Here is a 988,447-nt window from a genome sequence, read left to right on the forward strand (position 1 = left end):
ACCATCTAGGCCAGTGGTTCTCAACCTATTTACCATTGTGGGCTGCTTATGCGTTGTGAGTCACATCCACACAATATATATACTACCTGTATGGCCCTGAGGATGTCACATGGGTCACAGCTCTGTGCTGATTGAGAACCACTGATCTAAGCTATGCAGCAGGAGCAGTGTTCCAGCTCATGCCTGATCCTTTAAATGATACTTAAAAAACCCATTACAAAATGTTACTTTATTGATGTGACTTTTATTATAGCAAAATGTGCATCTATAATTTTCCTCCTATGGCCCTCTTTGCTTCATTACTAGTTGTGGATTTCAGTCCAGGAACCAATGAGGTCAAATGAAACTAATATGCTTTCACTTCATGGACTGGAGTTTTGTGAGGCTAAAAAAATCTGCAGGAAAGCCAGCTTTCTGTAGTCAGTGTCTCTCAAACATGAATCTACTGCAGATAGACTTAATGTGATCCAAGCAGAGCATCTGTAATAAGTTTCTTAGGACAGCAGGTATAGAGTACAAGGTTTCATTGTATCTGTGAGATTGCCAGCTCTGTCAGCAGCGTCAACACTCCTATTAGGTGCTTGCTATGTAGGATCTGCAAGAAAACCATTAGTTGTAGTCAGAACAGAAATACAATAAGCTATTTAAATCACTGATTGCTATTTAAATGTGTAGAACACACACTGACAACTGCTGAGGGGAGTGAAGGATTTGCACTATGGGTTAATCTCATCACCATGCTACTTTCCCTGTTTCTTTGCAGGACTCCTCCTGTTGAGTGTACACAAGGCCTAGCGTCCTATCTCCTCCTCCTCCTCTACATGGGCCCTTCTGATCTTCACTCCCAACCTGGGAAAAGATCAGCAGCTCAAGGGACACACTGCTCCTGCCTCCTCTTTAAAAGTGTCCCCTCACTTCTCCTTGGAAGAAGCACCAACAATTGGCCACTCTGCTCTTCCACCCTCCTGCCAACTCACTTTAGCAGTGATATCTGATGATCCCACAGAACTCTGTTATTCAGGCCATGTCTGACAAGTTATTATTGAACATTTATATTGCTGTAGTGCTTAAGGATCATAACCAGGTTGGGTCACATTGTGTTGAGTACTGTACAAATTAGTATTACCTGCCCTAAAGAGTTAAAATCATAGAATATCAGGGTTGGAAGGATCTCAGGAGGTCATCTAGTCCAACCCTCTGCTCAAAGCAGGACCAATCCCCAATTAAATCATCCCAGCCAGGGCTTTGTCAAGCCTGACCTTAAAAACTTCTAAGGAAGGAGATTCTATCACCTCCCTAGGTAACTCATTCCAGTGTTTCACCACCCTCCTAGTGAGAAAGTTTTTCCTAATATCCAACCTAAGCCTCCCCCACTGCAACTTGAGACCATTACTCCTTGTCCTGTCCTCTTCTACCACTGAGAATAGTCTAGAACCATCCTCTCTGGAACCACCTCTCAGGTAGTTGAAAGCAGCTATCAAATCCCCCCTCATTCTTCTCTTCTGCAGACTAAACAATCCCAGCTCCCTCAGCCTCTCCTCATAAGTCATGTGTTCTAGACCCCTAATCATTTTTGTTGCCCTTCACTGGACTCTCTCCAATTTATCCACATCCTTAGAGTTCACATTCTAAAAAGTCTAAAAAGGTCTCCTGTGCATTTTCCTACCCACTAAATGAGGCAGGGCTCCTATAGTCAATTGTTAAATACGCCAAGCAGCCATGAAATGAGAAAGATACCTCTTAAGATTGGCAGCACCCATTTGGCAGCTTCCAACTTTAAAACCTATTTCTTTAGCTATGTTGCTAGCACTTCAGATCATTATAAATGAATCAATTTTTAGTATGGTTTTCTTTTAACTTTTCATTTTCCAGCATGGACAGTGAAAATACACTAGCCATTACCATGTTATGTCTCAATCCCAACATTGTGCTAGCACCTAAATGTAAGGCTGAGATTTTTGTCATGGATATTTTTAGTAAAAGTCATGGACAGGTCACGGCCAATAAAGAAAAATTCAAGGAAGCCCATGACCTGTCCATGACTTACTAAAAATATCCATGACAAAATGGGCAGCTCAGCTGCGGGGTCCCCACACCACCTGCAGCTGCAGGGGCCCATGCTGAGCTCTGGGGACCCCTGCTACCCAGGAGCTGCAGGGTACCCCCATCATCCGGGGGGGGGGACCCTGCAGGTCCCTGCCCCGGGGCTGAAGTCATGTAGGTCGCTGAAAGTCACGGATTCCGTGACTTCTGCGACCTCCGTGAAAAAATCATAGCCTTACACATAAATACATGGGGATTTTCTTTTTAAAAAAAAAAGTTTTAATATCAAAAAAGTCAATTGTAGTTTCCAGTGGCTGTAGGTTTTGTATAAGTTTGGGATTTTTAAATCCAAATTTTAGCCAAAATGAGTCAAGGGCTGTCTTTGTTCTGTGCTTGTACAGCAGTCAACACAATGCCTGGGAGGTCTACCACAATACAAAAAATGACTGCACAACTACCAGCTGTGCTGTGGAACCCACTGGAAACTAGTTATGTCTGGTAGAGGCTGAAATTTTTAAATTGTTTGGGGAGGGGGGGGGAGATCAGTTACGAGAATCAAGTAGCCTCCAACTTTAGGGACAGCTCTTTCTGGCCAGGTAGCACTATTTTAATTATACTGGCTAGAACAGCATTAATCAAAACCTCGTAGTTGGAATTCAATTTAGTACCTTTATATTCCCATCGCAGTGTGCCGATGCTATAGATGTAGAGACTTTCACAAGTCTTGTGGCTGACAAGTGGATCTTAAAGTGTCTATAGAAGTGAGAGTAAAGGCAGTCCATAAATAAATTCACTTCTTCTTGAGTAACCTCCCCAGGAGTTTTTTGCACTGTGTCCCATAAGGCTTTTGCATCCTCAGGGTGTATGGCATATGAAATGTCCAGAGACTGGGGAATGCAGGGCACAGAGAAAACAAGTTCTGTTGCAGCCATATAACTGTCCACTTTGCACCCAGTCCACATAGCAGCCATCCAGGCAAGGTTGAGTGGGCTGATGGTTAAACGACTGAAATAACAGTCAAAGGTCTTCTGAAACCAACTACCAACTATGGCTGTGTAGCTCTCTGCCCCATTTGCAAGGAACAAAGATAAACAGGTAAAATCTTCTGGTACACTCTCCGAAAGATCATCTCCAGATATACAGCAGAACCAGCCTGACCACACCACTTTGTCTTCTGCATTTTCAAATGGGAGCTGAGATCTTAATGCAATCTAAAAGAAAAAAATGTCTGCATTACATCTCCAAGTTCTAGAGTGCATTTGACAGTTCTTAGCAAGAGCGAAATGGATTCTAATAAGAATTGCTAAAGCACAAGAATTTTCCCCTGATATACTATTTTAATAGCAAGAGATCAGAAGGAATCAGCTCCAGATCAGTGGCTTGATTTTCAGAGGTGCTATATGGGTTTTGGTGCCCAATTTAAAGATTTTGGCCCAGCCAGAACCTTAAGTTTTGACACTGCATTGCACTAGTTTCTATGCCATTATACCACTTTAGATATCTTGACTGTTTAAAGACAGTTTTTGCAATTCATCTATTATGCCTATAGAGGGCCTGGCTCCTCCCACTGAAGGGAGTGGAAGTGTTGCTATTTACTTCAATGGGAATAGAAGCAACCCGTAAGTCTACATTAGTGCTGCTTAATGCAGCATTTGTATTGTGCATTAATTTTCCTACAATAATTGCAATACAAAATGTTGCACTTCAATAGCATCTTTCCTCTAAGGACCTCAGAGTGTTAATAGGCCTTAACTATGGCAGGGAAGTAGCATTACATCTATTTTACCAATGAAATTAAATGACCCATGCAAGATCCCACATCAAGTTGATGACAGAGGAGAACTGAAGAGTGTCAACTCCTACTTCTGTCCTCTAACTATAACAAAGATTTGTTCCCAAGTCTATGTTTGAACGGATCAGCAGTTTATGAAGAATTTTTATGAAGTTTATGAAGAGGGTGTTAAAAACAGACAAGAACCATATTGGTTAAAAGCAAAGAGATGCAAAAAAAGTTTGAACCACAGGATACATGAAAATTACCATAGTAACAGCCATAAATATTTTAACGTTACAGTAAGGCAATTCAGAAGTGTTAAGACATCATTGCTATCAACAGTGCTAGCTGCAGCCCTTACCTGGACAAGGATTGCAGCCTGGTCCTGATCCGTACCTCTCAGTCCTAAAAGGGTGGACAAAATCACTTTGATACCAAGATCATTGCCCACTTCTACAGCAAGTCCTTTCTGCTTTTCAGTGGCAACAAAGGCACTCAGAAGTCTAGAATACTCCTTCAGATTACCATAAGAGAATTTGTACATGGGAGTCACGCTATACAAGGTCCATTGTTTGCGTAGAAGGAATGCTATCTTCTGAGGATCCGTATTTTCCTAGAATCAAGAGAACAATATTCAGTTTTCTAGGCCTGCCCACAATTCCTGTAATGAAACTGAAGAAACACGTGTACACTGCATCAATCAGGCTAATCAGTTTTTATTCTTATTTATATAAGATGTGACAGCTGATTTAAGATATGAATAGACACATTTTCTTTAGTTATATTAAACTACAAAAAGCTCACCTGCAGTAAAGATGTTTGTGGAATTATTCTCCTAGTTGGGCTCTGACCACACAGGGTGTGTGTCCTGGTGAACGTCAAACCTCTTGAGAAACGAGTAGTATTTGTAAAGTTGATTCCAGTCTCTGCAGTTTTTCTTCCTAAACGGGTCATGCCCCCAGAATCAGGAGTATCCACATCCTATACATGAAAAGAGCCCAAAGACTGAAAACTTGCTATAGTCGGGTGGAGTGATTTAAATGATTAATTTAAGTCAATTAAGTATCTGCAAATCATTGAGTCTGATCACACTGAGCCTTTGTAAAACTAATTCAAATTGATAAACTAAATTATAAATGGTTTCTTTCTAATTCAAATGCCCACTACGGTAGAGTCTCTTATTTGAATTTTACAGAACTGCTATAGACAAGAGACAAATATTTAATATTTATTAATAAATATGAAAATTAAGGTGGTGTTCCTGCAGACTCTTGAGCAAATGCATAACTTTACTCACATGAAAGGAACTAATGTACTTAAAGTTTAGCTCAGACGCTTATGCACATGCTTAAGTTATAGTTTTATTTAAAAAGATATTAATAGCATGAAATCAAACACTGAAGCAATTTTGTTTTGAATTGACAATAAAAAGTTTATTAGAGAGACTGCATACAATGAAAAGTTTAGACTTGCAATTGATGAACAGAGTTATTACAAATTGTTTTATAAACAGGCCAAAATGTTCAAAAATGGGAGCCTAGAAAATTAAGCTTCTAAGCCCCTGCTTCATGGTGAAATTTTCAGAAGCACCCAAGTAATTTAGAACCACAAATCCCATCGACTTCAATCTGCAAACCCTGATGGAGGAATATAGCCTGGTTGAAGCATTCAGCTTTCTTGAGTCAAAGTTCAGCATATGATTTTTGCAGATGACACTAAACTGCTCAAGATAGTTAAGACCAAAGCAGACTGTGAAGAACTTCAAAAAGATCTCACAAAACTAAGTGATTGGGCAACAAAATAGCAACTGAAATTTAACATGGATAAATGTAAAGTAATGTACATTGGAAAAAATAACTCCAACTATACATACAATATGATGGGGGCTAATTTAGCTACAACTAATCAGGAGAGAGATCTTGGAGTCATCGTGGATAGTTCTCTGAAGACGTCCACGCAGTGTGCAGCGGCAGTCAAAAAAGCAAACGGGATGGTAGGAATCATTAAAAAGGAGATAGAGAATAAGTTGAATATCTTATTGCCCTTATATAAATCCATTTTACACCCACATCTTGAATACTGCATACAGATGTGGTCCCCTCATCTCAAAAAAGATATACTGGCATTAGAAAAAGTTCAGAGAAGGGCAACTAAAATGATTAGGGGGTTGGAACGGTCCCATCTGAGGAGAAATTAAAGAGGCTAGGACTTTTCAGCTTGGAAAAGAGGAGACTAAGGGGGGGATATGATAGTGGTATATAAAATCATGAATGGTGTGGAGAAAGTGAATAAGGAAAAGTTATTTTCTTGTTCCCATAATATAAGAACTAGGGGTCACCAAATGAAATTAATGGGCAGCAGGTTTAAAACAAATAAAAGGAAGTTCTTCACTCAGCACACAGTCAACCTGCGGAACTTCTTGTCTGAGGAAGTTGTGAAGGCTAGGACTGTAACAGGGTTTAAAAGAGAGGTGGATAAATTCATGGAGGTTAAGTCCATTAATGGCTATTAGCCAGGATGGGTAAGGAATGGTGTCCCTAGCCTCTGTCAGAGGGTGGAGATGGATGGCAGGAAAGAGATCACTTGATCATTACCTGTTAGGTTCACTCCCTCTGGGGCACCTGGCATTAGCCACTGTCGGTAGACAGGATACTGGGCTGGATGGACCTTTGGTCTGACCCAGTATGGCCATTCTTATGCTCTTATGTATGTTCACATGGGAAGGTGGTGCTGGCTGTAAATATAACATTGGCTAGTTGCTTATCAAGGTTGTTACAAGTCCCTGGGCTTTGTTCAGCATAAAGGAACATTTTAAATGAGAGAAACTTTTTAGTAGAAAGAAATCTACATAAAGTCTACTAAGAATTAGGAAACTAACAAAACAAATACAAAATATTCACCTTTGCAATTTGACTACAAAATGGGATGGAAGAACTAGCAATATGCACATACAAATATTTGATTTAAATTCAATAAATTGATCTGTTTTCAAAAATAACCATTTAAAAGTTAAAAACCATGTTTTTATTCACCTTGGCTAAAGTAGAGATTGAAAGTTTATTTTAATGTAAGAGCATTTCCGAGGATCAAAGTACTAGACACAGTTAATAAATTGTAAAAGCTGTTTCAACATAGAAATCCTTGCTTTCCCCACAAACAGCAAGTAGGAACCACCACCTCAACAATATTTACCTTCATAAAATATACTAAGGCACGCAATTGTATGACAATACTCTCACAGATCAAATACAACATAAGGAACAAAGCCACAGCCTAAATGCCTTCTGTCACGAGCCGGTCCTGTCCCAGACTCCCAGTGTTGGACGACACTGGTCTGTTCTGTGGGGATGGAATCTTCTGCTGGAGAATTTCCAGGCAACAAACCTCTTACCCCCTGGGCTTCTAGTCTAACAGTGGATCAGAATCAATGGCACTGCTGGTATCAGACTCATTCTTCTACCGGAGTAGAACAGTTCCACACTGATGGCCCTTGGCTACTCTGCTACAGCTTCCCAAACATAGGGCAGGTCTACACTTAAAACGCTGCATCAGTGTAGCGCTAAAGTGAAGATGCTCCTATGCTGACGGGAGGGAACTCTCCCTTAGGTGTAATTAATCCACCCCCCCCGAGAGGTGGTAGCTATGTGGATGGAAGAAGCTATCCCATTGACAAAGCAGTGTCTACATGGGGGTGTTAAGGTTGGTATAACTCAAGAGTTTCTCAAATGCACCTTTTCTTGCAGCCACAGCCTCCTGGGCAGTGATGGGGGGGTGGGGGGAAGTAATGCAGCAGCCCCTCCCTTGGGGCCACCAGCAGGGGCTGGTCTCTATCCCCTACAAGAGACACAAACACTGTAGAAGCAGGCAGCCAGCATGGGTTCCCCACCTTCCTGGGGGCGGTGGGGCTTGGGCCTCAGTCCTTGGGTGGCAGTCTCTGGCCATGTGGCAGCAGGCTCCATCCCTCAGGCACAGGGCTTTAGACTTCCGCCCTTGTCTTCCCTCCCACCCCCATCCTCCTGGCTCTCACTGACTCCCATCACCCCTGGGCCCCCTACCCACCTCCCCATCCAGGCCTTAATTTGTTCCCCAGCTTGCCAGTGCTGAGTACAAGTCTGCTGTGAAAAGTGATATTGCTAACATCGCTTTTCATAGCCTCCCAGCTAGCTAGCAAGTCTGCTGTGAAAAATTACATTAATATACAAATATCACTTTTCACAGTAGCAGACTTACAAGCTAGCAAGTCTTTAAAAAAAAAAAAAAAAAAAAAAAAAAAGCAACCAAAAAAGCAAAACATGCAAAGCACCTTATTTATGTTTCTATTCTGTTTAGGTCCAGTAAAGAATAGAGACAATTGTACAGTATTTTTAATTGAGTCTGCAAAAAAACCAGCCCCCTACACAAATAAATTATAATGATTTGGACATGTATAAATGCATATTTATTTGCTTTTCCTAAAATTAATTAAGTATTTTAGGAAAAATTGCTAGAGTGGCCACCAGCAAGAGTTGGTGGCCGCACTCTGAGGCCACACAAAAATTTGTTGTGAGAACCCCTGATATAACTACATCATTCACACACCCCTGAACAATGTAGTTACACTAACATCAGTCTGTATTTATGTAGACCTGGCCATAAATTCTTCACCTGGGGTATGACTACTACACTACAAGCACCACAGTTCTAGCTACAAGAAAAGGAGGACTTGTGGCACCTTAGAGACTAACAAATTTATCTGAGCATGAGCTTTCGTGAGCTACAGCTCACTTCATCGGATGCATTCCTGGTTATGCCACTGTAATTCAGACACTTACTAGAGTGAGGAAGGCATTTTCCCCATCACTGCAGCAAATCCATTGGCCTAGCAGTACCTACAGTGGTGCTTAGGTCGGCTTAAATCTCTTTGGAGTGTGCATGTTCTCACCCTTAAGTGAAATCGCTAGATCAACCTCAGTTTTAGATGCAGACCAGGGTGTTGGTGTCAAGTACCTGCTACAACAACAAATGCTCAAAGCCACTCTGAAAGTTACATTCAGAGGGGAGGTGGAAATGTTCCCAAACCCAACATGTCCCCAAACTGTCACACCTTCAACCACCCTAGCAACGAAAAGTTTCCTACATAACTCCCCCCACCTCCTTTTCCAATGTACTGAAGTCAGCTTAACGTTAATGCCTGTGAAAGATCTTGTAAACTATGCCCTCCTTCCAGTCTGCCCTGGGTTGTAAGCTGGGGGGGGGGTCGCTCTGTCCCCTCCGTGTCTGTTACAGGCCCCAGCACGCTGCAAGGGGAAGATTTTACACAGCAGCACATCCAGGGTGGGCAGATGCTCCAGCCGCTGCACGCGTTCGCGGCCGGTTCGCAGCTGGCTGCCTTAGGATGGGTGGGGCGGGGAGCCTGGTGCCTCCCCAGCGCGGGGCCGGTGTAACGACACGAACAGCTCCCTCTCCCAGGTCCCTACGTCGCACCTGGCCCAGCCGGACAGCGGCTGATGGGGCCCTGTCATGCCGCACGGGGCGGGCAGAGGCGGCCGCTAGGGGGGTAGTGCCCCGGGCAGCTCCCCCGACCCCCGGTAGGAGATCGGCCCCCCCACGCCAGCCAGCTCAGCTGCACGAGCAGCCCGCCGCCAGCGCCCCGGCTCCCGCTACCGGACAGTGGCGAAAACGTCACTCTCCGCACGTTAGACGCAGGGCGGCGGGATCTCACCTGCCGCCGCCGGAGACTAGGCCGCCCCGATCGCCTCATTGCGGACTCGGCTCTCGCGCGCTCCGCCAAGATCATTTGAATCCGCTTCCCGGCAGCCCCTGCGGCAGGGACACCCACGCGCGTGAGCCTGAGCCAGGAATCCCGTCACGTGATGCACAACTGCTCCGTCGCCATGTTTAGTGCGGGCGGGGAGGTGCCTCATCAAACGTGATGACTGGGTGCGATGGTGGCCTGTTAGGGACAGTTGGCGAGATTCGCGCTGTCCCGATCCGTAAGGTAGGACCGAGCGGCTGTCTGGGGTGGGGACTCGAAGCCAAGCCCCCGCCGCCAGCAGCAGGAAGAGGCTGGGGCTGAGGGCCGCCCGACGGAGCGAACACTCCAGTGCGGGGCGGGGTCTGTGCCGGGCTCGGGAGCCCGGACGCCTGGGTTCTCTCCCGGCTGGCTACTCTTGGAGAGCCGCAGGTTCGCGGGCACCTGTCCTCCCCGCTCCCCCGCAGCAGTTTGCAAACAAAAGGGGGCCGCCTGTCTCCGTAAACTCGGGACAAGGCCCCTGCTGGGAGCGCGAGCAGCGGCCTGAGGGGCCGCAGCTTGGGCCGGCGGGCGGGCTGTGCTTCCGGGCAAGTTACTGCCCCCGCCCCGGCGCTTGCTGGCACTGGCGTGTCGGCCCTGCAGCCCGGCCGGGGCATTCCCGGCCTCGCACGCTGGGCTGGAAACGGGGCAGTCCCCGGGGGGGGCCTGGGGCTGAGCCGTGCCTAGAGTTGCCCCAGCTACGCGGGGGGGGGGGGGTGGCGGCGTTCCCGGGTGCGCAGATGGCACCGGGCCTGCTTTGGCCTGGCCAACCCCACTCTTTGTAATGCCGTAAGGGCGGCCAGGGCTGGAGCCACCTCACTCCTCTGCCCTCCAAAGTTTTGCCACTATGAGCGTTAAAGTCCCCAGCGGGCCTCCTGCAGTCTGCATTGCTGGCTATTTTTAAATCAAGATTGGATGTTTTGCTAAAAGATCTGCTCTAGGAATTATTTTTCAGACGTTATCTGGTCTGTGTTATGCACAGACTACATGATCACAATGGTGCCTTCTGGGCTTGAATCGAGGAAAAAAGTGGCAAGGCCCTTCCCCGTTGTAGACACAGCTGTAGGAACTCTTATACTGGTATAGCTTATTCCAGATTACCAAAGTAAAATATGCTATATTAGTATAGAGTGTCCTATACAAGTATAACTGCATCTACATTAGGGCTTTTATCAGCATAACTATATTGGTAAAAAAAAAATCACACCCATTACTGATATTAAAAAAACAATGAGGAGTCCTTGTGGCACCTTAGAGACTAACAAATTTATTTGGGCATAAGTTTACGTGGGTTAGAACCCACTTCATCAGGTGCATGCAGTGGAAAATACAGTAGCAGGTATATTTAGGCTTTATCCAGTCTTTATTCAGGCCTAATTTGATGGTGTCCAGATTGCAAATTAATTGCAGTTCTGCAGTTTCACGTTGGAGTCTGTTTTTGAATTTTTTTTATTCAAGAATTGCCACTTTTAAGTCTGTTATTGAGTGACCAGGGAGGTTGAAGTGTTCTCCTACTGGTTTTTGAATGTTGTAATTCCTGATGTCAGATTTGTGTCCCTTTATTCTTTTGCATAGAGACTGTCTGGTTTGGCCAATGTACATTGCAGAGGGGCATTGCTGGCACATAATGGCATATATCACATTGTAGATGTGCAGGTGAACGAGCCCCTGAAAAGGGCTGGGAGTGGATGAGTCATTACAAAACCTAATTTTACCATACTAATTTCCCCCTACTGTTACTCACACCTTCTTGTCAACTCTTTGCCACCCTCACGACCACTACAAAAGTGATTTTTCCTCCCTTGGTGTTCTACTCTTAATTGAATTGTCTCGTTAGACTGACCCCCCCCACAACCTGGTAAGGCAACTCCTATCTTTTCATGTACTATATATAAATATACTTACTACTGTATTTTTCACTCATGCATCTGATGAAGTGGGTTCTAGCCCACAAAAGCTTATGCCCAAATAAATGTGTTAGTCTCAAGTGCCACAAGGACTCCTCGTTGTTTTTGCTGATACAGACTAACACGGCTACCACTCTGATTATTGATATAGTTATGCTGGTAACATTTTAAAATGTACATCAGCCTAAGTCTGTTTTAAATCCCACCTTTAATTATTTATTGATAAGTTTGTGGGTAGGTGCTCTTATTTCAGATTGAGTGTCCTATTTTGATATAATGTAAAAAAAAATAAGTTATATAAAAATAGGAGACCCTTTAACTGAAATAAGAGTGTCTGTAAACCAACATGCACTGGACTCAATAAGTTTACACACACACACCTTTAGTTTGGGACTATTTTGTATGTAGGTAAGGGGTGACTTTTTGCCATGAAGAGTCTGATCATCTCTAGGGCATGTCTAGAGTAGACAGTTTTTGTACTGATTGAATTATATGGGGTTGGAAGCAAGAAAGTGGAGCCGCTGCCATGTGACCTGACCTGCCTTCTTTCCAGACATCACCAGCAAGTGGTTTATAGACCTCCTTTTGAGATCTTCCTTGATGATGGAAGATGCCATACACATACAAAATATTAATATTATGCAGGCCTGAGGGAGACAGGAACTAGTATGAATGACAGATGGGGAATAAAGGTGGAATTTGTACATGTGATTATTATTTATATTACACTATTGATGCCCCATTGTGCTAATCACTCTACAAGTAGATTGTGAGGTAAGGGGCGGGGGGTCCCGCGGGGCAGTTAAGGGACAGGGAGCAGGGGGCAGCTGGATGGGGCAGAGGTTCTGGGAGGGGGACAGTCAGGGGATGGGGAATGCGGGGGTTGGATAGGTGTGGGAGTCCCGGGGGGCCTGTTAAGGGGCGGGAGTGTGGATAGGGGCAGGGCAGTCAGGGGACAGGGAATGGGGGGGTTGGATGGGGGTGGGGCCCCGGGGGGGCAGTTGGGGGGGGAGGAGCAGGGGGGTTGGATGTGTGGGGGGCTTTAGGGGGACAGGGGCCAGGCTGTTTGGGGAGGCACAACCTTCCCTACCCGGCCCTCCATACAGTTTTGGAACCCCAATGCGGCTCTCAGGTCAAAAAGTTTGTCCGCCTCTGCACTAGACCATGTGGACCCTTCGGGGAAATAAGGGCAGCTGGTCAGTCAAGGGAGAATTTGACACAAGTACTGATTGAAGAATAGAATCTGAGGGTTGCAAAGTGAAATTACTTTCCATGTTGTTTTTTCCTAAAACTGTCCAGAGTGTGGAAGATCCAGGACTGCCCTTCTGTTTCTGATCCCGCTGTTGTGGCCTGTAAGATGTCATTCCGCCACGGGCTGCGACTGCTGTACAGTCAGCCGTGTCTGTTCTCTAGAGAACTAAACAGACCTTGGTGCAGATACGTTTCCAACAGTTTGGCACTTAGCTCAGAGAAAAGAGCATCAGGTGAGCAGGGGTGGGGAGAAGTCTCCTGAATACAATATTTTATATTCACATACTGAATTTACAAAAATAGGTTTTGTATCTTATTTGTCTTATCTTCAGCTTTGCTCTTATTCTGGGTGACAGAGCCTCTTATGGTAATCCAGACAGAAAGTTAAACGATCACTAACATGAGACATGTATTAGCACTTCCCCCTAGATATTTTTTAAATTTATATTTTAAAAAAGACCTTAACCCATTTATGCTCCTTACTTTTTGCACATTACTCCCACATGGGGCATGATCCAAAGCCAATTTTTGTGGCTTTCAAATCACATTTTCCTGTCTGAAAACCGGTTTTTCCCTTTCTCCTAACTGTAGTGTGAGGGACTTGGACAAACAGAGAAAAGTGACTGTGCCTGACATAAAAGTGAGGGAAATTTTTTTCCCCTCTAGTAATTTTAAGGGTCTGTAACAATAATAGGTGAAATGTTTTCAGGCAGGAATGTGCCTAAGTTGACAGTCTCCCTTTAACCTTCTAAAATACTATAAACTTTAAAACCCAAGAGCACTGCGTGAATGTTTAACAACCAGAGCGTGAAACTGACCAGTCTGGTTTTATTGTCTAAGGCCCTGGTGCAAAGCCAATTGAAATCAATAGGAAGACTCCCATTAACTTCAATGGGCTTTGGATCAGGCCTTTGCTAGCCTTGTATAAAGCAGGCAGAGACTTTTTCAATTTTCCCTTATGTGGTTTTGTCAATACATTTAGACCTTGATCTAGTGCTGCTCTGTTCCTCAACCCCCAACACAGCTCGGCCAACGTGACTCAATAAATACCTGCAGCATCCTTTGCTATTTTTGTCCTGGGTCTTTTTTGAGAAGAAATTGGCAAATGTGGTGGATTATGCTTAAATGTCGTGTTAATCTCAAAGAGCGCCGTCCTGGAATTAGGATGAGAGATCAGCAAACCTGTTGTTACACTTTGCATAAGCAGATCATCAACCTAGGCTGCCAGAATTGGTATATACAGGTTGTTTGACACAAGGTATGGCAAACATCACTGTTATGATTCTAAGAAAGCTGATTATGTTCACATATGTCCATGTTTCAATTGTGCCTCCCTAAAGTTGTCTCTGTTGTTTTCTTTGGTTATACAGTATTCTTTACAAACCATTTTAGGCAAGGAAATAGTATTTCTCTGCTATCCTTAAAGGCTGCTGGCTTCCACCCAAGAAGTCACTTTGGTGGTAGAAGAAATGATCTGCTTATATATGGCCATAAAACACACTCAGATTATTATTTTTATTTATTTGTATCACCATAATGCCTAGGAGTTCTAATCCTGGACCAGTACTCCATTGTCCTAAGCACTGTACAAACCAAAAACTCTGGGGGCAGGGACTGTCCTTTTTGTTGTGTGTTTGTACAGTGATCTTTGAATAAGATAGCACTTATTATTGTATACCTACATTAGCATTCATGCTCCCATTGAAACTGTTTTTCTGTGGCTTTGTCTCAAGATTTCAATAGCTTTGTGGCTCGGACCAACACTTGCGGAGAGTTGCGTTCTGCTCATGTGGGCCAAGAGGTCACCTTGTGTGGATGGATTCAATACCAAAGGTAAATGCAGCCCACATGGATGGAGGAGAGGTTACATTGCTGGAGCCAAGGCAGCTCCTAGGACCTGATTCTTGGTTATGTTAACGGCCCTTTATACCACCCTGGCAGCATAAAGGGGCTTAAAAATGGGAGGAAACCCCTTCCTGAGAATATCCTCTGTGTAGGGTGGCTTCTTGGCCAGTGTAGAGAAACAGTTCTAAGTGCCCTGTGCCCAGACGTGGGTGGAGGGACAGGTCAGGGTCTGGCCGAAGTGCATGCACTATGGCTGTTCTCTGCTTCCTGGGCCTACTGAGGAGCTGCAGAAAGCACAGTGTAAATTAGAGTAGCTCTAAGGCTGCTTTATCTTATGCAGTGGTCAGGCAGGCCCCCTCATGGTCCCAGAAGAGGGGTTTAAAGTCACCTTTGCGCGCGCACATTCCTCCTAGCTCTGCCCCGTCTGAAGTGTTGGTATTGAACAATGAGATTCATGTCAGATTAGTATTTAAAACTTGCAAGGACCCAGAAGGGAGGTGGGACTGGAAGCTATGGACAGGCTTCCTTATGTCCATTGGCTTTCACCGTATCCAGTGAAGCTCTCTGTGGGGGAGGCTGAGGAGCTTCAGTTGTTTTTCCTACCATATTGAGAGCAGCACCCTGTTTAATCAGTCAGAGGGGATTCCCTCCTACTAGCTCCCTCTTGTAAAGTGGAGAGAATGATACTTTCCTCCTTTGTAAAGTTCTCTGAGATCTACAGGTGAAAAGTGCTATAGGAGATCTTTCTAGTAGTAGAACCGAGCATGTTCAGTACCAAGGGGCTGTAAATGTTACGTTGTGTGTTCAAAACTCTTATTCTTCATGGGCGAGTGCTCACATTCAAGCACTGCTGTGACTGTTTTTTATAGTCTGGTTTGCTACTTGAATCTAATCCAAATTAAAGATTTGTTTCATCCCTGATTTCCAAAGTGAGTAAGGTGATTCCTAGATTCATGTTGTTTCTAAAATGCTTTGAGATGAAAGCCACAATATCCCCAGAAATACAAGATATTAACATAGACTTTGGCTTAGAAAGCAAAAAGATTGAACCCTGGGAGAAACAACTCTTTCCATTTTGTTTTCATCATGTTCAGACAGGGCCTGTTCCTGGTTCTGAGGGACTTCCAGGGGCTGACACAAATCATTATTCCACAGGATGAGGTAAGGGCTGCCAAGGTATGAGTCTCTAGATTTTTTGCTTTAAAGGCTTGTTGTCCCCCATGGTGTCAAGGGCAGAATGAAGAAACTGAATTTATATTACATATTGCAGTCTGCTCTGATTTATGTACATCATCTGTGGCCCTCAGTCTCCTGACAGATTGCTAGCGTAGCCCCGGGTTGGGCAAAAAGTGAGCACTCCTGAAGTAAAGCAAAAGAACTGTGATTACTAAAGCTTTTAGCTGAGCTAGAGACCTAACTTGGAGTGAACTGTGCTCAGAATGTAAGATTTCTTAGATTGTAAGATCTTTGGAAAAGGGGCATCTTTTTGTTCTGTCTGTATACAGCACTTAGCATAGTGAGGTTCTGGTCCATGACTGGGGTTCCCAGATGCTACTGCAATACAAGTAGTAATAATGTCATGCAACTCGTTTATAAAGAATGATCTTTACATTTTGTCTGAGAGGGGGCCATAAAGAAAACAGAAAAGCATCCAAGCATGGCACAGTCTGCAATGTGACTTCAGTTTCCATGACATCTCAGTATTTTCTTCCTGCAGGCACATTCCCATGTTAAGAAGGTCTTGTATGATGCCCCTCTGGAATCTGTTGTGAGGGTAACTGGGACGGTCATCTCTCGGCCCCCAGGGCAGAAGAACCCGGTTAGTGCTTTGAAATCTTCCTGGGATTTTCTAGAGTTTGGCACTCTGGTAAAGTGCACTGAATTTAGCACAGAGATTTGGCAGGTGGATTCATGCTGCACACGTTGTGTCATTGCTTTGCCATTAGCAAGCTTGTTTTCTCCAAGGTATGATAACCCATCATGGAGTGATGTGAAAGAATTGTGAATACAGTGAAATAAAAATAACTGCTATGGCATGCACCTTCCAGGAACTTCAAAGCACTTCACAAACACTAATGAATGAAGTCAAACAATACTCCTTTGACAACTACTGGTCACCATTAAAAAAGGCTAGACTTTACCATCCATGCTTTTGGTTTTCTAGTCTAAATTTAAGAAATGCTGTAGTGCTTCTGCAGTAATTTTTGACCATTTTTACTCATGCCTGCTGTAGGTAAGTTTAATTAGCTCCTTTTTATAGATCAAGAAGCTGAAGCCTGGAGGTTAATGGCCTGATGGTTCAGAGGTGTTCCATACCCACAGCTCTCTTTGTCAGAAGCTTTAAGTGACTCTTCCAAGACCATACACCACCAGTCATTGGCAGGACTGAGTACAGAAACCAGGAGTTCGAATGCCCAGTCCACTTCTCTAACCACTAGATGCTACCACAAAGTATGCCAGCTCTGAGCTCCACAGTTATCTTTTTTTTTTAAGACACGTATTGGAAACTTGAATGTGTTCTTCTCTGGTTAGTAGAAGGTGTTCCACTCTGTCCTGCAAGATGGGAAGGAATGGATAACAGAATTTAGTGGTCTTTATTGTGGCCGCAATGATAGATGGGAGAAAAACTCAAGTCTACCTTAGAATTCAAGTGGGAACTCTACTTATGGAAACTAGTGTAACCTTTATGGTCCCTGGGTATCATGGGGGGCAATTCATTTACCAATGAGCTGAACCATAGCTCTCCTCCACATTAAAGGTTAAGGGCCTGATACTGCCAGCATTTATCGATTCATAGCTTATTAATCCAAATGGGACACTGATCATCTAGTCTGACCTTCTGTATAACACAGGCCATAGAATTTTCCTGAATTAATGCTGGTTTGAACAAGAGCATATCTTTTAGAAAAACATCCCATCTTGATTTTAAAATTGCCAGTGATGGAGAATCCTCCACTACCCTTTGTAAGTTGTTCCAGTGGGTAGTTACCCTCACTGTTAAAAGTGTGCATCGAATTTCTAGTTTGAACTTTTCTGGCTTCAACTTCTAGCCATTGGATCTTGTTATACCTTTGTCTGCTAGACCTTCCATATTAAATTTCTGTTCCCCATGTGTAGGTACTTACAGATCATGATCAAGTCACCACTTAACCTTCTTTTTGTTAAATTATATAGATTGAGCTCCTTGAGTTTATCACTATAAAGTATGTTTTTTCAATTGTTTAATCATTCTTGTGGCTCTTCTCTAAACATTCTCCAATTTATCAACATCCTTCTTGAATTTTTTACACAGGTTTCCAGCAGTGGTCGCACCAGTGTCAAATGCCTTCCTACTCTTGTATGCAATTCCCCTGTTTATACATCAGTGAACCTGAAGAGATTACTCTTGTGCATAAAGTTAAGCATGGGCATGAGTGTTGGCAGGATCAAGCCCTAACTCTTGTCTTGTAGTTCGTACATGTCATGGGGGAGAGCAGGTTATGGGCAAGAAAGCAGGTTCACTTCTAATAGGGATGGATACGCTACTGAAGGAGAGTGAGGCCCAGTGTGTCTTAAATAGGAACTGATTGGCCTTAACCTGCCAATGAATATTGAGGAAGATTTGGAGAAACTGATCATTAAGAGACATTCTCTGCCCTATGCTGTAAGGGGTCAGACTGGATAATCATAAGCATTCTTTCTAGCCTGAAAATCCATTAACCTAGTGTCATAAATATAAAGGGAAGGGTAACCACCTTTCTTTATACAATGCTATAAAATCCCTCCTGGCCAGAGGCAAAACCCTTCCACCTGTCAAGGGTTAAGAAGCGAAGGTAACCTTGCTGGCACCTGACCCAAAATGACCAATGAGGGGACAAGATACTTTCAGATCTGGTGCGGGGGGAACAAAGGGTTCTCTCTGTCTGTGTGATGCTTTTGCCGGAAACAGTTCAGAAATGCAAGCCTTCCAACTCCTGTTAAGTTAGTAAGTAATCTAGCTAGAAAATGCGTTAGATTTTCTTTTGTTTAATGGCTGGTAAAATAAGCTGTGCTGGAGGGAATGTATATTCCTGTTTTTGTGTCTTTTTGTAACTTAAAGTTTTGCCTAGAGGGATTCTCTATGTTTTGAATCTGATTACCCTGTAAGGTATTTACCATCCTGATTTTACAGAGGTGATTCTTTTACCTTTTCTTTAATTAAAATTCTTCTTTTAAGAGCCTGATTGATTTTTCATTGTTCTTAAGATCCAAGGGTTTGGGTCTGCGTTCACCTGTACCAATTGGTGAGGATTATTATCAAGCCTTGCCCAGGAAAGGGGGTGTAGGGCTTGCGGGGATATTTTGAGGGAAGATGTCTCCAAGTGGTCTTTTTCCCTGTTCTTTGTTTAAAACACTTGGTGGTGGCAGCATACTGTTCAAGGACAAGGCAAAGTTTGTACCTTGGGGAAGTTTTTAACCTAAGCTGGTAAGAATAAGCTTATGGGGTCTTTCATGCGGGTCCCCACATCTGTACCCTAGAGTTCAGAGTGGGGAAGGAACCTTGACACCTAGAAAGAAACTTGTCCAAGTATTTTGCCCGGTGTTCAAATCTATTCTTCTCTGTTTCAGAGAATGCCGACAGGCGACATTGAAGTGAATGTGAAGACAGCTGAGGTCCTGAATTCCTGCAAGAAGCTGCCCTTTGAAATTAAAGACTTTATCAAGGTGGCTGCCTGCCTTTGGCATTAAGCACTGGCTCTTCAGAAGAGTTAGGATTTGCCATGCTGAATTGCAGAGCAGTGTCATTGCACTGTTGTAGGGCATTCTCTTCTTACTCCCACCTTCTGTGCTCTGGGGAAAGAGTTGTTCACAATGGAACATGCCTAGAGTGAGCTCTGACAGTGAAATTGTAATACTGTAATAGCTAAGTAGAATGTAATGCCTAAATCTGCTCTGTGCTTTGGGTTTAAAAATATAATGACGGTAAGAATTGGTGGGAACAAGGAAAATCTGGGCTCATGTCCATCTTTTGTGATTGTGAAACAGGAGGACTAGTGTGTTTAAAAGTTAAGGTATATAGCCTCACCCAGGCATACAGCCAGCTAGCAAGAGACTATATCCGTCCAGGACAGTAAGATCAATCAGACTGATGGTTATGTATATCGTATATCACTGATTATTGTGTCCTTTCTCTTCCCTATGAAATGTGGACCAGTGGATAGGGGTTGGGACCAGCATTCAAGAGAACAGGGCTCTATATCCTCTGTGCCACTGGTTCACTATGTGACTCTGGGCAACTCACACAATGTCTTGTATCTCAGTTTTCTCCATCTGTAAAATTAGTTTAGTAATGCTTGCTCACCTTTGCAAAATGCTTTGAGACCTATGATTGAAAACATCCTACAAGTCCCAAGTAGGATTATTATGATCTGTTGCTGCCAAGTGAAAAGTGAGCATTCTGGAATCTAGAGCTTACAGCATGCAGCTCCTGTCACAGTTAGAGTCAAAGTGTGACCTAGATAACTAATGCTCTTCCACATATGTGATGAGTTACTGGCAGTAATGCAGGGTCCTATGTTTGCTTCCACCTTTCCATTGTGGTCTTTGAAGAAACTTTTATGGGCATCTGGTTTGGCTTTTGCTCTTTAATCACAATCCTTTTCTCTTTAGAAATCTGAGGCCTTGCGCATGCAGTATCGCTATTTGGACTTGCGCAGCTTCCAGATGCAACATAACCTGCGGCTGAGATCGCAGATGGTTATGAAAATGCGGGAGTACCTCTGTAATCTCCATGGTAAGAGAAATGCATCTAGTTCTTAGCACTTTATCATCTTTTTCTTTTTTTCTTGTTCTTGCTATCTGCTCTACTACTGCCTGACATGCTAGGGGAGAGGTGCTGGGCAAAGTGCTGCCCTGACATGGCTCTATATCCCAGGAACATACCATGGGGTGGGATACTGGGATGTCTAAAGAGCACAGCGGCTCTAAGTCCCTTATCATGCCACAGATGATCATTTTTGAATGAGCAGTATCTATACAATAAATGTTAAGGCTAAGATTTTAAAAAGTGATCAGTGATATTTGGGCATCTCAGTTTTTGGGTGTCTTTCTTTATATGCCTTTATAAGGGCCTAATTTTCAGAGGCAGGTGCTCATCTTAAACTTACTGGTCACTTTTGCAAAATTTTAGCCTAATTGTTCAGAGTAGCCAATGGAAATATAAGCAACTGTGGCAGGGAGGGCTGAGAACTAGTCGTGATAGGAATGGTGGGTGCTCAGCACCCTTCAGGATCAGGCTGTGCCTGCATAAGTAATCCTTAGTCATCCTGAGAAAAAAAATCAAATGAGTCTGTATATGACTGAGGAACTGCATGCTCTGCCAGACTACCTCAAGCTGATTAACCATGCTCTGCCAGACTACCTCAAGCTGATTAACCACAATCTCCAACCAACTTCTCTGAAACCAACATTCTCAGCATATTCAATGTCTGAAGCTTATGCTTGTTTTTTAGGGTTTGTGGACGTAGAAACTCCAACACTATTTAAGAGAACTCCAGGGGTATGTATAGTCATTCATCTGGGCCTCCTGCAATAATATAGACTACTTATTTGCTCATGTGTCCCTGTCTGCCCCTCTGCCTTTATTTCTGTCATGTGTTACTACTTAACTGTTTACCTGCCAGTCAGGGGCATCATTTCAGAAAATTCCAGGTGTGGGAGGCAGGCACAGTCATGTCAGCATATAGAACATTATATGTGATTATATTGTATACTGTGAAGTCGGGGGGTGGCAAACCAACGTGTTGAGGGGGAACTGCCTCCCTTGCCCCTCAGCAAATGTTGCTTCTGCTGCCAGTTACTAATATGTCAAATGGGTCCTTTTGAGGCATGAGGGGGTGGATAGGACAAAGTGAGAACTATAATTTAGGTCAGTTAGAGGACAGAGCATAGATCCTTACACCATTCATTACTCAGCTAGCAGTCTCTACCATCACATTATTATTTAACAAAATAAAAATCCAGAATATAAAATTGGAAATTAAATAGCCTTAAATGGGAATACACCTCTACCCCGATATAACGCGATCCGATATAACACGAATTTGGATACAACGCAGTAAAGCAAAAAATGGTTTTCTGTCTCATTTTCAACATTGGTTCTCAAACTGGGGGTCGCGACCTGGTTATGTGGGGGGTCGCAAGCCCTGACCCCAGCGCCGGGCTGTGAGCCCCGACCGCGACGCATAGCTGCGAGCCCCGACCCTTGTGTTGAGCTGTGGGGCTACGAGCCCCGACCCCAGCGCGCGGCTGTGAGTCCTGACCCTGACCTCTGCACTGGGCTGTTAGCCTCGGCCCCGGTGCTGGGCTGCAAGCCCCAACCCCAGTTCACGTCCCCAGGCTTGATGTGAAGGACGACATCAGATGCGCCCTTTCTAAAACAACACCAAGAATAAAACTTCTTGTCAAATACTATATTAATAATGGAAATGCTCGAGCTCAAAGCATGTTCGATATAACGCAGTTTCACCTATAATGCAGTAAGATTTTTTGGCTCTCTAGAACCGCGTTATATCGGGGTATAGGTGTACTACTATAGTGACTTACACAAGAGATACATGCCAATAGAATGCAGTGCTTGGAGGATGGGTGTTTTCTGGAATATGATCCTCGAAAAACAGAATTCATAGTCAACAAATGCATTGCACTGCAAGAAAGTAGCTTTGTTCTTTAATGATATTAAAAGATTCTGAGTCAAAACATGGGTTAGATGGCCTTCTTAAATGCATATAATTGGATAGCATGTTATTGTAGAAGTGATGAAGACAATTCTTTGGGATGGTTAAGACTAAATAGGAGAAAGTTTTATCAAATATACGGAAGGGAACCATCCAGTCCTGGCTGAGTAGATTCAACAAGCTGTACACAGGACATTTTCTTCTCAAACTTCTAGGGGTACTGGTTTTTAAGTTCTAATTTATGTACACATTTGTAAATGTTCAGTCTAGCCTCACACAACAGATTTTAGCCATTTGTGGAAACCCACACCACAAGCATTAACAAAAGTCCACCCAGTTTCTGCACCATATAAACCTAGGCCAGACTGTGTGAGTCCTTCAGGAGTAAGTTTGTCAGAGCTTGCGTCATTTTTTTCTGCAAGGCAGAAGCCAGGTTGTTGGTCCTGGATCTAGCTCTGGTCGCACTGAGCTCAACACAGAGCTGCCTTTTACGTGCTGGCATAGAAGTCAGACTGTAGCAGGAGCAAAGATAGCGAGGGTCTGTCCAAAGCCCATTGAATGCAACAGAAAGACTCCCGTTGACATGAGTGGGCTTTGGATTAGGCCCTTACAGGGGAATGATTTACCACAATGACTAGAGAATTCTGAGTACAGCCTGAAGTTCTGTTATGCTCATTTTCCTTTGTACATCTCATCCTTAACCAATGTGCTAACCTCTCCTGAGTAGCCATATTAGGGTCAATGCTGCATTGACTATTTCAGCTTATTAACTTCTTGCCTAGGCAGGCCATGTCAGTGAATCCCATGAAAGAGATAGGAGTGATTAACTATTGAATTAGAAAATGAATGAATATAATGGGTTTGTAAATATTTTTCTCTTTTCTTTGAGGGGTTCCTTTGTATTTTCAGAGCCCAGTTCTCAGTTCCTCCCATTTTAATCCATTGTTAACCTGCCAATCAAAGCTGAACCCCAGTCACTAGCCTTCTGCCAGAGGACAGCAAGCCCCCTGATGCAACTCCTTAAGTGACACCAGGCATTTCCTCCCTTTGAGGCTGACCAAACTGTGGCTGCCAATCCCTGGTGACCCTTGGAATATGACACCAGAACTGGGATTCACACCCACATTGTACACGTGCCAGTTCAAAGTCCTAAGTGCCTAGCCACGAGGGCTGGCCCCAGATTTCAGTAGTGATGATTAGAATAGTATTTTTCTTAGTTTTGCAAAAGACCTCAGCTCTCCCATTTCTAGCTACTGTTTGTAGCCTGTTCCTGCATCTGAGGTTTGGTCACCTGAGAAAACAGTGGCTGGAGTTTCCACTTAGCTCTGTCTTGAGAGACAGGCAACCTGCCAGGAGCCGAAAAAAGAACCAGCTTGTCAGCTCCCCCAGTATGCAGGGACGGGTATTCGTCCTGATGACGTAGAATTGAGGACAAGATAGTGACGCGCCCAACATTCCCCTCTCAGAGCCTGGATGCTGGGCCAGAGTCAGAGGGAATTTGCATGGTGGTGTATGAGTTTCCTGTTGGTAAGTTGTTGTAACTGACCTGCTGAGAGGACAGAAAGCCAAAGTTGCAGCAGAACAACAAGCAACAGGAGGGTGTAAGGAGCTGTAAGGTACGTGGGGTGGGCAGTTGTTTTATCTCATCCCCTCCTATTGGTGGTTGTTTCTGCCACAACCTCCCCCTCCATTGCCTAACTTGCACCAAATTAAAGTGAAACCTACGCCATCATGTGCATCACCTCTGAGTATGGTCGATCGTCATCTCAAAATATATTCACCTGTCAGGAAAGTTCAGAGACCTGAAGCTTCAGGCAGTTTTAATGGAAGGGATTTCTAGCTAGTAACCGTGGTGCAGACTATTTTGAAACAATAGGGGTGGGTGTGTAATATGGAGAGAGAGCATGAGATCAGTGTCCCCTCTGGTCCAGTTTCCTCTCCACAATAGTTACTAATGCCAGATGTCTCAGTGGAAGGGTCAGCCTCTAACAGAGAGGCCAAGTAGATGGGATGGATTTATAAAGAAAACAGGTGCAGAGAGGGTAAAGAAAATAGAATGTATTAATCCTTCCCTGCGCCTTGGAAAATGGCACCAAAACCCCCCAATACAACAAAGGTCACTGAAATACAACATAAGGATCTTAGCCCAAAGTAACATGGGAATATAGGACTGGAAAAGACCTCCTGGACCATCAAGTCCAGTCCCTTACTATCACAGACAATGCTGTCATACAATCAATCCAATTCATAAATTTATCAAGCTTCATTTTAAAGCTAGTTAGATGGTTTGCCTCCACTATACTGATTGAAAGGCTGTTCCAGAACCTCATTCCTCTGATGGTTAGAAACGTAACATGAAGTTCACCCACAAACTCTGAACCAGAGCTTCCCTGGCTGGCCACCATCTCCTGAGGCTTATAACTTTTAACCCATTTGGTGTGCCTCAGGTTCCTATCTTTCCAGCAAGATTTGGCTAATCTGGCTTTTTGGTCATTGGCAGCCACCAAGAGTCGCTTATACATGGGCAGCTGCATTTGCCTATTTCTCCTTTTCCTAGTTTTCTGTGGGAGGATAAAAGAAAAAAAAAAACGCTGCTGCTATTAACAAAAAAAAGAAAGAAAACAAAGAGCGCAACCCCTTTCACTCTGCATTCATATCCCATCCGCCCATACCACGCAGAGAACCTGGTACAGGAAAAATAGCTAAGGGGCGGGGTTGGGGGGGAGAACCAGAGAGGTAGACCATCCTGTCCTGTCCCCCCACACCCTGCTGTTGCCTAGTGTACCTAATTCTTCAGTTCTGTACCCTGCGAGGAGATATCATCCTCACTCCATCCAGCTGGTGAGGATCTTATGCCCCATTAGCACCAACTTTTGTAATTTGATCCTAATTAGCATAAAACCACAGGTGCTGTTCTTATTCATAGGGGGCTTGACAAAAAGCTCTTTGAAGTCCGTGGAAAGTCTGCCATTGACTTCAGCTGGCTTTTGGTCAGGTTCATAATTGTTTAGTTCTCTTTTGAAACTTACTACACTATTTGCATCAATAAGATGCTATGGCAGGGTTCAAGATGGCAGTTGTGCACCCATTAAAAAGTCTCTCTCCCCTCTTCCGTACCAGGGTGCAAAGGAATTTGTGGTACCTTCCAGAGAGCCTGGAAGGTTTTACTGTCTGCCACAGAGTCCTCAGCAATTTAAGCAGCTCCTGATGGTTGGAGGTCTGGACAGGTGAGCATTCCTTTGCCTTCTTTTCTCTGAAATATTAATGTTATGGGGTCCATTCTCTTTGACTTGGGAGAAGTTAAAAATTCCCCCACGAACTGATTTCAGTCAGAGTTAGGCAACTAAATTAACCTTTGAGGATCTGGGCCCTAGAGCTGTTTTTGTGGGGGTAGGATGGCCTTAAATGGATGAGGTAAATGACCTAATGTGGGAGAAGCTTAGAAATTGTAAAGCATACATTGTGACTCTCAAAGCCAAGTAATGATTTAGCCACATGACTCCCATTGAAATGAATGGGAGGGGTGTGGCTAAATCACATAGTTGCAGGTGTGAAATTTTCCATTTTAGTCTCATTCTGAACTAAAACTTGGGAGGAGGCTTTTCAAGGAAGGGAATGCTTGAAAGCAGAAAATGAAAGCATGGTGCAGCCCTCACCTGGGATTGACCAATATAACCAACTCCCATTGAGATAAAACTAGACTGTTGTGTGTGATTGAGAGTTGGGAAAAGACGCACAGTCTCAGCACAGGAGTGCAATACCTTTTAACATGCCTGCTTCGTGAAATAAAAGCAGGAAATGCCAGAGAGTGGTAGGGAAACATTCTAGAGGAACCTCTGTTCCTAGCAGCATTCGACCAGTTGCGAGGACAGCCCCATAAGAATTCTTCATATGCCATTGATGTGCTTTCATAGCCCAGTATAACATAGAAGAAGAGGAGGTTTGGTTGGGGGGTTTTGCCTAGAGTCCTAGATGGCACTGGTGGAGCGCCACTGAGATGTTGGCCTCCTCCAAGAGGTCACTGCTGGAAGGTGGCTTATCCTGGTTGGTATCTACAGCACGAATCATCAGGAGAAATCATAGGACTGGAAGGGACCTTGAGAGGAGATCTAATCCAGTCCCCTGCACTCATGGCAGAACTACATAATGAACCTTAGAATCATAGAAAATTAGGGTTGGAAGAGACCTCAGGATGTCATCTAGTCCAATCCCCTGCTCAAAGCAGGACCAACCCCCAGCCGGGCTTTGTCAAGCCTGGCCTTAAAAATCTCTAAGGATGGAGATTCCACCACCTCCCTAGGTAACCCCTTCCAGTGCTTCACCACCCTCCTGATGAAATAGTTTTTCCTATCCAATCTAAACCTCCCACACTGCAACTTGAGACTATTACTCCTTGTTCTGTCATCTGCCACCACTGAGAACAGCCTAGCTCCATCCTCTTTGAAACCCTCCTTCTGGTAGTTGAAGGCTGCTATCAAATCCCCCCTCACTCTTCTCTTCTGTAAACTAAATAAGCCCAGTGCCCTCAGCCTCTTCTCGTAAGTCATGTGCCCCAGCCCCCTAATCATTTTCGTTGCCCTCTGCTGGACTCTCTCCAATTTGTCCACATCCTTTCTATAGTCGGGGCCCCAAAACTGGACGCAATACTCCAGATGTGGCCTCGCCAGTGCCAAATAGAGGGGAATAATCACTTCTCTCGGTCTGCTGGCAGTGCTCCTACTAATGCAGCCCAATATGCCGTTAAGCTTCTTGGCAACAAGGACACACTGTTGACTCATATCCAGTTTCTCCTCCACTGTAATCCCCTAGTACTTTTCTGCAGAGCTGCTGCTTAGCCAGTCAGTCCCCAGCCTGTAGTAGTGAATGGAATTCCGCCCTAAGTGCAGGACTCTGCACTTGTCCTTGTTGAACCTCATCAGATTTCTTTTGGCCCAATCGTCCAATTTGACTAGGTCACTCTGGACCCTACCCCTACCCTCCAGTGTATTTACCTCTCCCTCCAGCTTAGTGTCGTCCATGAACTTGCTGAGGGTGCAATCCTGTAGCCACAATTTAATTTAGGGTGCCTTTAATTTCAATTGCAGGTACTTTCAGGTTGCCCGTTGCTATCGAGATGAAGGTTCAAAGCCAGATAGGCAGCCTGAGTTCACTCAGGTAACGTATCCCCAAACAGACTCTTTAGCTGCTTAACTCTGGCAAGGTCTCAGGCCACTTAGATTTCAAACAGCATTGTTAGTTGTAAGTATTATTGGTATAGCCCAGTGGTTCTCAACCTTCCAGATGACTGCACCCCTATCAGGTGTCTGATTTGTCTTGAGTACCCCCAGTTTCATCTCACTTAAAAACTACTTGCTTACAAAATCAGACATGAAAATACAGAAGTGTCACAGCCCCCTATTACTGAACAATCACTAACATTCTCATTTGTACCATATAATTATAAAATAAATTGATTGGAATAGAAGTATTGTACATACATTTCAGTGTGATATTGAGCCTATTTTTCACATGTGAGCCTTGCCTGAAGCCCAAGCCCTGCCTCTCAGGGCTGGAGCCAAAGCCCTGCAGCCTGGCGCTGAAGCATACAATCACTTTGCCGGAGGCCCCTATGGCATGGGGCCCTGGGCAGTTGCCCTGCTTGCCACCTCCTAATGCCAGCCCAGCATTTGCGACCCCCCCCAAACCCATCCCATGACTGCCCACAGGGCTGCAAGCCCCAGGTTGAGAAACATTGATCTACATTAGTTGAGTACCTGCTGGAAGACCTCCGAGTACCCCCAGGGGTACACAACCCCTGGTTAAGAACCACTGGTACAGTCCATCCATTTGGTATCAGACTTGTTCATCGCTGTTCACCTTAGAAACATTATTGGGCCTTGTGTTTGGGGACATGTATTTCACGTGTCCTAGTGGGTATTCACTGAGGTCTGGGATGAAGGATGGTTTCAACTGCTACAGGTACCAGTGTCAGCTAGTTTGGTTCACCTTGGTGGTGAAACGTGTGCTGCTCTCCAGGGCTGGCCTGCTCCTCTTCCACCGGAGCTCCCAGGGCAGTGTGCTTCACGGCTTTTGGCTCCTGAACAGGACCGGTTGGCCCAGCTCATTCCAAGTCTTCTCCTTGTGCCCTGAATTCACAAATGGTCATTAGGCTTCTGAACAGGGGGTTATTGCTGATACCCTGGGCAGGATTCTCTGTGATGATGTATCTAACTATGTGAGGTTAGCCACATGCCCTTTGTGTAAGGCAGTTGTGGTATATATAGTATATTGAATCTAATCATCTTTATGATCACTTTATATACAAAGCCTTTGGGACCCAAGAAGAGCTATTAGGGGGGAATAGAATGCAGCTTTCCTGGTGCCTGTAGCTAATGTGTAATGATCCTCTTGTTATGTCTTTAAGATCGATATTGAGATGTCGTTTGTAGACCAAGCTGGGATCCGGAGACTGATTGAGGGCCTGCTCCAGTATTCCTGGCCTAATGAGAGCAGCCCTATTACCACCCCTTTCCCTTCCATGAGCTACGCTGAGGCATTGGCTGAGTATGGGACCGATAAGCCAGACACTCGCTTTGGTATGAAGGTGCGCTGTCTCCCATTGGAAACATCTATCCTTTCTCCTTCTCCTTTTTAGTGTTTCCTGATCATCTCTGTTTATACTCCACTTCTCCACATGAATGGAAGTGTGTGTGTCTTGGTGTCACAACATCTACAGGTTCTGAAAGCCCTGCAATTGTAGCTGGCCCCTTATGTCACTGGAAGCTGTACTAATGGGATATTAAGGCAGGTGATGCAAGATGGATTTGGGATCTTCCAACCAACTTGTTCTTTTGGGAGGGGTGTCCTGTCTTTCTCATTTATATCCTAACAAGGATACATTAACACTAAGGACACGCCATGTAGGGCAGGAAGGATTGACAGTGCTGGGAACTGAAGTCCTCGAATCTTCCATAGAAACCGCAAAATTGTCTGGATTGCTCACCAATGTGTCTCGCTCCTGACCTGGCAGGACCTGCTCAAGAGAGAGGCTAGTTTAGTCTCCCCAGTCCAGTTCAGTCCTTGGTCCCTCTGAGACTCTTACCAGTTGTGATTTTGGTTCTTTCTTCAATAATTATTATTGTGCAGAAAATAACTGTTCATAAATGTAATGGGGGAAGCAGTACTGAAAAACGTTACACAATATTTTATACTTGCTGCTATTTGAAGATTTGAAAGGGCTGCATCATGGCTGATTTGAGCTGGTGTTATCCCACTGTGGGTATGTGTTCTGGGGAACTTGGGCTGAGATCACCAAACTCATGTCTTATAGGAGCTCTCATCGATACTATCTGCTGACACCCTTTGGCCACTGCTGACTAGAGCCACGTTCAGACTGGTCACCTCGACGTGAAAGTCTTTGGATTCCATTAGCAATCCCTTAAGCCATCCAGTCTCTCACTCAGTCTCGTATTTAGACTTTCTCTTCCTGAAGTCTGTGACTTCTAAATGACTGCTCCATTTGTTTCTTTATAAATGCTCTGTGGTTCCTTGAAGCATGGTTTGCTGTCTCGGGAGATCCTGCTGCAAATGGAGGACACAGGAACAGTTCCCCACTGCATGTTCCTGACATCTCTTCTCTTTTATGTGCTCTTTCTCAGATAACTGATGTCAGTGACGTGTTTAGGAGGACGGAAATCGGATTTGTGCAGAATGCTGTCAACAAGCCCCAAGGCTCTGTCAAAGCCATTTGCATTCCTCAGGGAGTGGTGAGTGGTGTAGTTCTGTATTGTTAGTGGCAAAGCACAGTATAAAGAAAGTAAATTTTAGAAATTAATAAGTTGTATTGATTTAATAACAATCCCTTTGTCACAGTGTGACTGGCCCCTTTCTGGGGACATTGACCTAGTCCCACCTCTGACCAATTAGTTGCCTCTCAGTTGAGGTTGTGGTGTTAGGTCATCAGGTAATAGTGTGAAGAGCATCTGGTCCTTATAAAGGCCGGCAAGAACTCAGCTGAGCTAGAGAAACCGCAGTGTCCCTTGGTTAGGGCAAGAACCCAGACGGAGCTGAGAGAGGCCAAGGGGAAAAGCCTCTGGGGGGACTGCAGCCTGCTTTGGTTAGAGGAGCAGTTTTGTTTTGGGCTTGAATAACAAATTGTGCCCAGAAGCAAGGGTCTGAAACAGACTTGAGCAAGGCATCACTCCTTCCTGGACTGGTGATACAGACCCGCAGATAACAGCTCCCTCCCATGTGGGCGTTTGTTACCTGTGTGGAGATCATTACTACAGTAACTCATAACACTAAGGTCAAAGATCAAATCCAAGCTTGACTGTAAATCCAGAAGTAATTGTTACTTTCTATTTTATGTATATATTTATATATAAAAAAAGTAATTGTGATTAATCACAGTTTTAATCGCACTGTTAAACAATAGAATACCAATTGAAATTTATTAAATATTTTTGGATGTTTTTCTACCTTTTTTTAATATTTTGATTTCAATTGCAACACAGAATACAAAGTGCACTGTGCTCGCTTTATATTATTATTTTTTATTACAAATATTTGCACTGTTAAAAAATGATGAAAAAATAGTATTTTTCAGTTCATCTCATACAATACTGTAGTGCGATCTTTTTATCGTGAAGGTGCAATTTACAAATGTAGATTTTTTTTTTTTTTTGTTACATAACTGAACTCAAAAACAAAACAATGTAAAACTTTAGAGCCACTCAGTCCTACTTCTTCTTTAGCCACTTGCTGAGACAAACAAGTTTGTTTACATTTGCAGGAGATTTGCTGCCTGCTCTGTTGTAGCTGGCGTCGCGAGATATTTACGTGCCAGATATGCTAAACATTCATATGCCCCTTCATGCTTCCATGCCGATGATGCTCGTTAAAAAAATAATGCTTGAATTACTTAATGACTGAACTCCTTGGGGGAGAATTGAATGTCTCCTGCGCTGTTTTACCTGCATTCTGTCATCATTTCATGTTATAGCAGTCTCAGATGATGACCCAGCACATGTTGTTTGTTTTAAGAACATTTTCACTGTAGATTTGACAAAACGCAAAGAATGTATCAATGTGAGATTTTAATGATAGCTACAGCACTTGAACCAAGGTTTAAGAATCTGCAGTGCCTTCCAAAATCTGAGAGGGATGAGGTGTGGAGCATGCTTTCAAAATAAAAGAGCCATACTCCAATGCAGAAACTACAGAACCCGAACCACCAAAAAAGAAAATCAACCTTTTGCAGATGGCATCTGACTCAGATGACGTAAATGAACATGTGTCAGTCCGCACTGCTTTGGATCGTTATCAAGCAGAATCCATCATCAATATGGATGCATGTCCTCTGGAATGGTGGTTGAAGCATGAAGAGACATATGAATCTTTAACGCATCTGGCATGTAAATATCTTGCGACACCAGCTACAACAGAGCCATGCGAATGCCTGTTCTCACTTTCAGGTGACATTGTAAATAAGAAGAGGGCAGCAAATCTCCTGCAAATGTAAACAAACTTGTTTGTCTCAGCAAGTGGTTAAAGAAGAAGTAGGACTGAGTGGGCTTGTATGCTCTAAAGTTTTACATTGTTTTGTTTTTGAATGCAGGTTTTGTTGTGGGTTTTGTTTTTTTTTACATAATTCTACATTTGTAGGTTCAACTTTCATGATAAAGAGATTGCACTACAGTACCTGTATGAGGTGAATTGAAAAATGCTATTTCTTTTGTTTTTTACAGTGCAAATATTTGTCATAAAAAATAAATATAAAGTGAGCACTGTACACTTTCAATTCTGTGTTGTAATTGAAATCGATATATTTGAAAATGTAGAAAATATCCAAAAATATTTAAATAAATGGTATTCTATTATTGTTTAACAGTGCAATTAATGACGCTATTAATGTTTTTAATCACTTGACATGCCTTATATATATTGCAATTGCATCTACATAAACAGTCAAGTAAGCAAGTTAGCTGAAGTGTCTTAACGATTCAGAAGCTATGGGAAGGGCGTTGTACAAGTCCATAAGGGAACCTGGTAGCCTTTGCCAGTGGTTGCAACCTGCAGGTATATTATCTACATTTTCTAACGGACCACAAAGGCAAAGTCACGAAGGCCCCACATATAGTCATTAGCAGCACATCTGAAGCAATTGAGTTTTACCCAAAGATGGCATAGAAAATCAAAACCAGGGGGCTGGACTGCTGGATCTGTCATGAGATAGGCATTGGCTATGTTTGAAGCTTGTTCTTGTCACCTGGCGGTGATATCAAAGTTCCTTAAGGGCATTGTCCAAATAGGATGGTTTGAGCTGAGATGGTAGCCAAGTGGATTCAACAACTCTTTAAACAGCGGTAGCTGTGTCATGTCTTGCACTTTAAGGAGCAGATTCTGCAAGGTGACTTGTTGTCTGATGTCAGAAGAGGCAATGTTGGATAGGATTGGCAGCCAAGCCTGCTCGGTCGGTCTCATGGTACCTATTGTTATATGCATGGTTTCATTCAGCTGAGTATCTACTAGTCTTGTGTGAGAGGAGCTGAGCAATACCCTGCTGCAGAAAAGACACTCTTGGCTTGCCTTGTGCTAAGTGTCTGCTCATTGGTTCCCCAGGTAAACCCAACTAGTTTGCTGATCAGGTTGTTCCTTGTTTTGAGTGACATCTTGGTAAGGTATTCCTTAAAGGTCAAGATACAGTCCAGCATAGGCACCGACTCCATAGGTTGGAGCTGGAGCTCCATGGGTTGGAGCTCCGTGGGGCTGGAGCACCCCACCTCCTCCTCCTCCCCCCTTGAGCGCACTGCATGCCCGCTCCTCTGCCTACCTCCCATCGTTTCCCCCCCAGCCACCGCCAAACAACTGTTTGCACACTCTGGGAGGGTGGGGGGAAGACTGGGAATATGGTGAGCTCAGGGGAGGATGCAGGAAAGAGGCAGGGCTGGGGCAGGGATTTGCAGAAGGAGTTGGAATAGGAGCAGGGAGGGGGTGGAGTTGGGGTGGGGACTTTGAGAAAGGGGTTGGCATGGGGGCTCATGGAAGGGGTGGAGTGGGGGCAGGGCTTGGGGCAGGGTGGGGTCGAGCACCCACGGAAAAGAGGGGAAGTTGGCGCCTATGCAGTCCAGTGTACCTCAGTAATATATTACTACTGGAGGAATACGGCACACATGCATAATTAATGAGCTTCGCATATTTTTTAATTTTTTGCGCAGAAAAAAGCTGCCAAAATGTTGCTGCCGTTCTGTCTTTTGTCCTTCAGAGGGCGTTGTGGTGATAGAACACAGCAGCAGCTCCCAGCCAGCTAGGGAAGAGAAAGAGCCTGCCTTCTTCGCAGCACCTGTCAGGCGAGCTCAGGGGCTGTAGTGGGACCGGGGCTATAGGGAGACAGATGGTGTGGGGTGCTGGGGAGGTCAGACAGGCTCATAAGAGCTAATGGAGGAGGACAGACTGGGGCAGGGGCTGAATGGGAGTGGAAGCACAGGGCCACAGGTGGGAGGGAGGTTCAGGGCCACATGGTGATGGGGGAGGAGGTGCAGAGCTACATAGGGACAGAGTGGGCTGAGTGGGGGCACAGAGACACATGGGGGAGGGGGTACAAGGACACATAGGGACAGGAGAGTGGCTGGGTGGGGGTACAGAGCCACATAGGGAAAGCGGGTGCAGGGCCACATGGGGATGGAGGGAGTGGGTTTCTGAGTGGGGGTGGAGGGACACATAGGGATGCAGGGACACGTGGGGATGGGGCAGAGGTGCCTGACTGAATGGGAAGGGCTTGGGGTCAGCCAGGGTCTCCATGGGGGAAGCTCCCTAACAATCCCTCCCCCCCCCCCAAAAAAAACAAACAAACCTGTTCCATACTTTTCCCCACCCATATCCAACAACCCTCCAAGTTCACACCCAGGCTCCTTCCCTGCAATTTGCTTCCCTCTCCCTCAGCTCCTCCATTACCCCTGACTCCCCCAAGCCTTCACATTGCTTCTGAGGGGTGTGGGATATATGTTTCTGTATTGTAGTTTAAATGAATTATTACTCAGAGTTCTGTATTAATATGCCTACTAAGGAATCTATTTGTCAGAAACGTTTCCTGAATCTTTTTTGTTGTCTGTATTGTTACCGACATACTTGCTGACCAGTATTTTGAAATAAATGACCAAAAATAATTGAAATAGGTGTGATTATATTATGTTATTTGACAAATACACAGAATTTTAAAATACTGTGCACAGAATTTTTAAATGTTTGGTGCAGAATTCTCCCAGGAGTAATATATGGGCATGACTTTCAACTCCTAATAATCTAGGAGGAGTTTGTATCTAACAGTTGATGCACTGTGACTCTCCAAATTATAGCTGACTCCGTTTTGTAACACATGGGCTTGAACAACAGTGGTGCAAGAAAAGTGAAAGATTGCAAGGGGTTTGCAAAGTAGTAGTAGGGTTATTCCTCTTACAAACATACAACCATACCTAGCTCCTATATAGCACTTTTCATTAGATCTCAAAGCATTTTACAAAGGAGGACAGTATCAAATAAGTTTATCATGTGATAAAATGTATGTTGGGTACAGAGGGTGGTAGATTCTGATTTATCTCCTTGCACTCTTGCTGCACAGGCTAGAGCTCTCCAACCGCAGTTTCTCACTAGTTATTGTTAGTTTGGCAATGAAAGGCGCAAGTCTGAGGCATCCCATTAGGTGGTGATATGGTGTGTATTTAAAAAAGCAAAAATGGAATGTTCGTCATGTCTCCCAAAAAAGTAATTCTGAAATCGAGTGCTTCATGTAGGAAAGTGAGCTGAGCCACTGGATTCAGTTTCTGACTTGACTTACAGCAGTTATAACTGTTTAATGTCTCTATTTTTTCCCCTTTTTTCCAGAGACATCTTCAAAATAAAGATTTTGAGTCTTTAAAGGAATCTGCAAAATCCCAGTTTAATCAGGTGAGGCACAAACCTTCTACACTGTAAAGAGTTCATCTGAAAGGGGCAGGTAAAATGCATAAAGTGTTGCTTGGAATCTGCATCAGATACTAGATAGAAAAGTAAGTTAAGTTTTCCACTTTGTGTACATAAAATCATCTTGTTTTGAGACCAATTAATATAGGTGATGGCAACTTCTTGTCTGTTGAAGGTAAATAGCCAGGCAGCTGTATGTATTCATTGTGCACTGCATAATGGTTCTGTGTCTTCCTAAAGTGCCCTTGAGTATTCTAGTAAATGAGATGGTAAATTATGTTAGGTGGTTTTATAGGATATAAGAACTTCAGGATGTAGGAGGTTTTTAATAATACATCCTCTGCTGAGAGAGAAAGAGACAGTCTCTCAGCAACACAAAGACAAGGAGCAACCTGATCAGATGTGTGGATGTACTGCAGGAACTGAACATGCTTCACATCTTTGCCTCTCTTTTGCAATAGGAAGTTTTACACTTGATCCTGAAGCCTGATGAGAGCTTGAAATCTCCGTTCAGCAAGTTTCTCAGTGAGGAGCAGCAGTCGGAACTCATCCAAGCACTGAAGGTCCAGGCAGATGATGTGGTCCTGCTGGCAGCTGGAGAGCATGAAAAAGTGGTAGGGAAATCCCTGGCTGGCTGTGAGGACTGAACATCACTGTCAATATTAATACCTAGCATATTTGTAATTCCTTCCACCTGAGGATCTCCGAGCACGCTGCAAAGATTAATGAACAAAGTCCCACAACCCCCTGTGAGAGAGGTGCTATGAATTCCTTTTCATAGATGGGGAGAGGGAGGCACTGAGAGATGAAGTGACTTGCCCTATCCAGAGTTGTGAGGCACAAGCCCAAATAGAGTGACCATTTTTCTCTCTAGCTCACTTTGTGAATTCAGGGTACTGTGGCTAAAGAGAGCCCTCCTCTCTGCTTAGGAAGTCCTTTCCTCAAAGCGGGGATAGTATCTCTTATGGAAATATGACTTTAAATGAGTGTCCAACTCTCGATAGAGACTAATGGTCTCAGCTACAGCTCTGATATAGGGATTATAGTTAAACAGTCTGAATTTCCTCTGATCCTAACATGGGAATACAAAGTAAGTACAGCTCGCAACTAGGATCTTAATGCTTGTGTTAGTCAGCTGTAAGAAAGGTTTTACAATAGAAAACATACCAGTCAAGGTGGTGAAAACCACACTATTTCATGTTTAAAAATCAGTTCTGGTCCTGGAGCCAGATCCTCAGCTCATGCAAATCGATATAATGAAGATAGACTGGCTTACATCAGCAGAGGATCTGACCCTGATGTGGATGTCAGGATACTCCCGATTAAGTATTATCTCTGAAAACTGTGCTTGCAATTCTTGCTGTTGTTGATTAGGGAAGCAAAGTTGTATCTAGTTGTTAGAGCCAGGAAGCTGTGACTTAGTCTTGGAGTCTATTCCTGGCTTTGCCATTAACGTATTCTGGACCTTGTGTGAGGTTGCCCTGCCTCTCTGTGCCTCCATTTCCTGATATGTAAAATGGGGATATTATTGCTGTCTTAACTCACTAAAGTGTTGTGAGAAGTAAATAATGTTTGTGAAGTGCTTTGAGATCCATGCACAAAAGATGCAATAGAGGGGCAGAGTGTCTTTTTATCCTGTGAATCACTGTGGTTGGCCAGGCGTTGTCCCAATGAGACTGGAGCATTTGGGAAAGATGAACTTTCCAGCTCCTGTTCAGCCTTACTTTGCAGAATCTAGAATGCTGAGGACTGGCAATAGCTACACAAATGCCTCCCCTGTTATGATGCTGTCTCAGCAAAAGGGTGATGCCTTCTAAAGATGATGCAGCTAATGCAAAAAATGCAGTGAAACTGACATGATGGTGTGTGTGTGTGTGTGTGATCCTGTCTCTGTAGAAAATTAACACACACACACACACCCCCCCACCAGAGGATACGATGAGACCCTCCCTAGAGCTCTCTGCTCATGACATTAAACTGGACTTCATCAGTCTCTCTCTTTCCTTTCCCTCCCCCCCCCCCCCCCCCATTTTCAGTGCTTGGTGTTAGGAAATATGCGCTTGGAGTGTGCGAACTTTCTGGAGTCGAGAGGCCTGGTGCTCCGTGATCCCACTGCTTTTCACTTCCTGTGGGTGGTGGATTTCCCGCTATTCCTTCCCAAGGAAGAAAACCCTGCAAAACTGGAATCTGCTCATCACCCCTTCACGGCCCCTCACCCGTCAGACACCGGGCTCCTGTACTCTGAGCCTGCAAAGGTGACTATGACCATCATGCCTTTCACTCTGGCTTAATTTTTTCAAATTGACTTTCCTTGAAAAAGTGTGCAAGGTGCAACTTTAGCTGCTGTATTAAGGGACATTAATTAATGGAAATAAAATATGCATTCTACATATCTGCTGAGGAAAGGTGGATCCCAGGTTACCCAGAACTGGCAAATACCTAAGTGTGTGTCACCAGTTAACTGGCTTACTTCCTGAAGACTTATGGGAAACAATTGATATAGAGGAGTTTCACTGGAAGGCAAAACTGGGTCAGAACTCTTCCCTACAAGTCTCTGAAGATGGGTGTTACATTCGTCTGTAGAGCTGTAAGGATTAGGCAGTTACTATCTGATGTGTTTCTGCTTCAGTAGTACAGTCTTGATCTTGAGCTCAGATGTAAGGGGTCATTTAACAGGAGCAACCTAAGGGCTTCACTACCCAGGGGCAGTAAGAGAGGGATTTGATTAATTGTCAGTACTGCCAGTCCCAGGAGATTTGGGGGAATAACAGCAACATCTGCAGAAAGGGTTTTGGGGGTTTTGTTTTGTTTTACAACTTTCCTAAGAATCCAGTTGCAATGAGAACAGTGGCCGCAACCAAGTCTTAGTGGGAGTTTGTTCAATCTATGAAGGACTTTCTGAGGGAGAAGCCCTGCATTTGGCTTCCTGAGTGTGTCGCAGATCAGGATTGGTGGTGCGCCAGTTGGTGGTGCCATGGCTGTGTGTGGTTCCTGGAACTGCATCAGCAAGAGGGAGAGAGCAATATCACAAATGAGGCACTGGGAGAGCTGCGAGGGGGGGAGAAGGGAGGCTTGCACAGCAACTACTTGCACTCTGCCTGGCATTGTGCAATGCTGATCCAAAGCCCACAGAAATGCATCTTTCTCTTGGCTTCAGTGGGCTTTGGATCAGGTCCAGGATAAGCATTCTTCACTTATCAAAGCATGAAATTTGAGACCCACAATGGAATTAGTTGGAAAGATTCCTTCTGGTAGTGGTTTAAACATCCTGTTGGACCCCTCCAAATGTCTGAGATATCGTTGATAAAGCAAAATTGTAATGTGTCTTTTTTTTCATCAGACTGTTGGCAATCTGAGCTATGAATAATCTGAGCACAGTGAACTGCACCCCGGGCATGCTAATGCACTTGTCTGTCTCCCATCCTCCAGGTCCGTAGCCAGCACTATGATCTTGTGCTGAATGGCAGTGAGATTGGAGGTGGTTCCATCCGAATCCATAATGCAGAGCAGCAACGTTTTGTTCTTGAGACAGTGCTGAAGGTAACAGCCTGCAAAAGTTTCCTATGCCCTCTCGGAATTTTTAAATTAAAATAGACACATTTAAAAACCTCAAACTAGTTTGCAAATGGTGCAATTATTGGTTATAGAAATCCAGAGGAATTAGGTTTACTAACAACAATGTTGTGCCAATTGGAGCATCTCATTGACACACAGATGCCCTATTTGTGAAGACACTAAAGGGACTCTGTAAAGTAAAAAATTATAACACCCAATCTCGCAAACATTTATGCACCTGTTTACTTACGTGAGTGGTCCCATTGATACGATACACTGGCTTATTCCTCTGTTGAGATTGATATCTCTCACTCCTCTCATGATTTTGGGAGTCATGCATGTAAATTTCTTCCCTCCTAGCTCCCTGAGAATGGTGATGCTCATGATATCTATCTTTTATATACTGTTTTTCATCTTTAGATCTTAAAGTACTTTACAGATGGGAAAACTGAGGCACAGAGCTATGAAGTCACTTGTCCAAGGTCACCAGCAAAGCTGGGAATAGAACCTAGGTTTCCCAAGTCTCAGTCCAGTGTGCTATCCAATAGGCAACACTGTCTCCCAAATCTATATAGGACTGGAGGTGGAATACCAGTTCTGTCTTCCATGAAGTGTGAGGAAACGACCATAACTCACACAAGAGGTGAAGAATCATGTGTGCCTATAGTACCAGTATACAATGACTTATAGTTTCAATTAAAAAACCCTGTGCTACTGGGTTGCTGAACCCTGGAGTTCATCTAATTCCTGGTGTCTCACTAAGGAAGTTGGGAGCTTGTCAAAGAAGCATTTATTGTGTATAAAACATCAAGCAACTAGTTACTGGCTTTTGATACAAAACATAACTTATAACTAGCGTTGCCTTCTGAAATAGTTTCACATATATTACTGAATGATAGCTTGTTTGCTTCGGACAAGTTACTTTAGGTGGTAGAGCTTCTTTACCATCACTGTCATAATAGATAACAGTGGGGAGCAGGGAAGGATGTCAAGTGACCACCACCATGGTAATACAGGTAATGAAATGTGACTCTCAGTCCCAAGTAGTGGATGACTCAGCCTCCCTTCCATATCCAATACAAGCGTTTGTTGCTCAAGATGACATTTTGTGTGTAATGTTTCAGGAGGATCCTGAGCTGCTTTCCCACCTGCTTGAGGCTTTGAAGTGTGGAGCGCCCCCTCATGGAGGAATTGCTTTAGGTAGGTGCACTGCATCTCTCCCAGTGGGAGATGCTTCCTCAAGACACAACTGTGCTGGTGACTTTTCACTGGCATATCAGGACTCAAATCATAGCAACAAACTAAATATCAAGAAAGGGGGCTTGTGCCAGTTATCAAAAACCCTTTCCCCTCCTGATCAGGACTGCAGTGGTGGCATCACTGTTCATGCTCACCTTGTCTCTCCACTTCTGATCCTGCATTACTGTCTCTCTTCATTCTGCCTAGAGCATTCAGAGAGGAACATGGATCCCACTGGCAACACCAAAGGGGCACGCACTGTGCTCATAGGACTGCAGTGAGTGTGAGGGAGGAGACAGGTTCTCATAGTGTTGTGTTTTCAGTTCTTACATGCAGACTTGGTTGCAGGCATCTGGGTCCTGAGAACAGTCCTTGTCTGCAGCCCTAGAGATAGCACCCTCATAGAAATTAAGTCATTTAGTCTTGTCACTTGGCCACTGCAGGATTGTTTCCCTTCAGTGCATGTCCTAGTGTTTATATCCAACCTAGTCCTAAATGTCCCAAGCAACACCTACCCCTTCCTAAAGGAAACTATTCTACAGCCTGAAAGATCTCACCATTACAGAACTTTAACCCATCAGCCCTTTTCTTAATTTCATCCCATCGGTCCTTCGTGTCACCTTTAAATAATTTCTCTTCCTCCTTGGTATTTCCACCCTTCAAAGATCTGTAGATGCCTTTCCCCAGTCGTAGCTCCTACTTGATTGTCGCTGAACCCTGCTAGTGCATATTTCACTCTTCAAGTGCATTGTGAGAAGCTTTTCTAAAACTTAAAAAAGCAGGTTTTAAATCTCCAAACAAGGCAAGGAGAGTGTAGTTGATGTGTTAATACAAGTACTATGATGTAAGAAAGCTACTTGGAAATCTGAGCTGCTTGCTTCCTGCTCTCTCGGGGGTGCTTGTGATATCACTCATTCTGGCAGAAAAACCAGGATGCCTGCATCTGAGATTGCTCATGGCCTTAAGGATGTGGTAATCCATCTCAGAAGTGGTCAGTCTCCAGTGCTATTTACACAGCTTTACAGCAATGGCCATGTAGTGTTTTCCTCTTAGAATTTTGCGGGTTTGGGCTATAGCTTTTAAACTAAGATTTGCTTTCACCTTTAGTCTTCCCGTATAGCTCAATCCCCTCCAATTATCTGCTTGCCCTTGTTCTTCCCTGACACCTCCACCCTTGTTTATCTACATCTGTTAAGGTGCTGAGACCTGACCCCTTGTTCTAGGTGTAGTCTCAGCCAAGCCCTAGTGAGCGACTGCCACCTTCCTGGTCTGTGGTGTGATGTCTTTGCCTTTTCAGCACAATTGCATAGGGCTTTTCTTAGCAACACTACACTGCACACTCTTATTTAATTTGCTATTCACTGTCAGCCCTAGGCCAGCTTATCATGTTCTCCTGTCCATTCAGTCCCAGTTTCTGATTATTTTTCCCCAGATGTGCTACCTTCTCCTGGTTTCCAGTAATGTTGTTTCCTGCCTTGCATAAAGTTTTATAGATTCAGAGGGAAGTAATGTGGGGCTGTAACACAAGTATTTTAACTAATTTGGTGTCTGCTTCTAGGACTTGACAGACTGATCTGTCTCGTGGCTGGAGCTCCAAGTATTCGAGATGTCATTGCATTCCCCAAATCCTTCAAGGGACATGACCTTATGAGCAATGCTCCAGATTACATCACCACTGAGGAGCTAGAGCCATACCACATCCAGGTTGCATGGCCTGCGGCAGAAGCAGAGGCAAACAAGAACTGACTCAAAGCAAGTGATTGTACCTGATCCTACTGTCAGCATTGTTCCCACTCTGCTTTCCAAGGGCAGAAAACATCAGCTGATGTAGGGCGTATACTATGGGTCATACCACTGAACTTCCAGAAGATAATAGTGACTACTTCCCTTTGGGAGGGAGGGAAGGATGAATTGAAGAGCAAAGGAAAAAAAACAGGTTGCTTTTCTCTCTCTCTAATGTAGTACAGAGGGGAAGGTTGGGACCACTGGCATGGGGTGTGGTGGCGGGTTTGGCATTTCTTTTTATTTTGAAATGTACCTAATGGAGAATGGGAAAGATCACCTGGAAAAGATCACATGTTAGCTTCTTTTTCAGATTACCTGTATCATGAGAATCATGAAATCATGGTTAGCTGAGGACTAGACTTTCCTGTTAGAACAGAGCTGCCCTGGGCTGAGAGCCACATATAGCCTATGGAGAGCCCTAAACATGTATCTGCAGGATGAGGATAAAACAGATCAACTACAGCTTACTGCTGGTGAACTCAACAATGACCAGTATCTGCTCACTTATTGAGAAGCACATAAGATTGTACATTTATCTTTTTAAAAATCATGTATGCCTGTGAGTGTCTGCAACCCTTGGGAACTTGGCAAGTTACAAACGCTCTTGGGGCTTGCAGTTTTGGTTGTCCTTGTAATAACCCCAAATTGAAAGTAGATCTGTGTTGGGGCCTGTGGTCCTGGTGCTTTTATATTTATCTTTCTAAACTTTTATGTTTGTAAATAAAGTTCAGTCCAGGAAACAAGAATAGTCTTTAACGGAACATTGCTTTAAACATTGCTTTAAAGTGCTTTTCTCTTTAACGTCAAGAAACTGATCAAAAGGAACACTTACAGTGGAATTTACTTACAGATGAGTCCAGAGTACTAGGGGGCCAGGAAAGAAAAGCTCTGATCATCGAGAAAGTTTGACAGCTCCAGATTCATACCACCTCCCTCTACAAAGATTCTGCTCTAGTTGTGATAAAGCTGCATGTGGCTCCTTGAAAGCTGTCAGACATGCATTGTGGCTCCCACTGCCACTAATGCAGCCAATCACAGGAGAAGTTCCTGTGATTATCATACAGGAGTGCAAACTCAGACGGCAGCCTGCCCACCCAAACCTCTCTGCTCTGCTTCCACACTTCTCAGCTGTAAGAGCGCAGCAGGCCCTGCCAAAGGAACCTCCAGTAGACATCCGCTCTCTGTGGAGCATGTAGGCTCAAGTGAATGGAAAAGGGACAGCAAAAAGATAAGGAGAAGATTGGCTGAAAAAGCTAGAAAAGTGGACCAACAAGAGAGAACGGAGCAACTGTGCCATGATTTGGTGTAGCAGGACATGGCAGGTGGGAACTTCCATGCGAGTGGAGGGAGACTTTCCCAGATGTGTGACGGACAGGTCTCCCTGATGTGCTCAGGGTCTAACTAATCACCATATATGGGGTCAGTAAGGAATTTTCCCCCAGCTCAGATTTGGCAGAGACCTTGAAGGTGTTTTGCCTCCCTCTGCAGTGTGGGGCACGGGTCACTTGCTAGTTTGAACTAGAGTAAATGGTGGATTCTCTGTCATTTGAAGTCTTTAAATCATGGTTTGAGGACTTCAGTAACTCAGCCAGAGCTTATGGGTCTATTAAAGGAGTAGGTAGGTGAAGTTCTGTAGCCTGCGATGAGCAGGAGGTCAGACTAGAAAATCATGATAGTCCCTTCTGGCCTTAAAGTCTGAGTCCAGAAGGAAGCTGGGAATTTCCAAGCTAAACTGGAGATTCAGTGAGTAGTGTTCTTCCATCTGAACCAATGCCTTGAGGTTGGAGATGTAGCTGAGATCCTGACCAGCTGCAATCATTCCTAGCTGTCTTTCTCCTAATTTGCTTGAGTGCATGTGTGCCCTTTTAGCGAAATCAGCTTGCTGATTGGCAGTTGCTATATTGCCATGTCAGCAAGATATCTTCCTTTGTTTTAGGCAGTGTTACTGTAGCCGTGTTGGTCCCAGGATATTAGAGAGACAATGTGGGTGAGGTAATATCTTTTATTGGACCAACTTCTGTTGGAGAGCAAGACAAGTTTTTGAGCTTACACATAGCTCTTCTGACCAGGGTCTCTCAGGCAGAAGCAGCTCTGTCCTGCTCTCCACCCAGCTGCCAGGGAGAGCAGCCAAACATGCTGTGGGGGGAGGCATAGGGAGAGAAGGACAGAGCCCCCCCCCCCCCCCACGCAGGTAACGTGGGGTGGAGAGAGCGCGGTGGCTCCAGGCTGGCCACAAGGCAGGGGGTGGTCAGTGGGCAGAGGAGATGTGGGGTGATCATGTCCTCCCCTTTAGATTGTGCCCCTCCTAGTATGGGGAGGCACAAGTCATCTATACTGGAAGGTTTCAGGTACAACTGCACCCGACCTTCCTACCAAAGGTGGTTTCGCAGTTCCATAGTAACCAGTATGTCTCTGTCAAGGTTCCTCCCCCACTCTGAACTCTAGGGTACAGATGTGGGGACCTACATGAAAACCTCCTAAGCTTACCTTTACCAGCTTAGGTTAAAACTTCCCCAAGGTACAAATTAATTTTATCCTTTGTCCTTGGAATAACCACTGCCACCACCAAACTCTAACTGGGTTTACTGGGAAACGTAGTTTGGACGCGTCTTTCCCCCCAAAATCCTCCCAACCCTTGCACCCCACTTCCTGGGAAAGGTTTGGTAAAAATCCTCACCAATTTGCATAGGTGACCACAGACCCAAACCCTTGGATCTGAGAACAATGAAAAAGCATTCAGTTTTCTTACAAGAAGACTTTTAATAGAAATATAAGTAAATAGGAGTAAAGGAATCACCCCTGTAAAATCAGGATGGTAGGTACCTTACAGGGTAATTAGATTCAAAACATAGAGAATCCCTCTAGGCAAAACCTTAAGTTACAAAAAAGACACACAGACAGAAATAGTCATTCTATTCAGCACAATTCTTTTCTCAGCCATTTAAAGAAATCATAATCTAACGGGGGATTTTAAAGGGGTTTACCCTTCCCTTTACATTTATGACAGTCTCCCTACCAGTCTTCTATCCAAAAACCACATGCTAACAGTGAGGAACCAGACACTTCACTCGCTGGATTTTAGGCGTGCACTAGCCTTTTACATAGAAAGGACTAAACCCTTTCAGAAATGCACTCAGCTTTTTGTAGCCATTGTAGACAGAATTAAAGGCCTTCCTGTCTCAACCCAGAGAATTTTATCATGGATCACTTCCTGTATCCACACATGCTGTGACCTAGTGAAGGTCCCGGCTCCTCCACTGACAGCCCATTCTACAAGGGCTCAAGCATCAGCGGCAGCAGCCCTGGTTCAAGTTCTGATTCAGGACATTTGTAGAGGGGCAGCGTGGTCATCAGTCCACACTTTTGTGTCCAACCGCCATCACCCAGCAAGCTAGGGACTATGTGGGTTTCAGCCAAACAATGTTACAGTCAGCATGCCAATGAACTCCGAACCCTCCACCTGCGGAACTGCTTGGGAGTCACCTACATTGGAATGGACATGAGCAAGCACTCGAAGAATTAAAAGCGATTACTAACCTTCCATAACTGTTGTTCTTTGAGATGTGTTGCTCATGTGCATTCCAAAACCCACCCTGCCTGCCTCTCTGTCGGAGTCAGTCAGCAAGAAGGAACTGAGAAGTCGGCAGGGCCCTTTATACCATTATACCAACTCTATGAGGGTGTGACTCCAGAGGGCACCAGAGCCAACCAGATGGATACCACCTAGTGAAAACTTTCTGGCGGTGGTGCTCGGGGCAAGCACACAAACCTACATTGGAATGGACGTGAGCAACACATCTCAAAGAACAACAGTTATGGAAGGTTAATAACCATTTTTTGGTCAGCATCTCTTGCTTTTTGAAAATACCACTTAGTCTGCACATGACAATTTAAACTGGAAACCAAAAGGTGTTCTGTGTATGTGTATATAATTTATATATTATCAAATAGATTTATAAGACAATAATCTGAATGTCTAAAGATTTCACAAAGTATCAGAGAGGTAGCTGTGTTAGTCTGTATCCACAAAAACAACAAGGAGTCCGATGGCACCTTAAAGACTAACAGATTTATTTGAGCATAAGCTTTCGTGGGTAAAAAAAACCCACTTCTTCAGATGCATTCGAAAGTTTATGCTCAAATAAATCTGTTAGTCTTTAAGGTGCCACCAGACTCCTTGTTGTTTTTAAAGATTTTACAGACACTTGCTACACCCCTTCTCACTTCCACCCAGCTGCTGCCATGTCCTTTCCATGCATGTGAAAAACAAAACAATGATGAGAAAACAACGTCTCTGGAGAACAGTGGTGGTGGTTGTCCATGCCATGGCCCCTACGTTAAGCACAGTTGCTCTTTGTTGGGAATAGAAATACCAGCTGAGCATGTCATGGGTGGGGATTTGTTTTGTGTTTCTTTGCTTTAGACAGGATGGGAATTCACGACTGGTTTGCATTTCTCCTAGAATTTCCCACTCCCTTTTAAAGGCAACGCCTGTCTGTGCTAGTTGTGACACTAGATTTATACCAACTACTACCACTGGCCACTATTGAGGCTGACCAGTGGAAGGTTGCTTTAATTCTTTCATGGGTTTTATTTGCACTAGAAAATTGAACCCTGGTACATACTGCATACAGAAACTGCAGTGATGAAGTGATCTAAGAACCGCTGTAGAATAGAACAGTAGCCAATCTAGTGGAATAGCAGTGGTGTAAGTACTGTGGGCATGTATTAGCCATGCCAGTTTCAGTGAAGGTTGCTTGTAGCTTTGCCCCACATCCATACTAACATTGTATCATCATGACAGGTGCACTGCCCTCTGGCTAACTGTCCCACAGTTCTTGGCAGTGGCTTGTGGAGGAATTCAGACTGGCCTTCAGGGAGCCCACTGGAATTGTGGGAGAGGGGTGAAGTGACCAGATGTCCTATTCTTTTTGCAGGTAATCTTGTTTTTCAGCTGTCTTGCAAATTTGGAGCCTTAAAACTGGCCCATACTGTATGCTCGGCGGCTCCCTAGAGGGAGTGCTCTGGGAAACCATTCTCCACGGTCCCTGAGGGCAACAACACTTCCAGTGAGCATGGGGCCCAGGGGTGAGATGGGGTGAATGCAGGGAACAGGTTCCCCAGGGAGTAGGTGTGACACATGGGCTCTTCTCTTCCCTCCACCCCACCCCCAAACTTTGATAATCTGGTTACTTTCAAACTCCCATAATTCCCTGGGGAAGAGTTCCATAAATCTAAGGGTGCTAGCACCGTTTCCTAGTCCTCTCAACATGGGGCCAGAGTGAATGCTCTGCTCTGGCTCCTGGTTCAGCAAAGAGAGGCCCCTGATCCAGCATTGGTGAAGCAGCAGCAAGCTGGCTTCAGTGGAGGATGTCGCAGTAGTAACTCTGGAGAGAGAGGCGCTGAGGCAAGCGGTGCAGATTGCATGATGCACCTGCCTCCACCATCCTTACGCAACCCAGAAGCTAGTTACAAGGACTTAGTATTATTTGTGGAACAGCTTTCAGTACTTTTGATGCTTTTCAGTACTTGATGCTGCTTTTACCCCCTCGAAAGGCCGACAGCCCTCTGTTTTCTATTTCCAAGTGCTCTATTTAACAGAACAGGCAAAGTGTGTGCAGCAGCTCGAGCAGCTTCCCCAAATGCCCTGCGGATGTGCTTCAGACTTGATCTGGAGGACGGTCCTAAAGCTGAGAAGGGAGTTCATTCTCCAGGCCCAGTCAGTCATTAGTTTTTTCTACTGAAGCTGCCAGCCAGAGAGAACACTTGTGATGAGGAATGTGTGGTTGGGTGGGAGTTTAGGCTCCAAATGCTTGCCCTTTAGGAACCTGGCTGTTGGCCATCACCTTTTTATTTATTTATTTTTTTCTCAAAGCCACATTTATCTCTAATTATTTTTCCTTTTCCTGCTCTCCACCTCAGTTCCTATCCGCATCACACACCAAGGTCCAAATTCTCTGCTGATGTAATTGAAATAATGGCATTATACCTAGAGAGAAACTTGGCCCCAAATTTCAGTCCTTAGCACGTTTTAATAGGCTTATTAATAAACCTCCATAATCAGGAGTTTATAAAAAGAAACCCTGCCCCAGGATTGTCATAGTAGGGAGAAATGTGCCATCTCAATCTGATGTCCCACTCCTTCCAATGTGGGAGTTTGTCCCTGAATTTCACAGAATTCTCAGCAGGCAACAGACGCTTTTGCCAGAGCTTCCAAAGGTGGCTGGAAAACAGTAGAGCTGTAAAAATCAGATCCGGGTTTGGATTTCAACACCACAAAACTCAGGCATGTTCAGGCTCTAGGGGTTTTGTTTAGATCACTACAAAGATAGGAGTTCTTTGCAAAATTCACCTTGACGAGAGACCTAACGCTTGCTGCGCCCTGGCACCAGTGTGGATGCCCTGGACTGTTAATGCACTCTGATCGGCCTCCAGAAGTGTCCCACAGTACCTATTCTCGCCATTCTGGTCATCACTTTGAATTCTACTACCCTACCCTCAGGTGACCAACCATCAGACCCCCCTTTTAAATTCTGTGGGAATTTTGAAAATCCCCTTCCTGTTTGCTCAGCAAGGCGTGGAGTGCTCAGTGAATATTTTCAGGTCACCATGCCTCCACGTGCCAGACAATCCCCAGTATGGAGCAATGGCTAGGTTCTGGACCTCATCAGTGTTTGGTGGGAGGAAGCTGTCCGGTCCCACCTGCGCTCCAGCTGTAGAAATTACGATACCTTCGGGTAGATATCAAGGGACATGATGGAAAGGGCTATGACCAGAATGCACAGCAGTGCAGGGTTAAAGTGAAGGAGCTGCAAAATGCCTACCGTAAAGCCCGCGAGGCAAACAGCCTCTCCGGTGCAACCTGCCATTTCTACAAAGAGCTGGACGCAGTATTTGGGGGTGACCCCACCTCCACTCCGAGGATCACCATGGACACTTCACAGCCCAGTTCAACAAGGCAGGGGGAGGAGGAGGAAAGCATCAGCAACGGTGCTGAGGAGGAGGGAGACACCACGGCATCCCTAGATGCATGCAGCCAGGAGCTGTTCTCAAGCCAGGAGGAAGGTAGCCAGTCACAGCAGCTGGTGCTTGGGAAAGGACAAACACCAGAGGAGGTGCCTGGTAAGTGGCTTTTATTTTGGGAAGGAAGTTGTTCAGTGCAGGCTCTTGGGGCGAGAAGGGTTAGGGCTGCATGCATGCCTAGATGCAGAATAGGGCATTGATGTGCTCTCACATCACGGTAATCGGCCTCAGTGGTCTCTTCAAAGGTCTCATGCAGAAGCTGGGCAATGCGCTTGCACAGGTTCCTTGGGAGAGCTACTGTGTTCCTTGTCCCAGTCAGGCTAACATATCCGCACCACTGTGCCATGAGGGGCGGGGGGACCATTGCTGCACACAGGCAAGCTGCGGAAGCCACATTGCAGTAGAAGACCCTCCCTTGCATCCCAGGTCACCCTCAGCAGCGAGATATCTTCCAGGACAAACTCCTTTTGAAAATGTGGGGACAGTGTTCAGTATAGGGGCCCCCTGCAGCTATTAGCTCTCCCCAAGGCACAGAATCCCAGAGGACAGTACATCCGTGAAACAATCAGTCCCCCTTGCCCCTGTGCTTACTCACCATTTTGGGGCTCCTGTGGGTTGTGTGTGCTCACTTTGGGATGGGAAAATTCTGCTATTGTGTAGACTGTGCTCGTCTTTAAGTACGGGCGAATCATTGCTCTGTCTGGTGTGAAGAATGCTGCCTCTGTTAAGTGTTGCATTTTGCCTTTACAGATGCAACCTTGAGATCTCAGCCGTCTGTGTTATCACCGGCCAAAAGACTCCAAAGAATTAGGAAGAGGCCCCGTAGAAGCAAAGAGGACATGCTGCATGAAGTAATGCAGCAGTCCCTTAATGAAAATCAAAAAGCGCAAGAGTGGCGGGAGAGTGAAAGGAGGGTCCGCCAGCAGAATGCGGATCACCGGCACCAAAGCATGGAGCGGCTGCTAAGCATTATGGAGCGCCAAGCGGACTTGATGCATGCGCTTATAGCCATGCAGGCGGAGCACTACCGCGCCCACCTCTCCCTGCAGCCCTTGTCCCAAAACTCTTTCCCTTGTGCCACCATGTCACCTCCAACCCACTTTCCCCCACATCTGGGTTCTTATCACCACCAGCTGCCTCCAACACCTGTAGCTTCACCACCCAGCCCTGCAAACTATGACCTTTACCCACTGCGCTCAACTCCAATCACCATGCATTTTAGCCAGCCTGAAGTGCAGCACTCATTGTACAGCACTCCAGACAGGAAGGCTGAGTATGATAACAGGACATATGCAAATCTGTGATTGAGCCATTCACCACACCACCCCCTTGCCCTTTCTGTTCCCAAGCAGTTGTGTTTCTTTCAATAAATGAATTTTCTTTTAAATAAATGGATTTTTTGGCTTTGAAAACATTCTTTATTATTGCATTAAGTAAAAGATATCTTAGCCCAGGAAAGCAACAGGCACTGCAAGTCAGTGTAGCAAACACAGATTCCTACTAACATTGGAACCACCGCTCTTCACTCCTGTGCAGGGCACCAAACATTACTGTTGGTTTTCAGCCTCAGATTGCTCCCTTAAGACATCCCTAATCCTTGCAGCCCCACACTGGGCCCCTCTAATAGCCCTCTCTCTTGCTATTCAAATTCAGCCTCCAGGTGTTCATAGAATCATAGAATATCAGGGTTGGAAGGGACCCCAGAAGGTCATCTAGTCCAACCCCCTGCTCGAAGCAGGACCAATTCCCAGTTAAATCATCCCAGCCAGGGCTTTGTCAAGCCTGACTTTAAAAACCTCTAAGGAAGGAGATTCTACCACCTCCCTAGGTAACGCATTCCAGTGTTTCACCACCCTCTTACTGAAAAAGTTTTTCCTAATATCCAATCTAAACCTCCCCCACTGCAACTTGAGACCATTACTTCTCGTTCTGTCATCTGCTACCATTGAGAACAGTCTAGAGCCATCCTCTTTGGAACCCCCTTTCAGGTAGTTGAAAGCAGCTATCAAATCCCCCCTCATTCTTCTCTTCTGCAGGCTAAACAATCCCAGCTCCCTCAGCCTCTCCTCATAAGTCACGTGTTCTAGACCCCTAATCATTTTTGTTGCCCTTCGCTGGACTCTCTCCAATTTATCCACATCCTTCTTGTAGTGTGGGGCCCAAAACTGGACACAGTACTCCAGATGAGGCCTCACCAATGTCGAATAGAGGGGAACGATCACGTCCCTCGATCTGCTCGCTATGCCCCTACTTATACATCCCAAAATGCCATTGGCCTTCTTGGCAACAAGGGCACACTGCTGACTCATATCCAGCTTCTCGTCCACTGTCACCCCTAGGTCCTTTTGAACCTCCAAGTTCCATGCCTGAATGAATCTTTCACTGTTCCCTTCACAAATGTTATGGGGGGTACAGCATGCGGATATAACTGTGGGGATGTTGTCATCGGCCAGGTCCAGCTTCCCATACAGACAGCGCCAGTGGCCCTTTAAACAGCCAAAAGCACACTCCACCCTAGTTATTCTGCACTGACTCAGCCTGTTGTTGAACTGCTCCTTGCTGTGTAGGGTTTCATGAGACACAGCATTAAAGGGTAAGCGGGGTCTCCAACGATCACAATGGGCATTTTGAGTTCCCCTACGGTGATCTTCTGGTCTGGGAAAAAAGTCCCGGCTTGCAGTTTCCTGAACAGGCCAGTGTTCCAAAAGATGCATGCATCATGCACCTTTCCAGGCCAGCCTGCGCTAATGTCAATGAAGCGCCCACGGTGATCCACAAGCGTCTGGAGAACCATGGAGAAATACCCCTTCCGATTAACGTACTCAGAGGCTAGATGGGGTGGTGCCATAATTGGAATATGCATCCCATCTATCGCCCCTCCACAGTTAGGGAAACCCATTGTGCAAAGCCAGCCACAATGTCATGCATGTTACCCAGAGTCACGGTTCTTCTGAGCAGTATGTGATTAATGGCCCTGCAAACTTGCATCAACACGATTCCACCGGTCGACTTTCCCACTCCAAACTCGTTAGCGACTGATCGGTAGCTGTCTGGAGTTGCCAGCTTCCAGATTGCAATAGGTACTTCTCCACCAGCAGGGCAGCTCTCAATCTCATGTCCTTGCGCCACAGGTTGGGGGTGAGCTCAGCACACAGTCCCATGGAAGTGGCTTATCCTCATCTGAAAGTTCTACAGCCACTGCTCGTCATCCCAGACTTGCATGACAATGTGAACCCACCACTCAGTGCTTGTTTCCCAAGCCCAAAAGCGGCGTTCCACGGTGGTGAGCATGTCCGTGAATGCCACAAGCAATCTCATGTCATATGCGTTACGCGAGTCAACATCATCGTTGGACTCCTCACTGTCAGTTTGTAGCTTAAGGAGTAACTCAACTGCCAAACGTGACGTGTTGGTGAGACTCATCAGCATACTCCTCAGCAGTTCGGGCTCCATTCCCGCAGACCGAAAGGGAAGACAGAGTGTGCAGTACAAAAAATGTTGAAAGATGGCGCCAAATGTGGTCGGAAGCACAGGGATTGCTGGGATGTGAAGCGATGCATCATGGGGCATTGGGACAGGACCCAGAATGCCCTGCCCCCCCTGCCCCGTTCCCACAAGCCACAGTGCCAGAATGGGAAGAGGTGCTCTGTGGGATAGCTGCCCATAATGCACCACTCCCAACACCGCTGCAAGTGCTGCAAATGTAGTCAAGCCAGTGCGCTTGTTCCTGTCAGCGTGGACACACTGCAGCACTTTCCCTACTGCGTTCTCCGAAGGCAGGTTTAACTTCCAGCCGTCTACATCTGCAAGTGTAGCCATGCCCTGTGTAAGATCAAAAGCTTGTCTCTCTCACCAGCAGAAGTTGATCCAATAAAAGATCCTACTTCTCCCACTTTGTGTCTCTAAATTCAGCTGACACATCCATGAAAGATGGACAGGAAGTGTTTCAAAATGCACTGCAGTATACACAGCTAGAGTCTATCTATCTTACTATCGCACTCTAGCACCAACCTCCTTTAGTCAAATCCGTTACGGGGGGAGTTATTTGTATATAATTCTGTTTTTGTCAGGAGAACTTAGAGCCAAATTCACATCAGTGGGCACAGCCAAGTCAATGGAAGTTACACAAGGATTGGATTTGACCTACGACCTTGAAACTAATGAGCCAGGTCCCATGCAACATGTGAGCAAGAGGTGGGGTTATTTTGGGGTGGGTGTTGGAGACAACCAATGAGAGCAGTAGGGGAGAGCATGACTAGAATTGTTATGTTTTTCATAACAGTAGTTCCCCCCAATAGGAGTGAGGTGGAGTTTGCTGATAAAGCACAGAAATAAACGCTGAAACACAGCACTGGGAGAGTGTACACAGCTTGGAGAAAGGAACAGGAACATAACAGCTGGAGGGGAAGAAGGACAATAGGGCGTAGACTTCAAAATGTAAGTGTCTTGTCCAGTTTTGCATCCACTTTCTAACAGCAGGTGCCCATTGAATGGCATGGCCAGGCTGCTCTCCCTCCCCACTGTTGCTATAGGAAACCCTCTGTGACAGTCCCCAGTGTTTTTCTTCTCTCCCTGACCCCATAGTGAGTGCTGTGAGAGAACAGCCAGCCCATGTGAGATAGCAGCAGCGGGATGGCGTATGTAGATGGGGCAGACGTGCCTTAAAGCTGGAGAAGAAGTGGAATCCTCAGGGGAAGAAAAAAGTTCCTAATCTCCGATCTAATGGGCAAAGGGAAAGTCATATAAATCAATAACAGAGGGAAACCCAGCTAAAGTTTACTGTAGATCTAACTGTAGAGCTGCAACTAACTATAAATGCTGGTGCTATTGTTCCCATTTGGAGAACTGTCTGTAAATGCCAGGACTATTGCATGTTGGAACATACTCTTTTGTCCTGTGGTCCACTGTCTCATTATGCTTAGTCATGCTCTGTTCTTTGCATTTCATAAGCAATGTTTGCTGTAAGTAGTACACAAAGGTTCCACTTATATTCAGGAATTAACAGCATTGGCCAGAATGTTAGACCATGTGATGAGTTTTGGGGGCAGGAGGGATGGTGAAGTCAGTGCTAGGGGGAGAGACGCTTTCTACTCCAGTGTCCAAGAGAAGTGGGAGCATGAGAGAGAATTCCTTAAATAATCAGAAATGACTAAGTGCTTTTCATCAAAGAGCAGTGAGAAAAGCAGTGCTGAAACCTGGGAGAGATGGCAGAGATACAGCGTCACTGCCACTGAATCAGGAATAGACAGGGGTTAAACCCCCAAATACACTGTCAGGTCTGACCCTGGGCTGATTGTATCTGCTTCTGACACATCTTTGGAGTCTGTCACTCTTTTCTTATGCCTTGGTAACCTGTATCATTTATTGTGCTATAGAAGTGTGTGTGTATTACAGTTGGATCTTCTTGAATGGCCCCTTTGATAAGCAGCCTGCCTGCAGAACTGAGATGATCCCACTGCATCTGTTTACGGGCAGGGCGTAGATATCGTGCCTGGCATTCCCTGCAGCTAAGTCACAGGAGTTTACAGATGCATCTTGAGGTTTACGGGCATCAGTGTCTTGCGGTGTGGCTCTCTGATGCTTGCATGCTAGTTCCCTCCTCTGTTGTGACTGCTTAAAGCAGCTGCTCTTAATTTAGTAGAAGCTTTTAAATGTTTGAGTGCTCTGTATACTGCTTATTTGAAGGGTAATATGTGAAATCAATATGAATAATTTCCTTTTCTACAGCATCTTTCACCCTGAAGGCTCCCAGAGGGCTTTACAAACTAATATACAAATTATGTGGGCTCAGTGCAGCCACCTCTGAGGTGGAACATAGCAGCTGATTATCAGCACACAGCAATGCTACAGAACAATTTAGGACAGGAAGTATAAATAAATGCCATCTCTGTTTAAAGCTAGAGGGGAAATTTAGGGATGGAAAATTAATCAAGAGAGAAATTGACTAGGTCAAAGGGGTTAGAGTTCCAATTCTTGCAAAAGTGCCCATGATCTTTGAGACAATAAACTGATCTTATTTATATTTGCAAAGTGCCATGTAAACGAGTATAATATACTACGTAAAATACTATAAGGCAGGGGTCAGCAACCTTTCAGAAGTGGTGTGTCGAGTCTTCATTTATTCACTCTAATTTAAGGTTTCATGTGCCAGTAATAATAATCCATGTGATCCATGCTGAGCTGCCCCCACCTTGGCCGTCTGCACCCCTCAGTGCCCCAGGCTAGGGCCAGAGGGCTACAGCTGGGAGTGGCTACAGAGCCCTGGGCCAGCGGCCAGGACCCCAGGTTGGCAGCAGAGCCCTCCGCACGGTTGGCGGGGACCCGGAGCCAGCAGTGGGCTGAGCAGGGCCAGCGGCCGGAACCCCAGATGGCAGGGGGCCAGCGGCCAGTCGCCCAGGCCAGCAGCAGAGACCCCAGACCGGCCAGGACCCAGGGCTGGCAGCAGGCTGAGCGGGGCTGGCAGACAGAACCCCAGGCCAGCAGCGGAGCCCCCAGGAACGGTGGCCAGGACCCGGGCAGTGTGAGTGCCGCCTGTGCCATAGGTTGCTTACCCTGCTATAAGGCATGATACAAAAGATTTCTAATAAATAACTACTTATGGGTTCTTTACTGACTACGAATGATCCAGGTCCGCAGTACTTTGTCTCATCTGAAATATACGACTGTCAGTCAGCAGCACAATATACAGTTGAACCTCAGAGTTACGAACACCTTGGGAATGGAGGTTGTTCGTAACTCTGAATAAAGCATTATGGCTGTAAATTTTTGAAAGAACAGCTGAACATTGACTTTGAAACTTTACTATGCAGAAAAAAAATGCTGCTTTTAACCATCTTAATGAAACAAGCACAGAAAATTTCCTTACTTTGTAAAATCTTCCTTTTTTAAACTTTCCCTTTATTTTGTTTAGTAGCTTATGTTTAACACAGTAATTTACCATATTTATCTTTTTTTTTTTTTGGTCTGTGCTGCTACCTGATTGAATACTTCTGCTTCCAAATGAGTTGTATGGTTGACCAGTCAGTTCGTAACTCTGGTGTTCGTGACTCTGAGGTTCTACTGTATTGGTTTGAGCCTCTGAGAATCAAGATGATTGCCTAATTGGCACATTATTTGTCTTAGTCTCCACCAATGTGTTCCTTTTTGGGGAATTTACTCTATCAGAGGGCAGAGCTCTGTAGAATATGGTGTCGTGTGGTATTGCCAATGCTAAGCATTCAAATTATGAGCAAGCCCCTTAAAAATCATGAGATCTTTTTTTAAAAAGCATTGTTTTTCTTTGTTCTTTGTTCATGTTTCAGGGCTTCAGATGGCCACCAGCAGGGGTCAGGATGGGATTCCACTACCTCCATCCCAAAGCATTCTAGGTTTTTGTTTTGGTCTCCTTCTTCTGAAGCATCAGAGACTGCCCTGACTGGAAATGGGACACTGGATGGGGAGGCCAGGGCTCTGAGGTAGCACTGAGCATTCTCTCTCCGGTGCTTGACTGGCTACTTCTTGCTCACATGCTCAGGGTCTAGGCATATGTGGAGTGGGGAAGAAATTTTCCCTCAGGTCAAATTGGCAGTGATCTGGTCAGGGAGGGTGGAGAGTTTTGCCTTACACTGCAGTGTGTGGGTGTGGGTCACTTGCCAGGATTATCTGGGTGTAGCTCAGTTAATCATTTCTCTGCCATGGGTACTGGTGCATCTCGGTCCCTCCTGTTCTCCACCTGTGGCACATATCATTCTAGTCTCCTGTGGGCTGTAATACTTCGGTCTCATTCCAGCTGTTGGGTTTGGTGTGCGGGTGCTGAGTGGTGATGGTGGCCTGTGATAAACAAGAGGTCAGACTACATGATCTGATGGTCCCTTCTAGCCTTCAACTCTGACTTTTTCTGTTTTTTGAGACTTCCAGAGTTCATGTTTTCAAGATTTTCTCTGCCTAGGGCTAGAAACTCCCGTTAAAATATTGTTGAGATTCTCACATGACTCCAGGAGCCGGAGCTTTAAGAAAAACACAAGAGTTCGCAACACTATCGTGTGGACTTTACTCCTCTTGATTTCTTGTGATCTAGAACATAAACCTCACTCCCAGGTGGAGGTCTAATGTTTTGTCTCCAGACCTCATCTTCAATGAGAGGTTGAAAAGGCAGAGGTTTCCTCTTGACAGACATCATCTTTTTAATATTACAAATCAGCTGGGAGGAAAATACCTTACTTTTAATGAACCAGTATGATGATGGAACGTGGGAGCTCTCCCCTTTGGGCTTTCACAGTGAATGGACATCTGGAACACGTGCCCAAAGAAGGGCTGGTTTGGGTGGGTCGAATAGGAAAAGAGAATTTCGGGGGGTGGCGTGTCATGGAGGTATTCCTGTGTAGCACCCCACTCCTCAATGGGTGTGGATCATACATGGGCAGGTTTTGATAGCTGGCAGCAATGTGGAGAGAGGTCAAGAAGGCTGCACATTCCTTCCTTATATTTCCCAAGCCGAGTCAGCATTCGCCAGCATGCAGTAGCTGAACTGATGTAGTACACCGTTGACCTTGTCTTGCTGGCTAAGTTCGATGAGTCATGGCAACTGATGGTCGATCTGGTCAGGCCAGAGGCAGTGTGCATTGGTGTGGTTATTAATCCAGATAAAACTAAATCCCTGGCCATTACCATCGAGCAGCCTCCAGCTCCAGAGTACAACCATTAACCTATCCGGACCAGACATCAAGCAGGTGGCGATTGTCAAATATTTGGGTAACATTATCAACAGTGTTGGGAATGCTTGAAATGCCATGTTTCACACTCTTCAGCAGCCTCCCTGGGGATGTCTTGATGTCACACTTGCTATGCAGCTGCCATTCTATAGAACCACGCTTATGCCAACTCTGCTGTACGGAAGAGAAACGTGGGCACTGAGGAAGGCTGAAGAACTCCAGAATGATGATTTTCATTCTTGACGGTTCCATCAACTGCTTCGTATCAAGTAGCAGGACAAGATCAGAAATGAGGATATTCTAAGCTGAATGCAGCCACTGCCTCCACCAGCATGAGTTTGGTTTGGGATATTTCTTGGTACAGAGGTATTATTAGAATGGTAAATCAATTCATTCTAAAGCATGTTTACTGAGGAACGATGCGACACAGCAGGTAATCACATGGGAGCCAAATCTTTGGTGGCACAATAAGATTGCCAGTGATTCATAGACACTAAATATACAGCTAGACCACCTTAAACACCTTGCCAGAGATCAATTTGGGTGGTGCTCAGTTTGCAAGGGGGCCATGTCCCTGAGGGATTTGCCATCATGATGATGAGTACCTGAGTTGCTTGGAGATTTGCCTCGTGCCAGAATTTCTGGCTCCACGTGGATCTCCTTCAATATGTGGCTTTCCAGTGGGCAGCCACCTTAGTTTCACCGATGGGGAAAGCGATGAGCATGGGGTAATCCCTGAGGCACCAGTGCAGCTACCCAGCCTGGTGTCAGAGTCGCAGGTTCATCTGCCCAATAGTTCCTTCTGGGCTGAGAGGATTTCAAAGACATGGACAAAACACAGTGGGGTAACCCAACAGGCTAGCTGTAAAAAACAGGGACACTCCCAGATTTCAGGGAAAGTCATCCTATTTTGTGGCCTAAATGGACAGCACCCATCAGGCGAGGGAGAAAAGGTGGAGGAGTTTCAATGTATGTAAGAGAGCAGTATGATTGCTCAGAGCTCCAGTACAAAACTGGAGAAAAGCCTGTTGAGAGTCTTTGGGTTAAGTTTAGAGGTGAGAGCAACAAGGATGATGTCATGATGTCATCTGCTATAGACCACCAGACCAGGAGGATGAGGTAGACGAGGCTTTTTCAGACAACTAACAGAAGTTTCCAGATCACAGGCCTTGGTTTTCATGGGGGATGTCAATCATCCTGATGTCATCTGGGAGAGCAATACAGCAGTGCACAGACAATCCAGAAAGTTTTTGGAGAGTGTTGGGGACAACTTCCTGGTGCAAGTGCTGGAGGAACTAACTAGGGGCCGTGCTCCTCTTGACCTGCTGCTCACAAACAGGAAAGAATTGGTAGGGGAAGTAGAAGTGGGTAGCAACTTGGGCAGCAGTGATCATGAGATGGTCAAGTTCAGGATCCTGACAGAAGGAAGAAAGGAGATTAGTAGAATACGGATGCTGGACTTCAGAAAAGCAGACTTTGACTCCCTCAGGAAACTGATGGGCAGAATCCCCTAGGAGGCTAATATGAGAGGGAAAGGAGTCCAGGAGAGCTGGCTGTATTTTAAAGAAGCCTTATTGAGGACGCAGGAACAAACCATCCTGATGTGTAGAAAGAATAGCAAATATGGCAGGCGACCAGCTTGGCTTAACAGAAATCTTCGGTGAGCTTAAACACAAGAAGCTTACAAGTAGTGGAAACATGGACAGATGACTAGGGAGCAGTTAAAAATATTGCTCAGGCATGCCGGGCTGTAATCAGGAAGGCCAAAGCACAATTGGAGTTGCAGCTAGCAAGGGATGTGAAGGGTAACAAGAAGGGTTTCTACTGGTATGTTAGCAGCAAGAAGGTGGTCAGGGAAAGTGTGGGAGCCTCACTGAATGATGTGGAAAAAGCTGAAGTACTCGTTGTTGGTTTTTTTTGCCTTGGTCTTCACAGACAAGGTCAGCTCCCAGACTGCTGCACTGGGCAGCTCAGTATGGGGAGGAGATGAGCAGCCCTCAGTGGTGAAAGAACAGGTTAAGGACTATTTAGAAAAGCTGGACATGCACAAGTCCATGGGGCCAGATTCCATGCGTCTGAGGGTTCTGAGGGAGTTGGCTGATGTGATTGCAAAGCCATTGGCCATTATCTCTGAATACTCAAGGCGGTCAGGGGAGGTCCTGGATAACTGGAAAAAGGCTAATGTAGTACCCATCTTTAAAAAAGGGAAGAAGGAGAATCCAGGGAACTACAGACCGGGTCAGCCTCACCTCAGTCCCTGGAAAAATCATGGAGCAGGTCCTCAAGGAATCCATTTTGAAGCACCTGGAGGTGATCAGGAACAGTCAACATGGATTCACCAAGGGCAAGTAATGCCTGATCAACCTGATTGCTTTCTATGATGAGATAACTGGCTCTGTGGATATGGGGAAAGCGGTGGATGGTGATATACTTCGACTTTAGCAAAGCTTTTGATACGGTCTCCCACAATATTCTTGCCAGCAAGTTAAAGAAGTATGGATTGGATGAATGGACTGTAAGGTGGATAGAAAGCGGGCTAGATAGTCGGGCTCAACAGGTAGTGATCAAGGGCTCAGTGTCTAGTTGGCAGCCGATATCAAGTGGAGTGCCCCAAGGGTCGGTCCTGGGGCTGGTTTTGTTCAACATCTTCATTAATGATCTGGATGATGGGATGGATTTCACCCTCAGCAAGTTCATGGATGACACTAAGCTGGGGGAGAGGTAGATACACTGGAGGGTAGGGATAGGGTCCAGATTGACCCAGACAAATTGGAGGATTGGGCCAAAAGAAATCTGATGAGGTTCAACAAGGACAAGTGCAGAGTCCTGCACTCAGGATGGAAGAATCCTATGCACCGCTACAGGCTGGGAACTGACTGGGTAAGCGGCAGTTCTGCAGAAAAGGACTTGGGGATTACAGTGGACGAGAAGCTGGATATGAGTCAACAGTGTGTCCTTGTTGCCAAGAAGGCTAACAATATATTGGGCTTCATTAGTAGGAGCATTGCCAGCAGATTGAGGGGAGTGATTATTCCACTCATTCTGCACTTGTGAGGCCACATCTGGAGTATTGCATCCAGTTCTCCCCCCGCTCCCCACCCCCACACAGAAAGGATGTGGACAAATTGGAGAGAGTCCAGCGGAGGACAACAAAAATGATTAGGGGACTGGGGCACATAACTTACGAAGACAGGCTGCGGGAACTGGGCTTATTTAGTCTGCAGAAGAGAAGAGTGAGGGGGGATTTGATAGCAGCCTTCAACTACTTAAAGGGGAGTTCCAAAGAGGATGGAGCTCAGTGGTGGCAGATGACAGAAGAAGAAGCAATGGTCTCAAGTTGCAGTGGGGGAGGTCTAGACTGGATATTAGGAAAAAATACTTAACCAGGAGGGTGCTGAAGCACTGGAATGGGTTACCTGAGGAGGTGGTGGAATCTCCATCCTTAGAGGTTTTTAAGGCCTGGCTTGGCAAAACCCTGACTGGGATAATTTAATTGGGGTTGGTCCTGCTTTGAGCAGGGGATTGGACTAGATGACCTCCTGAGGTCTCTTCCAACTCTAATCTTCTATGATCTCTCTGTTCCTCCTCCACTCTTGGTGGAAGTGCTCACTCTAGTGGCAGTGCTAAAAGGCTAGAGATTTTGTGCAGGCCTGAGAAAACTAACTCTAGAAGCCTGAGATTAGGCAAGAAATCTTGATCCCTTGCACTGGGGGTTACTCAGTGCCAATTAACTGTTTTCTTTCAGCTCAGGAGAGATGATCAAGTCCTTCAAACAGAGATTTTTGTCGCTGGAGCTGCAGTCACCCAGGTGGAGCTCAGCAGAGATCACGGTAAATGCTAGTTGCTGGGGAGATCTCTATATCAGAAGCTGAGGGGTATTGTTTTTGATGGGTAGATCTTGCAGAAATAAACGAATTAGTGCTGTCAGCGAAGAAGCCATGCAAGAAGGAAACTGCAATGAACATCTGGAGCTATAGGACAGTAGCCATATATCTTCGACCTACACTAGAAAAGGTTCATGGGTGCAGCTGTCCTTGCAAATCCTCCAGTGTAAACGCAGCTCACATAGACAAGAGAGTGCTTTTGCCAGTGCAGCTTTTGTTCCTGTAACTGGGTGAGGAGGGGGGGATTGGGCTGAAGCCAATGCCGGGGGGTGGGGGGGAGCGCTGTGATGGTTTGGCAACTGGGGGGTGCCTTGTTAGGGGCATGTGACTTGTTGGGGGAAAGGGTGTGGGAGTGTGTGGCTGCTGAGATGGGCCTGCGAGGGGCACACTCCCAGGGAGGTGATTTTGCAGGAAGATGGGGGCTGATTGGGACATTTCACTGACCTGGAAATAAAAGCCACACCTTCACTAAGCCTTGTAACCTTATTCTGTCTCAGGTGCAAGATTACGAGCTGCGTCACTATGAGACGGCCAAATGGGCTAGCACAGTAATTAAAGGAAAGATGCAGAAGGAGGCATTGTGCCAGGGCTTCTGGAAACTCTTCTACTACATTCAGGGGAAGAATGAGAAAGGTATGAAGTCACCCAGATTTGGAACAGTCATTGGGAAACCCCTGGACCCAGCCGTCTAATTGTGGGCAGGGCACAAAGGAGACTGAGCTGGGAACAGCAAAGGTTCGGGTAGCTTTGGGGGATAGGAAGTACACTAGAAATGTCAGCGATGCTTTCTTGGTGTGGGTGAGTTAATGCATCCGTATTTTTCTTGCCTGCAAAGGGGTGTCCTTTGGGGCTGTTTCCCCTCATCCAGGGTGAGCTGCCCTATGCCTGGTGGGGGAGGAAGGGGAACCTCAGAATGGGGGAGAAGAGATGGAAGAGACAGAGTGTCTCTGTTCCTCCAGGGGTGTGTGGGATGGGAGGTGGGGAAGATCAGGGGCTGCGTGGAGGAAATGGAGATGCTTACTAGGGAAGTATTCACAGGCAATAGGGAGAAGCATTGATGGCTGAGAGCATCATGATGGGTACTTGCATACCATGGGAATGGGCAGCAGTATGAATCCCTGAGCCAAACCTGGTGAAAGGGCTTGTGGCAGGAGTAGTCCCTGCTGCACTGGGGAGATGGTGCTGCAGGAACACTGCTGCCTCTGCCCCGAGTATTGAAGCCCCTCTTTGACATTGTCCCCAGAGGCTGCAGGTCCCAAGGTAGCATTCACCCTCTGCCTCTGCTTGCGGCTGGTGCAAGACAGGACCTTTCTTATCCTCATTCTTCCAGAGATGAAGATTGAGATGACTGTGCCGGTGACGTGCCTGGTGAAATCTGGTTGCACAGACTTCAAGGTCTCATTCTTTGTGCCATTCGAGCACCAAGAGTCCCCCCCACAGCCCACAGACCCAGACGTCTTCATTGAGGAGCGGAAGGGAGAGGCCATCTTTGTCAGGTAGCATTCTCCTGTCTCTTCTTTGGGAGAGGAGACTGATTAAAGCATAAACAGGGTGCTGGTGCCTGCAGTTTCACCCTTTGCTGTTCAATACCATGTCTGGGAAAGAGAAACCCTCCAGAGAGCACCCCGTTCCTCACTCCCTTCATTTGTGAAGCTCAAAAGCTGACTCTTTCACTAACAGAAGTGGTGAAAATAAACAGCTAGCACTGTATGTCCAGGCAACTCTCTGCAACATGCCAGCTGGGGCCGTTATATATACACATAGATGTGCCTGGTCACACCATCACACGCTGGATGAATCCCCCTGACCGTAGTTACACATGACCGACCCTTAGCTACAGCACATGAAGCCAGATCTCAAACACCTCACAGTTTGGGAGTGTCTGGATTCAGGCTGCTGATTCAGCTTATTTTAAAGATGAAGCCCCTCCATGAAATTCAGCTCCAGGTCTGGTTTTGGATCTGCCCTTGCTGTGGCTCTGGAGTTCTGGTTTGAGCTACTAGGAGCCAGCTGAACATTTCAGAATTCGGATCCTCCCCTGCTAAAGCTTGGAGTATTTGGATTGGGGGGTTTGGTTTGGGCTCATCTCTAACTACAAGGTTTGCATTGTTAAAACTCCAACACAGTGTTACAAACCAGAGCCCCTCTCTCCACTGTCCTCCCCCAGGTCCTTTGGTGGGTTTGCCTCTCCAGAGAAATATGCTGAGGAAGCCCAGGCACTGGCAAGAATCCTAAAGAATGCAGGTCAGCCATTCCATGAAGACTTCTATTACACTGCTGGCTATGACAGTCCCTTCAAGCTCTTCAATAGGCACAATGAAGTGTGGTATTTCAAGAAGTAATACTGGAGTGTTGGATGAAGCCAGACCTTACTTGTGCCTTTTGCTTCCATGATTTTGTATGTACTGAAGAGACTCTTTAGTCATAGATTTGTGTATGTGCTAACCACTGTAAAGAGACCTCCCCATTCCATTTTACCTAGGACTATAGACCAGACACTGGCTTCAAAAACCTCTCAAATTTGTGTGCTCCTTATGCAGAAGGCTGCTTTTGTTTTGAAATTTTAGTCTGTTCAGACCTGCTGCTCTCTCAGGGGTAGCAGGTGTCTCCCCAAATCCATTGAACATAGGGAACAGCTGTGATGTGAAGTGTACAATTTGTGACAGTGATTTAGGAGCTTCTGAAAAATTATACCCAAAACAAAAAGGTAGAAAAATCCCCTAAAGATGACTGCTGCTGCTCCAACTGCTACTGTGTCTGAAGGTGATGCTATGGTGGAGGACAAAGGCTACTGCCTTGTCAATTAGGTTTCATGACACTTGTGTCCAAGTGTAGTCACTGTTGTGGATGCTTGTTTTATCCTGTCCTCAGCAGTGGGACACCCGTTTTTGGAACTGTCTGATAGCAATTGTTAAACCCTGTTATTTTCAGAGCAATGACCCAGGCAGGCGGATACACACTGGAGGAAGCTACTGGTGCTAGCATTAAATATACCAGTTTGTGCCACCTGTTTGTCTTCAGGTGGAAGATAATTAACCATTTGCACAACAGGTGTTTTTCATTTACACTGAGTATGGTATTAATCACTCTAGATGAGGAACTACTGAGATTTGCAAGTGCCAAATCTTTCATTTACACACTAGTCTCCTAATGACCTTTTCTCTTTATAAAATACTATGTGTACCTCTGTTGTTAACTGCTGTACTTTAACAGGGAGAATTGCTTTTGTAGAGTGACTTATCCTGTGCAATGATATTTAGGAGCAAAAAATAAATGTCTTCTGCTCCTGTGCTGTTTTATATGTGAACACATGGTGTCAAACCACTGGAACAATTTTTATAGTGGGGGTGGCGAGACACATTGAACCAAATAGTAAACCCTATGTGATGGAAACGACTTCAAGTCGGGAGCTGTGGCAGCACCTATGCCTCACAAAGCTCTGTTGAAGATCTGCTGCATCTCTTTCGGAGCTGCTTGTAGAGCTTCACCCTGGCCTGTCAATTTGCAGCAGCCAGGGGCCTTGGCTAGAGACCGGATCAATATTATAGTAGCAGCTAGAGTTCCTAGAACAGGGCTCTATGGTGCTAGATACTGTACACAGGTCTGTGCCAAAGAGTGCATCAACCCAGTCAGTTTGTTCACACTAAGTATAATCAGTTCAAGTTTTGTTTTAGGCCACAGGCACTCTTAAGCAGTAGATCCAAATCAGGCTATCACTAAGGGAGGGCTGTGAACAAATCACCTCTTGTTCATGGCTATCCCCCTCCCTGTAGTAGCAGCGCTAGTGAGAGGACACTAGCAGCATGCACATTTGCCAATTGCAGCAAAGAGGTGGAAGCAGCTGGATGTGGAATGTAACTCAAGTTACCCAAATAGCACATACTACTGAAGTGAGTCAAGCCCATCTTATTTTTAAGCCCATTTCCTTTTCAGATTTTTTCCTCCTTCTGTACTGAAAGTGCTGTACTAACTGGTATAGGTTGTTTACATTCACATCAGTTCCAGACTGATAGCAGGGAGTCTACAGGGTTAGACCTAAAACAGTTTTAAGTTCAGGGTGCATTCTATTTTAAAGAAAACCCGCATTGAGGCTTTGAACTCATACATAATACACTGAACTACTCCAGACTAGTCATTTCTGATGAGTTTATTTTAGCACATTTTTTAGACAGCTGTTATTTTACTGCTAAAGTCTACTTAGTGCTGGTTAAAAACTACATATGGCAAAAAAGTTCAGGTTCAGAGCAGGTCTAGTTTCTTAATTGGATATTTAAGAAGAGACCCAAGTGTGTGTGTCAATGTTGCCCTACTTGTAACATGCTTCTGCGAGACATTCTGAACTTAAATCTTTTCTGCACAAATTTGTAGAGGACTCTTCATCCAGAAGATGTCACCTATTGTGGCAAGGGTAGAACACAGCAAGGATCCTGGCACTGCTGCATCCACCCTTTCAACATGCTTGCAAGCCCCTTAAATGGTCCTGGTAGGCTCCGAGTGCAGGCAGGACTGTGGCACAAGGTCTCCAGGCCAAACTTTTAGTCTAAATGGGGTGGCAGAGAGACTGCTTCCCTTCAGCTTGACACACCCACTGCTGCAGGATCGACTCCGGCCCCTCCATGGCTATGCCCAAGCACCTCAGAAGCAAGGGCACTATCTTCTGGGGGCAAAACTTAAGACATCAGAATGTGTATCCAGAGACTCCTTATGCTGCAAGGAGAGACAAAAAACTGTTATAGGGTGAAGCACCGAACTCTAAAGCACAAGAGATTTATTGACAGGAACAGATCAGACCTTAGATTTTCCATCACTCATCAGAGAGAGAGTTCAAGCTAAGGCTGTAATCATCATCTCTCCATTCCAGCAAAGGGATCAAAGCAGCATTTCACTGTTAAGTGTTGAAGCAATGCGAGTAAAGTGATACCTACCTTTCTGGTTCCTCAACTGTCCATTCAAATCAATCTTGCTCCCTAAAGAGAGGGAAGGAAAATGGACATTAATTAAGAATTCTCCCATCAGTAGCACCACCTCAGCAAGAGTGGAATAGAAATAGTTTACACCACTGGAACTCATTTGGCAGAATCAAATTTAATCAGTGGTTACAAGTGCCCTTTCCCATCTGCATTTTAGAACCTGCACTGTAAAAATGCAAGTGCAACAGTCTGATGACCTTAACTGCTAGCAGACAACTGGATCTTAGTTTTGCAAAGGAACCTTCCTGAGCAAAACCAGATGTATTTTTATATCATTTCACAGCATTTGACTGGACCTACAAGGCTCAACACCAGGATAGGTCCTTTATAAAAGGTTCACCCCACAGAGGTTCTGCAGGCCAAGCCATTGCCCCTGATTATAGAATTTTGCCTTCAACCCATGGGCAAGTTATGCTTCAGGTGGACATACTAATTGCCCCTGAGGAGCAGGTAACATGGAACAAGAAGGTGCTGTTTTCATGTAGCCACTTAAGACCACAAGAGCCCTTTAATGTCAGGATTCAGGTGTAGCCAGATACATCAGATAGAGACAAAGCTGTGTTTAATCACTGTGTATTCTGCTGAACTATGTTATCATTGTATCAGCTTAATAGCACTTTCATTCACTGGGGTGTTTAGTTTCAGGCTGTTATCCCTCTACTGTTACATCTCCCAAAAAGTGGGAGCATGAAGTTAGTGACAGACTAAGATGTGCTTGCTTTAAAGCAGTGCTTTGATTCAGAGTTACTCCAAGGTAGAATGTGACTAAAATGGGCTTCTAAGCTTTGTCTGACTGCAGTGACCAGACTGTATTACTGTCACCAGCAGAAGAGGCCCAATCCTGCTCCCATTAGCTTTAATGGAAGCAAGACAGATACTGTCCTTCTAATGGTCAGCCATGGAAGTTGAGCCGTTTTCTAATAATGATTCTGCATAAAGAACTAATTGACCATTTCTGCTGGTGTGAGAGTCAGAATTCTCCTGACATCCCCACTGGTGAACAGGAACTGCAGGATTAACACAAGGAAGAGTGTCATGGGAGCTGGCAGATATGGTCAAATATATGCCAAGCAGATCTGTCTCAGCACTAGGTTTCAGTAACTCCTCACGAAACTGCATTGGAGTCAGACAGTCCAATGGACCCTCAAGAAGAGATTCCAAAAATCTAAGCCTGAGTCACCTTGATCTTTAAAATAAGCTCCCAGTACTCTGCTTTATCCTTACCTCTCAGGCAGGCAGTGGGCCGATTGCTTCATAAAATGTTTGACCAGCTTTACTCTGTAACATAATAATTCAGTTTTTACTGACAGGTTCTGGTTGGTAGAATCTGATTTTTAGTAGAGACAGCTTGAAGTTCTGTACTGTTTCAGCATAAGACTCCTCCTCATTCTCTTTCAGAGAGATTCCCATTGTTTACAACAAAATCATCATCAACAGTACACACACGTCAGCATTTCACCAATATACTTTATAGTCAGCAGAGGAACAGTTTTCTTCAATGCCACTGGAGCTAAACAATACACTCTCACCCTCAGTACAGAGGGCTGAAAGTCACACTGCAGCACCAACCTGCCACTGAGACAGCTAGCATATAAAAACAAATATTAGGTCAAACCATATAGCAGAGATGGAGAAATGATGTTGGGTTGGGTGTGACTTATTCTGGGATGTCTCTGCTTTTTAGAATTGGTGATGAACTAGCAGTGAGGTTGGTCAATTGTAAGAGTGGAGGTTTCATAAAACTGAAGTGGAAGAGGAGTCTTAGAATATCATTTTCATAATTGACGTGTCAGATAAATGCAACAGCCAACTTACCATATCAAGTCATGTCTGGTAATTCTTGTGTGGTCATTTTTAGTCATGAGACTAGAAGGAAGTTTCACCTCTTTATACTTTTACATTACAGACGTCCATAAGCAGCAAAGCCTCAGCCCTACATTCTCAGAAACATCTACAGTCCACTATGGCTTTGGGTCTGTGCAGAGAGCTGCGTGGCTTTAGCATTTACATAACAGCCATACTGGGTCAGACTAAAGGTCCATCTAACCTCAGGGTTTTCAAATAGGGTGGGATCATGAGGTTATTACATGAGAGGTTGTGAGCTGTCAGCCTCCACCCCCAAACCCTGCTTTGCCTCCAGCTTTTATAATCATGTTAAATATTTTAACATGTGTTTTCAACTTGTAAGGGGGGATCGCACTCAGAGGCTGTGTGTGAAAGGGGTCACCAATTCAAAAGTTAGAGAACCACTGATCTAGCCCAATATCTGGTTTTCTGACAGTGGCCAATGGCAGGTGCTTCAGAGGGAATGAACAGAACAGATAATCAAGTGATCCATTGGCTGCCACCCATTCCCAGCTCTGGACAGTTGCCAGAACCCAACTCTAAAGCAGAGCAGCTCATAATGCCTGCAAACAGTTCAGTCAATGCACATATCTAGCATAGTGTGTGCTTCCACTGGCAGCCAGAGATCTAGAGCTAAGAATCTACTCCAAGTTCAAGTGAAGAGTTACCTCAGCAAAGTGATCCTTTTTCCAGGTGTGCGCTCCAGTTCTGGAGGGGGGGAAAAAATTCATAATGTTACATGTCATTCTTTGCTCCACCTGCAGACATACTACTAGTTTCAAAGCCTCAGAGTGAAGTTTTCAGAAACCTGTTCTGTCCACTACTCTTATAATCTAAGTCATCACAGGCTTCAATTCTAGCCCCAAGCCAAGCGTCACTGTTTGTTCAGTTGTAAAGGAAAGCAAGAGGGAAGGGAACCTATATCATACAGCTTCAGGGGAGGCATCCTAGTAGATTTTAATCTGGATTCCAAGTGCTGTGCTTCGACTCAGTCTGAAGGAGTCACATCACTGTGGTCCAGTGGCTAGGGCCCAGGAGCCCAAGGTTCTGCACAGATGTGTACTATGCAGTTTTAGTCATTTCATCCCTGAAAGTGTGTAAACATTCACCCCATGAAATACCCTATTGCAAGAGTTGCCATCACCATTTTGCACAGAGTGGCCCAAAGTGCTATTGTAGGAATTTAAGCTTTTTGAAAGCTACTCCCATGTTGCTTCTATGGTACAAGTGTTAAAGGGGGTGCAGGAGGTGTATTCAAAACAGAAGAATGTTTAGGAGCATCTCAAGATGGGTAAGTCCCACCATACAAGCCTATTAACATCTTTTGTGAGTGCTCTGTGTTGGCCCCCCCTCTGCTCTCATTTAAGTTAATGGGAGTTTTTCCCCCACTGACTATAGTGGGAACAGTGCTGGGCTAAAATTGAGTGTTTTTGAAAGCCCTAGTATCTTGGAACAAGGGCTTGCTCCTTAATTGTTTAGAGGCACACCTACCACAAATCTCTGCATGCTTGATAGTGGTAGAGTTTGACAACAGTACATGTCTGTTTCTAGGACCAGAGTTTAAAACTACAGTATTTAAGTGAAGCCACTGAGCTTCATACAAGCATAACAATGAAAGGTTGGTTCCATCATACAATGCTGTTACTTTGACAGGATTAAAACCCAGCTGGTTTTTTCACATATAACCCACAAAGGAACAGAGTAAGACACAAACCTCTCACTTGAAATGCTGTCCTGATCATCTGTCATCTTCTAATATTAATGCCTATGGGGGGGAAGAAAGTTGTTTAAAGTGTACTATAACATGAGTTAGTAACCCAAACTAGGTAGACTATAAATTTCCTCTCGATCTACAGTGTGGAAGACTAGCAGAAGTGACCAAGTGAAGTATGAACCAGCTTTTTAAAAGCTTGGTTAATGTAATCATTTAAGGGTGTGAATAGATCATTCCTTGGCCCATCCTAAGCAGTAGAGGTTTCAGACCCTGTCATCTGAGAGATGTTCATCCAGACATAAGTGTCATTGAAATTGGTAACCTTTAGAGCAAAAGTTAAAGAATTCTAACAGTTGAGAAGCCACAACACACTCCATGTATTCCATACATTTTTAAAATCCCCTCAACTCCAAGCTTCAGTGGGCCAGTCTAAGTTTAGAGGACACTCCCTTTCCCATTTCTAACTTTGACAGAGCAAGAATGTAACCTCAGAATAAATGGAACGGAAAGGAGTAATATCACGGACATTCATTTGGCAGAATCTAATTTCATCACTGGTTACAACAATGCTCCTACTAGCTGCAAGTTAACAACTGATTGGTCCAAACAAAAATACATACTCACCAAGTTTATTCAAGACAGGGCCAGGACCTAACAAGCAGAAGCGAGAGCATTAGTTTCTTTTTGACAGCTCTCCATGAGTAAAAAGGAAGCAATTCTGCATAAAGTAAAATAGTGTCTTTAGTTCTGTATTATTTCATTTACAGGGTCTTTCAGTAATAAAGTAGTCCACATACTGTTTTCAGGTCAGACATTTCTCAACATCATTATAAACCCTGTAGGAGACAGCTGCTATGTGGATTAGCCTACAACATTCCACGATTCCCTAGAACACAAAAGTCTTCAAAATCCACTGTAGCGGTTTATCCACAGGTTTCAAACAAAGCATTAAGTCTCTGGTGAAGCACTCTTGGTTTATCCTTAAGTGAGCCCTGCAGGCTAGCAGTACCTGAAATCTCGTGGCAGAAAAAGGAAAAGGACAAACCAGGAAACCTCACAGGAATTCTACTTTAAGAACTTTAGTATGACTTCCACCATACTGCATGAGACCCTTAGATGCCAGCATCTGGTCACCAGACTGTAGCAGGAAACCGAACAATTTATTACATTAGGTCAATAGCCAAGTTAAAACCAAAGCAAAACTAAGCAGACTGATTACTTACCACTGCTAATAGCAGCACTCCGTACATCCAAGTCATCCCAGTCCTGGAATGAAGCAGAGTGTCAGGACAACCCAGAGACAATCAACCACGAAACAGGAAAATCCAAGCCAGATGCCCGAAGTCAGATAGAGCTAATTACAGACCTCCATGATTGCGTCAGTCTATTTGCACCTCATCATACAGGCTGCTTGCATGGACTGGGCAACAATCGGTTTTTAACTAAAATCTGTGTGGTGAGGATAGGCCATGGTGGAGTAGCAGATGAGAAACAGTTCTCATGCCAATGGGAGCTGTACATGTTTGCTACGTGGGCTAAGTTGTTAGTGTTGGGCTCTTTGCCAGCTCTCCTCCCATCCTTCTATTTTAAGATGTGATGTGCAACAAACACCCAGCATTGATATTTCTAGCTACTTCAACAGATTTTATAGCTAGAACCTCATTATTTTAGAGGCATACTCTAGACCCATCCCTTTCCCATCTCTAGTTACTCTGTTATTCCCATGAAGTTAAAAATATAGTACTTACAGGATACCCAAGCACCCCTTGGAAGCCTGCAAGAGAAAGCTGGTATTAGCTGGGGCTCATAATAAGTTTATATAGTATTTAATTATACAACTGTATCAGAGTTTAGTCAATTTTATCCTCATTAGGATCAGAGACCTGATTCATCATCATCTACAGTACAGAGACAGCCTGTTTTCCATTACACATGACATCCTCTCTAATGTAGGAGATGGGTACTCGCCTAAGAATCCTGCACCAATCCTAGGAGACCCTCAAGGAACTATTTTACTGCCCCCTTCCTGGATAGGTCTCCTCATTGATGAGGTTAACTCAGGTGCTAGACCCAACTGCTGATCTCCTATGTTGGCTTAAACTAGGTGCAAGCAGCCAAACTACAAAGCTGTATCTTGAGTTACTGGTTCACACTGGTGCTGCATTTGTGTGTTGCTAGGACTTTTGGGTGCATATCCCCATGGCTATGATTTGTTCACAGTGAGTTGTTGGAGAACTTGTCTGTCCTGAGCACTTAGGGTAGAAGTTATGGGAAGGCACTGGATGGTTATCAGCACTCAGCTGGTTTAGCCAAATCTTGACTGCAAAGCAAGGAGATAAGCAGCACTCAGGGCATTAGGGTATACCCTCGGACAGGACAGGCCAGCTAGCTTGAGTGTAAAGTACCACTCAGACCACAGGGCTGTATGTGAACAGGAAGCGTCTTACTCAGGTGTGGCCCCTAAATTAACTCTGCAGTGAAGACAACAAGCCTGGAGGTCTAGATTACATCAGCCCACCACCCAAATAAAGATGGACAGGGCTCCCTCTGGAGCAAACCCTAACTTAACAGCTTCTTGCATCTGTCAGAGTCTTCCTCTGCAACTCTTGTCTCTGTTAGAGCTGCCTCTTAGTCTTATAGACAAAGATTTTAAAAACAGACAGTTCCCACAATTAGTCAATAGTAAGTTAACTTCAAATGTTACAGCAGGATAAAATGGCTAGGGCTTGGGAAAGAAGTACTCTGCACTTACCCTAATTAAACCTAGTTGCCAGATTAAAATACTGATGTGGCCATTTCCCCTAAAGCTACGCCTGCTGCATTTTAAAGGAGAGTTGTACACCATATGACTGTACAATGCAAATCAGCTTGCTAAAAACATTAACCTACCAGGGAGTGTTTAGGCACCATAGACAGTCCCTGTTCTGAACTGCTTACATTTTCAACAAGCAAAAGTTATTCTCTATCCATAAAAATGGAGAAACAAGGCATCGAGAGATGAAGCAAGTTACCCAATACTGAAGGAGCGTATGGCAGAGTCAAGAATTAAACCTAGTACTCCAAGTTTTGGTTCAGTTTTAGGATTTCTGCCCCCCTGTACAGCAGGTTTAATACTATAAGAATATTCGTTGTAAACATTTGAGGAGTCCTAGTGAAAATTGTCTAATAGGATCAGATGCTATTAGATCAACCTCATATACTACATTTCTTGTTTGTTCCATATATTTTCCCCTTCCTGGCTTCACTCCACTTTAAAGCTCAAGGTTTCCTACTGCCAACATTCAAATAATCAACAGGACAGAAGCAAAGCAAGATTAAAGCAGATTCAATAGATGACTGCAGGACAGTGTGGAATATGTAGTATTTACACTAGAAAGTGCGTCCTTCAAAGTTACCTTTTGTGTGAAGTGTCCTGTGCTCTACTCTCCCTGCAAACAATATGGAACTGTGTTCAAGCTGAATCATCATCTCCACAAATTAGGCAGGTGGTCATCCAAAGCTAATCTGTTTAACACAGCCTGTAAAAGAAGAGACATTTACCATACAATAAATAACTAGAGATATGAGTATTACTGGAGCACTTGACCTAACTCCCAGTGCAGATGCAGCTAGATGGATTAAAAAAAGATAGTCAACTTAACCATGACCTCTGAAGTGAGTATCTACAGACAGAAGTTTTTTCTTACGCTGTTGTGTAGACACACTTAAGTGTCTTATATTTAAGTGCTTAGATAGATTTGTAGTGTTACTATGCCAACTGTTCTAGTTTAATGGTCAAAATAGAGTGGCGAAGTGGCTTTACATAGCATTTCCTGTATAGCTAGCTGCACATCCATCAACTTCAGAAGTGTATTAAACCAAGCTATTTGATCTAATGCATTTTAGGACACCCAATAGTATCCAAGCACAAAAATTACTTCTGCACCAAGTTATTCCTAATATAATCTGTGCTACACCTTTTCTAGATTCATTTGTGGGAACTGACTCTCTCCCCCACCCCACCCCTTGAGAGTTTCTCTCTAATCCAGTTACTAGAGAAGACTAGCAAAATTTTTTTTGCCTAAGCCACTCTTCAGAGCAGTTTTTGGTAGACAAGGGGAGAGCACATTTATGACCCCTGCTTTCCATGTGAACCGGCTACCAGAGTAAATCACAAGCAACTGGAGGATGCTTCAGATAGGAGCGAAAGACAGTACAGCATGTTCTTCATAGACCATCTGCTGAACTATGTTATCATCATATACAGCCTCCACTGGAGATAAAATGAATGGCAGTTGAAAATACAAAGCAAGTCAAGTTACTTCCTTGTCTGAGGTGCATGAAAGACTTGGGCATCCCAAAAATAAGCCAGTTCTTTAGAGTTGATTTCTTCCCCAGACACTATTTACTAGTCAAATATCACTTTTAATCAGCAGTTTTTGCCAGAGGAACAACCTGCCCAGGTCAGGATTAATGACTTACCTTTCATCATCAGGATTCACCTTTCAGGCCTATATGAAAAGGAAAAATTAGGCACCATTACCATTTTAGCATTTCTAATATGTACTGGGGAGGATCACATGATAGCCAGATACATCAGATAGGAGCGAAAGACAAAGCTTGTGTTCGTCACTGTGCATTCTGCTGAACTATGTTGTCATCACTGTATCGGCTTTGGTGAGACTGGTTCTAAGCTATTTTTCTAATAAGAAGTTTGATTTAGTTAGTGTGATCTACCAATAGGTGGGAGTGGCTCTGAATGAAAAGATGCTCTAGAGAAAGCTACTCAGAGAAGACAATCCAAGAGTCTCAGAGTAATAGCAAGAGTTAGACTTATTCTACTGTATTAAGCAGACACAGAACTCCAAACATGTTCCATAACCACCCTTGCTATTGCACTGCCTCAGCTCCATAAAGGAAGGAGAAACCCATGAATGGGCCATAGAGATGTTTTTCCAAGAGGAGTTATTCTGTTTCTTACCAGAGAACCTTCCTTCTCTGGGGCTTCCAACTTCCTCCATTAAATCCTGAGAAAAAAAGAGAGGAGAGTTTTGAAGCAGGTTCAGACATCAGTAGATGAAACTGTTCCCAACAGCGTTGTGCCTCAGTTTGAAATACAGGTGGTTGAGCGCTCATCATTCTCTTGGTCAAGAGTAGCAAATAAGTGTCATCATTGTGGCACAAGAAGAAAGTCTGGTATTTGGCTGCTGGAAATGTTTAGTTAGCGTACTGATTGGATTAAAAAAATAAGGCATCTAGACTGTAATTTACATTTAGTTATCTTTAAGTAACCTTGTTCCTCATTTATGATGCAAAAAATTAAACAGGATTTTACCTTAGCAAGTGGCATCAGGTCTGCTAACAAAAGAAACAAAGAAACCAAATCAGGCATTGGTAAAACAAAGTCTGAGATCAAAGATAACAGGCACTGAATAAAGCCTCAGAACAGAGTTCTCAGAAATCACTTCTGTCCACTACTCTTATCTTTAAAGCATCATTGGCTGTTCAGTTTAATAGCAATCTTTCACTCAACACCTTTTGTTATAGGCCTATATGAGGAAAACGCATCTGAAGTGACTGTCCTAAAAGTCAGAATGTGAGCCAGTGTCCTGTCCCAAAAATCAAGCCATTGTTTAGCCCCTTCAGATGACCTCCAAGGATGCAGAAGTGTTACTAGTGGAGGGAAGAACAACTGCAGAATGGAGTATCTCTTTAGACTGATTGAAGGGAGATATTAAAGCCTAGAGAAAGAATGGTGTTCTTCACCCACAGCAGGGTGAGGGACTGCCCATACAACCACAGAAGAGGGCCAATTAAGAGCAACTTGCTATATAAACAGCAATTGGAAGATTCATGGAACACCACTGGCCCTGCATCTCCAGAGATCAGCAGGCACTCCAGATTTCTTAAGAATAGTCAAGCCAGACATCTTCAAATGGACCTGTATTAGGCCAGATACACCTCTACCCTGATATAACGCTGTCCTCGGGAGCCAGGTGCTTATAACTCTCACCACATAGGTGGAACCGTGTTATATCGAACTTGCATAGATCCACTGGAGCGCGTAGCCCCACCCCCCAAAGCACTGCTTTACCGCGTAATATCTGGATTCGTGTTATATCAGAGTACAGGTGTAGTATTTGTTCCCCAGTTAAACCCTACATTTGAAAAGCGGTTCCTACCAGTTTTATAGTTACCAGTGAAGGAAGAAGTTGCTTGATGTATCATGGCTAAAAACAGAAAGATATAATGTATGTTACATAATTTCCTCAGTCTCAGAAAAAAGCCTACCTAGATAGTCTGAAAACATTATGTCAGGTTGACAAAAGGTGCAAGACTAATAGGACTCCAAAGCAAGTATTCCAGAACAGCTACAGCACACTGCACGACAAATTCACTTAAACCTGTTCTGCTTAACTGGCCCTTTTAATAGTCTGAGGCACTACTGTTAGGTCTCAGACTATTAAAAGGGCCAGTTAATGCCAACTAGATGTTTTTTTTGGCAACAAAATCCACCCCCCCGGCATTAATGATTACCCACCATTCCTTCTCCAATGCAATTACAACTTTATACAGCACCTAGTTACACTCAGGTAATCACTAATACAATTTGATTTTGCCTGTCTAAACAGGACTAGAACATACTACCTCCAAACTATTTATGTCATTGCCCAGCAATGAAGTCACCCCATGTCCAGCTCAGAGATGTTGGTATTCATCATACTCTCAGATGTCCCTACCAACATGGTTTTCATCATGTGCATGTACATGAGGGCAAGTTGCACTGAGACAGGACACTATCCCATTAAAAAAAAAGGAAATCTGGGCCTGGTAACTATTAAGGAACAACCATGCTTGTACAGACTTGCTTGCTCTCCTACTCCTACATACAGTAGGAGAGATTCAACACTTTCCACTAGGTATTCTCATGCAATGTTCAGGTATTCTTTCCAACTTACTCTAAGGGCGTTCGACCTTCCAACTACACTGATGCTACATCTTTCCAGTTCCATCTCAACCTTTACCACATGGGCTGGAAAGAAGGCCAATCACTCCCCAAGCTACTTCCTATGAGGAGCTAGCAATGGGCACCCAAGCTACAGCAAGCTCTAGTGATCTACTATGAGCCCACACATGACTATAATATAGAGGAACAGGGCCACAACACTATTTTTGATCTATTCCTACAAGTTGCTCGTTCGTAGAGCTCAGGCCTAAAAATCCTGTGTCTGAACAGCTTTAGGAAAAGCAATGGGCTACTTTTTGAGAACCAAGGACTGTCCCACACACAAAAGACTTGCTTTTGCCAGTCTAGTAGCAGGCATTTCTCTCAAGCAGGCGTTTTTCATTTGCAGCAACAGAAAACATTTTGAAATCTGGAAATCTTAGGCACCACCTACAAACCATACGTTGAAAACCACTGCTCTAGAGTCACTTGAGGCTCTACTGAAGACCCTCCCAGCCTGGGGATGCTAAGGGCAAAGTCCAGCTCTCCTGGCACTGCACCACGTGCAGCCCCATAGTCCAATCCAAGACCCTACAATGCAGTGCGCCTCTGATGGCCTCATAGTCGGAGTCCGCCAAAGCCATCCCTACGCCAGTTTAGCAAAGCGCAAGGGCACTCACTACAACCCCCAGCGTACAACGCTCCTCCTTCAGCGAAGCCGCTAGGCTGACCCGGGGGGGGGGGGAGGCTGGTGCGCCAGCCTGCCCAGACCTCACGGGCCCCCAATTAACAGCAATGAAGCCACCTAAGCGTCGCGCCCCCCGAGGAGCAGGAGCTCACACAAGGCGGGGCGGGGGGGGTGGGTGGGAACAATCCACCTCCATCCTCCTCAGCCCGCTTCCATCGGCGGCAAAGCCCCTCCAATAGAGGGACCACACCGCCCATGGACCGCGATGGCGTCGGCACTGATCAGCATCGAGCTGCCAGAGCGGCGTAAAGGCGCGTGATACTCACCCAGCCGCGCCGCCACCTCCCCGCCGGGGCCGCTCCGCAAAAGGAAGGAGGGAGGCGGTGCCAGCGGTATATATGTCCGCCTCGACACGCTGTCACGTGACAGTGCAGCGGCAATCATGGACCCGGAACTCTATTCTCATAGGAGCTACCCACAGAGCAGTGCGATGACGGAAGCCAGGCTCCACCCCCAAAGAGCCATGGCGGCCGCATTGCAATGGGCGTGGTCACATGACGCGCGGCCGCTCCTTACCGGGGCACCGGGGGGGCGGGGGGATACGAACTAGGAGAGGGGGGAGGAATTTTCTTCCGGGGTGCGGCCCGCTCGGGGGGTTTCGCTTCCGGGACGGTGTTCCGGCCCGTTCCCACCCCCGGGAGGTAGGTACTTGCTGTATTCGGGGTCCGGCAGCCCCCCCGGGGTGGGACGAGGCGAGGCCTGGAACCGCCCAGCTCCCGGGGCGCTGTCACTCTCACCCCCGTGGGGTCGGCGCAGGAGGCCCCCTCCCTGGCCCAGAGACCCCTGCCGGGGCAGCGCAGTGCTCCCAGGGACACCCTCCCCGCACGGAGCAGCGCCCTATCGGCGGGGCACCCCCCGGGGGCTGCCTCCCCCTTATCTCAACACCACCTTCGGGCTGCCCCAGCCCCGTCCCATGGGGAGCAGCTCCCCGCCACATCCCCTCCCAGGAGCTGTCCCACCCCCACCACTCCCAGCCCTGTCCCATGAGGGTCAGCTCCCCCCTATCCCTAGGGCCGCTCCACCCCCACCCCCGACCCACCAAGGACAACTACTCCTTAGCCCCTCTGTGAGTGGCTACCCCAGCCCACCAAGAGCAAGCTCCCCTCATTCCCCCCACCCCAGCACTCTCCTACCCATCGTACTTCTCCCCCACCCCAGGGCTGTCCCTGAACCCACAGCCGCATCCCAATGAGATGCTGTCCCTCTATCCCACCAGGAGAAGCACGTCTGCTCTTTTCCTAGCAAAAGGCAGGACATCCCCATCCCGCAAACTCTTTAGCCACCCGCCAGCCTTGAAATCGTCCTTAGCAGTAACTCTACTCTGTGGTCTTGTGTACACTAGACTTCTGGGGGAATTCTCCCTTAAGTGCACAGCCACCAGGCAGGGCCAGTGATCATGTGACTGCTTGTGTATATAAGGCATGGACTGCCACCCGTGTTTTTAGTCACTGTGTCCTCTAGACCTGCTCTGAGTAGGATTAGATGGCAAGACATGCCCTGACTAAACCCCCACACGACAATTGCCTGCATGGGTGGCAGTGCAATGTCCATGCAAGCTGTGAGAGGCAGACCCTCTCACCCCTACCCTGACGCACAAGTCCTCTCACCCTCTACCCTACTCCACTTCCATATGAAGGGCAAGACCCTACCTACTTCACCTTGGGGAACACCCCCTGCAAATGTTTATTTATACAGCACAACAAGCATGCAGTTGCAGTTGCAAACATAAGAAGCAGTCCCTTCCTTGAGGAACTTACTATTAAAGTGCAAGGATAACAATATTTATCGGGAGGTAGAAGCCAAGAAAAAGATTACAGTGATAAGATCATGTGGTTGCTTCTGTTTGTTATAGACGCAGGCCACGATGGTTGTGCATTTTAACTTTTCTTTAACAGTGAAAGCTTTTACTTTGAGTTGTGTTATTCTGATGGAACTGGAGCGATTGGAGTAAAGGAGGCTGGATAGAGTGCAAGCACCACAGGTTGTTAGGAAGACAGGGGAGGAAAGTGGTAGTGGGCAAAGATGTGCAATAGGGAAGGATAAAGAGTGGCAGGGGTCAAAGAGATAGATGCAGGTAATACACATGAGAATAGTACACAGGGCTGTGACACCAAAGTTAACTAGTTGGTGACTGAATTCAGGCTTCCAGAGAAAGTGATGGAAGGCAGTGGTGAAATTAGTTTGTAGTGAAAAGCCCTGAAGGTGGTTCCTTGGGGCTCCAGTTTTGGAAGAGCTGGTAGAAGCAGCGTGGTGTTACAGTACAGCAGCAGCTTTTGTAGCCCAGTTGTGTGAAGTATCTCTTGTGCAAATCTCCCTCCCTTAGAGAGCTGGACTTGGAGCAGAAGTGTGTGGCTTCCCTGGGACCGAGGTGAGGGAAGGAGAAAAAAAAAAGCATCAAGAAAGCAGAGAACAGTGACTTGAAGTATGCTCAGACTGCTGGCATCAGTGTGAATCCAGCAGAGCTGAAGTCTTTAAGAGGCTGTTTCCAGAAGTTTGGCTCAAGCACTAGTTCTGGAGCTGTTTTGGGAATTAAATGCTATTTTGTGCTGTTTCAGGTGACTCCTGCTGGTTATGTTGGGCTTGTGCGCTCTCCACCATCTGGTGCTCTGGCTATTGGTGGCAGTGGTTTGGAGACACTCCACTGCCCCCAGTACATTCTACACACGTGCTAGCCTAGCGGCAGTTGCTACCAGAAACTTTCTGTTTGTCACCTACTCCTGTGCAGGAGTTTCTGAAGAGAATCAGGAATGAAGTGTTCTTTAGTCTCCAGATAATGTCAGACTCTGCATGATGTATTGATAAAACCTAAGATGAGAGCCCTACTATTGCTAACTCTGAGCATTCAGAAGTCATGGTTAGCCCACCCCCCCATGAGATTTTAACTGAATAAACTTGGAGGTTTTATTTGCCTTGTTTGAGCCTTTAAAGTTCATGATTTCGAGCTTCTTTGCAACCATGAGAGCTAGAAGCTTTTAAAAAAAAAACAACCAAAAGCCCCCTGCATTTATCACCCAACTCCAGGAGCTGAGGCTTTGAGACACCAAATATACTCATGCTAAAAAACAAGAGCTGGCAAGCTTTGTCTGTTGATGGAAAAAGTTGGTGATTTAGAGTGACAAGATCCCCCATTTTAGTTCATAATTGACAAGTTCTTGGTCCAAATTACATTTTACAGTTCAAAAGCTATTCAAGTTGGCCAGTGCCAACAATTAATACTGTCAGTCCACAAGTACTAAGCCTCTCCTGTTCAACTCAGCCCCTCCAACACAGGGTTTGCAGCTTTCCCTGCAAGTCATCAAGCCTGCTCTCTTATGACTAAGAGTGTATCTGTGCTACAAGGGATAAGTTCAAGTTGAGGATCCATCACTGAAAACCTGTCCCCCAAACTTTAGGCAAAGATTGGTGGCCTCAACTGCTATGGCACCTCAGAGTGAGGCATTTTCTAATATAAGCAGAAAACAAGTGTTATAAGGCCAATACCTTAAATTGTATTTTAAAATACATCAGAAGCCTTTGCAGCATCTGGAGCACAAATGTAATATGCTCCTGCAAGTAGTACTGCCCAGCTGATGCTTCCAAAGGCTCTTCAAGTGAAGACCTGGAGGGAGTGCACATGTGGGTCACAGCCAGGCTGGAAGGGAATAATGAGTGGGGTCCCCCAGGGATCAGTTCTGGGTCTGTTCAGTATTCTGAGTTATTTGGATAATGGCACAAAGAGTACACTTATAAAGTTTGTGGATGATACACAAGCTGGGAGGGGTTGCAATTGTTTTGGAGGATAGGATTAAAATTCAAAATGATCAGGACAAACTGGAGAAAAGTCCTGAAGTAAATATAATTAAATTCAATAAGGACAAATGCAAAGTACTCCACTTCAGAACGAACAAACAGCTGCACACATCCAAAATGGGAAATGACTGCCGAGGAAGGAATACTGTGGAAAGGGATCTGGGAGTCATAGTGGATCACAAGCTAATATGAGTCAACAGTGTAACACTGTTACGAAGAAGCAAACATCATTCTGGGATACATTAGCAGGAATGTTGTAAGCAAGACACGAGAAGTAATTCTTCTGCTCTGCTCTGTGCTGATGAGGCCTCAACTGGAGTATTGTGTCCAGGTTACCGCATTTCAGGAAAGATGTGGACAAATTGGAAAAAGTCCAGAGAAGAGCAACATAAGTTGTTAAAGGTCTAGAAAACATGACCTATGAGGGAAGATGGAAAACCTTTTATGTAATGGTCTCCCCTCATTCTTCTCTTCTCCAGTCTAAACAAACTCAGTTTTTTCTATTACATAAAATGAGTTTTCAGTTACAAAAAAGATTGTTACAAGGAGGAGGGAGAAAAATTGTTCTCCTTAATCTATGAGGATAGGACAAGAAGCAATGGGCTTAAATTGTAGCAAGGACAGTTTAGACTGGACATCAGGAACAACTTCCCATGTCAGGGTGGTTAAGCACTGGACTAAATTGCATAAGGAGGTTGTGGAATCTCAGTCACCGGAGATTTTTAAGAGCCAGTTAGACAAACACCTGTCAAGGATGATCTAGAGCTTAGTCCTGCCTTGGGTGCAGGGAACTGGTCTAGAAGACCTTTTGAGGTCCCTTCCAGTCCTACAGTTCTGTGATTCTAAGTTGCATTACCCAGGTTTTTTGCAAAACTAAGGTTAGGAACTAATACCAGAAAATGCAAAAATTGAGGTCTCGCAGCAACGTTGACTCATACAGTGTATGTTTGTTATGTTTTATTGCTTGGAATTTACCTTCTAAACAGTGGGGGCAAGTTAAAGGTGATTTTCAAAGGGAAAGGGGGGAACTTGTCTGTGGACAAACTAGAACAAAAAGTTCTCACTTAGGCTTACCCAAGTCGTAAAGTGTCATCTCTTCAGAGTCAATGTAAACAAAGGTCTTTAAATCCCCTTGCCTTTGGGGCAGGGTGGATACAAATGAATTATTTTTAAAAAATTGGATTTTTTAAATTTAAATCAGATTTTTTTTGATAACATGCTTTTTGAAGAAAAAACCTATCTAAAGATAGTTTTAATTAAATACATTATAGCTCAAAGATATCTCTACATGGAATAGGAATTATAAATTCTAATTCTATAGTATGAGACAATATATTCATGTAATATTTAAGAAAAGTTTTGTAAATGAGTTCCAATAGTTCATGGATTAGGGACCCAATCTTATGGGGTTCCAGGGGCTTCTGTATAGATTATTTAGGTTAATCTTTCTATCTACCCAATGGGACTCAGTGCTCAGTCTAGAAGATACCATCAGAGGGGCTTTGTTTTGCAGTTCTCAAACTATGGATGTGTGTCTCCAGAGGTAACATGCTTGTTAACAGCAAAAATGCTTTTAAATAAATAATATATAGAGGTGAGAAATAGTTAAATAAAACAATTTAAATGTCTGTCTGGTGATGTTCTCCTCCTAATACAGCATGGCAAGAAAATCCTCCAAATATTAACAATTAAGATGTTGAATTGGCGATAGTTTACCTCCCAATGACTTCATAAATATCTGCTTCAATTACCTTGGGTAAATGAAATAAACAATCATTCATTTTCTGATATCGCTGTAAAACTAATCTGAAAATTTTTCAAAATAAATCACTTTAAAAATGTATAGTGTGTACCTTCTAAAAATGAAACGTACATCTGTCTCTGAGTTGTGAAGAATATGTATTAAGGTTATAACAACCAACAAGAATGCACTTTTATGTAGAAATCCATGAATCAATAGAGAGTCTTCCTGACTAGTGATTTAAATCAAATCCACCCTGCTTAGGGGAAAACAAATGCAGGTTCTGATTTTTCTCTGCCTTCAAGGGTTAAGGCAAACAAACTCACAGATTGTTTTTAAGAGGCTCTACCAAAAACAGCTACCTTCCCTTACCATGCATGTAGAATTGGACTGCCAATAGCCAACACCTAACTGAGTCTGAAACTTTTTTTTGTTACCACCAATTTACTCAAACACCCTACAAACAGTTGGATCCGCTTGTTAAAGATTCAGCATTGTTGTCCCTTCAGTTAAGGAGTGAGAGAGCTCATAATGAACATCTGACACCTCCAACAAACCAGGGAAGACAAGACTTGAGATTCCAGATACTGCGAAGGAATACAAAAAAACAGAATAAAATGCTTTTTAAAAAAAAAACAAAAAAAACAACCCACCTTTTGGCTTTCCTACTACACCAGAAAAAACAAAAGAATACCCATCCAATTTACTTTCCTTTGTACATCACTGTTAAGAGTACAATCAAGACCCTGGCTTTTATATTTCCTCATGTTTAAAATTCTAACCTTAGTATTGCATGAACTTAGACTTTTGCACTCCATTTTCTTGTTTGTTTTTTAAAAGACAGGACAAAAAGGAAGAACATTTAGATATGGCACTGTGAAGTTGCACAATTGCTTTGTGCAACTTATGGGTTTTAATCTTAACCACCCTGTAGGTACACAAAATATCTACCTGCGGCATTGTACAGTTTTGCAATGTTTTGCACATCTTTGTGGTATGACAGACAGTTATGTAGCTTCAAGCTTAGTATTGTATTTTGCTGTGCATGGACAAACCCCCCACAAAGTGCCTTTTAAGCCTTAGTCCCTGATCCTGGAAAGACACACATGCTTAACTTTATGCATATGACTAGTCCCATTGACTTCATGATTTCTCAGAGTAGATACAATCTAAGGCAGGATATCCCTGGATTCCCCAAAATTGTTTTGATGCCTGCTGTAGTCTGCCTAATCAGCATTTCAAATGCCATCCAAGTTGGAGCCTGTTTATGTCACAAGTGGTTTTTATTGAGTGCTATTTACTTGGTCTGCATCTATAGTTTTAGTTTTGTATCATTCTTATTTGTAATTACATCTACATTTGGTCATTTGGAATTTTTACCATATATGGCGAAGGCTCATTTTCAGACTTTGTCAACAAGATACACGAGGATCATAGAAAAATGAAGGAAGGAAAACTAATTAACTTGTTGTCATTGACCATCATCATTCACAATTAATATTTTGCTGTATTCATCTCTTTGCCCAAAGAAATAAAAATGTTAGCTACTGTATTTTTCATTTTCACAGCGGGAGCTTGGCCAGTTTATAGAGCACAGGACTTGCAGTTGAGAACTGGATTCTCTTCTAGCCTCTGTCATTGACTTATTGTGTGATTTTTTTTTTTTTTTGGCAAGTTTCAGAAGTGTCTACTAATATTGAGAGCCTCCATTTTGAGTGCCCTACCTGAAACACCTAGGGCACCTAAGTTATATGGGTTGAGCCCTCTGAAAAATTCTTGGAAGCTTGGCAACCAAAGTTAGTGGACATATGGAAATTTAGGCCTCAACTTTCCACCTTTGTTTCCCCTTCTGTAAAACATGGGTATAAAGATACTTGCTCTTCTTTGTAAAGTCCTTTGATATCTATAGATTAAAATGATGTATAAGTGCTAAGTATTATTATCATCCATTAGGCAATCAATTACATATGTTAGTGTCTCAACCATTTTTAATGTTTTCCATGCTGGGGAAAATCAATTCTACTGAGCTCATTTTGGAGGCCCACAGAGTGAAATTTTGAGAGCTAAGCAGCAGGAGTTGTGGAGGTGGGTCCATTAGAAGATTAATTATCTTATAAAGTGATCCACAGAATGCAAAAGCTGAGACCCTGTGCAAGCATTAGTAAATCAAGCTTCACAATACCTCTGGGAAAATCAAAGTGCTTCAAGATTCATAGATTACAAGGCCAGAAGGGACTGTTGTGATCATCTAGTCCAGGGGTTTTCAAACTTGATTGCACCACGACCCCCTTCTGACAACAAAAATTACTACATGACCCCAGGAGGGGGGACTGAAGCCTGAGCCCGCCCTAGCCCTGCCACTCTGGAGTGGGAGCCAAAGCCCAAGGGCTTCAGCCCCAGGCAGGGAGCCAGTAACCTGAGCCCCGCCACCCAGAGCTGAAGCTCTCAGGCTTCAGCTTTGGCCCTGGGTGGCAGGGCTCAGGCTTCAGCCCCAGGCCCCAGCAAGTCTAATGCCAGCCCTGGAGACCCCATTAAAAAGGGATCCCGACCCACTTTGGGGTCCACAGTTTCAGAACCGTTGATTGTCTAGTCTGACCTCCTGCATAACCCCAGCCAGAGAATTTTACCCAACATAATTCCTAGAGCAGAGCTTTTACAAAAGCATCCAATCTTGATTTAAAAATTGGCAGTAACGGAGAATCCACTATGGCCCATGGTAAATGGTTAATTACCCTCACTGTTAAAAATGTACACCTTGTTTTCCATCTGAATTTGTCTGTCTTCAACTTCCAGCCGATGGATCATGTTATATGTTTCTTTGGTAGGTTGAAGAGCCTATTATTAAATATTTGTTCCCCATGTAGGTATTTATACATTGTAATCAAGTCACCCCCAAGATGCATGGGTGAAGGGTGCTCCAAGTACAAATTATCACTAGTCCTATTAATTCTGTTTTTCTTTCCAGCTGGGTTGTACACCTACAACTGGGGCAGCCATGGAGAAAAGTGGAAACATTCAGCTGGAGATCCCGGACTTCAGCAACTCTGTCCTGAGCCACCTAAACCAGCTGCGCATGCAGGGCCGCCTGTGTGACATAGTGGTCAATGTGCAAGGACAGGCTTTCCGTGCTCACAAAGTGGTGCTGGCTGCTAGCTCACCCTACTTCCGTGACCATATGTCATTGAACGAGATGAGCACAGTCTCCATTTCAGTCATCAAGAACCCCACTGTTTTTGAGCAGCTCCTTTCCTTTTGTTATACCGGGCGGATATGCCTGCAGTTGGCTGACATCATCAGTTACTTAACGGCAGCCAGCTTCCTGCAGATGCAGCACATTATAGACAAATGCACGCAGATCCTCGAGGGAATTCACTTCAAAATTAATGTGGCAGAGGTTGAAGCTGAACCTAGTCAGACTAGGACAAAGCATCAGGAGAGACCGCCAGAGTCTCACCGGGTTACCCCAAATCTAAACCGCTCTCTGAGCCCACGTCACAACACTCCAAAAGGGAGTCGTCTAGGCCAGGTCAGCACTGTGCTGGACATTCGGGAGCTGAGCCCCCCTGAGGAGTCCACCAGCCCTCAGATAATTGAGCAGAGTTCAGATGTGGAGAGCAGGGAGCCCATACTGCGGATTAACAGAGCAGGACAGTGGTACGTTGAGACAGGAGTGGCTGACCGTGGGGGACGGAACGACGATGATGTTAGGGTGCTTGGAGGAGTGCACATTAAAACAGAGAACCTGGAGGAGTGGCTGGGAACGGAGAATCAGCCATCGGGAGAAGATGGGAGCAGCGCTGAGGAGGTCACGACCATGGTAATTGACACAACAGGCCACGGATCGATGGGCCAGGAGACTTACACATTAGGGTCATCAGGAGCCAAAGTGGTTAGGCCAACCAGCAGTGAGATTGACAGGTGAGGTTCCTTTAACCCGTTTACTGAGTGTGGTTGGAAGAGCATACTCCACAATATTTGTATCTCGCTTGACCGTGTGTCTTCCCTGATCATTTATCGCTGTTTATTTCACACACTATTCTTAGGCTTATGTGCTGACAGATTTTCTTTAAAAGTATATCTGTTACTAGTCCTCAAGTATTTGCTGTGTGGTGAATAAGAACAGCTTCTCCAGTTACAGGCTAGATAGGGTAAAATCATAAGGGTATCAACCATCCTCCTTCAGAAACAAGCTGGTCACCCCCAGTAAGTCAGGAGGAAATCTGCCTCTTCGTGGTACAGGATTGCAGAATTCAGTGTGTTGTGGAGGGTGTTAAATATTCTTCTGAAGCAGCTGTCATCTGGCCACTTTGAGAAAGAGAACATGGGATTGGGTGAACCACTGTTCTTTCCTGATGTGACAGTTTCTCTGGTAAGAGCAGAAGGCCTTCATTTATAGGAAGTGATTATATTTGTGTTGTCAACTCCCTATCCCACTGCCTCATTTGTTCTGATTAAAGCAAAAGGTCCCAGCTGTATTTGTGGTGCTTTTCCTCACCCTTCCTTTTCTTCTCTCCCATCCCAAACCCTCCAGTCCTCTGGGAGAGCAGCTTCCTGGAAATGGTGGATACCCCATCATTTAAAACTATAAAAGCTCTGAAAACTATACTGGAGGTAACGATCCTGGGATGGCCTTCAAGGGAACAAACTAGCTCTGGGCAGGTCTCATTTCTAATTTCTGTGATTCATTCCTCTCCTTAGATCAGCTGGCCTTAGACACTTGGGTATCCATCATTTTTCACCACACACAACTTCCACCACTCCTTCCCTGAAGCCATCTGCATCATCTGTGGGACATCCCTCATCTATACTTGCCCAGGGAGTTGGAAGACTGGAGGTGCCTTTTGAGCAGAGGTTTCTTCTCTTGCAGTGCTGCCTGAGTCAGTGCGCTATCCCATTTCCCTTTTTATTTTAGTAGCAATCAAAAATCTGCCTATTCCTGAATCAAGTTGGTTGACCCAGTTTCATATTTCAGATATTAACACTGGAAGAACAGACCAGTCTGTCCTGGTGTTTTTTACATTTGCACTGCTCCATATTCTGTCTCCTGATGGGGAAGAAGAGATTCTCTGCAGGTGCTTCCCTTGCCCCCCAGTACATGTACTGACCATACTGCACCGATAGCCATTAAAAACTTTATTTACACTCTTCACCCCCACAGATTTAGTCCTTCTGGCAGCATGGTTACTGTAACTGAGCGGTACAGATCGAAAAGTGAGTCTCCCGGGCGGATGGATGAGCCTAAGCAGCCCAATTCCCAGGTACACAACCTAGCTCAGGGGTTTGGATAACCAGTGAATGATGGTGTTGGAAAGTTACAGTTACTGTATTGTGACCACATATGCATGTTATACTTGATAGAAATGCTGTATGTGTCTGTGGCAATGTAAAACTTAGGATGACCTTTGCTATTTATTCCCTTGCTTTTTAAGTGCTTGGGTTTCATAAATGACATAAGAGGTAACTCACACTTGGATTAAAAGAACAAGAAGACCACCAAACCATGTTTACACAAACTCCTGCTGATGCTGCCATGGGTGCAGCTGTGTTGATAGTAGTTCTGGAGGGATTTTTTCCCGCTAAAAATGCCCTCAGATAGCTAGAGTCATAGAAGATAAAAGCTGTCTATTGGTTTCCAGCTAACTTGAATAGTTCAGGTGTTAGGAGCTTGTGCTGATGGTTCTGGGGTCCGTCTTCACTGATGTCCTTGATGGGGTGATAAAAGTGCACCTACGGTCATTTAAAAACATGTCTTTGAGGGATAGAGGAATACAAGGAAAAAGACATTTTGCAAAGATGTCAAAAAGCAGACATATTAAAGGCTTTTACTCTCTGAACGTACGTACTCAGTGAAGTAAATGTTAAGCACCCACAGTTTGTCAGTCACTGGTTCATAAACCCGGAAAGCATGAGGATTTTGTTGTTATAATGGGGAACTAAAATCAACCTGAACAATGGGAGGCTACCACCTCTCCAGATGAAACCATGCACAGCTACAGAGCCAGGACTACAGCTTTAAAAAAATTTGCATCTACTGCTTGAGCCAAAGGAATAGCTCTATAAGAGTCATCTGGAGAAGGACTCTTGTGTTCTTACTAAGCTGGAGTTGGCCAATAGAGTTGGCAGCCACTTCTCTCTTTCTCTCTCTCAGGCATAGGACCCAGGACTCCAGTTGAAGTCCAGCTATGGGCGCTCCGTATCTCTGAAATCCAGGCCCAAAGTGACTGCTCCTGATCCCATTGAGGTCAATGATAGAAAATACCCTTTGACATTAATGGTGCTGGATTGGATCCATAACTGTCAATGGAAGCAGGATTGGGCCCCTGACTGTCCATTGTTAATAGCTTTATGACAAACTGTTTTTTCCACATAGAGCAGGTGCCTGAGTTTTCAAGGAGACTTAACTTTATGGGAAGTTTGAAGGTTAGTAACAGGCTGTTGTAAGCTGGAGGAGAGACCAAGGAAAGTTAGACAAAAGTCAGAAATTCAGATTGGTAGGTGTCATAACCATACAGCTAAGGGTATCCTAGAATTCCTCCTTACCTGTAAGGGGTTAAGAAGCTCAAATAACCTGGTTGGCACCTGTCCAAAAGGACCAATGGGGAAAGAAGATACTTTCAAATCTTGGGGCGGGGGAAGGCTTTGTTTTGTGTGTTCTCTTGGGAAGCAGAGAAGCATCAGGTCAGAAAACAAGTTCTCCTATAAACCATCCTAAACGTCTCTCATATTACAAAAATTGTAAGTAAAAGCCAGGCAAGGCATGTTAGATTATCTTTTGTTCTGCTTGTGAATTTTTCCTCTGCTGGAGGGAGGTTTATTCCTGTTTTGTGTAACTTTGAAACGAAACCTAGAGGAAGTTCTGCTGTGTTTCTGAATCTTTTGTTACCCTGTAAAGCTATTTTCCATCCCGATTTTACAAGAGGTGATTTTTACCTTTTTTTTTTTTTTTTTTAATAAAATCTTTCTTTTAAGAACCTGACTGATTTTTCTATTGTCCTAAGACCCAGGGGTTTGGGTCTGTGATCACTCTGTATCCAATTGGTTAGGATATTATTCTCAAACTCCCCAGGAAAGGGGGTGTAAGGGTTTGGGGGGGATATTTTGGGGGAATAGGAACTCCAAGTGGTCCTTTCCCTGATTCTTTGTTCAATCACTTGGTGGTGGCAGCGTACCATCCAAGGGCAAAGAATTTGTGCCTTGGGGAAGTTTTAACCTAAGCTGGTAGAAATAAGCTTAGGGGGTCTTTCATATGGGTCCCCACATCTGTACCCTAGAGTTCAGAGTGGGGAAGGAACCCTGACTTGGTGGCAGCACGGTGGGATCATTTTGAATCAAAAGCACAGTAGGATTTTAAAAGGACAGGTTTTTTTTCCTTTTGGCTGCTTGGAAAGCAGGGAGGTTTTTTTTTTTTTTTAAAGCTGGGAGCACCTGGAGGTTTTGTTCTCTGTCTGAGGGCAGGATAGTTAACCTCCTGCAGGGGAATTCACAAGTGTGTTTTTTTTGTTTTGTTTTGTTTTCTTTCTAGCTCTCGGGTTAGGCTAGATCAGGGGTCTCAAACACGCGGCCCGTGGGGCTATTTCCTGCAGCCCACCAGCTCCCCACGGTCCCCCTCACAGCATTTACCTAGAGTGGCTCCGGCCCAGCGTGCACCGGGGGCAGGGCACGCTCCCTGCCTGCCTGTCCTGCCCCTGCGCTGCTCCGGGAAGTGGCCGGGACCTGGGGGAGAGGGGGCACAGGGGTCTGTGTGTTGCTGTTGCTTCCAGGCACCGTCCCCAGCAGCTCCCATTGGCCCTCCCAGCAACAGCAACACACAGACCCCTGTGCCCCCCTCCCCCAGGTCCCGGCCGCTTCCCGGAGCAGTGCGGGGGCCTCCCTGCCCTGCCCCCGGTGCACACCGGGGCCAGAGCCTGCCCCCCGAACCCTTCCTGCAGCCGAACCCCCTGTCCTGCGCCCTCTGCCGGACCCTGCACCCCTGTCCTGCGCCCCCTACCAGACCCCGACCCCCTGCCCTGCGCCCCCTGCTGCACCCTGCACCCTTCCTGCACCCTGACCCCCTGCCCTGAGCCCCCTGCCGCACTCTGCAGCCCAACCCTCTGCCCTGAGCCCCCTGTCGCACCCTGACCCCCGCCGCACCCCACACCCCTCCTGCACCCCACACCCCAACTCCCTGCCCTGAGCTCCCGCCACACCCCTCCTGCAGGTGGTGGAGGAGGGGGTGGAGTTGGGGTGGGGATTTCAGGGAAGAGGTTGGAATGGGGCAGGGGAGGGGTGGGAAGAGGTGGGGCAGGGGCGAGGCCTCATGAAAGGGGTGGAGTGGGGGCAGGGCTGAGGGCAGCGGGGCAGGGGGGAGGTGTCAGTAATGCGGCCCTCCGGCCAATGTACTAGTCCTCATGTGGCCCTCCTGGTCATTTGAGTTTGAGACCTCTGGGCTAGATGAAACACAGAAAGGCTAGGATGACTGACAGTGACGTCAAAAAGAAATTAGAATTAGCCAGATTGGAAGCTGATGAGAGACCAAAAGAACATGATAGACTGATGGAGGCAGAAAAAGCTGCCCATGAGAGAGCTAGGGAGGCCCAGTGGGAGGCCCAGAAGCATGCTCAGGAGGAGAGGGAAAGAGAGAGAAAGCATGAACTGGAGTTAGAGATGGCAAGGGCAGAATATACCAGACAACCCTAGTAATCCTTCTCCAGGTACCGCTTCCCATCCCAGAAAGTTCCCCATCTACAAGGCAGGCGATGATACCGAGGCCGCCTTAGAAAATTTCGAAAGGGCCTGCCTTGAGTACAGCATCTCTGCAGACCAATACATGATAGAGCTCAGGCCGCAGCTCAGTGGACCCTTAGCAGAGGTGGCGGCTGAAATACCTAAGGAACACATGAACAGTTACGAACTTTTTAAAAAACAGGCCAGAATCAGAATGGGGCTAACACTTGAGCATTCCCGTCGGCAGTTCAGAGCCCTAAAGTGGAAACTGGACGTGCCATTTTCCCGACACGCCTACCACATTGTAAAAAATTCACAAGCAGAATAAAAGATAATCTAACACACCTTGCCTGGCTTTTACTTACAATTTTTGTAATATGAGAGACTTATAGGATGGTCTATAGGAGGAGTTTTCTGATCTGATGCTTCTCTGCTTCCCAAGAGAACCACAAAACAAAGCCTCCCCCGACCCTGCAAGATTTGAAAGTATCTTCTTTCCCCATTGGTCCTTTTGGTTAGGTGCCAACCAGGTTATATGAGCTTCTTAACCCCTTACAGGTAAGGAGGAATTCTAGGCTACCCTTAGCTGTATGGTTATGACAGTAGGTTTGTAATGTGCCATAAGATAAAAATACCTTGGATTTTCATCATACTTTGCAAAAACATCCTATTGTGCCTTCAGAAGAAATCCAGAAATGTTCAGATCAAGCTAAACATATAGGGCAGGGCAGGACAGTAGTTGCTACCCTAAGTATGAAAAGGCTACTGCTTCTCCATACAGAAATGGCCTTAAACTCCAGTTGAAAAGGCTGGTTGGAATTGTGCACTTCTAGCCACACCAATGGTCAAGCGTTACATCACCCTGCTCCCCTTGGCTTTGTATGGCGGGTGTAAATAGAGTACCTGTGGGCAGCACTTTCATATAAGGTGCTGTGGTTTTGTTCCTTTCATTTCATCCAAGCTTTCTACTCTAAGCATGATCGAATGGTGAGGCACCTGGCACTGGAATGCTCCTGCTGCCACATGCTCCATGTTTCCCCGCTGAAGGGACGGCCCTTCCGGGGTTACATGGGCTACCTGTCTGGGGATATGGCATTTTATGAAACTGGCGTAACACTTCAAATGCAAGTGCTGTGTCCTCCCAACCTGCAGGCAAGAGTGCAGGTATCCAGGGGACCATGTATTTGTGTCAGTTCAGTATGAGTGTGGTAGCTGGCCAGGAATAGCAATGTGAATGGTTGTCCTAGCTTCCAAGTTGGGGTTAAAGAGCCACGCTTGGCTACCCTTCTTTCTAGTTTAATAAGATAATAGATTCATAGATACTAAGGTCAGAAGGGATCATTATGATCATCTAGTCTGACCTCCTGCACAGCGCAGGCCACAGAATCTCACCCACCCACTCCTGCGAAAAACCTCTCACCTATGTCTGAGCTATTGAAGTCCTCAAATCATGGTTTAAAGACTTCAAGGAGCAGAGAATCCTCCAGCAAGTGACCCGTGCACCATGCTACAGAGGAAGGTGAAAAACCTCCAGGGCCTCTTCCAATCTGCCCTGGAGGAAAATTCCTTCCCGACTCCAAATATGGCGATCAGCTAAACCCTGAGCATATGGGCAAGATTCACCAGCCAGATACTACAGAAAATCAGGACATCCGCATGCTGTTCCTTGCTTTGTGACCTTGAGCGAGTCATTTAAACCCTCTCTGCCCTGAGGTTCCCTTCTGTAAAGTGGGGTAATACTGACTTCACGTCCCATTGGTGAGATATAATTCATTGCCTGTGAAGTACCTAGAGCTCTTCAGATGTAATTTTCATACTTATTTTGCCTTCATCATACTAAATCTCTGTCCATTCACTTACTTTTCTTTTTACAAGTAATATCAAAAAAGGAAACACCAATATTTTAATAAAAGGGCACTGGTTTGGGTAGTGAACACAGCATTGGTACGTTTGATCCAAAACTCGATTCAGCTAAGTGCCATACTGATGATAGCCATATTTATCTTCCCAGATCCCAGGGAACAAGTTAGGTAATCTATTAGTCCTCAGAGCAAAAGCCCCATTGAGCTAAGCACTTAAGTGTGAATTTAAGACTGAGCATGTGAGTAGTCCTATTGACTTCAAGGTTTGGCATTTACTTAAGTGTTTGACTGGATCGGTGCTCAAGAGAGGAATAAAAAGATACTGTTTCTTTCTAGCTGACTGTCTTCCTTTTTCTGTCTTCAATGTGTCTGGCCCAGGTGGAGGAGTCTGCCATGATTGGAGTGAGCGGTTATGTTGAGTATCTCCGTGAACAGGAAGTGTCTGAGCGGTGGTTCCGGTACAACCCACGGCTCACCTGCATCTACTGTGCCAAATCCTTCAACCAGAAAGGCAGTCTGGACCGGCACATGCGTCTTCACATGGGCATCACGCCCTTCGTTTGCCGCATGTGCGGTAAAAAGTACACCCGCAAGGATCAGCTGGAGTATCACATCCGCAAGCACACAGGCAACAAGCCCTTTCATTGCCACGTTTGCGGCAAGAGCTTCCCCTTCCAGGCCATCCTCAACCAACACTTTCGCAAAAACCACCCTGGCTGTGTGCCTCTGGAGGGGCCGCACAGCATTTCTCCCGAGACCACCGTCACCTCCAGGGGGCAGGCCGAGGAAGAGTCTCCCCCGCAGGAGGAAGCTGTTGTAGCAGGGGAGACGGCACAGGGATCTGTGTCCACCACCGGGCCAGATTGAAATGGGTTGTGGGGGAGGACCCTCTTCCCGTTTGGCTGTAAGCAGTCAGCACCGAGACGGCGGGCTGGTACTGTAATCAGTGCAATGCCACCACCGGACGGGATGTTGCCAAAACAGAAGATTAACAAAAACAAAGTGCTAAAAGCTTTTCCCCTTTTCCTCATCTCCTTGGGAAAAAACAAAACTGGGTCAATCGACTTCTGATTCAGGGATCGACGGGATTTTTTAATGTTTTTAATATATTCAGTAGCGATCCAGGAGAAGCAGTCATTTTATTTCTTGACAGCATTTTGGCTCAGCACCTCGGTCTCTGTGGTGGTGGTTGGCTGTAATGGCCCCAGTTCAGTGAGTGCAGTGCACAGGTGTCTGTCTTCGCAACAGCTGCTGGTCCATCACATGGGGTAGCAGGGGCAAGGAACACTTACCCTCCCCTTTTCCCAGGTAGTTGTCATGTTAAAGAAATATCACTCTCCTGGTGGATCTTGCCCTACCTGAGTGTATTTATCCTGTCTTATTTTGGTGTGTCTCTTTTAAAATTTTAATTAAACCATTATTTTAGGGCTTTCTGCTTGCCCTTTCCAGGCATATGGCATTCTGCCCACTTGTTAAAAGCGGGCAGCAACCTTTGAGCAGTATTCTAGAGGTCAGCAAAATCTGAAGCGCGTAGGCTACTGAAAGTGAAATTAGCAGCTGTGAGGTTTGCATTAGACTCGTCTACATTTTTTGGGGAGGGGATTTGGGACAGGGTGCGCTTATTGGTGCTAGTATTAATAGCACAGAGCATTTCAACTTCCTGACCAGTTTCTGCACACTGCAGTGCTTCACATGTTGCCAAGAGTTAGGAAGAGGTTTCTTGTTTGGATGAATTGACAAGTGAGAGGCTGGCTACCTAAGTCATCTTTGGCTTTCCTTGCACTTGGTTTTACATAACAGCAATACTGTATATTGAAACAGTCCAATCCCAGTGAAATTATCATGGGTTGTTTTTAACTATGTCTCCGTGTACTAGTTTGATAAGTTTATATAAATCAAATGCAAAAAAAACCTGACATTAACTCCTCATAATGGTTCAGGAAATTCAAAGTTGCTGCTCCTACAGTAATCGTAACTCTGTCCCTTGCACATATTATATTCCAGGTAGCTCTGAGGTGAAGGGTAAGTGTACCAAACCCAGAGCGATATGCCTTCATCACGTCTCAGACATGTTTGCACATGCAAATGTGTTTATAAATTAAAAAATAGTATAGGTACATCGGTGCAAGTTCAAAAGAGCAAATGTCTTGATGTCCTTTTAAAAAGTCTTTAAAAATATGCAATAGTTGAAGAGTTGGCTTTGACTTTGATGCTGGGTTGTATGTAAGTGCAAATAGGAATGAACTGCTGGTCCTACTGCTTTTGGAGCTTGGAATTAGGAGAGGCTGCGTGTCTGAAGGAAGCCTGTGGTCCGAGGGAACATAGTGTGTGATGGGGGAGGATGAACATCAGGCTAGTGGGAGGAGCAAGGAGGCGTTTGAAAAACAGTGTAAACATTAGCACAGAATTGGCGGACAGGAGACCTCAGTTTTTATTCCTTTCCCTCCTAGTGATTTGGGGTACTTCTCCATAGCAAAAAAAGACCTGTGGCAGTGAGTCTCAGAGCCTGGTCAGTTGACTCAGGCTAACAGGGCTCATGCTGCAGAGCTAAAAAATAGCAGTGTAGACATTTGGGCTCAGGCTGGAGCCTGGGCTCTGAAACCTGGCAGAGAGGGAGGGTCTTGGAGCCCAGGCTCCAGCCCGAACCCAAATGTCTACACTGCTGTTTTTACCCCCACAACGCAAGTCCGAGTCAGGTGACCCAGGCTCTGAGACTTGTTGCTACAGAATTTTGTGCAGGCTCTGAGACTTGTTGCTACAGAATTTTGTGTTTTGCTGTGTAGATGTACCTTACAGTGTAACCCTGGGCAAACCAAACCTTCCTGTGCCAGTTTCCCTATCTGTAAAATGGGGGTAATACTACTTCCCTACCTCACAGCATGCTTGGATGGAAGAATCTCTAGAAGGGCAAAGTATTATTATCCACTCTCCTGTGTAACATAAGGGTCACACTGCCTCCTCCACCTCTTTCCCAGCTAGCGAAGGCCATGGTAGTGTGGTTCTTTGCGTGCAATGTAAAGGAGGGGAATTGGAATAGACAGTTTGAATCTGGTGGTGCCATGATAGAATGCAATGAGGATGCTCTCTCAGAGGGAAGCTTTGGGGATGTTCTGAGGTAGGATAGTTGCAAAGTACAGTTCTGTTGATTACAGTAGAACCTCAGAGTTATGAACTCCAGAGTTACAAACTGATCAGTCAACCACACACCACATTGGGAACCAGAAGTACGCAATCAAGCAGCAGCAAAGACAAAAGAAAAAGCAACTACAATACTGTGTTAAAAGTAAACTACTAAAATAATAAAGGGAAAGCAGCATTTTTTTTTCTGCCTAGTAAAGTTTCAAAGCTGTATTAAGTCAATGTTCAGTTGTAAACTTTTGAAAGAACCACCATAATGTTTTATTCAGAGTTACGAACGTTTCAGAGTTACTAAGAGCCTCCATTCCCGAGGTGTTCATAACTCTGAGGTTCTACTGTATTTAAAACATAGACATTGATGCCGTACCACCTGTCAAGTGGCAGAATAAGACAGTGAAAGCTGTTCTAATGAGTCACCCCCAGGACCATCAAAAGTCAGCAATCTAGTGAAGGTCAAACAAAATAGGACCGGAAACCTTAAGAGTATTTGAAAGCGGCCACAGAAGAAAGGAGAGAGGTGGTTGTTAGTGTGGATTTCTCCAGAATCAAGGCCAGAGGGGAAATGGGATGCACAGAATATGCTGCGTTAGTCATAGCTGTTGAACTTACCAAAAAAAACCCCCAAACTATCCTGTTCGCACTAGAGAGCATCAGAAAATACTTTTAGTTACCTACAAAATTTTAAGTGTTTAAAATTTAACTTTTAAAATACTACCAACTGTAAAACATAAAATTATTTATATACATGTGTATGTATATATATATAGTAGGAAAGTTTCCCTACTGAGCTTGCTGGGAAGAGAAGGGTGAAGGTGCAGTAACTGCTATACAAGCAAAATTTCTCCGAAGCCGATGGCAACAAATTCATTAAGTGATGAAGGGCTGAAATGAAATACTGAATGCCTTGTCCGTATGACATGGCTATGAGTTTCTTGAACAGGTTTTTACTGTATTGATACTGTGAACAGAGGAGATCCTAGTAATCTTGGATAATGTCAGCACCTCCTTGCTCGCTGATTCACTCCTCTTAATTGGCCTGGCAAGAGCCGTGAAATTGTTTTTTACTATTAGCCTAGGCTAGTCTAAAAAATAAACAATAATAAAGCTTGTGAAAGAATTTTTTGTGTTGTGCAGCACTTGCGGTTGTACAAACAACCATTTCTGATTGCATGTGAAAGAGCCAATATTCTTGCCTAGGCCTTGTTGAGGTAAAGTTTATAGCTTGTAGCTAGGGTAAGTGTAAAGTATGGGAGTGGGGATCATTAATACTCTTTTTGTACATTTACTGAATGTGTATGTGTGTATATTTGTGTGTGTGGAGATCCTGGTGTCTCTAGTGCTTTCTCTAACAATGCTGAAAGCTATCTATGCTAGCAATTTGAGAACCAGGTCAGATGGGGCTGTTTCTGAAATTATCATCACTAATGGTTCAGTTTTCTAGTGAAAATGAGGCCAAGATGGGAGAAAAGAAATGACTGGTGTCTTGCCTACGATAGAAAAAATACTACTCATTTTTCAGCAAGGGTGCAGCTGCTTTGAGCAGTTTTTCATGACATAGTGATAAAAACCTTAGGCCGGTGTACATTGGCGATTATACCTTTGTTGCAGCTCCACTGATGTTGGGGGGGCGGGGAAAGGGACATATTTTTCTAGTATAGACATATCCCGGATTGGCTGGGGATCTGGCTTTGCATTTCAGTGTGTAACTGCAACTTTTCACCTTTGCTAAACTGTGATTTCAACCGTGATTTGAAGGGGCATGTGTAGAGAAGAGCTCTGTCATATATTAATACTTCTGTAATTAATATGTCTGTTAGAGCTTCAGAACCAGGGCTTAAAATCCCACTTGCCTATGTGCCCCTGCCAAGAGAGGAACATGGATCATCAATTTCTGGAGAATATTGTTTTTCTGTAATGGGGGGGGCGGAAATTTCTAGTTCTTGATGGTTGCAAAGATAACCTTCCAAATGTGAACTGATGCAGGCGTTTCCCTGAGTCTGCAGAAAGCTCTGGTCCCCTCACTGCTGGCCATAGCTTTGCCAAGTAGGAGCAGCATGAAATTAATGCCACTCTGGGTAGTTTCGCTGCTGCCACTGGGTTTTCTGTGAATAGCTGTGGAAAAACCAAGAATCGTGTCAATATTGTGCTGCTGCTTTTTAGGAAAGCTAAACTCCTCCTTTTGATCCTCCTTGCCAGAAGGCTGGGGAAGGGCAAACTCTTCCCCACACTCTTGCAGCAGCCATGAGGCTCTGGGGCTGCAGGAAGGGAAAAGAGAGCGGCTTCTCTTTCCCCACAGACCGCTAGAGAAGGGTGGATGGCTGTACAACATTTATTTGTATCTCTAGCCAGAGGCTGATACAAAACATAGAGCCTCCTACCAGGATCCAGGGATAGCAACCTGATAAGAATCCAAGCAGTTGAGCTAGGGGGGGAAGCCCCTACTTATCTTTCGTATGAGTCTCTGGGCCTATCATCAGGTTATTGCACCCACTGATCATTTTCCATACCCTGGTCAGTATGTTTAGTCCTCTGTCTAGGCAGGTTGTTAGTAAATTTTTCAAGCCACCTTTTGTAGAATTCAGTTTTCAAAGGCCTGGATGATGAACTAGAAATGGAATATGGATAATTTCACTTCTAGATCACTGGTTTAAATCCCAGGGAGACAGGTAGTGACTAAACTTTGTTACCATCTGACAGTTATTCAGTGCAGGAAATACGTTTGGAACTAATTGGCAGTCTTTCTGAAAGTCTTAGCGAAGAGATGATCGTGGATTTAATGAGCATAGAGCCAGGACATGTGTAATCCCACACATGGTCCTTCCAGACCAGGGTTGAAACAAATTGACTGGGAAAAGCTCTCTCTTCTACCACTTGTTCTGTATCTATCCTGTGACACCCAAATGACCTCACTTTCCAGTGCTGTCAGTGCCTCAACTTTCACCAGTAATAAATTTACTTAAAAATGTGGCCTCAATCCTGCAAATGAACTAAGAGAACAGACCCTTGCACTTGTGTGGAACCCCTTTGACTTTAATGGGGATCTGTCCATACAGATCCATTTGGAGGATTCGGGCCTTAACTTTTATGTGCTACTGCAGAAGCAGATGAAAAATTATCTGGAAGATGCAGTTTACAGTGCAAATTAGCCCATAAAATGGATACTTTGAGTCATGCATTTTAATTAACAGCAAAAATTAGCACCCAGAAAACCTATTAGTTAAAACTTTATAAAAATCTGCTGTTTTGCACACAGTGGTGCCTGACTAATTTAGAGGTACGATTAGAGCATGCAGACGATTTCCATTCTCAGGCTGCTTTGCTTTGCTTTTGGAGAAATGTTTTGGGGATAGGAGAAGCCAAAGGAATGCTGCTTTGTGGAACCTCAAATTGTTTGAGCTTTTAGTTTGGGGTTTTGTGTAATTCAGGTTTGTCAGAGAAAAATATTTCCCTTAATTCTCTCTTTCATGAGAGGATGTTCTGTAGTGGCTAAAGCTTGGGGTCTGAAGTCAGAAAATCTGGGCTCTTTGAACAGCTGTGCTACTGATGGGCTATGTGTCATTGGGCAAGTCTCTATACCTGAGTTTCCCTTCATTGAAATGGAGATAATGATACTCATTGGGGTGGAATACATGTCGTGAGGCATAACTCATTGATGGTTGTAAAGCGCTTTAAGATCCTCAAGGAAAGGCTCTAGAGCTAGCAAAAAATGTTTATTATTTAAGCCATTGTGATTCAAGGGAAATTTTTATATAAAACTATATTTATTTGTGACCAAATGGAAGCTAGTACTATGCAAACACTACAGGCTGTTGTTTGACCGCAATCAGTGTCAGGCCTTTTAGGGCTGTTTGGGGAATAGAATAGGTTGGTTTTTAAAAAGGCAGCAGTCCAGAGCTCATGTTGTGTCACAGCCAGGGGAACTGGAACCTCAAACTGTTGTAAATCTAGGGGGCGCGGGAAACAACCCATTTCAAGTGGGTGATAGATTTTGGCCAAAAGAGTCCTCCCATCTCTAGTTACGTGGGCGCATTGTTGCACGTGAATGACCAACGAAGTGCATACTAAAAAGGCTGTCTTTGAAAATGTAGCTTTTTTACAAGCATAACGGGAGATACAGAGCCTGGAGTTTGGGAAGGTGGATCTGAAGTGTTACGGATGCTAGCTAGAAAAGGACAGAAGGTCTAGAGCAAAGGTTTCCAAACTGTGGGGCATGTCCCCCGGGGAGGGGCACCATAAGGTTAATGGGGCGCGAAGACATGATGGGGCCATGCTCAAAAGCCAGGGTCAAGGGGGGGGTGTTCAGCAGGGGAAGCATTTGGGGCTCTGTGCAGCCAAGACCAGGCTCCCTGCTCATCTTGCTCCTCGATTGCAGCAGCCAGCAGTTATCCTCCTCTGCTGGGGAGGCCAGCAGGGATTCTGTGAGCAGGGAGCAAAAGGCTGCACCCTGGCAATAATGATACCCTGCTCTGCCCCAGCACCAATGGGAGCCAGCCAGCCAACCCAGTTCCCCTGTGACTGCTGAGCCCCCACCCCTTCCCTGATCCTCCCCCTCTCCACAGTTATGGAGGGGTGAGCATGGGACATGAATCTACAAAGGGGGGCTCAGCAAAAATGTTTGGCAACCTCTGATCTAGAGAACTAGGCAGTGAAATTTGCATGGTTGAGTGGGAGTCTGACTGGGAATGTACGTCTTCCATACCAAGGGTTGAGTTAGCTTCACAAGAATCTTCTTATCCCTGAATATTACTGAGGGAGAATGGCTGGGACCTATTGTTTTAGTGTCATTGTGCTGAATCTGGTCCCATTGACGTCACTGGAAATCTTGCCATTGACTTTGATGGGACCAGAATTTGCCCCATTGACAGCAAAGGGTCTGATGTGGTTTGTACCACTTCTCCATGGCAGGTAAGATCTCTGCTTCTGGCACGAATCTTCAGTCTTAACTCCTGATGTAAACTCAAAATATTCCTAGCCAGAATCTTCATTGCTTTATTTTACTTCCTATTCCTGGGGAGTCTAAGGTTTCAGGTGTCTTGCTGTGTTCTCCACCTCCAAACTGTGAAGAAGTTACTACTGTTTCCTTTAATTTATTTTGTTCTTGTTCATAAAAGTCAGTCAGTCTGTGATTCAGCTGTATCATCAATGTCACCATCCAGCACTTTGGTATCTTGTATGCCCCAGGAATGGATGATATATATTATGGTGGGGAGAAAAGAAGCCTTGGGTGAAGAAAGCAGAATTTTTCTTACTACAGCTATCATTAGGGGTGTATAAGCCTTTCAATATTAAGATGGGCTGCAATATTCTAATCAAATTTTAATTTTAATCTGGTCACGAACTACAGATTGCTAGATGACACATCTTGGCAGCAGAAGGGCACTTGTAGGGGATGATTCTGAGCAGTTCTTAGATGTCTTATTTACATCCATATTTCTGACTTGAGACCCAGTGTTGGTGAATCTCTTAGGAATTTTAACCTTGAAACCTTTGAGACTGGGTGGTGAAGGGAATGGATTAAAAAAGAAATTTCTAAATTGTTTTTTTCTCTTCCAAAGTAGTTTATATTTTTGGAGAAACAAGCTTTCTCCTTTTGAATCTCTTACTGGTTTCTCTGGTATCTTCCCTAGTGTCAGAGTTTTTCAAAGTGTGGCTTGTATGGTTAGTGTCTAATTAGATGGGACAGATTACCCCATTACAATCCACACCCCTGGCAGCTACCAGTCCCTAAAGAGGGTTTCACAGCCGCTTCAGAAGAGGCACGTGTCTTACTGTGGTGGCTAACCAGAAAGCTCTCACGATGAGATCAGAGAGGTGGCATCGGGACTGATGGCTCTCAGTATTATGGCTTCGCCTATTTGGTAGGTCTTCTGTGCATTGGAATGAGCTGCTTTTCTTTTGCATCTGACAGCAGCACCCTTTAGGTCTACTGGCTATTGACAAATCCCTGTTCGGCATGGTGGGAAAGGGAGAGTGACAAGCAATGACATTAGCAAAGCAAATTGCATCTGTCCATACATTTTGACTCTCTTGTAGCCACAGTAGAACATTAGTTACTGCCGCTGTGATTGGCCAGTAATGAAATGGCTGTTAGATTGCAGAGAAGTGGTTATTAACCTACCTTGAGTATAAAACAGCAGTCGCATACATGTGCATTCTCAGCCTGTAACACTCCTTAAGAGATCACCTATGCCACCAGTATAGCTGAGTCAGGGCTTTAGCCTGGTATGGAACAGAGGTAAAGCATTGTCTGCACTATAATGTGACTATTCTCCTGACTATTTCATCTGTAATGCAGATGGGTCCTACAAGAAGTATTGCAGCATTTGTGTCCAGTTCCTTGCTAAAACTAAGGGCTGGTTTACATGGTGCGGCCATGTACAGTAGAGGAGAGTGAATTCTAAAATGCACCACCATGGAAGGGAATAATTATTTATAATTACAAGCAGTACTATGTTAAGGTGGACGAGGGTACTTTGAGTGCATGCCAGCAGGGCCCATGCGGGCCAGTTAGCATACAACACCTTTGGTGTGCTTTAGAATTCACACCCCTCTAATGCACATTGCAGCAGTGTGTAGACAAAGCCCTAGCTGGTGAATCAGAGGGTTACTTGTTAAGAATACATTGATCCAAGAAACTGCATGGTGCTGGCATGGCTTCTGTTAGCGCTAAGGTTTTGTTGCATTCAGATAATTTCGGAGCATATTCTGAAACGTATACTCTTTTTACAATAGTAGGTCATTCGTCACTGTAATTTAGACGTGTTTTTACTTGGTAGGACTGGGAATTCAGGCTTCCAGCTGATCGTTATTGTGTCACTCACTGGAGAGAGAGCCCTCTGATCTCACTATACTTGTACGACTTCAGCAGAAGTGGGGCACAGGGGGAATGAATACAGAATGGTGTTTGCTCTATGTGAGCAGGTGTCTTTCCCAGTTTACTCACAAACACAGTCCACACACGGTATAGAGTCCAAACTCACTCCCCTCACAGGGTTCTGTTTTATTACCACAGAAATTAACTATAACATACATAGCTTCTCTCTGGGCTTGGCTGCTCATAGTGTTCCTCCCACTGCATTACTCAGCCCACACCCTAGATTGCCTCCTTCTAGAAAGCTTCTCTCTCTTCCCTTGTATCCAGTGGGGTAATGAGCCACCTACTTCTATAAGTTAGCAGAACTCACTGTCCATTCCCCAATATAATCAATGCCTGTTAGCAAGATGGGGTGTTTCAGGCAATCTCTGCCAGCTAGTCCAGTCCAGTCCAGTTTGCATTTACTGATTCCAGAGACTCCTATAGACAGTGAAGAGTATGGGAAGGCTCTCCTGTTCATATCTGGCAAATACAAAAAGATTTAAGTTAACCAGTTTCTGACTGTGACTGCTGGGTACTGTTCTGCAATTACTGGTTGTTGCATTGTGCTAGACACTGTACAAACACATAGGAAGACATAGTCCCTGCCCAAGGAGCTTTGTCATACGTCAGTTTTGTGAGGGAAAAAATTCCTTTAGGCCAAGGCTTCCCATGGTAAACCTCAGCTTGCAGTCAGCCTGCATCCCTTCTGAGGTTATAATGGACATACTAGTGCAGTGGTTCTCGGCCTTTTTTCATTTGCAGACCCCTAAAAAATTTCAAATGGGGGTACAGATGCCTTTGGAAATCTATTGTATGAACGTATGTTGAATTCTGTTCAGCCAGATTTCAGGCCAAGTCTTTTGCAGAGTCCTTCGACATAGTCCACGGACCACAGGTTGAGAACCACTGCACTAGTGAACTCCTAAGTGCAGTTGTCTTTAGCAGGAGCCACTGTAATACACCAGTTAAAGGGAAGGAATATAGGATCCTGGGAGGACACGCACCTAAGAACAAATATCCCAGTGGGGCAGAAAAGAATTGTTGAACAAATGGACAAATAGGGTGTACATGGTACTTCTATTTGTATTGGTGCTAAAATAGTTTTAAATCATGTCATTTTTATTAACAAGAAAATAGCCCTTTTTTTTCCTCTTGGAAATGGGCAGAATAAATTTAAAATTACACTAATCTAAATCAGCTATAAACCCCCACCCTGACTGCACAGTGAGTTAGTAAAGATACTCCAGGCAAAGGTTTTGGTGGGTGGTCTGGAGATTAAATTTTTGTAAATTAATATTTATGGCACTGCGTCCACGTCAGCTGTGACCATCTTGATTGCATAAAAGCATTTACTGTGAATGTGCCACGTTGATTTACAGCTTTAATGCTTGTCCTGGAAATTTGGGTGCAAAAACCAGACTTTTTTCCAGTACAATGACGTTTTTGCACTTTCTGTTTATAGTTAATATCATTTAGTACCCTTCTCTAAGTGGGTCTCTACGGCAGGCTGATATCAGTGTTACAAGTAAGGGGCATGTTCTAAAATGTGGGGAGAGAGGTTAAGGGACTGCAGCTGTGTGAGGAGAGTCAGCATATACCAGAGACGGAGTGGGGACATCAAATAGTGAAGCTTGCTGACTATGGCCTAACATTTAACATGGCAATTAGCTTTTCCTCAAAAGTTTTCATTGTGACTGGCCACCTGTTGCATGAGTACTTTGGCTGTAGTGTGTCTCTCCAGTGTAGATGGCTGACTACAGATTCTGCTACCTTTGATGTCAGGAGCAAACATGTATTGGTTGGTTGGTTCTGCAGCCCAGCCTGTTGGATGAATTGTCTGGCCACCAGCATGGATTTCTTGGAGCCTGGTGAAGCCCCCTGTGTTGGTTTCTCTGCCACAGAGTCCCAGACTGATCAGAAAATTCTATTTTTCAAAGAGAACCAGACCCAGCCCAGTTATTTGAAAGCTTCAGAGTAGACAAGCACTTCTCACCATGGGCAGATACTAAACCCTGTCTTCTAATTATTAAATCCCTGTGAAACTCTTTTTGCATGAGGGTTTCCATTGCTACAGTGTGGTCAAGAGGGTTAATGGCTCCAGTGCAGTGGTTGAAATTAAAGCCACTGTACGTGTTCAGTTTAATCAGGAGGCGACTGCCTAAAAACTGAGCAGAGATGCTGTGAGAATGGAATTACTAGAGGGACCAGAGCAGTCATCACAGAACTCAACCCCAGAAAAAGACATTTTCCTTTGTCTTTTACAGTGATCATTGCAAATGATGACCAAAATCCACTGTTAGCAAGACGGTAGTCATTCAGGGTCGGCCCCAAATGCCAGTCACTATATTCTATATAGTCAACTGGTTCAGTTTCCACATGGTGAAATGGGCTGCTCTACATACTACCATTTAGACATCTGTGAAGGAGAAGATGGCTGGAGAGTTCCATTTACAAATCCTTAATGGGCCCGGTGTCTCATTGTTCCAGGGCTTCCATTTCAAGTGTCTAAATCAATTTTTAAGTCTAAACGTTTCTAAAAAGCCCTTATGGTATGCCAGTAAAATACGCTTTTGCACACACAAGTAACTGCACAGTTACCCATTTTATGTTTGTTTGCCTGAGCCTTTACCTATTTGCACGTCCACACACATTTTGTTGGTGTAACTTTAGAGCCTTTTGTGTGTGTGAAAATATAGCCCTATGTATGCACTTTCAGTGCAGGGCCTATTGGTCTCTCTGTAGAGAGGGCTAAAGCCCTGTTGTAGCTCAGCAATTTGTATGTTTCTGCCACTAAGGAGAGACTAACAATAATTTCTCCCTAGGTCCTCTTTGGTATCAGATGCCTATGGATATTTGTGGTGATATTCACAGCGAATCAGATATGTAGGAAATGATACAATAGCATTTCAGGGGACAATGCACTACAAGCACTTATGGCAGCCCCTACAGTAACCAAGAATCTAGGTACCGTCCTTGAATCAACGTATCACAGTTCATGTATGTCCCCTTTCAAGGCAGCTGAAGCAGTAATAAATATTGAACTCACCCACCCCCAGACCAGGAAAGTCATTAATGCGGAGCTTCTGGCATTGGTGACTCTCGTAAAAAGCTCCGTGCACAACTGTTCCGTTCACTAAGGCTGATTGTCCCAGCCTAAATTGTGGATATGGCACAGTGAAGTCCTATCTGAGAGACCACCTCTCTTTTTATGCCATAGGGCCACAGCTGAGAGTGCAGTGAGCCAAACCCCCTTCCTCTAGATCAGGGGGTTCTCAAACTGTGGGTAGGGACTTCCTCAAGCTGAGGTTATTACATGGGGGGTCACGAGCTGTCAGCCTCCACCCAAAACCCCGTTTTGCCTCCAGCATTTATAATGGTGTTAAATATATTAAAAAGTGTTCTTAATTTGTAAGGGGGGTTTGCACTCAGAGGCTTGCCATGTGAGAGGGGTCATTAGTACAAAAGTTTGAGAACCCCTGTGCTAGATGGGCAGGGACTTGCTAGCATGGTGTTCTCTGGGAGGAGGTCAAATTTGAAATTCATGCTCCTCCCAGCCTGCCAGAGTCCAGTTCTGTTAACCTTCAGGGCATAGTACAAGACCCGCCTCTCCCCCTCCCCTCCACCCACAACTCCAGCTGTGGGGGAGTTCAGGCTGGAGCTGTTTTGTGGTTTGTTGTGTTTTATCCACTGGTAAGCAATTATTTGGCATTGGGGAAAGGAGCCTTTAAACTTTGTTATGAAATTAAATAAGGCCAGGGAGCCCAGCATTTGGAATAGGCACCTACTCCTGCATTTATAAAGCAATAATACACTAAACAGGGTAGAGGCCGCTTGACTGTATTGCAAACGATAGCTTCCCAGCGTCCACTAGAGGGTGTGTTAGGTGATGGTGAAATAGCAAGTCAAGCCAGGGGTGGGGACAGAGATGAGAGGGAAGAGAAGTTATTGGACTCAGACCAGCATCCCCTACTGAAATGTCAGGCTTTGCCAAGCTAGTCCAAGCCTTGCAAGGGAGAGAAGAATGTGTGGCTAGAGCAGCATTAGCAAACAATGCCTTCACTCCGTCTGATAACAAACTGATTTGTTTAGTGTATGCAGTGCATGGCTCAGTTTGCTGCTGGTGCTCATGAGCCCGCTTTTTCTCTTGCAGTATGTCTCTGTTGCTAAGCAGTCACAAATCCTACAGGCAGGTGCAAATTCCCACCTGGCAAAGGCCTGTTGCCTTGTGCAAATGGGAAATGTCCTTTCACTGTTGACGGATCCCAAACACCGTTGTGCTGTTATTAACGTGAGCAGGCCGTGTTTGAGTCCCAGTTTTAAAGCTTTGTGCTTTATGTAGTTGGTGGATGGGTAATTGGGATGTGTACTCTTATGGCCTTCAAAGGGAAAAACAGGATCATGTTAAGAGCTGTGCTTCCTGCATCTCTCTGCATAGCATGCAGAGCCTGTTTTGGCACTGGGAGGAGCGTGTTGCAGACCCATGTGTATAGTGTTTAAAAACGCTGAGCATTTACACAAGCTGATTGGAGGCAGCACTTTGCTGCAAAAGTGATGGATCTGTCTGACTGACGTGTCCACCTGGCTCTCGTACCGGAATTCTTCTGAACCAGGGCCACTGGGTAAGCAGTAAGAGGATGTCTGCAAAGTGTAAACAGAAATAAAGTGGAAAGTAAGGTTGGTTTGGTGGCATGATAATGACAAAACTTGGGGAGAGGAGCCGGCTGGGCCAAGACAAGGAGTTAGTTCCACAGTTGTTTCTGGTGGTGTTTCAGTGTAAGTGTTGCTTTGCCTGTTTCTGGCAGTAGCCAGCAAGAAGCATTGGAGAGAATGGGAATGAAATGCACCTGCAAAGCTTGATGGGAAAGAACTGTTTGTCTCTAGCATGTTTCAGATGTTGTGCAAAGGGGGGGAGCAAATTAAAAGCCTAGGTTCATTTAGCAGCACCCAACAGTGTCTCTACCCTAATAATACATGTACTGTTTTTCAGCAACAACCAGCAATCTGCAGCTGCAGCAATGTTAAGCCACTGGCAGAGGCATTTCTGACCTCTTGACCACTGTGTCATGCATGATGGGCAAGGTGCCTGAACCCTGGCTATACCAGTGCTGATACCATTGCTCCCACCAGTGCAGCTGCGGGAGTTGCTGTAGTACTTCACTTAATTTTTCTAGTCAAGGTCAGGAAGTGATGGCAAGCGTTTTAAAATTTGTGCTGTGTGGCTGAATCAGGTGCAGCAGGCTTTGTCCTTAGAGGTGTTTCAATCACTGGCTGAAATTGTCAGTGGTGCCTGAGGCATTATCATTAATGGCAGTTAAGCATCCAGATTCCCCTAAATTACTAAAAATCCCTTTCTCTGAAATTTAAATACTACAGCCTCTATAAGAAATTGATAATCTGAGTTTAAATGGGAGAATAACTGAAAGGATTGCGTCAGCACTGAAGTGAAGACAAAGTGAAGTGTAGTGGAATATCAAGGAGTTTCCAGGCCCATGCACCACTTTAAAATGTGACTAATTCCCTCGGGGCAAGTGGCGAATGTGCCTTTGAAAGTCTTGCCTGAGCTCTCTATCTTTTGAATAATCAGTGATGGATGTGTACGTCCATGAAATTACATTTCTTACCTAAAACGTGCCATAGAAATCTGCTGCTTCCTGTGTCAGATTGCGGCTCTAATTTTCCCTGGTTTACAAATAAACCAGGCTGTGTTGACCTCTCCCAAGAAGCTGTCCTATTCATATCAGTAACACTTTTGAAACATATTCAGGTATCTTTAAACACTGCTGTGCAACTTCCTTGTTCAATTTTACATATTCTGATTTCATGAATAGTCATCTAAGGCAGGAATAAAAAAACAAACCTCTGCATTATTTTTCCATGGGCACTGTCAGGTTTATTAAGCCCCTGATTTAGCTTGCTTTGTATAAACCCTTCTTGAAAAACTCAGACCACCTCTCCCCCATGAATACGTATTTTCATTATTTTTGTATTGTAGGGAAATGTATTTATTTAAACCTTCCCTGTTGGGTTTGGATTTCATACACCACCATTGAACAGAGCACGAGAAACTGTGAAATGGATTTAAAAAAAAGTGAAACGGGCCAGTCTAGTTTCAGGCAATCGTAGTGAAATACAGAAAATAATGGTATAAATGGGGAAAGGTAAATTTTAAATTATTAAATCTGAAAAAGTTTAAAAACCTACCTTGGACAAAGACCGTTTTTGATAGTGATTTTTTTTTTTAATCTGATCATGTCACTGCAGCACTTCCTAAGTTTTTGTTCTGCTTAGTAAAAATTGTACATTGTGAGGTGCATAAAGCCAGCAGAGGGGTGGGGATGGGGAGCCTGTTTTTATTTAGATGTCTAGGGCATTCAGTACAAATGGGACTTTGTGCCTCCCATGATGCTATACCCCTTAGGGTTTTCACGTATACGGGAGCTCTCTGGGTTACTGTGAAGCTTTTATTTAATAGTTTTATATCCTGCAAATCAGTATGTGAACACACCTACCACACTTAATGGGGTGGGAGTGATTGGCAAGAGCCAAGTCCAGTTTGTATTTGAAGCCAGATATTATGTAAGCTTCACATTAACAAAGTGTTGACAAGGAAATGCTCATTGAGCTTTCACAAAAAGAGTTCACAAAAAGGTTTGAAACATTCCAGTACTCTCTCTTTCTGCTGAGGAATCCTCTCCTCTCCCCCCAGAACCCTTTCAAGTCTGCTGCAATATAAATTTGAAGCACCCTAAAGTTCATGGTGACTCACATCACAGGCTTACTCTGTTAAAATGCAGTGGTAGGATTCAGTTAACATAGTGTGCTGTCTGGTTACACTCAAAATACAGGCTTAGGGCACAATTTGTCTCGTATCTGCCACAGTGGAGCTAGATTTTTGGTGTGATGCACTTCTGTTCTTCCTAAGCATTAGGAACATCCATGTGGGGGTTCTCTGCCTGTAGGGAAAGCAGTATGTCTGAGCTGAAAATCAGCTGAGTGGCATAGAGAGCGGAGTTATGCAATAATCGTACAATGCCACTTACCGAAGAAGCATTCCCTTTGGCTTTGAGTCACCTCCCTTGGCACCACATGACTTGCAAAGGATTCTGGGGCTACAGCTTCAGCAGGACAACTGAATCAGGGAAGTGTTTTTAAATTGAACGGGGAAGTGTTTTCTCCTCTCAATTATAATTTGTTGCTTTTATGCTTGTGTGTGTAAAGTTGCTGATTGATTTTTAGACTGGGCAACACAATATGAGAATCAACCTTTCTCTTGGAGGAAAACGGGGACGTATGGACTTGCCCACAGCCTTTTTTAAAACATGAGTTGGCAAGAGTAGGATGTGTTGGTTCTGTCCCTGAGTGTTCCAATTGTACTGTGATTCCTCACCTTGGGCTGTGCGTAAGATGAGTGACAAGAGAAGGAAACAAGGTAGGAGCGATTTTTATTGAAATTGAAAGCAAGCTATTCTAAACAGCGCTTTGTGGGGGAAGAGTGAAAACAAGGCCCAGGTCCCCCCCCCCCCCCCGCTTTGGCATCTCAGCCTGTATTCAATCTGGAATTGTCCCCATGGAGGGCTCTCTTCCCCCACTTTCTCTTGACCAAATCTCCCATTTCCCAACCTCACCCCCCTCTTTTCTACACAAGGCTGTGAATGTGAGCCTCAGCCTCAGGCTATGGGGCTACTGGCTTTTTTTTTTTTTTTCCTTTGTAAATGTGTCCGGTAACCTTGCGTCTTGCATCAAATGTTGTCCTATGCAGTCGCATGGTAACACTGAGGAAGAATAGCTCTGACTGAGCAATCTCGACCCATGCAGAGTGATGAATGGGTGCGTTCCCAAGGAGAATGGAGCATTTAGTTACTAAAGTAATTTAAACTTACTATAAGTGGCTTTTTATTGCAATTTGCTAATCAAATTTGATTCATAATATACTAAACTGACAATCAATTTCTAAAATACAGAAACCCCTTAGATGGGGAGGATTGAATATGTTTTCAATAGAAAAGAACTGGGGTAACTTTGTCCTTAGAAAAACAACAGAGAAAACAGTTTTTGTGGTGGTTGTTTTCTGAAGCAATCACTCCATCCACTGAGTTGCATCACGCTGCAGAAGATGTACAGGACAGTAACTACCTCCCTCTGTCTGAGTGCTGAGGTTGCCATGCTACACATGTTGCTATTTACAAAGCTTTTATGTAGAACAGTGGTTCTCAAACTTTTTTCATTTGCAGACCCCTAAAAAATTCCAAATGGAGATAATGGACCCCTTTGGGAATCTATTATCTGTACATGTAGTTTTATGCTGTTCAAAGTCTTATGTAGACCCCTTAGACATAGTCTGTGGCCCCCTCAGGGGGCCACAGACTGTAGGTTGAGAACCACAGATGTAGAACAGAGATTTAATTTTGCCCCACCTGTGTTTTTAAAATGCAGGTCTGCTCTGTTAAGTGACTCTGTGAAAATGGCATCTGGGGTTGGGTGTTCATTCTAACCGACTCCAGCTTTGGGTTACAAGCCTGATCTTTTTTCTGACAGCCATCCCTACAAACTACCTTTCAGTTCTGAAAGTAAAGCTGGGTGCTTTCTGGCTTGTTCATGCTCTAATAATGAAGGCCAAAGGCCCGTGTTAAACCTGTAAGACTGGACTTAACTCAGTTCCAGCTCCAGGAAGTTAACAATCCTATTACAGTAGGGGAAGACTCCAGCTCCCTCCCTCTCCTGAAGAGTTGTTGGTGCAGAGCTGACAGATGCGAAAAGCAATAAATACCTTATTCTAGTCACTAGGCAGCAGATCTGACTCTGAATAGACAGGGGAGAAACAGACCCGCTAAGTAAAAAGGTGCCATTTTTACAAAGTCCCTTTTCAAATGAGAACAGCACTTTACCTAGGTTACATTAAGGAAGAAAAACCCCATGCCTGAAAAAATGCACTTTAAATCTTAAAATGAGTGTGGCTGTTGCTGGCTTTGTAGCCACTTGTACATGCAGCTGGATTGTTTTAGCAAGAGTGTTTTGGAGGGAGTGATGTTGCTAAACCTTTGGCTGCTGCCATTGCCTGCTGCAGCCTCATAAGCAAATGCAGCTCTACCTCCTACCTCAGCATCCCCTCCTTGTGCAAGACTGTGGCCCCGGCTACACTAAAAAACCCAGGAGATTACCCACCACAGCAACAGTGGTTGTAGCTCCGCACGGCAGTAGCATTCTCTGAATGGGCACAAATTGATCTGTGTGAATGCTTTTATAAGTGAGCCTAAAAAAAATTGCCCTCAGCTGTAGAGTGTGTTTTAACACCCATTTATAATAGGTCAGAAGTTACACCAGTTATCGTACAGCAGATGGACCATCAACATGCCCCAGGCTTAACTCTGTTATAATAGGACTGAGCCACGACAGAGCTGTTACTGGGGTTTTAGTATAGATGGGGCCCTAGTCAGTTCTGTGGTTTTAAAGTCCAAATGTTATTCATGTCTCACATGGACCCTGCTTTTGCCTCATGTTTAGAGTAACCAAAAATATAATAATTGGGACATCTCTTTAAAATGCTGACCTATGAAGCTAAAGTTGGTGTATGACACCTGTCCTAACCCTTGAGACTTTTTTCACAGGTAAGAAGTTTCGTGGTGTACTAACTTCTTTAATTTTTTTTTTTTTTTTTTGGTGTGGGGCATTGTTAGAGTCCTTATTTTAAAAAGGTGACGTTCACACTGAGTCTGCAGTAGGTTGAAGTGGGGCCCTGCTATGTGTAATTTGGTAAGATCAGAACTGGTCTTAAATGATTTTACAAGCTTCTCCCAAGCTGGTCCTCTCACCTTCCTTTCCTCTCAGTGATCCAGGCACACACCAGCACTTAGTGAGGGCTGGCTGGTAGCCTACACTGATTGTTGATGGTGCTGACAGGGAAGGGAAGCAAGAGGACCAGGGTTTGAGGCATAAGGGGGAAGATAAACAATTGTACAAAACATTTAAATCAGTTTAGAAAAAGCTCTCAGCATACAGCTTTAAGAACAATGTGAATGAAAACGTAGCAACTTGGTTAGGAATCTTTGAAAATTCTATAAATGTATACTTGAAATTCTGTTTGTATTAAAAACAAATTGCATTTTCTTCTTTCTTTTAACACTGTAAAAGAACATTATGCATGTGAGTGGTTTGAAAATTAAATGGTTTAATACTCACTGGTTTTTTTAGAGCTGACTAGTCTGTTACAGTGCTACCGTTCATTCAATCTGTTCTTTACACAAACTAGTAACATGCCATTCAAACAAGCTCTCCTGTGGCTGGAGCAGGCCCTGGGCCACCTTGTCCCTAGTCTTTCATTGGTCAGTCCTCCCCCCCCGCATCTAAGTTCAAGACCCACTTGGTTTCTCCCTGCCACCCTCAGTCACACAGCAGACTGACAACTACTCAGATCGCAGAAAGAATGAGGAGTACTTGTGGCATCTTAGAGACTAACATTTATTTGAGCATAAGCTTTCGTGGGCTACAGTCACTCCATCAGATGCATGTAGTGGAAAATACAGGAGGGAGGGAGAGACACACACAGAGAACATGAAAAAAATGGGGGTTGCCATAATGAGACCAATCTATTTGCATCTGATGAAGTGGGCTTTAGCCCATGAAAGCTTATGCTCAAATAAATTTGTTAGTCTCTAAGGTGCCACAAGTACTCCTTGTTCTTTCTGCTGATACAGACTAACACGGCTACCAGTCTGAAACCTATTCAGATTGTAACATCTTCAGTCTCCCCAAATTCCCCCGTTTGATTTCTCCCTCCTAGAGATTCAGAGTCAGGAGAGGTGACCTTTTGATGGCCATTTTGAGTCCCTTCTTATAGGTATCAAGCCTGAAAAGGCCATTCTGAACCAGGATTCCTCTGTTCCTTTTGCAGCCGGACAGCCTCTGCAGAGAACACAGCAGTCTTGCTGGGGCTGCATTTTCCCCTCCCACAGCTAGGGGGAGCAGCAGCAAATATCTTGCTGCAGGCTGGAGTGATAGGGCAGCATAGCCCACTCTCCCACAGCAAGTGGGAAAGTGCTCAGTTGCAGAGAGCCTCCCAGAAAACACTGAATCAGAGGGAAAATAGCCTTTGGCCAGCACCTGAGGAATTTTTCCTAACATACAGCCCCCTCATCTGGCACCCACACTCCTAGGCTGGATTAACCAATTCTTCTTCGCAGCCCACAAGTGAGATGAAGTCAACTCCTCCACACCCTCACCCAAAGGCCACCCCTCCAAAACTAGGGCCTCCATCTGCATCTATTTGAACTCCAGGAACCTAGTTGCTGCCCCTAAAGCTCCACTGTTCGCACGTGCAAGTGATATAGAAGCCCTGCCCTGAAAACTGGATCTAGTACTTGCTTGTTCTTGTACCCTCCTTAACCAGTGAAGGGATAAGGCCTAGGAATGGGCCTCAGGAGATCTGGCTTCTAATTCCAGCTCAGCCACTGCCGTTGGATAAGTTACAGACAACGCTTTGAACAGTGGCCACTGATTTTAGGTGCTCAACTTGCGATTGGGGCTGATTTTCAAAGGAGCTGCGCATCCTCACCTCACACTGGCGTTTGAGCGCCCAGCACTTCTAAAAATCAGGCCTACAACATTCTCAGGCTGTAACCCAAAAATCAGTGGCCAGTGTGAAAATGTTGAATGTAGTCTCGAGCCTTCCCTGCTGTAAAATGGGTATGCATGTGTCTCATAGGAAGCTGATTCTTAAGTGCTTTAAGATCCTCACCATAGTGGTATGGCTAGCAAAACAGCATTATAAGTCACTTGGTGGATTTCACCACTTGTTACCTGCCCTTAGAGGGCAAGTCAAGCCAGGGACCAGGTTATGGAAGTGAGGGAGCCGAATGGTTTGACACAGTCATAGAAGAGATAGAAGGTGGAGAATAGATGATTAAAGAGAAGGAGAGCTACTATGCAAACACCTACATACCCATTATATAACCCTCCATCCTCCACCTATTGTCTTTTCCATGATTCTGGCAAAAAGTATCCCTCTGACTTACTCCTGTAACTTCCTATGAGCCTAGGTGGCAAACTGCAGGGATTCTGGACTCTACCTATTGGCAAGTCTGTGAATAGACTGAGCCAAAGATACTCATGCAAGTAAATTGCTTCTGGCTGTGGTGGTACTGACAGGATAAGAGCACTGTGAAGTATAGCAGAGACATCTAGCTACAAACCTATTCAGTAGTGGAGCAAAAGTTAAGGATCAGAGACCACACTTATACAGGAGACAGATGCACAAAACCAAAGCCACACCAGTTTCTCAACTCCACAAAGTAACTGTGCAAATGAAAAGGAGGACTTGTGGCACTTTAGAGAGACTAACAAATTTATTTGAGCATAAGCTTTCGTGAGCTACAGCTCACTTCATCAGATGCATTCAGTGAGCTGTAGCTCACGAAAGCTTATGCTCAAATAAATGTTAGTCTCTAAGGTGCCACAAGTACTCCTTTTCTTTTTGTAGATCCAGACTAACAGCTACTACTCTGAAACCTGTCATTGTGCAAATGAAGTAGATAAAGGAATTCTTTAAGCCTTTAATATGGGTGGCTGATTAGCAGGGGCTAGAGGAAGAGTGATGGCTGTTGGGGTTACCTTCATTGTGGATTTCCATAATTCTGAATTAAGTGTAACTAACATGGAGCTTTCAGGACTTATTTGCAGAGCTGATGAAAAAAAACAAACAAACCCATTTGCTTATGGGGAAAACCCTTTTAGGAACTGACAGGTATTTACAACTTTGACTGGCAGGTCCTTTTACTGGTGAACAAACAGATTTCAGTCTGACAAGTCAATACCATTTCAAAGCAGTATAGTGGGGTCATGCAACTCTTCTATCTGTCAGGTGCTTCATGTACCATCACCCAGAGATGTTTCTGCCACAGCTACTAGGCCAAAATTTCCCAGTTAAATTACTGAAATTTGTTCATGTGTATTGGGGTCCTGCCTAGAGACTAGAACTTCCTGAAGGCCAACAGTGGGATGTAAGGGGCAACTGCTCTCTACACTGCATTGTAAAACCAGGGTTAGTAGAATTCAGGTCCTGGTTTGAACCCTCCACCCTTGTGAAGTCCTAGGATCCTCACTCCGAGCCTTGGGTTAGCATGATGTGTGTGCAGATGGAAGTGGGCGTTAGGCTTGAGCCTAAGTTTGAACCCTGGTCTTACAATATTGCAATATAGATATACCCTGACAGTTTTGCCATTGACTTCCAAAGAGCAGAGTTAGGCCTTAATTTAGCATTGTTCTAATGCAAAATTTATTTATTTAATTTCGAGCCATCCCCCTTACAAAATGGGACTTTCCAATGTAATCTAGATGGAATTGGGACCATCAATACATTGATTCCAATAAACTTATTCTACTTTAAGTAAATCAGTCTTTTGATCCGGCTGTCTATTTTTGCATATCTTAGGAAACCTTTTAAAAGCACTACACCTCTACTCCGATACAACACGAATTCTGATATAACGCAGTAAAGCAGCGCTCCGGGGGGGTAGGAGGGGGGTGGGCGCTGCGTGCTCCAGTGGATCAAAGCAAGTTTGATACAACGCAGTTTCACCTATAACGTGGTAAGATTTTTTTGGCTCCCGAGGACAGCGTTCTATCGGGGTAGAGGTGTACCTTAATATCCAAAGCTTTCAGGGCAGTATTTCTCAATTTGAGCCTCAGCATTTTAGTGGGCATTGTAACACCACTCATTCAAATATGGCCCAGCCTCCCCAGTCATAACAGAGGGGTGAGGCAGGCCACATTTCAAGGAGTGGCATTATGGCCCCATGAGTGAGTGGGAAGATTTGCCACACCCCAGCAGGAAGTTTGACATGCCCGTCCACTAGGATAAGAGTGGGATGGGGAGAACCACCCATTTATTAAAGATTGAGGGCTCTCCGGGCCCAGCCTGCTCCTCTCTCACGTACTGAAAAGTTTATAACAAGGAAGAAACTGGCCATTCATATTTTAGTTTGCTGGATTGTTTTTTAATGGAAGCTGTGATCAGAGTTACAGTTGAGGCCTGAATGAGGACAGCGATACACAACAAATATTGGTGCAAAATACTGGGAGAATCCAACCTCCTTTTAACAGGGAGAATGCAGGATGGGACTTCCTCTGGTGCTGAGAGAACATCACCTTAGATGCATCACCCTCCCTCGCCCGACTGTGACAGCAAGGGGGTAAACAGTTTAACAGGTTACAGTCCCTAAGTAAGGGTTCTGTCAAACAACAGGACAGCTGCCCTGAGTAAAGCTGGGCCTTCCAAACTGCTGACTAGCAATACTGCAGAAAATGCTGCGTAAGAGACAGACATGGGGAGAGGAGATTTTATTGACTGGATACCAATGGGGACAGAGAGGCTGGGACTTGGCCACGACTCCTTAAGGGCAGGGATTGGATATTCGGCCCATGAAGATGATGGTGTTGATGGCAACTTCCCGGATGAGGAGCAGAAAGGGCCTGTTAGCATTGAAGACCATTTTGTTCATGGGAAATGAACGCCCCGAGATCATGACTACAGTAGAAGCTGCTGCCTCACTGCCTTCCTCATTCACCTGCCGATCAGACAGAAGATGGGATTAACATATAGTCCTCACGTACACAGGGCAGATGTGCATGTTGCAGCACCCCCTTACTTCCAGGTTGGCTGGGAGTGAATGAGAGAAAAGTCAGTCACCTGGCTGTGAAACGCTCACTCCCACTTGTGAGAGGAGCGGCACGTTGGGTGCAGAGCTCCCATGCCCTGCTGGCTGCAGGGGATACACCAGGCTTCTCCACATGGTACCACAGAGCACCCGCCCCCTCTGCTACAGTTAACAGAGGATTTTCAAGGAGCTGTTTTAAAAGGGTTCCCCCATTTTTTTATGGATCTGAAGCACACAGAAGAATACCCAAGCATCATTTTATGTGAAAGTCTTGAGACAGTCCTTTACACCTGGTTAACACTCCATGCATCCGGACCTAAGAGGCCAGATTTTCAAACTCATCTGCTTCCAAACTCTGATGCGTATGTGTAACCCCATGATTTCCAGCACATGGGTAAGTATGGTCCTGTGCAAATCGCAAGGGCCTATGCATGCCTGAAAAACAGGCCCACAAACCACCTGTGCTATTCTTGTCAATACACGGACAATCCTGCAACAACAGGGGGATGAGAGACTAGTGCCCAGACTCTCAAAGGTTCTTGGGCACTCAACTCCTACTGGTTTTGGTGGGAGTTCAGCGCCCAGGTACTTTTAAGGATCTGAGCCTAGCTGACTTAGATGCATCCTTCTCTGTCTCTAGATTCTCCTAAGTTCTAAATCTGCAACATTAGCTGTGGAAGCAAGACCAGCATCACGATCACTGGCTACTGAAATTTTTTAAGCAAGTTTTATTGTTAAGTAAAAGGATATTTGTTGTCTCATAACTTCCCAGGACAAACAACTTTAATATTAAAGCAGCAGGTCAAAACCGTCTAACTAAAATGATGACATTGAATTCGTTGCCCTGCCAAAACCGTGGATTCTCTGCCCCACCCCCTTTCTTTGGCAGCCAGCCTTACAGGGTATTTCTTGTATAGGCCCAACAATGCTGTAGGGGTCTGATCCAAAGCCCTCTGAAGTCAATGGGAAGACTTGACTTCAGCAAGCTTTGGCTCAGGTCCTAGGTTCTTTACAGACTCCAAACCACACATTCTACTTTGTGCTGTTGGGCTTTGGAATTCAATTGGTGGTGGTTTTGGTGCCTTATCTTCACCTGCCACAGACTGGAACCCAGAAGAGTCACAGGCTTAGATTGGAAATTAGTGACACAATTTTAAGTTTATCAGAAGGGAGAGAAGGGAAGGAAAAGGTTTTTGCTGCTGTTAAAAAGACTAAACAAAAAGTTACATTAAAAGAAACAAACCACAGGAGAGTACTGGAAAGCAAGGCTTACCTCAAGGAAGGCTTTGTGGAAAGCATCAGACACATACAGGTCTGTACGGCCCTCTGCAACTATGCCTAAAAAAACAAACAAACCAACAAGCCATAAACAGACAGGGAACTTCAAGAACAGCTTTTTGAGAAGACAATACCCCGAGCACCAAAACATTTTGCTCTCACACCAGAGGGAGTTTGAGGCAGATGATGACACTAATGGGGAAAGGGCAAATGAAATGAGGACAAGGGTCAAGCTAAAGATCCAAATTCTGCCCTGCTGCCATTGCACTGGGCCCACAGTGACTTCAGTGGAAATCCTAAGTGTTCGTATATAAGGGTAGATTTGGGCCCTTAGCACTGAATATTTTGCAGGCAAGTTTAGTGCTGGTGGAAGATGCCAGTCTGACAATTTCTCTGTAGATTCAACCCTGACCCAAACAGGCCACCCCTAGGATCAGCGGGGACTTTGCCCCAGTGGTGACACTGGATTTTGTGATCAGGACACTTGTGCGCAGCTCAGTGGAGAAGCCACTACAATTCTAGCACTGCTTTAAAATACTTGGCCCCTCTCCACAGGGTGCTGCTTCATTTCAGTTCCCTGCCCCTGCTCTCAGTGTGGGAACCTGACAGGACTGACCTGGCAGCTTGGCACTTTCAGGGCTGAAGAGATCCACCAGCCCCATGTGCTGCAGCTTCTCCTTCAGGCTGAAGTTGTCTTCGATGCGGAAGCGGGGGAGGTAGACAGAGAGCGAGATCTCCTTCATAGAGCCCAGCCAGCTCTGCAGCTGCTCTGGGGTCAGGTTCCGCTCCACTTCTCCCAGAGAACTGCCCATGGTGGGCAGGATGAGAACCATGGTGATGTCATCCCCTTTGTACGGGAGCTCCACCACCTGCACATGGTCGCTGGGGACGGTGACGTGACGGAACTTTTTCTCCTGGTACATCATGGGGGTGGTACAGATCTGGCCATCGCTCCTATAGAACTTGTCCCTTTTTGTGTTCTGAGCAAGGAACTGCGATTTCCAGTGCCCCTAGGGGACCATGGTAAAGACAGACAGTCATCAGCCACAGATGAGAGAATCCGAGCCCCACGGCCCAGCGCATGCTGAGCCGTGGGGAACCAGTGCAGTTCTCTCCCCTCTTCGGAAAGGGGCACTCTCTGGATCATCATTGGCTTCCCATTTGTTACGAGCAGTACCTCCTGTTTTTCATGCTAGAGATGGGCAGGACGAGGGGCAGTTTTGGCTGTTGCAAAACTTCAATAAGGTTCAAGTTCAATAAAACTTCCATTTTTCATGAGCAAACTGAGATCAAGGTCCCAATCAACCTGAATTCCCCAAAGTTTTGTGAGAGAAGGAGCTGGCTCCCCACTGTTGTGATGAATAGTGCTTTGGATTTCTGTGGTGAACAATGAGGTTAGCCTCACTACCTCCTCCCAACCCACGGTGGGGAGGGGGCTATGGATAGGAAAACAGACACAGAGAGGCTAAGTGACTTAGGTGACACCATATAGCAGCTCAGTGGCAGAGCTGGTTAGGGAACGGACAACTCCCCTATCCCAGAAGGATGCTCTTCAGCCCCCCCCCCCACTACCTCCCCGAAACAGAATTAACGTACAGAACTCACTGGCTTGTCCCCAGTTGTGATGATTGTTGACTGTGCATCTCAGCCCAGCTCGGGCAATGAAATCAGACCAGTCATATGTACATTCTGGGCTGCAGAATTTGGAGCTAGATTCAAATTTCAGACCCTTTCCATATCTTAGGGGTGTTTGGATCTGGGATTTTGGCACAACCCAAATAAAGGCCAGCCAAAGAATTCTGATCTGGATTCCAGACCTCTCCCCACAACACACACAGATCAGGGATGGGAAGGTCCAGGTTTTTGGTTTGGTTTGCATCCCTCTCTACCTTATAGTGAACTTCACTTTTCAGTCCTCTGTCCCAATGTTGGTGTGTTTGGGTTTTCACTGCTGTTCCCTGTTTGACTCTCATACGAGTCATCACAGCTGACAGGTCTGAACCAGCATCTTCATTTCTTAAAGCTTCAGTGTGTCTGAGTTAAGAGAATGATCTACTGACTTCTCATCACCTCACCCAAAGCCTGGCTGTAGACCCCCTCTCTCCCTAGGGGAGCAGATTTCCCTAGGGTTGTTTCCTGTACCTTAAAGTAAATGCTGTTGACCAGCACCAGGACAGTGAGGTCATCAATGCCTCCCTCAGGGATCACATCAGTAATTCGCTTCTCAGTTTTATTAGCGATCCACTCATTAATTAGAGTCCTGGACTGCTCCGGCTTTTCCTGGAGGAAGAGACCCAAAACAATAAATTATATGGGGGATTTTCAACACCCCATTGTCTCTCTCTGTAGGAGGCAGCCACCAATAATTGGCGGGACATGTTCCCAGTGCAGATCATGTGTTCCGAGCACTGTGCTGCAGTACTCAGAAGTCAGAAGCTTGTAAATGGATAAACCAGAATCTGAGCTTAACGCAGGTTTGGTCACTAGCAAACCTGTGCTGCATTCAAGCACACTCAGTCACATGCAGCCCCGTGCCCCTGGTTCACAGCACCCATTAGGCCGCTCCAGCGAGGTGAGGGAGAGAGTTTATCAACAGCACAAGGAATTGGAAAGGGATAGAAACTAAAGTCCTTCGGACTCACTTTGAAGTTCAAGGGCCAGAGTTTGGCTCCGTAAACCACCTCACTGATGTTCTGGTAGGTCTCATTGAAGGTCAGAGATTTCTCCCCAAAGAGACGATTGGCCGACACCAGCTCTGAGGATTTGTTGGCCTTCTTATAAAGCCGGCAATTCAGCTTGGCGAAGAAGAAGTGGATCTGATCAGATGTCTTCTCTGAAATAGTGTCAAACCGGAAAACCTAGGGAACCAAAGGAGTGAGAAGGAATCCCAGACCTGGCTCCCCATTTCCTGTAGCGACAGGCTGATGACCGCTCATTAACTCCACAGACACAGGACCACTCACTCTGGAGTTGATGAGAGCTCTTGGTTTGTTTGGTTTTATTCACATGGAAGCAGAGATAGGCCTGATCCAACCCCCTGGATAGGGTCTGGAGATTTTAGATCTGTGGAGTTTAGACACATCCACAAACTTTGCAGCTGAGCCCCCCTCTCTCTCTCCATGAAAGCTGGGTGCAGTTGTGCAGAAACAAGACTTTGAAATGTCCAGAATACAAACACCATTTAACAAAGAAAAATGTCTATATAAAAATCATACGGCTGCTCCTCTTTCTCCTCCTCCCCTTCAAAGCACAGATGTCTCCCCTTCAAAGCACAGACTATACCCTACCCAGCCTCCTCCCCAATTGTCTCTTTTGCCTGATCCCTTCTCTCTACCCTCTTAAGCCTCTACCTTACACTAAGAACAGCCTCACAATTCTCGTTCACCAACCATCCTCCCTCTCTCCTTTCAGGAAGTGAATGGAGCCCTTATGGCTGCTGCACATGGAATCAGGAGACCTGGATTCTTTTAAACCTTGGACATTAGCCTGGGAAACTGGGAGACCCAGTTTCAGTTCCCAGCTCTGCTGCAGGATTCCTGCATGACTTTGGGCAAGCCACTAAGGGTTTGTCTACCCAGGAAATGTTTCTAGTTATACCACCAGTATAGTCACACCACTGTAATCATACCAGTGTAATTACAGTTTCAGAGTAGCAGCTGTGTTAGTCTGTATTCACAAAAAGAAAAGGAGTACTTGTGGCACCTTAGAGACTAACCAATTTATTTGAGCATAAGCTTTCGTGAGCTACAGCTCACTTCATCAGATGCATTCAGTGGAAAATACAGTGAGGAGATTTATATACACACACAATGTGAAAAAATGGGTGTTATCATACACACTGTAAGGAGAGTGATCACTTAAGATGAGCTATTAGCAGCAGGAGAGCGGGGCGGGAGGTGGGAGGGGAGCAGGAGAAAACCTTTTGTAGTGATAATCAAGGTGGGCCATTTCCAGCAGTTAACAAGAACATCTGAGGAACAGTGGGGGGGCGGGGGGGAGGGAATAAACATGGGGAAATAGTTTTACTTTGTGTAATGACCCATCCACTCCCAGTCTTTATTCAAGCCTAAGTTAATTGTATCCAGTTTGCAAATTAATTCCAATTCAGCAGTCTCTCGTTGGAGTCTGTTTTTGAAGTCTTTTTGTTGTAATATTGCGACTTTTAGGTCAGAGAGCGAGTGACCAGAGAGATTGAAGTGTTCTCCGACTGGTTTTTGAAGGTTATAATTCTTGACGTCTGATTTGTGTCCATTTATTCTTTTACGTAAAGACTGCCCAGTTTGATCAGTGTACATGGCAGAGGGGCATTGCTGGCACATGATGGCATATATCACATTGGTAGATGTGCAGGTGAACGAGCCTCTGATAGTGTGGCTGATGTGATTAGGCCCTATGATGGTGTCCCCTGAATAGATATGTGGACACAGTTGGCAACGGGCTTTGTTGCAAGGATAGGTTCCTGGGTTAGTGGTTCTGTTGTGTGGTTGCTGGTGAGTATTTGCTTCAGGTTGGGGGGCTATCTGTAGGCAAGGACTGGCCTGTCTCCCAAGATTTGTGAGAGTGATGGGTCGTCCTTCAGGATAGGTTGTAAATCCTTGATGATGCGTTGGAGAAGTTTTAGTTGGGGGCTGAAGGTGACAGCTAGTGGCGTTCTGTCAGAGGCTCATTCACCTGCACATCTACCAATGTGATATATGCCATCATGTGCCAGCAATGCCCCTCTGCCATGTACACTGGTCAAACTGGACAGTCTTCACGTAAAAGAATAAATGGACACAAATCAGACGTCAAGAATTATAACACACATAAACCAGTCGGAGAACACTTCAATCTCTCTGGTCACTCGCTCTCTGACCTAAAGGTCGCAATATTACAACAAAAAGACTTCAAAAACAGACTCCAACGAGAGACTGCTGAATTGGAATTAATTTGCAAACTGGATACAATTAACTCAGGTTTGAATAGAGAGACTGGGAGTGGATGGGTCATTACACAAAGTAAAACTATTTCCCCATGTTTATTCCCCACCCCACCGTTCCTCAGACGTTCTTGTTAACTGCTGGAAATGGCCCACCTTGATTATCACTACAAAAGGTTTTCTCCGCCCCCCTCCGCCCCGCTCTCCTGCTGGTAATAGCTCATCTTAAGCGATCACTCTCCTTACAGTGTGTATGATAACACCCATTTTTTCATGTTCTCTGTGTATATAAATCTCCTCACTGTATTTTCCACTGAATGCATCCGATGAAGTGAGCTGTAGCTCACGAAAGCTTATGCTTAAATAAATTGGTTAGTCTCTAAGGTGCCACAAGTCCTCCTTTTCTTTTTACCAGTGTAATTATCCATGTGGACATGCTTATTCAGACATAAGAGTCCACCTGGGGTGTTAAACCAGTGTAACGATAGTGGTTTAAATTCACATCTCCTTGTTTACACCAGTATAACTTTCCCAGGCAAAGCCCTAACCTCCCTGGGTCTCGGTGCCCCTTCTGAAAAGGGAGAACGGCACTTCCCTACCTCACAGGCGTGTTGGGAGGATAAATATATTAAAGATTGTGAGGTGCTCAGATATGACAGTAATGGGGGTGCATCTAGGTACTTTAGACATATGACTCTGCTACAGAGGAAACTGGTGTCAGCCGAAGGACTAGCACATCTGGCTCACAGTCCTGTGCCCAGAGCACATCTCTCACTTGGTTAGTCAAAGCGGAGCAGTACAAGCAAAATGAACAAGCTAGAATCCCAATTATAATTGGGGGCTCAAACAATCTGCCATTCGGGTAATGGGTGGATCTTGTTTCTGGAACTGCTGCTTTGTTACAGCCCATGCAATCATTTACTCATGAGGCAGGAGCCCTTACCTTGCTGCAGTAACTTCTGCTTAGAGATCTATTGCCAAATAAAAATGGGCACAAGCCATTTATATTCTCAGCTGCACTCCCCTCCATTGTTTTCTATCCCATGGAGCTTTCATACACGCTATGGAGGAGCCCTCTGAAAACTAACACTGCCATGGCCCCAGTAGGGAACTAGAGACCCTGAAAGTCACAAGATTTACAGCCTAGTGACACATGCCTAAAAGTGCCCTTTTCTGGCTACTGTGAGAACCAGAAAACCTGCTCCTCACTTCGACTGCCCTGTGTCAGCTTTATTGTCAGACTTTCCAAAGAGACTCTCATGCTGATAGAAGCTCATTTCACTCAGGCCACCCAAGAGTCACCACCCGGCAACAACTGGGTGTGGATCTGGAGAATGCCCTTGAGCTGGCTCCAGGGAGATGCCTCAGGCACCTTTTCATTGATTCATATTTTTGCTAATGGGTTTCCTAGCAAAGTGAAGACACTGAGCCTATCTTGCTAGTCTACTGCAAATGGTGCTAGCTTAGCCTGCACATGTGAGCTCACAAGGGGCTGAATCCAGCCACGTTAGCATCAGTGGGGCTTATGCCATTGACTTCAATGGGAGCTGGATCACCCTGAGGTTCATTAGAAGCACACTGGTGGGACCACTCCGTGGTTAGCACCAGAGATTTCCCTAGGGCAGGCACAGACTGTGATAACTGCACTGAGGATCTTCTAAGTGCCTTGAGATCAGTAAGGACTCAGCTTCCTGGATATTGGGTGATGCTGTGAATTTATGATGTCTGAACTCAGAATTTAGTCTGTGGTCTCCACCCATCTTATTCATTCCAGGAGGCAGCCTTTGTCCGGCATCATTTCCATGGAGCAATAGGAGAGTTCTTTTCCCTTATCCGGATAGGGGCATCCTGAGTTTGAGCTGCTGTAGGAAGGGGGAGGAACTGCTGTAGGAAGGGGGAGGAACTAACACTAACCCCATGCCCAAGTTTCATTAGGTTTCCCTCAGTTTTCAGCACAAGGATGATCTATCCCTGCATGTTAACATTGCCTATCTACACATTGTCAGGTCCACTAGGAGCCAAGTATTTGCCTTCTCCTTGGTGCCCCTTGAAGAGTTTCCCGCTCCTCCATATGGAGCCAACAGGCCCGAACCTAGAGTGCAACTGAAGAATTTACTTCAACAATTGGAGCTACAGGAGTTGGGATTCCCAACAGACCAGAGGAAAGCCAGCCTGGAGCTTCCTGCAGTGCTCTCCACGAGGACAGGTGTCCTGACAAGGGGCTTGTTTAGCCAAGAGGTCTTTCTCTCTAAGCAGGGAAATGTCCTGAGTGAAGGAGCCCTAGAGAGAGCTTTATCACCAACAAACAGCTGGCAGCCAGCCTTTAGTAACCTTGCCCTAACTTCAGTTGCTAGGATAGCAACTAGAAGAGGCTGAGGTGGTGCCACTCACCTCCATGAGCTGCTGGAGGGTGTTACCGCAAGCACCGAGTTTGGTCATTGCAAAGGCTGTGGAGATGCTGAGGGGTGACATGAAGATGTTTTCATTGTCATTCTTGGAGTCTGCCAGGTATTTGTAGAATTCCGTGGCGAAGCGGGTGTTGGCCTTCGATAACTCCCAGACACGAGGATTAGTAGATTCTGGGATCTTCTCCTTCATTTGCTCCGACCCTAGCCCCTCGCTCACCTTCTCAGGGTTACGGTAAATGCACATGGGATTCACTGGGATGTCCCTTGGCTTTGCAGTGCAGATATCTTCCACAGGGTGGTACTGAGGAGTTACTGCACCCCAGAGGGTGATGATCAACCACAGGAACATATGCATCCTCCTGAAACCAGAAAGAGAAGTTACAATGGACTCCAAATGGACTCATGGACATAACAGCCATTGCATCAGTCTCCTCTCCAAACTCACTAGTCCGACTGCAATCTTCATATGGAAATCATTCCATTCCTCAGGGCTGTCAATTAATCGCAGTTAATTCACACAATTAACTCAAAACAATTAATTGTGATTAAAAAAATTAATTGCTGTTTTCATTGCACTGTTAAACAATAGAATATCAATTGAAATGTATTAAATATTTGTGGATGTTTTTCTACATTTTCAAATATATTGATTTCAAAAATTACAACACAGAATACAAAGTATACAGTGCTCACTTTATATTATTATTTTTGAATACAAATATTTGCACTGTAAAAATGATAAACCAAAGAAACAGTATTGTTCAATTCACCTCATACAAGTACTGTAGTGCAATCTCTATTGTGAATGTGCAACTTACAAATGTAGATTTTTTTGGTTACATAACTACATTCAAAAACAAAAACAATGTAAAACTTTAGAGCCTACAAGTCCACTCAGTCCGACTTCTTGTTCAGCCAACTGCTAAGACAAACAAGTTTGTTTACATTTATGGGAGATAATGCTGTCCCCTCCTTATTTACAATGTCACCTGAAAGTGAGAATAGGCATTTACATGGTACTTTTGTAGCTGGTATTGCAAGGTATTTACATGCCAGATATTCTAAATATTCATGCGCCTCTTCATGCTTTGGGCACCATTCCAGAGGACATACTTCCATGCTGACCATGCTTGTTTAAAAAATAATGCATTATTAAGTTTATGACTTAACTCCTTGGGGGAGAATTGCATGTTTCCTGCTGTTTTACACGTGTTCTGCAATACATTTCATGTTATATCAGTCTCAGATGACGACCCAGCATATGTTGTTAATTTTAAGAACACATTCACTGCTGATTTGACAAAATGCAAAGAAGGCACCAATGTGAAGTTTTTAAAGATAGCTACAGCACTCAACCCAAGGTTTAAGAATCTGAAGCACCTTCCAAAATCTGAGAGGGACGACGTGTGAAGCATGCTTTCTGAAGTCTTAAAAGCACAACACACTGATGTAGAAACTACAGAACCCAAACCACCAAAAAGGAAAATCAACCTTCTGCTGGTGGCATTGACCCAGATGATGAAAGTGAACATGCATTGGTCCTCACTAATTTGGACGCTGTCCTCTGGAAGCATGAAGGGACAAATGAATCTTTAGCATATCTGGTACATAAATATCTTGCGACACCAGCTACAACAGTGCTATACGAATGCCCATTCTCACTTTCAGGTGACATTGTAAATAAGAAGCGGGCAGCATTATCTCCTGCAAATGTAAACAAATTGTTTGTCCAAGCAATTGGCTGAACAAAGAGTAGGATTGTGTGGACTTTCTAGGCTCTAAAATTTTACAGTCTTTTGTTTTTGAATGAGGTTACAAATGTAGAATTCTGTACAAAAAGTAAGTTCAACTTTAATGATAAAGAGATTGCATTACAGTACTTGTATTAAGTGAATTGAAACATACTATTTCTTTTGTTTTTTACAATGCAAATATTTGTAGTTAAAAATATATATAAAGTGAGCACTGTACACTTCATATTCGGTGTTGTAATTGAAATCAAAATATTAGAAAATGTAGAAAACATCCAAAAATATTTAAATAAATGGTTTTCTATTATTAACCACGCAATTCATCACAATTAATTCTTTTAATCGCTTGACAGCTCTACTCTAAACATTTTCCTAGTCCTTAGCGGGAGATGATCTCCATGCTCAGTCCCAGCTCAACTTTATGTTATTGAAAGTTACTAACATGGGAAATACCAAGTCAGCAGAGTGAGGGCACAGTAAAATGATCTTTTAGGCAGTCCTACAAGGTGTTAAACAGAGGTGCCCACCCAGTGCCAATTGCTGTTTGAGGAGCTCAATGCACTTTACATTCATTAACACTCACTGTGCCCCTGCAAGTTATGTCAGTATTACTGATCGGAAGATCAGGCCAAGCAGAAAAGGGGCTATCAGAATGTCATACTCAAGGCACAGGTTAGCCAAATAACTATTACTAACTGATGGTCACACCTCTGCTCGTGCAAGGATTATAAATCCCACCACTTCTTTATGTTGCTCTGATCAGCAGTAGCATAGCAGCCCAGCCTAGCGTAAGCACAGTGGAATGCACAGTATTGGGTACACCTGTTTGTAAGGCTTCCATCACTATGGTTTCTACATGCATTTTTGCATGGCTTAACATTGGGTCTGATCAGATATCCTATGCACTGCAGCATACAGACCACGCTCCTGTCTAGCTTGAAAGACAAGGAATGGAGACTTGGCTACTTGCCCAGGACTCAATACTCCGTGGAGAGCCTTTGCAAAAAGATGGATCTCTCTTAGGTTTTCCCACAGTGCCCATTACCACAGTAACCCAGCATGGCATACTTTATGGCTAGGTGCATTTATCTAGGGTGATTCCATAGATATGGTTCCACTACCAGGAAAGTGCAGCCTCTGGCAGTACAATTTTTACTCAAAGGCATTTAGATAAAATGGTATTGGGAAGGAAGCGTGGCTTTGTGGTTAACATGGTGGCCTATGACACAGGAGATCTGGGTTCTATTCCTCGCTCTGTCACAAACACTGTGTGTGACCTTGTGCAAAAATCACTTCCTCATCTAGAAGGGAGCTAATAATCCTTTCTCCGATCCTTTGCAGTCTTGTCTCTTTCGACTGCAAGTTCTCCAGGGCAGAAATGACCTTGTTAGGTGTCTGCAGAACGGCTAGCACAATGATCTTGCTTGAGGGTGGTAGCCGTTTTTATTATTTACATAATAATAAACAATGCAATGGTGACAAGTGCTACAGAGAGACCTAGAAACAGAATGAAGAGCGGCAGGCGAATAGCCAGGAAAGCTACCCACAGTGCTAGGTTCTGAACGTTTCATTCCCAGTGGGAGCAATGAGTAAGGGGTCAAGGCAAAATTGAGATCTGCACCCAAGGGTCTCTGCTGTGTACATGGACAGCCAGACCTGCTGTTGCTTTCCTCACTTTTAGCCTACCATCTTCACTGGAGAAGGTTTTTCTGAGTATTATAACTGCTCCTCCAATATTGTATCAGTGACTGATTTTGCATCATATCTCCCATTTCAGGAAGTTAGGAGGAGCAGCAGCATGCTGAAGGTCCCAACTCAGCTCTCAGTCAGCTGCAAGGACAGGGTTATTTACAGGCACAGATATGCTGTCTCTGACAGCCTAATGTCCAAATTTTCAAAGCTAAAAGCCCTTGTAAAGACACGTGCCTTAGTGCCTATCATCATAGTGTCTAGGCATTGCTTTTTCCATAACCAGGCTATAGCTCAGATGCATTCTTCAAGAGTCAAAAAAGCTAACAGAATGTTGGGAATCATTAAGAAAGGGATAGATAATAGGACACAAAATATTATATTGCCTCTATATAAATTCATGGTACACCCATATCTTGAATACTGCATACAGATGTGTTTGGCCCATCTCAAAAAAGATATATTGGAATTGGAAATGGTTCAGAAAAGGGCAACAAAAATGAATAGGGGTATGGAACAGCTTCCGTATGAGGAAAGATTAATAAAACTGGGACTATTCAGCTTGGAAAAGAGATGACCTAAGGGGGCGGGGGGAATAGGATAGAGATCTATAAAATCATGACGGGTTTGGAAAAAGTAAATAAGGAAGTGTTATTTACTCCTTCTCACAACACAAAATCTGGGGGTCACCAAATGAAATTAATAGGCAGCAGATTTAAAACAAACAAAAGGAAGTATTTATTCACACAACACACAGTCAACTTGTGGAACTCCTTGCCAGAGGATGTTGTGAAGGCCAAGACCATAACAGGATTCAAAAAAGAACTAGATACATTCATGGAGGATAGGTCCATCAATGGCTATTAGCCAGGATGGGCAGGAATGGTGTCCCTAGCCTCTGTTGGCCAGAAGCTGGGAATGAGTGACAGCTGATGGATCACTTGAGGATTACCTGTTCTGTTCATTCCCTCTGGGGCACCTGGAACTGGCCACTATCAGAAGACAGGACACTGGGCTAGATGGACCTTTTGTCTGACCCACTATGGCCTTATGTTCTTATGAGTGAATTCCACAGTCATGGGGCCACCCCTGGCAATACAAACTTTACTGAAAGGTGCTCAGATATCATTGCAAATGGCATGCATGCAAACCCAAATAGAGCAGAGAAGATTGGCTGGTCCTGCCTTACACCACGAGAGAACTGAAAGTGGTCATGTTTTAAACACAGATGGTGGAATTCTAGTCTGACTGCAGTCAGTGGCAAAACCCCCACAGGTAAGATTTTTTTTTTTTTTTTTTTTTTGCGCCCTTCTATCCTAATGCTGGTGTGGGAGGGTCAGGTAGAGAATTGCTTAATCAGCTCAAAACTGCCAGGCTCCAAGCAGTCTCTTGCATTGTTCATGGGAAGTTCAGGAGTCAACACCCAGAACGCACTTTAGAAACAACCTCCTCCTCCCCCACCAGAATCAGGGTCTACAATCCCAGTAATTTTCCACTCCAGTACCTTTGCTCAACAATGTTGTCTTCTGACAAGGGCAGCGTTCATTAGTGTTAAAAATGTATGGCTAACTCTCTAACAAACATGCTCCCTCCACAACATGCACTAAGATATCAGTCACTGTTATTGGCTCCGAGTGCTTGAAAGCTTAACAAATATTAAAGAGTGTAAGCCTTTGTGGAATTGCTCCCACCAGAGCTTTTCTCTTGTGAAATTCCCAGGAAAAGGAGGTGCCCCTCTGAGGCACATAGCCTATTAGAGAGACAAGTGAGAGAAAGCCAGGACTTTCCAAGCCTCCCTGAAACAATTTTGCCCCACTTTACAGTTTAAGAAGTGAAGGGTTTGCAGGCATTCTAGTGAGCAGCACATGGCGTAACCAGGATCTTTAGGAAACCTAGATGGAACTCTACAAAAGCAGCCCCTCAGCACTACAGTCAGGGATCCCTGACAGACAAGCAATCCAGCAGTGGCTGGAGTTTTTAAGTTTCTACAAAGTAGGATGAGTCCATAAGAAACTATGTTAATGAACATGAAAATCTCATTGGAAGCAAGCAGGACTGTGGAACCAATTCCTCTTACCTTGTGGTGTCTCAGATTCCTCGCCTACTGGACGTGATCTGCAACGTACAGTGACAGGCACGCTTGCTTTAGAGCAGGGGGAAAAAAAATCAGACACAAAGCTAGTCAATAGTAGCTTCTGCACTGAATTTCTGCCAGTCCACCAGTGCTCAGTCAAGTCAGGGGAGAGAGGGAGGGGAGAGGTGGGATGTTGAGGTCAAAGGTTGATGACCAACTGTGGAAGGTTAAGCAAAGAGTTGAACAAAGCAATGTTTGATCTGAAAAAGGTTTTAAAGTTCAGTCTGAGGAGGGAAAGTTTGGTCACCTTCTCCACATACACTACAGGGCTCCCCAATTCTGGCTGATAAAACACACAGACGGAAGAAGGAAGAAACATCAGGTAATTGGTTTACATTCACCAGATATCATTTGTTGGCCTTTTAACTGAGAATAACTTTCAACATAGCCAAAGGAAGGACTGGTCATGGCCACTTCCCCTTAATTCATTGGGAATGTGTATTTCCTACCAGGACAAGAAAAGTACATTTGTATTACCAAGAAATTATCAACCTGTCCTGTAGCAAAGGGCTAAGAGCCTGGCCCAATGCACCCTGAAAGTCACAAAGATTCCCACTATAGTGGGTGTTGGAATGACACCAATTAGAAAGTTAAGGCTGCGGCAGAATTGTGATAAAAAAAATATCCACGTACATAGGGCAGCGTACATTGGCAGAAGGTAGACTATAGTGCAGATTCGGGGCCATCTAGCCAGGATACAAGCCTCTCTCTGCTCCAAAAGTGATTTGATTTTTAAAACTGACAGCATGCAGGGTTGTTGTAGCCATGTTGGTCCCAGGATATTAGAGACACAAAACGGGTCAGGAGCTCTCTTTCAGTGGACCAACTTCTGTTGGTGAGAAGCTTTCGAGTTACACAGAGCTCTTCAGTCACCTTCTCTCTCTAGGCTCTTACAGTGCTTTGTTGGATCACAGAGTCACTGCAGCTGGGGGAGGCCCAAAACACAGAAGACATATGTCAAGACTGCATAGGCACTATTCCTGTGTCTGACACAGTAAATGCATTAAATCAAATATTGTTTGCTTTTTGTCTGGTTCTATGGAGCAGGCAGTTTTTGTCCTGATGACATGCTCTGTTGCACTGGGCAGGTGTTGGCATCTCAGGTTCCTCAAGTGAGAGATGAAACTGGTGACCCACTCACACTCTCACCTGATGGCAAAGATTCAGAAGCATCAGCCATACTGCTGTAAAGGTCTCCCACCTTCAACTCTCAGGAGAAAAGTCACCATTCACAACAGAGAAAATAAGAGGCTTTGCAGGTCTACCCCACTACAACTGGGAAGAGCAGACAGGCCTCCAGTGTGTGTCACTCTCCTTGGCAGACTGCCTTTTGAAATATTACAAACCTTTGGATGTGGCCACACTTTTGAACAATGCACAGAGCACCATGTTGGCCCCAGTGACATCGAGGAGGGTGTTGCACATGAGGTAGTGGGGTGTGTGCGTGCGCCTCAGTTTCCCCATCTGAAAGTTGTTTTACGCTTGGCAGAGCCATAAAGAACCTATTTTGGGTGGCTTATGGGTAAGACGACAAATGGGGCGGGCTGTTTCGGAGCACAGTAGTAAGGCTTTCACAGTCACTCCTCACGGGAGGAGAAAAGAAAGAGGTATTGAAGGATATTTGAGGAGGCTGTAGGAACAGTGGCCATGCTTTCTAGCACAGCAGCACATTGCCAGGTTCTTGCAGGGAGCCATAGACAGGGAGACTCCAGGAACATCAGAGGAATCCAGCATTTAGAGCAGAGAACTGGGATTCAAGCAGCCCCATGCTCCAGCCCACTGCAACAGATTCCCTCGGTTGCTTTTGGATAAACATGACCTCTGCCTCAGTTATCTCATCCATAAATGGGGAGAATAAATGCTCTCTCTCGAAGGAATAAGGTAGGGGTTAATTAGGGTCCGTAAAGCACTTTGAACATGGAAACTGCTAATCCTCAGGGCAACCACAGATGCCTTCCTAAGGGATCAAACAGATTAATCACTTACTGTAGTTCTAAAGAGAAGATCCCAAGTTGTTTTTCCACTTAGGGTGGTCTCCCCAGCATCCTGGGACCCAGACTATTTGGGATGAGCAGCACACCTTTCAGCACAGTGCACTCTGAGCATTAGTCACTCCACAGGAGTTTATGCAATCTGAGCATTACAACAACAGGCTGAGAACAAATGGATTTACGACGGGACCTTAAATGCAGTCACAGCCACTACCAGTCGCACAACAAAATGCGCACGACATGGGATGAATGACGACTGGGGTGCAACGTTAAAGATGAACGTAGCATACACAAATATCTGAGTGAGTTGCCAGTTACAGGGGCTGCCCTTGGTTTGTGCTGAATGGGGTCAGGTAGGACAAGACAGAATTTTCACTGAAGAAAGAACTTGCTCCACACACTTGATGTCCCCCGCCCTCAAGAGGTCTAAAATCTGCGCCTATTGTAGGTTTGCTAAAGCCAACAAGCAGCAGGGGGCAGGGTGTGAAGAAGAGAGTGCATAACCACCACAGGTTGGGGGCCAAGCTTACTCTCATTCTGAAGCAAATGAACTAAAATACGTATTTCAATGAGGTCAACTGCATTACAAACCTAAGACTGCCAGCCCTGCACTTCTAGAACACAGGCTCTTTAAACAATAAAGGATTGTCTCAAATATCCGTTTTTGTGCATGTCTGGAGGACACACAATGAACAAAAATCACTCTGTGCAAAGCAGAGGATTCGAGGTGAGTTACCACTGTGCCTGAGCCTGCCAGGACTCCCTGACCAGAGAGGAAAAGGAAGAAGTCTTCAAAAAGGGGCACAGGCTTCTCTGCTCAGATACTGGGCAGCTCCCTACCCTGCAGGATTCTAAAGGCTGTACTGGAGAAAGAGCTTCATGATTAACAGGATCACATCACACAAACTTAGGTGACCACACACTTCAATCCCGAGAGAAAATGAGAGATATTTCAAATGTGTTCTCCATTAGTTTATCATTTAATACAAATGCTGACAGAAAAGCCGATAAGACCTTATTGACACTTCCATCTGTTTACAAACCCCAAAATGAATCACCCCCTTTCTACTTGTTCAAATAAATCCTCCTTTAGGAGCCTTAAAAACTATGCTGGAGCAACATGAGTCTGAGTCAGTTTCAAAAGGGAGGAAGGAAACAGCATTTCATCATGTTGCATTTTTTATAGAACCACCATACACACACAATAGGTTTGTTTTTTAATACAAAAGTGAAATCAGAAATGCAAAGCAAGCCAATTAAAATCGCGAGGGAAAATATTAACTTTCCAACCAGACACCCTCCTGGTTTTAGTATCGGTCAACCCCCTTCTTCCCGTCAACATAATATGCAGAAGGCTTTTACTTTTAAATTTCAATTTCAGAATACTGTGAGAATTAAAACACAGGGGAAGGAAGAAAAGGCAAATTGTGCTGTCTCCCCAAAATGGCATGTAGATACCGAACTCACACTGAAAGACACCTAACTACCATACATGCCTTTCAATAACTCCCCCAAGCCAAACCTCCATGTACCAGATTTCAGTTTCCCTGTGTGCACGCAGAATTCACAATTTTGGAATTCTACCCACATGTTCTATTTAATCTCTACTCTTTAAAAAGAGTGTTTTGAGCTGTACAAACAGTATTTATAATAATCAGCAAGTGTGGAATGTGCTGTCCCTTTAAGTCTCAGGACATTTTTTTTCTTGACAGGGAGGAAAAAAGGGGAAAAGCAACAAGAGGCCACTTCAAACAAAAGAAAGAAAGACAGACATTTTGTTCAACGCTGACCTATAGGAATGGCATACAGGCATCCTTACTTATCCAAAGTACTAAATAAGTTCAAGAAGTCATTCATGACTCAACTCAAATCTCACGGTCTCCTTTATTATCCTATTTTTGTTTAATTTTATTTTAATTTTTTTTTGTTAAATATACCTCTGCAGGGCACAATCACATACAATCAATACGATTGGTAAATTACACAAGCTCTATCCCAAGCATATATGCACCAATGTTAAAAAGTTATTTTTAAAAAACCAAAACAAAAAAAATAAAATAAATTCCACCCAAAAAGGTGATAATGACTGCAGAATGTCTCGGGGAGACCGGTATGAGCCTAAGAAACCAAAGAAAACTAGGCTTACAAATAAAAGTATTTCTGTAGAGAAATCCCACAACTGGAAACAGTTAGGTGGCTTCTGAAGTGGGAATGCATGTGGTTGTGTGTGTTCGGTCCCTTAACTGTCATAATCCTCCTCCCCTCCCCCCCAACACCTAATACCCACTTCCCCATAGAGTGGAACAAAATGGGAACAGAGCTCTTCACATTACTATCACCGGTTATCAAAAGCAGAAAAAAATAAAATAAACCAAGCTACAGTGTAGCTGATAAGCTGACCTTCAAGGAAAGCTCCTCTTAGCACAGAGGCTGCTTACCTGGCAAGCAGAAGCCACAGGGAAGGCAGAAATTCCTTACACTAGAAAAGCTAAAAGTCTCATGTTACTGGCTATTTTGTCCACATTGCAACTGCCCACTTAGGAGAAGCTGCAAAGGAATGGCATAAAAATTATTAATGGATCGGCTATGTTACGTGGGGGGTTATTTCTCCTCTCCTGACTCAGGCTGTTTTCTGCATGCAGAGAAAGTTTCTGCTACCTCTAATAAAAACTAGAAAAGAGCTCACTGCATAGGTCCAGTTGTGGGATCTATCCAGTACACAATCTGGTTTGGATGCCAAAGACTTGTGAGTACTATCTGCCACAAATTAACAACAACTTTAATGTTACAGAGAAGCAAATGATTTTTAGTTTATACCATAAACATCAAATACATCACAGGATTTTGTTTTTTAGTTACAGATACATATACATATTTCAGTATATCTAATACTTTTTCTTTTCATGGACTGCATCTCCCTTTGGTTGTACTTTCCCCAAGACAAAACTTTTTTTCTATTTTTAAAGTTGATACTGCTGTGTTTTCCTTTTGGCCAAAAAACTTTCAGAACCAGGAAGAACTGGTGAAACTTACGTAACTCCAGATCTATTGGGTAAAAGCGTCCAGAATCTGGTGGCTGGAGCTCAACACCTGAATGGAAGAGGTCTGATTTTCAGAGGGGCTGAGCATCTGCAGCTCCTAATGGACTTAGAGGTTAATTCTGTGGAAGCTGCAGGGGCTCACTAGCACTGAAGCTCAGACCACTTACTCAGGTGGCTGAACTGTCAACATCCAAGTTGGGACATTTTGGCCACAGTGTTAGGAAGTTCCACCTGCACTGGGAGGCTGTTGAGAAGGAAGCCCAGTGTACACGGAGGAAGAACCAAGTTCTTCATGCACTTCTTCATTAGAAGATTTCAAAGAAAGCTCCACTCTCTCTGCTTACCGTGTTCAGAGTTCCCATGGCATGAAACAGCTCTCACCACTTATTCAATCATTTTAAACGACATTAAATGCTCCTTTCCCCTCCAATTAGGGTCCCATCTACATCACAACAATCAACTGCTTCCAAGGATGAGGCGTGATCAAAGACACAGTTAACACCTGTTTTTTTACTATGAAGTAGAACCTGTGTCAGGAGACTCTGTTGGAATAAGGTCCCTCAGACCAGTTGACTTGACATGTAACTCAACTGGCACTTAAGCCTCTTCCCAGTATCTGCCATTTTGTCAGAAAGCAAGTAGTTGATGGCATCAGTATTTAATTTTTATATTTCATATTAAAGTTACGGTGAGACAAAATCAGTTTCAATGTCATATGAACAATCTTGGCCATGTACTCACATACTGCAAAGGACACAAATGTCACTTCTCAGCACCAAGGCTGTCTTTAGAAGGTGGCTCAGAAGTGCTGATTGATTTTTAATATAAATTGAGATTATATTTAGCATGACCGGCCTTTCACCAGGTCAATGTCTGAATCACTATGCTGAACAAGACAGGGAAAGCATTTTAGTATGTTAAAGGGATGTATAATCTTGTGGACAGTAGTATCAATCACTGTCAATACTGCCAATATTCGGAGGTGGGGCAGAAAGTGTACATGTTTTAGAGACAAGGGGAGGAGAAGGGAATCAGTATAATGGATGGTTATGTAGGTGAAGTCATGCCAGTTATTCTGCCTGCTCATTTAAACTACTCTATGTACTACTTCACATTCAAACAGCTTTTGCACGGATTTGTTTTCCCTTTGTTAAACAGAGGATGCTAGCGGGCAGCACTGCTACTCAATGCTCTCATTTTTAGCACTGAATTTCTTGGGCTTTTTTCTTGAAGTTTAAGTCAATTTTTGACTGAAGACAGCTTCTTGACAAAGTGCTCCCTCTTCAAAAAGCTGCCCTGAGGGTTGGTACTTATCACTGACCTGTGGCTGTCAGAATATTTTTAAAAGCTCCACACTTTTGTGAATGGGAACAGCAAGAAGCTGAGGGTTTTCTGATTACTTTTACTGTTTAGATATTCCCCTCTGAATTTCAAAAGCATAAACTGGCAAGAGATTTCAGTGAGCCCACTGAAAGTAGTAAAAACAAACAAACAAACAAAAACAGCTTTACTGTATATCAAACTCAAAACCCCAATCTACTTCTTTGCAGTTCAGTGAGTTTGTCACAGATATTAAATGCTTGTTCTCAGTAGGCAACCATGTCCTTGCATGAAGTATTTGTACTGTATTTGATTTAAAGCAACGGTACAGCTCGACAGGAGTCATGTCAGTCTCACTGGACTTCCTTAGAAGTCAGCAAAGATTCACGTTTGCAGCAAACTAGTTTTTAGAAATTTTAATTTTAAATCCGCAAAATCCAACATGTTAATCAAGGAATAATTTTCATAAACATGGCTTTTTAAACTATGTAAACTTCTAAGTGCCTTCTCTGCTACCTGTAAATTAGCTGAGAGTGTGCATGGGAGTGGATGAAAGAACAAGTATGAAAGTTAGACTCCAAAATATATTAGGTGCTTAAACACACCATTTTCAAATTGTGTAACTAGATGAACTGAAGCCACCTTTTAACATATGTTTAAGGCTTGACAATCATTAACTGTGCAAACTGCTACCAGGAGAATACAGTCAACTCACAAAATTCTACAAATATTTGACTATCAAAATGGCTATCCTGGGGGGAAAAAAGGTGAAAAAAGTAAAGCACAAGTCTTTGGCTCTCCTTTAAATAAAAACAGCAGTTTACCACGTTTATACAGACCCCCTGTTTGCCTACCAGTAGGGGCAATATCACATTTGTGCATCACTGAGTAATAACACCATTAGAAAAGGCAACTTCACAGAAGTTATTGGCTAAGCGAATTCATTTGAATGCTCTGTTTTGAGGCAGCAAGCTGTCACTGTTGCACAATCAGGGAGGATGATGGGCAAGCCAGAGGGGTGGACTAGAGGGAGATAACAAGGGTCAGTAGAACCTAGAGAGCTGAAGAATTTGAGGTTAAAGTGGTAACAGGACTACATGTATGAAAGGTGCTTAGATCCACAGGATTTCTATTTTGAAATGGTGCAGGGCAGCCTACAAACAGCCAGAAGATAAGGATATAGATTTCGACAATTAAGATTGGGGAACTGGGGCACATGTAAGAAGGAAAGAACCCATGATACTCCAGGAAAAATGAAATTGGTTATACTCCTAGTGGGTCAACTATTTGTGTCTGACATTGTGAAGACTAGCGTACTATTTGAAGTGTCTCATTTTCAGGGCTCCGTGTATATTATGGTTGAAACTCTGCTAGCAACAAGCAGTCAAAGGTTCGATCTACACCAGCAAATTTACCCTACTTGCCATACAACATGATAGTGTCCCAACAGTATTCCAACACTGTTCTTGCTGGAGTAGATGGGACCAAGCCAGGCTGTAGCAGTTTCATTTAACTGAACTGGACAGTGTCCTGGTGTAACAGGGACAGGAACAGGACACAGAAATGAGTGAGGCAGTAAACATAGCTTGTCTATGGGAATGTAGGTTATCTGCTTTAACAATCAGTCCTTGCACCTGAAGAGTAATGGGTTCTCTCAGCTCTGCTGGCAGGATTTTTCCACAGAAAGTGGATTTCAGATACTATCTTCATGAAAATTTAAAGCCTTTTTCTGGTTCCCTATTTCCACTAGTTTTATCACCTAAACTTCTCCAAAGAAACACAGGGAAAGAGCAAGAGCAGGAGAAAAAGGAAACAAAGCCAAAATCAATAAGATTTGCACATATTAAACAGACTAGTTAACAAGCCAAACGACAATGTTGAGCAAACAGGGCATTCACCCGGAGAGACTGATCAAAACAAGGACACTATGCACAAAAAGTACAGCACAAACGGGTGGAAAAACAACATAAAGGTACTCTTTCTAATCCATAGGTTTAGGAGCATTTACCCTTGCTGACCTACATGTAGTGATCTGAGTAGTTCTTACTGTAGAATTTTTCTTTCCCTGGCTTAGAGAGAAGAGGGTCAGTTTTGAACTGGAAATTAAACTAGTTGGCACAACAGATAATGGGCCATAATTGTTTGCCCCCTCCAGATTTTCTTCCTACGGCGGAGGAGAATGTGCCGTAGCATGCAATTTTTATTTTGATAATTTTAATTACTTTATGTAAAGAAGAGTTTTCTAGTCAAAAGTAGAAAATCTGGCATTCTGCACTTGCCCTCCTAGATTAGAATACTGCACTAAATTATCTTGACTAAAATGAGCGTATGTTTATATTTACACAGCAAAAAAAAAAAAGGTTCTTAAAAATAACACAGTCAAAGCTGACCTGGTGTTGGTGACCTTCACTTCAGGAGTAGAGACCACAGCATGGGTCCCTGAATCAGCTCACTCACCAGCATGCTGTCAAGACAGCGCACTGAGCCAACCCTAACAGGGAGAAGAATGGAACAGAAATAATCTCTCAGCGAAGCCAGTCCAGTCCTCCTAAACCGGAAGGATGGAGACCATGATCAAGGAAGGGGTAGGGTGTAAACATGTGTGAGTGGGAGAAATAGTGCAGCTGGTGAGAATCCAGGGCAGAGAAGAGTCCTCCCCACAAATCAAGGGAAAAAATAAACAAGCCTCAAAACTGCTTTCCTTGGCAATTCTGAGGCCAAAGTTCAGCTAAGAGTGAAATAAATGTGCACGAATGCACGAAGAGTGTGGCTGTGTGCCAAAAATGCTTTATCTTCATTCAGTGCTTCTACCTCCCTATCAGACATTTGATCAGAACAGCTGCGCTCATGTGAAAAAATTCTTAAAACATACCCAATATATATACAGATATAACTATGTATATATGTATATATATATATTTATATATATAAATTTTTATTTAAATAAAAAAGAAAGCTCGAATCCCAAGCCAATATGTGTATCAAATCCTTGACCAGCCAGGTCTGTAGGGCATAATCAAATTCAATGTGAAATAGTATATAAATGCGGTGCCTTGACTGGGCAAATTAAATAATCGCTACTCAAAAGAGTCTTCTGTTTGGACACTCTACTGGTAGGCAATATAGTGGGACTGTATCTTCCCCCTCCCCCATTTTGTTTAAATTAATAGTATAATGGACGCAAAGCTTAGTCCAAGGTTCCTATGACCTCAGCAGGAGTTAAGGGTTAAGAAACAACTAAACAAGAAAAGTATTAACTCTTGCTTTTACCCAACCAAAGCAATGCAATAAATTTATTACATAACCAGTGCTTTCTGATTTAGTAGTTAATCCAGAAAGAAAAACAAAAAGTAGGCCACGGGGGCATGGAGGGAGGAACACTGAACAGACTCTTCTCCACTGAGTTTTCTATTCAGAAGGACTCAGTTCAGTGCAGGCAAAAAGAGTCAAAATACATGCAGCAAGAGCAAACCCTCACTGATTTTTGTGCCTGTTAAGAGGAACTTTTCAGTGGAATGATACCACACAGAACTGAAAGGCCTGTGACTTCTTAAAACCTTTTCCATTCAGGTGTCAACTCCACCTACCCACCTCCAATGGGAGACTGAGCAAATGACATAGGTCACAAAAAATGCCTGGCTTTGAAGTATTCCAAATGCTTCTGGCAGGATTACTGTTGGACCTGAAGTGGCATTTCTGGATGCAACTTTTCTCCCACAGAGAAGAAATGCTCGCTTCTGAAAGGATTCCATGCAGCAGTGACAGGCAAAGCTCAAGAGCAGCAACTGGACTTCCAGACATTGCTGTCTAATTCTGGTATCCATGGGTCTTACCAAGCATTTACAACTACTTCTACACTTGCCCTCCTCTACTTTTGCTAATTGCCAAGTTTTGTGCAGGTGAACCAAGGTTCTCTTCCTCTTCCCATGAGAAGCCTTCACTGATACCACAAACAAATTTCAGGCCAAAAGTGGCAGATTATAAAATCAGAAGACTTCTATTTATATACAAGCCGCTCAGTAATTAGCGGTAAGGGGGAAAAAAAGCTATAATTGAAATAGTGTTTAAAACAGGCAAATGGAAAGCCTGTTCCAAAGCTCATAGAAGTCAATGGAAGTTTCTTCACTGACTGACCTCAGTGGGCTGTGGATCGGGTCCGTAACAGGTAGTCCATGCTCTTTCTGAAGCAACCCTGGATACTATCATGATTGCAAGAGGCTGGGCTACAAAAAAAGACCATTTATAAAAGACTATCTTCCCGTGCCCTAACAAAGGAAACTTCCATCCTTCTAAATAGTGGCTGATTTAAAAAGGTCTTTGCAAGCTAGTTTTCAGTTATTTTGCTTCCTTAAAATCTGTTCTCGCTCTTTTTATCTTCCTATTGCAAGGGATGGAAACTTTTTGGTACCTCTGTCATGTTGCTCAGTGACAACTGCTTGTTGGCCAAGCAGCTCAGGCGCTGGACAACTAATTTCTTCAATCTCTCTCTGAAACATACAGGTCTCAACTAGTTGAGGCCCTCTGTCCTTTACTGAACTCTAATCCCAACCACAAAATACAATGTCATGATCAGTTCCTAGTTAAATAAAATGTAATGTGCATACACTGGATTCCTTTTGCTACTGCTTAAATAATAGCCTTGGGGATACATGCTGCAGTGGGATGGATATTATGGAATGCTTTCACTGAGTTGAGACGATTGCATCAACTGTGGCTAAAAGCCAATGGTTATAAGTAGAAAGGTATTGTAAGCGTTGGAGAACACCTAGTTACAAGAAATTAATATTAAAAAAACCTACTCATGTTTGCTGCATGTTTTCTGACACTGCAATTCATCACCTCCCTCCATCCTATGTCCCTCATTCACCTTTAAATTCATATAAGGAGGCAGCCAACATTGTTCGGAGGTGAAAGGGAGCAGAGGTGGTAAGGAATTATACACTGGGTATGTAATAATACCAAAGTAAAAGAAAAAACCTACTTCATTAAGATCATACAATTAATCAAACAGAGTATATATATATAATATCTTTTTTTTAAAGCCCTGGGATCCAAGGCGTCCGAAGTTATTAAAATAAAGTTCATTCACAGAACAAAAACAAATTTAATCTGAATCGCTTGCAGATACTGCTAATTTTTTTTTAATTAAAAAACGCATTAATGTGAACTATGTGCAGGGTTTGTTTCTAGTAGTGGTGTTCGTGCACATTGCCTCCGGACCTCCTGCTGCTGCTGCTCCTGCGTTTCTCTGACCACCTTTAGAGGGAAGTGTGATGGAAGCTACCAACTCCTCCTCCTCAATAGAAACTCTTGGGGGATGCTTTCCTCACTTCATGGAGAAGAGGTGGGTGCAACTCCTGTTCTCTGGGAGTCCTGGTGGTCTCCTCCCCCTTCTGGATCCTCTGACAGGCTCAGAGATGTGGTCTTGTTTGATAGGAGGCTGATGTTCTCTTGCGACAAGACTGATCCATTTGGAACATCACTGTGGAAGGAAGGATGCGGAAGGAGAAAAGGAGGATAAACTGATTAAAAAAACCAAACTGTACAACAAGGCCCTGACTATCATTGCTGCGGTGTCATAATGACTATCTGTGACTATTTCATGAGATAGGCACAAGCTTGCCTTGTACAACGAATCTATTTACTTTCCATGAATACTCACCAGATCAGAAAAAAAATATACATTAAGGATAGTGGAAAACAAACAACACTATAAAGGAAAAACTGTACAGTTTCTATAACAGCATTCGATAGTATCCATTTTATGAAATACGTATAAAATTAACTACCACTCAAATTATACATTGCATAAACAGAGTATTTAATGTAGCCCCCCGCCCAAAATAACTTCCAGAACAGTTTTTCAAGATACTTGTCGCTGTTTCATTATTTCCATAGCGCAGATGGAAATGGCCATTGTACTAATACTTCCCTCTAGTGGCTTCCGTTTCATGACGTAGAAGAGGGCAGATTGTGCAGGTCTGACAAAGGGTTAAGTGAGGACTCTACTAAAAAAAAAATTGTGAAGAAATCTTCATTTTATATTTTAACTGGCTAAATTACAAGAGGTTTGGCTACTTTTAAATTAATCATTGAATTTAATTTATGGGACCTCAACTACTCTGAAGGTCTCTAATTTCTCTGGACAGCTAAATAATCTCTATGTTCCCTCCATTAGACTCCAACAAAGTCATGCTATTATCAGCAATTTAGGACCCTGCTGTCTTGACATTTGAGTCAGTGTTAGGATGCAAAAAATATTAATATTTTAGGTTTCAGAGTAGCAGCCATGTTAGTCTGTATTCGCAAAAAGAAAAGGAGTACTTGTGGCATCTTAGAGACTAACCAATTTATTTGAGCATAAGCTTTCGTGAGCTACAGCTCACGTCATCGGATGCAGCTGTGTTAGTCTGTATTCGCATCTGATGACGTGAGCTGTAGCTCACGAAAGCTCATGCTCAAATAAATTGGTTAGTCTCTAAGGTGCCACAAGAACTCCTTTTCTTTTTAAGGATGTCTGAGGAACAGTGGGGGGTGGAAGGGGGGAATAAACATGGGGAAATAGTTTTAGGGATTTATTATTTTTTGCAGTTAGGTGTAGAGATTAGAATAACTTCTAAATTACACTGGAAAGACAAAATTAAGTGTGAATATAGCACCATCACATCACAGGTTCAGCGCTGTCCCTCTGCTTACCTGATATGCAAAAAAATTCAGGAATCTGTAACAGCTTGGTGGTCAAGTTAAACACCAGCTAACTAAAAATCTTCACTGATGTCCAACCACCGAGCTAATATCAATATTTAAATTACCTAATGGCAATTATACAGACTAGTCTAACTGACAACTGCAAAGCTCGTGCCCTTCTGTTCATAGTGGAGAGAAGCCACTGTAGTCTTTCCTAGTTCAAGTACATTGGAAGTAATGCCCTTACTACTGTTGTAACGGTTGCTTGTAAAAACTCCTGAGATGGCTGATGTGGGGACTTCTAACATTCCAGCCAACAGCATATTGTAATGCTTTTTGTATATAGTGTAGATGCAGTCCTAGTTCAAGACTCACAGAGATCAATCACCATTGGAAGCTTCGTGCAGGTGCAAAAGCAGAATTTTGCCCTGATTTTCAGTATCTTCATAAACATCCCCATTTCACAGCTAATGCGTTGGAAATATTTCTGCTACTAAAACCAGAATAATTTGTTTTATGTGGGACGAGTTAACAATTCACACCCCCCCCCTTCATTTAACTCCTCCACTTGCCTGAAATCACCCCAAATTCATGGTAAAACTATAAATTGAGTAGTTCCATTCTTCACTAATGTATACTCAATATAAAAATGATACAAAAGCAACAGGTATCAGATGCTCTTTGTCTTCCAAAGAGACAGCCCTGACTAACTTATCCTCTAAGGACCAAAGGAAACTCCTGTTACCTGAACGTCAGTGTGAGGTCCTCAGCTGGAACCTTGCTTTGTGGTTCAACTTGCCCATTTTCTGTCTGTTTATTGGTGCCAAGGTTGCTTTTCATGTCCAGTGAAGACTGGGTCTCCTTTAAAAGAGGAGGACAGAAAATATTGTTTCACACTGTACAAATTCTGTGGCTTCATTCCATGGGAAAAGAAGAGAATGCCTGTAAATCTTGCACAAAGCACCGCACAAAAGCTAAGAAACCACAGATTCAGAAGTATCTGTCCATCCTTGCAGGATACAGAATTTCCCAAAAGCTAGGAATGATTTGTACACTGCGAAGCAAAGACCAAGGACTTGAACACCACAGGCTAAGTACTGAACACTGGCCGTCTCCTGGATGGAACTGCAAAATTCTTATGCATGTTACAACACAGTATGTGTTGTAGTCAGCTGAAAGGCTACATTTATAACCAAAGAAAGACTTGGACAGCAATTTGATATTAAGAGTTTGCAGTTAGCTGCCCAATTATAAAAAAAATCAGTCCTACTTTTGTTTTCAAAAGGCTACAAAAATGAAGTTGAATGCCTTTAAACACATTAGAATTCAAATCCTGGACACGCAATACTACTAACCTAGAGGTTTTAACTAATAAAATGGTGACAGGGAAATGACTAACACTGGTAGCAGTCACCCAGCAGAGGGCTTACTGGCAAGTGTTAAAGTGCTGCAGCCAACCAAGCAGCTCTACATTCCATCTTGCCACATCCCACACCCACAGCACTCACCATGCTCAGCTCACGGGTTCTCTTCCCGATTTCCCTCTCCACCTGGTGCAGTTCCATACTCAGCTGTTCACTTGAGATCATTGCAGGCCATTTATGAGGTGGTGGCTGTGGCTGGCCTGCCAGGGTGGTCGCCTCCCTCTGTAACAGCAGCCTGTTATTAACAGCCTAAATGCATAAAGCCAAGCACATACACAACTGAGCACACAACAACCATGCGCAGCTTTGGACCAGGCTGTAACTCAGGAGTGTTGCCTAGTTGCAAAACCCAAAGCCTTCCCTCCCTTACATGGGTTATAATGTCATGACTTTGAAAGCACTTCCAACAATATTTCAAGTTGTCTCACTTACATCCAGTTAAACGTCTTTTTTTGCATTTTTTAAAAAAGATGTCAGTATTTAACGTGCACTTATTTTAATATTGTGACAAATCATTAATCCTAGTAAGGGTTGTTGTGCCCTGATTTTTATTTTTCATTTGCAAATGAAGCCACAATACATTCCCATGCATAAATGTTCTTTTTGCTTAACAAAAATTCCTGAAGGCTAAGCAAACCCATGTCCTTGGAATAAGAAGCAAAGGGGTTTGCTACAATAGAGACCACCAAATCCCTACAATATAACTAAATGTAGTTACAATATTGCTACTTTTATAAAATTGTTTGAAGATCCTGGGATGGGAGGTGCTATGTAAGTACAGGCAATGAATGGTTCTTCCCCAACCCATGTGAGGAAGTGTGGAAGAAAGATGAAGCTCAGAAAGATCAAGTGACTTGTTCAAGGTCAGACAGGGATTAAATGGGAAACCCAAAAAGCAGAGCACAAGACTGAGTCCCAGTTCTGTACTTTAATTGCAAGGCCATCCTTCCTTATAGTAATCACAGATTACTGGTCTACAGTTAGCATAGATACTTATCCATTACAGTGAAATGTATATGGCCAAGGTTGGTTTATACCCAAAGCTTTGACCTACCCCTCTAGTACTTAACTGGGAAATGCCTCCTGGATTATAAATAGCTAGTTGTGTCTAGAAACAAACATGACAGCTAAAGCTCCTGTGACCTGAACAGCAGCTTTACTCTCAAGGTTTTAAACTTATAGTTAATGTTCAACATCTAACCATTTAGGATGTAAGACAATCAAGATCAGTCATAGTGGTATGTGGGGGAAGGCGGCCAGGTAAAGGTTTTGAAACTTCCCAATACTCCTCCATTAAAGTATCAGCAAAAGCAAGCATGCACAATTTAAATACAATTTCCCTCTTGTTCCTGAATAAGAGCCCAAGAACGGAAACAAGTCACTTTTCAAGTAACTGGGAAGTGCGTGCTTCTTGAAATTGTCATTGCCACTCAGACATTGTGAGTGCCATGAACACCTAATAAATGCACAATGAGAACTCCTGCTTTAGGAACCAAGCTCTTACTAGAACAAAGACTTCTTACCGAACAATGATTCTTGCAGAGAGAAACCTCAATCTGACTAGAGGGGTGGTGCCTTAGAGTAGTTCTCTATTGCTTTCTGTAGGAAGATAAGGCTTTTCCTTCCAGAAAAGGTCAATAACTAAGTAACTAAGCTTTCCGACAGCAAGAATTGCTTAATTTTGTTTTACAACTCCCTCCTACCACAAGGTCCCATAAAATGAAGTAAAGCTATACATACTGCTCATTGTTCCTTTTATAAATATAAACTTCCCATACCATTCCTCTGTGCAGAAATTACACTTATTTTAAGTAGACTTCAAAGTTGAGCTTTTATTTTTAAAGTTAAAAAACTTTAACATCTATTTTGTTCAGTTTTGTGGCTTGTGCTGTTTAAGAAGAAAAGGGCTATAGCACAAAGCCAAACACCACACAAAATGGTTTAACTTTCTACAGGTAGAGTCTGATTAACTCAAAATCTGAAAAGCCAAGAGCTTTATTTACTTACAGATTAGTGGGCCCAGAAAAGACCACGAGAGAGAAAAAGCAAGCAGACATGAACACACACACACACGGTATGCTCTCTTTAGGCTATAAATCAAATCAAATCAATAAATTAAGAGCGAGCAAGTCCTCAGTTCCTGCTGCTAAATAGTCAAGGGTTTTTCTTTTGTCTGAAGCGCCGGCAAGTCCTGATGTCAGGTATCATGGATTGAAAGTTTTGTACTACGTTCAATATGATAGAAGAATCTCTGGCTTATAATAAGCAAATCTGCCAACTCCATCTCTCTCCTGGCTCTCTCATGCCCCTTCCAAGGCACAGGTACCAACCTCCAGTCCTCGTAACTGTGTCTGCTGGCTGATCTGATGGTTTAGTTGCTGCAGTTCCAGCCTGAGTTGCTGCTCCCTGTCAGCTGAAGGTAAGGGTTTCCCATGACTGGCCACATCTGACATGGACAATCTCTCCCTTTGAGGGGCAAGAAAGGGGTTGGAAAGAAAATAGCTTTACTAAGTTTGGTAAAGAAGAAACTACTATAAACAGAAAAAGTACAAACAAGAAGAGTGAGCATGTGCATGAGAAACAGAGACATTTCCACCTGTCACTGAAGCGTCCCTGAGAAGGTATGTTTTGGTGGGGTGAATATGGAGAAGCTCCCCAGCCGCCATGAGTTCCATATGGACTGTAATCTGCAAAAGACCAAAAGGAGTTACCCAGATAACACATGCTAGGTTACAATGCTTTGAGTTACAGAACTATTCCATATATAATCCAATAGACTGGTATATAGGTTGAAGAGAATATCCATAATAGCTGGGAAGGAAGATTAGTTTAACCACCAAAATGCTTTTTCCATAGGAATGCTATGCCTGAACTCTCTCATACTTTCAGATGGTAAAAAAATCATCATTCCCCAGCTCCCTGTAAGTACAGTAACCCTTGAAGGAAAAACAGGTGGAGGCAGCTTCCTCACTGAAACACAAGGCCAACTAGCATTTCCATCTTCCACTCAATATTCTGTGAAAGATTCTGGACTTTCAAGTCCCCAAAGAGGGTAAATCTCACTCAGTATTAATTTACTATTTATTACCCGTATTATATTAGCCCCTGAAGACATCAGCTGATTCATTGACAAATCCAGTAATCAACCCCAGTTTGAAAAATGAGCTCTTAGAGAACTCTAAGGTATTTAAAGATCTGCAACTCTAGAAATACGATATGCAAATCTGCTATAAATAAGGTTTTTAGTTTTCAACAATTAATTTCTTCACAATCCAGGAAGATAGATTTAGGGAATTGTAAAACTGTAATTAGGCCAATTCTCCAGTTGTTTTGTTTACTATATCTAAAATAAAGAATTTCCTAGAGTGAAAATTTTATCAAATCAATGGTGCGGATACAATAAGAAATGGAACATGGTTCTATGTCACTGGCTTTGCTGAGCATTACACAAAATAAAGCTTTCTTTAAGCTTGCAATGATAATTATAACCTGAATATAAGTGCAGTACTTTCAGTTGTGTTACACTTCCAACTTCTTAGGAAAGGAAGTCTCAAAATAAAATCTGAAATTGTCCACAAGAGGAACTACTTCAGAATAGCTATTACATTTTAAATTCACATCCTACTTTAATCCAAAATAACTTAAGTGTAGGCAAGCCCTAAAGGGGAAAGGGGAGTTTATTATCCACTTCCCAACACACACCACACAAAAAGCTAATCTATAAATATCTGAAGGGTGTAAACATCAAAGAGGAAGAAAAATTTACTGGTGTACATGAGATGAAACTGAGAAAGGGTATATTTAAGGAAGAATACCAGGAAAGAGTTTCCTGACAGTGAGATCTATTTGGCTTTGGCAGTCTCTCTCAACAGAAGTGGTGGGAGCCCCGTTGCATGGGACTTAATACCAGGTAAAACACTAAAACATGAACTTTACAGAACAACCCTGCACTGACAGGAAGACAACAGGTCTTTTCCATCTTTAATATCTATAATTTATTAATCAGAACCTGGTGGCATCAGGTACCATTTAAGATTCTGACAAAACATTTCCTAAGACATTTTTTACCTGCACTATACTACCACACTAAAAACAAAACTATGCTAAAAGAAAAATAACCATGTGTACCAGTTATACCTGAAATGTTGATAGATTTGGTGGAAGCTCCCTGTACCGCCATGGCCTGCATGGGGCCAGAACTCTGGTACATCGTTTTGGAAGTACGTGAGATGGCCCCAAACCTTGATACAGTTGGCCGGTCTCCAAATGGGATGAGGTCATCATCCCCAGCTTCTGCTGCCCTTCTCTGTAGGTCCAACCGCTGGTCACGTATGCCTTTACTGTCTATGTTCTGGACAAGAGGTAAAGAAAAATAAAGTTGATCACAGCAGTAACAGAATATATGAAGTCTCTCTTTCCTTGCTGCTTGTCTTCCAGAATGTGCCAACATTAGTATGGACAAGTCTTGCTCAGGGTGTCTGTCAGGTGGCTTATCCATTATGGGATTTTTGCACCTGGTTCCTTCCTCTTCCTCTCAGCATCCAGACAGGCTTCCTGTTTTTCCAGTTCAGAACTTCCACAGTTGGAGTTGTACTATCACCTGAATTGACTGAACCTGTGTGTCTGCCACCTCCATGAATCAATGCTCTGACAAGCAACGACCACACCTAGATAAGGAAGATCTACAAAGAAACTAAGATGGAGGATGACTACTATGACAAAAAGGGAGAATCGTGGGGGACAAGAGTGAGGAGGAGAGAAGGCACAGCCTACTGGAGCGAGTGGCCCTCCTTCCAAATCTCAAAGTCAGCCCTTCTGGAACTTGGCAGCTGAAGCCCCCATCAATTAATGGCCTCTCCAAATTCCATTGAAGTGGTGGCAAGGAAACAAAGGTAAGCTGCCTTCAGAACCAATCCAAGGAGGGAGTAGCCAGGATGCTCTCCCCTAAATGCACAGAATCTTTAATCATGCCATTCAGAGAATTAACAAGAAGTTACTTAGAGATGTCCTGCCTATCAAGGAGGGATGTTTGGAGCCAACTGCTTTGTCCCCTGGTATCTTTGGGAGCCACTGGATGGCTTCCCTTGAGGTTTATGAGGCACAGACTCCAGTTGTAATTTGAGTAGCACCCACTCTAAAACAGCCCTTTTCACCTTTCTATCCAGGTGCCAAAACACGACACACTGTATCCTCAGGCAGGTCTCAGGACTCGGAATCAGAAATCGTAAGTTCACCTTTGGGTGGAGTAGCTACAAGTCCTGGAAGTCAAGGCTGCCCTTGGGGGGGAAATGTGAGCCCCTCCTCATTAGGGGATTTCTGTAGGATTTCTGTTCTGAAGAGATAAAGGATTTCATTACGTGAGTGACCAAGTAACCCCACTCCTCTGGCATGACCCTACTATGGTTTTCCAGGAAGGAGAAAGGATCCAGTACAGCAAGATGGTTCAGATCTGATTCTAGCTCACTCTCTGAGAGACTATGAGAGAAGAGAAGATGAGGCTTTTCCTGCCCCTAGGAAAGAAGTCTTTTCAATGGACAACAGAAAAGAGGGCTCAGGAGGTCACCTGAACCCAATGGTGAGTTTCGTGCCAAGCTTTTTCAGTGGAAGGGTGAAAGCAGTGAGGCAGCAAAGGCCCTATTTATTTATTCAGTATATGGCTCAGGTGGAGGAATTTCCTTTGTGGTGATGAAAAGTAATTCCCCTCCTCCCACCAATGAAACTGGATGACACACTGAAGGTGGAGGATATCTTGTCAGCCCCCATCTGTGACCTGGTCTTTCTGGGTGGTGGAGGGAAGCAGGTGAGAAACTTAGGAGGAACTGCAGGACAGCTCCCAAGTCCACAGGGCTGTTGAAGTAGAAAGCAACTGCTTCATTTAGAATACCTCCTGCCACTTCCCAGACCTAGCTGTGGCAATTCTGCATGGTGAGAATGTGCAGGAGTGAGAATGCAGGACAAACAAAATGGACCAGCTGCCCAAAGATGCTTCTTGCCCTTCTTTTTCTGGGAGTAAACCAATTTTGCCTTCCCCTGATCCACATAGCTCCACTGAGGTCAGAAGATGGAGGGCAACTCAGCTGTGAAGCACCAGGTGCAGCTGCTTCCAGTAAGGCAGAAGAACTGGGGAAACTTGCCTGCATGCAGAGGAAGAGCAGGAGGAGCTGGGCAGAAAATCCTGTCAGTCAGACAGGCGGTAGCCAGATGACAGATGAGAACTCGTTCACACTGGTAGCAGCATATCACAGAATGAGGAGTTCTGAAAAGTAGTCTCATCCAGTTGTCTTTGTCCTAAGACAGGTCACCATGACGTAGAACAGTGAAGAAATTAGGTGGTGAATACAACGAAGGGGAGGAAACAGGGGAATTCTTCATAAAGAACATTCCTCCTCCCTGACACCCTCTCAAAAAAGAGAACTGGCTTCTGCTTCATTTACAGTCACAATAGAGATGAGTTACACATACATTTTTCAAAAAAGCAAAAATGTTAAGGTTGTGTGTGACTGCTTCAAGTTTACTAAGGACAAATTTCAGCACTTTTTGAATGTTTTTCTAACTAGGGGTCATGTGGAAATGTGGTGTTAATGCAAGATCCATGCCTTATTCTTCCCTTGCAATCACTGGCTCCCAATAAATGTGATACCCCAGTAGGCATCTTCCTGACAAAATCTGTCCTGCAGAAATACAGCACCACTAAGGCATGCCTGTTTGGGCCAGTTAATCCCTGTTCCACTGCACCACTACTGTGCTTTTAATTAAATTAAGAACTCCCATATTCTTTAAAGCAGAGCAATTCCAGGCAATAATAGCTTTGGATTGTGTGTGTAAGAGAGGAATCAGAAAAATGCTGAAAGGCACTCAGGACAATACCAGACTGCAGTATCATGTTACATTTGCAGCACTTCTGAGAAATATTTGGTGAGTTCTCTTGGTCATGGATCCCAAAAAAGATGGTCACTGAGTCAGCCCCACAAAAACAAAAAACTAACTAAACAATGTTAACTTGAACCATGACCATGAAAGCACCCAAAATGTTTTTAAAATCCCAGGTCTTCTTCCATCTCAGTGAAGGAAACAAAAGGTGAGCTGCTCCAACTAATTAGGACTCATTACAAATATTTTTGGACTCCAAATTAGTGTTGAGAAACTGATGACATAACATCATAGTATCTCTCTCACTAAGTGGCTTCAAGTCGGGTAGGAGCTATTAGTTTATATTTATACCCAGAACTGAGAGAACAAACAGATAAATAGAAATGATATTGTGGCTTTTGGATTTCTCATTTTGAAAACAGAGCATTTTGTTGCAACTGTAAAACTATATCCTTGACTGTCAGATACATTTGGTCTGAAAAAAAGGCACATGTTGCAGTCAGTCTAACTAATATATAAAGGAGGTCCCTCGCAATTTAACTTTTTTTGCATTCTTGCATCCCAACTTACCGCCATCTCTACACTCCCTGCTGCCACAACATCTTTGGGTTTTGCATCTTTGGTTCCAATGTAGGAGCCAATGGTGTCACACGACCAAGGAGAGTACTGGCTATAATCATTTCCTTTATATTTCCCAGCTACCTTCAAGTCTTCATCCAAGTACTGTACAAAAACAAAAAGCTGGTTCTGTAAGTAAAAGGCAGGAGGCGTATCACAGACATTGTTAACTCCTGTGACAGTTCACTTCAAGCAAGATACTGGCAGGACTTCAACCGGATGTACTATATATACGAAGTTGCAAACTTATATTTCATATTATTTGTGAAATTCAAATCACATGGCTGGGCTCCCAGTATTAAATGTTCAGTGCACAGCAAGGTGTGACATTTTGACCTTGGTCTGGTTGAAGACTTGCCTTATTACTTAATTCTATCCATATCAGGTGTAAATAAAGCCAAGTCTAGCAATGGTATTCCGGTCATTAACAGAGACATTCAAAACAATCTAATAGTGCCGCCACACATTAAAGCAGAAAGGTTGCTCTCATGGCTGCATAAATAGGTAACTAAGGACCATTGATAGGATAGATCAGAGGTCTAATGGAGAACCAAGAACAGTCTTCCTCAGATGTCACCATATGGACCTCCATAACTGGAGCACAAAATTCTCCCTAAAACGTTTAATATAAGATCCTAGGAGATTTATTATTGTTCAGTACTGTGCTAAATTATTAGTCTACCCTTTCTTATCCTATAGGCTCATCTCAGCCTTTCAGAAGGTCAGGATCAGTGAAAGAAACTCACTTCTTAACACTACATATCCCTTGTGGCATTACGCCCCATATTCTTCATAGTAATATTATTAAGATGTGATTATGGCATATCTGATGTATTTTATGCAAGATGGGTCATATGAGATCACTGAAAAGGTTATGATTTACTGAATATCATTATCCTACTTGTATGCATGTACCATATTGGTATCTGAAGTTAGGAATATTGTCTATGCATCTATTACAAATGTGTGTACACCTGGGGAACGCCCAGTAGGCAGAATGCACTCAGTCTAGATGTCTGGCTGGGAAGGGCCCTTAGGGAGAACAACAGGTTTTAGAAAAGGCTAATCTCCCACCGGGAGCCTTCCTGAGGATGCTACACACAGCCTTCAAGTCACAGCTGCTGTGTCCCTACAGGGGCATGAGACCAGGTCACCTGGTACTGGACTCCATCTTGGAATTCCAGTGTTTTTCCACTGACCAGGCGTGGGAACCAAAAGGGGAGACAAAGGGTTCCCGCCATATGCAAAAGATATTTAAGGCATCATCATGTTTCTTCACTGCCTCTCTGCCCAAAAAGATTGCTGGAAACACCTGAGGAACAAAGACTGGACAAGGGGAGAAGGGCTGAACGCAGGCTAGAGGAACTTCTAGCCTGTGAAAGGAATACCTGGGGTTTTAAACTGCAAGCAAGTGCAGCTTGCCCTCAAGAATCTCTGCAAACTGCCTAAAATAACAATTAGGGTGACAATTTGTTGCTCATATCCAATCTCTTTAATATATTAAGCTTAGATTACCTAGCAAATAAACAAAAACACAATCTGCTTTGATCTGTTTGCTATGCCTTATAAAACACTTAAAATCTATCTTTTTTTAGTTAATAAACTTGTTTTTGTTTTGTCTAAAACCAGTACGTGGAAATCGTAAGTGCGAGCAGAAAGCTGTTGCATATCTTCCTCAACATTGAGGGAGCAAATTTAATGAGCTTACGCTGTATAGGTCCCTCTGCCGCGCAAGATGGTATAATTTTGGGTTTACACTCCGAAGAGGCGGCGGCGTGTGCCTTGGGAACTAGGAGGAGCCTTAGCTGAGCTGATCTCACCATGTGTGTAGCTGCAGCTGCGTGTGACCCTACCTGTATGTGTACTAGAGGGGGCTTGAGGGCCTGTCGCAGCAGTACAGTGTAAAGAGAGCCTACGCTGGTGAGTCAGGTGGGCTCACTGGTACCCAAGTTCCAGGTGGCACCCTGTCACACCCCTAAACTAATTTAGGACCATATCAGCAACCCAAAAGCTTGGTTAAAAATATGCTTACCTCCTCTGGGTGGAAGGGGTGAGTCAAAGTTGGTGACGGTGCAAAGGGAGGTGGGGAGATCACCTTCCTCTCTTCTAACTGGGCCATGATTTCCTTCCTTCGTCGATGAAGCTCATCCAGGCTGGGATGGGTTTGAGATGGAGGTGGAAGTCGGTTATAAGGCTCCTAAAGTTTTAATATAAACAACTTGTTGAGTAACTTATGTAACACAAAGTAGAGCAACATCACCCTACAAGAGGAAAAATGCGGTGGGGAAAAAAAAAATCCAACACCAGAACACAGTTCACATTGTAAGAAGGAAAAAACTCAACAATTCTATTTGCAAGATCCTTCTCTAAACTTTTGCCTCAATTTAGTGCTCATTAAAGTTGTCCTGGAGACTGCAGCATCTTATTCACAGAAAAAGTTCACATGGGTGATAGTGCAAGCTTTCCTAGAAATAAGGAACATACACAAGCTGCCAAAACTGATTAGATCCCCATTAGTGAAGCGGGTCCTAGCTCTTTTGATCCTCAACCCACAAAAGGACCAAATACTTGTCTTGCAAACCACTCCTTTGTGGGTGGTGTGCAGCAGTTAGCTTTCAAGTTACTGTGCACTCCAAGGTGGAGAAATCCAAAGCTGTCATTCATCCTGGGGTACAGTAGCTGTACAACTCTGCAGGTTATAATCTTACCTCAGTTACTTAGGATATCTGGGGATATTATATATTTTATAACAGAATTATACCACTTGAACAGATTTACCAGATATCTGACTTGATGAAGCTACACACTGGGTAAATTGAAAAGATTAAGTTCATTCATGGACCAGATAATGGGATACAGAGCCCTCAATCTCCACATCACTCATTTGAATCTAGCTATGTCATGAGTGACTATTTTCATCAAGTGGCTTATGGGCAGCAAGTTCTGTCTCTTTCTAGTTTCCACTGGACTGATGTCCACACAAAACCATAACACATGGATACTCCAGTTGGCAATCCCAGTCAAAGGGCTAAATATAGAATGGTCATGAAAGTGGAATTCCTGGCCCATTCCGGAGGTAGTCTCTCCAGGTCAAGAGTGGTCAGTGCATGGAATCTCTCACATTACCATGTGCCCATGCTGTATCTGCACTGTGTATAAAGAGAGGATGTCAGTTTCCAGTCATGTCACAATCATGCCACTACACTGGAAATGAAAAGATTTAAGACACTATTTTCAAATTTTATTTTGCCATAAAAGTCAGGGTCATCGAGGGTTTCATATGAATATATGACATTTCTCTACTTGAAATGATTTATATGGCACTACATTCTTTCAGGAGTGACCACCACCAATGCTCAGTTTTCATCAGTTGCCATCGTGCCAAATTTTAAAATTTGGCACAAAGTGTGTGGAGGGAATAGCAGACTCCTGAGCCACTAACTAAACCTTGAGTTTGGCATTTAATTCTCCTAAAAAAGTACTTCACCCCCCTCCTTCAGAAAGTGCCCAGTTCCCCAAAGTTAACGGTCCCTTGACGTTCTTTCTCTGACCAAACTAAAGAAGTATATAGAAAACCGTACTCTGTGGTATGAAGATCTGATCTGACTGAGATGTGGACCCACTGGATAATAACCCTCCACTTGCTGGTATCTGTCTCTGGATTCAGGTACGTAGGGAGGTGCAGCTCCATGTGGAACATCAATGGGCACGGGGCTTCCTCGGACAATCTCTTCCCGCTGGTATGGCTGGGCAGAGGGGTACACACGACGGCTCTCATAGTGTTGGTACATAGGCTGTCCCATGGGAGGATACTGCTGCGGCTGTGTGCCATACTGCGAATTCACCATACGATCCTGAACGTAGGGTGGGTAATGGTCTAGGTAAGGACCACCAGGTTCAGGAGCAGATGATGGAGGTCGGACAAAACGAGACATGCACTGTGAGGACTGAGTAGGATAGTACACACCTGAATTTATGTAACAATACAAAAAGTCAGTACATGATTAGACATATCAATTGTTCACCACAATTTATTCTTAGAAATTCCAGTCTACAACAGTGTTGAAAATTGGCATCCGCAAGTCATTTCTTGATCACATCTGTCATCTTAGTGCTATAAATAAGGACTTTTTCCTATATGAAAATCTATTCTAAATCAGCCACAAGACATTTGAGAATGTAAAGGTTGATCTAGAGTCCAGAGAGCGAAGTTTAAATTAACCAAACCAGCCAGTATGGCTGGAGACAAGCCACAGCAGCTGGAGATTGAGCCCAGCACAGGTGAGAAGGTGCACCCTGCTCTCTTGAGCCTAGACCACAACTGGGCCCAAAGACTATAATTCCCACAACTTTTCAGAAGAAACTTATCAGGTGTCCCTCCAAGTTCACATGAGTGATCTTGCCAGTCAGTGACTAGCACTGTTCTGGGCACAAGTAGCCTGAGCAACGTTTTTCAAGAAGCCCTAGCAGGAAGAGCTTAAAAATGGGGAAATGCAGCACAGTTGGTGGCTGATCGGGGAGAACAGACCTCCGGTCCCCAGCCGCTGGAGAAAGGGCTGACTGAAGGCTGGAGCTCCTCAGACAGCTGCTGCTCAGTAGCCTCGCCCTGAAGGAAGGAAGGGAGGGCAGGCCCGAGGCAGACTGCCCTTTTGTGGGGATTATCCTGCTGTGTCTTTGAACTCAGTTGAGGGTCCATTACTCAACAAGAGCATCCCAGCAGGAGAGAGCCTTTCCACAATCATGGGATAATTGTGTGGGTTAATTCCCCCTTTTTCTGTTAACTGACAATGCTGGAAGGGCTGGAATATCTGGGGCTAAAATGGAGGGTGAAGCCTCTTAGCACTGAAACTGGCATGGGGGGAAAAAACCCTGGACTTTACAGAGCAGTGTCCCATATATAAACAAAGGGGTCATGATCAAATTTTGTGGATTGCTCAGGTTTCCCACTTGCACATGAAGTAAAATATTATACATTTTAATTTGTTGGTTTGGGTATCTTGCTTTTATTCTTCCTTCTCTTTCCTTTTTAAAACCATATTGCACTCCTTCCATCTCTTTCCCCCTCACACTAATTTTCCCTTCCTTATTTCTACTTCTCCTCAGCCTGACTCATGTTCAATCATGAGAATCCGCTCTTCAAAGAAGTACTTCCTTCTCTTATCCTTACCATCTCCATCAGTCTCTTCCTCCCCCAGAACTGCCCTTCTGTTCTCTTTTCAAAACTATTCCTATGGCTTCCACTCCTTGTCCACATTCATCACTCTGGTGCAAATATTTCTGCAGAAGCCATGAACCTTTCATCTGAGTACCTCAAAATATTTTAACATGAATGAAGTTTTATAAACACCCTAACTGGGTAGGTACTGTTCCCATTTTCCACAATGCCTTGTGATCTTCACTTCATCTCATCCACTTTTTTAATGTGGCAAAAGAGACTTTATGATGCTGGATGAGCGTAAACTTACCAAAAACCAGAAGAGTGAGTTCTCATTTAAGGGCACAAAATCCCCTCTGGATGTAACTGGCTGAATGCTATCGCATAAGAAATTTATTATTTCGGCTGAAAAAAATTTCTACCACTAAAGTGCACCTTTTCTCCATGCTGGACTTCCATTTTACTATGCTGTTAGCACATTAAGCATTTATCCTTCATGCTCCCACAGGAAAACCCAAAATTGAAGAGGTTAAATCACTGGTGAGTGGGGGAGCACAGGCAAAGAACCAATATGGGGAGGTGGGAAAGGAGGTGGGGGAGAAAAGAGAGGAGAGGGAAAAAAAGACTGATCCCAACACTCTTACCTTGTGGATAAGGTGACGGCTCAAATGGTGGGGCAGCTCCTCTAGGATCCTGATAAAACACATCTGCTTGTTGAGCAGGATACAACTGTGATCCTCGTGATACCATTTGGGGTTGCTTGGAAAAAGACATTGGAGGCAGGTCTGTTGGTCCTCTCTGGGGCACAGGGTGGGGGTTCACTGGTAAGGCAGAAATAGAGCTCTTGGGGACAGACTCCAGCCTAAAGTAGAAGGAAGACATCAGTCATGATTAGGCCACATCATACAGCTTGATGTGCTTTCAATACTGAACATGACTAAACACTGTATGATTTCAAAGCTCCATCTTTTGATGGCTCTCACCACTTTTCCTTATAAAAAGCAGGAAGTAAAGCATCTTTTTTTTCCTAGGCCATTTTTAATCACTAAAAGGTGCAAGGCAGGAAAATTGTTGTTTCATTTCTAGAATGGATTTACTGTCCCTTATATTTCCTCCATCACACATTTACACAAACGACACTTCGAACAATAGTTAGGAAGATCCGTACAAGTCAGGAGGGGATCCAGGAGCACTGCTGCTCAGGTGGTCGATCTTCCCTGGCTTCAGAGCAGAATCATAGCCGGAGTCGGTCCCTCGGGAGATAAGCTGCGTCACTGTGCTGCCTGTAGACACAATCCCATTCGGCAAGGCAGAGGATTTTCTACTGGGCAAGTCCACTGCCCCTTCATCCGAGAGGATAGCTGCTGAAGGCAGGCCCACCTCATTTAGCTGGCCCAAGGAGGCACTCAGGGGTCTTCTGGGAACCAGGCGTTTGTTCATTTTACGAAATCTTCAGAAAAAGAAATCACACACCAAAAAATGAAACAAGAAACTAGAAGGAGTTGGGTTTCAAGATTTTTCACATAGGTGCTACAGAAAGAGCTTCAATTTTTAATTCAAGCTTCCTGAAGCTTTGCCAGAAATTTATTGCTAATATCTGGTGGACTGGAGTTTCTTGGTGCTATTTGAACAAAATGTTAGCAAAATGTTTTCTTTCAGAAGAATGAGTATGTATACTACATATTCAGCAAAGATTATGTGCCTATATTAAGACGCAAAAAAAGTTGTAATGCAATATTAAGGATAGGTTTTTTTAAATGACAAAGTGTTCCAGGGATTTCAGAGTTAAGATTTCCACAGTAAACGGAACTTGGTTCTCTCTTTGCACATATACATTACAAGAATAGGGTCTTCGTTTACATGGGAACAACATACATTCAGGTGTTCAAAATACAACATCTGTGCAGTTAGGGTTTTAGGAAAAGGGTCACAATAGACAATATACAATCTAATTTATTTACACAGCATTACTGAATGAAAAAATACAGGGGAAAAGAACCACTTTCTTCTATCCTACTATTTGCATAATAGGTCACTTCTCTCAGTGTTGTGTGATCACATTTTATTTTAGAACATTTGCAAAATATGCCGAGACCCCAAAGTGCATGCACAATATTCAACACACAATTTGCACTGCAAAATAAACTGAGTGATTTCTTAAGATTCAAAGATAAAAATCCCAATCTCCCCACCCTCAAATAAATCTAACTCCACTTCCTCTGGAAAAGAGCCTGAGCAAATATGAGCTTTATATGTGTGCCCTGAAAAACAGCAGACTAGAACTCTGTTGGACCAGCCCAGAGCGAATTCCAGGTGAATGCCCTTTACTAAAGATATCCTGGCATCAGCTCAGTTATTAAAATCTGGAGGTGTGTTAGCTTAAACACAACAACTGGTCTCTACTATTTGGACTGAACAATAAGAATTTCCTACAAAGGCAGACTCAAAAACTTAAAAGGATTTTATAAATCAAAACCAGCACCTTGAATGGCACCCAAAAGCAAAATCAGAAGCTAATGCAGACTCAACACTGCAGCCAAGATTGCAAGAAATGCCACTGAAAAAAGTGGACAGCTGCATTCTGCCCTAGGAAGTTTTCTCAGAGGTCTTCAGATGTAGGTGCAAGCACAGCACAATAGTAATCCAATCTAGAGGTGATAAGGGCACAGGTAACGCTGCTGAAGTTTGCATTGAGAGGAACAGTTGTAGTTTTGCCAAGCTTAGATTTAAAAAAAAAAAAAAAGCACCGTTTGTTGTTACTACTAATCCATTCAAAAGCAGGTGAGGCTCCATCAGGACCGAAAGAACGCACAGCTCACTAACAGAAGGCAGGCCCAAACCCTTCTAATCAAGGGAACAGACATCAACTTTTCCATCTCCTCTGGCTGGAACTCAACCCTCTGCCAGCCAGCATCACGAAGGTCTCATCTGGGTTAAACTTCAGCCAGACAGCCCCAATTTCATCTAGACAGGGAATGTAGAGTGTACATCATTTGGATATGATGAAAAGGAGCTGTAGAACAGTCTCATTAGCACACAAAGCACTGCAGGCTGGAACACCTCATGTTCCCAACAGTCTCACGCATATTCAGCAAAATGTGACAGAATGGATCCTTGTGGCACATCACATGAGAAAGCCTTCAAGAAGAAGAATAGCAGTTGCACAATACCACCCTCTGGTGGTATTTTTTTTGCTCAGAGGAAAAAGCCATTCAGGCAGTCCCATGAATCCCTGTTGTAGTCTGCAAATATACCAAGTCTCAAAGGCAGCTAATATACTTGAAACATGGACACTTGGTCTTTGCCTACTGCCAGAGAGGATAATCCACTAATGAAACCAGGGTGCTGACTATCTCATAAGCCGTTGTGAAACCAAGTTTGGAATGGGCCCACAGAAGCCTGAGGACTCCAGGCATTACCAGAGCTGCTTCACTACAACTTTCCTCTAAAAAGAAAGGCTACACAGGAGACAATCAGCAAGAGGCAGTTAGTTTCTTGAGCAGGTCTCTAGCAAGAGTTCATTTAAGATATGCTGACACCTTGCTTCTCTCTTTTAGGAAAGCACTGACCCTCTAATTCTAATAATGAATCAAATAGCTCTTCACTGGAGTTCAGCAGAAGGGAAAGGCACAGATCAGAAACACAGCTCAAAGTTATCCAGCCACCTTTAGAACTTCAGTGAGCACACAATTTGAAACTCAAGATGAGATGACATTTTCCCCCTCCCAAAACAGAACTACTGCCACTGAAGCTGCCAATTGAGTCTGGATACAATAGATGCCACCTTCAAAACACCTGGAAATAACAACAGCACATATACTCAACTGTTTCAGAGCTGAGGTAATTTGGATTCACCAGAATACCAACGGTCTAGAACAGCTTTTCCAATCAGTACTTTACGGACACCACAGTGAAGGAAAAGAAAACTGTTTCCATCACAATGACGGCATAGGACTTTTACTAATTATGTGTCATAGCTGATCAAACTACATGAGATATCCACATCTGGTATGTTAGCCTCTTCCCTGTTTCACCTATCAAAGTTCATCTATATACCATGACAACCTGTGAGGATGACAGGTAGAGCCATGGTTAGGAGTAGAGAAGAACACACAGTTGAAGATAATTAGGTTCCAAACTATGAGTACAGTGTTCTATCAAGCTGTAAAGCATTCCCTCCCAAAGAGATCTTATTCTAATGTATAAGAGGGCACAACTGTGGTTCATTAATTTTATACAATCAAAATGTGGCATTTTTTCCCCTCTCTTTTTTATTTTTAAAGAGAAAATTAAAACATGACCATGAAGTAACATTTCTGAATATCCGAACTGGTATTTCTCAAAGTTAAAAAAGGTAACCTTTGGGCTGAGAACACTCATGAGTAATTTCAGCCCAAAATGCAAAAGTTTTGAGAAATAAGCCATATAAAATATAAATTTTGAACTATAGAATGAAATTCTAATCTATAAAAGCATCATCACTGCTTAGCTTTTAAAAAGTCCAAAAAAACCCCAACCTGAGACATTTAGACCAACACAATTCTGCTCTTTCAAATATTCGGCTCTCTCTAAAACTACAGCTTCTATAATTTATTTATCCCAGGATTCACTTGCACAGATGGCATTTCATTATATTGTTAACATTAGCTTTCCTGGTTTATAAGCCACTGTGTAAATGACAAGTTCAACAGAGTTACTGTTGCAAGAAGAGAGCTCTGAGCAAGGTTAACCCTCAGTTTCAAGCTCTTCAAGGTAGCGTAAAAGCTTGAGGTACAAGACCAAGAAAGAGCTGAAGATTTGAAGGATTATCAGCTCCAACCTTCCTCTCTCACCTGATTATAAAATTGAGGTAACGAGCAAAACACTTGGGAACAGTCAAAGCAGCGCACTTTGGAAGTATGTTTAAAATCAGGAAGAAAAACAATGCACTAAGTTTCAGAGTAGCAGTTGTGTTAGTCTGTATCAGCAAAAAGAAAAGGAGTACTTGTGGCACCTTAGAGATTAACAAATTTGTTAGTCTCTAAGGTGCCACAAGTACTCCTTTTCTTAATGCACTAAGTATGCTTGTTACAGGATTTTTAACTGTTCATAGCTGCCAAACAAGGCAAAGCGAGTTTAAGAAAGCACCAGAAAAAACTTCTTAACTGGTAAAACACACCCACCCACCCCCCTTCCTCATTCTCACAATTCTGATAAATGGCTTCCATTGATAATGGCAGGGGAAAAAAGACAAGGAAAGGTTTTCACTATACAAGGCACTCTTACTTTTCTAATTCTTCCTGCGAATGTGCGAAGGTGCAGCTGGCTCCACGGGGACACCCTCCTCTCTGCTTCATGTCTCGGCACATATACGTCTTATACTTGCTGTGTTGAGGAGGCTATGAAGAGTAAAGACAACAAAATAAGGCACTTGAGTATAAATTAATGCACGGAATTAACCAAGAGGGTACTTTAGACTACCATGCTCTCAACAAAATAGGATGTTCAAAGTGAATAATTATTGACAAAATTTATTCAGAGATGACTGCAGGGTGAGATAAGCAATTGAAGGACTTGTGTGTATGATAATTTGATACGACTGTACACTGTACTCAGGATTAGGTACTATGTCAGCAGATCCAGTGCCAGATTTAAAGGACTCATCCATATCAGTGATTACATAAGCAAAACTATTTACTGAGGCTGGATTGGAACAGCCTGTGGGTTCAGATAACAAGCAAGTGTGGACAAAACATTACTGGCAGTTCTGAGCTCGGTGTCTCTTTTCACATTATTAAAAAAACACTTAGTAATCACAGATTGAGTGTTGGGGCTAAAACACCATCAAGTACCGTGGAAGCTACCATCATTGAAGCAAGCCAGAATTTCACAATGAGGGCAGAAAACTTGCTAAATTAACACCCATACCCAAATACCTAACTGATTTTAATGTTAATCTCCATTAATCTTAGTTATCTTAAAATGGCCATTTTTACTTAGCAGGCAAAGGGAAAGGGTTCTTCAAAGCCTGCAGAAAATTCAACAAGCTGTTTTTGCGTTACAGATTAACAAGTTATCCCATACTTGAAATTTTACCAGTTTAACACTTTACTTGAGTCTCCCTCGATCTCAAAATGGCCCATTACTACCCCCTTTGAACTTCACATATTAGTTACCTCTCACTGAAAATTCCTGTGCTGGCTGTATCTGAACAACATAGTAGTTGATAAATAAAAATTAAATTATTTTTGGGTGAACATTTTGGGAGCCAATCTTGGTCCCATGGAGGTCAGTGGGATTTTGAAGTTCCCCATCACCACTATTTACTTCAAAGGGAACTGAATAGTGCATGGGGTATGTGAGCATGTTGCCCTCTACTGGCTAATTGTACGTAAGAAAAAATGGAAGGAAATGTCCATCAGACATGAGCAACAGAGCTCTGCTAGCTATGTGGGGCACACATGCTTTTTGGGAGGTAGGAGGATTTGGTTTCTTGTCCCAGCTGTGCATGAAAACTATGGCTAGCTGATGGCATCCACACAAAGGCTGTAGTTACAATCCCATTCTAATGCTAATTTTGATCCCCCTTGCAGCTCCTTGCTTTAAAGACTGAGGTTTGGTAAATTATGTGATAGGTAACAACACTGTTTAGCTACCTCAGTTAGTTCTTGAAACAAAGGTTTTCAGTTTGGGGATGTATAATAGCACTTCCCTCGAGTTCCAAGTGTTAAGCTTTACAGAACCATTACAAGCAAGTAATACTGGTATTGCGTCCCTCAAAAGGTGCCACCTCATGTGTGAAATATGCCAGTTTTTAAAAAAAGCAACATTGGCACAAAGATTTTTTTTTTTTTTTTGGGAAAGGGGTTTGCTATTGATTTCCCTGTAGCTTCAGATGGATTAGATTTTCTTCTCTTCATCCTGATCTACTGTGCAAAGATGTGTGAGATGATTGCCTGCTGAGGACAATACTCACGAGGCACTACAATGAGACTCCCAAACTAGTTTTATTGAAGTATATTTGAAGCCAGGTCACATACAAATAAATCTGTGCCATTTGCTCCAACCAAAGTTTAGAGGCTAATAGTTTCCCAGATTCCTAATGTTCCAGTCTTTACCTGCTGCTGATCTGTTCCTTTCTTGCTGTGATTCTGAATGTAATCAACTAGTCCATGTACCACTGTCCTCACAGCAACTAATCCATTTTCTAGTTGTTCCCATGTTGGGGGTGGGGCATCTGCAGCATTCACAAGAAACAGAACATTTCTTACAATTAAAATTAAGGTGTTTCCACAACTAGTTATCAAGAATATTTCAATGTTAAAAAACCCAAAATACACAAAAATTTAAGTAGCAAACCTCAAGGAGCGCTTTACCAGGAATCAACAAAAAAAACGCTCGGAGTCTCTGTATTGATAATTTAAAGAACGAAAATTACAATGTCAGAGAACTGAGCTGCACAACAAGTTACATAAAATCAGCAAGCCAGTATCTGGCATGTTAGAAAAAAAAATTCAGGAAACACTGGTGCTTTAGTTCCTAGTTCAGCTTTGACAGACTGACAAGTAAAATCACTGCACATATTTTGATTTTGACAGTACTATAGAAACTTGACAAGCACACAAGTCTTTTGCACAGAAAATACTTGATCAAAGTCTTTGTTTTCACACCACTCTTTTGTGCAACTCATTTTAAAAATGCTGCACCAAAACATATTGGTTTAATATATCTAACTGTGACGGAACATCTCCGACGTACGTTAGTGTTTGGTGCATTGGAAGTGGATTGTTTTTGGAAGCAGGGTCTTTTCTGCAGGACAAGGCCTGTCCTCCAGATGCATGATACCTCCGCAAGGCCCTATATCACACAGACATTATTTTAGGCAATATTATCTACAAAAGCCAACATTACCCTAGATCACAGGTTCCCAAACTTCTTATTGAGTACACCCTTCTAGATCTACCAGCTGCCTGCATACTCCTACCCTTCTCATCACTGATATTTTGTATTCTTCTTAACACTACTGCTCTTTAGCCATTTGTCCATATTTCACTGTTACGTACAAATATAGTGCGACAGGGTCAGGCCAGATGGCTATAGGAGAGTAATAGAAGGCAGATATATTAGCCCCAGGCTAAGTAGGTCCCTTTTCCCTGGGTAAGGTAACAGGGAAGGTTCCAGAACAATCAGGAACCTTCTGGAGACTATTAAGACAGGCTGATTAGAACACTTGCAGCCAATCAAGAAGCTGCTAGGATCAATTAAGGCAGGCTAATCAGGGCACCTGAATTTTAAAAAGGAGCTCACTTCAGTTTGTGGTGTGCGTGTGAGGAGTTGGGAGCAAGAGGCACTAGGAGCTGAGAGTGAGAACGCGGACTGTTGGAGGACTGAGGTGTACAAGCATTATCAGACACAAGGAGGAAGGTCCTATGGTGAATATAAAGAAGGTGTTGGGAGGCGGCCATGGGGAAGGAGCCCCGGGAGTTGTAGCTGTCACACAGCTGTTCCAGGGGGCACAGCTGCATTCCACAGGGCCCTGGGCTGGAACCCGGAGTAGAGGGCGGGCCCGGGTTCCCCCCAAATCCTCCTAACTCCTGGTCAGACACAGGAGGAGTCGACCTGCACTGTGAATTCTAAAAAACGGCCAAGCTGAGGGCTGCCGTGAAGCTCCAAGGCGAGCAAATCCACCAATAAGCGCAAGACCCACCAAGGTAGAGCAAGAACTTGGTCACAATAGTTATAGTGCAACGTATACAATCAGAAAAAACACCCAAACCCTGATTAAGTTCTGATTTCAGTTAGACTGGACAGTTGCTGGGCAACTGAGCCCGTGCTGTACGGTGAATGGAGGCGAGAGCTCTGTACATCAGCATCTCTGTATCTGCGTTCTCCTGAAGTAAATTACAGTAGAACCTCAGAGTTATGAACACCAGAATTATGAACTGACCAGTCAACACACACGTCATTTGGAATTAAAAGTACGCAATCAGACTGCAGCAGAGACCAAAAAAAAAAAAAAAAAAAAAGAAGCAAATATGGTACAGTACCAAGTTAAAAGTAAACTACTAAAAATAAAGGGAAAGTTTAAAAAAGATTGGACAAGGTAAGGAAACTTTTTGTGCTTGTGTAACAAACTGAGATGGTTAAAAGCAGCATTTTTCTTCTGCATAGTAGTTTCAAAGCTGTATTAAGTCAATGTTCGGTTACAAACTTTTGAAAGAACAACTTTTTGTTCAAAGTTATGAACATTTCAGAGACACTAACAACCTCCATTTCCAGTGTTCATAACCGAGGTTCTACTGTATTGTATTTTATATAAAATTCCCACAATTTTAAAGCTTAATCTGAGTAGCCTATTATGAAAATGCAATAAATAAATTAAAACCCACCATTACATAGTTTTTCCTGCATTATCCCCCCTCCCCCACCCAAGATGTCTCACGAACACCCCCCCCCCCCCCGGGATACACTTACCACAGTTTGGGAACCCCTGTCCTAGATCATCTAGAGAGGCACTCATTGTAAAACACCACAAGTTACTCACTCTCTCTCTCCCCCAGATGCGAAACAATACAACTCCACAAATCAACCACTATTTAATACATGACAGAATCAGTAACTATGGGCCATCGGCCAGAATAGATATTTATTCTTTTATCTGGTTGATTACTCTTCCAGCTATTTAACCTAATCCAGCAGAAGATAATACCACTGGGTGCAAGTGCGCGCACACAGCGCCTTGAATCAGTGGATCTCAAAGTGCTCTACATACATTGAGTCTCAAAATCTATTACACCCATCAAATCTTTAATTTATCAGACACCCTCTAGCTCATATATTTATGAAAAATGTAAGTTGGGTCCAGGAACATCATCAAGGTAAGTCTAGATCCATTGAAGACTCATCTGCTGGGTAAAAGGAGGGGCACTGATGACTCCATCTCCTATAATCAGCCTCTGTCTAGTAGGTATCTGATACATTTGAAGTTCTGCCCTCCTATAGTTCCAGAAAGTGAAAAACACATTTCTGTCCTTTCTCCCTGCCCCAGAGTAGGAAGCAGGCAGGGGGAAGATCTGATATTCTTCCCCGCACCCTACCTGGGTGCTTTAAAGGGGAGGACTTCCATGACCAATACTCCTGCAGTCACCTTATGTTATTTTGTTATTCTCTCCTCAATTCTCTTCTGTGTCTTAGTTTTCTCAAGTAGCAGCAGCTGCCACTGCCCAGAACACTGCCATGGTACTTGATAGTTCCAGTGTTGCCAGGGATTAAATAGCAGCAATGCTGTCAAATTCACTCTATTCTTCTTTCCCACAGGTGTAAACAGCAGTAGAAGAGCTCTTTGGTAGATTCAGGAAGAAAGCACTGCATTTTTGGTTACTAAGCACTGACTGGTCCATATTTTGAAGGTTCTGTTTGCAACCATAAGAGTCAACTTTACAATCAACCAAAACCCCTTATCAGTTCCTGTAGTAATAGATAGCTTAGGCCTCCACACTCACTGGGGAAAGCTTCCCACTCACCACTAGTGAGTAGATTTAAGGCTATACATTTTATTGTACAGGTGGGTAGAGCAGTCTTCAGCCACATGAGCCTAGGTTCGCCTCACAGGTACCCACCTTAGCTCTACCATTTATTTTCTCCTCTCCTCTCCAATCCACTTCCCTTCCCCTCAAGTTCCCTCTCCAATCTGCATTTTCTTCTGCCTTCCCCACAACTTGGATTCCCCTTCCCAGTCCCTACTTTCTTTCTCCCCACTTCCTTTCCCCTGAAGGGTTCCCTCTTCCATTCTGTGATCTTGGAGGACTTCAGCCATTCAAAATTTCTGAGTAGCCAGCAAAATGGCATGACACTTCCCACAATAAACAAACTGCTTGTCTATCTAGCCTGACCTTTTCCTCCTCTGTGTAGTTCCAAAGTATTAGGATTAAGATTCCTCAATAATTCTTCCATGGAAAATGCCTTCTGATTTAAAAAAACAATAAAAAAAGAGTGTGTAGTCCAAAATTCTGAGAACCTACCACTGTAGAGAATATTCAAGACGAAAACAAACCTCTCGGGAAAAATTCAAGACACAGAGTTTTTGATTAAACAGCTAATACAGTAAGGCCATTCCGTTAAAGCAGACACTACTATGACCTTGCAAGATGCTAACAGGTTTACCTGGACTAGGGTCAATATTTGCCAAGAGCTCTAGGTGAGGTCGAAGCCTGTTCAGGTTGGCTGGGTCTCCAGTCCTCTGGAGAGCAATGGTTAGTTCTTGAACACTCTGTGCAAATGAGGCTGGGGTCTGCAACTTAAAAAATTGTAACAATTAACTTTCTACAGGCAAGGCAGCCCTCACTGCTTCTGCAGGCTACTCCACTAGGTCACAGAGTCACTTTCCAATTGTTTCATTTCATTTTCACCCAAGATGATTTCTTCACCATGTGCTCCCCTTTCTTCAATACGAAAGACTATACCTCAACCAAAGATACACCAGAGGCTTTGGTTCTCCCTGGATGTTCTAAGCCATTTATATTCCAGTAGCATCCAGTGACAGCAACAAGAATTGGAGCTCCATTGTGCTAGACCTCTCCTAAAGGCCCAAAGCTTTCTTTGGCCTCCAGACCAAGAAGTTTGCAATCTAATTTAACTTAAGTGTAATAAAGAAAAGAAAGGAAGGTGGGGGATGGATGACAAGGTAACAGTAATAAGAATTCTTTCTAGCTACCACCTCTATTGGAAGTGGATTAACTATGATGATGGGAGAACTTCCATCACTGTAGTGAGTAGATACACTGAAGTGCTCCAGCTGTACCACTGTAACATTTCAAATGTAGAATAGCCCTTCATCGACTCACGACGAGGTATTAGGTTACAAAACAGCTGGGGAAGAGAACAGATGGTTGGGCTGATTTGAGGTGGCTTTACCTTGTCAATGATGGACTGCATGTGGGATTTGTGGGACTGGTCTCCATATAGCAGCGAGGACCACTGATCCGGTGCAATGCGTAAACCTGCTTCCATGGCAATCTGCACAATCTGGGAATCATGTTCCCTTCGCAGAGCTTCATAGGTACGGAACTCCTCCTTCAACTGCATCAGGGAGGAGTCCTCATCACGTTTCGTCACCTGAAGGGGAAAAAGTTGCCCATTACAATGAGCCAGGGATAAATCAGATGGCAGTGCCAAGCTCAGAGCAAATACATTCTTAGATGAGTACCAAGTTTCCTCCTCCCAAAATAGTATTAATATCACAATGCTACACAGTAAACACCAACAAATGAGAATGGTTTCTCCTGACTAATAAGGGATAAGCTTTCCTATATTCATATATTGAAATGCTATGGAATACATTAACTCAGATGTATAGATCAGTGACTTGAAGCCTGATTCCAGATGTTAGAGAGAGAAGCATTGCATTCTAGATTTTTACACTGGTACCCATCACCATGGTGCCTGAGTTCCTTCACTTCATCATGGAAATCTTTCACCAGCAGCAACAACGCAATACAATTTCAGTTTAGTCTCTTTTCACTGTAACTTCATTTTGGTGAATTTTTGTGCAAAGAATGGACATACTATAAAAACATGGTGTCAGCAACAGCGTAGGCTTCCCTTATGCAGCTCTACCAGTGAATCTCACCTTTGATGTGCAGCACACCCCACACTAGTTCAATCCTAACCACCATACATACAACTCATTCAACATATCCTAGGGTATTCTACCAGCAAGTCTCTCCTAAGCAGACAGAACATAAGCTAATTTGTTTGGTGGTTTTGATACTGTTCATCCACTATGACCTACTCTGAGCCCAAACTTGCATTTCACTTGCAACTTAAAACCAAATTACAGCCAAAGTCCCCCTCCGTGAACTCTCTGAACATTCGGGACTTCACAAATGAGACCCATTCTGAAAATACAAGTGTCATACATTTAATCATAGAATCATAGAAGCGTGGAACTGAAATGGACCTCAGTAGGTTCTCCTGTCCAGTCCCCTGCACTCAAGGCAGGACTATATCTTAACTAGATAATTCCTAATAAGATTTTGCCTAACCTGTTCTTAAAAATCTCCAATGACAGATTTCCCAACCTACCTAGGCAATTTGCTCCCATGGTTAACCATCCTGACAGTTAGGAAGTTTTTCCCTAAATCCAATCGAAATCACCTTTGCTGCAATTTAAGCCAACTGCTTTTTGTCTTATCCTCAGAAGTTAAAGGAGAACAATTTTTCACCCTCCTCTTGTAACAACCTTCTATGTACTTGAAAACTTACGTCCCACCTCACTCTTCTCTTCTCCAGACTGAAAAAAATGGTTTTTTTTTTTTTTGGTTTTTTTTAAATCTACCCTCATAGGTCATGTTTTCTAGATCTTTTATTGTTTTTGCTGCTCTCCTCTGGATCTTCTCCAATTTGTCCACATCCTTCCTAAAATGTGGCACCCAGAACTGAACACAATACTCCAACTGAGGCCTTATCAGTGCAGAGTAGAAGGGAAGAATTACTTCCAGTGTCTTGCTTACAACACTCCAGCTAACACATCCCAGAACGATGTTTGATTTTTTTTTTTGCTGTGAGTGCCCGCAATATTGTTGACTCATATTTAGCTTGTGATCCACTATAACCCCTAGATCTCTTTCTACTGTACTCCTTCCCAGGCAGTCATTTCCCATTTTGTATGTGGGAAATTGACTGTTCCTGCCTCAGTGGAGTACTCTGCATTTGTCCTTATTGAATTTCATCCTTTTTACTTCAGACCATTTCTCCAGTTTCTCCGGATCATTTTGAATTTTAATGCAAAGCATTTGCAACCCCTCCCAGCTTGGTATTATCTGCACACTTTATTAGTGTACTCATTCTGCCATTATCTACATTTATGAATATAATGAACAGAACCGGATCCAGAAATGATCCCTGTGGGACCCCACTCTATATGCCCGCCCAGCTTGATTGAACAACTGATAATGAATAACCACTGATAACTAATTTATAGCATAACTATAAATTCAAAAGATGCAAGCAAATAAAAGCCTTCTTTATTTGCAGACAGATTGGAGTGTGGTTCCAAATTTAATGAAGTCTTTTAGCATTTTCTGGGATATAACAAGTAAATCTTCCTTGCATTGTGGAACCTCCACGCAGGGTTTACTTCATACCTTGAAGCAGGAGGCTCTGTAAAGAAGCTGGACAACATGCCCAATGCTGGTTTTAGAAGCTTGAGGAAATCGTGGCTCCAATCTCTGCACTACAAAGAGAACCAAGACCTTTCGTGACAAAGCAGATCCATCTTCCAGAGCCAGCAGAACCAGCTTCAGTGCTTCCTCTTGCATTGCTGGAAAATACAAAGCAACAAAAGAAAAAAAAAGGAAACAAACCAAGAATGATCTTGCATTAATAACATGCTTTCCCTACAAATGGGTGCAGTAGGTAACCGAAAGGGGCAGGCAAAGTCACTCCAAAGCTCCCAGAAAGCAGTAGGGCATGTGGAAGACACTTTCAACACCCTTGCATTAATAATGGAAGGAGGGTGCAGGGATAGGAAACAGCAAACCAGCCGCCTAAGCACCAAACTTCTCAACTACCTCCCATCCCGCTGCAGTCAGAGCCCCCCAGCTTGTTGGTCCCACGTTATGGAGCAGCAGATGGGAGTGTGTCCAGCCCTCTCTTTTTATGAGCTTAGGAGGAAAAAGGAATCCCCCCTTTTTCAGGGGAGGGCTAGGCACACAAGTCAGGGTCAGAGCAGAAAGAAAAAAAATTCATATCCACTCATCCCTAATATTGTGCTCTCCTCACTAGGGCTATGTTCTTCCAAAACGAGAACAAATGGAAGAGGCAAACCAGGGTGGACAAAAAATAGATTTTTAAACTTAAATAAATGTTTCCTTTTAAAAATAAACTTATTTAAAATAAATTTTTAATTATGAGAGCCTATATTTAGGCCTAAACTTATTCTAATCTATTACAATTATTTAAACTAAATTAAAATAATTCAACCACTACATGCTTGCTGCCAAAGTTTTAAAGAACGTCAAATCACTGAACTCGCAGAAGTTTGTTGAAGTGCTAGACCAGCTTTTGACAGCAAGAGCCTTGTCTGCATGTACAGAGTATTTTAATTCAGTTTATTTCAACTAGTTCAGTTCATTGACTAATTCATTCAAAGTTGAGAAATAAACTGGGAGATGTAAAAGCAGGAAAGCTTTTTTTCCTTTTCCAATATACGAATAAAAAAGAGGTACAAGAGGATGAAATCTACCAGTCCTAAAATCTTGAAGGATGTGATCACTAGAAAGAATCAGTTCAAGTCACTCGCTACAGATATTTCCTTTGTTTAATAAATCAGTTATAAATGCAAAACATGTTTTGATAATCCTTTTCTCTGATGTATACAAACACATTAAGGTAGTTATATTTAACTAAAATAATTTTTTTTTAATTATGCACTTAATTTAATTTTTACTTATTGTTTGTGTACACCTGCATTTGGATGGAAATTAAAATTATTTAGTAAATTAAAAAAATGCACCATTCACCATTTTCTAACATAGTAAAAACATAAAAATTAAGAATATGTACCTTAAACTACAATTAAGGATAAGGTTATGCCACAGAGGTCATGGATTCCATGACTTCCAGAGACCTGTGTGACATTTTCCACCTGAGTTCTTGGGGGGCAGGAGACCGCCAGGAGCAGCAATGTGCTGCCCCCACTCCCTGTCCTCCCCAGCTTCAGTCATTCCCTGTCAGCCCCCTCCCAAGGCCCATTATTTTTCATAAAAGTCAGACAGGTCATGGGCTTCTGTGAATTTTTGTTTATTGCCCACAGCCTATCCCTGACTTTTACTAAAAATAACCATGACAAAACCTTAACCTTAGTTATAATTGCTTTTATAGCAATGTATAGGTATTGTGTACTCTCCTGGCGAGTGAAAAGTACCACTAAATTTAGTGTAGAAGCTTTATTTAGTTGCAAATCAATATGTTTTAATGATTATCAACCTGTCTTTTCTCTTTCCTAAAGTACAAATGCAAATTAATCATTTAAATGAAGGTTTCCTGCTCGCTGATTTAACCCATGATTAAAGTTAGTAATTTTAAAAATCACGGATTTAAACCTCTCCACCTTGAGGCAAACTACTCAGTCTTCTCTGTTCATGTCAACAACTAAAGACATCAGATTTTTTTGAGCTTTGCAAAAACGACAGAATAAACCCTAAAAATATTTGAAAGACAATACAAATAGTTCAAAGTTACCATTAAGTCAGAAGACCTACTGCAAAATATCTGAAGAGAAACCCCCACCGAATAACACTGCCAAGGCAGTTTCCAGCCATCTTTTTTTCTCCAATCCCTGAATCCTGATACTGCAGAAGAACTAGTGATCTCATGGATACATACCTGGCCCAAGGAACTGACAGCCCCTGGCCCTCACTGCAGCCCAGAGGTTAGAAGAGAGTTGCTGGGGGTTTTGATGTTGAAGAATGAGCTCTGTGACTGTTCTTTCACCAAGTGACCGTGCTGCACGCATGGCCCTGATCCGCCCTTCTTCCTCTACTAGCTGGCAGTGAACTAGCGTCACAAGCTTTCTCTGCATGGGGCGACTTAGCACACTCTGAGTGGTACTGTTCAGACCCACACCTTCAGAAAAAAAGCATACAAAGACAATCAGCCAAATTTCTCCTTCTACAGGATTATCTAAAAGCATTACAGGTATCACATTCTTCTAGCCAAGCCAACTTTCAACTTCTGTGTTTTGCAATTTAAACATCCTCTAACGAGCTCCTGCTGCACTTCATTTTAGTACATTGAACACTACATCCAAACCTGTCAAAAATGCACTGTGAACTTTGAAAGGTTCATTTCAGGCAGTGCTTGAAGGGAAAAAACAAACAAACTGCTCACTAGACAGCTTTAGTGCTTCAGCTGCTCATAGCTTTGCCAGGAGACTCAGAATGGGGTGAAGATAAATTTGTCAAAAACCTTTTAACCATAGGCAGATATGAAAGATGAAACCCTTGAGCAGGTCTAGAGAGAATAGCCTAGTAGAAATCTTTAGTAAAAGGCAAAAAGTTTGTTTGCTTTAAAGAAAAACCCAAGTATTACTAGTACCGATTATACCCCAGACTCACTGATGGGGCCTCATCTCGGTCTCTCTCATCCTTTCTAGCTATCTCTGGCTAGCAGGTGTCTCACGTATAGACATTTACAATCACCTAGACCAGCACACAGATATTTAAATAAAAGAGTTCTATTGTTATTACAATTGTTCAAACAGGATTACTCAGACAGATCCAGTACCTATATAAGGACATGTGCAATCAGCGTTGGCTAGCCCCAGCCCTCCAGTCTAAGAGTCAAGCCACCCCGTTATAGCATGACATTGAAGTTGTTCGACTTCCTGTTCCCATCTGCTAGCTGAACAATACAAGTCCAACTTTCCTGGATTGACTCATGGGACATCAAACAAAATTTTACTTTACCTGTTTCAGATTATATCTTCACTACAAAATGGAGTTTTTACGGTGAGATAGGTAAGACAAGAAACAGGTGACTTACCTCAATGTAGCTAGTGGAGGTCAAGAGTATAGGGATGGCCTTGACTAGCTACAACAACGTAAAACCTATCAGAGACTTGTATCACTATGATTTTAGAGTAAGATATATCTCCCCTTCCCCCCTGCAAAGCAGAGGTCACCAAACAGCACCCACCGGGGCAGTTCTGTGCGCCCACAGGACACCACTCTGCCGAAATGCCACCACTGAAGAACCGCCTGCCGAAATGCTGCCGAGAAGCGTTGCCGTTTCTCGGCGGCATTTTGGCAGCAACACTTCTTGCCGCTGCCGGCTTTTCAGCGGCATTTTGGTGGCGGGGGTGTCTGGCACCCGCCAGAGTCTTCTGGGAATAGGGATATGCTATTCCCACAGAAAGGTTGGGGACCACGGTATTAAAGAAATAGCTTTAGTGCTTAGAAAACCCATTTCTTTAATAGGACTTGACCTTTTTTCAAGTGGATTTAACTAGAATTATTTTGATGGTGTAAGGTCTTTTTAAAAGAAGTGATGAACTATTACCTGTTACCAGTTCTCCCTTCCAAGGAAGTAGGGCAGTGCAGGACTTACCTCTCGCACTGCTGAGTGGTTTGAGGTACAACGCTAGTTCTTCCACACATTTCTTGGCCTCCTCATAATGTTTGGTGTCTTCTACTCCACTGCACAAAGTAATTGGCTGCTGCTCAGGAACCTGAAAACAGATGAAGGTAAACTTACACACCACAGTATGCACAGACACACAAACACACCATACCAAGCTCTTTAATGTCAAATATTCTCTCACGCCCAACTACCCAACCTTTCCACAACATTAACTTGGGAACGTGCTCCAGCTTTAGAACCCTTGACATTTCACTTCATCCATGGTATTCTTAACACTTGAAAAGCTTTTTCAACCTGAAGCTTTTAAAAATTGTTTGATATTAAACATATTGTGTGATGATGCTAAAACGTCTAACAGTTTCTCTTTACATAGCTAGTTGTATTATATGGCAGCACAAAGGCACTTTAGTAAGCTTGTGGCACATATCAATGTATGCCTTAGAATGAAGTTTAAAAGAAATGCTGAAGCTTGCAATGATTTCAAGTTTACTTGGAATTTGTGGCAACACAACCATTTTGATGTAGTGGTTGAAATGATAAAAGCAGAACACTTATAATTTACTGGAACACACTCCAGTATATCAGATATTAAAGCAACACACCAGTAGTTTCATATGTACTGGTGATCAGTCTTTGATGCTAAAGCAAGATATTTAGAAAGACACTCAAAGCTAGTAGGCCTAAAATTAGACTTACCAGCTGGTTTGGTTTGCAGGTATGTGCAGATCTACACTGAGGACTTGGCTGCTCTAAAATTTTCTATAGAAAGGCAAATAGTCAAACTGCTGCACTGCACATTAGACTTGTGTCTAAGATGAAGCACACAAACCGATGCATGTAATTGCTTTATTTCCTCCCTGAACTTGAATCACTTAAGGCAGTGGCTCTCAACCTTAAGTTCCACCTCAATTAAAAACTACTTGCTTACAAAATCAAATATAAAAATACAGGTTAACAGCACACTTACTGAAAACTTGCTCACTTTCCCATTTTACCATATAATTATAAAATAAATCAATTGGAATATAAATATAAATATTGTACTTACATTTTGGTGTATAGTATATAGAGCAGTATAAACAGGTCATTGTATGAAATTTTAGTTTGTACTGACTTCTCTGTTGATTTTTATGTAGCCTGTTGTAAAACTAGGCAAATATCTAGATGAGCTGATGTACCCCCTGGAAAACCTCTGTGTACCCCAAAGGGTTCGTGTACCCCTGGTTGAGAACCACTGACTTAGGGCTACTGTCATTTTTAGTTTAGGGAGACAATGATAACAGCACATGTATCAGGCTACACTTGCAAAAAGGGCGAGACTGTAAACCCATTAACAACTAGTGACTTTGTGCTAGGTGTACACACACACTATGGAGCATAAAGTTATTAGTCTAAGACTCTAATACCACAATACGTTAGCTGGTTTTTGTTTGTTTGTTTTTTAAAGCATTAAGAGGAGGTATTCATTTGGAGGAGAGGAGAGTGTTCAGGAACAGTCAGCATGGATTCTCCAAGGGCAAGTCATGCCTGACTAACCTAATTGCCTTCTATGATGAAATAACTGGCTCTGTGGATGAGGGGAAAAGCAGTGGATGTGTTATTCCTTGACTTTAGCAAAGCTTTTGATATGGTCTCCCACAGTATTCTTGCCAGCAAGTTAAAGAAGTATGGCCTGGATGAATGGACTATAAGGTGGACAGAAAGCTGGCTAGATCATTGGGTTCAAGTGGTAGTGATCAATGGCTCCATGTCTAGCTGGCAGCCGGTATAAAGCAGAGTGCCCCAACCGTCAGTTTTGTTCACTATCTTCATTAATGATCTGGAGGATGGCGTGGATTGCACCCTCAGCAAGTTTGCAGAGGACACTAAACTGGGAGGAGAGGTAGACACGCTGGAGGGTAGGGATAGGACACAGAAGGACCTAGACAAATTAGAGGATTGGGCCAAAAGAAATCTGATGCAGTTCAACAAAGATAAGTGCACAGCTGCACTTAGGACGAAAGAATCCCTTGCACCGCTGCAGACTAGGGACTGAGCGGCTAGGCAGCAGTTCTGCAGAAAAGGACTTAGGGGTTACAGTGGACGAGAAGCTAGATATGAATCAACAGTGTGCCCTTGTTGCCAAGAAGGCTAATGACATTTTGGGCTGTATAAATGGGAGCACTGCCAGCAGATGGAGGGATGTGATCATTCCCCTCTATTCGGCATCATCTGGAGTACTGTGTCCAGTTTTGGGCCCCACACTAAAAGGATGTGGAAAAATTGGAAAGAGTCCAGCGGAGGGCAACAAAAATGATTAGGGGGCTGGAACACATGACTTATGAGGAGAGGCTGAGGGAACTGGGATTATTTAGTCTGCAAAAGAGAAGAAGGAGGCGGGATTTGATAGCTGCTTTCAACTACCTGAAAGGGGGTTCCAAAGAGGATGGATCTAGACTGTTCTCAGTGATACCAGATGACAGAACAAGGAGTAATGGTCTCAATTTACAGAGGGGATGGTTTAGGTTGTATATTAGGAAAAACTTCTTCACTAGGAGGGTGGTAAAGCAGTGGAATGCGTTACCTAGGAAGGTGGTGGAATCTCCATCCTTTTAGGTTTTTAAGATCAGGCTTGACAAAGCCCTGGCTTGGATGATTTAGTTGAGGATCAGTCCTGCTTTGAGCAAGGGGTTGGACTAGATGACCTCCTGAGGTCCCTTCCAACCCTGATATTCTATGATTTCTGTTTTCAGCTAATTCATCAGAAATCAAAACCATCCAAGGGACACTGAAATTTTTGCCTAGCTTTGATATGGTTTCTTTATTGGGGAGGAGCTTTACCTGAATGAGATTTTAGTGTATAATCATACTGATGTCCACAAATATTTCCGACAATATGACGTGTACACTTTCAACTTAAATTTTGCATTTGCATTCAAAAAAGTATTTAGCGACACAACATTTACAATGCATTAAATTTTTTTTGTTGGTTAAAATAAAAAAAAAATTAAGCAGTTTTATGCAATTTACAAGCTCCACCAACTAGAAGAGCTGAACTTCGATTATCCGAACCTAGTTTACACAGAAGAGCGTCATCTCCTCCATAAAAGGTTAAGATTCATATTTCCCCACCACTACAATGCGCGTGCACACACATTTTACAAGACAAGTTAAATCTTAAAAACAAGTTCAATCCTGGCAGGAGATCCAGGGTGGCCTCCAGGCTTCCTCAGAGTATTACTACTATACCGGAACTGCAATCTACTTCCTCCCTCCCAGCAAGAATCTTAGTCATAACTTTCTCATACAATTTCCTTCATATCTGAGTGAAAGAGGGCTTTAGGATTAAATGTTTTACCACTTCAGTCACTGGTCACTACCATAAAATGCTACAATAAGAGCTACCCCAGATGGCTTTTCTCCCAAATCTCTAGACACTAGTTTAACCAACACAGTTAATATTAACCATCATTCTAATACTACTATGTTTCCCTTACAAAGCCTCTATCATTGTAAAAATCTGCTTCTGTCTGGGAAAGTACCCAGACAGAACATGTCTCGGTCTAACCATGTGCATCTATCTATGTTTGTGCTGAGGCGAGCACTGTTCAGAATCCCTGCTGTAAGATTACTGTGTGCATGTTTCCATTTAACTCTGCTTCACTCAATCTAGGGACTATGGGACAACATAAAATACAACAACATTATTACATTTAGCAGAAAGATGGCTTCGAATAGGCGTGAGACAGGAACACAGCGGTCAGCAATGGATTTATATTGCGAATCAGGGTAGATTTAGCATGCATTCACAGCGTTCGTTAGGAATGCTATACACAGCAGAACTGGTCTAGTGAGAGACCAAGACTGCCTAGGCAACCAACAAGAAAGTTTTCCCCAGACACAAATAGTACAAAAATAAACAACAACAAAAAACCAACATAAATAAAGCTACTTAAAGGCAAGTAAAACTACACAATGAACAATTCTAAATCCAAGATATTTTAAGACGTTCAATCTTGGTTTCTCCCCTTCCCACAGGAAAGCTCAGCTTGAAATGTGGAGTTTCTTTTAATTTAACTTTTTGCAAAGTAATTGCTACATGTCTGTGAGATGACCTGGCAGTTTGATAGACAGTGTAATGCCCCATACTGAGGGAAACTTGGGTTAGAGCAAGTCTACACTTACAACACTACAGCAGCAGAGCTGTAATGCTTCAGCGTAGACATTCACTACAGCAATGGGAGGGTTTCTCCCAACGCTGTAGTTAAACTACCTCACTAAGAGGTAGTAGCTAGATCAACGGAAGAATTCTTCTGTCCACCTAGCACTGTCTAAGGGCACGTCTTCACTGGCAATGTTAAAACACTGCCACAGCAGCGCTTTATACGGCTTGTGTAGTCCCGGCATAGCGCTGGGGGATAGGTCTCCCAGCGCTCTTAAAAAAAACCAACCTACTTCCACGAGGGGAATAGCTACCAGAGCTGGAAGCGCAGCTCCCAGCACTGGTGCACTGTTTACACTGGCACTTTACAGCGCTGAAACTTGCAGCACTCAGGAGTGTGTTTTTTCACACCCCTGAGCGAGGAAGTTGCAGCGCTGTAAAGTGCCAGTGTAGACAAGCCTTACACTGTGGGTTAGGTTGGCATAGCTATCTCTCTCAAGGGATATGGATTTTTTACACTCTTGAGAGATAAAGCTATGCCAATGTAAGTTTTTAGTGTGGACCAGCTAAGTATCTCAAGTTAGGCCTGAGTAGGCATAGTGCATGGCTAAAGTATTACAGACATTTATCTTGTGGCATCAGGCCTATCTTCTCTTCAGGAGAAGAGAAGGTACAAATGTAATTGTTTCACTTGAAAAGAGAAAGATAAAGCATGACATTTGCCAGCAGATTTTACAAATAATTTAGCCTTTCACTGGCAATATGATGTTAAATTCCAGGTTTGTTTGTTTTTTAATTATTGTACTTTAAAAGGGTAAAGAACAACCTTTAGAGAGAAAGGATGGTCTTGTGGTTCACTAGCACATGACAGATTTGGGTTTTATTCTTGGCTCTGCCAGAGACTTGCTGTGTGACCTTGAATAAGGCACTTACATTCAGAGTGCCTTGAGTTCTCTATCTGCAAAATTAGCAATTCACCACTTTATTCACAAAATGACTGACACCTTATATTCGTTAGTGCTTGCAAAGCACTTAGGAGATCCTCAAAATAGATAGTACTGAAGCATTAATTTATTGTCATCTTCATCACCTCTTTACCCCATCCCCTCCCCAAACCCACCAGGGCTCACAGTGCAAACTAATCTTGTGTAATACTCTAGTCCTACAAGAGAGCCAGTTAGTGTAAGGAAAGGCAGGCAAAATATCAAAAATATTTTGGTGCTTTAAATGTGCCTTTATTTTCCATGCATCTTCCCCTACAATGAATAATACAGAGAATGACACTGGAATGTAGTCCATAAGCATAAGCAACTGCAGTTGTGGGCAGAAGCTGGCTATGATGAAATATATGGGGTCAGGGCTGAAAAAGAATGCTAAGGATACATTTCATAGCAGGCTGAGAGCAACTGCAAGATTCTGAATTGATAATTTAAAAAATTTGTTTTGGGGGAGGGGTATCAGCCTCATCCTTTACAGCAGTGGTCCCCATACTTTTCAGGGTCACGCCCTGACTTACCACATCCAGCTTCTCCCAGTCCCCCCATCACCAGGAGCTGGGGTTCCAGTTCCTGGGGTGGGATCTGGACATAGGCACAGGTACTACGGGTGTGGGGGGTGCTGCAGCCCCCCCGGCTGCTGGCCCCAGCCTCAACTCCGCTTACCCCCATCCAGGTCTCCCCCTCCCAGAGACAGGTCAGGTAGCTGGGCAGCACGCCCTCCCCATCTTCTGTGGGGGATGGCTCAGGCCGCATTGCACCCCCCAAAATGTTTCTCTGTACCCCCCTGGGGGGGGATGCCCCACAGTTTGGGGACGTCTACTTGACAGTAACAGTCATATTAAAATAAGAGTTTAATTGCACAGAATAAAGATATACTAAGCAAAGGCATAGCCCGTTTTGTCCAATTCCAACTGTCAGCCTCCCTTTCTCTCCTCCTAACTCCTCCACCCTTTCAGCAGATGCACATTTTGTTTCATGTCAAGCAACACTGCTCAAAGCTTTAAGTTCCTGAAATGAGCTAGGCGGTTTTCCTCAGCACAGAATTCCCTCTTAAAGGAGCTCAACTTAATGATTAATTTCAATGCAACACCTCCAAATATGATGGTATGAGCTCTCTAGTTGCACATCTTCCCCTCTTTAAACATTTCTATACTTCAATTTTGCACGTGTTCTTTTAAACACAAAACACTGAAAGAACTGCATGCAGTAAAGCTCTTATAATGCTTCATTCTGAACACAGAGGGTAGAACTCTACCCATTTATTATCTTCCACAGGGCTTGTGAAAACGAAGTGTCACATTCACATACAGCAGTTCATTTTTCTGACATGGCCTGCTGTACCACCAATTTAACTGATGACAGACACTTAAAAAAAAATCCACCTCTGGAGAAAAAGGGCATTAATCCCCACCTGCTATGTTGTCACATACATTTCTGCTACATCTAGTGCATGGAACTATACTTAGCTCATCAGGAACTGGACTTAAGAAACTAAAGCTTGACATGTAGATTCTAGTTTACTTTGGCCATTTGATGTCACCTGTTTGGAATGTGCACATTGCAGTTTCATGTGTCACAGAAAAAGCCAGGAGGGCAGAGAGACTGGATGTCGAAGCAGTGACTATTCAACCTCAGAAGACCTTTTTGGTAGATATTTAAAATGGCTAATCAGAGTAAGCACTGAAGGGATATTTAAGGTGGTCAAAGTGGTTTATTTAAGAATTTCTTCTCTATTTTAAGTTTTTAAAACTAAAATCTATACTCTCTACCACCACAAAAGCATAATAACTGTAACAAAAAAAGAGTGTTCTTTTAATGCCTGTGCTGTATCTGTAGCAGTTAGCACATTATTCCCAGTAACACATACCATTCTGCTTACTTCACCAATGATGCTGGTACATAAACAGGCCAATGTGACCCATTTCTTTTAAGGTTTCAGAGTGGTAGCCGTGTTAGTCTGTATGGTTAGATAAAATGTACAGTATTCTTCCCATCTGATAATGGCTATCTTCCTTCTCTTCCTCTGCCCCCCATGCCTGACATCCTATCCTATGACACCTCTAAGGAATTGTTTATCTACAGCCCTGCGTGGATACAAAATTTGTATCCACATCCGATCTGCAAACATGGTCCGCGGATATAAAGTGTTCAGAGTGGTAGCCGCGTTAGTCTGAATCAGCAAAAAGAACGAGGAGTCCTTGTGGCACCTTAGAGAAGAACAAATTTATTTGAGCACCAGCTTTTGTGGGCTAAAACCCACTTCACTGGATGCATGCAGTGGAAAATACAATAGAAAGATTATATTTTATATATACACACACACACACACACACACAGAGAACATGAAAAAATGGGTGTTGCCAGACACACTATAATGAGAGTGATCAATCAAGGTGAGCTATTATCAGCAGGAGAAAAAAATCTTTTGCAGTGATAATCAGGATGGCCCATTTCCAACAGTTGAGAAGAGAGAGAGAGAGAGAGTGTGTAACAGTAAAGGGGCAAAATAAGCATGGGGAAATAGTTTTACTTTGTGTAATGACACATCCACTCCCAGTCTCTATTCAAGCCTAAGTTAATTGTATCCAGTTTGCAAATTAATTCCAATTCAGCAGTCTCTCGTTGGAGTCTGTTTTTGAAGTCTTTTTGTTGTAATATTGCGACTTTTAGGTCAGAGAGCGAGTGACCAAAGAGATTGAAGTGTTCTCCGACTGGTTTTTGAATGTTATAATTCTTGACATCTGATTTGTGTCCATTTATTCTTTTACGTAGAGACTGCCCCATTTGGCCAACGTACATGGCAGAGGGGCATTGCTGGCACGTGATGGCATATATCACATTGGTAGATGTGCAGGTGAACGAGCCTCTGATAGTGTGGCTGATGTGATTAGGCCCTATGATGGTGTCCCCTGAATAGATATGTGAACACAGTTGGCAACGGGCTTTGTTGCAAGGATAGGTTCCCCGGTTAGTGGTTCTCTTGTGTGGTTGCTGGTGAGTATTTGCTTCAGGATGGGAGGCTGTCTGTAGGCAAGGACAATCCAAAAGGTTTTTTTCTCCTGCTGCTAATAGCTCACCTTAATTGATCACTCTCGTTGTAGTGTGTATGGCAACACGTGTGTGTGTGTGCGCGCGTCTATCTTCCTATTGTATTTTCCACTGCATGAATCCGATGAAGTGGGTTTTAGCCCACAAAAGCTTATGCTCAAATAAATTCATTAGTCTCTAAGGTGCCACAAGTACTCCTCATTCCATTTGTTTTAAGTGAATTCTGTCATTACTTCTACTCCCCGTAGAATAGTTTTGCTTCTTAAAATTATTATTATTCTTTTAAAGAAAACATGAACCCAAGAAAAACAAAGCTATAAATTAGTAATCCCTTACAAAAGTACTGAACTGAAAGAAGGGGCTCCTTTTCCCCATATGGAAGTTTTAAGTGTTTCCTGCATCATTTCCTTCTACAATTAAACTTCAGCTTTCTGGATTTCATGCTTCTCTTTTTAAGACATTAGAGCCATTAGATGTACAAGCACTGAAACTCAGAAGATTTACAAGAGGTGGAGGGAGGGTCAAGCAAAGAGTGTACCCCTCTAGTAAAAAGAAAAGGAGGACTTGTGGCACCTTAGAGACTAACCAATTTATTTGAGTATAAGCTTTCGTGGGCTACAGCTCACTTCATCGGATGCATTCAGTGGAAAATATAGTGAGGAGATTTATATACACACAGACCATGCAAAAATGGATGTTTACCATACACATCATAAGGAGAGTGATCACTTAAGATGAGCTATTACCAGCAGGAGAGTGGGGTGGGGGGAGAGAAAACCTTTTGAAATGATAATCAAGGTGGGCCATTTCCAGCACATATCTATTCAGAGGACACTATCACAGGGCCTAATCACATCAGCCACACTATCAGAGGCTCGTTCACCTGCACATCTACCAATGTGGTATATGCCATCATGTGCCAGCAATGCCCCTCTGCCACGTACACTGATCAAACTGGACAGTCTTTACGTAAAAGAATAAATGGACACAAATCAGACGTCAAGAATTATAACATTCATAAACCAGTCGGAGAACACTTCAATCTCTCTAGTCACTCGATTTCTGACCTAAAGGTGACTATTCTTCAACAAAAAAACTTCAAAAACAGACTCCAACGAGAGACTGCTGAATTGGAATTAATTTGCAAATTGCATACAATTAACTTAGGCTTGAATAGAGACTGGGAGTGGTTTAGTCATTATACAAAGTAAAACTATTTCCCCTTGTTTATTCCTCTCCCCCACTCCGCCACTGCTCCTCAGAGGTTCTTGTTAACCTGGAAATGGCCCACCTTGATTATCACTTCAAAAGGTTTTCTCTCCCCCCACCCCGCTCTCCTGCTGGTAATAGCTCATCTTAAGTGATCACTCCCCTTACAATGTGTATGGTAAACATCCATTTTTGCTTGGTCTATATGTATATAATTCTCCTCACTGTATTTTCCACTTTATGCATCCGATGAAGTGAGCTGTAGCTCACGAAAGCTTATGCTCAAATAAATTGGTTAGTCTCTAAGGTGCCACAAGTCCTCCTTTTCTTTTTGCGAATACAGACTAACATGGCTGCTACTCTGATACCCCTCTGGTGTTAACTGGGAAGTGGAAGCCAGAACAGAGCAGTATTAGACTATGAAGGCTGGCAAGAATACTCCTGAGTGATGTATACGTCGTAATCATGTTTTGTTGATCCCAGCTCAGTTTGGTGGAGATGTGCCAAAGAGAACACACCCTTTCAGTATGAAAGAGCTCCAAGTGGTTGTAGCCTCTCTCAAATGCCTTTTTGTTAAATAGTCAATGTGCCCTGTGTTTGAAAAAGACTAGGACAAAGTGGTAACCTTCTTTATGTTCAGGACAAAAGTTAAGAACAGTTATTGTATTACAGCAATGGTTAGAAGCCCCACCAAATATCACAACCTCATAGTGCCAGGCACTGTAAATATGCATGGAGACAGACAGTCCTTGCCCTGAAGAGCTCACAATCTAAAAAGAGATGGAGAGAAAGAAAACATCTTCTTTTACAAGTATGGTACAGGGCTCAGAGAAATTAAGCCAACTGCTGAAAGTCAAAGTCTGACAGAGCCAGAAATTTAACCCCAATTTCCTGAAACCCAAGCCAGTGCCTTAATCATAAGACCATCTTTCCTTTCTAAACACCTCATCCAACTGAAACTATACAGCAGTAAACAATTAGAATGTAGCTAGAATTCCTTTAACATCCTTAAATCTAGCAAAGATCGCCATGGAATCTTTACTAACTAACCGGTCAGGACACTGCTATTTTCCATCTCATCAAAAAGGATTTTATTTTTGGGAAGGTTTTAAAATAAAATAAAATAAAGCACAAGGAAAAGTCATTGTAAAGTTTCCTCTTAAAACAAACAAACATACCACTACCTATCCCTTTACTTTCTGATCAATTCATCTGAAAGCCTCCCAACACACTCTGCAATACCCAGTAACAGCAGTCATGTTAAAAATCTACCTTGGAAGGTCAACCTCATCATCAAATGTTAATTTTCTAGACCAATGGAAAGATGAAAACTTGAAAGTAGCATTTACTATATTTTCCACTCTTGTACCCATGGCCTTGATTTGCACAACAGCATTCCTGGCAAGGATCACCATTGTAAATCCAGGTATTTGGCCACAACTGATACATCCTTTTCATGAAATGCCCAGGCCTGGAAAATTCACAATTATTAAATTAATGTTTCTATTAGGGCTTTCAATTAACAGCAGTTAACTCATGTGATTAACTCAAAAAAATTAATCATGATTAATCGCAGTTTTAACAGCACTGTTAAATAACAGAATATCAATTGAAATTTATTCAATATTTTTCATGTTCTACATTTTCATATATATTGTATTCTGTGTTATTGAAATCAAAGTGTATATTATTTTTGACTACAAATATTTTCATTATAAAATGATAAAAAATAGCATTTTTCAATTTACCTCATACAAGTACTGTAGTGTAATCTCTTTATAATGAAAGTGCAACTTACAAATGTAGATTTTTTGTTTGTTACATAACTGCACTAAAAAAAAAACCAATGTAAAACTTTAGAGCCTGCAAGTCCACTCAGTCCTACTTCTTGTTCAGCCAACCGTTAAGTCAAACAAGTTTGTTTACATTTACAGGAGAATTCTGCCCTCTTCTTATTTACAAGATCACCTGAAAGTGAGAAGAGGCATTTGATTGGCACTTTTGTAGCTGGCATTGCAAGGTATTTGCGTGCCAGATATGCTAAAAATTCATGTGCCCCTTCATGCTTCGGCCACCATTCTAGGGGATATGCTTCCATGCTGATGATGCTTGTGAAAAAATAATGCGTTAATTAAATTTTTGACTGAACTCCTTGGGGGAAAATTTTATGTCCCCTGCTCTGTTTTACCCGCATTCTGCAATATATTTCATGTTTTAGCAGTCTCTGATGATGACCCATCACACATTGTACATTTTAAGAACACTTTCACTGCAGATCTGACAAAAGGCAAAGAAGGTACCAATGTGAGATTTCTAAAGATAGCTACAGCACTCGACCCAAGGTTTAGGAATCTGAAGTGCCTTCCAAAAATTTGAGAGGGACATGGTCTGGAGAATGCTTTCAGAAGTCCTAAAAGAGCAACACTTCAATGTGGAAACTACAGAACCCGAACCACCAAAAAAGAAAATCAACCTTCTGCTGGTAGCATTTGACTCAAATAATGAAAATGAACATGGGTCGGCCCACAGTGCTTTGGATGGGTTATCGAGCATGGACACATGTCCCCTGGAATGGTGGCTGAAACACGAAGGGACATATGAATCTTTAGCACATCTGGCAGGTAAATATCTTACAACACTGGCTACAGAGAGCCAGGAGAACCCCTGTTCTCACTTTCAGGTGACATTGCAAACCAGAAGCGGGCAGAATTATCTCCTGCAAACGTAAACAAACTTGTTTGTCTGAGCGATTGGCTGAACAAGAAGTAGGCCTGAGTGGACTTGCAGGCTCCAAAGTTTTACAGTGTTTTATTTTTGAATGAAGTGGTTTTTTTTTTTTTTTAAACATAATTCTACATTTGTAAGTTCAACTTTAATGATAAAGAGATTGCACTACAGTACTTTATTAGGTGAACTGAAAAATACTATTTCTTTTGTTCTTTTACAGTGCAAATACTTGTAATCAAAAATATAAAGTGAGCACTGTACACACTTTGTACTGTTTTGTCATTGAAATCAAAATATTTGAAAAAGTAAAAAATCCAAAAATATTTAAATAAATGGTATTCTATTATTGTTTATCAACACGATTAATCGCAATTACTTTTTTTTAATCGCTTGACAGCCCTAGTTCCCATACAACTAAAAAGTATTAAAGGATTTCAATGTGCTTTGCAAACATTAATGAAGCCTAACAACAGCTTTTCTGAAGGAGCAGCATACATGTTACACAAAGGGAAACAGAGCCAGCAACAGAGTAAGCAACTTGTCCAGCATCCCAGATTTCCTGACTCTGCCAATGGTTCAGAAAACTTGATTTTTAGTCTTCTCATGTAATTAACAGATACTAATAGGAAACCCATAAATGGGTACACCAGCTGAGAAACCAAAAAGAAAAATGCAGCAAAATTCCACAGACTCTAGTACATGGCAGGAGCCAGTGAAAAGGAGCAACCTGCTCCCTTCACCCTCCTTCTGTAGCTGCACCCCTTCCAACTTCTATGCAGCTGCAAAGCAGCTCATCAGTGTGCAAACACACACACAAATCACTCTACTATCAACAACTGCAACTCCTCCCATCTTTCCTTAGCGGGAAAGGGCATGTCAGGAGCAATTTTCTTCTGCTTCCTAAACAGAAATAAGAAATGGGTGGATCGGAGAGGTGAAAAGGAAGAATCCCCTGCCCATCCTCAGCATTCTCTCCCTGCAACACCCACCCAGGCCCTTCCTTCCCCCCACCCTGGCTCACCACTCAGAAGCCAGACAGTTTTTGGATGACCCCAATCCTACGATCCTTTATGACCACAAAGTACCATGGGCTTGTGTTGGACACAGAAAGAAATCAGGAATGATTTAAGCCCCAGTTAGAATAAGGTTAAGAACTACTGTAAGAAGCAACACTGCCTCAGCACATTGCAGGCCCAAAACCTGCAATTGGTAAAGTCACACTGGGGTTTGTCTGCTCTACACCCATCTAGCCACCATTATTAGTCCCACAAGTTTCATTCACTTGTTCTTGCCTTAAAAAAAATAAAGTAAAGAAAAACTAAGTAACAGAAGAAAGAACAAAAAAAAGAAAGAAGTGTGTTGTTACCTGAGCACCCACTAGCTGCAACAAGGCTGAGTTCACAGGGAGGAGATCAATATCTGTATTGATAGTGGTCTGGTCGAAGGGGCATGCCTTACGGTGGAGCTTGTTGAGGCACATCTTGCAGACAGTGTGGCCACAGCCCAAGCTGATGGGCTTCCGGATCGTTTCGTCAAAAGTCTGTGTGCAAATTGGGCAGGAGAGAAAATCCGTCCATTGTGGAGCTTGTACAGGCATGGTTTCAGAAGTTAATTCACAAGACAAAATCTAAAGCATAGATTCCACTGGAATCAAAATCTTTGACAAAAATGTTTGTTTTTAAATATCTTCTGTAAGTACAGACAGCCAGCAGAGAGTGTGAAACATAACCTGGAAGAAAAGGGAAAAATGAAGTTAGTCCTCTGTATTGCAAGAGGCATTTTAAGTCCTTAATGTTATTAATCTAATTGTTGAACATGGACTGGCCTAATTGAATTGGGAGCGCAATTCAGTATTTAGAACAGGATACTTTGAGTCATGACCTCTGTTCTACTGACAGCTTTGCCCTTACCTTGGCCGAGTCACAAACCTCTCAGTTTTTACATAATTGTAAAAATGGGAACAATTATCTACCTTATGAATAAAGCTGGATAAATTGATATTTGCAAAGAAGGAGAAGAAGGTCATGAAAAACAAATTGAGCAAAATAATATAAATCAGGTTTTAATCAAATAAATGTCAACATCAGGTTTCCCACTGGATTTAAAAACACACCTTCAGTTAAACTGACACAAAGTTGTTCAGACAAGGCTTGATCCAAATCCCTTCAAAGTCAATGGAAATGTTCTCATTGAGTTCAACTGGCTTGGGATCAGGCAAAAAATGAAGGTGCAAAAAATTTCTATGTAACATGCGCACCTGGAAAACAGGACTAATAGCATCAAACTAATTCAACAGTCTAAGAAATGAGAACATAGCCTGCACTAATGACATGACCCAAATATCAGATATGCACAGATTGATATGAATCTTGTTTTCAAAAAGAATTTTCCTTTAAAAGGTGAACTACAAAGCAAAAGCAGAAAACCAAGTTAAAACCACATAGGTTTCCAAGCAGCATTCAGCCCAGAAATTAAAAAAATAACAATTTCCCCCTTCCCAACATCAAGTCATCTTGATGCTTCCTGATTCACTGAAGATAGCCTAGAACGTAGAGTTTAGTGACATTGCAAACTACTTCAATCTGTAGTATTTGTAAAGTTTGACTTCGTGTACATGAGATGTCACTTGAGATAGCCTCAGCGACTCAGGAAATCAAGAAGATTCCACAGAACAAAAAGAATTTTAAGAGGCAAGTCAAAATGCATGTCCATGTTGCATGCCCATCAATCCACTAGTCATCCATAGCCTTGTTAGCAGGGATCCCAGGACAGAAATCGATGCTTAACTCATTTTTATTTTTGCTGAAAGATCATCCTTAAACTCTGAAATACTTCCAATTCCAACAATGCATTTTGCTCTCGGTAAAAAGTACTGCAGACAAGAAAAGGGGAACAATGCTGCCTAATTTGGTCATTTAACACATATGTGATACCTTGCTGCATGCATTTGGAGAAAAAGCCTTGGTCTGGAAGATACTTCATCATCATCATTCTACAGCAGTTGTCCGCAACCTTTTTAAGGACAAGATCACTTTTTGAATGTAAGATCAACCCAGGATCTATCCTGCCCCTTCCTTGAGGCCCTGCCCCACTGACTCCATTCCCCCTTCCCTCTGTCACTCGCTCTCCCCCACCCTCACTCACTTTTACTGGGCTGCGGGCGGGGGTAGGGGGTACAGGCTCTGGGCTGCAGCTGAGGGATTCGGAGTGTGGGAGGGTGCTCCAGGCTGAAGCTGGGGCAGGAGAGGGTGATGGGTGCGGGCTCTGTGAGGGAATTTGGGTACAGAAGGGAACTCCAGGATGGGGCTTAGGAGGGGGTGCAAGCTCCAGCCAGGAGGCACTTATCACAGGTGGCTCCCAGCTGGCGGTGCAGTGGGGCTCAGGCAGGCTGCGTGCCTGCCATGGCCCCACGCTGCTCCTGGAAGCAGTTGGCACGTCTCTGCGGCCTCTGGGGGGAGGGGCAAAGGAGAGGCAGCAAGTCTCCGTGCACTGCCCGCATCCACAAGCACCGCCCCCACAGCTCCCATTGGCCAGGAACCAGTCAATGGGAGCTGCGGGGACAGTGCTGGGGGTGGCCCACGGAACCGCCCCCTCTTCCCCCACAGGAGTGGCAGAGACATGCCAGCAGCCAGCCACTTCGAGGAGCTGCGTGTGGCCACAGCAAGCAGGCATCCTGCCTGAGCCTGCTGCACTGCTGGACTTTTAGTGGCCCGGAGATCATGATCAACTGGCAGAGGCTCCAGGGTCGACCAGTCATTCACAATCAATGGGCTGGTGACCACTGTTCTACGTATTGATGGAGACAGTGTGCTGCAAGTAAGGGAATCTTCATTGTGTGTCTGTGGCATTGGGAACTAAATCAACTAAAACCCTGAGAGGCAGTGAGAAGAGGATTCTTCAGGAAGTCAACTCTGGACCACAATGAGCGACAGTGACTGGTTCCAAGAGACACACATCCAACCCTTCTTCGTTGAAAGAACCATTGCCACAACACGGGGCCTTTCTATATTTTAAGAAATGTAGCAGAGATACTTCCTACTGCTCTTACAGATTTCACTGAATATTTCAAGAGAATTATAACCTGGGAAGTCTTTGGCATTCATGATCTGAATGTCAAAAGAGGAAATGAATGCTGATAAATGTAAGGAAGTACAAGATAAAACATCCCCTTGCTGTGAAAAAAATTCAACAGAAGAAAAACAAAACAAAACTGCTATGAGAAACAAGGTAACAGACTAAACATGAATAAGAACAAATTATTAGAGTAATATCTTTATCATGGAAAAAGCACTGTTAATGAGATATTACAAATATCTTCAGTCTGAAATTTATCTTCTACCAAAAGTTACCAAAAGCCAGTGGGGCTGCATGGATTTAGTTTCATTCTAAATAGGATTTTCAATAAGAACTTATTTCTATTATACACAACTCTAGTACTTTTGTGAAAGTATTTTCCCCCTTCCTCTCCCGCTTTACAATTACTCCTTGGAACCTTGAAAATCATTTCCTCACTGCACTGATTTTCCCTTCAATCAGGAAGGAGCATACTTGTTTGCTATAATATTTTTAAATAGAACGTTACTATGCATGCTGGGTAGTAGCCATTTGTCAAAAGTTAGTAGGTTGGACACTTTTACTTAAAAGTACAGTTTTAAATGGGACTAACGGCCTCCAAATTAGAACCTGTTTTAATCAGAGGTTTCAGAGTAACAGCCGCGTTAGTCTGTATTCGCAAAAAGAAAAGGAGTACTTGTGGCACCTTAGAGACTAAACAATTTATTTGAGCATAAGCTTTTGTGAGCTACAGCTCACTTCATCGGATGCATTTAATCAGAGGTACTCTAAAAACCATGCACAACTAATCAAAATATTTTGTCTGAAAAACCTGGTTAACTTTGTGTCCCAGAGTTTAGTGTAACTTGTTCACAACTATCCTACCTGATCAAAGAAAGTTGCCAGTTAAACCAAGGCCAAGACTAACAGTATCACATATGACAAAGACTGGTTCAGTCAATAGTATCATACCACTGCAAGCACTCAGACAAAAAAGAGGTTTAACAACTGTGTACATCCCAGAAGTGTGTCATTTTTCTCCACACTTGAAGCCTTAAAGTGTGGCCAAGGAGGAGTGAATAGGAATCAATACAACTCAGTCTGTTAATGAGGCTGTTATTGACCACCACAAGGCACTAGCTGGAGGCTTTTCCTATGCCCAACTCCTCAACTTTACCAACCTATGGAGTGAGAATTTGGAAACTTGTTTTTAGAACAACCTCCATACCCCAGAATGAACATATTTCTATTTCATCCATCATTGAAAAACAAGCCTGCTAGTAACACAGACATGCAAAACAAATTGTTCTACTTCTTACAGGATTATCATATCATTAAACAAAACTAGGAAAAATAATCATTGATTCATATGAACCATACGAACCAACTATAAACATCACAGGGAATTTGCTTCCTATCATTTGTTTGTACGTCCATCTCAAACACTTGAAGCAGAGTCACTCTCAGTTACCCTACAAAAGCTGGTTTGGTTATCACTATGCTTTCTTAAGATTCCGGCAGACGCAGGAAGCAAGACAAAAAGTAAGTAAAATCTAATATATGCATTATTTCCCATAAAGTAGTATGAAGAAGTTTGAATGTTTAAGTGCCAGCTGTTTGAAGTTCCTTTCCATCAAAAAGGTGAAATTTAAAAAGCCAGAATTCTTTTCCCAAAATAATGTATATAATTCAAAAACAGTATGGGCAAGTTATTTTATAGCTTCTTAAAAAAAAAATTCATGGCCTTAAACTCAACATGAGAAATTTCAGGCTCAAAAGAGTTGTTCCCTAGATAGGGAGAAAGTTTTTAAAAAAAGACTTATAATGGAAGGGGTAATACTACTTTAAAAATGGCTTCTCTACCAAGGGATTTAACCACAGCTCCGTTCCATAATGCAATCCAAACAGTATTAAAATTCACATTTGAAACAAAAGGACAATTTGAATTCATATTCCTATCCTGGATTCTACTTTTTTTTCATATTTACAGACTCCTGTACTTAAAAAAAAAACAAAAAAAAACACAAGTCCTGGCTATGCCAAGACAACTGGAGTAACTTTATGTATCTATTGTAATATTTATCCATTGTCCTGACAAAGTTCTTATATAAAACTTTTAGTTTTCCACACTAAGAATAAAGCCATGGAATCATCCATCTCTGTGGCCAGACTGCAGAGTTAGAAAGAAGAAAAAAAAAAATACCCATATGCAAGTAAAGGAACACACTTGGGTGGCTCCTAATTAGCCTAAGCAAAAAGACACTGAATTGGTAGATTGCCCACTCGCAAAGTGCTGACTTGATGTATGCCAGTAGGCAAAAGAGGAAATATAAAATACAGATAAAGTTGTCTAACCACAGCCCTGGAAGCAAAGCTGCAATCCCCGCAACTTCCACTTGTCTAGAACAACAGGACGGTAAAAGTATACTTGTTTTTCATCATCATGGTAAAGGGTGGGCAAGAGGACTTTGTGCCTCTGCTGGTACATTTCCATACTAGTTTTGGAAGGCTGCTACAAAACCACTTACAAAGTTCAGCTGAAACTCCCCTCTTTCTTGAGGGTATTTCAGATTAAGACCTGTGAAAAATGTTGCTGTGCAGAGTCAAGCAACAGATATGTAGCCAAAAGGCTCAGAACAGGTCTCTTGGTCAAGAAAGGTGATGGCAATGAAGTTGGTGGTATATGCACTGGTAAAGTATCTAAATTAATTAGCACCAAAGCCTTGAGCTGAGAAGGGGTACCAATCAAATGATATGTCAAGACTAGAAAGGAACCACCAAAGGCAACATGCATCAGTGGTAGTAAAGGAAAACAATCCTTTTCTCTCGCCTTAGAATCCTTCTAAGGATCTGAATGTTCTCTTTCTTTCCTCTTACCCCAAATACCAGGGTAGGTAAAAATCTTTAAATCTGATCTTTTTAAAGTTAACTTAAATTGGATTTTTTTCTGTTTAAAACATGATTTTTTTTTAAAATAACCAATTTTTAATTATGGCAACCTATTCTAAGATCTAAAATTATAATCTATTAAAATAATTTACATTAATTAAAAAATAAACAGTGCATGTGTGCGGGCAAGTTTTAAAGAAAGTGAAACCACTGAACTGGTTGAAGTCACTGGCAAAGCACCTAGACCCAGAGTCTGAAGTGCTCAATCAGCTTTTGACAGCAGTAGTCTCTTCTGCAGGTGGAGAAAAGTGATTTTCATTTCAGTTTATTCAACTACTTCAGTTCAGTGACTAGTTCATTCAAAGTTAAGAAACCAATTAGGAGGTGAAAAAAAGGCAGAAAAGCTTGTCCCCTTCCACATTATGAAAAAAAACAAAGTAAGGATGAGATCTAATTCAAAAATTTTGACAGACATGGTGACCTAGAAACAAGCAGTTTCATTTACTAACTACACAAAAAAATTGGTTTAATAATTGTTTTTATCTGGAAAAGCATTTTGATAACATTTTTTTCTTATCTATCCAGCACATGTAAAATGTTTTCTTGGTTTTTTTTTTAAACTAAAACTATTTGAAAATGACATTTTTGTGCATTTAGTGGAATTTGCATTTCCATAAAGCTTAACACAAATCATAAATAAAAATTCTATCTAGCAAAGAGATACATGTACATCATTCACCAATTTCCAACATAATATTGTAAAAAAATTAAGAATCTGAATAAATATAAGTTAAGCTATATAATTGCTTAAATGTGTACATATATAGCATACCCTCCCAGATAGCAAGAAGCACCAAGTTTAGCGTAAAGGCTATACTTAGTTGCAAATCCACATGTTTTAATGGTTCACAACCAGTGAGAATTAAAGAACTAAAGTACAAATGCAAAATAAGATTAAAATTGATGCTTTAAATCAAATTTTTCTGCTTGCTGATTTAAACCATTATTAAAATTGGTGATTTAAATTGCTTTGATTTAAATCAATATACCCTGCCTAATTGGTTCAACAGGAACTCAGGAGCCTTGCATCTCACTTGTGGCACAGACCATTGTCAACTCTAATGACATGAAACAACCTTTTATGCCGATGGTGCAATATGGGAGATTTTTGGGGGGGATGGAGCTTGTAACACTGGATGGGGACAGAGGGGAAGCTAGATCCCAGCCAACTGTTGTCTTGCAGAGAGACTTCTTGGGCCCAATATCATCAAGGGCAGCACCAAGACTGGGGCAACAGGGCATGTCTCAGGTCTCTTTTCAGAAAACCTCAGCAAAAAGACAGGCCTTCTTACTCCTGAAGGAGTGATGGAAACAGCAGGTTGAAGGCTTAAGGAAACCAAGGGCATGTCTATTCTTCCTTGTCAGGGAGTAAAGGTACAGCAGATCATGCACTGGGATATGATGTTGGTTTCTCCCAGGCACACAACAGCTAATGTGGGTATCTATCTTGGAATATATAGCTCAGCCAGATGCCCATCTTAACGCTATGTGGAAGCTGGGACTTACCACAGCCTCAGAATTAACCTGAGGTGAAAGGCCCCTTTACAATACAGTATAATTCAACAAACAACACTATAAACTAGCTCATGAATACCAGGCAGTTCTGTAAGCTCTCTGTGGCAAAGGAGTTAAGGTGATTGGGGGCACACTCCCTTCTACTGAGCCAACTATATCAGCACAGCACTTTCACCCACCAAGGATATTGCTTTTCTACATAATTGTGCAGCTCTATGTCAGAGGCAACAAAATCTTATAACTGGAAATGCACAGAAGCCCTTGATGAATATTCATATACAGTAACTCCTCACTTAAAGTCATCCTGGTTAATGTCGTTATGTTGCTGATCAACTAGAACATGCTTTTTTAAAAGTTGCGCAATGCTCCCTTATAACATTGTTTTGCAGCCTGCTTTGTCCACTGCTTGCAGAAAGAACAGCCTGTTGGAGCTAGCTGCTGGGGGCTTGGAACCAGGGTGGAACAGCAGCCCCCGTATCAGCTCCCCGCTCCCCATGCATCAATTGCCAGACAACCCAGCTGTCCCTCCCCCTCACTGCCATGTGCTGCTCCTGCCCTGTGCCTTGGAGCTGCTCCCCGGAGCCTCCTGCTGGCTGTGCAGGGGGGGAAGAAGAGGGGGGCTCATCTCAGGGTGTCCCCCTCCCCCTGTACTGTACCTTTTTCAACAGAGCGGGGGGGGGGATGGGGGAGGGAACATGACAGGGCTCAGAATGGAGGGAGCTTGCTGGCAACAGCTGCTGTCTCAACTTGCTGATCTACTTACAAAGGCACTGTACTTCGATCGGGATCATTGTACTTAAAGGGGCAATGCATGTCTCTATCTCTTTCTCTCTCTCACACACAGGGTGTGTGTCTGTCTCCGCTCCCTCCATTCCAAGGTGTTAACCCTTGAGGCCTCAGCCAAGTGCTAGTTCATCTTTTAGCAGTAAGGCATTCTCTGGGAAATATCCCACCCTCTGACTTAATCACCTCAACCAAGCTTCACAATCATCATTGCTGTGAACAGTATTAAATTGTTTGTTTAAAACTTATACTTTGTGTGTGTGTGTGTGTCTTGTCTGGCAAAAAATTTTACATTAATTCTTATGAGGAAATTGGATTTGCTTAACATCATTTCTCTTAAAGTCGTATTTTTCAGGAACATAAATAAAACATTAAGCGAGGAGTTGCAGTACAAACTTCCTGCTAAAAATCAGTATAGTCGCTTCTTTCTCAGTCTTCCCACTATATGGATTTTATGCACTCTCTTCACCCACCACCCACATCCTCAACATCTTATTTCTGCCAAATTCTCTTCAGGCTCTGTTTTGGTCTCCCTTCTTTACCAAAAGTAATCAGAATAGTGATAGCAGGAGATAAGGACTTTAAGCATTGCATATCAGAAACTACAAAATGGATTTGAGACTGAAATTCAAGTTCCACCAAATACAAGAGCTGGAGAGAGCTACTGGGGGCTGCATGGAGTTATTCTTACCATCATGTGGTTTCCAGGACTACTCACTTTACTCTACCTGAAAGGTCACACAACCGTGACCCTCTTAGTAGCTGAGAAGAGCTAGAGGTAGTTTACTTGGCAATCTGCTGCTGTCTGGTCTTTCATTTGGGGCATGGTGATTCCTAGCAAGTTACATCAGTGAGCTTTACTGTCCTTTTCCCCACCAGTCCCCAAACTTGCTCATGAACTCAGATGCAATGTCACTTTATTGATGAGTTGATGATCTGAGTTACTACGCAGAATGGGATCTGAGTTACTACACAGAATGGGAGTTAATACAGAGAATTGTTTCCTGGGTGTCCGGCTGGTGAGTCTTGTCCACATGCTCAGGGTTTAGCTGATCGCCATATTTGGGGTCAGGAAGGAATTTTCCTCCAGGGCAGATTGGCAGAGGCCCTGGGGGGTTTTTGCCTTCCTCTGCAGCACAGGTCACTTACTGGAGGATTCTCTGCACCTTGAAGTCTTTAAACCACAATTGGAGGACTTCAATAGCTCAGACATAGGTTAGGGGTTTGTTATAAGAGTGGGTGGATGAGATTCTGTGGCCTGCGTTATGCAGGTGGTCAGACTAGACGATCATAATGGTCCCTTCTGTCCTTAAAGTCTATGATTCTATGAGCATGGTCCCACCCTTGTGTGTGTCTGTCCCTCCTTCATTGACTCACCTCAAACCATCTTTCTTTTTTGCATCTCTGGCTCCTGAATAGAATCATATTTGTGCTAATGTTCTTGCCCAAAGCTCTTGCCTTACAGCACCAGAAAAAGCAGAACCAACTCAGAATAGAAGGAAATTCTCATCAGTTTCATGCTTCTCCACCAAAGTTTAAAAAGTAAAATTGCATTGAAGAGTAGAACAGGCGCAATCCTCATAAGAGGAGGAAGTGGGTGGATGGAAGGACAGGAGACTCCTTTGACCCCCACAACTACATTTATTTAGGGATACTGGACTCAAACAAAAAGGATGACAGCAGCCCAGAATGAAGAGATCGTTGAATATTTCAGTACTTCCATTCAGTACCTCCACTCAAACCACACTATTCTATACTCAGATCACTAACTCAGAGCGTTAGTGAAAGTTAAATGGAGTTTACAGCAAGCCTCCTGAGCTCCCTGGCTGTGCCTCCAGGTATTACTACTCACTTTTTCCATGATCTGCAGCTACAAAGAGCTTAATCTTTATATACCGTGTCCAACATCTTGATAATCTTTTCCTTTTCAAGCTAAATAATCTTCCTCAGTCTTAATAATCATGTTGATCTTTTATAGAGATTCTCCATGGTCTCTACAATAATTTTTGTTGCTCTCTCCTAAATCTTTTCCATTTTTGCTAGGTCTCTTAAAATGAAGCAAATAAAACTTAATGAAGTATTCAGGGTGTGAGACTACCTGTCCAGTGTACGTAGTGCAACTATAAACAGTTTAATACTTTTGTCTAATCCTTAGTACAACCAAATATCACAATTATTTAGCTTTAGCCACTGAGCAGACATGCTTAGCAGAACATCCAAGATGACTTTTAGCTCTTTTTCCCCCTTCCAAGAGGTTACAACAGATTCATAAGCCAACTGGATTGTTTCAAATTATTCCTGGTACACAGTGATTTGCCTCCTGTCTATCATGAAGTTCACCAACTGTCTTGTTGTCCAACCACCAGTTTTTACCAGAGTTTATCATAATTCTTCCTAGTCACTACTAACAAAAATAATCATGTCACCAACAAATTTTGCCACCTATTTATTCATTATAGCTCAGGGCGTGCCTTAAACATAAGCAGATGCTAGAGGCCCTGGAATGCCCCAACAATTCATGGCTTGATTCCCCACTCCAACAATAGGAATGAGGTGAGACTGGAGTTCTATAAATAGAGCTCATGGAATTTTTTTTTTTTTTTAATAGTTGTGTGTGGTTTGGGGGGAGGGGCAAGGTTACCCTGAAGGGGGAGAAGGGATTGGTCCTGCCCCAGCCTGGTGAGGAGTGGAGGCCAGGGGCAAGGAGGCTGGCGAGCAAACCCACCCTGCACTCACCCTACAGCTGTATCTCCAGTCTGAGGAGACTCAGCTTGGTTCCTCGCCCTGGGCATTGCAATCTGATACACAAAGTTGCAGCAACACTCAAGTCTGGCCCTGCTGCCTCTCCATCATGACGGAGAAGTGGCCAGCCAAACCTGAAGGGCACAGAGACCCTGTGTGCCAAGTCACAATGCCACTCCCTCAAATTTAACCGGTCACTCTCCTCATGACAGAGGGGTGGCTGAGCCAAACATAAGCCGTGTTTAAAAAAAACACTTCCATTTTATACTTTATTTCACATTTGAGAAATATAGGGGTTCTATCTATAAGGCTCAATCCCCAAACTCAACTGGGATCCTGCAAATCAACCCCAGAGAGAAATAAACTTATTCACTTCCAGTTCAAACTCCAATTCTGTACCCCACAAAAATCCTAATTACCATTTCATCTGTTTATATGGAGACAGCTCCTGGCGACTCTAATTTAATATTTTGCAAGTAGTTGTTAACATAGCATTAACTTTAAAACTGCTGTTCCTCAACAGTAGCATAGGAAAGGGAAGACGGTGAAGTAGTCAAAATATATTTTCTATTCACGAGAAGAATAATTTTCCAGGTATGTTTCCTGTTGCCTTTATTCATCCCATATTGTGGGAACTTCTGTTAAATCTACCCGATGGAAGATCCATGCATTTTGCTGCACCTTCCCCTCAGTTGGTGGAGCAGATCCTCTGGATTAATCAATTATATTCCTCCTACACTCAGGATTATTAAAAATAAATACAAGTTGGTGGCCCAAGCAAAATGAATTGCTTGTCTCCGGCAAGTTCCCAATGGCGAAGAGTTAACATCAGAGAGAGAGAGAGAGATCGACCATATCTGAAAACCTTGCAAGCACACAGAGAACAAGGGTTTAAGGAGCTTACAGGATAAACGATCTTCTTTGGACCCTTCAAAACAAGGCTGCAACCCAGTAGGAGAACAATATGGGGGAGCTCACACTGCCACTGTCATGTAGGACCCAAGGTGAGAGGAATTCATTCTCCAAGCCCGTCAATGACTCACTTTTCACCAGCACTTCACATTAAAATAAGTTATCTGTTAACAGAACTGTTTTGAGTTTGGCCTATCTAGCAAAAAGCATTATGAATGCACTATAATATTTTCTTTCACTTCCCCTCATGATCATTTAAAAAAAAATCTTATAAAAACCTTACATTTTAAAAGGTAAAGTGAAATTATAACTATTTTACCCAACTCCTTTACCAGCCAGAAGAAAATGGTTATTTAGATACAGTTCAAAACTGTGCATCTTTTTCTGTCTTTAAGAACAGACAGAGCAGCCAACTGCAGCATGCATGAAAAGGGAAAATCATGTTACACAATGTTTCCACACCCAGCTCTGCAGAATAGCATCTGAAAATGAAAGCTTACTTCTGATCACAAACAACTTTTGGATGTGGGGGAGGTGGGAGAAGAGTACGAAGAGGAGATGCCAAGAAAAGAGATTCTTACCTTCGTTTGTGGAATTCCATAACCATCACAAATATGCTTGGGATATTACTGTGTGGTTACTGTATTTTAAGATCAATGAAAGGGAGGAAAAAGCTCTCTGGACTAGTCATACACAGTGTTAGCCAAATGACTGCACTTTCTGAGTGCTTCACTTCCTCATTCTTTATATATACACACCCACCCACCCACCCACCCCCACAAACAGCCATCCACCTAAAAGATAGCAGAGTCCTGTGACAAAAGCAAGTCCTGGAAAAGCAGCAAAACTTAGGTGGTTTATGCCTAAAAAATACTCTCCCCGACCCTTAAAAGGATACTGCACAGTATATCACATGAAATACAATTTTCAGACTATTAGATAAACTCTCATTCAATGTAGAGTTGTTTGTGCACACGTAGATTTCATTTTTACGCTAAAAAAGAAACCATAAAACTATGTACAAAACCAGAATGCTAACTCCAACTCACACAATCCAATCAAAATTAGGGCTGAAGTTGCTTTACCTTCAATTACATATCAAGGCTGCAGTATACAAAGAAGGGCTTCCTCCCCTCTCTAGACTAACTCCCATGAGCACGAATGGGAAAGTCAAAAAGATCCCCTTCTCAACACATACCTCTGCATTATGTAAAAGTCATTGGTTTGATAGCCAATAAAATATTTTAGCAAAAACAAGGACCTGTTAAGGACAAGACTAGCCTTCACTTGAAACTTCCCAGTTTTTAAGAACATAAAAAACGCTTATACTACCATAGCACCTCCTATCAGAGGATCTCAGAGCACCTTCTTGTCATTAATGAATTAAGCTTCACAACATCCTGAGAGGCAAGAATCAATTTATTTTTACAAGTGGGGAAGCCTGAGGATTAGACAGGTTAAATGACATTAACTGAGACACCTTGGGAAAGAGCTGGGACCAGAACTCAATTCCCCCTCCCAACCTACAAGACCTGTGCTTCAGCCACAATACTATTCCTTGCCACCAAGGTTAAAAAACTGAAGAACATTTACATCCTTCATACATCTGTTGTGCTGTATATTTGAAAAGTTGTGTACATTTTAATATAGAATAGCTACAGCTCTCTTTATAGGATATAAAAACTGTAATTTTTAAAAGCCAACAGTCAGTAAATTTTCAATGAAGTATACAAGAGTTAATTTAGCAGGCCATAACAGCCTCACATTTTACGGTAGAGACTCTGTATCTCTATGAAAAGAAAAGGAGGACTTGTGGCACCTTACAGACTAACAAATTTATCTGAGCATAAATAAATTGGTTAGTCTCTAAGGTGCCACAAGTCCTCCTTTTCTTTTTGCGGACACAGACTAACACGTCTGCTACTCTGAAACCTGTATCTCTACAATTTATTTAAAAGAAAGGGGCAATCCTTAACAAATCAGTAGACTCTGAGGTCATTAGCCAGAAAAAAATTCTACATGTCACCAGCTTAAGTGCACAAGGTTTAGGAGAGGTTAAGGAAAAAAGAGGGGGATGTCTAGAACTACATCCCTTCATTGCAACTAGAGGTTCTTCACAAACCTCTAAAGCAGCAGACCTTGTTATGCACACATTTTCCTACCAAGCAACTGCAATTTAGGTATATGGGCCGCTAACTAGCAATTATGCGCTCGGGCTGAAGCTGGGGAAGAGGATGGGGAGGAGCCAACTTAGCTCAAGAGGAACAAAAGAAAAAGTCACCTTTTCAGAGAAAAGATATTAGATCTATGGGTCAACAGTCAGAAGAACTCCATCCATTAACCTTCCAAAGCAGAAGTCACAGTAAATAAAACATCTGTCCTCCCCAAAAGTAGATGTTGAGGTTTGAAGAGGTGTTGTCTAAACATACAAATAACCAAATTTGAATTCCAATGGGGGAAAATGCAGGTCTGAAATGTAAATGCTGACACCTCAACAATTTAAAACTGATTTTATACATACTTATTCAGCTAGATACTTATATGGTTTCCATCATCAGAACATCCTGGTGGCTCCCAGGTATTTAAAAAAAAAAAAGGGGTGGGGGGGAAGGACTCTCTCCTCCATCCCAGTAGGGTAGGAATAATTTGCTCAACTAAAGTTGTGTGTGTGCATGTGCACTTATCACTGGTAAGGTCTGCCCTGGACCACATGCAGCTAATCCACGATAGGGAAGATTTTTACAGTTCAGCCAGTGTAATTTGCTATTTGATTACCCTGGAAATGATGGTAATTATGGAGAGACAGACAAGCTCATCCAATTTACATGTCTTCAACTTTTAACTTCCTTCAGCAGATTCACAATTTAAAAAGTAAGTTAAAAAAGCAGCTGTAAAATAGGGATAATGACAGGTTTCAGAGTAACAGCCGTGTTAGTCTGTATTCGCAAAAAGAAAAGGAGTACTTGTGGCACCTTAGAGACTAACCAATTTATTTGAGCATGAGCTTTCGTGAGAGCTCACGAAAGCTCATGCTCAAATAAATTGGTTAGTCTCTAAGGTGCCACAAGTACTCCTTTTCTTTTTGCGAATAGGGATAATGAGATTCTTGCCCTTTCAAAACTGCTTTGGACCTATGGATAAAAAGCACTGTGTGTAAATTATTATTATTAAATATTGTAGTTATTCCCAGAGACCAAACTTCTAGAGCCTGCACCTTACTCTCTAGAAATAATACTATTTCATATTAAAGGAGTAATAAAAACAACAAAAAGAAAGGTATTAAGAGCCCCTTTTTCTGCAGAATTTAAAAAATTACCACCACCAGTTTGATACTAGAATCTAATCATCCATTTCTGACAAACATTGCCACAGCAACCAATTAAGATTTGAATTTAAGAAATCCTAAAAAATATCCTACAAAAAGAAAAAGGAGGACTTGTGGCACCTTAGAGACTAACAAATTTATTTGAGCATAAGCTTTCGTGAGCTACTTTCGTGATGCATCCGATGAAATGAGCTGTAGCTCACAAAAGCTTATGCTCAAATAAATTTGTTAGTCTCTAAGGTGCCACAAGTACTCCTTTTCTTTTTGTGGATATAGACTAACACGGTTACTACTCTGAAACCTGTTTCCACAGTAATGTCTTCACCATGTTTCAGACTGCAACAACTGCAAGAGTCTTATCGACACAAGACAACTTAATATGCCAGTAACTTTTTGAATTCCCATTTATTTTTGAACTTTATATTTTTCAGTGAGTTCCCCCATCAGCCTCATCCTGCAGTAAAGTCATAATCTTATCTGTGACATCACAGGGATACCACAGATATCACAACACTATCATAATCTCATCATTACAAGACCACAACAGGATAGATAATGAGACAGCGGCGGAATGGAGATGTCTGTGAAAGTTGCAAAACCCCCAACCAATACCTCTTAATGCTTGCTTTGGCAGCATATATTCTTCAGATGGGACATAAACAGAAGATTAGCATAGCCCCCATAAAGCATAAAACAAATTTGTGAAGCATTGTACATTTTTAATCCTATTCTTTCTTTTAAAAAGAGATCAGTTATCGATTTGTGGAAATGCAGAGAACCCCAGAATTAATCGGCAACTTCTTTGTACTCAAGAGCACAAGATTTACACGTGGTTACTCTTGGGCCTGTAACCTAAGTTACCATCCTCTAGTGGCTTTCCGCAAAGCAATACCTGAGCTAGATCATGATGGAGCATGGTGCTTTTCACCAACTCCACCTTTTCAGCCTTTTTCCAGAAAACACAACAGACACCCCAGAAACAGCCACATTCAATTATTATTTCAATCTAGAGGTCTTGAAATCTATGGTGAAATGTTTTCCTAATAAATATTTTGCTAACAAACTGCTAGAACCAGTCAACAATAACAATCTTGACTGTTGTTTCTTACACAATGACTACATCAAATTCAAGAGGCCTATATATGTGTGTGAAGTATTGCAGTTTTCCCCTGCCCCCAATTCTCTTTATAGTCATTTCAGGAGTTCGACTGAAAATATCAACATCAAAAAATTGCCTTTTTAAAAAGATAAACTAACAGCTACATTTGTAAACAAATAAGGCCATGCTATAATCTCCAATTGCTCCCTAAGAGGATCTGCCTCATGTTCCCTCCAGCTTTCTCTGGGAGTTTCACAGAGCTCCCTCTCTTTTCCCCTCTATACCTTAACTTTTGATAATCTCATTTACAAAACACATTAAGCTACCATCTTTCTGCTGATGACTCTCAGATGTACATTTCTACACCAGATCTGTCTCCCTTCTCTCCAAATTAAAATCTGTGCCTCTCTCACTGACATTTTCTTGTGGATGTCTGGCTCTCAGCTCAAAGTCAACGTGGCTAAATCAGAGCTCCGATTTCCTCCCACACCCTCACCTCTTCCCACTCACCTTCTTTATCACTGTGGACAACATCATTCTGCATGTAACCTGGGTGCAATCTTCAAATCAGACTTCTCTTTACATCTCCACATCCAACCTATTTCTACATCTTGCAGATTCTTTCTGTAGAATCTCTCTAAACCCTGGTCTACACTACAAACTAATGCCAGTATAACGACATCATTCAGACACTGGGCTAGTCTACACTTGCAACGCTGAAGTGCTGCCACGGCAGAGCTTTAACGTGGCTTGTGAAGTCACGGCAGAGTGCTGGGAGAGAGCTCTCCCAGCGCTCTTAACAAAACAAAACAAAACACGAACAAAAAACCCCCACGTCCACGAGAGGTGTAGCTCCCAGCACTGGGGCACTGTCTATGCTGGCACTTTACAGCGCTGGAACTTGCTGCGCTCAGGAGGGTGTTTTTTCACTCCCCTGAGCGAGAAAGTTGCAGCGCTGTAAATTGCCAGTGTAGATAAGCCCGCAGTTCTAACTTCCTAACTCCTGGTGTACACGAGGGCTTTTCCTGTCAATGTAACTACCACCTCCCGGGGAGGCAGAGTACCTACACTGATGGGAGAAGCTCTCCTATTGGCATAGGTAGTGTCTTCACTAAGCACTGCAGCGCTGTAAATGTAGACAAGCCCTAAGATACAGCCTTCCCTATCCGGCAGCTAAAACTCTTGTATAGAATCATCACCTCACATCTCAATTGCTGGAATATCCTTTTCTTTAAGTTTAGCAAATGCAATCTTGTACCATTCATTTGAAGTGCTACTGCTAAGATCATTTTGCTAGCCCATTACTTCGACCATATCACTCCTCTCTTTGAATCCTTCCCTTGGCATCTCCAAGGGATGGTTTAAAAATCATGGCACAGCACTGATCCTATAGATCAGTGATGCTCTCCCTAAAACTCTCCTTTGCCATAGATCCCTATAAAAAAAAAAAAAAGGTGAAAATGGTCAAGAAACACTGTCTATTGCACAAACCAATACGTGTTCCCTTGTACTCCCCAGTCTGTCTCACGAGAGCTATTATTTGTCTTAAGTTCTCTGGATAAGGCACCATCTTTTTGTTCTGTCTTTCTACAGCACCTAGCATGATGGGGTTCTGATCCTTGACTAAGGCTCGTAGGCACTATGGTAATACAAATAAAAATAATCTGAATGAATGCTACCCTGTGGGGGGAAAAAAGTGTTCGTTATTAAGAGACTTGTCATGTAAGCATTCCACCAGCATAAGTAATTAAGTAAATTCAGAACAATGGACCCATGAACAGGATTTGCTATGAGTGGGATTTTGATTCAGAACTTCGTTTTTCTGATGAATGGAGAAATGTGGATGAGATGCTTGTTTTCCACTGCAAGCCATGGATTTCACAGATGGTCACTTTACCTACCTCTTCTCATTAATCCTAAGGCAACCATATCTCTAATGGAAGACACACTAAATCTTTTTATTCAAATATTTTAGATAATGCTGTCGCAAATGGATAAAGTGCTGAAATGTATTGCAGAAGTATTACAAACTATGAACATGACTTTTCCTGTACACCATATAAAAGATGAGCTTTCCATATTAAGAGGTCACCCAGTTGTAAACAACCAAGTAGTGACATCCTCCTGCACATTAAGTAATAATGTTTTAGAAATATCTTCACTGGCCTTTAAACTCTGCTTCTCCAGCCACACACACGAGACCATTCAAAAGGTATTCTCTTTTACTCTGCCTGGGTCTTCATATGTACCTGTAGTGATACTGACTGAAAAACTTTGGCTAAGCTAGCACACCCCTCCAGAATTGCATATACTAGGACAATTGTTTTAAATCTAATCAGGTAATTCCACAGTTAATACTTTTACTTGTATGTGGTTTGTCCTCAAAAAAGTTAAGCAGCATTTACAGCATGAAAAAAGTTTTATAAGCTACACTGCCAACTTTCAAACAGGTTTCAGAGTAACAGCCGTGTTAGTCTGTATTCGCAAAAAGAAAAGGAGTACTTGTGGCACCTTAGAGACTAACCAATTTATTAGAGCATAAGCTTTCATGAGCTACAGCTCACTTCATCAGATGCATATCGTGGAAACTGCAGCAGACTTTCAAACAAGGATCCCAAAAGAACTCCACAAACGGTAGTTTTTTTCTTATTATACATGTGGAAACAGACAGAGGAATTATGTGATTTACCCAACATTATACACACAATTTACTATCAGTCAGGAACCCAAATCTTCCAATTCCCAGTCTGACACTAAAACTTGGACTCTAAGGAAACATCTACACTGCAATTAAAAACTTACAGCTGATCCACAACGGCTGACTCAGGCTCATGGGGCTCAGGCTAAGGGGCTGTTCAACTTCCCTCTAATTTTTTCCATCCATGTGCAGGATGAATTTTGTTATGTGCACCAATATCAAGGTAATGTGCAGATTTGTTTCTACTGGTGGCACACAATACCTAGATATATATATATATAGTATGTGACATTTCACTCCATATTCTTTATAAAAATATGCTTAGGATAGGAGATGTACTTTATGCAAGATGGGTCTTGTAAAATATCATTGGAAAGGTTATAATTTACTGAATGAGATTATCCAATTTGTATGCCTGTATCATTTTTGTATCTGAGTTAGGATTATGGACTATATCTGTATTTCAACTGTGCTACTTTGGGTGACGCCCACTGCTAACACTTCAGGTACAACAATGGAAAAGCCAGACAGGGCTGATGGCCCATCAGCGAGGACAAGGACTGAAAGGCTTGGCAGCCCTGCTGACTCTTCTTACTGTCACTGACTCATTGATACAGAGTCAGGTGGTCTTATCACCTGATACTAAACATTACCTGGGAGTTCTTGTAACTTTCCACTGGAAGGGAAAGGGGGGAGGGGGTGTCAAATTTGGGAAACAAACAAATGATTCCTGCCTTATGTAAATCCTATTTAAGGGTGGGGAGGAAGGCAAATGGGACTCCTCCTCTCCATGATCTGTCTGTCCAAGAAGGACTGCTAAAGCCACCTGAAGGGAAGGCAGGAAGAGAGTCCAGACTGAAACAGGAATAGGAAAAGGAATATAACTGGAACTCTGAACCAGAGAAACTTTGCAACCTGCCTAAAACAACATTTAGGGTAAGAAATTATATTTTGTAACTTGTTTCTTAAGTACATTGAGCTTAGTTTGTGTATTTTGCTGTATTTGGTCAGTAATCGGCTTTGTTCGGTCTCTTCTCTCTTATATTCACTTAAAATTCACCTTTTGTAGTTAATAAAACTTAATTCTTGTTTATAATATAACCCAGTTTATGTAAATTTCTAACGAGGGGGAGGGTTGGGGAAGAAGTTGTGCACATCTGCCCCCACATTGAGGGAGGGGGCGACTTTCATAAAACCTTTGGGTTTGTAGCTCTTAAAAAGGAGTGGCCAGAGTGTTGGAGCCAGCCCTTAAGACTGAATCTTTCCAGAGCGGATCTCTGTCTTTCTGTGCAGCTTGGTGTGGCCCTGTCTGTGCGCTTGGCTGGAAGCGACTTGTGAGCCTAACCCAGCAAGGACAGGTAAAGGGGACCCAGGCTGGCAGAATAGGCTGGTTCAGCGGCATCCCAGCACACAAAGTGACACCCCCAAAGGGCCCAAACCCATCACAGTATAGTTTAACCCAACCATTTATTTTACATCCAGGGTAAGGCAACAATTTATACCAAAGGGCCAAAGTCTGTGCTCCTCACTTAAAAAGCCCATGGGAGTTTTGCTTAACTAACGCTGGCAGAATTTGGCCCTAGAGGTGAATACTTGCAAAAAAAAAAAAGAACCTACAATCAGCAGCATATTTAAACCTGGATTGTCACCTTCAAATTCAACAAATTTAAAAATTCAGTCCATCTGCCGCCTGACAACATCAAATGTTCAATCTGTTAGTTTGAAAACAAAACATCTGGAGTATAATTGTGCAGTGAAGTATTTGTACATAGTATTCTATTAACGTGAAATCTGCAAACAAAATCCAAATCTTTAAGTACAAGCTTCATAGATGAGACCTGTGAGCAATGCATGCAATCTGAAAATTTGAATCCCTCTTAGTCTTCTTTAAAGTGAGTTACACACACATAGCGTACCTTTGAAAGGAAATTACTTGAATGCCAACAGCAGTACATATACCATTAAAGTTGCTCTCCTCTTTTTAAAAAAAAGACACAGTATATTTATATTCAAAAGGAGAAAATTACCTGCTTTTAACACAGTCAATTGTGAAGCCACATGGCGCTTGTAACAATGCAGTATTGATTGTTACATTATCTCGGTGGGTTGCTATTTCTACATATTGAATTGATGGTCAACGTTAGCCAACTTGTTCAGCACAAAGTTCATGGGAGTTTTTGAAACAGGAGCAGGAGTTAGTATACAGTGAAGGACCCAAATAGATTAATACCAAACCCTTTTATTTAGGAAGTGTTTGAACAAAATTTAAAGATTCAAAATCAAACATACATACATAATCATAAAGATCAGGCTTTCCCTGAAAAAATTCATAAGAAATCACTTCCTTGGGATGTGCAAGTTGTTTATCTAGATTCTTGAACATTATCTACAAGTAGCCCTTAGTTAGTTTCCAAGTGAAAACTTGCAACTAGAAAGCAACGGGCATCTTCAGTTACTTTTTTTTCTTTTCATTCTTCATTTAAAAAATTTACATGATTAAAAGAAGCACAGACCAGTGCCACTAAAATCTACACGGAAAATAACTGCTGCTTTTTGGAGAAGAAACAGTAAGCTGATCAATCATTTCTTTCTTAGACTATGTTGCAGCTGAACTCCTGTTTGAGTGTGATTGATTGAACAGGACTGATTGAACAACATAATAGCTTTAAAAGTACTTGATAACTAGGATGACTCTCTAAGGAATTGCATGAGCTTTGAAAAAAAAAAAAAAAAAAAGTAGAGCAGGGGTGAGCCACATCCAGTCCACCAACCAATTTAACCCGGCTCTGGAGCTTGCTCCACTCCAGCGCTCCAGCTGGGAAGCGGGATTGGGGGCCGCTTCGCACAGCTCCCGGAAGCAGCAGCATGTCCCCCTGCCGCTCTTATGTTTAGAGGCAGCCAGAGGGCTCCAGGCACTGCCAAGGCCCCAAGTGCCGCCCCCGCAGCTCCCATTGACCCGGAACTGCAGCCAACGCGCGCTGCAAGGGCAGCGCTTGGGGCAGGGCAGCACACAGAGCTGCCTGGCCATGCCTCCGGTTACAGGAGCTGCTTGAAGTGAGCGCCGCCTGAAGCCTGCACCCAAGCCCCTCCCGCACCCCAACCTTCTGCCCTCCAAACCCCTCGATCCTAGCCGGGAGCACCCTTCTGTACCCCAAACCCCTCAATACCCCCAGCCCCACCCCAGAGCCTGCACCCTCAGACAGAGCCCTCACCTGCCCCCCCCCATCCTCATTTCTGGGCCCACCCCAAAACCCCTCAATACCCCCAGCCCCACCCCAGAGCCTGCACCCTCAGACAGAGCCCTCACCTGCCCCCCCCAGCCTCATTTCTGGGCCCACCCCAGAGTCTGCAGCCCCAGCCAGAGCCCTCACCCCCTCTTGCAGCCCAACCCCAATTTCATGAGCATTCATGGCCCGCCATACAATTTCTGTACCCAGATGTGGCCCTCGGGCTAAAAAGTTTGCCCACCCTGGAGTAGAAGGAAGTGCAATTACATTTTTTTTTTAAAAGCAAAATAAGTAACCCCGAGCTCTTTCAGTGCCCCCCTCCACTTCTACAGAGTGCAAATAGCATCAGTAGCCCAGAATCAGAGCCATTTCTTTGTGCGCGGAAAAGTGCCCACTCTCTCCCCAGACCCAATACCCCTGAGCCCAGGTTTCCCAATTTGGGTTCCCTTGTGTGCACCAATCACATGCCTGCCAAGTGCTTTGTAGCAGACCCAGAAGTTGCTGGTGCTACTCACTTGGGGTTGCAGCTGCGCCAAGCATGGCCCAGGTAGCTCAGCTGCTTGTCTCCCAGTCTGTTTGTTTTCGCCCTGAACTCCTGGCCACTTTGCAGCCATTCACAAGCCTCTGCTCTTGAGGGGTGGGAGGTGCCCAGGAGAGACGATCATCCCCATTCTTACAACACAGCATGACCCAGGGGTGGAAGATGGGGGGGTGGTGTTTCGCAAAAATCAGAATGGAGGGTGCTGTGCAGCAGCCCTGCGAGTCCTGGGGCAGGGATGTGGGCCCGCCTGGTGCTGAGATACCCCACTACTGCTCCCTTCCCATGAGCTGGGGTGGCCAGAGCTCCCTGCTGCCCGGTTCCCCTCCAGCTGCCGGGCCCTGGATTTTCTCCCCCTGCCAGCTGCTGTTTTCCAGCCCTGCCCCTGGGCACTGCCCTCCCACGGTTGCTGAGGATGTGCACACCTGCATGACTGTAATAATCAAGTGTGTGGCACTTGGAGTGCTGTGTGGCTGCACAGGAGCATAGCTTAGAGGGAACCCTCTACAACTGCATTTAAACAGTCCTTCAACCTTAGCCCTGCGAGCCTAAGTCAGCTGTCCTGGGCGAGCTGTGGGTTTTTAATTGAAGCGTAGACATACTCCAAGAGCTCAATAACTCTTTGTTGGTGTGCAGTTCTACAGAAGGAATAGAGGAACAAGGCAAACCATAAAACATTTTATTTCCAATAGGTTTTAAATGTTCTACAGTGTGAAAACTTTGGCTTGAAAACTAAACCATGCTTTTAGAAAACACACTCGTAAAAAAAAAAAGTCAAAACCAAATATATGCCCATCACAGACAATTGCTATAAAAAGAAGTTATTTTAACAAAATTAAATCTCCATTTTGCATCAATTTATTTTGGAAGAGAGTGCTTTTGAGCACTGAACTTAGAATTCTTTGTCCGTGACATAGCACAAGAGTTAGCCATCACAAGCAATGAAGACACTTGATTAATTTCCTAACTACCAAAGTAATTTTAATTAAAAAAAAAACCCACACCACAGATGGGAGTCTAAGTGTTGTGTTCATAGGTGGGTATCACACACCTCCCTCTGGGCTCCAATTTCTTTTTTTTTTTTTTTTTTTGGCGGGGGGGGGGGGGGGGGAGTGTAGTACAGGGAATAACCTCCAGGTTCCCATTGTGCTATTTAAAGATGCACTGGGACATCGTTGCTTGATATACATATATTTCATCATGTCAGGAGTTATACCACAAACAAAAGCTTCAACTTATGCCACAACAAATTGTGCTTTTCTGAGACAGACCACAATTCTATACACGCCTGGGGTCTCAAACTCAATTTACCTTAGGGCCAGTGCCAGTCCTCAAATCCTCCCAGTGGGCCAATAATGTCACTCATGCCACCCAGGACCCACCCCCCAAAACTCCACCCCGCACCTACCTAAGGCTGGGGCAGGGGATAGGGGTGCAGTGGGGGGGTGCAGGCTCTGAGAGGGAGTGCGGCGCTTACCTGGGGCTCCAAGGTGGGGCAGGCCAAGGGGCCTCCATGCACTGCTGCCCCCAGGGACCGCCCCTGCAGCTTCCCATTGGCCGCAGGGGCGCTCGGGGCGGGGGCAACACACAGAGGCACAGCCCGCCCCAGGGCCGCAGGGAGGGGTCGGCAGCCACCGGAGCAAGCAGGCAGACGCCACTGAGCTCCACTATGCTGCTAGGACCCCTGGAGCAGCAGGTGGGGCCAAGGGAGAGACCCAGCCCCAGAACTGCTGGACCCCGCGGGCCACACTAGGGAGGTTTGCAGGCTGCAGATGGCCTGTGGGCCGGGAGTTTGAGACCCCTGATATACGCGATATAATCCTATGCACAATACTGGGTAAATAACCCCTCATGCTTGTGAACTGTGTTAACTAAAAACCACTTTTAAAATTAGTTTACTAGTCTAGGCTTCTCACCCCACGCCCTTGTCCCTCGCTAACCACGTAATAGGATTTCCAGTAGGTAATGAAATGTATAGCTCTATCTACACTGGAGCACCAAACTGTCCCAGTGACATCTGTTTTCATATATTGTTGTAAAGCACCATTCTACTTAGTGCAACAGAATATGATTCAAAAGCCATTTGCAAGCTGTCCAGCTAGCAGAGTTTGGGTCTCCAGTGTGGAAGGCAGCTCAAGGTTTATCCTTCAGTGAAGTCCTTGCTGAGTTTGTCTCGGCTTTAAAAAAAAAAAAGAGTATTGTTAGTTAATGGTAGCTAACATATGCTAAAACTCTACTACAGACAAGGGCTTCCACTCAACCATCATCACCGGGGTTTAGGCTATGTCTGCATTAGGTAAAAGAGTATTTTTAACCCATGTTACTTAATCTTATCTGTGTTACAATCCTAGTGAAGATGAAGCAGTTATAGTTTTAATACATTTTAGCTGGTGAGATAACTAACATGCATTAGCTATCTTGCTGTAAAGTCTTAGTTAAGATAAGGCAAAAGTAATTTTTACTCTGACATATGTAGACAAGGTCAACACTATACTTACCGTCTATGGGTGACCTCTCTTAACTAGAGCACTGAAAGACTTCTCACCACTAGAATTTTACAGCAAGATAACTAACCCAGTAGTTATCTCCCCAGCTAAAATTAGTTGAAACTAAAACTGCCTGGTCTTCACTAGGATTTTAACACAGGTTAATTATCAAGTTAAAATATACCTTTTCCCCCCTAGTGAAGGACTTAAAATCTATACTGTCTAACAACACCTTTAAATGATAGTAAAGGCAAACCCCACGATGGAGCACAGACAAAGGCTATGTCTATACTAGAGAATTTTACAAAAAAAATCCCACTGAACTGTTAGGAGCTCAGGTGGGAGCATTAGTTCAGAAGAAAGATTCTCTTTTCCCTGCATGTGTTAATTAAACCTACTTAATTTTTTGTAAAGTAAACCCAACCATGAGGTATGCCTCTTTCTTGCCGGAGTGCACAGAAGACAATTTTATAACTGTATTGTGAAACAGTATTTTAGCCTAACATGGTTACAGCACAGTCTTCTGTCTATGGTGGCAAAAAAGGAAATTATGGTCTCGCAATTCATCATGGCCTTGCCTTCAAAATTTCCCATTTACCATCACTGGTGTCGCTCCAAAGGCAGTAGCAATCGTGGGAGTGCTAGAACAGAGACGACACAGGGAGCTTACAGAATTTTAATCACTATTGTCTAAGACCAGATCTGACTGTGGGTTACACAACAATGGTTAAAATGCCAGGGGCCAGTCTAAGCTATAACTTCTACCAAGGCTACTTTACAGTGTAACTATACCAGTGAGACTGTTAGAGGAAAAAAAAAAATAGAATTTTCACAAATGTTTACCGCAATTATTTTTGCAACACTCCTATCTACCATGAAAGAACAACCTTGTTAGGTGACCTGTTTAGAAGATGATCTACTCCTGGGGGAATTCTGAGGTACTGTGCGCCAGCAGAACCCACCCCCCAAATTTCTGTGCTTCCCTGCAGAAAATGGCAGGGAAGCAAAGGGAAGCTGCGTAGGGGCAATGAGGACAACCATGGGTGCAGTTGGAGGGGGGGGGGGGGATTGTCCCTCCCTCAAACTGAAGCGAGACATGGGGGGCACAATAGGGTTACATGTCACTGTCTCCCATCCCCCTCATTTCTGCAAGCACAGAGCTGCCCATCTGAAGGAGGCTGTGTCTTGGATCTGCTGACTTTGCAGCTCAATGCTGCCTCCTGGGTCCAAGTGTAAGTTGTGGTCCCCTACTGTGTGCTGGAGCCTTCCTGTTTTCTGTGCAACAGTGAATGCCCATGGTGGGGCTGGATAGGAGGAGGAGAGGAGGGAGGAATGAAGGAAGGAGGAATGGGGGGGAAGAGGCAGGAGGGAAGGAAAGGGTGGAATAGGGGAGAGGGAGGGGAACGTGGGAGTGAACGGAGGAAGATAGAGGGTGGGGAAGAAAAGGTGACAGAAATCGGGGGGCGAGGAGGGGGAGATGGAGGAAGTGGGAGCCCAGCATGTAGCATCCCCTTGGCAGCAGCTAGGACTCCCCAGTTAAGCAGGCCCATCAACCCCATATCCTGATAAGCCCTACCCCCCTACACCTGGACCCCCTCCATTAGCCCTCCCACATCCAGACCCCCAACCAGCTGAATATGGACCCCCACACCATCAAGCCCCACTCCCCCAGCACCCAGACCCTCCTGCCAAGCCCAACACCCAGATCCCCCCCCCCCCCGAGCCCCAACCACCTTCACCTGGATCCTCTGCACAGTCCCATTGCCCCTGCACCCAGAATACCACAATGAAAGTGCATCCAGATCTCCCACTGAGCCACCTGCACCCAGATTGCCCCACACAAATCTCTCACCCCACACCTGGATCCCCCCACACTAAGATCCTGTTGGGTTGAGCCTGACCACCTCGGGGTGTTTCTGTGGCAGGCTCAGCCCTTGCACTGTCTCAGGGTCAGGTGCAGCCTCACTGTCGAGTCCCTGTACCGGGGGAGGTGGGGGCTTCAAAGTGATCTTTCACCTTAGTGCAGCCAGTGGCCTGTGCTCCCAGCTGCCATGCTGAAGCCACATTTATTTATTGACAAATACATAATTTACAGAGTTTTAAAATATTGTGCGCATAATATTTTTGGGGGGCACATAATTCCCTCTAGACTGACTAACATCACACAAAATGTCTTTGGACTTATAGTACAAGTAACTGTGTCCCATAACCGGGTTAAAGCTTTGCACGTGTCCAAGGCTTTTGCAGTCAGGGTACGTAATTACAGTACCATCGACATGAATGACTAGAACAATGCCATAACCAGCTCTCCTGACTATGCTGTAATTGTAGCATAAAGGTAACATAAGTTACCCAGTATTGTGCTCAAGGATGTCCCCATGCCCTTTAACATGGATTTGCAGTAAAACTGGAACAGTGAACAGTGTGGATAAACTTGCTTGTCACTCTTAAGCAGTGTTACATTCCCACACAGGCACGGCTTAACTCTTCAGTCATTCAGTGCGAGGGAGAGGTCACAAAACACTTGCTGAAAAGCAGGTTAATTCAGCACTTCTGACTGTGTAACTGAGCTTCATTAGCTTAAAATACTGCTGGCACCTGGTGATTTAATTTGTAGCAATGCTAGATTGCGCAGATCCAGAGACCAGAACTAACCTTGGGGCAAGGCACTAATGCAGAGTGATTTTTTTCATTTAACCTTACAAAATATATATTTAAAAGGAGTGCCACTTTGGCATTAGTCCCATTTACCCTTCAGATTTTTTTTTTCATCTATCTCCTTTCTCTCACAGGGGTTTATAAAACATTACATACAACTGTTCATGCGGTTTTCATAAATGGAAACAAAAGGCTTTTGTTTCAGGGTTTCCACTCACCCATCTATTGATATCTGACAACAGGCATTTTAGAACCTAACCACAAAAGAAAAAAAATGCTGCCTCAGTTTTTTCAATGCAAAACAAAATGAGATTACTATCTGTTCTAAAGGGAAAACATCAGTTAGCACAGGTACAAGAAGATCCATCAGATTCAAACAGTAGACTGAGACCTGTACTTTGGAGTAAGACCGAAATTACTTGTTTCCAAATGCAGGCCTTTTAATTAGATTTAAAAGAATGAAGAAGGGGAATGAAAAAACTTCTGCTGAGTGTCCAAGCTATACATTGTCCTATTTGGCTTCAAATTACAGACCCTGAAAACAACCCAGCCAAACGGGTGATCATAATCTATTAAAAATAAATTGGCAACATATTAAATTTAAATATTTTGCTTGTCATTCTTAAATTATTTTAAAAGAGTTTCATTAATGACAGATTTTGTGGTTTGGGAAAAACACTCAGCAGGTTTATACTGTTCTCTCAACACAAAATTGTTGGAAGCGGATTAGCTTTCCAAGGCTCCTGTTTTTTGGTTCTTAGCTAAACACTAAACTCCCCTTAACGCTTACCACAACAACTTTTGGTGTAAGCCAGTACAAGTTTTGCCAAAAGAAAGTTGGTACTGCAAATTGAGTACCATAAAGTGGGGAAAAAGAAGTGATGAACTCAGAAGAGTTGTGTGGATTTCACACTGAGCACCAACAAAGATCTATTAATAAAAAGTGCAAGATTTTGCAAGCCATGCTGCAGTGATATCAACATCTTTTAAGCAGATGGTAAGGTATATTTAAGTCAATATAACCTTATTCACAACAGCCTTCTGAAAGTGAAGACTGGAAAACATTGAGAATATGTCTACACAGCCAATGTTAAAGCACCGGCGCAGCAGCACTTTAACTTGGCTGTGTAGTTGCGGGTCCAGAGCTGGGAGAGAGCTCTCTCAGTGTTGTAATGAAGCCACCCCTGCGAGGGGAATGGCTCCCAGCATTGTAGCACTATCTGCAACGCCACTTTACAGCGCTGAAACTTGCATTGCTCTGGGGTGTGTTTTTTCACACCCTTGAGCGAAGGAAGTTTCAGCGCTGTAAAGTGGCAGTGTAGACAAGGCCTAAGAAAAGAAACAGGAGAAGGCATTTGTTGTACAGCAGAATTGTGTTTGTGGCTGTGATCTACCAAGCATGCAGAATTAAAGCATCCCTTTTAAACAAAGGAATTTTGATGTTTAATTTATAATAAAAATTTGGCCTAATGATTCAGATTCACGGTGAATTAAAGAGTCAGACTGCATCAAGAGTTTGGTTTTCTCCCATTTACTTTTTTAAAAAGGTTTATGCCATAGCTATTAGGGGAAAAAAAACAAGAGTTTTTGTCTTCACTACTAGATTTGAAAAATATTGCTCAGAAAATCGCTTTGCTGCCAATTCAAGTCTCTCCCATTGTGAGGAAAATCTCTAGGTACTTTGTGGGAGAAGTTGCTCAGGTTATGGCCATCTCTACCCTAGTACTTATGTTGGCAAAACTTTTGTCACTCAGAGGTGTGCCGCTGTAAGCTTGTAATGGAATGTCTACATTTGCCATTTAAAGCAGAAAGTCCCTGTTTTGCACAAAATCTGTGGGAGCATCTACACTTGTCAATGACTTTTTGCGGTGAAACTCAGAAGTGTCACCACAAAAAGAAAACCACCTTCACGACAGGCGTACAGCTCTTACTGCTGATGCTTTAGTGGTGATGTGCAAGTGAAGACACATTCTTCCTGTTTACAGAGCTTTTAGCCTCCTGAGGATATCCCACAGTGCCAAGGTGACCACTCTGGCCAGCAGCTCTGCTGCTCTGGTGCCAGGTAAACAGACATCCACCCCACCCCTTGTAAAGCCCCGGAAACTTTGAAACTCCCTTTCCTGTTTTCTTGGCAAGTACTCACTTATCTGGCCAGGTGACAATGGCTGCTCCATGGAGGAAACGATTCCCTGCTGGGAGCGATGCCGAGAATACCCATGATCACCACCCGCCCTTTTCACAAGATCCATCATCAAAATGGAGAGAGCTGCACTGTGGAATAGCAGCCCTAGAGCGCTGATCTCATCTAGGGTGACCAGGTGTCCCGATTTTATAGGGGCAGTCCTGATATCTGGGGCTTTGTCTTGTATAGGCTCCTATTACCCTACAACCCCTGTCCTAGTTTTTCATACTTACTATCCAGTCGCCCTACTCTCATCAGTGATGGAAGTGCTGCTTCCACTCTAAACACACTGACGCCTGAGGAAGTGAGTACAAAAACCAGCGCTTTTCTTTCGCTGGTGAAACTTACAGTGCAAAAACTCTGCAATTACCCTAGCGTAGACATAGCCTCAGGCAGAACTATCCCTATCTGTGTGATAAAAGGGCACTATCTTGAAGGAATACATGCACATTCTTTTCTGCTTGATTTTTGGATAGTGTTTCCTCTGATGTTGGTGGCATTAGGAAACTCCTAAACCATAACTTGTACCCCAAAAGTAATTTATCTTTATTTGAAAGAGAGGAAAACCACATCTGTGCTGAACACCTACACTAGGAATTTGTTAGTGTTCACTACAGAAGTGCAAAACAAAAAAAATACACAATGTACACAAGACTAGAGAAGTGGCTGCTGGCAGGAATTCTCTGTGAGGACTCCTCAACTACGGAATTCTCTCTCCATCTGAACCAGACCTAATGCACTGATTTTAAGGGCATGCTGCAAAGCCCATCTGATTTCTGGGAAGGATGAGGGCATGATGGTCTGAGAATGCATGGGTCATTAACTTGCTCAGTTTTTAAAATTCCAGGTGGATGTTGCGATAGGTATGGCTGACCAGGGTGTTTTATTCTATCATACAATTTTGTATAAATTTTTAGGTTGTAGTCTTCAAAGGAGTCAGTGGGAGTTAGGATTTGGGTACTTAATTCCATTTTTACCTTTAAAAATCTCCGCAAAGCTTTTTGATGTGGGCTTTTGTGTTATAGGCATCTAAATGAAGAAATGCATGATAGTATGGCATCCATTTCAGAAGCTGAACAGTATAATATTGTACTGTTGCTCCATAACAGAACTACACGATATATTCACAAAAAGAAAAGGAGTACTTGTGGCACCTTAGAGACTAACAAATTTATTTGAGCATAAGCTTTCGTGAGTTACAGCTCACTTCATCGGTTGCATTCGATGAAGTGAGCTGTAGCTCACGAAAGCTTATGCTCAAATAAATTTGTTAGTCTCTAAGGTGCCACAAGTACTCCTTTTCTTTTTGCAGAAACAGACTAACACGACTGCTACTCTGAAACCTACGTAGTATATTAACTACCAAGCCTTCAAATCTTAAAAGATGGAAATTTTGAAAATGAAGTGGAAGAGTGTGTGTGTGTAAAACTGCAAATGCATTTCCATCACTGCAGATTGAACAGGTTATAAATAACTTTCAGTCTTAGTATTTGCATGAATACAGCAGTTAAATTCCCCATCTGTCTTGCATTGCGCAAATCCCCATTTTAAACAGCAGTTTAGACAGACAATGGCATAAGGGGGGAAAATCTAGGTACTCAAGCCACCATTCCGCCCACACCAGCCAATATCAGTGTCCCTTCACACACTCCTATATTCAGCTACTAACTACTGTCACAGCAAAAGCAGTGACAGAAAGAGAAACTAAACAAAGCAATCTGTCTGAAGAGGGACCTTTTCAAAATGTGAATGAATTTCATCCTTAGCGTAACTCCACTGAAGCCTGTAAAGTTCAACCGGGATGAAATTTGTCTGATGTCGGAGACAGGTTAGTAGCAAAGTTCTTGAAGGACATTTTGTGGAACATTGCAAACGCTGTCCCATAACAGGCTAACTGCCAACTTTCATCAGAATTGAGAGCTCAGGTGACAGCATATCACACTAGCATGACTATGACTATACTCCCACTTTTAAATATTACAGTGATTCATACAATGTAGTTTCAAAATCTGTCAGATGCGCTCAAGAGGTCTGCTGGTGACCCTCTCCTGATGAATCACAGGCTCCATTTACTATTATGGTAGGGATGCTCTAGATAATAGTTAGTCCTGCCTCACTGAAGAGGACTGGACTAGTTGACCTATCAAGGTCCCAGTGCTACATTTCTAGGATTCTATGATTGCCACCTGAGTGGCTAGATAAACCATCCAACATTTTTGCTCTCCCAGAGAACAACAGCATTTCTACTTCATGCGTGACTTCACCCACTGCTCACAGAAAAAAACAATGGAATCAAAACTCTTCAGATTCTGCATGAGAGAAGTTTCTGAGAAACGCAGCAGATGATCATTCTAATGCTTGAGTGTAAGACAGCCATCACACCCCCTTGCTCATGAATCCTCAACACTATTACCTCCTCAGGCGTTTGTTTACTTCTCACGAACAGCTTCCATTCCTATGTAATCTTTTCTGCCTGTGTCTTGAAACATTTTACCACACCTGAATTCCATCTGCACATACAGATTAAATTATGCGAGTTGAAACTAGTCCAGTGATACTATTTAACTATCCACATAAAAAAGTGGCTGCAATCCTCTCCAGAAACACATACTCAGATTCCCATTCCACCTCCATATTTAGTTTGGTTACAAATATTATACTGAAGGTACGTCTACACTTAAACTGCTGCAGCAACACTGCTGTAGCACTTCAGTGTAGTAAATACTACCTATGTCAATGGGAGCGGTTCTCCCATCAGTGTAGGTAATCTTCTCCCTGAGAGGCAGTAGCTAGGTCAACAGAAAAATTCTTCCATCGACCTACCACTATCTATACCAGGGGTTAGGTCGGCATAGCTCTCTCTCTCTCTCTCTCTCAAGGATGTGGATTTTTCACACCCTGAGATGCAGTTATGCCCATGTAAATTCCCAGAATAAACCAGCCCTGAAATATTCCAATGCAAGAGGAGTGACCAGAAGAACTGGGCTGCAAATCAGTACTTGCCTTAATTGTGTAAAAACCTTGTTAAGGCTTGAAAAGTTAAGGAAGAAGCAAATAAACTCCTACTATAAACACATATGGTTCAAATCAGGTGTACCAAAAATAAGAAATCTAAAGTTTACTAAAAATTGCTTTCAAAGATTGATTTATGCACAACACTTGCGTAATTCAAACAATCCTATTTTTAGTTATTTTCTTTTACAACAGTTACAATGAGGAGAAAGATCATGTAAATGACATAAAATGTTATTTTCACAGGAACTTCCCTTACTCTGCAAAAAGCTACCTTACATTGAGAAAGGAGGACAGAGTGTTTGTCCACTTCTTTCATTGTACAAGATATAGGTTTTTATAAATTATGAGTACATTACATTATGGAATTTACTTCGCTTCACAGTCACAAGGTTGCTGGGTCACCATCCAACCACCTGGGGAATGCTTAACCAGCAGGAGTTTGTACTTTACCATTCTCAGACCTTGAAGAGGCTGTTCACTAAACTGATACAGAAGATAAGAAGTGGATTACTCTCTAAAAGCTAATATGCTTGCTTTGCGTAAGCTAAAAATTGAATACAGTATCCAAGAGTAACCACTGATTCATGTAAACACTAATCCAGCAGGATTCCATAACCAACTGGAACTACTGTGCCTTCAGGCTCTGAATTGCTCTCCCAGCAACAGTGCAGCTTTCAATAGTGCTTAACCTACAATCTTATTACTTTTATAAGAACATTAATACTTGGTATCCGAACAGTTCCTTTCATCCCTGCTCTCAAACCTATTTACACAACATGGGCCAGTATCACCATTTTATTAAAGGGGAAATGGAGGTGAAAGAGGCTATGTTCCTCGCCCACAGTCACAATATACTGGGGGGAGCCGGGGGGAGAGAAATCACTTATGAGTCCTGACTTCCAGTTCCTGGGATACTACCACCACTACATCAAGCAGTCTCACACTATTTAGAAGAGAAGAATTCAGAAGTCCAGATGGTTCTGAAAGATTCCCGGTGAACTATGAACCCTTTCCGCTCTTGTTCAATGGTTCAAACTCAGACTATGCCATTAGCGAGCAGAAGGCTGTTCAATGACCTATGTGAACCAAATAGTTCACCTCCCTTCAGTTTCTAGTAGAAATATGCTGTCAAAACTGATGCCTGTAATAGGAGTTTCAGAAAAGGCTGCAACAACTCAGTGGGGGGAAAAAAAAAAAAAAAAAAAAAAAAAAAACTTTCTTGTCATGTCTACACAAGGGTTCTCAAACAAAATTTGAGGCACTGGTTGAATGATGCATGAAAGCCAGAAGTGATGCTGAATCTGTCAACAGGAGGTGTCAATATGGCGTCTTATACAATAGTAAAGTTACTTGAAAAACAAAAAAAGTCAGGATAATGCCTTAATATCCCCTCAGCTAGGAAGTGCTATATGACTATATGAGTGCAAAAAAAATAAAGTTAAACTCCTGTCTTGTCCACGAGACTTTGATTACATGGATTACATGGTTTAAGAGGTAAAACAAATGACATCTGCTCTAACCAAGTTTTTTGTGTTAATCTTTTTGCATCTAGCCAAGTTTGGCAGTCACATTCCTAATGAACCCTGTTGTACAGTGGAAATGGTGAGAACTACTGAGGATTGTCAACAAGGTGTGGTGGGGTAGAAATTAAAGCACAGTAGACTGATCACAATAGTTTTCTAAGCTTTAACTGGCTGGTTCAAATAATGCACTTCATTGAATGCAGCTTTAAAAAACACCAAAAACCCTTATTCTACAATCTGTTCTGAAGACATGGTGCCCAAATTCCAAACCCTAAAGCTTGAGTGTTTAGCAAGCGAGGTCAACATGAAAGTTTTCCACTGACAAGAAAGCCTCCTCTCTGAGGCTGTCTACAGTGGCAAGTTTCTGTGCAGTAAAGCAGCTTTCTGCGCTGTAAGTCCCAAGGTGTACACACTGCCAAGCCACTTAGTGCGCAGAAAGAGTGTAGTTGTAGTGCGTTAAAAAAAAACAAACAAACCACCACCCCAATGAGAGGCGTACAGTTTTCTGTGTCAGGGCTACAGCACTGTGGTGCCAGTGTAGACACCCTGGTTGATTACAGCGCTGCGACTAGCCTTCGGAAGGTGTCCCACAATGCCTGTTCTCTCCTCTCTGGTCATCAGTTTGAACTCTACTGCCCTGCCCTCGGCATGACCAACTGTCATCCCCACCCCATAAATTCCTTTGGAAATTTGAAAGTCCCCTTCCTGTTTGCTCAGTGATGCGTGCAGTGGCCTCAGCACATCTTTCCAGGTGACCATGCCTCCTCCATGCACCAGACGATCCCCTGCTTGGAGCAATGCCAAGCTGCTGGACCTCATCAGCATTTGGGGAGAGGAGGCTGTCCAGTCCCAGCTGCGCTCCAGCTGCAGGAATTATACCATCCATGGACAGGTTTCACAAGGGATGATAGCAAGGGGCCATGACCAGGACACATTGCCGTGCAGGGTCAAAATGAAGGAGCTGTGGAACGCCTACCACAAGGTGCGTGAGGCAAACCACCATTCCAGTGCTGCACCCACGAGCTGCCGGTTCTACAAAGATCTGGACGTGATACTCGGCAGCGAACCCAACTCCACTGCAAAGACTACAGTGGATACTTCGGTGGCTCGCATGTCAGTCGACAGTGGACCAAGCCAGGAGGAGGAGGAAATCTTGGATGAGGATGGGGAGAGGGATCCAGAGGCAGTGGATGAGTAGGAGGCATGCAGCTAGCTCTTTTTTATCCCAGAGGCGGCTAGCCAGTCACAGCTGTCGGAGATTGGTGAAGTGTTAAACAGGAGAGGAGGCCCCTGGTAAGTGGATCTGATTTGGGGAAATCGCTGAAGTGAGCTGTTGGGGGCAGGAAGGTTGCAGAAAGTAGGCTTGTCTCCCACCACATGCCCAGTCTGAGGAGTGGAACAGGCTTGACTGCCATGAAGTGAGGGAATCAATCTCCCTCAGAGATCTCCAGGAAACTCATGGAGATCCTGGGCAATCTCCTGCAGCAGGTTCTTCAGCAGAGTTGCTTTGTTTCTTGTCCTATTAATGGTAACTTTCCCGCACCATTGTGCCATCATGAGGGGGGGAGAGAGGAACAACACCATTGCTGCACACAGGTGAGCTGCATAGGGGCCAGGGCAGAAGCCACAGGCTTGAGAAGACCCTCCCTTGATTCCCCGCTCACCCTCAGCAGCGAGATATCTTCCATAATGATCACTTCCCATGAAAAGTGTAGGGACAGGAATGATTATCAGGGCCCCCCCTACAGTGGTGGCTCTCCCCAAGAGCCACATGCCCCATGTACAGCAGGGTCCTGGAAGAGTGATTTACCCTGCTGTACATGGGGCTACTCACCATTTTGGGGGTCTTGCAGCTCATGTGTGCTTGCCCGGGGTCTGCCATTTAGTGACAAGCATGAGAGTACTGGCTGTGCTTTAAGGCACTGAATTAGTGTTGTCTGTGTCGCAAACAATACTGCTTCTGTGAAATGTTGCGTTTAAACTTCACAGAGAGGACCTTGGGAGCCCAACCTCCGTCTTTGTTATCGGTGGCTGAACGGCTGCACAGAATTAGAAAGCGTCCAAGAAGAACTAAGGGGGACTTTCTGCGTGATGCTATGATGCACTTTGCTGCCTAGAAACAGGAATTGAAGGAGTGGTGGGACAGCAAGAAGAAGGACCGAAAGGAGAATGCAGCACGCCAGAATGAAGCCACAGAGCGGCTCTTAAAAGTTATGGAGCACCAAGCGGACACACCACAGGCAATAGTAGCTCTTCAAACCGAGCAGCTCTGTACCCGCCTGTCCTCTCCTGCAGCCATTGTCACAAAACTCTTTTCCATGCACCCCCCAGACACCACCAACACACTCTTATCGACCTCCTCTCTCCAGTCTATATCCACAGCATTGCACTCCTCCCCCCTCATGGTCCTGCATTGTGGACTCCCACTACCCACTGCACTCAACACCCATCCCTCTGCAGTTTGCCCCTGCTCAAGTACAGTACCCACTGCACTGTACTCCAAAGGAGAAGTTTGTATATGATCTCTGGACATACACAAATATTTAGCCTTCCTGGGACCTTCCCTTCTCCTATCCCCCTCCCTGCTGTTTTTTGTTGTTGTTGTTGGTTTGACTCTCCCCTCCAGTTCTTATCTTTTAATAAAAGAATTTAGTTGGTTTGAAAGCAATCTTTGTTCTGTTAATTGAAAGCAAAAAAGAGCACTACAAAGCAACATAGAAATATGTTAACCCCCTTATTGCATCGTGTGCACCAATCACCTCCTAGCATTACAAGCACTACAATCCCGAGCATAGCAACAAATATTAGTGGCTTTCAGCTTCAAATTGCTGCCTCAAGGCATCCCTGATCCTTATGGCCCTGAGCTGTGCCCCTCTAATAGCCCTAGTCTCTGGCTGTTCAAACTCAGCCTCCAGGTGCTAAGCCTCTTCCGTCCAACCCTGAGTGAAGCTTTCACCCTTCCCTTCACAAATATTATGGAGCATACAGTATGAGGCTATAACAAGGGTTCTCAAACTGGGGGTCGTGACCCCTAAGGGGGTCACGAGGTTTTACGGGGGGGAGGGGGTTGTGAGCTGTCAGCCTCCACCCCAAAGCCCGCTTTGCAGCCAGCATTTATAATGGTGTTAAATGTATAAGAAAGTGTTTTAATTTATAAGGGAGGGGTCGCACTCAGGCTTGCTATATGGAAGGGGTCACCAGTACAAAAGTTTGAGAACTATTGAGCAATAAAGTATAGGAATATTGTCATCGGCCAGGTCCAGCTTCTCATCGAGACCATGCCAGTAGGCTTTTAAACAGCCAAAAGGACACTCCACAGTCATTCTGCACTTGCTCAGCCTGTTGTTGAACTGCTCCTTGCTGCTGTCAAGTTGCCCAGTGTATGACTTCATAAGCCATGGCATTAAGGGGTAGGCAGGGTCTCCCAGGATCAGAATGGCCATTTTGACTTCCCCTATGGTGATCTGGTCTGGGAAAGAAGTCCCTGCTTGCAACTTCCTGAACAGGCTAGTGTTCCGAAAGATGCGTGTGCCATACACCTTTCCAGACCATCCTGTGTTAATATCTGTGAAATGCCCGCAGTGATGCACAAGCACCTGGAGAACCACTGAGAAATACCCCTTGCAATCAATGTACTCTGTGGCTAGGTGGTCTGGTGCCAGAATTGGAATGTGTGTGCCATCTATCGCCCCTACACAGGAAGCACAGCCAGACTAGCGGTCTCTGGTTTAACCCTCCAATCCATTTGGTGAAACCAGTTCAACCTAGTCTAATTTTGTCTTTCACCTTTCAGATTAACAGCTACGGCCAAAGCAGCAACCAGGGAGTATGCCATGAACAATACTTGCTAACTTCTCGCCCTCTCCAGAGAGGAAGCCAAGACAATCTAGAGGCCACAACAGCCAGAGTACAGTGTCCCACAGTTGCTCATCAGACCACATTGCTTTTTTCTAATAATAGAGCTGAAATACATTGTGGAAGACCAATCTGAAGTAATTTTAAACTGCCAGTGTGATGCGATTAATAGGCAACATGCCATCTCTGTTGCCTGCATTAGATATTAGAATCTATTACTGGCTAAACTTAGCAGAAAAGTAGCAGAGGGAGCATCAGGTAGGAGGAGACTGGTCAACAGCAGGAGAAAGAAGAGATAAGAAAGAGGAGCAGGAACAGAGCAATAGAGTAGTGGTCCCCAAACTTTTTCAAATTGCTCCCCCCTTTACCCAATCCGTGGCCCCCAGGAGCCAGGGCAGGGTGCTGAGTGGGGCAGGAGCTGCCGCACTTGGGGCAGGTGAGGGGAGCCACCAGTACTGTCCCCGAGTGCTCCTCCAGGTTCCAGCAGCAGCAGCTCTTCCCAACCCCTAGTGGTAGAGGCAGTTACCCCAGGTAGCCTCTTAATATCTGGGCAGCTGGGACTGGGGCCAGAGCGGAACTGGTGAAGGAGTGGGGCTGGGTGACTCTCCCTCCCCACCTCCCAGGGTGCTGGCCCCGGCCCACTGCGCTCCCCTGGACAATCCTCTGTGCCCCTAGAGAGCTTATGCTCAAATAAAGCTTATGCTCAAAATAAATTGGTTAGTCTCTAAGGTGCCACAAGTACTCCTTTTCTTTTTGCGGATATAGACTAACACGGCTGCTCCTCTGAAACACTGCAATAGAGGTAGTGATCAATGGAGTTAGAAAAGTTATCCCATTAGAACTAGTGCCTGTTGTCAGACAAACAAAAAGCACTATCTACAGAAGTGTCAATTCAGGCATTGGAAAAAGGCAGGAGAGATGGTCAGAGTTTAATCATCTAAACTAAGGAAAACTTGTGTGAGACCCACTCATCAATTTCTGATGCTGACAAATTTAGAATAAAAACCATAAGTATATAAAAAGGTAGCCAACTTCTAGTGTCAAAGAAACTCTTCCTATGCTAGAGGATTACTCAAATTGTGGGAGTTTTATGCTTAAAATTTCCAGAAGTGGCCAGTACCAGATACTAGTTCCAGAGTAACAGCTGTGTTAGTCTGTATTCGCAAAAAGAAAAGGAGTACTTGTGGCACCTTAGAGACTAACCAATTTATTTGAGCATGAGCTTTCGTGAGCTACAGCTCACTTCATCCGATGCCCCATCCGATGAAGTGAGCTGTAGCTCACGAAAGCTTATGCTCAAATAAATTAGATACTGGTTAGTAAACTTCACTAGACAGATCAAAGGAATTGACATTCTAACAGGCCAGTATTTGTAAATATACCACAAATTTCATGTGTGCAACATGGAATAACCCAACTAAAACCACAATTTTGTTAACCGTTACAAGACAATTTGTCAGCTTGAAACAACTTAACACTCTGTAAACATCTGCACTTTCCATACAAAAGTCTAAAAACAATCACAAGTATTGACTTGCAAAACAGACTCTAAAGTTATTCTAGAAAAACAACAAATTTAGGTTAAACACACAAAATTGCACCCAAAAAATGTAGGGACATAAGGTGGGTGAGGTAATATCTTTTATTGGACCAACTTCTGCTGCTGGTGAGAGACAAGCTTTTGAGCCACTCGGTGCTCTTCTTCAGGTTTGGGAAAGGTATTCTGAACAAGGCAAGGCGGAGCAGATAGTTTAGTACAAGTAGTTTGCACATATTTTAAGAGACCATTCAAAGTAGAGGGGCCCCATTAACACTTATGCAGTGATGCATTCAACCTCATAAAATTTATCACTTCGAATGCCTGATTAAGAGGCCTACTCTTCTACCAAGACCAACTGCTGTTCTCCAGGCTGCATGTGGAAATATTATTGATTGTGTGCCTATTTAAGAAACAAGAATTCAGGGGTTTCTAAATACTGATTTCCCAAAGCAATAGTATTTGCATTATATAATTTTGTCGAGTCCTGAAACTATCCCTCGTTTTTAGAAAGGAGACATTCCTTCTTGCTATAAACAGCATAGAGAACAGCTGCTTAAAAATCAACACCACATGCAATCCCTTAACAAGACGCAACACTTTGCAAATCAGAGAAGTAAGTTTTACAACAAAATAAACCAGCTTTAAATGCATCTCTTCACCAACTACTCTACACTTTACCCCCAGGTAAGGCAATGGAAAGAGGATTCCATTTCCTATTCCTCAACATCCACATTTTCTCCTGAGCAAGCACTTCTACTTAAGTTTTATAAGGGTATCCAGAATTCAGCCTTTAGTAAGTTGGAAAATTCTTTAACTCTTTCCTTTATATATACCCTGTATTACTTGTTATTGTTGGGGAAGGGGAAAAGGCACAATGCTACTCTTGTTCAAATTATTATTCAGTCAATATCACAGAAAAAGTATAATGAATCTAAATGAGCAAGGAACATATTCTTCTCGATATTTTGAGGTACTGGAAAACACTGGGATCAAGTTAAAGTTTCAGCTGCCATAAGACCCTTTAATTTACTGATTCTTGATTTATATTGGTGCACATCTACTTTCTGTTTGTCCCTCCATGCATCCTCTAAATCAGTGCTACTCAAAGTGGTGGTCTGTGGACCGGTGCAGGTCCACGAGCCATCAGCTGCCGGTCTGCACACACGTTGGAAAAAAAAATTGCTGGTCCCCCACATCAGATAGCTTGAGAAGCACTGCTCTGATTTATATACAGATTTATGGTAGCCCAGTGACAGCTGGTGCCTTTCCAGAACACTGATTTCAGCAAAACTCCAACTTGTGAAAACCAAGAAATACAGAGCAAGGTATTGAGCCTCGTTAGGTGCCGCAGAGACGTGCGAGCAGCCGGCCGCTTCCGGGAGCGGCATGGGGCCATGGCATGCAGGCAGCCTGCCTGAGCCCTGCTGTGCCAGTGCCCTCCTCAGCCCAGGGCCACAGCCCCTAAAGCCCCTGTGTTAATCCGGCCCTGCTCGGGGGGAAGGGTTTCACCCCACCCCCCAAGGGCAACATAAATTTTACCAACGTAAGTGGAAGTGTAGACATGTCCTTATGCTGCTGGCACTTCTGTTCTGCCTCAGCAATTCTCATCTGCTCATAGCCTGTAGCTCCAGTATGGATGAGAGACTTCACCAGGTAGAACAATCATGTGTGAGATCTTCCCAAAAGTCAATGTTGGAACACCCCAGGGCTAACTTGAGGGAGTCCTTGAAACATTTCTTTCAGCCCCTCAGAGTGCTTTCCTTCCTTCAGCTTGCTGTAAAAGATCTTCTTTGGCAGTCGATTATCTGACCTTCTGTTGACATGGCCGGCCCATCTCATATGTGAGATCAGAATATGGATGCTTGGAATGCCTGGTCGTATGAGAACCTAAGTAACTGGAACCTTTTCTTGCCATCTTATCCTGATCAGTTTCCTTAGACAGCGCATGGGGAAGTGATTCAGTTTCATAGCATGGCATCTGTACACCGTCCAGGTTTCACATGTAGACATCAGAGGTAGCAACATTATGGCTTTGTAGTCCTTCAGTTTTTTTGACTAATGCTTCTATGCTCCCACACATCTGTACATAACCTGCCAAAGGCCACACTCGCTTTTGCAATTCTGGCATTGGTTTCATCACCCATGCAAATGTGACAGTGTATTTCCAAGGTAGGTGAACCTGTCCACTGCCTGAAGGATTTGGCTATTCACTGTGATAGTAGGTTGTACGTCAGACTTTCCTGGTGCAGACTGGTACATCACTTCTGTCTTCTTGATGTTGAGAGACCAAAGTTGTCACAAACAGAAGAACAATAGCTCATACTCTGCTGCATGTCAGACTCACATTTGGTATTCAGGAAACAGTCATCAGGCAGGAAACCCAAGATCATAAACAGTCACTTCCTGTACCTTTGTCATCACCTGTAGTCTCCTCAAATTGAAGAGCTTGCCATCAGTCTGATATCTGATGATCTATCTTAGTGTGACAGTCACATAAGGTGTCTGTAAGCATGGCAAAGATCATCATACTGAAGAGACCTGAGGCCAACACACAGTCCTGCTTGACCCCATTGGTGACTGGAAAGAGTTCAAATGACTCATAGTCACCCCCAAATTCCAAACCATTGCAATTAATTTCTCCTGACAATGTACTCTGCATGCAAAATCCCAACGAGAAGTAGTCTCCAGCTCCACAGGAATTGCCTGGTCTTGCAGAACTAGCTCATGTGAGTACATGTAGTACCTCTGTTGATGTTTCTAAACTCCAAATACCCTTTCTGCATCCTAAATTATGCCCCCAACACTGTTGGAAATGGTAGCCTGGACAATGAATCTCCACACATCAAGATAACCACTTCACAAATTAAACTACTGTTCAACACATCTTAAAAGCAAATATTGCAGGATTTGCCACACTATATCAGACCAGTAGTCCCTCACATTTTGGCCGTAGCCAGCACCTGATGGGTGAGTGGAAAATACAACAACCATGGAATGTTGCACATGCCAGGGATGAAAAAAAATTCGTGCTGGACCCCTTGAAGGAGAACAGCTTGTTCTTGCAACAGGAACATGTAACTCTCCATCTTTTTGTATTAGCATGTGTAACAGGCTGACAGTTCTGTGAACCCAGCCCAATTGCAGTTATTGTTGATTCTGCTGCTAGATTCACTAGTACCAATGAAGTTCACTAAATTCCACCACTGATATAAGTTACACGGGAGTGGCTCTCAAGGTTGGATCTGCAGAAGAGAGGATTTAGTAGACAGGTGCAAAAGTCCTGTGACCATCTCTAAGAGCAGCTAAATATGGAGGGAAGGCCTGAGGTGAACTTCATTAATAGTACAATGACAAAACGAAACCCCAGGAAAAGGATAGCTTTGATCACACATTATGCTGGCTGTGGAAATGACTGCTCACATCATGCTATTAAGTGTAAAGATAAACACCACGAAAAAGTAAGAGCTCGTATAAGATGAGTACAAGAGCTAATATAAATACAATACTTGCATGTGAATGTTTAACAGAGAATTGTACTTTCCTATTAACATTTAATGAATTTCTGTCTTCCCTCTCTTCCTCCACCCTCCCCTTTCTTCAAAGGAACTATTCCAAAAGTTAAAGACTAACAGATTTATTTGGGCATAAGCTTTCGTGGGTAAAAAAAAAAATACACTTCAGATGCAACTGAACAAGTGTTTTTTTTAACTCACAAAAGTTTATGCCCAAATAAATCTGTTAGTTTTAAGGTGCCACCGGACTCCTCGTTGTTTTGGTAGGTACAGACTAACACAGTTACCCCTCTGATACTATTCCAAAGTTGGCATAATTCATTACTACTGAGGAGAATATTTTGGGGACAAGAGAAGTGTGCTTTTCCTTTTCTGGCTTTAATTTTATCCTATCACAATTTGTATTCCATATAGAAAACATAGGAATTGTCATACTGCACCAGACTCTGTGGTCCACCTAATCCCGTTTCCTCTCCAACAATGGCAGTACCAGGTACTTAACAGGAAGGTGCAAGAATCACAGTAGGCAGATAAAATACAATTTATCCAAATGAAGCTCTCATCCTCATCCCTGATAGTTAGAGACTAGTTTAAAACATGAAGCATGAGGGGTTTTTTTAACCCCTTCCAAAACTCTGAATGCATCAGTGGGAATATTCTTGTCCATATAAGCATCTAATCTCCCTCTAAATGCTAACTAAACTTAGCTTCCACAACACCCCAAAAGCCCTTTCAAAAATCTAAATAAATTAGGTCAACCAGTTCTGCTGTATCCACTACTTTGCTGACACTTTCAAAGCTTTATAAGAGTTTAGTGAGACAACTGTCCATTGCAGAACCATGCAGATTACATAGTATAATATCATATGATCATCTTCCAGGAGGTTTTATTGTTCTATTTTTAATTATCATTTCAACCAATTTACTAGGTACAGAATAAGTTTTACTGTTTTTAATTCCCTGGATCACCCCTGCTTACAAATTTATTACCCTCCAATGCTCCTATATAGTAGCTGTTTTAATGAACTTGCATGTTTTTGCTAGAAGTTCAGCTACTTCACACTTAGGAAGTCATGGATATGCACCATCTGAACCTTGCTGAACCTCTAACCCTTCAATCTCAGACATCACCTCACCATCACGTTGTCTGAAACTCCACTTATTAAGATTGTAAATGTTTTTTAAAGTTCATTTAAAGCAAGATCTATATTTGAATCCTGGCCCCGCCTTATATACAGCAAAGTTTAAATAAGAGGAATTACAGATGGTATACTAGCCATCATGGTAGGCTAGCAGTAGTTCTGAAATCTTGCATGGGATCTACAAGTCCAGAAGCAGCTCTGGGGCTCTCAGGCCTTGTCTACACCAGAATAAGTTTCAGTGTTGCTAACACCGCTTCAGCTCCACCAGGAACAATGTGGCAGTAACAAGCATAATGTTATTGACTTATAGTAATTTGAAGTCAACATCTAACTATTTCACTGATGACCACTTTAAAAGAAACTTCCAACCACAGCAGATCTTGTTTACGCTACAAAACTGCACTGCTTCTGAAAATCCCAATCAGTAAGTAGTAGGGAAATCAACATTGCCTAAATTTGAATGGATGGCTCCAGGACAATAAGCATTTCAAACATGTTTCAATCAACAAGCCATCCCTGCCACTGAAGGCTGAAAATTGTATTAATATATAGAGAACAGGTTCTCTCTCTCTCTCAAAAAGTTATATGCAACACACTCACCTCCCGCAACACCCATTTCCATACACACCCCTACCATATGTTCTGTGGAAGGAAGTAAACTTAGGAGAGAGAGGAATGTTTTTTCTCTCCAGCACATTGCTTTCCATTTCAATGTAGTAGAGGGCAGACAAAACTTATAAAAAACATTTATCTTCTCTAATAATTGCTCATTTTGTATTTTTGATCTACTTCATTTTCTCTCACTCAAAGAGCTGAATGTTTAAAAAAAAATCATTTTTGGTCAAATATGAAGCATGGAAAATTTCAGCTTGAAGGAGAAACTACCAAGAGGGAGGTTTTATGGATGCTGTTCTGTAATTTCAACTATAGGAAGACACAATCAGTGCCACTCTAACAACAGCATGAAACTGCAATGAACGAATGATTATCCAGAATCGTCACCTAATCAAAGGTCAGAACAAGTACCTCTCACAGCTGATATATGAGTCACTGCTGTGCTCCAACAGAGACATTATTTCCTGAAGCACTGTAACTGACTTCCCAGTATGGGGCGGGAGAGGGGAGCAGAGAACACCTATGCATTTGTAATACCACACTGAAACAGGTTAGTGCCCATACAGTTTTAAAGACATTAAGACTTCTCCTCGTTATGTCATTTCAGAAGTATAGGGGACATAAGTCATTAATTCCTTTGAAACTACTGTAGTATTCTGTCACTTCAAGTTCTACTACACACGCCACCAATTAAAACAATGGGATTGTGTGCAAGAGATAGTTTGCCCTACCATATTTCTCAAGACATGCTCATGACCACAGTGGCGCTAACAGGAGCTACACGTGGATCAACTCAAAAGGAGAACGTATCTTACAAGTGAACATGTGTTATTAATATTTTTGTACAGTAACAAAATTACGCATGATCAGTAGCTATTTGTGGATGTCATGACAGTTACCCAACAATCTCCAGACAATGTGCCCTCCATACAACTAACCTTAAAGGTCACACTGATACTGCAAAAAGTGCAGAACGCAGCTGCCTGCTTACTTACTGCCATTTCACACATAAAGCACATGTTTGTGCTCCCTTGACAAAACTAGCTCCGAGTTCATTGTCAGGCGCATCTCCAAAATACTGGCTCTGATATACAAGTTACTTTATGGTCCTGATCCTGTGTATCTTAGGTTAAAGCACAAAAAGAGAAATGGCTCAAGTATCCAGTTGATCTCAGCTGTTAAAAGACCAACAACCACTTGCTTTGTACATATAGAGACAGTTTTCTGTGGAGTTCCATCCACAAATGGAATTTGCTTCCCTCCTCATCTATCTCCATTGAGAGGGGAAGGTTGCAAGGCCTATCTATTTTCTCAGGCTTTTCTTGAAAGTGGTTTGAAAGGGTGGAAGACCAAAAGAATTTTTATAGAAAGGTTACTGTTCATTGACATTGGTTCACTTCCTGAGTTTCGGTATATGGTGTAGTTATTTTACACATACCTAACTGTCACAAAAGATTTTTTGTAAAATGAAAAATTAAATGTTTTTTCCCCCCAGATGTATGCATCTCCACTCAGGATTTGAACATGTTTGTGTAATCAATGGTTCAATGGCAATACTGGGGAAAATTTTCTGGTTCTAAACACTAGTCCATCAAAAACTCAAGCAGGCTGCAGTATACCAGGCCCTGGGGGACTAGGGGAAAAACCACACTGATTATGTTCTTATTTGTTCCTCTTCTACTTTGCAGCTACTTAAAATCATGTTGCAATTGATTTCAGTGATGGTGAGAGACAGGTCAAGATTTAGAAGGAAGTTTGGTTGTACCACGTATGGGAGCTTCTCGGGTGATCATCAGTTTTGGAAAGTTAGGCCACATATTTGGGATCCTAACTTTAGACACTCATTTTTTAAAATTTCAGTGTTATTCTTCATACCATTTGAAAGCTGGGATTTCTAAGCTTTTCAGGGAGAATGTAAATAAATAAATAAATAAATAAAAATACCCAGGTCTTATACTATCTACTGATGGAAAGTGCTTTAAACAGCTTTACAAAAGTAGCAAGCATCATTATCCCTATTTTACAGTTAAGGCATTTAAAGCATTATTTTGCAGTCATTTGTTTTCTAGATATTAGACAGTAAAATCATGTTGGAATTCACATGGAAAAAGAAATATGGTAATCACAACATGCATAGCTAACAAACAAAAAACTAATTCCTGTTTTTGAATGGCATACAGCACACCTTTTTCGCAATGATGAGTCATGAGATAATAAACTTTAACACTATCAATCTGGTTTCAGAGTAACAGCCGTGTTAGTCTGTATTCGCAAAAAGAAAAGGAGTACTTGTGGCACCTTAGAGACTAACCAATTTATTTGAGCATAAGCTTTCGTGAGCTACAGCTCACTTCATCGGATGCATACCGTGGAAACTGCGGCAGACTTTATATATACACAGAGAATATGAAACAATACCTCCTCCCACCCCACTGTCCTACTGGTAATAGCTTATCTAAAGTGATCATCAGGTGGGCCATTTCCAGCACAAATCCAGGTTTTCTCACCTTCTACCCCCCCACACAAATTCACTCTCCTGCTGGTGATAGCCCATCCAAAGTGACATCTGTTAATCTAGCAGTACTTCTCTGGAGCACTTGTCCAGTATCATATACGTCGGATTGGCAGGATTTGATTTAAATCATTAGTCACTGTGAAACAACAGTTTTACCTGACAGAGAAATCAACAAAAAATATCTGTAACAGTCGGTAAGTGCAGCTTCCCCCACAGCTAACACCTGCATGGATCTGGTGTCACCAGCCTGGTGACCATGCAGGGAGCACTCTGCAGCCCCACTGTCACCTCCCCGCTCGCTCATTCACAGCCAGATTTACAGGGGCCATGCCCATGCAAAAGTCATTCTTCAGAGGGTGGCCTCCTCTAGGACTGGGAGCTCACCCTCCTCCTCATGGAGTCTGGAGCACAGCCTCCCCTGAATGCTGTAGCCAGGTGTCAGGCCCATTGGCCATGCAGGGAGCCCCCTGAAGCCCTGCTGTCAGCACTACTCTAACAATAACCCCCTTTAATGTCTTGCAACCGTGAAAATTAAATGATTAAAAATATTAAACATTAAATTTAAAAAAAAATCAAATCAAATTCTGCCAAGCCTGTGTATATAGCAAGTCTCAGACCGGTGAAATTTTCAATCCTTGCCACCCTTTTCAGATTCTTTCCAAATATTCAGACATACAAGAAAATAAACCAATTCATTCAAAATCTTGGGTATATATATTTTCTGAATTCACCACTACTGAAGAGTACCAGATTGACAGCATTTGCGATAGAAGATCTCCATCCAGATAGCTGGTAGGTCATAGGCAACAGGAGTTCAAGTTTCTGCAAACTGTCCCATCAACGTTAGTTCAAACCTGCTTTGGAGGGCCATCTTTAAATAATTTAGGTCTTCAGCACTTAACTCTGTTAAACCTTTCAGTTAGGACTTGGCTGCACTTACATTTTACAGGGCTCTAACCTGCTGGCTCAGGGGTGTGAAAAATCACCTCCGGAGTGCAGCAAGTCAGAACGCTTTAAAGCGCTAGCGTAAACAGGCTCCGAGCGCTGGGAGAGCTCTCTCCCAGTGCTCACATGTGACCTCACTCGCACTTCAAAACACTGCCATGGGAGCACTCCCGCGACAGCGCTTTGAAGTTTCCAGTGTAGCCACGCCCTTAGCAAAACTGGTGCTGGTCTGTGTCATGCAGACACTTACACTTTGAGAAGTGGGCTGAAGCCATCATTCAGGCCAAGTGTACACTACAGACCTATCTGAGTATAACTACATAGCTCAGGAGTGTGAAAAATGCACAGCTCTGAGCAACGGAGTTATACAGACCTAGCCGCCCCCCGTAGACATGTTGACTAGAGAGCTTCTCTCATCTACATAGCTATCCTCTCTCTGGGAGGTGGATTAACTACACTACACCAGCGCAGCTGCATCAATGCAACATTTTACATGTAGATCTGCCCTTAGTTTCATGAACCACAGACAGACATTAGGTCAGACCTTGTAGTCACTACCAGCCCAGACCAACTTCAAACCAACAATCTAGTACATTTTGGTTTAAATGATGTTGGTTTTGGTACAAAGAACAAGCAATTTCCTCCTCATCCCCATGAATTTTAATGCTGATCAAAGATGTTTTACTGACAGCATGGAAATCGGAGTCCAAACAAACGAACAGAACGCATGTACTATCAGTGCAAAGGTCCCTCAAAATAACCTGCTAATCATCTGCTCTGGAGGAGCCTTTTCTAGGGCAGGAATAATAGGCTGAAAATTTCAGGAAAGGCAGGGAGGGGGAGATCATCTCCCTTTGATGCACCTAGATCTTATTAACTTTAATGGAAACTATAGCTTCACATCAATGGTAGAAATGAAACACTGCATTTATGGATGGATAATTTCTATGCTAATTTAACTGATAAAGATGTGGACCCCAGTCCTGCCAGCACTCAAGCATGTGCATAACTTTATTCAATGAAGTCAATGAGACCACACAAAAGTAGTTACCCATATGCTCAAGAATTGGCAGGAGGGCTTAAAACAAGATTTATATATCCCTGAAGATGGAAAAAAAACTTTAGTGGAAAAAGGTAGCACACTTCCATATGTCACTGAAACTAGGCATCACTGTAGTATAGTATAAACGTAGAAATAGTCCAGTTGTCATCTTACAACAGAGTGATCAAAGGATAATATGTCACTAAAAGAGTCAGTGGTGAAAAAGCAGCATTGCTACTGATAGAAGTGAACTGGCTGTTTTAACATGAACTCATTTTTGCAATTTAACCATTTGGCCAACAAAATTACATTAAAATAATGGACGCTCCTTACTAACTGATAAAATGTCACCAATGCATTTTTTTCTGTAACTGACTGAAACAAAACAAGTTTTAAAACAACTGTTCAGGAGAAAGCAGCGTGTGTGGAAAGAATTTAATGAAATACCAGTTTCTAGAAGAAATATCAGTTTCCCTACTCGTGGACTCTTAAAATGGCACAGATCTCACTCAATATGGCCTCTGAAGACAAAACATCATTTCTGGGCATTCTTCTTTTCCCCCTCCCCCCCAAAGATATAAGGGTAGCTACTGGGTGCTCTGTTTCCTGGCAGGAAATCCGTGCCCCATCTTTTAACTCTGTGTCTAACATAATACCAGAAAGAAAAACAATGTCAAGTTAGTTGGATCTTTTTAGATTTACATTTCCCAAACAAATGCCAGGTTCTCAGTTTCCAGACACTCACAGAAATCACTGGCCAACTTACTCTGAATGTTCCCTACAACTTTGATAGGCACCCAAAACAGCAGCAGGCTGACTAAGGGTGGGGGGGGGGGAGAGAGGGAGACGAGAGACACACAGATATTTGTGGATATATTTTAAACAAAGCATCCAATGTGTGTGTCACGTCAGCTTTGCAAATCCACAGTGGGAGCTAAACCCTTTGAGGGCAGAAACCAGCTTCCCATCTGTGTTGTAAAAAGCTACATACCTTTATAACTGGGGCTGCAGAATGTATTCTCTCTCATACTTCAGACTCTCCCTGCAACTAAAAAAGTGTCCTCTGTCCCCACCCCAGAGTGACACGAGGCCAGCCCCAACTCCCCTAAACCAAGAGCCCCTGGAACTACCACCTCCACTCCTCCTCCAAGGGCAAAGGAAACCTCTTTCTTCCGGCCCCCAGTTTCATAGAACTAGCCTCCTTGGTCTCCTCCAAGACACAGCAACTCGGAAATGGAGACCGGCCGAAGCCTAAGGCCTAGAGATGGAGGCAGGAACACAGGCTAGAGCCCCCTGCAATGACCCCCTGTCACTGAAAGCCTTAACTAAGGCAGGGCCAGCCCCCGACCTCCACTGGGCCAGGCCCGAGAGAAGCCACCTCCGCCCCATTGTTCCCCGCACCGAAGCCCAGGACCCGCACTCACCGCACGGCTGGACTCCCAGCAGCGGCTCCTCTCAGCTCTGGGAGACGGGGCTGGCCACAGCGCCCACCGCCTCCAGCACCGGCAACAGCAGCAGAGACCGCCTGGCCGCCGCCACCTCCGCCCCACGGCCGGCTGCTACTGCTGCCTCTGCAGCAGGGGCCATCTTGTGCGTCTGCCGCCTCCCCCCGAGACTGCTCCTCCCTCCCGCGGCCTGCCCGGAGCTTCTTCCCCTTTCTTCCGCCTCCCCTTCCTGCCGCGCAGCGCCAGGGGAGAGGAGAGAAGCGGAGTCCCTGGCGGGGGCTACACCGCTCCCCGGCTAGGGACGAATGCTGCGAACAACGCCCTGGCTGCTTGGCTTCGCCCCTCACTCAGCCACCCCTTCTGGAGCAAACTGCCAAACAAAGCCCTTGAAGGCTGAAACCCCTTTGCTGCAGCCTTTCGCTTCCACTCTGGCTGTTCCCACGACGACAACCAGGCCCCTGCCCTTTCTGGGAAGGATCACGCAGGTGAAACCGCCTGGCTACTCCCCTCCTCCTCTAGCAACACCACCCCCTCTCCCCCCACATACACACACGTATTTCCGAAGCGGGAGGAAGATTAACGGGTGCCCTTCCCCCAAACGCTTTCTTTCTTCCTCCTTGCCCAAACGTCACCCACGCTTTTGGGCAGAGGGTGGAGAAAGATTAATAGCTCCCCACCCCTTGTACTCTAAGGGAACCTTCCGTAAGTGGCGGCTTCAGCTGTTGGTGGTGTTAGGCCTATGGATGCCAAGTATCCTAGGCTGGGAGAGGCCAGTCCTTGGTTTCCTTAGGAGAAGGGCTACGCTGACACACCTTGTTATACTGCTGTTAAAATAATTTAGAACAAAGGTAAGATATTTCAGGGTCCCCCCGAAGGACTCCTTTGTCACATAATACCTTGCAGGGCAAGCCTGGCTATTTGGGGATTTTAAAGTACTTTCCAAAAATTAACGACGCCTCACTGCATTAATTAGATAGTAAATGTCCAAAGTTTAGAAGATTTAAACTGCTTTGTGAGAGCTAAATATTATTAACCACACCTCTGTTTTACAGATGCATAAACTGAGACATAGAGGTTGTGACTTGTTCAAGGACATACTGACAATACAAACCAACAGTCCTTACTGCCCAGTTGTGTGCTATAAATACTAAAAAAATCTGGACTTCAGTTCTGCAACTGACTCTGTGTGATCAGACCGCAGTGCTCACATGGAGTCCTGTTGACTTCAATAGGGTATTCAGACCCATTTGCAGGATCAGGGCCTTGTACTATTTCATTTCACTCTGTCCTTTCAGAAAGTTAATTGAATCACAGTGTATTTTAAAAGTGGGTTTAAAACACATCTTTATTCCTCCCCTTCTACAAATTGCTTTCTTACAGAGGTGCTTCAGAGCTATTATTATACCACTCATGGACCAGGACCCCATTGCACTAGGCACTGTATAAACAAAACAAAAAGCCGCTCTTTGCCCCAAACAGCTTACAATCTAAGTATAAGACAAGAGGCAACAGATGGATACAGTTCAACAGGTGCTAATAATTAGGCTTGGCAGAATTAGATTCTTTAATTAGTAAATAGCATTTTCACACACACTGACAGATAAATATTTCTATCAGTAACATTCAGAATCTACAAATAGGTAAAGTAAGGAAAATGTTGCTTGAGAATTTAGAGTTTCTCTTGAGGATAATTTATATATTTTGACATGAGATGTTGACAATTTGCTTTTTAATGGTTATAAAGCTTTAACCTCACTGTTTACTGTCATTAAATAATTATATGATCCCCCTATTATTTCCCATAACTATGAAAATTTAAATTGATACAATTCTAAAAAAAACCCCACAATTTTGTGCAACTGTGAACATTTAAATAAAAATAAAAAATGCTTACAAATAAACTGTTATTTAAAAAAATGAATTTTGCCAATCCTACTAACAGTACAATTTTTTTTTTTTTTGGTCCGTGTTAGGCATGATTGCCCTCTTTGAGAGAGAAGAGTCCCATGGACCTGGACTGATCACCTGCTGCCTAACTTAGGGAAAGACACCTGGACCTACAGCTACAGGTGAGTGTTGGCAGTTGCCTTCAGGGAGGAAGAATGCCCCTGCAGGGACCTGAATTAGTAGGGAAAGATACAGCGAGGGAAGAGAGGATTTGGCCTTCTTCACAGGACTTTCCCCCAGTAGTGGTTTCCCCCTGCTGACTCAGGGCCTTGTAGGTGCTTTCTTATTTCCCATGCATATGCTGACACCCACATACAGTGATTTTATTCTTTATAAGGCCTAAGTGCCTTTTCTTAAGCCCAACTGAGCAACAGATAATCTGTTGAGGGGCACTGGACCCTGCTCCCTCTTAAAGGGGCAGTCCTCACGGGACATTCAGTTTCCCTGAGCTGAATGATTCTAAAGTGTTATCCCTGTGGTAGTCTGTGCTGTTAGGGGGCCTGAAAAAGTTGTTGTTGTGTACAGCTTAATTAACTATGAATGTGTAATGAACCTGTTCACTCATTACGGGGGACTGTATTCATCCCCAGTTCAATATCTAGCCAGCACAGGACTCCAGAACCTCCTGAGTACAGGAAAGAGAAGGGCTACCTGAGGTCAGAAGTGGTGACCTGGCTCATGTGGAAGTATAATGCTTCATGTAAACAGAAGAAGGCTGGAGACAGCAGCCTGAGAGCTGGTCAAAGAGAGAAGACTGGAGAGCAGGTAGTCTTAGCGTTGGGTCAAGTCAGATGGTTTTAGGCACAGGGCTATTAGTATCTGCAGTAGGAGCATACACGGCTGTGGTCTGCAGGCAGAAGGATACTGGGAAAGGGTTACACTGGGACTCACAGGTCTGCTAGACACTTAAAAATTAGGTCAACCTAGCTATGTCACTCAGGGCTGTGAAAAATGTTGTGCCATGGACACTGTAGTTAGGTCGACCTAAACCCTGGTGTAGATGTGGCTGCCAACCAACTACCACCTCTTGGAGAGTTGGATTAACTACACTGAGGAAAAACCCCTTTCATTGACCTAGGAAGCATCTACACTACAGTGGTACAATAACTGTGCCACTGTTGTCTAGATATGCCCTTACTTTCATATCCCAGTACTGGACTGCCCTTATGGGCTGGATTGGGAATTGTTCTTTTGATCTTTGTGTTGTGACTTAAGCAATTGTACCTAGGGTAACTGCACTTTTTATTTTGGCAACTCTTGCAGAGGAATCTGCCCTGGCACACAAAGTGTGCAACTGTTTCTGAGAACCCACCAAGGACTAGAGCCTGAAGAGCCAAGTATTTGGAGCACAGACAGCACTTGCCTCCAAATCTGTGGTACACTCAGCATGCTATCACATACTTAGGGGTTGGTGTAGCCAACACACTCCGACACATCCTGCAGTAGGGTTGGTTACAGTAGTATCATTAACTGGAAAATTTAATTGACACATACGGGTAAAATTTGAACAGTAGGGCTTACAAACAAACAGAGACAACAGTGGGCTTTAACAAATGGGGTTCTGAATTCTACGTTATATACAGTAGGATCTTCCTATGTTAACTACTGTTCCTGATTTCAGAATCTGGTGTGCCATCTTGACACAACTGAATATAATGTTTGCACAGATAATTTTATAAAAAATATCAAAATATTTCAGACTCAGACATCACAGATAATTTTATTTGATCAATTTATTATTAAATGATCTTTTATCAAGTAGTTTATTATTTGTATTGTGGTAGTGCCTTGGGGCTAAGTATTGTAGACTCACATAACAAAAAGATAGTCCCTGCCCTCAAGAGTAATCTTTTAGATTTTCAGTTAATGCATGATTGTTTCCAACATTATATAGTTTTAAACAATTAACAGAAGATTTCCAACATATCTCATTTCTTGGAATATTATTACACTAAGTAATAGATCTCATCATGACATGTATCCTGAATTTCAGCACACCCCACCCCATTAGTCTTAATTTAGAATTATAGAAGTAGGAGATGGAAAAGACCCATGAGGATATCCAGGCCATCTCCCTGCCAATGCAAGATGGTTCCCTATAGTGCACACTCTAGTGTTTAGTTGAGTCTGGTTTTAAATATTCTAAGCACAACATAATAAATTTTATTGTTAGTAAGATTTTCCTGTTACGCAACCTACATTTTCTTTTTTAATTTCTCCTGTAATCAGTGGTTCTCAAACTTTTCCATACAACAACCCTCTTTTCTATACAAGGACCACCCAGGACCCTCTTCCCATTGAGGTGAGATGTAGTTGAAGCCCCACCCCATATTCACCAGTATAGGAAGGGCAGAGTAGTTATGATCCCTTTACCCTTTTTCGGGACACCCTAGATTGTGAACCCATGCTCTAAATAATTCCTCTTCCTTCTGGATTTTAAATGTTCAGATATTTGTAGGATATCTCATCTCCTCTTCATCACAAATCAATCCTCTAACCTCCTATCATTTTTACTGCCTTTTTTATATTTTCTCCAATTTTCCATATCTTTCTGGGACTGAGGTATTCAAAACTCAGTGCAATGAGTTCCAGTTCCAGAGCATTATCAAATGAAGCATCCACTCCCTCCCCTGTGACATGATGTGTTTGCATATACAACTCAAAATAGCATTTGCTTTTGGCTATTGCCGTTGCCATATCTCACTGCAAGGTAATTTTTAATTTGTGATAATTTATTACCCCAAAACCTCTTATGATTCTGCCATGAGGTACAGGGTCTTCAAGGACCCAGAGTAAATTTTGATATTTGGTCCCACAACGTGATGTCTCACTTTTCCATTCCTTTATTTTCTTTATTTCTTTGAAAACAGAAAACCTGATGCAGTTACACTTCCAGTGTTTCATTTATTTGGGCCAACTAGCAGTGTTCTTCAGTCTCTGCTTTTGAAACTGATCCTGCACAAACATGTCTGACATATGGAGAATATGTTGAAGTTTTTTATAATGTTTTTGCAGGAGCTAAACTAGAGCATTTTAGCTACATAACTTTTTGACCATAACACAAAATGCTTCCGTTTTGGTTGTAAATGGCCTCAATAAAAACAAGCATACAGATTTTTAAAACTTAAGAGAGATTTCAGCTGCAAAAGAAATTTTAGCCAGGCATCTCAATGCTCCAAATGACCTGCAGTGCTGATAACAGGTTTAGAACTGAAAGATGTTCTAGAATTACATCAGAATGAAAGGCAAGGATCAACTGTCCTCTGTTCCAGTTGGCTGAGTGTTGAAAAATCCCAAATATTTAGCACAGTCAATATTCTAAACCAAATCATGTTATCAAAGACAACAAAATAAGACCCCAGTCCTGCTAACAGTTATGCATGTGTTTTACTTTAAGCATGTTTGTAAATGTTTTCAGAATCAGGGCCTAAGTAACTGCACTTTTCAGAAAATAAAGCTGATAAAAGTAGAGGAGTGAAGCATGTTTACACACAGTGACATCATAATGAGAGTAGTCAACATCCATCTGAAAGTATGTTAATACCATACAACCATGATATAATTTAAGAAAGGAGAAATCATTTCTAAAGTGACTGGCATACTTTATATTTTGTAGCAATTTAAAAAAAGGAAAGGATGACAGCAATAATGCTCTGCACTTTGGGGTGACTGTTGATTTGTATATATCTTTATATATGTGATGGGGTGTCAAAAGAGTTATTGTTCCAGAGAGGCCAATTAACATACCAGGCTGCACCTGCAGGGAAAGCCAGGCTTAACTAAGGGAGAAGCCCAGCTTGGGAGGGGCTCGCAGAGGACTATAAACAGAGGAAGGTCAAAGCAGAAAGAGGTATATCTTTAACAGACAAGAATTTCAAAGTGTGGTCATGAAGGAACTTGCAAAGGAATAGTGAGAACTATAGACTAAGGAAACAAAAGGATGAAGGTTTTATGATATAAGCTCAAAAATCACTGATGATGAATTCCTTAGTTATGATTGAAAAAGTGAAGTAGTCAATTTTAGAGTATTAGCCAGTCATTGTACCTTAAATGAAAAGTTAAACTTATTAAAAAGACAAAGGATGGGCTGAGTAATGTGCACAAACCCGAAGAAACTGTTGATCATGTTCTATGGCATTGTTCTATGGTAAGAAAGTTGCTTTATAAAAAAAAAAATGCATTGGCTTAGAATCAAAGATTTTTCCCCTAAGGGGACGAATGAGAATGTCAGGAAAATGGAATAGTGCTAAAAAAAGCCTTGCTGTGTTTTCTTAAGGATACTAGAATGAGTAAAAGGATTTTCGTTTTAAAAAGGGGCTCAAGATGAATGAAGAAAATGGTGGTTGTAACCTACAATGACACTGTTGTCACTCCTACAATGACACTGTTGTGCTAAAAGTAAACAAAGATAAAGAAAGGGGGCTGCTGGGAGAGAGTCCATAGTGAATGGAATGAGAGAGAGAGACCAAAAAGGAAGCCCAAGAAGGAGAATAAGCCCAGGGATCCTCTCCTGACTAGAGAAGTCTGGTAGGAGACTAGGAGAGAGATTATCCATGGACCACAGGTTGAAAATCACTGTGTTAGGGGATTTGAGGGGAAGGCCTGAGAGAAGGGTGAACCTAGAGAGGTTGTGGGGAAGAAGGTTTGAGAGAGACTGCATAGGAAGAAGTCCAGGAGTGCAACAGCAAAGTTGGATGAAACAACTCTTGAACAACTTGGCTTCTGGTTATAGGGTCCATGGACTGGAACCCTGGTGTAAGGAGAAGGCCTACGTTCCCCCTACAAGCCACTGATATGGTGGCGTGAGGCTGCAGAAGGAAAGAAGAGTGACAGAGACCTCTGACAAAAGGGAATAAGGACCACAGGGAGCAGGTTTGGGTCTAAAGACTTGATACAAGGTATTGGACATTGGTTTGTTGGCCTTTGTTACCCCAGAACGGGTGGACTTAAATCATGGCATGCATGGAGGACCAAGTTATGGGAAGGGGTGGATTGCAGAACACCAGAGCGGCCATCAGCAGGGGATCCCAGATGTGGAGCAAGTCACTACGCCATACCCAGTCCCAAGGAGATACTTCAGTGGTGAGTCCCCCTTGTTACAATATTCCAATCTAGTTTTTCCTCTTCCTAGCTTATCAATCTCTCTCCAGATACAGGGTTTGTTTCTCATTTACACTAAAGCCCCTTTTCACCATTCAGGCAGTATAAAGGGGCTTTTGTGTAAATTACTGTGAGGCCTAGAATATATATCACTTATTTACTATCTGTAAAATCAATATTTTGTATTGATTAAAATGTGTGATGTATTTTGTAATTCTGAGATGGAAGGTGTTAGATGTATGAAGTACTAGTATAGTTATTAAATTCTGATTTAGACCACCCTTCCAGGTTGGCCCTAGGACTGTCTCAAGTGTACAGTCATACACCATACCCTCAGTTGCTAAAACCCTCCTACACCTCTTAATTAGAAGCAACACAACCCATTTAACAGCCACACCCTATCACCTCGGATGTTATGCATTGTCATCTTCCAGAGATCCCACATATCTGCCTTCTTAGTAAGTCCCACAAAATCTAAAGCTGGGTCCTTCCTGTCTGGTTGCCGAGACGTTAGTGATGTGCACTGTTTTAATTCCTGATCTAACTTGTTCTGCAGCACTCTTGGTCCATGAAGGTGTATCCTGTGTCACTCAGCAGTGAAAACTCCCCTGCAGTCATAACAGACAAAAAACACACAAAATAAACAAAAAAACCACCCAAGAAGTCATAGTGCAAAAGAATGAAGGGCTGCAACACCGAGAATATCCAAGTTTTGTTTAATATTAGGTGGCCATAGCAGTAACTTGTAGTTGACTTAACACACTCAATTGTTCTCCTGGTGCCTTTTGCTGAAGTAACTACAGCATATTGGCCAATGATTCTGAATGCATACGCCAAGTGCTACATGTTGCTGCCTCTTCATGTTGCAAACTGCTAGCACTTGCACTATGGTTCCCTGATTTATTATGAAACATTTCCTTTTCTCCATATGCTACTAGCATGAAGTATGCACCCTTTATTTTTCTTTCCCTTCACCCAGTAGTGCTTATATTACAGTCTGTTCTGTTTTCCTCTCTTGTAAAATTATTTCTTCGTGCTTTGCATTAACACCATTTCCTTTAGCTCAAGACAAGGATCATTGGATGGTGACTATAAAGGATTATGACAGTCTTAACTTTAAGGATTAATTGCAGCTGCTCTGCACGTACACATGATACTAAGCCTAAATATAATTTAACAATCCATTATTATTTTATTAACAGAAGTTACATTCTTCAAAGAGGATCCTCTATAGCAGATTTCTCATTGTACTCATGAGACAGTAAAGTCTAGGACAGAGGTTCTCAAACTGTGGTCTGCGAGCTCCATTCAGGTGGTCTGCAGATAGTTCCCTCTAAGTTGTGCAGCTGGGTGGCTGCACATGAGAGAATGAAGGGCCACCCACCTAATTAGTGGAGCTGTGCAGGGGTGGCTCAATTAATTAGATGCCTGGACCCTGGAGAAGACGCACATGTATGGTGAGGTGGTGGCCTTCGGGGGAGGAGGGGATACGTGGGAGGGGTCAGTGGGGTGAGAAGAAGGGTGAGGGGAATTTGGGATATGCAGGGCTGCGGTAGCCAGAGAAAGAGACGACTTTCCCCAGCTCCAGAGCTGTGGCTGCTGGGGAGAGACTGCCCTCCTTCCCAGCCTCAGCTCTGTGGCAGGGGAGAGACCTCCCTTCTTCCCAGGCCCAGCTTGGGAGAGAGGGCACATCCATTGCATTAGAAAGGTAAGACTACTGATATTAAAATATGAGTTGTGTGCTTTTATTTGTAGAACCAAAAAAGTTAATAATTATATTTTTATAATAATAATAATTATTTTATTTTATATAGCACTTTTATCCAGAGTTCTTTACAATAGTTAGCTAACGGTATAAACAACATTTGGAAAGATCATTAAGTCGTCTGCCAAGACCCTCAGCAGTTTTCAAGTGGTCTGCGGTTAAAAAAAAGTTTGAGAACCACTAGTCTAGGAGAAAGAGTACAGAACTGGGGTGTCACGAAACCCAGGTTCTATTCCAAGCTTTCACACTTACCTCTTGTGTGACCTTGGGCAAATCACTTCCCCATTCTGCCTGTTTTCTCTCCCACCATTTGTTTGTCTTGTCTATTTATATTGCAAGCTCTCTGGGGCATGGGCTATCTTTACTTTGTTTGCACAGTGCCTAGCCAAAGGGGACCTTGATCTAAGTTAGGGCCTATTAGGTGCCACTGTAATACAAATTATAAAATATAATCTCCAATTTAAAACTACTAATTCTCTCAAATCCGCATATCATAGGACTCTCTTAGGGAGAAATAACTGCCATGTAAGAGGCAATTTGAGATCTAGATACTTATAATTTAAACAAACTATTAGAAATGCAGATTTTAAAAAGTTTATCTTTTATTTATTTTTTGAAATTTTCTGTCAAGCATTGAGTTTAACATTATGTAATTATCACACACCCTTTCCCCATGTGAGACAGGTGTTTACCTCTCTGTGTCTCAGTATTCTCAACTATAATGTGAGGATAAGTGAATTGCTCAAGTTCATACAGCAAGTACTGGCAAAATGAGGAATGAAAGCTAGAACTCCCAACCTCAGTCTCCTGTTCTAACCACTAGACCCACTGCATCGTCCAAACATGTACTTGAGAGCAATTATAACACCAGTATAAATGCTCCCTAAATAATGTTCCCAGTGGAATTTGTCTTCACCTTCTATGCTATGCAGAGTATGCTGATAACTAAGGCTATGATTTAATCACTGGTATTTTTAGTAAAAGTCATGGACAGGTCATGGGCAAGAAACAAAAAATCACGGCCCGTGACCTGTCTATGACTTTTATTAAAAATACCCATGATTGAATCTTAGTGCGGGAGGAGCCTGCGGCACCAGCTGCTGGTGGGAGAGAGAGCCCAGGGGCCAGATGCTGCTCCAGCTGGGAGCCGCAGTTGCTCCCGCCACTCCCAGGACCACTGCTCAGGCGGTCTCTGGGGCCAGCTGCCTGGGGCCGCTGAAGCAGCAGTGGGTGTGGCTGGCTGTGGAGCCGCTCCAGCAGTGGCTGGTGTGGCTGTCCCCAGGGTCGCCTGAGCAGTTGGCCCCAAGGCCGTCTGCTTGGGCAGCCTTGGGGTCAGCTACACTGGCCACTGCAGAAGTCACAGAGGTCACAGGAAGTCATGGAATCCGTGACTTCCGCGACCTCCATGGCACACCCGGAGCTCTACTGATAACAAATAAAAGCGTCTCTCTGTCTTAACTATATGCAGTCATATATTTTTACACCAGTAGTAAAAATGTTGCTGTGACAAGTTGCTTATCACATGTTTTTCTTGGTTGATGTTACCATCAGTGAATTCTTAGTTCCATGCAGCTGTAGCTTAGTTTGTGATAGCATCAGACAGGAAACCCCATAAAAACATCTTCTAGGAAACATATTCTTCAGTTCCCTTAAGAAAATAAAGATAAAGGGTCAAATTAATCCCTGGTGAAATTCTATTGTCTTCTGCAGAGTTAGAATGGGGCGAATTTGTCCCCATATAGAAATACGCATTGCAGGCATGTTACTTTATATTTACTGAAGCAGAGAAATACATGTTGAAATGTACAAAAATAGAACAGTATCCTAAAGTCTGTGACTGTAAAGAGCACAGTTAGTTAAGAGAGGAATCCACAGGAACTAACCTTTTATTCAGGTCTCACTCCAGGAGAACTCATTTTTTAGAATGTGTGTCTGTTTAGCTCATTGGAGAGAGAGACAACCCTCATTTTTGAAGAGTTTTGAAACTATAAACAGAAAAGAAACAAAATAAAGTTATAGCTGCAGTTTGTGTTTGGTAAGCTGTTCATGAGAAGATCCTCTTTGGCTGAAGTATGTTTTGTCAAAAATTTCTTTATATGGTTTTTTAGAAGACTTTTTTGGAGGTTACAGCTGTAGGGTGAATTCCTTACTTATTTTATCAGATTCTGCTTACCAGTCCCAGTGTCCTGGCCAGATTCCAACATGGATAAAAAGCTTTCTGCTTGCCTAAGATTTCCCCCTTAAGTTACAACTGACACAATATTATTCTTCACTTACTGTCTTTAGTTATTGTGCAGTTAAAAAGCTGCCATGTTACATCACAAAGGTTTAATTTCAGTTCTGAATGCAGAAATTTCTTAATTATAATTGACTATCCCCATTTGTTCCTGCAGCATACATTCACTTATCTTTGGCAAGCTCTGACTTTTACATGTAACATTATTTACTTTTCTGTTTTAAATTGAAGAGAACCAGGGAAATGACATCACTGGAGCTGAATGGCTTCTTCAGCATTTAGCTCCATGCTGAAACTGGCACAATTAGTGGACATTGCTGCTCCCCAGCCCCCATGACTTCACAGGAAGCCTCTCCTAATTCTTAGATGGGTACTTCATGTAAAGAGAACAGTATTCCAGAAAAGGAACTACAAGGCAGTGAGACTGCAGAACAGCTGAGCTGGAAAAATCCAAGATTGCAGCTGCCAGGAACAAATCCTGTTTCCTTCTCACTTTCTTCTGAGGGGATAGGCAGGCCATTCATCCAATTTTAAATCAAACAGTCCTCTTTTTTGGGTGGTTTGTCCCTATCTGGTAAAACCACTGTAGTTTTATCCAGTATTGGATGGTGTATGCCATTTTTGAAGAGCATGCTGCTCTGCCCTGTGACCTTGCAGGCGAGGTCACTCCAGTGGGGATGGGGTTCCTGGAAGTACTGGAATATTCAGTATTCTGGGGACGCATGAGTGGCCACCCTAACAGGGATCCCTATCACTAAAAATGATTTTTGTGAGCTAATTTCTGAGTTTAGATCTCCAAAATCCCTCCTAAATATCAAACTGGATGAATTTAAGCCTGATATCAGCAAACTGAGGTTAGAGAGAGTGGTCTGGAAACAGGAAAAGAGGAGAGATTTGAGACAGAACAGAATTAAAGTGCTAGAAAGAGAGAGCTGACAGAGAAGATTGGAGATGTCTCTCATAAGCATGAGTTGTGTGACTCCTGGAGCCATCGTCTTCTAAAGGTAAGCAGCTACTCCTTTTCAGTACCTAACAGAATATATACAAGAATTGATATGACTCTAATCTTTAGATCTTTACTTAATACAGGAACATCAGCACAGCAAGGCTGCGTCTCCTGGTTAGATCACATTCCAGTTTGGCTTTTTATTAGAAACTGGGAAGACAAACCTACAATGAAAAGATGGGGATAAAATATCCCACTTCTGTATGACCAGAAAAGAATTCAAGATATCAGACAGGAAACTAAGCAATAATTTAAAGAAAACAATGCAGAGCAGATTTTAAGAAGTCCTCTATAGGATGCCTTCCAAGTAGTGACTAGGGGCAGTTTAAAAATAATCCTATCTCAAAAAAGAAGTGCAAACATTGCTCAAGGAGGTTGAACAATTTAAATTTACACCACACAAATCAATCACAGAAAATATATTAAAAATGAAGAAGCTAGAAGTAAGTTAGATTTACTTGAAACAGAAAAAAATGACCAGGTAAGCAGATACACAAAGCTATACTATGAAAAAGGGTAATGAATGTGATAAATAATTAGCTAATATGCTAACAACATTTTAAAAGGTTTCAGAGTAACAGCCGTGTTAGTCTGTATTCGCAAAAAGAAGAGGAGTACTTGTGGCACCTTAGAGACTAACCAATTTATTTGAGCATGAGCTTTAACCAATGAGCTCACGAAAGCTCATGCTCAAATAAATTGGTTAGTCTCTAAGGTGCCACAAGTACTCCTTTTCTTTTTGCGAACATTTTAAAAAAAAGTAAAATCATATCTCCAGTCTGCAAGGCTCCAAATGAATTGGCAACTGGCCCAAAATGGGTGAGCTTTTGCAGACTTCTATAGGAGGCTTTGCTCCTTAGAGTCAGCTGACGATAAGCTAATAAAGAAATAATTGGTTAAAGCTAATGTACCAAAACTAGAACACCTAGACACCATGGAGAAAGATATTAAACCAGAGGAAGTCCTATAAGTTATTAAGTCCCTTAAAAATGATCAAGCCATTGGCCCTAATGGATTTCCTCCAGAATTCTCTAATTTTTTTAGGGCACAATTAATATGACAATTAATAGATGTCTTCAATTAAATATCAAAAGGAAATAAATATCTTGTATACTGGGTGAGATGCACAAATTGTAGTTATCGCAAAACGTGCTAAGGAGAATCCAACTTTGTGTCTTACAGGCCCATATCCCTATTAAATCAAGATGCAAAAATTTATGCTTCAGTCCTAGCAAATAGACCGAAAATTGTTACCTAGGTATATTAAAAGATCAGACAGGGTTTGTATTAAACAGAGAGCTATCTGACAACATTCAGAGTTTTATGCCTGATCTTCTTCAGACTCTACTAATGAGATCCATCATTTTTTACCACGGGATGAAGATAAAGCTTTTGCCTGACTGAATTGGCAGTTCTTAAAAGATACTGTAGATACATTTGGTTTAGGCCCTAAATTTCAAAATTGCATTTCCATCTTGTATTCCAGCCCATATGTTACCATAAAAGTTAATGGATATCTATCAGAAAAAGTCCCCCTTTTTATAAGCACATGCCAAGAATGCCCATTTTCATCTTCTTTTTGCCATGGTAATGGAGTCATTTGTCCAGTCAATCAGAAACAATACTAATATAAATTGGAAACAACACAAACTAGCTTTCATGTGCACGATGTCATGGCATTTGTTACAAATCCAGCTCACATACTACTAGAATTATAAGAAAAGATCTTATAATGTGGCAAAGTGTCAGAATTCAAGTAAACTACGATAAGTCAGATTTACGGGACATAAGTGTGGGTTCTGATCTACAGAAAAATATAAAAGATAAATACAAATGGGTAACTACGGTAGGATAGCTGGGAATACACCATTTCTAAAAGATGGCAAGACTTCCATAATAATTATACTCTTCTGATTAAGAAAATCAAAACAGATCTAGAAAACTGGTTGAAGTATGACATTTCATGGTGAGGCAAAACTGTGGCATTTAAAATTAATCTTATTTTTATTTAAAAATATATATAAATATATATAAAATATATATAAATATTATAAATAAATAATTTTATTTATTAATCTTATTAATCTTATAATTAACTTCCTTTTCCAGACACTTCTGGTTTTAGTCTTGGGAAGTCTTAAATCAATAGCAATCCCTGATAAACAAATTCAGCTGGGGAAATAAGAAACCCACAGTTATGCATCTACTTAACAAAGGCCATGTAAAAAGGGAGTATTCTCTTTACCAAACGTTAAGATCTATTACCAAGCCAGTCAGATTAGAAACTTGATGTAGTGGATAACGCCAAACCTTAAAAAGCACTGGGAATAGATTCAGGCTTACTGTTGTGCAATCAAACTCTATGTCATCTGGATAAAGAGAAGAGAAAGTTACTCACCCTCTGCAGTAACTGAGATTCTTTGAGATATGTGTCCCTGTGTGTGCTCCACTTCAGGTGTTGGTGCTTCCCGGGGCTGTTGATCAGGGATTTTCAGTAGCAGAGTCCGTCTGGGTCACATGTGCGCAATGGTCATCTTGCGGTGCTGTTGGTGCCTCAGCTAGCGCACACAACCTGACCCCATCATTTCTTTCTCTTCTGCAGACTCCATACTGCGAACTCCAAACTAGAGGGGAGAGGGAAGGAGTAGTGGAGCACCCACAGGGACACACACCTGTTGAAGAATCTCTGTTACTGCACAGGGTGAGTAACCACCTCTTCTTCTTAGAGTGATGTCCCTGTGGGTGCTCCACTTCAGGTGATTGTAAAGCAGTGCCCCCCTGTGGATGGAAGTGTCGACAGAGTTGTATGTAGAGATGAAGTTACGCTCAAATAAATTTGTTAGTCTCTAAGGTGCCACAAGTCCTCCTTTTCTTTTTGAAGTTACTACTGTTACTCCTAGCATTGCATCTGAGTCTGAGCACTGAGTTATCGCATAGTGATTCACGAAAGTATGTTTTGAGGCCCAGGTGGTGGTTCTACATATTTCTATGATCGGTACGTTGTTCAGAAAGGGTATTGAGGTAGCCATTGATCTCGTCAAATGAGTTCTGATCCCTGATGGGGGAATCTGTTTTGTTTTGTTGATAACAGAAATGGATGCAAGTGGAGATCCATTTTGATAGTCTCTGTGTGGCTATGGCAGAGACTTTGGAATGCTCTGTCATGGAAACAAAACACCTTGGAGACTTTTGGAAAGGCTTAGTTCTCTCCAGGTAGAATGCAATTGCATGTCTGATGTCCAGGGTATGTAGGATAGCCTCCTGTGTGTTTCCATGAGGTTTGGGATAGAATGTAGGCAGATGGATTGGTTGGTTGAGAGGAAAGGAAGATGATATTTTGGGTATGAATTTGGGGTGTGGTCTCAAAGTGATCTTGTGCCTGAAAAATATGGTGTATGGAGGGTATGCTGTGAGAGCTGCTATTTTGCTTACTCGTCACATGGACATGATTGCGACCAAGAACGCTACCTTCATACGTAGGTGAATTAGGGAGCAGGTATCTAATGGTTCGAACAGAGGTCTGATGAGGCTTCTGAGAACCAGATTTAAGTCCCATGCCGGTGTAGGGTTACATATTTCTGGATAAACATTCTTCATCCCTGTGAGAAAGCATTTAGTAATTGGGTGCACAAATATTGACTCTCCGTCGATCTGGTGATGGAAGGTGGTAATGGCAGTGAGCTTACTGAAAGTCCTGAATTTTTAAATTCTAGTATATAGTCTAACACCAACAGAAGTGGCGCTATAAATGTGGTTATTTGTTTGTTCTGATGCCATAAGTAGAACCTTTTCCATTATTGGAGGTAAGTAGCATGCGTGGTTAATCTCCTGCTGTTTAATAATACGTGTTTAACTTGTTCCAAAAGGGCAAACTCATCATGATGGAGCCATGGATGAGCTACCCCTTCAAGTGAAGTTTTTCCAGATTTGGGTGGAGAATCTGACCATTGTCCTGTGAGAGCAGGTCTGGCCTGAGTGGGAGAGTTCATGGTTTGCAGGTCACCATTAGTATCAAGTAAGGATACCAGGTCTGTCTGGCCACATTGGGGCTACTAATATGACCTTGGCTTTGTCGGCACATATCTTGTGTATCACCTGTGAGAGTATTGGTATCGGTGGGAATGCGTAAAGAAGAGGTGTGTCTCATCTGATTAGGAAGGCATCCTCTAGAGATTGGGGTTCCAGTCTTGCTTGTGAGCAAAAGTGTGGGCATTTGTGGTTTTATGATGTCATTAATAGGTCGATGAGGGGGAATCCCCATAATTGCAATATGGGTTGTAAGATGCTGCTGCGCAGTTCCCCTTTGTGGTCTGAGAAAATTGTCTGCTTAATGTGTCCGCCGTTGTGTTTTGGTGACTGGGTAGATAGGAAGCGGTGATGCTGATGATGTGGGGTTATATGCCAGTTCCATAACTTTATGGTCTTGACGCATAAGGAGCGGGCTCCTCCTTGTCAATTTATGTAGAACATGTATGCAATATTGTCAGTCATTACTTGTATTGTTTTGTTCTTTATCACTGGGAGGAAGTGAACACACGCATTGCAAACTGTGCGTAGTTCGAGGAGGTTGATGTGCAACTGTGTCTCCGGGGAGACCACCACCCTTGGATTGTATGCTGGTTTGCATGAGCATCCCAGCCAATCAGCAAGGCATCTGTTGTGATCAGTATAGTTGGCAGGCCTTGTTGAAAGGGAACCCCTATGCACACGTTCTCCAGCTGTGTCCACCACTGTAGTAATTGCTGGACATTTGGTATCACTGTTAGACTTTTGTTCTGGCTGTGCTTGTCTAATATGTATACCAAACTTAGCCAGCCTTGTAAGAAATGCATATATAGTCAACCACATAGGCTTTGACTCCGTGGGTGCTCTGGGGCTGGGGTACTTAAGGGTGCTCAGCACCTCCCCAGCTGCAGCTGTTCGGGAGCTGGGGGAGGCACTTGGGGGAGGGTGGAGAGCAATGGGCGGGGCCTCAAGGGAGTGGTTGGAGCAGGGCAGGCATGGGGAGAAGTTGGAGTGGGGGTGGAGCATCCACAGGGAAAAAGAAAGCTCAGCACCTATGGTTGAGTGTGTGCCTTACTACAAAAGTGATGGCTGCCATGTGACCTAGTAGTTGTAGGCAGGTGCGTGCTGATACCTGTGGGCTGTTTGTGACTACCGAGATAAGGTTGTTCAGTTTCAGGAATCTGGGCATTGGAAGAGATGCCCTGGCCTCTATTGAGTCCAGATGGGCCCTGAAGAAGTCCAATTGTACGGGGACTAAGGTTGATTTTTGTTTGTTTATTTGTAACCCTAGGGTCTGAAAAAGGGTGATAGTCCTTTGAGTGATATCTGTTGTTTCTGATTGGGTGGCACCCTTCAGTAAACAATTGTCTAGGTATGGGAATATCATTATCCCTTGTCTACAAAGATGTACCACTACTACTACCACAAGGGTTTTGGAGATGACTCAGAGCAGTCAAAAGTCTGAATGGTAGTACTCTGTATTGGAAGTGGTCATTTCCCACTATGAACCATAGGAACTGCCTATGTGTGGGATATATGGTGATGGGGAAGTAGGCATTTTGTAGGTCGAGGGCTGAGAACTAGTCCCCCCTTTTGAGCGACAGTGTGACCATCTTGAAGCTTTGGGTTTGTACGAACTTGTTGAGTTTTCTGAGATCTAAGATGTGCCTCAGTCCTCCATTTTTGTTTTGGGTTAAGAAGTAGTGGGACTAGAAACCCTTCACCCTGTGTTGTGGTGGAACTTGTTCCACAGCCCCTAATTGTAGAAGATGGATTACTTCTTGTCATAGAAGGTGCTCGTGAGAAGGATCCCTGAAGAGGGACGGGGAAGGGGAGTGGGTGGGTAGGATGGAAGTGAATGGGATGGAGTAACCCAACCTTATTATCTCTAGTACCCATTGGTCTGTGGTGATGGATATCCAGGTGTAATAAAAAGGGCATAGGCAGTGGCCAAAGGCTTGGGTAGTATCTGTGGATGGCACTGTTTGTCATGGGAGGTCTTTCAGACCCTCGACCAATGTTTCAAAAGTGCAGCTTGGCCGACATTGTTTGAGATGTTGAAGACTGTGACTGCAGTATTCACTGTCTCTGGGGTCGTTGTCTCTGTCTCAAGAGTCACATGACCTTCGCTGCTGTGGGAAGGTGTTGTCTCTACCACATTGATACAATTGGTATCTTCTCCGCTTTGTTGTGGGCATGTAAATGTCTAGAGGGCGGAGAGTCACCTGTGACTCCTTCATGGAATAAAGAACTTCATCTATTTTGGCAGAGAACAGTTTTTCTTGTAGGTCCTCTACCTTTGTTTGGAGGTCCTTCAGGATCCCGGATGACTGGAGCCATGGCGCTCTGTGCATAACTATGGCCATGCTGTTGTTTGTGCAGCCATGTCCACATGGGTGGCGGGTATAATAGGCCAGAGGAAGCTCAGCCTTCCTTGGTACTGCTGCGGCCCCCGGTTACAGGGTTTTTGGGGGAAGTTTTTGATTTATTATGCCTCATGCAGGTTCTGGGGCAGCTGAAAGAGGCAGTATATGGTATTCAGCTTCCATGGTTCATCAGTAATCTCCAGACTCCAGGGAGATTGCTGATGAACCCAGGAAGCTGAGTAGAAAATACCACCTCCTCAGCCACCCCGGAACCTGTATGGGGCATATCAAAAGCCTCTTTGGAGGAGAGTTGGGAAGATGCTTCTCTCTGGGTGGCTTGGGGTCTGGGGAGGGGAGGTGTGGCTCCCGCTGGCCCAGGGCTCCTCCCGCCGAGGGGAGGGGCTCGGGGCTTCTCCAGGTGTGGGGGGGGCCTTGAAGTTCTGGTATAGTGTGAGAAACTGCTACCTGTAGGAATTTGCTATCTGTAACAGTTACTCATATGTAAGGGATGGTAAGAAACTGCTATCTGATGTAGCAGATTCCTACAGATAGCAGTTTCTTGTACTACACCGGCCACAGGGATTGGGAGGGGGGTCTCGGGGCTCCAGCTGATGAGGGGAGGGGGTCTCGGGGCTCCTCTGGTCACAAGAGGAGCGGGTGGAAGGAGCGGAGGCTGAGCTAGCCTCCCCGAAGAGGGGCTCCACCAGACACCCGTGCGTGTCCACCACGTTGAGGGATGCTTGTAATGCTGTTGTGGCCATGAGTTGTCCCTCACTAACGATAGCCTACAATTGTTCCCATTTTTCCTTGGGGATGTCATGGAGGAATTCATTCAATTTGTTGTAATTATCATAATTACATCTCACAAGGAGGGCAGCATAGTTGGCTGTGAGGAACTGTAAGGTCGCTGAAGAATAGACCTTGCAGCCGAATAGGTCTAGTCTCTTCCGTCTTTATCTATAGGTGTAGACCTGTACTGGAACTGTTTCCGTCATTGATTTGCTGCATCCACCACTTGGGAGTTGGGCTAGGGGTGCGAAAAAAGGAAGTTCATCTCCTTAGTGGGTACACAGTATTTTCGGTCAGCTCTCTTACACGTCGCAGGAATGGTTGCTGGCATTTGTCAGACTATGTCTGATGGTTCCATCAGTGCATCGTTGATAGGCAGAGATATCTTTGATGTGAAGGAAGTGTGTAAAATTTCAAGGAGTTTGTGCTGGTTTTCTGTCACCTCCTCAAGAGAGATGTTCTGGCTTTATGCTACCCATTGGAATAACTCCTGAAATCATTTAAAATTGTCTGCTGCAGTCAGGGCGGGTCCGGTGATGAAGACAAATTGTGGACAGGAGACATATCCTGCTCTGTGTCTTCATCCTCTTCTGTTTTCTCAGAGACTACAAAGGCTCTTGTAAGGAGGTTGTTGTGGAGCATACATGTCATTTCTGAGGGGTAGGAGGTCTGTGACTATGTCCCCTATAGGTCACCCATGGGTCCCACTGTGGCCATTGTATTAGGAAGGCCATGGGTAGGTACATCTGTGGATGTCCGTACCAGAGCTGCATGTCTCAGGCGTGCTGGTCCCTGGATCTCACGGGTGCCAGAGATGACTCTGTCGGTGAGGAATGGTGTAATTAAAAGACGCCCTCCTCCTGGTCATCATCCTCATTGCTGGAAAAAGGTGGGGCGATGGGGGAATCTGGTTGCCCCAGTGCCATCTGCACTGGGGAGCCATCAGTGCTGAATAATGGAGAGCCCGTAGTGAAAGACACCATCATGTCAGCATGTTGTGTGAAACGTCGAAATGCGAGAATTTCGGTGCTGAGTCCATCAGTGCTGATGATTTTGATGTTGAGCATGCAGCAGTTTGACTGGTGCCAGTGGTGACGTCTTAGATCTCTCCGTCAGTGCCAATATTGTTGGTGGCACTGGTGGCAGAGGCATCGCCATTGGCGAGATGGCTGTGGCGCCATCACTTTCACTGGTGTTGTAAGTGCCGGGGAGGAGAAGTTTGGCTTGTGTTTGCCTCTCAGCTCCTTAACCTTGGTGGCAGAGGCCCTGATGTGGATGGTGCTGGAGGTTTCCAGCATCTCAAAGGTGCTCACTGTCAATGTGGTTGGCACCAAGGACAGCGGCCTTGCAGGAGTCCTTTTTCTTTTCAGTGGTTCTCTCTGTGGGGAGGACATGGCTCATTTCCTCTTTTTCTTGGAGGAATAGGTTTTTGCCATGTCCTATGAGTAGGGCCCGACCAAATTCACGGCCATGAAAAACGTGGCACAGACTGTGAAATCTGGTCTCCAACTGTGAAATCTGTTTTTTTGTGTGCTTTTACCCTATACTATAAAGATTTCATGACGGAGAACAGTGTTTCTCAAATTGGGGGTCCTGGCCCAAAAGGGAGTTGTGGGGGGTGAGGAGGGTCTCACAAGGTTATTTTAGGGAGGTTGTGGTATTGCCACTGTCACTTCTGTGCTGCTTTCAGAGCTGGGTGGCTGGAGAGCAGCGGCTGTTGGCCGGGCGCCCAGCTCTGAAGGCAGTGCCCCACCAGCAGCAGTGCAGAAATAAGGGTGGCAATGCCCCCCCTTATTTCTGCACTGCTTCCTGTAGAGCTGGGCGGCCGGAGAGTGGCAGCTGCTGACTGAGGGCCCAGCTCTGAAGGCAGCAGCGCAGAAGTAAGGGTGGCAATGCCATCCTACGCCATGCTGCTGCTCTCTGCCTGCCCAGCTCTGAAGGCAGCACCACTGCCAGCAGCAGCACAGAAGCAAGGATAGCAGTACCGCAATCCTTTCTACAATAACATTGCAATCTACCCACAACTTCTTTTTGGATCAAGACCCCTACAATTACAACACGGTGAAGTTTCAGATTTAAATAGCAGAAATCATGAAATTTATGATTTTTTAAATCCTATGATCATAAAATTGACCAAAACGGACTGTAAATTTGACAGGGCCCTATTGACGAGGAGGTGCCTGGAGAGTCCCTGGTCAAGCAGTTCTGTTGTCCGGGGTCAGAGGCTGGCCAGAGAGACTTTTCCATAAGGATAAGTTTCAGGTGGAGATGTCTACCTCGCCTGGCTCTGGCTTTTAGATTGCTGCAGTGAGTGCATTTTTGTGGTATGTGCGACTCACCAAGGCAGTGGACGCAAAGTGAATGCCCATCTGAAATAGGCATAGTGTCTGTACATGACTTGCATCTTTTAAAGCCTGGCAAACCAGACATGTTGTTTGGTCCCTCGCTGACGTAACTTTTAACAAAAAACCAAAGGGTGGTTTGGTTGGTTGGTTTTTAGGAGAAAAAGGGTAAACTGTCTAGCTAACTACTAACTGAAACTTAACTATTTCTAAATAATGCTAGCTATTTGTAATTTCATCATCGAAACTGCTACAGAGCTTCGTCTCAGGCCGAGGACAGTTGAGAAGGAACTGAGGTCATCAGGTCACATGCGCACTAGATGAGGCACCAATGGTGCCTCAAGATGACCACTGTGTACATGTGACCCAGATCAACCCTGCTACTGAAAATCTCTGATCAATGGCACCGGGAGGCACCGACACCTGAAATGGAGCACCCACAGAAACATCATTTGAAGAAGAACCTAGATGTCAAAATCAGTATATAACCACCCTTCCACGAAAACAACAATAGAAACTTGGGATAATTTGCTTAGAAAAGTTAAGCCTATATCCCTCGCTTCTAAAGCCTATACTAGATACTATAGAATGTGACCCCAATAAATGCCTGGGAATTTTTGACATTTGGGAATGTATAGGTATATCAAAATTTGGCCAGCTGTTTAGAGAGAATACATTTAGATCAGTTGATAAAAGACAAGAACTTGCAAAAGACACCAAAATTCCAGTATAACAATACCTATGATTCAGACATTTTTCACAAAAAGGGAAACCTATGCAGAAAATTGATGGAATCTGAAAAACTACTCAGTACATCCATGAAACTTTTTTCACTTTATACAAAGTAATTTCGAATTTACGTAGAGGAAATAATTTAAATTGTGAAAAGTTGATGTAGCCATAGACATGAAAATTAAGGAATGGAAGAATATATGGGACAATGATGCCCACACCTCAGTAAAGACATTAACACAAGAAAATTGTTACAGTTCTTTATCATCGGTATCTAATCCCTTTAAAGTGAGTATATGGTACAGGGATGGGCAAAGAATGGAGAGAATGTATTTAAATGGGAGGATTTCTCCATAATTGGTGGATATGCCCAAAAATTAAGACACTTTGCAAAGCCATTGGAGAGTCCATAAGGGAGATAACTGTGTCAGCTAGTCAGATAACTCCTTAGTATTTTTATTAAATTGTCCTAGAAACTAAGCATCTTATAAAAAACTGATTACTCATTTCCTAGTTGGTGCTAGAATTATTATACCAAGGTGGTGGAAGAGGAATGACTCCCCTAAAACTATAGACTGGTATAAAAATATTTGGGAAATTCTGGTATTAAAAAACATAATTCAAGTCAAGTTCTACAGTAGAGAAGGAAAAAATGGTAACTACTGAGGCTATGTCTTCACTATGCAGACTATATCGGAATAGCTACATCTCCATAGCTATGCCGGCATGGCCCTGTAGTGTAGAGGCAGCCTATGCTAAAGAGATTTTTCTTTAGGTGTAGGAACACCACCTCTCCTGATGACTGTAGCTACATCAACGGACACATTCTTCCATCGATATAGCTATACCTATGCTGGGGGCTAGGTTGGCACAACTATGTTGGTCAGTGGTGTGTATTTTCATTTTTGTGTTTTTCCACATCTCTGAGCAGTGCAACTATGTTGACCTAACTGTTAAGTGTATACCAGGCCTTAGAAATGTGGTGAAACTTTTTGGAGTTTGGTGGTAGAGGATCATCTGCCATGAAACCTATAGTTTGAGAACTTTTTCTGAATACTAGGTTAGGGGGAAACCCCTTCAACAATAGTCAAAATTTAACTCAAAATTAAGATATTAAAATAAGGAAAATAGGAAGAAAAAGGAGAAAAGCTTAATCATAGAATTGTAGGATTGGAAGGGACCTTGATAGGTCACCTTCTCCAGTCCCTTGCACTGAGGCAGGATTAAGTATTATCTAGACCATTCCTGACAGGTGTTTGCCTAACCTATTCTTAAAAACCTCAAATTGTTGGAGATTGCATAACTTCCCCAGCTAATTTGTTTCAGTGTTTAACTACCTTTACAGGTAGGAAGCTTTACCAAATATCTAACCTAAATCTCCCTTGCTGCAATTTATGCTAATTACTTCTTGTCCTGTCCTCAGCGTTTAAGGAGAACAATTTATCACACTCCTCTTTATAACCTTTTATGTTCTTGAAGACTGTTTCCCTCACAGTCTTCTCTTCTCCAGACTGAACAAACCCAATTTTTTCAATCTTTCACCATAAGTATTGTTTTCTAGACCTTCAGTCATTTTTGTTTCTCTCCTCTGAACTTTCTCTAATTTGTCCACATATTTCCTGAAGTGTAGAGGTCAGAACTGGACACAGTACTCCTATTGAGGCCTTATCCCTGCTGAATAGAGTGGAAGAACTACTTCTCATGTCTTGCTTACAACACTCCTGCTAATGCATCCCAGAATGATGTTTGGTTTTTTTGCAACAGTATTATATTGTTGACTCATATTTAGTTTTTGATCCACTATAACCCCCAAATCCTTCTCTGCAGTACTTCTTCCGACGCAGTTATTTACATTTTGTATTTCTGCAATTGAGTTTTCCTTCCTAAGTGTAGTACTGTGCGTTTGTCCTTATTGAATTTAATCCTATTCATTTCAGACTATTGATCAAGATCATTTTGAATTCTAAGCCTGCCCTCCAAAGCTCTTGCAAGGCCACCCAGCTTAGTATAATCTGCAAACTTTATAAGTGTACTCTCTGTGCCAATGGTTTTCAACCTGTGGTCCGCAGACTATGTCTAAGATTTCCAAAGGGGTCGACACCTCCATTTGAAATTTTTTATGGGTCCTCAAATGAAAACAGGTTGAAAACTACTGCTGTATGCCATTATCCCAATCATTTATGAAGATAATGAATAGAACCACAGCCAGGACAGATCCCTGTGGGAACCCACCCAGTATGCCCTTCCAGCTTGACTGTGAACCGTTGATAACTACTGTACAGTACAGTTTTCCAACCAGCTGTGCACCCACCTTATAGTTAATTCATCTAGACCGTATTTCCCTAGTTTGTTTGAAAATGTCATGAGAGACAGGATCAAAAACCCTTCTACATTTGAGATATTAATATTGTGTAGTGTTCTTATAGGACAACCAGTAAACAGGTTGTGCACCTACATGTACCAAAAACAGAAGTTTGGGCCTAAACATGAGATAATGAAAGACTTTAACCAACACGATCAACTGACAAGACAAAAGAGGAAGATGAAGAGTAGAATATCATGAACCACAATATGTGATCAAGACCAAAAAGTTGAAGAAAATGACTGGTAGTAGGCCTTGTGCACACAGCTTTAGGGACTTACATAGGCCAGTTCAGAATTATATATTTGTGTATGTTTGTCTTTCAGTTGTAAAACATGTTTTATAAGATTTATGTTATAAAAGAATGGATCTATTAATTAATAAAATAAAAAATAACAGCCTGTTATAACCAAATAAAATCTGTATTTCTAATCTTAATCTATAATCTTTATTTATAAGATTTCAGTTGCTGAGTAACCCCTCTTCATTTTTTAAGATAATTGAAATAATGTATTTCAGTAAAATTTAACTGATTATACTAATTATAGAACATGGTATTTTTCCATAAGCAAAGAGTTAGTATGGTAGGTTGTGACTCATTTGATAGTAGTTCAAGAAGAGATTCCACATTTGCTGGCTGCTGCTCCTCTTTGGTTCTACCACATACAGGGAAGAAATGGCCAGGTAGTAGAGAAACATGCACACAGGAAGAGAGAAAGGAACAGAGCAGAAGGGAGTGGGAAGATTATGCAACATCCCTTAATTGCACAGAATGGATGGGAAGGTAGGCTGCATCACTGCAAATGGGAGTGGAGGAGATGTGGTCCACAGTATAAATATAGTTAAAGGCACTTGAATGGTTTAATTCCCAAATTTAATCTGAGGGGTAATATGTCACTTTTATTGGATTTTTTCCATACTCACTGGTGCATAATAAATTAATATGCCAATTAAAAAACTCTAGCTCAGTGCTAAAATGGACACTAATTGTATCTGCTAGTCCAAGCATCTGCATTTTTTATCTAGCAGAAATACATATACACCTGTGTGGACTCGTGCTGTAATGTCAGGTCAAGCTCTGCACAGAGATCATATGTGTCCTTCCTCATTTATAGATATATTTCATTAGTGGGGCTCAGGGCCCAGGCTGGTGGCCTGGTCGAGGGATTAAGTCAGAAGAAAAGGGAACATCTGAAAAGTAAGAGCAGTTGGAAATTATTTTGGCCCAATAAATCTTAACTTGTTGCAGGGTCCCAGCACAGGACGCTGGTCCAGAAATAGCACTCCACTTTGGTAAGGCTTATGCTAACAAAGCGGTAAGGAAGACATTAATGTGAGACTGCTATGACCCGAACAGCATCCCAGTGCAAGAGGGTAAGGGGCTCAGTGGTATCTGGTAGTGAGTTTCAGCTGGTCTGACCAGTTGAATGTACCTCAACTCACTAATGTCATAACCTGTATCTAGAAGATGTCATGTAAGATATCAATAGAAAACTAATTTCATACTGATCATTAATATTAGTGCATGGTGTTTGTACAGAGGACAAATTCAAAATTACAAACACATTGGGGATTATGTTATCAATGTGCGTCTCTCAGGCAAGGCTAAAGTTACCCCATCTTAGACAAAGGAATGTGGTTCCTTGGAAAATATTTCTTAGGTACATTAAGAGACAATGTCAATGCAAATTACATAGACAGTGAACAGGACCATCAAGACAGCAGGGGGAGGATGTTGCAGGAAACAGATCCACTTCCAGTTTTGCAAACACCGCGGGGGGGAAAAACAGCATGAAACTTCCTTCACCAGGAGACTTCATGTCACCTTCCTCACAGTTTGAATTTACTTTACTTTGGGGGGTAACCTTCAAAAGAATCCATTCCTAAGGTTCACTGGACTGGAGCAAGAAGGGCAGAGAACCCCAAGTGATCTTTTACTTAGGGAGAAAAAGGAACTGAGCTTTTTGTACTTTGTGGGAGATGCTAACTATAGACATGGTCAGCCATTTTTCTGGAGGGAAACTACCGTGCTGTTTGTTTTTTTAAGTCTGAGCATCTAGAAAGTGTATTTAATTTTTATTTGTTTGTAACCAGTTTTAGCTCTGTCCTTATACTTGAACTCACTTCAAATGCTATCTCCTTTTGTTAATAAACTTATTTTAATCTAAACCCAGTGCTGTCTTTGATTTAAAGTGAGTGTGGCAAGCTGCTGGTTATTGTATCTGTAAAGGAACAAACAAACATTAATATCTCTCTGAATGGGCCAGTAGAGGATTGGACATTGCAGAGCACATGTTTTTGGGAAAATTCAGGACAGGGAGACGGCAGGGTCACTTGCCAGGTGAAACCAGAGTATGGCTAGGGTGTAACAAGCAGGCTACTGGAATCAGAATTGGAGAGTCAGAGCTGCTTAACACAGGAGACACTCAGTACTGACACAACTCTTCACTAGTCTAGATTGCACCCCAGAATGTGGAGATGCTGACCAGGCCTGGAATATTCTAGGATAGTTGTACAAAATTTTCAAATAGTCCTCTGCTTTCAGAATAGTGCAGTAGGTCAGTAGCCATTTTGGCAATTATTTAAAAGACACGAGCCCAGAGCTACAGTACTACACACTAGGATACAGTTGCTTCAGGTGTCCCAGAATACACTAGTATAATCACACACATAAGACCAGCTGTGTGGGCAAGACCATTTTGGCTTCTTCACAAAGTCAGGGTATGTCTACACTACGAAATTAGGTCGAATTTATAGAAGTCGGTTTTTTTGAAATCGGTTTTATATATTCGAGTGTGTGTGTCCCCACAGAAAATGCTCTAAGTGCATTAAGTGCATTAACTCGGCGGAGCGCTTCCACAGTACCGAGGCAAGCGTCGACATCCGGAGCATTGCACTGTGGGTAGCTATCCCACAGTTCCCGCAGTCTCCGCTGCCCATTGGAATTCTGGGTTGATATCCCAATGCCTGATGGGGCTAAAACATTGTCGCGGGTGGTTCTGGGTACATATCGTCAGGACCCCGTTCCCACCCTCCCTCCCCCCGTGAAAGCAAGGGCAGACAATCATTTCGCGCCTTTTTTGTCTGCTGCCAGCCAAAGATGTAAAGGATAGATGGAGTGGGTCAGAACAAGAAATAGACCAGATTTGTTTTGTACTCATTTTCCTCCTCCCCTGTCTAGATCACACTGCAGTCAGTCACAGAGAAGGCGCAGCGAGGTTAATCTAGTCATGTATCAATCAGAGGCCAGGCTAACCTCCTTGTTCCAATAACAACGATAACTTTGGTGCACCATTTCTTATTGGAACCCTCCGTGCAGTCCTGCCTGAAATACTCCTTGATGTACAGGCACACCCTTTGTTGATTTTAGCTCCCTGAAGCCAACCCTGTAAGCCGTGTCGTCAGTCGCCCCTCCCTCCGTCAGAGCAACGGCAGACAATCGTTCCGCGCCTTTTTTCTGTGCGGACGCCATACCAAGGCAAGCATGGAGGCCGCTGAGCTCATTTTGGCAATTAGGAGCACATCAACCACCACACGCATTATCCAGCAGTATATGCAGCACCAGAACATGGCAACGCGATACCGGGCGAGGAGGCGACGTCAGCGCGGTCCCGTGAGTGATCAGGACATGGACACAGATTTCTCTGAAAGCATGGGCCCTGCCAATGCATGCATCATGGTGCTAATGGGGCAGGTTCATGCTGTGGAACGCCGATTCTGGGCTCGGGAAACAAGCACAGACTGGTGGGACCGCATAGTGTTGCAGGTCTGGGACGATTCCCAGTGGCTGCGAAACTTTCGCATGCGTAAGGGCACTTTCATGGAACTTTGTGACTTGCTTTCCCCTGCCCTGAAGCGCATGAATACCAGGATGAGAGCAGCCCTCACAGTTGAGAAGCGAGTGGCGATAGCCCTGTGGAAGCTTGCAACGCCAGACAGCTACCGGTCACTTGGGAATCAATTTGGAGTGGGCAAATCTACTGTGGGGGCTGCTGTGATGCGAGTAGCTCACGCAATCAAAGATCTGCTGATATCAAGGGTAGTGACCCTGGGAAATGTGCAGGTCATAGTGGATGGCTTTGCTGCAATGGGATTCCCTAACTGTGGTGGGGCCATAGACGGAACCCATATCCCTATCTTGGCACCAGAGCACCAAGCCGGCGAGTACATAAACGGCAAGGGGTACTTTTCGATAGTGCTGCAAGCTCCGGTGGATCACAAGGGACGTTTCACCAACATCAACGTGGGATGGCCGGGAAAGGTGCATGATGCTCGCATCTTCAGGAACTCTGGTCTGTTTCAAAAGCTGCAGGAAGGGACTTTCTTCCCAGACCAGAAAATAACTGTTGGGGATGTTGAAATGCCTATATGTATCCTTGGGGACCCAGCCTACCCCTTAATGCCATGGCTCATGAAGCCGTACACAGGCAGCCTGGACAGTGGTCAGGAGCTGTTCAACTACAGGCTGAGCAAGTGCAGAATGGTGGTAGAATGTGCATTTGGACGTTTAAAGGCGCGCTGGCGCAGTTTACTGACTCGCTTAGACCTCAGCGAAACCAATATTCCCACTGTTATTACTGCTTGCTGTGTGCTCCACAATATCTGTGAGAGTAAGGGGGAGACGTTTATGGCGGGGTGGGAGGCTGAGGCAAATCGCCTAGCTGCTGGTTACGCGCAGCCAGACACCAGGGCGGTTAGAAGAGCTCAGGAGGGCGCGGTATGCATCAGAGAAGCTTTGAAAACCAGTTTCATGACTGGCCAGGCTACGCTGTGAAAGTTCTGTTTGTTTCTCCTTGATGAAACCCCCCGCCCCTTGGTTCACTCTACTTCCCTGTAAGCTAACCACCCTCCCCTCCTCCCTTTAATCACCGCTTGCAGAGGCAATAAAGTCATTGCTGCTTCACAGTCATGCATTCGTTATTCATTCATCACACAAATAGGGAGATGACTACCAAGGTATCCCAGGAGGGGTGGTGGAGGAGGGAAGGAAAATGCCACACAGCACTTTAAGCACAGCACTTTAAAAGTTTACAACTTTAAAATTTATTGAATGACAGCCTTCTTTTTTTTGGGCAATCCTCTGTTGTGGAGTGGCTGGTTGGCCGGAGGCCCCCCCACCGCGTTCTTGGGCGTCTGGGTGTGGAGGCTATGGAACTTGGGGAGGAGGGCGGTTGGTTACAGAGGGGCAGCAGTGGCAGTCTGTGCTCCAGCTGCCTTTGCTGCAGCTCAACCATACACTGGAGCATTCTGGTTTGGTCCTGCAGCAGCCTCAGCATTGAATCCTGCCTCCTCTCATCACGCTGCCGCCACATTTGAGCTTCAGCCCTGTCTTCAGCCCGCCACTTACTCTCTTCAGCCCGCCACCTCTCCTCCCGGTCATTTTGTGCTTTCCTGCACTCTGACATTATTTGCCTCCACGCATTCGTCTGTGCTCTGTCAGTGTGGGAGGACAGCATGAGCTCGGAGAACATTTCATCGCGAGTGCGTTTTTTTTTCTTTCTAAGCTTCACTAGCCTCTGGGAAGGAGAAGATCCTGTGATCATTGAAACACATGCAGCTGGTGGAGAAAAAAAAAGGGACAGCGGTATTTAAAAAGACACATTTTATAAAACAGTCGCTACACTCTTTCAGGGTAAACCTTGCTGTTAACATTACATACATAGCACATGTGCTTTCGTTACAAGGTCGCATTTTGCCTCCTCCCACCGCGTGACTACCCCCTCAACCTTCCCCCCTCCCTGTGGCTAACAGCGGGGAACATTTCTGTTTAGCCACAGGCAAACAGCCCAGCAGGAATGGGCTATACTGAGTGTCCCTGAAGAAAAGCACCCTATTTCAACCAGGTGACCATGAATTATATCTCACTCTCCTGAGGATAACACAGAGAGAGAAAGAACGGATTTTGGTTGAATGCCAGCAAACATACACTGCAATGCTTTGTTCTACAGTGATTCCCGAGTATGTGTTACTGGCCTGGAGTGATAAAGTGTCCTACCATGAAGGACGAAATAAGGCTGCCCTCCCCAGAAACCTTTTGCAAAGGCTTTAGGACTACATCTAGGAGAACCGCAAATGCCAGGGCAAAGTAATCCTTTCACATGCTTGCTTTTAAACCATGTATAGCATTTTAAAAGGTACACTCACCAGAGGTCCCTTCTCCGCCTGCTGGGTCCAGGAGGCAGCCTTGGGTGGGTTCGGGGGGTACTGGCTCCAGGTCTAGGGTGAGAAACAGTTCCTGGCTGTCGGGAAAACCGGTTTCTCCGCTTGCTTGCTGTGAGCTATCTACAACCTCCTCCTCCTCCTCATCTTCTTCGTCCCCAAAACCTGCTTCCGTATTGCCTCCATCTCCATTGAAGGAGTCAAACAACACGGCTGGGGTAGTGGTGGCTGAACCCCCTAAAATGGCATGCAGCTCATCATAGAAGCGGCATGTTTGGGGCTCTGACCCAGAGCGGCTGTTCGCCTCTCTGGTTTTCTGGTAGGCTTGCCTCAGCTCCTTCAGTTTCACGCGGCACTGCTTCGGGTCCCTGTTATGGCCTCTGTCCTTCATGCCCTGGGAGATTTTCACAAAGGTTTTGGCATTTCGAAAACTGGAACGGAGTTCTGATAGCACGGATTCCTCTCCCCAAACAGCGATCAGATCCCGTACCTCCCGTTCGGTCCATGCTGGAGCTCTTTTGCGATTCTGGGACTCCATCATGGTCACCTGTGCTGATGAGCTCTGCATGGTCACCTGCAGCTTGCCACGCTGGCCGAACAGGAAATGAGATTCAAAAGTTCGCGGTTCTTTTCCTGTCTACCTGGCCAGTGCATCTGAGTTGAGAGTGCTGTCCAGAGCGGTCACAATGGAGCACTCTGGGATAGCTCCCGGAGGCCAATACCATCGAATTGTGTCCACAGTACCCCAAATTCGAGCTGGGAACGTCGATTTAAGCGCTAATCCACTTGTCAGGGGTGGAGTAAGGAAATCGATTTTAAGAGCCCTTTAAGTCGAAATAAAGGGCTTCACTGTGTGGACGGGTGCAGGTTTAAATCGATTTAACGTTGCTAAATTCGACCTAAAGTCCTAGTGTAGACCAGGGCTCAGTGTTGCTACATTGATGTAATGAACCATTTCAAGGACAAGCACTGTAAACAACAACTTGATACAGTCATTGTTCTCCTTGCGTAAGCCTGCCTGAAGTGCAGTACTGGACTTACATTTTTTTAGACGAAGAACGGGTCGCAGGGTGAATGCTACCCTCTTCTATTGCTGTCCTTCCTGGTATGTGGTTCTCTCTTCTTCTTCCACTGAAACTCTCATTACACTCCCTATTCCATCATCTTCCTATTACACACAATTGCATTGTCACCATGTTCAGACAGAATTTGGCCACTGATAAGCACACGAAACAAGGGCAGCCATTCTGTTCTCACATACACTCCAGTTCTGCCGAAAGGCTTATGTACATGGAAAAGTTATAACAGGGTTTGTGAATAATGAAGGGGAAGGGGAGCTCCCTTTTTTATGGATACCCAGCCAACCAGTAGCTATAAAATCCCTCTTAGTAGCTGTTCTCTAATTGCTCTACCTGAAAAGGGTTAAAAAGTCTCTCTGCTGTGCACAGGTAAAAGGAAGTGAGTGGGCCCCTGGCCAAAAAAACCAATGGGAAGGCTAGAACTTTTTCAATTTGAAAAACGACTCCCGTTTTGTCTGTCTGTGGTTGTTTTCCTGGAGAGAGGGGACAGGACAGAGCTATGCTGTAAGAAGTTTGGGCCAGGTATGAAAAATCATCAGTATCATACCTAAAAACTACTCATTTCAAACCCCAGATATGTAAGTAGATCAGGAAATGTCTAGGAAGACGTGATTAGGTTTATTTCTTTTATTTCTTTAAGGCTTGTGAATTCCTCTGTGCTAAACCCAGGTGCTTTTGTTTTGCTTGTAACCTTTAAGCTGGACCTCAGAAAAGCTATTCTTGGTGCTTAATCCTTGTAGTTGTTTTTTTTTAAACCTAGCAATAGCCTGAGTTCCCAGATGTATTTTCTTTCTTTTTTTTATTAATAAAATTTACCTTTTTTAAGAACAGAATTCAATTTTTGTGTCCTAAGAGGTTTGTGCACATGTTTAATTAGCTGGTGGCAACAGCTAATTTCCTTTGTTTTCTTTCGCAGTTCTTCCCCAGAGGGGTGTGTGTGAAAAGGTTTAAGGGTACCCCACAGGAAGGAATTCCCAAGTGCGCCTTCCTCGGCTCTCAAAGGGGTTCTGCACTTGGGTGGTGGCAGCATCTACCAATCCAAGGTCAGAGAAAAACTATAATCTTGGGAGTTTAATACAAGCCTGGAGTGGCCAGTATTAATTTTTAAAATCCTTGTGGGCCCCCACCTTCTGTACTTGAAGTGCCAGAATGGGGAATTAGCCTTGACAGGGTTATATCAGTTTAAATCCACACCTTAGATTACACCAAAAAAGCCTTCCTGCATATACAAGTCCTTAGTATCTCTAGATTATTTGGCCCCAATGGTTTTGTTATTCCAATGACTTGCAGGTAGCATGTGTCAGCGTATCTATCAGAGGCAAGAAATCAGGAGCTGGATACATGATTTACCCGTTCCTCACTAGTCTCTCAATCGGTCTTCCAGCTCATTAACAAGACAGCATCAATTTTAGAAGTAGAATTTTAAAATGTCACATCTGTAAGCTATTTATACGGTTGCTTATCACTGCTTCTCCAAGACAGCTGTTCCTCTTGTCAGTGTTTTCATTGCTGCGCACAGCTTCTGCAAAAGACAACAAACAAGGAATGGTTTAATTCCCACACGTCAAAGGCCTCTTCCCCAATTCTCCTTTTGTATTAAGTGCTTAAACAAAATGGAATGTTTATTTTAAGTACACACAAATCAAAACAAAAGCCACCAAGAAACTAAACAAACCAAATGTATCGACTTTACAAAACATTAAAAGAGATGCTTCAAATGTATTCATTCACTAATTTTTCAGAGTTACAACCATAGTATTTAAATGCAAAAATGCAGAGATTAAGATATATTAATCTTTGATCCTGCATTTCTTGTGCTCCCAAAACTCACCAGGGTGACTAGGCTCAATTAGAGTTCTGTGAATGCAAAGACTGCACTATCAGAGCCTAAAAATCTACCCCAATGGTAACATAATCACTGTCACCACTGTTGGAAGCTAGATGTTACACAACAAGACCAAGCAAAAACAGAAGATACATGCCAAATTAAGCAAATGCTAATTCAAGTTCTGAGCTGCAGTGTCATCAGTGCACAGAAGACACAGCTCCAGATCTTACTCTCATCAGACCTGAATGGTAGTACAGTGTCTGTGCTCCCCAAGTGGCTTGCCAAGATGGGAATCTGAAGAGCAAGCTGTCTGAAGCTCCCTCTAGACAAGACAGTTGCAGTACTTGGGTGCTGAATAAAGACCTTAAAACTGTAAGTTTTCCTTTCTTTCTTTGTAATGCAAAAAGCAGCCTCAACATTTTTGTTTACCCCTACCTTCCTATTTCCTTATAAATATCAGGAATGGCAAGTCTCACCTTCTCTTTTTGAGCTGAAGACTTCCTGAATGACTCAGAAGTGTGTATGGGACTAGCTTTCTTCCATCTTTATTGAATGGATGGAGAAATTGAAGGGCATTTTTCACTCAGCTACTTTAGTTAAATAGGGAATAATCAAATAAAGTTTAAAACAGTCTGAATTAAAAAAGTCACTTTTCCTTAGCCAATCAGGCCTCACTTCCTTGGCCCTTGTGATGTCCTACTTCTGTTAATTCTCCAACCAGCCACACAATCTATCCAAGTAGACAAGAATTGAATTTGTAATGTTTGTTTAAAAAAAAAAGACATAAAATGAACAGAATTAAAATAACAGATTCTTTAAGCATCAAGAAGACTAAATAGGACACAAGACCATTTTTTTCCTTTGCACATTTAAGGAAACTACCATACTCTTCCACTTAAGACTGAGACAACATAGGCTATATCAAATGATACTTTCAACTGTTTCACCTTAGTGAAACCAGCAACAGAAGAACTAGGTAAACTAGGGTGCCCAGATAGCAAGTATGAAAAATCGGGACAGAGTGTGGGGGATAATAGGCACCTATATAAGAAAAAGCCCTGAATATTGGGATTGTCCGTATAAAATCGGGACATCTGGTCACCCTAAGGTAAACACCACAAAATGAAAATTGTGCAATTACTAACTATAACACATCAAAGATGCCCAAGGCACCCAAACTTTGTTTGTGGGCCATAGTAGCAAATAAATAGGGAGACAATAATGTGGGGGAATGGACATGGCCTCTTAAGAAACTTGACCAAACCCTTATTAAAAATACCACAGAATCTTCAATGTTTACCCAGAACCTCAGTTTCTGAGGTTTCAGCCAAACACCCTTGTCTCAGTACTCAACATGAAATTTTTATCTGTTTCAAGAACTGAGTTGACTTTGCTGGGGTTCAAACCCCTAGTTATAGAAACTGGAAGTCTAGGACCTGCAAGCATCTCAGTCCACACTACATCAGCACTGAGTTATGATCTATACTAAAGGTCAATCATGCACCAGTGAATTAGAAATTTTATTAAAGGGAACGGTCCTGCACCAGCCCTTATGGCTGGGCCAGATGACCGAACAGGACTCTCTTTTTCTATTATCTATTTCAGAACATTGTCTCTCCAGCCTTTTTGCAAGTCATCTATTGCAAGAATCTGCTGCTCTGTTAGACTGGATCTGCTGTGTTGTTCTTCCTTTTTCAAGTCTCAGACGCTGGCAAAAGGTTTCCTTTTCAAGTCACATGACAGTCTGCCTTTCAGCATCCTTCGCCCCTCATGAATAGCAGCACCAACGTTGCTGCCCAGTCTTCTGAGTCTGTGCTGAGGAACAGGGTTCTCTCAGAAGCTCACTCTGAGGGCTACTTTCTTCAGAATTGTTTGCCACTTTTCCCCTCTTGCTTGCTGTCTGTTTTGTAGGGGAAATGGTACTTTGAAGTTCAGCGGCTCATTAGCCTTGAAGCAGATACTCAGCTGATCCAGCTGTTGAGTAGGGCCCAAATGGCTATAACACCGAGGGCTCTCTTTCCTGTGTTGAGCTTCATGTAATGGCAACTTACCTCTGTGCCTTTGTAGAGAGGCTCCCCATGAAGCCTGCCAACTGCTGCTTGACCGGGAAGGAACAAAGATACCCAAGTAAGTCAGTGATATATTTAGGACTAGAAACACGATATTTTAGGTAATTTTGGAGGTGTTTTATATATAAAGGTTTTTATTTCTCCCAAGCCCTACATATTTGAACTTGCGGAAATGAACACCCCTGGATTTACAGACCCAAAAATATAAGAAATAGTCCTAATAGAAAGTTTTAGAACTCGGAAACATTCCTAAAGTAGTTCTGTAATATACATAGCATATACAGACGACATGATGGTGTGGTATTAAAGTCTACTGACTCACGTTGGGATTATCTGTATAACTAACATTTACCTTGTGAAGAAAGCAACCATTCAAAAGTCATGCTGATAACATCTTTATAACATATACGTGATGAGATAATTTTCTATTATCTACACATAGATAGTGGTATATAATGAAGGGCAATATAATCAACTACAGTCAAAGTGTTGGCAGAGGGGTATCATGAACTGGTGCTTTAATTCAGATTTCATTTTGTGATGAGAGGCTTAAAAATAGAAGGGAATTCTTCTCAGATAAAGAAACTAAAGGCTAAGAGAAGTGCCCTATTCGACCAAAGAGGAAGACCAGAGTAGAGCCCTGTGTGGGATTATTTTTTAAATCCTGCTCCTGTCCAGTCCTGCAATACCCACTCTCACTCACTCCCACACTGTTTCTTGTATTTTTATCCCACTCCCGCCTGCAAAAAAATTAGATCCCACAAGAGAGACATATTTTCCCATGCTCCCCAAAAAAACAACCCCAAAACAACAACAACAACAAAAAGTTGGTTTATAACAGAATTCAGACACAATTTTTACCATGAAAAAAATAAAACAAATCTTACTTAAATCATGTAAAATATACTTTAACTCCTGTTACAATAGACATCAAATCTCTTTCTATCCCTCACTTGAATTTAAGCAGGGTGGATAAAAATCAATGATTTTTTTTAAAAAATAAAAAAAATTGAACTTTTTAAATTTAAATCGGATTTTTTTGATAAAATGCTTTTTGAGGAAAAAACTCATCTAAAGATAGTTTTAATTAAGATACATTATAGCTCAAAGGTATCCCATCATGGAACAGGGATTATAAATTCTAATTCTATAATATGAGACAATATATTAATGTAATGTTTAAGAAAAGTTTTGTAAATGAGTTCCAATAGTTCATGAATTAGGGACCCAATCTCATGGGATTCCAGGGGCTTCTGTATAGATTATTTAGGTTAATCTTTCTATCTACCCAATGGGACTCAGTGCTCAGTCTAGAAGATACCATCAGAGATGCTTAGTTTTGCAGTTCTGAAACTGTGGATTTGTGTCTCCGGAGATAAAATGCTTGTTAACAGCAAAAAATTTTTAAATAAATAAATAATATATAGAGGTGAGAAATAACAGACTTAAACCCTATTGTCCTTCTGCAAATTTGTGTACACAGAGTCAATCCCTTACCTCTCTCTAAAAGTGCAAAGTGTTTGGCGCGGAATAGATCTGGACAAGGAGAAGTCTGGAGATAAATGTGAGAAGGTAGGGACAGGCAGTAGAAACAAAAGTGAAACTGTTTGAGCAGCATATTCCAGAAGTCTTGAGGTCTTTCTGAGGGTAGCCTTCATTGATTTGAGATCAACTATACCATTCTCTCACTAGAGGCAGCAGGCCATAAAAGAGACCCAGTTTGGGAATATTTTAATGAAGATCCTCTACCTGTGGGTGAGACAGGCATGCATGCAAAATGCAAACAGTGCAACAAAGAAATGCATGGCCTGGTTTCCCGAATGAAACAATATCATGAGAACTGTTACTTCTCAGGAGGAAGCTGCGTTGAAGATAATGAAAGGAACATGTCTGAATACGCAGAATCTTCAGGTTGGTAAACTTTTTTATTTCATACTTCTTTCTCAAGGACTGCCTGTCTTCCTTCTGGACTATTCTTGAATTCTCATGTTTGAGCAAAAAATATAGTAGTTACTCTATGGTACTATCATTTTAGATACAGTTGTGATCAAAAATAAATAGCTGAAATAGGCAGATCTTCCTTTTACAATTTCATCTTTAAAGTGGTACTAAGTGTCAGTCAATGCAATGAGTAATACTAAATGAGCAGTATGGTGGTAATAATGAAATAACTGCATTGACTTATTTTGTTTAGGAGAATCCATCCTCAACATACAGGATTCTGAAGACTATCCACCTTCAAGATCACCATCATTTTTTATAGTTCCAGAGTTATCTGCCAATGATAGTGTTTCAGTCACATCATGTATGTCACATAGCCACAGTATATCACCTCTGGTAAAAAGAAAAAAAACTCCATCATCCAGAAACAACCATAGATAAGTATGTGATAAGAACCAGTAGATTACAAAAAGAGATGATTGATGGAAAAACTGCCTAGTTTGTTTATGCAACAAACTCAGCTTTCTGTATGATTGAGAACCCACACTTCATTAACAATGTTCAGTCATTCGGACCAGGATACAGTCCACCCAACAGAGCAGATGTCGCAGGCAAATTGCTGGATAAAGTGTATGAAACAGAAATTGAGCAGTGTGCAAAAGGTTTAGAGGGTAAAATTGTTAACCTGAGTCTTGATGGATGGAGCAATGTCCACGATGATCCTGTGGTACGTGCTTGTGTGACAACAGAAGAAACAATTGATACATCAGGAAATGCACACGCAGCAGAATACTAACAAGAAGTAGCAATAAAAGCTATAACAAACTGTGGGAAAAAATTCAAATGTCTAGTATGCAGTTTGGTCACAGACAATTCTGCAAATGTATCCAAGATTAGAAGAAATTATTTAGAAGAGAGTCCCAAGCTAATAACATACGGTTGCAGTGCTCATTTGATGCACCTCCTAGCCAAAGACTTCAGTGCTCCAGAAATAAAGGCTAATGTTGTTGAAATTGCAAAATACTTTCGTAACAACCACTTTGCAGCAGCTGCTCTGAAAAAAGTGGGAGGAACCAAGCTAACTCTCCCACAAGACATGCAATGGAACTTGGTAGTGGACTGTTTTGAGCACTATATCAAGAACTGGCCTAATCTGATGACAGTGTATGAACAAAATTGTGAACAAATAGATGGCACTGTCACAGCCAAAGTTCTCATCATTGGGTTTAAGACAAACGTTGAACACATGCCGAGTACCCTGAAACCTATTTCTGTAGCCTTGAACAAAATGCTGGGAAATAGCTGTTTTATTGCTGACGCTGTTGAAATTTGGAAGGAACCGAGTGAGATCTTAAAAAGAGAAATATGCAATGACAGAGTTAAATTACAAGCATTAAAAAACGAACGGGACAAGCACTATCTCCAGCTCATTTTCTTGCAAATATTGTCAGTACTCGGTACCAGGGTCAAACCTTAACTGCTGAAGAAGAGGAATTGGCTATGACATGGACATCCAGCAATCATCCCTCTATAATGCCAACTATAATAAACTTCAGAGCTAAGGGTGAACCATTCAAGGAATATATGTTTGCTGATGGTGTTTTAAAGAAAGTCACACCAGTGAACTGGTGGAAGTCACTTAAGCTCTTGGATTCAGAGATTGTTGAAGTGATAATCTCACTTTTAACAGCAGTAGCTTCTTCTGCCAGTGTAGAAAGAATATTTTCTTCCTTTGGACTAATTCATTCCAAACTGAGAAATCGTTTGGGACCTGAAAAAGCAGGAAAGCTTGTTTTTCTTTTCCAGATTATGAACAAACAGGAAAATGAAGGTGAGGATGAATGAGTTAGCTGCAGAAGCCAGTATTTTAAGTTTCTCATGTTGACCTGGCTGACATAGTTGATTTAATTTTTTTTAAAAAATATTTCATTTCACTATTTTAGTTAAAAACAATTTTAACAAAAACAAACCTGATTTTAAAGAACTTGAACGTTTAATTACATGCAAAAATTCATATGCTTGTTTTGTTAAGATGTTATATGTTTGCTGTTGAAGAAACAAATCCAGAATACATAACTTTGTTGTTTTAGTTCAATAAAACAATTTAAAAATCTGTCTGGTGATGTTCTCCTCCTAATACAGCATGGCAAGAAAATCCTCCAAATAGTAACGATTAACCTGTTGAATTGGAGATAGTTCACCTCCCAATGACTTCATAAATATCTGCTTCAATTACCTTTGGTAAATGAAATAACCAATCATTCCTTTTCTGATATAGCTGTAAAACTAATCTGAAAAGTTTTCAAAATAAATTACGTTAAAATGTATAGTGTGTAGCTTCTAAGAATGAAACCTACATCTATCTCTGAGTTGTGAAGAATATGTATTAAGGATACAACAACCAACAAGAATGCACTTTTATGTAGAAATCCATGATCAAACTGAGTCTTCCTGACTAGTGATTTAAATCAGTTTGATTTAAATCAAATCCACCATGAATTTAAGTATTAAAAGTTTTAAAGTATTTTCTTGCAAATTACCGCTGTGGCACTATGTTCCCATATTCTTCATAGAAATATTGTTATGATATGATTATGGCATAACTATGATGTATTTTATGCAAGATAGGGCACGTGAGATATCATTGGAAAGGTTATAATTTATTGAATATGGTTATCCTATTTATATGCAGGTATCATTTTTGTATCTGAAGTCAGGAATATTGTGTATGCATCTATTACAAATGTGTTTACACCTGAGGAATGCCCACTAGACAGAATGCAATCAGTCTAGATGGCCAGTTGGGAAGAGTCATTAGGGAGAACTATCGGTCTCTGAAATGCTAATCTCCCATCAGGATGCCTTACACTGCAAACAGTCTCTGAATTATGGCTGCAGGGACATTTGACCAAGTCACCTGGTACTGGACTTTATGATAATACTAGTTTTCTTCCACTGATGGGGGGTGAGGGTGGGAACCAAACTGGGAGACAAACGATTCCTGCCATATGCAAAGATATTTAAGGCAGGGGAGTGACATCTTCAGAGTTCATTCTTCATTGACTCCCTTCCCAAGAAAGAGGACTGCTGGAAACACGTGAGAACAAAAAGGATGGACTGAGGAGAAGGGCTGAGTCCAGGCCAGAGGGTTGTCTGGCCTGTGTAAGGAATATCTAGAGTTTTAATCTGCAAGCAAGCGCAGCTTGCCTTCAAGAATGTCTGAGATCTGCCCAAAACAACATTTAGGGTGAGAATTTTTTACTTATAACCAATTTCTTTATATTAATCTTAGATTGCATGTTTGTTTTATTTGCTAGGTAATCTGCTTCGATCTGTTTGCTATCCCTTACAATCACTTAAAAGTTAATAAACTTGCTTTTGTTTTGTTTAAAACCAGTGTGTGTGGAAATCATAACTTGGGGCAGAAAGCTGTGTATATTCCTCTTCACGTTGGGGGAGGGGGTGAATTTCATGAGTTTACACTGTACAGTTCTCTGTGCAGCACAAGATGGTATAATTTTGGGTTTACACTTCAGAGGGGGGTGTGCATTTCAGTAACTGGACTGTTCCTTAGCTGATCTCAGCATCTGTGTGTGTAGCTTCAGCTGGGTGTGTCCCTACCTGTATGTGTGCTGGTAAAGTGCAGTCGGAAGCCTGGGGAAGGGCTTGACAGACTGCATAACAGTACAGTGTAAAGGGAACCCTGCCTGGTGGGTCAGGCGAGCTCAGTAGTACGCCAGTTCCAAGTGGCACCCTGGGGAGGGGAGGAACCCGTCACAACTGCAATCTGGGGTTTTTTGCACACCCAATCCCACCCGCAACAAAGTACATTTTATCCGCTCCCGCTATTAGGGCAGCAGGGGGATCCCAGTCCTGCTGCAAGGCTCTGGACCAGAGTTTTTCTTTCCCACTGGACAGTCACAAATCATGTTGGCTAGCACAAGTATACATAAGAACATAAGAATGGCCCTACTGGGTCAGACCAAAGGTCCATCTAGCCGAGTATCCTGTCTTCTGACAGTGGCCAGTGCCAGATGCCCCAGAGGGAATGAACAGAACCGGTAATCATCAAGTGATCCATCCCGTCGCACATTTCCAGCTTCTGGCAAACAGAGGCTAGGGACACCATCCTTGCCCATCCTGGCTAATAGCCATTGATGGACCTATCCTCCATGAGTATATCTAGCTCTTTTTTGAACCTTGTTATGGCGTTACCAGATGTGCCCATTACTTTGGGATATGCTAATTTATTAGGGTTACTCTTCTGGGGACTTGGGACGGGGGCGTGTTCTGTAATTCTATTAATGTACTGCTTGTGTCACTTGTGTGTTCATATGGAGCTCTACTTCTCCCTTCTGCAAGTCCCCTCCCAATGGAGCTATCCTGCAGGACCTAGGTTCCCCAGGACTGGGTTCCTCCAGCCCCAGAATCAGATGAACATACACACGCATGGACACTAACAGAGGAAGTCTGAATGGACTGGGTAAATCAGCACTCTCAAGCTGACCCCCTTGTATGTCCCTGTGCTCAATGGGTTGGATCAATCAGCACTTTCAAACTGACCCCCTTACATGCCCCTGGTCTCAGTAGGCTGGGCCAAGCAGCACTTTCAGCTATCACCCTTATACGCCACAGGTTCAGCACGTCCCTATCCCCACTTTCATGTGACAGTTATACTGGTAGTAACCCACTTGATGAACAAACCCCATAGTATTTTTGGGTGCTACAGGGATCTTTAGCTTAGGTAAAAGAAGCGTTGCTGCAGAGTAAATTACATAAAACACAAAAGAGTAAAGTTCAGAGAGAGATAGAGACACAAGCAGCTTAACCATAAAAGTTATTTATTGAATAATAGTGATAACTACACAAGGAGGGCTAAACAAACATAACAGTTACATTATTAAAGGTTAATACCTGAGGTAGAAAAGAAAACAGAGTGGCGGGGGATCTCACCCACTCCACGAGGCTTGAACTGGTCAGGGTTCCCAGGTGATGTTGGTAGCTCAGCGTCCTGAGTGCTGAAGACAGGCAGAGATGATCAGTCAGGAGATGGAGTCCCAGTGGAACTGATGCAGAGTTTGGGTCCATGCATCAGAACACTTACTTGGGTATAGGTAGGGGGTTCTTGTAGAGAAAATACAATGGTTCAAGGGAGAACACTAGATTTGTTTATGGGTAAACTGATGACTCAAGGGTTTTCTTTAGGCTAGACAATAGGAGCTGATCACTCTTGGCTGTGGGTGGTGTTTTCTTCCAGGGAGCTCACAATGCAACTAGGCTGCTTCAGTCTTTTGGATATCAATCAAGGATTCATTACTAGAATTGGTCTGATATCTGATGAGTTGGGTGTGTGCAGGTGTAGGTTCATTAACATCTGGAGCAGAGATCCCCCATGATGCAGTGCTTCCCTGCTTTTCTTGTCCCAGAGTTCAGCGTGGTTCTCTGTTCTCCATTCTGTATGCAAATAGTGATGTCTCCCTGTCCCATCTTTCATGCAGATGAGGCTAGGGGAGTTCTTCATTCTGCATGCAAAATGGAGATGTCTTAATCTTGTCACCCTTGTCAGGAGGGGTCTAGATGTGTCTCCCAACACTCTTCACTGCTCCCTGCAAGCCTTTTCTCTGATCAGTTTTGGTTCAAGCAGAGACCAGGGGAGGGGGAGTGTCTTTCATGAGTCAGACAGGCTAGATACTGCGCCCTGGTTCCGCAAAAACACAGAGCTGACTGGTATCAATGGTCTTGGCCTTCACAACATCCTCTGGAAAGGAGTTCCACAGGTTGACTGTGCGTTGTGTGAAGAAATACTTCCTTTTATTTGTTTTAAACCTGCTGCCTATTAATTTCATTTGGTGACCCCTAGTTCTTGTGTTATGAGAAGTAGTAAACAACACTTCCTTATCTACTTTCCCTACACCAGTCATTATTTTACAGACCTCAATCATATCTCCCTTAGTTGTCTCTTTTCCAAGCCGAACAGTCCCAGTCTTATTAATCTCTCCTCATACAGAAGCCATTCCAGACTCCTAATAATTTTTGTTGCCCTTTTTTGAACCTTTTCCAATTCCAATATATCTTTTTTGAGATGGGGCAACCACATCTGCATACAGTATTTAAGTTGTGGGCATACCATAGATTTATATAGAAGCAACATGATATTTTCTGTCCTATTATCTATCCCTTTCTTAATTATTCCCAGCATTCTGTTAGCTTTTTTTGAGTGCCGCTGCACATTGAGTGGATGTTTTCAGAGAACTATCCACAATGACATCAGGATAGCTTTCTTGAGTGGTAACAGCTAATTTAGACCCCATCATTTTATATGTATAGTTGGGATTATGCTTTCCAAAGTGCATTGCTTTGCATTTATCAACATTAAATTTCATCTGCCATTTTATTGCCCAGTCACCCAGTTTTGAGAGATCCCTTTTGTAGCTCTTTGCAGTCTGCCTGGGTCTTAACTATCTTTAGTAATTTTGTATCATCTCCAAATTTTACCACCTCACTGTTTACCGATCATTTATGAATATGTTGAATAGGACTGGTCCCAGAACAGATCCCTGGGGGACACCACTATTTACCTCTCTCCATTCTGAAAACTGACCATTTATACCTACCCTTTGTTTCCTATCTTTTAGCCAGTTACCAGTCCATGAGAGAACCTTCCCTCTTATCCTGTTGCAACTTGGTATGTTCATGGTATCACATGGCTGTCTTCAACTACCACTTGCAACCTGCAAATCACATCTCAGGAAAGTTTGTACCTGACTAGGCAAATGCTGTTGAAAGAGCTAGACCCACAACCACAAGAATTCTTTGGAACTGAGTTTTCAAACAGTGAGTTGTGTGTAATTCACAAAGTTGGAACACCACACTTAACAATCAAACTACTTTTCATCGTGGTCTCCTTCCCTCCCATTCCCTCTCATTATGACTAGAGAAGCAGACTGGTGACAATTTTGATATATAGTCCAATTCAAGAAGCCTTTATTCATCATATTTATCTTTAATTTCAAAACTAATATGAGAGCTGAACTTCAAAGCTCTAACTAAAAATCAAAAAAGTAATCAAATTCCAAAAGGAATTACACACAAGTAATACTCCAAGTTAAAGAGAAAGGAATGAAGCCCTGAAATGGATAAAGCTGCAATATGAAACAACCCCCAAAATCCCATAAAAATTTAGCATTAATACATTACAATGGCAAATAATTATTTGATCTACAGAGAAGGAAATTTCTGTCCTTTGCTACACTTTTAGAATCTCAACAGAGAGTGAAGTCTTGCATTTCAAAATTAAAATTAAATTATATTATGTTGCTTTGTACTTTTTTAACACCTCCAACCCAACATCTCAAAGTATTTCACAGCAGTTAATTAGACTTCAGAGTATTAGCCTCATTTTACAGACTGCTAAAATTGAGGCACAGAAATATTTATTTGCCCAAACTCACCCACTGAATCACTAACAGAGCTGGGTTTTGTTCTCATGAGTCCTGATCCGCAATCTGCTGCTATAACCAATAGACAATGCATACACTAGGTCCATAATGTAGATTAAATTATGCTAGCAACAACAATAGTCAATGCATGTTTTCCGTCTAATTTTAATTACCAATTAAAGCAAGCTATTGATTCAGTTTTGCATAACACTGACATGGTGAAAATGGATCAGTATGGATTTTTTTCTTTTAGAACTAACTTCTATGGTCCTGTTGTGCTACAGAATTACCAATTTGGGTACCCAGTTACAACATTTAAAAATGGATAAAATATAGTTTGTTCTTGACCATGTACACAGAATTACATGGTGTTTTAACTGCTACAGCCTTGTAAATTCAGAACTGCAGAACCATTTGATAATATGATTTTGTGCTGATTACAGAGGCAAGAGCAAAGTAGGTTTTATATGTTCTGGGGCATTACTATGTTCAGCTGAAGTGCCTATCAGTTATTTTTATGCTTTAAAAAACTCCTAAAGATTTGAGATGCGATATACGTCCCCAAGAAAACATAAAGACTAGTTCACAGTTGGTCAAGGGGAATTTGCTAACTGAATACAGTACTTCATATATCCCATGTTCAGCACCAGCCTTAAGATTTGCTAGGTTCTGAGTTTCTGGAAAGATAATAGGTTTCATAGTAGCAGCTGTGTTTGTCTGTATCCGCAAAAAGAAAAGGAGGACTTGTGGCACCTTTGAGACTAACAAAATTATTTGAGTATAAGCTTTCGTGGGCTACAGCATCCGATGAAGTGAGCTGTAGCTCACGAAAGCTTATGTTCAAATAAATTTGTGAGTCTCTAAGGTGCCGTAAGTACTCCTTTTCTTTTTGTGGAAAGATAATACTATACCATGAGTTGTCCCCACACCACTCCCAGTCCTGTTAAAAGAGGTCTGGCTCTATGCTTTGTGTTTCTATTGAGCCCAATTCTTGATTGCCCTGCACCTTGTGTGATCACTTATTCTAGTATAAAGTGGTTGTAACATGCTACTAAAACACTATGGAACCATGTTACACCCACTTTCCGCAGGTATACATAACTACCACAAGGTGCAGCCCAACAGAAAATCAGACTCCTCATCTTCAAGTTGTATGTTTTGCATGGGTTGTGGGGCAAAGACACTACTTGCTTTGCTTGTTTTTAAAGCTGACTCCAGTCATACTAAAATTAATAAATTAGACTAGTGTGTTCATACACCCGAAGGCAAGGTCCCTGGGATAAAGCCAGTCTCTAATTAGCTAGAGACAAAGTTCACCGTGGAATAAGATTTAAACACCAGTTTTAAACTTGCTAGGTTTTCAGATTTATTACAAGAGTTCTGGGTTAACCAAAATGATGCAAACTTGCTAGAAGTTTTTGGGTGCATTCCTTCCAGACAAATTCACAGTTACTATATGCCAAAACCAATACCCAAGCATCATGTTTTCCCATATCTGCCCCAGATATCGGTCCATAATTCCATCCTCTTTAACCCAGCCCTTCTTTAAAGTACTGAGCCTAACCAGCTCACATAAATAACTCCTAGGTGGGAGTGCCTCTTTGAATTCAGAAACCTTTCTTGCAATGAACCCAGAAAAATGCATTGCTTTTTGACTCAGTGGGGCCTGCACTCAGGGCTGCTGTGTAAGTGGACTATGGGGTCCTTCCTGCAGGTGCAGAAATACCTGTACTTCCCATCACAGTCCTTCCAACAGAGAGCAATTGCTCTGATCCATTTACACTTACAGAGAGAAAGTTCTACTTCTGAGCACCATCACATAAGGCCAGAGTAGGGGAATGAATAGGTCACTGCACCATACACTTTCTCTTAATTAACTAAGCAGCCTAACTCCTTCACACAAAAAGAACAGGAGTACTTGTGGCACCTTAGAGACTAAGGGTATGTCTACACTACGGAATAAGGTCGAATTTATAGAAGTCGGTTTTTTAGAAATCGGTTTTATATTCGAGTGTGTGTGTCCCCACAGAAAATGCTCTAAGTGCATTAAGTGCATTAACTCGGCGGAGTGCTTCCACAGTACCGAGGCTAGAGTCGACTTCCGGAGCGTTGCACTGTGGGTAGCTATCCCACAGTTCCCGCAGTCTCCGCTGCCCCTTGGAATTCTGGGTTGAGATCCCAATGCCTGATGGGGCTAAAACATTGTCGCGGATGGTTCTGGGTACATATCGTCAGGCCCCCGTTCCCTCCCTCCCTCCGTGAAAGCAAGGGCAGACAATCCTTTCGCGCCTTTTTTCCTGAGTTACCTATGCAGACGCCATACCATGACAAGCATGGAGCCCGCTCAGGTAACCGTCACCCTATGTCTCCTGGGTGCTGGCAGACGCGGTACGGCTTTGCTATACAGTAGCAGCAACCCCTTGCCTTGTGGTAGCAGACGGTACAGTATGACTGGTAGCCGTCATCGTCATGTCCGAGGTGCTCCTGGCCACGTCGGCCGGGAGCGCCTGGGCAGACATGGGCGCAGGGACTAAATTTGGAGTGACTTGACCAGGTCATTCTCTTTAGTCCTGCAGTCAGTCCTATTGAACCGTCTTATGGTGAGCGGGCAGGCGATACGGACTGCTAGCAGTCGTACTGTACCATCTTCTGCCGAGCAGCCATGAGATGTGGATGGCATGCAGTCCTTCTGCACCGTCTGCTGCCAGCCAAAGATGTAAAAGATAGATGGAGTGGATCAAAACAAGGAATAGACCAGATTTGTTTTGTACTCATTTGCTTCCCCCCCTCCCCTGTCTAGGGGACTTATTCTTCTAGGTCACACTGCAGTCACTCACAGAGAAGGTGCAGCGAGGTAAATCTAGCCATGTATCAATCAGAGGCCAGGCTAACCTTCTTGTTCCAATAAGAACGATAACTTAGGTGCACCAATTCTTATTGGAACCCTCCGTGAAGTCCTGCCTGAAATACTCCTTGATGTAAAGACACCCCCTTTGTTGATTTTAGCTCCCTGAAGCCAACCCTGTAAGCCGTGTCCTCAGTCGCCCCTCCCGGCGTCAGAGCAACGGCAAACAATCGGGCATCTGAGAGTGCTGTCCAGAGCAGTCACAATGGAGCACTCTGATGGGGCTAAAATATTGTCACGGGTGGTTCTGGGTACGTATCGTCAGGTCCCAGTTCCCTCCCTCCCTCCGTGAAAGCAAGGGCAGACAATCCTTTCGCGCCTTTTTTCCTGAGTTACCTGTGCAGACGCCATACCACGGCAAGCATGGAGCCCGCTCAGGTAACCGTCACCCTATGTCTCCTGGGTGCTGGCAGACGCGGTACGGCTTTGCTACACAGAAGCAGCAACCCATTGCCTTCTGGCAGCAGACGGTGCAATACGACTGGTAGTCGTCCTCGTTGTGTCCGAGGTGCTCCTGGCCACGTCGGCTGGGAGCGCCTGGGCAGACATGGGCGCAGGGACTAAATTTGGAGTGACTTGACCAGGTCATTCTCTTTAGTCCTGCAGTCAGTCCTATTGAACCGTCTTATGGTGAGCGGGCAGGCGATACGGACTGCTAGCAGCCGTAATGTACCATCTTCTGCTAGGCAGGCAAGAGATGAGGATTGCTAGTAGTCGTATTGTACCATCTTCTGCCAGGCAGGCAAGAGATGAGGATTGCTAGTAGTCGTATTGTACCATCTTCTGCCAGGCAGGCAAGAGATGAGGATGGCTAGCAGTCGTATTGTACCATCTTCTGCCAGGCAGGCAAGAGATGAGGATGGCTAGCAGTCGTACTGTACCATCTTCTGCTGAGCAGCCATGAGATGTGGATGGCATGCAGTCCTTCTGCACCGTCTGCTGCCAGCCAAAGATGTAAAAGATAGATGGAGTGGGTCAAAACAAGAAATAGACCAGATTTGTTTTGTACTCATTTGCCTCCTCCCCTGGCTAGGGGACTCATTCCTCTAGGTCACACTGCAGTCACTCACAGAGAAGGTGCAGCGAGGTAAATCTAGCCATGTATCAATCAGAGGCCAGGCTAACCTCCTTGTTCCAATAAGAACGATAACTTAGGTGTACCATTTCTTATTGGAACCCTCCGTGAAGTCCTGCCTGAAATACTCCTTGATGTAAAGACACCCCCTTTGTTGATTTTAGCTCCCTGAAGCCAACCCTGTAAGCCGTGTCATCAGTCGCCCCTCCCTCCGTCAGAGCAACGGCAGACAATCGTTCCGCGCCTTTTTTCTGTGTGGACGCCATACCAAGGCAAGCATGGAGGCTGCTCAGCTCACTTTGGCAATTAGGAGCACATTAAACACCACACGCATTATCTAGCAGTATATGCAGCACCAGAACCTGGCAAAGCGATACCGGGTGAGGAGGCGACGTCAGCGCGGTCACGTGAGTGATCAGGACATGGACACAGATTTCTCTGAAAGCATGGGCCCTGCCAATGCATGCATCATGGTGCTAATGGGGCAGGTTCATGCTGTGTAATCACTCGATTACAGACCTAAAAGTGGCAATACTTCAACAAAAAAACTTCAAAAACAGACTCCAAGGAGAGACTGCTGAATTGGAATTAATTTGTAAACTGGATACAATTAACTTAGGCTTGAATAGAGACTGGGAGTGGATGGGTCATTACACAAAGTAAAACTATTTCCCCATGTTTATCCCCACCCTGCCACCCCCACTGTTCCTCAGACATTCTTGTCAACTGCTGGAAATGGCCCATCTTGATTATCACTGTAAAAGGTCCGCTCCCCCCTCCCCCCGCACTCTCCTGCTGGTAATAGCTCACCTTACCTGATCACTCTCATTACAGTGTGTATGGTAACACCCATTCTTTCATGTTCTTTATGTATATAAATTTCCCCACTGTATTTTCCACTGAATGCATCTGATGAAGTGAGCTGTAGCTCACGAAAGCTTATGCTCAAATACATTTGTTAGTCTCTAAGGTGCCACAAGTACTCCTTTTCTTTTTGAGAATACAGACTAACACGGCTGTTACTCTGAAACCTGTCCTTTTCTGATAGGAAGATACTCGCATTGTAGCTTTGGTAGATACATTTTAAACAAAAAAGGATCTAATTTGATTAAACTTTGGAAAAATTGCCTTAGTGTGGAATAGTCTATCTTTTTGTCACCTGATATTTGTAGTGCTCACTTGGAAAACAAAGAATACAAATAATTCCAACGAATAACAGAAGAAATTTAATTAGGAATGTTGTCCTTTTCTATATTAAAAAAAAAGCCTCTAGAAACACATCTCACTGATGTTACTGGATTTTTTATCTCACAATAAGCTTATTTGAACTATCAATGAAGTTATCTGCTTGAGGATCTGGATATATTAAGAAGAGACATCTTACTATGACATGAAAGTAATAGTCTAAGTTTGAGACTTTCCATAGCTAGGAAAAATTATTTTTCCACTGTCATATGGTGAGAATGTCAATGCTTAATAGTTTGGGATATATTCAGTTTTAATATTGAAACATACAGTCTCTCCTTCTTATATTATGTAAAATTCTGTGCCCACACATGAGATAAAGACCACAGTGGTATCCAAATGGGATGAATGCCAAAAGTAGAAAAAATATTTCATACAAATCTATGAAACACCTGGGCTATTGGGGGATACTGTGGTCTGCTGTGTCAAGCAATTTAGAAGCAAGTAACCGCAGGAAATCTATTCTCAATGGCGGTGGAGACCATGTACAAATGATGCTGTTGATCTCTTACAAACATGAAAGATGTAGGCTGACTCCTGTTGCCTTATTTTCGGAAGAGCTTGGTGAATGCTTTCAGAGAAAATTGCAAACCAAGTGGGCTCCATTACAACAAAAGGAAACACAGGAAAGTCAGTAAAGGCTTTTGTTTAGAAAAAAATGATTAGTAGCCCCAAATAACAAAGTTAATTAAATCCCTTTTCTTTTACTGGAGGTGCTGTGGATCAGGAAATTCCGAAGCATCTTTTCTGGCTGAATTTTTTTTGAGAAACTGTACCGCATTACTAGATTAAAAGCCTGATCCTGCAAGATCTTGACTGTACCAGACAGTCCCTGATGTCTCCCAAAAAAGGCCTAGTCCAATGCCCATTGATATCAATTTAAAGACTCCTATTGATTTAAACAGGCACTGGACCAGCCCTTAAATATACACTATCTAATGGAACATCAACTGCTCCAAATCCAGGTCTTATATTGCTGCTCCATTAGAGTACACAATTTAAATGCGGGATATGGAAGTGCACAGGGAGGGACTAAACAGAGGCTAATGAAGAAGGCAGGAAGGTGAAGGCTAGAATATCAATCTCCAGATCCTTGACCTAAATGAGAGTCTTTCTGAGGAAGTGAGCTGTAGCTCACGAAAGCTTATGCTCTAATAAATTGGTTAGTCTCTAAGGTGCCACAAGTACTCCTTTTCTTTTTGCGAATACAGACTAACACGGCTGTTACTCTGAAACCAGTCTTTCCATTGACTTAATTGGATTTTGGATTGGGCCCTACACACTAATGCATCAGCTCTAGTGATGAATACCAATGGCTGGGAAGCACTGCTACACTTTAATTAGAAAAAAAGTATTTTCAGAAAAAGATAGTAGCATTTTAAAGACAAAATAAATTGAACACACAAAGCTAAGTATGGCTATTGCATTAGAAAGGTAAACTGAGGTGCACTACAAAATAACAACAAGGAATTTAAGGCATGTGTTACTGTATTTTCATTGCAAATTAACTATTATTTAATCATATCCTTCGCTATTGGTATGCACTACAAAATAACTAATAGAGAATAAATGATATTAAAATGTGATATGTATTTCATATTAATGTTAATGAATGGTGTTTGAATTACAAAATAACCAATCCACAGTCAACTGCATTAATAGATGCTATGCAATACAAATTAGATGATTATGAATAAATTTAATTTATAATTGATTATATGAATTGCAATTTAATTTAATAGCAATTGACAGTATTCTTTGGCACCATTATCAGTGAATGATTACTGTCATTAACTATTGATTACATGCATTAAAACACCAAAAGGAAAATCTCAGAAGTTTTATAGATGATAAAATAAATATTCTGCTATATTTCTGTAGTCTTTGCAACGGTAGGGAAAATATCTGTTTCTTCTTAGTGAAGCCAATATGAAGGTTGCAATTATATTAAAATGTAAAGATCAAACAAGATTATTAAATAAATAATCCTACAAAAGGCTGTAGCAAGCACCTCAATAAACCAAATCATTAAAAGGGAACTCAATGTACTCTAAGTGCCAGATCCTGGATGCTGTGCAAATCAGGGATATGCAAACAGGACATGAAATTTAACTTTGTACTCTCCTGATATTGCCACATGTCTGTGTCTAACCACAGGCCAGGTTGGAACAGCCTGAAGACTGCTCTAACTTATGCCAACTGAAAATAGCCACCATAGGTCAAAAAGACAGCTGGTAATCAGCATCGTTTGAGAGAGGTATCAGTCATACTTCCTTTCCTCTGGCCATGACCTTTTCCCTATGAACGGCCAGCTTTAGTGCCAATTTATGATGCCAGTGCAGTGCAAAGCAGCCCTTCCTCACTATAGAACCTGGGTCTATGACTGTATATTCAAAACTTGCTGTCCTTTTCTTACAGTATATGAATAATCATTCATCTGAATGGAATGTTTGGATGTGTCAATTTTTTCTAGTCACACTAAATAAGTTTAAACAACATCAGGATCTTGAAAAAAATCACATTTCCATGTGTAAATGCTGTATCTATTATTGTTACAGTAACTCCTAAGGTCTTGTCTGCACTAGCTTTTTCCCTTAAAATTTCCACCCCCAGAACATACTGGCAGTCTCTTGTATGTTTATTAGGGTTGTCTAGACCTGTTGAACTATCCAAAAGCATAGAATTTTGGCCATAGGATTGCCATAGTTGCTAATCCCCTGTCCAAGATCCCCATCAGTATACCCAGGTTCCTTGCATGGAAAATCAGTGTAGAACTAGCTTCTGTGGAGAGAAACTAGTGTAGAACATTGCATAAATAAGATATCCCTGCACCATCTTTTCTAAATCCTACCTAATTATATAAATCATGTGCCACCTCTACAAATTTGCTGCCTTATGTTAATTGGAAAAATCTGCCCCATCCAGCCCACAGTCATTCACACAATAAATAGTCATTATTAAGCATTCTGGAGTGATGCTTCTTATAGGGTGATCAGATGTCCTGATTTTAAAGGGACAGTGCTGATTTTTGGGTCTTTTTCTTATATAGACTCTTATTACCCCTCACCTCTTATCTGGTCACCTTAGCTTCTTAACACATTGCTGTTCTAGGCAACCACCCTTGATCTGTCTTTGAGGCAGAAGCAGCCCTGACAAGCTCTATAATATGTATATTTAATTTTAATTACAATTTATTTTTTATAGCTTGTTTCAGCATAAAAGGAGAATAAGAGTGAAAGAAATAGAGAAAGGAAACCAACAGAACACTCTCCAGTTACATAAATGGATATATAACTGTTGATGGGTCAATAATCAGAAACAAATTGGTATCATCTGCTGGAATTATAGGGCAATATAATCCCCCCCTATGTTGAGCCATTATGTACTTGATCCAGCAGGCCCAGAGGCAGTTGAAGGTCAAGCACAAAAGTAGAAAGGCACTAATTTACTTGGGGCATGGGAGAATGGGATAATCAGTAGCAATTGACTTTTTTGGAAAGAAGTGAAGGTTTTATGCCTCTCCATATTTGACATTCTCCAATGTCCCTGCCATGGATCCCTGTCCCCCACAGCAAGTAATAATGGGAAACTATATAGGATTAGGATACATACATTAATGACTTTCTCACTTGTCAGAAATGTTACAGGTGGAGCTGCACAAGCTTTGGCAGCTATGGGAACAGGTGGCTGCCAGGGCTAGAAAGGAAGGTTATGAGACTTACAGACACCTGCACCATAATTGCATGAAAGCAAGTGTTCTCATTATTTTCACAGCAGCTGTAGCAGGAAGCACTTTAATTTGCAAGAGCTGGAAGTACTGTGATTGACACCCACCCTGAGGACTTGCATCGGGAGTTTGCAAATCAGCTGACAGCAATGCTTAATTTGTAATGAGAGGTGCCAGGGCTAAAACACTTTTTTTCATTCATAACTGATGCAGCAACTCCAGAGATGCTAGGGCTATAAACTGCCAAGTCTAGAAGTGCCAGAGCTCAGCCGTGGCACATATTAAATATCGGGTGACAGACAGAAAACCACACCAGACTTGTTTCAAAGAGCCTCATGACTTGCACGCCAATCTCACTTAATGGGGTGTTTTTTTCGGAGGAGAGGGGCTGACTCTGGATTTTCTGACCTCTGTGGTTGGTAGTTACTCCTGCCACGCAGCAACGCGTGTCAGCAAGCAGCCACAAACGGCAACGTTTTCAATTTCCTGAAGCTAGGCACCAACATAATTAGCCACACTAAGGCAGCTAGCTAGCCACCCCCAGGCGCCTGGGGGCAAGGGGCTGAGCTGGCAGAGCCGCTCCTCAGGAGACGTGCGGCTACCCCCCTTGCAAAGCTCAGCTCAGACCAATTATTTTAGGTGCCTAACCGCCACCCTGGAAAATCCGGGGCTTCAGCGGCTCTCCCTGATGAGCAACCCACAGCGCCCCCTTCGTACGCGCGAGCAGTCCGCGCAGCAGGGCACGCGGCTGCCCTGAACCGCCAATGACTGACGGGGCACGCGCGGCAGGCCCCTCAGTCAGAAGGCCGTAGATCGCCGCGCGCGCACCAACGAGCAGGAGGCAACAATAGCCGCTGGGGGCGCCCTCACACCGCCTTTTCCAAAGACCGCCCTCGACGGCCGCTTGGCCTGCGTCTCTTGGACCCGCGCGCGCGCTCCGCTGTTGGAATGTTCGCCGTCCTCTCGAACCTCAGCGCGGCTGCGCGACTCCCGGCCCTCCCCCCGCTCCTCCCCTCCACTTCTCGGAGCGCCGGTGTTGGAGTGAAGCCGGAACGGGCCGGGCTGGAGCACGCAGAGTTCTGCGTCTGGTGAGCGAGGGGAAGGGGAACAACGTCTCGAGGTCCCGCTCCTGCGCTGTGCCTGGGCTGCCCCCTGTGTGCGGACGGGAGGAGGCGGTACCTCGCCCCTCTTCACCGGGCGGGGGGGGGGGCGCGAGCGGTTCTCTTTTGGGTCCGCTGGTGCCCGGAAAGGGGAGGGAGCTGCTTTCTTTCAGGTCCGCGAGTGTTTAGTCTCGCTTTGCCCTGCCCTGGGTGGGCGGCCTGAGCCTGTGACAGGTCCTCGTGACCTCGGGTGGCTTCTCCTGCCAGGGGGCGGCACTAGCTGTGACCTGCCGACATTGCTGCTGCCTCGGTGTTTGCCCCCCCCCCCCCCGGTCCTCTCAGAGTCGCCGGCTGCGCCTCCCCTGCCCCGAAAGGAGGAGGAGGAGGAGGAGACGCGAGGTGTGTGTGTGTGTTTTGGTGCGGGAGTTGCTGTGTCGTCCTGCTCCGTGTCCAGGTATTTCGTGTGTGTGTGCTTCCCTGCACTCCAGCGGTCCTTGGGTTAGTGCAGCTTTGCGGGGGTGTGTGTGTATGTGTTACGAAGCTGGCGTGTAATGGTAAAGTTGCTCGCCTCTTGAGCTGGGAAGGGGGGATTCGGTGGAAGAGTTCCTCTCTTCTCCTCATAGGAAAAGCGAAGTCACTTCCCAAGTCTAAAACTAGCAAAGCAGCAGTCTGCATCTGTCTGTGTGTCTGAGGAGCACAAACACTTAATTGATACACACAGCAAAACCCTTCATGCACATGGAGACACTTTAAAAACTCCTTAAAACGTAATCCCAAATGAGGGAGTCGCTCTCTGAAGGAGTGAGACTTTGCACGTCTGCTCTACTGTGTGTTTCTAAAGTGTGGCAATTACTTTAATCTCACTGTCAAGGGTTCAGGGCTGGGCTGTTTGCATTTGATTTTGTTGTATGTTAATTACATCTCATAATTTTTCTTAGCAAGGGATTTTGAATGTTTTTCTGTTTTGAGCTATAAAGTACCAGCCGCTTTAAAAAAATAAAACCAACAACGAGAAAAAAAAACTTCTGTTTAAAAGAAGCCTGTGTAGAAACATTTCTCATGTTTTCATTTTCAAGCTTTAGCCAGCTTCATGTTGATATTGATAACATGATGCCAAATCCCACTTTGGTAAAGAGCAGCTGCACCCCCTACCTCTTTCACAAACTTCCTGCCTGTTAGGATAGAAAGCAACAAATTCTGTTCTCCGCAAACCCATGTTACCACACTGAAGTGTTCACTTGACTTAAGGAAACTCCCAAGTTCTGTATGTCAACGTGCTTGCATGTTTTGGGGACTTAAAATTCACTTTATCCTGTATGTAAAGCCATCAACAAAGTGTAACAAAGCGGCCGTGTACAAATGGATTTTCAAAAAGAAAATGAGTACTTGTGGCACCTTAGAGACTAACCAATTTATTTGAGCGTAAGCATCCGATGAAGTGAGCTGTAGCTCACAAAAGCTTATGCTCAAATAAATTGGTTAGTCTCTAAGGTGCCACAAGTACTCCTCTTCTTTTTGCGAATACAGACTAACATGGCTGTTACTCTGAAACCGGATTTTCAAAATATAACTTTTTGCCTTTTTAAAGACATCTGCACATATTGAAGTTTTGGAATTGGTGATTTTAAGGTTAATGCCCCAATTCTGCAGGCTTCCCGTGTACATGTACTCACCGTGATACATTGTGAGTAGTCTTCAAAAGTTAAGCACATGTATAAATCTCTGCAGGACTGGGGCCAACATTGTTTGTGCGGCACATTTGGATTGTATGGTACATCTGACATAATTAAACATCAAATGATACTGGTATGAGGTAAATGTGCAGTTTGAACTTGATTGGGCCTGGAATACTGACTGACTTGTTAGCACAGAACGGTCTGAATAGTGTTTCTAAAAGGTGAAGCTAAATCTGAAGAACTGATGGAAGTATTTAACTGTAATTTTCATAGAGATATGGTGGAATACTGAGCCTCATTTTGTTTAGAGGGCTGAATTCAACTTTAAATTTTGGTTCATGTGCTAAGGTGTGGGCCACATACAACCCATGTCTGCACTGAAGCCTTCAATGATGTCAATAAGAGGCTTGCATAAAGATCAAGGGTACAGTATGTTTTTCATTTTGTTACCCAACTTTTACTTACCATCACTATTAGTTCCTTATTTTTGCTTTCAGCCTTACAGGGTGGGAAAATTTACTTGCATTTATGGTCACCTGTAGTTCTGCCCCTTGTTCCTCTCCTCCCCTATAGTATTTTTGCTTCAAGTTTCCTGTCTTTATGAATCAGTCTATGAAATATAAAGTGTTATCATTAGGCTTTATATTGTTAAGGGTATGTCTACACTACGGAATTAGGTCGAATTTATAGAAGTAGTTTTTTTTAGAAATCAGTTTTATATATTCGAGTGTGTGTGTCCCCACAGAAAATGCTCTAAGCGCATTAACTCGGCGGAGTGCTTCCACAGTACTGAGGCGAGTGTTGCACTGTAGGTAGCTATCCCACAGTTCCCGCAGTCTCCGCTGCCCATTGGAATTCTGGGTTGAGAACCCAATGCCTGATGGGGCTAAAACATTGTCGCCGGTGGTTCTGGATACGTATCGTCAGGCCCCCGTTCCCTCCCCCCCTCCGTGAAAGCAAGGGCAGACAATTGTTTCGTGCCTTTTTTCCTGAGTTACCCATGCAGACGCCATATCACGGCAAGCATGGAGCCTGCTCAGGTAACCGTCACCGTATGTCTCCCGGGTGCTGGCAGACGCGGTACTGCATTGCTACACAGTAGCAGCAACCCATTGCTTTTTGGCAGCAGACGGTGCAATACGACTGGTAGCCATCATCGTCATGTCCAAGGTGCTCCTGGCCACGTCGGCTGGGAGCGCCTGGGCAGACATGGGCGCAGGGACTAAACTTGGAGTGACTTGACCAGGTCATTCTCTTTAGTCCTGCAGTCAGTCCTATTGAACCGTCTTATGGTGAGCAGGCAGACGATATGGATTGCTAGCAGTCGTATTGCACCATCTTCTGCCGAGCAGCCATGAGATGTGGATGGCATGCAGTCCTTCTGCACCGTCTGCTACCAGCCAAAGATGTAAAAGATAGATGGAGTGGATCAAAACAAAAAATAGACCAGATTTGTTTTGTACTCATTTGCTTTCCCCCCCTCCCCTGTCTAGGGGACTCATTCCTCTAGGTCACACTGCAGTCACTCACAGAGAAGGTGCAGCGAGGTAAATCCAGCCATGTGTCAGTCAGAGGCCAGGCTAATCTCCTTGTTCTAATAAGAACAATAACTTAGGTGCACCATTTCTTATTGGAGCCCTCCGTGAAGTCCTGCCTGAAATACTCTTTGATACAAAGACACCCCCTTTGTTGATTTTTAGCTCCCTGAAGCCAACCCTGTAATCCCTGTCATCAGTCGCCCCTCCCTCCATCAGAGCAATGGCAGACAATCGTTCCGCACCTTTTTTCTGTGCGGACGCCATACCAAAGCAAGCATGGAGGCCGCTCAGCTCACTTTGGCAATTAGGCATTAAACACCACACGCATTATCTAGCAGTATATGCAGCACCAGAACCTGGCAGAGCGATACCGGGCGAGGAGGCGACGTCAGCGCAGTTACGTGAGTGATCAGGACATGGACACAGATTTCTCTGAAAGCATGGGCCCTGCCAGTGCATGCATCATGGTGCTAATGGGGCAGGTTCATGCTGTGGAATGCCGATTCTGGGCTCAGGAAACAAGCACAGACTGGTGGGACCGCATAGTGTTGCAGGTCTGGGACGATTGCCAGTGGCTGCGAAACTTTCGCATGCGTAAGGGCACTTTCATGGAACTTTGTGACTTGCTTTCCCCTGCCCTGAAGCGCATGAATACCAAGATGAGAGCAGCCCTCACAGTTGAGAAGCGAGTGGCGATAGCCCTGTGGAAGCTTGCAACGCCAGACAGCTACCTGTCAGTTGGGAATCAATTTGGAGTGGGCAAACTACTGTGGGGGCTGCTGTGATGCAAGTAGCCCACGCAATCAAAGATCTGCTGATATCAAGGGTAGTGACCCTGGGAAATGTGCAGGTCATAGTGGATGGCTTTGCTGCAATGGGATTCCCTAACTGTAGTGGGGCCATATACGGAACCCATATCCCTATCTTGGCACCGGAGCCAAGCTGGAGGAGTCCAATGGATCCTAGCAGAACAACACTGTATTTAGCACATTGCACAGTCTACTGAGAATGGAGTCTCCCCAAGTAATCAAAACTTGGTTTGTTGGTGAAGTATAGAAGAATGCCACGACTTCCTCTCCCCCCGTCCTTCTGCCCCCCCCCCCCCAAGTATGATGCTGCGCATCAACATAATAAGGACAAGGGCAGACAAGTTGAGGGCGTAGAGGACCTTGAAGGCTAGGGCAAGAATTTTACATTTTATATCGTGCAGAAGAACAAGTGAAGGGATTCAAAGAGGGGAATGAAGTGGTCACAGCAATAGGCCAGGGAACCCAAGAGAAACTTTAAATGTAAAGGGAATTTCCAACCTAATTGCCTTTCTGGATTTGGCAAAAGATGTCACTCCCCTACCTTAAATATCTTTGCATATGGCAGGAATTGTTTGTCTCCCAGTTTGATTCCCCCAAGCCCCCACCACCTCCTGTCAGTGGAAAAACACTAGTATTATCATAAAGTCCAATACCAGGTGACTTGGTCACATGTCCCTGTAGCCTCATATAACTCAGAGTCTCTCTCATATAACTCAGAGACTGTTTGCAGCGTAAGGCTTCCTGGTGGGAGGTTAGCATTTCAGAGACCTATAGTTTTCCCTAATGTCCCTTCCCAACTGGCCATCTAGATTGATTGCATTCTGTCCAGTGGGCATTCCTCAGGTGTAAACACATTTGTAATAGATGCATACACAATATTCCTGACTTCAGATACAAAAATGACACATGCATATAAATAGGATAATCATATTCAATAGGTTACATTATAACCCTTTCCAATGATATCTCACATTCCCTACCTTGCATAAAATGCATCATAGTTATGCCATAATCATATCATATAACAATATTTCTATGAAGAATATGAGGGCATAGTGCCACAGCGGTAATTTGCAAGAAAACACTTTTAATACTTAAATTCATGGTGGATTTGATTTAAATCAAATTGATTTAAATCACTAGTCAGGAAGACTCAATTTAATCATGGATTTCTACATAAAAGTGCATTTTTCTTGTTTGTTATAACCTTAATACATATTCTTCACAACTCAAAGATAGATATAGGTTTCATTGTTATAAGGTACATACTACATATTTTAAAGTGATATATTCTGAAAATTTTTCAGATTCGTTTTACAGCTATATCAGAAAATGATTGGTTATTTCATATACCAAAGGTAATTGAAGCAGATATTTATGAAGTCATTGGGAGGTGAACTATCTCCAATTCAACAGGTTAATCATTAATATTTGGAGGATTTTCTTGCCATGCTGTATTAGGAGGAGAACATCACCAGACAGATTTTTAAATTGTTTTATTGAACTAAAACAACAAAGTTATGTATTCTGGATTTGTTTCTTCAACAGCAAACATACAATATTTTAACAAAGGTGTAACAAAACAAGCATATGAATTTTTGCATTTAATTAAACATTCAAGTTCTTTAAAATCAGGTTTGTTTTTGTTAACTATTTTAGTTAAAAACAATTTTAAATGAAATATTTAAAAAAGCCCACAAATTAAATTGACTATGTCAGCCAGGTCAACATGAGAAACTTAAAGTATTGTCTTCTGCAGCTAACTCATTCGTCTTCACCTTCATTTTCCTGTTTGTTCATAATCTGGAAAAGAAAAACAACCTTTCTTGCTTTTTCAAGTCCCAAACGATTTCTCAGTTTGGAATGAATTAGTCCAAAGGAAGAATATATTCTTTCTACACTGGCAGAAGAAGCTACTGCTGTTAAAAGTGAGATTATCACTTCAACAGTCTCTGAATCCAAGAGCTTAAGTGACTTCCACCAGTTCACTGGTGTGACTTTCTTTAAAACATCATCAGCAAACACATATTGCTTGAATGGTTCACCCTTAGCTCTGAAGTTTATTATAGTTGGCATTATAGAGGGATGATTGCTGGATGTCCATGTCATAGTCAATTCCTCTTCTTCAGCAGTTAAGGTTTGACCGTGGTACCGAGTATTGAGAACATTTGCAAGAAAATGAGCTAGAGATAGTGCTTGTCCCATTCATTTTTTTAATGCTTGTAATTTAACTCTATTATTGCATATTTCTCTTTTGGAGATCTCACTCGGTTTCTTCCAAATTTCAACAGCGTCAGCAATAAAACAGCTATTTCCCAGCATTTTGTTCAAGGCTACAGAAATAGGTTTCAGGGTACTCAGCATGCGTTCAACATTTGTCTTAATGTCAACAATGTCTCCAATGTTGAGAACTTTGGCTGTGACAGTGCCATCTATTTGTTCACAATTTTGTTCCCAAAGTGTCATCAGATTAGGCCAGTTCTTGATATAGAGGTCAAAACAGTCCACTACTGAGTTCCATCTCACTTTTTGTGGGAGAGTTAGCTTGGTTCCTCTCACTTTTTTCAGAGCAGCTGCTGCAAAGTGGTGGTTACGGAAGTATTTTGCAATTTCAACAACATTAGCCTTTATTTCTGGAACATTGGAGGTGCATCAAATGAGCACTGCAACCGTATGTTATTAGCTTGGGACTCTCTCTTCTAAATAATTTCTTCTAATCTTGGATACATTTGCAGCATTGTCTGTAACCAAGCTGCGTACTAGACATTTGAAATTTTCTTCAGATTCTTAAAGCTTTTACTGCTACTTCTTGTTAGTATTCTGCTGTGTGTGCATTTCCTGATGTATCAATTGTTTCTGTAAGGAAGACATTCCCTCCTGCTGTTGTCACACAAGCACATGCAACAGGATCATTGTGGACACTGCTCCACCCATCAAGACTCAGGTTAACAATTTCACCCTCTAGACCTTTTGCACACTGCTCAGTTTCTTTTTCATACACTTTATCCAGCCACTTGCCTGCGACATCTGCTCTGTTGGGTGGACTGTATCCTGGTCTTAATGACTGAACCATGTTAATGAAGTGTGGGTTCTCAATCATACGGAAAGGAGAGTTTGTTGCATAAACAAACTGGGCAGTTTTTCCATCAATCATCTCTTTTTGTAATCTGCTGGTTCTTATCACATACTTCTCTATGGTTGTTTCTGGATGATGGAGATTTTTCTTTTCTTTTTTGCTACAGGTGATGTACTGTGGCTATGTGATATACATGATGTGACTGAAATACTATCATTGGCAGATAATTCTGAAACTATAGAAAACGATGGTGATCTTGAAGGTGGATAGTCTTCAGAATCCTGTATGTTGAGGATGGATTCTCCTAAACAAAATAAGTCAATGCAGTTATTTCATTATTACCACCATACTGCTCATTTAGTATTACTCATTGTATTGACTGACACTCAGTACTACTGTTAAAGATGAAATTGTAAAAGGAAGATCTACCAATTTCAGCTATTTATTTTTGATCACAACTCCATCTAAAATGGTAGTACCATAGAGTAACAACTATATTTTTTTGCTCAAACATGAGAATTCAAGAATAGTCCAAAAGGAAGACAGGCAGTCCTTAAGAAAGAAGTATGAAATAAAAAAGTTTACCAACCTGAAGATTCTGCATGTTCAGACATGTTCCTTTCATCATCTTCAACGCAACTTCCTCCTGAGAGGGAACACTTCTCATGATGTTTCATTCGGGCAACCAGGCCTTGCATTTCTTTGTTGCACTGTTTTGCTTTTTGCATGCATGCCTGTCTTACCCACAGGTAGAGGAACTTCATTAAAATATTCCCGAACTGGGTCTCTTTCATGGCCTGCTGCTATGATAGGTTTCCCCTTCTATTTAGAGAGTGGTATGGTAGATCTCAAATCAATGAAGGCTACCCTCAGAAAGACCTCAAGACTTCTGGAATATGTTGCTCAAACAGTTTCACTTTTGTTTCTACAGCCTGTCGCTCCCCTCTCACATTTATCTCCAGACTTCTTCTCATTGTCCAGATCTAATCTTCCCCAGATCACTTATTTATTTTAAAACATTTTTGCTGTTATCTCTGGAGTCACAAATCCACAGTTTGAGAACTGCAAAACTAAGGATCTCTGATGGTATCTTCTGGACTGAGCACTGAGTCCCATTGGGTAGATAGAAGTATTAACCTAAATAAGCTATAAAGAAGCCCCTGGAACCTCATAAAATTTGTTCCCTAATCCATGAACTATTGGAACTCATTTACAAAACTTTTCTTACACATTACATGAATATATTGTCTCACACTATAGAATTTATAATCCCTATTCCATGATGGGATACATTTGGAGCTATAATGTAGTCTTTAGATAGGTGTTTTCCTCAAAAAACATTTTATCCAAAAAATCCAATTTAAATAAAAGAAGTCCAATTTTTTTTTTAAATCATTGGTTTGTATTCACCCTGGCATTGTATAGCTTTACAAAATTCTCCTCCTTCAGTGGAAGTTGATTTTCTGATATGGGGTAAAATATTCTTAATCCTTTCATTACCACAGGGTGGGCAAATAACTTTGGTCCTGGAGCTGGGAAACACTAATTTTAATAGTAATTCTATCTTGAATTGTAAAATTTATTTTGAGATACCTTGCATACGAAGGTGAGACACAACCAACAATATCAAGGAATAAATGGGCTTGAAGACTTAGGATATGACCTAGTTCTACTAAAACAAAGTCATAAATTTTTCTGAAAAATTCCATTTGGCTTATTTCTTAGTGTCTGTGTCTTAAACATTTTAGTATACACATGTACAAGCTCCTTGGAGGAATTTAGTATTTTGAGTAGGGCTGTCGATTAATCTCAGTTTTAATTGCACTGTTAAACAAGAGACTACCAACTGAAATTTATTCAATAATTTGGATGTTTTTCTACATTTCATATATAACTTGTATTCTGTGTTGTAATTGAAATCAAAGTGTATATTTTGATTACAAATATTTGCACTGTAAAAATGATAAACAGAAGAAATATTATTTTTCAGTTCACCTGGTACAAGTACCATAGCGATCTTTGTCCTGAAAGTGCAACTTACAAATGTAGATGTTTTTGTTACATAACTGCAGGGCTGGCCTTACCATGAGGCAAACTGAGGTGGCCATCTCAGGTGCCAACTGTGTGTGGGGGTGCCACTGGGACCCAGAGTGTAAAAAATTGTCTGCTTGTGGTGCATATGTATTCTGTCTGCTCTAGATGCACAGAGAGGGTGGAGTGCTGTGCTGGAGGAAGGAGGGCACAAGAGACATAACAGGCAGGCAGGAGAGAAGGTGAGAGGGAATAACAGAAAGCTGCAGGGAGAGAGAGGAGGAGGAGCCGCCTCTGATGTACCTCTCTAGCACCCCCAGGAGCCTGGACTGATTAACACCAGCTTCTCAGGATGCTTCCTGTTTCCTGCTGCTTCCCTGAACCCACTTGAGGAGAACAGACAGTCAACTGAAGTAGTAGGAGCCAGTTCGCCCCTTAAGACGCTGATATCTTCCCTCACTCAGGCCCTGCTATCAGCCTGCTTATTTGTCCCCTTCAATTGAGTGTTGAGAGCCACTGTAGCTGGCACAGAACAGCAGTCATGAGTGAAAGACGAAAACGCCCCTCTGGGGCAGCATTCAGAAAAAGAAAGAAAGCAAAGGAAGTTTTTCTATCTAATCAGGAAGGAGCTCTCCTGAGATACATAGACACAAATGTTCACGGTGAGCCTTCCGGCCTCAGTGACGATGTGAGTGGTGAGGAGATGCCTGATCTTCCAGTTAGTCAGAGTGCAGGTGACCTGGCAGCTACTGCAACATCCATCCATATCTCCATCTCAAATGGATATAACCGTGCAAGTTCCTGAAGAAAAGTGTAGATCAGAGAAGAGTGTGGTGGAGGCACAAGAAACAGCTGCTGCTGAGTTTTGTTCCTTAAGTCTAGATGATCCAGGACTGTGGACCCACTTGTAGCCTGAGGGACTTCCTTAAACTGCATGGGCACAGCAAGTGAAAAACTTCATGTTTCCCAAAGACAATGAAAACAGAAGTTGCCATCCAACATATTACTGGCGTGAAATACCTAATGGTGACAAAGTGGAAAAGCCATAGCTTATGTACTCAACCCCAGAAAGCTGCATACTGTTTTTGTTGCAAACTCTTCCAGTCTGATGTTCCAGCCACATTAGGTTCTACAGGAAGAAAGGACTGGAAAACTCTGGCTAGAAATCTGGCATGTCATGAGAAAGCAGCAAATCACCAGAGAGCATTCCATAGGTGGAAAGAGCTTGAGATGAGACTAAGGTTAAAGGCCACCATAGATGATTGCATCAGAGTTTCTTTACTGGCAAAAGGTTCTGAAAAGGCTCATTGTCATTGTGAGAATGCTTGCCAGCCAAAACCTAGTATCTAAGAAGAGTCACCACCCAAGAAATGTACACACACCACTACCTTGAAAAAACAATTCAAAATGAGATCATACAGTTACTGGCAACAAAAGTCAAGCAGAAGATTGTGCCAGGTCTGAAGTCAGCAAGACATTACTCTGTTATTTTGGACTGCACATCTGACATCAGCCATACGGAACAAATGACTTCAATAGTGCGTTTTGTAACAACAATAGAACTTGGGGAAAATATTCCTGCAATGGTGACTGTCAGAGAGAATTTTCTAGAATTTATTGACATTGATGATACTACAGGAGCTGGTATGACAAATGTGCTCCTTAAAAGGCTGGAAGATACGGGAATTGCGATAGCTGACATGAGAGGTCAGGGCTACAATAATTGTGCCAACATGAGAGGAAGGAACAGAGGAGTGAAGACACGGATCCGAGAGCTAAACCGCCAAGCTTTTTTTGTCCCTTGCAGTTCCCATTCATTGAACTTGGTGATCAGTGATGCAGCATCAGCTTCTAGTGAGGCTGCTGAATATTTTAATGTAATTCAAAGCATCTATGTATTTTTCTCTGTATCAACTCATAGATGGCAAATTTTGAAGCAACTTCTGGGAACATCCTCTCTGACACTGAAACGACTGAGTGCCACACGATGGGAAAGTCGAGTGGAAGGCGATAAAGCCTATCAAACACCAAATTGGGAAGATAAATGATGCCATAGTTGCCAATATGGAGAATAATGCTATTGCAGGAACTGTTCATGAGAGAACAGTGGCAGAGGGAAATGGAATCACCAGTAACATACATAACTTCAAATTTCTGTTTGGCTTAGTGTTGTGGCATGACATACTGTTTGAAATAAATGTTGTAAGCAAGAGACTCCAAGGTGTTGACCTTGATATATCTGGAGCAATGGAACAACGGGACAAAGCAAAGTCATACCTACAGTCTTACCGGTAAGATGAGGGATTTCAAAACGTTCTGAAGAGAGCACAGAAGTTGGCAGAGGAACTTCACATTGAAGCTATTTTCCCACCCATTCAAGAATACAAGAATCACCGAAGATGACGACATTTTGATTGAGACACGGGATAATCCCATAAGAGACCCCAAACAACAATTCAAAGTTGATTTCTTTAACCAGGTGCTAGATTGTGCAATACAGTCAGTTGAAGAATGTTTCATGCAGCTCAAGGAACACAGCAGTATATTTGGGATGTTGTATGATATTCCCAAACTCCTTACTATACCTGAAGAAGACCTACACCAGCAAAGCAGGGCACTAGAGACAGTGTTGACACATGATGACATGCGTGATATTGATGCGAGTTATTTAGGTGATGAACTGAAAGCCCTTTCAAGATACTTTTCAGCAGGATCAACTCCAAAGGCTGTTCTGGAATATATGTGCACAAATAAGATGACCACCCTCTTTCCAAATGCTTTTGTTGCTCTGTGCATACTTCTAACACTTCTGGTAACAGTTGCCGGTGGAGAACGCAACTTCTCCAAGCTGAAGTTAATAAAAACACATCTACGCTCCACAATGACACAGGAGAGGCTGGTCGGCCTTACAACCATCTCAATAGAGCATGAGCTGGCCCAGACTGTGGACCTTCAGGAAGCAGTTCAGATCTTTGCAACTAAGAAGGCACGGAAAGCACCAATTAGATTATTCAAACAGATAAAAATGCCAGTGTTTACTCTGCAGACAAGAAAAGTTACATTTGCTGTTCAGGTGTTTTGAAAGATAAGTGTTACTTAAAATTTTTGAAGAAGGCATTTTAAGTTGTTAGTTCTCCTTTATTGGGGTAGGTAGCAGAGCAGTACTATGAGAGGAGTAGAACAGGAAGAAGGCAGAATTGAGACATTTCAAAGTTTTGGCCCAAGCTAGGGGGTATGGGGGCGTCATTTGAGCTCCCCGCCTCAGGTGCCAAAATGTTGTGGGCCAGCCCTGCATAACCGCACTCAAAAACAAAACAGTGTAAAATTTCAAAGGCTACAAGTCCACTCCGTCCTACTTCTTGTTCAGCCAATCGCTCAGACAAACAAGTTCGTTTACATTTGCAGGAGATAATGCTGCCCGCTTCTTATTTACAGTGTCACCAGAAAGTGAGAACAGGCATTTCATGGCACTTTTGTAGCCAGCATTGCAAGGTATTTATGTGCCAGGTATGCTAAACATGCACTTGCCCCTTCATGCTTCAGTCACAATTCCAGAGGACAGGCTTCCATGCTTATGAGGTTCGTTTAAAAAAATAACATGTTAATTAAATTTGTAGCTGAACTCCTTGGGGGAGAATTTTACATCCCCTGTGCTGTTTTACCCGCATTCTGCCATATATTTCATGTTATGGCAGTCTCGGATGATGACCCGTCACATATGGTTGGTTGTTTTAAGAACGCTTTCATGCAGATTTGACACAATGCAAAGAAGGTACCAATGTGAAAGTTATAAAGATAGCTACAGCACTCAACTCAGATTTAAGAATCTGAAGTGCCTTCCAAAATCTGAGTGGGACGAGGTACGGAGTGTGTTTTCAGAAGTCTTAAAAGAGCAGGACTCTGATGTGGAAACTACAGAACCCGAATCACCAAAAAAGACAATCACCCTTCTGCTGGTGGCATCTGACTCAAGTAATGAAAATGAACATGTGTTGGTCCGTACTGCTTTGGATGGTTTTCAAGAAGAACCCATCATCAACATGGTTGCATGTCCCTGGTACGGTGGTTGAAGTGTGTGCATCTGGCATGTAAATATCCTGTGACACCGACTACAACAGTGCCATGAGAATGCCTGTTCTCACTTTCAGGTGACATTGTAAACAAGAAGCGGGCAGCATTATCTCCTGCAAATGTAAACCAACTTTTTTGAGCAATTGGGTGAACAAGAAGTAGGACTGAGTGGACTTGCAAGCTCTAAAATTTTACATTTTGTTTTTGAGTGCAGTATTTTTGTACATAATTCTATATTTGTAAGTTCAACTTTCATGATAGAGATTGCATTGTAGTACTTGTATTAGGTGAATTGAAAAATACTATTTCTTTTGTTTTTACAGTGCAAACACCAGTAATAAAAATAAATATAAATACACTTTGTATTCTGTGCTGTAATTGAAATCAATATATTTGAAATGTAGAAAACATCCAAAAATATGTAAATAAATGGTATTCTATTGTTTAACAGTGTGATTAATCACACGGTTAATTTTTTTAGTCACTTGACAGCCCTACTTTTGAATTATGTTAACACAGATTTCATGTTTTTGGGGAAACTCCTATTTATCATCTTTAGATGGACAGTCCAGGCAAAATCCAGGAAACCTGTTTTCTCTTTGATAAATATATATTGTCTCCTTAAGTATAATGGAAGTTACATGTATACAGAGTAGTTAAATGAACAGGTTAGTATTCTTAATTGGGTGTATGCAGTACCCAACGAAACACATTATCAAAGTAAAATTTTCAGCTGCTGTTCTTTGTTACCAGTGACTGCTGCTGTATGAAAATAGTGTATACAATTAACTTTCTTGGAAAGTAGTAAAATCCGAGGGGGAGAGCTACACTTGTGTGTGGGCAACTATACTTAAGGTAAAACAAGTTGACTTTTTACCAAATCTGAAAACAAAATTAACAAGTTGCTCTTTTGGGAAAGTTAGGCCCTATGGCAGAAATCTAGCTTTATATGAGCCAACCAAGCAAACCTTCCAGGAGAAAGTCCAGGTTTAAAGTTGTTTTGTTTTGGGAACATGAAAAACAAAATACATTAAATTATACAAAAGTTAAGCTTCACCCAGGTGATTGTATTCTAAGCAGGAACTGAAAGCTTTACTTATCATACCTGAGTCAGAAATAAGTTCTAACCTTCCCCTCTTGCCCTTGGTGATTGCACACTTCCATGAGGTAATTGGTTTTCACCTTTGCTCAGCCACATTCCTGCTGCCTTCCAATTTGGACTTATTTACCCAATTGACCCTGCCATATTTTCACATGGTGGGGTCTATTTGTATTCCAGGCCACTAAGATGAAAACTGAACAGCGCTTTCAATTTTTTTTGGATAGGCATTTGACCCCTCCAAGACTACAATCATAGAATCTCAGGGTTGGAAGGGACCTCAGGAGTCCAACCCCCTGCTCAAAGCAGGACCAATCCCCAATTTTTGCCCCAGATCCCTAAATGGCCCCCTCAAGGATTGAACTCACAACCCTGGGTTTAGCAGGCCAATGCTCAAACCACTGAGCTATCTCTCCCCCCAGGATCCATCAAGGAATCTATTTTCCAGTGATTCCATTCTCCTTGATTTAACTCATATCCTATAGAACAATTTGAATTCATTACAGATCCACTGTATTAGACCATAAAGACTCCTTTTGGTTTATTCAAACTAGTTTTTTGTAGGAAATTTCCCACCGTTTGCTACAACTGGTGCAGCTTTGTTGGGGGCAACAGTGGTGGATGTGCTAGTGTCAGAGTGCAGGTGTCTTTACTGTTATGTCATCTAGACCTGCTTTAAGCAAAGGGTTAAATGATGCAAGAGTGAAAATGCCTGTGCCCTGTGTACACTAGTTCTCTCATTGCTGCCATCTGTGGAAGTGTATGGCTTTTTGATTTGAGTGTGAATGGGGGGGGGGTGTCAATTTTCTGAGGTGACAGACCTCAGTTTTAAAATCTAGCAAACCACATTTGTAATCTTTGTAAACGTTAGTCAATATTGGAATGGAATTTAATTGGGTTTAACTCTTTATTGAGTCCAAGGAGTCTTAGCTTATTAACATTAGTACTAGATTCTTTCCAAGTCGTCTTTTACATGTCTGGGACAGTATTCCTCAGATCTGGACACTTGGTTATTCTTAACCAACCAACAATTAATTCACCCAGAACCACATAAGCAACCAATCACAGTTCGTTGATCAAGTGTAGATCCAACAAATGTTCTAGGCACACATAGAATACAATATCAAATTCAGTTTTGTAAGCAATTAGTATAGACCAGTGTTGGTAACCAGCAGCTCTACCAGGGAACAACACAAACCACCTAAGCTCTCTTATTATATTTACATATCAGTTACAGACCTTTAGTACCCCTAATTCATTTTCATGTTTCCAGTAGTTGTCCAAGAAATAAGGCTGCCCTTGTTTTAAAGCACTTTTAGGAATATTGTCCTTCTATTTCAGTTCAGTCTGAAAGGGGGGGAACTAATTGAAAATATCGAGCAATTGCTTAAAGGTATTGTTTGAGGTTCTCTCAGGACGATTTGCTTGAACTTAGAAAGGAGAACATGCATATACTATTACTTAAAATTCAAAATATATGAGGTTACTTGATGTCTCGCTAGAAAGAGCGTAGACTAGCAGTACTTAAATATTTTCCCCTGCATGACCCCATTTTCAGATATACTATCTGGGATTGTGGGTAACTCTATAAATGACACCCACCCTGCAGTGCGACTGTACGTGCAAGGTCATGCTACATGGAGGATGCCATTTTGCTTTCTGAAATGGTATCCTCCACACAGAGTGCCCTTGCACATGCACGGTGTTTGCGAGGTCACGCTGCATGGAGGCACAAATGTGTAGAGAAAAATAGTATCCTCCATGTGGCGTGGCCTTGTGTGTGAGGTCATGCTGTGCAGAGGATGCCATTTTGTAAAATGGGGGAATTGAGAGCTTCATTAGTGGGAGATAGGTGTCAATTACCTCCTGCCTGAAGGGAACACCTCGAAGGTATGTCATCTTCTGATGACTTGTCTTAACTCCAAGTCCTTTGAGCATAATTTTGAATATGGATACATAACTCCTTAAATGTTATCCATACATATATTTTTCAATTATTATGATGACTACTGGTTCTTGGTTGAGACCTCACATGACACCCTTTGGTGAACTCTGATACAGATGTCCAACGCAGGGGTTCCCTGTTGTGCACCCCTCATCGTCTGCCATTTGGCATCAAGAGTTCCCTGGATCACAGCATGGTGGCTCAGATTTAGGGAGGCTGAGCTTCTAGCCTTACTACCCACTGCCTTGGCTCCTTAGACCTCTCCCAGGGCAACTGAGTAACAGGTGCTTGGGGAAGAGTGTGGCCTTTTTGAAATCTTTGGGGAGGGAGGTGTCCCTCCAGACTTCAGGTCTGTTAGAATTATTAATAATTAAAATTATTAATATTGATATGGGAAACTACCAAATACTAATTTAACCAAATAGTACTTATACAATCGCTCTAAACATGCCTAAAAAGCCTAAGTCATATGCAATTTACTACATCCAAACAGTGTTTAAAAATAAACAACATTTATAAGCATTTGATCAAGCTTCTTATAAGTGGGCTACACCCAGAGGTGCTTAGACCCATATTGGTTGGCTCCAACGTGGTCAGGCAGGTATTAGCAATAAACCCTTTAAGAGTTGACAAATTTTTATACCCTTTAATAAACAAGTGATGTCATTGCCAATTACTGACTTTAGCTAAAAAAACAATTTGAGACAGTTCCACCTTATTTTATCTTAATCTAGATAAAATTTACCACCTACTTTCTTCTCATGGCCTTTCCTCCCTTCCTGAGAATTTTTCCATTACACCTGGGTTCACATATGCTTTAACACTGGTATATGGGGTGGGAAAGGGCCATGTTGGCTTATTTTAAAACAGATTATCTTTGTTTTATTGAAAACCATCTGCAGTCTTCCTTACTGGGCCAGAGGTCTTCTTTTTAGAAACTTCCCTTAATCTCATTAGTTATTCTTTGAACCATGCATCCTTCCTACTTCATTCCTTCTGGCCTTATAACTCATTATTTTCAAGGCCTTTCTTCTACTTCCTAATCAGGGCCTTGCTTTACAACACATTTTTCTTAACCAAATTTAAGATAACTCTAATTCTTTAATTTCATATTTATCCTACATGGTCCTCATCGCCTTGTCGGCATACCAATAAATCTCCATCAAGGCACTGTACTTTATCCAATATTGAGGTTGGTACCAATCATCCAGTGCCTGACCCTTCCAGTACAGACACAGCGGAAAAGAGGGATGTTACCGTGCACTCTCTGTACTTTCTCCTCATCCTTGAATGAGGCCATTGTCTTAGAATCATCCTCCCTGGTTCCTTATGATTACAACATACAAGGAACTTTTGAAAAGGGTAGCTGCCTCCCAGGGTGTTCAGATAGAACTAGTCTAGCCCAATCCACAAAAGCTAGTGGATATTTTACCTATTGATGTCATTGTGGCACCTATAGAAATCCTTTGACAAATTCCATTCTCTCTCATGCCCAATGTCCAAAAGAATGGAGGAAAGTACTAAGTTCCTTCCCAAGGACATGAGTATTCGAGGATCTGTGCTGTTTCATGATGGCTGTGAATGGAAAGGCAATGCAATGGTGGTCTAAATCCACTCCCGAAGACAAAGGTGCAAAGAAATTGGGTTTCTTTGGAAGCAAGGATTAATCGTCGTCAGGATTTCGGTTCAGAATTGCGAATGAACAGGCTGTCTTAGCCTGTTGTGATTATTTGGGACTCAATGCTTCAATTTGTGGATAAATTGCCAGATTAGAGTAGGGAGGAAATTATTTATCTGTGAGGGCCACCAAGTGGAAATATCATCTTTGCAGGCTCTGTTGGACAGAGCTGATTCAGTGGCTTGAGTGATGGTGATGGGAGTCACTATACATCATACATCTTGCCTGAAGTCATTGGGCATTCCAGCATACAGTTGAGTATTTGCCTTTTGAAAACTCAGATCTATTCTCAGAGAAGACAGATGAAATTCTGCGTTATCTAAAAAATTCCTGGGCAGCCCTAAAGTGTTTGGGCATTTATGTTCCAGGCCCTAAGAGAAGGCAGTTCAGCCCTTTGGTCCAGCTGTCTAATAGGTCCAGCAGAGGTATCTGTTTTACCCTGTTGAGCATGTGACATAGGATGCAAAGAAACACCTCCTCAACCTTCTGTTACTGCTAAACAGTCTGTAGCATCTAAGCAGTCTATTTGACTTTTTACTGATTGATTTGCTGGCCCATGACTATTATTTCCCCTGCTTTGTCAGCAAGTTTTTTCACTTTCTAAGTGCTTGGACCCACGTTACACCAGATGGATGAGTTCAAAGCACAGTAGAACTGTGCTATACCCTGCAATGCACTTGTATCCCCCCTCTCTTTTCAGGGATCATTCTTATGAAACTCTACTAATTCAGGAAGTTCAGCCTGTTACAGTTAGGGGCCACAGAAGAAGTATCACCTCACCATCATGGTATGTGATTTTGTTTTCATTTTCCAATTCCAAAGTCCCAGGGAGACATCAAATCTATTTTAGACCTATGAAAACCTCAACACTGTTAAAAAGATAGCTTCATATGGTTACCATTGCATTTGTTATCCTATCCCTACACCCAATGACTGATTTGCTGCCCTCATCTTAAAGGATGCCTACTTCCATGTAGCCATTCACTAGAGGTACAGAAGGTTCTTAAGATCCATTGCAGCAAATGTTTATGGTCCTTCACTTCAGCCTGTTGTCAGCCCCTCAAATCTTCACAAAGTGCCTGGCATTCGTTATGGCACATCTCAGGAAGGCAGGGGTCCTGGTATACCCGTATCTGGATGATTGGTTAGTTCGAGATCAATCCAGACAGCAAGTAGTAGTGGCCATCAAAAAGATTCAGCCCCTCTTCCATTTGCTGGCCTGTTGATCAACAAGGACAACTCAATTCTTCTCCCTTTAGAGAGAATCTTAATCCGTAGGAGTGGTTCTCGACCATAATGAGTGTATTAACCTCAGGCCGGGTTTCAGGCAATATTGCACCTGTGCAAAGACTTCTAGGTTTACCCTTAAACGACAGTGAGGAATTTCCTGGAACTCTAGGCCAATGTTGCAGCTTGCACATATGTGAATCCTCATGCCAAACATCATCAGTCATGCAGAAGTGGTTGAAGTGTACCATTTCTTATCTACTGGACATGCTGACTCACATACTTCAAAGTGTTTTGTTGGATAAACCCTGCTAATGTGTACGGTGGGGTTCCTTTTGCCTCAACCCTGCCCTCCATGATCTTAGTCATGCTTCATCTTTTGGTTGCGGAATTCTTTTCGGTAATTTTCAGACTTAGGTCTCTGGTCAGATCAGGATCTCTTTCTCTCTCTCTCTCTACCTCAGTGTTTGAGAACTTCGAGCTATCTGCCTGGCCTGCCAAGTGTTTCTTCCCCATGTCAAAAGTGGTTCTGAGACGTGCTCTTGGACAACAATGGTGCAGTGTTCTTCCTAAAGAAGTATGGAGGTGCTAGGGTCGAATCCCTTTGGCCAAGAAGCAATATACCTTGTGGCAGGGTCAGGCCGGATGGCTACAGGAGGGTAATAGAAGGCAGATATATTAGTCCCAGGTTAAGTAGGTCCCTTTTCCCTGGGTAAGGCAACAGGGAAGGTTCCAAAACCATCAGGAACCTTCTGGAGACTATTAAGACAGACAGGCTGATTAGAACACCTGCAGCCAATCAAGAAGCTGCTAGGATCAATTAAGGCAGGCTAATCAGGGCACCTGGGTTTAAAAAGGAGCTCATTTCAGTTTGTGATGCGTGTGTAAGGAGCTGGGAGCAAGAGGTGCTAGGAGCTAAGAGTGAGAACGCATACTGTTGGAGGACTGAGGAGTAAAAACATTCAGACATCAGGAGAAAGGTCCTATGGTGAGGATAAAGAAGGTGTTGGGAGGAGGCCATGGAGAAGTAGCCCAGGGAGTTGTAGCTGTCGCACAGCTGTTCCAGGAGGCACTCTAGACAGCTGCATTCCACAGGGCCCTGAGCTGGAACCCGGAGTAGAGGGTGGGCCTGGGTTCCCCCCAAACCTCCCAACTTCTGGTCAGACACAGGAGGAGTTGACCTAGACTGTGGGTTCATGAAAACGGCCAAACTGAGGGCTTCCATGAAGCTCCAAGGCGAGCAAATCCGTCAATAAGCGCAAGACCCACCAAGGTAGAGGAGGAACTTTGTCACAACCTCTAGACTGTCTGCAGAAAGAATGGAGTTGTGCTCAAAGCATCTCACCTCCCTTGGGTTTCAAAACTGTCTAGTGTAGTGGTTTTCAACCTATTTACCATTGTGGCTTGCATATGCAACTCTCTGTGTTATGTGGGCCTCATCTACACAATACATATGCTACCTCTATGGCTCTGAGGATGTCACATGGGCCACAGTTGTGTGCTGATTGGGTCGCAAGTGGCCCATGGGTCACGAGTTGAGAATCACTTGTGTAGTGGATCATCTCTGCAGGTCATTGTCTGAGGGGACCATTTGTGATCTCTGATCCCTATGTTGCAAAACCTATTTTTTGGATTTGGTGAATGCCAAAAATAGACCTATTTCCCACCCAACAGAATAGGAAGTGTTACGAGTTCTGTTCAAGGGCAGGTCAAGCACTGGATCTTTGTCAGACACCTTTCTAGTGTCCTGGAGGGGGAAAATGTCTCTGCATGTTTCCCCTCCATTCCTGTGGTGCCAAAAGTTTTGTGCAAACCCAGACAGGATCCCTCTGCTAATTTTGATAGTGCCAGCCTGGTCTGATCAGCATTGGCTCTTGGACCTGTTGAGCCTTTTGATTTGAGATCCAGTATCTATTCTTCTGGTCTCAGATGTAGTTTTGCAGGACCATGGCCAGACTCTGCATTGCAGCTCTCTCAGCCTGCAACTGGCTGCTTGGATGTTCCCTGGGTAACTCTCCAGGAAGCTGCCTGTTCTCTTGGAACAGGCAGCTTCCTGGAGAGATGTTTTAAATAGCAGGAAACCTTCCACCAGATATACTTACCTTAAGGAATGGAAGAGGTTCTCTCTGATCCCAGCAGAAAGATACTCCTCCATCATGGGCTCCTCTTAAGTTTATCCAGGATTACCAGCTTCACCTAAAGGATGAAGGACTTACTGTCAGTTTCTTGAGAGTTCATCTGACAGTTCTCTCAGTATTCCATCCTCTTTTAGAAGGGAAGATCTATTCCCTCCCTACCCACCAACCCTATCAATATTAGATTCTTGAAAGGTTGGAAGAAGTTCTTCCCAGGTACGGACTGTGATGGGGTGGACTAGGCCCTGAGGTTCCCTGCTGGTGGCCTCACAGCCCTGTCACATCCCACCCCAGAAAAAGGCAGTGGAGAGGGTCCTCCAAACTGCCAAGAATGGCTGTGTTGGATGCAGCCAATCAGAAGGGGCTGAAGGGAGAAGCCAGTCGGGGCCCAGCAGGCTAATATAAAAAGAGCTGCAGGGCCAGAGTGCAATTCTTAGCTGGAGTGGGAGAAGTATGGATGGTGTGCCGGGGTAACTGAGGAAGCCAGAGGACCTTGGACAGAGCAATGCTGGCAGAGACTTGAGGGGAGCAAGAAGGCGCTCTGGGCTGGCTGCTGGGACTCAACCAGGGCAAGGCCCTGAGGTAAGGGTGAAGAATTGTGGCTCAGGGAATTGTAGCAGCGACGCAGTTTACTTAAAGGAATCCAGTTTATTTAAAGGGACATAGCTGTTATCAATAGGGTCCCTGGGCTGAGATCTAAAGTAGTGGGTGGGTCTGGCCCCTCATCCCCTCAATTAGCCACTGGGGAGGTGGCCTGGACTTTTGATGTACCCCAGAAGAGGGAACTGAACTCTTTTTGTTGCCCAGAAGGAGAGCTGGGGACAGAAAGGCCTTGAGAGGGTGAAGACATTGATTCCAGGGAGGGAGCCGAGGAGCACTGATCTGTACCAGAGCAGGGACAATTTGAGAGAGCCCAGAAGAGGCTGAGAGACTGTTCAAACCAGAGTACTGCGATAGGCCTTGCTGGACTGATTGAGGAGCGAATCCAGGGGCAGGGCTGTAGATAGACGTTACAGAGGGCACAGAGAGGCCACTGTTAGACTTGTAACCTGGAAGGGATTTCCTTTTCATTTCACATACAGACTGTGTGTGACTTGGCCGGCCGGAGGGCTGAGTTGCTGAAGACTCACCCCAAGGCAGAAAGAGAGTGCAGCATATGCACTCTGCCAAGAGGGGAGCTTGTGAGAGGTGTCACCCTGTTACAGGGACCCCTCATCATCCTGGGATCTGAATTTGCTGCTTTTGGTTTTAATAGGGACCAGCTTTTAAACCAATGACTACATCTTTTTTCTCATCTCTCAATTAAGGTAGTATTCCTGATGGCTATTACTTTGGCTGTGAGGCTAGCAGAATTTCAGGCTTTGATGACTGACCCTCCTTTATACAGGGTTTTAGAATACTAAAGTTAGTTTGAATTCACACCCAAAATTTCTCACTAAATGACTTTAAACTAAATTAGCCTATGTACTTAGCAGCCTTTTCCCCAAAACCTCATTCACGATGATGGAAAAACTCCATACTTTGGATGTTTGTAGGGCATTAGTCTCATTAAGTCTACAGACTTAAAGATATCTCTGCAATTATTTGTCTCATTTGCTGACAGAATGAAGGGACCATTTGCCACTTTTGCAGAGGATTTCTTCCTGGATATCCTCATGTATTAGTCTGTACTGTGGCTTTGCTAAGGTTCCACTACCTCAGAGTTTTAACAAGCCTTGACGGCTGCATTCTTAGGTCGAGTTTCCATCAGTGATGTTTGTAGGGCTGCAGCTTCATCTGTTAATACCTTCGTTGCTCGTTATGCTCTCTCCAGGCCTTACGAGTGATGATAGAATTGTGGGGCTGATATTTAGATAAACTCCAATACCCTTCTCCATTTGGAACTGCTTGAGTGAGTCACTAAAACAGAATCGACATGTGGAAGCAAATGGTTACATACCTGTTCTGTAACTGTTGTTTGAAATGTGTTCCACATATCTATTTCACGACTCCTGCTCCTTCCCCTGTATGTCAGGGTCACAGCAAATGGCGACTTCAGGTATAAAGGAAATGAGGGTGCTTGGGGCTGCTCTGCCTCGGTATGCCCTTGGCTTGCAGCATGAGAGTGTGGAAGGCGCAGCCACTTCCCCAGTGGATACTGCTCTACGAAAAGTTCTCTGACTTTGATGCACCGGCACATACGCACCAAAAGTGGAAAGAACATGTGCAACATATCTTAAACAACAGTGGTTACTGAACAGGTATGTAACCATATTTTGTTGGTCACTTGCTAAGGATTCTTTTTAGCCACAAGGAAGATGGAAGTTTCATCCTCAAGTTAATTATGGGAGTCTGCAGCTTGAGGGACCTACAATATTTGGAAGACTCTTTAGTCAGTATCTCTAACTTTGAGATATGTCAACCATTGTTTCTAGTTCCTTTAGAAGGAACAAATGTCTGAAAAAGGTGATGATAACCAGGATTCTAGTAATCGAAAGGGGACAACAGGGTTATAGTTTCCTGATTATGTAAGCCGGGAAAAGGCTATAATTTATTAATTTATTATTATTCAAGGAATGTTTGACGTCTGTACATCCGTCCTTCAACAATGGTGGGAATATTTCTGAAGAAGGCTGTTGTAACTCTTTTTGCCTGTGCATGTATATGGGCTCGTCAAATGCAATGCCCTTGCATTCCCATGACTGGTCACGAGTGTCTTTTTTTTTCTTTTTCAGAGCTATGGTGTCCATTTGTGGTCAGCAGAACTATATCTTTTGAGGGTCAAGCAGTGCAGGATTCATAACATAACAGAGCACGGCTACCAATCTGAAACCTTATGTGCCTTAGGCCTGGTCTACACTACAGGAGGGATCGATCTAAGTTACGCAGTGATAGCTACATTAATAGCTACATTAATAATAATAATGTAGCTGAAGTCAACGTACTTAGATCTACTTATCATGGTGTCTTCACTGTGGTAGGTCGACGGCTGATGCTCCCCCATCCACTCCGATTCTGCTTCTTGTCGATGGGAGAGCGTTTCGCGGTCCGTTTATTATGTCTAGACTAGACACGATAAATCAACCCCTGCTGGATCGATCGCTGCCCATCGATCCAGCGGGTAAGGGTAGACAAGCCCTTAGTCATCTTATGTGCCAGAAAGGGTTAAGCGTCCTGCAGGATTCAATCCGTAAAGACAAATTTCAATCCAATTCAAATTCAATCCGTAAAGACATGCAGGGAGATAATGTTTGTTTTTGTGTATTTACATATATATGGGTAATGATCAACAATGTTATCAACAGTCCCTGTCTATGCTGTATTCTGTTAATTCAGAGATCAAAAGAATATTCTAACATTTAAATGAACTGTAAACCTGGGATATCACTGCATCTCTCTTTGAAATGCGTAGCCGATCATCTGCGAATGGTGAAAACGGGCAGTTGCCTTAAGTTAATTCATGTAGCTAAGTACCGGTGATGGACCTACTTCAGTCACCCTGATTATCTATTGTAAATCAAGGGACTCCGACCTGTCAAAGAAGGCTTGAAATTGTATAAAAGATCCTTTTTATCTCAGATCTGCTTAAGTGTCAACAGAAGCTGCTTAGTGTTGGCTTGGTAAATCTGAGTATTGAAATATCCACCATATGGATTTGGGTTTGTCTGCCCCATTCTTTGCAGAAACCCAATGGGTTTGTCTGCCCCATTCTTTGCAGTTCACCCTAATTGAGTGACCTCAGCAGGCTCCCCCCCGGAACCCCGGTCACACATGTACATGAACATGAGAAGCCTGGGAAACAAGCAGGAAGAATTGGAAGTCCTGGCATAGTCAAGGAACTATGATGTGATTGGAATAACAGAGATTTGGTAGGATAACTCACATGACTGAAGAACTGTTGTGGATGGGTATAAACTGTTCAGGAAGGACAGGCATGGGACAAAAGGTGGAGGAGTTGTACTGTATGTAAGAGAACAGTGTGATTGCTCAGAGCTCCAGTATGAAACTGGAGAAAAGCCTGTTGAGAGTCTTTTTGGGTTAAGTTTAGAGGCGAGAGCAACAAGGGTGATGTCGTGGTGAGCATCTGCTATAGACCACCAGACCAGGAGGATGAGGTAGACAAGGCTTTCTTCAGACAACAAACAGAAGTTTCGAGATCACAGGCCCTGGTTCTCATGGGGGACTTCAATCGCCCTAATATCTGCTGGGAGAGCAATACAGTAGTGCACGGACAATCCCAGGAAGTTTTTGGAGTGTGTTGTGGCCACCTTCCTGGTGCAAGTGTTGGAGGAACCAACGAGGGGCCATGCTCCTCTTGGCCTGCTGTTCACAACAGGGAAGAATTTGTAGGGGAAGTAGAAGTGGGTAGCAACCTGAGCAGCAGTAACCATGAGATGTTCAAGTTCAGGATCCTGATAAAAGGAAGAAAGGAGAGCAGCAGAATATGGATCCTGGACTTCAGAAAAGCAGACTTTGACTCCCTCAGGGAACTGATTGGCAGGATCTCCTGGAGGCCAATATGAGGGAGAAAGGAGTCCAGGAGAACTGGCTGTATTTCAAAGAAGCCTTATTGAGGGTGCAGGGATAAATCATCGTAATGTGCAGAAAGAATAGCAAATATGCCAGGTGACCAGCTTGTCTTAACAAAGAAATCTTTGGTGAGCTTAAACACAAAAAGGAAGCTTACAAGAAGTGGAAACTTGGTCAAAGGAGAATAAAAAATATTGCTTGAGCATGTAGGGGTGTAATCAGGAAGGCCAACGCACAATTGGAGTTGCAGCTAGCAAGGGATGTGAAGGGTAACAAGAAGGGTTTCTACAAGTATGTTAGCAACAAGAAGGTCAGAGAAAATGTGGCACCCTTACTGAATGGGGCAGGCAACCTAGTGATAGATGATGTGGAAAAAGCTGAAGTACTCAATGCTCTTTTTGTCTCGGTCTTCACAGACAAAGACAGCACCCAGACTGCTGCACTGGGCAGCACAGAATGAGGAGGATGTGAGCAGCCCTCAGTGGTGAAAGAACAGGTTAAGGACTATTTAGAAAAGCTGGACGAGCAGAAGTCCATGGGGATCAGTGCAATGCATCTGAGGGTTCTGAGGGAGTTGGCTGATGTGATTTGCAGAGGCATTGGCCATTATCTTTGAAAACTCGTGGTGATCGGGGGTGGTCCCAGATGATTGGAAAAAGGCAAATAAAGTGCCCATCTTTTAAAAAAAAAAAAGGGGGGGGGGAGAAGGAGAATCCAGGGAACTACAGACTGGTCAGTCTCATCTCAGTCTCTGGGAAAAATCAGGAATCCATTTTGAAGCACTTGGAGGGAGAGGAAGGTGATCAGGAACAGTCAAGCTGGATTAACCAAGGGCAAATCATGCCTGACCAACCTGATTGCCTTCTATGATGGGATAACTGGCTCTGTGGACATGGGGAAAGTGGTGGATGTGATATATTGCTCACAGTTTGTATTTGGCTTTGCCTAAAGCAGACAGATATGATTCCCTGTCCCAAGCAGCTTGCAAACTAAACTAATGTGGTAATTAGGAGGAGAAGGAACAATAGGAAATGAGATGAGTAACAGCAATAAGCCCATGTGCTTATTCAGTAGGGGTAAGTGCATGCCATGGTGTAGTATAAAGAGTAGCTTGTTTTATTTTATTTTACCATGTGGGATGGTTAGTTGACTAATATGTAGGTTTCATGGCAGAAGTAGTCTTCAGTGAAAAGGGAAGGGCTTTATGAATTAGGCTAGTAAGAAATCCATTTGTTGAGGTGTTAAAAGAATGTAGAGATGTTTGTGGAAGTAGATGTATGGGGTGTCAAGACTGGTATCATTGGGTAGGGTCTGGGGGGACAAGAAGAGTGTCTGCAAAAAGGTAGCTCTGTATGTTAGACGAGGCAAAGTTGATGGAGGATCTTGAAAGTTAAAATAAGCTTCTGAAAGTTTGGGGCGGAAGAGAAGAGGTAGCTGGTGGAGTGATGAGCTCAATGGGTGAGGAATATGCTCTCAATGACAGCTTTGAAGAGATGGAAGGGTGTCTTGGGCATTGAAGGCTATGTCTACAGTGATTTAAAAATAAGAGAGTTGGGAGGGAAGATCAGGAGTTGACTTTTGGTTATGTTGACTTTAAATTGACATTGACATATCCAGGTAATGACTGAGCATAGAATTGAATTGAAAGGGGTTGGTTAGGAGTAAAAAAGATGGATTTGGGAGTTCAGTGTAAAGGTGTTAGTCAAGACTGAGTAAAGATTTTTGGTACTCCTAAAAATCTTTATTTGATTTTCAAAATCTGGAACACCAGTGGATGGCTTGTTTATTTTTATATAATAAAAATATAGTTCTCTCTCTCTTTTTTTTCTATGGGGTTTGCTGTGGACAGTCTGTAACAAGTGGTCTGCCTCTTTAAGAGCCTGGGGCCAACCAGCCCTGTTCAATTATCAAACCCAGCTGGAAAGGGGTCAGGTGATCTCTATGAAGGCCTAGGAGAGCTGTGGGAGGGAGCTTGGTTCCGCTGATAGGCCATGGAACAGAGACAAAGGAGACCTTAAACTGAGGTTACGTTTGCTCAGTGTGGAGAGCAAAGTTCCTCTGGAGTTTTTGTGAAAGTAAAAAGAAAAGGAGTACTTGTGGCACCTTAGCGACTAACCAATTTATTTGAGCATGAGCTTTCGTGAGCTACAGCTCACTTCATCGGATGCATATCGTGGAAACTGCAGCAGACTTTATATACACACAGAGAATATGAAACAATACCTCCTCCCAGTGGGGTCGGAGGAGGAATTGTTTCATATTCTCTGTGTGTATATAAAGTCTGCTGCAGTTTCCACGATATGCATCCGATGAAGTGAGCTGTAGCTCACGAAAGCTCATGCTCAAATAAATTGGTTAGTCTCTAAGGTGCCACAAGTACTCCTTTTCTTTTTGCGAATACAGACTAACACGGCTGTTACTCTGAAACCTGTCAATTTGTGAAAGTAGACACTTCTCTGATCCCTTGCCCAAATTATCTCTGCTGACTGTGTGGTGTGATGATTATTTGCCCAGCAACTGTTTATCAGAGGTGGATGCATTTCAGTGGTGGTTGAAGTGACTCCTGTTTATAAAGCACTTCAGGAAGAATAGAGCTGTGCTATTATAAAATATTACTATTATATTATCTCAGACAAGTTTCTCACACAGTCTCACGTTATTAGAAATAATAGCCCGCAGAGATGGTAGTTGGCAGGAACACTCAATATATTTAACTGTGAGCTTGTTTCAGTGGCTAAATTAACACATCACCACTGTTCGCACTATTTTCTGATGTAGTAAAATATATTAAATAAATTATTAAAAAAAATGAGCCTCTTACGCTGTTGCTTTCCACTCTGGAATACAGTCCATCACTCTAAACTGTGTGGCCATAACGTTTAGTAACCTGCTTGTCCCACCAGGATTGAGCTTGACCAAGAGCTTGAAAACCGCAAGTAGTTGGGAACAGTGATATGGTGGTTTTTTTTTTTGCCTATCAGAACTTGACTCAAGTAGCATCATCCGTTCTGTCTTCAGCACTACCTCATACTTTCCAAAGTCAAAACCGAACTGTTGGATAGCCACATTTTCCCTAAATTACTCAACTTTAAAGAGTGTGCTTAGTGACAAGGAAGCAGCTTGAAAGAATATTACAGAACTACTTTAATTTGTAGCACTTGCACTGCGGTACCCTTGACTCAGAATTGCTTACTCAACAAAAACTGGATCTCAGGAGTCTGAATAGCATACATGCATAGTAAATACTTTCAGTATTACTTTTCTGATACTTAACATGCAAATGTATTATACCTTTTCTTCCTTGAGTTTTTATTAGCACTAAGATCTGCATAATTAGTCATAACTTCCTGGAGATGAGGACAGTTCTGCTACTAGTCCTGGTTTAGTAAAATATGTAATTAAAAAAAATGATGTAAACTGGTGGGAAAACTATGGGTGAACATGCTTCAATCAACTTAATCCTAAGTAATATAATCAGTTGTAATCTGATGTGTGTCCACACACAGGTCTGCACCAGTGTAGCTATTGGCTTATTTACACATGGAAACCTCAGGCAAATTAATCTGAATTAACTAAAGGTGTAAATATAAAGTGGGTTAGTAAAATCCCTGTGAGGATCCTTGTATTTAGAATTCAATTGGCTTTCAATGTGTTTAGTTTAATAAATTTTTAAAGTGAATGAAACTAAACAAGATGAAGGTCATTTTAATTCTGAATGAGAGCATCCATACATGGATTTAATATGGTTTTAACTAATCCACTTTAAATTCAGACTTTTTTATACTTAGGATTAATTCTCTTGAGTGTCACCGTACAGACAAACACTAAATCAGTTCTAAATAGATGCAGTCCTCTACCTGTTGTTAAAAGTAAACATTTATTTTTTTACTCTGTTTTTAATGCCTAGCACTGCACACACAGCTGAGTGAGAGTTGGGATTCTATAACTTGCCCAGGATCAGTAGAATTGTCTACTAAATTCTAGTTACAAACCTGTCACAACACCTGTGCACCCTGTTGAAGGCAGTGGGGTTGCACAGGTAATGCAGAGGGCATAGTTTGGCCTGCCTAATGTTTATTATTGAGGATGTGTGAAAAGGAAAGGACCCAGCTTGACTTTCTGAATGTTTTAAAAGAAGAAAAAAAAAAGGGGTGGGGTGGGAGTGGGGTGGGGGAGGATTTACTTATGAATTGATTTCATTTGAAAAACCTAGGCTAGTGTTTCAGTTAGTTGTCCTGGTTGGCACATTGGCTCTGTGTTTAGGGCTTCTTAACTACAGTACTTCCTCTTCCTCTTCTGCAATGGACTGTGTGCAGAAAGGAGGCTGGGGATGTGTTGCTCCTTTGTGTGGTTGTGCATGTGTGTGTGCTCCTTGTCGTCTTGAGCCATGCTGCACTGAGCTGGCAAGTTGACTCTGTGCCAACCACATGGCTGGCGCTGTTCTGGGACCTTCTTTCCCCAGCTTAGTTGGTTAAGGCTAGTCAGGACAGTATTTTTCCCTGAATGACTCTAGACTGAATTCTCGTGTTACCAAGTGGTTCAGGGACTCAGCGCATACACAAAGCCTGAGTAAGCAAAACATTTTTTCTCTTTCTTATAAATACATTAGTATTCATAATACGATCTAGTGCAAAGCACTGGTTGCAAAATCTTGCAGAGGGGAATAAATCTTGGCTGATGTGACTTTGTATTGATACCATTTTCCTTAGGTGGTTGATCCTGGGTTATAAGTTGCAGGGACTTTAAAGTTTGTCTGTGGCAGGGGTTCTCAACCTTTTTCTTTCTGAGGCCCCCACACAACATGTTGTAAAAATTCCACTGCCCACTGGTGCTACAACAACTGTTTTTCTGCATATAAAAGCCAGGTCCAGCATTAGGAGGTAACGAGCAGGGCAGTTGCCTGGGGCCCCATGACACACTGGGCCCAGTGAAGTTGTTCAAGCTTCAGCCCCAGATGGTGGGGCCTCAGCTTTCTGCCTTGGGCCCCGGTGAGTCTAATGCTGACCCTGCTTGGCGGATGCCCTGAAATCTGCTGGCAGCCCCCCAGAGGGCCTCAGACCCTTGGTAGAGAACTGCTGGTCTATGGCATCTGTAATGTGGCCATCACTTTTTTATTTAGGTATCCAATACAACAACTTAACCAGAAACAATCATTCTTTGTTCTCCATGAACAGACCAGTAACTGTGCTCTTGCCATGGAGGGTAGTTTTACTTTCACAGAAATGTCCATTTTTCCAAAATAAGTCAAGTGACTCATTTGTGTGGTAGGGGATTTTTTTTTTTTTAAGGACTTCATCCTCAACACTGCTTTCTTGGAAGCTATGAAAAAAGATTTCATGATTGTAGAAGTATATTGATAATATACATCTGTCTCCTCTCTGTTCATGAAAAGTTTTTATTCTATCCCATACAACAGTATTAGCAAATCAAGAAAATACTGATAGTTTACTGGTTTCTCAGAGATGTTTAACACTTTCTAGTACTGCTGGATTTAAGGCACTGGGGAGGCTGAATCAACTAATAGCGAGCAGATGTAATTTTGTTCTGTATCTTGATAGCAAAAGTTTCCACAGAAGTGAGAAGACGAAGGCTAGGGGTGACATCCTGGCTCTGTTGAAGTAGTGGGAACAATCTCATTGACTTCAGAAGGTCCAGGATTTAGCCCTATTAGTGTGCTGTCTGCCTTCCATATAGACTATCAGCTATGTTACTTAAACACACATGAACCTACCAGAGGCATTTAAAAATTAAGATGCAGATATGTACTAAAAATATAACGTGTGTTTAGTGGTGGATGTACACCATATGCATATATCTCTTATACATTTTAAGCTGTTTGACATGTTCATGAGCAAAAAACTAGGTTCAAATGTTTGGCCTGAAAACATTAGCACTTTTAAGGAATAGGTCTAATCTGCATACAAAATTTAGCTTGGCATAGCTATGGTGCTCAGGGTATGAAAAATCCACACCCCTTAGTGCTGTACCTCTGCAGATCTAACTCCCAATGTAGATGCAGGTAGGGCAATGGAAGAATGTTTCTGTCGATCTAGCTACTGTTGCTTAGGGAGATGGTGTACCTACAGTGACAGAAAAACCCTTTCCATTGCTGAAGGCTGTCTCTACATAAGTACAGCCGTATTGGGTCACACCTAGCCCAGTATCCTGTCTTTTGATAGTGGCCAGTGCCAGGTGCTTCAGAGGGAATGAACAGAACAGGCAGTCATTGAGTGATCCATCCTCTGTCATACACTCCCAGCTTCTGGCAAACAGAGGCTAGGGACACTCAGAGCATGGGGTTCCATCCCTGACCATCTTGGCTAATAGTCATTGGTGGATCTATCCTCCATGAACTTACCTGGTTCTTCTTTGAACCTGTTATAGTCTTGGCCTTTACAACATCCCCTGACAATGAGTTCTACAGGTTGACTCTGCATTGTATGGAGAAGTACTTCCTTTTGTTGGTTTTAAACCTGTTGCCTATTAATTTCAGCAGGTGACTCCTGGTTCTTGTGTTATGTGAAAGAGAAAATAACACTTCCTTATTCACTTTCTCCACACCAGTCAAGATTTAATAGACCTCTATCATCCCCTCTTAGTCATCTCTTTTCCAAGCTGAAAAGTCCCAGTGTTTTTAATCTTGGCTCGTACGGGAGCTGTTCCATACACCTAATAATTTTTGTTGCCCTTTTCAATTCTACTAGATCTTTTTTGAGATGGGGATGGGATGGGACCAAAATTGCACACAGTACGCAAGGTGTGGGTGAACCATGGATTCGTATAGAGGCATCGTATTTTCTGTCATCTTACCTGTACCTTTGCTAATGGTTCTTAACGTTATGTTATCTTTTTTTATCCTGATGCACACTGAGCGGCTGTTTTCAGAGAACTATCCACAATGAATCCAAGATCTCCTTCTTAAGTGGTAACAGCTAGTTTAGACCCCATCATTTTGTATGTATAGTTGGGATTATGTTTTCCAATGTGTGTTACGTTGCATTTATCAGCATTGAATTTCATCTGCCATTTTCTTACCCAGTCACCCAGTTTTGTGAGATCCATTTGTATCTCTCCACAGTCCGCTTTTGACTTAACCATCTGAATGATGTTTGTATTGTCTGTAAATTTTGCCACCTCACTGTTTACCCCCATTTCCAGATCATTTGTGAATATGTTGAACAGCACTGGTCCCAGGACAGACTCTTGGGGGACATTACGATTTACTTCTCTCGAGTCTGAAAACTGACCATTTATTCCTACCCTTTGTTTGCTGTCATTTAACCAGTTACTGATCCATGAGAGGACTAGGGATGGATTGACATTTTGAGCCCCTAAACTACTTCTAGTGTAAGAGGCCCCATACCGTTAAAAAAAAAAAAAAAAAAAAGAATTTATTATTTTCACAGAAAGAACATTGTAAACAATACAGTATAAAAAAATCCAAAATACAATACAGTAAAGCAGACCATTTGCTAGAAGAGTTCTCAGGAAATGTTTCTTCTCTGTTGGGGCATCTAAATAGTGGAATTCCTTGTCAGAATATGCAATGAGACTCTTAGAGAATGGCAAAAACTAGAGATGGCAATAGAGGATAAAAAAGGCAATAGAAGATATATGATGCAGATAACCCACAAGTTTAAAGCTCAACTATTAATTATATTGATATGAATTACACCAGATCATCAGAAAATTCTATGTGGGTTGTATTTTTCCAGTAAATTTATTTGGTTTGTTTTTTATAGAAGGTTATGCTGAATTACTAAATATTGTTACTAAAATTAGTACTAGAAAGTTTTAATTGAAACCAGTAAAATATTAATTTTATATAGTGTTGTTATACCAGGATGTGTCTGTTAAAAGTTAGTGCTATTTTGTCTGTCCTCGGAGGAAAAGGAGAGGATATATAATTTTTTTATATCTTGAATAAGGAAAATTATCCTTCTTTTCATATGAATAAATGAAAAACCGTTTGATTATTTTGTTAGAAAAATACAAATTTTATTCACAGTATATATAAAATCTACTTACAGATGTTTGTTCAGATTTAATTTTCACTACAAAACAATGAATTGTTGGTATTTTTCGTTTGCCATACTATAAAAATACAATGCATTATGCATATGATATGTGATTTATAAGTCTATATAAGAATTTTTACATAGCATACTATCTATAATAAAATATTACCTTATGTGCACCAAACCCGCCTAGCAGAAAATCCCAATCTTTTTTCGAGGCAGCCATCTCTCTTCGCATTCACTTCACTATCCTCTGTCTTCCCCAGGACCACTAATTAATCTTGAGTAAACACCTCGGAGACACAGAGTGACAACAAGCTGTATGTGTGAAAGAGAGAGAATTTACCAGAAAAAAAGACTGGTAATCTCTCGACAAGCATTGAGAAAGTGAGAAAAACTTGCCTGTAGTCAAGCAAATATAATGAATATTATAGGCTTTAATACCTTATAAATCATATATGCACATAGTTTGAAATAACTTGCTCACCAAGTACTCAGAATACTTCTCTCAAAACCCTCAATTTATCCTTTTGTCAGCGCTCTCTGATATTTACTGTGAAGGTTTCTGAAACTGACGGAGGGAAGCCAACACAAATTTGTCCTCCTCAAGATCCACTCAATCCAAGTCCATAAGAAGTTCACCTGCAAACTCAATCATATGAAGTATGGACCGCAGAAAGCAGCATGCGCACTAAAATACACAATTGTACGTATGTACAGATCAAAAGAAGAAAACACACTAACACTTCAGAAAATGAAACAAAATGGGAACAAAGGCACGATGCGACTGAGCGTGCTGGATCATAAACAAAAGATGGCCTTCCGGCTATTACCAGCCAAGGGGGCCACTATACATGACGTCACTCCTAGGACGAGTCCCATACGAGTATGAGCTTGGCAGGATTGCTTCACGATACTGCAGTTTCAGTCTTTACATTTTTCCCAATTTTATCAGCGGTGAGATTATTTATTTAAATAAATTAGAAAGGCATGGTCAGAATTTTACCAGTAGCAGCTGGCTAACAAAATGCTGCCTTAGGAGACTGACAGTAGACTTACTAGTAGAAATACTAATTTTAGAAGTGCAATTATAGGTTTTTGTTTTTTCTTCTTAGCACTGGCCTCTCACCTGTCAATAATGAACAATGATTGAAGTATAAGGGTAGGGTAAGGGTATTTGTGTAGCCACGTGTATATTTTTGTCATATTTGAATGAAAAGTCTATATTTAGAGAGAATCCTCTTTTTTCCATATCTCCTTTATCAACTGATTTTCATAAAATTTGAAATGGAGTCAGTTTTTTCTTTTTTACAGGCCCCTCATATTGGGAGGCCCTGAGCTGTAGATTAGTTACCTTATGGCTTAATCCAGTACCGAAGAGGACCTTGTCTCTTTACCTATGCCTACTTTGCTTAAGAGCCTTTGGTGAGGGAGCTTGTCAAATGCTTTCTTATAATCCAAGTACTCTATCCACTGGATCACCATTGCTAACACGTGTATTGACACCCTCAGAGAATTCTAATAGATTGGTGAGACATGATTTCCCTTTACAAAGGCCTTGTGGACTGTTCCCCAACATATCATGTTCATCTATGTGTCTAATAATTCTGTTCTTTACTATAGTTTCTTCCAATTTGCTTGATACTGAAGTTAAGCTTACCAGCCTGTAATTGCCAGGATGGTCTTTGGAGCCTTTTTAAAAAAATTGGTGTTATATTAGCTATCCTCTAGTCATCTGGTATAGAAGCTGATTTAAATAATAGGTTACATACCACAATTAGTAGTTCTGCAATTTCATATTTGAGTTGCTTCAGAACTCTTGGGTGAATACTGTATAGTCCTGGTGACTTTAAATTACTGTTTAGTCTATCACTTTGTTCCAAAACCTCCTCTATTGACACCTCAATCTAAGACAGTTCCTCAGATTTGTCATCTAAAAAGGGCTCAGGTGTGGGAATCTCCCTTACATCCTCTTCAGTGAAGACTGATGTAAAGAATTAGTCCAGTTTCTCCTCAACAGCCTTGTGTTCCTTTAGCACCATCATGCAGTGACCCCACTTCCTGCTTCTGATGTACTTAAAATTTGTGTTTTTGTGTTTTTGGCGAGTTGCTCTTCATATTCTTTTTTGGCCTGCCTAATTATACTTCTACACTTAACTTGCCAGAGTTTGTTCCCTTTTATTTTCTTCTTAACTTTCAGTTTATTAAAGGATGCCCTTTTTTGCCTCTGATTTTTATTTTATGGTCTTTACTTCTGCTTTATGGTGATACATTGGCATAGTTGCAATGATGTAGTTATGCAACTATAATGCCAATATGTAGACATGGCCTCAGGCATACTATATTAACACTGAACAGTAAGTTGACAATATGTAGCTTCACAGCAGCAAATTAGCATGTGGCACACATCACCTTAGCAGACTAGAAATTTGAATAACACTGCACGCATAAATACAGCAGGGTGACTCAAAAGATCAAACCACATTAAAAGGGTCACCTTAGTCATAGCGAAAAGTATGTTTTGTTTTTTGTTTTTTTGTCACCTTTTCTGTTTCATTATCCAGCACATTACTTTTCTTTGTGTTAAACAGAGAAGTGGTATGGTTTTGGATATAGCTTGCCAAAAGCTAGAGTCAAATTGGCTGGCTGAGCCTTTTTGTTGGTCAGTTTAATTCTTCCATAACATAGAATCTTTTTTCATAAATGGTATCTGTTGTGCTGTTTATGTAGGTTGAATGTGGGTATGTGGGGGGATGGTGGAAAAAATATGGTGGAAAAAATGGTATTCTTTTATTGTACGACATAATTACAAGCTTGAGATGCAAAAGTATTTGTGTCTATTTATAGCTTTAAAAGGTCACTAGGAAAATATTACTTGTTTCAGGGGCAAGGAGAGAGGACCAGTCACTCTTAAAAATACTCCAGAGCCATACAGTGCTTCTTGTGCTTCTCTAGAATCTCCTGGCTTATTTTATTATTAAACAACCTACAAAGGATTTTTAAAGGGTTATACCCTATTTTGGTACTTTACTGTGTGTCGTGTGGAACGTCATGTGAGTGTTTTGTGTGGACTTTATTTTCTCTCAGCTTTTTTTGTTTTAAACTTTTTTAGAAATACTAGTGTGTTTGACTTCAGCTTCTGGTTTTGTTGGAGGACTTTGAGGGTAATTGTCAAATTTGTTGGGAGATTTCAGGTGATTGCTTTAAATAGGTGTTAACAAAAACAGAATTTTAAACTGAGTGAGTAAAAATAAACATTCCTATTCATTTAATTGTTTATCTTGGATATCTCTGTGAAAACAACACTTGCATTTCAACCATAAAAAATCAAGAAGCAGAAAAAGAGTTTAGGGATATGAAAATGATCTTTTAGATTGCCATTATATATTATGAGGAGGGGACTCTTCCTTTCCCCCTTTGCAGGTCCCATTTAAAAGGGCTAAATAAGGACACAGTAAAGGTTTTATATAGTGGCATTTTTTGTTTTAAAACCTATTAAGATAAAATTTAAAAAAAATACGTATATATAATATACACACACACACGTGTTGTTTATTAACGTAGCCTTAAACTTACATCCCAAAGACCAAGGGTTCTCAATCTTTTTGTTTCCAAGTCCCCCTCCCCTCCCCCCAACATATTATAAAAACTCCATGGCCCACCTGTGCCATAACTCTTTTCTGCCTGTAAAAACCAGTTCCACTGTTAGTCCCCATGCCATAGAGGGCCCCACAAATCTCAGTTGCTCAGACTTTGTCTTTGGCTTCAGCCCCAGTGGCAGGGAAGCGAGGCTCCAGCCCCAGACTCCAGCAAATCTGATGCTGACCCTGCTTGGCGACACCTCTCCTCCCCCCAGTAAAACTTGTTCATGGCACCCTGGTTGTGAACTGCTGCCATAGACAATATTTGCTCTTTTTAATATAGTTCTTGAAAGCTGAGCTTTAGCTGTAACAGGCTGCTAGAGGATTGGAGGGGAAAGGAAGAGCAGGATATGACAGCATCTAGGATATCCAGAGATCTGAACTAAATAGGGGGAAGAGAAAAAGGATGATATTTAGCCAAGTCAAGTAACAATGGAAACCAGTATCTGCTACTACCATTTAATAATCATTTCTCTCCTTTCCCTCTGTTAGAAAATACATATTTTTAGTAGGGCTGTCAAGTGATTACAAAATTAATCGCAAGATTAATTGCACTGTTAAACAATAAAAGAATACAATTTATTTAAATATTTTTGGATGTTTTCTACTTTTTCAAATATATTGATTTCAGTTAAAACTTAGAATACAAAGTGTACAGTGCTCACTTTATATGTATTTTTGATTGCAAGTATTTGCACTGTAAAAAAAAAGACTTATTTTTCAATTCACCTAATACAAGTACTTCAATGCAATCTCTTTATCATGACAGTTGGATTTAAAAATGTAGAATTATGCACAAAAATAACTACATTGTTTCATTTTTCAATGTAAAATTTTACAGCCTGTAAGTCCACTCAGTCCTACTTCTTGTGAAGCCAATAGCTCAGACAAATAAATTTGTTTACATTTGCAGGAGATAATGCTACCCACTTCTTGGTTACAGTGTCACCTGAAAGTGAGAATAGGCATTTAATGGCACTATTGTAGCCAGCATTGCAAGATATTTACCTGCCAGATGTGCTAAAGATTCGTATGTCCCTTCGTGCTTCAACCACCATTCCAGGGGACATGCGTACATGCATTTGATGGGTTCTGCTTGATAACAATCCAAAGCAGTGTGGACCGATGCACATTCATTTTCATTATCTGAGTCAGATGCCACTGCAGAAGGTTGATTTTCTTTTTTGGTGGTTCAGGTTCTGTAGTTTCTGCAAAGGAGTGTTGCTCTTTTAAGACTTCTGAAAGCATGCTCCACACCTCGTCCCTCTCAGATTTTGGACGGCACTTCAGATTCTTAAACTTTGTGTCGAATGCTGTAGCTATCTTTAGAAATCTCACATTGGTACCTTATTTGTGTTTTGTGAAATCAGCAGTGTAAGTTTTCTTAAAATGAACAACATATGCTGGGGTCATCATCCGAAACTGCTATAGCATGAAATATGTGGCAGAATGCGGGTAAAACAGAGCAAGGGACATACAATTCTCTCCCAGGGAGTTGTCACAAATTTAATTAACGCATTATTTTTTTCACGTGTCATGAGCTTGGAAGCATGTCCTTTGGAATGGTGATTGAGGCTCTGAAGATTTATATTTTGGTTTTGAGTGCAGTATGCAAAAAAAAAATCTACATTTGTAAGTTGCACTTTCACGACAAAGAGATTGCATTATAGTGCTTATATGAGGTGAATTGAAAAATAAAATTTATCATTTTTACAGTGCAAATATTTGTAATAAAAATAATATACACTTTGATTTCAATTGCAACACAGAATCAATATATATGAAAATGTAGAAAAAATCCTAAGTATTTACTAAATTTCAATTGGTATTCTATTGTTTTACAGCGCAATTAAAACTGCGGTTAATTGTGATAAATCTTTTTGAGTTAATCGCGTGAGTTAACTGTGATTAATCGACAGCCCTAATTTTTAGAAAAGGTTAAAACTTTTTTTTATCTGTTGTGTGCTTTATAGATCTATTGTTGTTCCATCCTCCAGAGGAGAGGGATGTTTAAAGAAATTGACACTCCTGGTCAAGTATTCATAGATTCATAGATATTTAAGTCAGAAGGGACCATTATGATCATCTAGTCTGACCTCCTGCACAACGCAGGCCACAGAATTTCACCCACCACTCCTGCAAAAAACCTCACACCTATATCTGTGCTATTGAAGTCCTCAAATCGTAGTTTAAAGACTTCAAGGAGCAGAGAATCCTCCAGCAAGTGACCCGTGCCCCATGCTACAGAGGAAGGCAAAAAACCTCCAGGGCCTCTTCCAGTCTGCCCTGGAGGAAAATTCCTTCCCGACCCCAAATATGGCAATCAGCTAAACCCTGAGCATATGGGCAAGATTCATCAGCCAGACAGTACAGAAAATTCTTTCCTGGGTAACTCGGATCCCACCCCATCTGATATCCCATCACAGGCCATTGGGCCTATTAACCATGAATATTTAATTACCAAAACCATGTTATCCCATCATACCATCTCCTCCATAAACTTATCGAGTTTAATCTTAAAGCCAGATAGATCTTTTGCCCCCACTGCTTCCCTTGGAAGGCTATTCCAAAACTTCACTCCTCTGATGGTTAGAAACCTTTGTCTAATTTCTAGTCTAAATTTCCCGGTGGCCAGTTTATATCCATTTGTTCTTGTGTCCACATTGGTACTGAACTTAAATAATTCCTCTCCCTCTCTGGTATTTATCCCTCTGATATATTTATAGAGAGCAATCATGTCTCCCCTCAACCTTCTTTTAGTTAGGCTAAACAAGCCAAGCTCCTTGAGTCTCCTTTCATAAGACAAGTTTTCCATTTGTCGGATCATCCTAGTAGGCCTTCTCTGTACCTGTTCCAGTTTGAATTCATCCTTCTTAAACATGGAAGACCAGAACTGCACACGGTATTCCAGGTGAGGTCTCACCAGTGCCTTGTATAAAGGTACCAAAACCTCCTTATTCCTTCTGGAAATACCTCTTCTGGTGCATCTCAAGACCACATTAGCTTTTTTCACGGCCACATCACATTGGCGGCTCATAGTCATCCTATGATCAACCAATACTCCAAGGTCCCTTTCCTCCTCCGTTACTTCTAATTGATGTGTCCCTAGCTTATAACTAAAATTCTTGTTATTAATCCCTAAATGCATGACCTTACACTTCTCACTATTCAGTTTCATCCTATTACTATTACTCCAGTTTACAAGGTCATCCAGATCCTCCTGTAGGATATCCTTGTCCTTCTCTAAATTGGCAATACCTCCCAGCTTTGTATCATCCGCAAACTTTATTAGCACACTCCCACTTTTTGTGCCGAGGTCAGTAATAAAAAGATTAAATAAGATTGGTCCCAAAACCGATCCTTGAGAAACTCCACTGGTAACCTCCTTCCAGCCTGACAATTCACCTTTCAGTAGGACCCGTTGTAGTCTCCCCTTTAACCAATTCCTTATCCACCTTTCAATTTTCCTATTGATCCCCTTCTTATCCAATTTAACTAATAATTCCTCATGTGGCACGGTATCAAATGCCTTACTGAAATCTAGGTAAATTAGATCCACTGCGTTTCCTTTGTCTAAAAAAATCTATTACTTTCTCAAAGAAGGAGATCAGGTTGGTTCGGCACGATCTACCTTTTGTAAAACCATGTTGTGTTTTGTCCCATTTACCATTGACTTCAATGTCCTTAAGTACTTTCTCCTTCCAAATTTTTTTCAAGACCTTGCATACTACAGATGTCAAACTAACAGGCCTATAATTACCCGGATCACTTTTTTTCCCTTTCTTAAAAATAGGAACTATGTTAGCAATTCTCCAATCATACGGTACAACCCCTGAGTTTACAGATTCATTAAAAATTCTTGCTAATGGGCTTGCAATTTCATGTGCCAATTCCTTTAATATTCTTGGATGAAGATTATCTGGGCCCCCCGATTTAGTCCCATTAAGCTGTCGAGTTTCGCTTCTACCTCAAATATGGTAATGTCTACCTCCATATCCTCATTCCCATTTGTCAGGCTACCATTATCCCTAAGATCCTCTTTTGTCTTATTAAAGACTGAGGCAAAGTATTTGTTTAGATATTGGGCCATGCCCACATTATCCTTGACCTCCACTCCATCCTCAGTGTTTGGCGGTCCCACTTCTTCTTTCTTTGTTTTCTTCTTATTTATAAGGCTATAGAACCTTTTACTATTGGTTTTAATTCCCTTTGCAAGGTCCAACTCTACTTGACTTTTAGCCTGTCTCACTTTATCCCTACATGTTCTGACCTCAATAAGGTAGCTTTCCTTGCTGATCCCTCCTTTCTTCCACTCCCTGTATGCTTTCTGCTTTTTCTTAATCACCTCTCTGAGATACTTGCTCATCCAGCTTGGTCTACAACTCTTGCCTATTAATTTTTTCCCCTTTCTTGAGATGCAGGCTTCCGATAGCTTCTGCAGCTTTGATTTAAAATAATCCCAGGCCTCCTCTACCTTTTAGATCGAAAATTCTTCCGTCCAATCCACTTCCCTAACTAATTTCCTTAATTTTTGAAAGTCAGCCCTTTTTGAAATCAAAAACCCTAGTTGCAGATTTATTTTTGTTAATCTTTCCGTTCAGTTTGAACTGAATTAGCTCATGATCACTTGAGCCAAGACTATCCCCTACAACCATTTCTTCTATGAGGTCCTCACTACTCACCAAAACCAAATCTAAAATGGCATCCCCTCTAGTCGGTTCAGCAACTACTTGCTGAAGGAATCCATCAGCAATCGCACCTAGGAAAATCTGAGCCCTATTATTATTACTAGCACTAGTCCTCCAGTCTATATCTGGGAAGTTAAAGTCTCCCATGATCACAGTTTCCATTAGTATTTACTTTATTAAAAACATTTAAAAAGGGCTCTATCCATATCCATATCCAAATTAGATCCCGGCGGTTTATAGCACATCCCAAGCACTATCCCAGGGGAGGCTCTAATAGTTTTCTTCCCCACTGTATTCTCCCATGGCATAAATGCAGGTGAAAACAACACCTTGTTGTATGGGAAAATTATTTACAGAGGACATAAAGTGATTTCAGGAAAGGTGGGTGGTTGAACTATAAACTAGCTGCAAAAACAATATATTAAAAAAACCATAGAAATGAGGGTAACTCCATAGAAATGAGGGTAATTGGTAATTCAAAAGGTGAATCAAGACAGAGGCTTGCTCTCATTGGCCAAAGTAGCAAAGATATACTGGTATTCTAGAGCTGTTTTATTAGCATCTTGTATCCCAAAGGGACGGTCTAGTTTTTCCTCACAATCCAGAGTCTCTATACCAGGCAACATGAGTCATAGGATGTTGACTTTCACAGATACAACATGTTCAAGTTCAAGCTGTCCTCTGCTACAATCTAAGACGTTTTCAACTTAGAATTGTTACTCAGAATGGAAGAGATTTTTTTGATATGAGCTTGTGAGAAGGGCCTGTCACCTGATTCTGCATTAGTCTTCTCCATCTTCTCTCACTTTATTGCAGTTACTGGGGAAAAGTGCAAGAGGGATTTAGTGGATAAGATCCTGAATTAAAACTTAGGACATAGCTAAAATGCCCATATCTGCAGGTCTTAGGGCTCACTTAACTAGAGTTAACAGTTGCTTTCATGGCTTGAGTTAAACATATCCTGTTATAGAAATATGCAGAATAGCTGTGTGGTGGTCAGTAAGTGCATTTACTGTACATTAGCCTCTGGACTTAACATCCTGCTCTGATGCTGGAATGAGGGGAGCAATGTTTCTTTCTGGTTTAACTAAGAACTCCTCAGCCCACCTTCTGTCTGGCCAGTTCTGCTCATTAATCTCCTTTTTGAGTGGAAGTGCTCAGAGGCCCTTGAAGAAGTAAGAGGTTACTGGTAACTGTGGTTCCTTGGGAGTTGCTGCTGTATATTCTCACTGTCTACCCATCCTCCCCTCTGCCTCTGAATTCCTATATACCTTGGACTCTGAGGTTTAGGTGAAGAAACTGAAGCAATTAAGGACTGCACTTCCCTTATGATCTCGGGTGCTGATTGCTCAGTAGCGTAAAATGCAGCTCATGTAGCCCCAACGGACATAGCTTTTCAGAAAGTTCCAGGAATTCAGATTCCAGGGGTGGCACCTTTCCCAGAGTACATATAAGTACAAAGCAACTATTCAAGAATCAGGTACTGGTAAGTAATTTTTCTTTTTTGTTTTCTTTTTATCACAATTTCATTTTGTGATCAGTTGGCAAAACTATTGAGTTTACATCATCTACTTAAAGACAAAATAGGTCAGCTTTACTAAGCAAGAGTTTGCCTGTCCTGCTCTTGTTATCTTAGATGAGAAACGTGCACATTAGAAACTTGCTTTTGGTTGCTCTGAGAGCACAGGCAACTTACTTCCTGTTAGAAACTGTTAGTGTTTTATATTGAATCATTTCTATTTCAAGAAAGTAGCAGTGAGGTTAATTTAATCTCATTCTGCTGTGGTTTTCTTTTTAGTTCATAGCACTAAACATGAAAAGCTGTTTGGATCTATAAGGCACTTCTGTAATACAATCAACATCAGGGCCCAATTGTGCTAGGCTCTGTACAAATGCATATTAAGAGACAGTCCCTTTCCCAAAGAGCTTATGCTCTAAGTACACAACACAAAAGAAGGATTGGATAATTGGAAGCCGCATATGAGCAAGAATTGGAAACTGAGGCCCCAAAAGATTAAATGACTGGCCCAAAATGGCACAGGAAATCTGTGTAGGAGGAGGCAGGCAGCAATTTAATTCAAATCTCCTGAGTCCTGTCCATTGCCTTAACCATCCTATCTTCTACAGTGTCAGCACAATTCTTAAGACTTTCTCAACGTAGATTGTTGCATGTGGTCTTTCTATTTTAAAACTAGATAAAATGGGACATGTTTAATTTTTGTGAAGTCTAAAATATGTAATCCTCTTCAAATTTAAAAACAGGACTCAGTTTGGAGTTGAAAATGTGACCTATTTGGCAAAAAAAATCCATGTGGGCAATGTTTTCTGCATTCCTAGGAGGTAAATTACTAGTTTATGTAATGCTCAATAGTTTAAACAAAAAATGCATGTTGTGTTTTTTCTAGGGGTTTTGTCTGCACCAGCATGTGTACTGTATTGCTGATCAAGGCTTGATAAAATAAATTTGCCTATGGGAGTGAGTGTGGCTGCCCGAGCCATTTTATGTAGAATTTAAATTTTTACTGTAAATATAAAGCTCTAATTTGTACAGGTGTTGAGAGAACTTTCCAAATGTCAAGAGGCATACTGTTGTCTTTCTGAGTCTGCAGTCAGACTGCTCCAGTGCCTCTGCTGCTGTTAGTTACTTAGATAGCACCACCAGTGAATTTAACAAGACTGTGGTCAGCGTAAGTGCTCTTATTCAGAATTTAGTAAGGGGGATGTCAATCAACAAGAATTGTCCTCATCCACAGGTGTAATTTGGGTTATTCATATGGAAAGTGGACCTACAAAATGGAGGTTGGGGGAGGCATAGAATAATAGAGAATTCTTCTTGTATTGGTTTCCGCACTGGGCTCAAATTTTACTTCTTTGAGTGCTTGTTCACATCCATTCCAATTAGGTGTGCACACGTCACGTGCACGGAGGTCGGAAATTTTTTCTCTGGAGGAGCCCCCTAGTGGTGCCCTTATGATGCTGTATATAGTACCCTGCAGGACCGACCCCGCTTCAGTTACTTCTTACTGCCCGTGGCGGCATTGGAATATGCTCTCTCACTTGCGAGTGATCCCTTAGCAATCTCGTTTTACCAGTTAGACAGTTTGTTGTTAGATAGTTAATAAGTTAGTTAGGTACAATTTAGCTAGAGGTGACTGGGAATTAGTTTCAGCTACCAGCCTTGGGCTGCGGGGCATGCAGCAAGACCAGGGGTTTAAAGCTTGCGCTAACTGCCCCAAGTCTATGCCCAACAGCGACCCCCACAACTGCTGCCTTAGGTGTCTGGGGGAGGCACACCAGGCTGAGGGCTGCAAAATTTGCAAGGTCTTTAAGCCCCGCACTGAGAAAGAAAGAGACTTTCATCTTAAGCAGCTTCTCATGGAGTCTGCGTTACAACCAGCGGCCCCAGAATGCCTGGTACCGGGCCCAAGTTCCTTCGTGCGAAGTGCCCTGGCATTGGTGCGCGAGTCGGCACCGGGCTCTAGAGATTCCCAGCTCGGTAAATCCCCAGCATTGAGACGAGCCGACCAGCCCCGGCAGCACTCAAGCTCCCCGGCACTGGCCAAGTGCCATAAGAAAGGGGAAAGAGGACACTCCCCTCAAAGAGCGACCAAGACACTCAGAGAGGCTCCTACAACTCAGAGACAGGACTCTGTTTCCTATCAGGAACCGGCACCATTGACTCCGGCGCTGCAGGCACTGTTGAGTCGGGCGCGCAGCGACTTCAGCGCAGACCAGTGTCTAGAGGTGGTCTTGGAACCCCCCTCCATGCCTGACACATTTGAGGCTGCAAAGGACCTCATCGAACTGTTGGTGCCCATTCCCATCCCATGCAGGGAGAAGCTTCTGGCACCACCCAGACGGGTGCTGTCCAGAGGGAAACTGGCAATGGTGCACCGCTCACGGCACCTCTCCCGTTTGAGCTCGCCACAGCGCCACTCCCTGGCACTGACAACCCCACATGAGGTTACGGCACCAGATGAAGAAGTGCCCTCAACGAGGACCCAGCACTGCTCCATGTCGTCCTCGTTACTTGGCACTGAAACACAGTACCAGCCACTTCCCCAGCACCATATGCTCTAAGGTGGTCCAGGTCTCGGGATAGCCGGTAACGCTCACTATCACGATCATCTCGGCACTGGTCCCTGGCCCACACCTCTCGGCACTCCACGGTTGCACAACGATCATCTGCACTGCCTTGGTCCTCCCCATCAGCCTCCGAAGCTGACTCAGGCCGCTCGAGTTATAGCAGGCACCAGACCAAGACCAGCAGAGAGTCCCACACAGCCTGGCAGCCGCAGTGGCCACCTCTGGGGCAGTGGCCCTTTTGGACCCCATGGGCCTATCACCTACAGGGCACATTTTCTAGAGCCTCCAGGTCGGCGCACTCAATGCGACACCGCTCAAGGTCGCCATATAAATGCACCTTGAGGGCAAGAGAGGCCACTCTCTCTAGACCGACCTCGGACCCCCAGAGCAGCCAACAGAGGCAGGTCCATTGCCTGCACCACTACTGAGAAGCACACCCCAAGACCGCAGGAGGCACAGTCTGCCTCTGAAGAGGCAACAGCCTTGACAGGCCCCAACATGGTCCAGAACTACAGGGCATTACAGGAGGGTCAGGATGGTGGCAACCTGCCTCAGCACACATCCTTGTCCACCCCAGATGAAATTGGCAGGAACATCTGTATCAGGACCCCCACCTATCGACCATAGGGCCCAGCAAGAACTTGTCCACCTAATTGCTCTTAATATGGGCCTTCAGGCGGAAGAGGCTGTTGAGCCTGAGGATCCAATGGTTGATATCCTGGTTCTGGAAGGACCCTCAAGGGTAGCATTGCCACTGATCAAGACTATCCAGAGTAATTATAAGCAATCTGGAAACCCCAGCTTCTATTACCCCGACGGCCAGGGGAGTGGAGAGAAAATACTTCGCCCCATCTCAGGGCTATGAATTCTTGTTCTCCCACCCTCCATCCTGCTGACTGGTCATGTCAGCTGTGAATGAAAAAGAACGCCAGGGTCTGCAGGCCTTGGCACTGAGGTCGAAAGAGGCCAGATGATTGGATCTCTTTGGCAGGAAGGTCTATTCATTGGGAGGCCAGCAAGTCAGGATTGCAAACCAACAGGCCATCCTTAACAGACACAACCTCAACTCTTGGAACTCTATGTCCAAGTTTAAGGATCGCCTGCTGCAGGATTCGCATGCAGTTTTCTGCGCTAATTGAGGAAGGAAAAGTCGTAGCCAAGACATCTCTGCAAACCTCCATTGATTCAGCTGACTGCGGCCAGAACCATATCATCAGGAGTGGTTATGTGGCATTCAGCATGGTTACAGGTGTCAGGCCTCCTTCCCGAGGTCCAAAACACATTGCAAGACGTCCCTTTTGAAGGCTCTGGCCTCTTTTCAGCGCAAATGGACTCCAGGCTGCATAGCCTCAAGGATTCCAGGACTACAATGAAATCCTTGGGAATGCATACAGAAGCAACCCAGAGGAAGCCCTTCAGGCCTCAACCTCCACAGCAGAAGCAGTACCAACCTTACCCCAGACAAGACGCTTATTGCAGGTGAGGCAGGAATAATGGACGCAGACCGTCGAACAATGTGTCTAACCAAGGCCCAAATAAGCCCCAGCGAGGCAACAAGCAAGGGTTTTGAAGGCATGCATGAGGACAGCGTACCAATCCAACCCCAGGATCCCTCCCCACAGTTTTTAAACTGGCTATCCCACTTCTACAGTGCGTGATCCCGTATAACATCAGACCGCTGGGTACTACGCACAGTACAGGTGGGATACTCCCTCCAGTTCTCCTCCTTCCCTCCCTCCCACCTACCCCCTTTCCCCATCCCTCTTCAGGGACCCCTCTCATGAGCAACTCCTTATGCAGGAGGTGCGATCACTCATTGATGTAGGGGCGGTGGAGGAGGTTCCCCAGGAGCTAAGGGGAAAGGGATTTTGCTCCCGTTATTTCTTAATAACCAAGGTAAAGGGGGGATGTACGACCCATTCTAGACCTTCGCGGACTCAAGACATTTATGGTCAAACTCTGGTTCTGCACGGTCTCCCTAAGCACTATTATCATCCTGTCACTGGATCTGGGAGATTTGTACGCTGCCCTTGACATGAAGGACTCTTATTTCCACATTGCCATCCGTCTGGCACACAGATGCTTCCCATGTTTTGTGGTAAACTGTGAGCATTACCAGTTCACGGTGCTCCCGTTCGGCCTTTCCACAGCCTTCCACGTGCATGGCGGTGGTAGCAGCTTTTCTGCGCAAAAGACAGGTTCGAGTGTACCCATACTTTGACGATTGGCTGCTGACAGGGCACTCCAAAGAGCAGTCCCATGTTACACTGGTCAGGGACACCCTTCACAGACTGGGGCTCCTTCTCAGCATAAGCAAGTCGTCACTCATATCGACCCAAAGGATAGAATTCATAGGGGCGGTCCTGGACTCAGTACAGGGAAAAGCAAGTTTCCCAGAACCCAGGTTTCAGGCCATAGAACAAATTGTCAAGACGATATTACAATACCCCACCACAACCGTGAGGGGTTGTCTGAAGTTAATAGGCCATATGGCAGCCTGTACTTACATAGTCAAGCATGCCAGACTGAGACTCAGACCCCTACAAGTGTGACTCACATCATGGTACCGCCTGGCCTGAGACAGCCTGGACATGATAGTAACTACCCGGCCAAGTCCAAGAGTCTCTGTGTGGTGGCTGGACCAACCAGTCGTCTATGCGGGAGTCCCCTTCGCCACAACCCAGCCTTCACTGATGTTAGTAACAGATGAGTCTGATCTGGGTTAGGGTGCACATCTAGTGGAACTGAGAACGCAAGGTCTGTGGACGCAGGATGAGATACTCCTTCATATCAACCGGAAGGAGCTCAGAGTGGTTCGTCTGGCCTATCAAACCTTTCACGCCACTTTGCAAGGTCACAGCGTGACCGTCCTGACAGACAACACCACTGCTATGTTTTACATAAACAGGGCAGAGCTCTCTCCTCGCCCCTCTGCCGTGAGGCTCGGCTCTTCTGGGGCTTCTGTATAGCCTGGTCCATACAGCTGGAAGCATCCTACTTCCCTAGGGTGAGGAATGAGCTGGCAGATCACCTCAGCAGGTCCTACCAAGCTCGCGAGTGGTCAGTCCGATCAGATGTCCTGCAGTCAGTTTTCCAAAAGTGGGGTTATCCCCAAGTCGATCTATTGGCTACCAAGGACAACAGACAGTGCCCTCGGTTCTGCTCATTTCAAAACCACAGCCCGGGCTCTATCTCTAATGCATTCTTAGGGCCTGAAGTATGCCTTCCCTCCAATCCTGCTGATCCACCGGGTCTTGCTCAAGATAAGCAAGGACAGAGCAATGGTGATCCTGCTTGCCCTGTCCTGGCCACGTCAGCATTGGTATACAACACTCCTCGAATTATCAGCAGATGCCCCAATAGCCCTACCCCTGTATCTGGACTTGATCACTCAGGACCATGGGCCCCTTCTCCACCCGAACCTACAGTCCCTGCACCTCATGACTTGGAAGCTCAAGCTAAACTTGATTGAGAGCCAGTGCTGTCAGCCAGCAAGACAAATACTTTTTGGCAGCAGGAAACCTTCCACTAGGTCAACTTACTTGGCCAAGTGGAAAAGGTTCTCCTGCTGGTGTGAACCCAGACGTCTGTTACCGCTCCAGGTATCTATCCCAGTTATTCTGGACTACCTGCTTCACCTCAAGCAACAAGGCCCATCACCAGTGATGAGCTGCCAAAAGCTGAAGAACCGGTTCCTTCAGTCGCTCCGGGTCTTCGGCGTCAGGTCCTTCAGTCACTCGGGGTCTTTGGCGGCACTGAAGGATGTGCCACTGAAGTGCCGCTGAAGACCCGGAGCGAGTGAAGGACCCGCCGCTGAAGTGCTGCTGAAGACCCGGAGCGCCGCTGGGTGAGTAAAAATTAAAAAGGAATTCTCAGGGGAGCCTCCCCAGCTGAGAGCTCAGGCGGGCCGGAAAGGACGGTCCCATGGGCTGGATGTGGCTCGCGGGTTGGAGTTTGCCCACCCCTTTAACAACCAGTTCTAAATCAGCTTCAAAATTTAACCGGTTCGCGCTAACCAGCTCCAGCTCACCACTGTCTCTCACTTTCATCCATCAGAGTACACCAGGCAGGTATCTCAGCTTTCCATCCAGGGTAGTCTGGGTGCTCGATGTTCTCAAATCCCATGGTGGTGCATATCCTCAAGGGATTGGAGAGGGTATACCCTTACTCTTGACCGCCAGTACCAACCTGGAATCTGAACCTGGTCCTCTCCAAGCTAATGAGCCCGCTGTTCGAGCCCCTGGCTATTTGTTCCCTCCTTTACCTTTCATGGAAGGTATTGTTCTTGGTGGTCATTACATTGGCGAGGAGAGTGTCTGAACTAAAGGCTCTCACCTCCGAACCCCCTTATAAGGTGTTTCATAAGGACAAGGTGCAACTTAGACCGCACCCTAGATTCCTCCCCAAGGTGGTCTCCCAGTTCCACATGGGACAGGACATTTGTCTGCCTGTGTTTTTTCCAAAGCCTCAGACGAGCCCGCAGCAGCAGAGCTTGCATACGCTAGATGTTCAAAGAGCCCGAGCATTCTACATAGCACGCACGAGGCCTTTTTGCAAATCAACCCAACTGTTCATGGCCATAGCCAATAGAATCATAGAGTCATAGAATATCAGGGTTGGAAGGGACCCCAGAAGGTCATCTAGTCCAACCCCCTGCTCAAAGCAGGACCAATTCCCAGTTAAATCATCCCAGCCAGGGCTTTGTCAAGCCTGACCTTAAAAACCTCTAAGGAAGGAGATTCTACCACCTCCCTAGGTAACGCATTCCAGTGTTTCACCACCCTCTTAGTGAAAAAGTTTTTCCTAATATCCAATCTAAACCTCCCCCACTGCAACTTGAGACCATTACTCCTCGTTCTGTCATCTGCTACCATTGAGAACAGTCTAGAGCCATCCTCTTTGGAACCCCCTTTCAGGTAGTTGAAAGCAGCTATCAAATCCCCCCTCATTCTTCTCTTCTGCAGGCTAAACAATCCCAGCTCCCTCAGCCTCTCCTCATAAGTCATGTGTTCCAGTCCCCTAATCATTTTTGTTGCCCTTCGCTGGACTCTCTCCAATTTATCCACATCCTTCTTGAAGTGTGGGGCCCAAAACTGGACACAGTACTCCAGATGAGGCCTCACCAATGTCGAATAGAGGGGAACGATCACGTCCCTCGATCTGCTCGCTATGCCCCTACTTATACATCTCAAAATGCCATTGGCCTTCTTGGCAACAAGGGCACACTGCTGACTCATATCCAGCTTCTAGTCCACTGTCACCCCTAGGTCCTTTTCCGCAGAACTGCTGCCTAGCCATTCGGTCCCTAGTCTGTAGCTGTGCATTGGGTTCTTCCGTCCTAAGTGCAGGACCCTGCACTTATCCTTATTGAACCTCATCAGATTCCTTTTGGCCCAATCTTCCAATTGGTCTAGGTCCTTCTGTATCCTATCCCTCCCCTCCAGCGTATCTACCACTCCTCCCAGTTTAGTATCATCCGCAAATTTGCTGAGAGTGCAATCCACACCATCCTCCAGATCATTTATGAAGATATTGAATAAAACCGGCCCCAGGACTGACCCTTGGGGCACTCCACTTGATATGAATGAAGGGCCTTCATTCTATCTTCTCAGCGCATTTTGTCCTGGATCACAGACTGCATTCGCACTGGCCATGAGCTGACTAAGGTCCCAGCTCCAGCAATCACAGCCCATTCAACGAGAGTGCAAGCATTTTTGACTGTCTTTCTGGTGCCTGTACCCATGCACGAAATCTGCAAAGCAGCTACCTGGTCCTCATTGCATACGTTTACATCTCACTATGCCATCAACAAACAGGCCAGAGATGATACAGCGGTCTGCAGGGCTGTCCTCCAGTCAGTCATTCTTTGGCTCTTACCCACCTCTGATGGTCAGCTTGGAAGTCACCTAATTGGAATGGACGTCAACAAGCACTTGCAGAAGAAAAGATGGTTACTTACCACTCGTAACTGTTGTTCTTTGAGATGTGTTGTTCACGTCCATTACAATATCCTCCCTCATCTTCCTCTCTGTTGGAGTCTACAGCAAGAAGGAACCAAAGGGGGGTCGGGCTGGCTGGATACTATATACAGCACCATAAGGGCGCCAGGGCTCCTCTGCCATCCCAATGGGAGCTGCTAAGGGAAAAGTTTCTGATGTCCATGTGTGCGAGGCCCGCACACCTAATTGTAATGGACATGAACAGCACATCTCGAAGAATAATTACGAGAGGTAAATATCTGTCATTTCCTGGGCTCTAGGAGTGCCTCTCTTCGAGGAAGCTGATTCCCCGTCTTCACTGCAGCCATATATATTCCAGGGAAGAGAGCTTCTAGAGTAGCCTTGTGATCGTATTGTGGGTTATAACCTGCCAAACTTGAATGTGTGATACGTAGATTTAGTTTAGAATATATAAACCTGTCTGCCTGCCTGCTACATCATAACTTCAGTCTTGTTCCTTGAAACCAAACCCATTAACATTTCTGACATTTTAAATTGCTATGATTTAGGAAGGGAAGAATTTAAATTCAAAACCGTTGGTAGTGAGAGAGATGGGGAAGGTGCTAATATACAAGAGTAAAACTAGCTACCGAAGAGAGTCCTCATAACCTCCTGTTGTCTAGAAGTAATCAGAAAATCAGTAAAGAACTGCCTCTGTTTTCTTTCGGTAATAAAAGAGCATGTTACATCATCAATTACTGTCTGTGTGCGGCGCCTTCCCCTGCCCCACAAGATAGTCAGTTGCTTCATAAAGATCTTTTAATCTGTATGGATCACTTAACAGGCTTTACTAGATTATTACTATGTCACTTGGTAAGTGTTCAGCTGTATGATGTATCAACATCCAAATGTTTATTATGTGGTATATGTGAATATTTTTTTATAGGCAGCTCATTAAAAAAAGAAACTAGGGGTAACTTTTAAATTTGGTGTGCATTTTGGGAGTGTATATCATGTCTTTAGGCAGTCATTCTAATACTTATGCTATATGCTCTGGAATGTGACTCAAGTTGATAATTCTTAGTACTTGGTGGCTAATTTGTACATGGTATGGGAAGCTACTTTGGCTCATGGATGGTGTCATACTAACTTTTGTGTACAAAGGCTTTGCTATCAAAATAGCACATGACTAGAATGGGCTAAGGGAGATGAGAAATCAATCACTTCTGTGGTTCATTCATGCATTTCAGCGTCAAAAAGGTACTGAGTAGCATGTTCAATCTTCCACTTGTACTCTGGGGAAGCCATTTTTACTTTTGTACCTCAGTCCCAACTATCCTCACAGCACGAGACAAAAGTACTGACACCCATTTCTGTTCTATATTGTGGTGCTAAAAGGAGCTGAATGACTGTCAATTGTCTCTGAGATGAGAAGTTACTCTTGTGATAGAGCAGAAATTCTATATTAGAATACAAATGCTGCTGTAAAGTTGCTGTTTGCCATATGACAATATATCAAACTTCTTTAGTATCTAAAAGAGGGTATCTTGAAAAGACACCAGGCCTAGATTTTTATCTGAAATTACCCTCCCATTCAGGCTGTGTCAAAATCTGAGTCTTTTTGCATAACATAGCTAAGATATGACCAGGGCCATCCCTGCCAATTATGGTGCCCTAAGCAGCCCAAGCACCTGTCTTACCCTCCCTGCGGGGGGGATGGGCTCCGCTCAAGAAGCAGGAACTGTGGGGAGCTGCTTTGGGGGGGCCCCCACAGGCCCAGAGCGGCCCGAGGGATTAGCGGGAGGGGGCCTGGTGCCGGCTGCAGGAAGTGGAGCGACCCGGCCCCAGCCCGCTCTGCTTCCCCGGGCCCAGCCGTGTCGCTTGCGTCAGGATGTTTGTGTTGGGGAAAGCACCACCCCCCGGCACTCACCGGTAGCAGGAAGTGCAGCGACCCAGCCCTCTCCGCTTCCCCTGCCCAGGCCCCAGCCCTGTTGCTTGGGGGTAGACCCCCTGCACTCACCGGCAGCGGGAAGCGGAGCAATGTGGCTGGGAGCTGCCACAGTGGAGCAGGCTGGGGATGGGTTGCTCTGCTTCTTGCCGGTGAGCGCGGGGTTGGGCCCGACCACTGCTGCTGGCGCAGGCCCCCTGCTAATCCTCTGGGTTGCATCCATCGCTGGGAGAAGAAATGGAATGGGGGTTGGGCTGGGGGCGGAGACTAAGAGCCGGGGTGGAGGGAGTTGGCACCCCCTGGGATGGCCCTGCCCCTTGCAGGGGGCACAGCCCGCGTGGGGGCCTGCGGGGGGATAGGGCTGGCCGCTGGAGTTGGTGCTGCCACGTATGCAGCATGTGGCTGCTTAGGGGACTATGAAATTTGGGGCACCAAATTTCATGGTGTCCTACACAGCTGCGTATTCCGCATATGCCTTGGGGTGGCCCTGGATATGACCTTTTCTTATCTATCTATCCACATTTCCAAAATGCTTGTTCATGCTGTCATCTTGCATCTCAATTACTGCAATGTGTTCTCTGGACTCGGTAAATGCAATTTTGCACCACTCATGTTTGTTTAAAAAAAAAAAAGTCACAAAGTTCATTTCCATGTCATCCTTCTCTTTGCATCCACTGGCTCTTCTTTCTCCATTACATGAAACATAAACTTCTTGTTTTCACTTTTAAGACCTTTTGCAGCCTAACGCCACACTGCTTATTCTCTTTCGCTAGTGAGACATTGACTCCCATCTCCTGCCAATGAAGCCAGTGTTTGTTGCCCACTGGTAAAATTTTCAGACAAGCACTTTTGTGCTTTAAACCATACTGCCCCTCTTGCTTGGGAGGAGCTTTCTGTAAACATTTGCAAATGTACTTTGTTAAAACTGTCCTTTGCCAGGATGTCTTCAACAACAACAACAATGGCTAGACAGCAAGTGTGTTGAGACCATTGCCTGCCATATTGATCAACAGGATCCTAGTTTTCCATGATAAAAACCCAAAATGCTCGGACTAAAAAAATACATAAAAATCTGTGTTTTTCCACGATTAAAATGAAATGCTGAACTTGAGTTTCCCTAGCCACGATATATAGGTATTAGTTGATAGGGTGGATTTGATTTAAATCACTAGTCAGGAAGACTAGTGATTTAATCATGGATTTCTACATAAAAGTGCATTCTTGTTGGTTGTTATAAACCTAATACATATTCTTTACACCACAGAGATAGATGTAGGTTTCATTTTTAGGAGGTGTCATGCAGTCCCTGGGCGATGCTCTGGAACTGCTCCCTACAAAGCCAGGCAGGACTCTGGTGAAGTCTCCTCTCTGTGAGCAGACTGTCTTCAGGTCAAAAGCTCACACAGCTTCCATCTTCCTGGGTCTGACCTCGGAGAATTCAGCATCCTCTGCCCCTCCGTGCGCTTCCTACAGCGAGTCCGCCCAGGCTGGGTCCTGGGGAAGCCAGAGGGTCCAGCACCCCAACTTCGCAGTCAGACTTGGCTCTTAGCCAGCCAGTAAAACAGAGGTTTATTAGATGAAGGAACGCGGTCTAAAACAGAGCTTGTAGGTACAGAGAGCAGGACCCCTTAGCCGGGTCCATTTTGGGGGGCTGTGAGCCAGACAACCACATCTGCACTTCACTCCTTGTCCCCAGCCAGCCCCAAACTGACTCACCCTCCAGCCCCTCCTCCTCTCGCCTTCGTCCCTTTCCTGGGCCAGGAGGTCACCTGATTCCTTTGTTCTCCAAGCCTTTAGCTATCACCTTGCAGGGGGGAAGGGCCCAGGCCATCAGTTGCCAAGAGACAGAGTGCCGGCTATTTATGTACCCTGGCCCTTTGCTCTGTAACAATTACACTCCCTTATCCCACCACCTAGAGACTTAAGAAATGCATAGGGGAAACTGAGGCACCCCTACAGTATTCAGAGGAAACATTAAGAACAGTCCCACTTCGTCACAGAAGGTACACACTATACATTTTTAAAGTGATTTACTCTGAAAACTTTTCAGATTAATTTTACAGCTATATCAGAAAATGAACGATTGTTTGGTTATTTCATTTAGCAAAGGTAATTGAAGCAGATAGTTCACCTCCCAATGACTTCATAAATATCTCCAATTCAACAGGTTATTCATTAATATTTGGAGGATTTTCTTTCCATGCTGTATTAGGCGGTCTGTATTCTGGATTTTTTTCTTCAACAGCAAACATACAATATTTTAACAAAACAAGCACATCAATTTTTGAATTTAGTTAAACATTCAAGTTTTTTAAAATCAGGTTTGTTTTTGTTAAAATTGTTAACTAAAATAGTTAAATTAAATATTTAAAAAAACAAAAATTAAATCGACTGTGTCAGCCAGGTCAATGTGAGAAACTTAAAAGTATTGTCTTCTGCAGCTAACTCATTCGTCCTCACCTTCATTTTCCTGTTTGTTCATAATCTGGAAAAGAAAAACAAGCTTTCCTGCTTTTTCAGGTCCCAAACGATTTTTCAATTTGGAATGAATTAGTCCAAAGGAAGAAAATATTCTTTCTACACCGTCAGAAGAAGCTAATGCTGTTAAGTGTCTCTGATTCCAAGTGCTTAAGTGACTTCCACCAGTTCACTGGTGTGATTTTCTTAAAAACATCATCAGCAAGCATATGTTTCTTGAATGGTTCACCCTTAGCTCTGAAGTTTATTATAGTTGGCACTGTGGAGGGATGTGTGATGGATTGGGTCACAGAGACCCCCTTGGGATTGTCACCTGATGTGCTGAGACTACCTCTGAGCCTGTTTTCTCTGCCAGTTTGGGCCTCCGGAACCCTGCCTTGTTGAGCCAGACATGCCAGTCTGCTCCAGCACAGACCCAGGGTCTGACCCATGCGCCCCAACGCTGCAGACTTTACCAAAAACAGCTTAATAAGTGCTCCTGTCTCCAGCAGCCAGGCATCCAGCTCCCAATGGGATCAAAACCCCAAATGAATCCGTTTTACTCTGTATAAAGCTTATACAGGGTAAACTCATAAATTGTCCGCCCTGTATAACACTGATAGAGAGAGATGCACAGCTGTTTCCTCCCCCAGGTATTAATACTTGCTCTGGATTAATTAATAAGAAAAAGTGATTTTATTAAATATAAAAAGTTGTATTTAAGTGGTTCCAAGTAATAACAGACAGAACAAAGTAAGTTACCAAGGAAAATAAACCAAAAAGCCTAATACATTAAAAAAAATGATAAAATCTCACCCTCAGAGATGTTCCAGTGAGTTTTCCTAGTCTGGGCCCAATCCTTTCCCCAGTACAGTTCTTGTTAGCTCCAGCTCAGGTGGTAACTAGGGGATTTCTCATGACTGGAACCCACTTTGTTCTGTTCCACCCCCTTATATAGCTTTGGCAAAAAGCAGGAATCTTGTCTCTCTGGGTCCCCACCCTTCCTCCTAAATGGAAAAGCACCAGGTTTAAGATGGATTCCAGTCCTAGGTGACATGGTCACATGTCCTGTGAGACCCCAAGCCTACATTCTTCTTGGCCTGACTCACAGGAAGGCTTGCAAGTAAACAGAGCAATTTACAACCAATTGTTCTAGTTGATGGGAGCCAGCAAGATTCCAAACCACCATTTATGGCCTACACTTTGCATAATTACAATAGGACCGCAGAGTTATATTTCATATTTCTAGCTTCAGATACAAGAATGATACTTCACACAAATAGGATGACCACACTCAGTAGATTATAAGCTTTGTAATGATATCTTACAAGAGACCTTTTGCAAGAAGCATATTCCAGTTACATTATATGAAAATATGCTAATGAGTATGAATAAAGTCATATGGAGTGCAACGTCACAGGATGATTGCTAGATGTCCATGTCATAGCCAGCTCCTCTTCTTCAGCAGTTAAGGTTTGACCCTGGTACCATGAATTGAGAATAGTTGCAAGAAAATGAGCTGGAGATAGTGCTTGTCCCATTCATTTTTTTAATGCTTGTAACTTAACTCTGTCATTGCATGTTTCTCTCTTAAAGATCTCACTCGTTTCCTTCCAAATTTCAACAGCGTCAGCAATAAAACAGCTATTTCCCAGTGTTTTGTTCAAGGCTACGGAAATAGGTTTCAGGGTACTCGGAATGCGTTCAACATTTGTCTTAAGCCCAGTGTTGAGAACTTTGGCTGTGACAGTGCCATCTATTTGTTCACAAACTGTCATCAGATTAGGCCAGTTCTTGATACAGTGCTCAAAACAGTCCACTACCGAGTTCCATCGCATGTCTTGTGGGAGTTAGCTTGGTTCCTTCCACTTTTTTCAGAACAGCTGCTGTAAAATGGTTGTTACGGAAGTATTTTTGCAATTTCAACCACATTAGCCTTTATTTCTGGAACACTGAAGTCTTTGATTAGGAGGTGCATCAAATGAGCACTGCAACCGTATGTTATTAGCTTGGGACTCTCTTCTAAATAATTTCTTCTAATCTTGGATACATTTGCAGCATTGTCTGTGACCAAGCTGTGCAGTAGACATTTGAGTTTTTTTAGCTTTTACTGCTGCTACTTGTAAGTATTCTGCTGTGTGTGTGTTTCCTGATGTATCAATTGTTTCTGTAAGGAAGACATTCCCTTCTTCTGTTGTCACACAAGCACGTACCACAGGATCATCGTGGACACTGCTCCACCCATCAAGACTGAGGTTAACAATTTTACCCTCTAGACCTTTTGCACACTGCTCAATTTCTGTTTCATACACTTTATCCAGCAATTTGCCTGCGACATCTGCTCTGTTGGGTGGACTGTATCCTGGTCTTAATGACTGAACCATGTTTATGAAATGTGAGTTCTCAATCATACGGAAAGGAGAGTTTGTTGCATAAACAAACGGGGCAATTTTTTCATCAATTACCTCTTTTTGTAATCTGCTGGTTCTTACCACAAACTTATCTATGGTTGTTTCTGGATGATGGAGTTGTTTTTCTTTTTGCTACAGGTGATATACTGTGGCTATGTGACATACATGATGTGACTGAAACACTATCATTGGCAGACTTGTGGCACCTTAGAGACTAACCAATTTATTTGAGCATGAGGTTTCGTGAGTTACAGCTCACTTCATCGGATCAAGTGAGCTGTAGCTCACGAAAGCTCATGCTCAAATAAATTGGTTAGTCTCTAAGGTGCCACAAGTACTCCTTTTCTTTTTGCGAATACAGACTAACACGGCTGTTACTCTGAAACCTATCATTGGCAGATAACTCTGAAACTATAGAAAATGATGGTGATCTTGAAGGTGGATAGTCTTCAGAATCCAGTATGTTGAGGATGGATTCTCCTAAACAAAATAAGTTAGTGCAGTTATTTCATTATTACCACCATACTGCTCATTTAGTATTACTCATTGCATTGACTGACAGTACTACTTTAAAGGTGAAATTGTAAAAGGAAGTTCTGCCTATTTCAGCTATTTATTTTTGATCACAACTGTATTTAAAATGATAGTACCATAGAGTAACTACTATATTTTTTGCTCAAACATGAGAATTCAAGAATAATCCAGAAGCAAGACAGGCAGTCCTTAAGAAAGAAGGATGAAATAAAAAAGTTTACCAACCTGAAGATCCTGTATGTTCAGACATGTTCCTTTCATTATCTTCAACGCAGCTTCCTCCTGAGAAGGAACACTTCTCATGATGTTGTTTCATTCGGGCAACCAGTCCTTGCATTTCTTTGTTGCACTGTTTGCATTTTGCACGCATGCCTGTCTTACCCACACATAGAGGAACTTCATTAAAACATTTCCAAACTGGGTCTCTTTTATGGCCTGCTGCCTCTAGTGAGAGAATGGTATAGTTGATCTCAAATCAATGAAGGCTACCCCTTCTGGAATATGCTGCTTAAACAGTTTCACTTTTGTTTCCACTGCCTGACCCTCCCTTCTCACATTTATCTCCAGACTACTTCTCCTTGTCCAGATCTAATCTTCCCTAAATCGTTGAACTTTTTGAAACTTTGCACTTTTAGAGAGAGGTAAGGGATTGACTCAGTGTAGAGAAATTTGCAGAGAGACAATAGGGTTGTAGGTAGTTAGTTACATTTTTGCTGTTAACAAGCATTTTATCTCTGGAGACACAAATCCACAGTTTGAGAAGTGCAAAACTAAGCATCTCCGATGGTGTCTTCTGGACTTAGCCCTGAGTCTCATTGGATAGATAGAAAGATTAACCTAAATAATCTATACAGAAGCCCCTGAGACCCCATACCATTGCTTCCCTAATCCATGATCTATTGGAACTCATTTACAAAACTGTTCTTAAACATTACATGAACACATTGTCCCATACTATAGAATTAGAATTTATAATCCCTATTCCATGATGGGATACCTTTGAGTTATAATGTATCTTTATCTTTAGATTAGTTTTTTCCTCAAAAAGCATTTTATCAAAAAAATCCAGTTTAAATAAAAAAAATCTGATTTTTTTAAATTTGTTTTTTGAAAAATCACTGCCTTTTAGTCACCCTGTCAGTTGAACACAGTGTTTTATTGATATATTTAACATTTTAAAGCAAGTTTGAAGCCTACCAGTGCAATTAATCATTATAATAAAATTAATATAATTGCAGTTTGTATTTGTCTGCCTTCGAATGTAATCTACAGCTGTGGTGCATACAGTACAGAACTGCACATTACCATGAAATGTTGTCCTTGCCAAACTCAGTGACATGGTTTTAGGAGTGATTTTTTGGCATCTTCTCATAACTTTAATTTCTCACGTCTGGAGGCTGAAGTGAAATTGGAAATGCATTAAAACAGGAATCCCTGTATACTGTTGAAAAAACCTCTATACCCAAGAAGCAGTTTATTGGAGTATGTTTAGCTATGTAAATTTTAAAGTGCCTTCAAAAATCAACTACAAGAGGTGGAAGTTGTGCACATTGAGTAAGTGACACTGGTATTTTCAGTAAAATTTAGTTAACAGTTAATATATGCTTTTATTTTTTCACAAAGGTAAAAACTAAAGAATCTGTGCAAAAATGTAAATTCCATGTTTTCCTGTGGCAAATGGATTTCTAGGATCCCTGTTGATCAGTATTACCTCATTTCTTGTGCTCCTCTGCCCTTTTTCGACCTGTTGTCTCTTCTACTTAGATTGCAAGTTCTGTGGGGAAGGAGTGTCTCGTTGTTTTGTTGTTTTGTACAGCACCTGGTACAGCAGGACTGGGGCTCCTACATTGTACCTGAATACAAATAACAAATAACATTGAAGTTAATCAAATAGAAAGGCTGTCTAGGAAAACAATCTTGCAGAATAACACTATTTCTTGAGGAGACAGGTTGTTTTTACTGGACATTTTTGTTCAAGAAAGACTTGATTTGCTGGTAGAATTCATATTACTTAATAATCGGTAAAATAATCCTCTTATAGTATAGTCCTGTTATCTCCCCCCCCCCCCCCCCAGCATTTCCCTTCACCAAGCGTATGCAAAAATTCACTCAGTGGAGTTTCACTATAATGAAATGAGGCCTACTTGGAAAAATATCCTCCCGCCTGCCCACCAGATATGTTTGGAGTAGTGGTAGGGCCTCTTCTTATTCCCTATAGCTTTGGGGCCTTTATCAGCAGTGTTTGCATAGGGCCCTTTACAAAAGCTCAATCTCCTCCTTAAGGGAGCAGCATCAATAATATTGAGAGGCATACTTATGGTTCCTCACCATACTGGGGGTTGTGGCAATTTCTCCTCCCAGGTTTCAGCCAAGCCTTGTCTACATTAAAATATTTTGTCTTGTAGCAATGGTGCAACTATGGGTGCTAGCAACAGTAGGAGTTCTAATGTAGACAGGGTTTGAGCATATTTGTCATGGTGACTAATTGCTGCATTCCAAGAAGAGGGCAATGAAATTTTATTCTAAAGTGAATCTTCAGTGAAAATCAGAGCAGTTCAAATCCCCTGAAGTGCGTTGAAGCACTTTCACCCCACTTCATTATAACAGGAATTTCTCTATAATAGAGTAATATAGTAAGTGAGCTCCAAGCACTTATATAGCATGTTAAATTTTCAAAGCATTGTACAGACATTAATTGTTGTAGTTTTTGTAATAATCACATCATTGCACTTTCTTCCCTGTGTCTTTATTCTCATGCATTTCCAATGTGGTGCTGGAAGGGATTATTACTTGGCCATTAAGTGAGAGAACATTTTTACAGAGATTTTTAAACTCTGGAACAAAGTTTATTGCAACACTGAATCTCTCAACTAGGCTTGGGTGGAGCTCACATTACATCATTCGTCTGAAAATATTTCTTAAATATGTGAGTGTTTTTGAAATGGTGAGATGATGTCTGAAAGAGCACAGGTACAGTTAAAACTTTAACCCCAGCTGGTAATCTCTACCACAGTAGTTGCAACCACAGGACAGTGGCTTTGCTGGAAGCACAGCCTTCTGACAAGAGTATACTGTATAAAATCTGTATAAATCAGTCCCTGGATAGAATGGAGTTCTGCAGTGATTCCAAGATTTCTGTTTATGACGTCTGCAAGCCTAGAGGAGGTCAAATTTTCAAGGTCATATTTATGTTCTTGAACTTTGCTGGAGTTACATGTGTCGATATGGGCACAATGAAGCCACCATTCTTTAGGGAAGAGCCAAAGACTTGTTTTGGCTCTAGAGCAGGGGTTCTCAAACTGGGGGTTGGGACCACTCAGGTTTGTGAGGTTATTACGTCGCAAGCTGTCAGCCTCCACCCCAAACCCCACTTTACATTTATAATGGTGTTAAATATATTAAAAATTGTTTTTAATTTATAAAAGGGGTGGTCACGCTCATAGGCTTGCTATGTGAAAGGGGTCACCAGTACAAAAGTTTGAGAACCCCTGCTCTAGAGCTACCATAGAGCATGCCAAACAATTTTATTTTGTGGTTGGGACTTTGAAATAATGAAAATGACAATTCAGAATGGAGTGTTTTAATCCCTTCTCCTTTTTAATTAGTATATTTTTAGATTGTTTTTCACCTTCCCTTTAAATGGTCAGGAAGGGAAGGAAAATGAATGTCTCTTGTAGGGTCTTGCTATCTAAAATCATGGTTTGGAAGGCCAAAAATAAAAACTCTTTTTGAGTTCCCATTAACCATTATGTTTATATAATTTAAAATATTCTGTTCTTTTTGTTAGGCACTATTTTTCTTCTGCAATTGCTATTAAATATATTTATCAATTAGAAAAGGATAGCTGCGTACAGTTTCAGAGCTGACTCAGTGTTTGTACATTTTTTTTTATTAGGTTGGTGCAGCAGGAGGGGATTGCAGTTCTGAAATGGAAGTCCGGTCCTCATTTGATAAATTTAGTCAATCATCTGAATCTGTGTCCACATTAAACAGTGAAGAATTTGTCTTGGTTCATCAGCAACCTGAGGATCCCTGTGCAAAAGATGAGAAACCTCAACTAAAAGTACACTTTTTTTTTTCTTAAATGCGTAGTAAGAATCTCTTGCGCCAAAAGATTGTGATTTATATTACAATTTATTTAATTGACTTTGGTGTTTGTGCAGATTCTTAAAATCCTTTACTTTTGTTCTTGCTGTATATATTTGCAAAATGAACGGACCTGAGTGAGCAAATCTGTTTGTCTAATGAAGATTTCAGTCCAGTCACTTATGTATTTCAAGATTTTCACCAGTTTTCTGATGCTCTGCATTAGCCAAGTCCCAATCCAATGATTTAGGTTGTCTGCTCTGTAGGATGAAGTTGAGCTGCTGGATCATATTTACTGCACCTTAAATATTGCAAACCTGGCCACCCAACTCAAAACCGTCCTTAAGATAAAATGATGGGGAGCGGGCAAAACTGCCTTGCTAATTCCACAATATCTAAGGAAATAGTGGCCTCATAGTATTTGAAGATGTGTGGCAGGCAGCTGATTGAAGATCATACCATCAGGACGGTCCAGGCACGTACCAGAAGAACTCCTTAATTTCAGCCACAGGAACTGGTGCACCTGCAGCTGTCTCTTGAACAAAACTGAAACACTGCTTTTAAGAAACCACGCACAGCCAGGAGAGCCCCTTGTTCTAAGGTCTTGGCATCTAGTTTTGCAAGTACTCACCAAATCCATTAAACAGTGGTTTGCTGGGTGGTTGGGTGTAGGTTTTTAAAAATTCATTAAAATTTAATTTAAATTTAAAAAAACATTTATATTTATTTTAAGGTACCTCTTAGATGAGATTTAGAATTTGTTTCCTGGGAAAAACACAACCTTCCATTTGAGTCAGTGTTCCCTTGCCCTCTTTCTACCCCAAGCCAGCTCAGACCATGAGAAGCACTGAAATGTGTTGGATGTGGTCAAGGATGTGAAGTTTTACTTGCATAAAACAAAGCCCTGGGGAAAGACTGATGCAAATTTGTCTTTATATGGAGGATCTAAAAAAGTGAATAGTTAAGTCTACTATTGCAAGATAGTCCTGTAACTTGTAGGCGATCGGTTATACAAGAAGTCTCCTTCTGTTTGAGTGAGTGCACACGCTAGCAGGTGCATGACTGCTTCATGGGCTCAGCAACACAGAGAACCTTTGAGGAGATGTGTTGGGTTTCAGTGCACTCGGTTTTCAGTGCTCTGTTTACTAGGCCAGGGGTTCTCAAACTTCACTGCACCATGACCTCCTTCTGATGACAAAAATTACAGCCTGACCTCAGGAGTGGGGACCGAAGCCTGAGCCTGCCCAAGCCCTGTCACCCTGGGTGAGTGGGCCAAAGCCTGAGCCCCACCACCCCAGGTGGGTGGGGGCGGGGACAAAGCCAAAGCTCAAGGGCTTCAGCTCCAGGCAGGGGACCTGCAACCTGAGCCCTGCCGCCCTTGGGCTTCAGCCTTGGGCCCCAGCAGGTGTAAGCCAGACCTGGAGACCCCATTAACATGGGGATGTGACCCACCTTGGTGTCCCAACCCAAGTTTGAGAACTGCTGTACTAGGCCTTAGAAGATAAAAACTCATCCAGTGCAGCTATCAGATACTGAAAGACTTAAGTTTTTCTTTCCCTTCGATTTGATGGATGTCTTTTTACTGTTTGCCGTTTCCTATAAGTACTTGTCTCATGGGGGCAGCAGCTGTTTATATGGGAGAAACGTAAAAGTTCTACTTTTACCTTACTGTAATTTTATCAGCTTTAAGCTTCTAGTGCATTGTCAGAAACCACTCCCTTATAAGAGCTTATTTGAATGTGAATTATTCTTCACTTTAGCAGGCAAGTAACTGACAGATGCGGGCGGGGTGGGGAAGCTCATTAGGAATATTATTCTCTTCATCCAAAATCTGTGACAAGATAGAAAACTTGTCAATACTTGACTGACAGAGCACTGTGCTCCCATTCAAAGAAGAGAAAATTATGGTGAGGAAATTAATTTTAAATTATCTTTCAGTGTGGCTCAAAGTTGAACTGTGCTGAGGAGATGGCAGATATGAAAATGTCTCTCCCAGGTAGTTGTCTCAACTGACTAGATGTGTTTTGTTATGATTAGGTAGTTTCCCTTTTTTCTGTATACAGAAACTGAATTGAACAATGTTTTTACTATTGTCTGAACACCTGGAGAGAGCTCTGTTTCTAATTCTCAGTTACATTTTAAAAAATAAAGGTAAATGAAAATAGAATAAGAAACAAAACCTCCAAATTAATTTTGCCATTCATTACAGATGTATATTAAAAATGTGGGGAGAAGGATATACCTAATTACACTTTTATTTTTGTGTGTGCCTTTTAATATACTATCTGAATATAGCACACATTCATGACTCATGGATGCCATTTTAATACAATACAAAGTACTTGGAGAGGTGAAATCTGTACTGCATATAGTCAAAGATTTGAGGATATATAAATTGTCATTACCTGAGCAGTTATACTGGATGCTGCATTGTAATACTGGATGTTGGAACCTTTGGTAGTCGGATATATTCTTCCATTGTACACATTTTATTTGTTGGTTTAATGAACACAGATGAGCCTTGGGTGCATTCATGGCTTTAGCCACATGAGTAACATGGATATCTGGTATAATTAGCTGAAGAAGTGTTTGGCAAAATGTCTTCTTTAAAAAAGTAAAACAAATTTGAAAATATTTTTCAAATATTTGTGTAATAACTCTTAAGGTAAAAGTAGCAGACAATTTGTAAGTCTTCTGTGTCTTGTCCTTTGTATAGATATTTTCAAATGGAGATGAACAGCTGGAGGAAGCCATGGAAGAGATACTGAGAGATTCTGAAAAAGGCCAAATAAGTTATACTACTGACTGTAAAGACTCCAATGATGCTTGCAGATGGTCGGCTGAAGATGTGTCAGCCAGTCAGACAAAGCAACCTTCTTTACATCTAATTCTGGACCCTTCCAATACAGGTACTGGTTAAGATATTTTGGGTATGTACTGAAGTTATGGGATGAAACTGAGCAAAGGAAAAATTGAGGTGAGTCTGACTGTGCAGAGGTCTGATACTAGTCCCAAGAATCCCCAGACTGGGGGAGGGGAAACTGGGGGAGAATGTTTCTGAGATTCTGGGCTTCTCTGGCCTCCCTCAAGCCTTCCTCTCTTACTCCTGTCTGTCTTTTAACTGTCCTCAACTGACTAGCTGCATTACCTTGCTAATTGCTCAATATCCAGTCATTAACCAGTTATCTCCTCAATATGGCCCATGTGGGGATGCTTGCAGAATGCTCAGATTGATGAATCAACCTTAGGCTACTCACACTCATTCAGCAAGCAATACCTGTAATCAGTAGGGAGAGATTGACACTAAATATGGAGATGTTCTTAAAATGTCTTTTTGGTAACCTGACTACATTTATTACTGGAAAAGCTTCACAAATATGAAATGGCCATAATTCAGAATAACTGCCCTTCCAGGTCTATGTGATCATTGTCTAGGGTAATGCTTCAGGGAGCTTGTTCAGATACAGTGATAGTTTCTTTTAGGTTTACAAATGTAGGCTTGCAGCTTTTAACTTGCACTAATTTAATGCAATGGCTGAGAGTTTTATTGTTAACATTTATTTTCTTCATTTTCAGAAATCTCGGCACCTAGACCCTCTTCCCCTAATGAACTCCCAGAAGAGGACAGTGTATTATTTAACAAACTGATGTATCTAGGTTCTATGAAGATTTCTGCTCCTCGTAATGAGTCAGAAGCTCTACGTGCTATGGAGGCTTTGAGGTCCTCATGTCAGTCCTCTTTTCCTGTGACTCTCTATGTTCCGAATGTCCCAGAAGGCTCTGTAAGGTGAACTACAATGGTACTTCATTACTTACGCAGACACACAGGCCTGGTCTACACTGGGGCGGAGGGAAGGATCGATCTAAGTTACACAACTTCAGCTATGTGAATAATGTAGCTGAAGTCGACGTACTTAGACCTACTCGCTGCGGTGTCTTCACCGTGGTGAGTCGACTGCTGCGGCTCCCCAGTTGACTCTGCCTGTGCCTCTCATGGCGGTGGAGTACAGGAGTCGACGGGAGAGCACTCGCGGGGGGCGGGAGAGGGGTTTGATTTATTGCGTCTAGACTAGACGTGATAAATTGACTCCCGTCGGATCGATCGCTGCCAGCCGATCCAGTGGGTAGTATGGACATACCCAAAGAGTTCAGATTCTGACCTGGGTTGCAAACACTGGGCTTCCAGTGAAGTTGAACTGCGTAGGTCTGTCCAAAAGCATAATTTATCACAAACTCTGTTTGCTGAGGAAATGATAAAATGAATAAAAATCAAGGATATTTAAACGAATAAGTAAAACATCCAGTGAGAAAAATGCACAAGTTGAACTTAGAATCTTGAACCCTTTAATATTAAACTAGTTTTATTGTATGATGATGGTAGGACTCAATCACATAAATTCAATCTCCCTGATGTATTGTATGAGACAAAATCTCTACCTTCTGTTAATTTGCATTGGAATTTGAAATATTCTAGATTGTGTTTAACAGATCACACTGTATAATGAGAAATATTCAGCCTGTACTTACAGAATAAACATACCTAATGCTGAAATCAGTGAAGATCACATTTGAGAAGTTCTTGAGCATGCTTTATTTCTATAACCAAAACCATGCTCACATTATTAGCATTTTCCTATATACAGGGTTTGTAATTGTAGACTCTATAAAGGTCTTGCAAGCAGTTAGCTTTACAGTAATATTCCCCAAAAGTCCTATATGCTCACTAAATGGAGTATTTTTGAAGACAGAAAAAGTAATGTGTGCTTGCAAAAAGACAGCTGTGAAGATTCTATTGCTGACCATTGTGAAGGGCTGTAAGTAGTGCCATTCTTTCAGGTTGTAATTTCAATCTATGCCAATAACCTTTTAAGAGGGTATTCATACAGTTACAGTGAGATCTTGGTACTGTGTCCCAAATTTAGAACTGAAGTACGTAGGCACAGCTCCCATTGATTTAAATGATCATTTTATCTACTTTATATTGCTTTTATAGATGTTGTGCTTGAGCTTAATTCTGTAAATACAGTATATATATTAGTTTATGTTGTAGGTCCTGTTTCATAAAATGAAGATCCTTGATGTTTTTTCCATAATGAAATTCTATGCATTAGACAAGTTTGCCTCCTTTGGAAAAGACCCACCTTTTTGTTAGTTTTCCCTTACTGACTCTGCTTTTCATCGTCAGTGTAGTTAGTTTCCCTGGCACCCGTTTCTTAAAGCAAAAACAAATAAAATTACCTTCATTAAATAGGTTCCGAATGAGCATAGTCTTTTTTGGTAATCTGGTTTTCCTGCACAATAAAATATTTATTGTTAGGATTCTTGGTGGAAACCACAAGGTGGCGCCTTGGAAATGCTTCCAGGCTAATATATAATTGGAAATGATGTGACTTTGCTAAAGCATCAGACTTGCAGGTGTCATGCAAGAGAGAAATCAAGGGAAATGGAGAGAAAGAGGGTTCACTTCTAACAGAAAAAATATACACATCATTGGTACGTGTGTATTTTGTGGATCTGTGAATGCTTTGACCCACTTCATGAAAAACTTAGATACCTATTTTTCTGTTTAAATAAAAATGGTGTATTAATGCAATGCATATTGTTGCAGATTATGTAAAAGGTGACTTTTCTGAGTTAGGGAATAAAGTATTAGTTTAAATACACATTGAGATAGAAAATTATGTTAGGAAGGTTTGAGGCATTAGCATAGCCTAGTGCAGGGGTGGCCAACCTGAGCCTGAGAAGGAGCCAGAATTTACCAATATACATTGCCAAAGAGCCACAGTAATACATCAGCAGCCCCCCATCAGCTCTTCTTCCCCCTGCTCCCAGCACCTCCCACCCCCTGGCAGTCCTCCCGATCAGCTGTTTTGTGGCATGCAGGAGGCTCAGGGTGGGGGGAAGGAACGAGGGCACGGCAGGCTCGGGAGGAAGTGGGAAGGAGTGGAGTGGGGGCAGAGTCTCTGGCAGAGCTGGGGGTTGAGCAGTGAGCACCCCCCAGCACATTGGAAAGTTGGTGCCTGTAACTCCAGCCCTGGAGTTGGTGCCTAGACAAGGAGCCGCATATTAATTTCTGAAGAGCTGCATGTGGCTCTGGAGCCACAGGTTGGCCACCCCTGGCCTAGTGTTTGGAGAAATTCAATTTATAAGATATATAGAAATCATTTGGAGTAGCATACCTGCAGTGTTGGTAACTTTTGCCAAATTTTAGAAAGGAAGCCTTTCACATATTCCAGCTAAAGTTAATTTCAAGTGATTTTATTCCGAACACCTTTGAATATGGGTACTTTCTACTAGCCCTTGATTTACTTTTAGGAAGGAGCTGATGCTTGGGCATGATATGACAGGGGGAAGTATCTCCAGTTTCTTCAGGGCACTTCCAAGACCTTCCTTGGGCAGAGACAGTTTGTATATCTTCTTTTTCTTTATGAAATGCAGGAGCTGGAGTTGCCTTGAGGCTTATTACTTTTGGCTGGATTTTTTCCTATTGATGGTTGTCAGGAGGTAGTATGCCCCGATTTTATCCAAAAATAAAATATCGGGCCCTTAAAATAGCTTGCAGGACAGGGTAAAGGAAATCTTGATGAGAAGTTGACCTCAAATGGGGGTCGTGTGCCTTTTATTGATATTTTTAGACAAGATATTAAGGTCAGTTTTCACCATTATTTGACGTTTTAGCAGTATACAGCATAACAGTGTACATTTCAGACTACTAATAACTTCTCAGACAGGGAGTTTACAGAATCTCCCTTTGCTGAGTTTCTGGGCATGTATGTATACAAAGTGCATTTTCACAATTTCTGTGGTTCCTAGTTAACCAGACCCTTTGATTCTGGTGATTAACTGCAGAGCAGTGATTTTTATGAGGAATACTGCTCCGATATAATTTAGAGTATTATATGCTTCCTATTTTATTTTGATATAAATTGTATTGAAACAAATGTAGTTGAAACTGAACATTTTTATTGCTTACATTTCTTACATTGAGTCAGCAGTGTGCCCTTGTTGCCAAGAAGGCCAATGGCATTTTGGGATGTATAAGTAGGGGCATAGCGAGCAGATCGAGGGACGTGATCGTCCCCCTCTATTCGACATTGGTGAGGCCTCATCTGGAGTACTGTGTCCAGTTTTGGGCCCCACACTACAAGAAGGATGTGGATAAATTGGAGAGAGTCCAGCGAAGGGCAACAAAAATGATTAGGGGTCTGGAACACATGAGTTATGAGGAGAGGCTGAGGGAACTGGGATTGTTTAGTCTGCAGAAGAGAAGAATGAGGGGGGATTTGATAGCTGCTTTCAACTACCTGAGAGGTAGTTCCAGAGAGGATGGTTCTAGACTATTCTCAGTGGTGGAAGAGGACAGGACAAGGAGTAATGGTCTCAAATTGCAGTGGGGGAGGTTTAGGTTGGATATTAGGAAAAACTTTTTCACTAGGAGGGTGGTGAAACACTGGAATGCGTTGCCTAGGGAGGTGGTGGAATCTCCTTCCTTAGAAGTTTTTAAGGTCAGGCTTGACAAAGCCTTGGCTGGGATGATTTAATTGGGGATGGGTCCTGCTTTTGAGCAGGGGGTTGGACTAGATGACGTCCTGAGGTCCCTTCCAACCCTGATATTCTATGATTCTAATTGTATTATAATGTTGGGTGCTTGCATTGAATAGTAGTGATACTTTGCATAATAGCTCATTCAGTTACAGAAAGAAGCTGGTGGATATCTTTATTTGGTTCCAGTTTATTTGACTGACTTCACATTTGTCACTTCCCCCCTGCAGAATAATAGACCAAACCAGGAATATGGAGATAGCCTCTTTCCCAATCTATAAGATATTGTTCTGTGCACGTGGACAAAATGGAACTGCAGAGAGTGACTGCTTTGCATTTACTGAAAGCTACTGTGGAACAGAGGAGTTCCAGATTCATGTTTTCTCCTGTGAGATTAAAGAGGCAGTAAGTATAAAATACTACCACATGACTTGTTACCGAGCGTAATAAAGGTATTTTCTATGATTGTTCCCAGTCTTTAAATATCTGCTGTCACATAGTATCATGTAAAATAAACCTCAGTATTTTGGCATGTGTGCAGTAGATTTCACAAGATGTGCAGCTATGTGTTCTTGAATATTAAAATATTTTAGGAAGTTACTTTAATGCCTTTTACCAAAGTGTTTATCTTGCAGTGGGTCTTGCCCAAACATAGTCCTAGTTTACAATTTATTGCACTATGATGTAATGGGGAGATTTGGGAGATAATCCTTCGCTCCTGCTTGAAATCTGGGTTGAGATTACCAATGAGATAGTGTGCTTGGGCCTTGGAGTTATAACGGAACGTCTTAAATCCCTCAGTAGGGATTCCTCTTGATGGTTAAAGAAGAGCATTGGGACATTTGAAAGAGCAGACTTCTGCTTTCCTTGAGTTAATGATGATCAGCACAGTATTGGGTCTTGAGGGTGGAGATGGTAAAAAGAAAAAAGTAAAGCGAATGTGAAGTTTAGGACCTGGCAGGTACAAACAATAAACGGGACAGATTTTTAAATGTAAAATTAATTACAATAACAAAATCTGCAGGTCATTTAGCAACAAAATTACATTCATGAACTGCGTAGACCAGTGGTTTTTCAACCTTTTTTATTTGTGGACTTCTAATTTTTGAATAAAGGTGTGGATCCCTTTGGAAATTCAACCTGCGGTCCACAGATCCGTACCATAGTAGTCTTAAGCTGAAAACAGACTGAATAGAACTCAACCATAAATGTCTCACGTGCTCAGCAGGTCATTTGACGCAGCAGGAGAAAGGGTGCTAAACTTTTGTTTTTTATGGTAATGACAACACTTCGGGGTTTGACGTGTAGGTGGGGGAATCACATACTTTTGATCAGAAAAATGGAATGACTTTTCTGGGATCTGAAACTTTATTTTCATAGTCACCTTTCATGGACCCCTTAGACATTGTCTGCGGACCACAAGTTGAAAATCACTTGTCTAGGTGAAACTTGCTGACTTAATAATAATTTTTGAGATATTGCATCAGAGATGAACACACTTCTGTAACACTAAAACTATGGTATCTCAACACGTATTCTTATTAAACACTTGAATTGAGCGGGGGAGAAAGAGAGAGGAAGGGCAAAATTATTTTTTTAAGAATTTCAAAAATATGCTTGCTGAGAAATGATTCCTTGAGGGAATACATCACAACTGTGTATGTTCTCCACAGGCAGATGAACGGATGGCGTCGGTGCTCTTACTCTTTTTTTTCCCCCTCCCTTTTTCAGGTCAGCAGAATTTTATATAGTTTCTCAACAGCATTCAGACGGTCTTCCAAACAAGCTTCAGACCATGTTAAAGACACTGTTCTTCCTACCCCAGATAGTGATGTGTTCACTTTCAGTGTCTCCTTAGAGGTCAAAGAAGATGATGGTAAAGGAAATTTTAGGTAATTTGAAAAACGGAGAAAAATTAGAAGTCTCCATAAGACATGTGCAGCTGTTTTGAGGGATGTGTGGCTAACCAGCATTTAGTGAAGAAACTAGTTTTGGTTTACTTTTTGCTGTATGCTATTTTGTTTGTTTGAGGTTTTTGCTTTGTTTGTCTTAAATACATTTTTTTGTAGAAGCCTAACCTGATTCAAAAATAAAAAGCAGTATAGAAAAACAATATTAATCAAGTTTTGTAACTTTTAAATTCTAGTTCTTGGTGTACATACTCAAATGTGCCTATGGAACTTGGAAAGATAATTGAGGCCTAGCTTGCTGAAAATTTGTACCAGTGTTTTCTGGGGTTTCTTTCAGTAGAGTAAATTCACTCTTTTAATTGAGTTTTCATAAGCCAATAAATTTGAATCAGTGTGGTGAGGGTACAGGAGAAAATCTTGGAAAAATGTCTTGAAGCATTGTGGAGGTGGGAAAGGAAGCACATTTCAATAAGCATGAGCACCCTTCTCTTAACACACAGTGTTCTTTGGGTATGATTTACGACATACAGATACGTGAGAATTTTGGATAGAAAGGGGTAGCAATGGGAATTTTTGTTTTGTATAACACTTGTTTCTGCTTTTATATTTTGCATGGTGCCCAACTATGGGCACCTAATATTCTCATACTGTAACTTAAGATAGCTACTGATTGAGAAGCAGTCTTAAACTATAGTAGATAAATATGCACCACATAATAGCTGCAAACATGAAAATGAAACATACAGAAATTTAGGCCCCTGCGGGTGGGGCAAAGATTCCTCTTGTTCAGTACCAAGCTATTAATTTGCTGATGATAGACGAATAAAGGGGAAGAGGAGATATTGAATGATTGCAGACATGGGTGGCACTGGTGGAACTAAGTGGGTGGCTATCGCTAGAGCTCTGTGGTTTTTCACAAATGTGAAATAACACAACATAAAATGAAATAAAACAAAAAATCTACCCCATGTTGGTGGCTCCTGCTGCTCATGTCCCATGGGTTAGCCAGGCCAAACCCCAGCAGCTCTGCAACCCTGTGTACCAGGTCATAACTGTTGGAGTGGGGAGCCATGCCCAGCTCCATGGGGCAGATGGCACCACTGTGGGGTGAATGCAGGGTGACCTCACTCTGCAACACCCCTCCCGGAGCCTCCCACTCCCTTGCGGGGCAGGCCCAGACACCCTTCCCCCTGGGCCTCCCACAATAAAATAAAATAAAATGAAATGCCCTAAAAATAAAAGGAAAATAATTTTATGAGTATAAATTTTTATGAGTATAAATTTTATAAATAATTTATAATTTATAATTTTATAACTCTAGCTATCACCACATCATATTTCTAATAGTTATTCACCTATATTGTGCTATATGTGTGCTAAAGGAACTAATTCTTTCTTTTTAGCCCTGTACCAAAGGACAGAGAGAGATTTTATTTCAAACTGAAACAGGGAATTGAGAAGAAAGTTGTGATCACAGTCCAGCAACTGTCAAACAAAGAATTGGCCATTGAAAGGTAAGCATGATATAAAGTAAAACAGGTTAAGTGTAAGAAAATGTTCTCTAATGTGCTTATCATCGTCCTCACAAAATACCTGTGATTCAGTGGAACTGAATACATTGTGCGCTAATAATACATACATATTAAATTCAGACTTGGAGCTCTAATGAGCTAACTTGTGTATATTACCAAGTGTTTCTTCTTAAATATCCAAAGGAATAGAAAAATATAGGTTAATTGGTTACTAGTGTCCAAACACCTTATAGCTCATCTATCACTTCTGGAATTATTTCAGTGTTAAGACCAGTGTTCACTACTACTATGAGGTGAATCCAACCAGTGTTGTCTCAGCACAGGATCAAATACTTGGAGCTACAGTTGATTTGAGGCCCATTTTATTTTATTCTTTAAATCTGCATGTTGGCTGAAGATTTGGCCACTTACTTTGGTACCTAAGGGAAGGGGGCAGATATTTTCTGAAAATCTCTCTCATAATACTCAGGGTTTTTCGTTCTGCTTCACTTCTTGGTCGCATTTTTGGGTTTGCCTACAATTCTTGTTGTTTATGCACTTTAACTGCTTTTGATGTTGCTTAATGTGTCAAATATGTGGGACAAAATGTAGTACATCCATTGTAGCCTTTTGTGTCTAGTATGTTCCTGTTGAAATGCTGGCAGCCATATCTGCTAAAGCCACATTTGCTATACTAACATCTTAAAAATAGAAACAGTGGAGAGTTAGTGTCTCACTGGATTGCTAGTGGGACATGAATCTGTTTTCAATACCTTAATTTCAGATCCAGCAAACTCTGAGTTGGCATTAATGCCCTGATGCCCATTAATTTAAATTCTTGAATCTGTAGGTTTTCCATTTTGTTTTTTTCCGTGGAGGTCTCCTTCTGTTCAGATCTGGCCAAAGTTTCTTAAAGCTTCTGTTTCATTCTTTCTGTTCCCAAGGATTGTTTTGCTTTGTTCTTGGTTAAAGGTTTCATTACTGCACAAAGTATGTATTGGTGTTTGAATGCTGGTGCTGGTTTTTTGACTTAAAGAAATCCAGATTCCTGATCAACTTTTTAGTTTTCTGTTCCATTTCTTCTGATTCCTGTTTCTATGCAACTGTAACAGGTGTGAAGACTGCCAATTTGTGGTTTGATTCTAAATTAGTCTTAGAAAGTTTTTATTCTTTTCAGCTTTAAGTTTTACAAGAACATGTCTCCTGCTGGATGGCTAGGCCCATCTTCCTCCAGTTTTGTCTGGACTATAATGTCTGTGCAAAGTCCTATGATCCTCCTCCGTTCATACAAAGATTAGATTCTTGGATTTGTAACTTATCTTCTAATTTTATAACTTTTAGTGAATGTTTAATAAAATTATTTAGGAAATAATATGCACTGAATGTTTTCAAGTAATGGTATAATTAGTAGAGCTGTCAAGCGATGAAAAAAATTAATCGTGATTAATTTCACTGTTAAACAATAGAACACAATTTATTTAAATATTTTTGGATGTTTTCTACATTTTCAACTATATTAATTTCATTAGAACACAGAATACAAAGTGTACAGTGCTCGCTTTATATTATTTTTGATTGCAAGTATTTGCACTGTAAAAAAACAAAAGGAAGAGTATTTTTCAATTCACTTAATACAAGTACTTTTAGTGCAATCTCTTTATCATGACCATTAGACTTACAAATGTAGAATTATATTCAAAAAATAACTGCATGCAAAAATAAATCAATGTGAAATTTTACAGCCTGCAAGTCCACTCAGTCCTACTTCTTGTTCAGCTAATCACTCAGACAAACAAGTTTGTTTATATTTGCAGGAGATAATTCTGCCACTTCTTATTTACAATGAAAGTGAGAATAGGCATTTGCATGTACTGTTGTTGCAGGCATTGCAAGATATTTATGTGCCAGATGTGCTAAAGATTCATATATCCCATCATGCTTCAACCACCATACCAGAGGACATGCGTCCATGTGGATGATGGCTTCTGCTCGATAACAATCTGAAGCAGTGCAGACCGACACATGTTCATTTTCATTATCTGAGTCAGATGCTGTCAAGGCTAATTCCCCACCCTAGCATGGATAGTTGAATCAGCCCCATTCTTTTATCTCTGACAGGACGAAAACATTTGATAATTGCTTATCTGTGGATGTCAAGGCTAATTCCCCACTCTGGCACTTTGAGTGCCGAAGGTGGGGGCCCACAAGGATTCTAAAAATTAATACTGGCCACTCCAGGCTTGTATTAAACTCCCAAGATTACAGCTTTTCTCTGACCTTGGATTGGTAGATGCTGCCACCACGCAAGTGCAGAACCCCTTTGAGAACCCAAGAAGGCATACTTGGGAATTCCTTCCTGTGGAGTACCCTCAAACCGTTTCACCTCCCCCTCCCCTTTTGGGGAAGAGTGGAGAAAGGAGGGGGGAAAAAAGGGAAATCAGCTGTTGCCACGAGCTAATTAAACAACATGTGCACAACCTCTTAAGACACACAAATCTAATTCTGTTCTTAAAAAAGGTAAATTTTATTTAAAAAAAAAAAGGGGCGGGGGAGGGAGAGAATACATCTGGGAACTCGGGCTATTGCTAGATTTTAAAAGAGCAATTACAGGGATTAAGCACCAAAAATAGCTTCCTTGAGGTCTAGTTTAAAGGTTACAAGCAAAACAAAAGCACTTGGGGTTAGCACAGAGGAATCCACAAGCCATAAAGAAATAAAAGGGATAAACCTAATCGCATCTTCCTAGACATTTCCTGATCTACTTACATAACTGGGTCTTTAAAGGAGTAGTTTCTAGGTATGATACTGATGATTTTTCATACCTGCCCCAAGCTTTTTACAGCATAGCTCTGCTCTGTCTGCCTCTCCCCAGGAGAACAAGAGACCGACAAAAAGGGGAGTCGTTTTTCAAGTTTTGAAAGTTCTAGCCTTCCCATTGTCTCTTTTGGCCAGGTGCCCACTCACTTCCTTTTACCTATGCATAGCAGTGAGACTTTTTAACCCTTTACAGGTAGAGCAATTAGAGAACAGCTACTAAGAGGGATTTCATAGCTGCTGGCTGGCTGGGTGTCCATAAAAGGGAGGTACTCCCTGCCCCCTCCCCCCCCTTTCATTTATCACAGTTGCCACCAGGAGAAGGTTGATTTTTTTTTTTTTTTTGGGTGGTTCAGGTTCTGTCATTTCTGCATCGGCGTGTTACTTTTTTTTAAGACTCCTGAAAGCATATTCCACACCTTGTCCCTCTCAGATTTTGGACAGTACTTCAGATTCTTAAGTTTTGGGTCGAGTGCTGTAGCTATCTTTAGAAATCTCACATTGGTACCTTCTTTATATTTTGTGAAATCTGCAGTGAAAGTGTTCTTAAAATGAACGACATGTGCTCTGTCATCATGCGAGACTGCAATAACATGAAATATATGGCAGAATGCGGGTAAAACATAGCCGGGGACATACAGTTCTCCCCCAAGGAGTTCAGTCACAAATTTAATGCATTATTTTTTTAATGAGCGTCATCAGCGTGGAAGCATGTCCATTGGAATGGTGATTGTAGACTCTGAAGTTTTTGTTTTTGAGTGCAGTTGTGTTACAAATGTAGATTTTTAAAAAAAATTTTAAGTTGCACTTTCACGGCAAAGATATTGCACTACAGTACTTGAATGAGGTGAATAGAAAAATACTATTTCTTTTGTTTATCATTTTTACAGTGCAAATATTAGTAATAAAAAATAATATACACTTTGATTTCAATTGCAACATAGAATACAATATGTATGAAAATGTCGAAAAACATCCAAAATATTTAATCAATTTCAATTGGTATTCTACTGTTTAACACTGTGATTAAAACTGCAATTAATCACAATTAATTTTTTTGAGTTAAGCACGTGAGTTAACTGCGATTAATTGACAGGCCTAATAATTAGTAATATGTAGAAGTAAGCATAAGTATTGTATAAAAATATTTGACAGGACTCTTAGGTGCAAAAGCTCTCTTCCTTGGAAACTGAAAGTTTTTGTGTGATTGGTCCACATTTGGTGTGCTTATGCCCCATGTGTGCGAGATTAGATTCTTTTGGCCACCAGTGTCTGGTTTTGGTGTGCCTGCATGCTATGTTTTCTTGCACTCCTCTTTCTTCACCTGAAGGCATAAAGAGTAGAGTGGTCCAATAGTCCTTCCATTCCATCTTACCACCTGTGGCAATGAGACAGAATCCTTACACTATCTGCTTGCTTCCCTGTGCACTAGTGTTAGTAGGTACTAGTATTTGTTAATTAGTTACTAGTGTTAGTCTTTTTATCAGTTGCCACAAGCACCAACCTTTTAGTCAGACATTTAGTTTATAGGGAGGACCACCATATACAGGGTCTCTGACAATATGATAAAAGCAAAATCCCTGGAGTTCAAAACCTGTCCTCTTTGTGTGAAGCTTCAGTAGGTGCATGTGTGCTGCAAAACACAAAATCTCCCCCTCCCACACACGGCAGCAAGTCTCAGAGCCTCTGTCAACTGACTCTGGCTTGTGAGGCTTGTGCTACATGGCTAAAAGTAGCAGTGTAGATATTCCCACACAGACTCTGACACCCACCCTCCTTGCTGGGTTTCAGAGCCTGAGCTCCAGCCTGAGAGGGAATGTCTAAACTGCTATTTTTAGCCCTAAAGTGAGAGCCTTGCAAACCTGAGTCAGTTAGACTCAGGCTTTGAGACTTGCTGCTGCAGGGTTTTTATTTATTTATTTTGCAGTGTAGATGTACCTGTTCCTCTTTTGTTTAGGAGAGGGACACATTCGTAAGTGATTGTTCAATATATTTCTCCTTCTCTAAATGGACTCAAAAAGCTAGAGTCCCACCTAAAATTGCTGCTCCTGGAGTGCTATGTACAAGCAACTGTGGACGCTAAAAGAAAGGATTCAGAGTAACAGCCGTGTTAGTCTGTATTCACAAAAAGAAAAGGCGTACTTGTGGCACCTTAGAGACTAACCAATCTATTTGAGCATGAGCTTTCGTGAGCTACAGCTCACTTCATCAGATGCATACCATGGAAACTGCAGAAGACATTATATACACACAGAGACCATGAAACAATACCTCCTCCCGCCCCACTGTCCTGCTGGTAATAGCTTATCTAAAGTGATCATCAAGTTGGGTCATTTCCAGCACAAATCCAGGTTTTCTCACCCTCCGCCCCCGCCCCCAAACTCACTCTCCTGCTGGTAATAGCCCATCCAAAGTGACCACTCTCTTCACAATGTGTATGATAATCAAGGTGGGCCATTTTCTGCACAAATCCAGGTTCTCTCACTCCCTCACCCCCCTCCAAAAGCCACACACACAAACTCACTCTCCTGAAAAGAAAGGATGTAGCGTGACATTAGTCCTCCTGTCAGTTCCTCCTCATGAGTGCCACAGTGAGTTGAGATTCCACTTGAGCTCCAGTGTTACAGTGACTAAGAGGGTCCCGTTCTCTGCCTCCATTTTGGTGTCTATGACCTCAGAGAAGGGTCGGAAGGAGCACCGCTCCAGATATGAACTAAGGTGCAAGTCACCCTCTGCTGCTGATTCTTACATCTCAACTTGCTAGGCACCAGTGTCTGATTTGTCTCTGGCTCAACAATCAAAGGGCAGCCAACTGCCTGACAAAAGTGACCTTGTTTGATGTGACAACTGTAACCTTGTTTGATGTGTTTCCAATTAACAGTTTAAACATAAGGAATAAAACCATACTGAACTCTTTAAGGGTTGAGCCTCCAGGGTAGTTACAGATAATTTAATTTAGTGGAGGACTGTGACTGACACAATGAGTGATCGAATTAAAGGCATTATTTAATTTAAAAAATTACATAAAGCAAACAGGAATTACAGTATAACTATATGCTCCGTTTATATTCACATTCCAAGAATAAATGGTGCATTCTGGGATGGTCAGTCCCTGGATGAGAAGAACTGGTGTTTAGTCTCTTTTTTTTTTTTAACAGCACCTTGATGGTGGATGAGCATGCAAATCTAAAATTAGAATAATACCTTTTTATAATAAATTATAACAACACCCCTCCTATTAAGCCTACCTTGTACCATATCTGTATTTCGGCTACCACATTAAACCTTTCATACCCGAAAACTCAAATACCTTCTACTTCATTATTAGTTATTAATATCAAACATCATTCTAATTACTATTTGCATCATTGCAAATTCTGTGGTTACCAATATTCTAAAACATCCAAAAATTCCCCTACAACACTTGCTAAACCCAGTTAAAACAAAAACATATTTACTACATGACCCAAGGTTATGCCTTGTCGCTTCTATTAATATCACTATTCACTCATGCTAACAACGTAACATAACTTTAGCTAGTGTGACTCCTGCTCCTGACATGCATTTCAACATATTTTGAGTTAGCCTGATCTACACCATGAAACCCATGGATTGAGCTTGCTGTGGCACAGTCACCTTAGAAGAGGGGTGGCCAACCTGAGCCTGAGAAGAAGCCAGAATTTATCAATGTATGTTGCCAAAGAGCCACAGTAATACGTCAGCAGGCCCCAATCAGTTCTCCCCGCGCCTCCCGCCCACCGGCAGCCCTGCCGATCAGTGCCGCCTCCTCCCTCCTTGCACTTCCCAATCAGCTGTTTTGTGGTGTGCAGGAGGCTCAGAGGGGGAGGAGTGAGGTCATAGCAGGCTCAGGGGAGGGGATGGGAAGGAGTGGAGTCGGGGCAGGGCCTGTAGCAGAGCCAGGGGTTGAGCAGTGAGCACCCCCGTCACATTGGAAAGTTAGCGCCTGTAGCTCCAGCCCTGGAGTTGGTGCCTAGACAAGGAGCCGCATGTTAACTTCTGAAGAGCCACATGTGGCTCCGGAGCGGCACGTTGGCCACCCCTGCCTTAGAACTTCGCCCATTGGTGCTGTCTCTAGAGCATATATGGACCCCAAATGATTTAGCTGTGGGCCTGATTCAAGATCACCTTCACTGGATAGGTTGGTGATGGTGCTGGCAAGACCACTTGTCACTGAGACCTTAATATTGCAGACAAACAAAGTATTGATGGCATTGCTTCAGTCCCCTACTTGAAATGAGGGGACGTGAGAGCATCCTTGTAACTACTGAAAAGGCAACCCCACCTTTGTAGGAGTCTTACTGCTTTTCATCCTACCCACTGGTTCACATTATGGGCTCATTTCCCATTCTCCCTCCTCCCCTCTATGGGGATCAGAGTGGAATTTCGGGATAGGCTCCAGGGACTGCTCTTTCAATAGGAAAAGGGGTGCATCTCAGAGAACAGGCTCCCTGGTATCCTCTTGTCCTCTAGTCCAGCATTCATATACCTATCAACCATTGCCTACTGGGTAGCCTATCCCAGAAAACCATTAGCTAATTGTCCCTCTTTCTAGGTCTAGATCACCCTTCTCTCAAAAGACAGCATAGAACTTTCCAGCCAGGTCAGTTATTGCAGCAGAAGGAGGAGAGCTCTTTCTCAACACTGCACACTAGATGTCTTCCTCCCACCAACAAATTTGCCAACACCATTGAGAGTCTATCAGAACCTCCTACAAATCTTCTCCTTCCCCTTTTGGCAACTATCTCTTTTTTGGAAGCTTGGAATGGGATCACCTCAGACCAGTTTGTCCTAGACATTGTCAGCAAAAGGTACTGCTTTCAATTCCAATCCTTCTCTACCTCTCACCCTCCTTCAGGGGCACCCTTTCACATGACACTGTTGAAACAAGAGTTGGACTCCATCTACTGCTTGCAGCAGTGCAGAGGAAGGGCATTTAATTCCCATTACTTTCTCATTCCAAAGAAGGAAAGTAGTATGGCATCCCATATCTGGACTTTCAGCATCTCAACAGGTTCATCTGGCATTTCAGGTTCAGGATGGTGATTCTGGCCTCCATAATTCTCTTGTTAGATTCTCAAGACTGGCTCACATCTCTCAACTTTCAAGATGCCCATTTTCACATGTTAATGCTTCTGGCCCTCATGAAATTTCTCCAGTTCCTAGTAGGAAGATCTCATGACTGGTACACTCTCATCACTGTCCTGCCCTTTGGTCTTTCCACAGGACTGGGGGCATTCAGAATGCTTGGCAGTCCTGGCATCTCATCTAATCAAACAGGTAATCCAGTTCTACCCATAGCTCGACTGACTGATCTGAGGAAGATCACCCCAACACCAACTCGATTTAGGTGACCCTTACAACTGTTATCATACTGGGCCTCAAAGTCGGCAGAGAAAAAGCTACACTTTCACCTACTCAAAGCATACAGTTTGTAGGAGCTGTGTTAAGTTCCAAGTCAGCTAAAGCTTACCTTACACAAGTTTACAAACAAAGGTGGACCTTCTCAACTAATTTCAAGCACCCAAAAACATCAGTGAGAGCATGCCTCAGACTTCAGGGACCCATGGTCTCCTGGACCTATGTGATGCATCTTGCCTAGGGTTGCCAGGTGTCCAGTTTTCGACCAGAATGCGTCAGCTCTGGTCAGAACCATGGCCAATGGGAGCTGGAGGGACGGTGTCTGCGGGCAAGAGCAGTATGCAGAGCCTCCTGGCCTCCCTACCTAGGAGCTGGACCTGCTGCTGGCCGCTTCTGGGGTGTAGCGTGGTGCCAGGACAGGCAGGGAGCCTGCCTTAGCCCCACTGCACCGCTGACCGGGAGCCGCCTGAGGTAAGCCCATGCCCCAACCCCCTGCCCCACCCCTGAGCCCTCCCTAAAGCCAGAGCCCCCTCCTGCACCCCAAACCCTCATCCAGAGCCCAAAGCCCCTCCTGCACCCCAACCTCCTGCCTCAACCCTCAGTCCCCTCCTGCACTCCGAATCCCTCGGCTTCATCCCCCAGCTTAGAGCCCCCTCCTGCACCTCAGCATAGAGCCTGTACCCCCTCCTGCACCCCAATTCCCTGTCTCAACCCGCAGCCCCTTCCCACACTCTGAATCCCTCGGCCCCACCCTGCAACCTGGAGCCCCTTCCTATACCCCCAAACCCCTCATCCCCAGCTCCACCCCAGAGCCCACACCCCCAGCTGGAGCCCTCACCCCCTCCTACACCCCAACTCTCTGCCCCACCCCGGAGCCCCCTCCCACACCCTGAACCCCTCATTTCTGGCCCCACCCTGGAGCCCGCACCCCCAACCCTTCCAGCCCAGAGAAAGTGAGCGAGGGTCAGGGAAAGTGAGCGACTGAGGGAGGGGGAATGTAGTGAGTGGGGAAGGGGTGGGGCAGGGCCTCGGGGAAGGGACGGGGTAGGGTGTTCAGTTTTGTGAGTTTAGAAAGTTGGCAACCCTAATCTTGCCAGACTTCTACACTCCTTACAAGAGCAGTTGACGTCAGTGTATCTACCCAGCAGACACCACATGGACACGATCTTCGCAGTCCCATAAAAAGTTCTCTCCTCATTACGTTGATGGAAAGACCTTCAGATATGCAACAGAATACGCTCTTCTTCACCTTTACTTAGAGAGAGACTGGTGACTGATACCTTCACTCAGGGATGGGTAGTCATCTAAATCACCTTAAAACTCAAAGCTTATGGTCCCCTCAAGAAGTTTGTCTGCATGTAAACATCCTGGAACTCCGTCATCTGCCTGGCACGTGTGGCGGTTTCTACCTTTACTCCAGGGATTCACAGGTCAGGTGCTGACAGACAACATCCTGCCTATGGATTATGTCAGTAGACATGGAGGATTCTGGTCCTCTCGACTCTGTCGGGAAGCCATTTGGCTCTTGATTTTGTATGTTGATCACCCTGTCATGCCTGGTCCCCACATCTTCCAAGGATTGAGAACTTGCTAGTAGATTACTTCAGCAGACGGTTCTCGGACAACCATAGGTGGTCAGTCAAGGACATAGTGTTTCGGAGTGTCTTCTGCAAATGAGGATAGCCATAATTAGATCATTTGCTCCAGTCCGGGCTCTCTGTCAGATGGCTTTCTTGTCCCCTGGACACTGGGACCCATGTATACCTTCTCCCAACCATCTCAATGATGCAGAGGGTCTAGAGGAAACTGAGGCAAGATGCTGGATCAATGATCACGATGGCCTCAGCATGGGCCAAACACTTGCCTATGACCTAATTAATTCATCTCCCAGTTTTCTTCCCCAAGCATTACTCAACTGCAGGGGATTGCCATTATACCTTAAGGTCAGAATCATTTATGAACACACCTAAACTGCTGGTAGCCTTTGCTGATAGAATATTGCCTGTTCTTAATCTTCACAGAGATGATAAAAATGAGTCTCCAAGTGTATAAGAACATATTGGGAGCAAACCAAGTTACAGCCACCTAGAGCACAGGCTTTAGAGCCTCTGCTGCCTGTTAGAAGAATGTCCTTCTTTCTGAAATTTGTAGAGCAGCTACATGGAACTTCGTCCACATATTTGCAAGACACCGTACTTTGGTAGAAACTTCCAGATTAGATGCTCATTTTTGGTAGGTCTGTCCTGCAGTCATTGTTTAAATAGAATAGCTATTATCTACCTCCTAGCACACAGATACTGCTTGTTAGTAAACAAGAATGAAATCCACATGGAAGTCAGTTTTCAAGATGTGTTGTCCGCATGGACTCCATGACCCACCCTCCTTCTCTGCTACTATGGAGTCCTACTCCTTTGGGATTCTGCACTGGTGGGGGAACAGAAGGGTGGTTGGACCTGCTATGCCCTTGATATCCTTGGAATGGGGGGGGTGGGGGTGGGGTGAGACCATCTAGGGCACAGGAATGGGCTCTGTTGGCCAAAAGATTCCAGTTTCATTTCATGCTGGAATATGCACCAAGAGTGGAATGAATATGGGTAATACATCTGAAAGAACCAGTTACTGTAAGGTAAGTAACTGTTCTTTCATAATATAAAATACTAACTGTCCTTAACTACAGTGGTGATGGGGGTGGTTGTTATGGTATAATGGGGAAGTTCCTTCTGAATAGTAGCATTAAAAATATTAACATAAAAAATCCACCAGGTGGCAGTCTTACCAAAAGAATTCAGATACACTTTCAAGTCTCTCATATAGTGAAAAAGTTGAGGAAAGTATTATATTCTAATCAGTGATTAGTAGGAGAAAGTACCTTGAAATGATCGAGATACTCACCAGAAAAAAATAATTAAAAAGAACTTGAAAAAGACATGTATCTTTCTCTTTCACTTCCAGTTTTGTCATAAAATGGAAATTTAACACTTTAGACAGTTAAAATATAATAAAAAATATTACCTTTAAACACAATTGTGTGATTTTCTGTATCCTGAAACTCCATTCCTACTCTTTGGGAGCTTTTCAAAAAAATAACTAAAAATAGGATTGAAAACAGGATATAGAATAATTTCATAGGATCATAGAATATTAGGGTTGGAAGGGACCTCAGGAGGTCATCTAGTCCAACCCCCTGCTCAAAGCAGGACCAATCCCCAATTTTTGCCCCAGATCCCTAAATGGTCCCCTCAAGGATTGAATTCACAACCCTGGGTTTAGCAGGCCAATGCTCAAACCACTGAGCTATCCCTCCCCCTCTTCACCTGTAAATCCACTCTTGCTGTCATGATACAACTTCATTTCTGTACCGAGTAAGTGGTATGTCAAATATAGCCTTAAAATAGATGGATGGAGATTATACAACCCTTTCTTTGCTGTGGGAGTGGGGGCATTATGATAGTCTATAATTACATAATCATACGCTAATTTTTCCAAAGGACCCCTGCCTTATTCATTATGCAGACTGGGTGGAGGAGGGATACAAGAGGGTAGAATTAAGGTTTTATGGGCAACTGTAAATCTGGCATTCCCCACCTTTTGAGTGTTTGAATTTGCAACCCTAAAGAACTTAGTTTTTGTATGGAATATACATATGTGTGTGTAAAAATACTAAATTGTGAAATAGTAAAGCTAATTTCTAATTTTAGTATTTAAACAAGATTTTGTTTATAACCACATAACTCAAAAATGGTTAACAGATTTTGCTTAAACTTAAAAAAAATACTCTTTTTGATTTGAAGCAAGCTATGGAGAATTTCAGCTCTAGAGTTAGAGTCTGGAGCACAACACAAAGGTTTTGTTAGACAGGAATTATGCTCCTTGTGTTGTGTATGAGGCCTTGCAGATACATAGTTGACCCTAGCTGGTGAGTTCTTCACTTGACTGAATTTCGGCAGTATGTTTTGGAAAGCAAGTAATTAGTGTTCCATCTTGTCTTTCTGAGATGGAAACTCAGCTTTTTGCAAAGATGAGAATTTATACTCCTGGTGAGGGTACCTGCAGATAATATATTGTGGAAATTCATACAGCAAATTCTCCTATAGCAGACTATCCTGATCAGCGAAGACCTAAGTCTCTTTACAACAAGATGATTGTGTGTATTTTTGTCTTTCTGTATTCTAATTTGATGAAGCTCATGTGTTAATAGTGTCCTCTTGGGTAGTGGATGAAAGTGATTTTGGGTTAATTAATGACTGGTTCATATGTGATCCTCAGACTCCTTGCAGCTCCTAGCAACCAGTGACAGTTTAGGAATAGTTGTTGCATTAGTGCCTAATTATTTAGTTTTTACAAAAATTAAATTGCCTCTAACTGATTTCTTTTTTCTTCAAACAGTGCAAATGCATATTCTTGGGGAAACACTAGGAATTACTTGTTTCATTCTGTACTTCAAAAACATTAATTGAAGATCTGCCTATAAAGGTTCACACTTTTTAATGTCATTCAGATGGTTTTCCAAGTTTTGATAGTTAGAGAGGCTACAGAATTAATTTCTAATTTCTTTGTAGGTGGAGGCTATGGGGCATCAAAGCATTTGTTGAATTTTTTTGTAGTTTCATGCAAACTTCAAGATTTGTACAACATTTGGTCTTGGTTAATCTTAAATGATGATTTCATAAGAGTATCTTGTTAATTACTTTCAGCAAGTGCAGTAAGAAACTTATGTTATGAAAAGGTTCACCTGCTTTAGAGTAATTGACAATTCAGAAGTGCAGTACCTGGTATGCATATGGATCAATGTTCTAACTGACCGATTACAAGATTGGATACTGATGGGAATCTGTTATGGACCACCAGATCAGGCTAGAGAACAGGATAAAGAGCTCCTTTGAGTATCCATTCATAATATGTAGAAAGAAAAATTGCACTATTGTGGGAAATTTCAATCTGGGGATATATGGTGAAGGTCTCATGCTGCCACTAGTAAAAATTACTTGAAGTTCCTAAAAAATTATAGATTTTCTAGCACCAAGTGACTTACTTGAAGTAATTCTAGTTGACCTCATGGATACTGTGTTTTGAGATTACAAGTTTGGTTGACAAAGGTAACTGTTGATAAAAGATGTTTAGACTTCTGTAAGTCATGTGACTTAGTACTGCATAAGCTGATTAAAAATAACTGCAAAATCAGTGCAGCACACATTAAATGAATTAAAAACTGGCTAACTGATCTCAAAGTAATTGTAAATGGGGACTTATAATACAAAAGCGGAGTTTCTAGTCAGGTCTCAGCGGGATCTGTTCTTGGCCCTGTGGTATTTATTATCTTTATCAATGGTCTAGAAGAAAATATATTATTGCTGGTAAAATTTACAGGTGACAGATTGGCACAGTGGTATATAATGAAGATAAGTTAGTTCTGTACAGCGATCTGCATTGCACAGTGAACATCATGTATGTTAATACAGCTAAATGCAAGACTGTGCATCTAGGTATCTAGAATATGGGTCACATTTTTAGGACGGGGGATTATATTTTGGAAAGCAGTGATTCAGAAAGGGGCCTGATTGTCATGGTGGATAACCAACTGAACATAAGTTTGCAGTGCAATGCTGTGGCTAGAAGAGCAAATGTAATCCTTGGATTTAGACATGGGGAAGTGTTAATACCCCTGTATATGGCATTAATGAGAACTTTACTGGAATGCTATGTCCAGTTTTGGTGTCTACACTGTACAAAAGATTGTTGATAGATTTGGAGAAATTTAAATTCTAGAATTTGGATGGTAAGAAGGAGCTGGATGCTACAATATCTTGTTAATGTGATTTGTCATATTTGGGGCCACTGGCTTCAGTCTTGCTCTGGAGGAGAGTGACTGGTTATTTTTTGGTGAAATGAGTTGTTGATTTTCTCTGTCGTATCCACATCAAATATTTTAACACTCTTAGCAGAGAGGCTAACCAGAGAATTTGTATGAAGATTGAAATACTCTTTCATTTCTAGAGGCAGTGGGCTTGACTTGACCTCAGTTACAGATGTAGAGTAATTCCACTCACTTCTTCAGAGAGACTGATTCACACCAGTGTAACTGAGGTTAGAATCTTGACCAGTATCATTAGATCATAGTTGCAGAACGTCAGCTGGGTGCCCATGATTGAAGGACTCAATCTTAACCCTAACTCTGATTTTGTGCATATTATGTTAAATCCATTGGGCTTACCCATGGATAAGGCTTGTTGTATAAATGGAAATCTGTATTAATTTGAAAATGATCCCGGTTTATTTTCAGGGTGGTCCTGGTGCTACTACTTGTTGCATGCAGGCAGAGTGGCGCACTTCCCTTTAGCCCCATTCTCTTCTGTGGAGCTTTGTGCAGACATAGATGATGTGCCACATGCAACAAGTTGTGGGATTGTGGCCTAAAGATGTAACCAGCAGTTCTGAGTTGTGTGCCTGTCTTTCAGTTTCACTTTCCTCTTCCCTGGTAACCTTATTGCTTTTGTATGCAGTAACTCCTCACTTAACGTTGTAGTTATATTCCTGAAAAATACGAGTTTAAGCCAAACGATGTTAAGCGAATCCAATTTCCCCATAAGAATTAATGTAAATACGGGGTGTTAGTTTCCAGGGAAATTTTTTTCATGAGACAAAAGACTATATTTTACTTATATACACACACACACACACACACACACACTCTCTCTCTCTCTCTCTCTCTCTCTCTCTCTCTCTCTCTCTCTCTCTCAACAAACAATGTAATCCTGGTACACAGTGATGATGATTGTGAAGCTTGGTTGAGGTGGTGAAGTCAGAGGGTGAGATATTTCCCAGGGAATGCCTTACTGCTAAATGATGAACTAGCAGTTGGCTGAGCCCTCAAGGGTTAGCTCGTTGTTAATGTAACCTCACGCTCTACAAGGCAGCATGAATGGAGGGAGGGGAGACAGCATGGCAGACACACACACACCGTGTGTGTGTGTGTGTGTGTGAGAGAGAGATGCGCATATCCCCTTTAAGTACGCTGACCCTACTCTTAAGTACACTGCCTTGTTAAGTAGATCAGCAAGCTGAGACCACAGCTGCTGCCAGGAAGCTCCCTCCATCCTGAGCCCTGTCGTGTGTCCCCCCTGCTCTATGGAAGATGGGGTAAGCGGGGTGCAGGAGCAGAGGGGAGGGGGATGCCCTGACATTAGCCTCCCCCCCCCTTCTCCTCCACACCCCCTGCACAGCAAGCAGGAGGCTTGGGGAGCAGATCCAAGGCAGAGGGCAGGAGCAGCACACTGACAGGGGGGAGGGACAGCTGAACTGCCTGCAATTGGTAGCCTGCTGGGTGGCTGCCGCACAGGGAACTTAGGGGAGCAGGGAGCTGATGGGGGGGCTGTGGGTCCACCCTGATTCCAAGCCCCCAACAGCTAGCCGCAACGGGCTGCTCTTCCTGGAAGCAGTGGACAAAGCAGGCGGCTGCCAAATGACATTATAAGGGAGCATTGTGCAACTTTAAATGAGCATGTTCTCTAATTGATCAGCAACATAACGAAACAACATTAACCAGGGCGTCTTTAAGTGAGGAGTTACTCTGCTCTTTTGCCTTTTGAAGCCTGTGTAGCTGCCATTGATCTTTTTTACGCTCTATAATAAAATATGAAGAGAGAAAAAACATAATTTTGTATATAAATTACTACCATGTCTGATTTCTATAACGAAGCAGAGAAAGAATATCACATGCATAAAATGAACAGGAACAAACCTGGCTAATAGGGTAGTAATCACTTATGTGGAAAAACCTGTTTGTAACAGTTTTTAATATAATGATATTCATTCTGCTAATGTAATTGCATTGTTTATTACATCTCTACTCATAACACTCCATGCTCACCACAATATTAATTAGTTAGCTGTCAGTCATTTGAAAGCTATGAAACTGCTTTTGTGGTATCCTTTGAATACTAAATGTCTAAACTGTCTATTCCTTACAATCCCTGTTTATTGTAAAACCTAAATATTCATTATGAAACAGTCAAACCTTTCTTCCATTAGAGAAAATTGGGCTATTGTGCAAAAGAAAACTGTCAAAAAAGACTAAAATATTGTCTGTGCTTTTTATAATTCAGCCTGTTACTAATAATGCTGCTCAGATGCTTTCTTGATTGTGAGATCTCGTTTCTTAAAAAATATTCTGTGTAATATTGCGTAACATTTGTCCATTATAAATATGCATCAGCTAACCACTCTATTTGTGATGTAACAGATACCAAGAGGAAGAGAGGAACTTACCAAGGATTTTTTAAAAACTGGCTTTGTGCCTTTGTTTCCTTATCCTGTATAAAGGAAGCCTGAAGAGATTGTTTTAAGAAGTGTTCTATTTTTTAAAAAAATATGAGGCATATTAAGTCTGTTTTTTCCAGCTCTCGCTGGAGATGTCTTTGGTATCTTAGAGGAAGAGGGTTTTTTTTTTTTTTTTTTTTTAAATTTATTCTTTCGTAGAAAGATAGCCTTATGGCTCAAGCACCAGATTGGGTTTCAGTGCAGACTCCTTTCTGATCTTGGGCAAGTTACTTAATCTCTCATGGTATGTCTACACTGCACACTAAGCCAGAATCTGTGAACTTGGTGTTTCCAACCCTACACTTGAGAATCCACATTGCATTGTTAACTTGGGTTTACAGTTACAGGACCTGGGTCTCACAGCTGTGCTAACACATCCATACTGCACTACACAGACCTTCTGACTTGGGTCTGCTGCTTGACTTGCATCCACACTGCAAAATGACAGGGCTTGGACCTGAGTTACAGTGGGACTCAAACTTTGACCCATCTCCAAGGCGGGTCTTAGGACCTGGGTCCTGAGTGCTTGCTAACCTGAGTCAGATTGATTTGTGTGTGTGACATTGTGCTCCATATGATTTTATGAAAATATGCTAATAAGTGTGAGTATAATGTAACTGGAATATGCTTCATGCAAAAGGTCTCTTGTAAGGTATCATTACAAAGCTTATAATCTACTGAGTGTGGTCATCCTATTTATATGAATGTATTATTCTTGTATCTGCAACTTGGAATATAAAATATAACTCTGAGGTCCTATTGTAATTATGCAAAGTGTGAGCCATTAATGGTGGTTTAGAATATTGAGGGCTCCCATCAACTGGGACAACTGACTGTAGATGGCTCTGTTTACTTGCAAGCCTTCCTATGAGTCAGGCCAGGAAGAATGAAGGCTTGGGGTCTCACAGGACATGTGACCATGTCACCTGGTACTGGAAGCCATCTTAAACCTGGTGCTTTTCCATTTAGAAGGAGGGGTGGGGACCCAAAAAGACAAAAGATTCCTGCCTTGTACCAAAGGTTTATAAGGTAGTGGAACGAAGTGGGTTCCAATCATGAGAAATCTCCTAGCTACCACCTGAGCTGGAACGAGGACTGCACTGGGGAAAGGATTGGGCCCAGACTAGAAAGGATTCTAGTCTGTGAAAGAAGCTTATTGGAACATCTCTGAGAGTGAGGTTTCATCTGTAATCAGTTTCTTACTGTATTAGGCCTAAAGTTGTGTGTTTTTGTTTTATTTTGCTTGGTAACTTACTTTGTTCTGTCTGTTATTACTTGGAACCACTTAAATCCTACATTTTATATTTAATAAAATCACTTTTTGCTTATTAATTAACCCAGAGCAAGTATTAATGCCTGGGGGAGAAAATAGCTGTGCATATCTCTCTATCAGTGTTAGAGGGTGAACAATTTGAGTTTACCCTGTATAAGCTTTATACAGAGTAAAATGGATTTATTTGGGGTTTGAAACCCATTGGGAACTGAGTATCTGGGTGCTAGAGGCAGGAGCACTTCTTGAGTTGTTTTCCGTTAAAACTGCAGCTTGTGGGGGACGTGGTTCAGACCTGGGTCTCTGTTTGTAGCAGGCTCGTGTGTCTGGCTCAGCAAGACGGTGTACTGAAGTTCCACGCTGTCAGGGAAAACGGGCTCCGAGGTAGTCTCAGCACATCAGGTGGCAGTTCCAAGGGGGTCTCTGTGACCCAACCCGTCAGTGTGGACAGAAGTGGAGGTTGGGCTGAAACCTGAGTCAGAGACTGGGCTTAGTGTGCAGTGTAGACATAGCCCCAGTACCTCAGTTTCCCAACTGTAAAATGGGGATGGTAAATACTTCCTTTGTTTTGTCTTGTCTGTTTAGATTTCAGGGTCTCTAGGTCAAATTGGAGAGAGTCTAGCAGAGGGCAACGAAAATGATTAGGGAGATGGGGCACATGACTTATGAGGAGAGGCTGAGGGAACTGGGGTTATTTAGTCTGCAGAAGAGAAGAGTGAATCGGGACTTGATAGCAGCCTTCAGTTACCTGAAGGGGGCTTCCAATGAGGATGGAACTAGACTGTTCTCAGTGGTGGCTGATGACAGAACAAGGAGCGATGATCTTAAGTTGCAGTGGCGGTGGTCTAGATTGGATATTAGGAAACACTATTTCACTGGGAGGGTGGTGAAGCACTGGAATGGGTTACCTAAGGAGGTGGTGGAATCTCCATCCTTTGAGGTTTTTAAGGCCTGGCTTGACAAAGCCTTGGCTGGGATGATTTAGTTGGTGTTGGTCCTGCTTTGAGCAGGGGATTGGACTAGATGACCTTCTGATGTCTCTTCCAACCATAATATTCTGTGATTCTACAACGAGGTGCTGTCTATATAAACCAGGGTTAGGCAGCCTATGGCACATGTGCTAAAGGCAGCACGCAAGCTTATTTTCAGTGTCACTCACGCTGCCCGGGTCCTGGCCACTGGTCTGGGGAGCTCTGCAATTTAGTTTAATTTTAAATGAAGCTTCTTAAACATTTTAAAAACCTTATTTACTTTACATACAAAAATAGTTTAGTTATATGTTAGAGTTACAGAAAGAGACCTTCTAAAAATGGTAAAATGTATTAAATTAGAGTGAATAAATGAAGACTCGGCACACCACTTCTGAAAGGTTGCTGACCCCTGATATAAACAATTAACACAATGGGGTCCTGATCTCAGTTGGAGCCTCTGCAGGCTAGTATAATGTGTTTTGTAAGCTCCTGTACCTTAATTGAAGGGGCTGGAGTACTGAACATTGAAGAAGGGTATAATTTCTTCCAAATGGTCAGCGGGGTGGGTGTGCATGTATGTTTTCTGTTTAGGGCTTTATATATTTTATAATACTTTCCTATATCAGTTGCTCAAATTTGAACGGTTTCAGAATAACAGCCGTGTTAGTCTGTATTCGCAAAAAGAAAAGGAGTACTTGTGGCACCTTAGAGACTAACCAATTTATTTGGGCATGAGCTTTCGTGAGCTACAGCTCCTTTTCTCTTTTCAAATTTGAACAAAACCCTTCAGCTCATTTGATGTATCCATAAAGAATTACAGAAAAAGAAAGCAACCTCAGTGTTTTTTTCTCCTTTACAATTCAAATGTAACGTTAGCAATGGACATGACACTAAAATAGAGAATGAACAGAAAAGCATTTTCATTTTTAAAGAATGCTGATACTGTGTTGTAAATGGTAGAAAGGAACATTGGAAATAGTATTTAGTCCGTCTGTACAGAAGTAGATTACATTTTTGATATATATTCCTTGATGTGGTGAAATATTGAATATCTTGCTTTCAAATACTTCCTATGTATCAGAACTATTTTAACATTTAAACTGTATACTTTAAGCTTTGTACTTATTCAAGAAAGTTCGTAACAGAAATTAATACTTGATTTTGCCTTTATCTTTTCAGTAGACGATTTCTTGGCCATGTCTAGTATATGTGGTGGCGTTTTCTGAATGTGAGAGATAAAAGCACCAACAGCAATTTACTGTAAAAATGGTTCTACTTAAAGGGAAAATAGTGGGTGATCTTTGTCATGTGCACACTCAAGAAGATATTGCTGTAGTTTTTAATGACTTTCTAATGTCTTTAATTTTTAAAAACCTTTTGCAGATGCTTTGGGATGCTGTTAAGCCCAGGTCGAAATGTGAAGAACAGTGACATGCATTTACTTGATATGGTAATAATCATCTTGTCTAACAAATTAGAGGCTATGGGGTGCAGTTTTCTGTTCCTTTTTTGAAAAAGGACACTGTCAGGGTGCCCATTGTAATTCAGTCTTTTAAAATCCCAGCTTTGAAACTTGAAGGTGAAATTTGGTCCTTTACCAAAAGGTTTCCTCCATTATGTGCAAATATTAGTTTACTATTGTAGAGCTGTTCTTGAATTTTGTTTTATTAAATAAAAACATTTGAAACATTGTTATCCTGGGGAAGAAGGCATATCTAAAAGAATTAAGTGGACTTTACATACAAAGATAAGAAAAAAAAATTATTCAAATGCCAACCTTGACAGTGTCCCTTTATGGGGAAAAATAAATAAATCTATCCTTAACGAAAATGGTCCCTCAAATAAGCAAATAAAGTAGAGCTTTCTACGTTTGTCTGACCTGATTACCTAAATCTAGCAAAGGTCTGATAATTTGCATCTGCAAGAGTTTTGTTGTCACTTATTTAAAGCATGACATTAATCTATCATATGTGACTGACACTGCTGTTTAAAGAGTCCCTCCTCTGATCCTTCTTATTTTCAAATTATTTGTTCTTAGAGTATATCCAGTGAATATGCCTCAAATTTCTAGAAACCCATATTAAAAGCAACATATATTGTGTATTCAGATTGTATATTTAGTAAATCAAATGTTAATCTCTGACAAGTTCTGTGTAGTGTTTCATCTCTGATATGATGGCTCTTCAAGCTGCATTCTTGTAAATGAGAAGCAAATTGCCTTCCTCTGAATTAGGTCAGATGTTCAGCAAGGATATCTTGCCGCTCCAGAGCTCTTAATGTCATCAGAATATGTGCTTGAACAAACACTAAGTAAATATATTTTAGGGATATACCTGGATGGTGATAACCTTACTGACATCAGTTTTGCCAATGGCATAGCACTTTTGGATCCCCACAGGCCCACAACTGTCACAGACCTACAGGATTGGCGCTACGCCCCCAACTTCGGAACAATCTCTTGAAGGAAATCCTGTGATGTGCCTCACCCTAAGGGGTCTCTTTTCCTTCAGGGTAGGCCGTGGATACCTCACTACCTCCTGAAACTAAACCTCTGGGGCTGAAGCACTGCTGCTTCACACTGTGAGCTCTGTTCAGTGAGTCCAACTGAGATAAATTCCTGGGAGAGACTTGTACACTCTTCAGGGACTAATGCACCTCACCCAGGATTCGTAGTGGCATCAAAACAGTGGTATTGTAGTCAAGTGGACCACAGCATAAGAAGTCCTTAGGTTAGCATAGAGAAATTAAGGTTAAAGCATAGTCCATTCTGGTCAACCCAGAGCCCCAGCCAAGCTGTAGCAAACTCCATTATCTAACTTGTGCTTGCACATGTGTGGGTTCTCTCTCTCTCTCTTCGTTCATTAGTCAGTTCCCAAGTGAGAGAGCTTCCAGCTACCTCTGGAAACCAACCCTTATACCCCCTCAACACCATTCTCTGTCTTTTGTTCTTCAGCTTGGATCTTTGCTTAGCTTCTCTGCTGAGAAGCCGGAAATCTGAGTCATTGGAGCTTGCATTGTGTCTCCAGCCCTCTTGTTGATCTGGGCTGATTTCAACCAATTCCTTAAAGACTCTTCATTCCACCTATACAGGGAGGTAACACACACACCTGTGTCTTAGTCTGACTGGAGAGCAAATTTAATCCTTTTCTCCTAGCTGGGTAGTAGTGCACCATAGAGGGGAAACTGAGGTACACATAGGACTCATAAAAATACTACAGAAAATTCCCACTTTGTCACATCCCTAATTGCCAAATCAGTGGAAAAGTTTATTGTGGCATGTAAAGGCTGGAAAGCTCAGCGGCAGAAGCTGGCCTGAAAATTAACTGAAGTAAAACCAAAATTCTTCCAGCTGGTGACTTTGTATGTGGTGTGGGCACTAGCATCTTAGTGGGCAACCACCTAGTCGATATGGCTGCGTTGGGCGACCATCTACCTCAACTACATTGTGGATAACATGGGTGGCATCAAAGAAGAACTTGAAGCCTGCAGTGCAAAAGCGTCGTCAGTAATGGGGTGCTGCTTAATCAAAAATGTCTTTTGAAAGCCAAACTCCATGATAAGTAGAGAGATTGAGCTGAGGATATACAGTGGTCAGTATCTTGACCTGCGGGACTGAAACATGGCCCCTCATTGTCCAGATGGAATAGAAATTGGACGTCATTCAGATAAAATATCTCTGAATGATTGGAAAACATCCAATGGTTGAAATTCAGGACAAATGAAGAGATCAGTCTTCTAACTAAACAGGTTCTGCTCTCTCAAATGGTTGCCCAGTGTGTTCTAAGGTAGCATAGACATTTTGTTTGAATGCCTACCAACTTCCCTGTGGGAGTCATCTTTGACTTTTGACTCAGTAAAAGGAGAATGGAAAAAACCACCCGGAAACCTAAAACACGATGGCTGGATGGTGTCAACAGACACCTGTCCCTTAAAGTCGTTCTAAGTGTCCCATTTCAGGGCAACTGCACCTGTATTTCCTCTTTGTGGTCCAGCAAGGGCACCCACCCTCAGGCTTCTGGCTCCCCATCAGCTGACTTGAGTAGAGACCTGCCTCTCTCTCTTCCTCCTGGCTGGGGTTCTCTCAGGCTGCAGAGTTCCCCCAGCAAGGCAGAATGACTGACAGGCCCATATACTTTGCTTTTCTCCTCAGAGGCTATAAACAGCATAATTGCCCATGGTTTAAGTTGCCAAACAGCTTTTTCTAAGCAAGCACATTTATTCTTAAGATAAAAAATTATCAAGAAAACATTAAAAAAAAAAAAAAAAAAGAACCATACAAACATGCTAATAAGCTTACCAGAGATCACTTTCCCCTATCTCCACAAGAGCTCTGATCGGTGTCAGTCCTTCCAGTCATTCCCTAAAGATTGAGGCCCTGCCTTTGGATAGAAGATCCTGTCTGTTTTCTGGATTAGAAAGGTCTCGACTCAGTTTAAACTTAGGCTGTTTATCCAAAAATCCTTTTTGTTGTTTGGCCTCTAAAAAATCCAGTTTGAACTAATGTAGGTGAGCCTCCCCAGGGGGTGGTGTATCTCTGGAGGTGTTACAACTTGATTGAATTTGCCTGATAACCCCACACTGTTCTTATTTCATGGATGGCTCTGATTACCCTCCCCCATACAGTTGCTGGCCCACAATGATACATAAACTTAATACAGTAAGCTCTCCCAAAGAAATCATAGGCAATTGCCATGTCTGTCACACTGTCTTGTAATATATCAGATTTGGTTTAGGACAGAACATCATGGAGGTATATAACTCATTCGGTGGCTTCTGTATAGGCTGCCCAAGCAACAGCATGACATCTAGTTATATTTTAACTTAATTGATGGCCAAAATGAGCACTAAAAAATATTTACTGAGCAGAGGAGAAGCCAAAATCAGTCCTGCCGTAAGCAGACCCAGTCCACTGAAGTCAGTGGAATCGTACCCATTTATAAGAAGGGCTAAATTTTGCCCTTGGATTTTAACTAAACCATTGAGGAAGAAGGTACTAAAACCATGTGTAGATTGTCTAAAGTAGTTGCTTAAGACAAAGAGTTGCCCATTGAAGGTTGTCTTTTTGTGCAGGTTTCACTGTATTAGGACGTCACAACCTGTAGCCATCAGTTGCTTTTAACGGTGGAGGAGTTTGCTTGGTGAGCTGACACTTATTGTTAGAAGTAGGCATACAAGCCAAAATTTTCAAATATGGGTAATTAAAATCAGGTACCTACATTCATACTTGGACATCTAAATAAGTGACCTGACTTTCTAGATGCTTAGAAACATTCAGCCCCTCATTTGCTTCATTACAACTTAAAATTTTGGCCATTGCTCTTAACTACTAGTTGACCTTTTTCAATTTTTAACTTTTCTGTTGTACACTCTATAGCAAGTTGTTTGTAAGTTAAATACAAGTTAATAGTTTATGTAATTTAATTTTTTGATTTTTGATTAGTATTCTACAATATTGAAATCTCAACATATTCTAGAAGTGCTTAACTTGAGCTGGTTAGGAGTTGCGCATCAGTACAATAATCTTGATTTACTTCCAGTCCTTTTATGTCCCTCTGGTTTCCTGTGTAAGGTGAGAAAATGGTTGATCAGGACAAGTTGATCCTGGTGTGTTTCATAGCAAGCAATTAATGTTGGTGGCATTAAATTGTTTAAGGATGTCCTTCTAGCAGTCAAGACACAAGAATCCTCGATCCTGACTAAATACCCCTCTTTTTCCAAAGTGTGAGTTGTCAGCATGAAAGATAATTCCTGAAGACTTCATGGTAAATTAATTTTTAGGAGTGAGGAGGACATTCCTTTTCTTTGTTATGGGAAAAGTAATCTTCCTCAAATGAGATTTGACTCAAGTTGAAAATTTCCAGTGGTGCTTTGAAGATGTCAAAGCATTCTATGTTGTCTCATATCAGCAAGTTAAAAAGACATGTCAGTGCAGTGAAAGACACTTCAGAATGTTGGCACATCTCAGGGGTTTGGCTGTGGCTCAGATGTTGAGGATATATTTTACTCCCTGTGAAGATCAGAATAATGCACCCTGATGTGATCTCTACCACCTGTTGTCTTCACTGACATCCAAAACCCTCAGTCACTTTAAAGAATTCTTCTTCCTGTCCTGCTGCAGCATGTTTTTTTTCCTAACGAGATTCCTGCTACAACCATTTTTTCCCCACTTTTTTAAAAAAGTCATTCTGATGACAGCAAGGGACTAAATGATACTAGCTTGAGCCAAACACAGAGTGTGCAAATAATGGGCACACTTGCAGAATCACAGAAATGTGTAAGGCTGGAAGGGACCTCAAGAGGACATCCAGTCCATTGCCCTGTGCTGAGGCACAATTATGTATACCTAAACTATCCCCAACTTATCACCATCCTTTGTTATAAAAACCTTTCACATATTTGATTACTTATAGTGTCCCCCCTCAGCCTTCTCCAGACATATCTCTGCTAGTGCATCTCAGTATTGACATGAACAGATCTGCTTTTCCAGTTGTATCCTTTGATTAGGAAATGGAACAACAAATTGTAATAAACTTTGTGGTTGCTTTGTAATGTAGACAAATGTCTACTGAAACAGGTCCAAAAAACGTATTTTAATATGTCATCTTAGCAAGGATTTGAATCCAGGTCTCCAGAAATAAAACCCATTGCATTAAACTACTGCATCACATAGTCTTAGTTTATTTGCTTAAGTATAACAAATATTCTGAAAAGTCCTTTTTCTGTTTATTTGGAGAATTCAGCAGTACAACTGGGTGAATCATGGATTTTTCAATTCTCTGACAATTCCAAAAAAAGATGTTTTGATTCAGGTGGAAGTGAAAACAATTTAAAAAAAAAATTGCAGTGAATTAAAAAATCAGAAAAAAATTTGAGCTGGATCAAGTCAAACATTTTGTTCAACCCAACTCAATGTCTTTCATTTCAGTTCTGATACTTTAACACAAACAGAGGAAGACTAGATTCACAAAATCGGTAGGGATGAGGGTGTGCTCATTTCTTCCTTATAACTTTTAGTCCAGTGGTTAGGATAGTCTTCTGGGGATGTAGCAGACCAGGGTTCAATTCCCCCTGCCTCTGAAGTGGGAGAGGGAATTTCAACTTGAGTCTCCCACATTGCAGGAGAGTGCCCTAGCCATGGGGCCGTGGAATATTTTCATGTGAGTCTCTCGCTCTCTCCATTGTTGTGCATAGTGGCAATTTTTAGTCATCCATGATTGCAATGAATAATCATTGGGCCAGAGAAAGTATGTGAGAGTGACTCTATAGCCAGCTTTTTAGGGCACCCACCTAGGATGTGGGAGGCCCAAGTTCAAATCCCTGCTCCACAAAGGGTGAAATTGAACCTAGGTTTTCTACATTCCAGGAGACTCTGCCCCAGTGGCTTATAAAAAGGGCACCACCATCAGCTTGACAAATTGAAAGGTTTTGACAATGTCAAACCAAACCATTTTGATTGGAAAAAATTAGAATGTTTTGGAAACGTTCTGTTTGGTTGAAACTATTCGGCAGACTCAAAGTGACTTTGCAGATAGTTTCCGGTTGCCTGAAAGTGAAGTGTTGTTTTTCTTCTCTTCAGTGAATAAATTATTCACTCAGCTTTATTGAGCACCTCAGATTAATTACCCAGCACCCTGACAAATCTGAGGTAGGATGGAAGATACCTCTCTCCTCAAGATCCGTGGAGAGGCCATTCTGCAAGGCCCTCCTTGATCTGAGCAATGAAGGGATGCTCTAAAACAGGGAGAGGGCTTCAAGAGTCTGGTGTGCGTGCGTATACGACTACAGACTTGGCAATAGCCTCTACATGTAACTCTGTGTTGGGACTTATTTCTCCCAAGATTATGAATTTTTTTAGAAATGGGAGACACTGCATGGAATTATCTTTTAGTGCAAACATGGAGACATTAACAGAGATTTTAGTGCATGCATGTACGTCAGGGGTGGTGGTGGTGGGAGGGGGCTGTTCTGGATGCATCTGCATGTTGTTCTGACATTTCCCGCTAAAGTTAAGGTTTAATTCTCAAAGAAATCTACTTCAATGGTGGCACATACAAATCTACCAGCCAGCAGCAAACACCAAAGCAGGTGCAATGGGTACAGCTGCACCGTGAGAGATTTCTTCCTCCCCTTTCTCCTGGAAGTTTGGATGTTGATGAGTTCCTCAGAGAGTTTCCCTAGTTTTCACTCTGAATGCTTTCTCCCCTGTGCTGATTGGCTTTTTTATTCCTATACAGTCAGTTTTCCTGACACTGTCCTCCATGTCTGTTTCCCTGCCTTCCCCTCATCACTCCCTTCCTTGTCTCTTCTCCCTTCATTTGTTTGTCTTTTCCCACACTCCAAAACAGTATAACATAAAGCCAGAAACACGCTCCCGCAAAATAAAATACTAACAAAAATAATTCAACTAAATGAAAATAAATGAAATGTTTGCAAGCTATCATGTTGTTCACTTTGCTTGTATGTTCTATCCCTTTTCAACCTTGTCTATCTTCATTGTTTAGATTTGAAGCTCTTTGAAGCAGGGGCTTATCTCACTGTACAATTCCTAGCACAACTGGGCGGGCCCCCGATATTGGTTGTATGTAGGTGCCACTATAATGCATATAATACATGTGTTTATTCTTAGGAGTCCATGGGAAAGAGCTGTGATGGGAGAGCGTATGTTATTACTGGAATGTGGAATCCCAATGCACCTACTTTTTTAGTACTTAATGAGGAAACACCTAAAGGTAAATGATTTTTTTAACAATGCTGTTTTGCTTGCTTAGTAATTACTTAATATGGTAAAGAATACTTAACCTTGTTTAATAAATGTTTTCTGCCTTTGTCTCTTTGAGAGCATGCTGTGTACTTCAGTTTAACGTTAACATCATGGTAACCCCAACGGCCTCGGTCAGTATCACAACCTGACTGTGCGATGAACTGTATAAACACATATAACATAAAGAATTGCTCATACTGGCATGTGCTCTTGCTGCCAGGTCAGAATCCTGTAGAAGAGCTGTGTGTGAGGTCACAGGCATGTTCCCCTGGGGATCAGAATTTTCAATCCCAGGGGTACTTAGCAGCCATTTCCTCACTGCGCCTAGTTCCTGTTTTACTGCTTGGTTGAATCTGGAACTCCTATCTTTTTTTTTTTAACCTTGATTTTAACCGTAAAGTAATATTGACTCCGAGCACAGCATACTTTTCCTTATTCTTGGATTTCTTTTTAGTGTCTTTTAAAATGTTATATACAGTAGTTTGTTACTTCTAGCGTAGTGTAGACTTGGCTCTTGCTGTGCAGCTTGACCCTATTTCCAATTCATGACTTGATTGTGTTCTTTCCATTGTCCATTTGTGGTCTGATCACATAACTATCCCAGGTGAGTGCATTTGTTATTGCCTGAGGCTCTGTTTCATATCCCTGATGACTAAAAACGAACACTTATTTTAAAAGCTGTGTTTCCTGCAACAGTAAAATCACGTACTTAAGGGGTCTTATTTGTAACTTACAAGGCCTAGGCATCATTCATCCATTTTGTATCTGAGTGCCAATGGGGCTTGGGACAAATGCAGGATGATGTGGGGGATGCTTTGACACCGAGTATCTGGCTTCTAAGACAGCTCACTCCTTCAGCATTAGATGATAACTTCAGATTTGTGACCTGACCCAGTGTAATTTTCCAGTCATTTGACCTCAGACCATGGTTCTGGTCCGTAGTTTCTTCTTTCCTTCCCCCTCCTCACCCCATATGGGACGTTATGCCTCCATTCTTGCAAATGCTTACTTGTGTCCACATCTCATGGCTGCTCGGCAGAAGATGGTACAGTACGACTGCTAGCCATCTTCATCTCTTGCCTGCCTGGCATAAGATGGTACAGTACGACTGCTAGCAGTCCGTATCGCCTGCCCGCTCACCATAAGATGGTTCAATAGGACTGCAGGACTAAAGAGAATGACCTGGTCAAATCACTCCAAATTTAGTCCCTGCGCCCATGTCTGCCCAGGCGCTCCCAGCCGACGTGGCCAGGAGCACCTCGGACACGACGAGGACGACTACCAATCGTATTGCACTGTCTGCTGCCAGAAGGCAATGGGTTGCTGCTACTGTGCAGCAAAGCCGTACCGCGTCTGCCAGCACCCAGGAGACATAGGGTGACGGTTACCTGAGCGGGCTCCATGCTTGCCGTGGTATGGCGCCTGCACAGGTAACTCATGAAAAAAGGCGCGAAATGATTGTCTGCCCTTGCTTTCACAGAGGGAGGGAGGGAACGGGGGCCTGACGACACGTACCCAGAACCACCCGCGACAATGTTTTAGCCCCATCAGAGTGCTCCATTGTGAGTGCTCTGGACAGCACTCTCAGATGCCCGATTGTTTGCCATTGCTCTGACGCTGGGAGGGGCGCTTACAGGGTTGGCTTCAGGGAGCTAAAATCAACAAAGGGGGTGGCTTTACATCAAGGAGTATTTCAGGCAGGACTTCACGGAGGGTTCCAATAAGAAATGGTGCACCTACGTTATTGTCCTTATTGGAACAAGAAGGTTAGCCTGGCCTCTGATTGATACATGGCTAGATTTACCTCGCTGCACCTTCTCTGTAAGTGACTGCAGTGTGATCTAGAAGAATGAGTCCCCTAGACAGGGGACGGGGGGAAGCAAATGAGTACAAAACAAATCTGGTCTATTTCTTGTTTTGATCCACTCCATCTATCTTTTACATCTTTGGCTGGCAGCAGACGGTGCAGAAGGACTGCATGCCATCCACATCTCATGGCTGCCCGGCAGAAGATGGTACAGTACGACTGCTAGCAGTCCGTATCGCCTGCCCGCTCACCATAAGACGGTTCAATAGGACTGACTGCAGGACTAAAGAGAATGACCTGCTCAAGTCACTCCAAATTTAGTCCCTGCGCCCATGTCTGCCCAGGCGCTCCTGATCGACCTCACAGAGGCGACCAGGAGCACCTCAGACATGACGATGACGGCTACCAGTCGTACTGTACCGTCTGCTGCCACAAGGCAAGGGGTTGCTGCTACTGTGTAGCAATGCCGTACCGCGTCTGCCAGCACCCAGGAGACATAGGGTGACGGTTACCTGAGCGGGCTCCATGCTTGCCGTGCCATGGCGTCTGCACAGGTAACTCAGGAAAAAAGGCGCGAAATGATTGTCTGCCCTTGCTTTCACGGGGGGAGGGAGGGAACGGGGGCCTGACGATATGTACCCAGAACCATCCGCGACAATGTTTTAGCCCCATCAGGCATTGGGATCTCAACCCAGAATTCCAATGGGCAGCGGAGACTGCGGGAACTGTGGGATAGCTACCCACAGTGCAATGCTCCGGAAGTCGACGCTTGCCTCGGTACTGTGGAAGCGCTCTGCCGAGTTAATGCACTTAATGCACTTAGAGCATTTTCTGTGGGGACACACACACGAATATATAAAACCGATTTCTAAAAAACCGACTTCCAGAAATTCGACCTAATTTCGTAGTGTAGACATACCGTATGTGGATATACAAGATCTAAAACAGAAATGAAATATGTGCTGCAGAATCAATAGATGGATTTAATAGGAAGGGATTTGGACCTAAATAGCCATCTTTCTGTGGGGTTTTTTTATACTAATCAGTACCTTGAGAAATTGAATCTTTTTGAGACTGACTGCTTTTGTGAATGTGAATTTATTTTTGCGTTCCAGATAAACGTGTGTACATGACTGTGGCAGTGGATATGGTGGTCACTGAAGTGGTAGAGCCAGTCCGCTTTTTGCTGGAGACTGTAGTTCGTGTGTATCCAGCTAATGAGCGTTTCTGGTATTTCAGCAGAAAGACCTTCACAGAAAATTTCTACATGAAGCTAAAACAGGTACAGCAGTGTTTTCTAATAAGAATAAAATTGACTTTCTTTAGAAAAAATTGACTTTCTGAGCATTAGTCAACCTTTTCTAATGATTTGTTTCTGTAGATGTTTCCAAGGCCCCTGATAGTGGCGCAGAGCCGGCTCTAGCTCTAACAGACTAAGCAATTGCTTAGGGCCCCAAGCAGCTCAAAGGGGCCCCCATTCACATTTTGTATTGTTGAGATGAGGGAGGGGAGAACAATATTCCTGCTTAGGATCCCCAGTGGGCTAGCACCACCTCTGTAATGGTGATAGAGAATAACAATTAAAAATGAAGAAAAGTCAATCCTTTGAAAGTTTTTTAATTTTATCATGTTATAATTTGTCTGATTTATAATTTATCTAATACACACACACACACACACAATAAATAAAAGTAATTAATTTGTTTCGGTAAAATGTGTTGGAGTTCACAGGTGCAAGTTGGTTACAAATGCACTTTGCCTAATCTCAAATATTCCTTTTCATGCTAGTTAATGAAAGGGCCATTATTCATCTCTAGGCATTTGAGTTTGTATTCCCTGACATTACACATTTTATAAATGCTTAAATTGGAACCTTCCTATCTAGTTCTAAATTGCCTACTGTTGCAGTGGTAAAGTTCTACGGATATTTATAATAATGTAGCTCTAACATTAAAGCAACCCAGGCATCTTTATATATTTAAATATCAACAGCTCACTCTACTACTGTAGTTCATTACAGCATCATCAGGGCCCTACCAAATTGACAGTCCATGTTGGTTAATTTCACAGTATTGTCAACTCTAGGGGTCTTGACCAAAAAAGGAGTTGGGGGTGGGGGTCGCAAGGTTATTGTGGGGAGGGTTGTGGTACTGCTACCCTTACTTCTGTGCTGTTGCTGGCGACAGCGGTGCCTTCAGAGCTGGGCAGCTGGAGCGTGTCGGCTGGGCGCCCAGCTCTGGAGGCAGTATCCCACCAGCAGCAGTGCAGAAGTAAGGGTGGCAATGCCATACCATGCTTTCAGTAGTTCTGCGCTGCTGCCTTCAGAGCTGGTCGGCCAGAGAGTGGCAGCTGCTGACCAAGGGTCCAGCTCTGAAGGCAGCAGCGCAGATGTAAGGGTGGCAATACCATACCGTGCCATCCTTACTTCTGCGCTGCTGCTGGCGGCAGCTCTGCCTTCAGAGCTGGACTCCTGGCCAGCAGTGGTGAATTTATCTAATTCTTTTTGAACCCAGTCCCCTGGCAATGAGTTCCACAAGTTGAATGGGTGTTAGGTGAAATGGTATTTCCTTATGTTTGTTTTTAAACATTTTTCATATTAGTTTCACTGGGTGACCCCTAGTTCTTGAGTTAGGAAAGTTATTTATCCCTTCACATATTCACTTTCTCCACACCATTCATGTTTTTATAATCATATCTTTTCTAAATTGAATGGGCCTAGGCTTTTTAATCTCTCCTTATATGGAAGCTGCTTCATATCCCAAATCATTTTCATTTCCCTTCTCTGTACTACTTCCAATTCTAATATATTCCTTTGAGATCACACCACCAGAACTGTGTGCAGTATTCAAGGGCGTTCCATGGATTTATGTAGTGGCACTATGATATTCACTGTTTTATTATCTATCCCTTTCTTAATGGTTCTAAAATTCTGTTAGGTTTTTTGACTGCCACTGCACATAGAGTGGATGTTTTCATAATACTATCTGCAGTGTTTCCACAATCTTTCTTGAGTGATAACTGATCCCATCATTTTGTGTGTATATTTGGGATTATTTTTTCCAATGTACCTTACTTTGCACTTACCAACATTGAGTTTTATCTGCCATTTTGTTGTCCCATCACCCAGTTCAGTGATCTTTTTGTAACTCTGCAGTCAGCTTTGGACTTAATTATCTTAAATAATTTTGTGTTATCTGCAGACCTTGCCGTCTCACTCTTTACCCCTTTTTCCAGATCATTTATGATGAATATGTTGAACAGCACAGGTCTCAGTACAGATCCTTGGGAACCCCACTATTTATCTTGCTTCATAATGAAAACTGACCAATTATTGATCCATAAAAGTACCTTCCCTCTTATCCCAGGACTACTTAATTTGCTTTAGAGCTTTTGGTGAGGGACCTTGTAAAAGGCTTTCTGAAAGTCCAAATACACTATATCCACTGGATCTCGCTTGTCCAAGTGTTTGCTCACACCCTCAGAGAATTCTAATAGATTGGTGAGTAATGATTTCCCTTTACAAAAGCCATGTTGACTCTTCCCCAACATATTGTGTTCATCAATGTGTTTGTTTGAAACTATAGTAAAAAACAAAATTATCAATGTGCCTGGTATTGAAGTTCGGTGTCCTGGCCCATAGTTGCTATGATCTACCCTGGAGCCTTTTAAAAAAATTATTATGTTAGCCATTCCCCTGTCATCTGGTATGGAGGCTAATTTAAATGCTAGGTTACATACCACTCTTAGTAGTTCTGCAATTTCATATTTGAATTCCTTCAGAACTCTTGGGTGAATACCATCTGGTCCTGCTGAGTTATTACCATTTAACTGATCATGTTGTTCCAAAACTTCCTCTATTGACACCTCTATCTGGGACAGTGCCTCATATTTGTCACCTAACAAGAATGGCTTGGGTGTGGGAATCTCCCTCACATCCTCTTCAGTGAAGACTGATGCAAACAATTAATTTAGCTTCTCTGCAATGGCCTTGTTTTCCTTGAGTGCTGATTCAGCACATGGGTCGTCCAGTGGACTTATGGATTGTTTGGTAGTCTTCCTGCTTCTGATGCGCTTAATTTTTTTTAAGTTTGTCTTTTGCTAATTAATCTTCGAATTCTTTTTTGGTCTGCCTAATTATACTTTTATACTTGATTTACCAGAGTTTGTGGTTCCAGGGAGAACTGGAAGTCCTGGCACAGTCAAGGAATTATGATGTGATTGGAATAACAGAGACTTAGTGGGATAACTCACATGACTGGAGTACTGTCATGGATGGATATAAAATGTTCAGGAAGGACAGGCAGGGCAGAAAAGGTGGGGGAATTGCATTGTATGTAAGGGAGCAGTATGACTGCTCAGAGCTCAAGTATGAAACTGCAGAAAAACCTGAAAGTCTCTGGATTAAGTTTAGAAGTGGAAGCAACAAAGGTGCTGTTGTGGTGGGAGTCTGCTATAGACCACTGGACCAGGGGGATGAGGTGGACGAGGCTTTCTTCCGGCAACTCACGGAAGTTACTAGATCGCAGGCCCTGGTTCTCATGGGAGACTTCAGTCACCCTGATATCTGCTGGGAGAGCAATACAGCGGTGCACAGACAATCCAGGAAGTTTTTGGAAAGTGTAGGGGACAATTTCCTGGTGCAAGTGCTGGAGGAACCAACTAGAGGCAGAGCTCTTCTTGACCTGCTGCTCACAAACTGGGAAGAATTAGTAGGGGAAGCAAAAGTGGATGGGAGCCTGGGAGGCAGTGACCATGAGATAGTCGAGTTCAGGATCCTGACACAGGGAAGAAAGGAGAGCAGCAGAATACTGACCCTGGACTTCAGAAAAGCAGACTTTGACTCCCTCCGGGAACTGATGGGCAGAATAACATGGGAGAATAACATGAGGGGGAAAGGAGTCCAGGAAAGCTGGCTGTATTTTAAAGAATCCTTATTGAGGTTACGGGGACAAACCATCCCGATGTGTCGAAAGAATAGTAAATATGGCAGGTGACCAGCTTGGCTTAACAGCGAAATCCTCGCTGATCTTAAAGACAAAAAAGAGGCTTACAAGAAGTGGAAGATTGGACAAATGACCAGGGAAGAGTATAAAAATATTGCTCGGGCATGCAGGAGTGAAATCAGGAAGGCCAAATCACACCTGGAGTTGCAGCTAGCAAGAGATGTTAAGAGTAACAAGAAGGGTTCCTTCAGGTATGTTAGCAACAAGAAGAAAGTCAAGGAAAGTGTGGGCCTGTTACTGAATGAGGGAGGCAACCCTAGTGGGAGAGGATGTGGAAAAAGCTAATGTACTGAATGCTTTTTTTGCCTCTTGTCTTCACGAACAAGGTCAGCTCCCAGACTACTTCACTGGGCAGCACAGCATGGGGAGGAGGTGACCAGCCCTCTGTGGAGAAAGAAAGTGGTTCGGGACTATTTAGAAAAGCTGGACGAGCACAAGTCCATGGGGCTGGATGCGCTGCATCCAAGAGTGCTAAAGGAGTTGGCGGATGTGATTGCAGAGCCATTGGCCATTATCTTTGAAAACTCATGGCAATCGGGGGAGGTCCCGGACGACTGGAAAAAGGCTAATGTAGTGCCCATCTTTAAAAAAGGGAAGAAGGAGGATCCTGGGAACTACAGGCTAGTCAGCCTCACCTCAGTCCCTCGAAAAATCATGGAGCAGGTCCTCAAAGAATCAATTCTGAAGCACTTACATGAGAGGAAAGTGATCAGGAACAGTCAGCATGGATTCACCAAGGGCAAGTCATGCCTGACTAATCTAATTGCCTTCTATGACGAGATAACTGGCTCTGTGGATGAAGGGAAAGCAGTGGACGTGTTGTTCCTTGACTTTAGCAAAGCTTTTGACACGGTCTCCCACAGTATTCTTGCCAGTAAGTTAAAGAAGTATGGGCTGGAGGAATGGATTATAAGGTGGATAGAAAGCTGGCTAGATTGTCGGGCTCAACGGGTAGTGATCAATGGCTCCATGTCTAGTTGGCAGCCGGTATCAAGTGGAGTGCCCCAAGGGTCGGTGCTTGGGCCGGTTTTGTTTAATATCTTCATAAATGATCTGGAGGATGGTGTGGATTGCACTCTCAGCAAGTTTGCAGATGACCCTAAACTGGGAGGAGAAGTAGATATGCTGGAGGGTAGGGATAGGATACAGAGGGCCCTAGACAAATTAGAGGATTGGGCCAAACGAAATCTGATGAGCTTCAACAAGGACAAGTGCAGAGTCCTGCACTTAGGACGGAAGAATCCCATGCACCACTACAGACTAGGGACTGAATGGTCCGGCAGCGGTTCTGCAGAAAAGGACCTAGGGGTTACAGTGGACGAGAAGCTGGATATGAGTCAACAGTGTGCTGTTGTTGCCAAGAAGGCCAATGGCATTTTGGGCTGTATAAGTAGGCGCATTGCCAGCAGATCGAGGGACGTGATCGTTCCCCTCTTTTCGACATTGGTGAAGCCTCATCTGAAGTACTGTGTCCAGTTTTGGGCCCCACACTACAAGAAGGATGTGGAAAAATTGGAAAGAGTCCAGCGGAGGGCAACAAAAATGATTAGGGGACTGGAACACATGACTTATGAGGAGAGGCTGAGGGAACTGGGATTGTTTAGTCTGTGGAAGAGAAGAGTGAGGGGGGATTTGATAGCTGCTTTCAACTACCTGAAAGGGGGTTCCAAAGAGGATGGATCTAGACTGCTCTCAGTGGTAGCTGATGACGGAACGAGGAGTAATGGTCTCAAGTTGCAGTGGGGGAGGTTTAGGTTGGATATTAGGAAAAACTTTTTCACTAGGAGGGTGGTAAAGCACTGGAATGCGTTATCTAGGGAGGTGGTGGAATCTCCTTCCTTAGAAGTTTTTAAGGTCAGGCTTGACAAATCCCTGGCTGGGATGATTTAGCTGGGGATTGGTCCTGCTTTGAGCAGGGGGTTGGACTAGATGACGTCCTGAGGTCCCTTCCAACCCTGATACTCTATGATTCTATGATCTGACTTCCAATTTTTAAAGGATGCATTTCTACCTCTAACTGTGTCTTTTACTCTGCTGTCTAGCCATGGTGGCATTTTTGTGCTGCTCTTACTGTTTTTTATATTTTTTTGGGGGGGGGCAGTATACGTTTAATTTGAGCCTTTACTATGGTGTTTTCAAAAAGTTTCCATGCACCTTGCAGGCACTTCACTGTGTGGCACCCACCTCTTGCGAGCTCCTGCTTCTGTTTGGGTGTGTCTGTGGTCTTTAAGCCAGTACCAGTCTTGGTATTGGGCCGTACCCCCAGGGCTTCCTCCCTGAAGGCAATGGTTTTGCCCTTTTAGTCTGTTCTGCCCCCCAGTTCTCCAGCTGGATCTCCTGACACTTCAGTCCCCTTCTGGGGGTTTAAAACTGTCCAATTGTAGGCCCTTCCCCAGTGGCCTATGGTGGAACCCAGGTCCACCAACTACTCTGAGTCTCATTCCAGGAACCCTAAGAATAGCAGCCACGCTCCACTGTGTCCGTTCAGTAAAACTGTATTCAGTTTCCTGGGATGCTTCCCCACAGCCCCAGCCTTCCCTGACACCTTACTCTTAGCTCAGGGCCCTTCAAAGTTCAGGCCCAGCAGCCAGCCAGGAGTCCTTCCTCGCTCCCCCAGTCCTTACTAGCACTGAGTTGTCTGTTGTGCTGCATTTCCCTTTGGGCAGCCAGGAGTACTATCTGCACTCTTCTAGCTCCAGCAAGGAACTGCCCCCCCCCCAGCTCTTTTTTATTGGGCTCTCCTGGTCTCTGATTGGCTGCTTCCCCTGGAGCCACTCTCGCCTGCTTGGAGAATCTCTCTACTGCTCTTTCCTGGGACAAGTGTGTCAGGACCTTGAGGCTTCCAGCAAGGGGCCTCAGATCCTAGTCCACTCGGTCACACTGTTCCGTTTAGTTTCCTTTTAACTAGATTCCTTGTTCTGGTGGTATTTTCCTTTTTGAAAGTAAATGTGACTGTGGTGGGTTAGTTTGGTATTTTCTCTTCTGTAAGGATGTTAGTTTCAATTTTTTTATGGTCACTATTATTAAGTGGTTCAGTTATATTCATCTCTTGGACCAGACCCTGTGCTCCACTGAAGACTAAATCAAGAACTGATGCTCTCCTTGTGGGTTCCAGGGAAACAACTTCAAAAGGCAGTTGTGATGGGATCCCCGGGGTACAGCCTGAGACTGTGGGACCGCTGTGCCCTCTGAACTCTCTCCATCCTGGGTTGTCTCTCTCACAATGCCTTGCTAGTGACCAGCAGCAAACCCCTCTAGGTGCTGTTATCACTCAGCACAACCACATGTGGAGACCCCACATCCAGCTAGATTGAATGAATGCTCCCAGAGCCACTCATGAATCACACATGGAAAGGCACCTGAGCCAAATCCGCCCAGTTCCCAGCACTGTACCCCAGAAATATACCATCTTGCACTGCTCAAGATTAGTTCATCTTTCATCAATTGGTTTTTATTAATTGGTTCATCTTTCATCAATGGAAGTGGATATACACCAGCCTTTTCAAAACTTGAGCAGATTTGCCCCACACTTCAGACAAACTCACTGGTAAAGATCAACAGTAAAACAAATTTATTGACTATAAAAGATCAGTTTTAAGTGAAATTAAGTGCTAGGCAAAAAATCAGAGTTAGTTACCAAAAGAAATAAAATATAAACACGCAGTCTAAACTCTCAACCCGATTAGACTGGGCAACAACTAGACTAAGCAGTTTTTCTCACCCCACTGGATATTGCAGTCCTTAATATACAGATTTCACCCTTGAAATCTGGGCCAGTCCCCTCAGTTGGAGTCTTCAGAGTGTCCTTGTTGCTTGCAGCATAGGTGGGTGAAGGAGAAAAGTCCAGCATGGGCCCCCTGTGTTTGGTTTTATATCCTCAGTCCATGTGCTTGGAAAACACAAGTCCAGGCATGTCTGGGTGGGCATTGCTGAGTCTCCAGGCAAGGTTGAACAATTCCCTTGCTGTGGCCTCATGCAGGTGAGTCATTGCATTGTAGCTCCCTTGCTGGACAATGGTTTTTGCTGCGTTGATTGACATCCCACCCAGGTGTTGGTCACTTTCCTTGCTGTTGCCTCTGGGGAGCTAATATCTGGTTGATCCCCCAAATTACAGCATGTTTTAGTGACAACCCTACAACACAATTCTCATAACTTCATATTAGGGCTGTCAATCACATTTAACTCATATGATTAACTCAAAAAAATTAATCGCCATTAATTGCGATTAATTGCACTTATAACAATAGAATACCAATTGAATTCATTAAATATCTTTGGATGTTTTTCTACCTTTTCAATACTGATTTCAATTACAACACAGAATACAGAGTGCACAGTGCTCACTTTATATTATTATTTTGGATTACTAATATGTGAACTGTAAAAATGATAAACAGAAGAAATAGTATTTTTCAGTTCACCTCATACAGGTACTGAAATGCAATCTCTTTATAATGAAAGTGTAACTTACAAATGTAGATTTTTTTGGTTATATAACTGCACTCAAAAACAAAACAGTGTAAAATTTTAGAGCCTACAAGTCCACTCACTCCTACTTCTTATTCTGCCAATTACTAAGATAAACAAGTATCAGAGCAGTAGCCATTAGGGTAACTCCCTTCTCTGCATGTGCCAGTATATTTATGCTTGTATCTATAATTTTCACTCCATGCATCTAAAGAAGTGGTTTTTCACCCATGAAAGCTTATACCCAAATAAATCTGTTAGTATTTAAGGTGCCACCAGACTCCTCATTATTTAAGATAAACAAGTTAGTTTACATTGATGGGAGATACTGCTGTCTGCTTCTTATTTACGTCTCCTGAAAGTGAGAACAGGCGTTTGCATGGCACTTTTGTAGTCAGTGTTGCAAGGTAGTTACATGCCAGATATGCTAAACATTCGTAAGCCCCTTTCATGCTTTGGCCACCATTCCAGAGGACATGCTTCCATGTGGATGATGCTCATTAAAAAAAATAATGCGTCAATTAAATTTGTAACTGTACCCCTTGGGGGGGGGAATTGTATGTCTCCTGCTCTGGTTTACCCGCATTCTGCATATATTTCATGTTATGACAGTCTTGGATGATGAGCCAGCTCATGTTCGTTTTAAGAACACTTTCACAGCAGATCTGACAAAATGCAAAGAAGGTACCAATGTGAAATTTCTAGAAATAGCTTCAGAATTTGACCCAAGGTTTAAGAATCTGAAGTGCTGTCCAAAAACTGAGAGGGACGAGGTGTGGAGCATGCTTTCAGAAGTCTTAAAAGAGCAACATGCCAATGCAGAAACTACAGAACCCAAACCACCAAAAAAAGAAAATCAACCTTCTGCCGGTGGTGTCTGACTCAGATGATGAAAATGAACATGTCTGTCCGCACTGCTTTTGATAGTTATCACGTAGAACCCCTTATCAGCATGGAAGCCTGTCCTCTAGAATGGTGGTTGAAGCATGAAAGGACATATGAATCTTTAGCACATCTGGCACGTAAATATCTTGCAACACCAGCTACAACAGTGCCATGCGAACACCTGTTCTTGCTTTCTGGTGACATTGTAAACAAGAAGCAGGCAGCACTATCTCCTGCAAATTGTAACCAACCTTGTTTGTCTTGAGTGATTGGCTGACCAAGGAGTAGAACTGAGAGGACTTGTAGGCTCTAAAGTTTTACTGTTTTATTTTTTGAATGCAGTTTTTTTGTAAATAATTCTACATTTGTAAGTTCAACTTCCATGATAAAGAGATTGCACTACAGTTCTTGTATGAGGTGAATTAAAAATGTATTTTTTTTACAGTGCAAATATTTGTAATAAAATAAATATAAAGTGAGCACTGTACACTTTGTATTTAGTATTGTAATTGAAATTAATATATTTATAAATGTAGTAAACATCCAAAATATTTAAAATAAATGGTATTCTAATTATTGTTTAACAGCGAGTTTAATTTTTTTACTCACTTGACAGCCCTACTTCATATGCATTAATGATATACATATTTGGATAGAGAAATGACTTTCAGCAGATCATAACCTTTCCCCTGATACCTTACAAGGGATGCTTTATATATAATATCACAATTATATACAAATGAGGAATATGGTGGATTACAGGGTGTTTCCCCCAGGGTACACAATGTCACAGCAGTCATTTATGGTATCCAGAAATTTTTCTGTCTGCATCCCTGTCTTGAGGTGACATATACCCAGTCAGTACTGGGATAGTTGAAATCCCTCGTTATTGTTGGGTGATCTGTTTTTGTAGTCTCTGTAAACTCCCTGAGTATTTCATAATCACTGTCACCACCGTGGTCAGGTGATTTAGTATATTCCTGTTACTATATTCTTATTATTCATGTATGAAATTTATATCCATAGAGATTCGATAGTAAAGTTTGATTTATTTAAGTTTTTTACTATATTTGACTTTGCTTTCTCTCACAGGTAGTGACACCCACCCACCAGTGCACTCTACTGGAATTCTTACATATTTTGTGCCCCGTATTAGTGTCACGTGGATTATCATTGTTTCACCAAGTTTCTGTAATGCCTCTTATTTCAATATCCTTATTCAATCCCAGGCACTCAGGTTCAACCATTTTAGTAATTAGACTTACAGCATATGTATACAAGCACAATATTTAATTGTCTGCCTTCTTGTGATATTTCATGTGATGTCATCTACACTGCCCCCCAGTGTGTGGAAGGAGCAGTGAGGGAATGAATGTTATAAATTGCACCATTAAATGATCATTATTAATGACAATCACTATATAGATGATTGTAATGTTATATAATGCTTTAATAATATCGATTAAAACATGTACCTTCCTCAGAATAACACACAACAGATTATTGTGCAAGTTAGATTTCCTCCAGAATATTTTACTTCATTAGCACACCCCCCCAGCTCTGTCCCTCATTATTTGTATGAGGGGCTGTGTAGTTCAACCTAGGGGAGGTGGACTCAAGATACAGCATACTGCATATTCCCTCTGTGTGGCTTTCCCACGACTATGAGTGTGTGATTTACATGATTTTGCATCCGTCCTTGCCATGCAGTGGAAGGGTGCATATGCTTCTTAGTATGTGTAAGCTTTACTGAATAATGTTCAGTAGAGTAGAATCCAAAGGTCCTCCCCATAGTTTTTCTGTCCTGCTTGATCCCCATTACTTGAAGCTTCCCATTATTATTCAGTTCATTTTGGAATTATGTAGAGTTTCATACTCCTGCAATAAACATTGATCCATTTTCTCTAGAGATTTACACATCTAACTGATATTGGCTCAAGATCTGAAGAGTGGAGTCTGATCTTCTAATTTGTGTTGTATTGCAGTGGAATCACAACCCCTGTGGCTGACTTAAATGAATAGGACTGACTTAATTTTGCTGATCCTAAACTAGCATGACAATTGTCGCCTTACTAAGGGATAAAACAGTTAGTGCTGAACAGATAGTGATGTTTTTACTGTACAGTAAAGGCACAGACTACACTGAATGCCCACCTGACTAAATCAGTCTCATGCAAGCTGTTTTCTTTGGCACTCCAGCTCTTCAGTTTTACAATAGAGATAAGTGAAATACAGTAGAATTTATAAAAAACACAAGTATGTGAAAATGTGGAAGACTGCTGCCCCTTCCAGTTTTAAAGATCGTACACTATAATCCTTTTTATTTGATACTCATAATAAAATACAGTTTCTTTCTTGGTCCAAGTAAACTTGAGTCAGCAGAGCATGTTTCAAGGAATACTTCACCTTTTTTTGAAGGGATTTTAAGGGTATCAGTGGAAAGTAGATTGAGGGGGCATTTTTGGTGGTTAGAAGAGTCCTAAATGTTGGCAGTGGGCTAATCTGAACTTCTTAATGTATTTTTAAAATGTTTGTTTATATGTGCCTTCAGTTTCAGACAAATATATTTTTTAAAAAATGACATTTAAACAGATTTTTGAATACTATCCCAAGTCCTCAGAATAATGCTAAAGCTGTATAACTGTAGTGTTCTCAATAACACCCCTCTCTATCCCTCCAAAAGGAATGTCCGAGATTTTGATAAATGATGAGATTATCAGTGTCGACATAATTGCTTGACCAAGGGCCTTGCAATTACCTGATACTGACATCCTGGGAGATGAAACGTGTATGCATTGATAATGGACCCAATGCTATATTTTACTAATCACAAGCGTAATGGCTCTACATTTTAAACTGTCGCCCAGATTTCATCCTGCACTTCCAGAACTGTATGGAAAACTGTCTGATACTCAGAGAGAGAGAAGAGGACCCACGCCCTGTTTTTTTGGTTATAATAGAAACAGATGTGATGGACTGATCAGAGTAGGGGGGGAATGCTTGATTTTGTCCAACTACAGGCAGTCCAGATTTAGACTAGCCCATGGAACAGTTCCACCAACTGGAATTGAAACTAGAGGAGGTATTTAGAGTGGAAGATGTTAATTACTGCGGGTGGAAATTGGCGAGCAAGCTGGAGTTAGTGCTCCTTTTTTGAATGAAAGGTGCCAGGGGCTCTTAAGTGATAAGTGGTCAGTGCCTTGGTTTTACACAGCAGGTTCTCATATGTTACTCTTACTTTTTGCTGACAGAGGAAACAGTAATATCTTATTCTAATACTTGGTAATTTTTTTTCTTTCATTTATCCTTTATTGGATATTCCTTTTTTCTCATGTGGTTAACACCATGCTTCTGAGACAATTTTAACACCACCTCTGTAAGACTGCTTTCATTTGATTTTTGAGGCTGACTTTACATTATTAGCCTGTTTGAAAAATGACTTTATTTTAACTGTGATTATGTAAGGTTTGCAAAGAATTAAGGAGGCTTAAACTCCTTTACTTTATCTCCAGTTCACTTAACAGCTATTTGGCTTTATTATTGGACAACCATATGAAAACACATGAATCACGATGCTTTTTGAATAATAATATTGAGTACATTAGAGAAGAAACTTTTTTACATGGGGGTGGGGAGTAAGGAGAGTTGTATATACTGTTCTCTGATTTCTGGGAAGTGAAGCAGCTGGGGCACATGTTAGAGAGGAGACATCTAGGAACAGTCTTGGTGTCTGGTTCTTTTCTCTTTCAAGATTTAATGTGGACACACTAAAGAGTTATTTTACTGATTTTTTTTCTTTTAGACTTATCAAATTCATTGATCCAATCTTCAAGATTTAAGTAATTAAATTTTTAAAAATATGAAGTACAAGTTGTTTTAATCAACAAAAAATTTTGATGGGTCTTTAATGGATCTTTTATCACACTTGATTCATGCTAAATAAAGAATGTCAGAAAATGTATTCCTTTCAGTGTGCCTTGAAAGTTATCAAACTTAGGCACAGTCAGGTATGAAGCTACTTTTGAGTGTCAAGTGCCCTCCAGTGAGAGTGCCTTATTCCCCAAATTGTTATAACTAGGGATATTGAGCTCAGGCATCCCAGCTAATTTCAGCTACTGGTAAAACATAAATACACTGGATACAAATCCTAAAGGGCTCCTGGGATTAAATGGAAGATATTGTGGTCCCTGGAGCACAGGTGAATGTGTGCACTGTACACAACCTACTTCTAAGGATCCTTTCATAGCACGTTGCCCATGCAGTGCGTATTGTAATCTTTCTGATACGCAACATGCTACCTACTGCTAACTCTCAACATTCTACAAAATGCCTAAGAAACTTGGTTTCTCAAAAATGCTTGGTACTTTTTTTTTTTATTATCACGATATTTTTCCTGTCTGTTCTTTGCGATTTTTTATTGAAGCAGTCTCCTCTCTGTCTCAGTTTGTTACATTTAAATTGTAAAGTTTTTGTTATAATTCCTCAAATACATAAAGGTTGTTGCAGGAGGAGCTTGAACAATAACTGTTCTGCCTGTTTTCATTGCTGTTTTTCTTCTTCCTCAAATTACATTCAGCAATGTCTTATGCTAATCTCAATCCACATGTGCAACTTCCATTGAAATTGGACAGTCTTGCCCCCAAACTACTATATCAGTCCTTGGTTTAAGCCTATTTTGAACAAACCAGCAGAAACATGGAATTGGTGAATAGCAAGAACCTAACATTAAAACTCATTTTATGTCCTTATTTTTAGTCTGCAGGGAAAAGCCACACAAATGCTGGAGATGCAATTTATGAAGTTGTAAGTCTGCAGCGGGAGTCTGAGAGAGATGATGAATCAGTCAGTCCAACAAGTGGAGGGGGTCCGCTATCGCCACAGGAGGATGAGGCAGAAGAAGGTAAGAGTAAAATGAACATGTAAAATTCCCGTATATGCTGCTTTTTTCATAGTTTTTCTGCCTTTTATTCCCATATAGATTTCTTCCTATTTGTGCCCATCAGGGATGTATTATAATAGCAAAAAAAAAAAAAAATCATCTGTCATTCACAACTAGTGCATCTTCACTACCAGCAGCAGTGCCCAACACTTTTAGACTGTCCTATCTAGACTGTTTTATCCAGATGCAGCAGCAAACAGGGTGCATCCATACAGCAGTCTGCACCAAAACTTGCCATTCCTCCTCACCCGTTAGGCTAACAAGATAGCAAGCTTCTGTTAAAGGGTTTTTCTTCCAATCAGAGTCCATTATTCTCTAGAAAGAGCTCTCATAATTAACAGTGATGCCAGGAAGCTCTTAGCTGTTTATAGTAGTAATGATTTCTGACTCAATCCCTGGTGCCTGTGGATCATTTTTATATAACTTAAAAATTATTTGTGGATGTTTTCCTTCATGCTGGCAATCTATCCTGAATATATTTTAAATTTGTAGTAAGTGTCCTTTCAGCAGCTTGTTTGATGGAGCAGGCGTCAATTACTATTGCACAATTAATTCCTTTTTTCCCAGTGATTATTATTGAGAATAACAAGTGATTATTCCAGAATGTAATGAACACTGTGCTATTAGAGAATAAATATTCTCTAGAGCTTGCCCTCTTGATGTTGTGTAAAACAGTTTTATTTAAAAATAGGGTAAATAAGAGTACAGAGGTGTGCACAGCAGGAAAAATAAAATGGTAAGTTAAACCTAATGTTAGTTTCCATATGTTAAATTCAAAATACTTGCAAAGGAAATAATCCTCTTTTAAAAATGTCATTACGATGTAACACTGTTCTCATGGAAACTGCATTTAGATTACTTGCCTAGAAGTTATCCATCCTGCTAGATGTGCTGATTAAATGAGTCACTACCAGTTGTTCTACATATATTTCCATTCTTATGTACCTTCTTTTGCAGATTATTAATTATTATTATGGAAAAATATAATAGTTAAAAATTCCAAAGTTTTTTTCATTTGTATTTTAGATCTTGACTAAGATTTATTTATTTGTTTAATTTCTGTTTAGGATCAGGGACCATACATACCGGCTCCATATTCCCTCTCGCCTCCCTTTTTACCTGGTCCTGACTATGGCATATATTCTGTATTGTAGGGACTTTCCCATCTCATAGGTTACCAGTTAGTTCATCCATGTATGGGTTTTGCGGGGTTGTTCTTTATTCTTTATGAAGTGCTGTTCCCCACTCTATTCGCTCCATCATTTTCCTCATGATTCATTGTATGACATTTGAAGCTTGCAATATTATTTATTTACATAATGCCATAAAAGTGTATGATGCCTTATTTGCATCCTCTTCTTGCTTACTTACCCTTTGCAGCTATCTCAATTTCTGCCAACCCCAGGACTAAGCATTCCGTGGTCCTTTGTGAGCTAGCTGACTCATGCCATGATTAGGAGTGGAAATGTCACTTTAAGAAATAGGACAGAATAGTCTTTCAGTCCATATATGAAGAGAGTGGTTCAGAAGGACTTTTATGCTGCTGTTTTATTGGTGGACATGTGGATTTTCTTCCCATGGTGGTTTTAAGGTCATTAGCATTTTCATGTGAATGGGAAATACATTTAATTGTGTCATAAGAGCAAGAACTTATAGAAAATCGGGATTGTGTTTTTCTAATAAATAAACCATATTTTTGTTCTTACTGGTGCTTTGGTTTCATGACAGTAACTTCCAGTTTGTCTTTTTTAAAGATCTCTGCAAAATCATACAGTGGCCATTTAGGAATTTTTCATATCAGCCTAACATACATTTCCATTACATTTTATCACTAGCATTGCAGCTCATATTTCTGTCAGCTCAGTCATCAAACCTGAGAGCTGGGGGCGGCTCAGAAATGTTCCCCTGCTTAGGGGATCACTATAGTCTTATTTAATTAATATTAACAGCTTGCTTGTCAAAGCAGAAGAATGCATTGAACCTCCACACTAAATTGCCTTACCTTGCTAACAAGGTTGCTTAATTCAAACTATAATTTAACTAAAAGAGATCCAGATATATATTGACTAAACTTTCCCTTATATGTTGTTGGAAGAGGTCTCAAGTGAAATGTATTAGGGTATCTGTGCTCATGTTCATAAAGCATGGTAAAGTAGTGGGAGAGTGAATTATTAATGTGTAATTTTGAATTTTGACAAGGTGCAAGGCATGGCTGGTTCAAGCACGCTCATAGGGGCTTCTTTTGTAATAATTTTTTCATTTCCTCCCCCATTTAAATTTGCCCTGACAGAAGTCCCCAGACAAAGAGCCATCAGTGGCCAGGAAAGAACCCCTAGATGGGGGCAGCATGAAGCACCTGAAAGTGGGGGTCTGGAGGCATCCTATAGAAAAAGGGCAATATGAAATAGCTAGGAGGGTGGAGACTTAAAAGACCCCCATGAGGGGCAACATGAAATGAAGTTAGGCAGCTGCTAACTAGTGAGGAAAAGACAGTGCTCCCTCACCTCTCCTGGTCATCTAAGACCCAAACTTGAAGTTCAAGTATCCCCCTCATGCTGCTGTTTCCTCACATGCCTGGCCAAGCTTCCTGAGAACTGCTTCTCAGAACAGAACAGATCTTCTTTTTGGAGGGCTGGGAGGTGGCTGGGGAGGGAAGCAGTTTTCAGGCATATGAAGTACAGCACAGGGTTTCTCAAATTCACTCCTTATAGTGTGTGATGGAGGAATGAAGAATAAGTAGGCACTAAACTATGGCAAACAAATGAAACTGTTGTTCATTACTGTTCCAGTGGTTGCAGCTGAACTGATTCTCCCTGTTTTTCCTTCCACTGGGGGATTCTATAGCCTGCCAGAATTGGTCCTGGTATAAGGTCACGAAATTGTGAAAGGTGTTAACCTCAGTTTCCTCCTCTTCCACACACATACTTGGGGGAAAGAGTGTAAACTGGTTGCTTAGGAGATTGCTCATGGAAAGGCAGGGTTCCACATTTGAGGTCCTAAGACTGGATTGATTGGGGGAAGGAGAAAGGTATTATTTTTGAGTTAATGTTTTGATTTCTAATGATACTGGTTACCCTTAGAAGACCATCCTTGATGACTCGGTCTGATTTTTTGTTTCTGCTGTCCACTTCAGTCCACCAGCTCAGTGCTCTTTTGATATGAAGTTGATATACAGCAACTAGGTGTAAATAATTTCACGAATTAACTTGTCTTCTTTGTATCTCCCACAGTCATTAAACTGTTATTGCAATGACGGCTTTTGAGTTCTCTTGATATAGTTTTGTATGATTTTAAAAACTAGGCCTCCCTGCTGTTGCCCACATAAAGTCATACTTAATATTCAGTGCTTTCAGAAAGTAGTTCAGAAGTAGGAAATAGATGATAAATAAAATGCTTTCTTTACAGATGTGCCAAAATTATACAAAAAGTTGAATTTATTTAATGTATAGCCAACTGTAAGATAGTTTTAATGGCATTATTTTCCTTCGTAAACTTTTATATTTTTGTAAATTGGCAAAGAATAGTCTTCAAAAAGTGATTCCTCCTTTTTAAAAAAAAAAAAGAAAAGAAATAAGTAACACTTTATTAGTCAGGTGACACTTCTGGAGAGAGTAGCTTGATAATTAAGAAGCATCTGCCCAAAGGTCAGTCATCTTATAGAACATTCGCATGATTTCCTGAAATGCAGTGCTGAAAGGAAAACTAAGGAACGGTCAGCCTTTTGGTATAGCAACAGATTTCTTAAAGATGATTAGGCCTGACACACCAGGAATTGAATTGGGCGTCCTCCAGATATGAAAGAATGAGTCTCTGCACTGATGCTGGTGCAGAAGGAAGGGACTGTGCTATCGAGCCATGTTGGAATGTGATTAAACATACGTGAATCTTACTAGGGAGGTGAAGTTGAATTTTTTTGTTAAAAAGTTGGGGGGTAGAGGTAGAACTTCTGCTACACATTTGTTCTTCCCTCCTGAAGTCCCCTGGTCCTTGGACTCTTCTGAGATGGCTTCACTCTCCAGAAATAAGAACAAAGTAATAGCATGTGAGGATTGCGACGTGGAGGAGAGGTTGGTGTTGTGTATAGACATCATGAAATTCGAAGATGAGAGGGAGATCCAAGTGATGGAGGGGTCTGAAAGCTGCAGAGAAATCTGAGAGAGTTATGTATTGGAGGACCCAGAGAGAGAGAGTTGGTAAGGACAGAGTGAGCAATGTAAAATGATCTGATCATCTCAGAGTATGGTAAAAGACAAAAAATGTAGAAAGACAAAAACACCATATCACCTGTGCATGAACAGTTTTCATAAAGCGATCACTCCATCTCTAATTTTTCAATATTTGTCCTCAAAGGAAACCTGCACAACTTCTTCAAAAGGCAAGCCTCTTAACTTAAATTCAAACTCGGATAAACAACGAAAGCCATGAACTTAACGGGGACATGGTTTTGTGGCTCAGTCTAACATTTTGTAATACACCACACTGTCCTTAATTGCCCACTTCAAACCCTGCATGCATAATGGTCTATGCCCCAATTGCCCACTTCATTTAGTCTGTCCCAACTGGTATTTAGTGCAGGCATTCTGATTTCCTTCCCCAGACTTGAAGAACTCTGGGTAGCTCGAAAGCTTGTACTTTCCAACAACAAAAGTTGGTCCAATAAAATGTATTATCTCACCCACCTTGTGTGTCTCATACTCTGGGACCAATATGGCTACAACAACACTGCAAAGTTTTATGAAGTTGACTTTGAAAGAAGAAAAGTTGTGGAGTGGGGAGGGACAGGAAACAGCATCCGATGAAGTGAACTGTAGCTTACGAAAGCTTATGCTCAAATAAATTAGTTAGTCTCTAAGGTGCCACAACTCCTCCTGTTCTTTTAGCAAGAGGAAAGAATCGCAGTGGCATCACCATGGTCTCTGGGGCAGGAGAAAAGAGGATGAGAGAATCAAGGAGTTACAGAAGCAGAGTTAGTGGAGGAGAGTAGTATCTCAGAATGAATTCCTATTTTGTGGAAATTACATAAGAACAAATAAATTACATAAGAACCGTTTGGGGGAGTAGTCCATTCTGCATTTTTTATACAAACTAAAAATAGCTGATATTTCGTTTAATTCATAAGAACTGTGTCAGAACCCAAAAACAGGCTGCTGCTGTTGGGTCCTCCCTCAACCAAACAACTTTAAATGTGCATTGGCTTTTAATTCCCACGGTAGTCATAAAAACTAAAAACTAAAACCTGTTCAGTTTGTGAGGACAGTCTGTTTGAACATAGGACAAGATGACCTTCTATCAGACAGAAACCTTGGTTGCAGTCCCACAAGATTTAACCTTTTTATACAACAGCTTCTAATGCGTGTGCAAATCCATAGTGTCTCACTTAAAAATAAATAAATAAATAAAAAAATTACACCTGAGATGAGTCAATCTCTCATTTTTACAGGTTGTACATGCAGTTCTCTAACATTAGACTATTCTTACTGCATTGCAAGTTAACCTTTCAGTTATTAAAAATACATTGAATCAACTCCTGCAGCAATATTATTGTGCTGTTGGGTAGTTTCTAATCCCTTTAAGTGGTGAAAAATTTAGTACAGTATATTGCTGTATATTTTTTTTCTCGCTCAATGTAACACGCACTTGATAGTTTAGTTTGATTTATGTTCATATTGTAAAGTGAGTGATTCAAGTGTGAATTCTCAGTTTTAAAAAAATAAATATTTAAATGCAAAACATTTCCATGGGATGCAAACCTACCTAGAGTTGTATGACGTGAATTTTTCATGCCAAATGTTGAAATTTGGAATTTTATGGCTGCTTCTCTTCAAGAATTGTTTTATAACAAAAGTTGCTAGGGGGCAATAGTTTGTAGTTAGGGTCCTAGCTGCATGACATCCTTACTTCTCTCTCCTGTACCCAAATCTCCCCAACCCCATGAAAATTTGTCTGTGGGAACTCATTTGTGATTAGGTCAGGAATGGATAGGACAGGGATGATGGGTGCTCTGGACAGCATCATATTCTTCCTTCTGCCAAATCCACAGGACACATACGTGCAAGTTGTGGTGGACTGGGTAAGCATTATATGAGTATATTCTCCCTTCTCTCTGTCAAACCCACTCCCCTTGAGGGCTAAGTGATAATTTCCATCTGCAGCACGTTCTGTATGATAATCTTCGCAGCATAGGGCTGTTCTGTGAATGACCATGGCCCTCTGTGGATATCCTTGATATTCATGAGTATTTGATAGGATTCTATGGGTTCTTCTTCGATTGGTCTCTATATGTATTCCACATTTGGGTATGCATGTGTACCATGTGCCTGGGTTCAGAAATTTTTAGTACACAGTGTTCTTTGGTCTGGGATGTGAAGTTACTCTCCTCGTACTCCAAACAGACTATAAAGGGTAGTGTGAACCGACACCTCTCCAGTTCCTTCATACCACCACATGGACGGAGTCAGAATCCTCCTTGTCCACTTTGATCTTTCTTTACTGTGAACCTGTAAATATAATTTATAAATAGTTGCAAATAGTTTAGTTTTTTTTTAGTATTTTTATAGTTAGCATAATTCGTTTAGTTCTTCTCACCCCAGGGAGCTTCTCCTTCTGAAGAGGGACTATGCCAAGAGTTCCGGTGTTCAAGAATTGTCTCTCCTGCACCTTTTCCATCAGCAACTACCACTAGCACTGCCTTTATTGCCTTGGGGAGACTCTTATTGCCATCAAGTGCCACATCTGCTGCTCTTTCCCCTCCCCAAACTCATAAGGGACGAGAGCTTTCTCTGCAGAAGCACCTCATGGAGCAGGACGTGAAATCTCATTCAGATTCAGGCTGGAGAGACCTTCCCCATACAATGGCCTCAGACTATGAGCAGCAGACCTCCGAGCATGACTTCCAGAGTAGAGGCAAAAGCTCTTAAGTCTAAGAAATCCTCTCACAGGAGAAGGGGACATGAACATAGGCATAAGGACAGATCTCTGTCCAAATCTGCTTCTAAGAGAGAGGATTCCTCCCCATCCTGTCAAAGTCAAGTGAGCCCTCATGTGAGGGTTCTAAAGAGTTAGGTCTGTATAACCCTTCTGTCCTAGAAGGACAGGCATGAAGGAAGAAGGATCCAATCGTACTGGGTCCCGCTCCATCCTGCAAACCTAATGAGTGGTACCCAATGGTTCCGTGTAGGAGTTCAATGATGGGGATCCCATCCGATGGCTCCGATGTTCTCGCAGTGGCGTATTATCAACTGGGCCCACAGGACCCGTGCCCAAGGTCCCCAGCCAATTGAGAGACCCTGGAAAAATGGGCATCCCGCCCACAGCAGACAAGCACTGGGCGGGGCAAGGGAAGTCTTTGCACTCCCCTGACCCCACTCCCTGGCCGCAGTGCCGGGTGGGCGGGTGGGCAGGGGAAGCCCCTATGCCCCAACCCTGCTCAATGACTGGGAGGGTCCAGTGCTCCCCAGCAGCTGCCCAGGCAGAGAGAGGAAGGGCCAGGGCCAGACTCAGAGCCGGAGAGGAAGGGACGGGGCTAGAGCCTCTCCAGCTACGCTGGAACACTGCCTGCAGAGCTACTTGGGAGAGAGCCTGGCTGGGAAGGGGCAGCAGCCTGCTCCCTGCTCAGGCTCCGCAGAAATGCGGGGCAGTGGGGGAAGCCCCAACCACTGCTGCAATCCTGGGACTGGAGGAGATCTGGCTTCCTGCTGCAGCCTCAGGGCCCAGGTAAGGGGGGAACAGAGCTTTCTGGTCTTGGGGCCATAGTGAGGGGTGGGGCAGAAGGGAGCCAATGGGGGCCATATTGGGGGATGGGATGGGCAGGGCTGTTTGGGGCTGTGGGTGGAATGGGGGTGAGGCTGCAGGCAGAGGGTATGCTCTGGTCCAGGGCCTCACGAAACCTTAATCCACCTCTGGTTCTCCATGCCAGATTTCTCAAACAAGACATTTGCATGACCTGGATCCACTGATCTACTCCTCAGAAGCCCTTGAAACACTGAGGACTGAAGCCTTTACCTCGCTGGAGGATGTCTTCACTCTGTCCTGCCCACAAGCTCCCTTGCACTCATGCTCGGCCCCTTTAGAAACATACCTACATGCGGAGAGACCACCTTGTGAGGAAGAGTATCCTCCCCTACTATGTCCACAATTTCGAAGATCCTTCCCCTAGTATCATTGGCACTGCTGGTAGAACAGGAGCCTATAATTTTATCAAGTGACTGACATTCCAGATGAGGCTCCCTCTCCCCCCTTCTCCTACAAGGGAAACGAGACCAAAGAAGGTACTGGAACTGTCTACCTCCTTCCAACCACTGGTCTCAGATGCCTTACACTCCTTCCCCTCTGGTCAATCCGTACTGGTCTTACTGGGGCCTGTGGGATCCATATAGTAGGCATCGTGGATCTGTGCAGGAATCACACCAACTGTCATCTCCTAGCCATTCCAGTTGGCTCTGTCAGAATTTAGGAGGAAGTCAAGCTGGATCCAGTTGTTCTGGTGGGTATATCATTCTCATTGAAAGAGGTGGTTGCTCCATCATCTCCCTCTCTATCTGATGACCAAAAGCAGAACAGGAGTTATTGCAGTGTGTGACAACGGAGCTCCAGATATCTCTTTGAAGAAGACCAGGACACACAACAGCGCCTATTGGACATCCTCCAAGCCTCTGGCCCTTTGAAGGTGGCCCTTGCAGTTAATCAAGCCATTTTGAAACCCACTAGATTGGTGTGTCCTTACCCCAGAGAGAGTGAGAAAATGTATATTTTTTGCCAGAGAAAGTGTCAGAGGTTTCTTCCGCTCATTAAGTTCCCAACTTCTTAGTGGTTCAAGTTGCTGCACAAAGACCCAGAGTTCTCAAAGACTACCCCAACTGACAAAGGTGCAAAACATCTTGACCTTTTGGGTCGGAAAGTGTCATCTGCTAGTCTCCAATTCAGAGCTGCTAACTATGAGGCATTGTTAGCAAAATACGATTTCCTGAATTATGCCAAATTTGCTGACTTTAAAAACAGACTTCCCTGGGAAGCTAGGGCCCAGTTCCAAGCCCTTACTGATGGAAGCAGGCTGGTGGCCAAGATGTCACTTCAAGTGACAGTAGATACTGCCTCTAGAGCCATTGTCACAGCTGTAGTCATGAGACATGAGTTATGATTGTAATTATACAATAGAATCATAGAAATGTAGGACTGGAAGGGACTTCAAGTGGTTATCTAATCCAGCCCCCTGCGCTCAGGCTAGGACTAAGGATTATCTCTAGACCATCCTTCCCAGGTGTTTGTCTAACTGGTTCTTACAGACCTCTAAAGATGGAGAGTCCACAGCCTCCCTAGTTAATTTGTTTTGAAGCTTAACTATCCATATAGTTAGGAAGTTTTTTGTAATGTCTAACCTAAATCTCCCTTGCTGCAATTTAAGCCCATTACTTTCTTGTCCTGTCCTCAGTGGATAAGGAGAACAATTTATCACATTTTTCTTTATAACAACCTTTACATAATTAGACTGTTCTCATCAAGCCCCCACACTTAGTCTTCTCCAGCTAAACAAACCCAGTTTTTCAATGTTTCCTCGTAGGTCATGTTTTCCAGATGTTTCATCATTTTTGTTGCTCTTCCTCTGTCCACATCTTTCCAGAACTGGACACAGTTCTCCAATTGAGTCCTTATCAGTGCTGAGTAGAGTAGAAGAATTACTACTTGTCTTGCTTGCAACACTTCTGCTAACACATCCCAGAATGATGTTGGCTTTTTTTAGAACAGTATTACACTGTGACTCAATCATATTTAGTTTGTGACCCACCATCATCCCCAGATCCCTTTCTGCAGTACTTCTTCCTAGGCAGTCATTTCCCATTTTGTATTTTTGCCACTGATTATTCCGTCCTGAGTATAGTACTTTGCGTTTGTCCTTTTTGAATTTCATCCTGTTTAATTCAGACCATTTCTCCAGTCTGTAAAGATCATTTTGAATTCTAATCCTGTCCTTCAAAGCGCTCACACCCCTTCCAGCTTGTCCGCAAACTTTATATGTGTACTCTGTGCCATTATCCAAATCATTTATGAAGATCCTGAATAGAACTGGCTCAGGACAGATCCCGGTGGGACCTCACTCGATATCCCCTTCCAGCTTGACTGTTACATATCACCTTATCTTCTAGGTTCTTACAAACTGATTGTTTGACTATTTGCTTCGTTATCTTTTCAGGTACCAAAATTAAGCTGACTGGTCTATAATTCCCTATAAATCCCAGGGATACCTCAGGGAGGACCAGAATAACATTGAGAACTTTCCCTTCGATGAGTATAACCTCTTTAGTGAGAAGACCAATGAGTTTTATACACTTTAAAACAGCTGTTCTCAACTGGGGGTCCCTGGCCCCCTGGCGGGGCTACAAGTCATTTCAACTGGGCCATGGGGCTCTGTGACTGAAACCCTGAGCCCCGGCACCCCCTGTGGGGCTGAAGTGCTGAGCCCATGGGCAGAGTTAGGGGGTGTGGGGGGTGTTGCTCCTCCCCCAAATTGCAGTGCTTTACCCACAGAGAGGCAGCCTCAGGGGCAACTCCACACCCTCCGTTCCTGGCCAGGTTGGAGGCGGGAAGCTGGAGCCGGGCATTGCAGGGCGGCTGGTGCCATGCAGCAAGCAGCTGTGGAGGTCCCCCGTCTCCTGCAGTTGGTGCCCAGGGTTGCGACTGCTCCTCAGCTTATAGCCCCCTTTGACTGCTCAGGCAACCAGTAAGAACCTCCCTAGCTCCAGAGCCAGCAGAGCCCTTGGGGAGCAGCGACCACAAAGGGGGGGCCATCCTGGTGCTCAGCCCCTAGTTACCCCTCTCCCTGGTAAGAAAACGAATTGGAGAGGTGTCTGTCCACACTGCCCTTAATACTTTCTTCTTTGGAGCACAAGTAGAACAATTGCGATATGTGGACCAACAGACGCTGCTTACTAAAAATTTCTGGACTCAAGCAAATCATGTGCATGCTTACAGATAGGGACCACACATCTTGAAGTACCTCCAGATACAGGTAAGTAACCTCTATTTCTTTGGGCCAGTTCCCCTCACTACTATTGCTTTGGGGCAAGCCCCACTCCTCCAACAGAATGATGAGTAGAAACAGCTAGCAAAAATTTGAGGATTTTCCAGTCCCCTGTATGGAAACAGACCACATAGGATATCTTGGGGCCGTAAGGTTCTTTTTAGGAACTTCAATTTTGTTTTAGGCTAAATTTGTAAAATCCTAATCACTGCACATTCAGTTTTGTGTGGGCAAACGTTTTGTACACTTTCGCACAGTGTGTGCAAATCATGAAATTTACATTGTGGACCTCATTCATGCACCCAATAGTGCAAACTGAGGACAAATGGAGTATACGCATGGATGTGCTAACGCTTATACATATTAAAAAAATCATCGTGGAATCTGCATTGACACTTTCAAAAATCTGGTCTATCAACTCTGGTTCAATTCAGTTGGCTTTCTGGAATGCTTAAAAATGTGATTTTGATAACCATTTTATCTGCTAATCTAATCAAAGGCTAAAATATAGTCACTTCAATTTATGCTCTGTAAAACTGACATTTTACCTTTTAAATAATAAATGACAGTAATCGGGTGTAGCTTGTGCAGAGTGCAGAAATGAGCCACTCTTGAGATTGAACCACTGTGATTACATTACACCTGCCCTGCATTCTTTACCTTAGTTACTTATAAAATGGCATATTGATTTTTTTTAAAGGTCTCCTTATTGGTTTATCAAGTCTCCGGGGGGCGGGGTGTCTGTGAAGTTACCTATGCCCTCGATAACCTCTGTGACCTTTTTTCTGGTGTGTCTGGGTTCTGATGCAAATTACATTATAGGTTTTCACCTTTGTACCTTAGGTTGATTGACTTGAACTCTTACTGTTGTGGTCCCTAGGGGTTATGAATTGCTCCCACTAGATATCCAAGTATCTCTCGTTCCACGCTTTAAAATAAAATTAAAAAAAATAACCTTCTCTTTTTTGCCTTTTCATAGAGATGTCAAACTCAGATGGTACAGTACATTTTGAAGGAATTTACATTTTTAGGAGCACTTATCTATTGTGCTGCATTTAATTGGCTTTGTCATCACTGTGGGTGTAAAACTAGTGAACTGTAAAGAGAATTATGCTGAATGAAGAGTGGGGGAAAATTATCTATTAAGATTTAAGTGAAGTATATACCAACTTCTAATTTTCCATGGTTAGCACCCTTTTGTATTTGCTATTTATGAATATACATGAGTGGAGTCTTCTCTTTTTGTACAAATGTTTTTACAAACAAATTTTTGCTCTATAGCTGAGCAAACAAATGAGTAAACAAAACTTGTTTTGAGTAAAAGTAGGGCAGGGCCCCTATAGGATTTTATCTGAAAATGAGGAAGAAGCTAGGGATTAAGGCAGAGAGGGCTGGAAAGGTCCACTGGACCATGTTTGCTTCAGAGGCTGCAGGGAGAGGGACTATTGCTGTCTGCAAGTCAGGTGAGCCAATGTGCGCAGAATAATATTGCTCAAATCTACCATCACATCACCCCATGAAGAGGAGCAGCAGCATGGGGGAGATCTGGCAAAGATTCATCCAGAGAATCCCTCATCTGTGAATTGGGATTGCTGGTTCTTTTTTAGGGTCTGTGCCACAATTCCACCAAGCAGTAGATTGGAAAGGGGGAAGAGGAGGGAAGGAGAGAACTGGCTCGTTGTGAAAACTATTTGCTATGGACATGGAAGCAGCGTGACACCCACCATAATATTGTTTAAATGCAGAGGCCACAACTTTATTTAAAATATTACCTAACTGGGGTAACCACCTCAAACTATCCAGTAAGGTTGTTCCACTGCAGCTCTCTTATGTGGTATACCCTGATGTACTATAAACTTGTGTGTAATTGTGAAGGTCATGCACCCTCTCCACCCTCAGCTCTGCTAAGGTACTCTGACTGAAAGCCCAAGTCTCCTGCCTCCAATGTGGAGAAGGAGAGAGAAGATGCGGAGTTGCAAGCAGCATGAGACACATCGGCATGACCCCTCGCCATGCTGTGCTGTGACCAGGGTCAATGCCCAAGTATGCCACTAGATTACAGCGCTCTCAGTAGGACCCTTTCTAACCTGCCAACTGCACTGGAATCTGCCAAAGTTGAAATAATTAAACGCCAAAGCCAGACCTCTTGAGTGTCAGGTGGAAGGTAAAAAAAACCCACACAGCAATTTGCCAGTTTTGCCTTATGAGAAAAATCGTTTCCAGATGCCAAAACTGTGGATTAGCCTAGCTCCCATCATCACTGCAGACCAAGCAACTAGATTGAGATGGGCAGGGCTGAAACTGGGAGCCCACAAGGGTTACCCTGTCCAGGCAGAAAACTGCATCAACCCTCCCTCATGCTCCACCTGGCCCAGCACCACTCACATCAGCCAGTGGCAGGGGCAGTGGATGGTCAGGCCCAGATGCAGCATGTTATCCTCTCACTCCCCCACCCAATGCAGTATGAGGAAGGAGGGAGGGAGCGGAGAAAGAAGCAGCCCCAACATGATGAACTAAACCAGCATTGCAAGAGCAAAGGTACATGGAACGCTGCTTCCGCTGTTGCTAGTTGAGATGCCAGAAGTTGTTGCCATTGTTCCCAGCCACATCAAAGCCATGCCCTGGATAGTGGGGTGAACAAATATTTACTTGAATGAGAGGTGAAGTGTCTCCCCTCTGGATTTATGTCCTCCTTCTATCAGTGTACCTCCTTTTCCTCTACAGGCAATGTATGTCCTTACCCTATTTATGCCATCCATCTCTAGCTTCCCATTCAATCTGAGCAGGAGAATTGTGTCTGGGGAAGGTGGGAGTGTGTGTTTACTGTGTTAACCTTTCATTCACACTCCCCATATTTTAAGTTTTTGCTTCAATAGTTGTAGCTTAATGTTTGCTAAAATTATTCTAAAATATTTTGAAACAAATATGTTAGGATGGGGGAACTGTTTTACTGTTAAATTAATTCATGGGTGACTTGAGGTGAGCATTTCTAATTTTTGAGTGTTTGGAGTGCTAAAACATTTCACTGCACAGCAAATTATTTGAACATTAAATCTCATAGTTGGACCATTTGTTATATTTCTCCAGTTGGTTTCCTGACAGACCTTGCAAAATTCTGAAAGTATCACACAAACATAATGTGCTGGTATTAATAGAATAGAAAAATTGTTTTAAACAAGCTTAAAAATTAAATTGCAGAAGACTAGCAGTAGTAACACCCTCTTTAGATGTAACAGTCTTTCATCCCCCAGGTTTCATGAGCAGACTTTACTTTAGCAGTACTGTTAGTGTAGCCTAGCCTGTTAAGCTAGGCCAATATACTGCCTTTTTCCGCAACAGATAGCAGATGTTCAAGAGAATACACAACAGTTTGTCTTTACAGGTCATACAAATCTACAATAATGCTAAACTACGAATAGACATAAGTAGGAAGATGTGGCCGTTGCCTACTACAAATTTTTAGATTTCATATGAGTACAAAGAGGCAGATGAATGCAAACATAGTGTAATCAAATGAAACAATAAAAACATGGTCCGACTGAAAGTTTTTTGATGTATTGACTTGCACTAGCACTAGGTTGTCATTGATGCTGAATGCTAGTCCTTGAGTACCGAAGATAGTATTTCGGTGGTTGCTCTAGCTTTGTCTTGCAGGCCCTAGCCCACTCCTATACAATATTATATAACTGAAGCCAAATGATCTGCAAAAAAAGGCAGTATATGTTCTCTTTGAAGATCAGACAGTCATTTGCAGATTTTCACCAAGGAGCACATAGTCCTTGAATGTTGTCCTCATTCACATCCAACTCCATTTTCTGTTCTTCCCTGCTGCTACTAGATAAGTATTTTTTTTAGTATGGAAGAGGATGTTTGTTTTGATTAAAGTAATTTTCTTCACATTACCTGTGTATTACCTACCTTTCTAAAAAGTCACTCCAAGTAAGTTTGGGGGGGAAGGGAGGATGAAACTGCACAGGTGAAAGTCCAGTTGCAGATCCCTTTCACTATGCCAGTACAACTAAGGGTCTGTATGGGCAGTACAACAATGGGACCTTGCATATATCCTACCTGTGTTGGGGAATGAAGGGGAGAGACACAATGAGCATGATATAAATATTAATAAAGTCTGTGGCCATCTGTGCAGCCCTGGCTTCAGCTGAATCTACTGGGCGCGTGGGGAAAAGGTTGACCAGTCTGAAGTTCTCCAAGTTGCTTCACAGGGATCTTTTCACCTCTGAATTGCCTCTGTCATGCTGCTGCTGTTGTTTCTGTTGCACTCCTCTGAGCAGCATGATGCTCCCTGATGTTTGGATCAGGTCCTTGCTGAATGCATGTTGCCAGTCTGTTAGTCTTTGCTACCAGTTCTTTGCCTGTTGCCCCCTCAGGAAGGAAAGGGAGAAACACATGTAAAATACATCTGATATTTTAAAAAGTGGGGTCCATGTACATAGCCACAATGTAATGGTCCTTTGCTCATACTACTGTGAGGGGGCTGAGTCAGTCTGTCTGTGTGTCCTAACCCAAGAGCTTTGTCCCAGAGTTTTCATGCAAAACCTTGATGACTTTAGCATTGTAGAGGCAGATTAACTTCCCATATGAATGGTTTGTGTGATAGTCAGATATGCCACTCTGCTCATATAAATGATATGGGCACATGAGGTCACCATTAAGGCTTTGTGCAACAGCATGAATTTGAAGCTGAGCTATGCATTGCTTTTTGGTATCAGTTGGAGAGAAAATTGAAAGCCTGATGGGAGAGTGTTATCGACTGTGTTATAGGTAATGTGAAAGTAGCAAAGAATGCAGGAGACTTTTCTCTTAATTTATTTCCATGTTTTAAGGTGTTGAGAGTGTGGGATGCATCCTGACACAACCTTAACTGTTTCAAAATATGTTGGGTTTTTTTTTATATAAACTAAGCCAGAATATGACCCAACCTTTCATGGATGGAGAGGGGACCACACATGCCCTTCCCAATTAGTTCATATTGATGTGATGAGATAATTCTGTATCTACTCTCAGCCTCTATTATAATAATCTGATTCAGTCCTCCCCCAGCCACTGTTTTAATTGCTCTTCCAAAGAGGAAAAAGAAGCAATACCATGTGATGGTGACTAATCACATAGTGGTAATAAAAATAGCAGACACTCAGCAAATAATCTGCAAATAATCAACATGTTGGAATTTGTCAGCATGAAATGGTACTTGAAGAATTTTGAATAGCAAACAAGTTCTGTAAAAATTGAAGTCTGTTCAAACCATGAACAAGAAATAAGGGTGATACTGAATGGAAACACTTGTTTGCTACAGCTGTTCACAGAGCTAGAAACACACTATTATGTAGCTTTTTAAAGGCCCCCCCCCTTTTTTTTTGCGCTCTGTGTTTAGGTGATCTTTCAAATAGCTATTGGGAAATATTTTTTCCCATACGAGTTCAATATGTAACTTACAAATATCCAGCCTTTTTTCTCAATGAGCAGGAGCCAACATGGCTAGCTTTGTTCACATTCATGTCCAAATTTTTAGCTGCATCTACAAAGTCATTGCTGCTTCCTAAGAACTGATCTTATCTCCCTATGAACTATTTTACCTTAATGTAAATGTAATGTACTTCTAATTTAGAGTTACATTGATTCTGGCAGTCCAGAGAAATAAGTTTGTCTTATTTATAGAACTGGCTGATTTTTTTAAACAAAAAATGCTGTTTCAATAAAATAGAAATTTGTGTGAGAGGTTATTTTTCCTCTTTTGCATTTATATTGAAACAAAAAATCATATGGTCATTGAGAATCTTTTTTTTTTTTTTTTACACAAATTAATTTTTTTCATTTTTGTCAAGTTTTTGTGGGAAATGACATACATTTCCTGACTAGTTCTGATAATTTATCCCCTTTTCTCCATCATTATTGCCAAAACACTCTCTGGTCCATGCTCTGGTGCTTCTTATCTCCGCTTACCTACTGAAACCTGCTTCTCTCTGGTCTTCCTCACTGTTATCTCTCTGTTTTATTTAATATGTTCAAAATGCTGCTGTCAGTAGCATCTTCCTATTGTTACTCTGACCATACCTTGTCACCGTCAATCTTTCTATTGACTTCCCCTATTCTCCTACATTTAGTTTAAACTTCACTTTTATTGACATTACCACCTACATCTAACCTAATTTCCTTCTGTACATTCCTTTCCACTCCCTGTGCTCTGCTCAAGCTTCTCTCCTGACTACTTTCTTGTCACCCTTACCCACTGCACAGTTTCTTTTGTTTGTAACAGGTTCTCAGTTAAAACTCCTCATGAACCTTTTCTGCTCCTTCAGATCACTACCAAAAATCCACCTGCTTAGCCAAGCAAATCTGTAAGTTCTTCGGGGGGCAAGGATGTGTTTATTTGCATGTGCTATAGAAGGCACTTAGACTAATTACTTCTAAGTTACTATATAAGTTAATAATATCAAACTCACTGAATCGGATCTACTGTGCCTGGCTTTTTAAAGACAGCTGCAGTTATTGAAAAGGTAGTGCTAAGTACTCTATATATGTAATTGGTTTTAAATACTAGTGGGAGAGTAATAAGTCTATTAAATGAATGTTTGTTAAATAGAATTCAACAAAAGGCCCACACAAAATGGAGCCATTAGTTTTTTCATTATGAATACCACAGATAAAACATCTGAAATACATCCATTTGTTAGGATAACAATTCTGAACCAGAATCTGTTTCATCATAGAACTGGAAGGGACCTAGAGAGGTCATCTAGTTCAGTCCCCTGCACTCAAGGCAGGACTAAGTATTATCTATACCATCCCTGACAGGTGTTTGTCCAACGTGCTCTTAAAAATCTCCAATGATGGAGATTCCACAACCTCCCTAGGCAATTTATTCCGGTGCTTAACCATTCTGACAGGAAGTTTTTCCTAATGTCCAACCTAAACTTCCCTTGCTGCAATTTAAGCCCATTGCTTTTTGTCCTATCCTAAGAGGTTAAGAACAACAATTTTTCTCCTCCTCCTTGTAACAACCTTTTACGTACTTGAAAACTGTTATCATGTCCCATCTCCGTCTTCTCTTCTCCAGATTGAAAAAATAGGGTTTTTTTTTAATCTTCCTTCATAGGTAATGTTTTCTAGACCTTTAATCATTTTTGTTGCTCTTCTTTGGACTTTCTCCAATTTGTCCACATCTTTCCTGAAATGTGGCACCCAGAACTGAGCACAATACTCCAGTTGAGACCTAATCAGAGTGGAGTAGAGCAGAAGAATTACTTCTCGTATCTTGCTTACAATACTCCTGCTAATACATCCCAGAACGATGTTTGCTTTTTTTTTTTTTTGCAACAGCGTTACACCATTGACTCATATTTAGCTTGTGATCCACTATGATCCCCAGATCTCTTTCCATAGTGCTCTGCAGTCATTTCCCATTTTGTATGTGTGCAAGTGATTGTTCCTTCCTAAGTGGAGTTTTTTGCATTTGTCCTTATTGAATTTCATTCTATTTACTTCAAACCATTTCTCCAGTTTGTCCAGATCATTTGAATTTTAATCCTATCCTCCAAAGCACTTGCAACCTCTCCTAGCTTGGTATCATTCGCAAACTTTATAAGTGCACTCTCTATGCCATTACCTAAATCGTTGATGAAGATATTGAACAGAACCAGACCCAGAACTGATCCCTGTGGGACCCCACTCGTTATGCCCTTCCAGCATGACTGTGAACCACTGATAACTACTCTCTGGGAACAATTTTCCAACCAGTTATGCACCCACCTTATAGTAGCTCCATTTAGGTTGCATTTCCCTAGTTTGTTTGTGAGAGGGTCATGCGGGACAGTATCAAAAGCCTTACTAAAGTCAAGATATACCACATCTACCGCTTACCCCCTATCCACAAGGCTTGTTACCCTGTCAAAGAAAGCTATCAGGTTGGTTTGACACGATTTGTTCTTGACAAATCCATGCTGACTGTTACTTATCACCTCATTATCTTCTAAGTGTTTGCAACTTGATTTCTTAATTATTTGCTCCATTATCGTTCTGGGTAAAAAAGCTAAGCTGACTCGTCTGTAATTCCCCAGGTTGTCCTTATTTCCACTTTTATGGATGGCCACTATATTTGCCCTTTTCCAGTCTTCTGGAATGTTTCCTGTCTTCCATGACTTTTCAGAGATAATTACTAATGGCTCAGATATCTCCTCAGTCAGCTCCTTGAGTATTCTAGGATGCATTTCATCAGGCCCTGGTGATTTGAAGACATCTAACTTGTCTAGGTAATTTTTGACTTGTTCTTTCCCTATTTTAGACTCTGATCCTACCTCATTTTCACTGGCGTTCACTACGTTAGACATCCAGTCGCCCACCAACCTTCTTGGTGAAAACCAAAACAAAGAAGTCATTAAGCACCTCTGCCATTTCCACATTTTGTTATTGTCTTTCCCCCCTCATTGTATAACGGGTCTACTCTGTCCTTGGTCTTCCTCTTGCTTCCAATGTACTTGTTGAATGTTTTCTTTTTACCCTTTGTGTCCCTAGCTAGTTTGATCTCATTTTGTGCTTTGGCCTTTCTAATTTTGTCCCTACATACTTGTGTTGTTTGTTCATATTCATCCTTTGTAATTTGACCAAGTTTCCACTTTTTGTAGGACTTTTTTCTTCTTCTCAGTTTTAGATCATTGAAGATCTCCTGGTTAAGCCTGGGTGGTCTCTTGCCATACTTCCTGTTTTTCCTATGCAGTGGGATAGTTTGCTCTTGTGCCCTTAATAGTGTCTCTCTGAAAAACTGCCAAATGTCTTCAGTTGTTTTTCCCCTTAGACTTGCTTCCCATGATATTTTACCTATCAACTCCCTGAGTTTGCTGAAGTCTGCCTTCTTGAAATCCGTTGTCTTTATTGTGCTGTTCTCCTACCATTCCTTAGAATCATGAACTCTACCATTTCATGATCACTTTCACCCAAGTTGCCTTCCGCTTTCAAATTCTCAACTCGTTCCTCCCTATTTGTCAAAATCAAATCTATAACAGCTTCACCCCTAGTAGCTTTCTCCATCTTCTGAAATAAAAAATTGTTTCCAGTACATTCCAAGAAGTAGTTGGATAATCTGTGCTCTGCTGTGTTATTTTCCCAACGGATGTCTGGGTAGTTGAAGTCCCCCATCACCACCAAGTCCTGTGCTTTGGATGACTTTGTTAGTTGTTTAAAAAAAGCCTCCTCCACCTCTTCTTCCTGGTTTGGTGGTCTGTAATAGACCCCTACCTTGACATCACCCTTGTTTTTTACCCCTTTTTTCCTTACCCGGAGACTTTCAACAAGGCTGTCTCTTTTTTTCTATCTCAACCTCAGTCCAAGCGTATACATTTTTAATATATAAGGCAACACCTCCTCCCATTTTTCTCTGCCTGTCCTTCCTGAGCAAGGTGTACCCTTCTATACCAATATCCCACCAAGTCTCCGTGATGTCAACTACATCATTGTTGTGTTTATATGCTAGCATTTCAAGTTCTTCCTGCATATTCCCCATACTTCTCGCATTAGTATACAGATATCTATGATACTGATATGATTCCCGCCCCTGCAGTTCTGTCTTGTTTCTCCCTTATTTCTGCTATAACAGCCCACGCTCCCCCCATATTCTGACCCTTCTCCCAGGTCTCCATGTTTTTGACTTTCCTGTGGGCTTTGGTCACCTGCCGCCGTCGAACCTAGTTTAAAGTCCTCATTAGGTTAGCCAATCTGTAGCCAAATATGCTCTTCCCCTTCCTCAATAGGTGGGCCCCATATCTGTTTAGCAGTCCTCCTTCCTGGAACAGCATCCCATGGTCAAGGAAGCTGAAGCCCTCCTGGTGACACCATCCTCGCAGCCAGGCATTCACCTCCAAGATGCATCTGTCTCTACTGAAGTCCCTACCCTTGACTGGAAGGACTGAAGAGAACACCACCTGTGCCCCAACTCCTTCACCCTTACTCCCAGAGCCCTGTAGTCACTTCTGATCTGCTGAGGGACATACCTTGCAGTATCATTAATGCCCACATGGATGAGTAGCATGGGGTAGTAGTCATAGGGCTAGATGATCCTCGACAATCCCTCTGTAACATCTTGAATACAGGCCCCTGGCAGTCAGCATACCTCCCAGGATGCCATGTCAGGGCGACAGATAGGTGCTTCTGTCCCCCTCAGAAGAGAGTCTCCAGCCACCACTACCCTACGTTTCCTCCTGGGAGTGGAGGCTGTGATCCTCCTACCCTTGGGGGTATTTGGCTTCTCCTCTTCAACCTTTGGAGGTGATTCCTCATTACTTGTTGCCAGGGCAGCATAATGGTTCTCCATCACCATAGTGGGGTGGAGCACTGCTTGCTGCCAGAAGTAACCAGCAGCCAGTGTCCTCCCTGTACCAGAGCCATATTCTCCTCACCTGGTGGCATGACAGCAGTCCTCTCTAGCTGATAGCGTCCTCAGCCTTGGAAGTCTCCATATGAACACTGTCAAGGAATTCCTTGTGCGCACGGATGCTCCTCAGCCTAGCCACCACCTCCTGTAGCTCTCTCACCTGCTTCCTGAGAGATTCCACCAGCAGGCACCTCTCACACTGGATGGTCCCCCCAGCCTGGCTTTCTGTGAGTGGGAAATGTAGGCCACAGTCTCTGCAAATCCACACCAGGATCTGGGTAGAGACATCCATTGTTAGGCTCTGTCTGGATACAATGTTTTTTTCTACACCCCTCCCCCCCGATGTTCTGGTTAAACTTGGATTTATGCTGGAAATGGCCCACCTTGATTATCATGCACATTGTAAGGAGAGTGGTCAGTTTGGATGAGCTATTGCCAGCAGGAGAGTGAGTTTGTGTGTGTGTGTGTGGTGGGGGGGAGGGGGGGGAGAAAACCTGGATTTGTGCTGGAAATGGCCCACCTTGATTATCATGCACATTGTAGGGAGAGTGGTCGCTTTGGATGAGCTATTACCAGCAGGAGAGTGAGTTTGTGTGTGCGGTTTTTGGAGGGGGTGAGAAAACCTGGATTTGTGCTGGAAATGGCCCACCTTGATTATCATGCACATTTTAAAGAGAGTGGTCACTTTGGATGGGCTATTACCAGCAGGAGAGTGAGTTTGTGTGTGTGGGGGGGGGGGGGGCGCGGAGGGTGAGAGAACCTGGATTTGTGCTGGAAATGGCCCAACTTGATGATCACTTTAGATAAGCTATTACCAGCAGGAGAGTGGGGTGGGAGGAGGTATTGTTTCATGGTCTCTGTGTATATAATGTCTTCTGCCGTTTCCACAGTATGCATCCGATGAAGTGAGCTGTAGCTCACGAAAGCTTATGCTCAAATAAATGGGTTAGTCTCTAAGGTGCCACAAGTACGCCTTTTCTTTTTGCGAATACAGACTAACACGGCTGTTACTCTGAAACCTGTCTGGATACAGGCGCAGGTGGAGGAGACAGGAGCAGTGTTGGCACTGGCAATATGGCCCTTCCTAACCATAGCGCTTTTATTACGTCTCCCTCCCACAAATTCCCCTGTTTGCAGTCCCCTGTTCGCTAGCTCCCCTTGGTTGCTTAGCCTCTGGCTTTTAAGGCCTTCCATCCTGGGTCAGCCCTACCCCCTCGTTAATCACACACGGGGAGGGTGATCACAAGGCTGATTGAGGCTGATCAAGGGAACAAAGGCTCAAGCAGAAAATCAAAATATCATGAATTTGTTATTAGGGTGTTGCACTAGCCTGCTAGGTAGCTTGTCACTGTTGGGAGGATGGGTTTTCTGGGGTTCTCCATGTGTTACCCTCTTGGAGAACATTGTGATTTTCCCCCTTCAGCGGCTGTCAGTGCATCTGTGAGTGCTGGGGAGAGGGCATGCAAGAGCAATACACGGTGTTCTTTACCAGTAGGGTCTCAAAATACTGCCCCTAAATCCTGCTCCTGTTCTGTTCTCGTTAGGATTCTTAAAAGCAGTTCAGAAACTGTTCATCTAATTCTAATGATTAAACTCTATTTAAAGGGCTGGTACTATCTACAACTGAAATTTGGCATGCTGTAAAAGTTTCAGCTTGACAATAGTCTTGTACCAGTTTTAAGAAAAAGTGGCTACTAAAGATAGCTAATCAGTTTTTTTAAGCAGTTCATTGATTTAGGATTGTATTGTAGCTTTTGTAACTCCAAAATGGTTTCCTCCCCATCTCCCGGTGCTGAAGTATTGCGAATGATTAATCTCTATACTGGATGAACTATAGTAGGTATCAGAAATAAATTAAAGGAAATATGAATATCTGGTGCAAGATACTGCATGCTGTACTTGGTGTAAAGATGCCCACGGAGCATAAGAACATCCAGTAGTCAGCAACATTAAATCTATAAGAACTACATCTGGCTACAGTCAAATAAATCTTGACATAAGAGTCCACTGATTTAATCTAGTTTAGGAAGCACTAATCTTAGATCAGGTTTCACAGTGGTAGCTGTGTTAGTCTGTATCAGCAAAAATAACGAGGAGTCCTTGTGGCACCTTAGAGACTAACAAATGTATTTGGGCATAAGCTTTTGTGGACTAAAAGCCACTGCATCAGATGCATGCGTGCATCTGATGAAGTGGGTAAACTTATGCCCAGATACATTTGTTAGTCTCTAAAGTGCTACAAGGACTCCTCGTTGTTTTAATCTTAGGTCAAGTTTTGGAGTTACCTCCTTGTTTTAGAGTAACAGCCGTGTTAGTCTGTATTCGCAAAAAGTTTCCACGGCATGCATCCGATGAAGTGAGCTGTAGCTCACGAAAGCTCATGCTCAAATAAATTGGTTAGTCTCTAAGGTGCCACAAGTACTCCTTTTCTCCTTGTTTTAGTCACACTCTCAGCAGTTTCGGGAGATACAGTTTCTTTGGGGAGATACAGCAGAAGCCTTTCACTCTAATGTTAGAGTACACCAAATGAGTGTGCATATTGGATCTCTTGGACTCTCAACTGTGTTTTTATAGCTTTCTTTACTTGTGTGGGACTGGAATGTCCAAGAGGAGGAGCCACCCATTAGCTTTATAAAAAGGGGACTGCTCTCTTGAAGGAAGTCTACTGTTAACATCTGTTTGGCAGTAATATTTTCAGCTGTCCTAATGCACTGCTCTAAAGTTTCCCTGCCACTCTGCAGCAAGAAAACTTCAAAACAATTTGAGATGTCCCTGAAAGTTCCAGTGCTTCAGACTCAGCTGTGGGGAAGTCATAAAATCCATAATTGTGTGGTCTGTGTATGTTTTCCTTTTAAAAATGTTTTACAAAACAACCAAAAAACCCTCCTCTGCAGATTCTTTGTTTTAATGATCAGGCAGTTTACAGGTATGGTAAGTTTATTCTAAAACCACTTGAAAATACTTTAAATGCTCCATTATATAAATTCTATCACTGTACTATTCTATCAAAGATATTCTTATCCAGATAAAAAATAGTCTAAAATATATTGGATCAAAACAGATCCAAATAATTGCCTCAGCTGCCTTCAGCCCATCTGCCTCTGGTTTGTGAGATGTGTGTAAATCCCTGAGTCTCTTACAGCCTTTTAAGAGATGAATTCCTACACCGGCCTTCAGATATCGAAGACCGTATTATCCACTTTCTTCTTCTTCCTATTTCAACAACACTACCACCAACAGCAATCATCTTTTTCTCAACACTGGTATGGAAGATGTCCCTTTAAGTCCACGCTGAGATAAAAGAATTTGTCCTCCACTTCTTTACCAGCAGTTCGACCTTAGGTTTGACATAAGGTTTGAGAACAGCAAATCCCAACTTTGATTTTTGTTCCTTTTTCTTTGGAGACCATTTAAGCCAATTTCCCAGTAATTCACAAAAGATCACCACAGAAAGTGGGTTTTCCACACTATAAAAGACTGTTTATACCATCCAGTTCAAAATCTTCCTTCCCAACGAACCTTCTCCTTCCCTATTCAGGAAGCCCTCTGACAAGATGGTGTTAAGAGAAAAAAACAACTCTGTACTAAGGGAGGGAGCAGTAGAAGAGGTTATGGTAAATTTCAGAAATTGGTGTTTCTATTCCTCATGTGTTCTAATACCAAAGAATGGTGGAGGTTTTTGCCCAGTTCTGGATCTGAGGAAACTAAACAGGTACATTTGAAGGTTTTGCTTCAAAGTGTTAATAGTGGGTTTCATTATCGATTTCCTATCTCAATTGGTTTGCTGCTCTTGACCTGAAAGACAGTTAACTGCATATTTCAATAAGACCATCACACAGGAAGTACCTTCATTTTGCACAGGACAGGACCATCTCCAATACAGGGTCCTTCCCTTAGGGCTCTCCAGGGCACCCAGAGTCTTTATGAAGTGCATATCCATAGCGGCAGCTTTTCTGAGAAGACGGGATTTTCCTGATTCCTGTATTTAGATGATTGGCTCTTAAAAGCAGCTTCCAAACATAAGCTGGAAATAGACACTTGATTCACGTGGTCTCTGTTCCAGAGGTTGAGTATTTGGATTAACAAAAAGAAATATCTGTAAATGCCTTTACAAAGTGCCCCTTTCACAGGAGTAATTGTAAACTCCACGATAGCGAGGGCTTCTGGAGGACAAATTCCTAAAGATGTCATATGCCCATTCAGTATCTGCTTCAGAATCCATCTCAGAAGGTGAAGTTCTTCCTCTCCCTACTAGGTCTTATGACATCAACCTTATGTGAGACTAAAGATGATACCTCATGCCACTGGTTGGCAAGAAACTTCAAACCTGCAATAGACTACGGGAACCTCGTAATTACTATTACAAACAAGATCTAGAAAACTCTTGTGGTGGACGGACAAGGATCATATAATGCAGGGAGCTGAGGTTCAGCCCTTCTTCCCCATCATGACAATTACAACAGGTGCCTTGAAAACAGGCTGGGGTGCCCATGTCAACAACCGTGTAACAAGAGAGCTCTGGAATCAGCAAGAGTGTCACCTCCCCGATCAGTGCTCTGGAGTTAAGAGCGAGCTGTCTGGCACTCAGATCTTTCCTCCCTCAGGTGAAAGGATATGTGGTTCAAGTGGCCATGGACAGTTATAACAGCAGTATATTATATTAAGAATTGGGGAGGAGCCACTAAAGCCTTGGGAGAGGGGTATTCTTCATGAGATTTATATGGTAGCCTTCAGCCACCTAGTGGACCAGCTAAGCAGATCCACAGATATAAGAATGGTCCATGAAAGACACTGTGATCAGGAGAATTTTTGCCCTGTGGGGTACTCCATATATAAACCTAGTTGCCACAAGGTACACCACCAAATGCTGTTGGTTTTTGTTCAAGGCAGGGGCATCTAACAGATGCTTTCTTCCTCAGTTTGGATACAGATCTGATGTATGCTTTCCCACTATTCCCTTTAATATTGAAGGCTCTGATCATGATCAACCAGGACGATACTTGTCGCTCCAGAATGGCCAAGACAGCAATGGTACGTGAACTAGCTCCTCCTTTCAAAGGAAACTTCAGGGTATTACCACTGTCATAGGACTTTCTGTCATAGCAGCAAAGGTATCCTCTGTATCCACTTTTGTTAAATTTGACAGAATCTCTGACAGAATTAGAGTACTGTTTCTCTCTAGATGTACAGCATGTGTTACTAAATGCTAGAAGCCAATCAACCAGAAAATGTTATGATTTGAAATGGAAAAAATTTTCACTTTGGGTAGCCCTTATTCAATCCATATTTGAAGTATTGTTTCTAAAGAACGAGGGTTTATCTGTTGTCGCTTAGGGTACATTTAACTGCAATTGCAGTGTTTCACACACCACTAGATGGAAAATCTATATTTCTAATATAGAAGTTTCTCAAAGCTTTACTATATTTTAGGGTGGATTTGATTTACGTCATGAAGGAAAGAAGGTTCTTTACCTGTAGCCGAGGTTCTTTGAGATAGACTTTGCATATTCATTCTCTGTACCTTTTCCTCCCTCTTCTGCAAAGTCCTAACTATTTGGGGCTCTGCATTAGCGGTGGAAGGAACTGAGGTGGCAACCACTGCAGTGCCCGCTTTTACAACCCTGCCATCAGAACATGCTCAGATGTTGAGGAGAGGAGCACCGAGGGGCCATGTGAGCGGTCATATTGGCACTGCTACTAAAAGGTTGCACTGTTCAGTGGCACTGGTTGGCACATGTCTCAAGAGTGTGAATATGCAGAGTCCATCTCCAAGAACCTCAGTTGTAGGCTAAGTAACCTTCATTTCTGGTGTTGCTGGCCAGGCTGGAATATATCTTGTGGAGCTTAATCATATGTTTCTCAAACTGCAAGAATATTTCTTGTGCATTTATTTTCAGCAGTGGTTTAGTAGAACCATTTTACCTGTGAACATACATTACCACTCAGGTTCTCAAGATTTTATTTATTTATTTATTTATTTATTAAGCTTTAACCTTGGAAATTTTTCTGATTATTTTTGCTTTTGTTCTGCTCTGGATTTAGAAGTTTCTATTTGTAATGAGCTTCAGGTTTGGGCCAGGTAGATCAGTGGGACATGTCCTATTTTTATTGTGATTGGCTGAATTACCCCATGTAACCAATAATGGATCTGCTCAGCAGAATCCATTTCTACTTAGTGTCTGAGGGAGAGAAGAGGGAAGAATTGTATCTGATCTAGCTGGGAAAATCAGGACGGGAGAATTTTTAAAATTTCATTTATGCTATTAAATTTCTTTTAAAAATTACTGTTTTTAAATTTTAATTATTGTTCAGGTTGTAAGGATAAGGAGAATGAGTCCACAATATTTTCCGTTACTTGCTTTAGAATTTAATAATATGCTTTGCAGATCTGGGTTTCAAAATACAGTACATTTCCATGGGCCATAATGAGTTCTTCAAGTTATCGGAAGCGGTCTCATTTTACTATCATATATTTTAATAAACTTCATTATCATTATATCCTTGCTTTATAAGGGAAAATTGATTTTTCTGAGCTCAGTGTTTCTACTTTTGGTTCCAGTGAACCTGCACAAAAGGATATGAACTCATCAAATCAAAATTTTGCCTGTAGGACTGCATGGAGATTAAAAAAATGGGGCAACAGGATTCACTGAAACCTTCATCGTCTTTATTTCAGGACCTATGAAACCATGCAAACTGATTCTGACCCAAAGAATTTCATGAATTGTGTTTTGGTTTGAAATGGAAGAGATTGTGGAACTCTGTTTTTCCAAACCAGTATTTCTGTTCACATTGCTTTGAGTGTTTTTGAGGTGCAAGACATGAGCTATCTTTGTCCTCATTGTTGGCTGTCAAATTCAAGGACCAGTATGTTTTTATTAATGACTTGTACTTGGCAACTGCTGAGATTATTAATTAGGAACCTGTACTTGGAGTCAGAGTGACAGCGATGAAGATTTAGTTAGGAGAGAAATCATGCCAGTATGTTGGACAGATCCTCCTCTACATGTTGGCATCAGTAGTTCAATATATCAACTTGTTTCTAATATGAAATGTTGAAAATTCTTGGAAAATTAAAGATGTTGGCAGAGACTCAAGAGTGTGGCTGAGCTCTGTCACACTCTCTTGTGGAGCAAAAGTTGCTTTAAGCCACCTTTTGTGCTCTCTGGATTCTTGGGATAGTTTGCCCCCGGGCAAAGTTTAAAGCATACTCAGGCCTGCTCTGAACTATACTTAGCTGCTTTGGGACTCCAAGGATAATGGGAACATCGCAGCGACTCTTTTGTGCTGCCAGAGTGGTACAAAAGAGCTGTGATTGGGCCTGATCACAGTACCAGTTATCTTCTAAACCATACTAGTTTTGAATATTTAACAGTATTGGGTTTTTATTTTGCTTTTAAGATTGTGTTTAAAGACCTAAAATTACTAGTAAACATATAATGAGAAATCTGTGGTTTCAGTGGTTGGAACCAGGAAAAAGTTTGTATAGATGGTAACAGGTCCTCCTTTGTATCTGTGTTTATTTTTGGTGATGGTCGGTCCTCTGATATATGTGAAATACAAAGATCTCATAATTTCTTTTGGCAGTCTAATTTGGCCCCACCTTGGCCATAAATTCGTCAGTACCACTCTGCTCTCATCTGATGCCATCTAATATGCAATGTGAAATGTTTCAGTGTGAGACCAGAGGGGATTTTCCTGTAGTTAAGGTAGTGGACTGAGACTCTCAAAGATCCGAGTTCAGTTCCCAGCTCTGACACGGTGTGAGACCTCGGGCATGTCACTTAAACTCTCTATACGTCTGTTCTTCATCTGCAAAATGGGGATATTTCCTTTCTTCCACTCTGACTGTAAACATCTTGTGGTAGGTATGTTGCTCCAAAAGCTCTTGGGCCAGTCCTTCCACAGCTTAAGAAGAATCTTCTCCAAGTTCATGTGCCTCAAAAAAAAAAAAAAAAAGCTCCAAGATTATCTCATAGACTCCTCAAATTATTCTGATTGAATGGAGGATTAGGTCAACCCAACTAAATGAGTTACTGTCTTTCCATATAATGGTTGTGGTCACATTGTTTCCCAGTACACAAAACACATGTAACCCCACTAAGTCTTGCACCTGAGAGGGAACACTTTGTGACATCAAGCCCATTTCCTTTTCAGTTGTGCCAGCCAATACCCTATGAGATTAATCTAGTCTTTAATCATGAGCCTTTCTCGAAAGAAAAGGAGTACTTGTGGCACCTTAGAGACTAACCAATTTATTTGAGCATGAGCTTTCGTGAGCTACAGCTCACTTCATCGGATGCATACTGTGGAAAATACAGAAGATGTTTTTATACACACAAACCATGAAAAATGGGTGTTTATCACTACAAAAGGTTTTCTCTCCCCCCACCCCACCCTCCTGCTGGTAATAGCTTATCTAAAGCGATCACTCTCAAACTGGACAGTCTCTACGTAAAAGAATAAATGGATGCAAATCAGATGTCAAGAATTATAACTTTCATAAACCAGTCGGAGAACACTTCAATCTCTCTGGTCACGCGATTACAGACATGAAAGTTGCGATATTACAACAGAAAAACTTCGAAACCAGACTCCAGCGAGAGACTGCTGAATTGGAATTCATTTGCAAATTGGATACAATTAATTTAGGCTTGAATAGAGACTGGGAGTGGCTAAGTCACTATAAAAAGTAACCTATTTCCCCTTGTTTATTTCCCCCCCACACACACACACTGTTCCTCAGACGTTCTTGTTAAACCCTGGATTTGTGCTGGAAATGGCCCACCTTGATTATCATACACATTGTAAGGAGAGTGATCACTTTAGATAAGCTATTACCAGCAGGAGAGTGGGGTGGGGGGAGAAAAAACATTTTGTAGTGATAAACACCCATTTTTTCATGGTTTGTGTGTATAAAAACATCTTCTGTATTTTTCACGGTATGCATCCGATAAAGTGAGCTGTAGCTCATGAAAGCTTGTGCTCAAATAAGTTGGTTAGTCTCTAAGGTACCACAAGTACTCCTTTTCTTTTTGCGAATACAGACTAACACGGCTGTTACTCTGAAACCTTTCTGGAAAGAGTTCTCTCTCTACTTCATTAAATTTCTGTCTGTGAAACTTGAGGTTTGAATGTGGGTGGTAAAGCTTCAGAAACAACCCCTGGGCTGTAGATATATATCTTAGCTAGCAAAGCATATAACTGTTTAGAGTACACTTTTCAATAGTGAAGTCCCATTTTCAGAAGTGATTTAGGAACCTGAACTCAATGAGATTTGGGGCTTGTCTCCACAGGGAAATAGCAATTCTGGAATAACTGTTTTGCAATAGCTGTTTTGGAATAGCTCCCTGCATCGATGATGTATTCCAGAACATAATTGATGTAATTCCAGAATAGTGTCCATATGGGGGAGTTACTCTGTTATAGCTAAATTATACCAAAATAGCTGTGCTGGTCAGTTTCCCCGGTGACTTTTGAAAACGGGATTTAGACTCCTAACTCACTTAAACTGTTTAGAAAATGTTCCCTGTCACCCATATCTTCAACATAATTTCTGATTCACAGGCTCATCCCATCCATTTTACCTCTGTATCTAACTCTCCATTAAAGCCACTTATCCTTAACACTCCTGAGATTATTGCCTCTTCACTTCTAACTTCCCATATAATTTCAGCTTCCAAGTCACGATATCACTTTTGCTGCTCTTCTGTGGATCTTTTTCAGTAAGATACTGTTTCATCACTGTGGAGTGTGATCAGAGTTTCTGAGGCAAGAACTGTGCATGGTGTCCTAGGTGTGGTGCAATGTAAGGGACTAATATAATCTGCTCTACTTGATGAGAAATTTCTCTGTATATAAAACCTGGAAATGGAATTGGCTTGTATTTGGCAGTAGTATAGTACTGAGTACTCTTATTTAATGCGTCACTGATTGCCACCAAGTCTCTTCACATAATGTCTTTCTAGATACTAGTTCCCTAATCTATGTCTGTTGTGCATTCTTTCCTAAATGTGTTAATTTTAAACTTCTGCATCTTACATTTCATCCCTCACTTGTCTGCACAAATCCTCAAGCTTTCCATATTCCTTTGTATTTTCTGCCTTTTTTTGTGTTGTCTCCTATAACTGTTTTGTTTTTTCAGAAAAAATTGTTATTCTATAAATCTGTTAGCACTTTGGTAAATGTGTGCATGTTTTTGTTTCTTTGCAGAAAGCGATAATGAACTCTCAAGTGGTACTGGTGATGTGTCTAAGGATTGTCCTGAGAAGGTCTTGTATTCCTGGGGAGAATTACTGGGGAGATGGTAAATATTAACTTTCTCATTTAGATTTTTAAATACTGAACCTTTTCACCCTTCCGAAGAGCAGATAAAGGCTCATAAAACAATACAAGGCCTAAAATTCCCTTGGCTTAAATTGTAATTTTCTTTTTCCATTTAGAAAACCCCCAAACGTTTTAGTTATGATTATAAAGTAGAGATGCTCCATATGAAAACATGTATTTAAACCCAGAGCATAAAGGATTAGCACTTGTGTTTTTAATTGGTGGTTATTCTGGGGATCTCTCTCCCAGTGCTTCCATGAAAGCCCTGGTCCCTGTGTTACTGCATTTTCCGAGGTTTATTTGACTAATTATTGTACTCAATCTTGGTGTTAAACATGGTTCATTTCATGCTCCCCCCTCCCCATCCTGTTTAAATGCTTATCTTTATAACCTGATTTATTAATTTGTACTAATTTGTCTGTTCCCAAATCTTTCCTCCTTATGATGTTACATGTTGTGTATTATGGTTTCATTGGTATTGATTCTTTCTGTTGGTCCTATATGTGATAGAATCCCAAGGGAACACTGATCTGTTTTCTCAGATGCCAGGAAGAGGTTTTTAAATCATGTAACAGACTTCAAATTGCCTTGGTTAGACCAAATTAAATTTGATCAAATGTATTTTTTGGCAAAATTCTCAATTTCAAGTTAACATTCAAATGCATATTGACACAAGGTTAGAAAAATTAAAATTGAGGGCTTACATGTTTGAGGAAAACTTAGTCTTCCCAGGTGAACAAATGCATGTTTACATCTTTCAAAAGAAGGCAATCCAGGATACATGAAAGGCCTGGTGAAAAGTTACAATTTGATGAAATATCTTAGAAATTTTCAAATACCTAGAAAACAGGTTGCAACTTTTTTCAGACTGATAAAAACATATTCGTTTCACCTTTTCACAACTCAGAAATGTCCAGAAGAGTTTTACCCAAATTAAAATAAAATGCTGTTGAGATGCAGACCGAGCATAGAAAATTTTAGGCCACAATGTGGAGGTTGAAAGGTATGAGCATCTGCAAATTGAAGGTTGTAATAGAAACTGTTTTGCAAATAACTATAGTGGGTACTGCCTAGGCTTGTGAAAAGAAACACGTTCATGGAATGAAGTAGCTACATGTATAGTGCCAGTAAGGATGGAATGTTATTTTTGGGATTTCAGAGCTAAGTGGGAAATAGATTAGAACAAAAACTGTGTGTGTGTGTGTTATGGAACTAGCAAAATATGCATACATCAAACCAGATGATCCTTATTCCCTTATTATTTGTGACTCTATTCTTTATCTTGCCTCTGTTTTGTTGCTTTCAACCGTTGAATCAAGTCTGCTATTAAAATGTAGGATCATTAGGTGCTGTGGGTATTTTATTTTTCTGTAAAGTACCTAGCACTCTTTGGGTGCTAATATGGTGATAGGGTTACAATAATAAGATTCTGGTTGTTTCTGCTAAATTGTGCCACTGCAGAGTTATACCCGACTTTCATTTAAGAATTTAAAATTTTAGAAAAATGTAATTGAAGGAATGGGATGGAATGGATCTGCTGCGGGATTTAGCTTCAACACTCACTCAGTCTTTAAATAAGATTAGGTTGGAATGCAAAGCGCTTTTCCATCCTTAGTTTTCATATGCAAATTCTCCTGAAAAACACCCAGGGTATGAGTAGTGAGCCAGAGGGGAAGGACCTCAACCAGCTTGAAGAACAGCTGCTGCAGGCCTCTGCCTGCTAGTTTATCTGAGGACTTTCTTTGTGGGGACCTTCTGCTACTATTAACCCAGCAGAGTCCTCTGTCTAGGTGGTGGCACCAGGAGCCATCCTCTACAGCAGTGGTGCTCAACCTTTCCAGACTACTGTACCCCTTTCAGGAATCTGATTTGTCAAGTCTCAAGTTTCACCTCACTTAAAAACTACTTGCTGACAAAATCAGACATAAAAATACAAAAGTGTCACAGCACCCTATTACTGAAAAATTGCTTACTTTCATATTTTTACCATATAATTATCAAATAAGGGAATATAAATATTGTAGTTACATTTCAGTGTGATACTTGTGCCTGTTTTTTCATTTGTGAGCCTTGTCTGAAGCCAGAGCCTAGGGTGGCAGAGCTGAAGCCAAAGCCCTGATGCTCAAGGCTGAAGCACGTATCTTAGCTTCGTGGGGCCCCCGTAGTACGGGGCCCTGGGAAATTGTCCTGCTTCCAGCCCCTAACATCAGCCCCACACTTACGACCCCTTTAAACCTGTCCTGCAACCCCCCTGAAATTCACAACCCACAGGTTGAGAAACTGATCTAGATGTGTTGAGTACCCCTTGCAAGACCTCTGCATACCACCAGGGGTATGTGTACCCCTGGTTGAGAACCACTGCTCTACAGGGCCTTCTGCTGTTGTGGTAGAAGGGATGCTTCCACCTTGAGACCTCTGTGCGGTTAGGTGGGGCTGGGGCATTGCTGGTCATGTGCTGACCCCAGCATGTTCAGATGTAGAGATAGGTTTGGGCATACTGTATAAGTATAAATTGGGTATACTGTATAAGTTCTCCCAAAGAGAGAACAGGTAGGCTGTCCACTGCCCTAGGAGATGATTCTTGTGTGGATGGTCTTCGCTACTACCACCACCTCAGATTGGGAGGGGATTTGGAGATGTGCCTGAAGTCCCAGATTGCCTTAATCCAGGCTTGCATTAATGAGAGGTAGGAGGAAATGGATTAAATCTAAAACACGCTTGCCCAAATTCAGCTTTAGTGTAACTCCACTGATGTTATGTCAGAGATGAATTTCGCCTGTTCAGTATTTGAACTTTTGAGGAATTGTTTAGTCTTTCCAGGATTTTTTGAAAAGTATAGCATTAAACAGCTGATCAGAAAAGTAACAGTTTGAAAATTAAAAATAGATGAAATAAAATAAGCTCCTCCAACGTGCCAAACACTACAGCATATGCTGAAAGAGGATACATGCCTTTGCAAGAAATTAACATTTCCGTCTTGAGAATTGGTGCACTGATTGTTTTGGAGATAAAAACTTCTTGCTTGTTAATTGCTACCTGTCATTTAATGTTACTGTAAACGGGTGGACTGATATGACAGAAAAATTGCATAGATGTAGTCTGTAGGAGATTTTTCCTAAAAGAAGTCATAACAAGATAAGCAGAAAACAAACAAACAAATGGAAGATAGGGGACTATCTTCTCATTTATTTAATAAGTCACAGTTTGTAGGGCATCCTTAGAATGAGGTTTATTTTTCTGAGCTGAACTTCTGTCATAACCAGCTGAATTCTCAAAAAGATGTGGATAATAGCTTCTGATGTGTACATAGATAATGGCCATACTTAGTAGTCTTTAACCAGAAATATTTATAGCAACTCTAATTTTTTATTGTTTTTGTTATGTCTTCCCAGGCCATAATCATAAGGTCTTGGCATCTCTGATAATATCCTGTATTTGTTCTTTGACCTATTAAATAACAGCTGCTGAAGTGTAGCCAAGATAATAAATGCACTTTGTAAGAAATTAAAGATGTAAATCCACCAGTAGCCATGAGAAACCTAGTCCTTTCCAAATGCCAAACGGTGTATATGATAAAAATAAGTGGATAAGCAAAGCTTTGTGGTTTTTTTTTTTAAAAGCCATTTCTACAGCCAAACAGATGGCAGAGGGTCATCTGGCAATAGAGAAAATAAAAAGCATACATATTTATTTTCTACAGTAAAATGGACAGCAAGGAATATTAATAGTTTAAACTATTTCCCAGATAGACACTCAGATACCTGAAGAGTTGCTAATTGTAAAGGTACAGAGTTTTGCTTGACTGCATGGTTATTTTATAATATAAACTGAACTATCGAGAAGTGCTATCTGTGCAGTAAAATTAATGTACTTGAGTATTTATGTAACAAATCAGTTATGATCCTGTGCATGCAGTGCTCGAACATGCTTGGAAGTTGGAAATATATGATGGTAATGGAGTACAGTATTCTGCTCTCTTGACTATCACTGTATATTATTATCTGTGTGCTCTTGCTGCTGGTAGTGAAGAATTGCTTATTGTCTTTCATGTGCATGTGAAAGTTTACAATCTTATCTCTTTGTTGGATTTATCTACACGTTAAAAGGCTCAGAATTAAGTAGGCCTTTATGTTTACTTACAAAGAAAATTTTTTTGCTTTGGTTTCTGTAAATTACCTAACAAATAAAAAGAAATTGTAGTTAAATGTGCAGGTGTGGGAAGCTCACTCGAAAGTACAGCATGTATCTTATGGAATTATTGCTTCAGAATTGATGAACTTCATCACCCCATTTCAGACTGTTTAAACTTTGGTGTATTTTGGGGGCATAGTTATTTGTTTGGTTTTATCACAATAGTATTCCATTCTTTTTTCTTTTCTTCCCTTCTTACCAGTTGCCTGGTTGGTGGTTGTTTCACTTTCAGTTTAAATTAAATTATAAAGTCGGCGGGCAGGGCGGGGTAGGGACTTGGTTTTCTTACTTGTCTGTTCATAGCAATGACACTATATAAATAATTACCAAACACATCTTAAACTACTTTCTCGTGGGTATAGATACCTCGCTAACTAGTTCATGCTCACTGTGTGTGTAACTTGTGTTTGAGACCAAAGAATCAGTTCAAACACTGACCTTCTGCTGCATTTTTGGAAATTGCCGTGATAGATCAAAGCAATGGTCCATCTAGTTCAGTGTCTTGTCTCTGACAGTGGACAGTATCTGATGTTTTTAGAAGAAGTTCTGAAATCTCTCTAATTGAAAATTACAAAATATACTTATGGGAGAAACTTCACCCTTTCATTAGGTGATTAGTGGGTGGGATTTTATTCTGCGAAATGTGATGGTTGATGTGTCGTACATGATTAACCCATCTAATGTAATTGCACGTGATAGCAGTGATGCTGTTATCATTATGTAATCCTTTTTAAATTCTACTAGGCCCTTTCTCTCAATTTTTGAAGTGAATTCCACAGGTGAATTATGTCTTAATTTTTTAAAAACATATGTCCCAGCCATGCATGAATCTTTTCCATCTTCTACGCAGGGAGTTGGGACTAGGTTGAGAAGCAGTGGACAAGAAGTCTAATAGAGAAGTGCTAAATTATTTTTAAAAATACTTTTTAATTAATTTTCACTCATTAATAGATTTACTTGTAAATCCTTAGGAAAATTAATTCAGTACTCAAAGGAAGTGCTGTAATTTGGTGGGTTTCAGAGTAGCAGCCATGTTAGTCTGTATTTGCAAAAAGAAAAGGAGTACTTGTGGCACCTTAGAGACTAACAAATTTAATTTGGTGGAAACACTGTATACTCTTCATAAGTAACAAAAAGGTTGAATCCCTGCTTTACAAGCAAAACTCAACTCAGCTTTAACTATGGAGCTGTAACTAGTGCCTCTATAACAATAATATTAAAATATTATCAGTGCCTCTTTTTATGATACCCAATGTATTTTATTTGCTTTTTTAAACTGTAACTGTACATTGAGCAGATGCTTTAAATGAACTTCCCTATGGCTATGCCTTTTTCCTTAATAGTTAGTTAATTTTGAGCTCACCTATGTGTATGAATAGAGAAACTGTTCTGTGCACTACAGATTGTTGCACTTGCTGACAATGAATTTAATTTATCAATTTGTTCTCCATTGACTAGCTTGGCTCCCTTTTCAGTTCTTCACTTTTCTAGTCTTGATTAAACCTCTCTAATGTTGACCTTTTGGGTAATGAGCAAATTTTGATTTTGGGAATTCAGCAAATTTTGTCACCAATCCTGATATGAGTTCTTGTGGCAGTTTTGTTAGTAACCTGAGAAGTAGTTGCAAATATGAGCAATGAAACAAATATTTATGGTTTGAATTAGTCATGACTGTACTTTTGAGAAAAACACACATACTCAGAAAACTTTCCGTGTATTTCTCATACTGAATGTTTTTGTCTCCTCATATAGGAGAGGTAAACACTTAATTTGTTTTCTCAGGCACAATAACCTTGCTGTGCGACCAAAAGGACTGTCTACACTGGTGAAGAGTGGCGTTCCAGAGGCACTAAGGGCAGAGGTTTGGCAGTTGCTAGCAGGATGCCATGACAACCAGGCCATGTTGGACAAATACAGAATTCTCATCACAAAGGTAAAAATTATTTATGCTTTTGTTTTCTAGAATAAACTATATAGAACCTCAGTTTTGTGTAGCTGAAAAGTGACAAGTGTGCAGAATTGTTTAAAAAAAAAAAGTAATTTGAATGGTGATGAACACACTTTACCCCCTGCTGTGGGTAGCTGCTGGATGGCATTAATTAACAATAGAATCCAGTGACCTATATCCATAGTAATGTTTGACATTTAACTTTCTGCTTGCCTTGATAACAACCACTGCATAGTCTTATTTTTAAAATGTTGGGTCTTATTTAAGATTTATTGTTTGTTACACAGCAATTGGAGGCTGATGCTATTTTAATTTTTGCTCTTTATTGAAAGAATATGATCTTGGCAAAGGCTTTTTTATATAAGAATATTAAAAAGTATATTTAAGTATGAAGAGACTTGGCTCCTCTTCTCATCACCTGGTTTCCAGTGCATAGCATCATTAGTAATCTGGAGCAGTGGTTCTGCAAACTTTCCATTCTGTGGACCACTCTGTGAGTGGAATATCCTCTCTTGGATCACCTCTTGTCACCACATCGCAATGCCTCTGGTGCTTGGGTGTCCTAATAGTTTTTGCAGATCATCAGGAAAGGCTTCCCAGACTACTGATGCCCATGGACCAGAGTTTGAGAATCATTAGCATAAAGTTACAAAGCTTCTGTGCATTTTCAGACTAGTCATCCTGTTTTATAAGATTTATCTATCTTATGTTTCTAAAACACATATTACTGTCGTTTTATCTGATTTAAAACAATAGCCACAAAGATGAGTGTGATGGAAGCAAGTAATGACTCCAGTTTTACGTTGTGGTTGTAAAATGTACTGGATTTATAGCCCCAGAGACTGAAATTTTCTGTCCACAGAAAACATACAGCATGGGCAATGGCAATGCAAACTTCTCACAATGTCCTCCCAGTATGACTCAGTCCTGACTACTATACTAGTAGTAATTAGTAGCATGCGTAGGGTGCCATCATTTTAGTGTCTGGTGCCCTCACAAGTCTTAAATAGAGACATTAGAGAGATGGAACTCTATCTTATCCTGTTGTTGCTTGTACCTTTTAATCTGACCAGTCAGCTGGGGTTTTAAGGTGAGAAAGTTGCTCCTGGAATTGAGAGAAGAGTTTGATCTTCATGGCCTATTTAGCCTTGCCAGCAGGAGTGTCAGTTGATACTGTTTTTTGTGATTTGGACACAGTTTTCTCTGGGAGCCATTTGGAGACCGCCATTTGGAGACCACCATTTTGTTGTGTGCTGCATCAAATCCATTCACTGTTATTCCTCCCATCCATTCTAACATTGGGGAAGCTGTTTATTGCGGGCTAAAAAAGTTGATTACTTTTTTATATGACTCTGATCTTCAAACTGTTGCCTTACAGAAATATGTAGTTGCAATTTGTGGTTTTCGTGAACTAATAGAAGATAAGGATTTCTAGGTGGCTTATATTTTTCAAGATTATTAAGGGACAATTGCATCTAACGTTCCATATGAAATTTTTGAAAACTCAGTTTTGCTGAATGGAAATCTTTTTCTCTGAAGGCATGAACTTTGCCCCATCAACTACAAATATACAAAAGCTGGTGATTTATATAATTTGGCATATGATGGATAAAATGGTTAGTGAAATGAGATGAAGTGTTTTTTTTTTTTTTTTCCCCAGTGAAGATGTTATTTTCACTTTAAATGTTCTGCATTCTGCTTACATCTTTCACTGGCCCTCATGCCGGTCCTAGTGAGGTCTTATTCTGTAAGTGAGAACCTAAAGACCTTATGAGATCTAGCAGGTATTAACAAAGTCTATACAATTTGTGTTGTTTTAACATCCTGTGTTTCAAATTGTTCTGAGAGGGGCTTGTCATTCAAAGGCTTACGTTTAAAATTGGCTGTAGCATGCTTTTTGTTCGTCCTATGTGGTGTAACTGTGCGTGGGGTAGATGAATGGGAGGGGGAGAGAAAAATATAAAGACTTTCCCATTAGTGTTTCAGCAAGTATCACTTGCTTCCATTCTCAACGTGCTGGGTCGCAACCCGAGAAGTTGTACCCCTGATTATCTTGGCTAGCAAAGGTGAATGGAGAGCAATTCAGCTGTTAGTAGGAATTGTCAGTGATGCCTTTTTAGCATCTTTTAAAGAAGCAGTTGTTAAACTCTTGATACAGAGAATCTTAATTAGAGCAATGTCTACAACCTCTCTTTTTAAGGGAGGTTTATTGAGTAGGCTGTGGCAAAGCAGCTCAGATAATATCGAGAGTGTCAAGACATCTGGGGATCTTTATTTTAGGCCTTGTTATGGTAGGGAGGTTGAATTGTAGTACGATCATCTTTTGGTGACTGAAGATTAAGGGTACATGCTCATTCTGTTGGATCCATCTTCAGTCTTTGATCACAAGATACTGTTAACATGGACATTTGTGGACCCTAGCATGGATAGTTGAACCAGCCCCATTCTTTTTTCTCTGACAGTTTAAAAACATTTTGGCAATTGCTTATCTGTGGATGTCAAGGCTAATTCCCTACTCTGGCACTTTTGAGTACAGAAGGTGGGGGCCCGCAAGGCTCCTAAAAATTAATACTGGCCGCTCCAGGCTTGTATTAAACTCCCATTTCTGACCTTGGATTGGTATATGCTGCCACCACCCAAGTGCAGAACCCCTTTGAGAGCCCAGGAAGGTGCACTTGGAAATTCCTTCCCGTGAGGTACCCTCAAGCCCTTTCACCCCCCCATCCAGGGAAGAGTTGAGAAAGAGGAGGGGGGGGGGGGGAAAGAAAAGGAAATCAGTTGTTGTCACCAGCTAATTAAACAACATGTGCACAAATCTCTTAAGACACAAAAATCCAATTCTATTCTAAAAAAAAGTAAATGTTATTAATAAAAAAAAAAAGGAAAAAATACATCTGGGAACTCAGGCTATTGCTAGATCTTAAAAGAGCAACTGCAAGGATTAAGCATCAAGAATAGCTTTCCTGAGGTCCAGCTTAAAGGTTACAAGCAAAACAAAAGCACCTGGGCTTAGCACAGAGGAATCCACAAGCTGTAACGAAATAAAAGGGATAAACCTAATCGCGTCTTCCTAGACATTTCCTGATCTATTTACATATCTGGGGTTTTAAATGAGTAGTTTCTAGGTATAATACTGATGATTTTTTCGTACCTGGCCCAAGCTTCTTACAGCATAACTGCTGTCCTGTCCGCCTCTCCCCAGGAGAGCAACAGACAGACAAAAGGGGAGTCTTGTTTTAATTTTAAAAAGGTCTATCCTTCCATTGGCTCTTTTGGCCAGGTGCCCACTCACTTCCTTTTACCTATGCATAGCAGTGAGAGCAATTAGAGAACAGCTACTAAGAGGGATTTTATAACTGCTGGCTGTGTGTCCATAAAAGGGAACTACCCTCCCGCCCCTTCATTTATCATAGTGGACACTCTCACGTGCAGTACTCCAGGATTCTGTTCTGTCATGCCTCCTGCTCAACATGTATCTGAGGCTGTTAAGGGAGATAGTTAAGTGGTATGAGTTAGAGTGCCTTTAGTATACATATGATACCTAGCACTAAGGTCTTCCTATATCAGATCCAGACTGCACAGTCTATCAGCTTTTCCAGTCTCTGGTCAAGATAGAGGCTTTAATGAGAGCTACTTGGCAGAGGCTCAATTTAGGGAAGACAGAAGTAATGTTGACAGACAGGGAAGAACAGTGAGAGGGAAAACAAAGGTGGCATGAAGTTCTTTGAATGAAGGAATTGGTTTGCCTTTTTGTTGCTACAGTTCACAGTGTGGGTTCCTCTTGGTTTCTTGTGTGCTGGATTTGCAGATAAGAGTGGTGACTCACAGACTTTAAGGCCAGAAGGGACCATGGTGATCATCTAGTCTGACCACCTGCACATCACAGGCCACAGAACCTCACCCAACCACTCCTATTATAGACCCCTAACCTCTGGCTGGGTTACTGAGCTCCTCAAATCATGGTTTAAAGACTTCAAGTTACTGAGAATCCACCATTTACTCTAGTTCGAACCAGCAAGTGACTTGTGCTCCATGCTGCAGGGGAAGGTGAAAACCCCTCAGGGTCTCTGACAATCTGACCCAGGGGAAAATTCCTTCCAACTCCAGATATGGCAATCAGTTAGACCCTGAACACGTGGGGGAGACTCACCAGCCAGACACCTGGGCAAGAATTCACTGTAGTAACTCAGAGCCCTCCCTGTATAGTGTCCCATCTCTGGCCATTTAAATTGTTTGGTAATAGCAGTGACAGATGGGCCACATGCCTTTGTAGGCAATCCCATCATACTATCCCCTCAATAAACTTCTCAAGCTTATCTACAGAAGAGGATAGAAACGTCAAATCTATCCTATCTTAAGTATACACCATGCTTTATTGTTTCTCCACTTTCTAGACACAGAAACATTCAACTTCCTGTGAATGATTCTAGATAATGTAGTCCAACAGGAAATTGCTTGTATTAAGTAGTATTGTAATTAGAAAACCACAAGAGAGCACTCAAAACACTGTGTGCACATATCGGTATTTTGTAACAGTGACTGCCAGATTTCCCTGAATCGAAGGAAAGAATTGTGGGAGTAAAAGAAGGAAGACGGACATTGAATTATAAGGGGACAAAGTCCAGAATTACACACCTCCCCCAACACAGGCAATCCAAGAAGGTCCAGACCGGACTGGTGCAACATAAGTAAAATACAGGATGTTGGCACCTTGGATGCTGGTCCAGGCTCAAAGCCACTGGTTCAATAAGAGCTACACACAAAATGAATGCAGGTGCACCAGCAGTTAAGTGTAAGTGCCTTCCACTATTCCAATGGTTTTGGCCAGCACACGGCATTGCAATACATCACAGACCCACTCTAAGAACAAATATGCGTGATAGAAATCTGATACACGCCTGTAATGCTGGCAGACCAAGAGGGGGAAAAAAGCACATTTCATACCACCCAAGAAGCTCAGCACAACTTCTGCAATTCGCTCACAGAGAGTACTTTTTTCTAGCTGTACTTTGTTAGAAGGTTGTGACTTTTTCATTTTGAATGTAGACTGTGCGATACTACTGCATGCCTTTGTAACTTCCAGATTGGATTGCTACTGTGCAGTCTGCCACATTGTGACTAGCTTTTAAATGGGTGGAAAGGGGTGGGGTGCATGGAAGTAGCCTTTCTATGTACCTGCAGAATGGAACAGCCTTTGCACATGCCACTGTGTATCAAGAAGCTTGCATTTTGTTTCTGGGCGTGACCTGCTGAATGCTGGCTGCTGTGTAGACCGCTTCTTTGCTTGCATGATACTGCAACACTTAAGGTCAGCTGTGGTAGTTGAGCTAACAGCCTTCACGTTTAAATGGAAGTGGGCTGGTGGCATGGTGTTTCCAGTTAGGGACCCACAACAATAGATCTTGGCCCACGCCCTTTAGTTTCATAAGGTTTGGATCTTTATCTTAATGGCAGATTGTAAAGATTACCTGTTTTCTCATGCTTTTCTTGGGGTTGAGTGGTTGTAGTTTGCATTGAGGGATGTTTGCCTTTACTTTACTGGACTTTGAAGGGGTTCTTTATTGTCAATGATTGTTTTGTTTTTTTAAATGTTTATGTGCGTGAAGAACTTTGGACTTTTATTACAAATTGAAATAAATATCTGATGGCCGGCTAGCTTGGGCAGTGTTGTACAATAAATCCAGGTTCAACTCTTCTGTTCACCACAGCGTATTTTTAAATTGCTGGGTTGAATGTCATTTCACTTTGTATGTTAAGATCATTTTGCCTTATGTATACCTTCTTCTAATATTGTATATAGTTTGTTGTTTCTCTGCATGTAGTTATTGCTCATATAATACTTTTTCTGTTTTCTATGAAAATCTCTTTAAGCTGTTACAAAACCTAGGAACATAGGAATTGCTATAGTGAACCAGATAAAAGGTCCATCTGTTCTGATGTCTTGTCTCTTGTGATGGCTGTTACCAGATATCCTCTTAATGGACAATTATGGAATAATCTGCCAATAGGGAAAGTTTTTCCCTAAACCCTGTCAATTCAGGGTTGGTTTATATTTTGAAGAATTTTCTTTGGTATTTAAAAAAAATGTTAATTTAATCTTGGATAATAAAACTCAGTATTTTATCCATATAAATGTCTGCTCCTCTTCTGAATCTTACTAAGGTCTTTGCTGCAATAAATTTTTGTGATAATAAATTCCATAGATTGTTCGGTTTCAAAATTTAAATTTCCTGTCTTAATTTCATTGTGTTCTTTTGCCCTTGTATTATGAAAAGAAGGTAAATAGGAATGCACACCTTATTTTTTTCTGTACCCGTCAATGCCTCTATTGCCTCTTCTCTTACTTGTTTCCTTTCTGAACTAGTCACCCTCTTTTTAGCCTTTCATTGATGGGAGGTCTCTACATTCTCTGATTTTCATTGCTCTTCACTTGACCTTTCCTATTTGTGGATATTTGCGAACCCTGTATAAGTATTCAATGCTTAGGTTCATTTCTGGAAACTCGATGTCTTGTTGGGTTTCTTGCCCTCTTGGTAGCATAGTCTCTAAAAGTACGAATCTTTACAGTAGAAGACTTGGATGCAAACGAGTAAATAAATTATCTTTAATTAAATGTTTGCAAATATGGATTTAGGGACCTAACTTGAGGCACAAAGTAGGAAAACTTTGGCTTTAGTCCCTAAGCAGGAATGAGGAAATGACACTTAGGGTCTCTAATACTGAATGTATAATATCTAGTCATCATTACTTATGACTATCTCAAGTAGCGAAGAGAGTAATGTTAGTGTCTGGAGGCTTTGAAAATACTCCAGCACTGACCTGACATAACCCACAGTGAGGATCTAGTTGCTTGACTTCATGGAAAATTACTGCTTGTAGGCAGGCAGCAGGAAATACATCATATGTGGACCATAAGATGAATTAAATTGTGGTAGATACTAAAAATAAATGTAATTCTAATTTGGAATTTTAATAATGTACAAACTTCTTGAAAACGTCATAATTTGACAAACAGTAATGCAAAAAATACTTCTAATTGTCTAACCATGTACTGTCAAGTAACTTCATAATTAATGTTTCCACATTTCAGCGTACAGTTCAGTGACAACATAAAATGGATATTTAATTTTAATTTTTAACGATGCAAGCACATCAAAATAGCATTTTAAATACATTTTGTTTTCCCTTTTGTGAATGTTAGAGTCTGTGTTTTGTGTGGGGTTGGGGTTTTTTAAACTCAGCACAGGAAAGAAAGATTTCTCCCCTTATTAGAAAGATGATTTATGACATACCTTGTCCTCCAAGAGCCATGTCCGTTGTTCTCGACACAACATTGAGAGAAGCAACTTGCAGAAGCAGGCAAGCTAAATGAAGCCACCTGCTATGATGGACAAATGGCATGTAAGGTAGGGAAACTGAAGCAGGAAAGCATTTCTGATGAGAGAGAAAAGGAATGGGTGGTAGTGTCAGGCTGTCTGCAGTGGCTCACAAATGTGAGTGCCAACTTAGGGCAGACTGTTACAAACCAGGGCACAAACCCCAAACTAGTGTGTTCCATAATTAGATTTCACCCACCAAGTATGAACTCTTCAAGCACTGTAAGCATTGTACTCTTCAAGCACTGTAAGCCTCAACATGGAGTCATGAACAGCCCCCTTGGGTATTCCAGTCTATCTTGCCACCCAGGCAAGCCTGCCTTTGTGATAGATGATCCCTTACACCAAAAATCACAATAATCAGGTTTCAGAGTAGCAGCTGTGTTAGTCCGTATTCACAAAAAGAAAAGGAGTACTTGTGGCACCTCAGAGACTAACAAATTTATTTGAGCATAAGCTTTCATGAGCTACAGCTCACCTCATCGGATGTAGCTCACGAAAGCTTATGCTCAAATAAATTTGTTAGTCTCTAAGGTGCAACAATATTCAGGTTACTCCCAGTCTGAAAGGACCAGTCACGTACACCCCAGGTCAATTGTATCTTAGATCTCTCACCAAAGACAACACTTGGCACATAGGTATCAATCACATTATAAAGTTTATCAGGTTTTGTTTACAGTTCATAAGCCCTGTTTCCTACCCACAACATCCTATCCATAAATCAATTTGCAAATCTTTTAAATGAAAGACTCAATATAAATGTGAATTATTATTTAAAGAGGCAAAAATGGCCTATCACTTAGAAATAATAAAGGCACCTCACTGCAGAGGACTTGCCGGACTTGAAAACGAATAAAATCTTTCCTATCCTAGATGCATCTCATTAATGTTTCATGTTTCCTTAAATTTTGTGGCTTGATTCTTAAGAAAAAAACAAACTTATAATAGAACAAGGCAAACTATTATTAGTGTTGCCAGAATTGAATCAGCTCGAGAATTATTGTTCTTTCAAGTTCTCTGTGATTACTTAATGGGATGCTGTCAGTTTAAAATCACATTTCTCTGTTTGGTAAGGTGCTAGATAAAATATTAAGTATGTTTCTTAACTGCATACACAGGAACAAACGATCAAGGACAGGCAATTAGCAGACAATATTAAAAGAGAATTGAAAGTGATTTATTTAGTATGCTGAGAACAAGAACAAAATTGTCATTGTAAGATGTGTTTGGGGTTATATGGGGTGATAAATTTGGATGTGAATGCAATACAAATTTCCTTAAATGGACTGAGATTTGTATGAAGAACCTCAGGCAAGAGTTAACGGCTGTATTTCTGTAAGAACTGACTTGTATAGGGGAACCAGACAAGTCTGTCCATGCTTGTCATTATTATTGGCTATGGAAATAGAAGCATTTGCCCAGAAAATTAGATATAATCAACTAATTAAATGAATGGAAGTGGGAAAAAATCAGCCAAAATTAGCTCTGTTTGCTCACTGTGTAATGCATGTATCTGGGCCAAGAAGGTAATTGCAGGCCATTCAGTTGGAGAACAACCTTTCCGGAGATTCTTCTGGGTTTCAAAATATGGGAAGTTTGATTCTGGGGTTAAATTACAAAATCAGGAGAACAAATCTCTTCAAAAAACAAATTGAAATGGATACAGGGAAGCAATTGCCATCCAGTGAGGGGCCAGTTGAATGAAGGCACTATAAATGCCAGTGTTGAGACGGATCAGGGGAGTTATGGAAACGTGGAATAAATATACTATTTCTTGGCTGGTTAGAATCTCATTGATTAAAAAGAATAAACTAGGTAATATATTCATTTTGTTTCCAGCTGTTGTCATATTATTGTGATATCAGATACAAGTTTCCTAATTTTTTTCATACTATCTCAGTTTAAATGGGAAAAGAAAAGACCCAGAGTTAAGGCTTCAGGTCTTTATAGATCCTTTAAATAAGGAGGTGTTATGGTCTCTAATGTAAAATTAAACTTGCAAGTATGTCCTCTGAAAAAAAAATTGCTTGCAGCAAAATAGGGTTGCCAACTTTCTAATTGCACAAAACCGAACACCCTTCCCCTAGGCCCCGTCCCTTCTCGGAGGCCCCACTCCCTCCAGCTCCTCTCCCTCCGTCGCTCGCTCTCCTCCACCCTCACTCACTTTCACTTGGCTGGGGCAGGGGGTTGTGACGTGAGAGGGGGTGAGGGCTTCAGCTGTGGGTGTGGGCTCTGGGGTGAGGCCAGAAATGAGGGTTCAGGGTGTAGGAGGGGGTTCCTGGCTGGGACAGGGGGTTAGGGTGTAGGAGGGGGGTGAGGGCTCCCGCTAGGGGTACAGACTCTGAGATGGGGCTGAGGGGCTTGGGGTATAGGAGCAGGCTCAGGGCTGGGGCAGGGGATGCGGGGTTGGGGTGCAGGAGGGGGCTCAGTGGGTTGGGGTGTGGGAGAGGGTTTGGGGTGCGGGCTTCAGGATGGAGTTTGTGTGTGGGGGCGGGGCTCGGGGCTGGGTCCCTTTACCAGTAGTCTCTGGTCCAAAATTAAAGAACAAATTGAACTAATAAGTAGATTTTGCATTCCAAACCACCCAGGGTTTAGCTAAGAATCAGGGTAAGAATTTTCCCATTATGTCTTATTTTCTTCTATTCTGGTCAACCCTGGGGTTTTAAAAAGTACTTAGTTTGAGCTCCTCTTCTAGAGGAGCACATTCTTCCACAGAGCTGAACTAAATTTTATGCTAACAGAGTTTTAATACAGCTATTTCTATGCATTTTCCTGTTAATTCTGTGCACAAGTTGAGTAGAAAAGCTTGAAGTAAAAGATCAACCTTCAAATAACCCATGTAAACCTGTTAAGAACATGTGCAAGCATTTATTTTTTCAACATTTGAAATTCTAATAACTATATTTGTACAGTGGGAAAAACTTTGCTACATATTTAATATACTTTGCTTTTAATACACCTAGTTAATCTTCATTTTTCTAAGTTAACTAATGCAGCTGGAAGATAGAAGATGAAGGAAATTGGAAGTGAGCCAAAGCTTATTTAAATATGAGTAAATCCAGTATACCTTGAAGTCCTTTGAAAGCTTTATAATTTCTGTTTCTATTAGGAAGCCCCCATGTTAATTTCTGACTGCAAAAGTAGCCTTAAAATGTTCATTGTAGATTTGAGGATTATTTCTAACATGGAAAGACGCCATTGATTTGGATAGAAAATAGATCAAGCTTGTTATTTCTAGCAGCAACAGAGGATATTAAGTGAGAACCAAGAGGGAGAAGCATCTTTTATCCCAATGCACAATGCAGGCTTACATTGTTAAATGTTCTGGGACTAATTAAACAATAAAGGACTCTAATTAAAAAGGGGATTGCATACCAGCTGCCTGTGCAGGCTGTTTTAAAGAAGGAAACTAGAAAAGAATATTTGCGTAGCAACTTTCTGGCAAATTTCTCCTGTACAGGACATTTCATCTGTTTGTCCTAACTGAGGGTGGGTGAGTTTATGCTTCCATTTAGAGTAGAGCACCTTCTATTCCTCCTGTTGAGTGACCTGGGAAGCATCACTTGACATTAAACTTGCTGCTTAGTGGTCTACTTCTAATATTAACCTGTATGAGAGCACCAGTAGGAGGCAAGATTTTGTTCATTTTCAAGTCCAGCAACTTCTCGATAATGAGTTTTTGCAGTGAAGTGCTATTATTATTTCTAAATAGACTACTTTCTCTTCTTCTAATAAGACAAGTATTTACCGCAAAGACCTTTACAAACTGATTTATGGCTAGGGGATGTAGGTTAACAACTTTACTTTTGTGAAAATTTGTCTTGGGATCTTTGGAGACCACAACTTGTCCAAACTATGGTTTCAAACCTGCTTAGGAAAAAAAGCACTTCTGGCTGCACATTGTTTCATGACGCTGTTTTAGAGTGGGAAATTTGCTCAATACTAACTCTGTGGAAAGCTCTCACCTACTGAATTTTTCTTCCAGCCTCTGGCTTGTTCCTTGGCTGTGTGCTATTTACATATTGAGTAGGCATGACCTCCTTACCTGCTTAGAGATAAGATTGCCACACAGGGTGGTGTGACTGCAGGCTCATATAAATCTTCTGTAATTGATAATGTATAAGGTATTTTTCTGCAGTTTGCTAAGAAAAAAGAGAAAAATATCCAATGATCTAAACATTATAAAAGCAGTTAAGATCTTCTCATTAAAAGGTGAAAATGGCATATAAGTAATTCTTATTAATCATATCACACTTGTTCTGTGTTGTATATCAGTTTCTTAATGATTTGCTTGGATATTAGGTGAAATAATTCTTGTGAGAGCATACCTTCAGGTATTAGTATCATTGTGTGCTGTCTATGAGCTTGTTGCCCAATTTTATTTTTGTTTCATTTCAGTTTGTTCAATAGCCGTAGCAGATTCTGCTGCCTTAATTTTATCTATTTTTCCTAGGAGACAAAGTATAAGGTGGTTCTCTCCACACTCTTAGATTGTTCATGCCATGTTTTGTGAATCGCCAATCTTTCTAAGTATCATACATTTTGCTCTTCATGAAGGAAGGTTATTTCAAGTGTCCGCTCAGACTGACAGGACAGCATGTCATTTTCTGGTGTAAATTAATAATAATCTGAGTTTTATAATGCTGAAAGTTAGGAGATAGAAAGGTCTCATGCTTTACAAACATTTCTAGTAGCTTTTTGATTTATTTCGGGAGTGCTGCATTTTTGCAGCTTTGAAGATTTTGAGCTATTATGCCATTTGAACTGAGAATATTTATTAGAAATAATTAGTAGAAGTTGAGGCATATTATTTCACTTGGAAAGCCAACCCATTCCTGTTTTCTCAGTGTAACCTTTGTTGTTGGAATGAAGTGACTCATAAAGAAATATATTTTTAATAATGTTTTAATAAAGTATTTAAACCCAGATTTTCAATGAATTGTGTACACATTTTGGTGCATATTTGAGCTGGTGTGGGAAGCTCTGATTAGTGCCCACAATTTCAGCTTATATGGCATGCACAAAAAATGCACATATACCTGTTTGAAAATGTGTTCTCTAATCTGTTAAACCTGTTGAGATGGTATTTGCATAGTGCACAGTGCCAAACTCATTAGTGCTAAACAAATAAACAATAATAGTTTATTGTACGCTGCTTCTTCAGTACCATTGTGCAATAAATGAATATCCAATTAAGGAATACAATTGTTAAATACATTGAGGTAGTTCGATATCAGATTTGAATGAAATTATCTAATGAAAATAATGAACAGGAGTTATGACAAAAGATCTTATTTAAAATCAGTGATGTGTATTTGTTAAAACACTTTGCCTAAAATACACTGTTAATAGAAATTAGTTTTATTCAGCTTTAAAGACTTTCTTAACGCTTAGAGCTTGATCATGTGGCTTGTTTTTGACCTCAACTTCCATTGACTTCACTGAGAATTAAAGATGCTTGGCACCTTGGAGAAGAGATGCAGTATATTGCAAGATCAGGTACTTAACTATTTATGGAGTTTTTCATATGCTTACTTTTTTTGCTTAGTAATTGTAACTGTTTTTATGCTGCTGTCTTTTGTTTCACCTACTTGAACATAGACAGTGGCAGAAAAATTCTGACAAATCAGCAGCAAACCTAGGTGATAAAATTTGATGAAGCATTAGTCTCTCGTCTTTCCTCCAACTAAGGTGAGCAGATGTCCTGATTTGATAAGGACAGTCCTGATATTTGGGGCTTTGTCTTATATAGGCACCTTCCCCCACCAACTGTCCCAGTTTTTCACACTTGCTATCTGGTTGCCCTATCTCCAACCCAATCATTGCTGTTTGTTAGGTCTCAAGTATTGGACAGACTTACCTGTGAGGCATATTTTGTATGAAAACAATAGAAGAAACTTATAACTACAAATAACAGGCCAGGTTCAATGATTTGCACCAGCTGAGAATCTGGCCCATAATTCTTGATTTATCTGTGAGCAGGGAAGTGCTTAGAAAACTGTCAGATTTCAGGGTCTTAATGCACAGCTTTCCCACTTACGTATTTAAAGGGTAGTTATAATACTACATAATAAACTGAAGTAACTAGTTGTCACTTATGTGTTTGAAGTATTCCTTCCTCCCCTGGCCTTGCGCACATTACTTTGAAGATCGTTTGTCTTTCTGAAAGTATATCCAACATTGTTCTTTCAGGTCATTTATTGGTAGGGCATCCTCAATTTTTCCATGTTAGGGAAGTCCTAATAAGGCTACAAAAGAAACAAACAACTCTGCTTTGCTCAGTGTAGCACAGTATAGAACAAAGGGTAGATTGAATTTTCATTGTTTCTGGCCCCAAATATGAGAATAATGCCGACCAGTTAAGCAGTAGGAAACTTATAGCATGATGGTTTGTATTCTTGTAGGATGTGTACAAAAAGTTATGAATCCACACTAGAATTATATTCTTAAAATGTGTTTGGCAAGCAATGCATAAGCACTGTCTATCTTAGCCAAAGAACGTGTATTTTATTCTCCGACCAGCCTGGTTATGAGGAAAAGACAATGAAGGCCCATTTTTACATATTGGGTAAAGAGAGGTATCAAACCAACAAGTAGGGGAAGAGACAGCCTGGCGTCTCTGCACCCTCAGGAGAGAGAGGCTTAGTCTAGGTTTTACTTTTCAAAGAACATTTGCAAAGATTTACTGCTCTGTAAAGACAGGGGGGCTGAACCTCAAGTGATAAGCAATTGAATCAACCAACTGTATAAATATTACTGTTTTATAAAATGTGTGGAGTGAGGTCTTTTCTGAAAGCTAATGGCACACTGGTGATAAATATATCACTTGGAAATCTATATTTTAATACTACATACAGAAATATGGATACTTAATGATATTATGCTTTAAAGTAAGATTAAGCAAGGTGTGGCCAAAAACAATGCTCTCTGTTACAAACGCCCATCTGTTTCTCCCACTAGCAGCTGTGTAAGAGATGTAGGAACTGCAATTCTGGATCAGACTTATGGTCTATCCAGTGTATTATCCTGCATGAGCGGCCAGTACCAGACCTTCACAGGAAAATTTCTCCATAGTGAAAAATTGTGCAGTAGATGTAGTTGCCAATAATAGAAGCATTTTTCTAGGTGCAATTTTTTAAAATAGCCGAGGGATCTGGGATCAAAAACACGCAACTTTGGAGAGTTATGTGTATATTTTGGTGAGCTTTTAATTTTATTTAACTTTTAAAAGTTTGGGGATCAAATAACATACCAAGGTTTAGATGCTTATTCACATCAGTGGGGACCCAAACTAAACTCCATATTCCTCCATCCCAATATAAGCCCCTTCTTGCAACAGGCACCCTCTGTCTGCAATTGTCTTGGGGATGTGTGGACGTGAGCAGGCTAGCTGCATACCTCGGATATTCCTAATGGAGAACAGTTTTCCCTACACACCCGTTTCTGGTGTTTTTTTCCCTCTTCCCACCACTCTGGGAAATGGGGGACCATAGGGCTTCTCCCTTCATTGAATCTCATCTTAGGGAACCTCAGGTGATCTCCCTAATTTACAGTCTTTTGGTAGTGGGATGGTATTTAAAGCTTCCTGCATGTCTCCTGTCAGCCTTTTCCCCATTTCTTTCTCTTTCAGCCCTAAGGTGGGAGTCTGAGTGGGATCGAAAAGACTACATATGAAAGGACTGTGCTGTCTCACCATCATTAAGAGACCAGGCTAGCGGGTTGGCAGTGGTCCCTTTCTGACCTCTACTAGCCTCTGCTGCTCAGCATCTACCTCTTGCAGGCTCGGGGAGAGGGTATAGTTTCCTGTTGTGACCTACTGACTAGGCACCAAATTTCTTTTAGAAAATGGAGCCAGTGTATGGCCTGGGATTTTGGCTTGGATTGAAAGTGCCCAGGAAAACATTTAAACAGATCTGTCAAGTTTTGTGCAGCTCCATGCGTGACAGGCAAATTATTTAATGAAAACAATTGCAAATAGTCACAAACTTCAACTTAAAACAACGGTGTGGCTCTAGTGCTGGTGAAGGGTGTTGGCTCTGTTTATCCAATATACATCAGCTTTGACATAGGGGCACAGGAAGTTTCCTCTTGAGGGAATGGATAGTTCAGCCTCCATGACCCATTCAGTTTTTGGGGCTCTTTGCTGAGTCTACCAATTAATGCAAACTCTGGTGATGAATTTGTGATGTAGGATCTAGAACTGAGACCCACCGAACTCATCTCCTATTGGGGCGAGCAAACATCTTTTAAATGGAACAGCTTTTAATCTTTACTGATAAAGGCTGGGTTCAGGCTAGTGACCTATAGATCCAAGGTCCTATAGCTTTTAATAATTCCCTGAAGCATCCAGTCCCTCAATAAATGCTAGGTAAACTTTCTGGGAAAATAAGTGTAATAAATCAAGTTCCGACATTTTGGGAGCTGACACTTTGCCTCTGCTCTCTGTGTGGATACAGAGGCAAAATTTTCCCCACACTGCTCTGTCATCTTCAAACATATTCTACTATTAAAGCTGTTCTTAAAGGAACAGCTCCCATTGACCAAAATACAAACAATAATAATAGAGCAATAAAACAAATATTAACAATCATCCAGATTCATTTTAAGTACAATATTTAGCAATATAAAATCGTGTCAACAACTACAGTTATTCTAGGATACTCACTAATATAAGAAGTAGTTCGATATATTTAGCGCTTTCATTTGTAACTCAAGACAGCACTGTATTGTTGGTTATTAGGATGCAGTTCCTGGCTCTGGGAGCAGTGTGTGGCCTACTAGCTAGAGACAGCATATCCAAGTACATAATTTGACACATTTCTTCTGAATGTTAGTGAATGAGATTTGGGTCTGTAATATCAGAGACCTAGATTGTATTCCTATCTCTAGGTGATTGATAATTGCCTCTCCCCTGAAGTAGGGTGATGAAGTCTTGACTATTAAGGGCTATGAAATGTGCAGATGTATTAACAGCAGTCATTGGAACAGATTAGAATTTATGGTCTCTTGGTTGCAGTTTTGTACACATTCCCCTAGGCATCAGGGCATTTTGTAGTGGAGGGTCAGGGTCCCTGTCTCTCCTTCCTCTTCGCATACACATTTTTGAATGATAGTTCTGTCAGATGCTTGACACTAGGCAGGTCGATTTAAAAACCGGTAGGGTAGTCCAGGCCAAACTGGGACAATTAGCAAGAAGAGTAATATAATACATATTCGCAAAAAGAAAAGGAGTACTTGTGGCACCTTAGAGATTAAATAAATTGGTTAGTCTCTAAGGTGCCACAAGTACTCCTTTTCTTTTGCGAATACAGACTAACACAGCTGTTACTCTGAAACCTGTCATAATACATATTGGTTTCTTCCTTACCCTAGATATTTAGTGGTATGTTTTACGTCCTGAGCGTGAACACATAGCTGTTCATAGAGCAAGCAGAGTGAAAATATTAAAAGTAGGTGTTTTGTGTACCATATTGTAAAAGGTTTCAGAGTAACAGCCGTGTTAGTCTGTATTCGCAAAAAGAAAAGGAATACTTGTGGCACCTTAGAGACTAACCAATTTATTTGAGCATAAGCTTTCGTGAGCTACAGCTCACTTCATCGGATGCATACTGTGGAAACTGCAGAAGACATATTAGGTGCCACAAGTACTCCTTTTCTTTTTGCATATTGTAAAAGTATCTGCTAATGTTTCTGAAGGCAAGAATAATTGTTCTTAAGTACTCCCCCATTGTGGACTGTTGTATGTAATTTGTGTTCAGTTTGTAGATAAGCACCTAGCTGCCAGAGCCAAAGGAACTCTCTAAAATGTAAAGAATTATTGCATATGTAGACTATTAACAGATCACTGTAATTTCTGAGAAAATAAAATAAAAAAATGAACCTCCTGTGAACATTACAATCTCATTTCAAATTGATTGCATGCTGACTTCTTCCTAACTGTCTACCATCTTCAAACAAAGAGTTGCATAATTGCCATTCAGGACACTGCATTACTAAAGGATGAGATTTGTTCGAAGGTGTGAGAGAGATCTAGCATTAACCTTTCTATATTACTGAGTGTGGAACAACTACTAGGGGACTTGTGCCTTTAGGGGAAGTAGAGACAGTGTCCCATATAGTGTATTTTGGTAGTTTTCCATTCTGGAAATCGAATGTCTGGCATCATTGAAATTCACAGAATTATGATTTAACATTTACTTCTGGTTTTAGGGCTAATTCACTTCTTCCCTTAACGCACTGATTGTAAAGGAAATGTAAACCTTATTCATTAGGGCAAATTTCAGCCAACCTGAACTTGGCTTCTAAAACTGCAAACATATTTGGCAATGCATCCGATGAAGTGAGCTGTAGCTCACGAAAGCTTATACTCAAATAAATTTGTTAGTCTCTAAGGTGCCACAAGTCTTCCTTTTCTTTTTGCGGATACAGACTAACACAGCTGCTACTCTGAAACCTGTCATATTTGGCAATGTAGATCAGGTGGTTAAATGCTGAATTACTACATTTGCTTGTGTCAGTGCAGATTTGCGTGCCCAAATACAGTGATTGTATGCAAAATTAGACTGTGACTGTTGAAAAATTGGGTTCTCTTTACTTTTTGAACACTTACCTGACAGTCTCCTGCACTGTATAAAAGTCAGCTTTTAAAATAGATAATATTTTTTGATGTAAGTGTTACATACAAGTTAAGATCCATTTGTATCTCAGATGCCATATGTTATACACAAGGTAAGATCAATTTGTCTCTAATGCTAAAGCCGTTCCTTTAAAAAAAAACCTATACTATTTATTTCTAGTTTCTATATAATAATATCTATCATGGTGGCAGTTAAGTATACAGATTTTTAAACACTAAAACAAGAAGACTACAAAACTATTTATCAAAAACTGAGTGAAATAAATATGTGAACCTGTGTACTTTCCATTTCATTTCTTTTCTCAAAGAATTTTGGTGCTGTGCAAAAAAGTGTTGATACCTCTGTGACCAGGTGAACAAATGACCAGTGACGACTAAAATTGTACAAATCCAAGCATGTGGACTTTCCATTCATGTCCACAAAGAAATACAAAATTTTCTTTTTCTCTTGAAATGTGCACACTCTTTGTCTATCTTTCTCTTCTTGGATAAAGGCATAATGGCCTTTTGTCACAAGCTGAATAAAGAAATGAAGCAAGGGATGTATAGCCCCCCCCTTTACATTTTTCTTTTAAATTTTTATTTAAAGCGGAGTCTGCCAGTCTACTGGCTGCAATAACTATTCACCCTTTGACTTATTTTAAGTTTCCTTTTCCTTGCCAGTTTGGGGTATCTGCCTTCGATCCAGTGGGTATCACATTCTGGGGATGTAATCCAGACCAGTGGGGGATGTTTCCTTCTGTAGGTGCTTCACAATGCTTTGCTGCTGTAGCTCCCAACTTGGGCTGTTCACAAATAGTCAAACAGATTGCAGGTCACACCCTGAGTGTCTGTGTATAGTTGCAGCCTGCCAGCAACACTCCATGCACGCTCTGGCTTCCACCAGCCTCGGTTACCACTTGCAGGGTGACCCCCAACCCAGTCCCAGTCCCAAATTTTCCCAACAGTGTGTATAATGTACTGTCCAGACCTCTCCTGGAGAGTTCAGATATTAGAGATCCGTTGTCTTTGTAAAGGGTCAATGTTCAACATTTTGTGTTTTAACTGGAGTTACCTGGACAGTTCACTTCAAACACAACACTGGATAAGTTTTGATTAAAGGATAAAACAAGTTTATTTAACTACAAAGAGGAGATTTCAAGTGAGTGCAAGTACAAGGTATTAAAATCTGAAATGGTTAAAAGAAAAATAAGTAGCTAAACTGTCTAGTAGCTAAAATTTAACTAGACTTGGTTCAAGGTAAAATTCTTACCACATGTTCTAAGCAACAGGGCTGACAGAATTCTAAAATCTCACCCCTCCCCCCCAACAACAACAACAAAAAAAATCAAAGGACTAGCTCGGAGTGGGTTTGCCATATGGATGCTGGTTAAGTGGGCGGGATGCCGGCCTGAGTGAAAGTGAAACCTAGTCTCTAACCCAGGGGTTCTCAGGACACACATTTTGGTGGCCGCATGCAGCCACGGTGGCTGCGTTTGGGAAATACTGCTGTAATCTGTATCCCCAGCAATGCCAGCTAGCCCAGGTTGAAAGCACCACTAAACCTGGGTAAGAGGATTTTGTGTACGGATGGGAGTGGGTTAGGGGAAACGCTTGCCAGCGTACCCTAAGACACATGCTGTCTTCAGTTGTGACCCTCAATATTGTTGGAGTGCTAGCAACAGCTACAGTAAACAGTTCAGGTTGCCAAAGTATTTCCATTTATAAATTATTTTCAGTTACTCATAACTTTACAGCATTTCATCCATGTAGCTGAAATTTTCTGTTCCTTGATTCTGCTTGAAGGTGGGTTTTTAGTTTAAGGAAAAATGGTTCCCCTTTTAAATACAAAATAAAAAACCTTTCCATCTTTTTCAAAACAGAAATACAGCCAAACTAATTAGAAAATTGAAATCTTTTAAAAAAAAAATTAGGTCTTACTAAGAAGAGACTTTTTGAGTATTTTGGTCAAAGATTGGTTAGGATTTGGCTGAGTTGTGAGGCTTTGAAAGTGCACATTGAGCATATGTTAAATTTTTAACAAAAGTGGTAACTTAACAATCATCTGCTAGTACTTGGGGGAAAAAAGCATGCTGTGCTAAGCTGACTTGCACAGCAATTTAGCTTCATAGCAAATGTGCACCTCTAGCTAGATCCCTAAAATTGTATTATGTAAGAAATTTAAATGTATTGTGGTATTTGAGAAAAATTGTGATCCATTAATTTGTCTGCTTTCTAATGCATACACACAGAGTTAACTTTGGGAAGGCCTGACTTGACTGCATAGTTTTTAATAGTATCTTAATGCAACTTTTAAAATGTCATTTGTTCCCACCATTACAACGAATGCCATAAATGTTGTTTATCCCTGACTTACAATAAACTAAGGTAATTGCTGGCCTAGATAAAGCTGCAAGGACACCAAACTGAGTATGAGAAGTCTGAATGACCAATTTGTTTTCCATTCACTTTTATTTTCCTCACGTTCTATTACCCTGAAGAGTTTTTAAAAAGTTATACTGTAATTCTGGTCTCTAAAGGAGATTCACAAAAGCAAAAGAACTTGTATCTGAAAGCTCATCTGAAAATTGAGTCATAGATGTTACATTTAAGGCAGCTGAAGGTTTGATTATTCTACTCTTGACTGCTTTTAAATTTCCAGTTGCCATAACAACTTTGATATTTCTTTATTTTTAGCACATCAGTTGCCATAACAATAAAATACAGCTTTTTGAATGTAATCTTTTTTTCTCTTTTTTTTTGTCCTTTTTGTTTTACAGAGAAACTTTTTCTGGGGGAAAATGTTTAAATGCATAGCAAAATTTCCCCTATAATATGAACACTTTGGTTAGATTATGATTGTTGCCAAAGTAAATGTTTTCATATAATTTTAATGGGTTTTCACATGAGGTCTTTGAAGGCTGATCCTGTATTTCCATGAATTTGAAAATCAGTGGAGATACCTGTATGGAACCTTTGCTCGGGTAGAAAATTAATTAGTGCTGGAATTTTGTTTCATGTTCAATACATTTTGTTTAATTCTTCTCGATTCAAACAAACAAAATCTTGCCTTCCCCATCATGTTTATCTGTAGTGACTGGTTATTTGTAAGGAGCAACCGATCTCTTCTGCAGAAAGAACCCTGATTTTTTTCTTTTTTTCTGTTGAAAGCCCATCTCTCTTTTCTTCTGATGTTATCATTTGCATTTTTAATTCTCTAAAGGTTGCCTCAGAGACTTGTCTTTCAATTTTTTGTTGTTGACTGAATAGACCTGACATTTAACATTCATATATATATATTTTTAACTATAGGTTATAAATAACATGCGCACAGAAAGAACACTACTTTTTGACACCATGTTGGTCCATATTAAAACCAATCCATTCATTTAATTTTGGGTTGCTAGTAGGTGTCCGAAGGAGGAAATTTTGATGGAGTTGGGGATTATCCATTTAAACAACTTAAGTCATTTAAATTTACAGTATTTCCAAAACAGCTGGCCATTTTGTTCTCATTACAAGGATGGTAGAAAATTCTGCGTTCTGTTTACACTTAAAATGTGAAGTGGAGGCATGTTGGGGAGAATAAAGGGCACTGAAATTATTCCAGCAGTGCGTGGAATTACTTGGCTTGTGTAAGGCAAATTAACTTAGGTCCTATGGTGTGGAACCTATAATGAGGCCAGTGGGGTTTACTTACAACGATGTAACAAGGAGACAGTGCTTCCATTATTCTGCTGATGCTCCTCCCCAAGCTGCCATGCCCGGAATTCCTCAGGCATTCAGTTTAATTCTCTCTATTTCATATGCCCATGTGTATGAGTGCATTGGGGTAAGGACTCCCTGTGCCTTCCCAGACATGGTGGAGGGGCCATAATATAACGCAATATGAGTAGCTGCCAAGTTTTGTTATGCTCTGTGAGACGTTTTAGACAAGTAATTTACTTATTTGTGAATAATATGCTTATAACCATAAATTCAGTTTTTAAAAAAAGTATGTGGTTTTATTTCTGATGAAAGGCATCTGGCTTGAACTCATGGTTTCCAGATTTGCAGCTCAGTGTCTGTTTTCTTAGGCTACAGGGTGTTTTGTGGGGAGACATGCTCTTCTCCAAAAATGTGATAAATTGCCAGAGATGCAGGAATGCATGAAAAAAATTGCCCTCTTAAGTGAGTGTTGTGTGAGATGCATGATACTTGGCATGTCTGAATGTGAGCTTTAGAAGTTTAGAGAACTCTCAGCTTGTCCCATTGGACACGAGTAAGCTCACCACTGAACAAAAATTAAGTGCTTAAATAAGTTCTTGGTGTTTTGTTTACCGAAATTAATCACAAAATATTCTTCAAAATTTGCAGCAAATCTTGTCTTCTCATTTGTTTCTTTAAAAGCATTATCTGATTAACCCTGACCTGAAAATTAAGGTTTGGTAAAATGTTCTACAAAACCTGAAAATAAAAATTTCAGTGAAATCCCCCAGCAGGATTTGCACCTCTACCTTGTGCCAGTATGTAAGATTTCAAAAGTGAAATATACTATATGCAAAAGGGAAACTCAGTATTCAGATTCTCTTGTCCAGCAGAGACCAATGAAATCTGTAAGCAAAGAGCATAAATACTGTAAAGTAAATTCTTACAATTCTGCTTTAATTAACTATGTTTGTGTGAGTAAAAGTGTTAAGGAAATTTATTTTTAGTAAGCAGATTTTTAACCTGATGTTCTGTGCGCCAACAAAATACTTATATTTAATTTAATTTTTTTTCCTGGAATGGTGGGAGAATCTTTGTGGGAAAAGTGGCAGTTTCCTCAAACCAAATAAAAATCTAAGACTTGTTCTCCAGCCCACACGAGATTTATAACACATACCACTTTATTTCTATAAAGGGTGAATTTTCCTCATTAAGCAATAAGGTCATACTAATGTTGAGACAAAAAAAATGTAATTTATTAAAAAGCAAATGTTAAAAAAATCTATAAAAACAATCGAGAGTTGTAGAGTGTTACAGTTGAGCTTTATGCATTTTAACTTAATGTTCCATTTTGATTCTTGGGAGAAAATTAGAAGCACTTTGCTTGAAGGGTCATCTGGTGAGATACACCTAGGCTCATTCCACGGCTCCCTCTCCACTGAGAACCACCACTGAAATCTCCTCGGAGATCTGTTGTCCTTCCCTAAATCTCCCCTTAGCTTCTTTTCAACAGTAAACTACTGTTGGTCCGTCCCCAAGACCCTGGTCATACCCAGCTTATTGGTGCTCCAGGTAGCTCATTCCTGTGCTTGGGAACAGGTATCTCTTGTATATCCCACCAGGCCTGTCTCACCTTTACTTTTGGGAGGCAAAGCAGGCACAGGTAACCAGCTGACCTTGTGGCACACTTCAGCTTGATAGTTTGAACATCTTTATGCCCCATCTTCTCTAAAATTCCATCTTCTTCAGTTGGCCTGTGTGTGTGTGTGTGTGTGGGGTGGGGGGCTCTGAGCACTGAGTGTGTTGGAGGAGCTGCAGAACTGGTAGGGGAATCTGGGCATTTTGTGGGAGGGAGTCTGGTGGTCAGGGCTGTGAGGGGAAGTGTTGGACCAGCGTAGGGAAGAATGGGATAATAAAAGAGGGGGTCAGGTCAGAGGGGAGTGTTTGGGGCTTCAGCTCTGTTCCTCCAAAATCTCCATTGCAGTCAGTCAGTGATAGGTAACTTATATGGTTCCCCTCACCATAGTATCTGAGTTCCTTACCATCTTTAATGTATCCATCCTCATTACAGATGGGGGAACTGAGGCACAGAGACTGTGACTTGTCCAAAGTCACCCAGCATGTCTGTCATGGAGCGTGGAATTGAATCCAAGTCTCCCAGGTCCTAACCACTGGACCATCTTTCCCCTCATGCCCCCCATGTCTAGCCCCGCCCCCTTCAAAAATGCCCCCACAGACTCCATACTAGTCACTGAACTGTTCCTGACCTCTCTCCCAGATTCTTAGTTTTCCTGTCCTGTGCTGATATCTGCCTCTTCATGGGGGCAGGGAGGAATGGTTGGGAAAGGGGAACCAGTCAGAGGGAATGGAGATGATGCAGAGACACTGAAGGGACCAACGTGCAGCCAGTGCATTCTGTGGTTGGGGTAATCATTGCCAAGGAGCCAGGGGCAGTGGAGCAGAGAACTGTGCTGTGGTAAATAGGGGTGCTGATAATTTTTTTAAAAGAACTAAGAAAATTAAATGCACCAAAACTTCATTAATGGAGAGTTAAGGTTGTGCAGTGGTATCTAGTGGCCTTTTAGAATGTAGACAATGCAGAAATGTAAACTTTGAAAACCAGGACATAGAAAGTTAAGGTACACACCACTTGTACATGATGGGTAAGTGGGGGCTGGCTTGTGGAGGCGGGGACTAGGTGGGCCAGGGGTATGAGGCCTGGCTGGAGTAGGGATGGGGTGGCCCAGCTGGAGGATGCATAGTGGGGTTGCATGATGAGGACATGGGGCCTAATTCTATGTGGAACTCTGTCTATATAACCAAGCAGGTATGCGACCTTCTAGTAAGCCACTGCCTGTGATGTGTACACAGCAGCAGAAGGCACCAGACAGCAAGGAGCAACTTTTTACACCAGAAATTTGGCAGTGAGGTTATATGTTGCAGGCAACGGCTGAGGATAGAGACCTCTGACTTCTCTCATGTGCTTCACGTTACTGTAACCAGCAAGGGAAAACCCTCAAGATTACCATATCTTTGATTTCATTCCCTGTGCTGTCAGCAACTCCCCGCTACAAACACTTCAAACCATGACCATTATCCCCATTCCACTTCAGCAAAGTGTACAAGAGGGGTCAGGACCAGGTAGGAATCACATAGTAGCTGTGCACATTAGCACCTCAGCTGCAAACCTACATGACAATTAAAACTGCTCAAATTACAACTGACTCCTACAAAAAACCTCTGTTAAAAACCTTTGTTAATGCTGTGTTAAGGTTGCCTGATGGTATCTTATGCCCTTCCACAACGTGGAATTCAGCAAAACTCAAATCTCTGAAAACCAAGAAATACAAAGTTAAAATACACAGGAACCCATCTGTAACTCACCCCTTTTTGAGTGATGTATCATTATACCCATACCAACATACTTGCAGTCAACCTTTGCAGGTATTGTAGAACACTCAAGGAATAGGGCCCAGGACCACTGTAGGACAGAGTCTAATTTTTTTTGCTAAGTCAAAACTTGTATTTTGGGTGAGATGCACTGAACTGAAGCTACCTGGACCTACTGTACACTCACACAATGAGCCTATGTCACAGATACAATCCTACACCTACTACATTTTACAAGCCCTTCACCTTTACACTTTATCAACCCCTTCATCTAACACCACACTTTTACTTATAACATCCACACACCACTCTCCTATTCCACCTTGTTGATGATGAGCCCCAGGGAAAGAAGGCTCCTGGGCACCGCTGCTAACGCTCACTACACATCTTGCTGCTGAAATGAGTCAAACTGCATTCCTTAGGGAGTACATACACCTGTTTCCTTTCATCACACACATAGGTTAAGGGGCGGAAGAAGTGCTCAGGGACCCCAGATTGCTTCATACCACAATTATGGCTCTTCCAAGTTTCTCCAGCTAATTCCTCCTCCATTCAATACAGCTACACCTAACAGTGAATGGAGCAGCAGTGCATCCAAAAAGTTCCCACTAATTACTGACAGTTCCAGGATGCACAGTGGAATTTGGGTTGATGTATACTTTATTTCTGTATTTCCTGGTTTTTAGATGTGTGAGTTTTGCTGGAAGGGCACAAGATGTCACTGGGGAATCTTAGCTCTACATTTAACCAAGTTTTTTGTCAGTGAATCTTGTAAAATTTCTTATAAATACTTGCAGTCATCATAATTCTTTGCATGTCTGGGAAGGCTGCTTCAATGTTGCCAACTTGTGTGTGATTTTTATTATGAGTCTTGTGATATTTGGTGTTTTCTTAAAGCTCAGTTCCTGGAGTTGTGTGATTTGTGACACACTCACCCTTCATTTTTAAAAAAGTAAGTTTTTACCCCTCATGGCTGCAGGAAAAAAACTTAAACGTGTGAACCCTAACAGCTCAAAAATGGAAGGCATACAAAGAACCTCAAATTCATTATTTACAATCTCATGAGTTTTCAGTCCATATTATGATTTTTAGACTCTGACTCATGCTTTTTGAACACTTGTGTTTGGCTATTGTCATAAATGTAAAGGGAAGGGTAAACACCTTTAAAATCCCTCTTGGCCAGAGGAAAAACCCTTTCACCTGTAAAGGGTTAAGAAACTAGGATAACCTTGCTGGCACCTGACCAAAATGACTAATGAGGAGACAAGATACTTTCAAAGCGGAGGGGTGCGGAAACAAAGGGTCTCTCTGTCTGTGTGATGCTTTTGCTGGGAACAGAAAAGGAATGGAGTCTTAGAATTTAGTAAGTAATCTAGCTAGATATGTGTTAGATTCTGTTTTGTTTAAATGGCTGATAAAACAAGCTGTGCTGAATGGAATGTATATTCCTGTTTTTGTGTCTTTTTGTAACTAAAGGTTTTGCGTAGAGGGATTCTCTATGTTTTGAATCAGATTACCATGTAAGCTATTTACCATCCTGATTTTACAGAGGTGATTCTTTTACTTTTTTTCTTCAATTAAAATTCTTCTTTTAAGAACCTGATTGCTTTTTCCTTGTTCTTAAGGTCCAAGGGTTTGGGTCTGTGTTCACCTATGCAAATTGGTGAGGATTTTTATCAAGCCTTCCCCAGGAAAGGGGGTGTAGGGTTTGGGAGGATTTTGGGGGGAAAGACGTTTCCAAGCGGGCTCTTTCCCGGTTATATATTTATTGCTGCCACCACCAAGCATCTAACAAAGTCCAAGGGCAAAAGGTAAAATAGTTTGTACCTGGGGGGAAGTTTTAACCTAAGCTGGTAAAAATAAGCTTAGGGGGTTTTCATGCAGGTCCCCACATCTGTACCCTAGAGTTCAGAGTGGGGAAGGAACCTTGACAGCTATACTACGTGATCGTTGGTTGCTGTGTCTAGCTCATTTGGTTAAAATGAGATGCTAATAACACCAAGGTTGTGGGTTTGATACCTGTGTTGGCCACTTACTAGCTGCCTTTGTGCTGTGGCTTTGTACTTAGGGTTGTGGTGGATTCTCAGTCACTTGAATTTTTTAAATTAAAAGTGAATATCATTTAAAAAGATGTACCCCAGAACATCAATTGCAAAACACAAAGAAGCAAGACATTTGGGTAGGTTGTCAATCAAAACATATAATAACCTTGAGCTGGTTAGGTCAGCAAGTCTCACAAAACATAACTGTCCAAACAGAAGATGTGTAGTGGCAAGCCTTGAGTAACTGCACTCACCCAGCACTCTGCACATGGTTCTTCCCCCTCCCCCCTCCCCTGCAAAGAAACAGGCACAGGAACACTGAGTTCAGGGAGTAGGAACCAGGAACTGAGCCAGGAACTGGGAGGTGTCACACACACCCACACACCAGTCGTCATAATTTCCTTCCCTTCTCCCCCAGAAGTTTGGTGGTACCTGATGGAGGCATCAGGTGATCCTGGGGCCACAGGTTATACCTCTGATTCAGTTCTGGGGATGAATGCTGTTGCAGTGGTGCAACTTCCCCAGTTGGTCACATGACAGCACGTTCAGAAAGAACGTCCTCTTCCCTATCTGTTCAGCTTTCAGGCAGTATAACTTGTCTGTTAACAATGCATTCTTCCTGTGGTAAATGCACTCACCAACGTTCCATACCCTGCAGCCCACAAAATCATACCACAAATATTGAAAATGCTTCCAGCCCTTGCCTAATTTACACTCCTTGTCCAGGATTGAAGACTTGAGGTATGTCTACACAGTGATTACACACTTGTGGCTGGCCTGTGTCAGCTGGTTTGGGCTATGGAGCTGTAAAATTGCAGTGTACACATTCAGACTCAAGTTGGAGCCTGGGCTTTGTGACCCTCCCTACTTGCCAGTCCCAGAGCATGGGCTCCAGCCTGAGCCTGAACTTTTACGTTATAATTGTACAGCCCCGCAAGTCTGAGTCAGCTGATACAAGCCAGCTGCAGATGTCTAATTGTTGTGTAGACCTACCCATGGAGTCTTACATGGGAATGCTTGTTGAAACTCATATATTTCCTCATCATATCAGTTGGCTTCTAGGACGGCGATTGCTGGGATGAACCTTTTCTGTCAACATAGACAACTTGGTTCTCATAGGTTGGCTGAAGAGCTGATAAAACAGGATTTCAGCAGTATTTTCATGAGGTGTCCTCTGAATATCTTTTAAAGCATGACTTCATGCAATAAGGGGAAGGGTGTATCTCAGTGTTGCACCAGTATGCAAACTATATGTTTGTTCAGAGTTCCATGCAGTCTCTCTGCTATTCCATTTCCTTGGGGATGGTACGTAGTAGATTTTTATTGTTCTGTACCACTACTCATCAGAAAACCTTCAAATTCTCTGGATAAAAAAGATATCCCATTATCTAAAACAAGGCACTCTAGAAGGCCAAAAATAACAAATTCAGTGGTTAAGCAAGAAATGAACTCCGTTGAGGTGCCTTGTGAAATTATGAATGTGGAAAGGTAACATGAGTAATAGTCTATAACAATTAACAGTGTGTAGCCATGCAGTGCAGTTGAGAGGCCAGAGATATCTACTGCAGTTCTCTGCTATGGTCTGTCTATGACTACCAGTTTCAAAGGATCCAGAGGAACAGTAGTTGTACGCATTGTGTGGGCTGAGCATGCCTTCTCCTGATGCTCAGTGTCTGACTGTAGCCCTGGCCACCAAGCATAACTATGCAGAAGTTCCTTTGTAACTCCTAAATGTTACACATCCAGGACTGCATATTGCAACACTGCTGGGATGACCACACAGGCTCTTCTTCATAAGAGATGTTGAGTAACACATGTCTTCACTGTGATCTTGGAACGAATTTTGTAGAGTGTACACAACATTTTCTTAAGGAGTGGATCCATCCAAACCACTTCTACAGCACATATCACCTTTCAAGCTCAATATCTCGAAGAGTCGCATCAGCAGTCCACCACATATGTTTCAGTAAAAAGCATAGTGTACTCTGCTGTTTCTGCCTATGCGGGTGCCAACTCAGAAGACTTTCTCAAAAGGTCATTGGCAAATAAATTGTCTTCCTTTGGTATGTACCAAATCGAAGTCATACTGCTACAAATGAATAATACACCACTGCAACTTCACAGTCAGCAGGTCAATGGTGTTATGATAAAGGCCAAAACAGGCAAATAATTGGTTTCTAAAGTGAAATGTCTTTCCACTAAGTAGACCTTGAAGCATACAATAGCAAGAACTCTAGTTCAATCTGGAAATGCTTTGCTTCCATCAGGGTGAGAGCATGACCACCTATGTATTGAGGTAGGCCACTGAACGAATGTCAACTGCTATGACCAGACTACACTGGTAGTCAGGGTAATGGTAGTGAAGCTCCAGTTTGCAGCATTGGCTACGCTCAATTGGCTGACAGATACTACACTAGAAACTCTACAGCATCTTTTGCAAAACTGCATGTGGCTGCATTTAACTTTGTCAGCTTGTTGCAGTTGGGCTAGCACCTGGTCCAGAATAGTATTATGCTCAGGAATGGTTTTAGCGAAGAGGAGAATATCATCCAAATAGCAATATGTACCCTGGATATCATGAAAGAACTGAGAGACCACTCTCTGAAATATCCCAGGAGCAGAGACTAAGCCAAAAGGGAGCCATTGATAGCTGTACCTCTGAGATAGCATGCTGAAAGTCAATAACTGCAAGCCACAGATCTTTGCCAATAACCGGATTGGTAATCCAACGCAGAGAAAATCTGGGATCCACATACCCATACTTTGCCTCTTCAAAGTTTGACAATTAAAACTCCCCACATCTCATATATTTGAGAGCCTAAAATTTGTGCAGTTGAATATCGTCATTTTTCTCGTATACGCTCACAGAGCGTGAGCTCCAATCCGTAAGCCCTTCCCCCTCCCAAATGTTACCATTATCTTTCATGTGCTGCAGTTCTGCTTGGTGCTTGTCTACAAGTGCGAAAAGTATATGACGTGCAGGTGGTGAAAAGGGTATTTAGCAGGGTGCTAAGTACTTTGGGAGCTTTTAATTGCTAGTCATTTGTTGAGTAATGTATTTAGCAGTCCAAACTTTTATTTGGCACTTACTTGACAGTACTGTATAGTGTATTTAATAGCTAATTTATTTCAGATGACCAGGGTTGTGAGTTCAGTCCTTGAGGGGGCCATTTAGGGATCTGGGGCAAAAATTGGGGATTGGTCCTGATTTGAGCAGGGGGTTGGACTAGATTACCTCCTGAGGTCCCTTCCAACCCTGATATTCTATGATAATCTGTGACTGCAGTGTAATTTCCATGCGCAGGGGCTATGTATTAACATTAAGCTAACTGTACAGTGGATGGGTATGATGTGATATTTGGAATGCAAAAATGGCAGTTTTAAATAAAATGCATGGTTTTTAGACCTTAAATATACTTTCACAAGCTATTAAATACACATTAGTCACATAACCAGAAGGAGAGGTTAAAGGAAAAGACAATGCAAATAACAGTGCCCTTGATCATGGTGCCTGGGCAGGGGTAGTTAATGCTGCTTTGTATATTTTTACAGTTTATTATTTTTGCCTGCCTCTTACCGTTAGTAGTAAGACCGGCCTGTTAGTTTTAATGGCAGTGTCTGTAGCCACATGATCATGGCTGAGGGCCTATACATGATTGTTGCTGTTTTCCCCTTCCTAGAGCAATGCCTTGAGATAGGTACCCAACTAAAGTGAGTCCTGGTCGGTTGTCTCCTTCATGCTAGGTCACCTATTTTTTTGTTCTCTTTCCACTCAGTAGATGCTCAAACAATGTGTGATTATCGAGCTTGATGCTGTAGTGCTACTTTTGCTGCGAGATATTACAACCACTTACTAAGTGATGCAAGAGAGCAGTATCCTTTACACTTCTCCACAGCACCCTCCTCATGTAAATCATCCTCCAGCCAGTTTTCCACAGGGCTTTTAATTTTCATTGACTAGAGGAGTGAAAATATTCCATGTATGTCCACAATTTGGTAGTCAGATGAATGTACAGCTCTGAATTGAGTTTGTAGTTTCAAAAGTGTAGCCACTTAATCCTTGAGGTTCCAAACATTTTTTTAAAGGAAAGCTGCAGTGATCAGTTCTAAGAACTTAGCTTAATGTATGCAAATATTGGATGGAGTATATATATATATGGATGGAGTCTCTATTTTGGAATATATGGATGGAGTCTCTATTTTGGTCATTAATACCAAGTTTTTAATCATTATGAAAGGTGGTTGCGTAATACACAGGGACATAAAAGGACCAGACAGAGAACTTTAACATATTCATGGCCAGTTTCCTTCGCTGATCCAATTGTGCAAAACTTTTTCCTTTTGTTTTCTCGTCAGTTCCCAAGTTCTCAAGAGCTGCCCAGGCACAGATACGAGAATCCAGCAATTGGTTAGCTCTGTCTGCCTCAGTGATTCAGTCTCATGTCTTTCCCTGGGTGACCAATTCTGCATAGTTCCTTGCAGGTCTGATTACTTCCACCATGGTAACAGCCATGGTGGACATAACTTTCTTAATGACGACAACTTTTTTTAGTGCCAGCAGGTGGAGTAAATACAGGATGGAAAGCAGTGGGAAGGGAAGTATTTGACATGGAGAAGAGAATTCCTGCTAGCAGCTGACAGGTGAGGTGACTTGGGTGCAACCTGGAAGAAGGGAAGAGACTAGGGGCTGAATTTGAGACTACGAGGCGGAAGGTGGACAAACCATTTGTATTTACCTTAAATATAGAGGTGGAGGAAAACTAAGGAGTCAGCAGGGCTTCTTTTGCAGCTGAGAACAGGAAAGATTGCAGGGAAGAGGCAGAATTGAGGAGAGCAGAAGGGAAAGATGTTAAGGGATTGGGGAACAGCAACAATGGACAGGATGGAGAACAGTGAGCTTGGAAATGTGAAATAAAAATATGAAAATAAATGTACAGGAAAAAATATTTAGAGCTGAAACTGAAATAAATAGATCCCTGGGATGAAAAGGGAACCAAGGTAAACCAACGCAGGGGAGGAAAAAATCTAGAATAGAAAATAAAGAAAAGGCTGGAATTTGATAGAAATGAAGTAAACTATAAAGAAATTAACTATTAAAAAAAAAAAGGAATATTTTTTCCTCTTTGGCCTGAGCAAGTATCCACTATTCTGGGCCTTGCACAGTTGTTTCCGTTAGGAGGAGAAATTGATGATGTGAGTCAGATATTTCTTTGGTGCAATCCTGTTTATTTACAGTGAATGTACACACACTCCTATTTCCCAGGGCTCAGTAAGAAGAAACAACAGCAGGGAGTTTCGTTGATCACAATTTCCAAATCTACTTCTCCAGTGATTTTTGTGTCCAAGAAGCTGTGTGTGGGGAAACCCCTGTTAATCTCCCTGAAATGGTTTTGCTCAGACCTTGTCATGTGGTCTCTTGCTGTGGGTGGTAGCTTCTGTTGTTTCCAGCTGTTTCACTATATAAGGGGCATTTAATTGTTCCGTCAATTAGAGCGTGAAAGAAGGGTATTTAGCACACTCCATAATTTGAACCAGGTCTGCAATTTTCTGTAGATTAAACAACTGCTTGATGGTAGCCATTAATACCTTCCAGCATACCACTGTATATAAAGGGGAAGTAATGAAACAGAACAAAAAATGAGGACAAATTTTGTTTAAAAAAATAATTTTGAGCTATTTTGTCTCCTAATGATCTACATGTGGAGGCCTTTGTTGTGTGTGGCTTTCCTCCTGCCCATGCGGAAATGGGGCAGTGCTGTCTCCAAGGCATAACATCAGTTTCTCCATACCCTGCAAACTCCATGGATTTTGTCAGGATTGGCTAGTTTCTGCTTAATTTGCACCCCCATCCCTCAACAAAAGACAATATAAATTAATGTAGACAGTTTGTAACTTGCACTATTTCCCTTTCAGCTGTTTGAGAAAATCCATAATGAGTTGGGCTCTTGGAGCAGCTGAGGTCTGGGGAGTTGGGCTCTTGGAGCAGCTGAGGTCTGGGGAGCCACTGGCAGCTTGCCACTTGGCTTCTTGTCTGACTTCACTTCCTGAATGGAAGAACTCAAACTCCCCTACTTTTGTATAGTAATTCTCACACAAGGAAGAAGGGGCACTTTTAATTAATCTAGTTACTTTATCACTTTTGTTATAATTCATGAAACGGTATCATTTTACACTGAAAAAGATTCAACATATATTGACATTGTTTCCACACTGTTACACACTGGCTAGTTAGTATCCTCCTGGACTCCTTTTACAACTTCCAAAATATGAGGGCAGGGTTGCTGCTTACAAATATTTGTAGGACTCTTTCTGACCCCAGTAAAAAGACCTGATGATTCAAAAATATGCTGGACCAGATCTAGTGAGTGAGTTGGTTCTCAGTTGTCAACTTCTATTTAGTGATGCATCTCTGCAGGAAGCCTAGTTTGATTATGTACATTAGGGCTTGGAAGTATGAGCTTCGACATTCAAAATTATTATGTGGATCCATCCAAGACTGAGGTGCAAGCTGGATGAGGTAATATTTTTTATTGGACCAACTTCTGTTGGTGAGAGAGACACGCTTTCAAGCTACACAGAACTCTTCAGGTCTGGGAAATGTACTCAGAATGTCACAGGTAAATACAAAGTGAATACACCAGGTTGAGGTGTCAGCAGAGGAGATTTTGGAACAAACTGATCAATTAAACAGTAATAAGTCATCAGGACCAGATGGTATTTGCCCAAGAGTTCTGAAATAAACTATCACTTAAATCAACCTCTGTACCAGACAACTGGAGGATAGCTTATGTAATGCTGATTTGAAAAAAGGAAAAAAAAAGACTCCAGAGGCGATCTTGGCAATTACAGGCTTTTAAGCCTAAGTTCAGTACCAGGCAAATTAGTTGAAACTGTAGTAAAAAAGAAAATTATCTCTCTCACAGATAAATATAATATGTTGGGGAGAGAAAAGTCAACATGGCTTTTGCAAAGGGAAATCATGCCTCGCCAATCAATTAGAATTCATTGTGGGTGTCAACAAGCATGTAGGAAAGGATGATCGAGTGCATATAGTGTACTTGGACTTTCAGAAAGCCTTTGACAGAGTCCCTGACCAAAGGCTCTTAAGCAAACTAAGCAATTATGGGATAAGAGGGAAGGTCCTCTCATGAATTAAAAGACAGAAAACAAAGGATAAGAATAAATTATCAGTTTCACTATGGAGAGAAGTAAAGAGTGGTGCCCCCAAGGATCTGTACTAGGACCAGTACTGTTCAACATATTCATAAATGATCTGAAAAAAGGGGTGAATGCTGAGGTGTCAAAGTTGGCAGACTATACAAAATTACTCAGATAGTTAAATCCAAAGCTGACTGTGAAGAGTTATAAGGGATCTCACTAAACTGGGTGAGTGGGTGACGGAATAGTAGATGAAATTCAGTGTTAAGTGTAAAGTAATGCACATTGAAAAATAATCCAACTATACATACGATATGGAAAAGAGACGACTAAGGAGGGTGGGGGAGGATATGAGAGAGGTCTATAAAATCATGAGTGGTGTGGAGAAAATGAATAGGTAAGTGTTATTTACCCCGCCTTTTAACACAGGAACTAGGGGTCACCCAATGAAATTAATAGGCAGCAGGTTGAAAACAAACAAGAAAACATACTTCTTCACAGAACTCACAGTCAACCTGTGGAACTTGTTGCCAGGCGATGTTGTGAGGGCCAAAAGTATAACTGGGTTAATAAAACAATTAGATAAGTTCATGAAGGACAGGTTCATCAACGGCTATTAACCACTGTTGTCAGGCCTGCAGTCCTATGCTCTGAGTGTTCCTAAACATCTAACTACCAGAAGCTGGGACTGGACAACAGGGGGTGGATCACTTGATAATTGCTAAGGTTAAGATTTTGTCTCACTTATTTTTAGTAAAAGTCATAGACAGGTCTCAGGCAATAAACAAAAATTTGAGGGAGCCAGTGACCTGTCTGTGACTTTTACTAAAAATAACTGGGAGGAGGGCAAATGGGGGAAAAGGAAGGAATGACAACTGGAGCCCTATGCGGGGGGGGAGGGGAGGGACTGACAGCCTGAGCCCCACCACCACAGTGAGGTGTAAAGCCTAGCTGAAGTCACGGGAGTGGGGCGGGGGTGCACACAGCCCCAGCTCTCGCCTAGCTGTGGGGGGCTGGTAGGGGAGCATATGGCTCTGGCCCCAGCTGCAGCCACTGACAGCTGAAGCCAAAGAAATCACGGAGGTCTGATAAAGTTACAGAATCTGTGACTTCCGTGACCTCCATGACTAAATTGTATCCTTAATAATTGCCCTGTTCTGTTCATTCCCTTTGAAGCATCTGGCAACCGGCCACTGTCAGAATATTGAGCTAGATGGACCTGTGGTCTCACTCAGTCGCTGTTATTATTTAGAAATCAGAAAGTTTCAAAACTATTGTCATGTAAACTTTATATTTTTACATTTACCTTTTTATGATTCCCTTAATGCTACGTTTAACTGCTGCTAAATTTGAAGTGTCTGATTTTCAGTGTTTTAAAAAGTGTAGAAGAGCCCTTCACTTTTAGCCTGGATCATGTGTAGAGTCCAGCAGAAGGAAGGGAGGAGGAGGGATGTCTCATCCACTTTTCCTCTCCCAAGCCTTCTCCTCACCCCATCACCGGCTGCAAGCAAGTGGGAAAGGAGAGGAGTCAAAATTCCTTTCCTTTGCTCCTCTTGTGGTGCAGCTAGGTGTTACTCAGAGCTGAGCCTAAAGGCTCAATTTAGTTCTAACACATTTTGTTGCAGCAATTTACAATAGCAAGTGATTGGAATATCTTTTATATTGCACTAAAGTACTGCTTTATATTTCTCTTAAATCCCTCGACTGGAGGAATACAGTATCACTGCTGTACCAGTGTATTTCGTAGTTACGTTGCTTCAGTTCAGTATGCAGTTCCAATTTCTAGAGATTTGTCATTCAGCCTTGCAAATTTGCTTCAGGCTGAATTTGAAATACAAGGTGTTAACCCAGGAGCAACTTTTGCCAGATTTGGTCTGTGGTTTGATGTAGCAGAATTACAAGAATTAGTAATTAGATACTTTATTCTATTTTATTCACTCTCTAAAACCAAACCTGTGACAAATGTATTTTGCCGGCCCTTAACTAAATTGTGCTGTGCTATATTGGTGTATGATTGGGTATTTTCTGAATATACTGAATGTTTCAATTTTGTGTTAAAAATGTGTCTAGTGTGAATGTAATAATTTTACTTTATGCTCATTTTGTATCATGGAATGACTAAACACATATATTTAATGGATCCATAACCAGAAGAGGAATAATATCATGAATATGTATTGGTATTACATAAATCAGTTAATTGAGTTTAAAAAATCTGTGGACTTTAACAGTACAACGGTCTGTTACATTGTCTCAGACTCGCCTACTGAAAGAAAATTATTCTGACCCAAAATCTTTTTTTAATAACTTACTAAGTATACAATTAGACATCTTGAATTATTTTAGGGACATATTTTAAGTTACCCCTTTAAAATCCATTGGTAATGCCCCCCCCTTTTTTTTTACATTAAGCTAAAACAAATAATTGGTTAATGTTAAATCACTTAAACGTTTAGAAGCAATGGATGTTAGTTTCATTCCTAACAAATACTGTGAGAATAACTTTCTCAGCATTGTATTTAGGTATTGCAGTAGATAATGTTGTATACTCCATAAATATACTGTGCTGAGACCTCTTCATATCTAGACATAATAGAGCGAATTAATTAGGTAGTTTCAGCCTTAATTTTAAATGTCTTTGCATTTGGGTATTTATTTTGGATCTTAAACGTTGCTTAAATGTATTTTTTATTATTCTGTAGTTACGTTAACTTAACTACATTTGTCTTGTATAAATAGTTCAGCAATTTGAATTGATAAGAGGGTAGAAGCTCATTTTAAACTTTTACAGATCAAAAAAGAAGCATATTTTTTTATTTTAAAACAATCAATTTGACTTTATGAAGGTTAGCACTTATTTGTTTAATAATTAATAGGTCTTTCCTGCCAATAAGAATTAATTACTGCTGACTTGCTTTAACTGGTGATTGTTATAGTAATATTATGGTAGTTTCTATGTGGTATGCAACTGTTTTTTGCTAATCTGCAGGATATAACCCTGTGGAAGTACTAGAAGGGAAGCCTCTTTCAGAAGTTTCCAAATGCCATTAATATATTATAGGGAAATGGTCAGTTCCATTGTCTTAATTTGTCATTCTTATTTGCCTCTTGCTGTGTAAGCCTGCATTGTGCCTGGCAACTGTTACCTAGTGACAATTTCAGCTGCTTTAGCCATTGGCTGTGCTGTTGATTGGGGCAGAAGGACCGAGTCACCTTTCTGATAGTGAGTTCTTCTGCATCAGCTAAGGATAAAGAGGAGCAGCAGGCTCAGGTGCAAGCAATAATTTTGAGAGAGAATGTGAGAAATAGTGACAGCATCCTTGTAACTGCCTCACAGTAAATAGGACTTCTGTATCAAGCAGTTCACCGTAGCAGCTGATAAGAATGAACGTAGGTGAGAAACATCGGTTTATTGATGTAGCAAGAGAATTTTTTTTAAAAAGTAGTGATTTTGTAACAGATTAAGTTACTTATAGACAGAGAGAATGAACAACTGGCAAGTGTTTTGGGGATGTTATAAAATCAAAAAGACCCTTCTGTACAGCATGATGGTACATCTTGGAAAATTAACTTCAAAAGAATGCTTTCTATCAAACTACTGCATCAGAAGTGGAGAAAATGCTTCTTTTCTAGTGAATGAAATTCCTTCAGAAGGAGCAGCGAAGACTATCAAAAGCACCAGTGAGATGTCAGTACTTTTAAAGGGACGTTAAACAAATACTAAAATAATATCTAAATGACCTTGACAAATCTTTTTATTTGGATTGATTCATTCTTGTCTGCCTCTTCATTATCTCAGGAATTCTAGGATTAAAGATATTTTTAGTATTTCTGGGTTTTTTTAAAAGCAAGACTGTGTACATTTAGTAACCTAGCTAATGGTCCTTGCACTAATCAAGCAGTTACTCAAAAATGAATACAGAAGAGGCTTTCTTTAACATATGGCTGCTCCATAACTGCAAATACAATTAACAGGTAATGTCCAGCTATTAGAAGATCTGGTTTTTAAAGCAGTGATTTATCATGCTAATCATCTAATAAAAACCGAAAGTCTGTGGCAGCCTAGAAGCTGAAGCTGAATGACAGAATATTGGAGTAAGCAATGGCAGCTTTTCTAGTCTGATCAGCATTTCGTTAGCTTCACAGCAGAATGCAGATGGAAGTTTCTGTTCTTGTTGTATGGAGCTTGTGAAAGGATTCAGGTGTTGCTACAAAGGTTAGAAATACCATGGATATACCTATGAACTTCACTGTACTGATCCACTGTAGCAGATATGGCATTATTTCTGAAGAAAATTATTTTTGATTATCACTGCTGAAATGAAATGCAAGAAGGATTTGTTTTGTCTGTGAGGACCTTGGATTATGCTGCTGACATTGATAGTTGGAGTGGACCGTAACTGTTTAAAAGAGCTTTGAATACTGACTTAAAGCTCCAAAATTTATTCTTACATTTTTCTGATTTTTAAGTGAGTACACATGATCTTCCTCATTGTACAGGTAGATTTATGTTTTCCTTCCTGGAAGTCAGAGGACAAACCTAGCTTTCCCCATACCCTTCTCACTCCAAATAAAATTCATTATTCATACACAAACTGTGGTGAGTCTATTGGAATTAACCTGGACAGAAATGTTTTCCTTTCCTCTCTAATGAATAGGATAGATGAAGCAAAGATCTCCTGAACGGAGCCAAAAGACACAGCACGATACGGTGAACTTTTCCTTGGTTTTCCAGACATTCTGTGATTTAATTATTTAAATGAACATAAAGCATTAATTCATTTCTAAAGATTGCTAATTCAGGAAACCTGTGTTGTATTGAGACATTTCTCTTTTTTTTATTTGTATTTTTTTAGCTAATTCCAAAGAAACTGCCTTTCTCAGGAAAAAAACAATCACAGAATTTTTTTTGAGGCAGTTGACTTTTTCCTGTCTCCCCCCCCTTCCTTTTTTTTTTGTTTTTATTTTCATCTTCCACAAATACAGTAAAAAGAACCTGTTTTCTTCAGAAGTGCCTTTTTTTTTTTTTTTTTTGGTAAAGATGGAGAGCACTGGAGGAAACTCGTCAGTGGCCTTTTTGGCTTTTTTTTTTCTTTCCTCAAAGCTAAGGTGTGTCAGAGCATTGCATTGATGCTAAAGGGGCATCAACAGCTATGAGACTGTAACCTCCCTGATAGAAGCACTGGCAGTGTCTACAAAGAGAGATGATGAGACTCTGAAACAGAGTTTAGCTGATGTTGGGCAGGTCACCTGCTCACTGTAGCTCTGATTGCAGTGTTCCCTAATCCCAAACCATGAACCACTCCAGATGGACTGAATGGAGGACTCTGAACATGAGCAGTATCATTGTGAACGTGTCTGAGCATCTCTCCTGTCCGCTAGGATTTGGCCACTACAATGCAGTCGACATCTGCATCCTTGAGACGGTTATTATTGTTTTGCTAACATTTTTAATTATTGCTGGTAATTTAACTGTAATATTTGTCTTTCACTGTGCTCCGCTCTTACATCATTATACCACCAGCTGTTTTATTCAGACTATGGCCTATGCTGATCTTTTTGTTGGAGTTAGCTGCCTGGTTCCTACATTATCATTGCTTCACTATTCTACAGGTGTCCATGAGTCCTTGACTTGTCAGGTTTTTGGATATATCATCTCTGTGCTGAAGAGTGTCTCCATGGCATGTCTTGCTTGCATCAGTGTTGACCGCTATCTTGCTATTACAAAACCTCTCTCCTATAATCAACTGGTCACGCCTTGTCGCTTGAGAATCTGTATCATTTTGATCTGGATATACTCTTGTCTGATCTTCTTACCTTCCTTTTTTGGTTGGGGAAAACCTGGTTACCATGGTGATATTTTTGAATGGTGTGCTACCTCCTGGCTCACCAATGCCTATTTTACTGGCTTTATTGTGTGCTTACTGTATGCTCCAGCTGCTTTGGTAATATGCTTCACATATTTCCACATCTTCAAAATTTGCCGGCAGCACACCAAAGAGATAAATGACCGGAGAGCTCGCTTTCCTAGCCATGAAGTGGATGCTGCGGGAGAGACTGGGCACAGCCCTGACCGCCGCTATGCCATGGTTTTATTTCGGATAACCAGTGTGTTTTACATGCTTTGGCTCCCCTATATCATATACTTTCTGCTGGAGAGCTCTAGGGTGCTGGAAAATCCAGCACTTTCCTTCTTAACAACATGGCTTGCTATAAGCAATAGTTTCTGCAACTGTGTGATATATAGCCTCTCCAACAGTGTTTTCAGGCTGGGACTCCGGAGACTGTCAGAGACAATATGTTCATCTTGTATGTGTTTAAAAGACAAGGATGTACGGGACCCCAAACCTAGAAAACGGGCTAATTCCTGCTCCATTTAAAGAAAACTGGGACAACTAATGAAATGCAATCTGACATTGGGTTTGGATAACATTTGTTACATCTGGAAATTTGCCACAACAGAAATATTTACTTGAATAGTTCCTAGGACATGAGATGGGGTTTGCAAGTGATTCGTAATAAAGGAAAAGGTTGTTATTAAAGGGCACTGAAAGGGTACACAAATTATAATGAATATGGGTCTTGTGAAATTGTGTGGTGGTATGACGGAAATTTAACAGAAGATGAAAGAAATCAATATCTCATATCTTCTGCAGGGCATGAAATAACTGGCACTTCAAAGCAGGCTCCCCCTTGAGATAAATTAGTGACCTATTAATTTTTTTCCTTTTAGAGAAATTGTCATATACAGTATTATATATGTGGCAGGATATACAGTAGCCTCAAGCATTAAAATATACTTTTTTAAACACGGTGAATGGCTCTCCATAAATGATATCGACAGAGGATGCATAATAAATGTTGCAATTTAACAATCAGCTGCATATAGTCTTTGCTTGTGTCTTGTACTATTTTCAGTTGTACAAATATCCGCTAAACCTTTCCCCTTTCCCACCTCCCCCCAAACCCCATACAAATTAAAGAAACTGATGGGTACACTTTTTGGATAAAATTAAAGTTTTGTTTTTTGCATTTCTTGTGCAGCTTCCACAAAGCCTGCTTCTTCTCCTCACCCCCCGCCGCCCCCCATTTCCATTTTTTCATGCCCTGCACCCTGGGTTCCATTATTCAGAAGTGACTTAGTTAATGAAGGAGCCTGTCAGATAAACTTAATTTCAAATAACTTCTTCTTTCAGAAAATTCTGCTATTTTTACTAGCTGGATGTTTGCATTCACCATATTCTAATGACTTTTACAAAATTTGTTCTCTGGATCCTGCTAAATTAGCACACAGTACTGATGTGGTGTCCTTTAGGATGTACTAAAGCTTTTCCTTTAGCAGTTACACAGATAATCCTAATGCAAATATGATAACCACAAACAGCAGTGTAAATCACTGCTCAGTGCATTTAAAAAAAATTTTAATGGAAAATAACTTTTCTGTGGGGTCTGAATAGCTGACTGTTTAGCTGCCAATCCTTTGTGTGAACCTAGCTTGCACATATTGTATTTTTTTAAAAAAGAAAATGTAAAGTATGTGATCTGTGCCTAATGTTTTCATAGCATATGGAGTAGGTCAATTTTAAGTCTACAGGATTTTAAAAAAGAATTACTTGCTCTAAGAGAAATACTTTTATGCAGTTATTAAATAGATATTTATTAGAGGAGGAGGTGGAGAGACAATTTAGTATAAAATACAGATAAGAGCCTCAGTATTGCCTTTTGTAATGAACTGCCTTTCAGGTTCACTGCTTAAATAAAATACTTTGCAAGGGCACTACATGTGTAATAAATTGCCTAGGGTTCAGATATAGTATGGCAGGTAGTGACATATTTTAAATATTAGTTTTAACCCAAGGTGCCATTTTCTCAGATGGAGATTTGTTTTTTAAAAAGGCCTAACTATTGCTACTCTTAACAGCTGCGAAGTGGTTTCTTATTTTACCAAAATGCATATAATGAAATTGTGCCTGTGACTTTTCATAACGGAAGTCAACCTTTTTTGCACACCAATGGTTTGACTACAGTAGTCTCTTTAAAAAAAAAAAAAAAAAAAGTACGCATTGTTTTATTGAGGTGGTTCTGAACCCCTGTACATTTTTAAAACTGTAAGAAAGGTAAGAAAAAATAAAAAGAATAAAGTAGTATTATATATATCAAAACCGTACTTGGCTTTAGTTCCCTGATGTTATTCTGTGTTCTCTGAAAGTCCAAATGGGAGACAACTAAGGAATTAGAATAAAAAAAAAAAAAAACAACTTTAATTTTTGGGTTTTTTGCTTTCCCTACATCGTGCGTCTGTGTCATTGTTTCTAATATTGTGTATTGGTGAGCCAGGTTTAAGTGCCAGTTGGAACTTTCCTCTAGTCTAGCTAAGCTTATTTGGTGTTGATAATTACCCCAGATTAATACTCCAGATAAAATTTGAGAGGAATTCCTTGGTACCTTTGTCTTTACCCCATATATCTCATAGTTGTTCCTTTCTAGACAGATGAACCTATTCCTTCCCTTCTGAAGATAATGGGTGAAATTTTTGTAAGTGGTTTAGTGTGATTTTTAATGAGTTTTAGGCATTTTGGTGCCTATGTGTCATTGAAAGAGAGAGAGAGAGATTTAGGCTCCTAAGTGTCCAGGGTGGGTAAAAAATTATTTAAAAATAAATCAAAATAAGAGTTTGTTTAAATTAATTTTTCTTTTTAAAAACAAACCTTTTTAAAATGGCCAATGTTAAGGCCTAAATTTATTATAATCTATTAAAATAATTTAAATACATAAAAGAAAAATGCTGCTTTAATGAGCCCTCCTCAAATTTTCATGAGTTAATGGGTTCAGCTTTTTTTATGATACAGAGAATCAGGGGGAAAACATCTTTAAATTTTGCAGTCAGTTAAGCTTTATAAATGTCACAATACCGCATTCAGTATCTATATTATTTTTAATCTTTGCAATTGAGTGAATGCTAGTATTTACATTTACTTTCAGTTCTGCTGAGCAGAAAAGCTTTTGTCTTAATTACTTTTGTTTTCAGTTAAGCCAGCAGATGAAGAGAAAATATTTCTTCATTTGGACTAATTGATTCAAAATGGAGAAACCAACTGGGAGCTGAAAAAACAGGAAAGCATGTTTTCATCCAATCTCTGAATAAAAACCAGGTGTGAGAGAGAATTAAATCTATAAAGTCTAAAAGTTGAAGGACAAGGGGCCAGATTTTCAAAGGTATTTAGGTGCCTAAATATGCAGATAGGCTCCTACTGGGATTTTGAAAAGTACCTAACCTATCAGCACTGTTGGCCCCCCACATACCTTTTTTATTTCCTGGTCACCATAGGCCAGATTTACAATCTGACAATTCACTAACTACAATTTATACTTCCTTTGTTCAATAAATCCGTTAGTCCTAAATGCAAAACTAGTAACTTATGTATTCAGCACATTTAAGGTAGCTTTATTTTATTGATAAACAATTTTTAAATGTTTTTCTTGTGCATTTTTAAATTAATTCCAATTGCCATCCAAATGTAACTCCATATAAATCTGGAATAAAAAATTAATGATCTAGTGAATAAAAAATGTATCGTTAACCATTTTCTAACAATAAAAAGGGAATAATTAAGAATATGAATAAATGTATGTTAAACTATACAATTGTTTAAGTGTTTATAAATACAGGGTATTCTCATGTTAGCAAAAACGTGTTAGTTACACGTTTAGTGTAAAGGTTATATTTACTTGCAAATCAATATGTTTTAATGGTTGTACCAACCAATGAGAACAAACCTTTCTTTAGGAAAATGGCTAAAGTATAAATGCAAAACAGGGTTAAATAAATTATTTCTTGCTGATGTAAATAATTATTAAAATTGGTGATTTAAATCAATCCACCTTGTAAATGCCTGAATCATTTTTGAAAATGGGATTAAGATCCTTCTGAAAAGTTTACCCAGTGGATACTTCATAGATATCTCCAACTGTTCTGTAGTTCATGGAATCAAGCTTTGGTCTTCACGCTGCAGCTAGTTTTGCTAAACTCTACATGGTGATTCTTCCACCTTTTTGGGGAAGTGTAACCTGTTTATTGGCCTAAGACCAGTCTGTGCCCACATACTCATAATTTAACTTGTAGTTAAGGCTGCCTATGGGAGGGTGAAGTAGCAGTATGCCAGTCTCTAATGAAATAAGCTAATTTTTTAAGGTGAAGAGGGGGAAAACTAAAAACTTGCCACCAAAGTCTCAGGTTACTAGTTTTGGTATGCACCACAGTGGTTCAAGTCTTAAAGGTGACTTGAAAAGGGGCTTTGCCTCTTCCTTCTCATTTACTGACAGTGTAGTATTAAGATAGCACAAAAGGATTTGATTTCTAAAATAAATGAATGTTTTGGGGGGGTTTTAACCTTTCAAATATCAACCTTCCTTAGGGGACCCAAAGATGTGGTTAGGGAGATTTTACAGCACCCACTTGAAAGGAAAGGGTGAATGTGTAGCAAAAGAGCTTTTCTTCCAATTCTTTGTTTGGTGTTTGAGTTCAATAGCTGCTAAGAAAAACAAACAAGAATTCAGTTTGAATAAAAATCACTCCCCCTGAACTGAATAGATGTTACTTGTTTGGTATTTGTGACATGATAAACAAGGTATATCTTGAGTCATCTGCAAAATCTGTTAAGTGAAACATGATAGACGAAACCTGAATTATCATATAAATAAATAGGAAGAAAATTCGGTAATAAAATCACAGACTAACCTCTTTTCCTTCGTAGGTTACCTGTAATTGTGTGTGGTGATATTAAGCAACTTTAACAAACCTCTTAAATCACTGCTTTGGCTCAAAATACTTTCTATTATTTTTAACATCTTTTTGATTTTCTCTAAATCTATTTTTTATGAGTTGTTGTAACTGAAAAAGTGCCTGATCCATGGGACAACTATATAAGGGCTTGCAGGACTGGTATTAAAAAAAGGTTTTTCTTCAGATTTACTACTACTTTAACTAGTTTGCCTACCATTTACTATCATTTGAGTATGCAAAAATGTGTGCTAGCAATGTGACTCTTGCTTTTGAGGCTTTGGGTTTTTGATTATGATGCTTATCCAGCCCTTTATAATTATTTCCATGGGTGAGTAGCCTACATATGCTCTGTGAGCCTCTAGGGTATCACAGCTACAATAAAGCTGCTTTTATTCCAGAGAATTTCCTCTAGCTGATTTCATCTTTTTATAGCTGCCTAATCCTACTCCATTCTCAGAAGCAGACTTGGATTCCTCCCAGCCTAAGTATTCTATATAAAAGTAAAGGTGCCCTGAACCTGGTCAGCATACCCCAGATATGCAGGATATGGCAGCCAAGAAATAAATGAAAAAGCTAATTTAACTATGTTTCCTGGCTTGTCCCACCTATGTCACCCAAAGCAGCTTCATAACTCCATGCTCTTCAACTGGATACTCTTCCCCTTCTTACTCTTCTCTGACCTTCCTGGTCAACCCAGTCAACAACCCCTATATGTCACCGACTGAAGTTTATGGAATCCAGAAAGCTGCATAATGTCTCTTCTAAACAGGGCCACATGATCTATATGTGCTATTGTTTTCTTGAGATTAGAATGAAATCTTTATAGAAGAGAAAACATATTGAAGGTTTGCTTGTTTTCTGGAAGGACAGTTTCCAGTTATGCAGTTGGAATTCCACTGCAGCAGTGACAAGGTGGGGAAAACCAAATTACATACTGCATACATATTAACTGGTAAAAGGTTTTTAATTGACCCTGTACATACTGATGACTAACTGTGGGTATTTTTTTTAAATAAGGTAATAAGAGTTAACAGTTGTTTAGCAAGTTACAGAAATGTCTTAAAGTTGAACAAATCTTTTACTTTTCAAAAATTTTAGTTTAATAAATTTTTACTATAGTACCACAGATGTGCATGATGGTTTATAGACCTAGGGACTAATTCACTTCTACTAGCAGCGTCCTCGCTGCAAGCTACCTTTGTGCAAACAACAGTGGAGAGGAAAGTTGTTTTGCTTATGAAGCTAGTCTTCCGTCATATAGGGACGCAAAACCTGGCCATACTGAACTTCTGTTTGGAGAGCTGGCTGGAACTCTGTTACCTGGCAGTTAGAATTCTGAGATGGTGCTCCACCCTAGAGATGCTACAGCAGAGTGTATATCAGGTGGTTTGCCTTTGCTCCTTGTCCAACAGGCAGAATCTGTTATACTTACCTCCCCATCCCTCTTCTCAGCCTTTGGAGATATCAGCTGTGGGAAAGATTCTCCAAAGGCCATTTGCTGGAGGGGTAAGTCAGAACACCTTCTGAATACACCCATGTCCCCGCTCAATGGGAGATCACTTGGTTTCCTCCTTTCTGGTCCCTGCTTTCTCTTTCTTGTAACAGTTACATGAGTTTACTGCAGCCTTAGGCTGCAGGAACCTCTGTGTTGGAGTGGAGTCAGGAGGGGTGGATATTCTGAATGCTGGATGCGAGTAGGGCATTCATTTGCTTATGTAGGTTCCGGAGATGGGGCTGCTGTGGAGATATTACCTCACCCACCATCTCTTGGAATCTGTCAGACTGATTGCTGAAATTTTTAACTCGTGAGTTTACAACCAGTACTGTATGTCCCTTACTGCTATGTGCCAGAATATTGGTCAAAATCTGGCCTGTAAAGCAAGCATGGCTACCTATACTTTTTATTTATTTTACAGTTTGCTCCTCTGAAGAAGGGCTTCTCTAATAAAGGAATTCTCTGTGAGGTTTGCATAAAGGTTTTTCTTTTCCTTAGCATGCATTGGAGGATTCCACATGAGGCTTAACTCCTTTTGATGGACAAAAGGAAGTACAGTAGATATTTCTTCTTATGTCAGTCAGGCAACTGCCCAATTTGCATCACGTCCTGATTTTCCACAAAGTCTCCCAGTATGATGATCTCACATTCTTGCATGTGAAAACCAGATTAAGGAGAAAGCTCTGATTTATTTTCTTCTTCAGTTTATTCCGTGGTTACAATTTCTATTTCTTTGTTAACTGTAAGTCACATAAATGTTTTGTTAATGGAATACTCCTCACTTCCATGTACCTACAGACCTTTTGAAATAAAAATAAAATGTAGGAAATAACAGTACAAATATTAACCAAATAAATCAACATGTCCAACCAAGTTGTGAAATCAACATGGTTAATAAAATGAACATTAAAACCCCTCCCTGTGCCATCAGAATGCTGGAGTTCTCTGAAACATTTTAGGAAATGGCCCACAATAATAAAAAATTAGCTGCTAAGCAAAAAATTAGAATGTAAAGGTTGAAATGAGGACACGTCCTGTACTGCAGGTTAAGCAAAGCAAAATTGCTTACATTTATGTATGAGATTCCCCTTGTGCAAATGTGTATGGATTGCATATATTGTGCCGTGGCATTTGCTATTCTGTTTCTCCTGAGTATTTGTATTGGTACTTTGAATCTGATTTTACATTTAATATGAAAGAGGATGTGGGAAGATTGGCTTCTACTTAGGTGCAATTGATGCTTTCAAGGGTGAAAAGGACTGAATACTTGGGTAATGGAAAAAAAAATATTAGCCATTTTCTGATGGTAAAAGTATTATCCATGCAGTGACTTTTTTTCCAGAGGAATGTTCTTCTTCATTTTCTTGAATTGGCAAATTTAATCTCTTTCTAGGGTGTCTCTCCAGAGAAAATCATAAGCAGTGAAACACAATGCCACATTTAAATGTGCTTTCTTATTTGAAGATCTTCCATGTTTGCCGAAAAAGCTCAAATACCATTATGTGGCAGAACTGTGGGAAGAATGACCTGCTGTGTTGTATGCCTAATGGCTACTGTGCTATAGTTTTTGTACTAAGTCTATGCTCTCCCCATCCCCACCCCCAAAACAAGGTGGTTTTTTTCCCCTTGTGGATCTAATACTTTTGATTTTTGGCTGTACAGGATCTATTAAAGATGATCTTAAAATTGTATTTGCTATTCTGTTTCCTCAAATATTTTTAATGTCCATTGGTATTTCCCTATTGAATATCGTTGATCATTTTTAGATTTTACTCTCAGCAAAATCTAATTAGAATATATTTTAAAAGTAGTTCACCTGTCAAACTGCATAGTATCACTAAGTGGCTACAGAGGGAAATACATCATTACGATGGTTAGATATTGCTCTAGTCCATTATCATGTGTACGACAAATACAGTTTAAATATAAACAGAAGTTATAGTTATTGCAACAGCACATGAAGATGGCCTGGCAACATTTCAGATATTATAGTACCTCAGAGTACTTTTATCACCATGAAATTACTATATCTTCATTTCCTTTCATAAAGTTGTAGACAAGCAAATAAAAGTGTATGGTGAGTTTTTTATTATGCTAGTAAGTTTCTGAGGGCCTTGCCATACCACAGGATCCATGCCCCCATCCACAGTTGGAATGTCTGTCCATGGTCCTATAGCTGTTGCAGAATGCCTGGCAATGTGACTCCATTGGAGTTGATCTGCCAAGGAGAAGTGCTAGTGGCACATGGGGCCAAAGATGTTGTGGAGACACAACTTCCATGAAGATGGCCAGGGCCTTCTGAAGATATATGAAGTTTGTTTTCTTATCCTTGGGAGATGGGGCAGTATTTCCAGAAGTATTGCTTAAAGATGGCATTTCATTTATTAATGGGCGCATAAATCATAAACTGTGTGCAGCCAAAGTACAGGTAGCATGTTTTTATTTCACTTTTTATGTTGACAAAAAGGTTCCTTAAATGAAAAATGTTTTGATTCAGTTTTTTATTTACTTTGTAAATTCTATGGACTATCCAGCTATTAACATCATTTTGATGATTAAGGGTCAGTTCATGCACTCAGATTTGAGCCTCAGAGGGGAGAAAAGAGTGGAAGATTCTCTCAAATCGCTAGTGAGTCTGAGGCCTGGTCTAATCCTGCACCCTGCACCCATCCACACAACAAAGCCATTTTTTCGCCATAAAGGGCTCTTAAAACTGATTTCTGTACTCCTTCCTAACGAGGGGATTAGCGCTGAAATCGACATTGCCGTTTCGAATTAGGGTTAGTGTGGACGCTAAGGTAGGTATTGGCCTCCGGGAGCTATCCCACAGTGCACCATGGTGACCGCTCTGGACAGCACTATGAACTTGGATGCACTGGCCCGGTGTACAGGAAAAGCCCCGGGAACTTTTGAATCTCATTTCCTGTTTGGTCAGGCGAGCTCATCAGCACAGGTGACCATGCAGCGCTCATCAGCACAGGTAACCATGCAGTCCCAGAATCAAAAAAGAGCTCCAGCATGGAACGAATGGGAGGTACTGGATCTGATCATTGTATGGGGAGAGGAATCCGTGCTATCAGAACTACGTTCCAAAAGACAAAATGCCAAAACATTTCAAAAAATCTCAGGGGCCATGAGGGACAGAGGCTACATCAGGGATGCAACACAGTGCTGTGTGAAACTTAAGGAGCTCAGACAAGCGTACCAGAAAACCAAAGCATCAAACGGACGCTCTGGGACAGAGCCCCAGACATGCCGCTTCTACGCTGAGCTGCATGCAATTCTACGGGGAGCCGCCACCACTACCCCACCCTGTTCATGGACTCCGATGATGGGGTACTCTCCACGATGCCTGAGGATTTTGCAGATGGGGAAGATGAGGAGAAGGAGGAGCTTGGGGAGAGCACACAGCACACCGTTCTCCCTGACAGCCAGGATCTTTTTATCACCCTGACTGAAATACCCTCCCAACCCAACGAAGCCGGAGAAGGGACCTCTGGTGAGTGTACCTTTTAAAATATAATACATGTTATAAAAACAAGCGTTTTTTAATGATTAAGTAGCTCTGAGGACTTGGGATGCATTCGTGGCCAGTACTGCTACTGGAAAAGTCTGTTAAAGTGTCTGGGGATGGAGCGGAAATCCTCCAGTGACATCTCCATGAAGCTCTCCTGTAGGTACTCTAAAAGCCTTTGCAGAAGGTTTCTGGGGAGAGCAGCCTTATTCAGTCCTCCATGGTAGGACACTTTACCATGCCATGCTAGTAGCAAGTAATCTGGTATCATTGCATGGCAAAGCCTGGCAGTGTATGGTCCCGGTGTTTGCTGGCATTCAAGCAACATCCATTCTTTATCGCTCTGTGTTATTCTCAGGAGAGTGATATCGTTCATGGTAACCTGGTTGAAATAGGGGAATTTAATTAAGGGGACATTCAGAGGTGGCCGTTCCTACTGGGCTGTTGGCCTGTGGCTGAAAAGAAATCCTCCCCACAGTTAGCCATGCGGTGCGGGGGGGAGGAGCATTGGTGCTGAGCTGTTCGCGTTTGGCTAGCAGAGATCTTCCCTGATACCAGCCAAGCAGTGCGGGGAGGGAGTAAAGCTATCATCCCAGAGAATTGGATGAGGGGAGGGGGTTAGTTTGGTTTCTGCTGCTGCACATTAACAGGAAAACTGTAGCACTAAATGGCCAACTCAATGGGCTTTGCTTGGTATGGGAAAGGAGGGCGCTACTGTTATGAAGGTTGCAGAAGCCGAAAGACTATGCCTTTCCATGGCCGCCTGCAAGCCGAATTCTGTTGCCCAGCACTGCGTGTGTGATCTCTAACACCAAAGCCGCAGGCACTCAATATAAGATGTAAAAGGCGACCTTGTACCAAAATCAAATGTGCTATGTAATGTGAATAGTGTTGTTCACCGTGAAAGAGTATAGCCATTGTTCTGTAAAATGTATCTTTCTAAATACTTCACTCCCTTTTTTCCTCCAGCAGCTGCAAATGTTTCAAGCCTCCCTCCTCCGTCCCAAAGGCTATCTCAGATAAGGCTGTGAAAAAAACCACACGTGTGATGACATGTTCTCTGAGTTTATGCAGTCGTCCGGCACTGACAGAGCTGTGTGGAGGGACACAATAGCAGAGTACAGGATAGTGGCCGATGAACATGAGGAGAGGTGGCGGCAGGAAGATCAAAGGAGTCATGAGACGACGCTGCGGGTACTGCGGGATCAAATGGACATGGTCTGGCGTAGGTTCATGAACAGCAGCAGGATCATAGACTGCCATTTCAGCCCCTGCTTAACTGCCCTCCCTCCTGTCCAAGTTCCATAGCCTCCTCCCCCAGATGCCCAAGAACGCGGGGCGGGAGGCTCCGGGCACCCAACCACTCCACCCCAGTGGACAGCCCAAGCAACAGAAGGCTGTTGTTCAACAAGTTTTAAAGTGGCCTTTTCCTTCCCTCCTCCCACACCCCACCCGGGCTATCTTGTGAGTTATCTCACTATTTTTATAATCAATTAATAAAGAATACATGTTTTTTAAATGATAGTGACTTTATTTCCTTTGCAAGCAAGCTGTGATCAAAGAGGGGAGGGTGGGTGGCTTACAGGGAATTTAGAGGCAACCAAGGGGGTCGGTTTTCATCAAGGCGAGACAAACAGAAGTGTCACACGGTACCCTGGCCAGTCATGAAACTGGTTTTCAAAGCTTCTCTGATGCGCAGCGCTTCCTGCTGTGCTCTTCTAACCGCCCTGGTGTCTGGCTGTGCGTATTGAGCGGCCAGGCGATTTGCATCAACCTCCCACCCCGCCATAAACGTCTCCCCCTTACTCTCACAGAGATTGTGGAGCAAGCAGCAATAACAGTGGGAATATTGGTTTCGCTGAGGTCTGAGCGAGTCAGTAAACTGCCAGCGACCCTTTAAACATCCAAATGTACACTCCACCACCATTCTTCACTTGCTCAGCCTATAGTTGAACAGCTCCTGACTACTGTCCAGGCTGCCTGTGTACGGCTTCATGAGCCAGGGAACTAAGGGGTAGGCTGCGTCCCCAAGGATACATATAGGCATTTCAACATCCCCAACAGTTATTTTCTGGTCTGGAAAGTAAATCCCTTCCTGCAGCTGTTTAAACAGACCAGAGTTCCTGAAGATGCGAGCATCACAAACCTTTCCTGGCCATCTCATGTTGATGTTGGTGAAATGTCCCTTGTGATCCACCAGTGCTTGCAGCACCTTTGAAAAGTAACCTTTGCCGTTTATGTACTGGCTGCCCTGGTGGTCCGGTCCCAAGATAGGAATATGCGTTCTGTCTGTCGCCCCACCACAGTTAGGGAATCCCATTGCTGCAAAGCCATCTAGTATGACCTGCACATTTCCCAGAGTCCCTACTTTTGATAGCAGCAGCTCAATGATTGCGTTGGCTACTTGCATCACAGCAACCCCCACAGTAGATTTGCCCACTCCAAATTGATTATGGACTGACCGGTAGCTGTCTGGCGTAGCAAACTTCCACAGGGCTATTGCCACTCGCTTGTGAACTGAGAGGGCTGCTCTCATCTTGGTATTCTTGCGCTTCAGGGCGGGGGAAAGCGTCACAAAGTTCCATGGAAGTGCCCTTACGCATGCGAAAGTTTCAGAGCCACTGGGAATCATCCCAGACCTGTAACCCTATGTGGTCTCACCAGAGTGTGCTTGTTTCCTAAGCCCAGAATCGGTGTTCCACAGGATGCCCCATTGCCACCAGGATAGCCAAATTGCGGGGGAACGTGGTTTTAGAGAAAAGTGTGTTCATGTCCTCATCACTGTGTTTCCGTCGCCTCCTTGCTTGGTTTTTCAGGTGCTGATTCTGCATAAACTGCATGATAATGCGTGAGGTGTTTACAATGGTCATAACTGCTGCAGTGAGCTGAATGGGCTCCATGCTTGCTGTGCTATGGCGTCTGCTCCTGCTCAGGCAATCCAGGGAAAAGGGCGGGAAATGATTGTTTGCCATTGCTCTGATGGAAGGAGGGGCGACCGACAACATGGCTTACAGGGTTGGCTTACAGGGAATTAAAATCAACAAAGGGGGTGGCTTTGCGAGAAACAGAATGGCTCCCTCAAGGATAGAACTCAAAACTGGGTTTAGCATTGATTTCATGGAGGAAGGGAGGAGAAAATGAATACAAAACAAATCTGGTCTATTTCTTGTTTTGATCCACTTTATCTATCTTTATAGATCTTGCTGGCAGCAGACTGTGCAGTACAACTGCTAGCCATTGTCATCTCATGGGTGCTCAGTAGAAGATGGTGCAGTATGACTGCTGGCCATCATAGTCTCCTGGCTGCTCATTAAAAGACAGTGCAGTAGGACTGCCAGCAGGACTGAATCGCTATGAGATGAAACTTAAAAGGGAAATGACCTGGCTGAGTCACTCCCATGTTTGCCCAGGCCCCCCTGACCTCATCGAGGTCGGTTAAAAGAGCACCCTGGATTACGTCGATGATGGCTATCAGTCATACTGCACTGTCTGCTGCCAAAAGGCAATGAGCTGCTGCTGTGTAGCAATGCAGTACTGCGTTTACCAGCACCCAGGAGACGTACGGTGACGGTTAGCTTGCCGGGCTCCATGCTTGCTGTGGTATGACGTCTGCACAGGTAACCCAGGAAAAAAGGCGCGAAACGATTGTCTGCCATTGTTTTCACAGAGGGACGGAGGGAGGGAAGGGGGGCCTGACGATATGTACCCAGAACCACTCGCGACAATGTTTTAGCCCCATCAGGCAATGGGCTTTCTATCCAGAATTCAAATGGGCGGCGGAGACTGCGGGAACTGTGAGATAGCCACCGACAGTGCAACGCTTCGGAAGTTGACGGTTGCCTCAGTACTGTGGACGCACTCCGCCGACTACATGCACTTAGAGCATTTGTGTGGGGGGGACATAAAATCGATTGGATAAAAACACTTTCTACAAAACCGACTACAATAAATTTGACCTAATTTTGTAGTGTAGACAAGGCCTGAGAGCTAGAAGGGAGTTGCTGTTTAAGTAACATCACATCCTCCCTTCCTTTCCTCTAACACTGTGGAAATCCTTCTGTAAATTGTGATCAAAGCTCCCGGAATTTTTGGGTGTTGAGGGAGCAGAGTCTGGGAGAAGGGAGAAAAGCACTGTACACAACACAGCTTTGTTCTCCAGCAAACCCATGGGAAAATGCAGGCAAGAATTAATGCTCACCATTTCACAGTTAATTCATGTGGACTCCTGGTGTAGAACTTCAGACTTCCCTCAAGGGGTAATTTGGAGCACAGGTGGGATGCAAGGACAATGCAGCCTTTTCAGTCAGGCTGACTTAGGAGGTAGGGGGAAGGTGGGTCAAAGAATGCCCCAGTCCTCTATGGATTCCATGAGATCAGTGTGATTTTTATCAGATCTCAGGACAGTGTGATTTTTATCAGATCCCCTCTGCCAAGCCCCATCCACTTGAGAAAGAATGTGACACATTCTGAGGCATACAGATATATGGTTACTTAAGGCATGCCCACATTTTGATCGTATTGTTGTTTTTCTTTGCTCCCCTTTGTTCTTGTTTCCTTCTATAAATATTTAATTTGAAAAGGAAGATAGAGATGAGTGAATATTACTGAAATTGAATAAATAAATAATGAATTATTGTGAGCATCATGGAAGAGGTCAGTTTTCAAGAGATATTTAAATAAAAAGTAGGGTAGGGTGTTCCATATGTTGGTAATTGCATGAAAAAAGGCATGGACCTGCAACTATGTTGAATTCACATACACCTCAGATGTGAACCTATTCAGATACCTGCACCCAGTTATAGGAGTTGTTTTTTATTATGAGTATGCAACCTTTTTACGTATTATCCAATTTGTGTGTTTATATTTAATTTGTTCTTTCCCCAGACTTTGCTTCTGGCAGTTCTCCTTGTTTGACTTCTAAGTTTAGAATTGTAAATGGACAAATGATATTTTCAGTGATTAGGCAAATTTGTCCTGACCCATGAAAGGCATATAGGGTACCCACAGGGCTTGGAATATTTATTAACCAATTAAATTATTCATTTTCCTGTTAGCTATTTTATTATAGGAGAATAAATAATAGGATTTGTGTATTAAGGCAAAAAAATTAAGAAGTCTACAACTGAGCTGTTCTTAATCTCTCACATGACTTTATTGCAGCAAACAATTTTTATATTTGAAAGAATTCATTGGAGTAATGGTGTTGGGCCAAATTGTGGCTTCCCGTGGGTAAACCCTCAGGGGCAGGAAAATTGTACAAATTCTTAGTTTATGTTAATACAGTTGAGGATACCATATTTTTGTTTTGGTTCTCTTCCCTGTTTCAATCAAATGAATTCCAAACACAAATTAAGTGTCACCTTTCGGCCATGTCACAAAGCCGCTGCGTCTGTCCATCTACCTACCATCTGGGCTGCAGACTAGAAAGTTGAGGCCAGGCTCAGGACCAAAAGCCCCTTGATGCTGGTGGATCCTTCGGCACTGCCATTGTCTTGGCAGCAGATCCCATCATCGAGTTTGGTATCGGCCTTGGTACTGATGGCTCTCCTGGTACCAAGTGGGAGTGTCTCATTTGATGCTGCTGGTGCTGATTCCCCACTCATCTTTGGCACCAAATTCGCCACCTTATTGGGCTTCAGACTGGTGGTTTGCCTCATCGGGGCTGGCTCCCCCATTGTCACCACAGCACCTCTTGGTAAAGGGAATTCATATGTTCCTGTATCTAGATGATTGGTTATTGAGGGGCAAGCCCAGAGAGGAAGTCCTCTCTTATGTTCACATCACGCTACTTCAACTCGATCATCTAGGACTCATCCTGAACCTGGGAAGGCAACAGTCATTCCAGCTCAGTGAATGGAGTTCATTGTGGCCCTTTTTATATATCAAAAAGTTCAAGATTGTTTCTACCGACCAAGCGATTCCAGGCAATCTACTACCTATGTCGGAACTGTGGTCTCATTCCCACCCACAGCTCAAGTATATGTGGGCTGTGGTTGCTTGGCCACATGCACGCAGGTAGTTTTATATGCCAGGCTGGGCCTGCATCCTATTCAGATGTGACTAAAATTGATCTGTCTCTTGGACAAGCTGGTCTGACTACCTCCACTGATACCGGTCTCCTTACAGTGGTGGACTATTCAGGACAATGAGTGTCAGGGTTTTCCTTTAACTTGGCGTCCACTGACTAGGACTATAGTTGCTGATGGCTCCTTAATAGGTTGGGGAGTACATCTGGACTTGCTGAAAGTTCCAGGATGTTGTCAGAACAAGAAGTTTCTCTGCAGATCAATGTCATGGAGCTTCATGTCATCTACAGTGCCTTTCAGGGTCACATTGGGGCTCAGTGGTTCTCATACCCACGGACATTGCCACCACAATATATTATGTGAACAGGAAGCACACTCCAACCTGCTTTGTCAGGAAACAGTCAGGTTCTGGCAGTTTTGCATTGGGGGAAACATTATGCCCATGGCCAATCACTCGTCTGGAATCCAGTCACCTGATGGATCACCTCAGCAGGAATTTCTATCTGAATCTCGAGTAGTCTGTGAAGCCAGTGTCCTGCAGTTGGTTCATCTTTGCAGTTTGTGGTATCCCGACAATTGATCTGTTGCCTCTCATGGCAAACAAGGAATACTGGCTGTTTTGCTCCCAGGGATGTCTCAGTCCGGGCTCCCTGACAGATGCTTTTCACTTGCGCTGGGAATCAGCACTCCCGTTTGCCTTTTTTCCAATTCCAGTCATCCCGCAGGTCTTTCCCCTGGGGAGAGGGATAGCTCAGTGGTTTGAGCATTGGCCTGCTAAACCCAGGGTTGTGAGATCAATCCTTGAGGGGGCCATTTAGGGATCTGGGGCAAAAATTTGGGATTGGTCCTGCTTTGAGTAGGGGGTTGGACTAGATTACCTCCTGAGGTCCCTTCCAACCCTGATATTCTATGATTCAATGATTATCAAGCTGAAATTGGACCCTGCCGAGCTTATTCTCACTGCTTCAGTGTGTCTGAGACCTCGTCGCATTATTGGTCAGCCCCCTGTCCCTTCTTCTTCATCCAGACCTTGTAACTCAGCATCATGGTCAGGTTTTGCATCCAGTGCTTGGCTGCCTGCATTCACAGCGTGGCTGCTACATAGTTAAATAAGGAGGAAGGATGTTCAGAGGTGGTCTGTCAGGTCTTGCTTACTAGTAGAAAGCCCTCCACCAAGGCTGCCTATTCAGCCATGTGGAAGTGGTTCTCATTATGATCATTAGCCTGGGAAGTTAAACCAATGCTGGCTTGTATCCAGGACATCTTACTTGGAGTAATTGTTACACCTTCAGTCTTTTGGTCTTGTATTTATGTCACTGAGAGTGCACCTGATGGTGATTTCAATCCATGGGAAGTCAGTGTGTTCAAACCCCATGGCAGTGAGGTTCTTGAAAGGAGTCTTTCATCTCCACCTATCAGTTAAAGAACTGGTTCCCTTGTGAGACCTTAATATTGTTTTAGCAGCTCTCATGGGATCTTTGTTTGAGCCTCTGCCAACAACTTCTTCTTACTCCCTTCTGTGTCAGAAAACTGCCTTCCTTATGGCAATAACATCTGCAAGGAGAGTGTGCAAGTTGCAGGCTTTGATGGTGGAGAACTCCTTACCTGCCTTTTTCCAAAGACAAAGTAATCCTGCAGCTGCACCCTAAGTTTTTATCTAAGGTGGTTTCCCAGTTTCGCTTGAATCAAGTTGTGTCTGCTATTGTTCTTTCCTAAGCTGCATTCAATCTCAGAGGAGCAGTGTCTTCACACATTAGATGACAGGCAATGTTTAGCTTTTTATCTGGAGAGAACTTAACCTTTCCATTCCTTGCCTCATCTTTTTGTTTCATATGCGGCTCAAAAGGGCCAAGCAGTCTCTTCGCAAACAGTCTCGAGGTGGATAACTTCCTGTATCATGACAGAGTACAAAGTAGATCAGGCTATGCCTCCTCAGGGTGTATGACCTCAATCCACAAGAGCTCAGGTCACATCAATGGCATTTCTAAATTATATTCCTATATTGGACATTTGCAGAGCAGCTGTTTGGTTCTCTGTGCATACTTTTTGCAAACCACTATGCCATTGCAGCTGCTCCAGATCAGATGCAAACTTGGGAAGGCAGTCGTCCTTTAAAAAGACTCTGAGCCCCCATCTCCTGTGAGCGTTGCTTGTGAGTCACCCACATGGAATACATGACTGCATCTACTTGAAGAAGAAAAGTGGGTAATGACCTGTAACTGTTGTTTTTCTAGATGTGATGCAGATGTGTGTTCCACGACCCACCCTCTGTCCCTTTTGAATCGAGTCTACATCTGATGTTCAGTTTGAAGGAACTGAGGAGGTCATGGTGGTGCTGTCTGTATACTGCCAGGGTAGGGTCTGTGGCCACAGGGTGTCAGCACTGCCCCTACAGGTATTGCTAGGCAAAATGTTCTCTAGCTCCAGTGTTCAGGGTGCACATTCCACACGGAATACACATCTGCATCACGTCTTAAAGAACTACCGTTAGAGGTAGGTAACTGGGTTTTTGTGAGGGGGAGGGGCTGTTGTTGAGAGAGGATTCAGGATGCATAAACCTAGCAGTATCAGTGAAACATTCCTCCAAGGTCCAGTTTGATCTAACAAGGACTATGGGGAAGAGATGTACAGTTGTGTATCTATCCTGTGTTTAAAAATTATCTCACCAAGAGGCCACTAATGTTGGAAAACATGAGAGGACAGATCCTTGAAGGATGCTGCTTATAAAATGTCTGTGTATGGTGATATACAATTGTTCACCATGTCCAACTGACTCATATTTTCCCAGGTCTCATTGGAATCACCAAAGTTACAGATATCCTAGCAACTAAATTCCTTAATCACCAAAGCAATAATCCTGGTCATCCATAACAAAAGCTGTTGGAGATCATGTGTGACTAAATATGGCCAAGTGGCTATCACCATGCCTCAGTGGGTTGCAGTTGAGGATGACCGATTTGGGACAAACTGCTGAGAAATAGGGCAGACTCACGTCAGACTGGTAGTTATTTTATCATTAGATGTACAATATGATGGGAGCTAATTTAGCTACAACTAATCAGGAGAAAGATCTTGGAGTCATCGTGGATAGTTCTCTGAAGATGTCCACGCAGTGTGCAGCCGCAGTCAAAAAAGCAAACGGGATGTTAGGAATCATTAAAAAAGGGATCAAGAATCAGATGGAGAATATCTTATTGCCCTTATATAAATCCATGGTATGCCCACATCTTGAATACTGCATACAGATGTGGTCCCCTCATCTCAAAAAAGATATACTGGCATTAGAAAAGGTTCAGAAAAGGGCAACTAAAATGATTAGGGGTTTGGAACGGGTCCCATGTGAGGAGAGATTAAAGAGGCTAGGACTTTTCAGTTTGGAAAAGAGGAGACTAAGGGGGGATATGATAGAGGTATATAAAATCATGAGTGGTGTGGAGAAAGTGAATAAGGGAAAGTTATGTACTTGTTCCCATAATATAAGAACTAGGGGCCACCAAGTGAAATTAATGGGCAGCAGGTTTAAAACAAATAAAAGGAACTTCTTCACACAGCGCACAATGAACCTGTGGAACTCCTTGCCTGAGGAGGTTGTGAAGGCTAGGACTCTAACATGGTTTAAAAGAGAGGTGGATAAATTCATGGAGGTTAAGTCCATTAATGGCTATTAGCCAGGATGGGTAAGGAATGGTGTCCCTAGCCTCAGTTTGTCAGAGGGTGGAGATGGATGGCAAGAAGAGAGATCACTTGATCATTACCTATTAGGTTCACTCCCTCTGGGGCACCTGGCATTGGCCACTGTCGATAGACAGGGTACTGGGCTGGATGGACTTTTGGTGTGACCCAGTATGGCCATTCTTATGTTCTTATACCAAGCCAGTAACAAAAGTAAACTTCTGTCTCACCACACTGGTTAACAAGAAGTCAAAAATGCAGTCTCCGTAAGCATCCCAGCCCTTGTTTCACCATCCAGATACTAGAGTTTCTGATGAGTTGTTATTGAAACCAATTTAATCAAACAAAGGGTGGTTCTGATCTCAAGAGATCAGCCCCATAGCCAAGTCAATATATAACTTAGATATTACCCAATAATCATGCTGCTGCCAATCTTTTACTAACTGAAATCTAAAGTTTTATTTAAAAGAGAAAAGAAGAAGAGTTAAAATGGTCAATAGATCATATACATACAACAATGGCAATGTTCTTATATCATGTTGGTAGCGGTGATGTTATAGACTGCAGCTTGTAAAGTCACAGGGGCAGCCATTGGCCATTTGCAGGCTAAGCCATCCCCAGGAAGACTCACAGGGCAGGAGGAGTTTCTTCTATGGCCCATTGTTTGAGCAAAGTGTCCTTTAATGGGCCATCAAACTTGAATAGTCCATTCACAATGTTCTGGCTAGACAGGCTGTAAATTACCTTATGGGTTACCCCAGGAACAACATATTTAACATACAGATACATAACCAATATTCATAACTTCGGATACAGTGAAGATACATGGATTTAAACAGGATAATAATCTTTAGTGTATAGCATAACTTTTCCATGACACCGTATGTCATAAATATAAACGGAAGGGTAACCACCTTTCTGTGTACAGTGCTATAAAATCCCTCCTGGCCAGAGGCAAAATCCTGTTACCTATAAAGGGTTAAGAAGCTCAGTTAACCTGGCTGGCACCTGACCCAAAGGACCAATAAGGGGATAAGATACTTTCAAATCTTTGGCGGGGGGGAGGGAGGGAGGGAGAGGACTTTTGTTTTGTGCTCTTTGTTTACATGGTTGTTCTCTTGGAACTGAGAGAGGCCAGAGAGAAATCCATCTTCTCCAACCCATCCTAATCCAAGTCTCCAATATTGTAACCAGTATAGATAAGTCAGGCAAGGCGGATTAGTTTCTTTTGTTTTATGTGAATTTTCCCTGTGTTAAGAGGGAGGTTTATTCCTGTTTTCTGTAACTTTAAGGTTTTGCCCAATGGGGGATCCTCTGTGTTTTGAATCTGAATACCCTGTAAAGTATTTTCCATCCTGATTTTACAAAGATGAGTTTTACCTTTCTTTTTTTTTAATAAAATCCTTCTTTTAAGAACCTGACTGATTTTTCCATTGTTCCAAAATCCAGGGTTTTGGGTCTTTGATGATTTTTGTAACCGATTGGTTAGTATATTATTCTCAAGCCTCCCCAGGAAAGGGTATGTGTAGGGCTTGGGGGGATATTTTTGGGGAAAGACATCTCCAAGTGGTCTCTTTCCTTGTTGTTTGTTTAAAACGCTTGGTGGTGGCAGCATACTGTTCAAGGACAAGGCAAAGTTTGTACCTTGGGGAAGTTTTTAACCTGAGCTGGTAAGAATAAGCTTAGGGGATCTTTCATGCGGGTCCCCACATCTGTACCCTAGAGTTCAGAGTGGGGAAGGAACCCTGACACTTACATGATATACTTTGTACCACTTTTGTTGCAATTGTCTAACAGTGGCAATATCAATTATATACATGTTCATATTTCAATCATCACAGTGGCCACCACATTTTAGAAACAGCAGAGGATCTTTCAAATCCTTAACCATTGCACTCTCTGTTCAAATAGAAGGCCACAACACTGACTGGAACCTATCCTCCATGTCGTTGGTATTGAGGTCTGTGTAGCTGAAAATAGAGTTTAATATGCTGTGTATGTATACCTTCACAACAATAGAGCCGTGGCTAGACATTTGTAGTGGAGGGAGGGGACTTGTGTCTTTATATCAGTCTTTTTCGGTTTGCAGTTTATCTGCTGATAGGATGGAGTGTTTAAAAGACACACATTTTAGTCCTTCCTTCTCTAGATTGTCTGACCTTCTCAGTGTCCAGTCCCGGAATGGTTAAATCATGAAGCTCTAGTTCTGTTCAGTATTCTAGTTTCCTGTGTTGCAGTTCAGAGTGCCATTGGACCTTCAGGCTAGCCTGTCATCATCTTTCTCTTGCTTGTTTATGAATTCAAGAATGAATGTTGAAAGAATGGGAAAATGTCAAAAGAAATCACAGCTTAAAACAGTGAAGCTTCCATGTTTAAATTATTTCATGACTTAAAACATCCTGTTCATGTTCTTGTAGAAGGATGCAAGTGACTAGACAGATACCAGCAACACCCTGGGAACTTGTAAAACTATTTTTTATTCTCCTTCCTAAAATGAATTCTTTTGAGACCAAAAGGAGCATATTCTGTATTAGACAAAATATATTCTTGCAAAGGGAATCTTAAAGTTTCAGGTGTATACTTCAATAATGTCTCTTCATCTGACTGTCTTCCCGGGATCCTTATTTAAAAAAAAAAAGAAGAAGAAATCTATCGAAGTATCCGAAAGAAAAATGTCCTTGCCATGCTTTTGTTGACTTACGCAATGGTGGATTAAAATATATTAAGGGTAAAATGACTGGAAATACACATGTATGCAGTGTAATTGTAGCCAGGTTGTCCCAGGATATTAGAGAGAAAAGGTGAGTGAGGTAATACCTCTTATTGGAACAAATTTTGTTGGTGAGAGAGACAAGTTTTTGAACCACACTGAGTTCTTCATCAGGTTGTTTAAACTGTAGTTGTTAGCAATTTCATTGCTAGCCCCAATCCTTTATTTCTGTGGCCACATGCCACAGGAGCCTTTTAAAGATCTTAAACTCGCCACTTTGTACATTTTTTGAACATCTATATTTAAGGTTGCAAAATGGTTTCCACTAACTCTTTTCAGATGCTCATAACTTTCTGAAAATACCTTTTGGGCTGCAGCTTTCCATGCTTGGAATTTCATTCTAGCCACACGTTCTGCATGTAGCTACTGCACAAATGGTTGAAGTTTGAAATCAGGCCCATGATTTCTTGAAAATGTATCTGGTCTTCACTTTTTCAAGATTTTCCTAACTGTTTTGGCTCATCATCTCTCTACAATGGCCTGGCTTGAAAACTTCTTTTTTTTTTTCAGTTTTGTTTGATTTGTGGAAAATTGCATTTTAATTTTTGAGGGGAGTGTATATGGGGCAAGACAGAGAGCAGGGAAGCGTAGTGCTTTAGAGGGATACATGAGAAATGCCAATTCTCTTCCTATCGACATATGTCAACTCAATTTTTTTTGCATTTATTCAAAAACAGGGAAATTCCTAAACAAAATCTTGAGCAAAAGGTTTTAAAACTGTATATATCCAAAACCCAATACTACACATTTCTTACAGAAATCCTACAATTGCAAACAGTCAAAACCTTACGAAGTTTGGGAATGAATAGTTAAAGGATCTCGGAATTTGGCATTACTGTAGTATCTCAAGGCCTCTGAGATCAGGACCCCATTTACAAGCACATAGTGTGATGCGATCCCTGTCTCAAAGAGCTTGCATTCTAAATAGACAAGACAAAGGGAAACAGAGGGTAGACGAGTCTTGCCTAAGTTCACATTGTAGGACAGTGGCCAAGTAGGGACTAGAATCCTGATCTCCTAGCTCCCGGTCCAGTTATTTCTCCACTAGACTACACGTCATATCACCCTTTATCTCACATGATCATCCTGTCTGAGGTATGCCATCCACCCAACCTTAACTCTGCCCCCTAAAATTTGTAAAAATATGTGCAAAGGTGAAAGTAAACTACTCCTGATTTATACTGTTGTTGATCTGTGAATCAGAATCAAGTATGTATTACAGATTTTTATATCGAGGTACCATTCATTGTTGTATGCAGACACCACATACCCACACGCTTGCATAGTGAACATAAGCATAGGGTGCTGTAAAGCACTTCTGATTTCAGTGGTAAGCCTTTACCTCACTGTAGCCATTTGCTCATGTTATATGTGTAAATATTAATCTACTACAGTATGGATTTAAGAGCAGCAAATGAGAGATTTCACTGGGAAGCTGACCTCCTGTATCTATCTGTATATTATCCAATTCTAAAGGTATTTTTACAGGGCAGTTGCAAAAGATGTGGATACTTGATCACGTGAAGAATTGCAGCAGTAAGTATCAAGTAAACTAGAGAAATGACTACATGGTTTGACATCAAAAGGAGTTGATCTCCCACAACTTTTTCTTCATTGACACTGTTTTCCCTGGTAAAATATTCTGTATATTGTCTCTTTTTTCCTCTGCAAGATGTTTCTTCCAGTTTTCAAGTGTTGAAGATGTATGCACCAGCAAAAATTTGCTTCTTTATTGCAATGTGTATATTCATTCAAGAGATTTCAGTTAAGAAGGCAATATAACTGCACCATTTTCAATCACTTAGATTATTTGAATGTGGCTTTTTCTTAACATAGATATTTATTACTTACAAAATGATGCTTTCTTTACACATCAAATCTCCATTAACTTTAGTGGGAGTCTTAGATTGGCAGGGAATCTTAGCTTGGTGGTTTTGCATGTCCAGTGTCTCGTTGTGGATTTTATTTAGAGTAATATCTAAAGCTCCAATCCTTCAAATACTTAGTCTGATGCATAACTTAATTATAATGTGACTACTCATAAGTAAGAGGAATGCACAGAAGCTTTAATAACTCTACTATTTGTATAGGATTATCACAAGTATAATTATGCATCTGCTTAAATGTTTGCATGCTTGGGCTGAAGAGGATGTATAACATGTTCAACAAAATTTTATGTCTAATCCCTACTTCATTCTTTATTGAAACTATTAAAATCCACAGTATGTTAAAGAAAAAATTGAGAGTATGCTGTAGCTCCAGTTTGCCACATCATATCTAAAACTTTGCATTTTCATGACAAGCAGATTAATTACATGAGGCTTTACATTTAGGATAACTTGATTATTTTTTCTTGTTATAAATCTGAGCTCCTCAAAGAAGAGATGAGACTTGTAACAAAATTATGCTGCTTTACTGGACTACCAAAGTCCTTAATATATATTTACTGGATAGTATACGGGTAACACACCAAAAAGAGCATAACTCTTCTAATAGGACATTGTTCTAGAGGTGATGTATTTCTGTGACACACAGAGCACACTAATTTATCAATGTAATTACAATCTTTTGTATTTGTGATTATGTAGAGATAGTCCAATGATTAATACTGTAGTATACTGCTCTCATTTGTAATTAAACAGTATATTGAACAGTCTGAATTTCATTTTTTGGAAGTGTAATATGACCGCATTTAAAGAAGCTCATAGAATCATAGAATATCAGGATTGGAAGGGACCTCAGGAGGTCATCTAGTCCAACCCCCCTGCTCAAAAACAGGACCCATCCCCAATTAAATCATCCCAGCCAGGGCTTTGTCAAGCCTGACCTTAAAAACCTCTAAGGAAGGAGATTCCACCACCTCCCTAGGCAACGCATTCCAGTGTTTCACCACCCTCCTAGTGAAAAAGTTTTTCCTAATATCCAACCTAAACCTCCCCCACTGCAACTTGAGATCATTACTCCTTGTCGTGTCCTCTTCCACCACTGAGAATAGTCTAGAACCATCCTCTCTGGAACCACCTCTCAGGTAGTTGAAAGCAGCGATCAAATCCCCACTCATTCTTCTCTTCCGCAGACTAAATAATCCCAGTTCCTTCAGCCTCTCCTCATAAGTCATGTGTTCCAGACCCCTAATCATTTTTGTTGCCCTTCGCTGGACTCTCTCCAATTTATCCACATCCTTCTTGTAGTGTGGGGCCCAAAACTGGACACAGTACTCCAGATGAGGCCTCACCAATGTCGAATAGAGGGAGACGATCACGTCCCTCGATCTGCTCGCTATGCCCCTACTTATACATCCCAAAATGCTATTGGCCTTCTTGGCAACAAGGGCACATTGCTGACTCATATCCAGCTTCTCGTCCACTGTCACCCCTAGGTCCTTTTCTGCAGAACTGCTGCCTAGCCATTCGGTCCCTAGTCTGTAGCTGTGCATTGGGTTCTTCCGTCCTAAGTGCAGGACCCTGCACTTATCCTTGTTGAAGCTCATCAGATTTCTTTTGGCCCAATCCTCCAATTTGTCTAGGTCCCTCTGTATCCTATCCCTGCCCTCCAGCGTATCTACCACTCCTCCCAGTTTAGTATCATCCGCAAATTTGCTGAGAGTGCAATCCACACCATCCTCCAGATCATTTATGAAGATATTGAACAAAACTGGCCCCAGGACCGACCCCTGGGGCACTCCACTTGACACCAGCTGCCAACTAGACATGGAGCCATTGATCACTACCCGTTGAGCCCGACAATCTAGCCAACTTTCTACCCACCTTATAGTGCATTCATCCAGCCCATACTTCTTTAACTTGCTGACAAGAATACTGTGGGAATGGTATGGTATTAAATTAATCATGGTATTAAATTATTTTACAAGCAATTTATTAATAACATTAATCATTATGTTTTGTTTTTATTACTCAAATGACTTAGAGCTATAAAACTGCACAGTTAATAAATATATCTGAGAAAAAAAGGTTTTCTTATAACTATATTTGACAGTTGAGTAGCTAGGATTTTCATATTTCTCTGCTGGGAGGATTTTGTTCCTATGGAATCCAGTCAATGGTATCAGTTCACAATGTAAACTGGGGCTCTGTAGGCGTGGTGATTTTATTTTAGGTTCAGACATTTATGTACCCCCTTTCTTTAAGGTAATGAGAACTTTGTGCTGGTGAAAGGGGCCAGTGTAATGTAATCACGTATGGGGAAACAGACAAAGCTCTTGGAAGAGGCCTGCTTTGGGGCAACAAACTCCCCACTCAGTTAGATGGGAGGGATCAAAGGGAGTTGGTCAGGTGAGGCCAATGGAGTGTGATCATGAAAAAAGTAAAGTGTGTGAGAGGAGAAAACTATTGGGGCCTGGGGGGGTGGGCATTGAGCAGGGAACCCCTCACAGTGATAGGAAAGGAGCCGTCTTTCCCTCAGAGAGATGGAAAAGAAGCCTACTTCTGTAGGAGTGATGCAGACCCTGGACAGGCCTCTCCATGGAAAATGACCTCCCTTTCAGGAGAAGGTAGGAGGCCACAAAGAAAGATAAGCCAGCTAAGTACATGGGACAAATTGAAAAATGGAGTGCACAGGATGAGGTCAGAGGTGTAACAATGGAGGACACCAAACAGAGAACCCCAAAGTGAAAGGGGCCAGCTTATTTGAATTAGAAAAATAGGTCCACCAGGAACAGAAGGCCTGCCTCCTCGGATGAGGGAGGGGCCATAGGGCTAGAAATCAGTTAATTGCGTGGGCAACAAAAGAGGAACCAAAGTGAAGGTGAAAGAACTGATGAGCAGAGAACTCTGGACTGGACCCACAGCTTTTTGAAGTAGTCCAAGGAATTGGTGGACGTTACCCAGAGGAATTTGGCCCAGATACCTGAGACAATTAGGGAGTGAACAAGGCCCCATACACTCAGAGAATTTTCCTCTCAAGCTTTCTCCTTCTGGATTGGTGAATGGCCATTTTGGCCAGTGCCAGGAGGTTGATTAGGTCTGTGATACAGCATGGCCAGAGGGCAGCAGGAGAGTGTAAGAAGGGAGCCTTATTCCCTGTAGAGGGAAGAAAGTTTGCTATAAATTAATTAAAGCACCTGAAGCCAATTAAAGCTCCTGAAGCCAGTCACATGATAAAACCCCCCTGCTTCAATCAGACAAGTTTGGAGGCATTGAAGCAGAGTGGACTGGTGTTGGAGCAGAGAGCAGTTTGGAGGGAAGCAGAGGAGAGTTGGGAGAAGTGCTGCGGTGGGCTAAGACGACCAAGACCCTAGGTAAAGGGACACCTAGTTTGTGCAGAGGGAGGGCAGGAAGCCCCACAAGCTGAAGAGCAGGAGAGGGAAGTAGCCCAGGGGAAGGAACCGCTAGTTCTAGTGGTTTACCGCTATCCCTCCCTCTCCATTCCCCTCTTCTAGGACACTAGTGGGACAGTTAATACCCCAGTTCAGGGGCAAGAAACGGTGCCCTGAAACTCCCTCCCCCCCCCCCCCCGAAGAAGAGAAAGCGCGAGATCCATCATAGTAGTGGGATCTACGTGCTGGGGACTTAAACCAGGGTTAGCCAAAACCCTCCCCTCCCTAAGATGGACGACGTGGTCAAGGCCCTAATACAAGCCACCCAGCCCAGCAGGAGGCTACCTGGGTCCAAGCAACTGCCCAACAGGAGGCAACATGGATGCAGCAGGAGACTAATAGTCTGTTGATGAGTCCGGCTGCCCAGGACCGAGCCCTGCTGCAAGAGCTGGTGAACCAGAAGAAGGCCCTTATGGAGCTCAACTGTGACGGGACCCGGACCATATGGGCCAGCCACTGCCAACAGAAAATGACATGGGAAAATGATGTGGAGGCATACCTCCTGGCTTTTGAAAGAGCAGCCCTGCGGGAGGCCTGGCCCCAAGATCAGTGGTCTGGTATCCTCGCCCCGTTCCTGTGTGGGGAGACCCAGAAGGTCTACTACGATATGTCCACGGAGACTGCAGCAGATTACCCCCAGCTGAAGGCAGAGATCCTGGCCAGAGCCGGAGTAATGACAGTGTTGCGAGCCCAGAGGTTCCATGAGTGGCAGTATGCAGAGGACAAGACACCCCGATCACAGTTGTTTGACCTGATCCACCTGACCCGGAAATGGCTGTGCCCTGAGGCCCTCAGCTCTGAGAAGATGATGAAGCTCCTGGTACAGGACCAGTATATGAGGGGGCTACTACCAGACCTCCCGGCTTGGCTTGGCCAGAATGACCGCTTCACCTATGATGAGAGAGTGAATAACTCGAGTAACCCCTATAGAACGAGAACATTTGGAAAAAGCACAAGAGGCCCAGTGGATATATTACAACCGTCAGGTGAAAGTACGGAGATTTCAGCCGGGGGAACGGGTTATGGTGCTAGTGCTGACAGCAGAAAGCAAACTCCTAGCCAGCTGGCATGGACCATGTGAGATAGCGGAAGCCATTGGGGAGGTGGATTATAAGGTCAAACAACCAGACCTCTGAAGGCCAGAGCAAATCTACCACATCAACTTACTGAAGCCCTGGCGTGACAGAGACGTGCTTGGTCATTTGGGGAGCTCCACCCCAGACAGACGACCCACAGGGGCAGGTGAAAATATCTCCTGAGTTAGCTCCAGAACAATGAACAGAGGTCATTGATATGATCCAACGGAACCAGGACGTGTTCTGTACACAGCCGGGCCATACGACACTGGTCCAACATCATATTGTCACCAGGTCCGGAGTAAGGGTGACGATAAGACCGTACCGGATACCGGAATCTAAAAGGGAAGAAATTAGGACAGAAGTGAAGAAGATACTGGAACTCGGGGTTATTGAAGAATCCCACAGCCAGTGGTCCAGCCCTATTGTCCTAGTCCCCAAGCCTGACGGCACCCTGAGGTTTTGCAACAACTTCCGGAAGTTGAATGAAGTATCCCAATTAGATGCCTATCCAATACCACGCATTGACGAGCTAGTTGATCAGTTAGGCAAGGCCCGATACGTAACCACTCTGGACCTGACCAAAGGATATTGGCAAATTCCCCTGGCCAAGAATGCCAAGGAGAAGACTGCTTTCTCTACACCCGATGGCCTGTTGGACAATACACTGTCCTCCCTTTCGGACTCCATGGGTCCCCTGCAACATTCCAATGACTTATGGATAAATTGCTGCGACCCAATACCAGGTATGCCGCCGCCTATTTAGACGATACCCCTGACTGGGAAACGCACCTAGGAAAAGTAGAAGCGGTGGTAGACGCCCTGCGGAAGGTCAGCCTCACTGCCAACCATCTCAAGTGCGTGATAGGACTAGCTGAGGTGAGATACCTCGGGTATGTAGTAGGGAGAGGTTTGGTGAAACCCCAATGGAATGAAGTGGAGGCAATACAAGGTTGGCCTCGGCCAGTCCGTAAAAAGCAGGTCAGAGCATTTCTGGGGATAGTAGGATACTACTGGAGATTAATCCCCCTTTTTGCCACAAGAGCAGGGCCATTGACGGATTTAATAAAGGCTCGGGGCCCCGAGATAGTAAAGTGGACTGATGCAGCAGAAGGAGCATTTGCAGATTTAAGGACAGCCCTTTGCTGCCATCCAGTACTCATGGCCCCAGACTTCGAGAAGGAATTCATCGTACAAACAGATGCCTCGGAGGTAGGGCTAGGAGCCGTCCTTTTGCAGATGGTAGGGGAGGAGGAACACTTGATCTTGTACCTCAGCCAGAAACTCCTCCCCAGGGAACAAAAGTACGCCGTCGTTGAAAAGGAATGTCTGGCAGTAAAATGGGCTATGGAGACTCTCCACTACTACCTACTGGGGCGGCGGTTTACCCTGGTGACAGACCACGCCCCACTCCAGTGGATGCACAGAAACAAGGAGAAGAATGCAAGAGTGACTAGGTGGTTCCTATCCCTGCAGCCCTTCCATTTCTGGGTACAGCATAGGACTGGAAGCCAATATGGCAATGCTGAGGAAACACTGCCTCTCATCCCAAGTAGCCCAACCCCATGGTGTTGAGCAAAGGTGGGGGGCGGGAATATGTGATACAGCATGGCCAAAGGGCAGCAGGAGAGTGTTAGAAGGGAGCCTTATTCTCTGTAGAGGGAAGAAAGTTTGCTATAAATTAATTAAAGCACCTGAAGCCAGTCACATGATAAAAAACCCCTGCTTCAATCAGACAAGTTTGGAGGAGTTGAAGCAGAGTGGATTGGTGTTGGAGCAGAGAGCAGTTTGGAGGGAAGCAGAGGAGAGTTTAGAAGTTGTGGTGGGCTAAGACGACCAAGACCCTAGGTAAAGGGACACCTAGTTTGTGCAGAGGGAGGGCAGAAAGCCCCACAAGTTGAAGTGCAGGAGAGGGAAGTAGCCCGGGGAAGGAACCGCTAGTTCTAGTGGTTTACCGCTATCATTACCCCTCCCTCTCCACTCCCCTCCTCTAGTACACTACTGGGGCAGTTAATACCCCAGTTCAGGGGCAAGAAACGGTGCCCTGAACCCCCCCTCTCCCCAAGAAGAGAAAGCACGAGACCCGTCATAGTAGTGCCGGCAATTTGCCACAGGTCTCTGAGTTTGGTGGGACATGGATGGGAAGTGTATCCTGGGAGGAATGTGGGGAGAAGTGCAGTCAGAACTTAAGCAGGTGGTTTTGGAGGAGCCAGAAGTGGGGCTGCTTCCTGACACACTGCAGGTGGATGTATGCAGGGTCTCCCTCGCTCTGCAGAAGGGTCAGGCATCAGAAGCAACCATGAACCACATCAGCCATGTATCCCTGCTCTCATGCCATGGGATGAGAATGGATTAGAGATGACCCACCAGGGGTGCTTTCCTTGCAAGTGGTAGGATGTTGACAGGATAAAGAAGCCCTCTGTTTATCCACAGCATCAATTTCCATGGTCCATTCAGTCCTTGGCATTTCTGCTGTGATTATCATTATTAGATGATAATCATGGTGGGTGATTTTGCCTCTCGTAACTGAACTGAGAATACCAACTCATTTTACAAAGCAATAGAATACACAACAGCCCCTGAATGGCAATGACTTTGATTACATCACATCTGAGCCTTCAAACCTTGCAGTCTTGTAATCTTGAGACTCTGGTTCAGCCTTCTTAACCAAGCTGTCTGCATACCTTTATTAATACATAAAGTATATTGGTTTAAGAGGGCAGTGTGCTCTCTTCCAAAAATAGCATGTGAAGACTTAGAAGATATATTTCCCTCAAAATGATATGTCTCTTCAAAGAAGTGTGATCATATTTTTCCCACATATACTAAGTTATGAAATGGTAGTGAACCAGCTGGAAACATTCCTTATAACCTCTCAATCCTCCATTATTTCATTAGCAAGATCTTTTTCAAATAAACTGGACAGATCTTTTGTGGAATTTTTGGAGGTCACCAGCATTGTTAGACAGTTTGTGTTGCAAGTGTTCATAAAGATCTCTGTAGTGGGCAAATAGGTTGAACTAGGAAGGGGAACTGCTGGGATTGCTGCTTACCCACGCCAGAGAAAGGAGGGGGCCACCCCATAGCTGTTAACAGGAGATGAGGAGGTATATCCCCACCTGCTTTAACCTGTCTGCATCACTGAGTTGTTGTAATGATATGTTCAGCTGTAGCTTCTGGATGAAAGGTCTAGGAATTCATAAAAGCCCTTTATTGTTAGCTGGAATCTTCAGATTTGTCACGGAGAAAGATTGTAAATTCACTTTGGCTTGTTGGCTCACTGAGCAGTTTCATTTATATTCTTTTCAGTTTGAAATTTTTGTGTTAATTGCTCTCATATTAAGTCATAATTTGTACGACATAATACTGAATACTTAAAAGTTTAAATGAAATCTCTAATGCAATCTTGTAAGAAGAATACCTCATTTCAGGAAGGTGCATGCTCGTTTGTGTACGAGAGGCTATAAATATGCAAAGAATTTTTAGTTGTTACTTAATAGTGAATATTATTTAGAAACTTTTTTTGTCACATATATGGATGAGTTAACATGGCCTTTTGGTTACCAGAGATGGTTCTACTTATTTTTGTGGAAGATGAATTAAAAGTTGTAGGACTAGACTATTACATGCGGTTATAGGATTGTGCAATAGACAAAAAGAAGTTTGTATTATTCATAGACTGCTTGCAGAATGTAAAGTGATCCTTGGAAATAGAGATGGGCCAAAACTGGAGCCTTTTAGCCTCATCCTCCTGAACTTTGGTTTAGTAAACATTGAACTCAGATGCAAATTGCCCTGGTTTTGATCTTGCAAACCCAAATTCTACCTGAGGTTTACAAAACTAAACCCAAACCATGTCCTTGTCATCCCATCTTTAAAGAAGTTAGATCTCTTTGTACAATATCTGTATGAGAGTGATTCAAGAGCGTACACAGTTAATCCCAGCTGAACTACTTATTAGGCAGAAGCTGAATATATGTGTTACATTCAAAGCAGATGTTTTTGTTAGTGCTCTGGGACTGGTAATGATCTGAAATTCTTGTTTTGCATGAGCTGTATTTTCCTTGGGGTTTATTCGGCTTTCTGTGTCTTGGGAGTTGATCTGAAAACATTTTAATTCAGTTATGGTTATGTATTAAGTAGAACAAGGCATAATTTTGGGGACTTTTTATATTGCTTGCAGTCTGAAATACAACACTTTTGTATTAAGGAGCAAATCTTGCTTCCATGTAGATTTAGAGACTCCTCTAGCAGCAGATCTATGTAAGTACTTATTACCATCACCAGAGAATGTTAACGCTTCCCAAACATTAGTTCTTTTTTCCTCACCCAAGTTGGAAAATATTGGCTGTAACATTTTCTTTTATCTAAGTATGAGGAAGAAAGGTATATGGAGAACACATGCTCCCTTCTTTGTGTTGGTGGCAAAAATTTAACCATTTGACCATGGAGGTTTAAAATTAGTCTATAATGAAAACTGGTATTATTCTGCCTGGTATTATATCAGATCCAAACATCTCTCATCAGCACCTCTTCTGCTTTTCTTACAGGTTATTTCAGCTTGTTATGTTTTTCATTGCAGTACTTAAATCTTACGTGGCATATGTACCCTATTTCAGTACATACATTAATAACATTAATGTGTACAATTTCTGTTGCTTACCAAGTTTTATCATGGTGCTGCATTATGTGTGGGCGGAACGTGCAGAGCGCGTGCACCAGTTTTGAGTGGGGTTTTTTTCCGTGCGGGTGTCAGTTCAGCACTGCTGAGGTGCCTGTTCGCTGACATGAGGGGCAGTTAAGAGTGGATCGTCTGGCCCCGCTCCACTGTTGATCCTCCTGGCCTCATATTCCTGTCATGGCAGGACCAGGCTGATGCCTGCAGCACCTCCACCGCTGGAAGGGGGAGCATCTTTCCTCTCCACTCTCCCAAACACAGAGATACCTTCTGGGATAGCCAGGATGTGCTGCAGATGGGATTTTGGTACTAATCTAGTAAACATAACAAATCCTTGAAGCAGGCAGGACAAATTACAAGGAAATGTACCTTAGGAAATCCTTCACTGGCAGAAAGACGTACTAGATGACCTAATGATTCTTTTCCATGTCCACCATTTATGATGTCATAAAGCATTAAGTTCTCAGACTAAATTTCAGTGCTCTTAGTTGTGGATTGTTTTTTGGGGAGGTTTCAGTTATTTTATCTAAGTAGCATGTTAGTAAAAAGCTTGAGTTTTATTTTTGAGAACATGTCTTTTGGAGTTGTCAGCTGTTCTCTTGCAGCATTGCTCTTTTTGTGCTTTTGGCTGATTAATTGATTTCACTCAGCAGGACTCAACGTGGAACAGGGCAGTGATTTACACAAACATCCCTGCATTTCCTCTCTCTCCCCATCCTCTAATATAGGGGCGGGCAAACTTTTTGGCCTAAGAGCCAAATCGAGTTTCCAAAATTGTATGGAGGGCCAGTTAGGAGAGGCTATCTCCTCCCAAACAGCCGGGCGTGGCCTGCCCACTGCATTCTATCCGACCCCCTGCTTCTTGTCCCCTGATGGCTCCCCGGGGACTCCTGCCCCATCCACCAGCCCCTGCTCCCTGTCCCCTGACCACCACTGGACCTCCCACCCCTGACTGCCCCCTGCTGCCCCATTCAGCCCCTCCCCCATTCCTGACTGCCCCCCGGGACCCCTGCCCAATCCAACCCCCCTGTTCCCCGCCCTCTGACCGTCCCGACTCCTATCCACACCCTTGACCACAGCCTCCGAACTCCCCTGCCCTCTATCCAACCCCCTTGCTCCCTTACCATGCTGCCGGGCGCACCAGTGGCTGGTGGCGCTACAGCCGTGCTGCCAAGAGCACCGGGTCAGGCCGTGGCTCTGCAACTGTGCTGCCCGGTCACCCAGCGCGCTGAGGCTGCGGGGGAAGGGGGAACAGCAGGGGAGGGGCCGAGGACTAGCCTCCCAGGCCAGGAGCTCAGGGGCCAGGCAGGAGGGTTCTGTGGGCTGGATGAGGCCCACAGGCAGTAGTTTGCCCACCTCTGCTCTAATCTCTCAATACTTTGATTTTTAGAAAAAAATCATTCTCTTGGCTCTGTTAACTGAAAGGTACTCACAAGAGCGAGAATTACTTTCTTATTAGTATCTTCCATGGCTTTAAAATGACAATTGATATAATTACCCCTTTTTTTTTCTTTCCAAGAAATCTTTATGGGGCTTATGTTCATGTGTTCTGACTTCTATTTTGACTAAGATTTTGTCATCAGTCTCTCTTTATTTTGCATTCTTTTAATTCTATTCTGTCCATACTACCTAAACAGACAGACAGGTATAGGTTGTATGTCAATATTTATTGTTTTTACTGTGCTATGAAGATATTGTATACTTCGTGAAATATTGCTATTTTTATTATTCAGATCACATCAAGAACTTAACCAATACAGTTTTAGAGGGGAGGAAATAGATAGCTTCCAACCTTAGTTTTAACAATGAGGAATCCTTGTGGCACCTAGGATTCTTTGTTTTTGCTGATACAGACTAACATGGCTACCCATCTGAAACCTTAGTTTTGTCCCTTTAGCTCTTCCCTGAGCCAGAGCCTCAATTGAGTTGGCCCTTTAAGTCCAGAGGCTGTGCTCACATTCACAGGAGAAGCTTGCTCGCTTGCAAGCAGCCAGTCAGCAATGGGAGCTCACTCACAGAACCCATAACGCTTCTTCCCTTCAGCTGCAAATTGGTCAGTTTCCTTTCCCACCCCCCAAAAAATGTACTGGGTGTAGGAGAGAGAAAGCCACTGGCCTCCTGGGAATTAAAGGTCATTGCTGCGTGGTTTATAACCAGGGATTTTTAGGGAAAAAACTACATCAAAAGATTTTCAGTGTCGTAACTGGTGTACTGTTACATTTTGAAGCCAGTCACCACAGCAGAAAGAGCTAGGACAAAATTTTCAAACCTGGGTACCTAAAGTTAACATAGTAAGTCTATATTTAGGCATCTAGGTAGAGGTGGCCTGATTTTTCAGTGTTGCTGAGCAACCCAATTTCCCATTGAAGTCGAGGGAGGTGTAGGCACTCAGTGACTGAGGATTCACCCTGGTATATATTTGGGGGGAAATGCAATTCATAAACAGTTTGATGGCATAGTAATGTGAGAGTTTTCTTCTAGCCTTTCATCTTATGTTGTAAATTATTTTATACCTAAGTCAGGTTACTTGAGCTTTTAATACAGCTCGTTGCTACTTCCTGATGCTTGAAATGTTTTTTCTTAAGCCAGTGCTTTTCTGTCTTTGATTTGTAAGAGGTTCTGTTTTTGGCAGGATGGATTTCTGTTCTTGTCTCTACCTTTCCTGTTTTCTTCCTTGTTTCGCACCTTCCCCCCCACCTTCCTCCTATCCTTTTCACATTTTCTGAATTCTTCCTACTTTGCTTTTCTCTCCTTTTCTGTGTCTCTCCTCCCCCCCCCCTCAATTTCTGAGATACTATGGTCAGTCTTTGCTCACTAATCATACAAGCTCTGCTAATTGGTATGTCTGTTATCTGCCAATCTGCTGGTCCTACTCTTTTAGGTGCACGCTGAACTGTAGTGTCTTGGCTTGACAGTTTGCTGTATGGAGTAGAAGAGAAAATGTGAAATTGGGGGGTGTCAGAGTAGCTGGACCTCTTGGATCACTTCCAACACCTTATCATCAGATCCTGACTGACTAATAAAATTGTATCTGTCTGTGTCACAGCATGCCAGCATATAAATTGTGAAACCAAAATTAAGATGAGTTTTCATCTTTGATGATCGCAATTAAAAAAATTTCTGCCACCTAGATTAGAATGGGCAGGGATTGGAGACTAGCAGAGAAGTGAAATAACTTTTGAATATGGGTTAAAGTTGTGACTTTGGTGTTTGGTGATCAGGAGTCTTAGGACAGCAAAATAGAAGTGCTGTAACATAAGTAGGGCCCTACCATGAAAATTCACAGCTATGAAAAATGCATCATGGACCCTGAAATCTGGTCTTTTGTGTGCTTTTACCCTATACTATATAGACTTCACCGGGGAGACCAACCTTTCTCAAATTGGGGGTCCTGACCCAAAAGGGAGTTGTGGGAGTGGGAATTTGCAAGGGTATTTTAGGGGGGATCACGGTATTGCCACCCTTACTTCTGCACTGCCTTCATAGATGGGTGACTGGAGGGGGGCGGCTGCTGGGCGGCCAGCAGCAGCGCAGAAGTAAGGGTGGCAGTACCATACCCCATGCCATCTTACTTCTGTGCTGCTGCCTCCAGAGCTGCGCGGCTGGACAGTGGCGGCTACTGACTGAGGGCCCAGCTCTGCAGGCAGCAGCACAGATGTAAAGGTGGCAATACCATACCGTGCCATCCTTACTTCTGCGCTGTTGCTGGCGGCGGCTCTGCTTTCAGAGATGGGCTCACAGCCTGCAGCCACCGCTCTCCAGCTGCCCAGCCCTGAAGCCAGCACTGCCGCCAGCAGCACTGCAGAAGTAAGGGTAGCAGTACCACAACCCCCCCTACAGTAACCTTGTGACCCCCCTAACTCCTTTTTGGGTCAGGACCCCTACGATTACAACACTGAAATTTCATATTTAAATAGCTGAAATCATGAAATTTTCTATTTTAAAAATCCTATGACCATGAAATTGACCAAAGTGTACCATTAATTTGGTAGGGCCCTAAACATAAGTTATAGGAATGTGTGGGAGATCTGAAAATTCATTGTCCTGATTTTCTGTACTTGCAGTTATTTCCCTGCATTCTGATGGACAGATTGGTTGTAGATGTTGCTTTAATTAAGCCTGAATAAGAATAGCTCTAAATGATCTGGTTTGTACTTTCCTTAATGATCTTACTCTCATTCAGGCTGTAGGGAGCTCACAAAAGTTTTCTGTGTAGATTTTACCCAGAAAGAAAGGTAAATACTATTACTGTGACTAGGTAAAAAGAAAAGGAGTACTTGTGGCACCTTAGAGACTAACCAATTTATTTGAGCATGAGCTTTCGTGAGCTACAGCTCACTTCATCGGATGCATACCGTGGAAACTGCAGCAGACTTTATATATACACAGAGAATATGAAACAATACCTCCTCCCACCCCACTGTCCTGCTGGTAATAGCTTATCTAAAGTGATCATCAGGTGGGCCATTTCCAGCACAAATCCAGGTTTTCTCACCCTCCACCCCCCAACACAAATTCACTCTCCTGCTGGTGATAACCCATCCAAAGTGACAACTCTTTACACAATGTGCATGACAAATCCAGGTTTTCTCACATCCCCCCCACCCCCATACACACACAAACTCACTCTCCTGCTGGTAATAGCTCATCCAAACTGACCACTCTCCAAGTTTAAATCCAAGTTAAACCAGAACATCTGCGGGGGGGGGGGGGTAGGAAAAAACAAGAGGAAACAGGCTACCTTGCATAATGACTTAGCCACTCCCAGTCTCTATTTAAGCCTAAATTAATAGTATCCAATTTGCAAATGAATTCCAATTCAGCAGTTTCTCGTTGGAGTCTGGATTTGAAGTTTTTTTGTTTTAAGATAGCGACCTTCATGTCTGTGATTGCGTGACCAGAGAGATTGAAGTGTTCTCTGACTGGTTTATGAATGTTATAATTCTTGACATCTGATTTGTGTCCATTTATTCTTTTACGTAGAGACTGTCCAGTTTGACCAATGTACATGGCAGAGGGGCATTGCTGGCACATGATGGCATATATCACATTGGTGGATGTGCAGGTGAACGAGCCTCTGATAGTGTGGCTGATGTTATTAGGCCCTGTGATGGTGTCCCCTGAATAGATATGTGGACACAGTTGGCAACGGGCTTTGTTGCAAGGATAAGTTCCTGGGTTAGTGGTTCTGTTGTGTGGTATGTGGTTGTTGGTGAGTATTTGCTTCAGGTTGCGGGGCTGTCTGTAGGCAAGGACTGGCCTGTCTCTCAAGATTTGTGAGAGTGCTGGGTCATCCTTTAGGATAGGTTGTAGATCCTTAATAATGCGTTGGAGGGGTTTTAATTGGGGGCTGAAGGTGACGGCTAGTGGCGTTCTGTTATTTTCTTTGTTAGGCCTGTCCTGTAGTAGGTAACTTCTGGGAACTCTTCTGGCTCTATCAATCTGTTTCTTTACTTCTGCAGGTGGGTATTGTAGTTGTAAGAAAGCTTGACAGAGATCTTGTAGGTGTTTGTCTCTGTCTGAGGGGTTGGAGCAAATGCGGTTGTATCGCAGAGCTTGGCTGTAGACGATGGATCGTGTGGTGTGGTCAGGGTGAAAGCTGGAGGCATGCAAGTAGGAATAGCGGTCAGTAGGTTTCCGGTATAGGGTGGTGTTTATGTGACCATTGTTTATTAGCACTGTAGTGTCCAGGAAGTGGATCTCTTGTGTGGACTGGACCAGGCTGAGGTTGGTGGTGGGATGGAAATTGTTGAAATCATGGTGGAATTCCTCAAGGGCTTCTTTTCCATGGGTCCAGATGATGAAGATGTCATCAATATAGCGCAAGTAGAGTAGGGGCTTTAGGGGACGAGAGCTGAGGAAGCGTTGTTCTAAATCAGCCATAAAAATGTTGGCATACTGTGGGGCCATGCGGGTACCCATAGCAGTGCCACTGATCTGAAGGTATACATTGTCCCCAAATGTGAAATAGTTATGTGTAAGGACAAAGTCACAAAGTTCAGCCACCAGGTTAGCCGTGACATTATCGGGGATAGTGTTCTTGACGGCTTGTAGTCCATCTTTGTGTGGAATGTTGGTGTAGAGGGCTTCTACATCCATAGTGGCCAGGATGGTGTTATCAGGAAGATCACCGATGGATTGAAGTTTCCTCAGGAAGTCAGTGGTGTCTCGAAGGTAGCTGGGAGTGCTGGTAGCGTAGGGCCTGAGGAGGGAGTCTACATAGCCAGACAATCCTGCTGTCAGGGTGCCAATGCCTGAGATGATGGGGTGCCCAGGATTTCCAGGTTTATGGATCTTGGGTAGTAGATAGAATATCCCAGGTCGGGGTTCCAGGGGTGTGTCTGTGCGGATTTGATCTTGTGCTTTTTCGGGAAGTTTCTTGAGCAAATGCTGTAGTAGCTTTTGGTAACTCTCAGTGGGATCATAGGGTAATGGCTTGTAGAAACTTGTGTTGGAGAGCTGCCGACCAGCCTCTTGTTCATATTCCGACCTATTCATGATGACGACAGCACCTCCTTTGTCAGTCTTTTTGATTATGATGTCAGAGTTGTTTCAGAGGCTGTGGATGGCATTGCGTTCCGCATGGCTGAGGTTATGGGGCAAGTGATGCTGCTTTTCCACAATTTCAGCCCGTGCACGTCGGCGGAAGCACTCTATGTAGAAGTCCAGTCTGCTGTTTCGACCTTCAGGAGGAGTCCACCTATAATCCCTCTTTCTGTAGTGTTGGTAGGGAGACCTCTGTGGATTAGTATGCTGTTCAGAGGTATTTTGGAAATATTCCTTGAGTCGGAGACGTCGAAAATAGGATTCTAGGTCACCGCAGAACTGTATCATGTTCGTGGGGGTGGAGGGGCAGAAGGAGAGGCCCCGAGATAGAACAGCTGCTTCTGCTGGGCTGAGAGTATAGTTGGATAGGTTAACAATATTGCTAGGTGGGTTGAGGGAACCATTGCTGTGGCCCCTAGTAGCATGTACTAGAGTGGCTTTTCTCTGACTGCTCTGCAGGGAATTTGCTGGTGATCTTGAGTAGAGCTGGCTGGTCATAGCTTCAAAAAGCAATAAATGTTTTTCTAAAATTAAACGAATTGCCACAGGGATGTGTTATGATAACTATTTGAAGGGCAGGTGGCCCTAGAAAGGGAGGAGAAAGTGCCAATCGGGGAGGAAATGTGCATGAGAAAAGTTCTCCTTGTAGGTTAGGTCTGCACTTGTGGTGTTTTAGAGTACAGACACTGCATGCCCAGCTAGCACAGACATAAGTAGCAGTGTAGACAGTGAGGTACTGCTTAGGCAAGTAGAATATAGAAATGCTAGAACCTTAGGTTGGTCTATAACATACATGGCTCTCTATACAACAAAGCAGAGCCTCTCACATCCACACTGCTGTTTTTAGCAGTGTAGTGTCCCACTGCCTCACTGCTGCCGGAGCCTTTCCCCACCGCAGTGAAAGGCTCCAGCAGTGGAGAAAGATTCTGGCAGGGGTAGACAGCAGGGAAAGGTTCCAGCAGTTCTTGTTTGCTGGAACATTTCCCATCTGCCAGAGCCTTTTATTGCCATGTGTAGCTACATGTATTTTACACACTGTAAGTGTAGACAAGGCCTAAGTTGTGGACCACCCTTTGGAAGCATTTGAGAGTCCCAATATTAGACAGTCTAGACTGGTTTTTAGAGAAGATTGTACTTTATTGAGAAATGAACTGCATAAAGAATCAGGTGGAAGGACAATTTGTCCAGGTTCACATAATCTTCATACAAGACCTGTATGATTACCTCTTACTTTATGAGGATAAAGAACATTTTGGCAAACATACTGAAACACACTGAGACAGAGCCTTATGAGGAGTTAATGGATTAGGAAGTAAAAGAGAAAAACAAAAACAGAACATGTTCTTCCTCCCCTACTGCACCCCTTAAAACTTCATTACTCAGGATTTAGACGTTAAGGAATGAGGAGGTAGTACCTAACAGACATCATTGTTAGACATTAGAAAGACATTGTTGGGCATTAGAAAATAAGAAATTCTTAGTCAGCAATAAAACAAATTAATACATTTGTTATTTTTATTGTTGAAGGGTAATTGGAGAGACCAGAAAAAACAGATTTAATAATAATATCAGTACTATACTCACTAGCAGATTTTTTTCTGTTTTTGTAGTAATGGTCCCAAACCTGTCTGTCTGAAAATAAAGCATATCAGAATACAAAGTACCAAGAACGAATGAACTAACTGGCATACTCGCTCTCAGTATGGTTGTTGAAAAGACACAGATGAAATGTATCCTCTTATGGGACAAATGCTCCTGCAATCTTTTTACTATTGTACATATTTAATCACAAGCATTTTATATAAAATGACTTTCTGGCTAGTCTCAGTATAAAAGATGAGTTCACATCAGCAGCTTGATGAAAATCTGGAGTGGCATAGGAATTCTAATGCCACGTAACATGGCATTGCCTCAGCTTCAGCCATAATTTTCCTTTAAATGTTCAAATGCTAATAAAATATAAATCAGTGCTTTAATAAAGATGAATGTAAATTTAAAGTTTGCCTGTGCAAGGCTGCATACATGTACAAAATAACATTGTTCCTACAACTGGGAACTGTAAGCAAGGGAAAATTTACTTGTTGAAGCAGTGAACATAACAAACACCATACAAACGGCAAGATAGATAGTTTAGTTCTGAAAATCATAGAAATGTAGGACGGAAGGGACCTTGATAGGTCTTCTAGTCCTATCCCCTTAAGTGAGGCAGGACCAAGTATTGTCTAGACAGTCCCTGATAGGTGTTTGTCTAACCTGTTCTTAAAAACCTTTTATGATGGAGATTCTGCAGCCTCCCTAGGTAATCTGTACCAGTCCTTAACAACCCTTACATTAGGAAGTTTTTCCTAATATCTAAACTAAATCTCTCTTGCTGCAATTTAAAATGGTGATGAAGATTTAAAATAATGAAAAATGTGGTCAGTATATACAGAACGATATCTTTTTTGATTGAAAAGGTAATATATGAATGTCACCAGAGCTAAAACTTAGCAAGGAATATTAAAATTATAGAAATGAAATATATTTCTAAAATATTCAGGCAACATTTTGCTATAATCTGATTCAAGAAAATAATACTTAGGAAAATAAAAAGAATAAAAATATCAGAATGGAAGTAAAGATATAATATATAGACTGGAGGTAACATTTATAATAAAAATGTACACCTGCTGGGTGAGAGTAAAGCCACCAGCTCAGGTCATTATTCCCTACTAGTGGTCACTTTCTTTACCCTAGGGACGGTAGCTTTGCCCTACAAGCTTAAACTCCAGTCTACATAAGGTATTTTTATTATTTCCTTTAAAAATGTTCCTTTACTTTATATATGCTGTGTCACGAAGTGTGTGGGAGACAAGGCCCTGCACTATCCCACTTCCTGCAGTTCACCGTGACTCTCAGCCAGCCAGTAAAACAGAAGGTTTATTAGACGACAGGAACACAGTCCGAAACAGAGCTTGCAGGTACAGACAACAGGACCCCGCAGTCAGGTCCATATTGTGGGGGCAGGGAGCTTGGACCCTGGCCCCGGGTCTCCCTCCATTTCCCCAGCCAGCTCCAAACTGAAACCCCCTCCAGCAGTCTCCTCCAGCCACACACCCCGGCTCCTCCTCCAGCCTTTGTCCAGTTTCCTGGGCAGAAGATGTCACTTGGCCCCATCCCCCTCCTGGGCTCAGGTTACATGCTCAGGTATCATCCCTCAAGTGAAGTCACATATATCCCATCACCAATGCAGACAGTATCAGCAAAACTCCCACACAACATCCCCTGGTCAATCCTCCCCATGCCCTACTTTGTCACTTGTTACCTTCTGAGGCTTTTGTTTGAAATTCAGTGAGTCAAATTAAGCCCTAATGTGCGTGCAGCTCTCTTCTAATCAGTGGAGTTGTACCAGTTTACAGCAGGATTGAATTTTCCCCCGTAGGTTATGCTGATATTTAGTTCATATGAGCGCTTGAGCTGTATGGCAACTGCCATCTTGAATACATAAAGTTACACATATTTTCTTCGGTTTTTACAATATTTGTTGAATTTCATTCAAACTTAATTTTTTTTCCATAGAATTTTTGTGGGCACCTCTTTGTGTCCCTCGGGGGGAGGAGAGGGGAAGGAAATATAATATCTGTGACTTAATTTCAAGGGTCCACATTCAGACTCTTTAAATACCTTCAGTTTACAATAGGGACTGTTTGCAGTTTATTTTTCAAAGGTCACCAGTAGTTGGTTCACAAATTCCTCTTGTGCTCACTGCTGTTTTAGTAATGTATTTTGTTCTATTACAGGAATAAGTGCATCTTCCCTGACATGCTGTTGTGTTGCAGAGACATTTCTGTAACTGTGTTCAGTAGTGCAGATCTCTAGCAGATAAGAATGGAATAGAGAAAGTTACTTGCCTACAGCTGCAGCTCCCTTTTTTTTTTTTTTTTAAAGAATGCTCTAAGGAACATCTATCATCATTAATGTTTGTTTCAAAGAGAGAATTAGTAGTAGTCAACTGGAAATGACATTGATCTGCTATTAAGAAGGATTATTCATTTTAAATGCTGAAAATCCTATAACACTTTCTAATATTCTGAATACATTATCTAATGTGTAGTATAAATTGAAGTAAATTGCTATAATTACAACCAAAAAGTCATTCTGCTCTAACAGGATGAATGGCATTTCATTTCTAAGTGGTTTATTATTTTAATGCTGTACAAATTTATTTTAGTATCATAATCAAACCTTTTATATTTGCAGTTTCTTTTTAATCTCTTTATAAACTTTTTCAAACCTCCTTTGCATTATTATTATCTATTTGCATGTTACATGGTTCTCTTTACTCTACATCTGCTGCGTGCCTAGCTATGTTGTGGTCAGATTTACTGATTCAATTTCATAGGTGGTAATATAGGATGCAGTCTCATTATTTTGATTTCTAGACACATCAACAGGCTGGGAACTATTTGTGGATACTACATGGATGAAAGATGCGATAGAAAAAGAAATAAATTGGTTTCTCTCACACCTACCTTCCTTGCCATCTGATCTGCTTTACTACTTCATATATATATATAAAAATAGGGTAGCAGTTTAGTCACTGCTACTCCTGTCAGTCCTCTGCCAGCTATTATCTCCACTAGCACAATGGTTACTATTAAAAAGGCATGATTTATTAACCATTATGAAACTGCAATGTTTCCTGTAATTTGATAAGGGAATAAGATGTTGTAACTGTTGATAAACGCTGATGGTTTAATGCAGACACTGTAAGTTGCTGCTCCCACTGATGCTACCAGAGCATTCTGTGCTACCATAATTGCTTGCCTCTTCTGTCACTAGTTCTGATGGTATCCTGAGGAGAAAGAGAGACAGGTGAAGTGCTGATATTTATCTCCTTAACAGAGAATTGCATTTGCTATAACACTGCAGTTTGGTTTCTATGAAAACATCGAAGGAGTTTCCAAAATGCATAGGTAAGCTGTTAAGGTTGTTCACAGTGTCACTGATATTGGGACTTTCACAAACTCCATATGTATTTACCCCTCCTAAGCTTTGGGGGCAGGGATGGTGTCTCTAGCTTCTTTGCCAAAAGCTGGGAATGGGTGACAAGGGGTGGATCACTTGATGATTACCTGTTCTGTTCATTCCCTCTGGGGCACCTGGCACTGGCCACTTTTGTCGGAAGACAAGATACTGGGCTAGATGGACCTTTGGTTTGATCCAGTATGGCCATTCTTATTTTCCTGTAGGTGTGAAGCTGCATTTCTCACATAGGACCAATTCCCTCACTTCTCAGCACCCTTGCCTGTCCTGTCTCTTCCTCCTGCTTACAAGCTGCATTGTAATACCCCAGAATAGTAACTGAGCTTTTTCTAACCAGAGTTGAGTCAAAGAAGAATGGAGTCTCTCTTGGCCTTCTAGTAATGCAAGGTTAGGCATGGTTGAGGGCATACAGTGGTATATTATAGTAGTTAGTATGTTAAAAAGAAACCCACAGTACGCTTTAGGAAAATGATGTTTGGTTTGAGGATTTAACTGTGTTTAAGTACTGCAGTGCAAATGCTGCATTCCCACTGTCCATGGAATTTAGTAATAAAGGCTGGGATTTTCAAAGGAGCAAAAGGGGACTTGGCGTCCAGCTTCTGTTGAATTTCAGTGGGATATGGGTGCCCATCTCCTTTGGACCAAGGGAAAATTCAAAAGTGCTTCTTCTTGCCAACCATAATGACTTTGCTCAGCCATTTTAATTATTATATTAAAATATAGTATCTGAATAAGTGAGCTTTTTTGGAACTAATATTTTCACAATCAACTATAATATTTAGATGGAGGCCTGTAGACTAATTTATTCACACAACTGTTTGTGCATACGTTTAGCATAAGAACAGCCATATGGGGCCAGACCAAAGATCCATCTAGTCCAGTATCCTGTATCTGACAGTGGCCAATGCCAGGTGCTTGAGAGGGAATGAACAGAGCAGGGCAATTATCAAGTGATCTAGCCACTGTCATCCAGTCCCAGCTTCTGGTAGTTGGAGGTTTAGAGATACCTGGAACGTGGGATTGCATCCCTGACCATCTTGGCTAACAACCATTGATGGATCTATCCTCCATGAACTTATCTAGTAGTTCTTTGAGCCCTGTTATAGTTTTGGCCTTCACAACATCCCCTGGCAATGAGTTCCACAGGTTGACTGTGCATTGTGTGAAGAAGTACTTCCTTTTGCTTGTTTTAAACCTGCTGCCTATTAATTTCATTTGGTGACTCCTAGTTCTTGTGTTACATGAAGGAGTAAATAATACTTACTTATTCACTTTCTCCACACCATTTATGATTTTACAGACCGCTGTCATATTTCCCCTTAGTCATCTCTTTTCTAAGATGAACATTCCCAGTCGTCTTAATCTTTTCTCATTCAGAAGCTTTTCCATACCCCTAAACATTTTCCTTGCCATTCTCTGTGCCTTTTTCAATTCTAATATACCTTTTTTTGAGATTGAGCGACCAGAACTGCATGTAGTATTCAAGGTGTGGGTGCACTGTGGATTTATATAGAGGCATTATGATATTTTCTGTCTTTTTATCTATTTCTTTCCTAATGGTGCCTAACATTCTGTTAGCTTTTTTTACTGCAGCTGCCCATTGAACAGATGTTTTCAAAGAACTATCCACAATGACTCCAAGATGTTTCCTGAGAGGAAACAGCTAATTTCGACCCCCATCATATATATGTTTTATAGTTGGGATTATTTTTTCCAATATGCATGACTTTGGATTTATCCACATGGAACTTCATCCACCATTTTGCCACCCAGTCAAGTGAGATCCCTTTGTAACTCTTTGCAGTCAGTTTTGGACTTAACGAGTAATTTTGTATCATCTACAAATTTTGTCACTTCACTTATGAATATGTTGAACAACACAGGTCTCAGTACAGTTCTTTGGAGGATCTGCTCTTTACCTCTCTCCATAGTGAAAACTGACCATTTATTCCTACACATTGTTTCCTATCTTTTAACCAGGTACTCATCCAGGAGAGGACCTTCCCTCTTCTACCATGACTTTCTACTTTGCTTAAGAGCCTTTAGTGAGGGAATTTGTCAAAGGCTTTCTGAAAGTTCAAGTACACTAGGTTGACCAGATCACCCTTGTCCACATGTTTGTTGACACCCTCAGTAATCTCCTTGAGTATTTCACAATCACCATCAACATCCTGGTCAGGTGGTCAATAGTATATTCCAACTGCTATACTCTGATTGTGCAAGCATGGAATTTCTATACATAAAGATTTTATGGTACAGTTTATTTCATTAAGACTATGCTTGTTTTCACATATAGTGCCATTCCCCCACATGTGCGAACTACTCTGTCATTCCTATTTGTTTTGTACACTGATATTACCATGTTCCATTGATTATCCTCATTCCACCAAGTTTCCATGGTGCCTGTTATATTATTATCCTCATTTAATGCTTGGCACTCTAGTTCACTAATCTTACTATTTAGACTTCAAGTGTTTGTATATAAGCATTTGTACATTTCCTTCATGCTCATGTGCCTTCATGTGCTATATTTAAATGAGACACTTGGACATTTGACTATTTCTCACTACCTGTACTTTACTAACTTGTTTCCTATCCTCTTTACTTAAGATATAGAGTTCCCCCTTTAATAAATTAATCCCTAACGAATGTCTCCACCTGAACCGTGTGCTCTTCCACACTTGTTGGGTTTCTCCCAGCTCTTACTAAAAATATTGTAGAGGATTTTTTATTTATATGGCAGCAGTCTAATTCCATTTTGGTTTAGGTGGAGCCCATCCTTCCTCTATAGCTGCCTCCTTTCCCAAAAGGTTCCCCAGTTCCTAATAAACCTAAACCCCTCTTCCCTACACCATTGTCTCATCCATGCTTTAAATTCTACCTGTCTTTCTGGCTCTACGTGTGGAACGGGAAGCATTTCAGAGAATGGCGGTCCTGGACTTCAAGCAGCATAAATTTGGCCTCCAGGGCCTCTTTTCTACCTTTCTGTATGTCATTGCTACCTACATGTACCATGACTACCAGCTCCTCCCCAGCACTGCGGATAAGTCTGTCTAGATGTCTTGTGAGATCTGCAGCCTTTGCACCCAGTAGGCAATTCACCATGTGGTTCTCCCAGTCATCACAAACCCAGCTATCTCTATTTGTAATAATTGAATACATATTACTATTCCTTGGCTCTCCCTAGTGACTGGGGCTCCCTCCCCCAGAGGGGTAGAGTCATGGTAAGAATCTAGCATGACATCATCTGGAAGGAGGATCCCAACTATGGGATTGTTTCCCTTTCTTTCTCCAAGACTTTCATCCTCCTTAACAGCACAGAAGCTATCAGATCAGGGGTGGGACCATTCTACTGTATCCCGGAAAGTCTTATGTATGTACCTACCTCTCTGTCTCCTTTAGCTCCTTCAGTTCAGCCACTCGGGCCTCAGGAGCTACCCACGGTCTCTCTGAGGGCCTTGAGATGCTTACATACAACACCTGCCCACAAGGCAGATAGTATACATGCTGCACTCAGTGCAATTAACTTGATAGCCCCCACTCTACTGCTTGCATTGATTTTATTCTTAGTGTGGTTTTTTGTGTGTTGGGGGGAATGTTACTGGCGTATGTTTTTATGTAATCTGCCTCTCACATGCCCTCTCTAAACTCCCTTGCAAAATTCCTGTTTGCTGCTCCTAGAATCAGCAAGCAAGTAAGTAAATAATAAACAAACTCACCCGAAGGATCACGTAGTCCTTCCTCCTTCACCTGGAGAACTCCTTCGTACAATTTCCCTGTTTGCTGCTCCTTCTTGTGCTTAGGAGCTGGCTTCCCTGAGTTAGCCCTCCCTCCTTGTCAAGGCTTTATTAAGGCTGCTGACAGTTCCCATTATAAGATCCTGTTTTCAGTGGCTTATAACTTTGTCAAATTTTAACTGTTTGGGCTGAAATTCTTCATCCCATGTGTCTGCCACAGGCTGACGTCTTTGCAATACTTCAGCAAAAAAGGTTCAGCTGTTTCCAAGAACAAGGCTAGGGAAAACTCTGTTGTTTTGCTTGTGGACTGGACAACACCTTCCATCACTACAAACACCTGATTCATCCTTACAGCAGCTCCATCCTGTGTGTTGAATGCAGCAGGAGTCCTGTCGAAAAATATCATATGATCTGTGGCAAATTGCTGGTACGATTATGATGGGTCCCGCGCTTCCTCTTCTTGGGGGGTGGTTCAGGGTGCAGTTTCCTGCCCCTTAACTAGGGTATTTACTGTCTCACCACTAACCCAGAGAAGGGTAGTGGAGAGGGAGGGACCCGGGCCCGCCCTCTACTCTGGGTCCCAGCCCAGGGGCCCTAGGTAAAGAGACACCCGGCTTGTGCAGAGAGAGAGGGCAGGAAGCCTCACAAGCTGAAGAGCAGGGGAAGGAAGCACTAGTTCAAATGGTTTACTGCTATCCCTAGGGCCCCTGGGCTGGGACCTGGAGTAGAGGGCAGGCCCGGGTCCCTCCCTCTCCACCACCCTTCTCTGGAAGAGGAAGCGCGGGACCCATCATAATCGTACCGGCAGTTCGCCACATGTGGTGTGAGGGGTGCGATCTCCGCGCTGGGGACTTAAACCAGGGTTAACCAAAACCATCCCGTCCCCAAGATGGACGACGTGGTCAAGGCTCTAATACAAGCCACTGCGGCCCATCAGGAGGCTATCCAAATCCAAGCAACCGCCCAACAGGAGGCGACTTGGGTGCAGCAGGAGACTAATCGGCTGTTGATGAATCAGGCTGCCCAGGTCCGAGCTCTGCTACAGGAGCTGGCAAACCAGGTGAAGGCCCTTATGGAGCAGAACCACAATTGCGACGGAACCTGGACTATACGGGCCAGCCACTTCCTACAGAAAATGACACGGGAGGATGATGTAGAGGCGTACATCCTGGCATTTGAGAGAACAGCCCTGCAGGAGGCCTGGCCCCGAGATCAGTGGTCTGGTATCCTCGCCCCATTCCTGTGTGGAGAGGCCCAGAAGGTCTACTATGATATGGCTGAGGAGGATTACCCCCAGCTGAAGGCAGAGATCCTGGCCAAATCCAGAGTAACCATTGCCTTGCGAGCCCAGAGGTTTCATGAATGGCAGTATACAGAGGACAAGACACCCCGATCGCAATTGTTTGACCTGATCCACCTGACCTGGAAATGGCTGTGCTCTGAGGCCCTCAGCTCTGAAAAAATGATGGAGCTCCTGGTATTGGACCGGTATATGAGGGGGCTGCCACCAGAGCTTCGGTTGGCCAGAATGACCCCTTTACCTACGATGACTTGGTCTCCCTCGTGGAAAGACAGCTGGCAGCCCGTGAACTGTTCCAGACCCTAGAGGGTGAGACACTGCAAACCAGGAAGACAGCCCCAAACCCAAGGCCCCGGATTGTCGAGAACTACAGAAGAACCATAACTGGGAGGAAAGACACTGAGGAATGGCCCGAGGCCAAGAAGGAACCTGGGGGTTTGGGAAGAGAGGGCTGGGGGAGGAGGCGCGACCAAATAGCTCCAGGCAGAGGGCAGCAACTGGGATAAGGGGTCGGTGTTACGAGTGTGGGGAATTGGGACATATAGCATCCCAGTGCCCCAACAGGGAAGAGCCTATGCAGTGCAATCTGGGGGATCCTTGGGAATAATGTGGCCTAATCGGCCTGGTAGGGGTCGCGATGACCTCACTTGGGTATACAAGGTCAGTAAAGATGAACGCTATTGCAACCATAGCATTAGTAGATTCCGGGAGTGCTGTTACACTGGTCTTGGGGAATTTGGTGTGGCAAGACCAACTGACCTGTGCCAAAACCACAGGGGTAACGTGCGTTCATGGCACAGTAAATTTCTACCCCACAATCCCAGTATGGATTGAGATCCAGGGAAACACTACCAGGGTAACTGCAGGAGTGGTCCCTAGGCTCCCCTACCCGGTCTTAATTGGTAGGGACTTCCCCGGGTTTGAGAACTTACTCCCCACAGTAGAGCCAGGAGAGGGTAGCAACCCCAGGGCTGAGATAGAGGCACCTACAGATAGCCTCACCCCAATTTTTGCCAAATTTGCCCCAGAGCTATTTTCATCCCCTGGGAAACCCCAAAAGTCTAGGCGGGAAAAGAGGACAGATAAAAGACTAGGGACCAGGATTCTAGCAGAGAACCAGAAAGCCTCCCTTGTTGGTAAGCAAGCCCGTTCAGGACACAATTGAGGCCAGTGAGGATTCAGAGGTGGTTCCTAGCCCAAGTAGGGGCAACCCAAGGGACGGAGAAGAAATAGGTCCCATGGAGTTAGGTCAAATCGGTACCGCACTTGAGAATTTCGGGCAGGACCAAGCCAATGACCAGCTATATGCGAATGTGAGGGAGGAGGTAGTGGAAGTAAATGGCATACCTGTGGAAGGAAAGACCAAAGGCCCAAGGCCGTATTATATGATCAAATGTGATCTGTTGTACTGAATAGTGCAAATTCGAGGGGAAGAAGTAGAGCAGCTCTTAGTCCCGTGGAAACACACAAGGGCAGTACTAGAGTTAGCTCACAGTCATTTATTTGGGGGACATCTAGGAGTAGAGAAGACACTTGATAGAGTCTTAAGAAGATTTTATTGGCCAGGAATACACGCGGAGGTCCAACGCTACTGTACCTCCTGCCCACAATGCCAGTTGCATAGCCCCCAACCTTACTTGCGGGCCTCATTAGTACCTTTGCCTATTATTGAAGTTCCTTTCAAAAGGATAGCCATGGACCTAGTGGGCCCGTGGGAAAGATCGGCACGGGCCACCAAAACGTATTAATCATCCTTGACTATGCCACACGGTATCCAGAAGCCATTCCTTTAAGAAACCCCACATCCAAGGCAATAGCAAAAGAACTACTTCAGGTTTTTGCCAGAGTGAGCATCCCTAAGGAGATCCTGACTGACCAAGGAACCCCTTTCAGGTCAAAATTAATAAAGGACTTATCTACCCTGCTCCGCATCCATGCCATACAGACCTCAGTCTACCATCCACAAACCGATGGACTGGTAGAGCAGTTTAACCGCACCCTTAAAGGTATGATCCGGAAGGTGGTAGCACAGGATGGAAAAGACTGGGATACCCTTCTACCTTACTTAATGTTTGCAATACGGGAAGTCCCCCAGGTATCCACTGGTTTCCCTCCCTTTGAGCTACTATATGGACGCCACCTATGTGGAATATTAGATATCGCCAAGGAGGACTGGGAAGAACAACCCAACCCAGGAAAGAATGTCACTGAGCATGTGACACAGATGAGAGAGCAAATAGCTCGAGTAACCACTATAGTACGAGAACACTTTAAAAAAGCACAAGAGACCCAGCAGACATATTATAACCGCCAGGCGAAAGTACGGGAAATTTCGGCCGGGAGAATGGGTGATGGTGCTAGTGCCGACAGTGGAAAGCAAACTCCTGGCCAGCTGGCATGGGCCATATGAGATAGTGGAAGCCATTGGGGAAGTGGACTATAAGGTCAGACTGCCGAAGACAAGAGCAGATCTACCATGTAAACTTACTGAAGCCCTGGCGTGACCGAGAGACATGCCTGGTCATTCGGAGAGCTCCACCTCAGGCGGACGACACACAGGAGCAGGTGAGGATATCCCCCGAGTTAGCCCCAGAACAACGAACAGAGGTCATTGACATGATCCAACGGAACCAAGATGTGTTCTGTACACAGCCGGGCCGTACGACACTGGTTCAACGTCATATCGTCACCAGGCCTGGAATAAGGGTGACGATAAGACCATACCTGATATCGGAAGTTAAAAGAGAGGAAATTAGGACAGAAGTGAAGATGATGTTGGAACTTGGGGTTATTGAAGAATTCCACAGCCAGTGGTCCAACCCTATCGTCCTAGTCCCCAAGCCTGACGGCACCTTGAGGTTTTGCAACGACTTCCGGAAGTTGAATGAAGTATCCCAATTCGATACCTTTCCGATACCACGTGTCGACAAGCTAGTTGATGAGTTAGGCAAGGCCTGATACCTCACCACTCTGGACCTGACCAAAGGGTATTGGCAAATTCCCTTGGCCAAGAACACCAAGAAGAAGACTGCTTTCTCTACACCCGATGGCCTGTTCCAATACACTGTCCTCCCTTTCGGACTCCGTGGGTCCCCTGCAACATTCCAATGACTTATGGATAAATTGCTGCGACCCCATGCCAGGTATGCCGCCGCCTATTTAGACGATAGCCCTGAATGGGAAACACACCTAGGGAAAGTAGAAGCGGTACTAGATGCCCTGCGGAAGGCTGGCCTCACTGCCAACTCTCTCAAGTGCGTGATAGGACTAGCTGAGGCGAGATACCTCGGGTATGTGGTAGGGAGAGGCTTGGTAAAACCCCAATAGAACAAAGTGGAGACAATACAAGATTGGCCTCGGTCAGTCCGTAAAAAGCAGGTCAGAGCATTTCTGGGGATACTAGGGTACTATCGGAGATTCATCCCCATTTCACCACAAGAGCAGGGCCATTGACGGACCTGATAAAGGCTCGGGGCCCCGAGATAGTAAAATGGTCTGATGTAGCAGAAGGAGCATTCGCAGGTTTAAGGACAGCCGTTTGCTGCCATCCAGTACTCATAGCCCCAGACTTCAAGAAAGAATTTGTCCTACAAACAGATGCCTTGGAGGTAGGGCTAGGAGCCGTCCTTTCGGAGATGGTAGGGGAGGAGGAACACCCGATCCTGTACCTCAGCCGGAAGCTCCTCCCCAGGGAACAAAAGTATGCCATTGTTGAAAAGGAATGTCTGGCGATAAAATGGGCCATGGAAACTCTCCGCTACTACCTACTGGGGCGGCGATTTACCCTGGTGACAGACCACACCCTGCTCCAGTGGATGCACAGAAAGAAGGAGAAGAATGCAAAAGTGACTAGATGATTCCTATCTCTGCAACACTTTCATTTCCGAGTACAACATAGGGCTGGAAGCCAACACGGCAACGCAGATGGCTTGTCACGAAAGCATTGCCTCTCGTCCCAAGTAGCCCAACCCCATGGTGTTGAGCAGGGGGGGAGGATATGTGATACAGCATGACTAGAAGGCAGCAGGCGAGTGATATAGGAGAGATATGTAAGTCCCAGGATGAGGAGGAGCCTTATTCTCTGTAGAGGGAAGAAAGGTTTCTATAGATTAATTAAAAGCACCTGAAGCCAATTAGAGCACCTGAAGCTAGTCACCTGATAAAAAAAAACCCTGCTTCAGTCAGTCAGGGAAAGGAGTTGGAGCAGAGAGCAGTTTGGAGAAGTGCTGTGGCTGGCTAGAAGACCAAGACCCTAGATAGAGAGACACCCAGCTTGTGCAGAGAGAGAGTGCAGGAAGCCCCACAAGCTGAAGAGCAGGAGAGGGAAGTAGCCCAGGGGAAGGAAGCACTAGTTCAAGTGGTTTCCCATTATCCCTAGGGCCCCTGGCTGGGACCCGGAGTTGAGGGCGGGCCTGGGTCCCTCCCTCTCCACTACCCTTCTCTGGTGGGTATTTACTAGTGGGACAGTAAATACCCTAGTTCAGGGGCAAGAATCTGCGCCCTGAACCGCCCCCAAGAAGAGGAAGTGCGGGACCCATCATAATCGTACCGGCAATTTGCCACAGATCAAAGACTGTATCATAATGCATACACACAAGGAGATTTCCTAACCATTGAGTGCTTGACTTTGCAACCTTAATAATGTTCATTTAATGACGTGTGTGTGTGTGTAATTAGACAGTATAGGAACTAGTTGGCACATGCTGACACTGAACCCTTATAGTTACTATCATAGGAGGTGTCACTTTTCACCAACACACAAAGCAGAAGCCCCAAAATGCCCATTTAATATACATATCAGTGAATGCTTCTTAGCAGAACAAGTTTTATTGAATGCTCCATTGATCTAAAAGGTTGGGTTTTCTTAACTGTGTAAATAACCACAAAACGGTATCAGATGATGTATTGTAGTTTGGGTTTTTTAAGGAAGTGCTCTTTTGTTCCTGTTTGAGATAAAGGATGTCATGGGCTTTCACACAAATTCAATGTACTATGTATTTTTATGTTAATGGAAGACACAGTAATAATTGTATTTTCTCCTCCAAAAGGAACATTTTTGGACACTTTTGTCAGAATACTACATGTAAGACAACGTTTCATTGTTTATTAATCTGCCCAGTTACAATCCCCATCATGGGGGCCACAGCATTAGGTTTCAAGTCCTGATGTTTGTCATTCAATCTCAACCATTTTGTATTTTTTTTTAATGAAAGTTTAATTGAAATAGGTACTCAGGAGTTATTGTTTAGACAGACTCTGGGGCGTGGTTATACATTTACTGTTCACCCTGCAGGCCTCAAGGATTCAAGGCTGGATTGTTGCTAGATGATTAATAAATAGTAATTATTGAACATCTTTACCAGCCCTCCCATTTGCTGTTTACCATTTCTTACATTGTTACTTGCTGGCAGGAAAAACAGGTAGGAATTTCTTACGTTTTAGAAGTTTAAAGCTGCTAAACTACCTCACCAGATTAGAAAAAAGGGGTTTATAAGAGAGAGATGTTTGTCTCTAGGACTCTGAGAACCAATTTTTTCCATTGGGCAGTCTTAAAAGACAACGAAAAGTATTTTTGTTGCTATTACTTTTATTAAAAACATACACATATTGAAAAGTAACTAAAAGTATATCGGGATTTGTATTAGAAGAAACGTGATAATGGAAACATAAAGTATTCAGTTGCTGCAAATAAGGCCTACAGGATTCTGAGCTGCATCAAAATGAAAAAGATGAGCAAGGGCAGGGAAATATGTCATTGTACAAGGAAATGGTGAAATCCCTGCTGCTGCTGTGTCCATTTTTTTTTAATCCGTAACTCCAAAAGGAGGTATAAATTCTAGGGAAGTCCAGGGAAGAGCTGATAGTGCTCATCACTCAAATCTTTATAATTTTGCCTTTTTTCCTAATTAATATATCAGCGATATTAACAGGGAATATTGAGAATACTGTGGTAATATTAATTACTTGAAAAGAATAACTTTGATCAATTTAAGATTTCATGGACTTAATAGTAATGAAAGGCTGATGGTTTGGCTGTTTTCACACTTTAGAAAAGTGAAGTTTGTGGAGAAGAAACAGGCCAAGCTTTAATAATTCATTTAACCCACATGTGGTGCCCTGAAGGTCAGTGCCCCATTTCTAGAGAGAAACCACGCTTCTTGCTGGGATTTGCTGATAGCTGTTATCTTGGGTTAGGACCAGCAGCATCACGGACAGCTCAAGCGTCTGCTCTTGCTCTAAGAAAGACATTTGTACAGGGAACACTTCCCATTCTGGGGGTATAGAAAAAAGTACCATTGCCCCTACAATAGATGGGAGCTGTATAGAGAACAGCTCTGCAGTAAGGGGGCAGTGGTGGGAAGCTGCGTTAGAGAGGATGCTCAGAGTATTGATTTTGGGAGTTCAGCAAGCAATGAGATTAGCAGGGTCACTGAGCTCTCATGGTTCTGCTCGTTGCAGAATTGAGCCAAGTCCATCCACCTCTTATTCCCACCTGATAGACCTTTGATCTCTTGACAGGACCCTCTGTCCTGTCTTTTCCCTTGTGTCCTGTCTCAGAGCGGGGGGATTCAGAACTCCACAGGGGGAGAGAAACAAGGTCCAGGTTTTCTCCCAACACCAGATTAAAAGATCACCTGGAGAGGATTAGAGTGGGTGGTAATGGCTCTGTAGCTGGATTTACAAGGGTGTGGGGTAAAGCTAAATGACTGGTCCAACTTCACTGCCTGCTGCTCTGTCCATCTAGTATCCCTTTGTATCCTACTCACTCTCTCTGCTTCTTCCAATACAGTTCACTCTAGCTTCCTTCTCTCAAGAGAGCTTCTCTTGCCCTTCTCACCTATTCCCTATTTTGTGCAGGTTGTGGATGAGATTGATTTTCTTCTCCCCCACCCCAGTTCACTACAAGGAGCCCTCCTTTGTTGGAGGTGTTCCTTCTTTCATGCTGCTTTCTTAGAGAGCTACAACAGCAGCCAGAGACTGCTTTTGTCAGAGCTTCGGCTGCCTCTGGTGCTGTTGCTGACGCTATCTCTGCCGATGATGTACAAGTAGGTGATAGCTTCTGGAAAGTGATTGGAACTATCTCACTAGAAAAGGGGGTAAATTAACTTAGATAGCTATGTAAATCTAACTAATCTGCTACAGGTACATGAAGGCCAGCCCTGGAAATTTAAAAAATAAAATTGAGATTAAATAGCCTAGGGCTTTCACTCCCAGGATGTGATCAGCCTTTGGAATTCTTTGATTTACAAGGCCTTCATAAAATCCACATTACTGGAATTCAAAAGTGGACAGTTATTTGACTGCTTTACCGATATGTGTATGGCATAAATGGGATTTGATGCTTAACTATGGATATCCTTGCTTACAAGGACAGATATTATCCTTATTTTCACCAGAGAAATAATCAGACGCTGTTGTCTGTTTTGTTTTTATTTTCAGTGTTCACATTTTAAAAGTAATTGTTGAAAAACTTCAGAAGGATTGCACCCAGAATAAAGATCCCAGCAATCCTCCTGTTTCACAAACTACATTCTTCACTAGAGATGCTGACTAAAAATTTATGCTGCTTATCAACTGCCTCCACTTTATTTGTGGCTGTGAGTCTCTGTTAATGTCTGGGAGATGTATGTTGTGGTATTAGCAACTCTGACATTGATTACTTAGAAGTTAATTCCATTCTTTCTTATACCCATCTTCAAGACCATGGCAATACAGTAATTACAGCAGTCTCTCTCCCAGAAGGGAAGACAAAAGGTCTGCAAACTCATTGCCTTACAGACTTAATTTGATCCTAGATCGTGTTAGTTTCATGGACCCAACCTCATTAGAGTTATTTTTTATTTCATTTCTTTCCATTAAATCTACATATGTTATTTGCAGATTAGATATCTTCATTTAGTTTTTTATTAGGTTTTATTAATTGGATTTGGAGATATTGATTTATATTTATCTTAACTTTGGACCTGAAGTACAAGGTGCTAAGTGTTCCCAACCCCTTTGAATTGTAAAGAAAGTTGATGGCTCTTAAACCCTTGTAGGATCAGGCTTTTAGTGTTGAAATGTGACAGTCTTTCTAAAGGGTGTGTAGGTCAGTCTGGGGCACAGCAAAATGAACAACTATGTGTAATCTCTTTTTAGAAGGGTGGTGTTCATATTTCTAAAATGCAAACTGATGGGTGGGGCTTGTAGCACTGCTATTATTAAGGTTGACCAACACTTCCCATTGTAAGACCCTGTTTTAAGTAAGCTTTAATTTTGCCAAATTTAACTGTTAGGCTAAAATTTTCCATGACAAGTGTCTGCCTCAAGCTCACCAGATTGTGCATACTCCATCCCCACAGAGTGACTGCATGCTTCTCCAGCCCAGGGCTAGAGGCGTGAAGCTGGACTTTCCTGGGGATGGCTGATTCAGGCCAGGGTGGGGCTGGTCACTGGAACTGAGAGCAGGGAACCTGTCTCTCCTGTGCCCACTGTCGGGGGTGGGGTGGGGGGGGAGGAACAGTATGTAATTAAAGACTGTGTTACAATGCATGAGCACAAGGGGGCCAAATTAGAGTTGTGCAGGCCACCTTAATTCTGGCATTTGCTAACTTTTGAATGCTTGAAACTAGGGCTGTCAAACTATTAAAAAAAGTAATTGCGATTAACCACACTGTTAAACAATAATAGAATACCATTTATTTAAATATTTTTGGATTTTTTCTACATTTTCAAATATATTGATTTCAATTACAACACAGAATATAAAGTGTACAGTGCTCACTTTATATTTATTTTTGATTACAAGTATTTGCACTGTAAAAAAACAAGACATAGTATTTTTCAGTTCACCTAATAAAAGTACTGTAATCTCTTTATCATTCAAGTTAAACATACAAATTTAGATCTATGTACAAAAAAATCTGCATTCAAAAATAAAACAATGTAAAACTTTAGAGCCTGCAAGTCCACTCAGTCCTACTTCTTGTTCAGCCAATCGCTCAGACAAAAACAAGTTTGTTTACATTTGCAAGTGACAATGCTGCCCGCTTTTTGTTTACAATGTCACCTGGAAGTGAGAACAGGCGTTCGCATGGTACTGTTGTAGCCAGCGTCACAAGATATTTACGTGCCAAATGTGCTAAAGATTCAGATTTCCCTTCATGCTTCAACCACCGTTCCAGGGGACATACATCCCTGCTGATGACGGGTTCTGCTTGATAACAAGCCAAAGCAGTGCAGACCGACGCATGTTAGTTTTCATTATCTGAGTCAGATGCCACCAGCAGAAGGTTGATTTTCTTTTTTGATGGTTTGGGTTCTGTCGTTTCCACATCAGTGTTGCTCTTTTAAGACTTCTGAAAGCATGCTCCACATCTTGTCTATCTCAGATTTTGGAAGGCACTTCAGATTCTTAAACCTTGGGTCGAGTGCTGTAGCTATCTTTAGAAATCTCACATTGGTACCTTCTTTGCATTTTGTGAAATTTGCAGTGAAAGTGTTCTTAAAATGAATGACAAGTGCTGTGTCATCATGCGAGACTGCTATAACATGAAATATATGGCAGAATTTGGGTAAAACACAGCAGGGGACATACAATTCTCCCCCCAAGGAGTTCAGTCACAAATTTAATGAATGCATTATTTTTTTAGTGAGCATCGTCAGCATGGAAGGTGGCCGAAGCATGAAGGGGCATACAAATGTGTAGCATATCTGGCATGTAAATACCTTGCAGTGCCAGCTACAACAGTGTTATGTAAATGTCACTTTCTGGTGACATTGTAAATTAGCGGAACATAAGAATGGCCATTCTGGGTCAGACCAAAGGTCCATCAAGCCCAGTATCCTGTCCTCTGACAGTGGCCAATGGTAGGTGCCCCAAAGGGAATGAACAGACAGGTTATCATCAAGTGATCCATGCCCTGTCTTCCAATCCTTGCTTCTGGCAAACAGAGGCTCGGGACACCATTCCTGCTCATCCTGGCTAATGGCCATTGTTGGACCTATCTTCCATGAATCTATCTAGCTCCTTTTTGAATCTCGTTATAGTATTGGCCTTCACAACACCCTCTGGCAAGGAGTTCCAGAGGTTGACAGTGAGATGCGTGAAAAAATACTTCCTTGTGTTTGTTTTAAACCTGCTATCTATTAATTTCATTTGGTGGCCCCTTGTTCTTGTATTATGAGAAGGAGTAAATAACACTTCCTTATTTACTTTCTCTATACCACTCATGATTTTATAGACCTCTATCATATCCCTCCTTAGTCGCCTCTTTTCTAAGCTAAAAAGTCCCAGTCTTATTAATCTCTCCTCCTGTGGAAGCCGTTCTATACCCTAATCATTTTTGTTGCCCTTTTTTGAACCTTTTCCAATTCCGGTATATCTTTTCTGAGATGGGGTGACCACATCTGCATGCAGTATTCAAGGTATGGGCGTACCATGGATTCATATACCAGCAATATGTTATTTTCTGTCTTATTATCTATCCCTTTCTTGATGATTCCCAACATTTTGTTCGCTTTTTTGACTGCTGCTGCACATTGAGTGGATGATTTCAGAGAACTATCCACAATGATTCCAAAATATCTTTCTTGAGTGTTAACAGCTAATTTAGACCCCATCGTTATATATATATATAGTTAGGATTGTGTTTTCCAATGTGCATTACTTTGCATTTATCAACATTAAATTTCATCTGCTGTTTTGTTGCCCAGTCACCCAGTCTTGTGAGATCCTTTTGTAGCTCTTCACAGTCTGCCTGGGACTTAACTATCTTGAGTAGTTCTGTATCATCTGCAAATTTTGCCACCTCACTGGTTACATGTTTTTACAGATCATTTATGAATATGTTAAATAGGACTGTGCCCAATACAGGCTAACCACTGAATCATCCTTCTTGCTCTCATTTACAAATATTCAGCTCCCACTGAAGTGAGTAGGGGTTGTGCATGTTTAGGCAGAACAAGGCACAAAGTGTAGTTACCCAGCCTATTATGATCTAATTCAGCAAACTATTTGATATAAATTAAAACAGTCCTGGTCAGTTTTTGCTGCCCTTAGTTTTCATCTTCTATGCAGAGTGGTCTCTCTGCTTGCCTGTCAGTTGGGTATTTACTCTGTCTTTGTAGAATTTACTTACCTGTCCTGTGTTTTTCTGGCATCCTATTTCCACTCTTCCGTCTAATTAGCCAATTACTTTGTTCCATCTAATTGGTTAGTTTTTCATCTTGTAAAATAGCCTTCATCACTTCTTCCTGCTACTTTTCTTGATGCTTTTGACCACTTCAATTAAAGGGACCTACAGACAAGGATAAATTGGTTAAAATCTAATGACACATTATGAATTAGCACATTATCTGCAATTGTGTAACCTGTCCAATAAATGGTCTTATATTTGACCATGTTTTCTACTGAGGTGAATGACATCCAACTTTACATAAAGTGGTTAGTCTTCTATCAGAAATATTAGTCATACTAGTATAATTATTAACCTATAGTTCCTCACAGATAGAAAACTATTTTCCTTTTTTAGGTACACTACAAGTATAAATTCATCTAACATCTCACCAGTGAACTTGACTGAAATGTGGGACGCATTTCTGTTATGTTGGTATGAAATGATATAATCTATTCCAGATTAAATCTGTTTCAAAATTTAGATTTTGTTAAAAATAAACAAAAATGCAACCTACCTTTTTAAAAACAAATAAAAAAAATCTATGTTTCATAAAAATGTTAGTTTTTTTAAAGAAAAAATTCCAGTGGAAAACAGTTTTCTCAATAAATATTTCCAGACTTGCAGTTATTGCCTCATAAGATTTTCTGCAACTGAAAGTTTAGTCTGAAGTGAAATGGACTAGAAACTGACTGTAAACAAAAGTAAAACCAAGCAGCAGAAATAGTTGTACATTAATTTTAATGACATTTAATTTTAATATCAAGTTTTATTTCTGTCCTATGTAATGTTATTTTAAAATAAGATTTTTAACTTGACCATATCTCTTTAAAGATCCTAAGTACACTTTATAAACAAAAATCACCTACTATTAAACTGTGCTGTAATGCTAAATCATTTTACTAACATATATTTCCTTTTTTACTTTTTTTTGTGTGTCTGTTATTCTGAGAGCCTAACCATCTCCCAGCATGGCTTCTGAAATTAAGAAAACATACAAATTGGTGTTTTGAATTAAATTAGGTGGGATAAATATCATAACGAGCTCTCTACAGAAATGAATTTGTAATTTTTAAATATGCAGATAGCTCTATAGGTAGGGTTGAACTAATCTATTTCAAGGGAAGGTAATTACAGCATCACTGGTGAGAAGCAATCTTTTAAAAATAGCCAGTCTCAGGTGGTTGAGAAAGTTAATTAAAGCATAAAGAGTAATGATATGTACCTTCTTGCTTTGCTGCTCTACTTTACTGCTTCAGGCATAGTGTTTTACAATGAAAACTAGCTTCAAGCCCCGGAAGCGTCACTCTGATGGAAACTAACTAACTTGTTTCAAAAAGGGAAAAAGATTGGTATAAATTTATCTGATATATCACATCTAACATATCTTTAATGAAATATACCTCCACAAAAAGTATTAATAATAATGCTAGGCATTGATGTCCATATTATTTTATTCCTTGTGAAAAAGAAAGTGCCATCTTCAAATATTTTTTAAAATGTCTTCTTATTCTTTTCTTACATGTCTTCATAGCTTTTCTTTTGTTTGCTAATATACTTAACAAGACTATGGTACTGGTTACATAAATACATTTCTGGATGGTTGCTTTCTTGCGAAAGCATCAGTGTTTAGTAGCTATTGCCATGAATGTCCATAAATCTTATTGTATGCAAATGTAATTCCAATTCTGCTGTGAACAGAATATATAATATACGTGCTGCTTATAGTCCCAACATTGTCCCTCCCTGGAATTTTGCTTTATTGGTCATTCAGATAATAATCTAACGTAAGCATAATCTTTCTCCCCAAACTTGGCTGTAGAATTTTCCTTACAGGACCTGTGACATCCTGGCTGGAGTTAAGTCTGTCTGTAATGTGAGTCAGCAGTAATTATACTTGCTGTTCATATGTAGGGTTCAAATGCCTGACAATCAGGATGACTCAACAGAGAAATCCTGCCTCCCTGTGCAGAGTCCTGAGCCTGCCATCCTTTAAACCTAGTTATAAATAGAAATATATGTAATTCTTCAAAACAGGCAGACATTTTCTGTTGAGGCTAGGTAGGAAGGACACTCTACTGGGGTCACCAGATAAAAAGTTGACATGATTTCCAGGAATAGTTACCAAAAAACAGTTATCCATTTGTGTGATGAAGCAAATGACATGTCATTACAAGAATCTGGATAAACGCAGTGGTTTTGTCTTAGTGAAATGTCTACAGGGAGGCTGTCTTCTCTCAGTACCTGCATGTAACTCGCTCTCAAGAAAGATGCAGCAGAGATTAAGAAGTCCCAAGGAGAGGTGGTAAAAATACTTAGAGCTTTGGCATACAGGGATATTGCAAAAGACTAAGAGCATAATGTTAGGACATAAAGGATTTAAGAGGCTTGGCTGAGGTTTTCAAAGTGATGAATGGTAAAGTGAGAAGTAATCAAAAAGGCTGTGACCCTGCAAATATTTATGACCTTGCTTAAGTGTCATCATATGAATACTCACATTGACTTCAGTGGGATTGCTGATTTGAGTAAAGTTATTAAAATGCACAAGTGTTTGCAGGATCAGGATGTGGCTTTTTTCCCTGTTGCTTACTGAGAAAAGTGAAATTAAAGTGCAGTGCCTTTAGAATCAGTAAAAGGAAATGCTTTTTTAGGTAGCATATAGTCAACCTGTAGCACTGAAAGCTCCAGGAGGTCAAGACAAATAGTGACTGCACTTAAGAAAAACACTGAACAATAAACAAAAAACCCAAAGGTAATTTAATGACTGTTAACATTTCTAGCTATTCAAACTAAAAGAATTAGAAGGGTGATTGAACATCATGTTTAAGAATGTCTTAAGTAATTGTTTTTCCCTCCAGGTGAATAAAACACGTTGCAATTGTATAGGTGCATTATATTGTGGGTTTGGGGGCTGTATGCTGGGTTGAGTGTTGCCTTTGGTGTTCACTGCTACAGGTACAGTGCTGGTCTAGGTGGATAAATGATCTGATATGACAAATTCTGTGTTTCCACAAAAGTGCTCTTGAGATAAATTTCTATATGATTTGGTTTTTTAAAAATTGGTCTTTGTTTTTCCTCTCACATTCTATTTAAGGCTAACTTATTGTGCACGAGAAAAATCTGGACACATTATCATTACCTTATTATTAGACGTGAGAAAAAGTACAATGCTGTTTATTGGACCACTTGAGAGAGAGATTACCCAGAGGACTGGGAGAGTCAGGTAATTTAATCAGAGAAGAAACAAGCTCAAAACACTTGCTGGTATTCCATTTGCTTTGTGAAAATTGTGCAGAAGGCAGACTTGATGGTAAATTTACTGTCCCAAACATAGAGTATTAAAGCCCCACTCCTACAAGTGACTTAATGAGGACAACCCCTGCCTTGATACAGAGTCCCATTGAAACCAGTGTGGTTCCACCCAGGTGCAGTAGTCAGTCTTCACAGTTACTTGCAGAACTGGGACTGATGTGTATAACATCTGTTAGTGCTAATTGGGTTGCTCACTTTGCTGTGCATCTCACGGAGGACCTGATTGTCCTGTAACACGGGTGTGAGACATTAGTATAACTCAGTTGGAATTACTCCTGCTATAAAACAAACACCAGTTGTAATTACTCATGCTATAAAAAAAGAAATCCAAGCCCATAAACCATAATGTAATATATACTCTATGGGCATGATCCCACAGTCTGTTTTCACACAATTTCCATTGTGTTCAACTAGAGTTAAGCATATAAAGAGTTGGGCCTAATGCTTCTTTGTACATGTATCTCTCTGTGAGGAGCTATAGGTTAATAATTATACTAGTATGACTAATACTTCTGATAGAGGACTAACCTCTTTATGTAAAGTTGGATGACATTCGCCTCAGTAGAAAACATGGCCAAAATTAGAGAACCAAGTCTTCTAAAAATTCATTTTAAATTATTTCCGTGACAGTGTATGACACAAACATAACATCATATCATCATGACCAAGGTATATGAAACGTTTAATTGCTTTTAACCTTCTGTCATTGCCATGTAATTTTTTCTATTAATGATTGCACTACAACTTAATTATTACTGCCATTGACACACGTGTTCCAGTTTTTGTTCTTTTGTGATGCCTACAAAACCCGATGGCTGACCATGACTAGGCATATGGCAAATTGTGATTACTACTTACCATGGAAAAAGTAGCCCCATTTCAGTCTTTTCTCATCCTTCCCTTTTACCTCGTCTGGTGTTTGTTTTGTCCACCTGCTGCATCTTGTCAGCAACTAGAATTGTTCTTTGTGGCAGGGTCTGTCTTTTTACTTCATGTCTGGACACTGACTAGTGCAGTGTGTCCCTATTTGGGAGCCTTCTGGGACTTCTGTAAAATACTAATGTCAGAATTTAGCTGCTTAAAATATTTGTAACTCACTTTTGGTCATATTAGGTCCAGCATTGCACCTAACTGGTGGTATTGTTTTTCTTTTGAACAAAACATTTTATAGTTCTATTGAGTATACATGGAATATTCTGTGGTTTTATTCCTATCTTATGGATTTAGTATACTCTGTGCTCTGCTTCAAATGTTGTGAAAAAGAGAGCTCTAAGGGTGTGTCTGCAATGCAGTAAAACAGCTGCACCTGTCCTGTGTCAGCTGATGTGGGCTTGCAGGGCTATAAAACTGCAGCGTAGATGTTTGGACTCAGGCTGGAGCCCAAGTCAGCTGACATGACCTAGCCACAGTGTTTTACTGCTGTGTAGGCATACCCTCTTACTTATATTCAGACAGTCCAGGTGATCATTTTAGAGATAATATATTACCTTCTCACTGAGAAGATGTAATAACATGCTAGTCTGAACGTACAACTGGGGGAAATATTTCTTTCATAAAAATGATGGAGTTGTAATATTCTGTCTTTTCTGCATAAAGGGAGTGTCCGTCTTTTACGGGGGTTGAAAGTTTTCAGGGGATTACCACATGTTGGGTAGGTGAAAATTTAAGATTCCAGGATTGTATAGGTTAAGTAAAGTGCTGGAGTTAGGACTAATTTCTGACAACATGCTGTATTTATCTGGGATTTTAATGGAAAAGGCAATAGATTTTTTTTTTTTTTTTACTGTTCAGATTCCAGAGGACTGAAAAGATCCCAGTTTAAGTCAATTAATTTAAGGAGATCCAAGTTGCAATACACCTTGTAGAACAAAAAGAAAAGGAGTACTTGTGGCACCTTAGAGACTAACCAATTTATTAGAGCATAAGCTTTCGTGAGCTACAGCTCACTTCCTCAGATGCATATCGTGGAAACTGCAGCAGGCTTTATATATACACAGAGAATATGAAACAATACCTATTCCCACCCCACTGTCCTGCTGGTAATAGCTTATCTAAAGTGATTTCCAGCACAAATCCAGGTTTTCTCACCCTCCACCCCCCCACACAAATTCACTCTCCTGCTGGTGATAGCCCATCCAAAGTGACAACTCTTTACACAATGTGCATGACAATCAAGCTGGGCTATTTCCTGCATAAATCCAGGTTCTCACATCCCCCCCACCCCCATACACACACAAACTCACTCTCCTGCTGGTAATAGCTCATCCAAACTGACCACTCTTCAAGTTAAAATCCAAGTTAAACCAGAACATCTGGGGGGGGGTAGGAAAAAACAAGAGGAAACAGGCTACCTTGCATAATGACTTAGCCACTCCAAGTCTCTATTTAAGCCTAAATTAATAGTATCCAATTTGCAAATGAATTCCAATTCAGCAGTTTCTCGCTGGAGTCTGGATTTGAAGTTTTTTTGTTTTAAGATAGCGACCTTCATGTCTGTGATCGCGTGACCAGAGAGATTGAAGTGTTCTCCGACTGGTTTATGAATGTTATAATTCTTGACATCTGATTTGGGTCCATTTATTCTTTTACGTAGAGACTGTCCAGTTTGACCAATGTACATGGCAGAGGGGCATTGCTGGCACATGATGGCATATATCACATTGGTGGATGTGCAGGTGAACGAGCCTCTGATAGTGTGGCTGATGTTATTAGGCCCTGTGATGGTGTCCCCTGAATAGATATGTGGGCACAGTTGGCAACGGGCTTTGTTGCAAGGATAAGTTCCTGGGTTAGTGGTTCTGTTGTGTGGTATGTGGTTGTTGGTGAGTATTTGCTTCAGGTTGCGGGGCTGTCTGTAGGCAAGGACTGGCCTGTCTCCCAAGATTTGTGAGAGTGTTGGGTCATCCTTTAGGATAGGTTGTAGATCCTTAATAATGCGTTGGAGGGGTTTTAGTTGGGGGCTGAAGGTGACGGCTAGTGGCGTTCTGTTATTTTCTTTGTTAGGCCTGTCCTGTAGTAGGTAACTTCTGGGAACTCTTCTGGCTCTATCAATCTGTTTCTTTACTTCTGCAGGTGGGTATTGTAGTTGTAAGAAAGCTTGACAGAGATCTTGTAGGTGTTTGTCTCTGTCTGAGGGGTTGGAGCAAATGCGGTTGTATCGCAGAGCTTGGCTGTAGACGATGGATCGTGTGGTGTGGTCAGGGTGAAAGCTGGAGGCATGCAGGTAGGAATAGCGGTCAGTAGGTTTCCGGTATAGGGTGGTGTTTATGTGACCATTGTTTATTAGCACTGTAGTGTCCAGGAAGTGGATCTCTTGTGTGGACTGGACCAGGCTGAGGTTGGTGGTGGGATGGAAATTGTTGAAATCATGGTGGAATTCCTCAAGGGCTTCTTTTCCATGGGTCCAGATGATGAAGATGTCATCAATATAGCGCAAGTAGAGTAGGGGCTTTAGGGGACGAGAGCTGAGGAAGCGTTGTTCTAAATCAGCCATAAAAATGTTGGCATACTGTGGGGCCATGCGGGTACCCATAGCAGTGCCGCTGATCTGAAGGTATACATTGTCCCCAAATGTGAAGTAGCTATGGGTAAGGACAAAGTCACAAAGTTCAGCCACCAGGTTAGCCGTGACATTATCGGGGATAGTGTTCTTGACGGCTTGTAGTCCATCTTTGTGTGGAATGTTGGTGTAGAGGGCTTCTACATCCATAGTGGCCAGGATGGTGTTATCAGGAAGATCACCGATGGATTGTAGTTTCCTCAGGAAGTCAGTGGTGTCTCAAAGGTAGCTGGGAGTGCTGGTAGCGTAGGGCCTGAGGAGGGAGTCTACATAGCCAGACAATCCTGCTGTCAGGGTGCCAATGCCTGAGATGATGGGGCGCCCAGGATTTCCAGGTTTATGGATCTTGGGTAGTAGATAGAATATCCCAGGTCGGGGTTCCAGGGGTGTGTCTGTGCGGATTTGATCTTGTGCTTTTTCAGGAAGTTTCTTGAGCAAATGCTGTAGTAGCTTTTGGTAACTCTCAGTGGGATCAGAGGGTAATGGCTTGTAGAAACTCGTGTTGGAGAGCTGCCGAGCAGCCTCTTGTTCATATTCCGACCTATTCATGACGACAACAGCACCTCCTTTGTCAGCCTCTTTAACTTGAAGAGTGGTCAGTTTGGATGAGCTATTACCAGCAGGAGAGTGAGTTTGTGTGTGTATGGGGGTGGGGGGGATGTGAGAACCTGGATTTATGCAGGAAATAGCCCAGCTTGATTGTCATGCACATTGTGTAAAGAGTTGTCACTTTGGATGGGCTATCACCAGCAGGAGAGTGAATTTGTGTGGGGGGGTGGAGGGTGAGAAAACCTGGATTTGTGCTGGAAATCACTTTAGATAAGCTATTACCAGCAGGACAGTGGGGTGGGAATAGGTATTGTTTCATATTCTCTGTGTATATATAAAGCCTGCTGCAGTTTCCACGATATGCATCTGAGGAAGTGAGCTGTAGCTCACGAAAGCTTATGCTCTAATAAATTGGTTAGTCTCTAAGGTGCCACAAGTACTCCTTTTCTTTTTGCGAATACAGACTAACACGGCTGTTACTCTGAAACTTGTAGAACAGTAATTTTAACATCACTTGTTAGGAAAATATTAAGAACAGGTTTGCTTGATTTAATGAATTAGCGACTTTGAAACATATAGTTTCAGTAGATACAGCCAACATGATTTATAAAAGGTAGGTCTTTAAAACTGTTTCTCATTCTTCAAAGATCTTGCTATCATGGTAAAGAAAATACAGTAATGTCATGGTTTCCATATCAAATGAACTGGCTTAAGGCAGTCATGTTTTGGGAGTAAAACAATTTGTATGATAAAGGTTCTAAAACAGTGAAATAATTTTTCTGGATAAAATCAGAAAGTAGCAATGGAACAAAACAGAACTGTTTAAATAATATAAATACATTTGATATCAGTTAACTGATATAAAATATGGAAAATTAGTTACTATTTAAGAAAGATTCTTAGCATTCATATACATAAAATGAAAATTTAGTTTAATTTAGATAGGTGGCAACCAACCAGAAGGCTATTGTGCTTTGAAGGTACTCAAAGTGTGAAGGGGAATATGTGAAATATGACACATTGACTCAAAGAAAAGCAGTAGTATATTTAAAAAAGCAAATCAAGGCAACATATATCCAATTATATGCATTCGTAAAAACTTTACATACACATTTAAAAATGGAAAAAATACATTTAATAAACCATACTCAATTTCCAAGCAATTTCAGAAGCGGTCTCAGGGGATAGCTTGCTTAGCTAGTGGCCTTATCCTACTTCTGTTGAAGTCGCTGAGAGTTTTGCCATTAATCAGAATGAAGAGAGGATAAAGTCCCAAGCACTTCTCAAAATAAGACATTTCTTTTCCACTTAGCCCCACTAAAGTAAGTATAGGTTACAGTGATTAAAAGCCAAACCAACTGAAGAAGAGACCCAGACCCAATTGCGATAATTCCATTGCAATTTACATTATTATTAACTTTATAACTGGGTCTCTTGTTTAACAGCTGTGGGTTTGTAGTAATGTTACTTTATGCATGAAGATAGTTCCATGTGAAATGTATTGCTTAATTGTTTGTAAACACCAGTGATTATTAAAGTTCTTGGGGTGGAGGATAGTAAGTTCTGTAGTGAATTAATACACTAAACTTTAACCTCTGAAGTCCTGTGTTACCATCTGGATTATGTAGAAATGAGAATGAGTTTGGTTATCTCAACCTATCTTTCTTAGCTGACATTTCTCTACATGTGAAAATAAAATTGCTGAAATCTGTCTCTGTTTGGAGATCAAATCTTGAAGTCAATTGAGCGAGCCAGCAGCTGGCCCTGTAAAATATGCTGCTGTTGATTTGAAGGAATTGGAAAGATAAAGAAAATTCTCAGATTTCATTAAAAAACAAAGCAAAACAAAGGCCCCAATTCAGCAAGTACTTAGGTAGATGTCTAACTTTATGCACGTGAGTAGTCACCTTGAGGTCAGGCACATGCTTTAGTGCCTTGCTGAGTCAGGGCTTAAATTTCTAACCCTTTTCCTTGCAAAGATGGCCTTGAAAGCATAAATATAGATTGTTGTAAATGGATCTCTAAGGCTGAAAGGAAAGAGCAGCTGAATTCCACTTTCTAGATGTAGTGTGGGGAGACCTAAAGAAAACTCCTTCCCTTATGTTCCTGGACACAATTTTTAGGCCAGATCCTAGTCACTGGCAGGAGTGGTGCAAAAATAGTGGAAAGCTGCCTGAACAAGGCAGCTGGGGATTCTCTTGACATAGGGGAACACATGGGTGACCAAAGGCCAGCATAATTTCCTCTACACCACCTGCATTCCACTGCACTCCTCTCCCTCCCCAGATAGAGAGAAAGAGAATGCCAAAGCAGGCCGGGGGCATGAGGGGATGGAATGGGGTGGGTCTGGGGCACACTACACTGGCAAACCCTGAACAGCCAGCAGGGGACAACTTTAACCAACTGCTGCTCTAAGTTACACTGGGGGCGAGGTTGGCCTCTAGGTCATGGGAGCCAAAAAGTGTCAAGGAGCACCTCCCCCCATCCCACCCCGTTTCTCAGGTCCTGTGTCTTGCTCAGTTCAGTCAAACATAGCAATATTGTTCTTTATGTAAAATGTATCCGTATAAATTTGGGGATTTGAAAATCATCTCATCGAACCCTTCTTAAAATCCTTAGGTTGGCCCTGTGTATAATGGTGGATACTTGGGGGGGGGGGGGGGGAAGGCAAAACCTTGTAAACCCACCCAAAAATGATAAGTCTGGCTCTTGTTTCAAAAGGGCAGCACCAAGGTTAGATTTGTTCCCCTGACTGGAGTATTGGGGGCGGCCACAAGTCAGGATTGAGGTGCGTTATTGTACTTGTTACTGATTATGTGATAATTAAAGCAAAAGTGTTTGAGTGAATACCATTACACTAAAGAATAATTCTGCAGTCTGTCTTACTGACAGGATATACACAATATTACTAAATATGCTTTTAAGATTCTCTTAGCGCAGTGGTTCCCAAACTTGTTCTGCCGCTTGTGCAGGGAAAGCCCCTGGTGGGCTGGGCTGGTTTGTTTCCCTGCCGCTTGCGCAGGTTAGGGCCACTGCTTCCAGCAGCTCCCATTGGCCTGGAGCAGTGAACTGTGGCCACTGGGAGCTGCGATCGGCCGAACCTGCACACGTGGCAGGGAAACAAACCGGCCCAGCCCTCCAGGGGCTTTCCCTGCATAAGCGGCGGAACAAGTTTGGGAATCACTGTCTTAGCACCAGTGTGAATTCTTTACAGTAGTGAATATCAAAACAGAGTTAATTATAGTAGTATCATTTCTGTTCCTCACCTCATTATCTCTGTCTTGCACTATTATTTTCTATTGCTGCTGGCTATACAGCATCAGGCCTGGCATCACTGAAGTGTGAACAGAATGCCAGCACTGCATTCAGCACAAGAATAGAAAGGCAGATGGCAGAATGTGCTATTTATAGCTTGAGCCAATCTGCCTGAGGTTAATGATGCTGAAATGGTTATCAGGAATATTTTCAGCTCTTAAAGGGATAAGGAAAAAGAAAACCAGACAAAAATCCAGAGATCCTGGACCTCAGGAGCTTTGCTGGAGATGGGAAAGTAATTCAAAGTACTGATTACCTATTTCATAACTGGAAGAATCAAATTTTTTCCTCTTGCTTCCTCCGCCTGCCAATCCCCCACAAACCTTTCAAATGCAGACTTCATTTCAGCTTTGTAGCACTATTCATGACTGAGCTTGAGGAATTTATTGTTCTCTGGAAGTACGGCTGCCATAGCAACTTAGGCACACTGCATTTTAATTGCAAGGCACTATGTAACTTTATGAGAATAACTAATAAAAAATTAGTATTGGGGATGATTTCAGTGGTGCTACTAGTATAGTTCTCTTCCCTACTTGGGACTTTCACTTCTGTTAGTTTTGGTAGAATGGAGGGACAACTTTTTTTCATTCCTAGCTTTAATTGTTCTATTGTGGGGAATCATCCACATGTCTACCTTCCTAAACATCGTTTTCGTATAAAAACATAGGCCCAGATTTTCAAACCCATGTAAATCTGGAACACACTCTTCTTAGTGTGCAAATTCTGGCTTTTATGTACGAGTTGAGGGTCGTCTTTGAGTAGTGTCCCTATGGGTGCTCCACTGCAGGTATATGCACGTCCCTGTGCTTCTGATCAGAGATCTTCGATAGCAGTGTTTGTTCAGTCTGCACATGTGCTCTCCCATCCTGGTGCTCTGTCTCAAGGCTAATTAGCACTGCGCAGGTGACCCACCCTCAGTAAATCATTGGTTGCGTACTCACATCTGGCATTGTGTGTGCTGTCAGATGCATGCATTTCTGAAAATTGGGGCCATTAAGTATTGTGAAAAAGAGGAATTGATAGCATTAATTTTAATTATCTAGGTATTATAAGAGCAAATATACATTACCTTCAATTTTTTTCCTCATATTTTTGTTTCATATAAACATTTGTCTCATTGAAAGTACAGATTCCTATGGAACTATGGACAAAAGTCTGCTTTTGCTTGTAAATTTACCTAGGGAAGGAAATGGAGCAGTAATGTCTAAATAGATGGTCTACAATAGAGGGTCTTTGTATGTGGGCACCTGGGAGAATGTCTTGGGGAGGAGCGGGAAGAAAGCACAACTCATTCACCAGCACTTCTTACTGCTCTGGAAAAGATGTCTGCATGTTCCCCCTTAGTACCTGCTGTCAACAGTATCCTATGAGAGGGGGCCAGTCATCTGTCCACTTCCCTAAGCTGTTCAACCATTCCCCAGTGAAACCATGAAGCAATCCTGGGTGCATTGCCAGGATTCCCATCTAGTATTCAGTCCATTTTCTGATCCGCTTCTGTGCGGTATGCTATGTAGAAAAGACTCCCAGTATCTTCTTGCCCCATCCCTGTCATCAGTACATTGTGCCATGTTTTGGTAGGATGAAACAGAATCAGACAAACGGTGTTTTCTGTAAATTGCTCAGAATGGTGGCACGTTATACTATATGTAATCTAGGGCCTGTAGACTAACCTAAGCCCTTGCATCAACTGATTTGCTCATATCTAATTTGGCAGTTGAAAACTGGTAAATATCTTTTAAAAAATTTCCTTTTCTTCTTGGAGTGATTGTATATGTCCATGCCACTGTAGTTGTGTGCCTACCTCGTACACGGTTGTCATAGATTTTCCCCTTAGCATTCCCCTTCAGGGCAGTGTATGCCAGCGTATGCACACAAGTATAAATGGCTGCGCTCCCCTGACCTCCATCAGATCTTTTCCACTGCTAGTAATGGTTGTTGGAGCTCTGATCTTTTGTATCTGCAAGTCTTCCCTATTTTAGTGTATATTGTGCCTACAGAGTTAGTTTTTAATCTATATTTAGATATAAGAATAAGTTTAGGGTAGTAATTTTCTAGAGTGGGGTTATCAGTTCCCAGTTGGGTACCATGCTCAGTACCAGACTAATGCTTCATTCTCCCAGCTTCAAGGCCTGTCTCTCAAGTAACAAGTCTATGCCAGTGAGCGACCCAGACTACAGCTGCCTTAAGCATCTGGGATATTCACACGAGACTGACAAATGTCACATTTATCGAGGGTTAAAACCCCAATCAAAAAAGGACAGGGCTGCCAGTCCGAAGTCCCTGCTTATGCAGTCTGCATTTCGCCTGTCGTTGGAACCTTCCTACTTGGAATGGGTACAGAGCACATCTGAGTTGGTGAGGAGTGCTCTCCCTGTTCTGACTGAGTCCAGCAGTAGACCCTTGGTGGTGGTACCTAAGAAGAGACAACATAAGTCTCCATAGACGTTGTACCGAAGCCTTTGAAGTTTATGGTGAGCCACCAAGTGGAGGCAAGAACTCGGAAGTGTGCTTAAAGAAAAGGTACCCCCAGACACAGACCATAATTCAGGAGGAATTGCTGAGTCCAGAGCCCAAGAAGGGCTGAGTTGCTGAGTCCAGAGCCTGTCAAGACCGGTCCCTGAAGGACTGGTACACCTTTCAGGATCGCAGACTCAGGAGCCCTTTCTGTTGTTGTCTACGCCCAAGGCTTTTGAGGTAGCCAAAGAATTGCTTAACCTGTCGGTGCCGACTTCCCCTGCAGTTCATGAATGTCGCCCAGTACCAGGATTGGAAGGGCATAGTCCTGGCTCCAGCACCAGAGCACCGTTTAGTACCAGTGGTTTCTATAGTTGTGGTCCTTTTCTGTAAAGTTCCATCTGGAGTGAAGCCAGCAATGATCTCACTGATACCCCCATCTCCAGACTCAGAGCTGGTCTCCCTGGTACCAACGGGGTCAGCTCCATCGTGGTCTGAGGAAGCAGACTCCTCATCAGACTCGGAGGTGTCTCGACCTGAGCATGCCCAGGAGCCCCAGTGGAATGCCTGCCCACTGTGGTATCAGCTGCAGTCTCGGCACTCTAAGGACCAATGGCCTTCACATGGCTGGGTCCCGCCCCCACATCAATGCCTCTTTTGGACCCCTTGTGCCTTCCCTCCACATTCTATAGCCTCTCCACTCCCTTCCTGCCCTTCTAAATGAGCTATGCACCAGGAGCATCTTCAGCAAGGTCATCTTCTTCCCTCCTTTGGAACTGGAACCGATACTGTGCAGGGGGAACCGCATACTCAGGACTGTCCTGTGGAGGAGTTGGAGGAGGCACCTCCTCAATAACCCTTAGCCTCTTCTTTGTCACCAAATGAGGTGGTAGTGACTGAGTCTACTTCTCCCCCTCCTGATGATTTCATGGCTCAGCAAGACTTGTTGAGGAAGGTGGCTGCAGCTCTGGATATCCAACCAGAAGAGGTGCAAGAAAGGTCACACAAGGTTGTGGACATTTTAGTCTCTGCAGGAGACTCTAGGGCTGCTCTCCCTATTAATGAGATTATGCTGAAACCTGTCAATGTTTTATGGCAAACCCCATCTTCCCTGTCTCCCAGTGCTAAAAGAGTGGAGAGGAGATATTATGTCCCTTCACAGGGATTTGAGCTCTTCTATAATCACTCTCCTCCAAGCTCTCTGGTAATGAAAAAGAGAGACAGGGGTACCTTGCCTCTACCTCTAAAGGAAAAGAAGCAAAAAAGCTCAACCTGTTTAGCAGGAAACTTTATTCCATAGGAGGTTTACAGCTTAGCATCATGAACCAGCAGTCTGTGGGATGATACCCTGAAATTTAAAGACAAGCTTCCTGCTGAGGCAAAGAAGGAGTTCACTGCTATGGTGGAGGAAGGAAAATTAGTTGCCAAAACATCATTGCATGAGAGCCTGGATGCGGCGGACTCTGTGGCTTGAGCTATGGCTTCCACCATCACTATGCGGCGTTCATCTTGGCTGCAGTCATAAAGTCTTCCCTTGGAGGTGCAACAAACCATTCAGGACCTCCCATCTGAAGACTCTTTCCTCTTTTTCAATAAGACAGATGAGAGGCTTCATAGTCTTAAGGATTCAGGGGTGACCTGTAAGTCTCTGGAGAATTATACATCTGCAGCAAAAAGAAAGCTGTTCCACCCACAGCAGTCCTAACGGTTTCAGCCCTTCTTGCTGCATACCCAGGACATGTCCAAAGAGAGGAGCAGAAGTTACCAAAGGCATTCTGCCTCCTTCCGCCCCTCCCCCCCCCACAGCTGCCAGTTCTTCTAAGCAAACTGGGTCCTCTAAACCAGGGGTTCTCAAAACTTCATTGCACTGCAACCGCCTTCTGACAACAAAAGTTACTTTATGACCCCAGGAGGGTCATATAGAAACCTGAGCCCACCCAAGCCCCGCTGCCCTGAGTGTGTGTGTGGGTGGGGGGAAGAAAGACAAATGGCTTCAGCCCCGGGCTGGGAGCCTGTAATCTGAGCCCCGCCACCCAGGGCTGAAGCCCTCAGACTTTGCCTTCAATCCTGGGTGGTAGGGCTCCAGCAAGTCTAACACCAGCCCTGGTGACCCCATTAAAATGGGGTCCCAACCCACAGTTTGAGAACCACTACTCTAAACAATCATTTTGACCTGGTAGTTGAGAGCACACAACCATCTTTCTCCATCCCAGTTTTTGCTGACTGCTTATCCCACTTCCTAAGTGCTTGGACCCACATCATCACCAAGGATCAGTGAGTTTTAAGTATGATGGAAGTGGGATACGATCTTGAATTTATTTCTATCCCCCCTTTTCACCGCCTTCCCAGGCCCTCCTCTTCAAGTACCACTCTCATGAGAGTGTGCTACTTCAGGAGATCCAATCTCTCCTCTTTGTGAGGGCCATACAGGAAGTTCCCATGTTCACGGGGAAGGGACTTTATTCCTGTCACTTCCTAATCCCAAAGGCATAGTGGGTCTCAGGCCTATTTTAGAGCTAAGGCATCTGAACAAGTTCCTAAAGAAAACAAAATTCCGGATAGTTACTCTAGGACACATGGCAGTGTGCACTTGTGTGGTGCAGCAATCCAGGCTACACTTCGGAGAACTAAGGTAGTGCAGCATTGGCCTGTCATCATATGGACATGGTGTTTCAAGTCTCAGGTCTTGTCCTTGCGGGACTGGTGGGTAGAAACTGTCAATGTTTTCAAGGGAGTTCCCTTTCCCCATCCATGACAGTCACTTGTTCAAGTCACAGATGCATCGAATCTAGGTTGGGAAGCTCCCTTAGGTCTGCTTCAGACTTGGGGTCTGACTGGAGATTCTGCTCCCCTTATTCTAATAGCCCCGGTGTGGCCCTGTCAACATTGGTTTTCAACTCTCCGAGCCCAGACCTCCACTGCTGCTCCCAAGAGAGGTGAATGTGATCTCCCAGGACCCAGCGTCCTCTTTCATCCCAACCTTCAGGATTCAAGTCTCCATATAAATATCAGGGAGCTCCAGGCCATCCCTTTAGCTTGTGTGGTGTTCCTTCTGCCTATTATGGGGTGGAATTGGTTGGTACTTACAGACAACACAACAGCCATGTTCAATGTAAACAAACAAGAAAGGGCCCATTCGTCAAAGTTATGCTAGGCGGCAATCCTCCTTTGGAATTTCTGCATTACCAGTTTCATCAACCTTTGAGCTGCTCATCTTCTGGGAGCTCCGAAGGCTCCAGCAAACTGCCTGAGCAAGTTGTTTGCAGGTCACCCCTAGTGGTCTCTGCCCAGATGTGTCCAGGTCTATTTTCCAGTGGTGGGGGATTCCCCATGTGGACTTATTTGCAAAAAGAGCAGATAAAAAATGTAATTTTTTTTGTTCCCAAGCAAGTCACAGCCCAGGTTCACTGATAGATACTTTCTTTCTACCCTGATCAAAAGGCCTGCTGTATGCCTTCCCACCAGTTTCACTCCTGCCCAAATTCTTATCCAAAGTCAAGCAAGATTCTTCTCCCCTTATTCTAATAGCTCCAGTGTGGCCCTGTCAATGTTGGTTTTCAACTCTACTAGCCCAGACCTCCACTGCTGCTCCCAAGAGAGGTGGATGTGTTCTCTCAGGACCCAGCCTTCAGGTTCATCCCAACGTTCAGGCCCTCCATCTGACCATGTGAATGCTTCATGGCTGACAACCTCAGAACGAGTTTGCTCTTAGGGAATGCAGGAATTTCTGCTAAATAGTAGGAAGCCTTCAACCAGTTCTACTTACCTTGCTACATGGAAAAGAGTCTCCATTTGGTCCATAAAAAGAGGTGTCCTCTGAGCTCAGGCTCCAATTTGCCGTATCTTGGACTATCTTTTGTTTCTGAAACAACAAGGGTTAGCTCCTAGTTCCATCGGAGTCCATTTGGCACCTGTCTCAGCTTTCCACTCTCCTGTGGATAACGAGTCAATTTTTTCAAATCCTGTGTCCATCATGTGTCTAAAGGGTTTGCTCAGATTATACCCTTCACAGCCCAATTCCACAGTGGAATTAGTTCTAGCAAAGTTGATGGGTTCCCCCTTTGAGCCTCTAGTCACTTGTTCTCTATAACAACCGTCTATGAAGGTGGCTTTCTTGGTTGCTATAACATCAGCCAGTAGGGAATCTGTGAGCTTTAGTATCAGAGCCTCCCTGTACAATTTTCTTTAGGAACAATATTTTCCTTTGACCTCACCCAAAATTCCTGTCTAAAGCAGTTTCTGATTTTTATATTTATCAAGCAGTTTATTGACTTTCTTTCCAAAGCCTCATTCAAGTCAAGGACAGTGATAGTGACAATGAAATGCTAAGGGAGATTAGAGAGGCTATCAAAATAAAAAACTCAATAATAGTGGGGGATTTCAATTATCCTCATATTGACTGGGTACATGTCACCTCAGGACGAAATGCAGAGACAAAATTTCTTGATGCTTTAAATGACTGCTTCTTGGAGCAGCTGGCACAGGAACCCACAAAGGGAGAGGCAACTCTCGATCTAGTCCTGAGTGGAGCGCAAGTTCTGGTCCAAGAGGTAACTATAACAGGACTGCTAGGAAATAGCAATCATAATATAATAACATTTAACATTCCTGTGGTGGGAAGAACACCTCAAGAGCCCGACACTGTGGCATTTAATTTCAGAAAGGGGAACTATGCGAAAAAGAGGAGGTTAGTTAAACAGAAATTAAAAGGTACAGTGACTAGCATGAAATCCTTGCAAGCTGCATGGACACTTTTCAAAGACACCATAATAGAGGCTCAACTTAAATGTATACCCCAAATTAAAAAACACAGGAGAAGAAGTAAAAAAGAGCCACCGTGGCTTAACAACCATGTAAAAGAAGCAGTGAGAGATAAAAAGGCATCTTTTAAAAAGTGGAAGTCAAATCCTAGTGAGGTAAATAGAAAGGAACATAAACACTGCCAAATTAAATGTAAAAATGTAATAAAAGCCAAAAAGGAGTTTGAAGAACAGCTAGCCAAAAACTTAAAAGTTAATAACAAAATGTTTTTTAAGTATATCAGAAGCAGGAAGCCTGCTAAACAACCAGTGGGGCCCCTGGATGATCAAGATACAAAAGGAGCACTTAAAGAAGATAAAATCATGGCGAAGAAACTAAATGAATTATTTGCTTTAGCCTTATGGCTGAAGGTGTTAGGGAGATTCCCAAACCTGAGCCATCTTTTGTAGGTGAGAAATCTGAGGAATTGTCACAGATTGAAGTGACCCTAGAGGAGGTTTTGGAATTAATTGAGAAATTTAGCAGTAACAAGTCACCGGGACCAGATGGCATTCACCCAAGAGTTCTGAAAGAACTCAAATGTGAAATTGCGGAACTATTAACTATGGTTTGTAATCTGTCCTTTAAATCAGCTACTGTTCCCAGTGACTGGAAGATAACTAATGTAATGCCAATATTTAAAAAGGGGTCTAGAGGTGATCCTGGCAATTACAGACCGGTAAGTCTAACGTCAGTATTGGGCAAATTAGTTGAAACAATAGTAAAGAATAAAATTGTCAGACAAATAGAAGACCGTAAATTGTTGTGCAAAAGTCAACATGGTTTCTGTAAAGGGAGATCATGTCTTACTAATCTATTCGAGTTCTTTGAGGGGGTCAACAAACATGTGGACAAGAGGGATCCAGTGGACATAGTGTACTTAGATTTCCAGAAAGCCTTTGACAAGGTCCCTGACCAAAGGCTCTTACATAAATTAAGTTGTCATGGGATAAGGGGGAAGATCCTTTCATGGATTGAGAACTGGTTAAAAGACAGGGAACAAAGCATAGGAATAAATGGTAACTTTTCAGAATGGAGAGGGGTAACTAGTGGTGTTCCCCAAGGGTCAGTCCTAGGATCAATCCTGTTCAACCTATTCATAAATGATCTGGAGAAAGGCATAAACAGTGAGGTGGAAAAGTTTGCAGATGCTACTAAACTGCTCAAGATCGTTAAGACCAAAGCAGACTGTGAAGAACTTCAAAAAGATCTCACAAAACTAAGTGATTGGGCAACAAAATGGCAAATGAAATTTAATGTGGATAAATGTAAAGTAATGCACATTGGAAAAAAATAACCCCAATTATACATACAATGTGATGGGGGCTAATTTACCTACAACTAATCAGGAGAAAGATCTTGGAGTCACTGTGGATAGTTCTCTGAAGACGTTCACGCAGTGTGCAGCAGCAGTCAAAAAAGCACACGGGATGTTAGGAATCATTAAAAAAGGGATAGAGAATAAGACGGAGAATATCGTATTGCCCTTATATAAATCCATGGTATGCCCACATCTTGAATACTGTGTACAGATGTGGTCCCCTCATCTCAAAAAAGATATACTGGCATTAGAAAAGGTTCAGAAAAGGGCAACTAAAATGATTAGGGGTTTGGAACGGGTCCCATATGAGGAGAGATTAAAGAGGCTAGGACTTTTCAGCGTGGAAAAGAGGAGACTAAGGGGGGATATGATAGAGGTATATAAAATCATGAGTGGTGTGGAGAAGTGAATAAGGAAAAGTTATGTACTTGTTCCCATAATATAAGAACTAGGGGCCACCAAGTGAAATTAATGGGCAGCAGGTTTAAAACAAATAAAAGGAAGTTCTTCACTCAGCACACAATGAACCTGTGGAACTCCTTGCCTGAGGAGGTTGTGAAGGCTAGGACTATAACAGGGTTTAAAAGAGAACTGGATAAATTCATGAAGGTTAAGTCCATTAATGGCTATTAGCCAGGATGGGTAAGGATTGGTGTCCCTAGCCTCTGTTTGTCAGAGAGAGATGGATGGCAGGAGAGAGATCACTAGATCATTATCTGTTAGGTTCGCTCCCTCTGGGGCACCTGGCATTGGCCACAGTTGGTAGACAGGATACTGGGCTGGATGGACCTTTGGTCTGACCCAGTATGGCCATTCTTAAGAAAAACTCCATATTCTAAATGTTAGAAGAACTTCAGTTTTTTTTACCTAAATCAGAGTAGGCCTTTCAGAATTTCATCTCAGCTCTTCATTGTGCTTTCAGACAGAGTAAAGGGCCACCCACTATCCACCCAGAACAGTGGTTCTCAAACTTTTGTACTGGTGACCCCTTTCACATAGCAAGCCTCTGAGTGCGACCCGCCCCCCATAAATTAAAAACACATTTTAATATATTTAACACCATTATAAATGCTGGAGGAAAAGCAGAGTTTGGGGTGGAGACTGATAGCTCCCAACCCCCCCATGTAATAACCTTGTGACCCCCTGAGGGGTCTCGACCACCAGTTTGAAAACCCCTGACTCAGAGGATCTCTTCCTGGATTTCCAGTTTTATTGGTTTATGCTACCGATTGGCTGACATTGCATCTCCAAGTAAAGTGGTGACTCACTCAACCAAGTCACAGGTAGCTTATGTAGCCTTTCTGGCTCTTGTACCCATATTGGACATTTGTAGGGTTGTCAGTCCATACATTTCCCTCTCACTTTGCCATCTGTCATCACTCTAGAGACAATGCCAGATGTGGATGAATGGTCCTACAATCCTTGTTCAAGTAGACTCCGAGCCCACCTCCAGTTCAAACTGCTTGTGAATCGCCTACAGTGGAATGGACATGTGCAATCACCCAAAGAAAAAATGGTTACCTATGGTTCTGTAACTGTTGTTCTTTGAGATGCATTGCACATGTCCATTCTACGACATCCCGCCCTCCCTCCACTCCCTATAGGAGTCTTTCCAGTAGAAAGGAACTGAGGGGGAGTTGAGGCAGTGTATCCCCTTATACCTGCGTGCAGTGGCGCAAGGTGCCAGTGGGAACTGCTGAGAGAAAAATGTCTGACACCTGTGCACGAGGCGCACACACATCTACAGTGGAATGGACATGTGCAACACCTCTTGAACAACAGTTAGAGAAAGGTAGGAAACAGTTTTTTCTTGTGCCTGTAACCCTTAATTCTGTCTTGTTAGTCGTTAGTATTGTTTTGCTGTATTGTATTTGTATTTTAAAAGAATAAAAAAACTTTATTATTGAAGGCGATATATGTAAATTAGATAAATTAGCTAGAATGGTGACCATGGTACTAGCTTTTAGTTTAATTCTTTGTTGTTCTTTATTTTGAAAGTATGTTAACTTGCAAAATTGTCATTTCTTTTATTTTTTTTAATCTGCTCCTCTTAAGTGTTAATGCTTTGTAAATGCCTCTTCATGACTTCATTATTAAGCAGGAAAAGCCATCTCTAAAGTAATTTTAAAAAATTAATGTAGTTCATTATTCTGTCATGACTGTATCCCTCAGGTGTTTTAAGGATAGTGCATCTATTACCATCATACATTTAGTTTGCTAGACTAATGATTTGCAAGACTCTGATATTTTTCAAACTGGTAGGAAAGCAAGAATTCATTCTGTTCATTACAGTTGTCAAGTTCAATTTCATTAGTTTTGATTAGGGCTGAGTTTGTGCCATCTGTACTGTACGTCTCTTATATAAAAGATGCTAGATTTGAAATCAGCTGCAATAGTCTCCTGATATAGTGACCTTTATTTTGTGTGGTTTAGCACAAAATTAACTCAGTTGGATTAAGTCAATTTCTGAGTTTATTTTTGGTTTCAGTTAATTTGTAATACAGTCTTTGTGGCAGATTCTGACCTTGTGTGTAAGTGCTAACAATTTACATTTTTTCTTCCTTTTAAATAAGTACCTCAGGCTTGTTGGATGCAACATAATACAGAGTTGGTTTGAGGAACACAGCAATACCCTGTGGAGATTAAAATAATTCTGACATGGCTTTTTAAACAATATTTTCTTAGTGAATAGTGAAGCAAAAAATGAAGTACAGATTATTAGAAAGAGCTGAAAACATAAAAATATTTACTGATTTTAAATAGCAGCTACTGTATGAGAATCTATTTGGGAAAAAAAATAGCATAGAAACCATCTGGTTTAGATCATGAGCCAAGAGTTGCTAAATAAATTAGCTAATAAATGTAGTGAACCACTGACAATTATTATTAGAAATCATGGAGAACTGGAGAGCTACAAGAGGTTTGGAAAACATCAAATGTAGTATTGATTTTCTGGTATATAGCAATTAGTCTAACCTCAATACTAAGTAAAATAGTAGAAAAAATATTGAGAGGAAAAAATGTTTAAAAGAGGTATACAAAAATCTAAGTAGTGGACCTACAAATGATGATAAATTGTGTGACTTTATAATTCATGCCAGACAAACCTGGCCTATTTATTATTTATAGAATGCCATCCATTGACATGGTGCTTCAGAGGCAGAAAGTCGTTGACATTTACAGTACAATCTGAATGATAAAACTAGTGGATGAAGGGATATAATATATCTGGACTTCAATAAAACATTTAATACAGACTCACAAAATCCTACATAAAATATGTTCAGATGGGCCTGTAGCTTGGATACGAACACTCTGACAGACACTGAAAAGTGACATAACCAAATGATGATTGTAAACAGCAATGTTAAAGGAGAATCTAGATACTGCAGAAAGTTGTTGAATATTATTTATACTGTGGGCAATATATGCTTCCCTCAAAGTTACTGCTACACTAAGGCCCCTGCATGGTTTAAGGGAGAACTGTGCTGCTGGAGGCTGAAATCTTTTGAATAAGATTTCAATGTGTGGTGATATGATCATTAAAGATGTAGTGGCTGTGATACTTTTGGAGGTTACCAAGGGTGTCCGGGGTGAATCACTGACATCTGCTGTGATAAATGAAGGGGGTGGGGGGAGGGGACTCCCTTTTATGGACGGACAGCCAGCCAATTAGCTACAAAATCCCTGTTAGTAGCTGTTCTCTGCTTGCTTTACCTGTAAAAGGGTTTAAAAAGCCCATAGGTAAAAGGAAGGGAGTGAGCACCTGACCATACGAGCCAATGGGAGGGCTAGAACTTTTTAAAATTGGGAAAAAAAAACTTTCCCTTTGTCTGTCTGTGATTGCTCTCCCGGAGAGCAGAGACAGGGATGGACTATGCTGTAAGAAGCTTTAAGCGAGGTATGAAAAACCATAAAATCATACCTAGAAACTACTTATTTGAAAACCCAGATACGTAAGTAGATCAGGAAATGTCTAGAATGACACGATTAGGTTTATTTCTTTTATTTCTTTATGGCTTGTGGACTCCTCTGTGCTAACCCCCAAATGCTTTTGTTTTGCTTGTAACCATTAAGCTGGACCTCAAGAAAACCATTCTTGATGCTTAATTATTATATTTGCTCTTTTTAAATCTACCAATAGCCTAAGTTCCAGATGTATTTTCTTTCTTTTTGTTTTTAATAAAATTTACCTTTTTTAAGAACAGGATTGGGTTTTTGTGTCCTAAGAGGTTTGTATATATGTTGTTTAATTAGCTGGTGGCAACAACTGATTTCCTTTGTTTTCTTTCTCAGTTCTTCCCCAGAGGGGGTGTGAAAGGGCTTGAGGGGACCCCAGAGAGAGGAATTCCCAAATGCATCTTCCATGGTTCAAAGGGATTTTTTTGCATTTGGGTGGTGACAGCATCTACCCATCCAAGGTCAGAGAGAAGCTGTAACCTTGGGAGTTTAACACAAACCTGAAGTAGCGAGTATTCATGTTTAGAATCCTTGCGGGCCCCCACCTTCTGCACTCAAAGTGCCAGACTGGGGAATCAGCCTTGACATCTGCTCACAGCAGGAGGGAGTTCTGTCTGTGCCCACCAGGGGAAACAGTTCCCAGCCACTGGCTGCTTTGCAATACAGGTGCTCTACTCCAGTCTCTGCAGGCTAGCAATTTACACACCCCACTGTGTTACGCTCAGGTGCTCACTTCTCTATCTTCTGGACACCTGCAGTGTATACTGGTCCGGCACCACAGTTCACTGGTTACAAATCAGTTAAACACTCTCCTTAGCACAAGGCACTTAAGTTTATAGTAAAACAAAATGAAAGTTTATTTAACAGAGCTTGAGATAAGGAGTCAAAATAAAGGAAAGTAAAAGAATTTGAAAACATGAGGTTACGGGTAAAAGAAAACACAAAATGCAATCTATAGTCTATACTTATTAGCAAGTTACTTTCCTGACTAATAAAGCATTTCTCACCCTATGGTTAGTTCTTCCAGAGCTTGTCCAACCCTTAAAGCTGGGATCCACTATTGGCGAAACCTCCATCTCCCCTCACAGAGGATAACAAGTGGGACAATCTTCTGCTTTTATACAATCCTTGGTTATTGTCTCAGGAGTGGGTGGGTGAGGTTCTGTGGCCTGCAATATGCAGGAAGTCAGACTAGATGATCATGGTGGTCCCTTCTGACCTTAGAGACTATGAGTCTCTTTGCCTACCTGCTTTTGAGAAGTTACTTGGGGTTCATTTATGTCTGTAGCTCTCCACTTTACATCTACTCCAGATATAGATCCAGTAACCACCCCAAACGCATCAAGAAATCTGTTATCTACAGCCAGGCACTCAGATGCCACAGAATATGATCTGAGGAGAAAGTCCAGGGAATATACACCATAACACACTCAAAGCCTCCTTCAACAAACAAGGACACTCCACCAGAGAAGTATATCGCATCATGGAATGAGCCAGCCAAATACCCCAAGAGAATCTGCTTCAATACAGAAATAAAACCCCCTTCAACCTCACACCCCTAGTTGTCACCTACCACCCCACACTGGATCCCATATGGAGTATCATCAAACAATTATAACTCATAATTGATGGGGACCCCATCCTGAAATAAATGTTTCCTGAACCCCCTCTTCTGGCCTTCGAACAAACCCCCAGCCTAATTGATCATCAGAAGCTAGGTCTCCACAGACCAGAATACACCAACTCAAAGCAGCACCAGACCTTTCAGACAACAGATGCAAAACCTACAGACATATCTCCACTGCTACAATGATCAACACCTGTCACAACACACCTTGCACTATCCATAGTCCTACATATGCCTATCACAAAGTGTGACATATCTCATCCAGTGCACTAAATGCCCGAATAACAACTATGTGAGTGAAACCAGACAATCACTGCACTCTCGAATGAACACTCACAGGAAAATGATAAAAGACAAAAACACCACATTATCTGTGGATGAACACTTTTAACAAAACAATCACTCCTTATCTGACTGCTCAGTCCCCATCCTCAAAGGAAACCTGCACAACACTTTCAAAAGATGAGCCTGGGAGATTAAATTAATAATTTTGCTAAACACTCAAAATCCTGGTCTTAATGAAGACACTGGATTTATGGCTTGTTACAACAATCTATAACCCACTAACCCCTGTTTTTGTCCTATGACTGCAGGGCTGTTAATGGGACACTTTACCTTGAATGGTCCCTCAGAATATCTGCTAACTACTTATGCTAAACTATCTATTCAGTTTTGTCTTTAGCTGTGACAATCTTAGGCCATGTCTACACTACCACTTACGTCAGCAAAACTTATGTCACTGGGGTGCGAAAAAAACATTCCCCTGAGCGACATAAGTTTCACTGGCATAAGTGGTAGTGTCAAGGCTGATTCCCCACTCTGGCACTTAGAATGCAGAAGTTGGGAGCCCGCAAGAATTCTAAACATTAATACTGGCCACTCCAGGCTGGTGTTAAACTCCCAAGGTCACAGCTTCTCTCTGACCTTGGATGGGTAGATGCTGCCACCACCCAAGGGGAAAAAAAACCCATTGGGACCCAGGAAGGTGTACTTGGGAATTCCTTCCTGTGGGATACCCTCAAGCCCTTTCATCCCCCTCCAGGGAAGAGCTGAGAAAGAAAATAAAGGAAATTAGCTGTTGCCCCCAGCTAATTAAACAACATATGCACAAACCACTTAGGACACCAAAAATCCAATCCTGTTCTTAAAAAAGGTAAATTTTATTAAAAACAAAAAGGAAGAAAATACATCTGGAACTTAAGCTTTTGCTAGATTTAAAAAACCCACTTACAAAATTTAAACATCAAGAATAACTCACAAGCCAATAAGAAATAAACAGAAATAAACCTAATCACGTCTTTCTAAACATTCCTGATTTACTTACATATTTGGGTTGTTAAATAAGTAGTTCTAGCTATGTTCTGATCTGATTTTCTTATCTGGCCTTCAGCTTCTCACAGCATAACTGCTCCCTGTTCCCCTCTTTTCCGGAGAACCACAATACAGACAAAGGGAAGTTTTTTTTCAATTTAAAAAATAGAAAGCTTGTCAATTTACAACAGTTGACAGTAAGCGCCAGCGGGGGGCGGGAATAAGCATGGAGAAATAGTTTTACTTTGTGTAATGGCCCATCCAATCCCAGTCTTTTCCCCATGCTTATTCTCCCCTCCCCCCCCCCGCCCCCGCCCCGTTACTCACACCTTCTTGTCAACTGTTGGAAATGGGCATCCTGATTATCACTACAAAAGATTTTTTCTTCTGCTGATAATAGCTCACCTTAATTGATCACTCTCGTTATAGTGTGTGTGGCAACACCCGTTTTTTCATGTTCTGTGTGTGTGTATATATATCTTCCTATTGTATTTTCCACTGCATGCATCCGATGAAGTGGGTTTTAGCCCATGAAAGCTTATGCTCAGATAAATTTGTTAGTCTCTAAGGTGCCACAAATACTCCTCATTCTTTTTGCTGATACAGACTAACACAGCTACCACTCTGAAGTCTGATGTAAAATGTGATCTTTATGTATAGTTATGCAGCCAAATTTTCAGAAGTGACTGATGACTTTGGGTGCCTCTGTTTTTTGGTGCTCAACTTTGGTACACCTTCGGCTGACCTTCAGAGGTCCTGAGCACCTGCAGCTGCCATTAACTTCAGTTGGGATTATGGGTACTCAGCAATTCTAAACATTCAAGCTAAACAGTCTCAGAAGTGCAAGAACTGCAACTGTGGTTTGCTGTGGTGTGTGTGTGTGTGCGTGCGTGGGGTGTCCCTTTCCCCTCATGCAACTATGCTGGGGCCAGCTGTAATATAACATGTAAGCATAATGTAGAGGGTTAAAGAAATGTCATTCTTAAAGTATTAGCTGTGGGAAGGCTAACAATGCTCAATATTTGGGACTCTTGTTTGCAAAGAACCAGTCATTTTTATTTTTTTCCAAAATTAATTGTCTATTTAAAATATAAATCCACGCTACAAGCCCAGCAGTTGGAAGAAATCCTATAATAACAAAGCAATGTGAAAAAATAGATCTTAAAATGATTAAAAATATAGTGACAATCTTGTTTAAATCACTTTAATTTGTCAGTACCTTTCGATTCTTTCAACATGTTGAGTGTCAACATTTTTTCACTGAACTCAGGGTGTAGCATGTGCTTTTTTTTTTTTAAATCAGTTATCAGACTTTGTATAGTTTCATGAACATAGAATTATTTATGACCCAGAAAGGATACATCTGGTTCACAGCTTTACCATGTGACCACTGAAGTACTAATAAAAAGAAAAGGAGTACTTGTGGCACCTTAGAGACTACCACAAGTACTCCTTTTCTTTTTGCGAATACAGACTAACACGGCTGCTACTCTGAAACCTGAAGTACTAATAACATCCAGGAATATTAGCTTGAACGGTAGTCCTGTAGTTTCTGTAAGCATTTTGTGTCCTTATTTCACTCCAGACCTTTCAACTACTGTTTATTTTTTTCTGTTGCAAGTCTCCTATCAGTTTATCAATTATTGATGAGGTCTGCACTTGGACCATTTGTTCATAATGAACAATTCCAAAGGCAGAAAAAAACCACTCTGCAAATTTAATGAATTGTCATTTTGTAATATTTTATATTGCGTTTTCTTAGAGTGCTGAGTTGGGAATGAAAAATTCCAAAGCAGAAGCAATTTTTTTGTTTGAAATGTAATGTGTACTGTATATTTCTTCTATGAAAATGTAATGCATGACCTATACATATGATGACTAAGAATGAAAAGTAGTTGTGTGATTCCCAAATAGATTGTCCCTTTGTCACTCAGGCACTTTATTTCTTTCACTTTCTTATTGTTTTTCATTCAAACAAGCAATGTTATATGTGTAGCAGAGGATGAAGCAAGAAGAATATAAAATGAGTGTTTGGCTAGGGGTAAAAAAAGTCTTCCAGAAATGATACTTTTCTGAAAATCAGGTAAACAGAAACAAATTTTTATGACAGCATGGCTTCTCTGCCTTTTAAATGAATATTTGCTTATTTACTTTCAGTGCAAAGGGCATTGTTGTCCCCTTGAGAATTTAATTAAAACCTGGAACACTGATTAATTATATGGCAGGCCTGGGATTAGGGACTAGATTATCCAATTACCTATCTTTTCTTTACAGATAGGGGGCTCAAATCATGACTGTGTGGTGCTGAATTCTGCTTCTGCTCTTGAGAGCCCAGCTCAAAAAAAGAGCAGTCCTTGGTTTGGGAAGGGATGTGGCTAGGACAGCTGGGCAATGTACTGAATTAACATGTCTCCCAGACATTGTCCACCTCTAATTTTGTGTGCATGTATGGAATGTCAGCCACAACTAACAACTGCCTTCTTTGGTTTTATTACCATCTCTTTTGCCCTCCTGAGGGTAGTTAATGCAAACAACACTTGCCCTCTCCTGGGGATGAATCACCCTTGGGGAACAAATCACTGATGCTAGAGGTGTGGTTTTTTTTTCACTGCTCCACTTGTGAATCAATTGAAGAAACAGCAGCATGTATGCATTACTCTGAAATAATTTAAAATTTAAGTGCATTTTGTACCATATTTGATATTTCTAGTGCTATCTGGAATTTCAACCTAGGAGCATTTTTTCTTAAAGTAAATGGCCAACCATTTTAAATTTCCCATTTCTTTTCCCATAGTTGGCACTGCTCCTTAGATTGGCCAATGCTTTCATCTCACTTTGTTGTTGCTTGCTTTGAAGCTATGAATTTTGTCCCAGGAAAACCATGAAGGTAATTTTAAACCCTTCCTTCAAGCTGAGCTTTTATGGTCTGTCTGTTTTTCTATGATAAAAAGCAAAAGTGAACTAAAAATAGATCTTAAACCTAAATGTGGATGACTGCTGAATGAGCTGCTGTCACAGTGCATATTTTTAAGAAAACCAAACTACATGGTCACTTAACAGGATTTGATAAATTAAGTAAAATCTTCCCAAAGTAACCAGCTCCCTGTCTTGGAATATGATGTATGTATTGTTGGATTTTTTGGTCTCATTTACTTTTTTTTAATAAGTGTCGTTAAGAAAGCGATAACCCTGGAAGACGTGGTGTTTTGATAATATTCTGTAGTGCTCTGCAGGAATCCAGGATCAGGTCTAGGAGAGAATACTCTTTCACCCTGTGTAGGTTGTAATATTCTTGACCACTTAGAAAGGAAAATACTGACTAATTTGTTCTTCAAATACCATTTGTATTGACTATAACGTGACATTAGACATCTTGCATCCTGGGGTAGCATTTGAAAAATGGCAGCAATGTGGGGAGGATAAAGAAGGTGTCATAAGAGTATGATTAAGGGAATTTATTGGAAAAAAAAAAAAAGAGGCAACCCTACTTTAAGAAAGCAATGTGGTCTTGTAGTTAGAGTATAGCAGTGAGTCAGGAGCACTCTTCTATGTTTTATTCCTATCTTTTCTGCTGACCCACTTTGTGGCCTTGGGTAAGTCACTTAAATGCTGTATGCCTGAGTTTCCGCACCTGTAAAATGAAGATAATATTTAGCATATCTATCTTGCAGGGGTATTGTTAGGTTTAATCGCTATTTATGAAGCTCTTTGAGATCCTTGGGTGGAAGGTAGCATAAAGGGGCCTACTATTAACTACAACTACTAGTAGTATTCATTATGAAATGGTGGTTTATAAAGTTCTCTTGGATACACAAAAGTCAGTTTAAAAAAAAATAGATTTATCACAATTCCAAGTAGAAGAGCGGTGAATGTATTTAATTTGAAAGTATTTTTCCCCCTTCTGATATTTGTCATGTAGAGGTGAAGGACACAGAATCTGAGAATGAGAGATCCCAGGTGTTTTTCTGACGTACATTTTTTGTGTTGCCTATAAATAGCAATCCATGTTTATATTTACTGATTCTTCCCAGATAGAGCTGCTGATACTTCATGGAAAACTTTGTTCTACATTCTATTTTCAATGTTTTCCTACCTTTATTTTGCATCTTGAAGGACATTTATGTGCAAAATATTCATCTGCTTCTTTGCTTATTCTCCTCACCAGAAGTCATCTATCTATGCCACCATATTTAGACAGGAAGGCAGGAGGCCTTTATGCAGGGATCAGTTTGTGGGAGGAGGGGGGAGAGAGCTTGGAAACAGGGCTTGGAAGAGTACCACTAAGTAAGTTCTACCAGCTCTAGATCTAATTGCCATTAAAATTTAAAAAGAAACCAGGAGATTCACCACATGTTTTATAGCAGGAACCTGAGGATGCATGTGCTGGGGCAGTTTTGCCAGCAAGTAAAGTTGTGACAGCAGAGATGTCTGTTTCTGTATCTAGCTCCCAGAAATTCTAATACTTGCAGAGAGAGGGAGTTGAGGGTTGGTGAATCTTCCATGTAAACACCAAAATTATAATTATAACCCAGGTCACCAAACAAGTATGTCATTGAAATTTGCCGATACTATTTGTTTTGTTCCTGAAAGAACATATTGAATCTATCGAAGCACAGGGTAAAACTTTGCTGTTTGAAACTAGTGGTTGTAAGGGAGCCCTAGGTATCATAGTTTTTCTAAATGCATCAGTAAGAGGTGTACCCTGGTTGCTCTTCAGAATTATTGTACCTTATTATGGATCCACTGAGAGATATCTATGGAAGGAAAATTTAGCAGTATCCAGAGACAGAGTGACTCCATTAGAGGAGTGTAATCCCCACCCTCTCTCAAACTGTTGGTAGAATTGGAAGAAAAGGCTCTGAAGGGCTCATCACATCAATGCTCAGAGTTCTTGTGGAACTATATTCACAATCTGCTGAAAAAAAATACAATTACTGGTAAGGGACCTTTGTTTCTCATACTGTGTGAGGTGACCTTCAGTAAATTCTGGGAGTAAGATTAATACTGAGCTCTAGTTGGGGCATGAAATAATTCCTTGAAATATAGATATATATTTTCAGCATTAGTATGTAACCTAGCACAGAATGTTTCATTATAGTTCTATTGTGTTGTGCTAGGGAAGTAATCCATTTGTTTTGCTTTTTGTTAAGTAAGGTTAAATTTAGTTTGGCCTTGGGATGATATATCGAGTCACACAGCACAATTGTAATTGCAACTAGTAGCTCAAAGATGGTCTCTATGGCAACATGTCTTTTTATACCAACCTTGATGTCTCTGCACTTCATTCAGTACCATCTAGCATTTAGTTTCTTAAACATCTTTGCTCAGATTATATAAACTCTGTTTTAGCACAGACCGTGTTAGGAAAGACACTTTAAATTGTTTGTCAAACCTTTATTCTGGGCCAGGGTGGTAGTTGCATGAGAGCATCAATGCACTTCAGAGTGGGGAAACCTGGTTCAGAGGTTTGGATCCCAGGTTGTCAGAGCTCAAGTGTATCTCAGAGTTCATGTGCTTGGACTGTGAAAGTGCAGATTACTAGTTATTGCTTGCTGAACGAATGCCTTCTGCAGGCCAATCATTTGTTGTAAGAAGTTGGCTATGTAGATAAGATCATATACTATCTTCAGATTTTAGCTAAATGATTCTAGGATTTAACTGACAACGACTGCTTTGTGGTATCTTTATTTAAATTATCATTTATTATTAATCTGTGTTTGCTGTGGTACTGCCTAGGGACCAGTGAACATCAGGACTCTATCATGCTCGGCACTGTACAATCTCAAAATAAAAGATAGTCCCTGCTTCAAATAACTTACAGTTTAAGTGGATGAGACAGATGACGGGCGAAGGGGTATAACACACAAGCAGATTGAACAATATGATTGCAGCAAACATCATGTTAGTTTCTTGTTGTTGTTGTTGTTTGGGTTTAGCTGGGAGAGGGTTAGCTAAATGGAAAGACAAGGAAAGGGAGAGGGAACGTTAAAGGGAGGAGGTGGGGTGACAAAGCAGGGGAGCAAAGAGGATGGTAAGGGCAGATAAAGTTAGGCCAGGTGAAGAGGCTGTGTAGTCTGGTGGTGGTTGTCCCTCCCACTCTGGGTCGGAGGGAGGCCATGCTGCCTCACTATGCCATTGGGACCTTGGCCTAGTATTTGGGGGGAATTAGCATTTAGGCGTTAGTATCCCGACTGGCCTAATGGGGTTGAATTCCCAGATAGGCAATTAGCTTCAGCCCGTAGGTAGAAACAGGTTCTCCCAGGAGCCCATATGCCTTTGCCCCGAGGCGGGGGCTGAACAGTCAAGAGTCTATAGCCTTAAGGCTTTTTAAGCAGCGACTGTGCAAACACCAACATCAATTGGCCCTGGTCTCCTGATGCACAGACACAGCACACCCAGTTGTCAATTAGCTCTGGTCTCTTGGTTCAGAGAGAGAGCACACCCGGGAGACAATTAGCCCTGGTCTCTTGATTCAGAGACAGAGCACACCCAGGAGACAATTAGCCCTGGTCTCTTGATACAGAGACAGGGCAAATCCAGTAGTCAATTAGCCCTAGTCTCTTGATTCAGAGACAGGGCAAAACCAGTACTCAGTCAGCTCTGGCCTCTGGTTGCAGACACTGAGCAAACCCAGGGATTGGGTATCCTAGCTCTGATGGACGACCCGACAAACGCAGGCCACTGGACCTGGTGAGGGGAGGCTGCCACCTCAGGATTGGGGTGGCAGGTGGGGTTCAAGCCCACCCTACTCCACTGGTCACCGACCCAGGACCCTAGCCGTGGCAGTGTGGTCTGCCACGGGGTCAGCAGGAATCCCAACCGCAACACACTGACTGTACCTCAGGCAGCGCTGTAGCCAGACTAAGGTCAGCTATCCCTGGGCCACTTCCTTGCCTCCCCTCGGGGTGTACTTGGGTCAGTGGGGCAGTTTCTGGCTTTTCTGAGTAGGTGGCCCACAGCAGTCCCAGCAGGTCCATGGCAGAAGCAAGTTCCCTGGCGGGTAGGGTGTTGCTGGGCTCAGCAGCAGGGTCCATGGCCGGGAGTAAGCAGGAGCCCTCTGCCTCCCTCGGTGTCTCAGCTCCAACTGAGTGGGAGGCCCCACCCTTTATACTTCCTGTTCAAGTGACATACATCTGGTGGGAGGGGCAAGACAGGCTTGGCTCTGCCCACTTGGGCAAGGAGGGTGGCTCCTTCCCCTCTGGCTTGCAGGGCGGCTACACCGCCTTACTACAGGCTGTTTGGGAGACAATAGGTGGAGGTTGGAGCAAACAGACAATCATCACTGGGCTGAGAAAGTGCAGTCAAAACCACAGAAAATACTGTCATCATCAGTATCCAAAACATCCCTACTTAAGCTGCTGCTTCAGCTACTCCTCCTAGCTTGTGTCTCTGTCTGGCTGTTCCTTTTTCCCCAAGACCACTTTGATGTGGGGAGGGGGGAGGTATGTGGGTCCTAATGTCCTCAGGAAGGGGTTTCCCTGTATAAGGGTATGTCTACACTACAAAATTAGATCGATTTTATAGACGTCGATTTTTAGAAATTGATTTTATACGGTTGATTGCGTATGTCCACATTAAGCACATTAAGTCGGCGGAGTGCGTCCTCACTACAGTGGCTAGCATCCACTTACGGAGTGGTTATCCCACAGTTCCTGCAGCTTCCACCCCCCCCATTGGAATTCTGGGTTAAGCTCTCAATGCCTGATGGGGCAAACACGTTGTCGCGGGTGGTTTTGGGTACATCGTCAGTTGCCCCTCCCTCCGTGAAAGCAACGGCAGACAATCGTTTCGCGCCTTTTTTCCATGCAGACGCCATACCACAGCAAGCATGGAGCCTGTTCAGCTCAGCTCACCATCAGCACTGCTGTTGTGTCCTGGGTGCTGCTGTCAGCAGACAGTGCAGTACGACTGCTAACCGTCGTCATCCACCGCTTCCGCTGCAACTCTGCTCTTCTGCTCTTGTAAATGAGCTCAGTCTCAATAGCAAATTTCTCCATGTTGTCGTCATCCACCGCTTCTGCTGCATCTCTGCTCTCCTGGTGCCATGAATCCACCTCGCAGGTCCTCTCGTCGTTCTGTATAAATATCTATTCTCGTGGCATCCGTCGTCATCCACCACTTCCTATGCAACTCTGCTCTCCTGCAGACGCCATACCATTACAAGCATGGAGCCCGGCTCAGCTCACCTCTGCTGTTGTGAGCATTGTAAATACCTCGCGCATTATCCTGCAGTACATGCAGAACCGGGCTAAGAGACAGCAGCACGAGGATGATTTTGATGAGAACGTGGACACAGATGTTCCTGAAAGCACGGGCTGTGGCAATTGGGACATCCTGGTGGCAGTGGGGCTGGTTGATACAGTGGAACACCAATTCTGGGCTCGGCAAACAGGCACAGACTGGTGGGACCGCATAGTGTTGCAGGTACAGGATGATTCCCAGTGGCTGCGAAACTTTCGCATGCGTAAGGCCACTTTCCTGGAACTCTGTGAGTTGCTTTCCCCCACCCTGAAGCTCAGGAATACCAAGATGAGAACTGCCCTGACCGTTGAGAAGTGAGTGGCAATAGCTTAGTGGAAGTTTGCTATGCCTGACTGCTACCGGTCAGTCGGGGATCAATTCAGAGTGGGCAAATCTATTGTGGGGGCTGCTGTGATCCAAGTAGCCAACGCAATCACTGAGCTGCTGCTATCAAGGGTAGTGAATCTGGGAAATGTGCAGGTAATAGTGGATGGCTTTGCTGCAATGGGTTTTCCTAACTGTGGTGGGGCGATAGATGGAAAGCATATCCCTATCTTGGCATCGGCCCACCTTGGCAGCCAGTACGTAAACTGCAAGGGGTACTTCTCAGTGGTGCTGCAAGCACTGGTGGATCACAAGGGACGTTTCACCGACATCAATGTGGCATGGCCGGGAAAGGTGCAGGACGCTCGCATCTTTAGGAACTCCGGGGCTGTTCGAGCAGCTGCAAGAAGGGATTTACTTCCCAGACCAGAAAGTTACCATTGGGGATGTTGAAATGCCTATAGTTATCCTTGGGGACCCAGCCTACCCCTTGCTCCCATGGCTCATGAAGCTGTACACAGGCAGCCTGGACAACAGTAAGGAGGAGTTCAACTATAGGCTGAGCAAGTGCAGAATGGTGGTAGAATGTGCCTTTGGACGTTTAAAAGCTCACTGGTGCTGTTTGCTGACTAGGTCAGACCTCAGTGCAACCAATATTCCCATTGTTATTGCTGCTTGCTTTGTGCTCCGTAATACCTGTGAGAGTAAGAGGGAGACGTTTATAGTGGCATGGGAGGTTGAGGCAAATCGCCTGAAGTCTGATTTTGAGCAGCCAGACACTAGGGCGATTAGAAGAGCACAGCAAGGTGTGCTGCACATCAGAGAGGCTTTTAAAACCAGTTTCGTGACTGGCCAGGCTTCAGTGTGAGAGTTCTGTGTATTTCTCCTTGATGCAAACCCGCCCCCTTTTTTGATTTTAATTCCCTGTAAGCCAACCACCCTCCCCCCTTCAAAATAAAGTAACTATTGTTTTGAAACCATGCATACTTTCTTTATTAATTAACAAAAAAAAAGGTAGATAACTGACAAGGTAGCCCGGGTGGGGTGTGGTAGGGGAGGAGGGAAGGACAAGGCCACATTGCTTATTGTAGCCACACTACAAATCAAAAAGAAAAGGAGTACTAGTGGCACCTTAGAGACTAACCAATTTATCTGAGCATAAGCTTTCGTGAGCTACAGCTCACTTCATCGGATGCATTCAGTGGAAAATACAGTGTGGAGATTTATATACACACAGAACATGAAAAAATGGGTGTTATCATACACACTGTAAGGAGAGTGATCACTTAAGATGAGCTATTACCAGCAGGAGAGTCGGGGGGGAGAAAACCTTTTGTAGTGATAATCAAGGTGGGCCATTTCCAGCAGTTAACAGGAACATCCGAGGAGCAGTGAGGGGTGGGGGAAATAAACATGGGGAAATAGTTTTACTTTGTGTAATGACACATCCACTCCCAGTGTTTATTCAAGCCTAAGTTAATTGTATCCAGTTCGCAAATTAATTCCAATTCAGAAGTCTCTCGTTGGAGTCTGTTTCTGAAGTCTTTTTGTTTTAATATTGCGACCTTTAGGTCTGAGATCGAGTGACCAGAGAGATTGAAGTGTTCTCCGACTGGTTTATGAATGTGTTAATTCTTGACATCTGATTTGTGTCCATTTATTCTTTTATGTAGAGACCGTCCAGTTTGACCAATGTACATGGCAGAGGGGCATTGCTGGCACATGATGGCATATATCACATTGGTAGATGTGCAGGTGAACGAGCCTCTGATAGTGTGGCTGATGTGATTAGGCCCTATGATGGTGTCCCCTGAATAGATATGTGGACACAGTTGGCAACGGGCTTTGTTGCAAGGATAAGTTCCTGGGTTAGTGGTTCTGTTGTGTGGTGTGTGGTTGCTGGTGAGTATTTGCTCCAGGTTGGGGGACTGTCTGTAAGCAAGGACTGGCCTGTCTACCAAGATTTGTGAGAGTGATGGGTCGTCCTTCAGGATAGGTTGTAGATCCCTGATGATGTGTTGGAGAGGTTTTAGTTGGGGGCTGAAGGTGATGGCTACTGACGTTCTGTTATTGTCTTTGTTGGGCCTGTCCTGTAGTAGGTGACTTCTGGGTACTCTTCTTGCTCTGTCAATTTGTTTCTTCACTTCAGCAGGTAGATAGAACGCTTGATAGAGATCTTGTAGGTGTTTGTCTCTGTCTGAGGGGTTGGCGCAAATGCGGTTGTATCGTAGGGCTTGGCTGTAGACGATGGATCGTGTGGTGTGGTCTGGGTGAAAGCTGGAGGCATGTAGGTAGGAATTGCTGTCAATAGGTTTCCGGTATAGGGTGGTGTTTATGTGACCATCGCTTATTAGCACCGTAGTGTCCAGGAAGTGGATCTCTTGTGTGGTCTGGTCCAGGCTGAGGTTGATGGTGGGATGGAAATTGTTGAAATCATGGTGGAATTCCTCAAGGGCTTCTTTTCCATGGGTCCAGATGATGAAGATGTCATCAATGTAGCGCAAGTAGAGTAGGGGCATTAGGGGACGAGAGCTGAGGAAGCGTTTTTCTAAGTCAGCCATAAAAATGTTGGCATACACTGGGGCCATGCGGGTACCCATAGCAGTGCTGCTGATTTGAAGGTATACATTGTCCCCAAATGTGAAATAGTTATGGGTGAGGACAAAGTCACAAAGTTCAGCCTCCAGGTTTGCCATGACATTATCGGGGATACTGTTCCTGATGGCTTGTAGTCCATCTTTGTGTGGAATGTTGGCATAGAGGGCTTCTACATCCATAGTGGCCAGGATGGTGTTTTCAGGAAGATCACCAATGGATTGTGGTTTCCTCAGGAAGTCAGTGGTGTCTCGAAGATAGCTGGGAGTGCTGGTAGCATAGGGCCTGAGGAGGGAGTCTACATAGCCAGACAATCCTGCTGTCAGGGTGCTAATGTCTGAGATGATGGGGCGTCCAGGATTTCCAGGTTTATGGATCTTGGGTAGCAGATAGAATGCCCCAGGTCGGGGTTCCAGAGGTGTCTGTGCGGATTTGTTCTTGTGGTTTTTCAGGGAGTTTCGTGAGCAAATGCTGTAGTTTCTTTTGGTAACCCTCAGTGGGATCAGAGGGTAATGGCTTGTAGAAAGTGGTGTTGGAGAGCTGCCTAGCAGCCTCTTGTTCATATTCCAACCTATTCATGACGACGACAGCACCTCCTTTGTCAGCCTTTTTGATTATGATGTCAGAGTTGTTTCTGAGGCTGTGGATGGCATTGTGTTCTGCACAGCTGCAGTTCCATTGATCTCAGGATTTTTGTGATATGGGTGTGATCCTTTGGGATCAGACGAGACTGGTATAATTAACATGGGGGAATTTTAACACAATAACGTAAAGATAGGTGTGTCTCACTCCAGTCCAATCCTTTCAAAAGTTTTTAGAGGGGACAGATTTTGGGCCTAATGAAGTTGATAGGGCTGCTATAAATGTACAGGTCTATTGAGAAATACCTTATTTGTTATAAAACAATTAAAATTACAAACTACCATTAACTATGTTATAATAACAAAGGTTACATTCTACTTATTTATTCCAACGTAATGACTTAAGTGCTTTGTTTTAAATATGTAGATGTTCCATCGCTGAGCTTTGAGTTTAGGGTTACATTTTCAGCACAAGAATGGTTAATTTTGGGAATTACTTGCCTTGTTGCTAACTTCCACGCTGAAATGTACCCAGCAGCATATAAACAAAAGACAACGTGATAATATTGTATTTTAGTATACTTCTTCAAGACTTTAAAAATCTAAATAATGACAGTCTATTTTAACAGTTCAAGAAGATATTTTGAAATCATGGCATGTGCGACAAGTACAAATTGTTGAATGTGGGAAAAATGCTAAATGAGTTGTTTCAGTTCCTGGGGACTCTTGCATCTCTAGCTCAAATACTGTCTCTACAATCATATTTATTTGCTTAAGGCAAAACTGTTTAATGCTGATAACGCAGAAGGCCAGCTTTCCAAACAGTTTTAGGAATCCGAACAATGGTTGACAAATGTCTTAGTATTTTGGGGCCAGAATGTGCTGTGGGTGAGGTAACTTGCAGTCTGGTTACTGTTGAATGGGATATTTCTAAGACTTTTCAAAAATAAAGTTGGCAAGACATAGTGAAATCACAGAATTTTGCACACACCAAAATGGGAGTGGGGGAGGAAAACCCACAACTTTTTGCTTAAGGAATAAAAATTTCAATGGAAGACTTGAATGACCTTGAAACTCGGGTTCCCAGGGCAGATCCTGCCAGGCCTACAGTATATGGCAGTGGAACCAGTGTTGCTCTCCTGCATGGGATGTGGAGCACAGTTCCACCTCCCTGGCTCCTATTTACTATCGCCCTTTCATCTGGGTCTTATCCTTATTCATTCAAGTCAGGCTGTTTCCTCCTCCACACTACTGGATTTCAGCCAGGGAAGCATTAAGAGCAGAGGAAGGACTGTCTCTTTTCTCTCAGTCTGCAGTGCCACTTGTTCCAGTTCCAGTTGTTCAGCCCCAGGTTTGAGCATCCCTAGCACGGATGGACACTTGAGAGTATCTAGCTGCCAAATTGTCCTGAACAAGTGAGAGAGTGGCCAAATTTGGGCATGTTTTTACAGGAGCAGAAAAAGGCACATATCTGGCTATAGCTTCTTAAAGAAAAGGTTGTAAGGATTTTTTTTAACATGAGCAAGCCAATTTATTTTTCTTAATTTTGTTCTCAAAATAACTGAACCAGTTTTGCCTAAACTTTCCAAATAAAAATTCAGCTCGAGGCAGTCAGGTACGTGGTATTGGAAATTTCAGCCTGAGCAGCTGAAGTCTGGCAAAGTTATAAGCAACTGAAACCAGGGTGTTATAGTGTGATGTGTCGGGCAGGTTAACTATTGGTGGAACTGGTAGTGTTGCCTATAACACAGTATTTTTGTAATGTATATTATAAAAAGAAAGGTTGTGGAGAGAGGGCACACAAGGGTATTTAGTAGTAATTGAATGTTTCTACATTGGAGCTTGTGTTACTGTAGAAAACTTTCTTTATAAAGCTGTTACTCATAGCTGGAACTGGCTGATTTATAGTCTCCAAATCATAATTCATGAGACAATCACAGGCCATTCATTTCAAATAATTTTTGCTGCCTTTCAGTAGAGTAGGTCTTGAATTGTGTATGGTACTTTAAAATGCCACAGATTTGGTCAAATATTTTAACATAAGAATGGCCCTACTGGGTCAGACCAAAGGCCCATCTAGCCCAGTATCCTGTCTTCTGACAGTGGCCAGTTCCAGGTGCCCCAGAGGGAATGAACAGAACAGGTAATCATCAAGTGATCCATCCCCTGTCGCTCATTCCCAGCTTCTGGCAAACAGAGGGTAGGGACACACCATTCCTGCCCATCCTGGGTAATAGCCATTGATGGACCTATCCTCCATGAATGTATCTAGTTCCTTTTTGAATCCTGTTATGGTCTTGGCCTTCACAACATCCTTTGGCAAGGAGTTCCACAGGTTGACAGTGTGTTGTGTGAAGAAATACTTCCTTTTGTTTGTTTTAAATCTGCTGCCTATTAATTTCATTTGGTGACCCCTAGTTCTTGTGTTATGAGAAGTAGTAAACAACATTTCCTTATCTACTTTCTCTACACCAGTCATGATTTTATAGACCTCAATCATAGTTCCCCTTAGCCGTCTCTTTTCCAAGCTGAAAAGTCCCAGTCTTATTAATCTCTCCTCACATGGAAGCTGTTCCATACCCCTAATCATTTTTGTTGCCCTTTTCTGAACCTTTTCCGATTCCAATATGTCTTTTTTTGAGATGGGGCAACCACATCTGCACACAGTATTCAAGATGTGGGTGTACAATGGATTTATACAGAGGCAACATGATATTTTCTGTCTTATTATCTATCCCTTTCTTGATGATTCCCAACATTCTGTTCGCTTTTTTGACTGCTGCTGCACATTTAGTGGATGATTTCAGAGAATTATCCACAATGACTCCAAGATCTTTCTTGAGTGGTAACAGCTAATTTAGACCCCATCACTGTATACATATAGTTGGGATTACGTTCTCCAATGTGCATTACTTTGCATTTATCAACATTCAATTTCATCTGCCATTTTGTTGCCCAGTCACCCAGTTTTGAGAGATCCTTTTGTAGCTCTTCACAGTCTGCCTGGGTCTTAACTAACTTTAGTAATTTTGTATCATCTGCAAATTTTGCCACCTCACTGTTTACCCCTTTTTCCAGATCATTTATGAATATGTTGAATAGGACTGGTCCCAGAACAGACCCCTGGGGGACACCACTATTTACCTGTCTCCATTCTGAAAACTGACTATTTATACCTACCCTTTGTAGGTATAAATTTTCTGTCTGTAATCTAATGAACTACTGTAGTCTGAGTTTAATTTCTTTCTTTGGGTCACTTTTTAAGCATTTACTTCATTAGAAAACTATGGTGTTAGCCTGTGCTGAGCAGGGCTTAATCTGTATGCAACGTTTTATGTCTATAATTTTGTAATTTAAAAATGTATAATTCATGCATTAGAAAACTTTAAACGCTGCTTTTTTGATCAAACAAAATCCCTAGAGAACAGTGCCAAGCTTTCATGTAGCTGTGATTATATTTATTTCAGTGTGTATTGTGATTTGGACATAGTCACGTTCACCATGTTGATAAATTTCTGGGTAAAATCTTTCCATCCTTTATTTATCAGTGAAGGAGCGGAGTTATTTCAAATCAGGTCATTTTCATTCCTTATTTTGAAAGAGTTATGCCGTGCTCCTGTTGTCACAAGTTTAATTCTTTCAATTTCTTCTAGAGAATTCACCTTTTCCCACTTCCTTTTTAAAGAAATACTGTCAAGTAGTTTTGACCCGAAGTTTAGATTTTGTAAGAAAAGAGGTTTACAAAATCCAATATAAATAGAAATGGTTACACAAAATTGTGTGTAACAAATTCTCCTGCATTGTTTGGAATCCAAGCCTGACAGCACCATACTTGAGAACTGGAAAAAGTGATACTGGCTGACATAGGTTTATTGCTCAATCTGACAAGAAAGCGAAATTAAGGACATAAATGGAGAAATTTTTAAAACTTTGTTTTCATAATGTAAGATTTTCCTGAATAGAGGTAGAATTTGTTCTTGTCTTGACAATATCTTTTGCACTATTTGTATATACTTGTGTCCCCTTTGAAGGCATAGGTCACCCAAGGCCAAAATCTCAACAGCATTCCCAGCCCTAGCAGCTGGCCTGGTCAATGGGCATGTGTGTAATGGGGTAATGAGAAGAAATCCTCTTCCCAGGCTGCAGAGGCCATTTCAGACCAATGGTGCCCTGTGGCCCCCAGTACATGGCCCCTCTCCTGTGGGAGTGATCACCAGAGGATCAGCACAGGTGCAGATCTTCTGGCCCCAGATTCCATCTGTGTCCTCCCTGATGCTGTGTGAGAGCTCTTGCACAGTAGGGCTCCATTCCACTCGAGCCATGTATTTCCTATATAGTCTCCACCCACTCCCCCTTTAATCCTTCACATCCATGGTGTGCAGTAGAACGGCATCAGTTACACTGCTAGAGCATTCACCCATCCATGGTGAAGGAGGCAGGATTTTTCTCTTAGTAAATTTTGGCGGTGGAGATTATGGATTGTTAAGGGAAACATATGTTGTCTATTTACTGCACCTTCGCCTGGAATAGGTATCATTCTAGTTATACAATCTCCAAGGATGAGTCCTTATCTGAAAGTATCGTTCTGAAAACAGTAGGTCTATCCTTCCTAACCATCTTTACCATGTGGAGGTTTCAGTTGCTTCCTAGCCAGTATTTGGTCCAAACGGACCTGATATTTGAGAGCTTTCATGTGATACATTCCCTTGAGGCTTGAGCCATTGCACCTCCTCCATACACACTCATCAGTGTGGTCCTCTGGAAAATCATACTTTCAGAGCATAACAGTGATACAAGAAAACAAAACTATTTCAATGCTACTGCCCTTTAATTCTATTGTTTTAAATTTATAACGGGTATTAACATTTACTAATGCCTTCTGTGTAACAAAGCAATGATCACTGAGTATGACTGATTTTCCACTTAGACTGATATTAGCTATACAGAAACCTATAAGAAGCCATCTATTTGGCCTGCAGGTTGTCCCATTAATTCTAGCAGGAGATCAGCCTGGGTAGACGAAAAAATTGTTACTGTAGGTTTGGCTGCCACTAGAAAATCAGTTGTCACTTTTAAAAACCTCTCAGTACTTTTCAGAGTGATATATTTCAATGCCTTCTGTATATTAGTGTTGTCTTTTATGTAGGTACTGGTCTGCATACTGGGAACAGAGATGTCAATTGGCTTTTAGAACTATGGACAAAGTCTCTTACCCTGGCACTTACCCTTACCCTTGCTGAATCACAGCTCTGTTTCCCAGAAATAAGTATTTTGACTTAAAATGCTGGTTGCATGCATCTCATACAGTAACACTAAATCTTTTTAATACAATAATATTGTAATAGGATATTTGTGTTAAACAATGTTCTTAGGAAGTAAAATATATAAATGATTACTTATCCCAAACTGAATGTTGTCTTTCCATTACTGATTTCTCTTATGCATATATCTAATAAGGCAGGATACAAAGAACAACTAAAATAGCAACAAATACAGTTTTCAATTATCCAGTTGAGAATCTTGAAAGGTGATGAGCTCCACAGTGTCAAGCAACTGCTTTGAAAGCTTTACCGGATGTGAGGGGAAGGTACATATAAGATTAACAAGGGGTGGCAAAGTTTTATGTAAGTCAGGTAAGCTCAAACTTTGTGATACTGAGTGCTGCACTGGTAACTTGCTGTGATGGGTGGGGTTGCTCCCTTATGTATTTATATGCATTTCAAATTTTTAAGAAAAAAATCACATAGCTATAGTTTTTGCACACAACCATAGTATTTCAGTTCTTCCTTGATAGATGAATTGCTTATGTTTTTCAGCAATAAAAATAGCATCAGTAAACTAGTTTTGCCCTGACCTGTAGTTGCAGGAAGAGTGTACCTTGTGGTAGCAATTTGTGACTATGTGGGCCTCATTTGGCCTTTAGACCATATTCTGTGCATCTCTGACACAGTTACGTTGATGCACAAAATCCTATTCTGAATAATTTATACAGTATTTGTGTTTCAAAACAGAACTAAGCATCTGTAAATAATAGGAATCCTAATAAACCTTTTGACCTTTCCAGTGTAAATTTCTCGAATTGAAAGATCCCAAACTTGGACAGATATCATTTGAACTAACCTAGGTTATAAAGGCTCAGGCAAGCCGACCTAGGAGAGTTCTTAAATATCCTAAAAAACAAAAAAATACAAGTGTTATGTGAGTCAAATAATCTCAACATACAAATATAAATGCTGGAGAGCGTAGAGTCCACAGTGGCAAAAACTAATTTCTTTGATTTGCAACATTCTTTGATATCTTTATAAGTTTTTAAAAAATAGAAATGTTGTTCGGTATTTTATTCTTTTGATTTTACAAGTTAAGCCATAGCACCTAGAGGCAAAGGTGTCAAACATGATTATAAAAATACTGTATGATAAATACAACATGAGCATTAGGAAGCCCAAAAATAATCAGACCAAAGCAATTAAAAGCTATTTAGAAGTGCAATGCTCATATAAAAATGTCGGACACAAGTAACACTTGTCAGAAAGACAAAGAGATAGAAAATGAGCCAAAGCACTTGTAATCTGGATCCATCTTCCTTCAATAAAAGTAAATACACAAGATTCAAAAAGGAAACATGTCACTAGTATGAGCCATATTGCTCACTATCTAATTTTCCACTCACTTAATTAAATACAAGTAGTGAGCACTAGTATTTTCCACTCACTCAATTAAATACAAGTAGTGAGCACTAGTATCCAGGCAGGAGCATCCATCTGCCTAAAGCAACTCTGGGGGGGGGGGGGGAGCTGAAATTTTAAGCACATCAGCATCTAACCATTTAGATTTTAGGATTTTGGAAGCAGTAGAATTGTATAACAGATTTAGTGATAGATTCTAGAGGGTTCAGAAAGGAAAAAGCCATTCTTCCATTTCATAACGATGTGTGGCTCTTATAGATCTTTATAGCCTGGTCAGAGTAACAGAGTACAAATGATCTTAGTTGTCTTGCAATCTGATTTACCTTGGTCCAAACTGAAGGTAGGATGCTTGATTTATAGCCTCCGTTTGTGAGTGAATGAGAGCAAAATATAATCAGTCTGAAATCAGTCTGATATCTCCTGTCTTTTTTTTTGTCTCTGTCATTTATCTTGTTCCATTTCCCCTGTATGTCTTCCTTCCTCTATCATCTTTCTCACCATGTCCTGTTGATCCATTCCCATCCCTTTTATGTTATTTCTCTTTCCTTCTCTTCTGTCTTTAGCTTTTCTCTCCTTCTCCCCTCTTTTTTCTCTCGCGTTCTTTTTTTTGTCTATTCCATATTCTGTTGAGTATCTTGCAGAATTTCTTTCCTGTGTTAACACTGATTTGACTGTCATAATCACTTTTATAAAGTATTCAAGGTCAAGGCCTAATCACAGGTTAGAATCTTTTAGACGCAATGCATATATATTTATAATAAAGGAACAAAACTGACATGGTAAAATATTGCAGATACAAAGCCATAAAAGTATAGGAGTAAAACAAAAAGTTAAGGCAATGATACCACATCACTGTAACTCTGTCACCATATGCCTAGACTCTTCGTTAAACAACACAGTACGTGCTGCAGTTCCACAATGCTGAGGGATGTCATTACATGTAAGACATGGGTTAATTGGTTCTGCTTTATGAAAAGTCATTTTTGCTATTGACTGTTTTGTGAGAGCATCAGAATTCTCAAACATTTCTTCTCCCCGGCTAGGTCTACTGAGCCCTGCATGGTATGCCTGGTTATCTTCTCGGTTTGTCGGACATGATTACAAAGCCTGTTTCTGGTTAGCATTGTGTCACCCCCAAAATCTTTGAACACTTTTATATGCCTGGAGTGAAAAAGGACATTGAGGCAGAAAAGTAATCTGACAACTGGTTGGCCAGAACAGGCGGGGAAGGGGGGGCTCCTTCCTAGAAGGGTTTTTTTTTGTTTTGGTTTATGTTGACTAGTTTGGAAAGGAGTGAAATTCTCATGATAAATTGTATTTTAAAGGGACACCATCTTGAAACCTAATCAGTTACACGAGTCTCAGATGCTACACCTACAACCATATTTTCCTGTTGAAAAAACAAAACAAAACAAGCTGTTCCCTGCTGTGATGTGAAAGACCCACAGAAATAGTGATCTAACTATCTACCTAGATGAAATAGTTAAACTGACTATGGAAAAACACCAAGTGCACAAAGTAATTAAATTTATAAAAACATGAAAAAAAATTCTTTCAGTCATAGTATTCTAGTAACAATTTAAGTTAAAAATAAATTAGACAAAAGTGTTTTTAATTGATGGTAGCCCTTTAAACATATTGTAAGAAAATGAACTCTTTGTTTAACTCCAGATCTCTGTTTTTAATCTGTTTATTAATGTAGCCTTAATTTGACATGTTGAATAGTTGTTAACCTGTGATCCAGGAAAATGTGTGACTGGGCAGTATTATGTTATTAAATTAATGAAAGGTGATTCTATAGCTTTCAAAGCAGGTCCTGTCTTCTGATATTTTCCCAACAATATCCTTTATGTGAAGGGATTAGATCTTTTTTTTTGTTTGTTTTTATTTTACAATATAACTTGTTTATTCCTCCATGCCTGAGGGCACATACTGAATGTAGTTCACTGCATTTCCTGATAATGAAAGCTTTCATGTGTTTGAGGGTTATTCTTTGCTTCTGTTGTGGTAGGAGTTCAGCAGTTTTATATCTGTGCTGCTGACTGACATGAATGTTCAAAGGCACTAAGAAAAAGGGTATTGTCAGTTAATTTATAAGTTTGCATATTTAAACAGATTCTGGGTTATTTTAGTCATGGCAGAACATTCATATATTCAAGGAGTATGTTTATGTGCTATGTATTATTATTTTGAAAATGTCATCCAGTGAGCGGGAACTGTGAAGTGACAGTACTGTCTAGTGAGAGAGCCTCCCCACATAACCAGAGCAATTCAAATAAATTAAGTTGTTAAATTGAAATAGCAGGGAAGAAAAAAGAAAAGAAGTACCTACAACCCAGGAAAGGAGAAGAGAAGAAGGCTTCCTGAAGTCCATTAGAAATCTCGTTGTGCCCATGTAGTTTATGTGGGAAGTGCTTAGATATTATGATGGGTGCTATAAAAGTAGATGGATTAAAATCAGTGATTAAAACGAGATTTTTTTAAATTTAAATTAAATACTACTTTAAAGTTATTTTAAATTAAATTTTTAATTATAACAATCTATGCTAAGGCATAAAATTACTCTTCTTCCTTATATTTGTCCATTCAGATAGGGTCCACTGTACTAGTCCGCTCCCTCCAAAGTGCTCTTCAATGCCATATCCTCTATCACAACCCATAACATTTTCCTTTATGACCCCTGCCACTTTTCTTGGGTTGGACTCTTTTTGGACTTTTTGCACTTTTCTTGGGTTGGACTCTAATCTTGATGAATTTACTATAATCTACTAAAATAATTTCAATTAAATAAAAAACATTATTCAGTTAATACTTGTTTACTGTTGAAGTTTTAAAGAAAATCAGACTTCTGAACTGTTGGAAGTCACTGGCTAAGAACCTCGGTCCCCAGTTTGTTGAAGCGCTAAACCAGCTTTTGACAGCAGTATCCTCTCTTCTGCAGGAGCAGAGAGAATTTTTTTTTCCAGTGTATTGAACCAGTTCAGTTCTATGACTAGATAATTGAAAGTTGAGAAACCAATAGGGTGCTGAAAACACAGGAAATCTTGTTTTCATCCTCTGATCTGTGAATACCAATGGGGTGTGACAGAATCTGATCTACTCGTCTAAAATCTTGAAAGACATGGTGACCAGCAACAAGCAATTCATTTCACAATCTACAGATAATGCTGCTTTTGTTTTATAAATCAGTTAATTTTCAATCTTTATATGTTTTCCTAAACTTTTTTCTGCTGTATCCAGCACAATTAAAGTAGGTATGTTTAAACTAATAATTTAAAATGCTTTTTTATGCATTTTTAATTGAATTCCAATTTCCATCCAAATACAGCTTGACACAAATCATGAATGTAGGGTCAAAAGGGTTAGTTTTAAATTGTTGGATGCCAGGCAATTTTATTTTTGAAATTACTAAAAATATTTAGTTTAGAAGAACAAGAAATGGTAGGCTGGCTCTACTAATAGTTTCTCTGACCACCAGCTCAGGAGCGTGGTTCTAACTATTTAATCACGGGCGTTCTTTTACATGTCTTAGGGAATACTATGATTGAGTCCAAGTAAAACAATCACAGTTATTAACCATGATTGTTGTTTTTTAAAAAAAAAGAATAATAATAAGAAGGAATTAGACAAAACCACACAAATGACTGAACTCAAACAATAAACTGGTTCCTTTTGGTACAGTCTCTTCCAAATGTCTGTCTGGGGAACTTTTAACAGAGTTTACGTACATGAGAGTGAACTGCCTTTTGGGACACTTTTCACCTGATAAGTTTAGACCAAAATATATTACTTTCCAAAATTCTTGGGAATTCAATTTTAGTATCTTATTAGATACTTAAAACTGTTTATGCATAGACAAAATAATGTCAGGGCAAGTGAAGTCTGTCTAGTTGTTAATAATCTAAACAGTTTATAGCTGGGCAAAGTAAGGAATTTTAACTAAATCCTATTAAATCAAAGAAGAAATTTAAATTAGTGGTTACTTAGAAGAAGCCATTTAAGGAGCTGTCTTAAGATAGGCCATTTACGAATAGTAAGAATCTTAAATCCAGTTACATTTCACTATTTCTGTTTACCGATGTTTAGCCCCAGCCTCCTCTCCAGGAATACATTGTCTAACTGGTTGGTGATTAACAAAAGAAACTTAGTTTTTTAAAAAGAAAAGGAGTACTTCTGGCACCGTAGAGACTAACAGATTTATTTGAGCATAAGCTTTCGTGAGCTATAGCTCACTTCATCAGATGTATGCAGTGGAAAATCCAGTAGGGAGATTTTATATACACAGACAACATGAAACAATGGGTGTTACCATACACACTGTAACAAGAGTGATCAGGTAAGGTGAGCTATTACCAGCAGGAGAGAAAAAAACCCTTTTGTGGTGATAATCAAGGTGGGCCATTTCCAGCAGTTGACAAGAACGTGTGAGGAACAGTAGGGGTCAAAATAAACATGGAGAAATAGTTTTACTTTGTGTAATGACACATTCACTCCCAGTGTTTATTCAAGCCTAATTCAAGCCAGTTTGCAAATTAATTCCAATTCAGCAGTCTCTTGTTGGAGTCTGTTTCTGAAGTTTTTTTGTTGTAATATTGTGACTTTTAGGTCTGCAGTCGAGTGACCAGAGAGATTGAAGTGTTCTCCGACTGGTTTATGAGTGTTATAATTCTTGACGTCTGATTTGTGTCCATTTATTCTTTTACGTAGAGACTGTCCAGTTTGACCAATGTACATGGCAGAGGGGCATTGCTGGCACGTGATGGCATGTATCACATTGGTAGATGTGCACGTGAACAAACCTCTGATAGTGTGGCTGATGTGATTAGGCCCTATGATGGTGTCCCCTGAATAGATATGGGGACATGGTTGGCAACGGGCTTTGTTGCAAGGATAGGTTCCTCGGTTAGTGGTTCTGTTGTGTGGTGTGTGGTCGCTGGTGAGTATTTGCTTCAGGTTGGGGGGCTGTCTCCAAGCAAGGACTGGCCTGTCTCCCAAGATCTGTGAGAGTGGTGGGTCGTCCTTCAGGATAGGTTGTAGATCCTTGATGATGCGTTGGAGAGGTTTTAGTTGGGGGCTGAAGGTTCTGTTATTTTCTTTGTTGGGCCTGTCCTGTCCTGTAGTAGGTAACTTCTGGGTACTCTTCTTGCTCTGTCAATTTGTTTCTTCACTTCAGCAGGTGGGTATTGTAGTTGTAAGAATGCTTGATAGAGATCTTGTAGGTGTTTGTCTCTGTCTGAGGGGTTGGAGCAAATGCGGTTGTATCGTAGAGCTTGGCTGTAGACGATGGATCATGTGGTGTGGTCTGGATGAAAGCTGGAGGCATGTAGGTAAGTATAGCAGTCAGTAGGTTTCCGGTACAGGGTGCTGTTTATGTGACCATCACTTATTAGCACTGTAGTGTCCAGGAAGTGGATCTCTTGTGTGGTCTGGTCCAGGCTGAGGTTGATGATGGGATGGAAATTGTTGAAATCATGGTGGAATCCCTCAAGGGCTTCTTTTCCATGGTTCCAGATGATGAAGATGTCATCAATGTAGCAGTTTTTTTAAGTTACAGCAGCATTTCAGTATTCTAAGAAATCATTTAAAACATTTTAAATATAATCCCTTAGCTGTGTTTTAGTTAATTTCCTCTCACCAATCCATGTTGAAATCTTGGGAAGGTTTTACTTGTGTTGGTTTCTTCTCAAGTCTTCATCCGATGAAGTGAGCTGTAGCTCACGAAAGCTTATGCTCAAATAAATTTGTTAGTCTCTAAGGTGCCACAAGTACTCCTTTTCTCTGAAATCTGTTTTTGGAAGCTTGCTTGCGGAGACCTGTGTTTGAGCTGGGTAGCAGAAGGTGTAAGTGTGGGCTGCTCACTTCTGAGTTTTTATACCCTTCTTCTTCTTCTTCTTCATATTTTTGTGAAATTCTAGAAAAACACACCGCTTTCAGGCTTGTTAGACTCTGCTCCACCCTTAGGTCTATTTTCTTAATTACTTGTCAGATATTGCTCTTGACAAGTACAAAACCGGATTTATTCATGTCACATTATCTTTATAAAGGTTTTGTATAATGCAACATTGGTGCAACAATTCTGTTCTGTCTATGAGAAAAAGGACTGCAGTTCACATTTGTCAGTGGTAGTCAGTTGTGGAAATGATAGATCAATTAATAAATTTTTAGTTCCTAAATGCCTATATTGTAGTTTTATGTTTGGAATTAGGACCACACATTATCACAGCTGCAATGGGTCCATTAAAGGCCCAGTCCTGAAGCCCAAATACAAATCCATAGAGCACAACCCCAGAAATGCACATCTGTCCAGATACCTATATAAATAAATCTGTAGAACCTGACTCCCACACGTGTATTAATGTGTACACATCTAGCATGCACTAACACATATACTTCCACATTATTTATTATTACAATTGTTGTTTAGTGCCTCGAGACCCCAGCTAAGATCAGGGCTCCAGGGTGGTAGGTGCTGGACATACACATAAAAAGAGAGAGTCTCCAACAAAGAGTTATAATGTAGCTTGACAAAGGTCCGGAGAAATGTATGATGCATTGGCTCTTCTGCAAGTACTAGTCAACAACATTTAATTTTTAAGAAATATTACATTTCTTTTAGAGTTTCATTCTCTTTTAAAAATGTATTATGAAATGAATACATACATATTTTATCTCATCAATTTAGGGGCTGCCTAAATCACCCAGCCGGGAAGGGAGGAGAGTGGGCTGGAGGGGAAAAGATTGTGGGGGAGAGAGGATGGGGCGGGAAAGAGACCAAGGATGAGAGCAGAGTGGGGGTATGTGGGGTGGATGGGGATGCAGGGGAAGCAGAAGGCTACAGGTACATGAGGTTGTGGGGGGTACAGAGGTGTATAGGGACATAATGAGAGTGCAGCAGCGTATGGAGATGAATGGGGTGCAGGGCTGTGGGGGGTGAGGGACATGGCAGCTCTGGGAGGTGGAGAGGATGGGTGGGAGAGCGCTGTAAGGGGTACAGGGCTGGGATGGGTAGGTGTGGCCAGGCAGGTTGGGATGGGATGGGGGAGGGATGCAGTAAGGGGAGTAGGATGGGATGCAGGGGTGGGTTGGGGCGGGTAGGGATGCAGTGAGGGGGATTGGGACAGGGAGGGATGCAGTGACAGGGGGATGGGGGTGCAGCCCCATTCCCAGCACTCGGAGATGGAGATACACATACCTCTCAAACTCCTGGGTGCTGGCGATGGGGTGACAGACTGTGGTTCGCTGCAGGGCACTTGCCGCAGCTCAAGCCTAGCAGCCACAGGAGGAGCACGAGGAGAAGAGGGCTAGCAGCAGCGGGAGAGGTGCACACCACAACCCCTCAACAGCCTCCAGCTGAGCACTCGTGAGTTGCGCTAGTTCATCTCCTGCCCTGACCCAGCCAATGGGAGATGCGCCTGCGGGTGGGGAGTAGGGCAACACGTGGACCCTCCTGGCTGCCCCTAAGCCTAGGAGCCGAACATGCCAGCTGCTTTCCGGGAGCCATGCGGGAGCTAGCAGGGAGCCTGCCAGCCCCATGGTGCGGCGCCTCCAACTGGACAGTGAATGGCCCAGTCAGCAGTGCTGTCTGGAGCCACCAGGATCCCTTTTTGACTGGATGTCGTGGTCGAAAACCGGACATCTAGTCACCCTATTATAAATGGGGAATCATAATTGTATGCGTGTTTCTTGTAGGGTTCTGAAGGGATTGGTTCTTGGCCCTACGTTATTTAACATTGTTGTTAAAGATCTGGAAGAAAACAAAATTATCACTGAAAGTTTTCAGATGATACCCCAGTTGGGGGACTGGTAAATAATGAAGAGGGCAAGTTACTGATTCACATACATTTGGATTGCTTAGTAAGCTTGGTGCAAGCAAACAATCTGTGTTTTAATATGGCTAAATGCAAATTTATACATCTAGGAACAAAGAATGAAGCCAATATGTATAGGATGAGGGACTCTGTCCTGGGAAGCAGAAAAAGATTTGAGGGTCGCGGTGAATAATCAGTTGAACATGAGCTCCCAGTGCGATGCTGTGGCCAAATCCAAATTTTATTCTTGGACGCATAAAAATAGGAATCTGAAGTAGGAGTGGAGAGATTATTTTACCTGTATATTTGGCATTGGTGCTTGAATATTTTGTCCAGGTCTGGTTTCCCCAATTCAAGAAGAATGTTAATGATAAATTGGAGAGGATTCAGAGAATAGCCACGAGAATGATTAAAGGATTGGAAAACATGCCTTATAATAATAGACTCAAAGAGCTCGATCTATTTTGCGTAGCAAAGTGAAGGTTAAGAGGTGACTTAATCACAGTCTATAATTACATACATGGGGGCCAAATATTTAATAATGGGCTCTTCAATCTAGCAGGGAATAATACAACGTGCTCCAATAGCTGGAAGGTGAAGCTAGACCAATTCAGGCTGGAAATAAGGCCTACATTTTTAATAGGGGTTTAGACTCGATGACCCTTGCAGTCTCTGTGATGGGTTGGGTCACAGAAACCCTCTTGGGACTGCCACCTGATGTGCTGAGACTACCTCTGAGCCCATTTTCCCTGCCAGCATGGGACTTCAGTACCCTCTCTTGTTGAACCAGACATGCTAGTCTGCAGCAAACACAGACCCAGGTCTGAACCACGTCCCCCAAAGCTACAGGCTTTAACTGAAAACAGCTTTAAGAAGTGCTCCTGTCTCTAGCACCCAGATACCCAGTTCCCAATGGGATCCAAATCCCAAATAAATCCATTTTACTCTGTATAAAGCTCATGCAGGGTAAACTCATAAATTGTCCACCCTCTATAACACTGACAGAGAGCTATGCACAGCTACTCTGTGTTAATTAATAAGCAAAACGTGATTTTATTAAGTATAAAAAGTAGGATTTAAGTGGTTCCAAGTAATAACAGACAGAACAAAGTAAGTTACCAAGCAAAATAAAATAAAATTCACAAGTCTAAGCCTAATTCAGTAGGAAACTGAATACAGATGAAATCTCACCCCCAGAAATGTTCCAATAAGCTTCTTTCACAGACTGGACTCCTTCCTAGTCTGGGTCCAGCAATCACTCACACCTCTGTAGTTACTGTCCTTTTATTCCAGTTTCTTTCAGACATCTCTTTTGGGTGGAGCGGCCATCTCTTAAGCCAGCTGAAGACAAAATGGAGAGGCTTGCAAGGCCTTTTATATTTTCTCTCTTGTGGGTGGAAACCCCTTCGTTCTTCTGCGCAAAGTCACAGCAATAAGATGGAATTTGTAGACACCTGGGCAAGTCACATGTGTATGAATGATTCAGCTTTTTGCAGGCCAATGCCATTGCTTGTGTACCCGCCTCAGTGGTTCCGATTCCCTTCGAGAGGGACGTACTGCCAGCGTTCCCCTACCTAAAGCTTTCACGCCTCAGGACTGGAGAGGCAGGCTCAGCGGAGTCCTCTTCAGTCCCCATGCTGGGGTCACCAATCAAGGGATTTGAGGCGTACCTCGCTGGTAGATTGGTGCAGGCCCTCTGAGACACGCGCCACCCGGCAAGAACTCCAGGACCAGCCCTGACTGACTCCAAGGGCCCGAGACCGATCGGACACCAGAGACCACCAATCACTGGGCCATCATCGCCTGTCTCCAAGAAGGAGGTCGCCCTACTCAGGATGATCCTCCCAGCAACGAGCCCATAGTAGCTCCCAATCCCGTTCAATGTCCTGGTACCGGTCGAGTAGTGAGAGGCGTGGATCACCAGGTATCCACCACAGATCCACCAAATGCCGTCGGTTCCCGAGAGCCTGATCAAGATAGTCTTGCTTGGACTGGTCGACTTCTGGATGCAGCGACCAGCACCGTTTGGACAAGAGCCACCGCTCAACCCAATCTTGGTTGCCTGGGACTGACTGCTCTGCTGGTAGCTCTGACTCGGAGGAGGTTCCCTGTCTGTGGGACAAGCCCTGACATCTACATTATTGGCACCGAAACCTGTCCCATGGCCCCAAGCATAGCGGCCGATGCCATGGTAGCCATGGAACCCTTGAGGGTTCACGCAACCTTCCCAGTCTGCCTGATCAGTATTGGGAGCCTCAGAGAAGCCAGCAGCCTCGATATCCTGTTCCCCTCCAGTACTTGAGGCTTCGGGGGGTAAGACCCTTCAGGTCCAGGACCTAGGGGAGCAAGTTCCTAGACCACCAATGGATGTGGAGGTTGCCACGGCACTGGCATTGTCCTCGTTGTTGCCAGATGAGGCTATCACAGGGCCCCCTCGTCCAGTTCCTCAAGACGATGCCAAGGCGCACCAGGAACTTTTGAAGAATGTCACTTCTAACCTGGGACTTCAGGCAGAGGAATTGGAAGAGCCCTTGGACATGCTGTTTGACGTCCTCTGCTCCTCAGCTCCTGCCAGGGTGGCTCTACCCCTTCATGAAAGGGTTACTAAGATCACTAATGCCCTGTGGCAGACCCCCTCTTCCCTGGCCCATATCTCTAAAAGGGACAAATGCAAGTACTTCTTGCCGACCAAAGGGCACGAGTACTTATATTCCCACCCAGCCCCTAATTCCCTTGTGGTTGAGGCGGCTAACCATAAGGAGAGGCAAGGACAACCCGGGGCCATCCCCAAAAATAAAGACTCAAGGAGCCTGGATCTCTTTGGATGTAAGGTTTATTTGTCTTCTAGCCTTCAGCTGAGTGTGGCCACCCACCAAGCCCTCCTTGGCCAATAGGATTTTAATATGTGGCAAGCCATGGCCAAGTTCAAAGGGTTGCTCCCTGAGACTTTCAAGATGGAGTTCTGAGCGATCCTCGATGAGGCCACGACCGCTGCCCTCCAGGCTGCGTCGGATGCTGCTGCTGCTTCCTGTACTATGGCTTCCGCTCTCTCCATGCAGCAAGTCTCTTGGCTGCTCCTCTCTGGGTTGTCCACCGAGGCCCAGCAGTCATTGCAGGACCTGCCCTTTGACAGCAGGGCCCTATTTACGTATCAAACGGACAACAAGTTGCACGGCCTCAAGGACTCCCACATCACCCTGAAGACCCTGAGTGTCTACGTCCCAGCTCCAGTGTGTAAGCGGTTCAAACTGCAGCAACTTCAGGGCCAGGGGAACCAGCCTCGGCAGGACCAGCTCCACAAGCGAGCCAAGGGCTATAAGCCACCCGCCTCTGCCCAGTCGGGCTTGATCTCTCCCTCATGCTCTTCCGTACACTCTATCTTTGACTACCTGCTTCATCTGAGGAACCGGGGCCTGACACAGTCTTCTATTAGGGTGCATCTCACAGCCATCTCCGTTTTTCACCAACTGATCCAGGGCCAGATGGCGTTTTCTCATGACACGATGGTCAGATTCTTGAGAGGCCACAAGAGACTCTTCCCACAGGTATGGACCCCTGTCCCACAGTGGGATATTAACTGGGTCCTCTGCAGGCTCACGGGCCCACCCTTTGAGCCGCTGGGCTCCTGCTCCCTTTCCCACCTGTCATGGAAGGTCGCTTTCCTTGTGGTGATATCAGCGAGGCGAGTCTCTGAGATTAAAGCCTTGACCTCAAAACCACGATACATGTCTTCTACAAAGACAAGGTCCAGCTGAGGCCCCACCCAGCCTTCCTGCCGAAGGTGGTATCTACCTTCCATATGAACCAGGACATCTTCCTTTTTCCCTGTGTTCTGTCCTAAACCACACAAGACCAGTGTGGAGAGGTGGCTGCACACCCTCGACTTCCAAAGGGCCTTGGCTTTTTACCTAGAGCATACCAAGCCTTTCCATAAGTTGACTCATCTTTTCATCGCCACAGTGGATAGGATGAAGGGCCTTCCGGTGTCCTCACACAGGATTTCTAACTGGATCACGTCTTGTATACGGACCTGTTATGATCTGGTGGGGATCCCACTGCCACCGATTGTCAGAGACCACTCGACTAGAGCTCAGGCATCCTCGGTGGCCTTCCTGGCTCACATGCCTATCCGGCACATCTGTAGAGCCATGACGTGGTCCTTTGTCCACACGTTCACGATGCATTATGCCATCATTCAGCAGGCCAGAGATGACCCTCGGTTCAGCAGAGCTGCGTTTCAATCTACACATCCTTGAACTCCTACCCGCCTTCAGGGGTACTACTTGGGAGTCACCTAATATAGAATGGACATGAGCAAGCAGTTGAAGAAGAAAAGACAGTTGCCTTTTCCATGACTGGTGTTCTTTGAGATGTGTTGCTCATGTCCATTTCATGACTTGCCCTCCTTCCCCACTGTCGGAGTTTCTGGCAAGAAGGAACTGAAGGTGGGGGGAGCCAACAGCGCCCCTTATACCGTGACATGCGGGCGCCACTCCAGAGGGCGCCAGAGCCAGTCCCTTATGGATACTGCTGAAGAAAAAACTTCCGGCACTGGTGCATGTGGCAAGCACACACACCTAATATGGAAGGGACATGAACAACACATCTCGAAGAACACCAGTTACAGAAAAGGTAACCGTCTTTTCTGATAACACACTGCACGTTCCTTTTTAAAGTTAGGTCTCTGTTTAAAACGTTTGTGTTTTACAGGGTCTGTTGTCTTGAAGTGTGGTTGTCCTTGGAAGATAGAGGCATAAACCTTCTGGAATTTCTTTGATTAGCTTTAACATTTTGTAACATAACTAGTTAAACATATGCAGTGTTATATTTCCAAGCAGCATGTCTATAATGTTCTTGTAGCTCTATCTTAATCGTCAGTAAAGGTGCAAACAAGTTTGTAATTATTTAAAAATATTTTGTTATAATAATTCTATTAATATCATTTTTGCATCAATCTTGAGATCTCTTCCCCACAGTTTCTCACCCCACATGAGTAAATATGATATGCATCGTTCACCATATCCTAACTGAATAAAAACCTGTTAAGCATGTGTATAATTACAGTGTATCCTCCTGGTTAGCAAAAAGTACCAAATTATGCCAACCAATCAAAATAACATTTCTTCAGGAAGATAACTAAAAAGTACAAATGCAAAACAAGATTGAAGTCGGTGATTTAAACAAGGTTTCCTGATTGCTGTTTTAGATCATGATTAAAATTGGTGATTTAAATCACTTTGATTTAAATCATTCCACCCTGAATAGCAAACTGATAGATATAGTTTGAAAGGAACTTAAGGGAAGAGTATCTGTTTTCCCCAGTCCTCCCTTGCCACTATTTGGTCATTATTATGACTCCTGTGTATTCTCTGGGTCACAGATGACTGCTTTCTAGGGCTAATGTTAGTTAGCATTACAGAGATGCTGAGTATTGGTAGTTTAAGAATAATGCTCTGCACCTTTATAGTGGCTTCCATCTAATGTATCAAGATGATTTAAACACATGAATTACTTTCCCTGTGAGTGTTATCACCCCAGTTTTAGAATTGAGGGAACTGATGTACAGAAGCTAATATGCAGCAGTCAGCCTATGCAGAGGTCTAACAGGTTGCGTCAGAACCAGGACTAGAAGGCATATTCTCTGATTCCCATTTCTGTTCCTTAACCACAAGACCACCTTTCATCTCTTGGGATGCATGTTCTCCCACAGAGGAGAGTAAAAACTGTTTTTGGAGTTGGCTGACAAGTGATGTTGAAAGAACATTGCAGCAAAATTCCACCATCCTAAGGAGCTGGAGTCTTACTTTTCTTCCAAAGCCAATGTCACTGCCAAGTAATGCAAAGAACTGCCAATCCAACACATAAACACCAGGCCACCACTGATACTGGATTTTCTTCTATAAAATGCAAAGATGATAGACTCCAAATAATTCTTCCCTTTATCCAAAAAATTTCTAACTGATCTCCTGTCAGTGTACCTTCTTGTCGTTGTACAGAGCTTACTCTAACCTTTAATGGGATTGTTGATCCTTAACCATTCTGAGAGAAGGGTGGATTCAAGAGAGTAGAAGATGTTTCAGAATAACTTGTCTGTTTCCAAATTAGGGGACTGAAAAAGCAATGTTGTGATGGCAAATATTGACAGGAATATATTCGGGGTATCAGAATGCTTGCTGTACTGTATGCCTAGCACTGGAGATCAGCTGGGTATCCTTATGGGTTGGAATAAGATACCCAGTCGACTGAAAATAGTTCTGTAGCGTTTCTGCTTGGATTATTGGGGAAACTAAGCTGTCCTAGAAAGGTAGAAACAAAAAATACAAAAAGGCTCGTGTCTCCTTTTGATAAGGATCACTATGTGCAGATAAAACATATTTTAAAATCAGTCTATCAGCAACTCTTTCAGTCTGTGTAAACCTTAAAGAATGCAGTTCCATGACAAAATCCAGAAACACTGAAGACACGAGCTTAATAGACTTCTAAAATGAAAATGCTGTAACATCAAATATTAATATTTTGCTAGCAGCAGGCAGTACAAATGTTAGTGGCTGCCATGCATTTGAAGGCCTATTAAACTGAATTTTATTAGGGCCATTCCTCAGAGCTGGAGTCGCTCAACTTGCAAGTGAAAAATAAGCCAACTCTGGAGAGCAGCAGTTCCTTGAAATCTTAACTATTTACACTGGTCTTCTTATCTCCAAAACTAGGTTTAATTTCGGAACACACATAACAGCCAGTTGAACAGCCTCAGTCTGTTGAATAAACATGTTTAAAAAAATACCCTCACTTTAATGACCTTAACCTCTTTTTATTTGACTGAAGTCGTCTTCTGGAGCAATAAAAATACTTTCCCCTTATATAATGTCTTCCAGTGGAGCTCTCAAAGAGCCTTATAAAACTTGATAAGCCCTGCAACACTACCAATATATAGATGAAGAAACTGACGTGCATAGGAAGTAAAAGCCCAAATCTATCACCTTTGCCATACTCTTGCAATTAATCAGAAATCGGTACTCTGCAGTAATCTGATATCAGGGAAGTAAGGTACTATTTATTGTGAGTTAAGGTGGCTAATTGGATGTGAAGTGACTTGCCCAGAGTGGCACAATGAGTCAATGGCACAGTCAGGAGTATTCTGACTCAGACCAGTGCTTTAACCGCAAGAGTAGCCTTCAATTAACTTTCTCAGTGGTTTACAGCCATGGTATTCTCATTAAGAGTGAGAGTGGAACTCTCAATCATTTATCTCCATGCCCTCAGTTTTCCTTTTGCAGTCTTAAACCAAAGTTTCTTAACTCTGTCTCCAGTGTAGTCACTTGAACTTTTCAGTAATATTTGCTGATTCTTTACTAAGTAAAATCATCAGCTTAATGAATCAAATCAATACCTTATAATGGAATGAAGCAATCCCAACGCCCAGCTAATGGAAGCAGCATGAGAGCAAAATATAAAATATTTAGCAAGAAGCACTACAGTAATACAAATAAATAATAATAATAAGTAGTGCAGGATTGTCATCTGTTTATTTTTTATAATTAGATTTCTTATGGTTCCCAATAGCAGCCATTCAGAATCTCACTGCCACAGAATCATGTAAAAATAAGGAAAGTAGAAGTAGAAAAGAGCCTTCCAGAAGAACTAGAGGCTGCTACACCTTTATGCCTGTAAGAAATGTTGAATGACACTGAGTATGCACATCATGGTCTGGGTAACTTCCAGTGGACAGACAACCACCTTTTTTTTTCAAACCACACCTCCAACTTACCTATGCCACAGGCAGAAACTCTCTCTGATATACAGTGTCTTTGTCTTCTGCATGCAACTTCAAGAGACTCCTTGATAAGCTTTTAATGACCACTTTAAATATACAGGTTTCAGAATAACAGCCGTGTTAGTCTGTATTCGCAAAAAGAAAAGGAGTACTTGTGGCACCTTAGAGACTAACCAATTTATTTGAGCATGAGCTTTCGTGAGCTACAGCTCACTTCATCGGATGAAGTGAGCTGTAGCTCACGAAAGCTCATGCTCAAATAAATTGGTTAGTCTCTAAGGTGCCACAAGTACTCCTTTTCTTTTTTTAAATTTACAGTACTCCATCACAATGGGACAAGCTGACCATCGGGCACTCAATGCCTTGAAGCAAATGGAACCTGTGGGGTTTGTTGTTTTTTTTGAAAGACCAAACAGATTGAGACAGACTAAATGTATCAGTATGTAGCAGAAAAAAGAGAGAGTGCAGAATAGAGAGAGAAAAAGGAAAGAATGAAGAAAAACTCAGGCAGAGTAAAGGGTTGTCGGGTTTTTTTGAAGAAATGTTGCATTATTGATTGTATTGTATCCGCTCTAATAGTGTAATGAATGTTTACAGAGGAAAAAAATTAAAATTCACCTAATCTTTTAGCTGGATGGTAACTTTTCTCTGGGTCTGACCAGGTGTTACCTGACCCCTTTGAACTCTGCATATTACCTTCTTTTTTTGTTCTGAAAAATGGACAAGCATGGAACAGTATCTACATATGTATTTAGCTCTTTTAAACTATTAGTATTATAATTTTGTATTTTGCAAAGTTCTTTGGAATGTAGGAATTGCCAGACTGGATCAGAACGAAAGTCCATCTGGTCTGCTATCCCGTCTCTGCCAGAAGTGAGCACCAGATATGCCAGAGAAAAGTTAAGGAAAGCCCACTGTAAGCAGATGTGGTGGTATTTGTGTCCCACATTAGGTCCTATTCTGAGCTCTGATAGTTAGAGATTGTCTTAATATCCCTTCCAAAATGTTTGTTACTAATTATAGTTCTTTTCTTGATTTCCATATAAATATTCAAATGTCTTTCAATTGTGCTAAGTTCCTTGCCCCAGTGACTTCCTGTGGCAGTGAATTCCACTGCCTAATTATGCATGGAGCAACAAATAAAAGGAAGTTCTTCTTCACACAGCGCACAGTCAACCTGTGGAACTCCTTGCCTGAAGAGGTTGTGAAGGCTAGGACTATAACAGGGTTTAAAAGAGAACTAGATAAATTCATGGAGGTTAAGTCCATTAATAGCTATTAGCCAGGATGGGTAAGGAATGGTGTCCCTAGCCTCTGTTTGTCAGTGGGTGGAGATGGATGGTAGGAGAGAGATCACTTGATCATTACCTGTTAGTTTCACTGCCCCTAGGGCACCTGGCATTGGCCACTGTCAGTAGACAGGATACTGGGCTGGATGGATCTTTGGTCTAACCCAGTATGGCCATTCTTATTGTGTGAAAACATATTTTCATTTATCTGTTTTGAATTTCTGACCTTTGAATTTTGTTAAATGTCCCTTTGTTCTTATGTTATGAGACAGGGAGAACAGAGGTTCTCATTGAATCTTCTCTAGGCCATTTCTTATTTTATATAGTTCACAAAGGTAAACAATCCTAAGCTTTACAATTTCTTTTTTTTCACATGCTCTTGATGATTCTTGTCACTCCTCTCTAAATCCTCTGTAATCCTGCAATATCCTTTTTGCGAATGAGTGACCAGTACTTGTACATTACTCCAGATGAGGACATGTTTTGCAATGCTAGTGTTTACTTTCACAGCATTCTTGTGAAATTCACATGTGATGTATAAGGGTGGTATAGGTTACTTTCTCAGACCAGTTTACTAATCTCGAAGGAAGAGCTGGTGTAAGTACACGCTGAGTATCAGGAAGCAGTGGTGAGACATTGTAAATTAAAGTAAGGTGCAGTCTGCTTTCACATATGGATTGTTATATCCTCTGTTGTTTTCTTTTCTAACCCCCTCCTCCTCTTCTAGCTCCTCAGTGTATACCATCCTAAATTCCTTAAATTGCACTTATGTTTAGACTCTATTGGGCCAAATTCAGAGATGGATGTGCAGTGGGCGATGTACGTTACAATATGGTAGGTGGATCTGAGTATAAGTAGCTGTCATAAATATAAAGGGAAGGGTAAACACCTTTAAAATCCCTCCTGGCCAGAGGAAAAACCCTTTCACCTGTAAAGGGTTAAGAAGCTAGGATAATCTCGCTGGTACCTGACCAAGATGACCAATGAGGAGACAAGATACTTTCAAAGCTGGAGGCGGGGGGGTGGGCGGGCGGGGGTGGGAGCAGGCGAGGGGAGAAACAAAAGTTCTCTCTGTCTGTGTGATGCTTTTGCTGGGAACAGAACAGGAACGGAGTCTTAGAACTTAGTAAGTAATCTAGCTAGATATGCGTTAGATTCTGTTTTGTTTAAATGGCTGATAAAATACTCTGCTGAATGGAATGGATGTTCCTGTTTTTGTGTCTTTTTGTAACTTAAGGTTTTGCCTAGAGGGGTTCTCTTTGTTTCGAATCTGATTACCCTGTAAGGTATTTACCATCCTGATTTTACAGAGGTGATTCTTTTACTTTTTCTTCTATTAAAATTATTCTTTTAAGTACCTGATTGCTTTTTCCTTGTTCTTAAGATCCAAGGGTTTGGGTCTGTGTTCACCTATGCAAATTGGTGAGGATTTTTATCAAGTCTTCCGCAGGAAAGGGGGTGTAGGGTTTGGGGAGGAGTTTGTGGGTAAAGACGTTTCCAAGCGGGCTCTTTCCCGGTTATATATCTGTTAGACACTTGGTGGTGGCAGCAATAAAGTCCAAGGGAAGAAGGAAAATAGTTTGTACCTTGGGGAAGTTTTAACCTAAGATGGTTAAAATAAGCTTAGGAGGTTTTCATGCAGGTCCCCACATCTGTACCCTAGAGTTCAGAGTGGGGAAAGAGCCTTGACAGTAGCTCTAGGCCTAGAGCAGGGGTGGGCAAACTTTTTGGCCCAAGGGCCACATCTGGGTGGGGAAATTGCATGCAGGGCCATGAATGTAGGGCTGGGGCAGGGGGCTGGGGTGCAGGAGGGAGTGCGGGGTATGGTGAGGGGGTGTGGTGTGCAGGAAGGGGCTCAGGGCAAGGGGTTGGGGCAGAGGAGGGGTGTGGGATGTACGAGGGGGCTCAGGACAAGGGGTTGGGGTGCAGGAGGGGGCTCAGGGCAGGGGGTTGGGGTAAGGGAGGGGTGTGGGTGCAGCAGGGGGCTCAGGGCAGGAGGTTGTGGTGCAGGAGGGGTGTGAAGTGCAGCAGGGGCTCAGGGCAGGGGGTTGGAGTGCGGGGGGGGGCTGAGGACAGGGGGTTGGGGTACAGGAAGGGTGCGGGGTGCGGCAAGGGGTTGGGGTGCAGGAAAACATATTTTCCAGAAAGGCGTCTGCTGTTGATCTGAAGACATCAAGAAATGGATATCAACCACTTTCCTTGGTAGTTTGTCCATTGGTTAATCACCCTCGCTGTTTTAAAAAAAAAAAAAAAATTGGATCTAATTTGAATTTGTCAGTTTTACTCAGGACCAATCCAAATCCAGACTTCCTCCATATGAAAACGATCCACCTCCTTAACGGCAAGCTGTTATAATACCTAGAAGCCAAGATTTTTTAAATGACTGGTAATTTTGGGTTCCCAAACTGAGGGTCTTTTAAGGAGCCACATTTTCAGAGGAGAGGTGTTCATCACTTTCTGAAAATTGATCCATTTACAGTATTTCAGTTTGGGTGCCTATAAATCAAAATCACTTGTTTTTGAAAATCTTGGCCAGAAAACAGTCTGAGGACAGTGGGAGACAGTTGGATGAAATAAAGATTTTTACCGTCTTGAAAAAAGGTGAATTAATAGCCCACAGTATTGTAATGGTCAGAGGTGGGCCTAGGACACACACTTCATAGGCAGGTTTGAATTCTCCGAAGTTCAGGGCTGTTCAGATCTAAGGTTTTGGTTTGGGCTCATATCTAGCAAGACTATTATGTTCTAATGCCAGTACAAGCTATTTTTGCTATGACAGCAGTTAATATGTTTGAGACTAAGGTAGCATACTACAGAACTAAATTGACCAGTGTATTTATTGGGCTAACCTAACCATTCTCTTCATCCAAGTATCTAACTCTGTTAAAAAGCCTCCCAGGAATAGCCCCTTCTGCTTTTTCTCAATTCCTGTCTCTCTTTTAATTAAGATTGGTGCATTTTATACTCCCAGATGAATAAAAGATTATGATAATTAAGAGATGGTCTATTTATGGAAAGAAGCTGAACTGAACTTCACAAAAAAAAAATCTTTCACTCAATACACAAAACTCCAACGTGTGACATACAAATTCTAATGTGAGATATTTTAAAAGGAAAAGGACTATTGAATTTTTAAAATAGTTGATTGTGAAGCTGGAATTGTGTGGGATTATGTACATGCTGCGTCAATTTTATATATTTTTATATAAAAATGTGGAGAATGTGGAGAGGAAAGGGAGTGAGAGAATGTGAGTACAGGATTGTGTGGTGTAAAGTTTTATTGAGGCATGAGTTTGGGAAAGCCATATTCACAAGTGGCAAAGACATGTTGTCATTCCAAGCCAGTGCTGACAAAACCTTTATACTACACCACATCTTTATATATTGTGTGTGTGTCACATTTACAAATATTTTAGGGAATTTTAACAAAATATGTTGAGATTATTTTTCATATTCCTGAGCCTGTAAAGCCAGATGCCTTAGTTACTCTTTCTCAACTCTGTGGGGCTCAGAGGGAGCCATAAAACCTTCTGAAAGTGTCCTAAAGTAGCCTTTTAATATCTAAAAGTGTCCACTTCAAAGATCAATATCTCTGGACCTTCAGAACTGGAAACAAGTGATGAGCACCAATGAAAATCTGGGAATTCCCTTTTCAAAGATGTGAAACTGCTGTTGTAAGGATTCCAATTCCAATATATCTTTTTTGAGATGGGGTGACCACATATCCATGCAATATTCAAGATGTGGGTGTACCATGGATTTATACAGAGGATTGTTCCCAGTTCCCAGGATTGATTTGCAATAATTTGGATGTTTTTTGACAGACACATAGCTTTCCAAGCAGTCTGCTTCCTTTTGCACACAGAGAAAGATCTAATTACTAGACAGCATGAAAATTCAGCTGAATTAAAGAGGTTACTGGTAGCAAGGGAAAGTATGGACTTGTCTGACAATCACTTATTCTTTCCTTTTGCTGTTCTGAGAGAGGCAAGATGAATAGTTGTGTGTGGCCATTATGGATACTAGTATAATAGCATTTTCTGTTTTTTGTTTTTTTTTTCTTGAGAGCATTAAATGGTCAATTTTAAGTATTTTCAGATAGCCAGGTTCAAACTACTAGTTTTAATTTGTAATTAGCACAGTTTTGCTGTTGGCTTGATACGTTTTGAAGAAATGCATCTGTAAGGTTGCTCGAGGCAGTCTGACTCTGTTTTCTTGATATTCAGAGGGATATAGTACGCAATATTTCCAGGGGAAAAGCAACTACAATTAAATGACTAACCATTTCCTTAAAGTGCTACCAGAGTTTAAGCTTTTTGGACCCTAAGCCTGGAGGAAGAAAAACTTGCCACGTTGCTCTTACTAAAGCAGCTGTCAACTGGTTATTGGAATTGAGGTTTTTTTAAGTGCATTTTTGGGGGATGAGTCAGTAAGGCATTTACCCATGTTGACTGCAGATATAATTTTACATTCTGCATATTGAATTATACTGTAACTGTGCTAATAGTATTTTTTTCTCTCTCATTAGGATTCTGCCCAGGAGAGCGTCATTACACGAGACATTCATCGAACATTTCCAGCACATGACTATTTCAAAGACACAGGAGGAGACGGGCAGGAATCGCTATACAAGATATGTAAGGTATGGTCAGTTTTTTTCAGTTAAAAAAAAATGTTTGAGATTTTGCTGTAATTTTACTCCCTTCTTGTAACTTTGGTCTGGTTCAAATCAGTGGTCAGTAAGATCTTAAAACTTATTTTGAATTACAGATGTAATTTCAGTGTTCCTCAGGATTAGACCTACTAAAATAGATCTTGTAACTTCATACTCTGTATCTTCCCAAGTGAGACTGTGGGAATATTATGAACTCAAGTCAGCTTTGCTGATGGGCAGTGCAGTCTCATAGGTCTGTCACAGTAGAGGCACAAGGCAACTGAGCTTTGTCACTTGGTCTGAAGTAGAGAGCTGCCAGGGCAGGATGAGCCTTCACAGCCAGTTCTGCAGTGACAATAGCAAAAAGCCTCCCTGAAGCAGCTACTCAGATAACAAACAACACTTAACTCTTATGTAGCACTTTCACTCATACATCTCAAAGCACTTGATGGAGGAGGGTATCATCAGCTCCATTTTACAGATGAAGAAGCTTAGGCACTAAGTGAAGTAACTTGTTCCCAGGCACAAAAAACAGACCTGCCACAGTGGAGAGATGCGCGAAGTGGGGTATCACGGCTAGATCAGTTATGTTCTCCCACCATCGTGATTTTCAGCCAGGGATGGGAAATAAGATTAGATTAGATTTTCTTTTTGTCAGCAGGAATTATTTTAGTGAAGCTGTGGGATTATTAGTTATGTTGAGTTATATCTCATCGAATGGCTTCTTGCAAGTTTATGTATCCTATTGCAAACTGACATGTCTGCCCTAAAATAGTCAGTTACTGGCTATCCTATGACTTTCAACGTGCAATTTGAGCTGATACACTAGGGGTGGACAAACTTTTTGGCCTGAGGGCCACATTTGGAAATAGAAATATTATGGCAGGCCATGAATATTCACAATATAGGGGTTGAGATGCGGGACGGTGTGAGGGCTCTGGTTGGGGGGTGCAGCTCCAGGGTGCTCTGGGCTGGGATCGACGGGTTCAGAGGATGGGAGGGGAAAGGGGGTTGGGGCGCAGGGAGAGGCTCAGGGGTGCAGGCTGTGAGCGGCGCTTATCTTAAGCGGCTCTCGGAAGCAGCGGCATGTCCCTTCTCTGGCTCCTATGTGGAGGCATAGCCAGGTGGCTCTGCACGCAGCCCGGTGGTTCTGCACGCTGCCCCATCTGAAGGCACAGCCCTTGCAGCTCCCATTGGCTGCAGTTCCTGGCCAATGGAAGCTGTAGGGGTGCTGCTTGGGATGGGGGCAGCATGAAGAGCAGAGGCCCCTGACTGCCACTAAGCATAGGAGCTGGAGCGGGGGGCCACGCTGCTACTTCTGGGAGCTGCGTGGCGTGGCCCACAACCCTGCTCTCCGGCTGGCGCGGGGCAAGCCCCAGACCCCACTCCTCAGCAGGAGCTCGAGGGCCGGATTAAAACGGCTGGCCACGAGTCGTAGTTTGTCAACCCCTGTGATACACAGAAAAAAAAAACAAAACAAAAAACCTTCTGAGATCTGATTTAGTGTAACCAATTGTAACCTGTACAAGGGTCTTTTCCTTTACAATCTTTGATTTTATCCAATTACCAAAAACAGGAGGCTCGCGTCTGCCCCTTTCACAGGTTTGCAAAGCCCAAACCACAGCAAGAGAGCTATGATTCTGCTGCATGGGGAACAGGCCAAAGAGAGGCCATGCAGGGAGTGCTGCATTCTTTGGCAGTTATCTCCAGGACAGGTCAGAGTGGAGTTGTACGTGGGTCTAGATGGGATGGCTGGATAACCAGTAGATTTACAAACGTTATGGATCCGCTTGCCAAAACTTCACTGTGTATGAGAAATGTAGTGGCTGTGCAGGTGTTCTGTGGGTTGGGGAGGAGTCCATCCCCCAAATATTTATATAAGTCACTGAGCAACTGACAAATTTCACACACACTTCATATTTTACACCCCAAGAGATCTTAAATTTCTGCTTTAAACAATATATACCTACTCCGGTAGGCAGCCACAGGTGTGGTAATCGTGTCTCCCTCCTTTTATAAGGATGGGGTGGGGGGCAGTAGTGACAACCTGTGCCCCCACAAAGACTTTTGCTGGGTTGGCATCAATGGGGGACCTCTGACATAGTGATCCATGCTCCCAAAGACGGGGCTGGCACCTTTTCCTAGGGACCACTTTTGCAAGGGCGTGGGGGTTGCATCCAGTATTCCCTTTAATTTTTTTTGGTGTGCAGAATGAATAACTGCCTGAGCACTGCCTCTGGCACTCCCCTTCCCTCTCCCCGTTACATGTCTCATCCTCCATTTCATTACTAGACAGAAATGGTAGAATTGTCTATAATAATGCAGAAAGGTAGAAGTGTTCAATTAATATTTCTGTTCTGTATTTGGGAAATAGCTGGATGATATATTCAAATTATATGATGATGGTGAAATTCTTTCCATTCCAACAGTAATTTAGTAAGAAGTTAAACATCAGCTACTAAATTTAGACATTTTAAAATGATCAGGTCCAGATAATTTGTATTAAAGAGTTTTAAAAGAGCTGGCCAAGGAGATCACTGAAGTGTTAATATTGCTTTTGAATGCATCTTGGGACAGTTCCAAAGGACTAGAAGAAACCTAATGTGCCAGTATTTAAAAAGGATAAACAGGATGACCTGAGTTATTACATGTCTGTCAGCCTGAAATTAATCTTGGGGAAAAATGTTGAAATTACTGATACAGGACTCGATTAATAATTAAAGAAGAGTAACATATTAATGTCAATCAGCATGGTTTTGTGGCAAATAGATCTTGTCAAACTAATTTGATACCTTTTTTTGGATGAGATTATAAAGTTGGTTGATAAAAAGGGAATAGTATTTGACTTGGTCCCACACAACATTATAATGAAGAAACTAGAACAATGCCCAAAAAACTCCAACATATCTCAAATGGATTAAATATGGCTAAGTGATAGGTCTGAACATGTGATTATAAATGGGGAATCATCATCAGTGTTTCTAGCGGGGTCCTGCAGTGATCAGTTCTTGGCCCAAGGCTATTTAATGTTTTTATTAGCTCTGTCAGGCGATTTAAAAAATGTAATCACGATTAATCGCACTGTTTAACAATAATAGAATACCATCTATTTAAATAGTTTTGGATGTTTTCTATATTTTCAAATTATTTATTTCAATTACAGCACAGAATATAAAGTGTACAGTGCTCACTTTATATTTATTTTTGATTACAAGTATTTGCACTGTAAAAAAAACCAAAAGAAATAGTTGATGTAATATTCAGTTGATGTAATACAAGTACTGTAGTGCAATCTCTTTATCATGAAAGATGAACTTACAAATGTAGAATTATGTTAAAAAAAAAGAAGCATTCAAAAATAAAACGATGGAAGATTTTAGAGCCTGCAAGTCCACTCAGTCCTACTTCTTGTTCAGCCAATCGCTCAGACAAACAAATTTGTTTACATTTTCAGGAGATAATGCTGCCTACTTCTTGTTTACAATGAGAACAAGAGTTCTCATGGCACTGTTGCAGCCGGCGTCGCAAGATATTTACAGACCAGATGCGCTAAAGATTCATATGTCCCTCCATGCTTCAACCACCATTCCAGGGCACATGCGTTCATGCTGATGATGGGTTCTGATTGATAACAATCCAAAGCATTGTGGACTGATGCATGTTCATTTTCATTATCTGAGTCAAATGCCACCAGCAGAAGGTTGATTTTCTTTTTTGATGGTTCAGGTTCTGTAGTTTCTGCATCAGAATGTTGCTCTATTAAGACTTCCAAAAGCATGCTCCACATTTCGTCCCTCTCAGATTTTGGCACTTCAGATGTTTAAACCTAGGGTCGAGTGCTGTAGCTATCTTTAGAAATCTCAAATTATAGCGTCTTTGCGTTTTGTCAAATCTGCAGTGAAAGTGTTCTTAAAATGAACGTGTGCTGGGTCATCATGCGAGACTGCTATAACATGAAATATATGGCAGAATGCGGGTAAAACACACCAGGGGACATACAATTCTCCACCAAGGAGTTCAGTCACAAATTTAATTAACGCATTATTTTTCTGATGAGCGCCATCAGCATGGAAGCATGTCCCCTGGAATGGTGGCCGAAGCATGAAGGGGCATACAAATGTTTAGCATACCTGGCACATGAATACCTTTCAATACCGGCTACAAACATGCTATGCAAATGCCTGTTCTCGCTTTCTGGTGACATTGTAAATAAGGAGGAGGCAGCATTATCTCCTGTAAATGTAAACAAACTTGTTTGTCTGAGCGATTGGCTGAACAAGAAGTCGGACTGAGTGGACTTGTAGGCTCTGAAGTTTTACATTGTTTTGTTTTTGAGTGCAGTTATGTAACAAAAAAATCTACATTTGTAAATTGCATGTACACAACAGTGATTGTGCTACAATATTTGTAGGAGGAGAACTGAAAAGCACTATTTCTTTTATCATTTTTACAGTGCAAATGTTTGTGATAAAATAATATACATTTTGATTTCAATTATAACACAGAATACTATATATATATATAATATGAAAATGTAAAGACATCCAAAATCTTTAATAAATTTAAATTGGTATTCTACTGTTTAACAGTGCGATTAAAACTGCGATTAATTGTGATAATTTTTTTTAATTGCAATTAATTTTTTGAGTTAACTGTGTGAGTTAACTGCGATTAATCGATATAGTTTTTATTAATGATCTGGTAGAAAACATAAAATCATTATTTATTAAGTTTTCAGATGACACAAAGATTGGAGTGTGTGACAGGGTCAGGCCAGATGGCTACAGGAGAGTGGTGAAAGGTAGATACATTAGCCCCACATTAAGCAGGTCCCTTTTCCCATGTAAAATAACAGGGACTATTCCAGAACAATCAGGAATCTGCTGGGACCAATTAAGGCAAACAGGCTACTTAGGACACCTGGAGCCAATTAGGAAGCTACTAGAACCAATTAAGGCAGGTAGGCTAATCAGGGCACCTGGTTAAAAGAAAGACCTCCCTTCAGTTAGGGAGAGGTGCATAAGGAACTGGGAGTGAGAGGACGTGCTGCTGGAGGACTGAGGAATACAAACACCATCAGGAAGAAGGTCCTGCAGTGAGGACAAACAAGGTGATGGGGGAAGGTCATGGGGAAGTGGCCCAGGGAGTTGTAGTTGTCACACTGCTGTTACAGGAGACGTTGTACACAGCTGTGATCCACAGGGCCCTGGGCTGGAACCCAGAGTAGAGTGCGGGCCAGGGTTCCCCCTATTCTCCCAACTCCTTATTTAACATAAGAGAAGCTGACCCGGACTGAGAGTCATATCAGAGGGGAAGGCCTCTGGCCTGTCTCCGACCCACTAGGTGGGACAACACAGACTGTGGGGATTGTTCTCCTCCCTTTCCCCCATCTTGGCCAGTGATGAGATTAACTGAGTGAATGGCAGGTTTGTGTCAGTGGCAAAAGTGGCCAAACTGAGGGCTGCTGTGAACCTCTGAGGCAAGCAAATCTGCCGGAAAGCGCAGAACCCACCAAGGCAGAGGAGGAACTTTGTCATAACTGGTAAATAATAAAGAGGACAGGTCACTGGTTCAGAGTGATCTGGATTGCTTGGTAAGCTGGGTGCATGCAAATATGCATTTTGGTATGGCCAAATTCATACATCTAAGAAAAAAGAATACAGACCGTAATTACAGGATGCAGTATTTTATCCTGGGAAGCAGAGACTCTGACAAAGACTTGGTGATCCTGGTAGATAATCAGCTGAACATAAGCTCCCAGTGTGATGCTGTGGTCAAAGGGCTAGTGTGATGTTTAGATGTATAATCTGGAAAATTGGGTAGGAGTACAGAAGTTATGTATTACATCTGTATTTGGCACCAGTGTTATCTCTACTGGAATACTGTGTCCAGTTCTGGTGTCCACAATTGAAGGAAGATGTTGATAAATTGGAGAGGGTTCAGAGAAGAGTCACAAGAATGATGAAAGGAATGAGAAACATGCCTTCCAGTAATAGTCTCAAGGAGCTCAGTTTATTTAACTTATCAAAGAGAAGTTTAAGGGGTGACTTGATCAGTCTATAAGTACCTACATGGGAAACAGAAATGCGATAGTACAAGATTCTTCAAGGTAGTGAAGGTATAACAAGATCAAGTGTATGGAAGTTGAAGCTAGACAAATTTAGACTGAAAATAAGGCATACATTTTAACAGGGAAGGTAATTAATCACTGAAACAGTTTACCAAGGGTTGTGGTGGATTCTCCATTACCGGCCATTTTAAAATCAAAATTGGACGTTTTGCTAAAAGATCTACTGTGATTCAAACAGGAGTTAATTCAGGCAAGTCCTATGGCCTGTGCTGTGCAGGAGGACAGAGTAGACGATATTGGTATAGACTGATACTGCTTGTTCAGGAAGGACAGTTAGGGAAGAAAGGGAAGAGGTGTTGCCTTGTATGTTAAAGATGTATTCACTTCCACCAAGGTTGAGACAGAAGTGTAAGGCAGACCTACTGAAAGTCTCTGCATAAGGATAAAAGTGGTATAGAACAAGGGTGATATCATGGTAGGGGTTTCCTTCTTCCTAACCAGGAAGAAGACGTGTATGAGACTTTTTTTAAACAACTAACAAAATCATTCAAAATACAGGACTTGGTGATGATGGGGGACTTCCACTGTCCAGACATCTGCAGCAGGATATAGATTATCCAACAAGTTCTTGTAATGCATTGGAGACAACTTCTTGTACAGAAAGTGGAGAAAGCCACTAGGGCAGGGGCTACTCTAGATTTAATTCTGACAAACAAGGAGGAACTAGTTGAGAATCTGAAGTGGAAGGCTGCTAGGGTGAAAGTGATCATGAAATGATTGAGTTCTTGATTTTAAGCAACAGGAGGAGGGAAAACAGCAGAATAAAGACAGTGGTCTTCAAGAAGGCAGATTTCAGAAAACTCAGAGAATTGGTAGGTAAGATCCTGTGGGAAGCAAGTATAAGAGAAAAAAGAGTTAAGGACAGTTGGCAGTTTTCCAAAGAGATATTATTAAGGGCACAAAAGCAAACCATACCTATGCATATGAAAGATAGGAAGTATGGTAAGCAGCTACCCTGGCTTAACCAAGAGATCTTCAGTAACCTGAAACTCAAATAAGATTCATACAAGAAGTGAAAACGCGGTCAAATTACAAAGAATGAGTATTGAAAAAACAAGTATGTAGAGACAAAATTAGAAAGGCCAAGGCACAAAATGAGATTAAACTAGCTAGAATATAAAGGGTAACAAGAAAGCATTTTACAAATACATGGGAAGCAAGAGGAAGACAAGAGATAGGGTACGCCCATTACTAAATGAGGAGGAAAAGACAATAACAGAAAACGCAGCAGTGGCTGAAGAGTTAAATGCCTTTTTTGTTTCAGTTTTCACCAAAAAAGTTAGCATTGATCAATGACTAACATAGAGAACAACAGTGTAAATGAAGTAGGATCAAAGGCTAAAACAGCAGAATAACAAGTTAAGAATTACTTAGACAAGTTTGATGTCTTCAAGTCGACAGGGCCTGAGGAAATACATCCTCAAACACTTAAGGAACTGACTGAAGAGATCTCTGAGCCATTAGCAATTACCTTTGAGAACTTGTGGAGGATGGGAGAGATACCTGAGGACTGAAAAAGGGCAAATATAATACCTATATATAAACTCTTCGGGTAGCCCTCAATGCGAGGATGATGTCTGCCAAGGGGGTTCATTGTTGAGTTTCTAAGTGGCTGAGGAGCCCAATTCATGCTGTGACATTACACTCCATATTCTGTATGGAAACGTGCTTATGATATGGATATGGCATAACTGAGAGATACTTTATGCAAGATGGCTCATTTACGATATCATTGGAAAGGTTATGATTTACTGAATGTGATAATCCACTGATGGCCCATTAGTAAAGACAATGAACTGTGAAAGAGCTTAGTCTTCCTGTGGACGCTCCAGACAGCTTGCGAGTAATGGCAGCTATCACCCTGCAGAGACATGCGTCTGAGTCACCTGGTACTGGGACTTCTCTTCCTCCTTTCCCCCTCTCCCCCCCCCCCCCCCCGCCCTTGGAATGTCAGTGTTTTTCCACTGGAAGACAAAGGGTTGTCACCATACACAAAAACTATAGAAGACGGGGGAGTGACATCATTGTGGTTCTCCTCTGCCACCCCGCTCAAAGAGACACTGGGAATCACCTGGAAGCAAGAACTGAACCCGGGAGAGAGGAGTTGAGCCCAGGAAGCGTGTCTAGCCTGTGAGTAATAATACCTGAAGTTACAAGCTGCAGGCCAGTGCAGCACGTTTTCAAGGATCTCTGTAATCTGCCTGAAACAACATTTAAGGTGAGAAATGACTATTTGTAGTCAATTTCTTTAGTGACTCAAGCTTAGTTTTTGTGTTTTGTTTTATTTGCTTAATAATCTGCTTTATTCTGCTTGCTATCCCTTATAACCACTTAAAATCAGCCTTTTATAATTAATAAATTTGTTTTGTTTATTATTAAACCCAGTTTGTGCAATTTTTAACTGGGGAGGGGACACGAAAAGGTTCATATCTCTCTTCATATTGAGGAAGACGGCAAATTTTTATGAGCGTGCACTGTGCAGATTGTTTTATACAGTGCAAGACAATATACCTTTAGGTCTGCACTCTCAGGAAGGTGGGCACCTAAATGCTGAGGCAAGTCCCTTAAACTGAGTCTTCCCAGAGCTAATCTGAGTGTCTGTGTTTTTCTGCAGGTGGGTGTGGCCCTGCCTGTGTACGTGCTAGAAGAGGTTTAAGAGCCTGGCTCAGCAAGAGGGGCCAATGCTAGCAGAACAGGCGGGCTCAGTGGTATCTCAGCACATCAGGTGGCACCCTGAAGTGGGGCAACTCGTCACACATGCCCTGCAGATTTTCCCACAGAAGTGACAGGTGTAATCTTGGAGGAGACATAGTTGTTGACTGGACAGTTGTGCCCTTTCTTTCCTCCTTTGTCACTTCTCTGTCTCATGAGCACATCTCTTCTCCTCAAAATGAGCTGTGGCTTGGTCTATAGTGTGGTGCCACTGTGTTCTGTTCTGCGCCGAGTTTGTTGGGTTGATACCTTCCTTTTTAAGATATACTTTCAGTATGTCTTTGAAGCACTTCCACTGCCCTCTGTGAGCGCCTTCTTCCTTGACTTAACTGAGAGAAGATTACTTGCTTCGGGAGGAGAGTGTCAGACATACGTACACAGTGGACAGCCCAACAGAGTTGATGTTTTGTGACCTGCACTTCTATACTGCTGATGTTGGCTGCAGAGAGCACGCTGATGTTGGTGTGTCAGTCTTCCCAGCTGACCCTGAGAATCCTCCTGAGGCAGTGGTGCTGGAACCTTTCCAGCTGCTTGAGATGTCGTCTGTAGGTTTCCCAGGTCTCACACCCATAGAGAGAGGTGGGGATGACAACTGCCTTGTAAACCAAGATCTTGGGGCCTGTTAGCAGATCCCTATCGCTGAAGACTCATTTTAGTAGTCTTCCAAAGGATGTGCTGGCACAGCAGATCCTTTATTCAATTTCTGGGTCAGTGCTGGCTGTTTGGGAGAGGTGGCTACCAAGGTATGGAAAATGGTTCACATTTTCCAGGAGTTCTCTGCCGATGGTGATTTGTGGAGTACAAAGAGTAGTCTGTGCAGATGAGGGCTGATAGAGTACCTTGGTTTTCCTGATGTTGAGAGGGAGACCCAGGCTGTGATAGGCATCTGCAAAAAGATTTAGGGTGTAGGTCAGCCTCTGTGTGTGCGAGAATGATGCAGTCATCTGCATACTGATCAGTGATGCTAATTCTCGTGATCTTAGATTTTATTTGGAGATTGAGGAGGTGCCCATCCTTACAATACTCAATCCCGATTCCATCAGGAAGGTGGTTGCGGATCACGGCAAGGCAGTGGAGAAGAGTGTTGGAGCAATGACAGCCCTGATTGACACCAGTGTGAATGATGAATGGTTTCGTCTCTGAGCTGTTGCACAGAATGGTGGCAGTCACTCCATCATAGAGTAGTCATATGATGGAAATGAATTTCTGTGGGCAGCCAAACCTGCACAGCACCTTCCATAGGGCATTGCGGATAGGGAAAAGCGGCTTACCCATTGTTACAGTATTCACAAAAGGGGAGAAATCTTTGTGTGGGAACTATTGCCTTCCTCTCCATCGCAAGAAAGATCCTTGCCTGGATCCTACTAAACCACCTCCTCCACCTCCCTGAATCACAATGTGGTTTCAGGCTATCCCAAGGCACAACTGACATGATCTTTGTGGCTTGACTGATTCAGGAGAAGTGCAGAGAGCAACACCAGGAACTGTTCATGGCATTCATCAACCTAACCAACGCCTTTGTCTAGATCTATAAAAAAGGGAATAAGGACAACCCAGGGAATTGTAGACCAGTCAGCTTAACTTCGATACCCGGAAAGATAATGGAGCAAATAATCACACAAGCAATTTGTAGGCACCTAGACGAAAATAAGGAATAATAAGGGAGAGGGGAGCCCTAGGCTTCCACCCAGCTAGCTTGGGAACTCCAGAGATGTCAGGCTCTCCCCTCTCTCAGGAGCAGTAAGTAGAGGATACCACCCCCCCCGACCCAAAAGCTGGAAATTGCAGACAGTAGTGGTCCCTGCTCCTCCAGGCCAGCTAAGGACTGCAGATGCTGGACCTTCCCTTCCTCAGACCACTGGGAGATGTGACAGTGACTTTGGCCCCCTTTCTACCTCCTGTTGAGTGCCAGAACCAATGACCCTTTCCATCTCCCCCAGTAACTGGGGCTCTTGCTCATACAGACCCCTGCATCAGGAGCCTGCTTCTTCCCCAGGCTGCTCTTGTTGTTACCTCAAGGAGGAACCAGGAGGCTCCCTCTCCTCTGGACTGTTGACTTTGGCTGCTCTCTGGCCCTCCAGCCTTGCTGAGAGTACTGGCAGGGCTCTCTGAGCAATGGAAGGGTGCCCCTTAAACATTGGCATAGTGCCCTCCTAGAATAGTTTGGTCTGCCCCAGTGAGTGCTGCTCCTACCTCTGCTTCAGGCTCTGTGCAGACATGATTGCATTAGTTGCACTCAGGGTCATGTTTTCAAGCTCTTATTCACACTTGTAACAGAATAACTGGCCCTTTATATGAAATCGGTCTCAATTATTCTGTTCTAGTCCAGGTGCACGCTAGTGGGAGACAGCCCAAAGTCAAGCGAGAGCTCAGAACCCAGAGTTGAGAAAGGGAGTGAGTCCAGCGAAAAAGCTCATAAGAAGAGCAGGACTAGGTTGAGAGCTTTAGCAAGGGGATGTCGTTGAAGGAGGGAGAGTTCACTGGTGAACAGTGGAGCCAAATCAGGCTGGTGAAGCAGAAGGCAGGAAGTAAATTGGGGGAGTCACCTACAGACTTCTCTAGGTTAGAGAGCTATGCCCAGAGATGGCTGGAGAGGGCTGAAGGCTGCAAGCAGAGGAGGGAGATGCCTGTTGGCTCTCTGAGCCAGAGAGCTGAAGCCGAAGGGCCAGAGCAGGCTGAATCCTGGTGAATGATTAACTTGCTGGTGTCTCCATGTAAGATCTAGAGCCAGACCTGAGAATGAAGCAGGGCAGAGAAGAACCATAGCTAGTGGGGTTGGGGCAAGGCATCGTGTGAGACACCAGAGCCGTACCTGGGGGAGGTGTGGTGAGAGATGTTCAGAGCTGTATGTGGTGTGTTGGGATTTGAAAGAATGAATGTGCTGTTCTGACTGTGCTGGGGAAATCTGAATTGTGTTGGTGTGGGACCTTTTGTAATAAATTAACCCCGATAATAGCTATTTATACTTGGAAAACTTGTTTGGAATTACTGGGGACTCTGGAAGAAACAGGAAACTGAGGCTAGTGCGCTGGCCTGCTTCAGGTACACCTGCCAGGCATACACCGCTTTATCACATATGGTGGAGAATATGGACAGGCGATCGGTGCCTGGAAGAGGGAAATCGAGGCTGTGGGCTGTTCAGGCCGCAAAGGGGCACCTAGGAGACAGCCACCTGATGACAGTACCATAAGGGCTAGAAACATAATTTAAAAAAAACAAACCTCAGAACTCAGTCTGATAGCATCACATGTCTCTGCAAGCCAGGGCCCTGGGAATGTGCCTATTGTGCCTATATCTAATCTGGTCCTGAGTTGGTTACACAGTACAAGAGCCTTGTCAAGTTTTACAAGAACTGTTTTTAAAAGTTAATGAACTTGCTTATAAGAGAGATGATTTTATGAAAACCTTCAGTGCTGAAAGCAATGGCTTGGCAGCTTTTTATTAGAGAGAGTCTTTTAACAGATACTGTGCACTCCTGCTGCTCTCCTAATGTGAAAACAGGAGACATTTGAAGAATGCTGCTGTTTAATAGCGCCAGGAAAGGGTCTCTGTTTTCTGCAATAGGAGAGTCGAAAGCTGGAGAGGAGAGAGTTTCTCTGTGCCCCAGTGAAATGAGAAATGATCAGAGCCGTCAGATAAGAAGGAAGTCTTAAAAGCTCACTGCCATGTTTTAATGGAACTGTCCGTTCTTGTTTCTTCTCTTAATCTCTTCAGAATAGAAGGAAATCAGGAAAACTTGAAGATTTTTCTGTTGCAGCACATTTGTGTGATGAAATTAAGACTCTAAAAATGAACTTGTAAGGCTGAAGATGGTGATGAGAAAAGAACCAGCAGTTACTGGCTATATAAGACTCATTTGGGGGCTTCAGATTGGCTAGTCTTTTATAGATCAAGTGTTTTCTAAAAAGAGTTTTTATTTCTTGCACTCTTGCACTTTTGTAAATGTTATGAAAATTAGAGCTATTTTTGGAGAGTTCATTCTCTGTGTCACCGGGTATAATGGAATAGTGCTGGTGACCTACTTCCATGCCTACACATCTAATTAAAACACTACGCTATAGGGATACAAAGCAATTGGCAGAAATAGTCTTCTCAGTTTTTTGGTTTGGAGTATCTGCACTGCACAATTTAATTTGAGGCATGTTGTTTTTTCTCATTTTCTGATTAAAACAGCTCCTATTTGATGTAGAAACAACTGCTGTGACTTTTTAATAGGAAGAATCAAATATGTTGCAGAGAAATCAATATCCCAGTTTGTCTAGGTTAACAACCTTATTGTACAAAGAACCAAACAAAAATAAATGCAGCACTCACCTGTTTCTGCAAACATGGTTGTGTTTTATTCTTCTTCGAGTGATTGTTCATGTGTATTCTACAATAAGTGTGCGTGCTTGTCATGTGCACCGGTGCTGGAAGTTTTTCCCCTAGCAGTACCCATAGCGGGGAGCGCCCCCCACGACCCCTGCAGTGGTGCCTGCCTGCCGTGGTATAAGGGGAGCTGCACTCTCAGTTCCTTCTTCCCACCAGTGAAGGTGCGTTGGAAGTACTCTGCTCCAGCTTTGCTGTAGCTCGTCCCCAGAGCTGTTCGTTCGTTCGGTATTAGTACCTGTAGTTAGTTAGCTGTTTAGTTAGTCGGTGAGCCCGGGCCAGGGCATGCCCCGTACCCCGGGGTTTAAGTCGCGCAGCTCTTGTAGGCGTCCTATGCCAAGAAGTGACCCGCACACAGACTGTTTGCAGTGTTTGGGAGAAACCCATATCAGCGAAAGGTGCAAGATTTGCAAGTCGTTTAAGCCTTGGACCAAAAGAGAAAGGGACATTAGGCTCCGGGCTATCCTGATGGAGTCGGCGCTGACCCCAACTCTGGCACGCTGCTCGAACCGGTACCTGGCATCGCTACACGGCGTCCTTCTGGTGCCATCGACCAGTCGGCACTGCTTCCCATCCACGAGGCATGCCAAGAGGGCCAGAAAGACTCCCTCTTCACAGCGGCACTGAGGAAAGTCTGGAACAGAGGCTAGGCCCATGTCGGGCAGTCCTCAGTCCCCACTGGGCCTCCGACTCGCATTGAGTGGAGTAGCCCGGCCCCTTCGGAACAGGCCTCTCTGGATGCCATCCACGCCTGAAGCCCTCCAGCCAGCCTGGGATGTTATGTCCATGCTGGCGCCCAGAGCGCTGCCGATGTCGGCCCCATGCTCCAGAGGCAAGCCACCTCTAGCATCTCCGCAGTCGCCTCTGGCTCGGTACCGGTCTTGGTCAAGGGAACTTTCACGATGCCGTTCACTGCCCAGCGACCATTTGGGGCAGAGTCCAAGGGGATCGACGCCGACCAGACTGTCTGGCTGGTTTTCGTCGGGCCGGGACTCTCAGCACCGCTCATCCTCAAGGAGTGAATATTGATGGGACTGCGGAAGGCGTCACCAAGAGTCCTCGTCTCAGAGGGGGTACTGCAGTCGGTCATGGCACAGTCGTTGATGCTGTTCCCGCTCTGACTCCTGCTCCAAGTCTCTACCAAGACATCACGGCCCCGGGCGTCGATCACAGGCATCTCGCTGTCGTGGGTCCGCCCGTCGAGGCTGTTCACAGAGCAGCTGTTACCATCGGTACCAGTTCTCCACTTCAAGATTGCAGTCCTGTGGCCTATATAGATCCCGGCACCGCCGCTCCTCCCGGTCCAGAGACAGCAGTAGATATTACGCCAGCCCGGCCTCCATTCGTAGCCGTCCTTCGAAGGGCCAGGCCAGCCAACTCGAACAGCCGGCTCCGCTGGTACCACAGCAGGTGTAGTGGCACTGAGCATCGTTGCCAGCCCAATGGTACCAGTGGGCACCATGGACTCCGGTGCAGCCCCCGATGGGAGCTCGCTCGGTGGCCAGAGCTTCGGAAGCACTGTCGGCCTCCCTCTCCAGACCCTCGAGAAAGGAGTTGGTGGGACATATGTCCTCGGCACCGTGCCCAGAGTCCGACCAGGTGGTGGACCCTCCGGTGCCAGCTGATACCCAGAGCACTGCACCGGCCTCCTTGCCCTGCCTGGAGGAGGCGATTGCAGCCCCATCCTCCTCCACCCCGCAGGAGGACATCAGGGCCCATCAAGAACTCTTAAAGAGGGTGGCAGCAAGCCTCCACCTCCAGGCAGAGGAGATGGAGGAGCCTTCCGATTCCCTGTTTAACGTGCTGTCCCTGTCGGCACTGGGTAGGGTAGTCTTGCCCCTCCATGAAGAGGTGGCTAAGATTTCAAATGCCCTGTGGCAAATACCGGCCTCGTTGGCTCCCATCTCTAAGAAGGCGGAACGCAAGTATTTTGTACCCACTACGGGGCATGAGTACTTGTATACCCACCCAGCGCCCAACTCCCTGGTGGTCGAGTCGGTCAACCACAGGGAACAGCAGAGTCAGCCAGCTCCGACCCCAAAGAACAAGAACTCTTGGAAACTGGACTCTTTCGGAAGGAAAATTTATTCATCTTTGAGCTTCCAGTTACAAGTGGCAAACCATCAGGCTCTCCTGGGCTGGTACGAATTCAATCTGTGGGACTCCCTGCCCAAGTTTGAGGACTCCCTCCTGGAGCACGATAGAAAGGAGTTCAGGGCACTAGTGGAGGAAAGGGCAGCAGCTGCTAGGGCGTCCCTGCAGGCAGCCTCGGATGCTGCAGACATGGCCACACAATTCATGGCCTCTGTGGCGTCCATGAGACGTGCGTCATGGCTCCTGCTCTCTGGGCTGTCCAGCGTTGCATGGTCTTCCATTCAGGATCTCCTGTTTGACGGGAAAGCTCTGTTTGCGGCGGAAACGGATACAAGGCTGCATGGTATGAAAGACTTCCGCACGACCCTCCAGACTCTGGGCCTCTATGTCCCAGCTCCGGCAAAACCTAAGTTCAAGCCGCAGCAGACTCCCGCCCAGGCCACCCTCCCAAAGTATGAGGCTGCCCATAAGAAGCAGCGGGACTATTAAGAGATGCCCTCAGAGGCAGTCTCAGTGTGCCCCCCAGCCTGGGTCCTCCAAGGGCAAGCAGCCAGGGAAAAGGTGCTTTTGACAGGACACTCAGGGGCACCCTGCCAGTCCTCATCAGGGATCCACCCCCAATAAAGCTCCCCTTCTCCAACTGGTTGTGTGCTTTCCTCCCAGAATGGTCACGGCTAACCTCGGACCGATGGGTCCTCAACACCATCCCCGGGGTTACACCCTCCAGTTCACTTCCTCCCTGCCCAACTACCACCCGCCTCCATCCCTCTTGGGGGACCCCTCGCAAGAAGCTCTGCTCGAGCAGGAGGTGGGGCGGCTCCTAGGAGTAGGAGCAATACAAGCGGTGCCTGAGGAGTTCATGGGCAAGGGGTATTACTCCCGTTATTTCCTTGTCCCGAAGGCCAAAGAGGGGCTCAGGCCCATCCTGGACCTGCGAGGTCTGAACCAGTACATGGTGAAACTCAAATTCCGCATGGTTTCCCTGGCCTCCATCATCTCCTCCCTTCGTGGTGGGACAGAATCACTACCAATTCACGGTCCTCCCATTTGGTCTGTCCACTGCCCCCAGGGTGTTGACAAAATGAATGTTGGTGGTAGCGGCCTACCTCAGACAGTGGGGGGTCCAGATATTTCCCTATCTGGACGATTGGCTTGTCAAGGGCACCTCCCGGTTGCAGGTGAGGGATCACATGGCACTCCTCCTGTCCACATGCACCACCTTGAGCCTGTTGGTAAACAACACCAAGTCCACATTAGTCCCAGTCGAACGCATGGAGTTTATCGGGGCGCCCCTGGATGCAGCGTCGGCCAGGGCCTCTCTCCTGCCAGACAGATTCGAGACCCTGAAAGGTCTCATCAACTCGGTCACAAGGTTCCCGGTGACAACAGCCAGGGTTTGCCTGCAGCTCTTGGGTCACATGTCAGCGTGCACGTATGTGGTCCGTCACGCCAGACTCAGGATGAGGCCCCTCCAGCTCTGGTTGGCCTCGAAGTTCTCCCAGGCCATGAACAGGATGGACAAGGTCCTCACCGTGCCAGACTCTGTGATCACCTCCCTACGGTGGTGGTCCGCCCCAAACAACATGCTCCAAGGGGTCCCGTTCAGGGACAGGGACCCATCATCAGATCTAGTGTCCGATGTGTTGGACCTGGGTTGGGGGCCCATGTGGGGAAATTTCAGACCCAAGGCCTGTGGTCAGCTCAAGACCTGACCCTACATATAAATGTCAAGTTGCTCAGGGCGGTGCGGCTGGCATTTATGGCCTTCCGCTCGCACCTGGAGGGCAAGGTAGTCAGGGTCCTCATGGACAACACGGCCTCCATGGCCTATATCAACAGGCCATGTGGGGCCTGATCCTCTGCCACGAAGCCCTCAGGCTGTGGGATAGCCCAGAACGAGAGTTCAGATTGCTTGAGCAGGGACTTTTCCTCGCAACATGGGAGGTCCCTCCACCTGGAGTGGCCCACCGGCTCTTCCGAAGGTGGGGAACTCCCCAGGTGGACCTATTTGCGACTCAGCAGAACCGGTGATGCCCCCGCTTCTGCTCCAGTGGGGGCTTGGGGAGGGGCGCTGTCTCTGATGCCTTTATCCTGTCCTGGTTAGGCTGGCTTCTCTACGCCTTTCCCCCGTTCCCTCTAATCAGCAGGGTCCTGGAGAAGATAAAGACGGACAAGGCCCAGGTCCTCCTGATTGCCCCGGCATTGCCCAGGCAGCATTGGTACGGGACCCTCACAGGCCTGGGGGTAGCTCCGCTGTGGCAGTTGCCGCTCCGCCCAGACCTGCTCTCTCAGGACCAGGGCTGCCTCCTCCATCCCAGCCTAGCGGCTCTTTACCCTACGGCGTGGCTGCTCAGTGGTTAGGTGGAGAGGAAAGGACATGCTCAGAACAGGTTCAGCATGTCCTCCTCGAAAGTAGACGGCCCTCCACTCGCTGCACTTATTTGGCGAAGTGGTCCCGGTTTTCTAGATGGGCGGTGGACCAGGGTGTCTCCCCTGTGGCCGCCCCGATCCAGCTTATTCTTGATTACCTCCTCCACCTGAGGGCCCAGGGCCTGGTGCCCTCGTCAGTAAAGGTGCACCTGGCAGCCATATTGGCCTTCCATCCACTGGTGCAAGGGCACATGGTATTTTCCCATGCTATGATTGGCCTGTTCCTTAAGGGTTTGGACAGTCTTTTTCCGTATTCTAGACCCCCGGTCCCGCAGTGGGACCTAAACCTGGTGTTGGCTTGTCTCACGGGGTCCCCATTTGAAGCACTGGCCATGTGCTTCTGCTCTCACCTCTCATGGAAGGTAGCCTTCCTGGTTGCAATCATGTCGGCCAGGCGAGTCTCGGAACTCAGGGCCCTGACTTCTGAGCTGCTGCACACGGTGTTCTATAAGGACAAGTCCAGCTCCGCCCACACTCCGCATTCCTCCTGAGGGTGGTCTCCGCCTACCACATGGGTCAGGACATTTTTCTACCACTTCTCTTCCCCAAGCCTCACGTGTCCAGTGAGGAGTGCCGTCTCCATAAGCTCGATGTGCGGCGGGCTCTGGCTTTCCACCTCGAGTGGACCAAGCCGTTCAGAAAGTTCTCGCAACTGTTCGTCACCTCAGCTGAGCACACAAGGGGCCAGCCGATTTCCACTCAGCAGCTTTCCAATCCTTTCGTGCATCCATTCCTGTTATGAGCTGGCTGGTGTCCCCCCGCCACCCATTGTGAGGGCACACTCGACTTGGGTGCAGGCCTCGTTGGCTGCCTTCGTGCCCCCCCGTTTCCATCCAGGACATTTGTAGGGCCGCCACGTGGTCTTCGGTTCACACATTCACCTCGCACTATACAATCGTCCCCCAAACCAGGGATGACGCCGGGTTCGGCAGGGCTGTCCTCCATCCTGGGAACTTGTGAACTCCTACCCGCCTCCAACAGATATAGTTTAGAATCACCTATTGTGGAATACACATGAGCAATCACTCGAAGAAGAAAAGACGGTTACCTTTTCCGTAACTGGTGTTCTTTGAGATGTGTTGCTCACATCTATTCCACATCCTGCCCTCCTTCCACTCTGTCGGAGTTGTCCGGCAGGAAGGAACTGAGGGTGGGGGGAGCGTGTAGCTCCCCTTATACAACACCAGGCAGGCGCCGCTCCAGGGGTCGCTTCCCCCCACGGGTACTGCTAGGAAAAAAACTTCCGGCACTGGTGCACGTGGTGAGCATGCACACTTATTGTGGAATAGACATGAGCAACACATCTCGAAGAACACCAGTTACGGAAAAGGTAACTCTTTTTCACAGGCTCAAAGCGGGTGTCAATGTTTCCAATAAAAACTGAGGCACTGGAGGAGGGTCCACGTCATTTGTGACATGGCACCTTTCATTGCTGACGCTTTCTCTTTTTGCTCATCTAGTTTATAGTTTATTCTGAATCCTAACTATGCTTGTGGAAATGGGGATGAATTATTCAGCACAGCAGTTGGTTGGTTTACAATGGAATAACAATCCCATTGCAGCAATTGACAATGTCTTCGGGTGTTTGGGCCTCAAAGAGAGAATTACAAGCTGTTTTTCTGGCGCAGCTAGTACTCTTCATGCCCAAAGTACTTTCCTTTGGACTCTCTTAGCTATAGGAGATAATGTAGTGGAAACGCTGTATTGATTCGTGCTATCATGACATGTAACTTTTATAGCATGATGTGCCTATTTTGACGGTTTGCTCTTTGGCTCACCCTTCAGTGTGGCAAAGCTGCTCCATAATGCTATCCAGTTGGTTTCTCCTTTGTTTATCCTTCAAACCTCTTTCCTGATTCACTCCAATACAGTGTCCTCTCCTTCAGTGCTCTCTTCTTTATATGCACCGTGACAGGGTCGGGCCAGAGGGCTATAGGAGAGTAAGAGAAGGCAGATATATTAGCCCCAGGCTAAGTAGGTCCCTTTTCCCTGGTAAGGTTCCAGAACAATTAGGAACCTTTTGGAGACAAGACAGGCTGATTAGAACACCTGCAGCCAATTAAGAAGCTGCTAGAATCAATTAAGGCAGGCTAATCAGGGCACCTGGGTTTTAAAAAGGAGATCACTTCAATCTGTGGTGTGCGTGAGAGGAGCTGGGAGCAAGAGGCACGAGGAGCTGAGAGTGAGAACGTGGACTGTTGGAGGACTGAGGTGTACCATCATTATCAGACACCTGGAGGAAGATCCTATGGTGAGGATAAAGAAGGTGTTGAGAGGAGGCCATGGGGAAGTAGCCCAGGGAGTTGTAGCTGTCGCACAGCTGTTCGAGGAGGCACTCTAGACAGCTGCATTCCACAGGGCCCTGGGCTGGAACCCAGAGTAGAGGGCAGGCCCGGGTTCCCCCCAAATCCTCCCAACTCCTGGTCAGACACAGGAGGAATCGACCTGGACTGTGAATTCAGAAAGCGGCCAAGTTGAGGGCTGCCGTGAAGCTCCAAAGCAAGCAAATCCGCCAATAAGCGCAAGACCCACCAAGTAGAGCAGGAACTTTGTCATAGCACGTATCCTTACTGTGACGCTGGACATCCCTGTGTTCACACCCTATACACTACTGCAATAATGTTTGGACAAAATATGCCTTGGGAGGTATCATGTGAAAGTTAATAACACGCTGGTTATTAATATCACTGTAAAATGCATGGTTTAATGCTATATATGAAGTTATGAATTCCCTTTCTTTGATGTTACTAAGACCACACAGCCTAGCCTAGGTAAAGGTGATAAACAAGTGTGTCCTAGACAAAGGAATGTGGGTTTATCTCAATTTGTAAATTAGCCATAAACAAAGCTGTCAAGCTAAACTGGTGCGGGTTATCCTGATCCTGAATTCAAGAGACGGAGAATTACCATGGGTCCTGTACCCCAGAGAGACAAAGGAGACTGAATCTCCAGGAGGCCTTCCTGATTTTTTTAGACAAAGACAATCCTTTTGGGGATAGAAGGGAGAGACTCCATCTTTATCCTTCACCTTAGGAGACAAAGGAACCAAGCGATTTGAACTCTGTGATAGGACCTGGCCAGTAAAAATTGGAAAGGAGACTGAGTTAGAGAAACCATCTTGAAAAAAGACTATCATTCTAGATTCAGTTTTAGTCTTTTAAATGCATGTTTTCACTATTTGCTTGTAACCATCTCTACCTTTATCCTTTTTACTTGGTATCACTTAATCAATGCTCTTGCTTTCATTATGAATCATCAGTGGTGTGTAAGATCTGTACAGTGTGTGCTTCTAGAAAGCTAACATGTTGGAATGTTTTACTGTGTCTGTAAAGGCAGCAAACCTAACACTTTTTTGGTGAGGGTCCAGTGAGAGGGGCTGGTCCCTGCAGTAGGGTGATTTGGGGCTAGAAGGGTACTCAGGTCTGTCTGCCAGGAGTAGTAACCAGATTGGGCAAAGCCAGCGTGAGGCTTGTGTCCTGCTGGCAGGCGGTTGGGGTCAGAGCTCTGGACCAAAGCTGCACAGCCACAAGACACCCTGGGCTACAAGGCAGTTGGTGACTGCAGGACTGGCCTTAGGGAAAATGGTGCCTTGGATGAACTTTATTTTGCCATCCTTGGTGCTCACAGGCACATCTCCCCCATAGTTCCTGGTCCCCATGGGTTCCCAGGGCTTCCCCCCACCATCGCCTGCAGGAAGGGCTGCAGAAGGAGGCTTTTATGAGCCCAGCCATATGCCCCCTGACAACTGTGCCCATGGGAAGGGGGGACCCAGAAGTTGACCCTCTGGCTCCAGAGGGGGGAGGCCTGCTGGCTCCGCAGGTCAAACCCTGGTGCCTGCACCTCCCTGCCAGGCTGGCAGCCCCAGACGGCATCGCCCACCCTCTGCACGGCTGGTCAGGCCTGCCAGTTTGCAGCACTTGGATGGCGTGTTCCCACCCGCCCCGAACATGGTGCCCTGGGCGTTCGCCCACCTTGCCCATCCCTAAGGCTGGCCATGGCTGACCCAATCCCTTAGTGGCCTGGGTGAATCCCAAAACATCACACTTGCAACTTTCTTAATGGTCTCTCCAGTGTTCCCCATAAGTTACAGTGTGAAAAGTTGCTGCCTTCATTTCTGTTGCCAGTCAGGGGGCAGGCCTGACTCCTACAGCAGCCTGTTGTGCCAGCCCGTGGAGATGCTTAAAGCACACACCGTATCAGTTTAAGGATTTTTTTTTAAGTGTAATTTTAGTTTTTTTAGGATTGAAAAGCAATTGTGTAAACATTTTCTTGTTGCAAGCAAAAACAAATTTGTAATATTATCTTGTCCTCTTCAACATACATATTAATAAGACTCTCCCTCTGTGCATCAGCTAGGAAAGAGTAATGCTGTTCTCACATATGAATTTTCTGCTGAGACTGCACCTGTTAAAAGGTCAGGTTTGTGAAGCTACAGTGCTGGAAAGAAAATAAATGATTTATTGTGCTTGGAGGCCTGCCTGAAGAGATTGGAAATATTTCTTCATTCTCCTGGTCTCAGATTGTAGTTACAGCTCTGCATGAGGCTTATTGTGTGAAACTGAAATGCCTTGCAGTGGGTACTTCATAAATGGATTAAATAATTCAATAATCATAGCTCTATGTAAACACAGTGGTGTGGGAGGGTGTATTATGTGATGTAGCCAAGATATCCCAGCTTGTTAGATAAAATAGTAGGAATACTGTTATTCTGCAACCTGGACATACAATTAGCTGTTCAACTGATTTGGGTGCAGAGTTGTAAATTACTGTACAACCAACATTATTAAGAGACCAAACATGAAGTAAATAACTTCCTAACCTCTCAGCGCTATAAGCTGTTAAATGAGAGACCCAGCTCCAAGCTCAGGTGGAACCTTGGGATAGTCACACTGCTGCCTGGGGACTGAAGACAGTTCCAGGGGTGATGCTCCCAAGGCTCCAGCAGACGATGTTACAGCGTGCACAGTCTGTTTGAATACGCTAGCCGTTGGTGATAGAGCAGTGTTGCTTTTTCTGTGCAATATGCTTTCTCCTGCAACCCAATTATGAGAGCAACATACAGATTCTTGCTGTGGGCAGAGCAGAAGGAAGAAGAGAGGTGAATTATATGAGGGTCAGAAAAGGCAGTTCAAAGCAAAGAGAGGTGAAAACCCTACTGCTCCCACTTTGACACTGCTTTAGGTGGGAGCCTGCCTGTGTATAAGAAAATGGCAAGGAGCTCAGATTCTTATATAAGACCCACTGTTGCACAGAAAAAAGAAACTTAATTCAAAATCAGCCCCTGGAAGTACGGTGTCATTGAAGTGCAGTGTAATTCTGTTAATACAAGTATAATCTAAAGCCAGTTCTGTTAGAGTAAAACTTTGGTAATATAAAGGTTTAATTCCTTCATCACACATTGTTGGCATATCCCTCAGACCATCCTTAGAAATATGGAACTGACACAAAAATAGATAATAAAAAGCTAGCTGGGATTGCAGTAGTCCTGCAAACCTGCTGTTGACTCTCAGTCTGTGGGTATCCTTTGCATTCAATGTGCTTGGTGCTTACTCATGGGAGAGAGAGCCTGCTGTGGTGTTCACCAGTGACCCTGGCAGATGAGAGAAAGATGCTGTTACCCAATTCTAAGGAAGCTCCATCCATGACTTTTGCCAGAAAGAGGGTAGTTCTGTTGTGTGCCTATACTGGTGTGAAGATGGGGGTAAATGCGAGCTCTGGAAAAAATGCAGATCTTCCCAGAGCTGAAGCTATAGAAGGATATTTGAATGTCATCTATTGTAGTTTAGTGTGACTGACTCGCTGTGTTTAAGGCAAATTGGCAATATGATTGTAATTTCACATTTCCTAGTTAGTATGTTGAAGTTTAATGGGTTCTGAGTACAATGGAACCTTGGGAGATCTGAGCTATCATGTCTGAATCAATTTTCTTGATTGGGAAGGCAAAGTAATCAAAGTCCATCTCACTTTGGAGCTTTGAGATGCATTCCTTAGCCTGCTTTCATGTTAGTGACATCATCCACAGTAGCAGCAGAATCACAGAAATCTGAGGGTTTAAGTTCAGGCCAGAAGTCTTTCTGTTCACCTTTGAAATGAATATATTTCTAATTTTTAAGTCTACTTAATTCTGTTAAGGGCTAGGATCTCAATCAATTTTCTATGACAGTTTTTTTAAAGAGCATTTCTGTTGACCCTAGACTTCTGCATTCTTCTATTTGGATCAGCAGACTACTCCATATCAGAAGTGTTATTTTAGGAGGCTGTGTCGATCCCAAAAGGTGCTATAGGTGTTGTGATAACTTGAAAAATCCCTTACAAGTTCTAGAAGACTGATAGCCGTTATAAAGAAGCTTATTGATCGTGTAGAGGTGGCTCAGTTTCTGTTTGTTATTAATGAGTTGAACAAGATTGCCCAGTAGAGACTTACAGCCTGTCTGTTTTAATTTAAAAAACTCCTATATCATTGTGGGGGGGAGGGGAAGGTGCAGGAATCTCACTCTTCACTTACAACAGTAAGCAAAGATTTCTGAGAGCAGTCAGAGCAGAATACTAGCATAAAAGTTTGCTAAATTGTCCCAGGTCATTAAAGGACAAATCCTGTTCCTATTCAAGTAAATTATAAAAGTCTCATTGACTTCACTGGGAGCATGATTTTGTCTTAAGAGGTCTGGAAAAACAACCTTGGTGCTCCTAAAAGGATGTTGCCTTGAAAAATTGCTGTGGATGGTCTTGTTAGTTGCATAATATTGTGATGGTCCCTGTAGGTAGCACCCTTATTGTTGAGGGTAAATTGATGAAATAAAGCTTGTTGTGATGCTCTGCAATGTAAAGTTTTACAAGTTACTGAACAAAAAACAACTGAAACAAAAGAACAAGAACAACAACAAAAAACCAAAACAAAACCTTGTATTTTGAAATATCCTAAATATGAAGCTTGAAAAATCCGCTCACCTAGGATGAGTATGAAACTTTCCTGGGCAAATGGTATTAATTTCTCCAGAATCAAATATTTCATTTAAGAAAAAAATCTCTAAGCCCTCATGATTGTGTCTTTGGGACCTGGCAGCACAAGTCTCTTTTACCCTGGCTAGAAGGCTTAATGCTCAAACTAGCAGCTGCCTAATCCTGCCTAAATATGACTGCCTGTCATTTCTTTAATTGATCACTAGTCACTACCAAAGTTTTTAATCTTTTCCGTACTATTTACACGTGTCATGAACTCGTGGTTTTGATATCTTGTGGCAGTGAGTTCCAAGAGTGTATCAAGAATTTAAAAGGGGTTAGACATTTATGTGAACAGTAAGAACATACAGTTACATAAGAGAAGATTTTAAAAATTACAAGGGATATATATCCGTATGCTTCAGAGTATAAGCCAACCTCTAACTTCCTGAGGTTAGGCAGAAACTCCCCCGATGGGCATGTTACTCCATAATTATCCATTTTGTGGTTTTTTGCACCTTCCTCTGAAGCATCTGGTAGGATACTGAAATAGAGGAAACATTAGTCTGATCTGTTATCACAGTTTTATGTTTCTATCTACAAGTTCTGTGCCATGAAATGAAAATCTGATGATGAAAATGGAACATTTACCTCACGAATACTTCCTGTTTTATGTATCAGGATGTGCTAACAATAATTTAATTGATGTAGAACATACCTGTTTTAAAATCTCTTTGAACTAGTTAGCTGTTGCTATTTTTAAACCAATTAACTATTACGTAATTATTGCCGACCACAGATAGAACCCTCTGTAATGTCTATCCCTTGTTATTAGTTTTGTATTACTGTTTAAAATAGAAATAGAAATTAAAAATAGAAATATTTTTTCTTCAAAATGTGAAAAAATAGTGAATGTTGTTATAATGCTGAAAATAAATGACTGACTATTGCTTTGGGTATTTGCTACTGAATGGCACTGCCCTTTAAAAGGCAGATATGAAACAACTTTTGGAAGTACTAAATAAATAAGGGATTAAGTACCCACAAACTGGTAGACATGTGGGAATTCAGATGAAAAAAACATGTTCCCTTATTGCTTTTTCTTAATTAACACTCTATTTTTTAAACGAATCCTGGCACTGGTTAGGACATGTCCAGAATCCATTCCATTTTAACTCTTAATTAAAAAAACATTTTATATTGATCCAGTGCTTGGGGTTAGTAGACCAGGAGACCAATTTTAATTACACACTTACCCAAACTAGCATCCATTTACTAGACTGACAGGTCCTGACAGTTATTAAGCATTATGGAGTTCTCCTACCTTGTAACCTCAGCAGCTAAATTTGTCAAAATTAGTAATCAGGTTTCAGTTTTAGTATTATGTTGTTTAAGTAAATCTGTTTCCTTATCTAACTGAGGATGTGAATCTCTGTGCATTTGAGCAGATGATAAAAAGAATGGATCTGGGCTGTTGTGGTCTCCGTTCTGGTTACTCTCTTGGTTACAACCAAAAGATTAGTAAACCATATAGATAAAAAGATATTATCTGTGTGCCACAGCTAGTTTCCAGCAAGGGTAGCTATAAATGCAGAAGAAAATATGAGTGCATGAGACTCCCTAACCCATCCACTGAGATACTGTGTGATAGACCCAGATGGTTTTGATTTCATATGCCACAATGTATAAATGAGACTGGAAACCCCTGATTTGGAAGATTTAATCATGATATTTAAAAGCAATTATTTCCTTTCCTTGTAGCTGGTTGCTTCAGATGAGTAAGAGCAAGCATGGTTGTTTTTCAGACCACATTGATATTTTAAGAACCTGTCATCTTGCCTGGAGCTACAACCGTGAGAAACGTGCTAGTGAGTGTGACACATGACATTGTGGGCAATAGTGATGACATTTCTGAAATGAGGAATACTATATTAGCTGCCCCTTTGGTACCAACACAGCCCCTTTATTTGCTGCTGTGTACGTCGTTAACACCCAGAGCCCACCTCAGATTGCGCTACAGTTGTTGCCAGCCTCAGTGCCAAAATGGAAGCAGTTAATTCAACAAATATTTTGCAGATCAAATGCTTTGTTAGAACTCATGACAAATCTGTTACTCTCACTGAAGATGGTCAATATCAAATTTATTTAATTTTCAACAGTAGCAAAGAACAGTTTCTGGATATTTTCTTTGAGATGCAAGTTCGCTTTTGTTGAAATTCCCATAATATTTCAGTGTTTTGTGCTTTTATTGGGCAAGCACTAGGAGCTGTGGGAGAGCCATGAATTTCACAATTGAAATATGGACCAGCAGTAAAAGAATCTGATATGTATTTTAATGCTCTTTAGCTCCTCCACCATCATCCACTGTAAGCACTGCAACAAGACCCCAACGAAGATGCACTACATGAAAGTTTTATATGGGGGGCCTTGCAATAAAAATCTGCCAAAAGAACGCGAAACAAAACTGGAAATGGCTTTCCTCCCCGGGACTGAGAAAAGGGTTCATTGCTACTGACTGCACTTGTTGATGGCAACTTCACACACAGCATCTTTTGCACTTTTTACTTCAGAGGGGCTCCAGAAGAACAGAAAATACAGAATTTGGTTTCTGTGAAAACATTGTGGGTTATATTGGTAATTCTCCCAATGCTGTAATATCCTTTTTGATACAAATGCAAGGGAAAGGTTATCCAAAAAAATCTGATCCAAGATGTGACTACAATGTATAATTCTATCTTCCATGTGTTACCACGCCTTTCAAAAAGCTGCGCATGAATATTGCCTACACTATCCTATTCCCACACTATCCAGTCTATCCCCAGCTAAGTAGAATTTGCAACCTTGTCTCATCTGAGACTTAGAAACAAAACACTTATGTAGGGTCCCAATTGAAACCATTATCTTACAGGATCAGATGTTCGGGAGGGTGTCGAGACTGTTTTGTGATTCGCACTGATGGCAGGGGAGACATACCCTATGGCTCTTGCTATTTGTGTCATATTAAAATTAAATTTATTATTTGGGGTAGGACTATGTCGGTTTTATTTTGTGAGGTACTATCATGTTTCTGGGTGTTCAAAATGTAATATCTCCCAAAGAAGAAAAAACTTCCTAAAAACCCACTTTCAGCTGAAGCAAAGCGCAAAATTTTAACAGAGAATCAGAGACAGATGTTGAAAATTTCTTTTTTATTAGTCTTGTGTTTATCCTGTACTTTATCTCTGTAGCAGATCATTTGTGTACAGAAGGCAATGCATCACTTACATTGATGGTTTAATGAATGTTTTGTGGGTGTGGATTTGTTTTAAAATTACAATACATGTTTTACTTGTTTTGGAGATGCAACAACATAATCAAAGCAACATTTGGGACATTAGTTATTTGGATGACCTGGATGAATAGGGCTATAATAAAACTATTGCTGCGTGTCATTAATTGTACCCTTAGGAATACAGGCGACATGAAACTTCCATGTGAATTATATCACTAGGTTACTCATGGTACTCAATTGCTCATAACATATCTGTAGAATTTATGGCTGAAGAGCTTGATTCTTCACAGGAAGTGTGAGGGCTAGGCAGGGAGCTGTTTGCAGCTCCCTGATTCAGAAATGCCCAGCTTCAGCACAAGTTAGAGCTACAAAGGTGCAATGCTAACCTCATGATTGGCATACGATCTCTCAGGAACCGTACACCAGTGGAGGATAAGGTGAAGCAATTTTTCTCCAGTTTCAGCTTTTTTTCGTAGTCTCTAGTTGTTATGGTTGTGAAGAAACTTTTCAAAACTTGAGCTGAAATGCAACTGATGTGATGTCTGTCTGAGCTTTCAGAGAGCTTGAAATGAAAGCTCTGAGATCTGAACAGAGCCATTCATTTCAGTGAGTTCCAGTTCAGATGTTGATGATATTTTCTTTTTGTGTCTACAGTAACTGTTTCACTGCTTTTCAAAGCATGTAGGAAAGGAGAGTAGGTATCATTATTAAGATCTACAAAATAAAAATATAAGGACATAGATCAAATTGTATTTTAAAGCCCTTTAATTAAAATTCTAAAATATTGGTAGATTTTTAACAATGCCAGGATGGCTTGAAAGGAGGTGCAGTTGGTTTCATTTCCTGAAGGGAAGCTTTCAAATGTTTGGAAAACATTGTCTTAAGCCTCATTCCTATGATGTCACCTGAAATCCTCCGTGGAATTACAACCTTGTTATCTGCAGTTGAGTATTATTATTCCTTTTCAGTATGCTAATAAGGCAGAGACAGCTGTCTTATAGAGAAAATTTCCGTTTCAAATTACCCTTGGTGGTTTTCTTCTTAACACCCTCAGGGCCCAGAATTTTATCATGTAACAGTTGGTCTGGCTTTTTTAAAGGTAACTGTTCTAATTCTCCTCTCATATCAATTTTACACTGATGTAACGCTATTGATTTCAGTGGTATTACTGCTGATTCACACTGGTTTAAGTGGGAGGAGAATAAGGCCCAACATTTTCAGCACCTCGGCAAATATACAGTGTCAGTAAAGGACAAACAGTGATCTATACATGTTTTATTTAATGCACATTAAGCCTACACCAAAGTGGTTAGAATTCCATGCACTTCAGTGCCTCTAGCTCCAGAATATCATATGATCTGAATACTGCATTAGTTAAACTGCATTATGTGACAAGAGATACATGGATTTTAAATATTCAATAAAGAAATTAAACTTGCCTTTATTTTTTTCTAGGCATACTCTGTTTATGATGAAGAAATTGGCTATTGTCAGGGACAGTCCTTCCTTGCTGCGGTGTTGCTGCTGCATGTGAGTAAATTACAAAGTGAAAGCTCTGACATGATGAAGCTGAAACCGTTTAAAAAATTTTAGTACTGTAACTTGGTGTCAGTCAAATATTCACCAATCCTAGTTTTTCTGTCCATTTTTTCCTTCCCTGTGGAATCCTTTTAGCCTGATGCCAAGAGAGAGTACATGTGGCTTATACCTCTACAAATGTGTGATTCATCTACAAATAAGAATATGAACTACTCGACTATGAAATTGCAGGGCTACTAACTGTAGTAGGTAACCTATTGCTTAAATCAGCCTCTGTACCAGATGATTGGGGGATAGCTAATGTAACTCCAATTTTTAAAAAAGGCTCCAGAGGTGATCCCGGCAATTACAGGCCAGTAAGCCTAACTTCAGTACCAGGCAAATTGGTTGAAACTAAAGTAAAGAACAAATTTTTCAGACACACAGATGAACACGATACATTGGGGAAGAGTCAACGCAGCTTTTGTAGAGGGAAATCATGCCTTGCCAATCAGTTAGAATTCTTTGATGGTGTCAACAAGCATGTGGACAAGGGTGACCCAGTGGATATAGTGTACTTGAACTTTCAGAAAGCCTTTCACAAGATCCCTCCCAAAGGATCTGAAGCAAAGTAAGCAGTCATGGGATAAGAGGGAAGGTCCTCTCATGGCTCAGTAACTGGTTAAAAGATAGGTCAGTTTTCACAATGGAAAGCACTAAACAGTGGGGTCCCCTAGGGATCTGTACTGGGACCAGTGCTGTTCAACGTGTTCATAAATAGGGCCCGACCAAATTCACAGTCCATTCTGGTTAATTTCACAGTCATAGGATTTTAAAAATCGTAAATTTCTTGATTTCAGATATTTAAATTTGAAATGTCATGGTGTTGGAACTGTAGGGGTCCTGATTCAAAAAGGAGTTCCGGGTAGGGGGGCAGTCTCAAGATTATTGTAGGGGGGCTTTGCAGTACTGCTACCCCTACTTCTGAACTGTTGCTCGCAGCAGTGCGGCTGTCAGAGCTGGGCAGGCAGAGAGCAGCAGCTGTTGGCTGGGAGCCCAGCTCTGAAGGCACAGCTGCTGCCAGCAGCAGCACAGAAGTAAGGATAGCATGGTATGGTATTGCTACTGTTACTTCTGCGCAGCTACCTTCAGAGCTGGGTCCTTGGTCAGCTACTGTTACTTCTGCGCAGCTACCTTCAGAGCTGGGTCCTTGGTCAGCAGCTGTTACTCTCTGGCCGCCCAGCTCTGAAGGCAGCAGCGCAGAAGTAATGGGGGCATGCTATGGCATTGCCACCCTTACTTCTGCACTGCTGCTGGTGGGGCACTGCCCTCAGAGCTGGGCGCCCAGCCGACAGCTGCCGTTCTTCCGCCGCCCAGCTCTGAAGGCAGCGCAGAAGTAAGGGTGGCAATACTGCAACTTCCCTAAAATAACTTTATGACCCCTTGCAACTCCCTTTTGGGTCAGGACCCCCAATTTGAGAAATGCTGGTCTCCCCTGTGAAATCTATATAGCATTGGTAAAAGCACACAAAAGACCAGATGTCATGGAGGGAGACCAGAAAGCACAGTCTGTGATGCTTTTTTCATGGCAGTGAATTTGGTAGGACCCTATTCATAAATGATTTGGAAAGAGGGGTGAAAAGTGAGGTGGCAAAGTTTGCAGGCAGTACTAAATTACTCAAGATCATTAAGCCCAAAGCTGACAGTGAAGAGTTACAAAGGGTACATGGGTAGATCACAGGATCTCACTAAGCCGAGTGACTAGGCAACAAAATAGCAGATGAAATTCAATGTTAATAAATCAATAATGCTCATTGCCAGACATAATCCCAACTATACATACAAAGTGATGGGGGGTCTATATTAGCTGTTACCAGTCAAGAATGATCTTGAGTAGTTCTCTGAAATGTGCAGCAGCAGTCAAAAAGGCTAACAGGATGTTAGGAACTATTCGGAAATGGATAGACAATAAAACAGAAAATATCATAAAACCACTATATAAATCCATGGTACATCCACACTTGAATACTTTGTGCAGTTCAGGTCATCCCATCTCAAAAACGATATTAGAATTCAAAAAGGTGCAGAAAAGGGCAACAAAAATGATTAGGGGTATGGAACAGCTCCTATATGAGGACAGATTAAAAAGACTGGGACTGTTCAATTTAGGAGAGAAACAATTAAGGGGGGGGATATGATAGTGGTCTGTAAAATCATGAATGGTGTGGTGAAAGAGAATAAGCAAGTTTTATTTATCCCTTCACATAATACAAAACTGGGTTCATCTAATGAAATTAGCAAGCGGCAGGTTTAAAACAAACAGAAAGAAGTACTTCTTCACACAACATATAGTCAACCTGTAGAACTTTTTGCCAGGGGATGTTGTGAAGGCCAAAAGTATGACCGGGGGTTCAAAAAAGAATTAGATAGGTCCATCAATGGCTATTAGCCAAGATAGTCAGGGATGCAACCCTATGCTCCGAGTGTCCCTAGCCTCTGAAGCTGGGACTGGATGACAGGGTATTGAACACAGGATAATTGCCCTGTTCTGTTCATTTCCTCTGAAGATTCTGGCATTAACCACCGTCAGAAGACAGGGTACTGGGCTAGATAGGTGGACCGTTGGTCTGACCCATTATAGCCATTCTTATGTTCTTAAGAAGCCATTAGGCAGGAATAATTAGGTTTTGTTATAATAGAAGCTGTTACGTATTTTGTCGTGGTCAGTTTTTATTTGATGGTTAAGGATACTTTTTTGGATAATTTGTGTGCCAAATTCTGAAGTTTTTAATGGATTTTCATTTCATTTTTAACCTAGTCCTCACCAGGCAAACTCTTATTGAAGTTAGTGGGAGCTTATCTGAGGGTGGGATTCTCCCCCAAATGCAGCATAAGTGCCATTGACTTTCAATAGGTCTTGTGCTCCCAAGTCACTTGAGCACTTTTGAAATCTCCTCATGAGCAAAAACTGAATAAAGGATTTGACCCATTCATTGAAAGACACACTTGGCATACTTGATTGTTAATTTGTATTGTCATCTTTCATTTCCAAGATACTAGAACAGTTGAAAAATACGAGATATTTACAACCTGCTAAACAAATGTATTGATACATCTACGGAGTTAAGAAATGGGATATTGTGAAGAGCATTTTAAAAAAACAGTTATGCAGGCTGTTGCTTGTTTTCAGTGCCAGGCTTTTGTTGGTAACATCACATTAATCAATATCAGAATTTATTGCCATTTAGAGTACGGTTCTTTACAAGACCCCTAAAGATTTATCCCTAACACAGACAGCCCAAGAGGAAAGAAGTTACTAAGTAAAATGTCTAAAAGAAAAATTCAGACTGTTTTAGGCATAAGTATTATCTTCTTAAAAGGCAACTATGACATCTTGAAGATATAAGGAGCTGATAACCCAGTAAGAGCATTGTGGAGAGACGATTGTCTCTTTATAGACACAATTGAAACTAGAACCACATTCCCCCTCCCCCCGCCATATATTCCAAAATCAAACATTCCAGAGATATTTTACTTGGCATTTCTTACCCAACAGTAGACTTTTTTTTAAGTTTAGTTCAGATAAGATGAGCTATTTGTGGAGACACAGGTGTTCAAAAATGAATAAGCTGCCAAGTTCCAAATATGATTAATTTTTGTTTGGCTCCCTTTATCTCCAAATGTATGATGTTACACTGGCATTACTACGCAGAATTGCCTTTGAGTGTTTTTAGAGTTTGTGATGAAATTTGAAAGATATTTCTAGGAACCTTCAAATGGCAATCACACCCATCTTAATATGCCTTTATAATACGTACATTCATAATAAGAAATGAAACTGAAATGATCAGAGAAGGGGAGGAAGCAAATTCTTGCTGATGTAGCTTAGGAGCTCAGGTGGGGGAGAGGTAGAAGATCACATCCTTCAAGCCCCTAGCTCCCCCAGATTGTCCATGCCCAACCAGTTAATTGTCCTGAATACTTACTAACTCTGTTCTGAACCTCTCTAAGACTTATTAATCTCTACATGGTCCCATCATTTTCAGGCCCTATTTATTCTTCTGGGATAGGGGGTGCTTTTTCCTTCTCCTGCAGTTGTCTTCTAGGGGTGGATGGGTAGCCTGAACCTCCATCTTGAGTCTTCATAGTTTTCCTGTGCTGGAGAAATACCCACCAAAATATGAGCCAAGATTTCACAATCACAGGGAACCATTTGTCTCCAGCTGTCACAGGACTCACAATATTTTGTGTGCTTCTTGAAGCCCAGCTCTTGCATTCTTGTGAAATTGTGGGAATCTTAGCTCTCATTATTAACAAACTGGTAAATTTTTAGCAATCATGTTTGGAAAAGGGGCTCAAAAACCAAAGCAAATTAAAAGAAACCAAAATTTATTATTTTTTAAAATCTCATTGGCTTAACAATAATCTCATAAATTTTGGGGATTGATTCATGATTTTGGACTCTTGGGATTGGTAATACTGGGGAAATCCCTGTTCCCTGATAGTAAAGTCTCCATGGCCTCTCCCTGTAAAAGACTTGGCCTTACAACAAACTAACAATCCCTTCTTACTCCTTGTAGGTATGTCTTCATTGCAAAAGAAGATCTATTCTTAACTTGGGTTAAAATACTCGTGAAGACAGTGCAGTTTGGCAGCTTGAGTTCAACCCCAGGTTCCCTTATAGGTTTAAACTTCACCTGCTAACCCAAGTTAAAACCTGAGTTACTATGTCTTCACTGCTATTTTAACCTGAGTTAAGAACTCATCTTTTTTTTTTTTTTTTTTTGCACTGCAGACACACCATATGTGTTGGATGGGGATGAATGTGTGTGTGCATGCACGTGTGTGTGAACATAATTTCCTTGTTAGTATATGAACAAGTAAAATAAGTTTACATTTATGTTTTAGAAAGAACAGACCCAGTTCCCAAACTCTTTATGAAGGATAAAGCTATTAATTTCTCTTCTTAACTTGGTCTCCAGCCTTTATCTGTCCTCCATAGGGATTCATTTTTTTAGATAAAATTGTGGCAAGAGATCTGAGATCTCATAACATCTTATTATGTCTGATTTTAGTCTGCACAGACACCTGGCAGCTGGGCTGGCAGTTCTTGAGGTTCAACAGCTACTTTCATGTATACTGGCTAAAGACAAAGTACTCAGCACCAGTTTAGGCCTAGAGGCAAGGCATGATCTTAGTCTGGGCACTAAAAAGTGAAACCTTAGAAGTCAGTAAAAAGGGACTGAAATTCTCTTTGAAGAAAACTATTCAGCTATTCTATTCAGTTTTCTAGAATTTGTCTGGAGAGAGATTCTGCGTGCAAGTGGAAATAGTAAAAGGTCAAGAGTTGTCACTCACATATTCAGAAGTAGTTTCTGCTCATTGGCACTTATGTGGTATTTGCAGAAGTAAGACATTCTTGTAATTAAGGTCCTGATTTGTGTCTGTAATAGTTTCTGCTCACACATACCCTGTTACGGCATCTCCTGAAGTCAGGGATTCTGTCAAGGGAGGTTATGATGACACAAGACTTCCCACAGCCTCCCCTCCCATAGGGCATACAGCCAGCCAGCACAACTCTAGAAGTGAGGTTGGCTGATTTAGTGCAGCCCCTAAATTGGTCTTGAGTATAGCCCCAGCAGGGATTAAAGCTTTCGGTATCATTTGGATGAGGAGGTATGGCCATGGTGTAGTAGGGCTTCTGAGGGAGTCATGTTGCTGGCAGAGGTCTCAGAATGGTCACACGTTTGGAGGGCCAAGCTCATTGCTGCATCCTCAGTCATGGAAAACCTGACCCAGGACTGCTTGATGCACCTGGAAGTTGGCTGTAAATGTGCCCTTTCTGCATTTTTTCCCATGAGGGCCTGATATAGCCTGGAGTTTTTGAGAAGTGTTTTTCTAATGTCCAGTGACAAAGACTGTTTTGATGACAATTTGTTTTTTACCATGGTTTTCTAGATAAGAACTATGTACCAGCTAAGCTAAATAGTCTCATTTACCTTTGTAGTGGGAATGCTAACGGCAGTTGTGCATTTACAGTCCCAAGCATTGAACTAAGACTAGAATACTGTTTACACTGTGTTTGAATAAGGTTCTGAAGAAAGATCCTAACACTGTTTCAAATCAGTATAGACAAGGCCTAACTCATGTTTTCCTCAAGGAGAATAAATTATTCCCCTCAGATTTTTTGGTACCTAAAAGAACTGTGTGAATAACTCTTTTTTTTTTTTCTGGTTTGCTGGCAGTTCAAATATTTTTTTAAAATTTTTCAGGTTGACTCAAAACAAAACTTTTTCAAAAATTGTGATGAATTGAAAAGAGGAAAAAATTAGTTTTAGACCAAACCAAACATTTCATTTGACCTAAAACAAAACATTTGGTTTTTATTTCAAGGTTTTTAATGCTTTAAAAAATAAAATTTCAGAAAATTAAAAGTAATTTTGAATTTTAAAAAATTGAAACCTTTAGATTTTTTTCAGAATCTCTTACAATCACTTGGGCAAAGGGAATTTTAAAATTTTACAGCTATGGTATTTCAAATCTTTGCATTGTCATTCAGAGTGTCTTTGTGTGTTTCTCCCTGCAGATGCCAGAGGAGCAGGCCTTTTGTGTGCTGGTGAAGATCATGTATGACTATGGCTTGCGAGACCTCTACAAAAATAACTTTGAAGATCTTCACTGCAAATTTTACCAACTAGAGAAACTAATGCAGGTAGGACCAGGATCAAGCACTCTGGTCCTGTCATACGTGGTAACGTTGGGTGGAGAAGAGGTAAACTCTTCTCTTACCGCTTTAGAAAAATACAACTTTCTCCTTTCAGAAGTGTATTGGACCAAATTCTTGAGTCCTAAGAGCCCCAACGTGAGGGACATTTAAGATCTGAAGCTAAACATTGTGGTTGGGTCTGTGTCTGTTTTCTTTTGGCTTCCATATACTTACTCTTGCTAACTTTTTTGATTCAGAGAGAGAATATTTATGGTTCTCTCTCCCCTTCTCTTTTTATTTGTTAAATTGATGTGTCTACAGTAGAACTTCTGAGTTCTAACAAAATATGAGAATATTTTGGTATAGGATTGTCTTTGTTTGCGTGACTTGCATTATGAGTTAAGATATACAAGCTGGGACAATTCTATGAATATGAAAAATAAGTCCAACACAGGTCATTTTGCAGGTCACGGGTCATCTTATTTTGACTCAATATGCATCTAGTTTTTCTTCGCATTTTAATTTTTCATATTAAAAGCAATTTAACTCTGACTAAATCATTACAAGTTTTATACGCTGTTGTCCTGACTAATAAGCCATTATTAACAGTCCATTAAGATTTGACCTGTGGTTCAGTTACAATAATTGAAGCTTGCTGTTGGAATCAGTTAACCAGAGTAAAAATACAACTGTTCTGCAAACTTCCCTTTCTGAGATTTAAAAACTAAAATACAATCTTGGGCACACAACCCCTTTGAATTCGCTTTCCAGGATGACAATTTGTGTATGTTTACAATTTACTGATACTTGTTATGTGGTGCTACATAGGAAAAAAAATACATTAATTTGTTCTCAGTATGTTTTTTTTCAATATTTGTACCAAACAGCTACAATGAACTTTATCAAGTAAGTGTATTTTTAATGACCAATTTAAATGATCTACAATTGACATTACTATATACCTGGTAGTTGATGATTACTGCATTCCTGGCCTGTGGAACTTGCCTCGTTGTCTGATTGTTAATGTTTTTTAATTTTTTGCTTATCTTTCATGATCCCTGACGCTGATTTAAACTCCCTGCTTCAATGTCCATAATTTAATTGTTTTCCCAGAAGAAACCATTTATAACAAAAGCATTAACGATTTTTTTAAATCGATAGTTACGCACATGTTATACTTGGCACAACTACTCTACCTTTCCATATTTAATGTGCTATAATTTCTCTTTCTAATCCCATGGTAGATTATTGATTTGATTTTGCTTTTAATAGCTAGCATGATAGAATCTGTGGTGTGTAACACAGAGAAGCTGCCACAAAATGAGAGTGAAATCCTGTCCCCACTGAAGTCTGTGGCAAAACTCCCATTGGCTTTAATGGAGCCAGGATTTCACTTTGCTCTTTTCTCAAACCTCAAATAACCTTGCTGGCAGTGCGTTTCTGAAACTGGAGGATCCTTGGGTGACATTTAAGCATTTCTCCCCTCCCCCCTTTTTTTTTTCTTACTCTAGGAGCAGCTACCTGATTTATATAGCCATTTCTCAGACTTGAACCTGGAAGCTCACATGTATGCATCCCAGTGGTTTCTCACCCTCTTTACAGCCAAGTTCCCACTCTGCATGGTCTTCCACATCATTGATTTACTACTCTGTGAGGTAAAATGACACCGTCCTTGAATCAGAAGAAATGCTTTTTGTCCAAAAAATGTTGTTAATTTTCCTTTTTTACCTCATTTTGTTGGAAGATTTAGTCATTTGTTGCTCAGTTTCTATCAGATTAATTTCTAAATGAATGCTGAATGTGGTAAACTGAAGACGCTAGCAAGGCACCTTGCTCTTTATAAATGTAGTTTTGCACTAGCTGGAAGTGATTAACTTTTTCAGGATGGACTTGTAAATAAGTGTAAGTTCAGTTAGTTAGCCATTTAATTTTTAAAATGGATAGTTCATCCAAGTTTAATAAATCTGCTTTCTGGCAACCATCCAATTGCTCAGATGAGACTGCTGTGGTAGAACTTTACATTGTTTCCCCAGATCAGAACATCCAAAGACAGTGTGAATATTACATGTTGTTTCTGATAGCCTGGTATTTCACAGATAGTGGAGAATTACTAAACAGTGCTGGTACATTAAACTCTTAGGCCTGACAAGTAGAAAATAATCAAAAGAAAATAATCAAGCACTGCCTTACTCCAGAGAACAGAGTTGCAGTTTCTTGGGGCATGTCTGCACTATAAACTTAAGTCAACCTACTTTAGATCAACTTACAGCCACTGCAGTAATTACTGCGGTGGTTCATATCCACACTACTCTTCTTCTGTTGATGGTACACATCCTCACCAGGTGCACTTCCACCGACTTAAGAAGGGCAGTGTGGGGGGCTGACAGCAAGGGCTCTCAGCACTGCGCGCATCTCCCCACTGGTAGTCCACTACCGGCTGGGACCTCAACAGCCCCATCCCACCTGGACTAGGGCAGATGTGCCTGGCTTCTCAGGTCCACGATGGGAATGGGGCAGTCGCAACAGGCTTCTCGGCTCCCCTCCAGGAGCCTGGCTGCCCCACCAGGCTTTTGGCTTACCACTGGGAGCATGGCAGCCAACCAGCCATTCTCCTGGCGGGGAGATCTGCGCCCGGAGTCTGGTCAGGTCCCGCGCTCCCAGAGAGGAGTGGGGAGTCCAGGCTGCAGCCTGGTTGGGGAGCCGGGATCCTGGGCAGCAGCCTGAGCCAGGATGGCAGCCTGGCTTGGAGCAGAGACTGGACAGCAGCCTGGCTGGGGAGATGGATTTTTTGTCAATTTCACAATTCCAGCGGAGGTGGGGTAAAGATTATTTTATTTACTTTTCGGCAGCACAGTGTGTTCCAGTTTGGACTCAAACCATTTAGTCTTCTTTCTCTAACAATTTCTTAGTTGTGTTAGTAAAACAAACAGAGGAGAACAGAACATCAGTGCCACCCATTTCACTGACGTGCATCCTATTCCTTATGGAGTAAATCATACACTGAGTTCAGCATTTTGATCTCTTTGGAATTAAGTTAGCAAGTTTATTTTCAAAACAGAATTGTGTCATAGAATCATAGAATATCAGGATTGGAAGGGACCTCAGGAGGTCATCTAGTCCAACCCCCTGCTCAAATGGACCAATCTCCAACTAAATCATCCCAGCCAGGGCTTTGTCAAGCCTGACCTTAAAAACCTCTAAGGAAGGTGCCATAAATATAAAGGGAAGGGTAAACCCCTTTAAAATCCCTCCTGGCCAGAGGAAAAATCCTCTCACCTGTAAAGGGTTAAGAAGCTAAAGGTAACCTTGCTGGCACCTGACCAAAATGACCAATGAGGAGACAAGATACTTTCAAAAGCTGGGAGGAGGGAGAGAAACAAAGGGTCTGTGTGTCTGTCTATATGCTGGTTTCTGCTGGGGATAGACCAGGAATGGAATCTTAGAACTTTTAGTAAGTAATCTAGCTAGGTATGCGTTAGATTATGTTTTCTTTAAATGGCTGAGAAAAGAATTGTGCTGAATAGAATGACTATTTCTATCTGTGTGTCTTTTTTGTAACTTAAGGTTTTGCCTAGAGGGATTCTCTATGTTTTGAATCTAATTACCCTGTAAGGTACCTACCATCCTGATTTTACAGGGGTGATTCCTTTACTCCTATTTACTTCTAATTCTATTAAAAGTCTTCTTGTAAGAAAACTGAATGCTTTTTCATTGTTCTCAGATCCAAGGGTTTGGGTCTGTGGTCACCTATGCAAATTGGTGAGGATTTTTACCAAACCTTTCCCAGGAAGTGGGGTGCAAGGGTTGGGAGGATTTTGGGGGGAAAGACGTGTCCAAACTACTTTTCCCAGTAAACCCAGTTATAGTTTGGTGGTGGCAGTGGTTATTCCAAGGACAAAGGATAAAATTAATTTGTACCTTGGGGAAGTTTTAACCTAAGCTGGTAAAGGTAAGCTTAGGAGGTTTTCATGCAGGTCCCCACATCTGTACCCTAGAGTTCAGAGTGGGGGAGGAACCTTGACAGAAGGAGATTCCATCACCTCCCTAGATAACCCATTCCAGTGCTTCACCACCCTCCTAGTGAAAAAGTTTTTCCTAATATCCAACCTAAACCTCCCCCACTGCAACTCGAGACCATTACTCCTTGTTCTGTCATCTGGTACCACTGAGAAGAACCTAGATCCATCCTCTTTGGAACCCCCCTTCAGGTAGTTGAAAGCAGCTATTAAATCCCCCCTCATTCTTCTCTTCTACAGACTAAATAATCCCAGTTCCCTGAGCCTCTCCTCATAAATCATGTGTTCCAGCCCCCTAATCATTTTTGTTGCCCTCCACTGGACTCTTTCCAATTTTTCCATATCTTTCTTGTAGTGTGGGGCCCAAAACTGGACACAGTACTCCAGATGAGGCCTCACCAATGCCGAATAGAGGGGAATGATCACGTCCCTCGACCTGCTGGCAGTGCTCCTACTTATACATCCCAAAATGCCATTGGCCTTCTTGGCAACAAGGGCACACTGTTGACTCATATCTAGCTTCTCGTCCCCTGTAACCCCTAGGTCCTTTTCTGCAGAACTGCTGCCTAGCCACTCAGTCCCTAGTCTGTAGCGGTGTATGGGATTCTTCTGTCCTAAGTGCAGGACTCTGCATTTGTCCTTGTTGAACCTCATCAGATTTCTTTTGGCCCAATCCTCCAATTTGTCTAGGTCCCGCTGTATCCTATCCCTACCTACCAGCGTATCTACCGCTCCTCCTAGTTTAGTGTCATCTGCAAACTTGCTGAGGGTGCAATCCACGCCATCCTCCAGATCGTTAATGAAGATATTGAACAAAACCGGCCCCAGGACCGACCCTTGGGGCACTCTGCTTGATACCGGCTGCCAACTAGACATGGAGCCATTGATCACTACCCATTGAGCCCAATGATCTAGCCAGCTTTCTATTCACCTTATAGTCCATTCATCCAGCCCATACTTCTTTAACTTGCTGGGAAGAATACTCTGTCTGCGGGTGCAATCAGTCTCTGTCAATCTAATGTATCCCTACACTCTGGTTCTTGAAGAGAAAGTTATGTCTATTCACTCCAGTCTCTTTCAGCCACTGTCATTGTAAGAGACAGTGCAGACAAGAATCCACAGCTTATCACAGCAGTGATTGCCCGTCTGACAATAAAACCACACTTCACCCTTTATTGTATTAACCCTGATAAGAAACTACAAATGCTGAAGAAAATGTAGATTATTTTGTTTTTTTTTTAACTCAACTCAACTCTAGAAACATTGAAATACAGATGTCATATCTGGTAGCCTCTGTCTCATCTTGTTTGGCGAAAACACACAGAAAAAAAGATGAAAATTTTTTTTTTCCTTTTTGGGAGTATAAGTGAAGCTGTGTAAGAGGAAAAATTGGAATCTGCCAGAAAAAGTAAACCTAGCATTTGAGGGAGGAAAACCCTTTAATGCTAAAGGGGCCTAATTTATGATGGCTAAACAATAATCAGAAATATTAAAGAAATGGAGGGCTAGTGGGAAGTCATGTGTAGAAATCTCAAGCACCAGCAAGAAAATGTCTCAGACAGAAAATGAAGCAACGGTACAGACCAGCCAGAAAATAACTCTGACTTCCAGAAAGAATCCAGCCTAAAAATACTTGGGCTCCTGAGAATTTGTTAGAGGAGATAATGGTCAAAAATAGTATTAGGGTTGGCCTATGGTTAAATCAAAAATGTGTCTGGCCCTCCACAGAGAAGAAAAATAAAACCTAAGGGCATATGGAGCTTGAAAAAAAAGACAAGAAATGGGTCTTTAATTTAGGACTTCAGTCATATTGTAAAGCTACGTCTCCAGGCAGCCTCCAAGAAGAGCTATGCATCATAGCATTGCCTGCATTAAATAGCTCTTACCTTTATTTCTCAGCATATCTGTAATTCCAGCAACTGGAAGGGAAAAAAAGTGGGTGCAGCAGTTAACAATGGAAAATGTCCACCTTAAAAAAAAAAACACCTTTGAAGTGAGCTGTGTTGTGGCTTTTTTATAGGTTTCCAGCCTTTTCATTAACTTGTCTTTGTCATAAATACAGATGAATTTTGAATAGCTTTTAACTTCCTTCCTGGCTGTGCTTTCTCTATGTCTCTATCCTGCCTGTAGTTGACAAAATATTTACATCCTCAGTAACTCTTTCATGCAGGAAAAAAAGTCTGAAGAAAGAAAAATGGGGAACCAAACGCTGAATAGATGGTCAGAGCTAGTCACTGGCAATGAGATTCTCTGGTCCCCATGAAAGTGATGCTAATTATGGTTCTACTGGATTAACACTTTGTGCCAGACAGGGATAATTTCAGGTGGGGTTTATCAATATTGATTTTATCTGTGCTGGGAGAGGGAATAACATTGATAATTCAAAGGGGTATTTTAAATCCTCATTCCAGAAAGGAAAAGCATTTTTTGGTGACAGCAGTATCTTATAACGAGCAAGGATGCTGCTTTCCACTGAAAGTCTCACGGAAGAGGTCACTAATGAACCTTAATAGGTGGGGAAAATAAGAATTTGGGGGGATGGAGGATAGGAAAGAGGAGAAACTAAATGGCAAACCAGTAATATAGTGATAGATAATGAACTGCTGTTCAGGATTTCTTTTTTTAGCATTATAGTGGTGTTTGTGCGTCTACAGCAAAGGTCTTTTAATCTTTTCCGTATACATAGTTGGATGGAGATAATATTTTCCTTGTTAAAATTCATAGCAGTCTGGAACTTGCCATGCAAGGTCACAGTGAATGTTGGGAGAATATCAAATGGTTAGGTTTGAATGTGCGTTCAAAGGCTCAGCTGTGTATCCAAACCACTGCCTTTTGTGAGCATTCCCCCCCATCCCACCATCATCCTCCCTGTGACCTCCAGTCATCAACTTCCCCTCTACCCGTCTCCCAACTGTTGAAGATGTGATGTAGGCCTAGGGTGCTCCACATTTCCAATGTCTCTGCACTAATGCCTCCTAGGAATTCCTCGTTGTCACCTCTGTGTCCATGCCCTGTCTGGAATGGGGAGGATTTTATGGCTGAGGGACTTGAGCAGAGGCTATTGCTGCTGATGGCTAGAGAGGATTAGGGTTGGGGGTATGCTTGTCACTGTTGTTGATTATTTATTTATTTAGATTTTAACAATAGTAAGAAATAAGCCATACAAAATGCTCTAGGCACTCTGAATAATTGATCTTACAAGCATACAGCAGAATTAAAAAATCACATATGGGTTGCAAATGTAGCCCATCAGTAGAATTAAACAATCAAAAACTGTAACAAAGTAACAGGAACATATCCTCATACAAGAACAACAGGCTATAACACTCAGGCATAAAGGAACATATCCGTATCCTAACCCTTCCCCACAAACCCTGTGAAGGAAATGGTTTTTGAAGCTTAACCAGAACGTCATCAAGTTGGGGCTCTCTGGACCAGTCTGCAGGATATTGATAGTTGGAAGGTGAACAGCAGAGAATTAAATCTAGGTTGAATTAAACCTAGATTTAAGGAGTGTGGAGTTCTACATAGTGGAACAGAGTGTTAGGAGAACTAAACGTCTCACCCATCTAATAGATTTCCATATAACATTCTTGAATAGCTTACTTTTGAGTAGATCACCTCAACCCCAAATGAGAAGTGCTCTTTTTTCAATTCAGTTCTCATAAATGTAGGTAAAATAGGCTCACCCTCTATTGTCGGTAATCCTTGAGACTCACATTCCTCAATCTCATTTTATCTCCAGTAACCTGATTCTTCACTGTGCTAAACATCGCCTGCCTTCTTTAAACACTTACTCAGATTGGCTTATCCCACCACTTTCTTCCCCATTGTTTGCATTTTAAAGTCAAAATTGCCATCCCTCCTTGATCATTGTGGAGATCCCAGGAGAAATGGTACTTCTTCCTTTTTAAAAAATGTGGTTGTATTTGCTATGTAGGGCTTTCTTATTGTATGTACATAAATTAGTTTAGAAATACTAAAGATCATATTTAATAGATCAAGGATCTCTTATCTTACTCTTTTTTTTCCTGTTTGACAAGTTGCTTTCTTATGAGTGAACTTTCTTAGTATCTTGTGCCACATACTCAGTTCTTTCACAACACTGAATTCTTGGTCCATGTATGTATGTATAATAGATATTTAGATAATTGTACTGAATCTCAGTGAGTTAACATTTTACATTTTTTTTCATAAATATGCATTTTAAAAAAATGTGTTTACACAAGTCTAACTACGTATTTATTAGAAAGCAAAAAAAAAAAAAAAAGATTCTGACAGGTAAATTAGATGCCTTTTATAACCTTTCATGAAATTTTCTGTTAAAGGAAAATGTTCAATACATGGAGTCGTGATACAAGCAGTATTGTCAAAAGCCAGGAAGTTCAATGCTAAAGCTGTCACTCCATTATTAACTTTGAATTTCCTGATGCTTGTTGGTTTGTGTCACAACTTTAATAATAACTTGAAATCTTATGTTTAGTTTTTGATTACAGAAGGCCATTTTTGTGCAAAACTTTGAGGATGTTGAGGTGCATAAGGATTACGTTTCTCTCCTTCTAAAGGGTATACATTAAATATTAGCACACATCTGGTGGGGCTTGGTGCATGTTTGGTAGTATCAGTCATACCAGAAAGAGACAGTTGTCACAAAAATGAATAGTCTGGATATCGAGCTGCCATTTTGGGATCAACATTTCTGAGGACTGAGTAGAAATGAGTTACGCAGAATTCAATCTATTTTTTGTAAATTATGTGTATTATAATTATAGTATTCAGAGACTGGAAAATCTGAGTCACAAAGAGGTGAAGCTAACTTTCCTAAGGTCACACAGCGACATAATGGTAGAGCTGGGAATAGAACAGATCTCGTGACTCCTTGTCCTATATTATAACCCTGGACCATTCTCCTTCCATAAATATTCAGCCCAGAATTTGTGTAAAAATAATGTTCAGAATCAGCCTTGGTAGATTATTTGTATAAAATAATAGACTGATAGATTTGATTGTAAATAAATCTTAGAAAATGTTGTTTAAATCTAGTGAGTGGGCATGAATTCAGAGTTAAATTGTGGAGCTCTATTGTATAGCTATGATTCTTGAGGAGCGCTAGGTTTCATAATGAAATAGTTAAAGTTGCAAAGGGATTATACACATTGTCATGGAAGGTTTGATTTTTCCAGTGCAGTGTCTTGCTGGGCATGTAGGTGCTGGGAAACACTAAGCAGAATGGTATAGCTCAGACCATAAGACTAGTCTGCTCAGCACATTAGTTCTGACTCTAGTACTAGAAGTCATAATAGCCTGTTATTTTTTATCTATTGTTGTCAAACTCTGCTGTGATTCTATCAACAAAGCCAAGTTGAAAAAGAACAGATTAATATTTAACCTGTTAAACTTCCTCAGGAATTGGATCTGGAACAAACCCACTTCCTCCCCAGATCTACAGTGGGGTAAAATGTGAATTTAAAAAAATAGTTTACAATATTTTATCTTACCAAGGTTCTGTTGACAAAAATGCTGGAACTTTTCAGAATTAGCTATATAGTCTATCAAACCTGTAATTAAGCATCTGCCAGGATTTCCATTATGCATGTTTTACTAAAGCTTATTAAATGGTAGAGAGGGTTCTCTAAAAATAAACCCTATTTTAGAGTTGTAACAGTTCAGACTTAAAAACTAGCTTTAGATCAAAATTCTGTGCAGAAAGTTTCAGCATGAAAATATACCATTGCAACAGTTGCACAGATGTGTGTTAGGTTCTGTTTCCCTTCGCTCCTGTAAGTCAAAAACAACTTTATTTGCTTTAAATAAAAAGGGTGTAGATCAGTGATCCCCAAACTGTGGGCTGCACTGAGGAAAATTCAGGGAGCACAGTGGGGCCTGAGCCCATCCCCATGGGGGGCAGAGAGGGAGCACCACCCAGCCCCACTCTGGCACCACCTTGCTCTGGCCCCGCCCCCAGCCACAGCTCGGGCCCCAGCCTCAGCCCCGCTCCTAGCTGCAGCCATGGCCCTGGCCTTGGCTCCCGGCCCCAGCCACAGCTCTGCTTCCAGCCCTGCTCCTGTCCATGGCTTCTGGAAGGGGGTGTGGGGGAGGACATGGACAGGTTTCATTATGGGTAAGGGGCGGGCATGACAGAAAAGGTTGGAGGGCCACTGGTATAGATGATCAGACTTTAAGTTTAGGTTAAATGCCCTTGCCACTTTTTTTTTCGTCTTTAGTCCACAGCCCTTCTTCCACATCTCTCTCAGATCCTGTGGAGGTGTTTTCTTTTCTTATGTCAACCAACCACTCTCATAGCATCCAGTGTTAACTGGGTAGTATTTTCTTCTGAGCCCATTAACATTAGTCCTTAAGAGTTTATTGCAGGGTGGGATGGGTAGGTTATCAGCAACACTCATGCTTAGGGTACTAAAGGGTAGGATTTGAACCTGTATGTCCAATATGGTACACTAGAAGTACTCCTTTTCTTTTTGCGAATACAGACTAACACGGCTGTTACTCTGAAATCTAGACCCACTGTGTAGTAGTTTGAAAGAAAAGAGTAAATGAATTAGTTATTTCACTCTCAGAACGGGTTAAATGAATTGTTCGTCCATTTGTTAGTTGACAGGATTCCATATCACATTCCTTCCATTACCACAGGCATTAATTGACACTGCTCTTTGCAGTCTCACAGGGTAAAGTATTGAATAGACATGGTGTCTGTAATGTGGCTAATAGAGGGCTTTCATCTAAAAGGTTGTCAATCCATCATCTTTGCCCAGAGTTAAAAGATCATTGAAGATTACAAGTTCCTTTTTTAAAAAAAAGTGTAACTACAGCTGTGAACTGAAGTGAACTGTAGCTCACGAAAGCTCATGCTGAAATAAATTGGTTAGTCTCTAAGGTGCCACAAGTACTCCTTTTCTTTTTACAGCTGTGTAGTGTGTTTTAAAATATTGAAATGGTAGAACTTTGTATCAGGACTACATACCTGATACATAAAAAAGAGTGTGTTTATGTACATATATTTATATATAGATTTTTATATTGTCAATTTTGAGATTAGAATTATACAGCCAGTGGATTTCATCCATGTCCTCCTCTCCCCCCACCCCACCCCCACAAAATTAAGGTAGTGGAGTTAAGTCAAGTTTGCTATCTCTGAACTCTCTTGCTTTCATGGGTTTATGTCAGACATTTAGACCTATTTTAAACATAACTGTAGTTGAATTTATCTTATGGTTACTATAGGGGTTGGGGAGAGGGTTTCCAGTACTGGAACAGAAATAAATGCAAACAGTTCAGCAATTGGTGTAGTATATGACTGAATGAACCTTTAAAGTTTTTGTTTTAAATGGTTTAGATTAGAATCACAAAGGGCTTAAAATTAGTTTCAAACTAATGCTCACAAAAACAGAGGAAGACTAAATTGCTTGAGTGAATGAATATAAAACTGCAGCCACACACAGTACCAATCTCTTTCATTGCCACTGGATCATCAGAAAACAGACCATAATTACTCACCTCTAAAGCTGTATAGAAACAAAAAAATCAAAGCTTGGGTCTAAGAAAGGACTACTTCATGGAGGACATCAGGAGGGCATGAGGTGGCCACAAGACGACCCAAGATTCAACAAAACCCCTTTTGTTGCCATCCAACTAGTCCTATGTGCACCTGTAATTTAGGTACCTTTCATTCATAGATGCAATTTATTTATCCCAAAACTAATGTGCAGTTTTAGGACAAAGCTGATGACAAAATATGAGCAAAGTGAGAACTATCTTAGACCAATCTGTAACTCAGGATAACTTATGTGAGCAGAAGTTGCCTTCTTGGTCTTGTTGATTTTATGAGGGGGAGCAGATGAAGGGGAGAAGAGTTGGGAGTAAATTGCTTTGGCTGCTTTTGTTTTTACAAAAGAAATATTTCTCTTTTTGAAGATGTGTGTCGTGAGTTAGGTGTGGGGCATCAGGTTGTGAGGGGATCAAAACAGAGATTTAGTGGGCCAAGTGGCCTCGCCCCCAGTATTGCCAGAGCTGCCCTGGCTCCCAAGACAGCACAGCCCAATGGCCAGAGTCAATGCAGCCGCCTTTCAGTGCAGGGGTGTGCGGCCCAATGTCCAGAGTCAATGCAATGCAGCTGCCATTTGGTGCAGGGCAGTGCGGCCCAATGGCCAAAGTCAGTCTAGCAGCTCTGTAGATCAGAGTAGTATGGCCCAATGGCCTAGGTCAGTAGGGCAGTCCTTCTGCTGCGTCATTCACCCCTCCGAGTGCTGGCTGCCTCACTGGCAGGGCAGCTAGGGTAGGGAGGCCCGGACCCACCCTGCTCCACCGGGTCCCGACCCAGGGCCCTAGAGAATCAGTGCTTCCACAATCAGTCTTGGTCACCCAGTGCCTCAGTCCTGCTCCCTGGATCGCTTCCTTCCCTTCCTTCCAAGGCTGGTAGCCTCGTGGCCTCCGTTGTCTCTCCTCCGTCGTCGTTGGCTGGGGGTCTGTTGGAGCCTTAGCCTGGCTGGCTTCTGGATCCTGGAGCTCCAGCAGTCTCCCTGTGGGAGCCTGCAACACAAGTCTACTCTTGTCTGTCCCCTGCCTGAGCTGAGGTACTCCCTTTTATACTCTGGTTCCAGCTGGAGCATGCCCAGCAGGGGTAAGGGGGATGTGGCTTCCTCAGCCCACAGAGTGAACCACTTCTGAACCAATGCCGGGTAAGTATGCCCCATCACAATGTGGCTGAAAATTTAGCAAATTTCTATGTTGTGTGCTGAATGCTGAATTATGGTGGACAGGAGAGAGATGTCCAGCACATAATTTAAAAAGTAACTTTTAAAAAATTCTTTGATTCTAAATCAACTGGGTGGATCTAATTTTTTTGCTGATGTCCCAGAATTCATGTGTTTTATGGCTTCAGTGCTACCCTGCTGGAAATCTTTACTGTATCATTGAGCAGTCTCATGGGAGATTGGGAACATTTCCCTTCCCCCCCACCCCCATAGCATATTTTTACATTTTGTCTTTTTCTTTTTAATTATTATTTTAAGGATAAACCTAAAGATTAAACGTTTATGTTAATTCTCAAGAGTCTGGTCATTGCGACAGCAAAGTTTCCTGATTTGGTGAAGCTCCAGAAAAACACGTTCAGGGACCTCCCAGGCAACCCACCTCTTGCTAACATACATAAAGAGTATACATACATTTTTTATAATGTGATGAATGCAACCCATAGCTTGAATGACATTGAGCACATATTTCTGATCTTAGTTTAGTTTTAAACTTTGTTTTGTAGTTCATTATTAATAAACATCCTCTAAATGTTTAAGACTGTTGCTTTGGCCAGAATTTAAGGCCTTGTCTACACTATAAAGTGTTTGTCAGTACAGCTATACCATTATAGATATACCAGCAAGGCCTTCTACAGGGGAGACAGATTAAAGAGCTTTTTGCTGGTTTAGCTTTATACCAATTCTCCCCCCCGCCCCACTCTCCCCTTCAAAAAATAAGCTATACAAGCAAAAATATTTTTGATGGTATAATTTTGTCTACACTTGTCTTTTGCTGGGCATATCTATGTTGATTAGGGAAGTGATTTCCCACCCACCCCCTTCTCCTAACTGAGATAGGTATTCTGGCAAAACTTCTAAGGGTATGTCTACGCTACGAAATTAGGTTGAATTTATAGAAGTCGATTTTTAGGAAGCGATTTTATACAGTTAATTGTGTGTGTCCCCACTAAGTTCATTAAGTCGGCGGAGTGCGTCCACAGTACTGTGGCTAGTGTCGACTTTCGGAGCGTTGCACTGTAGGTAGCTATCCCACAGTTCCCACAGTCTCTGCTGCCCATTGGAATTCTGGGTTGAGCTCCCAATGCCTGATGGGGCAAAAACATTGTTGCGGGCGGTTTTGGGTACATGTCATCAGTCACCCCTCCATCCGTGAAAGTACGGTAGACAATTGTTTCGCGCCTTTTTTCCATGCAGACACCATACTGCTGTCAGCAGACAGTGCGATAGGACTGCTAACCGTCATCGTCATCCACCGCTTCCACTGCAGCTCTGCCCTCCTGGTGCCATGAATCCACCTCTCAGGTCCTCTCGTCGTTCTGTATAAATATCTATTCTCGGTGCATCTGTTGTCATCCACCGCTTCTGCTGCAGCTCTACTCTCCTGCAGATGCCATACCACAGCAAGCATGGAGCCTGCTCAGCTCACCGCTGCTGTTGTGAGCATTGTAAACACCTTGTGCATTATCCTGCAGTATGTGCAGAACCTGCAAAAGCAGGCGAGGAGGCCATCACGATAGTGATGAGGACATGGACACAGACGTCTCTCAAAGCATGGGCTCTGGCAATTTTTACGTCAGGGTGGTAATGGGGCAGGTTCCTGCCATGGAACACCGATTCTGGGCCTGGGAAACAAGCACAGACTGGTGGACCGCATAGTGTTGCAGGTCTGGGATGATTGCTGTGAAACTTTCGCATGCGTAAGGGCACTTTCATGGAACTTTGTGACTTGCTGTCCCCTGCCCTGAAGCGCAAGAATACCAAGATGAGAGCAGCCCTCACAGTTGAGAAGCGAGTGGCGATAGCCGTCTGGAAGCTTGCAACACCAAACAGCTACTGGTCAGTCGGGAATCAATTTGGAGTGGGCAAATCTACTGTGGGGGCTGCTGTAATCCAAGTAGCCAACGCAATCACTGAGCTGCTGCTATCAAGGGTAGTGAATCTGGGAAATGTGCAGGTCATAGTGGATGGCTTTGCTGCAATGGGGATTCCCTAACTGTGGTGGGGTGATAGACGGAACGCTTATCCCTGTCTTGGGACCGGACCACCTTGGCTGCCAGTACGTAAACCGCAAGGAGTACTTTTCAATGGTGCTGCAAGCACTGGTGGATCACAAGGGACGTTTCACCGACATCAGCGTGGGATGGCTGGAAAGGTGCATGATGCTCGCATCTTCAGGAACTCTAGTCTGTTTCAACAGCTGCAGGAAGTAACTTACTTCCCAGACCAGAATATTACTGTTGGGGACGTTGAAATGCCTATAGTTATCCTTGGGGACCCAGCCTACCCCTTAATGCCATGGCTCATGAAGCCATACACAGGCAATCTGGACAGTAGTAAGGAGCAGGTCAACTATAGGCTGAGCAAGTTGCAGAATGGTGGTAAAATGTGCATTTGCACGTTTAAAAGCTCACTGGCACAGTTTACTTACTAGGTGAGCCCTCAGTGAAACCAATATTCCCATTGTTATTGCTGCTTGCTGTGTGCTCCATAATATCTGTGAGAGTAAGGGAGAGACGTTTATGGCGGGGTGGGAGGTTGAGGCAAATCGCCTGGTGGCTGATTATACACAGCCAGACATCAGGGCGGTTAGAAGAGTACAGGAGGGTGCGGTGTGCACCAGAGAAGCTTTGAAAACCAGTTTCATGACTGGCCAGGCAATGGGGTGACAGTTCTGTTTGTTTCTCCTTGATGAAAACCTGCCCCCTTGGTTGACTCTACATCCTTGTAAGCCAACCGATCTCCCCCCTTCGAACACTGCTTTCAGAGGCAATAAAGTCATTATTGTTTCAAAATCATGCATTCTTTATTAATTCATCACACACACGGGGAAAACTCGCGAGGTAGCCGGGGGGGGGGGGGGTGAGGAGGGAAGCACCAGATGGGGTGGTGGATGAGGGGAGGAGGGAAGGACAAGGCCACACTACAGTTCAAAACTTATTGAATACCAGCCTTCTGTTGCTTGGGCAGTCCTCTAGGGTGGAGTGACTGGGTGCCCGTAGTGCCTTTCCTGCAGCTCCACCAGATGCCTGAGCATGTCAGTTTGCTCCCCCATTAGGCTCAGCATTGCATCCTGCCTGCTCTCAACATGCTCCTCCCTCCTCTCATCGCATTCATTTAATGCTTTCCTGGACTCTGCCATTGCTTGCCTCCACGCATTCTGCTGAGCTCTTTCATTGTTGAGAGGACTGCATGAGCTCTGAGAACATCATCGCAAGTGCATTTTTTTCACCTTCTAATCTGTGCTAGCCTCTGGAATGGAGATGATAGGGGGAGTGTAGAAACATTTGCAGCTGCGGAAGAAAAAAAAACGGAGAGTAGTATTTAAAAAGATACATTTTAGAGAACAAAGGGAAGACTATTTCACACGGAATCAAGCAATTCACATTACATAACACATGTGCTTCACACCCCCACCTCCCCCTCCCCCCCACCGCATGGTTAGTATCAGAGAAGATCCCTCTCAGCCAAACGCGAACAGCTCAGCATGAAAGGGCCTCCCCGCACTGTGTGGCAAAGCTTTTAGAGTACCTCCAGGGGAGCTTCATGGAGATGTCCGTGGAGGATTTCCACTCCATCCCCAGACACATTAACAGACTTATCCAGTAGCTATACTGGCCGCAAATGCATCCCAAGTCTTCAGGGCAAATTAATCATTAAACATACTTGCTTTTAAACCCTGTATTGTATTTACGAAGGTACACTCACCACAGCTGCCTTCTCCAGCTTCATGGTCTGGGAGCCCGCCTTGGGAGGGTTGGGAGGGTATTAGCTCCAGGGTGATGAACAGTTCCTGGCTGCCAGGGAGAAGAGATTCTCCGCTTGCCTGCTGTGCGCTATCCTCTTCCTCCTACTCTTCCTCATCCACAAAATCCTCATCCCTGTTGCGTGAGACTCCCCCCTGGCAGGTGTCCACAGACAGTGGTGGGGCAGTGGTAGGCTCCCTCCCCGCCCAAATTGCATGCAGCTCAGAGAAAAGCAGCAATTTTGGGGCTCTGACCCGGGGCGACCCTTTGCATCCTTCGTTTTTTGGTAGGCTTGCCTGAGCTCCTTAACTTTCACTCGGCACTGCTGTGTGTCTATGTTGTAGTCTCTGTCCATCATGCCCTTGGAGATTTTGGCAAATATATTGGCATTTCATCTTTTGGAACGGAGTTCTGCCTGCACAGATTCTTCTCCTCATAGAGCGATCAGATCCAGTACCTCCCGTTTGGTCCATGCTGGAGCTCTTTTGCAATTCTGGGACTCCATGGTCGCCTGTGCTGATGAGCTCTGCATGGTCACCTGTGCTGATCAACTCGCCACACTGGCCAAACAGGAAGTGAAATTCAAAAGTTCCCAGGTCTTTTCCTGTCTACCTGTCCAGTTAATCTGATTTGAGAGTGCTGTCTAGAGCGGTCACAATGGAGCACTCTGGGATAGCTCCTGGAGGCCAATACCGTCCAATTGCATCCACACAACCCCAAATTCAACCCAGCAAGGGTTGATTTTGGTGCTAAACCCCTTGCTGGAGAGGAGTACAAAAATCGATTTCAAGAGTCCTTTAAGTCAACAAAACAAGTTTGGTTGTGTGGTTGGGTACAGGGTTAGATCGACCTAATGCTGCTAAATTTGACCTAAACTCATAGTGTAGACCAGGGCTAAGTGTAGCCCAACCCAGACCTAAGAAAAACGTTGTCATTGAGGTGTGAGTACCCTATTTAACTTTCCTTCTCTGGCTGTGAGTTTTATTAGTTTCCTCTGTATTAAACTTACATGCTCTCTGATCATTTGACATTCATTGGACAGGTATTCTTCTGCAAAAAGGAACTATTCAGAAGTCAAATAACTCCCAAATACAAGAAAGCAGTTGGTGAGAATGTCTTTTTTAAGTTGCTGAGCATGCCTGTTAAATTCCCACTGAATTATGTACTGTAGGAGTGCTGGTAATAATTGGAATAAGGATCTAATACAGATTCCATTGAAACCAATTCCTAATTTGCCAGAATCAGGCCTTTAGAGAGGCAGAGATAGCGTTATAAAAATGCAGTGCCTTTCAAATATATCAGTCTGTGGTCAGACCCAGATTAGACCCTGAGAGCAGAAGAACATTTATTGTCTATTGTTACTAATATATATATAGTCTGTAGATATTTTCTCTTTATTTTTGTAGAGCACTGTACAGGCTTTCCTTTATTTTCTTCAGCACCAGCTGTGAACCACATAGTGCATTATCACAACATGCTTTTAACTCTGTCTCCCTCATTTTACTTGAAGAGCTTTTGAGCCACTTTCTAGCTAGTCTCCCGAAGGATAATTTTTTTAGGTTCCTACCTAACATGATTCCTACCTAACATGTACTGCCATCTGCTGCTTGTGGATAGGAGCATATTTTAGTCATTCCAGGAAGTACATAAAGCAAAACCACAATATCAAAAAGAACTTAAGTAAATATTACAAATTGAGAAATGACATTATATTAACCATTGTTGTATGCGCTGCTGTTGTAGCCCTGTCGGTCCCTGGATATTAGAGAGAGAAGGTGGGTGAGGTAATATCTTTTACTGGACCAAATTCTGTTGGTGAGAGACAAGCTTTCAAGCTTACACAGAGCTCTTCTTCAGGTCTGGGAAACTAACTCTGAGTTATACCTTGAGTTAGTTTCCCAGACCTGAAGAAGAGCTCTGTGTAAGCTCGAAAACTTGTCTCTCTCCCCAACAGAAATTGGTCTAATAAAACATATTACCTCACCTACTTTGTCTCTGTTATATTAACCAGCCCAACAAGATCAGCTGCTTTTTTTTTTTTTTTTTTTTGGAAGGATGATGCTATTGAAGCGTGTACTAAATTTCTTACTCTGAATATGGGGAAATACGGCCAGCCTCTCAGATACCAGTGTAGGCACCTAGCTTATGACGTCCTATGACAACCTTGACACTTGAGATTTACTGGGATGCTTACGTTTCAGCCCTCATATTTGTAGGTAATCACCTTATACAATCATTAAATTGTGTCATCTGTTGTTGTGGTTAATTCATATGTAATCAATGTGTGATGAATAGATTTAAGTTGGAGGTATAGGAATAAGTAGGATTGTATTATAGGGGTATAAGGCTGACAAGCATTTATGAGTGATTAAGTATATAAGCAAGTAAGGCTGTAATGCAAGGCCTGCAGGCTGAGGCCTGTAAGGTTTTAACTTACCTTTTCATGGCCTAATGTGGCTAACCCAAGAGTAACCCTGTGCCAGTGAAGTTACAAGATTACTGTAAATTATGTGCTAATAGATGGTTATCGGGAAAATATGCCACAATGTACCACATGTTGCGCGATTGTAACATCTTGGGAAATACTGCAGCAATCACAGTTTACCATGGGGACTTGTAAATGCTAATGAAAATAAGGGGTACTAAGAGGATAGCCTCTGAAAAGTGGGGCCTCCCAAATTTTATAGGTATGGAAGTCCAATTAAGGGAAAAGGGGTTGGAACCCTTAAGCGTATGTAGAAGAGTTATGGGTGTGAGTGTAACAGAATAAAAGGACTGAATAGTGAGGAAGAATGCATCAGCAGACCTTCCACAGATGACCACTTGTTGAAAATTTCTCCTATCCTTATGATACCCTTGGGGATATGAGTATGAAAATATTGATGCTCGACATCTTATGGTATTCCTACACTTCACTTAAGTGTCTGTAACTGTGGCATTAATTATCTGTGTAGTAAAGTTTTTAATAAAGGAAATATTAATAACTTGTGAATGTTGTTGTGGTCCCTACTATCATTACTCATGTGCTCCTGGAGTCTCCTGCTCTAATGATATTTCTAATAGTGGGACTCACCCTGCTGATTCTGATAATGTAGCCTTTAGGGAATGCGAACCTTAGGCACAAGTTACTATGGTTTAAAATACCATTGGTAATATCAGCCCCTCAATAATATAAAGGCCATGGAAGCAGCTGATCAGAAGACCTTTTCTCAACTTTGGAATCCATTTGATAATTGTATTTTTAATGTAATTGTAAAATGCACCTTGAGGCTATGATGAGAGCTATATAAACTCAATTAAAGAGGTAGGAGCAGGTCCTTTGAGTGTGCCAAGTGCATTTGGTATAATTAAAAACTCAACATAAACTGTTCCATGTACCATGCTTACAGTCACAACAGTATCTTCCTGTACTTTGAAACAGAGAAACTATGGCATGGCAATTACTTTTGGAATGGGAAATATACACATTTTAATGGCATCCATTGTACTGTCACTCTAAGATCCTTCACATGCAGTGAATATAAATCAAATATAGGCAAGTTAAACTCATTCACTGACTGAATTCATCAAAACCTCTTCAACTCACTGTACATGTATCCCTCAGTATGACCCATTAAAGAAAAACCCAGAATGATGAATTGGGGTAATGTTCCATTTACAGGGAAGAAAGAAAACCTGTATTGGGTGCCTGTGGTTTAGTGGATTAGGCATAAACCAGAATCCTGGGTTCTTTTTCTTACCTTGCAACTGTCTCATATATATTTAGGCAAGTCACATGTTGGGAAGAACTCACAATTGGGACAAGATTTTCAAATGAGCTCAATTCCTAGTTAGTCACCAAAATAACGGGCCACGTTTTCTAAAGAACTAGGAGTTAAGCGCTGAGCTTTTTTTTTTTTTGAAAATTTGGCAAAAAATGCCATAATGCGGACTGCTGGGTGGCTGAGCACTTTTAATAAATAATGACACCCTTAATACTTAATACTTAATAATCTATCTATCAAGCTATCCAATTTACTTGTCTATTTAATCCATTCAATTGAATCTAATTTAGATTCTTATACTATTTCCATCACCATGGTATCTGAAAGAAATACCGATACACCAGAACCCCGTTTATCCAATCTAATGGGGACTGGGTCAAAATCAGATTATCAAACATTTGGATAAGCCAAGGAATGGGAAAGTGCAAGTCTGCAGTGCCATCTAGCGGCTATAGGGGAGATCCCTGCTTCTGGACCTGTATAACCTGGCTAATGGAGGGTTGGATGAACAGGGTTCTACTGTATATTAAAAAATAGACATGAAGATTTCAGTATTTTTCTTTCTCCTCCTCTTTACTATAGGGACTCCATTTTTTATTATTGTTATGTTTTTATTTTAGGTGATTTTGGTGGGGCTACTGAAAAAGGCTAGGTTGAAGAAGTAAGTTATGCCTTCTACTCTGAAGACATTGGGGTTTGTGATCAGTTTGATTTCTTTCAGAAGTGAGTTCCATAGCTGAGGACTAGTTACTAAGAAAGCTGTGTCTGTTGCCTGCCCAAGGCTTACTCTCTTACAGAATTACAAGTTAAATGTTTTTTTCAAGCTGCCTGCCCTGGAAACTCACCCTGGAATGTAAGAGTCAAGTAGGATTTCTTTCTGGCTGTCAGAACAGGAACAAATATTTTGCAATTGAAATTTAGCAATTCTGTTAATGACAGATGAGCCAAAATAGAATCCAGCTTTCTCTCCCTGACTTCTCACTAACAGCAATAAACAATACTAACAGCTTATTTTAGTCAGTAAAGCAAGCAGCTATGACTTTGAATACACACAAGGAACAGATAGATCTTGTGAGTAAGAAGATCCATTTTTACACAGTCACTTTTCAGAGCTGGATTTAACCTCAGTATCCATATTTTACTGATGAGACAACAAAGGCACAGATGTGCTTACCAAGCTATGAGAAGTGGTATGTAAATGCAAATTATTATTATTATCTATTAAATTAATTCAAAACCAATCCCTGCAAAATGTTCAGGAGGCCTCCATGACTTACAAATTGAAGACTGTGCCACAGACCTTTTACTCTATATAGTTAAAGTCAGCAAAGAAGCATAATTTATTCCTCAGGCCCCTTCATGTGCTCCCACAAATCGTAGCCACCAAACAAACATTCAGCTGGACCCAATCCAAAATTTAAATAGAATTGTAATTTCTTTTTAGAATCTGTAACCCCAATTACCCTTTACAAGTTCAGCTGAACACACAATTACAAAACAGCTTCAAATTAGCTTCAGATGAATAGCTAAATTCTAAAAACCAGATTAGAAACATGTAAATATCGGAATTTTGAAACGGAGTTACAATGACTGGTTCTCTTGATACTATCCATTTTGGTCTGAGATTTTTCAAATGTTATTTAGGAGCAACTCAGATGTCTCTAGCACATACCTGACCTATCTGAATGTAAGCTGTAGAGAATGTTTTGTCAATAACTCCTTTTTATTTCCTTCTAGAAGCCATCCTTATATAGGAGTAAAACCACATGTATTCACCTCCGTGCAAGCCCAAATCAGAGATGAATATACTGAATGAATTTCCATTAAATCTGTTCGGCCAGATTCACCCTCTGAGGTGGTGGGTGGTCGTGTTAAGAACATTGCTCTGTGACCACAGAGGCATCTGTGTCAAAGTGGTGATGCCTCCTTGGGAAGGGAGGTGCCAGTACCAACAATACCTTCCCTTGGGACTTCTGCCATGTGAGAACAGATTGAAAATCGGACATGGGTTCCGTAAAAGCCCCACAGGCACGTGCTCTTCAGGAGATGTGCTGCATCACTGTATTCTAGGTTACTTGGTCCTGCCTTAGTGCAGGGAGATGGAATAATTGACCACTTGACATCCATTCCAGCCCTACATTTCCATGATTCTATTATTGTGGCCCCACCCACTTCCCAGCTGCACAAGCCAGCTGCGCACTGGGTTATTGAAGGTTGCCAGCAGCTTGGCACCAGCCTGTTGATCTTTATAACAAGTTAATTTGAATTCAAATACTAAATTAAGCAATGAAATAAAACATACATAAAGGAGTAACTTGATCCAAATCATTGGTTCTGTAGAAGAAAGCGTATCCGCATTCAAGGCCAAACACTTTTCAATCCCGTATCTGCTTCTGCCATAGCAGTAGTTGCACTTTCTTCTGCATTTCCAGTTTTAGAGTGAAAAGGCTCAAACCCCAAAATGCACTAAGCAACCATATTGCAATGTATATTTGTCTAATTCATAATTACCCTAAGTGTTGACATGTAAATTGTGATAAATTAATTTTTTTCATTAAAACTTTTTTAGTCCACAATAGTTTAGTCCATAACAAAAAATCAACATATCCCTAGTACTCACTTAATCTTACCCTCTCGTTATATTTGAAAGAGAAATACATGATGTCCCATGAACTGTGACTATTAGGTTACTTTTATGCCCTAGGGAAAAAAATATTCAGTTATTTTTGCTACTGGAAGGTCAGCTTCATCAATCCAAAAAACATGATTGCTCTTGTAATGAAATGGTTAATTATTCCTGAGTTCCTGAGTATTTAAAGAGGGTTTTAATCACATGTCATTGTAGTTTACTTATGCACTTTAGTGAGTATGTTTTGGTGTTTATGGCGTGGATAGAGAAAATAGTCTCAGAATTTATGTACACAAGTAGTTTATGTTTCAGTAAAGGATGCACTTACTTATGCTGGACTAAGTGATATTAATACCATGTTCATGACCTAAAAGTTGAGGATTGTTGAGGATTGCTTGATCCTCTTTTGGGATTCTCCTAGTGTTGTGCTGAGTTTTAAGTGTTACTACCGTGCAGAGGAAATCTTGGCTGCAGGTGAATTTAACTTGACTCCCCTTGAACTCCCCACCCCTTATGGTCCCCCCCAAAAAGACACAGTCCCTCTGTAGGGCACTCACACATTTAGGGGAACAGAACTGTAAAGTTAAAAAAAAATTTCCATTCAAACACTCATTTTCAGTCTTAACTTCAGCACGCATGCGTGTATACACACACACACACATTATTTTCAGCTGAAACTTTACATATTTTACAATTTTGATGAAATTTGGTGTGTCTGGTTTGCTGGTTAGAACCCAAAATTCCCTGGGAAATCAGTCTTTTGGCTTCACATGCAGAGTAGCATAGAGTACTAGCTGGGCACTGCAGTAGTCCTTTCATGGCGTTAGAATCGGAGCGGGGGAGTGGGCAGGGACAGGGGATGAACTCTCTTCATGCATCATCACCCCACCATTATTGCTTTACAGTACTAATACTGCATCCCTCTGGCTTGTGTGTGCAACCCTGTGGAAGCCACCTGAGAGGTGAGGAGGGAAAGGGAGATTCAAAGCATGGTAGCCAGTGAGAGAGTCTGTGGAATCATGGGTCCACTGAAGCCATGGGCCCCCACACAAGACCTTCACCAAGACACCTATGCTTTTTTAGCTAAGCCCCTGAATTCCAGAGACTTGGGGACTGAACTCCCTGCCTGTTCCAGAGGGGTCCCCCTCCAGCCTTTTGAGAGAATAATTCAGAGGAATCTCCACAAAGGGAATATGATCAAGCTTCTTGCCCCTGCTGTGAGTTTTCTTATTTTAGAATTATCTGAGCCTAAATTCTGCCCCAGAGCCTCTGTGAGGATTAATTGGTTTGACTTGTGAGAAGAAAATATTTAAATTGAACCCAATGAACTGAGCAGGAGTATGAAGTGGTCAACAACTACGTTCAGCCAACAACGGGAATTTCAGACTCTCCCTCATGTCAGCAAGCTCCTCTGTTTGAAATAACTTGCACAGATGGCAATTACCTTGGGTTTTGATCAAGTTGAGGGAAACATTTTCTTTTTCTTTTTTTTTTAACGGAACCTCAGCCTTTTACGACAGAACCAAAAATATTAGAAAAATAATCCCCGTATTTCATCAGGTATATTGTTTACAATTCATGTTTCATTTGTTTGGAGAATACTATTCATTAGCATATATTTTATCAACATCACTTCCTAACAAGCCCATACACCTGTTCAGCAGCCTCCACGCATCTGTTTCATTTCCTTTTTTCCAGCTGTGCACAAAGTGTCAGTGAGCTTTCTTTTCTAAAACTTTTCTTTTCTGTTTACTCACGCTACCCCTATGGCCTTAAAGTTGTACTTTGTATGAATATGATGCCCTACAGGAAACTCAGGATAGATTCTGGAGGGGTATATCAGTTCCTCATTTGGAAAAGCCCCTGGGATAGGGCCTTGGGGAGAAGTAAACTCGTGTGTTTCCCCTTCCCTGAGTCTTACCCAAACTTTTCCATTGCAGGAGGAACAAGAGTTGCCCATTTTAGAACAGGTTCATTCCCCAAAACCGATGGATCACATGAGACCTGCTAAAGGCACTAGGCCTCTGCACAGGCTCTCCAGCTGTTCTGCAGCACTCAGGGGCTTGCAGAGAAGTTGATCTTTCCAGAGACTGTCATGCTGGCTGCTGGGGGGCATGCTATGCAGATGGCCATCCCCAAGGAGGGGTTGCATGTGATGCTATGGAGTCTGCTGACCTTTCTCTGTCTCTGTGGAGGAAGTGTGGGAGGTCAGTGCACAAAGGGTTAGTTCCAGGCATGGATCCTAGGGGAACAGGTCCCCCTCTCTCTGCTTCAGGGCTCTTGACATAGATGGTTGACTGGCTGCAGTCAAGGAGCATAGAACATATCTCAGGAGGGCTGTATGTATAGGAAGTTTTAACTCACTCTGTGCCCTCCTGATCCTGGGCTGCCTATGGGTTTGACTGGTTGCCCAATGTAACTTGGAGCAATGTCAGGGCTGCTGTCAATTACACTGGCTGTCAGTCACCCCAAGGGGCTGTTAAAGCAGCTGGGGATCTTCAGGGCACAGGAAGGTGCTCATCATGTCCCTTTTGCTGTCTATTGGAAGAGAGGTGATATAAGATCTGTTACAGTGACCTCAATAACAAGAACATGGTAGAGGGGAGCTGGAAACACTATATGTTTAGAGCTGTGACAGAGAAGAGTTCTTGGGAAGACAGACCAACACTCTCTTGATTTTTTTTATGGGACTTTTTTCGTGCCTGAAATTGCACATGACAGTAATCATCAGTAATTCTGCAGGAGTAGGACAGTGTGTTGGCATATGATAACAAAATCTGCTTCGGCAGTCAATCCATGCTGATTGTGGGGTTTTGTAATGCCCATTGGCCAAGGTGGGCTAGGTGGTAGTCCAGAGCAGTAGTCAGGTGTGTGCGGGTGGTCAGGTAGCCGGGAGATGGATTGGTATCAGAGGTATTCTGAGCAATGGTCGGAGTTCTTGCAGAGGTCAGAAGCTGGAAGATCCAATCCAAGGGGTTGGGTCAGTGGGTTAGGGAGTGAAGTCAGGCGAGGCAGCAGGCAACAAGGTACGGTCAGACAAAGCAACAAGGCAAGGTGGTTTAGGCAGCAACCAGCAGGCAATGGTCTGATGCTCAGATAGCTTCCTCTTCCTGTTGGGGGTCTTTATATAGTCCAGGTGCCCAGTGAGAATGCTGTCTGTCCATCCAGTCAGGGGCCTGAGGTAGGCTGATGTCGGTCTGTAGGCCTTTAGCAGTAAGACTGTTGGTCAAGGTGGTACATCAGTTCATTGCTGTGGTGCAGCAGCTCCGGATGCAGCTCATGGACCTAGTGAGCCTGGCTTTGATACTGGGGTCCTGACAGGTTCTTGTTTGAGCACATCACTGTTCATTCTGACAGCAGTTATGACTTTGACACAGGTTATGAGATACAGAGCTTTTCATTTACAAATCATGTGCTCAAACCTAGTCCAGTTCAGTTGTGGATAAAAGTTGTTACCATCCGATGACTATGTGAAATGAATTGTTAGTTTCAGTTACACTTTTAAGGGATTGATATCACAAATGACAGAAAATTCCATACTGATTGGCACTCTTGTTGGCAGTCACAGCAGAGAAGGCAAGCATTGAAAGGCTATGGAGCTTGAAATACCATTTTTACCACTTAAAATGTTCTGTCTAGGATCAGGTTGAGAGATTCTGGAATGGCAATATTGGGCGCGTCGGCTTTCAGCGCTTTACCTGTTGCATGAATTTCAGTTAGCATGGTTGACAATCTAACACTTTTCTAGTAAAAATAAACAAAATCGTTTTTGGTGTATATTTAAACTGCTGCTATCGCCCATGGAACTAGGGATTGTTCAATAAATGCTCCTCTGGTTTCAGTGCTGCTACAATTCTGACCTCTGGTGGAGGATGTGTGATCTGTTGCCATAGTGATTAAATATAAAATTACCAAACAACTTGTTAGCTAATGCAATTTTTTTTTATGTTATTGTGGTAGCACCTCGGAACCCCAGTCGTGTACCACAACCACATTATGCTCAGCACTGCACAAACATGACAGACCATGCCTGACAGAGCTTACATTCGAACAAAACTTCTTTCTAAAAGGTTCTTCAGCTTTTGATGAAGTCTGGATTGTGCAGGACACGACAAACTCCACAGTTTTGCATTTATACTTAAGATATAGAGCGTCACGTTTAGGGGGCAGTTTGGAGGACTTCTCCTCAGCAGAATCAGCAAGCTCCTCGAGGAGGAGGCTACTTCTACCTCCCGCTACCAGCAGCATTTTTCTAAGGGGCAGAGCAGATGGCTCCACAGCCCTCCCTATGCTATTGGACCTTAGGGGTTACATGCTGCCTCTTCAATTTTGTGTCTGGGTTTTCCTAACAGAACCCACTCCTATAAATGACACAGTGTGCCTGGAAACCCCTGACAACGTGTGAGCTAGTTTCCCAGGAGTGCTAGGCAATCTGATATGTTGCTAACAGGGAAGCGTTAAACAGCAGGATAGATCTTGACAGCAAATTGTTGGAGGTGAAATGTGATGGAGGGAATTTAAATCAATATTTCTGAACCTTAAAGAAGGCTTGGTTCAAGGGATTGGCAAAAGTTTAAGGGCTCTTATCCTTGCAAAAACCAAGTCACTCAACCCTAATTAATAAAAATATGTGAGATTACCTCAGAAACTCCATTATGATATTGTTAAAACAAATTACAGAGTGAAATTAGCAAGGAACTCATTGAAATCTTGTTATTGTACAAGGGGAGATTACTAAGGAAATCCTGCGATAATCCCATAACTGTGTGTATTATAAAGGCAACATTCTTTCTGGGAAAGTCTGTTGGAACTCTTTCATATGTTAAATCTGAGTAAGGCAGTGTAGTAGGTACACTGCAATTGAACAATCTACATTTGCTAAAAAAATGTAAAGTTATCGTGATAAATACAAAGGAAAGTCAAAATAATACAATACATGTGGGTTTTATATAGTACGGTATCTACCATACCCAAGGTATTGCAAAGCCCTGTAAAAAGTTAAATGGAATTATGTGTGGCAAAGTAGTCCTAGATAGTAGAGCCTGCTTTATTGACATAGGGAATGTTTGATCCTGCACAATGCAGCTGTACTGTACCCTTTGGCCTGGTCTACACTGGCAAGTTGTACTGGCATAACTGTATAGGTGAGGGGTGTGATATTTTTACTGATATAGTTATACTGGGACAAGCCCTCATGTGGATGCAGTTATACTGGTATAACAGTGCCTTGTCATATAGGAATACCTTTACTGGTATAAGTATCTTTATACCGACATAGCTGCATCCACACGAAGGTGATTGCACCACTTTAACTATACCAGTTAAGCAGTACAACTTTTATGTGTAGTCAGAAAGAGGCTCTAGATCTTTATCTTTGGACCCAGAATGGCACCAGATGAAGGCAGAGCTGTCCTGTTGAAGGTATGTTAGAAAGGCTAGGAGGGAGCACTGGTACCTTTAATTCAGCTCCACTAGCCTAGCAATCCAGTACTGTGTTCTCTCAGGGGATCAGAAATCAGTGGAGCATCATTATTTTATCATTATTTCCTTTATTATATGTATTCATGTATGTAGAACCATATGTTTGCAATGTAGTGAAAGTGGCAAGCACAACAGGGCTGATTTACACAGCTGCCTGATCTCTGAACTGTCTTACATTTGAGTTGATATTAGAAAACCTGTGTGTTTAAGACTTGGGATTTTTGTGGGTGTTTAATACAAAAAAAATTAGATACAAGCTGCTTTCTTTGGATTGGCAAAAATTGTATTGACTAGATTATTTGGTTCTGTTGGCTTTGAAGAAACAGGCTGTCCCAATGGTCTATTGCTGGTAGTATTCTGTACTGTCCACGAGAGACCAGATTTGACTGATACTTAGCCAAAGGACAGAGGGCTGCCCAAAAGCACCTATCTGACCAGTAAGAGAGCAAAATCGCTGGAATCCAAAGTGTCTCGGTCCCCCTCAGCTAGAAGTTTGGAAGCTGATTCATGGGGCCTTAAGTGTGGGAAATTTGGGGGTACCTCAGGACTCTGACAAAAATCTTGCAAATCTCCCTGGTAATAAATGGTGGGAACTAATGGAGAACTAAAACCTGGTACAGTGGGACTGATTCAGTTCTCTTTTTTTCTTCTCCTTTTCAGGGTCTGAACATAATCTTTCATGTAGCCTTGGCACTCTTAAAGGTAAGTTATTTATTTTAACCTTTTTGTTTATTATAAAGCAGTATGAGATATTCACCTTCAAGGATTGCTTAATTGAATATGCCACACCTTGTAATAAAACCACATTGAAAAGTCTCAGACAATAATGGTTGGTCTCTCAGAGTTATCATGGAGGAAAATGAAAATATTGTAAAGGGGGGGCGGGTTGTCCTTAAAAACTTCAGCTTTGTTGTTTGTATTAAACTGCTTCATCATGCAGTGAAGTTCCTCGTGACAAAGGTAATATCGTGATTAAGATGCCTCATAGATGTACCTGCTCAGAAGAAAACAACAGTTGATGTAAATTGCAGAACTCACATTGACTTCATCAGGGCCAGGACTTCGTCTTTGCTTTCGTTTGGAAATGGAAGTGGTGCTTGAATTGGACAAGTGCTCTGCAGAATTCCCAACATGCTACTGTCAAAAAACCACTGTATTGTCCAACAGTCTGCTGTTTAAAACCTGGTGCTTTTAACTGAAAGTGGCTGACCCTTCAAGGGGTAGAGACTACAACTCAAATTAACACAGCTCCTCAGTTGTTAACATAACTACTCTGTAATGGGATGCAGGCTAGTGCCAATCAATTGTCACTAGTCCTCCAATGTCTTCCCACAATTTCCCATGTGTCCAGAAAGGACAGAGAAATTCTCCCACAATTTACTGGGAAATAATTCATAGAGCAGCTCACCTTACTGTAGCTCAAAGAAGCGTGGGATATACACCCAGAAATCATAGCATCACACATGAGTGAGTGCAGCACCTTTGTGGACAACCCAATGTGAGGGTTATTTCACAGTGTGGCCATTGTAACTTGAGCTATGCTAATGTGAGGTATGTAACTCAAACGAAGACAACGCAAATTAGCCTTGCAGTGAAAATGTGACCTTGGTAACTGGAGTTTCCTTAGCAGATAGCCAGTTTGTGCCAGATTGTGTGGTTACTTTGTTATATTGACACATCTTCAAGGAACAGCCTGGAAAAAGGAAATTCATTTCACATACATTTCAATAGAGCTGTCAGTCTGCAACGCCACTTGCTTCCACTCTCAATTTTCAAAGTGACTGCAAAAGATGAAAAAAATGTTTGTGCTCTATTATTGTTCTTGGGCAGTGGTGGACAGCCTGCGGGCCGCATGCGGCCCATCAGGGTAATCTGATTGTGGACCGCGAGACATTTTGCTGACGTTGACCGTCCGCAGGCACGGCCCCCTCACAGCTCCCAGTGGCCGTGGTTTGCAGCTCCTGTCCAGTGGGAGCTGCGGGAAGTGGCGGAAGATTCTGGGGATGACTGGGAATTTAGTAGTTTGACATGACACATACCTTGTGAAAATGGAGTCCCACATGGTCAAGCAGGATTGTGGGAGAGTACTAGAGAACTAGCAACAATTGAGTAGTGCTAGCTTGCATCCATGAGACAGAATGGTCATGTTAGCAGCTGTGAGTTGGTCACTGGGGTTTTGCCTATGCCCTTAGTCATAGCAGCCAACTTGCGTGACTAGTACAGCAATACAGAAGAGAGGAGTTTGAGTGTGAATGGGAGTCTAATTAACAGGATTACTTGAGCTATAACATGAATCAGCTTTCCAGTGAAGACAAGCCCTGCAAGGGGGAAAGTGATTTTTATCCAGAGTGTTGAATGCTTTTTTGTTTTGTTTTTGTTACCACTCACTTAACAATGTATTCTGCCTAATGAACAATTAACAGGCAAGCTCCCTTTTTCAAAGATTTAGCACCCCATCATAGCAATGAAGGGCTAAGAGAGCACCTAATCTACTTCTTTGGGTTTTCCAAGGGAGACCTCCAGCAAAAACAAGGAAGACAAGAAATGTGAAACCTGAGATTTCAAACATAAAAATCATGCAGAATAATCCCAGGAAACTCAAGAGATTTGTTTTTGCAATTGAAATCAACAGTTCTTACATGTTTTCCCCAAATATCTCTATTTCCCAGAGTCATCAGAAAGAGCAAGTGGGACAAAGTGTTATTGATAGCTCAAAACTGGACCGAACAGCTCTGGTTCTTGGATCTAGAATTGGACCTTGAAGTCTCACTTCTCAGTCTCCTGGGTGTATTCTCTCAGGATCACAGCTATGTTCTTCACATGGAAGTTGCTCAGTCTTAAAAGTTTGCTACTGGCCTGTCAGGAGGTTTCAGCTCTGACTGTTCTGCAGAAGTTCAGGAGATCATTTCAGAAAGCAGAAAACCTTCTCATAGACAGCTGTTTATGCTGAAATAGATTAGCTTTTCTATATGGATTTCCCAGAGTTAGTGAGTTCCAAATCCTGATAGCTGGTCCCTATATCCTCACCCAAAATTTATTTTACTAAAGTCGTCTTCTGTTTCCGTCTTAATCAGCTCATTAATTTACCTGTCTTCTTCCCTAAACCCTATTTGATTCTGAGAGACATTAGATTATACACCTTAAATGTTGTTTTACTTATCTCCTCGACAAGACAAAGCCAATTAATTAAACTCTTAGGGCTTGTCTACACTACTCACTGGATGGCAGGCAGCAATTGACACAGTGGGGGTCACGATAAATTGACTGCTGAGCGCTCTCCCATCAATTCCGGTACTCCACCGGAAAGAGACGCGCAAGCAGAGTCGATGGGAGAGCATCTGCTGTCGATTTACCACAGTGAAAACACTGTGTTACGTAGATCTAAGTACGTTGACTTCAGCTACACTATTCACGTAAATGAAGTTGCATATCTTAGATCAACCCCGTGCGGTAGTGTAGACAAGCCCTTAGACTTCTCATAGCTCATAGGGCTAAAGCTAGGGGCCAGTTTATCTCAGCACAGAGTCTCTCTAATGGACTAGGTTACGTGTACACACGTGCTGTGACCTGGCGGATGTTTCACTATTTGGGGTATTGGAACGTACTCTGCTACACCCAAAGATGTTTCAGCTGCATGCCTACATGACGTTTCTATCACAGACATATAGGTAGGCTGCTGGTAGTGTTTTAACACCATGTTGATTAGACTTGCTCTGAACAGGGTTATGTGATACGGTTTTTAAAACATCTGCATCAGCTCAGTCGTCTGTCTCCAGTAGTGCTTCCAACGTTGCTAACACTTGTGCAGCTGAGCTGATGTTAGCAACAGTAGTATGTTTCTAGAAAAATTTTCAAGTGTAGGCAAGGGTCTTGGTGTTATGTTAGGAAGAGGATTGAACCCCTAAACATCTGCCTTTAGAAAGGCCTTGTTATGATTAAGGAGACTTCTTGTTTTAAATTATTAGCCCTGGTTATTTGTAACATAAAGCACTCAATCTAATTACTTGATGATTATCTGTACATTCTACCTCCCTTGCCCACTGAGTCAGTTCTTAATTGACTACCCCAGATGATTAGAAGGGAAAATTTTTAAGAAGGTATTCTGGAATCACTTTATAATAAGCACTTTATAAGCTTGTAACTGTCTGCATTTTGGTTTGTTACTCTGGTTAGCAACTCTTAAGACAATACATTATGTTGCATCCATCCTTATGTTGCGGCAGTAATAGGCACTAGACAGTAATAGAGAAGTTATCTTGATAAAATATTTCCCTATTGGAAAGCATAAAATAACCACAAAGAGAATATAGTCAAGTAAGATCAGGTTCTAAATTAGAAACTACTTATTAGTTTAAAAGGATGTACCTTTCACTTTGTTACAGAAGACTCCATTTCCATAGCAGCAGCAACATGGAAATGATGATCTAAATTAGAGCATGGCTTGCTTTCAGCAGGAATTGCTCTTCTGTTTGAGGGGATAAGATTTTTGTACTCTGAGTTCTGGAATAAATATTTGCCACTTAAATGTATTTGTCTCCAACTTTTATAGCTTAGAAACCATATGTTTTTAGTTGATCTGTCTTTCAGATAACAGTGAAATCTGAGTGCTTCAGAACAACATCTTTATGAAACCATGTGCTTCTGAGGAGCTTGTTCCTTACCAGAGCTGGAGCTGGATACTGCATGTAGACCAACAGCTCTGGGGGTTTGGTCTAGGTAGACCTCACCCCAGGCCTAAATTAATGGCAACTTTAGTCGTTTTTTCTCCTCCACAATCTTTTGGGTGATTTCTAATTTTAGGAATCAACAGGCTATTAAAGAGCCTTTATCCAGTAAATGTCATTTCTTCCTGGCATCTGTGAGTAATGTTCAGTAATGTCCTCTAATTACCAACAGAATTATAACTCTGGTCCTGACCTGTCTACTAGCCTAGTAAATTTGGTGTCACTGCTCTACCAGGTGCCTAGATTAAAACTGAGCTTTCGCTAGAGTTAAAAAATGACAGTGAAGCTCCTCTGACCAATAACCTGGGCATGCTAACCTGCTTCAGAGAATAAAATGATAGTCACAGCAATCGGGGAGGAACCTGCTCTCATCCCCACCTCCATGATCTAGCACATTCACAGCAATGCACAGTTGATTAGGCACAATCATCATGTGTTGTTTTGGTTGCTTTTCTCTGAACAACAGGCATTGGCCACTGCCATAGACTCCCAGACCTGATTGGGAGTATTAGTCTGATTCAGTATGGAAAATAGACTGTTGAAGGAAATAGAACTTGGACACTGTAGGGAAAGTTTAAGTGTTCCATTTCATCACATCTTCCTCCAACAGTTACTACCTTTCCGATATTGATGTAGAATATAAAACAGGGGTGACCAAACTTACTGACCCTCCAGGCTGCATCTGATAATCTTTAGAAGTTAGAGAGCCGGGCACACCTGCTGGGGCTTGGGATGTCTGCCTGGCAGGGAGGAGGGTTATCTTGGGGATCAGGGCTTCAGCAAAGTGGGGCTCAAGCCCCAAACACCAGCAGTTGCACCCCATGGGACTCAAGCCCTGAGAGCCTCGTCCCCACTGGGCAGAAGCACTGAGAGCCACCACCCTGCTGTAGGACAGAAGTCCAGAGCTCCCCACTGCCAAGTCTGGTAGGTGGAGAATGGGCTGGGGGAAGGGCATAGGAGGCTCTGCAAGCTGCTCTTTAACTGTAAAGCGGCTTGCGAGCTTTGGTTTGGCCACCCTGACATATAGCATCCACAAAGCAGTCTCAATTATAATTTTGTCCAGTTGGTGGCAGTATTATACAATTCCTTATTGTTTAGATATTTAATATTGTAATTGTAACTGAAGCATTGTTAATAAGTTGAGCTCATTGATGTAAACAACTTTCTTTGCTCTCACCTCCCAGTTCCCAAGAGGGAGACAGACTAAGGCACAGCAGCGTAAAATGAACATTCACGTTTAAATGGCAGATACACTGTTAATGAAGGACAGTTTAGAGCACTTTCACAAGCAATTTACTATCTTGACATATTCATAAAAAGGACGATCATTAAGAATATAGATTTAGAATGGTGAAAAGGAAAATGAATTCCCATTCCAGTGCATGGCACCTATTCAAGTGCCTTTTATCACCTGGACAGCCAGCTTCTTTGTTGTGGATTGCAAAGTAAACATTAAAATATTTGCATCTGTTAGGAAACCTGTTCCATTAAAAAGTGTCATTTGACACCCCATTTTAGACAAATATGGAAGGCAATTTTAGCCATTGCAAGCTTTTTTATTCCCACTCAAAAGTTCTTAATTGAGTGAGCTGCAAGTGTAAAGCAAGGTTTACAGTGGAATTTACATTTTCGATTAATTGCATCCAAACTTATGTAGCTATATCACAAAATGCGACTTCTGAGCCAATGTTCTCTTGTTTATGGTTAAGCAACCATCAAAGTAACATAGGGAGGCTCAGGAAAATCAGTTTTTTAAATCATATTTTTAAATTCTACACATTATGTATTGTTTCCTTACTTTAATCTTCCTACTCGGTTACCTGGAAAATTAAATGCACGCTTTTCAATTCAGTTTGGGGCTAGCAAAATGAGGCAATATAAAGATTCATAATCATACAGAAGTAAAAGTTTAAATTAAAATACACGAAACTGAAACGCAAAGAAAATAGTGTGCAATAACTAAAAGTGTAACAAAACATAACATAAGAATGGCCCTACTGGGTCAGACCAAAGATCTTACTCACAGAAGCTCACTATCCTGTCTCTGACAGTGGCCAATGGCAGGTGCCCCAAAGGGAATGAAAAACAGGTTATCGTCAAGTGATCCATGCCCTGTCACCCGATCCCAGCTACTGGCAAACAGAGGCTAGGGACACCATTCCTGCCCATCCTGGCTAATAGCCACTGATGGACCTATCTTCCATGAATCTATCTAGCTCCCTTTTGAACCCCATTATAGTATTGGCCTTCACAACACCCTCTGGCAAGGAGTTCCAGAGTTGACAGTGCTTTGGCACCGTGACTTCTTGGACATGCGCACTCTCTTTGTAGAGATGAGCTACTTACAGGCTGTGGACAAAACAAAAAATCTTGTCCACGGTTCATAAAAATCCCCGAACCCTGGCTGTTGATCAAGTGCACTGATGTAGGCAACCACTAAGAAAATATTGGTTGGTTGCGAACAGATCAAGGCCTGTCCTTTGGTCTGTAAAAAGATACTAAGTTCAAATGTACAGGGGTTGGAAATCTTTTTAACATATGCTATCTAGAGTGTCTTAAAAGTTAGTGATAGGGAGTACTTCAGACAGCTCGCTGGTGGGGGTGGGCAGGCTCAGAGGCTCCCCATTTCCAAAAATAAATTAAAACTAGAATGAAAAAGGTGGATTATTTGATATCATTATTCTTCTGTATCTCTCCTTTCCCTTCTCTATCCTTTGCTACCTTCACTCATCAAACCAACCTGTTAAGGACAACTTGCTCTCATGCAGTGAAATTTATCACTATGCAGAGGGCCATCACAAGTGGTGTACCTCTTAAAGCCAGGGTTTATGTGGGAGGCAAGTGATGCATCAAGGTTACACTGGCCCTCTGCATAGGAGTACATTTCCTCTATAGCGAACATCTTGCCAGTAATGCAGGGAGCCCTTTTCATTCTGCTCTCATGCTACTTTGTCATCTCCTTTGGGTGGACGCTTACACCTACCCAGTCCCAAATTTTGGGTCTTGTGCTCTGGGCGGTACCAAGACTTTAAAAATCAAGGATAAGATTTTGTTCTCTGCCTCTCAAGTCCTGTCTTCACTGCAACCGTCAGCTCAGTGTAGTGCACTCGAGTTACTGCATTTGAGACAGCCTCGCTTTAGTCACTCAAGACTGGGAGTAGATGGGTCATTACAATAACTAATTTCCCCATACTAATCTCCCCCTACTGTTACTCACACCTTCTTGTCAACTGTTTGAAATAGGCCACCTTCATTACCACCACAAAAGTGATTTTTCCTCCCTTGGTATTCTACTGTTAATTGAATTGTCTTGTTAGTGCTTACCCCACACTTGGTAAGGCAACTCCCATCTTTTCATGTACTGTGTGTATATACCTGCTACTATATTTTCCACTCCATGCATCTGATGAAGTGGGTTTTAGCCCATGAAAGCTTATGCCCAAATAAATTTGTTAGTCTCTAAGGTGCCACAAGAGCTCCTCATTGTTTTTATTGATTTCTTGGAATTCTACCAGCAGGACTACAGGTATGTCAGTGAAGGATAGGCAGGGGACAAGAAGGCACTGCATCTCTTTCCTCACTCTGGATAAAATTTGCAATATTGCCAACTCCAAATATTTAAAAATCATGAGTCAGCCCTGAAAAACTTGAGATTTTAAAATATATGTTCTGTGTTCTTTTTATTTGCCTTGGGATTCTGAGCCTTGAGAGCAGGGGTAGGCAATCTATGGCACGCGTGCCAAAGGCGGCACGCGAGCGGATTTTCAGTGGCACTCACACTGCCCGGGTCCTGGACACCAGTCTGGGGGGCTCTGCATTTTAATTTATTTTTAAATGAAACTTCTTAAACATTTTAAAAACCTTAGTTACTTTACATACAACAATAGTTCTGTTATATATTATATACTTATAGAAAGAGACCTTCTAAAAACGTTAAAATGTATTACTGGCATGCGAAACCTTAAAGTGAATAAATGAAGATTTGGCACACCACTTCTGAATGCCACATTTTCACAATTTCTCTGCAACCAAGAGGGCTAGAGCCTTTTTTAAATGAGAGCCAAGATTCTCATGCAATCATGTGACTCCAAGTGCTTTAAAAATATTGTGAGACTCACAATAAAATTGTATAATTTGTCAACACTAGGCCAGCACAATGCTTGTCTCTCTCACTTAAATCCCACTTAAGCTCTACATATAGGCTTCTTAGTGTACTTTGCAGCTAGGAGTGTGCCTCCCAGCCTGGGTAGACAGACACACACTAGCTCTGCTTGAGATAGCGCACCAAAAATAGCACTGTGGCCATTATGGCGTGGGTGGCAACACAAGCTAGCCTCCCATGTAGAAGCCTACCCCACCCCTTGTGTCCATACATGGGTGGCTAATGCATGCCACAACGTCGTCTTTTTAGCACACTAACTTGACCAGAGCTAGCATGTGTCTATCTACTCAGGCTCCCAGCTGCACTGCAGACATACCGTGACTGGCATCCAGCATTAGGCTGAGAGAGATGGAGTTAATTTCACCCCTTGCAAATGGATGGGGTGTTTCTGAGGCTTAGGCTGGCACAAGCCACTTCCCCAGGAAGTCTGAGTGTTCTGGGAGGTGGGGGTTATTTGTCCTTTCCTTACTTTTAAGTTTATTCCAGGTTCTCTCTGAGCATTGTTGAAGATGTCTGACAGTCACTCCTCTCTTGATTGTTTGTTGACACTGTTGATGTCATGTTGGATTTTCTTTCTGGTGAGCTATACAGGCTCAGTTACTTGCTTGGCAGGAACTGAGAGAGACAAGGATTTCCTGAGAAAAACTTCTACATGAGAAGTAGATTTTTCAAAGATGCGGTTTTGGGGCTTCTTAGCCCAATGCTGGCTGTGTCTCTAGACATGTCCAAGAGATACCTCTGAATTCTGAGCAAAACTACAAAAACTGTCTAAGTGCAGAGCCAGCCCCATATCATTTTGGGTAGCCCTGCAAAAAAACCGTGACAACAATTTGTTTTCTCTCCCAACATCCAAAGTGTAACCGCTTCGTGTCCACCATTATCACGCTACTGTGCACAAGGCTGGCCTAAGGATTTGCGGCATGGCTAGGGAGACGGTTATTTGAGAGGCAGAACAAATTTAAACTTACTCATTTTACCTCAAAAATGTGTGCAGGGGGAGCAGGTGCACAGGAGTTTGTTAGGTTCTTTCCCAAGGCTCCTGCTGCAGAAGTGGATTCCAGCTAATTATTCCATTCAGCATTAGTGATCAGTGGATATTGTTCTCTGTTTTCAAGGCTGTCTTCACAAGGGTGAGATCTAGAAATTTATCTTTTAAAAAAACAAAGCTGAGATTCTCCTTTACATTTCTAGTTCTCCCAGCTTAGGGAGGTCAACAGCAGTGGGTTTTGCAGGTTTCAAAGCCCAGCTCTACTGAGTATATTTATTGAAAATTACCTCTTTAGACACCAAGTCTGTAGATGAACCCTTCAACTCCCATGTGAAACTGTTTGCCATGGATAATTTGTCCTAATAAGCTCAGGATCAAGGGACCACTATGCTAGAGTGTCATGTACATGTTCATGTGAATTTTAAGCTATTTTTTTTTCTTTAAAAGGGTTCTAGAATGAAAGCAGGAAAAATAACTCAAAATTCACCAGAATTCAGCCCTTTAGTGGCCCCAAGCCCCTGGCTTATTTGATAAAGTATTCTCTGAAAACTGCTGCCCACCATTCTGGTCTCTTATCTTCCAGTGTAAGAAAAACATGGTCTTCATGTATTTTCAAATTTATTCTCATTGCAGCCTGTGTTTTATCTTTCCATAGGAAGGCATTTTCATTAAAGAGAACCTCTGTTTTTTCAATGTTAGATTCTCATTAGCTTTTTAGTGACTCAGTCTTTTTTTTATACTAAAATACTAATGGTAATCCAAAGACACTTTCTTTGGACAGTTCTGTAGCTCAGAAACTGTCACACAAAAGCAATAGTTTATGATGTAGGAACTATTAGTGATGCTTATTTTGTTATTTCAGTGCCTATCTATTTAACTTGGGTACTCATATGGCTTCCATTACCGTAGTATCTGAGTGTGAGCCCAGGATGATCATTTAAGACATAAGACCCCCATATCGCCAGGCTCTGAGCACCCTTGACAAATACTTAAAAACAGCAGTAGCAAACCAGCAACTGTTTTGTGCAAAACTTCCCAACTGTCAGGGTTGTTAAGCACTGGAATAAATTGCCTAGGGATGTTCTGGAATCTCCGTCACTGGAGGTTTTTACAAAGCAGGTCAGACGAACACCTGTCAGGGACAGTCTAGATAATACTTAGTCCTGCCTTGAGTGCAGGGGACTGGACTAGATGACCTCTTGAGGTCACTTCCAATCATACACTTCTGTGATTCTATGAATGCCATAGAATCATAGAACTGGAAGGGACCTAGAGAGATCGTCTAGTCCAGTCCCCTGGACTGGTGGCAGGATTGTGTGTGGTTTTTGGGAGGAGGGTGAGGGGGTAAGAGAACCTGGATTTGTGCAGGAAATGGCCCAACTTGATTATCATGCACATTGTGTAGAGAGTTGTCACTTTGGATGGGCTATCACCAGCAGGAGAGTGAATTTGTGTGGGGGGGGTGGAGGGTGAGAAAACCTGGATTTGTGCTGGAAATGGCCCAACTTGATGATCACTTTAGATAAGCTATTACCAGCAGGACAGTGGGGTGGGAGGAGGTATTGTTTCATATTCTCTGTGTGTATATAAAGTCTGCTGCAGTTTCCACGGTATGCATCCGATGAAGTGAGCTGTAGCTCACGAAAGCTCATGCTCAAATAAATTGGTTAGTCTCTAAGGTGCCACAAGTATTCCTTTTCTTTTTGCGTATACTTGAAAACTGTTATCATGTCCCCTCCCAGTCTTCTCTTTTCCAGACTAAACAAACCCAATTTTTTCAATCTTTCCTCATAGGTCATGTTTTCTAGACCTTTAATGATTTTCATCACTCTTCTCTAGACTCTCTCCAATTTGTCCACATCCTTCCTGAAATGTGTTGCCCAGAACTGGACATAATATTCCAGTTGAGGCCTAATCAGCATGGAGTAGAGCGGAAGAATTACTTCTCGTGTCTTTCTTACAACACTCCTGCTAATACAGCCCAGAATGATGTTCCCTTTTTTTGCAACAGCATTACACTGTTGACTCATATTTAGCTTGTGGTCCACTATGACCCCTAGATCCCTTTCCATTTTACTCCTTCCTACGCAGTCATTTCCCATTTTGTATGTGTACAACTGATTGTTCCTTCCTAAATGGAGTACTTTGCATTTGTCCTTATTGAATTACATCCTATTTACTTCAGGCCATTTCTCCAGTTTGTCCTAAACTAAAATTTACCTCCTTAACTATCACAGAACCTAATCTCCCCCAGATAGAAATCCGCAACCTCACCTAGAATCTCCTGAACTTCATCCGTCCACAGATTCCTTCCCATGTATATGTTTTTGTTTTGATTTATACACTAGTTCCGTAAAAGTACCTATCCTTTATTTTAGGGGCTCCTTGACGCATTTTCAAACACAATCATATATTAAAACTACATCAGAGAGATGGCTTTGAACCATGCTCTTAAGGTCAATAAATGTGGGCTATTTTGAAACCAAGTTGGAGAGTGAATTCCAAAGTTGAGGAGCCCTTGCAGAGAATGCCCTGCCAGCAGCTACTTCTCTAGCATCTACTTCTCTAGCAGGGAGCTCCTCATCATGCATCTCTGCTGAGCTCAACTGTGGCATTGTCGCATGGGCAGAAAGAGTCTCTTGGAGAAGAAAGCCCTAGGCCAGTTAGGGATATATAGGTCAGAACCAATACCTTAAAGTCCACTGAGAAGCTAATGAGCAGCCCGTGGAGATTCAGAGTACTAGTGCTGTGTGCTGACTGCAAGACAAGCTGCTTAACTTGCACGCTTTGCTCCCAGTTGCAACAGCCTCAGTTTCTGAGTTGATTTAAGGAGTGGCCTTTTGAAGAGCCCATTGCAATAGCCTAATGTTGCATGAATGGCAGTAAGGTCTGCATCAGAGAGAGAGTGCTGGAACTTCCTGACAAGAAACAGATGGAAATAAGATGTCCTGCTTACTTGTGCTATAAAACTGCAGCAGCTGGGAGTGTAACAAGACTGCCAAATTGCAAATTTGAATGACAAACAGCAGACCCACTCTCAATCTGAGGGGTTAAGGTAATTGTTGCCATATCTTCCTGTTGTTTCTTCCAGCCTACTAATAGCAGCTCAGTCCGGATTGAGACTCAGTCTGTTCACTCTCATTCGTGTGCCAATTGCAGGAGGTTCTGCTTAATACTGGCCTAGTTAATAATCGCTTTTTGTTAATAGAACCATTCTGCCTGGAACTGATACCGTACAATGGGCTACAACGTGAATTGGTCTGGATACTGGCAACAGGCATGCCAGCTATTGACAACTTTTTTGTGGAAAGCCCCAGTCACTGGCAGGTTTGCGGGGCTGCAGCCAGGGATGGAAGTGCTGGGACCTGTGGAGCCCACACCCCAGGATAGGCAGCAGGCGGACACCCAGATGCCAGGGCTTTGCAGAGGGATCAGGGCACTGAGGGCCAATGGGCTGGCACAGTTACCTCACCCTGCATTCTCCAGGTTGTGTCCTGCCCTGGCACCAGGACCTGGACTCCACACATCCCAGCACCCTTGCACCCCATGGAAAGCCCCAGCTACATGCAGGATTGTGAGGCTGCAGCCAAGGAAGGAAGAGCTGACCTGTATCAAGCCCAGGCCCCCCGTGCCAAGGCAGAACGCAGCCTGGAGAGTCCAGGGAGAGGTACCCTGTAGCCCCGTGTTTCCTTCCCTGGCTGAAGCCCCCATAAACCTGCCTGCTTCCAGGGCTCAGGATGTCCCAGCGCTTCCTTCCTTGGCTTCAGCCCCCAAAATCTGTCTGCATCCAGGGCTCGGGATGTCCCAGCACTTCCTTCCCTGGCTGAAGCCCCCATAAACCTGCCTGTGACCAGAGCTCGGGCAGGTCCAGCGCTTCCTTCCCTGGCTGCAGCCTTACAAATCTGCCTTTCGCTTATTGACAACTGCTGGTTAATGGCAACTTTTGGCTGTCCACTGAGGGGTTGCTAATAAGCTGCATATATTGTACTCCATCCATAGAGAGAAACATTCCACTGTACCCTCTGGTTCGGATGCAATGGAGACACCAGATCATCATCGGCTTATTAGAAAAACACACATCCCTTCAAAAAAAAAAAAAAAAGATTATTTTCCCAAGGAAAAAACTGGGGAAGGGTTTTGAAAAACAAAACAAAACCCTTAAAGGTTTTATAAAATGAAACGCAAAAAAAATACGGTCAGTCACACATTTTAAGGCCAAAAGAGACCATTATGATATTCAGCTCTGACCTCCCGCACAACTCAGGCCATAGATTGCACCCCCTGCATCAAACCTATAACTTCTTAGTTGAGTTAGTGTTACAATATGCAAAAAGAAAAGGAGTACTTGTGGCACCTTGGAGACTAACACATTTATTTGAGCATAAGCTTTCGTGAGCTACAGCTCACTTCATCGGTAGCATCCGATGAAGTGAGCTGTAGCTCACGAAAGCTTATGCTCAAATAAATTGGTTAGTCTCCAAGGTGCCACAAGTACTCCTTTTCTTTTTGCGAATACAGACTAACACGGCTGTTACTCTGAAACCTGTTACAATATGGCTCTTTTTTAGCAAGACCATCAATCTTGATTTAAAGATGTAAAGGAATGAGGAATGCACCACATCACTTGAGAAGCTACTCCAGTAGTTAATTATCCTCACTGCTAAAAATCGCACCTTCTTTCCAATCTGAAATTGTCTTGCTTCAGCCCCCAGCAATTGGATCTCATTATTTCTTTGCCTGCTAGAGTAAAGAGACATCTTTGTATTCACTTCACAAGCATATTCATTCTTCATACATAAAAAGAAACAAACCTTATCCAAAATGAAAAGTCTGCATTTCTGTAAGTAAAACAAAAGAACACAATAGCGGAGGCCCCCCGTCTATTAAAATTAGCTTGAGGTCTGTTGATCAGAGTGCAGGTCTTTCAAAAATTGACAAATGCTGAATGAAACGGTTCTGCCTCCTGTTGATTCCACCCACTAGCCCTGCCTCTCTCACCAGTCATTCCACCCTCTATGCTTCTAGACAGTTCTGTAAGTTCCTTTGTGTTTCCCAGTAGGCATAACAAGAACCTTCATAGTCGCACTGTTTCCTTTTTAACGTTTTAAAGTAAAGTTTTCATTTTGAAACTTTGATTATGATCATGGACTCCTCGACCTAGCCAACAAAGGTCGAACAAGACTGAAAATTCAGACTGGAAATTAGGCATATATTTTTAAAAGTGAAGGGAATTAACCCCTGGAGCAATTTACTAAGGGTCATGCTGGATTCTTCATCATGGGCAATTTTTAAGCCAAAATTGGATGTTTTACTAAAACGTCTTCTCTAGTTCAAACTAGAATTATTTTGGGAAAGTCCTATAGCCTGTGTTATACAGGAGGGCAGAGTAAAGGATCACAGTGGTCCCTTCTGGCCTTAGCATCTGTGAATCTATTCACAGATTGAAACTTGATTCTAATATTTCTAGTACCTGCGAACTCTCCAACATATGTTATATTCATGTAAATACTTCAAAAATACAAAAACAAAATTGGAAAAAAACCCACTATGTTGTTTTGTTTTCCCGAGTGGAACTCCTCAGCTTTTTCTCAACCCGGTTAACACGTCCTTTTCTCGCTAGTCCCCACAGTGGACCTACCCATACATTGTTTAGACGTGATACATTGTTTAGAATCTTGCGTAACCACGTGAGACCTTCCATGCACTGAAACAATTACGCAAGAGCATTCATTGGAATCATGTTACAAGGCAACCTTTTATCTTCCTGCTTGGGCCTTAAGCAAGTCAGGACCGCCTCATGATGAACAGTGCTGAAGTCCACTAATAAATCTATTAATATGGACTCCTGATCTTTAGTCTTCAACCAGTACTTCCCCAGTGCAGTCTGAATTCCATAACTGGTCTGAAGCCAGATTGGCAAGGATCAAAGATCTGAGGATTCTAGAATATCAGAGCTTTCTCCATAATCTTAACCCAAAATGGAAGATTATAGTTGGTCAGATTGTCTGTTACAAGTAAAGATTTCTTGTGCAAAGGTCATACACAATTTCTCTTAAGAGTGCTAGGACAATCTACCAATCACGGACCTACTACTTCCCTACCAGCCTTCAACAGCCAGGTACAGGGTGTGGATCAAAGTACTTACTCCCTGTAGATCCCAAGCCTCCGTGGGTATCACTAACCTTAACTAAATCAGAGATGGTCTAGCCTCCCCTCCTTCAAAATTCTGTTCTCCAGACAGCCCAGTCCAAACAAGAATGATATGCTCTGCAAAATAAGATATTTCCTTGCAGCAGGATGTACTCAAATCAACTGCCAGGAGAAGATTGCTTGGATTAAATAGGCTATATACTGCTAGAGCAAATATGTAGGTGCTGAGAGTAAAATGAAGAATTTCTTTTTTGCCTCCTGCACAGCCATGCATAAGAGTTTAAGGAATCTTGGACATAGTCAGCTGTTGCTAGCCCATAGTTTCTTCCACGACTGCTCCAGCCATTTCCCCATGCACTTCATCTGTCACAGTAAACCAAGATGACCTATGAGGATGAAGTTATTTTTGCTAACACCTTTCCCGTACAGTTCTTTGTCAGTCCAAGAAAATGTGTTCAGGTTTTAATGGAGTTCAATATAGATGATGCATTAGCCTGAATTGTATCAACTTCAATTTAGTATTTTTCACTACTGTTGCAGAGTTTATCCAGACATGTCTTAAGTCAAATCTTCTTCACATTTAGACTACTCATATGGGAGCATTCTGATTGTGATTTCAATGTGGTGACCCTGTATTGTGGAATTTCACTTCTTACAAAATAATGTTTTGGCTAGTAGCTCTGCTAAAGGGGGTTATCCTGGATATAGAAAGTCCAGGGTCAAATGCTTTTTGCAAATTAATCTGTATTTGCAGAAATGTGTGCAATTTTCAAGGATCATATCTTTGTCATTTTAGAGCTTTACAAAATCTACCATCTTTCTATAAATTAGAAATATGTAGAATTCCATTATCTGTCTGCTTAGGCAGGGATATTATTTTAGTTTTCAGTCTAGTGTATGAATTGTTCCAAAGATATGCTCTGTTAGACAGTCCATTTTCTAACTGAATGATTTAAAGGCAGAGCATCATAAAAAGCATGCTTTCTCAAGCTCACTCCCAGTGAGAGATGAAGTAGAACCCGGTACAGTATATCTAGCCATATGGCAGAGGTATCTGGCCTGTTCCATGCATGGGAGAAATGGAAGACAATTGAAGGTGTGACATCACAGCATTCCCCCCCGACAAATTTGCAGTTCTTTCTTTTCTATCATATTTTATACTTTCTGTTCCATCAGTGCAAATCTTCTCCACATTCAGAAACAGCTCCTGAAGTCATACTACCTGAAACAAACATAGGCCATGTCATTCCAGCTTCTTAGAATCCAGGTGCTGTGCTCTCTCTATCAGTAGTCCATCAGTATACCCTGGCATCTCTCACTGTTCCATGCAGTAATCTAGGAGGGACTGTAGTGTCTTGCCTTACCCACATATATGTGGACAGTATTGAATCTGTCTGTGTTTTTCAAAAGCAGATATGAATAAGGTATATATATTGGTTGGCAGTCTCTTGATTTTCTCTAAGCAATGGTAAGAAGATGTAGTTCATATATCTGTGAGTTCAGGATTCAACAGCAGAAACTGTCTGGCTAACATTGATTTAAGGTAGACTGGGAGGGGGAGCTCATTGGTTCAACAGCTCACTATTGGCTTCTTATTACAGCATTCTCCCCCGAGACACACACTGCATGCTCATTCACCTACCTCCTTCTCTCCCCTCCCCCTCCTTTCCTACCCCTTCATTACTGATTCACAGCAAGAGGCAGCAGCAGCAGCCGCTGCCAGGATTGTCACGAATCAGGGAGTGCAATGAGCTCATCCTTTTCTCTTTGCAGCTTCATAACTGCCCTGGTTTTATTGCTCTTACTGCTGCTCCTATCTGCTCACACACACATTCATAGATGCACTGGGCCCTGCTAGCTATCCTTTGCCTTTCTCCCATCAGAGCTTTCCTGCTCTCATTCTCTGCCATTTTTCTGCTCTCCAGATATATTTAGATGCATGTGTTCTTTGGTTTGTTTTTTGTAATCTACTTTGGACTCCTGCTAAGCCATTACAGTGGATCATATTCTTCTTTGATTCATAGCAAGATGCCTTGCTCTTTGTAAGACATTAGCTGGCATTCCTTACTCTAGACAGAAGTGTGAACCTATTTGGGAGACCTGAGGCTAGCTCCTATAATATTGTAGTTTTTCAGATTGTGGCTAAGAGACTGCGATTCTCACTCTGGATACTTACTGCTTATTGCTCATGGAAGAGGGGGTACCTTGCACAACCCCAGCTGCCAAGCTTACACCACCCATCAAAAAGTCACAGGACATGCATGACGAGAGGAGCAAGCTGGTGAATGAGTATGCATGTCGTGTGCTGGAACTTCTTGGGATGGGGCATCGCCTGTTTGTGCCTCGGCTGCTTGCGGTGAGATCACATTTTCTTGAAATTAATTCATAGCTTATCTGCCATCCTCCTTTCCCCTCCCTCTGCCTCCAAGGATCCTCTGCAGCTGTTAGATACATGAGGATTCCCCCACTTTTCCCCCCTCCTTTACACAGCCCACCTAAGAAGCACTGAATTCTGCTCACTGCCCTTCTAGCCAAGGAAGACTGGATGGATACTCCCTTCTGAGCCCATCAGTGCCACTCCTTAACTGGTGTGAGGATCATAGTTAGGGCTGCATGAGAGAGATTTGAATGTTTTTGTTCTCCATTTCATCGTGATTGCTAGTGCAGTATGTCCTACTCATTCCCAAATACTAATGCAGAATGCATCGGTGCTTAGCATTCGGAATTCTTAACTCCTGATGCCAATGATTAATTTCAGACATGCAGGCAATTTCATCCATAATTTGAAGCAGTGATGCTGTACATTTGCTTACTTCTAACATTTCTGTGCTTGACTGTGAAAATCCAGCTGGCAAGGTGTAAAATGTCTAAGTTATCTCTGGAAGGAAATGGTTAAAGATGCTCTTATCTGCTGGAGCACCTGAGCTGTGTGTCTGTGTAATGGCCTGAAGCTAGTGTGGCTTGTTATGATACAGAGATGTCTGACCTGCTTATCATTTGTACAGTAGCACAAGAACAAAGCCAAACACACAAAATAGTTAAGCTAAAAGACTGAAAATCACTAGCCAGCCCTGTCCAGTTTTCTTCCATGGTTCTCTAACTAAACCAGGCTGTGGTTCTGTTGTATAATTAGTCCAAAGCAGTTCTGTTATCTAATATCCAGTATTTCATAGATGAACATAAATATTCCAACTAAGCTGGTTATTGTGTGTAGGAGGGAGTTCTTTAGCTGGACCCAGACAGTTTTATAATGGGGAATTGGTTTTCTAGAGGGACAGGGGGTTTTCTTTATTGCCATATTCTAACTAATCCTGTACTATTCCTAGAGTGACCTAAGCTTGGTTTTTTACAAGTACTTTAGAAACCTATTCTTGATGTCCATTTTCTGCAGTAGACCCAGATAAGTGACAATCTGTTCCTTATAGGATGTTTAAGGCATAGGAAGTTCACCAGAATACTCCCTTCCTTCTGCATCGTGAGACATCAGATCAAAAACCAAGTAGTTTCAGTTACTTGAAATGAAAAGTGATGACAAATTTGAACAACATCATTTGGTGTGGGTATGGATTTAGTTCTCATCATAGAGAGAGGCTAATAACAGGTTTGAATCAATCAAACTGTAAGCATTATCCAGGCTTCCCCCTGTAGCACTCCTAATGCACCCAAATCCTGAGCTGTATGCAGAATATATTCCATTAATGAGTGATGTGAAAAATATGCTCTATAGCAATTACATCAGCCTGTAAAATTCTCACCTGAGTCAAGTATACTTGTTGAAAGGCAACTGAAATAGCAGTAATTTCATTTGGGTTTTTCCCTTCATTATCATCACGGTTAGACTGAGCGTGTCTAGTCCTTGAATTTATGTTTGGGCCGATACATTTTCATGATTATTTTGCAAGTCTTAATTTACAGTGCCTTTTGGAAGTCTGTGAGTAGACATAGCTGCACTGGAGAGAATTGGCAAGAGACATTGTGTATGTTCAGTCACAGAGTTATTAGCAGTGCACTTGTGGATGTCAATCCATTGTGCATAAGGCTTAGGCCAGGTCTACACGAAAACTTGTGCTGGTACTGTTGGTTAGCATTGTGATCTTTTTTTTTTTTTACACGACATTTTTATACTGGCAAATGCACTCTTTTGCCGGTATAAACTGCATGTACGCTAAAGGGAGATCATTTTCTAACAGACAAGGCCTTGGTTCTCAGAAAGTTTTCTCACTACTCTGGTAGAAAGTACAGTAGTTCAATTTATCTTATTGGAGTGGCTAATGATGTGGGATCCATGACTAATACTTACAGGGCAGCATTATGGGGAACCATGTCACATATACCATTGCAGATTTTCTCCTATCAATGGAAAAGGAATGGATGCAAAGCTTTAAAAAAAATTAGCAGATAATCCTTGATTTTAGATTACCAGATTTAGAATATGTAAGAGATTAAATAAGAGACATACAGTTTGACCTATTTGTCTTGGAAGAGTAGATTTTATATTGTGCAAGATCAATAATAATAGTAGTACCTAGCTCCTATCTATGCGCTTTTCATCCATAGAGCTTAAAGCACCTTGCAAAAAGAGGTAAATATCATTATCCCCATTCTACAGATGGGAAACTGTATAGGATAAGAGTATTTCACATAGAAAACAAATATAATGGTAGGGAACTTAGAAATGAATTAGAGAGAACGGGATCCGACTCTCCACTGCCTTGCGCTCTGGGCAGACATTGATCTTTGGTCAAAGAGGGTGTAAAATGCCGCCATTTTGGTGTGGTAGTGTTTTATACTCTGTACAGGTAGGTGTAAATGATTATACAAGATACAAGACAGTGAAGAATCAAGTCCAGAGTGTACAGTGTAGGTGACCCTGAATCTCATATACCTCATCACTTCTTAGGTAACAATTAGAGTCAGAGTTGATGTTGATATTACTGAAGCAGGCTGGAAATTTCTGCAAAGCAGGACAGAGTAATTAAATTAAAACAAACAAGTCAGAGTTACATTTTCCACTTTGCATGTTCTTAACTATTTTGGGGAGCTTCATTGTGACATTGTCTACTCACTGAAAAAAGTAATCAAGGTGGGTATGTTATACTGCCCATAATTTCAAAACAGTGTGCATTCTCTTCTCCTGTTTCATGCTTAGGGTTATTCAAAACTGCACATTTTCAGTGGAAAGTGCTTTTTCTGGTTTCAGTAAAATCCCTTGAAGGGCTTTTTACACATCTACAAAAACACACTTTATCCATTTCAAAAAAACCTAAACATTTTTGCCCACCCTTTTAAAGACACAGCTGTGATGAAACAGGCTGAAATTTGAAACTTCAACTTGATATGGCCATGGACATCTTTGAGATCTACTATTTTTCTTTGGTTTGAAAGAAAAATCAATTTAACAAAAACACAACCATTTGAAAGCTGCTTATTGAGTACTAGAAAGTGTCCTTAAGTCCCCACATACACAAAAACTGATCAACACATGTACACATGTGTACATGTACACATACACAGCTGGACTTGTTGGTTCACCAAGCTTACAAAGTTTTTTTGTTAAAACAAGCGGATTGACTGCAGGCCAAGAAGTTTACAGATCTTTGTATGCTGAATGGCTCCAGAATTCTTCTTTGATCCATCATTAAGGATCACAAAAAGTCAAAAAATGGAAGGCTTACAGTGTCAACACCAGTATAATTTGTATTACCCACTATGATGGGTGTTCACCCCACACTTACCCTGAAAGGGTTAATGCAGATTGAGAAGGGGGCTAATTAACCCAAAAGGCCACAGCTGAGGGGAATCAGGTGGCTAAGTAGTCCCCTGACTTGAGGGAGTAGCACCGGCTGGGTACTGAGCGGGAAGAGTGCCTGAGCTGGTGCCACTTCCTCACTAGCTGGTAGGGAAACCCCTGCCTGGGGCCCTCTAATCAGCAGTCAAGGTCTGCACTCCTATTCCTTGCTGTTTTCGCCTGTGCCTTTCCTACCTTGCTGGCTCTCCCACCTCTCTGGGTGTGCCAGCCAAACTCCCTCCAACCAGGGGATAACTGTAGGCTACTCTCTGTAGCCCCAAACACACCTCCCAGAGGGCGATTGTAGACTACTCCTCTGCAGCATCCTCCTGTTCTCAGCTCCTGGACTTTTATACAGACAGGCTCTTCCTGTTCCTGCCCAGCTGAGCCCCATTTAATCAATCCCTGCTCCCTGGCTCCTGTTCCAGGTGCAACCTGGGCAGTTAATTGGCCCACCTTAACCCTTTCCAGTCTTGTGTGCAGTGGACACCCCATCACACACGCATATACTGTTTTCTGTTGCTTTTTTCTTTCCTGTTCTAATAAGTAGCTAAATATTTCTGTTTGTTGAACAACTTAAGAGTATAAGACATACGCAAATGCAATCACTGAACATTATTCTTAGAATCTTTACTTTGGAATTTTTTGACTTCATGTGATTTTTCACTGCAAAACTTTAACGTTTCAATTAACAGGGTTGGTTTTTTTAAAATTAAAAATGCATTGTGAAATAGAAAAGTCCAAATATTAAGGCTTCAGCTAAACACTGTGTACCTGCTCTAAAACTTCATAACTTGTACTTTTCAATGGCTATAGGCTCAATCCAGTAAACTCTTACTCGTATGAATAGTTCTTATTTACATGAGTAGTAAATAATAGTAAAATGAATAGCTTGGGAGAACAAAATAATACATGTAAATTATACAAAACAAAATTTGGTTCTCTTAGCAAGTTGCTTGCATCAAAGTTTGGTTCAATGCTTTGAGAGTTTTTTATAACGAACTACTGCTTTGGGAGTGTGGTGCTTTTGCTGTTGCAAGGGCTTGACTTTCTAGCTGCCTAGAACTGCATTCAGAATGGTCCCGACAATGTCCTGGACCCCAAAAATGCATTTGGAATACATTTGAAAAGTCCCATTGCTGGGTGGGGGGAAATTGTCTCACAGTGTATTTGAAGACTGATACTTTGGTGCCTGTTTTCAAGTAGCGCTTTCTCTTCTCTGCTACCCCTATATCATATTAAGATATACTGGAGAAATTGTAGTGTGTATTTAATTGAGTTGATTTAACTGATTTATAGGGCACCTATCTGGAGCTCTTGGTGCAATATATTAGTTAAAAAATACAAATAGAATACAGACAACACAAGTGAACAGACTAATCCAGGCCATTTCAAACTAAAAAGTCACATAAAAATAGGAGGACTTGTGGCACCTTAGAGACTAACACATTTATCCACTCCATACAGCTAAATTCAGTGCCTTGCATAATGACAGGTTTTAGAGTAGCATCCATGTTAGTCTGTATCCGCAAAAAGAAAAGGAGGACTTGTGGCATCTTAGAGAAGGTGCCACAAGTCCTCCTTTTCTTTTTGCGGATACAGACTAACATGGATGCTACTCTGAAACCTGTCATAAAAATAGGATAATGTAATTCCAGCACTCAATCCCCTTCCTTATCATAGCCTGGCAAAAAGATGGGACTTGCAGTGTGGCTGGAAGGCTAAGAAATCAAGGCTCTGGCATTGACTTTTGAAGTCCAGAACCTGGATGGAAAACATTCTGTCAGCAGTCCTTCCATCTATTAGAACTCCATCAGGATAGTATCTGAGCTCCTTCTACATAAAATCCCTGTGGAACCCTTCATTAGAATTTTTGGGGTAGAACAACACTTGCTTTCTGGAATCTCATGCACACAGTGCTACTCAAGCAACTTAAGCTACTCCTTGAGGGGTCATGAACCTATCAACCATATCTTGTGATCAGTGGTAGCAAAGATTACCAACACACCCAAAAAAAATCAGCATGGACATTTGATCTTCTTTAGTCATTAGGTGGATGTCATTAGTCAACACATCCAGTGTAGTCTGTCCCCCATACATGGGCCTTAAGCCCAACTGAGGAAATCCAAAGGCTCCAAAAACTGCCAGAGTTCGCCTACTATAACCTTCTCCATGATGTTTCCCAAAAAGGGGTATAAAAATGGGTCAATAACTGGCAACATTGTCAGTGTTGAAGTGGCATACTTCAGGTGCCATCCTCATGCACTAAACTACTCAAGAGATTAGTGATCAGGAAAATTCACCCTGGCTCTTCCTACCACTTTAACAAATTAGATACACAATCTGAAGGAATTTTAAAGCCTTTTTTCTGATGTATGCACTGTATACTCACTATGAAAAATGTTTTGTAATAAAAATGGGAGCAAAAATGTAAACACCTGCACAATCTTGAGTACCATTTAAAAATTGTATTAAGCTTAACTAGATTGTTCCTTTCAGGCCCCTCCTTCCATCTTTTCTGGGCCCAGCTGCTACTGCATTTTCAAAAGAGCTGTTTGTGGCCAGCTGGGCCACTTCCTATGCTTGACTGTTTTTGGTACATGCTTTAAAGCCTGCAGCTTTTTACTGAAATATAATTATAATTTAAAGCATTTGGGAAAAATTATATTTGCTCTTTTAAAAAAAATAGTGTTTATATAGTTGATTTAATTATTTATATGTAAATGAGCCAATCCTGCAGTAAGAATATCCAGGTTCACAAAGTGTGTAGCATTGATTCATAACTGAAAGCATCTGGATCATTTTCTCCAGTTAGATTTTCACAGATTTTAAGACCAGAAGGGATCATTAGAACATCTAGTCTGAGCTCCTGCATAGTACAGGCCATAGAATTTGATCCAGTTATTCCTGTATTGAGCCCAATCACTTGTGTATGACTAAAGCATATCTTCCAGAAAGTCATCCAATCTTCATTTGACGACTTCGAGATTTTGAACTGGTGAGGCTTCATTTGGGAAACTGAGTAGTTCACTTTGGGGATTTGTGCACACACACCTATTGCATATGTGCAACCCTGACCTGTGTGCAAACCTAGTGCAGTGTACACATGGAAGTTGGGTATTGTGACAAAGCTCTGTCCTTGTCTCCATGGGTCCCACGTTTCCTGGCGGATTTCGGTAGCCTCAGAGGCTCACTGTGACCCTCCACATAACCCTTCTCTCTCTAGAGACAAGGGTTACAGTCTACTGAGCCATTTTCATCATAAGCCAGCAAGGAAGGTGAGGAGAAGCTATCCTCCCTTGCACAATCTCTGTTGTCTCCTAGTCTCAGGGATTAATCAGGGGAGGGCAAAGCAGGAAGCCCAGGCCCGCCCTCTACTCCAGGCTCCAGCCCAGGGACCCTAACAGTATCAGCTATGGCAGCTGACCTTTAGAAACATGACACCTACAATCCCTGGGCTGCTTCACCACAGTAGCCCCCACTTCCTCAAGCTCCACTTCACCCTTACCTCAGGGCCTCCTTCCTTGTGCCTGATATGGTATGTACTACTCAGTCTCTCCAACAGCACAACTTCCTCCCACAGCTCCTGACAGCCACACCAACCTGACTAACTGGGAGGCTTTTAACTAGTTTCAGCCAGTCCCTGATGGCTTCAGGTGTCCCAATCAACCTAGCATTCTCCCTGGAAAGTTCTTAATTGGCCCCAGGTGTCTTAATTGACCTGGAGCAGCTGCCATTTAACTTATCCTGGTACCAGGGATTTGTTTAGCCTGGAGCTTATATATCTATCTCCCACTACTTTTCTGTAGCCATCTGGCCTTGCCCCATCATAGTATTCACACTTGAAAAATGTAGCTGTAGTCTTTTGTGTTCTCTCAAATGCAGAAGTTAATCATACTAAATTTTACATATATTTTTAGTAAAGCGTGAGTAACAGAAACAAATACTAATCTCTATGCAACTGTTCATATTACCCTGTCAGCAGCACTACCGGATTTCTGTTGAATCTTCATCTCTTCGCTTTTCCAAGTACAGTACTGGCTATGGTTTTGGCTCAATACCACTGTGATAAGCATTAAACTGAAAAATACAGAGGTGGGGTGTAATGCTTTTTCTGGCACAGTGCTACATATGAATTTAGTGTCACAGGCTCCTCCACATTAATGATTTGCTGATACATGTTATAACTCAGAAGCACTTTTACGTCTGCTGATCATGTCTGCAGCCATATACAGTGTCTTTCTAGCAGGGAGTTACTGAAATCAGCAACAACCTAAGAAGCACAAACCATCTCAAAAACACCATAATTCTCCACCTAGCTTTTTCTGTCCCTGAGTTCCATCTTGACAGGCTTTGCCAGATGCACTTTCTCAGCCTCCAGGTATGGAAAGATAAGTACATCAGCTTGTTAAAGTCCTCTTATCATGCTGCTTTGCCTGGGATTTTTCTGGATGTGCTCTTGACTTTTTATTTCATCTTATAAGGTATAGTTTAGAGAACCATTGTCCTAGAGGGTTTTTGTTTGTTTTTTGGTTTGGGGTTTTTTTTTTTTTTTTGAGCTAATGTGAACGATGGCTGTTTGGAATAAATTTAGCAGATGATAAATCCAATAATAGAGTAGGTATGGATGTTCTCTGTGTGTATAATAGTTCTTATCTGTATTTCATTGCAGACCTCAAAGGAGGACCTTTTACAGGCTGATTTTGAAGGGGCTTTAAAATTCTTCAGAGTTCAGCTGCCAAAGAGGTACAGAGCAGAAGAGAACGCTAGAAGACTGATGGAACAGGCCTGCAACATTAAGGTAAGAGTGTTCTTCGCTATCTCTAATTCCACCAAAGACTATAGAGGGAAAGAGGCAGCAGAACATGGAAATAAAAGTGAAATTCTTACTCTTTATATTTAAACAAAATAATGAATCGGGCATTTTTTCCTCAAACTCTGCTTTGAATAAAGCAACTAAGTAGAATAAGGAAATTGATTTATAGTTGGAAAAGTAAAAGTAGAGATGTCACTTAGTTAATTTGTAAATAATCAAAAGACTAAAAAGCTGGATGGTATGTCTGAGGCTCACACAGCCATTTGTTAATTTGGGCTACCAGGTGTCTTGCCTTTGGGGCTATTCATCTGCCAGGTATTGTTTTATAATGTAAATGTTTTGGAGTAGAAGACAATCTCTTTTCCAGTTTACGCTTACCGAGACAATGGTCCTCTGTCCAAATGGTACCCTAGCCAGAGCCTTATCTGCAAACAATGGGCTTCTTAGGAGCTCTGTACTAGGGTCGTGTTTTTGTAGTGATGGATTGCTAATCTGGGGAAACGCTCTCAGTTCTTCCGTAAGTCTATGCTAGGGGAAATAATGACTTTAAATTGATAAAATGCAAGAGGATGTAGAGGTGGGATGTTGCTGGTTGGTCTCCTCTTCGATCTGGCATTTTTCTGTTGGAATGATTATAAAAGTAGAGCGTAACCATTTGGTAGCAAATTTTGGTCCTAAATACAAAGGGGTATTCTTAACTCAAGTCTTGAGGCTTTTCTATTAATTGGAATTGTGTAAGTAATGCTCAGCAAAATGGGCTGAGAGTGTATCACCAGAAAGTATGATCTTCCCACTGGGAAAAAATTAGAAAATGAAGCTTTTATTAAATCACAGTGCACTACTGAGAACTAATTTCTTTCTGTTTTTCTAGTTTAATACTTTATTAGGCTACTACTTTGTATGTATTAATATTAAAACACTTATCTCATGAAAGTGAGAGACTCTCAGCACTAAGTTGAGTCCAGCCTATAGAAGGCAAATGCTGTGCAAATTTTTCCAAATAATGCTGCCAATGCACCTCAGCCTTCATTTGGAACACCACTGCTAACTCCAATTTACTTCTACATTTGAATGAAGATTGACAGTTATTCTTCAAAGTGATTGTACATGTCCATTCCACTGTAGGTGAGTGTGCACTTAGTGAATGTTTGTCAGAGATTTTTTCACCCAACAGAACCTGTCGGGGCAGCTCAGGTGCTCTCTGCTGCTGTGCACCAGTGTGTGCAGGTATAAAAGGTGGAGCCACCCCCAACCCTTCTCAGTTCCTTCTAACTGCCCATGACAATTGTTGGAATGAATTCAATCTTGCTACTGCAAGTTCTTCCCTCATTCCAGTGTAAATTATACCCATTTTCTTAGAAATAGTAGTTAGTTGTAAGTTTCAGTTTTAGGTCTTTAGTCAGTTTAAATTTTGATACTGCTACTGTGGGGGTCTGCAGTTTAGGATTGCATATCAACAGGCACTCCTAGGTCGGTATGATTTCACCTTGTGGAATAACATGTTGAAGTTTAAGGAGAGGTTACGAGACGGCTGAAGGCAGGACTTAAATGCGATGGTGGACAAGGGCAAGCTGGTGACCAGAACAACTCTTACTTATGCACAGAGTGAAGCATGCCAGACTGCATCTTAGAAAGCTACAAGGGTAGCTAGCTTCAGTGTATTCCTTGAGCCATCATCATCTAGACATGGTGGTTCAAGTACCAGTGCTAATCTTGTCATCTCTGGACTGGTGGACAGACCCTCTGAAAGTCTGTGGGGGGTCCCCACTGTTCCCCTGCAACTAGCATGCTCTTTAGATGGGTTATCACTGGGTTGGAGAGTACGTATGGGGTCGCTGCAGACTCAAGGTCTGTGGTCTTCCCAAGATCTAAAGGCTCAGATAAATGTCAGAGAATTGTGAACTGTCCATCTTGTGTGTTGGGCTTTCCTTCCGCATATTAAGGGGAAAAATCTAGTGTTAACAGACAGAACAGCCATCATGTTTTATGTAAACAGACAAGGAGGAGCACATTCCATTTGGTTGTGTCTGGAGTTCTGCATAGCCAACTCTGTTCATGTCAGAGCTGCTTCCCTTCCAGGGGTGAAGAATATGCTGGCAGATCAGTTGAGCAAGTCCTTTTCAAGTGGTCACATTGTCCAGACATGGCCAGGTCGATCTTCTGATGGTGGGGCACTCCCCAAATGCACCTGGTTGCAGCAAGGACCAAAAGAAAGTGCCATCAGTTCTGTTCCCAAGGAGATCACAGCCCTGTTTGTTGACGGATGCATTCCTGTTGCCCTTGAAGAACACCCTGCTGTATGCCTTCCCTTCGATCCTGTTACTGCCCAGAATCTTGTCCAAGATCAAACGAGACCATGCTCGCCTCATACTTACAGTACTAGTGTGGCATCGGCAGCACTGGTTCCCGACCCTGATAACCTTGTCAGTCAGACCTACATTGTCTCACCTGCTGAATCCAGACATAATTTCCCAGGACCACGGCTGCCTCTTCCACCCCAAATTGCGGGCCCTCCACATGACAGCATGGAAACTTCATGACTAAAACTGTTAGAAAAGACTTGCTCAAAGAACATGGAAGAAGTACTTCTAAATAGTAGAAAATCTTCAACTAAGAGTACTTACCTGGCTAAATGGAAGCATTTTTCCATCTAGACCCATCCGAAAGTTGTTCCTCTGGAGCAAGTCCCAGCCCAACATTTGATAGATGATCTTCTGTACTTGAAACATCAAGATCTAGCAGTTAGCTCTGTCAAAGTTCATCTGGCAACTCTCTCTGCTTTCCACTCATCCATGAACAATAGATCTCTTTTTTCCAATCCCATTGCTATCAAATTTTTGAAAGGGCTGGACGTGTACAAGAACTTATCCCCCCCCTCATCGGATCTGAACCTCCTATTAGCAAAGTTAATGGGACCACCCTTTGAACCATTCAAGACTTGTTCTCTATTCCACCTCTCTGTGAAAGTGTTGTGTTTTATTGCAACTACCTCAGTTAGAAGAGTGGGCGAGTGGAGAGGTCTGGTATCAGAGCCTCCTGTAAGGTCTTTAAGAACAACATTTACCTTTGCCCTCCCCCAAAGTACCTGACAAAAGTTGTTTCCAACTTTCACATTTATCAAGCAATCTGTTTGCCAACTTTCTTCCGGTAGCCTCATGCTCACAGAGATGAAGAAAAGCTCCACTCTTTAGATGTCAGAAGAGCTTCAGCTTTTTACCTAGACTGGACTAAATCATTTAGGTCATCATCACAATTGTTCATCACATCGGTTGACAGAATGAAAGATCGCTCGGTATCCTCTCAGAGGATTTTCTCTTGGATTTCTTTGTATATGTGTTTATGTTGCCAACTGGCTAATGTCATTCCACCGGCTAGCATGCTAGCCCATTCAACGAGGGCACACGCACAACTGCGGTTTTCCTGGCACAATTCCTACTCTGGACATGGTCATCAGTGCTCTCGCTTGCTTCTCATTATACTAGAGCCCTTCAATCCAGGAACGATGCCAGATTTGGGCACATTGTTCTACAATCACTGTTCAAATAGGCTCCAGGCCCACCTCCAGGTCAATCTGCTTATGAATCACCTATAGTGGAATGGACCTGTGCAATCACTTGAAGAAGAAACAGTTTCATGCCTTTCCATAACTGTTCTTTGAGATATGTTGCACATGTCTATTCCATGACCCACCCCTCTCTATCGGAGTCTATGCAGTAGAAAGGAACTGAGGGGGGTCAAGAGCAGCTCCGCCCTTTATACCTGCATCCAGTAGCACATGGCAGCAGAGGAAGCTTGAACTACCCCAACAGGTACAGATAGAAGAGAAAATCTTCAACAACCATGTGCTGGGCATGGACATGCACAATGCATCTTGAAGAACAACAGTTACAGAAAGGTAGGTAACCATTTCTGTGTCACATTGGTTGACAATTTTTTATTGTGCAAGGACAAGGTTTGTAAAGTGAACATAAGGTTGAGACTAAAATCCCTTTTACTTGTCACCTACGCCAGGACTTGAATCCTTCCCTTCAGAGATGAAAGTATGGAAGGGAAGGGCTTAAAAGGTTAAGCTTCAGGTTTGACATACCTATATTCAGTCAGACCACGGTTCAAATCCTGGTTCGAATAATTTCAGGCCTGGTTTCTGCTGAGCTAAATAAATTGATTTCTATGCTGTTTACTTTGTATGCATTTTTCAGAGACCTTAAATATAGAAGTGCCTTAGCTCTGTGTTGGCATCATAGAGAGTCGTATGGCACTTTTTGTAAGAGAAAGGAGTTTGCCCATTTTCTTAGGCCCAAATTTCCCTCACCTTACTCTTGTGCAGTTCATTGTGTGCCAGCTGGTTGTATTTCAGTGATTTTATGTATATACCTAGTTTGTGAATTATTTTGGAATCATTCAACGTAAAAGGTAGTATATTAATGATGATGTTATTAACTTATTGTGTCAGATACAGTTTTGTTATTACCACCTAATATGATGGCTACTGTGATTTTGGCTACATATGCTTAATAAGAGTCTTCCCCCCGCCCCCCCCAAACTTAGAATGACTTTCACTCTATTTGGTAAATTAAATCTGTGCAGAGTATGGAATTCTCAGAATACTTATGCTGTCTCAGTTTTTCTTCCAGTCAGTTTATTATCCTTTTAAAGGATTTTGCATTAAAATCTTTTGTCATTCATTGTTTTTGTCCTCCTGCAACTTTTCTAGTGGAGTACCTGTTTGCTGGTATTCAGCCAAAGCTATTAGACTATTTTGAGTTTAAAATTGTTACAAACTTTTGTATCACACATAAATGCAATCCCCAAACTAGTAGAAATTACCAAACCAGCTCAGTGCAATACGTCTTCAAATTAATTATTCTTAGAATAGTTAATCCTAGTTTTTAAAAATAAATTTCAATAGAGTACAATTTTATTTTCTATATAAGAATATCTTTTATATCTGTTTGGATAGCAAACTGTATCTTTAAATGATTCACAACATTAATTAATACAAGATAATATTATGGTATGCATTACAAGAAACAATGGTGTGTGGTGAATAGATGAAAGCAGTCTGCCAAAGGGCCAATAACAAAGGGAGAGAGGTATTCGGAGGGATAAGCCAGGGAGAACAGATACCACATGTAAAAAGGGGAAGGAGATCAAATGAATCAGATATGCAGAGGAACGCTCTTCCAGATAGTAAGAGCTGCAGAAAGGAGTGTTCTTTCATGAAAGGTAGCCATATTGTGGGGAGAAATGGAGCCCAATACTAGTTTAGCAAGGGAGGAGGAAACCAAGTCTGTGAGGTTGACTCTAGCAAGAGCATGAGGTCTTTTTAAAACAGGAAAGGGAATTCTGAACTAAATCCCAAAATGAATTGGAAGTCAGCTGAGTTGTTTGAGGGTGTGATGTGGACACAGTTGTGTATATGGATAAGAAGGCAGAAAGTAGAATTCTGCACATACTGGAGTTTGAAGGGTGAGATAAAGGCACAACTGAGTTCAGCAGAGGTGGAATCAAGGCACTGTCCCACTTAAGTTATGTTGCAGAGGTATGCACATCCAAATAGGTAGTGTTGGAGGGAGGGGAAGGACAACTCAAGGTTAAGAATGATGCCTAGTTCATTGGCAGTGGAGGGAAATGGAATTAAATTAAAAGAAAAATGTCAGGTTAGATTTAGTGTCACAGGCTGGCTGTGTGTGTGTGTGAGAGAGAGAGAGAGAGAAACACCACCCTGTTAGAAGGTATTATTCCTGCAAAGGAATGTTAAGTGGGTTCTGCTGACTCACTGAAGCAAGTGGTTCATTAGCTTATTCAAACATAAGAGAGGTGGGAGGGGATCTAGCAGTCCTGTTATAGGAAGCCTAGGAGCAGCCAAGCCTGGTGAAAAGATTTCAGCTGAACTTGATTTATCATTAATTTCTTCTTTGAGAGATGGCACATGTGCATTCCACTCTTGAGGTTGGTGTGCCCAGCGTACGGCCATCAGAAACGTTTTCTCATAGCGGAACCCGTTGGGCAGCTTGAGCTCCCCCCTGCTGCCGTGCACCACTGTTTGCAGTTATAAAGGGCAGAGCCGCCTCTACCCCCACCCCCCTCAGTTCCTTTTTAGCACCCATGACAGTTATTGGAACTCTGTTCAATGCCAGAACAGCGCTCGCTTGTGCTCTGTCTCTCTCTCTTTGTAAATATTGTGTGTGTGTGTATGTGTGTGTGTGTATATATATATATATATATATATATATATATATATATATAGTTGGTCTAATCTTCAGTATAGTTAGTAAGTTTTAGATGTGTTTAAACAAACAAAATGTTTCAGATTTGTTGTTTTCCCCGTTTTGGGTGGTTTCTTATTCACAAAACAGAGTTTCGTCACCAGGCTTCAAGCCCTGCGCTTCTTGCTCGAGGCCGATGCTAGTGACCATAAGGGGCTGGTGTCAGATTTGCAGAGTTCAAGCCTACAACGAAAGAGGAAGGGAGGCTAGGCTGAAATTCCTGCTGATGGAAATGGCACTCAGGCCATTGTGGAGCCGTTCTGGTTTGACTCGATGCCAAGTGCTGCAGCTTCAGTGAGATACTTGCCTCCAGTTTTAGCAGAATCTCAGCACCATTCTGTCTCACCTGTACCAAGGAAGAAATACAAACCTTCCAGTGAGACCCCAGCCAGGGCCAGGTCTCCACCCTCTAAGTCTGTTAAGGAGGTGAGTACAGTGCACCTGAAACCTAAGCATTCTTTCTCCAAATCAGTACCTAAGTTGGCTCAGTCAGCTCTGGTACTGCAAGGAGCACTGTCGAGCCTGGTGCTGGAAGCAGCACCATCAACTTCTTGAGCACTGCAACAAGAGATCCTCTTGGTGCTGACTAGCTCGGAGGCATTTGTGGCAGCAAGAAATCTGCTCTGCTTGTTGGTGCTGGTATCTCCTTCCTTAAGGAGTCTGATCCCTTGGCACTGACGCCCGATACACCATTGATTCAACCTCTGTTTTCACAGTTGCCTGCTTCCAGGACACACGGGCCCTTGGTACCATCCAAGAGGAAGCCTACAAGGATTGCAGTGCTCCCCCTATCACCAGGCTCTCAGCACTGGTCCCCAGCCTGACTGGATCAGCCCCACTATGGTCAGAAGAGGGGGACTCTTTGTCATTGGACTCTGAGGTGGGCTCTTACATCTCACAACCCAAAAGCAGGACCCACTGCTCTCCTCAAAGATCCCCTCTGTCAACCTACCACCGTGACTCTTCAATAGGATCTTCTGTGGGAATGTGGCCAGGACAATGGGGCCCTGCCCTGTATCAGTGGCTGTTTTGGACCCTGAAGAGTTCCTCCAGCTTCCAGATCTTTCCCACACTGTGCATACTCAGTGCCTTCATCTAGGAGGGCAGAGTCTGCTCACTGAAGAGTCTGGTACCAAGCAGGTATTGAGCGTCAAGAAGAGGTTCCAGGACCTGAGCAAAAGCTGGTAGAAGAGATTCTACCGCCTCCTCTTTGCCCACTCCAGATGAGGCTGTTTCATCCAGGGCAACTCCACCCCATCCTGATGATTTTAATGTTTATCACAAGTTATTAAGGAGAGTGGCTGCAGACTGAGGTGTACAGGTTGACGAGGTTAGAGTCTCCTCACTTTGCCTGGCTGACATTTTGTCATCTATGGGTCTCTCTCCAAGGTAGCTCTGCCAATTAATGAGGCAATACCAGAGCCTATGACAGACTCCATCCTCTTTGCCTCCCACCACTACCAGGGAAGAAAGAAAGTACTATGTATCCTCCCAAGGTTTTGAGTACCTTTATACTCACCCACCTCTGGGCTCATTAGTTGTCACAGCAGCTAGTGAGGTCAGAACATGTAGGGATAAAGTGAGACAGGTTAAAAGTCAAATAGAGTTGGACCTTGCAAAGGGAATTAAAACCAATAGTAAAAGGTTCTATAGCCATAAAAATGAGAAGAAAACAAAGAAAGAAGAAGTGGGACCGCTAAACACTGAGGATGGAGTGGAGGTCAAGGATAATCTAGGCATGGCCCAATATCTAAACAAATACTTTGCCTCAGTCTTTAATAAGACAAAAGAGGATCTTAGGGATAATGGTAGCCTGTTAAATGGGAATGAGGATATGGAGGTAGACATTACCATATTTGAGGTAGAAGCGAAACTCGACAGCTTAATGGGACTAAATCTAGGGGCCCAGATAATCTTCATCCAAGAATATTAAAGGAATTGGCACATGAAATTGCAAGCCCATTAGCAAGAATTTTTAATGAATCTGTAAACTCAGGGGTTGTACCGTATGATTGGAGAATTGCTAACATAGTTCCTATTTTTAAGAAAAGGAAAAAAAGTGGTGCAGGTAATTATAGGCCTATTAGTTTGACATCTGTAGTATGTGAGGTCTTGGAAAAAATTTTGAAGGAGAAGGTAGTTAAGGACATTGAAGTCAATGGTAAATGGGACAAAATACAACATGGTTTTACAAAAGGTAGATCGTGCCAAACCAACCTGATCTTCTTTGAGAAAGGAAAAGGAGTACTTGTGGCACCTTAGAGACTAACCAATTTATTTGAGCATGAGCTTTCGTGAGCTACAGCTCACTTCATCGGATGCATACCGTGGAAACTGCAGCAGACATTATATACACACACACATCATGAAACAATACCTCCTCCCACCCCACTGTCCTGCTGGTAATAGCTTATCTAAAGTGATCATCAAGTTGGGCCATTTCCAGCACAAATCCAGGTTTTCTCACCCTCCACTACTTGCGCTATATTGATGACATCATCATCATCTGGACCCATGGAAAAGAAGCCCTTGAGGAATTCCACCATGATTTCAACAATTTCCATCCCACCATCAACCTCAGCCTGGTCCAGTCCACACAAGAGATCCACTTCCTGGACACTACAGTGCTAATAAACAATGGTCACATAAACACCACCCTATACCGGAAACCTACTGACTGCTATTCCTACCTACATGCCTCCAGCTTTCACCCTGACCACACCACACGATCCATCATCTACAGCCAAGCTCTGCGATACAACCGCATTTGCTCCAACCCCTCAGACAGAGACAAACACCTACAAGATCTCTGTCAAGCTTTCTTACAACTACAATACCCACCTGCGGAAGTGAAGAAACAGATTGATAGAGCCACAAAAGGTCCCAGAAGTCACCTACTACAGGACAGGCCCAACAAAGAAAATAACAACGCCATTAGCCGTCACCTTCAGCCCCCAACTAAAACCCCTCCAATGCATTATTAAGGATCTACAACCTATCCTAAAGGATGACCCAACACTCTCACAAATCTTGGGAGACAGGCCAGTCCTTGCCTACAGACAGCCCCGCAACCTGAAGCAAATACTCACCAACAACCACATACCACACAACAGAACCACTAACCCAGGAACTTATCCTTGCAACAAAGCCCGTTGCCAACTGTGCCCACATATCTATTCAGGGGACACCATCACAGGGCCTAATAACATCAGCCACACTATCAGAGGCTTGTTCACCTGCACATCCACCAATGTGATATATGCCATCATGTGCCAGCAATGCCCCTCTGCCATTTACATTGGCCAAACTGGACAGTCTCTACGTAGAAGAATAAATGGACACAAATCAGATGTCAAGAATTATAACATTCATAAACCAGTCGGAGAACACTTCAATCTCTCTGGTCACGCAATCACAGACATGAAGGTCGCTATCTTAAAACAAAAAAACTTCAAATCCAGACTCCAGCGAGAAACTGCTGAATTGGAATTCATTTGCAAATTGGATACTATTAATTTAGGCTTAAATAGAGACTGGGAGTGGCTAAGTCATTATGCAAGGTAGCCTATTTCCCCTTGTTTTTTCCTACCCTCCCCCCGACGTTCTGGTTAAACTTGGATTTAAACTTGGAGAGTGGTCAGTTTGGATGAGCTATTGCCAGCAGGATAGTGAGTTTGTGTGTGTGTCCCCGGGAAAAATGGGGGGGGGGGTGAGAGCCTGGATTTGTGCTGGACATGGCCCACCTTGATTACCATGCACATTGTAGGGAGAGTGGTCACTTTGGATGAGCTATTACCAGCAGGAGAGTGAGTTTGTGTGTGTATGGGGGTGGGTGGGGTGAGAAAACCTGGATTTGTGCTGGACATGGCCCACCTTGATTACCATGCACATTGTAGGGAGAGTGGTCACTTTGGATGAGCTATTACCAGTAGGAGAGTGAGTTTGTGTGTGTATGGGGTGGATGGGGTGAGAAAACCTGGATTTGTGCTGGACATGGCCCACCTTGATTATCATGCACATTGTAGGGAGAGTGGTCACTTTGGATGAGCTATTACCAGCAGGAGAGTGAGTTTGTGTGTGGGGTTTTTGGAGGGGGGTGAGAGAACCTGGATTTGTGCAGGAAATGGCCCACCTTGATTATCATGCACATTGTGAAGAGAGTTGTCACTTAGGATGGGCTATTACCAGCAGGAGAGTGAGTTTGTATGTGGGGGGGGTGGAGGATGAAAAAACCTGGATTTGTGCTGGAAATGGCCCAACTTGATGATCACTTTAGATAAGTTATTACCAGCAGGACAGTGGGGTGGGAGGAGGTATTGTTTCATGATCTGTGTGTGTATATAATGTCTGCTGCAGTTTCCACGGTATGCATCCGATGAAGTGAGCTGTAGCTCATGAAAGCTCATGCTCAAATAAATTGGTTAGTCTCTAAGGTGCCACAAGTACTCCTTTTCTTTTTGCGAATACAGACTAACACGGCTGTTACTCTGAAACCTTCTTTGAGAAAGTAACAGATTTTTTAGACAAAGGAAACGCAGTGGATCTAATTTACCTAGATTTCAGTAAGGCGTTTGATACCGTGCCACATGGGGAATTATTAGTTAAATTGGATAAGATGGGGATCAATAGGAAAATTGAAAGGTGGATAAGGAATTGGTTAAAGAGAAGACTACAATGGGTCCTACTGAAAGGTGAACTGTCAGGCTGGAGGGAGGTTACCAGTGGAGTTCCTCAAGGATCGGTTTTGGGACCAATCTTATTTAATCTTTTTATTACTGACCTCGGCACAAAATGTAGGAGTGTGCTAATAAAGTTTGCGGATGATACAAAGCTGGGAGGTATTGCCAATTTAGAGAAGGACAGGGTCATCCAGATCCTACAGGAGGATCTGGATGACCTTGTAAACTGGAGTAATAGTAATAGGATGAAATTGAATAGTGAGAAGTGTAAGGTCATGCATTTAGGGATTAATAACAAGAATTTTAGTTATAAGCTAGGGACGCATCAATTAGAAGTAACGGAGGAGGAAAGGGACCTTGGAGTATTGGTTGATCATAGGATGACTATGAGCCGCCAATGTGAAATGGCTGTGAAAAAGGCTAATGCGGTCTTGGGATGCATCAGGAGAGGTATTTCCAGTAGGGATAAGGAGGTTTTAGTATCGTTATACAAGGCACTGGTGAGACCTCACCTGGAATACCGTGTGCAGTTCTGGTCTCCCATGTTTAAGAAGGATGAATTCAAACTGGAACAGGTACAGAGAAGGCCTACTAGGATGATCCGACGAATGGGAAACTTGTCTTATGAAAGGAGACTCAAGGAGCTTGGCTTGTTTAGCCTAACTAAAAGAAGGTTGAGGGGAGACATGATTGCTCTCTATAAATATGTCAGAGGGATAAATATCAGAGAGGGAGAGGAATTATTTAAGTTCAGTACCAATGTGGACACAAGAACAAATGGATATAAACTGGCCACCGGGAAATTTAGACTAGAAATTAGACAAAGGTTTCTAACCATCAGAGGAGTGAAGTTTTGGAATAGCCTTTCAAGGGAAGCAGTGGGGGCAAAAGATCTATCTGGCTTTAAGATTAAACTCGATAAGTTTATGGAGGAGATGGTATGATGGGATAACATGGTTTTGGTAATTAAATATTCATGGTTAATAGGCCCAATGGCCTGTGATGGGATATCAGATGGGGTGGGATCCGAGTTACCCAGGAAAGAATTTTCTGTATTGTCTGGCTGATGAATCTTGCCCATATGCTCAGGGTTTAGCTGATTGCCATATTTGGGGTCAGGAAGGAATTTTCCTCCAGGGCAGATTGGAAGAGGCCCTGGAGGTTTTTCGCCTTCCTCTGTAGCATGGGGTCACTTGCTGGAGGATTCTCTGCTCCTTGAAGTCTTTAAACTACGATTTGAGGACTTCAATAGCACAGATATAGGTGTGAGGTTTTTTGCAGGAGTGGTGGGTGAAATTCTGTGGCCTGCGTTGTGCAGGAGGTCAGACTAGATGATCATAATGGTCCCTTCTGACTTAAATATCTATGAATCTATGAGAGTGACGGGGCATTAGGATGCCATCACCCAAATCAAAACATGCTATGAGGTTGGACTTATACAGCAGAAAGATTTATTCAACAAGAATTTGCAGCTGTGTATTGCTAACCAACAGGCTCTGTTGGGGTGGTGTGATTTTAATTTGTGAGACTCAATGGAAAAGTTCAGGGAGCTTCTCTCAGAGAACACTAGGCAGGAATTCTCTTCTCTGGTCAATGGGGGCAGATCAGCTGCGAGAACTACGTTGTAGGCAGGGCTGGACGCAGCAGATTCAGCTGCTAGAACCCTGGCTTCTGCAGCTGCCATATATAGATCATCCTGGTTGCAGTCTTCTGGCCTTCCCTGTGCAGTCCAGAATACTATCCAGGACTTGCCATTTGAGAGCCTTCTGTAATTCCTGGACCACACGGACAGCAAGCTCCATGGACTTAAGGACACTAAAGCCAACTTGAAGTTCTTAGGTCAATAACATCTGCCCTGTCAGGAAGCACTTTCAGCCTCAGCAGATGCACCAATATTCTGCTCCTCCGCCTCAACAAGGACCTGTCAAAAAAAAGGTCCAAGGGTGATGGGTGTAGGCCTCCCCGTCCTGCTGTTTTGCACCAGCTCCAGCCCCTTCAAGACACCCAGGAAATGCAAAGTGGTCTTTTTGATGGGCAGTCAAGGTGAACATGAGTCTCCATCTCTCTAGATCCAAACAGTCTCATCTTCACAAGCCATCTGTCCACTTCCACAGTGCTTGGTCCCCGGTTACTTCAGACCAGTGGATCTAAAGCACTGTGGAAGTGGGATATACTCTCCAGTTTGCTGCATTTCCTCCCTCCCCATTCCTCTTCAGGGTCCACTTTAACAAGAAAATCCTTATCCGGGAAGCACAATCGGTCCTTCGCTTAGGAGCCATAGAGTAGGTTCCAGATGGTTTCAGAGGGAAGGGATTTTATTCCTGATATTTCCTAATCCCAAAAGTGAAGGCGGGGGAGGGCGGATCTCAGACCAATTATAGGCCTGCATCAACCTAGCAGATTCTTAAAAAGATAAAGGCTCGCATGGTCACCCTAGCTTCTACTATCCTTTCCCTGGATCCAGGGGACTGGTATGCCGCTGTCAACTTAAAAGATGCCTACTTCCATGTATCGGAGGGGTAGCCGTGTTAGTCTGTATCCACAAAAACAATGAGGAATCCGGTGGCACCTTAAAGACTAACAAATATATTTGAACATAAGCTTTTGTGGGTAAAACACCCACTTAATCCAGCTCAAAAGAAGTACCCCAGTTTCTGGTAAGTCAAAAGCATTACCAGTTCACTGTATTGCCTTTCAGCCTGTGAGCAGCTCCCCGGGTCTTTACAAAAGTAATGGCAATAGTAGCTACATTCCTCCAAAGGTTGGAAGTTCAGGTTTACCCCTGACAACTGGCTGGTCAGGGGCCAGTCCAGACTTCAAATACATAAGTGTTGCCCTGATTCAGTCAATGTTCAATGTTTAGGGACTGTTAATCAACAGAGAAAAATCTCTCCTCTCCCTGGACCAGAGGCTATACGGTTCAGAGGGGCAGTACTGGACTCATCTCAAGTGAGTGCCTTTCTTCCAGACTCCAGGCCATCTGATCAATTGTTATGTTTGACAGTTCACCCAGTCACAACAGCACAAAACTGTTGGAGGCTTCTAAGTCACATGGCCTGTTGCACCTACATGCACTCTTGCACCTGTTTCAATATGCCAGAATGTGCCGCAGAACACGGCAGGACTGGCTGTTATTAGTCTACTTGCCAAGCCGCCCTCAGTTAGACTTAGTGATAAGAGTGTCCTCTCGTGGCCTCACATAGATTGGTGGACAAACCCTGCCAATGTATGTATAGGCATTCTGTTTGCCCACCCACCACTGACTCTCACACTAGTGACAGATGCTTCTGCTGTGGGATGGGGAGCCAACCTGGGTTCTCTGCTGGGCCGACACAAGGTCAGTGATCCTTAGAGGACTTAGCTTTTCACATGAGTGTCAGAGAACTGAAAGCTGTGAGACTGGTGTGCCAAGTATTTCTATTGCAGATCAGGGGAATCAGCCTGTTGTCCTCACAGATAACACAGTGGCAATGTTTTACCTCAACAAACAGGGGAGAGCCTGCACTTCTCCACCCTTTCAGGAAGCCACTCTACTGTGGGAGCTCTGTATTGCCTATTTGATAAATCTAGAAGTATCTTGTCTGCCAGGCATACAGAACAGCCTAGCAGACTACCTGAGCAGATTGTCTGAGTCACCACGAATGGTCTTTTTGCCCAGATGTGGCCAGAAACATCTTCCATTTCCTTTTAAGAGAGACGCTTAATGAACACTGGTCATAGGATTATTGCTATACAGAGGACTTCAGAGCTACTTCTTCCTTAGTTTCTGCCAATCAAGGGCAAAAAGGGGGATAGTTTAGAGACACGACATGCTTTGCAGCTCCCATTTATATCAATTTTAGCCTTTCCTAGCAGAAATCATTGATAATTGTGTTAGGGCTGTTGGCCAAATAAGTTAAATGTCAGCTAGGACAAGTTTCTCTCAGCTTTTGAGGAGAGAGGTAAATAACCCATCCACTGAGATATTGTATGATAGACCCAGATGGTTTTGATTTCATATGACACAATGTATAAATGAGACTGGAAACCCCTGATTTGGAAGATTTAACCATGATATTTAAAAGCAATTATTTCCTTTCTTTGTAGCTGGTTGCTTCAGATGAGTAAGAGCAAGCATGGTTGTTTTTCAGACCACATTGATATTTTAAGAACCTGTCATCTTGCCTGGAGCTACAACCGTGAGAAACGTGCTAGTGAGTGTGACACATGACATTGTGGGCAATAGTGATGACATTTCTGAAATGAGGAATACTATATTAGCTGCCCCTTTGGTACCAACATAGCCCCTTTATTTGCTGCTGTGTACGTCGTTAACACCCAGAGCCCACCTCAGATTGCGCTACAGTTGTTGCCAGCCTCAGTGCCAAAATGGAAGCAGTTAATTCAACAAATATTTTGCTGGACAAATGCTTTGTTAGAACTCATGACAAATCTGTTACTCTCACTTAAGTATATGAGATGGTCATGACCAAATTTATTTAGTTTTCAATAGTAGCAAAGAACAGTTTCTGGATATTTTCTTTGAGATGCAAGTTCGCTTTTGTTGAAATTCCCAAAATATATCCCTGTTTTGTGCTTTTGTTGGGCAAGCACTAGGGGATGTGGGAGAGCCATGCATTTCACAATTGAAATATGGACAAGCAGTAAAAGAGTCTTGTATGTATGTTAATGCTCTTTAGCTCCTCTGTCATCATTCACTGTAAGCACTGAAAGTTTTACAGTAGAACCTCAGAGTTACAAACAGACAGGTCAACCACACACCTCATTTGGAACTGGAAGTACACAATCAGGTAGCAGCAGAGACCACAAAAAAATCCTGTTATTGCAGGTTTCTTTTAGTTCCAAAACATCAATTTTCTGAGTGTTTGGAAATATACACAAAGGATTCTTTGCTCCCTTGCTTCTTGCACCTGTGAAAAATGGGTATAAAATGCTGCCATTCTGCATTTTACTGCCACTTTGCCTAGGCCTAAGTTATTGTAAAGGGGCAAGGTGGGAGAATCTTGCCCAGAATGTCCACTAAAAGTAATGAGTTCATTTTCCCCCAGCATGAAATCCCTTTCAGGATCCACAGAGTGTAAGTGGCAAACTGACTTTTTTTTTATTATTATTTTATTAAATAACATCATACATCTGCTCTGAGAGAGAGACTGTGTGTTTTACTAATGCTAAACTGGAAAGTGGTTATGACAATAAATCAAACATATATGGTTCTCTTTATGAATCTCAGAGTGTAAGTGCCATGGAGTGTTTTCTGTAAATTGCTAAGCTAGTGATTAACAGGACAGTTTCTAAATACACCCAGTGCCCTCTATAGTTGTACCCAAAAGGATAATTGGAAAATACACTGACCTGTGAAACTAACCTGAGCAAAGCTGTTTTATTCCCTGATCTTAAAAATGTGTTGTATAAAACAATACTGAAGATTACTTGGACTGAGATTGCATGACTAGGACCTTACATTTACACAGCCAGTTTTAGCAAAAAGTTGTTGTTCTTTGATTGTCTTACATTTTGAAGTGTTCCAAATGGTCCAGTTCCAAACATATGTGAAAAGTGAGGTTGCTGTTAATGACTCAAGCCCTTTTAAAGTTTTATTTCCAATGTTCTTGTTTTTAATCAGTGCTGCTCTTAGTGCTTTCTCATCCTAGTAGCACAAATGTGAGAAATGTATAACTGCTGAAAATAACTTAACATTTCAGTGAATTCATCATTCATCCCTTTCTGGATAGCACAAGCATACTTTCCATTATCTTATCTTCAAACTAGTAGTTCTCCATTTGGCCCTCTTATCCTCTATCAACAATATCATGGCTACAAAGTAGCATAACAGGCTGCTAAGGCCCCTTCATTAGTTTTTGAGAGATGACTCAGAAACTGTCCTGAGAAAACCAAAAGTGAATGTAATTATCTCCAGGGCAGCTAACGAGAAATACCATCTCCCTGGAATCTGGGCACAGCAGCTGAGGTCACCTTCTGCAGAACAACAGAAGCTCCTCTGAAGAGGATTTTAGAGGCTCTGCTGTCTTTTTCTGTAGGGAGAAAAGCCATGTTGCCTAAGTTTCAGCAACAGCCATCAGATGGCTACAGAACTGACCAAATCTCTGGCTGCCAGAAACCCATCAGTCAAACTTGGCTATGACTTCATGCTACCTTGTTTTGGCCTCATCTTTCTTCCACATTGTCACATAGAAATATCATCTGGGTGCCTTGTGGTGTGGGAGCTAGTATTCAGATACTGGGTAAATGCTTAAAATAGATGGAAGATCTTACCTGGAGAAGAATTCAAATAGCTACAGCAATCACTGACAAGTACAAAGATTCAAGGTCTCCCTCAATGCTGAGCCCTCTATGTTGTTCATCTTTGCCATTTATTTTATGTCTAATGTGCTGCTTGGGATTTGGGGCTTCTCCTGCATTCCAGTTATTCTGAGACTGAATAACAAACCTGAAAGCAGGGCCACAACTGTGCCAAGTCATGATTTTACCAGGAGGTTTGCAATATTGGACTATAAAGTGGATAGAAAGTTGGCTAGATTGTTGGGCTCAACGGGTAGTGATCAATGGCTCCATGTCTAGTTGGCAGCCGGTATCAAGTGGAGTGCCCCAAGGGTCGGTCCTTGGGCCAGTTTTGTTCAATATCTTCATAAATGATCTGGAGGATGGTGTGGATTGCACCCTCAGCAAGTTTGCAGATGACACTAAACTGGGAGGAGAGGTAGATACGCTGGAGGGTGGGGATAGAATACAAAGGGACCTAGACAAATTAGAGGATTGGGCCAAAAGAAATCTGATGAGGTTCAACAAGGACACGTGCAGAGTCCTGCACTTAGGACGGAAGAATCCCATGCACCGCTGCAGACTAGGGACCGAATGACTCGGCAGCAGTTCTGCAGAAAAGGACCTAGGGGTTACAGTGGACGAGAAGCTGGATATGAGTCAACAGTGTGCCCTTGTTGCCAAGAAGGCCAATGGCATTTTGGGATGTATATGTAGGGGCATTGCCAGCAGATCGAGGGACGTGATCGTTCCACTCTGTTCGACATTGGTGAGGCCTCATCTGGATTTAGTTGGGGATTGGTCCTGCTTTGAGCAGAGGGTTGGACTAGATGACCTCCTGAGGTCCCTTCCAACCCTGATATTCTATGATTCTATGATTGGATGTTTTTCTTAAAACTGCAGCTCCTGGAGTCATGTTAATACATGAGAATCTCAGCTTTCATTGTTTGTTTCTGAAAGTAAGTTTCTAGCCCTCATGATTTCACAGAAGAGCTTGAAAATATGAACCTGAAGGTTCAGTAATCAGAAAACAAATAAAAAGAAACCCACTTTTTTTTAAAGACCCCCTTTAAGCCGGATTCCTGGTTTTTGAATGCTCTGGGTTGTCAATACTCGTTTAATGCACTTGGGAAGAAAATGGTAAGTTACCATTTGTCTCAACACTGGTAGAGTCTCCCAAAGTGAGACCAATCTTTATTCGGGGATTCAAAGTACGGGCGGCCCTAGACACAGTGAAACCAAACACAGTTGTAACTTTAAAACAAGTCTGAAAGCACTGGCACCACTCTGTGTCTTGAGGACAGTCTGGCGAAAACAGAAAAGCTGTGTTCATTGAAGACTGTGTGTAAAGTGTGGTGGAGGCTGTCTCATTCATTTAGGGTGTGTCCCTAGCAGTGATTTACCACCCGGTCTGGAACACATCGATCGGTGCTAAGTATGATGGTTCTGGATTTGAATGGTTTATTAGTTAGGAGCTCACTAATTATTAGGGTCAGTGGAAATTTGCAAGAAATACTACTGTTTTTTAGGTAATTGTGGGATAGTATTCCATGCATTTGGGGGACACCTTGGAGGTAACTTGTACTTTGTTATTAGATTGGTAGAAATTCTTACACAATTCTACATCTAGCACAACTCATACATGTTACGTAACTCCAAAGTCGGCATACATCTTCAACAGCCAATAGCAAATTTGGCTGCTGTATTTTCCCCACATTTGCAGAATCTAAGGAGTGATTTATTTTGTCCCAAACTTCAAGAGGCTAGGCACTATCAGTCCTGCCAACAGGGGTGGAGGGAAAGGAAGGGGGCAATTGCCCAGGGGTCTGGGTGATGTAAAAGGGCCCGGGGGCGGCATCAGAGCAACGGGACTAAGGGCAGCTGCCCTTCCTGCCCACCCTCACTCCATGCCGCTCCCGGAAGCAGCCGATAGTGCGTTCCTGCAGCCTGGGGAGGGGGTCTCCATGCACTCCCCCCTCCCCGAGCGCTGACTCCGCAGCTCCCATTGGCCAGAAAATGCAGCCAATGGGAGCTGTGGGATCGGTGCCTACGGGCAGCAGTGTGCAGAGGCCCCTTGGGCCCCCTGCCTAGGAGCCGCTGCCAGAGGGGTGTGCCGGTCACTTTCAGGAGCCGCCTGAGGTAAGCGCCGATCCTCTGATCCCCTCCTGAATCCCAACGCCCTGCCCCAGCCTAGAGCCCACACCCCGCACCCAAACTCCCTCCCAGAACCTGCACCCCAACCCCCTGCCCCAGCCTGGTGAAAATGAGTGAGGGAGGGGGAGAGCGAGCTATAGAGGGAGCAGGGGAGGAGCCTCAGGGAAGGGGCGGGGCAAGGGTCTTTTGGGTTTGTGAGATTAGACAGTTGGAATCCTTCTGGACAGGCGTGTGGAAGCCCTGGCTGTGCCGGAAGAGCGCACCCAGTAATGCAGCTGGCAGCTTGCTGGGCACCAGCCAGCGCAGGTGCAGCACTACCCAAATGTCAGGTGGACTGCGTCCGCGTGGTACAGCTTGTACATGCATGCGGGCACATTGACTATTCTGCCCTGGAGCCCAGAATTGCTGTCAGCGGGCCTGGGCACTGTAAAGTTGCCTGATCAGAATCTAAGGGCAAAGCACAGTCTTGTTCACAGCTGAATTTGCCAGGCAGAACAAGTTAAATGGAAGATTTGCTATAACCAAAACACAAGTTATACTTCAATCAAACACAAGTAATTGGGCTCAATACAGGAGGTCAAGAATAGATGATGTAATTGTCCCTTCTGGCCTTCAACTCTATGAACTTGCTTTCCTGCAGTCTAAACATATTGGTTAATGGCTGCTCTTCTGCCTTGGCATAGCTCACATATGGCAGCTGGCTTCTCTTCTAATCCCTCCTCACCCTCTTCGCAGTGGGAGGAAAGACTTGATAATAGCCGCACATTAAGGCCCTGATGAGAGCAGCCCCATCCAACCTTGTAACTGTGTTTTTTCCATCCACACTTCAGAGCAAGTAGGGTTTCTCCCATTGGATTGGTTGTGTAAGAGGACAGAGTGCTGCTCTCATCACCTTACATGAACAGCAGCTGACAGGTTCAACAAAATTGTGGCTTTTTCAATATGAAACAGTTACCCAAACTCTTGTCACAGGTGCATGTTAACAAGGTGATCTGTGCATCCTGGGAATAACCTTGGCTCTGCCTTGAGGCAAGACCTTTGTGGTACCTAGCTAATAGTTTTACTAGTTGAGCCAAAAAGAACAAACTAAGCTAGTAGGGACTATGCTAAACTTGTCTCAACTGGAAATTGTTCTTTTCATAGCTTAAAACAACATTCATTAATAATGTTGCTATTTAAATAGTTCCAACTAGGCTTTGAAGCTAACACCTGTCTGAGGTGAGAGGTTTCAGAGTGGCAGCCGTGTTAGTCTGTATCCGCAAAAAGAAAAGGAGGACTTGTGGCACCATAGAGACTAACAAATTTATTTGAGCATAAGCTTTCGTGAGCTACTTTCATGATGCATCCTATGAAGTTAGCTGTAGCTCGTGAAAGCTTATGCTCAAATACATTTGTTAGTCTCTAAGGTACCACAAGTCCTCCTTTTCTTTTCTCTGAAGTGAATGAGTAATAATGTTCACACCTTTATTGAAACTGCTGTTTGGCCTGGAAACAGTTTCCTGCCAGGCTGGATTAACAAGTAACCATGCATTGATTTGTGTGTAAGGGAATCTATCTTTGCAATGGGAAGGGCTAGAAATCTTTTTTTTGCTATGAGAGGGGAAAAGCCAACCCAAAACCCAGCCAAAAAGTGAAGGAGATCCTTGTAGAAAGGCTCCAAGGTTGCAAGAGATGTTCACCCTCCTGGCTCTGCCAGTGATGCATCAAATTAATTTTCCAACATAAGGGACAGAAAAAAATTGCTCGTTTATCAATTTCTGAAGGAGAAGCCAAATCAAACTGGAGAAAATTGTTTTCAGGCCTACAGAAAGTGCTGCTGTGTCATATGGGATTTCTTATTAAAAGCTGATCTTCAATTCCACTTATTATCCACGTGCTGTTATCTCCAGTTTGCAGAACTGCAATCCTGTCATCACAATAAGGAGGGTCGTGTTTTTTACTGCGCACTCTATTCTCTACTTGGGCTACATCTCTGATTCATGGTATAGCATCGTGCAATGAACAGGCACCTCTGAATGTCAGATTGAAGCTCTACAAAAGAACAGTACTTTTTTTGCATAAGCCTCTAGAGTCATCATTTCCCTTAACTCAGTAAAGATAGGTCCTTGTTGTTAGGATGCAGTACATTTTTTTCTGCATAAACAAATATATTTGTCTAGCAACATAGAATTTATCATACATATTAGGTATTTCTTTGATCTGTGCAGTCCCATCTTTTTGGGTATGGGTATTTGCTGTGGCTCTGCATGCACTTCATGCACCCAGGACCAGAAATTCTCATTGGTCCACACCTATGCCCTGCATCTCATATGCTGCAATCCAAGTGTATAAATGGTGGCGTGGATTGACCATCTCTCCAGTTCCTTTTTATCACTGGCCATCTGGGACAGAACCCTCCTGTGTCCATTAGTCTTCTAACTTCTACTTGATCCATTATCTGTAAATATTGTACATAGTTTTAAGTTTTGTTATTTTACTCTTTTTATTAGTGCTTTCTAATAATAATAGTTAGTGGACAGCAAGGATTTCTGTCCCTCGCGCCCCCTTATTTCCTCTATGACCAGGTTACTTATGCCCAAAGTCCCAGGTTTCAAACCTTGCCTTGCCTGCCCTCTGGTCTTCTTGGTAAGTGATCTGCACAAGATCTGCCTCTACTGCTTCAGGGAATCTCACATCCCTTCAAAGTGTGAGATCCACCACTCCTTCCCCCATCATATAGGCAATCGTGGGAGTTCAGTCTTCACAGGACTTGACAGAGGTTTCCATGAGATCTTCATCTGATCCAGGCCCTTCCCACTCACCACAGCATTGAGTGGAGCCCAGAACTGATTGAGTTTGAATGAGAATGTGAAGTCTCCTGCCCTGTAAAGACGGAGCAGCCCTTTGGTGAATGTCCTTCATCCATGTTTTAAGCACTCCAAATCCTCATTTGTAATCGATATTTTATTGCTGTAGGCCTCACAGCACTTGAAGCCCAACATCTTGTCAGCTTCAGCCATGATCCCTAAACACCAGGGTGGATAAAAATCAATGATTTAAAAAAAATAGATTTTTTTAAATTTAAATTGGATTTTTTTATTTAAATTGGATTTTTTGATAAAATGCTTTTTGAGGAAAAAACCTATCTAAAGATACTTTTAATTAAGATACATTATAGCTCCACAGATATCTCATCATGGAATAGGGATTATAAATTCTTATTCTATAGTATGAGACAACATAGTCATGTAATGTTTAAGAAAAATTTTGTAAATGAGTTCCAGTAGTTTATGGATTAGGGACCCAATTTTATGGGGTTCCAGGGGTTTCTCTATAGATTATTTAGCTTAATCTTTCTATCTACCCAATGGGACTCAGAGCTCAGTCTGGAAGATACCATCAGAGACACTTAGTTTTGCAGTTCTCAAACTGTGGATTTGTGTCTCCAGAGATAACATGCTTGTTAACAGCAAAAATGTTTTTAAATTAATTAATTAATTGATATATAGAGGTTAGAAATAACAGACCTCAACCCTATTGTCCCTCTGCAAATTTGTGTACACAGAGGCAATCCCTCACCTCTCTCTAAAAGTGCAAAGTTTCAAAAAGTTCAGAAAGATTATTGGGGGCGGAATAGATCTGGACAAGGAGAAGAAGTCTGGAGATAAATGTGAGAAGGGAGGGACAGGCAGTAGAAACAAAAGTGAAACAGTTTGAGCAGCATATTCCAGAAATCTTGAGGTCTTTCTGAGTGTAGCCTTCATTGATTTGAGATCTACCATACCATTCTCTCACTAGAAGGGAAAACCTATCATGGCAGCAGGCCGTAAAAGAGACCCAGTTTGGGAATAAGAACCATTCAAGAAATATGTGTTTGCTGATAACGTTTTAAAGAAAGTCACACCAGTGAACTGGAAGTCACTTGGATTCAGAGACTGTTGAAGTGATAATCTCACTTTTAACAGCAGTAGCTTCTTCTGCCGGTGTAGAAAGAATATTTTCTTCCTTTGGACTAATTCATTCCATATTGAGAAATTGTTTGGGACCTGAAAAAGCAGGAAAGCTTGTTTTTCTTTTCTAGATTATGAACAAACAGGAAAATGAAGGTGAAGACGACTGAGTTAGTGCAGAAGCCAATATTTTAAGTTTCTCATGTTGACCTGGCTGACATAGTCGATTTTATTTTTGTTGTTTTTTTTTAAATATTTCATTTAACTATTTTAATTAAAAACAATTTTAACAAAAACAAACCTGATTTTAAAAAACTTGAATGTTTAAGTATCATAGGGGTAGCCATGTTAGTCGGTATCCACAAAAACAACGAGGAGTCCAGTAGCACCTTAAAGACTAACAGATTTATTTGGGCATAAACTTTTGTGGGTAAAAAAACCCACTTCTTCAGATCCATGCATCTGAAGAAGTGTTTTTGAATGTTTAACTAAATTCAAAAATTAATATGCTTGTTTTGTTAAAATATTATATGTTTGCTGTTGAAGAAACAAATCCAGACTACATAATGTTGTTGTTTTAGTTAAAAAAAACACTTTAAATGTCTTTCTGGTGATGTTCTCCTCCTAATACAGCATGGCAAGAAAATCCTCCAAATATTAATGACTAACCTGTTGAGTTGGAGATAGTTCACCTCCCAATGACTTCAGAAATATCTGCTTCAATTAGCTTTGGTAAATGAAATAAACAAACGATCATTTATTTTCTGATATAGTTGTAAAACTAATCTGAAAAGTTTTCAAAATAAATCACTTTAAAAATGTATAGTGTGTACCTTCTAAAAATAAAACCTACATCTATCTCTGAGTTGTGAAGAATATGTATTAAGGTTATAACAACCAACAAGAATGCACTTTTATGTAGAAATCCATGATTAAATCGAGTCCACCCTGCTAAACACACATGGTCCTGTAACCAGAACCAATGACTAATTCTACAGAATAGCTCAGGAAAAGAACAATTAGTCTCACATTCCAATGCAGAGGAGGAAAGTGGCCAGGCCTGTGCAATGGTGTGGACAAGTGAAATGAACCAATGTATTCTGATTTGATTCAATGGTAAGATAAGAAACCTTTTACAGAGGTGTTTCCTTTCAATTGAGAGGCCTGTGTAGGACTTCACTTCTTCCCCCTCTTTTCAATGGTGTCTGGGGTTCTAGCATTGTTGAAAGCCAAAATATTTATCTTATCATTATTAGCATTTATTACTATAGTTTGATTTTCTGTAAGGCATGTTAAGCACCTAGGCAGGGAGAATCAACTTTGATGCCAACTCCTGACCACAATATACTAGGAAATATCTGTCTGACTCCCCAAGTCTGCTTCACATCCACTCCTGCAGCTTTTCCAGGAGGAATGGCCAGTTTTTGGAAATCCAGTTCTTTGTCAAAGTCATCAGACAAGATTTTCAAAAGCAGTGTTGAAATGAATCCTTATACTCATCAGGGACATTATCTCAGGGCGTGCTGTCCTGTCAGTGACTGTGCCAGAACACAACCCTAAGGGGTGAAGGTGGTTGAAGATGCAGAGTGGTCATCCTGCACTCTCTCAACCCCCACACTGCTCCAACAACCCTCACATTCCCTGCCCCTGCTCCAACCCCCATATTCCCTAGCTGTGCTACAACAAAATCTATACAACTGTAAAAATGTATGAGCAGCTCACATTTAGAGGGCTCAGAGTAGCAGCCGTGTTAGTCTGTATTTGCAAAAAGAAAAGGAGTACTTGTGGCACCTTAAATTGTTTAGTCTCTAAGGTGTCACAAGTACTCCTTTTCATTTAGAGGGCTATATAGCAAAAATCCATTGACCAAATGACCCAGTGACTTGCTTTCCTTTGATTACAGTCCGATCCATTGTTCAAGAAATGTGTTACTTTAACTGTATACTAGAGTCTTTCATCTTCCCTCTATTTTATTAGTGCAAATTTCCTTGACAGTACTTCTCTAAAATTTTACTTAAGAACTTTAAAACAGCTCTTAAACCAGAACTTTTGGTCTCTGGGCAGAACATCCAGAGGGAGCCCCAGCAGAATGGAGGCAGAGAACAAAATGCACAACATATATTCTCTGAAAGCTGCCAGAGGGTGCACCTTAACTTCACAGTGCAAGGTACAGCTCAGGTTCAATGACCATAGCAAGTTACTGTGAAAACAGACTGCCTGCAGAGCCCTGATCTTGCCGCACATGCACATTTCACTCTTTTAGGTCATCGGTATATCTCATGCTGACCTAGATTCTATATCTTACCCTTCATAATTTTTTCAATATTGTTTCCCCAAAGGGGGAGTGGGTGCCACGCACTAACTGAGATAAATATTGAGTGGTTGAGGTCAGTATGGCAAAGGGGAGAGCCATAGTTTGAGCCTCAGATGGACACAAAAAAGGTTAGAAGAACTAGGTGATTTTGTACACAATCTGTTTTTAGAAGGTGCTGTATCTTGGGAACCCCTTTCACAAATAACTCCAAATTTGGACTAATAACCCTACTCTTGACCCCCATGAAGCACATCAAATTTCAAGACAATCTAAGTAAGCATGTAGATTTTTGAGCACTTAAATCGTTGCCCTTTAAACAGTAAGCAAAGCTCAACATTAACTATAGCAGAGCTGCCACTCTGCTGTAATTTCAGAAAACTGAAACTAGTCAGAAATTTGATTCCCAGACATACGATCAGTCTCTTAAGCCAGGTCTATACTCAAAATGCTGCAACGGCACAACTGTACCGTTATTCCACCTCCGCGAGAGGTGGTAACTACATTGATGGGAGAAGCCCTGCTGTCGACATAGTGCTGTCTACACCGAGTGTAGGTCGGTACAAGTGCATCGTCTGGCTGGGAGGCAGTGGTGGATATTTTCACACCCCTGAGCGACATAGTTCTACTGATGGAAGTTTATAGTGTAGAACTGGCCTTAGATTTGCTTCTCTCTCTCTACCAAGTAACTTGTTCCTAGGTACCAGCCAAACATGGCATGCAATATCTAATACAGTAGTTTCCTGGCTTCTTCTCACTATCGTCTTAAACCCACATTGGCACCATAAGGAAAGATGTGTTATCAAGTTATAACTCTGATGACCTTCCAGTCTGGCTTGATTGGCAGAGGGGGGAAAAAAGCCTCCTCTTATCACTGCTTGAGTTATTTTAAAATACCAAATGGTTCCTACACTGATTCCTTGTGACTTCCTCATTCCTGAACTTGAAGAGAGACTTTTGTATTGAAGGAAATTAGATAAAGTTTGGTGTCTAAAGAAACTAGATCCTGGCAAACTCATTGTCCACAATAGTCCTTATGATGGTAATAACATCATACACATTTGGCAATAGGTATGTTGATATAGTACTTGTACTGGTGGTGGGGTGGGCTCTTCCTTTACATGAAGTAGGGTAATTTTCCTCTTCTCCCTTCAACTTCACTTGTGCCCATTTCCATCCTGAGATGTATATACAGAGTTTCCATTGCCTTTAGTGGAAGCTGTGTACACACAAAGGCAGAATATGGCCCTTCATTGCCTTGTAATATAAAGTGAGATTTGGGTTTACTTGTAGTAAAAACCGCAAATACACAGGATAGAATTTGTCCCATGCATGAGTGCAGTTTGGAACAGGCAGTATCCGTGCTCCTTAAAGTGAAGGACCCAGAACAGAAAGTTCTCTGTTAGCTCAGTGCCTGGGATGGAGACAACAGCCAGGCTGTCGTCATTTCCCCGTTTCTGGCTTTTCAGTTCTGCATTGAGAGACTGGCATGTTTTGATGATGTGTGGACACAGAGACGGGTGCCATGTAGTCCAGAAACAATATTTTTAATTCACTTTTTATGCCATATTCTGAGATTACCCAGAACCATCCACTCAGACAGATGTGAAACACCTGATAAATAAGTTGCAGAGGCAAGGTGTGTGAGGTAACATAATTTATTGGACCAACTTCTGTTGGTGAAAGAGAGAACTTTCGAGCTACACAGAGGTCGTCTTCAGTTCATTTCTTGCAGTCATCTGACCAGGGAAATCACAGGATGCAAACAGGAAAGATGCTGCATTTTGGACACTTAGAAATCATTGAAAATCTTCCTCCTTTCCTTGCTTTTTGGTAACAAACAAACTTGCACTGTATGGAGTGAAAGGATTCTTTACAGAAACAATATTAATTGCTGAGGTGAAATATGAGGATGGATGGGGTTTGGATGACTAGATGCCAAGAGTCCATCTTGTGTTCTGATTACTATTATAAATCTCTCTCCATTAGCCATTTTTTTCCCTCAGGAAGTAGATTAAGGCCTAATGGCCTAAGCAATCAGGAAACAAGCAACATATTTTTATAGATTTATTGCTGGATTGGAAGCTAATGTATCTGCCGATTGGGAATCCTGGCTCCAATGGAGAGAATCTTTTCACTCCTTAAAACCCCCTCCACATTCCAGTGGTTCCGATTGCATCTGATCCTGAGTTATGATTTCAAAGTATAGAATTTTTAGTAAAAATATTACTGCATTGAAGGGGATTAACTGAATGTAGCAAACAACATTTGATAGAATAACTTGGTTTTTAGCTGGTGTTTTATTTATTTAAGGCAGTGGTCTCCAACCTTTTCACATCCAAGATAACTTTTTGAATTTAAGGGCAACCCAGGATCTACCCTGCCCCTTCCCTGAGGCCCCACCCCTTCCCCAAAGCCCTGCTCACTCCATTCCCCCCCCATTCACTTTCATCGGGCTGGGGTAGGGGTTTGGAACAGGGTGCGGGCTCTGGGCTGGGGCTGAGGGGTTTGCAGTGTGGGAGGGGGCTCTGGTCTGAGCCTGGGGCAGGGGGTTGGGTGCAGGAGGGGCTGAGGGGTGCAAGTTCTGGGAGGGAGTTTGGGTGCAGGAGAGGACTCTGGGCTGGGGCAGAGTATTGGGGTGCAGAAGGGGGTACAGGGTGCTGGCTCTAGAAGTGGGTCAGGGCTGGGGCTTGGGGTGCAGGAGGGAGTTTGGGGTGCAGGATGGGGTATGGAGTGCTGGCTCTGGGAGGGGGGGTCAGGGCTGGGGGTTGGGGTGTGGCCTTCCACCGGGCAGCCCTTACCTCTGGCGGCTCCCTGCCTACCACCGCCATATGCCCCTCTCTGTAAGCACCGCCCCCACAGATCCCAATGGCCACAGCTCCCCGTTCCTGGCCAATGGGAGCTGCGGGGGGTGGTGATTGCAGGCAGGAGCTGCATGTGGAGGGAGACCCCTGCCCCTGGGCCCACATTGATGTTTCCAGGAGCGGTGTGAGGCCGGGGCAGGCAGGGAACCTGCCTTAGCTGCAGCCCCGCTGTACCACCGGAGATCGCAGTCAACTGGGAGATCCTCTTGGACTGACCAGTCGATCGCAATCGGCCTGTTGGTGACCACTGATTTAAGGGTTCCCAAAGGACTTTCAAGAATGATGAGGTGATGTTCAGAACAAGGTGAGCACGAGTCAGACAATATATATCCAGGTTTTAATGTTGGGTTTCCCTCTATTGCCCCTTACTGATCAAAAACAAATAGTAAAGGATTAGTGAGACTATAAATAATTATGTGCTTTGGAAATAATAAAGGTAGATAACATCTAGCTGCTCAGAAATGCCTGTAGTAAGGGTACTAAACAATTAAATGTTCCTTATGCTAGTACATAGAGACTTAAAATCTGAAACTTCGAAATCCTTCAAGCTCCAAAAGTCTGTCTGAGAGCATAAAGACCAGTTTGTTGACATTGGAAGAAGAGAGGTTGGCTGCTGCTACAGAAATGTAAATAATTTATACAGGATATACAATAGGAAAAGGTTGGATTTTCCTTTTTGTGACTGTTGATATAGTCAGTTACTTATACAATTAAATTTGATAATGCATGTAATTTTATCAGTATTGTCCACTCCCAAGAGTTCAGAAATCATGAGATTGCCCTAAAAATGAGATGGGGGGGGGAATGAAGAAGAAATCATGTTTTTGTATATTTTCTGTTTTTGAACACCCCCCGACCATCCTAATGTGTGTGTGACAATTACAGGTTGAAAATGCAACAATCAGTGCACACTGACTTAAGGTTACCACCTGTCCAGGCTTTCCCAGGATCTGCCCTTTTGTGCTGAGAAATCTGTAAGGCTGCTCAGGGCATGCTGCCAGCAGTCCAGTTTTATTGGCTCAAGGTCATCCAGGTTGTCCTGGTTTTTTTGCACCTCAAAGATCCTAAACATGCACACATGCAGATTCAGGCCCTGGCTCTCCTGTGCCCCTGCCTTGACTGCCTCCCAGCTCCAATCCACTGCTCAGAAACCCCCTGGCTCCCCACCAGAGGCTCCTGTACACTTCCCCCCAAGTTCCCTGGTGGGCTCCAGCAATTGCCCCCATCTCCAGCCTGCAGAGGAGGGGGGCTTCCCCTGGGCTCCTACCACATAAACTTCCACTCCACCATTGTGGTGAGTAGGGTTGCCAACCGTCCCAGATTGGCCAGGAGTCTACCAGAATCGGCATCGATCTCCCGGTGACTATTGAAAGCAATCTGGGAGATTTTAATAGGCTGCTAAAAGTTCAGTCGGCAGCACAGCAGGGCTAAGGCAGGCTCCCTACCTGCTCTGGCTCCATGTGGCTCCCGGGAGTGGCCAGCATGTCTGGCTCCTCAGTGCAGGAGTGACAAGGGGGTCTCTGCCCAGAGTGCTGACTCTCACAGCTTCCATCAGCCAGGAACTCCGGCAAATGGGAGCTGCGGGGGCGGTGCCTGTGGCAGAACAGTGCTCGGAGCCACCTGGCCACCCCTGAGCCTAGAAGCTGGAGGGACATGCCGGTCAGTTCCAGGAGCTGCCCAAGTAAGTGCCGGAGCCTGTACCCCTCACCCCCCTTCTGTACTCCAACCCTCTGCCCCAGCCCTGAGCCCCCTCCTGCACCCAAACTCCTTTCCAGAGCCCGCACCCCGAACTCCCTCCCACACTCCATCTTCTGCCCCAGCCCTGAGCCCCCTCCTGCACTTGGAACCACTCAGGCCCGGCCCAGAGCCCCCTCCTGTACCCTAAACCCCTCATTTCTGGCCCCACCTGGAGCCCTCACCCCAACCCCCTGCAGCATCCCAGTGAAAGTGAATGAGGGTTGGGGAGAGCAAGTGATGGAGGAAGGGGGGATGGAGTGGGCGTGGGGAGGGGCCTCAAATAAGGGACAGGGTGTCAGGGAAATGGTGGGAGGCAAGGCAAGGGTGTTCGGGTTTGTGCGATTAGAAAGTTGAGAACCCTTGTGTTGGGGATGACACTGCTGCTGCCAAGCTCACAGGGTAGGGCCACCTCTACTGTACTGCACCTGCTTCAGGGCTGTGCCTATGCACTGCAAGCAGCTTACTCTGCCTGCCTGCCTGCAGCACTATGCAAAAGTGACACAGCAGCCTCTAGTGGAGAAGGCAGTTGGGGATTGGGAGAACTGAGGGACTGAGTGGGAGATTGGTGAGGGATGGGGAACATGGAGGGGCAGTCATTAGGGGCTTTGGCAATTTATTAAATGATTTAATCATGAATACAGAAGTATCCACACTTTTCTTCTATCTTCTCACCTCCCCAGCCTCCTCCACTCTGGCTGTTGTAACAGCCAAAATCACCAGTTTGGCTATTCCGACCACAAATGTCTTTCTGATTTCTTCCATGTTACCTCTTATGCATAGAAAACCTTCCCTGAACTTAAATGTAAGGTAAAAACAATGAGGAGTCCTTGTGGCACTTTAGAGACTAACAAATTTATTTGGGCATAAGCTTTCGTGGGCAGAGCCGGCTCAGGTGGGGCTGGGGCTCGCAGGCAGTGCTGGAAGTGGAGGGAGTGATGTCACCTTCTCCCAGCGCCTGCAGGGGCTTTCCCCCCTCCCCTGCCCGGCCGCGCAGAGAAGCCCCGATATAAGGGGTGGCACAAGGCAGTGCAGCAGCCAGTGCACAGAGGAGGCGGCGCAGTCCTGGCTCCCTGGCAGGACTCACCCTCTGCTCCCCAGGTAGCGGCAGCTCAGCATCCCGGGGCTGGGGCTTCCCCTTCCCACTGCAGTCAGGGGCGCTGAGCCCTCGCCCCGTCTAAGTGGGGCAGCTCTGAGAGCACAACTGCCCCCCCCAAAAAAGGATGGCCGGAATGCCGCCCCTGGAAATGTGCCACCCCAAGCACATGCTTGCTTTGCTGGTGCCTAGAGCCAGTTCTGTTCGTGGGCTAGAACCCACTGATGAAGTGGGTTCTGTCCCATGAAAGCTTTTGCCCAAATAAATTTGTTAGTCTCTAAAGTGCCACAAGGACTCCTTGTTCTTTTTGCTGTTACAGACTAACACGGCTACCACTCTTACATTTAAGGTGACTATCCTGTAAGGTGACCCTCACCTCCTTCATATCTCTTCAAGACCTATCTCTTATCCCTTGGCCTGAGTTGTTAGCCAATATTCGGGTGTTTGTGTGTTGTTTCCATTAGGAGGAGAAAATGATGATAGAGTCAGGTATTTCTTTGGTGCAATGCTGTTTCTTTACAAAGAATGTACACAAAATCCTGTTTCACTGAACACAATAGCAATAAACAATAGCAGACAGTTTCCTGGCTCACAATTTCAAAACCTGCCTTTGCTGCCAGCCCAGAAAAAACTCTTTCTCTTGACTTCCTCCCAGAGCCATGCTCTCACTGCTTCTCCCCCTGTCTGCTGGCTTTCTGATTCCTTTCATGCACAGACACGCAGCTCCCTTGATCAATATCCTCGCCCCTGAGTCTGCAATTGGTCCCAAGGAAACCCTTCTTATTCTCCATGAGTTAGTTCTTGCTCAGGCCTTCCTATTCAGTACACTACCTTGGGCAGTAGTTTTCACTGTTTCAGTGTCTTTCTTCATAAAGACACTTAATTGCTTCTTACACTTGGCCTGAATGAAAGGTGACTAGCAAACCCATCAGCTTCAGTGAGGTTTGTGATTGCCCATAGATCAGACACACTCTCTGGCAGCCACAAACAGTATAATATGAATATAAAAATTGTATATCGTTGATGATTTCCTTCTCACTCTTCACGTGTTGCTTATCATGATAGAGTTCATGATTCTAAAGAATGGTAGGAGAGAGAACAGCAAAATAAAGACAACGGATTTCAAGAAGGCAGACTTTAGCAAACTTAGGGAGTTGGTAGGTAAGATCCCATGGGAAGCAAGTCTAACGGGAAAAACAATAGCAGACTGTTGGTAGTTTTTCAAAGAGACATTATTAGGGGCACAAGAGGAAACTATTTGATTGCTTAGGAAAGATAGGAAGTATGGCAAGAGACCACCCTGGCTTAACCAGATCTTCAAAGATCTAAAAATCAAAAAAGGGTCCTACAAAAAGTGGAAACTCGGTCAAATTACAAAGGCTGAATATAAACAAATAACACAAGTATGTAGGGACAAAATTAGAAAGGCCAAGGCACAAAACGAGTTCAAACTAGCCAGAGGCATAAAGGGTAACAAGAAAACATTCTACAAATACATTAGAAGCAAGAGGAAGACCAAGGACAGGGTAGGCCCATTACTCAATGGTGCAGGGGCGGGGAAGAAAACAATAACAGAAAATGTGGAAATGGCAGAGGTGCTTAATGACTTCTTTGTTTCGGTTTTCACCAAGAAGGCTGGTGGTGATTAGGTGTCTAACATAGTGAATGCCAGTGAAAATAGGTAGGATCAGAAGAGGCTAAAATAGAGAAAGAACAAGTTAAAAATTACTTGGACAAATTAGATGTCTTCAAGTCACCAGTGCCTGATGAAATGCATCCTGGAATACTCAAGGAGCTGACTGAGGAAACATCTGAGCCATTAGCAACTATCTTTGAAAAGTCATGGAAGGCGGGAGAGATTCCAGAAGACTGGAAAAAGGCAAATTATAGTGCCCATCTATAAAAAGGGAAATAAGGACAACCCAGGGAATTACAGACCAGTCAACTTAACTTCTGTACCCGGAAAGATAATGGAGCAAATAATTAAACAATCAATTTGCAAACACCTAGAAGATAATAAGGTGATAAGTAACAGCATGGATTTGTCAAAAACAAATCGTTTCAAACCAATCAGATAGCTTTCTTTGACAGGGTAACAAGCCTTGTGGATGGAGGGAAGCCGTAGACGTGGTATATCTTGACTTTAGTAAAGCTTTTGATAGTGTCTCGCATGACCTTCTCATAAACAAACTAGAAAAATGCAACCTAAATGGAGCTACTATAAGGTGGGTACAAAACAGGTTGGAAAACCATTCCCAGAGAGTAATTATCAGTGGTTCACAGTCATGCTAGAAGGGCATAACGAGTGGGGTCCCGCAGAGATGAGTTCTGGGTCTGGTTCTGTTCAATATCTTCATCAATGATTTAGATCAGTGGTCCTTAACTTTTACTGCAGCCTGCACCACTTTGGTTCTCAAAATATGTTCTCGCACCCCTAATCAAAAATCAAAATATATTCTCGCACCCCTTATCAAAAATCGTTGAAGTAGGTCAGTTCTTTAAACCTAGATATATTTTTGTTTGTATGTTACAGTAATCGTTAAAAAATGTATAATGTTAATAAATACATAGGTTTCATGAAACAAAGTAGTTGTACTTATGTGCCTGTGCTTAATTTGTGTTTTCAATGATTTACCTTCTAAAAAAATCTGGCATGTCTCACACCTCCAGAAAAGGCATCTTGCACCCCCAGGGGATGTGTGCACCCCAGGTTAAGAACCACTGATTTAGATAATGGCATAGAGAGTACACTTATAAAGTTTGCGGATGATACCAAGCTGGGAGGGGTTGCAAGTGCTTTGGAGGAGAGGATTAAAATTCAAAATGATCTGGACAAATTGGAAAAATGGTCTGAAGTAAATAGGATATAATTCAATAAGGACAAATGTGAAGTACTTCATTTAGGTAGGAACAATCAGTTACACACATACAAAATGGGAAATGACTGCCTAGGAAGGAGTACTGCGGAAAGGGATCTGGGGGTTATAGTGGACCACAAGCTAAATATGAGTTAACAGTGTAACGCTGTTGCAAAAAAAGCGAACATCCTTCTGGGATATATTAGTAGGAGTATTGTAAGCAAGACACAAGAAGTAATTCTTCCGCTCTACTCCACTCTGATTAGGCCTCAACTGGAGTATTGTATCCAGTTCTGGGCACCACATTTCAGGAAGGATGTGGACAAATTGGAGAGAGTCCAGAGAAGAGCAACAAAAATGACTGAAAAGAAAAGGAGTACTTATAGCACCTTACAGACTAACACATTTATTTGAGCATAAGCTTTCATGAGCTACAGCTCACTTCATCGCATGCATCCGATGAAGTGAGCTGTAGCTCACGAAAGCTTATGCTCAAATAAATGTGTTAGTCTCTAAGGTGCCACAAGTACTCCTTTTCTTTTTGCAGATATAGACTAACACGGCTGCTACTCTGTCACCAGTTCTTGTGACTCAAAAGAAAATTGTCTCTGTTCAGTTGTTCACATTGTTTGAATAAATAGAGCCGACAGTATTTTGCAGTTTTGCCAGACATTTTAACTATCACAATATACATTACAAATATTAAAGAATTGAGCCTCACAACACCTCTGGAAGATGAAATATTGTTATCCCCAACTTGCAGAGGGGGAATCTGAAGAAGAGAAAGGAAATGACCTGTTCAAAGTCACAGTAGATCAGTCAGTGGCACAGCTGCAAGTAGAACCCAGGTATTTTGACATAGTCTGCTGCTTTAGCCGCAAGACCACACTGCTACCAATTAACTACTATATTGCATAACTCACTTCTTTGGCTTCTATGCCCTAGGAATCTCTCAGGACAGATTTTGCAGTCTCCATCTCTATTTCTTTCCTGTGAGATCAGATAGACCCCTTTGGTAGGTTCTCTTAATTGGCTCATTAAGGAAATGGATGCCATCTGTCCTAACTATCCACCTCACCAGTAAGCCTCAACTGCCTTCCATCAGGCTCCAGACAAACTGTGAAATACAGTAGAACCTCAGAGTTATAAAAAACAGAGTTACGAGCTGACCAGTCAACCACACATCTCATTTGGAACTGGAAATACACAGTCAGGCAGCAACAGAGACATCCCCCCCCCACCCCGCAAAAGGCAAATACAGTACTGTGTTAAATGTAAACTACTAGAAAAATAAAGGGAAAGTTTAAGAAAATTTACAAGGTATGGAAACTGTTTCTGTACTTGTTTCATTTAAATTAAAATGGTTTAAAGCAGCGTTTTTCTTCTGCATAGTACAGTTTCAAAGCTGTATTACATCACTGTTCAATTGTAAACTTTTGAAAGAACGACTATAACGTTTTGTTACAAATGTTACAAATGTTTCAGAGTTACGAACAACCTCCATTCCTGAGGTGTTCGTAACTCTGAGGTTCTACTGTAATGCCATTCAGGCCTCAGGCCTTCATCTCTCAAGGACCCACAAACCCTGCCTACAATCACAAGGATTCAAATAAATCAGTGTTCCAATTTTCTGGGATGAGTAATTGTCTGCCTGGTCAGCTGCTGGTGGCTTGTGTACTTTTCAGCATCTTTTAAAGGGATGATGGGGTATAGCTCTGGAGCATAAAATAGGGCTGGGAATCTCTCATCTAAATTTCCTTGATTGAGCCCTGAACAGCTTGTGCAACCCCTCTCATACTCCCTGAGGGCTAAATTCCCTGTAACCTGCACAGCTAGGCAGCAGCCTATTTAGAACCAGCACGGACCCAGGTGCGGCCAGCGTAGCACGGGTTGGCCCCAGGCACGGCTGGCGCGGCCCAGGCCCACCCCAGGTGCAGTCCTCCCCCAGCCTAGACCTGCTACAGCCGGGGGAGGGGTGCCTATCCTGCAGCCCCAGCCCCAGCCCTAGAGCTCCTGTGGGAGGGACAGGCGCCTCTCCCCCCCAGCCCAGGTGCTGCTGGAGGAGAGGGTGCTGGGGGGAGTCCTCTCTCCCCACCGTAGCCCCAGAGCCCTTCTGCACTCCAAATCCCTCATCTCCAGCCCCTCTCCAGAGCCCACACCGCTAGCCGGAGCCCTCACACCCCAACCCTCTGCCCCAGCCCTGAGCCCCCTCCCACAAGAACACCTTGGCCCTACCCCCACCACATGAATTTTTTAATGTGCACCAATATGAAGGTGATGTGTCTGTCACACATATTGCTGCACATAACAAAATTCATTCCACACATAGGTGGGAAAAATTAGAGGGAACGCTGACCCAGGGCTGAGTGTTGTTGGCTTTACTTATACAAGTAGTGTAAAGGAAGTCAGTGGGATTGTTCCTGTGCATAAGAGCAGGATTTGGCCTATAGTAATAAGCTCTTGGGGCAAGGAATGCATGTTTTTCTGTTTATGGAGAGCCACTGAATTTAAAGGCACTACGTAAATGAACCTTAATAATAATAATGGGCTAGATTATCACTGACTCTTTGTGGGTGTCAAAGGGAGCAAATTGCCTTTCCTCTCCCTTGAACTTCACGCAGGGGCCAGCCACAGTTGTCATTTTCTCTGCTCCTGTGGCTTGACCCGCTCTACATTAGTTAGTGAGCTGCCTGTAGTGATCTGCTGGGACAGGACATCTTCATAACTCTGACCAGCTATTAACTGCTACAGCCTGGCCATAATTAATAGTTGAACTCTCAGAACCATCTTTCTTTCAAATACTTCTTTAATTCCTTTAGGAAACATGTACACAAGCTGCTCTTCTTGCTGTTCACTTATATCAGGCAATAATACTAGCTATTCTCTGTGTAATGATTTCTCAATAGATAGATAGCTATTTTGATGCTCAGAAAGGCCAGAGAGAATTCCAAACATGGAAAGAATGTGGTATAGAAGAATTAGGGGGGAGGGATAGCTCAGTGGTTTGAGCTTTGGCCTGCTAAACCCAGGGTTGTGAGTTCAATCCTTGAGGGGGCCATTTAGGGATCTGGGACAAAAATGGGAGATTGGTCCTGCTTTGAGCAGGGGGTTGGACTAGATGACCTCCTGAGGTCCCTTCCAACCCTGATATTCTATGATTCTATGAATTACTTGGGCGGAAGGGGCAGACCTGTGAGGCCGAGGTTGTGCTACTTTAATGACATAAAGTGAGAGGAATCCTCGAGTGAATGCAAAGACTGCATCCTTACAACCTTGAGCTGAAGTGCTGGGGAATTACATTAAAGAGAGATGGTCTGTAACTAAGAATGTGGTGTTATAGAGAGGTAAGGTGGGTGAGGTAATATCTTTTATTGAATAAACTTCTGTTGGTGAAAGAGACAAGCTTTCAGGCTACATCGAGCTCTTCTTCAGGTCTGGGAAAGGTACTCAGAGTGTTACAGCTAAATAAGGACAGGTCTACACTTAAAATGGTGCAGCTGCAGTTCTTAGGTGAATACATTCCTATGCCAGTAGTTAATCCACCTCCCTGAGAGGCGTCCCTACGTCGACATAGCGCTGTGAACATGGGGCGTTACAGTCAATATAACCACATTGCTCAGGGTTGTGGATTTTTCACACCCCCTGAGTGACATAGTTATACCGACATAGATTTGTGGTGTAGACCAGACTTAAGAGGTGGAACAGGTTGTTTAGCATAAGTAGTTAACACACATTCTAAATGACTATTCAAGATAAAGTGGCCCATTGTCACCTCTGTGGTTCAGGACTATTTAGAAAAGCTGGACGAGCACAAGTCCATGGGGCCGGATGCGCTGCATCTAAGGGTGCTAAAGGAGTAGGCAGATGTGATTGCAGAGCCATTGGCCATTATCTTTGAAAACTCATGGCAATCGGGGGAGGTCCCAGATGAAAAAGGCTAATGTAGTGCCCATCTTTAAAAAAGGGAAGAAGGAGGATCCAGGGAACTACAGGCCAGTCAGCCTCACCTCAGTCCCTGGAAAAATCATGGAGAAGGTTCTCAAGGAATCCATTTTGAAGCACTTAGAGGAGAGGAAAGTGATCAGGAACAGTCAGCATGGATTCACCAAGGGCAAGTCATGCCTGACTAACCTAATTGCCTTTTATGACGAGATAACTGGCTCTGTGGATGAGAAGAAAGCAGTGGACATGTTATTCCTTAACTTTAACAAAGCTTTTGATACGGTCTCCCGCAGTATTCTTGCCAGCAAGTTAAAGAAGTATGGGCTGGAGGAATGGACTATAAGGTGGATAGAAAGCTGGCTAGATTGTCGGGCTCAACAGGTAGTGATCAGTGGCTCCATGTCTAGTTGGCAGCCGGTATCAAGTGGAGTGCCCCAAGGGTTAGTCCTGGGGCTGGTTTTGTTCAATATCTTCATAAATGATCTGGAGGATAGCATGGATTGCACCTTCAGCAAGTTTGCAGATGACACTAAACTAGGAGGAGTGGTAGATATGCTAGAGGGTAGGGATAGAATACAGAGGGCCCTAGACAAATTAGAGGATTGGGCCAAAAGAAATCTGATGAGGTTCAACAAGAACAAGTGCTGAGTCCTGCACTTAGGACGGAAGAATCCCATGCACTGCTACAGACTAGGGACCGAGTGGCTAGGCAGCAGTTCTGCAGAAAAGTACCTAGGGGTTACAGTGGACTGGATTATGGTTACAGCTGGATATGAGTCAACAGTGTGCCCTTGTTGCCAAGAAGGCCAATGGCATTTTGGGCTGTATAAGTAGGCGCATTGCCAGCAGATTGAGGGACGTGATCATTCCCCTCTATTCAGCATTGGTGAGGCCTCATCTGGAGTACTGTGTCCAGTTTTGGGCCCCACAATACAAGAAAGATGTGGAAAAATTGGAAAGAGTCCAGCGGAGGGCAACAAAAATGATTAGGGAGCTGGAGCACACGACTTCTGAGGAGAGGCTCAGGGAACTGGGATTATTTAGTCTGCAGAAGAGAAGAATGAGGGGGGATTTGATAGCTGCTTTCAACTACCTGAAAGGAGGTTCCAAAGGGGATGGATCTAGACTGTTCTCAGTGGTACCAGATGACAGATCGAGGAGTAATGGTCTCAAGTTGCAGTGGGGGGAGGTTTAGGTTGGATATTAGGAAAAACTTTTTCACTAGGAGGGTGGTGAAGAACTGAAATGTGTTATCTAGGGAGGTGGTGGAATCTCCTTCCTTAGAGGTTTTTAAGGTCAGGCTTGAGAAAGCCCTGACTGGGATGATTTAGTTGGGGATTGGTCCTGCTTTGAACAGGGGGTTGGACTAGATGACCTCCTGAGGTCCCTTCCAACCCTGATATTTTATAATTCTGTGACCATAGAACAAAAAAATGGGTTTAGTGGGTTACAGATTGTTGCAATAAGCCATAAATCCAGTGTCTCTCTTCAGTCCATAATTTTTAATGTCTAGCAAAATTATGAGTTTAAGTTCCCATGCTCGTCTTTTCAAGGTGTTGTGCTGGTTTCCTTTGAGGATGAGGAATGAGAGGTCAGATACAGAGTCATCGTTTTGTGAAAAGTGTTCACCACCAGGTGATGTGTTTTCGTCTTTTATCCGTTTTTCTGTGTGAGTTCATTTGAGAGTGCAGTGATTGTCTGGTTTAACAGTGCGATTAAAACTGTAATTAATTGCAATTAATTTTTTTTAGTTAATCGCATGAGTTAACTGCGATTAATCGACAGCCCTACAAGTAATAAATAAATAATAAAAGACCAAAAGCACTTAGATGCCCAGTTAGGACTTTCAGCCCTTAACGCACCCCAAGATTCTTTGTTGCTGCTGTTATTTGGTATTGTTACGAGGGAAGGGACGAATATGAACTTCTCTCTGAAATTTCTGTGCTTTCTCTGTGTTGCAACTTTAAACTGTGTGTGACAGAGTGCTGGGAGCTATCAGGTGAGCCAACTCTCTGATCACTTAGGCATCAATCAGCTCCCCTGGAGATGACTGATTGGGGTTGTGCAAACTAATTGGCCGATCAGGCTCAGAGGCTAGATGAGCCAATTCATCTGTCAGCTGAGGGGTGTAAGAAAGACAGGAAGGAAGTACCGGGGGAGAGAAGGAGTAACCAGGGCTAGCTGAGCCAAGTGTGTGCAGAGATCTCAAAAAAGGGAGACCTCTGGTCCTGTAGGAAAGGGCTAAAGGTAGAGAAGCTTTATGTATAATATCTCTGCATGGGATTGTATTAGTATTGGTGATAGGAAAATAAATAAATCACACGAAGTTGCCACGCAACAGACTAAGTCTGAGGGGTTCCTGGGGCATCTGAGGACAAGGAAGGAGAGAGCCCATGTTAGAAAAACAGGTAGTTTTTCTTTCATGACCAGATCAGTAGAGAATTCAGCCATAGCAATAATCACAATATTATGCAATGTATGAAATAGAACAAGCTGCATCAAAAGAATTGCCAATGTGAAAGTCTACTTTCATACTCAAACACCGCGGAAAGTCCAGTTAATGTGTCTGCTGAATTAATCACCCATCCTTAGGGGGCTCCCTCAAATGCCAGTAGAGTTGCCAAGTCTATTTGTAGTCCTCCATACTATTACAAAGAGCTGCAGCACGACACTTCACTCCAGGACAGTTACTTCAATAGAAGAAATGCTGTGTAGCATTCCCCTAAAGTAGCAATGGCATGTTTTGCAGTGTGGATCAAATCCCTCACTTGTTTCACAGCATAATTAGAAATTGAGTCATTCTTTCACAAACATCGCAGGAACAATTCTTGAGAAGACAGACATTCGTAACCCTTCTAAATGTTATAGGCCAGTGTTTCTCAAATGCAGTCACTGTGGCCGCATGTGGCCACCAGGGGATTTTTCTTCGGCCACAACAGCCTCCTGGGTGGAGATGAGGAGGGGCACAAAGCAGCAGCCCCTCTCTGCAGTGCCTAGCTGTTGCTTCTGGCTGCATTGGTGTTTGCTGGCACCACCAGCAGGGGATCAGTAGTCTGCACCAGGCAGCCTCCTGGGGGCTCTGGGCAGCACCTCTGCAGACATACAGGGTTAGTGCTCAGCGGGTTTTGGGACCTGGGCTCTGGCTCTGGACTTTAGCCCGGGGCGGTGGGGCTTGGGTTTGGACAAATTGTCAGAGCGGCCACCAGCAAGGGTTGGTGGCCACACTCTGATGCTACCAAAAAAATTTTTCTAAGAACCCCATAGGTATCCACAGCACTAGATTTACATTATATATGGTCAATCACATGGGAGAAAACAAAATAATGTCTCTTTTTTCACATTAATTTTAACATTTGCTTGAAAGCACCCATTTTCTGATCAACTTCATGTGTTACTTTAAAGCAGTGCTGTTATAGAGTAGAGCCAGAATTCTCAGAGCTTTTTCTTGAGATCCCAAATAGAGCCTTTTGTAAACAATAGAAGACAAAGACTGATTTTTCCCTCTTTAATTTGAGTGGTGAATACAGACTTGGAATCTAATAAAACCTGAACCTTCTGCATACAAATTGATGTTAGACGGGAGCTGCCACATTCTTACAGTTCTTACCCAGCCTAGAAGCTGACTGGTAGGAGCAAAAGAGCAAATCAGGGTAAAAGGGAACACCGTCAACTTGAAATGTAGCTAATTTTAAAGCAAATGTGCTAAAAGTCATGTCAGGTACACACCTGCCTCAGAGTCACCTGTACATTTTTATGGTTTTACAAACCAAATTTTCTTCTTTTAAAACTTTTTTCTAAAGTTTTGTGAAAGACCAAGTAAGCGATGGGAAAATAGTGACACTGACCATACACAAAGTGCTGTCAAATTCAGAAAGTAAACCAACTCCACATATATATAGAAATTTTTTTATTTATTTCTCTCATCTGCTAGAGTAATCCTAGGTGTTACTATGTTGTTACAGTAATCCTAGGCATTACTTGTAACAGGCAGAGCTATGATGCTTAGGTTGATGGTGTCCCTTGAAAAATCAAGGGAGGGTATCTATATGAATCAATCCTCCATTATATCTCACAATCCCATTGTAATCTGTGCATGAAGAATTAGACCTGAAGAGTTTTCCTGCTTGTAGAAAGCATGCTGAAAATGCGAAGTAGGATTAAATATTGTAGCTCTATTGTGCCTTTAAGGGTATGTCTACATTACGAAATCAGGTCGAATTTATAGAAGTCGATTTTTTAGAAATCGATTTTATACTGTCGATTGTATGTGTCCCCATTTAAGACCATTAACACCATTAAGTCGGCGGAGTTCGTACACAGTACCGAGGCTAGCGTCGACTTCCTGAGCATTGCACTGTGGGTATCTATCCCACAGTTCCCACAGTCTCCGCCGCCCATTAGAATTCTGGGTTGAGATCCCAATGCCTGATGGGGCAAAAACATTGTCGCGGGTGGTTCTGGGTACATGTCGTCAGCCCCCACCCCTCCGTGAAAGCAACGGCAGACAATCGTTTCGCGCCTTTGTTCCTGGGTTACCCGTGCAGACGCCATACCACGGCAAGCATGGAGCCCGCTCAGCTCACGTCACCGTACATGTCCTGGGTGCTGGCAGACGCGGTACTGAATTGCTACACAGCAGCAGATCATTGCCTTGTGGCAGCAGACGGTGCAGTATGACTGGTAGCTGTTGTCGTCGTTGTCTCCTGGGTGCTCTTGGCCGACCTCGGTGAGGTCCGTCAGGGGCGCCTGGACATAAATGGGAGTGACTCCAGGTCATTCTCTTCTTAAGTTTCGTCTCATGGAGATTCAGTCTGCCTGGAAATGATGACGGCTACAGTCGTACTGCACCATTTGTTGCCAGCCTACCCCTTGCTCCCTCCTCTCTCCCTCTGTGAAAGCAACGGCCGACAATAGTTTCACGCCTTTATCCGTGTGGGCACCATATTGCTGTCAGCATCGTCATCCACCTGCTGCTTCCACTGCCACTCTGCTCTCGTGCAGACGCCAAAGCACGGCAAGCATGGAGCCCACTCAGATCACCGCGGCAGTTGTGAGTATTGTAAACACCACACGCGTTATCCAGCAGTATATACAGAACCAGAACCTACAAAAGCAGGCGAGGACAGTGCAGTGATGAGAGTGATGAGGACATGGACACAGACTTCTCTCAAAGTATGGGCCCCGGCAATTTGGACATCATGGTGGTAATGGGGCAGGTTCGTGCCGTGGAACGCCGATTCTGGGCCCAGGAAACAAACACACTCTGGTGGGACCACATAGTGCTGCAGGTCTGGGGCGATTCCCAGTGGCTGTGAAACTTTCGCATGCATAAGGGCACTTTCATGGAACTTTGTGACTTGCTTTCCCCTGCCCTGAAGCACAAGAATACCAAGATGAGAGCAGACCTCACAGTTCACAAGCGAGTGGTGACAGCCCTCCGGAAGCTTGCAATGCCAGACAGCTACTGGTCAGTCGGGAATCAATTTGGAGTGGGCAGATGTACTGTGGGGGCTGTTGTGATCCAAGTAGCCAACGCAATCACTGAGCTGCTGCTATCAAGGGTAGTGCCTCTGGGAAATGTGCAGGTCATAGTGGATGGCTTTGCTGCAATGGGATTCCCTAACTGTGGTGGGGCGATAGACGGAACCCATATCCCTATCTTGGCACCGGACCACCAAGGCAGTGAGTACATAAACCGCAAGGGGTACTTCTCAATGGTGCTGCAAGCACTGGTGGATCACAAGGGACGTTTCACCGACATCAACGTGGGATGGCCGGGAAAGGTACATGACGCTCGCATCTTCAGGAACTCTGGTCTGTTTCAACAGCTGCAGCAAGGGACTTTCTTCCCAGACCAGAAAATAACCACTGCAGATGTTGAAATGCCTATAGTTATCCTTGGGGACCCAGCCTACCCCTTAATGCCATGGCTTATGAAGCCATATACAGGCAGCCTGGACAGAGGTCAGGAGCAGTTCAGCTATAGGATGAGCAAGTGCAGAATGGTGGTAGAATGTGCATTTGGTTGTTTAAAAGTGTGCTGGAGCAGTTTACTGACTCGGTTAGACCTCAGCGAAACCAATATTCCCATTGTTATTACTGCTTGCTGTGCACTCCACAATATCTGTGAGAGTAAGGGGGAGACGTTTATGGTGGAGGGGGAAGTTGAGGCAAATCGCCTGGCCGCTGATTACACACAGCCAGACACCAGGGCAGTTAGAAGAGTACAGGAGGACACGGTGTGCACCAGAGAAGCTTTGAAAACCAGTTTAATGACTGGCCAGGCTATGGTATGAAAGTTCTGTTTGTTTCTCCTTGATGAAAACCCGCCTCCTTGGTTCACTCTACTTCCCTGTAAGCCAACCGCCCTCCCCTCCCCCCTTCGATCACCGCTTGCAGAAGCAATAAAGTCATTATTGTTTCAAATTCATGCATTCTTTATTAATTCATCACACAAATAGGGGGATCACTGCCAAGGTAGCCCGGGAGGGGTGGATGAGGAGGGAAGCACCAGGTGGGGTGGGGGAGGAGGGAAGGACAAGGCCACACTGCACTTTAAAACTTATTGAATGCCAGATTTCTGTTGCTTGGGCAGTCCTCTGGGATGGAGTGATTGGGTGCCCGGAGGCACCCCCACCGCATTCTTGGGCGTCTGGGTGAGGAAGCTGTGGAACTTGGTTACACAGGGGCTGTAGCGGCGGTCTGTGCTCCTGCCTTTCCTGCTGCTCAACCATAGGCTGGAGCATATCAGTTTGATCCTCCAGTAGCTTCAGCATTGCCTACTGCCTTCTGTCAGCAAGCTGACGCCACCTATCATCTTCAACCCGCCACCTATCATCTTCAGCCCGCCACCTGTCCTCACATTCATATTGTGCTTTCTTGGACTCTGACATTGCTTACCTCCATGCATTCTGCTGGGATCTTTCAGTGTGGGAGGACTGCATGAGCTCAGAGAACATTTCATCGCGAGTGCGTTTTTTTTCACCTTCTAATCTTCGCTAGCCTCTGGGATGGAGATGATAATGTGAGTGTTGAAACATTTGCAGCTGCGGGAGGGAAAAAAAGGGAGAGTAGTAGTTAAAAAGACACATTTTAGAGAACCTTGCTGTTAACATTACATAGCACATGTGCTTTCAGTACAAGGTCACATTTTCCCTCTTATATTGAGGGTCTGCCGGTTTGGTGTGAGAGATCACTCACGCAGGGCCAGGCAACAGAATTCGGCTTGCAGGCAGCCATGGTAGGCCACAGTCTTTTGGCTGCTTTAAGCATCATAACATGTGGGAATGGTTTCAAACAGCAGCGCCCTCATTTCCCATACCAAGCAGCCGTTGGGTTGGCCATTTAAAATGGGTTGGCCATGGAAAAGGAGGGGCTGCAGTTTTCGGGTTAACGTGCAGCACAAACCCAACACACACACACACATATACCCAATTCTCTGAGGTGATCGCTTCACCCCTCCCCCACTGTGTGGATAATAGCAGGGAATATTTCTTTTCAGCCACAAGCACACAGCCTAGCAGGAACGGCCACCTCTGAATGTCCCCTTAATAAAATTACCCTATTTCAACCAGGTGACCATGAGGCGTGACCATCCAGGAGAGCTTTATGGAGATGTCCCTGGAGGATTTCCGATCTCCATCCCCAGACATGTTAACAGACTTTTCCAGTAGCTGTACTGGCCATGAATGCATCCCAAGTCTTCAGAGCAAATTAATCATTAAACATGCTTGCTTTTAAACCATGTATTATATTTACAAAGGTACATTTACCAGAGGTCCTTTCTCCACTTGGTGGGTCCGGGAGCCCGCCTTGGGTGGGTTTGGGGGGTACTGGCTCCAGGTCCAGGGTTTGAAACAGTTCCTGGCTCTCGGGGAAAACGGTTTCTCCGCTTGCTTGCTGTGCGCTATCTTCAACTTCCTCCTCCTCATCATCATCTTCCTCATCCCCAAAATGTGCATCCCTGTTGCGTGATAATCCACTGATGAAGTCAAAGCACAGGGGTGGGGTAGTGGTAGCTGCCCCCCCTAGAATGGCATGCAGCTCATCATAGAAGTGGCATGTCTGGGGCTCTGACCCCAAGCGGCCATTTGCCTCTCTGTTTTTTTGGTAGGCTTGCTTGAGCTCCTTAAGTTTTACATGGCACTGCTGCGGGTCCCTGTTATAGCCTCTGTCCTTCATGCCCTTAAAGATTTTTTCAGATGTTTGGGCATTTCGTCTTTTGGAACGGAGTTCTGATAGCACAGATTCATCTCCCCATACAGTGATCAGATGCTGTACCTCCCGTTTGGTCCATGCTGGAGCTCTTTTGCGATTCTGGGACTCCATCATGGTCACCTCTGCTGATAAGATCTGCACTCACCTGCAGCTTGCCATGCTGGCCAAAGAGGAAATGAGATTCAAAAGTTCGCGGGCCTTTTCCTGTCTACCTGACCAGTGCACCTGAGTTGAGAGTGCTGTCCAGAGCGGTCACAATGGAACACTCCGGGATAGCTCCCGGAGGCCAATACTGTCGAATTGTGACCAAGCTACCCCAAATTCGACCCGCAAGGGCACTAATCCCCTCATCGGGGGAGGAGTACAGAAATCGATTTTAAGAGCCCTTTAAGTTGAAAAAAATGACTTCATTGTGTGGATGGGTGCAGGGTTAAATTGATCTAACGCTGCTAAATTCGACCTAAACTCGTAGTGCAGACCAGGGCAAAGACATAGCCCTGTTTGTGGTGATGTAGGGAGACACCACACCAGCAGGATCTCTAGGAGTCTTTGAGCCTCCAGGGAGCAAGAGGGAGCACAGCCACTACATCACCATTGATGGAAGTGCAGTGTTCTCTTTTTTCTGCTACCGGCCAGCTCGATCACATGGCAAAAGCACTAGCCTTGAATAGTCCAAGTGGTAGATTTTCTCCAGTCTTTGTTGCTGGACGCAAGGTGAAGAGACTCCTTACACTCCCATCTCTTCTCCTGTGGGTGCCTGCACTGGGCTGGGTATATTCCTTTGTCTTTCTTTACAGAGTGGCTCGTTTCCATTAGCTACATAGACTTAATAGCAGTGGTAATACTGGTGTCATGGACCAGATCGTATCTTACTTGAATAAAAGGCAAAATGGAGCCAGAGGTGAAAAGCTGAGGAGATGCCAACAGGACATACAAATGTTTGAAAATGCCTGGAGTCTCTTTGATCGAGTCTGAGTAAAGAAATATTTCATTATCATGGAAAGAATTGCCTCACTCAGCTGTGTAAGATGCTCCCTTCCCACTCACATACCACTCCAAGTTCAAAGATAAGCCTGTTCTATCAAATCAAGAAAAATGTATCTTGAAAAAAATCATAGCTTTTCTAATTGTATTACATTTTTTTGAACCATCAGGTAGTCGATATAGTTTCCACATTAGGAAACTGGATCAACACAATTAAGGACTGAAACAACTTGCATACTGAACCTCAGATAAAATAAACCTTTGAGGAGAAATTGTCCTTGCTTCTGAAATATTTTTTTCTTCCAAATGTGAACTATATTCCTTTCACTATAGAGTGCAATGATGAACAGAGACGTAGTGGCAAAGGATAACTTGACTCTTAGATTAAAGTGTGGTGTTGCTGGTCATTGTGTATATAATTTAATATCTTATGCAACATGACAGAGTCTAAATAGTTTCCGAGGCAAAATGTTTAAAACTAGAATAAAATAGTCACTGAAAATTAAACAAAAAAAACCCTCTCAAAAATCTTGTGAATTTTTTTGGAGGTAAGTTTAATATAAAAATTTCCCCTTGAAAGTTTCTCAGCATTCACTTTCTAGCCTTCACATCATTATAATCAAACTAAGGGCTCGATTGTGGAATATATGGACACAGCTCTGCTTGGAGTTGGCACAGTGCTTCTCGCATTTCCAGGGATATCACAGCCACTGCATCCCCATTGCTGAGCGTGCTGTCACCTCTCCTCTGCACTGGTGAGCTCTTTTGGCTGGAGTGGAGGGAGTAATGTAATGACAGCAGCTTTGCAAGCATTGCAGAACTCTTTCACTATGGACCACATATGTGGGTATGTCTCACAACACAGTTCGCTCAAGTTAGAACTTGAATTTTGCCCTTAACCCAACTCCCATCCGCACACAAAAATCTCTAGCTTGAGTTCAGTGGCCTTTAAGCTCAAGCTAGCTAGCCTGTCAGTGGGGTGGGTTGAAGCTCAAGTGCTACTGATGCTGGGGCTAGTAATGCAGTGGGGATGCACAGCTCAGGTTACACCAACTCAGCAACAGCTGATGCAGTGACTTGGTGTAACTTGTTGTTTTGCAGTGTGGTCACTCTCACTCAAGCTAGGCTAGCTCAAGTGCAGAACTGGAGTGTGCTAACTCAATCTAAGGCTATGTCTACACTAGCAATCTTACAGCAGTACAGCTGTGCCAATGCAGATCGCTTGCATAGCCGCTTTATGCCAACAGGAGAGAGCTCTCCCATCGATGACATAAAACCACCTCAATGAGCAACATAGCGCCGTGCACACTACCACTTATGTGGCAAAACTTATGTCACTCGGGGGGTGTTTTTTGCCAACGTAAGAGGTCAGGTCTACACTACCAAACTTGCAGTTAAAACAAGCTCTGTGAGTGAAAGAGTGAAAGTGAGTGCACCTGGTCCCCCAGGTCTCCCCTTTTGCTCCCTCTCCTTCCCTTGTGCACGGTATGATCTGACCATAAGAGTACGCTGCACAGGACCTCGGAGGTGTAATTCCCAGGGTGTGTGGATTTGTGCGTGCTAGCTCTGCTCGACATAGCCCCTAAACGTGGCAGTGCGGCCCCAGTGGTTTGGGCGGCAGCTCCCGCTAGCCACCCGAGCATGTATGCAGTGGATCAGGCGGGACTGTGCCCATGCCACTGCGGCTGCACTGTTTTAGGTGCTAGCTCAAGCAGAGTTAGCATGTGGACATCTAACCGCGCTGTGAATTGCACCTTCCAGCTGCTTTGTGGACATGCCCTAGATGATCAAATTAAAATTAAAACCATTTATGCTAGGAGGCACACCACCGGTTGTGATATGAAGCATCCAAATAAATATTTCATTGTATTCTTCTTCTGTGTCCTATTCACCCTGCACAGTGTGGCAGTCTGCCAGTTAATAAGTTGTTTTGACAGTAATTTGGATAGAACCTGACAGGCAATCGCCAAATAATTATACTTAGCATTTTGTATTTTCAATGCAAATATTGACTAATTTTCACAATGAAATAGGCAGGTAATCTAACCTCCATTTTGTGGATGAGAAAACAGAATCAGAGCAGTCCAACTAGCAGAAGGCCACACAGCAAGTCAGGTGCAAACTTTGGATTAGAACGAAGGACTCCTGGCCCACGGTGCCCTGCTAACTTCAAGTTTCTTCATATTTGCAAATCTCACTTTATAATGTGTTGTTTAATGTTAATATCTGTTCTCATTTGCTATTCAAATACAGTATATGACGACAGTCATTGTAATTCAAGGACAAAGGTAACAACACAGATATATGTTTATGTTTCACAGTGAATCAAGCAATTCACAGCAGACAGCACACGTGCTTTAGGTAAAAGGTCACATTTTGCCTTTTATATTGAGCGCCTGCCGGTATGGTGACACATCACACACGGCTGGGCAACAGAATTCCGTTTCCACGCAGCCATGGTAAGGCAAAGAGTACACAGGGTTGGCTTCTTACGCATAACATGTGGGAATGGTTTCAAACTGCAGCGCCATCCTTTCTCATAGCAAGCAATGGGTTGGGTTTCACATTTAAAAGGAGGGGCTGCGGTTTTGGGGTGGATGTGCAGCACACCCCTCCCCCCACCCCACCGCGTGGCTGTTCTCTGGGATGATCCCTTTTAGCGAAGCTCAAACAGCCCAGCATGAAGGATATAGACTGAATGTTGCTTGTATGCGACCAAAACCCAGGACCATTCGTTGCCATGGTTTGTGCTGCAATGATTCCAGAATACTTTCAGAGTACCTCCTGGAGAGCTTCACGGAGATGTCCCTGGAGGATTCCTGCTCCATCCCCAGACATGTGAACAGACTTTTCCAGTAGCTGTACTGGCCATGAATGCATCCCAATTCTTCAGGGCAAATCAAACATTAAACACTCTCTTGCTTTTAAACCCTGTACTGTAGTTACAAATGCGCACTTACCAGAGGTACCATCTCCAGCTTCAGGGTCAGGGATCCCGCCTTCGGAGGGTATTGGCTCCAGGGTGATGAAAAGGTCCTGGCTGCCGGGGAGAACGGATTCACAGCTTGCCTGCTGTGCATTCTCCTCCTCCTCCTCTTCCTCATCCAAAAAATCCTCCTCCGTGTTGCGTGGGACTCCCCCCTTGCAGGTGTCCATGGACAGTGGTGGGGTCCCCTCCTAGAAAGCCATGCAGCTGATCATAGCAGCGGCATGTATGGGGTTCTGACCCGGAACGACTGTTTGCCTCCTTTGTCTTTTGGTAGGCTTGCCTCAGCTCCTTAACTTTCACATGGCACTGCCGTATGTCCCTGTTGTAGCCTCTCTCCAACATGCCCTGTGAGATTTTGGCAAATATACTTGTATTTCTTCTTTTTGATCGGAGTTCTGCCTGCACAGATGTTTCTCCCCATACAGCAGTCAGATCCAGTGTCTCCCTTTCGGTCCATGCAGAAGCTCGTTTGCAATTCTGGAGGGACTGCATGGTCACCTGTGCTGCTGAGTTTGCCACGCTGACCAAACAGCAAATGAAATTCAAAAGTTCCCGAGGTTTTTCCTGTCTACCTGCCTAGTGCATTGGAGTTCAAAGTGCTGTCCAGAGCGGTCACAATGGAGCACTGTGGGATAGCTCCCAGAGGCCAATACCGTCGATTTGCGCCCGCACGACCTCAAATTCAACCCAGCAAGGTTGATTTTAGTTCTACTCCCCTCGCCAGGGAGGAGTACAGAAGTTGTTTTTAAGAGTCCTTTAAGTCGACAGAACGGGGTTAGTTGTGTGGACGCATTCATTTTAAAATCTACCTAACACGGCTAAATTCGACCTAACTCTGTAGTATAGACCAGGCCTTAGGCTCCTTTGAAAATCCCACCCAAAACGTAGGTGGAGGGTGGGGGAAAGGACTGTTATACACAAACACAGTGTTCAGGACAATGATTTGCATAGATGATTTTTTTTTTAAAAAAATCTCTATATACATTATCTAGAGACAGAAGGACATGAAGTGAGTAATTCACCATTGATTTCTTGAGAAAGCTGAAGCGGGGAGAGGAAAGTAAGGAAATAACTGCTAGTGCCTTAGGCCATGTCTACACTAGAGACCTTACAGCAGAATAGCTGTACTGATGCAGCTGCACCGCTGTAAGATCACTTGTGTAGTGGCTCTATAATGACGCAAGAGAGCTTTCCCATTGACATAATTAAACCATCCCCAGCGAGCTCTCCCGCCGACCTAGCGCTGTCCTCACTGGTGCTTATGTCGGTGTAACTTATGTCGCCCGGGGGTGGTTTTTTGCACCCCTGAGCGACATAAATTATACCAACACAAGCGGTAGTATAGGCACCGAGTTTCTAATCTGCCGGGGGGTGCTTCCCCCAGGCCTCGCCCCCACTCCACCCCTTCCCCCAATGCCCCACCCCACCCTGCTCTTCTTACCTCTTCCCCGCCTCTTCCTGCCCCCACCCTGCCTCTTCCCGCCCAGTTCCGTCCCTCCCCTGAGTGCGCTGCACCCTCGCTCCTCCCCCCTCTCTCCCACTGCCTCCTGATGCCGTGAAACAGCTGATCTGTGGCAGGCAGGAGGCGCTGGGACGGAGGGGGAGGCGCTGATCCGTGAGGCCGCAGGTGGGTGGGAGGTGCTGGGGGAAGGAGGAGGTTCTGATGGGGGGCTTCCAGTGGGTGCTAAGCACCCACCATCTTTTTCCCCTGGGTGCTGCAGCCCCAGAGCAGCCATGGAGTTGGTGCCTATGGGTGGTAGTGTAGACATAGCTTTAGAAAGAAAATGAAATAAGGAATATAGGAAAGAAATGTAAAATATTTAAATTTTAAAATCTGGATTTAATTCAGTAAGAAATGAGAGAGCCATAATTTAAAAGGCTGGATGGAGCTGAATGTTGCTGGGTGTCAATATGTAGTTTAGAACAGTGGTTCTCAACCAGGGGTACGTGTACCCCTGCGGGTACTAAGAGGTCTTCCAGGGAGTACTCAACTCATCTAGATCAGTGTTGCTCAACCTGGGGGTTGCAGCCCCCAGAAGGGTCACGGGACAGGTTTAGGGGGGTCACAAGTGCAGGGCCAGCATTAGGGGGTGGCAAGCAAGGCAGCTGCCAGGGGTTCCATGCCACAGGGGACCTGGCAAAGCTAAGTTACCTGCTTCAGCCCTGCCACCTGGGGCTCAGGCTTCAGACAAGACTCACAAGTGAAAAACAGACTCTCATATTACACTGAAATGTAAGTACAATATTTATATTCCAATCAATTTATTTTATAATTATATGGTAAAAATGAGAAAGTCAGCAATTTGTCAGTAATAGTGTGCTGTGACACTTTTGTATTTTTATGTCTCAGTTTTGTAAGCAAGTAGTTTTTAAGTGAGGTGAAACTTGAAGTAGGCAAGACAAATCAGATTCCTGAAAGGAGTACAGTTGAGAGAGGTTGAGAACCACTGGGTTAGAATCACAGCTACAGACGTTATCACCTGTTTAAAGTCTACACCGTTTTTAAAAATCAAATGGGGGGGATTTGGTTTTGCCAGGTTCACGTCCTGCAGGTTTACTTGAAGCTTCAGCAAAACGCAAAACCTGAAATTCCACATAAAGTTGAGATGAACCTTTTTACACCTTGTTTAGAAAGGAGTGGCCTTCAAAATCACTTTATTGCCTGTGTCTTGGGGCAGCCACAGCTGGCCTGCTCTCCTTCCCTTTTGCATTTGGGGTGTGTATGCCGAGGGAGGTAATAGGTCTGCTGTTGTGCACAGCCAAGGAAAGAGCATCTGGGAGGTGGGTCTCAGACAGATCTTTACTCATCAATAATTACAGTGGGAACCTGGGTCAGTGTTAGCTTTCTGTGTGGCATACAGATGATTTGCAAAGGATGGAGGAAGGAAAGGAGGAGTTCAGGTTTTGCAAATTTGCTTCCTTATAATCTATAGAGAAGGCCTGAACAATTTTAAAGCTTTTTTTTTTTTAACTTTAAAATAGGAGTAGAACAAAGTAAGGGAAACAAATCTCATCTCCCCTTCCTTCACCCATGCATGCAGTAAATAATTCAAACACAGCCAGAGCACAGCCATAAAATAAAAAAGAAGCAAAAATTTTGACCTTTTCTCTAAAACTTGCTACAGATTTATATTGAGGGGGAGAGAATTCCAGAGTCACCGGCTTGCTGGAAAAGGCTGTACCTCAGCAATTCCAGTCCTGCTAACCTCTGCTACCACCAGAAGAATAACAGTAACTCTCTAAAGTATATTGGTTTGCTGGCTTAAATCTGTAAGATTGAGTGCACAATTTTGCCTGCACCCAAGTTACAAGGAAGGCAATACACTTGCAAAAGTCAAGGATTTGCATGCATACATATCTTACTGCATGTACAACCCTGATTTGTACACATGTGGGCAGGATTTTTGCAGGCACAACCCAGGTGCACACACACACATTTTTTAAAATGTAGGCCATGTTATCTGACAAAGTAAAACCATGAAAAGCTTTAGCCCAGCAATAGGCATCTGGTTCAGCATACACCACTGCTATGAAGTTACATGACACTCTCCATTAATATCACTTTATACTTAATATTTGTGTAAAAACAGAAAATCCACAAAAAGAAAAGGAGTACTTGTGGCACCTTAGAGACTAACAAATATATTTGAGCATAAGCTTTCATGAGCATCCAATGAAGTGAGCTGTAGCTCACGAACGCTTATGCTCAAATAAATTTGTAAATCTCTGAGGTGCCACAAGTACTCCTTTTCTTTTTGCAGATACAGACTAACACGGCTGCTACTCTGAAACCTGTCAGAAAATCCACAGGGTTTCCTAATTAATTATGTTTCTCTTAAAATTTGAACTAGTTCATAATTAGAATATGAGCCTTTACTATGATTGTTTCCAGCCAGTTACTTATTTAATGGTTAATATTCCTTCTCAAAGGTATATCTACATAGGACTGTATTGATTATTGCTTATCTTGAGATAGGTAACACCTAAATCAAGGCTGGTCTGGCATTCCCCAGGCTACAAAAGTGTGATTTACCCTAGGAATCAGCCTAATGAAGAGGGTGGGATTAAACTCTTTCTGGAGTGCAGCAGTGTTTTCTGGGATTGCCCAGGTTTGATCAGCCATTTTACAGTCCTGAGGGGTTTTTCTGTGATATTTAGCTCTGTGGGAGAGTAATATTACTCCCTATGCAAATTAAGAGCTAGAATTTTCTTTTTCTTTTTTTTTTTTGTCCACTCCTCTGGCTTCTTAATTGCCAGTAATCCTCTTGGGGTAAGGAGGAGGGTAGACCTTTAATGTGGGATAAACAAGCTTTCTGTTCTAATCAGCTGTTTTCCACTTTAATGGCTGCATTTGAAACAGATCTTACCTCTCATTACATGGTGGGGAAGTTATGAAAGGGGTATGATAGTACCATTGTTCATCCTGTATTGGTTGAAAAACTATGCAAAAATCTCTTAAACGCTGCCAGGTAGCACCTCAAGTGCTATACAAACAGGTTTGAATGTAAATGTCTGAAGTCTGTTATGTTAATGAATCCAACTTGGAGTAACTGAAGGAAACTCCAAACTCTGCTTCATAAAAGGAGTGGCGGCAGAATCTGGAGAGGGCCCTTACTCAGCATATATAACTCTTTTCAGTGAGGGTCGAGCCATGTTGGTCCTAGGATATTAGAGAGACAAGGTGGGTGGTGAAATAGACAAGCTTTCTAGCTGCACTCTCTTTCACGTCTGTTCCAACAACAGAAGTTACCTCACCTACTCATTTCAGTCGTTCAGGCGAAAGGTCCCTTGTCATATGGAATAAGACATTGCTGGAGGTAGGGTGGGAGGGAATCTTCTCCGGTGAGTAAGCAGAATTTTGCTGCATAAAGGTAAATGTTATGCAAAATTCAGTAATATTCCATTCGTATTTTCTTTTCATCCAAATGTGTAAAATCCCAGCATATGTGATTCAGGTCAGTTATATTAGCTAGTGTAATCTTGTGCTGCTGTCCTAACCATCTGTTGGCTGGCTAAGATTGCCCTCCTGCCTCCCCATGACCAACTGGTTGAAATACAAATGACACAGGAAAACTGCTTTACCACTTCCTTGATGACTGCTGCTGCAGTACCTGTGTGGTGTTATGCAAAGCAGCAGCATTTGTTACAAAGGATGAGGAGTAACGTGAGGCAGCTCTAGTCTGCACATAGATTTTATATCATGTGTCTGATATGTTATTCATCAAAGGAGTGCTTAAAAATCTTTGTTGCTGAGGGGCTCAGTATTCAAGTTCAGAAAACACGTGGGCAGACTAGAAGAGATTGTGAGCTGTTTCTGTAGAAAAGGCATATCCCCTCTTCCCAATTTCAGTGAAATGATACTCTGGGCCATGTCTTGATAGGCAGACAGGTTGTGTTTTTAATTGTGTTAGCTCAATCGGGTTATCTTAACAGTACTGAAAAGCGCTGTTAAGATGCAGGTGCTGGCCATGTTGCAGCTTAGGCTCTTTCTGGGCTACAACCCAGTCAGGCAACACAACTTGCCTGCATTCTAACAGGACTTTTCAGTCACATCAGGCTAACTCAGCTAAGCTCACATGATTGAAAAAATACCCTTTTAAGTCAGTGAACTGTTCTGCTGTAAAATGAGAGTAAAATCTGCCCCATAATCTCTGACCAGCAAAAAGTTGACTAGAAGGATTTAATGATCTGAGCTGGGTATTATTTTGCATATCTGCATTCTCTACCCCCTACCCTTGGTGTAGAATTAAGTTGTGCTCTCACTATCGCAGGAATGCTGCTTGTTGTTCTGTGTGCTCGCTCCCTTGGTACACACATGACTGTTCAAATGTAATTTCAGTCCCTGTTTGCAGCCTCTGTACAGCTGCCAGCAAGGAGTGTGGAATTATGGGAAGTTTCTTTCTTCACCTCCTACAACAGGTGTCTTTGTTAGCACACCTCATATACAGATACTGTCCGCACACACTGAGTCACCATGACTGAGAGAAATGTGAATGCAGGAAGAACTGCTTTCAGTGCCAGCAAGTGTTGCTACAAGAAAAACCTGAAGCCATGAAGCAGAAGAGAACATACATGAAGAACTTCCCAGTACAAGTTACAGCTCTTCTGAAAATATAAGAAGATTTTAGAATACAAGGTATGATCTATCTGCTGGACTCCTTGATAAACAAATTGTTTACTGGATATCACTCTAATTTTTGAATCTGAATTACCTCTCCTGAGGGAAACAAGTAAAAGAAATATTATAAGACAACCTCTTTTAAGCAAAGGAGAAATATATAGCACAAAAGCTGCATTGCAGATAAATTTCAAGTGAAAATATTTGTCTTTCTCCTGCAAGGGTTCAAGATGATCAGAAACTGTCTTAATCTCAAGGATTTCACCTCAAGTGCCTCATTTTTGTTTGCCATAAGCCTATTAGAACACTCTTCTGTTTCCTAGCAATAACGTGTAATTTTTTTCCTCCTCTATTTAAGCAAAAGAGATGATGGTTTTTAATCCTGAACACTACAGCTGTTGCTCAAGTTTCCTATTCAAATGCAAATAACACGTGGTGCTATTTAAATACGCATGTAATCTTTGAAAGATACTTCAGGAAAAACAGGAAAAAGAGAAGAGCAACGTTGATCTTATCCTGTTTATTCTGGAAAGCAAGCGTGTGACAATATGCGACTGGTAATTTGGACTGGAAATCTCTGTAAGGTTTGCAGTGTCCAGCATTCACTCTGATTTGAGGAAAAACACCCAACTGAATCCATTTATATTTCTTGCACAGATTGGAGTTTTCGTCGCTGGAACAAAATGCTACCGGGGGGGTAAAAAATGTAATAGATGGGGCTAAATAGAAGCACAGACAATATAATTTTACTCTGTGTTCATTTGGCAATGATTACTTTTCCTAGTAAAACTGTGCGTAAGGGCGTTTTTCTCAGAGGGTATGTTTTGTTTATTTCTTTAAATCAATTTATACTTTTCTGTAGAACTATATTTTCATTTATAATTTGATAACTTTCAATTTCTTTTATCATTTTCCAAATTATTTTTTCTGTTTTGCCAGTTTTTCTTTGTCATATGGATGTTTAAACAAACGATTTGACAAGACTGATTCTCCAGGAAGCAACCAACAGGGCTACTGTACACTGTCTGTCTGAGACCCTGTCACTTTTGTAATTAAAAGTTACAGAAGTCCTGAATATTTCATGCTAAGGACAATCAAGCCTGGGAAAAATAATGTGGATTTCTATTGGTTTTATTTTGCCTGAAATATTTCCTTTTTAGAGTATAGATAGTTTAGATAAAAGATTATTGATTTTTTCATCATATTCTTCCCTTTTTGAGGTGACTGTTTTACTCTCTGGGTTACAAAAGGAAACTAACATCTGTTAAATCTCTACCATAGCTGGGACTCTTGCTTGTAATTTGATATTGTTGCTGTAGCAGCCCTACTTGTGCTTTAATTTTCGTACAGGTTTTCCAAAAAACCCTAAGTGACACAAATGACCACCTAAAACTGTGCAGAAGAAAGTGACTGCTTTTTCAAGTATTTCTAAGGATAGCTTTATAAACTTGTGAAAAATTCAGTGGAGGGCATACGAGAGGTCATTTATACACTCCTTTTCTTTGAATCTGCAGAATAAGCATAAAGCAAGAATTCAGTAGAAAACCAAACTCCCCCAACAAGAAGAATCATCTGCCTGTGGATAAATATTGGATTTAAAGAGTGAATCATTACAAAGAACTTTGGGATGAACAGAGGGAATTAAATAGTTTCCTAGGATTTGTGAAAACTTCAGTAAATTACTTTTCTACTTTCTCTGAGAATGTGAGCAGGCATTTATAATACAAATTTCCTGTAAAGATAAGAGACTCCCCCTTCCCACCTCAAGAGACAAACTACATACAGGAGCTGCTTTGGTTGGTTGGGGTTTTTCTTGTGACACTCCACCCACTCTAGCTTCTTCAGGTGGGTGTGGGCGACCATCACCCACAAAGAACTCAGATAAGGTTCATTGTTGGATAGTGAACCTGCTGCTGCTAACAGCTGGGAGCTTGCTGACAAAATGATGGAAGAAATCTCCATAGTGGTGGCCTACAATTCCCATATTTTTAGCCAGCTATATGATGAAGATTTTCTGGCCGGTCTGGTGGCAATCAGCAAACCCAAATCTGTGGTAGGTGTTGCTGTTGTGATTGTGAACTGTTGTTCACAGGTTGTTGATCCTTTGACTGTAACATGTGATGGTTATACTCCTACAGGAGAGGAGCCCTTTCATTGAAAGCAATAACAGTTCTTCTAAAAAATTATATAAATCTCTCTACAGTTTGTCTAAAAGTACTGAGAAATAGCAGATATAGTAATAATAATGATGATAGTAATTTAATTTGCAGTAATAATTTAAACTGTTCATATTGAGTTAATGTCTTTTTGAGACTGAGGTGAAGAGAGGAGGAATTGCTCAGTAAAAAAGCTAGTTTTGTGGTGTGTATAATAATTTTTTTGTGTAATTTTGATTTGAACTTTTATGGTTCTCAAGTGTTTTGAGCTCTCTGAAAGAAGTAAAAATGAGACTGGAACTAATTACAGAGTATTTTTCTCCTAAAAACAGAGCAAGTGCTAAATAACCTCAATACTTCAAGGGCTTAGCATGTCAGTTAAGGACTCAAGGCCAGATTCTCAGCTAGTGTAAATCAACCTAGTTCCTGTGGATCTGAGCTGTGAATTTGGCCCACATGATGGTTCATAGACTTCACACTCATTTTATAGGAGTTGTTATATATCCTATTTTAAGATCAGCATAAGCATCTATGCAAACGTTTTAGTTAAAATACAGCACCAAATTACTGTTCTAAAGCATTTTAGAGACGTGTATGTACATTATACGCATCGTATAGTCATGATCCTGCATTGGGATCTGTTAATGCAGACCCCTGTGAATATGTGGGATACCACTGAAGTTAACAGCTTTGTCTTCAATACAAAAAAAAAAAGCGAGATAACTCACCCATTAGCTATCCTGCTGTAAAATCTTAATCCAGACAAGGTACAGGTAGTTTTTACTGTGCTGTAATTAGGTGAACTCAACTGCTGATTGGAGGTATAGGGTTGACCTCACCTAGCTATGTCAAAGTAAAAGCTCCCTGCACCTTGTCTCGTCTAGGATTTTCAAAGAGTGCCTGAAGTTGGGCTCCCAATTCCACATTTTTTAGGATCAGATTCTGTGAATGGCTTCATGCAAGGGTCTGCCGTGACTGAGTCATTGGTGAGATTGAGGGTTTGCAAATTACAAGCCTGATTTTTCAGAGGTGTTGAGCTTAACTTTTTATTGACAGATGCAGATGCTAAGCATCACTAAACATCAGATTTCTTATCTAGGAGCCTATGTTTAGACACCCTGTTTGCGATTTTTGGTCTCTGTGGGTATACTATCTGTGTAAATAACTATCAGAAGGAAAGAATTTATTTAGGTAACAGTGCTTGGATTCCTCCATATGTGGCAGATCTATAATTTTCACAAGAGGAAAAATATGCCCTATCCATGTATTTTAAAAATACATTAAATTCATGACTACTTTACCTTCCCCTCATTACCTGTGGAAATTGCCGTTTATGTGCACCTGACCTCTCTTCATTACACCTGATTAGCACTCCAGAGCTAAGCCAGTTTCCTTTGATTTTGTCCAATCACATTCATTCTGGTGCCATTTTTCTTCCTTGCACTTAGGTCTTGTCTAGACTAAGATTTAAGATATGTTGAAACATATTAGCTAACATTAGGGTGACCAGATGACCCGATTTTATAGGGACAGTTCAGATATTCAGGGCTTTGTCTTATATAGGCACCTATTACCCCCCACCCTCTGTCCTGATTTTTCACACTTGCTGTCTGGTCACCCTAGCTCAATGGCTCTCAACCATTCCAGACTACTGTACCCCTTTCAGGAGTCTGAGTTCTCTTGTGTACCCCAAGTTTCACCTCAGTTAAAAAGTACTTGCTTACAAAATCAGACATAAAAATACAAAAGTGTCACAGCACGCTATTACTGAAAAATTGCTTACTTTCTCATTTTTACCATATGATTATAAAATAAATCAATTGGAATATAAATAGTGTACTTACATTTTGGTGTATAGCATATAGAGAGTATAAACTAGTCATTGTCTGTCTGAAATTTTAGTTTGTACGGACTTCATGAGGGGTTTTTATGTAGCCTGTTGTAAAACTAGATATATATCAAGATGAATTGATGTACCTTCTGGAAGACATCTGTGTACCTCAAGGGGTACATGTACCCCTGGTTGAGAACCACTGCCCTAGCTAACATATTTGAAAAGTCTACTGTCGACAAGACAGTGCATTCTTTAACATGTGCTAAACTTGGTTGAGTAAAAGCCAAAGCACCTCCTGAGCTTTCACGCGACCAGCTTAGCAAATGTTACAGGCTGTGTGCCTTGTCTACACCAAGCTTTTACAATGTGTTAGCTAACATGTTCTAACTGCACACCATTAAATCTTAGGTTTCAGAGTAGCAGCCGTGTTAGTCTGTATTCCCAAAAAGAAAAGGAGTACTTGTGGCACCTTAGAGACTAACCAATTTATTTGAGCATAAGCTTTCGTGAGCTACAGCTCACTTCATCGGATGCATTCCAATGAGGTGAGCTGTAGCTCACGAAAGCTTATGCTCAAATAAATTTGTTAGTCTCTAAGGTGCCACAAGTACTCCTTTTCTTTTTTCATTAAATCTTAGTCTAGACAAAGCCCTCTTCCCTCTCTTAGGCAACTGCCATAACAGCAACTTCTTCCTGACCAAGAACACAGAATAAGATCTTTCTCTAAGACAGCTAGCACTGCTGTAAATTGGCTAGCAGAAGCACTGTTTGAGCAGTTGGTTATCATGCGCATAGCTATAGTTGAGTTCTCAAACTCTGTCATGCTCTTGAGTTTCACCAGCCCAGAACCAAGAATATTGTCCTGAGTGTCTCCCATGCTCAATTGCTTCCATGCTACTAGGCTATTTCTCACGGATCATTTGGATAAAATTTTCATGGTAAGAAACACTGCATCTGAGCCTAAGTCTACAGTTTAATTACTTGGGAAGTTCTGCTTACATGGATCTAGCAATTGCATCCATGGTTTGTACGAATTCAGAGAAGTGCAGAGACAACAACACGTTGTGCATAGTTTAGTCTGGATTTTCTACATTTGTTCCCCTGGTCAGATGTGAGTCACTAGTGCTGAGTGGTTAAAGGAGGAATTGGTGTCAGAAATTCTCAGTTACAGCCTTAATTGATTCTACCACGTTCTCTCTCTGTGTGATGAAATAACATTGTGGTCACTTTTTTTTTGCTCATCTGTGAAATGGAAATAGTACCTCACAGTGTATTGCGATCTTTGGATGAAATACACTGTGGGAGGACAAAGTATTATTATCACTATATTATTTATTTTAACATCACAGAATATATGTGCTTATCAAGGCGTACAGGGTTTGGTTCTGAAGCACAAGTTGCTGCATGTGTTTCAGCACACTGGCCAAATCCTTAGCAAAGATGAAAACCTACAGCTTTTAGTGGAGGGACTGAAAAATGCACACACTTGACACTTCTGAAGTTGGTTAATTTTTAGTCATGTCAGGCTCCATTTTGATACTATAAGGCAAATACAGTCCATCGTGATTTCAATCAGCCTTAAAATACATTTAACTGTCTCATACTGGACTGAACAGCATATGATTTTTGGATGAAATTAAATAGCAAATCCTGTTGAGTCTGCTTTGGTCACTTGTACCAGATAGCCCCACGAGATGGGTATGCTATATTGAATGAGATTCTGCAGAAGTAGTTTGTAGGGATTTGACTTTGGAAATGGTTACAGGTTTGTGTGCTTTCTTTTAAATGGTAAGTTAGTTTAGAAGCAATGTTAAGTTCTTCCACTGTCAGACATAACAATTTACCTGTGGAGTTAATTGTACCCCTCCGTGGGAATAAGGTTCCCCTTACAGTTTCCTCTGCTTCTTCCTCTTTAATGCCAGGCTTTGCCTTTCCACAGAAGTGACCAGGTGTTCTGGCTCAGACTGCTGCTTGCCCACCCCTCCCCATAGCCTATCCCCAGGTGCAGATCCCTGGACTTCTCGTGAGCTCTCTGCAAGGAAAAGGAAGAGTGCTGCTGTGAAGGTGGTTTATCCCTCATTCCATGTTGGGAGGGGGAAGGTCTATGGAGGGAGAAATCCCAAAGTTACAAACTAACATAAGAACGGCCATACTGGGTCAGACCAAAGGTCCATCCAGCCCAGTATCCTGTCTACCAACAGTGGTCAATGTCAGGTAGCCCAGAGGGAGTGAACCTAACAGGTAACGATCAAGTGATCTCTCTCCTGCCATCCATCTCCACCCTCTGACAAACAGAAGCTAGGGACACCATTCCTTACCCATCCTGGCTAATAGTCATTAATGGACTTAACCTCCATGAATTTATCCAGTTCTCTTTTAAACCCCCTGTTATAGTCCTAGCCTTCACAACCTCCTTGGGCAAGGAGTTCCGCAGGTTGACTGTGGGCTATGTGAAGAAGAACTTCCTTTTATTTGTTTTAAACCTGCTGCCCATTAATTTCTTTTGGTGGCCCCTAGTTCTTATATTATGGGAACAAGTACATAACTTTTCCTTATTCACTTCTCCACACACTCATGATTTTATATACCTCTATTGTATCCCCCTTAGATTTCTCTTTTTCAAGCTGAAAAGTCCTAGCCTCTTTTAATCTCTCCTCATATGGGACCCGTTCCAAACCCCTAATCATTTTAGTTGCCCTTTTCTGAACCTTTTCTAATGCCAGTATATCTTTTTTTGAGTTGAGGAGACCACATCTGTACGCAGTATTCAAGATATGGGAGTACCATGGATTTATATAAGGGCAATACGATATTCTCCGTCTTATTCTCTATCCCTTTTTAAATGATTCCTAACATCCCGTTTGCTTTTTTGACTGCCGCTGCACGCTGCGTGGATTTCTTCAGAGAACTATCCACGATGACTCCAAGATCTTTCTCCTGATTAGTTGTAGCTAAATTAGCCCCCATCATATTGTATGTATAGTTGGGGTTATTTTTTTCCAATGTGCATTACTTTACATTTATCCACATTAAATTTCATTTGCCATTTGTTGCCCAATCACTTAGTTTTGTGAGATCTTTTTGAAGTTCTTCACAGTCTGCTTTGGTCTTAACCTGATGTGATTTATCTGAACTCCAGTGCCCCACAATTTTCAGCACCCCAAAGCTTCCAGCAAAGGTTTGTTCTGTGACTTCCTTTCCCTTTCCAGTCTCACTTTTGGATTGGGGTAAAGTACATCAGAGTATGAGTTTCTAGTGTTGGCATCTTGCATGACTTTATCACAAGACTAGTGATACTTGGTGATTTTCTTAAAGCTCCAGCTTCTGGATTCATGCAATTACATGAGAATTTCAGCTTTTTTTTTTTTTAAAGGCAGTTGCTAGCCCTCCCAGAGAAAACTGGCAGAGAAAAGCTTGAAAACATGAACTCTAAAGGCTCCAGCACTGGAAAGCAAATAAAAAGATTCCAAAATATATTATTTTGTAAAATCTCATGCTATTTTAAGACAATCTCATGATTTTGGGGGCCTGAGTCATGATTTTTTAATGTGGGGGGTTGGCAGAACTAGTTTCATCATCATTCCTCTCGTCCAATAAGTCCTACCATAAGTGTGTGACACACAGGAGTACTAGTAAGACAGTCAGCTGACATGGGTCAGGGTCACAAAAGGTTAATGCTAAGTAAATATAATAAACACAGACTTTTGCTATCGGTCCCAGTGCCAAGATGTACAGGAGGGAATCAGCCTAGACTTTGAGTTGCCAAATTAGCATAAAACTATAGGGCCACAGGCTGTTGCTTATGTCTAAGGCCAGTCTTACTTAACTTTCTGGTGCTGTTGAGTTCTAATCACTGTAACAGTAAAGACCTTGCATGAGCCCTCAGCAAGAGGGGAAACCACTTCCCCCACTACCCTTCAGTTTCAGCTGTTTCCCAGTTCACACTCATTTCAGCTGCCGTTTCCACAGGAAATGGAGCAACTTTTCTTTTGCCTCAGAAAAATACAAGTGAGTTAAGTGGGATCACAGCACTTACCATATAAAGAAATCTCTCTAAGGCATTGGCAAGTCTTACTTCGTGTTTGTACAGCACCTATCACACTGAGGTCCAGCCATAGGTTCTGGAACCAGAGGTGCTGGGGGTGCTGCTGCACCCCCTGGCTTGAAGTGGTTTCCGTTATATACAAGTTTGGTTCAATGGATCTCAGGAACCCCACTATAAAAATTGTTCCAGCGTCCCTGGGCCCAGCTCCTAATTGGGTCCTTTGGGCAGTCCCACAATACAAATAATAAATAATTGAATACGCAAAGTGCCAAATATGTGGAAGATTTCAGATAAGGTCGTCTTAAATTACATTCCAAAACCATCATTATGAGAGCAATACTTCTGTATGTTTTTCATGCTGAAAGTTTATCATATTTTGTAAATAACATAATTTACTACACTGCAGTTACATAGCTAACATTATTACCATGTAGTAAATTAAAAAGAGGTTTATGATTTTCCACCTGTGTAGTCACATTTGTGCAAAGTGGGTGTAAAATGCTATCATTAAGATGTAGTAGTGTGTTACACCTGTTTTGCACTGTGCAAGGTGCAAGGCAATGGAGAATCAGTTTCATAGATTGCTAAATAAAAAGATACGAGGAAAAGAGCAAAATATTTTGAGCAAACAGTAAGCATAAGGCCAGAATGCATCTCTTCCTGTTAATTCAGTGTCATTAAAGGGGAAAGATGACTATTTGAAACTACCGTGCACTTAATATTCTGAACTTGACAGAAGCAAATCAAAGTTGGTCACTGTGCAGTTTGTACCAGAACTGAGTGGTTTTACTCTAGGGAATTTTAATTCTCAGGTTAGCTGCAGAAAACTTGTATCAAAGAGGTTTAACTGGTATAATCCGATGTAATCCAGAGTTCAGGTAAATTCCATTGGAAAGTTTAGTTGTATTTTCATTTAACTGCCTGTTCTATTGTTTTGCACCTCTTTTGGGGGAACTTGGATTCATTTCATAGAACTCATTCGTTGTTAGCCACTAGCCAACACCATCATAATGGTTTTCATGGACACTATCTCCAAGCAAACAATGCAGCGTGAAAGGCTATTTTTAAAATACATGCTGCAAATGCTCTTTTTGACTCTCGGGCTTTTTCTACCCAGAGTGTGTAAGAATAGTGTTGCTGTGGCATTATAGGACTCAGCTTTTTCTGCCCGTATATTTTGTATGTGCAGCAACCTAAGTAAAACTGATTTCTGAATAAATCACATAGAACGAAAATTTACACTAATCAGGTGATAGCCAACATTTTGGGGTACCTACTGCAAATCAAGTTCTGAGCACAGCCACACCAATTCAGGTGTTAGCCTGTTACAGATGGGGTGAATATACATCCCAGTTAAATGGCTGTCTGGTATTGAGACCTGTTTTGTTGAAATTGGGACTTTCATTCTGGATTTAGTGAAGCCCCATAATATCTAGTCATCTGTGTTGACCTGCCTCCTATACGTACAGCTGTTGTGTTGTGGGCCTTAGGTCATTTGTAAAGTTGCCCTGCAAAGGACAAACATTGACTGTGCCCTTTTTATCTTCTTTCATTCCTTCTCGTCCCACCCATCACTAGGGTGACCAGATATCCCGATTTTATAGGATGTTGGTGGCTTTTTCTTATATAGGCTCCTATTACTCCCTATCCTGATTTTTCACACTTGGTCACCCTACCCATCGCCAAAAAAAGGGAGCTTTTCCCAGGCTTTTTTTAAAAATTAGCAGTTTCCAGAGTTTTATCTCCCCTGTGGCGGTGGTGGTTGTTTTCTGGAGGCCTTCTAGGAGGTCGAGAAAAATGGAGTGGGAGTTCTTTGTTCTCAGTCTGAAGGGGAAGGTTATTGAAATTTTTAGAGAGCTTTTCTCCTACGTGCTTTTCGTGAGCTTGTGTTAAATTGGTGTTTTTAAAAAAAGAAAGAATTTAAAACATTCTGTTTCTCTCTCCCCACGTCGCCCAGTCGCTCAGAATTTAATCTTCTGACTTCTGTGATTTCACACACCAGTCACCCTTCCTCTGGTTCTTAAACACACCCTATGACAAACCTCACCCAATTTCTTTAACTGCCAAGACTCTTCTCCAGAGTCCAAACTCCTCGACCCAGTCTGACCTTTCCATCTACCAAATACTTCCCTGTCACCATCTCCTGTGATGGTCTCCAACAAACCACATAGGCTGTGTCTACACTTTGGAATTTTCCTAGTAATTCCACTAGTACTGACACCTGTTTGGGGATGAGGCCTTGTGTGGACAAGGCTTCAGTGGCTTCCCTGTTAGTTAAGGATTGATTGATGTACATTAGGGCTCCCACAGTTCATACTGGGATTTTGTTTATTTTAAGGCCTTGTCTGCACACAAAAGTTGCACTCCTTTAACTTAAAGTGGTATAGTCCCCCTAGTGTGGACACAGTTATACAGTACTGGTATAAATCCTGTACGAAAAGACTGAAATAGTTACACTGGTCCAAAAACTGTGTAGACCTGGCCTTAAATACTCCAGTTTAGACAAAGCCTAAAAGAAGCAAACAGGTCTCATGTTTTCTTTGTTCTCTATTTTCTCTTTCTCAGTTATCTACTCCTGGAGAGGCCACAGTGATGTGTGAGATAGATACTTCAGCTGACAGATTATGTTAAACATTCACAAATATATTCACAGGTTACTTGCACCCTCTGAATCCACCTATGACAATGGAGTCCTTGTATTTATTTGTTGGATAGATTACAGGGGAATAATTAATCTATCCACTGCAGGCTGGTTAGATTATTTGGTTTGCGGTATGCAGTCAGGCCTGGTAAGGTGCTAATGTTGTATTTACATACAGCATTTTACTTTCATTGTGATGCCAGAGTTCTTAAGCATGTAACCATGATGACACATCACTTTTCCCTTAACAGCATCACAAAGAATGTCAACTGCACAGAGAGGACCTGTGAAATTTAGATCCTTTTGTTATGTACAGAGGCCTCAAGCCTAAAATGAATTCTACCACCCACAAACCCATTGACTTCAGTGGGGTTCTCTGAGTGTAGGGGTGTGCCCATATGGAGCTAATACAAGGATTGGGGCCAAAGTCACTGGATGCTATAGACAGACTTCAGTTTAGTTGTTCAGTAGCTTACCTTTTTACTTCAGTCTCTGAAAGTGAAAATATTTTCTATTATGATTTCTTTAGCTTTTATTTATTTTTTCAATTGAGTAACTGTTGCTCATGAAAGGTACTGTACTGACAGCCTTGGGGATTAAACAGTCTAAACACAATTCCTTTCCCCTCTCAAATTAATCATATTTAGATTCTTTTCTGATTTCCATTTATCTAGAGAAACTGGTATAGCATACCCAGTGGCAGTGCAGATCATCCCATGTGCACTGCCGGTACCTCAACCCTGATGTGAAGGTTTCTAAGGGCCAGAGGGGGAGTTCATTCTCCAGCAACCATTCAGTTCTTCACCTCTCTCCTGGGACTGACAACAAGGAAATAATTGTGATGCAGACATCTGTCTAGTAAAACTTCCAGAAATGTTTGCATATGCATGTATATTTAATGCCAATCATGGAACTGGTAAATAGTGAATAAGCATATGTTTTCCATAATACTCACGTACATGTAGGTGGTAAATATCATGATAGTTGCCAGTGTATATTTTGCTTTCACCACTGACTCACCTGTGATCTCTGTGGTAAAGTGGACCTAGATTCTCTCTGGCCCTATGTTTTATGGCTCTGAGAGGCTGAATTCTGTAGCAGGGTGGAAATTCTGAGGCATATTTAAGTAAATGAATAAAACCTACTGAATTAAATATGGAAGGGGATAATCAGTATATCAGTCTTTATTTTTTTACATAAAATTTGATTTATTTTACGCTGCCCAAAATTTTTAATGTTTAAAGCAGATTTTTGCTGTTATGTATTCTTAAAACACTGTACAAGCTGTCAGTGGTGAAGCAATTGCTTTTGTCAGCTGGGTACAGGACAGTTGGGACTTTTAGTACCTGGAAAGGCACAGGCGTCTACTTAGCTTTTGGGCATCCAAGAAGTTGAGCCTTTTGGCAGTGGGGTAGAAATGCATCTCCTTTTGCCCTCTTCCTCATTGGAAGTAACCTGACATTACAGGGAGGAACTTGACTTCCTCGTTCCCCATCACAGCAGTAACTTACCCCCCTTCCTCCTGCCTTGATATATACCACTGCCTCCAGTATCTATGGATAAGCACATTAGCTTGCTGATTTTGATGTTTCTATTAAATGCTCTGCAGTGAAATAGCCAATAACATTGAGAATGAAATATCCACCATTAGTTTTCAGAGTCAACATCTTATTTAGATGAGTGGGGTCATTCACACTTCATAGATTTATAGAGTTTGAGGCCATCAGATGGGACCATTAGCTCATGTAGTCTGACCTCCTGAATATCACAGGCCATTAAATTTCATCCTGTTATACCTGTATTGAGCCCAGTAATTTGTATTTGGTTAAGTCATATCTTTCAAAAAGGCATCCAGTCTTGGTTTTGATGACATCAAGAGATGGAGATTCCATCACTTCCCTTCTTAGTTTGTTTAAGTGGTTAATCACCGTCACTGTTAAAATGTTTATGCCCAATTTCTAATTTGTATTCGTCTGACTTCAGTTACCAGTCGTTGGTTGTCTGTTAATGCATTTCTCCACTAGAGTAAAGAACCCTTTAATACCTGGTATTTTTGCCCTGTGAGGGTATTTATACACTGCTAATAAACCACCTCTCAGTCTTCTTTTCCATAAGCTCAACAGACTGAGCTCTGCAAGTCCCTCACTCTAAAGGCATTTTCTCCAGCACTCAAATAATTTTTATGCTTCTTTTCTGAACCTTCTCAAATTTTTCAATATCCTTTAAAAATTTTAGACATTAGAACTTTATGCAGTATTCCAGTATCATTCTCATTGATGCTATAGACGGAGGTAAATTCATCTTCCTACTCCCTTGTTTATACATCCAAGGATTGCATTAGCCCTTTTTGCCACAGCATCACACTGGGAGCTCATGTTGAGTTTCTTGTCCACCATGACCCCTAATCCCTTTCAGAGTCACTGCTTTCCAGAATACAATCCCCCTCTCTGTCAGTGTGGCCGGCCTGCATTCCTTGTTCCCAGAAGTATATCTTTGCATTTGGCTACATTAAAATTTTGTTTAAATGGGCCCAGCTTACCAAGTAGTCCAGATCACTCTGTATGCCTGCCCTATCCTCATCGTTATTTACCTTTCCGTCAATTTTTGTGTCATCTGCAAATTTTATCAGCAGTGATTTTATATTTACTCCCATGTCATTGATGAAAGTATTAAATAGCATCAGGTCTAGTACCGATCCTGGCGGAACCCCACTAGACATCCCAACTCGCTGATGATGACTCCCTATCAACAACTCCTTTTTTAGGTTTGTCAGTTAGCCAGTTCTTAATCAGTGTATCTCATGCTTTATTAATATTGTATAGTGTTAATTTTTAATCAAAATGTACAAAGTCAAAGTACTCTTGGCCTATCTAAGGCCGTGATCAAATGTCTTGATGTTTTTGGTCTTTTGGCCTCGAGATGAAAACCTTGTCTGTGTCTCTTAGACCTTGAAGTGAAAAAATTATCTAAGTTATATCTGAGCAGTTACCTTTATCAACCAAACTTTTAACCTCCTCAAAGTATGAAATCAGGTTTGTTTGACAAAACCTATTTTCCATAATACTGCATTGGCTGCCATTAATTATATTACTGTCCTTTAATTTTTTATCAGTTGAATCCTATGTCAGCTTTTGCATTATTTTGCCAAGGATTGATATCTGGCTAACTTTCCTATAGTTACCTGGGTCATCCCACTTGCCCTTTATGAATCTTGGCACAAGATTAGTACTCTTCTAGTCTTCTGGAATGTCCAAGATGTATTAAAAAGGAACACCAGTGAGAGAGATCTCCTCAGCCAAGTCTTATAGAACTCTTGGGTTCAAATTATCCAGGCCTTCTGATTTAAAAATGTTTATCCCTTGTAGATATTGTTTAACATCCTCTTTCATTAGTAGTGGACTGGAAAGTACTTCATCATTATCTTGTGATATGAGTACATCATCCTACTTATTTTCAAATATGGAACAGAAATATTTACTGAATATTTCTGCCTTTTCTATGTCATTAATAAAAATTTTACAATCTCCATCAATTACTGGGCCTTGCTAAGAAATCTTCTGCTCCTAATAAACTTTAAAAACTCCTTCGTATTGTCCTTAGCTCTGCTAGCCTGTATTTTTCCTTGATATCGTTAGCTTCCCTTATCAGTTTTCTACACTTAATAACTTCCAATTTATATTGATGGCCATCTATTTCCCCTTTTTTTCCTTTTGTTATATATTGGTTTTTTTTATTTCTTAATGCTGCCTTTACTTCACCACTAACCAGGAGAGGCTTTTAGCCAAGGCTGTCCTCTTCCTTGGTTGTTGATTTGTGGCTTTTTGGCCATCTAATAAACTCTTCTTAAAGAACTTCCAGTTTTCATTCACATTTTTCTGTTTACATTTTTCCTCCCACTCAATTTCACTAATAATTTTCCTCAGCTTTGGGAAATTAGCCCTTTTGAAGTACCCAAATGTGTGTGTATATACATATATTACTAGTTGGGACTGTCCTCTGTTTGCCCATATTCAATGTAATCAGATCATGATCCCTGGTTCCTAGGCAACCAACAACTTCCAGTCCAGTGATGACTTCATCCTTATGTATCATAATCAAGTCCAAAATAGTACCTTGTGTTGGGTACTATGCCTTTTATGTCAGAAAATTATCATCCATAATTTTTAGAAGCTCTAATGATGTTTTACTGATGGCTCCATGAGACCTCCAGCATATGTCTCTCAAACTGAAGTCCCCTGTAACAGCAGCATTTTTCTTTCCATGTTTTACAGGGTGCTTGGAAGATGAAACATGCTTCACTGCTGTAAGCTCTGAGTATATTTTGCATAAATAAGACAATAACAAATGAAAGTTTCACTTCTCTGTTTGTTAGCTAAAAACCACCCGCTTTGGAGGGATTTTCATAAGAAAGTGAATTAGCTAGGATGACAAAAACAAGCTTATCTGAAACCAGTTTCCAGTGGAAAAAGCAATGAAACTCTTTATAGAAGCCTGTCTTTTCCCTAACTGGTGGATGGAACAAAATGTAAATGCTCATCTATCTAGATGAAAATCTGAGTTACAAATAACTCTCTCATTTAGCCCTCAGTTTTATGATCCTGTTTTCGCTCATTCTGAACCCATTTATTGCAAAAGTTTTATAATCAGTACAGAGGTTGAACAGTGCTTCAGTTTTTTTTTCAATTGTTGTTCTTCAATTTGTGCTCTCCTGCCTCATTCACTGCACACCATTGATCCAATCTGTATCTATTTGCTCTACTCCCCTAGCCCAGAAGATGCAGGAATGGATACAGCTGGTATCTTCCATAGAGAACATCTGTGAATTCTCCTCTGGCACCTGCTATCCACAAACCCAGCTCTCCTTCATGGCACTCGGTTCACAAATTGTCTGTCAGTCTGTGGTGCTTATAGCCTCCTTTACTGGAATATCTGAGCACCTCCTGGTCTTTAAGGTTTGTGTGCTCACAACACCACTGTGAGGCAGGGAAGTGATATTACTGCCATGTTACAGAGGGGGAACTGAGGCACAGAGAGACTGAGTGACTTGCCCAAGGTCACACAAGAAGTCTGGTGGAGCAGGGACTTGAACCTGGGTTTCCCAAGTCCTAGGTTAATGCCGTAACCACTAAATCTCTCTCATGTCAAGAACTACGGTTTTTCAATAACCTTTTCTGTACAATCTGTAGACAACAAGCTTGGCAGATGGTTTTCACCAGTCTAATTGCAGGTTTCACAAGATGCACTCAGTTGATTGCTTGTTAGCTGAAAGCTGTTGGCTGTGCTAAATGTGCTTAATGTGGAGTGTTTACAGCTTTTGCAATCTAGAAGTCACTGAACCTGGTTAAGGGCCCCTTGTTAAGAGGATGGGCTGCTTACACATTGTGTGCCCACAAGTTGTAAGATGATAAAATTAATTTGCATTGGTTTCCACATACTGGAAGTAAGAGGTTGAGAAGTTAACCCTCACTCAGTTTATTTGTGGTCTCTGGGCTTTGGGGGTTTTTTTCCCCTTCCCAGCATGATTCCAGAAAATTGTGGAGGGTATTTTCCTAATTTTCTAGCACTCTTGCTCTCTTCTGTGTTTGCTCTGGCTACCAATTGCAAAATCAACTTTTTCTTTTCCAACCAGTCCTTCCACCCTGGGGCTGTGAGAAGTTAACCAGCTCAACCATGGTAAAGTGAATAGGATCCAGAATTTGCTGAGTCATCCAATTCTCCTATCACCATATATTAGCCACTGGCCTCAGTTTTACACTCCCCTGCAATCCCTTCAAGGAGTCTGAGCTGTTGTAAATGGGGTTGGAAAGCCAGTTTAACTGGTTACCTAGGAATACCTAACACAGGGTTGTTTACTGTGCAGAGTGGGGCTGGCCCTGTGCATGGGGTGTGTCTGTCTGTCTGGAGAGGAAAGGAGATGACTGGAGAACTCTGGCTATTCTTTGGGAAGCTGCTGTAAGTTAGAGGTCTTTGGGACTGTCTCCTTTCCCTGAGTTCAGCACTATATTTAACTCACGTGTTACAGCACTGCCTTCTCCTCCCTGTGTACTCTGACACTGTTCTGTCGTCCTCTCCTAGCCCCCCAGCTGCCCTCCTTCTCATTGCAGTGACTAGCAGAAGGATGAGTGGAATGGGGGAAGCTGGCAGAAGAAAGCCCCAGCTCCTTTGGACAGTATATATTGCCCTCATTTTCTTTCTGAAGAATTGACAGGTCAGTCAGCAGAGCCAGCAGTGCTGTTCTCTAGTTAGCCCTGAGTGATCCTTTTAATGGGACCCATTTCTTTAGTTTAGAGCCAAATTCTGAGTCCCGTGCAGAGCCTGCATAAACCAGCTTGGAGCCAGGGTACAGAGTAGTAGCATTACCATGACATGGCCACTATGGCAGTCTCCACGTTGGAGTAGTGGCCACAGCCTACAATGTAACATGCCTTTTGTATTGGATATTTGGCCGGTGGACCTGCAGTGTTGGTGGGACCTACTGACAACTCCCCTCACCCACCCCTGCATTACCATGGGTAGAGCTACATACAGCACTGTGGCATACAGTGTGACAGCCTCCCCCTGCAGTGTCTCTGTGGTTTTTCTCCCCATGCAGAGTGTAGCAGAACCCCAGCAATTCCACTCCTTTGTGAGCCTTGTGAACTTGCCCAAGGAGCAATTGCACCTCGTATGTAGCATTCCCTAAGACTTTTCACTGACTTGGGCCTGGGGGGAAATTGAGTCAGAAGCGCCGTGTCAGCAGCATTATGATGGTAGGAGACCCTTCCTGCCCACACAGCTAATGCTGCTCATTGGAAGTGGTTTAATTATGTCGACAGGAGAGCTCTCTCCCGTCGGCATAGAGCGGCTAGACAAGCTGCATCAGTACAGGTATGCTGCTGTAAGCTCGCTAGTGTAGACATGGTCTAAACTTTAAAAGTGAGAGACATCCCTCACACTGAGCTGAAGTGTGATGCTACAATCACATAAGATAAACAGGAGCAACAGCAACAAATCCAAATATATGTAAACTTGACGTTTACAAAAATTAAAATGTGGCAGTGGATTGATATGAACCAATAACAAACCTGATGGATGGTTCAACCGCAGTTATCCACAACTTTGTTATCGTGAACAGGATCCTGTCCCCAGTGCCTAAACAAAGTGACATTTCCCCTAATTATCTGATCTCACGTCATGTCCCCCAGGATAAACTTAGATTATAAGATTTTGGAGGCAGGAACCTTGTTTGGAAAGTTGGTCCGGGCCTTCCTTAAATGATAGATAATAAAAATATTCTTTTCGCCTGGTACTTAACTATCTCACATGGGCATTCTGAGGCCTAATTAATAAAAATCTTAGATGAAAGGGCTATAGAAATGCAAAATATCATGCCATTGACAGCTGGCTTTAGGTATATGGAGATCTTTTGGAAGGATTAACCCCCAACCTTAGAAGTGTCCAAAACATCTCATGTCACTGGCTCTGGAGACTGCCATCTGGAATCAGGATAACTCATCACCGTAGAGTAGAATATTTTCAAAATGTTTCTCTAGAATTCCATGAGTTCCTCTTTCTAGTCTAATTGCACCCTATGCATTTAGATAATGAATTGATGATCCTGTTGTTAGGATAAAATAAAAACTGACCCAAACTTCAGCCCAACCAGTTTTCCTTGGCTTCGAGTTAGGATTCAAATGGGATTCTTATTCTTCTGCAGATTCTTTATTCATGAAATCTATGTGTACAACATGGAAAATAAGGTGATTTGTTAAAAAAAAAAAAGTTCTCTCACTGAAATGAAAGAATATTGGTAGATGTGATTGCTAAGGGAAAGCTGCCTTGTTGCAATAAAAGGAGAATCTGTAAACTCCTCCTTTCTGGAATTCTAAATGGAGATTCATGCTACATGTAAAGGAGTCTTTTCAAGTAGGTTTGCACCAAACAGTTGGGCTTATGCAGCAAAACCTATCTCGCCAGGAAGCTTTAACGGAATGTCCCCCTGCTGATAGAGTAGAAGGTAGAATAGCATGAGGCACTCAGATCTCTTAGTAATACATGCCGTGCAAGAACTAGATTAGAATATCAGCATCATTGATTCACCTCTGTCCTTCACTACGCGGAGATTGTTAAACAGAGCAACAAGCACTGTTCTTCAAATGGTTGCTCATGTCCATTCCATATTAGGTGTGTGTGCTCGCCAATGCACCAGTGCTGGAAGTTTTTCCCTCGGCAGAATCCATAGGGGACTGGCTCTGGTGTCCTCTGGAGTGGTGCCCACATGGCGCGGTATAAGGGATGCCGCCGGCTCCCCCTGTCCTCAGTTTCTTCTTGCCGCCAGTGATGGTGCTGGAACATCTGCTGCTTCGGTGCGCTTTGATTCCATCTCTGATCTTGCAAACTTTGAAATCCTGTAAATAGTTACACGTGGTTAGTAGTTTTCTTAATTACCCTTAGTAGTAGTACTCAAACTCTCCGTTAGTCCCCAACGGGACCCAGCTGGGGGTCGGGGCATGCCCTGGACCCCAAGCTTTAAGCCCTGTGATTGGTGCAAACAGCCTATGCCCATCAGCAATCCCCATACCAGCTGTCTAAAGTGCTTTGGCGAAGGGCACATAAGTGACAAGTGCTGTATCTGCAAGTCCTTTAAACCTAGGACAAAGAAGGAGTGCGATATCCATCAAAGAGCGCTCCCAATGGAGTCAGCACTCACTCCGGCACCAGAGCAGCAGTCCGACGCCGCACTGAGCACCACAGCCTCCGTGCTCAGTGCTCCCCCAGCACCCTCCACAAGCCGGCACCAGTCTCCCTCCACGTGGAGAGCCTTGGCGTTCTACTTAGAACGTACCAAGCCTTTCTGAAAATCGACTCAACTCTTCATCGCTACAGTGGATAGGATGAATGGTCACCCGGTGTCCTCACAGAGGATTTCTAATTGGATTACCTCGTGTATAAGGACTTGTTACAGGTCCTTATACAGGACCTGGCAGGGGTTCTGCCGCCACCTGTCAGAGCCCACTCAACGAGAGCACAGGCGTCTCCTGTGGCCTTCCTGGTGCACATCCCTTTCCAGGACATCTGTAGAGCCGCAACGTGGTCTTCTGTTCACACGTTTACCGCTCATTATGCCATCAGTTAGCAGGCTAGAGACAACGCTGGGTTCGGCAGAGCTTGTGGCACCTTAGAGACTAACACATTTATTTGAGCATAAGCTTTCGTGAGCTACAGTTAGTCTCTAAGGTGCCACAAGTACTCCTTTTCTTTTTACTTTTTTCTGTGCCAGGACCTGGCCTGAAGCCAGACACTGAAGCATATTGCTGAAGGTGAGGTTCAGTTGGAAACTGCTCTCTGGTTCTTGATAATCTTGGCCTGAGAAAGAGAGGTAGGAGACTAGCCAATAGTTAGTGAGATTGTTGGCATCCAGTGTTGGGTATTTTTTAGAATGCATGTTTCAGGGTGCTTGGTAGAGGGAAGCATTGTCTATAGTTTGATCTCAAGACTACTATGAAGCAGCATGGTCACTGAGCCGCCAGTGAGCTGTTCTCAAGACTGTGACAAAAGGAGAAATGAGGAATCTCTCTACCTGTGTCCCAGTTATTCCAACCTGTGAATTTTCCATGTGCACAGGCTACTTGTTATGATCTCCATATTTATTCTTTAACAGGGAGTCAGAAGTTTTTCTCTATAAACCTTACCTTTACCCAGTAAACATAAGATGTTGCCAGTTCAAATTTTCCTTTTTACTTCCATGGGGACTTTATGCCTGTGATTAAATTGAATCTCTCTGAAGAATCAAATTCTTTGGATTGCCTTGTATAGTATCATGTCTGGTATATTAGTCCTCTGGATTAGATTTCTTGTAGATTACAAGAAGGATGAATGGAGTCTACTGTGTTCTGCCAAAACCCCACTGTGGCTTCCTTTTCTTTTTCTTTTCTTTTGTTTTCTTTTTTTTAATGTGGACAGAATACTTATCTTCTTTTGAATCTAATCCACTCTGACAAATATCTCAAGGTACTGCTTGAGCCCTCTCAGATATCTTATTGTTATTGAAAGGACAATTCAGTGATCTGCATCAATGATTACACAATGCAGTGAAGCTTTAAGACAGTTTCACTGAAAGTTTCACTGTTACATTCAAGCCTTAAATAAGCTTAATCAGCTGTTTGAATAGAGCTGTATTATCCTTCCTTGACCTTAGTTTAGCTGAATACATTCTTTTTAATACAAGATATTAACTGGAAGAAACTGGTACAATTACTTGAAATACAAGCCAAGATACTACATATGATCTTAGTTCGTTTTCACTACTGTGTATTCTGAGTATTGGTTTAGAATTTAGTCTAAACCTTCTGGTTCTCAGATGACATACTTCAATAAGCCAGACATCATTATAAAATTGACTTACTTTTAATTTTAGGTATTTTTAGACTGTAAGTGTGGAGAAAGTTAAGCATTCATTGGTATAACAAATAATTAGATTGTGGTGGCATCTTGACTTTGAAGTAATTTAATTTCGCCCCCTAATCTTGAAATACCAAGTAGGGTTGCCAACCCTCCCAGTTTCGCTGGGAGTCTCCTGGAATCGGTCTCTATCTCCTGGAGGCTACTGAAGTCAAACCGGGAGATTTGAGTCTGCTAAAAGTCAGGCGGTGCAGGGGGCTAAGGCAGGCTCCCTGCCTGCCCTGGCCCCGTGCCACTCCCCGAAGCAGATGGCACGTCCCTGAGGCCCCTGGGCGCGGAGGGGCAGGGGGTCTCCGAGTGCTGACTCCGCAGCTCCCATTGGCCAGGAACTGTGGCCAATGGGAACTGCGGGGGCTGCACTTGCAGGCACAGGCAGCACATGGAGCCTGCTCCCCTCCAGGGGCCGCAGGGACGTGCTGGCTGCTTCCAGGAGCAGCGCAGGACAGGCAGGGAGCCTGCCTTAGCCCCACTGTACCGCTGCCCCACAGAGCCACCTGAGGTAAGCCCCTCCTGTCTGGAGCCCACACCCCAATCCCCTTTCCCAGCCCTGAGCCCCCTCCCACACCCAAAGTCCCTCCCAGAGCCTGCATCCTGCACCCCCTCCTGCACCCCAGCCCCCTGCCCCAGCCCAGAGCCGCCTCCTGCACCCACACTCCCTCCCAGAGCCTGCACCCCTCCTGCACCCCAACCCCTTACCCCAGCCCTGAGCCCCCTCCTGCACGCAAATTCTCTCCCAGAGCTTGCATCCCTCACCCTGTCTCGCACCCCAACCTCCTGCCCCAGGCCCAGCCCCCTCCCACACTCCAAACTCCTTGGCCTACAGCCCGCAACCCCTCCTGCACCCCAACGCCCTGTCTCAGCCCGGTGAAAGTGAGTGAGCATGGGGGATAGCAAGCAACGGAGGGAGGGGGAATGAAGTGAGTGGGATGGGGCCTCAGGGAAGGGGCGAGGCAGGGGCGGAGCAAGGATATTTGGGTTTCTGTGATTAGACAGTTGGCAACCCTAATACCAAGGAAAGCAAACAAGTGGAGCCGAAAACTTAAATCACCTACTTCAAAGAAAGTGAGAGGAAAATATTAAATGTTTGGTTTGTTTGTTTGTTTTATATATAGAAACCAGAGAGAGCAGTAGAAGACTGCAGAAATAAATCTAACGGAATATTAAAGTTAGCAAATTCAGTTGGCTATTCAGTTATTAGTGTATATGAAGCAGTATATAGGAAGGCTATGAGGAGCTGTGGATCTATGGTTAAAGGAAGACCACTAATAAATAAGAAGTAAAGAATGAAAATACTCTGCTTAATGTGGTCTAGTAGTTAGAGCTGCAGATTAGGAATTGGGAGTTCATAGAATCATAGAATATCAGGGTTGGAAGGGACCTCAGGAGGCCACCTAGTCCTGCTCAAAGCAGGACCAATCCCCAACTAAATCATCCCAGCCAGGGATTTGTCAAGCCTGACCATAAAAACTTCTAAGGAAGGAGATTTCACCACCTCCCTAGGTAACGCATTCCAGTGTTTCACCACCCTCCTAGTGAAAAAGTTTTTCCTAATATCCAACCTAAACCTCCGCCACTGCAACTTGAGAGCATTACTCCTCATTCTGTTATCTGCTACCGCTGAGAACAGTCTAGATCCATCCCCTTTGGAACCCCTTTTCAGGTAGTTGAAAGCAGCTATCAAATCTCCCCTCATTCTTCTCTTCTGCAGACTAAACAATTCCAGTTCTCTCAGCCTCTCCTCATAAGTCATATGTTCCAGCCTCCTAATAATTTTTGTTACCCTCCGCTCGATGTTTTCCAATTTTTCCACATCCTTCTTGTAGTGTGGGGCCCAAAACTGGACACAGTACTCCAGATGAGGCCTCACCAATGACGAATAGAGGGGAACGATCACGTCCCTCAATCTGCTGGCAATGCCCCTACTTATACATCCCAAAATGCCATTGGCCTTCTTGGCAACAACAGCACACTGTTGACTCTCATCCAGCTTCTCGTCCACTGTAACCCCTAGGTCCTTTTCTGCAGAACTGCTGCCTAGCCATTCGGTCCCTAGTCTGTAGCGGTGCATGGGATTCTTCCGTCATAAGAGCAGGACTCTGCACTTGTCCTTGTTGAACCTCATCAGATTTCTTTTAGCCCAATCCTCCAATTTGTCTAGGTCCCTCTGTATCCTATCCCTACCCTCCAGCGTATCTACCTCTCCTCCCAGTTTAGTGTCATCTGCAAACTTGCTGAGGGTGCAATCCACACCATCCTCCAGATCATTAATGAAAATATTGAACAAAACCGGCCCAAGGACCGACCCTTGGGGCACTCCACTTGATACCGGCTGCCAACTAGACATAGAGCCATTGATCACTACCCGTTGAGCCCAACAATCTAGCCAGCTTTCTATCCACCTTATAGTCCATTCATCCAGCTCATACTTCTTTAACTTGCCGGCAAGAATACTGTGGGAGACCGTGTCAAAAGCTTTGCTAAAGTCAAGGAACAACATGGCTTTCCCCTCATCCACAGAGCCAGTTATCTCGTCATAGAAGGCAATTCGATTAGTCAGGCATGACTTGCCCTTGGTGAATCCATGCTGACTGTTCTGGCTCTGGGTCAGCCACTGGCTCCCTTTGAAACCATGGCAAGTCACATAACTTGCCTCAATTTCCCTGTCTATAAAATGAGCATGATAATACAAATTCACATGGAACTGAGGCTTAGTGACTGTTTGTAAAACATTCTGAGATCCTTGGAGAAAAGGGGATGTAGATGTGGACTTCATTAATACATCAGGATTGGTGTGGATTATCCATAAATTACTTGAAATATTGTTGGATGAAAGAAAACTCTCCAGAAGTTGAGTGGACACTGATTCCTTCTTGTCCTGGCCACCCATGGTTGGTAGAGAGCAGTGTGCTGCCATGCCTCAGACTCCTCCTCAAAGAGGGTGACCTTATAGCAGTTGTAGATCTTTTTGTTCCTGTGAACTGGGAGAACAAGCTAAAGAATGCAATGTATTATTTTTCCTCAACTGCCATCTGACAGCTCATTGTACTGATCATTTGAATGTTCACTCCACTTGATAATGGCATTGTTTTTGCTCCATTGAGAGTCTTGTGCTTCTTCAGAGGGAAGTTTTGTTTGTTCAGTTCCTTGTGTTTGAGTGTTTTATTGAGATTACTGCATGACTGGCTGTGTGTGTGTGTCTGGTTGTGAAGAATACAATACAATAAAATAAAAATCAAATGTAGGGGAATGGAATATAAGATATTGAGATACACGGTTAAGCAAGGTTTATAAATCCTAAATTTGATACCACACAATCCAGCCAGCATACGCCTCAAGGTGTTAAAGAAAGAAGAAATCAATATTGCAGAAGCTTTCATGGACACTTTTATGAGCATACTCAGTTCAGCCGCAATCCATGAAGATTGAAACATGGCTAACATAATGCAATTATTTATGAAAGGGCCCAGAGATATGTCAGATGTTTGTAAACTAATAGATCACAGTTTGAGATCATGAGTTGGGCAAACTGTATCAAGGAGTTAAAGTGCAAAACAGCATGGATCCAGGAAAAGAAAGAGCTATAATAATGTCAGACTCCTTGGAGAACACTACTACTGGATAGTAGTAGAAGCCACGCCAGTTGTTATGCATATGTAAAGTTTATAATATATGGGATTATTGTTCTGGAGTGGAATGTTTTCCTAGTGGAAGCTTTTTCTCAAATTGCTGGAACAGTATTTCGCTGTATTTGGATATTCTTTTCCAGTGATGATAGGAATGTGGTGTAAGTGGAGATATATTTGTCCGAATGGAGATGCGTCTCTTTGAGCATTGAAACCTCTTCTAACTGCATTACCCTTGTATCTTCCAATGTAATTCTATTCCTGTCTAATAGTAGCATTAGAGAGATTGTATTACTCACCTTTAGCACCAGTAAGAGAATAAAAGTATAACATTTGCTCACAGAATGGGGTACCAGGTGCACAGCCCTTGCTCTCTCTCCCACACTCCATCTGCAATTGGGTTTGGTCCTAAGCAGATGGGGAGGGGGTGTCTTCCCTTGTACAGACACATAGGATGAGGGCATGATCCTGCCATTAGGAAATCAGAGGAGAGATTGTACAAACAGTTTGTATGGAAGCCTATAAAATATCAAGAACTCACCACTGAACTCTCAGGGAATGGAAAAGTGAGAAAGCAAAACAGAGCAGCTTTAAGAGAGGCAGTAGACACTCTTGTTTCTAGGACTCCCTATGTTTGACTTGTTTTCAATAAACATTTGTGGTTTACCATTCAGGTTCGGATTGATTTCTGCTGCCTTTGGGACGGGTGGTTAAAGCACCAAGTAGAATCCACACAAGTAGAATTCCACTTCTGCTCCAGCTAGAGAATGATCTCCAAAACCAGATCAGTAAGGCTGCTCCCAGGTGGCCAAATACATTTCGAAAATTTAACAAGGAGAGCTGCATATTACTGGCTAGTGTGTTTAGTCTCCTGGTAATGGTCTGTCACACTATCCTGATAAGGAGAACTAGTAGTGTTGTTGCCTTTTGACCCAAGTGGCTAGACAAAGTTCAGGGCACTGGGGATGTTCCAGGTGGAAATAGAAATTGATAGCATCTGGTACTTTTTTGATGCTGTCTTGTTTATTTACAAGGTGTGACAGACCTTGAGGTACAACCTGGACTGTGGGACCTCTGTGTCCTCTTTAACTCTCTGGATCAGGGTACCTGTCACACTGCTCTGCTAGTGACAAGCAGCCCCTTCAGGCTTTGCTCTCACACAGCCATTAGCATGTGAGGGCACACCCGAAGATACATGCAGGCTCTCACAGCCTCTCATGAACTGTACACAGGGAGACACTAGCAAATCCCCCCAACCCCAGCATTGGATTCCAGAAATGTACCATCTTACACTGCTCAAGACCTTCCCTTGAGCAATGTAAGCTCATTAATTAGTTTGCCATTTCACCAAAGGGTAGTAGGCATGCACTTTGTAATCTGAGCAGATTCCCCAAGCACTTTGGACAAACTCACTGGTAAAGATAAAACATTAAAATAAGTTTATTAACTACAGAAAGATAGATTTTAAGTGATTATAAATGTTAGGATAGTGGTTAGAGTTTGTTACGTAAGAAATTAAAGAGTAATAAAATAAAATCACAGTCAAATCCTAAAGTTTATCAGACTAAGTGAGATTTGAATCAAGCAGTTTTTCTCACCACACTAGGCGTTGTAAGCAGTTCACCGTTTTTAATACACAGGCTGAATTCCCTGCTCAGCCTGGGACCAGTTTCCACAGTTCAAAGTCTTTTCTTCCAAGCATTCTTGCTACTTCAGAGTAGATGGGGGAGGAGAGAAGTGGACTTATGATGCCACTGTCCCTTATTTTATACTCTCAGGTTCATGTGCCTGGAAAAATACTGGCTCAAACATGGAGTCAATCATCACGAGTCCTCATACTTGGCTGAGTCATGGAGTCAAGCAATCCCCTATTGTACAGAGCTTGAGCAACTATCTTTTACTGAATTGTAAATCTCTTGTTTACAGTTCCGCCCCGGTCAATGGCTGGTGATGGTCACTTAACACCTGTCTGGATGTGGGTCACCCATTTTGTTGCTACTGGAGAGCTAGCTTTGGGCATCTCCTTGACTCATAACATATTTCAATAACAATCATGTAGCAAAATCTCATAACTCCGTATACAATGATGATATACATATTTTGACAGAATGAGTTCCAGCAAATCATGACTTTCATAGGATATCTTAGAAAGCATTCTTTGTACAAATATCATAACCATATACTAGTGGTGAATGTGGGGGTTACAGGGTGCTATTTTGAGGTACAGTATGTCACACAAGGAATGTATGGAGTCTTGCTTCTACAAATGCCGGAGGAACCAAGAACAAAAAGGAGCGGTTTCTTAACTTACAGTCCCGAAGCCTCTCTAGCCAACCGAAAGCTTATTTCTCTAGCTTTTCTCAGGGTCACACTATCCCCACAGGTTACTGCTTGACTCCCTTGCTGTTTGCTTTTGGTTCCCTCTCTATTCTGTCTGTTCTCAGTTCCTGTGTTCAGTTTTTCTGCACACACCCCTACCTAAAACAATACTCAGCAAAAGTTTCTGGGTGGATTCACAGGTGCAGTGACTTGAGTGCTTGTCACGGAGTCCCTGGGCGATGCTCTGGAACTGCTCCCTTCGAAGCCAGGCAGGATTCGGGTGAAGTCTCCTCTGTGTGAGCGCCTGTCTGCAGGGCAAAAAGCTCACAGAGCTTCCATCTTCCTGGGTCTGACCTCGGAGCATTCAGCATCGTCTGCCCCTCCATGCGCTTCCCACAGCGAGCCCGCCCAGGCAGGGTCCTGGGGAAGCCAGAGGATCCTGCACCCCCACTTCACAGTCAGACGTAAAACAGAGGTTTATTAGATGACAGGAACACGGTCTAAAACAGAGCTTGTAGGTATAGAGAACAGGACCCCTCAGCCGGGTCCATTTTGGGGGGCAGTGAGCCAGACAGCCACATCTGCACTTCACTCCATGTCCCCAGCCAGCCTCAACTGACTCACCCTCCAGAGCCTCCTCTGGGCTTTGTCCCTTTCCCGGGCCAGGAGGTCACCTGATTCCTTTGTTCTTCAACCCTTTAGCTATCACCTTGCGGGGGAAGGGCCCAGGCCATCAGTTGCCAGGAGACAGAGTGTCGGCCATTTATGTACACCAGCCCTTTAGGGCTCTGCAACAATTACACCCCCTTATCCCACCATCTAGAGACTTAAGAAATGCATAGGGGAAACTGAGGCACCCCTACTGTATTCAGAGGAAACATTAAGAACAGTCCCACTTCGTCACAGTGCTTAAAGCACTGAGCTACAATACTGAAGGTTGTGGGTTTGAGTCTTGCTCAATCTCATGCTGAAAGGTGACTTCCAGTTTACCCAGCTGCAAAATGGTACCTACTCCTTCAGGTTAGGGCAGACTATGGCAGGGGGACATGATGCTGGCCACACTGCTCCCTTGTGTACCATTGACTATGAAACTGACATGCCTTAACCGTGTCAGTCTGATGAACCATTGGCTCAGGGGTACTTCACTTTTGTCCTAGATGGGGTCTTATCCTCATGTTAATTGAAGGGTGTGTTCACACCTCTCAATCTCAATGTGGTTTTAGCAACCCATAACAAGGTTTCAGCCAGCTCACAACAATACCCTAAACCAGACAAGTAAGGCTGCTCCCAGCAGGTGGCCAAGTATGTTTTAAAAATTTAACAAGGAGTTCTGCACACTACTGGCTAGTGTGTTTAGGTTCCTGTTAATGGCCTCTAAGGGCATGGCTACATTTGCAGATGTAGAGCACTGTCAGCTAAACCCGCCTTCGTACAGCGCAGTAGGAAAAGTGCTGCAGTCTGTCCACACTGAGAGCTGCAAGCGCACTGGCGTGGTCACATTTGCGGCACTTGCAGCTGCATTGGGAGTGATGCATTGTGGGCAGTTATCCCACAGAGCACCTCTTCCCATTCTGGAGCTGTGGCTTGCGGGAAGGGGGTGGGGAGTGCGGGGCATTCTGGTTCCTGTCCCAATGCCCTATGATGCATTGGTTCGCATCCAAGCATATTTCCTTTCCTTCCAACCACATTTGGCACCATCTTTCAACGGTTTTTGTACTGTGTGCTCTGTCTTCCCTTTCGGTCTGTGGGAATGGAGCCCGAATTGCTGAGGAATATGCTTATGAGTCTCGCCAACACGTCACGTTTGGCAGTCGAGTTATTCCTTAAGATACAAAGTGACAGTGAGGACTCCGACGATAATATCGACTCGAGTAACACAAATGACACGAGTTTGCTTGTGGCATTCACGGACATGCTCACCACTGTGGAACGCCACTTTTGGGATCGGGAAACAAGCACTGAGTGGTGGGATCACATCGTCATGCAAGTCTGGGATGACGAGCAGTGGCTGCAGAACTTTTGGATGAGAAAAGCCACTTTGATGGGACTGTCTGAGGAGCTCGCCCCCAGCCTGCGGCGCTAGGACAGCTGCCCTGATGTTGGAGAAGCAGGTGGCTATTGCAATCTGGAAACTGGCAACTCCAGACAGCTACTGATCGGTCGCTAACCAGTTTGGAGTGGGAAAGTCGACAGTTGGAATTGTGTTGATGTAAGTTTGCAGGGCCATTTATCGCATCCTGCTGAGAGGATCCGTGACTCCGGGTAATGTGCATGACATTGTGGCTGGCTTTGCACAAATGGGTTTCCCTAACTGCAGAGTGGTGATAGATGGGACTCATATTCCAATTCTGGCACCAGCCCACCTAGCCTCCGAGTATGTTAATCAGAAGGGCTATTGGTCTATGGTTCTCCAGGTGCTTGTGGATCACTGTGGGTGTTTCATTGACATTAACGCAGGCTGGCCCGGAAAGGTGCAGGATGCACAAATCTTTTGTAACACTGGCCTGTTCAGGAAGCAGCAAGCCTGGACCTTTTTCCCAGACCAGAAGATCACTGTAGGGGAAGTCAAAATGCCCACTGTGATCCTTGGAGACCCTGCTTACCTTTTGATACCATGGCTCATGAAACCCTACACAGGGAGCCTTGATAGCAGCAAGGAGTGGTTCAACAACAGGCTGAGCTGGTTCAGAATGACTGTGGAGTGTGCTTTTGGCCATTTAAAGGGTCTCTGGCGCTCTCTGTATGGGAAGCTGGACCTCGCCGATAACAGCATCCCCGCGGTTATATCTGCGTGCTGTACCCTCCATGTGAAGGGAAGGATGAAAGATTCACTCAGGCATGGAACTCAGAGGTTCAACACCTGGAGGCTGACTTTGAACAGCCAGAGAGCAGGGGCCCAGCATGGGGCTGCAAGTATTAGGGATGCCTTGAGGGAGCAATTTGAGGCTGAAAGCAAACAGTAATGTCTGGTGTGATGCCCTACACGGGAGTGAAGTGCAGTAGGAATCTGTGTTTGCTATGTATGATACACTGACTTGCAGTGCCTGTTGATTTCCTAGGCTAAGGTTTCTTTTACGTTATGCAATAATAAAGAATGTTTTCAAATTCAAAAAATCAATGTATTGAAAAGAAACACAACACAACTGCTTGGGAAACACAAAGGGCAAGGGGGTAGGGTGGGGTGGGGAATGGTACAATCACAGATTTGCGTATGTCCTGTCTGGAGTGCTGTGCAATGCGTGCTGCACTTCAGGATGACTGTACTATACTGCATGGTGATGGGGGTTGAGTGCAGTGGGTAAGGGTCGTAGTTTTCAGGGCTGGGTGGTGAAGCTACAGGGGTTGGAGGCAGTGGGTGGTGGTAAGAACCCAGATGTTGGGGAAAGTGGTTTGGAGGTGACATGGTGGCACAAGGGAAAGAGTTATGGGACAAGGACTGCAGGGGGGGAGGGCACGGTAGTGCTCCGCCTGCATGGCTACGAGCGCCTGGATCGAGTCCTCTTGGTGCTCCATGATGCTTATCAGTCGCTCTGTGCTTTGCTGCCGGCGATCTGCATTCTGCTGGCGGACCCTCCTTTCACTCTCCTGCCACTCCTGCACTTTTTTTATTTTCATTAGTTGAATGCTGCATGACTTCATGCAGCATGTCCTCTTTGCTTCTACGTGGCCTCTTCCTGATTCTTTGCAGCCTCTCAGCTGTTGATAACACAGACGGCTGAGATCTCGAGGTTGCATCTGTAAAGGCAAAATGCAACACTGAACAGAGGCAGCATTGTTCACACCAAACAGAGCAATGATTCCCCCATACTCCAGGGCAAGCACAGTCTACACAATAGCATAATTTGCCTGTCCCAAAGCAAGCGCACATAACCCACGGGAGCCCCAAAATGGTGAGTAAGCACAGGGCCAAGCGTGACTGATTTTTTCACGGCTGTACTGTCCTCTGGGTTTCTGTGCCTTGGGGAGAGCCAATAGCGGCAGGGGGCCCTTATACTGATCACTGTCCCCACATTTCCCACAGGAGTTCGTCCTGGAAGATATCTCTGCTGAGGGTGACCTGGAAAGCAAGGGAGGGTCTTCTACTGCAATGTGGCTTCCACCCTGGCCCATATGCAGCTTGCCTGTGTGTAGCAATGGTCCCCCCACCCCACGCGGCACAGTGGTGTGGACAAGTTAGCCTTACTGGGACAAGGAACACAGTGGCTCTCCCGAGAAACCTGCACAAGCGCATTTCCCAAGTTTTGGCTGAGACCTTTGAAGAGATCACTGAGGCCGATTACCGCAATGTGAGAGTGCACATCAATGCCCTATTCCGCATCTATGCATGCATACGGCCCTAACCCTCCTCACCCAAGAGCCCGCACCGAATAACTTCCTTCCCAAAATAAAAGCCACTTACCGGGAACCTCCTCTGGTGTTTGTCCTTCCCCAAGCACCGGCCGCCGCGACTGGCTACCTTCCTCCTGGCTGCATGCATCTAGGGATTCCGGGGTGTTTTCCTCCGCCTCAGTCCCCTCACTCCCGCTTTGCTGCTCCTCCTCCCTCCTTGTTGCACTAGCCTCTGAGGTGTCCATGGTGGTACTCAGCATGGAGGTGGGGTCACCCCCAAGTATCACATCCAGCTCCTTGTAAAAACAGCAAGTTGCGGGGGCAGCACCGGAGCAGCTGTTTGCCTTTTGGGCTTTGTGGTAGGCGTTCCACAGCTCCTGTATTTTAACCCTGCATTGCAGTGTGTCCCAGTCATGGCCCTTTCCATCATGGCCCTTGATATCTGCCCAAAGATATCATAATTCTTGCGGCTGGAACACAGCTGGGACCGGATAGCTTCCTCCCCCCCAAAACACTGATGAGGTCCAGCATCTCGCCATTGCTCCATTCTGGGCATTGCCTGGCGCGTGGAGGCAGGGTCACCTGGAAAGATTCTCTGAGAGCACTCCACGCCTGGCTGAGCAAACAGGAAGGGGATTTTCAAAATTCCCAGAGAATTTAACGGGCCGGGTCTGATTGTTGGTCACCTGAGGGCAGGGCAGTAGAGTTCAAAGTGATGACCAGAGTGGCTAGAACAGGCATTGTGGGATACTTCTGGAGGCCGATCACAGTGCAATAACAGACCAGGGTGTCCATACTGATGCTGTGGCAGAGTACCAGCAGCGCTGTAGCTGCGGAGTCAGAGCGCTCTACGTGCCTTGCCAGTGTGGACGGGTAGTGAGTTAGTGCGCCTGGGGCTCCTTTATTGCGCTGTAACTCGCAAGTGTAGCCAAGCCCTAACACAGTTCCAATAAGGAGAACTAGTCCTCATCCTCATAGAACACTAAACTGGTGCCATAAATCCTCGATACTGTGCTCTTTGTAGTTGTTTCATGGCAATGTCTCTCAGCCCTCCTCCAAACCTCCTAGTATAGGTTATTGCTTACCCAGCCCATATCTTTATACTGCCTTTCTTCTGCCTATCTATCTTGTATTACAAAGAAGAGAATAAGGTTGGTCTTGCATTGAACTGGGATTCAGGTGACCTGGGTTCAATTCTCAGCTCTGTCACAAACTTCTTGTGTGAACTTTGGCTTTTTCGTGCTTCAGTTACCCATCTGTAACATGGAGTAATAACCTATATGCCTATGAGGTGGAGAAGTGATTGTTTGTGAGGCACTTGGATGCTATAGTGATGGAGGCCATATACGTACCTAGTTAGATATCAAGATATAAAACGCAGGAACTTGTGCCTCATGCTTCCTTCGTAAGATGTGCAGAAACTCCCTCAGCTTTTTTCGATGTTTGGATCTCTGAGGAACTAGTAGGTCTGCATGAGGTCATGCTTTAACCATCACGACCTTCCAGCAAGTCCCTTTCACCATCCAGGAGGACTGCAGTGGTGGATGCAATAGAAGTGTGCATAATATAGAAATGATTGATAATGGATCTGCTTAATTGGTAGTTCTGTTGATCAGTAAATATGAAATAAACATTCATATGTCATTAAGGTTTGACTTAAACTCACAAATACCTGAAAGTAAGGAGTACAGGTGACCATGAAATCTTTCTCCGGCCTCTTCTGCCTATCTTCCTGTCTAGCCAATCTAATTTATTTGTATCCACCCTATGTATGTAGAATGTGTGCCCATCATGGAGGTATGTAAGTGAATGACTGTAGATATATGCATGTATGCAAACCCAGACCTTGTGATACTAATGAGATTTAGCACACACACTTTTGCATGTGCACCTTAAGGATTTGATCCACTATTAATTAAAGATATCGAGAAGCAGGTAAGTTGGTTGGTACAACAATTCATTTACTATTTTCTCCCTCACTGTGCCCCTTTCTTTGCACTGGGGTCTGGTGGCTTTGTCCTGAAATTTCCAATACAGATCTGAAATTTTCAACATTGTCCAAAAGAATTGTTTACCTTGCACTACAGCACTTCAAGGTGCAGCAATTTCTAGTCTAATTCTCCTTTTGCTTCATAAATACTCCTGCTTTTTATATCTGTACATGCTTCTCCACCTGTCATTCCCTTCTTTTTCTCTCCCTGCTTTGTGCCAATAGCCGGTAGATGCAAAGCATCACACAGTAGCACAAGAGAGAGACATAAGCTTGGAAGGTATCCTAGCGACACATCATTCTGGTGTCTATTTCTCTGAGCAAGATCAAAATAAACATCATGGAAGCACAGCAGGGTGGGAATAGATTGGGTTTTGTGTAGGATTGGTTCACTTCCTTAAAATCTTACTTTGAAATGCACATTTAGCGCTGAATGTTAAGGTAGCCTTAACAGCCATAGCATAGTAGGAAAGAGGAAATGGTTTGTACTTTCCCAGGAAGCCCTGCTTTTCATATAGTTAGTAGGAGTCAATTGACATATAAATGAGCTTCTCCTGTTAAATTATTTTCATTCAAATTTGTTTTCAGGTAATAATAATACTATCTCCCTCTTATCACTTAGCACTTTTCATAGATATTTATTTAAGAGGCATCCAAGTAGAATTCTCATGAACATTTATCCAGAATTATTGCATTGATTGTATTCTTCCCTGTTCTCCTTATTCTCTTCAAAGTCTTTATTTTAGAGCTGTAGGCTTATGTTTAACAATAGGCTGCAACTGATTCATTGTGCTGTATTAGCCCTTCCTGCATCGAGCATAGAAACTCCCTGTGACAGTGTACTGCACCTTGCAAAGCAGGATTGGCTTCCACATCTCCCAGCTGTAACTCCCCCGACCCTTTCTGCTCTGACTTTGGGAACCACCTCGGCCCTTTCCTATGGCAGGGGAAGAAAATCCCCAAATGGAAAATTGAAGAGAGAAACTATATTAAGTCCCACTCACATGCATGCGCGCCCACACACATGCAGTATCCTCTAGTGGCCACATAGCCTTCTCTTCCCAACAACCACCATGACAGGGTGGTTGTGGTGCAGCGCTGTCCTGCCAATAGCTGCAATGCTGCTGTCACATGAAGCTCTGTATTAGCATGTAATGCTCCTGATTTTCGTCAATTGCTTAATAACAAGGGCGGGGGGGTTAGAAGACTGGCAGAAATATCACAGGAACAGATCAAGGCAAATCATGTATCTTTTTATAAATCACTGTGACATACTCTTTCACTGATGTCCTTGCCTGATGCCAATGTATGCCATACAGCTAGCAACTTTGTTGATGCCTATTGTGGGTTGTATGGGGACATTAGAGTGTTGTTAAAGGTCTGTCAAGGGAGCAAGTAATGAGAGTATACACAAAGCTACATTATAGCCAATTAAAAAATAAATGTAAAGCTGAGTATCTCCATTCTACACCTAAAAATACAGATGCTGTCTCTATATCTTGACTGATTTTTTTTGCAAAAAAAGCAGATGGATGTTTTCGTGTAAATCCAGCTGTCTGTGACTTGACCTGTTTGCACAGTTGTTTACCAAATCTGTCTGTGATTTTCATCTGTGTAGCTGACTCACTGTTTCCCTGCTGTGGCTGGAAGTGAACAATGCAGCTTTAGCAGTGTCACAGGGCATCACTTAACTCTGGGACACTGATGCACAGACTTGGTGTGGGCAGCGAGTGGGCAGATGAATGAGAGCAGAGCCACCTCAGTCACTGGTAATGTTCTACCACAAAATTACCAACCATGTCTCCAATGAGACTTCACAGAGACTAGTACAGGTCTGAGCTCACTATCTAAACAACAAGTAATGTAAGTGATGTGGGCAGTGTATGAGCTGTTTCTGTTTGATGGAAAAACTGATTCTCACTGGCAGGGAAAAAATCACTTCATTCTCCCCTAATTCATTCCCCAACATCCTCCCGTTGGACACATGACATTTTGATCATTCAATTTTCATAGCATTTTGTCATCACTGCTCTCAAACTCTTCCTGTTAAAGTTTCAGTGGATCCAAGAGACCAAAAGAACCATGTTCTTCTTGCCATTCTTCGTTTATTCCCCATATTAATGCCTGTTCTCCTCCTCCCAATTCTTTCTCAAAATGTTTCTACTTCAGGATTCTGGTTTCAATTTGAAGTATTTAAAAATAAATGCCATTAAGCTTACTAAGGATCCTCTCTGCATGTACTGTATTGATAACTGTTTGGTGTGCCTCTTTTTACTGTCAACAAAAGTAGAGTGCAAAAATGTTACTTTTCCCCCAGCTTTCACCGCAGCTTTCTGGTGACAGTGAGATGAGGAATTAATTATTCAGTACAGAATATCCGGAGCTTCCTCCACTTCATGTTTGCAAGTAAAGACTTCTGGCAGCCTTTTCCTGTGCTTCTCTAAGAACATGTTTTTCTGAATGTATTCCACAGGTGCCCACAAAGAAGCTGAAGAAATATGAAAGAGAGTATCAGACAATGCGAGAGAGTCAGCTGCAGCAGGAAGACCCAATGGACAGATACAAGGTAAAGGAGACACTATATGGAAACCTACTCCATTGGCTAAATTACATGGACTAGTGATCAGATTTCACTAGTCAGCAAGAGGTGCCTATGTCAGTATGTCACACATACTGGGATATGCCAATACAGTACAGAAAACTATACTGGGAATTAAAGTGGTGGGTCAAATTCACCTAATTTCTTTAATGATCACTTTGGCTACTTGGAGTCATTCTGATTTTCCAGGAGTATTTCAGTCAAAAAAAAATTGAACACTCGAGAAGCCCTCAAATAGCCACATATAATATTTTTCTTCTTTCAGTTTATATGTTTGTAGGTAACTCTCCTGCTGTTGCGCTTTTACTGGGAATCTGCATGAGACGCTGAGAGACTGAGGGTGATTCTCAACTACTGACACAAAAAGGAGGAAATAATACTTACTGTTTAGCAAAAACTGTGCATGGTCACACCCACAAAGACTTTAGGAAGGTGAACTCTTCCAAGACTGACATATGGTCCTTGTCATCCATCTCTGTTGTTGCAAGGTTTCATAATTTTTGTTAGTACAAGGGGGCCCTGATTCCTGCTTGGGGTCCCTTGGTGCTACTGCAATAGACATAATAATGAACAGGAGAAAAATAAAGCCCCAGTGATGTGTGAAGCAGAATAATGTTGGTAGTTATTACATGTATTTTAATGCATATCAATTACAGCTTAATGGGATCAACAACATATGGCCACAGATTCAAAGTCAAATGTCTTGGTTACTGTGGAGGAGTCGAGTTGTTAGTCTGATAGGTTGATGGCTCACAAAAATAAGATTAGCTCAACAGTATATCTGAATTTCTGATTTCCAGGGTAATTGGGCCCCGATGCTGAAAGCTGCTCTCTGCAGGCAGGTCCCCACGTACATATAGCTCCAGCCACACACAGCAGCTTCCTGGATGGGAGCCTGAGTGTGACTATCCAATATCTTGCCAGTATTGTGTTATGTATAAGAAAATATAAGTATGCATGATGTTATCCTTTCTTGTGTTTGTTTTCTGATGCTGCATACGCAGGCAGATCAGGAATCATTCAGTGAAGCAATTTGTGAATAATTTCAAATAATAAATAAATTTGACAGTTCCATGATCTACTCATGCACAGCTATGAACAGGGGGAAAAGGCAAAAATTATGGCCAAGATCCTGCATTGAAAACCAGGTATGCAGACCCCTGCACCTGCATGGGGCCGCATTGGCTTCAGTGGGGCTCTGTGCAGATGAAGAGGGTTTGCCCATGCAAAGCTCAGTGTAGGATCTTGGCCTAGAAAGCACACTTTGATCAAGCTATTGACATTTCCCTGGGAGGGGTAAGGGGTGTACTTTTTACTTTATAAGAGTAATTGCCCTGTTTATGGCAAAACTTGGAAAATCATTGCACATGTAGGGTAGCTTGTCATTCTTACAGAATGGGGTTCAGAAAAGCATTATTTTGCATCTACCAATGTTGACCATTATTTGTGAAACAATACTGAGGGAAAGTTTGTCAAGAATGTTGCAGATAATGCACAGATAAGCGAACACAACAGATATCGTAAAACTTTGCTGAAGATGAACTCAGTACTCATAAAGTCGCCTTTCTGCACTCAGGTCCTACTCCTAGCACAGGTCAGTTGGACTAGAGCCTCTGAGCTTTGATTTCATGCCCAGATGTTGTTCCTCAGATAATACATTATAGTAATATGTCAATTTTTTTCTACAATCCCTAATAAACATGAGGCACCTTGTAATATTTTTCAATTTTTTTTATAATATATTTGAATTTCATTATCATTATCATAATGATATATTCTATTGATTTAGACTTTTATTGGGTAAGTTCTTTCTAAGATTTGTATATGATTTAAAATTCAGGATCCTTTTACTACACGTTTTTTTTTTCCCCCAGCAGCAGCTCAGCTTTCCTTAGGTGCACTTTTCAGGGATGGGGCACTGAACTACTTACTGGGTGACTTAGCTGTGAACTTATGTGGCCAGTATATACCAGCAACTTTTTTACTGTTCCTCAATATTATACATAACATATAAGTGCCATTTTCTATGTACTTTTAAATGAATTACATTCATGTATTCTATCTGGCATACACAGAGTAGTAAACAGTTCTGTAAGATACTACAATTGTGTACAGTATCTAAGGTTGTAGAAAACAATGTATGATGCTGAGGAATGGTACACAGCCATGTAGTGAAAGACTGTTACAATGCATACACATGAAGAGGCAGAGTTAAGACTGTGTGTGAAAGTGTAACTGACATTTCTTGATTTCTGAGGCTAAACTGCAAATTAACATTTTTTAACATAACTCTAATCCAGCATAGATCCAATTTTCTGTCAGAACTAGGACTGCCTTCATGGCCAACAGAATACTAGTTAATTTCCCTATTTAGAAATAACCATATTTACTGCTTGTTAACTGGTATTGTTTTCTTTCTTCAGTTCATTCATACTAACATAGAACTACAATAATACTTAGAAAACGTAGGGTACTGTTCATCTTCAAAGCACTGTGCAAGCCTATTAGCTAATTAAACCTTACAGCACTCATGGGAGATGGATGAGCAAGGGTTATTATTCCCATTTAGCAGATCGTGAAACAGGTGAAGTGACTTACTTGGCCACACCCACAGTGAGTCACTGTCAAGAGGCAGGACTAGAATTCAGGATTCTGGCTTGCAGTTGTGCATCTCCTTGTGTAACTTTTATCTGGATTGGATCAGGTCAACCTTTTGTTGATGCACTGATTAGTGGAGAGATCCCTCACAACCAGCTGAGCCACATTTAGTTCAAGCTTTTTATCTGATAGGTTTCACACATGGGAAAGAGGTTCTCTCTCTTAATGGGAGAACAAGTCTGTTATGATAAGTGTATTAACTCCAGTTTTGTATGTTTAATTTTATTAGTATGTCTTGATGAGAATGGTGAGAATCAGATTTGAAGACTATGCATATAGGGGTCAGTCAGTTATGATTGGAGGCCTGCATGGATGTACAAGGGGAAGAAAGCAAGAAGTCCTGCTCATCCCTTAAAAGACATCATTGCAGCCCTTGTGTTCAGGAGTGCAAGGACTATATTCACACCACTGCTAGTACGAGGCTCCCTAGAACTGGGGGATAGCACTCTGCACCTTGTCAAAGGTCCCAGGATGTCCTTGCATGATGCTCCAAGAGCTCCCATTGGGATGATGCTCTCCATGTGGGTTGTGGCTTAAAGACTCAGTTTTCCTAGAAGAAAAAAATTATTTTCAGTTCACCATTCAGTAGTGGGGATGGCTTTTGTTTTAATGATTTCTTCCGAGCTCTGTGGAGCAGGGGTCTGTGCAGCATGTTCATCTTTTAGATGTAGAACACATTTATTCTCTCCCTTGTTTTCAGCATGTGTTTTGGTTTGTTTCACTACCTGCAACTTTGGGATGATCATTTAGACGTACAGTGACAGCCTTCTTGTATCTCACTTTGCTCAGACCCATTACGGTTTAATTAAGAATTAAACTGTCCTGTGAATTATCCTCTCATCCCATGTGGGGGGCAGGGCTTGGGGGACTGCGGAGTGAGGAGGGGTTGAAGCCTCCCAACTTTACAAATTATGTGGATCCGCAGGAAAGGGCCTTTCAGACTGACAGAGCCAGGAACTGTCTGTTCAGTGGGCTTTCTCTTCCTGTTGTTAGCAATGTGGCTCTAGCCGAAACCATACTGCTGTTGGCATAGTGGCTACTCAGTGGGAGTCATGGAGCGGATCTGGGAGAGCTATACAGCACTGAGTTGTATTAACTCCTAGCCACACTTTCACACCAATCCAGTGAACACCAAGTGGTGATGATGCACAGCATGGCTAGTCTCCTTCTCCTGCCCACCCTGCTCAACACCCAGTGAAGTCTCTTCTGGGCAGTACACGTACAGAGGGGCATCTGGGTGTTCTGGTGAGGGGAAAAGGACTGCTGAGGAAGCACTCCTTCTTCCCCCAATGCAGATCTCCAGAGGAACAAGCGTGGACGTGGAGATTAATTTCGCTGCAGTAGACTTTTTTTTAATATTCTTCACCAGATCTGGTAGAGAGGTATGTCCAAACTGACTGACAATATCCCTTAAGGTATGGGGAGGATTGTAAATTTATGATTATTACATTCTAAGAATTGTCCAACCCCAAACCATCTGTAAATTCTGATATCATTTAAAATTGGGATTTTACAACATCTGATTAATCATCAGCTAGCCAGATCCTACACAGACTGAGTGGAAGCAATGTAGTACACTATGCTACATGTACAGTATGATGCAAGAATTAGTTATTGGGCATGCTTATTTTCTGCAAGTCAATTGTGACAGATTTCATTCACCCCACACACACACGCGGACACACAAAAATCAGAAATAGTGCTCTGAAATTCACTTTGGGTTTATTTTCTTTCTTCTCAATTTAGAAATATTTCATTTAGGAAAACTTAATACATACAGACACATTTCTGCAGCAGAATAACTTTACTGTTGGGTTTTTACATTCAGACAAATATAATGTCTGACATTTTCATAAACTAAAACAGAAACACAGCCTGAGTTGCCATTCTTTAGTAAATGAATTGACTCTGAGTGAAAACATATCACAAATTGTAAGTAGTAGCCAGTAAAAAAATGGGAGCTGCGTGTCCAAGAAAAGTACCAAAATAATTCAGACAAATATTTTCCCCATATTCTGGGTTATTTTTCCAGCCTCTGAGAACTTCTCACCTATAATATGGGTTTATAGGCTGTATCAGTGATGAAAACTTGGATCCTGTAAAAAATGTCTGTACAGTGGTGCAAACAAAAGCTAGAATCCTACAGGTAGAATCCCATTGACTTTAGCGGGAGCTCTATGTGCGCAAAAGTGTGCTCACACAGCGCTCATGACCAAAAATGTTAAATGTCGCTGCTCTATTTATCTTAATGAAATAAATTAGAAATGTTTCCTACTCCTACAGTGTGACTTCGCTGCAATACAGTAAATATGTTCACTTTAGTTTTTACTGCTAAAATATGACCCTTAACTAAAGTTGTTCACATCCAAAATTGCTTTGATGTCCTAATTTTGCACACAATAGCCTTGATCCTGTAATGAGATCTGTGAGTGGGACAAAAAGAAAAGGAGTACTTGTGGCACCTTAGAGACTAACCAATTTATTAGAGCATTTATTAGAGCTACAGCTCACTTCATCGGAGTGGGACAGTTACACCTCTGCGGCTCCACTGCCATACAGGAGCAATTTTTTTATCTGTATTAATGTATAATCCAGATGTATTAGCCTTTTTGTATGCCTGAAGTGTCAATAAGTAAAAATTAATCTTCTAATAATTGTTATTTTGGTGCTAGTTGTTGCATTAGCATTCCTGAATGCAGGGGAAGAAACATTTGGTAACTATTAGAGTGGTTTTCTTCTTAATTTTTTAAAAAACCAAAACTCTGCACTATGACAGTTGACGGAATGTTTCTTTAAAACCAGAGCCAAGAGTTCATCAGCATAGCAGAGAGCGCAGTGAAAAACTTTGTGACGCCTTCCATAAAACTGCTTTTGTCCTGGATAATTGTTCCTTTAAAGCTTTGTGGCTTTTTAGCCATCCTACATTTCTCAATTTTACCATCTTGGAATTAACCTAATTAACTGCTCTTTTGGATTGACTCATGAAGCCTTCAACCTACTGCCATCCAGGACTGTGAATTCCAATCAGTCTTTTCATTTCCATCAATAAGAAACTCTCTATGTTTAAATATCTGCTTTTGGGTACAACAAAATGTGAAAATTAAGATTTCAGCAAGGTTTGTGACACCAAAGTCACACCCAGCTTAGTAGCAGCAGTGAAAACAATTTGCATCATCATTGGTAATCATGTATATTCATCCTTCATGCTAGCTTGATAGCAGAGGGTGGAGTTTATTAGCCTTTTAGTCTTCCTGAGTTGGGACTTGCCTGCAAGTTTCAAATCAGCTTTCTTCTTTAAATCAGTGTTTGTTTTAATAAGTGGAAGCTGGAGTAGACCATACCTTTAAAAAACAAAGTGAGAAAATCCCAGTGTAGGATTAGCAAATCAGGAATTTTTGTTTGTTAATTTCCTAATTATTTTGTTTGGTATTTAAAATTCACTGGATATCCTGTTTGACTGTGTTGACACCAATGATTGAAAGCAGTAGTTGGTCTGTGACTTTGCAGGAGGTAAGTTTATTTGTGTGTATGTATGCAGTGTAAGTGTTTGTCTCTATTGGAAATGCAGTATCCTCCTTTTACAGACGCTAACCAAATGTAACCAGCTGTCTCCTGTGACAAAAGGAAGGAAACTAATTTGGAAAGCTGCATCTTTTATTTTACTGCTTTTGGAAATGGTGATACCAACAAGAAGGGAATAATTCGTACTGTCAGTAAACTTTTATAAATGCTGTATATTTAGAGACAAAGCAGGGAGTGATAGCGAGTCTCTCTTTACACCTGCAGAACATCTAGCAGGTCTGACTAGTGAGCTCATGTGAGGTTACAAAATGCTGGTTCTGATGTTAGCCTGCTTGTAGCTAACAAACTGCATTTAAAGTTAATCTGAAGAATCCTCCCCCTGAAAATGAGGCTGTGTAAAACTCTGCAAAACACTTCTGACAGGCAGCAAAAGTAGCTCACTTCCTTTTGTGAGAGGCAGTTTAGTTACTATCTTCCTCTTTTTTTGTTAATAATTGTTTTGTTTTTTATTTAAATAGATTTGAGAACTTGCTCCTGAGGAAGCATGCAGTTCTTTGTTGGTAGGGTGTGGGGAGGGGCTGGAGAAGTCTACTCATGGCTAATCATACTTTGCATCCTTGTTCTGGGGGAAAGGAAAGGCAACTTGATAAATTATCCTCAGCTAGAAAATAAATATATGTAGAATCACAGAGACTAAATAGCTGTTGGCTGGTATAATGAATAGGACACATCTAACATTTTAAAACTTGGCATGCAGATTCCTATTTAAGAGGAGGATAGTGCATTTCCAACCACATTGCTTGCTTTCCTACTTGTCTGTGAGTGCAGAGCAGGAGTTTGAAACCTCACGTTCTGCAGCTTGCTTTGCAGACACTGACGCTTCTGGCAAAAGCATAGCAAAGAATGTTAAAGCCAACCAACTTGCAGGGTTATTTCACACAGGTCTGTAAGGAATCCAGCTGATTTCTTCCTTATCTTTCAACAGTGTTCCTATAATCAGCATTACAGCAGCTATGTTAGTAATTTCTGTCTAGTGAGAAATTTTAAGTTAATTTGGTCTCTTTTTCAGCTACATCTGCTGTCAGGCAGCTATCTTTGCTAATGAAATTGGCAATCCTTTGATAGTGTGAACAAAAGTATTGAACTAAAGACACCTAGATAGCTTTCTATAGAAGATTGTAATTTAGTTTTTACATCCAAGTATATATTACCCTTACCTGAAGAACTAGTTTTAAAAATTTTATATTTATAGCAGAGTACAGTGTAATTTAAATAAAAACTCAGCAGGTTTTTGTCTTTAAAAGATGTTTACTTGACCTGTGTGAAATCATAATAAGGTTCTTTCATTTAAGGCTTCAGTAATCGTGTAGCAGTCATTTAATGTATGATGTCTTCAAAAGGAAACAAATCTACCTTTCTGTGCAGTGCAATATTTCAGGCACTGTTGCACAATAAGGTCACAGTGAAGAGTAAGTATTTGCAAAGGCTCCATTTCCTGGCACAGAGGAAGCTGTTTAACAACAAGAGAGGGTTTTTTTCTTTTTAAAACATCCTTTTTGAGCAGTAGTTCTGTTTTGGCAAGCATATGAAATACTCTTGCAGCAGGAGGATGTTGGAGCAAAAACAGGACTGTATCTCTGTTGTAGGGTTGCCAATTTTGGCTGGAGATTTTTCTGTAGGTTTCATCATGACATAATCTCTAATTAAAGATTAATCTGTAATTCCTGGAGACTCCAGGGCAATCCTGGAGGGTTAGCAACCCTACTCCATTGAGATTTAAAGAGAGGAAATGCCTTATCCATATCTTCCATTAGGATTGTTAGGAACATAGTTGCGGAGTAGGAGGAAAATTAAGAAAGCTGAGTAGCACGTTTATGCAGTGGGTTCAAGAATTCTTTGTTTTGAAGCAATGTTTTGGTTGAGTAACTCATGAAAGTATATTACAGAGGCAGTATCTTGCTATCTTAGAGGCTGTAATATATTTCATTTTATTTTTGTTCAAAGGAAAAAACTGACATCTGTCCTCAAGTGAAAAGATGATCTTTGTCAAATGTTATCATGTGGAGAATTCCATTCTTCAGTCATAAGGAAGTTCTTCATAAAAACTTGAAATTTTGTCTTTATTTTACATAGCTCATAGATTTCCCCCCCCCCCATCCCTTCTTTGGTATGAAAGACTAGAAGCCATTAAGCAAGGGCTAAGGCAAGCAAATCTGCTGCTCTTTGCAAATTCATTTAAGATCCCCATATTTAGCCCATTCTTCTCAAGCCAACTGCTTGATGGGGACTCTCAGAATATGTTTGGCAGTCTGTCTGCTCACCCTGAGACATCTTTAACAAATGTTTCTGCCTTATAGCCCTTGGACAAGAAACATCATTCCAATGATAAAAAATGCATTCGTTATTCCTCTCTCCCTTCTCCCCTAATTTACTTACACTGGTCTGGTAGTATTTTACAACCACTTTGCACAGGGATAGGTGACTACACAAGGTGCAAGGCAGGGGAGAATCAGTCTATACATTGAATATTTTTTCATTTCTGAGTTGATCTGCATCACTGTTCTGGAGTCTGTATACATTTCAAAAAGAAAGGCCTTCTCCCCATTTGCACTCTTTCTTGGCAGATGTCATTTGAATACACACTAGAATCCACTGGCACAGATTTTGGAGAAAAGCAAGTCAACAGAGCTAGAGAAAGGTTCATTACTAGGCTGCCCTGTTTTGAGATCCAGCAGAGGAAGGACAGTTGATTCTACATCATTTTCAGAACATAATATTCCTATGGAAGATTTGAAATCAATATTTAGTAAAATGGGACAGGACAGATTCTATTTTGGACCTGAATAGACTATTAAGAGCATCTCTTGAAAATGGCTCTTGTTCATTACCACTGTGTTTTGTGTGGGATTTTATCATCTAACCAATTTCCCTTAACGATCACCATGTAGAAGAATATTTTTCTGGTAAAAAGGGTGCTTTTGCACTCAGAGAAGCCTACAATCAGTGTGTCATTTGGGCCTGAACATAAATAAATATGTTTGTAAAGAGCACCACAGGGACAGAATTGGAATCACTGCCCTTCAAGATACATTTCCATAGCACTGTTTCAGTTTTTCTAAACAGGCTCTGTCAGATGGAGTACTGGATCTGCTGGCTTAATTCAATGTTGTTTCCCACAGCAGCAATCCTGCCTTAACTGTGCACTCATGCCTTCTTGGTTTTTACACTTTTTCTCACTCTCATACCCACCCACAAAATATTCACTTGTCTCTTTGTTCCTTCATTTTAAAATTGATAAGAATTAACTTATTCTCCTATTTGTTCCTCTCTTTCTGCAGAGGGAGAACCGCAGGCTCCAGGAAGCGAGCATGCGGCTGGAACAGGAGAATGATGACCTTGCCCATGAACTTGTAACAAGCAAAATAGCCCTCCGAAATGACTTGGACCAGGTAACACAGGCACTGATTTGTAGCCAGGCCTGAGCCTGAACTCCTAATGTTAGGTGGTGGGGAGGACAATGGCAGTATTTTGCATTCACAATTGAATGAGTGCAAAACTGAAGGCATTATTATTAGTGTCTTTCTTTATCTGCTCCCATGAGATGCCTAGCTACCTGATCTGTAACTGCAGTCAAGAAGCTAAGTGTCTAATGAATGCAGTTGCAGGCACAAATATTGGCACCAGTGAACACCAAATTACCTGTGCTACTGCAGTCTGTTTTGGAAAATGTAGACCTTAATCTCTAATGCAAATATCAGAATATGGCTACTAACTTGAAAAATTTATGCCATGCTCTCCAGAATTTTAAATTGCTACAATGTCATCCAGTATGTCTCTCACCTCACACATTCCTCTACTCTTCCAAAACCATCTAATCCCATCTCCAGTTACCAAGGTAGCAGACAGCACTCCCAAGAAAGCTATGTGGAGCTAGCACCAAAAGTTGAGATGTGTAGTATTTCCATCAGTAAAATGCTTCCTACAAAACCTAACCTGTGGCACAGAGGACAAGTGCTGGGGGAGCTGTTCACATGATTAGGTTGACTTTGGGAAGGTTATACACAACTGGGGTGTTGTCTTATCTCTTTGCAATAATGCAGTGCGCTTCCGAATGTATTCTGCTACATTCTTTAGAGGTGAACTGTTAGTAATCAATAGTGTATTAAATAATAAACAGGACAGATTCTGCACTCTTACTTCAGTGAGTAGCATCTTACTCAAACTGAAGCCAGTAGGCGCTGTTGTGGGGTAAGGTGCTCCGTGGTATGAGTAAGGGTATCTGAATTGGACTGTGCTTTGACTGTATACAATTCCCAACTTACATAAAGAAATACAGTCCATGCTACAACCCGGCAGTTACTCTACCTCTTAAAAGTCAGTGTCTGCTGTTTTGGGCTCAGTTATGACTAAGAGCCTGAGCCATACTGATGGGGGAGATGCACAAGAGGCAAAGGATACGGGCAATGTCTCTGGAGGCTAGGAGTAGATGATAAAACCTTGTGGGATGCTAGGAGATGTATCCTCCCCAGCAGCAGTTGAAATACATGCCAAATTGTAACACTTGCTAGCTCCACAGCTGCTTATTTTCTGCCCATTCCTGCTCTCATATTTTAGCTGTCTTCTATGTAGGAGATTGAAGTGGCTTTTTTACCTGTAGTTCACCCCTGCTGTGGCAATAGCTTTGTCTCTCTATGTGCAACTGTTGTCTTCCTTCCCCACAAGAGTTAATGACACTTATGATGGTGCTAGGCAGATGAGAACCTGGGACTGAGCAAACAGAAAAAGGAACTGATATTCAGATAGTTCTTTCAAGTGTTTTTAATGGTTATGTTGAACCATGTATTATGTTGCTGTTCTAGGGTCTAAAACAGGTTAGTTTGTTTTTTCTTTTTAAAGTTGGCAGGACCCCTTTACTATCCCCTTACCTCCTTTGCGCCATTAGATGCTAGCATCACTATCCCCTTCCTTTCACTATTCTCTTGTTTGTGCCCTCTGTCATACTGCCACTTTGTGTGGAATGACCTACCGATCCTCCCACCTTCCTCTTATTCATATCCTTGCTAAAGACTTGCTTCATCTCTTTTGCCCTCCTCCCCGAACACTAACTCCTCTCACTGTGTTTGGGGGGAGGGGAGGAAACCTGTGGGTGTCCCCACTGCATCTTGGTTATTCTTGTAGATGTAAGCTTCTAACAGTAGGGACATTCTTCTTGTCTCATAGCACCTTGAGTGACATCCTGGCCCTACTGAAGTCACTGGCAAAACTTCCATTGACTTCAGTGGAGCCAGGATTTCACCCATCCTCTGCATTTAACTACTATTAATAACCAGTGGCAGCATGGCAAAGAAGCAAGCTATAGTGCCAGTGATGGTGGGAAAACATATTGCAGGTCACACAAACAATTTCTGCATTAGGTAATCAATCATTTTGCAGTGCTTTTTCCCATGATTTTGCAGCCAGTGAGGTATTTCTGGCTACAACCACTGCCTGTTCCACCAACTTGCTTATCAAACAGAGTGAGTGCTGCGATGCAATATTAATCTATGAAATGGGGAAGTTACCTAGCCACTGACTGTACCTAACACTGGCAAAACCTCTTTTTCACTGTAATCAGCTAAGCTAGCAAGGTACCCCCACCAGATCAAGACATTTCTGGTACTCTTGAATATCTCATCATCATGCCTAGCTCTTCAAATGAGGGATCAAATTCACACATCCTGACCAACATGCATTATCTGGCTTCTCCAGAAAATATTTTTGCAGTGTTTTTACAATGGTAGATAATGCTCTTCTGCGTCTTATATTGGCCTGCACTCTAAGTATTGTAATACAAACAATACTTGAAAGTGTAAAGTGCTACACAAACTCAACTCTCCTGTGATGTAATATCTTCCCCATTTTACAGCTGTGGTAACCAAAGCACAGAAAGATCAAGCCGCTTGCCCAGGTCACATGGGAGCTTGGTTGAGAACCCAACCCACTATACCATGCTGCCTCCCTTCTAATTCATAGTCTTCCTTTTATTTACATCAGAGTCACACATACCCTAACATAAGCCAGGAGTCTCACACGTGATCCAGGATCCTTAATTGCTCTTAATATGGCCCAGCACATTTTCTGTTAGAGTATCAAATAGTCGTGTGGCATTTGCACAGCAGCTGAAACATAATGCAATAACCAAGCAAGCAGTTACTAGAAAAAAACATGTTTCTGCTGCAAAAAGTGAGCGTGGGAGAACATAGGAGGCAGAGTTGCATCAAGTTTTTTTTTAGCTCATCCCTTCTGATTGTCAGGCTGAAGACAAAGCAGATGTTCTGAACAAGGAGCTTCTCCTGACTAAACAGAAACTAGTGGAGACTGAGGAAGAAAAGCGGAAGCAAGAAGAAGAAACTGCCCAGGTAAGACTTGTTTGAGTGTTCCCACCTAACCAAACACACACACACACATCACAAGAATTTGAGGGTCAGTATTAAACAATGGTATCAAATGTTTGTTAGTGCCCCTCAAAATATTCATTCTCTAAGTCAGAGTGAAAATAAAAAATGCACATAAAGAGAAAAAATTAAAGTTCTCTATTTCTGAGCATCTTTTGTGTTCCTACTGGAGCTCTGAGGGTCCCATTTTTCCAACATTTAATCCGGTTTCCCAACATCCTTTTTACTGCCACTATGTAAAACACCCACACCCAAGGAGGCCTAATCAGACCCTCTTCAGAACCTACAAACGTAGCTGGAGGCATGGCTGTTGCATAGAATTTGCCATGCTGAATCAACAAGTTAAAGCTATGAGTTGTTAAGTGCTTCCAGGCTGTAAGCCCAAGAACAGAATGGAAATGATGTTTTTCCCTACTGGGTCTCACCTGATACTGGTTTACAGATTTTTTTTTTTAAACGTTTAACTATTAAGTCCTGGACAATGACCTACATATAAGTGTGTTTTAATAGCAAAAACCCCTCTCATCATGCTTGAGGATTTCTTTGATAACTGTCTGTAAACAGAAGCTGAAGCAATGAGACTTATTTGGCATCATTGCATTAACAAAAGGTTATCAGTCTCCCACAAAAAAAAATATTTCATAGTTCTGTTTCTCTAAATTGGAGAGTCCCATCCTCTCTCCATCTGTCGCTAGAGCTTTACTACCTCTAGCAAGAGAGACCTTCACTTCTGTTGAAAGGTCTCTGTGTTCTTTATGGTGCTGAATGGCAGGATGGGATTTAATGGTATTTTAATGCACTGCCATATAGGTGGTCAGTACTGCGATTCTGAGCCATTTGGGCTGGAGAGGTCATTGTGATGATCCTGGCATGTTCTGCCTTCCTTTTCACTCAGGAGAAAATTATATTTGAGTATGGATCTGGGGAACTCAAACACTAAACAACAATTGGCTGTCTAGTGGGCTCGTTTATACTCAGTCATAATCAAAGATGTTCCCCATACTCTAGAGCAGAATTTCCCAACCAAAGATATGCAGTAAATGTCCCTGTTCTTAAATGGCTGTTCATATTGCTGAGAATACAATCATACTACTAAAAGATAACTGCACATTGACTAAAACAGAGGCTATAACAAGTCTTTTTTAATACCAGGCTTTATCAAGTAGTGGGAGTTGGTAATGAAGAGCTATAGTGTTGTTACAAATGCGGAGTATGTTCAAGAGTGAAGTCATCACTCACATGTTGGAAAATTCCTCAAAGCACACCTACTAATATGATTTCTCTCCTTGAACTTTCCAGCTGAAGGAAATCTTCAGGAAACAACTAGAGAAGGCGGAATCTGAAATAAAGAAAACCACAGCCATTATTGCGGAATATAAACAAGTAACATTTATCGAGAAATTCCTGTTTCATATAATTATTTGTAAACCATTTTTAACGTCTTTCTACTCCCCATCTCAGGCAAGCTGACTGTTCAGCATTTTCGTATTTGTACTTTTGACCAGGGCATGTCTCATTTCAGGTTTTCTGAGAGCATGAATTGTAGACAGTTATATTCTTTCTGGAGTTGTCCAAGTGGAATCTGCCGTTTTCTGTAGAGAAGAATACCTCCTTATCAAGCCATTCCCAACCCACTACAGTGCAACTGCCTCTTTTGCCCTGCTCCTGGCTAAGGATGTAGGCCAGCTCCCCATGAAATTAGTCAAATCAATCTCAGTGTTAAGGTTGCATCTTGAATACTACCATTTAGACCTTTTTCATCAGCCTTGCTACCACTAATTAATTCATTCTGAGGAAATGACGGTGTATGATTTCGGTGAAGCTATAATAAAATACTGCTGAAATGTACCACAAAAAAAATTTTAATAAACTTTATAAAAGGGATTGTTTTCTCTCTTCCAGATTTGTTCCCAGCTGAGTACCAGGCTGGAGAAACAACAGACAGCAAGTAAGGAGGAACTGGAGGTTGTGAAGGTGAGAATGAGGCCTCTGTATGTGAAGTGTCTAACTCAAATATTCATAGATGCTGGCAGTAAAATACTGAAAGGAATCTGAACTGCAGCCATATAGTAGCAGCCTTGAGAGCCAGGAAGATGGTCTAAACTACCCTCTCAGATGTTTCACAGGATGGAAACACTTGTAGAGTACATGTCCCTTCACCCTGCCGTTGTGGATATAGGGTATGCTGGAGTTTCCAAACTAGAGTGCACAGAATGCTTGTATTTTCCCCCGCAGAAATGTATGTATTTTGCAGGAAGCATGGAAGGATAAGTCTTTATACGTTCTGATAAGCTGAGAAAGGGAGCCCTTTGGGGAAGCTTTTGAGGTGCATCTCCATTTTGCACAGTGCACACAGGCACAGCCCAAGACAGAGAGAGCAAAGGTTGCTTTGGACTTATGGATTCTGGGCAGACCAGGGAGCTGCTCTTAATTATGGTGGGCTGGCCTGGTCTGCCCTAGACTTTCCATAACCATCCCCCTTCTGTCCTGAACACCAAGGCCTTGTGAGATCTGCATAGAGCTGTCTCTGGTTGTCCTACATAGTCTCCCCACTAGCGGAATTTTCCCCAATAAGGGACTTCACAGCACCTGTATGCTGCCACAGCAACGTACAGGGAATCCCTCCCTCTGTTTCTGTAGTTCTCAAACTTTCTGAAGTATATAACTGTTGCTATCCAGTGGCAAATGTCTGCCTTGTACTAGGGTTAAATATTTTACTGCCTACTATTTATGATACATTAAACCAAGGGTTTTACACATGCCTTACAAGTAGTTGGCAGTATAGCAACATACATATCTTCCCTCTCATACCAAAAAAGACATTTCAGAAATGTCAATACCAGCCACTCTACTTACTGTTGTGAAACTGTAATTTTAGAAGAATAAAGACTGACATGCATCTAATTTCTTAAAGCATTTCAGTAAATTTTTTTTACTTGTTTACTCTAAGTGGTCTGAGTGCCATGTCAGCAGGATTACATTAGCAGACACTTGCTATTGTTAATGGTGACCAGATATTCAACCCAATATTAACAACAAGAGGGAAGGAATGCAAGCCAAAATAGGGAAAGAAAAGTTTAAAGAATATTTTAGATAAATTAGATGTATTCAGGGCTTGATGAAATTAATTCTAGAGTAGTTAAGGAAATAGCTGAAGCAACCATCTTCAAGAACTTATGGAGGACAGGTGAGGCCCCAGAAGAATGGAGAAAGGCAAACATAATACGGATCTTAAACTAGGGGAACAAAAAGGACTCGGGGAATTATAGACCAGCCAGCTTAACTTCGATACCTGAAAAGTTCCTGGAACAAATTGTTAGTCAATTTGTAAGCACCTCTTCAAGCCAACCCAGTATGGAACTTGCTGTTGTCAAGTGTTCTTGACACTAGGAGCATTCTGTAAGATAATATCACTATTACATGCCAGTATTAATAGCAAAGTAGTGGCCATTGCATCCAGCATAGAGTGATCGCTTGTGACGAGTAGGGAAAACCTGGGTGGGAGCGGGTTTCTAAGCAATATCACATGGCTGTAATATTTTTTTTTCCAAAAGCCATATTAACCTTAATATTTGATCAAAGGTATTCTTTTTTTAAAGCAGCAAGTTTGAGCCAGAGAAAAAACCCTGCAATCTACTTTGTCAACAAATATGCTAACATTAATGCAGTACTGCAAAAATATCACAAGTCTTGACAACAAGAGGGTAAATGTGACTTCTGAAGTCTAGATGTGTTGAAAAAATGGTGAAAGTATTAGGAATTCTTATCCTGGTGCATGTGCCCATATCTGTTGTTCATGAACTTCTAAAATCATTTGAGGTAACACCACATGTGACAATCTCACACACTTAGTGGCTTCATTTGCTTTTTGATGGTAATCTAACATAAAAGAGCGGCTCTTCCAGGAAACAGGACATCTGTAACATAGCTAAAAATGGATTCTCTGGCTGTTCCAGGGTAAACTGATGGCTTGCAAACACTGCAGTGAGATTTTCAGTAAGGAAGGAGCATTGAAGCTGCCTGCTATAAGCAGAGAGACCCGGGGAACAGAAAGAGATGATGAGAAGGATGCCCTCAAGAAGCAGCTGAGGGAGATGGAGCTGGAACTGGCACAGACCAAACTGCAGCTTGTGGAAGCAAAGTGCAAAATTCAGGTATATGTAGAGGTATCTTACTGCAGAAAAGACTGATTGTATTAAGCCTTATCTACTCTATGGGGAATTTAGTTGCAACGTGACTGTCTCTTTGACTTTGGTTCTGCTCTGTAGTGTAGATGATGCTAGAATGCTGCTTTTATGCAGTGACGCTAAGGGCTATGTCTACACTGGTACTTCCACTGGTAAAACTTTTGTCAGTCAGGGAAGACACTCTCCAGCCAACAAAGCTACCGCTGCTCGTTGGTGGTGGTTTTATTTTGCCAGCAGGAGAGCTCTGTCCTGCTGGCAAAGAGTGGCTATACAGGAGATCTTACAGAGGTATAACTGTAGAGGCACAGCTGTGCCACTGTAAGGTAAGCCCTGTAGACATAGCCAAATTGAAAGGAGTCTCCTGTTCCTTTCATTCCTGCACCAAAGCTGAATAGAGTCATTCTTGCACTCCCTACAAGACTAGCCAAGCCAAGCCAAAGGGGGCTAAGACCACTGCAGAAGAATGCATACTGCACCCTCTTAAAGGGTGGCACAATGGCCACATTTAACTTACATGGTAGGGAGCTCTGGAAAGGGTATGAAACTCAATGCCTCCTGTAGATCTGCTGGGGGTAAATGTAACTGTACATTATTCCCAATCCATGGCAATGACTATAAAACACAATCCAGCCTTTTAATAACATAGTGCTATGTCCAAAAAATAGCTCATTTGTGGCCCTAACTTACCCCAGTCCTGTCTGGCATATGATTGTCTGTCAACCCTTTTGTTCTTGAAGTACCCTCTCCTCTTCTGCTAAGCTTGTGGAGTCGCTCTCACCACAAGTCAAAACATCCATCATGCATAGTATCATCCCTTGCGGCATCAGTCAGTACCCATGGCAAGGAGTTTCATTGCAAGCAAGGCAGCCCCTCCACTCCTCAGACACTACCATTCCTCTATTGGTTCAGTGGCAGCTCAAGATATGCCCTTCCTTTCATACTATTGTTCTACTTCTAGACATCTCTACACACAGCTCCCAAGCCATCAAGGCACCATACCATTTGTCTTTTACCCTCCTATAGATTAAATCTTGTTTGCCTACAGTGTGTCTATATGCTCATCTGTACCATTGCTACACCCACACATCACCTCGGAGGGTTTACTTTATGCCAATCTAATTGGACATAGCTGATTTTGTGAATTCCCAGAAAAATGGGATGTTTTTTCACTCTTCCCCTCTGGTCTTCAAAGAAAAAGAGTTCTAATTTGTAGTAGTATCTTCTGTAGTTCTACTGCCTCTCCCCTCCCCATCCCCTGACTGTAGAAGGAAAGAACTCAGTTAAAGGGAGTGACTTTGAAGATGCCTCTCTAATCAATGATTTTCTGATCAACTCTGACTATTCTACTTCCTTAGGAACTGGAGCACCAGAGAGGAACCCTTATGAATGAAATCCAAGCTGCTAAAAACTCTTGGTTTAGCAAAACCCTGAACTCTATCAAAACTGCCACGAGCACACAGCCACCCCAGCTGCCTCCACCATCCCAGCCACCCAAAGAGAGCAGTACATAGTTCCAGCCAGACTCCAGGCACAAGAGCACAAAGAATAAAGCAACTGAAGCCCTGGAGGATTTTCCCAGGGGTCTCTCCTCTTGGGAAAAGGACAAAAGGCAGGAGTGCAGGCACTGAAGTGAAATCCTTCAGTGTCTTTACTCATTCTGGTGTGACCCTTTCCAAAGGGAAGTTATTTAAAAAAATCCAATTTTATGTTGAATACTTATTTCCCACCTGCCTTCCTGAAAGCCACGTTCCAAAACTTTCATCCTTTTACACTTTATTTTATATGCTTAGATGTTAAGATGGATCAAATAATTCAGAACTAAGTGTTTAGTATGTGAACTAATTATAACTACAGCTGTTTTCTTTTTGGGAAAGAAGGAGGGCAGCATAAATCTTGTCAAAGAAAGCACAGTATAATGCCAGGCTCTATACTGCTCCATACTCATGCCATGGGATCATCTCAAGTTTACAATGGTGATTGCATCCTGCAGTGAAGCATTTCCCATTCATTATAAGTCTTAAGTCACAACCAAGATAGTCTTGTGCTCTCTCTGGCATAGCACATGTGTTTATAATGTTCCTTGCGAATATTGTGTGTGTTTGATTCTGGCAATTAGCTTCCTGCACAAATTCAAGGAGCGCAGGTCTTCCAGGCGCTGAGTGGCAGCACTGTTTAACTCTTGTGTGTCACACCTGAACTGGAATTTAAAGTGAAATCTTCTAGTTCCCTTCTTATTCTATGTTTTATTTTCTGAACTGGAGAAATGATTCCCTCCATCAGAACAAAGGGAAGGATATATTCCTTGGGTGAGGTTTGTTTGGGGTTTTTTTGGCCAATAAGTAGATTTGAAACCTTGCTTAGTTTTGACATTCTACTACCCCTGTGCAATAAAAGCGTTTTTTTTCCCCCAGGGTAAAGTTGGTGGAAACATTTTCACATGAAACACTGGGCCAAGGTTTAAGGCTTGCACTTGGCACAAAACTGGAAGCATCAAATCAAAATACTCTCTTTGCACAGGAGAAACAAACACCATAGAACAGTTTATTTACTTTTGACACTTTATTAGGGAACCCTAAGTTCCTGTATTTTTTTTAAAAGGACAAAATATTAAAAATGCAAGGTAATAGACTTTTCTGATTATTCTTGAGTCTGTCTGAAAACACGATTGTCTTGTTTTATATCTAAGTTGAAGTACAAAAGCAGTTTTTTTTTATCATAAATGTTTATAGAAATACTTATTTCATGAAAAATTAAACTATTGCTTAAACTGATGGAAATATTTTTTAATTATATTTAACATGTCTATAAGAAGGTCTCGCAGATAAATATTGTTGCTGGACAAGAGGTTAGTTGTGCATTGTTTCCCCATGTTATAAAATGTTCCAGGGACATTAGCCCTGTTTTGATTTTAAACTTTAAGTAATGCAATATTTTATCAGCTCTGTACAATAAAGTTTAATGATACTCACATCCTGCTTCATTTTCAAGTATATTTTCAGAAGATTTTTACATATAGTACAAGTTTTAATATTTACCCTATGCCAAATGAGACATTTTGAAGAGCAGTCAGCTGTTTGAAGTAGAAATCAAAATGTAGTCACTATCCGTAGGCAGCAAAAGTCCTGCAATTTGGTGATGTAGGTTCTTTTTTCTAAGAACAGAGCTGAAAAGAGTTAAGTTCCTCTCTTTAGAATGGTTTATAAACTTACATGGAAGAACAGTGTTTTGTCTAGATGTTGTTACAGAGTGGAACCAAAAATAAGAGGGTTCTTCAAATGAAACTATATTTTGGCATGCTTTCCATAATCAGCTTATTGCTATTAGTAATTCCACTGGACAGGAACGCTGGTGTTTTATTCAGTTAAGTATTAATTTCAGCATTGAGGTGTCACTGGAAAGTGAATTAACAAACTTGAACTAAATTATGTAATAAACTGGAGGTGACAATTTTATACATTAGGATAATTGCCATATTGTAATACTAGGAGTACTGTGCTCACAGCCAACTTTATTACTGGTATCAAACCACCAGTTCTGTCCAAATTTCTCATTTAAATTCCAATCCTTTAATTTCAATCATGCCTAGAGGTTGATTTATATTGTTTTCCAAACAAGGTCTTCAATGCAGTATAAACAGAAAAGTGATTTAAAAATGGCACTTTCTGGCATGTCTCCAGTCATAAAAATGTTTGCTACTTGTTAGCCATGCTGAGCTGTTACAGTTATCGGAGAGGAAATTGGATTCTATTTTACCTTCACGTGATAGCAATAAAATTATCAGTCCAGTGCTGATGACAGAATCTTCACTCCTGATTATGATCCAAGAGGCTTGATTTTTCTAACAGCCCCCAACCCTCCAATCCCAGGTTGAGTGTCTATCACCTCTAATTAGAAGAATGGATAACCTTTAGACTTTTAAAAACTCTAAATCTTGTTGGAATCAGTGAAAGAACAAATAAAATAGCACTTTCCTGACTGTAATGACAGTGATATTCAATAACATGGAAAGCTAACAAGACTTTAGGGTTACAAGATAGGAGGTAAAATCCCACTTCCTGGCTGTATATACAAATAACCTACGATTGTCATAAGGATAAAAAAATTGGTTTTAGTTGGCCCTCTCAGTGGTGAAAGACAGAATTAGGTATATGATGGAAATGGCTGACATACTGTATGTGGTAAAGGCTGATGTTTGTACAGATTTTTTTCAATGGGAGACTTCCTGAATTGAAAGTCTCACTGAAGCGAATGTGTATCTGTTCAAACAGCACTGAAACAGTAAACATAACTCAAAGTGTGGAAGTAATTATTTTTTTAAATCAATATCAAAATGCATACCCAGTTCCAACAGTTATACTAAAGTTAATTTGCGTCTGTCCATATGTAAGGAGCAAGCGTTATTGGGGATTTTTATTTTTACTTCTATTCAGAACAAGTAATTTTGAAATATGGCCTTAATTTCACAAAGAAACAAGTCTCTGTAAAATATATATTTTGGTGCAGTTATTAATCTTGTGGATACTAGGGCCTCACTGAGGTGCACAATGCAGAAAGAACAAGTATATTTTTCCACTTTATGCACAAGTTTGGGTGAAACACCTAACAGGATAAATAAAAAGTTGGATTAATTATATGGTACATCGATTCACTAATCATATCTTTGTGGATCAAAGTTGAATTTATGTAAAATAGTAGTGCATACTTCATATTACTTAAAAAAAATTGAAAAGTTAATGACTTACCTTCATTCAGATAAATTGCTCAAGGTTCTTATGCTTCAGTCCTCAGTAGAAGGAAAGCACTGAATCATATAGCCAGCTGACACACACATCCCAGCCTCTGCCCTGCTCATTAGATTGTACATCTTCCCATTTGCTATAGCTAAGTTATCTTTAGATAAACAGAAAAAATCTTTTTGTATTATAAGTTGTATGGCAGGACTTTGTTTAGCCATTGAATTTCCTGTTTTATGCTGGCGTATTTTGTTTTATTCTCTTATTTCATTAAAAAGCTAGTTTGAAGCAAAAAGCAGGTGCGAGGTATCTCGGTTCACTAGAACAAGATAGGAGAGTCAGGCAGAGCAGAAACTCATCCCTCAATACCAGAGTATATTCGTCATAGCAGACTCCTGTAGTCTGAGAAGAGACAAATACATTACAGCATTAGGTTTTGTTGCAAACACCAGGGGTGAAATCCTGGCCCCAGTGAGACAATGACAAAACTTCCATTGACTTCAGTGGGTCCAGGATTTCACCAGTGGAGTTGAGTTTGTGATATGCTGACTAGCCTTGGTGGTAGTGTTCTTTAGCAGAGTAGAAAAACTGCCCATACTGGCTGCTACAGTATCATGATTTACAAATTAAGTATGAAAAAATCTTGCTTTCCTGATGCCACAACCTCTCAGTAGGAAGTGTGCATGGCTGAATTCTGACATCCCTGTACTGAACATGTGAATTTTGTTATTTTTCATCTCCTAGAGAAGCCTTTAGTACATGTTTTACATTTGAACATCTAGGCAGTGGTTTTAACTAAGAGCTCAATGATAGTTCTCTTGAACCCATAGCAGCCATCAGTGGATGATGCCTTGTAAAGTAGTCAGTTGTTCAATAGCTGTCTTTACTGGACATATGGCGCTACATATGCCCACAGATGTAAAGCAGCACCATACATTTTCCTCTTAAAATATAGTCTGGTTATTATACTAACCATCCCATGGAGAGGTGTCCCACAAAAAAAACATTTCTATCCAAATAGTGCTAAATGCTCACTCACTACATCCCTTTCATTCTGAACTATTCAGTGTAGAAAATGTCGCAAGTTGACTTCTGAACACCCCCTAATGCACCCTCTAAAACTAGGCTATGAGACATAGAAAGCATCCAGTTTTAAAGAGATTCATAATGAGAACTAAAAACTGGAGCATATAAGGGCACTACACCCAAGCACTAATTACAACCCTACCTTTCCTAGTTCAGAGGCCTGCAAAACAACATTTAATGACCATTACTCACTTTGTACAGGTTTGCCCTTCAGGAATACAGAGCTGTCATTAATTTCTTCCAGACTCCCAGTGGTTTGCTATTGAATGTATTTCATGCCTATTTTTACCTGGAAAAAATATGGCTCAGAAATAAGAACTTTACTTCCTTCCCTTATTTTCTTATTCAGTGAGGCTTGTTTTTATTTAACCTGTAAAGGAGCATATATGCATCTTTGGAAACTATATATTATATATAGAATAATATATAGGAAACTGAATTAGGAGATAAAATACATCAGAAGAGTCTAGTGTCACAAATTTCATTCATGTGATTTGATAACCACCAGAATCCTGGGCTGTACTAATTTCCTTTCAGTTTCTCTTATTTTTGTATTTTACATAATACATTGAGCCTACTACCAATTCATATAAACAAGAGAAAATGTTATTGGCATCTTTTCCTGATTCCCTCCTTTCAACAAACCCCCAGAGGAAATGAATGTGGATGATGTTTTCAAGAATTGTATTGGGAGCCATTTCACTTAGAACCATCACCTGCTCTTACAAAGCCCAACTCTGGAGAGAATCTTTTTTATAGTTTAAGCAGAAAATACAATGATGTCAAGTGCAAGCAAAGATGGGCCCTATCCAGATCCCTAGTTTTCCAAAATTTAAAGGGGGTTCAGTTCCAAGGGTTTTATTCAGCCTCTTGAAATAGGGACCAGCTGCAAAGCTTGGATCCAGCGTGAAGGTTCCCCACCTGTTGGGTTATTCAGCTGCACAGTCTTGATTTGGGTCCATCTCTAATTATAAAAGAAATACACTGCTAGTGGACTAGGGAGCTACAGGAGCTTTGTTGTGTTAGACATAGGATTTGGGAACATTTCTATACTGCCAATCAGTCGCTGTATAACCAATCCATGTATCATATAAAAATGTAAAGGTAACACTTGTTATTAAAAGTGTAAATTAATGTACATCATCAGAAGAAATGTTTACTTTTTTAATTGTTAGACATGTTTAGATCAGTATCTTGTTTTCATTGTGTGAATGATATCTTGTAAAATAAACAGAAATGCAAACAAGATGGGAATGAGATGCTTGTTTTCATAAACTGCTTACGTTACTGATACCCTCAATGTCTGCTCAAGAAATGGTTTGACCTCTATTTACAATAATAAATCTTATTAACACTGGCACTTTTGATATGCTTACAGCAACTCAGTTTGGTCATTCTCAGGCATGCAGCATTAGTGTATCAAGTCCTATCACTAAGGTTAAGATTTTGTCAGTTATTTTTAGTAAAAGTCAGGGACACGCTTCCATGAATTTTTGTTTATTGCCCGTGACCTGTCCCTGACTTTTACTAAAAATAACTGGGGAAGAGGGGGAAGGGGCACTGACCGCCACAGGGGACTGAAGCTCAAGTCCTGGGGGGAAGTAGGGGAAGGAACTGACAGCCCAAGCAGGGGGGGACAGAAGCCAAAGAAGTCACAGAGGTTTGTTAAAATGTCACAGAATCCATGACCTCTGTGACTAAATTGTATCTTTACCTATCACTGAATTCACACTTAGAAAGTCCGCTAATGGATGTTATATAGCAAGCAACTAATTTCAAGGGTCTGGGGCAGGGGTAGTCAATAGGCAGACTTGTGGGTCAAATTCAGACCACCAGACACTTTTCAGTGGACCCCAAAATCTTTTTTTACTTAGCATGATCATCATTATTTTCTCTGGAGTCTAGATCTTGACTATACATTGACCAAGAAATTTGGACCTTCACAAAAAATAATTAACTACCCCTAGATGGGGTAATGCAGTACCACACCTGTATCTGTGGTCCACAGCTCAATTGCTGGCAGTCTGTGGAGAACTGATACGTCACATGGCTCCTCTTTTCCAATTGTTTCTAGAGATGCCTGGGGTCTTCAGACCCTGCAGGCTTACGAAAGCTGCTGGAAGTAAAGGTGCCAGTCTGTCTATATACAGTATACACTACTCCTAGAGGCTGATGCTACACAAGGAGTGAGGTTACAGGGTCTTGCATATCTCCCTAGCAGAATAGACAGTGGAAGCAGGCAATGGGGCAGGCAAGCACTATACCCAAGAAGAGAAGGAGAAGGTGGCTGTGCAGTAAGGCCAGGGGAGCAGACTAGAAAAGGGACAGAAGCTTGTGCTGGGGGAGAGGAGCAGAGAAAAAGAGGGCCAGACAGCTGGGAAGCGTGAGGGGGCAGGAGGGAAGGGAAGACATGGAATAAAAGTAAGGGTATGTCTACACTACAAAATTAGGTCGAATTTATAGAAGTCAGTTTTTTAGAAATCGTTTTTATATATTCGAGTGTGTGTGTCCCCAAAGAAAATGCTCTAAGTGCATTAACTCGGCGGAGTGCTTCCACAATACCAACGCAAGCGTCGACTTCCGGAGTGTTGCACTGTGGGTAGCTATCCCACAGTTCCCGCAGTCTCCGGAAATGAGATTCAAAAGTTCGCGGTTCTTTTCCTGTCTACCTGGCCAGTGCATCTGAGTTGAGAGTGCTGTCCAGAGCAGTCACAATGGAGCACTCTGGGATAGCTCCCGGAGGCCAATACCATTGAATTGTGGCCACAGTACTCCAAATTTGACCCGGCAAGGCCGATTTAAGCGCTAATCCACTTGTCAGGGGTAGAGTAAGGAAATCGATTTTAAGAGCCCTTTAAGTCGAAAAAAAGGGCTTCATCGTGTGGACGGGTGCAGGTTTACATAGATTTAACGCTGCTAAATTCGACCTAAAGTCCTAGTGTAGACCAGGGCTAAGATTACATTTTTGCAAAAAAAAGCAAGGAATACCCTTTTCTAACAAAAGAATGGCCATACTGGGTCAGAGCACAAGTCCATCTAGCCCAGTGGTTCCCAAACTTTAACAACCTGTGAACCCCTTTCACTAAAATGTCAAGTCTCACGAACCCCCTCCTAAAAATTAATATGTCCAGGGATTTTCTTCTTTACCTGAGTATAAATTATAAAAGCAGTGATCTTGGAAATACAAAATTTGTTTTTATGACATGCTTATTATACACTATTATTATCATTACAGTATTAATACATTATGAAAATGGCAACACACTTCCAAGATCTCACTTTCATAGCTTGTATCACTTTGAATAAGCCTGTTATAAGACAAGGCTCCTATGTTTCATCAAGGAGTATCAGATGTGAAACAGCATGAAGGTATTTAAGAAGCCAATTCAAAGAGTTCTTCCTACACAAGCACTCAGGTCTTGAGCAGTCCAGGCAAACAACGCACGTTGCAACAAAGCTTAAACTTGTTCTTCATAATAATTTAAAAAACAATATTAGCTGCCTATTTAATTTTAAAAACAGCAAAAAATATCCACCTCCCTTTCCATTTCTTATGAGTCTTGAAGTTTAAATCTCCTCAGTGTGATAGATATGCTTGCTTTGATCTGCTTAGCTCTTGGAAGTCCAGGGGCTCTGGGCTGCTGGCCACGTGCTGCCCGGAGTCCCTAGAGACAGCTCTGTCCGCCATTAGGGAATTTTTTCCCCAAGAACCTCCTGTAACATTTCGTGAACCCCAGTTTGGGAACCACTGATCTAGCCCAATATCCTGTCTTCCAACAGTAGCCAATACCCGGTGCTTCAGAGGGAATAAACAGAACAGGTAATCATCAAGTGATCCATCCCCTGTTACCCATTCCCAGCTTCTGGCAAACAGAGACTAAGGACACTATCCCTGCCCATCCTGGCTAATAGCCACTGATGTATCGTCCATGAATTTATCAAGTTCTTTTTTGAATCCCATTATTGTCTTCACTTTCACAACATCCTCTGGCAAAGAGTTCCACAGGTTAACTCTTTAACTCAAATAAATTGGTTAGTCTCTAAGGTGCCACAAGTACTCCTTTTCTTTTCACAGGTTAACTGTGCACTGTGTGAAGAAATACTTCCTTTTGTTTGTTTTAAACCTGCTGCCTATTAATTTCATTGGGTGACCCCTAGTTCTTGTGTTATGAGGAGTAAATAACACTTCCTTATTTACTTTCTCCACACCAGTCATAATTTCATAGAACTCTATCATATCTCCCCTTTGTAGTCTCTTTTCCAAGGTGAGAAGTGTGTTCTATTAATCTCTCTTTATATGGAAGCTGTTCCATACCCCTAATAATTTTTGTTGCCCTTTTCTGTGTCTCTTCCACTTCCAATATATCTTTTTTGAGATGGGGCAACCACATCTGCACATAGTAGTCAAGATTTGGGCATATCATGGATTTATATACAGGGAATATATTTTCTGTCTTATCTATCCCTAATGATTCACAACATTCTGTTTGCTTTTTTGACTGCCACTGCACATTGAGTGGATGTTTTCAGAAAACTATCCACAATGACTCCAAGATCTCTTTCTTGAACGGTAACAGCTAATTTGGACCCCATCATTTTATATGTACAGTTGGGATTATGTTTTCCAATGTGCATTTCTTTGCATTTAGCAACATTTAATTTCATCTGCCATTTTGTTGCCCAGACACCCAGTTTTATGAGATCCCTTTGTAACTTTTCACAGTCTGCTTTGGACTTAACTATCTTGAGTAGTTTTGTTTCATCTGCAAATTTTGCCACCTCACTGTTTATCCCTTTTTCCAGATCATTTATGAATATGTTGAACAGTACTGGTCCCAATACAGACCTCTGGGATGCACACCACTATATTTACCTCTCTCTGTTCTAAAAACTGGCCATTATTCCTACCGTTTCCTATCTTTTAACCAGTTACTGACCCATGAGAGGACCTTCCTTCTTATCCCGCTAAACTTCTTACTTTGCTTAAGAGCCTTTGGTGAAGGACCTTATCAAAGGCTTTCTGAAAAATCTAAATATAGTAGAACCTCAAAGATACGAACGCCAGAGTTACGGACTGACTGGTCAACTGGACACCATGTGAAACTGGAAGTAACCAATCAGGCAGGAGCAGAAACCAAAAAATAAAAAAAGCAAGTATCATAGTGTGCTTCTATTGCGTACCACACTGTGCCTATATTGCATCTTAAAGGTAGGCACATCTGGGCCTCTGTTATGCTGTCTCCGAAAAGTTTCCATGCAGCTTGCAGTTATTTCACTTTTGGCAATGTATCTTTTAATTTCTGTTTACCTAACTTCCTCATTTTTGTGTAGTTCCCCTTTCTGAAATTAAATGCTACCATGGCAGACTGCTGTGGTGTCGTCACCCCCACAGGGATGTTAAATTTAATTATATTATGGTCACTATTACCAAATGGTTCAGCTATAGTCACCAGATCCTGTGCTCCATTTAGGACTAAAGCATTGCCTCTCCTCTTGTGGGTTCCAGAACTAGCTGTTCCAAGAAGCAGTCATTTAAGATGTCAAGAAACTGTATCTCTGCATCTCATCCTGAGGTGACATGTACCCAATCAATATGGGGATAATTGAATTCCCCCATTATTTTTGTAGCCTCTCTAATCTTTCTTTAAAAAAAAAAAAAAGAGTACTTGTGGCACCTTAGAGACTAACAAATTTATTTGAGCATAAGCTTTTCTGAGCTACAGCTCACTTCATTGGATGCATTATACTCAAATAAATTTGTTAGTCTCTAAGGTGCCACAAGTACTCCTCTTTTTTTTTTTTTTGCGGATACAGACTAGCACGGCTGCTACTCTGAAATCTAATCTTTCTGAGCATTTTGCAGTCAGTATCACCATCCTGGCCAGGTAGTTGGTAATATAGCCCTACTGCTATATTCTTATTATTCGAGCATGGAATTACTATCCATAGAGATTCTATGTCACAGTTTGGTTCAGCTAAGATTTTCACTTCATTTGACTCTTCGCTTTTTTACACATACAGCACCACCCTCCCGCCTGCCTGACCTGTTCTGTCCGTCCGATATATTTCATACCCTGGTATTCCTGTGTCCCATTGCTTATCCTCAATTCCACCAACTTTCTGCGATGCCTATTATATCATTTAATACCAGGCACTCAAGTTCACCCACCTTATTATTTAGGCTTCTAACATTGCTATATAAAAAAGAAAAGGAGGACTTGTGGCACCTTAGAGACTAACCAATTTATTTGAGCATAAGCTTTCGTGACCTACAGCTCACTTCATCAGCTGCATTCAGTGGAAAATACAGTGGGGACATTTATATACACAGAGAACATGAAACAATGGGTGTTACCATACACACTATAACGAGAGTGATCAGGTAAGGTGAGCTATTACCAGCGGGTGGGCGGGACGGGGAACCTTTTGTGGCGTTCTGTTATTTTCTTTGTTGGGCCTGTCCTGTAGTAGGTAACTTCTGGGTACTCTTCTGGCTCTGTCAATCTGTTTCTTCACTTCAGCAGGTGGGTATTGTAGTTGTAAGAACGCTTGATAGAGATCTTGCAGGTGTTTGTCTCTGTCTGAGGGGTTGGAGCAAATGCAGTTGTATCATAGAGCTTGGCTAATGCCATTAGCCATCACCTTCAGCCCCAACTAAAACCTCTCCAACACATCATCAAGGATCTACAACCTATCCTGAAGGACGACCCATCCCTCTCACAGATCTTGGGAGACAGGCCAGTCCTTGCCTACAGACAGCCCCGCAACCTGAAGCAAATACTCACCAACAACCACATACCACACAACAGAACCACTAACCCAGGAACTTATCCTTGCAACAAAGCCCGTTGCCAATTGTGCCCACATATCTATTCAGGGGACACCATCATAGGGCCTAATCACATCAGCCACACTATCAGAGGCTCGTTCACCTGCACATGTGATAAATGCCATCATGTGCCAGCAATGTCCTTCTGCCATGTACATTGGCCAAACTGGACAGTCTCTACGTAAAAGAATAAATGGACACAAATCAGACGTCAAGAATTGTAACATTCAAAAACCAGTCGGAGAACACTTCAATCTCTTTGGTCACTCGATTACAGACCTAAAAGTGGCAATTCTTCAACCAAAAAAAATTCAAAAACAGACTCCAAGGAGAGACTTCTGAATTGGAATTAATTTGCAAACTGGATACAATTAACTTAGGCTTGAATAAAGACTGGGAGTGAATGGGTCATTACACAAAGTAAAACTATTTCCCCATGTTTATTCCCCCCACCCTTTCCTCAGAAGTTCTTGTCAACTGCTGGAAATGGCCCACCTTGATTATCACTACAAAAGGTTCCCCCCCCACCTCCTGCTGGTAACAGCTCACCTTACCTGATCACTCTAAATAGAGACTGGGAGTGGCTAAGTCATTATGCAAGGTAGCCTGTGTCCTCTTGTTTTTTCCTACCCCCCCCCCCCCAGATGTTCTGGTTTAACTTGGATTTAAACTTGGAGAGTGGTCAGTTTGGATGAGCTATTACCAGCAGGAGAGTGAGTTTGTGTGTGTATGGGGGTGGGGGGGATGTGAGAAAACCTGGATTTGTGCAGGAAATAGCCCAACTTGATTATCATGCACATTGTGTAAAGGAGTTGTCACTTTGGATGGGCTATCACCAGCAGGAGAGTGAGTTTGTGTGTGGGGGGGGGTGGAGGGTGAGAAAACCTGGATTTGTGCTGGAAATGGCCCACCTGATGATCACTTTAGATAAGCTATTACCAGCAGGACAGTGGGGTGGGAGGAGGTATTGTTTCATATTCTCTGTGTATATATAAAGTCTGCTGCAGTTTCCACGATATGCATCCGATGAAGTGAGCTGTAGCTCACGAAAGCTCATGCTCAAATAAATTGGTTAGTCTCTAAGGTGCCACAAGTACTCCTTTTCTTTTTGCAAATACAGACTAATACGGCTGTTACTCTGAAACCTCTCCTTACAGTGTGTATGGTAACACCCATTGTTTCATGTTCTCTGTGTATATAAATCTCCCCACTGTATTTTCCAGTGAATGCAGCCGATGAAGTGAGCTGTAGTTCAAGAAAGCTTATGCTCAAATAAATTTGTTAGTGTCTAAGGCGCCACAAGTCCTCCTTTTCTTTTTGCGGATACAGACTAACAGGGCTGCTACTCTGAAACCAACTGGTATATAAGCACTTCAAAAAACTGTCTAGGGCTAAAGATGCTCACGTACCTTCCTCGGGCTACTGGTCCATGACAGCTGCAGTCACCAGCGCCCACTGAGCAGGGGCGAACCAGCTGGCAGCTGTTGAGGGCGGAGCAAGAACCCCAACGGAAGGGGGCAGCGAGCGCGGCGACGCGGGATCCTAACCGGGTCTAAGGACGCTGCCGGCCGGGCCGGTACCTGAACAACACCGTTCTCCGCGGCTCTCCTCGCACAGCGCGGCCCCTCTGCCGCACAGCGCCCGCTCCCCCGTGGCGAGAGCGGGGCTCCTCACCCCTTCCCTCTGGGCGGCCATTGGCCAACCAAGAGCGACCCCCAGTGCTCCGGGCAGAGGAGAGACTCGCCACGGCTGGTGTGACAGCCACCAGCTGAAGGGGGATGGGGGCGGAACTGGGACACAGCTCCCCGGGCGGCAACTGTAGAGCCGGAGCCCCTTGACCAGAGGCGCCCGCCTCCCCGCGGCGAACACCCCTTAACGCGGCCCGGGCGGCGCCTCAGCTAGGCTGTCTCCCTGGAAACGTCGCGCCTTTGATAGCCCCGCCCACTCCGTTCCCGCTCGCAGGGCGCACGGCGATAAAATGGCCGCCGAGCGTCTACGCCAGCTCTGCAGTAGGACCTTCTAGGACGCCCGAACCTCCGCGAACTCTATGCCTCTTCCTGCTGGGAACGAGAAGGGGCGTGGTTTATGCGGCTCTAGTCGCTAAGGGGCGTGGTCCGGGCTCCTGCTCTCAGGCGGAAGCCTGGGATCGTTACTATGGGGCGTGGCGGCTGGGGGCTCCGGAAAGTTCCAGAGGGGCGGGGCGGGAGCAGGCGCAGGCGCAGGCGCTGCGACTGTGTGAGTGTCAAGCTGCCCCTCCCCCTAGATCGGCTGCAGCTCGTACGGAGCAGACACAGCGGCACAGCATCCCCGATATGGCGTCTGCGCGGGAGGAGGTGAGGGGAGGGGCGCGCGGGAAGTGGGCCTTGGCGGGGCCCGGCGGAGGGCGTAGTGCCCGGGGGTCGGGTCTTGCAGGGTGTGGGGGGCGCTGCGTCCGGGGGAGTGGGTCTTGCAGGGTGTTGGGAGGCACAGTGCCCAGAGGGGCTGGCAGAGGGCACAGAGCCCGGCGCGGGCAGTCTTGCAGGGAATGGGGGGCACGGAGCCCCGTAGAGGGCTGGTCGGGGCAGGTCTTGCTGCTGCCCCTGCCCTCGGGCCAGCTGGCTGGGCTGTGTTACCCCTTCCTGGAAGCATGTCCGTGCCCCCCCCCCCCGTGCCCCAGCATGCCCTGCCACTGTTCCTTGTGCCCAGCCGGGCGCGCACACACGGGCTCTGGAAGGGCCACACCCCATAGTTCTCTCCTGCGAGCACAAGAAATATGGCAAATGCGTGGTACCCTGCCGGCCTTCTGAGCTACTGGGCACTCGGCCCTGCTGGCCCTCCAGCCTCGAATTGGTGGCCCCGCAGGCTGCCTGGCTGAGCGACTTCCTGTGTGATTAGGCATTACCATGTGCTCCCTTGAGCTGCCATTTAAATGGAAGGGTTTGGGTCTGGCCCTATCCCTACGGGAGTCAGTGTCCTGTCGTGTCCCCCCCCACCACACACACACCCTCCACTTAATGCCCCTGCAGCTGCTGGTCCTTCCCTGCTGCAGCTACTCAGGCTGCCTGCTCTATCCCAGAAAGAGAAGAAAGTACCTCTGGCTGCCCTTGCCATTTCTCCCAGTGCCTCCCCTGCTTCTCTGCAGGAGCCCCACAGAGAACAGCTGGGAGCTCTGGCTCCAAGGGGAGTGCCTTGGAAAGGATGGCTCTCCTCCCCCACAGAGGAAATAGAGGAGAAGCTCCCTGAATCTGCCCCAGCCCCAGTACACATTAGCTTGTTCCAGCTGCCTGTGGTCCACATGGTACATATCCAGTTGGAGATAGTTGGGGTACACTATGATTCCAGCCACTTCTTCATGGCACTTGCACCAGGGTGTGAAGAAGGAAGCGTAGGACTGGCTATGCTGACTCTATACCCCTTAAGGTAAGTCCAGTACCTTACAACTTTTCAAAGCTAGAAACTGGAACTTTGTGCCATTAGAAGGGGGAAATTGACACCTTTTTCCAGTGTGGGACACAGTGGAATGTAATGGTTGTAACTGTTCTGAAGACAAAAGGCATTGTATTAGTGCTTCACTAAGTAGTATTAACCCATTGCCCTTTAACCCTCCTCCGATCCAGCTTCCCTTAGATACTTAACAGCCTAGTACCCCCATAGGAGGGGTCCTTTTCCCATTCTCCTTTCCTCTGAGTGCCCCAAAAAAAATGGAGGAACAAAAGATGTAATTACTTATCTGTAATTCAGTTTCTCTGAAAGTATTATCTTGCACAGGTCTCACTTCTGGTCTCTGCTCCCTGGCATCAAACAAGTGGAATTCCCTACTCTAAAGATGTTTTTTCTAGGCCCACAGGGGTGGTTGTAGCAGGTAGGAAGGTGTTGTCTTGTACTACTATGGAGCTTAACCATTGCACTTAAACCTTTCCATCAAGTTCCGGACTTGGAGTCTGTCTACGCAGGGGAATTTACCGGAATAACTATCCTGATCTATTTGAACATAAGCTTTCGTGAGCTACAGCTCACTTCATCAGATGCATCCGATGAAGTGAGCTGTAACTCACGAAAGCTTATGCTCAAATAAATTTGTTAGTCTCTAAGGTGCCACAAGTACTCCTTTTCTTTTTGCAAATACAGACTAATACGGCTGCTACTCTGAAACCTATCCTGGTCTAGTTATACTTACCCTGTTGATGGTCCAAAACTGAATGATGGGATGGGATGGGGTTGACTCTAGAAGGCAAAAGCGCTTGAGCTCCCCAACTTTGGAAGGAGGATCTGCCAGGCAGAGACCAAAGCAGGATTCTTCCCTAGAGGCAGAGTTCAGGCAATAGTTCTTTGTAAATGTATGGAGTGAAGAGCAGGCACGAAAGGCTGTTTTGCATAAGTCTACAACAGAAACATCCCTGAAGCAATCAGTAGCCCTGCTTTTCCTTGTCTCAGACAGAATGAACCTGGAGATTGCAATGGCCTGGCCAACCTAAAGCTTAGCAACCTGAAATGCAGTCAGCCATTTAGACATGGTCCTCCTAATGACAAGGTTGTGTAAGGAACTGATATCAAAACAATGTCCAGTGGCTTAGCTATGGTAAGTATCTTTTTGTTGCACCGGTTTTCCCATTTCCATCCAGTTAAGCAGGCGGGGGCAAGATTCTTCATCCTCTTAGCATATGTTTCAAAGAAAGCACATAGTTTGGGTTTGAACTCAAAACACCTTGCGCTGAAGCGGGGTGTGATGCCCTCTACGTGTGCCCAAAATAAAGAACCAGACCATGGCACCAACATTCTTTAAGGCCCAGCATCCTTTTGGACAGGGTGGATTTGATTTAAATCATGGTTTAAATCACTAGTCAGGAAGACTGTTTAATCATGGATTTCTACATAAAAGTGCATTCTTGTTGGTTGTTATAACCTTAATACATATTCTTCACAACTCGGAGGGAGATGTAGGTTTCATTTTTAGAAGGTACACATTATACATTTTTAAAGTGATGTTCCTTTCATCATCTTCAAAGATGTTTCATTCAGGCAACCATGCCTTGCCTCTCTTGGTTGCACTGTTTGCATTTTGCACACATGCCTGTCTTACCCACAGGTAGAGGAACTTCATTAAAATATTCCCCAGCTGGGGCTCTTATGGCCTGCTGCCATTATAGGTTTTCCCTTCCAGTGAGAGAATGATATGGTAGATCTCAAATCAATGAAGGCTACACTCAGAAAGACCTCAAGACTTCTGGATTTGTGCAGGAAATGGCCCACCTTGATTATCATGCACATTGTGTAGAGAGTTGTCACTTTGGATGGGCTATTACCAGCAGGAGAGTGAGTTTGTGTGGGGGGGGGGTGGAGGGTGAGAAAACCTGGATTTGTGCTGGAAATGGCCCAACTTGATGATCACTTTAGATAAGCTATTACCAGCAGGACAGTGGGGTGGGAGGAGGTATTGTTTTATGATCTCTGTATGTATATAAAGTCTGCTGCAGTTTCCATGGTATGCATCCGATGAAGTGAGCTGTAGCTCACGAAAGCTCATGCTCAAATAAATTGGTTAGTCTCTAAGGTGCCACAAGTACTCCTTTTCTTTTTGCGGATACAGACTAACACGGCTGTTACTCTGAAACCTGCTCAAACAGTTTCACTTTTGTTTTCCACTGCCTGTCCCTCCCTTCTCACATTTATCTCCAGACTTCTACTCCTTGTCCAGATCTATTCCAGCCCCAACAATCTTCTATTCATTGAACTTTTTGAAACTTTGCACTTCTATAGAGAGGTAAGGGATTGACTCGCTGTACACAAATTTGCAGAGGGACAATAGGGTTGAGGTCTGTTATTTCTCACCTCTATATATTATGTATATTGATTTATTTTAAAAACGTTTTTGTTGTTAACAAGCATGTTATCTCTGGAGACACAAATCCACAATTTGAGAACTGTAAAACTAAGCATTTCTGATGGTATCTTCTAGACTGATCACTGAAGTCCCATTGGGTAGATAAAAAGATTAACCTAAATAATCTATACAGAAGCCCCTGGAGCCCCATAAGATTGGGTCCCTAATCCTATTGGAACTCATTTACAAAACTTTTCTTAAACATTACATTAATATAGTATCTCATACTATAGAATTAGAATTTATAATCCCTATTCCATGATGAGATGTCTGAGCTATAATGTATCTATCTTTATATAGGTTTTTTCCTCAAAGCATTTTATATAAAAAAAATCCAACTTTGAAAAAAAAATTAAATAATTGATTTTTATCCACCTGCTTTTAGAACTGCTGGGCCTGTGGTGGCTAAAAGGCCATGGGATCACTGAAATAAAAAAGGCTGAACATAACCTGACTAGAAGGCACAGAGAAAGATAACTGGAGCAGTCATAGTCATGATGTGCTGATGAGCCAGAGCCACATAAGTATGACTAGGGATCTGGGGGCAATAAGAAGAAAGCCAAGGAAAGTGTGGGCCCCTTACTGAATGAAGGAGGCAACCTAGTGACAGAGGATGTGGAAAAAGCTAATGTACTCAATGCTTTTTTTGCCTCTGTCTTCACTAACAAGGTCAGCTCCCAGACTGCTGCGCTGGGCATCACAAAATGGGGAAGAGATGGCCAGCCCTCTGTGGAGATAGAGGTGGTTAGGGACTATTTAGAAAAGCTGGACGTGCACAAGTCCATGGGGCCAGACGAGTTGCATCCGAGAGTGCTGAAGGAATTGGTGGCTGTGATTGCAGAGCCATTGGCCATTATCTTTGAAAACTCGTGGCGAACCGGGGAAGTCCCGGATGACTGGAAAAAGGCTAATGTAGTGCCAATCTTTAAAAAGGGAAGAAGGAGGATCCTGGGAACTACAGGCCAGTCAGCCTCATCTCAGTCCCTGGAAAAATCATGGAGCAGGTCCTCAAAGAATCAATCCTGATGCACCTGCATGAGAGGAAAGTGATCAGGAACAGCCAGCATGGATTCACCAAGGGAAGGTCATGCCTGACTAATCTAATCGCCTTTTATGATGAGATTACTCGTTCTGTGGATGAAGGGAAAGCAGTGGATGTATTGTTTCTTGACTTTAGCAACGCTTTTGACACGGTCTCCCACAGTATTCTTGTCAGCAAGTTAAGGAAGTATGGGCTGGATGAATGCACTATAAGGTGGGTAGAAAGCTGGCTAGATTGTCGGGCTCAACGGGTAGTGATCAATGGCTCCATGTCTAGTTGGCAGCCGGTATCAAGTGGAGTGCCCCAAGGGTCGGTCCTGGGGCCGGTTTTGTTCAATATCTTCATAAATGATCTGGAGAATGGTGTGGATTGCACTCTCAGCAAATTTGCGGATGATACTAAACTGGGAGGAGTGGTAGATACGCTGGAGGGGAGGGATAGGATACAGAAGGACCTAGACAAATTGGAGGATTGGGCCAAAAGAAATCTGATGAGGTTCAATAAGGATAAGTGCAGGGTCCTGCACTTAGGATGGAAGAATCCAATGCACCGCTACAGACTAGGGACCAAATGGCTAGGCAGCAGTTCTGCAGAAAAGGACCTAGGGGTGACAGTGGACGAGAAGCTGGATATGAGTCAGCAGTGTGCCCTTGTTGCCAAGAAGGCCAATGGCATTTTGGGATGTATAAGTAGGGGCATAGCGAGCAGATCGAGGGACGTGATCGTTCCCCTCTATTCGACATTGGTGAGGCCTCATCTGGAGTACTGTGTCCAGTTTTGGGCCCCACACTACAAGAAGGATGTGGATAATTTGGAGAGAGTCCAGCGAAGGACAACAAAAATGATTAGGGGTCTAGAACACATGACTTATGAGGAGAGGCTGAGGGAGCTGGGATTGTTTAGCCTGCAGAAGAGAAGAATGGGGGGATTTGATAGCCGCTTTCAACTACCTGAAAGGGGGTTCCAAAGAGGATGGCTCTAGACTGTTCTCAATGGTAGCAGATGACAGAACGAGGAGTAATGGTCTCAAGTTGCAGTGGGGGAGGTTTAGATTGGATATTAGGAAAAACTTTTTCACTAAGAGGGTGGTGAAACACTGGAATGCGTTACCTAGGGAGGTGGTAGAATCTCCTTCCTTAGAGGTTTTTAAGGTCAGGCTTGATAAAGCCCTGGCTGGGATGATTTAACTGGGAATTGGTCCTGCTTCGAGCAGGGGGTTGGACTAGATGACCTTCAGGGGTCCCTTCCAACCCTGATATTCTATGATTCTTCAGATCACGATACTTAGGCTATGTCTACACGGCGCACCTTCGAACAGCTTGGCTGGGCTGCCACAGCCATCCCATTGTAAGGTATGCAGTGTAGCCATTCTTTATCGCCAGGAGAGAGCTTCATTGTGCTTTAAGTAATTTTCCAAAAAGGATAGCCTTGTCTTAAGGCGCTCTTATGAATATGAAAGCTTATGCTCAGATAAATTGGTTAGTCTAAGGTGCCACAAGTACTCCTTTTCTTTTTGCGAATACAGACTAACACGGCTGTTACTCTGAAACCTGTCCTTATGAATATGGTTCCTGTTCTTTCCAATGTTTAGTTTGAATTGGACAAGTTTAAAACATCAAAAGGAATTGCTAAAAGTTATTGTTTGAGGTTCTCTTAGGCCAGTATGCTTGGACTTACAAAAGAGAAACATGCAGCTAGCATTACTTAGTTAAAATCCAAAATATGGTTACTTGAGGTTTCACTAGAAAGTGTAGACTCAACATGAGAACTTTCAGTTACTTACTTTAAAAACAAAGCAAAACTACTATCTCTGGAGCAAGTCTTACCACTTCTCAGTTTTGTTAACTTGGATAGGGGAGTCTCTTCGTGGGGTTAGTCCAAGCGTCAGTAGTGCTTCTGAATTTTGCAGCTTCTTTTGTGAACTCAGCAAGACTATAGGGTCCCACATGGTGACTTCAATCTGTATATGCTGTTTCAGGGTTCATCGGGGCCAGGAGGGGCTCATGCACATGCAATTCTTATTTCTGTTGTCAGTTTACCAGATAGGCTCTTAGATTTGAGTTCTCAGTTTCTCTGCAGTTGCCATTGATATCCAGTAGATGGCATCAGTGTATAACATTTCTTTGATATTTTTCATAATGGATTTCAGAGTAGCAGCCGTGTTAGTCTGTATTCGCAAAAAGAAAAGGAGGACTTGTGGCACCTTAGAGACTAACCAATTTATTAGAGCATAAGCTTTCGTGAGCTACAGCTCACTTCCTCAGATGCATATCGTGGAAACTGCAGCAGGCTTTATATATACACAGAGAATATGAAACAATACCTATTCCCACCCCACTGTCCTGCTGGTAATAGCTTATCTAAAGTGATTTCCAGCACAAATCCAGGTTTTCTCACCCTCCACCCCCCCCACAAATTCACTCTCCTGCTGGTGATAGCCCATCCAAAGTGACAACTCTTTACACAATGTGCATGACAATCAAGCTGGGCTATTTCCTGCATAAATCCAGGTTCTCACATCCCCCCCACCCCCATACACACACAAACTCACTCTCCTGCTGGTAATAGCTCATCCAAACTGACCACTCTTCAAGTTAAAATCCAAGTTAAACCAGAACATCTGGGGGGAGGGGGGAGGAAAAAACAAGAGGAAACAGGCTACCTTGCATAATGACTTAGCCACTCCAAGTCTCTATTTAAGCCTAAATTAATAGTATCCAATTTGCAAATGAATTCCAATTCAGCAGTTTCTCGCTGGAGTCTGGATTTGAAGTTTTTTTGTTTTAAGATAGCGACCTTCATGTCTGTGATCGCGTGACCAGAGAGATTGAAGTGTTCTCCGACTGGTTTATGAATGTTATAATTCTTGACATCTGATTTGTGTCCATTTATTCTTTTACGTAGAGACTGTCCAGTTTGACCAATGTACATGGCAGAGGGGCATTGCTGGCACATGATGGCATATATCACATTGGTGGATGTGCAGGTGAACGAGCCTCTGATAGTGTGGCTGATGTTATTAGGCCCTGTGATGGTGTCCCCTGAATAGATATGTGGGCACAGTTGGCAACGGGCTTTGTTGCAAGGATAAGTTCCTGGGTTAGTGGTTCTGTTGTGTGGTATGTGGTTGTTGGTGAGTATTTGCTTCAGGTTGCGGGGCTGTCTGTAGGCAAGGACTGGCCTGTCTCCCAAGATTTGTGAGAGTGTTGGGTCATCCTTTAGGATAGGTTGTAGATCCTTAATAATGCGTTGGAGGGGTTTTAGTTGGGGGCTGAAGGTGACGGCTAGTGGCGTTCTGTTATTTTCTTTGTTAGGCCTGTCCTGTAGTAGGTAACTTCTGGGAACTCTTCTGGCTCTATCAATCTGTTTCTTTACTTCTGCAGGTGGGTATTGTAGTTGTAAGAAAGCTTGACAGAGATCTTGTAGGTGTTTGTCTCTGTCTGAGGGGTTGGAGCAAATGCGGTTGTATCGCAGAGCTTGGCTGTAGACGATGGATCGTGTGGTGTGGTCAGGGTGAAAGCTGGAGGCATGCAGGTAGGAATAGCGGTCAGTAGGTTTCCGGTATAGGGTGGTGTTTATGTGACCATTGTTTATTAGCACTGTAGTGTCCAGGAAGTGGATCTCTTGTGTGGACTGGACCAGGCTGAGGTTGGTGGTGGGATGGAAATTGTTGAAATCATGGTGGAATTCCTCAAGGGCTTCTTTTCCATGGGTCCAGATGATGAAGATGTCATCAATATAGCGCAAGTAGAGTAGGGGCTTTAGGGGACGAGAGCTGAGGAAGCGTTGTTCTAAATCAGCCATAAAAATGTTGGCATACTGTGGGGCCATGCGGGTACCCATAGCAGTGCCGCTGATCTGAAGGTCATAATGGAGGCTTCTTTCATTCATTTCAAGGTCTATATTTCAGTAATTTTCTGTATTATCCAGACTTTCCCCTTTAAGTAATTTATTTTAATATTTCAAGGCTATATACAGGTGCTTATCTTTCAATATTCTTTTCCTTCTTGTGCCATACAATTCATATCCCTTCTATAGGGTCACTATCACTTAGAGCAGAAGTGGGTAAACTGTGGCCCACATCTGGCCAGCAGGACCATCTTGCCCGGTCCCTGAGCTCCAGGCCGGGGAGGCTATTCCCCAGCCCCTCCCCTGCTCTTCCCCCTCTCCCGCAGCCCCGTCGGCAGCGTGGCTTGCGCCCACCCACCTCCCGGACTTTCCAATAAGCCTGTCCTGCTGCTCTGAGCAGCATGGGAAGGGGAAAGGGGGTGGTCAGGAGACAAGGAGCGGGGGGGTTGGATGGGGGTGGGGGAGTTCCAAGAGGGGAGATGACAAGAGGGAGTCCCAGGGGGGCAGTTAGGGGACAGGGAGCAGGGGGTGGATGTATTGGGGGTTCTGAGGGGGGCAGTCAGGGGGCAGGAAGTGGGAGGAGGCAGGGACCAGGCTGTTTGCAGAGGCACAACCCTCCATACCATTTCACAACCCTGATGTGTCCTCAGGCCAAAATGTTTTCCCACCCCTGACTTGAGTGACAAACTCTATGGAATTTTGTTACTCTACTAGTGGAGTGAGTCTCTCTCCCCACATCTGGCACCCTCTGCTGATAGCTGCAATAGTGGTCAGTCTCTTTCTGTGACTTGGCCCTCCAGCCAGGTCACAATTTAGTCCACTCTTTCCAGGGAAAGAAAGTCCAACAGAAAACAGTCTTAACACCCTCACAAAAGGATCATCTACCCCACTTCTGGGCCCCATGGTTTTCACTCTTCTCTCTAGGCTTTCCACTGTTTCTCTCTTTCTCAGGGGTCTCTCCCTTGGAATCCCCATAAAAAATATACAAATTAAAACCAATTTCTGCCCTCCTTCAGTTTGACCTCTCATCCCTGCTGCTCTGTTCCTCAACAGAGGACCTCCCTGGGCTCTCCCCTGGTAGTCCAAATCCTATCCTTTTATTAGGGCTTACCACTGGAGCCTGCTCCACTCCCAAACCCTGCTTAGTTAGTCCCTCACCTGGTCTCTTACCAGACTTCCCCACATAGGAAGGGATCCCAGGGTATGTGCTCTCGCTCTCTCAGCTTTCCCTTCATAACCTCTCTACTCTGAGTTCTTCACTTTCTACAAGCAACTCCTTTCTTCTCTCAACTTCCTGCCTTTATAATTGCTCCTCCCCAGCTGGGCTTCATCCTCAGTTAAGTCTAGCCCATTCTCCAGGTGCAGGCTGGTATATAAATTGGCTTCTCAGGCCTACATTAACTCTTTCACAGCCTGTGAGGGGTACATACCCCATCAAGTTTCTCTCAATTTAGTGAACAGTCATATGTTCTTTGATTATATTTAATACCTTTCATTTCACATCTTTCAGGGCTTACAGTCGAAAAAGAAACATTGTGAAGGAACAAGTTAACCTCAAACAGAGAGTGAGTGCCTTTGATTCATAAAGCGGACAAATATACAACTTTTAATTTGGGATGAAGGCTAGTTGGTTTGGATTTCTTGGTATAACAGGCATTTTGTCACAATTGATCTTTGGTTTGTACTGGGGTCAACTAACTAGTTATTTCTAGTCCGCTTACCTCCTATATAGTTTCTATACTCATCTATGGTTCTTGATTAACACATAAGAGGAGATGATAGAGCACTTTGAACAGGACATGAGGAAGTTATTCTTGTCTCTCTCCTTAGCTCAACCAAAAGAAGTAGGGGTCACTGCTTTGAGTAGCTGGAAGACTCCTTTCCAGGGGAATGTGTACTTCAACTTCAGCTTAATTGATGGTCCTCGGGCAAGCATCCCATATGTTGGGATGGACATATTGATTTCTATTGTCTTTAGCTCTAAGTGGAAGCTAAAACTTTGGAATATGCTTTGGGGTGACTAGTTGCAATCTTAGTTGTCATGGAGGAAAAACTACTTGTCTGCATTTTAAGATCTGATCCTTCAGAACCTACCAGTAATAGAACAGTTGCTGTGTGTCCCACTGGAAAAAGCTGTCAGTTTTCCCCCTTCTAGTGGCACAAAATTCCAAATTCTACCTTGGAAAGGTTGTATGGTATTGGACTAACCATGTTGCTGGTCCAAGATTGAATATTGTCTGTCTTGTATCTTAAAGCAGTGTAACTTTTGCAGGGGAATTTCACATCTGAGAAATTGTTAGAACTGAGGAACCACTTCTCCAGTAGGTTGATTTTTTACAGCTGCTGTTTGAAAGTGCTCAGGTGGTTAAAATAAGTGTCCCAAAAAAAATGTAGTTAGCAGAGTGCAGGTGAGATGGCCAGCAATGCAGGATAAATAGTTACTGTATGTTTCTGAAATTATCATGTGGGTATCACCATGATCTCTCTCTCTGTATTCATTTTTTTTTCTTTAATAAATTAAGTAGTTAAATAAGGTAAAAATCTTAAATGAAACGAACTGTGCCACAGAATCTCTGTGGATAGAAATTCCATGTTTGAGTATAGCAGTAGGACTATACTACTTACCACCTGACCAGGATGCTGACTGTGACTGTGAAATGCTAAGGATGGTTGAAGATGTAACACAAGTAGAAAGCTCCATTGCATGGATCTGATGAAGTGGGTTTTAGCCCACAAAAGCTTATGCTCAAATAAATTTGATAGCCTCTAAGGTTTCACAAGTACTCCTAGTTCTTTTTGCTGATACAGACTAACATGGCTACCACTCTGAAACCAATAACAGTGGGTGATTTCAGCTATCTTCATTTGACTGGGTAAATATCACTTCTGGGAGTGGTACCGAGATAACATTTCTAGTCACCATAAATGACTGCCTAGAGGAGCAGCTACTCCTGGAACCCACAGGGGGAGAGACAATTCTAGATTTAGTCCTAAATGAAGTACAGGATCTGGTCCAAGAGGTAATTATAGTTAAAGCAATTGGTAATAGTGACCATAATGTAATTACATTTTAACATCCTTGTAGGGGGATAATACCAAAATACCACCATAGTAACATTTAACTTCTAAAAGGGAAACTACACAAAAATGAGAACTCTTGTTAGATGGAAATTAAAAGGTGCTGTCACAAGAGATAAATGCCTGCAAGCAGCAAGGGGACTATTTTTAAAAACACCATAAAAGACACTCAGCCTAAATGTATACCCCAATTCAGAGAAAACAATAAAAGGACCAAAAGAATCAGCACCAAAAAGGCATCCTTTTAAAATTTGGAAGTCAAAACCTACTGAGGATAATAGGAAGGAGCACAAACTCTGGCAGGTTAAATATAATAAGGGAGGCCAAGAAATAAAGAAACACAAACTAACAGTAAGAATTTTTTTACGTATGTTGGAGGAAGGAAGCCTGCCAACTAGGCAGTGGGGGCACTAAATGACAAAGAAGACAACTCCACTGCAAAGAAGCTAAAGTAATTCTTTGTATGGGTCTTCACTGCAGAGGATGTGGGGGAGATATCCACATCAAAGCTGTTCTTTTTGGGTGACAAATGTGAAGTAGTGTCCCACATTGATGTGCCAGTGGAAGAGGTTTTAGAACAAATTGATAAATTAAACAGTAACAAGTCACCTGGTATTCTCCCAAGAGTCCTGCATGAGCTCAAATATGAAATTACAGAACTACTAACTGTCGTATGTAACCGATGATTAACACAAGCCTCTGTACCACATGACTGGAAGGTAGCTAATATAACTCCAATTTTTAAAAAAGGCTCCAGAGGTGATCCTGGCAATTACAAGCCAGTCAGCCTAACTTCAGTACTGGGCAAATTGGTAGAAACTATAGTAAAGATCAGAATTATCAGTCACATAGCTGAATGCGATTTGTTGGGCAAGAGTCAACATGGCTTCTGTAAAGGGAAGTCATGACTAAATCAGTCTATTAGAATTCTTTGAGGGTGTCAACAAAGAATATGTGGATAAGGGTGATTAATCAATATACTGGGATTTTCAGAAAGCCTTTGACAAGGTCCTTCACCAAAGACTCTTAAGTAAAGTAAGTAGTCATGGGATAAGAGGTACTTTCATTGATCAGTAACTGGTTAAAAGATGGAAACAAAGCATAGAAATGGTCAGTTTTCATAATAAAGAAAGATTAACAGCATGTCCCCCTAAAGATCTGTTCTGGAACCTGTGCGGTTCAACATATTCGTTAATGATATGGAAAATGGAGTGAACAGTGAAATGGCAAAATTTGCAAATGATAAAAAATTGAGATTCAAGATAGTAAAGTCCAAACCTGACTGCAAAGAATTACAGGGGAATCTCACAAAACTGAGTGACTAGGCAACAAAATGGCAGATGAAATTCAGCACTGATAAGTGCAAAGTAATGCACATTGGAAAAAGTAATCCCAACTGTACATACAAAATGATGAGTTCTAAACTGGCTGTTGCTACTCAAGAAAGATCTTGGAGTCATTGTGGATATTTCTCTGAAAACTTCAGCCCAATGCCCAGCAGCAGTTAAAAATGCTAACAGGATATCAGGAAAGGGATAGAAAATGCCACTATATAAACCCATGGTGCACCCATATCTTGAATACTTTGTCCAGTTCTGGTCGCCCTATCTCAAAAAGGATATAATGGAACTCGAAAGGGTTCAGAGAAGGACAACAAAAATGATCAAGGATATGGAACATCTTCCATACAATGACAGACTAAGAGGATTAGGGCTCTTCAGCTTAGAAAAGAGACAATTAAGCGGGGATATGATGGAGATCTATAAAATCATGAATGATGTGGAAAAGTGAATAGAGGAGTAGTATTTACTCTTTCACACAATACAGAAACCAGGGGTCACCCGATTAAATTAATAGGCTGCAGGTTTAATACAAACAAGAGGAAATACTTCTTCATATAACACACAATTAACCTGTGGAACTGGTTGCCATGGGATTGTGTGATGGCCAAAAGTATAACTGGGTTCAAAAAAGAATTAGATAAGTTCATGGAGTATAGGTCCATCTATGGCTATTAGCCAAGATGGTCAGGGATGTAATCCCATGCTTGGGGGGACCCTAAACCTTCGACTGCCAGGAAGAGAAGACAGGGATGGAGCTCTCCAAATTGCCCTGTTCTGTATGCTCTGGTATTGGCCACTGTCAGAGACAGGGTAGTAGGCTTGATGAACCATTGGTTCATATCTGTGGGAGCTCATATGTTCTTCTTCTTTATTATTTGTATCATAGCACCTAGGAGCCCAGGTCCTGGACCAGGATCGTGTTATGCTAATACAAACACATAAGAAAAAGTCTCTGCCCCCACGAGTAAAAACAACTTAAAACATCTGTTTGGAGTTTTTAAAGGGAAAATGCAAGCTAAACATTGGGAGAAATTTGCAGACTATTGAATAGGGAAGTGGCAATATTCTTGTTGTTCTGCAATATTTAATATTTGACTGGACAAAGCAATATAGGTAGCAGTCCTACATTGGCCCAAGGGTGTGAGGTTGGGATGGACAAGAGCTGTTCAGTCATCTAATCCATCTCTAGTTTCTGTGACTGAGATGAGTGAATGGGCTCAGCAGTAAACCTCAGATAAAGAGGCATGTGTCTAATGTACATATATGGTCTTCTGTTCTTAAACTCAGCTGGAGAAAGATTTGGAAGAGGTGAAAGAGCTCCTGAAAAAAGCCACAAGGAAAAGAACTCATGATGTCTTGATGGCAGAAAAGTACAAGCTAGAGATCGAAATCAAGAACCAGCCACCACCCAAGCTAAAAGAAGACACTACGGAGGAAGAGAAACCACCAGCTGTGGGATACACAGTGAAAATCAACAGTTATGGTAGGATTGCTCTTCCAACCCCACTTCCTGCAGAGCTAAGTGTGACTGGAGTCCCACTGGGCCACACTGAGGTTACTTAATTAGGGCAAACTGCAGAATGGGGCAGACAATCCCCAAAGCTGGTGGTCATTCCAATACTTAAATCCACCAAGCTAGCCACAAAACAGTTTCTGTAATACCTTACTAGTTACCCAGAAGACAAAACACAGTTCCCTAAAGCAACCCAGCCTTGGGCTTCCTCCTAGACTGTCAAGTCAAATATGAAAGTTCTGCCAATCCCAAGGGATTGGACATATTACCTCTCAGGTTAATGAATATTTCAGATCTTACCCAAATTCATGCTTGCAGCCAATTCTTATTAACTAAACTAAAATTTATTAAAAAAGAGAAAAGAGAGAGTATGGGTTAAAAGATCATTATACATACAGACATGAGTACAGTTCTGAGATCAGTGTCATAGTAGAGATGGTGAGTTTTAGTGTTGCAAAGAGTTCTTGGTTAAGGCTTGAAGCAGTGATGGCATAAACTGCTAACTGGTTAAGTCTCTGGTTGCTCCCAAATCATTGGAAGGTCCTCAGTCCCTTGGTTAGAATGTTCCCTTTAGTATAAGTCCATAGTCCAGAAATCAGAGTAGAAAAGAGGCAAAATGGAGATGTTTCCAGATGTGGAGATGTGTCTTTAATAGTTTCTGCCATGTGGAGGGAAACCCATTGTTTCAAACAAAGCCCTCTGCACAGTTTGTGGGGAAAAATATAGGTAACAAGATGGAATTTAGGGTCATGATTTAGTCACATGGCCTTGCATGCTTTGCTGAGTTATAGCAGAGGCCATTACCCATACTCCAGTTAGGACGTTCACATGAAAGTCCATCAGGTGTGGATAGGGTTGCCAGGCATCCGGTTTTCAACCAGAATCCCTGGTCAAAATGGGACCCTGGCAACTCTGGTCAGCACAGCTGACCAGGCCACTAAAAGTCCAGTTGGCTGTAACGGCCAGCACTGTGCAGCTCCTGGAAACTGCTGGCATGTCCCTCCGACTCCTTGGCACAGGCACTGCCCCAAGAGCTGGTTCTACAACTCCCATTGGAGCTCCCAGAGCCTCCTGGCCGCCCCCCATCCCACTCCCCAATACCCTGCCCCAGCCCTGAGCCCCCTCCTGCACTCTGAACCCCTCATTTCTAGCCCACACCCCCAGCCCAGAGCCTGTACCCCCTCCCACAACCCAACCCCTGCCCCAGCCTGGTGAAAATGAATGAGGGAGGAGGCGGGTGGAGTGAGCAAGGGCGGGGCCTCGGAGAAGGGCAGAGCAGGGGGTGGGACAAGTTCTGTTTTCTGCGATCAGAAAGTTGGCAACCCTAGATGTGGATAGGCGTCTTCCATGGTCATTGTGAGTTAAGTGTTCCTTGATGGGCCATTCAACTTGAATAGTCTCTTCACAATGTGCTGCCTAAATACCTTGTGGGTATTACCCAGAAGCAAACACATTTGAAATACAGGTATAAAGACAATATTCATGACTTTAGATATAAAAATGATGCATGCATACAAATAGGATAATCATATTAAGCGAATCGTAACTTTTCCATATACCCTTTACATGACATACTTTGTACAGGATTTGTTGCAATTATAGAACAATGGTAGCAACAACGATTCACATGGTCATACTTTAATCATATAACATCACACTAAGATTAATTATGTAAATGGAACCGAGCATTAGTGCCAGCTGGTGGTTAACTGGTTAACTCAGTTTGTCACTCGTACTCAGTGTGTGTGTGTGTGTGTGTTTAAATTACAGGGATGATAATTGCCCAATATGGGCATTGTGTTTTAAAGATGGGAGGGGTTAAGGGATCCCAAGAGCTCTGGCTCCAAAGCAAAAATAAGCCTCTATCCCCGCCTTATCTGAGGAGGAGCCCCTTTCCTGGCACCAGCAGGAGATCCGGCAGACTAGGTAGCCCAGCAGCTGCCACTGCGGGACATTCAGAGTCTCTTCAGGTTTAGCTGCACTGTCCAGGGGAGGGTGGCGTGGCAGGTTTAAGCAGTCCCAAATCCTCCAGCATTAATGGGGAGGAAATTACTGGTCTCTGTCCTGCTCAACCCTCAACCCTCCCCCCTCCCAATAGTTGGCAGATGTGAGGGAAAGCGCAGGTGCTCTTCATTTACAATCTAGGCAAAAGGTGCAGGGAGTGTCCAACATGCTGATCTGTGGAGATAGTGCCCATAGTCCAGCACCCTGCCACAATTGAAGAGAGTACTGGGTGAAAGTGGGCATCAAAGGAGGAGGCCAGGAGAGATGTAGCCAAACCTTCCACTCAGCTCTAATCCTGCCCACCCCTTTCCGCTAAGTCAGGCAGAGGTGCCTTGCTTCTCCCTGCTGTGGTAGAGTTGGTCTTCGATGCACTATGGGGACCAGGAGAGCAGAGCCCCAAAGGGTATACCTGGCCTCCCCTCTTTCATTCCACCCTTCTTTGAGCAGCTAATGGCTTCCCTCTGAAGGCAGTTGCAGTAATGTATGGCCTACGGTGGAAGGCATGCTCTCTTCTGGGGGAGCTATGGTTGTTTCAGAGGAACACCACTCATGAGCAGGAAGAGGTTTTTTCCAGCCTCCCTATCTGATTTTCTCCCTTTCAGGTTGGGATCAGTCGGATAAGTTTGTGAAGATTTACATCACTTTAAATGGAGTGCAGCAGCTTCCAGCTGAGAATGTGCAGGTCCACTTTACAGAAAGGTGAGTCCAGACTGTTGCTGTGCTGTACCAGGAAGAACATATTGGAAGAGCTATACCTGAGATTAAGGCCTATTGTATTGAGTCCTTCTGGGTTAAAATCTTAAATTCTTCAACAATACTTTGGCACATGCATATGTAGCTGTCTTCAGAGGAACTCAAAGCATTTTACTAATGCTAATTAGGCCGTAAAACACTCTCATAAGGGATGTGTTATTAGCCCCATTTTATGAGTGACAAAACTGAAACACTGTGAGGTTAAGTGATTTGCCCAAGGTCCCACAGCAAGTCTGTGGCTGAGCTATAAAAAAGAACTCTGAGCAGGACTTCTGACTTGTAGTTTCTTGTAACCTTTAGACAATAGTCCTTTCAAGGAATCTTCCAATATTGCAATAAGTAGGGAATCAGAAAGTCCTGGATAAACAACAAAAGTTTTGGGGTTCAGTTTCCCAAGGAGTCAGGCTGTATCCCTCTCTTGTTAAGGGTCAGTTTGCATTGCACGTATGATAGGGAAGTGAAGTGTGTGCATTCATTATACTCTTTCTTTCTCCATTCTAGGTCATTTGATCTGCTAGTGAAGAATCTGAATGGGAAGAATTACTCCATGACATTCAATAACCTTCTGAAACCCATCTCTGTGGAAGGCAGTTCAAGGAAGGTCTGTGTGTCTTATCTTTGTACGTACTTATATAGACCCCCCTCACCATCTGAGTAATCTTAGCCTGATTCAATAGAATCCTCCAGTTTAGCCGTATAGGATTGCTCTAACCTCAAACCTTCTCTCTTGCTCTCTTCAGCCTCCAAAGGGAAATTGTAATGATGACTTCACGTATTCTGTGGCTGAAAAATTTGAATCCTTGCTGCAGAATTGTGTGCCAGAATCCATGCTTTTGTTTTAAAACATCAAGGGACAGATTTTCATAGATATATAGGTGCCTAAAGATGCAGATAGATGCTTAGTGGGATTTTCAAAAGCGCCTAAACATATTAGAGGGTCTGAGCCCTAACTTTCACTGAAATCAATAGGAGTTAAGCACCCAACCTGCTTAGGTGCTTTTGAAAATCCTGTTAAGTGTATGTATGCATCTTTAGGCTCCTAAATATCTCTGTGTGTAGCCCTTATGGTTGCAAAGAAAAATTTTCCAAACATGAAGAGAGGGCTTGTCTACACAAACACTTAGTTTGTGGCAAGCGGGAGTGTGAATTTACCCAATGCTAGCCTGCTATGCACTACCTGTCCAAGTGGACCCTGCTGAGGTGCACTAAGTGTTTGTTAGTATGCTTCGATATATCCTGAACAAACTCTTAGTGCACCTCAGCAGGGTCCAAATGGACACCTAGTGCACCGCAGGCTAGTGCAGAGTAGATTCATGTCCCAGCTTTCCTTGCCACCAACAAAATATTTGGGTAGACAAGCCCAGAAAGTAACTAGATGCCTGAATCTGTACACAGCCTGAGATGAGAGCTGAGCTACCCCCTTTGTCTCAGTGGGATGTTGGCTTTGAAGTTGAATGATAGAAAACATCATTAACTATTCCAGCATTGATTATCTTAACTTCCAGCTAATGTGCCTAGCTGCAAACCCAAATCACCGCTCATACATTCCTATGTGCCAAAAGCCACATATGCCCCATACTTAACTGCCAACATTTGCAGCTTTCCCCAATGATACATATAAGGTGACCAGATAGCAAGTGTGAAAAATTGGGACAGGGGCTGGAAGGTAATAGGCACCTATATAAGACAAACCCCCAAATATCGGGATTGTCCCTGGTCATCCTAGACCAGTGGTTCTCAACCTATTTACCATCGTGGGCTGCATATGTGGCCCACGATGTGTTATGTGGGCCGCATCCAATGCTATCTCTATGGCCCTACAGATGTCACATGGGCCGCAGTTCTGTGCTGATTGGGCCCCAAGCAGCCCGCACATTGAGAACACTGTTCTAAACATATATAACATAAAAATGTGGGTTGTGGTCCACAATTCTTTACGGCAGTGTAAAATAAATTGAACTTAACATCGGCTTAAATAATGAGGGGATACTCTTGAGATATTCATTTTTCATATTGTATTGAATTAAAAAAAGAGTGAGGTTTGAATTGATTTGAAGCAGAATGCAGGGATCTGATTATAGAATTTAGGTCAAGGTTACAAGGTCAAGCTTAATACACAGGGTTTTGCTTGTAATTCACTGGGGTGCTGCACTGAGGCTTGGTGGTGTCTTCATACTAGCTTTTTATCCCTGGATATATGGGTTCAAATAGAGTTACCCCTGATTTAAATGTTGTTGTTGTTACTGGACTCTTAAGCCATTTATCCTCATCACAAAATATAGAATAGTAGAGGGAGGTGCAGATCAGATTAGAAGTGGGTTATGGGTCTGAAGTGAAAAAGCAGAGACTGCTGAGAATCTAAACTGAGGTGTTTTTTTTGAGTCCTTAAACCAAAATCCACATACTCTTGAAAATATAAGCTGAGTCCTTGTGTTCGAGTAAAATGTGCAGAGGTGGACTGGCTGGAGTCATAAACTGGGGATGCTACTAGCACAGACCACAGCAGATAACATCTTCTAATTCCAGGTGGTGCTAAGTAGTGCTGGGGGTTGGGTGGGTGGTGTGCCTGAGTTTCAGGGATCAAAAAGGTTGTATCTGATCATTAATTCTGAGACAGTCCTTAGAAAAGCTCATACTAATCCTTTTCCCCAGTTTTCCACTGGGGTGTAATATTTATGAATCACCACAAACAGAAACTAGGTATAGGATCTTTAACATTGATTGGTCTCTAGTCCCTCTGACCAGGTAAAAAAGCCATTGACCAGACAGACCACAACGTTGTCAGGATCTTAAGTATTGTGGGCCAGGCTGCTCCTGCAGTGGGGGTGTGTTTTGGAATTCATAGAGTATTTTCTACCTCCCTTTAATACTGACTGCTGTTAGATATGACTGTGTCCCTTTTAGAGTATTCAAAACAAAGTAACCCTTAGTGCCCCACAGCCAAATACTTAATATTGATTTAAAAATATGTCCCATATAAGAAAAAACTAGCCCAGACAGCAATTCTCTGAGAAAGTTTTGAGCATCCAACAATAGAATAATACCAGAAACTCTTCTGCTGCTTTAATTATTGTGGATGCAATGAGTATCTCCTATAATAAGTATCCTTAATTCACCTCTTACCATCAGATTTGTTTTGCTTTGCCTCCCTTTACAGATCAAGACGGATATGATCCTTGTGTTATGTAGGAAGAAACAGGAAGAAAAATGGGATTGCCTGACTCAGGTGGAAAAAGAGAGCAAGGAGAAAGAGTAAGTGTCCCTCCCTTCACTCCACCCCAACAATATTGCATTAGTGTCCTCAAAGAAAGCAGATGTGTACTGCGACTTTAACATCTCTAAGTCTACACAATGAGAATTATGGTCCAAGGGCCTAGCATTTAACCTGTTTTATGGCCTGAGAATTATTTCATAGCTGTTTCCCTGATCTTTGTAATCAGCTGATCTGGGGATTCCTTTGGCACTAAAGATTAGTGCCCTGGGAAGGAATTTGCACTGATTTGCTAAAATCATTCTGCCTTCTGCAGCTCGAATGCTCCAGGTGGGATACACCTGGTACATCCTTAAGTGGTTTTAATAGGATATTGGTGAATGGTGCAGCACAGGAAGCGTGGTGGTGAAGACCAGCAATGAGAGGCTTAAAGTTAACTCTTCTTTAAGCCACATGTTCCTATCTTGGAGGCTGTATTAGGAGCTGCTCTAATTGGGACTAAATGCTCTAAGAGGCTTTTTCCCTGCAGGTGGTAGTGGAGTGTTTTCTACATCTCTGTTGATGGCCTGAGGCTCTTTTATGTCCCTCCTTTGTAGCTCGGACCTGCAACCTTCTAAGGAGGAATAAAACAGGAGCCTGTCAGCATTGCCAGCAAATCCTGTGAGGGCTCACTGGTAGAGATTGGGCTTAGCTGCAAAATTTGGATTCAGATCAAAACTACATTCTTTCTGCATCCGTATCTCATAATTCATGAGCAATTTCTTTCTTCCTTCTGGTGCATGCTGTACAAAGGACTGGGTACTGGTCATTGAACATATGTCTCCTGCATTGCAGTACTTTACCACTAAGCCAGCCCTACAAAGGTCTGCACTGACTCCCTGTTCAAGGGGTTAGTCACAATATATAAATCCCTTAAAGTTGCAGGACCCAGCCATTTTGTAGATCAGCTGGGACAATCTTGCTGTCACACTCTAGGGCAGCGGTTCTCAACAGGGGGTCCACGAACCCTTTCACGGGGGCCACGGGGCCCCTTGGCTAAAACCCAGAGCCAAAGCCCCAGCAACTCCAGAGGGGCTGAATCCAGGAGCAGTGGGCTTGGAGCCCCAATCCCTGGAGCCCCAGTGGGGTTGAAGCCGGGAGCAGCTGGGCTGAATTCCCGAGCCCTGGTGCTCCCCACGGGGCAGAAGCCCTGAGCCCATGGGCAGAGTTGGAGGGACATGGATGTTACCCCGCCCAAAGCTACAGAGCAAGAACAGGGCAATCCCGGGGCAGTTCCACACACACACACCCTCCCTCCACCTCCTCTCGCCACCCACTGGTCAGGTCAGAGGTGAGAAGCCAAAGCTGGGCAGTGTAGGACAGCTGCTGCTCTCTGGCTAGTGCCATGGAGCAGGCAGCTGCAGCATTCCCTTGTCTCCTGCTTGTGCAGGGAGCTGAAGCTCCTAGCCCCCTTTGCTCACGCAGCTGGTAAGAGCCGCCTGGGCAGGGAGACCTGGCTCCCTGGCTGGCAGAGCCCTTGGTGAATAGGAACTGCAGGGGAGCCCTCCTGGCACACAACCTCTAGCTACCCCATCCCTGCACCCTCAGCTACCCCCTCCCGGCAAACAGCCCCGAGCGACCCCTCTCCCTGCACCCTGAGCTATCCCCCCGCTCACACACAGCCCCGAGCTACCCCTCTCCCTGCACCCTGAGCTATCCCCCCGCTCACACAAAGCCCCGAGCGACCCCTCTCCCTGCACCCTGAGCTATCCCCCCGCTCACACACAGCCCCGAGCGACCCCTCTCCCTGCACCCTGAGCTATCCCCCCGCTCACACACAGCCCCGAGCGACCCCTCTCCCTGCACCCTGAGCTATCCCCCCGCTCACACACAGCCCCGAGCGACCCCTCTCCCTGCACCCTGAGCTATCCACCCGCCCACACAAAGCCCCAGCTACCCTTCTCCCTACACCCTGAACTATCCCTCTGCCCGCACACAGCCCCGAGCTACCCTGCTCCTTGCACCCTGAGCTACCCCCTCCCTGCACCACCCTGAGCTACCTCTCTGCCTGCACACAACCCCTAGCTGCCCCTCTCCCTGAACCCTGAGCTGTTTTCAAACTTTTTGAGCTGAGCCCCCGACTTTTGAGTTATAATTTTTGGTTGTGCCCACTCCCCCACAACCCAAACAGGCGAGTGGCTTTCTGAGGTAACTCAGGGGGTGGAGGTGACACTCCCTCCCTGGACCTCCCTGTGTGGACCTGGCTCCAGCCCCACTGGCCCGTGCCCACCGAAAATAGAAGTCAAACTACACCTATGCCCGAACTTCTTCCCTTGCCCAGAGCCTCCCCCACCCTCGCTGAGCCCCTGGAGTTTTTATAGCATGTTGTGGGGGGCCTCCGAAAGAAAAAGGTTGAGAACCCCTGCTCTAGGGGTCAACTTTTGAAGACTGGCTCTCCGCATAGAGTCCTGTAACTGGGGAATTTGCTCCCCCTGCTGGTCTAATAGGGCTTGGTTCAACCCTTTACTTTTTAGTTAGCCGTTCAGCTGATTAGTACAGTAGACAAGGAGTTTCAAAGGTAAGATGAGGGAAGAAGCTATGGGGCAGGTTTCCCTATGCTAGCCAGTAAGGGCAGTGTATGTGCTTATGGTTTATATTTGTGGTGATATGCAGGTGGTAAAATTGGGTACCAAATAAATCAAAGTAGGTTCCATTTATCATTTGGCTTCTTTAGCAGTGAAACATGTCTTAAGGGGCCAGTCCATTGGTGGTTTAACAGATGTGATCTAGTATAGGCGGGGGATACTTTAGGATTGTCACCTTGGTAGGAGGCTGATTTAAGAAGTAAGCTCTTGCACCGACTTCATGGTAACAGCAGAGATTGATTTTTGGTACTTCCTGGATCCAGTGCTATATTTAGTTACCATCTCTATGAACTTAATCTACACCTGTTTCAAACCCTAATGCCCTCTGCAAGGTTCTTCCTACCACCACCCCCTTACTGAGACATCTCCAACATAATGTCTGTTTGTTTTTATTTTCCACTTAGTCTAGACCAGGGGTCAGCAACCTATGGCACACGTGTCAAAGGAGACACGTGAGCTGATTTACAGTGGCACTCTGCTGCTGGCCTGGGGTTCCGGCTCCTGGTCCTGGTCACCAGTCCCGGGGGCTTCGTTGCTGGCCTGGGGTCACAGCCGCTGGCCCTGCTCAGCCCGCTGCCGGCCTGTATGGACAGAACCCCGGGCCGGCAGCGGGCTGAGCAGGGCCGGCAGCGGGGACTGGCAAGGGCCAGTGGCCAGAACCCCAGACTGGCAGCAGCCTGAGCAGCTCAGCCCGCTGCCAGTCTGGGGTTCTGTCCCCTGGACCCCGCCAGCTGCGGCCCCGGTAAGCCTGCTGCCAGTCTGGAGTTCCGTCCGCCAGCCCCTGTAAATGTAAAATGTATTACTGTCACACGAAACCTTAAATTATAGTGAATAAATTAAGACTTGGCACACCATTTCTGAAAGGTTGCCCACCCCGGTCTAGACAACATCCTCTTTCTTTTTGAAGATGCCAAGCTCAGAGGACTCAGCTTGAGACTCCATAACACCCTTTCCCAAAACCCAAGGCAAAATTCTACATAATACCAATTTTTTGCATAAGAATTGTTAAAGCATTTAAAGTTTGGCAGAGAATTGTTACAAATGACTGAGGCTCCTAGGCATTATGATTAGTAATACAATGATAACTTGTTTCATGCATATCCACCTGTCTTACAGGAAAGCCTCCTATGACACCTCAGACCCTGGTGAGGGGCTGATGAACCTTCTCAAAAAGATGTATGCGGAGGGAGATGATGAAATGAAAAGAACCATTAACAAGGCCTGGGTTGAAAGCAGAGAGAAACAAGGCAAAGGGGATATACCATTAGATATTTGAGACTACTCCAAAGGCTGCCTTGACACAGACCTTCCATATGAGACTTTTGCTGTGCTGCAGAGATCAGTTCTACAAGTGCATTGTTTACACAACCTTCTTCCAAGCAAAGACACTTACCTGTTTTCCATTTCAGGTTGGAGAAAATATTTAAATAAAATACCCTTATAAAGCATTTCTTTCCGTCAAGTGGTTTCCTCCTCTTCCCTGAAGAGTAGAAAGTATTTGTATCGCTTCCCTCCCCAAGAGCTTTTCATTGGTCTGCTCATCTGAAAACTGACAATTATGCAAACATTGTAAACAAAAAAAAAACTTAAACTGTTGTGTCAAGTGTCAGAGGGGTAGCCGTGTTAGTCTGGATCTGTAAAAGTGGCAGAGAGTCCTGTGGCACCTTATAGACTAACAGACCTATTGGAGCATAAGCTTTCATGGGTGAATACCCACTTCGTCGGATGCATGTAGTGGAAATTTCCAGAGGCAGGTATAAATATGCAAGAAAGAATCAGGCTAGGGATAACGAGGTTAGTTCAGTCAGGGAGGATGAGGCTAAACTTCTTTTAGCAGTTGAGGTGTGAACACCAAGGGAGGAGAAACTGCTTTTGTCATTGGCTAGCCATTCACCGTCTTTGTTTAATCCTGAGCTGATGGTGTCAAATTTGCAAATGAACTGAAGCTCAGCAGTTTCTTTTTGAAGCCTGGTCCTGAAGTTTTTTTGCTGCAGGATGGCTACCTTGTGTGTTAGTCACCATGTCATTTGGCTGCCTTTGGCTATTTGGTTCCTAGCCCTAATGTATTAACCCAGCTTAAGCGACTTTCTACATGCAGGAAGCAGGAGAAACTGTCAAACAAACCTCAAAAGGACAGACATGTCTAAATAGCTGAAGACAGCTTAATTATAAGAGTGGAATCTGCATCTTTGACTAGTTATTGGTTCATTGAGCTGAAAAGTAGCTCTTACCTACCGTTCTTTACAGAAGGGCAATGGCAAGAATCCTGTAGAAAGCATGCTGAGCAGATACCTGTTGCTAGTCAAGAGACTTGCTTAAGCGCACCCAGGAGAAGGTGAATGTGACCAGCTTATCCAGCATCTGCCTGCAGCAGGCAATCCACCCATTTTTCCAACCGCCTCCCCAAAATGCAGGAGACACAGCTGAGTAACAGCAGTGCAGTTAGTAGCCATAAAAAGGAAAGATGCAAGAACAATGTCTGGACTAGCACAAGGCAGAAGCGTAACTATTCTCTACCCTTTGTAAAGTTCTTGATTATTGACAGGAAGGTTCTGTACCAAACTAATGAATTAATAAGTTGCTATAAGCATGACCCCCTTTCTTTAAAAAAGGTGGTGCTGTCTACCAGAGCACAGTACAAGTGTTGACTTTCTCCCACCCTACTTTGAGTTGTTTAGGAGCCTACAGGTCAACAGAATTAAGTATTAGACCCCATGTTGGTTAATGTGTGGAATTCATTGTAGCTTCCCATATTAGCAGCAGGAAGCTGCTCAACCATTGCTGTGATAGAACATGAGCCTCTGCAGGCCTCGCAACTGGTAGCATGTGGGTAAAAGGTAGGATCAAACACACGCTCCTCCCAGCAATGTGAGGGATGGGGAAGGCATCACAGAACAGGAAGGGGGCAGGGATCTTGTACACCCCAAAACATCTCCTTGAATGTGGGGGTGTTACCTGTCAGCTCTATATTCTTGGGGAACCAGGGTGCAGTACCTAGCCTGTCTGACTCACAAAAGACCTCCCCCCTCCCCCACAGTCTTTGCTTGAACCAAAAACAATCAGAAGAAAGACTTACAAAAAGCAATGAAAAGGCCATAGGAGACACACCTAAACACTGGGACAAAGGGTGACAGGATTAAGGAAACTCCCCTAGCCTCATTTGCATCGAAGATGGGACAGGGCGGCATCTCCATTAGCATCCAGAATGGAGAACAGAGATTCCAAGGCAAGAACTGCATAGAACTCTGGGACCAAAAAAGCAGGGAAGCACTGCATGATGGGGAATCTGTGCTCCACGCCTGCATACACCCAGCTCAGTAGTTATCAGACCAATTCTAGTAATAATCCTTTATTGGTATCCAAAATAGTGAAGCTCTCTAATTGCATTGGGAGCTCCCTCCAAGGAACACTGCCCAGAGCCAGGAATGATCAGTTTTGCCTAGTCTGAACAAAACTACTTTGGTATACTCCCTTGAGCCATCAGTTCACCCATAAACAAATCTAGTGTGTTGTTTCTCTACAAAAACTCCTACCCATGCTCAAGTAAGTGTTCTGATGCCTGGATCCAAAATCTGTATCAGTTCTATTGGGACTTAATCTTCTCCTGAACGTGCTGGGGGCTCTACCTGTCTCCAGCACTCCAGACCCTCAGCTACCACCACCACCACCTGGAACCTCCAATTGATTCAAGCTTCATGGAGTGGTGAGAACCCAGCTCTCTCTCGCTAGGTATAGCCTTCTGACCCTGACTTGTGTGATCAGTCAGTTTTCTAAACCTGACTTTTATAATCAAATTTAAGTTAGATTTAATAGTATAACTGTTTTGTTTCTTTGGCTCCCCTATGGTTATTACCTGGCAGTAAATAACTTTCATGGTTAAGCTGGTGTGACAAAGTGGGAATGGTCTTAATGTTTTCTCTGAATACTGTGTTGGTGCCTCAGTTTCCCCTAGGCATTTCTTAAGTAGCTAGGTGGTGGGATAAGGGTATGTGATTGTTAGAGCCCTAGAGGGCCAGTGTGATGGTGTCTGCATAGAGAATCGCCAACACCCTGTCTCCTGGCAACTGATGGCCTGGGCCCCTCTTCTGCAAAGGTGCCAACTGAAGGGGTTGGAGAACAAAGAGATCAGGTGGCCTCCTGACCCGGGAAAGGGACAAAGGTGAGAGGAGGAGAGTTTCCATTTGGAGCTGGTTGGGGAAATGGAGGGAGGCCCAGATGGACTGACCTGACTGAGGGGTCCTGTTCTCTGTACCTACAAGCTCTTCTTTTAGACCGTGTTCCTGTCGGCTAATAAACCTTCTGTTTTACTGGCTGGCTGAGAGTCACGTCTGACTCTGGAATTGGGGTGTGGGCCCACTGGCTTCCTCAGGAGCCCCGCCTGTGCGGACTCGCTGTGGGAAGCGCACCATGCGAGAAGGGGATGCTGAATGCTCCAAGGTCAGCTCCAGGAAGGTCGAAGCTGTGTAAGCTTCTTGCCCTGGAGACAGTCTGCTCAGACAGAGGAGGATCCCCCAGAGTCCTGACTGGCTTTGTATGGAGTAGTTCCAGAGCATTGCCCGGTGACTCCGTGACAGCTGGTTGCTTCTCTCTCTCTCTAGCACCCCCCCCCCCCCGGATGGTTTTTGGCTTCCTCATTTTCCCTGCAGCAACACTCCTCGTACCTAAGCTAAAGATCCCTACAGCACCCAAAAATCCTGTGGGGTTTGCTTATCAAGTGGGTTACTATCAGAACAATTGTAACATGGAAGTGAAGATAGGGACATGCTGAACCTGGGACATATGAAGGTGGCAGCTTGGAAGTGCTGCTCAACCCAGTCTGCTGAGTCCAGGAGCAAATAAGGGTGGCAGATTGAAAGTGCTGCTCAGGCATACTCTACTCCAGTGTGGTGCCCATGGCATATGAGGGTGACAGCTTGGAGATGCTGTTCGACCCAGCCTGCTGAATCCAAGGGCCTATGAGGGTGACAGCTTGGGACATATAAGAGGTCAGCTTGGGAGTGCTGATTAACTCGGTCCTCTCAGATGCACTCTGTTAACGTGTGTGTGTGTTCGTCTGATTCTGGGGCTGGAAGAACCGAGCCCTGGGGAACCTAGGTCCTGCAGGATAACTCCACTGGCAGGGAACTTGCAGCAGGGAACTTGCAGCAGGGAGCAGAGCTCCATATGAGGACACAAGCAGTACATTGAAAGAAGTACAGAACGTGCTCCCCTTTCCCCCCCCCAGCCCCAAAGAGTAACCCTAATAAATGAGCATTCCCCAAAGTAATTGGAAAATCTGGTAACAAGGGCTACTGCCAAATTCATTACCCGTGCTGCTTCACCACAGCAGTGAGGATGGCCTCTGCATACACTGCCTACAGCAGGGTATTCCTTTGCAGTGTGAAGGGAGGGAAGCCACAGGCCGTGACTAGCTCCCTAGTGCAGTACTCCCAGTGCCACATTCCTTTCCTACGGTCTACTGCAACAGGAGAGGGAGGCTGAGTACACACTGCAGCAGTATAGCTCTGATTGCAGGAGGCAGCAGCTCTCTGCTCTTCCTCCCCTGTGCCCCAAAGCAGATGTAGCATTTGATGTTAGCTCACCTAACTCCGAAGGGATATGATGCTCTTGTTCCTATTTTGCAGATGAAGGAAAAACTAAGGCCCGGAGATGTTAGTTCAGTGAAATGATTCAGGGGGTTGATAAGAGAACAAGGCCTAGGATCCAGGTCATCTACCCTGGCCTGCTCTTGGACTACGGCACCAGGCTCCCTAACTGCACGAAGGAGAAGAACTTCAGTACACTTCAGCTCAATGGGGTGTTTGTCCACTGTCAGCCTAGCCTGCCCCTAACATACAGATAAATTGAACAGGTGTAGTGTTTAAATACCTTAACTGAGGGTGAGCACACTTTCAGCTACTTGGCCGGAGTAGTTGGAGCTTGTCTTCATATTCACTGCAGCATACGTCCCTGCTACATTGTATGATTCCTTGTTTTTAGTGATACTTTTGAGCAGATAACTGTGCAAAAGAGGTCATTGCAATCTGAATGTAAAGAGCGAACAGGAATCACTGAACAAGTCTTGTACTGTAATGTGTTTTTAATTTACATGTTCCTTTTAGTTACAAATCCCAGCTTGGTTTTATAACAGGGTAGCAGCTCTTCCTGGCAAAATAAAACTGCCTCTAGCACAGCCTGGCTTGGTGCATTCCTATTCGCCCCTTATCCCATATCTCTTTGCCATCAGATTTGCAATAGTCCCCTCACAGTGGTATCCCAGTGACAGAACCTCTCTGTCCCCTCCCCCTACTTGTTTCTGGTATGTTCATGCTGGACTTTAAACAAAAGGACAGTCTTGCTTTTTCAGTTACAGGAATGCATAAATTGGGCCCAGTCTCCGCTTTTTGACTGAGCAAACAAGTCCTAGTGGTGATTTACCACATAGCTCTCTGTATCCCAGACATCTGATTGTGGTCAGCCAGGTGGCGGAAAACAATTCGACTAAGCCTCCAGCGCCGCTTCACGCCTCGTGGACGGGATGTCAGGACACATCTATTCCGGATCCTCACAGGGCAGCTGTCACGTGGCAGGGCAGCAATCTCTTTATCAGCTATTTCCTGGAGCCAAAGGAAGGGCAATTACACACACACACCCTGAAGTTGCTATGCTGTATTTTGCCCAGGGTTATCTTTTTTAAGACAGTTTAGTGAATGGGGTATAGATGGACAGGCCTGAAGGCTTCCTTACCCACAGCAGAGGTACCAGCATGTGCCTCCTTCCTACCCTGGAGCCACTACCTCTCAACTAATGAGAGGGAAGTTTGCTCTCCATGCTCTTCTAGGTTCTCTCTCCTCAGACTTCCCATGGGATTTAATGGTTCCACTTGCTGGATGAGGGCCCGGCTCCATTAGGAACTGAAAAGTGTCCTCATGTATTTCACCCAAGTCACTGAACAGTCCAGTTGGACAATTACCAATTGTCAATAGTGTCTATGTTAGAGGGTGGGCTGGCCCTTTAAGGGAGTTGGACTCAGCCCCATCTGTTTCATGTTAGTTACCTCCCCAGCTGAGAGGCTTCCAGGCAGATAAAGGAGTCTGTTCAGTTGGGGAGAAAGACCTACAATAAGCAGGACAATTCTTGCAGGGGACCCAGTATCAGAAGAGACTAGGGAAGGTGTCTCAACTCCAGCCAGAAGGAAGGACCTGGTGGGAGCAGCCTGCAGGGAGGGGCAGGAGTAGAAGCTGTAAGAAGAAGAAGAGGCTTGAAAAAACCAGCAGGAGTTGGGTTTTGACAAAGAACTGTTGAGCCCAGCAAGGGGCTGTGAATCTGGTAATCAGGGAGAGGCTTGTTTTGAAGTAAGTTGACATTTGGACTGTAATGTTTTTATATCCCAAACTCCAAGAAGAGGTGTCTGATTCAGAAGAATCTGGATACAGTCACATTGGGAAACCCAAAACAGGGAAACTGAGGCAGTGGCAGGGTCTAATGCTGGATCAGGTAAAATGGTGTTGCATTCAATTACTGTTTCCCTGAGGCTTGCAGTACCCTTGCAAAATTTCCTTCTCCTAAAAAGGTCATGTGATGTCAAAGGGATAAAAGGTCAAGAAACGGCACAGATGACCTACTTCTGTTTCTTACCTTTGCAAAGTCAGTGTAACTGTATGTTTTACCTTCAAACCAGATGCTTCAGAGCTTTATGTACAAAGCCTAATACTTTCAAACAACCCTACAAGAACAAGCCAGTGCAACCACATTGGGGAGTGAAGGTAGGTAGTTAGGGAAACAAGTCTTTAAGGAAATACATTTCAAGCCACAATTTGTCACAGATAGCAAAAAATGATTTTAGAAAATAGTGTCCTTTAAATTAGCAAATTAAATGTAAACTGCCATTTTTCAATAGGGAGTTTGTAGCATCAGCTTTTTATGGCAGTTTACATTTAATTTGTTAATTTAATTTTATATTTTCCACATTACAGCTACAACAGATAGACAAGTCTGATTTGTACAGTGGAGTTGCTCAGAATTAACTGGTGCCTTTCTGAAGCTACTCAAAGAGGAACAGATTCTGAAAGGCATATATCTGGAGCCTGTTGCTTAAGTGTTTCTTTAGAGCCCAAGTATCACGCTGTGGAAAGCAACAGCGTGGATCTTATTTTCCATGCTCCTCTTCCCTAGTTCTGAAGACTAGTAGGGGCACTAGAATGACAAGGAGATTTTATACTGAACAGTTCATTCCCCACCTTAAGTCACATTCACTACTACAGTAGCTAGCTGTGACTCTGAAAGATGACCACCACTACCTGGGGAATAGCATGAGCAGATAAACCAATAGAAATCCTTGTTTTTATACAAAATGTCCACTGCAGGCTGGTGCTACCTCAATACTGGTAGGTGAATATGCCATGTAAAGACCAGCTCATAGCAATGAGAACGATGCATGGTATATCTCACTCAAAAGGGTAGGTAAAGCCATCTCTGTGAAGGAAACTCCACAGAAAATGGAGAGAGAGAGAAGGAAGACAGACTGAAACCAGGACACAATGAGTATGTTCCCCATGAGGTATCAATTGTTCCTTTGGTCTGAATTAGTTTCTATTAGGAAATGAGTTTATATCCTAGTTATATGAGCAACCACCCAGAAAATACTAGAGCACTCACTCATCCAGAGAAGTCAGAAGGTTCCCTACTACAAATCAACTTTCTGCACCCCTTTAACAAACCAGTCAGAGCAGAATCCTAACTTATTCCCACGATCACCCCTCACAGCAACAGCTCGGGTGCATTATTCCCTGGTAAGTCTATAAAGATTGCTAGCTTTATTTTAGAGTATAAATAAAGCTTCCAGACAAATAACTGCTGAAGACAGAATTCTGAGGAGAAGTCTTGCTTCCTGTTCTCTCAGTGCCTCATTCGTTTGAGTCAGCATCTCCTGTTGTAAATGCTGGCACTGGGAAATAAGGAAACTGATGGCTTAGCTAGGGGGGAAAAAGCTACCTCCAGTAGGATGTTTTAACTACAGAGTTAGATCAGCAGCACTTATCTTTCTCCCTTTTTCCCCACTCTAGCAATTTCTATAGCCCTGGTGACGCCTGCAGGCTCTATTAGGGTTTTCAGATGGGTGGGTTGAGGTAGTGGTGACTAGACAATAAAAATCCAGAAATTTATATCTAAAGGTCCTGATCCTGGAAAGACTTGTAAAAGTCTAATTTTAATAGGGCACACAGCCCTTTGAAATCAATGAGACTATTTACCCATATGCTTAATCTCAAATATGTAAGTCTTTGCAGAATCACGTCCCAAGATTTTAAAGTAGTGCGGGAGCAGAAATCAGCCTGGATGTACAGCATTTCTTTAGGAACTAGTAAACTAGACCTGTAGTGAGCAAAACTATGGGGCACACCCCCCAGGGGGGCACAGAGGAACGTGCAGAGCTGAGTGGCAATGCCAGACAGCTTGTGCCAGCCCCCTTGGGGGCAAGGAGGGAGCACCTCCACCCGAGTCACCTCAGTGGGCCACCTAGCCCATGGGTCAGTGTGCCGTGCCAATTTCTGCTCCCAGCATCCTCTGTGCAGAGTGCTGGCTCCACCCCCAGGCTGAAAACCCAAGAGGGGAGGGGGCAGGTATTGGCCCTGCCCTAGCAGTGCAGCCTGTCTGCAAGGTAGAAGCAGCCTGCAGCTGAGGAAGCCTTGGCTGTGCAGTAATGGAGGGTGAGGCACAGACAGATTCCATAAATGGTAAGTGGGGATGCAACTGGAAAAGTTTGTATACCACTGAACTAGACAGTGAACCTCCCATACCTAAAGGGGAAATGGCCCTCACACACCCATTAGTGACAGTTACAGAAGGAAAAACAAGACTCCAGGAACATCCATAGGAACAATGAGGCTGTTCACTGTACCCCTGCAGGACATAACCACTTCCTGTTCTAATAACCTCTGATGACTTCTGATTTTAGCAGTGGCAAAGGAGTTCCACCCAAGAGATTTTATTCCTGTTGAGAATGACCCAAAAGGGACAAGGCTCTGGAGCTGAGTATCAATACTAAGTAGATGGCTACATGATGTGAAGTGAGCTTGTGAACTAGATGGATGCAGGTATTCTAGACTGACCCCCCCCCCCCCCCCCGAATCTGAAGCCTGGCACTGGCTGCACAATTAGATTCATACAAAGTAGCTTGTGATGCTCAGAGAATGCTGCTGCTGCAGCAGCAGCAGTGTGGGTGTGCATACCTTCTCCCTAAAGTATGTGGGTGTGCATACCATCTCCCTAAATGGTCCCACAGGAAAGTACAGATGGACTTTACTTTACCTGCAGTTCTTTAGGCAGGATGTTATTTTTTCGGAGAGCGTTGATCCGCAACCTCTCATCTGCATATTCATAAGCCATCTTCCGTCTCTTTACATCACGCAGCATTCTCCAGTCTACATAGTAACCCCGCACTTGCCCTCTACAGGGCAAAGGAAATATCTAACAAAAGGGAAAATATAACGGTTAAATCTGCAGCTTCCAGTATTTTATCACTCACCCAATTCCAAATATTGCTTATTCCAATTTACTCTTCCTAGCATCTACCTCATTTGGATTCAATCACTGCCTTCACTGACTCCTCTGGTCTTCAGGCCTGACAATACTGGCAAGTCACCCTCTTCACGCATCCAGGGAATTTAATCCTGTAGCTCAGCAAATCACACCAGCTAGCTCTGTTGTTGGCCTGGCCTAGGTCATGAAATTCTATCATGTCTAAGCACACAATTGTTGACAACTGTGATCTGTCATGTTTAACAATCAGTGTGGACCAGGACAAACTGTATGTAGTTTCAAGTGTTAACATGGTTGTTGACAGCTATGTTCAAACACAAAATTCTGTAGCATAGACAAGGCCTGCAGGATCATACATCCCAGCACAGGTGTGTTTTACACAGCATACAATGGAGTCTTTTAAGACTGTCAAGATTTAAATACACAGTCCATAGTCATAATAAAATGCCCTACTAGCATGTAGCACAAGGAGACTTTGATCTTGGCTAAGGCACGACTGGAATAGAAATCATCATAATAAATAAAAGGGCTGCTGGCACCTCCTAGAACCCGTAGAAAAAAATCCAGGTTTTTTCAGGGGTGTGTTTTTTTGTTTGTTTTTTGGTGCTGGGATCCAGTGTATTTTTGTCTAAGATCAAGTATCAGTAGTCTCTTGGCCTATCAAAGACTATGATCAAGTGTCTTGATGTTTTTGGTCTTTTGGCCTCGAGATGAAAACCTTGTCTGTGTCTCTTAGATAATATTTTTACTGCACAGTCTAAGTTATCTGTTTAATAGCCTATACAGTCTCAATAGAGGATATATCATGTGAGACACACACACATCAAATATCCTAAAGGGCCTTTTCTATTTCTAGCTGCTAAACTCTCTTCCCTTGTTTTTTTATCACTAGGCATCTTTCTGTGAAAACAGGATTTTTTCTGTAGCTGACTCTCTTTTCCTGCTGCTGGTTCTTCACCTGCAGTAGTCTGGAAAGGTTGAGAGCCACTGTCCTAGACAACACTGCCACTAAAGCCAAGTGGCACACGCCACAAAATGCTTCTCCAGACACGCCACCAATCCTTCCCGCCTAAATTAACCGACCTGAAGCCAGGAAGACCGCACTTCACCCAGGGGCGAACCCAGCGGGACAGCCCGTGCGCTGCACGGAGAGCTGAAGATGAGACACAGACCAACCCCAGGGGAGGGACGTGGGCCGCTACGCAGCGCCGCAGAGAGAGGGCACCGGGCAAGGGTATAAAGGCTGCCGGGGGAGGGCTGCCGGGGGCAGGGAGTGGGGGCACTGGGTAGGGACTGAAGGGGACCAATGGGGATGGACCGGGGGCAGGGGGGCACCGAGGAGCACGGATGGGGGCAGGGGCAAGGGCAAGCAGAGAGGTTGGGCTAGGGGGCCAGTCGGTGGCGGGACAGTGACCGGGGGCCCGGGACAGGGAAGTTACCAGCCCCAGCGCGAGCCCCGGCGAGTCCCCGAGCCAGGCGCTGCCGCCCGACGGGCCTGACCTGCCGAGCGGCCCGCAGCGCCCAGCCCAGCATGGAGGCCGCCATCTTCCCCGCCTGGCGCATGCGCCTCCAGCCACCCGTCGGGCGGAGGGAAGGAGGGGAGCGGGGAGGCGAGGCGTTGTGGGAGGGGGAGGAAGAGAAGTATGGGGGAGGGGTGGTTTGGGAGGCGTGGGGGCGGAAGGGAGGTTTGGGGTAGGGAGGGGGGCTTTGGAGGGGGATTTAAGGGAGTTTGGGGGGAGGGAGAGGTTTGGTGGAACCAGGCAGAGCCATGGTTTTCGATAATAGGACACATTGTTCATTTCCCTTCTGCAGCCCAGCCCCTGGCATCTCTCCTATTTCAGGCCCAGGGGACCAAGCTGCTGACCTATGTGACAGAGTGAAATCCACAGGAGGTGAAAGCTCCTGGCCAGGAGTGGGAGATCCTGTCCCGTCTCCCCGTGAAGCCTGGAGTTCACAGCCCCGAATGGCACCCTTCGAGTTTGTCAGTCTCTGCCAGCGTGCTCAGTGCTGTTATGAACAAAGGGGGACACAGGCCCTGTTCCGTGGGTGATGCCCCACATAACAGGCTCAACTAAAGAGATGAGCCCCAGAGGTGTCTGTGACAAATTAACCATTAGACCTATGCAAGCAGCTGGGCTCCTCTGGCTAGTCTGTCTAGCTATAGAGCATGTCAGGCTCCCCCATGCTCTGCTCAGACCTGTGGCATTATAGGGTCACTCCTGCTTTACTTCCTCCATGTGCTGAGACTTCCCCACACCCATGGGCAGCAGTATTGCCACCATGTACACCATACACACTCTTTAGACATGGATGGCCTGATGTTCCTTTGCTTTCTGTAGAGAACATAAAGATGCACACAAGGGTGTGCATCTGGAATTGGGACAAATTCCCAACATAGACAAGGCCAAAGATAAGGAGGAAAGTCAGCACTGTGCTGGGGAAGGGAGAGGAATCCCTAGTTCCTGATCTTGTTGCAGCTGCTTCTATACACAGAGACCAAAGAAGAGCTGGGTTAGACTTGCTATATCTGCTTCCCAATGAGAGTGAAGATACTATAGTACTTTCAGAGTCCATCATTACCGAGGCTGCTGGCAACCCATTACCACTGCAGGGCTGATGAGAACTCTTGCCACCACTCTCGGAGTAAAAGGGGTGGATCTTTTGCTCTGTATGCCTTTCCTTTTACAGTGAAACTCCACTTTAAAGTGCTTTTGTGTGTGGGGAGCGGGGGGAACCCAAACCTTTTTTGAGGGTTACACTGTGTAGAAACTTCATCCCCGTGCTGATGTCAGTCTGAATAAATACCTCCCTCATTAGATTAAACTAGTAGTCTTTGCAAAACCTCAGGCTAAGCGTTTGTGCAGACCACAAGGATCTGATGTTGGGAGGGGTGAGCTTGTAAAACTGATTGGGATGGAGTTCCAACAGGAAAATATGATGCAATGCAATTCAGCAATACACCACACAATGTGGTCACTTTCCATTTAAGTATGTCTGTGCTGCATGTCCATAATTACTACACATTTGATTTATGGCTCAGTCTCTTTTTCTCATTTCTCTCTTTCTGTTTCTCAAACGTCTTCTTCATCTGCCTGGCTATTCATAGGTCTTGTTCTTGGTTTTTAGTAGCTAATTTACAGTGGCAAGATTTCACACCACCTCAACTCACAAATTTTGATTAAGGATGTGTGGTTTACAGACAAAAGAACAATCATGACCCCTCTCACCAATGAAAAATGACTGGGAAATTCTGCATGTGCTGTGTGTTTCTTCCTGTACTATATTGCCTCAAAAGAGTAACTGCCCTTTTGCACTGTGCGGAATCTCAATCGAGGTGCGTTAAAATAACTTTTTGCTGTAGTAAGCAGAGTTGTGACTTCAGGTGGAACGTATGTTGGGCTCTTCACTTTGAACTCAACCTCTTGATGAAATTAACAATTCATATCTACTGGCTGGAGCATCCAAAAAGTCTTGCCTTTGAAATTATCTCCTTTCACAGGCCTGACGTGCTGCCTTTTGTCCATGTGACAGGTTTCCTGTTGAGACATCTGAGCAGAGGCAGAGGGGTTCCAATGTGTTTCGACGGAAGCGCAGGTTTCAGAGTAACAGCCCTGTTAGTCTGTATTCGCAAAAAAAAAAAGGAGGACTTGTGGCAGACTAACCACTTTATTTGAGCATAAGCTTTCGTGAGCTTATGCTCAAATAAATTGGTTAGTCTCTAATGGAAGCACAGTTCCTTGCGGTTTGAGTCCTGGGGATTGAAGTCTATTTATGCACAGCAGAATCAGTAGCATAATGAACCCTGACTGCTGCCAAAGAACATCAACCTTGTCCATGGCCTGATGAGACTGATTTTATAGTTGAGAGGACAGTTCAATCTGCAGAGCTTATTATATCCTTGATCTCCCTGCCAACCTCGGTGCTACTTGTGGTGGATAGTTTCTGTCAAGCGGATATCTGTCCTCTAGGCACTGTACTGAGACAACTAACTCGCATCACATAGGCTACCAAAGTACCATAATATGGTAGCAATTTTCAGTCACTACTCACCCGATATGGCTCAGGACCAGCAACCAAGAGGTGCAAGGCTCTGGGCTAAATCCTGGCCCAGGCGCTGGCCCCTTTGCACTGCTTGCAGAGCAAAGCAGTGAGAAAGCTGACCTAAGAGGGTAATTGAGGTCTGGTATAGGAGACACTACAACTGTTCTTACATCAAATGAAGATTCCCCTACACCGAGGGAATCCCCCACCACGTGAGGAGCACAAAGCTCTGGAAATATGGGATATCCAGGCTCATGGTCTGCAACTCATAGATTCATAGATATTTAGGTCAGAAGGGACCATTATGATCATCTAGTCTGACCTCCTGCACATTTATGAGCAGTTTGTTGTGAGTATCTGATACTAAAAACTCAAGCTATGTGCATCTGAACACCTAAGTTACGTGTTTCTGGTCCCTGACTGGCTGAATGGAATGCTTAAAATCAAGTTTCTGGTGCTTGCAGAAAGAATGAAATACTTGCTTTTTATAGATATTCTCTAGTATTTGCTTGAATTCTCTGTTTCTGAAAACCTGCTGGCCAGTGAGCTCATTGCTAGAATATTTGTGGAATGCAAATGCAAAAAGGGACACAGACACAGCCAAAGAGATTTTGTTTAAAAAAAATCAAAATAATAATTGTGCATTATTTTTTGCAGCATTTGCTCTGCTTTTGTCCTTCATCAGCTGCAGGGGGCGCTAGTGAGTCCAGATGGAAAATGGGTGGAGGTGAGTGTGGGAGGTGCTGTGTATGATGAGTATAATCCTGGGTAGGGGGATATATGAGGAGATTGATGCCCAATTAAAGATATAAAGCAATTCAACAGGACAAACTCAGCTCTGAGTTCTGTTATCACTCTAATTTAAAATCCAGCTCTCCCACTACAATTTAATGTCCCGTTTGACCCATCCAGTGCAGAAACAGTAAATGTGCAGATGTGTACACTCTAATACACACACGCTGCGAAGGCTGCTGAACGAACAGAATGATGATTGCACAACTGGCAGGGCATGTAGGAATCCTGCGGAATATTTGCTATCCTGTACATGTTACTGAGGTGTTGGCTGTAACAATGTGGGGAAGGTTCCATAATTCCCAAGTACTGTGTTTCACCCTTTAGCTTTACTAAATTAGTGATTTAAAATATTTCTTATTAAAAAGCAGGTTATCTTCTCACAAACCTGCGATCCAAATTCTCCTCCCCAGTATAGCCCCTTTATACCGCTCACGAGATGCAACTGGGCCAAGGCAGGACAGGACGGGGCACGTCTGGAGCCATACTGCTGTGCTCCAGCAATTCTTAGCTGGGGATGGTTCCTTGGAGACCATTACCAGCTAGTGTAGTTTAGAGCCTCCCCCATGCTAGAGCTGGAGCTGCTCAGGGGAAAGTACTCATTGGGTAAATACTGCTCTCGAAGCAGTCTGATGGATTGTGATTCTGATGGTCTCTGCCTGTGTGGGCAGAGCCTGCTGGAGTTCTCAGATCAAGTTGAAATCAACCATGCTTATCAGAAAGCATAGTTTTGCCTTTTTCTGAACTATTCTTGGAGTCCTTTCTGCTCTCCTGTTGCAGCAACCATTTGGAAAAAGCAAACGAATATGGCATATCGGAGTCCTTTAAACCAGGAGAGCCAATAGTTTCTTTAATATGGGTCTTCAGCATGTCCTTTAGCATAAACAGTTATGTTCAAGTGATTTCAAACAATGTCCAGAATCTCTTAAAAGTAAGACTTTGAATTCAATTCGCCTTAGCTGACAAAGTTTCCTGAACGTTGTTTTTTCCCCTTCTAGCAGTCCATTGTTGGTGAGAATTCTTTACTCCAACAGCTCAGACATGACACCTTGACTTGCATTCATAGGGAGTGTTTGGAAAAATACACTCAGTGCAATAAAGTGCACCATACTTCATAACAGATCCCAGCAGACGAGAGAAGGAGTGATCAATACATGTCTATGATACTTAGATTTGCATGGTGCCTTGCATTCCAGAACGCTGGAATCCTCAACATCCCCATGAGACAGGTAAGTGTGATTGGGTTAGATTGTGAGCCCATTCTGAGCCAGGGTGGTCCCCTAGTGTAAGTTAGGGACAGCCTGCACTCTAAATTGCTCCAGCTGCCATTGGTTCCAAGAAGCCTGTGTGGTAGATGGGAATCAGCAGGCCCCAGAGACAACCTGGGCATGGCCCCTTTCTCCTGAATATGCCCCCTGTGCCAGCAATAGGAAAAGATGGAGGCATACAAACTAGGCTAGTGGAGAATTGGCCATGGCCAGTTGTGCTGGGCCTCGCTCCCCTAGTGGGGAGACATAAAGTACTGCACAATACTGGAAGATCTGGGCCATTGTCACCATGTCACAGACTGAGAAACTGATATTGAGAAAGATTAATTGACTTGCACAAGGCCATGCAGTATGTCAGAATCGAAAAGGGGCTAGAATGCAGCTACTCCTGGCTCGGAGTCCTATGCTTAGACCATTGGACCATGCTGCTTCCTCTGAATCAGTTCCCTGTAGGCAAAAGATCAAGTGATAATGAATAAAGAAGGCAAGAAGTAAACCCAGAGTTCCAAGCCTCAAAAATAAAAGTACCCAAGACAGCCACTGATTACAATAGGGTTCAATCTGGAGTACTGGAAGGAAGGTGGTTTAACTTTCCCTGGCCCCCCAAAATGGCTCCCCATGTACACAGCAGAAATCTTCTGTCATGCTTGTGTTAGAGCCCCCTTTCCCTCGCTCCCCCTTATGAACTTCCCACTCCTTCAGTGGTGTAGTATCATAAATTCAAAAGATCTCTGCCATTATCAAGCTTGTCATTAGTTTGTGGAAAGAGAAAAGGCGTACTTGTGGCACCTTAGAGACTAACAAATTTATTTGAGCATAAACTTTTGTGAGCTACAGCTCACTTCATTGGATGCATTCAGTGGAAACATTAGCATGTGGGTTTTCCCTAGTGCCTAACAGTTGCCAGACTACACCCAAGAAAATTGCAAAGTCTTGGGTTATGCCCCTTACAAAATCTGTGTGGGCTGCAGGCTTCATTTGAGAACCATTTCAATAACATTTTCAATCATTATGTCGATACAAAGTTAGATTTTTGTTAAAAAGATATTAAATTTTTACAAAAAATTGGCAACATTGTTGACTTTTCCTGTGAAAAATGTGTCTGTTCTTGAAACATTAAAAATTATAGAAAACATTGAAATAGGAATAGAAATATTTAGTTTACCAAAAATCAGGTTTTTGAAATTTTTTATTTATATCATTTTTTAAATCTATTTTTAAGAGGTCCATTTCAAATCTTCTGAAATGAAAAGAGCTTCAATATTCTGAAAATGTTCATGAAAATAGGTTTTTATATTTCAGTCAGCTCTAGTCCTTTGTAAGAATAATGGCTCAGATTCTATGGAACTGTGCCAATTCACTCTAGATTTGCCTTGTTGTAGGTATATAATTTTATTATGTGGGTGATATAAAAGAAGTGGTATCCTTAACTTTTAATTTGCTTTCTTTTAAGTACTTGAGTTTTGCTAATGATGTGATAGATAAAGTGGATGAGGTAATATCTTTATTGGATCAGCTTCTGTTTGTGAAAGAGACACGCTTTTGAGCCCCAGTGTTGTGATTTAATCTTAACTGGTTTTGAAGTGTACTATACTTTTCCTTTTTTTGTGTTGAATACACCCAGGCCTCAGCAAAATAATGCTTTAAAAGTTCTTTTCCATATATGGGACTTCAGAACAATTCTGAGATCTCTGCTCCTGTTTTTGCAAAAATATAAACATCTCCTGGTTTTTAGTCAAAATCTAAACATAAAGTGATAGGGTCTGATAGAATGAGAGAGTGAGACACAGTGAAGAATTTTTCACCATCTCTCAAACCTTCTTCATTCCTTATGAAAAGCTCAGAAGGGAAACACCCAAGTGTCTCTATTGGCTCCTTTCATCTCCTCTGAAGGAGATTTAAACTCCCAGAGGGGAAAAGAGGCATCAGAAGCTGAGCTGGGAAGAGAAGAGCAGTTGCTAACCTTTAGCTTGCTCCAGTTTCCCATTGCAGGTAGCAGCGAAACAGAAGGACCCTACTGCTTATCAGACAGCTGAAGAATATCCTAGAGGTAAGGGGAACATTTTTCTAGTTTCCTTTAGGACAAGAAATGGGAATACTCTTAGATCTTGATGAAGCATAAATAATCATTGTTTTCCCTTTTATAGCATCTTTCACCTGAAGACCTCAAAGCACTTTACAAAATCTAATGAAATAATGACAGGTTTCAGAGTAGCAGCTGTGTTAGTCTGTATCCGCAAAAAGAACAGGAGTACTTGTGGCACCTTAGAGACTAACAAATTTATTAGAGCATAAGCTTTCGTGGGCTACAGCCCACTTCATCGGATGCATAGAATGGAACATTTATATGTTCCATTCTATGCATCCGATGAAGTGGGCTGTAGCCCACGAAAGCTTATGCTCTAATAAATTTGTTAGTCTCTAAGGTGCTACAAGTACTCCTGTTCTTCTAATGAAATAAGCCTTACAACACACCTGTGTGGCAGGTAAACGTTATTAGAATACATATTTCACAGAAAATGGTGTTCCAGTTAATATATATGTTCCAAGTTAAAAGGTTTAAACTTGCTCAAAGTGTTTTCCTTCAAAGAAACAAACATTTAGAGTGAAATGCTATCTCCACTGAAGTCGATGGGAGTTGTCATTGACTTCAGTGGAGTCAGGATTTCACTCCTAGACTGGTTATTTCAGGCTCTGTTGTGTTCTTTACACTTTCTATTTCAGCCACTAATTTCTATGGTTTTTCATTTGTTTTAAAATGCTCTTCCTCTTGCCAGGGGATCATACTGAGGTTGTTTATTCATATTTACATGTTACGACTGCAACACAAACTATCTACCTGCTCAGCAGCTGCTTTCATGCCTTACAGTGCACGTCACTTCACAAACTCCATAGGGCCAAATTATTTGAAGCTCTTTATCATCAGGTCAAATTAAATAGACTGATTCTTTTCCATAATAAGTATTTTATTTATTATACTGTTTATGTCAAAAAGATGACATTCCACTAGCAAAACAAAACTAAAGAAAATAGGCAGACGTGATCAGTTATAATAATTACAAAAATTGTGAATTATATAGCATTTTAAAAAATTCTCTTCTCTTAAAGAGAGAGGCTTACTTTAATAAAATAAAAGAAGTACTTGTGGCACCTTAGAGACTAACCAATTTATTTGAGCATAAGCTTTTTCACTTCATCGGATGCTGTAGCTCACGAAAGCTTATGCTCAAATAAATTGGTTAGTCTCTAAGGTGCCACAAGTACTCCTTTTCTTTTTGCGAATACAGACTAACACGGCTGCTACTCTGAAACCTTTAATAAAATAACAATTAATGACAGGTAAAAACCCCAACCACATACTGAATTAATAATGTAAATATCTGATTGGTAACTAATATATATAATAAAAGGAAGCCTCATAGCTAGTGTTACACCCTTGCTACAAAAACCTTATATTAAACAACTAAGTCAGAAAATAAAAAAAATTAAAAAGCAAAGATGCAGAGATTTTCAAAGCTGTCTAAGGGATTCAGACATAAATCATTCAAACTAATTAGGAAACCAGGTACATACAAAAATGTAGACTTTGTAGAAGAGAAAATGCATGAGAAGAAAAAGATTTATCTGACTGGTTTCCATTCTGTTTTCTAATAACTGAAATCATTCCAAACTTTTGTAGACTTAGGTAAAGAGTCAGTTGGTGAGTGATGTCCTTGAACAAGGCAATAGACTCATGCAAAGAAACAGTCTAACCAAGTTGGATTCGGTTGTACTCAAAGCAGAATATGGTCAGCTCATATTATAACTATAATAACCCATTCCTTTTGGAGCCCAAGATGTGTTTTTGTGTTTCAGAATTAAAATCAGAATTAAACTTGAACGTGCACGCATGCACAAATCACATTCAAAACATCATCCCACACAGGGAAATAAAATTGTTAGGAGCCGCTTTCTACAGGAAATGGTGTTGAAAATAGCAGCATAGCCTCAGTGCAGAAAGTCAAGATGAGAAATTCAGTCATTTACGCTAAATGAAGTTTATGGAAACTCTGTAAAATAAGTAACTTGTCTCTTCAATCCACATGGCTGAGTGCCCCTCTTGACTGGATAAAATGAGTAAATGCATAATAGGAAGCAAATGGCTGGGAGATGGACTAGAATATTAGAGAACTGAATAGATATTTTCCATTTCTAGATTCTGTGAAACTTGGGCACAGTGGATATTGGGTATTTTGTGAGGTGCCAAAGTATATAGAAAAACTTCATGAATGAGTTCTGCTTTTCACTGTTGCTGGTGTCTATTTAAGCACTTTTTCATTGGTACAAAGTTGCAATATTAACAACATAAAATGGCCCAGATTCTGCTCTCATTCACGCTAAGATAAATCAGGACAACTTAACTGATTGCAATGGCATTACTTCAGATCTACTCCAGCGTGACTGGGAACAGGATTTTGCCACGTACCTCTGAGGATGCACCCCTTTCCTATCTGCAAGCTGCTATTGCACATCACCCTGCTTCAGAGCTATTGAACTCTTTGCTGTAATAAGACCCTAATAATTTTATAGCCAATGTCTGTGTTACGGACATTAAGGTTGAGCTAATGGTGGCTACTCATACTCGATAGCATTTGAAGTCTCCTGAACCCAACCCCAGCGTTCCCAGGTTCAGTTAACTAGGGATGGAATTATTACTTTGCACAATATTGGTTGCAACATATGTGGAAAATGTTTGGCCACTTCCCCTTAGCTAGCCCAGAAAAGAGCCTCTTCAAGGAGCCAATCCCCACCACCTTCCTCAAGAAATGTCCCTTGACCTTGATGCTCAAACCTGTCTGTGACCTTCCCTTTCTCAGCAAAAGGGTTTAGAAGCAGCCTTCTTCCACCTTTCCAATAACCACAATATCCTTAGCACTTTCTGTGATAAGGCCAGAATGAAACTGCTCTTCTTTGGGAATAGCACAGCACTATGGAATCCCACAAGGTTCAATTCTCAGCCCCCTGCTCTTTCTCCTATTTCATGGCCATTTTTCCTCTGCCTTTAATTTGAGCTTACACTGCTAACTTTTACAGTATGCACATATTCACCGCCTCACTGCCTTTCTTTACTACTGTGTCTCAACTTCCTTTAGCTAAATATCTCAAAGACTGATGTGCTTCCTTTGGGGAAAAGAACCATCCTCAAATATTACTCCATTTCCTCGGTTTCTCTCCTCAATGGAGACCTTGTATTTGACTCCACTGTCTGCAATGTTGGAGTTACCCTCCACTCTGGACTCTCCTTCTCCCAGGCTTCCTATGTCTGTCTGTGAATCTCCTTATGTTCCTCTCAGTCCCACCTCTGCTGAAATCGACATCCATGGTTTCATCATCCCTTGCCTTGATTATAGTAGCTTCCATCCCTGCAGTGTTCCCATGCTTTAACTAACCCATGCATATACAGAAATCTGCTCACTACCTTCTTGCCTATAAAAAGACATGTAACCATATCCCCTACATCTTCAAACAACACCCATGTTTTCCCTCCACTTCAGCATCTGGTTGAAAATTAACCCCCTTGTTTTTAAAACCCTTCATAGATTTGCTGCATAGCCTTTGGGCCAGATCCTCCGCTGGTGTAGATCATTGACTTCGCTGGAACTATAATCAGGCCATGACGATTTACACCAGCCAAGCAGCTGGCTCTTTGTCTCTCCCTTCCCCTTTCTGTTCATCCCACTTGTCTAGTGTCAGCATCCTCCCTGCCTCATATTACAATCTCACCATTATTGGTCCAAGACTCTTCTCCTTTGCATCTCCTGCCATCTGGAATAACCTTCGTGCATCTCTCCACTTACCTGACTGTGCATCTATTTTCATCTGAAAATGTCTCTCTTCCACCGCAATTATTTTTTTTAACTTTGTAAATCTAGCATTTAATTTATGGAGTGTTTTGGGGTACAATTAGTATGTCAGGCACTATTCCAAGACAAGTTATGTCATTTCCTTCCAGGTCACAAAGCAAGTCAGTGACAGAAATAAGAATAGAACCCAGGAGTACTGATCCTTATGGGTATGGTTTAAGAACTGGTTAAATGAGACTTAAATTATTCTTTCATTTCATTGGGGTTGGCAGAGCATGATGGGAGGTGGGGAGGCAGTTTGTCCAGCATCTACTGACCCTATATCTGGTTCAATTAGTAAACTCTTGCTCTCAGGGCACTGAAAGTTGTCAAATTATTTTTTTTTAAATTAACTAATTAATTAAAAACCAAAAATGTTCTAGTTCGAGGAGGTTGCTACCTTCAGAGAAGATGCAGACATCTGAGTCCATGCTAGGAACCATCCAGTTGGATCAGTGACTTTTATCTAATGTTTGTATTGTGCTAGCACCTACAGACCTGAAGCTATTTGGGCTCCATTGTGATAGGCACTGTACAAACATATTGTAAATTCTAGTCCCTTCCCTGAAGAGCTTACAATCTAAAATGGTTAGGAAAGTACAGCTACCTTATTAACAGCCTATCAAGTGGCTTTGTGGTTTAGGTACATCAGCCTTGCATAAGAGGTTGTGGGTTTAAATCCTATGAAAGCACTCATAGAAGATGTTAAAACTATGTTACCTTTTAAATGTTTGCATAGATAGTAAATTCTGTGGGGCAAGGACCTATTTTGTTTTATGCTTGTACAGTGCCTAGCACAAAGGAGCTGGGGTGATAAAGTGACACTGCAGTACAAGTAATATATACAATGGCCAGTTAGCTTGAAGAAATACTGTTGTCCAGAACAGCAAATTGCAAAATTCAGTACACTAAAATACACAGGCATAGACATTAGGAATGGAAAAGACCTATAGGATTAGATCATCTTATCCTTCCCATGAGAATCCTGCCTGTTCTCTACAGTGTCTTATTATCTAGTGTTTTACTAAGTTGAGGTTTAAGTGTCACAAGCAATGTATCTTCCACCACTTTCCTTAGACTATTCCATAGTCTAATATATCTGACTGTTAGGAAAAAAAAATTCCTGGTATTCGATCTAAACCTTTCCTTTACTCAGTTTCACCCTATTACTTCCAGTTACATGATCTTATACATATGACCATAATGTTCTCAATGAAAGATTGGTTACATCCATCCTCTTTTTCTTAAACAGCAGGGGAAAATCTCTTTTATTACATGATGTTGAAGCCAGAAGTACTGGTATCCTCTTTCATTATACTTGACAGAAGTGCTATGTTCAGGACTTTTTCTCTTGAGTGATCTGCTTGCCCAGGAAAATCTGAGATCAATTTGCGGTGCTCAAGAGAGTCTAATTAGTAGAGACATCATGTTACAACACAGAATGGCATGCAATATCCAGAGATGAGAAAAGGGCTTTTCATGTGTGTATGCGTGTGTGGGTTTTTCATTTCCAGGGCTTTGAAAATAAACCCTGTAAAACAAGGTTCTGGACACCCTGTCTGTGGTCTATTGTGAAAATCTGTGGATCTCAAGTACTATGTTGGCTCAAAGCCTTGAGATGAGGACAACCCTTATTACTTGATATGTTTCAGAGGGCTAAAGAGAGCTGAAGGTAGTTAATTTCTGTGGCTCTTTGCCTAAGAAAGGGGAGGTTTGGAAATAGTTTGTAAATGGAATAGCAGATGATGGGGGACGGAGAGAGGATTAAAAGCCTCATCTTCCTTGGCTAACAGGTGGTTGCAAAACCTCAGAACAAGGATGAAGAAGTCCTGCATCAGCAGAATAATGTGCTGAGAGACGAAAAATAGGTTAGATATAGTTTGACAAATGCTGGAAGGAAAAAGCTACAGATTGTTTCTCATTTTTAAAATTTTCTTTATACATAATAAAGGCTCATGGACTGAATCCTGAAGTCCTTATGCTATTTCACTCACTCTTTCCCCTGGCAAAACTCCTGTTAACTTCAGTGAGTGTTCTGCCTGAGCATGTCCTGAGAAAGGTATTGAGCATTTGGCCCTACATACATTTGTTATTGTTTTGGGGTTTTTTTTTTTTTTTTTTTAGGAGCCAGAGCCTCAAGTTTCTGAATAAGTAGAGTACTCTTCCTGAACCTTGCCAAGGAGGCTCTAAAGGACAGCTCCATATGCCATGATTTCAGGCTCTGGCTAGTCAAAGTGAGGATCTGTAATGTCATGGGGAGATCTCCTCCATTTTCCAAGATAGAATTTGGGACATGAAAAGTAGGTTTGCCCCTGCTGTGTGTGTGTCTGCGTCTGTGTCTGTGTGTGTAACAATCTTCGCTCTTAACTACAAGTGCCACCATGATTAAAACTGCCAGAAATTATCTTTCCCATTGGCATCAGTTAGTTTGTCAGACCTGTTGTCACTCAAACTAACAATGAGGTTATCTGGTGTGGCTCCTGGATTACCTTTGCAGTGACTATAAAGTAAATCTGACATCCAGTTAAACCAAGCGCTTCAAATCCCTAGAGAGACCTCAAAACTCAGGATGGCACCATGTCATCATACAGTAGTTTAAAATAGAATGTGGGGTAACACCTTGACTTCCCCAGGTTCAGGACAATGCAAGGGTCAAAATGTGCAACACCTTAGAAGAAGCAGAATTAATTTTCCAAGGGCATGCACAAATTGAGTCCCAGTCTTTATTTCACAGGGGCCAGTAACATGATTTAGACTGGAAAGGAGTCTTTGGAGTGGTAGACTGGATGACGAAGGAATTGGTAATACAGGGCCTTGAACGTTTAGATATTGGTTCAAACATCACCCAGGCTAATGATAACCAGTTCATTGTCATTCAGTGACCCATATGAGATGAGCTGATGTCTCAATCCAGTTGATAATGTACAAGTGTCCTCATCACAGTTAGTGCCCTTGCCTGCATGCCCAGCATGGAAGCTGAGCTTCCTCTCTCTTAGAAGAGGGACTTCCAGGTCAGGGTGCAGGAACACAGACAGAGCAGTATGTGAAAGTCTTGCCCTAGCATTGTCTGCACTGAACTTGTTGTATGGAGAGAACTATTCAGCCTCCCTGATTGTGAGCCTGGTACCTTACACCAGCACTAAATTCACTGTACGATAAATAAAAATATTGTACATTTGTACAGTGCAGTTCCTTCCAAAGGATCCTGTGATATTTTCCAATTAACAAACAGCTATGTAAACTATATGCAGTGAAACCTATGCAACACACCATCTGTGTTAGAGAGCTTATTCCTTCACTCTCCCACTTCCCTGGTCCTTCTCGCATGAACAGAGAGCAACAATACCCGAAGTCCGAAGGTGCAAACAATTTGATGTTTATTGGGGTGAACTTCCAGCAAGCTTAAATCCAAGTTCCTTTTTCCTTATTTTTGAATCCCAACTTACTTCCTGTTTGCCCCTAATTTTATATAGTAATATTCTTAGCTATACCTTAACCAATCATTCTACTGAAATTTACCTAACCAATCCTAACATATTGTAACATGACTGGCTAACCAATTATATCCCACCACCTTAATTAGTTTACACCCATCAAAATTAATTGTACAGCAGACAGAAACAATCACAGAACCAGACAGAGACCATGCAAATGAGCAATAGCAAAGTGGGAACTATAATGACAAAACAATACAGAAGTGAGGATTTCACAACTACATCTATAAAGACATAAGGGTTTCCCAGCTGTGTCTTTTGATAAGTGAGTTCTTAACAGACAGAAATCTATCAACCTAAATTTCCTTTTACATCTTCTAGGCTCTTCCCTTTCTCTGGAGGTGATAGATCGGATCACCTTCCTAACAGCCCCATATTGACTAGTTTGGAATGTGAGGATGTGACCATACGCTTCCCAGCTTATGGCTGCCTCTGCTGCTTAGCCAAAGGCATTGGCCTAAGAACAGGGCCTCAGACTGTCACAGTGAGAGAAGGCCCTTACAGAGAGTCTTTCTTGCATACTTCTATTACTAGCTAAATGATAAACATATACCTACATTCTTAAAGTATAGGCCTTTACAGGCAGGCCTGAATATCTATATCCTAACAATCTGTATTAGCCAACCTCTTTTCATAAAAGGCTGCAACAAGATATTATCCTGAATGTTCCGAGAACAATTCTGCTACAGACTTTATTGGAAAATCACCTCTGTTAAGGAGCTGATTTTTGTCACCCTTGAGTGGCTGCCTTAAAGCATGTTTCACTGTATAGCGTTTACTCCATCCACCACTGAAATGCAGCAATCTCTGGGGTGAACTATGTTTAACAGCACACTGCAACAGTGTACAGCAGCTTAATGTAATAAGTGAGGGAAAAATACTATATCCATTTAAACTGCAGGGGAATTGTTAGACCTAATGTCAGGTAGGGCCAACACTTTTACTTGAACTAAAATTGCAACAGGATAGTTAATAATCAGGACTTTAATAATCAGGTTTTAAGTATCATCTGAAAGATATCATCTTGCAGAGCACAGTGCCTGCTAATGATGGGTCAGGACTCTAATTCAGTGCTGACTTATAAGGAAGAGTGGTGCCTACTGAGTCAACACAATTACCATTTTCTGTATCACCCAGATATTCTTTGTATATGTCTTATCCAAATACTGACCAACCTGTCACTGATGAACTTGTGAGCTCACAGCACCAGATAGACCACGGCCTGCTGCGATGCTTTTATGGTTTTATGGTAGAATTTTTTTCATCCTTGAAACCATCTTCACTGTTTTTATAGGATCCTTCCCTCTGACGAATTACAAGATGAGTGTCTGGAGTTGGCTTACTTTCCCTCAGGGGATGTTCCTGTACCTTGCTCTCCAAATAGCTGCTGTTCAGCTCCCCCATGAACCTCACAACTGTACCAGCAATGGTCAGAAAATCTCCTTCAGCCACTCATACAAGATTGATCTACCCAAATCACCCCAGATCAAGGTGGAGGCGGACCCGTTGCCGCTCAAAGACGACAGTCATGTGCTGCTTGCTGCTGGGGATGCGGACGAGGAGGAGGAGCAGAATATCATATTCAGGCACAACATCCGAGTTCAGACACCGAGAGGTGACTGTGAAGCTTTGGGACACATGAAAGATCTGGTGGAAAGGATGGAAAAGATGGAGAAAGAAATGATGGTGCTCAAGGAGGCCTGCAGTGTACAGAGGTGCTGTGGGGGAGTTCAAGGTGTGCATCATACTGTGATTTATTTTTTTGTAGTGTGTTCTCTCTAACTCCAGTAACTTTAATTGTATGTCCCTCTCTGTGCTGTGCTATTCCCTACTGGAAAAGTTCTGGGTAGGCTGGAGCCCAGGTTTCTTACATTGGAGTATGGAAGTCTGAGGCATATGGAAAGCAGGATTAATGGGATCAATTAGTTTCCGGAGTATGAGGTGGGGAATTTGGAAGTCTCTGTGTCAGGAACTCCAGAAGTCCATTGAAGCCAATGGAAAGACTCCCACTGACTTCACTGGGCTTTGGGGAGAGCTCAAGTTCCAGAGCTTGGGCTGGAATTCTACTGTTTATGAGGTGATGGAGTGCTTGGTTTGCTGTGCTCCCCAGTGGTGATGGGCAGGGGTAGGGGTGATTTCAAGTGTCCTCACAGTGGCAAGAAGCTCAGACTCAGCAGCGGGGTGTGGAATTCTGGGGTTTCTGGAAGAGTTTGGGCTTGGATTAGACTCCTTGATTTCCTGATCTTGAGGGAGTCAAACTCTGGAATCTCCAAGGTGGGGTAGGGGTCAGGTTCCTGGGCTTGGCGGGGAAAGCTGAAGTTCCCAAAATGTGCTAACATGTGTCTTTCAGCTTTGAGAGGAATTCTGGAGTGTCTGAGAAGTCAGGGCATGGAGTTCTTGAGTTTGTGAGAGGGGACATTCTGGAATTCCACATCAGCAGGAGGCGTGATTGTAGCATTCCTAGGTTTTTTGTTTTGTTTCCAGTCCCAGGATTTTTCATCTTAAAGGAAAATGTTGAATTTGTTTGTTTTTCTTTGGTAGGTAACTGTCTAAAACAAAGAAGAATGCCCAGGTGATGGTCTCATATGACCCTAGTGGGTGCAGCTATAATCAGTCCATTTAGTTTCTCTTTCCTACCAGTGGTTTTGAATAGATCTTCTCTATATCGGTCTACGGCTCTATTTCTAATGCTGTTTTGTCTGCCTCTTTCTCTCCTGCATGCTACCTGCTGATGTTGGCTCTGGGTCCCTAACTGGACAGGTGTCTCGAATTGCAGTGGCCATGGAACTTTCATCCAAGAGATCTGTGGATGTGACTGTGATGAAGGCTGGGAGGGCAGCGATTGCTCCCGCCCCAGCTGCCCCAACAATTGCAATGGCAATGGACGCTGTGTTGATGGCAAATGCATCTGCAGCAAACCCTACGTTGGTGAAGACTGCAGTCAGCGGCTGTGCCCTATGAACTGCAGTGGCAATGGGATCTGCAACAATGGTGTGTGCCAATGCTATGAGGAGTTCATTCGAGATGACTGCAGCGAGAAGAGATGCCCCAATGACTGCAGCGGCAACGGTTTCTGTGACAGCGGCGAGTGCTACTGCCACGATGGTTTCATTGGGCTTGACTGCTCCCAGGGTAAGAATCACCTTCCTTTTATTCCTTCTCTCTGTCTTTTATCCCAGAGTGTCCCCTATATCCCCCTTCCTTCCTGCCCACTGTGGCATATGTTTGGTTCCTTCTGCAGCTAACCCCACCCAACATCCATTAGCTGGAGAGGATGCTATCCCCACCCCATAGCCAAAGGCTGGATATGGAGGCCTATAGCCAAAGAGGGATGCTAACCAAGCCCATAGATCGGTCCTGGGAATAAAGGCAAGGGGGTCAGCCAGGTCTGCCTGCCTGCTGCAGTCTGCAGTTGTTGTAAGTAAGCCAGAGGATTCAGTACAAGCTGTGACCAATGGTACATGAAAACCTTCAATAATCTACTCTGGGCTGAGGCAGTTGGGAATTTAGGATTAGAAGGCACCTTGTAGGTCATAAAGTCCAGTCTCCTGCTGTCTCAGGCAATGTCATCATATAATCTTGTTCATAAACTGATCAAGCTCCATCTTAAATCTAGCTAGGTTGTTTGCTCCCACTGCTGCTGTTGGAAACTCCCCTTTGAGAAGCTATTTCTTGTCCTGTATCTGCACAAGGCAGTGGGGGCTGACTGATTAGACCTGAGTGAGCTGACCCTGCTCTCTCTCCAGAGATTCCAACTGGACTGGGCCAGAAGCAGAACCTCCTTAGTTTAAAGACACTATCAGTGAGGCTACTTGCTGCAGGATTTCTGCTGAAGCCCTTGTGTAGCTGTACTTAAGACTCAGTGCATGGCCTTGCTCTTTGGGTCATTAACCTTAGCCTGCATTTGTCTGCTTTTACACAGAATGACAAAGCTGAAAACCGTGATCATAATCCCCTTCCTTGTGCTGGTCTGCCTTTGCTGGAGGGTGTCTACTAGGGAAGGTTTTATGTTGCTGTTGTTTCTCCACATGTATCTATTAAGTTGAATCTATAGTCTGAGATTTTCAAAGGGGCCTAAGGGAGTTATGTGCCCCAATCCTATTGACTTTCAGGAGGAGTTGGGCACCTCATTCCAATAGGTCTCCTCTGAAATCTCAGCCTCAGTCTCATTCAAGGTCTTTTAGCATAAAAAGTGCCCTAGGAGCCCTAGTCAAATAGTGAGTGGATCCTGTTCTGGACAACCAACTCAACCCCAGCTGCCAGTCTGAGGGCTTGCTACCATTACTACTTCCCATCCTTGAAAAGCCTTAATGCCCATAAAAATGGCTCAATGGTCTAGTCATCCAGTTTGAAATGTCTTTTAAATCCCTATAACTGCAAGTTCATATCCCAGCCATGTCAACTCAGCCCTTCAACCTTCTGAGGCAGGTGAATTGAGTACAGGCAGATTATTGTAAGTGAAGTACCTTATAAATCAAGATCCCCTGTGCTCTGAATCAGCATTAAAGCTCTGAACTTGCTCCTCAAAACCTACATTTGCTCATTGGTTCACCTTGTTTAGAAAAAGTGCTAGAGACAAAATTCTCCCCCTATACCAAAGCTCTTAACCAACACCTCACCCGAGTCAACCCCCAGTCTTTCTTTCCAGGTTTTCTGTTTGCCTCTCTGTCTATGATCATTCTGTTCTGTCCACAGAAATGAGCAAGGAGTGCATGCTGTCAGAGGGGCAGCCAGGTCTGTGAGGGTGGCAGCCAGAATTGTCTCTGGTCTCCCAAGGGGGTTCTGGCCCTGCCTCCCAAAGAGAAGGGTCTGAGTGCAACCTGGCTTCTTCCTCCCCGTGCTGTTGTTGCTGCTGTTGCTCCAGTAGTAGGGTGGACAAGTTATAAAATTAATACACATTATACAATTCATTTTGTATTGTAACTTACGACTAGATCAGCAAGGTCACAAAAAGGAAAAATACTTTTCCTAAATCCTGTGTGAAACAGTTTATATTTCTGCAGCATCCGCCAAGCTCTCCTCTTCCAATGTCATTAAACTGGCTTTCATGTTCTGAGAAAGAGACTTCTGGATCCTGCAGGATTACTACCGACTGCTGCGGTGGTACAGTTTCACTGATGTTTACATCTCTTTGCACACAACAAGACACATTTAATAATTTGTTGTCATTATTACTGGCATATCTGAGCAACTAGAACGTATCTACTCCCTAAAGTGCAGAATTATTTGCACTCATTAATTTTTACAATTCATTTATGATCCATAAGGAGCTATGGAGGGAACTAGATATTAAACCTCAGATACTGACTTGTGCTCTTTTTGAACATCACCTCATCACTCTATAGAGCACTTTGAGATACCTTAAATAAACGTGGCACCTGATTAAAACCAAATTTTTCTATCAAGTTATTGCCTTTGCTTGAAAATCATTGTGTTGGAGCAGAAGCAATAGGAATGGTGGAAAGTGGAGGGGGTTTTAAAGTATGAGAAGCTGAGACTCTCCAATGGGGCCAGGATTCCTAACAGGCAGATATGTGAGCTTTCAACCCAGCAGTGAATTTAGAAACATGTTCCTGGTTTCCCGCTTGCTTAGGCCATAGGGCTTTAATCTATTTCCTGAGAAGCAACTGGCTAATGGAGAAAGATTTATAATAGTAATGAGAACACAAGATGGACTCTTGGCATCTAGTCACCCAAACCCCATCCGTCCTCATACTTCCCTCAGCAATTAGTATTGTTTATACAAAGAATCCTTTCATAGAATATCAGGGTTGGAAGGGACCCCTGAAGGTCATCTAGTCCAACCCCCTGCTCGAAGCAGGACCAATTCCCAGTTAAATCATCCCAGCCAGGGCTTTGTCAAGCCTGACCTTAAAAACCTCTAAGGAAGGAGATTCTACCACCTCCCTAGGTAACGCATTCCAGTGTTTCACCACCCTCTTAGTGAAAAAGTTTTTCCTAATATCCAATCTAAACCTCCCCCACTGCAACTTGAGACCATTACTCCTCGTTCTGTCATCTGCTACCATTGAGAACAGTCTAGAGCCATACAGTGCAAGTTTGTTTGTTACCAAAGAGGAGGAAAGAAGGAGGATTTTCAGTGGTTTCTAAGTGTCCAAAATGTAGCACTTGTTTACCTTTGTTTTCATCATGCCATTTCCCTGGACAAATGACTGCAATTTATTGATCAGGCCCCAGAAGGGCTTTGGTTTGTCACATCTGCCTGGGTGAATGGCTCTAGCTGATCTCAGAATTTGTATTGTTTCTGGATGAGATGGCAGGTGACCTCTGTGTCAACACCTCATCAAAACATGCCGCTGATGATGTAGAACTGAAAAGCCAGGAAGAAGAAATAGTGACAGTTTGTTGATATTGCAGCCACCTGGGTCACTATTCCATGCAATTGGCTAATAGACAACTTTGTTTTTCTGTGCTGGGCCCTTCACTTTAAAGGGTGCAGATAGTGCCTGCTCCATCCAAACTGCACTTACATACAGAACAAGATCTGTCCTGTGTGTTTGGGGTTATTTTACCCCAAGTAAACCCAAATCCCATGTATGTTCCAAGGCAATGAAGGGCCATATTCTGCCCTTGCGTTACATAGCTTCAACTAAAGGCAATGGGAACTGTGTACGCACCTCTAAGGATGGACTTTGGCTAGAGCTGTGGATGAAGTGAGGAGAGATTGCTGGGAAAAAAGCACAATTAGTTTCAAGAGAGAGCCTTTCCCAGTAGGACAAATTACACTACCATCATGTTTAGTGGCTTCATGATTGCTGAAGCAATGTATCTTTTGACCAAATGGGTAAGATGTTATTCCCATCAGAAGGGCTAGGGTGTACACTGGATTTGTCAATATCTGTTTTCTGCAGGGATCAAACTTTCTTTAGTTTTCTTCACTACTGTGGTGCTCTCCTCAGGGCACGCACAGCCATAAACCACTGTGTTACCTCTCTGCCTCAGTAAGAGAGAGCTTTGCTGGAACTTAGACTGTGTATCAGCTACCTGCCATGCCTGCCTGTCTGTTTCACCAGCAAACTCCCTGACACTCTGCTAATCTTAACCTTGCCTTGCAGGTAACAATCAGTGAACCTCATTTCCTGAATTCCCCAGAGACATCTCTGCAGTGTCCAGTCCCTCTCACTGAGCACTCACAGAAATTATTAAGTTTGCTGCCTCCAAAGAGACAAAGCACACATCAGCCTGTTTAATTGAGGACTCACACTTAATTCAATATAGCAGCACTGAGATGGTTTTGTAATAAAATAAGGATAAGTTTACTAATAAAAAGGACAGAGGTTTAAGTGATACTAAGCAAGAGAAAAAGAGACAGGTCTGGTTACAAACCAAACCATACATGCTTTCTAGTGACTAAACTTAATTCTAGCAAGTTATAGTCTTTGCCTAAATAGGTTTCTCACTTCTGAGTTACCAGCAGCTCCTGCCCTTCAAGCCAGGAGCATCCATTTTTTACAGACACCGAGGTTTCTGTTCTTTATTCCTTAAGTGATGGCTCCTCTGCCAGTAATCAAGCCAGTCAGCCAGGAAAATCCACATTTCTTTGTCTAGGGCAGGCTGGATTTATGCATTGCTTCTGAAACACATTTTAAGAACATATTTCCAGCACACACATGTAATTCTTTGTGCACAACCCATACATACATCACACAATGATATTAATGACCAGTATATCACCAGCTTTCTGCGAGTTCTGATGATTTTGCAGAAGGAAAGAAAACTATCTCCTTATCCCTGAATTATTTCAAAGGCCCAAATAATCCCTGAAATTAGTGCACGTGACTTCTTCATTCCTGAAGATGTAAACTGACTTCCATAGTGTGACAGTCAGGGTCCAGATACCCCAGAGGGCCTGAACCCCAAATAATAAGCAATTGAATCAACTAGTTGTACACATTATTACGGCACTATAAGAAGTGTATCAAGTAACACCTTTTTTTTTTTTTTTTTGGTGCCAATGTGAGCTTAAGAAGATAGTGGGAAGAAGCCAGGAAAATACTGTATTAGATGCAGCAAGCAGTATTTATGGCAGTTAGCAATAAGCTACTTGGCGGGGAGAGAGAGGCAAGAAGATCATATGATTGGGAACCACAAGTCTGGTTAGTCTAAACTGTGTTTAACAAATTTTTGCTTGGTCAATGTAGACCAGACTGACTGTAACGCATCTTAAACTAACAATAAAGTAACTTTAACAGTGAAGATCTAAAGGTTGGTTTAGTACAATAAAATAAACCCTTAAAACCAGCACGCTAATCTTTTGGAATAAACTGTAACACTTGTTTCCCAGCATAGGAATAGGAACTGAGACAATCTTGTTTTGTGATGGGCCAACCGCAGCAGATTCCGAAGTTCAGTTCGGTCGCTGAAAGTTCAGCTGTTGCTTATCTGAGCTTATGTGTTATGGAAATCTGAGCAGATGTTCACTATTTCCTGGTTTTTTGCTGTGATATGGAATAGCACCAATAAATACCCTGGAGGTATTTCTGCTTTTACTCCTGGACAAAATCAGGGAGTTCCAAGACGTGAAATGTAAAAATAAAAAGCCCTACATATATTAAAAAGTTAATCCAGCTTTTTTGATAGTAGAAAAATCATTGGGTGTTTGATTCAAGTTTTGGGAAAGGTTCAAAAAGGTTTGGGGTAAAATTGTCAAAAGTGCCTAAGTGACTTAGGAGCCTAAGTCTTATTGAATTGACTTAGTGCCTAAGTCATTCTTAAAAGTGGAACTTAGGCTCCTCAGTAGCATAAGCTCTTCTGAAAAGTTTATCCCAGCCTTATTTTATCTGAACTGATGGTTTCTTCCTCGTTCCTTGGAAAGGAACTGATAGTATCCCCTTAATATCTACTGTGTAAAATAGAATGTACAGTTATAAAGAAGAGTCTATATAAATTTACTATCTGAAAAGCATGAGAATGGTTAGTTTTTTGAATCCTTCAGAAAGGTATAAAAATATACTGTGCAAAACTTGAGTTAATTAAGGCTGGAGCCTGTTGAGCATCTGTCACCATTATTTGCTATCACTTATCACTTTCTGTAAATTTAGTGGGATCGGGTGTCCTTATCGTGTAAACTGACTGTCAAAGAGCAAGTGTGGGATTTACTCAGCTCAAGATGTGATAGGACTCAAACTCAAACTGTTTCTGAGAACGTTCTCTTTGATTGGAGGTTCATCAAATATTGAGCAGGATTTCTGCAGAAACTGAAGGCACAGGGTCTGTGCCCAATGGATAGAGAATTGTTATTGATGCAAGGGGAGCAGGAGGCCCAAAAATATTGACTCCATGAAACAACCAAACTAGAGATTCTGGATTTTTATTTCTTTCATGCATATTACACATACATGCATTCTGACATACTCATTTATATATTTATATATATACGTGTAGTCTGGTGCACTTGTTCTTTCTCTCTCATACGTGGACTTCCTCTTTCATGCTCCCTCGCATCTGAACTTCTCTCTACAACCTTGAAATCACTTTTCCAGTATGCAGTTAGTTCCTGCAGTAGCTGCCTGTGACTGTCTTTCACTGTGTGACTGACAGCTGTAACTCATCCCTGTGTTTGGCCTCCTTCCAGCAGTAGCAGTGAAAGTCAGTGCATTGAAAGTGCCTGGCTTACCTTCAGAACTGCAGTTTCGGCATTTGTAAGTGTCTGAGCAATTGTAGAGTGAGGAGAGTTCTGTTGTATAGCTGCTGCGATAGCTCGGTAGTCTTTCTGAGGTTCAGGACCGAATGTTGTGAGAAGCGTTAAGGCCCATTTTTGCTGCCACTCAAATTCTGTGATGAAGTCATTCCCCAGCTGTAGTTGAACTTTGCAGTACTATTACAGAGTTACTGCTTTGGGTGCCAATGAAAATATAGGCCACGAATTACAAAACCAGAGCACTGGCTTTAGAGGATAACCTGCTACCAGCTATCTCCAGTGTAGAACATTGAGATGTGCTGCCCTTCCTAGAGTTCTGTTCCTGCCCCCAGATCTCCAGGACAGTCTTGATCTTCCTGGGTCTATATGTCTGACAAGCCTCTTTGACTAGGCAATTAGAGGGTCCTGCACTTATTCTGGATCTTGTAACGTCAGTGCAGAATTATTTAATGCCACAGAACAAGAATGATATAATGGTAACTGCACTCATCCAGCCAAGCAAGGAGGAGCCTCTTTCCTTGACAGGTTTCAGAGTAGCAGCTGTGTTAGTCTGTATTCGCAAAAAGAAAAGGAGAACTTGTGGCACCTAGGTACCTAGGCACTTGTACTAGGTACTTGTGGCACCTAGGCACACTTGGTACCATGGGTGACACTGAGAGTGTTAAGGAAGTTGTATCTTGGCATTCTTTTGATGCTTGACATGTCCATGGCGCTAAGTATATCCCATTTATTGCAACGTTGAGTGTTCTCAATTCCCATTGTCCACTGCAACTATACCTCTTTGTGGATAAGCAGAGGACTTCATCCTCCAGCGCTGTCTTTGTAGTCCTGTTCACCAGCTGTTCATTCATTGTACCAATGCAAAATATGGGCCTGATCCAAACCCCATTGAAGTCAATGGAAAAACTCTCATGGACTTCAGTGGACTTTGGACCATGCCCCAAGATGAGATATCAGTCTTATAATTTCTTCTCCTTTTTTTCCTGTAGTCATTGCTCCTCAGAATGTGCAGCTGCTGTCGACCACAGAAGATTCTTTGACCTTCAGCTGGGATCAGGTGCTCGACGTGGATTATTACCTCCTCAGCTATTATCCGATAGGGCATGAGGCCTCCGCAGTACAAGTCAGAGTGCCCAAAGGACAGCTCAGCTATGAGATCCCGGGCCTTCATCCTAGCACAAAGTATCAGATCACACTTCGTTATGTGAAGAAGGGGATTTCCAGTAACCCAGAACACCTACAAGCAAGGACAGGTGGGAGCACTAGAAAGTCCCTTTCCTCCAACAAAGGATTCGCTGGTCTTCAAAGTCAGGTTCAAACTATAGGGGGAGCAAACTGCTAGGCTTTGGGCGTGTATGGCACTTCACATGACTTCCTGTCTGAGCTTTTGGAAAGGCCCATTCTCTAAGCCTTTCTTCTCCCATTTAAAGATGCCAAAATTTCCCTTCCCCCCTAAAATCCCAGCCATTGTTCTCTGCTTCTGAATTCAAGGGAGTTCACAATGCTAGGGCCAGTTTACTCTCTGACTTCAGGAAGCAGGAATGTTTCACTGTCACGCTGTCTGGAGTGGCTCACGACTGTGAGTGCCTACCTCAGGGCAGACATCCCAAATTGGTGGTATGTTCTATAATTAGATTTTACTGACCTAGTAACAAACGTGAACTCCTGGATCACTATAACAGTCTTACAAAGGAGTCACAGACAGTCCCCTTAGACTGTCCAGTCTATTTTGCCACCCAGGAAATCCGGATTTGGTGATAAATGGTCACTTACACCAAAAATCACAGAATGTTCAGTTTGCTCCCAGTCCCAAGAGACCAGTCTCTTATCCCAGATCAATTTGCATCTTAGATCTCACGTCAAAGACAATGCCTGTAGCTAATCCTGTAATAAATTATCTCCAGTTTTATTAACTAGGAAAAAGAAATGAGAGAATTATTTACAGGTTAAAGTAAGCAAACATACACGCAAATGAGTTACTATCTATGGTTCCTAAAGATGACAGAGATGTAGTAATCTGTCAATTCAATGTGTCTTTCAGGGTAGACCCAGGGGTAACCCCTGGGGATCTCTGCCTTAGTTTAGTGTCTTTGGCCCTGTGAAAGTTCAAACAGAAAAGAAGGAACAATTTTCTTGTGACCCTGTTTTATATTTTACATTTCGCCTTATAGTCCATGAGACGAGCTCCCTTGCACATGGCATTTCCAAGGTGTGATAGGGCCATTTACCAATCCTTTGAATTGTGATATTCATTAATGGCCGGTTTAATCTTGAGGATTTCTGTGCCTGGGTTCACAAGTTCAGAGCAAACATTTTCAAAGTTATAAAGTGAAACAGACGTATTTCCTGATAGCATGGAATACTGATATTACAAGTTTCAGAGTAGCAGCCGTGTTAGTCTGTATTCGCAAAAAGAAAAGGAGTACTTGTGGCATCTTAGAGACTAACCAATTTATTTGAGCATAAGCTTTCGTGAGCTACAGCTCACTTCATCGGATGCATATTACAAGTATGATTAATGCATGCAGCAATTTACAAGCTTTTTGTAGAGTCTAAACACTCAATACATTCATATAAGGCTGCAACCTATTTTAACAAAATGAACGTAAGATGAACTGATCTGGTTTCCAGCTATGAGTTTGTCAGCTCTTAACTAACACTTATGACCTTGGCCAGATCTGGCACTTGGTTTACCACTGTCACAGACACATCTCCCCCTCACTCTCCCTCCAGTCTTCTGTCACCTTCATTGTCTTCCTGTCAATCTCAAATGCCCTGCTGGCCTTCAGAATTCTCCATGGACTCTTTTCACCTGACCCCTCAGAACTTATATTGACTTATAACCCTGCCCGCTCTCTCCACTCCACCAATCTCTGCCTGAGCGATCTTGCCTCATATATACTTCCTCACTCCACTCTTTAGATCTTAGCCTTCTCTCTGCTCCTTCTCTGCAGTTGGAGGTAGAGGAATTTGTTTTTTAATTTGTGCCATCCTCTCTCCAAGAAATTGGAGCTCCTTACTCTCCGAGAACCATCCATTTGAATGGACACAGAAGGGTTTCAAAGAAGGAGAATGTAATTACCCAGGTGGGACTTGGCTAGGGTTATGGTACTGCGTAGGCTGTACAGCATGGTATGAAGATCCTTAAAGAGTACAAGTAGTCAGGACTTCATCTGTACATATGGCAATGCCAGGTGCACAGCACTTCCTAACATCATGCTGGGGTGTTGTAGCATTATGGACTCAGACGGCAGAGTGCCAGTTTTGAATTGTCAGCACCACTCCCTGCAGTAGCTATGTTTTCCTCAGGCATCTCTGGGCCAGACCTGAATTAGTCTGACCTTACTTAGGTGATGAGATCTTCACACTGTGCTATCTCAATGCCCTTGGTAAAGCCAGTAAAGGGTTGGATTATGGGGAGTATGTATTTATTTGTAACAGAAGACATAGGAGCCAGAGTCCTCTATGGCTGGGATAGAGCTTTACAGTGAGTACAGTCAGGCCTGTTGAAAGAATAATTGCATTGTGTCTAGTTAACAACCCTTCAGTTCATCTGAGAAATTGTACCTGGTTTTGAGGCCTGAGACCCCTGGTGGAGGTAGTTTGGCTCTTTCCTGTCTTGTGTGCACACATGGAGAAGAGGTGGCTTTGGTGCTGCTGAAATGATAATGTGGTGCTCGCTCATCACCCTCCCCACTCTGTCTTCTGTAGCTCTATCTGCAGTTAGCGCTGCCTGGGTGACAGAGGAGATGGAGGACTCGCTGGAAGTGGAGTGGGAGAACCCCCCAACAGAGCCGGACTATTTTAAACTGAGGTTCAGCTCACCGCAAGGACAGGAGAAGGAGGTGGTGGTGCCTAAAAGCAGCGAACCAAAGAGCAGATACATCATCAGCGGTAAGTGACTGGATAAGTGGTAAGTGACAGAGCCCAAACGGGTCACAGCCAGGGAGAAATGGGGAGAGACAGGCACAAGAGAGAGGTTGACTCTTGAACCATAACCTGAGAAGAGCATCTCTTTTGTTTCTGTGTGGCTGATGCTCGGAGCAGACACAGACAGTTAGCAGAACTCTTTCACTTCATGCCCAGGCTGCTGCTGTGAGACACCTACAATGCATCCCTCTCCCGCACATGAGCCTTTATCCATGAACCTTGTAGTACATAGATGAAAGTCTGCCAGGTTAACCACCTGTAGCACCTACTGGCCAAGTTAGTTTGAAACTATACTGAGTTCCCTTCAGCACATATGTTCACTGATGATCGGGGCTGGAATTTAACTGGCAGAACCCCAGGATAGGACCCATTTCCATTCAATCTGATCTCAAATCATGAAAGATTCTGAATGTGAATGACCAGAGCACTTTATTTAGCTTGCTCTTGTAGCAAAAGAGAAGGTATTATTTGCTTTTTGTCTGGCTGGGAGTCTTACTTTCAATATTGCCAATCATATGGGGCAGATCCTCAGCTGGTGTATACTGGCATAGCTCCATTGAATTCAGTGATTTACACCAGCTGTGAATCTGGATCTACAGCTTTACTTGCTTCTTTGCACCAAGTCCAGCACTTGTTCACATCTTCACAAGTAGCCATCATGAGGATATTCTCTGTGTGTGTGGGTTGAAGGGTGATACCGGACATCACATGGAAAAGCTCCCCATGTGGTATGGCTAGTAAATGTCAATGCACGTTCATTCAACTTTAATTCTATTTTCATATAAATAAAATTTACTCTCTCATTTCAGACCTGGGAACACTAAGGATGGGTAAAATGGAAATCCCCACAATTTATGACCAGTATGGCCTGTAGAGATGAGCCTAAACCAAAACATCATATCCACATATTCTCCAAACAAGAAGTACAAATCCCAGTCCCACAACTCAAACTCCGCTGTAATGTAAAATCAGAGAGAAGAAGATGCAATTTCTCTAAGAAAACATTTATGTACTTTATTCCCTAATTGTTGGGACTGCTCCTTTTGTTTTCTTATAGGCCTGAAGCCTGGCACAGAGTACAAGATCATTGTCATATCCGTGAAGGATGAGATTGAAGGAAAACCATCTATAGTGAATGGCCGAACTGGTACGTATCCAGAAGTCCCAAGGAGGATCAAAGCTCCCTAGGTGGTGATGCTTGTTTTGAGTTGATTCATGTTTTCAAGCTTCTCTCCACAATCATGAGGGTTAGAAACTTAAAAAACAAACAAAAAACAAAAACAAAAAAACCCAACCTGAAATTTTCAGGTAATCACCAGACTGTGGGAGCTAGGGCTTTAAGACAAACACCAAATATCGTGAGACTCAGCAACGCTGCATTGTAACTTACTATGTAAAACATCATCAGTCCAGATGAGCGTGTGGGTTACAGATGGGAGGTAGGACCAGCAGCAAGGGGAAGCAACTGGGATGCATGGAAGGTGGAGAGAGGGCTGGGTCCTCTTCTCAGAGGAGTGAGGAAGGCATATGGGGGGGGGGGGGGGATGTTGCTCTGGTCACTACACTGTACAGAGGACAGATAGCTGGCCAGGTCCTCCAACAGCCAGTAATTAAATGCTGCATGCGAACAGCAGGGCAATTCTGCCTTGTTCTCACTCTGACTGCATCTGTTTCTCATCTGTGAGATGGGAATCCAGGATTCCCACACTACTGGAAACCTACAGATCCCCAAATGGAATCGTCATTCCATCCCTCCCACATTTCTTCTCTGTTAATGGGATTGCTGGGTGGGTTTGGCACTGCCGAGGTCTCTTTTGTTGGCCACTGCCTGGCCGGAGTCTGCTGGACTTTTCTTTTGATCGGTGCTCTTGTTTACTCTTGACATCTGATTCCAGTTACCCTTGGAAGGAAGTGTGGTCAGGAAGCACTGCTGCCTTTGGAACGTGATGGCTCCATCTGTCATCTGTGTTTTCGAACATTGTGAATATATAGATTCCATCTCCTTTTCAGTGGCTATTACTAGAATGCTCTCTGCTTTGCGTAGGACCATTCTAGTGCTGCACAGCCCCAAGGCTTTTCATGAACTTATTAATTCCTCTAATATTTTCCCCTCGTTCTCTTCAGTGTGACCAGATCAGCCAATTCATAGAAGTTTAAGGGAATTTGTAGAACATAACTGCAACACAGCTGCATAAAGTGTGCTGTCTGGAGTGCCAGCTGTGTAATGGTTTTGTGGAACAAGAGCTCCTTTGGGAGAGACCCACCCAGGTTGGTTGGCTGCACAGATGCTGCACGGTACATGAATTGTTTGCATAGCCTCTCCCAACACTCCAGAGTTAGTACCAGAGAAGGGGTGGAGAAGACCATCCTCCATTGCCAGCAATGGGTACAGTTCCCCAATAAAGGACATCTCACACATTAAAGTGATCTTAAACTAGGTCTCCAAAAGCATTAACAAATCACATAATGAGTTCCAGTGGCTGGAAGTTGAAGTTAGACAAATGGAGACAGGAATTAAGGTGCAAAATGTTAAGTGAGGCTAATCATTGGAGCAATTCATCTTGGGGATTCTCCATCATTCGAACTTTTTGCATCAAAACTAGATATCTTTTTCTAAAGGAGATGCTGTAAGTCAACCAGAAATTACTGGAGTGAAGTTCCTTGGCCTGGGTGGTTCAGGAGGTTGAACTAGACTAGATAATCACAATGGTCCTTTTTGACCTGAACATCTATGAATTATTCAATATTCAAGACTACCATTTTTCCTTTAAGATGATTCTCCTGCCATCTCTGGGTCATTCTCTCTCCTCCCTTCCTCATGATAGTGCGTGAAGAAGCCAAGGCGCCACTGGGATGCTTTAATGGAGAATACTAATTTCTTCTTTAAAGGATCCCTGTGTCAGGCCCATAGTAAATGGACTAGTCCATTCCTCTGAGTATAAAGCTGGGAACCAGGAACTCCTGATATTGACTCCTGTGTCTTTGGGCAGTCATCTAGCCCTTCTCTCTCATTGTCCTCATCCACAGATAACAATACTTGCCTCTGGGGTGCTATTGTGAGGGTGGATGAGTTATTGCTGGTAAAGTAATTTGAAAATTGAAATGGACTGAGTATTATTATTCTCCCCAAATTTCCATTCTCTTGAAATGGTATCAGTCTAGGAAGGAGTGCCTCCTGGATTCAAAACAGCTATTTAAAAGATAATTCTGCCATTTCGTCCACAAATAATGTATTTCAAGTTTTTAAAAGCCACCATATTTGTAGGACCCACCAGTAATACACTCTGAGCCCTACTCTCTGGCTTTGCACCAGGATTTAACTCACTAATAGTATTCTCAAAGCTATCTGCCCTCCTGCTGACCAGACCAGAAAGTAAACCAAATAAAGCTAGGTGTGTCTCTCCGCTGTCAGGAACAGAATAAAATTGGGTTGTGGAAAATACTTTCAAACTCTTGAAAGAGTTTGCTGATCACTGTAGAGTAAAAGAAATGCAGACATGCTACACATGACAAGGAATGTGACTGTTGTGATCAGGTGGAATATTGCTCAGGGAGTCTATTAACTCTGCACTTTCAAACTCTCTCTTAAAGGAATAGACAGCCCAACTCACCTGGAGACCAACCGAGTGACAGAGGACACAGCCACCATCTCATGGCACAGGGTCCAGGCTCCCATAGACACATACATGGTGAGCCACACCTCAGCTGATGGGGACACCAGAGAGGTAGCTGTAGGGAAAGACCAGAATACCACCACCCTGATGGGTCTGAAGCCAGGCATGGAGTACGTGATCTACATTTGGGCTGAGAAGGAAGGCTTGCAGAGCAAGAGAGCAAACACGAAAGCTGAGACAGGTAACTAATGGCAGGGGAAGAAGTGTGGAGCTTGATCATGACCTCACACCAGTTTATCAACTCCATTGACTTCACTGAAGTTACTTCTGATCTACACTGGTATTAGTGAGACAAGAATCTATCCTGTAAATTGTAATTCTCACTAGTAGGCTGAACTAGCTTTTAGTTGTGAAAATGGAGCCTTTTAATCACAAGTGCTGGTAGGGATCCCTATTCACAGATGCTAGTCATTAATATCAGTACAATGGAGGTCATTCAATTAGTAAAACATAGCCATCATCAAGGCCCCTTAGTTGGCTGAACATGGAATTAATGACTTGCCTTCAGAATGCCATAAACAACCTCAGAAACCTTCCCTAGGTCACCATTTTGACCTTTCCAGGAACTACCCTGAGAGTAGGACACTGAGGGATAACTGGTGTAAGGGTTGCTCTCCCTGTGGTTTAGTGGCTGCTCACTGTGCTGGGGCTTAGCACATCTGGTGCTTGTGGGATGTGTTGGTTTTTTTTTTAACAGAAACGATATAGTTGCACTCTGGGTAGATGGAGGGTAGCAGCCAGTCCCTAAGAGCGCTTTTTCCTGTGTGCTGATTCATGTAGGAGCTTTGCTGTTGGCCTAAGAAACAGTATCATTTTCACAGCTGTGGAAGGGGGAAGGACCATGAAAAGTGGGGAAGGACCGATGGGTCTCTCCTAATGAAGTGTTGGGGAGAATCCTCACTGTAGCTCTTCACTGTTAAACCTTCTCTAAAAGAAATTGACAGCCCAACAAACCTGGTGACAGACCGAGTGACAGAGGACACAGCCACCATCTCCTGGAATGAGGTGCAGGCTCCCATAGACAGATACATGGTGAGCTACACCTCAGCTGATGGGAACACCAGAGAGAGAGCCGTGGGGAAAGACCAGAGCACCATCACCCTGACAGGTCTGAAGCCAGGCCTGGAGTACATCATCTACATCTGGGCTGAGAAGGGAGGCCAGAAGAGCAAAAGGGCAAACACTAAAGCTGTGACAGGTAACCAGGGGAATCTCTGGGATGTGATACTAGCTAACTGCATACCACAAACTGCTCCCTGAAGATTAGCTGTGTTTTGTTCTGTTTTCTTCCAGCTTATTGCACAGTGTACATTATAGAACAATTAGTCATGGGGCCAAACATGGCATAGGTACATACATGCTGCAGGCCATTCCAAGATTGAGATTTAGGATTTACCCCCACTCCCATTTACTCAATTGCAAAATGTCATTGACTTTAATGGGGTGCTTGACTGGTTCCATAATGCACATAGGTGGGGTGGGAAAACGTTTTGGCCTGAGGGCCACATCTGGGTATAGAAATTGTATGGTGGGCCATGAATGCTCACAAAGTTGGGGGTTGGGGTGCAGGGGGGTGGTGAGGGCTCCAGCTGGGAAAGCAGGCTCTGGGGTGGGGCTGGGGATAAGGGATTTGAGGTGCAGGAGGGTGCTCTGGGCTGGGACCGAGGGGTTCAGAGGGCAGGAGGGGGCAGGGGGCTGGGGCGCAGGGGGGGTTGAGGGCTCCAATTGGGGGTGCAGGCTCTAGGGTGGGGCTGGGGATGAGGGGTTTGGAGTGCAGGAGGGTGCTCCAGGCTGGGACTGAGGGGTTTGGAGGGCGGGAGGGGGATCAGGGCTGAGGCAGGGGGTTGGGACACAGGGGGGTGGTGTCTCAGGGGTTCAGGCTCTGGGTGGTGCTTACCTCAAGCGGCTCTTGGAAGCAGCAGCATGCCACCCTCTGGCTCCTATGTGGAGGGTGCAGCCAGGTGGGTCTGCGCGCTGCCCCATCCACAGGCACCGCCCCCGCAGCTCCCAGAAGCAGCAGCATGCCCCCCTCCAGCTCCTATGTGGAGGCATGGCACTGGCCAGGTGGCTCCGCTTGCTGCCCCGTCTGCAGGTGCCACCCCTGCAGCTCCCATTGGCCATGGTTCCCAGGCAATGGGAGCTGAGGGAGGGTGGCGCTTGGGGTAGGGGCAGCATGTGGAGAGAGCGGAGCCAGAGGGGGGACATGCCGCTGCTTCCAGGAGCCATGTGGAAAGCCCCCGACCCTACTCCCTGGCAGGAGCTCAAGGGCCAGATTAAAAGTTCTGATGGGCCGGATGTGTCCCGCGGGACATAGTTTGCCCACCCCTGACATAGGTTCTGTGCAAACTTCCCCCACAGGGCTCTGCCAGTGCACCACAATCTTCCCCTATGGCATCTCCTGCTATTTTAGTCCTAGAGTATGCACAGCTCTGCCAATGTATCTAAATCCTGACTCACAACAAGCTTATTACTCCAGGCTAGGGCCCCCTAAAAGTTCTGCCAAGTTCTGAGTCCTCCAGTCGTGAGTCCAGAAGCACTGATAGAAAGAGCAGTATTTACCTAGTGAGATGTGAGTGATAGGGCTGACAAGTAAGCAGCCTTCTGTTTTCCTCCATCTCACACAATATCTAAGGGCATGGAAAGATTTGAGTCTAGAAGACATGGTGCCCTAGGGGAATCATTTGAGAATCCGTCAATAACATTGTAATAATCAAGGTTTTTACTCACAGAAATTGACAGCCCAACTAACCTGGTCACCAATCAAGTGACAGAGGACACAGCCACCATTTCCTGGAACAGGGTCCAGGCTCCCATAGACAGATACATGGTGAGCTATACCTCAGCTGATGGGGACACCAGAGAGATAGCTGTGGGGAAAGACCAGAGCACCACCGCCCTGACGGGTCTGAAGCCAGGCAGAGAGTACAACATCTACATCTGGGCTGAGAAGGGAGGCCAGCAGAGCAAGAGGACAAACACTAAAGCTGTGACAGGTAACCAGGGGAATTTCTGGAATGCGATACTACAGTAGCAGATTTCAGAGTAACAGCCATGTTAGTCTGTATTCGCAAAAAGAAAAGGAGTACTTGTGGCACCTTAGAGACTAACCAATTTATTTGAGCATGAGCTTTCGTGAGCTACAGCTCACGAGCTGTAGCTCACGAAAGCTCATGCTCAAATAAATTGGTTAGTCTCTAAGGTGCCACAAGTACTCCTTTTCTTTTTACAGTAGCAGACTGGCTTCACACTGGATTAGCTGTGAATGTGTCCTCCCCCTAGTTTTACACACAATATAAAATATAGGACTTTTTGCCACACAGCTATGTGCTGTAGGAGTGTGCCCCTTGTAGGCATCTCAAAGCTCTCAGAAACTGGTTCTCCTGTGAGAGGAAACAGAACTGGCAGAAGTGAGATGTAGCATGGGTAAATGCTATGTGCACTTCTCCCTCACACCTCTGCCAGTGTACCCCAACTGCAGTCTGTAGGACTCCTACTAATTTAGTTCTGTCCCTTCTTGTTGGGCCTCATTCCTGACCTACAGCACCCTCGCTGTTCCGGTCCCAAGTCCTTTCACAGTTCAGGTTTGAGCTGGAGCCCCTAGCCAAAAATTCCACTCCTGGCTTTCCTAGGGAGTTGAGCCATTGCATTTTACCTGCAGCATCAATTGCAATACCACTGCTGGGGCATCTTCCAATGAACTTCAGTTCTGACCTTCAGTTGTCCCAATATTTCAGTCCTAAAACCCCAGAAGCAAGAGTGATGCTTAGCCATTGAGACATGAATACTGAAACCTATGTACATATTGTACTTTACCTAACTAAAGTTCTAAGAGTATGAAAATAAAGTTTAGAGACCAAAAGAAACAAGCTTCAAGGAGACAGTTTAGAATCTGTTAATAATGTTCTAATAATCCACACTTTTACTCAGACATTGACAGCCCAATTAACTTGGTGACCGACCGAGTGACAGAGGGCACGGCCACCATCTCCTGGAACAGAGTCCAGGCTCCCATAGACAGATACATGGTGAGCTACACCTCAGCTGATGGGGACACCAGAGAGATAGCTGTGGGGAAAGAGAAGAGCATCATCACTCTAATGGATCTGATGCCAGGCATGGAGTACATCATCTATATCTGGGCTGAGAAGGGAGGCCAGCAGAGCAAGAGAGCAAACACGAAAGCTGTGACAGGTAATGGGGGACAGGAGTGAAGGGAAGTTAGACAGAGACATGTCTATCCCTTTTTTATCTGGTGTTGCATGATCTCTTTTTGTATCACTGTGTATAAAGTAACTTTGCCAATCAGGTATTAGCTACTTGAAATTCTGCAGTGGCTAAACTATCATGAAGATAACTGGATAACTATGAGCTGTTAGCAATGCACAGAGAGCAGAACTAGATGAGGCAAGAGCTATATGCACCCTGAAAGCTTGCAGATTGAAGGGTAACTGCACTTTTAACCCACCTCCTCTGTGGTCCACTCCAGCAATGGCCCTGAAGTCTGAGGCCTCTAGCTTTCACTTCTCTCTGGGCAGGGCCCCATGTCCCACTCCCTTCCAACTTGGAGTTTTAGGCTGCACACCCCTTCTCTTTACTGTGATTATCCTAGGCAGGCCTGACAAATGTCTAGCCCCTGCTCCTTCGTTTCTTTCCAAGGATAACAACCCTGTTTTACCAGTGACCACAAAACTCATCCAAAGTAAGCACATTTATTCAAAGACAAAAGCATCACAGAAAAAAGGTAAAACAAAACAGACTCTAAATGCACACTAAATGTAACAGAAATAGCCCATCAGTCCTATAGGGCCCTGGTAGCCCTAAGTCCTTCCAACCCTTCAGCGAGGGTTGGGGCCGCCTTAGGACCACAACTCCTGTCCGTTTGCTGAATCCAAAGAAAGACCCTAAGGCTTGGTCTACACTTAAAATTTAGGTTGATATAGCTACTTTGCTCAGGAGTGTGAAAAATCCACATCCCTGAGTGCAGTAGCTATGCTGACCTAAGCCCCGGTGTAGACACAGCTGGGTTAATGGAAGAATATTTCCATTATCTTAACTGCAATTGCTTGGGAAGGTGATGTTCCCACAGTGGTGGAAAAACCCCTGCCATCGCTATAGGTTGTACCTATACTATGGGGTTATGCTAGCATAGCTACAGTGCTGTAGCCTCTGTAGTGTAGACATGCCCTGAGTCTGTGTAAACTCAGCCTTTTAAATCCCAAGTTCTTCCTTTTTCTCTTGCCTCTCCTTTGGTACTGCCCTAAATGAGTATATGCAAACCACCCAAGGAGGTGATACTTCTCTGGAGCTGTTTGCAATCTCAGGGATGGCAGTAATCTCCCCCCACTTTTTTAGTTCTTAGAGGAGCTGTGGTAACCCTTCCACCATGGAGTTGCATAAGATCCCTGGTCCATAATGCTACATAAAACATTCATAAACTTAATACAATATGGTTCCCAAAGATATTGCATATGGTTGCAATTTCTGTTACAAATGACATCTAATTTATCCTGATACTCTTTGAATTTGGTAGCATTTTACACCCCCTTTGCACCGGTATAAATGACTGCACAGGGCAATGGAGAACCAGGACCCTTATATTTTATCAGAGTTACTCAGGTCAGGCTATGCCTACTATCATAATGACAGTAGATGGTACTACCTGCGGCTCATTAAACTCACTGCCTTGTGGGTAGCCCGGGAGGGCATAAGGCTAAGGGAGCAACCCCTGACAGAAAAGCCCCACTGCGTTGTGGGTGAAGTCAGGAGAATGAAAGTTTATGAGAGTAAACTCAGACAGAAAATCCGGAGTGGAGCCCCAAAGGTGGTCAGACTAACATCTTAGTATCTTTCCGGCAACTCCTGTAATGGATCGGGGACCAGATGTATTGATTCTTCCTCTCCTCTGGATTTTATCGGTGATGCCGAGAGAAGGGGGGTACTGATGCATGGGCAATTCAGGGCCTCCATATTATCTGCCCAGGCTTGCACCCTGGAGAGGTACTCCAGCTTTGCCTCAAGCGTCGACACAACACGGGAGGCAGCAGTCACTGGTTCTAAGCTCTTACTCGATTGGCGTAGAATTGAGCACCAGGGGCTGTCTCTGATGGTGGGAGAGATCATCGTATCTCACTGGACAACCACAACTCACCATAAAACTGGGCAGCCTCCAGACAACAGGGTGTTGTCCCACCACAGTCTGCCTGCTTCAATGGGTGCTTGGAACTTTGAGTTTTATCCCAGGTGGCATCCCAAATGGGGGAGGGGGAGTCCAACCCGTCACACCTACTCTTGTTTCCTATCTTTTGACCAGTTACCAATCCATGAGAGGACTTTCTTTTTATCCCATGAGAGCTTGCTTTGCTTCAGAGCCTTTGGTGAGGGACCTTGTCAAAGGCTTTCTGAAAATCTAAGTACACTATATCCAATGGATCAGCCTTGTCCACGTGCTTGTTGACCCCCTCAAAGAATTCTAGTAGATTGGTGAGGCATGATTTCCCTTTACAAAGACAATGTTGACTCTTTCCCAACAAATTATGTTCATCTATTTGTCTGACAATTTTGTTCTTTACTGTAGTTTCCACCAGTTTGCCTCTTACTGAAGTCTGGCTTACTGGCCTGTAATTGCTGGGATCACCTCTAGAGCCCTTTTTAAAAATTGGCGTCACATTAGCTATCCTCCAGTCATTTGGTACAGAAACTGATTTAAATGATAGGTTACAGACTACTGTTAGTAGTTCTGCAATTTCACATCTGAGTTCCTTCAGAACTCTTGGGTGAATACCATCTAGTCCTGGTGACTTATTACTGTTAAGTTTATCAATTTGTTCCAAAACCTCCTCTAATGACACCTCAATCGGGGACAGTTCCTCAGATTTGTCACCTAAAAAGAATAGCTCAGGTTTGGGAATCTCCCTCACATCCTCAGCCATGAAGACTGATGCAAATAATTCATTTAGTTTCTGCACAATGGCCTTATCGGCCTTGAGTGGTCCTTTAGCATCTCAATCGTCCCGTGGCCTCACTGGTTGTTTAACAGAATTCCTACTTCTGATGTACTTACATTTTTTTTTGCTATTACTTTTTGAGTTTCTGGCTAGCTGTTCTTCAAATTCTTTTTTGGCCTTCCTAATGACATTTTTACACTTCATTTGCCAAAGTTTATGCTCCTTTCTATTTTCCTCACTAGGATTTAACTTCTACTTTTTAAAGGATGCCTTTTTGCCTCTCACTGCTTCTTTTACTTTGTGGTTTAGCCGTGGTGGCAATTTTTTGATTCTCTTAGTATGTTTTTTAATTTGGGGTATACATTTAAGTTGAGCCTCTATTATGGTGTCTTTAAAAAGTTTCCATGCAGCTGGCAGGGATTTCACTTTTTGCACTGTACCTTTTAATTTCTGTTTAACTAACTTCCTCATTTTTGTGTAGTTCCCCTTTCTGAAATTAAATGCTACAGTGTTGGACTGCTGTGGTGTTTTCCCCACCAAAGGGATGTTAAATTTAATTATATTATGGTCACTATTACCAAGCGTTCCAGCTATATTCACCTCTTGGACCAGATCTTGTGCTCCACTTAGGACTAAATCAAGAATTGCCTCTCCTCTTGTGGGTTCCAGGACTAGCTGCTCCAAGAAGCAATCATTTAAGGTGTCAAGAAACTTTATCTCTACATCCCGTCCTGAGGTATACCCAGTCAATATGGGGATAGTTGAAATTCCCCATTATAACTGAGGTTTTTTATTTTAATAGCCTCTCTAATCTTTCTGAGCATTTCACAGTCACCATTGCCATCCTGGTCAGATGGTTGGTAATATATCCCTACTGCTAGATTCTTTTATTAGAGCATGAAATTAGTATCCATAGAGATTCTGTGGTACAGTTTGGTTCATTTTAGATTTTTACTTCATTTGATTTTACACTTTCTTTCACATATAGTGCCACTCCCCCACCAGCATGACCTGTTCTGTCCTTCCTATATATTTCATACCCTGGTATTACTGTGTCCCATTGATTATCCTCATTCCACCAAGTTTCTGTGGTGCCTGTTATATCAGTATCCTCATTTAATACGAGGCACTCTAGTTCACCCATCTTATTATTTAGACTCCTGGCATTGGTATATAAGCACTTTAAAAACTTGTCACTTTTTAGTTTTCTGTCCATTGCATGATGTAATTGAATGGGGCCTTTTTTCATTTGACTGTTTCTCATCGATCCTTCCTGTATTCTATCATCATCCATCCTCTTCTCCTTACTAGGACATAGAGAATCTACATTAATAGATCCTCTCCTAAGGGATGTCTCTGTCTGAACCACGTGCTGCACCGTAACTGTCGGCTTTCTCCCAGTGCTGCACATTTGTTTAAAAAGATTAAAAATGAAAAATCAAAACATTTTGAATTTTTTCCTAAATAAACTGTTGTCAAAATTGATACATTCTCACAAAACATGTTGATTTCAACAAAATGGTATTTTTCAGTGCCAGAAAATTCTCGACCTGCTCTGCTAATATCTTTCAAATCTTACTCAAGACAACAGCTACGTTATTCCCAATGATTAAAATAATAGGCTTGTAGCAGAGACCTTGTATGGGAAGTTTTTAGGCCAAGAGGCAGTTTGTTTTTGGTGTCCAAGTTGTAATAGCCCCCTGCAGCTCAGACCCTTAACAGTAGCACTGTGAATTGGTTGGGAGAGCACAGGGAATGCTGACAAGAGTATCACTGGAGTAGGACAATGGATTCCAATACCCTAGATCTCCCTCTGCTGTCCAAGCTTCCACAGTACTAACCTGAGAAGATTTCTGCTTCCATACGTAATAAAAATTGATTTTTTTCTTAATCTCGGAAGTTCAGTAAATAGTTATTTTAATTGATGGGAATAACAGCTCATTGAATATATGGTGTTTCATTCACAGTTAATAGCTCCTTATGTGCGCTTTGATGTACCAGTTCCTGCCTCTCGCACCTGATAAGGGATCTTTGTCTGTGTAGATATCTTCTCTCTGTTTCTATTTTATGAAACAAAAACTCTCTAAACATAAGAGAAATAAGGTTCTCCTGCCTCCCAACCCTGTGTTCAAGCCACTGCTGCTCCACTCTTTCCATCTGTCTAACTTAGGTACTTATATGGCCCCCATTACTGTAGTATCTGACAGGTTTCAGAGTAGCAGCCGTGTTAGTCTGTATTCGCAAAAAGAACAGGAGGACTTGTGGCACCGTAGAGACTAACCCATTTATTTGAGCATGAGCTTTTGTGAGCTACAGTGAAGTGAGCTGTAGCTCACGAAAGCTTAGGCTCAAATAAATGTGTTAGTCTCTACGGTGCCACAAGTCCTCCTTTCCTTTTTGTGGTATCTGAGTGCTTCACAGTCTTTAATGGATTTATCTATCCTCACAACACCCTGTGCGGGAGGGCAGCCCCATTGACAGATGGGGAACTGAGGCACAGAGAGTAAGTGACTTGCCCCAGGTCACACAGGAAGCCTGTTGTGGAGCAGGGAATTGAGCTGAGTGCTTCTGTGAGCTCCATGATGCTCTGCCATACGTGTGTGGGTGGGTGTGTATGCGCACGTGCATAGGCTCCTGTGTCAATAATTCTGCCATACGTCGGTGGGTGGGTGGGTGCATAGGCTCCCAGGTCAATAGTTGGTGCTTTTTCCTGAATACCAGCGCTGCCCACCCGACACCCTCAGATTGAAACAGGGAGGGACCGTATGGATGGAGGTCTTTGTGAAATTAACGACAGGTTTCCAAAGAACCCTATCCCAGAATGCACCAAGCATTGTGTGAAAACTGGGAAGGATTCTTCAGCGGCTGCCTCCGCTTCTGTTTTTGAAAAATTCTGCTCAGGAGCTAGGAGGGGATCATTCTAGGGAACAAGTGTCAGAAACCACACTGGTCACAAAGGATGCCTCGTACCCTTCATTCTTGTATGTCCAGTATAAAACAATATCAGAGGCTATTTATGATCACAGTGAAATAGTATTGGTTAAAAATAAAGCCAGCCTGCTTGTCACACTCAGGAAACAACCACACAGATATTTGAATGTATGGCTTAGTCTTTGCTGTTTGTGGAGGCGGTCTGAATCACACAAAATACCAGAGATCAGAACCATAGAGATGTGGGTTATTTTGTACTTGTGAATTGTTAGGGTAAGCAAACATATTAAAATAAAATGTTTCTGGTGCCTGCAAAGGGAGCCACTTTGCCATGGATGGGTTATGTGGTTATAGATCGTTAATGCAAAGCCCCCGGGTTTGGGGAAGAGAACCCCAAGTGTGTTGCAGTGTTTACCTCTGGAGAAAGAGAAGGACCACCTTAATTCATGTCCCTGCACCATGACTGTAAGGATCCGTGAGACTAGAATCTGGGTTCGTGGAACCCGTTCCCAAATCGCCAGGAGGTGGCCATACAGAGCCACATTCAAGGGGCACTGTGGAGATTAGGCACTGCAGGAAGTACCACCCAAAGGATCCAGAGTGATAGCACGCTGTGGACTTCTGATTGGCCCATGTTCACTATTTTATCCTAGAGGGTACCCCAGGAAGTTGTCTGGGCAACCACACAGATCTCTGGCCTGCTGTGACTCCAGACCTCACCTCGCTTTCTGATCTCCAGTCTCTGACCGCAGCCTGACTTTGAGCCTTACTTTGGCCTGCTGATTCCAGGCTTGTAACAATCTCTGAGCTCGGGCCTCCAGCCCCAGCCTGACTCTTGCAACCTGATTCCAGCCTGGTAGTTACCTCTGATCTCAGGTCTCTGACACTGGGCTGACTCTGACCCTGACCCTTCCTTATCAGTCTTGGCTCTAGTGATTACTTTGATCCCTGCTTGCTGATGCTGCCTCATGGCCATCCCTGACTAATGGCCACCAGCCCAGCCATGATAGCTAGGCCAGAGCACCTATGCCCAGTCCCTTACACTGACTCTTAACTCCTCAGTCTTTAGAAGTGAGAAATACATATTTACTTTCAGGCTGGTTAGCTTGTTTTTAAGGAAAGAGGGGTGTATTTTGGTGATCATAAACATGTGGGACAGGTAACACCGGCTGAAGATGAGCTTGGTGTTGGCTCAGGGTGCAGGCAAATGCTGTGTGAGCTTCTCCCATGTAGTTCTGCCAGTGAACCCAAATTCAGATCATCAGCTATTCCAACTCTGGATGCCCTCACAGCTCTGCCAATGTAATCCCGTCTTCCCTCAGTAGCACCCTATGCTATTTCAGTCCAGGGTGCCACCTCATATCTGACCTAAAACACCCCATCCTATTTCAATTTCAGCTCCCATGCCAGTGTATCTGAAGCCTGATCTGCAGCAGTCTTTACTATCTCAGTTCTGGGCCCCAACACTCTGCTAACGTACCTCACGCATTCCTCCTTGTTAACCATGAAATATAGTTTCTGTAGTTGCAGAGTCCCAGTTAACAATATTGGGAACTAAAAGCTCTATACTTCCATGCCCTATGCTGAAGATTCACTCTAGGGGTTGCTTCTTCTCAGAGGTACTTGTACAATCAGAGTGTTTGATTCTGTTCTCTGTTTTTTGTTTGAAATAGAAATTGACTCTCCCAAGAACCTCCGTGTATCAGATGTGACACACAGCAGTGGTGTAGTTACCTGGACACCGCCTGTTGCACAGATCAGTGGCTACACTCTGACCTACCAGGCTCCAGATGGCACCAGCAAGGTACTGTGAGCTCTTCAATTCCTGCTTGTTACAAACCGCCCCAGTTTAAAGTGCACATGGGATGTTGGGTTTAGCCAATCAGATCCCATTATCAAGAACACATGCACAACCTTAGAATTGAAGTGAGAAGGTACCTCGGGGAGTGGAATATTCCATCTTAATTACACTTGTTGGGAGGAGCTGGTGTCCTACTGGACGGCACATACCACTGTGACTGCAGCTGGGTGTTGTGGATTGGGCAGATCCTTCACGCAATAGGAGAGTTCCATCATAACTGGCCTTGACACTGGGGGCAGGGATGTGTTTTAACTTTGCTTTTCTGGTGTGTTTATACATGTCAGAGGGCACCTTGAACGTGAGGTATCTCATTCATGAATGTGCATACAGCCTATTCCCTGTGGATACAGTTGTCTGTAGGGTCTGTGCAAGTTCACTCTTTCCCCCAAATCCTCATTCCAGGGACAGGGAATCCTCAACCTACCCACTAATATGCAGATGGCCCTGTAGTTATAGGGTACACCCTGCTACCAGCATTCTTCTGCCTGTGCCCTGCTCACCTCTAAAAGCATGCAGAGAATGGAAGCAGCATGGCTGGGAATAGATGACGCAGACTATAGAGCTGAGCAGATCTTTAGTCTATCTTTTCTTTTTTTGGCAGGAAGTGCAACTGGGTCCTAATGAGCAAAGGTTCATACTGGAAGGCCTGGGACAAGGAGTGAGGTACACAGTCTACGTGGTGGCCTTTAAGGGAGACCGCTGGAGCAGAAAGGCAGCCAATACCTTCTTGACAGGTAGGGCTTGGCACTAATAATACTTAGCACATCTCATCTGTAGCACTTCGCAGTTAAGGGTTAGTGGTGATGGTTCCACTTTACAGAGGCTCAGAGAGATTAAATGACTCATCAAAGGTCATCCAGTAAGTCGGTAAATTGGGAATAGAACACAGATCTCCTGACTCCCAGTCTGGTGCCCTGGGCCAGGCTGCATGGTGGGTTGGAGATGCAGTTGGGGAAGAGCATGAGGTGACAGTGGGATGGCTTATATGGAGATTCAGATCCATCTGGATGATGTTGCTTGCAGAACCTACCAGTTGAGTACAATAGATAGACTGATTGTGAAAAGCTGATTGGAGGTAGGGAAGGCGATCACCAACTCTGGATGTGCTTGCATCATCCCAGTAGCATGGGGGCAACTTGTATCTTGCAAGCACTGCTTTTGGCATTTAGGAGGTGCCCAAATTAACTAACAGGGTCCAGGAAACTTGCATCAAAATGGCATCCTGTTAAGGTGTCTTTCATGCCAATATGATGCAGGGGTTTGTCCTATTGGGGAAGGTCACAAAGGCATTGCCCATTGTGGACAAATGATGCAAGTGGGGAGGGGTTAGTGAGCTCCCTCTCCATCTAGAACCAGTACTTCTCTACACATCTATGACTTCCCTACATATCTATCCCCACACAAATCCAGCTTTCCTGAGCCCCTCTCGAGGACCAGGCTGCCTCCTGCAGTCTCCACTGACCCCATTCCTGGGCCAGGTAGACAGCAGGTAAAGCTAATTTGCAGCTTAGGTGGAGGGCAGTCTTTACCAGAGCATGGCAGGACCCAGGGCATCCGGGTTTGTGCTCCAGCTGATGGGTGCCTGTGGGGGTGCATATGGTGCAGGACTCTATATGATCCCATAATCCTAAGGCTGTGCCCCTGTTCAAACCACATCCTCTTTAGGAGACTCAGTTGGGAATGCCTCTCCAGCTTCCTTTTCAGACTTGCTGATGTGAGTTTTTCCCTGTCTTGTTCCCACAGTTGCCTTCCTCTACCCATATCCTGCTGACTGCAGCCAGACCCAGCAAAATGGGAATGCCACCAGTGGCATGTACACTATCTACCTGAATGGTGATGCTGGCAGGCCCATGCAGGTGTACTGTGACATGACCACCGATGGAGGCGGATGGATAGTGAGTGGTGCTGTGGTCTTTGCACATCTGTTTACTTTTTAAAAAAATCAAGTGACTCTAATGCTGCTCTGACATCCCTGGAGACTGAAATCTTCTGTTTATGGCCAGCACAGCCATGACATGGGCAGCAGCACTGGAATTATCCCCTCCTTTTACTTTACAGCTCCACATCAGTGTTTCTCAACTCTTGCCTGGGAAGTACCATCTTTATGGGCAAGGGGATAGTTGCCTGTATGCCTGTTCAGTCCTTGGCCTCTGCTGAGACTGCCAATGGGGATGCCAGTTTTGGTGTCATGGCATGATCTACTCACTGCAGGTGGTGCCTCCTCCTGGCTGTTCTGGGGATTAGCTGTCTTCCAGGTCCAACTCCTCTTTTTGTGGTCTCTCTCTCCATTGTTCTCTCCCTCACTCTGCAGCCCGCCTCTCACTCCAGGAGCTGCAGCTTTGTCTTCATGACTTAGCCCTCTGGCCAGATCATTATGCGGTTTTCCCTTCTGGGGTATAGAGTCTCACTAGGCCTGCTGTCCAGGCAGTGCCACTCTGTCAGTGGCAGATAGGGAACCTGGGACTGCCCACTACTTCAGGTTCCAGTCAAGGGCCCCTGCAACACGCAGCCAAAGTCTAAGTGTTCAACCTTGCTGCTTTCTCTCTGGGATGCTTCCTACTCTGCCTCCAACAGGCTTTCTTCTCTGCCCTTTTCTCTCCCAGATATGTCCTTCCCTCAGGGCCAGGTTCCCACTCTTTCCAGGGCCTCCCTCCTTCCCTCTCTAATACACAGAGGATGGATGCAGACTTCCTGACTGTAGCCATTACTGTTGCCAGCTTCCTGGCTTTGTATTAGCCCAGCCCAGCCCCTCACCTGCTCAGCTGAGCTCCATCTTCCAGTCAGGAGTTGCTACCCCAGCCTAATCCCCTCATGTGGCCTATCTCACTATCGGGCCCTTTCTCAGCTTCCTTAACCCTTTTGGGACTGATGTGGGGTGAACACCAATCACGGTGTGTTGGTTGGGGACTGGGTCAGGTTCATTGAGATACAAAGCATTTCACTGGTTGGTCTCTTATTTCAGTCAGGCCAATGGTGTTAGTGACTGAATTTTCTTACCACCTGATAACTGTATGGTGGCTCATGTGAAATGAACGAGCAGTCTTGAGTCCAGTTCCTAGTAGATTGCTGGCCACAGCATAGAAACCATGACCTAAGGGCATTGTACAACAGGGCAGGAGCATAAAACTGTGTGATTCTGGGACCCCATTCTCCACTAGAATAAGATTATGTTCCTCTCCTTTTTTTTTATGTTTTTATTTTAATGAAGAATGAATAATGCAAACAATTTCCCATGAATATTCATTCACACATCAAAAAAAAGTTCTGGTTGGTCCTGTTGTATATCTAGTTCCTCTTTATTTAGGTGTTTATACCACATTTGGGAAGTCTGTGGTTCCTTTTAGCCTCACTATCCACAAACATGAGTGTGATTTGAGTTATACTAGGGCAAATATTTGCCCTAGTGGAAAGCAAATTTTAAATTTCCAGTCACAAGTGTATGCATTGGAAGAGCTTGTGTGCTTATCCAATCAGAGAACATTAAAAAAAAAGCATGTGAAATCACCTGGCCAATCCCATTTTTCCAACAGCTTGAATTCTGAACACTCATTAACGCCCCCTCTTCGTGGGCAGGTCGGAATCATGGACAAATGGGAGGAAATTGCAATCTCTAGTGAATATTCCACACACAGAAAATGAGGATAATTTACCCAATTGTTCATGACTCATGCAGTAGTGCTTGTTTTGCAGGTGTTTCAGAGGCGGAACACAGGGCAGCTGGATTTCTACAAGCGCTGGAGGAATTATGTCGAAGGCTTTGGAGATCCTCTGGGGGAATTCTGGCTTGGTACTGTATCTGTATGTGACAGGTGAAGGGTGGACAGTTAAAGACAGGCTTTTTAGAGGCTGGCTGGCATTTTGATACTTATCTGAAACATGCAAACTTCTTAGGTCTGTAGTCAGGTTGGAAATACCATCGGAACATCCCTGGGCTTGGCTGCTTCTGCTCTTGCCTGGAAGTGCATAGGCAAATGAAACAAATCTAGTGCCCACTGAACTTCATTTGGCTTTCACTCAGAGTGAACCAATGTTCTTCATACCTCAGAAACGGTTCAGTTCAGGAGTTTTGTGATCCTGTACCAGGAGAGGAGTTACAAGATATTAGCACACTGATTTAAAGGAGAACATGGCATTCACTGAAACATGAAGAATAGGAACAAAAAGTACTGTACTTGGCAAGTCATTTTCTGTATCTCCTTTCTGGCTGTTTCAGCTGACTGTGCTTAGATTGGCAAATTCAGCACGTAGATGTGACTGTGGTTGGGGTCTTTAGATTTGCTTAGAGATAGTGAATGTTCCTTTGGAGTCTGGATTATTCTCCTTGATCTAGAAATGAAATCAGACTCCTGTGTTTCTGATGTCATTCTGTGCGATAGTGCAAACTCATCCTTATCCATATGATGTAACTTCGGGATCAAGTCGGGGGAGAAGGTGGGAGGAGAAGGAGCAAACCACTGATTTAACCACAAATGTGGCAAGAAGAAACCTTGGAACAGAGAAAGTGAATGAATTTTGACACCTGTTTTCCCTCTATAGAATAATCACTTTGGTTTCTTCTCCCAGGTCTTGACAAGCTGCACAATCTCACTAGCAGTACACCCATTCAATATGAGATCCGGGTGGATCTGCAGACCTCCAATGACTCTGCCTATGCTGTCTATGACTTCTTCCAGGTGGCTTCGAGCAAGGATAAGTACAGGCTCTCGGTGGGGAATTACCAGGGCACTGCTGGTAAGGAATGCTTTGTATCCTTGCTGCTTCAGTCTCACATAATGGAAGCAGGCACTGGAATCTGGGACACTTGTTTCCCCATAAGAATGTGGGTTGGAATAGACTGGGATGCATTAGAAGTCCCATAAACCAGGTTGTTTCCTGGTGCTTCTCTAAGGAGAGAAATATACATTGGTATTTCTGGCTGGACCTCGGGAGCGGGCCAGCCAAGCCATCTCCTGAGAAGGGAGGGACTAGGTGTGGCTCACCGGCCACTGGATAAAGAGGCAGAGAAGAGGGAAGAGGCCCATGGAACTGTCCTCAGACTGGATTGGGGGGAGCGGGCCCAGCAGCCCACCTGCTGAAGAATCCAGAGAAGGGAGTGGTTCCAGCAGATGAGCCTGTGAAGGCATTGGAGGGGCTGTTAGGCATTCCCAATCAAGGAAGACAACATTGGGGGGTGGTGAGAAGAAGGAGGGTTGTGTGGGGAGGAATGGCAACCTGATCCTGAACTGAACTGGAATTCAGACTCCTTGGGAGTTCACCCAGCATTACTTCCCATCCTGATGATATAATGGCCTTTGCCAGCTGTACTCCAGGTATTCCCTGCCCTGATGACGCCTCTGCCTTTGGCTTCCAATCCTCTCACCTGCCCCATTTACCACCTACGCCTCCATCCCTTTGAACCCCCACCCTCTGGGAATTGCCAAGTCTTTGGAACTGCACCCTCCTAGCCTCCACCCCCCTAGCAGTTTGATAGTGGCACCCCGAGATTGCTGTGCCTAACATCTCCTTCTCCCTTCTTTTAGGGGATGCGCTGACTTACCACAATGGCTGGAAATTCACCACCTGGGATAGGGACAATGATGTGGCTCTGAGCAACTGTGCGAGGTCACATCAGGGTGCCTGGTGGTACAAGAACTGCCACTTAGCTAACCTCAATGGCAAATATGGAGAAAACAAGCACAGTGAGGTGAGTGCCAGGGTTCTGCTACATGTGTGCTTCTTCTCACCAACTTCAGGGACATGGGTGACACTGGACAGCTCAGATGGTTCCTGAGTCAGGAAGGGCTGTCCAGACTCATTCAATAGTTATAGATCAGGCATACTTCTTCCCTTTAAAAAGGGTGTATTGTAATCAATCCGTGGCAGCCTAGGAACCTCACAGTCATTACTAGGGTACCCACCATGGCCACCTGTAACTTCAGAGTGACTGCAGAGATGGAACTCGCAGCATTCAGCCCAGACAGCACAGAGCCTACTGCTTGAACTAAACGAGCATCCATTTATAGTAATCGGTATAGGGTTTATGAGACAGACACACATGCACACTGAGTGCTTCCAGTTCCATCCTTTGAAACATAGCTGCAGACACGCTGCCACTAGCTAGCTGATCACAGTACTGAACAGTGAATTTAGTAGGGCTGAAAGGTGCTGGATTGACAGCCATGAGAAACTGGAATCCTGTGTTTATACAGAGAGCAAGGACAGCAGGAGTAGTGGAACCTCTCTTGTGATCTAAGCCAGGATTTGAACCCTTGTCTCTAGAGGTAAAAGGCCGGGGCATTATCTTAGACAAGTTGCTTCATCTCTCTGTGCCTCTGCTGACCCATCCGTAAAGTGGAGATCCTGCTACCTGCCTTCCTTTGTCATTCGCTGTAGCTCTGCAAATGAAAAGCGCTGTATACATGATGCTCAGGGCAGGGGCCCACCCCATTAGGTGTTGGCAACATGTGTCACTGCTGCCCCATGTTCTGCGCTGGCTGCTGATGGAATTCAAAGTGGTGCTTTTAACCTATAAAGCCGCAGATGGCATGGGACCTTGCTACTTGCGGGTATGTCTACACTGAGGCAGTGTGGGTGTTGCGACATGGGCGGTGGCTTGGACTAGGCACCTGAGATTGGACCCAGTTGGGGGCAGGTGGGCTTGAACTTTGGCCGCCAGCCTCAGCTTCTACAAGTGCTGCAACGCCCCCACTGCTATTTTTAGCTTGCTAGCTCAGGGAGAGCTATCGTGAATTTGTCTACCTAGGGGCTGGGAATCACAACTCCCAGCTGCAGTGTAAACACACCCTGAGAAACCACCTCTCTCTTTATGCCTTGCTTCTACAGCTGCAAATGGGCAGGAACTTTTGAACTGGAACTTCCTAATTTTAAAAGGGGGGGGCACACGGTTGGCAGTATAATACGCTCCACAAGGGGAACCTCAGCTCAGAAATGGGCTCTCCCTCAGACACCTGTCTGAAATAGTCCCGATCTGTTGGTGTTAGGGCATGACACAAAATACATCTATTTACATAGGTTTCTGAATGTGTTATGCGTGTAGGGGGTTCAATCTTGGTGCGTGCCCAACTGTATGTTTATTAACTTGGGTTAGGGGTGTCCAGAGGGCTGGCTGAGACTCCCTCTTCTTATTATGGTAGAGATCCAAATAAATAACAACCCTCCCAATATCTGAGTTATGTATTATTGTATCCCAGTGCCTCACACAGGGTTTACATGCTTACTAAAGGGAATTCCTTGTTCTCTTTCCAGGGGGTCAACTGGGCACCATGGAAAGGCCATTTGTTCTCCATCCCTTACACTGAAATGAAGATCCGTCCTCAATCATCCAGCAATGAACCAATCCTGGGGAGGAAAAAAAGGTCTCAGGCAGGGAAGAGGAAGACGACCAGGGCCTAAAATGGCCTCCAAGCAGGGCCAAGCCTGTCAATTCCTGACAATGAAATTCCATTATTTTGTAACTAAATGTAAGGACTTGAACAGCTTGTTCCAATACTTATGTAACAAATGTCCAGCCTGCTGCAGCCCCTGCTCAGAGCTCTCTGGGTTCAGCCTGCTTTAAGCATTTGGAGGCTATTGACAAAAGTCACCGGTCACAGAGTGGGAGGAGACTGATGGGGAATATTAACATTTACAGCTATCCTGATTGGCTGAACTCGACAAGGACCTGACTGGTCCAATGCACACAGATGATCTATTTTCCCTGATCATTATGAACTTTACAAGCAAGCTTTAAACTCATGCTGTGGCTTCCCACAACCCAAGTTGCTGACCCTCATATTTGCAAATGCCCTTCACTACTAGATATTGCTACCAGCTACTACTGTAACTTCTCAGGCCTCAAGGGGGCATTGTGAAGTTAAAATGCATCATTTTGTCAAGTTAAAATGCATCCAGTTAAAATGCACCCTTATCTATGTTGAAAATAACCCCGTGGGTTGATAATTTTAAGAGTCTAGTTTACTTGCTTCTATTTTTGCTCCGTGTTTTTCTTCTCCTGGTTTCCAGCTTGGATGATGAAAAGAGGCCATTGCACTTCACTTTTATTAATAATCAGCCTCTAGTCACTTTCTCTTTCAGATCCTCATGCATTAGCACAATGCCACAATCTTTGGGGTGTCTACACTATGGGGAAAGATCTGGTTTTCAAACACTGCTTCTTTTGGAATTTTAAAAACAACACTGGAAAATTTCACCTAGTTTTAAGTTTTTGTATAAGCTTCTTTTTATAAAAACCTACATTTCCCATCTAAATGAAACTTAACAGTGTCATTTTAAAGCCCCTGGTTATTAAACCTCAGTTCAGGTTTATTTGTAGCTCACTCCTGAGCTGCTCCATAATTCTCTTTGGCTACAGGTTGTCCATTTTAGTGCCAACTCCAGGTGCTCTGTGTAATGCTCCCCCTGCTGACATGGGCTCTGCTGTGACAAGAGGAATGGCTCTCCTTCTAGTTGCTTGGAAAGGAAAATGGGGACTGGAATGAGGAATATGTACCAATAGGGGATTTGTTGTCAGATGGCATCAACATCGGAATAGCTGAGAGCACCTGAGTTCTCTGAATAGGATTCTCTTGGTGACCTTGGACAACTCATTTAATTCCTCTGCCTCAGTGTTCTGATCTGCAAGATGGGGAGAATAATAGTCACCAACCTACCTCAGAAGGGTGTTTTGTGTGTTACTTAGTAAATGCTGGCAAAGTGCTTTGAAGATAATTAAGTACTAAATATTATTTTGAATACAACAGATAACACTTCACAGGAGAGAAATCTCTTCACTCATCCCCCTCTCTCCTAGGTCCATGCAGTACCTGTCTCCTCTTCCTTCACCTCTCAATGCTAGATGCAGAACATTCTCTACTCTTAAAGGTACAGTCCCATCACTACAGGCGTTGAGCATCATGAAATGCTTTCTGTTAAACTGCTGGTAACGTTAATCAACCCTGGTTTAAACTCTGTTGTCTTGGGTCCTCTAATTCCAGCTCCATGTTTCTTCATACTAAAATCCTTCTGTATAATTTAATTGTAACTTTTAGAAAGCTGGTGTCTTCCAGCCAGAACAAATGCCTAGGAGGGAGTACAGTATATTCATGTTCACAGACTCCTAGGCAGGCTTCATAAAGAGGTGGAGGGGCACAAAAAAGTGGTTTTACTATCCTAAACTCTGCCTGCTCATGATGCCAAAATAAGATGCCACTCACAGGTGCCTGTGAAGAATTTTCACAGTATGAGGCTTATCTTCACATACAGCACTAGTGCAGCTGTGCCGTTGTAGCACTTAAGTGAAGACATTCCTATGGCTGACAAGAGAGCTTCTCCCATCGGTGTAGTTAATCCACCTTCCCGAGAGGTGGTAGCTATGTCAATGAGAGAAACTGTCCTGCTGACAAAACCTCCTGTGTAGACAGCGCTAAGTCAGTATAACTGTACTGCTCAAGGCTGTGGATTTTTCACACCTCTGTGCGACGTAGTTATACCGATATAGGTCTGTAGTGTAGACCTGGCCTTATTGTCCCTCTCTTTCTTTGTATCCTCTTCATCAGCGCAGAAATAATTACAATGGTGACATTTAAATGGTCATCATTAGGCCCCAGAATTAGCACATTGACATGAACAAGGGTAGTTCACACTATTTTTTGACCTGCTGTTTCCAGCAGATTAAGATAGGCAGCACTGCATGGTTTACAACCAGTTCACAAGGTGAAGATTTTCTTCATAGTCTTAAGGGTGAGTCATCATTTGCTTGTGAAGAAAAGCTGAGATCCTGGAGCACACAATGCAGCCAACAGGGGAAAGTACCAGCTCACCAAGACTGGTGTGAGCCAGTCACATTCAATCACCTCCCCAAAGGGTTAATCAGCTGTGCCCGTTGGAACATGTGCATCCTGTGTATCAGTGTCTCTTTCTAGTTCATAATGCTGAATGGAAATGGTTCTTAAATAGAAAGAATGCCTAGGAATCATAAATCATTCACAGACCAACATGGAGCCCCTTAGCCATTACCAATAAAGACACTTCTAAACAAAAATCTTGCCCTCCTAGGAGCCTTTCACACCTACTTTGCTCTGCTGTAAATGAGACCACAAGGGGTATGATTCTCATTTACACTAAGGCACCTTTATGCTGCTTGGGCCCTGATCCACACCACTTTTGGGCCCCTTTTTTTTCCTCCCCCATCCCCTGCCAAGCAAGGGGGGATAGTTCTGCCCCTCCCCACAACACCCAGCCTGGGAAGGGGGTGAGGGGACCCTGCAGCAGCCCCGTGCCCAGTTTGGAATGGGGTGGGTGTGAAGAAGCCCAGGGTCTACAGGAGGAACAGAGGTGAGGCTGGGGGGCAGAATTGTGGGGGGGGGCATAACTAATGTGGAGATGGGATTCATTTGGGGATTGGGGGGAAGAATTAGCTGCTGGGCATGGGGAGGGGCAGATGTGGGGGTGAAAGCTCCTGCAGCAGGGGACAACTCACCTCAATAAATCAGGGGGAGTGGGCAACATGAATTGTCTCACACACTGGGGATGGGCAGGGGGACGGTTTCAAATATCAAAAGCCATGCCAAAACCACAATATAATTACAATAAACACAGAATTTGGGGGGGGGGGGTCTGAGTTGTGATTTTTAAACCATTGCGGTTGGCATGGGCCCCTGGTGTCTGCTCCCAGAAGGGGATGAGGAGCGTGTGTTGGATAATCACTGGCTTAAGGTCTGAAGGCTATTAGGGTACGTCTACACTTTGACAAAAACCCCCGTGGCACTGATTCTCAGGGCCTGCGTCAGCTGATTCAAGCTCACAGGGCTAAAAATTGCAGTGTAGACCTTCTGGCTTGAGCCCAGGCTCTGAGACCTCTCCCCACCCCAAGTCTAAAGGCCCCGGCTCTTGAGCGCCCAAAATGTCTAGACTGCAATTTTATAGCCCCGCAAGCCTGAGTCAGCTGACCCAGGCCAGCCACGGGTCTTTTGTCACAGTGTAGACATACCCTTAGGGTTTATTTGAGGGTCATTGGAACAGCTTCCCAAGTCATGTGGTAAATTCTCTTGGAGTCTTTAAATCATGATTGGATGTCTTTCTAAACGAGGCGCTCCAGTTCACCCAGAAGCGCTGGCTACTGTGGATCTACCCTTTGTGGAAGGGAAGTGCAATTGCCGGGGGAAGGCGTGTTTCTCTTCGAAGTGCCCTTGTCCCACTCAGGCTACTTTGTCCAGTGCTAGCCAGAGGCAGGTGCATTGTTTTCCACATGGTGACACATTGTAACTGTGGTGGAAATTCCCTTTCCTCAGTGCTAATGCTGAAGATCCCCCCTCCTAACCAGCCTTTAGTGGGCTCTCTAGGGGCCCCAGGACTCCATGGGAGCCAGGTGAATGGTCCTGGCCTGTAGAGATGATCCCTGGAAATAAGAAACCCCACTAGTCTCATTTCTCAGCTGTTGCTTTTAGCTTCTGGGCATTTCCAGATCCACTGCTTTCTGTACTACCACTGACAGCTTTCCCCCAGGCCTTTACTAGGCGCTTTCAAAACCACTTTCTGTACATTTCAATCTCACTCTCCTACAACACAAATAAGGTTTTGTTGCCATGGAAACACATAGTTTGCCTTTCAGGTGTGTATGGAGTGATGAGTGGTAATTACCATGCCCCATGCTGGGGGAACCCACCAAAGCCACAAGCTTCAGCTAACTCCAAAACTGGGGTTCAGTATGAAAGTCAGGGGGAAAAAAGGGGTGGGGGGAAAGCTGTATAGAGAAATGAAGTGAGCTTTCCCAGCCCCTGCTCTCAGTGCATGCAAGGCTGGAGCTTGAAATGAACAGCACATAGGGTGATATAATCCCTTCAAATGAGCTTCTAGAGGCAGCTTTTGGGGGGTGGGGTTGGGAAGAGGCTGAGCTGGGTAACCCTAAGAGCTCTTCAGGGCCTTAGTTTCTGGACAGGTCAGCCTGAGTGAGTCATATGGGCCAATATCTGTCATGCAAGGCAGGGCTGCTGTAGCTTCAGGGAGCATTGCCAGTTCCACCCCCCGCCCAGCAGCAGGCCTAACACAGGTGCAGCCTCAGAAAGGATTACCTGCCCCAAGTTTGTGTGTGGGGGTGGCATTTTCTGAGTGAAATTCCTTCCAACACTTTGGGGGGAGGCACTTAGAGAGGCTGCTGGTTAAAGGCAGCTCCTGCCAGCGGCTATTCCTGCAAAAGGGGTCTCCAGGATTCCCACTGTCCCCTCCCTCCTGCCTAATAAGGGTCACCTGGAGAGACATTCACCCCTGCTGTCTCTCTGAGCCACCCCAGTGGAAATGTCACTTCTAAACAGAACTGCAGGCAGCAATGAGCCATGGTGCCAGCTTTGTTGCCCCTGCTGGCTGCTCTCAGAGCTTCTGAGCAGGCAGACAAGGCTCCTTCTTCCTCCTCCCTGGCTCACAGCTTTCCCGCCTTCACCCCACTGCTCCTCTCAGCTAAGGCAGGCCAAGGAGAGGAGAAAACAGCACACAGAACTACTGCAGTTCCTCACAATGAGAAAAGTTTAGAGCAGATCTTCAAACCTGCTCTGTCCTCAGAGGGCCAAAACTGTATAAACTACATAACACGCTCATTGTGGATCTGGGATAATCCACAGATGGGCGCTTTCCAGGGTCTAAAGACTCTGACCAGCTCTTCAGCTGCTGTAAATCAGCATAGCTCCATTGGCTTTAATGCTGATTCCCACCAGCTGGGGACTTAGGCCTCTATTCACCACTTCCCCAATTACTGCTCTGATGTTTCTAAGGCTACAGCTGTGTGAACAGAGGCTAGCAGCTAGGGACTTAGCAGGATGCTATTGCGGTTACCTGGAGAGGTTTGGAAGACTACAGCCTGTTTCCCCAGCTGCTGAATCAAAGATACTCAAAGAAAGAAGGAGAATGTTTGGTGAGCATATGGGTGTGTCAGAAGGTCTCAGGTAAGTGATTCTTTACTATGGTGATGTGATAACCCCATGCTGGCCTGTTTGTGATGAGCTATTCCACTAATTCACCCAGTTCAGGGAACTGTATAGATACGAGTAGGTGCAATTGGGGCTGGGTAAGGGACTGTGTGTGGCAAATGAGGCTATAATTTCAGCTACTGCTGGCTCTAGAGAAAAATTCAAAGGTAGTATATACATACTGAGTTGGTAAAATGACTTGTAAAGGTGCGCAATGTCATTGTACTATATTTAGATAATCTGATAGAGAAATTCATGTATCTATTCTCATAGAGCGGGAGGCTCAGCTGCTGCTAGCAGCTCTCTAAACAAATCTCAGAGGCAAAAGTAGTCCTTAGAGAGGGCTGTCAATACAGGAGAATTTGTATGTGACATCGGACAGTTTCGGCTTCTTTCCAAAATGGGGCCCTTCACAAAAAATGAGAACCACATATTTATGTGTAGCTCTGGATGGAAGTTTATTTTTGCCTGATTATTTTGGGTTCCTATCTTTCACCAGGAGTGGCACTCAACATGGGATGTGTTTTAATCCCCTGGAAAAGCCATATGATATGGGAATAAGGCACTGCAATAATCACAAATGGCCACAAGATGGAACCCTAGGTCCACTTCATTTTGGGGAATCTGGCCATGAAACATCTGACCCCCATGAAAAGATCTTTCAGTGTTAAATCCTGTCTATGCAGAAACTTTGATGTCACTCTACTGCCTAGCCCAGACAGTGCAGATGTTTTGCTCTGTTGCCAGGGAGTTAGTGAAGTCAGCTCATAAAAGGGAGGGACTAGTTGTTTTGCTTAGAGTCAGAGCTGGCATAAGTAAGTGCCATGAAAGCTTCCTGTCCTCTCCTCTTGCTGGCTTTGCCTGTACATCTAGGTCCTGACTTATGGCCACTCCCAGCCGTTCAGTTCCATGCTCCCACCCAACTCTGCCTATGTCCCTCACTCCTGATGTGAAGCATCCTCTGTCATTCCAGTCCTGACAGGCACATAGCTCTCCCAATACACCCCAAGCCTGGCCTGATCAGTCCTTGGTCTTTGTTAAGGACTAGATTTTTCAAAAGAGCTCAGGGCCTTATTTTCAGACATGCTCAGCATCCCTGACCAGGACAGATTTTCAGGAGCGCAGCACCCATTAATGCATGAGAACATGGGAATGGCCATACTGGGTCCATCTCGTCCAGTATGCGGTCTTCCGACTGTGGCCTGAGCCAGACACTTCAGAGGGAATTAACAGAATAGTGCAATTATTGAGGGATCCATCCCCTGTTGTCCAGTCCTAGCTTCTGCAAGTTGGAGGTTTAGGGACAAGGCAGACCATGGGGTTGCATCCCTGACCATCTTGGCTGATAGCCATTGAAGGACCTATCTGCCATGAATTTATCTAGTTCTCTTTTGAACCCAGTTATACTCTTTGGCCTTCACAACATCCCATGGAAAAGAGCTCTAAAGTTGACGGTGCATGTGTGAAGAAGTACTTCCTTATGTTTGTTTTAAACCTGCTGCCTATTAATTTACTGGGTGACCCCTGGTTCTTGTGTTAGGTGAAGGGGTAAATAACACTTCCCTAATCACTTTCTCCACGATTCATGATTTTATAGACATCGATCATATCCCCCCCTTAGCTGTCTCTTTTCTACGCTGAACAGCCTCAGTCTTTTTAATCCTTCCTCATATGGAAGCTGTTCCATCTTGTGCCTTTCTCTGCACCTTTGCCAATTCTAATATATCATTTTTTGAGATCGGGCCACAAGAACTATATGCATTATCAAGGTATGGGTGTACCATGGATTTATGTAGTAGCATTATGATATTTTCTGTTTTATCTCAATCCCTTTCCTGACGGTTCCTTACATTCTTAGCTTTTTTTGTCTGCTGCTGCACATTGAGCAGATGTTTTCAGAAAACTATACACAATAACTCCAAAATCTCTTTCCTGAGTGGTAACAGATAACTTAGACTCTATCATTTTCTATGTATAGTTGGGATTATGTTTTCCAATGTGCACTACATTGTATTTATCAACATTTGAATTTCATCTGCAATTTTGTCGCTCAGTCATCCAGTTTAGTGAGTTCCCTTTGTAACTCTTCTCGGTCGCTTTGTACTTAACTATCTGGAGTAGCTTTGTATCATCTGCAAATTTTGTCACCTCACTGTTTGCCCCTTTCCCAGATCATTTATGAATATGTTGAACAGTACTTGTCCCAGTACAGATCCTTGGGGGACCCTGCTATTTATCTCTCTCCACTGTGAAAACTGACCATTTATTTGTCCCCTTTGTTTCCTGTCTTTTAACCTGTTACTGACCCATGAGAGGACCTTCCCTCTCATCCCATGACTGCTTACTTTGCTTAAGAGTCTTTGGGGAGGGACCTTGTCAAAGGGTTTCTGAAAGTTCAAGCACACTACATCCACTGGATTGCTCTTATCCACAGGCTTGTTGACCCCCTTAAAAAATTCTAATAGATTGGTGAGGCATGATTTCCCTTTACGAAAGCTGTGTTGCCTCTTCTCCAACAAATTGTGTTCATCTGTGTGTCTCATAATTTTGTTCTTTAATGTAGTTTCTACAAATTTGCCTGGTACTGAAGTTAGGCTGACTGGCCTGGAATTGCCAGAATCGCCTCTAGAGCCTTTTAAAAAAACCTGATGTCACATTAATGATCCTCCAGTACAGATCTGGTACAGAGGCTGACTTAAGCAATAGGTTACATACCACAGTTCTGCAATTTCATATTTGAGTTCCTTCACAACTCATGGGTGAATCCTATCTGTTCCTGGTGACCTATTACTGTTTGTATACTGTTTATATTTGTTCCAAAACCTCCTCTAATGACCCCTAAATAAGTTGCATGTAAATAAGATCAGATTTTGAAAAATGCTGAGCACCTCAAATACAGCCAACACGCTGAGCTCTTTTGGCATCTTCACTTCAGCCCAGCTTTTCAATCTGTGTGTTTGTGATATGTACAATACAAACAGCTACGAGGGACTGGATGAGCGCCATTAAGCTTTCCTCATTTGTGACCTAAACCAGCCTAGAACTAAGATCGACTGAACCCCACGAAGGAAAATATTGTGTGCATCCCAACTCATACAGAGCAGAAGCATAACTCTTCTTCCTCCCACTTTTTTTTTTCATGCCAAGAGAGGTTGGCCTGCACTCATTAACGAGGAGACGCACTAAACGTTACTAATTGGAAACTGCCCTTTTAAGTATAATGTATCTGCGACTGGCTGAAAAGAGGTGCCCTTCAGCATTCCTCTCGACTGAAGTCAACAAAGGTCACATCCAAGGCCAGTGAGATGGTGCAAAAATATTTTCCCAAAGAAAGAAATGGCTGAGATCTGGAGACAAAACCTCTCTCAGGAGTTTGGAAAAAAAAAAAGTTTTATTTTAAAAATTTTTCTTGAGCATGAACTGTGCAGAAGAGGCCGATGCTGAAATCCAGATGCATGCACATGAAGAACTGTCTGCAAGGCAGAGGCTATTCTCCACAGTGGCAGAGCTAGCTGTAGGAACCTGAGCCCAGGTGGGCCTTATCAGGGTGTACTGAACGTGCATCAGACACTGCTTCGTTGTTGGCTGTGCAGATGGAACCTACTGGTTAGCATGTGTCACACAGACCCATAGAGGATGGGGTATTCAGCAGCTCAAGCTACAGACGCTCTCACTTTCAGTTCTGGAAGTGCTGGTTCGATCCCTGGTATTGGCCAAGAGGATGGCTCTCATACAAGGTAGCTTCCTGAGCTTTGCTCTCTTGACTGTATGTAGTGGATAGAGATGGGGCCAAGTCTTCAGGAGCTGGAGTTCTGGGCTGGTGGGTTCAGTCCATTAAAGAGATGGCTCAGGGCTATAAAGTTGAACTTCCCCAAAGTTTGGGCATGTTTGGATTTAATGGTTTGGGCCCGTGGTAGAGTTCCTATATGCAGACACGACCCTTTCTTTTGACTCTCTGGTCCTTACAGGGTTGAGGGCCCCCACAGGAAGCATTTTTCCGGGATGCCTTTCTGGGTCTTTTAACTATGGCAGAGCAAAACAGCTGTAGCCCAAAGGTAGCCATGTCACAACTAGCTATATTTTCCTCTCTGCCAGCCAGTAAGTGCTTGTACCCCCAGTTATGTTTTCCTCTAGCTCTAGTTTTGTGTGTGAGAGAGGGAGAGAGAGATTATTTCTCTCTCTGTTTCCAAAATGATGTAATTTTATAATCAAATATCCCAGAGCAGAAGCTGGGGCAGTGGGGGAGCCAGAGATGTTCAGGGAGAGTTGGTATCTAGGATCAGGCTTCCCTTAAGGCTGTTTAAGCTAAAATCTGACTCTTATTTGTTGCCTCTCAGCCTTGAAATTGGGGGGTCCCTGTTTTTTGGTTTTTTTTTTAATGGAGATGAAGTGAATGAAGGAGCTGAAAGGCATCTACTTAAAGGCATGGGTGAGGCTGGGGTTGAGGCTCCGAACAACACAGTTGGGTGAGGGCCAAACCCCATGAAGTGATGTCACAAAGTCGGACAAATTGGGCTGCACTTTGATGGCACAGCAGAAGTGGCTGATTCTGTAAGCCCCAGCCAGCTCGCCCTGCTGCCTGCTTACCCTAGCAGAAGGGTATCCTAGAGTCAGAGAGCTCTTCTAGTGGAGGGTTGGTGAGACACCCTGCTGCAGATGAGGTCACCACACAGGAGTCTGCCATGCTGGAGGCTGTACCATTTGGCATGCTCCACCAGGGCTGATCCGGATGGGTTTGTGTGCTTCCCTGAACTGTCTGGGTAGTCTGCTCTGGAGGCTAAAAATAAACTAAAGCAGAATGTTCCCAGCAGAGCCTTTAGAGCAAAAATATTTGTCTCTTGCACTGGCTTGTTGGAAAGATGATGGCATCCACCCACTCTGTTTATTTGCAAACCATGTAAATGTGACTTAAATAAACCTTGATGATAATCGTGCATGCACGGGGAGGAGTCAGGCAGGACCCCTGGGAAATAGACTGCAGTCAAAGAGGGCATGGTTGGGGTCAGAGGTGGAGCAGGAGGCACAGATGACTGTGGCCTGCTGACTGTGGGGGGTTCTGTCTGGGACAATGTCTCTTAGGGCAGGATGGGGCAGGAGGGAAGGTTTGGTGGGCAGGAGGTACGAAGTGTATCTGGATTTCAGGCTCCCTTCTACGTCTTCGTGCTGTAGTCCAGAGCCAGCTGCCCTTGCAGTGCTCCCTGGACCAGCGGCACAGCTGGATGGCAGGAGCTACTCCCTGTGTGTGCCCATTTGTGTGTACCACTGTCTGGGTGTGCTACATGGGCATGCCTGTGTGTCTGTGGGAGTGTGGCTCTGCCTGCGTGTGTGTCTAGCGTGCCGGGGGGGTGCATGGCCTAAGTTATTGCATGGAATCAATGTTCCGGGGCCCGACTAGTATACATGGGTTCCATGAATGAACCCTTTCTAGTAGTCATTAAATAAATAACTCTAATGCTGGAGCCAAGCTTCTGTGCAGAATTAGCTGGAGTCTTCTCTCTCGCTGCTGTATAGAAATGAAGCCACCTTCCCTGCAGCAGAACAAGCTGCCAAAGGACCAGTCTGTACCAAGGCCAGTCTTAGACAGGCTTTATAGTGCCAGTGCAAAGGTTTCAGTCTCTTACTGTGCCACTTTTGATCTGTTCTTGCCATCCTCTGTTATGGGGGTGGCTGCCAGCAGTAGGGGTGGCTGCTTTGCTGCCTTGGGGGAGCGTCTTTTGGCCTGTAAGGCAGGGCTGGGTTAGGAAGCCCCATGGGAAGCTCCAGCAGTGGGCTGGATACCTGTGTCTTCAGGAGTTGTGAAGCAATAGCTTGCCAGGGTGTGAAGGAAAACCCTTTTCATTGTGCTGTAACCATGTGTTCATATCTGTGCAGGAGCAAGAGCCCGTGCGTGTGCAGAGGAGTGCCAGGGTGGGTTAGTTTTCAAGTGCATGCGTGTATGTTCTTGTGTACATGTAAGTTCATGTGCCTGTCGGGGTGCACATCCCTGGGCACGCATGGCTTTGTGCACGTGACATTAGGTCCATTTGCATGGGAGTGCAGGTATGTTGTGCACATGAAGGTGAATATCCATGTGCTCATAGCTGCGTGAATGCTTGTACATGTGAGCGCATGCACGTCCTTGTGCACATGGATGTGTGTGTCCTGGAGCACGCCGCCTAGTCCAGCTCTGGGTGTGCATGTAAAGATATGCTGGACTGCGTGCCTTCTAGTGATGTCTCCGTGCTCTCACTAGTTTCTGGCTTGTCCTGAAAGTCCTGGTTTTAAAGTCATTATCAAAAGAGACGGAGCCATCACAACATCTCCTTGCAGCACGTGGCCAGAAGGGCTCCCTAGGGAGGAGGGTCTTGGCTCCGTCCCTCCGACTAGACAGGCAGCGATGGTGTCTTGTCCAGCAGGAGGAGCTTGGGCTGAGCCGAGATCCACAGGTCCTCTTCACCCTTCTTTTTCCTCTTTTTGTTCCTCTCTGCTGGGACCTGCCCATTGCTGCTGCTGCTGTTGATGCTGCCTTTGGTCTGCTGTCTACAGAAGCAGCAGTGACAGCAGATGACGAGGAGGACGAGGAGGACGAGGACGGGCAGCCCCAACAGCACTGCCAGGCAGACGGTGTTGAAGATGCCTTCCTGGTGCTTGGTGTGAATGAGATTCCAGAGTGAGTCAAAGAAGGAGCTGACCTGCTCCATTGCAGTTGGCTGGCTGGGCACCTGTTCTCCCCACCTGTGGCTGGTGTGGTCCCCTTGCTGGGCTTTCAGCCCTGAGGGAAGGCAAATGGAACCCAGCAGCAGCTCCGGACAGTGCCTGTGAAGACAGAGGAAACAACAGGAAATCAGGAGGCTGCCCTGAAATCCACGTTTGATCAACAAAGCTTGAACGCTGCCCATGGGGCCTGCCAGCCTGGTGAGCGCTCAGCCAGCTGCAGAGATGAGTCTGCAGCTCCCGAAAGGGCAATGGTTTGGGACGCTTGGTCTGTGGGCTGAATCATGCAGACCTTCTGCCCAGCAGTGCTGAAGAGCCTCCAGCAAACCTGCTGTGTCTAGGGTCCCAAAGGATTCCTCACTGGCTGCAGCAATGGTGTAAACCCAACACTAGCTGTCTTCCTAAAAGTACCGAGTTCCCCGAAGGGCTTGAGTTCTGAGGGGGCTGGCTTACACTGCCTAGGCCATTCTCACTCTTCTGCTGAATGACAGGACTTCTGCATAGTAATGCCCATGGATCCCCTCCTCCTCCTATGGACTGAAAGCACCATATTCCCAGACCCCTTCTGGGCCAGGGCAAATGGGACCAGAGTCCGGCATCAAACTCCCACCTCTGGCATGGGAGCATAGGATCCGAGCCGCACGTGGATGTACTGCTTTGAATACAATAAGCACTCGAGACACTACATTTGTACATGGGCATTTCCAGAGTTTGGGGAATGTTTGGGTCTGGGCTTTTGTTATGGGTTCAGCTCTAATAAGAATTAATTAGAACATCTAATAAGTTCAGAATAGTTCAAATAACATTTTTCACTCCAGTTTTCCTTGTCACACAGCTCTGTGCTTCTGGGTTCCCCTGGAGACCAGAAGCAGTGACATGTGAGAGGCTGGTCTCATGAGGTTTCCTTCTTGGAGAGGATTAAGATAGAATGTCATTTGGATAACTGACAGCAGGATTGTCTGGCTATGTAGAGTCCCTCCTCAGGCCCTACACCACCAGCACTCCCAGCTATCTTTGAGACACCACTGACTTCCTGAGGAAACTACAATCCATCGATAATCCTCCTGAAAACACCATCCTGGCCACTATGGATATAGAAGCCCTCTACACCAACATTCCACACAAAGATGGACTACAAGCCTTCAGGAACAGTACCCCCGATAATGTCACAGCAAACCTGGTGGCTGAACTTTGTGACTTTGTCCCCACCCATAACTTTCACATTTAGGGACAATGTATACCTTCAAATCAGTGGCACTGCTATGGGTACCTGCATGGCCCCACAGTATGCCAACATTTTTATGGCTGGCTAAGAACAACGCTTCCTCAGCTCTCGTCCCCTAATGCCCCTACTTTACTTGCGCTACATTGATGACATCTTCATCATCTGGACCCATGGAAAAGAAGCCCTTGAGGAATTCCACCATGATTTCAACAATTTCCATTCCACCTTCAGCTTGGACCAGTCCACACAAGAGATCCACTTCCTGGACACTATGGTGCTAATAAGGGATGGTCACATAAACACCACCCTATACTAGAAACCTACTGACCGCTATTCCTACCTACATGCCTCCAGCTTTCACCCTGACCACACCACACGATCCATCGTCTCCAGCCAAGCTCTGCGATACAACCGCATTTGCTCCAACCCCTCAGACAGAGACAAACACCTATAAGGTCTCTATCAAGCATTCTTACAACTACAATACCCACCTGCTGAAGTGAAGAAACAGATTGACAGAGCCAGAAGAGTACCCAGAAGTTACATACTACAGGACAGGCCCAACAAAGAAAATAACAGAACGCCACTAGCCATCACCTTCAGCCCCCAACTAAAACCTCTCCAACGCATCATCAAGGATCTACAACCTATTCTGAAGGACAACCCATCACTCTCACAGATCTTGGGAGACAGGCCAGTCTTTGCTTACAGACAGCCCCCCAACCTGAAGCAAATACTCACCAGCAACCACACACCACACAACAGAACCACTAACCCAGGAACCTATCCTTGCAACAAAGCCTGTTGCCAACTGTGCCCACATATCTATTCAGGGGACACCATCATAGGGCCTAATCACATCAGCCACACTATCAGAGGCTCGTTCACCTGCACATCTATCAATGTGATATATGCCATCATGTGCCAGCAACGCCCCTCTGCCATGTACATTGGCCAAACTGGACAGTCTCTACGTAAAAGAATAAATGGACACAAATCGGACGTCAAGAATTATAACATTCAAAAACCAGTCGGGGAACACTTCAATCTCTTTGGTCACTCGATTACAGATCTAAAAGTGGCAATTCTTCAACAAAAAAACTTCAAAACCAGATTCCAAGAAGAGACTGCTGAATTGGAATTAATTTGCAAACTGGATACAATTAACTTAGGCTTGAATAAAGACTGGGAGTGAATGGGTCATTACACAAAGTAAAACTATTTATTTCCCCATGTTTATTCCCCCCTCCCCCCGCCCACTGTTCCTTAGATGTTCTTGTCAACTGCTGGAAATGGCCCACCTTGATTATCACTACAAAAGGTCGTGTCCCCCCCCCCCGTCTCCTGCTGGTAATAGCTCACCTTACCTGATCACTCTTGTTACAGTGTGTATGGTAACACCCATTGTTTCATGTTCTCTGTGTATATAAATCTCCCCACTGTATTTTCCACTGAATGCAGCCGATGAAGTGAGCTGTAGCTCACGAAAGCTTATGCTCAAATAAATTTGTTAGTCTCTAAGGTGCCACAAGTCCTCCTTTTCTTTTTGCGGATACAGACTAACACGGCTGCTACTCTGTAACTTATCCAAATGTGTGAGTGCTTTATCTGGACTGACTCTTGAAACCTTTTGAGGCTTGTTCATTCCTACCTTGACTACTGGGTTGTACGTCTGTATGGGCCACTGCCCCTAAGAAAAGGGGTAGCATTTGTCCGTGGCTGGAAAAACAAACTGAAATGGTAGAGCGATGGCAAATAATGCAGATGTGGAGGGACACTTTCAAAAGGATTCTTCACTTGCTTTTACGATGATCTCTTGCAAAGGAAATTTAATGCAAGGTGCTAGTTCTATTCTGTTCAGGTTCCTATGCTGCCCTCAACACGGTAGTGTCTGAGCACCTTCCAGTCAGTCATTACATGACATGACATGACATGACATGACTCCTGTTTGTTGTGTGTGGGTCATTCTTTCTTTCTCCTCCTTTCCCCAGCAGAGAACTGTATGTTTGGTGCAGTGTTTGTTTTGGTAGGTGTGTTTGGTTTTTTGTTTTTTTTTTTTTTTTAAAAGTACATGCAGCTCTGTGTTTGAGGCTGGAGAAGGCAGGTCAAGGAAGTGTGCCTTGCACTTGGGGTAGAAGTTGGTGAGGCTTTAGCTGGGAGTCTCTAGTCTTCCCACAATGCCTCAACCCTGGTTAGCCATGACAGGTGCTTGTGGTGAGCTTTGAGTACTGCCTACAGAGTGCACTTGACAGTTCACCTCTGGGCTGAGACTGTGAGGGTGGCTTCCGTAATGAGGACCAGAAAGTGGGCTGCCCCCTCCAGCATACCAACTACCACACAGTACGTTTGTGCGGCAGTCCAAGGCGTGATTGCAGGATAGGTAGAAAGGCAGCTAAAAACAGCAGCATGGAAGTGGTAACACAGGCTAGCAATGTAAGTACGCCCCCCAGGGTTCCAGCGGGCTTGCACAGCATCCATACTGCTATTTTTTTAGCCATTCTTGTGTGGGTAAACCTAGCCCAGGTTTGCCTCCCTGAGTTGCAATCACCAATCAGATTGTAGTGTACACGCGCACACACCTACAGCATTTAGATAGCAACGTTGCTCAGACTATGCAGACCAGCGCTAGATTTCAACTTGTGACTCTGAAGTTAAAGGCTCTGTAGCCCCTTGCTTGTTCCCCGAGCCACCTGCAGCCCTCCATTTTGTTTTTTTTAACCAAGTGTTTCTCACAGTCGAGGTTTCTTGTGGGAGGTGAACCATTATCCACTATACAAGTTTCAACAGAGGCTGACGTAACAATGGCATTCCCCTAGCTGTGCACGTAACCAGCAAAGCACTGCATTCTTGGCAGCGGCCCAGACCACTTTCCCCCTTGTCAATGTGCTGCATTGCTCCTGCCTCTCCTGGTCCAACTCTTACCTCTTAGTCATTACCATCATGTTTTGTATGGGTGATGGCCAAGTTGTCAAGGAATCCACAAGGCCTGCTTTCAAGTGATTCCACAGAGATTGTGTCTTCACCCTGATTAGTTCCCGAGGTCCCAGCAGTTAAGCTGGACTTATTTTTTGGGGGTGAATTTACTATTCACTGAAAAATGCATTTTTCCAGGGAACGCTTAACAAATTTGAGTTGAATTAAGTGAATAGCTTTGGCTGAAAATACACCTGAAATTTTTTCTGCGGGAAATGTTAAAACATTTAGTTTCAACTTTTCATTTAAAAAAAAAAAGTGTTTCAACATTTTTGTTCCGAAAATGTCAATTCGAATAAACATTTTAATAGTTTCATTTGATCCGAACAAAATGTGTTTTTGTTTCAGTGAGAGAAACAAAAAAAAGTCAAGTTTGGTTCAAAACGAACTGAATTTTTGCGTGTGATTTTTGGTTTGGTGGCCAAACCAGAAAATCACCATCTATTTCAGTGTCTCTCAACCTTTCCAGACTACTGTATCCCTTCCTGGAGTCTGATTTGTCTTATGTACCCCCAAGTTACACCTCGTTTAAAAACTACTTGCTGACAAAATTAGACATAAAAATAGAAAAGTGTCACATAAGAATGGCCATACTGGGTCAGACCAATGGTCGATCCAGCCCAGTATCCTGTCTACTGACATTGGCCAATGCCAGGTGCCCCAGAGGGAGTGAACCTAACGGGTAATGATCAAGTGATCTCTCTCCTGCCATCCATCTTCACCCTCTGACAAACTGAGGCTAGGGACACCATTCCTCACCCATCTTGGCTAATAACCATTAATGGACTTAACCTCCATGAATTTATCCAGTTCTCTTTTAAACCCTGTTCTAGTCCTAGCCTTCACAACCTCCTCAGGCAAGGAGTTCCACAGGTTGACTGTGTGCTGAGTGAAGAAGAACTTCCTTTTAAACCTGCTACCCATTAATTTCACTGGGTGGCCCTTAGTTCTTATATTATGGGAACAAGTAAATAACTTTTTCTTATTCACTTTCTCCACACCACTCATGATTTTATATACCTCTATCATATCCCTCCTTAGTTTCCTCTTTTCCAAGCTGAAAAGTCCTAGCCTCTTTAATCTCTCCTCATATGGGACCCATTCCAAACCCCTAAACATTTTAGTTGCCCTTTTCTGAACCTTTTCTAATGCCAGCATATCTTTTTTGAGATGAGAGGACCACATCTGTACGCAGTATTCAAGATGTGGGCGTACCATGGATTTATATAAGGGCAATAAGATATTCTCTGTCTTATTCTCTATCCCTTTTTTAATGATTCCTCACATCCTGTTTGCTTTTTTGACTGCTGCTGCACACTGCATGGACGTCTTCAGAGAACTATCTATGATGACTCCAAGATCTTTCTCCTGATTAGTTGTAGCTAAATTAGCCCCCATCATATTGCATGTATAGTTGGGGTGGTTTTTTCCAACGTGCATTACTTTGCATTTATCCACATTAAATTTCATTTGCCATTTTGTTGCCCAATCACTTAGTTTTGTGAGATCTTTTTGAAGTTCTTCACAGTCTGCTTTGGTCTTAACAATCTTGAGCAGTTTAGTAGCATCTGCAAACTTTGCCACCTCACTGTTTACTCCTTTCTCCAGATCATTTATGAATAAGTTGAATAGGATTGGTCCTAGGACTGACCCTTGGGGAACACCACTAGTTATCCCTCTCCATTCTGAAAATTTACCATTTATTCCTACCCTTTGTTCCCTGTCTTTTAACCAGTTCTCAGTCCTTAATCAAGTCACAGCAAACTATTGCTGAAAAATTGCTTACTTTCTCATTTTTACCATATAATTATAAAATAAATCAAATGGAATAAAGTGTACTTACATTTCAGTGTATAGTATATAGAGCAGTATAAACAAGTCATTGTATGAAACTTTAGCTTGTACTGACTTCACTATGGCTTTTTATGTAGCTTGTTGTAAAACTAGGCAAATATCTAGATGAGTTGATGTATCCCCTGGAAGACCTCTGTGTACCCCCACGGGGACATAGACCAGTGGTTCTCAATCAGAGGTGCATTTGCTCAGAATGTGTGAATGCTTGTGTGTGTGGGGAGGGAGGGGTAAATATGGTCCCATCCCCCAATATGCCTAGGGAATTGTGGGGTTTATTTTATTTTTTATTACCCCCTTGTCCTGCTGCTAGTTTAGTGCTGTCCTACTTGGTCTAACTTGGCAGGTAGCCAGCTCTATGGAAGGCTGCTCAGATTAGAGCTGACAGACTCCTGGGCTCCTGGTGGGCTTGGATGGGGTACAAAGCCTTTAATCACCAGGTCACTGGTTCAGGTCTAGATTGGTGGTGACTGAACATTGATACTGACTGATGCCTGTTTGGCTGTCTGAGGGAGGGTAGTAACATCTACCTAGCCATGGTGGTTGAGTGTCTGGGTCACAGCCCCTATATGGTGGGCAGGCTCAGCAGAGAGGTCAGGAGATGAGCTGTAGACTCAATTCTCTTCCCAACTCAAGATGATCCCAGCAGGTCATGGCCTGAGGTGCACATGGCCTGATCTAATGCCCACTGAAATGAGTGGGAGTCTTTCTATGGACCTAAGTGGTGTTGGAGTATGCTTGGAGGTAGGTAGGTGGGAGAAGCACGCCCTTGTGGCTACATTAACAGAGGATCTCAGTCTCCAGGAGTATCAGAGAGGCACCTTTCACTCAGGCTCAAGTCACTTGAAGAAGAGTGTCAGAAAATGTGGTGGGGTGAGCACATCTCTTTGACCCAGTGCAGAGCCTGACAGATGATGCAGCTGCTGTGACTCACCTTGCAATTGTTGCAAGAAGTGGGTGGGGTTGTGGAGGGGAAGGAGCAGCATTTTTGTGGCCTCGTGTAAGGTTTCCTTCCCTGGGGGAGAGTGCGAGGTGCTGCTGACCTGCAGGTTCCCTCAAAAAAGCATACCTTTTCTAGGGGCAAGGTCAGAGGGCTGGCTCCGCCTCTTGGGTTCACACTCGGCCTCCCCAGAGACCTAACAAAGCCCTTTGAGGGGCTGCATGAGGTGGTGCCCTTATGGGAGTGTTTCTCAAATGTGGGGTCCTGACTCAAAAGGGGGTCATAAGACTATTGGGTGGGGGGGAGGCGAGGCACCCCGTTGCAGCAGCAGTGCAGAAGTAAGGGTAGCATGGGATGGGGGTGGGTTGTCACAGCTTTAAATATTTTTTTAAAGAGCGTCCCAGCAAAAAAAGTTTGAGAACCCCTGCCTTATGGGTTTGAGCTGTCTGAAAGGGCGGTACTTTGGGAGGCTCTGACTCCCCACAGACGTGACCAGGTTAAGGATGATGCTGAGATTGTGGTCAGATACCTGCTAGGAGAACTGGCAGATGACTTAGGGGCTAATAAATCGAAACTTGTGCTTACCTAGTGTTTTCCACTCAAGGGTTAGAAAGTGCTTTGAGAGCTTTGGCTGAAGAATCGCTATATGAAAGCTTAGTATTGTTATTTATTAAAGGTCTTGGCCTGCGTTAACAACTCAAGTCCCACAGCCTCTCTGGGAGGCAGGGTGAGTTATTGGAATACCTGTTTTATAGAGAGGGGAAACAGAGGCAGAGAGGAGCAGGTCCATATCTTTCAACCATGGATGCCTTAAACATACCCACACTTAACTTGGCAGGTTTCAGTGGAGGTTGTACTTGCAATCCTCCCCTGACAATCAGACCTTGCTCACACACTGTCTCTGGTAGAGACAGAACCTGGTTATCTCGACTCCACTTGTGTTCTACAACTATTAAATTATGGGAGATCTCTGCTGTGGTGTTTGTTTTGGGAATCACCAGGGACCCTAGTTTATTAAAGGACCCATGTTTGTATTGCTGTTTTCCTGTTGTGGGCGGCATTTATTGCTGTCTGACCCTTTCTGTATCTCTCACAAGCAACGATACCCAAGGTTTTACCCTCTCGCTCGTGTCTGTGGTGCTGGCTAGTACATCTGGCCAGTGGGCCAGTACATCTCATTAGTGGATGGATGCTGCTACTTGCCCAGGGCTCTGGATTTGCAGTCACATCCTCTGTTTTAATGAACAGCAAAGCCTGGACTCTGTTGTTTTTCTAAACAGTAACTCAACATGTATGGTCTCCCTTCTTGATGTATGATCCAGTCTTTCATTGACCTGTCTGGCCACAGGGAGGATGTGACACCCTTGCGGGAGGTGTTAATCTGTCACAGAGCATCTTTGTCAGCCTAAAATAGGGCTGTCCACTGCAGTTTGGGCCATGTGTGCACCCTGGTAAGTCCTTTACTACCCTCCGCCCGCAGTGACATCCTACTCTCCACCAAGTCAGACCTGCCATTTTGCACTACCGCAGCAGGCATGGTGCGTTACGTGGCCTGAAAGAGAATGAAGAAGTCTGCTATTAGAAATTCTGCCCCTGGGAAATTAAACACTGTCTGGAATCCAGATCCATGATGCATTCCTGGTCATGTCTCTTTGCTGAATCACAGAAAACCAAGAGACAAATTCTCAAGGGCTCAGCACCCACTGAGGAAGCTAGATTTTCAGGTCTTATTTAAACACCAAAACAAGGGACAGATTTTGCCAAAGTGCTCAGCACTTAGCTGTTAGTATCCCAGTGGGAGCAGCTGGATTTTCAGAACACTGCAGCATTACAGCTGCATAAGAAATGGTTTTGATTTTTTTAAACAATGAAAACAGATTATGATGAAACAAACTTTTTACCCTTTTCATCTAAATTTTCTACATATTTTTTTGTCTGGCATATTGTTGTGTTTTTAAATCCATTTTCAGCAGCCAAAACAGAAGCATTTCAAAAAGTTTTGGTTTTTGATGACTTGAAAGTGTGGAGCCATTTTTTTTTTTTTTAAATGTCAATTTTGGCTGAAATCTTCAGGTTCTGGTTGCTGAAAACAGAAAAAAAAACCCTGAAAACTGAAACAGTTTGAGTATTTCAACATCCCCCACCCCCATTTAATCAGAAATGGACAGTTCCAGCAAACATTTCTGCTTTGACAAAACACTATTTTTTTTTAATTAAAAATGATGTGTGTAAAATTCTGCATGGAAAAACTGCAGCCAGCTCTACTCAGCACCCAGTGGACAACCAGGCTGCTCTTTTGATGACCTATCCCCCTCAAACAGTGTAACTCTTAAGGCTCTAAAAAGGACAGGAAGCATTCACCTGGAGCAGTTGGTTATAATTTTATATCAGTATAAGGCTAGAGTCTGTGATGGGCATTAATTCTTCTGGGTAGTGTCCCTTGATTCTGGCCTTCTCATGACCCATGTCAACTTAGGCAAGCTACCCCCTTTAACTGCATACAAACCCAAATGCTCTGTGATGCTTTGGCCCTGGCTGAATATCATTGACACTGAATCCTGGCCCTAAGCCCCATGTCACTGTTCTGGTGCAGAGTTGGCTCTCTGAGGTGGTGCCCTCTGTCTGTGTATTTCACAGGCGGCAGCAGCAGGAGGAAAACCCATGCCGTGGCACAAGACAGCATGGGTGGAAGGGCGTTTGCACACTCCTGACCCTAATTGCTTGCATTTTGAGTGGTCCCTGAGAGCAGGTGTATTATGTGATGCCAACCCAAACCCGATCTGCATGTGGTGAAGGACGTCATAACTTTGCTAAGCACGTTCATGTTTGAACTACATATCTTTATTTGCACGTGACTCTGCAATGCCTGGATGTGGCTGGGGTCGCAAGCAGAAAGGCCAGAAAACTAGGGGGGAGAAGATTTTGGGGAGAATGATCTGGCAGCCATAAGATCTGGGTTCTGTCCCCACCTCTGCCACTGAGTGCTCTGTGACCTTAGACAAGTCACTTACTTGCTCTGTGCCTCAGTCCCCAACCTGTAACATGGGGATAGTGCTACTTCTTTACCCCACAAGGGGATCATGAGGCTTAATTCATTAATGTTTTAAGACAGGCTACACTGAAAACACTCTCTTTAGGCTCTGTAGAAGTATGAGGCCACCTGACCTGCTGCTACACCTTGGCACATAGAAAGCTATTATTGCCTCCAGGAGCAAGTGCATCACGGCCTTGCACAATGTGATTGGCTCACTTAGCAATGTCACTTCTGGAAGCTTTCAGGAGCAGCATTTCCCAAATCAACATGTCACCCCATGTACCCTAGCCAAGCAGACAGAGTGGCTGTGGGCACCTGTGGCTGGGTGGACTGACTAGCTGACAAATACACAAATAGCCTTCATTTGTCCACAGACAATGACCATAGCCCCTTGTCACAGTGGGGCTGGATCCTTTACGCTGCAGGAAGCGGTGTATAGCGTGTGGACAGCATCACAGCACATCAACTAGGGGTTAAACAGTATGCAATGGGTAGAGCAGGATTTGAAAAAAGAAGGCAAACCAGGCTGGTGTCCAACTACTCCCCCGGTTTCCAGCCTCGAGGGTTGCCAAGTGGAGTGACTGTTGCTAAGGAGGCTATAGTCAGACAGATTACACCATCCCAGCCACCACTCCTCCTCCTCCCTGAATTCCAGCCATGAGGAGCTTTTACTGTGACACGATCCGGCCGAGGGCAGCCTTTGGGACAAACTTTCATGCCTGATGTTTGCGTCTTACTGTGGGACCCTCCCATCGGGAGGGAAGTGTCACAGCCTGGCAATGCAGGGTGGTGGTAAAGTGGAGCTGCGTCAGCCCCAAAGAGCTTGGGGGAGGGTTTCCCTCTAGCACCAAGGCAGTGTGTCGCAACTGGAACGGCTGGCAAAGCTAACTGAGAGGAGCTAGACACCTGTATCTGTCCATGTGTCCCTGCAGGGCATGCACTGTCCCCACTTGCCTTCCAACGCCTATGGGTTACTGGCAAAAGCCAGATGGATCACACCAGGGCAACCCCAGTTACTAGGTTCTATAGAGGGGACTAAACTGGCCAAAACCTGCATACTGCATGCCTCCTCACACATGTGCACACTATGCCCCACATGTGCCATACATACTGGCACATGTGTGTACACAGCCCACTCCATCACAGCCCACACCTCGCCCAAGGTAAGAAGGAGACTATAGAGGAAAACTACCATATATGGGGTGTTGAGGAAGGGAGGGCAAAAATATCCAGCCTGGAATTTCCCTCTGGCGGTTGTAGACAAAACTTTCTTCTGTCTGTTTGCTCACTTGGAACTGGGCAAAGATCCCACCCTAGATTTCTGTGCTACTGGGGATGGATGGTGGGAGTAGCCCCTAGTGATGGAAAAACCAGATCTGGATTTACGTACCTGTCTGGCATAGACCCAAGGTACATCTGTGGATTCTGGTGCACCCTTTACAGGCCTAACTGTAGGTGTGCACCCGAGACCCATTGCTTCAGGGTGAAGGCCTAAATGGCTGGAGCTGGATTTAATTCAGTGGGCCAAAATCTAGAGGAAGAGACTCCCTCAGTACATTGTGATTGTACAGGGCTGAACACAATGGGGCTGTGATCTCAGTTGGGACCTCTAGGGCTACTGTAATGGAAACAATAAATAACATTAATAAGCTACAATAGGGAATGAACACTTGCAGCAAAATGTTGCTTCAGTCAATTTTGGTGCCTCTCTCCTTGATTATTGTTAAAGAGCCTTTTTTATTTAAATAGGAAAACAAATGAATGATGATACCTAGCTCGTATATAGCACTTTTTGTCCGTGGATCTCAAAGTGCTTCACAAAGGAGTCGTCTCAACATCCCCATTTTACAGATAGGCAAACTGAGGCACGGAAAAGTGACATGACTTGTCCAAGGTCATCCAGCACACCAGTGGGTGAGATGGGAATAGAACCCATGTCTCCTTAGTCTTAGACCAGTGCCCTATCTATTAGACAACACTGTCTCCTTGGAGTGCCTAGATTCCCACCCTCCTGCACAGGGGCATCACGGGGGAAAATGTGAGAGCCTCTTGTTTAAAATATTAAAATCCCAACACTCATCCCCTTCTCCCACCCCCCAGAGGCTCCTGTAAATAATTTTTAGAACTGATTGTATTTCCCTATTGACTTTATCCTTGTGGAACTGAAAAAAAAATAGTAATCAAACAAACAGAATATCTTGTTTTTGTCTGGATATTCTGTGTGTGTGTGAAGCTATAGTGCCATTTATCCATAAACGGGAAGTCAGACTCCCATAATACTCTACTCCACAAGAAAAGTAATTTTAGACAAAACAGGATGTATATTTTAATTCCTGCAGCAAGATGCTTTATATTTACTGTCTTGAAAGTTTTAAGGGGGTGTGACAGGGTCAGGCCAGATGGTGGAAGGTCCGGCGGTGAGGACAAAGAAGGTGTTGGGAGGAGGCCACATGGAAGTAGCCCAGGGCGTTGTAGCTGTCACAGGAGACACTATAGACAGCAGCAATCCATAGGGCCCTGGGCTGGAACCCAGAGTAGATGGCAGGCCTGGGTTCTCCGCCATCCCTAAGAGGACCTTCATCCTGATGTCTGATAACGCTTGTACTTCACAGTCCTCCAGCAGCACACCTACTCACTCTCAGCTTCTTGTGCACCTCTAGCTCCTAGCTCCTCGCATACACCTCACTAACTGAAGTGAGGTCCTTTTTAAAACCAGATGCCCTGATTAGCCTGCCTGTCCTAATTGATTCTGGTAGCTTCTTAATTGGCTCCAGATGTCCTAATTAGCTTGCCTTAATTGGTTCCAGCAACTTCCGGATTGTTCTGGAACCGCCCATTATCTTACTCAGGGAAAAGGGATCTGCTTAATCTGGGGCTAATATCTACCTTCTATCACTCTCCTGTAGCTATCTGGCCTGACCCTGTCACAGAGGTTGCAATTTTCTTTTTTAAATTGTAATTACTTGGTTACAGAAAAGCAGAGCTGTTTATAATGTTGCCATGGCTGTCTTTCCCCTTTAAAACATAGCTGAATAAATTGAACGTGACTCTTAACGTATGTGTAAAATGTCTAGCCCAAATGGACCCTAATTTCTTGCCTTAAGCCCTGAGTAAGGGGCAGTGTACAGCTGTGCAGCCCGAGGAGCAGACCACAAGCCACATTGTGGTTCTCACTCTTACTCGAAGGGGAAGTAACATGCATCAGACCTGGATCTGGTGAGGTGTAAATAAATTCCACCCTCTGTGCCTGCTCAGTTGTGCTAGTGATGCATTGTGGGAGGTGGAGGCGGAAGTTCTGTCCTCACACAGCTATTAGGAACACAGGTAGTTGGTCCAGGGCAGTAGGGGGGCTTTCCACACCTGTAAGGCCTTGTTGCCAGGGTCCCAATCTGACCCTCAGTTAAATCTGATACACAACTAACTTTAAATGATTATTTAGGGCCTCTGTTGCCTTTTGCTCTGTAGATGAAGATTGTTAGTGCAATAATGGGGGGGGGTGCTCACTGAAAATTTTTTGGCATCCCTAGCTATGAAATTTCAGTTTAGAGCTGGCAACGCTCAGATCACAAACAGCCTTGTCAGTAAGGCTGCTGAAGGGTGTGCCTCACTAGTCTACACCCCCATTCAGCCAGAAGGGGTTTGTTGCACAGATCCCAGCGTATGCACCTTTCAAACTAGCAGGGAAGTTTGATGTGACTGACTTTCTTCTGGTGCTCCAGGCCCACGTCTGGAGGAGCAGAAGGTGCTGCAAGTTGGGACTGAGGAGCTGTCTCTTGAGTGCTCAGGGCTGGACTAGGAGGAGGCACTACGGACTGATTCATTTGGATAGTCAGAGTTTTTTTGGGAGGGTGTCAGAACTGATTAGAGCTGAGGATGGTACAAGCAGGTACTGTGCAAATGCAATCAGAGTCCTGATTTTAGGAGAGCCACTTAGTTCACTTGTAAAGCAGTTATGGAAGAGAGAAATGAGTACATTATAATGACCCTTTCCCGGCACTAAGCATGTAATAGGAATGAGTCAGAGAAAAGTTTGTTGTAACTTGAAGAATTTGCTGCAACCAGAGCTTTAGGCATCTACTTGATGTATCAATAGGACATGTTTGTGTTTTTGTCTCTTGTATATAAATTGTCAAACTTAGTTGTCTAAAGTTATGCTCCTAAATAAAGGATGTGACACTCTTTCCTCCCCCCCCCCCCCAGGTGCTGAGCACTTGCAGCTCCTATTAAAGTTAATGTTAGCGACAGGTGCCCAGAACCTCAAGTCACTTATTTAGGTACTTCAATGTGGATTTAGGCATCTAATTTTAGAGATCTTCATTTGACAACTTGGACAAATTACAAAACCCAAATAATTAGCATTGATACTATGCAAAGGTTGCAAGGTCAAGCACTAAAAGTGTCAGGAAATTTAAAATTATAAGAGTTGTTCCGGCAACATGAGTTGGTCACATCCTGTGTATTTTGTAGTAACCAAATATTTTAAAAAAGAAGTTTAAGATTTACACTGAACAATGGGAAAAGGACTGGAAAGCACTACATCTGTGTAATGTGGCCAAGTTCATAGGACTGCAGCAACCTCAAGCTCTGATCCTACAAATCGATCCATTCAGACATGCTCTTATGTCTCATTTCACCAGGACTCTTCGCAGACTTGTCTGGATTCCTTTGCAGAACTGAGGCTTTAACTTGTGGAATATGGTGACTTTTGAGTGCTTGTTCTCACAATGCTGACACTTTGTATATTTAATGCCCTAGAGGTGGGTAGCTGTTTTTAAGGGAGGGGAATTGGAAGAAAATAGAAAACTTAAAATCTGGAGGGTAATAGCTTGAGCAATTCCATGCCCTGCACTGGAACAATTCACCAAGGGTCATCATGAATTCTTCTCCATCACTGACCATTTTTAGATCAAGATGGGCTGTTTTTCTAAAACCTCTGCTCTAGAAATAATTGTGGGGGGGAGGGAGCAGGAGAAGTTCTCTGGCCTGTGGTATACAGGAGGCCAGTCTAGATATTCACAATGGTCTCTTCTGGCCTTGGAATCTGTGACTCTCTGAAATATATACATATAAGAGCCTGCCTACATTTAAGAAAAATTTTGCCCTGGTGTAACTGCATGGATGTAGTTAACACCACTGCAAACCCACGATGGAGATGTGGGGGGCTGTACTGCCCCAAAGTGGGACTTACATACTCTAATTGGGTAATTTATCAAAAAGCTACACTATGTGTCCCACTTTGTGCTAGAACAACCTGCCTGCATTTGGAATTTGCACCAGTGTAAGGGCTTGTTTACACAGAGACTTAGTCCATGGCAAGCCAGGGTGTAAATCTACATAAACTAGCTTGTTGTGCATTGACCATGTGGGCCCTATTACTGTGTACTAAAAGGTCAAAGCGCACTACAGAACATTTGGGGCATGGTAGCAGATTTCATGTGGTCAGTTAGTATGTAGTGGGCTAGAGCACTGTAGATTTACACCCTGGCTTGCCACCTACTAAGTTTCTATATAGACCAGGCCAGATCAGTGCACTTGCACTGACGCACGTTTTCTTAACGTAGACAAGGCCTAACCTCTATTGCCCTGCAATGCACCGTTACACTGGTGCAAAGTGCTAGCATTCTGAGCTGGTGGCATTCCCTTCCTTCCCCTCTGCAGGGGTCTAAATAACTAAACATGGTACATGGCTCTGCTGACTTCACCAGAAGAGCTTGGATAACACCCACATCTTCTGGGTGTGGTGTTCTGTCCCATCTAGTGGCACCAAGACCACTTAAGAGAGAGGGGGAAAATGAGTCTGCTCTACAGCCTTAAGTAATAGCCAGTTGGCTTTTAGTTTATGCTGTAGAGGCTCATGCACTAAGCTCCAGACGTCCCTGGTTCGATCCTGCCCGACAACAACCAGGGTCTGTCGATGTTACACTTGCAAGTTCTTTGATTGGACCAACATGGACTTAACTTGCCACACCTATGTACTGGGGCTATTTTTCAGTGCATACCTGCAGACTTAAGGAAATGTTTCATTACTCATGGTCAGTGCAAGTTTCACATTCAGCTGGTTTCCTTGTAACATTACCTAAGAAAGCCTGGTTAGGATGTTTTTGAAATGGTGAATAGTATATTCCCTTCACTCTTCCAGAGCTCACAAACGGCTCAAGGGATTTTGATCAAATTTCACTTCCCTGCCCCTCTGAAAATATCAGACAGAAGCCAAGCGTAGATAATTTTCTCCCCAAAGGTGAATGATTTGGCAAGTTATGAATATTTAAAAACATGAGATTAAAAGTGAAACTATTTTGAAAATTTAACCATAGAAGCATGCACAGGCCCAGACACCATCTATGTATGCAGATACTGATAGTGCAATAAAATTAAAGAACACTGATCAATTTGACCCTTTTTATAATCATTCAAACAACAATAGAATGATACTGTTCCCATCTGACTTTGTATGCTCATAATGTTATTAATGAACTTTGTCCAAAACTACTTCTAAAATGAGATTTAGTAAATGGTCTATCCTTCACAATATGCTATAAAATACCATCCCCATGTGTATCTAGTATCTACTGTTCGTAGCCTGGAGGCTCCAATCCAGCAGAGATTCACCTGCATGGAGCTTATTGAAGGAGCGGGGTCCTAATAAGCATTGATGATCCTATTTGATACCAGCTGATCTCTGTACAGGGATGATTCCTTCCTATAGTCTGAGAGCTTTTCTGGTGATTTGAATAGGTTCCATGTTTCTACACAGGCTATATTTAATTGATGGCTCTCGTGAGCTCTGGCTAGATCTCTGTAAAAGCTGTATAATCAACCTGGCACAACTCCTCTGCTTACATTTTTCTTTTTGACTGATCTGAAACTCAGACTGGGCTTGCTGTATTCTTTACCAAAGCTTGCAAGCCCTTTAGGAAGATTCTCCAGGCAGCCTGGGCTGCTTGAAGATTTGAGGTGGCAGCCCTGTGAATCTTGGAGGCTTTGGCTGAATATTGCTTGGAGCTGTGGGGCATCACTCCTTACTGAGAATTGTCTGTGTGAAACTGATAATAAAAGTTCTAACTAGAGACTGGCTGGAACCAGCAGCCTTGGGATTTGCACCCACCCCCAACATTGGAGCTAAAATGTATGGCTCAACCCCATCTCTAGATCTTGTGACTCCCTGTGAACTGAAATCCTCATGCTCAGCAAAGCTCTTGTTCTGACCCATGTTCCAGTACCCTGGGGGAAAAGGCAGATTTTCATCAACAAAACCCTAAAGCACTGAAGAGTGTTTAGCCACTCAGATTGGCTGAAGGCTCGGCAGCCCTGCTCCTGCTATTCCCAACTCTCGAGTCTCTCTCCAGCCTCCTTTTGGGAGCCTGAGGTGCCCTGCCTCTGCTTGATGAATGACCTGGCTTAGAGATGGCTGTACCTCTCCAGTGCACCAAGCTACTCCCGGATCAGCCCCAGAGGCCTGGTCAACACAATGTTTTGTATCTGTTCTGCAGCACTGCTGCTAGCCATAAATGCAAGCACCAGTGCAGCCTGGGCTCTGGCACGTCCAGCACTATGTCACAAAACTCTGCCCTGAACACCAGTGCTGCAAACTGGGAATGAAATTTTGTAGTGCGGGGGGACTCAGAAATGGAAGCCAGACATCCCCATCCCCATCCTCTTCCCCCTTGGGCAGGGCCTACACACGTTGCCTTCACAGTGTGACCAGCCCCTATCATTCCAGGAAGCATAGAATCATAGGACTGGGAGGGACCTTGAGAGGTCATCTAGTCCAGTCCCCGGCACTCATGGCAGGACTAAGTATTTTTTAGAGCATCCTTGACAGGTGTTTGTCTAACCTGCTCTTAAAAATCTCCAATGACGGAGATTCCACAACGTCCCTTGGCAATTTATTCCAGTTCTTAACCATCCTGACAGGAAGTTTTTCCTAATGTCCAACCTAAACCTCCCTTGCTGCAATTTAAGCCCATTGCTTCTTGTCCTATCCTCAGAGGTTAAGGACAACAATTTACCTCCCACCTCCTTGTAAACAACCTTTTATGTACTTGAAAAGTGTTATCATGTCTTCTCCCCCCCACAACCCCCATCCCCGCAGTCTTCTCTTCTCCAGACTAAACAAATCCAATTTTTTCAGTCGTCCTTCACAGGTCATGTTTTCTAAACCTTTAAATCACTTTTGTTACCCCTTCTCTGGACTTTCTTCAATTTGTCCACATTTTTCCTGAAATGTGGTGCCCAGAACTGGACACAATACTCCAGTTGAGGCCTAACCAGCACAGAGTAAAGCAGAAGAATTACTGCTTGTGTCTTGCTTACAAAAGTGGCTCTCAACCTTTCCAGACTACTGTACCCCTTTCAGGAGTCTGACTTGTCTTGCCTACCCAAGTTTCACCTCACTTAAACTACTTGCTTACAAAATCAGACATAAAAATACAAAAGTGTCACAGCACACTATTAGTGAAAAATTGCTTACTTTCTCCTTTTTACAATATAATTATAAAATAAATCAGTTGGAATATAAATATTGTATTTATATTTCAGTGTATAGTATATAGAGCAAACAAGTCGTATGAAATTTTAGTTTGTACTGACTTTGGTAGTGCTTTTTATATAGCCTACTGTAAAAGTAGGCAAATATCTAGGAGTTATTGTACCTTCTGGAAGACCTCTGTGTACCCCCCCAGGGGTACATATGCCCTGGTTGAGAACCCCTGGCTTACAATATTCATGCTAATACATCCCAGAATGTGTTTTTTTTTTTTTTTTTTTTGCAACAGTGTTACACTGTTGACTCATATTTCTCTTGTGATCCACTATAACCCCCCCCCATCCCTTTCCACAGTTCTCCTTCCCAGGCAGTCATTTCCCATTTTGGATGTGTGCAACAGATTGTTCCTTCCTAGGTGGAGTACTTTGCATTTGTCCTTATTGAAGTTCATCCTATTTACTTCAGACCATTTCTCCAGTTTGTCCAGATCATTTTTGAATTTTAATCCTATCCTCCAATGCACTTGCAACCCCTCCCAGCTTGGTGTCGTCCATAAACTTTATAAGTGTACTCTCTATGCCACTATCTACATGACTGATGAAGATATTGAACAAAACCGGACTCAGAACTGATCCCTGTGAGACGCCTTGCAATATGCCCTTCCAGCTTGAGTGTGAACCACTGAAAGCTACTCTCTGTTTTCCAACCAATTACGCACCCAGCTTATAGTAGCTCCATCTAGGTTGCATTTCCCCTAGTTTGTTTTATGAGAAGGTCATGCAAGATAGTATCAAAAGCCTTACTCAAAGTCAAGATATAAGATCAAAGAACCTGAGTATGAGTTGAGTGTTGAACTAGGATCCCTGAAGGACAGCATGCTGGTATCCTTTATATAGGTTAGGCCAGATAGGTCCTCTGACTGGCACAGCCAATGCAGAAGAACGTTTGTAACAACTGTGGGTCAAAGATTCCTGTTACACCAGGCTCAGGTCCCAGCAAAGGCATCTGAGGTCTGGGAGAGATCTCCCTTGCCTTTTAAAACTCAAGAAATTTTATTTAGAAAGAAACTCTACTTCACAGCTCATGTCAGTTTCCATACCTCTCTCAGCTCCAGCTACTGGAATGGGAGAAGGGCCCAGGCGGATATGGGGGATACTGTGTCACTCCTGCTGGAATTAGGAGGAGACCCTTTGGCCAGCTCACAGAGGGGAGAGGGTGCGTCCCCTGCTGTCTGAACTGCTCATAGTGGAGACAGCCCCAGAGCAATACCAAGTCAGGAACCCCGGAGCTGTTCATTATACACGAGGGCAATTGTGCTGAGAGGTTCAGCATGTGCCACTTTAACAGTGAAGCTAACCTACCCCCCACCCTCCCAGTACCGTGCTCAGGAAAGGCAGCTCTCACTTTCTGACTCTCCTGTGCATGGCTCTCTCCAAACTCACAGCTAAATAACAGCGCAGAATCCACAGCACCAGCAGCAGCTTATTATTTACTTGGATTCCAGTAGCAGCCAGAGGCTCTAATGAAGCTCCAGGCCCCATCATGCTGGGCACCCTACACAATCCCTGGCCCAAAGATTTTATAGTGGAATAGAGCGGACCAGCAAATGGAGTGGGGAAACTGAGGCACAGAGCGGGGAAGTAATGTGCCTAAGGTCACTCGCCAAGGCTAATGGCAGATCCAGCTCTCCTGCCTCCCAATCGAGTGGCCTGTGGGCTGGACCACAGTGCTGGCGCCCGCGGCATAAGTTCAGTGTTGTTTACAGATCCGAGACAGGGCGCTCAGGCTACATGCTGGGTTCCGGCGCTGGGGACCTCAGGGAAACCCCTGAGCGCCGCTGCCGTGCCTCAGTTTCCCTTTAGCCAACGGAGGACAGTACTTTAGCTAGCTCCCGGTGATGTCCGCCCGGCCCCGGGAGCGCGCCTTGGATAATAGGGGTCCCAGAGCAACAGGGTAAGCAGGCTGCTCGCTCCGCCAGCCCGCCGTCTGTGTGCACAGGGCGCGGTGACCCAGCGCTCCGACGGGGAGTCGCTTCCCGGGAGCACCCCGCGCTGGGACCGGGGAGGGCGCCCCGCGGCTACGTCCACGCGCCCTGGCACGGCCGCCAGCAATTTACCTGCCGCTCCCCGGGGCGCTGCCCCGGCCACGGTCCCGCGCCGCCGCCGCCGCCTGAGAAGTTTCGCAGCAGCCAGAGGAAGTGGTGAGCTGACGGCTCGGGATGTTTGCTGCCAGCGGCCTCCCAGCGCTCCGCCCCTCGCCCTGCCCGCTCTCCCCGCCGTACTTGGGGCGACTGCCGGCTCAGGCCGGCCCCGGGGCTCACGCCCTGGCCTGTTTGAGCTTTCCCGCTCAGCTCTGCTCGCGCTGGCTCCCTCTCCGCGGCACGGCGGCTTTCCACGCGTGACCCGCCCCCGGCCCTTCTGACCCACGCAGGGCCCAGGCCACTGGGGGGACACCTCGCCCTCCGGCCACGTTCGCCGCCCTCGCACCCACGCCACGGGACACGCTGTGCAGGCGCTGGCCCGTGGGCGACCTGTCTGCACATGCTGCGGGAAGAGAGACCTGAGGCCAGCTGCACAGAGGCACATAAAAAAACCCACCGCCTCACACAGACGCACCCCACAACACACAGGCACATGCTATCTCGCAAGGCAACAGGCAGGTCCTAGCCACAGGTGCACATGCAACCGGGAAGACAGAAACCCACACTCGCAGGTATGCAGAGTCACACACACAAATACACAGCCCTACACACAGAGCCATGCGCTGTACACACAGGTATACACAACACACACATGCTGCAGGCAGAGAGACACACGACCATGCACAGAGCTACATGCTATACACACAGGCATACACAATACACAGACATACTAGCCACAGACACACGTGCTTCAAGCAGAGACACGCACCGCACACCGATCCATGCACTGTACACACAGCATACACAACACGCATACACAGATACATGCTACAGGCAGAGAGACACACCATCACACGCAGAGCCATGCGCTATACACACAGCATACACAGCACACATACACAAATGTGCTATCCATAGACACATGCTACAGGAAGAGAGACACACCAGCGCGCACACATACAGATCCCTCCTCACAAAGATACACACACCCTAACGTGGAGAGAGATCTGGTAGCTGCTTCCCTGACTAAGGTACTGTATTATTAACAGAACAAGCCGGGTAACAAAACACCGTAGGGGCGAAGGAATCAGATCGCTGATAGGGAAGAATGGGACTGACCTGTGTGTGGCCAGCCTTATCAGCTGGCTCAGGGATATTATGCAAGCATTTCAAACCACATGGCAGAGAGACCTGTGTGGTTCAGGCCTCCTTTGCCTACTCTCAGAGCATTTGAGCTCAAACTGTCCAGCAATGAGAGTGGCTGTGTGTTAGGAAATTTGGCAGCAGGTACAAATAGCCCCCGCCTGTCGCTGGCTCTTGAGAGTGGTGCTAGTTTGAGAGAGAGGAGAAACGCTGGTCAGAAGATCAGTGTGGCTGGAAAGTACCCCGGGGGTTGTATTTTTCAGTCTGGCCTTTATCAAGACTTTGTTTTTGCACCTGCAATATTGTGGGTACTAATAAACACAGGTGGAATTTTGTCCCACAGTTTAAGAGCTTTAGGTCCACCACTGGTTTGTGGGTGCAGTCGGGGCTGAAGTGTCTGAATGACATGAACTGTGGCTGCAAGTCATTGCTGGTGCAAAATTGCACTGGCAATTATTTACATCCAGAGTTTGCAGGTCCTAATGTGGAGGCTGGTGTTTGAGAACCTGGCTTGGGACCTTTAACTTCTGCCTGCCCAAGCAGATGAATGACATACAGAGGCCATTTAATAACAATGACCAAGACTCACAACCGATAGGCTACAGGGTGAAAACTGAGCACCAGCTGAGGTACACAAAGACAGTTATAGAGTACGTAGGATAGTGTATCCCAGGGAGGATAACCACACATCTAGGTGAGAGACAGAGGACTCAGTCTTCATTCACTGAATCTGGTCATCACATGCCTGACCCAATCCATGTAGGCATCTGGCAAGCTAGGGGCGCATTACAATGGGTGCTACTGTCTCTGGCTGGAGGGAGTGTGGTGCCCTGTGAGCTGGAATGTGCATGTCTTAGCTGCTGACTCGGACATGATAACTTGAACCCGCCTTGAGTGAGAGGAAAGAAACTGCTGCTGAAAAAGCAGTGTGGGTCCGCCTTCCAGCCGGAGAAATCAGTGGCTTGCCCCTGTGGGTCACCTGGAATAAAAGTTTTATTACAGCTGGTTTGCAGAGGGTGTGAATTGATTGTGACCAAATGGTGTGATGCTAGCTCAGAGCCCATAAATGTATATTATTCTAGGGTGCAGTCATGCCACTCTTAAAATAGGTGCCAGATACTTGTGGAATAAGCGGAATGAATCATGCTGATGTCTATACTGATGAGGAAGCTGTGCAGTTATCAGCGAACTCTCTAAATGAAGTTTAATAGCAGCTACTGGGTTGTGGGTAGTAACCAGAACTTCAGGAGTGGCGCATTGGAACAGATGTATGGTGCATCTTGGTGCACTGCCTCTGACAGTGGCCGATTCTAGAGGTTCCCTCCTCCCATGTAATGCACCCAGTTTTTCAATCCTGCGCTAGTGTGAGTGTTTCTTCCAGCCCAATGATGTGCCTCTGGCTCGGCTTCCGCTCCAAAGGATTGACAGCTGCTGTGACTTTTTTGCCCCAGTGAGTCCCAGTGCAGATTGACTGATGTTTTTAGATTTATAACCAGCAAAAAGCCTCTATCCTGGGCCCTAGGTGTCTTTAACATAAAAAAAAAAATAGCCACTTCCCTGAGCCAGCAATTGACCACCCCCCAAAATATGAAATGGACAATACCCAAGGAAAGTCACACCCTGATCATCCCTCCCTCCATAAGAGAGGGGCCTAGCAGCTTGCCCTGACATTCAGATTTGGCCTATTTGAGAGCCAGGGAGAGAGGAGGAAGGTGAATTCCAAAGGTGAGGTGCCCCTTATGGAGAGGAGTGGCTCTGTCTCTTTATACCGAGAGCCCCTGCTGGGAGACACTGTCCTGATTTATAGCTTTTGAAAATTCCCAAGCTATTTGTCTCAATGATCTCCTGTAGTGTTAAATCCTCCCAACTGCTTGCATGTAGAGATCGTATTTCATGGCAGCATTGCAAAAGGCTTTAAGCCCCATGGGTGTCAGGCCTGAGCAGCACTACAGCACGGTGTGGTAATGGAGATTTTGTGACTTGGTAGAAGTCAAGTAACCTCTGTCACAGTCTGAGTGCATTCATGCCCCCACCACTTGAATCCCTGAAAGACTGAATGTGTCTTTAAAAGAGATGCTATAGTTCAACTGCAAGTGATAGGACTGGATGCAGAAATCACTGGGTGAAATTCTATGGCCTGTGTTATGCAGGAGGTCAGACTAAATTATCGTCTTTGTTCTGTTTGTACAGCACCTAGCACAATGGGGTCCTGGTCCAGGACTGGGGGTCTTAGGTGCTACTGCAATGCAAATAATTATAATAGTTCTTTCTGGACTGGGAACGTATGAGCCTACCCCTCCAGTTGTCAGTCTGCTGAGAATTCAGCTTGGGTTTGGAGGCAGCTGAAATTGTGTGAGAATTGTCTGTCTTCTGTAAGAATTGTGCTCTTTGAGGCCCTTGCCATGTAGTATCAGCGATGCCTTTGCTGGTGATGGACACATGGAGCATTATTGACTCTGGCCAGGTTGATCATATGGCTAATTTTTTCTGGGAATACCTTGAAAGAGACACTGGTCTGGGAATGAGGAGATCTGGGTTCAATTCCCAGTGCCAAGACCGCCTATATGGCTTTGGGCAGGTCTCTCGGTTGCTTCAGTTGCCCATCTGCAAAATGGGGATAATCTTTCTCCCATCCTTTGTCTGTCTTGTCCGTTTAGACCATGTATCTGTTCAGTGCATAGCACTGTGGGGCTCCAATCTTGGCTGGGGCCTCCCGGTGCTATAGTAATGTAAATCATCTCTTTCTTGCTGGTTCAGAAAAGCACCTGTGCCCATTGCCTGTCCCCACCTCCTGCACTGCTGGATCACTCCTTGCAGCTGCACACCACACGCAGTGCTGGTTACAGAGACACCTTGCGCTGCTCTGTACCAGAGCTGCAGTTACAGGAGTGACTGTCAGAGTCAGGGTGGGAAGCCAGTGCACATGTGCCTCGTGAACATCCCAGGGCAGCACTAGGAGCACAGTTAAGGAGAAAATAGATGAAAACCAGAGGCGGCGGGCAGAGGAGCAGACAATAAGGTGGGAGCATGGGAATGAGGACAAAGGAAGGAAAAGGATAATAAAGTATCGGGGTAGCCGTGTTATTCTGTATTCACAAAAACAACAAGGAGTCTGGTGGCACCTTAAAGACTAACAGATTTATTTGGGCATAAGCTTTCGTGGGTAAAACAATTTTCACTCCAGGCGTCTGAAGAAGTGGTGTTTTATCCACAAAAGCTTATGCCAAGGATAATCGAGACAAGCATAAAAGAAAACACTGGGGACTCAAGGGTGAAGGGAGGGTCTGTGCTGGTACTGCATTTAGGAATATGGCCCATGCTACGTTGCAAACACCCAATGGTCCATCTAGGGTTTTCTCCCAGTGATGGTCAGTGCAGGATGCTTTAGTGGGAGGAGTAACCTGGCCATAAGACACCTAAGTGTGCAATTTATACCATCGTGGTGGGGTCAGGAATTATCTTCCTCACCCCTCAGCTGGGGACTCATTTATGCCCTGAAGCATGTGGACTGTTAGCCTCAGTCATTGCTATCCTAGCTATGTCACAAGCAGATGCTGTTTTTTATTCATACTAGTCTCTTTTTTGAATCCTGCTGACCTGTTATCAGTTGCTAAGACCTGGTGTTGTGCTCGGTGCTGCACCAGACACAGCTAAAAAGAGTCCCTAGATTAGAGCCCAATCTCATTGTCTCAATAATATCCTGTGGCAGGGAGTTCACATGCTCCACAAATAAATTCTTCTTCTTACCCACTTTAAATTTGCTGCCTGTTGATTCCATTTTGTTTCCTGTTGGTTTGGTGTTATGGAAGGGCTGGGAAGAAGCCTCCAGCTGAGCATACCACTGAGCTCATCTATCAGGAACCTCTGCCCTGTCTCTTCTAGCTTGGCTTCTTTCCAGCAATGCTAAGTAGTCTGTCTCTTTAATCTCCAATCCCCTCTCCCTCCTCCACTTGCTCCTCTTGAGAGCTCTTTAAAATGAATAACTTTTGAAACCACAGTTTAATTTCTTACAGGGCATCAGAGGTGAGAGGGGAAAAATTGTTCTGATTATCTTTCCCGGCATCTGAGCTAATGGGGACCTGGCAGCTAATGGGGAAGGTTGGGCAGTCTCTAGGTCCCTCCCTTATTGTTGGTGTGGCCCAGTTTTTAATGACTAAAATATGATCACCTTAAAATCGGTAGCTTTAGAGATTCTTGAGCAGGTAAGTGGCTGTATGTGAAGCAAGGGGGAAGCTGGCAAGGGGATGTTCAGTGGCCTGTGAGAAATGGAGGCTTGTTCACCACCAGTGAAAGCAGCCAGAATATAGCTAGGGCCAGGTATTTTCAAGAGAGCTCAGCTCCCATTTAGCCACCTCGTGGAATCCCCCCCTGATTCTCAACAGCAGGTGAATTCTCCTTTGTTTTCAGTGGGAGTTGCTGGGTATGGCTCATGTCTGTAGATTTGGGCCACTTCATTTAGGTGCTTAGCTCAGAGCTAAACTCTTTTAAAAATCTGTCCAGTGGGGTTTGATGCTGCTCTACTCAGGCAAAGCTTCCATTGATTTCAGCCAATAAAGGTGCCTGCCGGTTTCCCTGCCTCTCGTTTATTATGGTGGGGTAACGTCCGGCTCACAGTTCTCCTTTTCATAACTGTTTATGCTGCTCCACTAATGGCAGGCGTTAAGCAGGGCAGCTCCGCAGTTCAGGCTCTTCACAGGGATTCAGACATGCGCTCTGTTCTCTGTGTAAACTGTGTATGTTTCAGGGTCTCAGGTTCTTGGCTCATGTCTCTCCGAGGGAGGAGAAACTGGCCTGCGACGCTCCCATTGTATGCAGTGCCTCTCTTGGATCCCTGTTCAGCACAGCATTTAAGCATGAGTGTAAGTCCCTCACCATTCAATAAGGCACTCAAGTCTGCTGTCTTCAGTTGGACATTAGCACTTGCTTAAGTCCTTCGCTGAACTGAGCCTTCAACTTGTAACGTTACCAAACTCCACCATGGATTTTATGTCCTTGAACCATAGGTCCTCATTAGAATTCTTGTACTTGGTAAATATTAAGGCTTTATAAATTGGAGATGGGCCCCAACCATAGCATCTGCTCTAACCCACATGTCTGAGACTTTAGGACAAGGACTTTAGGACAGTTCTGGATCTAGTCTAGAAGCAGTGCAGCGATCTGAATCGCATCCCAGAATTGTGGGGCTTTGATCTCAGGCCTGAGAACAAATGTCTCATCTATTTTTGTTTGTCCTCTGGGACGAAAATAATTGGGTCTGCAAATTGCAGTGCAGTCTCTGCCAGGGAATGCTGAGAAATGAGCACGCATAGGTCCTAGGAATAAGCAAAAAGCGCCTGATGTTGCTGTGTAGCACCCCCTTCTGGATGGGCCTGGCACAGCACTGCATGATTCTGGAGGAAGCTGCACACACTTCTGCTTGGCCAGATGTATGGGCCTATCCAGTGGAATATCTGGGGTGGAGGTAGAATAAAGGCGAAACTAAAGGGATAGCAGAGTAACCTTGCGATTTAAACACAAGACTGGGAGTCTGGAGACCTGGCTCTCCTTCCTGCCTCTGCCCACTGACTCACTGTGTGACCTTGGGCAAGTCCCTTAAACTCTCTGTGCCTCAGTTTCCCTGTCTGTAAAATGCTGATTGATTGCCGAGCACCCAGAACACCAGATGAACTCAGTAGGAGCTGTGGGTGCTCAGCCCTTCTGAAAATCAGGCCCAAGGCATCTCAACTTGGGCACCTGAAAACAAATGGCTATTTTTGGAACAGGTCTCAGAGTAACAGCCGTGTTAGTCTGTATTCGCAAAAAGAAAAGGAGTACTTGTGGCACCTTAGAGACTAAGCAATTTATTTGAGCATGAGCTTTCGTGAGCTACAGCTCACTTCATCGGATGCATACCGTGGAAACTGCAGCAGACTTTATATATACACAGAGAATATGAAACAATACCTCCTCCCACCCCACTGTCCTGCTGGTAATAGCTTATCTAAAGTGATCATCAGGTGGGCCATTTCCAGCACAAATCCAGGTTTTCTCACCCTCCACCCCCCACACACAAATTCACTCTCCTGCTGGTGATAGCCCATCCAAAGTGACAACTCTTTACACAATGTGCATGATAATCAAGTTGGGCTATTTCCTGCACAAATCCAGGTTTTCTCACATCCCCCCCACCCCCATACACACACAAACTCATTCTCCTGCTGGTAATAGCTCATCCAAACTGACCACTCTCCAAGTTTAAATCCAAGTTAAACCAGAACATCTGGGGGGGGGGTAGGAAAAAACAAGAGGAAAGAGGCTACCTTGCATAATGACTTAGCCACTCCCAGTCTCTATTTAAGCCTAAATTAATAGTATCCAATTTGCAAATGAATTCCAATTCAGCAGTTTCTCGCTGGAGTCTGGATTTGAAGTTTTTTTGTTTTAAGATAGCGACCTTCATGTCTGTGATTGCGTGACCAGAGAGATTGAATTGTTCTCCGACTGGTTTATGAATGTTATAATTCTTGACATCTGATTTGTGTCCAGATTTCATAGCAGAGGTTATATGTCAGATGTCATAGCAGTGTCATAGCAGCGGCACTGCTATGGGTACCCGCATGGCCCCACAATATGCCAACATTTTTATGGCTGATTTAGAACAACGCTTCCTCAGCTCTCGTCCCCTAAAGCCCCTACTCTACTTGCGCTATATTGATGACATCTTCATCATCTGGACCCATGGAAAAGAAGCCCTTGAGGAATTCCACCATGATTTCAACAATTTCCATCCCACCACCAAACTCAGCCTGGTCCAGTCCACACAAGAAATCCACTTCCTGGACACTACAGTGCTAATAAACAATGGTCACATAAACACCACCCTATACCGGAAACCTACTGACCGCTATTCCTACCTGCATGCCTCCAGCTTTCACCCTGACCACACCACACGATCCATCGTCTCCAGCCAAGCTCTGCGATACAACCGCATTTGCTCCAACCCCTCAGACAGAGACAAACACCTACAAGATCTCTGTCAAGCTTTCTTACAACTACAATACCCACCTGCAGAAGTAAAGAAACAGATTGATAGAGCCAGAAGAGTTCCCAGAAGTTACCTACTACAGGACAGGCCTAACAAAGAAAATAACAGAAAGCCACTAGCCGTCACCTTCAGCCCCCAACTAAAACCCCTCCAACGCATTATTAAGGATCTACAACCTATCCTAAAGGATGACCCAACACTCTCACAAATCTTGGGAGACAGGCCAGTCCTTGCCTACAGACAGCCCCGCAACCTGAAGCAAATACTCACCAACAATCACATACCACACAACAGAACCACTAACCCAGGAACTTATCCTTGCAACAAAGCCCGTTGCCAATTGTGCCCACATATCTATTCAGGGGACACCATCACAGGGCCTAATAACATCAGCCACACTATCAGAGGCTCGTTCACCTGCACATCCACCAATGTGATATATGCCATCATGTGCCAGCAATGCCCCTCTGCCATGTACATTGGTCAAACTGGACAGTCTCTACGTAAAAGAATAAATGGACACAAATCAGATGTCAAGAATTATAACATTCATAAACCAGTCGGAGAACACTTCAATCTCTCTGGTCACGCAATCACAGACATGAAGGTCGCTATCTTAAAACAAAAAAACTTCAAATCCAGACTCCAGCGAGAAACTGCTGAATTGGAATTCATTTGCAAATTGGATACTATTAATTTAGGCTTAAATAGAGACTGGGAGTGGCTAAGTCATTATGCAAGGTAGCCTCTTTCCTCTTGTTTTTTCCTACCCCCCCACCCCCAGATGTTCTGGTTTAACTTGGATTTAAACTTGGAGAGTGGTCAGTTTGGATGAGCTATTACCAGCAGGAGAAGTGAGTTTGTGTGTGTATGGGGGTGGGGGGGATGTGAGAAAACCTGGATTTGTGCAGGAAATAGCCCAACTTGATTATCATGCACATTGTGTAAAGAGTTGTCACTTTGGATGGGCTATCACCAGCAGGAGAGTGAATTTGTGTGTGGGGGGGGGTGGAGGGTGAGAAAACCTGGATTTGTGCTGGAAATGGCCCACCTGATGATCACTTTAGATAAGCTATTACCAGCAGGACAGTGGGGTGGGAGGAGGTATTGTTTCATATTCTCTGTGTATATATAAAGTCTGCTGCAGTTTCCACAGTATGCATCCGATGAAGTGAGCTGTAGCTCACGAAAACTCATGCTCAAATAAATTGCTTAGTCTCTAAGGTGCCACAAGGACTCCTTTTCTATTTTTGGAACGTTGCTCCTGACTGTGCCTTATGGTGTTAATGTCAACCCTTAAATTGGCAAGGGGGGAGGAATGAAACCCAGGGTTTTCCTCTTTTGAAGCATGAGCTGGTGGTTAGGGAGGAGCACAACTCTGTGTGGCCCCTTCGTGCCCCCTGAGGCATTGTCTGGTGTCCGCTTCTGAGGTCATGTAGCCGAATTCCCCTCGGGTGGGTGTGCACCCTGTCTGCTCTTCAGCCGTTGCAGGGAATTATTCCTAGGTCAACTAGGGTCCTTTCTGGATAGGGAAGTCGTTCTGGCCTAGTTAGTGGTTTGTAGGAGCTCCTAGGAGAGGAAAGCCATTCAGTACCTCACCCCGCTGTGGCAGGTGAGGGGCCATGCTCAGTACAGAATGCAGAGCAGCTGGCGCTAACGAACAGTTCCTGGCAGTCAGGAGATGAAGGGAGTGGGAGGAGGGGTTATGAGCAGGATAGGTGCTAGCCTGGGGCCTGGCTTCCATTCCTTGATCCACCCCAGCTTTTCAGTGTGACCAGGCGAGTCTGGTCTCCCTGTACCTCAGTTCCTCATCTGCACAATGAGGATAACAGCCCTGCCCTGCCTTGCAGAGGTGTTGTGAGGTAAATATGCTAAAGATTGTGAGGCGCTCAGACACTACAGTAATGGGGGCCATGTAAGTACCTTAGCCAGACAGGGTGCAGAAGGGGGTGAAGCCTCATAACCCATAGCCATCATCATTTCCTTTTGGCCTATCAGACCGAGGGTCAGAACCCCACTCCCTTTCTAGACCCAAGTTCTTCTGCAAAGTGTTCTCTCCATTTTCCTTGGGCTGAGTGGAAACTATTGAGCAGAGGGGCTCTCAGGAAGCCTAGTGCAGGTGATATATACTGGGTGCACCCCGGGTTCAGAGTACTGCTGGAGTGTTCTCACTATTGTGCAAGCCTAGTTCAGGGCGAGGGAATAGGAGTTATCCTGTGCAGACTGGGGGCAGGCAGTAAGGTGCTGTGCAAAGACAGAGGGGCCAAATGAGTGAGCCAATCCCTGGAGCATCACCAAGTCACTCCTTTATAACCCTGAAGGAAGAGCAAGAGTTGGGCCCTTGTACCTCACACGAGCATTCTGACCTCTACATAACTGTTGTCTGGCTCTTGGGAAGAGAGAGAATCTCTCTCTCCCTGTCCCAAACAGTATGAGGGGTGGGGACAGGCAGGTCTGAAGGTTATAACTTTGTTATACTGCATCATCCGCTGCAATTCTCCCCTTTAATCTGCCCCTCCCAGCAAGAATGTGTTAATCTTCGTTTAGATATTACATTTTAGGGTTTTCTGTGGCACCCATCAGTGTAATATCTAAATGTTTCCCAGATAAATCTTTGTAGTGGATTTCAAGATGTTTTTTCTGCTCTTCTGTCTTCCCTCTGCCCAAGTTCGCTCAAGAGGCTGACACGTCTTGGTTTTGGTCTGCGTTTGGCATGGTTTGGGATTTTGGAACAAAATGTTTGCAGTGGCTCTAATTGTGAGGTATAGGAAGTTAGTTAATAGTAGAGATGAGCCCTGGATCTGCTCACAGAACCACAGGTCTGAAAATCCTCAGACTTTGCGTTCTGTTTCATATACAAGTGAGTGACCCATTATTGGGATGGGGATATGCAAAATCCCAGATCCAGCCCCTCTTTCCCGTCCATTGGGAATATTGAGATGTAGGCCCAAACTTTGTGGTTTTTTTCAGACTCTTCTCCAGGACTCCTTGCATCTCTCACTACAGTAACGTTTTTACCACCTAGTATCTTATACAAGGTCTGAATCCCCTCTCTTCCCCCAGTTTTACATGGGAGGGAGCTGCTCCTGATTTACACCAATATGAGAGCATAAATAGGGTCACAATGTCCATGGGCCAAAGCCACTGCTGGGATAAATAGATTCATCTCCATTTAATCCAGGGGAGTTTCCTTCATTTCTACCAGCTGAGAATTTTGCCCCTTATCCTTCCAGCACATAAAACAGTGTTAAAAACCTATGGGCAAATATAATACACTTTTTATTTTAACATCTGGCTAGAAGCCAGAGTGGAGGAAATGTGGCCCAACCTCAGGTTAAACTCCAGGCAGGAACATACCTTGTTTGCCTGGCCTGCAGCTCTGTGGGCTGTCTGGATAGTTATGAGTTCTCTTTGCACATACTGGCTGGGGTTAAAGTAAGCAATGGAAAATTTGGCTCCCGGAGCTGCATGCCTCTCGTTTTTCCAGGGCGCTGCCTCCTTCTCTTCTTCTCTGCCCCTCACCTCCAGGGCTTCATGTTAAACACTAAAAATAAAACTCACCCAGCTGTAGGCCAGCTAAAAATAGACCTATCAGTTATTTATTTATTGCATCAGCAAAGGCCTTTCCTGCTGCTGCTCTGGAGCAAAACTCCAAAGTTGGGAGCTGGGTGGGATGTATGACCCCCTCGGAGAGCAGTTCAGCCTCTGAAAGAATAAACAGAGAGCTCTATCTTGGCTGAGATCCATGCAGCCCAGGACTGACAGGCTCCAAGTCAGCCATTCTACCTCCTGTCTTCTCTTGGGGTTTTTTTTTTCCTGTCCTGAACCAAGCCAGCTTCTCTAACTGTCTCTCCTGAGCTCTAGCTTATATGCGAGCTGTAGAGGCATATGGACTAGCTGAGATGCTTGACAGTGGCAAAATGTAGAGGCCAAATCCTGCAACTGGCCGGAGTATTGGGGTTGGCGGGTGGGAAGGCAACTTGTCCCCAGGCAGCTCTGTAGCTGTAAATCCACACCTCTGTATGGAACGGTAGCTGTTCTCCTGTCTCCTGGCCCTTCTGTGCCTGCCAGGGCAATGCAGGATTTATCCCTACGGTAATAGCAAGTGATACATACTGGGCCTAATTCTCATTTATGCTCAGGCCCTTTTGCATCGTTCTGGCAGTATACAGGGACCTTAATATGCATTTCCAGTCACTTTAGGCTTCTTTACACTGCTCTTGGGCTCTGCCTATGTTAATAACAATACTTTGCACTGACTGGGCCTGCTTCTCTCTTGGCGCTGCCACCAACGCACAGCGGGTGTGTACGCTGCCGTGTCAGAGTGGCGTTGGTGGTGGGAGTGACGACGCGAGGTGCAGAGCGAAGGAGGCTAGCCCACTGCGGAGATCATCTTTAGAGCTGGTAGGAAAACACCCAGATTTCACGTTTTTCAAGGGAAGCCACGGACACGTTTTTCAGGAAAATGTTTGAGACAAAGTCTCTGTTTTTCAAAGGGCTCCAGTTGCCATTCAGCCAAAATTCTCAGAGCACATTGCCAGTACTAGGCCTCAACAGCCTTGCGGGGCGAGCGATCTCCCCATGTTAGAGGGGCCGTGTGACTTTCCCATAGATATACAGCAAGGCACTGGCAGAGCGGGGGCTAGAATGTGGTGGTTAGCACTCTAGCCTGGTGTTTGGGGAATCCAGGTTCAACTTTCCTCCAACTTCCTGCCTGACCTGGGGCAAGTTGCTTAGGGTCAGATTCCTAAAGGGATCTAGGCACCCATTGATTTCAATGTGGGGTAGATGTTTAAATGCTTTTGAAAATTCTGCTAGGCACCTAAATACCTTTTAAAAATCTGGTCTTTACTCTCTCTGTGCCTCTGTTCCTCATCTGTCCAATGGGATAATATCACTGACCTGTCTCCCAGGGGTGTCTTGAGGCTAAATACCTCAAAGACTGTGAGGTGCTCAGATACTAAGGAGATGGGGGCCATACCTATGCTGGATGATACACGCTCCATTAAAATGCAGTAGCAAATTCTTAGATAGCATGGTCTGTTTCAGGGCCAGAGCCTGAGGGTCCAAAGAAAGCAGTTCTTCTTTAGTGCTGTCAGAGAAATTTGATGCTTTAGGGATCTAGGGAAACAGAGGCTTGTAATCTCCAGGGTTGGGAGTGGACAGAACTGTCCTTAGGAATGTCTCCAAGTCACTGCTGTGGGTGCTGCAGCACTTGGAAAGATGGCAATGGTGGTGGTTGATTGTTTGTTTTCTGACCAGACCCATTTATTTTGCTGTTTTTTTGGCTATGAACAGGAATTCCTTCCTGAGGAAATCTTAAGAGCAAAGCCCTCTGTGGGAGCAGAGGGAGGGGTTGAGGGGGCAGGCTGAAGAAGCCAAGAGAGGTGGGGCAAAGAGGGGTGGCAACTTGAGGGGGTGAGCAAGCCCAGGCAGGATGATTTCATGTATTTAATTTAGGAATTGCCTAACGATCAGCCTCATTAATGCTGAAGGATGAAACCAGCTCTGTTAATGGCTGGGGCACCCACTTCCCAGTGGAACCCGAGTGTGTGTGTGTGTGTGTGGGGGGGCAGCATGTTCTGATGCTTCATTTACTTGAATGGGCATTTGTATCAGGAGCAGTGAAGGTGTTAGAAAGCAATCTCTCTCTCTCTCTCCCCCCACGCTCCATGATAAGAGGGGGGTGGAAGTATATCTGATGGGACAGATAATATGAGTACTTTGTGTAAGGGGACTGTTGGCCCCTTACTAACATTCAGTTGGGGTGTTTTGGTTGGCTAGCTCCCAGTACTAAAAGGGGAAGGGTCTATGGGAAATCAGGACCCTGAGACTGATAGACCCCTGGAACAATGGGGAGAGGCCAATGCTCTAGGTCAGCCTGAACGACAGGGCGGGCAGGCTAATCAGGGAGTTAGGAGGCCAGGGAGGTCCTGTCCCCCGTGTGAGCTGGATTTGCATGGGTCAGACAGAGTGGGGCCGAGCTAAGGAGAAAGCAGGGGCCCAAGCTAAGCTGGGGAGCAGAGCTGTGCCAGATCCAGAGGGACCAGAAAAGCAGCCCAGAGAGAGCAGACCCTGTCCTGGGAGCAGAGCTGCAGCCCCAAAGCCAGAGGCACAGCCCAGAGAGAGCAGACTTGCCCTGGGAGCAGAGCTGCAGCAACCAGAGCCAGAGGGGCCAGAAAAGCAGCCCACGAAGCAGGTCAGTGCTGGGAGCAGAGTCACAGAAGCAGCCTGCAGAGCAGACCTGTTCTGGGAGCAGAGCTGTAGCAACCAGAGGCAGAGGGGCCAAAGAAGCAGCCCAGGGAGCTGGAGGCAGAGCAGCAGCAGCCGTGCTGAGACAGCGTAGTGGAGGTGGGGCTGGAGCAGTCCGGCGCTGGGTGCGGTGAGCAGCTGGGGAGAGCGAGGGGGACCCTGGGCAGCAGGCCCAGCACAGGGAGATGCCTCAGCCAAGAGGCTCTGCAGGCCAAGCTTGGATCGTAACCCCTACAGGGCGGGGGCGACACTGGGACAGAAGGGTCCTACCACTTAGAGCCTCAGAGCATGTGGCCACTACCAGGGCAAATGTCCAACCCACAGCATCCCTGCAGCACAGCCGGGGCCTGAGAAGAAGGCCTGGGACTTACAAGGAACAGACTGTGAACTGCCCTGACATTCCAGAGACACTGTTTGTGATGTTCCCTGCCACAGAGCGGGTTGATGTGTTTCCTTTAACGGTTCCCATTTTTCCTTATTCTTTTTAAAATTAATTGTTGATTAAATAACTTGCATTTGCTTTAAATTGTATGTAATGGTCAGTGGGTCAGAGAAGTGCCTAGTGCAGAGAGAGTACCCCGGAGTGGGGACACCCTCGCCCCTGTCCTAGGTGACCACAGCAGGGTTGGGGGTCGAGCCCCCAGGAATCCTGGGCCCAGCCTTGTTGGGGTTACGAGGACTCTGCCAGACAGGAGAGTGGAAGGGGAGTCCTCAAGGGCAGGGAGGCCACTGGGTAAAGGAAGTGGGAGCGAGGACTCAGATCCTTTCGCTAGCCCACTTCACCGGGGTAGTGCAGAAGCCAGGAAAGTTCCCCACAATAGCGGGACTATTCCCCCGCTTACATTTGCATGTATACAGCCCCTGCTCTCTGGGGCTCTCCGTGTGTTTTGCAGACATTACTGGCCATGCCTGTGAACTTAAAATGAAGTTGCAGACTGCTCGGCCCATCGTTTCACATTCATACCGGTGGTGACACTGTAACCAGCCTCCAAATATGGAGAAATAAATGGCATGATCCAACCTTCATGCCTCTGCTGCAGCCCATCTCTAAGGCACTCCCACTGCAGCCCAGCTGCACAGCAAGAGAGGCAGCACATCTGCAATAAGTCTGTAAAGGTCGGACACAGCCTCTGGCCAGGGACGAGAAGGAAGGTGATGAGGATGGCATCTCCCCAGAAGCAGGCTCAGAGACTGCAGCACCCACTCTAGTGGGGCTGAACCTTAGACCTCTGCGCAGCTGGACAATGAGATGTGGCTCTCTGCAGAGATGAGTCCCTCACCCCCATTGTTCTCTGCCAGTGTAAGACATGTCTGCATAGCTGCTAGAGGGAAGTGGTGGGATTGTAAGCCAGAACATGGCTAAGAGGGGAGGCTGATCTGGCCGCTGGCCTGTGCTCTGAAATGGTTTGAGAGCTTGTGGTAGGGGACTTGTCCATAAAGGCCATTTTATCAGATCTGGCATACTCCATCCCTGGTTACTAGCAGCTCTGCAATCCCCCGGCTTCAGTCTATGCACTTTGCTCCAGCTCCCTAGGGGTTAATGCACTCTTCCCCTGCATTAGGTTTTGTTTATTTCCTTTTGCTGCTCTGAACACCTGGTTTCTGCATTAGAGTCTCACTGAGAGCTCTTGACACTGCTTTTCAGTATAAACAGGAGTTACTCTTTGTCCAGGATCCACAACTCTTCTGGCTGGGCTCCCACCCTTTTTGCTCAGCCTTTAACTCTCTCTGACACTGGTTTTTATTAATTCTTGGGGGTGAGCATGGAGCGTTTGGGGAAAGGAGACGTGAACTGTTGTGAATGCATCTGAGCCCCTGCTTTTGTCTTGTTCTGCACTGCACAGATAGTTTGTGTTGCACTTTTGGCCTAGTAGTTGGAGGGAGAATGCTGAATAGTATTTTTAAAGGAGGTGGTTTGTGAAATTGAGGAGTTTTGCTAATAAAATATCAAACTTCCTCACGTACTGTTGCTCTGCTAATGCACCTCAGTCCTGATCTGCTGCACCCCCTGCTACCCCAGCCCTGGATCTTATCCTTCTACCCCTTGACCAATGCAGCAGACTCCTGGCGTGAGGCTGCCCCCTCTCAGTCCTGGTGCCATCCAGAGCAGTTGCTGCTAACGAGGGCAATATTAAGTAGTGAGTTGGTGATGCAGACTCTGGTGGCGGGTCTCCTAGTAGGAACCAGGCTGAGATCTCCAAGCTTCTCATGTACTAGTGACTGTTTAACCTTTGGTCTTCACAGGTGAAATGCGCTGCTTAGCTTCCCTCCTCTCCAGCTCATTTGTTAACGGGTCCCCCCCGAAATTCTCTTGGGGAGGATGCAGCTGTGGTTCCGAGGCTCAGGCAGGGTGTGTTGCACTAAAGTCACTTCTGCAAATCATTACAGCTGTCAGGGGAACCCACCCACAGTGGGAAGGAAAGTGAAACGCAAATTGAGTCTGTTGAAAGAAAGAAACACAGAACTCAGGGGAGGGGAAGCGAAAGGGTCTTTTGTGGTGGGTCTGTCAGCTCGCTGGAGGAGAACTGCTTGGTATACTTCATTCGGACTTTCAAAAAGCTGTTGACCAAGGTCCCGCTCAAGAGGCTGTTAAGGAAACTAGGAAGTCAGGGGGTGAGAGGTGGAGTTGGATCACGGATGAGCAACCGAGCAAGAGACAGTAAACAGACTGACAGGTGTTCAGTTCCCAGTGTGGCTGACGGGTGACAGTGGGTGCTCCCATGATTCTATCCTAGGCCTGGTATTTGGCACAAAACTAGCCAACAGGTAGTTGGGCAGCAGGTGTGCTGAGACTATAGTGCTGTCCAATGTTGCCTCGTTGTGTCCTAGTGCTCCTGTCTGTCTGTCTCCTCTTGTTGGCTCTTTTATTTCGCTTGTAAGCTCTTTGGGATAGGGACTGTCTTTTTGTTCTGGTCCATGACTGGGGCTTCTGGGTGTTATTGCAATACAGATAATAATGAATAATAAAGAGCTAGGTAAATGGGTGTGTGGTGGGGCTTCCAGACTCCTCACTAAGACAAAATGGGAGATGGAGCCAAGGCGGCCCCGTCCCTCAGCAATTGTTGAGCCTGCTTCGAATGGGGCTCTGGCAGTCAAGCTGGTGGCGGGGCTGTCTATAGGAGGGAAGCCAGTTAGTAACTTCTGGGACCAGAGGACTCCAGGAATGGCCCTGGACTGTGGGTAAGGTCCAGCTGGGAAGCCAGGGTCCTGACCCCTTTTTCTCTCCCCTTCTTCCTAACAAGGGGGAAATCCCTGAATGCTGTGAAGGGAGCTGGGAAGCCATGATGGACTGTCTGAATCACTGAGGCAGAGCAACCCTCTGCAAGGAGGGAAGCTGAGGGCTGTGACCATGCCCAAACTGAAGAGAGCACTTGAGGGGTAGTCAGGTAGGAAGTGGCCTAGGGGAGGATGGTCTGGGGTATCAGCTAGAGGGGATGAAAACAATCCCATCCTCCCCCCCCCCCTTGAACCCTGGGTCAGGACCCAGTGGACAAGGTGGGGTTGGGTCGCCTTATTCTTCCCTCGGCCCTTAGTCCAACCGGGGGAAGGGAGGGGAACGGGGAGAATAACAGACTGTGAGTTGGCCTCCAGGCCCCCAGATTGCTTGACAAGGCCCCCAAGACTTTGGAGACTGTTGAGCTGCTCACAAGGCCTGCTGGCCCCAAGTGAACTCTGCTACAGGGAGATGTGACAGGGTAACAAGCCTTGTGGCTGCGGGGGAAGTGGTAGACATGGTATATCTTGATAAGGCTTCTGATACTGTCTTGCAAGACCTCCTCATAAACAAACTAGGGAAATACAACCTAGATGGAGCTACTGTAAGGTGGATGCAAAACTGTTGGAAAACTGTTCCCAGAGAGTAGTTATCAGTGGTTCACAGTCATGCTGGAAGGGCATAATGAGTGGGGTCCCTCAGGGATAAGTTCTGGTTCTGTTCAATATCTTTATCAACGATTTAGATAATGGCATAGAGAGTACACTTATAAAATTTGCGGACGATACCAAGCTGGGAGTGGTTGCAAGTGCTTTGGAGGATAGGATTAAAATTCAAAATGATATGGAGAAATGGTCTGAAGTAAATAGGATGAAATTCAAAAAGGACAAATGCAAAGTACTCCATTTAGGAAGGAACAATCTGTTGCATACACACATGCCTGGGAAGGAGTAGTACGGAAAGGAGAGTCTGGGGTCATAGTGGATCACAAGTGAAATATGAGTGAACAGTGTAACACTTTTGCAAAAAAAAAAAAAAAAAAGCAAACATTCTGGGATATATCAGCAGGAGTGTTGTAAGTAAGACACGAGAAGTAATTCATCTGCTCTAGGAAAAAGAAAAGGAGTACTTGTGGCACCTTAGAGACTAACCAATTTATTAGAGCATAAGCTTTCGTGAGCTACAGCTCACTTCATCAGATGCATATCGTGGAAACTGCAGCAGACTTTACTCCGCTCTGATTAGGCATCAACTGGAGTATTGTGTCCAGTTATGGGCGCCACATTTCAGAAAAGATGTGGACAAATTGGAGAAAGTCCAGAGAAGAGCAACAAAAATGATCAAAGGTCTAGAAAATGACCTATGAGGGAAGTTTGAAAAAGTTGGGTTTGTTTAGTCTGGAGAAGAGAAGACTGAGAGGGGACATAACTGTTTACAAGTACATAAAAGGTTGTTTATAAAGAGCTGGGAGGTAAATTGTTGTCTTAACCTCTGAGGAAAGGACCAGAAGCAAGGCGCTTAAATTGCAGCAAGGGAGGTTTAGGTTGGACATTAGGAAAAACTTCCTGTCAGGATGGTTAAGCACTGGAATAAATTGCCAAGGGAGGTTGTGGAATCTCTGTCATTGGAGATTTTTAAGAGCAGGTTAGACAAACACCTGTCAGGGATGGTCTAGAAAATATGTAGTCCTGCCATGAGTGCAGGGGACTGGAGTAGATGACCTCTCAAGGTCCCTTCAAGTCCTATGATTCTAGGATGGCCTATGGAATTGAATTCTGGTTGGTAGGAATAACTGCTGCAGTCGATTGCTGAGTATTCGATGAAGAGTAACCACTGAGGAGAAAGCCCCGAGTGTCATTGTGGGTGGGTTAATGAAAGCATCTGCTTGATGATAGCAAAAAATCAATTACAATGTGAAGGTGTGTAACGAATGGGATAGAAAATTATACTGAGTTTATTAGAATGCCATGCTATGTATCAATGGGATGGACTCACCTGGAACATTGTGTTCAGTTCTGGTCACTCGACCTCAAAAATAAATAGCAAAAGGGTCCCAGAGACAGGTGCTGAAAATGATGAGAGGCATGAAAATACACGCAAACTGGATACAATTAACTTAGGCTTGAATAGAGACAGGGAGTGGATGGGTCATTACACAAAGTAAAACTATTTCCCCATGTTTATTCCCCCACCCACCCCCCACTGCTCCTCAGACGTTCTTGTCAACTGCTGGAAATGGCCCACCTTGATTATCACTACAAAAGGTTCCCTCTCTCCCCCCCCTCCCCCACTCTCCTGCTGGTAATAGCTCACCATACACACTGTAATGAGAGTGATCACTTAAGGTAACACCCATTGTTTCATGTTCTCTATGTATATAAATCTCCCTACTGTATTTTCCACTGAATGCAGCCGATGAAATGAGCTGTAGCTCATGAAAGCTTATGCTCAAATAAATTTGTTAAGTCTCTAAGGTGCCACAAGTACTCCTTTTCTTTTAGTAACTCCTCGCTTAACGTTGTAGTTATGTTCCTGAAAAATGCAACTTTAAGCAAAACGGTGTTAAGTGAATCCAATTTCCCCATAAGATTAATGTAAATGGGGGTTTAGGTTCCAGGGAAATGTTTTTCACCAGACAAAAGACTATATTATATATGCGTGTGTGTGTGTGTATATATATACACACAGTATAAGCTTTAAACAAACAATTTAATACTGTACACAGCAATGATGATTGTGAAGCTTGGTTGAGGTGGTGAAGTCAGAGGGTGAAAGAGGGTGGGATATTTCCCAGGGAATGCCTTACTGCTAAATGATGAACTAGCACTCGGCTGAACCCTCAAGGGTTAACCCATTGTTGTTAATGTAGCCTCACACTCTGCAAGGCAGCACAAATGGAGGGAGGGGAGACAGTATGGCAGACAGAGACACACACTGTGTGTGTGTGAGCGTGAGAGAGAGATGTGCATTGCCCCTTTAAGTACACTGACCCCACTTTAAGTACATTGCCTTTTTAAGTAGATCAGCAAGTTGAGACAGCAGCTGCTGCCAGCAAGCTCCCTCCATCCTGAGCCCTGTTGTGTCCATTCCCCCCCTGCTCTGTGGAGATGGGGTAAGCGAGGGGCAGGAGCAGGGGGAAGGGGGGACACCCTGATATTAGCCCCCCTCTTCTCCCCACCTGCACAGCAAGAAGGAGGCTTCCGGGAGCAGCTCCAAGGCAGAGTGCAGGAGCAGCACATGGCAGTGGGGGGAGGGACAGCTGAACTGCTGGCAATTGATAGCCTGCTTGGTGGCTGCAACAGAGGGAACTTAGGGGAGCGGGGAGCTGATAAGGAGGCTGAAGGTACACACTGTTTCCAAGCCCTCACCAGCTAGCTGCAACAGGCTGCTCTTCCTGCAAGCCGTGGCCAAAGCAGGTGGCTGCTAAACAACGTTATAAGGGAGCATTGCACAACTTTAAATGAGCATGTTCCCTAATTGATCAGCAACATAACAACGTTAACCGGGACGACTTTAAGTGAGGAGTTACTGTAGCTCTGTCTGGAGAGAAATTGACAAGACTAGGACTTCTGGGTTTAGTGAGGGGAAGACTAAAATGATACATGCTAGAGTTATGTAAGGTAAAGAATGGCACAGAGAAGGGAAATCAGGTACTCCCTTTGACCCATTCTCATAATATAAGCAACGGGCTACTTTGATGAAACTTAAAAGCAAAATGGAAATACAGATTCACACAATGCATAATTATGCTAAAGAGCTCACTGCCATGGGACCAAAAACTTGGTAAATTCAAAATAGGATGAGATTTTTATATGGGTAATGAAACCATTTATGGTTCTAGAAGAATAAAAGTGAAATAAATAGATGTGTTATAAACTCTCATGCTTCAAGGCATAAACCAGCCACTAACTGAAGGGTCCGGAGAAGAAATATTCTGCTGGGAAGGTTTTTCCAAAATTGTCCACTGCAGGGTTTCTTGCACCTTCCTGTGAAGCAGTCGGTACTGGGCACTATTGGAGATAGGATATTGGGTGAGATGGCCTGTGCGTGATCCAGTTTGGCATTGCTGGATTACTGGCAGGGATTGTCTAGCGGTGTTGGTGTTCAGGCTCATACCATGGCATTTCCATACCTGGCCCCAGCATTTAGGTGTAGATGGTTAGGGAGACATGTGCCCCTGCTACTACTATTTCAGGATGCTATACACAAATTTCACCAGTGGGCAAAGTACATGGTTATGAAAGCCCCACCCCACCTAACCCAGTAGCAGGCACTGTATGAAACGCTGGAGAAGCACTGACTGAAAAGAGTGTGCTGTCCCCTTCTCCAACTCAGCCTCTTCCAGCAGGAAGGAATATAGCAAATGCTGGAGGAGTGCTAGCTGGGAGGTAGCTAGTCCTGGTCTATCCCTGCAGGGAAGCGTCTGATGTCAATAGTCCCAGCCTTTCCCAGTAGGAATTCTTGTAAAGTGCTAGCGTGGTGGCTGGGAGGATGCTGTACTGTTTGTGTGAAAGGGTTAAATGTCAACAGGGACAGTCTGGCCCTTCACTTTTTAACTTCTCTAAATACCAAGTTCTCTCTTCATTTATGGGAGAGGCCCAGAGCACAAGGCAATATACCCAGATCACATCTCCACCTAGTTCTCCTGCAAATGAGCGGGGGAGGGGAAAGTTCTGAGCAGAACAGGAGAGGCCTGGGTTGACCTGGCAGAAAGGGAGTTTGGTTCTGGTGTCATCTTCCATCTGGAAGCTCTCGGCCATGAAAGGTGGGGCTGCCACTGCCTTGTACGGCTAATTTCACTACCCGCAATGTCTGTGGTTAGTGCAAGAATAAAAACAAGTGGTGTGAAAAGGCATTTCTTTTGGTCAGTTTTGAATTTTCCATCTTTTCCTTTCATTGAATGTCCCTGTGCTCTTGGGTTAGGAGACACGGAGAACAGAAGGTAGCTCCCTTTTCTGGCCCATTTATTATTTTATAGAGTTTCGTGACATCCTCTCTTATTTGTTTCTTTGCCAAGGTAAACAGTCCCCGTCTTTTCCATTTCTGTTCACATGGGAGTTTTTCCATGTCCTTGAACATCCTTCTTCGCTGACCCCCCCTTTAGTTCTGCAATATCCTTTTAGAGATGGGCTGGCCAGAATGGCACATAGTATCCAGATGAGGCCACACCATTGCTTTTATATAAAAGACTTTATAATATGCTTTGTATTATTCACCAGGCATTCCTCATGCCTCCTAACATCTTGTGTGCTTTTTTGACCACAGCTGCACATTGAACTCAGTCTTCATTGAGCTGTCTACAGGGACACCCAATCCCCTTTTCTGAGCTGATACAGTAATTTAGAACCCTGTCAGGTGTATGAATAGTTTAATTTCCCCCCCTCTAATCTGCTTTCTGAATCTTTACTGTCCTACCTGACATAGTTTAAGGTGTGAACAAGGCTCCGCCATCCCTGTCTATCACGCTGTTTGCCGGAATGGCTACCTTGTTGTGTTTCTAGAACTCAGGTTTTTTACAAGGTTGTTGGTCAATCACTGAACCTGCAACCTGGAGTGCTTTTCAGCTGGTCCCTTCCCTTCAACCTGTCTAGCTTGGGTGGCCCTTCCAGGAATTAAAACTGCCCGTTGTATAGCTCCCAGGTCCCTTGGTGCACACATGCCTTCCCACCACATCACAGCGCAGTCTCCAGGGAAGGGCCAATCTGAACTACTTTGCATTTATCCACGCTGAAATTCATCTGCCATCATGTTTCCCATTCATCTAACCAGTTGATGTCTCTTTCGTTCCTCACAATTCTCTCTGGCCCTGATCAACCTAAATTGTCATCTGCAAATTTTGCTTCCTCTCAACTCCCCCACCCACTGCAGATCAGGAATAAATACGTTAAACACCATGGGACCAAGTATGGAACTTTGAGGCACCCTCCGTTAACCTTTTTCCATGATGAAAATCAGCCATTCATTCCTACTCTTTGTTTCCTGTCTCTTAGCCAAGTTTGGGTCCATGAGAATGTTTAGCCTCTCGCACAGGAGGTTGTGAGCTTTTTTCGTAGCCTCTTGTGCAGAACCAAAGGCCTTTTGGAAGTCTTAAATAATTATGCCAACCAGCTCTGCTTTACCCACTGCTTTACTGACATGTTCAGAGCAGGTGCACAGTGACTGTGTGCCACAGGCTAGATCCCGCTGCTGGCGAACTCAGTGGCCATGCTGATGTTGACTCTAACAGCAGCATGTGCCATGTGGAGTAGAAATAACTTTGTAGGCTCCAGCATGGCATGAGTCATGGTGGGGGAGAGTATTTCTGAGGGAATACTCCTCCTGTTTCTGTATATGCCACAGAGGAGACAGGTGACATCATCTTGTGGTGTTCCTGCTTAATTTAGCTCCTCTGCACTCTATACCAATCTCATTAGGGCCCACTTCCTTCCCTTTATATGGGACTGTCAAGGATCCCACTTCTTGTTCGGTCACGAGGTCTGGGGGTGCATTATAGATGTGGGAAAACCTTCCGGGAGAGAAAACAAAAGCCACTTAGACCCTTAGGTGAAGAAGCTCAATGTTCTGGTGGCAGTTCCCAGGGAGGTAACTAGCCCATAACACTTTAAAGACCCTGCCCTGAAATCCACCTCTCCGGCTGCTCATGTCTTGCAGCTCTGACCCCCATCATCTCCTGAGAGCAACCACTGCCTCTGGGAATGTGGACACTGCACAGCTGAGCAGCAGACCTCTTCTCCCCTGTGGGAGGGAAGGAGGGGGGCTGAGCATTGGTGGGAGGAGGAAGGCCCTCTGGGAGAAGCTAAGTTCTTTCTCTCCTTTGCGGCTGATGCTGCAAGCCGTTTCTGCATGGCTGGGCTCTTTTCAAGGGGAACTAGAAAGCCAAAATAAATTATCAACACCCTTCCTCTCCATAGATAGTTGTTTTCAGGACTGTCAACTTCTCCCTCCCTTCTCTTTGCTAGGAGGACTAAAAGAGTAAGTTCACCTGGGGAGTGGTTAACCTGAGCTGCAGGCCCCTCTTGTCAAGGACATGTTTAGTAATAAATGGACTAAAACAGCTCAGGCTGTGCCCCATGTGTCATCACTGTTCAGGTCCCCTTTGGAGATGTGGTTTTGAGACAAACTAAACTAAACACTTCGTAGCTGGGCAGGAAGTGAAGGGTGAGGCCCTGTACACCAGAAATGCAGCAGCTGCAGCATTCGTACGTTTCAACCACATGCTACTTGCAGGCTCAGGGCACTTTGTCTTCAACTGCAAAGGACTTTTTACTGGCCCAGCAGGCTTTGAAGGGAAAGGAGATTGGCTTTGATTGAGATGTGGTGAGGTCTTGCCTAGAAGGACAGCCTGACCGCTGATTGTGCGGCATGTGCTGTGTGGGCACTGGGAAGGGGAGTTTGTTTATCGATTATTTTTTCTACTCAAGTGTGGGGCTAGATCTCTTAGGCGTTAGGCAGAGAGTAGAGACTTTCACCTTCAGTCACTGTTCCCACCTAGGCCGTGGGACATCTGCATGGCCAATGTGAAATTACTGTTTATCAGAGCTGAGTGAGATTTGTTTTTTCCATCAGACATGTTCTGAAATGTTCAACGTTTTTCATTCCAAAATGGGGCAAAAACTTGAAATTTTTCACAGAATGGAAATTCTGAAACGTTTCCATGGGGAAGTATCAGAACATTTCATTTCAACATCTCTGATAGAAACCAAACATTTTGACGTTCCCCAAACTGAAATGTTTCTGGTTTATTCAACTGATCCAACACACAGAATTTTGTGTCAGTTCAATGCTAAACTGCATTTTCCCACTGCAACACATTGCCTTATGGGAGTTGTCATTCAGGAGTCTGATGCCCCTCCCCCACATTTTCTCCTATGAGCCCTGGCCAGACTACATCTTTCATAATGCACCATGCAGCTGAGTCATTTGGCTATCCACATTGCATTATGGGAGATGTAGTCCTCCAGGGAGATCAGCTCAGGAGAGAATGGGGGCTTGAATTACAACTCCCATCCAGCAGTTAGCTGATAGAGAAATGCATTTTAATATTTTGTTGAACTGATTCAAAACAAAACATTTAAGATCAGTTAAAAAAAACACCCCCAAAATATTCCCATGTGGATCAAACTGACCTGAAATGAAATACTTAATTTCAATTTACTCTGACAGAAAATCAAGTTTTCAGCAAAATAAAAATTTTGATTTTGTGGAAATGGCATTTTCTGCCGGGAAATCATTCCAATGGAAAATTTCTGTCCAGTTTTTCTATTCATATGTCACCCAGGCATGGCACTTTACGTGTAAGTAAATAACACAAGGTGCTGCCCCTTTAAATCAGCAATCAAATTAGACCTAGCAACATAAGAAGGGAAGATGAATGAAAGCTGGGGCTAGGGGGAAGGACGGGGCGCTGCCTGTAGAAGGGTGTTATAGTTTGTGTAGTGTGCAGTGTGCTAAGTGCATGTTGAGATGCTATGCTTGGTTACTTTCATACTATACTTGGTGAGTTCATCCCTGCTTAGTCTGTAATTTATGTTTTAAGTTATTTATATAGTAGTTCTGAAGGGGCAAAGGTGGGGCAGAGCTGTATTGGGTTGCGCTGGCTGGAAATGAGTGATTACCTTTTTATTATTTGTATTAGGCCCCAGTCATGGACCTGGACCCCATTTGTAGCAACCTGCATGGGACTTGGAGGGTGGAGCACAGGCTGCAGGGGGAAGAATTTGGAGGTGGCACTGGGAAGTCAGTCTTTGTGCATGTGGCTGGAACGCCAGCTCCAGCTGGAGCACCTGTGTTAACAGTTCACTTAATAAAGAGCCAGCTAAGTTGTAGTGAAACGTGGAGTCCTCATGGTTATTCAGCACTTGGTACATGAAACACCATTGTGTTAGGCGCTGTAAAAACAAAGATCTCTGCCCCAAAGAGCTACCAATCTAAGAATAAGACAAGAGACAATGGCTGGTTGCAAACAGACAGACGGGAAAGACAAGGAAACAATGAGACAGTATTGTGATTGAGTTGATATTGTCATTGTTGGTCTCAGTCCAGTTCCATCATCTCCTTATACAGGTCAAACCTGGGGTGTACTGTGGGGAGAACCTTGCACGGGTTCTGCCTGGGCTGAACCTGTGCATATGAGTAACGCGTTTACTGGAGGTGGGCAGTAGCATGAGGAGGAGGAGAAGGGAAGGGGGTGCAGGAGCATGGGGTATGAGGCAGTGGCATGGGGAGAGGATGAAAGGGCAGTGGAACAGTAGGTGGGGGAAGAGTGACAATGTGGAACAGCAGGAGTGGGCAGGGAGGGTGAAGGGGGCGGACTTCCAGCCTGGGAGGGTGGTGGAGGGGAGCATGGGAAGAAAGGTAAGCTGTGCAATGGGGACTTGAGGGTGCAAGTGCCTATGCATTGCTTGCTGTAGGGGACCAGCTAGGAGGCAGGAAAGTCCCGACCTCAGTGACAGACTTTAACTGAGTCTCCAGAGGTGGCTGATTTAACTGTCAGTGTTAAAGCCAAGGGGAGCAAAGCTAAAAGCAGAGGGAGAGGACCCATGCCTTGGCTTGAAGGCTGCAGCTCCCCCAGGGCTTCCCTGCTGGCTCCCTTCTGGCTGGTGATGCATAGACTCTCCCAGAAGGGGAATCTGAGGTAGGAAGCTGTAGAGGAGAGGGGAGAACAGATGGTGAGACACCCACCCAGAAAGCTCAGTGGAGAAAGATCTCAGGGACAAGAGAATGACCCTATGAGCTCCTTCCTCCCTCCTGGCTGTGGCATATTGAAAACTGTGTTTAAAATGATAAACTTATCACTTAAATTCTCAGGAGTTCCTGCTCCTGCTTGCAGGCTATGGCGCTCTGTAGGATATATTCAGTCTGGGTCTTTCAGCAGTCAGTCTGCAAAGAGCCAGCCTATGGCAAGCTGGGGTGAATTGTGTGTCTGCCTTAGGGAGCAGCCTGTTTTGTGTCTCTGTGCTTTTAGTTCTTGTGTGTTAAGATCCTGGATTTTAAGAAATAAAATAGTGTTACATTGCAGCCTTCCCAAAAGGAGTATTCTATGTTTTAATCTAACTCCTCTGTTTGCTTGCCCTGAAGATATCACACATGGTATGGGGGAGTGGTGGTGAGACAGGGCCTGATGGGTAAGGAAGAATGGAGGGAGGAAGGCAAGAGCAGAGATGTAGGTGGGGCTTATTTACAGGGAAAACTGAAAAACAAAGGGGAGAAGAGGCATTCAGAAAGGAAGGGAACAACCTGGAGAGACACAGGGAAAGGAAGAAGAGAGAACTTGGGAGAGACAGCAAGGGAAGCTTGATGCTACAGTACTGCACTCCCTTGGCTGTCCAGTCTCTGTACAAGGTGGCATGGCTGCATAGGACGAAGGCTATTGTGAGAGTTGGCTTTAGAAAAGAGACTCCCCTAGAAGCCCGGTATCCTTTGTGTAAGGAGACAGGAGATCATGCTCTGGGGTTGAATGGTGGGGCTGGTTATAAGGGGCTGACACAAGGAGTGCTGGGAAGACACTGCTTTAATTGCTGTCAAGGACAGTAGCACTGGCTGCTCTTGTGGGACTCCAGGCCTGGTGGCCCTGGGGCACATCGGCAGATATTGTAATAGAATGTGACTTCGCCTGTCAAGCTTCAGTGAAATACAGCTCCTTGGGGCAGGGCTAGTGTTCCTGGCGTGTCTGTACAGTGCCTAGCACAACACTGCCCCAGAGTGCCGGGGAACATTAGGAGCAGTTTCACTTTTTTGCACAGTATTTTATGAGCTCTTCTGAAGTCTCCCAAAGTTCAGGGAAGCTTGGGGGGTACTCCAGACACCTCCGGGGAGGCCCCAGACCTTCAGCCTTTGTTGCTGTTTTTGCATTGGTGTGGATTCTCCTTCCCAGCTGAGGCTAAATACTGGTGCTGCAAGGAAGAGGCAAGAGGAGCACCAGGTGCCAGTCACGGTGCCAGCCATGGTGGTGGGAAAAGTGCCTCGATCCAGGCACAGAAGGTGGTTTGGGAGCTAGGCTTCCAGGGAGCTGCCAGGCCAGGACTTGGGGTGTTGAGGTGGGGAGGCAGGAACCCCAGAGTCCCATGACAGCAGCAGCTGGGAGACTGGTAGACGCCTGTGAGTGATGTTTCTTTTCTTGTCCCCAGTCTCATCAGCACAGTGTATTGTGTCGCCATCAGACGACACACTGCCACGTTGCCCCAGGCTTGGGAGCCACCAGCAATAGGGAGTGCCCCATCCTCGGATGATCAGTTTGGGGGGAGAATTGTGTGTGCACTCCTTGCCACAGAGGGCTGTGTGGGGCTGTGCACACCTGCCCATACGCTGCCTAACGTTCCTAGATCATTTACAAAGCAGTATCAAGCCGCTGTGGCTGTTTAGCAGGCCAGATACTGTCCTCCTCTCGCAGAAATCTCTTCATGGTAACCATGGGATTTCACCTGTGGTGCTGATTTTTTAAACAAACAAACAAACAAACAAACAGCCTTGCGGGGAGTCTGTTCCCTTTGCAAGTTGGTTCAGAAGAGCTGCCCTGTTCCGTCCCTGCCCTGGAGACTGGTAACAGCTGTCTGATTTTTAGCCAGCACTCAGCTGCGTTCAAGTTGGTGCGCTCTGACACGCACTGCAATGGAGCTTTGTATGTGTGCGCTCTCTCTTGGATTCCTTGATATTTCCCCTCCCCTTGCCCCTATGCCAGCTTTGCATTTGTTTGGCAGCTGCTCAGACCTGGGTGCCCCCACCTTGTGAGGCACAGCATGGGCAGTGGTGCAGACTGGGATGGGGGCCTGTGCTAGCTGAGGATGCCATTGGTTTGGGAGTTGGCCTCAGAGGGCCCGATGTGGTGATTCATGCTGCACAGTCTGCAGGAACAAAGTCTGGCACTGAGCAGTGCCAAGGGCTTCACACATGGCTGGGGTGGGGGTGGGGGTAGGGGAGAATTGGGCACACTTTGAAACAAAACACATCTGTGTAAACAAGGTGGGGTAGGGGGAGGGAGTTAAAGGCACAGAATGAGATGGTGAGAGGGAGGCAAATGAAGGAAGAAAGAAAGAGCAAGTTAGACAGAGGATGCCAGAGAGTGGGGACAAAAAAGCAGAGAGAAGAAAAAGCAGGGAGAGAAAGGGGAAGCTGCATCCAGTGCCGGCTGAGCAGACCAGGAGTGAGTGCAATTCTTTCTAGAGAACACTGGAGGGAGTTTAGGAATCAGGAGAAGACTGGACATTCAATTGGTGGAGCTGTTTCATTTTGTTAAATACAGGATCCATTTGGCTCCTACTCACTGCCTGCTTGATCCAGCTGCCATTCATCTGGGGCAGAGAGGGAGCGACTTAGGGCTGGTCTGCACAGAAGTTGTACGGACTGTACTAAAAAGGGTTTTCAATCGATTGAGCTAAATCACTGCAAGTCCCTTGCGTGGATGCTTCTTAAATGGGTTTGGGCGGCTAAGGTCAATTTGGTAACAAGCCAGTCTAGTTAGATTGGAGCTGCGTGCGCGTGTGCGCAGAGACGGGGCCTCAGAAAGAGTGTCTCCTGGGAAACAGAAGGAGTAAGTGTCAGAAAGAGAGGTGAATCAAGGAGAGTGAGAGAAGGCACAACAGAAAATCTCTTTGCCAGACCCAGAGGATAGGGTAAAGGGGGAGAGATCAGGAGCTCGGGTTAGGGCTGAATGGAAAGGAGTTGTCAGCCTCTGTCCTCGCGATTCTCCTCATTCACTGACCAGACACACAAATTGCTCCTTTGGAATCTTTTATTAACGTAATAGAAAATGCATTTAAAAAAAGGAACTATACATAGGCTAAGAGCAGTCAGGACTAAAAATACTAGTTAAGAATGGCCAACAAGCGTTGGGAGGGCAGTTAAGTTTTCTCTCCCCGCTTCAGTTGTGTAGATTTAGTTCAGTTCGTGTGCGGGAGCTTTCTGCCTCCTTTCTTCCTATTTTAAATAATAAACACAATTCCAGAGTAATGTATGTACAAAGGCGGTGGGGGCCAGGGTTTTTTTTTTTTGTTTGTTTGTTTTTTGCCACCCCCTGAAAAAGTGCCAGCGGCCGAAGTCTGGAGGGTTCAGAGTTTGTCTCCCCAGGTGGAGAGTGAGGAGGGTCTGTTCCTGTGGATTCTCACTGAAAGATGCTGGCCCCCTCCCCTTTCTTTGAAACAGCAGTGCCATAGCCATATTCCATAGCACGGTGTAGCAGATTATGTGGAGTTAAAGGGTACCAAAATTCCATCAAGCGCTTATCTAGTTCCTAGGCAGGACAAGAAGTAAGCGCTGTCAGGCAGGCCCATAATAAACTGGGGGAAATGTTTATTACAGTACTGACCCATGGCATCTGCCTTATTTGTAGGAACATAGAGATCATGCTGGGCAGCTGGGGGAATTTCCCGGGGTGCTGCCTTCAGCTGGGAAAGGAGACCATCCTGGTGTGTGGAATGTGATCCTCTCTCTCTTGCAGAGAATGAATGCCTCTGAGCAAATTTCCTAGGGGGACCGGGGAAGGGGATCTGAACAGATGAGCACTTTTTTGGCAGTGTCTGGAGTCAGTTACTGACATATTGCACTACACTTAGGCTGGTGAGCTTGTTTGCTTGTATTAATATGTGTATATATGTATATCTTCATGTATAGTGTAAATACACGCCCAGGAAAATGTATTAAGCAGTGAGGCCAATAGACCTGCCCCCATCCTCCTGCTGCTGTCCCATGCACCTTTAGTGCGCTAGAAAATTGTCAGGAGGGAGGGGGTGAAGACTGAACCAAACCTTGACTTTACCTGACCTATAGGAAGGAAGGATGAGGCAAGAGGGGAAGGACAAGAGCTCCCACTGGGATTTAATAAATTGCACTTCTCCTATCTCCCCACAGGGGCCACTCATACTCTGTGCTTTGCTCACCTGAGCTAGTTGTGTTTCTCTAGCCTCAGGGGCTATATAACTGGTTTGTTGGCATTGTTATTTTCTGGCTGGTATTTGTCACTGCTAATTGTTCCATGACAGGGTGAGAGGAAGTGAACCTGAGATGCCAAAGGAAATGACAAAAACATTCCTTCCTCGTGTGTCTCCACGGATAGCTCGAGAAGATGGCCTCACCCTTCGGTGAGCTCAGTTGCAGTTTCTGCTCCTTGACATTTTAATTCCCAGTCGTCTGGACCTGATGCACACCTTAGCAACCAGCGTTTCAGTCCTGGTACTGCTGTTGTGAAGATGTGACATCTGAGCCATCCATAGGGAACCAAGGACTGATAGACGTGACTCATTTGGCTATGTGCATTGAGGGGTATCTTGACCTCTGACCTGTACAGTATGTTCCACAGGCTGCCCTGTAGTGTGGCATTTACCCACGCAGGGCTGTGGACACCTTCAGAGGAAAAGACCTCTTTAGACGTGGACTTCCCAGATTGGTGAAGGTCGGATTTATCACATAAATACCTGGTGATATAAAGCCAGTACAAACCAGACCTGCTAGGCCATGCCCTCAGCTGTTGTTACACTGCCTAGTTCCAGAGAAGTTGGAGATGTGCCAGTTTCCAGTAGGTGAGGATCTGACTCCTTGTGTGACCTTCAGCAAGTCACTTCAGCCGCCTCATCCCCCACCCACCCCTTGTCTCCTGGGACTCAGTTCTCTCTGCTCTGAATTGGGGACAAATAATGCTGGAGGGAGAAGGCTTAGTTCATTTATGTTTGTGATGTGATTTGAGACCCTCAGGGTATTGCTGTTGTAAACTGGCACGAAGGCAAAGGTTTCTTGAAACTCCTTGGGTAGCAATTAACTCTGACAAACTATCAGAGCTCATCCTATGAATATTTTCTTGCCTGCGGGAGAGGACTGGGCCTCGTTTTATCACCGGATTCCTCACGTTTATGTGCTTTTAGCAAAGCCAGGAAAGGCAGCTCTCCCTTCACTAGCTCCTGATTTTTTCAGGCACTTCTTAAACCACTGCAGAATGAATAACAGAGTGAGGGCGGGTGAACTGGCTGAGATGAAATAGGAATGGAGCTGAGCTTTCCCTTAAAGCTGACCCAAACCCAAACAGAACCTTTGTAAGAAAAAGTCCCCTCACAGCCCCATGTGTTTAATATTCAGGCCTCTCTGCAGTTGCAGATGGGACCAGAAACAGAAATGCTGAAATACCCCCAGGCAAGTTCTTGAACCGTTGGGGCCCCGATCATGGTTGTGGCCTTTAGGCATGACGCACATAGGAATAATATAATTTCTGGCCTGGTTAGGAGCAGGATGCCCCAAGACAGCCTGTTCTCAAGAGATTTCCAGCTTGATT

General features: G+C 43.1%; 14 protein-coding genes and 2 long non-coding RNA genes across 40 annotated transcripts; 9 read left to right on the forward strand and 7 right to left on the reverse strand.

Moving 5' to 3' along the window:
* Window positions 1-242: 242 nt before the first annotated feature.
* CENPL (centromere protein L) lies at window positions 243-9,618 on the reverse strand. Its single transcript, XM_084637864.1, has 5 exons — window positions 9,519-9,618; window positions 4,622-4,798; window positions 4,179-4,430; window positions 2,712-3,254; window positions 243-595 (listed from the first exon to the last, which is right to left on the reverse strand). The coding sequence occupies exons 1-5, from the start codon at window positions 9,591-9,593 to the stop codon at window positions 524-526; spliced, it is 1,119 nt and encodes a 372-aa protein (XP_084493990.1). The 5' UTR covers window positions 9,594-9,618; the 3' UTR covers window positions 243-523.
* A 42-nt stretch (window positions 9,619-9,660) lies between these two features.
* Window positions 9,661-42,547, forward strand: DARS2 (aspartyl-tRNA synthetase 2, mitochondrial). 3 transcript variants are annotated; one of them, XM_084637861.1, is made up of 19 exons: window positions 9,661-9,794; window positions 12,794-12,978; window positions 14,479-14,578; window positions 15,685-15,751; window positions 16,308-16,409; window positions 17,883-17,927; window positions 19,178-19,273; window positions 20,219-20,342; window positions 21,061-21,107; window positions 25,405-25,511; window positions 27,369-27,438; window positions 28,688-28,867; window positions 29,922-30,029; window positions 35,143-35,205; window positions 35,682-35,834; window positions 37,257-37,475; window positions 38,650-38,760; window positions 39,900-39,975; window positions 41,573-42,547. In XM_084637861.1, the coding sequence occupies exons 2-19, from the start codon at window positions 12,852-12,854 to the stop codon at window positions 41,758-41,760; spliced, it is 1,983 nt and encodes a 660-aa protein (XP_084493987.1). In that variant the 5' UTR covers window positions 9,661-9,794; window positions 12,794-12,851; the 3' UTR covers window positions 41,761-42,547. The 3 variants fall into 3 exon arrangements, with proteins under 3 accessions (XP_084493987.1, XP_084493989.1, XP_084493988.1); XM_084637862.1 differs by lacking the exon at window positions 9,661-9,794 and adding an exon at window positions 9,836-9,980; XM_084637863.1 differs by lacking the exon at window positions 17,883-17,927 and having other exon boundaries at window positions 9,662-9,794.
* Window positions 42,548-48,728: 6,181 nt separating this feature from the next.
* On the forward strand, window positions 48,729-50,156 carry LOC311525685 (uncharacterized protein; the record flags this gene model as incomplete). The annotated part of the gene is made up of 2 exons (XM_084637991.1): window positions 48,729-48,921; window positions 49,573-50,156. 2 exons carry the CDS (start codon window positions 48,729-48,731, stop codon window positions 50,124-50,126), a joined length of 747 nt encoding a protein of 248 aa, XP_084494117.1. The 3' UTR covers window positions 50,127-50,156.
* A 2,949-nt stretch (window positions 50,157-53,105) lies between these two features.
* Window positions 53,106-64,683, forward strand: LOC311525634 (heme-binding protein 2-like). 2 transcript variants are annotated; one of them, XM_084637936.1, is made up of 6 exons: window positions 53,106-53,259; window positions 56,124-56,276; window positions 61,258-61,342; window positions 61,894-62,029; window positions 62,727-62,892; window positions 63,564-64,683. In XM_084637936.1, coding segments are annotated over exons 1-6 (717 nt in total). In that variant the 5' UTR covers window positions 53,106-53,257; the 3' UTR covers window positions 63,739-64,683. The 2 variants fall into 2 exon arrangements, with proteins under 2 accessions (XP_084494062.1, XP_084494063.1); XM_084637937.1 differs by lacking the exon at window positions 56,124-56,276.
* An 845-nt stretch (window positions 64,684-65,528) lies between these two features.
* LOC311525174 lies at window positions 65,529-77,998 on the reverse strand. Of its 4 annotated transcripts, none has more exons than XR_014712707.1 (14): window positions 77,865-77,998; window positions 76,087-76,134; window positions 75,240-75,259; window positions 74,886-74,931; window positions 74,387-74,415; window positions 73,321-73,443; window positions 71,674-71,699; window positions 71,149-71,191; window positions 70,550-70,576; window positions 69,926-69,976; window positions 68,880-68,919; window positions 67,591-67,644; window positions 66,322-66,363; window positions 65,529-66,103 (listed from the first exon to the last, which is right to left on the reverse strand). It is a non-coding gene; the product is annotated as an uncharacterized lncRNA (long non-coding RNA). The 4 variants fall into 4 exon arrangements; XR_014712708.1 differs by having other exon boundaries at window positions 76,102-76,134; window positions 77,865-77,997; XR_014712709.1 differs by having other exon boundaries at window positions 75,240-75,262; window positions 76,102-76,134; window positions 77,865-77,997.
* A 164-nt stretch (window positions 77,999-78,162) lies between these two features.
* On the forward strand, window positions 78,163-96,293 carry ZBTB37 (zinc finger and BTB domain containing 37). Its single transcript, XM_084637865.1, has 4 exons — window positions 78,163-78,239; window positions 86,094-87,046; window positions 88,287-88,386; window positions 94,072-96,293. The coding sequence occupies exons 2-4, from the start codon at window positions 86,124-86,126 to the stop codon at window positions 94,558-94,560; spliced, it is 1,512 nt and encodes a 503-aa protein (XP_084493991.1). The 5' UTR covers window positions 78,163-78,239; window positions 86,094-86,123; the 3' UTR covers window positions 94,561-96,293.
* A 21,360-nt stretch (window positions 96,294-117,653) lies between these two features.
* SERPINC1 (serpin family C member 1) lies at window positions 117,654-141,519 on the reverse strand. Of its 3 annotated transcripts, none has more exons than XM_084636276.1 (7): window positions 141,256-141,519; window positions 126,923-127,298; window positions 122,256-122,471; window positions 121,756-121,893; window positions 120,230-120,623; window positions 119,609-119,673; window positions 117,654-118,245 (listed from the first exon to the last, which is right to left on the reverse strand). In XM_084636276.1, exons 2-7 carry the CDS (start codon window positions 127,292-127,294, stop codon window positions 118,072-118,074), a joined length of 1,359 nt encoding a protein of 452 aa, XP_084492402.1. In that variant the 5' UTR covers window positions 127,295-127,298; window positions 141,256-141,519; the 3' UTR covers window positions 117,654-118,071. The 3 variants fall into 3 exon arrangements, with proteins under 3 accessions (XP_084492402.1, XP_084492403.1, XP_084492401.1); XM_084636277.1 differs by lacking the exon at window positions 141,256-141,519 and adding an exon at window positions 136,943-137,300; XM_084636275.1 differs by lacking the exon at window positions 141,256-141,519 and adding an exon at window positions 132,457-132,605.
* A 2,675-nt stretch (window positions 141,520-144,194) lies between these two features.
* RC3H1 (ring finger and CCCH-type domains 1) lies at window positions 144,195-242,347 on the reverse strand. 4 transcript variants are annotated; one of them, XM_084636271.1, is made up of 20 exons: window positions 242,158-242,347; window positions 191,229-191,591; window positions 177,707-177,827; window positions 175,985-176,224; window positions 173,743-173,918; window positions 171,512-171,712; window positions 170,762-170,888; window positions 166,717-166,835; window positions 164,885-164,997; window positions 160,788-161,069; window positions 160,264-160,481; window positions 158,046-158,431; window positions 156,497-156,661; window positions 154,417-154,593; window positions 151,114-151,327; window positions 149,573-149,663; window positions 149,307-149,442; window positions 147,061-147,225; window positions 146,298-146,413; window positions 144,195-144,347 (listed from the first exon to the last, which is right to left on the reverse strand). In XM_084636271.1, exons 2-20 carry the CDS (start codon window positions 191,457-191,459, stop codon window positions 144,197-144,199), a joined length of 3,429 nt encoding a protein of 1,142 aa, XP_084492397.1. In that variant the 5' UTR covers window positions 191,460-191,591; window positions 242,158-242,347; the 3' UTR covers window positions 144,195-144,196. The 4 variants fall into 4 exon arrangements, with proteins under 4 accessions (XP_084492397.1, XP_084492400.1, XP_084492398.1 ...); XM_084636274.1 differs by having other exon boundaries at window positions 147,061-147,198; window positions 154,417-154,569; window positions 170,762-170,894; window positions 242,158-242,346; XM_084636272.1 differs by having other exon boundaries at window positions 154,417-154,569; window positions 170,762-170,894; window positions 242,158-242,346.
* A 24-nt stretch (window positions 242,348-242,371) lies between these two features.
* On the forward strand, window positions 242,372-281,793 carry LOC311524782 (uncharacterized protein). Of its 6 annotated transcripts, XM_084636278.1 has the most exons (7): window positions 242,482-242,663; window positions 244,152-244,247; window positions 248,858-249,207; window positions 274,983-275,109; window positions 277,962-278,021; window positions 279,656-279,874; window positions 280,158-281,793. In XM_084636278.1, the coding sequence occupies exons 3-7, from the start codon at window positions 249,079-249,081 to the stop codon at window positions 280,343-280,345; spliced, it is 723 nt and encodes a 240-aa protein (XP_084492404.1). In that variant the 5' UTR covers window positions 242,482-242,663; window positions 244,152-244,247; window positions 248,858-249,078; the 3' UTR covers window positions 280,346-281,793. The 6 variants fall into 6 exon arrangements, 3 of the variants coding, with proteins under 3 accessions (XP_084492406.1, XP_084492405.1, XP_084492404.1); XM_084636280.1 differs by lacking the exon at window positions 274,983-275,109 and having other exon boundaries at window positions 242,372-242,663; window positions 249,061-249,207; XM_084636279.1 differs by lacking the exon at window positions 274,983-275,109 and having other exon boundaries at window positions 242,380-242,663.
* A 15,451-nt stretch (window positions 281,794-297,244) lies between these two features.
* On the forward strand, window positions 297,245-825,350 carry RABGAP1L (RAB GTPase activating protein 1 like). Of its 4 annotated transcripts, none has more exons than XM_084635917.1 (26): window positions 297,245-297,383; window positions 360,807-360,974; window positions 363,714-363,906; window positions 364,574-364,784; window positions 368,770-368,944; window positions 370,271-370,431; window positions 371,853-371,963; window positions 392,094-392,160; window positions 399,337-399,439; window positions 402,394-402,560; window positions 416,389-416,533; window positions 448,177-448,270; window positions 454,264-454,414; window positions 621,842-621,955; window positions 651,367-651,441; window positions 658,016-658,141; window positions 659,647-659,790; window positions 687,197-687,238; window positions 713,021-713,149; window positions 805,438-805,530; window positions 815,082-815,192; window positions 818,037-818,141; window positions 819,477-819,560; window positions 820,080-820,151; window positions 822,134-822,331; window positions 823,720-825,350. In XM_084635917.1, the coding sequence occupies exons 2-26, from the start codon at window positions 360,840-360,842 to the stop codon at window positions 823,873-823,875; spliced, it is 3,162 nt and encodes a 1,053-aa protein (XP_084492043.1). In that variant the 5' UTR covers window positions 297,245-297,383; window positions 360,807-360,839; the 3' UTR covers window positions 823,876-825,350. The 4 variants fall into 4 exon arrangements, with proteins under 4 accessions (XP_084492043.1, XP_084492044.1, XP_084492045.1 ...); XM_084635918.1 differs by lacking the exon at window positions 297,245-297,383 and adding an exon at window positions 297,833-297,849; XM_084635919.1 differs by lacking the exons at window positions 297,245-297,383; window positions 360,807-360,974; window positions 363,714-363,906; ... (13 more) ...; window positions 659,647-659,790; window positions 687,197-687,238 and adding an exon at window positions 704,292-704,916 and having other exon boundaries at window positions 823,720-825,349.
* GPR52 (G protein-coupled receptor 52) lies at window positions 493,765-495,532 on the forward strand. The gene has a single exon (XM_084637938.1). The coding sequence runs from the start codon at window positions 493,992-493,994 to the stop codon at window positions 495,075-495,077; it is 1,086 nt and encodes a 361-aa protein (XP_084494064.1). The 5' UTR covers window positions 493,765-493,991; the 3' UTR covers window positions 495,078-495,532.
* On the reverse strand, window positions 805,843-830,599 carry LOC311524633. Of its 4 annotated transcripts, XR_014712593.1 has the most exons (6): window positions 827,107-830,599; window positions 825,400-825,527; window positions 821,470-821,574; window positions 819,417-819,516; window positions 808,675-808,771; window positions 805,843-806,112 (listed from the first exon to the last, which is right to left on the reverse strand). It is a non-coding gene; the product is annotated as an uncharacterized lncRNA (long non-coding RNA). The 4 variants fall into 4 exon arrangements; XR_014712594.1 differs by lacking the exon at window positions 821,470-821,574 and having other exon boundaries at window positions 827,107-830,598; XR_014712595.1 differs by lacking the exons at window positions 805,843-806,112; window positions 808,675-808,771 and having other exon boundaries at window positions 818,170-819,516; window positions 827,107-830,598.
* Window positions 830,600-837,218: 6,619 nt separating this feature from the next.
* On the forward strand, window positions 837,219-861,737 carry CACYBP (calcyclin binding protein). 3 transcript variants are annotated; one of them, XM_084635921.1, is made up of 7 exons: window positions 838,181-838,411; window positions 847,274-847,328; window positions 851,472-851,667; window positions 854,304-854,400; window positions 854,956-855,055; window positions 857,612-857,706; window positions 861,406-861,737. In XM_084635921.1, the coding sequence occupies exons 1-7, from the start codon at window positions 838,287-838,289 to the stop codon at window positions 861,563-861,565; spliced, it is 828 nt and encodes a 275-aa protein (XP_084492047.1). In that variant the 5' UTR covers window positions 838,181-838,286; the 3' UTR covers window positions 861,566-861,737. The 3 variants fall into 3 exon arrangements, with proteins under 3 accessions (XP_084492048.1, XP_084492047.1, XP_084492049.1); XM_084635922.1 differs by lacking the exons at window positions 838,181-838,411; window positions 847,274-847,328 and adding an exon at window positions 837,219-837,345; XM_084635923.1 differs by lacking the exons at window positions 838,181-838,411; window positions 847,274-847,328 and adding an exon at window positions 839,456-839,570.
* Window positions 861,738-866,350: 4,613 nt separating this feature from the next.
* On the reverse strand, window positions 866,351-872,402 carry MRPS14 (mitochondrial ribosomal protein S14). Its single transcript, XM_084636069.1, has 3 exons — window positions 872,308-872,402; window positions 870,577-870,735; window positions 866,351-866,885 (listed from the first exon to the last, which is right to left on the reverse strand). The coding sequence occupies exons 1-3, from the start codon at window positions 872,368-872,370 to the stop codon at window positions 866,703-866,705; spliced, it is 405 nt and encodes a 134-aa protein (XP_084492195.1). The 5' UTR covers window positions 872,371-872,402; the 3' UTR covers window positions 866,351-866,702.
* Window positions 872,403-884,961: 12,559 nt separating this feature from the next.
* Window positions 884,962-923,276, forward strand: TNN (tenascin N). The gene is made up of 17 exons (XM_084636681.1): window positions 884,962-885,090; window positions 887,579-888,019; window positions 889,045-889,416; window positions 896,935-897,198; window positions 899,657-899,839; window positions 900,933-901,022; window positions 903,467-903,730; window positions 904,484-904,747; window positions 906,279-906,542; window positions 907,477-907,740; window positions 915,098-915,228; window positions 915,887-916,019; window positions 917,029-917,180; window positions 918,976-919,072; window positions 919,849-920,016; window positions 920,805-920,968; window positions 922,531-923,276. Exons 1-17 carry the CDS (start codon window positions 885,084-885,086, stop codon window positions 922,675-922,677), a joined length of 3,405 nt encoding a protein of 1,134 aa, XP_084492807.1. The 5' UTR covers window positions 884,962-885,083; the 3' UTR covers window positions 922,678-923,276.
* Window positions 923,277-931,633: 8,357 nt separating this feature from the next.
* KIAA0040 lies at window positions 931,634-955,643 on the reverse strand. Its single transcript, XM_084638022.1, has 2 exons — window positions 955,538-955,643; window positions 931,634-935,015 (listed from the first exon to the last, which is right to left on the reverse strand). Exon 2 carries the CDS (start codon window positions 934,898-934,900, stop codon window positions 934,583-934,585), a length of 318 nt encoding a protein of 105 aa, XP_084494148.1. The 5' UTR covers window positions 934,901-935,015; window positions 955,538-955,643; the 3' UTR covers window positions 931,634-934,582.
* Between the last annotated feature and the right edge of the window lie 32,804 nt (window positions 955,644-988,447).

Source organism: Lepidochelys olivacea (genome assembly GCF_965140295.1).
Source record: "Lepidochelys olivacea isolate rLepOli2 genome assembly, chromosome: 8".
In the NCBI taxonomy this organism is placed as follows: Eukaryota; Metazoa; Chordata; order Testudines; family Cheloniidae; genus Lepidochelys; species Lepidochelys olivacea.

Bases quoted from the DNA above. Each gene is read 5' to 3' on its own strand.
- MRPS14 (XM_084636069.1), bottom strand. From the start codon at position 872,370: ATGCGCCAGGCGGGGAAGATGGCGGCCTCCATGCTGGGCTGGGCGCTG. The intron at 870,736-872,307 runs GTCAGGCCCGTC...CCCTTTTGTTAG, and splicing joins CGCTGCGGGCCGCTCGGCAG to ATATTTCCTTTGCCCTGTAG. The intron at 866,886-870,576 runs GTAAAGTAAAGT...CTTTGGCTCCAG, and splicing joins TCCTGCCTAAAGAACTGCAG to GAAATAGCTGATAAAGAGAT.
- TNN (XM_084636681.1), top strand. The intron at 906,543-907,476 runs GTAACCAGGGGA...ACTTTTACTCAG, and splicing joins AAACACTAAAGCTGTGACAG to ACATTGACAGCCCAATTAAC. The intron at 919,073-919,848 runs GTACTGTATCTG...TTCTTCTCCCAG, and splicing joins TCTGGGGGAATTCTGGCTTG to GTCTTGACAAGCTGCACAAT.
- RABGAP1L (XM_084635917.1), top strand. From the start codon at position 360,840: ATGGAAGTCCGGTCCTCATTTGATAAATTTAGTCAATCATCTGAATCT. The intron at 360,975-363,713 runs GTACACTTTTTT...TCCTTTGTATAG, and splicing joins ATGAGAAACCTCAACTAAAA to ATATTTTCAAATGGAGATGA. The intron at 399,440-402,393 runs GTAAATGATTTT...TTTGCGTTCCAG, and splicing joins TAATGAGGAAACACCTAAAG to ATAAACGTGTGTACATGACT.
- LOC311524782 (XM_084636278.1), top strand. From the start codon at position 249,079: ATGGCATGCATGGAGGACCAAGTTATGGGAAGGGGTGGATTGCAGAAC. The intron at 249,208-274,982 runs GTGAGTCCCCCT...TTTCTTTCGCAG, and splicing joins CCCAAGGAGATACTTCAGTG to TTCTTCCCCAGAGGGGTGTG. The intron at 275,110-277,961 runs GTCAGAGAAAAA...GTGCCTTTGTAG, and splicing joins GCAGCATCTACCAATCCAAG to AGAGGCTCCCCATGAAGCCT.
- ZBTB37 (XM_084637865.1), top strand. From the start codon at position 86,124: ATGGAGAAAAGTGGAAACATTCAGCTGGAGATCCCGGACTTCAGCAAC. The intron at 87,047-88,286 runs GTGAGGTTCCTT...TCACCCCCACAG, and splicing joins ACCAGCAGTGAGATTGACAG to ATTTAGTCCTTCTGGCAGCA. The intron at 88,387-94,071 runs GTACACAACCTA...TGTCTGGCCCAG, and splicing joins CTAAGCAGCCCAATTCCCAG to GTGGAGGAGTCTGCCATGAT.
- RC3H1 (XM_084636271.1), bottom strand. From the start codon at position 191,459: ATGCCTGTACAAGCTCCACAATGGACGGATTTTCTCTCCTGCCCAATT. The intron at 173,919-175,984 runs GTATGTATCCAT...TGTATTTTCCAG, and splicing joins CTGTCAGTTCCTTGGGCCAG to CAATGCAAGAGGAAGCACTG. The intron at 149,443-149,572 runs GTGGAAATGTCT...TGCCCCTCAAAG, and splicing joins CAGGGACGCTTCAGTGACAG to GGAGAGATTGTCCATGTCAG.
- CACYBP (XM_084635921.1), top strand. From the start codon at position 838,287: ATGGTACATATCCAGTTGGAGATAGTTGGGGTACACTATGATTCCAGC. The intron at 847,329-851,471 runs GTGAGTGCCTTT...TCTTAAACTCAG, and splicing joins AAGTTAACCTCAAACAGAGA to CTGGAGAAAGATTTGGAAGA. The intron at 855,056-857,611 runs GTCTGTGTGTCT...CTCCCTTTACAG, and splicing joins TGGAAGGCAGTTCAAGGAAG to ATCAAGACGGATATGATCCT.
- SERPINC1 (XM_084636276.1), bottom strand. From the start codon at position 127,294: ATGCATATGTTCCTGTGGTTGATCATCACCCTCTGGGGTGCAGTAACT. The intron at 121,894-122,255 runs GTGAGTCCGAAG...CTCTTCCTCCAG, and splicing joins TCTGGCCCTTGAACTTCAAA to GAAAAGCCGGAGCAGTCCAG. The intron at 120,624-121,755 runs GTACAGGAAACA...ATGGTCCCCTAG, and splicing joins TCAACAGCATTTACTTTAAG to GGGCACTGGAAATCGCAGTT.
- LOC311525634 (XM_084637936.1), top strand. The intron at 61,343-61,893 runs GTAAATGCTAGT...ATTCTGTCTCAG, and splicing joins GGAGCTCAGCAGAGATCACG to GTGCAAGATTACGAGCTGCG. The intron at 62,893-63,563 runs GTAGCATTCTCC...GTCCTCCCCCAG, and splicing joins GGAGAGGCCATCTTTGTCAG to GTCCTTTGGTGGGTTTGCCT.
- DARS2 (XM_084637861.1), top strand. From the start codon at position 12,852: ATGTCATTCCGCCACGGGCTGCGACTGCTGTACAGTCAGCCGTGTCTG. The intron at 20,343-21,060 runs GTAAGAGAAATG...CTTGTTTTTTAG, and splicing joins GTACCTCTGTAATCTCCATG to GGTTTGTGGACGTAGAAACT. The intron at 28,868-29,921 runs GTGCGCTGTCTC...GCTCTTTCTCAG, and splicing joins ACACTCGCTTTGGTATGAAG to ATAACTGATGTCAGTGACGT.
- KIAA0040 (XM_084638022.1), bottom strand. From the start codon at position 934,900: ATGGAGCAGGTCAGCTCCTTCTTTGACTCACTCTGGAATCTCATTCAC.
- CENPL (XM_084637864.1), bottom strand. From the start codon at position 9,593: ATGATCTTGGCGGAGCGCGCGAGAGCCGAGTCCGCAATGAGGCGATCG. The intron at 3,255-4,178 runs GTAAGGGCTGCA...TTTTTCTTTTAG, and splicing joins AGGCTGCAATCCTTGTCCAG to ATTGCATTAAGATCTCAGCT. The intron at 596-2,711 runs GTACTAAATTGA...GTTTTCTTGCAG, and splicing joins ACTGCGATGGGAATATAAAG to ATCCTACATAGCAAGCACCT.
- GPR52 (XM_084637938.1), top strand. From the start codon at position 493,992: ATGAACCACTCCAGATGGACTGAATGGAGGACTCTGAACATGAGCAGT.